Source organism: Vanessa atalanta, chromosome 18 (genome assembly GCF_905147765.1).
Source record: "Vanessa atalanta chromosome 18, ilVanAtal1.2, whole genome shotgun sequence".
In the NCBI taxonomy this organism is placed as follows: Eukaryota; Metazoa; Arthropoda; class Insecta; order Lepidoptera; family Nymphalidae; genus Vanessa; species Vanessa atalanta.
In genome coordinates, this window is record NC_061888.1 from 4,132,463 (window position 1) to 5,169,894 (window position 1,037,432).

General features: G+C 31.7%; 90 protein-coding genes and 2 non-coding genes across 128 annotated transcripts; 51 read left to right on the forward strand and 41 right to left on the reverse strand.

The window, feature by feature from the left end:
* The first annotated feature begins 23,045 nt into the window (after nt 1-23,045).
* LOC125070742 (transmembrane protein 245) lies at nt 23,046-39,433 on the forward strand. Of its 4 annotated transcripts, none has more exons than XM_047680688.1 (14): nt 23,046-23,523; nt 23,843-23,989; nt 24,225-24,453; nt 24,605-25,181; nt 25,331-25,502; nt 26,117-26,284; nt 27,835-27,846; nt 28,617-28,806; nt 29,429-29,613; nt 30,361-30,495; nt 31,116-31,212; nt 35,613-35,784; nt 36,530-36,709; nt 37,304-39,433. In XM_047680688.1, exons 1-14 carry the CDS (start codon nt 23,161-23,163, stop codon nt 37,329-37,331), a joined length of 2,655 nt encoding a protein of 884 aa, XP_047536644.1. In that variant the 5' UTR covers nt 23,046-23,160; the 3' UTR covers nt 37,332-39,433. The 4 variants fall into 4 exon arrangements, with proteins under 4 accessions (XP_047536644.1, XP_047536645.1, XP_047536646.1 ...); XM_047680689.1 differs by having other exon boundaries at nt 38,610-39,433; XM_047680690.1 differs by lacking the exon at nt 27,835-27,846.
* Nucleotides 32,579-34,607, forward strand: LOC125070745. The gene is made up of 2 exons (XM_047680692.1): nt 32,579-32,810; nt 32,916-34,607. The coding sequence occupies exons 1-2, from the start codon at nt 32,655-32,657 to the stop codon at nt 34,395-34,397; spliced, it is 1,638 nt and encodes a 545-aa protein (XP_047536648.1). The 5' UTR covers nt 32,579-32,654; the 3' UTR covers nt 34,398-34,607.
* A 1,628-nt stretch (nt 39,434-41,061) lies between the features above and the next one.
* LOC125070966 (beta-mannosidase) lies at nt 41,062-46,300 on the reverse strand. Its single transcript, XM_047680999.1, has 12 exons — nt 46,122-46,300; nt 45,821-45,967; nt 45,110-45,258; nt 44,494-44,687; nt 44,084-44,342; nt 43,418-43,589; nt 43,200-43,331; nt 42,956-43,130; nt 42,312-42,885; nt 42,095-42,224; nt 41,642-42,027; nt 41,062-41,566 (listed from the first exon to the last, which is right to left on the reverse strand). Exons 1-12 carry the CDS (start codon nt 46,252-46,254, stop codon nt 41,330-41,332), a joined length of 2,688 nt encoding a protein of 895 aa, XP_047536955.1. The 5' UTR covers nt 46,255-46,300; the 3' UTR covers nt 41,062-41,329.
* A 3,172-nt stretch (nt 46,301-49,472) lies between these two features.
* On the forward strand, nt 49,473-53,419 carry LOC125071111. Its single transcript, XM_047681202.1, has 6 exons — nt 49,473-49,548; nt 51,008-51,190; nt 51,405-51,552; nt 51,794-51,937; nt 52,204-52,417; nt 52,490-53,419. Exons 1-6 carry the CDS (start codon nt 49,473-49,475, stop codon nt 53,417-53,419), a joined length of 1,695 nt encoding a protein of 564 aa, XP_047537158.1.
* Nucleotides 53,420-54,314: 895 nt separating this feature from the next.
* On the reverse strand, nt 54,315-61,159 carry LOC125070887 (probable cytochrome P450 6a14). The gene is made up of 5 exons (XM_047680891.1): nt 60,447-61,159; nt 59,888-60,090; nt 59,210-59,449; nt 58,255-58,506; nt 54,315-54,744 (listed from the first exon to the last, which is right to left on the reverse strand). Exons 1-5 carry the CDS (start codon nt 61,121-61,123, stop codon nt 54,575-54,577), a joined length of 1,542 nt encoding a protein of 513 aa, XP_047536847.1. The 5' UTR covers nt 61,124-61,159; the 3' UTR covers nt 54,315-54,574.
* Nucleotides 61,160-62,125: 966 nt separating this feature from the next.
* Nucleotides 62,126-81,396, reverse strand: LOC125071112 (kinesin heavy chain-like). The gene is made up of 10 exons (XM_047681203.1): nt 81,326-81,396; nt 80,642-80,720; nt 79,389-79,502; nt 78,701-78,888; nt 72,665-72,810; nt 70,786-70,960; nt 66,452-66,552; nt 65,556-65,663; nt 64,803-64,981; nt 62,126-64,265 (listed from the first exon to the last, which is right to left on the reverse strand). Exons 1-10 carry the CDS (start codon nt 81,394-81,396, stop codon nt 62,139-62,141), a joined length of 3,288 nt encoding a protein of 1,095 aa, XP_047537159.1. The 3' UTR covers nt 62,126-62,138.
* Nucleotides 81,397-82,743: 1,347 nt separating this feature from the next.
* Nucleotides 82,744-87,536, forward strand: LOC125071016 (isopentenyl-diphosphate Delta-isomerase 1). Its single transcript, XM_047681063.1, has 6 exons — nt 82,744-82,896; nt 83,299-83,418; nt 83,949-84,134; nt 84,453-84,581; nt 85,134-85,309; nt 86,618-87,536. The coding sequence occupies exons 2-6, from the start codon at nt 83,299-83,301 to the stop codon at nt 86,760-86,762; spliced, it is 756 nt and encodes a 251-aa protein (XP_047537019.1). The 5' UTR covers nt 82,744-82,896; the 3' UTR covers nt 86,763-87,536.
* An 895-nt stretch (nt 87,537-88,431) lies between these two features.
* Nucleotides 88,432-92,599, reverse strand: LOC125071015 (RDS/peripherin-like protein xRDS35). Its single transcript, XM_047681062.1, has 6 exons — nt 92,390-92,599; nt 92,102-92,258; nt 91,479-91,653; nt 89,624-89,744; nt 89,081-89,188; nt 88,432-88,749 (listed from the first exon to the last, which is right to left on the reverse strand). Exons 1-6 carry the CDS (start codon nt 92,597-92,599, stop codon nt 88,471-88,473), a joined length of 1,050 nt encoding a protein of 349 aa, XP_047537018.1. The 3' UTR covers nt 88,432-88,470.
* An 818-nt stretch (nt 92,600-93,417) lies between these two features.
* LOC125071014 (peroxisome assembly factor 2) lies at nt 93,418-98,808 on the forward strand. The gene is made up of 10 exons (XM_047681060.1): nt 93,418-94,702; nt 95,248-95,355; nt 95,560-95,693; nt 96,031-96,535; nt 96,791-96,958; nt 97,269-97,415; nt 97,525-97,683; nt 97,893-98,055; nt 98,217-98,356; nt 98,527-98,808. The coding sequence occupies exons 1-10, from the start codon at nt 93,610-93,612 to the stop codon at nt 98,664-98,666; spliced, it is 2,757 nt and encodes a 918-aa protein (XP_047537016.1). The 5' UTR covers nt 93,418-93,609; the 3' UTR covers nt 98,667-98,808.
* An 82-nt stretch (nt 98,809-98,890) lies between these two features.
* On the forward strand, nt 98,891-100,517 carry LOC125071113 (40S ribosomal protein S25). Its single transcript, XM_047681204.1, has 4 exons — nt 98,891-98,932; nt 99,560-99,652; nt 99,876-100,059; nt 100,405-100,517. Exons 1-4 carry the CDS (start codon nt 98,891-98,893, stop codon nt 100,482-100,484), a joined length of 399 nt encoding a protein of 132 aa, XP_047537160.1. The 3' UTR covers nt 100,485-100,517.
* A 106-nt stretch (nt 100,518-100,623) lies between these two features.
* Nucleotides 100,624-104,621, reverse strand: LOC125070777 (L-threonine ammonia-lyase-like). The gene is made up of 10 exons (XM_047680738.1): nt 104,521-104,621; nt 104,313-104,411; nt 103,811-103,881; nt 103,604-103,736; nt 103,081-103,232; nt 102,613-102,775; nt 102,025-102,180; nt 101,678-101,814; nt 101,287-101,512; nt 100,624-100,786 (listed from the first exon to the last, which is right to left on the reverse strand). The coding sequence occupies exons 1-10, from the start codon at nt 104,521-104,523 to the stop codon at nt 100,655-100,657; spliced, it is 1,272 nt and encodes a 423-aa protein (XP_047536694.1). The 5' UTR covers nt 104,524-104,621; the 3' UTR covers nt 100,624-100,654.
* A 781-nt stretch (nt 104,622-105,402) lies between these two features.
* LOC125070776 (DNA-directed RNA polymerase II subunit RPB3) lies at nt 105,403-106,426 on the reverse strand. The gene has a single exon (XM_047680737.1). It carries the CDS (start codon nt 106,267-106,269, stop codon nt 105,442-105,444), a length of 828 nt encoding a protein of 275 aa, XP_047536693.1. The 5' UTR covers nt 106,270-106,426; the 3' UTR covers nt 105,403-105,441.
* A 3,769-nt stretch (nt 106,427-110,195) lies between these two features.
* Nucleotides 110,196-117,702, forward strand: LOC125070775 (L-threonine ammonia-lyase-like). 2 transcript variants are annotated; one of them, XM_047680735.1, is made up of 9 exons: nt 110,196-110,258; nt 110,677-110,790; nt 112,615-112,685; nt 112,866-113,153; nt 114,070-114,232; nt 114,391-114,546; nt 116,224-116,360; nt 116,778-117,003; nt 117,330-117,702. In XM_047680735.1, exons 1-9 carry the CDS (start codon nt 110,232-110,234, stop codon nt 117,486-117,488), a joined length of 1,341 nt encoding a protein of 446 aa, XP_047536691.1. In that variant the 5' UTR covers nt 110,196-110,231; the 3' UTR covers nt 117,489-117,702. The 2 variants fall into 2 exon arrangements, with proteins under 2 accessions (XP_047536691.1, XP_047536692.1); XM_047680736.1 differs by lacking the exon at nt 110,196-110,258 and adding an exon at nt 110,483-110,507.
* Nucleotides 117,703-119,006: 1,304 nt separating this feature from the next.
* LOC125070894 (L-threonine ammonia-lyase-like) lies at nt 119,007-123,719 on the forward strand. Its single transcript, XM_047680899.1, has 9 exons — nt 119,007-119,660; nt 120,012-120,125; nt 120,199-120,269; nt 120,336-120,623; nt 120,721-120,883; nt 121,046-121,204; nt 121,904-122,040; nt 122,914-123,139; nt 123,505-123,719. The coding sequence occupies exons 1-9, from the start codon at nt 119,652-119,654 to the stop codon at nt 123,676-123,678; spliced, it is 1,341 nt and encodes a 446-aa protein (XP_047536855.1). The 5' UTR covers nt 119,007-119,651; the 3' UTR covers nt 123,679-123,719.
* A 1,535-nt stretch (nt 123,720-125,254) lies between these two features.
* Nucleotides 125,255-130,798, forward strand: LOC125071114 (L-threonine ammonia-lyase-like). The gene is made up of 10 exons (XM_047681205.1): nt 125,255-125,269; nt 125,352-125,462; nt 125,542-125,612; nt 125,847-126,131; nt 126,404-126,566; nt 126,699-126,854; nt 127,286-127,422; nt 128,162-128,261; nt 128,774-128,899; nt 130,487-130,798. Exons 1-10 carry the CDS (start codon nt 125,255-125,257, stop codon nt 130,640-130,642), a joined length of 1,320 nt encoding a protein of 439 aa, XP_047537161.1. The 3' UTR covers nt 130,643-130,798.
* Nucleotides 130,689-132,684, reverse strand: LOC125070812 (pterin-4-alpha-carbinolamine dehydratase). Of its 2 annotated transcripts, XM_047680792.1 has the most exons (4): nt 132,486-132,684; nt 131,773-131,950; nt 131,329-131,538; nt 130,690-130,889 (listed from the first exon to the last, which is right to left on the reverse strand). In XM_047680792.1, exons 2-4 carry the CDS (start codon nt 131,941-131,943, stop codon nt 130,806-130,808), a joined length of 465 nt encoding a protein of 154 aa, XP_047536748.1. In that variant the 5' UTR covers nt 131,944-131,950; nt 132,486-132,684; the 3' UTR covers nt 130,690-130,805. The 2 variants fall into 2 exon arrangements, with proteins under 2 accessions (XP_047536749.1, XP_047536748.1); XM_047680793.1 differs by lacking the exon at nt 132,486-132,684 and having other exon boundaries at nt 130,689-130,889; nt 131,773-131,957.
* A 57-nt stretch (nt 132,685-132,741) lies between these two features.
* On the forward strand, nt 132,742-133,769 carry LOC125070811 (DNA repair protein XRCC3; the record flags this gene model as incomplete). The annotated part of the gene is made up of 2 exons (XM_047680791.1): nt 132,742-132,921; nt 133,138-133,769. Coding segments are annotated over exons 1-2 (690 nt in total), but the record flags the coding sequence as incomplete, so codon positions are not given.
* A 2,260-nt stretch (nt 133,770-136,029) lies between these two features.
* LOC125070808 (CCA tRNA nucleotidyltransferase 1, mitochondrial) lies at nt 136,030-138,159 on the forward strand. Its single transcript, XM_047680788.1, has 6 exons — nt 136,030-136,275; nt 136,373-136,572; nt 136,709-136,992; nt 137,067-137,387; nt 137,539-137,758; nt 137,859-138,159. Exons 1-6 carry the CDS (start codon nt 136,225-136,227, stop codon nt 138,157-138,159), a joined length of 1,377 nt encoding a protein of 458 aa, XP_047536744.1. The 5' UTR covers nt 136,030-136,224.
* Nucleotide 138,160: 1 nt separating this feature from the next.
* Nucleotides 138,161-140,256, reverse strand: LOC125070809 (abscission/NoCut checkpoint regulator). 2 transcript variants are annotated; one of them, XM_047680790.1, is made up of 6 exons: nt 139,944-140,256; nt 139,770-139,856; nt 139,599-139,678; nt 139,273-139,519; nt 138,534-138,782; nt 138,161-138,462 (listed from the first exon to the last, which is right to left on the reverse strand). In XM_047680790.1, exons 1-6 carry the CDS (start codon nt 139,989-139,991, stop codon nt 138,256-138,258), a joined length of 918 nt encoding a protein of 305 aa, XP_047536746.1. In that variant the 5' UTR covers nt 139,992-140,256; the 3' UTR covers nt 138,161-138,255. The 2 variants fall into 2 exon arrangements, with proteins under 2 accessions (XP_047536746.1, XP_047536745.1); XM_047680789.1 differs by having other exon boundaries at nt 139,273-139,522.
* A 1,687-nt stretch (nt 140,257-141,943) lies between these two features.
* On the reverse strand, nt 141,944-145,544 carry LOC125070996 (signal recognition particle 54 kDa protein). Its single transcript, XM_047681040.1, has 7 exons — nt 145,211-145,544; nt 144,953-145,129; nt 144,087-144,316; nt 143,780-143,930; nt 143,287-143,435; nt 142,857-143,118; nt 141,944-142,480 (listed from the first exon to the last, which is right to left on the reverse strand). The coding sequence occupies exons 1-7, from the start codon at nt 145,286-145,288 to the stop codon at nt 142,022-142,024; spliced, it is 1,506 nt and encodes a 501-aa protein (XP_047536996.1). The 5' UTR covers nt 145,289-145,544; the 3' UTR covers nt 141,944-142,021.
* A 261-nt stretch (nt 145,545-145,805) lies between these two features.
* Nucleotides 145,806-148,459, forward strand: LOC125070755 (26S proteasome regulatory subunit 4). The gene is made up of 9 exons (XM_047680710.1): nt 145,806-145,918; nt 145,999-146,286; nt 146,466-146,636; nt 146,964-147,092; nt 147,217-147,402; nt 147,492-147,592; nt 147,688-147,784; nt 147,902-148,111; nt 148,189-148,459. Exons 1-9 carry the CDS (start codon nt 145,916-145,918, stop codon nt 148,321-148,323), a joined length of 1,320 nt encoding a protein of 439 aa, XP_047536666.1. The 5' UTR covers nt 145,806-145,915; the 3' UTR covers nt 148,324-148,459.
* A 406-nt stretch (nt 148,460-148,865) lies between these two features.
* On the forward strand, nt 148,866-155,426 carry LOC125070935 (presenilin-1). 2 transcript variants are annotated; one of them, XM_047680959.1, is made up of 9 exons: nt 148,866-149,161; nt 149,411-149,625; nt 149,750-149,959; nt 150,432-150,652; nt 151,213-151,311; nt 151,540-151,629; nt 153,223-153,468; nt 153,618-153,730; nt 153,915-155,426. In XM_047680959.1, the coding sequence occupies exons 1-9, from the start codon at nt 149,015-149,017 to the stop codon at nt 154,068-154,070; spliced, it is 1,497 nt and encodes a 498-aa protein (XP_047536915.1). In that variant the 5' UTR covers nt 148,866-149,014; the 3' UTR covers nt 154,071-155,426. The 2 variants fall into 2 exon arrangements, with proteins under 2 accessions (XP_047536915.1, XP_047536916.1); XM_047680960.1 differs by having other exon boundaries at nt 151,540-151,581.
* An 846-nt stretch (nt 155,427-156,272) lies between these two features.
* LOC125071019 (adipocyte plasma membrane-associated protein) lies at nt 156,273-162,623 on the reverse strand. The gene is made up of 6 exons (XM_047681067.1): nt 162,396-162,623; nt 162,112-162,320; nt 161,732-162,020; nt 161,317-161,510; nt 158,345-158,562; nt 156,273-158,178 (listed from the first exon to the last, which is right to left on the reverse strand). Exons 1-6 carry the CDS (start codon nt 162,515-162,517, stop codon nt 157,273-157,275), a joined length of 1,938 nt encoding a protein of 645 aa, XP_047537023.1. The 5' UTR covers nt 162,518-162,623; the 3' UTR covers nt 156,273-157,272.
* LOC125071024 (transmembrane emp24 domain-containing protein 1-like) lies at nt 160,066-160,836 on the forward strand. The gene has a single exon (XM_047681074.1). It carries the CDS (start codon nt 160,092-160,094, stop codon nt 160,815-160,817), a length of 726 nt encoding a protein of 241 aa, XP_047537030.1. The 5' UTR covers nt 160,066-160,091; the 3' UTR covers nt 160,818-160,836.
* A 1,024-nt stretch (nt 162,624-163,647) lies between the features above and the next one.
* Nucleotides 163,648-190,997, forward strand: LOC125071026 (40S ribosomal protein S29). 2 transcript variants are annotated; one of them, XM_047681076.1, is made up of 5 exons: nt 163,648-163,808; nt 163,897-163,996; nt 165,065-165,075; nt 174,054-174,059; nt 189,179-190,997. In XM_047681076.1, exons 1-5 carry the CDS (start codon nt 163,747-163,749, stop codon nt 189,201-189,203), a joined length of 204 nt encoding a protein of 67 aa, XP_047537032.1. In that variant the 5' UTR covers nt 163,648-163,746; the 3' UTR covers nt 189,204-190,997. The 2 variants fall into 2 exon arrangements, with proteins under 2 accessions (XP_047537032.1, XP_047537034.1); XM_047681078.1 differs by lacking the exons at nt 165,065-165,075; nt 174,054-174,059; nt 189,179-190,997 and adding an exon at nt 164,943-164,991.
* Nucleotides 165,147-182,195, reverse strand: LOC125071022 (salivary glue protein Sgs-3). Of its 2 annotated transcripts, none has more exons than XM_047681072.1 (7): nt 181,992-182,195; nt 172,635-172,797; nt 169,434-169,687; nt 168,398-168,574; nt 167,422-167,610; nt 165,441-165,619; nt 165,147-165,240 (listed from the first exon to the last, which is right to left on the reverse strand). In XM_047681072.1, exons 1-7 carry the CDS (start codon nt 182,038-182,040, stop codon nt 165,229-165,231), a joined length of 1,023 nt encoding a protein of 340 aa, XP_047537028.1. In that variant the 5' UTR covers nt 182,041-182,195; the 3' UTR covers nt 165,147-165,228. The 2 variants fall into 2 exon arrangements, with proteins under 2 accessions (XP_047537028.1, XP_047537027.1); XM_047681071.1 differs by having other exon boundaries at nt 181,844-182,195.
* LOC125071025 (NADH dehydrogenase [ubiquinone] 1 alpha subcomplex subunit 8-like) lies at nt 172,896-173,614 on the forward strand. Its single transcript, XM_047681075.1, has one exon. It carries the CDS (start codon nt 172,983-172,985, stop codon nt 173,520-173,522), a length of 540 nt encoding a protein of 179 aa, XP_047537031.1. The 5' UTR covers nt 172,896-172,982; the 3' UTR covers nt 173,523-173,614.
* Nucleotides 184,390-187,379, forward strand: LOC125071023 (DNA-directed RNA polymerases I and III subunit RPAC1). Its single transcript, XM_047681073.1, has 6 exons — nt 184,390-184,568; nt 184,863-185,163; nt 185,255-185,374; nt 185,455-185,637; nt 186,680-186,907; nt 187,265-187,379. Exons 1-6 carry the CDS (start codon nt 184,515-184,517, stop codon nt 187,372-187,374), a joined length of 996 nt encoding a protein of 331 aa, XP_047537029.1. The 5' UTR covers nt 184,390-184,514; the 3' UTR covers nt 187,375-187,379.
* Nucleotides 190,998-191,055: 58 nt separating the features above from the next.
* LOC125071021 (TRAF3-interacting protein 1) lies at nt 191,056-193,761 on the reverse strand. Its single transcript, XM_047681070.1, has 6 exons — nt 193,504-193,761; nt 193,321-193,438; nt 192,084-193,111; nt 191,845-192,009; nt 191,523-191,734; nt 191,056-191,233 (listed from the first exon to the last, which is right to left on the reverse strand). The coding sequence occupies exons 1-6, from the start codon at nt 193,636-193,638 to the stop codon at nt 191,077-191,079; spliced, it is 1,815 nt and encodes a 604-aa protein (XP_047537026.1). The 5' UTR covers nt 193,639-193,761; the 3' UTR covers nt 191,056-191,076.
* A 1,115-nt stretch (nt 193,762-194,876) lies between these two features.
* Nucleotides 194,877-200,760, forward strand: LOC125071020 (zinc finger protein 260-like). Its single transcript, XM_047681068.1, has 10 exons — nt 194,877-195,253; nt 195,329-195,616; nt 195,755-195,905; nt 196,001-196,107; nt 196,634-196,821; nt 197,249-197,385; nt 197,901-198,109; nt 198,490-198,654; nt 198,855-198,980; nt 199,325-200,760. The coding sequence occupies exons 1-10, from the start codon at nt 195,023-195,025 to the stop codon at nt 199,565-199,567; spliced, it is 1,845 nt and encodes a 614-aa protein (XP_047537024.1). The 5' UTR covers nt 194,877-195,022; the 3' UTR covers nt 199,568-200,760.
* A 1,025-nt stretch (nt 200,761-201,785) lies between these two features.
* LOC125070816 (3'(2'),5'-bisphosphate nucleotidase 1) lies at nt 201,786-204,345 on the forward strand. Of its 2 annotated transcripts, XM_047680802.1 has the most exons (6): nt 201,786-202,132; nt 202,206-202,325; nt 202,760-202,904; nt 203,008-203,112; nt 203,441-203,724; nt 203,997-204,345. In XM_047680802.1, the coding sequence occupies exons 1-6, from the start codon at nt 202,013-202,015 to the stop codon at nt 204,258-204,260; spliced, it is 1,038 nt and encodes a 345-aa protein (XP_047536758.1). In that variant the 5' UTR covers nt 201,786-202,012; the 3' UTR covers nt 204,261-204,345. The 2 variants fall into 2 exon arrangements, with proteins under 2 accessions (XP_047536758.1, XP_047536759.1); XM_047680803.1 differs by lacking the exon at nt 203,008-203,112 and having other exon boundaries at nt 201,803-202,132.
* LOC125070815 (4-coumarate--CoA ligase 1) lies at nt 204,188-210,168 on the reverse strand. 3 transcript variants are annotated; one of them, XM_047680800.1, is made up of 10 exons: nt 209,994-210,168; nt 209,620-209,787; nt 209,060-209,267; nt 208,466-208,784; nt 208,130-208,313; nt 207,575-207,720; nt 206,502-206,628; nt 205,784-206,011; nt 205,285-205,455; nt 204,188-204,999 (listed from the first exon to the last, which is right to left on the reverse strand). In XM_047680800.1, exons 2-10 carry the CDS (start codon nt 209,740-209,742, stop codon nt 204,871-204,873), a joined length of 1,635 nt encoding a protein of 544 aa, XP_047536756.1. In that variant the 5' UTR covers nt 209,743-209,787; nt 209,994-210,168; the 3' UTR covers nt 204,188-204,870. The 3 variants fall into 3 exon arrangements, with proteins under 3 accessions (XP_047536756.1, XP_047536757.1, XP_047536755.1); XM_047680801.1 differs by having other exon boundaries at nt 209,970-210,168; XM_047680799.1 differs by lacking the exon at nt 209,994-210,168 and having other exon boundaries at nt 209,620-209,889.
* Nucleotides 210,169-211,779: 1,611 nt separating this feature from the next.
* Trnak-uuu lies at nt 211,780-211,852 on the reverse strand. The gene has a single exon. It is a non-coding gene; the product is annotated as a tRNA-Lys (tRNA).
* Nucleotides 211,853-219,766: 7,914 nt separating this feature from the next.
* Nucleotides 219,767-241,286, forward strand: LOC125070846. Of its 2 annotated transcripts, XM_047680834.1 has the most exons (3): nt 220,115-220,127; nt 229,842-230,805; nt 240,419-241,286. In XM_047680834.1, the coding sequence occupies exons 2-3, from the start codon at nt 230,496-230,498 to the stop codon at nt 240,625-240,627; spliced, it is 519 nt and encodes a 172-aa protein (XP_047536790.1). In that variant the 5' UTR covers nt 220,115-220,127; nt 229,842-230,495; the 3' UTR covers nt 240,628-241,286. The 2 variants fall into 2 exon arrangements, with proteins under 2 accessions (XP_047536791.1, XP_047536790.1); XM_047680835.1 differs by lacking the exon at nt 229,842-230,805 and having other exon boundaries at nt 219,767-220,187; nt 240,419-241,276.
* Nucleotides 241,287-244,420: 3,134 nt separating this feature from the next.
* LOC125071004 (U3 small nucleolar RNA-associated protein 25 homolog) lies at nt 244,421-250,611 on the reverse strand. The gene is made up of 8 exons (XM_047681051.1): nt 249,977-250,611; nt 249,213-249,821; nt 248,716-248,958; nt 248,167-248,441; nt 247,708-247,863; nt 246,825-247,020; nt 246,209-246,385; nt 244,421-244,604 (listed from the first exon to the last, which is right to left on the reverse strand). Exons 1-8 carry the CDS (start codon nt 250,433-250,435, stop codon nt 244,440-244,442), a joined length of 2,280 nt encoding a protein of 759 aa, XP_047537007.1. The 5' UTR covers nt 250,436-250,611; the 3' UTR covers nt 244,421-244,439.
* Nucleotides 250,612-252,087: 1,476 nt separating this feature from the next.
* LOC125071003 (protein farnesyltransferase subunit beta) lies at nt 252,088-254,665 on the forward strand. Of its 2 annotated transcripts, XM_047681050.1 has the most exons (5): nt 252,101-252,164; nt 252,374-252,565; nt 252,652-253,465; nt 253,683-253,791; nt 254,023-254,665. In XM_047681050.1, the coding sequence occupies exons 2-5, from the start codon at nt 252,479-252,481 to the stop codon at nt 254,228-254,230; spliced, it is 1,218 nt and encodes a 405-aa protein (XP_047537006.1). In that variant the 5' UTR covers nt 252,101-252,164; nt 252,374-252,478; the 3' UTR covers nt 254,231-254,665. The 2 variants fall into 2 exon arrangements, with proteins under 2 accessions (XP_047537004.1, XP_047537006.1); XM_047681048.1 differs by having other exon boundaries at nt 252,088-252,565.
* Nucleotides 254,666-254,751: 86 nt separating this feature from the next.
* Nucleotides 254,752-256,582, reverse strand: LOC125070819 (cysteine protease ATG4D). The gene has a single exon (XM_047680805.1). It carries the CDS (start codon nt 256,411-256,413, stop codon nt 254,989-254,991), a length of 1,425 nt encoding a protein of 474 aa, XP_047536761.1. The 5' UTR covers nt 256,414-256,582; the 3' UTR covers nt 254,752-254,988.
* A 2,003-nt stretch (nt 256,583-258,585) lies between these two features.
* Nucleotides 258,586-260,164, forward strand: LOC125070803 (mediator of RNA polymerase II transcription subunit 6). Its single transcript, XM_047680780.1, has 5 exons — nt 258,586-258,971; nt 259,040-259,214; nt 259,284-259,389; nt 259,608-259,762; nt 259,934-260,164. Exons 1-5 carry the CDS (start codon nt 258,772-258,774, stop codon nt 260,144-260,146), a joined length of 849 nt encoding a protein of 282 aa, XP_047536736.1. The 5' UTR covers nt 258,586-258,771; the 3' UTR covers nt 260,147-260,164.
* On the reverse strand, nt 259,398-261,274 carry LOC125070804. The gene is made up of 3 exons (XM_047680781.1): nt 261,091-261,274; nt 260,781-260,896; nt 259,398-260,405 (listed from the first exon to the last, which is right to left on the reverse strand). Exons 1-3 carry the CDS (start codon nt 261,154-261,156, stop codon nt 260,261-260,263), a joined length of 327 nt encoding a protein of 108 aa, XP_047536737.1. The 5' UTR covers nt 261,157-261,274; the 3' UTR covers nt 259,398-260,260.
* A 432-nt stretch (nt 261,275-261,706) lies between these two features.
* Nucleotides 261,707-263,406, forward strand: LOC125070932 (CDAN1-interacting nuclease 1). The gene is made up of 5 exons (XM_047680954.1): nt 261,707-261,994; nt 262,171-262,323; nt 262,534-262,678; nt 262,760-262,809; nt 262,887-263,406. The coding sequence occupies exons 1-5, from the start codon at nt 261,879-261,881 to the stop codon at nt 263,263-263,265; spliced, it is 843 nt and encodes a 280-aa protein (XP_047536910.1). The 5' UTR covers nt 261,707-261,878; the 3' UTR covers nt 263,266-263,406.
* A 734-nt stretch (nt 263,407-264,140) lies between these two features.
* Nucleotides 264,141-266,424, forward strand: LOC125071012 (probable DNA-directed RNA polymerase III subunit RPC6). Its single transcript, XM_047681058.1, has 4 exons — nt 264,141-264,467; nt 264,589-264,793; nt 265,509-265,760; nt 266,171-266,424. The coding sequence occupies exons 1-4, from the start codon at nt 264,271-264,273 to the stop codon at nt 266,408-266,410; spliced, it is 894 nt and encodes a 297-aa protein (XP_047537014.1). The 5' UTR covers nt 264,141-264,270; the 3' UTR covers nt 266,411-266,424.
* Nucleotides 266,161-267,962, reverse strand: LOC125071013 (optic atrophy 3 protein homolog). The gene is made up of 4 exons (XM_047681059.1): nt 267,613-267,962; nt 267,361-267,529; nt 267,137-267,279; nt 266,161-267,055 (listed from the first exon to the last, which is right to left on the reverse strand). The coding sequence occupies exons 1-4, from the start codon at nt 267,752-267,754 to the stop codon at nt 266,727-266,729; spliced, it is 783 nt and encodes a 260-aa protein (XP_047537015.1). The 5' UTR covers nt 267,755-267,962; the 3' UTR covers nt 266,161-266,726.
* A 485-nt stretch (nt 267,963-268,447) lies between these two features.
* Nucleotides 268,448-274,143, forward strand: LOC125070982 (glucoside xylosyltransferase 1). 2 transcript variants are annotated; one of them, XM_047681023.1, is made up of 6 exons: nt 268,448-268,483; nt 269,007-269,247; nt 269,475-269,667; nt 269,906-270,021; nt 270,197-270,379; nt 270,981-274,143. In XM_047681023.1, coding segments are annotated over exons 1-6 (912 nt in total). In that variant the 5' UTR covers nt 268,448-268,481; the 3' UTR covers nt 271,158-274,143. The 2 variants fall into 2 exon arrangements, with proteins under 2 accessions (XP_047536979.1, XP_047536978.1); XM_047681022.1 differs by lacking the exon at nt 268,448-268,483 and adding an exon at nt 268,490-268,835 and having other exon boundaries at nt 268,938-269,247.
* A 539-nt stretch (nt 274,144-274,682) lies between these two features.
* On the forward strand, nt 274,683-280,842 carry LOC125070829 (NPC intracellular cholesterol transporter 2-like). Its single transcript, XM_047680814.1, has 3 exons — nt 274,683-274,868; nt 278,278-278,388; nt 280,422-280,842. The coding sequence occupies exons 1-3, from the start codon at nt 274,778-274,780 to the stop codon at nt 280,718-280,720; spliced, it is 501 nt and encodes a 166-aa protein (XP_047536770.1). The 5' UTR covers nt 274,683-274,777; the 3' UTR covers nt 280,721-280,842.
* Nucleotides 280,843-281,577: 735 nt separating this feature from the next.
* On the reverse strand, nt 281,578-290,669 carry LOC125070826 (NPC intracellular cholesterol transporter 2-like). The gene is made up of 3 exons (XM_047680813.1): nt 290,507-290,669; nt 283,916-284,026; nt 281,578-281,959 (listed from the first exon to the last, which is right to left on the reverse strand). Exons 1-3 carry the CDS (start codon nt 290,649-290,651, stop codon nt 281,682-281,684), a joined length of 534 nt encoding a protein of 177 aa, XP_047536769.1. The 5' UTR covers nt 290,652-290,669; the 3' UTR covers nt 281,578-281,681.
* A 5,047-nt stretch (nt 290,670-295,716) lies between these two features.
* On the reverse strand, nt 295,717-309,477 carry LOC125070997. The gene is made up of 5 exons (XM_047681041.1): nt 309,369-309,477; nt 305,037-305,144; nt 300,671-300,748; nt 299,667-299,755; nt 295,717-295,989 (listed from the first exon to the last, which is right to left on the reverse strand). The coding sequence occupies exons 1-5, from the start codon at nt 309,466-309,468 to the stop codon at nt 295,732-295,734; spliced, it is 633 nt and encodes a 210-aa protein (XP_047536997.1). The 5' UTR covers nt 309,469-309,477; the 3' UTR covers nt 295,717-295,731.
* A 10,948-nt stretch (nt 309,478-320,425) lies between these two features.
* Nucleotides 320,426-322,675, forward strand: LOC125070876 (dimethyladenosine transferase 2, mitochondrial). The gene is made up of 7 exons (XM_047680875.1): nt 320,426-320,989; nt 321,065-321,206; nt 321,437-321,576; nt 321,646-321,795; nt 321,865-322,004; nt 322,186-322,350; nt 322,426-322,675. Exons 1-7 carry the CDS (start codon nt 320,585-320,587, stop codon nt 322,601-322,603), a joined length of 1,320 nt encoding a protein of 439 aa, XP_047536831.1. The 5' UTR covers nt 320,426-320,584; the 3' UTR covers nt 322,604-322,675.
* Nucleotides 322,676-324,957: 2,282 nt separating this feature from the next.
* On the reverse strand, nt 324,958-330,867 carry LOC125070952. Of its 2 annotated transcripts, XM_047680978.1 has the most exons (5): nt 330,575-330,867; nt 328,128-329,311; nt 327,873-328,053; nt 327,468-327,575; nt 324,958-326,887 (listed from the first exon to the last, which is right to left on the reverse strand). In XM_047680978.1, exons 1-5 carry the CDS (start codon nt 330,666-330,668, stop codon nt 325,386-325,388), a joined length of 3,069 nt encoding a protein of 1,022 aa, XP_047536934.1. In that variant the 5' UTR covers nt 330,669-330,867; the 3' UTR covers nt 324,958-325,385. The 2 variants fall into 2 exon arrangements, with proteins under 2 accessions (XP_047536934.1, XP_047536935.1); XM_047680979.1 differs by lacking the exon at nt 327,468-327,575 and having other exon boundaries at nt 324,959-326,887.
* Nucleotides 330,868-331,850: 983 nt separating this feature from the next.
* On the forward strand, nt 331,851-347,908 carry LOC125070778 (ribosome-binding protein 1). Of its 5 annotated transcripts, none has more exons than XM_047680739.1 (21): nt 331,851-332,052; nt 332,816-333,038; nt 333,461-333,634; nt 334,198-334,371; nt 335,572-335,734; nt 336,048-336,287; nt 339,474-339,619; nt 340,636-340,748; nt 341,079-341,232; nt 341,304-341,384; nt 341,453-341,608; nt 341,880-341,985; nt 342,066-342,172; nt 342,249-342,380; nt 342,491-342,631; nt 343,136-343,234; nt 343,750-344,283; nt 344,492-344,608; nt 345,281-345,376; nt 345,465-345,527; nt 346,031-347,908. In XM_047680739.1, the coding sequence occupies exons 2-21, from the start codon at nt 332,838-332,840 to the stop codon at nt 346,049-346,051; spliced, it is 3,018 nt and encodes a 1,005-aa protein (XP_047536695.1). In that variant the 5' UTR covers nt 331,851-332,052; nt 332,816-332,837; the 3' UTR covers nt 346,052-347,908. The 5 variants fall into 5 exon arrangements, with proteins under 5 accessions (XP_047536695.1, XP_047536697.1, XP_047536698.1 ...); XM_047680741.1 differs by having other exon boundaries at nt 331,851-331,925; XM_047680740.1 differs by lacking the exon at nt 331,851-332,052 and adding an exon at nt 332,242-332,362.
* Nucleotides 347,909-349,992: 2,084 nt separating this feature from the next.
* On the forward strand, nt 349,993-350,768 carry LOC125070720 (NTF2-related export protein). Its single transcript, XM_047680651.1, has 2 exons — nt 349,993-350,053; nt 350,178-350,768. Exon 2 carries the CDS (start codon nt 350,306-350,308, stop codon nt 350,720-350,722), a length of 417 nt encoding a protein of 138 aa, XP_047536607.1. The 5' UTR covers nt 349,993-350,053; nt 350,178-350,305; the 3' UTR covers nt 350,723-350,768.
* A 1,423-nt stretch (nt 350,769-352,191) lies between these two features.
* Nucleotides 352,192-353,772, reverse strand: LOC125070719 (lipopolysaccharide-induced tumor necrosis factor-alpha factor homolog). Its single transcript, XM_047680650.1, has 2 exons — nt 353,228-353,772; nt 352,192-353,146 (listed from the first exon to the last, which is right to left on the reverse strand). The coding sequence occupies exons 1-2, from the start codon at nt 353,638-353,640 to the stop codon at nt 353,032-353,034; spliced, it is 528 nt and encodes a 175-aa protein (XP_047536606.1). The 5' UTR covers nt 353,641-353,772; the 3' UTR covers nt 352,192-353,031.
* A 2,352-nt stretch (nt 353,773-356,124) lies between these two features.
* Nucleotides 356,125-377,944, forward strand: LOC125070718 (esterase E4-like). The gene is made up of 11 exons (XM_047680649.1): nt 356,125-356,286; nt 360,998-361,286; nt 365,481-365,719; nt 366,451-366,645; nt 367,364-367,559; nt 368,425-368,559; nt 368,775-368,910; nt 370,016-370,249; nt 375,327-375,502; nt 376,252-376,535; nt 377,567-377,944. Exons 2-11 carry the CDS (start codon nt 361,158-361,160, stop codon nt 377,778-377,780), a joined length of 1,938 nt encoding a protein of 645 aa, XP_047536605.1. The 5' UTR covers nt 356,125-356,286; nt 360,998-361,157; the 3' UTR covers nt 377,781-377,944.
* A 2,031-nt stretch (nt 377,945-379,975) lies between these two features.
* On the forward strand, nt 379,976-384,197 carry LOC125070788 (cysteine synthase-like). Its single transcript, XM_047680760.1, has 10 exons — nt 379,976-380,058; nt 380,584-380,687; nt 380,776-380,943; nt 381,030-381,190; nt 381,730-381,954; nt 382,452-382,584; nt 382,691-382,871; nt 383,399-383,530; nt 383,616-383,860; nt 384,066-384,197. The coding sequence occupies exons 1-10, from the start codon at nt 379,988-379,990 to the stop codon at nt 384,161-384,163; spliced, it is 1,518 nt and encodes a 505-aa protein (XP_047536716.1). The 5' UTR covers nt 379,976-379,987; the 3' UTR covers nt 384,164-384,197.
* Nucleotides 384,198-387,363: 3,166 nt separating this feature from the next.
* Nucleotides 387,364-396,818, forward strand: LOC125070789 (cystathionine beta-synthase-like). The gene is made up of 11 exons (XM_047680761.1): nt 387,364-387,516; nt 387,609-387,715; nt 387,794-387,900; nt 388,011-388,181; nt 388,297-388,478; nt 389,183-389,422; nt 392,075-392,207; nt 393,293-393,470; nt 394,466-394,606; nt 396,117-396,307; nt 396,384-396,818. Exons 2-11 carry the CDS (start codon nt 387,654-387,656, stop codon nt 396,479-396,481), a joined length of 1,503 nt encoding a protein of 500 aa, XP_047536717.1. The 5' UTR covers nt 387,364-387,516; nt 387,609-387,653; the 3' UTR covers nt 396,482-396,818.
* Nucleotides 396,819-397,304: 486 nt separating this feature from the next.
* LOC125070790 (polyglutamine-binding protein 1) lies at nt 397,305-398,329 on the reverse strand. The gene has a single exon (XM_047680762.1). It carries the CDS (start codon nt 398,221-398,223, stop codon nt 397,378-397,380), a length of 846 nt encoding a protein of 281 aa, XP_047536718.1. The 5' UTR covers nt 398,224-398,329; the 3' UTR covers nt 397,305-397,377.
* A 496-nt stretch (nt 398,330-398,825) lies between these two features.
* On the forward strand, nt 398,826-401,163 carry LOC125070766 (diphthine methyl ester synthase). The gene is made up of 5 exons (XM_047680722.1): nt 398,826-399,067; nt 399,437-399,619; nt 400,056-400,227; nt 400,427-400,561; nt 400,831-401,163. The coding sequence occupies exons 1-5, from the start codon at nt 398,933-398,935 to the stop codon at nt 401,010-401,012; spliced, it is 807 nt and encodes a 268-aa protein (XP_047536678.1). The 5' UTR covers nt 398,826-398,932; the 3' UTR covers nt 401,013-401,163.
* Nucleotides 401,164-401,202: 39 nt separating this feature from the next.
* LOC125070765 (rap guanine nucleotide exchange factor 2) lies at nt 401,203-406,046 on the reverse strand. Its single transcript, XM_047680721.1, has 2 exons — nt 405,813-406,046; nt 401,203-405,316 (listed from the first exon to the last, which is right to left on the reverse strand). Exon 2 carries the CDS (start codon nt 405,276-405,278, stop codon nt 401,751-401,753), a length of 3,528 nt encoding a protein of 1,175 aa, XP_047536677.1. The 5' UTR covers nt 405,279-405,316; nt 405,813-406,046; the 3' UTR covers nt 401,203-401,750.
* Nucleotides 406,047-406,660: 614 nt separating this feature from the next.
* On the forward strand, nt 406,661-422,342 carry LOC125070731 (serine/threonine-protein phosphatase 2A 56 kDa regulatory subunit epsilon isoform). Its single transcript, XM_047680675.1, has 8 exons — nt 406,661-407,580; nt 408,653-408,849; nt 410,411-410,605; nt 415,993-416,183; nt 419,597-419,810; nt 420,676-420,795; nt 420,963-421,192; nt 421,280-422,342. Exons 1-8 carry the CDS (start codon nt 407,442-407,444, stop codon nt 421,374-421,376), a joined length of 1,383 nt encoding a protein of 460 aa, XP_047536631.1. The 5' UTR covers nt 406,661-407,441; the 3' UTR covers nt 421,377-422,342.
* Nucleotides 422,343-423,475: 1,133 nt separating this feature from the next.
* LOC125070730 (kinesin-related protein 7-like) lies at nt 423,476-428,657 on the forward strand. Of its 3 annotated transcripts, none has more exons than XM_047680672.1 (5): nt 423,476-423,581; nt 423,794-423,965; nt 424,785-425,944; nt 426,390-427,296; nt 428,499-428,657. In XM_047680672.1, exons 2-5 carry the CDS (start codon nt 423,794-423,796, stop codon nt 428,543-428,545), a joined length of 2,286 nt encoding a protein of 761 aa, XP_047536628.1. In that variant the 5' UTR covers nt 423,476-423,581; the 3' UTR covers nt 428,546-428,657. The 3 variants fall into 3 exon arrangements, with proteins under 3 accessions (XP_047536628.1, XP_047536630.1, XP_047536629.1); XM_047680674.1 differs by having other exon boundaries at nt 426,390-427,321; nt 428,499-428,616; XM_047680673.1 differs by lacking the exon at nt 423,476-423,581 and having other exon boundaries at nt 423,786-423,965.
* A 4,220-nt stretch (nt 428,658-432,877) lies between these two features.
* LOC125070800 (scaffold protein salvador) lies at nt 432,878-436,160 on the forward strand. Of its 2 annotated transcripts, none has more exons than XM_047680777.1 (10): nt 432,878-433,130; nt 433,261-433,429; nt 433,608-433,689; nt 433,777-433,896; nt 434,092-434,221; nt 434,419-434,529; nt 434,888-435,065; nt 435,252-435,388; nt 435,473-435,605; nt 435,940-436,160. In XM_047680777.1, the coding sequence occupies exons 1-10, from the start codon at nt 433,046-433,048 to the stop codon at nt 436,007-436,009; spliced, it is 1,215 nt and encodes a 404-aa protein (XP_047536733.1). In that variant the 5' UTR covers nt 432,878-433,045; the 3' UTR covers nt 436,010-436,160. The 2 variants fall into 2 exon arrangements, with proteins under 2 accessions (XP_047536733.1, XP_047536734.1); XM_047680778.1 differs by having other exon boundaries at nt 432,879-433,130; nt 433,777-433,887.
* A 113-nt stretch (nt 436,161-436,273) lies between these two features.
* On the reverse strand, nt 436,274-436,922 carry LOC125070802. The gene is made up of 2 exons (XM_047680779.1): nt 436,646-436,922; nt 436,274-436,557 (listed from the first exon to the last, which is right to left on the reverse strand). The coding sequence occupies exons 1-2, from the start codon at nt 436,857-436,859 to the stop codon at nt 436,403-436,405; spliced, it is 369 nt and encodes a 122-aa protein (XP_047536735.1). The 5' UTR covers nt 436,860-436,922; the 3' UTR covers nt 436,274-436,402.
* A 182-nt stretch (nt 436,923-437,104) lies between these two features.
* Nucleotides 437,105-440,833, forward strand: LOC125070930 (protein PFC0760c-like). 3 transcript variants are annotated; one of them, XM_047680953.1, is made up of 3 exons: nt 437,105-437,156; nt 438,563-438,710; nt 439,071-440,833. In XM_047680953.1, exons 2-3 carry the CDS (start codon nt 438,672-438,674, stop codon nt 440,799-440,801), a joined length of 1,770 nt encoding a protein of 589 aa, XP_047536909.1. In that variant the 5' UTR covers nt 437,105-437,156; nt 438,563-438,671; the 3' UTR covers nt 440,802-440,833. The 3 variants fall into 3 exon arrangements, with proteins under 3 accessions (XP_047536909.1, XP_047536907.1, XP_047536908.1); XM_047680951.1 differs by lacking the exon at nt 437,105-437,156 and adding an exon at nt 438,058-438,101; XM_047680952.1 differs by lacking the exon at nt 437,105-437,156 and adding an exon at nt 438,063-438,079.
* A 126-nt stretch (nt 440,834-440,959) lies between these two features.
* LOC125070893 (39S ribosomal protein L9, mitochondrial) lies at nt 440,960-442,929 on the reverse strand. Its single transcript, XM_047680898.1, has 5 exons — nt 442,749-442,929; nt 442,334-442,493; nt 442,066-442,235; nt 441,717-441,917; nt 440,960-441,197 (listed from the first exon to the last, which is right to left on the reverse strand). Exons 1-5 carry the CDS (start codon nt 442,818-442,820, stop codon nt 441,039-441,041), a joined length of 762 nt encoding a protein of 253 aa, XP_047536854.1. The 5' UTR covers nt 442,821-442,929; the 3' UTR covers nt 440,960-441,038.
* A 532-nt stretch (nt 442,930-443,461) lies between these two features.
* Nucleotides 443,462-450,615, forward strand: LOC125070837 (pre-mRNA-processing factor 39). 3 transcript variants are annotated; one of them, XM_047680825.1, is made up of 17 exons: nt 443,462-443,672; nt 443,747-443,810; nt 444,087-444,292; nt 444,632-444,832; nt 445,761-445,901; nt 446,079-446,216; nt 446,379-446,540; nt 446,767-446,892; nt 447,431-447,557; nt 447,641-447,788; nt 447,928-448,075; nt 448,199-448,309; nt 448,394-448,558; nt 448,781-449,001; nt 449,125-449,393; nt 449,495-449,693; nt 449,797-450,615. In XM_047680825.1, exons 1-17 carry the CDS (start codon nt 443,643-443,645, stop codon nt 450,017-450,019), a joined length of 2,679 nt encoding a protein of 892 aa, XP_047536781.1. In that variant the 5' UTR covers nt 443,462-443,642; the 3' UTR covers nt 450,020-450,615. The 3 variants fall into 3 exon arrangements, with proteins under 3 accessions (XP_047536781.1, XP_047536779.1, XP_047536780.1); XM_047680823.1 differs by having other exon boundaries at nt 443,747-444,292; XM_047680824.1 differs by having other exon boundaries at nt 443,747-444,292; nt 444,698-444,832.
* Nucleotides 450,616-450,843: 228 nt separating this feature from the next.
* On the reverse strand, nt 450,844-463,115 carry LOC125071204 (AT-rich interactive domain-containing protein 4A-like). 4 transcript variants are annotated; one of them, XM_047681323.1, is made up of 26 exons: nt 462,979-463,115; nt 462,668-462,725; nt 462,479-462,589; nt 461,969-462,125; nt 461,642-461,807; nt 461,137-461,355; nt 460,836-460,998; nt 460,424-460,561; nt 460,108-460,235; nt 459,806-459,995; nt 459,472-459,629; nt 459,068-459,321; nt 458,835-458,919; nt 458,445-458,561; nt 458,187-458,289; nt 457,804-457,947; nt 457,109-457,151; nt 456,924-457,019; nt 454,952-456,818; nt 454,476-454,687; nt 454,125-454,349; nt 453,562-453,730; nt 452,813-452,916; nt 452,480-452,617; nt 451,700-451,840; nt 450,844-451,113 (listed from the first exon to the last, which is right to left on the reverse strand). In XM_047681323.1, exons 2-26 carry the CDS (start codon nt 462,668-462,670, stop codon nt 451,082-451,084), a joined length of 5,163 nt encoding a protein of 1,720 aa, XP_047537279.1. In that variant the 5' UTR covers nt 462,671-462,725; nt 462,979-463,115; the 3' UTR covers nt 450,844-451,081. The 4 variants fall into 4 exon arrangements, with proteins under 4 accessions (XP_047537279.1, XP_047537280.1, XP_047537277.1 ...); XM_047681324.1 differs by having other exon boundaries at nt 454,125-454,331; nt 456,924-457,031; XM_047681321.1 differs by having other exon boundaries at nt 456,924-457,031.
* Nucleotides 463,116-463,608: 493 nt separating this feature from the next.
* Nucleotides 463,609-470,645, forward strand: LOC125071206 (E3 ubiquitin-protein ligase synoviolin). The gene is made up of 11 exons (XM_047681325.1): nt 463,609-463,906; nt 464,119-464,211; nt 464,529-464,681; nt 465,580-465,774; nt 466,765-466,949; nt 467,931-468,073; nt 468,730-468,987; nt 469,420-469,541; nt 469,662-469,780; nt 470,039-470,194; nt 470,443-470,645. The coding sequence occupies exons 1-11, from the start codon at nt 463,772-463,774 to the stop codon at nt 470,510-470,512; spliced, it is 1,629 nt and encodes a 542-aa protein (XP_047537281.1). The 5' UTR covers nt 463,609-463,771; the 3' UTR covers nt 470,513-470,645.
* Nucleotides 470,646-470,740: 95 nt separating this feature from the next.
* On the reverse strand, nt 470,741-473,939 carry LOC125071207 (39S ribosomal protein L37, mitochondrial). The gene is made up of 5 exons (XM_047681327.1): nt 473,646-473,939; nt 472,816-473,163; nt 472,212-472,501; nt 471,112-471,281; nt 470,741-471,036 (listed from the first exon to the last, which is right to left on the reverse strand). Exons 1-5 carry the CDS (start codon nt 473,822-473,824, stop codon nt 470,788-470,790), a joined length of 1,236 nt encoding a protein of 411 aa, XP_047537283.1. The 5' UTR covers nt 473,825-473,939; the 3' UTR covers nt 470,741-470,787.
* Nucleotides 473,940-476,690: 2,751 nt separating this feature from the next.
* On the reverse strand, nt 476,691-598,671 carry LOC125071062 (ETS-like protein pointed). Of its 2 annotated transcripts, XM_047681135.1 has the most exons (11): nt 598,500-598,671; nt 579,726-579,858; nt 570,597-570,717; nt 510,550-510,666; nt 502,424-502,627; nt 502,099-502,227; nt 481,197-481,454; nt 479,735-479,893; nt 479,261-479,379; nt 478,773-478,930; nt 476,691-478,328 (listed from the first exon to the last, which is right to left on the reverse strand). In XM_047681135.1, the coding sequence occupies exons 2-11, from the start codon at nt 579,849-579,851 to the stop codon at nt 478,265-478,267; spliced, it is 1,455 nt and encodes a 484-aa protein (XP_047537091.1). In that variant the 5' UTR covers nt 579,852-579,858; nt 598,500-598,671; the 3' UTR covers nt 476,691-478,264. The 2 variants fall into 2 exon arrangements, with proteins under 2 accessions (XP_047537091.1, XP_047537092.1); XM_047681136.1 differs by lacking the exons at nt 570,597-570,717; nt 579,726-579,858; nt 598,500-598,671 and adding an exon at nt 518,468-518,629.
* Nucleotides 583,082-583,987, forward strand: LOC125071115 (ATP synthase subunit d, mitochondrial-like). Its single transcript, XM_047681206.1, has 3 exons — nt 583,082-583,270; nt 583,505-583,723; nt 583,804-583,987. Exons 1-3 carry the CDS (start codon nt 583,152-583,154, stop codon nt 583,985-583,987), a joined length of 522 nt encoding a protein of 173 aa, XP_047537162.1. The 5' UTR covers nt 583,082-583,151.
* Nucleotides 598,672-599,062: 391 nt separating the features above from the next.
* Nucleotides 599,063-613,187, reverse strand: LOC125071061 (exocyst complex component 5). The gene is made up of 14 exons (XM_047681134.1): nt 613,032-613,187; nt 612,833-612,964; nt 612,645-612,752; nt 612,231-612,428; nt 611,624-611,872; nt 611,132-611,349; nt 610,617-610,844; nt 609,543-609,702; nt 608,461-608,604; nt 607,916-608,004; nt 606,474-606,654; nt 604,409-604,565; nt 603,603-603,772; nt 599,063-599,258 (listed from the first exon to the last, which is right to left on the reverse strand). Exons 1-14 carry the CDS (start codon nt 613,062-613,064, stop codon nt 599,163-599,165), a joined length of 2,163 nt encoding a protein of 720 aa, XP_047537090.1. The 5' UTR covers nt 613,065-613,187; the 3' UTR covers nt 599,063-599,162.
* A 291-nt stretch (nt 613,188-613,478) lies between these two features.
* On the forward strand, nt 613,479-614,930 carry LOC125071063 (testis-specific serine/threonine-protein kinase 2). The gene has a single exon (XM_047681137.1). It carries the CDS (start codon nt 613,729-613,731, stop codon nt 614,752-614,754), a length of 1,026 nt encoding a protein of 341 aa, XP_047537093.1. The 5' UTR covers nt 613,479-613,728; the 3' UTR covers nt 614,755-614,930.
* Nucleotides 614,931-617,927: 2,997 nt separating this feature from the next.
* Nucleotides 617,928-618,851, reverse strand: LOC125071066. The gene is made up of 3 exons (XM_047681139.1): nt 618,697-618,851; nt 618,499-618,578; nt 617,928-618,138 (listed from the first exon to the last, which is right to left on the reverse strand). Exons 1-3 carry the CDS (start codon nt 618,770-618,772, stop codon nt 617,980-617,982), a joined length of 315 nt encoding a protein of 104 aa, XP_047537095.1. The 5' UTR covers nt 618,773-618,851; the 3' UTR covers nt 617,928-617,979.
* Nucleotides 618,852-618,897: 46 nt separating this feature from the next.
* On the reverse strand, nt 618,898-621,388 carry LOC125071064. The gene is made up of 3 exons (XM_047681138.1): nt 621,197-621,388; nt 620,867-620,946; nt 618,898-619,326 (listed from the first exon to the last, which is right to left on the reverse strand). The coding sequence occupies exons 1-3, from the start codon at nt 621,303-621,305 to the stop codon at nt 619,078-619,080; spliced, it is 438 nt and encodes a 145-aa protein (XP_047537094.1). The 5' UTR covers nt 621,306-621,388; the 3' UTR covers nt 618,898-619,077.
* A 3,549-nt stretch (nt 621,389-624,937) lies between these two features.
* LOC125070871 (protein max) lies at nt 624,938-627,540 on the forward strand. The gene is made up of 5 exons (XM_047680869.1): nt 624,938-625,112; nt 625,190-625,258; nt 625,414-625,524; nt 626,293-626,416; nt 626,702-627,540. The coding sequence occupies exons 1-5, from the start codon at nt 625,071-625,073 to the stop codon at nt 626,863-626,865; spliced, it is 510 nt and encodes a 169-aa protein (XP_047536825.1). The 5' UTR covers nt 624,938-625,070; the 3' UTR covers nt 626,866-627,540.
* A 34-nt stretch (nt 627,541-627,574) lies between these two features.
* Nucleotides 627,575-630,585, reverse strand: LOC125070988 (NADH dehydrogenase [ubiquinone] 1 alpha subcomplex subunit 11-like). Its single transcript, XM_047681031.1, has 5 exons — nt 630,502-630,585; nt 629,977-630,080; nt 629,483-629,592; nt 628,539-628,745; nt 627,575-627,697 (listed from the first exon to the last, which is right to left on the reverse strand). Exons 1-5 carry the CDS (start codon nt 630,583-630,585, stop codon nt 627,660-627,662), a joined length of 543 nt encoding a protein of 180 aa, XP_047536987.1. The 3' UTR covers nt 627,575-627,659.
* An 8,408-nt stretch (nt 630,586-638,993) lies between these two features.
* On the reverse strand, nt 638,994-650,022 carry LOC125071116. Its single transcript, XM_047681207.1, has 10 exons — nt 649,828-650,022; nt 649,340-649,501; nt 648,891-649,028; nt 648,470-648,570; nt 647,680-647,779; nt 645,510-645,656; nt 643,976-644,221; nt 643,269-643,440; nt 640,550-640,746; nt 638,994-639,147 (listed from the first exon to the last, which is right to left on the reverse strand). The coding sequence occupies exons 1-10, from the start codon at nt 649,924-649,926 to the stop codon at nt 638,995-638,997; spliced, it is 1,515 nt and encodes a 504-aa protein (XP_047537163.1). The 5' UTR covers nt 649,927-650,022; the 3' UTR covers nt 638,994.
* A 7,514-nt stretch (nt 650,023-657,536) lies between these two features.
* LOC125071005 (protein NDRG3-like) lies at nt 657,537-659,098 on the forward strand. Its single transcript, XM_047681052.1, has one exon. It carries the CDS (start codon nt 657,940-657,942, stop codon nt 658,918-658,920), a length of 981 nt encoding a protein of 326 aa, XP_047537008.1. The 5' UTR covers nt 657,537-657,939; the 3' UTR covers nt 658,921-659,098.
* A 7,806-nt stretch (nt 659,099-666,904) lies between these two features.
* On the reverse strand, nt 666,905-730,151 carry LOC125070901 (Down syndrome cell adhesion molecule-like protein Dscam2). The gene is made up of 33 exons (XM_047680908.1): nt 730,109-730,151; nt 715,309-715,355; nt 707,126-707,204; nt 703,635-703,723; nt 697,773-697,844; nt 697,553-697,697; nt 696,939-697,114; nt 696,117-696,207; nt 695,884-696,034; nt 695,210-695,374; nt 693,532-693,667; nt 693,282-693,401; nt 692,981-693,145; nt 690,135-690,279; nt 689,579-689,727; nt 686,838-687,048; nt 686,291-686,486; nt 685,901-686,067; nt 685,730-685,812; nt 685,276-685,413; nt 684,000-684,200; nt 683,724-683,853; nt 683,463-683,647; nt 683,076-683,255; nt 682,793-682,981; nt 682,339-682,566; nt 681,739-681,947; nt 681,127-681,241; nt 680,513-680,678; nt 673,670-673,833; nt 671,884-672,048; nt 669,835-669,942; nt 666,905-667,507 (listed from the first exon to the last, which is right to left on the reverse strand). Exons 8-33 carry the CDS (start codon nt 696,185-696,187, stop codon nt 667,386-667,388), a joined length of 4,059 nt encoding a protein of 1,352 aa, XP_047536864.1. The 5' UTR covers nt 696,188-696,207; nt 696,939-697,114; nt 697,553-697,697; nt 697,773-697,844; nt 703,635-703,723; nt 707,126-707,204; nt 715,309-715,355; nt 730,109-730,151; the 3' UTR covers nt 666,905-667,385.
* Nucleotides 730,152-822,425: 92,274 nt separating this feature from the next.
* Nucleotides 822,426-825,756, reverse strand: LOC125070866 (JNK1/MAPK8-associated membrane protein). Its single transcript, XM_047680862.1, has 4 exons — nt 825,411-825,756; nt 825,058-825,267; nt 824,020-824,189; nt 822,426-823,717 (listed from the first exon to the last, which is right to left on the reverse strand). The coding sequence occupies exons 1-4, from the start codon at nt 825,641-825,643 to the stop codon at nt 823,437-823,439; spliced, it is 894 nt and encodes a 297-aa protein (XP_047536818.1). The 5' UTR covers nt 825,644-825,756; the 3' UTR covers nt 822,426-823,436.
* Nucleotides 825,757-827,249: 1,493 nt separating this feature from the next.
* On the reverse strand, nt 827,250-829,033 carry LOC125070921 (UDP-glycosyltransferase UGT5-like). The gene is made up of 4 exons (XM_047680939.1): nt 828,206-829,033; nt 827,911-828,133; nt 827,621-827,840; nt 827,250-827,550 (listed from the first exon to the last, which is right to left on the reverse strand). Exons 1-4 carry the CDS (start codon nt 829,031-829,033, stop codon nt 827,250-827,252), a joined length of 1,572 nt encoding a protein of 523 aa, XP_047536895.1.
* A 1,333-nt stretch (nt 829,034-830,366) lies between these two features.
* Nucleotides 830,367-832,721, forward strand: LOC125070980 (cyclin-dependent kinase 20). The gene is made up of 6 exons (XM_047681016.1): nt 830,367-830,564; nt 830,974-831,162; nt 831,368-831,489; nt 831,562-831,676; nt 831,842-832,069; nt 832,635-832,721. The coding sequence occupies exons 1-6, from the start codon at nt 830,367-830,369 to the stop codon at nt 832,719-832,721; spliced, it is 939 nt and encodes a 312-aa protein (XP_047536972.1).
* A 23-nt stretch (nt 832,722-832,744) lies between these two features.
* LOC125070981 (transcriptional adapter 2B) lies at nt 832,745-840,607 on the reverse strand. Of its 4 annotated transcripts, none has more exons than XM_047681019.1 (10): nt 840,432-840,607; nt 840,287-840,346; nt 840,064-840,205; nt 839,765-839,982; nt 839,481-839,553; nt 838,974-839,127; nt 838,501-838,705; nt 837,276-837,349; nt 836,778-836,910; nt 832,745-836,380 (listed from the first exon to the last, which is right to left on the reverse strand). In XM_047681019.1, the coding sequence occupies exons 1-10, from the start codon at nt 840,540-840,542 to the stop codon at nt 836,240-836,242; spliced, it is 1,311 nt and encodes a 436-aa protein (XP_047536975.1). In that variant the 5' UTR covers nt 840,543-840,607; the 3' UTR covers nt 832,745-836,239. The 4 variants fall into 4 exon arrangements, with proteins under 4 accessions (XP_047536975.1, XP_047536974.1, XP_047536977.1 ...); XM_047681018.1 differs by having other exon boundaries at nt 838,486-838,705; XM_047681021.1 differs by having other exon boundaries at nt 836,245-836,380; nt 837,276-837,344.
* A 419-nt stretch (nt 840,608-841,026) lies between these two features.
* Nucleotides 841,027-847,258, forward strand: LOC125070818 (WD repeat-containing protein 37). The gene is made up of 9 exons (XM_047680804.1): nt 841,027-841,447; nt 841,542-841,658; nt 841,751-841,942; nt 843,349-843,521; nt 843,703-843,931; nt 844,158-844,296; nt 845,267-845,336; nt 846,021-846,197; nt 846,423-847,258. The coding sequence occupies exons 1-9, from the start codon at nt 841,270-841,272 to the stop codon at nt 846,546-846,548; spliced, it is 1,401 nt and encodes a 466-aa protein (XP_047536760.1). The 5' UTR covers nt 841,027-841,269; the 3' UTR covers nt 846,549-847,258.
* Nucleotides 847,259-850,399: 3,141 nt separating this feature from the next.
* LOC125070941 (probable ATP-dependent RNA helicase spindle-E) lies at nt 850,400-864,045 on the forward strand. Its single transcript, XM_047680965.1, has 26 exons — nt 850,400-850,710; nt 851,000-851,194; nt 851,329-851,550; nt 852,094-852,169; nt 852,262-852,554; nt 852,763-852,977; nt 853,259-853,437; nt 854,339-854,502; nt 854,790-854,957; nt 855,420-855,582; nt 856,094-856,221; nt 856,641-856,850; nt 857,270-857,499; nt 857,791-857,854; nt 857,925-858,016; nt 858,197-858,320; nt 858,423-858,638; nt 858,731-858,946; nt 859,078-859,203; nt 859,723-859,883; nt 860,495-860,614; nt 861,073-861,195; nt 861,461-861,608; nt 862,089-862,210; nt 862,393-862,617; nt 863,190-864,045. The coding sequence occupies exons 1-26, from the start codon at nt 850,498-850,500 to the stop codon at nt 863,326-863,328; spliced, it is 4,332 nt and encodes a 1,443-aa protein (XP_047536921.1). The 5' UTR covers nt 850,400-850,497; the 3' UTR covers nt 863,329-864,045.
* Nucleotides 853,743-853,814, reverse strand: Trnad-guc. The gene has a single exon. It is a non-coding gene; the product is annotated as a tRNA-Asp (tRNA).
* A 1,983-nt stretch (nt 864,046-866,028) lies between the features above and the next one.
* Nucleotides 866,029-881,950, forward strand: LOC125071056 (C-1-tetrahydrofolate synthase, cytoplasmic). 2 transcript variants are annotated; one of them, XM_047681121.1, is made up of 14 exons: nt 866,029-866,172; nt 870,444-870,642; nt 872,293-872,429; nt 872,907-873,141; nt 874,120-874,231; nt 876,912-877,137; nt 877,354-877,527; nt 878,310-878,475; nt 878,707-879,010; nt 879,192-879,409; nt 879,919-880,129; nt 880,354-880,502; nt 880,792-881,181; nt 881,535-881,950. In XM_047681121.1, exons 1-14 carry the CDS (start codon nt 866,129-866,131, stop codon nt 881,775-881,777), a joined length of 2,808 nt encoding a protein of 935 aa, XP_047537077.1. In that variant the 5' UTR covers nt 866,029-866,128; the 3' UTR covers nt 881,778-881,950. The 2 variants fall into 2 exon arrangements, with proteins under 2 accessions (XP_047537077.1, XP_047537078.1); XM_047681122.1 differs by lacking the exon at nt 866,029-866,172 and adding an exon at nt 870,106-870,238.
* An 838-nt stretch (nt 881,951-882,788) lies between these two features.
* LOC125071042 (RNA helicase aquarius) lies at nt 882,789-959,372 on the reverse strand. Its single transcript, XM_047681100.1, has 27 exons — nt 959,210-959,372; nt 958,131-958,231; nt 956,950-957,106; nt 956,306-956,510; nt 955,624-955,816; nt 955,030-955,183; nt 913,009-913,122; nt 910,990-911,093; nt 910,257-910,368; nt 909,696-909,909; nt 906,195-906,243; nt 905,307-905,542; nt 903,178-903,395; nt 893,889-894,058; nt 893,571-893,702; nt 892,827-892,964; nt 891,633-891,724; nt 888,785-888,983; nt 888,522-888,705; nt 887,865-887,989; nt 887,620-887,780; nt 887,234-887,501; nt 885,404-885,575; nt 884,901-885,071; nt 884,233-884,430; nt 883,819-883,992; nt 882,789-883,139 (listed from the first exon to the last, which is right to left on the reverse strand). The coding sequence occupies exons 1-27, from the start codon at nt 959,294-959,296 to the stop codon at nt 882,966-882,968; spliced, it is 4,302 nt and encodes a 1,433-aa protein (XP_047537056.1). The 5' UTR covers nt 959,297-959,372; the 3' UTR covers nt 882,789-882,965.
* On the forward strand, nt 917,994-930,846 carry LOC125071045 (G-protein coupled receptor Mth2-like). The gene is made up of 8 exons (XM_047681103.1): nt 917,994-918,441; nt 920,896-921,063; nt 921,643-921,758; nt 922,046-922,124; nt 923,454-923,614; nt 925,701-925,839; nt 926,546-926,635; nt 927,377-930,846. Exons 1-8 carry the CDS (start codon nt 918,179-918,181, stop codon nt 927,585-927,587), a joined length of 1,227 nt encoding a protein of 408 aa, XP_047537059.1. The 5' UTR covers nt 917,994-918,178; the 3' UTR covers nt 927,588-930,846.
* On the forward strand, nt 935,548-948,458 carry LOC125071044 (probable G-protein coupled receptor Mth-like 3). The gene is made up of 9 exons (XM_047681102.1): nt 935,548-935,747; nt 943,943-944,169; nt 944,603-944,791; nt 945,286-945,401; nt 945,690-945,768; nt 946,144-946,307; nt 946,693-946,837; nt 947,932-948,024; nt 948,116-948,458. Exons 1-9 carry the CDS (start codon nt 935,742-935,744, stop codon nt 948,321-948,323), a joined length of 1,227 nt encoding a protein of 408 aa, XP_047537058.1. The 5' UTR covers nt 935,548-935,741; the 3' UTR covers nt 948,324-948,458.
* On the forward strand, nt 949,370-953,798 carry LOC125071043 (probable G-protein coupled receptor Mth-like 5). The gene is made up of 8 exons (XM_047681101.1): nt 949,370-949,822; nt 949,933-950,068; nt 950,413-950,593; nt 951,111-951,408; nt 951,614-951,692; nt 951,766-951,962; nt 952,103-952,238; nt 952,543-953,798. Exons 1-8 carry the CDS (start codon nt 949,636-949,638, stop codon nt 952,799-952,801), a joined length of 1,473 nt encoding a protein of 490 aa, XP_047537057.1. The 5' UTR covers nt 949,370-949,635; the 3' UTR covers nt 952,802-953,798.
* A 349-nt stretch (nt 959,373-959,721) lies between the features above and the next one.
* Nucleotides 959,722-971,023, forward strand: LOC125070983 (zinc finger protein 761-like). The gene is made up of 11 exons (XM_047681024.1): nt 959,722-960,090; nt 960,704-960,831; nt 961,326-961,352; nt 962,042-962,115; nt 962,946-963,112; nt 963,786-964,000; nt 965,091-965,232; nt 965,435-965,560; nt 966,907-967,031; nt 969,051-969,170; nt 970,670-971,023. The coding sequence occupies exons 1-11, from the start codon at nt 959,728-959,730 to the stop codon at nt 970,740-970,742; spliced, it is 1,560 nt and encodes a 519-aa protein (XP_047536980.1). The 5' UTR covers nt 959,722-959,727; the 3' UTR covers nt 970,743-971,023.
* A 205-nt stretch (nt 971,024-971,228) lies between these two features.
* Nucleotides 971,229-994,267, reverse strand: LOC125070747. 2 transcript variants are annotated; one of them, XM_047680696.1, is made up of 3 exons: nt 994,058-994,267; nt 974,512-975,236; nt 971,229-974,373 (listed from the first exon to the last, which is right to left on the reverse strand). In XM_047680696.1, exons 1-3 carry the CDS (start codon nt 994,079-994,081, stop codon nt 974,361-974,363), a joined length of 762 nt encoding a protein of 253 aa, XP_047536652.1. In that variant the 5' UTR covers nt 994,082-994,267; the 3' UTR covers nt 971,229-974,360. The 2 variants fall into 2 exon arrangements, with proteins under 2 accessions (XP_047536652.1, XP_047536650.1); XM_047680694.1 differs by having other exon boundaries at nt 971,229-975,236; nt 994,058-994,256.
* Nucleotides 994,268-1,037,432: the final 43,165 nt, after the last annotated feature.

Below are 1,037,432 nucleotides of genomic sequence, written 5' to 3' on the forward strand. Positions count from 1 at the left end.
AAAAAAATGATAAAAATTTTAAATATTCAAAATAATTAATTATCATTCGGTTGAAAGATTCAGCAATAGTCTGTATCACGTACGATACCGATATATAAAAGTTATATTTGTGAGTGCGATTTGATTAGATCTTTTTGTCCTTTCGCCAGAGTGGAAACACTTCAAATAGACCCGTGTCCTTTAAGAAGCTTACAGCATACTCTAGCATGTAAGCTTTAAACTCTTCACTTGAGATCAACTATCCTTTGAAGTACATAATCTTATTTAGTGACTCTTTGCTGTTATAAGATTCATCAATAATAAATAATGTACTCCTGGAACGAATTAAGGCCATCGGCTCTTAACAAAGAACTTTACACAGGAGAATATTATAGTGCACACATATGTGGGGACTGTGATAAACAAATTTGTGCGCCAAAATATGTTCACTGTCTATTCTATCACTCTGATTATCCGATTGTATTGTAAATCCGACAATACCGGGAAGAATTTAAGCGGAATAGTACTCAGACTCATTTAACTATTCAACCCTATACTTTTGACTTATCTGACCGGATATTTGAATCCTGAACCTCGGGATCTACTGTATTAAAAACTATCCAAACACCATTGATGCAGTTAACGTATAATAAATAACTTATATATTTTTAAAACGAGCAATAATCAGAAAATCTGTTAATTTACTATGTTATTTAATTAGTAAAATTAAAAAAAAAACATGAATTTTTAGCAGATTCTTCTAGAACTGTTATATTTTTTTTAATTTAATACTTTTACAAGTTATTGAAATCTGAGGTGTTCCAATAGTTAGAACAATTGATACTTGATAATTTTTTTATATGCTTAATTTATGTTTACAATAATAAATCTCGTGCTCGGCAGTAAAGGAATACATTGCGAGATAACTTACTTATAACCTTCTACTCAAATGGAGAGCCTAAACGCATCAGTGAGATTTACAAGCAGATAATTTCTTACACTTTTCATAAACAAGAATTTAATTTTGTTGGAATAATAAAATCTCTTTGCACGTCTACCTAGTTTCCGTTTGTTTGTGTTTTAAAGATATTAGATATCCCAATTATAACTTCACGGCTTAATTAAATCTTGTAAGATATTTTGACGCTAAGACAAAGCTTAGACATTAAAGAAGCTTTATTCATTCCGTTTTTAAACTTTAAAGCGTTCTTTAAAACTTCGATAATAACTTTTGCATGAATATAATATAAAAAATACGTATATTCTATGTTTAGGGTATGTGCAGTTTAACGCTATTGAGTAACACATATTTAAACAGACACTTTTGCATTATTGTTATTAACATAGAATATTTTGAAATAAAGCTTTATATATAAATAGAATAAGGTAGAAAAACTCTAACCCCACTTAAAAGGAGTAGTCTGTCAATTAATTTATCATCATTTTATTTACCCATTTCTGTGAACATCGAATTAATATAAAACGGTAAAAAAATTAAGAAAAGTACTTACGCTTCGTCAGCGGAATTCATGACTGTAGAACAAAGATGCTTATTTGTCTTATGATGGAGTTAGAAGATAATTATTATTAAACAACATTATTATTAGCGTCATTATAAATTCAATTTAATTAATGATAAACATGTAACGGGGCCTTATTAGATCAATAGGTATATATAACAAATATAACTCAAAAAGTAACGAAGAAAATGTCTGTGAAGAAATTTAATGGAATAACATAAAGTAATAGTTTTAGTTATAAGTTTTGCAATGACAAAGTATTGTAGGATATAAATTTGCGAACGACTAGAGTGAACATGAAAAAACGCCACCTCGTTCCAGGTTACGGGAACAGATTTCCTTCCGACCGCGTAAATCATCCACACAAAGGCGTAAATGAGAAAAAGCTGCAATTTATTTCGCTGCTCAAAGTACCGCGGTTTGCAGCGACACGCTAATCCATACATATTATCGTGAAACTGTAACGAGACTATATCTTGCCAACGGTCTTTTTATTTGTTTTTAGCTTTTGATATTTTATTTCAGAATACTATTTTTAAGGGTTGTTTGACAATTATATATTATGAGAATTTGAATATTGTATTTTACTGACTGTCAAAAATCTCCCGCTGGTTCAGAAATAAATGATCAGCTTTTAATAGTTTATAATATTTTTAATTATAACGATTTTCATGAAATAGTTAATGAACGTTGTTGAAAATTTAAAATGGATTACATTTTCAACAACGGCAAATTCAAATGAAAAGTGCACATATATAATAAACTTTAATTGTTCAACTTGAAACTAACAAATTTAAATTATTTGAAAATTATTTAAATTATTGTACTACTTTAATTGTTGCTCAACTAATTACCAAAGCGTCTTTGTGCCTAAAAAAATATAAAAAAGTTCTGAGTTATAGGTCTGTTCACTTAAACTTATACGTGAAATAACAAATACAATTTAATTTGTATATTTTTGTGTTGTATTTGTTCTTACATTAGTTATCTCACTTAAGAACGAGCGCCGCTTCTGCTAACGCACGTCGAAAATTTAGTGTTGAGGAGCGCACCTTGATCAGTGAATAGATCCATAACTATCGTTGAATTTAATACAGGATACATAGATACGTTTAACTGTATATATATAGGTCAAAGCTAAAAACGCGTTAAAAAGAATTGGTGGCCAACTCTTGGCTACTAAGTACAGTGCTTTCACGCACACTTACACAATAATATAGCCCTTTTGTTTTACTTATTTTGTAGTGTGTCACGGACAGATCATGATACAAATATATCGTAGACTCTTTTCAAGCTTCTTTTAAGTTAAACCTTTTCAGATAGAGTGGATTATTTTTTTATACACAATATCCTTTCGAAGAATTGATTATTGTATGCGTAAATATAACGTAAATATATTTTTTAAACTAGCTATTTAGGCCTCTTAAATTATTTTGTAAACAATTTTCTAATACGACGGACTCATCATATATTATATGTTGGTGGTACTTTATAAGAGTCAAATAATCATTTATATTTATAAATGGATAAATATTTAAAACAAATAAAAGCCCATCCACCTGTCGTTGTTTTGGTCCTGTGATTTCAAAATCCGATACAAGGATGATAATTTCGCCATTTCACCAGATTTCTTATATTGGTATAGAATATATTATTTTATATTGATGATTCCTATGTATTTCGTAAAACATATAATTTTCACAGAACAAATCTCGAAGTTAAATCTTTATTTAATAGTAGATAGTGACTTGAAGAATTCCCTAATAAATTATGAATATAAAAATATAAATAAAATTATCAACAACCAATGGCGTCCACCGTGTACAACAGAAATGGCATCATTGAGATTTATTTTTCATACAATGTAGGTAACGTATACACTGCTTAGAAATTGCTTTTTTTTTATAATGAGTTCTTTGACTGATAAAACTGTTAAATTAAAATATTAATAAGTTTATAAAAAGTCGTGAGGATCCCACTGGACTGTCTTCACTAGGTTGGCGGACATATATTATAAAAATAATATGTGTCATGTATATGATCAGGCACCTTCAGATTTCCTCACGATGTTTAACTGCCGCACAGAGTGAATCACAACGAGATGAATTACAAATACAAATTAAGCATATATTAACTCATTGGTACTTTCCCGGATATAAACTCACGATTTCCAGGTAGGATCCCACAGTTAGGAACCATTGGGTTATTTCTACCAAATAATAAACATAATCAAAACCGAAGATCTACCTCGATTAGCAAAGTTTATAATTATGTTTTGACTTCGAGTATTTTCGATTTGGGATCTTGTCCAAATAGTTCTCATTAAACCAAAATAGACTAAGAGTAATGATCATTAAAAGTATTACTGCTTTTCTTACAAGCGACAGTTGACATAAAGATGTTAATGTTTTGTTGCAGTTATATTTTGTTCAATTAAAATTAATAACAGACCATGATATGAGTCTTAACAAGGATCGTGGATACAAATCCAAGAAAATACCACTGAGTTTTTTTGTACTTAATGTGTGCTTATAAAACATCTCGTGCACCTTGATAACATCGTGAGAAAATCTGCACGTGACGTGTCGGACGAAATTCTAGTGCATGTGCTCGTAGATCCACTGACTGGCATTAAATAAGCGTGGTGGAATAAGCTCCAAGTTGTATTGTACGAGTTGTATGATATACTATTATAATTATAATATAGATATATTATATTGAAAGTAATATTATTAAGATTATGTCTCCATCAGTTTAAAATTGATAAGCGGAGTGAATTAATTGTGTTCCACTTAAACAAATCATTATTATAAAACTGTTACTGCGCTGCCATCGTCGGGCGTACCGTGACGTTACATAGATTTTAACTTCTCTTAATAAATTGTCTTAAGCGATTTTTACAATCAGAGTGTTAGATCCTGTAAAAGCGCTTTTAAAAAAAAATATACCAACAAGTAAACAAACTCTCACCTTATTGTATTAAAATATCTCCCAAACAACTTTCAATTTAATTGATCAGGGTAATATGTCTAATTGTTTTGTATAACTAATATTAAAAAAGCGAACGTAACTGCGTCTGTCTGTCTATCTTTAATTCTTTCACGGCGCAAACACTTAGTTGCAACCTTGAATCCTGAAAGAGTACTAATGCTACTTTTTCATACCTAATACCTAACAACCGACTCTTAAAACTCGAGCGATGCCGCGGGCGTCAGCTAGTTTTTATTTTGGTACGAAACCTCAACGTTCACACCCATTGTAACATTTTTCAGGCTAACTACTCTCTTTGCAATCACTAAGGCATATTTTCGATACTTTGAATGTGAAATATCGTTTACTCCATAGATATTTCATTTATTGGTAAGACTGACGTACGCCGTGACGGTAAACGGCATGACGGTCTCTTAGACCGTCTGTTTGGCGTGTATCTATGCTAATATTATACATGCGATAGTAATTCTGACTGTTACCTCTTCACGCTAAAACAACTGAACCGATTTAGAAGAAATTTGTTATGGAGACTGTTTCAGTCCTGGGGGAAGGAAATGGGTTACTGTTTTTAATCCACCCCTAGAGGGCGTAAACTCGGAGTTGATAGTTTGTGTGCTATATAGGAGGTAAAGCCGTAGGTTCAGCTTGTTATGATAGGTATATATCATTACCATGTAGTATATATTTCTGCAAAAACATATTTATTTCATAAACGAAACTATGCTTTATTTATTTTACTCCGTATTTAATTATTGGTTTTCTTTCATTACAAATCCTTTAAATAACCACCAATTTCGATGTTTCACATCTGTCTGGCGTTCCGTGTTGGCCAGTTTTTTAATTACATGCTATTATTCCTTCACATTATATGCCCAAATAACAATAACGTTGACCGGGATATTTGGTAGGTATTAAATATATATAAGACAGCAGATCCCGAGGTCCTTCGTTTAAAGCACAGATAACGCCGATAAAAGTTATTGGGAGGTCGAAGTATGCTCACACACGTTTCTTGAACTCTTTTCAGTCGAATTATGAGAGTGAGAGAATAGAGATGGTAGAGAGTGTGTTTGCACACACACATGTTCACTAGTATGCCCTGCGTAGTTGGCTGGTCTCCCTTGAGATCAGCAGCCGTGGCCTTTTTTTACATTTTGGTCTTATACACGAAAGTTTTTGTCTAAAGATATTTCAACGTAAAATAGCTACATATTTCCCTAGTACTTGATCATAGAATGGAGCCATTATTATATAACTTCACCTACTTATACAAGATATAATTATATAACATTAATAATAAAAAAGCGTGGACTTAGTATGTATTGATTTCTAGGAAGGATATATAAAAGTATAATTGTTCTTTACTGACATACTACTGTCTAATTAAAATGGTGGAAAAGAGTAACTAATGAGCCCTTGCCGGTTATTCTTGGTAGAATCTACTTTCTAAACCAGTCTAAAATAGTAGCTTTACATATAATTCAACACATGCCGATTCAAAAGTGATTTTATGAACCTACTTAAATAAAGAATATTTTAATTTTGGTTTTAAATACATTTTCTACTAATGCGTTTAGATATATATTTACGCCAAGTATGGGTATTTAACTGTATATAAATAAAATTAACTTGATAATTAAATAAACAACAAAAAAAATCCTGTTTAAAAGTGCAGAGCAAAATATCTTTTAAGTAAAGTTTTATAAAAACATCAGGCGATGTTTATTGTACGTTCGGTAAGTAAAAGCGGTTTGAAAGGCTTTTTAAACGTCCGCCCCGTTAAGCAACACCCACTCATCAGTTATTCTACTGCCAAATATTATAATTCGTTTCGTTACATATAATAACAAAAAATATTTTATTTTTAACTGTCATGCCCTTGTCATGATTGTAACTTTATAAGCAAACGGCTTATGAGCAAAAGACCCAATGAAGCAACAATAGTATAATGTTCGACGAAACGTATTCTTCTTTTGGATGCTATTTGCATGGACACGCTGATAGTGCCTAATATGGGAGGACCGTAAAGTCGGCACACTCGCAGCGCTGCAGCTTCTCAAATACTAAAGCACTGCAAATCTACGCATTCATTTAACCAGTATAAGTCCGAGGTCATCAAACATCAAAATATGGCTTTTCTAATAAACTGTTCCCCACTTCCGGTGACCCGAGACTTGGCGCCTATTAAAGAGCCAAGCAGTTCAGAAGGGTAATAGCGCCAGCGTCTGGAGCACAACTTTACTGGACGATCTTTTGAATAGCGTGTTTTTTTCTATAATTGATACAATATACCCTTTGCCTTTTATTTGATTCTATTATTAAGATAAAATACTAAACAACTTTATTATTAACTTATAAGTGATATAATTATATGTTTAAATAAGAGTAATAAATATTTCAAACTTGATATTGAATAATTTGTTACACTTTTACATGTAACATTTCTTCTAATTTGTTCAAATTGCGATTTTTATAGTTTCATATAGTTTCACCTGATGATAAGTGATCACCACCGCTTATAGACATTAATGTTGTTAGAAATAATAACTATTCCTTACATTACACCAATGCGCCCCCGACCTTGGGAGCTAAGATGTTATGTCCTTTGTGCCTGTAATAACACTGGCTCACTCACCCTTCAAACCGGAAGACAACAATATTAGGTATTGCTAATTGGCGGTAGAATACTGATGAGGAGGTGGTACCTACCCAGACGGGTTTGCACAAAGCCCTGCCATCAAGTGAGAATTGAAGACGTTCTGCAGGATTGAAGCTAACCATACTACCATCGGTTTGGATTTTATATACTGTCTACATTTTAATGAATAATAATAAACTCGAAGTCGAAACAAATATACCGCATCATCGTCTATAATAATAACAAATTGAGCTATATTTCCTAAATAACAATGTTTTTAAGCAAGTACGGTACCATAGTGTTTGCCTTTGTTGTTTATAAATTGGGGTAAAACCTATCACGTAAGCTTTAATTTACCAACAAATACAATGCATTATTTGTGTTTGGTTAGCCAGACAACAATTATTGTATATTCTAATTATAGAATTCTCTATTTGACAAGGTTGGACTTCAAGGAGAACCTTTACAAACCTTTTCATTAGCAAGTATTCTTATCAATTATAAGAACACTTGTACTAATAACAAATTTAGAACAAGTTTATATTAATATTTAGCCTTTATTCTTAATTTTATACAATAAAAATTATGAAAAATTTCAAAAAGTTAAATGTTAAGAAGAAAAATAATGTGAATCTACAATATTTCTTATCATTCTTACAATATGATGTATATTTATTAATAATATGATGCTGACACGGTACTACATTTTTGATCCGTACCAAATACAACAATCGCAGTGGTTTTTGTGGATCCCATATAACCCGGTTCCTCCACGAGTTTTTACCGTACAAAAAAGAATGATTTATCAAACTCTGCTACTCTGTAAATAGTAAAAAGTATTTAGACACGCTCTATAAAAAAAATCTCCATGATTATAAAAAATAACATATGCAAATGAATAAAAAATAAAATTATAATAAAATATATTTTTTATCAAATATAATAATATGTACAGTTATATATAGTGGTAAAATAACTTTATAAAAGCACTCGTAAATCTGAGAAAAATATATACATAAAAAAGTATGTTCCTAGATATTGTATGGTCAACATTCTAATTTTTCGTTGTCATGACGATATTTTTACTGACGATCGGGCAAGCGATCAGGAAGCTCACTTAATGAAAAGTGACTACCACCTCGTGGACATTCGCAACACCGGTTCTGCAAAAAGGTTCTCAATTCATGTCGTTTAAAAACAATAGCTGGCTCTACGGAATGGATGAGTATCGCAGAAAATAAATAAAATCGTGCTTTTGTGGAATCCCAGATATCGGAGTTAAGTTAATGGAATTTAAAATATCTATCATAGTGGATCGTCCTGGGCAAGCTTCGATCATGATAATAATATCAATCGCAATCCAATGTTGGGCATATGCCCCTTGAAAGGACCTCAACTGCCGATTCCCCATCCCCGCTACAAGTTACTATCCGCTACCTTTTTCAAGTCATCAGTACACCTGCTTGAAGCCCGTACGTTGTGCTTGTCAATCCGTTGTCGTCATTCCATCCGTGGAATTACCACTCCAATGGCCATCGGTCTCTCAACATACGTGACTACTTTTAAAAGGTTACAAAATTATAAGCCGATTCCAATTGCGAATCAGAGTTTATCCAGAACAGTAAGTACCATAAATGTCACACTAATTGTGGTTTTTGTTTATGATGTTAATTTTCTTCCATAAAAGTATTTTTTCCGAATTCATGATTATAAGTAACAAAAATGAAATAGGAATATTATAAATAAATTCTATATCAATCATTTAAATGATATCGTTGAAATTTTGTTAAAAACTATCGATTATAATATACCTATTCTTTAAAATACAAATACGTAGAAATAACAAACAATAAAAGCACAAATACTAAATATTATTAAATTAATTAATTGATTTCTTCATAAAGGGTTCACTTCAAATGTTTCTTGAGCTGTAATCAAATATTGATGATAGCAATTTTCATTCATTGAAATGTCTCTGATAACAAAAGAGCTTGGGACTAAATCAGAAATTCTTAGTAACATAATGCTCGGCCGATATTTTGCTATTATTATTTCTGTTGTTGGTCGGATTTAAGTTTGAACTTGAGTTATATGCTTTTAATATATATTAATAGTATAAATGGGCAAGTAAGTTTGTCTTCGTCTCTTCATGCTTAAACTGATAAACCGATTTGATGGAATGAGATGAAAGTTGGTACGAAGATAGTTTAAAACACGAAGGACAAAAGCTATTTTTTTAAATCACCCCTCGAGGGTAATGAAATCTGTTGGTTGATGGTTTGAGTGCTATAGTTAAACCTACAAAAATTTTGCGCGGGTAAAGCCGCTCGTTCAGCTAGTTGTTTGTAGTCAGCTTGTTATATAATTTACCTTGCACTTAGCGGCAAATAAAACCTTCTCCTCAAGGGAGAGGAGGCCTTTAGCCCAGCAGTGGACCAGCCAAATTTACAGGCTGCTAATGCTAATGCTAGCGGTAAATAAAACCAGCTTGGAACAACGTATAGATTATGTCACATGACGTATCAAATCTATCAAAATCTATTTACAATTAATAAAAATATTGAAATATCATACAGATAAAAAGCCCATTGAAATTTTAATTTATGTCTGTATATATTGTTCAAATGTATGCGGTAATTTCGACGAAATCGTTTTGTTTTTAATAATGATAACCATTGTTTTCACTAAGGTATTTTATATAATATTTAGGAATAATGTTTACACATGACACACAATAAATTACTATGTGGTTATATATATATTATTTATATTTATTTCACGCTTATTTCCTATAGATGACTGAGTATATTTTTGAGCTATTTATAGCCTAACATTACAATTACTATAGACAATGAATGCGTTGAAAACATTCAACAACAACTATTACGTATTATTTTCAATTTAAAAACAGAACAATGATTACTATAATTTATAAAAAAAAATTGCCACCGCTATCGGCAGACATTATTAATTAGTGCCACGTCTGCCACCATGGTAGCTTTGCAGTCGATTGAGAACACTTTTTGTAAAAAGATAGGTACTATATAATTTTTTGATCGCTGTCTCAGACCAAAAAGTGACTTGATACTAAGGAGACTGGAAAAGCCGTGGTGCAATAGACGAAACATCGAAATTGAACTACCCATTTTCGAGTAATCGGTGATCGGAAAATACAAATAACAAATAGAAATAAATTTAATTATATTTAAATGAATCTAGCTAGGTCTGTTAATAATTTTTATCCAATGAGAATATTTGATCATTTAATAAAAAATCTGCATATTTCTTTTCCTTGTGTTGCTGTAGTCGAGGTGTTTATTATTATTATTTTTTTTTTTTTTCAAGTTATATTTTCAGCTTCATTCTGATATTCTAAGGACTATGTAATGGGCCATTAGCTTAGGTAACTGATATTAAATTTGCAGATTATTTGCATTTTCGGATCACCGATTACTCGAAAATGGGTAGTCCAATTTCGATGATTCGCCTATTGCACCACGGCTTTTCCAGTCTCCTAGGTGTCAAGAGGAAAAACAATAATAGCTACAGACTAATATATTTTATTAGGCGGTATACGGTTCACGTTGCAACATCATGATCGTGTTTATCGTATAGGAAAAATTACATAAGCACACTGTGATTATTTAAGATTCAAATCTTACACATCTTTAAAGTCTATTCGAGGTCGAATGTCAGTAAGAAATATGACAGAAACAATAAATTAGTTTCTTAATGAACATCGGCAATCGGGTTTTTACTTCGTTCAGAAAATACGTCTAATAATATAAATGCTTAAGTTAGACATCTAATGTTTTAAAATACCTTCTTGAATTTAAATATCTACTACTACTAGTCTAGTTTTTATCATTGGAAACGTTCTTAAATTACTAAAGTTAATAAAATTTACTTAAGTGCATACTCATTAATTTAATCAATTTAATGTTCCATATTTCACACACTCAGAGCAAAAAAATGTTAATTGGAATAATTTGTACACTCTAAGTATTGATTGTGTTAATCCCAATGGTTAGAATACTTGAACAACCCGAGCAAGTACCACCACTGAATTTTCTTGTCATTTTAGTTCCTACTCGGCGGTAAAGAAAAATATTAAGAGGAAACCTGCATGTGTTTGGCGAAGAATCTGTCACACGTACATATAATCCCAATCGGCGATGGAGCAGCCTAGTAGAATTAGAATTAGAGAGGCAATATTATTTAGAAGGAATCCTGATTTATTTTTAAAAATTAACCACCTTAAATCAGCGTCGTTAATATAGTATATGTCTCTAAAACAAGAAATACTGAATAACTTTTGATAAAGGTTTGAAATTGTTATAATTGGTTTATAATTAACTGCCTAATAATAAATTTTGTAGTACATTTTATCTTGTTGTGTTGATAAAAATTTAAATAAAAAACTAGCATAGCTAAACAAGTTTTTGTTGTCAAAGTTGTCATTTAATATAACGACATATCGACCTTGCAATAATAAATGTAATTGATCACACATTAATTTTAATTATAGCAAAAGATATTTAAAATATTTTATTAGAAATAACATATTTATTATACTTTAGATAACATTAAATAATCTAGAACATTCTTACATAGATTGAGTTCTTCATGCAGATTGAAAATTTAAATATTTTACTTAAATGAATTTATAATCTACTAACTGAACCTGCAGCTTTAACTTAATAGTACACAAACATTTAGTCCCCATTTTAACCCTAGGAGGGCTTATTTAAAAAAAGTAGCCCGTGTCCTCTGTTTAGTGCCATCTGTTCAGTGCCTTAGTAATTAAAGCGTAATAGACAGACACAATTACTTTTATAATATGAGTAATGTAATTAGTGGGGTAATTACTACAAATAAATCTCTTAGTGGTAACACAGATATACAAATCTCCTTAAAAATAAAATCATCTTCTAATGAACCTGATCGGTCAAAAGTGCACAAACATTATTTAAGTTAACGAAAAGATAAATTAGATTGAGTTATTTAATTTACTTAAGAAACATTCGATTCCTCATACCAACTTCCACCTCCTTTTTCACACACTTAAAGGGATGATATCCGTGATAAAATTATTTCGAAGTAATCAAACAACAAAATTTTATCTTAAACGGTTCAGCGAAATAAACGTGAAAAGAAAAACCGAGAATAAATATACAACTCTGTACTTTCGCGTTTATACCGTCGTATACGGACATTAAAATATCCGAACAGAAATTCAAACTTGTGAAAAAAATCGATAAATATATTTACTCTGTTGTAATTTTGATGCTGTGATTACGATTCATATATAATACCAGCATGCAAAGACAAAAGGACGATCACAAGAAGATTCCAACAAAACCGACATGAGTCATCCACGAATATAATATATTGAAGGGGAAAAATACTGAATAACGTTTTATATGTTCTCATTCCGTATTCGCCATGTATATCGGTTTCATTAGCCAATATAGCTCAGTGGTTAGATCGCGTGCATATAAACCAAAACCTGGGCAAGCACCATTTTTATGTACTTATTTCGTGTTTATGATTCATCTCGTGCTCTGATGTGAAAGAAAACATTGTGAGGAAAGCAGCATGTATCTAATTTCAATGAAATTCATGTGTATCTACCAGCCTGTATGACTAGCATGATAGAATAAGCTCACAAACTTATCCTCAAAGGGAAAGGAGGCCTTAGCGCAGCAGTGGGAAATTTACAGACTGCTAATTCATGTCTATCATGTATATTTATATAACTGTCTTTAATTTCCGAGATTCAATGATATAAAATATCGACTTTGTATTAATTGAGGAGTACAAGTGAAGAGGAGTGAAATTTTTGCAAAATTCAGTTAGTTTTTATAATTTTTAATCGTAAAAATTTCGTGTTCTTGTTTGTTGATCACTAGCGACCTGCCCTGGTTTCGCAAAAAATGATATGATATAATGTAGAATAGAGCACTCAGGAATAATGTAGATTGCTACCAGTGATTTTTGTTTTAGAATTTGGTCATTTGTACGGAGATTATCCCCTACACACAAAATTAAATTCGGTGGTAACGTCAGATCTCAGAAAAGCTTTAAAACAAAACAAAAGTAAGTGACGACATAAATCTGTCGTACTTTTGTGAGTAATTTAATAAAGAGTCGCTTTTGACTTCTATGACGTAAGTGACAGTGAGTATAATAAATAATAATAAAAATAAGTAATAAGAGCATCCTCGCCTGATAAAGGACCTTTACTTACGGTATATTAGTAGGTTAGTTCAATTGTCTCGGTCCAATTTTGCTCGATCACATAGATGATCAGTAGAAAAAAGTAGTCTTCATTGACGAATCTAACTTTTGGCATCGTACAGATTTGACTCGGAGATATGGTAAAACGTTGTTGATTGAGAGCTCATAGCTCACATAAAAAGCTGCCCATCGCACAGGATGAATATCTATTTGTTCTCTATAAAGTATAGGTAATAGTTTTCAATATCGTTAATTTGTTTGTCTGTTTCAACATCATATTTCTAAGCTATCCCAATTTATGTGCGAATATACAGCATTTTCTGCGTATTTCTATACATTAAACATTGAATGTGTTTTAAAAACATAATAGAACTTTGATACAAAATGATATATCGATATTTATATTTTTCCATACTTGTAATGATTAATGATAATTTAATAAATATAATTATTGATCTTTTTAGTATTCTGTCAATTTTATTATTGTTTGAGCATTTCTTATTTTATCATTGTATTATATAGCTATTTTTATCGTTTAATTTAAACTATTTATTGAAACTGTATTCTTGACTATTTCTACTAATTATTATTTTTTATTTCATGTCGGAACTGTTCTATTTTTTATACTATTTTTAATTGGAAACTAGTTTGACTAGTTTTGGAAAGTTTAAATTAAATAAAAATAAAACTCTGCATTATTTTTATCTAATTTAAATATTATCATAAATATACGTATATGCATATTAGCTTAAACATATTTGTTATATATAAAGAAAACACAAATATTAATTAAATAACAACAAAATTCTTACGGCTAAACTATGTCATATAATCTTAATCAAATCGAGCACAAAACACATATATACATATATACAAATGAGCCATCTGATGGTAACTAGTCCACCCACGCTATGGGTGGTACGGTAATAAATATTAACCATTCCTTATATCGCCAACGCACCGCCAACCTTTCAAACTAAGATGTCACATGATTGAAATTATGTCCAAATATAATGTTGAAGCTAATAGTAAAATGAAACAAACATATCGTCTTACAAATATACATTTATTATTATAACCTATGCAGTGTTTAATAAATAAAAATTTACATTTTTTAATAATTACAATAAAATATTTTTTATTCACAATTATAACCACTAAAGAGGGAAACAAATGTGTCCCCTTCTTACATATCCACTTGGACATGAACCGACACGGACACCAAACCTGTTATCCAAAGATTCGGGTTCGTCGTCCACGATTCTCTTCGTCGAACTTGTTTCGCTGTCTTTAAACATGATTTTTTCATCACCACTGTTACTTCTCCTTGCGATTGCTAGCGGAGTCTCACTGTCCGATTTCGTTGCGCGACAGTCTATGTTCACGAAGAACAAGAAACAAAGGGCCAAAACGACACAACGTTTGTTAAAAAACATTTTCGTGTTTAATTTAAAATAACAGTTTCTGAACGTGTAAGGCCTCAAGCTGTATTTTTCAACGAGTGTGCATTTTATTATGAGTAGCGTCTTTTATATTAAACGACGGCTCTCGTCTTGTTACAAACATAACGTTTCCTGTGAGTCACGAAACAGTGCAAATTAATAGATCTACATTCAAAACAAATAACATTATTTCGCATCAGAAAACACTAAACTTATAACAGCGCGTTTTGTTATTTTTAAGAAGTTAAAATACTTATATCAATTATACTTTAACTAAGCCATTTTATAAGTTTTAAAATATAAGTGTCTGTTTAGTTTATTAAATATGAATCAATATTTAATTTAAAGTGTTTTCTTAGTAAGGTAATTGATATTTTATATTGCATTCCATTATGTTAGTTACGTACGTACGATGTTAAATGTATTATGAGTATTCCACAACAATCATAGGTGCATTTACAATAAATAGATTGATATATGTTAATAACGAGAACTATTAATAAGGCATTTAATGCTTGTGTGTATTTTATATTATTGTGTAGATGCAAAAATATCGATTATTAAGTCTAAGGCTGGTTATTCACTGAATAGTGAAAGTATATTTTGAGTAGATACCCAAAAGATATTAAGCCTCAGTAAAAGCATTATATTTAAAACTACAGCGAGCAATATCAATTTGATATAATAAAATATATTATAAATATGATATCCCATCTTCAAAAATAGGAAAAGAGTTTCATATGGAGTATTTGTAGTTACCAGCATTATACAGCATTTTTTTTTACAGAAATAAAATTAAACTACGTAAAAGGTATACGTCAAACAAATTTCTGAAGGTGTGAAATCATTATTACCTAAAAAATATAGACGTATCCTTTTCATAAGCTTAGACCTAAAATCACAGACCGTGGAAGATGTACTTGTGTGAATCAATCAAATATGACTTTTTTGTCGAAGAAGTCCTTAAAAGCGATGGATTCTTGAAAAGGATTAAATATTGAGGTTTCTTCCCGGTTCTTCTCAGTCTGAGATCTGAAGTCTGGATTTACATTTCAAACCGAAAGTATCCTTTGATTTTAACCGACTTCAATAATAGGAGGAGGTTCGCAATTTGTCGAAATCATTTTTTTATATGTATGATATCATCTCAGAAATATCACTAGTAACTACCACCAAGTAAGTACCTATGTACTTACTTGGTGGTAGGGCTTTGCACAAGCCCGTCTAAGTAGTTACCGCCTATTTATCAGATATTCTACCACCAAAAAGCAATACTTAGTATTATTATGTCTTATCCGCTAAATTATATTATAAATAAAAAATTCAAAACATCGTTAATGTGAAAACAAAGGGATTCCAAAGAAAATAAAAAAATTAATATGATTTTAAGGAAACAGACGGAAGTCATTTATATGGACAAGATTTAATCGATGCAGTTAAATATGTCTAAGATTTCAAAATTTAAATATCGCATTTAAAGTAACGAAAATAACGAAACTAGGAAAGTTATGCAACTTATCAATAAATCAAATATTTATATTAATATATATAGGATAAAAAGAAAAATATAGTATTCCATAAGGGAAAACTTAGTTAGCTATTATTAATATCAAATATTCGACAAACACCGTGGAATTGAATTATAGAAAATATCTTTACTTTTTGTAAACTTGTTTAGTAAAAGGACGTTCGAATGTTGCCAAATGCGAAAAAAATAGATCGTAGATTCATACTGGAATACCTTGGTGAGTTCGGCTTTGATAGCATTAAAGTTAAAAAAGAAACTAACTTATCGATCTAGTTTTTTTAAAGATAGATAATAAAGATAAAATAATAAATAGGTTCTATAATTATTTTTATAATGATCTTTCGAGTTCTGTAAATAAACAAACAATATTTTTCAAATACATTAATTAACTGAATAATATAATTGACCTTATGTAAGCTAGTTCTTACATAAATGTTGTATTATATTAAATACTCTATATATCTTTAAAAATTGTATTTATTATTTATATACAGCACGAGTAACAGTAGGATTTTAAAAAAAATACAATATTTATATCTTAGCTAAATTGGAATATAAAAATCATTTCACAATAATAATCAAAAGTTTTAACGCAATTTATAACAAACATAAACAAATCGAATACAAATTGTACATTTAAGAAAAAAAAAATATATAATAATGTTGCATGTTGATGAAAGTCCGTAATAAAATAGTACCGTAGACAAACTAGTTTAATTTTCAAAGCTTCTTTTTTTAAAAAAAACTATTTAACTTATAAACATAATAATTATGTGTATTATATTTAGTATTATAATCGTAAACATTTAGTTAATGTATAAGTGTGCGGTCAGCCTTGCCGACAGGTTTTGTTGCCACATTCCCCAGGGGTCAACGTAGTAAATGAATCATATTATTTTAACCAATTTACATTGAGGATAAGGCACAAAAACACATGCAAAATGAGACCACGTGTAAGGAATATAATTTACAATCATAGGGGAAACATCCTTATATTGGTAAAACCGTAATAAATATCGATATACCTTACACGTCACTAATTGCGTAATAATTACTAATTAAATCGTTGCTAAAACATACGACATTTAGTTCCTTCGTCACACATTTTAAAACTGATTGTGTAATTTTAATAATGCAAGTGTAAAGTTAGGTAACATTCCGTGAACCTCAAACTGGTGGGCTAAGATCTCCTCTCCTTTTGAGAAAAACTTTCGGAGCTTAATCCACCACTCAGTCCCAAATTCGGTTTGATAGATAGTTGATTTTTTTATTCAACATTTACTGACTTACTCACGATATTATTATTTCTTGATCGCTGACACGAGATGAGTTACAAACACAAATTACCTTTAAATTCACGTTTATGTTTCACGTGTTCTACTACTGGGCCGTATCAATTTGGTCGGTTTGGTAATTGGGTAATTACGCATTGCAATGAATTAAAACATCTTGTGTCTGTCTTTATCCTTCCACCTGGCCAGTAAAGGCAGGTGGAAGGATAGAGACCAACTTGATACGTTGGTCGGTTTAGATACTTAACGCATCTGTCTATGATGTCCTACACGAAGCCAAGGATAGATCCAGATGTTGAAATCGATATGCTGAAGGAGCGTTCTTGTAGTAAAACCAGCTTTTATTGGGTTCTTAAATCGATCGCCCATCATAACTTTGGAAACCTAAATTAAATATTAAGATTGAATTTGTTTCTCTGTTATTATTAAATATATTATTGCTGCTTTGAAGAAGATGAAGCCAGAACACTAACTTTCTCAATTATAATATATAATGATTCATTGAATTGCCACGATTCTGCCAGCAAACCTATTTGTAATAGCATGGTCTACTCATAAAAAGGCACGGAAAAGTTGTTTGGTGATCGAAGAACTAATAAGTTGGGGTAACTTTACGAAGCGAAACCAACACTTAACAACACTATATGAATCCTGCACCTGTCTAAGCTTCTAGTCTCGATTATGTCTTAATACTATGAACATATTTGTTTTTGTAAGGACATCCAGTATAGATCTCACCCATAGCCCTCTGGTGACTGTCAGCGAATACTGTCAAATAAATAGGTGCTATTATATTAAGATTTATAAGTATTTCTTTTTATAGGGCCATCATAATGACGTTTTCACCTATTTAAAATTGTAAGAACTCTTCAATTATTTGATTCAGTTACCTACTGAGAATCAAGACACGTCATTCATAAACGGGTAACCTTCTTTCGTTACGCCTAAAGTTGTTAAAAACCAGGATCTTCGAGTATCAGTTAATTGATGAATCAACATGTTTAGTATGTTTTTTATATATTATCTCAGAATAAACTATTACTCAATCTTATTGAACTGCCTTTTCCCGTTAAATTTACTTTAATAATAAAAAAACGATTTTATCCTCTTAATATTGTAATCGAGGAATTATAGACAGCTTAGTCCAACTTTGAAATCTGACATTTTGGGAGAAGTCTTTGCCCAGCAGTGGATTGCGGTTGATTGATGGTGATGATGATGATACTAAGATAGCTATGAGAAAGATAAAAGAGATAAATGAGACGAGGACAAATTTGTAGTCCTTGAGCTATCGATGAAATCAAACGTCCATTAATCAAAGAGGGATATTATTTTGTAAAAAATTGCTATATTATTATCACGTGTTTATAAGTCCAATCAATTATCTGAAATAGTGCATAAGTAAAGGCAAGTTAATATTTAAATAGTCTCTATAAACTCAATTATTTTAATGTAATTATAAAACTATCTATGACATTTTCCTGTGTCATTATAAGTAGTGCGAATAAATGTGACGAGTACATTTGATAACATAATTAGTATGCGCTATGTAAAAGATAAGCGATGGCTGTTCTTGTTTATTTTTGAGGAGGACCTACACTTTATATTTTTTTTATAAAATACTTCGGCGGAAATGGGCCACCTGATAGCAATAGGTCACAATCGCCCATAGATATTGGCACGGTATAAAATTTAAATCGTTTCTTACATACCAATACGCTGCCAACCTTGGGAATTAAGATGTTATGTCCCTTGTCCCTGTACACATACTTATTCAACTTTCAAACTGAAACGTAAAAATAATATTGCAATTTGGCGGTAGAATTTGAGTGGGTGATACCTACTGAAACGGACTTGAACAAAGCCTACTATTAGCCTAGCCTAGCTATAAATATTTTTTTTACTACTAAAATTAAGTAACAATTACACATTAAGTGCTTAAATATATATACAAATATGAATTAAAAATAGTTACTGTATAAATCTTGACCGCGTGGAATTATGGCAAGAATGCTAGCAGCATTTCCCCGTTGAATCGCAATTCCGATACTAAAAGCTAAAAACGAACCAGCCCTCCTGTCACCAGTGGAGGCAATAAGGCGAGGTGTTATACTTTTGATGAAGCTTTTTTAGTTTCTAAGTGGAAACAGAATATTAATTATTTATAATACGTTAGTATAATAAAGAGCCGAGATGGCCAAGTGGCTAGAAGATGCGATCAGCTTGAAAGCCAATGATTGCTCTGAGTTTTCGTGAGCGTTTATAATTCGACAGTGAGCACATTTTTTATGGTCCCAAATTTAAGGGAACGTATTTTTTTTGTATATATTTAAAAAAATGTCTTGATAGATTTTGGCAGATCGCATAGTACACACCTGCTGATTCATTATGTTCTTTTTTCATGAAAAACCACATTTTGACCGATATTATTACGCATAAAAATTCATATTAATGTAAACTTACTTCGTACTTTTGAATTGCTAATTGATGATGATTTGAATTATAACATACATAATACAATAAAATATTGTACTGCGGTTTGTACAGTCATAAGTTATGAATTTCGAACATAACGAGAAAATAAAACCGGAAAAAATATGATTCATACAAAGTCCAAAAACAATGTAAGCTCTAATAATTCTAAGTATCTATATGGAATGCCAGTATCAATATTTAAATTATTTTTTTATAATCAGCATTATTTATATAATATCCTTAAAAAAAAACTATCTAGAAATATTGTAAGGTCAACCAGAAAATAAAAGAAAATAATGTAAAGGCGTGCGTAAACCACGATTTGCAGAGTCATACTCTTGATGAAAAAAACGATGTTGCTGGTCACGATGGGTCATTGTTTCGTACTTAGTACACATATATTATATAGAGCTTATAGAGGGTCTGAATTTCTCCCTAATTTATTAAATAAAAATCTGATATTCAATATATATATCTATAGTAGAAGTCATCAAAGACAATTTTCGTTTTTATTGACTATTTTTAATCAGAGTTTATTTAAATAATACGCACCGCTTTCTTGCGTGTTCATTGTTTACAAAGGGTTGGTTTTTTCAAATTTTAGTTATAAACTGGTGTTCACTAAGTCACAATTTATCCTACGGATTTCCAGAGGGACTGTGAAACCACTCTCTCGTGTCATTAATAATATGAATATTACGCCGTCAATGTGTACTTCATATTGTCAACGACATATTTTTGTAAATAAGCAATATTTTAGCACATACACGATGATAGTACAGGAGATATTTTTTATTCTTGCCGGGCTAATACAGGCAAAGTGTTCCGGCTTTGGAACACTTTGCCTGATTCTATTCGTAGAGCTCCATCGCGCGACTCCTTCAAGCGCCAAGTAAAAGAATTTTATTTGTCGTCTGTCAACACTATGTGATGTCTTTTCATAAATACTATTATCATAATTGGATTCATATATATATGTAATGTAATGTATATATTTATGTATATATGTTAAATATTTATGTACTTATATATGTATATGTTTGTGCATATTTATGTATATTATGTATATGTATATTTATGTATTATATATTATGTATAATATCGAAATGTACTGTATTATTATATATATTTATAGGCATGTATTGCTATGTATATATTTTTTAAAATTATGCATGCTTCTGTGCACACCCTACTGACTACTCTCCTACACTATTCTGGGTTGGCTGGCAGAAAATGCTGTTATAGCGTTAAGTCCGCCCTCTGTACATGTTTTATTTGTACAATAAAGAATAATAAAAAAAAAAAAAAGGAGAATAGAGTAAAACTTATCTTTGAAATCGAGGCTTTCTAGAGTTACACCCTAAGCGTTGCCATTAAGAAAAGAAGCCCCTACATTTTCAGAACAATTCTTTTATTTCTAACATATAAAATAAAATTGGCTTTTGCTCTACAAAACTCATATGAGCTCCAACTAATATTAGTACCATTAATTATCAACAATTCCCTACTAACAGACAAACGGTCTACAATGTATGTGTATATAAAATGGGGAACCTTCCAAAGGATTCTTAGTAACGTATGTACTTCTCACTCAGAGCTGTCCAAAGCATAACCCGCCAATATTTGTGCGATATGTTTCTACTATACCGACATAAGACAATTATTTCTTTGGGTATTGTGTGGTAATTTTTTTTTTATTTTCATAGTAGGTAACCCAAATATATATTTTACATTCATTTACTGAGTTAACAATATTTATTTCCTTTTACGACTGGTTCAAAATACTCATATTCTCTCTCTCATTCCATTATTTTATTTAAATTAAAAAAAAAAGTAGATACCTGGTTGGAACGAAGCTGCTTCTGATATTATAAATTATGTATTAAATAAGAGACACGATAAAATATTTTTTTTTAAATAATTTAATGATAAGAAATAATATTGTTATTAGCAAGAACTACCTTCGAATTTTGATGCGATTTCCTAAGATGAAATTCAGCAGCCGGGATTAATCCAAACAATTCCTCGGAACATTACCCTCATAAATGCGGTAGAAGATGCGTGATCTAGCATCTCTACGCAAAGCCAAAGGATTAAGCAGGTCTGATAGTGATAGGGATTGATCGTCAATAATTCGAGTCGCTCTGAGTTGAATACAGTCAAATGAAAAAAGTTTTTACTGGGGAGCACCCACCCAGAGATGAGAGCAGATCTCCATGTGAGACCGAATTTGCGCATTGTATAATTTTAGGCGATGGGCCGACGTGCTTTGCCGAGCACGCCAAGCATTTTTGAAGCCAATTTGGCTTTACCTTCCAGTTGACCGCAGAACTAAACGAGGCTTGAAACATTAACGTCAATTATTCCGATACTAGTTGTGGCGCCAATGGGAATCTTCTCAAATCGTGGAGATACGACAATTGATGTATTTTTAGCGCTTACCGCGCAAACGTGTTTTTTTTTGGAGTTGAACTGGAAGAGGTGTAGCTGGCCCCGAGATCTAGTTGTCATCTAGACTCTTGTTGATCCCAACGTATACAATAACGACAATAATGGGTCACCGACACATTTGAACCATCTTGTTTTCTAAAGATTTAGCTTACATACAGGTCAACTTACGATATTTCTTCTCGCGAACGTGCAAATTGTGGAATGATCTGTAACCTGATCTTTACTTTCTGCACAAAAACAATCTTCATGAGGGCTTATAAAGCGAAACTTTTAAATGCATCTGCAATATTTTCTTTATTGCAGAAAAATATTAGGTAATAAACCAGGAAGATAAATTAGCATATTCTTGGTTTTATTTATATAATCAGAGTATAAACTATAATAATTGTATGAACATAGCGTTCCCTACTTTTTTGTGTTCCAGAACGCACTGATATCATTGTCAAAGTGACAATATGACAGCAACGTTAAGAATAATATGTCAAAATAGTCAAATATTGCCGAAAATACAAAATTAGGATGATCTCATTAGAAATCAGTGTAATTTTTTTTTATATAAACTAGTTTTTTTTTACATATTTAGTGTCTTTAATGTGGCTTAGCAATGCAACAATCGCCGTTTGAAAATATTTTTAATATTATCGGTGGACTATCGGAAGGGAACGAAAAACCTATGAAACATGGGTTCTATAATGCCTTCGCCCTATTTATTCTAGCAATATGCTGTGCGGCCATCTATGTGCTATTTTTAATCTTAGAGCCCTTTTTCAAACCGTTATTTTGGGCTCTACTCGTTGGTTCATTGCTTCATCCCTTTAAATATAAATTATCAAAAAAAATAAAAACATGGTTTGAAGATCTTCGTAAATCCGATTCGTCTGTGATATATGGTTTAACGTTAATACCTGTAAATGTAATCAATTATGCATCAGATACAGTAGGACATCAATTCAAAGAACATTATAAGGTAATCATTAGGTGTCAGTAATTTCTATTCTTACCTATTAGTCAGAATTCTGACTCAAAGTATTATCAACACTTGAAGTATATTTATAAGAAAACAATAAGTTGCTTGAAGAAAGTTTGTCAATTGCCTACTAATGATTATTTTCTGTTATGTAATTTTGTTTATGCTTGGCTAATAACACCTAAAAAAGATAAATATTTATTTATTTTGTATAGTTCAATTTAATAGATATAGAACTATGATATTAAATAATAAAAATACAATAAGGTTTAAATAACTAAGGAAAAATATGCCTTCATGCAAAACTATTTTATTTCAGACTGTAATAGGGTTGCTGTCTGCAATATTTATATTACCATGGCTGTATGGTGCCATACCACGCAGTTTCTGCTGTATCTTCTGGCAGTTAGTCAGCTTCATCAGTTTTACTACAACACTTCTCATAAGACTATGCAGCTCGTACATAGTGAGTACTTTTATAATAAAAACAAAAAAATACTCTGATATTATTCTCAAAACATTTCACATGACAAAACAATCACTTTAAAGAATGTAATTTTTATGTTAGTACTAACTGTACTGTGTTATGTTGTATTTGACTTTAATGTTTCATTTAAAAAATAGCCTTCGAATAATTATATAAAAATACCTGTAAAAAAACTGACTAATGTGCATGACAAAAAATAAAATTATAATTCCAGACAATGACAATAGCTGTTGCATATATGATAAGTGTGTATTTTCTATGGAGTCCATCAAGGGCTGGAATGTTCCGGACAACCTCTCATATTCTCTGGCTAGTTATAGCGAGCTTCTTAGCTAATTTAGCTGGATCATTCAAAGTGCATATGTTCATACTATTACAAGCCATCGGAATTACAGGCTTTGTTCTAGAAGTTTTACATATACACAAGCAATTGTTATCTCGAGGTTTGTGTAATGAAATTTTTTTTGTTATAAAGCTAAAATGTTTTTTTGTTCAAATATATGACTGTCCAAAAGTGTATTTTTTTTATATTAGCATATATTACTTTTGAAATTAATTGAATATTAACTAATAAATTCCTATATAATACACTAGATCCTGAAGCATCAATGATCACAGCTCTCCAACATGCTTTAACAAATCGTCAGCCAGAGAGCTCAACTCTTGAAAAGATAGATGAAAAGCCAGAAGAAGGAGCACCAGAAGCAAGTGATAAAGACTCTACACCAGAAATGGATTCTCCTTCCCCCATCACACCAGATACACTCACAAAGAGGGGAAGTTGGACAGGAAACGAACCAATTCAAAGTTCTCCGAGACAAGCCAAAATGTTATTTAAAACTAGAACGTTATCTGCCCTTCCATTACCAAATCCGAAAACGAAAACTGCTTTCGAAAATCGACTCTTAGCCTCATTCAGACAGAGGTCTTTGGATGAAAATTACATCAGAAATAATTTTAATGACGATGAGACAGCTCTTTACTTCAAGCTTCTATTTTTTGGGTGCCTCTGTATGCTTATTTGGAAATATATTTGGCTACTGCCTGTTATGCTGTTCTTTCTAGCGATTCATATTATCAAGAAATCGCTTAATTTCTTTGGTGTTTGGTTATTCTTTGAGAATCAATACAATAATGTAATGTCTAAAGTTGGAAGCTGGTGGAATGACAGGTACTATTATTTAACATGTCCTTCACTTCCTTAATATTCTATTTATATAATATTTTTTTTCCTCAATAACTTAAAATAATTGTTTTATCAAATTATTTAGAATGGATATTATTAAATTAAAAACTGAATCTTTTTTTTTTCGTTTTTAGAAAAACAGCTCTTATCCCAGCTCAAGTCCGAGGCGTTGGAAAGATGCTGTCAATCTGTAACAGGAGTGTCATAGACATGGCGTACGAGTCAGTGGACACAGTATCAACTTGTATTGTGATCATTGGACTGATACTCTTTGTGGCGATCACTACAATATTTATTTGTATACAGGTAAATGCATCTTATTAGCTAAGATGGTACTTGTTTTCCTAAAGATTAATAATCATATAATAAAAGCTATTTTATAATAACTACTGAAAGGATACCCAACTCTGCGAGCTTGCAAATCGCCATTCTATTCCCGGTTCTAAGAGGAAAGGTATACCCTCTTTTTTCTCGCTGGAAAAACGCTCTTACACCTTTCCCCCACATATAGTGTTGGTAAAGGCCTAGTGCACCCCAGCATACCGGAATACCCACTAAAATAACAGCGGCACAGGGAGTTGTCCCTCTCTTAGGAGATCGTCACTACGGGATTGCTCGCGCATTCTACCATAGCGAGAGACTTACCTTGGGTTACTTGGCCTGATTGCATATTATGGTAGTCAAAATAATTAGACATTTATTCCCTTATCTTTTACACAATATCGTGTGGTGTTAATAAAAAGTAAAATATAATTATACAAATGAATTGATCTTTACCTATAAAGTTACGATTAATACCGAAATCAATTGTGTCAAATCAAAATTAAAATTCTCGAGGAACCCAATTCTACCAACAGTCAAACAATAACTTAGATATAAACAACACAGGAACTTTGAATCTATTTTTTTTTCCTTCCCAGATATATTCTGAAGCGATAGTGGTGGTACAACTTAGTGGCAGTCTCTTGAACAGTACTTTTGTTCAGAATAGCGAACTGCACGCATACCTACCCGAGGGCTGGGAGGAAAAATTGGATTCTCTTATTGACAATGCCTACACTTATGGACGAGAAGGGATTTCTACAGGGGTAAGTATTAGTTTATTCGCATTTATATTAAAATTAAAACTATTTGAGATAATTTATAGGACGCGATTAAAGTTTTTTACTTTAATCGCGGGTCAAGGTCAAATTTGAGAGAAAAGTTTCTGACTCAAATCAGCTGTTTCTGTCACCGAGTTAGAATTGCACGCATTTTTTTTCCAAATAGAATGAATACTATTATTTCTTCCATAACTAATTAAATATTAATAAGTGTTGACAATTTTATCTGGCCATCACCGTCGCATACTCAAGCGACCCCGGGATGGAGGGATCACCGCTGGGTTTGTTTGTATTCCAGCATTGCGAATCGCACATAGACCGCAAAACAACCTCTATGTAAAAAAAATCGCTAAAGCCAAGCTATATCCACTTGAAGATATATTATATGACCTTGTTTAAAGATTACTCACACTTACATCTGACAAGTATTGTATGTGTATACAATGTAACACATTGTACATATAACGCTCAGGTTATCAAGTGTGTTTATGTGTTTTATATAAACATATCATATGTAATATAAACATTAAAAACATAGGTAGTTATCATTATATATTATAATAGCTACCCGACCCGCATACGTACATTTTTTTTTAAATTTAACAATTCCACTCCTGGACTACGGTTTTGTTTCTTAGTCTATGTTTTAAAATAGGATTTGGAGCTTGTGGTAAAAAAAATATATTTGCGTGTTAATTTTTTTTGGACTCATCCCTCTCTCACGATGGCCTTAACACAATTTTATTTAATTATAATGCACAAATTTAATGTAATGTAAATAAAAACATTATCAAACTTACTCTTAACTTAATCAGTCTCTGATGACAATATTAATTTAAAATAAATTAAAACAGTTTTATTTTATTTTTTGAGTTTATATATATATGTGTATATATTTGATAAGAACTGAAAATGAGGATATAATCTTATTTATATAGGCATATTTTGATTGATTTATTTTGAAATAATTAATATATTTATTTATATATATATATATATATATATATATATATATATATATATATATATATATATCATCATGATTATTTCCTCATTTTGCAAACATATACTTGACTTAATTTCCTGCAGTTAAATTTTAGTTCTACCTAACTGACTTAGCGGAAACTTTTGCTAACAATTGTTTCTGTTAACAAAATAAAGTTCATTATAGTACAGATATTAAATATAAGCTTATTTGTAAAATAGTATAATAAAGTTCTTTTATTTCAACTTTTTTTTTTAAATATATTCCAGTTACATGCACTGAACTGTTGCACAAGTGGCATAACATCTTAGCTCCCAAGGGTGGTGGTGTATTGGTTACGAGAGGAATGGTTAATAGTTCTTACAGCGGTTGGTAACCACATACCACCAGAGGGTATATTTGCCAATTCGCCTACACCCATTAGTCCATGTCAATTCCAATAATATGCTAGTCATAGATTCCAAAATAAACAAACAGAAATTATTTAATATTAGTATACAATATAAATAGTACATTTATTTTTTATGCAACCCCTTTCGGGCCACTCCAGATAATGAGATACGTAAGTTACATAAAAATATTTATATGTTGTTTATAACACGAAGAGGTTTTCGTGAAAGATGTTGGTATCTATGGTGGCTTATAGATTTTATCACTCGTGAAGGCGCGCCCCTCCACATTAAACTACACGTAAAACTCAAAAACAAAAGCAATAATAAATTCTAATTTGTGTTGTTTATGTTAATCATCTCACGCACACTACGATATCTTGTAAACATGAGCATCGATTTGATTAATGAACGTTGAATTCCGATCAAATTTATCGGAGAGACTGGAGGGGCGCGCCTTCATGTGTGAACAGATTTATACTTCAATTTATAACATCAGACATGTTTTATGTTTTATAATCTTTGAAACTAACATATCAACTTCTGTGATTCGCAAATCTTAACATATGGGAATTTAGAATAATCCTAGCTCCTTGCATATCCATATTAATATAGGAATAAATTTTAAGATACACCTAAAAATTTTCACTGTTGACATACATATATAATATCTACATATATAGTGTCAGGAATATCAAGTTGTTTTCTGTCTTAAGTCTTTTATAAAAGACTTTATAAAGAGGAAATTTATTAAAAAAAACTTCTTAATTATCGCTGTTAATAGATCTAACGTTTAATTTAAGGTTAATCCACGAGATGTATCTATCATTGAGCAATCTGCGCTATCATTAGTTTCATAACAATAATACTCCTGCCTTATAAATACTTAACATTCCTCTCATCTCACGTTTCACCAATAAAAAACACAATTTCTCCGGAATAGGTTAAAAGCATTCTCAAAGAAGGTGACCCAGAAAAAATAGCACGCGTTGAACAGCAAGTCTTGGAAATATGGGACCGTGTCTATCAGAGTTGGGTTTCTGGAACGTTTGCAGCACAGTTGGGTCCTCAAGTTGATGGTTCCGCTGTTCAGGACTCTTGGGATAATTTTGTAAACGACGTTGGTGCGCCAGGTGAGCACTTTTTATTTTTAAATTAATGACTTAGTAACATTTAGTTGTTCATATGAATAGAATATCAGATTTCTATCTAATTTTCATTTATTATAAAAGTAGTTTAGCTTATGTTTAACGGTTTCGAATTTTTTCGAAAAATATTGGAGTTCGTAAAATGCATTTCAATTTCATCTATTAACTGTGATATATTTAATTATAAACGCTCAGCATTGTGGCAAATTTGGTGTGTATGTAACTGAACTCCTAAACGGTAAGACTGACTTCGGTGATATTGTTTGTATTTGAGTGGGTCCCTATATGGCTTATTTTGGACCCAAATGGATGGATATGGATGGCAATACGACCGGGAAGTAAATAAAATTCTTACTTCACACGAACGAAGTTGGAACGAACAGCTAGAATGTTAAAAGTATCCAATAGAACACTGGCACATCTTAAGAAGTTTTGGCAGTTAATCCCAACAACTGCGGGTTAGTGGACATTTGTAGGATAATCATGCAGTAAATGACCAATTACTTCACGAAAGCAAGCTGATCCAACGCTCTCTAGCTTAGTATTATATCTTCACCGTCTTAACATGAAGTTTGTCTAAATATGTCCACAAATTATTTTATTCCAGGTTTATTCGACTACAGCGGAATTGTAGCTTGGGTGAAAGCAAATGTTGGAACTCTTAGTGCCATAGCGACGAATATCTGGGCTCCGTTGGCCAGTAACGTGTCTCTGTTGGCCGGGTCTTTGGGTGCCTTCACGTCCTTGTTGCTGTGCGGAGGAGGTGCTATCATAAATATGTTTATTAATCTGGTGAGTTTCGTTGGACATAAAACACAGTAGTAGTAGTGTAGCAGGAAATTTAAGGTTTATTATTGTAACCAATAAATGTTTGAATTTGTGCTAAAAACATTATTTCGATTATAAAAATGGATCATAATAATCATAATGTCACAACCAGTACACAAGATTAATCTTTTATTTGTGCAGATGTATCCAAAAGTAACTTACAGAATTGGTAGATTGTATATTAACAAACGTTTACTTACTACATTTTATCAGGTATTTGCATCCGATTTTGATATGGTATTCAATTATGTTGTTTCACTTTAATGTTCCATGGGGGTCCATGGATGCAATCTGTCATTTATTTTTATATTTACACTACATTAGCAGCCTGTAAATTTCCCAATGCTGGGCTAAGGCCTCCTCTCCCTTTGAGGAGAAGGTTTTCACCACGCTGCTCCAATGCGGGTTGGTAGAATACACATGTGGCAGAACTTCGTTGAAATTAGACACATGCAGGTTTCCTCACGATGTTTTCCTTCACCGCCGAGCACGAGATGAATTATAAGCACATGAAATTTTCAGTGGTGCTTGCCTAGGTTTGAATCCGAAATCATCGGTTAAGATGCACGCGTTCTAACCTCTGGGTCATCTCGGCTTTTTATATAATCTAAGGGTAAAAGTTGAATTTTACCTTTGTGATTATTTGCGTTTCTGAAATGAAGAGCTTATTTTATGATGTATTATATGAGTTATTTCATTATTTGTCACTAGGTGGTATTTTTCACGACGCTGTTCTATTTGTTGGCTTCGAGCAACGCCCTCTACAAGCCCGTGGAAGTTATCACTCGGATTCAACCAAATTTCGGTCCTAGGCTGGGCATTGCTTTGTCCGTCGCTATCAATCAGGTGAACTAGATTTTTAGAAATTTGACATGAACCAAACTTAAAAACCAATGTTCGGCATAGGATTTTTTTTCCTAACACTTAACAACCAACTCCTAAGACGCGAGCTACTTATATAAGAACTTTAAAGAAAGAAAAGAAAGCACTTCTGAATTGTTATTTTTACAAAAGTACCATCAATTCGAATTAAGATTAAATTTTGTTTGCCGGTAGAATCTACTTAGTCAGGTTTTATAACGATTATATATTAATAAATGTAGCTTTTTACTTGCATTGATTTATATATACTTATATCGTAGGTAAATAAAACATGTCAGAACTAGAACTTTAATAGTTATAAACATGAACTTGAATAACACAATACTGAATTGAGTACACACACAATCATAGGCGGGTGTGAAGTGTACAGGTGCGAATAATGATTAAAATTACGGGGATACACAGCGGGTGGCATCGCCGTTAGTTCGAACTACATTTAACGTTTCAAACCTATATAACAAACAAAACAAATTATAACACCATCCTGTTTGAAGTCCAAATATGTAATCTACAAAATGTTAATGTGATTCAGCCGTTTAATATAAATACCATTGTTGCAGTTAAAATCTCTTTGTACATTACAGGTGTTCAGAGCGTCGTTCAAGATGGCGCTGTTTTACGGTCTGTGGACGTGGTTGGTTCACAACTTATTCGGAGCCAAAGTTGTTTATTTGCCGTCTGGTAAGAAAATATTCTATAGATATGTCAAATTTCTACATCTTATACAAAAATAAATGCTAGCGTTGAAACGTTTCTAGAACAGTACTAACAACGTACATTAGATGGCGCTGAAATTATATTTATCGTAAAAAAAATATTTAAAGAGGTGTTGTAACTTATGGATAATAAATACACGACAAGCAAGTTAAATCTAATTATATTTCGACCAATTATAATAGGTCGAAATATAATTGATACAATAATAACAGAAATCAATATTAATAGCTATTTAAATCTATTGAAACCGAAATATCATTTTGTTAAATGTGACCAAATTTATGATATATATATCAATATTTTTATATTCTAAAATTCTTAACCTAAATATTACTAAGATTGATCTTTTACCGTTCTATGTATTACCATTCGCATACTATCAATTCTAAAAATTTTATCGATACATTAAAGGCCCCTCCTATTTTAACCCCTCCTATTTTATCCCCTTATATCGGCGTGCATTTGTACAAGTGACGCTCACAACGATATATCTTAGTGTGCGTGAGATAATTAATTAACTTAACAAAAAGACAGCGAAAGAAATTACAAATTCGATTATATTTGTAATAATTAAGGATAATTACAGTGAAAAGATCTATAATAAGAATTAAGTACGAAATTATTAGGCATTTAGTATTTACTCGACGTTATATAACAGTCTTCCCGATGCCCTATCGTGTGTACAACTTTCTAAAAATAAACTTTGCTATCGTCTCGCGGTGTCCTTTATAAGGCTGGTAAGTTTACTTGTACGGAATTGTACTGTTAAATTAAATTCGATATAATTCTTATACATTTGTGTATTCTAAATTTAAATATGCTTCAAGTTCTTTTGAATCGTAATTTTATTAGATAATATAGGTAATTAAATTAAATAACCGGTAAAATATTCCCAAAAATACGATTCATTTTAAAATTAAAAATGATATATAATTGATACCTATGTACCAAGACGTATTATATTGAACATTAAAACTTTAATCTTGGTTATGGAATGTAAACTATATATAAAAAACCAATATAAAGATTTTTGTTATATTGAACACATTTTGTATAAAATTGAAAACAGTATAACAAAAGCTATACGAAATCATATAAAATTTTTTTGGTGTTTGATATGATGAAAATAAATAATTTAAATAATATTTTTGCAAATATGAATAACAATTATTTAGAATCAGCTTCCTGTGTTTTTTTTTTAATTAATCTCGTCCGAGGTCATTGAGCCTTCGATTAATTCGGTTACACTCTCAACTGATAAATAAGTTATATTATATATTTTTTTACTTGTGACATTTTAGTCAATTATCTCACGATGGAACTCATTCGTGATCCGCGTCACATTTTTATAACTCGTCTTTTCCGCGATATATATAATATTTTTATTACGTAATTGTTATGCGACAATGTCTAACAGTACTTTACTATTCGTCTTTTTTGCTTTAATTCGTTACACTTGTGGAGTTAGGATTAACTTTACGAATTGTCATCATCCGGAATGGTCTTGTGTCAATAATGTTCCGAACGAGATCACATACACCTGCGCAGTGACAAAAAATGATGTGAGTAATGAATATTATAACACATATATTTTAACTAAGATTCGATTACCAATAAATTCTTACATTTAATTTAATATCGTAATGAGAACGTTTTTTTTGTTCAAGGACTTCACTATTCATCTAAAGGATTTTTACACGGATCACATACAAACGGTCACGATAGAGAATTGTCGAGACTTACGAGTAGTTCTAGACTGTCCGATATTGCAGAGACCATCGCGGTTACAGAAGTTTGTAATCAAAGATTGCATTCGACTTGAATTTGTTTCTCTGTCTGCTAGCTCCTTATTACAAACACCGCCCGAAGTGAAGTTGGAAAACATAAGAGAAATCTTATCGTTTCCAAGAAATATGTTCAAATCGCCGAGCACCAATTCTGAGTTTAAATGTATGGGCGCTTCGTATTACAGAAAGATTCATATTGTAAATAGTATTATCAATTCAATTAACACTAAAGCAATTTATAATGTAAGTGGTATTAAAAGTGTCGAATTCGAAAACGTTACCATAACAGAAATACAGAGCGAAGGCGTTGAAGTTATAACGGGTAACGATAATACGCTTTTTGGTCTTATAAATTGCAAAATTGACAAAATTGAATTTAAAGGTATAACAATACAGAGTTCCACAACGAAGATATTACACGGCGCTTTTGGGGATATAACAACAAATTCAATCAATGTAACAACCGATAATTTGTACATTATAGGAAACACTTTTAAGAGTATAAGCGCTCTGGGATTAAATACGAAATCTGTGAACACTGATGTTACGGATAACAGCATCGATCGCCTCAGAAGGGATGCGTTGGCGAACGTGAAATGCTGTAGGAAAGCGACGAACAAGAAACGTATGCATTTCAACCGCAACGAAATAAAAAATGTTGAACCATATTCGCTTTATTTCGATTACGCGAGTTGCAAATCTGCGGGTTCGCAGATCGCTTACAGGGAGAACAAGATCGACTGCAAATGTCGAAATATCGCATTCCTTAACTCCCAAACGAGTAACGAACAGAACAGTCTAATTTTAAATTTGACCAATAACAACACGTGCCTAGTCACGTCCTGCGTGTTGCCCGTCGAAATCGTTAAGCTGTTAGAAAGCGACATGTGCCATTTAAACCTTGACCCCCAAGTTATGTGTTTACTCTACAACGATAAGCACTCCACGATTAAAAATAACGAAGTGACTACAGAGGATGATGTCACGGAACCAGCGCCTACATTTTACTTGATAAGACAAGCGAAGTCCCTCCACGGAGACGCGGGGGCCGCTATGACGGCGATCGATAAGGACGATCTTTTGAAAGACAGTCATTTAAATATGACCAACAGAACTATAATAAAAGTGGTATTCGATTCTTCAAAAGACTTCGTTGAAACGCTGCGTAGTACTAGTAGAACTCGAAGCAGACCGATAGAAAACAAATCTCCGCCGAAGGAGGAATACGTTAGTCATTGTATCGGCACGCAATGCCGGAACACCGCTGCGTACAATCGACAGAGAGCGTTGGATTTCTACAAATATGTATACGCACAACTGCGTACGCCGAGACAGAGCGTTAACAAGAAAACTAAAACTTAATGAATGTTATCATTGTTCCATAATAAATACATTCCGAAATTATTTTGTTGACTTTTTGCCCCGAATAGTATCTTATTGACCACATTGTTTACTGCTGTATAATTTTAATCTGAACGGAGTCACGTTGAAGAGACATCAACATTCGTTATTGTCAATATGAAGCTCGTTTTGTTAATTAGGTTTATTTTGCTAGTCTTTACTAAATTATAGTGATAACATATGTTTCGCTTTTAAACAAAAGTCGACTACTTTTTCCAGATTTTGTCAAACTTTTCTCGACATCGCTATTGTGACTTAATAAACTTATGTCTCAAAAATAAAGTGAAGGCAATGAAAAGTACGCAACGTTACGTTCCATATAAATGTTATTAGAAGTTTTTGTATGAATAGTTTATAAATTTAATAATACTCATTGTTTGTAAAACACATCACTATATTATAAATTTTTAATTTTAAAAATAATACAGGACCAGATTAGACAGTGTAGGCAACTGCTTACACTTCGCCTCGGTTAGGGTTCACAACCAAAAATTGATAAAGCAAAATAAATATTACTCTTATTTAAATCTTTGACTACGATGACATATCTTTCATATCATATCATAAATATCAGTCATATAGTAAAAAAACATCGTATCTGAATAAAATTGCGTTGCAGAAAATATAATTTAGGAAAAGCAAAGGGGCTCCGAGACAACCACGCATTCAAACTTTGTAAAGTTCATTGCAGATTGCGGTTCAAAATGTTAGGAGGTCTAAATTTTACCACAATAATCCGTCCATCTCGTCCAGTATGTTTAGAAGGCTTCTGACAGAATAGCGTAATTTTATGAAAGGACCAATTGCAACGGATACCGGGGATTACTAAGTAGTATTAAAATAAAATTAAGGAGAACATTTTAACATTCGGTCGGTGTTGTCAAACGAAATTAATATAAATGTTCAATATTAGTTTTTAATTCCGACGTATCTATTTAAACAAGAGCGAAATAAAGAAAAAAAAACTAACAATTATTAATAACATCTTAGTTCCCAAGGTTGGTGGTGCATAGGTGATGTAAGGAATGGTTAATATTTCTTACAGTGCCTTTGTCTATGGGCGGTGGTGACCACTTTCCATCAGGTGGCCCATATGCTCGTCCGCCCACCAATACCATAAAAAAAATAACAAAGATTAAACATTACTAATTCGATATTGAATTTTCCCGTTTTCAGTTCTAGCAGCAGTTTTAGGCGCGGCACCTTTCCTAGGTCCCTACCTAGCGGGCATCCCCGCCGCTCTGGACGTGTGGCTGCAGGGCCGGCCCATGGCGGCGTGCCTGCTGCCCGCGGCGCAGGCGGCGCCCATCGCCTTCCTTGACGCTGCGGTGTACGCCGAGATTAAAGAGTAAGCTTTATCACAACAGATTATATATCAATCCAAGTGCATTCCGAATATAATTTCAAATAATAGTTTAATCAGCTTGAAGTTAAGCTCTTTCTTATTTTTTGTTATAGACGTCATTATTACTGATAATGACTTGTTTGAAATAGTTCTTAATTGCTTTAAATTGTTATCTTGAAATCACTCATAAAAGCTGAAGTAATATATCTTTGTTTATATTATTTCAATTTTAATTCTAATTATCTTTATAATTTAGAACACACAATTGTGAGAGAAGATGACCATAATCATTATTTATTTATTAATAGACTAAAATATTATAGTAAGAAAAAGCGAGAGGTGTCGTGCGACACTTAGTCAGAATGAAGTTGATTTCATAGCGAAAGCAACTTCATTCATGTTGTGTAAAAAATATCCATTAAAACGTTTGAGAACAAGTAAAACATGACATAAAAAAGTGACAAGGAGAAAGAGGGGAAAATGTCGCCTGGATGTGACGCTTTTTTCTTACTAACTAAATCGTCACGATTTCTGCCTGTTAACGCTACCGTAAGCCGCGTAATAGTATTTAGTTCCAAAAGTACACAGATTTTTTTTCTATTTTAAAAATAAGTGATGTAATTACAACTACCATTTCATATAGATAATAAAAATACAGGCAACGAAATTAGATTTAAAAATTAAAATTGAATTCATAACGAATTTAGAAAAATCATTATAACATCCTTCTCCCTAATAACATTCACAGCGGTGGTCATCCCTACGTCACGGGCTTGGCTATAGCCGGCGGTATCTTCTACTTGGGCCCAGAGGGAGCCATCCTGGGGCCGTTGCTCCTGTGTTGTATCATGGTGGTGCTGAACTTGTCTTCCACGTTCTTAAGAGATACTCCGTCTGAAGAACGAGCGGCTCTACACTCACGTGTCAGGTAAACTTGATGAATATTACTTGGGAAAGTTACATCCGCTGTTATTTAATGTTTTTTGTCTTAATATCATCACAAATTTCACGTTAGTATAAAAAAAAACAAAAGTGTTTAAATGCACAAAAATATTAAATTAACCTCAAATAATTTATATACAAACTCAAAAAAAAAAAAAACTTTGTCGATGTAATAAAATAAGACAAAAGTCGTTTATTATATATTTTTAATAATATTTCTTTTGTTTATTTTGTTAACTGGTATATTATTTCTTACAAATACAATTTGTTTTTCTTATCACCTTGATCTTACATTATGATATACATTATAATTAATTAAGTGTCTATTGCACTTCATTTGTACATTATATACTTTTTTTAAATACATGCATTTTATTTTTGTAATCTATATGAGTATTTACTTAGCTTTATTTTTGATATAATAAAAAAATATATTTTGTTTAATTGCTGATAATGAATGTATTTCATGCTGCCCATTGTTTAAACATTGTAAATAGTGTCATCGATATTGTATTGTTTTAGTGTTATATTATAAACTTTCATATAATTTATATGTTTTACTAAAGTTTTCTCTACTTAGGTCGTTGTTGGAATGTATTTTAAAGTGAGGTGTGTATTGTATCTAATATTTTGTGCACGTTCGTTTGTTCACCACTAACACAATCTTAAACGCACACCATTGCATTATGTAATACTAAAAAGATACTCATATGGGAATCCCATTCAAGTCACGTTAAATTTGGCTAACATTCCCGTATATGAATCGCTAGGACACGTGAAGTCGTTAAGGCACATGAACCTAAACCTAAAGATTGCGTACTGAAACACCTGCTCACTATTGTTTGTGTAAGCTTAATTTGTGTTTGTAATCAATCCGAGGCAACCTTCATATGACTGAAATTTTTCGTTTCTAATCTTTTGATTCGTGGTTTTGTAAAAGCGTTATGTATAATATCAACCAATTTACCGCAAAATATATGTACAAATAAATAATGCTATTTGCTTGTGACAAAAATCGAAATATAAAATAATTTAATTTAAATAGTTTTTCGCGAGCGCTTATGGATCGTGGTTTTAAGCGTTGTATTCATTCTAAAATGGAAAATTTAGACAACGCTTAATAACTAATAACGTAGAAAAGTAACATATATAAGTTAAATAAAATAAATTAAGTCGTTTTTATTGAATTTCAACCGTTTTGCACAACAACAAACGCATTAAAAAAATACTACAATTTACTAAAGCCCTAAAGTAAAATTGTTATACGATCTTTCTCATCCCAGCTACATTATTTTTATAATCTCTACCTTAATTACTAATGATATAAGGTATGTATTTCAATGCATGGCGTAGTTTTGGGCTAGATTCTTAAAAATGAGGCGAGTATACATTATATGATTCATATCGTTTTCTTATATTAGTAATTAAGTTACATATACTTATTATTAACTTAATATTTTTTATACAAAATATATTACATAAGAAATATATAACTAAAAATTATTTTTATTAATATATGCTCACCTCTAATGTCCGGTCATTATATTTAAAGAAGGGTTACATTATCAGTAACCAATTTTTTATGAGCTACGAGTAACGAGCCGTTAATGACGTAATGCAAGAAACGGTAGAAAATATGATGCTATCGGTACTAAGAGCAGGACACTGAGCGGGATTCCGCATTCCAGCGACGTGTCTAATTCAGTTTCACGTGTTGTATACATTTTTGCAACTTATATTGAATTTTCTGTATGTTATTTAATGTGATCGTTCTCGAATATAGTAACCGGTCATAAATTGTATTCATGCATGATATACAAAACTCACAATAATCATCACATGGTATATAAATATATGTACTAAAACATACGGATATTTCTTTCCAGACTCGGTGCTTATCTGTGAACATGCATGGGCCACTAACATTAACAAGCGGAGGGAATTGAATCTTTTTTAAATAAAATAATATATATCAATGAGCCGTGAGAAATAATCTTGGCCTCCTTTGTAATAAAACATGATAATTTTAAAAATCAGCTCATAAAATATCATGTTTATTACGCATAGTACCTTTTTGATTTACACGTTTGTAAGTATTCGGAGGATATGCTCAATAAATGTCCGATACATAAACATAATACAAGTTTATTAATCAAATAAAAAATTGAACTAAAATAAAAATATTTCAACTTTATTTAAATAAAAGTGAACTTGAACCGAACGGCTTTTTATGAATTTAATGTTGTTGAAGAAGAAGAGTTAGGGAGATTATTTAAACAGTGTCTTTCGAATGTCAATGATAACGTGATAGGATTCAGTATTTAACTACACAATCTCTAAATAAGTTTACCAATTAAAAAAATATTTTTTAAAAATAGTATATTATTACAAAATGGTTGTATTTAACAAACAAATATAACTTTAGCATAGAATTAAGCCGAACAGACGCTCATTGTTGCATGATAATATATATATATATATATGCATGCACATAAACGATATCTATATTTTAGATAAATTTCAATCCTAATTCTTTGTTATATACTTAAAAATAACAGATATATATAAAGATAGATAACGCGTGTTTACTCATGTATATAATTTGTTAAAAGTTATTAAATCAGAAAAAAAACAAATAATGTCTCAACTCTCAAGTAAACTTTAAGAACAGTTGTGTAAGGAGTTTTGTTATAAAATTACATTTATTTTTTAAATTGTTAAAAAATAAATGTAATTTTAAAAATTAATTAAATTGCAAGTGAATTGATCGCTTGATTAAATATCCATTGCGGCTTTCAATTAATTCAATAAATAAGGTGTGTTTTCTTAACGCGCAATATAAATGAACTCAAATGAAACTGTCACCTTATATTTGTCGGTTCAGAAAATGTTATCATTTCTCTATATTCTAACTGCTTTAACTCTTAAGTGATATCGGAACAGAAGGAGAGCAGAATTACATCTAATTATTCATATTTACATTCATTAAATTTTTATATATTTAATTAAGCTATAACAATTAATATTAACATTATCGTGACGTCATAAGACACGTATAAAAGAGGACACGCTTCGTTTGAAACTATCGAAGGACTTGAGGTATCTATCCTTATATATTTCTGTGACCAACCCTTAATGTGGAAAGGTTTAGGACTTCCAAAATTAATTCTACTAAGACAATTTTATACTTATTTTAAAATTATTATGTCAAGCAACGAACGTTAAACTTTATATACGATTTATGTATGTAAAAAATAATAAATACCCATGTTTGAATATAACGGTAGAAAAATATATCGCTAGATATATAAAATAATAATAACAAAAACACATAAACGAGGTTTTAAACAATCTTGAAATTCGTATTGGAATATTAAAATATAATTATTCATTTTTTGAATATCGTTCTAAATATGAAAATATAACTCAATTATTTTTTTGGCAACTTTTTTGTTATCTATTTGGTCTACGTTGTATTGAAATTATTTTGATCTAAGAGCTAATTTAGAACAATACTTACCTCACGGTGAAGCATCTGCTACAAACGCCTTGTACTTAGGAGCAGCTTGTTTAATATTTAATCTGTTCTATGATGTATTTAAAATTTAATTTTATTAATGTAAAAAATTTTGATGTTGATAATATTATTAATCATTTATAATTAATAGTTAAAGAATAGTATCCTGTGAAATGTTTTAATTGAAAACAGGATTATGAGATTATGTATTTGTAAGTTTTTAAAATGTTCGTGCATATAATGCATAAGACAAGAGGAGAAAATCTGCTTAATTTTATTTTATACTATGTTAATGGTTTACTATGTCATTACTCCATATATTTATATATGAAATGCTTATGATGCCTATTCAACATAGGTAAGGGCACTCCTTCTAATGCTTTGGCCATATTTGTACCTAAGTGTATTGTTTCAACCGAGCTTAATTTAACATAAACTTTATTATTATAATACAATTCTTTGTTTATTACGACTATATAAAGATATTAATAGCGATTTTAATATTATCCTTTATATGATACAAATAATATTATTAATAATAATAAATTCCAATATCTTTATATCTCAATGTAAATGTTTTTAAATTATTAATATTAATTTTTAAATAATATTGTAATCACTTTCAAGCTGTATTAATAATTTATAAGCTGCTATTGTAAAATAAATTATTCTATATTCAAATGAAAAAACAAGCCCTTACCAGTTCAAGAAAAATCGTCCAAAAATTAATTTATACGCATTGTACTGCAAATAAGTTTAGCATTCAATTCACGCAATTTCATTGTAAGCGAAAATAAATGTAATTCATTTGCTTTTTAATTTTTATTTTATTTGTAAATCCTCGTCCTTATTTAAATAGCAATTATGGTTACTTTTGAAGGCATTTTATTCACAGATTATTATAAATATTACATTTTTCTAATAATAAATAACTTCACTTGAATATTCTATAGGGGGTGATTAGTCAAACAATGCAATGTCTATATATGTCTATAAATTCTTTCTAATTTGAAATCAATGATGACCGAAAGAGAGAAGAAATCATTATATAACTAAACACCCACTAAACAACACTTCCAAGTAAAGCCTTTAGTTTTCATAATATTTAAAGGTTATTCCCCTTTTTAACTGTTGTGCGTTTATTTTCTCTTTTGTACAAAAATGAACTTTTGTTTTTGGCTCAGTTATTATGATACCATTGTCGTGGAAGTGTCCATCAATAGAATTAGCTTCGAGCCACAAAAAAGGAACTATTGTATCCACATTTAAGTTCACCGTGAATGACGTTCCATTCCCACAAACTGCCGTCGTTTCAGAAACATCAAGCTGTAATAGAAGTAAATCTGTTAATATTATACGTTTTCGTATTTAACTTGAAATTTTGATACATTTGTTACGTACCTTTATATTAGGCGTCCTCAAACCTTTTGCATTTTTCAAAGGTACAGGGAATATATAGTTTTGTGGTGATGATGTAACCCCGTCTGCTTGAAGGGCAAACCTTAAGAATATTTCATCTTTTTTATCTGCGTCCCATAAATCTATAGTAAATTGTTTCTCGCTACTCAATGGCTTGGCATTAGCCAAGTAAGATTGCGACTTGATTGGAGTAAAACTATTCCACTTAAACATTTCAACAGTAATATTTGCATTAATTATTGGCACGAATCTGTCGTTGATCAAATAAACGTCAACATTTTTTGTCAAGGTCAAACGCGGTGATACTAAAACTGGTGCAAAAAATGACTTTGCAAAATAGTGCAGCATTTTCCACTTTCCGCCGTATTCTGTGAAATATACATAGTTGAGTTTTTGAAAATCATTACGCTTTAAGCCGTATTTAGTGTATCTCACCAATCCCAGACCAAGATGGAGCTTGCCATACATCGTTTAATTGCCAATACAAGGCACCCATCGTGTACCAATCAGCTTGGCTTTGCCTATAAAACTCTGTTTCGGCTTTGATTGACATTGCTTGTGATATCTGAAATTAACGACACAAAAATATTTATAACAAAACTTTGAAAAGTTATAACAATAAGTTTTAATATAGTTTTGTACATGATTCTACCTGGCTGTAATAGACAAATTTTTCGAAATATTTTGGGTCATCTTTATTAAGTTTTAAATGTCGATTCATTTGTGACTCGATAAAACTGTAACCATTTGGACTATGCTGCCTGTGTTTGGAATAATCACTATCGATTCTGTAATCACTCGTTTTATTCGTTGCCGTTTTCATTGTTTTAAGAGATGGCAAAGACTGGAATCCGTATTCTGATGCAAACCTCGTTTGGGGATAGATATTTAAGTCCCAGTTGTCTGCTAAGTAATTGTAATAATGAGTATCCCCAAAATGTGGATCATAAGGGTTTTTTGCGATGTATCCATCTTCTTCAGACTTTCGACCATTTGACGGACTCGAAATAAGATATCGTCTTGTTGGGTCGATGCTTTCTACAATCGGTTTAATGTTATCTACATAGAGTCTTATGTACTCTGTTTTGTACTTTTCAAACTGTGCTTGAGTACTGTACCAATTTCCACGCAAAGCAACCTCATTTTCATTATTGCCTGCCCAAACTGCTATAGAAGGATGATGCTGAAGTCGGAGCACATTATGTTGTATTTCTGCTCTCACGTTGCTGAAATTAAGGAATAAGCTCTTACAATCATTGACTGCAACGGCTTACCAACCCAATAAACGTAACCTACTCTAAGAATTCTGGATCAACAGGATACATTGCACACGCAAACATAAAGTCTTGCCATATTAAAATTCCTAGTTCATCGCAACGCCGATAAAAGTAATCAGACTCATAAACTCCCCCACCCCAGACACGAAGCATCGCCATGTGTGTATCGCGAGCCGCAGTCAAGAGATTGTCAACTGAAATCAACAAAATCCTAAACATTAAAAGTATAAAGTAATTAAGAGTGATCTGTTGTTGTTACCTACTTCTGATTTTATCGTTTTCATTTATTTCCGGAAGAATGTTTGAGGGTATCCAATTAGATCCTTTCATGAAGAGCGGATGTCCGTTGACTTTGAAGTAAAACGTTAGACCTTGACCAGCAAGAGTTTCGTTTCCTATGAAAGAAATGCACTTTAACTGATTAATTATATCATGATTATTTAAAGTAAAGAATCTAAACTGTAGTTTGTAAGTAACAAACCCAATATTAAAGAAGCTTTTTGTTCTACAAGTTCTATAGTACGGAATCCAATTTTAACATGCTTCTGAGAAATTTCTCGGTCCCTCCGATCCCCATGTGTGGTAAAGAAGACAAGAAGATTATACAGATGTTGGCTGCCGTACCCATTCGGCCACCATTCACGAACCATATTCTACAGTAAAAAACAATTAATTATTATAATGTTAAATTATTTAGTATGAGAAATTATAATATAGCACAGAGGAGCAAGTTGCATTTATCTTTAATGTCTGACATACTCCTATCAAAGCGTAGCTGATCAATTAGCAACTATGGAAGCATTGAAATAAATTCTGAACGACTGCTCCTCAACAGCATCAAAAACACAAGTGACAAAAGTAGTGCGCAAGAACACGCAGTGGTTGCATTGACGGAATGTAGTGTGGGCCAAGTGTTAACATAAGTTTGTGAAAACATATTGCAATGGAAACAAGCACAGATAATTATTATCGGATTGATATCCTTACCGAACGCTTTTCTATTATTTTAGTTCGACTTTAATTTCAGTCATTAAATTTTGTTAAATCCTAAATTTGAATTAGAATTGCTTGGCTACACTGAGTCTTATATAGTAGGTAAGTGTCTAGTGCACTTTTTTAATAATGGATTTCAGACAAATTAACTTACTTCACTTATGTTCATTTCAAGTTCGACGTCAAATGTTCCATCACTATTTGTCCGAGTATCTACGTTTTTGCCGATCTTTATCGTTGAATGACCTTCAACAGATAAATAAACGGACAAATAACCAGAAATATTTCGAATATTGTCGCTCGTTTCTAAGTAAACTTTTACTGTCAGAAACCATATCGTATCCTTCTTCTCAGTATGAGTAGTAATTGATCGTATCACGGCACCGTTGAAAAACTCTAATCGAACATTTCTCCTGAAAGTTATATTAAGCTATGAACAAAACCTTGATTACAGAAAAATTGGAATTAACATGACCAAAAGCTTTATGATCTGTTCCTAGATACGGAAGCGTATCACCCTGATTTTTTTTACTTGGGTAACTATACTATACTTTCAGTTCTTACCAGATTCCAACAGATGGAAATGCCGGTCCCCAATCCCAACTAAATGAGGCTTGCATCTTTCTTATCTGATTTGCGTGACATTCTCCATTGTACACGTCTGGGACACACTCGGGAGCTGCGAAATGTTGTCTTGAGCGAGTTTTTGCATATTCGATTGGTGACTCAAAATTAAACGTTAGTTTGTTTTCACCTTCCTTGAAAGAATAATTTTAATTAATAATAACGTGTTCTTTAAAAAATGTAATAAATGTATCTTAGTATTATTAACCATAAATATCATAAATATTGTTCATCAATTTAACGATTTTACGCGATCACAGATAAATACGATTACCAATTTGACAGGAAACAGGATATTTTTATTTAACTTCATAAATATTAAAAACATAGTAATATTTAAAATACCCTGCTTCTGCAAATATGAACAATGTAAATATTACTAATCTGACTAATCACTGAACATTCATTCGGTCGCTTATTGCGTCACCGGTTGCCATCCACCAATTACGATTGAGATAAATCAAAATAATTAATAAATTAATAAAATTAGACATTTATCATAGTTTCAGAAACTGGACGTTAGTCCTAAATACTTACTAAAAAAAATACGACTGACCTTTAAATATGTTTTGACATCAAACACGTATCTAACAAACATATTCTTCGTTAAGCCAATCGGTATACCATTTAATTCTATATACGCTACTGTATCGACACCTTCTAAAACCAACTTGACCACAGCGGAATTTAAATTATTTGCGCTAACTGCAAATGAAAGTAAAATATATAATTGTATGAAATTAATACACGAAATATCTGTGCCGTGTAGGTTTCGTGTTATAGTTAAAAACTACTTGTTTTCCAAGTGGTTTAGTTACGTTAATTCGTTATATATTTCAAATATTTAAATACATGTTTAATGATGACTCATTTCGATAAATTGACTAAAGTTTAAGAGTTGATTATATTATATTTATGTCAACAATGTTTACTAATTTCTATAACAGAGATAAAAATCACTCATCACTAAACAACTCATTAATTTAACGTAAGTAGGTACACATTAGAATAAATATATATCTTACACAATCTGATATGAACTAAATACCCGTCCCGGCTTCATACGGACTATCGTACTAAATTACCCCTCCCATGTCGTCCCTTGAATTTCCAAAACTCCTTGATGGATGCTAAGGTTATAAACCAGACATATATTCCAGATTTTTAGACTAGTTTTGACTGTCAGTCAGGAATCAGGAAACAGACGTTGTTATAAGTATTTGTAAGAAGATATATTGTATTCAATAGATCATAAACAATTTTGTACCATTAAATTTGCTCGTATATGTCCATGTATCATAAGCTACCCAGCGAGTGAGGACGTCATTGTAACCCGATAGAATGTCACCAATGATACCCGCATTTTGAAGATCGGTATAAACTCCCCCCGGCACTGATCCTGGTATATTTATTGCTAGAAAAAACAAGATTTTAGTTTCGACGGAGTTCTCTATCATCTTAGCGATTAAATATAAATATTGATTTATGTGGAAAAAAATATCGTTTTAAACCATATAAATAAACGACATATTATTATTACTTGGTTTTGTTTACTTTGGTAAACTTACACTTGTTTCTGTTTTCGAGCGTCCACTTCACATTTTCATTCGATGATTCTAAACTGAGCTTAAGTAAACAATTTATTTTATGTAAATTTAACAAAAAACTAATTAGAAATAACAATATTACTAGTGACTTCATGATTCATTAAAAATAAGAAAAGTAATACATTAGTAGTAGGTACATTAATGAACAACGAGTTCGGTCTCGATGTCATTACATTCATTCAATCGTATACTGCGCTATAGGCATGTGTAACGAAATTATCGATAAGCCTGTCAGTTACTATTACGTATACGTCTGATATATCTGGTATATAATTATCTTAAATAAATCGGTTTTATTTTACTTAATAAATATATCATAAGCAAATGATCGTCTTATTCGAAAACATCTGACATTAAAGTAACAGTAAATAAATAATTTAGAAACAAATGTCTTGTCGATGCTATTGACCGCTTAGATTTCCTACGTCTGGAGCATTCATTTATTTCGAATTTAATGTAAAATTTTTACTCTGTGGGATAAAAGGAAGTAGTTCTTAAGCTTGCAAAATTTTACTTCGCACACTGACAAACAAACACTACAGGTTTAATAAATGCCTGTAAAAAATATATGACGGCACGTCTATGTAAAGAGTATGTGCTGTTAGCGAAGCAGGCATTTTGATTTTGTTTCAGAAGAATTGGGATGCCAACAGTGCTGCACCAAGTGACAATTACTTATCTATAAAATCTTTTAATTAAGAACAACAATAAATTAATTTAATACATTGGTTAGTAACTATTACTGGAAGATTAGTTTGGCATCTTTTTATTGGACACTGGCATCTTACGCCTTTCATTGTTTTATTAAATATGATAATGTTATGTAATTTCTTATAGAGAATAGTGTTCTTCAAAAGCGCCGGGAATTTCATACCACTTACGCTTTCCGTTCAACATGGCGTGTACCAATATGGCTGCCCTTTTGATTTGACAGATCGTATTGATTGGCGTTTTGCTTTTTTTTTGTGGTATTTCGATGTTATTCTCTGTATTTAATCATCTAAACAAGAAGTTATTTTACTTTCTTAACTACAGAATTGTTACTCAAGTTCAGAATCATACTATTTTTTTTTTAAAATTATTAGCGTCGTTTCGTTCGTGCCCACACTGCTTTAATAGCAAATCGACACTAATTTCAGGTGAACAGATTCAGTTCGGATCACCATATCTAATGCTTAGTACATATATATCGATGAATTACGATTAAAAATAAATTTACGCTTATGAAAAGAAATTTTCATATCTTATCGCAATTATACTTTAATTAACTATTTAAAAGCATAAAATATAAATATTTTATTACAATAAAGATAAATAAAATCAGTCTTTATAGTTAACAATACAGAAAACAATTATTGTTAACAACCTTATGTAATAATATGTGCAAGAAGTTTCTACACAGTCGAAAACAAAAATAGAGAAGGCCTAATTTCTGTTTTTTTTTTTGTATTTATTTATAACGACATATCACAAAAGATTTTCATATTATATATAAAATATAATTCGAATATCGACATTCGTCTAAATGTTTTCACCCCTAATGTATGAGCAACTATCTCCAATAACTGATATAATGTCATGTGTGTAGATAACCACACACTAGAGTTAAACTCACACAATCATAATATGATTCCCATCTTGTACTTATAATATCTCACGCACACTACTTTCTGTTAGGTTACTAAGCTTCAAATAGTTTAAATATTTAACTTATCAATACGTATATTATGACCATTCGTTCCTTTCTATAGCAAGTAAATTACTTCAGATAAAGAAAAAATATATTTAGAAGCATAATATAATGTTTTCTTTTAAGAACTTGAAACTGTTTACTAGTAATATAAGTAAATTATTTTAATTTACAATTAAATCACATTTTTCAATATAACTCATAGCAATGAACGATTATATAAAACGAATTAATCATTTATTTATAAAAACACAATTATATAGTTGTCAAAGTATGTCTTAACCATATCAAGATTTATTTTATTAAGAATATAACATATTCTTAATATGCTACTATTAGAGATACAATTTGTTTATTTGTATGTGGGGTAATCTCCGGAACTAATGAACTAATTCAATTTTTTTTTCGTTGCTAGAGAGTTACATTATTTCTGAGTGAGGATATAAATTATATAAATCATAAGATTTTTTGAATTAATAAACTCCACCCATGCGAGATAATTTGTAATTTTTAAGTAATTATTTTTAACTGTGTAAAATTTAACGAAAAAGTTTAAAGATTTTGACGATTAAAAATGTAGAGTCTTGTTTTGATAAATTAATTATCGTTCTAAATAGAGTCAAAATGAAACGTCTCCTCGCACTACATCGGACTTGAATAAACATTATTCATAGCTAAAAATTATGAGGGCGTGACAAACAATATCATCAGCCAGACAGACTGTAAAAAAAATTAAGCAAACGCATGTCTGAACAAAATAGCTATTGTTGCGTACATTAAGATAATTTGAAAATAAAATGTAGATTACCTCTAGACATTGTTTTTTTTTTTTTGTATGCTTCATTTACGTCACTACTGAACGCATCGGTATGAGACTATGACCAAAAGTAGATGATTTTATGATTGTATATACAAAGATGATTTTTAAATTGCATTCCGTTGAATGAATCCTTTTTTAATTACCTTGTTGTTATAAAGGAATCCGGCCAATGCAGTGTCCGATCATCTTGGTGTTTTTATCGAACTTCATTGCGACCTTATGTATACCTGTGTAAGTACTAGTTACAATTGCTAACAAGAAGTACTTTCTAAATCATGTTAAATATAAATTACGAAATATTTAAGCGAAAACTATGCTAGCGTCGAAATATGAAATGAACATATATTGAAATAATAGATAAACTTAAAATCGCGAAAGTATGTCTATAGTTCGAAAAAATTACGAATAAAATCGTCTTACGTCTGTGCAATGCGAATTTAAATGACGCGTAATTTTATTAATCTAGCGTAAAATAAGCTCGTTTGAATAGGTACCACCCACTCATAATAACTATTAAGACCGAGTCACATCACATCTTTAAACGGTTAATATTTCTTAAAGTGCCAATGTCTATGGAAAGAGGTGACGACTTAAAATCACGTCGCCCATTTGCCTACCTAAATTGTATATAAAAAAAAAAATTAAATAGGCGTGTATAATTTTGAATAAATGAAGGCATTATATTTATACTTTTTCAATATAAGTATTGTACATGACAGATTCTCTTAATTATTCTATCAAAATATATCTGTCACTTAATCTCAAACAACAACACTGACAAAGGCGATATAACTTGCTACTGATGGACAGAGTAACTTTATACGAAGAATACAGGCTTATAGAAAAAACTGAACTAGAAGTAAATGGAATATGGAAAGGTTAACTGAAATAATTTAAATATTCTTCTTGTAAAAACTGATTTAAATTGACGTTAAGTTGAAGTTACTGAATTTCTTTTACCTTTTACCTGGTTGCACAATAACTGGCTTGTTCGCGATAATGGCCTTTGGGTTATCTAAACCCCAAAGGCGGCGGTTGCAATTATGCAAACATTTGTGTTATTTGATAGCTCCATTTTGGTTTTGCAATTGATTATTCAAACTACAGTAAAGGAAAGTTTATATAAATAGAAACGAATTACAAACGTTGAAGGCACTCGCGCGAAAACAACAACAAATCGGGCCACCAACATTAAATCGTCGTTAATAAAATTATTTACTTATTTACCTTAAAGATAATTTGACTATAAGAGATCTGTGACCTCTAGGTCAGTAGACATATAAATAATTAGCAAGCAATGTAACTTAGTTTTATAATACACAGCTTATACTAGGTTGTCATAAGTATAAAATAATAAAAAAAATTAAGCTGCGTATTCAATATTTAGTAGGATGACGTTTTTTTGAAGTCAATTTATTAAATTTCCAAACGCTTCACTCTTGTGCCATAATTCAATAAACACATCAAAGTATGCATTTTTATGACCTTCTCACTTCAGTCCTAACATGTTAAATTACAGTCCGAACTGTTTCCAGAACAATTAAATAGATAGAAACTTTGCTAGTTATATATGCTTGCTAGGTCTTAATCACACTGGATGCGCAGACAATTAACACCCGCTCTCTATAAGAAGGCACAGTTTTCCTTTATTACCGTATCTGGTGAGGTAATGTTATCTAACATAACCTCTATTATTTAACAACACAGAAAAATTTTAAAGGTTGGCAACGTTTAAAATTTTTACAAATATTTTTTACTTGTCTCATTTTCTCGTGTTAAATTCAGAGCTTGTAAATAGCAAACCTGACCGATTATTTTTATTTGTCACCAAATACGGCCTCTCCACTTTGCCCGGCCTTTTGGTCCAAATCTGAACTTGAGATTATTCAATGACAATACTTCTTATAATAATTGAAATGCAAGTTTACTTTTTTTTTTAAGATACATTTAATTTAAGATTATATTATAACGGTAAAACCAATTTCAGAAAATTAACACAATCGTAAAATTATAATTTTTGCCAAAACTCATTTCGAGTTGTGTTTTTCCTAATTATTTGACCATAACTGATTATAATAATATAGCATTTTGCAATGAAATTTGAAATAAATAAATCAATTAATCAATCAGTTTATAATTATGTCACAATTCTCATCATTATTATGAATATCAAAGAGCTTTTAGCAAATTGAGTCAACTCCAAGGCAACTTCATACCAATGAATCAAATTATATAATTATAAGATCTACAGACAACCTCGAAAGTTAAATACTTACTGATATTTGAATTTAATACAAAAATGGGAACTAATTATTCATGGAATTATTACGTTTGCAGCGGCTCACCTATTGCTTTTCTTTCTGGCCTTCGTGTTTGGTTCGTTCTGCACGTTCTGTTTTCACATGATGATGTACTTGTTTGATGAGAAGTGCGTGCTATTTCCCAAACTGCTGTCACTTACTTCATTTCGTCAAAACATTATCTATGAGTTCATTCCGGAAGATAAAGAAGTTGCTGACAGTAAGAATTTGTCTCGTTGATCTTCTTTATGTATCTTTATGTTAATAATATACCCGAAGTAGCTCCGCTGTGATTAAAGGCACTCTAGAAAGTACTAGAACCATCTTTCGGAAATCATTATAAATTGGTGTTATATAAAAAAGATTAATTTACTATTTTTGACTATGTACTTTCATTCGTTTAGAATTAACCATAACTTAAACCATTTCTTTAGTGCTACCAGTCGATTTCCTAAGTACTCAATGGGTGGAAAAAAGTGCTTGTTTACTGCCAACGTACGTCCCCCTTGTGTCTGGAATCTTTGGTCTTGTTTGGACTACCATGTTCTTGATGTGTTCTACTGGTAGTCGAGTTCTTACTGGGTGAGGTGTTTAATTGCACTATATATTTTATTACTAAGACTAAATTAGTCCACTATATGTAACACTCTGAGGGTGAAATTGGGGTTGAAAATTTGAATAGAATTTCGTCATAATTCTAAGTCGACGATTTGAATCTCTCGAAAAACTCATATTGATAGGAATTTTGATCGATTTTGTCTTCCTCCTATCATTATTACGTTTACTTGGTTAAAAAATGGTTGATAATAATATTTTTATTCAGTTTACAGAGACCATGGCGTGTAATACCACCTGTGTTTTTGTTCTCGTTAACTATGGGTATTCTCTGCGTGTACACATCGGCTGTTACGCATTACGGATTGCAGGAACTATGTCTTAAGCTTAGTGAAATCACCGGCAGCACAACGTACGTTAACATAACATTTTTTGTTAGACTATACAGAGTTTTTAAAAATATTTTGGAACTCAATGCCCCGAATAAAATGTATAGATTTCAAGAAAACTATATTCATATTAATACGACCAAAAACAAGAGACCTTTTCAGTATCATAATAGCTAAGTAATAATAAACGATAATAAAAAATAAGTAATAATAAACGAAAAAATTATTAAATAATTTCAAACGTGTGTCGATGCCTAATTTAAAACTATTTTTATCGTCCGTTACATAGGTGTACATATACCATAAATGTGGCTACACTTGCTTATGAACGTCGAATACGTGGCGTCTACCAAGCGACTCGTCTTACTATTTTATCAGCTTGGTTACATACAGGATGCTGGGTGTTGTCTACTGTTTTAGCCGTAGCAAGAATTATACTAGCAGTTGACTTCCAATTAGTCAAAGTCAGTGTGCAATTGCAGGGAGACATTGATAGAATGCTTGTGAGTATATTAATGCAAATAATACATACGAATGGCCCAAAATAGTTTACTGTTTAATATTGACTATTACAGGAGCGCCATGAAAGGCATATTCGTACCGTGTCACCGCTAACAATGGAAGCAAATAGCTCTGTTAACAGATTTCTTCGCACAGAAAGTCTCATTCAAATTCACTTCAAAAAGCAAGAACTGAAAGCAAGTTTCTTGAGAAATAGCGAATTAAGTCACGTAAGAAGTTCAAAATATGACGAAGGCAACTTACTTTACTTTTCTGATATAACTAAGGAACCGTCAGAACCATCATTAGTTCAATCAGAACGTGATAAATTGAATAAAATACGAGCGTACAACGCAGTAGCTGCGGAGCATCGGTTTATTGTAAAAATGCTATTCTCCTTACTTGATGGTATTGGTGTAACTCAGACCCCTGACATTATTTCTACTTTAAGTTCAATGGAATCTATATCTGAAATGCGTCCGCCAATAGTTCGACAATTTGGACAACAACATATTTCGTCTAAATTAAAAATTTTAGGATCTCCTGTACAAATACAAGACGATGAACCTGTAGGTATTCACGAAGCAGAAGATATATCATTAGAGATAAAACAAGATTTGCAAGCGAGATTTAATAGAAAGTTCAGTGATTTGAAGAAAAATAATAACATTTCGCCGACGGACATCTTACTTAATCAACAATCTAGTATGAACATAACTTCCGAAATGAAAACAAATATAGAGAAAAAACAGGATGCAAAGTTTGTGGCAATGACTTCTGATACTAATGAACCAGGCACTAGTAGAGGAGAAAAGAAAAATGAATTGAAATCTAATTTAAAACAAGTAGGTATTCAAACAGATGAAAAGCTGAAAGAGAAATCCTTAAAAGTACAAATAGATTCTCGTACAAGCGTATTTGATTCAGTAACTTCGACAAGGGTCGACAAACAAAGTCCAAAGGAAGATAAGGACACTCAAACCAAAAAAGAAAAAATGGACTAGATACATAATAACTTGAAATTGAACATTGAGATTCAGACTTTTCTACAATTTTGTCAAATATTTTTAATGAATTTTGTGTCTTTTTATTAAATGTTCATTATTGTAAGTTAATTTAGTGTTATGTGTTAGTTAAGATTAGCGTTCCCCTAACATATCCATCATCATAGGCATCACATCTCACATAGCCGTCTCATGCGCCTGTTAGAAATGTAATATTACAAATGTCTGCAACTGGCTTTTCATTTCATATTATTACCTATTAATATTGGTCATTTGAATATTTTTCTAGCTTTGATACAAAAACTTAAACTAGATTTATGTATAAAATTGTAGTTAATCGGTTATGAAAATTTGATAAGTACCTTTTAAAATATACGATTTTTTATAATCTTTGTCTTTAAAATTTATTATACTGAACCAAATTATACGTAGAATCTAGCCTTTTCCTGAATATATTTCTTCCACATAGGAATACAAAATGTGATACTCGTATCAGACTCGTGCACTTCTCTACTTATCGATTGAACATAATTGAGCAAGGTGACTTGCGCAAGAAATAACACGAGATATATTTATTTACTTTAGTGTCCTAGTCCAAGCAGCGGCCACGGTCAACGTGAATGCGTTTACTCCGACAAGTTGCCAAATAAAATGATTGGTCAACACGAACTTGAACTTTCATATCACTGCATTCTCTTAAAATGTAATATTACTGATACAGTTTACTTTGAATAAAAATTTTACGAAAAAAAAAATACGCAAACAATATTTAATTTCCCAATTCATCTTCATCTAAACTCATCTTTGTTTTTATATAAATATAATGAAACAAAACATTTTTCCTTCCATTCTTATATTTTAAATCATTAAATAACCTTAATACTATTAAATAATATCTACTAAAACCCTCCTTTAAATATGACTTATATGCCCTTCTTTAATAATAGTCATACCCTTGACTTTTATTTTCACATAGGTATTTTATATACAGAAGACGTACTTAACACGTCCATTTTTACCAACGAACTTACAATGTTTCAATTGTTTTTTTTTTATATTTTATAAGAAACATTTTGGTGAAGAATTTTTAATCTGCTGGAAATGGGCAATCATACAACTTAATCATAACAGAGGTTTAATATAAATAAGACTAGTCTACACGTCTAACTTCTTAAGCCGGAGCCACACGCCGCCTTCCGCCGCACAAGCTAGTGACGAGACCTTGATCTCCGTCGGAACCTGCGTTCGATCATCCAACAACAACTCGTAATTGTGTAAGATCTTTACTAGCGCTAGTTTCGACTGAATGTATCCTTGACGAAGACCTAGAATATTAATTATTTATTATACACTTAATATACACAAACTTTGAACCTATATCCCGTTTTTGTTTTTAAGACAATTTAGATGACTATTTTTTTTAAAAACACCAACATTATAATTTTTTGTCTGTGATTACGGGGGTCTTCATTTCAAATTAGCCAAGATGGTCAGTCGGACAGGGTCTTAAAAGAGAATGCGTTATCACGGGTGTTTCCGCAGCATGAAGTCAGCTTTAAACATCGCACGGAAAGCATTCCGTAAACTTAAAGACCATATAGTTACATAATATATCAATGTGTAAATTCGGCGAAAGAACAAGCAAACTTACGGGGTGACCTGTGTTATATTACACAATAAAATAATTACACACATAAAAAAGCGCTTGTAGGTACTGTTAAAATTTTTCAACTGTTAAGAAAGTAAAATTTTATCTCAAGCAATCTAATTTAGTAAACCTCATTTAAATAATACTAGCCAGCCAACCTGACTTGTACGGCAAGGTTAAATATTTCCCCTTTATTTAGAGTAATTATATTACGAGAATGAAGTGATATTATAAAACAGTACCATCTGAGCGAACCATCTGGCTTTAAATACCTTTTTTTTACATGTATTTGTAGCCCTGTAAATATAATCTCAAAAAATTAATCTAAATAAACCAAAATTATGTTACTTTTTGTCAATTATGCATTTAATTAGTCAAATATATCGACCCATAATATTGAATAAAATAAAATAATGCGATGCGTAAATATTACACTTGCATAAAAAATTGTGTTTCAAAAAATAAAGCTCATAAAAAAATATATTCGTTTTTATTACTATTATACGCAAAGAAACTAAAATATTTTACGGTAATAGTACATACGCATCAAACTCGTGTTATCATATGACACAAACTTTTACTTTAAATATTTATTTAGGATTATGTGGACAATTAACTTCTCCGAGTCTAAGAAAGGATACAAAGTATAACAAAAGTATAAGTAATTCAAAATATATGAGTTTAAAATTACCTTCTTAATATGAAAAATGCCTTAATTTAAAAATAAATGAATAAGTCAGATGAAAGTGTCATCTGACTTATTCATTTTTTAATTTATAATAGGTACATAGTTTATTATAATACACCAGGTGTGTACTTGAATGGCTGTATTTTTATATTGATAATACTATGTCAATAATCTTTATACAAGCGTCATGAACAACTGTACAAAGTTTCGACTTAAAATATAAAAATATAACATAATGAACAAAAATAAATTATATTAAAATACATTAATCCAAAACATTTCGACTGAATAGTCAAAGGAATCGCGAGATTTAATCAAACGAATCGCCTTGTAAGATACACTATTAATTAATTATTTATTTATCATTATCACCAAACCACGGCATAAAACCGAAGAGCTTTAGGTAACGTGAGTATTTAACTTAGTACAACTTAAATAAGTCAACCACAAAGGAAGTGTTTGATTAAGCAGAGCTCGTGTGAATTCTTTTCAATTCAAACTCAAAAATCTGTTTATTGAGTTTTAAAACAGTTACACATTGTACATTAAATAGGCGACACACCGCGACAGGTACATCATTTAAACTCCCGATCAAATGCGAATTACTAATCCATACTATGTTTTTTGAAACATCAAGCTTTCCTTAAAATTATGTAAATCTTTTATTTCAACGTTCTCGATCAATAAGCAAGTGTAATTCCAATATTTTTAATAAAGATTTTTTAACACAAAAACAAGTTTATTTCAATATGAAATTATTATTATTGAAATTTATTATTAGTATCTTGTATATGTATGTATGTGTTTTTTAGATTGAGGTCCCCAAAAAGTTTCATACATAAACGATGTGTTGTTATATTCACAACGAAATACCCTTTGTTTTTCGTAAATTCGATGTATTATAAATATAAATAAATATTATAATAAATATTGGACAACATCACATACATTACTCTGATCCCAATGTAAGTAGCTAAAGCACTTGTGTTATGGAAATCAGAAGTAACGACGGTACCACAAACACCCAGACCCAAGACAACGTAGAAAACTAATGAACTTTTTCTACATCGACTCGGCCGGGAATCGAACCCGGGACCTCAGAGTGGCGTACCCATGAAAACCGGTGTACACACTACTCGACCACGGAGGTCGTCAAATGTATTGTATGTATGTATTATATATACGGATATAATGTTATATTTTGATAACCAGGTATATGGACGAGAGGTAAACATAGCCTATATAACTAAAAACCTTTTCTTCCCCGCTTATTGAATATTATAATTTCATACAACAATACCTATAGAAATTAAGTCCCCTCACAGATGACACGACAGAGAGACAAAGCCTTTTATGAATGTGTTCGAAATTTGGTGTATCATTCAACTCCTTGAATACACCAAATTTCGAACTTGAACTGCATTGTATTTTTGCTTGTATAAAAATAATTTAAAAAACTGAAAAACCCTTTCATTAAATACCCATATCATGGGGGTGCATTTCAAATAGCCAATCCGCCATGTTGGATTTAAATCGCTTGACTATTTTTTTCTTATTTCTGACAGCAAACCCTTTCATTAGATACCCATATCATGGGGTGAAATTCAAACAGCCTGTCCGCCATCTTGGGGAGGACGCCATATTGGATTTGTAATGACGTTTCTTAGCTAGTCATATATTGTCATCAGAACTCAGAGCTTGTGCAAAGTTTAATCCTAATCAAAGACCGGGAAGTTGGCCAAATTAAGATTCCAAGATTTTCTTACATACATAGATAGTTACAAGTGAAGCTAATAAAAGCGTGTTAAAAAGAGAAACATATTTCAAAGTATAAAAGGCAATAAAAAAAAACTATTAAAATGAATATGATATGAATTTTGATCAGGAACATTAGTGTGTGAAATTGAAGTAAATAAATAATAAATAAATAAATAAGTATAAAGGTTTTCGTTAGTTTAACTTTTTTTTTAATTAAATTGGTTATTATAACATAAAATATATAGATAAGCAGGAGTATTATTAAAAACACCTTGAATGAATGGATGAGTGATGATATAAAAAAACTATTATTAAACCACATTAAAATCTTATAGATAGACTGACAAACGCAAATAGCGAATTTAATGTATAATGCTAAAAGAATGATAATATATTCAAAACTTTTGTTTTTAAACTTATATATTTGTCTGTTTACAACGCTTCATACCCTAGGGGCATCTAGGGCTACCCTAGATTAATTTAATATTAGAACACATCACACAGGTTGAGATATCATTACATTTATAAAAACTAGTAGTCATTTTTTTTCAGTCGTTCGCGTATTGTTCATCCTATTGAGTTGAAACTTTGTACAGCTGCTAGTATCACATGCATCAACGTTTCTATCATAATATCATCAACGTACAGTTAATTTCCTAAAATAATTTGCAACACAAATTCTACTAACAAAAAGAGCGGAAGGAGCTAAAACTAATGGACCATATATTTTACATTACGTACCTAAACACTTCCTTGGACCTTCACCGAAGGGCATCCAATGGCAGGGATGCATATTCTTTTTGTTTTCCAGTGAAAACCGATCTGGTTCAAACCTTTCCGGTTCTGGGAATATATCTGGATCCATTTGGATTGCGTGTATGGGCACAAACACCAATGTCCCTTCATCGATTGTCACCTCACTATTCGGCAATTTATATTCCTTCGTACATCTTCGGAACAATGCTCGCATTGGTGGATGCATTCGCATTGTTTCTAAAACGACACAAGTTCCGTCATATATATACAGTTTTAAATAGCATGGCTTACTTCTTTCTGCTGACAGAATATCGGCTCAGATGGCCAGTTCCAAAGGGTAACTAGTATAATAATAATGCCCAAATGACTGACCTACCAACCACCCATTACAGATGGTACGGTAATATGATACATCCCGATAGAGATCAGCCTCAAGACCAGGATTTAAATAATTTTCAACGTACAGTTGAGAAACACTCGTTTCACTAAATTACAATTTAATTAATTATATAATATTTCGATTTTCATTATCCATCTGTCGTATCCATTGTTACGAGATTATTATGTTATCGAATTAAATGTATCTAACCTTAGGTTTGATGCCATCATAATCGTATATAACTTCCATTATCTCAGTCATAAAAGAACCATAAGTATTATATAACAATTAATGATCATTATTATTCTAATTCGCTGAAGTTTTCTCATATAAAATTGTTTGTTTAGAGCACGTGCATAAGGCTTTAACTCGTTTTGCAAATATCCGTTGTCACTGCCTATTCGTATATTACGTTTCGCAATTTAATTTGCCCGTGACACACATCGGTGCTACTAGTGCGAAATAACATCTACTAGTGCATATTAAGTATTTTTATGTATATTCAATTTCTTAGAAATATAAATATAAATTGTCTTAATCTTCGATTTCTGAGTTACTTACCGTCGAGTATCATATTGATGTAAACCATTTCGCTCTGTGCCTCATACGTGCAATCACCGCCGTATTTAGTGAGGACCCTCTTTATTTCCTCCCTAGCCTTGGCCTGTATGTGTGGGTTCCGAGCTAGCTCGTACGCCGCAAACTGACCCGTGGTGGCGGATGTCTCGTAGCCCGCGAACATATAAAGCATTGTGTTGGCAGCTACGTCAGTAAGCGTGAATGAACTTTGCGTTTCGTTACCTAAAATATGCGTCCAACGTTTTATTATAATTATATCGAAAATCAATATGCCACGCCTTTGATTTGGTCACTAATTTGGAGTCGAAACCTATATATTATAAAATGCAAGTGCCAATTTAAAAAAAAAAAACAATTATTTAAAAAAATCTATAACGACTTTTGGAAAAAATAACAAAAGGTACTTAGAAAAAAAAGACCTTTCTTTATGAAATAAATGCCTGTAGTTACCAAACCACTCACCCTTCAAACCATTCAACCTGTAAAAGTATATACGACGAGCTTTTACAAAGTCCTAACACTAAGAGATTGGTGGCATAAGTTTCAAAGCTTGTCATATAAACAGATATAATGATTTTGCCTAGCAGTGAGGTATAAAAGAGCTCTTAATTATTTAATATTACTCCTAACTACTTAATGCTAATATATAATAGTAAATACCTTCATTAATGATGCTTGAATTTTCTTTTAAATCAATGAGTGTTTGAAGAAAATCGTTTCGTTTATAATTGTGCCTGTATCTATATTCTACCGTCTCTTTCACGAGGTTGTAAAAAAATTTAATAATATCTGGATTAATACGATTCATCTTGAGCTTGTTAAAAAAGTTTGGCATAATAAAGGCTAAGCATCGAACTATTGTCCTGAAAAATAACAATAAATATAATAAATATTTCCGCGATCCTTAGAAATGTCCAAATACAAGTGGTTAGCAAATATTTAAACTAATCTAATAGTTTAAAATCGTATCATATTTAAAAAATATATTTTGAACCTAGTTTAATTTCTTTACGAGACCTTTACGCGAATAATATATGAATTTAGGTATATCAAAATCAGTTGCATAGTTAAGAGTTAAATAAATTATTTTAATCCAATTTTAAAATGATAATTACACATTTTAATAAGATTTACATCAAGCCAGGCTTAGTAAAGTTTTTAATCAATAATTAATTTAATCTGCTTAGTAAAATTAAAAAGAATACCAAGAATTATTTACCAGTATAAAGAAATAGGGTTGAAATACTCATGTCCTCGTAAATAAAATTCCGATTTGGGATTTTTTAAACCATTACATTCCACACCAAAGCCAACGCTACCGATAATTTCCATTGTATATTTTTCGTAAAATTCTGAAAAATTCATTGCTTCATCTCTCAAATGTTGCTCGTCTGCATAATTTAGGGCTTCTTTAGCGATTTTTTCCACCAGAGGGTACATGCATTTGAGTTTGCACGAAGAAAAAGCCGGTGACATTTTATATCTTAACGTCTTCCAAGCATTACCATGTAAATTAAATAGATGGCCGGCTAAAGGATCGCCAGCTCCTCCAGAAAATATTCCATGGGATTGAAAGTATTCGTAATCCTTTATAAAAATATGTTTCGCCAAGTCAGGATCGTTTATACTGAGCACTGGTTGGTTCAAACAGTACATGCCAATATAAGGCAAATGCTTGTATTTAAAATAATTATCACAGTACGGTTGAAAAAATTGTTCTTTTCTTTTAATCACATTTTGTATATTTCCGAAAGGAAATATGGGCTTAGGAGCAAAAACACCCTTTTTTGCCCAGTACGAAAACTTATATTGGAACCATAAATAAATCAAGCAGATAACTGATAACACAAAAACTAATAGTTCATTTGTTAAAAACTGTATTGTCAAAAAGGCCATTTTTCACTTAATTACATTTGTTAATTATTTTCGAAAATAAAAATATTACTTTTTTAATTTATTTAACAATATCGTCATAAGTCATAGTCCTCCATTTATTGATATTATTTTTTTTATTTCGAAAAATAAAATATTTCCTTTTCTTATATTTTACAAAATAAACGCGTGCAATAATCACGAATGTTTCACAAACTGATGGTCGAAGGTGCCAAGCAAATGCGTTCTGATCGTTCATTACAAAACATAAGAAGGTCAGTCTCAAGCTAACGTCACTCAATTATGTTAAAATTATTAAAACAAAATGTCGGTCCAATATATATCTTGAGTCAAATAAAAAATCAGCTACAATCAAAAATCTAAGAAATTATCTGAGGCGATAGGATAGCGATACTGTGCAACATAACGAATTGTTCATCTTTTAATCAAACTTTCGGAATATATTATTCTATCCGCCTGTCGGTTACAAGATCACGGAAAAACCACTTGACAATTTTTGATGTAATTTGATATCTTGATAATTATTATCTGGATCAACATATTAAGTGCGGAAAATGACTTCCTATATAAGCTAATATAATTTGTAATTTTCAATGTTATTTTACTTCGGTTTTTATTTTAACATAAGCCACAGTACAATTAAGGATAACAATAATCTTTCTTTAATAAGAAATTAAATTAAAATATATATAAAATAAAAATATTAAGAACTTTATCTAAAACACGCATTTCAAATCAAAAAGTACAATCACGTGAATCTTGTTTATTGCAAATAATAAGCATTATATAAAAAATATTTTTTATTAATTTAATCGACGAAAACCCATTAAAAATATTATTAATTGAACAATCTTATTTATTTCCAACTCTTAAAATATTAATGTGTATAATTAATAATATTAGAATTAAATTATAATTTAATTAAAATTAAAGGTTTAAACAATATTATTTCGTACATTTCAGAAAAAAACAATGAATATTTGAACTCACATAAATACACTCGTTTAAAAATAAATACTTATTTTCTATGATCATTTGATTGCACAGCTTGCTTCCTTAATTTTATTAAATGCTGAAGATATTCCTTTGGTGTTCTCGCGTGCGTTTCTGACTTACAGTACTTTTTGGTTTTATCTCGGAATTCTAGTAAATAGTTGTCGTATTTATGAACCGAAGCTTCCAAACTATTACAAGCACTTTTAATTTTTCTTTCAATATTGTTAAACGTAGTAGGTTCGCTTTTGTTTTTTATTTTTAAGCTATGCCTCTGCTTAACTGTCACAATATTTTCGTTTTCCCTTTTAGTACAGCTACATTCGTCACATTGCAAATCTGGGCACCATGATCCTTTTTTTAATTTTGAATCTGAAACATTCCAACTTCTTGCTTCAGATGTTATCCAATTGTTATCATTAAGTGAATCAATTTTATTCCACAAAAATGAATCTGAGTCCATTTCGCTTAAAACAGAAGTTGCCGAGTCATCACTCTCTATTTCTATATCACTTTCGTTTTGACTCGAATTACTCGCTACGTTAACTTTTCTCTGCCATTCATTGCTACAACATTCTGCAGGTGTAACATCTATGTCCTTAAACCGGATGATAGTTTTTGGTTTATTCTTCTTCCGGGATGGAGCTACTTTAATATTGTAAGGATATAGATTATCATTTCGCCCTAATATAAGATCCTCATAATCTTTCTGGCCTATTTTTCTGTCGCAATCAGCTGTAACACGGGGTAAAAGCACATTATCTTTATCAGAAAAGTCTTCTAAGGCTTTCTCATGTAACTCTAATGGTTTAATACTGTTGAAATTACTTAAATCACAGTTTTCATTGAAATTAGTATCATTTATTCTCATTTCATTAACTTCTGGTTTTTTTAGTAAATTGTTGTGATTCGTTAATAAATCTGGCGTTGTAGCAACACTGTGCTTTTCTTTTTCCTTTCCAATGTCTAATGAGTCATCTATTGTTTCGTCTGAACTTTGAGATTCTGAATCCACTGCGTACATAGGAGATATATTGATATTAATTACTGGAGACACGCTGCTATCATCCGTGCTTGACTTAATCCGTTCAATTCTTTTGATATATTTCATATAAGCAGATTGCCGTTTTCTCCTCCTAGGAGGAGGCTGAACATTTGTTTGTGAACTGTGGTTTCTCGTTAATACTAATTCAGTCATCGTACATGAATTCTTGTAACTCGCTTTTTTACAATCAGTTACTGTAGAACTATCTTTGTAGGATAAAGTGCTATATTTAGGGCCAACAGCTATTTCCTTTAAACGTGGTGTCACCGGCGTAGTTTCAGTACTGACATCTCGATAAAATATACAATTTCGGTCTTGATGGCATATATATGACTGAAGATCTGTCTGAACGTCAGTACCTTGATCTTTGACTCGGATTACTGTCTTTCTTGTTTGCGTATGTGCTGGTATTCCTATTTTTCTTTTATTTCTCAAAGCTTTTTTACTAAGCTCCATCAATCGTTGCCTAGCATTCGAACAAATTTTCAATTCATTTAGGGGTTGCAGAATTTTAGTCTCACTCACTGGTTTCTTATCAACGATAGATTCTTGTTTAGAAACAGCAGCTTCATTTTTTTTAAGCTTAGAATATAATCTTTCTGTGACAGAGGCTATGATCTCAGCTCGCTGATTATCATAGAGAATTGGGTTTTGTGGTGTCTTTGAGTTGTCTAAATTGAGTGAGTCATCTCCTTGTGCTTCACTAAGATCAGCATCTGATAAACGATGACTTTGATTACTTTGTAGTGCCTTATCACTAGTAAGTACTTCTTGTGAACGGAAATGACGCTTCTTACGCCTAAGAGGTGCCGCAACCTCAATGTCACTACCGCTTTTAGTTCTCTCGAGTGCAGGTCCAAATAATTTGTCTATTTCTTTATTGATTTCATTACTTATCTCGGCATTTTTGTCCATATTGTTTATAACATCCGAACTTCCACTGGCAATTGAAGACGGCGTTGATTCAGAATTTCTACCCTCTCCTTTCACATATCGTAAATTCATTATATTACCTATCTTTGCTTGTGTCTTTGATTTCTCGTTATTTTGATTTTCATTTAATTTCCAGTGCTCATCGTCGTACGATAATTGTCTAGTTTCAAGTTTCTGAAAGATAATACAACTTTTTAGATTAACGAAAAAGTCAGTATTCTTAAGTGTTGTTAATAAAAAGATAATATTTTACAATAATAGATATTAAGACATAATAATGAGAAATAAGAAAATTTGTAAAAGTAGTACAAAATTAGAAAACTTCGATGTATCACTTTTTATTTAAATCACTTGGGTAAGTATTCATCACCGTGCATAGACATTACATATGCGCCACCTAAAAACTGAGATATTATGTCCCCTCTGCCTGTAGTTAACCTGTCCTATTCACCCTTCAAACTAAGACATAACACCACTAATTATCTATTACTGTTAGGCGCTAAAATATGAATTACAAATATCTATAGAAATACATATACTTAATAATTAAAGAAAGTTATTTTAATAATTTACAAAGTCAGATATAAAACCGATACCCAGCCAATTTAGATTGAGGTCAAAGCAGTACCCAGTAAACAGCTATACACTGAAAATTCGTAGACTCTTCACTCTTAATCAAAATACAGACTAATATTTTCATTAAATACTCACATATTGAATAAAATGGCGATTCAGCTCAGCTAACAGCTGATTGAACTGAGCTTGCAAGGCCGCTTTGGATATGACGCTAGTCACAGTGGACGTTTGCGAGTCTGGAAGGTGTCGCGCGCGAGCTGCCCAGCGAAGAGTGGACGCAGACTCACCGTAACACGAGACGCTGGGGGACACCGCTGCACGCAAAATCATTTCCAATTGTTGTGCATTTGTTTACCAAATCAACAATTGTTGGAAAGTAGTTACGATGAGGGATAAGTAATTTAGTAATAAAAATATGTCAAGTCTCATAAAGAGCTTTTAGTCAATCGATAATTATATTCGAAAAAAATTAGTCCACAGCAGACTCAGACCGCAGAAGTTTAGTTCTTAGTGGCTAAATAATTTTCAACTTGTACGTCCATTTTTTTATATGTCTATCATACCATTACAATTCGAATATTTCTCCAGTCTGATTCAATATATTTTGTTGAGATAATCTATGACATGACATTATATATTTTTTTACAAATCGAACACTTATAGTGTTCGATTTGTATTATATAGGGTAAGTTAGGGTAACTTTTTTACAACCGGCACCGGTTTAACATAAATATCTATTGTTTTCGACATTTATGCAAATAAAGGTTAAAATAGATAAGAGATAAAAACTAAACCGGATCATTTTATGTAAAAAAACACAACTAGTAATGTTGATTAATTACAGTTGGATGTTAAAATAATAAGCAAGATATGTGCAATAAATCTTACTCGCAATTATGAATGTGCTGCCGCCACCCGTGAAACAGTCCTTTAACAACCAGGTTAACGCTGAATCTCGATAGGGCACGAACCTGCTACGTCCAGATCCGCCACTTACTAAAATAATAATAAAAAAACCTATACAATCAATAATCTACATCAATTTCATTCAAACAAAAAAAATCAATTATTGAGGTATCATGACGCGAAGACAGCATTACTGCTCAACATGGCGAGGCTCTTGCAAGAAAAAAAGCATATCAAGGTATATGTCGTAGCCTGATTTAAGTTGAGCGGATTGTCATCAGACTACATAGAAACAAATTTTAGAAGGAAAGTGAAAAAAGCAGGTTCTAGTTAAGTTACATATCATACGAATATTAAGTGATACGCCAATTTTTTTCTCAAACCCCACCATAACTGATTGTGCAAACAGTATAAAAACCCCACTTCGCGTTATTTCGCGCTAAATAACTTTACTTGTTATTTCTTATATAATGCGTCACTCCCTCATACTGAAGTCAATAATATAACAATACCGATATTTATAGAACATAATATATTAGTGGGATTAGACATTCTTTTTTTTTTAGTTTTGGCTTTTATTTATGCCAAGAGGGCACAGATTATTTCGCCAAGGGATTAGACATATTTTTAATTTAAATTATTTCCTATATTTATACCTACATAATAATAATTCGAAATTGTTTTTACTGATGAAATATAAATTAAAACTTTCCAACAATATAGAATGAACTCCACTGAACATGTCTAAATGTGTTTTCGATTTTTTTTTTATTAAAATATGATATTTTATGCATTCATAACTTACATTGAGGTTACCTGATACAAAATCGAATGTTTTGAGTAAAACCCAATATAATAAAAAAAAAACCGTTATTTACCTAGCGCCGAGATGACATTGCTGAGCGCTACTAACGATTTGTTGATATTGGCTCCTTCCTTCTGACGTCCTCTCGCACAGCCTTCCCACACAGATTTTTCGCTACAAAATATTATTAATTATATATGTTTTGTAACCACTTACATATTTTAAATTTTAGATTCTCATATTACTCAACATGACGTTCACTCATGACCATCTATATTAACATAACAAATATATTTGATTATGGAATTTAATCGCTGTAATCTAGTTTACGGGTCCAAGTTTTACGGGTTAGTGTTTTAATCCATCCCAAGCTCGGCATCATGTACGACTAGAGGAACCTGGTAAAAAAAAATAAACTTCATTGTACCCTAAAGGCACTTTTAATGAGATTATGTGCGATATTGGTCTGTTCTAAGGAGTTTTCAACTGATGTCTAAAAAAGATAACTGACTAAAAATTAAAATCCGTACCACGTTGAATTTATTTTGAGCTACACAGTTGTTTAATGGGTGTCCCATTCTAATCCACATGCGAAAACAAAACCACACGAAATCTCATCGCTGGGCAACCTAAGTATAATCAATCCATAGAAATAATATACTTAAAAAAATTAAAAAGGATATATAAATAATATTACGTATATAACATATTATTTATATTATGCGTTTTCTATAGTTAAAAAAGGGTCAAGGGTATATTGACCATTACTTATTTTAGTGACATATTATTTATTATAATGATTTATATTAATTATGTACGTATAAATATATATTCCGTTAAAGTTTAGGGCCAAGGCTTACACGCTAGTTAGGGTTCAAAAGTCAAACTCATTCGATTTCCTGACATCCAACTATCATACACTCACTTTCTTATCGTCAAAATTTGTTTATCATATACCATTAAGACTTAAAAGTAGATCTATTGACTCACGCAGGCGTCATGTTTAATTATTATCGAACTATTTGGGAAGAGGTCGCTATCATTTAATCTATGTGATCTTTCTTATGCAATGCAGTAACTGCATTCATCAGTATTGAGATTAATCTTGTAACAAATTTGCATGCACGTTATCAGATCTAATACCTGACATCCCTTCAATCGCGGACGGAAACTAGTAAATTAATAATTACTTTGTGACTTTACTTGTAGTATTATTCTTTTTATTGAAGATTTTTCCAAGTAATAAACCAGGCACTGTTTATCACATAACTCAGTTGCTTATTTTACAAGATAACATCAAAAATGTAAGAATTATTACGCAGCGAAAGTTTTACTTAGCCGTTAGCCAGCTCTGTCGCCGTTGCACAGATTTCCTACTAGATAACCAATCCCAAAAAAGCACCAGCTTTTTGACAGTGGTTCTCTTAGGTACTTAGATAAAAGCTATTTTCATTTTATGATTTTTAAAGAAAAACTACTTCAAAAATCATAATATAGTTTAAATTTGATCTGTATATATTTATTTATATCGGTTTATATAAATACTACGGAACCATACTATCTGCGTAAGCTATGACTCTTACCCTTGAATGTATGTTCTTCTTTGAGTTCCTGAATGAATAACTTTGGAAAAGTTAAACATAATTTATAAACTTAATTATATTATATTTTGTACTCTTGTTTAACCTTATTTATACTATATCTGCCTTGACCTTAATTATAAAACATAATCGACAACTTCTTAAGCAGTCAAAACCTCACTGATGAACGCAATAGAAATATTTGTATGGTAATATATTATGTCAGCGTTTTTCTATGAATTATAAAGATTGTTTAATATATTTACCTATATCAATTGTTGATATCGCTTAGAATAATACTTAGATGAAGTGCATTAGCTTCGATACATAAAGACACATGTACAATGATTAATACCTTCCCTTTTGCTCCGCGTATGATCAACGATTCAAAAACATGGGAACATAAAATTCCAATTGTATTGTATTGTATTGTACTGTATTTACAGTACACTTAGACCTTGTAGTAGTGTGCAAAATCCTTCATTAAGAGTATAACACCTCGCCTTATTGCCTCCACAGTAAGGCTGGATAATTTTTTGGCCAGAGGATCGGAATTGCGGTTCAACGTAGAAATGCTGCTGGCATTCTTCTACGCGATCATGATTTGTTCAGAATCTTTTTTTATTATTTTTGTTTGTATAAAATTTGCTTAATGCTAATAATTCGTATTCTAATAAAAATTATACTTAATAATATACACATGTCTTTGGGGCTGATGTTCAAATTTATCCCATCAGGATTATATGATGGCAAACATCCAGGGCTTTTCATGTTATTTATTTGTACCGGTCGTACAACATTGATATTACCGAATATAATTAACTCATTTTCATTCAATTGCACCTACATATCTCAAATACATGCAAAATCAAATACACTCATAAAAACAACTAATCAAGCATTTGCAAACTCGTTTTGGATTGCCTCGTCCATAGCAATGTTGGAATAATACTTATTAAGAATACCGGAGCCATAGTTACACAATATATGACAAAATTATGGTGTATAGGTAAGTTATATAAAAAGAGATTAAGCTCTAAGTTAAAAAAGAATTAATACCGATATTTTTTTGCTTTTTGCTTACAGATAACTATTGGAATTATCTATTTTTGGAATTCCGTAGCTAAATGGAAAAAACGGAACCCTTATAGATTCGTCGTGTCTGTCTTTCTGTCCGTCCGTCCGTATGTCACAGCCACTTTTTTCCGAAACTAAGTAGATGAACCGCATTAAAATTTTCACACAAATATAGAAAAAAAAACAATAAATTATGGGGGTTCCCCATACTTAGAACTGAAACTCAAAAATTTTTTTTTCATCAAACCCTTACACTTGTATGGATAGGTCTATGGATAGGTCTTTAAAAATGTTATAGAGGTTTCTAATATCATTTTTTCTTAACCGGATAGTTTGCGCGAAAGACACTTCCAAAGTGGTAAAATGTGTGTGCCCTCCTTGTAACTTCGAAAATAAGAGAATGATAAAACTAAAAAAACATATAATGTACATTACCATGCAAACTTCCACCGAAAAATAGTTTTAACGAAATATAGTAAATAGTTTTTTTAATACATCATAAATCGTAAAAAGTAATATACCTTTCATTCAATCAACTCAAATATAAAAATAAAAAATTTAATTTCATAAACATAAATCTTGTTACTTGCTGCTACGGAACCCTTCATGGGCGAGTCCGACTCGCACTTGGCTTTTTTTTTTAGTTTGTCACTATATCATATTAATAAACAAATATTATACAGCTTTGTCTCCAAGCTCACTCCCTCTTACCGTAAATATTATTTACACGAAAGATTTCTTTGTTTAATTAACTAAAATGTCGGTCTATATGTTTGTATGCCTGCTCGCTACAAACTAACACTCGATTTAAAGCTAATTTCCCAGTGACTAATTACGCTTCTTAGGTTTTTGTAAGATTTTTAAATGAATTTGAGAGACACGACCTAATTATGTATATTTTTAACAATCAATGTAATGTCATGTACCAACGCAGTGCAACTTAATTCAAGATGCGATTGTTATTTACTCTTATGATAGGTAAAAATGTCTACCACGTGAGCAAAGTATGTAGTGAATTTGCCAGTTCCCTAACAATTTTAAATAGCTTTGAATAAATACAATATTATGAAACAAAATTCAGAGGTACGACAAATATATTAAACAGAAACAAAAATGATATCATATTAAAATCAATGTCATATTGCCTAATTATATATAAAAAAAAATAGTAAAATATTTTCTTTAATTATATATATAATGATGTGATGGAAAGGACATAATTTATTTTAAGCAATCAAATATATATTTCCATATACGTACAACGGTAGTACTTATGTAATGTAGTTTTTTTACTACGATTGTATTAGGAAATGGTACTAAACAATAGAAAAACAAATGTCTCGTCCAGAATAGGTAATTCCGTATTTTTATGGCATAAATAGACAGACGTGCATGGTGATTGGCGACCAATCTAATATTGGTCGACAATCACCATAGACATTGACACCGTAAAAAAAATTACAATTCCTTACAGACAAATGCTTCAACGACCTTGGGGACTAAGAAGTTATGCCCTTTAATTACACTGGCTCACTTACCCTTCAAACACGAACACAACAATACTAACTATTGCTGATTGGCGATGGAATATACATATGTTGAGTGGCTGGTACATATCCAGGCGGGTTTGCGCAAAGGCCTACCCCCAAGTATCACAAGATGTCTCGAGAAATTTTTCACGATATCTCTATTTTCTAAGCATTCATTATTGAACTAAAGGTGTGGTAACCGAAAGAAGTAACATAAATACCTGCCAGCAAGATCAGCGAGATGCAATGTAGCGTGTGGTGTTACCAGCTCTAATAATGCGTGAGACCTCGAAGAGCAGATATTACGCTTAGTAGCAGCTGTTCGACGCCTGCGCGTGCCTTCGTTTACCACGGCCAGCAATGTCTCTACGTCATGAACTGTCACGCGACGAAGATCTGGCAACAATTTTTTTTTCTATTTATGATAGAAAAGTAGACGTATGACTATCTACCGATAAAATCAATCTGATTTTTTTATATATAAGTAAATATATGTAAATACATTTCCCGCTGAATTTTGAGATTTCAAATTTCCTTAACCAAAATACATACAGAAGCTCGCTAGTAAGCGATAATACATTTATTTTTCTATATCTCTTATTAATTGAATATTTTATAGGAGTACATTAAAAGTATAAATAGAAATTAATAGGTTACTTGTGTCTTATACACTGACAATGCAAATTGCAAGACGATGTAACTCATTCATAGTTATTTCCTGCTCTGATAATTCACCGCCAAAAAAAAAAAACAACAGTGTACCTATCCGCCTTGTTGTTCCAATCGAAGAAGGAATAAATAACCTTAGATTTACGCATTCCCTGCAATTTATAAATAAATAATTTAATATTTTTTTATAAATCTCGATTAATATACCTATGTTTAAGTATAATACTACACTATACCTCCTACTGCCTACCCTCAAAATGTATTTTTTTTGCAAATCCTTAATATCATAGTTTAATCAAGCTCTCGACCAATAATATGACGTCCATTCGATTTCAAATGTTGTTTATTTGTCAGTTATCCCCTAGTGTATTGAAAAGACGGAATTGATCATACGAATTCAAACACGCTAATGTTCAAAGTATCGCTGTTTGTTGGTGGAATAATTTAGTATAATTTACTGGTTAGCCAGTTACCTACTCAGAAAAATATATTATATTATATATAGTTCAGTTATCATGCTTAGGACACCTGATACTAATTTTAAAATACTAACATAAATGTAAATGTATAAATTTTAAATTCCGAAAAGTAATTTAAGTTTATGGCGATATATGCCATAAAATTTTATTATATTTGTACTTCACTAATTACCGAGAAACACGCACGAATATTGCGCAAGGAAATTGCTCAACAAGACTAAAATTTTAAGACATATTTTGTAATTACAAATATGTAGACAAATTTGAATAAGATCCATATTTGCCTACTGATTTTTGCTATAAAACAAAAGAATAAAACATTATTGACTTTATAGATAATAGATAATAATATGTATATTAAAAGAATACGTTGGGGGTAAACACAATTTAATTTAGTTTTTAAACATTATTAAAAATCTAGTTTAGCACAAGTTGTTTCGATCGTTGTCCTTATGTCATTAAACCTATTCTTTAACAACAAACTCGATACTCACCACGACACGATCGTGGAATATCAGAAAATAATATACGACATTGACTATAACAGTAATAATATTTATAGGATGCATAACACAATAACATCGCATCGACGTAATTTTAACATTTTACGAAATGATTTCTTTCGGAATAGCACTGCATATAAAATATTACCTAAGTTTAAATGATAATAGTCTATATATAAATACAAATTATGTCTTTTAAAATTCAAATTTTATTATAATTCATAAGAAACAAATTATTATTAATATGACCGTCGTTAAGATAAATGTATTTAATTAAGGTGCTAAATTTAAATCAACGTGCTTTGAAAGATTTATATTACTCAAATACAATAACAAATAAAATAATGTAACACGTTATTAACTAAGACCATTAAAACTTATACAATTATCCATGTTTTTTCGAAGCATAATTTACAAAAGTAAACTTATTTATATTTATGGCTACTTACTTTGTACGTAAGGTCCCTTAGTCGGGTGCTCCCTTACTCGCAGGTCTTTGCGTGCGTTTCCTTTTCGCCTTGGAAGGGAGTTAAGAGATAAGGGTGCTTCACCAGCTAGAAGATCGTGGACCCGCTCGTTGTATATCTCTAAGAAGCTAAAATAATAGTATGATCAATATAACACTAAATTATATGTACATCAATCTAAATGGAAATTTTATGTTATTTACGATTTGGAAAATTCAAGCAAGACTTAGTAGAACTCGGTAGAGGATAGATTTAAGCTATTAACTGACTCTACAGAAATATAATAACAACTTCAACCACAGAGTTGATTAACAGCCTGATTGTAATAAATATGGAGGACACAACAGTTTGACCGTTTGGTCAGGGTGCAGTTGCACATCCTCTGTCGAGATTCTCGCGTTTTATAAGTAAAAGTATAAATACACAACCAAATATACAGCTGTGCACTAATTAACGTACAGCTGATATCACTGCGCAATGGGGCACCGATTGGTAAAAATTTTAACGACAGAACTTCGCAATTATATTATTGCATTATTTTCTTAGAGTATTGCATTTTGGACAATAATATGTCCTACTCTACAAATTGTAAAAATGTCGGGTACTGCTGTGTTATTTGTATAATCTAACCCGTATTTATCAGACAGAGTCTATAATTCTGTTAAACGGCCGTCACGCTACATCGTACAACTCATAATAATATGCAATATAAAAAAAAAACATAAATTATAAACTAAGAAAAAAAACTAATAATACAAAAAATAATTTTCAGTGCATGAGTTTTATTACTTAAACGCGAAACTTTGGATATAGTCGCCAGCATACAGTCCTGAACGAATTCCTTATTTATCACAGACAAATATTTAATTCTAAATTACTCACACAATCCTACTCACTATATAAGTATAGACGCACACTATATCTGTATTATAAGAGGATAGGCAGGGAAGACTGTTCTGCACAAACTAAGGCGGGCGGCTAGTACGGAGTCACGTGTCAATTTAATCCAGGTGTGAAGCCGTATCGTTAGATATCGCCTGACTACAATGTTTTATGTTTGCGATTAAGGTTGACAAAACTTTTTATGTGTTTAATGAAAATATTATTAAAATTTTAAGGATTCGTGTTTAAACTTCATGCAAGAACTGTTTATTGGAGAGAGTTTCAACAAGAAAAAATTCGGTGTGACTTTTCGCCAACTTGACAAAAACCTTTTAAAATATTTTATGACTTGAAGTAGTGCCACGATTGACAAATAAACAATCTCTTACATTGTTACGTAACTTATTTGCGGTTTGAACTGATTTAATAAATATAAATAAAAATACATACGTTTTGTATCTACAACTTTCAATGGTCTTAATAGTAATGTAACCGAACCATTTATCAGTAACAACCTTATTGTTTCTCCCACACATTCGAAAGACACGTTACATATGTACCTATGTCGTGATATATTCGTATATAGATATTAGTAGTGATAACACCGCAATCGTAAAGGGTGCGAAGTTCGCGTGTCGCTCCGACCTTGAAAAGGGGGCGTAATGTCTTTTTTATCTACGTTTATTACTGCTGACTTAATCCTATGCGTTTTGTTAAGAAAGTCGCGGCAGGTGATGAAAGATAAGCCCAGTGGCATTGTAAAAACGCAAAGGTATTGCGTTACTAATGACTTTCATAATAATCCAGAGTTAATGTAAAGAAACTTGTAATGGAGAAAAGTTTATGTGTTGAAGAAGAAAACGTATTTGATTTTCCACAATCGAAAAATACGAAAATACAGTGATATTAGATTAGAGAGTTTTAGTAGTGCGATCAGATTAGTTTCAGTTTCCAACCGCGTCTTCACCCGCTTATAAGGGCGAGGTCTCAGATGTCAGGCTACCTGTGTCCTTATCTGTACCCCTATGATAACTTGTATGCAAAATTTCACGATGATCAGTTGAGGAGTTACGACATGAAATCATAATAAATAAACAAACTCACTTTCACATTTGTAATATTACTTACGATTACTATCAAGATTACTGTTCGATTTTTCTTAAATCTAGCGGAGCAGTATTTAAGAGATAATAATATATTGTAAAAATTCTTAGTAAGTGTGAAAGTTTACTGATGTGAATAATATTTTTTCTAATATTTAAAATCTTTTTTCTTCTTGCTTAAAAGATGAAAGTAAGTTACCGTGAATATTTGTCTCCTTTTCAATATTTGACCTGTTCCGATATTTCCTTAGCATATACTTTATGGTAGGTAACCATATCATATAAATTATTAATTTCATATTCTTTACATGCCTCAAACTAAATGATATCCAAATTTCGGCTCGTTAATTCAAAAGTAACTTGGAGTTTCATGTTCGCGGACATACATAGTCAAGAATTATAACTCACCGTATCAATTGAACTAGCCCAGTAGTATTACTAATCAAAGATGATTTATTTATTGTTAAAAATGAAATTAATTTGTTATAATATATTAAGTTGTAACAGAAAAAAATAGTTGAGATGACCATTGATTTATCGGCAGAACACAATAACCTGTAATGGCTACATGGCGAATGAGAAAAGTGACGTTCGCCGATGTACACATTTCGTGACTTGAATTAGGTTTTCAAATTCATAACGCGATGATACAAAATTTAAATTACCTCGTAAATACAGAATCAACTCTCTGTTCTCTCTGTTCTTCTCTGTTTTCAACCGTCTGCATTCTTCAAAATGTAATCAATAATATTATTGTTGGCAACTGCGATGATCCAAAAATTGAGGACAAAAAAAAAATTCGTTTAGTGGAGAAACTGTTTTAAGCAAAATTATTCATTTAAACATATAGTTGAGCTTTTTAGTTATAATTGGTAATTTCTTGTGACAAGGATGAATAGATTCGACTTTGATTGTATGTGTTAGCTTTATAGTCATGTATAACATTTTCAAATATATAATACTATAAAAAATACAGATATATAAATTAATATTTTATATAGAGCGTATTATTAGCGCTAAAAACCACCACCACTCTCAAAATTTATATTCAGTCATCAAAATAGTCTAATGACTCTTTAAAATCCTATTCGTGAGAAATGATATCATTGATATTTTCTGTAAGTCTATACATATCCCACGGACGTTCAGCCATAAACGACGTCACTTAGTTATATTTTTTGTTCTACTTGGAAAACAATGCAGTACGAGTACATACAATTATTTCTGCAGAGATTTTTCAAATGTTAACACTTTCTTTCCTTTACAATTTATATCTCTCATACATTGAACCTTGTTATCCTTCATGGCTTTTTTCTTCTACCTTTTCTTTTGTTATATATATTTTTTTTATTGTTTCTCTTCATTTTAGTTTGAATCTTGTCAGAGAGGATGTCAGAAAAAAATACTAATAAAGTAAAAAAAAATTGCTTTAGTTATAGTACAGTACAATACAAACAAGCAACATATAAATAATATTACATAAAATGTACCTCTAAACGTATGGTTGTAATATCCAGACCACTAAAATTTAGAAAATTTCCTTCGGAGCGAACATTTTTCGCAACGTGCTTACTAATCCAAAACGATCATAGTGTATAATGGTGAGAGGATCCACAAGCAGAAATTTTGAACATGATTCGGCTCTCCCATTGAGCAAGTCATCCGGACTTCCTCTAATTATATTTATTCATTAATACTCCTTGTATAAAACTTTACAAGATATTTCTTCATATGTATATATATAAAAGATTGGACGTTTTAATAGTGGAACATTTTTTAAAAATACTCTTCGATTTTTTTAAATCTGGTACAGTGACTTGTTTAAATGCAAATTCAATGCCAGGTTTAGAAACATTTGTTACTAAAATTTAGCCGCATCTAATGGTCATGACTGTAATTACGATGTAATTTCTGTATTTCATCAAAAAACTTTTCAATAACGTTTGCCACTCTAATTCTCAATTTATGTATCAATTAGGCAATTGATTGAGTATCAATTGAGGCTTAATTCTATTGGGAAATCTTTATTGTTTTAGTCCTGATTTATTCACTTGTTTTAATATTTGTTATAAAAAATACCTACATTTTGTTTTAAAAGTTTTTGAATTAATGTTAAACGTTATAAAAAATATTATTTACTGATTCCGTTAAAATAAACTACACATAAAATAATAAATATCATATTCATAAAATTTAACCTAAATTTAAAATGTAACTCTTATAAAAATTTCATGTTAAATACGCCATTTAATTTAGTTAACACTAAGAACTATAATAACGCACCCAGTCAAATCTAATACGTATGTGCTTATCCGTATTTTACCTACTTTTAATAAGTAACTTGTACTTTTGAATAACCAGAATTTATATTGACCCCAAAACAACCAATTTAAAAAATTACTGTTTTTTAAGATGTAAGTACAAAATTAAAAAAGGTAAAAGTTAACGTGATATAAATAAAAGCTAAATTTGTGTATACTAATTTAGTGTCTGGAAAAGTAAAAGATAGACATATTCGCCAATCGCGTGAGACTTGGCCATCTCTGCGTTTCTTTACGTTGAATGCATTATGATAGTGAAACAATTTGCTATCTGACAAAATTGCTACCCACATATAGAGAAAATTGAACGGCATTCAATTCTAATGCAGATATGCTATTAAACTCATTTTGATTTCGTACCGTATTATTTTGCTTTGAAAAATTACCTCGGCCTTCATTCAACCTTAACTCGTTTAAATAAATAATTTTTAGTTTCCATATTATATTAATAAAAAATAATAATATGTCAAGTAAATATTACTAATAACAGTGACCATAAATAAAAATTGCCAATTATGTCAGTATCTTAAAAACTTTGCCATCTTGTAAGTCTTAAAAGATAAAACATTGTCTCGAAATATAGTCTTGTAAGTCTAAAAAACAAATGAAATTCAATGTGAAAGCTTAGCTATTATATATCTTAATTATTTAATTAATTTATTGATTAAAATTCATTTCCTCCTCCCCTAATGAAAGATTTTTAAAGGTTGTTTTTAACGGTGCAAAATCAAATGCCGCTCTGTTATAAACGGGTGTACCACTAGGTTCAATTTTAGGACCTCAGCTGTTTTTAACATATGTAAATGATTTACCTTATTTTGTTAATGAGACTTTTGACATTACAGATGGTAAATGATTAAACTTGACAGAAAGATAAACATCTATGACGTCGTAAACAGTGCTCTGTCACAAGTACTCGTAACTACAATTTATTTTAGTAATTTTCATAATCTTATGTCATATGGAATGTTGTTATGGGGGTAATGCCACAGATAATCAAATGATATTTATTCTGCAGAAAAGAGCTATCCGAAGTATATACAATACTAGTTCCAGGACCTCATTACGCGACAATTTGAAAGAAGTAGGTATATTAACAGCTGCAAACAATCCATAAAAGCGGATATACATACTATTAATAAAATAAATAAAAATAATAACTTGTAATGCAGGGGGCATTCCGCTTGCATACGAATAACCAAAAAAAGAATAACAAATTTGAAAAGCTTTTTTAAGACTAAATTAATCAATAAATTTTATTATCCATTAAAATAATACTTTTTAGAAAATAAAAATCCTGGTTTAGGCTCTCGTTCTATCACAGGACAGATTGAACAATAATTGTGAATAACATTATAATAAATGTGAAAAACAACTATGCAATTTTCTTCCGCTGATGCCGCTAGAATCTACTTTCCGAAACGGCGGTAGAGTTTAAATATTTACGATTGAAAAATGCTTTATTGTATTGTTTACTTAAATGAAATAAATTGATTTGATTAATTATTATTTATCCTTTTTTCTTTGCTAGTGTTTTTTCTTTTATACAATTTCTTATTGATATTTAATTTGTATAACTATCCTTTTTATATTGTTAATACTTTAAATTAGTACAACTAATTATCATTAATTTAGTCTTGATTAATTTTGAACCCCAAGCTGATTCACGCTTTTTTATAACAATCATAAATACTTTAAAAGAAATTAAATACCTGACAGTAATATCTACAGGTAATTCCTCGGCCAAGGCCTTGCAAATACGTGGTATCAAACCCGGTTGCACTGCTGACCCCACCATTGTATGAGTCTTCCCTGTCGCACTCTGGCCATAAGTCAAAACGCAAGCTGACCGACCACGGGATATTGTAGATAAAACTTGACGTCCGACTGTATCGAATATCTGAAAATAAATGCTTTATTTAAGAAACTCTCAACATAGTTACATAAAATAAATTTGCCGCCGGTAATATGGTGATTATTTTTAATTATATAATTAGACGGACAGGTCCATAGATGATGGAACCATCACTGCCCGTTAACATTAATACCATAAGAAATTTTAACAATTTATTACATCGCCAATACGTTACCAACCTTGGAACAGAGATGTTATGTCCCTTGTGCCAATAATTACCCACCTCACTCACCCTTCAAACGGGAACACATCTGTTTAACGGTAGAATATATGACTGAGTGGTGCCTACCCAGACGGGCTTGCACGAAACCTTATTACCAATTTAAGGTGATTATGATATGATGTAGCATGAGAAAGATTCGTAGATGCAACTTATTTATAGTTGATAACGAACCAGATAACGCTTTGGAGAATTACAAAAATTAGAAATACGAGTATATTATATCGCATATTTCATTTTGTTAAAAAATAAAAATTGTAATGACCTTTTCCTGCGATGCATAATCTGGATGTGTTGTTGCGCATGCACTGTTAAACGCATAGTCGACGTAGTAGCGTCGGACACGTTTGCGACTGTCACCAGCGCCTGATGTATTTACCTACGCAATGATATAAGTTTTTAATACATTACTAGACAAGCCCTGACTACGTATGTAGTAATAGTTACAGCGAAATATTCAATATGATTTGATCCCCTCGTGATCAGTTTTAACCACGGTGGCCATTCTCAAACGAGACAAGCCGACGATCATGCTCCTTGTCAGTGTGGTTTAAGATGTTCTATTAAATATCTATTGTATTTTTTGGTTGTGTATAATATTTATAGGCGGATGGACAAATGTATCTTATCTATTCATCGATGCGCCACCAACTTTGCGCTAAGATATTATGTCCCTTAACAATGTACATGTAGAAGACCCGGATCACACATCCTTCATACCTGAACACAACAATATTAAGTACATATGTATGTACAGCTGTTTAGCGGTAAGATATCTGATGAGTGTGTGATAGCAACCCAGGGCCTGCACAAAGCACTACGACCAAATTTATTCGAAATAGATTATGGCTTATTATTTAATTGGAATCGAAGCAATGAGTTTTACACTTACAACTGTAATCATCTTTTTGATACCATAATATGGCTAATTTTATACTTTCTCTAGAATAGTTTTCGAATTTTGACAAGGTATTAAAACGATAAAAAGAATAAAATAACTAATCATCTTTTTATAATTTAATCTATATCTTTAAACAAAATAAAAGTATTTTTGCAAACCATGTCAATGGGATTGATTCTGCTGTCGCAGATGTTTTTATCAGTTTCTAACTTTTTTGAGATGTAAAATTAAATTATGATTAAAATTAAATTACAATTTTATTTGAAAAGTGACGTCGAGATTTATTTATATTTATAATTTATCATTAGAAAAAACGGAGCTTGTTTGTGCGATCGAGTTAATCTCAGATGAAACCAGTGCCATTTCGTTAGATATTGCGTTTATTGAGACAGGAATATCGTCAAAAGTAAAATTGAATTGAAGTTAGCTTATATAAATCCAAAGCGGGTCAAACAAAATTTATGTCATTATACCTTATAAAAACCTATATTTACTGCCTGTTCAATTTTATGACAAAATTTTACGTTAGCCGAAAGAGAACCAAAAATTCTAATTTAAATTCAGGAAATAAGTTTAGAACCTTTAATACATGTTTCATTTGTTTTGATATGACTTACCTTTATATTGGTTATCGTAATTGTATTTTCGTCAAGAACACTCACAACTGGCACGCTATATATATCTAACTTAAGTTCTCTAAAATTGAAAAAAAAACACACACAAATTACTTATAATAATAATTGTATAACTTTTTCTAGCTATAAAATGTAACTAACTTTTCTGTGAAAGGTCGCACTCTTATTGCTAATTTTACGTTCGACATAATATCAGTAGGTAATATTTTGCCTTTTGTACTTCTGTAAAATCTTGACTATACACACGCACGAGCTTCACGTAAACTCATTAAAACTTAGCGCGTGCATCGGATCACGGATGCAGCTATTTTAGGACGCGTTGTCCCTTTTTAAGAAGTAGAGGAAATCTCAAAAATAGACATTTATTTAGACATATCTTCAACTAAGGGTTCGCCTCTAAAGTCGTTGGCGATTTTTACCTTTGTAGGTTATAAAAGTGGTTGCCTTAACAAATTTTGACTATATCTAATATATCCTAAATGTAATTTTTATTTTATTTTTGCCCGTGTCTCCGGGTGGGGTAATTTAGAATTCTTAACCACTAAAACCAATTAGGCATGGATCGGAAAGACTGCGGGATCGTGATGTTGTAATGCATCCTCAGCCCCTTCCTTGCTGTCCCACTTGAGAATCGGCGCAGCTCTCAGAGGGCGAAGGTGATCTCACCTCCCTGCACTCCTCACTAATGGGTAATGAAGGACAAGACCTAGCCGGCTGCCGTCTGGCTCTTCTCGCATGTAGGGTCCTTACATAACTAGGAATTAGGATTCTATATGTACATATATCTAATTACTGAATTAATTATTTTACTTACGGATAAAAAAAGTCCTTCGATACTTTTAGTAGATATATCGTCTAGTTAAAAATAGTACAATCAAAATGTATTAAATATCGGAAATAAAAAAATGCACAGAAAAGTAGTTATAGGTATGATTTATAATACCTAATACATTTTTATTTTAAATTATACACCGGGAATGATCTTATTTACAAATATATTGAGTAAATCCAATTGGTACTGCAAAAAGGCGCTATCCGATATCGACGTTAATTAATCCTGATTTACCTATCTTCTCCATAACGGTGACGAAAATCTAGAAAGCTGTAATATGCTAAATGTATATTAGCTTTCACTAAACTGATCAGATAAATTAATCATGGGATGTCAACTAACGTGATTTTAAACTAAATAATCCTATATTACAAAACCAAGCATGGAATATTAGTACTCCTCTAATTCTCTAGTATATCTATCTTTGCGATAATTTCCGTTTTCAACACAATCGAGAGCCTAATGTCTTCGCTTTAGGAGATTAGTATTAGTAATGCCATAAAAGCAAAGGAACTTTAATACTCTTATATAAAATTGATAAACTCTAAATCACCTTAAGAATTATCATCAAATTATATGAAGACATTGGATATTTTGACAGCCATTGAAAAGTTGTCAGCAACGTCTAAGTTTTAACTATCAATAATGTTCTTATCCATTATTTCTTCATCAAGGAAGTGTGATTTTTTATCATCATTTTACTATCTTTATCGATTCAATCACCGAACGGAATAAGTAAGTTAAGATATAACACCCAGTCTAAAAGTAAAATGTCTTTGAAATAAACTCAATTGAATTCTGCTGTTTCTTTGTCTGTATTTAAATATAATGATCCAATTACGTTCTTAACTTTGCTTTGTTGGCACAGATTATTGAATATGTGTCGCCAATGACACGTAGGATGGAGAAGACACAAAATAGATTGACCGATTTAGTTATTACATTCTTTATTTCTTATTCTAACGTATATCTATAATTATTTTTTAAGCCAACAATTCAAGCCCTCGACCAATGATCAAGAGTCAATTTCCTGTCAAAGTTTGTTTATTTGGCCTTTCTCCTGTTATGGTTGGAATACATTATACGCTATTTGACCGTAAAATACTTTTTTTTTTGTTGTAGCTTTTATTTGTGCCAAGGCGACACAGATTATTTCGCTGTAAAATATTTAGCCAATGTTTATGTAATTATGATTATCCAAATTTGAAATTGTCAAATTCAATTTTTAATTTTGACAGATGAGTGACAACTAGTCACTAAACTAACTAATTTGCTTATGCTTTCTATTTTACTCCGTCTTCATTAAAACAAAATATAAAGTTTATCTATAATACTTGCTCGAATTGATAGCATTGACCCATATCAATGGTGTTTCAATAAATACACTTATTAAAAAAGCTTAAAGGTATTTTTATATTACGTTTCCTAACTTTTTACCGCATAATGATATTATGTATTATAATCCATAAAATCTTGTTATCACTCGTAGTTTCTTATTCTCAATTCTCATGTGATTATATTTTACACACAATATTTTTATCTTAAACATTTTAATCCTCAGACTAAAAGTAAAAAGATTGATTTAACATTGTATTTATATTTTTTTATATTTAGTTTTAATATTGTAATAATTTATGTATCGGTTTTAAAGAAACAACTAAAAATTCACGTCTTTATTAAATACCAAACTATAGATGATCTGAAGTTTATCAATAGCTTAAATCTAGTTATGTAGCCATTGAAAAACATTCTTTGTCAAACAAATAAAGTTAAACTTTATTCAGTCTGCTTTATTCTCTCTTTGAAGATGCTTGTAAGAAATATCACCCGTACATTATGGAACACATTAAAAGTAGAGAAGAGGTTCTTAGCATCGAAGCCAATAAAGCCAGAACCAGAAGTTGAGGATAACATAGAACCTGTACAGGTAAGTAAATATAATTACTTTTTAAGAACTTTTAGTAGGTTTAATTTTTAATATTACTCAGTTGTACTCCAAATTACACAAATCATAAATTACAAAGAGATATAGAATACAATAATGTTCATAAGTTCAATAGGCAGTCTAATAAACTATCTCTCAGTCTGCTGCTTACTAATGATGTCTTCCAAATAACCTTTGGGTTACAATATTTGAAAACTGAAAATGAATATATAGGTACTAATATTTACATAACAATACAAATACACTTTACACATACAACAATAAATAGATTCAGTGAAAGATATTATTAAAAACTAGAAAAATATTTATACTACATACTACAAATATTATTATTAATATTACTTATTAAAGTTAGTACTGAAAAATTTAACAAATATTATCTCAATTAGAAAACAACTTAAAATAACATTTTTATTCAACTAATCTATAATGTAATTACTAAATGTTTAGATTGAGTATTGTTTTATGTATAATGCAGGAATCTCATTGAAACAACATTTATGTTTTCTTAGGCGGATGCATTAGACAGGGATATTTGTCTACTGGTCGATGAGAAGGATAACTTCATAGGAACAGCAACGAAGCGAGACTGTCACAAAGTCGGTCCCGATGGCAGTGTACTGTTACACAGAGCCTTCAGTGTGTTTTTATTTAATAAACGGGGAGACATATTTTTGCAGAGAAGATCAAGCCAGAAAGTAATTATATACTTTATTTTTTATGATTTATTTTTATTCTACCTACACAAGTAGTTCAAAGTCCATAGTAATCCAGTGCAAAAATGGACCATGGATCCTGGACTGAAGCTATTAACCTTCTTAGATATGTCATATATATATCATATGCCAGCTGTATGATAGCTGTAGTTTCACTAGCTTAATTATTGTCTTTTAGATAAGAACATAAAAATAAATTAAATAAGATATTTCAAGCTGACCATGATGACTAAAAACATTTGTTTATTGTTTTATTTTATATATGTATATAGAAACCTCATTTGATTTACCTTTTTGCAGGTGACATATCCAGACTATTATACAAATGCATGTTGTAGTCACCCCCTTTACATAGACAACCAACCTGAAGATGTGATTACAGCTGCTAGACGTAGGCTCAATCATGAATTGGGTATACCTCTTGATAAGGTAATGTATTTATCATCTTTTTATTGTATATATTTTATAAGGATATTATTCTAATAAATGGATGATTCTCATATATTGAAGAAGTAAATTAGTCTTACTTTGTATTGGTATACATTGGTATTGATACACATAATATTTTATGTAATTGTATACAAAGATATGAGAAAAAATATTTAGCTAACTAGCCACTTTGTTAAACATTAACTCGTATTTAACAATGTACTTTTTGTTATGCAAATGTTATACCTAGACATTTGTTGTTGCCATAAGCCGAGATCAAAGGGTAAAATATGCCACTGAGTATACATGTGCTTCATATGTATTTATAATTCTTCTTGTTTGCCATGCTGAAGGAACACATGTTTATCAATCTAACTTATTAATATGTAATTATTTATTAATATTATTCTGACAATTCATTGTAGAACAGCATAATTTCATTGAAGTTCAAAAAGTTCATTGTTGAACATGAACTGTTACTCTTGAATTATTTTTATATAATTTTCAATATTACAATTTATTTCTTATTAAGTGAAACAATTTCATAAACAGATGGACCCGGAAATGTTTACGTTTCTAACTCGCGTCCACTACCACGACCCCGGCGACGGCGTGTGGGGCGAACATGAAATCGACCATATACTGTTCTTCCAGTCTGATGTAAAGGTCAAACCCAACTCCGATGAAATCTCTGAGTACTGTTTCGTGCCAAAGAGTGAATTTAATGCGTGAGTTGATTTTACTATACTGTTATGGGCCCCCATCCTGAGAGGGCCCCGAAGAACCAACAATTTCTTTCACACGTTTCGAATTGAATATGAATTTGCATTTTCTAACCTTTCCAAATTTTTATGAATAACAATATAGTCAATGTCTGCCATATAAAAAAAGTTGATACAGTTTGTGATTGTAGAATGCCAATAACAATCGATAAAGATCTATTTAAGCTAGTTGCCAGCATCTGCGTTGAGATCATTTTATAATATGTGGATATTTAAATACGACCTTCAGTCTATTATCGTCTAAGATAGTGATTTTCAAAATATCTGTTACAACATTTCCTTTGTATTTAACTGAACTTTAACGTATTCAATTTCATAATTTTAAGCATTACTAATTTTCCGGATTCTCCTTTTGTGACATTAAATAAACCATTTTTTTCCAAATGTCAGACGTTTTGGGTAACCTACCGCTGGCTATGTTTTCTTTTTTTTTCAATTAGATTTTTTGTCAGTAAATCGAGTGCGATGGGCTTGTCAACAACAACAAGTGATGTGTTATCGTGTGAGAATAAAGTTATAACATAGAGGCGTAAATTACATAGACATTGTTAACACGTTTATATTGGTTTGATAATACTGCAGTAAAGCTATGTAGTACAGATCTGTTACTAATGATGGCGCGCCCTTCCACATTAAATTATCTGCTTACCTTAACAAATGTAATTAGAACTTTTTTGCTTTCTTTTTTATTACATTTGTCATGTCACGCGACCGGCATATTAAGACCTCTTGTAAGCATGAATGCCACTCATACATATGCTGATAATTTAGAATGGAAGGGTACGCCATTGTAAGTGAAGAGATCTATAACTACTATTAATACATAAATAGATCTTAAGATTGACAAAGCAAATGCATAAAATGAAAAAAATATATAATTTTTTTTTTGATTTTATGTTTTTGGGACGAAGTTCTTTGACGCGGCTAATATACGATTTATTATTACTTTAAATTAACTTTTTTTTGTTTTTGTTTTCACACGGGATTTTTAAAATCATTTTTTATGTCTAGTAATTTATTTATTTCATAACTTAGTTAATTTATTAAATACATAATATGTGGCGTGAGCAATTTCTTTCCAACACATCTCTTTTTCCTTTACTCTTTTCTTAATGGTCAATTACGCTATGTAGCTGATTAGCTCGTGAGCTAAAATCTTGCTTCCATCTTCACAGGTTGTTCTTCATCGGTGCATCGTCTGACAGACCTCAATTTTATTTACTAGATTAATATACTTTTTCAATAATATTTTAGGTACATCCCAACTCTTGAAGGACCAATAACACCTTGGTTTAATATGATTCGCCGTCATAGACTCAAATTATGGTGGGACAACCTTCATCGTATCAAGGAACTAGCGGAACCAGACAAGATACAAAAATTCTTAAACGAAAAATGATTTAAGTAAATCATTCATTTATTACTTATATAAAATATTATAATTTAAATTATTATCATTGTTGTATGACTAAGGTTAACTTCGATATATTTAGTATTTACTGAATTATATTATTTGTTTTATTTGTAAAATTATTAATACAGAAAAAAATGGGCTATTTTGTCCATATTTACAGCATTAAGTATAACAGTGTAATAAAAATACAAATGTTATATTAAGTCAAATCTCTTATATGAAATAAAAGTGAACCTAATTATATTTTTCTTTTTTGTTCCTTGATTTTATTCATCATTAAGTTAACAGAAGTTGACAGAAGTAAAGTTATAAGTTTTAAAAAAAAGTCCCATTAAGACACTTCAATTGAAATTGTGTACGATTGTTCCTTAAAACTATTGCATTGTTGAATAAAAATATGATAAAACATAAGGATCTTAAATGAAACTGCTATTTTTCTATTTTATGTTTAAACCAGTTATTCGTTATGCACAGATAAATTATATAATATTGCCTGATTTTTAAAGCACTCCGTAGATATTTATTAAATATTTAATTTTATTTGTAAGTATTTTATAATTTCGTGTTTAGCAGTACAGCGATTATTAATAAAATTTAAATTTGCTACACAATAGAATTAAAAACCTGCTTCTCTTGGATATTCAATATGATTTCAGTATTTAAGTAATATTATTATCTGTATTATTTTACGTCAATTCAGTTTGGATTTGTATTGTTTGTATAACAATGGTGCTTGAATTATTATAAATTTTAAACGAAGATAATTGTTTTATTTTAAATAAATATAGTTATTTTCCCTTGTTTTGTTTAACAAAACATCCAATAAATTGAAAGGCTTAGGATATAACTTAAGTGTTATATCCCAAAGATTTAGTAAAATACAATATGGAAGTATTCTATGAGTTATCTTACTTACTATTTTTTTTAACCTAAACTCATAAAACACAATGGCCATATACCTTTTTTTCCTAATTTACTTATGATTTTTATTGGGATTTATAATATTGAACGGTGAGTAGCCGCGGAAAACACGCTAAAATATATTTGATTGTGATGTGTGTCAGTGGGAGCGACAAATTCTTAGTTTCTATTATAGTGCAACAATTGATCGTGAAAATTTTGTTTTAATCATAGTAATTAAGTTTTAGTAATTAAAAAAAATATCAATTACTCGTTTTACAACCGCTATTAAACTTGATTAACGACAATTTTTATGAAATGACGTGACAAATTGCGCGGTAAAAATAAATTCCCGTTGAAACAAAATCGATAGAATTAAAAATTTTAATCATTTATTATTTTTGAAAAAGTTATGGAACATAAAATCTGAATAAAAATAGTTAGCGAAAACCTATATTAAACGTTAAAAAATCAAAAAGTAATTAAGCTCATTTTTATAATTGTCTATTGTTTCACTTTTATAATTAACTTTATAATTATTAAGATGATCGTTCTAATTTACAACTTACTTTAAATTTAAATTGATTAATATCAGCCAAAAAAGTGCTCCTAAATACAAAATTACCACAAAAGCTACAACAGCATATAGCATCCAATAATTAAATTGTATTTATTGAGTCTATTTTCTGTTTATTTATATATGTACGTAATGAAAGCAAATTCGTTCATTTTTTTGCCTTATCTAACTTAACACCTAAACAGAAATATTTTATTTCAGTCGATTTTTTTTAATTTATTCGTATATTGGTTTTAACAATTCGTCAGAACTATTAAAATCTGATCCCGATGATGTGGTATATTTACTCTTTGGTCTATATTTTGCCATGACCCATTCCAAGGTTCTTGCTTTATGGAACTTTCTCCTTTTAAATTCTTTTCTTTTAGGCACCTCTTCCATCTCGGTATCTGTCACGGAACGCAGTAAGTAAGCGTAGCATCTGATCTTATTACCAACATGCAAGCCATTATTATATGCGGTGTGAAGATACCGCGCTGCTATTATTTGTAGACCCTAAAATATGTTATTAAATAATTTTTCTATTTATAAACAAACAAAATAACCGTCCATGGTTCGCATGGGTGGAATAAGGGTCTACATGGAACGTGTATATTGAAACACATCCAAAAAAATTCTAGACCAGAAACCTTCGTAAACGTACGCAACAAACGGTCATCAGAATCATTACTCTGAGTGTGTATATTTTTTTAAATTTTGTGGTATAACCGAACTTTAAATTGTTAATCTTACTGACTGCTTATTTTCTCTTTTTAGATACGAGCGTTACAAATTAAAAGTTAACTCCTAGGAAAAAATATCCAAAAGTTATTTTACAATGTCTAACCATGGCTAAGATTATTAAAGTCATCACTGCGTTAAACTTCCAAGAAATCGATGTCATTTCATTTATTAACTTCTCTTCACAGCCATCAGTCCAAATGGTTAATTGCTTCTGAAATACAATAACATTATAATACTAGTTGTTGTCGAATTCATATTTACCGTTTTATTGATTAAATCGTGGTGTTTATATACCTATACCCAGATCCCTGGTTACCTCTACATCAAAGGTTTGAATGATCGGTTCTGTGCTTTTCAAGCACACGAGTGTAATTTTCGTCTTAGTAGCATCTAAGTATTTCTGGACAAAAAACATATTGGCCCAACCCAATATTCAAACCCAGAATCCCGTAGGCGTAATTTTAATCACTAGACCAACGAGGTACTTTACATAATAATTGTATATAATATATACACAATATACAGCGATGAGAATTATTTAAAATTTATTTTTTAGTATCTCTTTGTACTCTGATACCTATCTTATCATGCCTCCATAGAAATCTAATCTCATTGAGTATTGTTAAAGAAATTTATTGTCACTCACTGCAGGATCATACTTGTAAATAGTCCCCATCTGTGTGACCCCGTGATGAATACAAGGCCACATCACATCCATTGAACAACAACTGTAAGGCACGTTATCCGCCACATACTTACGAGTTGAACTATTAATAGAAAATTGATTATTATACCACAAGACGTACTTACTGTAGTAGTACGGTACAATAAGTATTTCTAATAATTGACTTTTTATATAAGCTTTTATTAAATCTTGACTTTTAAAATCTGGCAACAGAATTGGGCTGATATTCTGTACACGCTTTTTGCTGATGGCAATTAGAACTATTCAATTTTATAAATTACAGTATAAATTGATATTGATTTATTAAGAAAATCAATGAAATACTCAAATTGCTTCACTTGTACGGTAATCAAAAATTGTTACCTTCTAACTGTCGCTTGATTCGAAACTTACGTATGTACCTATAACTTATCCAACCATTTGTGATTGGAACACTTCTATAGAAAAGTGTGTACTTGCCATGTTTTTATTAACTCGCTTGGGCAATGTCTATAACTAACTTCCTGTTAAGTAAGATACTTTAAATTTAAAATATAGTTCAGGATTTGATGGCAGTGTAAGAAAATTAAATAAATATTCCACATTACGATATGCTATTTTAAAATGTTAACATAATGTTTACCCAGGGGAAAAGTATGGCATGGAAATTAATAACAATGCCTACTTTTAGATATTTTTTTTATTTTGCGAACTATACCCTCGTTTGTTATAATTCGTAAAATCAGTGAGAATAAGTGACGACTGCTTTTAAATAATAAAATTAAAAAATATAGTACCTAAGACTTTGATCTGAAGGAAGATCGATTGAAACCTTTGGTAACTTTAATACAAAAATCTTTGCAATCAAATTATCAAGTTGCCTATATAACGCCGCAAAAAACATCTATCTACTATCCAAATCGAAGGCGATCCAACTGAGCAGAGAGGTGAAGCAGGGAGGTGTTATATCTTAAAACTGTTTACCAACGCGTTGGAAGACTTCTTCAAGACGTGATAGACAAGAAGAGATAGATGTGGGGTAATGAAAACGGCAAGTACCAATATCATACACCTTCACTTTACCGACGATATCGTCATCATTGCAGTCGCTGTATCGAATCTTTCCGGTGGGTCGGTGTCTGTAGACCAAGACCAAGGTCGAGTTCAATAAGCATATCGTGCCGGAACCGACATACGTCGAAGGAAAACCTCTTCATTTGTCGGTAAATATACTTCGGTCAAATCATATAGTTCAATAAGAACAACTTCGAGAAAGCAGCTGAGCGAAGAATTCGCTTAGGAAGAGCAGCATTTATCAACCTTCGTCGTATCTCTACGTCGCCTATACCGCAATGTATATGTCATTAAAAATATTTAATAAAAGAACAGGAATCAACAGGATCATCTTATCCTTAGAGGTGCCAGGTGTGATTTTAGAATAATGAAATTTAATATCAAAATTAAGCTTTTTGTATGACAAAAGATTAATATATACCTAAATTTGTTATTAGATAAATATGTTATTAATATTTAGAATTATCTCGTAGACCTTTTCCCTACATACTTTCATTAAAGAGAATTATGATAAAATATATGAGATTACGTGTTATAAGGAAATAAGATAAAATGAATCTTACATAAGCACCGTAATCCTTTTTTTACCAGGAATGTTAACTTATTATAAAATATATTCGTAAGACATTCTGCAAGCCCGTCTGAGTAGACGTACATAGGTACCGCCTATAGTCATCGTACGCAGACAAAGAGCAATGCTTGGTATTGCTGTTATAATAAAATAGGAAAAAATATGACAAAAAACAAAACTTCGATTACTAACAAATTGTTGGATTCTATTTTCAGTTTTCCGGTGTCCCAAGGTATATAGAACCATTCTTGATAGTTTTCTCTTCCACAGCAGTGGAAGTGTGTCTGTAAACGGTCTATCGCAACTTTGGATGGCAAGTGGTTAGCGTATCGGAGCATAGCCTTCGTTATTCCACCTTTGATTTTGGCTGAACGAAATTGAAATAAAAATACAAGATATACTTATCTGTTTGAATGACAAAACAAACATTATGTTACAGATTAAGCGAAATGATTCCCCAAAATCTTTTACATATTTGACATAAAAATAATTAAATAAATGATCTAATAAGTCGTGCCGATGAAAATTACAAGTTTCGAATCCTTCGGTTTCGGTTCGAATCCAGAGTCGAACGGGAAAGAGTTGTTCGGTATTTTTAACAACAAATAATGTCTCGGTACCAAGATATTCAGTTCCATTCCAGTGCCATCCCTAAGAAAGCACATAAAGCCGAATGAACTATTGTTCATTAACTATTGTTTTGTTGTTTTTTTGTATATAATTACTTAAAGTCACTTAAATATTTTATTAGATCTTACAATTTTTTTAAGACCAAAGATTATATTAATTTATTTATATAGTTATTAAGAACTAACCTCTAATAATAGTTGACTGGAGACCGGAATAAAACATGATTGCAAGAAATGCTATAATTATACAAATCAACGCCCAAATGTAATAGAAAAGGCCACTAGTTACATTGTATTCTTTCTTTGGTAAGCCAGTTTTGAACAGTTGGTATAATCCGTAAAGCTAAGAAAAAATATACTTCATTTAAAAAGCACATAGGTAACTAGCACGAACATCGCTAACAAAAAAGCATGCATAGTAAATAATAATTATCCTTTAATTTTAATATATATTTATCGAAACAAATAATCAACCTCAATAACAATTGCAATTATTGCTCCACATGCTATAAGAGCAGGAATAGCATTGCCATCAGGCCAACATATAAGGTCCAAAAGCGTTCCTTCTTCACTTCTTATTCTTTCTGACGTATTAACTAACCATATTAAATAAAATATTGTTACTGGTATAAAGGCCATGAGAAGCATTCTTATATTATTAAAAGACGACCATGTTAAAAGCATGATAACTATATATGAGTATATCTAGATGAGTGACATTAACTATCACTCAATTTAATCAATACCCTTAAATCCATAATTTTTAAAATTTTTGATGGATGGAACTAGTGATTGCGATGCAACGTGACATTCTGATTATCGATTTGATTATTGTTACTAGTTTATATGTAATAAAATTATCTATTATTACGTTGAATAAAAAATTTATGCATTGTTAAAATGATAACTTCTTATTGAAGGGTAAACTGTTTCATTACCTAACGCGTGCCAGTCTGTCTGGCTAGTGGCTTGTTGTTGTTCTTCTCTTACGTATACGGCAATGGCAGGAAAGTTTTCCTTTTTCACTCTATTACACAGCGCTAGTCGTATTTCGGGCGGATGGTTTTTTTAAGTTATCAATTCTGTCGGGCGTATGTAAAAAATATTTTTTTTATAGCTATTGAAATTATAATATCGCAAAAATTGTTTGTTAACAATACAACTAAAAACGACTAGAAATATCTTCATCAAACAATAATGATCAGTTGAAATATATCTTCCTACCAGTTTAAATTATAATAAGCTAGCGAACACATTTAATATTAAATTAAAGTGTAACGCAAGATTAATCGCAGTACGAGTAGATTTATTTGAAAAGAATATATCTATTCAAATAAATCTAATCGTACTGCGTTTTGTTTAATCGAACAATGAATGCCAAATGAAAGTATAAAATCAAATGTTCAAAAAAATCCTCTTAAATTATCAGAACATGTTAAGAACTATTTTCTTACTTCATTGACGCTTGACAGTGACGTATGTCATATAAATCTAACATGAAAACAATGATAAGGAAAGTGATAACAGTAATATCGAATACTAGTAAACTACAGTATACATGTATAATTTAAGATTATGTGATTGTGTAGCACCAATAAGAGCCACATAGTAACGTAAAAACAAAAGTTGATACTGTTTTCAAATACCTCATCATATTATATAAAAACTACTTTTAAAAGATCCAAGTTCATAGCATGTCTAATAAGGACTCTATTGACTCTAAGATATGGCTGATAAAATTCTGCATAAAATTACTGTATCCAAAGTTGAATGTGCATATATTTCTAATATACCTTGCTATCAAATATAGATATTATTATAACAAAGGTTATCTGATTGCTAAGAATATGAATAAATACGCGATCAAAACAATTCCGAAAAATGTAATATTATTTCTTTTAAAGGATCACATTAAAGAAGAAAACCTCTCCATACTTTTACATAAATGTATTATAATTCCCTATGAACAATTTATTCAATTGAGTGTTGAAAATTTCTTTTACAATGACAATGGTGTTTTATGGATTACAATGAAAGCAACACCACAACAGAAAAGAAAACAAACTGATAAAAAGGACAAAACCAGCTCAAAATATAATCTTAACTTTTTTACATCAGAAATTCATAAAAAGTTATGGAGTGAATGTAAAATTGAAAGTGAGAGAATAGTTCCCATTATTGGATCAAATTTAGTAAAAAAAAATGTTGCATACACAAATGAAGATGAATATTTAAATATAATATCATCTTTTGGACTAGATAACAGCTCAGATATTGAAGTCTCATTGCACCCATTAAGTTCCTTTGATTACTCCCCAAAAATAGCAGCAAGTGCTGAAGTTAATCTTATTGTCAATGAATATGATATTGAAAATGATTTTTTAAAAGAAGTATTAAGTAACCACTTTGAAATTCCTAAGATTGCAAGTGAAAATGACATCATCTCAATAGACCTCACACCTCAAATAATATCAAAATACAACTACAAATATTTAGATTTAATTGAATCCACTAGAAAACTGTATTTTAAATGTAAGAAATTACTAGGAGATAAAGTAAATGGTGAATGTCAAACTAATAATAATATAGTACCATCATATTATATTGTAAAAGGTGTGACACAATTGACTTTGGGAGAAAATATTCATGCTCTCAAAACAAAGAATAAGTTTTATGAAGTTGATCCAGCGATAAACACACTCAGCTTACCTCTGTGTCCTGCTGGACTTAAGGATAGATTTTATCAATTACAAGAAGCCATTGAACCATTTTTAACTGGAGATATAGGTATGAATTTACATTGTAAAGAGTTTTTTTTTTAATTTAGTATACTAATAACTGAGATTGTTGAACATGTGCATGTTTAACTGACGTTAAATATTTCAAAACGAAATAACCAACACCGATATTTTATGAGCTAGATTATATATTTTTTATAATTCATTTTGTATATGTTGGATGATAGACTGCGACATGAAGATCAAAAAATCCTACTTCTTCATTTTATAGGCTATTGCTATATATTGCCTTTGTATAAAAAACTCTTATTAAATAATAATTGTTTTGTTATCACTACCAAAAATGTATGCAATATTTATATATGCTCAATTGGTTGAGTGAACTGGTTAAAAATTAGTTGCAACATTTGACCCACACACACTAACAGGTGAAGTTAAATAAAAGCTGTAAATCAGTTTTATAGTATTTATATATTTTCATTTAAAAACTATTCTTGAATGGGTGATAATTCAAATTTCCTTATTTACAAACTTCTATCTTCTTTATAGTTAATAAAAATTTATATTTTAAATTAGTATTTTTTTTAATTACAGAAGAACTATCCAGTTCTTTGTCAATTCCAATAATTCCAATGCTACTATTAACTGGATCAATTGGATCTGGTAGACACCTGCTTGTGAAATCTTTGGCTAAATATAATGGTATGTATACAATTATTTATATAATTTTAAATAAATACTAGCCAAATGTGACATGCATTGTCATTTTTGTGTCAATTGTAATGATGTTAAATTGAATAGTATAGAAGTGAGTTAAAACAAAGTTAATTATAATATATGTAAATTTTTATCGTAATCAATCAAATGCTGTTAAATATTGTCTATAAATATTATTATTACTTTTAGGTCTTAACTATCTACAAATAGATTGCAGCTCTTTACAAAATTCGACCGCTAAACAAACAGAAAGCAAAATAAATTCAATGATACAAAAAGCCAAAGCAGCCGCTCCTTTAATAGTTTTAATGGATAATTTTGATGTAAGTTTATTAACAATATAAGGAATGAAATATAATAAATAAATACGATTATATTATTAGGTTGTAACTTTAGTTTAATGTTGTTTACTTATTATAGAATCTACATTCCTGACCATCTGCAACCTTCAAACTTGGTTAACATTGTAAAATAATGATTCAAAAATGCTTGTAAGGCTGACGGTTACTTTAACAGTGTATATTGTGATATTAATTTTATTGTTTTCATACATTAAGTAGGTTGAGTCAAAGACAAGCTGTATAATTTAAGCTTTTTTTTTTCAAATTTGTCAGTGTTTTAATTTCTGTATAGTAATATCAATTCAATTTAATCTTTCAGGTCTTTGCTGTTGATGCAGAGAATAATGAAGACTTCAGGGTGATGGAATATTTCACTAACACATTAACAGATTTATTTGAAAATTACACAAAGCATCCAATTATTTTTATAGCATTAACAGAAAAAATTGACTTAAAACCAAACATCATGAGGATTTTCCTTGAAAAAATACACATACCAAAATTAAATCTACAACAGAGGTTTGATATGTTAAAATGGTATGCATCCGTTATGAACCTAAACTTAAATGATACAAATACACAAAAAACAAATATTAATATAATCGATGGTGATAACACAGAGGAACATTGTTTAAGCAATTTAATGAAAGATATTCTGTACAGAGTTGCATCAAAAACTGAGACATTTGTCCATGGGGACTTGGATACACTCATGCACTTTGCTCTTAGAGAATCCTATTTGAAACAAACTAATTGTCCTACACAAATATCTCGAGACCCTAATTTGTGTCTTATTCAGGAGGAAGATTTCAATAATGCATTAGGTTTGTGTTTTAATTTATTATTTGAAACAAAGTATGGAGGCGAAGAGACAATAGCGAATGGTTTAATGGCCGTCTAACGATGTAAAAATCGCTGGATCCTGATCCTACTACTTCGGGGTATTACTACTATTCTTTGAAAAAAAATCTAATCAAAATCGATTCAGTTGTTTAACCGTGAAAGTGTAACAGACAGATTGACAGAGTTACTTTCACATTTGTAATATTAGTACAGATATAGCTCACTTCTTGTTGCAGAGTCAATAAGAAGCCTACAGAGTCAACATTTAGATGCACCGAAAATACCGAAAGTATACTGGGAGGACATTGGTGGCTTAGAGAAACTCAAGAAAGAATTGTTGAAGACAATAGAATTTCCAATTAAATTTCCTCATCTATTTAAAAATTCGTCACTAAAAAGATCTGGTATGTAATTTGCAAAGATTATAAACATATATTTCCACATTTATGCCTGAACAATAGGGTTGAAATAAATCTTTAAAATCTTTATGACTAATTCAATGGATGTGGGATGTAGTCTATAAGTAATAATAGAACCCAATACAGAAAGAGTTATCAAAATTAGCTTATAAATAATTAGTTTTTGCCTGTGGATTGATGTTTAGACTAAATAAGAGCCTTATTTTTTAAAATAAATTAAAAATAATTTATTATAAACCATTATCTATAAATATTTCTTATTATGTATTAGATTTCTTATTTTTTCGACTTTTAGGTATTTTACTCTATGGACCGCCAGGTTGTGGGAAAACATTAGTAGCAAAGGCAGTCAGCACTGAATTGAATGTGAGCTTTATGAGCGTAAAGGGCCCGGAGTTGCTTAACATGTATATTGGACAATCTGAAGAAAATGTTAGAAAAGGTATCTTTCCCTATTCATATAATATTAGTAGATGTTGGTCCTGCACATGACATGTAATGAGTATAAAATGAAGTACAGTTTAGTCTACTAATTGTATTCTTGTTGATAGTTTTTGAAGCGGCGCGTGCATCTTCGCCATGCATAGTGTTCCTGGACGAGTTGGACGCACTGGCCCCCCGGCGGGGTGCAGCGGGGGACTCAGGAGGGGCCAGCGACAGAGTTGTTAGTCAACTTCTCGCTGAAGTAGATGGTGTTGCCAGTGGGGAAGGTATTGATAATAATATGGCAAGAATATACTTTTTTAAAACTTTAATTTATTTTTTTACATATTGTTCATTTTTATATTGTCCAAAGCCAACACTTTGAACAATAACATTATCAAAGACGGAAGGTATACAAAATTGAATTGAACTATTTCTACAGATTTATATTGCATCTTAATATTGTTTTCACATAATATGAATTGTCTATTTATAGACGCAGAAACGTCAAATTTTGTATTTATAATGGGAGCTACAAACAGACCAGATTTGTTAGAACAGTCGCTGCTACGTCCCGGACGTCTCGACAAACTCATATATGTTGGTCCATACACGGGCTTAAGAGAAAAGACGTCTGTTCTACAAGCACTGTGTAGAAGGTAAATTAATTATTTTATAACATTTAAAAAAATGATCTAAGTCTAAAAAGTAACAAATTCGGTACTCTATTTTTTTAATAACATAAATCTATTTCCAAGCACTTAAAAAAGTTACAGGAAAATATTGCGTTTAAAAAATTCAACTTAAACTATTTTTACAGTTATAAATTAAGGCCCGAAGTGAATCTGGAAGACGTAGCTGAGGCGTTGCCAGCACGTTGCACGGGTGCAGACCTAATGCAAGTAGTGTCCACTGCGCGATCCGCAGCTGTGCGTGGACTTGTAGATAAATTAAACAGTGGTATGTCTTGTATTAGTAAACATTCGTTTGCAGCTATCTTATATTCGGTAAAGCTCCGTGGTCAAAACATGTAATTTCATTTCAAAATCAGGTGCTACAATTAGGCAAACTGAATGTAAATTTTCATTTCATCACAATTTTAATTAAGTATGTCATTGATCTCTTTTCAGGGCACGTCAAAGAAAGTGAATTAAGCAGTGATTCAGTAATAATAGGCGTATCTGAGCTTTGGCATGGAGTAGAATCATTTAGACCATCTGTTACTGAAGAAGAATTAGCTTATTATGAGTCTCTACAGTCACAAATGTAACATTTATATATAAAAAAAAACCGAAACCAAAAAATTAAAAGTATTGTGTCATTAAATAAAGATTTCTTCCAAGCTATCGATATAAAAGGGTAATCATGTAATATAGCTAGAACTGAGGTAAATGTGGTGGCTGTTCTTTTAGTCAGATAAAATTAATAAAATTAATTCAATATATAAACCCGAATTTTATTTCAAAATCTTCAAACATCCTATTAATTCAACAAATGATTTATAACAAGGCCTATCATTATTTCGCAACATTCAATGTATTAAAAACTTTTTTGATAGCTATTGTCATATGACATGTAACGTGTACGCAAAGAAATTGCTTTTAAAAATATACTTTATTTCATAGATATTTATATCATAATTGTTAATTATAAAATATAACAACTAATAAACACAATACAATGAATTATGTATATTATTTCGCGAAAAAATATTCCATAGAAAATGTGTATATTATTTTTATTGAAATAAAACATTAATATATAATTAAGAGTGTCAAAATTGTGTAAAATATTAATCTAAATTATAATAAAATGTTTGTTAACACCTCGTATAAAAAATAAAATGTTTTGGCTCACATGTGTATAATATTAAATATTTTATCGTCTGTATCTCGGTACGGTTTTAAAATTCAATAAATTATCTGTGTACGCGTCTATAATCTCTTTTCGTTTTCAAGATGGTGAGTAATCATACTAGACTACGAATATTATAGAATTTTATTAATTAAACTGTCCTCAGAGGCCGTATCAATGTACCAATAAGTTTAAAATCAATCAAGTATTTAGTGTTCGTTGTAGTGACCTGTACTTTATAAAACAACTCTATATCAAATAAACCTCGTGGCCTCAGTATGTCATATCTACGACTTATTTTAATTTTAGCCGCCCAAGAAGGACGCGAAATCCTCGGCAAAGCAGCCCCAGAAGACCCAGAAGAAGAAGGAAGGGTCCAGTGGTGGCAAAGCCAAGAAGAAGGTAAGAATAACAATATGTCAATGTTGAGGTTATGTGAAAATGCGATCCTTCCAACTTCAACATAACCAACACGCTTTAGTGTAAAACAAATGATTATAATATTTATTCTTGAAACATGTGAGAGTTAAATTTAACTGATATATTGAGTCTGATGTTTTAATTCGTTAGTTGTTTGATGATAATCATGTGAGCAGTGTGGTAAAAAATATTTTTATATTTGTAGAAGTGGTCCAAAGGAAAAGTACGTGACAAGTTAAACAACCAAGTGTTGTTTGACAAGCCCACATATGAAAAACTCTACAAAGAAGTACCACAGTATAAACTGATCACACCTGCTGTTGTCTCTGAAAGATTGAAAGTCAGAGGTTCCCTCGCGAGAAGAGCACTCATTGAACTCAGAGAAAAAGGTATGATTCATTATTATATTTAATTCTCAATCTTTACTCAGAATTATGTTATTAACCATATAATTTTACCAGCAAACTTTATAATTTACTGTTTCATATATAGTGTTTTAAAAACATATTTTAAACCGATGAGGCATATATATATAACATTTTTTTTAAACATTTCAATTTACCTTAATACTAGAGAAAGGTAGATCCAATGTTTGTTTCTTTAAATGATGATCGATTAAACTGGAAAATCTGTGACAGTAAAATACTGATATATTGAGTCTGAATATAAGCTTGCATAAAATTCTCAAACTGTTTTTATTGATTTGAATACTAAGAACATTGTTTTCTTTGCAGGCTTAATCAAGCAGGTAGTCCAACACCACGGCCAGGTGATTTACACAAGAGCAACTAAGGGAGATGACCCTGTTGCGTAAATTATGATTAAGTTTAAATAAAACAAAAACCAAGTTTTGTTTTTTATTTAATTAACATTGAATACACTGAATATTCAGTTCAAAATAAATATAGATAACACTTTCAATACTATGTACATAAATATTTTTCTTTATAACTTTGCTTAATTTGTTCAAATACAATTTTAATTTCATCGTAATCCAGCTTTGTGTTTATCATCAATATCTACCATCGCAAATCTAATTGTAGGATAGAGATCGCGCAGGCGATCCTTAAAGATGGTAGCATGTTCTTCATTTGCAGTCTCAACAACTACATTAGCCTGAAACAAATTATTTAAGATTGTGTATTTGTAGCAGAAGTTCTTGACATAAGTGATTTTAAATCAATCTCCTGGTACCTATCTAAAAAAACTTATCACACTGGTAATATTAATTGTAAATTTGAGTTTTGTTTGTATGAGAGGCATAAAAAAGGCATTATTTTTGGAACTATAATTTTTAACAAAATTACTTATACTATGTACCTGAATGCAAATTGATTCATATCTTATTAAATAATTATGCGAAATAAATATGACTAATGCTACACTAATCTTCAGAACTAAGATGTTATGTCTCATGCACTCGTAACAATGTTAAGTATTGCTGTTAGGCGATAGAATATATGATGAGTGGGTGGTACCTAACCAGATGGGCTAGTTCAAAACCACCAAATATTTGTATCGTTATGGCGTGTAAATATTTATATATGTATATAAAATAATGTCAGTAGAGTATATATATTAAATTCAGTAACCAGATCCAGCACACTTAAACCTACCCAAGTAATCCCGACATCGGTATGAACCCACATTTGTTCAGTGACCAAACTCTTTAGCACAGCGCGCTCCTCAGCAATCGTCTTAGCGAGCACCTCCAAGCCTCGGCAGTGGTCAGGAAGCGCTACCGCAAAGCGCATCATCCTTCCGCTCACACCGAGCCCTCGTTGAATCGTGCGTGATAATTTTCCTGAGTCTATATTACCGCCGCTGATTATACATACTGCACTGTAATAAGAAATAAAGGAACCATAATTTATAAATATTGTTGGCTGTTGTTACTGTTTCCCTAAATAACGGATTGTCCTGGAACATGTGGCAGTTTTTTTTAATGCATTTCTATTTACATTATAAATGTTGCAGAGTTCATAAGTTCGTATATTTAAAAGATACCGTTTTCCTCTTAACTCTGGCACGAGCCCCTGCATAACTGCTGCTAATGCACAAACCCCAGCACCGTCAGCTACGAGTCGCTCACGTTCAAGAAGACTTATCACAGCCCGAGCAATATAGGCTTCATCTACCACCAACTATTATGACAGAAGGATTTAGTGTTAGTGAATTTTAAAAAACAGTTCAATTTCAAATTTTTTTTTATCAATTTATATATTTGTTATATTAGGTTATGATTTTTGCCAAAAGTTTATGGTAACAAAAGCGTATATAGTAACAACAAGTAAGTATAGTGTTTTCAAATATTCTAAATGTTATACATTAAATAATTCAGTTAAAACTTTAACCATTCTATCTAATCTTCCTTTGATAGTAGCAAAAGCATTATCTCCAACGATGGAAGCGTTCAAACCCTGTGCAAGATTTGGTACCACTGTTACTGGCACCGGCTGTCCTGCTTGTAGGGCTTTCATCATCTTTGGTACTTTTGAGCACTCTGCACCCTGAATAATAATAATTTCATTAGATTTAAGTATCCTTGAACCAAGATAACCTATATAGTCGTTAGACCACGTAAATCTTGACCAGTGATTGCGGGTTCGAAACCAGGCAACCACTATTGAATTCCTAAGTTCTTCTTACCATTAATCTCATGCTCGGCATTAACGAAAAACATCATTCACCATTTACCACCTCGCATTGAAGCAGGGTGGTTGTATATATGCTGAAAACTATTTCCTTAAATATATACCAGTACACCTTAACCGCACATTTACAAAATTTAAACGTGAGATGCATTTTACTCAACTAGCCTTAAAAACATATTACGATAAAAAATGTTTCATACGTCTACAGCGTTTAACGGAAAATTTAAAATGTTTAGTTTTAACGCTATTTAAGGCACCGACTACAAGATCAGTGTATGCAAAGCTTACATAAATAAGACAAGTGCACTTAAGCTTCTTGCAGGCAACAAGTGTAGCAGCGAGCAAAGCGCCGGTAGCGACCGGCACAATGACGGCGTCTGTTTCCGGAAGCTGCGTGATGATTTCCACGCCTAATGTACCTAGCCCCGCCATCACTAATGGATCATCTGACCTGATAATATTATTTTCATATTTTATAACTATAATTGAATGACCAATTGAATTTACTCGTATATTGCAGATACTTAATGTTCGTGTTCAAATAAGGAAAAACGTTATACGTAATACGTAAATATTCATATATGAAGAACCTATTTTATATTAGGCTATATTTCAGCGCCAGTTTTAGGGTTGAGTAGAAGAACAGTCACCTTAGTGATACTAATTACGTAATTACTATGATAATTAGCTAGGGCTGGCGATAGCTGTTTTTTATTTCTTTCTTTATAACAATTTTAGAAGAATAAAATTATCAACCTTAGTATTATTTGACGTTCTTCACGATTAGCTTTCTTAGCATAATTTACAGTATCTTCAAACGTTTCACCAAGCATCACCACATCTGCGCCCAGCTCAGCACAACGTTGTGATTGCGATGGTGGGCAATGCTCAGGTAATACAACAGTTACCTAAATGAATTAGGCATTACTCTGTTTTTGTTTAATAGGTATCATACTTATGTAAATTGAAATATAAGAGTAACTACTGATTTTATTGCTTGTTCTGCTATGCAGAATCTACATTCCAAACCCTATGTTTAGATTTAATTCAATTTTATAACTTAACAATTCAAAGATTTTATGTGCTTAGTTGAATACAGATAAAATTTTTAATTTTAATGTCATGCGTTCACAACTTTACTTATTTGGGCTCATACATCTTTACGTGATACCTAATCCATAACTGGGATTTAATCCCAGAATGTTCAACCAAATATAGAGATCGTGGGCCTGAGTAGCAGGTAATGGAATAAAAAATATATTTGAATGTAGAAACTGACCGGTATTCCTAACGTTCCACCATGATAGGCAGCTGCCAACGCCATATTACCATTCGACGGGACAATAACTCCTCTTTCTCTCATTTCTTCATTTTGAGCAACAAAAGCATTTCGAATTCCACGTTCTGCACAGCTATAAAAGGCAAGTGAATATATTCAATATAAACATGTATGTATTATAAATTAATTTTTCTGTGAAAAAACTACCTTCCCGTGTATTGCAGGTTATCACATTTTAAATAGATATTGTAGTCCATAAATTTGCAAATTTTTGCTTCCTGCAATTATTAAAAGTTAGTTTAGATTTTAGGCAAGCAGTCAGGCATAATTAACGAAATTTGAATTAGTTTGGCTTATTTTTTATTTATATATAAATTATATTTTCAATTGTATTTCAGAACTCTAACAGAATTTTGAATGAGATTGAATAACTACCTTAATTTCTTGGTACTCTTATTACGAAACATTACCAAAAATTTTAAAATAAAACAGTTACGCAAATATAATTTTAAACAGGCAATTGTATTATTTTTTATAAAATATAATAGGAATTGAAAAATTGTCCTAATTCTTTCTTATATTTTGTTACTCGGCTATGTACATTTTTCGTTGTTGAGCTAAAAATTGGTACTTGCTAGCATTTGGGAATCGGAGTAGATGAACAAGTATGAACAATGTAATTTTTAGAAAATATATCAATAATACTCACGCAAAGAGGTGTATGAATTATACCGTTTTCAATTCTTTCAGCCGCTTGTTTAATTTCATTGAATGATAAAACGTAAGGCTTATCTAATACAGGTTCGTCCTTAAATTTTTACCAATTATTTATTTATACCTCATTAACGTTTTAAAATTCAAAACATTTAACATTGTTTACATACAGTTTCGTTTTCAGTTTTTATTGAAAAACTTACCATTGTAGAGCTTTTTCTTTTGTTAGTGTTTTAGTGTAAATTTATATTTTATGATATTTCTACACAATTTTAATTATTCACTAGAATTTTGTCAAACTAAACACAAAAGGGATCACATACTTAATTTGTAAAAAAAATGTCAAATACCAAGAAGGTCATAAACAGAGAAAGCACTACAAGTCTATTTTTTTTTAAAGCCAGTATTTGTTAGATTGTTGTTATTTAAGTAAAGTTTATTTCACTAGTTGGTCTAAGCAAGAATAAAATAAAAAAAATAATAGTTTCAAGCAACTGCACCAGAAAAAGAATTAGTTACTAATAAACATCTATAATATTAATTATATTTTAAGCTTTCGCATTTTAGGTACTCATTTATATATATATTATTAGAATTCAATCTTGATTCATGACAAAAAAGTACTATCGACAAAAATCTACTGCTGCTTAGACTACCTACACAAATGATATGAAATGAAAGCTTCATTTATGTTTGCAGTATTATATTATGAAAAGGATAATAAAAGACTCAAATAAACTCTTTAGATATATTAAAGTGTAGATTAAATATATAATATTGTTTGTCGGTTGGTTGGTAAATATATAATATTGGTGAAGCATCAAGCAAGCACTCGGTAGGAACCAGGTCACTAAGTTGACAAATTAATGCTGATCGCTCATATGCATTCAGCCTAATTGAGTATGAATCGTGATAGATAGAATACAAAATGAGTATACAAGAAAAAAAACTATTTTATTTTTTGGAAGGAGTATCAGTGACAGTGCGTTAGTATCGAGGAATCAAGTATTAGTTTTAATATATGAATTCGAAATAATAAGGGCAAGTAAATAAGGATGATGAGGTTAAAAAAATAAAACACATAATTATGAATATATTTTCTTACTTTAATTATTTATTTAAAACTAGTTAATTGCTAAAGCATCATTTTGAGTTTCTTGTGCCAATTGAACTTGTAAATTCAATAGTTTATTTTTTAAGACTACAATACCCATGAGAACTATATTTTCTGGTTTTAATGCACCTGAAGATTCTACATTATAGAAGAACTTATTGGGCTTAGCCTCCCAGTTAAATTCTGCCTCATATTGATCTTCATCAAGCTCAGTGTGCTCACTCTTAGGCCATTCATCTGGTCTCGGGTATAAAGTATGCTTCATAACATTATCAGGATCATATTCGAAGGAAACTCCAGCGGTTGGATTCCATTTTGCATGTTCTTTACCGAAACCTTTTTTAGCATAAGCACGTAATTTTAACTCTTGTCCTTTTCGTAATTTAATGATTAAAATTTCATCAAGCTCTCCATAATCTGCTTGGTCTTCATCCCTATGACGTGATGTGACAGGCACTACTCTCGGATCACTTGATTTTAAGTCAGCAGTAGTAACATGTCTTGTTTGATCACCGGTGCATTTAACATCCAAAGTAAACTCAACACTACACTCCGTGCAGAAATCGGCACACATACAATCTCTGGAATAGCGGATTTTGTCGACTACATCGTCCGATATAAGAGGTATAAGCCCTATACGATGTGCAAGGAATTCATCGCTAAGAACTGTGGAGTTTGCTTCTAGTTGTACCCAATCTATAGCCATGGTGGGTGTTTCTGCAATAAATACACGACGCATACTATTTGCAACACTTAATTCCGTGTCTTCAACTACAAATTTTACATTATCGTCAGTTAATTCTGTTATATGAACAGACGGCTGATTAGCATACGGCATTATGTACTTTAAAAACTAGTAAATATACGTAACTAGGGTTAAAATATTCTCTGTTTCAGACAATATCAGTAACACGTAAATTTCCACTATAATTAACTATTTCGTGGAGCCAAACAACATAACATACGTAAAATTAGCGTCATATATTAACCAAACTTCTAACTGTCAAATTTATTATTTGTCAGTTGTCACTTATCACAGCTAAAGCTGTCTGACATCGTCGACTTATCATAAATGTATAAACCATCGGCTATTTAATTTTTGTGTATTTTAAGTTATACGTATACCTTTTTAAAATTATATTTTACCTTTTACTTATATGAATTTTGTTTCATATTTTCTATGTTTTTTGGAATAAATAAATAGTCATATCAGCTATTTGGAAACAAACTACCTGCAACATGTTAAAAAAAAGTCATTTTGTATTTAAAGTGAACGTATTAATCTATCTGAAGAAATTAGTGGAGCAATAAATAGAGAAATTATTTTGACAATATTACTTCTATTTTTTTATGGTATATGATGAGCATATGGGCCCCCTGATGGTAAGTGGTCACCACCGCCCATTGACCATGGCGCTGTAAGAAATATTAACAATCCCTAACATCGCCAATGCGCCACCAACCTTGGGAACTAAGATGTTAGGTATATCCCTTGTGCATATAGTTACAATGACTTAGTCAACCTTCAAATCGGCACAAAACCATACTAAGTACTGTTGTTTGGCGGTAAAATATCGTTGCTCAATATATTCATATTTCCGCAATGTTACTGACACAAATGGCCGAATGTTAGTGGGTATGAAAATTTCAGCCCATTTTATATTTGAGATTTTATATATCGGCCTAGTGGTTAGAACACGTGAATCTTAAACAAAGATTAGTGGGTCAAACGCAAGCACTGAATTTAAGCGTTAAGCACGTGAAAATTTAATGGTGTTTATAATTCTACTCGTGTTCGGTGATGAAGGAAACATTGTGATAAAACTTGCATAGAAAACTGCAAAGTAGTGGTTTAAGATTAAGCTCAAAAACATTCTCCTCAAAACCGCTTACAGACTGCTTCTATATATATTATATTTCTATCTTGCTTACACTTATATATTCTGCGGCTTAAATTAGTTCCTCGAGTAGAGCGGACGGTAAAAGAAAATTTTTCTACAATCGTTTTTACTCATTTTACTCATGTATTGCATAGTCTCATGGAGTTCTTCATATTGCTTAATATACTTGTTGCAAAAGATTTGCCTTTAATTGCTTGATATTTTGACACGTCACAATGACTACTATTGCAAACGAGAAATTTTCATTATCCGTATAAGCGATCAAAAGAAGTACTGAGACCGCAGATTAGAAAACGCAGTGTACGGTGTCGTATACCCACATTGACCGACGACCTTCAGAAGGGAGCAAGACACAACTGGATGCAAAACATGAAAAACGTTCTCTCCATAATATTTTAAGCATTTCACACTCTCTAAACCTAGAAATAATAGTATTTTTTACAAATTTAATTATTTTTCCAAAGGCTTAGGCTATCTATCTATGTATGTATTTTTATAAATAATACTTGAACTTCTTTAATTGTTTGAAGAATGACAAATATCATCAATTTCCTAAATTAACAGATACATATATACTACCAAAAATATATATCCGCCTTTTCAGTCGTATTGAGAACTTTTAGTGGGGCACTGAGGCAACCTAGAGGGCAGGCGAAACTTCCAACAACCGAAATATTAAAATACAGAAAATGTATAAAACTCAACTAAAATTGTACCTCAAAGAATATTTTATTATTTAATTACTTCACGAAAAGCATTGCTGTTGAACCAGTAGGTAGGTACTATTTCACATTCCGTTCTTCATTTTTTTTAGTACCTTTTTCTTCATTTGACTCCACTAAATCTCCTTGTTTAACCATACTTTAAAATAAATTAATTTTATCAGTGCGGTAAAATTGAAATTCTATGCTTATCAACTTTTCACACGACATTAATTTGTTGTACTTTGTTTTTTTTTTTTAACAAATTACCGCCATAAATTGATTTTTATACTTTAGTTAATATCTTTATTTAGTTCCGACATTAACAGATTAATCGTACTGATGCAAATAGAAATCGAATGTCTGCAAATCATTTTTAAATTACATATAAAGATAAACTAGCGACCCGCCCGGCTTCGCATGGATGCAATGCTGATACTAAATATACTACAGAATGTCTCACAACGTTCACAGATTTTTGTCAGACAATACAAACCGCTATAACCATGCATTTTAAATCTGTAATATCTTCGAAAATATTCATTTAAATTACATGCTGTAAAAGACCATATTGATCTATATTAAATGCACAATTTATTTGAGGTACACACTTAATTGGATAAGGATTAATGCTGTCTTGCTTAAAATCGCTTGGAAAATAAGCTATCATTTCTCGTAAAAACTAAAGGATAAAAAATGGTTATTGTGGGTTATACCTAAGAGATAGACATATATGTCATAAATAAACACATTGAAAAATGGTATGCTTTTTTAAAGACATTTTTAAAGTATTTAAAGTGTACTACATTATTTTGATCTATCTCCTAGGGTTCAGCCAGCGTTTGCAATGTACCTAGCGCAAAAAAATGTGTTTATTTTTGAAATTACTTTAGAAACCTCTAAAATTAACAATGTTTCTCTGCTATATTGTGCATTGATTATACTTATAAACCTTCCTCTTGAATTAATCTATCTATTAAAAAAAACACATCAAAATCAGTTGTGTAATTTAAAAGATCTAAGCTTACACAGGGATAGACAGCGGTAAGGGACTTTGTTTTATACTATGTAATGATTTACATGCATTCGTCACGACTGCTCGAGTTCAGAGCCAAAACTGACGTTAAATTAAAAAATAATATACAGTTAATTTTTTTTATTTGCTTACAATTAGTGACGATCCTCTTATTTTCATACCTTAGTATAAAAATAAAAGGATTATACCTTAGTATGAAAATAAAAGGATCATCATCTCTAGTCTTAATTATATATTTGGGTTATACTCTGTAATTCTGTATACGTACGTATTTAATAACACGCTATAAATACACTAGAGTATGCGTAAAAATAATTAAGTGCAGTCTCCATTTAATCAATATTATAATTTGATGTGGACGGAAAACCGACATAACCGAAAACAACCAACTGCCAAACTCCGGGCAGTTAATGAGAATTAGTCAGTAAAAATCATATTATCATTTTTTTAAGCGTGTTAACCCTAAACTTCGATAGAGAGGAAATAAAAAAACGGTATACTTTTAGGCATCTTGAGTCATTGTCCAAAATCACTATAAATATGCTATAATGAGGCCCGTCTAAATAAAGGTGTATTGCAAAAAACCTGGGGAATAATGGTCATGTAATAAGTGACCATCAGTAAGAGTAAGTAACCGAACCCTATAAAGGATGTATTTGACTTTCGGTTGCGGAAAGTTAGTGTGATTATATATAAATTTATTTACCTTCTTCGTTATATCTGAGAGGACGTCTTCGCCTAGCAGTGGAACAATTTTATTTAGGGAATTCCTGAACTATCATATCATAACTAATTATTAGGGAAACAGTACGAAATATCGTTCGTTGAATTAATAAACAATTATTATTAAGAAATAGAATTATAAACAAATAAAACTTATTTACAAAATAATATATATATATATACATCAATATAAACAATTTATCGTGTTTTATATTTAAGTTACAAATTTCCGATCTCCATTATCATTCCTATAAAAGTATGGATACGTAATTGTTTCTTAAATTTTATTATAAATCGTAAATATTACATTAGTGTTCCAATGAATTTTACATAACAGTCTAATTCATGGCGAAAGGTGCCGTATTTCTTAGTTTAAACTTGGACGCGTAAGAGTAAGCGCGTTTTTTGATTTCATTTAATTCAATACAAAAATTGTAATATGGAGCTTTACGAAAATAGAAGTTCAGTAAGTTTTCACATGATAAGATATTTTTAACACATTTTCTTTATTCATAATTTCACATTTCATTTATTTTTAACTTTTAAATAAAAATTATCTACGAATAAAATTCGACTGATTTTTTCTATATAGGTTTTATTTATTAACTAAATAAAACATTAACAACCCTATTATGATATAATTATGTGTAATTAACTCTCATCGCTTTCAGTAAATAAATGACACTTACATACACAATTAGTTGCCTGCAATTTAGTTTAGTATCTTTCTCTAATTAGCGTATCGCTATGATTCTAGTGACTCTTTTGACCCCAACAAAATACGTTGGACTTATTAAAACTATGGACCATTCTCAGTCAGGGTTTTGAAGTAGAGGGAATAACATTAAAGTGCTATGTACTAACAGAACAAAATGGTTTTTCAGACCGTTGAGTTTGACCCTATGTGTGATAAGGAAAACCCTCAAAGGATATCGTTTGAGGACGTATCGGCTGCCGCATTCAGAATTCAAAGTGGAATTACTAAAACGCCATGCGTGGTGAGTTAAAGATTTGTCATTTTCGTGGTACGAGAAAGGATTTAATTTAATTCACGTACTTTGCTTCGCCTTAATGTTATTAAAAAACCCGATAAATCCTTTCATATCCTGTTATAAATAACATGTTCATTTATCAAATTTTCCAAAAATCTTTAATTTACAAAAGAGGTTAGTCATATTAAATATGCTGGGTACCGACTACCGATGCTATGAGGCTCGGAAAAGAACGGCCAACGGTTAACTGACACAAGGGAGTAAAATAAGTCCAAGATTTACAAATGAACTAAATTAAAGTGAACTTATTTCGCGACCAAAGTTAAAAAAATGTACGCCATCAAATATACACACACACACATGACATATATAAAAATTATACACGAAAAATCTTGAGTAAAAGCTAAATGTGACACTATTGTTATAATTAGATTACTTAGTTTATAAAATAATTAATTAATTATATTGTTTGCAAGGTAAAAATCTTTTTACAAGATAATGGTTAAGAATATTAATTATTCAAAAAACTAATGATGAAGAGATATTAAATTTTTCAAATCAAAATTATTCAAAATATGTATTCTTAATTCACATCACAATCTTAAATCACAATTTAAAAGATTAATACAAATATAATAATATAAATATTCTCGAAATATTCTCTTTTGAATTATGAATAAGTACAGTCTAAAGTGTAGCTAAAACTCAAAAGTAATATAAGCACGTCTTATATCACTTTAGGCTACATAGGTAGTATAAAAATAGACAAAATATACATTCAGCAGAATAATATTAGTTAATTGTCAACCGCGTATTTTACGGACCTTAGTGTTCTTTAAAAGATGACAAATAAGAATCGGTGTTATAGTTGCAGATTTTCTTACAGTAGGTAAAAATGTTGTAGTTTTGAAACACTACATATTTTATTTTGTAATAAAATAAAAATATTGAGAAAAAAGCTTCCATCTCCACATTAAATATTGTTTAAAACAATGTCCATTTCACTAAACGATATCGCTTCTCGGGAAACATTAGAAATCATAGTTAAATCCCAGTTTGAATGCGAAACATTTGCAAATACCCGTTAGTACGTTATATAGATATAACTTGTGAGGTGTTTATATACCTACTATTTACGTCATACTTTTACTATCGAGATTCAATTACAATTTAAGTTTATGAGGTTACATAAACTCAATTAACTTACCCAGGAAAATAAATAGGTTTTTATCAGTATATAAAATTAGCTGTAAGCACGATAATATCGAAAACGCGTAAACTTGGATTACGAATTTATAATTGTAATTACCTTTAAAGATATAATTACAATAACAATGAGCCGAGATGGCCCAATGGTTAGAACGTGTGCATCTTAACCGATGATTTCGGGTTCAAACCCAGGCAATCACCACTGAATTTCATGTGCTTAATTTGTGTATAATTCATCTCGTGCTTGGCGGTGGAGGAAAACATAGTGAGGAAACCTGCATGTGTCTAATTTCAACGAAATTCTGCCACATATGTATTCCACCAACCCGCATTGGACCAGCGTGGTGAAATATGCTCCAAACCTTCTCCCCAAAGGGAGAGGAAGCCTTAGCCCAGCGGCGGGAAATTTACAGGCTGCTAATGTATATGTAATGATTGTATCCTTTTTATTTAAATGGTTACAACGAACCAACTTTTTTTAAGGCTCTAAGTTTCAGTTTACCTTTGAAATAACACGTAAATACAGGTTCGAATCTTATTTTTTAAGCCTGATCTGATAACATTGTAATTCTACGAATTAAATGTTAAAATTAAAAAAAAAAACTACTTTAAAAATTACAGAAATCTCACATGTCCTCGATATACGGTATGGACATTTATCTCAAGAATGACTTCCTACAATATACTGGAAGGTAAGAAGCTAAAAACGGTTTCGTACGTTTCGATGATTGTTTTTTTTTTTTAATGTTGTTGTACAATTTTTAAATGACATCTTAAACAAGGAATATATTCTAAGAAAATCTTTTATAAAGATTTTTTTATTTTAAATCGAAAATGTTATTTTATAATAATGTTGTATAATTATTCGCTAGTTTCAAAGAGAGAGGAGCACGAAACGCATTGCTTCTCCTATCACCGGAGGCCAAGGAACGCGGTGTAATATCAGCTTCACTGGGAAACCATTCCCAGGGTCTCAGCTACCACGCAAAGCAACTAAACATTCCTGTAACTGTGGTCATGCCGAACGTAGCTCCAATCATGAAGATAGAGAACTGTCGGTCATATGGAGCGAATGTCATCATACATGGCCATGATATGAAAGAGGCGAAGTACTACGCCATGATGTTGGCTAAAGAGAAAGGACTAGTATATATTAACGGGTAAGTTGCATCAATAATCGTGTGGAATGATTTATGACTTTCTGAGAAAAAATATCCCCCTACTGTAAACGAATAATTGTTCTATTGTAGATAGTTAGAAAGTAATAGAAAAGTTAAACGGATCAGAGATGCTATACAGGAATTAATTGAAGTCGGTAGCAAAAAATACTCAATAAAATATTTTAGCTTATAAGTAGCTTGATACTAAAAGTACCCCGTAGTATAGTAGTAGATTTTAATACTTTCTAAAAGTTATTATTTTTATATATATTAACTGCTTATTTATCCAATATATTATAATTATTTCAGTAATTTAATATTGTAATTTTATTTTCCATACAATTGAAAATAAAACTCAAAGAAAATATATACGGAATAAATAATGTAATAGCAGGTTTAACTGTAGTAATAGGCTATTTGATTGATTTTTAAAATTCCTTTTTATATTATTTAGTAGAGGTTAAGGAACCCAGTAAAAGTTGTTTTTTTTTATTCTAGTACATATTTGCTGAAAATTATCAAATTTAAATTCCATATTTACACATATAATCCACATCTGTATGTGGATTAGGCAAACGAAGTTAACAAGCAAGTGACATCACCATAAACCCGACCAATGAGGAGCGTTTTGTGTCACGTGACAAACGTTTAAAGAAATGCATTTTTATTTATGGATTTTTTAATAAATTAATTCTTATTTTGAACTTTCGTTAATAAATAACCATTTAAACTCATAATATATACTGATTACAATAATTGACACTTTATTTTTCGCATTATCAAATGGTGATACACTCATATGTAGTGTACATATAACCACATAAATCAATAAAATCGGAAGCAGTGCTACTCAGAGACGATGAAATGTATCTGTACTAACTGTTATTATTATTTCTATTCATTTTTCGTATAAAAGTTACGATCATCCTCACATTATGGCTGGTCAAGGGACTGTAGCCTTGGAAATATTGGAGCAAGTTCCAGACATTGATGCAGTGCTGGTACCAGTAGGAGGCGGTGGACTTCTAGCAGGTGTGGTCACAGCAGTAAAACATCTTAAGCCACATGTTCTTATTTATGCAAGTAATCTTATATCAAATATATTTATACGTATATATTTTTAAAATCAATTTGAATTACCAGTTTTCAGTATAATTGCATTACTGAGTTAAACACATCGCACACATCGCATCACGCCTTAATTTCCTAATAATCCTAACTTTGTGTTCGTCAATAGGGTGTAGAAACTGAAAAATGCCCGAGCATGGAGGTTGCTTTAGAGAAAGGGGAACCAGTGAGCGTTGAAATACGTTCAACATTAGCAGACGGTCTTGCAGTGTCTACAGTTGGGTATAATGCGTTTGCAACCGTCAAGTCACTTATTGACAGAATGGTAAGTAAAGATATGTCCAAAATCACTATAAATAATTTAGAGCCCAAAATTTTACATTTTTGCCTATTTTTTGATATTGTCTTAAAGTTATCATATGTTCAATTTCTTCACAAATTGCATCACATATTATGCTCACAGATTCTTTGTATTATTATTATTTTTTATATATACCAATTTACAAAATACTGCAAGCATTCGGTAAAAATAAAAACAAATTTCAGAAAATGTTTTTGTACCATATATTGTAATAATTACATACGGCTGGAGTATAGGTTCAACAAAACTAATGATTTTATAAATAGTTATGTGTTTTATACAAAAACACCTAACTCTGAAATATTTATGGATTCTTTTAAACTTTATAATAAAATTAATGTTAATAAAACATTATGAGACACAACTGAACTTTGACATGACCTGATACCCTCTTTTTATAATCAATACACTGACTGTACACGAGTGAGATCCGAGATAAAAAAAATGATAACATTATCGTTAATTTATAATAAACTATAAATATTATTATTTAACAAGATTTATATAATTAAATTTTATGCCAAAAAAGTTTAAATTATGTTTTTTTTCGCATGTTTATGTTATTAATTTACAATATGATTAAAATTAGAACGCAATATTTTTTTGTATAATTAATAAAACGTATGATATCTGAATACGCATACTATTATATATTTACTTATTATAACAACCATCCAGTTGTTTAATCGCAAAAAAAGAACATTCAAGACTATAAACAATTAAAGTAATAACTACAATACCTATTCTATGGCCTACAATTTATGGTAATATTGTAGATTGTAACCATTATGAAAAAGCTTTCATACTTATATTAACTTCCGCATATTATTCTTAAGGTTATATTGATAATTTCCAAAGAATATTGTATTTCCTGTTAAGTAAAGCTCTAAACTACATTTAAATATGACTTACTTTTTTATCCCACTCATCTATTATCCCACCACATATACAAATATTTTTATGTTGCGGTTTGTTTTGGGCTGACATAAACAGAAAATACACATATACCAGATATAAAACATCTTAAAAGACAATATTTTCCAACTTCCAACAATCAATGTTGGAAGCTTGAGATGCTAAGAATAATGATTTTATTAATTCACGAAAATTATTGATGAAATTTATTTTCTTAGGTAGGTACCACATTCTCATCATATATTCAACCGCCAGACAGTAATATTTGGTATTCTTATGTTCCTCGTTTGAAGGACGAATAAAAAAGGTCTCAAGTTTTTAGTTCCCAAAGTTGGTTGCGCATTGGTTATTTTATGGTATAGGTAGGCAAACGGGAAATTGTCACCACTTCACCACCACATTTCTTACTTAATAATTGATGTACGGAATAGTGAATATTTCTTACAGCGCCAATATTAAAGGGTGGTAGTGAGATCTACCATTAGATGGCACATTGGCCAGTCTGCGAATTTTTTTCATAAATATATAGGTATGTCACCTAATTCGAACAAAAATTATAAATTATGATGATGTTCCCCTGGTCGATTTCGATTACAGCAGCCATTTTCAGCGGAAAATAAAAGAGACTATAACATGTGCGCATGCATGGGTACTCTCGTCATTACATCACCAGCTATATGAACTTTCCGAAACACGGATGAAAATATATAATTTAAAAATCAACAGATAACTGTAAACGAGGATTGGATCGCTCGGGCTATCCTACGCCTTGCGGAACAAGAAAAGTACGTGGTAGAGGGCGGTGGAGCCGTCGGGGTTTCCGCTATAATGGCGGGTCATGTGCCAGAGTTGGCTGGCAAAAAGTATGTGAAAGACACGAATCTCATTACAAAAAAAATGTTTGAGTATCACTATTAAGTTATCTACTGTCGTATTAATAACGAATTTATTATATAACGTTATTAACGTTAAAATTTATTATATAACGTATATATTATACAACGTATTAATCATTAGAATTATTCGGCATAGACCCTACTCATATATAGCGTACTGTCAACTAATCAAAGACAATACGATTTAGATGTAGAGTAACATAACAAGTTAAAAAAAAATAACAGCGTTAATATATCAGTGAAGTGTAAACTGTAAAGTTTTCCCTTTTGTTATGAGAAGGGCTTGAAGTTGCTGCATTACGAGTTTGTGATAAATTCACGAGATAATTTGAAAACATAAAAATTTAGCTAATTTTTATAAATTAAATATTATTTATTTTTCAGAGTAGTATGTATCTTATCTGGTGGTAATATTGATACGACGATCTTCGGCCGTTGCCTGGAACGTGGTCTTGCAGCAGAACAACGTCTCGTCAAGTTCAAAGTGACCGTGAGCGATCGTCCCGGAGGAATCGCGGAACTCTGCAAGCTCATTGCGTCTATCGGCGTCTCCATCAAGGACATAATACAAGAACGCGCTTGGGTGTATGGAGACATATTTAGTGTTCGGGTGAGTCTAAATATCAGGGTATGTTTACAATTAGTTTTTCATAGTGCTTTTGTTAACGGTGATCACAATTCTGGTTACAACTGGCCTAATTCAATAATACTCAAATGCTATATAACTCATATCTATAACTAATCATTATAATAAATTTTGTTTATTTATTGTAACAAAAAAAAATACGTTGTTGTTGTGACATCATAAGGCTATTTTTATTTTACTTTAATTTTGAAAAGCGACCTGTTAATATGGTAAGAATATAGCAGCTACATAATAAATACTTTCTATAAATGTCATACAATCCTTTGACCTTTTTATCATTTAATTTACAGGTGAAAGTAGTATGCGAAACTCGAGGTCCAGAACACATGAACCAACTACGTTCAATGATCACTAATACTTATAAAGAATGGTACTTCTCTCGGGAGCCGGAAGATTGCTCAAGCAATCGGAGGCCGAGCACAGACTCGCTGGATGATGTTTCAAAATAATTTTACGACTAAAAAAATATAGTTTATTGATATTTATCACGTCATAAATATTAATTATTGTTACCTTTATTACGGATCACCATTTGGAATTTAAAGTATTACTATAAAGTTACATTTGTGATGATTATTCATCCTCATGAATTGGACGATATTGCAAGGGGTACCTTTCGCATGATATCAGTCTTTTTATAATAAACTAGCTACACGTCGCAACTTCGTCTGGGTGGATTAAGAATTTTATTTACTTTCCGATCCTTCTACAATGTATTAGAAAACTTAAAAATAAAAGACGAATAAAATATGTAAAGTCATTCTCAAGTAATGGCGGGAGGGAAATATGGCTTTTTTAAATGTATTATATAGATTATATCACAAAATTATTCGACATTCACTTATTTTCAATGGTACATTATTTATATACAATAGACTGCAAGAAGTAAATCAAAATTTGTTATTATATTGAATCTATGAATATTTAAAATATATGAACTATTTATTTATTGCTCTAAAATTAATGTTATCCTATATTCATGATGTATAATTATATTATATGATCTTCTATCTTATTCAGTGTTATCAATTCATTAATCATCTTTCGATTCTCAATCTGGTGATTGGAGAACATTTTTTCAAACAATAATATTAAATTAAAATTGATTGTTATTGTTCGAAATTTTAAATATTCTTTGTATTTATATAAAATTTAATTATTCTATAAATTCTAAAAAATAAAATTAACTGGCCCATAATTTCTACAAATGTCTGAATTTTTAGAAGGGCTTATTAATTCATAAGCGTAGTAGTTTACAATGGCATCATCTGAGTATTTATGTATTTATTTGAAAATACTTACGTCAGAAGAATGTATATCTGAAGGATTTATGCCCTTACAATCCTTAATAATATTATAAAGGCGAAAGTTAGTATGTGTGTATTTTTGCAGTGGAGGACTAACAGGGGGCGGAAGGGACAGTTCGCCCCGGGCATCTATGCTTGGGGGGTACCCAAATCCATCCGCGTTCCTCTGATCAAATCCTAAACAAGACTTTAAAAATGTGCTTAGTACCAACATAATTTCATCAAGATCAAAACACTAAGCTCTACAGCCATCTAGACTTTTAAAGCGGAACTAATATTCTTTTAACTTCGCTGAACGCGTCCATTACGCTGGGGAAATCGTCTTTGTAGCGGGTACTTCCACAGGAATCCATGAATGAATGGGGGGCCTCATTCATCTTTGCCGGCCCGGGCCTCTGACGGGTTTAGTCCGCCACTGTATATTTGTTATTCTTTTACAAAATAACGACTCAATAGATTATCATAAAACTTTATTACAATATAGCTACATCAGAATATCACATAAGCTATAATTTATAAAAACAACAAAAACATCAACGACAACAACAACGAAAACAAGTGTCAAATAATGTAACATAGATTAATTATACACAATCGTGAGTTAATTAAACTGCAGTACTTTAGTGTGATTATAACACATTTATGTATGTGTCAACTTCGTGTCGTTGTTTGCTGCCTGAATAGTATTTAGACTTCCTACGAAGAATAGTGATTATACGAGTATTTTGATACGATTATCCTGTAAAAAACGAATGGTTGCAACTTGAAATAAATACCAAGAATTACCCAATCGCGCCGAGATTACCTAATTGCGCAATGTCCAAAGGGTATTGCAATTACAAGGCAATTTTCCTTCAATCTTGTTTGTACGTAACAACGTACTCGCATATCTTTCGTAAGAAAACCTTATCCATATTGGCCTGCTGTCGCATTTCTCGTTCATATGTATTTCCGTTGCCTCTGCAGGTTGTTTGTCATTGTTGTCGTGACGTCAAAATCGACATGGATTATCCTCAGTATTGAGTAAATAGAATTGCCCGTGTTAGCGCAACCCTTACATAGCATACTAATGCAATACAATACATTGCGTCTGTGGCATGCCATTAATTTCAGTTCTTAATTTAAAAAGTAAATGTAGTTCTAATGACATTAAAGCCATGTCAGTCAAAATTCAATTAAAAGTTGTATGACCATCTAAAATTTTTCGTGCAAGTAAATGAAGTAAAAGTAATATCATTCCCTTTAAAAATAAAGTGAAGCTATGATACTTAACCCAAATAACGTTTGAGGGAAATATTTACTAAAATGGAAAATGTAAGTAAAGTTAAACCTATGAAAACGCGCGCCTCTTCACTCCTCACGTTAAAATATAAGCATGTATTAACAAATTTAATCTAATTTGTATTTTTTTACCGTGTTTGTTCTTACATCAGTCATCTCTCGAACACAAAATCTTATGTCACTCATATCAATACACGTTAATAATTAAGCGTAGAGGGACGCGCCTTCCTGAGTGAATAAATCTATACTTAGTGTACGCTAGACATTTTCTCGTTAATATCGGATAGGAGTTTATAAAACTAATGGGTTTGCGGATCAAAGCTACATAATTAGGTATGCAATAAAACCTTAGTTTAAATAACATACTTAACTTATTCTATACAGGATGTGGAGTTTGATGAATTTTGCGATCCTAACAATCCTAGAAAAATAAAATATGATGATATTTTGGCTGCTTCGCGTCGCATTGTGGGGACTATTGTCAAAACACCTTGCACGGTATTTAAAATTTCATAAGCAACTGAGTAAAACTTTTATTGGTTAATAATTTTTATGATATATTTTTTATCAGAGAGCTCACATGTCAGATAAACTAGATATGGATATATATTTAAAACAGGAGTTTATGCAGTATACAGGCTGGTGAGAAAATCAAAATAGTGGCAATTATCCTACACTTTTATTTTAAATTTATATGTCATTTATTAGTTTCAAGGAACGTGGTGTTCGGAATACATTGCTATTATTATCGGAAGAACAGAAAAAGATTGGTGTGATATCAGCATCAACTGGTAATCATGGGTTATCTATGAGTTACCATACTACACAGCTTGGTATACCTTGCATCGTCGTAATGCCAACTCGAGCACCAATAACCAAACTCACAAAATGTCAATCTTTCGGTGCCAAAACACTGTTACATGGTGAGAACATGGCTGAATCTAAACATTATGCTATGTCTTTATCCAAAGAGAAAAAGTTATATTATGTCAATGGGTAAGCACAAAATATATTTCTAAAGTTTAAACTGCAAATTTTATTTCTCAAGATCTGTTCGGTGAAATACTATTAAAAATTTATTATAATGCCACAGATACGATCATCCTAATGTTATCGAAGGACAAGGAACTATTGGAATTGAAATTTTAGAACAAGTCCCAGAGGTAGATGCTGTTTTAGTACCTGTGGGTGGTGGCAGCCTTTTGACTGGCATTGCTATTGCTATAAAACATCTTAAGCCCGATACCGAAATTTATGTAAGTTACCCCTATTATTTATTGAAAATACTTGTTTTATTTAATTATCTAAGAAATTTTAGCATATATTCATTTATATCAGAATTTTTACCCCCGGTAATATTTAACTAAATCAAACCATTAAAAGATTAATAAAATATTAAATATCCTAATTTTAATCAGGGTATACAAACCGAAAAAACATATAGTATGGTAGAGGCACTCAAGAGAAACGAAAGAGTAAGAATAACCATAGACTCCACAATAGCTGATGGCCTCGCAGTAAATTTGGCAGGAGTAAACACATTTCATAATTTGAAAACCGGAATTGTGGATAAAATGGTATGGTAGATATTATTATCGTATAATTAAATATATTGACTATCATATCACACATGTTGCTACATAATTATGCAAGGTAATTATATATAACAAGCCACAATTTAAGGAAACTACAAATTAATAATACATATTATTATACACATCAAAAGGTTCTGAAGGTTCCCACACCTTCAGAACCTTTTGATAAGCCACTTAAAGGGCCGTCTTAAATAGGACAGGAACAGCTCTTTTCCGTTTCCGCTTCTCCGCCTCCTTCTGCTTCGTCACCACGGCGATCCCACTAGGCTACGCCGATTCGTCGACACGAATTCTCACAGAGGGAGGTCTCGTCCATCCTCGCAGACTAGATTCTGCCTCTGCGTTTGACTTTTATACATTGAATTCTATTTTACAACACGGCGTAAATATTTTTAGAATATATTTAATTTACAGTTACACATTTACTTACTACAATTTAATAAAATAGTTTATTATTTTAAATGCTTAAAATAATTTAACTTAATAAATAAAATAAGTAATTATTCTCAGCACTCTGTACATTTTTGAATATGTATCTACGAAATTTATTTTACGTCAAGCCTGGTTGATTCTAGAACGCATTTATACTTACAACCGTTGAATTAACTCTTCCGTTGTCTTACTTTACTATATGTCATATATTTTACATTTGTATACTAAATATACAATACAACAAAATAGGTAATCGTTAAAGAAGATTGGGTGGCACGTGCCATAATGCACTTAGTCGAAGAAGAAAGGTACGTCGTAGAAGGCTCTGCAGCGGTTACCATAGCGAGTATAATGGCAGGCCTCTTCCCCAATCTTAAGGGTAAAAAGTGAGTAAATGTAGCGAAGGAAACTGTATTATCATCACGCTTATTCTTTTAAAAGCCTTAATAATCGATATCCGTATTATTCACAGTAAGGCCATCCGATAAAGATTCTACTAACACAGCCTTCTGGCGTACCTACAGATATATAATTCCAATAAAATCCATTGAGATTTTCATAGACATCAACATTATTTATAACAAATTCGACATATTCCTAAGATGGAATAGAATAGAATTGCTATAATTCTGTTTTTCATACCTCTAAAAATACTGTAGTAACTTCATTTTCCTTTTAATTTAATATTTTAACGAGAGAGCGTCTTATTTATCATGTGTATGATGTTTGTATTTATTAGTTTCATTATTAATAATAAGTATTGAAACATGCTATTGGAGCCGAGGTGGGCCAGTGGATAGAACGCGTGCATCTTAACCGATGATTGTGGGTTTAAGCCCAGGCAGGCACCACTGAATTTTCATGTGCTTATATTGTGTTTATAAGTCATCTCGTGCTTGGCGGTGAAGGAAAACATCGTGAGGAAATCTGCATGTGTCTAATTTCAACGAAATTCTGCCACATGTGTATTCGACCAATCCGTATTGGAGCAGCGTGGTGGAATATGCTCCAAACCTTCTCCTCAAAGGGAAAGGAGGCCTTAGCCCAGCAGGGGGAAATTTACAGGCTGCTAATGAAACATGCTAAATGTGAAAACTATGGCACAATATATTGAAATACATTTTTAAACCATAAAATCTTAATCCATATGACTTCGGGTATAGATAAGGGAAGAGACTAGCTGGTGGTGAACTAATGATTATCAGAAATTACTTACCTACTCATTTATTAAATTGTTATTATAACAACGTACATTTCAGAGTGGTATGTGTATTATCGGGTGGTAATATCGATACAACGACACTTGCTCGGGCTCTGGAGAGAGGTATGGCGGCGGAGGGGAGACTGGTCAAGTTTAAGGTGACGGTAAGCGACCGGCCAGGAGGTATGGCTGAACTGTGCGGGTTGTTGGCCAATCTCGGTGTTACGCTGCGGGACTGCATTCCTGAACGCGCATGGGTTAAGGGTGATGTTTTTAGCGTGGAGGTGATTATTTCAATACCCTTAACATTGATGTTTTGAATTTCTTTATACATAGCAAACAAAAAAACACGATATTCTCTCTAAGCATTTTATTTTTGCCAGCCGCAAAAACAGTAGACTCCACATTTTCGTTGCACCTGGCCCTCCAAATATTTACAACCGGTTCTGGGGGTTTAATGGAAGAACTGTACTGGCTGTAGTTATACCTATGAACAACAACAACCTCTCTCAACTCTCTCCCAGCATCCCAACTGGCCTCAAAACAGTATCTGCAGTTCGAATATATAATACCGTTGATAAACCTAAACAGCCATAAGTCTCTCATCTATAGGAAATCTCCAGGGTGATGTGTTTTTTTTTTCTTCCAGATGAAAGTAATAGCAGAGACAAGAGGGTGGGATCATACTAAAGAGTTAATCGAGTTAATTAAGCGAAAATACAAAGATTGCTTTTTCCCTGAAGCAAATGAGAAGTCAGACAAAGGTCCAGGAGCCAGGCGTGGTCCCTGCCTAGCGCCAAATCCAGTGTGCATGCAGAAATAATTACCTGTCCTAACGAAGATTTTTTGATAAAATAGATTTTTGATTGTAATTTATATAATGATTTTAAATAATAATAATTCAATAAATAAACAAGTTTTTAATGTGATTAGACTTCTTTTTCGTATTTAGATTTATAATAAATTGTAAAGCAAACGAACCATGCACGTTTGTCAATGTTATCTATGTAAAGGTATTGAATAAAAGACGAAATGCGAGAAGTTTATGACCGTGTTATCTATTTTCGTAAGAAAAGTTTGGAATAGTTTACAATTTAGAAATATCAAACCTAAAAATAGACTGCTGGTTGATTGGTAGGAAAAATCCTCATCGTTAGATGAGGTGCCCAGAGATTTATCAATTTTATACAAACGTCAATCATTATATGAGACAGTATGTAAAGACTTATGACTATAAATATTAAATGTAATAACTATAAATTATAAATAAAACTATAGATTAACACGCAATCACATCCAATTTTTGATCATGGAGACTCGTAGTTAGGGTGTACGCACTTCAGCTGACTGATGGGTAATTGGCGAAATATTACCACACCTTCAAATAAACTTAAACTCAAACTCAAACTCAAATTGCTTTATTCAATATAGAAGTATTACACTTTCTTATTGATGGTCAAATTAAACACTACCGCCGGTTCGGAAAAGGAAACACCCTGACCTGAGAAGAACCGGCGAAAGAAACTCAGCGGGTCTTTTTTTTTACGTCAAATTAATTATATACATAATTATATATGAATAGAAACAGCCAGAAGGCGATCGTTTCAATCCCAAGGTGTGCTATCAAACATAAACTCACTAATTGTATAGTAACCTTTCGCACTCAAGCGTTCCTTAACAATTTTTTTTAATTTCGCAATAGAAGCATTTTGAACGCTTTCTGGGATCCTGTTGTAGAAGCGTATGCATTGCCCCACAAAAGAGTTACTGACTCTATGCAGTCGAGTAACAGGAGTAACAAGATTGTGTTTGTTCCTTGTACCAATGTTATGAGAATCACATTTTCTCATAAAAACATTAATATTTTCTCGTACATACAATATATATTGAGAAGAAACAGTCAATATCTTAATGATTCCTTGGCTCCTAGGCTATTGCGCGAATAGCCCTCTTCTGCAGCACAAATATAGTATGGATAGCGGCTGCGATGAAGACTATCCAACTCCGCAAGAGATATTACAGCCTCAGTGTGAGATTACAAACGCCAAAGTCTTAATAATCCGTTAGAACAGCAATCCGACAAGACTGGAGGACCGGAAAGAGCTCAGCAAAGCCCTAAAAAACGGCATTTTCTTTTAATTTATTTTGCGTCTGTATTATTAGTTTTGTTTTCTATCCGCAGAGTAATCTCTATTAAAAGTTACAGTTAGATGATTACATATACTATTCGGCCTTAGATTAAAAACTACTTGAATGTTTTAAGCTTGTTAATAGTCTTTAGCTGATATAGGTACTAAAAAAATATATTTATGTCATCTATTCTTACGGCTAAGTCAGATAGTAAATTTTTAGTTTTTAACAAATAAAATATTACTTTATAAATAAAATTAAAATACAAAATGTCAAGACGTCATGTAAGTAAACAAAACTTTAAGTAACTAGTAAGCGTAAGTAACAAAAAGAACAAAAACACCAAAACCTCATTTAAATTTTTAGGAGGATTTTGATGAACTTTGTGATCCAGACAATCCACAAATTATTAAATATGAAGACGTATTAGAAGCTTCAAAACGAATCAAAAACTTCATAAAACCAACTCCTTGCACGGTGGTCATATTTTTCTTTTTTGTTTAGATAGTAATAGTCGGACCAGTATGTATTCAAACACTATTTTATAAAAATCTAGCCGTCGCACTTCCAGCGCGAGAGTGGTATCAACATATTCTACAAATTAGAAACAATTCAAAAAACTGGAAGGTAAATAAAAAATCAAATGTACATTTTTTTTTTAATGTACAAAATGTAGATTCTTAAACTTTAAATATAATTAAAAGAACATAATAATAAAGTCTGCATCTATGTATGTATTTTTGTTGCTGGGAATGTTAGCTATGTCTACACACTAAGCTCTAACTACAAAATATGATTTAACTATTAACTAATTTGCTCGGTGATTTCTTATTGTACCTTAATTTAAAGTTACCTATAAAGTTTTAAGGAACGAGGAGCTATCAATGCTTTAACATTATTACCTAAGGATAATCAAAAAATCGGTGTTGTGGTAGCTTCGTTGGGTAATCATGCTATGGGAATATGCTATTACGGTCAAAAGCTGGGAATACCTGTCACTGTGATTATGCCTACTTGCGTACCAGCCATCAAGTTGCAGTTATGCCAAAATCTTGGCGCGAAAGTTATTGTTCAAGGTAGCAATTTAGTCGACGCGCAAAAATATGCTAGAGGTTACGCCAAGGATAAAGGCATTTCTTACATAAAGTGAGTAAATACAATCCAAGTAATATTATTTTGCATATTTAAAACAATGTTAGAAACTTCGATAATTAGTGAAAAGATGTATACTGACCGATTAAAAGAAGATAATTAAATTTCCTAAACATTTTTTTTTTAGTTTTGACGTTAATTATATAGGTATAATATGTTTTTCATTTTTATCGTAACATACTAGAATTACTCAGTAAAATTTGCTACCTCATTCCTTCATGGGTGTAAGAAGAACCTAAGTATTTTTATTGCAATTTTTTTATCAGGCGCGATTATCCGAACATCTTATGCGGTTATGGGACAGTAGCTCTTGAAATATTGGATCAAATGCCGAATATGGACGCGATAATAGTACCTGTAGGTAGCGGTGGACTAGTGGCAGCAGTGGCAAGCGTCGTGAAACACGTGAAACCGGAATGCCTAGTTTACGTTAATATCGAAACTATTTTATACTTAAGTTAAAATATCGTCAGAGTATTATTATAAAATTTTATTTAAAAATAATTTATCATTTCAATTGAATTATTAATTTTTTACTAACTTACTCTTTTGCCTATGTAGGGCGTACAATCCGAAAGACTTCCAACGTTTTACAAGTCTTTAGAAGCAGGGGAACCCATAACCCTGCCTTATGAACCTTCAATAGCAGAAGCCATAGCCATGCCATACGTTGGTGTTAATGCATTCAGAAACGCTCAAAATCTGATGGATAAAATGGTAATATAGTTATGTAAATACTCCAGTGGGAAAAGATTTCCCTTCTTAATGTCAAGGTTTTCCACCACGCTACTCCAGGGCAGTTTGGTGGAAACACAAGTGGTGGAATATCATTTCTTTCACCGTTAAGCAAACGCAAGATTGTAAATCACAACTTACGCTCTTTAAAACTCAACCGCGCTTGGCCGGATTTGTATGCTTTATTTTCAGTTAAGTGTTAGGAATATGTATACCTAATATTGTCTAGATCGCGTTCGAGTACAGTATTTTAGAGTACGCCAGAAGACAGAGTAGCGTCAATGCTGGAGGACTCTTAAATTATATAATTAGTAGTTTAACAAGACAATAGCTTATAATGATAACAAAACATTAAAATGAAATTGTTTTATCCCTTACGCCGCATGGTATTAATTATTAAAATATAATTTTAGCTATTAGTAAAAGAAGATTGGATAGCTCGAGCCATTTTACACTTGGTTGAAAATGAACGCTTCGTTGTAGAGGGAGCTGGTGCATCTCCTCTGGCCGCTATTCTTGGAAATCTTGTTCCAGAATTGAAAACTAAAAAGTAAGCAATTGAAAGTTACGTATTTGTATTTGCTTACTATATTTTTAATTAAATTTGTAGGGAATTTGAAAGGCATACGACATCAATTCGTATGCCTTTCAAATTCACCACCACCTGCCGCCCAGCCACCTGATGGTTCCTACGTTAGCTTCGCCAAAGAGACAGGCACTTGTTAAATTCAGTGTTTCGATCAGCGATGAAATGAGTCAAAGCGCCGATAATCTCAGCATCTATATGATAAATCCTCATCAAGAGGAGCACTAAGTTCTACCAATGGCAAGATATCGGTAGGGATGATTAATGTTATATCTCACAGTACCTATTCCTTTGGATGGTAGTGGTAGATTGTTCTTTAATATTATTATTAAAATATACAATAAAGTAACTCTGTCTATCTGTCTGTCTGTTTTTTGCTCTTTCACGGCCAAACAAGTAAACCGAATTTGATCAAATTTGATACCAAGCAAGCTTGAACTCCAGGGAAGTACAAAGACTACTTTTTTATGAACGTTATTTAACATGTTGCTACCAACACCTACACTGATTAAATCGCGAGCGACGCCACGGGTGACAGCCAACAATTAGTTATAGAATATTTAAAGTATATTTCCCTGAATATGAATGATGTAAATTTACATTTCATAATAAGATTTAAGTATAATTCCAATTTTGTAACATACGTAAGTATGAACGTAAAATGACGATTTAATTTTAATAATTCTTTCTCTGTTTTGTCTAGTGTTGTTTGCATTCTAAGCGGGGGTAATATTGACGCAATTTTGCTTGGCCGCAGCTTGGACAGAGGTCTTGCAGCTGAAGGGCGACTTATTAAATTTAAAGTAAACAACATTTTTATTTACCTATCGTTTTAAGAAAATAATAGCTCCTATCAAAATATATTACATATAGCCTTAATGAGGTAGATTTACGCTATTGACCATGCTGGATTCGGCGATATAAGTAAAAATGGCGCACGTAAACTAAATCTATTACACCTAATTACGGAGCAGGTCTCCTAGTAGAGACAACTTATATTTTACGGCTGGGTAATGATCATTATACAGAATTAAGGCTTATTATACAAATTAACAAACTTGTTGAGCACTATTGCTGTAAGTTACAGGCGATTTTTAATGAAAAGATTTACTTTTCTAAAAAATCTATCATGCAGTGTTTTTGTCATTGCATATAAAGTTGCCAGACCGTACGGTACGTACATTAGTTCTATTCAAATAAAAATGGATTATGAATACAATACAATTATTTTAGACCACTGACCTTATCCCTGAGTGAATCTCCGGTTACAGCGATGCAATAACACTTTTTATAATACTATTGACATGTTCAACAGGTTCTGATTAAGGATTTTGCAAGTGCGTACGAACAGTTTATGTTGTTACTAGCACAAGGTGGTTACAATTTGATTCGTCAGTTTCAAGATCGCATTTGGGTTGAGAATGAAATATACAGAGTTGAGGTGAATATATAAAACAACGTATTAACTATTTTAAATTTTTCCGTATATTTTCAAATTTATATATTATTAAGGGAACACATTTTTATTTTATAAGGAAATTAGCTACTTACGTAATTAATAATTACACAAAGGTAATTTTTGTACACAAATGTTTTATTCAAATGTTAGTTTGTGTTAATATATTATGTGTACGTAGGTATGTTTGTAAACTGCATATATGTTACTCATAAATATCCGCGAGTCCGAGATGCTACTCTTCAAAACAAACCAAATTAAATTAAAATGGAGTTTTCACTATTCACCCACTGGCTTCATCGGTATACCGGTATAAATTATTAGTCATCCAAATTATGTAAAACTAGCTTTTGCCCGCGATTTCGTTAGCGGTGAAGTTGGTTTGTAAAATCTTAGTAGGTACATCAAGGAGCTGTTTTAGGTACATCAGTAACAGTGGAACTTTAGAATGATAGGTAAAAGTACTGGCTCTTATAATTATATCTAGATATAGTAGGGAACTATAATTTAGTTTTTTTTTTTTTAAATATATATGAAGAATAATAGCAATGCCCCAAATTAATTAAGGTAATTACTAATATTCCTATTTACCCCTCCTTATAAGCTTATCACTTGTGTAAGGAGTTGAGAAGACAATAGCCCATGGGGTCAGAATCGATCCTGCGACTTCTTGCATCGCTAGGCCGCCCGTAAATCATTACACTATTGAAGTGTTAGTATTTGATCATAATTCTGTTGCAGAGTTATTTTAAAACTATGATATTTAATTGATACAATCAAGTGATGAGGGCTATTTTACGAATATTGTATTCATTTGGATAAGGATTAATTTTTGTTTATAAAACACCTTCGCAAATAATACATTATTATAAAACAAATTAGATAATATAAAAAAGGTAATAATAGTGAGTCACTGTGGTATTGTTGATCGAAGGACCCAATCTTAAAAGATAGACATATGCTATCGCAGTCTTTTTTTCAGAACTTTTAAAGGAAAACAATTCTGTCATATAGCTTATACCAATCGAAATAGGCATAAAGATAAACAAACCTTAGATTTACGTATTTCATGTCATCACTGGATTATATTTTGCACTAATAAGAGTTAAAGTTTAATATATCTTTATTTATAATATAACATTATAATACTTAACTCTTTATATCCACTTTAATTTTACTTCCAAAATTTCGATTAGTTTCGTCGATGTTCAAAACGCCATTGTTCCGCAAACCCATAGTGAATATCATAGACTAAGCTCTCGACCAATGATATCGCGTCAATTTGCTGTCAAACGTTGTTTATTTGGCTTGTCTCCTGTTTTGGTTCGAATAGAGTAAAGAGTATACCTATAGTCCTATATGATTTTACGATGCTCTGCAAATCTTTTACCGTTTACGCAGCGTATGCAACGAAAGCTCTCAAAAGGATTTTTTATCTCCCGATATTGTAACATTTTTTATTGATATTCCTCCTACTGGTGGTAGTGTGATGGTTTATAGTTTAAGTGGATAGATAGATGAAAAGTTTAAATACCCGTCATCTCCATTATATATATTTTTTTCTATTTCTAGATAAAAGCGGTGTGTGAAACAAGAGGATTGAATCATGCTTTGGAATTGAAAAGAATTGTGGAGAGGGCTTATCCAAATGCTTGTTCGTTCGAAACTGAACCCTTTAATGATGACAGAACCTGCCCATGCCATGCTAAAAGTCTTAAACCAAAATAAATTATTACTCAACAGACAAGGCCTTGTAAGAAAAAAATTCAAACATATTTTTTATTACATCACATACAATATTTTAACATTCTGTTATGCATCTGAAATGGGTTACATTTATAAAATATGGATGAAACTTAACAATAACATAGGAATTTGAATATGTATTACATTATGTAAAATTTTTATCCATAAATGTCGCCATCCTCAGGTCTCTTTTGCTCAAACCATTTACATCATGGGATGACAATACTACCTGAAATGTAAATAAATCTATTGTTTTCAACCAACATCAATTTTTGAATAAGTAAATTTGATTTATGATTATATTATTTATACTATTATTTATATAGAAATAAAACTATATTTAAACACAACAAAGACATGAAAATATCATATCAATAAATAAGGAAATAATAAGGCAGAGGATTACAAACTGTCTACAACAAATAATGCATTAATAGTTCATTTCATTACAGACAATACAGACCTATAAAATTGTATAGGTTTTTTTTTAAATCTACGAGTATATAAAGATTTTCACAACTAAAATTAAATACGAAAATGTAACATTCTAATCTTTATGTTACAACTACAATTTTTTTACTTGAGTTTTTATAAAGTTGTGATTAAAATGCATTCTTCCAATTTAGCATAAAAAAGATAGCAAGTAATTTATAAAAAATAGCTCTCACCTGCAATTTGTTGTAGACATTAAACCATTCAGGGTGATGATCCATTTTTTCCGCTAGCAGAGCAACTCGAGTCATGAAACCAAAAGCCTCATTAAAGTCTTTGAATTTGAATTCTTTTTCGATAGCATCTCTATCGCTCTGTACCTTCCAGCCCGTTTGTAAAAGTGGTTGAAGAAGGCCTTCACGCTCCTCCTGTTTCAATTTGTCAGCCTACAAAATAAGAATTAGTTTTTGATTAACAAAATATCAATAAAATAAGGAACATCTAAAATAATAAATATTATTTTAAAAGAACAGTACAAATAAAACAATAATTCATACCACTAACTAACATAACTTTTTACTAAATTTAAAAACCAGTTACAAAGACTGATATAAGTACACAACCTTGATTATCAAACGCAACGCAATTCAAAGGTAAATTAGCTAAATTAATAAAATTACCATTTTCCTTTTACTGGACGAGGACGCAGACACGCTAGCAAACCTGACGACTCGACTGGCGCAACTAGTTGTGGCATTGATCGAAGCCCGCGCGCTTTGGGCGACTCTATCGGGGTGAAAGTGTATCGCTATCAAACGCCCGACATTGTACACACTCTGACTTCGCAACATCTTTCAACTAAAAAAATAATTACCTACGTAGGTATCGCTAATACTTTTAAATAACTAGAACTTATCTTTTTTTTATAGGTTTAAAAATTTTATCAATAATTTCATAGGAAGTCGGAGAATAGTGTTCTATTTTCTTCATTTTTAATGTTTTCAATTCTACACCTTGATAATCGATATAGCCACTTATTTCTTCATCCGAATATGTTACGTTTTTAATTTATCACTTTTTTTATTCAAACGTCAGTGATGAATTAAATATGCACTAAAATTTTAATACCACAGAGCTTCGCTTCTCAAGCTCTCACTTTACAAAGTTAGTTACAAACTTCTAGTAGTATAAGTATATAACTGTATAGAATACTAATCGGTGAATAGTTTTATATATTAATCATTTGTTGTCATGTTATTTTGTTTACATTATATTACATTTTAAAACTTTTAATTAGAACTTCTAGTGAATAGTGATTGGATAATGTATATATAATTAATATAATCTACACATGCTGGCAAGTGGCAACGCACATAAATAAACAAACAAATACCGTTTTTTTATTTTAGTAGTATTATCATCGATTGTGGACTACTGTTTGTTGAGCTTCAATTTAAAGTCCTCGGTCCATTACATCAGGTTAACAATCTTATTTGCAATTATATTTTACTATTTTCTTAGTCGTTTAAAAACAGATTGCTCAAACTATTTTTCTTAAATATGTACTCTGTGTCATGATTAGTGATTACCACCAGGCAACAATGGCAAAAATAGAGAATAGATGAATGACGATAGTTATGCTCAATTTCTCATAGATAATACATGTAAACTGAACTGGTTATGCTAGTATAAGTGTATTATCTATGTGGTTATGCTTAATGCAGACTTATGACAGAAATTAGAATTCTGTCCAGTAACCTCGATTTTTAAAATGGATACTTTAAAAGACCTTTTACCTACTAGATTATTTGAAGTATTAGAAAAAGCAGGTATTTGTACCACAAAACAAATAATTATTCTTTCTGTTTGGGATATTAAAAAACTTACAAATTTATTTAACGATGATATTAAACTACTTAAAAATATTTTGTCAAACAATTGTAGTCCTATTAGCATAAGTGGAAATTCTTTGGAAGATAAAAATGTTACTGTGAAAACTGGCTGTGCAAGTATTGATAAAATACTAAATGGTGGCTTTCGTATAGGTACATTAACAGAAATGTATGGTGAAAGTGGCTCAGGAAAAACACAAATAGCACTTCAAACTGCAGTCTATTGTGGCACTAGTGGATGTGTGTTTATATGTACTGAAGATTTATTTCCTGTAAAAAGATTTAATCAAATAAGCCAATATGTCTGGCATGATATAAAAGATACAGAATGTAAAAAGAATATCTTTATTGAACATCTTACTGAGGCCCATGAATTAATTTCATGTATCAGAGTGCGTTTACCCAAGTTATTGAAATTAAATAAAATATCTGCTGTCATTCTGGATTCAGTAGCTGCCCCTTTTAGGTGTGAAAATACTAACTATGTACAAAGAGCAGAAGAACTTAAAGAGTTGGCTATCTTGCTACTTAATATAGCCCAAGAATATAATGTAGCTGTTATTTGTATCAATCAAGTGACTGCTTGTTTCACTGGTTCTGATGATGTATTGCCTACATTAGGACTAGTGTGGTCTAATTTGATTTCTTGTAGGTTAAAATTAACAAAAACAATAGATTATCGGGAATTAACTATTGCTTTTGCTCCACATTTATCCAATGCACAAGGTGCAAAATTCATAATAACAAAAAATGGCATAGAAGATATGGAAAATATATTAATAAATATTTGAACCAATTTTAAAATTATCTTTAACTTTTTTAATTTCCTTTAATTAAGTAAAAATAGATTGCTACAAAAATGGTAGTCTAGTTAGAGCAAATTAGAGAAATCCTCAGTTGCAATAAAAACAAATCTCTTAGAAATAAATGTTATTAATATCTTGACTCAGCAACCACTATTAGTATCGACATTTGTTGATTATTTATTGGCACTTCATAGGGCTTTGTACAAGCTACTTAGTATGATTATGTTCCAGTTTGTTTGAGATAGGATCTGGAGTAGCAACAGGCTTCTGTGACATCTTATTTTCGTTGATGATGATATAAGGGATGTTTAATAGTTCTTACAGCGCTAATGTCTGGGAGGTCATGAAATCTTACCCTGAGATGGGACATTTACCTGTCTACATATTTTACTTAAAAATAAATTAATATAAAATATAATGTCCAGAAGAAATGGGCCTAACATACCTTTAGCTACACATGCGAACATACACAAAAATACAATTGCTTCTAAGATAAATATAAGCAATCAGTTATAACAGCTGATATATGAACCGAGTTTGAGTTTGACTAAGAGTTTAAGATAAATATATCTTTATTTATAATACAACACTATTACGCGGAACTACTTATATCAATTTTAATTTTATTTTCAAAATTCCGTTAACAGATCAGAAAATCCCCAAATTCGGGGAAAAGAAAGCCCAATTCCCCACAAATCTCCCACAGAAATATAGGAAAAAAATCATGTAATTTTATGTTTTATTTGTTTTTATTAAGGCTTTTGGCATACCTTACAATTTAACATTATTTTCGGTATAAATTTGAATACCTCCCTGTTTTTCTATTGCGTCTCTACTAGTCAAAGTAATTAAGGAAACTATCGTGTCTGTGTGTAGTATGTTTCAATTAAATGTTTTAATATTTTTTAAATAAGTGATTTCGCGTTCAAACCCAGGCAGGCACCACTGAATATTCATGTGCTTAATTTGTGTTTATAATTCATCTCAGGCTCGGCGGTAAAGAAAAACATCGTGAGGAAATCTGCATGTGTCTAATTTCAACGAAATTCTGCCACACGTATATTCCACCAACCCGCATTGGAGTAGCGTGGTGGAATATGCTCCAAAACCTTCTCCCCAAAGGGAGAAGAGGCCTTAGCCCAACAGTAGGAAACTTATTGCTGCTAATGTAAAAAAAAAACTGAACTTCCTCTCAACTGGTGCATTAGCGAATGGAAGCACGAGTAAAAACTGGATAACTTTATTCAAATGAAAAGGAGAATACTTTTCTCCAGTAGCATTCAGCATCGTTGTCTACATCAAGCCCGTGCTCAGTGAAATCCAGCATGGCGTCAGCTCGCCATTCATCATCTAAATTCTGGGCTGCTACGAATACTAAGAGTATAATACTAACTAATAATCGACTAAAATTTCAATTTTTGTACTAATAAAAGAACGGCTAAAGAATCAATTACCTGTCGTTTTATGTTTATAATATAAGTATAAAATTCCCCTCGTTTTCCCCGTAATTAGTGACAATCCCCACATCAATCCCCGATCGACTTGCGATTCCCCGCAATTCGGGGAATTCCCAACACATTGGCATCGCTGCTCTTAAGGTTTGGGGCGCATTGGTTAACTATAATATAAATATAATAACTATTATTAATGTTGTTTTTCTTATAGTGCCAATGTCTATGGGTCACTTACTATAAGTCGGCATATTGTCTATTCGCCTCTCTATTACATAAAAAAGGATCGTATAATTATTGTTAAAACATTATTTTATTTTCAAAAAGACTCCTTTTGCAATGACGAATGTGTATGTATGGACTATCGAGCGTATTTGCTTACTTTTATCACGGAATTATTATTTTTTAGTTGAAATAAGTTATTTTTCCATCTCGCATTTTTAAATTTGAACCGATAATTATAGATTATATATTGATAAATAACCAGTGTTTAATCGTTTGTTGTGTGTTCATCATGATGATGAGGATGATGAACCAGTGTTTAATCGTTTTTATAAAACAGAAGAAAAAATTAATTTTAAATAGATAATTTTTTTTTTAAATACATTTTTGAAGTTGCATTTTTTGACTTATTTTGGAAAAACCTAAAAAACGTGATAACTAAAAAATGGTTCACTTTTGCATCATGCAAATAGTCACCCCTATTACCATAGATAATACACTTATACTAGCTTCTATTACCTCCTAACGGGAATACGTCGAATTACCAATAACCCTGTATTTTTATGGTATTTTTTTTATTTTATAATTTATAAATTGAAATTTTAAACAATAGTTGATCTAAGCAAACACATGACCCGATTTGTTGACGCCCATGGCCAAGAGAAAAACCATCATACAGAACAATGCTGCTAATCATATTTATGTCAAATTATTTGTCAGTACTTGTCAAATATTTTTGAAATTATTCTGCAATTATTGGAATGAATTTAGATAAATTTGTTCGGAGAATAAACATTGTAAAATCTTTAAGGGTAAGCAATAATGTTAATGTCCTACTTTCGCTATTATGAATGATTTTTTAATAACTTCAGTTAATTTTCCATATGATATTATAACCAATTGTAATAGTCTTACAGTAAAATAAAAAATCCACAACAAAAAAGACTAAGAAGTAGAATAGATATGGATTTAAAAAGTCGCGAAGACCCCGTCGTGCTCAAATTGGACACACCAGAGTTTCAAAATATCTTTAACCAAGAAGTAATAGAATTGAAAAAAATATTCGACAAATACAATTACGAAATCAGAATAGCCGGTGGAGCTGTAAGGTAAGGTTTAATTTTGTGAGTCCTTAATTCATAAAATTATTTCAACAACAAAGCAAATAATTTTGTGCACCTTTTTTTAATGTTTTCTTTGAACTTATTCTGGAAGTATTCTTGATTTTACTATTTATTTTTTTAGAGACTTACTACTTGGCCAGCAAGCAAAAGACTTAGACTTTGCCACAACTGCAACTCCTCAGGAAATGAAAGAAATATTCACTGCAGAAAATGTGAGAATGATAAACATGGCTGGAGAGAAACATGGTACAGTAACACCAAGAATAAATGACAAAGAAAACTTTGAAGTAACTACTTTAAGAATAGATATGGTCACAGATGGTAGGCATGCAGAGGTTGAATTCACAAAAGATTGGAAACTAGATGCCAATAGAAGAGATCTAACTATAAATTCAATGTTTCTAGGTAAAGCTATTTAGGATTATTATTCTAGTAATAAATGATAAAATTGATATATTTAATATAATCTCTATCAACAGGTTTTGATGGATTAGTTTACGATTATTTTTATGGCTATGACGACTTGCAGAAACGAAGAATTGCCTTTGTTGGAGATGCAGATGTGAGAATTAAGGAAGATTATCTGAGAATAATGCGTTATTTTCGCTTTTATGGCAGAATTGCTGAGAGTGTAAATAATCATGACCAACATACTTTAGATGTTATCAAACAGAATGCAGATGGTCTAGTAAATGTGTCAGGAGAAAGAATTTGGATGGAGTTAAAGAAGACATTGCAAGGCAACTTTTCTGGGGATTTATTAAAAAAAATGTTAGAAGTCAATATTGGACAATACATAGGTAACAATTAATAGCAAACCTATTTTTTAAATATTATAATTTACCTTTGTTGTTTTTCAAGCGTAACTGCGGGTGTGTCATTGATCAAATGTACTGAGTTGTTTACTCTCTTGTATGTATTTAAATTCTGACCATATATTTCCATTAACAGGTTTACCAAACCCTAATATAGAGGAACTGGACAAGTTATTAAAAAGGAGCAAGCATTTGTACTTGCACCCTATGAGTTACTTAGCTGCACTACTTAACAATATTGATGATGCAACATTGCTACATGCTAGATTAAAGCTCTCTAATTATGATAGAGATATGACCTATTTCATCATTGAAAATAGAGACAGAGATGATGAAAGTGCTCCTAGACCATTATTGTAAGTGGTTTTTTTTCAATATTGCATAATCAAACCCAAGATTGTATGATAACATTCTATTTGGCCAGTTTTTTAACATTAATATCCTTTTGTTTTATAGGCCCTATGAGAAAATAGTTTTGAATACCAAAATAAAGCAACAAGATGCCTATGACTATGTCCTAGAAGTGCTTAAATATAGAGGTGATGAAAAACTTCTAGAAGATTTTAAAAAATGGGTTATACCAAGATTTCCAGTTAATGGTAAAATTCTGAAGGAGAATGGATATATGCCTGGCAAAGTGTATAGTCATATTATATACAAATTAAAGGATACATGGATAGATAGTGAATACCAGCTTGGTGTTGATGATTTAGTTAAATTAATACCGAGTATTGTTGATAAATATAAAAATAAATAAATGCACTTACAAAAATTATTTTATTTCAATTAAACTTAGCAGTAAATATATTATGTTTGTATTATAACTTATTATATTTATAGAAAACTTTTATAATCAAGATGTCTTAGGTGCTGTATATGGATCATAACTATCACAACCATCATCATCATCTTTATGTTCATAAAAACACCTCTTGCAGAACAAATATTTGCAGCCACGGCAACGCATCTTTGCATCCTCGTTACAAATTTCGCAAAATGGTAGCTCATCTAGTCCAGAATCACAAACTTCATTTTCTTCTAAACTAGTTTGTTCTTTGGCCTAAAACAATAATGTTTAATTATTTGACAGACCTAGCTGGAATTGGAATATAAGAAATGATAAAAAATTACCCTGTGAATAATTTTTTTTATTATTTCTTCTTCATCATCGGACTTTTCATTGTCCTCTGTGGCAGCGGGTTTCTTTTGACCAGAAGTGGAAGTTCCCTTAAGTGTCTGCAATCTAGTTTCAATATCATTAACTAGGACATCAAATTCTTCTTTATATTTAGTATCAATGTTCGACTGTGCCATATATTGTTTCATGAGATCATCTGCTTGTTCTTGTTCTGTTCTTAAGTCAGGACCTGGCAACAATGGCTGAAATCAATTCAGATGGATAATTAATTTTAAAAAAGTATTAATTATATAGTTTAATTTTACATATACATTAAATCTGAATACAAAGTATTTTTTTGCCTCAGTATGTGGGTGGGAAATGGTCCAACTTCATGGTAAGTGATCAGCACTACTCATAAATATAATTGCTTTATAATTTTAACTATTTATAACCAATATACCACCAAAGTTGGGAACTAAAATTTGATATGTACCTGTAGTTACACTACCACCCTTAAAACAAGAACACAACAATTCTACATATCACTGCATAGCGGTAGAATATATGATGAGCACCCAAATAATGATAATTTGAGAACTGGCAGATGCACCTATCCTTTTACTCAAAAATGCATAATATCCTTTTCTTACGAAATTATATGTTTCTTTGTCTTAACAAACTGCATTAATAGTCAGTCAAGGGTGAGGACATTGGATGTATTGATTGGTATAAACATAAATATAAGTATACCTTACTCTGAACTGCACCAGTTGGAACTCCTTTTAAATTTGCCAATCTAAATTCTAATTCAGTGGTTGATGTAGAAGGAATATCAGCTTTAAGTTTTTGTAAACGGGCAATAATATCCTCATTATTTACTTTTGTCAAATTTTCTTGATTGCCTCCTTTCAATTTCTTTAATTTTTCATAAATTAATTGATCTGTTGTATTGGATGAAACTTCTTTATTCTTTGCAGAATCAGTAGGGATACCAATCCTTCTAAATGTAAAATATATGATATGTATTGTTCAAAAATTACCTATATAGTTAAGAGGTACAATATTATTCTACTTACCTATAATATGCATCAGGTGGTTCAACTGTTGTGGGTTCATTATCATTTTTATTAGCTTGTTGTTTACATTTAGTGCAAACCTATGAAAATAGAATATAAATTCAACAACATAAAAAATGTAAATTGTTCGAATTATTAATTAAAGAAAAAAAATCATTAAAATAGACTTACCTTTACTTCAGCATTAAGTTTTTGTAAGAAGACTTTGTGGTTCAAGCATTTTGAACAGTAGCTAAAGCCACAACCGGGACAACCTTTCTGAAATTTAGAAACAACTTCTGTAAAATGCAAGTATTTATGTCAATTTAATGGCACTAATGGTTTTTTAAGTAGAAATGAAATTACTTCTTGTCGGAGGAGCGAAAACGATTTTGAACACGAATTACAGGGCATGGTAAGAACTAGACAATAATGCCGTAAATCGTGATTGAGATTTTCTAATTTTTATTTTTTCTTGGGTCAAAACTAGGTTGTTGTGCCATCGCAGTTATAACACTTTCATAGAAAAGTTTGTGATCCTGAACATCAATCGACAAGGTTATTTTAGATAAAATATTATTATAAATCGAAGAACACTATTTTTTCCGGCGGTGATTAAAATATTATGTTTAATGTAACACTGATGTAAAATTTTTGTCTGTTTATATGGTAATTACTAATTACTAATTGGAATTGGTATTAACTATTTGGTAGTATTGGTTGTCAAAATAAAAATATCAACAAATTATATTAAAGAACTATTAGTAAAAATGGTAATTTAGCATTATAAAAAGTTACTGCGTATTTTTTTAGTTTGAGTTCATAGAATTTTGAGATAATTCGAATTGCTTAATATTTTTCATATTATTGTTTCAAATTCGACATTAGTAAATCTAGACCAACCGATAGAATAAATATGCATTTTGAATTATATTCCTTGAAAAGCTATTTGAAAATTTAGCTCTCAGAGCCTTTTGTATCAGCGTTGCAGAACTATCGATAGTACTATCGATAGTATCGTATTGATCTATAGTATCGATAGTATCGATAGCTCTCCGTGAGCAATATTATCGATAGTATCGCTAGATCTCTGTAAGCAATACTATTGGAAGTAGCGATAGTATTGCTACTATCGATAGTATCGATAGTTTTGGACTATCGATACTATGGCCAGCGATTTTTTGATAGTATTGGTTTTTTTAATGTAAGTAATGTATTCGTAATGTATTCTAATCGCTACACTCAAGATAACTACGAAAAAGTTTCATTGTTTAGGTTAAAAGTAATGGTTTTTGCAAAACTATCGATAGTATCAATATTATTGCTCATGGGAAGCTATCGATAGTATTGACACGTAACAATACTATCGACAGACAATCGATAGTATCGCTTACACCTTAACTATCGATAGTCTATCTATAGTCTATCGATATGCAACACTATTTTGTATCTTCTGTTTTATTTTATATCACAAAGAAAATGCGTTTTTTTCTATTTGAACCCGTGGTTGAGAGATAGGATCGAAATGAATTAGGCAAAAGTTAAAAAAAATTAATTCACAGAAAAATATTACACCATATTCATAATTTTTGTAAATCGTGCTAATAAAGCATCTAGAATCCTCGCGTAATGTACCCGATGTGATTAGCGAGTAGCGAACATTAACATAAAAAACCCGACTCTAGTGATGTAAGCACTGTGACCGCCAATGTCCTTTTCGTTTAATGTCAATATAGACAAAAATAAGCTAGATCCCAGTATACTCCCTTGTGAAACACCATGCGTGATTAATAGGTCTGAACTTATAGAGATATCCACTTTAACTCATAGATTTTTCTGAAAGAAATCTTTTGAATAGTTTTAGCTGGTTTCCTCTGATACCGATTATTTTAAGTTTATTAATTATAACACGGATAGAACCAGTATCAAATACTTTTGCCAATTTTTAAAATATATACATTACATATAGGTCAATACATTTTTCCACTATGCAACTTCGAAGAAATGAAATTAGTCAAAGTTAGTACTTATGAATTTCTCTATTTTTATAAACTAACTCGATTTTGCGATACACAAGATCTCATTTTAGGGCTGTGCTATTTTCGACAATTTCATTAGTCATCATAATTTTTTTTACACTTAAAGTTCATATAACTTTATTTAATAAAGAACACTATAGTATAGTACTTATGTATGGAAAATTCCAATGAAAACATAATTTTATAATATTAAAATGTAGGTAGGTAGTGTATAAGAAAAATACAAAATATTGTTTTTTTTTAATTTCTATAATAATTTGATTATAACGCAAAAATAAAATAATTGATACATTTGAAATTGGTATCCAGAAAATAAAACCAATTAAATATGATCACACTTTATTTATTAATGATCTTTAAATACATACATATATATATCGGAGGTTTATAGATACATATCTAAGATCATTTGCCACCCATTAAACTGTTCATACCACTCGATCCTTGTTGCAATTGCCTCATCATGTTGTGTAAACCAGACATACCACCCATTTGTTGAAGAATTCGAGGATCCATCATTTTAGCCATCTGTTGATTAAGTTTAGCCATTTGGTTTTGATTAACGTTTTTAGCCATATCACCACCTTTAAAAAGTCCCTTAATGCCTCCCATTTTCTTTACAACAGCTGCAAACTTGGTATATTGTGCAATGAGATCTTTCACATCTCGTTCTGTGACTCCAGCACCTTGCGCTACTCTGGTTACACGCGTTGGTTGTTTCGAAAATAATTTGGCGCCATCACGATGGTCAAGTTCACCTTCGTTCATAGAGTCCATAATTGTCATAAGTCTTTTCAATTTTGCCATTGACTCTTGTTCACTACCTTTTGTCATTAAGTCTTGAGAGAATCCTGGGATCATGCCCTGTAATTTGGAATAAGATGTGTAATTAAGAAATAAAATTTGTAAATTATACAAAAACAGTTTATTGATTTCATTCTCGACTTAGTGACATGACTCAAATAGACCTTTTTTACTGTAGCACATACCTGTCAGATTTCTTTAACATTAAATACATATCTTTATAATATTTATCTTGAGATAAAATATAGTTACAGAGCCCCTAGAAAACCTGAGACATGTTAGACCACATTTCTTGCTTGCCTAAATTATTACCTACCCTGGGGAGTAATTTTAAAATATCTCAATATAATATATAGTAGTAATTCCTTATTATTCACATTGCAATATTAAAAGGAAACTTATATATAACTAAAATAATTAATAAAATATTTCTAACCATAATTTGTGAAAATGGTCCCATTTTCATAATATTTTGAAATTGCTCATACATAGCCCGTAATGTAAACTGTCCATGCTTAAGCTTTTCCAAAAGTTCATCATTATCATCCAACTTCAGCTCATTTACTTTGTCCAGCAAACCTTCAATGTCTCCCATACCCAGCAATTTATTGATAAAAGGTTTGGTTTTAAAGGGCTCAAGATCATCAATATGTTCTCCAGTACCAATAAATATTATGGGACTTTGTGTTGCTGCAACACTAAAAGTTTATTGGTTTTTATTTTTATGTAAAAGTATATATATTAAATGGCATATAATAAAGTATTATTGTATTGTGTGTATATTAAAGTATTATTGTGTTGAAATTAAAATCTATAAAAAGTATGAATATCAATTTAATTTTATATAACAATAAAATTAAACCTACGCTGATAATGCACCACCCCCCTTTGCATGTCCATCCAATTTAGTAATGATCACTGAACCAATGTCTACTTTCTCCTTGAAAGCTCTAGCCTGTGCTTCACAAGCTTGTCCAATTGTAGCATCCATCACAAATATTATGTTATCTGGTTTCTAAAAAAAATTATGATTATCATTAAAAAAAAATTGAAAACCAATAATTAATTTAAGTCCATCATTGTCTACATTGTAGAACATTATGCATTAGCAGCCTGTAAATTTTCCCACTGCTGGGCTAAAGGCTTCCTCTCCCTTTGAGGAGAAGGTTTGGAGCATATTAATTGGAGAATATTATACATTGAACTAATTAAATGAAATTAGGAATACATTTTACAAAGTCTAGTAAAAGTTAGAAGTAAAATCCATTCTATATACTAAGAATGTATGTTCATTTTGTAAAAGAAAAAAAAAGAGAAAATAATATTCAGAACTAAAAGGAAACAGGTAATAAATCTTACAATAGCATTGGCAACTGCCAACATCTCCTCAAACAATGATTCTTCTTGTTTGTGACGTCCACTCGTATCTACAATTATCATTTCAAAACCTTCTTTTTTAAACATCTCTACACCTGTAGAGGCAATGACGACAGGATCAACTTCTGTATAACTGAAAAATATTTATATTTAACTAAAATAAATTAATAAAACTTTTAAATTCTATTAAAAACTTTACTGTGATTAAGATGTTAAAGAAATATGAGCACGACTTTAATATGTATGGTTGTCATTTAGCTTGTTATAAATATAATTTGAGTATATGTACCTTCCATAAAATGGTATTCTGGCCTTGGTACAGTTTTGTTTGACTTGATCATAAGCACCAGCTCTGAATGTGTCAGCACATACAAGACATGATTTCCAATTCTTTCGCAGATAATGATATGCGAGTTTTGTACATGTAGTAGTTTTACCTGACCCCTGCAGACCTACAAACATTATTATATTTGGTTTCCCTTTGATGGGCTGGTATGGCTTCACTCCTGGATCTACTAGCTGAAAGATTAAAAGTTATTAAATTAATTCTCATTTTCTTGATTAGTTAAGACTTGAAAGTGTTCCTTCCTAGAGAATAGTTAAGACTTGAAAGTGTAACAAATTATCACACTTTCACATTTATCATATTAGTAACAATAAATAAAGGTAAGGCCGATAACCAAATGGGCCACCTGATAAATATTAAACTTTGGCTATTGACATTAACACTGGAAGAATAAATAACTATTTATAAAATCAATACACAATCTAAGTTATTGAATCCTTTACGCATCTATTTAAACTGGTTCACTCAATCTTCCAACTAGAATGCACCAATACAATATGTTGCAACATTTAAATTAATGAATGAGTACTTAACAATATTATGCTACAAAACAAATATTAACAGTCAAATTATAGTAATAGGACATCATATAGTTTTTATTTAAATTATTGCATTTATTGTTGCAATTTATTTATATGACATTTGTATTAGTATCATATATTTAGTGTTATGGTATGCTGTTTGTCTTATTATTATTTCGGTTAAGGATTGAATTTACTTTTTACTCCAGGTCTGACTTATGTTCTAAGTATTGTGTTCCTAATTACTTAACCTCAATCTGCAAAAAGATAATAGAATAGAATTAGTACCTTTACAAGCTCTTTAAAAACGGCTGATTGTATCATCCGTCGTTTATTAAGCCCTCCAGCCATTTCATCAAAATCAATAACTGCACGAACATTTTCTCTGAGGTTTTTTACTAAACGAATATTGACATCAGCTTCTAATAGAGCAGCACATATTTGTTTCAACATAGAGTTTAAAACCTGGAAGAAAATATAAGTAGATTATGTAAAATGAAATACAATATCTGGATCTGGGGATCAGCTTCTGAAATAATAGTTTACCTCTTCATTGATAATAGTGGCACGACTTAACGACTGCAAAGCAGTCGTTATTTTTCGACCTAGATCTGCTAAAACCATTTTGAATAACTACACACACACTTTAACAATTGTTCTGTCAGCTGTTCTTCTTTCACACAAAATTATAACGTATCACGGAAAACAAATTCATACGAGTTTTGTGACATTTTAAATTAATATAATATTTGATGAACTAAACAAAAATCTAAAATAACTTTTCTAATATCATTTACATCACACAATAATATCCATATTCCTTAATTTTTTTTAGTCCACGACGGACAATTCCTTCTATATCACCACAAATCATCGACAATATGACACGCACACGTCAAATGTCAACGTCAAAACGTTTTGTTTCCGCTCGTCGTACATGATTTGGAATTTCAAATGACCATAAAGTAGTCTGTAATTTAAGTCGATCTTAAATTTCAAAATATTGTATTCCTAGCTAACATTTTTTTTAAAACTCTACATATATCTCATCCCTAATCAAATAAAGTTGATAGACAAAAATCGTAAATTAAAGGAAAAGTAAGGTTATTTATTTTTTATTACAACACTAATACAGACTATACAAAAGGAGAATAACAAATTTCGCATTGTAATCCGCTATTTCATGTACGTGAAGGAGATTGTAAATTTTATATAAAATAAATTTGTTATATTTAGGTAACAAGTGTAGTAATGGTATGTATATATTCCATGATCTTTATTGTTTACAAATACAGATTTAGTTATAGTTTTATTTCATAATTAACAATACTTAGGGTCAAAATCAATCTGGTGGTGGAAGTGGTGGAGACAAGAAAGATGACAAAGACAAGAAGAAGAAATACGAGCCTCCAATTCCTACCAGAGTTGGCAAAAAGAAGCGTAAGGCTAAGGGGCCTGATGCCGCTCTAAAATTGCCACAAGTAACGCCACATACGCGCTGTAGGTTGAAATTGTTGAAGCTAGAAAGAATCAAAGATTACCTACTTATGGAAGAAGAATTTATTCGTAACCAGGAGAGACTCAAACCACAAGAAGAGAAAATCGAAGAAGAAAGATCAAAGGTACAGTTTAAATACATAAAATATGCAAAATTTGTTTAAACTATTTTTATTAAATAAATTAAAATAATTTTTTTTTGTATATTTAGCTTATTAAAGAAAAATTTTTTTAAGCCTAATGCTTTTCTAGTGCTTTTGGGCCATTTGTCTGATACATATATAATAGTAAAAAAAATGTGTAGGTGGATGATTTGAGGGGAACACCAATGTCAGTGGGTACTCTTGAAGAGATCATTGATGATAACCATGCTATAGTGTCTACATCGGTGGGCAGTGAACACTATGTCAGTATTTTATCATTTGTTGACAAGGATCAACTGGAACCAGGCTGTTCTGTGTTATTGAATCATAAGGTGAGCTGACATGCAAGTTGTCTTGTGTCTTTTTTTAAATTATTTAAATTCTAAAATTTTGTGATCCCAGAGAACAAACAAAACTTTTCATGTATGTATGATAATACATCTTCCTAATATAATAATACAATTTCCTCTAGATGCGTTTTTCTTAAAATAACTATAAAAAAACATCTCTATTCTAATTCTGATCTCATTGAGGATTTAGTAAAACAATTAAAATAATGTAGTCATTATTTTCTTAGTCTTTTTAATTCACATACTATTTTTTGAAAGTTAAACTAGTACCATAATAACTAAATAAATATATTTTTATATAAAACAAAGGTACATGCAGTTGTTGGAGTATTAGGTGATGATACTGACCCAATGGTTTCTGTCATGAAGTTAGAGAAAGCTCCACAAGAGACCTATGCTGATATAGGCGGTCTGGATACACAAATACAGGAAATTAAGGTAAATTGAAATTATATGATTATTAACTGTGATAATTATCTGTGTATTTAATTATTATTATTTGTATAATCTGTGTTGTGGTATATGAAATGTTTTTTTTTAATAAATATTAAAATTTCTATAGGAATCTGTGGAACTACCTCTTACTCACCCAGAGTACTATGAAGAGATGGGTATCAAACCTCCTAAAGGTGTTATCCTGTATGGGCCACCTGGTACTGGCAAGACCTTGCTGGCCAAGGCTGTAGCTAATCAGACTTCAGCCACATTCCTTCGAGTTGTTGGATCTGAACTTATTCAGAAATATTTGGTATGATTACTGTATAGTAGTATATATATAGATGTAAGAATACTCTATTTATTTGTTATGATAGATACTTATAATTATTTTTTATATAGGGTGATGGACCAAAACTCGTGCGTGAGTTGTTCCGGGTAGCAGAAGAGCATGCCCCATCAATTGTTTTCATAGATGAAATTGATGCTGTGGGTACTAAGCGGTAAGTAAAAAAGGCATACAGCTAAATATCTTTAATTTACTCATATATTTATTTTCACAAAAATAATTGATTTTAACAATATCTTATCATTTAAGTTATGACTCCAATTCTGGTGGTGAAAGAGAAATTCAAAGAACTATGTTGGAGTTACTAAACCAGCTGGACGGCTTTGATTCTCGAGGTGATGTAAAAGTAAGTGAACGAAAGAACATACTATATTTAAGCAAACAACATAAAATATAAAATGATTGCTGCAAATATAATAAAATGATTAAATGAGGTAAACATTTGCAAATTATTTTTATCCAGGTAATCATGGCTACAAATAGGATTGAAACATTGGACCCTGCTCTCATTCGTCCCGGTCGTATTGACAGAAAAATAGAGTTTCCTCTGCCAGACGAAAAAACAAAGAGAAGAATTTTCACTATTCATACTTCAAGAATGACTCTGGCTGATGATGTTAATTTGTCAGAACTAATTATGTCAAAGGATGATCTTTCTGGTGCTGACATAAAGGTATAAATAAAAACCATACATTATCAGCAAATGCATATATATAAACATATATTTTAATAATACATTCTATTTTTTAGGCTATTTGCACAGAAGCCGGACTCATGGCCCTGAGGGAACGAAGAATGAAAGTCACTAATGAAGATTTTAAGAAATCTAAAGAGAGTGTCCTCTATAGAAAGAAAGAAGGAACTCCTGAAGGACTTTATCTTTAAATATTATGCAATTTCATTAAAATCTTTCGAAGACTTTATATATACTTAATTAAAAATATTAAACTAACTAGAGAAGAAAAATTCTAGATAATATGATTTGAATGTATTGCTTGAAATAAATCCATTTGAAAATACAGTTTTTTAATGTGTTCATTTGATTAAAGGAATATTTGACAATTATTTATTAACAAAACTTTACAATGATGTGAATGTATAAATCAATAAAATTAAAAACTGTTAACAAAAAAAATACTCATTTCAACATCGCGGAAAAAGCTTAGGAATTCTTAGTCGACAATTTCAAGTTGAACTTCTTCAAGCTATTGAATATCAAAAAAATTGTATGGGTTCATATTATTTAATTAATCCTACAACTAGTAATCAATCTGTTAAATATTGGGTATTTTACATTTAATTTGTTTTTTTTTTTTTAAATGCTTAATGTTGTATCATTCATAGACATGAAAGTTTATAATCGTTTAATTGAAAAGCTAAAGCTATACTCTCTGAATAGAACTAGAACGTTGTAGGTGTCAATGTCAGTTGTCTTGGTTGTCATTAGTATTTTGAGTACAAGAGTCGATGATAGCAAAATTCAATGATCGTATAGCATTATTATCACTGCATTACTTTATTTGAAATGTTGGGACCAGAAATCTAATATGATACCAAAGTTTGTGATTATTTATGAATGAGTGACACCGGTAGCGACACAGAAGCGACCGAGCACACTGCACTCATGGATGGCCACATAGCTGAAGCCCGACCCGATAGGGAGATCGCTGAACGGATTGCTAGGAAACGAAAGACGAAATCCGAAACACAGCGTAATTATGGTGTAAGTGAACGCATTAATATAAGCTATAGCTCTTTGTTGCCTGCCATTTTATAAAATCGTTGATGACTAAGTCGCTTTAAGATTTGAAATAACTAGGCTTTATTGACAATAAAATATTTTTGAATATACGAATACACTTATTAAATGTGTACGCATCTCATATTAATTTGCTGGCTGTGAAATACGAAATATATATCACATGTTATTAAATACAGTAAAGCACAATATAGTTATAATTGCATTTTATAGAGCGTGTCAGCATCACAAAGTAGTCGATCAAGTGCAGTGGGCAGATCAGGTCAAAACCGTCGTGCGGCTTCAGGTGAACATCAGGTTGAAGAGCTGGAACTTAAGTATGGAGCAAGACATGTTATCAAACTCTTTGTTCCTGTGACCTTATGTATGATAGTTGTTGTTGCCACCATATCGTCCATCAGCTTCTATTCAGTCAAAGATGTATATTTGTAAGTAATTTATTATTATATCTTAATTTTTTAAAATGGAAGGATCAATTTGCATCATAATTTAATAATATATATTATTAAATATATTTTGTATGTGACCAATTCATGTTATTAAACTTTTCAGAGCGTATACACCATTCCATGAGGAGACTCCATATGCGTTGACCAAAGTATGGAATGCTCTTGCCAACTCTATGATCTTATTGAGTGTCATAGCTTTGATGACTGTGCTACTCATTGTTCTATATAAGAAGCGATGTTATAAAGTCATTCATGGTTGGCTTATCTTATCTTCTCTAATGCTACTCTTCTTGTTTTCATATTTGTATATAGAGTAAGTATAAAAACAACATTATCCAAGTTAAATTTTACTTAAACTTAGGAATTATCTTTAGCCTTCTTATTATAATAAATATGTATCTATTATATAGATGCAAATTTATAACAAATCTCTAACAATAAAAAGTTTTGGAACTGACATTTTTTTAATGTAACTTAGTAAAATATCTTATAAGTTCTTCATTATCTTTAAAGAAACAAAAGTATTTTGTTTCTTTAAAGATAATGAAGAACTTATAAGATATTTTACTAAGACATTTCTATTTTATTTAGAAAATAAACAGTTAAGCTAATCTTTATTCAATATAATAGGAAAATTTATATGAAGCTGAAAATTAATTATGGATTAGAGTCTTTTAATTAATATTATGTTTGCAATAAATACAAAAATAATGTGATTATAAACATAACAGTAATGAGTTTTATGCAGTGTTAAATTTAATTTTAATGCAATCATATCTTTGCAGAGAAGCATTAAGGGCGTACAACATACCTATGGATTATATTACATTAGCATTTGTAATGTGGAATTTTGGTGTGATGGGGATGATAGTTATACACTGGAAAGGTCCACTACGCCTTCAGCAGGCATATTTAATATTTATAGCAGCTTTGATGGCATTAGTGTTCATTAAATATATGCCCGAGTGGACTACATGGGCTGTACTTGCTGTTATTTCTGTTTGGGGTAAGTTCAGCTTTGTTTTCTATGAACAAATTTTTGATAATCAACTCAATAAAGCCTGCTATTTTAGATCTTCGTAAATATTTCCTGTCATGCTAATATTAACATGGATAATTTAATTGCTATGAGATTAAATTAAATAAGGAATTATATTACTATAAAATACAATAATGCAAATTAATTATTAAGGTTGAAAGTTATTTTTGGCTAAAATGAAAAGTGCAACTTAAGATGAATAATTTATTTACAACATTTTAGTAATGTTTGAATTTGGTTTTAGCTATATGGTTTTATTTTTTTTTTAAAGTATGATAGTATCTTAATTGCTAATATTTATTCAATATATGATTTGTAAATGCAGTTTAATTATTAACTTATAATTTAAATGTTACACAGAATCTATCAAAATGGGCTGTGGTAATTTTTTATCATCAGGTGGATCATTTCTCAATTCACTTGCCTATTAGAAATAAAATAAGTAAATAATGTTAGTCTGGATTCGCAGAAGTCACCGGTTCAATCATTAATCACCCACACATAATAACATTTATATTTACTTTCAGATTTAATAGCAGTGTTAACACCAAAAGGACCACTTCGAATATTAGTAGAAACAGCTCAGGAGCGAAATGAGTCTATATTTCCAGCACTAATTTATTCATGTATGTATAAAATATTGTTTGAATACCAACTTAATACTTACCTGGTCAGAGAATTATCTTTTCCGAATTGAAGTAATTTTTAAATTTTTGATTGATTAGATATCAATTAGTGTAATTTATATTGAATAATGGAATTTGAGTTTGGGATTATTCTTAAGATAGATATTAGTTTCTGTTATTCAGATTTAAATTTAAGAATATTGTTTAAAATAATAAATATGCTTCCAGCGACCGTCATGTACTGCTTGGCGGCGACCGGCACAGGCGAAGGTGAGACGCCGCCGCGCGAGCTGCGCCCGCTCAACCCACGCGACCACGGTCCGTCTAACCGCTCTCTGCCGCATTTACACGAGACGTCGTCAGTGACATACACTTGCCACTTTGTATGGTCATCATGGAAGAATTATACAGAGTGTTGAGTGTAGATTTTTTCTATTTTTGTTTCATTCTAAGTGTACAATGAAGATAAATGAACATATGACTCTTCATAAACCTTCTGATTAATAAGTCGATAATACAGAGTTCTCTAAATCGATAATAAATTTAGAGTAAAGTTGCAGAGAAAATTGTAAACAAACTTTTTCGTCTGGTTCAAAATTTATTTGAACACCAATTGCTAGTTGATGATATTATGTTAACAAAGATTTTTTAAAAAAGGGTTTTGTAATTTGTTTATGAAGAAGTCAATGTTCCATGATTTATCTTTAGTGGTCATTTGGAATAAAACAAAAATTAAAGCCAATCTACACCTAACAATGTAAATTATTTCGCCATGATGAATATTCGAAGTGATGAGTGTAGATGAGCACTTCTTGCGCAATGATCTTATTTTATAATATATAGTTGATTCAATCAAAGTTTATCCATAGGTTAGTTAATATATGTAGGAGCATATTAGTTCTGTAAATAGGACTAAATTAATTGTGTATTTAAATATTAGCAAATGTATCGCCAGTTGTGAAAAATACATTTCCAGAAAAGTAACAAGAATAAAAACTAATGAAAAACATACCACTGCAATAAAATCAAAATACCAGTATATAATATTAGCAGAGGTGCAGGATTTATAGTCCAATGTGACATTTCTGTATATTAAAAATTGATCATAGAACTAATTGAAATAAATAAATAAATCAAGAGGATGAATACGAAAACTAAAAATTCCAATTAATGGTTCATCAATTTATATATATACAATTATACAGTAATTATAAAATGATTGTTTAACTAGCATCAAATTTGTAAAATCAAAACGACAAATTTCAAGTGTAAATGCGGCATTGCCTTTAACTAACTTCTTAATTTAATGATTTTTAATACTTCTTTCCCACCTGACCTTGTCCTAATTGCATTGCTTTTATATTGTATGTATGTTTGTATATTTAATGACAAGTATTCCTAAGCATGATTGTATTAAAATTAATTGTAATATTTTATAATTTTAATTGATTTTAAATACTTCATGCAAATTAATTGTATTGTACATAGATTTATAATAATATAACAGATTTACTTTTCATATAATATAGGTAGGCACCATTCTGGCCACCTGATGATAAGTGGTCACCACTGCCCATGGAAATTTGAGCTGTAAGAAATATTAAGCCAATCCGCCACCAACTTTAGGAGCTAAGATGTCATGTCTCTTGTGCCTGTAGTTTCACTGGGTTTCAACCTTAAAACTGGAACACTACAATATTTATTTCGAAATTTTGCTGTTTCAAAAAGACAGAGCGTTGATTATACATACATCTGCTTTATGACGATTATTAGTAAAGTGGTGAGCGTCTAAGGAAAAGTCTAACAGCATGATACTAATAACTAACTGTCAGAATTATATTCATGCATGAGTGGAGTCGTGTTGTGGTCTGTGACCACTTCGAATATGTTAAATGGATTGATCGTCTCCAGGATCGGAAGATAATGGCGCGAGTGGTGAGAGCGCGGCTGAGCATGCGGGTGCGGGCGAGGGGGGCAGCGGCGCCGGCGGCAGCGGGGCGGATGGCGCAGGCGGCGGGGAGGCAGGCTTCGACGCAGCGTGGCGCGCACGTGCGAGCGAGCAGGCGGCGCCGCGGCGACTGCGGGTGGACGGCACCGCGCCTGCGCACTACGTCACGCGCGTCGAGCGTGCACACACGCACAGCGACCACGAGGAGAGTGAGTGCCGATAATATTTACTTGACTTAACCAAGTAGCTAATATAATAATATTGTCTTGGTATAACCGGAATTTGGGTGTTGTTGTTATAATTTGAAGAACTCTGGTGGTTTATTTTATTTAAGTTTACTTTTATCGTTCTTTTGCAGAGGGCGTAAAACTCGGATTGGGAGATTTCATTTTTTATAGTGTGTTAGTAGGTAAAGCTAGTTCATATGGAGACTGGAATACCACCCTCGCCTGTTTTGTAGCAATACTTATTGTAAGTATCTCAAGGTGTCTTATCAATATATTTTTATAGTAAAGATTAACCAATTATTCAATTCATAACATTGTGGCGTGTGATCAACTCTGCCGGTGGATACAGGCAGAGATATATTAAAAAATAAAAAGACTTATATATCAATATTTTATACAGAATTTTAATACAAATTCTTTGTAAACAGGGACTGTGTTTGACATTGCTGTTGTTGGCGATTTTCAAGAAAGCGCTTCCTGCTCTACCTATCTCTATAACCTTCGGGCTCATATTTTACTTTGCGACCCGCTACGTCGTCAAGCCCTTCGCAGACGCGCTCGCCGCTGACCAAGTCTTTATTTAGGAGCTAACACATTAGCTACTTTTAAAAATTACCGTCATTCTGCTGTAGCCTGTTTTTTTAACAAATTTCAAAATGCCTTTTCTAAAGCAGCCAGACTCAACCAAAGTAGCTAAACAACACAATTTGTTGTATTATTATAAAAGACAAACCAGATTGGGCTCGGCGTTACCATCGTTTAAAAATATCGTTCTTTTATCAAAATGACCTAAACAAAATCGAAATGGGACTACGTTGTGCTTCGAAAGAAGTTGCAGGTCGTCTTTAAATGTAATATGAGAAAAGAAATGGTTGAGTATGATTGTTGTACGACAGCGGCTTGAAACTGTTCAGCTCGATTTGTGTTATCACACAGGTTTTTATAACATGCTTTATACAGCTAACAAAATTCACCACTAGTACTAAAACTTATAACACGAAATTGCATTTAAGGCTAAAACAAAGACAATAATCGAACTGAACAGATGTTGTAATATTTGCCAATGATAACTTGAATAATATTTATTGTCTAAAATTAAGAAACATTGGTATTTTCACAAATAAAAAAAATGCATTATAAGAATAAAGAAATAATTGGACTGAATCACAATAGGTTCGTTTTTAGGCTAGTTACGGACTACTGAGATAGTGTAGGATTAAAGTTAGCATAATGAAGTTAGCAAATTGAATTTGTTATGCAATAATTTTAAAAGGTCACGTATATTAGCGTAATGTTTGCTAGTATGTACATAGTAAATATTGTCTAGATAGTCTACAGCCATTGTAGATAGTTGTTCTGTGTGAATTCACTATGTAAGGTAATGTCCACAGGTAATTTAGTTATATAGTGTTGGAAAATAATTGTATTTAATTAAATCGCATTATTCATAAACGTTTATTAAATTAATTTTTTACTAAAACATGTTTTTGTTTCATTTTCTTTTTCACATTAAAATGATTTTGAAATAAGTATGACAAAACATATTTTAGTTAAAATATGTTAAGCAAATTTGTAACAATGTGGTGAGATTCATAATAATTACTCGCAGTACTGCAGACGCTATAGCTAACATCGTTTGATATATATAATATTAAATACAGCATACTACAGCTAATGAAGTAAAAATAAGGAAATTACAGGATATGCTATAAATAATGGTACTTCGTCATTTATTAATGTGGTGTAATGGTGCGTTATATTAAAATATTAAAGGGCAATTTCTGTGTAACAATGTTTGTTGCCAACTTAGATAATTACAGAATCTTTGTCACCCACACATCTTGCCAATTCACCAATTGTTATTGAGATGCAGCTGTAACTTTATTGTATTAAAAATCCTACATTCCAATAAATATCGTAACATTAGCTCTTTATTATAAATTATGTTACTTTACTATGATTTGTTTAAGAAATATAATTTAATAACATATAAACGTATTTCATTTTCCTATAAGTATAAAAACATTATAAGTTTTAAGTATAAACACTTACAGAACTTTTAGCGTAAAAATAATAACTTTCATTTCAAAAGATCGTGAAATATGCTCTTTATTTTTTTTTAATAACATACAAACCATGACAGGTGCTCTCTATATTATAGTGTTTTTCCTACTCCCAGGACCAGTTTTGATACAGGTAGGCTATATAATATTAACCCTCCATACGATGTAGGTACACCTGCACTTCGTGGTGTCCACTCATCAAATATTCTACCGCCAAACAACCAAAGAATTGGTGAACAAGGAACATAACATATTAGTTCCAAAGGACAGTAGCTAATTGGACATGTAAGGAATGGTTAATATTTCTTGCATCGCGAATGTCAAATCATAAAAAAAAAACCTAAGCGTGACTATAGTCGGGCACTTTTTCAGATTATATTTCATCGTTAAATTATATTGTTTTATATCAGTGTTTGTTTTGAAAAGCAACCGACGATATTTCCGTACGAAAAACGGGACAAATATATAAAAAATAAAATTTTCACCAGTACTACCTAATTATGTAAAATATATATTCAATCGGTTGGATGAAACTGGTTATAATCATTTGCATGATTTTATATATCAGTTGTAATTAAATAAAAGTTGATGGATTACTTGTATTTATAAAGTAATTAAATTATATATTTAGATTTAAAAAACTTACATAAGGCAAAGCAAAGCAGCTATCTCTTCCAGACAACCTTTAGGCAGAGCATAAAATAATAAGGAAATAAAGAAAAATACAATAAAATGGTTTATTGAAAACAATATTGCTTGTCATACTTACAGAAATTGGTTATTAGGAATAACAAATTTTCAAACTATATTCTTTTGCATAAATATATATTTTAAATAGATTCTGGTATATAAATAGAAAAATAAAGATTTAATATTCAGATTTTTTAATTTACAATTGCACTAATTAAGTGGTAAATTAATATACCTATATCTTCGGCAATATCTTTTTAAAAGGCAAAATAAAAACTGTGATTTTTCATAAAACGCTTATAAAATTGTGATAATTTAATTAAATATTATTTTTAGATCGACATTACGAATTTGAGATCTTAATTAATACACACTTATAAAAAATATTGTCAAATTTATTGACATATAAAAAATTTAACAAAATAAAAAAAGGCTATAAAATAAGGAATGCTTCAGGGAATGGAAAAAGGGAGTCTTTCAATAAATATTTAACTAAACTAATCCCAAGCCAATGATTTTTCGAGATAATTACTAACCAATTACCCACTTGTTCTTTTAAAAATTAATTGGAAATATGCATGTAAGTTTATAAATAAATGTGGGATTCAATTTAGGTTATTCACTTATAACAAATGGATACTTATGGATATTTTTCCAAAACTAAACATTCATAACACATTATTGGAAAATCTAGTCTACAATACTTAAACAACCAGTGTGTAGAAATCCTTAATTCGAAAATTGCAATAAGATTTTTTTATTATTGTGCTTCTTCTTTTTTAAATTACTTGTTAGAATCGGAGGTACTATACAATAAATTAAATATTTAGTTTATACAACCTGTATATGGTGATTGTGAGTCTCCCAAATGTAGAAAATTCTACATGACTTGTTGAACTTCAACTTTTTTGTTGAAAAAATGGACCTCTTCTTCCGAACAAAATCTCTATCCTTGTTAAAAAAAAAACCATTTGCATATTCCCTATTTACAATAAAGACTTCTATACAAAGTCTTCATATCCACAACCTATTCTTACACATTAGGGTGAGGGATCTCTTGAGGTCCACTTTTCTTTATTACTTTTAAAGTGTCCTTGCTTGGTTTGGCTGTGTCTGATGGTATTTTTTCTTCAACTGGTATTGGCTTAGTGGGAGGCTTCGGAACGCTTTCAGCGGATTTTTCTTCAGTATTTTGCTTTTTTACAGTTTTGGTTTGTCCTGATTCTTTACTTTCGGTTTTCGATTTCAGATCAGCATCTTTAGATGGTTTAGCTTTGGTTTCAGTGTCTTTAGAATTTGGTTTAATTTTATCTTGTTCTTTGGAGACAACTTTAGCTTTAGCTTCGGGTGCTTTGGGTGTAGGTTTAGGGTCTTTCGTAGTTTCTTTAACTTGAGGTTCCTTGGAAGTGACAATGGGTTTCTGATTAGCTTCGGCAGAAACCACTTTAGGCTTGACCTCGGCTTCTTTTTTAACCACTTTAGACTTGACTTCGGCTTCTTTCGCGGCTACTTTTGGTTTGATTTCGGCGTCTTTTGTGACTACTTTAGGCTTGACTTCGGCTTCCTTTTGGACTAATTTTGGTTTTACTTCAGATTCTTTAGCAACAACCTTTGGTTCCGATTGCTTTTGAGCAGGTTTTTGCTGCTGTTTAGGTTCTTTAGGTATTTCTTCAACTTTTAGTTTTGGTTGTTCTTTGACTGCTGGATTGTTAGTAGAAAAAGCTTTCTTTAAAAGCGGTGGAGCTGGTACAGCACCAACATAGTTTTGTGTGTGAGGGCAGCCAGTATATAATTTATCATTAAAGACAATAGCATCACTAATATGGGGTATGCTTCCATCCAAATTGTGGTATGAAGCAACAATATTACCAGTCCAATCTGTTTGAATGAGCCCTGACATTGACGGAGTCAGAAATGTAGCAGTAGCGAAGTTTCCAATCTGTAATATTAATTTATATAATTATACAAGAAAAATAATGAAATAAATAGCAATGTAAGTATTATATATCTAAAGTTTGAAACATAATGTTGAAGTTTAAAATATTTATTTTAGTATCTACAATAAGTTAAACACAACTTATCATGCGTATGATGAAAATTCTTACTTTATACACAATTTCTTCAAAGATGTGATGATGGAATTGGTCACTGAGAAACTGGAAAGGAAGCTCAACAAGGTGGCCAAGTCTTGCTATGAACTTTCTTGCAAGAGGTGTTGAGGCCAATGTTTTAATAATCATAGGATTTTCGTCATCTATTGTATTGTACAGCGATATCAATACACCAGAACCATCTGGGAGGGTGCGTATGTTATCAGGAAAACCTGCGAAATTTTATTTTATGAATAACATTTTATGATAGGTACTTTCTACTGTAATATCATTTTTTAGGGGAGACAAACCTTATGTTCCAAATAAGTTAAAAGATAGAAGATAACTCTTTATAAAAACTATCTTTAATACAAATTTATTAATAAAAAATAACTTTGAACTAATACTACAAGTATTAAATAGTAATGTATAATATAAGTGTAATTCTTGTATTTTACTATAAATACATATATGTTACATTAAATGTATTTTCTAGTCGGAATTGAGATGTTGTTTCCTTTAGAAATTATATTGAGGGGCTGTCTCTTGTGTAGGCACCGGTGTTTTGGCCCTCGCAAAACTCCGGCCGTAACCGTAACCGTACGAAGTCATGACGGACAGCTAGTTTGTTATAATTATCGGGTTTTTAACAAACCGTTACGTAAAAAAACTGTAAGAACTAAAGTAAACTATCAAAAACAATGACATAAACATGTTTTGCACTGCTAGTGGTTTTAATTCTGTATTATGCAGTTAATGTGATTCATTTAAGGTTGAGTACCTTGACCCAAGCAAACAAAGCATTGCTGTAACTTATGTTAAGTTGACTGTAATGTTTATTATTAGAAGGTACATGTTACTTTTTTCCATAGACATGAACTGAGTACTACTGAGTTTTATATTTTATATTGATAAAAATAAAATAATAATTTGAAAGTTATATAATGTAAATAATGAATTATTGTTGTAAACTACATCAAGAATACATTATTTGATGGTAATCACTTAAGGTATTGACATGATTAAATATATTTATATACATGTCTGCTGTATGTTTTGTGTCTCTAGTAATGATTTAAATTCAAAACAATTATTGGATAAATTGTAATATATGTATGTAATAGAAATCGGAGTTGAATAGTGGTACATAGTTTGCTAATGAAATAATTTAATAACAAAGTCATAAGTTCTGAGTTTAATGTAATCATTCTAATCTTGCAGCCCCATATTATGCAGGACATGAGTATATATAAATAACAATAATTACAGTATTCAATAAGATAGTTGAGGCGTTAAGAAATATCGCCGGCGCCGCAAGAACATAAAGAATAGAAGCCTTTTCATAGCAAATTCGTAATAATCAATTGAAAAACTTTGATGTAAGATCGGTCGCTAGAGATATTGCGTATCGTCACTTTCCGCCAGTGGTGGCAAGATGGTAATGAAATTTTAAAATAGCAATAAATAAGATTTTCATTATACTTTAAATAACGATACTCTAGTTACACGTGTCTTTGAGAAAAAGCGGTCTTGTTTTATAATATATGTAAAATAATAATTTTTATGTTAAAATTTTTAACATATCTTCTTAAACACTGCTTTATTACTTTTAAGAAATAGGATGTAAATCGACATTATTAAACAGGCGCATAAATACTTACAAAGTACATTCACCTGTGTAAACACTTACCCATACTCAATATAATTTTATATGATTTGGAAAATACAGACTTTAGCCTAATATATCACTAGAACAGTTAAAATGTATTATTTTACAAAGTTTTTATTTATAATAGTATTAAGCAAATTAGTGGCCACAGATCAAATTTATGAAACCGACATGAACTTTAGAGTAGAAGCCGGGACTAAAACATGTTTTTTCGAAAAAGGCAAAGCTGGTCAAATGATGGAGTTGTACTATCAGGTGCTCGACGGACAACATGGCGACTTGGACATATCCGTGGACGTAATAGATCCAAGAGGAATAAAACTGATATCTGATTACAAGCACTCACAGAACTCTATCATAATGGACTTGGAATATGAGGGTGATTACGTTTTCTGCTTGGATAACACATATAGTGTGATGAACTCGAAACTTGTGTTCGTATATGTCGTTATAGAAGATAAAAAGTCAGAGAATGAAACTGAAGTCAGTGTAGTCGACTCGGAAGGACAAGAACATACAGAAGAAGAAATATTGGAATGGGTGGGTGAGGAACACAATGGGGACAAATATACGGTCAAAGTTACAGATATTGCAGCTTCTTTAATGCGTACGTTGAACTACGTCGTGCGCGCCCGCCATATGTTAGATATGTATAGTGCCAGCAAGTCTCGAGACAGCTACATTGCCATAGAAGATACATTTATTGTGGATATGTGGTCAGCTTTCCAGATTACTTTCATGATGTGTGTTGGATTTGTGCAAGTGTACATGATAAAGAAGTTATTCGACCGACCTTGCAATATTCAATCCCATTATTAAAGTATTAATTTTTAAATTCCTTATTAATAAATTAATAATTAAAAAAAGCAATTTGTAATTTATGATTTATGTCATTGATGTTACTTTATATTTATATTTGTTTCCTTTTAAAAAGTGTTTTAAAAGGAATCCCTAAGTTCCCTAATCCCTGTTTAATTCAAATACTTGGCAAATGCAGTGTTATAACAATTCTTTCTACAATTTTAAGTTTTAATTTGTTTTCTATTTAAAAATATTATCATACTTTTGCAAACTGTATTGTTATTTTTATCATAATTTTGTTAAAGTACTTATCAGATTATTGAAAACATACACAAATAATACATAAAATTAGAAACATGTTACTATCCAATGATATGTGCTATTAACAAAGTAAGATTACTTATCAATTTAGTTATGTTTTAAAACAGTCATAAAAAGATTCTTATCTGAAAAAGATTAAAAATATAAATTTTAAATAAGCATTGTAATACTTGGGAGTTATTTGGCTCAATCTTACCTGGCAATCCTGCAATAAATACTTCAGATTTGCCTTTCTTTGGACCATTTAAATAGTATTTCATAAGCCTATATCTGTTTGTTTCTGCAACCAGCACAAATTGGTTATCCGGGGAAGTAACAACACCATTGGCAAACCACAGGTCATCAAGCAAAACTATGCTCTCATTTTTTGCAGAGTTGTAGTGGAATAACCTGTTTTCATTAGTTATTATTTAGTAAAAAAAATCTGAAGACTTAGACTCAAATTACATAAAAATATTTTTTACATAAACTGACTAATTTGTTAGTGACTAAATGCAAAGAAAAATAAGATTATTTTTTAATCAATTGTCTCAAGAATATGAAGTAAGGAACTCAAATTTTTGCATTATTACATTTCTTATTTTATAGCAATGATTATGAGTTAGTCTTACCTTCCAGTGGGATCAGAGATAAGACTAAACACTCCATCTTTTAATGGGTAATCACTGGTAGAATCAGTCCAATATAAGTCTCCATTTTGACCGAGTGCTATTGAATTGAATAATTTTGGTGTTCTTCCATTTATAGGCACTCGGGGTGAAACCAATAGTTGCTTTTTGTCTGTTACTAAATTCACCTTCCATATGCCATGATATGCATCAGCTACATACATAAATTTATTTTTTTCATCAATTACAAATCCTAAAGGACGTCCACATATGTGCTCCTGGACGAGACCAGCTATTGAAATGAATTATATTATTTTAGTAAGGAACTTTAATACAGATAAAGTACAACAAAATGACAATCATATTATATTTATATTACTCACTGCAAGGTTCACCAATTTTGGTTACGAAGGTCACATGGCCACCTGACGATAATTTAACTATTTCGCCGGTCGCAAGCGTTGTGTACACCTCACCATTATATATTTGGAATGCTTCTGGTCCCAGTAATTTATCCTTAAATAATTGTTCTGCGTTATTTAAAACAGCATTAGGCGCCAAAACTCCGACTAATTGTTGAGTTGGCTCGATGCTAAAATCAATTAAATATTAGTAATGACTTTCACATAACGGTATTATCATAGGTTATTTCAAGTTCAAAACTTACTCAATTCTTGTAAACTTTGTGTAGGGCGGAAGATTAGGAATAAGAAGAACTATCGCTACAACAATAGCTAAGTATACTATTAATTTTAATATCTTTTTTAAAATTCCAACAAGAAGCCCCATAATGATATTTGGACCAAGTTCAAAGTTACTTAAAATTGAACTTGACAAAAAAAAGATGCTTTAAGTCAACTCAGTGCTCAGACTACAGAGAAAATAAATCTAAGTGATTTACTATCACTTTGATTCATTTCAAATCATAGAGTAAATTAACTTAATTTGACAATGACAAATGACAACAAAACATTTGCTTTTTTATTATTATGACATCCAGAGACCCAAGGAGTTTGCTTATGATAGTTTTTTTTTAATGCTACCAATAGGTAGATGTACGGGCTTATTATATCTGACGGTAAGTGGTCACCACACCTTTGCGTTACAATAATAAATATACATACGTTTTTAAGAAAAAAGGATATGTCAAATGTTAACAATTTTATGTTTAATTTAGGTAACCCGATTTTTATCCCATTAATTCCCGTCCCATCGGAAAACAGTGAACGTGCAAGTTCATTTTTTACTCGTAAAAAGATGCCTAAACACAATTATATATATTTCTAATTTAAAAAAATAGTTGGTTGATGAATGAGAGATAAAATGAGAGAACGTTAAGTAAATATTAATGATTTACGAACTTATTACTTTTCTGCCTCGCACAATCACTCTGTGGAACTTTATCCGGCGGTTTTCCGAACCGACTTGGAAACCTGGCTTGGGAACCTTCAAGAATATAGCGTACTTATCCTTAAAGGCCGGCAACGTATCTGCAAGCCCCCCGGTGTTGCAGATGTCCATGGGCGGTGGTAATCACTTTACATCAGGTGAGCCTCCTGCTCTTTTTTCTCGTTTTCCCTTATAATATAAAAAAGCGAACTTATTAACTAAGTACGACCTGATCGATTCATCATAGTTTGAAAATCAATGATAAATTCTAACTATAAACTGAATAAGAGCCAAACTCAACGTGTGAACGACTGTTGTCGTAAAGCGCAAAGATCTTTAAAAATGCGAATAAAAAGTCGACATTATTTAACTTGTACGCTAGCAACAAGTGCAAATGACTGTTCTATAATAGTGAAATTATTTCTATCGTCTCATGATTTATATCAGAAAATATAGTTACAAGAAACTCTTTGACTATGTATTGCATGATAGGAATTTATTATACTCTGTGCATATAGTTGACGTATCACATTTGACAATTAAGTAAAATATTTCTCTTTCTTTTCAGTCGCTTCACCCGCCATTTTGGACGTATTTCCTACGTTTACTGGTGAAAACTATCATTAAAGATGGGTCACGCTAACATTTGGTATTCCCACCCCCGTAGATACGGACAGGGATCTCGTTCATGGTACGTTTATGATTTAATCTTATATATTATACATGACAGAATGAATACTTTGGTTAGAACACGTGTTTTAAACATCATAACTTTTCAGCCGCGCCTGCTCCAACAGACACGGACTTATTCGCAAATATGGTCTAAATATTTGCAGACAGTGCTTCAGAGAGTACGCACACGACATTGGATTTAAGAAAGTAAGTTTTTTAGTTTGTAGCATGGCAATACATTACGAAAATATCTTGTTAACTCTGTCGACTAAAATCTGTGTATGAAGTATTTAGTGTTAACAATTTAAACCTTCTAAAGCTATTTTGGGATTTTACATGTACAATAAATACCTATAGAAAGAAAAGCTCTTAAGAGCAGCAAGATTTGTTTAACATAACATAACCTAGAAATGTAAGTTTCTATTTGAGTGATGTTTTGATCAATGTCTTTTTAAATATTCATATTTTATTATAATTTATAATTTTCATGTTATCTATCACTTAATGATAAAACGTAAGTAATGTTTTGATTTGTGCTCTAGTACCTGTTGTAAGATTTTTTTAAAAATATTATAGGTACATAATATGTAAGTTTATACAGAGAACATAATTTCTGCTAAAAATAAATTACAAATCATGTATGTACTAAAGTTAATATTAATTCTTATAGACATTTTTTCTAGACAAATTTATTTTTTCACACTTAATCAATTCAAATAAATTTACTTCAAAAAGAATTACAACCACTGTGTATATAGGCAATATTTAAGTAAAATAAAATTTTCTCTTACTACCATTCGTAACTGTATTGATATCACTATTCGGTTTATAAGATTTGCTTGACTATTTTTATTTTATAATTGTGTTCCAATCATGAGAAAACTAATGAACATATAAGTATGAGACTAATCAAGTGATTTGGAATCTTTCATAGATTAATTTTATGAATTCTGTTTATCTTCCTTTTTTTGTACAGTGATGTATCATGTCTGTTCACTAGTCACATAATTATGATTAGAGATATACTGCATAGACTTCTTTCATAGTCTTTTTGCATACTGTTCAATATAAATATACTAACAATAATAATATATAAATATTTAATGTGTTGTAAGTATATTTGTTATTAAATTGAGTATTTTGTTCGTTTCAGCTCGACTAAAATCTGTTGGAGTATTAGGTTAATAAAAATTTAAACCCAATGAAGTTTTTTTTGTTGTCCTTATACCTTTTTCTTAATTTTAATAACTACTTTTATATTATGTTGAAATATAGGATGGAAAGAGGTAAAATAAAAGTTACTATTTTGAACAATATTTAATATAAATAAATTTATTACAAAATTGAAAATAAGTACAAAAAGAGGCCTTTTTATTACTAAATACATAAAAACTATTTACAATCTATAATTAGGTCTTTTACTGTAGAATGCACAAGCCTCAGCCCAATCTCTGAAAAATTAAAAATGTCTTCATTACTTTTAATTTTCATAATAATTAAACAATTTGGCCGGATGATATTTAAAAATTTAAAATCGAATATATTTTTAAATGATTATGTATATTTTGAAATATAAATGTATATCTTAAAGCTTGTATTTATCGAGTCTGTGGGACACGCTACAACGGTTTACACAAAAAATAATGCCTACCGCAGCAGCGCCAACAAGTAGCGCAAAGAGACTTCTTTGTGGGGGTCGACAATGCCTTTTGCCGCCTTCAGCGCAGCATAAGTTAGGGAAGCAATCAACGCTCGAACTGCAGCGTTGCGGGAACGAATCGTTTTGTGGTGGTGGCGTACATTGTAAGTATGACTCCAACATACGCACCGCTGAAAAATAAAAATATATTCTGAAGAGATGTATATATTGAGATATACTGTATAGGAATATATATTAGTAAAAGGTAGTGAAATTATCAATGTATAATGTTCCTATAATAAAATTCCGCAGACATTTTTAACTTAGCCGTTTAATAATTTCAAATCATTTGTAAAAATATATTGGTATTGTATTAATCAATACAAGATTAAACAGATGATAAAAAAGCTTGGAGTTAATATTTGTTGACTTCCAGGCATGATATATTACATACATTTAAATTGTATTTAACTAACCTAACTGTATTTAGATGTTGAAAAAGAGTAACTACTGAGTTTCATGCCAGTTCTTCTCGGTAGAATCTACATTCCGAACCTCTGGTAGCTTTACTTAATATAGTCTGTTAAATGACGATTCAAAAGTGCTTGTAAAAGCCTACTTGAATAAAGTATATTTTGATTTTGATAATTGTCTTTAATTAATTGAGACGTGAGTAAATATTACAATATTTGACAGCATGACAAAAGGGTATGGTAGAGAATGGTTTATGTTGGGAGACCAATAATAATCAGTTTAAAGTGTAATTACGTGTTATTACGTCAACACATACAGTACATTGTATACAATAGGTGAAACCAAAAATTTATAATGAAAATTAAATTATTCTTTATTCAAGTAGGCTCATAAAAACAATACTTTTGACACTTTTTTTCGCCATGTTACAGTTCTTATTTAAATGTTATGCTTCCACGGCTTCGGAAAGTAGATTCTTCGGAGAAGAACCGGCAAAAATATTATTATAGTAACGAATGTCGTCTAGGAAGGAAGTATTAATTATTTAGGAAGTCGGAAACTAGGTGTTAATAGTTTAACACCGTTTCTTTCAAAACTGTCTATATCATTGTGAATATATACGATGTTATTGTATAAACATCCCAAAAAGAGTCTCGATCTCCAAGATTATATATAGATCGGGCATCTCTTTTTTGCAGGATGAAAGCAGTTTCAATACATGGAGCCAAAGCAAAATACCTTAAAACTATGAAAGTAACTAACTTTTCTAAACGCGTTTGCTGCGGAGCCGAGTCTCCCTGTCAGGGTAGATAAATGGAAATTCCATTGAAGTTTTGAGCCTAAATTGCTACAAAAGTCAATTGCTACAAAAATTGCGACGAATGTAATTCTTACAATGAATTGTATTTAGCTACTATGTTATTTATGAATCAAAGTATATTGTCATCTTAAATCAGACAGTTGAAATTTGAAGTACTACCGAATACGTACCTTTTTCCTTTCCGCCAGAATATTATTAAACATATTAGATTTTTTGAATAATTTGTCGATATAACTTGTCTTATAAAATTGATAATTACCAAATTATTTGTTAGTTTTTGTTACGGTCAATTGTATTAAAGTTGAGGCCATGACATTAATTTTCTAATAGTTCAAATACCTAGTTACTTAGGCATTATTATATTTCACAATCGCTTGGTAGAACCAGTTTAATTTAAGCTAATAGGAACAAGGATAACCGTTTAAAATATAACATATATTTTTTTCCATTACAACTAAGACCTGCTACAGAATTTAATGAAAATATATTGTACAAAGTTGATTTATTCTGGTGGATTTCACGCTGAGTAATTCAGGCATTGAGTGCGATGCATGCAATTCTAATGATAAACTGCCATAAACATATTTCATTGAAAAATGTCACATGTAGTACCCGTGTATGTCATGATATATGACCATTGAAAGCGATCCCTACATTATATATCCAGGTTTACTAGTTAGTTGATGAAAAATAACTTACGGGCTTCAATTCTATTAGCGACGGGCACGAGGTCGAGGCGAGCGCGTGCGGTACGACAGTAGGAGCGCGTGCCGTCCGGGCAGCATACGCGCGGCCAACAATCCGCATCAGTCTTGCAAGTTTGTACCTCAAAAAGTAGCTCACCGAGCGGTGTCGCAGGACATTCACGAGGGATCACACCAAGAATAGCTGGAATTTTGAATGTTTTTTACTACATGCTTTAATAATTGTCTTAGAAATTGAAACATTGGAAAGTGATTCTGTGATAACTCTTAAATAACTGTTACGAATATTCCGCAACAGTATAACAGCAACTATAAAAAAATTTAATGATGATATCTTTGTTACGAACACGTCTATCTAGTAAAAAGTAGTAATTGTCTGTGGCATCATCTCAATGTCTTTGATTAGGTGGTAAACTTATCATACAGAAATGAGCTTATTACGCCACGTTGCACTGCTTCTGTCAGTTGGTTAATCGGTTAAACTTAAGTAGGATAACCTTATTATCAATTTCTAATATTATAAATTCGAAAGTTTTGATGGATGGGTGTTGATAACTCAATAACGTAAGAACGGCTGAACAGATCTGAATAAAATTTGGCACAAAGATAGATTGTTGCCTGCAATTGTATCATACGACCAGTATAGGTAACTATCACTGGTCGTATGCACCGTTGATTTCGTCATAGTGAATGTTTCAGAAAACTACGTCAATTAATATTTCCTAACTTTAAAAATGTTACGTTACCTTTCGTCAAGGTAAACATTTAGTTATACGTAGAAAAATATTTATATATATATACAGCTTAAACTAGACTTAATTTCAAACTTATTTTAATTACCACTAAAACTATATAATTCTGCCGACTTGCAAATACATAAAATGTGATTTCGATTAATCTTTTTCCTTTTATTTATAATAATAATAAAATGATTGTGTGTACAAGGTTTTAGTTTATTATATAATACTTACGTTGATGTGATTGTTCCGATACAGTAGGTCGCGGAGCTGGAACACCTTTCACACACTGTCCTTGACAGCAAACTTGCCCGGGCCCACTGCTAGCACGACAGTGTGAGTTCTTTTCGCAGGGAATTGGGAACAGAATCGAAGTCGGGTTCTTCGGACATACTAATTTTTGTGTCTTTCCTGTATGGAAATATATCAATATAGCTTTTACCCCTATATCAGTTTGCAATGAATACAGTTAAATAATAAATTGTCATTAGATACAATAACATTACGCTACGCTAGAATGCCATATTTTAAAATCTCTAGCTAAAATTTTGAAGTCATTAATTTACTCGCATAATTCTGGCATTTTATATTTTAAGTGACAAATATTATCTTAAAAAACATGAAGGCTTAAACATGGCATATAGTTTTCTAATTAAAAGCACCATACCCGTGGTCATTTTTACTAAGTTATAAACAAATATGTCTAATACATATTTGTTTATAACGGGAAAAATCATAAAAACCTTACTTTTTATTGTACTTGTGTTGTTTCCTTTTTAATGTTGCTCTCGTTATAAAATTTATTTTATTTGGTAAGTTCAATAGTTTTAGTTGTGCGTTGATAGTCAGTCGAGACAAACTATTTTAAAAGTAAAGATGGTTGATTTTACATACATAACACACCTAAGCTGTGACACTTGGATGTTGGAACTTCAAGAGACATAGGATTTGTAGTCACTTACCCAGTTTCCCAACATGGTTAGGTTTAATATGACAGTTGTCCTATTTGGAGAAAATACTAATGTACTTACTTTTACGTAAATGTGGTTGAAATGTACTTTTTTATTTGTAAATGTGAAAATACATAGACGACAAAAGTATTGTTAAAGATATTTTAACAATGGGTAAGTTTTTAATACCTAATATTCTAAAAACATATATTGTGATTATGCCTAGTAATAAAAAAATAAAATAACATTATTACAAATTAAAGATAAGGCACAAAACGTACATACAACATGTATGTACGAATGTTTTTTAAAATATTTACCTATTTTAGCTGGAGCAGCTTTCGGTGTTGTTTGTATGGGCAGCAGTTGCAGGAATGGTCGCGGTGGCTCCGTAGTTGTCGTTGTGGTCGGCTTCGGTGTAGTTGTGGTAGTCGTAGTTGTCGAGCTGGTGGTACTCGGAGTTGTTGTAGTTGTAGTGGTAGTGGTTGTTGTGGTAGTCGTACTAGTGGTTGTGCTAGTGCTTGTGCTTGTGCTTGTACTACTGGGCTCGACTACGTTACTCGCCTCGGTGGTTCTAAAATGTTTAGAATATAATCTAATGATGGACGATTAGTCACAGATGACAGGAGCGAAAGCGGTGTGCAATTAATATTATAACTAAGTTAAAACCAAGTATCTACCTACCTATTTATTTATATATTTTTTGCTGCCATTTTGTGCGAATCGTAATACTTTACATCACTAATCATGTACAACTGAACAACAAGATGATTATTATTAAATTAAAGAAAATTTAGGTATATATTTCACAATTTAAATTTATATATAATCACTGAATTACCTACATTATAGTAAAAAAAAAAACTCAAAACTCAAATTCCTTTATTCAATATAGAAGTATTACACTTTCTTATTGATTGTCAAGTTAAACACTACCACCGGTTCGGAAAAAGAAAACACCCTGACCTGAGAAGAACCGGCGAAAGAAACTCAGCGGGACTTTTTTTTTTTACGTCAAATTAATTATATACATAATTGTATATGAGTAGAAACAGCCAGGAGGCGATCGTTTCATTCCCAAGGTGTGCTATCAAACATAAACTCACTAATTGTATAGTAACCTTTCGCACACAAGCGTTCCTTAACAATTTTTTTAAATTTCGCAACAGAAGCATTTTGAACGCTTTCTGGGATCCTGCTGTAGAAGCGTATACATTGCCCCACAAAAGAGTTACTGACTCTATGCAGTCGAGTAACAGGAGTAACAAGATTGTGTTTGTTCCTTGTACCAACGTTATGAGAATCACATTTTCTCATAAAAACATTAATATTTTTCCGTACATACAAAACATTACAGAATATATATTGAGAAGCAACAGTCAATATCTTAATTTCTTTAAATTTATACCTCAAAGATTCCTTGGCTCCTAGGTTATTGCGATTGCGCGAAAATAAAGTAAAAATAAAAATAAAAAAAGTAAAGTAAAAATATGACAAGCTATACTTATATTTAGTTTGTTAATCTAAATAAAATAGGTACAATTCTTACTTATGTAATCTATGCATAATCATTAATCCAATTTAAGTTTCATAATTTTATAACGATAAAAAATAATAATAGTTGACCATAAATACTTCAACAGGATAAATAACACATTAAAGTTCAGATTTGTATGTATTTTTCATTTACATCGATATCAAAACGGCAAAGACATATTTTTGTTTATATTTTGTCTTAAAAAATATTCATAAACGTTTCAATGAATAAAACTTATATATTATATTTAAATAAAATTGTAATTACTATGAATACGTTCACTTTCACAGTACAATTTAACTGGATATATCACTATATTCAAATTAATACAGTGTCGTAATTTAGCAAACTGGTTACAAAAGAATCAATACGGAAATCAAGAAATAAAATTTACATAATAATAAGATACTGTTAAATAATTTTATTGAAATTTAAATACTATAAAAGGATTGTATAGGTTCATTAAATGGCTTATTTTAATTTGTGTAATGGAGTTAGACTGTTAGTAAATTATAACAATAAAACTCAAGTTATTTAAATAATTGTATGATTTTAGTATTAAGTATATAAATTGAAGTATATATCCTCGTAAGTATGCTATATTTTATAAAATCCAAGTAGGCATACATACATCTATAATATTTACTAATAGGCTATTTGACAATGCGAAAATTAAGTGTCAATTATTGTAATCAGTATATATTATGAATTTAAAAATGGATATTTATCAACGAAAATTGAAAATAATAATTTATTTATTCCAAAATCCATAAATAAAACAGCATTATTTTAAACGTTTGTTACGTGCATGGAAGTAATATATATACTACGTATAACAGTATATATTACTTCCATGGTCTCGTGACACAAAACGCTCCTGATTGGTCGGGCTTATGATGACGTCACTTGCTTATTAACCTCGTTTGCCTACTGTATGTGGTAATACATATACAGTAGGCAAACTATGTGCCACAGATTAAAATACAGGCAAGTGACGTCACCGACCCCATAGCAGCGCCATATTGTCAAAGTAGCGTTTTCGCGCTATTTAAATATGGAATTTTTATTTTGATATTTTTCAACAAATATGTACTGGAATTTAAAAAAAAAACATCTTTTACTGGGTTCCTTAACCTCTACTAAATAACATAAAATACATTTTAAAAACCAGTCAAATAGCCTATTTTTCTCATACGTCGTTAACATATTTAGTAACCACCTAGACATGCATAGGTTGCATTAGATAGATCGATAAATGCAGTGTTAATTTTTAGGGCGCTACATATTTTATAGGTGATTTCTTTAGATTAACCGTAGGATTAAAATTGTAGTAACAAAAATGTATAACAGAAGTTTATTAACTTTTAACTTTTGTTATTCAAGACTAATTCAATTATTAATTCGAGTACTTGATTGTTGTATTTTATATTGATCTTATTTATAAAATGTAAGCGACCACACAACTTTCATTCTTAGTTGCCAATTATTTTTCAATTTCAATATTTAACGATGTCATATAGTCAGAATGATTATTCAAATTAGTTGAAATTGTTGGTCAAATGAAATACACAGACTCGTGTGAATCTGTTCTTAGAATAAAGCTTGTGTAATATACGACGAAAGAGGTCAGGATAGAACCTCTGACTTTTACATCGCAAGGAGGCCGTATAGGTACAGTTCATGTTCCATTAAGTTAGCTTTGAATTTACTTTTTATAATTCTTACCTACGTGAATAAAGCCACAGTAAATAAATATATCTTGCGATAACATGTAAAAATACTAAAGAGACGACTAAAAAGTTTTATTAAAATAATATGTATACAGTACAATTTAATATTGAGGTTGATTTATTAGTTTGATGATTTTGCTATTTACATGGTACACTGAGTTAATAGATATGATTGTCTAGATTCCAATACAATTTTTTTTTTGTTAGTTTATAGTAACTACTAAAAAGCTTATTAAATTTTAAATGTTACTTACCGTAAGGCTGCCGCTTTTACTCCCCTTGTGCAGAATCCTTTGCAGCAAAGATGTTGTGTTCCCATTACGGTGCATTCAGTACTTTTTCTACACGGAATAGGAAACAGATCTAGCCAACCACTAGTTGTTCGAACTTTAGGGCATTGTAATGACTGACATTCACCTGTTAAAAAAAGTATATTTAAATAAAAAGTTTTTAGTAATGTAATGTCACTTTTAATTTTAACAGTAATTACCTAAGTCATACGGATTTTGAATATATGTATAACTTATTTGCGAAACTTAATAAATTTATTCGAACTTCCTTATAGCATTCATAGAAAAAATAAGCATTGGTGTAGACTGATCATGGTTTTAACTAAAGAAGTAGTTTTGCCAGAATTTACAACATTGACCGTGCCAGAGGTAGATCTTTCTACACCGACGTTGATGTCTGCAGCGCCGTATGTCGGCAAGTATTGCGAGTCAGTCAACAACGAATTTATGCTTTGTAGATTCGAATCGAATGACCCACGGGCTTGCATTGATCTTGGTAAAAAGGTGACAGCTTGTACATTGCAATTGTTTAGAAACATCAAAAACAATTGTAAACAAGAGTTCAACCAGTATTCATATTGTGTTGATAAAAGCTCAGGAAATTTCTCTTTTGCCAAGTGTCGAAAAACTCAAGCTATTTTCGACGAGTGCATGAAAGAAAAGGTGTCTATCGAAAGACCGGATTTCGGGTATTTTTGTCGTGCGAGAGTTCATAGCAGTTCCAGCGCCCCACCACCACCAGAACCTTGCCCTTGTGAACCCAAATTTCAAGATGAAACGGAATCTTTGCCAGATTGCAAGCCACGGCCGTCCGCTCGCTTCGGCGGTCGCTACTTCTGGATCACAGAATAATTTTTGTGTATGATACTCGGATACATTATAAATATCCGTATCGTTATTTAAAATTTCTTATCTGAATATTATTTTCGCCAAAATTGTTTTTTATTCTTTAAATTACCTAAGTATACCTACTTTTGTCGAAGGACAGATTCGGTATTTATTGCATGTGTTTACTTTTTTCCGCCAATTGTCATTTTAATGTGTTTATTTACATCGAATATAATAAAAGGATTATTATTTGAGATAAATCTATACTAATTTATAAGGATTTAAAATGTAGAGGTAATCTAATGCTCCAATTCCAAACTAAACCCTGGTAGAAATCTACATTATACCTTATATAAATATAAATTGCTTTGGGAAAAGCTAGGGTCTCTAGAATATTATATTTTGTTATAGCAATATATTAAGTAATATTTTTACATATGCAAGATTACGAACATTATACACATCATGTGCTGACGCAAAAGTATAGGTCTTTACCTATTTATATACGAAAAGAAATTCTAAAACTTATTTATCAATCAACCTGTAGTGAAGCAGCGTGTGGTTACATAAGCTTCAAGTAATTTCCCTAATAAAACTGGCTTGAGCTCAGCAGTGGAAAACTTATGGGCCTTGAATTTTTATATTTATCTAATAAAAATAATATGAACCCAACAAAAATAATATACTTAGGTAGTAAAGATAGGCGGACGATCAAATGGGCCACTTGAGTAAGTGGTCAAAACCGCTCATAGACTTAATAATACAATAAATAATAGCTTACAATGCCAATGTGCCACTAACCTTGGAAACTAAGATACATATATATGTCCCTTATACCTGTAGTTACACTTGCTCACGCACCCTTCAAAGCGGTACACAACAATACTCGGTACTACTGTTTAGCAGTAGAATATCTTATGAGTGAGTGGTACTTAAGCAGACGGGCTAGCACAAAGCTCTGCCAACAAGTAAATTTAATAAAATAATATTAACTTCAAAACTTAACTTTTTTTATCAATTTCTCAATTGAAAAAAGGTGAAAATCGAACTTTAGAGAAGTCGATCAACCTATCTGTGATTTATCAATTTACATCACTACATAGTATAAATCAAAGTCACTTCCCATTGTCTGTCTGTGCCTGTGTATGATTATATCTTTAAAATTATTACGCAACGGATTTTGATACGGTTTTTTTTTTTAAATAGATAGAATGATTCAAGGGGAAGGTTTTTATGTGTAATACATGCATAATAAAGTAGAGAAACAATGATAATTTTTGAGGTTTCTAATGTGATGTCGTAAATATACACTTTTTTTGCGCTTACATTGCAAACGCTGGAAATAACAAAAACCCTACGAAATAGATCAAAATAATGTACCTACTATAGTACACTTTATAAACGTCTTCAAAAACGTTCCGTTGCATATGTCACTCTTAGGGATAACTCACATTAACATTTTTATTCCTTTTCTTTTTATGACAAATAAATTATCATTAATATAAATTATATTAAGTTATAAGACTTATTTATGATGCAATTTTAAGCAATACAACATTAATCTTTATCCAATTAAGTATAGATCAGTATGTGCATGTAAAAGTTTCGAAGATATTACAGATTTTAAATACAGCACATAGTGGTTCGTATTGTCTAATGAGAAAAAACTGAACAAATAAAGACATTCTGTAGTATATTTTGTATCAACTTTGCACCCGTGCGAGCCGGGGCGGGTGACTAGTATTTTTATCTAATATAATTATAATCTTTGTCATCACCAAATAACAAATGAGGGTATATCTTATTATCTTATCTTAATAGTGCCATAAACTTCTATCTTAACTGTGAATTTCCAGCATGAGTATGCAAACATGTAAAATTTTAAGTTTAATGATTAATAATCAAATTAATTTCTACTTTGAGGCGTTAATATTTCATATTAGGCAATAGTTTTTAAGAATAAAAAACATGATCAAGCAAGTCAACAATTCAAGAACAGTTCAAGGTAGTATATAAAAAATACGATTAAATATTATGTATTTAGTTTTAATTAATATGCATCTAGTCTAGGTACTACAATACTAAGAGAGTGGAAAACAGACAGTCGATTTTTTATGCTGAAGGTCATCGAAAATGCACCGTTAATAGGGCGAGCTGAATCAATGTCGAAATCTGTCAGTACCGACTACCGTTCATTACTCACCCGATTATGGACACTTAATATTAACATTATTACCTAAGTGCGACACGAGAAGTATTGCCGTAATATATAATCACTTTTTGTATTGTGGTGTAATTTAATTTTTTTTTGTTGAAAGCCTAGTGCTTACTTAATGCCTATCAAAATATGAACATATTACAGTTCTACTTCCGAAAAGTCCATCCGTATCATATCAACTATTATTATAGTATCTTATCAAAAAGTGTGTTTTTCTACTACTAACGTAACGCAAATATTCGCATGTCATATATATTAATTTTTTAAACTATTGTATTGAAATAATATTTTGTCTTAATAACATTTTAATAATTATTATATATCGTCAAATTTAATAAAAATTGCATAACACGATTTCTTATTATACCTAATTTGTAGGTATGTAAGTATTCTAGAATCTAGATACGCTTGACTAAATAAAATATAATTACATTTACTTATCGTTAGGGAATTATAATACTTAGTTAACAATTTGTTAGTTACACTTTATAAATATTTTTATTAACTTGAGATTCCCTATTATATGAACGGAAGATGAATTCGCTGAGTTTCATTAAGACCGCTGGCTAGGACTAGGACTGACTAGGCGTTTCATTGGATAGCTAATTAAGCTAGTTGATTGCGACATATCCATGTTGATTTAATCACTCATTAATTTCTTGCTTCAATATGATTGTGAGTTTATTCGGAGTTCAGACATTAATCAATCTGCAATCTGCAATATACTAAACATACCGTATATTTGACAAGGATATTTATCTAGTTCATATTTAGTAGTTTTTCTTTTGTAAAATAGCTCGTTAATAATTAAAACCTATTAATATTTTACTAAATCCATTAAATTAATATACGTAATCTATGTTCGTAAAAGGTAGGTTTTTTTTTAAAATAAATTATTAAGTAACAAATAATTGTAATGTGTATGGTAACATTCATTACTTGCAAAGTTAAGTATTATGCATAATATGCAATTATTATATAACACTTTCCTCATAAAATGTTCTTGTTGCTTAACCGATATCTTTATTTTAATTATAGCAATACCAGAATCAGAAACAACATTTAAATCAGGAATTCAGAAACATTAAATATTACAATACGCATTAAACAATAAGACATGCGTAGGATACAGTTTGCGTTGTTTTTATTTCAAAAGATAAGACTTATTGTTTCATTCGGTTTACGGTACATTATTAGTTAATTAATAAGCTGCCTTGATTTTAATTTGTCAATAACCTTAAATCCTTTCAAATACCTTTAAAAGGTTAGGTATGCCGCTATGCCGCAACTTTATTCGCATAGGGCTATAAACGATACATTTTTTTCTTATCCTGAGGAACCCGATTATGTTACGGATAAAATAGAAAGTATTTTAAACATTAACCTAATTAACCTAAAGTATTAGTTATAGACCAAGCTAAAATTTATAACCATTTAGTAAACGCCTTTTTATTACTTGTCTATAACTTGTAACATTTGGGCTATTCAATTCAAACGAATGTTTTTTTTGTCATATGTAGGCGGACTGGCAAATAAACGACCTGATGGTAAGTGATCACCGTTGTTAATAGACAAGACTGCAAAAAATGTTATTTCACAAATTCGCTACCAATTTTGGGAACTACGATTTTATGTCCCTTATGTCTTTTGTTACACAGGCTTACTCGCCCTTCAAATCAGAATATAAGTAATAATACTACTAAACGTTGTTGCAGAAATTAACGTGTTCAAATAAAAATAAACTAACTTCAACTTTTTTTTGATGAGTAGGTAGGTATATATAATACATATAAAATATCTTTTGCCTATGGAGAAAAAGTATTTTCGATTCCGTAATCAAATAACTCTTTTTAGTTTTTAAAAAAATTAAAGTGCTCTTTACTTATCTAATTGTATATTTCAATTTAATTGGTCAAATTCGTATTGTGAAATACAAAATATATTTTATTGTTCCCTAGTCATGTCAAATTTGCAATCTTCTTTTGTGATTATATGACCATGACGGTGCATAATATCAAAAGAGTTCGACCGAATTTATAGTTTTATTGCAGTATTGTATTGTTTTCATTAGATAGTTAATTTATAAATTATGAAAAGTGTTTGAGGGGTAGAATTTTATCATCTTTACAAATTCGAAAAGAATTTCACTTATTTGTGTTTGCAATTGAAAGGATAATCATGGATGGTTAGGGATATATTTAATCGACCTGTGAAACAATGACAGGTTTAAAAATATCCTAAAATATGTAAATGGTAGATAATAATATGGTCTATAAATATTAAAAAGCCAAAATTAAAATAATCTTATAAAGCAGGTTACTATTATGCATGCGTAAGTAAAACCGGAACGAGTGTTAAAGTAAATTTATTTCGAATATTTTGTGAATAAAGGTTTTGTCGTCTTAATCTTTCAAATTAATATAATCGAATTCAGGTGATTGTCTTAATTATTAATTTATAAAACAAATTATTATCATTAACTTGTGTATCTTTACCTACATATAAGACTATGTGTAATAAAGTTAGCTAATACTATGTTCATAGGTCGACTACCCAAAGTAAAGACGTAGGTATCATGAAATTGCGGTTGTCATCATCCTGAATAGATGCGCCGGTTTCTAGCAAAATGAGGAAAGATAGAATGTTGCAAGTGCTTAGGGTGACCAAATTTCTTTATGTTGTAAGATTTGCAATTTTAAGATCGAACGAAATATAAAATATACTGAAAAAACGGTTAGTTGGTGCACGATAACACGGGTAATATCAATAACAATATATATGTATCTTCTTTTATCTAGGAGCATATAAAAAAAATGTTAATTTGAGTTGCAACGTTTATTTGCGCGTACTTTCGAACCATTTCCTAGGGTGTCCTTGATTAGTTAAATTTGGAGGAAGTTTAGTGTACAAGTGTGTACCGCAGTTAATCTTATTGCCTCGTTTCCATAGGATGGCCGCGTGCGATCAGGCATAACATAATTCCATAGATATCGGAGTAACCACAACGTCTTTTCATACTTGAGCACAGCAGCTTAACACACACACTTGAATTAGAAATCAAGACCGCAAAATCAGCAACCTAGAAGTTAATACTATTATTATACATAATAATTCATAAAGTATGATCAAGTAAAGCGGTAACCTTATATAAACACATTTACTTATCGCGATTAATATCTTGTGAAAGGTGTCGGTATCATAAACTTAGTTCAGGGCTACGCTAAGCATAGTAAAAAAACATTTATCACTATACATTATAGCACTATTATTTAATAATGATAATACTTATGCAATTTTTGGACAGGTAAATTTATAACGTATTTAAAGTAAAACCAGTTACTTGCGACACATCCTTTGTATAGTTATTACATAGTATAAAAATAAAGCATAGAGCTGTATATGAGATCTCTATTGAATTATAAAGTTATTACATAACAAAGCGTCGACCCACAGACTATTTTAGGTGAATGCTCACATCGAGTTAAGTGTCTTAAATGACTATTAAGTGACTCGAATCTTTTGCAATACCTCCTCATATGCTATTTCCGTTGAGGTACGGATTTTTATCGTAACGGAAGTAATATTTAACCACACATCCGTCTAACATAATATATTTAATAGATAAATGACGGTAACTATTCAATAATTGTTTTTATGAGTTATTAAAGACTGACAGACACGCACACCCTAAAGCGTTGGGTCTAATACGAAGAAATTTTCCACAGGAGTACCTTATGCAAATAAAGTGAACACGAACCATTTTTCAAAATTCATCTCCTGTATGGGTTAAAAGGGAAATTAATAATTATTATATTTTGTATGGTAATTCCTCATAGCTTTGAGTGAAATATGGAAATTCTTATTTAGGCATAAAGTCAGATGCCAAATATTTGTCGGAAATTCATCCCCTACGATAGTGAAACTTAGGATAAAGATTTAGTTAAATAAAATTTCGACATTTTAAAAAGTTAGAAATGTGCAATTCTGTCTTTATGCTTCTGTTTATTAGTGCAAGATAGCTATTACAGTGTTTTTAAAAATCGTTACCCAAGAGGGTGAAATTGGCGATAAAAATTTGTATCGAAGTTAATTATTTTTAAGTTAGTAACTTGGAAATCGGTGTTATGGCTTATGTTTATAAGTAAAATACAAACGTTGCAGTATCTTCCGATTGGATATTCCACCGGTTCCAATATAATATACGGATAATAAAACTGGTTCATAACAGCAAAACAATAAAAAATTAACTTGAAAAATTTAGGATATCTGATAAAAATTGTGAAATCACCTGATTAGGTATAACATGGATTGTACTGTAAAAAAATGTACTATGCATTTTTTAACTATGCATTTAAAAAATCATTTATTTATAAATGTTTTATAATACAACACATAAAAATATATATATATATATATATATTTATTTTCCGTATAAGGAATGCGTGTCCATGGAAAAAAAACAAGTCAACATAATCTCTTACGTATACCGATATACCGGTCTGTTACATATTGCAAGTATTACCCAATGGTGCCATTAAGATAAAAAAGAACCTAAATCTTGGCGAAATTTGACCGAATGCTAAAGGTGCAATCACATAATACCTATATCTACCTATATTTTGGGTTATTCACGTTCATTAAACAAAAAGAAAATCAAAACACAGATTTTGTTCTCAAATATTGTTTGCTTTTAATTAATGTTTACTCCCACGACAGTTTTATATTGTAATCTACCTTACAGGCGGTTAATTTAATATGTACCAAATACAGTCCTTTTATAGAAAATAAAGGATCATTAAAAAAATCTTTCCATTTTTACTTTAATTACTATGAAATAACGCGTGCGTTTTGTAAGACTACCACGGAATGTCATGTGCCAGGTAGTGATGGCTGGACGTATTATTTAGATTATCTTACAAAGTAAGGAACGCGAAATAACAATAATTAAATATTTCTTTAACGGGTTTTATTTAGGACAAATTTCCTGTAATTTGTGTCGTAAGTAGGTATCTCCTATGATTATAATAATTATTGTATTTATTTTCTTGGTAACACTTTTTTCGCAAGCTATTTTGTAGCCAATTATTTCAATTTAATTATTATTTCAATTAATTATAATTAAAATAATAATTACAACTTATAAGTGATCATCGTTTAAAATCTACGTTTTCCAGCTACAGGGCACCATTATCATCATCCGAAGGACATCCTCCTGACCGATTTAGGCCACGGGCGTGTTCACTACTACATAAGTGCGTTTTTTATCCCCTCTCTCTTATAATTTAGTGTAATGATAAATGTCGGATTTCCGAATGGTTTTATGTGCTTACTAATACTACAAAGCTAATGTAAGCATTGCCATATTTAAAAATCCAGACTGCTGTTGACAATTTCTCGATAAATAAACCTACACTATTTTATAGTTGGCTTGACCTGGGAACCTAAGACCATGGGTTCTACGGCCTTATAAACCTCTTAACGAGGCAATCTTTAAAGATATTTAAGAACTAACTAATGTGTAGTTTTCTGGTAGAGTTGAATAACAGGCTAAATATTGAAAACGCACAATGTGTCGCTGGCCATCGAAAGTTACCTCAATGAACACTAACCATGATAATATTGATAACTATGACAATGATAAAATAATTATGAAATTATAATATTGAACTATTATAGTAAGTAAAAGAAAACTCGCAGATTGATTATAGTAAGCTCGTCCACTTAGGATATACATATATCGCGTCGCTGTAGGAGCTATAACATCAACAATAAGTACTATAATCACGTAGATATTATATTATAGGTACTAGTATCGTATTTCATAATCGTAATTCGTAAAAGTGAATTAACAATTATCATGCTAACAGATACGTCAATAAGTAATTAATATAGAGCAAGCCGCACGCAGATTATTTATTTTAGTTGCGGTTATTTTGCATATTATTAGGACTATTACTTTGTTGTTTTAAATATTAAACTAAGTTATTTATAATTTTAACGATAACAACTTTCATTTTAAATTAACGTTATATTTTATTATATTATTAACACATAATATAAATAAACACTACATAAAATGCTATACATATTGATATGTTATTTGAATAAACGGTTGACAAAATCTTACCCGATTTCAAAAATCCAATTGATAAAAACAATAATAATAAAACATACGACTGCATTTTGATTCACTAAAAATAATATCACAGTTGTTCACAGGTTCCAAAGTGGCACTTTTTTTGGTTTTGCGGGTCTTTGCTTGGAATGTCTACTACCTACTGAGGCTGGAGACGGCAAATGGTGCCGCAGACCCGCTGGTTGCATAAGTACTTGCCTCTGTTGATACAGATTATCATTTGGCGGACACAAATACTTTCGCTGCACTTTATTGCTACAGTGAGCTTGCCCTCTTTAGCTGTTAACGAATAACACGAGATTATTTTAGATGTAGCTAATTTCTATACTCAATTAGATTTTATCGGGTCAGTTATAAAAGTTAATTTGATTGACAGATGATACATATAGCACACAGCAATGGCCTCAAAATAGATCCTCTAGGAACTCCCGAGTTGCAGGAAATGGTCTAAGCGATTATGCCTAAGCACATTTTACAAGATCAAGTCGGATCTAGCTCCTTTATATATTTGTACATATTTATACCTAGATGTCTTTGCGATTCAAAGTTTAACTTCGTCATTGTCTTACTCTTCATTGTCAACATCATATTATACCTACTGTGGAAAAGTAGGTTGCAAATAGTTTTTAATCAAATATAATCTATACATCAACAGGCATCAACTCTAGTAGCTACTAGAGTTGATGCCTGTTAAAAAGTAAGATTCAAAATAAAAAAATTGTAAAGTCTATATTATGAAAACTATCAAATATATGTTCCCAATCAAATTTATTTAACTCATACATACTAAGAGGGGTTCTACTCTGAAACTTACTGTTTTTTTACTTGTACATCATCTTAGATGGAGTATTTTGCTGAGATTAATCAAGTGTTTTTTTATGATATAAGAAAGAGGACAAGAAAATGGGCCACCAATGGCACTGTAAGAAATATTAACCATTCCTTGCATCGCAAATGCGCCACCAAGCTTGGGAACTGAGATGTTGTGTACCTGTAGTTACACTGATTCACTAACCCTTCAAACGGAAACACGACAATACTGCTCTTTGGCGGTACAATATTCGAAGAGTGGGTGGTACCTACCTAGACAAAATTGCACAAAACCCTACCACTAAATATCTTTTATATGACAATAATATATTTGTCATAAAACTTAAAAGACGCATAAGATGCGACCAAACCGCGTTATATATATATACACATATATATTAATTATAATACCAATTGTGGTGACGAGGACATTTGGTAACGCTGTAAAGACAATTATACGATTTAATTCGAGTTTTGGCAACATACCCACCCAGCTAGCAAATGCGGATAGATTGATCCAACAATAAGTGTAATATTATTATTCTTGTAATTTATTTAATTATTATTAATTAATAATAATGTGTTATAGTGTAGAAAGAAGGTTAATCGTACTTTGTACAAAATTGTATTGATGGTAGTTGTGGCACTACTGCCACCACGCCTTTTTATATTTACAGTTGGTCCAAAAGTCCTCATAGTTATTTTCCCTGTTTTTCTACATGAAGTAAGTGTCTTAGTACTGGCTATTAAGAAAACGTCTACAGTTTTTTTTGTTGCACAATGTTGAAGATTGTCGGTCACTACTGTAGACGAGATTCCGTTTTGATTATTTTTGAATAAAAAATATAATGTACATTTTATGTTGATGTGCTAGATTTTAAAACTCAAAATCTCTCAACCGCTAGTTTACTAACAATAACAGTTTATTAAACATAAAGTAAATTACAAATGACAAAGAATATAACAAAAGCTATAAAATTCGATAAATTAACTAGATTTCTTTTCTTTTCTTTCAGAAATTATACAAGGACTCTAATTTTTACAAGTATAGGTGTGTTGTCTGTTTGCACTCAAAGCAAATTTGTAATTTAATTCTTTCCCCTTCGAGCTCGAGATCGAGCTGCGTAATACAAAGCTTTTTGAGTTGGGAAATGATGCTCCACTAATTAAATTGGTTTGGTATCGTCGCCCAGACGAGTGTGATTCTTGTGTTCAGCATACCATTCTTATGTTATCACGAATTTTTGGGAAGTTAAATTTTGCTATAACACAACTCGATCTTGCACGTGTTTGTGTATTGACGATTTTAGTACAAAGGTTAATATTCGTTTTATACTATAAATAGGCTTCCAATTTAAAGCATTTCGTTAAATAAAATGTTCCTGAGCCGGACTCTACTACTAAAAGTGTATATAAAAAAGGAACGTTTATAATTATTTGTCCCTAAAGTTGATTTAGTGATTTATTCGGCATCAGCAACAATTTTTAATTTCGCATGGAGTAGCATGATAAATGTATGCGACAATTTAGCCTGCAAATTACATTTATTGTGACTTTATGCGTTTAAATCTTTGACTAAGGTTAAAAAATAAGTATATTTTTAATAATATAACTGTAAAAAAGTATACTTCAAAGAACCACCATTTAATTTTTTGACATTGCAGCACTGACTGTTGACTTTGTCAATAAGACAATTTAATTGTCATTTGTCATTAATTCAATTCCAATCTTCAATGTGCGTTGCGTTTGATGTTTTGTTTCGAAATGCAGTAAATTTAGATGAAAAAAAAAAAACAACCTGAAAATATAATTAAAATTAAACATTATCTTGTCCTTTAAAAAATCATAAAATATGCCTAAACTAGAAGAAAAACCCAAAGTTCTTCTGGAAGAATTTCGCGTAAAGGTTAGAAATAGTTTTGCCGAATTTACAAGTTTCAAAAATTATTTAACAAGTTTTAATAATTTTTCTCTCTTAAATAATTACTGTTAATAATGTATTTTATGTGTTTGTTTTAATCTTTACTATATTTGATGATGAGAGCTTAATAACAAAAAATAAAGAACATAGTTATAAGTTTGCATACAAAAAGCAATTCTAGGTCGTGGTTCGTTTAAAACTATGTTTTTTTTTTTAAATAATTGACATCAAATCATTAAATAAAACACCAGAGCAAAAAGAAAAGTGATTATTTTTCAGAATGCTCCTGATGATTATGGGATGGCAGATGAAAAATGGAGTTTTAAGAAATTCTCGAAAAACTTTCGTATTGTGATTGTTCGCATGGACAGTTCAGAAATGGAATTTGATTTGATTGGCATCCAACCTGCCTTTTCCAATGCATTTCGTAGACTCATGTTAAGTGAAGTACCAAGTATGGCAATTGAAAAAGTCATGATTAAAAATAATACATCTATTATACAAGATGAGGTTTTAGCCCACAGATTAGGTTTAATTCCACTTAAAGCAGATCCAAGACTTTTCGAATATCGGCCAGAAGGTATTCATATTTATTTTACATATGTATCATTAATAATATAAGATACATAAATGATTAACATAATTGATTAACGTAATTTTTCATTTTAAAGATGCAACAGAAGGAACAGAATTTGACACATTGGAATTTTCGTTAAAAATCAAATGTACTATGAATAAGTCTCAGCCTAAGGATTCCTTTAGAACAGAAGATTTATATGAAAATCATAGTGGTATGCTATTTAAAAACTTAAAAGTATAACAACAAAAATATTTAAAAATGTTACTTAATATATTATTTTCCATATTGTAGTATATTCTTCAGCAATTAAATGGCAACCTATTGGCAATCAAGCATCTGTGCATAAAGAAGCTGATATAGGTCCTGTACATAGCGACATACTCATATCAAAAATGAGACCAGGCCATGAATTAGATCTTCATTTGATTGCAGTAAAAGGCATTGGCAAAGATCATGCTAAATTTTCTCCTGTTGGTAAGTCTTATCAAGTGACTAATTATAACAAGGTGTAATATATATTTATTTTGGATTAAGTTGTAATTTTTTATAAATTTGGTAATAGCGTTTAAGCTGTAGTCATAATTAAATCCTGTGGATATAGAGAAGACTTACTTAACTAACAGTGGTCACAGTTGTGTATTTATTATCAATTTGGGTGCACCCAAAAATAATGGATTTGAAAGAAACTGTTTCAAATAGAGAGCATTAAATTTGTTCTAAATTAAAGTTATTCGAATGACTATTTTCTCAATATAAAGAAATATTCTGTTACTCTTACTACAATCAGAGTTTTTGGTATCTGAAATAGTGTAGAAGAACTCTATAAATATCTCTATATATCTTCAAATCAGTCAATCCTTTCATAAAAATTTGATATCAAAAAATCTCTTCTTGTTATATTGTTGTTGTTAATGACATGAAAACAATAATAATCAATATTCCTTCTTACAAATCAAGATGAAAGTTAATTAGGTATAATAATATATGTTCACCTATGTGTTGCTCACCATTCCGCTGTTATGTAAACTACCCTTTCTGTATTCAATAACAAGATGATGTAGAATTATTTACCAAAAAGTGTTGAAAAAAATTGTTGTATTTCCAAAAATAATATTCTCGATGATTTGATAATTGTAGAGAAAGTAGAAAAAATTATATTTGTTAAATTAATTAATAGTATGTTTCAAAGTATTGTTGACTTTGTTAATATTGCATTAACAAAGTCAATCAAATCAAGTAGTATTATTATCAAATGTATATGAAATTACCGAAATCAATGTATGCAGTGGCAGGTGCTGCTGTAAGAATGTTGAAAACAGAAAATTTTCTAATATTGCTGCAATGTAATTGCCAATTGGAAAGGCATTATGAATACTGAGTAGCTGACAAAGCCTGTTCATATTAAAAACATATATGTATATCTTTGATAGCTAAATAACCTTTATCATAGAACTTATTTTTACTTTATGAATTAATATAACCAAAGGTATGTATTATTACACTACATTTTTTTTAGCAACAGCCTCTTATCGCTTATTGCCTGAAATAACATTAACACGTGAAGTGAATGGCAATGAAGCAACTTTACTGCAAAGTTGTTTTTCACCAGGAGTAATTGGGCTTGATACTGATGGGAAAGCCTATGTTAGAAATGCCAGATACGACAGCTGCAGCCGGAATGTGTACCGATATGATGCGATAAAAGACGCAGTCATATTAAGCAGAATAAGAGATCATTTTATATGTAAGTACTCATCTTATTAAATAAATCGCTTTTTAAGTGGAAAACACAGGAATATCTTTGTTTCGAATTAACAGTTGATATAAATTGTTCGTTATTGATCAGCTAAAAGCAACAGTTTGTTAGAAAAATTTTCAAAAATTATGTATTATAAATATTAAATCAATTAAAAAAAACTGATGTCAGTTATATACTTTAGTATTTCAATTTAAAAATAGTATCAAAACAAAGGTACACAATACACATACAATAAAATCGAAACATAATATTAAAGATAAAGACGCTTATGGCGCTATTAATAAAATATAAACCTTTCATAAAAAAATATTTTATTCTAAATTACATTTTTTTTGCTTACAGTTAATGTGGAATCCGTCGGAGCTATGACACCAAATGTAATATTTGTCGAAGCGGTCAAAATTTTAAGAGACAAATGTAAATCTTTGTTGGATGAATTAAACAGTTTTTAAAAACAGTTGAATACTTATTTATTTTGAACTCCTACATTCTAATGAATACACAATATTTTTATAGTTTACTATCAGATCTTTATAAAAAGAGAATTACTCCTTACCCCTTTTAACCCCGAGGCAGAGAGAATAGGTATTTACTTTTTTTTTAAATCCTCGGAAGATAGACAAACCAGAATTTTTCCCTTACAAAAGAAATAAAAAGAGTAAAAAAAGTTACGCCTCTCAAAGCGCAATACATTTTTTTATATGTTTAGGCGGTATTATCATATGGACCTACTGACAAATGGACCACCTATTTATTATTTGATTGGTCACCACTTCTCATAAACATTGGCGCCGTAGGAAATTTAAACGATTCCTTGCATCACCAATGCGCTACCAACCTTAGGAACTGAGGTGTGATGTCTGTTGTCCCTTTAATTACACTGGTTTAGGCCTCCTTCAAACCGGTACATGACAATTCTAAGTATTGCTGCTTGACGGTAGAATTTATGTTGAGTGGGTGGTGAAAAGTATAGCCTCTCGTCCATTGATGATAGTTGGTTGACATTAATTGGCCACACAATATGTAAAGATTTCCTTATTCATTTTAAAAACATAAACAGACTTAGTAGAAAATGGTCAAAATAAATTCATATAGATCGGACCAATTACAACAATTTAAAGATTATCGTAAATTTTAATAGGGAATAGTCCCTATTAAAAGTTCCTATATTATTTAAATTTGAATTTTCCACTTAAATCAGCAGAATTTATCTAGAATATTGGAGACGCTATGTTATATTATTTTCCCTAAATGTGTTTAATGTGTATTTTCTGCGCTATGTTTATAAAAATATTTATTTTCAATGGTTTGGTTTAAAGCTATGCTATTTTTATCGCATAGAATTGGGACTTGTATTAAAATAAATAACAAACGCTATGAAACTTTGACTGCGTAGGTCAAAGGAAATTTATAATTTTATTAAAAATATTCAGACATTACATTCACAAATATTTTAAAGTTGATAACATAGAACAGTCGCGATTCAATAATCAAAATTCTATAATGTTTTAGTGTATGTTTTGTCTGTGAAATTGAAAACAGTTTTTGACATTTTAAATTGTCTTTGGTGTATTTTGTTTTATAACAATAAAGAAACATATCTTTTGTGTCTTTTGGATTAGTTTTAGTATTTATAAATTATTTGTTATTGGCAAATAAAGAAACAATGGGGAGCTTAGACAGAGGTGTATTAACTGGATTTATATGTCGATTATGTTCTGAAATGCATCGTGTTGTTCTTCATATTTATGGAGAAGAAGGTATTCGATTATGTATATCTGAAAAAATCAATAGATATCTTTCAATAAACGTAAGTCTTATTTTATTAACCTATTTTCTTATGCGCAATTATAATACACGCAACTTAAAATTATATGAATTCAATACTATTTTAGGTATCACGTTCAGATCCTCTACCTAAAACTATTTGCAAGAATTGCTTAGAACGTTTGGAAAATCAACATAGGTTGGTGATGCGTATCGAACATGCAGCAAATATGTTAAAAGGTCAAAGACGTGCGCGAGTAGGCCGTGGCTGTTATGTGAGCCTGTGTGACAATTCCAATGGACCACCACATCCTCCTATACGAAAATAAGTTATCCAAAATTTTAGTTCAGGATTTAGTTTTGTTAATTAAGTTAGATGATATAAGATAAATGCATCTGAATCTAACAAAAAAATATGACTACAACTTTTCTCTTATTAGCCTTCCCTTTATTAGAGTTGCCAAACAATAAAATGTTTCAACTTTAAAGTAGAGAAATAATTACAAGCATTTAAATATATTAAGGTATTACCTGGGTTGATCTGCTATTTATAATTATGAAAGTAAACAACTTATAAATTAGCAGTGCTGTTAGGTAAATTAAATTATAAAATTTCATGTTGTAAATATTTTAAGAAACATATAATCTGGTTGTTTTATTATTCTTAAATGTAATTTTAGAATAAATTTGTTACGGTTTAAGAAATAGTATTAGTAAGCTAAATTCTAGCAATAATATTATCAATAAAATTTTGTAAACTAAAACTTATGTATATTGGTTAAATTAAAATATAGTATCATAAGGTTTTTGAATTATTCTCTTGATAATTATGTAATCACTAAATTATGTTTACTCATAGCTATTTAAATAAATGAAATTATGAAATATACTGCAATGTTATTTGGTATTAACAACTGATTATAATAATGAAAAAATGCATCACAATTCATAAGGTACTATGTATAATATTGTTTATTTTGTGTTCAGACTTATTTGTATAATATGTTAATTTAGGTCATTTAAGGCCAATGTTGCCAGATTCATGTATGATAAATAAATTCAAATGCATACAAATACAATAATTAAATCCGACACATGCTTACAGTGATTTCCTTCATCATCATGCACTAGATGAATTATAAACATAACAGCACTTTTGAAATCCATATGATCATCCATTGGGCCATACTGGCTCTTAATGCTTTCTTGCTCAATGTGAATGTGAATATAATATATATAATGTGAAATATTTTTTTCTGCATCATGTTATTAACTTGAAAACAAATTAAAATGTTAAACACCTATCTAGACATTATAATACCATTACTAAATAAATTTAATTGGCATTAAATGTTACCAGTTGTACACATTTACATACATCCTGATTTTAAAAATGGAGTTCTAAAAATATTTTTTATTAATAGACTATTTTAGGAGTAATTTTATTTGAATTTTGTTTTATCAAAATTAAAGATAATGTTTCGTAGGTCATAATATAATTCATCTGTTGTTATTTATACAATCCAGTGCTATACAGGCTAAATAGAATGGTACAAACTATTTAGAAACGCCAATAATAGAAATGACTATTAAACAAAAAATGATTTAAAATAAATATATAGTGAGAGAAATTTAATGGCTATTATAGAAAAAAGAAAATAGCAATGACTGCACTACATTACACAGTTCTGAAAGCATTTCAATAAAATCCACTGACTTTAATTATTCAAAATAATAATATTATTCAGGGACAACCATTATCCCTATAAACATTAGATTAGATGTTAGTCAGATAAAGATTTTCCACTGGATTTACGTCCTCGTAAGACAAACTTCATGGTATATAATACATGATAAAATATAGTATATATTTATATAAAATATAATAGTAATGACATCATTAACTTATAGGATATATTGGAAGATTATCCCCAATATAGTATAATCTTGAAAGTTATATTGGTATTGTTCTAATGTTTCTAATCTAGATACGATTTACGTAATCGCAAAAACTTTGACCTGGAAATTATCTAAAACTTAATTATTTTAATCTCGAAAAATGAACATTAAATTTAACTCTTACCAGTATTTGAACAAATTGTTTACATTAACGTTCTTGTCTAATTGTGAAAGATGTACGATAGTGATGCTGTAATCTGTACTTTGTTTTTCATCAGAAGTACTAAGCTCCATACATGATTTAAAAAAATCGTTTCGGTATAAACCTATACCGACCCACTTAGTCTATACTCTAGTATGAATATCAACTTTCCTATTATAGAAAAAAAAATAAAGAACACTTCCACAAGATTTTTTTTTTAATTTTTAATTTATACTGTGATGTATCTACAACAGAAATATAACAATAAGCAAAAGAAACAGTAATATTATTGCACGTTCCCGCTAGCTAACAACTTTTCGATTCTTAATGTATTTTTGTGTATGACCATCTTAAGATCATTAATTTTGTCATATTTCTCCGCTATATCCGCTTCCAAGTGCTTTACTTTTGAGTGGAGGGGAAGTAAGGATTCCTCATTTGTGCTGGAAAATAAGATACCCAATTGAAATTGGACAATGTTGAAGTTATAATGTCACATGTTTAGCATACACAAACTTTTGTCATATTTAATTCAATTTTGTTAGGAATATTAAAAGTTGTAGAATTTTCTATGTTTAAATCTCATTGTCTTTGATAAGATTTTTACTTTTAATTTAGTTGATTTTAAAAGGCAAACATTATGATTTATAATTTCGAAATAAGCATTGCATTAAGTAAAACGAATAAAAATATACAAGTATTATTTTATATATACTCTAAAAGTGTACTAACGTTTTTTGTTTCAGCAATTGTTTTGAAGCCTCTTCAAAAGTTTTAGTCCATTGTTGGAGTTCTTGGCGCATAATTTCAACATCTTCCTGAATGTGATCCAGCAATTTCCCTAAAGGGTTTGCGACACGCGATAAAGCTTGCACATTAAACCTTAATTGTTCTATTTCCTTATTAACAACGTCTTTAGCTTTTTGTGCTCCGAACTGCCACTCCTAAGGAAAAAATACGGGAAACGAGTAATAAATAACTGAATGTATGTCGTTCTTAAGCAATTATGTTTAATTTATTGCAATAGGCTAAGATATCATTTAGTTGCGCTTACAATATTAGTCTTGCCGTTGACTTCAGAAAACTCTTTTTGTGCGTTTAATATTTGTTGTACGAGGTGACCATGCTCATTTGAAGATATTTGCAATTGATCATCCTGGTCTTGAGAATTCGCTAAGGTGTCTGTGTTTTCTACAATGACGATACTAGATTCTTCTTCCTTAAATATAATGAAATTAAAATATAAACATAAGATTAAAAGCTTAAATGCAATAATGATTTGGTAATATGTACCTCTTCGTTAGTTGTATTTTCAACGATAATATTTACTTTACCAACAACAAGATTATCTACGGTTGACAAAATAATTTCATTTTTATCTCGAAATCTTGGTGCACCTGGTCTCGAAGAAGAAGGTCGTCTTACACTGTCTGGTCCTTTTCCATGCGGAATATCCACAACTTTTGATTCAGATGCTTTAACCACAGATTCCACCAGGCTTGAACTTAAATTTTCCTGTTTGTGTATGTTTTCGTTATTGATAGTTGCATTAGATTCAAGTGAAGTATTTTTATTCAAGTCATTATTTAAAACTTCATTTTCATGATTGTTTGATAATCGTTCATGGAATTCATACTTATTAATTTCAGCATTTTCAATTTCGTTACTTTTGTCTCCAAGAGATCCAACTTTTACTATATCTTTTGAAATTGTTACATCTTCGTCCACTAAACTACGAGTTTCGCCATCGATATCTTTTGTGTTTTCTATATTTGAGTTTGATAATAAAGAGCTTTCATTTTCTTGAGATATTTCTAAATTAGGAATAGGAATATTTGAATCGGTATCACCGGAAACAAGCGCGGAATCTGCTAATTCGATCGCATTAGAGATATTATTTTTATTTAATGATGACGTCTCACTTTTAATTTCTTGTTTTTCTTTTTCTAGACCTCTTTTACTTATTATTTTAGACGATTGTGATGTTTTTTTGGGAGGAGACTCTTTTTTTACTACAGTATTTTCTCTTAAGTTCGTTTTATTCGGATTTTTATCAGATTTGACTAACTTGTCAGTACTTTTTGATGATATTTTTTTTGTATTTACACCCTTTTTAACTAGTTTAGGTGCATCTTTAACTTTTTTTTCATTCGGAATAGTTGGATTGCCTCTTTCTTTGTATAGTTTTACAGCTTCATCTGAAGAAAGTTTATTATCTAGGGCAAACGCGAGGCACTGTAATAATTCATTTGTTTTGTCAGGCTCTTGACCAGCTACTATTTTAGAGGGTTTAACATTCAAGATTTTTCCAGTGGTTGTGCCTGAAATGTATTGTATTAAATTTGGGATGTCTTTTTTGTAATTATTTTTGCCAAATCGAATATTAGCGTTATCTTAGCATTTTTAATACAACTCATAGGGGTAATACTACTTTGCCACCCAATGAACGTCAGCAAACAAATACTATTGTGTATAATCCACTCCACTACTATATGTATATAATAAGCATAAAAAAAGTAATTAAACTTACCTACAACCGATATAACTTTAGTGAGAAATTGAATTTTACTTTCTCTATCTTTTACGTTATCAGATATTAATTCTTCATCTTCAAACAAACCCTTAAAAAACCCTGTACTTTTCAACACCTAAAAGAAACTAGATGTTTAAATTTATTCAATAGCTATAAAATCTAAGTAATCAATGTACTTACTGTTGTAATAATATCATGTAGAAATCTGAATGGTGGCTTCTTTAACAATTTGTCGTTTAGTGGTGGCCGTTTAACATATTTCCCTAAAGACACTTGCGTAGCTTTTATTATACTTGCATCGATTACGTCTTCCATCGTACATGTTTCAGGCAAATTAACTATGTTTTATAATCATAATTAAGTTAAGTGTATTATAATGTATACTTCTATATAATATTAATTGAAACTACTTTGTTTACATTCACAAAATTATATCGGTAACCGTGGCAACCAAAGATTATATTAAGGTTCGTCTTCACTTGGGCCTTTCCATTACTGCAATGGTCTAAATGTTTTTCAACGCTAATTTAAATAAAATGGTAACTTTGCAGTGTTGTTTAAGCAATTATTGTATTAAATTAGAGTTAAGAGATGCGACATCTGATTGATAATTATTGTATTTATATAATAGAGAAATATATAAGTTATAGGCGCACTTTAAACACAGAAACGATCCATGACCGGGCTATTAAAATAATAATTGAGTGTGACTACTACTACTGGTACTTTTCTCTTAGCACCTACTTAAATAATAAGTATTGTGCTATATTTTAAAATAAGATTTTGCTTGTCCTAAATTTAAACACCTCTCGCCTCCTATGTGACCCTTTGTTGAGTGTACTTATTATTAAATAAATAATAGATATAAAATCGTCTATTAAGCTTCTTTTTTAAAAGATATTGTACAATTATCTAGGTATTAAAACACATTATTATTCACTCGGATTATAAAAGAAAAAAAATTTTTTTTTTTAATAAACTCATTGTAATTAGTATGGCCTATAGTAAAATTATATGGTAGACATTTTTATAATAGAAATTTTGATTATTACAGAGGTTCAAAACTCAGAGCTTTTGTTTTTAAATATTAGTAATAAATAGTAAACAAAAATTATATTAAATGAATTAAGGTTTTGTAAAAATAAAAAAAATAAAAACGTTTTGTTTTTTTAAAGGTTCTTATTATATAGAGTACGTTATATGTATGGTAATATATCATTTATGTCACCTTTACGAACCTGCCCACATTATCGATAGTTTTATATTATCTGTTACAGGAAGGTACGTGGCTACTGATTTGACAGACGACACCTTTTACTGATAATAAGACTTTGCGAAGTCGTAAAGCTACTTTTAAATTTCGTTGGCTTATAAAAAATATATAAAGTAAAATAAGTCTTAAGTTCTAGGTGACAAGTTTTATATTATAAAGAAAAAAATAATTTTGGATAGATGTGGGTTAAAAAGAAACTCTATTACTACCATATAAGAATCAATTTTTCCTCATATTTTTATACTTACAATATGAATGATTGTTTAACAGTTTATAACATAACATTTTAATATAGTACGCCATCGGCCATACTCTTTTAGCGTAACAAAATCAGCGCCTGAGTGAAAGTAATATCAAATTATATCTGAGTTAACTTGCAAACTAAAACTCTTAGAAAGGAGCCAAAGTTGTTAATGTTTTTTTAGAATGCCGCGCAAACGTAAAAGATTAGGTAGGCCTCCAGGTTCCAAAAATATTAAATCCAAGAAGGCCGAGGAAACAGTAATTAAGACCGAAAATGACGCTGACGAATGTAATGAACAAACAAATGTTTGTACTTATTGCAGTCGAACATTTGAATCCAGAGTTTATTTACTTCGCCACCTCAAGTACTGTTCAAAACCTTTGACGATGCCTGATGTTGGTAAACCAATTAAGGTAATGAATATCAGCTGCTAGAATCCTTCAATAATTGTAATATCAAGTCACTTATATTGTTTACTTTTCTTTTAGTCAACATTTACTTGCAATCAATGTCACAAGAAGTTTAGATTCAAAAAGAGCTACACTAATCATCTTCGAGATGAGCACTCAAATGCTCCAGGCAGTATTGCTTGCAGTCAATGCTCAGTAGTATGTCCAAATAAAGAAATATTAACAAAACATATTGAAAACATACATCAGCGAGAGATATTTGAATGTGAGCACTGTGGTAAAAAGTTTGTAAGACGCTCTCATGTCTTAAGACATATGATGCAAAGAGGCTGTGATGGCAGAAATGTGTCTGTGTTTCCATGTGAGGTAAGTGTAAACCGTCATCAACGTTAGCTCCTCAAGGATACTTGTAATTATCTATGTTTATTAGGTTTAGACACACAATAAATAATATATTATCTTGTTTAGTGTCTTATAAACATTAATATTTAATTTCATTTCTAGATTTGTGATGCAACATTCTCAAGGAAGGATAACTTGATGGTCCATCTTCGTATGCAGCACATAGCAAGCAAATTTTTTAGCTGCAAACTTTGTGATTTTCAGACAAGAAATTTTTCAAAATTAATTGTTCATCACCAATGTAAACACATAGGTAAATGTTATTTACATTTTATTAAAACCATTTATAAAGAAAAATAATTGGTTTGAACTTAATTTTTATCAATTACTGCAATATATTTTTCACAGAAATACCACAATATGAGTGTGATCATTGCGGCAAAATAACTAGTTCTCGAGGAGCCATTGCCAAACATTTGGAAATACATGGAGAAAAGAAATATGCTTGTGATGTGGTAAAATATTTTATTGACAATTTATATCATCATTATAAGATTTCTGAATGGTTGTCTAAGAAGTCATTTCTATATGAATAGATACACTTTGTATAACATACATTTCACCTGTAATATTAAAGTATAGCTATAATTGTTATTGTAATTTGTTAAGCTGCCCTTTGAGGATAAATTTGGTAAGTTTTTAGTTCCAATGATGTTTTTCTTATCTGATTTGAATATTTGCTAAACCTATATAGTAATTTGTTTTTTTGTTTATTTTTCAAAAGACATTTTAGCTTCTAAAAGCTTAAGTGATTGATTGGTATTTAACATTTATCATATGCTCTCGATAAATCTATTTACCTACCAATCAAAGAGGTAATTTTTCTTATGCTTTATAATTATATGGGTCTGTAAACAGTTTTAGTATAGTTAAGAAGATATAAGGTGGCTTCACTTTCAGTATTCTCACTATTGCTAACTGACTATGTTTTGAAATAAAATAAAAAAACAGATTTAAGTAACACAAAATATGGTTTTGCAGTGCGGCTACAGTACCTTTACTATAGAAGTGATGCGTCGCCATGTGTTTACTCACGTGCCTGAAAAACCTTACAAGTGCAACATATGTAAACGATCCTACATCCAGAAGGTACAATTACAACGTCACATGGAGAAACACAATGGTAGTACTTGTACAAAATGTGGTTTATCATTCCAGTCCAAGGCAAGGTAAAGAAAAGACCTATTAATATCATTTATTGTTATTTCATATGATTCTAGTTGATAACATGAACTTATACAATTGTCTGGATTGTATATGAAATGTGGACAAAAATGAAATTTATTTGATTTGTATTTGCTGTGCTCTCCCAATGGATAGAGCCAATTCTGTTTATCAATATATGTTTGAATACTTGAATTTGTAAAGAAGGAACTATATATTAACAATATAAAACGTTATTAAGAATTAAAATACGTATATAAAATATAATAAGAAAATTACTTAAGCTGTGTACTAAAAAGTTAATATGCTTTTGTTTAATTTATAATATTTTTTATGACAATGAAAGAATATGAATGTAGTGATTGGGACGAGTTATTGTAATAAACTTATAATTTAAACGAAATATGTGACTTAAAAAATTGGATATTTCAGATTGCTAATTCATGAAAGAGAACACATGGGATTGACAAAACTACTGTGTCCAATTGAAACATGTGTTTATTCCAAAAAGGAATTTAGTAATGAAGAGAGTCTTCAAAGTCATGTCAAAATGCATTTGGATGAAAAACGTAAGCTTTTTCTTAATCATGCTATTTACTTTTTAGCAAACAACTTTGCTTCATTTTCAGAGTTAATTTATGTATAAATTATTTGTAGTACTTTTAAAATTGCTTAAAATTAATGAATTTTAAGACTAATGAGTCATTTTATCATCATGCCATTATTTATTTATACAGGGCATGTTATTTATTTTTCTTCTTGGTTTAAAGTTGCTACGTGGTAAATTTAATTAAACACATCCTTTACTTTAATTTCACCCAACCCTATACCCAGTTGGGTGAAATTAAAGTGAAGGTTTATATTTAATTTTGTTAAACAAAAGTGATAAGCCACATGATAATGCATTACTCTAAAGATAAAATGTAAACACAATTATAAAATTACTCTACCAGTCAAAATGGTGTTTGAAATTATATATTCTATTCAACTATTTGAATCTTTGGTCTTACTCTCAATCAAATAAACATAAACGTAAATAATGAAACGCAAAATGGTAAATAATGTAATTTTATTTTATTTTTAGCATACGAATGCGAAGTGTGCCCGAAGCGCTTCCATAGCGACGCGAACATGCGGCGGCACATGAGCACGCACGCGCTGGAGCGGCCGCGGCGTTGCATGTACTGCGTGGCGGCGCGCGCCTACGTGCGTGGCGAGCAGCTCGTGCGACACGTGCGCAAGTCGCACCCGCAGGTGTTCCGCGAGCGACTGCTGCACGTGCGCCGTGTGCTGGTGAACTTAATATATATTCTAATTACCCTAGACCGATTGTTAGTTCATAATATACAGTACTTCAGACAATTCTTACTCGAATCATCTACGCATATGGTTAATTAAGTTGGATTAAAATATTAATTATAATTTAATAAGCTTAAATGTTTCGCTTTGTTACTAACACTATGTCAACCGAAAATTGAGACATATATTAAATACTAACTGCAAGCTAAGCAAAAGAAGGAGTTGCGAAAAAAAACACTTCTTAAATTTTTTTATAGGATACATTACATAGCAAATTTTTGTTTCTTCAGACGGTTTGCCCCCCTTTTTGACTTTATCTTAATTATAAATACATTTTGCAATCTTACTTTTTTCAATGAATATGTAATTGACAGGGTTCCAATTTAGGCATGGATCGTGTGCGAAAGTCAGAGTTGGAGTCTATTTTGAATGTGCTAGATGCCGAATCAGATCGCATATTAGAAGGCTACGGGCAGGGTGTTCTTTATGGCGGATTACAGGAACAAACACAATCAGAAATGGAAGATGAACAGATACAAGTAAATAATCTACATTTTTTAATATTATTTCTGTAGTAAATCATTAATAAACTAGGTTAAATAAACTAAATGCATGCAAATGCATAACACAGTAAAAAGTGGTTTTATATTTTATTGTTTGCCTTTTGTCTTATAATTTTAATAATTGAGACATAAATGAATATTAATACTCATGCTAAAAGAATTTATAATTTTGATAGGAAGAGGAGGATTCTCCATTAATGTCTGAAGAGGAACTTGCAGAAAGTCTGAAGAAGTTACTCAGTCAACTGATAGACAATGAAATGCTTGAGTGCTTTGGATGGCCTGATGAGTCTGTGGATGTGGTATGTTATAGAAATAAAATACTCTTATAAATAATCTATGCTACTGTTATAAAGTTGAATAGTTTGTAGAAATGTAGTTTGTAGTCGAATGGAATAATTTCTGAAACCAATCCCAATCCCACAACAATTCTACTTTGGCTTTGGATATAGAATCACATATTATAGAATAAATAACATGTTATTATTAGTATTAGTATTTTTCATTAAATAAATTTCTATCCAATTCCATTTATGTATGTAATAGTGTTCAGACGGCAGGTTGTATATAAATATATCGTAGCATAAAAATGGTTAAATTATATATATATTATAGTATAGTTTTGTTTAATTCTTTCATGCAATAGGTGTTAGAGAAGGTAATCGAAAATTGTGGTGCACGGGCAGCTGATCGTGACAAATGGACACGCGTGCAACGCCTGCGTGAAAATGCCAAGCATTTGTTCCTATACGTGATAGAAGATAAAAACATTGCACGTATGCTCGACACTCACACCATAGACCAAATCATCAACCATATACTCGATCAAGTTAGTAAGCCCGATGACAGCGATAATGAAGACGACAAAAGTAAAAAAATGCGTAAATAGGCTGGAAGATGGTTTGAATTAAAATATAACTTCTAAAATTGTGTCCGTTAGAATTTACTTAAGTAAGTCCTGAAAAATTGTTCTAAAATGTAGTGTAATCTTTGTTTTTTTAAAACATAGATTTTATCGAAACAGATAAAAAAGCAAAAAATCTTTTATAATAATTTATTTACATTCGTTTTAATATGAAAAGTTGACTGTGTCTCTGATTTATATAATATTATAATTATAATCAAATAGTTTTCGCTGAATCAAAAATTTTATGAAGATTCGTTATAAGATAAGAATATTTTTGAATATTATATTTTATTTTAAATCAGAAAAATATGATTATATTTGAATTTAAATAATATTATGACTAGAATAGATGCCAAAATGTACTGTCATTATTCAACAAACTAGCTATCTATTAAATACATTTTTGATGAAATATTAATTTAATATTTTGCTTTACTTAAAATGGCTTGAATATTAAGCTTCTAACAATTTTTGAAGCATTTTCTTGTATCAAAAGTTGCAAAAAATGATTACTAATGAATATTGATTGTCACCACACAAAACTTAACAGCTTAAGGTGATATTTCGAAATTCCTACTGCAATACTTATGTTTCTTATAAACAATTAGAAACAAAAAAAATTAACTATTTATAGGTTTACAGTTATTTGAAAGTTGAAATATTATAAGAAGTAAAAGAGAAATACTGGTGTTGGATGTAGAAAATACATATATAATATACATATGTTTTATTGTAAGTTGAGAATAGCATATAATGGCAACTGTAAACTTTATACAATACGAATATAGCAATTGTATATTGGTATATGGATTTTTAATTTTGTTATGCACAGTTGTGATTCCCGGACTGGTACTAGAATAGGGTCATTGAATGTGAAATGTATACAATCAAAATTATATTTTTATAAAATAATATTCTTATATACTAAGTGCCTTAAAATTCTGTGGTGGTTCACCCATATCTAAGATATTGCAATTATATTATTTGTTTTATTTTGTATTAAGTTGGGGTTCTAATTTAAGTTACTGTTAATGATATAGTTAATTAAGGTTTATATTAATTTACACATAAGTTTTATTGTTTATCATATGTCATTTTATTGTATTAATTACAATACATATGGTTTATAGTTATTATAATTGTGTTATTATGACAATAAATATTTTTTTAAGTTATTGGATGTTAAATTTTTATACCTCTTTGACATTATGGAGTTCAAATAAATAAATTTACAGTATAGAATATCTTTGCTCTTTAAGCAAGTGCTGCTTAGACCAAAGAGTATATCTCTTGATTGATATTGCTTGCTTGATCAGTACGGCTTCTGACTATCAGTAGATAAGAGATTGGATAGTTAGCACTAGGGTTGCCAGTATAGCCAAATTATTTCATAATTCTGGTTCACTGAAATCATATAGAATCTAAAATTATTAATGAACTAACAAAACTGTTGAGAAATATTTGTGACAATTAAATTATTGATTTTGTAACCTAGAACATGAAAAAATCTTAATATTTTAGTACCAACATAAGTCAGTATATGCTAAGACCTCAATTTCAATTTTAATTCCATATTTTAATATCCACAAAATTTACTTTACAAAACAATTAAGGAACGCAACTATTTGCGTTCTACATAAACGTGTATATATATCAATACATAAGATAACTAAGTACACTTTTTGTATCTAATTATACGATCTCACAGCCCTGTGTAGCACAATCAAATCTACCAGGGATCTGTCAACAAATATAGTTTCTTTGTGTGGTTTTAGTGCAATAATAAATTTGCGTTCGATTTCTTCTAACATCTATGTTTCAGTCTCAGTACATACTGTGTATTTTAATGGGCGAGGAACATCAATCTGCCGTATATAGTAGCTGTTTGTATTCTCTGATTTTTAAATATGACCTTTTTATTTAATTTAATGGCTTAAACTTGTAGTTCTGCTTAGTGCCCGTGCCGTTTATTTTGCGACTTACAGTTGGAAATGGCCTTAAGTGCTACTTCCAGCATTAAAGTGTAATTATTTAGATTTGTTTGTTTAGATCGATATTTGGTATATAAAATTGTATTATACTATTATTTATTCTGTGAATCTGAAACCGAACCGGTATCACTGTCTATTATTATTTATATCTGTGACACTTCTCTATTACAACTATTTTGACTACGTTGTAAAATGAACTTTTAAAATTAAAATCGGTAATATTTCGATTTAATTATCGAATAACACAAATATCGAAATTATCGAACTTTGAATAAAAAACAGAAATCGATAAATAAAGTCATATCGATTTTTGGACATGTATAAATAAATCATCTAGAATTTATTGTGTTTTAATACACACTGACATACATAATAGCATTGCAAAATTTATTTTTCCTTTTTATTGATTTTTGGTGTAATAGATAGTTTTATAAAGATGTCAACAAGTGTTCCTTTAATTGTGAGGCTATTAGCATCATCTGTGTCTGTAGCTGGTAGAGCTGGTAAAATAGTAAGAGATGTTATGAGCAAGGGTGAACTTGGTATTGTAGAAAAGGTTAGTGTATTTTTTATATTTAAATCACACACATAGTTTATTTATTACGTAAGTTTTATATTTAATGTTTTAGGCAAAAGACGACTACCAAACAGAAGCTGATAGATCAGCTCAGAGATGTATTATTGCGTCTTTGTCAGCTCAATATCCAAAAATTAATATTATAGGAGAAGAAGATAATCCTGATAATGAGGTAAGTAATCATTTAGTAATCATGCCCACTATTTATCTACAATCAAGTTTTAATTTACTGATTTAACTATTTTGTAAAGTTAAAGCCAGCAAATGTCTTACTGCTTGGCTAATAAATTTGTAAAACATTTTCCCTATTGAAGCAAATTCCACCATTCTGCTCCAATGAATGTTGGTTTTGGCTTTACTCCTTTACTCTTTTTACATTAGTCCTTTATAATATTAACCAAATAAAATTAGATTTGTAGGTATTGGTAGATAGGTAAATAAAAGTCAGTATATGTCATTTCTTTTAACAATCGTTAGGTTTCACATGAAGGTTTTATTCTTTGTTAGAATTTCCATTTATATTGTTCATTGACCTTGTTTCTTGACCTCCTTCTGTTACATTTACATTAGAAAAAGGTATCTTGTCATAACATTATTTCTTTTCAGGGTGATGTTTGTAGTGATTGGCTAACAATAGATGCTGATAAAGAAGTTTTACGCCTTGAATGCCCTTCGGAGTTGCAAGGCATTAAGGAAGAAGATATTGTAGTATGGGTGGATCCTCTCGATGGAACTTCTGAATACACCCAAGGTTTTGTAACACTTAGAAATAATTAATATTGCAATTTATAACATTAAATGGAAATTTCTGATTCAAGCAGATATATGATGATAGCATGACTAAAAAATTTTAGGTGCCCTTATGTTGAAGAGAGATCCTTGGGAAAGATGGAAAATGTATTTGACCCACCCACTTATAAGTATCAAGTGGTATTTAAGTTTACTACAGTCACACTATGGTAAATGGATAATTTGCACATCGTAGGTAGTATCTTTTGGGTGTTAACAATACAAATATATGAAATAAAACAGTGTGTCAACAAAAACCATTTAATAAATAAATAAATCATAACATACTATTGTTTGGAACTTAATATCACATAATATTTTGGTGCATGCATCACAAATAGCTGCTTGTAAAGAAGTTTAATAAATTTCTACTTTATTGCATTTGAGTGTGATCTTCCTTAACTGCATTAAGCAAATATATATTGCATGTTGCATATGGTTGAATATACATAAGCAATATTAAGATATAAAAAAATTATGTCATTGATGTTGTTGCAGGTTTCTTAGAACATGTGACAGTACTTATTGGTATATCAGTCAATGAAAAACCAGTTGCTGGTGTTATTCACCAGCCATATTATAAAAATGTCGGAAGTGAAAACAAAACTGGTAGAACTATCTGGGGTCTGCAGGAAATTGGTGTCGGTGGATTTACCCCAGCTCCTCCACCAAACTCTCTTATTATCACAACAACAAGAAGTCATTCAAATCCAGTTGTAGAGAAAGCATTACAAGTAATGAATGCATCTCAGATTCTAAGAGTTGGTGGCGCAGGATTCAAGGTATTACTATAAGTTTTTAAGTTAGCCATCATTTTGTATGTCAAATTCCCTTCTTCAGGTGATTGTATTTATAGAGTTTACTTATTACAAATAGTATTATATTAAAGTCTTGCAATACCATCCTTTGGGCTAAGTTTTAAATATATATATACATTAATAGAAGCAAGCAACAGTTTGTATTATTCTATGAACACAGTTTTATCTTGGTGGTGTAATCATTATATCTTACAACATTATTATTATGTATAGAATGTTAACAATTTTATTTACAGGTCTTACAATTGCTTGAAGGAAAAGCATCTGTTTATGTTTTTGCTAGCCCTGGCTGTAAAAAATGGGATACATGTGCCCCTGAAGCAATTCTTTCTGCTGCTGGTGGCAAATTAACTGACATCCTAGGTCACAATTATAAATATGGAGCCTCAGAGCCGAGACCTAATAAAACTGGAGTGTTAGCTGCTGTTAATGCTGACCTTCATAACTATGCACTGAATCGAATACCACAAGAACTAAAAGAAAAACTAGCAAATAAGTGAAAATATAAATATGTTATATAATACAAGAATCAATGCTATAAATTTCTACCCATTCAGAAAATAATTAATATATACACCTTTCACAAAAAAACAATGGTTTTATTATGATACTCAATATTTGAATACAAATAAGTCCCACGCTAAAATAGGTATATACACTAACAAAAGTCAATTTTAATAAGCTTGATATATTAGATACATAATACATATTTCATAGTTACGTTGTTCTGTAATAAGTAATTTTTGACCATCAACCTTAATTAAGTATAACGCATGCTTAGTTAAGAAACCCATCTTATCATGTGTAGCTATTGATTGTGATTACATAATCACTATAACAGAAAACAATAAAAATATTAAATCTGACATATTTTCTTAATATTAATAAAAAACTTAAATGCAATGTTATCAATATTAATGACTATTAACTTGTTTCTTTGGAGAATGTGTTTTTGTACAAGGTTAAATATAATCAGTAATTACATTTGTTGCTGCGCAAGACAAGCTTACTACGTTAGACTACATTTCTAAACATAAGAGAATGTCATTTTTTTCTAAACTATTGTCATATTGTGTACGTCTTTTTGTCATATAGGTTTATGAAGATTTTTCACAATTTGCTATTTAACTTGATGCTTAACAATTTTCTTAATTCTCTTCTCAAAATTTTACCAGATGGATTCTTTGGTATTTCTTCAACGAATATAATTCCACCGCGCAAGTGCTTGGCCGGCGACACCTAAACAATAATTACGATTATTTTGCTTTCCCTTACCTTAATTATTTTGACCTTGACTTTCGTTCTAATTTTTACAACCTCGAAAACTGACTGCATTTTGCAATTTACATACAGACCTAATTGTTGTATTTTATTAAACTTTTCATTGAAACAGCGCCAAGGAAAATGTTTAATATATTATATTAATAAAACACATGGAAATAATAAGTACTTATGTTTTCTGTAAATAATACAATTTTCAAATACACACATATACCTTCTGCACGAATAGTACCAGATAATTACCTTAGACGCGACGTAGGCCACGATTTCATCGGCGCTGAGTTCCACTCCCGGCTGCGGCACCACGAAGGCGACGGGCAGCTCGCCGACGGCCTCGTCCGGCCGCCCCACCACGCCGCAGTCCGCCACGCCCGCGTGACGAAGTAGTAGCGCCTCCAATTCTGCGGGCGCCACCTTTGGACAATCAAACAAACTTTAAATACAAAATATGGATACTAAGGTATTTTTTTTAATTAAAAAAAAATCCAAAGATTGGGGAAATTTTATTTATTTTGAAGTTAGTGGACTCCTAAGACTAGTACAAAAGTTCAGAAATGTATGTTATCTTGCATCGGAATGATAATTAAATTATTCATAATTTTCGAACATATCTCTTGATGTTGATCACGAATCGAATAAATCTAAGTCACTTCACTTTAGCATAACAGCTTCAGCACACTTTAAATATGTAAAGTGGTTAAGTTTTAGTGGTTGTACTCAAGACATAATGTATTGCAATTACCTGGAATCCCTTATATTTGATAAGTTCTTTTAATCTGTCTACGATATAAAAGTATCCTTCATCATCGTAGTATCCAATATCGCCGGTTCGTATATATCCTTCTTTATCGACCAGTGCATCGCTGGAAGCTTTGTCGCCCATGTAACCCTTCATGCCCAAAGGCGATTTAATCCATATTTCGCCCTCTTTTCCTGGACCTAGCTTGGCATTAGTTTCTGTATCCAGTACCTTACAAAATATTTATAAAAAATTATAATATTCAACTTATTTGAGAATAACGCATTAAATAATAATATGATATGGCCACACATAGGGTCATAAAAATATTTATACTATATTATTTCATAAATACTTGGTCCGATGTTCTAGTAGATAATTTATATGACTGCAGATCTTACGTTTTTGGTCCAAATCCCGGGTCTAGTTAATTTTATTTTTCTGTAGAGATATTTTAACGAAGAGTTTGGGATATGTGAACTAAATTATTGATTACACAGTTGACTTATTCAAGTACTTTTCATTGTTTTGGACTTTGAATTTATTACTTTATAGATAAATTACAATATTTTCGACCATTAAATATTTTATGTGACAGTTAATAAATGATTTATATTTAGCACTTCTATGAAATTGTGTAATTATTTTTGCACAATTTTCTTTTAAATATTTTCTTATATAATATTCCTGATTGTGTTAATGGGATTCATTTAAGGCATACCTTTATTCTCATGCCAGGCGCAGGGGTCCCACATGAGCCCATTTTCTCCCCGTTAGTTAAATCCACACAACATGCCATTGTTACCTCTGTGAGACCGTATCCTTGTCTAATAAAGCCAATTCCAGTTCTAAAAAAAAATACTCTATTACTCTTTATTTATCACGTATTCATTTATATCCCTTATCTTCCTTCTTTATCTATAATAATCGCTGTTTTTCTTTATGCGCATTTCACAAAAAGTTCTGAATGTTGGAAATAAAATATTTTATACTAGCTGTTGCCCGCGGCTTTGCTCGCGTGGAAATTAAATTAATTTACATATTAACTTAAAATATTACTCTAATTTAAGACCGCTTTAAGACGCTTAAATGCGTATCTACTCATTTTTCATCAGTATCTCAAAAATAAAGTATCATTTTCTAACTCAAAAAATTACGGACTTCCATAGAAACTTTCAAGCCTTATTTCCCCCCCTTAGGGATAGAATATCTAGAAACGCTTACATATGTATCTAATCATTACTAATCAGTATCCAAAAAATTATGTTTCATGTTTCTAGCTCATAAAATGACGGACTTCCTTAGAAAAGAGTTAAACCCTTATTTTACACCCTTCGATTTTGGTAGAATCTCCAAAATCCTTAAAACGATCCTACTCGACAAATTTTATGGCCCTAACTTTAGTAGTTTACGCTCGGCGATGATGAATCAGTCAGTCAGGGTATGTTATTTTATAAGTATAGATAGATTATGTACATTCAGGATGATTTAGAAAAAGTTTTTTAACTCTACAGTTTAATCTAACATATAACATACCCACTGCAACGTGTGGTCGGGTTTGCTAGTATATTATACATTCATTACCCCCAGGCTATGTCTATGTTAAATATTATGATTGGCAGAAGTGCTTTAGGCATGACGACGCAAAAGCCAATAATATTAGTCTGATGTAAGCATAAAATGACAAAACAAATTATTTTCTAGTTGGGTTTTTTATAAGGATGTTGTTAACTAAACACTATTGCATACAAGGAAAAGCTATTACAATATTTCTTGTTTATGTTTATTATTTACCTTTTAGAAACAGCAGCCTGAATTTCCCTAGACAGTGGAGCTGCCCCGCACCATACTTCATTAAGTGATGTTAGATCATATTTGGGGACAAGGGGATGCTTGGCCAGGAACACTGCTAATGGAGGCACTATAGTAGTCATGTTTATCTGAAAGTTAAAATATTTTCAGCAGGTATTTTTATAGTGGTACATAAAGCCAAAATACCCACTAACAAGTATTTCTTGTAATATTTGGTATTGTTAATTTTACAGGACTAAATTAAAAATAAATTGACCACTGGTTTCAGAAAATGGTATTTGTGAAAAACCAACAACAAAATCAATAGTTACTCTTTTACTTTAAAATAGTGATAAATGATTAAAGCATGTAATCCATACAACATCCTGTTGAATTTTCATTTGTCACATCCATTCAATTTTCTGTTGAATAGTCTTAGAATATAATTAATTGATTATTATATAAGGATTATTTAAATAGATATTACATAGTATGTGTAATATAATTCTAAAAAACTATTCTACAATTATGTGTTTACCAATTGATCAATGAATTTACCTTGTATTTTTGTATTGTTTCCAAAAATTGCTCTTCATCAAATCTCACCAGAAATACAATTTTTACATTCAAACACATGACAGCAAATGATGTGATGAAACCGTATGCATGAAACCATGGTATCAGAGACAGACCACTTAGCACTTTATGGTTTTTCCTTTCTTGTGAAGTCTCTAAATAGTACCTGCAAGTAAAATAATTTACTTAAAAAGCTTATACCTTTATGAGTGTAAATATAATAAAACTGTAAAATAAAATATATACAAATTAATAATTATAAATGTATATAAACATTATTTTAATATTAGAATCTGAATGTATACACAAAATACTTACTTCATATGGGCACACAAAGTGAGGAAATTAACATGTGTAAGCATTACACCCTTCGGTAACCCTGTGGTTCCAGAGGAACACATTACAGCAACTGTGTCATCTACTCCATTCACATCCACTAGTGTAAAGTCATCCACATTTACATGTTTCTTTACCAAATCATTGTAAAAGATAGCAGGTATAACATCATACTCTCCGAAGAGAATAATTTTCTCAACATGAGGTAAATCTTGGCTACAGTCGTACATATTTTGTGCAGTGATTGGTGATGTAAAAATAAACTTTGGTTTAGTAATTCCGAATATATGACTAATTTCCCCTAAAATCATAGTGTTGATTAGTTACAATTTACAACTCCAACTGAAAATTAAATAGTGAAAAATAAATCAGGCAAGAACTTTTATTACAAACTATTTTAATTGGCTTAATTACACAACATAAAAAATTCAAATATATATTTTTTTAAATATGTGCCCTTTATATTATAATCTACTATTATTCTAAAATAATAATGAAAATTGCAAAAGCAACAGATATTGGTGTAAAAAATATGCATAACTACAACACTCAAAAGATGAAAAGATGACTCCTTACCAGAAGAATAAGTAACATTAAGAGTTGACAGAACTCCACCACAGTAAATAATTGCTAGAGATGCAACAGTAAACTCAAAACGATTTTCACTGCTAAGTGCAACTACATCTCCCTTTTTCAACCCTAACTCTTGAAGTGCAACAGCCAAGTTAACGCTATTTTGAAGAATAGTTCTATAAGTAACAGACTCGCCCGTTTCGGCACAGATCTATAAAACATAGACAGAAATCTTATTTTAAATATATAAACTAACCAATTATATAATATACCAGCTGCTCATTCCAACTTTGTCTGGGTGAAATAAATATTTAATTTACTTCCCGATTGCAGTGCAACCAACTAGGTAGAATTTAAACTATCCACAGACTCAACAATACAAAATTTCAACAAAATTGGTCCAACCATTTAGGAGTTTAGTTACATACACACAAAGAGAAAAGTTATACATATATAAATTTACTAACTATGAATTAAAAACAAAATATAATAAATAAAAAAATGAGAAGAATTAAAGTGGAAATAGAGCAAAATGGTTATTTAATTATAAATAGTGTACTCACCTGTGCAATATTGTCACCAGCATTCTTTAATTTATCAAATACAAATTGACCAAAGGATAAGTGAGCTGGAATCGGACGTTCCTCCGGACCATATACTATATTGTTATGTATAGACACAGCCATATTAAAATGTAATCGAAGTACCAGGACTTATAAAATCTGAGAACGCTAAATAATACACCTATTTAAATTACTTGATCTTCGATCACACCATAAAGTACGTAAGTACTAGATTAATTAAATCGTAATCGATGTTTTAGTTATCTTAATACTATTCTTATAACACAATTTTTAATAATCATTTATAGATTATTAAAAATTGTGTTTGATAAGAATTAATAGATAATCACCAATGAGATAATATAAAAATATACCTCGCAGTTTTTTTAATTGATTATTATTATACACTATAAATTAATACAGAGGTCACACAAACAATTGCGAAATACTTGACTGATTAAATAAGTCCTAAAGAAAATGTGAAAAATCGTTAAAAACCCTACTTTGAAGTTTATTTGACATTGACAATTGGTTAAAAACATGCTGCAGTCGGGCATTGCAGGCCTTGACAGTTGACATCAAATGCTTAAAAGATTTATATATAAAAGCCGAACCAAAAAAAAAAGATTTATGGTAATGTGTTTTTTTTCTATGTTAAAATTTGAAGGCAAAGGATAATCCATGCAGCAATACTTGAGTATTTGGGGAAAAATATATAATTTTCTTGGAAATCATTGTTTAGGTTCGTACACGTTTGTTTTTAACAAAATTTGATCGTCTAGTTTATAATTCCTTAAATATTATGCAACGTTAGAATACATTTGATTGTTTTTTTTTAAAACTTGTACATAATATCTTTTGTGCATAATGCGCTGTCAACTTGATCTCTATAATTATATATATATAAGTAGCATATACGTATACTAGTGAATCTGGTCTTATTTTATGAATATTGACAACAACTTGGTTAATCTATCTGGTGACTGTAAATCTAACGTCAAGCAGTGGCGGACTAAGCTCGTTAGAGGCTTGGGCCCAAATCTGAATCAGCTTTGAAAAAATGTAGTTTTACAAACTTTTTATTCAGTTTACATTTGTGTGTATAAATAAGTGTGTTTATGTTTATTTATCATATAACGTTTATTTAATATATATATATTTAGAGCCGAGATGGCCCAGTGGCTAGAACGCGTGAATCTTAACCGATGATTTCGGGTTCAAACCCAGGCAGGCACGACTGAAATTTCATGTGCTTAATTTGTGTTTATAATTCATCTCTTGCTCGGCGGTGAAGGAAAACATCGTGAGGAAACCTGCATGTGTCTAATTTCAACGAAATTCTGCCACATGTGTATTCCGCCAACCCGCATTGGAGCAGCGTGGTGGAATATGCTCCAAACCTTCTCCTCAAAGGGAGAGGAGGCCTTTATCCCAGCAGTGGGACATTTACGGGCTGCTAATGCTAAAATGCTAATGCTAAATATTTGTTTATATGTAAAAGGTCTCGATGGTTCTAGAGTGTAGTGTTTTGATCTTAACGAATTTATGTACTAAGCACATTTTTAAAGTCTTGTTTAGGATTTGATCTGGGGATTGCGGACGCATTTGGGGGCCCCCCAAGACTAGAGGCACGGGGCGAGCCGCCCCTTCCGGCCCCCGGCGGACTAATACGCCACTAACGACAAGTATTCTATTAGTGTTGATTATATTTTCATATAAGACGTAGTTACTCTTTAATATTCTAATATTAAAAATAATATAATCACTATGTTTCACCCATAGAAGTCATTCAGTAAAATTTGTACATATAACTGGTCTAACTTAATTTTAACGTTAGAACAACCCAGTAATATATATTTCTTAGTCCATATATACTCCTGTAAGTAAGATAGACTACTGTCATTGTCACATCAGTACTTGATTGATTGATACTTGATACTAAAATGATTAATATGCGATATATAAATAAAATAATATATTTTTAATTTCTTTAGTGCCATAACTAGTTATGAAAACTATTTTTAATAAACTTTGATAATACTTTTTCTGCACATTTATAGGATTCGAATATAAACACTCATATTAATTTATATACAATATATCTTTACAATATTAACTAACAAAAATCGATTAAATTACATAAAAACAAAAGGGACGTACCGCCCGAACAGGGACTTGAACCCTGGACCCTTGGATTAAAAGTCCAATGCTCTACCGACTGAGCTATCCGGGCTGTGTATAATTGATTAAAATATGTAATCGTTTTCCTTTTTTTACCTTTAACCATATTATTAACCATAAATCGCAATCTTCAATCGCAAGTTAAATATTATTTAACTTTAAATATTGCATTTTATTATTAACCATGTTATGTATAACACGACTAAAATTCGAATATATCTCGTAGCTCCACGTCTATTTATGTTCTACATTTTTTTTAAAACCTTTTCTTATACTTACCACTCTGTATTATTATCACTTTTGTGTTTTGTTTAACTACTAATTACACTATATACTGGGTTTCTATTATAGAGTCCTTCGACGTAGACCCTTTTTTTCACGCAGTGGAAACCTTCAGCAAGGTACCTTTAACCGGGCTATGTGGGATTCCTACCCACTAAAACCAACTGAATTAGCCGTCCTCGGCACGGATCGGAAAGGCTGCGGGATCGTGTCGATATAACGCATCCGCGGCCCCGTGCAGTGCACCGCTCGTGGCTCGACGAAGCTCCTTAGTCATTTGCCGCATCAGTACTTGGAACAAAAATCTCATCCTTTCTGATCCAAACTGGTTACGAGCAATTTCCATTTATAAAAAACGGTTGATTTTCAACAAGGAAATATATCGTGTTATAAATAAATATAACTATAATATATTATAAATGTGTGCCTCATATTTTGCGATTTTTTCATTTTCTCACTGCTTATGATTTATCTATACGAGTCGAGATCATTTATTTAGAGATTGGGCTTCGTGTAAGTCCGTCCAGGTAGGTACCACCCACCCATCAGATATTCTACCACCAATATTAATAAGTTTCGTTTTAAGGGTGAGTGAGTTTAAATACAGACGCAAGGAATATAATATTTTAGCTCTAAAGGCGCATTGGCTATTTAAGGAATGATTTATATTTCTAACAGTGTTTATGGGCGGTAGCGATCACTTACCACCAAGTGGCCAATTGCCCATTCGCTTACTTATACTATAAAAAAACGTAATTCCCAGGCTAACATCACTGAACTTTGAACACCTTGTGCTGAACACCTTGTGCTCGGCGAAGGACAATATCGTGACGAATTTTGCACAAGTCGGGTATTAATCAGCCACATATGTATTCATCAATCCACATTAAGAAATAAGGAACCAACTGTCTCGTCACTGGAGAAGAGGCGTTAGCCCATCAGTGGAACATTTACAGGCAACTTTACTTATCTTTAACATATACACCACCAAACCAACTATGAAAATAAAACCTTACCTCTTTTTATTCAGCTGTTTCGATGATTAGTTCGCTTTAATAGACCGACCGATGAAAAAACTGATATTTTATTAAAGACTCAAATTCGAATTCAGATAAAAGATTACATTTGTATTTACTTGAATATTATTTCTATACACAAATATAAGTTTGTTATTTTCTTCATAGAAATGTTAGATACTACACCTCGTTGCTTTACCTAGCGTGGGGTTTAGTAGATAGAGTAGAATTTCACCCGTAACATAGAGGTTTCGCTCGAAGCATTTCTTCAACACCGAACATTTTCACACAAAATAATTCCATATATTATCTTGATGTTTCGTAGAACATTAGAATGATTCTTTTTTTAATTTTAATTTGTCGTTTGAAATGTTTTATTTAGATTCTAAATGTGTTAGTTATTAATTTGTTTAGTTAATTAAAAAGAGAGACGGTAAGTTTTTAAGCAAATAATTTGTATATTTATAGTAGCAATGTCCCAAATTAATTAAGGAATTACAATTATTCTTATTTACCCCTCCATTTAAGCTTTTCACTTGTGTTAGGAGTGGGGACGACCATAGACCAAGGGTTCAGGATTGATCCTGTGAATTTTTACATCGCTAGGCTGCCCGTAAACCATTTCGCTATTGACGCTTTAATTGTCACTCATATTAGATCTAACAAATTGTTTAAATGTAACATAGTTGTAAGTCTTTAATATATGTGATGTTGATATACCCATAAATAAATAAAATAAATAAATTGTATATTTAAAAAATCTTTAATGTGGTATTGATTATGTATTTTGTGTTGAAAGTCAATAGAGATATAATAAAATAAATTTAATTGACTGATTCCAACCAATATATTTAATAGAGGAGACAAATATCGAGATAAGTATAAGAAACATTAAAAGCAGCATTTAGCTTAACTAAAATGTAATATAAGTATTCAGCTCGCTTATATTAGTAAATACATCCCATCCTAACCGTGGTTTCTATCAAATAATATTTTCTTCGTATTAAGTACCTATACATACAAATAAAGATTTTGAGATGATTGTTTTTTTTGTATATTACTTTTGAGCTGCGCCTCCCAACAACGTACGGCTATAAAAAGAATTTTATTTCCCGATCGCAACGCCGCCTTCTTGGTCCAATCTAAACCATCAGCCCAGCCGATTAGGATGAGATTGATATACATGTACTGAGTAAATATTATGTTATTGATTATAATATTTATTTGTGATGTGATAAGATCACCAACATCAATATACTACTCTACTCTTACTTATATAGATTGGGATTTGTGAGGTTCTAGCTCATTTTCCACGTTGATTTACAAGCAATAAATATTTGTCCCCTGTCATTCCAAGCTTTCCTGTATTTACAGTTTATAATCGCAATAAGACGTTGTATTTCGGTTATTTAGTACACGAAATACAATAGTCATAGATATGATTTATAATTTAGAATACGCAAATGACCTAATTCCTTTCCTGAGAGGGCCCCGAAGAACCAACTATTTCTTTCACACGTTTGTGCTCACGTTGACTGCTATGTATATTTTCGAAATTGCTATATTTTTAAGAAATAACTAACATATTTGTCAAAAGGCTAGTGACTATTGTTGCAATAGCAATAATAAGCAAATTATTTGTATATGGTAGTAAATATTTACCAAAAGGGCCCCAAATTCATGAGCGCCCAAGGGCCCCAGCATAGCTTTAGACCTTTGGTTGTGTGGTGTATCACTGTCTATGCCCATTAGTGACCTTTTCCGATCAAATGTTCCATTTGCCAATCCGCCTACTTATATGACATAAAAAAGCAATAGTATAATATCATTTGTTTCACAGTTAATTGGCACAAGGCCAGTATAATTAAATTAAAAAAGTAATATTGTCATATTATTACTAAATAATTTTATTTAAAATGAAAACTGTTTTTTTGTTTACAATACCAATTATTTTTTCTAGTCAGTAGGTATCATGCGTATGTTATTGCTTTTTTTTCTTTATTATTTGATGTTACATTTGACTACGAAATCATGAGAAAATACCTACTGAAGGAAACAAAGTTCATATAATATAATTCAAAACAAACTGACCTAAAAAATTTTAAGATAACGGCATTTTCTACTATATTTTTTCACCCATGATTTTGTATTCTTAAAAAAATCTATGACAGATGGCTGTTGAAATTTTGTATTTTTTTTAATTTCTCTTTGATTAAATATTAAGCACAGATTATTTAATTTTACGTTTTCTTAAATAAAATTGTCAAGTGCAAATAATTGGATGAGTGCCAATGAATAGCTCGATGCTTCTATATTAATTTCAATAGATTATTTCTAATGTTTAGTTTAGGCATATGGTTAAAAATAATTTCTTATGTTATTTACAAACATAAAATGGTGGCAGTTTTGATGAATCCAATTTTATAAGTATATGAGAATTTATTACAAAAAGTATTCATTCATTTTACTGAGAAAAGTACAACAATAGATCATGTTAAGTTATATTATTTATGATATGATCGGATCTTATAACATAAAATTAATCCATTATAATTTAATTAGTTAAATAATAATTATTTTCACTTCAGTGAGTAACGATGTTCCCTCTAGGGTAAATTACGCTAATTATGTTGCTCTTGTAATATTAGAAATTTATTTAAATATTTTTAAGTATACAAAATAAAATGCCGCTAATGTTTTATTAATATTAGACTTTGGTTATGTTTTAAAGTTTCAAAACAATATTAGTTGAGTACTTCTTCCCGTTTAGTATAGTCGCTAGTCGCTTAACACTTGTATATGGACATCACCATGATCGTTAATTTATTTTCAGACGTTACAATAATAAGGTGTCATCCTCAAAAAAATATGGACCATATTAAGTCACTAAAACAAATGTATAATATTTATACATAAAACAGAATTTAACTAACAAGTTTACGTAATAAAATTAGTAAGCATGTTTAATTTATAGGACAGTTTGAATGTGTTTTGCCTTAACAGTATTCCCGAATGAGAATTCTTTACGAGGAAATTACTTACGGTAATAATATGGTTAACAAATGAAATAGTACAGATAATGCAACGTATTGAAGATTATTTGTATAGTAAATACAACATCTTTGGTGTCAAAAAATCAATATATAATAATATTGATTGACAAAGATGTTTTATTTATTACTTATAGGTACTTATTTAGGCCTCAGTTCCGTTTAATTATACACAAAAAAAGTATAGATTTATTGAAATCAAATCATTCCTCAAAAACATTTCTGTTTTAAAAAATCTAAGATTATTGTAGGGTTTATACGATATTTTTTGAAATACATTCTTAAACAATCGCAGAGTAGGTAAGTATTTGCAGTGAGTACCTACTCCTTTATAGATGATGCTCTAGGATATATATAGAGCTTGAGACTTTAATAAACTCACATTAAGGTTACGATTGTGGATAATGTCGATATACTATATACATAAAGTACTGTCACTGTCAGTGAAAATTAGAATTATTTTGAATTTATTAAGGTCCTAAACTTCTTCATCCCATTTACGACGTTCTCCCTCCTAAAGTTCCTCGTCCTATAAATGTTGAATGTTTTTTGACGTTTGTGTTTAGTCCATTTTGTTCTTTTTTGTGTAAATATATTAAATGTAATAAAATTAAGTTGTGAATACTCCAATTGAGTGATATATCTTATTATATATAGTTTAGTTTAGTTTCTATTACTAACCCTTAATGTTTGTGTTGTTCTAGGTTACGGATTAACAAGGAAATTACTACTACTATATTTGGCTTTAAAATTTAATTGAGTTTGTTATCTCAACCATACCGATCAATCTCATTCGTGTCTTCTCCATCCTACGTGACATTGGCAAAATAATCTGTGCCCTATGGCACAACTAAAAGCCATTAAACTAAGAATTGAATTGAATTTATTAAGACAACCCTTCGTTTGAATATTACCTATAAATAATTTATGGTTATTATATATCTTTCAAAAACTTCTCATTTCTATATAATTAATGCTGACTAGAAAGTATTCTAAAGTTGATAATTAATTTGTAGTTTGAGAACAGACAGAAATTATATACCTACCCACCCATAGAAAGTATATATGGTCCATATTTATTGAGGATAACACTTTATCTTTTCACGATAACGTCGGGAAACAGAATTAATGATCCTAGCGATTTCTATGCGAAGGCTTTTAAACTGTAAGGCGTTTATTAGACAATAAATTTGCTGTCATTTTAGTCGAGACGCTGCTGTAACTCACGCCTGTAATTTGAGGTGATGACTGATTTTTGAGATTAGCAACCATCAATCAAGACTATTAAATAAATGTGTGATGACATTTCTCCAATCACCTGTCAATCGACGTAAATATGGTTTTATAGACGAATATTTTTCTGAATACTGAATGTATTATATTAATTTCTGATATATCTGACTTTTAGTACCTACCTATATTATAATTTTATATGTATTTACCGCACTATTGAGTATTATTTTATATATAGTAGTATTAGTTTATATATAGTAAGAAATTAAGAAATTTAACGTTTGATTAGATTTAATACGTTTCTTTTATTACGTATATAATTTCTTACAACGGATGTTAATACCGGTCAGAGTAACATACTTGAGAAATATCTATCACTATATGCACGGATACAACAGCTGCCATAAGGGTTTGATTGATTACTGTAGAATATAAATAAGTAGGTAGCCGCTATTACGTTGAAGCAATGATATTGCAAATGCTGATCCAATTATCTCTAATGGATGAATTCCCAATGCCCTACTAAACTTATAGCAAATTTGGAAAATTAATATATATTTTTTATAGATCGATTAATTATAATTATTAAGTTAAAAAGGTTTTTGAAATTGTGAAAAATAATGTTTATTAGTTCACTATCAATTTTTTGTTTTATTTAACTACAAATACAATTATTAAAGCATTAAAGTTCTACGGCATAGACCCTCAATAATCAAAGATAATTAAATTCGGACATATATATTTACTAAAAGTATTTAAAACGGGATATTTACCATGTTTTTTATTTTTATTTGTTGGAGCTCGATATTTCGACATTATCTACGAATGTCTTGTTCATGAGCTTCATCAAATAAAAATAAAAAACATGGTAAATATCCCGTTTTAAATACTGTTAGTAATAAAAATAACCATGTTAATTTAAAATCTTATATATATTTACTACTCACTTTTTGATGATTTGACATATTCTTAACATAATTAGTAGATATGTTTTAATTAACAGATAAAGTAACTTAAGTTCTTAATTTAGTAGTTTAAAAATATGGTTACCCTTTGTTGAATATAATTAAAAGCAGCAAATTACATCCAAAAATTATTTGTTTTATATTTGTTATAGGTATTATATTTTTACCTACTTATCTTTTGTTACGAATTATTACGTTTTATGTATTTTAAAATATTTATAAAGTATAATTGAATATACTTAACTGTTCTTCACTTTTATAACTTCCGACTAAAAGTATAATCAGGTAGCTACAATTACTATATACTGAAAGATATAATTACGTAGATATAGTGATAATTTTATAGTTACCTACTTTCATAAACTAATTAATCCCGGTGTTATATTAAAATTCAGACGACCCGTATGTTATCATTTAATAATTCTTAATTAAAAGTAAGTATATATTAGTATTTTAAATTATTAACGTGTTGTTGCATCAATGAAGACGGAATATTTTTACATATTTATTCAATGTTGATTCTAAACATTACAAGAGACAAAGAATAATAATTACAGATGTTAGTTTATTTTATCTGATAATGTCTGGGTGGAAGATAAATTTCAATTATCTACCTATTTCAAAATAGAATATCCGTTATACCGTATAATCAGTATAATGTGTTTGTATTTAATGTCCATTAAAGTATACGTTACATATCCGCAAATTGAATTTGTCAATTCTAATGCTACGATCTTTCGACAAAATCATAAAATTTGCACATTACAATGAGCGAAGATTGAGTGCATTACATAATCATAACATTTATAAAATATCTTTCAAGTTTTTCATATTTTAGCAGAGAACGAACAAGATAATGGGATGCGTTTTAACGTGATTAATTTAAACTGTTAGGTTTCAGAGATAAAAAAGTAATACTCGCTTTTGTCGGACAATACATAGATAGTCAACTTAGCGAGTGTGCTGAGTTGATAGTTGATACCATACAAAGTAAGTATAACTGAAATATTAAATCTCATAATCAAATTGTGTGTCACGTAATATGGCTCAGAACATAGAGAGGTACCTACAAGGTATAATTTAATTTAAACCTGTATTATTAGAAACAAAATAGAAACGAAAAATGACCTCCATACCATATCATAAAACCTTCATTGCATATTTTTAAATCTTAATATTCGAATCGCTATATTTAAATACCTCGAATTCGAAATCTTGAGTTAAAAAAGAATTTATAAGTTGTTAATTTAGCTATTTTTGTACTTCCGCGGGATAAATGAGTTTCGAACGATGACTGGAAACATCTTCGGTAATATATAAAGTTTGATACGACTTGTTATAATATAGCATTCGTAAATCCGTGACGTATGCGGTTAATCGGTTTAGCGCGGGAGCAGTGCGCGCACTGGACGGTGGGACGCGACCGCTCACCATACTCGCTCAGCCCACCCGCGAATCGCCACATGTGAGCATTTGACTTTCACGTTAGTTTTAATCGGAACATGTTTAGAGAAGGATAGTTTGCGGGACATGACGTATCGGTAGCGAGATGTCGGGGAGTGCACAGGAGGATGGCACTTCGGTGGAAACCGGCCCGACGCCCGCACAAGACCTCTACAGGGAGAAACCTCCTAGCACAGTGGTTCGTGTACTGACAGTCTGCGCCTATCTACTGTCCGTATCCTTAGCGGCGATACTGTTATCCATTTACTATATCTGCGTTTGGAAGTCTCCGGTAATTTCTAAAGCAAACGAAAATGAAATGTATAGTTCAAGACGTGGTGATCAGAGTGACTACGACCACGGTTTCACATATAACAATTCTCCTTTCAACTTTACAGGTAAATATTGCATTGTTTATACGAAACTATATATTTTGGTAATATAATTTGGTAAAGTAATATAATGAAAAACCTAAAAACTTTATTGTATCAAAATTACGTTAATTAGCTAGTATTTCCTATAGTTATATTATTTAAATAAAAATAAAAGATAAAGAAAATAAAGTGGAGTTAAATATCAATCAATATTAAGTACAAGTAAAGTTATAAATTTAATCAAACTAACTTATTAAGAATATTCAATTATTTGAAAATAGCTATGTTAAAGGTGACACAACAGAATCATCACTGTTCAAGTTGTTTAGTTCGCTTTAAACTGTAAGGAACCTACAGCGTGCGAACTCATTTCGTACTTGACAGCTTGTCGTAATTTATTGGATATAGAGTACCGTAATGGCTTCATTCTCTACGGATTACTTCTAAGATGTTACATGAGAAATCTACTTTTAGAACTCAAGTTACATAGTTTTATGGAGACAATATATTTTTTAACGTTAGTTAGGCTGGTTAGCTTTTAGTTCGTTTAGTAACAGCCTGTAAACGTTCAACTGCTATGCTAAGGTCTCCTCTATCTTTTTGAGAGAAGGTTTGAAATTTATTCCATCGTAGTACTCCAATATGGGGTCGGTGCGTACACTCTTAAAAGATTTTAATCGAACGCATGAAGGTATTTTCCTTCATCACCGAACAGAAGGTGAACTATAAGGACAATTTAAATTTAACTAACTACTTGAAAATTTAGTGGTGCCAGTCCTGGTTTGTTCTCGCAATTTTTAGTTATGATTTACTTGGCTGTAACACAGCCACTTATATTGGCGCTTTTTAAATATATTTACTTAAAATATTCTTGTAACGTACACAGTACTGCTAAGTTAATAATTATATACATAAGTTATTACATACCACATTAGGATTATGAAAATATTTAGTAAAAATAACAGGCGGTGCTCGGACAGCCATTAAAAAATAATGGTTGATAAAAAAGTAAACTTCATTGAATGCAATGTAAAAAAAATTGCATTTTATAATAATGTTTTCTAGAATATTATCAATATGTCACAGTACAAAAGAACTAAACAAACGAGCTATATATCGTAGTGTGACAACTACGATGGACGCTCGCCAAAAGTCATACTATTTCGTTAGTGTGCTTTAACTGAGGCTAACTGTTGGCCACTATTTTTTTCAACGCTTTTACAGATTATCAAGACTTATTAATAATGAAAGAAATTTACGCTACGCTATCAACATAATAGAAGTGGCTTGTAATTTATTTAGCATCATCCATAAGGTGGCTTAAAATTCAGTTGTTAGATTTAACCCACACATACAACTAACAAATTAAAATATAGTATTCTTGGTGGCCAATTAATCCTGTTATGAGCAATTAGCTGAACTAGCTAAATCTATATTAAGCGTACAGACCGACAGGTAAGACTGGGATTACTGAAAAAGTAATCGTGTGATTTAACTATAATGTATTATCTAAAGCCCGAAGCTTTATGAGTAAGCAAAACCGTGATTTTTGTCAGTTAATTACAGTAGGTAGTAGTTTAATAAGCTAGCTAATTATTGTAGTACTTTGTGACATTTAACTTTTAACTGTAACGTACCTATTCCACTCATACTCTATTCTAACCATAGGAGAAAAAAGCCAAATAAACAACATTTGAAAGCAAAATGACGCGATATCATTGATCGAGAACTTGATTAATCTATGATATTCACTATGGATTTGCGAAAAAATGGCGTTTTGAACGTCGACGAAAATGTTATCGGTATTTTGGAAGTAAAATTAAAGTGGAAATAAGTAGTTAAGTTAATAGTGTTGAATTATAAATAAAGATATATTAATCATAAACTCTTAGTAGTGCACAATATAGCTGAGTTATATTAGCAAGTCGCAAGAAATACGTAAATCTATGGTTTTTTTTTATATTTTTTCCTACTTCCATTGGAATAAGCTTTACATAAAATGCCAAGGAAATTTGGACTTATATTTTTTTATAAGATATATTTTTTGTTAAATAATCACTTCCATCCATAGACTCAGGCAATTGTGCCCATAATTACAATAGCTTACTCACACTTCTGACCAAGTTGCCCGCTTTGTTTGTTGTTTTCAAAAACATTGTAGCTTAAACCTTAATCGATCCCGAAATTTTTATGTTTGATAAATGTCTGTACATTAAATTATTCGATATTTTGAATGATAACATTTTTTTAATTAAGTATGAATTTCCGGAAAACATTTTGATAGCCTATATAAGTAAGTAGTTTATTTATAAACTCTGCTTTGCTCAGGGGTCGGTTTAAGTTATCATTTCGTGTCAGTTGTGGATTGGTAAAATCACTTAATAAATAAACATAATAGTTTTTCAAAAAAAAAAAAAAAACATTTCTATATTGGACGTTACGCTACTTTGAATGTTTCTTGTTATATCAAGTTTTTTTTTATACTTTTTATACTTACACGTATAATTAATACACAGAAATAGGCTAGTTAAAGCTAGTTTATTTGAGTAATTTTCATAAGTCTGATGTCATATGGAAATTAATTATAGAGTAATGCTGCTGTTATTCAAATTAATGTTGAAATTGTATTTATGCTGTCGAAAATTGCTTTCCTAACTATTTATAATATTATTAACTCTAGCAGATCATTACGCGAAAAATTGAATCAAAATATGTATAGAAACAGCTGCTTCAAAATATATTTATGATAGAATCTTTATACAGAAGAATATAGAAAAATATTCCATAAAAGCTGATATGCATACCTACTATTAATACAAGAAAAAAAAAACTTGTAACCTCTGCTTTTCGCTTCCATACGGTACGGACAATGTTTTTGGACAATTGCGATTAATATACCAGAAAATATAATCAATTAACCATTTAACAAAATTAAAAAATATATCAAGAATAGTCAGTAAAGCTTATTATTCATTATAAGAAAACTTTTTGAAAAAAATACGCCTAGATTTCGGCTCGGGTTCCATCACAGGACTGATTGAACAATAATTGTGTATAACAGCGTTGTAAATATATTTATTTCAATTTGCAATTCGCGAAACGGTGGTAGAATTTAAATATTGACAATTCAAAAAGGCTTTATTGTAAACTCGCTGTTTACTTGTATAAAATGTATTTGATTTCATTTGATTTGATTAACAACTATGTAATATCCTTCAGTATCCTTACTTATAGCATATTATAGTAGGTACATATAGCTTTGGCTTAAAGACCAATTCAGATTTTTTACTTTTAAAGAAATTTAACCAAGTTTATTCGTAAATAAATGAATAATCAGAAGAAACCTTCCTGAATACTAAACTATTTAAATTAATATACACTTCTCGCTGTAGGGCTTTGTGCAAGCTCGTCTGGGTACCACTAACTCATCAGATATTCTACCGCTAAACAGCAATTCTTAGTATTGTTGTGTTCCGCTTTTAAGAGTAAAACCGAGTAAAGCTTTAAAGAGTAGAGCCGGTAAAACTACTGGTAAGAGGTAACATCTTAGCTCCCAGGGTTGGTCGCGCATTGGCGATGAAAAAATGTTTAATATTTCTTATATACGTATTATTCTTGTGTATAAATGTTTTAACAAACACATCCAACCATTCACATACTCAATCGTTTATGTATCCAAATATAAATCTTTCTTTCTATACTTTTTTTTTGCATGTATAAATAAAATCGGTAGAAATAGGGTACTAAGCTAGAAAGCCAGAGTTTACATCTGCATTTTAACTTTATTAAATATTTTTTTTGACTTGTTTTTTTGTATTTAAACTTTGAGTTTCAAAATATAAACGAAATAAATACACTTATTTACGTTAGTATAACTAATGAGAAGCCTTCTAAATGCAGGAAGCATCTATTACATAATTCTGATTGGAATACCTAGTTGGCTATAGGCTTATAGTTTTATTCCATTTGAAAACTAACTTTTTATAAAAATAAACTATCAAAACTGTAAAATACCACAGATTAATTTCTTCTCTTAATAATTTCCACCACTCTACTTCAATGTGAGTGAGGACAAATTTATGAATACAACATATAACATATTTATCGTACAATACTGAATGTTGACCGTATTTGTGAGCTGATAGCATGTACTACTGATTTATCTGTAACACTGAACACTGATATGTACAACTGTGGTCTGGTCCCCCCCAAGGCCCGACCGTAAATTCAGGGGGCCCTGGGCCAACACTACTTAATGGCCCACCTAAGACATATCTGAACGTAGACTTTAATTAAATTAATTGAATGGGTTTGATTAACTGCAGGACTCGCAGGGCTGCAAACCTTACGATCTGTTTAATTTAATAAAGTTATGGATTCTTTTGCATTGTCGTTTATTTTTGATTTTGACTTGACTTAACTGGGGCCCCCTTGAATCCACGGGGTCCTAGGCTGAAGCCCAAAAGCCATATGGTAGATCCAGCCCTGGGTCCCCCTGATATAATAATTATACGTTATAAGCATAAGCTTATAATGTATATTAATTAATAAATATTGTCACTTGGATCTGCTCGGCTTCAGCTTGCTCGATTCTAATGCGGAAAGCGGCTCGCTTCTTCTCCAATTACCTTAATCTCCGTCAGTTGTCATAGTTTACTAATAATATTTTACTGAATTTGCAACACATTTGTAGATTCACAGTTCTACGTGATAAATTTTCGATTTTTTAGAGATTTTCGATTATCTTCGAAATAAATAAACACAGTGGTAGTTGCCATTTTTTGAGATCGTAATTTTATGATAAGATTAATAAACCATCTTAGATCGTTTATTATGCTTCTTTTTTTGTGATCGAAACTATTCAAACATAAGTAGTTTAATATTATACATATCTTGTTAATGTAAAAATAGCCAGTTCAAATCCAAATTACTTCGGATTTACGTATGTCGTTTTTTTAATTTTTAATTTATGATAAATCCTTTTGTTTAGTGAAGAAAATGTACTTATCTCTAAAATGTTTATGCCATAAAATATTAATCATAATCTCATGGTGAAGCAGGCGTAATGAAGTATGATTCAACTTGCTTCTTATCAAGCAAAGACAGTTAATCTCTCAGAGGCCGTATGTGTATCTTCTCCGAAGTAATACTTAAAGTTTAATATTTCTGAGTGCTCAAGAGAGTTCTTTAGTTATACAAAATAATAAAATTAAAGTATTTAATATTATTGCAGAATAAGAGTTGGTGTGTAATAAAGCTAACTTACTATGATTATTCTATATGTGAACGTAATACGTAGCGATTACGTAAAACAATCTAATAATGTTGTCTTAGATTTTCGCGATTATTACACATTGAAATAAAACTAGTTTTTAACGGATTTAATCGCGTATATTAATTATTACAGACAGTCTGCCCGTGACCACGAACATTGCAAAGTGCTCGAAACGTCGGGATGTTAAAATAATTAATATACGCGTTTAAATCCGTTAAAAACTAGTTTTATTTCAATGTAAAACAATCTTTCAAATATAATTAAAAAATCATTTTAGAAAAAATAAGCCAAACGCTACTTAATGCATTTAAAAAGTATTTATCAATCTTTTGATAAATACTTTTTGTTATTTTGAAAAGGCAAGAAATCGTTGTATATGATGTTGCTTAACATATATATTCTTATACAATATATCATATTCCAATCAATGTAGTGTAAACGAAGCCATCTTACGTAAGTCTATGGCTTAATAAGAAAAAAAAATGGTTCAATATAGCTTAATTGAATTGGTTATATTATAGTTGATAATTCTTAAATAATAACTTTCATCTGTAGGGTTACTATTTTCTAAATCCAACAACCCTGGCTGCAAAATTGACGCAGACTCTTAGGAGCATACCCATATTTGTTTGATCTTTGCGCTTTTGAATAAATCTTATTCAAGTTACTTCCAAGTTTCAACGCCATGTGCTGTGTGCTAACGTTTATAACATTTTCGAGGAATAGTTTATATATAGATAACTACACTTACTTAGAAATCATGCAAGTGTTTCGCAGCTATGCGTTTTTTTTTTGGTAGGCGGACGGGCTTACGGGTGACCTCCATCAAATTAAGTTATTTCATCGCTAAAATGATGTTTATCCTTTGTGCCTATAGTTACAATGGCTCTCTTACTATTTTAACGGGTAAACAATATTATATTGCTGTTTATCTGTAAAATGTGCAATGAAAGGGGATCTCACAAAGCCCGTTTGGGTAGCCGCCTTCTGCCAAATCTTAATGTTAGATTGTATTTTGATATTTAATGTTGTATTTGGATTTATACACGAGACACTTAGGAAGGAACAAATTAATTAATTTGTCCCAAGAAGGAGTTTTAGGGCGCATTGGCAATATATACTAACCAAATGGAAACAAATTATAGGACATTTACTGTTGTAAAGAATGTTCAATAGTCTGATTGTATACTATTTAGTCATTCCAATCGGTTTAAGATATTGCACTTCGAACGGGTAAAATTAGGGTTTACCTCATGATAGTTTTGTTCGAATCTTAGTATATTCCATTTTCTCTTATTTATTCTATACTACAGATTGGATTTTGTTACGATTTTCATCATTATGATATTTTTTCGGAAACAGATTTGATAATAGTACAAAAATTGGATGTAATCAAATGTTTGCAAAGCATGTCGTTAAAAAGTATTTTTATGGCGTTAACGTAGCTTACGCATACGAAGCTATAAAGGATATATAAAATTAATGAACTTCTAATAAATCATAGGTCATAAGATTGGTCAAAGAAAAATATGGGATAATATCTTTTGTAGAGAAATCAGAATTACATTTAAAAAAGAGTGTAAACAGTAAATACAGTTAAATGTCACAAATTATTTGTTAATTCTTAGATAAAATATCATGAATTTTAAGCATCATAACATTAGTAACAAATATTGTTACCTAAAATGTTATAAAGCTATAAAATATGGTTAATATTTGTTATAGAGCTTATTGTTCATGGGCGGTGGTGATAACTTACCATCAGGAGATCTATTTGTCTTATTATTATCAACAAAAACAGAAAATAATTGTGAAAAAAACCAAAAGAGATTATAAAAAACAAAAACTATTCATAAACGCCGATTTCTCTATTACTAACTTTAAAAATTGTGAATTTCCATTTAAAAAATACGAACTTCTATACAAATATATATCCTAAATTTCAACTTTTTAGGTGATGAATTTTAAGAAAAGCTTTAATAACTGACTTTAACTAATTAACAGAAGTGTGTCGATTTGGCCCATTGGTTAGAACGTGTGCATCTTAACCGATTAGTTTACAAATTCAAACATGGACAAGTAGTGGGGATTACAATTCGTACAGCTGTGAATGAAAACATCGTGAGGACATGTACAATTAATTTTGAAAAATCCTTCCTCAGCGCTCATTCCATAAGGGAAACCAGTCCGAAATTCCACCTTGTTAAATCCACCACTTTAGGCCGTGTGTTCTATGGCAGTCAGTCATTTTAAATTTTTAATAAGAATCTAATGTTATTAAGTAGAAAATATATATTCGATTACGTTATATGGTTAATATAGGTAATTAATCCCAGAGAGGATCAGAGCGTACTTAGAGATTGCAAAGTTATCGTGAAGAATGAACAATGCCAAATTATTTACTTTATAATTAATACAGGCAATAATTAATAATGTTCTATTAATAATATATTATAATAATTAATAAAGTAACCTGTATATTCAAAAGTACCGCTATGAAAACACTCTTCCTACATTTAATCGCACAGATATAATAACCGTATAAATTAAAATAAGACGTATTTACATAAAGTTATCTATATTAGTGCGATAAGCTCGTGTTTGCATACAATTTGTTTTGGTAATTCGTTATTTTCAATGTGTACGAGGCGTGGTATTAGTTTCGGAACGAGGGGTTTTCCTTTAATCCAATTAGTGTTATAACCCAATTGTGTCGAACATCAATTAATTTATTGACTTCTGTTTGACTAAACGTTTGGTCAGAATTACTGAATCAAATGTATTAATGTATTTTAAACATAACATAGGTATGATGTTTTACAATTATTATCGTTTCTTTTTCCACAGGATGCAATACAAAATGTAAAAACGAATAAACTTGAAAATGTGCATTACACAAGTTTTAGATAGGCACTGGAAGTAAACTCGCGTTATCTACATTTCCTTTATAACGGGATTAATTCAAAATATATTTCATAAAATCTACTTCTAAGAACTTCTAAAATATATCACTGTCGATATACTCTGTGTGATGTCATTTTCAAAAAAAAATTATACCTAGAAGTGTACAAAATTGTATATCAAAATCTTCTTACTCCAGTTAATCGTCCTGCCCTAATACAAATATATAATGGTATATTGTTTTGCCATAGATTTAATTGATCTGGTATGTGAGAGGATCAGTAGTTTGGTGTCGGTCGGAGTCCTAGAGGGCACTGAATGAAGGGTTTTAATAGTTTACTTTTATTGCATAAAAGGTTCACAGTACAACGTTTTCGAGACCTAAATGTTTTTTTTATATTTTATTTTATGTTAATGAACATAGAACATTGTATCTAACAAAGTCATTATGTGTGAACGCGTAAAATTATGAAACCTAGACTAACACTAAGTCAATTAAATGTTTATGAAAAATTGAAACTAACATTATATGACAGATAATTCTAACGTGTACAATGAATTAAAAAACAATATAATTTGAAGAAAAAAAACATCTTATTACATTACACTACGACGAGTAGGTTTAGGTAAATTCTTGTGGATTTTGATTTTAGATATTACGTCGAACTGTCTAGTATATTCTAATGACTTAAAAACATTGTTATATATTCTAAGGACTTACAAACTTGTTTAGCATTTAAGTTAAACTGATGGGTGATAATGAAATATTTGTAAAGTTATTTGTTATTTTGTTCAGGAAACCTAATCACAATAATTATTTAATATAATCAATAAACATCACTAATACTTTTATATTCAATTAAAAATTGATGACAACAATATTCGTGAGATGTTCCTCCCCTATGCCTCGATCAAACCTTAACAAAGCTTCAAATGCCGCTTGACATACTTTTTTGCCGCAGATACTTAAAATATGCAGAATTGCAGCCAACTGCAGTTTTAATTGGTATCGAACTTCATAGTCATCAAAGAACTGTCATGAAAACATTTTATGCTTATTTTATTAATAAAACCTTATAGGTATAAAGCATAATTTTGCCAACCCATTGATCTTACACCTTTGTGGTCGAGTCGGATTTACCATTCCATCGGATAAGGAGGGCGAGGGAATAGAAAGTGAACCTGTATTTTCGCACACACATGTTCTATGTGATTTTATACATTAATATGATTATTTTAAATAATCATTATACATTATTTACTCCTGAAATTAAATTACAAAGGAAATCTCATGGAAAAATAATACAATAGTGGTACTACAGTTAGTACACATGTGTAATACAAAGTTTTGCATACAAAGTTGCGGACATTATCAAACCAAAATTCTAAATAAATAGGCTAACATTTTTTGCACTATTGAATTAAGAGTGGCGAATTTATTGATCAATTGTGTGAGTTGCGAAGGCAAGCGTCGCGTCGCGCGCCGCACGTGGCGTCGACAGAGCGCTGCCTCTCAACAGCCGACGCCGCCCACCGCCGGCGCGCCTCCGCGCCAACTTGCGCGATGCGACGTCCGACGACGCCTCGGCGCGCCTTGGCTGTCACCCGTCTTGTCACAACGCGTTATCCTCTACCAAATTAACTTCGTTTACGTATCGTTACACTCGAACATCACTTGACATAAATAACACCTGCCAGCTAAAACATATACAGACTGTTTGTAATTCGTGTTTATGTGTTCTGTCTCGAAACGAAAACGAAAAGAGCGTGAATATAATTTGTTTATTGAAATATCCCATACTGTCTTTGAAAAAAGGAGGTTCTTCGTCTATAAAACAATGCATGTTCTCACAAATAGGGGGTCGTGACAAACGAATCACGTTCGTGCGACTACGTCAGTAACTGGAATAGATTCAGATATTACGAAGCGTGAAATTAAAGGATAAACAAATGAAGTCCGGAGCGAGCGCCATAATAATGAAAGAGCAGTCGGCATCAGAAGGTGTCAAGCTGCAGACACGGGCCGCGTGACCCGGCAATACGGCTCGGCCGCGGCGCATCGGCGAACTGGGGCATATCGATAAGTGTGTCCTACTTACCCGGTTTCGTGGCGGTACCGGTGCCGCGGTGCATTTTAGACGAAAGCGCCACAGAAGATGTCCGGAAAGTCTTACACATCGGGTAGCATGCGTTCGTGCGCTGGTTCCGTTCGACTGGGCACGGCATCCGGCCACGAGATTGTGCTGGACGCGTTGTACGAGAGGAAACGTGACAAGAAGAGCGTGCGTGTGCTGACCGTCATCATATACGTATTCTGCGTGTCACTGGCCGCTATAATGCTCTCGCTCTACTACGTGTTCTTCTGGGAGCCCAAGGACGCGCAATACGCGCAGCGCAAGGTGTCAAACACAGTCACGCCGCAAATCAGCACTACACCAATGCCCACTTGCTTTATGCCCCACACCGGTAGGTCACACAACCGACACGCTTCCTGTTTCTTCCTGTTTCTTTAAGACTATACAATTAATATTCTATCGTAAAGCTAAAGTCAAAGGACCGACATTTTTTTTATAATTTTGCTTTCCACTTACCGTTCCCGAATTTTCTATCTTGCACAACACATATGCGTTTAAATTACGTACCTACCACAATTCAATCACATACTCACAGTAGGTATATAATAAAAATGACTATGTAATAAATACGCTTGAAACAAGATAGATAGTTCTAAATGTATATAAATATTGCATATTATTAATATCTAATTGGTAAGTCCACTCCTAAAATCACTATAAAAACAATAATCTTATGGTTAATACTTTCCTTTATTAATTATAATTAATAATTAACTGTGAAACATTTTTTTCTTAACATGTCTTGACTTTGTTTCAACTTGTACATTTTTAAATTAACCGCATTTGCTTTTTAACGTTGATATTTCTGAAATGCTTTTGCGGATGTAATGTAATAAACAAATTCATGGACTAACATCATGCAAATGGAATGTGAAGTAAAAGGTTTTATAGTTATACAATTAGTCTGGAATTAAGATAAAGAATCCTAGGTACTTTACTCACATTATACTTTATTGTACATCACAAAGAGAAAATAAATAAATAAAACTTGGATACAGCTTAAAAAAAAGAACGTACAATGTTGGCAACCTTATCGCTACATAGCGATCTCTTCCGATCGAAATCAGAAGATCAAATAATAAATTATACGAATTATGTTTAGTAAAGATTTTATCATATCAGTATTTAATTTGCTGTTCAATTATTTCTAGTGATTTTTAATTCTTTCATTAATATTTAAATAATAAATGTTGAGAAATCTTTAAGTCTAGTTATATTTCTTAAAATATACTTTTGAACTTTCTAACAGTAGACAATATATCAAGTATATCGTGACATTCCCATTCGAATATTGAAATAAAGCCACTTCATTCATTTTAGATAAAACAATTATTAATCATTTAAAATTAATAAATTTGATTAATATTAGACATTTATTCAATAGCAATATTTTTATTTAATCGATATTGATAGATTTTTATCAATTGATAATTAAAGAAATAAAACTACCAACGATTCGAAAAAAAATCTGTGAAAAGCGACTAAGGAAACTTAGTCTTAATATTGATTGATTAAATATTATCTAAATTTAATATATTAGCTTACAATAATTATATCTTACTTTATTATTAAGTAGATTTGCAAAATATAAAAGTTCTGCTGGTCGTATAATACCGACCGCCTGCATGGCGCCCATCTCGCCGCCGGCGGGACATCGTAATTTTCTTCATCCGGACAAAATGTTTTTAATATACTGAACGACTGATGAAAATTGTCCATATTAATTAAGTATCAATCTGCCTTCGTTACTCATTTTCCTTTACGATCATTTCTTGCCCATATATTAAACTTCAAAGCTGATTTACATTTTTTTAGCGATAATATTGAGTAGTTCCAATTAATGCTCTGTCAGTTTTTTCATCTAAAAACTTGTATGTAACCGTCACTCTATATTTCAGTTTCTTTTTTGAAATATTTTTCTTTAATTATTTTATAACTACTCACTACTCAAACCGTAAAATTGACAGAACTTTACGGGGAGACTTTCTAAAGAATAAAATATATTTATCTTTATCCATCTATATATGTATGTACATTGCACACCCAATGCAATGACAAGATATTATATTATTCTTAATAGTATTTTTTGTAAAACCATAAATCAGGCGTATAAATTATTTGAATTTGGCTGTCTAAAATATACGTATTATATAGGTTAACGCTATATATTAAATAATGGTGTAAAATCAATGAGTTTACACAATTAATGTGCTTCAGAAATGCATTGAACTGTCCATTTATTTTGCTAGGTTAGCTTTTTAAAAACAATAAACTTTATTTTATTATTTTATATTTTTATATATATATTTGTTATTTTGTATTTGTTATCGTGTATTGTATATATATATTATTTAAAGGAATAGGTATTTTTACTTCAAGTTATTTTTGGTTATAGAATAATCTGAACCTGATAACTAGAATACCTACTAGAATAGAATACTAGAAATAGAATAAAAAACAACTAACATTAATTACATAGTATAAAAAAAGTCGCTTACCGCTGTCTGTCTGTCCGTGTGTATGCTTAGATCTATAAAATTACACAACGGACTTTGATGCGGTTTTTTTAATAGAGTGATTCAAGAGCAAGGTTTGTATATGTATAATACATGCACAATATACTAGAAAAACACTGATAATTTTAGAGGTTTCTAATGTGATGTCGCAAATAAACATAATTTTTGCGCTTACATTGCAAACGCTGGCTGAACCCTACGAGATAGATCAAAATAATGTACTACAGTATCGTACACCTTAAAAAGGTCTACAAAGAAGTCCGCGATGGTATATATCTATCTCTTAGGGATAACCATTTTTTATCCTTTACTTTTTACAAGAATTAATGGTTTATTTTCGAAGCGATTTTAAGCAAAACAGCATTAATCCTTATCCAATTCACCATGTCATTTAAATTAATACGACAAAAGAGCTTTGAACATGTATATAAAAACATTCATTTAGTATCAGCATTGCACCCGTGCGAAGCCGGGGCGGGTCGCTAGTAATACTTATAATTTATAAGTTTTTAACACTAACATGCCTAAAATAATTGTTTTATAATCGGTAAAAACATCATTTTACAGCGACGGTAAAAATTTAAGTGCCTAGCATATATTATTTTAATATTATGCTTTTAACTTGGCGCGTACCTATTTACAGCACGCACATTACCACGCTACGATTATGAGATATAAACACTGAAGCGTTATAAAATTATTGTCTTTCATCTATTCATTGAGCAAAAGTCGGACGTTAATTAAAATTGCTTTTATCTCTTTTGTTTACTTTATATAATTTTCTCCATTTTTAACATTTTGTTAGAAATGTGAAATAAAATATTTTAAGGTAAGAAAGATAGGTAATCAATATTTGATTTGGTTACTAAATTTATTTATTGCAATATTTTAAGTATATATATGAATGTAAAAAAAATTAACTAAAGATCTTTTCAAACTTTATTTTTGATTTGGGTAAGAAAGATTCTGTTCTGATTTTTTGTGTCAAAATCCCGTTTAGTTTATTAGCTGTATATACTTATTTGTTTCTGATATATCTTAAATTCACTACAACAGAGCAAAAATATCTACACTTCTCAAACGAAAACAAACACGTTCAAGACACTTTAACTAAGCCATATCATCCGACACTTGAACATAAAATAAAGCCTTGTAATGTCGATATCTAAGCTACTTGACGCGTATCGGCTAAAACTGATTTATTTTCAAACATGTATGAACCGAAACAGACAAGCGAAAATAAAAAACAATATATTTTCATCAGTATAAGTTTACGATCTTCTAGAATCAAGGTTTTCGTTGAAACTATTTAACTTGTGTTAAAGTGAAATAAATAGCACCAAATGTTTGAGCAAAAATCCAGATAAATCATGGTGGTGGGTTCATTTTCATTCATTCGTTGCGAAATCTGACCCACATATATATTCTACTAAGAGTGAGGTTAAATAAAAGCTTATATTAATTAGTCCAAATGTAATCTGTAACGGGGCTGTCGAAAGAAAATTTTTATTGTTAGTTTTTGAAACAAAAATTTTGCTTACAATTCCATCTAAGACGATCTTATGCGGATAAAAATGTTATAAAAACTCCTCACGGTAATAAATAGAACCTAAACATTTCACTTCAGACTATTTAATTATACAACGTAATGATAAATATTTTTTCAAAGTTTTTATATTGTTATAGTCTAATAAACCTACTTACTAATTTTTTTTTATGTAATTGTCCAGTAGTAAAATTACTTTGTATAATTGTGGAGTTTACCTATTTATTATATATAATTATTGCAATTACAAGCCGAAATTATATAAAAACTTAGGCCATAACGTATCTTCAGACTTCACTATCGATACAATGACATAGGTAGATTATGATCATCTGAATATGATATGATATTATTACAATTTAACTTAGTGGTAAAGATTTCTGGAAAAGAAAACCATCACTTTATTTATCGCTACTTAGTATTGTTATAGTCGGGTTTGAATAGTAAGTGAACTAATGTAAATTTACATAAGCGAGGGATATAGCATCTTAATTAGTTCGTATTGCTAAAGAATGGTTAATATTTCTTGCAGCGCCAATATCTGTGGGAGATAGTGATCACTTAATATCAGAAGGCCTATTTTGCCAGTTTGTATACACAATATATTTTTTAATTCCTATTATTTGCTATACTTTTCATTTATGATAATTTTGTATCTTTGCTTTACTTTACAATATTTGCTTGCTATTTTAAATAAAATCCATCACTGAAATTCTAATGACATATTTAAAAAAAACATGTTTTTAATAATTGGCTTATGTTAAAAAGTATTATTTTACATTTATTGCGCATGTTATCTATAAGTGGGACAGGGTTCTATATTACCGACCCCTTATAACCTTTTATATCAGTACTTACATTTTTATGTCTTGCAGAAAAATCCATTATGGTACCTACCTAATGGATTTTTGTGCAAGACTTTGAAATTATTTGAATGGTTATGTAGAAGTATTAAGCTGCATTATTTACAGTACCTCGCGTGTAAAGGATTATACAGGTACTTATTTCATAAATCGTAGGAATTTTATAGAATTTTTTTTTTGTATATTAATTATGAGCACTATTTTTGTTCAAAATTCTGGATCAATTATTGAAATGAGAGAGATATATCATTGTAAAGTGTTTTTTATCTTTTGAATTATTTGTTTTAGATGTGAAAAACACATCACGGTTATTCATTTTGTGATTGCTCTGATTATCTTATTACTTCTTATAACGTAAAATTCAATACAATGCAAATGTAAAATTTTGACGTTTTCACAATCGTATGGCAGGCGAAAAAAATGTGCTTGATACATTGTATTAATACTTTGTGTATCACAGTTTTAAAAGACTCGTTATTATTTTCCAAACGTACCATAATATGTGATATATTTATACATTAAATTATTCAATTGTACGTTATAATTTCATGTGTGTTTACATTATCGAAGCTAAATTATTCATAAAATTTTATTATTTTCTAGATGACATGAAATAATACCAAAGGTACTGCTTTTTATAAATTTGCGCTATATATTAAAATATTCAACGAGATTTCAAACAAAAAATATAATATATCGCCATATCTCTGCAAATGTAAATGGAAATGAAATGGTTAATTTTCGAAATGGGCATATTCAGTCAATTTCCCGGAATATTAAATATTTGATTAAAAAAAAAACTTAAAATATTATACACACAAATAGGCACCAAATTTAAAACACCTCTTTCAAATATAAACCAAACCAGAAAAAAAGACGGCAATAGAATCAAAATTACAATTGTGTGAATGTAATCATGTTAGTATCACAATATATCGAGGAAGATGTTATACTTGTAAGTAGATTTGTGTGATACTCGAAAAGACATTGAAATAATAAAAAACGAGTCTTACCGTCGTAAGATGTGTAACATCTGAAATTTCACCTTATTAATAAGCAACATTGACATTATATCAATTATTATTAATTTTATTTGTGCTTAATTCTAATTTTATGGTTCATCTTATTGGTTTTTATTGATTATTATATAATAGTCATATAGTAAAAATGTACTATACTTCTTATTTTTAATGATTACTTATGTTTAATTTATAATTTCAATACATACATTGTGTAATGTGATATTGCATGGTAGTCACACAGGTAGTCCTGTATGTAGTAGAACTTTTGCCTAGATCATTTGGAAATGTAATTTATTTTTTTATTTTGGATGTGATGTTGTATCTACTGTTGGTTGTCCTAATGAAAATAAAAATATCCTCTCGGAAAAGGGGTTGGTGCCGTCCGACAGTCAACTCTAACACGAGGGCACTCTCTTTGGTCAAATATTATGCACTACGGATTTGTGTAACAGTTCGTTCGTTTCCACAGTTCGTTCGATTTCTGAGCGGTTTAATAACATCATCCTTCAAATTCGTACATTCTTAACTCTTACTGTATTGTACTTAAATTCAGTCCTAAATAGACTAGACGTATTTACATGTTTTTAACCCCAGCAACTGTTTGTTAGTCTCATTTTATAGTTTCAATACTAGAATAAACTAGAATTCATTTATATCTTATTGCAAACAAAATCAAATCATAGTCTCACTCATCACTCATAAAAGCACTTTTGAATCATCATGTTGCATGTTCGAATTAAATATGCAATACTGTGTCAGTCCCATATTTTTATCCTCTTCAATGTTCAGCAAATGTTTTCTTCAGTATTACTTTTAATTATTTCTATGGTAGTGTTATATGTTATTGAACGTGTGATGCTGATCCCGAGAATCTGAAATGATACTGAAAGTGACAGGAGTTGGTGGTTATGATAAATAAATACATTCATTGAAAATATATAAATATGAAAACTATTCTTAAAACAATACTAATCGAAAAAACATGTTCCTTGTTAAGGTGAAATAGGAAAAGACAAAAAATTTAAAATCATGTTTTTCGCCTTTTTGATGAAAACTATCTTATTATAAACATAACTACCAATTGACAAAATAAATATTTATACTGCGGTTCTATTTAATATAATAAACTAATTCTAAACTAAAAATATTAATTATAAATATGAAGAAACCATTGATGAAACGACCTAGTGAAACAAAACCAGGGGAAAACATGCTTAACTTTCTAATGAAGTTGACCAATCATCGGCCATTCATGTCCACTTAAAAGCATACATTGATTGAAAAATGGCAGACAATATTGATATTTTATTTGAATAAAATCATTTCAATTCATTTCCTTAATTATAGGTACTTAAGTAATCGATTATACAATAACGAATAGTCCACTTCTCTAATGCAGGACTAGATATCGTATGCATAGCGGATAAACATACCCTGTCTCTAACATAATAATTCTCTCCGCCAAAGTTTGACAGCTCCATTGCTGCAATAACATTTTATTATTCCGGTCAAGTACGTGTCCTATTTAAAGAGTATTTCCATACTTGCAGCGATGTTAAAAATATTGTACACATCATGTATCTTGAGTTTAGATGCCGACTTATACAAGAAATGTGATGTTTTAAGATGCAAGGAATTTAAGAAAAAGAGCTAATCACAAAGTCGGTGAATATAATTATGCTTTTTTTCTTTGTAAGTTAACAAAGTTTTTAATTCATACATAGTGAATAAATAAAACATTATAGATATATAGATACCGAAGTATTAAGAAAAGCCATAATACAAATGCGCTGCGGTGGAATCTGGAATCCCCATTTTTAACAATTCATTCGGAAGATGTTTAACTCGTAATTTGTTCGAATTTTGGAAGTTAAAATTTTTACGAATCTCAATAATATTATATTTTAATTATGTATGTGCCTTCCTGTGTATTTAAACTAATATAAATGTGTAAAAAATACTTATTTAATTTTAATTCTTTCCGTTGCGATAATTTTTATTTGTGGCAAAAATTAAATGAATAAATATTATATAATATATAAAAACATACATCCATATTTATTTTTATTTGTGATATGTTAACCATGAGGTATTTTAAAAATTTATAAAATAATAACGCTGACTCTCATAATCATTCATTTATATGTATGCTACGATACAAGCAATTCAAAATTTAAAATTACTTCAGTGACTGAAAAGTGAAAAAAAGCGGGAGGGGAAGCTAGTTCAGAGATTAAGCCGAGAAGATCGCACAGATGTGTCGCAATAGTTTTTATCTTCTCTGCTTGTCTTTGAGAGTATTATAGTTATATAATATAAATAGTATTTCGCTTATTCTTTATATAAATATATATCATATCCAGATGTCTGTCATGCTCGTAATTTACGACAAATAATGTGTTTACAAGAAAATTATAAATAAATTAGTTACTAACCATAAATAATTATTAAATCATGTAAACGAAGCGCCCATGTAAATAATAATGTCGTTTTATGAGCCACACAACAAATTGTACGAATTTATTAAGAATGAAAATAAAAAAAAGCCGTCAGCGTGCTCTTGCTTGCATTCGACTAAATGAGTTGTGGTCAATTGACCATAACTTAGTGCGCAAACTCTCAGTACCGGATAGCGAGTCTAGTAGTATACATATAAGTCAATGTAATAATGCCAAAATTGTTAGGTGGCCACCGGTACGGCCCACTAATAGGAGTTAAGGACTTCATTGTTACACATGTAACTAGGCTCCCCTAAATAAATTAAAATAGTGAAAGTAAAATAGCGAAAAATGTAGTAAAATTATCCTGTAATTTTACATCAACAATAAAAAATAGTTATGGCTTGTAACCAACAAATGGCTTGAATGTTTTATAAAATAGTTTTAATGTCATTAAACGAAAAAAGTTTGGCGTGGGGAATACCACACCGTGAGTGTTCGCAAGAGCTTACAGCAATAATTCTAAATTTAGCCAAGGCAGTTACAATAACCGGCACTCGACTATTTACTGATCATGTTTATAAGATATAAATCACTAACGATTTCAAACGGAATGGCTCGGAATAGCACTCTACACGGCAACTCTGTCTGCATACACACTTCTGTAGCTACATAATATCACAATATGTCTGTAATTGATGTTCAATCGATTATTTTAGCGAGTCGATTTGTTATTATCGCACTACCTCTCAAGTCTCGATTAATTATTAATTCTCTTAAAAGTATTTAATATTAAAAACGTTTCCAATATAAGCCCTACTCGCATATAACCCTTTCCTGTACTGTCAAATACATATTCTAACAGCGAATTACATGTGTTACACTTTATACTTATTTGGTTTTTTTATTATTATTTAACCTTTTCTTAACTAGCATTTAAAATCAGTGTATCTATTTCATTTTTACTCACTCTAATAACTGATAACAGAGCTTTCAAAAGAGATTAACCCAAAAAGTTTTATTATATATTTTTTTATTTGTACATATATATAAATCAAAGCTAATCTGTCGAAGACTATCTCGTATCAAAAAGTATATACTATTCTGTTTATTCTGAAGTCCATAAATCAATGTTAAAGTTTCTACGAACTCGAGCTTTTTCTAAATATTTAGAAGACCTCGTCTGTATTTTGTTAAGCCTGGTTTATGTAAGCACATATACAAGATTGTAGCATACATCTAACGCATGACATACTTATTAAATACGATGATAAAAATATACCGAATGCACCTAGTATGCCGTTTAACATAATTTAATAATATTAAATGTGGTACAAATATGTATCTACTGTTACAAAAAAAATGGATACTTATAATTATAAGATATATTTTTTTTATTAATATCGATTCACATAAAGATATAATGAGTAGTAGAAAAAAAATGACTTATTTACTCAACGTACTGACAATGTTTTCTAAAATAAAACATTATACACTTGTTTTAAATTAATAAGAACTATAATTTAATTTATTTAAATAAGAAATTTTATTGTTCGCAGGAGGAAGCAATACCCCAGTGAATCAAACTGCCATTCCACCTACCCTAGATGACTTCGCTAATGCTACGAATACTAATGAATCCACTGAAGCAACAATTAACTTAATAGAAAACTCAACCCTCCCAACTTCCCTCAAAGACAACGAAACATCCACCACCCATCCTAACCTCAACCACATTAACACTCTTAACTTTACTACGGGTACATGACGTTTCGAAAAAATGTTAAAAAAAATTTACAACAAAACTACTTGTAGCTGAATCATGTCTACAAATATATACAATGACAAGATAGTGCTGATTGAGTATATTGGTCTTATATGATCACACGTAACGTTTGCCGTCTATAAATTCTACATGAATTGTGATACATATGTACGTTAAGCATTGGATATAAATCTTACCACACAACGTCAGCTATGTCGAGTCGTAAACAGATATGTACCTATAAATGAAGAAGCGAAGCTGAAATTTTCAAAACCAATGACATTATTTTCCAAATACTAAATAATGTTCTAGTCGGTTTAAAAAAATGACGTAGTAGCACCCGATTACCTACGCTGGCATCTTTAGGAATCCTTGCATAATATTAAAATATAATGATATTAAAATATATTTAAACAATTGTAAATTCGACGGTTAGGTACGTCAGTGACTATTAAAATATCATAGTATATTTATAGAAAAGCGTGTAGAAAGTAAAATCCGTGATGTTTGCTTAAAGCGAAGTCTGAACCAAAACACCAATAGCTTAAACTTTCTTAGGATAAAAAATTTATAATTCGTTATCCTTAGATACCGTTTTATAATATAAGATAGTTTGCATTAGGTATTTCTCGATAATAATAATAAGTTATTGTAAGTTAAATAATAACCTACTCGCCATGTTTTTATAAGTTTAATAGGGTAATTATTTTATTTCAAACAAACTAATTTTACATATTATCTAACGCAAAATAATTAATGTAATTTTATAATGCAACTTAAAAAAAATATTTTATGATTATTTAAAAATACTTATAAAATATCTTATTAAATATAGTTTTATTTTTTATTATAGTCATATACAGTGAAGTTTATTAGTAACTTAGCAGAGAAAAATTAATGAACTAATCAAGGCGAGTAATTATTTTCACCAATGAAACAATTAAAGCCGAATGTACTTATAGAATAAGTCTTAAATAGACAGAAAATAATAGCATCGGATTAATGTGTGTATGGCCTTACGTTATTAATAAACGTTAATATATTTTATTCATAGAAATTATTAAAAATTGTGAAAATGTGTTGTTGATTTGTAATGTATTATGTGTATTGTTTCTGTTATGATTGTCCAATAAATAAGGAAATTAATGGAATATGTGCTTATTCTTATCTATTAAAAACTGACTGACACAGAATCTCAGTAATTCTACCATATATAGAAACTGGCCTTCACCCTATCCTATTTTTTGTATGATTTACTAAATATTTAATTAATATAAATATAGTTTTTTTGTTAATCCAGGTACTATCAATTAACTTTTAGATAGGTTACTAGACCTCTATAACAATTAATCGATAGTATCTTTGAAGTTTTGTTTTGTTTCGTAAACACGAAATTAATATTGCATTTCTGTGTTAATTTTAAATCAGGATTTTATTGCTTACTTTAGTCTAATTTTCATCTGTAATTAACAGATTTCATAGCTATTACTATCATCACCGAGTGTGTGCGAGTCCCGGAGTCCAAGATTCTTATTCTGTCTGGCTTACGATAAGTGTCGGTGTTCATCAAGTTGATCATTCGTCTCTTCCTGGTTACAGAGCTTTATGCACAACGGGTAAAAGTTAGCAACGACGTTACATAATATGAATAATAAGATTGTTTAAAAAAAATGTTTAATATTTTTTCAAAGTTGTAATCTATAACTTAATATCGTAATTTACTATTTTTGAAAGAAATAGAACGCTATATATACACTGAAGAAAATAAAACACATAGTTACATCAGTAACTATGATATCATAGTTAGTTATTAAGGAGAGAGATCTTATTTCTCAGATCTAAGTCAAAAAACGAAAAGAGTTTCTTTAAAATGATTTTTTTTTTGTGTTTGAGGAATATGGATTCACATATAATAAAATCATTAGTTAGAAAAGACAAAATGATAGTGATAATATTTCGGATAGGTATGTGTGTATGTAATAACAGCGAAAACAAAATACGCCGTCATCATACACATCATATACATCAAGGAGTTGGAGGTCCAAGAGAATATTAACTTTACCCAGAAAAAAATGTTACAAAGACAATGAAAGGCTGGACTGCATTTCAATTTTCTGCGACATCAATGACTCAAAGAGTGTAAATGTGACTAGACTTCTGACTTCACTGAAATTATTAACTACTTGATTTAATTGTTTTTGTTTGGTGTAATTTTTGCTATTATTTTAAGAATTTATCTAGTATGATTTCAAAATGATGATTTGTTAACATAACAAATGAATAATTTTAAAGTTTAATCTTGGTAATTTTCAATGAGATTACAAATTGTTAGGTAATGAGATTCAGACAATTTTATTGTAAAACCAACCTTCTCTGATTGGTTTTACAATAAAATTAATATCACTTTTCATGCAGCAAAAAATCTCGTTTTTGTCAAAGATTACTACTTAGCTCCAGTGACTCGTAGCGTGATATTATGTATCTATAATCTATATTTCGCAGTAAATGGTCCATCGAACGTAGTTTTTTTTTTCATTCGAATTGGTATTGTATTAATGCGTTAAAGCCAAACAATCCTTAAACTTTGCATATTAGTATAGATATAAAAAATTATCTATAGTAAGTTTAACTAATTACATAATAAGTGTCAAATGATAAATTTATTACATATACCCTGTACAAGTTACCTTGATCTTTTTCACAGATTTAAATTTTTCTGATCGACATGACTTTGCATTGACGAACATATTATTTACTTACTTTAATTATTTCAAAAATTGTTAAATTATTAAAAAAATACATATAACACAAAAGTCCCTAAGGATTCAAGCGTTATCCGAAATTTTTAATACTTTTTATTGCTTCAAAATAAAATTTAAATAGGAACAATGAAAATAATAAATGCTTTTAAAATGTTACATCGGTCGGACGGATGGGATGGGACATGTTATACATCAGGCAGTAACTGCTACAAATATCGATTACAAAAAATCATTATTTTAATGATCATTAAGTTATTGTTACGAACGGGGGTCCTTTTGCTTGGGGTCTCTTTGGCTAGTTAATGGGGTTTCTTTAGCTAGTATAACTATTTTTATAAAAAAAAAAGATTTCGTATGGAAAGTCTGAATTTTTTTTTACTTTTCGACCTGTGTTTATTTGGCAAAGTTGTTTACTTTCATGGTCTGAACCATCTATTTAAATTTGGCCGGAGGTCCAAAAATAACCCTGTAATATTAAATAGGTACTTGAATATTAACCTATCGTCGCTTATCTACCCAATGTTTTATATGTCTAATGCAATAAAGAATTTCACACATAATACACCTACACCATCTCGTCACAGTTACATTTATTTAAAAACGTTATTTTTTGGACTAGTAATTATTTTCTGTTTCCATCACTAGCCCTTCTGTCAAAGACATCAGGCTAACTTGTACAGGGTATAATAGGTATTTGTATACTTACGACACCGATTATTTATATATCTAGAATCTAGGTAAACTGTCAAATCTGAATGAAAAGAATGCGTCGAAGAGTGGCGAACTGTTAGCCAAAAATTACACATACACTAGTAAGGTATGATGTATCGTCACGCACACCAAGATAATTTAGAGCACAACAAGTTAGCTCGTCTGTTTTAGTTATTTCATAGTGCGACACTCTATACAGCTAATAAGTAATCACTATATTTACATAGCACAATAAGATGAATAACTTATTTTCCCTTTGTTTTTTAACACTGTTAAAGTACATGTTGTGCATAAAATTATGTCAGTAAATAAAAAATCCGATATATGGTTGTATAGCATTTATTAGTCTCCGGTGACATACATATGAACAGATTTCTCAGACGCAGCCATTCTTGCGATGCGATCGGCTCCGAGTATCGCTGCGGCTCGTTGCATGTCATACTTGCAATATAAAACTGTCACTGTCATGTTGCAGTCACTGCCTCCATATTTATTCTGATTACTCTCCTATTTTGACAGAAACAAAATAATAAATAACAAAAATAAAACACGTCTATACGACTATCGATAGTTGACCTCGAAAACTATTCAGGATTTCGATAATACTATCAATAATACTATCGATAGTGTCGATAGCTCTCCGTGAGCATTAGCAGTCCGTAAATGTCCCACTGCTGGGATAAAAGCCTCCTCTCCCTTTGAGGAGAAGGTTTTGGAGCATATTCCACCACGCTGCTCCAATGCGGGTTGGCGGAATACACATGTGGCAGAATTTCGTTGAAATTAGACAAATGCAGGTTTCCTCACGATGTTTTCCTTCACCGCCGAGCACGAGATGAATTATAAACACAAATTAAGCACATGAAATTTCAGTGGTGCCTGCCTGGGTTTGAACCCGAAATCATCGGTTAAGATGCACGCGTTCTAGCCACTGGGCCATCTCGGCCTGTCTCCGTGAGCGATACTATTGATTACGGCAATACTATCGATAGTATCGCTAGCTCTCTGTAAGCAATACTATTGGTAGCAGCGATACTATTGATACTATCGATAGTATCGATAGTTTTGGACCAATGATAGTTTAGGTTAAAAGTAATGGTTTTTGCAATACTATCGATAGTATTGCTCATGGGGAGCTATCGATACTAACGATACTATCGGTAGTATTGACACGTGACAATACTATCGATAGACTATTGATACTATCGCTAACACCTTAACTATCGATACTCTATCGATAGTGGACTTTCGTTATGCAATACTAAAATACGTACATCAATGATCTACTAAATATATAATTATGTATAACCTAACAAAATAGATAAAAAAACATCGCGACAGAATACAAACGCTTTATTTTACATAAAATGTAAATAAAATACTATGAAAGAGATAACGTAATTACATTCGTACAAAAATAAAAGATAGCTAGTGTTTGTCACTAATGCATATAACGTGAATAAACCAATAACTGCACATTTGGCATAAATTAATCAAAGTGTAATAGTTAGTTGTGCGATACAGTGATTACAACGAGTGAATGATCAATGTACTAAATAATAATGCGATTTTTTTTTCAGAAGTTGTGATTGTTGACTTTGAAGAGAAAATTCATTTAAGTTACATAGGTCCTGTGGTGCTGCGGATACGACTATGAAATGCTGAAGTAATATTATATATATGTTTCATAGAACGATAGCACGAAGGCATTTGGGTGAAAGTTATATATATTATAAATACACAAAATTAGAACATGATAGAAACAAAAGTTGATAATATATTTATTTTAGAATTTTAAATTTTTATCTATTGTCGCATTTGCAATTATTCATATTTTTAAGTATTAAAACAAAAACTAATTTCAATATTTATATGGTTTGATATGTGACACCGTGTGTTTTATTTATTATAGCGTCATAATTGGTACACTTTTTTGTATTTACATGACGCTTTTCGTTAATTAATAATAATAACTAATTGCACAAGCAAACCTAGTAACATATATAGTATATAATCATATAGTCTATTTCTTTTTACATGTTTAACATAATTGATGAACATATTTTAAGGATTTTTAGAATTTAGAATTACTCTAAGAACGTAAGCAATACCTGCATAAGATTACACATTTCCGAGTAGAAATGAGGGTAGGTAGGTGGCTGGTAAAATATGATGTGCCTCACTCCTTTAATTCGAAATCTTCTGAAGAAATGCACTCTTTCCGAATATAACAAAAAATGTGCTTCAGTGTGGAAGAACATATCTCGTGCACGAGCTATTTTAGCGTCCTGCAAAATAAACGATAACATTACAAAGTGGTTAGAAGAAAATATAAATAAAAAAATAATAAAATTGAAATTGTAAAATAATATACACCAACATTTAATTGCAAATAAAAAATGATCTGATAGATGTTTTTGTACAAATATTTAATAAGGATGCAAAGAATTTTAATCTACTATTAAATCCGTATCGTAATTTTGTAAATATATGATTTAAATTATAAACAACAAGCCTTAGCGCCCCGTAGTACACCGTCTTTATAATCGATTAATCGTTTAATATTAACTTGTTAATAATTTAACAGTCGTATAATGCATAAAAAATAAGAACAATATATGTAATTCATGTGTTGTCTTTAAATATTAATCGCACATCTTATAGTGTCTTATACAAAAATAAAAATGCTTAAAATAAGACAATGCAAAATTGTAACTTTTAACTTACCTTCGAATATTCACATATTTGAACAAAGCCAATATCTTCCTTTTTGAAATAGTTCCTTATCCTTACAAAATCAAAATAGCTCGGCACGTAAATAAGAGTATGACTCATAAGTGTATCGCGCTGTTTTGGAAGTATTTCTTTCACGAAATATTCAAACCTTGCATCAACAGATGCAAGTGGGTTGGCGGCATTGAATCTGGAAATACAGAAGATATTTAAATATCTTTATATGGCATTTTTGTGCTCGTTAATATTTATATAAAGCACAGAAATCGTAAAGGACGTTCACACGTTGCAGATTAAAACGAAATGAGTCAATTTCACTTAAATTACATAATTTACAAATAAGCGATGGAAGGCCCGAAATTAGACGTTCCTTCTGATTTACAGTCAGAAAAAGTAGATTCTCATTAAAAATAAAATGAAAAAAAATAAAAACTATGAGTTGAAATTTCAATTTTGATGCTTAGCATAACATGCTTGAATAAAAGGGTCGGCTAAAAGATGTTAAATAGTCTATACCTATTATAATATAAATTTATTAGGTGATCTAACCACAAGAGGTTAATAACTATGAACTTTTTTCGTGATATTCAAAAATATGAGTGACACGAAAATGTTATCATACATCAATTCCTTTTTTATGACATATTATTTTAAACATTTTTTTAGTATTGTGTACTTAGTTTACTAACAAAACATATAAAATGCCTACCCAGAGCAATGTACAGTGTACCACAGTTTTGTTGAATTAAACAAATCTGGCAAGTAAGTATATTATATAAAATGTTGAACACTTAAAAAAGTACTCCTCTTACTGGTAAAACCATGTATTTATGACTCCATGGACTGGACAAATGGATAGTAAAATGCAATAGCCAACCTGTGAAACAGCTGCGGTACTTGTACTAAGACTTGCTGTATACTGCCTACATCAGGTTTGTTAACTACCAAAACTTTCCCTGCATAATTTTGGCATTTTTTGTTCATCACTGACATAATTTCTGGCAGTGGTATTGAAGAAAACACTAATGTTTGTCTGTGAGAAATAATAATAGATTAAGTGGCATACAAATATATAAGAAAAGTTAATAATTTTAAGTTTGGAAACAATAATCAAATGGATAAGACATGTGGATCTCAACCAAATATCACAGTTTCATATCTGGGCAAACACCAATGAGTTAACACATGCTTAATTTGTGTTTATAATTATGCACTACTAGTGTAAGAAACCATCATTAACCCTACTGTTTAATAGGAGAGGATGCCTCCTCATATAGGAGAGGAGGATCCTCTGACTGGTGCTAAAAAGATTTATTTAAAAAAAAAGAGTTATTACCGATAATATTTAGTCCATCCGTTTACAGCCCATGACCTAACTCTAGAGAAATCAGTGCCATGTGTTTTTTTAGGCTGCATGTGAAAGTGATCTAAAATATGCAACAGATGATCCCAATTTTGCATATAGAATATGTCAGTCTGGTCCATTATAAGCAATTCTATAGATGCCAGAAAATCAAAGTCTCGATCCTCCTCACCCTCAGCACCAACAATCATACGGAGTCCGAGAGGAGAAGCTATAAGTATGTCTGATGAATAGAAATCTGTGTACAGCTGTAAAAGATAGATTTTAACTTAATTATAAAAATAGTAGGAATAAAATTTAATATTTAATTAAATAAACATGCAGAAAAAATATTTTATTAAATGTAAAAATTATACATTATTATTTGTATTTCTTTCTGATCTTACATATTTAGTTAAATCTTAATAAGTATATTAATAATAGAACATTTTTATGTTATATCAATATATTATATACTCTCAAGATAATTTTAAAAATTATTTGGTTATTCAAATATGTAATTAATATTTGTGTGACATATACCTTCAATGTTTTCTTTGTCAAAGTCATTCCTAATCTGAATGTATCATCTGTGTTACCACTAAAAAGAAGCTCATAATCTTCAGGTTTTGGATTTTTACTGGGCATTATCAACTCTCCACCTGTAAAATCATCTTCAAACCTATTTTTGTTCACTACTTGACCCGCTTCCTTTGGTACAACTAAGTCAATCAGTGTCTTAACAACTCTATAAGCTGCATCTTTAAATGGAACTAGTATAAGCACCTGCAAATTATACAGTATAAAAACTATGTGTTTTGTATAATAATATTTTTGTCAGTCGATTGAAGCTATTAAAAAGATCAATTTATTAATTGATTCTTAATTTATGATAAATGAGTAATAACTTTTTTCAAGGTGATAGAGTGAAATAATAGTATTTGGCTAAATAAAAATTTTACATAACAGAAATATTTTATAGTTAATGTATCATTGATCAAGAAATAATAAAGTACAAAAATCACAAGTTGAATAATTACCTTTGGTCTTACTAATCCCTGATCCCGGTACTCCTCAGATAAATCAGACTTCTTAGCTAACTTTGCATTGTGGTGCAGAATCTTTGTTCTCGTCTTTAACATATGATTAACGACATGCAGGCAATAAGTAAACCTAATCTCATCTGCATTTGTAAAAGTCCTCTCTGGGAACATCAGGTCCTGGTAATTATTTATAACAGAAAACAATTCCTTTTGCAAGGGTGTTAAAACATCAGCAATATCCAAATCCCTTTTTATCAGGTTTATTTTATTAGCAGATACAACATTTCCGCTTATCTGAGATTTTATATAAAGTTGATTGAAGTTTACTTTATTGTATGCCTGTGGTATTGATGCAATAGGTGCATATGTTTTTTCTTCTAATATACTAAACTTGGGCTTTGATTTCTTAGATGATGTTTCAACTGGCTGTGGTATACTAATAGCTAAATTCCCAAGCACTGACCAAGACTTGGTTATGTGTTTTTCAGTTCGTGGTATGTTAGACAGAGACACTAGTAATTCATCCTGTAACTCATACTGCAAATGCTTACTGAAAGGGTCTTCTGTTGCATCCACTTCACTTTCTGGATCACATTCTTCTTTTACCTAACAATAATATTATATTAGAGAAAGTAACTTACAAGTTTTAAATTAAGACAAGTATTTCATAGTATTATTATTAAGCAATCAAAATCATAATTATGCCATATTTGTAAATTTGAAATTTGATTCAATGTATTATAAAAATAAAGGTCAGGTACCAAATATTCTTCATCAGAACTTTCGGTGCTGTCATCATTACTACAAATTTCATTATTTTCATCACTCAAATGTTCATTCAGAGTGGTTAGATCGTTTGCAGCAGTCTCGTTTAAGCTTTCACTAATATTTGATTCTTCACTGGTTGACATCTCTTCATCATCACTGTCTGCAACGACGTCTTTTTTACGATTGGATTTAAAACATGAGACTAACTGTCTATATGCGTCGTCTTCCTCTTCTTCACTTTCCGAATAGGTTGCCTGTTGTTTACGAAACTTTTCCTCCATCTGCTTTTTTTTAGCGAACTCTTCTTCAACTTTATGTTTATCTTTATATCTATTAAAAATTGCTTTCTTATTTGTAACTTCATTTTCCTTAGTTGTTCTCTTTTTTCGTTTGTTTATGGGTTTGTGAGATCCCTTCCTTTTCTTGCTAATAAACTTTTTCCCTTTTGCCATATTTTTAAGTAAAGCCTAAACGTAATTCACATATAATAATACAAAACATCCAGTTTTTATAAGATATATTAGGTTCAAAGTATCTTAACGCCAATTTTTTACATTATATATATTAAATTTCACTTATAAACATTAATTTCACAATTTTAACATGTGGACTTGACTTTGACATAATTATATCAGATATTAAATTTTCTCAAATGAAACCACAGATATACCACTACGTTTTTACCGAGCTGGAGTAAAAGATCGAAGGAGACTTCCATCCAAAATTTTAGATCAATGAAGAAATATATACAGAGTTATTGGTAAGTCGAAGTTTTTCCCCCTGCTTTAAATTTTTAAGCGATTAGTGAATAAAAAATAGTAAAGTTCATTGTTTATTTTATTTTAGAAATTAATTATTAAATAATTTTACTAAAAATAAATATACTAATATGAATAAACTGTAGGTTATTAAAAGAAATACCATTTAAAAAAATATGACAATAATACAATATTTAGTTATATAGGGTTGGGAAAGAAGTAATTTCGGTTTTTTTTCATGTTTACAATGCATTTTCCCTTTTTAACAGCGATACACAAGTGGAAACTCAACCTAAAAAGTTATCGAGTGATTGCGTCGTGCCGTGAGCAGGGTGTACACCGCAGTCTGAGGAGAGCAAAGCTTATGAAGATGCTAAATCTCCGTAAGCTTAAAATATAATATAAAATAAAAATCCAGGCCCATGAAAGTTATAAAAATAACAATATGCCAATTTTTGGTGTATTTTATTGTAACATGTCGCGAAAACACGCGTTAATCGTTATTTCATTTGACTAAGGAGCGGGTGCTATGCTAGTGTTGGCCATCTGATGGTATCAACCTATTTTCCGAAGAAATGTTTATGCTACTTATTACAATTGTCAGCTTTTTTATGATATTTGTAGACAGACGTGTAAATGAGCCACGTGATGGTCAGTAGTCACCACCTCCCATAGACAAGTGCCTTGGCAACTAAGATGTTACCTTGTGCGGTTTGCCTGTAGTTACACTAGCTCACTCATCCTTCAAACCGGAACACAACAATACTGAGTTCTTCTGTTTGGCTGTGAGAATATCTGTTGAGTAGGTAGGCGGAAGTGAGCTATAAACTAAAAAAAAAAACTCTAGCTTAACTTACCGAGTTGAAGTATTTTTCATAAGTATCGTTATTAATTCATACTACAATATACACTTATACAAATGTTGTTTAGTGATTCATAATTTTTCCACCACACATTTGACTTTAATGTATATTTTTATTTTTTATATAAACAATCGATCAACATAATATGCAATCCTAATCGGGAAATAAATATAATAAAAAAAAAGTGTAACACACTTAATTATGTGTTATTTATTAAATTTCTAATAATTTAATTACTTTACAAAAAATTGTAATAAAGAAAAATTCCGTCAGATATTCACTTGATTGATTTTTTTATTTGCAAATTAGTTAAGTTCTTTCGTAAGTTGGCGGGGGCAAATAATTTTTAATTATAAACAAACAACAACTATGTTTATAATTAAAAATTAAACAATAAAGCAAATTAAACAATGAAGCAGCTGACAAACAATGCTTCAATGCTTAGAGCTTGCTACACTATATAACTGTCAATTGTAATCGTAATGTCAAATCAAAAATAGCAATAAACTAAACTTAGAGAATTATAGCAAAATTATTTTTTCATTCTCGTCTTTACATAGGTAATTAAAAATATAGTAGTTGGTTAAAGCGTAATTAGATTGAATAAATCATACATTACATTCCTTAGTGTCTTGCACTTTTGCTTTATATTTATTTGGTAGGGTACAATTTTAAAAGGTTATGTTTGTGTACCTATTTTAAAAATTATATTTTGAGTTAAATTAAACAATCAACAGCTCAGTGACTGCAATAGCTACAATTTATTTAGGGCACAATGTTGGCACGCTACTGATCTACATAGTGATTATATTGGGATGAGAATATTAACTCGCATTGTTCTTTGATTACCCGTGACATATTCGTAAGTTAAAAAATGGATAATCATATTAGATTCTTTGAAGATATTTCAATGCAAGGTTATAAAGACGAAGGTGTTGTGACAAATACTTCATTAGACCAGGTATTTATATAGTTTAAATCAATATGAAACCATATAAAGTACATAATGACATTGATAGTAAATATAGAATTCAAATACGTTTTCAGATCGATGTTGAAGCAATGATTTTAAAAACATACAAAAAATTCGAACAGAAAGCATCAATTGATCCAGATTTACCAAAGTTGAACAAGAGTGCTCATGTAAAATATTTAAAAGAAGCCTTAGTGACTTTGCCTCAAAGTTATGCTTGTTTAGAAGCTAGTCGACCCTGGTTGGCATACTGGATACTTCATTCCCTTTGGACATTGAAGAGTATGCCTGATGCAGAAACTTTATCTAATATAGTAAAATTCTTATCTCAATGTCAACATAAGGAGGGTGGTTATGGAGGAGGTTGTGGACAGCTTTCACATCTGGGTACAACTTATGCAGCTGTTAATGCACTTAGTATCATTGGTACTGAAGAAGCATATAATTCTATTGATAGAAGCGCTTTACAGACATTCTTGTGGACAGTTCGGGATGTTGATGGGTCCTTTGCACTACACAAGGGAGGTGAAAAAGACATTAGGGGGGCATATTGTGCAATCAGTGTTGCCAAGGTGACCAATATATATACTGACGCACTATTTGATAAAACTGCTGAATGGATTGTAGGTTGTCAAACATATGAAGGTGGTTTTGGTGGTTGCCCTGGTATGGAGGCACATGGGGGATATGCATATTGTGGTATAGCAAGCTTAGCTTTATTAGGTAGAACTAAGCTGTGTGATGTTGATGCCTTATTAAGGTGGTGCGTTAATCGCCAGATGAGTCTAGAAGGTGGGTTCCAAGGAAGAACCAACAAACTTGTAGATGGCTGTTATTCATTTTGGCAGGGAGCTATATTTCCTATAATTAGTGCAATACTTTCTCAAGGTAAATTTATATTTTATATCATTTTATTTAGATTTTGTAAGTAGCTTCATAGATATTATTATATTTTGATATGAAAGTAATTAATCTCTGTAACATAATATGTGTGATTACCTAAACAGTAATCAATTATAAAGTCTTAAGTATTAAAGGTAATTTATGAAATTGCTCTTAAGGACTTGTATGCCTTTTATATACAAATATCTATATTTGGTTTAAGATAACAAGGAAATGATGGAAACAGTACTATTTAGCCAAGGTGCCTTACAAGAATATATAATAGTCTGCTGTCAAGCTTATGATGGGGGATTACTCGACAAACCAGGAAAGTAAGTAATGAATGAAGTAAAAATTGTAATATTTCTCATGATAATATATTCTTTAACTGTTATACATTTAGCCTTCATTTGAATACATATTACAAATTTCATAGTTTAAGTATAAACTTATAATATCATTTAGCCTTTATCATAAATTAATAACTATGTAAATGAGTGTAATAAAAATGAAACCCGTTTAAGTGACTTCAGTTATAATATATGTATATATTAATTTTACAGGCCTCGTGACTTATATCATACTTGTTATACACTAAGTGGACTATCAGTGGCACAGCATGGAACAGGAGCTCTAGATCCATATGTAGTAGGTTCACCCAGAAATGAGCTGAATTCAATACATCCTTTGCATAATATTGCCCCTCATCTTGCATACAATTCTGTGCATTATTTCATAAGACATCCTCCTCCCGTAAAGGATAACAACTAATAAAATATTGCCTTTGTATTTACAAAATTTTTGAATTTTAACACACCTACAAAGGGATTTTTTAAAATATCATTACAATATAAATTCCTGAAATGTGCATTTGTATGCATGCTTTTAACTTAAATTAAAAATGCATAATTTACCTCTCCATATTAAACACGAGTTTAAACACTGCTTACTTGACTAGATATATCTGATATTGATTTTTCTGAAGACAAACTTCTTCGTTGTATATTGAATTGAGTAACACTAAACTGTGTCTTTTAAGTCATAAAGAGTGGGTCATTATGTATTAAGCAAAATATCATGTCGAAATATTTCCCCTTATTTTTACATATTCTGTAAAAATATTTTACAGTGTTATATTTTTTGAATTTAATAATTATATCATAACTTTGTGACTCTGGAAATAATAAACTATTTTCTACAAAGGTATTATGTCATTTTATTTTTTGAATATTATAAATGGTTAATATATTAACTAGCAATACAATTTTAAATAACTATACATATTAATAAGTTAATATATCTTTAAGTTCACACTTTAACATTAAAATAATTAAGTTAATTACAATTTAGTGATAAATTTTAAGCTAATGTATACAAACAAAATCCACCTCATAAAATGCAGTTTTTTGTAGTCATATTAATATAGAAGTATTAGGCCATAAGCATACTACAGCTTTATGCTACTGAGGTTATTATATTCTCTTCTCTATAAATCTTTTATATATACATAGGATTTTAAATATTTTAAGTTAAAGCAAAACAAATTCTTCTGATTCCATATCAGTATCACTATCTTGTATATTAGGAGTCATCCAATGATGTTCTGTTTCATATATTGAATTTCTCACGTTTGGGAGATCCATGACTAAACTGCGAGATCCATTATGTAATGTAAAAATTGGGTACTCATTACTTGAAGAGACACCCTGCGGGACTAAAAATGAACTAATAATGTTAATAAATGTTTCAAAATCATGGTGAGTGGCTAGATAGAAACCAATGCAACAAGAAGGATCCATTTTACTTATAGGCATTTTCCTTGGTGAACGGCAGTGAAATGTTTGTAATGAAAAATTTGGTTGCCACACATCAACCATTTCTTGACAATAATGTGGATCTAAATGTATGAGTCTATCATCTTGGTAACCTACAAAATATAAAGAATGCTTAGGCCTACCACCAATAATTCCGATGCAAAAATCTAAAGTTAATAATGAAGTGAGACAAGGGGCATAAATTGGATTTATCTTATCAGTTCCCAGTTTTACAGGAACCAATAAAATAAGAGATTTCCAGGAACCATTTGCTAATCTACAGTGTGAATACACATCTTGAATGTATACAGTTGAATCTTGAGCAACATAAACTTCTAATTTATCAAATTCATAATTTTCATTAGAGGCAGCAACCATAACTGCTCTGAGGCAATGTGCTACTGAAGCAGGACCATACCAATCACCAGGTTTCTTTCCTAATGATTCTCCTAGGTTAACCATTTGATGAATTGAGAGAGGGCTGTTAACAGATGATTTATCACCAAACCACTTAATTATCATTCGATGAAGACAATCTTCCTGAAATTCTCTAGCATTCTGAATGGCTTTCTCTGGAGACCATCGCCATGATCTACCGAGAAAATGACAAACCAAGGCTTGAGCAAGCATCATTTGTCCACTACGTAACATACAGCCCCATCCACAATCAGTCGTAAATGTTGACCCAGACATAGTAGGAAACTCTCTACGATATGTCATCCAAATTTTACTAATGAAGTCGGACTTAAAACCTTCTATACCTTCGCCATATATTTGTTCCATAGGATCAAGAGCTCCAGCCTCCATACCAATTTCAGTAGAAGACTCTAAAGAGCCGCTAGGACTTAATTTACGATGATAGCAACGACCTAACAGCCACACTGGAGATTCTTTGGAAAAGCTTGTTTTTAACTTCACCGTCCAGCCGAATTTGACATTGTTCCACATAGACAATAATCGTGATTCTACTTTTCCCTTCAGATCAAGGAGATCTTCTGAACTGTCACGTGTGTTATCTTTCGATGTAGCGGCTTTGCCTACATTCTCGACCTTCATGTCAGTCGCATCCTGTTTTACACTATTGGTAGAAGTATTGAGCACAGAATTTGGTACAATTGTGCTATTTGTTCCGTTCATCATAATTAACAAGACACATAATCTATTAATTCACATCATTATTAATTTCGCATTAAACGTTAAATACTCGCTGTTTAAATTTAATTGTATCACAGAGAACATGTTGTTATTGAAATGTTAATTGTTATCGTAAACGATTTCTTTATTCTTAACAAGTGTCAAAAAGCTTGTCACCAAGTTATCACTTTGAAGCTTGACATTCCTTTGACACAAGATAAGCGTACAATAATCATTAAAAGATGAACTAAAGATCAAGTAGTAAAATGATTATATACATAAACATTAAACCTATGTAAAATTTAGATATATTATAATCTATTCTATAATAGTATAAAATAAAATGAGATCGCTTTTTGCCTCTCTCTTTATTGCACTAACTTCTGAACCATACAATAGATTTAGATGCGGTTTTCACTAATAGAAAGAGAAGTATATGTCCTTCAAAAACTTATTAGAATTACAAACTTTTCGTTTTGTATATTATAAAATTTGTAAATATTTGGCACAAAATTGCTAGACAATGGTGGCGTTTTATCAAAAATACTGTTTTGTACGCTTACTTTGCTAACGCAGCCTAAACCTTAGGAGATATATCAAAACAATGTACTAGAACATTGAAGTTCTTAAAGAAGTTTACGGAAAAGTCTTCAATAGCATAGACACATGCTATTTTCCATGGTACACTCATAATAACTATTTTTATCTATTATAAATTAATAGAAGATATATTATAATATATTTGATACCTTGGTTATTTAATATAGGTTAAAATTATCTTACACAGTATCATTCGAATTAAAAATATCGAATATAGATGATATCGCCGATTCCAAATAACGTGCAACCAAAAAACGGATGTAATGATTTTGTTCTATGTTTCACAATAAAACTACGACTCAAACCTAATCTTTTCTTGCTAAATGCATATTCCATTTTCTTTACTACATAGTATAAAACAAAGTCACTTCCCACTGTCCGTCTGTCCCTGTGCAAGCTTAGATCTTTAAAACTACGCAACGGATTTTGATGCGGATTTTTTTAATAGATAGAGTGACTCAAGAGGAAGCTTTATATGTACCAGTGTATGTGTCAGTGTTTTGCAGAAACCACCGACAAAGATTTATTCGTGTCTCGTAATAATTGACAATGAATACCTGAACATGATGAAAATGATAAGGGTAGCCCTTCATTATGAAGTAGATTCCACACAGTCCACTGAGATACACCAAATCTTCTAGTAGCCATTCGAGTGCTCGCTTATGGGTTGTTCTCGAAATACTCAAGAATGTCTTCTATGTAGGCAGACAGTGTATGCCGCGCCACCTCGTCCTTGGGCATATGTTGGAGCACGAAACTGACCGAAGTCTTGTAGTCTTTGATTAGTTAGTCTTTGAGTAGGTGCTCGGCGATTGAGGAACATCTCTCGGTACAAATTGATAGCACCCGGCAAGCTATCATTCGCACGCGCATAAGCACGAACCATGTCCAAGTTATAAACCAAGTCTTATCAATATTGTGTCACAGAGGAAAAAATGAATTTTTACGTAGATTTTTTTTAAATTTATTGAGTTAAATGATATAAGATCGAAGTTTATCTATTAGGACCAATGCCAAGGGTATAGATCAATTAAGAAAAGGCGTCAGCATTTTCATGTAATGTGCATATGAAAAATGTATCCTAATATGTTTACTGCAAATAATAGAATTTTTATAAGGTAAGCCCCAGCCTTGTCGACTTAACATCGATTTTTGTTATATAATACCTAGTTAGCATTAAAGCGAAAGGTTATGATGTTTCACTTGTCTGAGCTATATGTTATCATTTATATATTAAGTAGGAAATTTTCTATTAGTCTGCAAAGTTGTATAACATAAAATAAACTCTAAATCAACTTTTGAATGTATTTAAACACTTTCGTTGTGACATGGTCGTAGCTAGGTTTAAGACACATAGGATATCGATATATTTTGTAAAATCACTATGCCAAACGGTTAAATATTTTCATACATGTAATTATTTAAAATAAAAAAAATACATACAATCTATTACGTGTAAAATAAGAGCCAATGCTTTTCTTAAAAGACAAAGGTTTATGTTGAGAATGATTACGATTATTAGTAATCTGTGGTAAATAAGATCGTCACTTACGATTTGACACTATCATTAAATGTTAATTTGATTGTTATTTTGCTTGAAATTAGAATTGAGTTATTGTTCTAATTTTATACAGAAAATAGAATAAGAGTTTATATTCTATTCTATATATGTCATGTTATGTAAATATATTCTTTAGGTATATTAGAAACATTTAAAACGATACTCATTTCACTCTACCAGAACCATTTATATTATTTGCAAATATGATGCCCGGGAGAATTGGTCACTTGCCTATTGCATCTGAAAACCCGTTAGGCTTATCATGGCATGATTCTTCTTGGATCCCATCGTTAAACCCATCAAATATAATGGATTATTTTTCTGAAAGATCAAACCCGTTTTTTGACCGCACATGCAATAATGAAGTCGTAAAAATGCAACGTCTCAGTATGGATCAGTTGCAGTAAGTTTATTAACTATCAGTAACAATTTAATTCTTTCATCATTATTTATACAGTTTTTACTTTCCAGGAATATGACAGGACTTGAATACATATTGTTACATGTACAGGAACCTATCCTTTATGTTATTCGTAAACAACATCGACACAGCCCTGTTCAAACCATTCCACTAGCTGATTACTATATAATTGCAGGAATTGTTTATCAAGCCCCTGATTTGGCCAGTGTTTTAAATTCACGATTGGTAAACATACTTGTTATTACTTGAGATAATTTGACAGAATATTTCTTAAAAGTGTAATATGATTAACAGTTATCAGCAGTTCATCATCTACAATGTTCATTTGAAGAAACTATGACATACTCCAAGTATCACCCAAGTAAAGGATATTGGTGGGACTTCAAAGCAAACAAGTCTGGTAATATTTATATATTCTATATTAAAATTTAAAAAAATCATGTAAATTTTTAGCAGGTAACATTTTTTATCTTATTTATCTAAACCAAGAGAGATATTTATGTGTTTAAATTTTTATTTAAACATAAAAACCTTGTTATGCTTCTCACACTAGGGTCCTATGTCCTGCTTGGACTGACGGGATGACAACCTTGTTATTTATAAGATTTTTTATTTTAGGTCCTTTTAATATGGGACAATCTGCTCCAAAGGAAGTTACAAGTACACCTAAAGAAGAGCCCTCAACATTGTTTCAAAGACAAAGGGTGGACATGCTATTAGCTGAATTAGTGCGACAATTTCCATTACCAGTGACTCAAACTGCAATAAACCAGGTAAAGTAAATGTGACAATTTTTTTTATTTTTTTTATTCAACCGTTGTGCTAGATATTTTGTTTATATTAAATTTGATACATTTTTTGATTGATTAGTTCCATACTAAAAAAATATTCTCAATCAATAAATTAAAAAATATGTACTTATTAAATAAGATTTCTTTTGGCAGAATGGTGTTACAGTGAAGACTGAAAATACAAATGATAAGAATTCAGAGAAAGAAGCAGGTGGCACTTTAAATAACATAACAATTAAACAAGAACCATTGGATCCCATCAGTTCAGACATGACAAATGGTAATATGCAAGGTCATATGGAAATTAAAACAGAGATTAAACAAGAGAACATGAAACCTCCTCCAGAAAAAAAATCTAGAATATAAGAAAAATTATTTAGATAAATAAAATTATGAGAAATAATTCTTTCTATGTGATTATTTATATTCAATCTGTATTTTAACTTCAGCAAAATTAATCCTTATAATCCAATAAGTGTCCTATTCTTTTAAAAACTCTTCATTTTTCTCCTTTTGTATGTTATATAAATTAACAACATTCTCCATCAATGCACCTCCTTTTAAGCAGATCTGACAGTTTATTTTACGAGGATCACTTGATTGTGTCTCAAAGACTTGCTTGTTGCTGAAACAAGTATGTATATGTTTTTCATAATATTTGATATTAACAATTAATTATAAGTATGTTGTATTCATTCCAGACTTTAAAATAGGAAAATACATTTAGAAAGCATTTTTCAAAATAATTTAATTCTAAAATTAAGCAGAAATATTTTTCAAACTAAAAATCTAATAAGACTGTCTGGGTAATATCGAGGCAAAGACTAAAAATGAATGTAGTTCCAACCAAGACAAAAATTATTCCAAAAATATAAATTTTAAAAATAATTTACAATAAGAAAATATTAGTTGATAGATAAACTTTCTACATGTCATATTTCTACTTAATTTAATTATAATTTTGTATAATTGTGTATGCAAAGTATCTTATATTACTTACTTTGAAGCTTTATATCCAAATTGTAATCCGAACCTTAGCCCTTGTGCATATCCCATGTCAAAACTAGATTGGAATGAAGATGATTGTCCATCCGTAACACCATCAGAGTATCCTACCTAAAAATCTTTGACATTAACTATGATATTAATTATAAAAATTCATGGTTATCTCACATTCTCATATTTAATAAAATATGTTGCACTATAAAAATTATGAGTTGTTACAAAAAATGAACAGAATCATATTTTGATCAGATTCTCAGACTAGTATTTAAGTATCAGTTTTATATTATAAAATAAATAATTAATACCTTGTTAATGTTTTCAACAGTTCTTTTCCAAGTCTTAGCAGATATATTTGAACTTTCGTCAAACATTATTAATTCGCTACATAAATTATTTTATTTAAAGTTATTATATATTATTATACTATATTAATGTTAATAAAATAAAAAAAGGTTATTATTATCAGTCTGCAAAATCAAAACAAACTTACAAGAAGTTACAAGTCAAAAATGTTTTTTTTTTTTGTATCGTGTTCGACGCTAATTGAGCGCAAATATTCTGCCAAAGACAAGCCAATGTCAAGTATAAAAGAAATGACTACTAGAGTAAATTTTCTATAAATACTACTTAATAATTTTATTTGAACAAACATTTGAATTAAAATATTAATTTTTTCCATGTGTAATATCTTGTTGTGGTTTCTTCTTTTTTTAATATAACACTATTTACATTATAATTAAAAAAAAAACTCTATATGTTATTTTATTTTACTCCCTCTTTCTTATCAAATGTAAGAAATTGGATAATAGCATTCACATTTGTTTGTTACACAATGTTATATTATCTTTGATATATATATTCATTATTTCAGTCTTATCTGTAGTTTAACCTGTCAACATTTGACAATTATATATAATACATGAATACAATATACATTATATTGAATACAATAAGCAGCGAAAGAGAAAAACTCTTAACGATAATCTAAGTGCTATATTTAATAAAAATAACTGTATTCATTTTAAAGGATTGATGGTTGCTCACTTAAAAAAAGTGTCAATCATTTATTTTTGTTTTAAAAATAACGACAACTATGTCTGAAAATAAACCTATGTCCTTAAAACTTTATAATGCAATTGTTAAAGATTTTAATAAAATGACATCATTTAGCAGGAAAGCTGAAAATGAATTGAAAAAAAAATATAAAGAGTTAAGTGCACAAACTTCCGTCGTAATTATTAAAGACTTATTGTTTCGTTTATTGTTAAGTTTTTAAACTGAATGACAAAGTTATCTACTTGAAATTTTGATGCAATATATTTTTCCTTACAGAAATATTTATTAAATTCTTATTTATCATAATTTAATATTTAAAAAAATTTCAGAGTACCATCTCCAACAATGGGTAGTATAATATCTTTACTTGTGCAACGATCAATGAAACAAAGTTATCGGAAGTCTCCTGTTATATCAAGCAAATATTTTGAATTATATGAAGAATTGATGAAAGATAAAAATAAAGAAGATGTTATATTGAAGTAAGATCAGTTTTATATATTTAATATAAATGTTTAATTTTGGTAAAATCTTACATTGATTAAAACTATAATATGTATCCGTATAGTAAAGATTAATTGTTTTAACAGATTTCTTTAAACCTATTGATACCAGTTAAATCATAGATGGGTTTTTTCTACATTAATTTTTATTATTTAGGAGGAAATCTTTAATTGTATTTTTTTTTTCAGGCTGGCCGACAGTCAAGGTATTAGTCCAGCTTTATTTGTGCGATCACTGCTCCAAAATGTATGCTCAGATTCTGCTGAAGTAAAAAAATATTTAAAGGACACAACATTGATTGAAAACAGTGATTTAGCTTATCAAGTTTTTTTGGTATAGTAAAGTTCTATTCACTTAATAAATATGTCAAAGCTATTTTGAAATATATATATAATATTATTACTTTTTGTGCAGGGTATTATGAATGACAATCAATATGGTCCATATGTAGATATTATCAAACAGTAAGTTTACTGATATCTGTATTAAATTTATTTATTAATTTAATATACATTTAATATTTTTAAATCTTATTCTCCAGGTCTATAGGATTAGAATATGAATTGCGATTGGAAAATGAGTTAAGAATAATGAATATATCATTTTCTGATGAAAATCTACTTAGATTACGTGGATATGATAAAACCCCTGATTTTAAGTTGGATGTCCCAATTGCAGTGGATGGATTTATCGTGAACTGGATAGAAAGCAAAGCACTCTTCGGAGATGAGGAAAATCATTTAGGTTACATGAAAGATCAACTTTTGTGTTACTGGAATAGATTTGGCCCAGGGCTAGTCATATATTGGTTTGGTTATTTGGAAACATTGGACTCTACACCTGAAGTCAACAATATGTTTATATTAAGGACAACATTTCCAGAAAAAACAAGTATAACACAATACAAAATTGATTTGTAAAATAAAGTTAAATTATTATTTGATTTTTTATTGTAAAATATTCACTGTGTTAATATTAGAATAGAAACAATTTGTTGATGCAGTAACAGGCTCAGGGAATGCTCTCGGCGAGAGTAGAGACCATTACAATATTTCATAGTATTGTCTAAAACTAAAATTCCAAACTAATAATTTTTTTTTTGTCATTGGTGATAGATATATATTTATTTCTATATTCATTTAAAAATAAACATAACTGAATTGATTTATTAATTCGTACTTTTATCTTAAAGTGATCTCTTCTGAGTCCAGGTGGCATTGTATTTATAATTAGTAGTTTTTTGCCCGCGGTTGCGGTGTGTTAGTACACATTACAAAGTGTAATTTCATGATGCTGGTTTGAGTAGTAATGACTAAAAAAATAACTAAAAAACAAAATCACTCTCGCATTTATGATATTGGTTAGGATATTTTTAATTCCGAAGGACTTTAAAATAATTCTAATTGACTTTAAAAATATTTCGATTCAGGAACCACCAGAAAATTTACGATTTAAATAAATCGTAAATACTCATGCCAATTAAATAACCCTCGCTTGCTTGAAATTAGACCAACTTTTTAATGTCGTAGTCACAAAGTTTTCCAGCTGACCAATAAAAATTCAAACGAATTATATTGGTTTTTCGCCAAAAAATTTTAAGTTGGGTAAAAAAATCAAAAGTTACAGTTAAAATAATTAAACTCACGAAAACACTCTTAATGATGTGCAAGTTGTAGCAAAGAAAATTGATTATAGAATCATACAAAGATAATAGAGCTATTATATTCTGTACATATTTTATAGATTATGTACTCTGTGGATTAGTTTTACTCAAATTCAAAAGTTAAATGTCAAATACAAACAAAAATCAAAATCAAGACGATCAGAACTCGAAAAAATAATGTTACGTCTTGATCAATAGATAAGATTTATTATAAATGAAACCTAATAACAAAAAAATTGTTTATCTATCTGCTGTTTGAAAAATGAGTGACAAAAGCGACGATGTAATAAGCGAAAAAATACTCAATGCTGCGAAGAACAACCCAAAAGGAATATCAGCCAAGGATGTTGCAGCAGCAGTACCGGAACTGTCATCGGCAGAGCTGGTTGCTGCAATTAACAAGCTATTACAGCAGGGACTTTTTGATTTGTACAATCAAGGCGGCTCTCTTTTATATAAGTAAAAAACTTTCTACCAAACTTCACGAATATTATCTTATACATATATGTTTATATATTCTGTTCAGTGCTTGCTAATTACAATATATGCAAATTATGATTTTAATTTTTTTTATGACCAGGTTAAAAAATCAAAATACTAAAACGGCAATTAAAGGAGCTGATAATGAAGAAAAAGTTGTATTTAACCTTATTGAAGAAGCTGGAAATAAGGGTATATGGATAAGAGACATCAGACATCGTTCAAATCTTGCCAACACACAGCTTACTAAAGTATTGAAGAGTCTGGAGGGCAAAAAAGTCATTAAAGCTGTAAAATGTGTCAATGTATGTTTAAAGTAAAAATAAATTAACAACCTGTTAATGACTTGTTAACAGCAACATTTTATTACATCATTCAATAACATGGCCTTTCTGTACTCAGGTTTGGTACTTATTCCACTTTGCTGGTGGGATATCCAAGTCTACAGTAATCAGAATTTTATGGAAATTTGTCACAATACTTTCATTCAATATTTATTAATGTTTATAAACGTATATATAACAATATTTATAAACAGATTAGTTATATATTTAAATTTCATTTTGGAAAGTAGATGAGTAAATGGGCCATCTGATGGAAACAATTGCCAAGTATAAAATTCTCATTACGTTATTATGTGGTTCACAATGCAATATAGGATTTAATGCAGCATCTGAGGTAAGTGGTCACCATTGCGCATAGACATTGTTACTGTAAAATTTTTTTATCATTCTTCAATATAAGCAATATATCCCCATTTTTGGAAAGATGTTATGTCTCTTGTCTGTAGTTAAACACACTCAAGTATTTCTGTATCTGTTCTACCACTAAGTAAAAGCTATATTAGAAGATAGATTATTTTTCTGACTTCCTTCATCTCATAACATCCCATGTGGAAACTTCTATATCAAATGGATAAAGAGTATTGCTTATTAGTGAATTAAAATATTTATTGCTGGTCTTATTAGTTCATAAACATATTTTAATTAGGTTCAAGACAGTTTACTTATTAATTTACAGGCATCCAAAAAGAAGGTGTACATGCTTTACAATCTAGAACCAGATCGTTCAATATCAGGTGGGGCTTGGTACCAAGATCAGGACTTTGAGTCAGAATTTGTTGATATCTTAAACCGACAATGTTTGAGATTTCTGCAACAAAGAGCAGACAAGATAAAAAACAATCCAAGGGGCCCTATTGTAGGACGAACACAATCATTTGCTACAGCAGCTGAAGTGCAAAAATATATAACTGATCTAGGTATAAGTAAAGTAAGTACTTTTTTAAAATGTTTTAAATTTATAATTAAAAATGGAACCACCAAAATTAACCTGCAGAGTTTAATAAAAAAAATAGTTAACACATAGGTAAAATCAGTTAAATTACAACAGAATTGTTCATTATGGTTGTAAACAATTGTTTACTGATTTCCTTCAAATTTATGAATTTTGCTGTATTTATGGAATTTACTTTTATTATATACTCTTTTATACAATTAACAATTTTGTATTTTAAAGTAATTTGTATAAGTCAATTATTTCAAATTTTAAAATTCCTAAGAAATAAATGTAAACATAGGTACCTAATATGAAGTAAATTAGAAGTACTTTTTAATGATTTATGTTGAAAACATTATCATCAAATTTAATATATGTTACAATAAATTGGTTTTATATTTCAGGTAAAGCTTGAAGTGGAAGATGTTATTACTATTTTAAATACACTTGTTTATGATGGAAAGGCTGAAAGTAATGTTTATCCAGATGGTAGCAAGGTTTACAGAGCTATAGAGTCCCTAATACCACCTCCAGGACTAGTGCAAGTCCCATGTGGAGTGTGTCCACTTGTATATAAATGTTGTTCCACTGGCCTTATTACTCCACAAGACTGTAAATATATGAGTGCATGGCTTGATCAATAAAAATATATGCTTTTCATATTGTTTTATTCATCTTTACACTACTAAGCTTGAAAGATTCAATATACTTTACTAAGCACATTTATATCAAAGTAATGCAAGTACTTATAAATTAATATTTATGATAGAAATCATAAAGACATTTTTACAGGTCTATCAATGGTTTTTCATTAATTTTATATCACATATAACTTACATGTCAAAACAATCCATTTCATGAAGAATAAATTCTTAAAAAAATCTCTCCTTAAATTTTAACAAATAAATAGTTTACTACATTTTAAACATATTTAAATATACAAACAACTTTTTGGTATACTTAAAATAAACTTCTAAAATTATTTTCTATGTTATGTAATGTTTCTGAGAGTAGAGCAGGTTCTCGTTTAGGTTGTGTTGTTGCTCTTTCAACGTTTTGAGTGCTTTCCTTTCCATTTGAATTACTAAAAAAAGAACTAAAAACATCCATTTGGATGTAATTTAGTGATTTAAGTATAACACCATCATCAGGGTAAGGTGCAGGAGATATATGTATGTTGTACTCTACTATATGACCAATGTTCTGAGGTTTAGGAGGGACCTTTGGTGATTCTGGCAGTGCTGGCCCACTGGGTGGTGAAGTTGGAGGTGTTATTAATTTGTCCCCACCTAATAAGGCATAAACACATTCAATTATATTTTGTAAAATTATGATTATTCATATAACAATTATATATAAAAACCATATACCTAGTGAATGTATCATTCTCTCCATTTCCCGTAATTGTGTCTGCTGATGTTGAACCGTGAAATATAAATCTGTTATTGTTCCAGTAATGTGTTTCATTTCATCTTCTCTTTTTGCTTCTTTTGCAGCTTCCTTTTTACTTTGTCTGGAATGTTTTATATAACACTATTAATAATAACATTTGAAACTGCAATGAAAAAGAAAGTGACTCACAAGCAAATTATACCTATTATATTCTATCACAAGCAATCCAGCACCAATAACAAATATTACTGTTTCACCAAGGAGATTAGCTCCTAGTTCTATAGCCATTTCCTGACTTAAAACAGGAATATTAACAGGTTTTCCTAAATTTAAAATCCACATTTTTGCTTTAACTTCACACCAGTTGTAGACTGAAAATAAACGATCATTTTGTAGCTTTGCTATCGATTATTATTGAGATACTTGTAATAAATATAGAAGTAAATTTACATACATTGTGCTGGCGGCATACATACGTAGGTTCTAAAAAATGGATTATTTTTGGCTCTTTCTTTACAAATGTTAGCGATAGGCTTACTGATTTGTTTAACTAATAACACTGACAATTTAGCAATTGGAAATGCACCAACAACCATTTTGGTAAATTAAATATTTTATAACTATTACTTTAATTAGACTATTGTCTTTACAATATATATTATTTAAGAAATATTTATTATCATTGAATTGATAACGTAACTTAGAGTCTTATGGCCTTGTGCCATTCAGTTTTGATTTCTGAGTTCGGTAGCAGATAGATTTAGAAAGAACCTAATGACATCAGATGTAATTTAACAACATTGACATTTTGAAAATTGACAAAAGGTACGGTTAACAGACAATAATTATTACGAAAAAAAAACAATACACACATTTTAATGCAGTGGTAGGTAGCAATTATGTTTACAAAAAATTATATATTCCTTAAAATATTTAGGATTAGTTGATACAATAGTGTAGGGATTAATTATAACTAAACATTTCTTTGCGTGCAATTTCACTAGTAGGCGAAAGTATAAAACTATTTATATAGATAGTAATTGACGTATAATTTATGAAGAAATTATAGTATTCGATTATCTTGTCAAATGTATTGTCATACTTTATTATGTACAATTCTTAAAGTTAATTAAAGCCAAGTTCTCTTATGGTTTTGTCATTTATGTATCAGTAATCTAAAATTAATTAATTTTATTCCGAATAATTTAATGACCGTCGAAATGCTGAAAGAAATAGAATTTCATATATTTAACAACATGTCATTGTCATGTAATGTCATTCAATGTACATTTATTTACATGTCATGGCGTAAAATGTTTATAAATGTACATATTTAAATATATGTTCTTGTAACTGTAAAGACTTTAGGAAGATTTCTGAAATAGAAATTTTAATTCCTTGTAATTTATTTATATTAGTCTCATTATACCAAAAAATGAATTAACCTTTTAAAAAAATATATAGGTTAAGTCCAGGAAAGTGGTACATTATAGATTTTGAAGAGTTGAGATGTGATCTTAAAAAAAAGGGTTTTGGTATTTTCTTGTCTGTCGCCATGAGACGGTTACCTCTTTTAAAACTTTTCATTCTAATTTTTTTATGTGTAACAGTTTTATACATTTATTCCGCTAGCAATCGTAGCAAAAACAATACCGAACTAGTAAAATCGGGGCATATGTAAGTATACAGGACTTACAATATGTAATCGGAATATAATAAAACATCTTTCGTATCATCTTGTTTATTAATTAATTATATTATTGAATTTTATCATTCCAGAATTGACAGTAACCAAGAGAAGCCATTTATAGATAGGATTGTAATATCATTTGTAGTGTGTGATTCTAGGTTTAATGAGTCTTTAAATGTTATAAAATCTGTCTTGCTTTTTACAAAGACTCCTGTTTACTTTGTTATATTCACTGACAATAAATTAAGATCACAATTCAATGAAACTCTCCACAAATGGAAACCTATGTTTGATAACCAGCTTGATTTTGAATTACAAAGAATCAAATTTCCTGAAGCACACGAAGAAGATTGGATGAATTTGTTTAGTAAATGTGCAGCTCAACGATTGTTTATTCCAGTTAGTCCAAGTTTTATATTTATAAAACTTTAGTATTTATAAATTAAAATACTTACTTTAGAACTAAATTGAATTTGTCTCTAGTCAAATTTCTATTTAACTAGAGACTAAAATTCAGATTATGTATATTTCAAAAATTATCCTTTTCAACTACTCTTATCTAAGTAAAATCAGATGCTCATTGACCTGTGCCTCTGATATATTATGTAACTACTTTTTTGTTTCAGAAATTACTCCCACATATTGACTCTATGATATATGTGGACACAGATACCTTATTCTTAGGACCAGCTGATGATCTGTGGAAAACTTTTAAAAAGTTTAACAATTCACAAATATCAGCTATGACTCTGGAAGATGATAATCCTAATGTCTCATGGTACCCTAGATTTGCCAAGCATCCCTTTTATGGAAAATATGGTGAGTTGATGTAATTTTTTTTAATGCTCTTTTACACACTATGTATAATACTAATGAGATAAGGATGCTAAAAATTAATATTTTATTTACATCTTTATAATGTAATATTTTATAACATTATACATTGTTATTTTATATGATGACCTAAACATTTTATAACATATTTTATGATTTTATGCGATTTAATATTCAGTTATATAGAATAATAAACATAGCTTAAATATTTATTAATTTACAGGTCTTAATTCTGGAGTGATGCTCATGAATTTAACAAGAATGAGAGAATTTGGATGGGTTGATTATGTGACACCTATAATGTTAAAGTGGAAACTGTACATTCCCTGGGGAGACCAGGTCAGATTTAATATATTTTTTATGATAGTGTAGTTTGCTATTAGTCTATTTTCTTAAATAAATGTGAACTACATTAGATAGATATTTTAGGAGTAGATTTAATAGCAATTTGAAATAACGAAAATATTTTATAATATCTACAAATATCTTTAAGACCTGGTTACCATCTTTTTAGGATATTATAAACATAATATTCCATTACCATGAAAGAGCTGTATATATAATGTCCTGTCGTTATAATTATCGCTCGGATCAGTGCATGTATGGAGATGCATGCGCTGATGCTACAGAACATGGTGTATTTGTATTACATGGCAGCCGGAAAGCTTTTCACAACCACAAACAACCAGCTTTTGAGGTAACTATTAAGGTTATTTTTTTTATTTTGTTAAATATATTACTATTATTTAGTTATTATTTCATAAACAGTTATTTCTTTTGAAGAAAATTGTATCTTCTCAGACTATGATGCATTTTGTCCATAGTTTGATGTTATTGTAATATGTGCCTTCATGTTTTTATAACCAGACTCAGATATGTTAATAACAGAGTAAGCAATCAATCATATATTTTTTTAATCTTAGGACCAAGGACTGTAAATAAAAACATATTTTTTTTAGTGGCAATATTAATCAGTGTGTAACATTTTCTCAGCCCATGGGTGGTCTGATTTGAATTAAACTATCGACTAACCGGGGCAATAAAATAACTGTGATATTTAAAAAAAATGTCCTAGATTTAATGTCAAATAACTTAAACGGTTTTTGTAATAGATTTTTAAGTATTCTTATGATTAGTTATCTTTCAAAAATACGTCAATACTTTTTCGAGCGTTTGTTGCTAGTCCTCGAAGCTTCGAATGATATAATATGTGTATATTTTTAATTTACAAGACGATTGAGAGATGATGATAATTTGATTGGTGAAGCATATTCAATTTTCTTTTTCTTAAATTCCAGGCAATTTACCGGGCTGTTGATGAATATGAAATTGGAACTGAACCAATGAAAATTCTGGAAAACATAGATAAATATTTAATGGATGCTCCACAGTCGCATTGTGGTAATTTAAAAGACGCCTTCCTTAAAATACCTCTACAAACATTAATAAAAAAACACTCGAGACCTGATAGATAATAGAAATATTGTTAGACTAACACTGAGACTCGATGTTTATTATATTAAATACAGATATAAAGTTTTTTCGACGTTTTGTGCACGTACACTAACGTGCATTACAATATTGGTCAGCTATAAAATAGTCGACTATATCATTAATCTCGAAACAAAATATATAAGAATCTGTTAACTTAAACAATAGTCAGCAAAAATAATTTACCAAATATTAGATTGTAATAGTTTTACTATGTCATATCTCTTACACAAATAAGTTTTAGAACAGTGGAATTATATTAAAAGCAAATTATATATTTAATATATTTATTTATTACTTTTATATGTGGTTAAAATCATAAAAATCACGAAACTATTATTCTTTATATATTCTTCTAATATAATTATAAAATTTAAGTAACGTTACTGGGATGGGATTTTCCCGTTCAATCATATGGGCCAATCATATATTCGCTGCCCAGCCAATGAGGTGCACATTTGTTTGTTTTACAATTCAATTAGGCTGTACCGCATCACAAACATGGGTCAAGAACTTAGCCTTAAATATTATAATACCAACTATTTCTATAAGTCTTAGTCTTAGTCAATAGATATACAGAGAATAAAAATGCTCTCCTTTGATAAAATTTTCCTTTATGTATTTATAACGAAAATACTTGTCTCATGAGAACGTTAATAACATCCTCATGAGACAAGTATTAATACAATTAAAACTCTTAGATTTTATTTTTGAATATTTTGTAGAATAGATAGAATAGATGTTTGCTAGAGAGTTTACAGATGAAAAGCACCATGACAATCAAAAATGACAAGTAAAAGATGAGAATGACAAATGAATGAGGTATTTGATGTATTATATAAAATTATTATTTAAAAGGGCTAAAAGGGCATACACTTTTGAGTAAAATATAACTAATGGTCTTAAATTGGCATAGGTATTAACAAAAATATTACGCGTTAAGACATATGTTATATTATAAAACGACCAAGATCTGTATTTATTCTGATTTCCAAATCATTGTTATTGATATCAAATTGTCCTCTTTACTATTAAACCACATAAATATGTGTGTTATAATAAACGATCAACTCTATTATATCGTTTAGAAGCAAATGATTGATAAATCAACGCTCGTGTGGGTCGTTTAATAGATTTTGTGTTTAGTTTTTTACCTACACACTTTTAACGAAAACTAAAATAATTACTTTGTTCCTAGATTATAATTTATGCAACTTATTTATTTTGTTTAAAATAAAATAATATAAGCTATTTATATATTAGATAAGCCATATGTATTTGTTTAGCCATCTTTTATTTTCACATTCAGCTCGTATCAACAATGATCAAGAAATAATTTATATACCCTTTACCAATTAAAGAAGGAGTAAAGAATTACGAGTCTAAAATTTACACTCTGTGCAATGGATAATAACTCTGCTTTATTAAGGACAACAATTCTTGATTCATATAACTCCATTGATAATACAACATTATATCAAATTTAATTTTACTTCAAAACTTCCAATAACAACTTAACTGACATTCGTCTCTAATTTTTTTCTCAAATCAAATTTTGAATACCAAATATTATTCAAGCTCTTGGCCAAAAATAACGCGCCAACTCAATGACTAAGTTGCACATTTGTCTTAACTCCTACTGTGGTTGGAATGGGCCCACATACACATACATTATTCCAATATAAACCAAATATTTTTTTGCCTAAGTTGTATAACTTAATGTTCCTCAAAATTAATCACCCAAAAAGTAAACATACAAATGTAGATGTTAAAATATTTGGTACTAGATTAAGTAAAAAAATTGACTTATTTTTGGCAGATCTCAAGCCAATAGTAACAGTATCAGAAATATAGAATAAATTGTAAATTTCATTAAATATCGTAAAAGTTACCTTTGCAACTGGTATTATAGTTTGCTTATAAATATGTTGTAATGTTTTTTTATGTTATAATGTTGATATTTCATAATGAACCGATGAATCTAATTTATTTAAGTTATGTATAATATTGGTTGAGGTTAGAAGTATTTTCCTTAGGGGTTGTTTGAGGAACTAATGTATGATAGATAGATTCATTATTGATATTTTGTATTGTTTATAAAAAAAAAAACAATAATATTGCAATAAATTTGTAAAAATTTCTACAATATATTTTTAAAGAGATTTTAAATTTGGGACGGGACTACTTACAAATTTAATCATGATACAAACTAATGATAATGACAAAAGCTTGGTAAATAGTTATAATTAGTCATAATTTGGCACAAAAATAAAACGAATTTCCAAATTAGATGCAGTTTTTAAGGTCGTATTGTCGTCAGTGGAAGACAGGAAATCTTATATATTATACACATTGATAATTATTGTTAAGTCACCCTATAATTTTGTAGCTGTAAAAAATAGTTCTGTGACTTGTCGCTCCTGTAGCCCAACATTGCCAACTCATTTGATTTAAAATAAAAATAATTTCTAAATATATAAATATGGCGATATTCTAAAATGTCTCCCTCTTACACTCAATGTAATCTACGTAGTTGTTAAAATAGTTATATAGGTAAGTTTTACAAAAGTATTGGCGGAGTTGAAGTTTCATTATTTCCTTTTTTTTTAAATATTACTATATGATTTGTAACTACGCTGTAAATATAGATGTCCTAAAAATGTGTAAAATAGCTATTTATACCACGACCTCAGCACATGCAGGGATTGTACACACATATGAGAGTTTATCTTAACATTTTTTTTACACTGTTCAATTTAGGGTCACAAGAATCTCAGCTAAAGAAGTATTAATGATTTATTTTTCATATGTTACATCGTATCTTGTTGGGTTAAATAATATAGTATTAGTACTATTGTTAATAAAATAATGCACAAGTTTTAATTCCATTTTAATTTGTTATTGATTCCATTTACTTTTGTTTATATTATAATCTACGCTGGTATAAGTATTATCATTACTGTAATCTGCCTCATTTTTAATATTTTTAAAATTATTTTTGATAATGTAAAATATTGTCAATAAAGTTTATTACTTTTAAAACGTGTGTTTTTGTTGTAATCACCATTTCTAAATATATTGAAATAAATAGACTAGGTACTTTAAAATATGAATATTTATACGTAAGGTGATATATATTTCTTCTTGTTTTGTTGAACATCGCACAATTTATTAATAAACTTTACATTACACGTATGAAATTACAAAACAGAAAATCTTAAGGACATTGCATAACGACAGTTTGTAGGTTTCATTTAAACCTGTTAGCTAGTTCCATTACATAAAATTGTTTAAACGACCAACATCTGTTTAAAAAAAATACAAACTTTTTAAAAGTAAATAATCATACGATTTATTTTACTATAACATTCGGTACCAACAAATTTCGTTGTAAGTATACAGTCGAGTATGACGTTGATAAAACGAACGCTTGCCGCTCGCCTTTATGTCCAATTAGTAAATCGTGCCGCATGCTTTGTGCACGGAATCGTCTCGCGAATCGGGACCCTTTCTTGACGTTGAAACCAGTTTGCTTTGATTTACCGATTGCTTCTCAATAGCTGCGTCTGCGTTTCAGCGAGCGGTCGTCTCTTCTGTCGTAAAAATGAATAAGCTATACTTAACCATAGCAATTTTATTAGCAGTTGCAATATTAGTCGTGCGAAGTGATGAAACGCCTTCGGAACAATGCCCAGGTGAGATTTTTATTTCATAAATAAACATTACCTTCATATTTCTTACTCAGAGGCCTAATTTTTTTTTTTAACCAATTAGTTACGTTGTTTTTAATATATCAAAGAATTAAATAATACTGTTCAAGTTTCACTTTATGTATGGTAAAATATATTATAATATAATTCGAAAATAAATATGTCATTGAAGCGAAATAGGCTTAATAAAACTAAAAGATTAAATTTAAATATGCATTAAAGGTATTTAAATATAGTTTAAAATCTGTGTTTAATTTAATCTATTGCATCTATCCAAAAACGAATTTGAAACCAGTGCAAGCTATTTTAATTCTTGCGCAATTTAAATCACTAGTCATAATATTTTTTCAATGACGCCTTTTAGCATCGTACATTTAAACAAAAATGAAACAGTTAATATAAGATTTTTTGTACAAGGCTTCTTGAGTATAAATATCATTAACAATGTTGTGTGATTGTGAGCAGGAACACGTTATGCTATAAATGTTTTACTCTTTTATTTAACCTAACCGGTTAGTGAAGTATAGTAGACCTATATTTCAATTAAATTTGAAACATTTTTTTTCATTGTATTTTTACGTATTTATATTTTGTGTATATTTTACTCATTACATCTTTAGAAAATTTAAAAATTACTTATATCAGTATTACCCATTTATTATATGTATATATATTTTAATAATAAGATATATACAACACATATTAAACGATATATAACTAATATTGAGCCCAGCGATATATCCGATGTTATGTGCTAATATGTCACACGCACTCCGTTCATTATTTTGTTCCGTATTCATTCATGCATTGACTCGAATATATTTATACTATCTCTCAAAATAATCGTCCAAATTGTTTAATGTAAATGGTTAGTAGCCACCAGTTGACCGGTCTCACTTCCTACAAAAAGGGAAAAAATCCAATGCCCCTCTGCTCGCCCGTTCCTGTTGCGGCGCGGAATCTTGTTTTGTTGAATGTCGCACAATTTAAAATTTAAACAGAAAATATGAATATACACCGGTACATGTTTCATAATGAAAGAAGAAAGTTAAACTGAAAGATGTACATAATAAAATCCTACCAACATGGTTTTTTTAAATTATATTTTATTTATTTGAGAATCTTACAAATATTGCTTCATTCTAGTGTTTTTTAAAATATCTCATATCAGTGACCCGTCCGTTGGTGTATTTATTATTTGAAAATTGGGAAATAATAGAGTTGTAATTTTAATGTTAAACATAGACCTAAATTTTTCCGCAGTTTATAGATTCAAATTTGCATATTTTTCAGTTGCAAGGTTAACATGCTATTGTTACGCCCAATTCCTAAGCCGTTTCGTTTTTTTTTTGTATGCAAGTCATTTGGAATCGGTGTTATTTTGTGAAGTATTTTTTCGAATTAGTACTAGAAGTTAAAGTCAATTTTAATGTATATTAAATATCCATGGTAACTTAATTATTTATCTGAATAAGTACTAATAATGAAGACCTACAATTTTCAAGTGCAAGTTATTGTTTTGATGTACGTCCTGAGGTTTAGCCAGTGAAACCCATGTAAACATACAAAAACATTTTTTGGACAAAAGTGAATAGGGTTATAGTTCATATGTCAGTACAAGCATGGACAATACAAGATTATTTCTTCCTCTTTAGTTTTCTTCTTCGGTTACCAAGGTCCAAAGAAAACAAGAAAACACCTCGCTTGGAAATGGTTGACAGTGGGTTCGTTCGCCATCCAGTTTGTGGAACAAAGAGAAGAATGGTGTTCTAAAATGTTGGGCGTTACTATTAGAGCCCTTATTCAAAACAGCAATACATACAATAAAACCAAACCTATCGTTGCGGGCCGAAAGTTATATTTTAATTATTTAAAATGTTTATAGCATCAAAAAATAAGTTGAAACTTACTAAAACCAAATCAGGGTCAATCTGACTAAGAGACAACGTCTATATAACGGAATATAATATAAAGGTGGTTCTAGAAACAATAGGTTTTGCACTGGAGTTCTAGAAGAGCATTATTTTTTTAAGTTAAATATATGGAAATTGATGTTCCAACGTCTGTTTATAATTAAAAACAAATTGTCAATCACTAGTTTCGAAAATTCATCTACTGTGAATGTTAAATAGGAGATAAAAGTCTGTATGGCAATTCTTATTTCTTTTGCTATATAATTACATATTTAAATTGCTGTTTAGACTTCTGTTTACAAATAAAATAAGCAGCACTCAGTATTGTTGTGTTCCGATTTGAAGGATGAGTGAGCCAGAGTGAGCCAGAGTGAGCGACATAACATTTTAGTTCTCAAGGTTTGTGGCGCATTGGCGTTAGTTAGACGAGGAATGGTTTATATTTCTAACAGGTTACTCCATAATTGTATCATTTGAAAACAATTCGGATAGTACCTAAGGTGTTACTGGACCGGTGATATATCCTATCAGGAAAATAGAATAATCGATTTATATATGTTTTAAACATATTTCCCTTACCTCATGGCTATAAAATATAGCCTTCTTTTGTTTAAGACTGTGTTATTGACAGTTACGACATTGTACAGATCGTAACTATCATTAATAAATATAAGCACAATGTGTTCTTCCTCCCAATGTTTATGATATTATATAACCTGATTTTCGCATTCACATGACATGCTGATCTGAGCCCTTAAGTGGACTTTTAAGTTCTTAACACCTTCTCAGAATCTCAGTACTTAACATAACATTACTGTTTTCATTAAGTAATGCAAATATGAAATATACTTTATTGCACACCACAAACAACACGAAACACACAGAAAACAAATTAAAACAAAATTAGTAAAATATTAAAACGAAAAATAAATTTTGAATACGGGTGTTGTACAATGGGAGACTTATGGCTAATTAGCCATCTCTTCCAGACAACCCAATCTGAGAGAGAATTTTTAAAACCATCGGCGTAAGCGCAGCAGTCATAAACTTACATACAAATATTTACACACTAATACTTATACTTCCTACATATATATAATATATATCTCTATTATACTCTAATACATATTTAAGATACTAAAATGTTATATAAAGAAAATTAATTAAAGTCGTCTAAATTACTTAGGTAATAGTTTTTAACGGCTTTTTTGAAAGCTGAAATTGATGGAGCTTTTTTTTATATCTACCTGAAGGGCATTCCATAACTTTATGGCCTGTACAGTAAACGAATTGTTTAGGAATTTCAATACGATAAAATGTTTTTATTTACAAGATCATAACATAAATAAATTGCTTACACCTCAGTATAAAAATAAAAGGTACATGGATACTTTACATAATGTCATTAAATTTATGTATAGAGTTTAAGGGTATTTTTATAACATGATTCTATTCTAATCAGAATTTTTTATCGCTTTCAGGTCGAGAATTCGATAATCTTCGTGAGAGAATCCAGGTGCTACCATGTGGGAAGTCACGTTGTAAGCTGCGTAAAGGAACCAACACGACCGTGATCTTCAAATTTAAACCAAGTAACTTTAATATGAATATAAATAAAAGAGATTACATATCACAGATCTCACAAAAGTATTTTTTATTACGGAAACTGTACGCTTCATATAAATAATATGGAAATATACGTTATTATCTGTACAGATAAGATCTACGTCTACGTCTTAGTGGAAAATTTTAGTTGATTATTTATAATTTAAACTTAAATCTCAATAGCCTTGAGCGCTTCATAATATAATTATGTATTTGCATAAGTCGATGTACTTAATATGTATATTCGAACCTATGTACAAATTTATTAGTAGCAATACATTTTCGACATAAACTTAAAATGTTTGTAGTATTATTTAAATTCATTTAATCATGTTTATTACATAGTTTGTTTCGCATGTGTTCCTATAACTCTACTCTATCGGAAAATGCACAGTTATTGTTGACACTAGCGTTAAAATATCGCACGCGAGTTCTATCGGATAAATGTTTACAAAAAATTAAAAAGACATCGCAACGCTTGCTGGACAATAGCTAGTTATATAAAAAAATAAAACGTGTGCAAAACTTGAGACGAAAGAGAAAAGTAATAATCTTTTTGTTTTGAAACAGATAAAAGGTTAGATTTAGATTTGATTTTAAAATTTTAGTTTTTTCGCGCCCTAATATTTTATTATCCGACCATGTTCCGTATATATATACGAACAAGAAGTTATTAAATATAATAAATCATATATCATAGCATAAATAACCTAAATTATAAAGCATATGGCCTTGTGGGTCGGTGGTAGAAGCCAAACTATGTATGAGCCAGTCAACTGGGGTCTCTTCTTCCTTTGCCACTAAATCTTCTGTTAAACTGTAAGCTATGTCGTGTAGTATTCTAATTAATTCGACCGCCGTTGTATCTACGCTTTTGACTGGTTATCACTATTTCATCTTCGTATGTCTCCCCACTCTCCCCCAAAGAATAATTTCGAAAACCTCTATGAGACACTCCAGCAAATTCTGTCTCCTCTTAGCATGTAATATCCTAGGCTTACCTACCTCAAATGACAGTAGGTATTCTTGTTTGACTGGAATTGTATGGTACCTAACATACAGATATAGTTGAACAAGGGTTGAGAGTCTAGAATCTCTGCCACCTTGTTTTATGGAAGAGTGGCCATCAGGCGGGTAATCCACTGCTGATGAGGTAAATTCCTATTTCTTGTTGTATTAATTTTTCACTTTTGCATTATGCATATGGGGGTTTAAATTATTGCAAATCACCCTATCACCTCCTAACGGGAATACGTCGAATTACCAATAACCCTGTATATCTCGGCGGAAAATCACGTATTTAAGAAAAACACGTGCCTGGAAATTATTGTTTTAATTATTTTGTATAATTGAAAACTGTTTGATTATTAAATGAATAATATTTAGTGAATTTTGAGATGTTAAATTAGTTTGAAATATTTCACCGTCCGTTGTGGGTGTTATATTGAGTGAATAGTGCCCACATCCATTTTTGTTATAAAAGGCCGAGTGTCCGCCGGTATCAAGAGGCTTGTTCGAGCCGTCGGAGCGATCGGACCTCCTCAGTTTGGAATAAATCAGAGAAGAATATTTCCTGAGCTTAATTTTATACCTTCGAGGATGGATAGAAATCCAAACCCTGACTTTCGTAATGTCAGCAGTGCTGACATGTTTTTTGAAAAACGTGCTGAGACAAGCCACTCCGTCATATATAATTTTTAGATTAGCATATTTATATATAGCTACCACGTATGACACTATAGTTTTAATAAGAACTCTTGTAAAACGATGCTTATAGGGAAGTCGGAATATCATATATTTATATGTTTTTGACGAATCATTTGATTTCGAACATGCGACAGTCGTACGGTTTTAAGTGCTTTCATATACATGGAAATGAGATCACTGTTTGATTGATTTATTTAATTAGGTAAAAAATGTAAGCGCTAATAGTTTTAAACTTGTTTTATAATTTTTCTATCGATTTACACCATCAAATAAACTATGTGCAGAAATATGTATTTATTGTTAAAATTTTCAGAAAAAGTTGTCCACAAACTTACGAATGACGTCTACGCCATGATCGCCGGTGTCCCATTGCCATTCATTGGCGTGGCTGGTGTGAGCGCGTGCACTCAGGTGAAGCACGCCGACACCGGGGAGGCTGCGCCTTGTCCCCTGGAGGCCAACAAGGAATACGTCTACACTAACTCATTCCATATAGAGTCCTTTTATCCACAAATACAACTTCGCGTGCACTGGGGACTCAACGATGGCAAAGAGGATGTAGTGTGTTTTGAAGTACCGGCAGTCATTACAGCAGCTTCTAAGAAGAATTAAGATATAAAAAATATTTCTCGTTTTTCCTAATTGTAGTTAGTCTGCCTGTACTGGACATAATTATCTTGTAGATTTAATTTTATAGTGTTATATTGAGAGCCCTATTTTTATAATAAAACTATTTAAAAAAATAAAACATAGTATTTTATTACAAAATTTATTATACTTAAATTCTATAAAATATAAATATAACAATATCACTTTTTACTATTCAACATAACATATAATTTTATCGTTTGTAATCTTCATTTTACATGGACTTACAGCTTCTATAGACGTTTAATTTTAAACTCAAATAATACGATTTTCGTGACATTTTTCTCAAACATTGAAATTGTATAATAAATGTATATTTATTATAGTTAATAATAACTTTATATTACAATATACAAAACTTTTTTAAAATTTAAGCAAATCTTCACAAAATTATCAATAGGGTCCAAATACATTTTGGTAAGGGTCATTAAATAGGTAAAATATTATCTTATGATAATTTTATCGATTAAATATACAAGTCGCTAAATAGTTTCACATTAACTTCTATCTATTACTATTATAGGGTACCCTGTGTTGTAATATTAAAAACTTCGGCTGCTTAGATTTGAAATATATTTTTTAGACACACTGAATAAATTGTTTGAAACCACTCAATAAATTGTTTTTTAAAAATGCAAAAATCGAAGTTCTTCTAATATCGAGTGATTATTTTGTAATTATTAAGAGAGAATAATAAACGTAAAAAGTAAACAATTCATAATATAATTATTATATATCATATGGATGACGTTGCCTTCCTTTGAAAGGTTGGTTGATATTCTTTTATCTAAAATAATATATTTTAGACCAATGTACTTTAAGGTATTGATCTGTGTAGCCGAGGTAGATATATTTAAGAGATAAGTTACTCATCATTATAAGCCGACGTTAAAAAGTAAAGTGGTCTTCAAAATATTTCTATAAACTATACAATCTTCACAGATACTTTGAAGCATATGATATCATTTTCACCATCTTTTAACGCCCATTGTACAGTGGTCTCTATCTTAGGGTAAAATTCTAGTATGGGGAAGGAATCCTTATAAACGTATTTAGTGCCCGCTTGTAGAGGACATGATGCTTTTTCTCCATTTTCAGTTTCAAGTTTTTGGCAAATTGGAAGCCCATCAACTCCAATGAACGGCACAGAGATTCCAGCCACATCAGCCGAAACTTGGTTTTTAACTTCTGTTATATCTTTATCTAAAAACAAGAGAAATAATATTATATTATTAGTTTTGCTTGCTGCTGCATGTTGTCTAGTAAAATTTGCACGCACGTATTTATTAGGTATTTTTTAATTCCTTGATCAACACGTTCATCAATCACGCCTATTGACGTAACATACTATATGCTATCTACGATATTATACTCACTTTTTTATAAATAGTTAATTTTTGTGTATACCCTACGCATTATACATATAGACCATTATCATTTTATTATCGAAAGACGGAATTATAACAAAACAAAACAGATTAAATATGATTCAATATAGATTTTTTAGGAATCGCCGCAAGTTCTTATTGTGACTTGTAACTCAAAAATAAACCCGTGAGACGGTCTTGGCTCTGGCAACAAAGATTGTATTTTGCTACTGGCTTATACTTGACAATTTGGTGATATATTTTGGCTATCGAATAAATTATTATAGTATATATGTATATAACTCATACATTTTATATATCATTTAAATAAATCTTATGTATGTTTAATCGGGAGCCAAAATTGGTTTCATAATATGTTTAATTATAGTCAATTTCAAAAGTATTCAAAAATCAGTTTGCAATGAAGTATTAATTGTGTGACCGTTGAACACGTTGAACTCTTAGTTATGGCAAAATAGTTTTAAAAAAAAACTTTATGTCAATAAAGTTATTTTCGTCAAGAAATAGTGAGAAAAGATAAGCAACCTTTCCTAAATCCAATGTTTTCCTTGTTTTGATAACTCTCGATAAATTACAACCGAATTAATATGGTAAAATATTTTAAACAATTTCAACTTTATTTTTGACGTAACGTATTTTTTTACATTTTAACAAGTATCTTTTTATTAAAATATAATACGTATAAAAATTTCAACTTATCAATTTCAAATTTATTTTATTTTTATCATTAAATTGAGTAGATAAATATAAAAAAAAAATTGTATACAACTATCGCAAAAACATGAACTGATGGAACATTTTTTTGTGCCTATTTCCTTAATTATTTCGATTGTTTTAAAATATTTGGCTATTTTATCTTTGATTGTGAAATATTATAACTTCATAACAATGCATTTTCTAATATCGAATACTAAAGAATACATTTCTTTAAAAAAATAATTACTGGTACCCATTTAAAAGTTCCTTACGTATCAAACATCGGTCTAACATTATACGCATGCATATAAATGCGATAATATAAATAAATTGAATACACTTTTTTTTCTGGACGTGCTACATATTTTGAAGACGAGTAAATGGGCTACCTGATTGCTCATAGACAATGGCGCCGTAAGAAAGATTTACCTTTCTTAACAACACTAATGCGCCAACATCCTTGGGAATTACGATATTATGTCCTCTGTGCGTCTAGTCAAGGTAGAATAAACACCACCATACCATTTATATTAGTAGTATATGTGATGAGTGGGTAGTTGGTAGTAAGTAGCAAGTGGGTAGTACCTATCCAGATGGGCTTGCACAAAGGCCCACGACCAAGTAAATTTTATTTTTAATCCAAGACTAATCGGTTACTCAATATGGTGGTGGTGGATTATATAATAATTGTACAATATAACCCTGACTGAATAATTCAACGATCAACGCCGTTTTCAATTAGAAATAATACAATTTTTAAATTGTTAATATCATCGATATAATTATGATAAGTACTCAAGTTTTAAAACTTACTTATAATAATTATATTATTTATTGTCTAGTTTGCAGTGCATGCCTGCATGGCCTTAACGTGTTGACACAACAAACATTTCAAGTACATAAAATACATATTTAATCAATATCATAGCAATACATCATATTTAATTGATAAATACTAATAACGACAATATTTACTCATTATATAATATTCTCATTGGTTTCCGTACTTAGGATTATTGAATTGATTGCTTGCGTGAGATTACAATAGCCTAAATAAGAATATTCATCTACTGACCTGGAGTAAAGTGGATTGTAATATTTTGGTTGGTTCCCTTCTTAAGACGACAGGGCAATTTCTTGCATGGTGATAATTGAACTCTATCATTCAATCCCTCGAACGATTTTTCTGAAAAAAGACACGATATTTTATTAAGTAAAGTAATTGAAAATAAATTTACACATTTTGATATACTTCATCAAAATAATTAAAACATTCGTTGAAAAGGCCTTCATTGATCCAATTAACTCCTAATAGGTATGCACTGGGTATATTCACTTAAATCGTTATATGTATTTTTCATTCAATTCGCGTCTGTATGTAGATTAATTCTATGGTATGTTGCTTGTGACAGTCATTTCCTGCTACCGGATGATCGGACATTTTATTCCACTGTTGATGTTTATATAAAGTACCTATACCTAACGCCATATTGATGAGCAAAAAATACAAAGTGAACAATGTATGTACTAACGATATTACATACGACAACGGAAAAAGAAAAAATACTAGTAAATTAGAATTAAAGTAGCCTGACAAAGAATATGCTGGATGTAAAATTGTTATTTCCATTAAAAATAGTAGAATATAAGTTATAAAGTTGACATGGCTGCATTTTGATACTATCATAAGTAGCCACAATTTCTAATTACCAGAAATTATCTGTTAAATAACAATTCGATAACAGAAGATTCTTCTGCACACGTCCAATGTCCGAGTCAATACTGAGATTTTTTTTTTACAAAAAAAATACAATATCTCTTATATACAATACATTTTATAAAATTCAAAATTCCAATCATGTGCAAATATAACATAGGACAATTGTCATTTTGTAAAAAAATATAAAGTATATGTAGTGTTTAAAGATTTGCGTACAATGGTTTTTTAAAAGTTTTGCCTGAGAATTAATGCTCAAAGCAAAGGAAATTAGTGAAGCAGAACAGTATAGTAAAGACCTTCTGGTCTACTCTCTGCTTTCGTAAAAGTGTATTATCGCAATGACAGGTGATGATTATCGTATGATTTTATGTATATTGTGCGAGATTTCAATATACTTACGCTTATACTTTTCAATATAATATATTGTACCAATTTACCTTTTATTTAAAATTCCATTCAAATACACCTAAGAAAATTTTGAATAAATCAAGAAGGAAAAACGCAACACGGAAGAAAAGTACATAGTCATAGAAGTTTAAGTTTTTCATAGACAATTTGGGTGTCCGTATCATTCGCCAAAAATTACAAGTCCTATGTTGTAAAGAAAGATTAAGCATTGAAACAAAGTTTTAAAAATCTGCTAATATATTTTAGAAACTATTTATCTTTTGTACATAGACACATACTTATATAAGTATTACGTGATAAAATAAACAAAAGTGATAGAACCAGTATAATGTCAGTACGGTTCAATCACTAATGCGTTATTAAAATTGATCTTTAAATCACAAACAAAGACATCTGATTATAATGACGAAATGCATTCATAATGATATTGATAGTTTAATGATTTTGATAGTTGTTTAGCGTAAAGTGTTTAAAACCACACCAGAAGTTGATTTATGCGAGTATGTTATTCTACTCATGACAAAAAAATATTCATCTTTTGATGATTATTTGATGACAAATTATTTGTAATTAATTTTGAATCATTCTTCGTGCGGAAATGTTTAAGTTTAATCTGTAAAGTGACAACGATGATGATGATTATATGCAAGTATTTGTGCAGCGAAGATTAAATAGCTTATTAATCAATATTAAAGTAGCTCAAGTTCACTCATGTGGCACGTTCTAATGTTAAAAAGTTGTTTTTAGATTGGAAAGATGACGAAGAAGCGTAGAGTAATATTTGTTGGTTTTCAGACATAATTACATAAATTAATTAAATTTTTTATTAACATACGGATGCAATTTAATTTGTGGAAACAGATTAACCCCTGACTCCCTTGCTACTTCTGCTAATACTTGAATAAAGTAGTTACAGTTTCTAGTGGATGGTGACCATTTACCATCAGGTTGCCTATTTGCTAGTCCGTCAATCTATGTGACATAAAAATGTAATCAATGGACTTAATCTCTTCCACAACTACGGTTTGTAATACATACGAGGATATAATGATGACACTGTAGCAATGTTCCAAATTTATAATCAAGCACGGGTATAATAAGGCTTAGAGATATGTTTATTCGATAATTGAGCTATTCGATTTTTTCACGTATATATAGAGCTATCTCTTAACGGCCAGGTAAGTTAACTAAGATATAGTTTTTTTAATTTAAAAAATCGATATTGAAAGCAATGTTCTTCCATAAAATATTATTAAAGTTATATACATTATTAACTGTGTTTAAAAATAAGGCTATCTATTTGTGTATTTTTTTCTAAGTGTTCCGAGATGATTTCGACGATATGAGCTGATTTCTATGATTAATTTTTATTTATATGTATATATTTTATTCATTTTATACATATAATTTTTTATATTTAATATACATATTTAATAACTCTAATAAGAACCTAAGTCTTAGTCTAAGAATTTAACTCCATGTGTATTAAAATTAAAACATTTTTTTTATTTATTTAAAAAGTAAATAAACAGAATATTTAAAACTAACGTATTTTAATATTTACAATATTTCATCAGTTACTTTTTGGAGCCAGTTTCTGCCAAGACAAGGCTAAGGCTATTTGGCTCTGAAAGCCGACACAAGGACTGCCGATGATGTTAAACACTTATTATATATTTAAATTTCATTTTGTTTATTGTGAATGCGAAGATTTAATTATATTTATAAGCTTAAGCTGATGTCATTCTTAGGTTTGTGTGCCGAATTGACAAATTAACTAAGTTTATATATCAATTATATTACATTCGTATGTATAAACATGTATAAGGAAGATAGTATTTGAAACAAAGTCATTTTAAAAACATTTAAATGATTTGCCACGATGGAATTATCAAGACGTGTTATAAATAATAACAATTCTTCAACATAGAACCCAAAATAATATTCGAAACAATCATGCGTTGATTCACCCTGATTTGAATTTGTTAGTGATATTATCTCCAAGTGATTCAGTTCCGTAGTTATATTGTTGTTATTGCATACAAATCACTAATATCGTTGCATAGAACAAACGACATGGTCAAGGATTGGATTTATTACTATAAATAGAACCTTGACTGGAAAATATTTTATAACTGCTAATAAAACGTCTATTATTAACGCATTTTTATAAGGATATAGTTTTGCTATGCTTCTATTGACGTGAGTAAAGAGGTATATATGTCTTGATGTTATTATCGTACATAAATAATTGATGATCATGCTAATTATTCAAACAAGTTTCTAGAAATCGTTATAGTTTCAGAATTACTACATTGTAGTTTGTATCTGATGATATTGAATTATACAACATCTTATTATAGCAACTTACTACGAGTTTTCATTGTTCAATGTAATAGTATTTAATGATTTTACATATACATAGAATAGTAAGCTGCAGTAACCTATTAATTACATTATTTAGTTTCAGTCAGATATATCATATAACTCAACGCTAATAATTTGTATTATACCGAGCTGTATCACGGATTATATTATTTACATCATTTTAAACTATTTTTTAAAATTGAAAAACTACTTTAAAAGTTATCTTATTATAAAATAAGATGATAAGAATTTTCAACAATGTTTATACAACCCTCTTTTGAATTAGTTTTCTATATTCAGTCGTCTCGTGGTCTATTAAGCTATTAGTCCTTAGCGTACACCAGATCTAATTATTATTGCCAGATAAGTATACAATTTAAATACAATTCTGAGAAGACCGGTAACTCTCTCAAAGGCAATATTATAATTGTTTACATGTTTTTTTTTTATTTGGAATTTTATTTATTTTGGCACTTGACATTGAAGCGAATATAATTTGTTTACCTATAGTTACAAAAATATTCATTGATATTAAGTGTACTTATTTCACGTAGTCTAATGATTTAAATAAAATGGGTATTCAAATAAAAACAAGACCATTAGCAGAGAAAACGTTTAAATGAATACCATTTATTTTAAATTACCTACACGAATTCAGACAACTAATATATATATAACTAATAGTAATTAATAAGTAAGTTCAAAGAACATAAAGAAAACGCAATGTTGTCTGGAAAGAAAGAAAAAAATGTACATAAATCGTCCGAATTGAAAATACATGAATAAATAAATATATTTAACATGTAAAGAAATGAAAATCTAAACCTACTTTGACAGAATTATAATATTAAAATATGATATTAAAATAAAATATAATATTTACACCTAAAGAGACCCTTGGAGTAGTAGAGCAAAAACCTTCATTAAAATACACCTTGCCTTTTTACGGAGAAACTAGACATGAAAACCAAAACAATCTACAAAATGTATACATTTTTTTTTATCTATTTGCTAGGCTAACATTGTGTTTTTATTTTTAAACTTGAGTATTTTAGCTCTACTATAAAAAACGAGACTAGCCAGACATAAAAAAAAAATATTTTCTCATACGATCAGTATAATTCATAAATTAAAATATTTCTGTCTATTTTTAACGTTCTAAATATTAAAATCAACTTTATACTTATTCACACCACAACAAAAAATAATATTTATGAATATTTTAATTCGTCTAAATGTTATTTACTAATTGCTATTTGTATAAAAATTATAATATTTTTTTTATAAAACAGAGAAAAATGTTAGATTAAACATTTTTATAAATAAAATTGGCTCTAATGCTTAACACAGATAACATTTAAGGAAGAGAAGCATTTATGCTCTTACGATACGTCATGAGACCTACATCCTAATAACATGAAAAGCAACACAACAATGGCTGCAAGCTTATAAGTGGTGGGACCACTCATGTTTTTTATCTTTGATTCAAAAATTTAAAAAGATATGCCACGCGAAAGCTTTTTATTCTTTTAAATATAATTCCTACAGTTCTGAAATGTATGGTCTCTACTTCCTTGAATTCTTCTCGCCACTGCGGAAATAGAACATACAACTTTAATAAATATATATCTATATGTATGTTCTCTTATAAATAATTCATGACTTGCATTAAATACATACTATATTTAATTCATTAGGTATATGTATCAGTTCTTGCCGTTGGCGACTCGTTTTGCATTAATTATTTTAATTATAAGATCATTCTACATTTACATATGTATACATCCATAACTCTTTTTCATATAATCGTTTTTCCTCGATCAATGATCGAAAGAGTCATCAGCGTCTAAGCAATTATATTTAGCCCTTCTTTGATATTAAAAGACATTTTAAAAATTGTCGAACGGACACATTTTAATTTTAATTTTCAATAATTAATCATAAAATTTTGCACACTGTGAGTGAAGTGATGTATTGATAAACTAATTTGCTTTATAATTTATGTTTCGAAATTCGTAACAGATAAAACCGGAAATGATTGTAATAATGAATTGGGTATATAAAAGCTCTACTTAGAAAAAATAAGATATAATCTACATACTTTTATATTCGAATGTTATAAAAAGATTTTTCATTATTGTTTAGTCTAATGTTATATCGATAGTGTATTTTGTTTTTAAATTTAAAATTACAAAAAATCCTTATATGAATAAAATAAAAATATATCTTCTAAATAAAAATATAAATGCAACACCATTCGCCAAACATGAGATGTTATTCTATATCTCTGTTCTACACTGGCTCGCTTACACACCAAAACGTGTGAAGAGAAAGGAGAAGTATTAGGTATAATTTTTGAAATTATGGTACTTATTGTCCCGTCCATAATCATTTATCGATTAGTTTATTGAGCTCTAACTAAATAGTAAGTTTGTTTCATCCGAATCTTCTTATCACAGTCAAAGGTGAACAGAATAATAATTGCTTTACGAGGAACTATTTATATTAAATAACAATAGCTCTTTGTTCGAGAACAAGTTAGATATTATCAAGTTATTAGCTACTAAATCCACTGGACTCGTTCTGCGACTATATTATAATAGCTTATGATATAAATTGTTTTTAATTTATATTAAAATTAAGAAAATGACAAAGGAAATAATTAATTTTAGATATAGAATATATCGATACAAATATATATGGATTCGTATGTAAAAAAAAACGTGCAGGGTATTGCTATAAAAAATAAAACAGATTTGTAAGTTTTTAACGTCTAGGCAAGTGATTTCAACGCAACTTCAAGCTAATTCTAAAACGTTTCGTCTGTACCAACCGGTTAAAAATTGTAATTCTATTTTTTTTTATTGCGATATGTAGTGCGCTTGTAACTTTCTTTCGATTAAAATTTTAAAGAGATTTTATGCGCTGTTTTACTTAATATTTTCTATTGTCGACATTATTAATTAAAAAAAATTAATACAAAAATGACAAAATCTCTTAAAAGTATGGATCTAATAATGATATGCTTGTAATACTGTTATATATACTTTATATAATCTTTACCTAATCGGTTTTTTTATTAAGAACATAGTTATTTAATTGTTTATTTATCATCTGTGATGAAAGCGGGTCAAATAGGTCGTAACGGTGTTACGTAAACTAAATACTAACCTGAGCATTGTTGCACGTTAGTAGCAGCGGTGAACGCCAGAAAGGAAAACACAACCACGCTTAGGGTAAACATATTGACGTCTGCTGTGATCAGTAGATGACTGCGCCGCGTGTGCAGGCGTTCGCTCGCTTTAAACACTTGCATCACGACTAAGTTTTCACATCCGTCTTATACATACAATAAACTTCAATTCCAATGCAATAGAGTTTAAAATTTGGTATATGCTACTTTACTAGTTGTAAATAATACTATGTCGATATTATTTTGATTAAGTTGTATGACAAGTGACAATGCTTTCAAGTGTAAAACGACTAATGTAATCTAACTCTTTGATAGATTATTTTATTATATTAAAATTTGTACTAGGTAATTTTTAATATTCTGAAAGCGTTTAAATAAATTTACTAAATTGAATAAATATCAATTATAAGAAAAGAACCAATACTTGATACTCGTATCAAATTGTCTTTCTCACACATGAAAATTGAATCAACTTATTTCTATTGATTTTAGTTTCGATAGAAGCGTAAAAAGGTTATTAAATTATTATCTTCTGTATATCTAGAAATAAAATATTTTTAATTTTGTAATATATATTTATTTAATAATATTTAATAATATAATTTTAGTGTATAATATTACCTAATCAGAAGAAAATAATCCTACATAATAACGAATACCCCAAGGTTGTTTTGGATGGTAGAGTTGATGTAACATTACCATTTTTTAGTATTAACTATAAAGCTCATCCAAATATACCAATTTCTAAGGAGTATAACGATACGCTATAACCAACATAAACTACTATGCCATTTATTAAAGATTTTGCACATCGATGTGACAACAGTTTGCCAAGTGGAAGCCTAAGTAGTCAAGATACCTCAGGAGCTAATGACATCATATTAAACTCGTGGATCTAGAGATCTAAATACATGGGACGCTCATTATCATCTCGGTATTGATTTGGTCTAAAGTTAAACTTAATTTGTATTAATAGTTCATCGTGTTTCAATAGGACCTACAATAGAGAATGCCGCCAACATGTGTCAGGTGAAGTTCTGCCACATGTTTCTGTATAACTCATGAATAGGGTGTCGTGGAATTAACTGCAAAGGGTATATAAGAAAGAAGATGACATTAGTCCATCAATGGGGTATTTACTTCCTTTGCTACGAACCTTAATCTTTAGAAGTGGAATTTTTACAGTAAAACGTTAATACATCGTTTTACTGTAAATATGTAAGACGTATTTGACCTACATTGCTTTTCACCTATGTCGTTACGAATTTTTCTAAAAACTTATTGATATAATATCGAGAACGTATTAATCTGTAAAGGATTTAAAAAAAAAAAAATCTCTCAGATGTTAGATGATAGAATCATTCTTTAAGGAAATATATATTTTTTTATTTTTTCTCTAATAAGTTTTCCAAGATTCGTAGCTTTGTAATAAAGCAAAACCATAAATTATTGTAATTGAATTGAAAATTCAAGAGTTGCGCCTGGCCTCGTTAGTGGCGCTCTTCGTTTATGTACTATGAATACCTGACTTATCCGGTATTGAAATGACCATAAACATAAGCTGTATTTTTGCTGTATATTTTTCTAAGTTTGTTCTTGTCTATAAGATGCAAAGTCAAATGAGCAAATAATCATAAGGTCTTTGTTATAATTGATTTCGTATTACAATCCTGAAATATTATACAAATAATTTTGATAATTCTTTGACCACGTATTTTTGGACGAAACGGGAATAAAACGTGCAAACATCTATAAAATATAACAATGTACGAATGACCTACTACCTACTGTACTTTTCCAAGTAACACTAATTCAACATTTCTATTCAAGCGTGCCTGACACACTAAAAATATTTTTGTCTTCATCTATTGTACATATATTATTCACATAACGTCACTTACATTTTGTGTTTAAGCATTTTGTTTTTATTTGTTTAGATGACGTCGTCAACAGTTTGTAGCTATTGAAATATATAATAACTTCCAGCGAAGATCTGCTGATGTTTAGTAAAAATATAAAATAACGCCACAATTTATAAAAATAAAATGTAAAAAAGGCAACTGTGAGCCCGTGCGGAAATTGCGGAGTATTTTTAATTTTGTATATACTTTTAAATGGGTCATATAAGTATTTTTTATATTAAATAATATTTAAAGCATTTTATGTAATAATGTAAATGAAGGTAATACACCATTCAAAACAAAAAAAAAAAATAGCCGGTCATTTACAATGCCTAAGGGGAAATTTAAGATTACCTACTTTATAGATTTACTGTTAAGAATATTTCTAACTAGTTTATAAGAGTAGTTATTATCTATATTCATCAGACTATATAAAATAACAACATAACTATATTACAACATAATTAATTCTGCTCGCACAACTACAAGCCATAAATTAATAATAAACAAGACAGTGACGTTTTCGGAAATACCGCATGGAAACCTTTCCGATGATTCCATTTATGCTCAATCGATCTTTTGACTTTTTGAATATATCTAGGAACGTATGACGATATATAGTTTAAACTCTGTGAAAATATAGAAGTACAATTTTATTTTATTATATACTAGCAGTGCCCGCGACTTCATGCGCCCTTGAATTTAACAAAAAAGTTATTATTGCAGCCTAAGTTACACCTTATTACATCAGCTATCTGCCAGTGGAAAGTCCCGTCAAAATCGGTTCAGCCGTTCCAGAGATTAGCCGGCACAAACGGACAGACAGGCAGACAGACAAAAATTGAAATTGGTATATGTACCGTGTATACATACAGTTTGCACGGTAGCACATTTAGTTTTCATTTAGAAAAAAGCGGTTATTTTAATATTACATACAGACACTCCAATTTTATTATACATATGTATAGATAGATATTTTTATTTTCTTTTCTGCTTTATGCGTTAGGTATCATCTGTAAAATATGTCATATCGGTTGCACTGCTTCTATTTAGGTGCGTCACGCATGTGATTCCCTTCAAATAATTTGTTTACAAGAAAATAAGAAATAATTATACCACATATAGGTAACCATAAATAATTATTAAATCATGTAAATAAAGCGCGCATGTAAATAATAATGTCGTTTTATGACCTAATAAACAAAAAATGTCCGAATTTCAAAAAAAAAAAAGATTAAAAGTAAATCGCTAGTTTCTATCGGCTGGTCTTGTTTGCTCACATTAGACTAAATTACCTAGGTGTGAACAATTCGTTTAGTCTATAACTGAGTGCGCAAAATCTCAGTACTGGGTCTAGTAGTATAGGTGTAAGTTAATGTCGGTGGAATCATATTTTCAAACATACTAATTACCGTTGCTAAGTCTAATTTTTGACAAGTTTACTTGTGTAATAAAATGGGAAAAAAAAACTGAATGCATCAAAGAAAATGGTCAACATATTAAAACACATGGATCTGGGTACAATATGTTGTTGTAAGATTATTTGAATTTAATTCGGCAAGGTTATCAAAGTTTTTGTAATGACAATAAGTGGCTGGTTCTCGTAAATTCGAAATACCTTGTTTCCTTAATGATATATTAATAGACATTTTGTAAAGACTTTTTATAAACGTCAAAAGTTCCGCATCACAAAATAACTATATAATAGATACAAGAACATGAAATTTTCTATTCTTTCGACATAACGCCAATTTTTAAATATATTTAAAATGTGAAGCGTAGTTAGTTGTATAGTTGTATTGTAAGTTTGTAACCTTCTCCGAAACGCGCTGTAAAGAGAATTCATTTGGCAATACTAAAAAGCGTCTCTTCTTCATATCTCCTCTATATTAATATAGATAGATAAATAAAATTATAAAAATCGTCTTTTCTTATTGAAACACTTCATGCGCGGGTGCTATTAAAGGTAGATTAATATATAATTTTATTTCTTGATAAAAAATTAATGTGTCCTTTGCAAAAAATAAAATTACATGTTTCGATTTTTATAAAAGGCATTATTTTGGAGATAATTCACACTAACAAAAAATAAAGATAGCGGTAATTTTGTATACCATGCAGCTGAGTTCTACAGTCTCTGCTGCTGCTTGCGAACAGAACTCACATTAAATTTGGATCTGCTGGATGATCTGCTAAGTTCACTCACACGGGAACGAGGCTCACATGTCAACTAGAAGGCTAAACATAGGAAACGTAGACAATGCGATATTTTCATATCGCATATAAATTGTAGTAAAATTGATGTTTTATCATAAATATATAAAAAAAATTATATAGAATACTCTACTAGTTGTCTACTATGATGACACAATGAATGTCTAACGCCGGAAGAACTGCCCGCCATAAATATACTTCCGGCCTGTGTAAAACAAAGATCCACCCTGCGCATCTGCCCATGACTACTCCAACACAATTTGAATGGTAGACAACGACTCAAATAATAATAAAATAATAGCGTAACGCAGCCTCTTGCCCTTGCAAAAGCGAGTCTAAAATTCGCAAAACTGTTTTTAATGCCTTAGTGACGAACTCAAAGACATGATGTAATACGCAGACATTACGAGGAATCTAATCATACTCTGTAATTAAAATGGTGGATAAGAGTAACTAGCTACTCACTTGCCGGTTCTCCTTGGTAGAATCAATTTTCCGAAGCGGTAGCTTTACCTTTAATTCAACACTGTAACATGATAAAGAATGTATTGATTGGTTTGGTTTGATTTTAATGACAAAAATCTGAGACAACCAAAGCCTTTTTTAAATTTCATAAGCACAACATTGTAAAACATAAGTTAATAATATTTATTTAATTAATTAAAATTTATAGGACTTTTTAGGACATTCAATTTTCTAGTATATTGTATAGATTTATCTCCTAACGCTGAGCCAGCAATCTTTTTCACTTCTAATTATGGAAAATGGTCGGGTTACTTGTATTTAAATTTAGACTATAATTTGGGAAGTAATAAAATAAGAAAATGTAAAAGAATGACATAAAAATGTAATGTTTTAAAAGTATTCATATTTTTTAGGTCTATCACATTTTATTACTTAAAAAATAAAAACAATTTTAGAATATAAATATAACTATATTCACATTTGTACATGTAATACTAATTAATTTATAAACAGACTGACGAAAAGATTAGGCACTCTTCAAATTTATTAACATTTAATGTTTATCAAAATACACTAAAATATTATTTGTATTGTTTTAATTTTTTCCTGTTTAATTAAAACTTTTAGTTACTAATGGTCTTGTTTTTGTAATAATTTCTTAATAGCCTTTGCATGTATAAGTCGGTTCCATTTAATTTTTTATATAACGTTTCTTTGTAGGGAATATCGTTGTCACCTGGCTCGTAACCATCGTCTGAGTTGCTAATAAATCGCCTTAAAACTTTTTGAAAGTAATTTTGAGTTTGCACGATCACATAGTAGCAGAGCACTTGCATGCCGTTTTCATTATACACTCGCCATTGCAAGAAGCCGCGTTGATTCTGAAATGAAGAAGATAATTCAATTAATTTTTAGTAAATAGCAATCTTCTTTTTCGTTTCGTTCGCTTTTATTTATTCAAAGCTTAAAAAACAAAAACAAATATAGCATTCTCCACCTGTCAATAAACATGATAGTCCAAAATTGTTTATGAAAAATCATTTCAAAATCTGCTGGCTTATTTTCGTAAACATATAACGTAACAGACAGCACAAAAACTCTAATTACCTTAAGCGTTTCAAATGATGCAAAAAAACTTAAGTTTAAAAAGACACGTCATATTTTTTACCAACTTTGCATATACTAAATAATAATTGTACATATGTAATAAAAATGTAACATGTCGGAAGTCTTATAAAATACATTAAACTATAATACAATACAATAAACGATAACGTTTAATATATCTTTCAGTCCAAGACATTCGAAAACTAAATAATCCTAATGTAAAATTTACGTTTGAAGTTAAAAGGTACAGATAGTCTCCCCTTTAACAACTGCATTATCCAAACAACCACATAAATAAGCGAATGTACAAAAGTTGTTACAATGAAAACATTATCAATATTTATATGGGCAAACTCGAAAATCTTAAGAGAAGATTGTGGGTTCAACTATGGTGAAAAAATGCATCGTGAGGATACATGCATATGTCTGGTGAAAATCTCCAAAAGTACATTGGAGTAGAATGATAAAAAAAGCTCCAAATCTTATCCATTAAAAGCAAACAAGTCCAGCAATAGAAGATTAACAAGATCGTTAACATATTTTACAATCATTCTTTAGCCGCATTTAAAATTACAATTCATACTTCCAACGAAAACAACCTGGCAAATGTTACGTGACTTTACCCGAGTTGCAGTTGGATGAGGGCCATGCAAGTCAATCACCCGACTTAAAGACGAGTAATTTTAAATAGTTTTCAATAAAAGTGATATTCAACAAACAGGCTTAAAAAAACGATTATAAAAAAAACACTTTTGAAAACAAAGATCAATGTGACGATTTACATTTTGGGCACAACTGGATCCATAAAGAGTCAATATAAAGTATTAAGTTCTCAACATTGTAACAGAAACAAGTTCGTAATCCTATAATATATTTATCCTTAACGATTAACCAAAAGTGATGTTACATAAAAAAACAGAAGACGGCAATAAATGAGCGATAACGTTTTTATTGAACGAGAATCTTTTTAAAAACAAGTTTTATAAATAACAAAATAATCATTGTAATATTATATGATATTCAATATGAGTACGATTTAAAATGTTGCAGTAATGTTCATGTTACTTATAACAGAATTATATTTGACACAAGCAGACTAAGCAATCGACATATAATGTTTTTCATTATCGTTACCAATATCACAAATAGCTTAAGATCAACTTAGTTGTAGGACTTTGTGCAAGCCCCTCCGGTTTGTTGCTACAAACTTATCACATTTTCTGTCAAACAACATTACTCAGTATTGTTGTGTTATAATAAGTAACTTATCGTTAGATAGTATAAAACAAAGTCGCTTACCGCTGTCTGTCCCTGTGTATGCTTTGATCTTTAAAATTACACAACGAAATGTACTACAGTTAGATCAGGTTTTTAGGTACGTTTACGTTTCAAGGTGTATTATACACCTTTAAACGTCTACAGAAAAGTCCGCGATTGTATCCTCGTCCGCCAACAAAATCCATAAAAAAATGTGTATCACTTATTGATATCTCTTAGTGATAATCCACAATAACAATTTTTTATCCTTTATTTTTTACATGAAATTATGGCTTATTTTCGAAACGATTTTAAGCAATACAGCATTAATCTTTACCTGATTAAGTACCTTATTTAAATTGTGCATTTAATATAGATCCATATGGCCCTTTACAGTATGTAATTTAAATGAATATTTTTGAAGATATTACAGATTTAAAACGCGGGGACATAGCGGTTGGTATTTTCGAATGACTGAAAAACTGTGAACGTTGTCTGATTTTGTAGTAAGTACTTATATTTATTATCAGCATTGCACCCGTGCGAAGCCGGGGTGGGTAGCTACTTAAGAATAAAATAATAACTATCTCTAATCATCACTCCTATAACACGTTCACAAATTTACATTTGAATAAAATAAACATTGTATAATAAGATAAGGTTCACACCTGTTGAGTTATGTATTAGGAGCTACTTGACACTTAATAGACGATTTCCTCACCATGTACTGTTCGTGTTACTCTATGCGCACGCATCATAAAAAAATCACTCTCATCATTGTGTCAAAACGCGCATAAAGAAGTTTAACTAAAAAATCAAATTATAATTTCGTCTATTAGATTGTTAAGCTACTGCTGGTTCAAAGGTCGTCGATATTTTTTCATGTTAAATATGTTAGTCATAGTCAACTACATTTATCAATTTTTGTTCTCTTCTATATATTATTGCATTAAGTTAACCTTATTTATTAATATTATTTATCATAATAACGCACGGGCATTATCATTTGATTAAAAAAAAACAAAAAATAAACGTGAGAAATCTCACGTCGCCATAATTAGCATGTCAACTATAAAAGTAATGAAGAATCTTCAGCCAACAATATAGTGACCTTCGTTTAAGTCTACCAGCACGTACATATAATTCAACCTTATGGTACATCCATTCGTAATAGGGTACATAACTAGAAAACTGACCACTGATCGAATTTTATGAGTTCAAGAGCTTTTCTTTTAACATAGTAATGTTGGGCTAATATAAAAGTGTAGTCAACATCGAATGACTCATACAAATATCTCATTATTGTTATCTTGGCCTTCATATCATATGATAATATTTTTTTGGATGCACCGAAATATCCCATGCACGATATAATTATACAAATTAAGGAAAGATACATTAATTTTTTAAATGTTTTAAAGAGTCAAGCAATTTTGCATCTTACTATCAAAACACAATTCCAAAAACTGCGTTTTACCATCACCCTAACATAAACAATAAAATCTGTATACACAACTCCCAAAGGTTGACTACCTTCAGAAAAAGGAAGGATATAAAAAGAATATTTAAAAGAGAAAATGCTGCTCTTCTCTGCCTTGATAGTCACAGTTAGTGAGGACATATGAGAGTATTTTATATTTTTTTATGTAATTTAAATTATACAAGCACACGCATGCCTTGCCAGATTATTATATTGATTGACGCTTATTACTTATTGTATATGCTTCGCGATTAAAAGTCGCATCGTGGCTATGGATTTGTAATCTTCCTATATTTAACATATTGTTATTTCATTTTATCGAGTTGTATATGAGTAGTTTCTGAGAGCAGCGTATTCAAGCATGCGAACTCTTCAGTGCTCTCTGTAATAGGCTTGTAATATTTGTATGTTACGCCTAATCAGATTAATGTTGGAAATATCAGAAAAGAACTTCGTCAGTTAATTTGTTACTTCACGAGCTACATAGTCTAGGCCTGGATATATAGCTATATAAATTAAATGATATATGGATGGACTATTAATTATACGGAGGCCACAGAGAACTTGTACATGTCTAATTAGTCTTTTGATATTTTGTATATCAAAATAATAATTACACATGGTTTATTCTTTACGGAATAACATAAAGTATTCAAATTATAATTATATTCAAAAGTTTTAAGTTTTTTCTTATTATTCGATTCTTCGTCTTACCAAAGCCATATTAGTGGGTACCGACATGACGCTGGTGAAGGAAGTAACAGCATCCGTCTGCACCGGGCACATTACAGTTTCACATGGTTCTGCAAATAATATATACTTTAAGAATAACTTTTATGTATTCAAATTGCTTTACAATGATACTAGACTTAAAACTTAATTTTTGCGAGAATTGCCCAGATTTGAATCCAAACGCAACTATTATAACTATATCATATTACTAATGTGCTATCTACATGAATGTCGTGGCGTTTATTATAAATAAAAAACATAAATATAAAATAAATTATATTATGTTTTTTTTTTTTTTTGTTAAATTTTCCATTAAGCACAATTTCGATTCGTGACTTCCTTTGTAACCAGTTTTAAAGTTTGGTATAACCTTATAACATTGAAATGTTGGCATTACGACACAAGATTATTCATGTCTGCCAATTTTTTTCAATTAATTACTATATTTTTCCAGGAAGAATTTCAAATAATTATATCGGTAGTTTGGATTCAGGTAAAAGTTTTGACATTCATTGAAATTCATTGAGAACAACGATTAAAAACTGTCTATTTATGAATATATACGTATAATATTATATATTATATATACGTATAATTTATGAATATATATATATAAATTAATAAACTGTCTATTTATGAATATATACGATGATAACAGTATTTATAAAATTTAGAGTGTCTCTAATCATTTGGTTATTGTCCTGCTAAGAGTCATTTATTAATATTATAATTAATCTATCCTCAGTAACATTATGAAAAAAAAAAACGCTTTAAAATTTAAAAAAGATTCATGAAAAATACCACATCTTATTGTATACCTAAATTCAAATTCATTTACATAATTTATTTAGTTTTATATGCGAGAATATTATAATTTTTAATTATCTTGCTTATTGGAAATAATTTAAGCTGACCCAGACTTCGGGACTTGCAGCATTCATATGCGTATATGAGTTATACAAGTATATATTTTAATTATACTATACCTGGAGTCACTGATGTTCTGGCGTGAATGAAATTTATATTTATTGTGACATCTTGATCCAGTTGACGTGATACAAAATCTAAAACAGAAGATGTTATGTAAGTTATTTGAAAAACGGCATCTCTTTACGAGTAGGTACCTATGTAAATTTTAAAGAAGCGAAATTAGTAACAAGCGACTTGCGTAAAATGACTATCTACACTGCTTCTATTCCGTTAATCTTCGTGTCTCAGCTGTCGTAAGAGGTGGAATTTATTTCCATTACTACTTACCTTTTTTTAAGTAAATATGAATAACATATAAATATTATTTTCAAAAAGTTTAAACACATGCTTTTAAAGCTTATAATGTCTCAATTGTGGCATTCGTAAGAAAATCATGAATATAATAAAATAAATAATATCATTCTTTCAAGAATGAAAGAGTCTTATAGCTGTTGTAGTTAACACGGGAATAAAAATACAACAACAATACTAATATTTTTTCTTAGAAATGGTGATAAGTCATTAGAGTTATTATGAAATAACATTACACATACCTACTTAGTTAATATTTGGGGACATATTTTAGAAAATCCCCGAGTTATTCTAACCTAAGAAATGTAAATCCCATCAAAAACATAAATATGTATATATTTGTGTTTATGAACATATGTATATGTTCATAAACACAAATTGTAGTCTGTGTTGATTATAACAAATTATAATTCAGAACATCTAAGAAGAACGGAGGAAAGCTCCGTATTGCTTAGTTAGTATTAACGTACATTAAGAGCTGTGATGGTCCAGTCACTAGAAAACATGAATCTTAACCAGATATTGCGTGCTTAATTTGGGTTTATAATTCATTTGTAACAGGCTTAGAACTCACGAAGGCTATAATATAATTCGTATATGAGAATTAGTCAAGTCAGACCATAGCCAACAATATATTATCCTAAGTTATAAGAAGAAATGTTCGAGTGAATTGCCCATTCAGTGTCCGGTTTTTTTACGCGTTTTCTGTTTATACTTAATTTGGTCAAGTCGGGGCGGTATAACGTGCGCAGACGGTTGTACTCTACAATAGAGCTCTCTTGTGCCTTGATTTGACTTGGACCTAAATTGATAAGATGTACTCCATCTAAGGTTTTAACTCTGGAGAGGCCAACGTAAGCCTGCTCTTTACTAAATATAGAGGAGCCTTTGTCGAGAAGAGCACTGTCAAGGCGAAGGCCTTGTGATTTATGGATAGTAGTAGAATATGCTAGGCAAATAGAGAATTGTTTCCTTTGAGCATATTAATTACTTAATATCTGAAACTTGGTTTTGACTTCTTAAATTAAATGATGTTTGAATTGAATGGTTATTACGTGTGCTATTGCTGTTGTCGACGTTCCAATGTACCTTCTTTATTTTTTCATTTGACCCATTCACCAGTCCTTTGCTGACATCAGCATGCTTGCTTGATACTATTCTTCCAAGCAATAAGGATCCCCGTTTGTAGCGGTAGAGTACATACTTAAATCATCCCAGTTACGATATACATACTCTACTAGTCTCACGAAACCAATTTTTTGTTGTATACTGAGTATACTACTCAAACAAAGAATATGCAATCAAATAGACTAGGCAGCTTCCATCGGAAGGCATTGGAATAATTCTTTTGAGCGCGGTTGTCACTCGCTCGGACACGTCCGCGTCAAGGTTTTATCGCAAATCTCCTATCCCGCTGCTCCGGCGTCGTGTCGCGCGCCGTGTACCGAAATGCCTATTATTATTGTTTTTTAAAGTATAATGATTTTGCACCATGAATGTGCGCTAAATGCCAGTTAATAACGTAATAAATACGAAAGTCGACTATACTCATAAGTACTAAAACGGAAATATTTGGATGTAAAATAATTAAGGGTGGTATTCAACTCGTTATATATTCACGTGAAGACCGGCTGTCATAAGTTTTGATTGCTGGTTCTTACATCATTTTTTTTATATAGTTATTACAGGAACTAATTATATAAGTGTTCCTAATAGACCCAATAAAATAAAAAATTATAATAAAATGATAAAAATTTCCAGTTTCAGATTTTTTCCTTTGTATTAGCCTAATTATCTAACTGCATGCCAAATTTCAACTTTCTAGGTCACCTGGAAGTAGGTTATAGTTTTGATCTATAGGGCAGTCAGTGATAAAAATGACGATTTTTAGACGTTAATATCTAAATAACCGTTTGAGATGCCTATATGAAATTTGGAACACATATGTATCTCGCGAGTCTCAATATATGAGCCATCTCATTTTGACACGCATAAGCGTGTCAAAATGTTTTTGAGTTATGAGGAGGTCAAAAGTGGCTCCAAATGGTTCGTGTAATAACAAAATATAAATATAATAATAATAATAATACACGGTGCTGCTCGCCAGTTCTGTTACTTGTACTTGACTGACACGCTACCGCGTGTCTAGATTTAATTTATTTCTTGTGTATGAAATAAGTTATAAGCCCAGTATAGAAACGAGTTCCCTATAAATTTGTATGTTAATTAGTTGGGTAAATTTTAAATAAATAAAAGTAAAAACTTTAAGAATTTTATTATAAGTCTTTAATCGTTGGTCTCACAGCTTAAAATACTTGATGTTAAAAAAAAACGACAGCCTCGATTACTAATAATACAAATAAAAATAGCTAAATTCTGATAAACGGATGTCGATAAAACAACATGAATGACCGATATATACCTACAACATAATTAACGATAGATCTATTTATAAAATTACTAATTGTATATTGGCATATTGCTTTCGTAAAATCCAAAGTAATTAGGTACAGGTACATATGTACTTGCAACTATATAGGTACAACATTTATAAATAGTTTTGAATTTTTAAATAGCCAATTATATTCAATTTTGTAATGCTATTTGTTATATTAAAAACCTAGATTTGATGTTTAACATTGTGAAGTTTTTTTTTTTGCTTTGACTTAATCTAAGAATTTGTTTTAAAAATTACCACTCTTATATATAGATGGAATAATTGAAACCAAAACATAACAACATACAAAATAATACATTTTCTTACGTATTCGTACCTACTAATAGAAATGAAATCACGAAAATATTAAGAATATGTTTAGTTTATCATTTTTTTTTGTATTTTGATTATATCTTAATTAAACAAACAGCTAATAACACTTTCCATTATCACAATTTTAATTAATAATAACGAAAAATATCAGTGCAATCGATAAGTAACAGTCATTTTGATCGTTGTTGTAGATAAAATATAACAACAGCCATGATAAATTTAAGAATGAATAGTGTCGCATTCCTGTTATTTTATTAAATACGAATGTATATAAATGACTCTTATGATCATTAGTATTATTTTGTTGTAATAAAAAGATTTACATTTTAAAGAGAACGTTCCCATTTATACTACGTAAAAAAAACATAGGAAAACTTAAGTAGATACTTTTATCCTTTTTTTTTTCAAAAAGTATTTCTACTTTTACTAAAATTGTTTTTATTGACAGCAATGAAACTTGATAGTATTATTGACAAAACCAACTATTTACTTATGTACTTATTATACATATTCAGTTGGTGTGAGTCCAAAACTAAATATGTATTTGCGGAAAAAGTGTCTCAGATCGAATTAGAACAGCCTTCCTGCTCATACTGCACTGGTTAAATAGGCGATGTAACCCCACTGGCGTTTTTTTTTATGTAGACTACCACCGCTTGCGAAAGCTGATTCCACAGGATAATTGTGCGAAGTAGAAAAAACCTTAAAAATCGCGCTGTTGTTTATTTTTGGATGTCTATGGGTAGGGGCAGTCACGTTCCAACAATAAAATTATATAAAATATTTAACTTAAGTAATTTGTTAATTATTTGAAATACAAAAAGGTTCTTTTAAAGTATAACCTCTCCTTATTGCCTCCATTGGTGGCAGGCGGGCTATTTCGTTTTTAGCCCAGGGGATCGGAATTGCGATGCAACGGGGAAATGCTGCTAGCATTCTTGCCACCATTCCAGGCGGTCATGATTTATACAGTAACTAATTTTAATTCATACTTGTATATATTTAAGTACTTAAATGTCAATAATTTTTATGTATCTAAATTTAAATATTTTTTATAATCCTTCTGCGTAAGTAAAATGTCGACGAATGATTAATTTTGATTAGTCATATGACGAAGTCGTTGCAATTCATATCTGTCATATTCTCAGATACAATTAAAAAAATATATCATATCTGTTATGTACAAAAAAAAAAGATGGACAGATGAGAAAAAGGTGAAATTAACAGTTTTATCTGTGTCTATCTATACAAGGATAATACATATTTAATATTTCTCTTTTAGGCAAGAATGCAGAACTTACCAGCATAAAATTCAACATTTACTGGAATTTCCTCTCCTAGTGTCACGTAACATGGGAGCCTCAGGCCACATCCTTCTATGTTCACACTTTTTAAATCGTAAGCCGACCCTGAAACAAGTTTATTGTCATTATTTCAATAATTGTCAGGGTTTTACAAATAGTATATTGTTGTGTAACCATATATGTACTGGTTAATAAACAGCTATTAAATATTGTATGCAGGTAATACGTCGTTTTTACTGCAGTTATATAGGTATTTTATAAATGAGACTATAACTTATAACCTATCTACTTATATAACTATACTTAATCAACTGTATGTATTGTATTAACGCTTAGGAAAAATATTCAGATATTTTAGGATATTTCTTATTTAAGAATAAGAAATAATAATAAATATTTTGAATTAAATTTGCATTGTAAACGAAAACTTCAAGCTTTGGTTCCCAAAGTAAGTACGTACTTTTGGGAATTTATAAGTCCTTCGATTTTTATCTAGGATAACTTACAAAAGTTATCTAATAAGTATAATTAATTGAGATTGTATTGATGTAATACCTAATTAAGTACCTATCTACCTACTTCATACTTTGGATTTGATAAAACAATCTCTTAAATATACTGCACTAAATAATCCAAATTATATATGCAGTAAATGCATCAAAATTACATACATATACATATGTATTTCTGTATATAAACTAGTAGATATCTGTTATCTTATTATCAGTTAAGAAGCATTAAATAGTATTAGTAATGGGCGGTACCGCATATTTTTACCTATTATCATAATTAAAATTCTTAACTTCGTAATACATGGCGTCATTCAATTCTAGAAATTTCAAGAAAAACTAAATTCTATTCGAGAAAAAAAGAAAGTTATTTATGCTTATCCGTAATTCAAGGTATATGTAAAATTATTATTTTTTAATAATTTACACCTTGCTATAAGCAATACGGTTGTATAGAAATGTTCAAATACCATTCGTCATAATTTCCATCAATCAGGACAGTAGGTTTTATATATTGAGTTCTCTTTGTCCTTCCATGAGGTTCAAGCTTGCATCAGACAAATTCAGCTTAGTGGTTTACTAAGAAAATTACGTTACTATATTGTCCTGTTTGTTAAGGTTACGATATTAGAAACTATATTACTAGCATGATCGCGTTACTTTATTTTTTTATATAGTATAGTTAGGTGCACGGACAAATGGGCCACCTGACGGAAAGTGGTCACTACTGCCCATATAAAGCGCCATCAGTAACTGTGGCTTCATTCAACCTTCATCCTTCAAACCGGAATACGATAACATTAAGTATTGAATATATGATGATTAGTAAATATTCAGACAGATTTGCACAAAGCTCTATTATTTAGATATAAAATAGATATTATAATTGTAACTTAAAAGATAGGCACATGCATAATACTGCGAAGTTTTCTGTAGGCCTAAAATTTACTATTACATTATTTTAATATATATCCAAAGACTTAGCCAGCTTTAGCCAAATAATAGTATGAAAACAGTCTTTGGATGAAACACCCTCATAGTCCAGCCATTTTGAACAAAATATTAACAAATTAGATAAACAAACCGTCTTTTATTGTTCTGTTTATTAATCTTTAAGTGTAAACCGTATCAAAATCCATAGAGGTGGAGGTGTATATTCAATTATTCACTAACATAGGATTATAGACAAGATTTAACAATATACAATATACATAATATGCAACAAGGTGTACCGCAAAGCTCTTTCGTACTATGAAAGGACAGATTAAAGCTGGATTACAGATGTGTGATAGCTTTATTAATTGGTTTTTATAATCACATTTTACGTTATTGTTTTCTAAGTACTAATAAGGGTTCCTTCATATAGTAGTCTAATGAATACACATGTATCATTTTAATACGAAACCGTTTTATTAATCAACAATAAAACGTGCATATAAATTAATATATTATATACAGATACTGATGGAATTCACAGTCTGAATTTGACAATGCTCCATATTTATCCATTAAACATTTTTAAAGGCTACTATTGAAATAACAATCAAACGTAAACAAAATTTGAAAACTCAAATATAAATCACGGCTACTTATCAGTAGCTATAAATGTATTCATAATGCTCAGTTATCAGAAGTTAATTGTCAATATAAAGTATTGGTTTATGACCCTTCAAAATATTTGATTTATAAATATTTAGATATAAATAGAGAGATTACGAAAGTGTTGTGTTATCTTTATGACATTAGATCTACTATATCTAATAAACTCAGAGGTTTACGATATAGAAATATATCTAATTGATTTTTAATATTGTCACTTAGAGCCTTTGTTTGTATATAAACAAACGATATTAGTTTTGCAAAAACAAGCGTATTAAAAGGATTATTTTATATCAGTGTACATTTATCCGCTTAAGATATGTACTTAGTTGAAGTTAAAAGTTATTCGATAACTTAACATCCGGCCTGTCTTAGGATTACGAATATTTTTTTATCATAACTAGATTTTTCGTGCATCCAAAATCAAAGTTAAAATCAAAATGTCTGTACCTATTTGTATTTTTATCGCGTTTTTATGACAAATGAACTTCAAAGTAGGTTATCGAAATTTGGTGGGTGTAATATAATTTGAGTTTAAAAATATTTAAATATAACTCGCGATAATATCTTTTTTATCTCCATCTTTTCTTTGTTCTATTCGATATTTTTTGTAGACGTTTAACTGCTATAGAAATCAGAATATAATAATAACAATTTAAATTTAAGATAATTTAAATTCCAGCAATACAGTTACTTATATTTTAACAATGCAGTAATATACCTACATACATTGTTTTATTAGGTATCGTAGGTCCTGTTGGAATTCAGATAAAACTTATTTTAATGTCTTTCCCAATGTAGTCACGGAGTCCCATCACTGAACCGATAAAAAGTTTCAATAAAATTGAGTGACAGAATTAATTTAATGATTATTATTTACGATAAATGTTTCAACAAAACAAGAGACATTACATTTCATGCTCAAATTGATATAGCAACCTCATGTAATCAGTGTCGACACGATCATGTTAGCAAATTAGCCAACGGCCGAGAAGGCTCATTGGGATTTTACAAAACCACTAAAATCATATCTTTATCTTTAAAATAACGTAAATGGTAAGATAAACGTAATTAAAGCGCCTCCCTCACGAATGAAAAATAACTTTAAGAGCTGTCTATTTATTTTAAGTAATTTTAGGACAATTTTTTGGGAATAGAAGCAGTTGGCAAGTTATATTTGCTTTTTGCATATGGCGCCATACTCAAGGTCTAATTAATAACGTTTGGTAGGTCATAGTTACATGAAAGTGAACTATCTAAAGCATGTGTCTGGACTCAGATATCTGAAAAATATTATTAAAAGTAGTACTAGCATTCTTGTCACCATTTCACCCGGTCAAGATTTATACAATAACTATTTTTAATTTATATTTGTACATATTTAAGGACTTTAATGTTCATAATTCTTATGTAATGAAAATGGTAGATATCATGTAAAATATAAATATATGTACAAACAACATGAAGTATATATTCGCAGTTTCAAGAATAACGTCATGTCACCATTTATGTAAAAATCAATACCTATTTGAATTTTTGCCACTTATTTTCCAAGTAAGCTAAGATTGCTTATTTGTTTTTGTATTACACAATTTGTATATTTTAAAAACGACAAAATTAAATTACCAAAAATAGAGCACTTATCACCTGTAAAACAAAAAGTTAGAACGTTCATAACTGAAGATCGTAGGTTGAATTCTGGGTACATAAGGTGCACAGGAAAAAAGGGCACAAAACTGAATTGACATATGCTTAAATTAACCTAATTTATTATAAATCATCAAGTTCTCGTAAATGATGGAAAACGTGAGGATACGTGTATGAATGGTAATATCTAAACCGCTTCTAAAAGGAGAAGACCTAGAGGATAATCCATCAGTTGGATACAATTTAAAAAAAACTCTTTTATGTCTTGGTTTACGAATACGGTTCTTTGATTTGATTTCGACACAGCGGCCATTTTCTTCACCGCTGACGACGACATAAATTGATTACACAAAGGCACAAAAATCTTCAACTTTAGTAGATTTCAATTTGAAACATTCGGTTAAAATATTTGGCCGATCAAGTTTGCAAAAGATATCATTACACAGAGATAAAGTCACTCTCTTATTCATTTTTATTAAACAGATATTTCTAATATCTTAAAATATACGTTACATTTACCTAAGTTGGATATAGAAACAAATCAAAATTAACAGTTACAGTATTTTGAACTTACCGCAATCCTCAAAGACAACTGAGGCGCGGGCGGTTACAACAATAAAGTGCAGCACTGCTAGACACAAAAACAACATTCGTACCTCACTAAATGATTGCATATACCACAATTGGTCGCACTGAAGTTTTTTACTGAAATATATCACAGTACCAGGCGATTACCTATCGTATGAGATAACATTTTCACAGCCGCTGGCATTCTGATGCATTAGAGGAAAGGGTGATAATCGCTAATCATAATTAACAAAAAAATTAAACAAGCTTGACGATAAGGCTATGTATTAATATATTTCAAAGAAATAAATCATTATTATTATTTGGCCTAGGTTTTGAATTATTAATGTAAGATTACTAATTCTTACTTAGACGAGTCTACATAATATGTTCTATTAAATACACTAATTCGGGAAATGAACTAAATAAAACTAACTTGAATTACATTATATACTTTTTCTTTTGATAATGCGATTTGGTGTTAAATACTTCGAACCAAATTTTTTTTGAACTTATTATAGGGCAGGCAAGCACAAAATGACCCTACAATTTATAATAATAAGAACACTTTACTTGGTGGTAGGGCATTTTACAAGCTCGTTTGGGTAGATACCACCCATCAGATATTCTACCGCCAAACAGTAGTATTCAGTATTGTTGTGTTCCAGTTTGAAGGGTGAGTGAGCCAGTGTATCTACAGGCACAATTGACATAACACCTTAGTTCCCAAGGTTGGTGGCGCATTGGCGATGTAAGGAATGTCTATGGGCGGTAGTGACCACTTACCATCAGGTGGCCCATTTAATCGTCCGCCAACCTATAAGTACCATAAAAACACATGTTTATTTTGCTCTCCTTAGACTATATGACAAAATCGAAATAATATCACAATCACGATAGAATTGTTGTTAGAAAAACTCAAATAAGAGCTTTTCACGCTGTCCCAACGAATTGTTCAAAGTTAATAAAGACATTTCTTTCAAACTGTATTTGACCCTTATTGATATGAAACTATTATACAAATAGGTACCTAAGTGCTATATTTTTTAAAATCAAATGATTTATATGTATATATATGTATATAGGTCCATCTATATGTAAAAGCGTGAAAGCGAAGAAAACGAAGTAACGCGAACACGATAACACCTTAGTACGTAGCTCCGTATTAATTAAATAGTAAAGTCAGTGTTAAAGTTAATTTACTTGAAAGAAAAGTGTATAAACTTAATGTAGTGATATTATTATATACATATTTGTAAAAAAAATCGCGCAAATCAAGTGATAACAAGTGGATTTATTGGTTTCATTGTGCTTGTTAACTGCGTAAGTTTTTAAGATATACCTTGCGAAAAATGCAAACAATCGCTTCGCTCGTTGAACGGTTGCAATAAGCATCTACCTTACAACTTATTACTGTATTGCGCCTGATATTTTTTGAACACAATTACACTAATATACGTTTTACACTCATTATTTACAAAATGACTCCAACGCTGGCAAAATGCAATTCTTGTCAGAAACCAATACAAGGCAGAGAGTTTATGTCATGTATGAAATGCAATCTTCGATACGATTTGGTTTGTGCTAGCATTCCTTTCAAAAAGTTTACGACCATGATGAGTGAAAACAAACAAAATTGGCGCTGCTCAGTTTGTCGTGGGAAGGAGCAAAAGGCTCAGGAACATATATTGAGTACACCTAAAATTGCACCTTCAAAATTAAACGAGCATTCCCAGGATGTTGAGGGTAATGTGACTTATCGAAGCAAGTCAAAAATGGGAGATAATTTGATCTGTGATCCAAATGAAGGAATCACGATTGAAAAGGAAATAATCTCAAATAATGTCATGATTAATATCGCCGATATTATTAAAAAAGAGGTAACAGCAGCCATGAAGTCTTCGATAACGGAATTAGTATCCCAACAACTAGTCGACATTAAGGAATATGTGTCGGGCTTTCAGGATTCACTTTCATTTTTTAATGCTAAATACGAAGAAATGAAGAAAGAACTAGAAGATAAGTCAAATAAGATTCGAAAGCTACAAGATGACAATGAAAAACTTACTGGTGCTGTTACTGATTTATCCAATAGATTGAATACAGCTGAACAATATCTACGAGAGTGTAATGTCGAAATCAACAATATTCCGGAGCACAAGTCTGAGATACTGAGTACAACGTTATTGCAATTGGCTAAAACAGTTGAGTGCACGCTCCATGACGACGACATAATGAACATAACGAGAGTCGCTAAGCTCGACAAAGAGAAAAAAAAAACAAGGACTGTTATAGCCAAATTACGTTCACCTCGTCTCCGTGACAGTTTACTAGCTGCAGTAACAAAATTTAACAGAGGGCATCCCAATGATAAACTCTCATCGAAGCATTTGGGATACGCTGCACCTCACGGACCTATATTTGTTTCGGAACATCTTACGCCGTCTACTAAATCTTTACATGCCGCGGCACGTATAAAAGCTAAGGAGCAGTCGTACACATTCACATGGGTGCGTAATGGCCGAATTTTTGTCAGAAAGAACGAGCACTCACAGAAGATACACATTCGCAATACCAAATGTCTGGATTTAATAAGTTAATAAGTGTTGTTTTCCTTGTTGTCAATTTTGCTATATTCTTTTTCTGTTATCAATGGCTTTGGACTTAGATATATACTACCAAAATATCCGAGGTATACGTACAAAGACTAATGATGTTTACAATAAAATATTGATTAGTGGATATAAAATCATTGTTTTTACCGAAACATGGTTGAACGAAAATATTGTTGACAGTGAAATTTTTAGCAATAATTATATTATATATCGTAAAGATCGTAAATGTAGCGTCAACTCTAAGCGTGATGGCGGAGGAGTACTAATAGCCATATCTAAAGAAATATCATCATCGCGAGTTAACAATTATGAGACTGATCTTGAAGATATTTGGGTATGTATCAATGTTATGATTAATAAAGTGATAAAAAGGATTCATATATGTGCGGTGTACTTACCTCCTCCAGCTAACTTCGAGTCCACTAATAAATTCCTTGATAATGTCAATAAGATGGCTGATATAATTGAAAATGTAATTATAATTGGTGACTTTAATCTTGGTTTTATCCAGTGGAATAAAGTCGATAGTAATAACGATCTAGAGCCCCATAATGTTAGCAATAATCAGTTAGGTCATTTGTTAATAGATTTCATGGCAATGAATAACATTCGCCAATACAATAATATTGTTAATATTGATGGTAAAATGCTGGATATTGTATTGAGTAATATTCTTGATATACAAGTAACTGACCCCTTAAATGTTTTGAGTAAGGTCGATAACAAACATCCTCCACTTTTGATAAGCTTAACGATTTTCAATAACATTAATAACAACAATTGCTGTCGTTCAGTGGGTCGAGTTGACTTTAATTTTTTTAAGGCAAATTACACAGATATAATAAGTGAACTGAAATATTATAACTGGCACAACGAATTTGAAAATATTACAAACGTGGATGATATGTTAACAATTTTTTACAAAATATTAAATAATGTTATTGTGAAACATGTACCAAATAGAAAATACAAAAAATCATTATTCCCGTCTTGGTTTAGTGTAACACTTATTAAATTGCTTCATGAAAAGGATAAATTAAGAATCAATTACCGTAAATATAGAAATCCGCGAGACTTAATAGAATACCAACTACTAAGAGAACGATGTGATGACTTACTTAACATAAATTATTGTAATTACTGTTCTAACGTTGAGTCAAACATTAGAAAAAATTCAAAATACTTCTGGCGGTTTATGAAGGATAAAAGAAAGGGACAATCCGTTATTCCTGACACAATATACCTTAATGGAAATAGTGCCCATACTGGCATAGAGATAGTCAATACATTCGCTCAACATTTTTCTTCAGTTTTTTGTCGTAATTCAATTCCCTCTGGCAGGCCTCTGCAATTGGCTGGTGGAAAAAATATGTCAAAACTAAGCTTCTCTGAAAATGAAATTTTGAAGAAAATGAAATCTATAAATATTTACAAAGGACCCGGACCAGACGGCTTGCCTCCACTTTTCATAAGGCGTTGTGCATCTGTGTTGTTTTGTGTCATCTCTTCCTTTTATGATAATTGTCAATCAATCCTTAAAAAGCGGTTGTTTTCCAACGGAATGGAAAAGAGCGAGAATTATACCTATTTACAAAAAAGGTGATAAAAGTAACGTAAAGAACTATCGCCCAATATCTATATTATCCTCTTTTTCAAAATTATTCGAATCTCTTATAAGCCCTTTAATATCATCATTTGCTGGATCTGATATTTCTATTCATCAGCATGGATTTAAGCGCGGTCGCTCTACGGAAACAAACCTCTTGTCTTTTATATCAGACATTATCTACGACGTTGACAAAGGCAAGCAAGTGGATGCCGTTTACACTGACTTTAGTTCCGCATTTGATAAAGTCAATCATCTGCTTCTCATTAGAAAGCTTCAGGCAATTGGTATAAATGGTTCATTGCTGCGGTGGTTTGCCTCTTATCTGGACAGAAGATCTCAAGTAGTTGCAGTAGATGGATACGAATCTCAAGCGTATTATGCGGAATCCGGCGTTCCCCAGGGCTCACACCTGGGTCCCATTTTATTTTCAATATTCGTTAACGATATAACTCTGGTAATTAAGCACTGTAAGTTCTCTCTTTTTGCAGACGATTTAAAAAATTTATAAATTAATTGATTCTCAACTTGACGTAGCCTATATGCAGAATGATATAAACAATATAAACGCATGGTGTAAAGACAACCTGATGGATTTAAATGTTGGTAAATGCTCTTATATAACATTCACTAGAAAGAGGAAGCCAATTGTAACATCTTATAACATTAATGGAATTTCTCTTATAAAAGTCAACGAAATTCGCGATTTAGGTGTTACAATTGATAAAAAACTGACATTTGTGTCCCATGCAGACCATATAACTAAAAAATCTTTTCAAATGCTAGGGTTTTTAAGACGCAATACAAAGATGTTTAAAAATGCCCACACCAAAATTACATTGTTTAACGCATTAGTACGCAGTCAGTTAGAATATGCTTCATCGATATGGAATCCAACTTATAGTATACACAGTCAGCGCATCGAACGAGTCCAGCGAGCGTTTACTCGTTTCATTCTCATAAAATATCATTCAGATGCCCGTACGAACAACGTTTAATTCATTTTGGCATGAAGAACCTGCATGCTCGACGTTCAATTCATGATTTAATCATTATGTTCAATATCATAAATGGCAACATTGATAGCAGCCATCTACTAGCTCAGCTTTCTATTTCAGTACCTAATAAAATTCCTCGTCAACGCATTACTAAAATTTTTTACCATCCAAGAGTTCGTACAAATCTAGGTGCGCATTCTCCACTTGCTAGGATGTGCAACTTATACAACTTCTTAAATAAAGAGATAACAGATTTGGACATGTTTCATGATTCATTTTCAAAATTCAAACATACTCTGCATAAATATTACTCTCTAAAATTGTAACTGTTTCACTTTTAATTTTATGTGTAGTTGTTTACATAACTTTATATATATATAACGTTGTTGTTTTTTTTAGTAGTAATTTAATTTAGTTAGATTAAGGTGTTATTGTTGTCATAAAACTTCTCAGACAATGTTGTGAATACCTGTAATTGGTGTACATATGAAGACCTGATACTTTTGACTGTATATTTAATATAAATGTTGCATATGTGTACTGTTGGTGTTCCTAAATAAATAAATAAATAAATAAATAAATAAATAAATAAAAGCGTGGGAATTTTGTGAATAAAACCTACCTGTTTTTGTAATAATACTGTTTCTATTTTTTGATCTGAGGTTTTATCCTATTACTTAAGAATATGTAAATCTTATAAGCTGGTTACTACACTACAGACTAGAGTAACTGCACTTACACTATATATATATATTTTATGTTATAGGGGCAAACGAGCAGGAGGCGCACCTGATGGAAAGTGATTACCACCGCCCATGGATATCTGCAACACCAGGGGGGTTGCAGGTGCGTTTAAGGGATAAGTACGCTCTTTTCTTGAAGGTTCCCGAGTCGTATCGGTTCGGAAAAACCGCCGGCGAAAGCAGGTTCCACAGAGTCCGCGGCAGAAAATGCCTTAAAAATCGCGCTGTTGTGAATTTTCGGACATCTAGGTGGTGCGGATGAAATTTTTAATTTTGACGAGATGTCCGAAAGTAAAATTCAGCTGGCACTAACTCATTTCTTTCTGTATAATACAATAAAAATAATAATATTAATGTCATTCAATCATAAACTAAATAGCATAAATTAAGCGAACCATTTAAATAAATAAATAAAGATTGGACAACATCACATACATTACTCTGATCCCAATGTAAGTAGCTAAAGCACTTGTGTTATGGAAATCAGAAGTAACGACGATACCACAAACACCCAGACCCGAGACAACATAGAAAACGAATGAACTTTTTCTACATCGACTCAGCCGGGAATCGAACCCGGGACCTCGGAGTGGCGTACCCATGAAAACCGGTGTACACACTACTAGACCACGGAGGTCGTACTTTTACCACGGAGGAGGCTAAATAATAATAATGATTTATTTCTTTGAAATATATTAATACATAGCCTTATCGTCAAGCTTGTTTATTTTTTGTATTTGGTACTGAATTATGTATTAATTTGTGTTCATTCTAACTTATAATTAGTTAAATATCACGTCTGTTACCTACCTATATGTGTATGCGTTCATCTTGTTATTAGAGATAATTAATATTAGATATCTCTAATAATATTAGAGATATCTAATATTATGTGTTATGTACAAAGAATACATAATACATAATATTTTATATTCACAAAGTTATGTACATTTATGAAAGAAACAGCATTTTTCCTAATTCGCAAAGTCAATACATCTTTCCTTGAGTTAAGTATTATTCCGATAGTTTTACTTGGATTATCAATAAACATACGTAACGTTGGCATTATGAGGTCAGCAGAAAGAAGGAGTATTACGGTGAAGTAAGGTGAGGTGTAGTGAGGTGATGCGAGGAGAGGTGAGGAGAGGTGAGGAAATGAGTGCAGCAGGGTTTTAACGGTTGGCAGAATATAATTGAATTATGTTCTTGTTGCGTGAGAAACGAAGATGAGGAAAATCAAATAATTACTAATTCAAGATGTATTGCATTATTAGTACTAAAGTTTCAGTAGGTGTTATACACAAAGAAAATAACAAATAGGGCTAATTTCTCGATACAAGAGTATATAAAGTATAAAAAGTTTGTACTGCTTAATTTATATTATGTAGAATTAATATTAGTATTAAAATACTTAGGTAAATTGGTAAAACTGAATAACTACTTAGATTCTAGTCAGTCCTTAGGGTGCAATCGAACTCGTGATAGCTTTACGTTTAATTTAATTCTGTAAATCTAACTATTTAAAATTGTTTACAGTAAATTCTTATACTTGAATAAGGCATATTTCATACTTCGAATGGTTTGGAATGAAAATTTATTTTATTTTATTAAATACTTTATGAGAGTTTCAAAGATAAAGTATATAGAGGTATGAATTAATAGTTTGTGGGATCGTATTATTTTTACCCAGGACCACGGGATTTGCACCCTTTTATCTAGTTACTAGAACAATAAAGCAGTGGAAACAGCCCGGAGTTAGGAAGTTTGATGTGTGTATGTACATACATTGCCGTATTTCAGAAAGCACGTAAAGCCATTTTTCTGCGCCTGAACTGTGTCGGATTTGCCGTCCCATTAGATTATACGAACGAGGCAATAGAGAATGCACCTGTGTTTACCCGTACACTTGTGCACTAAAATTTACCTATGTAGTTGGCTGGTCTCCCTTAAGATTAGCCGCTATGACCGAAATCGGTCAGGGCGACATCATTATTATTTTTCCAGATTCTGCTTAATATCTTATATGCGTTTAAGACATCTGACATTTACTAATTTGAAGATTAAACAAGCACAAAAAAATGGCAAAAATATAAACAATTTATTAAAAAAAACGCTGACTTTCTTGAACGAAGATTACCTTATGGCATTATATCCAGTGGCTTGGCAATATTACCTCTCTGAACTGCTAGACTCTTTGAGCAAAGTATCCGCCAGATTTTTCGTCACCAGAAGTTAAAACCAACTTCTTAGAAACTTCTTTAATTTTTTTATTTTGGTTTTTGATGACCACGTACCTGATGTTTCAACATCAGGCTTATGTGCCCAGAATTCATAATAAATAAGTATTGATAAAAGTCGGAAGCCGCCTCATAGGAAATGGACCTGGATGAGCCCCGACGGCCGAACCAAAAATGAGATAGACTTCATTATGGCCACAAAGAGACAAATTTTAAATGATGTCTCCGTGATCCACAGGGTGAAAGCCGGAAGTGATCACCGAATGGTTAAAGGCACATTGAACATAAATGTCAAACTTGAAAGGTCTCGCCTAATGAAGTCTACGCTCCGACCAATAAAAGCCAAAACCAAAGCTTTCGGGGTTTTGGATATGGCCGCCCATATCCAAAACCCCGAAAGCTTTCAACTCGAGCTCACAAATCGTTTTGCTTGCCTAGATTCCGATACAGTGGACGATATCAATTACAGGTTGGTGGAAACTGTCCACTCGGTAGGGCTAAGTTAGACCTCAAAAACTAAGCGATCAAACTCTGAACTTCATGACTGAACGGCGCTTAATGACGCTGCAGTCCTCGGATGGCGCGAAGTCATATAGGCAGCTCAATAGACGGATCTGCCGGTCCTTACGGCGCGATCTTCGAATCTTTAATACCAATCATATTAAAGAGACGATTGAGCGGATCAAAGGCTACAAAGTTTTCGCCAGAGACCTGTCTATTGGGCAGCATTTTTTTTTAGCATTAGCAGCCCGTAAATGTCCCACTGCTGGGATAAAGGCCTCCTCTCCCTTTGAGGAGAAGGTTTGGAGCATATTCCACCACGCTGCTCCAATGCGGGTTGGCAGAATACACATGTGGCAGAATTTCATTGAAATTAGGCACATGCAGGTTACCTCACGATGTTTTCCTTCACCGCCGAGCACGAGATGAATTATAAACACAAATTAAGCACATGAAATTTCAGTGGTGCCTGCCTGGGTTTGAACCCGAAATCATCGGTTAAGATGCACGTGTTCTAACCACTGGGCCATCTCGGCTCTCTATTGGGCAGAGCCAGCTAACAAAGCTCAAGAGAGAGAATGCCAGAGTAGCGTACACGAAGCCAGAGTTACTGAGGGAGATCGAAAAATTTTATTTACAGCTGCACACCTCGGTTGCCAAACCTGTTAAAAGCTCAGCCGAAGACACTAGAGTGAAACTCACCCGACACTATACCAAAGATATCCCGGACATCAGCCTGTGTGAGATTAGGATGGCATAACAAGGCGAGGCGAGGACGGTATTACATCGGAGCTTCTGAAAGCAGGTGCAACACCGGTACTTGAAGTCCTTCAGAAGCTTTTTAATACCGTCCTGTGCGAGAGTGCGTGGTGGTGTACACCGGTTTTCATGGGTACGCCACTCCGAGGTCCCGGGTTCGATTCCCGGCCGAGTCGATGTAGAAAAAGTTCATTAGTTTTCTACGTTGTCTTGGGTCTGTGTGTTTGTGATACCGTTGTTACTTCTGATTTCCATAACACAAGTGCTTTAGCTACTTACATTGGGATCAGAGTAATGTATGTGATGTTGTCCAATATTTAATATTTAATATTTATAAAAATAAATCTCGATCCTGAGCCTTGTTTACAAGCTGTTTTCGAGGGTTATTACCAATCGTCTCACACGCTGGTTCGATGACTTCCAGCCTCCCGAACAAGCCGATTTCCGAAAAGGGTACTACTGTACCACAAAGACTACATTTTCACGCTGCGGCAGCTCGTAAAGAAGACCGAAGAGTACAATTTGCCACTATGCTTAGCGTTTGTGGACTATGAAAAGGCCTTTGATTCGATCGAGACGTGGGCAGTGCTGCAGGCTCTACAACGATGCCACATTGACTATCGAATATATATAATAGGTATATCGAAGTGTTGAAGTGTTTGTATAGAAACGCCACCATGTTAGTTCAAATCAGACCACGGAGGCAATTCCATTGCGGAGAGGCGTGAGACATGGAGATGTAATATCTTCGATGTAATATCTTCACCAATGCGATGGAAGATGCCTTCAAACTCCTGGAATGGGAAGAGCTTGGCATCAATATCAATGGCGAATACATCACTCACCTTCGGTTTGCCGACGATATCGTAGTCAAGGCAGAATCATTGGAAGACCTCAGCAAAATGTTCCTATATCTCAATCGTGTATCCTAACAGGTGGGCCTCAAAATATGCCATGGCCAAAATACCTCAATGTCTTAAGAGGAAAGTGTATGAACAGTGCGTGTTGCCGGTGATAGCCTACGGTGCCGAGACGTGGTCTTTATCAGTGGGCCTTTTAAGAAGGCCTTATAATTACGATATAATATGTTTTATATCGATAACGATTAAAATTTTGTTAGAGATTTCTGTAAGAAGAAACTCGAAACTCTGAAATGAAATGCAGGAATGTGATATGTGACTTTGCCTATAATAATTTAAAATTTATGGAATACATAGATCAAAATGGTGTTTCACCGTTTGTCAACATTTCTCGAGTAAGATACGAAGCGAGTAAATTCTTACAAAATTGCACTGCTGATCAATACGCATCGATTTAGTCCAATGAATTTAAGGAGTATGTCGTTGCATAGACATTTATTCAATTATTTAAATTTGAGAGATATAAGTACCTCATTTATGATACCTTTTTTGTTATTTTTTCTTGAAATTGTATTCGAATTTAACTTTTAAATTTTTCTTTGTGTTTGTATTTTTGTACTCCAAAAAATATAGGTAACGAATAATGCTTAAGTAATGTTATAAGTTTCAATTGATTATTGAATTGTCGGCCACACTGGTGTCATCTGTCAACCGACACTTGCCAATTGCCTGTCAAATATTTTATTTATCAGAAGTACTTCAAGTTTCCAAGTATTTTGAATTCTGACATACCTTAAGATATTGCGATTTATAAATAAATAAACTAGTTTATTAAAATATCTACTCCAAATTACATATTTGTAAATTTAAAAAAATATGGAAAATTGTTGCTGACTTTTACACAATGTTTGTTAATTCTAAATGTACAATGGCAAGCAAAATAACTTTTCGACTCTTAAAAACACCCATAAGGTTATGTCATAAAACTAATAAGAATGTGGAAAAACTAGGACCAAAACTGTCCCAGGACGTAGTTAAATATTTAGAAACTTCACCAGAATACAAAAATATTATTAACGTTGTACCTAAAAACCTATTAAGAAAGTATAAATCGCCAGAGACTATGTATTTAATCAATCATAAAACTGCGAAGGAAATAACTGAAACACTCGTTAAATACCTTAGAAAAGACGCACCTGTAGTTGAAGTTAATCCTGGTTTTGGGTTTTTAACTAGAGAGCTTTTACGATGTCAACCAAATAGGATTTATTTATACGAATCTTCCAATCATTTTGTGCAATTCTTAAATGTCAGTAATGTACCTATTACTTGAATTTTATTCACTGTAAATTTAATTTCAAGTACAATATTTAATAATTTGCAGGATATTAAGACACAACATCCAGATAGAATAAAATATAAAATAGCTGATTTCTTTGGAATGTGGAAGTTAGCGTTCCAAGATAAAATGGACCAAGGAAATAGGATAGAAAAATTATTAGAGGAATTAGCAACTGATGATAATGGTGTGATAGCTTATTTTTGTTTACAGTAAAGCTCAAACAATGCAATATGAAAAAAATATATGTTTGTAAATAAGTGTTAAATAAAAAAATATATTATTCATTGCAATACACATTATTTTAATAAAATGACAATCACAGCATGGTTTAAAACAATACAGATTTTTATTAATTAATAAAACATTGTTAAATTGAAATATATATTATTTAAAATAAGGTTTTCTTCATTTCAGACAGAATTTTGAGTATAGTAGGTGCTATGCCCAGTTTGTCCTTTGTCAAACATTTAATTAATACCATTGTATTTCATAATGCTACAAGTCATTTAGGGAGACCAGACCTTTACATTGTGATGCCTGGACACTATTATGAAGTATATACCGTTTGAAACTATTGTTGAAATATCTGTAATCATGCACTATGAACAACTAATTTTCCTCAGTTTCTTGCAGACTCCTCAGTACAAATGAACAAGCATAAATCAGTTCCATCACTTTTCCAACTACTTTTCGACTATGAAGTTCTTAATAAGGTGCCTAAGGTACATTTTTTGCCATGGACATATACTTCAAACACCCAGAAAATATCTGTAGTAAGTGTTTTCAACTTTATTGACATAATTAGCAATAATATTTTTATTCATAAGTCATACTTTCAACAGATGGATGATTTTTGCTTGTATTTAGTGAAAATAACTCAAAAAACCAAGCTGCCTTGCCTGCCAAGTGATTTGCCGCTGCTCTGGTATTTTTTTAAAAGGCATACATTTTCCTCATCTACAAGAATTATTCCAATGTTAGAGTAAGTTTTTCTGTATAATATTATAGATTATTAAAATCAAAACACACTATATTATTCATTTTTAACTTAATTAGATGTATAATTAATATTCACAACATTAGATTGTATAGTTATTTACCAGTTCTAGTTGAGAGTTGTAGTTCTCTTTTCGTCTATAGTATCCTTGTTTAATTTATTCAAGGCAATGGATACCAGGATGTGGAGTATGGCTCATCACTGGACAGGACCCTCCAGATACAAACAAAGAGCTATCACCAGGAGAGGATGATGCAAAATTACCTCATATGACCATCTTTACTGAATTTGGTGATTTGAATTTAAAACAAAAAATCACTATTTTTAAAAGGTATGATTAGTGATATAATATAATGTAATATGATTTCTTATTAAGAAATTAACAACCCTAATTACGTTGTTTCAGGTTTATTTCTTGGCCTGAATTTGAACAGTGTCCATTTAGAGTTACTGTGGAAAATAATTTACCAAAATTTGCATCACAAATTAATGATGATGATGATGGTGACAATCAAAAACATATTATAGTTCCTCAAATTGATGAGAATGAAACTTCTGATACAGAAACATTAAATACTATTTAAACTTTGAATAAAGAAGTATTGATGTTACAAATTAATTTCATAAAACCTATCAAATTATTTTTATATCATCTATTATAATTAACAAAATGAATAAAAATATTTGTGTCAAAGCATTGCATTTTTTTAAGATTGATAAAGTTGTCATTGACTTCTATGTATGCTGCTAGAAAAGCTGTTCAAAATTGAAATTGTGTCACAGTGATGGAAAAGGCAAAGATAGCGGTGGCGCAGTTAGTTGTGATTAAGATGGTCGCGCAGATGTGGCACAATAAGTTTTATTTTATTCTATTCTCTCTAAGAGTATTATAGTGAAATTATTTGATTCAAATCAAATGATCATAAATGTAATGATATTAAGTAGATGAGACACTAATTATAACAACATATAATCAACATAACAGACTTAGGTTATAATCTAGAAGAAAACAAATCAATTTAAGCAAGTATGCTTGAGAAAAGTTATGTCCTCTTGTCCTGATCCAGATATTTTATACATTATCAAAGAATGAAATTCAGCATTTTAGTAAAAATAACAATTTTCAAGAGTATTTGTTAAAATATATTATTTGTATCTTAATTAGGGATGTTAGGGAGCTCCGTAACCGTAACCGAAACTATCGGATATACGATATAAAAAAATATCCGTAACCGAATCCGAAATTAAAGTTTCGGATACGGTATATCGTATAGGGGCGGAGCCTAATTGAGACACGTTATGACAAGTTGTTTTAATCGTCCGGGCGCAGCCGACACACAAGCCGCGCGCATTGTTTGTTTTCTTCTGTTGTCGCCTTATCATACTTGTAACTAACTAACTTGTAAGCAATTTAACATTCACAAATAGTTGACAAATTGAAACAAAGGTGTTGTGTTATGTAATTGATTGAATTGGTACAAAATGCGTCCTAGCTGAAATATTAAGCGCAAGTGACGAAGAAGAGCAAAATATAGGTGATGATGATGATGATACAGTCCACAATAAATTAATTGTTAAAAAAGCATTATTAAATGAGTATTCTATAACATAAACTATTATATAAACTAACGGATAATCCGAAATAATTTCATATCCATATCGGAATCCGTATTCGGTATAATAATCATTCCTATATCCGAAACCAATCCGGATCCGAAATTTCATATCCATAACATACCTAATCTTAATCTTTGTCGGCATATCGGTTGTACTGCCTCTTAGGTAAATCTAGTTAAGATTAAGCAAAATGTCATATCAATATGTCTGTCATGTTTATGTATGTAATTATGAAGTAATTTGTTTACAAGAAAGTACTCATTAAATTTGTTACTAACCATAAATAATGAATAAATCATGTAATCAAAGTGCGCATGTTAATGATGCATTTTTATGACCCACTAAACAAAAAATTACCGAATTTATTGAGAAAGAATTAAGAACTAAATGAGTTGCGGGCAATTAACCGTAACTTAGTGCGAAAATCTCAGTGCGGTATGATGCGTCGACATTGTTGCTCTCTCACGGTTAAATCAATGGCATGTGCAAGCTTGAACTAAAGAAGAACATAGGCTACTTTTTTATGCCTAACATCTGCGACCAACTCCTAAAACACGAGAGTAGCTGCGGGCGTCTAATAGTTGTCTATACACTTTCATTTTTCATACCCTGTCATACTTTAAACAGCAATTATCTTTTATATTAATTGTATTAAATTATTTAAATAAAATCTTCTGTCATTAAAGGATTTTATTTAAAATTACTACTACAAATAACAACTTTACTCAGTGGCGTAGCATGAGCGGAGGGTGCGGTGCGCACCGGGCGGCACTTTGCCGGGAGCGGCGCTGCGGAGGTGGCAGTTAGAGATAAAAAAGTTAATTACTTTCAGGGTTTTTTTTGTCATTTTTTTTGGTTGTTACCAAATACCCAGGTACCTATATACCTATGCAGGTTCTATGCATGGGTGATGCAAGCGCAAGCTTTCTCAATAACTATTATTTAGGAAGACTAGAAAAGTTAAATTTTAATCTTTCAGTTGAGGAGTTGAGGTTGTAATGATACTCGTGCGCAAAAGAGCGTTCGTGAAGTAAGCGATTTCTTCATTATTGTATTACGTTTTCTCTGTAATTTTTCTAAGTGATATTCTACCTTCTACTCTATGTCAAAAAATGTTAATTTCACTTTTCAGGTTAGTGTTATTCAATAAAAGTACTCTTTTTAACATGCCCCAATTTTTTTATAATGGATTGCAAAAATAAGAGGGCGGCAAATTTGGAATCCGCACCGGGTGCTAGTGACTTATGCTACGCCACTGACTTTACTATCGATTAAATTAATTGGAAACATATATAAAAAAAAAAAAACTAAACAATTCGTGGTACAATGTTTTAATGTGATGATAAAATTATCTATTTTTACATTTTATACATTTTTAACACTATTTACAAACAATATAATAATACTTTGTCTTTTAGATCTAAAAAATAAATATTGCTTTCAAAAAAATTAATAACTAATGCAGTAAGATAATATTCTTCAATACAGAAACAAAATTATTGAAAATTCTTGAAATGTATCTATCGAGGACGGGATTTTCATTTAATACAACTATATATCTTATTTAAAAATTGAATTGAAATCAAATGTCAAAAATTAAGATTCTAATTAAATATTCGAAAATAAATTAGCTGCATAATTTGGTAAAATATTCAATCATATAATATCCCACCACCAGACTATTTACACTTATATTACTATGTTAAGTACATTATTACATATACCTATGTGAAATTGATTGCTGTACTGTTATAAATTTTGGAAATGCTTCTCCATATATTTTCCACGGCTGTTCGATTTCGGTGTTATGTAATTCAAACTTGGAATATCAAGTTGTATCTGATTACTTCCAGATGCGAATTTGTTTTGATTGACAGCTTTTTGCATACTGGAATTGGTGTGAACATTTAAACTAATTGTATTTAAACCGTTTTGCGGTTTTAAACTTGGACTTGATACAAATTCTGTCCATTCGTCATCGTCAGCAAATGTTATATTTTTCTTAGGAGATGTTTGTGTTTTTGGTACATTCGAAACAAAATCGCCCCAAATATCATCATCTGATACTTCATGATGAACAGTGTTAGCAGAATTGTGAGCTGGAGACGCTAATTTGCTATTATTAGCACTAACATCACTTTTTAATGAATTAAGACTATTCATTGGATTAAATCGCGAAAGGTCTTGCAGATCTATACCTGGATTAGGCCAATTGATTTGAGAGTAACTTTCAAGAGAAAGTGGTTGCAATATTTGAACAGTGTTATGCTGATTGCGTGTTGTTGCGCCTGCGCTTGAGGTTATCGGTAGTAAAATATCACTGTTTAACTGATGATTTATAGGTTTTACATCAGATTGCCTTGAAATCACATCTAGCGAGCCAGTATTATTACTAAACATTGGACCTTTATTTTCTACTAATAAATTATTTGATCCAGAAACAATATTACTTTCAATTTTAAATGACTTCTTATCGATGTTTTCTTTCACAGATGGAGAGAAACTGTTTGAAATAGCATTGTTCGGACTGGAAGTGCTATCCAGTTCTGTGCTTGAGGCAGGGGCAGATTGAAATGTTTCAAATTCATCGTCTATTTTATTAGTCTTAGGATCCAATTCTATATTCAGTTTTGGATCAATCGTTTGTACATCAGGTTTAAAAGTTGCAGTATCGTTTTCATTCCATGAGTGGCTTGAAACGAAATCAGAAAAATCGTCAAAAGTTTCTTTCACTTCACCGGGATCTGGCCAATTGAGTGTTGGAATAATAGGCTCCAATTTAATAGGTTGTAAAATTTGGGTTTGATATGTAATTTCTGCCTTTGTTGTTGGAACGTTAGACAATGATTTATCGACAGTTGATGGGTCGGTTGTTTTGTCAACGGTATTTGTAGAAACTGGTGGAATTGTTCCCTTAAAATCTTGGAATTCCCAATACTCATTATCATTATCAGTTATACTGTTTGATTTCGAAATATTTTGCTCTGTTTGGTTGTTAATGGTTTCTATATCTGGTTGAGTTATAAGTGAAGATGGTTCACTATCATAGTGGATTGTTTTCGATCTTGGTGTTTCAGAATCAGTTGGTGTAAATATATGTGTATCTGGTAGATTGATATGTCGCAATGGTTGAACATTAATTGTACTAGAATAAATTTTATTTGATGTTGATAATTCATTTTCAAAAACATCTAAATTTGTTGGCCTTTTCATTGTTTCATTTTTGGCAATATCGTTTTCTGAACTGCAAGCTGAAACATGAGAATTAATATATTAATTGGATTGTAAGTGCATTATTTAAAATTTAAACTACTTCTCAATTTATACATATCTATATTTAAATATTAGAATTGTTTCCTGCAATTATACAATACCACACAGTATTATAATGAATTCCTTTTGTAAAAATCAAGTCCATATAAACATATGAATTTGTATTAAAATTATTTTGTGTTAGTTATATTTTCTTAGTCTAGGTTTGTATCAATATTGACTATTTTTTAAACAAAATTACACTTAAATACAATGTGATGTACAGATTCATTTTTTTAAGCAATTGCTTTTAAGAATGATACATATAGCATTTTTCGGTTACCAGAAGGAAATTAATCAATACAAAACCACTTGTAATCATTATTGTCTTCTTCTTTATTATAATGTTTTTTTATTTTTATTTTTAGATATCAAAAAACATTAAATTAAATGGAATTTGTAGAGCATATATTTGTTACTTGTTTCTATTAGTAATGCACTTATATACAATCTACATTGTGCAAAATATTATTTTCTTAAGACTGTGCAAAAATTTAACTACATGCTTTTTTAACTTACCATGTGAAAGTAGCTCAGATATTTTTAGTGTGGAATGTTTGTGAGCCATTTGGTCTAAGGTGGCCATTAGGTGCTCTAAATCTAGGAGTAGAGCTTCAGCGTAGGCGTCTAATTTTAGGGAGTATAGGATTTAGGAAGAAGCAGATAATGCAAAGGTGTGTCGTTTAATCCATGTGCAAGACATGCAAAAGAATCAATTATACAGTGTCAAATATTAGCAAAGTGTAGTATAAATATTCAGTATAATTTTTCCTTTTCAGTTCAGACTTTTCAGCTATATTAATAATGACATTATTTTATACAGACTAAAGGTATAGCAATTACCTTCATAATGTATATTTTGCATTGGTGTTAGTTTATTATATCGATTTTTAAATGTGATAATTAAGATTTTTAATAACTTACATTCTTGTCCATCAGGTGTAAATGGGTCAATCCATGTGCTAGCTTCTTTATTAAGAACTTTGTCAGTAGACTCAGCACTCAATACATTTGACTGAGCAACCTGCTTTTGTGGTTGAAGTGGTGCAGTACTTAAGTTTGTCGCATATTTTGGCATATTGTAGTTCCATTTCGGCCCAAATAACTGAAAAAAAATCTGTCTTGTATCGAAGTATTTAAAAACTTACAATTATACTTTATTATGAAAGATAATCTTACAATGTTTCTGGAGTCTATACATAGTGCTTTCAAAAGTGTTTTTTGGCCCAAAGAGTTGTTCCAGTTAATAATATATGGTTGTCTTATGTCTATGTCAATAAGATGACCCCATGTTTCACTAAGAAATTGTTCAAGTTTCGTATCTAAATCATTTTCAGGTTCAGATATTTCATTTGTAAATATCGAATTTAAAACGTTATTTATGCTATCTACTATTTGAAATTCATTTTCAGGTGAATGAAGAGTTAACATAGAAACATTGCTGTTTAATGTTTCTTCTTTAACTTCCGTGCTTTCTACATTATTCACAGATTTAAAGTCATCAAAATCTCCAAAATCGTCATCACATTCTTCTGTTGAAGAGTTTTTATGAAAATTCGATATTTCACTTATAGTTTCCTTTGCATTTTCATCAAAGTTAGCTGTAAATTCACCAAACTCAGAACTTTCGTTAGCATTATTATCCCAAGGATTTTCACTAGTAATTGGCAACACTTGTGGACTGTTAGAGCTTGTAAATTGAAAATCTTCGAAATCTCCAAATTCATCAATGCTTAAATTTGAGCTTTTTGACTGATCAACATTTTCTGAAATTTCTGATTCATTTTTTAAAACTACAGTGTCTGGTAAAATATTTGCTTCAATTTGTATCGGATTTACATTGTCTGCTATTGTAATATCTGGGAAATCTTCAGAAAAATTTTCAACATTTTTATCAGATTCATTATTTCCACAGGGTAGTCTATCGTTAACATTTTCAGTTCCAGATTCAATAGAATCAGTAGACACAATTGTATTTTCATCAACATGTTCTACAGAATCTGTACCTCCTTGATCTTGTATTGATGAGTTTTTATCAGAACAATCGTTATTGTAAATGTCGGGTTCAGTCTCATATTCTTTAGTGGCTATATCATTGGAATGTACATTATCGGAATCAATTTTTAAATTTAAGTCCTCTAATATGTTGTCTTCAAATTTATCATTAACATTTAAATTGACATCATTTTCTGTTACTTCATCAGATTTCAAACTAGCTTCAGGTCTGGTTTGTATATTTTCCTTAAAATTTGAGGACCAATTTTCATTTTCAATTTGTTCTGATTTAGGAGGGAAAATATTGTAACCAGAATAACTTCCATAGTTGAATTCTGAACTATATTCATCATCATCTTCTTGAGATACTAAAACATAATTAAAAATGCATTATTAATATTTAAACAAATTAGGCAACAGACCATGGTGCTTGATTTTGAGGTATGACTTTCACTTTTGTAATAGAGAAATCAAATATTCTGCACTTTTTGTAGATTGTTTACTATTACTATAATTTTACTTTGTTCTTAACAAAATTCTTATCAATATGTCAAGTCAAGATAAAAAATATGCAGAAGTAAGAATAAGTTTGCAACTATGACATAAATATAAATTTATCATATTCCTCATTTGTGCATGAGGAAAACTCAGCTGCACAAACCGGCATATGCAATTTAAAGAGAATTGTAACAGTCATTTATATTATTAATAAAATTATTACACATTTTTTTTTTCATTATATTTGGTATAGAAATTCAGACAAACAAATGGTACACTTGATGTTAAGTGGTCACTACTGCTTATAGATTTTGTAACAAATGTTTAATATTTGCACTTTGCGTCAAAGTAATTCATAAAATATTATGTCCTATAATTATAATGACTACTTCCACCTTCCAAACTGGGACACAGTAACACAAATTTAGGTTGTGTGGCATTGGCTAGTACAAGGTCCTACCATGAAGCATTATTGATCAATTTAATGCAATGTTTTATTGTTATTATAGCTAAGACTATCAAATTATTTATTTAATATAAAAAAGCACAGGAAAGTTATACCAATTTGTAGAAAAGCAATTGCTTAACTTTATTTTATTTTCAAGCTTACACTTAAATGAAGCTTATTAAATAAAACCTTGTAATATAAATTTATTTACTTCTACATATTCAACATACTATAAATAAATATGAAAAACCTGTGTAAATGTATCACATACAAATTACTCATGAATACTATTCAGACAAATTTATTTTTAAATATAAATTACACATATAGAAATTGATAAGTAGTCAACAAATAGATAGTTCAATTGCATTAACCATATTTGAGGTCTCCCTGATCAAGTAAATGTCATTGACTTAAAACTAAATTTAAGATTTCCTGACTAATACATTCCAACTGTATTATTGCTGTAATAATAGTAATTTATTAATAGTAATAGTGATTTATAAATTACCTCACAAGACAATTAAGGAAAATTTAATAACGTGAAACATTAACACATAATAATGAAACCTTAAAAAAGTTCAACTCATTTTAGCAATCATTTTAGGACAAAGCCCACAAAACAAGATTATCAAAGATGTACTTAAATTGTGTATTAATTATAAGATTGTATCAATCAACTCACAATTGTATGTTATATCAAAATCTTCGTGGTCTTTGTCGTCTTCACATTGTTCAGGAGGTGGAGGAGTACTGCAAACAAGTGGAGGAATCGACATTCTATTCTAAAGAAAACTCAAAATCCCAGCTTAGTTCACTAAAAATTTTGATAATCTCAATTGTTTACTCAACATTAGTTGCAATAATTTTCTGGGATGCTTCAATTATGAAAACTTAACTTTAAAAGACAGACAGCTGTTCATATTAATTGACAATTTTTGTAGGACAACAATTGACGGCACAGCTGTCATGTCAAGGCGGCCATATTTATTTAATTTCTTTAAAACGTTGTAGATAATAATTAGGACCACGTATTATATATCATATATTTCAATGGGCATAAATTATATAATGGCATTAAAACAACATCAATCGATTTTAGTTTTTAATTTGTTGCAGTTTTCCGGATTTGCTAAATCGCAAATAAAAAAAAGTAAAACTTTTTTTTTAAAAACTTGCTTCTTGAAGACAACTTGAAGAAAGCACTACTTGTTCTAACATTTATAATTATTCTAATAATAAAATCTTTATTACCGATAAAATATTAAATGCGAATATATAATATAATAAGAATACGGGCTTACAAAATTACTTTAATAAAAAACAAATTTTGTTATTGAGACAAAACGAAAGTCAATAATTTATATAAAAAAAGATTTTAGCCAGATTTTATTTATTCAATCTCTCGTTAATAAGTTGTTGAGTACCAGCGAAGTCCTACTACGATCAAGTAGTTGCTGCTGCTGCTAGTAGCTGGAAATGAATTTATGAAAACTAAGCTAACTATTTTTAACTGCTTACTGTCTGTCTGCGAAGGCTAATAATGTTATTTTGAAATATTGCATTTGCTTGGCAATGCAGCATGCAGATTTTAATTGCAAACACATGGCACAATTAAGGTGTAACATAACATCCTAGCTCCGATATATACTACTAGCTAGATATTATTTCTTACAGTGTCAATGTCTTTGGGCGGTGGTGACCACTTACCATCAGGTAGCCCACTTAACCGCCTATTTATATACATAACATGTTTTCTTCATCTTGAGAAATAGAAAGGATCTTAGGGTGTAAATTTTTTATGTGATTGTAAACTTAATTAGAGAGAGCAATGATGTCAAACACGTCATTTTATATTACTTTATTATTATTGGTTGCCACGGGTTTTAATGCTGGTTTATAAAATGATTAAATTATATTTTTGGCAATTGACAACATTGGCAAATGGTAACATTGTCAAATCCGCTGTCGTTGTCGGACCCCGGTCCCGTTCTATAAATCGGTACTTCGATGTCGGTCAGTAGTCGGTATTCTAGGTACGCCTGCAGTTTAACTTTTTTTCTGTTTATTTTGTAAAGTATCTCTTGTAAGAAAGTTAACACGCATGAGCATAAAAAGAGAATTAAATTATCCATCAAACCATTTAATCAAGTTACTATAAAGGTAAGATATCCTACCACTAATTTAAGTGTAATTAAAGTATTTAATACTCTTAACTAATTTGTATATTCTTATTTTAACATATAACAATACCTTGGCATTCATGTCAATACTTTACAAATAATATTACTCTTAAATTTCTAAATGCTGAAATAATGAAACAGCGAGTCTACTGTCAATAACCTTTGACATGTGTCATTGCTTACGTGTCATTCTCTGTGTCTGTATTCATATTGAGCGAGATGTTACCGTGAATTTTTTTGTAGAATTCGTATAATTTTTGCAAGAAAGTAATTTGTATCACAATATTTTGGTAAGTAATGCCGAATACTAAAACCGAAATTTTACAAAACATATGATCATTCAATTACTTTACTTTTTAATTAAACCGATATATATATATGTATGTATGTAACAATATAATAATTTTGCAATGCATATTTTATTTATAAATAAGTATAAATTCTTGCTACCGAAAGAGCTAATGATTTAAAAAAAAACAGTTGATAGTGTAATTCCACTACACATTCAAAAAAATTACTTCAGCATATTTAAAAAAAAATCTTAAAAGAGTCGGCGTTTTAAAATTCTCGTAATTAATTTAATTTGTGAAATACATGCTCATTAACCTCTTCTATAGTTTATAACCGTCTGGTCATTTGAAAATTATCAGACCTGTAAATGAAAGTGTTCTCATATTAATTGTTTATAATTAAAGTTGTGTCAAAGTCAATTGATAATCACTGTAAAAGCTCTTTACCACTAGGTAAGCGCTTGCGGCTAATACAATGGAGCTGCAGGCCCTGCTAGTACTGTGTGGGATTGGGGTGACTGGAGCTGCAGTGCTTCTTCTCATGGGGCTATTCTCAGCATCTGGAACTAGCTATGAGGAAGCAATAGCTCAGCAACGACGAGCAACAAATGAACTTCTTGCACTAGCTGAAAATAAAAATAAATCTAAAAAGACCAACAAAAAAGCTAATAAGAAGGTATTTATTATATTTAATGATATACTTCAAATTCTACTCTGTCTATGGTAAAGAATAATAAATGTAATATTTATATATCTTCATAAATATCTTGTCATCTTTCAGATTTAAATATACTTTACAATGTTGTTTTTTACCACCAAAATTCTACTAATTTTTTTATTTTCCATATATGAAAATTATGGTTTACTACAAAACTTTTATGAAGGCTTTTTAGTTATCTTCTAGATCTGTTAATAGAACATTTATCTATCATATAATATTTATTATTATATGTTATTATCATATATTATGTTGTTAATTTTAACTGTAAAAAAGTTATAAAATTCAAAATAACAAAGAATCTCATTTGGACTAGTTAACTTGCATCAGAAATTTCATATTATGAGGTATAGTAGTTTTCAATGCTCACATATTTATAGTTAGCAAAGAAGGAAAAGAAAGAACATATCACAGCAGCGACAGGAAGTGAACCAGAAAGCGAAGCCCCAGCTGAAAGTGGAGTAGATGAGGATACAGTTCCTACAACGCCTCATGTTGAATTCAGCCCTCCTGTGGTAGTGGAACTACCGACTGACACACCACCCAACATCAAGGTACACTGTTATACAATATTTAATTTCTTATATACATTATATAGTATATATAATTTATAAATTAATAAAATATTTATCTTGGATTCAATGTATTAAATTATCCGAAGTTATTTGGGCTCACAGATTGCAGCTTATCTTCTCATTATAAATTATAGATAAATCATTATCCCGTCTCAGCTATTTGCATGTATAGCAGAGGCATCCTTTATATATGCTTGTATTATTCATCTGGTTATGATAAGATGGCTTATTACGTCTAATTATACATATAATATATTTAATAAAAATTCTTTAGATATTAACAATAGTTTAAATTTTATATTGAAAAATATATTATAGTATGTGGAAATTTAATTGTTTGCACTAAAAGCCTTTATACCTGGAATATAGATATAAAATATCGTGACGTGCATGACTCACGCCATTTTTATTAATTCACCAACTGTAGTAAATGTACTTACTGATATATAGTTATGGTAATATGAAACTCGATTTGTAAATAGTGAAGAATTATTATTAAAAATAGCGGAAGTTCTTCTAGTGTAGAATTACTGTGTGTACAGATTCGCAAACGCGGCAAGGATCCTAAAGTAAAGCCGATATTAATTAACAAAGAGGATCCGAGTTGTGTTAGCGATCCGAGCGCGGCGGCCACGCCGGTCGCGGAGGTTTCTAACCACTTTGAGGAAATGCACCCCAAGGACGACTTTGAATTATTGCACGCTACACTAGAAAAAGTGAGTTTCTTGACACCAGTGACGTAACACTTTATGCCACCTACATAGCAAACAGTTATCAATAATGTCTCAGTTTTTCATATTAAAAATAAAACTCATAATATAATGTTGGATTATATTCAACGGATTCGAAAAAATCCATTTGATCAATAGATGATTAATACTTTATTATGCAAATAAATAAACTTTATATAATATATTATTGGTGCGTCAAAAAAATAACAAGACAATATTAAATGCATTTGTTTTTACAAACAATAAATACTTACGTCTTATCCATTTGACGTCATGGTTAGACTTGTAATATTATTTATAACACAGACTAATCATGGCATGGTATATAAAATATTAATATAAAAGTTGATGAAATAAAAAAAAGATCAAGAAAAATCCTAAAAAAGAAAAGAAAGAAAAATAAATCTGATGTTATTTTGCTTCTTAGATAGATAAACTTATTTTGTAATAATTAATAGAAGATTAACAATTTATTTTCTTGTTTGTGACGTTCATAGGACGAAGTGGTAAAGTGCACGAAATATTTAGCTTATTTGTAATTTTGTGATTATTAATAGCATGCGTAACCAATACATACATATTTATGATTTGTAGTTCAACTTCCCTTTTTATTATTATAGAATATTATATAAGTTTATTTAGTATTAGTATACTTATAAGTAGGTTATTTATTAAGTTTTGTTGTAATGTTTACTTTAATTGTACTTGTGTTTAGTTTTCGTAAAAATTAGATTTGTATCATTTAATAATAATTAGATTTATTTCATTTCGTTCGTAGTTGATTGTTGTTATCATTTCTATAGTCACATTATACTGGCGTTGTGATTATTGCCTTGGCTTTTTGTCTTTATGCTTAGTAAATAAAAATATAATCAGCATGTATAATTTGTGTTTGGGTAAAGGAAGAGCCATATATTTTTGCATGGAATTTTTATGTTTTTTTTTTTTAATTTAAATTATATGCATTTTTTTCTGTTAAATGTACGTTACCAAAAAGTCTTATCAACTTTTGTGGTGTTTGGTGGACCTTTCTATTGATGTTGGCCATATTTGTTATGTATTTTTTTTTTTTGCCAGTTTTTTTTTAATCCAACTAAACGGTACTTATGACTATCGATAAATTAAATGAACATATTCATAGAGAGAATACATACATTATAAATACTTTATATGTATGATAAACAGGTCACGGAGAAGAAGGAGGAGGTAGCAGAAAAGAAGGAACATAAAGTTTCGAAACAAGTGAAGAACGGTAAAGCAGCTCCGAAACAGAGTCAGGATTCCGTGAAGGAGGAAATTACACGCGATCGACCAAACAACGGTGACGCTCCTCTCGAACAACGCAAAGGTTTGCTATATGCTCATATTCTAAACTCGATTTAAATGTTAATGTCATAAATAATATCAAAAGAAAGAATTACTTTTTCGTCCATAATCGAATAGTAAACATTTGTTCTCAAAAAAGCTTTCTCTCGTGATTTTTTTAAAAGATTATCATCTTTCTACCAACCGTTATATTGTACTACGCAGACGCTGTGTTTAATATTAAGGATAAAGTTTTTTTTTGCTTACTACAAACAGATCAATTTTTTTTATTTCACAAATTCTCGGGCAGCATGCCCGTGTAGTTAAGTAAGCTTAGTAAGTTGCAAATATTTCAGTTAAAAAGTTAGAAAAGAAGGTGGCCAGCGAAACGGCAAGCGAGGAGGTGGTGCCACCACTGAACGTTCCGCAGCCGAGCGAGCTCACCACGGACAAGTTGCTGCGGAACGCGCTCCCGGCCGCCGCGCCCGCGCACCCCGCGCCCCCCGCGCCCGCCGCCCCCGCGCCCGCGCCCGCGACCTCCCCGCCCGCCAAGGGAAAGAAGAAGAAGACCGAGCAGAACATGCTCGCGATTATTGGTGAGTCACTTTATACATGTTCGATCGATTTTTTTTACAGTAGTTAGGTACATGAGTGCGTATACAGATAACAATGCTTAGTTCCATTTGAATTAAAGTTGAAGTTGAATGAAATCTAAAATCTTAATATTTTTTAGAATTTTGATTTGAACCAAATGCGAATGCAGAAAAATTAAATATATATTGGTAAAATATTGTAGAAAAGGAAAAAGTATATACGTACATACACATACAGTATATACATTCTACATATGATCTATACAGACAGCGATTACATTTTAGCAAATGTCAACATTAATAAATCTTGGTATTTCTAACTACAGACAAACATTAATTACTAGCCTCACACTTGAATTTAATGAATATCCGTGTCAGTACATACACATATAGCTTATTCCAATGGAAGTAGGAAAAAAGATAAACAAACCTTAGATTTACGTATTTCATGCGATTTGCTAATAACTCAGCTACTAAGAGTTTATGATTAATATATCTTTATTTATTATAAAATACTATTGCACTTAACTACTTATTTCCACTTTAATTTTACTTCCAAAATTCCGATAAAAGTTTCGTCGACGTTCAAAACGCAATTTTATCGCAAATCCACAGTGAATATCCATAGATTAATCAGGCTCTCGACCAATGATATCGCGTCAATTTGCTGTCAAATGTTGTTTATTTGGCTTTTTTCCTGTTATGGTTTGAATAGAGTATATGAAGTACAACACTGTGTCAGATTGTATCGCCTTCTGAATAAAAAGGGATATTACTTTATAACAGTCAGACTAGTAATTCCTAAGACCCAAACTCACCAACTATATGTAACACTAGTACCTATATCTTTATTTGTAACGTAAAAATAGTTTAATTAAACACAATTTTTTTACTTAGACATCTATGTAAATTATAATTTGCTTGATATATGTACTGGTGAAACGTAAACATTCCACCCGAGTCTTTATTTGCACTGAGCTGACAAACATTGCTAAGTAAATAGTGACAGAGTAATACTGTCTCTGTGATTTGGTCTCATACCATTATTATGTGATTATCCTATTTTTGAATTGAGCCATAAAATTTAACATGGGTCTATTTATTCATGCAAATTATCCACGGAACAAAGTAAAAAGATACAAAAATTATACGTTTTTAGTACATTTTTTTTACACAATACAACACACATTTTTTTATACTGGCTGTACTCGTGTTTATTACAATATATGTATATGAAGGTCTTCAATTCCTTTGTTTATCATATTATCAAGAAAAATGTATAATAAATACTATGAAATAAGAAGTTTCATTTTAGTTATGTCATAATTAGTGACGTCAAAAGAGTATTTTAATTTAACTAGTGACAATTAGAGACCGGTTAGAGTTCAACCGTCCATAATTCACATGTAAATAACCAGTGCAAACTACTCTATGAAATTAATAAATAATCGGAAGATCCGTGAACTATTTAAATGTAAGACTTTATATGTTGCAATCTTAGGATATCTAAACAAGTGCTAAGTGCTATTTTTAAATAATTAGTAGTGATAAGGAAGTCAGTAGAAATAAATATAGGTATATATTTCGTACATAAAATAATTATTCGAATTTTATTATCTTTAATTTGATTTTATCGCACAGATTGTCTTAGGTTTTTATTTGATGTTGCTTTATCTTTAATTTAAAATTCTTGAAAATTTTACGTAGTATCATAATTAATAACAATCATACGATGCAAGTATAATCTTTTTTATGTTACGAGTTCATCCTTACCATGTGTTGCAATGCCTATTTGTGTATATTTATTTGACACAACTGCGACTACCTATTGTATGTAATGTACGACAGAAACTATGTAATCACTAAAACGACTTGACAAAGTTTAACTGAATCCAATGAATGATCTGTGATAATTTATAATAAATACCAAAACATATTTTTTTATGTTTAAAATGCACTACAAACACGTGTAGAAAAATAACAACACAAACATTACAGTTTATGACAAGTCGTATATTTACTGTAAGTGGTTTAAAATGAAACATAATCTGATAACATGACTAATGAGTGTCAATGCGAGTGAGGAACATGGTATCTCATAAGATAATAATAATACATGTTTTAATTGCACAACAAACAAACCCACACAAAGGTGATTGGGGCACACATCTGCAAGGCCTATATTATTTATGTACATGGATGAATGGATAGAAAATTCATTCCATAATTATACTACCTCGTTCATAAATGATTCATATATTTTTCAGGATTTGGAATAACATATGATTGGATTTGGAATGAGGGATACTTATCTTATTATCACGGAGAGCAAAGATTAGGCTCCCGTTCGTTGTTTTTTTACGTAGTTTATGTAACGTTTTTTTTGTTCTTCAATTATGTCTAAAATACTGAACGTATCGGTGTGAGACCGATTGACGCGGAATCGTCTGTAGATGATTATATGCTATTTTTTTAATTCTGTTTTTTTTTTTAATTTTGGTTTTTGGCCAAGCAGTAAAAGGAGTATTTTAATCATTATGAAATGTAGCTTACAAAACATTAAATATGACGTTTTTCATGTATTTGTACAGCACTAAAAGTAATTGAATGATAATGAAAGTAGAAATAACATCTTATTTGAAATCAACCAACTGTGCACACAGTTTGACAATGTTTACAATGAGTTATGATAATTCGTCTGTTTCCTCCTAATTTTTCGCTATGCTTGACTGATAAGAAGCAATTTTATCTGTACGCTTACGCTTTATTTTAGAGCTGTTTAAACTGTTTTAATGGTGCTTTGACATTTTTCAACGAATACCTACCTACTTACTGACAAACTCTCTGAATTACTCTCGTCTCTAATTACAAAGTTTTAAAAAAAACATTCAGTTTTTTCGGGAAAGACTTCAATATAAATAAACTTATTACAACACTTAATCTCAATACAAAATTTAAGCCAAATAATTTGAGCCATATATTTACAAGAATTGTTTATTTAACCCTATGCGATAATGATAGAAGACACACGTGTTAAATATATGAAGGTCAGTCGGGTCATATTAAAACAATGCTCACCTAGACGTGTGTCCACAAAACTTATGCGGAATAGGCACTCCTACTTGCCCGTTCAATGAAGCGCAAAGCGTGCGTACCGAGTGGGTGAAATGACCGTGGTCCGGTCGGCAGGCGGCGACGGCGGCGGCGTGTCGGCGAGCGAGCTGGTGCGCGTGGTGCGCGAGGCGGCGCTGTCGCGCACCGACATCCAGGTGCTCACCGACGCGCTGCTCAACAAGCACCACGACCAGCTGCCCGAGCACTCCGAGTGGACCGAGGTGCGTGCAACACTCTCATGACCTCTACCGAAACTGGATTTTGACATTTTTTCCATTAATTCATGGACCAGGCTCTCATCCCATTTACTTGATGTCAATCTCCATTTCTAGTTATAATCTCAGCTTAGCGCGTTACGCCCAAACATACAATTATAAATATATATATATATATATATATCCCTGTCGATAAATGTTCAAATTTTTATCGATAAAGTTTTAACTGTAGTCTACCTGTATGTGCATTTATTCATAGTAATAGTATACATTCATTTTGTACTTACATATACGTTGATTATCTAAGTGAATTTAATCTAAAATAAAATACCCTGCAACGCCATTTTAAACCAATGTAATATAACGAATATTTGTAATACGTTTATTATGCTAGTATTGTTGATCTAGTATTAGTATAATCTGAGTCAATACAATGATTATATGAATAAGTCACAGTGACTTAGTTAGCCTAATGATATATCATATTCTTTGTAAAATGTAAATAGTTCTCTATCTAAAAGTCGATCTTTCATCCTTTTATAAATAATTCGTTTATTTTTGTATTGACAGCTACATTTCTGTTTATCTTTTATTTTGATATTAAAATGTTTATAATACAACTGTTACATATTGATCTATTGTTTATTATCATCCAAAACAGTGACATGTAGGTAATCTGAGATCATTTATAAATTTAATCTTTAGTTTATAAAACATCCAGTTTCTAAGAAGGTCGTTTGCAGGTTCAAACCCGGCGTTATTATATGCTTTATTTATGTTTATAATTTTATCTGTTTATCTCTTGAAACGAACACGTTTCGGATTAATATCCGCCTCGCGTGCTAACCAACAATCCGCATGAAACAGTTCAGTATTGTAAACTCTAAGCCCTCTCTTCTTAATGAGGCCTTTAGACATTTAGAGGTTGCTACTTTTATAGTCGGATCAACATAACTTCAATACTATATGTAAATACTGCATTAATAATACTATTATATAAATAATAAAATTTATTGTTTTAGGGTCCAAACGATCCAATGCAGAAATTAAAAAAACAGTTAGCGGATAAAGAAAAGGCACTCGCTGATGAAATTGAAGCCTCTCAAGCGCTGCACGCTAAATTGAAGGAGCTCAGGTGAGTGCATTCGAGTTATATGCGAGCTCTCGACGAGAGTGTAGTGAGAGTACTCTCTTATCGGAGCGAAGCCGCGTGTCTGTTATCTTACGTGAGCAAACGTATACTGCATATAATTTCTACTAAGTTTATCTAACTCATATTTAATTGATTACTACATCTTATGTCGGTTATGACATTATATTTGAAAATAATTTGTTTATGTAATAGTATGATACGTAGTTTCTTGTTATATATTTATCGATACATATATACTTACATATTTACTGTGGGAAAGCTGTTGAAAAATGTACATTGACAATCGTATAAATTTCTACGTTCCACGCGCAGGACGAACCTCAACGCGGAGCGCGGGCGCGCCTCGGCCGCCAGCCGCGCCGCCGAGCAGGCCGCCGCCGCCGCGCGCGCCGAGCTGCACACCCTGCAGGCGCGCCTGCAGCGCCTGCTCGACGACAACCACGCGCTCGCGCAGGACAAGCTCATGGTGACCACCCGCCCCCCTCGCGCGTCACCTCCGCCGCGGAATCGATTCTCACGATCGGATTCCTGTTCCAGCTCCAGTCCAAGCTGAGCGAGGAAAGCGAGGCGCAGGCGCAACGCGTCCAGATGGAGATGCACATCCAGAGGCTATCGGAGGTGAGCTCTCGTCCTAGTCCACGCGGGCCACTAAACGCCGCAGAGTGTAACGCAGAGGCCGTCGGCAGGCGGAGGCGGCGCTGGTGGCGCAGCTGGGCGCGCTGCAGGCGGAGGCGGGCGCGCGCGCGGTGGAGGCGGGGCAGGCGCGCTGCGACGCGGCCGCGGCGCGCGACGCGGCGCTGCTCGCGCAGCAGCACGGCGCCGAGCTGGCGCAGCAGCTGCAGGTGCGCTCAGAGCGCTCTTGTCAAACGGAGACAGCTCTTGGAAACACGTTTTTTTTTTCTCTTTCCACTCTTGATTCTGTCTTTCTTTCGTCCTCCGCCATTTATAATTATTGTAATTGATTATAGTCTACTTTGGTTCCCTTCTCATATATTTCGCTCCCTCACAAAAACGTATTTTATAATTATTCATTACAATGGTAAAGACTTAAAAAATTGTTAAATGATACCTCAAAATGTAATATAACCAAAAACGTACCCTGTGCGGCGTCAGGAGGCCAACCGCGTATATGCGGAGTTGGAGCAGCAGCGGCAGTGCGCCGTGCACGCGGAGCAGCTTGCGCAGCAGGAGCTGCGGCAGCTGCAGGCGCGCCTCGCGGGTATATTATCAACTAACTTGATTTATAGATGTGTTGTCATTTCAAAATTTTTAAATATTTTACTTAATTTCCGTACACAGGTCTTACTGAAGCTCAAAACGAGGTGCAGCGTCTCACGAGCCGCGCGCAGGCCGCAGAGAGCGCAGCAGAAAAAATAAAAGAAGACATGGAGAAGGATAAGCAAGAGGTACATGTCGCTCTTTTATTTTTGATCACTGATCTGTTAACTTGTAAACTAAATATATGTTTGTTATATATTCCAGTTATCAAAAGAGATCGCACAATTGCGAGAACAACTTGCCGCCCGTGAGACTGAGTTGGCGGAACTGAAACAACTAAAAGCAGTTCCTGCTCAAAATGGATTGCCTCCTACTAGCAATACCGACGGACAAAAGGTAAAAACATTTTATTTAAGTTAGTTTTTCGGAAAGTCTGTTTTTCATAAAGAAAATAATAGTCTAGTGTTATATTTACTGACATAAAACCTCATTAATTTAAACTCCAGGCGGCGGAGCTTGCTAAAGTTGAAAGCGTAGTCGAAGCTCTTCGAAATGAACTTGCATCAGCACAGAAGAGTAGCTCAGAGCAAAGAGAACAACTGGCGAGTCTGCAGGAACAACTCGCTCAGTACAGAGAGAAGAACAACGTAAGTTCACATACAAATAATATAATTGCAATGTGTATGTGTGCGTGCTCACATACATAATATCTAAACTCACTATTGAACATTTTAATATCTTACGGCTACAATATCAATATTCGCTAAAACACATTAAACACACTTCATATAATATTTTCTTATATATGTAGTAAAGTATTGGAACCATAAACAATTTTATTAGGCCACAGTGCAGAGGCCCTTAAAGACTATTGCAACTAATAAGCTGAAGAGATATTATATCAAAACATTTGAAGTTTTTAAATGTTATGAGTGTAACAAAGAACACTACTTTAAACGTGTGATTGATGAGATAAAAACGATGATGTTTAAAGTCCTTAATTAAGTCATTCTTAAATCGGCGTAATTTGGATGTTAAATTTTTGAAATTAATGAAATAATATGAATGGAATACTAACAACTCTTCTATAAATACTCAGTTTGAACGACTGTTCTGTCACTTCTCTTTTAACTTGTTTTGACTCCTGCCAGGAGTTGCGAACTAAAAACTGGAAAGTAATGGAGGCGTTACAAACAGCCGAAAAGGCTCTCGCGACGAGAGCGACGCCCGCGATGCCGGCCCAAGACGCCGTAAGTCTGACCAGCTGTACTCGTTCTTTGAATCAATATGTGAAAAACTGTCGACGAACAACTGGCACATCTCGGCTTAGAGTTTTAGACAGTATTTTTCTCTATAAAACATTATTTATTTAAGTAAAGTTAATAATTAGATATTTTTTTAATTTCTACAAGTGGTACTAGATTAAAAGGTAATATTTGGAAAATTCATCTAACTATTTATATTGATTTTTAGACTTGTATTTTTGGTTTGTTCACAGTCTTCATAAATTGATTTCCAATAGAGTTTTAATACAATAGCATTGTAAATATTAAATCTTTGGCCGGCTTCGCTTAATTATCTATATGTATAATATATATCACTGAAATTATTTTTGTGCTTCAATTAACTAACTTGTAATTATCTTTTCGCTAATTATATAAATTACATCTGTATTCAAGTAGCTACAGACCTTATAATTCGAATTATATATTTTATTAAAAAAGTTGTATTTGAAAGAAAAACCCTATTTCAATGAATTTACTAGGAAGCTGTGACGAGAGCCGAGGCGCAACATTTCAATGAAGTAGCAAATGTCCTGCGATCTGTATGCCCTACAATTGCTCCCACTTCCAAGGTGGGAATGGAATGGCTGCAAACTTTTGCAAACACCCTCAAAAAAGAACTCGAAGCGAAGGAAGCTGAGAAGAAACGAGTCGAACAGGACTTGGCTTCAAAACTGTTGGAAAAGGACAACGAGAGAAAGCAACTCGAAACGGTCTTGCAGAAAAAAATACAAGAAAAAGAATTGTTAGCAAAGGAAATCGAAAGCAAATTGCAACAACAAATACAAGAGAAAGAGTTCGCTAAGAATAGAATTGAAAGTGAATTACAGCAAAAGTTGAAAGAAGAATTAACCTTCAGAAAGCAAGTAGAGAGTGAGCTGCATAAGAAGAAAGAGGTCAAAGTAGTGAAGGAAAGAGTGGAAGTGACGGATGAGTCGCGCGTTAAAGATTTAGAAGCACAGAATGAGCACTTACAGAGCCTCGTCGACAAGTACAAGAGAATAATTGATGATACCGTGAGTTTGATTTTAAATTTTATTTTATATTGATTGATTTTTTTTCACGATATAACTTGTGCAGCTAATGCAACCTACAACCTACATTAATACTTGCCTCTTTGGCTCATACTCTAGCTCATACGGTTGCATATCGCGAGGCCCCGGAATCGCCTCGCAGGTTTCTCAGCTCGGAATAAGTAAATTAGCAGTGTTTCGTGTCGAACAGGAAGGCGTGCTGAGTCGGCTGCAGCAGAACGTGACGCGCGAGGAGCAGCGCTGGGCGCAGCAGCTCGCCGACAAGCAGCGGGACCTCGACACGCTGCGCTCCAGCACCGTGCTGCAGGTACCGCTCTGGCAGTCGCGTCTGCGACTAACGTTCGTCCGGGACCGAATTGTACTTAACGCTATAAATCCATTCCATTGGGATCTTTTAACATGGTGGTGTTGCGGAAGTTCCTTGACGTGACTAAGTCGTAAAACGTTGACTCGAATGGTCAGGGTTCACGTGTTGATGTTTATGCTCAGAGGAGTATTTGTCTCACAATAATAATACTTAGTTTATGAATTGATTAAATACATATGTATGAACGATACATAAGCATCATTTCTACATTGGAAAATGTTTACTTATTGCACAGTGCTATTGCTGCCCTAACGATACTTTTTTACATAGGAACCTCTGGCGTTTGCATACTCCTGCATTGAGAAATCGTTGCCTACCATCGTGGCAGAGGTATAACGCACAACCATTAGTATCCACGTTGCGTGTTTATGTCGCCTCTTCATGAACTCCATTCATAAGATTTATTACATAATATTGATCATCGTAGTAAATCTTACTATAATGTGACGTCGTTACTTGTTTCTGCGTTCAAACTATCGGCTCTTTGGATTAAATATGTTTATGTTATTTTACCATCGGTGACGGCTTGAAATTACGTTTTTGGTATCTCAACTGTTTTTTATGCATTCAACATTATTTTCACAAATATAATTCGTTTATTTTATATTTTAGATGCAGAATAAAATTGATTCGCTACAGGCGGAATTACAGAAGTTGCAATCGAAGAATCACAGTAACAGCTTTGCGGACGCGGAGAGACTAACGGAGGTAACAAACGATATGAAATTAACTAATCATTTAATATTGTTTTAAAATAAATTAATATCATTTTTTATTTTAAAATCTTTGTTTCTAGGAAAGGTTAATGGCAGGTTTATCTGATAAACACGATACAGATGTGCACAACGGACCAATACAGGTGAGAAACTACTTCGCTGTACAAAGGCTTATCAATTATCATTATTATTATAGATAATAATAATCCATCCATGACCTTACACAAAGTCGAATCAGTTTTAACGTTACTACAATACGTCATTAATTGCATTTGTTGTTGTTGTTTATTTAATAAGTACTTAAAAAAAATCTTTTTTAGTTTATAAAACAACAATATTATAATATTAATTGGCAGGAACAGTAAAGATAGACTAATCTTGGATTGATATATTTCATTTGACTGGTAATGGTTCTGCTATATTATGTAACAAATTCGTCGGAATTCAAAACTCCATTTTCTAGAATCGATACTGAACTCCAAAAACTATTAATAATCTCGACCAATTATGTCGTGTAAAATCTTCGGAATCGGCTATGTGTTTTCTATGTATATGTAAATAAACCAGTTAGCATTTAATTTCAACTTAAAGTATTATTAATTTACTTTTATGGATAACATTTATCAAAGCATTTTTTGTACAACAGGTTGGACTAGTTGAGAATTAAAAAATAGAAAATGTACAAATCTTTTCTGGAGCGCAACTCGCAACTCCGGCGCGTCAATCGCACTCGCCTTCACTGCCGCTTATACGATAAGGTTTTTCGATAATTACCTAAAAAATGAAACCGTAGGATAAACTGAAATATTTTGTACAATAGGCACTTTACTTTTTGTAGTATGTGGTCTGAAAACTAACAATTCGGTGAAGTGACCAGATTTTTAAATTACTGTTAAGGTGTTAGTACTGCATTGTAAATCTTGATGTTTAAAAATTAATGCCACCTTTGTATAAAGCTCAATCGTCAAAAGTATAATTTTACTAAATGTTTCTAATTTAGTTCCTAACATTTTGTTTTTTTATAAAATCGTCCTCAAATATCCATAAAAGAAAACATGGAACACATGCAGTGAATGAGTGCTATTAATGGAAGTGTAACAAAATAGGTGAGTCCTGATGATATCACAACTGAAATGTTAATAATGTCTATATAAAATCACATAATATCTTCTTACATAATAAGATTTCATGTGATAAATAATAATACATATTACAATAAACTAAGCTTGAGAAACCCTGTTATGATACTTTTATTAAATTAGTAATAATTGAATCTTTCGGATATTATTATATTTAATATTATTATTTACTCAGCCTGAAAAGAAAGTTTTTTCATGAACTATTGACCTCTATTGATAACAGAAATTGGTTAGTTGCAATAATAAAGTTTATTTTATTTTTATTGAATTTTTGATACATATTGGTTATTATAACTTTAACATAAAATTATGAATATGACATGAAATTTATTATTCCTAGTAGATGTAAAGTGTATGTCGGTCAGGTATTTTTAGGACTGTATTAGTTAAAGAATTGTATGCAACATTATGTAGCTTCAACAATCTGATCGTGATTTATCAATTTGTTGAATGTTTCATTAATGCGACTCGTGATTTAAAGATAGTAAAACTAATTTAAAAAGTTTCAATAGAATATTTTACAATTTAAAAATAAGAACAAACTTATGCAAGAATTTAAAATGAAAATTGTGATAAAATTATGTAGCTATTTTTAGTTTTTTTTTTCTAATGATTGCAAATCTGTAATAATATTCGTCTTGATTTTATTGAAATCAGTTTTATCTTCTTTCAATCTTTAAATCGCGTTTCAAAATTTATTATTGTGATCATTTAATCAAATTAATGTAAGACGACGTATAGTTAGGTATATATGTAGTTAAATTGATATATATTTTTGTCTTATTTTAATTATCCTGTTGCTTTTTAATATAACTTTAGTAATATATTTTATATTGAAAAAAAATTGAATTTGGCAGATTCGTTTTATTTGCAAAACTAAATCGTGTGTGCATTTTATTTATTTAAGGGAATGTTATTTACTATTTAGAGGTATATTATTTATAACTTTTGTACTAGTGCATAATCATTTCTGTCAGTGCCTTAGAATAAGATTTAAATTTGATAAGCTGACTGTTTAATTTCTAGTAATAACGAAATAAAATGCATGTTAATGGTTAAGTTATTATTGAATTGTAAATTTTTTTTAATCTGTTGGATAGTACACACATCTTTAATGACGTGGGATGTGTTGAATGTTGGCGTAAATTTTAAATGAATATTTGCTGCTTACGTCTAATTTTTTGAAAGCTAATGATTTAAATTTCATGCAAATTTTACAAATAGCGCCAACACTAAAAAGCGTATATTTATAATAGAATTGTCGTGTCAAATGTCCTGAGTATTGTATTTGCTGTAGTAATAACGAACTTAATTGTATAAGCCAATTTATATGAAAATTCATATACTAGATAAAGACATTATCAAATAAAATATTTCTATGATTATTTGATTTGTTTTATTACAACAATTGTTGAATAGTCTAAGGGTGTTTACAAAATCCAAAGGGATATTTTATTAAAATAATAAAAAAATATTTAAAAAATTAAAAACTTTTCAACATAAAATTAACTATATTCCTGTCAGAAAAACTAGAATGAAGGATTTATCTTTACAGAAAGTCTGAAAAAAAATCAGTGTTCGTAAAATAATTAAATTAAATTAAATGATTAATAATTCCTGCTGATGTACGTTAGTACACTCATTTTTAAGCAGATTATACGATAATTTTCATATAGCCAATAGTGCAAAAAGCACATGCTTTGCACTTGCGCCAAGTAAACCGAAAACTAATTGACCCTGTCACCAGAAATAATTAGATGATCGCAAGTTATTGCGACACTAAGGCTCAAAATTGGGGGTATTATGTTGTAGACATATCTGTGTATTTTTGATTTTGTCGCGGCATTGTAGTTTCCAAATGGATTATATTTTGTTTTTTTATAGATATTTGAATGGTTTGTCATCAATAAAACTCAAACTACAAACAACTGAACGTTTTATATATATAATTTAATCTTGTAATATTAAAAAGTTGTGATGTATTTGTCTAACTGCGTAACGTATATTACACGATATTACACGTAGTGCTGTCGGGGATTAAAGCACAGATTTTTTAGCAGTTGTGAAAACGCGACAGAGCCACATAGAGCTAACCGTGTGCACTAGACGATTTTTTTTTTTTTGGAATGAGAAGGAACTTGGGTGTAAACATAAAATCATCTGCGCCGTATTCATTTAAATTTATAGTACATTTATTTTCATATGCAAAGATTATGTAACACCAGAGGAACTCTTTAAAAAGGTTTTAACCTCATCAGCCCTGGTTCCATAACATCTTGTTTTTAATAAAACAAATAAAACGTCTTATGTTACACCAAGGTTACTACAGTATAAATCAGTGAAAATCGCATCCAAATCGGTTAAGCCGATTGCGAGATTAGCGGTAACAAACGATTTCTTCTCAAATATCTTCCATGTACAGATTTCGATCAGCTACGATTTTATTATATGTTGGAAAATTATTATCAAGCTAGAATTTATTTTGTCATCCTGATCCATTGAAATTACACTATATATTTTATTTCTTATCAATAAAATAGTGCAATATTTAAGGTATAAAGCATTCGCAAGTTACGTTTCATATGATTTGAATGTGCTTTAAGCATTGTCCTGATTTATATGGTAATAGTACGATAATTCTAGGATAAGTCCAGGTAAGATAGCTGAGTAGAATATTCAATATCGTAATACAGATCGATCATGGAAGATAGCTGACACGATTTAGGTTGTGAATTAGTGTTGCATATCGATAGCTAAGTTGTAAGGGAAATTATCCATACTATCGATAGTATCGATAGCTCCTCATGATCAATATTATTGATACTATCGATAGTATTACAATAACTAATACTTTTAACCTAAACTATCGATAGTATCGATAATTTGGTGCTGTCAATAGCCAGTTATTGTTCGATAGTATTACTTTCGGAAGATAATTTATATAGTAGACCAGGCAACGACAATATATTTTAATAAGTTTATTTAAAGTTGCGCCGGTAAATAAAAATTAATACATTTAGTACTTTTTCTTCGGTTTATGTAAAAACATTAAAGTATCAGTTTAAAAAGTTTAAAAATTGTGTTTCTTCTTGTAGAATTTATATAATTATATATGCGACCATCGATGTCCAAAGATGCGTATTAACATAATTACAATATTCAATGACAAAAGAAACATTATCGAGAACTTTGACTTCGCCATTATCCTTGTCTCAAAATTCATTCGCTGACTATCGAAAGTCCAAAATCATCGATATTATCGATAGTATCGCCGTTATCAGTAGTAGTGCTCACGGAGAGCTCTCGATACTATCGATAGTATTGATCAAAACGATACTACCGATAGTACTATTGAAATCCTGAATAGTTTTCGAGGTGAATTAACAAGTCAAACTATCGATAATTTTGCAATATATTTGTGAATGTGAATTATTGTGAACACTGTGTCGCTGTTACTTTTTTGTGTCAACTGTGAACTAAGTTTTTTAATCTGTCACTACTGTACTGTACTCTAATTTTAGTGGTTTCAGGTTTGTGTTTAGTCGTTAATAATTAATATTGTAATTCATTACTTTCTTTTTTTACCTTCACATATTGATAACATTACAAATAAATATTATATTAGTATATCATATTCATAATCTTGCACCACAGACTGCCATTACTGCTTTTGAAGTTGCACAATTTCACCAGCTGGCGCTGTCCACTCTATGAATTTTTAAAAGCAAAAATAATAAACACTGCACTTTTGCAAATTAGCTCAACTATAAATCGTTTTAAGAATGGCCAGTGAAGTTGCTTTGAAAAATGTAGACAATGCGTGCGAAACCGCAGAAGAATTTACAAGAGTATTCTACAAACAAGTAGATAATAGTAGACATTTAACCTCGAAGTTGTATCTAGACACAGGACTATTGGTTTGGAATGGGAATGGAATCAATGGAAATGATAAAATCCAAAAGTTTCTCATGGATTTGCCTGCCAGCAATCACGTATTAAAAACATTAGACGCCCAGCCGATATCGGAAAATTTAGTAGCAAATAAACTGACGTACCTTATTCAAGCTTGTGGAGACGTCACATACCAAAACGATGATGTTAAAAAACCATTTCAACAAACATTCCTTATCGTTGCCGTTGAAGGTAAATGGAAAATAGCATCAGACTGTTTTAGACTCCAAGTACCACATAGTAATTAGGAATTATTGTTTTAAGGTTTGAATAAAGTTGATGTAATTAAAAAAAATAATACTATCTTATTTCTTTATTTTATAATTTTACAATAGCACCGCAATGGATATATGTTTTATTACTGAACTGATACAACGAAATAAAAGAAGCTTGTACATATATATTCCTTTCTGAATAGTCTTGATATGTTTATTGTAAAAAGAATATTATTTTTAAAGTTTGGAATAACTACCTATGTAGTAATTGCAATTAGAGCAATAGTGATCAGCTGTTTTGAATGTTGCTAGCATGTAAGGTAACGTAGCAAGACAACAGAGTAAACACCAACTGAAAAAAAATTGCAATATGAACCAGAAATATACATTATTCAAGTCCCTACTTAAAGGTCTTTTGAATCATCATTATTCAAGTGCACCTATGATAATTAGTAGTTAATAATATAAGTACTCATTTTTTAATGATTTCACCAAACATGTTATTTAAACTTGAATACTTACAATGTCAAACCACATATGAATCCAGCTACTAAGTGTGTTTTATTGGAATTGACAAATTTAATTGTAGTTAAAATCCTCTTATGACAACTCGGACAATTCACATAAATCGGTTCATCTTTTAAAAACTGTTGTACAATAATTGTTTCATGTCTAATAGGCTGATTAGTCACAGGGGATTGTTGCAAGGGATCTGTTACTGTATATGGAGGTGGAGGGATGCAAGTTGGACCCAGCGATTCCATTCCTATAACCTGTTGTGTTGTTTCAGCATTTGTCATATTTTTTTCTGTCACTTAAATGTATTTAATAAAAACAAAAAAGTTTACTTTTTACTAACACATACAATATCCTTAGTACTTCACACGAGAATGCTTATCAGTTACTGATGTAAATTATCTTATCAACTCTGATTAATATGTACAAGTTTTTGTAGTGGGTTGTTAAAAAAAAATACATCATTTTTCTAATTTTTCAATTATATTACATATTAAAAAGTAGGTATTAAATGGAAAGGTACTATATGATGGAAAAAAAAACTACAAATATGTTTAAATGTCAAACAAATTTTATCAATGAATAAATATTGTATGATAATTTAATTAATTACATAATAAAGACCTTACAAAATAAACGAAAAAGGATTTTAAAAAAACTATATCAACATTTCCAGTGTTGAGTTCAAGGCACAACTTACAAACTAAATGAAAATCTAGATATCAAACTCATAAAATTTATTGCATTTTTTGTTTAATGTGGGAAAGATTTTTTATAAATATTTAATTTTGAAGCTTAAATATCTTATTTTAAAATATACTCAAATAACATGACAGTAATTATAGTATAATTATTATAAAACTAACACAAATTATGGAATTCTAATTTCTCCTATATTTATTATAAACAATTCATTTTTTTTTGTGTATTAGTTGAGAAGACTTAAAGATTAGTAATACAATCAATTAAACTTCAAGTCAAAAAAATAATTTTCAATATACATAATTTTTCAATACTGAATTGAATGATGGAAATAGAATAAATAAATATAGTGATTATTATAAAACAATATGATTTACCTATACTGTACACACATGTCAGAACAATATCACAGTTAATTTTATAATAATAAGGAAAATATGAAATATATGACATTTTATTCAATATTCATTTTAGAATGAAAAGTTTAAATTTATTTCCAATTTCAAGTTTCTTTGTTTAATTTTCATGCTATTTAATTCTTTTTATATGAATAAAACAAAAAAGGAAGACAGAAGATTGCTTCTTTTTATAAGTAACATTGCTGCTAATTGTACAAAAACTACATCTTTACGCATGGTACAAAAATAGTATCTTATTTAACTACCTTAATTTTAAATAAAAATATATAAGCACATAAGAAAACAAAATTCTATAACCTATCAGGGCCACCACCCCAAAATATTTATATAAAGAATAATAAATAATATATATTATTATCAAATCTTTAGGCACAAAATTGCTGGTGTAACAAAATATTCATATAATAGCAACTTAATGTTTTTAGTACCTATAGCTATTGCTGAAATATAAAAATGGCACCATGATAAATATGTAATCGAAAAGTGATTATTAATTAAAAAAGGAATGAAATTTAAAGTTAGAATTTGGTAAAAACTACAAAACTATAGTGAATAAGAATGTTTCATTACTAAAGGTTTTTACAATTGTTTAAGACACAAATCTATGTTTTATTCAAGAGATCATATAAGGAAGTTTGTGCAAATAAATGTACAATATATTGTTAGAATATTCTATAAGGAAGAATATAAATGAATTATATTTCATTAGCATTTGTTGCTTTTACCAATAAAGGTACTGCAGTTGGGGCAGTAGTGTTCAGCATCCTTGAAGGTGTCGAAGCAATAAGGTATGAGTCCAAGACAGCATAATGAACAAACCCTGTTAAATTATAATAAGTCATATTATTAATTGTTGTATAAAAATGATGTACTATTTTATAAAATATAAATTTTAACTTACATAGTGATTACACAAATTGAACCAGCAACGAGATGAGTATGCCAAGCTGTTGTATATGTAACCCTTGTTGTAACAACTTTGCCACAGTTGTAGCAAGTCACTGTGGTGGGTTCACTACCAACCGCAGGAGGCATCACGACACCAACAGGCACAGACATACCAGGAGGCGGAGGCGGAACATCAGTTTGAGGTTGAGCAGAGGTAGGTAAGACTGTTGGATGAGGATAGACTCCTACTGGAGTGAATTGTTTTGGTTGCGGAAAGACACCACCCGCCGCAGGAAATGGTTCACCTGGAGGTGCAACAAAACCATACTGGGGATTACCTACAACAGCAGAGTATGGTGGTGGAAGATCATTCGTATTACAAGGTGGGATGTTTGAGGTATTCGGAGGATAATTATTTGTAGCCATATTCAAATAATCAAAAAAATCTTTAATCCTATGTAAATGTAGCTTTGTAAAATAACACTCTCTCGTTATATAAAACTTGTAGGATTTTTGATGAATATTATCAGCGAGTACGAATTACAATCAGACACTTGAAAGTTGAAACACATAATAATATAGAATACAGATAACAAATGTAAGTTAAATTCACAGAGTAAAAGCACTTTTTAATCAAATACAGTAATTCAGTTAAGGTATTGTAGACGGTACATTCCAATCATGTAAATTTTATAATACACTATTTCGTGTTCATATTAAAATATATTTAGTCTTTATATAGTTAAAAAAGCTTGCTCTGGCATACAATTTTTTTTACTAATAAATGTTTGTTTACATCATCTGATTATCTGCGAACTGCATATCATGTATGCTTTTTATTTTTTGCTGATTATGTGTTCTTTGATACGGTCACTGATTTTGAGTATCACCCATACAGTCCATTTTATTACTAATAATAGATTTTAAAGTTTACAATACGAAATAGTGATATGGGTTTTATTTATTGACATAAATACATATATATCACGAATGTTGTCTTCATTCATGTGATCTATTTGTTCAAATAATTACTTGAACAACAAGTAGTTTACCTCACTTCATTGCTGAATTCTTATTTAAGTCCAGGGCCATATTTTAATTTGGAATTATTAATTTTTCAAATTATTAGGCGTACTCTCTCCGTACGCACCCTAACTGAATGAATGGCAAAGTCACACTAATATCAGGTGAACAGTTGGAAGTTCAGTTCAGTTGAACAGAGCGATGATAGTTCGTATATGTATGTATGTTTTTTTTAATTATATCGGTAGGTGGTCTGGCAAATGAGCCACCAGATGTTAAGTGGTCACCACTGCCCATAGACATTGGCGCTGTAATGTAAAATATTAACAATCCCTTACTTCGCCAATGCGCCACCAACCTTATGAACTAAAATGTTATGTCACATGTGCCTGTAGTAACACTGGCTCACTCACCCTTCAAACCGGAACACAACAATACTGAGTACTGCTGTTTGGCGGCAGAATATAAAATCGTCTAGGCCACATTCACACAAAGAGAGATCTTTAACCTTAATTTTACACAGATGGTGCCCACAGTTTCGAAATTGTTTATAAACAACCTAATTTTAGAACTATATGATGTATTTTTTCCAACATTTTAGGAACAGAGCATTTTCGCAATCAGGAAAGTTACCTGGGTATAGGGAAAAACTACCCCTTCTTACTTTCTCCTCGATCAAAAACAACCCCCTTGTGCAGCTGAATTCTAAACTTTCAACAAAATAGAAAATCGGTCGTGCAGTTGCATTTTTTTATATAAGCAAAATAGCAGATTTTACAACCTCTATAAACCTCTATAAATTTCTTTATTGCCAACTGAAGAATACTCTTGAGTCTTGTTATACAGTCAGCTACCAATTTGTAGATGGTTAAAATTAGTTTTGTGCCTTAAAAAATAAAAGAGCAATTTCAATGCTGGATCACACGTCTTGAGTAATTTTAATTTATAATCTTTCATTAATCAATTTTACATACATTTCTTAAATAGTTATATCCAATTCTGGTTTAAATTGATTTAATCAAAATGGAGAAATATTGAATTTCTCAAGAATATAGAGTGTGCGGAGATTCTAGAGAAACAAAATTTTGAAAAAAAAAAGTAAATTTATAAGACATACATACTTGCTATGTTCCAAATATGTGAGATCTATAGTAGTATAAAAGACTTTTAAGTCTATCCATCTCATAACCTATTTATTGTCATCAGATGTTCGAACGGCGTCTATAAAGGTGTTAGACTATTTGCATTTGTTCCTTGATGTCTCTGCACTCACGTGACTTTTTCTTTTATACTTATGTTTTTCGTAATACTGTTACTACAGATTCAACGATTTAATTGCTTGGCAATTTTAACTAGGTCATATAGTTCCGGAGTAAGCCTAAATTATAGATCAATAAAAATATCCTTATTTCTAAATGTATGTTTAGGTGTTTGTGTCATTGGTGGCAATAAAATGTTCCCGGGTATCAAGACATAAGAAAAAGTTGTAGTAATTCATTTTGATAAAGAACTAAGTTCTGCCAGCGAGTGCGGGGAGGGAGACAGTTATGAGGTAGCATATGTGTTACGTTAGGTATATGTTATCTCTTTTCCAAATTTAATCTAAATTCCCTCGGTAGCTCCCACGTGAAATTGTAACAACGATTCATCCATCCAACCTTAAAAACCTTCGCGTTCATAATATTTGTAGGAAGTAGGAAGAAATTTTAATGTATCTGTTTTATTCGGCTCTTTATCTAAATACAATCATGGTACATTTAACGTATGGATACATTTTTGAATCTTACTATTCAATGTGTTGAATAATACGGTGGCTTTGTGGTGGGTGGTGATTAAGTAACAGTCTTGGCTGCGATCGTCGCTTGGGCCAGTATAGAACTAGTTGCAAGACGGGCGCGTTTGTTGCATTAACCGAAAACGTATGTTTCGTAAAATATCGATCTCAAGAGTTAAAATTAAGGATTATTAATCAATTGTTTGAAAGAGACACGTTTAAGAAAACAGATTAATAAGTGGAGGTGGTGCTAAGTCGAAAAGGAATAATACGATGTGGGTGACCGTTTATTTACTAATAAAATTATGTAATTAGTAACCAACCTAAATTCTTCACTTTCCTTAGTGTATATTTAATGAATTACCAATGTGGTTTGTTATCAATAAACTCAGAGGCTTCCCGCGTTACTTAATAATATTAAAATGGTTTACATTGTATTTCGAAATTTTATTCACACCAATTTCAACAAAAATAATAAAACATTTTTTTTTGTATTTTGACAAAAGTTACTAACGAAACAAGATGTTTAAACGTTCATTCATTAGGAATATTATGGGTTTTTAAATGAACCTAGTGCAAATAATTACAGAAACGTATTCGTAAATAGAGTTTATACATTACCAAGATAAATTATTTAAATGAAAATACTGTTTCGTTTTTTAATGATAATTTATGTTTTAAGTCAATAAAGATCAATTTTTTGACCGAAGGAATACAAAAAATCATCAATTCGCTTTGATTTTACGCTTCTTTTTCGTAAAGTTTTACTAGATCACATACTTTATAGCCTGAAAGCTTCCTATCATAACATAAAAGACCAATTTAAATTGAAACTTTTATGTTATGATTTTTATAATATAAGAATCATATATTTTTTATCCATTATTGAAAAATATCTATTTGATTTGTAATCTTTTATAATGTCGTGTCACATATTATAGTTTTAAGTATTTATTGTCAGCTCTTAGAGTGTATATAATCTTAGATCTTGAAATTTTCTTAAGATATTTTAAACAAATGATATTAGATTTTAAAAAAAGTAAATACTTAGTATTGTGCTCAGTGGAAAAGGGTACCTAATATCAAGAGAAATATGTCCATTAACCTGTCCAACCTAGACTTGTGACTCGCCTAGACGTGTGTCGTGGTAGACTGAGCTTTAATTATAATAGGTTAATTAATGAATTGCATGGATTAATGTCATTTTACCTTTTACCTTAGAAATAGAAATATTTTAGAGAATATTACTTAAAGAAACTATTGTTTCAAGTCATTAAAAGGTTTGATTTAAAAGGATCTGCTCAACAATGTGCTTTTACTAAGGTATTAATTATTGTAAATAGAACAAAGTAGGTATATTTATAAAAATATTTTGTGTATTCAAAATATTATTGAATATTCTATAAAAAGGAGTTCACACTTCTGTATGTAAGGACGGCTACAATATCGATGACTCATCGGAATTTATAGTTATATATATAATTTGTAATTAAAGAAAATGAATAAATAACTAGGAGGAAATAAATGAAATCATCGAGTTGCTAAAATAATAGTACTATATTATTGAATAGCTATTAGCAACGAATACACTATAATTATATTATACTTAAGGGAGCAAAGAGCGGCGTCGGAAAATGGGCATGACGGCATAAGAGAGCGTCATGTAGTTTGGCGTCAAGGCATACAAATCACGGCGCGCCGCGCGACAGTAGATGTTTTACATAAAAAAAATCAAAAATTGAAACGAACACGAGTAAGAAAATAATTTCTAATTTCGCGAATGCAAAACATCTTTCCCGGGGCAAATGGTTAAAAAATGTACGAAAAAATCTTATTATTTATTTTTTCAAGGAGAAATCCCAATTAAAGAAAAGATAGAATAGAAAGTGGCGATAAAAATATCACCTTTTGCAATGTTTACTGATCTGATTGTGAGTTCGCCGGCCGGCGCTATTATTAATAATTTTGTTCTAATATTGTTTCAAAGTTATTTCATTTCTTAAGCTTGAAAAGATAGTTTTTCTGAGTGATTTTGCCTAATATACATATTCCTTTCTAATAAAAATTACGTCCTAATGCAATCTAACAAGCATATTGATGTATTGTTTCCATAACCATAATCACACTTACCAAAACAACAACACAAAATATGGAATACGAAACAATACAATCATTATGTTTTTAGTAAGCAAACAACAACATTAAATGCGTTAAATATTCTAATTTTAATTAATTTAAAAAACAATTATTATTTTTATTTTCTACAAATCGTCGTTACATATAATATAATGACGACCAAATGTCCTCCTAATAGATGAGAGGAACAATACCAATCACAATCTTCACCAATTTTTTTAAGCCGCTACAAAATGTATATCTCATTCATTCACGAATACACGCGGAATATAACATCCTAAATATTATATTGTATTCCTGAATGTAACACTGGTCAGTGGTCACTCTTCAAGGCGGAACACAGAAACACCGAGTATCGGTTTTTGGCGGTAATATAAAATTGATGTGTGGGTGGAATCCAGTCGGAAAACCGAATAAACAAAGAAAGCTCTAGCAATGATTAATTGCAAGACAATTCATGAATACGATATTTTAACAGCAAAATAATTATTGAGAGCCTCAGAGACTTAGTCCGTAGGACCGTTGATATTTCTGAAGGTCCAATTTTCTTAAATTGACATAGATTGAAATTCAAATTTACACAAAATTAAAATGATACGTTCAATTGTTACTTTGTGTTTAAATTATTTTACCATAAGGAGAAACTAAATCCGTTGTTTACATAATAACATTTTCACAATGGATTCTGTGTTAGTCATAGTCGAGTACGCCAAATGTAGCGACATTTGGCGTACTTATTTAATAAAATACATAATACTTCACTCTTTTTTGACTAATAAAAATATTTGATGTAAATGTACGTCAGTTATAAAACTAATTTATATTTTTATCTGTGTTAGGGCTTTGCGCAATGCGCTATTGTCTGTTAGCGGCGGTGACCACTTACCATTAGGTAGCCCATATGCTCGTCCTCCAACCTATACCATAATTTTTTTTTAAATGATTAAAGTTTAATCAAAAATATATATGTATACATATGTTTTTGAGTTTATATAAATAATTATAGATTGTTGTCTCATTAAATATAGTTGTCTAGTAAAAAAACATTGTTCAATTAAACTTTTAATTAAGTCTTTTGCAAGTTAACCTTGAACGATATATTATTTTCGAACAAGTTGTACTTAAAAACAATTCATAATGAGTTTATTACCGCTTTGTTCATAATTATGTAATGTGATATTGCATCAAGCATTCTTTATCTATATAAATAAGTCATGTTTGTAAGAGTATCCCTCAACAAACATTTATAAACAAAACAACTTGGTTTATTAAGAATAATATTAACTATTTGTTACTGTATTTGATGCACCAAACATAAGAAACTACTTTACTAGTCTAGATTCTTTATAAATTTAATGGCCAATCTCTTTCACTGCGGAAGCATTTATTAGCATCGGAGCGGTACAAAGTGAACGCGGAACTATGAAACTTATACTTAGGTCTACCGGGAACAGTACCCATAGGGTTCTATTTTGTTAGATAATCGAAAGTATGGCCTATCTTTCTTATGCAACGGACTAGGGCCGTTGACTTTGCATTACGTATTAAGTTCGAGTTTATAATTGGACATTTTTAATACATAACTAAATTGAAAAACTTGTTTTATTATTTGTATAGGACTTGGGTCCGAAATGTATTGGTGTTTGGTGTACAATCTACATAGCATTTTTTGTAGATGTTTTAAAATATGGGATAATGTGTAAGTTTTGCGAGAAATTAATGATTACATAATATCTACTAACACATAATAATATGACAAATATAGATATACGTTTCAGCATAGGCGTTAATAGATGTGCCAGTGAGCGTTGATGTCTTTTCCTTTCCACCGTCCGAGTCAATTGAAAAAACAAATAAAAAAACATTAATAGAATTTAATGTTTTGAGGCTAAATAATTTATTTACACTATTACTTACGGTACAATAGCAAATATAAATACTACAATACAACTACAACAACGTCAAAATAGATTATGAAGGTCAAATGAAATATTATTTACATTTTATTAAATATTTGTCAATTGTTATTAATGTGAGCCTTTAATATAATATAACATATTGTAAGTCTCTTCGTTAACTTATTTATCTAAATTGTTATAACTTGACTTAGAATAGTGAGTGAAAGTGCCCGCGATCTAGAGAGTGCAACTTGTTACTTAAGTATTTGCGCGTCATATGGGCCCGTGCTAACATATTGTTAGTTTTGTCGTTAATACTTGAAATGAATGAAATGTTTAAGGAATTGTTGCTCAATATAAATAAAATATTACGTAGAAAAAAATTAGGAATATCAATTAATTACAATAAGTCTATTTACTGGTGATAGTCATCAGTTACTGTACTACTATGTACCGGTATGAGGGGTATTTAAGCTAGTTTAAATATAGGCTCAAGGAACATCTTAGTGTTCATGGTAGGGGGCGCATTGACAGTGTAACGAATATTGATATTTCGAAACATGTCAATTATATATGTAGGTGTTCATCACTGCTTACCGTAGTGACCAACAAAAATCTGGTATTTAATTACTCCTTGCATTCCTTTATTAAAGCGACAAAATCTTGCGAATTTTATGATTTATTTGAGTATAATTTCTTATGTAGCTTAAGTTTATTAATATTGTTAATACTTGCTGACTAAGATAGATAAAATATTCTATTATAAATAAGATGAATATTAAAATCATAAAATAATAAACATTAACATTATATACAGTACACCTATCACCTATCATTTCAATTATTATATATTCTTTGATGAACGACAGCTAGCCTTCATACAGTATTCATACATATCTTTAACCACTATACCAATTTTGTTATGCAATAAAAAATATTCTTTTTGTTTCAGATTTTATAAAATTAATCAAGAAACGTATACTCATATGCAGCATTGGACAACTAAATTATAGCCGAGGAAGATACTTTTAAAATTATGTAAATTTTGTTATTCAATGTAATTAATAAAAGTGACAATAATAAAGAAATAAATATAAAAGACGCAAGTGGAGATGCGTATTCAGTGGTTGTGTATTGTGTTATTGTGCGCGTCTGGACTTCTGTTAAGATGCGACGCGTTACCGCCCGCCGCTCTCGGCGATGTCGTTGCAAATGCCGCCAGCAGTTTGAATTCTATGAAGGTAATTTTTTATACAATAAAGTTAAAAATCGCTTAAAACTTATTTAAAACCATTAAATAAAATCATTTCAACTTGTAGTCAAGCTAAAATCTGAAAAAGACGTAATAGAAAAACTAGAAATTCTAGTTTTTGAATAATTTTGATCAGCATTATTTCAGTTTGCCTAAGGTAAGGTTTACATTAAATTACGAGATTTTTTAGCATTAGCAGCCTGTAAATTACGAGATTAGCGAATATAAAATCCTAGCTGACGGATTTCGATATTCTATGCTATTAAGCAACAACGTGTGACAGCGGTCCATATCACGTTTACGCGAATCACGTTACGCTTCGTTCTTATATAACTTTAAACGGCTCGAATGTTATTCGAGAATCACGTATTTAAAGATAAAGCGATTAATGCGATATCACAAGAAGATCACAATGTTCTACTATTTAGAAATATTTATTTACACAAAAACTATATAATTAAAATATTTTTTTTAAATATTATCAATTTACAAGTACGATTCCATGCATATTTTGTAATATATAACTGTTTTGTTATATACGTTTGGCTTTACTTCTTTGTTATCTTATCAGAAATTGTACACACTTATATAAACGACTTAGCTAAGCCTAAAGTTTGTGTGAAGTTTTTTTACATTCATCTGTACATTACACTTTACATACATTATAGCACCTCCGGTTTTTAAAACGCTGAACAAAGTCAAATAACTAATTAGATTATTATCTGAATGGTCATTGAGGGTTCGCATCCTATAACGAAATAGACGATTAATTAGTAAACGAGCGTTCAGTTAGTAAATCTGAGTTTGATCACCGCTACAGAAACCAGAGGTTATGCTTTCGCTTCGTTCGATGGCGCATGTGTATATGATTCTTTATACATAGATTCCTAAGCGTTTGCACTTATAAAACTTATTTTAACCTTTGTATGCCTCGTACGTTCGTTTGGTAACTTCAAGTACAAAACGTTTCAAATTAAGTAACCCTTAAGACGTGGTAGTTGGATTGTTGCTGATGAAATTCAAATGTGCTGCTTAAAAATTGCTACATTTACGTGTTGTGTTTTCAAATCCATTTAATTTTGTTACTGTTTATTTATTTTCTACGTTAAGCCAACATAAGACTTCATACTATTTCATTGAATGACACGAAGTTTCTACTAGTTATCAACAGTGACATCAAAAACAAGTGGTCAGTCACGGTATAAACTGAGGCATAGAATAGCTATACAAGGCTTTAGTCACATCAGTCTTAGAAAGCATATTGGAATAAAATGTAAATAAATTAGTTTTCACTCCATATTATATAAAAGTCCCCCGCCCTGCTTTTGTCTTTCTGAACGCGGTAAACTTAAAAACTACTGATTGGATTTTCACTTTTCTCTTTCAAACGGAGTGATTAATGAGGAAGGTTTCATTTCATTTAAGACAAATTGATGATATATGATGCATTATCATTGTTGAAGATGTCGGAAAAAATCACGGCGACTGGGTTTGCGTCGCTTATACCAATAGAGTTATATGTACTACGACATAAAATAATATGAAGACGTTTATTATATTTGTGAGAAGCCGGAATAGGATAGTTTAAAATTATTTAATAATATGTTTAATTAATTATTTTCTTAATAAGTTATTTCCGTGTTGAAATAAACGACTGCTAATAGTAATAATGAACCTATGACTAAACATTTATCATGTACTCCATTCTTAAGTAATACATGAATCTGAAGGAAGATATTAGTATGACTACTTTCTGGGTTAATCTATCATTGGCAATAATATGATTCTTCAATATTCTATAATGCCATTCCTTACTTAATGCGGGAAATAAGAAAGTACTGTTTTGGGGTTAATCGTATTGTCTATTGATCTAACATTTTTTCGCTTTTACGCAGTACTTTAGAAAAAACCTTGGGAGTTATTGAAGCCAATGCAGTTAATATTTCCATTCTTATATAACTTTTAATAACGTCATATATCCTTGTTAATTATTATCAACATCAGCAATCGTTGCATGCATGTGATCGATTGGACGACAGGCCGTTTTTGATATGATTTATATCAATTTTTTACAGATAACTAACAAAAAAACCCAATTTAATTCTCCCATTTCAATGATTCTACTAGGATATGCAGAGAGATCTTTACTTGGACGTGGATATACTAACACATTTTTATAAATACTATCCAAAAGTGAAATTACTATTATTAAAATTAACTATAGTTTTCCACATAAAATGCAATCACGTTCACACGTTAGTGTGTGAATTTAAGAACGACCTATGACCAAACCATTGTATTTTTTTTCAGCTTAACACTGATTGTGTAGGAAAAGGATACGTACATATATTTAAATAGATACATTTATCGAGAGAAACGGCTATATTTTTAAAACGTAGGTTTAGCATTTAAGTTATGCTGATTACGTTAAGTTGTTTAGTTAAATCCTGTTAGTACGATTACTTATAATATTTTGAAGATTTCTCTATTTATAGATTTATTTATTGTAGTGTATATTGTATTGTATTCCGAAGTTAATATTATTTTATTTTCTTGTAGTATGTATTTACAATGTTATTGATTGCAATTTTATCTACCCATGTGGCGTAAATGGATTTTCACTACTATAATATAGGCATCACATATGTCTATAAAGATAATATACCTAAATTTCGTAATCATTTTATTGAAATGCGAATCGAATTTAAAGTAACAAAAATAAACACAAACTATATTGAAGTTGTGGCTATTGAGATTCGTTATTCTTATTGGCTGACCAAAGGCCATAACAGCTTCATTGCACAAACATTTCAAAACTTCTAACCAATCTTCGTGTTCTTAAGTAATTTTTGCATTACTTGCTCTATGCAAATGCCTATGAATAAAGAAACTAAACATATAGAAAAGCCACAAAATATTAAAGCCGAATTAATTATAATAAGAATAAGCAGAAACTCACCGCAGAGCATGGTTGTGAAATGTCATGATGTTGTGTGACATTGACTATGTATAATAATAATAACATTTTAAAAACTATTGTTCAAAGCATCGTTCAACAGAATGTTCAATACATTCTGTTGAACGATGCATTTTTAAATATAAGATATGTTTAAGATAATGAATGGTTATTGAGTATTTACTGTATGTTAATTGGTAACTTCTTTAAGAAATATTCGCCTAAATATTATGTATTTCTTCAGTCTTTTGTTGCTATGATATATTTCATGAATTATGCGAACCAACGGTAGAAATGTATCTAACATTGGACAGCTATTTATATTCGTAGTTATCGTTAATAATTTATACCAGTATTTCTGTCACCTGTTGATGATAAAGTTGCAATATTTTGGTCGAGGACTACCGCTCACCGATGTTTTGCAGTGCAATATATTGTGACATTAAACTAATATAGCGACTTTACGAGTAATTGTCAAAATTGCAGAGTAGAGCGATACTTCTTAATTATCTTCAAACCCCTACAAACTTGTTTCATCTAAATAAGTTGTGGTTTATGATGAAATGGTTAGTCGACTAATATTCAAATAAACATTACAGTTTATTAAATATACGTAAAAACATGCAATTTTAAGCCATGGTTACGAAAAGAAACAATAACAATTACAAGAGGTTATGTAATTTTTATTTTATTTTAAATATATTTTGTATAATCTCTTACATTATAATTGCATGATTGAAATCATTCCGGCATATACAAAAATGAACTGATCCATTAATTTAATTATACAGAAAAAATAATATGTATTACATGATAGTTGACATCGATATTGACAAGTGCATGTTAAGATATTGAGTCGAAAAGGGTAATTTTCTTGTCAGAGCAATACATTAAAATTTTGTTATGAAATCGTTATATTTATCACTGGTGCTTTGAAGTTAATACTTTAAAATCTTGCATTTTGTTATTGTATTTAACAAGCTATTATAGAAACAATTAAGAGTGTTCAATGTCATCATATAAAAAGACATTTTAAAATTTTTGGCATGCAAAAATGTAGATTTTTTTCAGTCCATTTTTATTCAGATTATATTAATTCCTCAGTTGAAAAGACAATTCGATTTATGTTGTATATTATAGTTGTTATCAGGTATTATCATGAAACGTATATAATTTTTATAACTAAAACAAGAAGTTCGACTTATGATCATTCCTCTCTATACGTAGGTGACAGGAGCATGGCGAAGATTATCAAGTACGGTGAGCGAGTCAGTAGGCTTGAAGTACGCATTACGTCGTCTGCAGGCCGTACCCGCACGAGCGGCGCGACTGGTCCATGCACTTGTGGACCGTATGCGAGTCGGAGGAGGACCTATTATTACAACGCAACTGGGCACTTTACGTGGAAGGAGGGTCATAGCGAGGACCAGTGCCCAGACGCCATATTATAGCTTTAAGGGAATTAGGTAAATATAATATTGCCTAATTAGTTCCTTATTTATACCCTCTTTTATAAAAGATGGGTCGATGTCATTATTTTAAAACTTAAGACTTTTAAATACATATGCAGAATACACTTTTACTAAATACAGAGACACGACTCGTTACGTAATTTTAATTCGAATAATAATCAAAAACGAACTTAAACTTTATCTTAATATACTATTTCATATTATTATAATAAAGAGGTAAACTTTTATATATTATAAAGCTATTAGATAAACACACACTATAAAAATATCTTTTTTTTTTTAATTCGCTAAGCCATCAAGTTAAACGTATTAGAGGCTTTTTAATAAGTCGTGCTACGCTACTTACACGATAATATATAAAGCTCGAAATTTTATTGAATTATTAAATTTGTTTAAGTCTCATTATTTTAATAAGTAGGTAATTAATCGGGCCGAGACAGCTCATAATAAAGTAATAAATAATTTTGTTCTCATCCTTCAACGCTTAGAGAATGTTCTCATTTCGAACGAGGTCATAAACGAACATATACAATAAAATATTTATTGATAGAGATCTTACATACTTTAAGAAGGTCAAATAATATTATTTTGATATTGACTCTACAAAACTATATATTTTTATTTACTGTAACTGCGTGTTTTGTTACTATATTTTTTTTCTTAGAAGAATAGAAGTAATGTATACTAATATCCTTAATACATAATATAATACTTAATTTTCATAGATATGCTCAACCTCCTCGAGGTCCATTACGTTTCCGACCACCAGCACCGCTAGAACCTTGGTCAGGAGTTCGAGATGCCCTCGAAGAAGGTGCGGTATGTCCACATCGATTCATGCTCTTCGACACGTACAAAGGTGACGAAGATTGCCTTTTCCTCAACGTATATACACCAGCGTTGCCGGATAAAATATCGGGGTAAAAACATATATTTTATTATTGGCTTTGTTAATAATTAGCAATATTTGTGTTGAGTGATGTATGTCTGGTGTTTATGTAAATAAATGTTTACGGATGCTTTACATAATACATATATTACACATTTTGCCATTTAAATGATGTCATTCATATATACACATTACACACGCGCACACCCACACACACATATACATATATCATTTTAATTAACCGATTCCTATTATAATAGTAAAGTAGATGTCTGGCCATCTTGTTATTCTTTTAAGAAATTATACAGCATATTCTTATAATATTTAGTAAAAAAAATATATAAAAATCGAATATATTTGCAATAAATATTACGATTGACAAAACAACAATACAATACATGGTGTTAAATTACTGCACTGATATAGTACTGAATTAATTAAATTGAAATTAAAAAGTTTTATTAGAACCATAAAAATACAACACGGCTGGTTTTTTATTTTTCGTCCGTAAGAGATTATTCTAGTATTATCTTTATCTCTCTAAGCGAAACTTACAATTTATGAGAATATGCTGCTAAAATTCTTTTTTAATTTAAATGAGTACAAAACTTCTCTATGTAAAGTAAAGTCCACATTCTCAATCTTCAAATTTTCAACTCATTATTTTTCCACGATTCGAACATATGAAGAAATATTCGATTTCTTCAAAAAATATTTTCTACTTTATTAAAATTTTATTATATTTATAGATACAATCCGAAATTGGCAGTCATGGTATGGATCCATGGCGGTGCTTTTGCCGTCGGATCAGGCAACGCATTTCTCTACGGTCCGGATCACCTTGTTGGTGCTGGAGTAGTGTTAGTCACGCTAAACTACAGGCTCGGCGCTCTCGGCTTTTTAAGCTTAGAGAATGAAGAAGTATCTGGAAATATGGGACTCAAGGTAATAAAATAAAAGGTTTTTTTTTAAATATGTAAAAAACGATATAAGATGGATTATTAAGTAGATGTAGAGCTAAAATGTCATATTGTTTGATAATTTACCTTCAAATTTCGGCAAATTTTATTTTATACAGATAAAATTTAATGATTTTATCATAAAACCTTGTAAATGAAAATTATAATACATCCTAGCGAAGCTAATAAGATTTTTTATACTCATTATATTATAAACAAATTTATATTTTTTGTGTTATTTTACGTTCTCGCATTATTTAGAAAGTAATTTAATGAAGAATAAAATACTGTGTTATTTTTTTCATGATAATATATATTATATTCTACAATTTTAAATACATTCAATTTAAAATTAGACCAATTCGAAGTAGTGCATACATACATGTAAAGGAAGACTACAATAATAAAATCGGAAACATGCTTTTTCAAGTCCGATTCACGTAAAATGGCCCTTGATATAATTGAGTATTTTAAAAATGGCTTGGGCTGTTGGATTTTATTATCACAAAATTGTCGTTTTGCAATAACTGAGATTTAGAAAGACATGTGTTACCTTTACGCTTACACGAACACAATGGTGAACCTTCCATTCTTACGAGTTGATTACGGCTTAGGCAACAATCGGACACGCTTTAAATGGTCAAGTGCTATATCTTAATGTTGCCTAATATTCTTTTCTAATAGCATTGAAAAGAACATAAGGTAACAACTGATGATTCTAAATGTTAAGGTGATGCAATGTGTTAAATGAATTCATAAATATATAAACTATCAATGACTTTGTATCATTTATCAGAAATGTTTATCCGTTGTTTTAATTGATTAAAAATACAATATATATTGATGTAAAGGATCAAGTAATGGCTCTGAAGTGGGTCCAAGAAAATATCGAGTACTTTGGCGGTGACCCTCAACGAGTCACGATCTTCGGGGAGTCGGCTGGCGGTGCTTCTGTGCATTTGCACATGCTTTCATCAGCTTCCAAAGTGAGGTTTTGACACGAATAACTTACATATTTTGTATAATTTTCAAATCAAATTATAATTAATATTAGTGATAAAGTAACCTAAATCATAGACTTTAAAAGCTTTTTGACTTATTTAAAAATAGTATTATGGGTTCAAAAATCTAATATACATCTTTTGAAAAAGTATTCCAATAAAGGTTATCGTTAAACTATTTATTTAATTGGTTCTATCAGGGTTTATTTCACGGAGCTATTGCTCAAAGCGGCTTAGCTCTGTCACCGTGGGCTCTTGCACAGGATCCCCGCGACCGAGCTTTTGAGCTAGGCAGAGAGCTCGGCATTGACACGAACAGTACTGCTGAATTACTTGGTGAGGAATCTAGTTCAACATAGTTTGGTTTTAAAATTAGTTATAACTTGTTTTTATTAGTAAGCATATATATTTTAGTGTTTAAATTATCTTCATATATTTACTATAAAATGCTTAAAGCTATACATGTAATAATGATGTAATTGGCCGTTGATTATAACGTGCTAATATTATCTGAAGAATGCGGGTACCGCTAAATTTTCATGGGATTACATAGGGGGTAAACCGCAATTTACCAATCCGGTCCGAGCCGGGTAGTAGAATAAACTCCAAACTTACTCCTCTAATAGAGAGTAGGCATAGCACAGCACTGGACATATACAAACTGCTACATTAACTTTTACAGATAATAATCTTATACTTTATATATCATCGATAAAGTTGTTTTTTTTAATATGTAATATATATGCAATGCAATAGTCGACCTTAGATATTATTTGCGGTGATAATTATGTCAATGTTACATTAATGAACGCCGTTAGACGGTAATTGTCGCTTAGTCAATTTTTTAACATTAATTATACAAATATATGGATACTGTGAATGTAGCCTTCATAAGACCACTATTATATTATTGAAAAAAAAATACAAGGAATTTCAATCAAGAAGTACCTATTAAAAGTACATTAAAAGTACCTATTAAAAGTACAAGTACGGTATTTGCTCATCTAAATCGTCTTTAAAGTTAAGACATAAGTTTTTTTATACATGGGAAAATTCTAAAAGGTTTTATATAATTAAAATAGCAAGTAACACTATTAAAAATCGCAATAAATATTCTTTCATGTCTTTCAAAGAATTTTGATTAACACGTCGTTTAAATACCCGCCTCCGATTTCGCCTCAGCACATCGGCATAAATCTTACATAAATGGCAACGTACAAGGTTGATTATTTATCTCTTTGGGACACCATAGAGTAAGTCCTTGCTAAGAACGCTTTCACATCTGTATGAAAAACATTTTAAGTAATACATATACGTAATTCTCAAAAAATTTTTTTTTAAGTATCCGACAATTTAGCACAGTGTAGATTACCCATTACAATAATTTTAGTCTATAGAATAATAAAAGGAATAAAATTTGTTAATGATCATTACATTTTAGGCTATCTTCGTGCAACACCAAGTGAATTATTGGTGAAAGCTGGTGCAAGGCTAACGGGTGCACCGGGGAAATCGGCAGACCTGCAAAATACCGTTTCTCTACCTTTCCTGCCCGTTGTAGAACCGGATATTCCCGAAGCTTTCCTGACAAAGTCACCTAAGGAACTTTTACCGGGAGCTGATGTGCCTTTGCTTACTGGTTACAACGCCAAGGAAGGAATCATACTGTTTCGGCGTAAGTAGTTTTTATTATCTTAGGGATCCAAAGTGAACTACGATTAAAGTAAATATTTATCAATATCTTGAAAAACATAAATCATGGAATATATTTAATCCGATATTTAATGAGTCCTTTATATTCCATTTATTTTATTTGAAAATATAAAAAGTAAAATTTAAATGTTATTTTAAATATAAAAAGGAGGGATTTGATCCTTCCATATACGCTATACGACAAATTTTTGTAAGTAAATTTGACTTATAATCATAGGAAACTAGTAATAAGTTTGTTAATTCATTAGAAAACTACGCTTTGATAGGTACTTAATCAAAATTAACTCTTGCAAATTAATTAATATACCTATAATGTTAAGGATTGATTGATCATCACGAGTTGATGATACATCCATCTGAGTCAAATCAAGTTTTTAAAACCAGGTTTCTTAGTTGTTTTCGTAAAGACTTAACGTTTTGATTCTTTCAAAATAATGTTTATGATAAGTGTTATAAAAGGGGTCAACGAAATCGTTAAATTAAGTCAATTGTAAATGTAGAATACATGCTCTACCATTACAGGCCGTAATGAGATATTATACATGTACACATTCTGTCTCGTGAGTAACTGCAAACAATAAACATAAATTGTACACATGTGTACCTTGGGTTTATCTTGAACAATTGGAATTATTAATCAAAATCCGGGGTATCTGAGCAATTTTTTCCAATTACCTAGGACTCGGCGCGCCTATTCCGGTTATAGTGGCGGAAATCCTTCAAAACATTTCGCAAGTGAACGGAAGATTGTGTGACATACTTTTCCTTTACCTTAGCGTATATATTTAGATATCTGTGAGAAGAGAATACAGACACAGGCTACTATTAGGGGGCAATGTTAGGGATGAAGGGTTGAAAACAAGTACTAGAAGTTTTTCCCCTCAATATAATAATATTAACACACCCATTAGTTTTCATCCTTTTCATTAATTATTATTTAAACATCTACTATCAGTAGTACAACAATCTACTATCGAAGCTTTAACATCAGCATGCAGTGCCTGTCCTTGTTTTAACGTGCTTCATTTGTTGTATAATTAATTCTGTGTTCTGTGTAAGAAAACATTGTGACTCGGACATATTTCCGCAAAATGATTATCTAAGCTGCATCAGAGCAGTGTACTAGATAGAATAAGTTTCAAACATTCTCCAGTTCTGGCTATGATTATATTATTTCCTCACTAAATCTTCAGTCTCAATTATGTATAAAAACATTTAATCCACTGGCGTACTGTTTAAGATATATATCAACTTATCATAGATAGACATTAAGTTTATTAACGTATATCAGAAATATCAATATCACACTCGCACAACATCCAAAATCATAAAGATATCTATAGAAAATGCGAACAACTATCACAATATACAACTAAAACATCCGTCGACCTAGTAGAGATCAGATACAAAAATGTCGTAAATCTTGCCGCCAAAATCTAAGGACATAATGAAAATCGGTAGAGCGTGTTTTCTCACAGCCTACATTGCATTGCGTAGTTCAGCAAATAACTACCGTACGTATATTTGGCACACAACTTATGTTATGGTCACGTATTGTCACATGCTATTTCCTGTCGCTGTTAGATAACGACAGTGAAACGCTATAATAGACGGCATGGGGACACGACCTCATCCGTGACTTGTTAGTAGGTAAACTAGATAGTAATTTAAATAGACGTTGCGAGAAAAATGTTGTAATAGTTTTTACTTTGTTTATTGTTGCGTTTGTAGACTTTTTTCAACTTTGTCTACTTACTATAAAACTTTGAGCGCACAGAAATAACAAAACAAAGAAATATTAAGTTAAATCACATTTTAATCGCTCTTTATTTTATTATCATGAAAAAATTTATAGTATTCGGTGGACCAGTGGCTATTAGAACGCATAGATCTTAACTGTAAGTCTTTGGTTCAAATCCGTGTAAGCGCCACTAGGTTTTTATATACTTTATTTGTGTTAGACAAAACTCTGGCATACATGTCTTCTAAGTCACACGAGAGCAGCATGTTGGAACCATCACTCCAACGAATCTTCCTCTCTTTCTTCCTGTTCCTTATTTTATTATTTAAACGATAAATAATTAATGATTATAGTGCATTAAGGAGATATAAATAAGTTTATTTGCAGATTGGCCCTGTAAATTAAAATATTGATATTTTCTATTTCATTCATATATGTAGAAAATATGACGCAGATAACAAAAAAAACGATAATTTTTTTCTTAGATCACGGTAAGGAAATACCATTCTTGAACCGGTGGTAGATTATAATTAGACTATCAATAAGTGTAATGTAAGTCTAAATATATTGAATATATATTTGACTTGAAATGATAATAATGTGAATCTTAATAAATATGAGTTTATATACTATCTATACTAATGTACTTAAATATTTTAAAAAACATAATATTAAAAAATATAGATATAATTAATTAACCAATAGCGGCCTCGTGAAAGTGCCAAGAATTAGTCGATGCCCATGTTGAAGCGGAAATACCGAATTTTGTTTGAAATATTAACTCGTCTTTGAGGCACAAATTTTATCAAAGAGAGTATACAATATCTATATTATGTAATGACATAACTTAATGTAAAACTACCATACATATATAACGTATTAACATTTGTATATACATATACATATATATGTGTATTATTATTCAAAAAAGCACCTAATTTAATAATACCTAGGTAACAAAGCTAAGTATGATAATATCTTAGAAATTATATGTAATCACGAAGCTTAAGAAGTGTGCGTAAAATACGATAAATACGAAGACGTGTGATTTAGAAACGTACAAGGTATATTTCGACATTAAATTATTAAAAACTCAACGTCTGAGTCATAGACATGACATACATCGTATAAATAACACAGCTTATTGCACGCAAATAACTTATCAAGAATTGTTTAACTTTTTTATTCTCTTATCCAGATAATATAAGATGGTTACCTATATCAGAAAAACATGTTTATATTTATGGCTCCGGTAATGAATGGTCTTATCAGCCTATTGACATATGTATTTGTATTATAAAAAATAAAACTATTGTATGTATAAATCAGATATTGCATATCTCTTATTAACCGTAAATATTATGGTGTATTGTTAAGTTTTCTTCATAATAATTCGATGTCAGATTAATAGAAACACAAGCAAAATGTTTATTAATTCCATAGACAATTATAATCATTTTTTGAATATTATAATTTGCTAACAATTAAAATGATGCCTGTAATATCTTAATTGTCATTGCAATATTTACATAAGTAAACATTACTGTGAATATAAATTAAATTTATATTCACTCCTATAAAGCTTATCATACTATGCTCGAACTTAAATCTAATAGCCTAGAAAAATAAAAGTTGGGTATTCAGAGTCGATAAAAGTCAAGTAGATAATGTAAAGTCAGTAAGAAAAATCTAAATATAAAAAATATGTGCCAAAAGTTATTGTCAAAATAATTCAAAGATCAACTTTCCTTACCTCTGCACATATTCGGCATAAAGTAATTACGTAAAACGCGTTACATAAATTGCATAAGAGCTGACTGCAGTGTTAAAAAATCGTCACGCTGAAATGTATTGCAGCTACTTTACATAACGAACAAACGAAAATATACGATTGTTATCGTGCAATTATAGCAAGTCTCTGGTCTTGTAATGCTTTATTTCATTCGTAGTTCCTATGTTATTCAAATTTGCCATACAAAAACTTAGTCTCTTCGCCATGTTTACTTGAAATAGGGTAGAGATCATATAATGCAAATATGGACGTCCTATTTAACGTATTTCAAATAGTGAGTGAAGGTAAACGCATAAGATTGTATATGAGCGATTTATTCTAATTCTTTCTTTTAAGGTGTCTTTAATAAGAAGGTAATGATTAATAATATTATATTTCGTGTTATAGGCCAGTCAATAAAGCCCGTGAAGGTCAAGTAATTAGTATCATTATGATTTTTTTATATGTAGTTTGGGACGTTAAAATAATAACAAATCAAAATTTTCAACCCTCTGGGGTGAACGCTAGGGGGTTGAGAGGGTGAAAAGCGCTTTTGCTTATAACTTCGTGAAAAAAATTGTTAGATGGTTGAAAATTGGACAGAAGGTGTAAATAATTATAACTTACCTTGTATTAAAATTTCAACCTTTTTTGTTTAGTGCAAAATTAGTTATTAACAAAAAAGAATGTTGAAACCCAGAGGGTTGAAAATTTTAATTTGCTATTATTTTAACGTCCCAAACCACTTATCAAAAAATCGTAATGATACTAATTATTTGACCTTCACGGGCTTTATTGACTGGCCTATTAAGGGATATTAGATATTATAAATCAACTTAATCTATGTATTTAAAACAAAGTTTATATATCGATTTATTTGATTAACAAATATATTTCGTTATATTAATTAATTTTAAATAACAGTTACTAAAGCATTCAATATTCATAAATATAAATCACTCATGACTTTAACCTTGCATCTACATTAAAAAACGAATCCAGTTTTTGAGGCTAAAAAAAACATTAAAACAATATTTGGCTTCTACTCGATTCTAGTCACTTCATATTTGATTTCGTTAAAATATTTGCTGTATAAACTACCTTAATGTATGAAAACCAATATAACAAGGACAAGTCGTATAGCATCAAAGATCTAAACCATCAAATACCTTAACCCCACTACGTCGTGGTAATTTTTTTTTCCAAAACATTGCCTTTCACTAAGTGAGGCCTTATTAAACAGAGTATTTAAGAAGTGTCTTTGCCAAATTGATGAACTGATGAATTTTTAAATCATAATTAACTTTTCTTTGCTAGTATTCTTTGCGTTCCTATAGCCTATTCCAATCGAAGTAGGAATAAAGATAAAAAACCTTAGATTTACATTAAGTAGATTTAATTAAGTTGTTGACACTTGCATGATCGTATTACCATCAACGTACGAACGATCCCGCGAACCCCACATTGCGTAGCATGCCAAAGTATAGATATATTAAATATAAGTAACAAAGCTTGTTTGTAAAACAGGACTTCAACGATATCCGAAATTATTGAGCGAATTGGACCATGAATTTAAGCGAGTCGTACCGCCAGAGCTGACATCCTCAGACGAGGAACGTTCGATAAAGGTTATGGACCACATACGAGCGTTCTACTTTCAGCAGCGACCCGTCGACGTGCGCAATATCGACAGCCTCATTGATGTAAGTTACTTTTTATAATAACTAATTAAATTATTCAAGACAGGAAGATTATTAAAATTATAAACAAATGACAGGACACGAAAGCAATGGTGCGTTCTATTATAGCTTCGACTCTATTTGAATAAATGTCTAAATAAAATTTCTACTTTAAAATGTAAATGATGTATGGTTGGATTCAATATCTGCCTATCTAATACCATATTTGTGGAAATCAAATTGTTGCATCATATTTGTGTCTGTATTTTTAGAAGTAACCGTGTAATTATGAATATTTATGTTTATGATTATCTCAAAAGAGATTATAATACTAAACATTTTTGAAATATTAAAACCCGAATGTAAAAACCATAACAAACAATGACATCAGCTCAAAAACGGATATCGTATCGGTTTCTGAAGATGGCCATGGCACAAATAATATATTTTCAATATTTTTATCTCGAGTTGATAAAGTATACCTATTGGCAGATTTTTTACAGAAAACATTAAGTGGATTCCGTTTTGATAACATTTATATTTACTTGTTTAATTTATACTATAAACAAAACGTATTACTTTTATTACATATTAAAAACGTGTTATACGTAATAAAAATTATTTAAAAAATAAATACTATAGCAAGCACAGACTATTATTCGTTTCGTAACTGTAACAATACTCGAGCAACACAATAAGTTAATAAAGAAACAATGGTATCTGTTAATCGGAATGTCTTAAATGTTCGTAATTTCTCACGGCTCCTTAAACAGTTGTTCACAGACGTAATGTTCCTACGTCCAGCACTGGAAACGTTAAAACTACAAGCAAAGACGAATCGAACAAGTCCAACATACTTCTATCGATTTGCGTTTGATGGTGCTTTGGGTTTATTCAAGAGGATGCTGGGAATCAATCACCCTGGCGTTTGTCATGGTGATGAAATGGGCTACCTGTTTTATTTCTCGCGATTTAACTACAGACTAGACGACGATTCGCCTGAACTCAAAGTTTCCAAAAAAATGGTACAAATGTGGACTAATTTTGCCAAAAGTGGGTGAGTAAAAATATTTGTAAATAGCCAGCATTAGCCTTGCAATTTTTGTACAAACTTATTACTAAACTCTTATTTACAACGCACTCCTTTTTTTTGTTTTTATGCGTCGTTTTGTGATATTTTAAGTTCAAACCGAATTGGATAAGATCAAAGATTCAATAAGGAAAATAACAGCTACAAGAAGACAATCTGTAAACTACGTGATTCTTTTTTCATGATATCAATTTTATTTTAATGAGAGTAATCGATCGGCCCACATTCGAAGGTTTAAATATTTTTCACTTAAAGAGAATAAAAAAAATGGGTAGTGTTCAGAAAAAAATGTTGTTTACCAAAATACGTAGGCAATGTTACATACACTCAAAGATACTTAGTAATTGATGTTTATTTATTTGTGTCTGTGATGTCTTCTGTTTTTCCTTTTCTCTCTGTCTTTGTTCATTTTCTGTTGTATTCTATTATTTTTTCCCCAGTGACGATTATAATAGTGTAGTAGTTAAAAGTAATAATAAAAGATGACATTTTAAGAATTGTACATTTTTATCGAAATGTTCGCTACAATAAATTCCAAACGCAACGTAGTCGAAATTTGTCGCAATTACAATTTTTTCGGTGTTTTCAAACTTATCACATATAATTAATGGGGACCGTACATAAGAATAAACATGACATAAAAAATGCTTTGATAAATCAAAGCCCAAATCACAGTTTAGTTCTTAAAAAATGTCGGCTCGGCCTGGCCTGACGAAACAGCCTTAAATACCACAATTTGAAGCTTAAATATGTCCAGAATATGACTTTGATGTCACTCTTTCAAATTATAACAAGTAGTGATTATCAAGAGTTTGAAAGCCTCACTAATCACCACTCGATCCATTTTATGTATAATTCCTTTTCTCTTATTTTAATTAACATGATATGTTTATTGATTTTTTTTTTAATTTAATAAAATTAGTTTTGCTAAATATTTACTTTTGTAAATATTTAGCAAAACTAGAAATTTAAATAGATAATTCTATTGTTACTTTCAGAAATCCAACGCCTGCAATTGATTACGAATCAGTAGTGGACTTTAAATGGCTACCAGTCAACGATACATCCCATATCAACTACCTAGATATTACAGAAAATTTTACGCTTCAAACTGATCCTGAAGCCAAAAGAGTACGCTTCTGGGATTGGCTGTATGAGAACTATGCCAGTAAACGTACGTATATTACTGAACGTACCAGTGAACTTCAATAAGTGAAATTCATAAACTATGATAACAATTTATTTAAAAGTGTGAAGTGTCGAGAGTGATGTACTCTTTATTGCATAATGTTTTAAGTATTGTTTATAGATAATTGTTATTGTAATTATAATTATTCTGATATGTATTTTCTATAGAAAACACACACTTACATTTCCTGCCTCCCCAGTTGTTATAACAACTGGGGAGACAGGAAGTGTAAGTGTGGCTAATCTTTTGTATGTTTTTTCATAAAGATTAAAAAGGGCAAACTGTATCACAAAAAAGGTGATTGAGACAGATTCTACGAAAATTTAATAATACAATTTAAATGTGGCAAATATGTACTAGAAAGTATCAGAAAATAAATTGACTGTAGTCTACTGTACTATAAAAAAATTGTATATAAATCAGGAACGTCTTTAATGCTAACCTTATTATTATAGTTTCGTATTTCTCTTATCTTCTTAGTTAGTCTTAATTTAGCATATATGTAAATACGTATCTATTAATTGTTAAAAAAATAAATTTAAGTATTTAATAAAACTTTAATTTTGACCTATATGACTCAGTTTACGAAATTTCAAGCATTATCTCAGCGACGCTCATTACTAACGATAAATAATTTGACGTCAAAGATTGCAAGATCGTTTCCGACTCGTAATTTGTCTATTACTGGTCACTGTTTTTGTCTATATCTTTTTCTTCTTTGGTGAGAGTGACGATTATACCTGATAATCGCTCACTGAAAATAATAATAATAAAAAAAAAATCTGTACATACAAAGCAGAAATTCATCAATACATGCATGTTGTATAAGTAGGCGGACAAGCAAATACCTCCGACGGACTTGAACAAAGCCAGACCACCGAGTAAAGTTTCATGATGTTTTCTTGAAATGGACCGTGCTAGATAGAAATGTTCCAACCCACAAAACACAAATAAAACTAATTACATTTAAAAGAGAAAAACAAAGTTATGAAATAAAAAAAAAAGCTTAGAAATATATTTAAATAATAGACAGCAATATATTACTATTATACTGTAAAAATCATTATGAAAACGTCACTATTAACATGGTTTTCTGCTTTAATAACTTTTTATTAGTGTTACTCCGGATTGGAAATTTTCTGCATAACACATTCCAATTAGAAGCACTAATGAAACACAAGAAAAATCAGCGGTGTTTGCATGGAGATGAACAAGAAGGGAGTAGGAATGTTTTTCGCTTAAAATGTAGGTACGTGTACTATTTCCTACAATTGAAACGAAAATAATTGCCTAAAACAAAAACCCACCTTCTATTATTTTTATTATTTCGCTGTGTATATGGAAAACAATAACATCATACTTTTATGAATATTAAGTGTTATTTATAATTATAGCAGGCATTTAGTCATGAAGTTTACGTTATCTGAGAAAGTACACCCACACGTACAGATTGTCGTTTATTATCAATATTAATAACAATAACCAAATATACTATTACTATATTCATATTATGGAATGGTTTTGACCTTGAGAATCCTTTAGACTTTAGAGCTTAGTTGGAACTGTAAAGTCGTTCTGAACGATTTATTGTTGCGAAACACTAGACACCTGAGAATAGGAATTTATTACAATACATTTGTGTGTACACAATCACAACTGCATTCTCTATTACTCTCAATCTCCGATCAGCCGGGATCCGATCAAACACGACCGGGAATACTAAGGCACACACATTGGATAACACGTAGGCCGATGGTACTAGTGACAGCTAGAAGTAAGAATGTCATAACAGAGAAACTTTTATGACTCGACCACGGATTTTAAGACAGCAATTCGTGATTTAGTATTTTACGAACAAGCTACCAGGCCTAAAAAGTTAAGACAGCACTTGAGACAGCTACTATGAGTATAAATCCTACCTCGTAATGCTGAATATACGAAATGATACATAAGCGTTCGATTTATACGATAAAAAAAAAATGAAAATTTAAATCAAACTTATCCAATTAATACTACAATACTCTATTATTTCTGCTAATTATCTTTCTAAATAAGCGAATATTCAATGTTTATCTTTCAATTAAAAACATTTAGCCTTTTAATTTCTAATTCTAGGATATAATTGAGTAGGTAATAATCATTTATTTTTATTTAAAATTTGTATATAAAAGGAGTGTAGAATCGCAATATAGATTTATTTCTTCAGTTGCTACGAAAACAAACGGTCATAATGTTTAATTTAATTAATCCAAAGCAGAAATATCCCCATTCTAGAAAGGAAACTTATAACTGGAAATCTCCGTAAGTGCAATAGTAGTAAAGGATACAAATAAATACATATTTAATTTCAAAATGTATTAATATTTCTGTAAAAATCTTAAAGTACTCGTAAATTAAATAATTTTATGTTCAAACTAATTCCAGAAAAATTTAATATTATTTTTATGGAAATTGAAAAACAAAATTAACCTGTAAAAGAAAACTGTATTATGTATTCGTATGCTAACTTCATATATTTTATCTCGTACATGACGGTTTACGTAAGCGTTAGAGTATTTCTTCTAATGCTCACCTATACAGTTTCATCTGCGTTTTTGAAATTCTGACATCTGCTAATCCACACAGCGAGGAGAATAAACTCCAAATTCTTTCTCAAGAGATAATATTTTAATCCTTTTATAAAGATAATGTGGATTTTTAAATAAGAGCTTAAACATTTTACAATTTCAAAATTCGTTTCGAGTCTTTTTATCGATAATCCTTTCTTGGATAAAATCCATTAATTCATCAAAGGATGCTTTTGAAACTTGAATATATTTTTTATAGATACGCAAATAAGGTGCACAACAGCATCTTGGATTTTGTAGGAAACACACCTCTTATCAAACTTAATAGAATCCCCAAAGACCATGGACTTTCTTGCGAAATCTGTAAGTCGTAAAGTTACAAAATATCATAACGTAGACTTTGTCATATTATTTATTTTGTCACTATTAACATTTATATTTTAATTTTAAGATGCTAAATGCGAATTTATGAACCCAAGTGGCTCCTCGAAAGATCGAATAGCACTCGCGATGCTTAAAGATGCAGAACACGGAGGATATATTAATGATGATACACAATTTGTTGAAGCTACATCTGGAAACACAGGCACTAGTGTCGCTTTAAATGCCACCTTAATAGGTTAACAAATTTATACCTATATTCTATATTCGTTTTAGATAATCTTCTAATCTCAAAATGATTTAATTTGTTTTTTTTTTCAATAGAAAAGAAATGTTATATTGTAATGGGAGAAAAAAATTCTTCTGAAAAAGTGAATACCATGCGGTTATTAGGCGCTGATGTTATAGTAACAAAAAAATCACCTACGCTGTTAGCTAGGGAAATTAAGGACGCCCATCCAGACACTGTAGTTATGTTGGATCAAGTAAGTGACAGAAACCAGGAACAGTTATTGTTATAGTACTATATATCTCTTCGTAATAGACGTGAATATATTAATCTTTTCTTTATTTTATTTATCTTAATCTGTATTTCCTAGATGAAATAGTAAATAATATAGTAAAGTGCAGCAAGCTTTTCGATTGCATATCAACATCAATTCCGCGTAGGTAGATATTTACGTTCTTATATATCGAAAACCTTTTACACCCCTTTCGTGAAAACTTGCCTTGGAAATTAATCTCTTATTAATCGCATACATGCTAAATATAATGAAATATTGTACGCAATACCTGATATCTACATATTTCCCGGTCCAAATTGTACATTTAGAAAAAAAAGTTTTCAGGTTATAAACTAATTTTGATTGATACATATCGGTTAATGTTAAGTCTATGTTTTTCTTATTCAGTGCAATATATACATTTAATGTACCTTTTTAAATAAATAAATAAATAAATGCAAATATAGTTACTTAAGACGTTTTTTTTTTTAAATAAATTTAATTTTATATTATTTTTATAGTTTGAAAATAGTGTAAATCCAAAGATTCATTACGACACTACTGGAATGGAAATTATAGATGCCTTGGGTAAAGTGGATGTGCTTGTGGCAGGAGTCGGCACTGGGGGCACTTTAAGTGGAGCCGGACATAGAATTAAAGAGAAGTATCCTAAATGTATTATGGTGGTCGCTGAACCTGAAGGATCTACTATGTTTAATGTGGATTCAAAATCTCATCCTTTTTTAGTAAGATCAAATTATTATTGGAATTTAGTCCTAATAATTATAATAACATAAAGTTTACACAAAATTATATATAAAACAAAATATATTATTATTATTATTACAAATATTAGCACGTTAAGTGCTAAGTGTTGAATTATATATATATGTTGTTTGTACGTATCGATAAGAATTAAACACTTTTATATGTAATAAAAAATTATATAGGGAATTAGTAGTATAAAATTAGTTATTACTATTACTTTCATGTATGAGTCATCAATGATTTGGAATCTTTTCCATGGCTTAACTTATTTGAAATTGTTAATGTTGTAAATTATAAACATTGGCATTATGAAGTTATAAATTCAATTTAATTAAACAATAAGCCAATTGATAATTTTTACTGTTTAGTTAAAAAATATTGAATAAAACACTGATGTTAGTTTATAACAACGGCTAGTTATTTCAAACACTTTAACATTAAGATTAACATTTAAACATTAAGAATAAATATTTAGGTGGAAGGCATCGGAGGTTCAAGTATTCCAATCGTAATGGATAAATCGTTGGTTAATGAATATGAAGTGGTAACAGATGAAGAAAGCTTTTTAATGGCCAGAGAAGTTATTCAAAAAGAAGGTTTATTCTGCGGTAAGTCAAGCGATTTAAATACCACTATATGTATAATAACCAAGGAATAAATACACAGATAAAGAATACAAAATTATAACCATAATTTATAACGTCACAACTTCAGGAGGAAGCAGTGGAGCAATAATGGCTGCAGCAATAAAAACAGCACACAAAAATAAACTCGGCCCCGGACATCGCATCGTCGTAGTTTTACCAGACGGGATGCGGAATTATATGACCAAGTTTGTTACTGATCAATGGATGGAATCACATCTATTTATGGATCCACCTGAACATACTATGAGGTAGATCACCACTACTGTAATATCTAGTAAATGAAACCTTTCATCAAATAACTCGATTAATGCCGCAAGTATTTAGTCAAAGCCTTATTATGTGATATAACAATGGTGAAAAGAAAACAATTCACTACAAAATTAGAGCAAAAGTATTCGGTATACCGATTTCCTGTCTAAAAAATATACGTCATACGCCTGACGTCTTACGAAAAAGATTTCTTTGGGTCAATTAGTGTCTTAATACGAGTAAGTCTACACTCTAGTGTGATGAGATCAACGGAATCCTAGAAAATGATTGAACACCATTGTTGCTTAGTTTGGAGGAAAGGAATGTGTCATTTATTTGCAAATGTGACTTACTTGTGAATATATTTTATTTAATACAATATAATACAAATTGGGAATGAAAAGGTAGCAGGTTTATCATATTCTATAAAATATAATTTTAACCAATGAAGCTGTTAGGTACATACAATCTGGCTCAAGGAAACATTAGAAGTACATAGTATAAAGGATTTTTCAATTACTTTTAGGTGGTGGAACAAACCAATCAATGACCTAACTTTAACTAACACTTATCCTGTCATAACCGATACCTACACCTGCTTAGAAGCATTGTTAGAAATGAAGAACGTGAATATAGCCATTGTCGTTAATAGCAAAGGGTAAGAAATAAAAGTTTAGTCAAATTTAAACTACTGTATTCAATTAAAGTTATACTGAAAAGTCAACTAATGTTGCTTATTTTAGATGGTTCGTAGGTGCAGTTTCAAAGGATAATTTCCGAAACTTAGCAACAAATCCGACAAAATTGCCAAGCCAAAATTCTGAAGAATTCAATTTTAATGATCCAGTTACCGATCACTTGATAAAAGATTGTTATAAATTGGCCAAGAATGGAAAGAAAGGAATGCCAACAATGGGTCTCATATCCCGTATGTTAGATATAACGCCGTTTGTTGTCATCGGTCAGAATATCTATGAATCTGATGAAGGTATATAAATATAACAGATGTTTTGCATAACTTAATAAAAATGAGAGTGCATTTGTATTCTGCATGTAAAAGGAAAAGGAGTAATGACTATATTAATAAATTCTAAAGGCTATATTTTTAAATAACCAAAAATAATATTCGTAACTTTGCAATTTGTCCAAATTATTATCTGTTTTTGTTTAGTTTGATCCGCTTTGTTTTTCAGTTCTTTTTTTACCCGAGAGTGTGGCCACCGGTGATGATATCCTCAATTACATATTTTCGTTCAACAATAAAGATCATCGTTATACAAACTTAATTTAAGATATCGAATCAAGCTAAAATAAACAACACCTAATAATTGATTTAGCGCGAACTTAGCATTCATTTATTTCTTTATTATTATACATTTAATCGATACCATTTAATCGACCACTGTACTATTTTAAGTATATACTGTATTGTTTTAAGTGTACGTAAGAAGCGTGTCATTAAAAATATTTCAACTGCATTTGTATTATTATTTGCATGATAACGATATTGATAGACTCTGAGGAAGTGATAAAACTAAAAATATTCGATTGATTTAGGAGTTTTAAATGTAATATTTGGTTTTAAAATCGTGGGCATATTCTTTAAAATACAAAGTAATTTATGTGACGTATTTAAGGTTTTTTTATTATATACATTTGTAGATTCTGGTTAAAAAATACCATGTACCTACCGTGTACAATTCGCCGAAATCTTTGAATTACTAGCAATTTCCATATTTGATTAAATCACTTTCATTAAGCTATCAATTATCTCAAGATAAATGTTATACTTCACTTTTTCTGATTTGATCGCATTAAGATAAGATTTGATTCACATTATTTTATAAGTGATTACCAAATGTGACATATAAATTATGTTTGAAAATCATAAATATCTTATCATGTATAGTACGATTGATATTTTATCAACGAAACAGATCAATTTCTTCCGGTAGCAAAATAATAAAATATTGAGTACCCCTACGCCTTATTGTAATATAAAATTTAATAAAAAAAAAAGACAAACCCAGGTACTTCAATTCAAGTGTTAATATATTCCCCTAAATTAAAACCCTAAGACGACCCTAGTACAGCGGAATACCCACTAAAAAACCAGCAGTGACCTCTCCGCCATTTCAATGAATGTTTCAATAAATGTTAGAGACGGTCTATAATTGTGGAGATGTCCATGGGCGATAGTGTCCTTTCCATCTGGTGAGCCATCTGTTCGTTAGCAAATGAGCAAATTGATTAGGTTGCTACCTTATCCATTAAAAAAACACACTATCTGAGGTCTGTCACTCTTAACACACGACTCAACACCTCGAGGAGGTGGGACCGGGTCTCTCAAAGGCTCAGTACCGATTCAAGGCGTGTCGTTCAAACATCGACGCTCTGAACGATCTGTAGCCCGAGGGAACGCGGTCCTGGTGGTATTGCTGGACGTGGCGAACGAATAGTCTTCACTTCGATATCACGAGGTACCTTCCTATTTCAGAAGGGCATACTTGCATGGAAGGTTGATCCTTTAGGAGTAAGGCGATGGGTGACTTGTCCGATGTCGATTGGGCTGCGGCGTTCCAAAGAAGAAAAAACCCCGGTCTTCTTTGGCGTGCGCTATGCACACCTTTTCCTCCCGCTATAAGTGTCGCTGTGGTTAGGGGGTCTCTGTACACTGAAAACTCCTAGGACTTGAAGATCGAAAGCTATCTTCAGCGCCGGAAGCCCTACATACCTCCCCACATCATGTGGGGGAAACGCGTAAAGGCATGCTTCCAATAAATTAAAATTTCATCAAAACACGCGAACGAAACTGCGGCCGCTAAATCTAATCAAAGACGTAACAATTTTACTACTTTTTAATATGTAATATTCATAAAATAAAACGAACAATATAAATTATAAAGCCCACATACGTAAAATTATAAAACTTAACATTAACTACAAATAAGAATAACATAATCTTTTCAAAATTTGGTTTTCCACTCGCCAAACTTACAAGTTCATTTTCGAAACTTTAAAATATATATATAAATTTAAAATATTTTCGATTTCGTTGAAAAAACTTATTGTTAATACTTGTCGAATCTCAACGATTTGAGTGATTTTCTAAAAAAAAAATGTAATCCTGATAAAGTTCGCTTGACAAACGTAATTTGTGGTGAGCTCATTGACAATATAAGCAAAGCCTAGTAAGGGTCACAGACTGTTTCAGCCTTTAGTTTGTACCTTATTTAAGGGTTTTGATAACAACATATAACATTGAACGGAAATCAAAACGTTAAGAACGATTATTATAATATAGGTAGGTAACTTGAAACAATACAAAAATTTAGAAAACATGCATTTGTTAAATTCTATCTTGACACTACGCTTAGCACTAACTACAACACATTTAAATAATATATTCTAGCAATTAATTCATATTATACTATACTGTATAGTGAGGCATGCTGTGAATTCTAAAGAAGAGCACTTAACTGTTTAAAATGCGCTTATTAATACCTACTGTATATACACATGCAACACCGTCCGTATAAATTATACAAATAATGTCTTGTTTATGATTTGTTGATTACAAATAATATACATGTATACGAACATAAAATTCAAATATTAATATTTAATTATACTCAAACACTTTTTTCAATATAGAAGCATTATACTTACTTATTGATAGTCAAATGAAACACTACCACCAATTCGGAAAAGAAAATACCCTGACCTGAGAAGAACCGGCGAAAGAAACACAGCCAGTCTTTTTTTGTCAATTATAATATTTACACAATTGAATATGAATAGAAATATACCACCCACTCATCACCAGGCAATCTGCCATGCTATACATATACTTTGTACATTTTGTAAAAAGTTCTTACGGAAATAAAATATAGAAATATGCGCAGAAAATTGAAAACTTTCGAAAAAATTAATAGTGTTTATATTGTATAGCAAATTACACGGACTTTTTAATAAGCACTGCGAGCCAAATATTTACCAGTGACTTAAGAATAATACGCTGATAATTCATAGATGAGAGAGGAACCGTCTGTCAGGTCATTTAGTATTTTATATACATAAAAAAGCTTCAAATGTCTATAGAGCTGCTCATTCACCTATATACAACAGATTAAAGTCGTCAATTTAGAATAAAAATCCAGAATAATATAATAAATGTACATTTGGTTACTAAAATGAACAATATACCATAATTATTATAAACAATAGAATGTCTGTCCGTACATTAGGTACATTTATATTAAACGATATATATTTATTTGACGTTTTCTGTCATAACTATACACTATACAGCCTTAAATAAAGATACGTATTTTTGCGCAAAAAATACTGTCATAATATGTACATAAGTATGTATTTTGTTTTTATTACTTAATTTCGTCTGCGTTAAACTGTGCTAGAAGTTATCAAAAATCTGTATTCGATTAACGATAAGACTTTATAGTAAGGTTATAATAGCAGCGGCTAAACACAATCTCTAAACAGTCTAACATCACTTCAACAAAGTTCAGTGGCTCAGTTCAGTTCAGTGCAATTTATTAAACGCGTGTAGATTGACGTGTAAGCCACTGTAAGCCAATAGTTTTGTGTCTCGTGTTATTCTTAACTAAAAATAATTTATTAAAAGGTAAATTTTAGCCTTGTTAAAAGAAACGAACTTTATGTAGGATTTTTTTTCTAGGATAAATAAATTAAAATAATTACAAATCATATGTTTCAGTTTCTATATTATAAATAGAAGTTAACTCGTAAAGCACGTGAAAATGGAAAACGGTACATCGAAGTTTTTTAACCTCAAGGAATTTCCTCACATTGTTAGAGCTTTGTAAGTATATTATACTATTTTCTCATAACTCTATTAAAAACATAACTAAGTTGTAATTTTATTTATTTTAACTTTTAGAGACAGAAATCTAAAGATACAGGATAATGTATTAAATGTCATTGGTAACACTCCATTGGTTAAGTTATCGAAAATACCTAAGGAAGAAGGTATCCAATGTGAAATGTGTAAGTGGTTATTCCTTCCTTTTTATTTAATTACGATGTTAATTTGAAATGAAATGGTTCTGATGTAACAATACTAAGCTATATGTTGTTTTAATTTAAATGCATTTCAGATGCAAAATGTGAATATTTGAACCCTGGTGGGTCAGTGAAAGACCGCATTGCATATAGGATGGTTTTGGATGCTGAACAGAGAGGAATACTCATACCTGGTAAATCTGTGATTATAGAACCAACATCAGGAAACACTGGAATAGGTTTAGCCCTTGCTTCTGCTGTAAAAGGTAACATTTTTGAGACTTTAAATTAAGTGTTACACTAACAACAATATTTATATATTTTTTTATATTTGTATTTAATTCTAAAAAAATAATATAAAATATATTCACTTCATGCTAGGCTACAGATGCATCATTGTACTACCAGAAAAGATGTCAGATGAAAAGGTTAATACTTTGAAAGCACTGGGTGCAGAAATCATCAGAACACCCACAGAGGCTGCATCAGAGTCGCCAGACAGTAATATAAGTGTTGCCAAGCGTTTATCAAAAGAGATTCCTAATGCTGTACTCTTGGATCAGGTAAAAACAAGACATTTTAAAACCTACCATTATAGTTAATAAACTCAGTCATAACCTCGTCAAAATCACTTCAATGCATCAAAAGTTATAACATAAAATTTATCAACACATAGATTTCATGTATAATACAAATTGAATGCAGAGTACTGCAATTTCTTTATAAATGTCTTGAATCATAAGTACAATATTGTATTGTATGCAAAAAATACAATGTTATAGCCCTAGGGAACAGCTAGGTTTTGTAAACGATTTTATCATTTGAATACAACAGTATGATTATTGTGTGTTGAGTTTTCTACGGTTTCTTTTATCCTATTTATAGGTTTGTTCAAATCCTGCATCTATATATGTTAATTTCCCTAACCTTGCGCATTTATTATCATATCATTACAAATAAGTTAGCCTATATTGACATGTTAACATTTCTAGATGCATCTGTATAAAAGATATATATATATAATATATAATAATTGTAAATTAATAATCTCAAGAATTTTATATTGGAAACGATTAACCTATAATTTAACATATACAGTAATAATGATTAATCATCATCATTAAGGATAACTCATGGTTCCTATATTTTAACCAATGTAAACCTTTATATTAACAGTATGAAGGGGATGTACTGCTAATATAGTGTCTTATATATAATGTCTCAGAATTGTAGTTTAATATTCAATATATATTTCTTTTTTATACAGTACAACAACCCATGCAACCCACTTGCACATTATGATGGAACTGCTGAAGAGATCCTCTGGTCGTTGGATGACAATGTAGACATGGTAGTCATCGGTGCGGGAACATGTGGCACAGTTTCTGGCATTGGGCATAAAATTAAAGAGAGATGTCCCAAATGTGTTGTAGTGGGTGTAGACCCTCACGGGTCAATACTTGCTCAGCCTGAAGAACTTAACAAATCTGATGTTCAAATGTATGAGGTAGGATTTGATATTATTTTTACTATTAAAAATTAACATATTATTGTTTAAAAAATTTAGCCATAATAATTTCACTCATTTATGTTTATTAAGCATTTTGCTGTTTATCATTTTATACTGATGCCCAAACCCTAAAATGTGTGCGAAGCCACGGCCGACAACTAGTATCATATAAATCAATAAATTGCTTTAAATCCCTAAAATACCAAGTGTGTAGATATTTTTTATGTAGTCCATGATTATTTTCTTATCTGTATTCTTACTTAAATTTTATCATTTAAAAGGATTATTTGCTATTACACAAAAATATTTTATATAGGTATTTTTTATCCACTCTGTTCAATGACATTCTGAACTAGTGCATCAGTCTAGACATTGCTGTGTGAATTACCGATATAGTTTTTATCACGGTTAATTAAAGAGATTACAGCGAAAAGTTATGTTAAAAAAAATTGACTATTCATTCAGTTCCTAAATCTAAACTTTTTTATCATTATTTAGAATGTCTTTACCATTTGTGCATCTCTGACGCTTTTACCTATATCTACAAGAAATATATATTCTTAAATATAATCGATTCAACAATACAGCAAAAAAAAATCAATTAATTGTTCTGACTTTCTTTATTATTAATAGCATTTATAATATAAGATATTACATTCAAATCTTCGATCGACAATTACTAATCCAAGGATCTTACATATACAGCCCAATTGCAGTGATTATCACTCGATTCATGATAATTACGATAAATACTTATGTAAGAACTGACGTCTTGTCGGAATTATAATGCAAAAAATAATTATCATACAGCGAATGAATGCTAATTGTTTAACATGCTAACTACATTCATTACGTATACAATATAAGTAACATTTACCGAAACTTATAAAAATCGTCATTTTTGCATCGGATAGTCTTGGCTGATGATAAATTTAAATATATAATATTGGGTTTCGATTTCGTCAAGTAAAATATCGTAACAAACATTAAGGATGTCATCAGACAACAATGAATACATCACTGTACACCACCATCTACTACGTCAGTTGCCCTTTAGTTATCAACACTGTATTTTAATTAATTATTGATCTAGTTAAGCTGTGGAAAGTTAGGTATATTATTATACTATAAGGGGTCAATATAGAATTAGAGAAGGTACCTAAGGGCCTTATAGTAGTACTAATACAACTAATTTCCCTCATTTCAAGTTAAAACTAGTTCACGAATATATTTTTTTTAATAAAATAAACCAATAATAATACAATTTAAAATGTATTTTCTGTTTTTACTCTTAGTAGTCTCACACATTAATGCACGCTGATAATAATTCAACGTGGAAGGGCGCGCCTTCGTGAGTGAATGGTTCTATACTTACAAACGAATAGAATATAAATTACTTATATTGCAGAATAAATGACAATTTTATAATTATTGAGAACACCTTGAAATTAACAGTCTATTATTACTACGACATTGAATGCATCATACGTGAAATAAATAATTTAAAAAATATGTACAAATTAACTATACAAAAAAACTAATCTTATACTCGCTGTCGTAAAGTTGGACCAAGGTCCCGGACTCAGGAAATAAAAAAAAATTGAAAATGTCTGAAGTACCAAATATTCTGCCTAATCATACAATGGCCTAATTATTTTTTTTTTAAATAATTATTGCTGTTATGTCAACGCTGAGTTATTTTGATTATTGTTGCTATGACCAGTTTATACGGATTATGCTGCGTACAGTTAATAGTTCCTCCTAAGGTTACCCGTAACTATGCTTTTGTATTTGAATTAAAAAAAAAAACCGATAACTACACTTTGATAAACTTAAGATAAACTATATTGTACACGCTTCCATAATCTCGCTCTTTATTGCATAACTCATTTTTCTTACACAAGTGTATTTTGATATCAAACCGTACCAATAATGTAAAACTATTACAGCAAAGAGTTTATAAGTCACCAAAACAACATTGCTTTATCGAGTCATTAACTAAACATAAAATATATTTTGCGTAAAGTTTATCATCCCAATAAATAAAATATATCTATCGTTAACAAAAACAATATAAGAATATTTATTAACAAAATCAGATTAATTACGTAATTGTAATAATTATGTAGCTGAAATAGCCTAGTGGATAACATATGTGTATCTTAAGTATATCTAAGTATGCTTGTGTTTCAACAAATCTCGTGTTGCTTGTAAAGAAAAAAATGCAAGATCATCGTAACGATAAAAAAATGAAATGTATCGCATGCTCTAGGTTTCAAAAGTAGCGTGTCCTTCCTATGGGTTTGCAAAGCACGTTTGCACTTTATTACAAATTTCACCGAACTCGGCTCAGTGATTTAGCCGTGGAAGCGTAACAGGCAGATTTACTTCAGCATATATATTATATTTAATACTTCATATTGTACCGAGCGGTTAAAGATAATATCATAAGGAAATCAGCATGTCAAGAATTATATTATGCCAAATATATATCGAATACCAATGAACCACGAACCAAATACCCACCACCTGTGAAACAGCGGGGTAGAATAAGTTTCTTCGAATAAAGCCTTCTTCTTATGAGGAGACTGCCCAACATTAACGTTATCAATATATTTTTTGTAAAATAATGGAACGTGTCTGGTTCAGGTGGAGGGAATTGGCTACGACTTTTTGCCGCGTTCCTTAGACAGGAAAGTAATAGACAAATGGGTAAAGACGGAAGACAGCATGTCACTACAAATGGCACGAAGACTCATTAAAGAAGAAGGATTACTCTGTGGTATGTTATATCTATTTTAAGTAGCTTATTGTAATTTAAAATAATATATTTATTTATTAATTGCTAAAAAAACATGTTATTGTCTTTCATTTTAACGCGTCAATTAAACAATTTATTTATAAATAAAAATATATATTAATTAAATTTTTGTACTACTGCCTAATCACGATTCGATGAGAACTGTTTTTACATTTAATTACAAAATTTAACCTACAAATACTATCATCAACTAAAGTAACAGATTATAATATACACTGTGACCACTAAACAATAAAAACATTAAAATAAGTTTTCCTATCGCGCAATAATCAGTAAATGATTGAAAAAAATATGTCATTGAAAATCATGAATCATTGATAGTAGACATTTATATACCAGTTGTTTTACCTACTGGTACTGCTAATGTTGTTTACGATTACAAAAGGAAATAAAACAATATACTCTGTCGTTGATTTAATTTACGTCCTATTTTAACTAATATTACTAAAATACTAATAATCAAAATGCTTATACCCTATTCAAGTTAGCTTGATCTTTTTAACAGACGGGCTAGTGATGAGAAGCAGAAAATATAACATATATAACAGTCGATGGAACGATAGAATGCGTAATTCAAATTCAATTTTTTTTTTAATTATTTTTCTAAAAAGAGTTATACCAGCTAAAGAGAGCTAACTTAACAATGGTCTTTAACTCGATAAATGTCGTTGTCAAAGACTATTATGACGACTAGGGGATCAATTCTACTAAATTATAACGATAATGATACGATCTCGATTCTATTCCGATCCAATTGTTCCTATTGATCCAATTGTTCCGATTGTTCCTCACAAAAATTAGGTTTGATCTTAACTGAGGACCAATTTTACTTATTTATATCAACTATATAATACTATATAACTTTGACCGAACCGCAAATGGATCATTGCATTTGTAGAATAAGAAAACGACTGAACGGCAGCGATTATATTTCGATTCGATTGCGAAAATCTGTCAATTTATAAACTGTTACTTTTCATTGCTTGGTATCGTTGGTGTGTTCAACACTTAGTGCTCGATAATAATATCTTATTTTAACTCGATAGGTGGCAGTAGTGGTGCCGTGATGTGGGCGGCGGTCCAAGTCGCGAAGAATTTAAAGGCAGGACAAAAATGCGTTGTACTATTACCGGACAACATTCGTAATTACATGACCAAGTTCATCTCGGACCAATGGATGGAAACGAGAAACTTCAAACCTTACCCGGCTAATGACAAATTGTGGTAAGTTAAAATTAATTTTTAAGTGGTTTTTTTTTGTAAATACTACCGGCGGAATATAGCGGGATTAAAAACGACACAGACCAATAAATAACTAGGCTGTATGATTACAGACATGTATGTTAAGTAAGATAAAAAAATATATATATAAAAAATAAAAAAATGCATAATTTGTTTACAACAATTCCAATAATATTTCTCAACCCGGTGATCCAATCTCAATGAATAGCAAATTACGTAGGAGTTATTGAAGTGTATTTATGCAAATGTATTCAAAAATCTATTACGCCAATTACACCGATGGCATAGCAATCAGTGTAATGGTTATAAACAATATTGCCAACGTACGTAATGTGCTGCAACTGGGGATTTTTGATAGACTTAATATCCCGTCCTTATTCGAATCCGGGACCTTCCGAACCGCAGCTCTAATACCATATAAGCTAGTCACTAAACCAGGTATATGAACATCAACTACATGTTTATAATAATACTTTGTTAATATATCATTAACCTCCGAAATTAAAATATAGTATTATATATAGTATATATGTAAATATTTATTTTATTTCTTAATCCTAACGCCGACCTCTTTATATAGTAATGTATTTAACTTTTGACATGGCGAGATAAGTTAGCGAATTATAACAACATAACCGCGCAAATTTATTTTATCGACGAACTGGATATAGGCGTCAGACGTCACGAATAACATAATCCCACAATTCTTGGAAATGTTTTCATTGAATAATATTTATGTCGATGTAATAACAAAACAAAAAAAAATTAAAAAAAATTGAAAAAATATTTTTATGACATACATACATGAGAACTAGGCCCAATACACTCTTGCTTATAGTATGAACAGTATTATCTATATGATGAAATTAATCTTACTGTAATATGGGACGGTGGGAGCTACTCATTTATAATTTAGATATACTTATAAAATTCAATAAATGTTATTACTTTTAAACATAACTAAATACAAATTGCAGGTGGTGGAACAAAGTTCTTGCTGAAAATGAAGATCTTATTCAAGCAACCGCATCTGTATCACAAAACAGCTCAATCAGTGAAGCTATCGCTGCATTGCGGGAGAGTAAAGCACCGGTCGCCAACATTGTAGATGATAAAGGGTATGTTTCATAATTACGTCGTTCGATATTGTTAAAGTTTTATTTTTTATTTAGTTTTTTTTACAAACTGACCAACAATGTAGTAATGTAATCAAATTATACTATAAACATTGAAGGTTTATATTTTTTGGTTGCTCAGTATATATATTTTTAATCTATCCGTTTTTACTACTTTGAGTACATTTTTAAATTGTATTCATGTTTACTCTGCAGCAGTTATGTGGAGAGTTAGAAAAACAAGCTGATAATTTGCGAAAATTAATCAATTAAAATTATACTTATTTAAAAATGCTATTTCTTTTGAATAAGTTTAATTTTTCTTTTATTTAAAACGGGTAGAATAAATAATTATCTGGTTTTATTTTCTAACGCTTCACATATAAACCGTGTGGATTAAATATGTACTTTGACAAAGTCACACGCTTATCGCATTTACAATATTTATACGTCATTTAATCCGCGCGCGATGAAAATGAGATCCGACCTTTCGGAATTGAAATACGTGCGGTACGCCCGGTAGAGGTAACGGCGGCAATCTCGCGAGACATTTAATTCTAGACTTATTTTGTTAGTGTGGACTTCTGCTTGTGATATGCTACTGCATTTTTTTAGAGATTTATGGTTATACAATAATTTTTAGTCAAGACAATAATTATATTTGAATAGAAGTAAGAAGGAAGAGAGGTAAAACTTTCAATAGTCAATCACCCGACATTATTCCTGCAGTCGAACATACATACATACAAGCACCTACATAAATAGCTATAGCATTGATTTCACTTGCTAAAAATCCTTTTATCCTTTTGGCTTTGCCAGAGTATATTATATTTAAAAATTTCCTTGCTAACGCTCTTTAGCTCGAGAACTGTAATTTTCGATATACTTCGACAAAGTTCGTCCCTTTCATATAGCGCGCGAACAATAATATTTTCATGTGTAAAGTTGTAGCTAATTTAAAAAATAACAGATTTTTCTGAAAAATATTTTCGAACGAATTTAAAATTCTTGACCATAAAGCATGTGACATTAATGTCATTGAAATAAAATATAATAAATATGTAAAAAGTTACAAACACAAACTTCAAGATAGCTGTTTTAATATTTAATGCGCCCTTATTTTAAATAACAAGTTTCTATCCTTTTAGATAACTACTAATGAAATAAAATGGACTAATGTTGTTCTTGCTCGTGCTATTAATTCTATTTATATACGTAGTCGTTGTACTTCTTGATCAAGTAACAGAAAAATAAATACAATTCCTTAAGGCAATGTAACATTAATTATGAACATCAATACAATTTAAAACTATCAAAAATTCCATATATTATAATATTTGAAATATTACATCGAAAAAATGTTAGTTCATGTATCTATTATAGCTATCTTTAACAAAATTGCTCTTATTTTAAATAATATACTATTTATTTTTCATATTACATGTACTATACACTAAAGACTATTCACATTAAAAAACATCAATAATTATTAATTTATTGTTTTTTTTTTCAGATCGTTAATAGGAATATTTACAGCAGATAATGCAAGGAGAAGGTTGGCGAACTTAGCGGGCAGTGTTGTCGAAGACCTCGAAAAATTCACTGTGAAAAAATTCTATAAAATCGATGTCTCAAATGATTCCACTCTAGCTGCTGTGTCCAGAATGCTCGATATTGCTCCATTTGTGGTTGTTGTGAAAACAGGTAATATTTATTCCAATGTATTTCCTTCTAGTGGAAAATCAATAATATGTTATAACATTCTGCTGCTTTTTTTCAGACGCATCAAGCAATATCCAGAAACCGATTGGTGTTATAACATCTGATGATCTATTGACATATATCACCAATAAAAGCAATCAATTGAATGGGAAATGAAGTCTTCCTTAAAAAATTTGCAAAAAAAGTGATATATTATACAAGCCAATATTATTTAATCAAATATATTCACAAACTTTATGTTAGCATTTATTTTATTGGACTCAATGTAGATACATAGAATAAAAGAAATACATGTTTGTATTCTCTAAGGCTCAAATGTACATCTCAATATGACAAATAATATACATACTTTATAACAAAAAATGGAATGGAAGTAGCTTTATATGACTGCCAACTGTACTTAATATTCAATGACGAAAATACATACATTTTATTAAAGCATTTAATATCTTACTCATTCCATAGTGCATTAAATAGTTATGTAAAATTTGATTATTAAATAATTTTACAAAATAATTAAATTAATTGTTGTTATACATTTATATATGTTTTGTATTAATAAATAAAATTAGTGATTTAATTTTCATTCCTTCCTTCATTATTCTTCCTACTATGATCATGTATTTATCAAACTTTTATAGGTAAATACATAACACATTTATGTGAGACCAAGTACTGTTTTACTTTTCTTTGTTTACAAAATGTCAAACTTTAACACAAACTTTCATCCCCAATTTAATACTCTTGGGTTATGAATTTTCCAAAACACATTAATCTGTCTTTTCCTTATTAACAGAAGCCTAAATAAAATCATATCCATATTTATAACTTTAAAAAATGATGAACTTCCAGACGAACCTTCATTCTAACTCTTAGGTGATAAATTTCCAAAAAAATCTTTAATTCGTCAAATAAAATGCCATGCCAGTTTTAAAAGTGTATAAAAAGTATTTAAAAAACTTAGAAATAAAAAATTAGAGACTTATAAATCCTTTATTTGAAATACAAATATGATGAAATTACTTATAAAGTAGCACATTTTGGAAGTTTATTTAATGTGGAGAAGGAGGTGGTGAAATTTGTTTAGCATTAGCAGCAAGAATTGCTCCTGGTGCTGGATAAGGCCTCATCTGATATAATGATCCTGAAGCAGTTGAATCAACTCCAGTTTTAGCATGAGCATCTAAACCCGCCGTCCAGTTACCCCTAGGAATATCAGAGTATGAAGCAGGGTCCATTGGGTCCAAATCATTGTCTCTGACTCTATGTCTCCTTTTATCTCTATGATGTACCATTTCTCTGTCTCGCTCTTTACGTTCTTGTCTTTTCTCTTTGTAATGCTGTTGCGGTACCTCCTGATCAGAAGCCTCACTGCTATCATCACTCTCATCCCCTTCTCTCAATAATCGTTCTTCACGTAAATGTGCAGCACATTCACTTGGCACAGCTCGAGGATGTGTCGGCGGTAACCAGGAAACAATGTTGTTGTGAACATTCCAGAAATAACAATGACCAGTTCCTTCGTCATATACTTCTTCCCAGCCGGGTGGCAACGGCCATATTTCTAATACTTTTTTCTTTAATTCCAAGTACTTTTCACTCGGTGTAAATTTCCCTTGTTTCCATGTTTTAACACAAAATTTGGAACATTCATGATAAATATTACTTTTGTTAGGGCATCCCTTGTGGCCTCTAATCGGATCGACATTTACACCTTCGATTCCTTCCCAAAAATGTTCCTTGGAGCTTACTTCATCGGGTTTATTATCGTAATCTTCTGCAATAATTTCTTCATTTACTTGTGTCTGAGGAGATTCGCTTAACGCATCCTTGTTTGTGTTTGGCCTTATTAAGCCTCGTTTAGCTAGACGCGCAGCGAGTGCAGGAGGTAACGGCATGTTTTTTACTACCTTGTATTTGTATGTAAGCTTATTAAATTATTATTGCGTTTCGATTTTTAAGCGTTTTTATAATTTACAATGACTTTATTGACATTAGAGTTTGACAATGACGTACACAGACTATACAGGTCACAGAGTACTTAACCATCTACCACTATGGTTACTAGTGTTATACCTTGTTCGATATTTTTTTGATATTAATAGCTTTCTTTTTAGTGCAATTACAATAAGTTTTAACATAAAGGATATTGTAATATATGAGGTATAATCTTCACCAGGTGGCAGCTGTAAATTTTATAGATGATTAGAATATTTTTTGATAAATTAAAGATTTACAGGTATTAAAAAGTTTACAATCTGAAGATTGTAGTTCCATAACTAGTTTTTAAGAACAAAAAATATTTTGGAATTAATGTAACGAATAGAAAATACATTAAGTATTTATTCATATTAATGGTTAGTTACTAACAATAGACGATGCAAAGCAAAGAAGACTTGACTAAAATTATTGTCGCATCTGTGTAAACATGTTTTTATGGCAATGTGTTTGTCAATATTTTTATGTTATCAGTTACGTCAATGTCAAGTGTCATCTTAATATGAAGTATGTATGAACTATGTAGGTATGTAACTATGTAAACACATTGTACACATGTGAATTGTGAAGAACTAAATAAAAATTTCTAATTATATTTAATTCCACAAAATGTTTTACTTAATTGGGTTAGGTCTTGGTGACGCAAAAGATATAACTGTAAAAGGTTTGGAAATTATACAAAAATGTGATAAAGTTTTATTAGAGGGTTATACTTCTATACTGACTGTAGGAAAGGAAGTTTTGGTGAGTTCAAGTTTTTTATTAATTGTGCCGTGCACTTGAGTGCCTAATGACAATAATTATCACCTAGTCTCATTAATTACACAGTAAAATATTACTGTTTGTCCATACAACATAAAATTAATTAAGGTTAGTAAATCTACCCACTAGTGTATAAATTACAGAAAGACACAATAAAAGCCATATTAACAAAAAGGTTTGATTTTAATAAACATATTTAATTTAATCGTGGATTCATAAAAATTAATATTCAAAAGATTTAAAAAAAATGCTTAAATACATCTCATATTTGTAACAACAACAATAAGCACACAAAAAATTAACAACTTTAACTGTAAATTAATTAGTAATTAAAATGTACTTTCCTTTCAGGAAAAGTTTTATGGCAGACCTTTGATTGTAGCAGATCGGGAACTCTGTGAAAGTAATATTGATGATATTTTGAAAGAAGCTAAAGAAAAAGATATAGCTCTTTTAGTAGTTGGTGATCCCTTAGGTGCCACAACACACACAGACATGCTTCTGCGTGCTAAAGAATTTGAAGTTGAAACACAGGTATCATACAATTTAGAAAATTGCCATCGTGAGACATGGTAATGTCAAATAATCTATAATCTTCCTTAATAAATGGGCTATCTAACATAAAATATATATTTTAATTATTCTAAGTATATCCTGAAATAATTGCTTTCTGTTTATTGATCTCTATTGATGTCTTGTTTACACACTAATTACACTGTACTGATTATTAATATAGCCCTCCTGCATACTAGTATTCTTACTACACCTACTCTAACATAGCCTTCTGTTGACAATGACATGAGGTTCAGTTATGAAAATTTTACTACTTTTTAGTAATTGTTATAGGTTCTCAATCATGCAAATGCTCAGGTTTGTTATAGGAGCGTTGATCGAATATTAAAAACACTTGTCTCACTTTTTTTAATTGATTTAATATTCATCTTTAATTTTTTTTGTCTTTTAATTTCAGATTGTTCATAATGCATCTATTATGAATGCCGTGAGTTGTTGTGGACTGCAACTTTATCATTTTGGCGAAACAGTTTCAATTCCATATTGGACAGACAATTGGAAACCAGATAGTTTTTTTGATAAAATACTTGGAAACTACAAGAGAAATTTGCACACACTGTGCCTTTTAGGTATTTCAGTAATGAATAATTAATAAAAGCTATAGATGAATTAATTATATTCATTATATTATACAATATTTTTATAATATATAAACTCTTCGGTTTGTTATACCTCAAATGTTAAAGTGAAACCTATATTTTTTTTAAATCACAAATTTTTTTTTCAACCTCATCTCAAATACTTATGAATGATTTTATTGTATTTAAGATATTAAGGTAAAGGAACCTACAGAAGAATCATTAACAAAGAAGATACGTCAGTATATGGAGCCCAAATTCATGTCAGTCAAAGAAGCAGCCAGACAGATAGTCCAAATAATAAATAACCTTCCAGAAAAGACTGGTAAGTTTTTCTATGGTAGTTTAAACACCATAGTACAAACTAATATTTATCATACAAGTCCCAGTAAATGAATTGAGACAAAGAACAATAATACAATAATATTGTATTAATTGTTTTAAACAAATTTATTCATTTGATGTTCTTTTAGTTAAATAGTCTTCTCGGACAAAAAAACCATCATTCATACAATAAAATTGTGAATTAATCTTTTTTATTTTTTTATTACTCTTAAACAATTTATTGAAAAATAAATGTTATGTTTGTTACAGATATAGCAGTAGATAGTTTAGCAATTGGCTTATCGAGAGTTGGATCACTTGATCAGAAAATTATGGCAACGACTTTGGAAGACATGCAACAAGTAGAACTTGGTCCACCCTTACACAGCCTTGTCATTCCAGCACCTAACTTGCACCCGCTCGAGCATGACTACTTGGCCCAATTTAGATAACTTGTGCATATACAGATTAGTGTACATTAAAAGAAAATGTATGTTTAATCATATATTTATTTGGCTATGAATGCCAAAATTACTGACAACAACATAACTGTTGAATAAGATATTTATAAGTTTTAAATAAACATTATATGAATTATTTTAATTATATAGTTTTATTATTTACATTTACAATTATTAATTAAAATCCAGATATAAACAAATTTTAAATTGCTACCACAAGAAATACCATTCAAACTCATTATTGGTCCTCAAAGCTACCAAAAAATACTACCACATACAAATATTTCAAAATCAATCTTGAGTCGTAAATATTAAAAGGTACATTAATTATTATTTGGTCTAAGTTGCGTATTATAAATAATGAAAATTATAAAAATATACAAACAACGGAATGTAAAAATACCAAAGGCGCATATGAAACAAATCACCATTACAATGCTATACATTAAAAATATCTAGATAATATAACTGGAACATGGTGGGGTCACAATAATTTTAATAATTATAATTAAGAGGCATGGCTTATAGCATATTAAATTTACTCTATGTAACACTAGGACAGGTTTTAATAAAATGTTAAAATTATACAGTCTTTAAACTTAATTGTAAAGGGTACATACATGATTTAAATATTAAAGTATAAGAAAAACGTATGTAACTCGTGCTTTCTATTCGTCAAGTGAGATTACAAATCTATATAAATAGATATTGATAAGAGTATTTAAAATTTCAAACAGCAGAAACCTGCTGATCGTCATCTTCGTCATCTGGCGCATCGTGGTAATAATCATAAGAACGAGTGACGCCTTCGTGTGAATGCGCACGACTTAGCCGCTCTAAGCGCGCCACTTGTGCGGCTAATGTATAGGGCATTCTAGGTGGGGGAACCGGCCTCACGCAATGGGCCGTTGTACATGACCCGTGGCCACTGTCACTTGAAGTAGCTGAACCAGTTTTTCTTAATGGCAAGTTTACTAATGACGTCACGCTACTACTTTCTGCTGATAAATCGACTGGCAGTGGTGTTGGTGTATCAGAATGTGATCTCTCATGTGCTGCACGCGAGCAACATATACCTGGGCCTGTACCATCACGTCGATGCGAACACGGCGAAGGACCTGATGGTGGTGGTCTAGGTTGATGCGGCCTTGTTTTAGCAGGCTCCGATAAAGCTAATAATTTTCGAACAGCTTGGGGAGAAGCAGCTCCAAATTTATTTCCAGCAAAGCTTTTCTTACTTTCACTAGCTGATGAGGCACTGCTGGTTGTTGACAAAGATGGCGAAGGATGCCGTCTACGTGGTACCGTTGGTGCCGGACCAGCGCCTTCACATTCTAATGACAAAGCATGAAGACGTTCTTCATCTGTTTCAACATGCATTCTATTGAGATACGCTTTGACGCGACGAACCATTTGTGCTTCTTCAAACATTTTTTTAGGGTTAGGGACATTTGATGACTTTTTCCTTCTTTTTACAGTAACTTGACCTTGTTGAACGCCTGTCGTGAGTTGATTCAAAGCTACCATAGCATTTGAAGGTGGCTGTTTGCCCAACTCCAATAGTGTAAGAAGATCATATGGAGCATTGCACATGTTTGTCAGCGTTCTCACTTCTTTAGCTATCATTCTCAATTTTTCAAAATTAACCATACCTTCAACCTTTGTATCATTACCGAGGTGTATAAACGTTAAATCTTTTCTAACAACTGGGTAAAATGGAATCACTGGAGATCTACCTTGTTCAGTTGTTACTAGTTGCCGATATTTCGACATATTTCGTGAAGGATCCATAAGCATTTGTAAATCAAAGAAAAGCTTGTTGTATTTTGTAGGTAATTTTTCCCAAGTCATTCTTAATCTGGATACAGCACCGTGTCCTAAGCCAGATATGATTGCAAACATGGAATTAAAATTTTTGCATTCTTTGCAGTGTCGAGCTACTTTAATAAACTGTTTTATGATTTTTGATCTTCTTACAAGATTTTGTTCATTGACCACTTCAGTGACAACCCAAAACATTTCTTTATTTACAAGTCCTGAAAATTGTGATAGCATGGGTGTGCCATATCTGCTCTTCAATTCAAAGAGATCATCAACATACTCTGTACTCTCTATTTGTCGAAATATACAAAAATCTTGCAAAGTTAATTGAACAGCAACTTCAACAGCATTCAACTGCAAAAAATGTACCACACTTTCTCTCAGAAGTTCTGGTGCCATTTCATCCAGTACTAATGTTTCACTTATTCCATTTGTTTTCAAATAATACCTGGAACTGAGGCCAATACGTTCAGCAAGATTTTGTAATTGATCTGGCAGTCTATGCTGTTTTATAATACCTCCTTGTGCAACAGATACTTCACAAAGAGAAAAATTCGAACTGGGATCAGTGATACCAAATTCTTGTAAAGTAAGCATTACAACCTCCCTAGCTGTTGTCTCTTTATGAACCAGCAAATATTTACATGTCTGATCACCTCTGTATACTTTGAGTACATGTTCAGGATAATCTGAAGACTGGTAATCATCATAACATATAGATATTAAGTCAGGATTGCTATGCGAATTATAGAACGAAGTGCTAGTAGCTTTGTTTAATGTTTCTGAATTAGAAAGTATACTATCATCACTGTGTATACCATCAGTAATAGTATTTTTTGGTAGAATATTCATCTTCATTAAAGCTTTTTGTAATCTTCTTTTAGGGCCTAAAGTCATAAAGCCTTTTTGTGTTTCTTTCTTAATGTTAAGTGGTTGAGGTTTTTTGGTAGGAGATTGGAAAACTGGTGTAAGTGTAATAGGGTCGTCACTAAGTAGCTCTGCAGTAGATAATCTTGCTCTAGGATCAGCTTGCCAACGAACCATATTGGCACAACCTCTCTGCCTAGGAGAGTTTTCTGGCATTGACAGCATGTGCTTAAAGGCTAATAAATTACTTTTTACTGTGATGCTTAAGTGTGTTGATCCTGTTATAATTTCCATTGCTTTCGCATGGCTGACATGTTGGAAAGATTGACAGTTGACCTCTATAATTTGATCTCCTCTTTTTAATCCTACATCTTCAGCCTTAGAATGTTTTTCTACTTTTAAAACAAAAATCCCATATCTTCTCTCATAACCTCCTAAAATGGTAAAATTAAGTGGTTCATCTCGTGAAGGGCGTGATAATGTAACATTCCTTGTTCTTGCCTTAGCAGAACAAGCTATGTTTAATAAATTAAGTTGACTTTCCATTTTCTCACGTTCCAACACAGTCTCAAATTCCTCTAAAAATTCCATCATATTTGGATCTGTTTCAAAATCTGTGAAATGGTTATTTACCCACAATAATACCACTCGTGTTACCTTATCACGGACTGAAGGTTCAGAAAACCAGGCAAGCAACTGTTTGGCAACAACCAGAGGACTTTCTATAAAAGTTCTGTGAGTCAATAAAAAATCTTCAACATAAGTAGAATCACGCGAATTGTCTTCAATGAGCTGTAACATCAAATGTTCAGGTGTTCCTCTAATGACGACATGTCCTTGTTGGTGTCCTGATTCTCCTGCAGCTCCTCTATATTCAGTAACTAAGACTAAAACACCACATTCGTTTTCATGACGCCTTATATTTTCTTCGCCTTGATGTAAAATGCGGTAGTAATCAGTTTGAGTGACACAAACAAATTGACAATCATCACATCTAGTTGTCATTACCCCTCTATGATATAATTTTTCTAATGTAGCTTCTGCCATACCAAAACTGTCGCCAACATTAAGGTATTCTATTTCTCCATTCTGATGCTCAATTCCAACCTGACCATTTATGAGAACTGACCATGAATCATGTTCTTCACCATCATTCATCACAACAGTCTCAGCTTTTTCTACAACTGCAAAAACCATGACAGCACAGAGAGCCCTCCTAACAGTAAGGGTCATGTTAGTAAAAGCTTTTAAATGCTGTGTAAATTCAAGAAGAATTTCTATATCCTCATCAGTTCTTTCACTTGGATCTTTTTCAAGACATTCTCTAACAGCATCTCGGACAGTCAAACTGTCCATGCTTTCCTCCAAATCTTCTTCCTCATCCGAATCTACAATAGACTCTAAGAGACCGGATAGATCTACTTCCATGTCCATATCTAAAGAACTGTGTACCGAAGTCATGGTGTCACTGCCACTGTATGCAGAGCTAGTGTCACTTGCATTAGAGCACTTGAGTGTGTGGGGGTACAGCTCTGGACTGTGACGGCCACCGCGCCCACCTCTCAACATTGTGAAGTTTCTAGCCCGTCTTAATTGACTTCTAGTATCTGAAACAAGTTAGACCAAAATATAAATTCCTACAATATGTAAAATAGAATATTTATTCTATTAATATTCTAATAGTTATATTATAATTCTATTAATAGGACACTACTTGTATTTACAGGTGGTGTCGCTTTTTGAATGTTATTAATGAATTTGTCAAATAAGGAAACATTTGTTGTCTCTACAACAAAAAACAAAATATATAAGGTAGAGAAATTATATTATTAGTGGCATAACAATAAATGTTTGGCAAACAATGCTTAATAAAATAAGTCGGTATTGAATTCAGACATGAATCACTGATATTATCAAATTTCAAATATTGTTGAATGTTAATAACTTCAGCCAGTGCGTCGTGCGCATCATAGAATGTTTTAAAACTAGAATTACTTAAAACATTATTATCGTATGATAAAATAACTGAAATAAGCCTTTAATTAAAGTATGGTGAAAATACTTAATGGATAATTAAAGGGTATAAATAGTTTTTTATTGAACCTCCACAATTTCTATTTATTTTGCATTCATGGCGGAACTGTCAGGGCTTCCATGTTGCTTTCTAATTAGTCTTCCAGCAACCAATAAACTTAAGTTTCGTCTCACTTCACAGGGAAAACAAAATTTCAATAATAATTTATTGAAATACCACAAACACAAGGATATTGAATATTTCGAAAGCAAGCAAGACGCCAAAAAATTTAGAAAGCTACTTTCTCAACGTAAGTACCCACAAGACACAGAATATAAATATTATACTACTAATTTCAAAATACAGAATATAAATTTAATAGATGGTAGCGAAATAAACAAAAATATATTTTGTTAATAAAATACATTGTATGATTTTATAATTTATTTCTTTTGAATAATTTTAATAATAATGCTAATCTGCGGTAAGATATTTGTGTTATTTACTTGTTTAACAAAATTAATTCCATTTGTTCAAAAAGAAAACAATTTCATGAGTGTATATTTGAAATAACTATTATATGCATACATATATTATAGTACAGTGATACAATAATGTTAAAATTCTTTTAAAACATACATAGTTTATTTTTCTAATTTAAAGTACATTTTTGTTATCTGTGTAATGTTATGAGAACGCTTCCATAAAATTTAATACTTGTAAAATAAAAAACTGTTTCCGTATGAAAACGTAAGTTGTTTTTAATAATGTTTATTGTTAATTGTTAAGAAAAACAACCTTATAAATTGTCTTATTAATTAAATATATACATTATTTACAGTATTTCAATGCTCAAGCTTTTTTTATTCAATAGTTTAGTATTGAGAGTACTTCTATTGTCTATCGGAACATTTTTATATCTCCATCTATTTTCAGAAATAGGTACTTTTGAGTGCTGGCGTTTTCACAGCAAAACGAGTGATGATTATCTTTTAGCTAGATAGCTTTTGTAAATTGATCGTTTGTCCTAGTGGAAAAAGTCGCAGAAATAAATATTTTTTTCTTGTGAAAGTGCAAACTATCTAAATATTCTCGTGCCTAACATTAAAATGCGTCTTGTTTCACTGTCTGAATCGAAACGGATGGTGAGCGATGGCGAGAATACGGTGATAGATTTTTGGTGTTAAAAATTTGCTCTGTGTCATCGCCGTTTTAGTTTTCTACTACTCTAAGAAGGACAATACTTGATTGATTTTGACGTTTTTCGTGTTAATTTTTCGAAATCTTTAAATATTTCAACGATTATTGTGGGGAAATTAAATTGTCATCGACTGACCGGCTGATATTACACGAGGCTTGTATGTATATGTGACTTCTGCCTTCAGGTATTAGTGACACGCCTCAGAAAATAAAACTTAATTTTGTGAATGGACATATTCTATTTTGTTATTGTGTCGTATTTGTGATAAAGACGTTTTAAAATTACGTAACTTGTGGAATCTTAGTGTATTAAAATATGGCCTGAGTGTGACCACTCCATTACCGTCATGTGTGACGAAGGAATGTTTATTTAGGCTCTAATATTTTGCTGCGACTTTACCCCAAGTGCGCGTTTGATTCGTAGATTGAGCTGGATCATGAATCTATCCGAATCAAAACAAGTTTTGCATTGATTGTTCTCGACCTATTGTCATTTCGGATACTTTTATATTAGCAAAATGTCTTCGGGAACGTTTGTGGATAGGATTGACCCTTTTGCCAAGCGATCGATGAAGAAAAAGACCAAGAAGTCCCAAGGATCCTCGCGTTACCGCAACACGCAGGATGTAGAGCTACAGGCATTGCCCCTTTTAAAAGGTTTGTAAATCACTTTACCAGAACCAATGTCAGTTCTTGATTGTCAAAAATAGGTTAAATGATATTAACTGATATGTGTATTTTTTTTAATTTGTATTACTTATTTACTCCTTATAAGACTTAGTCTACTTGGAATATGTTTTTTTTTTTATGATGTTAGGTTATAAAATATGGATTAAAAACGAAATATATAATACAAAAAAACATTTTTAAAAAGTAAATCATATTTGGTTGTAACATATATCATAAATATGAAATATAATACTTTTATTTATTATATCAATAATAAATAACAACATTAGCATTATTCTTTATTTATTTTTTAGTATTTTAATTAGAGGTTGTGTTCATATATAAATTAAAAAAAAAATGCTTTATTTATGAATGTTAATAACAATAATTTATTTTTAGCCAAATAACCAATGAGTATGTAAATAACTAAAAATCTAAATTTTTATATATGATAGAACAAATTAATTTAAAATTGTTGTGTTATTTCTTTTGGTTTTTAATTTTAAGTCTTATGTTCAATATTAATCATAGACCTTACATTTTCTTTTATTTATATGTAGCTTAGATGAATCACTTAACTACATTATACCTATCATACAATAAAATATAGGTCACACATAGTAATCTTAATAACATCTTAAAGTCAAGTTAAACTTAATATACTGCTGTGTTTAAAAACTTAAATACTATTGAAATCCATAATTATAAATGAATGAACAATGATGAAGTTTCTGATTTTATTATATTCACAATTTCTTTGTCCTTCACATTTTTATTTTGTGTTTTCTGCAGTATGTTTTTCTCTTCCACATATCTCTATTTCTATTTATATTATCAAATATTCATAACTGTCTCATGTCATCTCATTTGTTTTGATTTGACCATGTTTATTATTAAATAATATATTAATTATAAAATATAATACTTTTATAAATCAGAGTGTCTATTCTGTTGAACATGTTAAATTTTTTTTAATTGTTATGTAAATTATGATGACTTATACATTTAGCAGACAGTTTATTGTACATTTAAATAATGAAAGTCTTGTTTTATCCTTCAGATGTTCCAAGCGGTGAACAAGAGGAGCTATTTATTCGCAAACTGCGGCAATGCTGTGTAGCTTTTGATTTTATGGATCCTGTTGCCGACGTGAAGGGGAAAGAGATCAAGCGTGCCACACTCAATGAGCTTGTAGAGTACATCACTCCTGGAAGTGGAGTACTCACTGAACCTTTTTATCCAGAGATCATAAAAATGGTAATTATTGAAAAAAAATATTATTATAAATTGTTTGTATATTTATTTGATAGGTAATTTTATTTACACATAAATAAACAAAATTTAATTTATATTTTATTTTTTGTATTAAAGTAATATAAATTGTTTACTAATGGAAGTGATTAAGAAATTACTTGTGATTAAAGCTCCTTTATTATCAATACATTTAATTGAAAATTAATAGTTATAGTTATGTAGGTATGAATATAGTAAGTGTTTCTTAACAGGCACTTATCTGCCTTTAATTTGGTTAATAGACTTGTTTATCAACAATTATGTGTATTACGATTGTAGTTTAGTGTTAAATGTTTATTAATAAATATAAACTGAATGATAGAAATATGTAGTTTTAAATGATGGTTTACTAAGTAGGATCAAAGGATTTAAGTGGTGACTGCATGTTCCATTGGAATTTGGCAGATGTAGCCACTAAAGGCAAAGTTGTCTGAGGTGTTTTGGTGACTGTCTGAACCTTAACAGGAGATCCCTCTCCTGGGTAGCAGAGGCCATCACTAAAGTATGTTTTACTTTATTTGTGTATTCCATCTTGTTGATATATAAATGACACAAAATTGATTCTATCTGTTAAATATAAATTTTACTATAAACATATGACTATGATAAGTCTTAAGTCATTTTGAGATTGAAAATTAAAATATACGGGTTTTTAGTAACCAAACATGACACATTGAAAATATAGATGCAGTAGTAGTATTATTTTTTTATATTAAAAAGTATAATCTGCCCATGTAGCAATTGAATACAACAAATTTAGAATGGTATAATTAGCATTAGTAATCATAAAATGACAGATGTTACGTCTTCTATATTTTATCACTTTTGTTCCTCACAACAATGTTACTAATATTTATTACTCAGTGACAGATTAACATTGAACTCATGTGACTATAGAAATTACAAGCTTTTCATTTGTCTATTTTGTAAATATAAAAGTATAAAATTAAATACTTATTAATATACCAAGCTTCACAGTCCACTTTTTTCAGAATTATAAAACATACTAATATGAATATACCCTATATTCAAAAATGCATGATTTAAAAGACAATAAGGTGTATTTTGGTAATATAAAAAAAAAACTCATTAACAGTCCAGTCTGTAAATATCTTACTCCAAAAAAAAGCCTCTTCATCTATTTAAGGGACATAGTGCTTTAGACCTTTGGTTAAAGTGACAGAATTCATCAATACATGTATGTTTCTTCACAGTGTTTTCCTTTAACATCTAGCATGTTATTAATATTAAAACCAGTTCTTCATAATTTTAATTTAAGTTTATTTTATTTATTTGTTCTTTTTGGGACATAGTATACAAAAGTAAACTAACATATATATCAGACCATCTCAACGCGTGCGTGGCGAAAGAGCCGACTGGATAATATTTCTACCGTAACCGTAAATGGATGTTTAGTGCATCATCAATTCGTATAAAATCGGTCGAACCAATCGTGTCAATTTTATTTTCTTGCTAGGTTATAAAATGGAACATAATGCACTGACCCCGATGATGTTGTCAACAGATATCGGCTAATTTATTCCGGACTTTGCCGCCGAGTGAAAATCCCGATTTCGATCCGGAGGAAGATGACCCGACGCTGGAGGCTTCGTGGCCACACCTCCAGCTAGTGTACGAGTTCTTCCTGCGCTTCCTCGAGTCATCTGACTTTCAACCCATAATCGGCAAGAAGGTCATCGACCAGAAATTTGTTTTGCAGGTAATTTTTACTTTTTAATTCCAACATTGTAAGAGATCTTTCAATACTTTATACGATTTTTATAATAACGTGAATTATATTATATAATTCGATTTACAAAATTTATTTTACTAGCCGGAGATCGAGTTCGTAATCTTTCTGCATCTGATCATCCATTTCGATTACAAAACAAAAAGCTATATAATTATATTGAGGAAATAAATAGGTTAAGTAAAATCCTAAAAAAAAGAAATATCATTTTATTCATTTACATTATGCCTTTAGTTTAAGAGTATATAATACTTTATTCAGATATGATAGCCTTTTCTGATTTCAGTAGAATTCAAATTATATTAATTTGATGACATATAAATTATATAATAATAATAATGATTCAAGCTTGTTTTGGCTCTGTTGGAAAAGTTACTAACATAAATTAATTATAACCCATATTTAAATAGAACCTTATTTACGTTCGCCGACTTTTTTTCTAATCGTTATGAGTGCAATAGAGATGAAAGTAGGGTGCGAGTGAAATAGCATGAGATCGGTTGCCATTCATAAATATTTTCGTTATTGACGAAGGTTATACTTGGTAGTAACGTCATGAGACATAGTTCCTCCGCATTCTATTTTTACAAATATAAATAATAAACGAATTGTAACATAATGAATAGATTTTTTTTATTTGAGAATATACAGATACAAACCAGAGCCATATAGTAGCGCTCTGTAATAAATTGGGGTGTCGTTACCACAAAATGGTCACAGTAGTGTATGTTGATCTAATGATCACTATAAGATACATATTATAATTATTACTAAAATATATTATTTACTTAAGACCACGCTTGTGGATTACGACAACCTTTGAGTTCACAACTCTTTAAAAAGTTCTTCGCTACTGGTTTCAATTATTATCACTAAAAATTCATAACTCGATCGATGTCGAGTTTTTTTTGTCTTAATCTTAATTACTATACCGTTATAGTAATTCGAAGATTGAACTTAATGCCGAATTTTTCTTTGTGTAATATTTTTTTAAATACACTTACGATTGCCGGAAAACCGCATCGTAATTTTTATATTTATTAATTTTCGTAAAATTAGTCGACAATGTTGTTAAATTATTATGCGTTTATTATCACATACACAAATAACATAGATTTTTAAGGAAAATGCAATACATATGTAACTTCAATATATTTGTTGCTATTGATTATGCATTTTTGTACACAGGGAAAAAGTAATAATTTTATGGCATTTTTTTAAAGGATAATTATATATATATTATTCATTTGCCTTTATTATTACAGCTATAAATACTTTGAAATAAGATATAAAGTATTACTAATAGCGAGTAAAAATGTACCTATATGGTCTATAAATCTAACCAAAGTCTTTTTTTGTAAACATCCTTTAACACAATGTTTCCTTCACAACCTAATTCCTAGGTCAGATATGAACCGGCAACCCTGTAAATATTTGTTCATATTTAATCCCCGGTATCACGACTCGTTATATTTCTTTGGATAGATATTTATTTTTATACGACGTGTCGGTCGTATTCATTGGATCAGATATAATTATGCGCTACACACATAACTATTTATATGTATATCAGTTGTATAATTTAGCTAAAGCGAGATATTAAAAAAATAGCCATAAATGAAATTTTGTTATTTAATGAATACGTTATTAAGACTAACTTTTGAGTGTTATTCAAGTGCTATCAAGTTAAAATATAATTTTTATTATGACAAAAAATAAATATTTTTATGCACGATTTTATTTCAAGTAACTTTTATTACAACATTATTGTTGTCAAAAATAATAAATGTACTTACATCAGTCTTTCATCGTTTAAAAAATCTTTATTCTATAACTTGTCGAAATAGTTCGTTAATATATGCGTCGGTCTTCGAGCAGGATTAGTTATTCATTGATTGCTTTAAAATTAAAAATAATACTTTCAGAGTACCTTCAAAACTAAAATTGAAAACGAAATAGGAACTGGTATCGCATTTTAGGCTTCAGTAGAATTATTATCTAAGAAAATTGGAATTGCACGGCCATAACGATAGTTATAAGATATATCTATAAATGTCTCGTTGGTCTAGTGGTTAGCCTGTTCGGTTACATGTGCATTCAGTTCCGGATTCGATATCACGGATAGGGTAAATATAAAGTAGTTGACTTTTTATGTCGAGGAAATCTAATCAAGCCGATGCTAGGTTCTACATTTTAATAAAATCGACCAATAGGCTTTCCTGCGCGACGTTACCTGTTTATTCAAGAACAGTTTCTAAAGTATTCATATATCTTTACCATACAAGTCAATGTTGTCTGAACGTATAATAAGTAGATCTTGCCTCGCTCTGTCAATACGTTGAATGATTTAAATCCATTGACCTACATTTTAATTAAATCGTGATCATAGTATACGTACCTAAGAATTTGATGATCAAACGATGAAGTGTAGATTCTTTGCAAAACTTTGTCTAGGTACATGAACATACGATTTTTTAATTTATGTAGACAGCCACCGCCCATAGACATTGGCTCTGAAATATTAACCATTCCATACCTCGCCAACGCGCGAACCTCCCTTGGGAAGTATAGAAGTTATGTCCCTTGTGCCTGAAATTACACTCACATACTCACCCTTCAAACCGGAACACAATAATACTAAGTATTTGTATGAATATATGATGAGTAGGCTTCGCAGATCCTACCACCAAGTGTACTGCCACAAAGTAAAAAGTTGTCTGTACAGTTTATTTTTAATTCCTATCAAAGCTATTTACCAAACTTGCATCATCAAATGTCAATCCTATTCGTTAATAATTGCATACCTTTTTAATGTTTTTTCAAACGTCAATCGATAATTGTGAAGACAACGAGGTTAATGTTATTGGGTTGTTTGTAATATGTAATAATAATATTGCCCTCAACTTCCTGCCTCGAAGCGTTGACCCATTTATACAATGTATCGTGATCACGAATCTATCGTGATACAAGGAGATCAAATAAATACATCATTTTTTCAATACGGTATAAGTGTATTGTTAGGGTACCGTGTAACCAAATAAAAAATAAAACTTTATACTTTGATAAGTTCTCAATTTATTATTATACCTACTAGAACTGAACCTGCGCTTTACACGCGCAAATTTATAAAACTTTGTCTGTAGAATCGTCACCCTCCATTTTACATCCTACATGTCCTTCCCTGGGACTAAAACTATCTCCATACCTAATATAATCTAAGTCGGTTCAGCGGTTTAAGCGTAAAGAGGTATCAGTCATAGTATAGATTAATTTAATAAATATAGAGTTTCTGACTGTCGGAGCGCCTTTATATTTGTAACTACTACTAAATTAAAAATGTTTTTGCGTTTTATAGCCCTATTGTCGGGGTGGGTTATAAGCTATTTAACATCTTATCCATATCCTGTAGCAAAGCGAGGCGAAACTTCAAAAATAATAAATATATAATTGATCGTAAATAACAGGAGAATATAAAATCAAGTTCCGAATAATATGAGAATATAAAGGGAGTTAAGTGTCGAGAAAGATGAATAAATTTGTTTTATTATTTAATTTACCAATTTCACTCTGTCACTCGAGCCTCTTTTTTTGTTTTGTTTGTATATGGACGACGTAGTTGTATTTATTCATTCGACGAAAACATTTTGTAGTTTAAAATTCATAATTGTTTTTGTTTACAATACAATTCGATACTAGAGATTAAATCTGATCGTTTGATTGTAGAATGGAATGAAGTATCGTTCTGGAATACTGTTTACACTTTAATCATTTTGTTCTGTGCATGTTTTAATCACGTATAAATCTACACTATCTAACCTTTCGCCGTTGTTGTAAACATTGTATGGAACATTTAAACAGTAACTGTTACTGGGTATTTAATATAAATATGTATTGCGTGTTGTTACTAATATTTAAAGAATTATTGAATAATAACATTTATTTTTTATAAATACATAATAAAATATTTAATACTGCGTAAGCGTAACTTGAAACTCATCGCAAAACACGAACGCGAAATGTCGGAAAGTTAAACGCGAAATTGACTTATTACACTCAAGTAGTATAGTATAATATAAAATTTAAAGGAAACACCCATAAAAATAACGTATCCATGTAAATCGTTTTCAAGATTTCACGAGTGAGATACGATGTGTTCTTTTAGAATTGCATTGCTATTATGTAAAAACCTGTCGTATAAATGAAAGAAAAAAATACAAGGCCGTTAGGTAGGTGTGTAGATAGTTTACTAATACACGGAGAATATTAACGCAGTTAGTCATATATCATAAGAATACAGCTTCGTTTGATTTGTATTCCGGACCCTGTCAGGAGCAAGTTTAGTTACAATTAGTCACAATGACGGGCGCCGTTCATTCGATGTCTACTCGTGTAGAGCGTTGTATGACATTTCGTAATGAAAGAATTACTTGCAAATTATAATGTTTAGAAGTTCAGAAAACTTTAAGCATTAAATTGAAATACAAATCTATATATTTTTCTGATTAAACTCATTAATATAATTAAAAGTCGTGGAAAAAAACATATTAAATAGGAGTTGCTAATTAAGATAATCTTAATATGTAGAGTGTGCTACTGCGATGTATGGTTTGGTTTTGTTTGTCATTTTGTAAGATTATGTAATTATTCAGAGCTTTATTGAATTGGTTGCGGTTTTGTGTGTGGTGTACTTACTACATTAAAAATTGAATACTATTCGATGTTTGAGAACGTGTTGTCTATAACTTTAAGCTTGAATTAACAATAAAATTGTTACTTTTTTATTTAAAATAGATAAGTAGAATGCCAAATGGGCCACCATTTGATAGCAATTGGTAACCACCCTCTATGGGTGACATTGCCACTGGTAGAAATATTAAACATTTCTTACACGGTCAATGCATCCCTTGGCAACTAAGATCTTAACATGACACTTGTACTCGCGATTAGGTAGGTTCACTCATCCTTCAAACTGTAACACAACCATACTAGAAATTAATCTTGGGCGCACTTGTTTACTTATTTCTAATTATATCCATTGAAATATTAGTATATAAATTTTTGAAGCGTCAATAACGCAATGGTTTACGGGCCACTTAGCGATGTACCAAGTCGCAGGATCGATCCTGACCCCTTGGGCTTTTGTCGTACCCACTCCTAACACAAATGTTCAGCTTAAAACGAGGAGTAAATAGGAATATTAGTAATTCCTTAATTAACTTGGAACATTGCTACAGTTCCTTTAAAAAAAATCAAACAGAATTACAATCTTGATTTATATATACATTCTTGAACACACATTACCGAATAATAAAATAAAATGCGATAAATATATCTAACGGATTAATATTGTGTTACAGCTTTTAGATTTGTTCGACTCGGAGGACCCCCGCGAGCGCGACTTCCTCAAGACCGTACTCCACCGCATCTACGGCAAGTTCTTGGGTCTGCGAGCCTTCATACGAAAACAGATTAACAACATTTTCCTAAGATTCGTCTATGAAACTGAACATTTTAATGGCGTTGGTGAATTACTTGAAATATTGGGAAGGTGAGTTTGTTTTCCACTAAAAATCGACTTTTACTCTACCTATTCATTTTTTTTATATTAAGTGCTACTGTGTTTTGTAGTGCACTTCTTCGGAGGAACTGAACTCAGTACAGAACTCATCAACCATACCTATTTTAGAATATACAAAATATTAATAACAAAAATTCGAATTCAGTTCAACTTTATACGTGCTACGTTCTACTAATGCATTTACTTTACCATGATTGATAAAGTATTTTAAGTTATTTTAATAACTCTTTATTTTGTTTAAAAATGGTGGTAAAATTGTGTTATGTAGTCCAAAATGTAAAATATTGAGAATAGAAACGAAACAACTTAATACATCACCGTCATACATGACACCGTTTGTTTTATAATTATCTCTAACATCTATAAAAGCGCTGTTAACAACTCACAATTTTGTCTAGTAGACGACTTGATAAGGATTATTACATATTTTAGTAACTGAACTGCTATACGAGATAGGAATGAGTGGTCAAAAAGAATAACTTTGCATAACTGCATAATTTTAATTCAGAATCTACCGCGCCACTTGTGAAGTTAAGTTTCAACAACCTAGAGCTATGCAAAATTTAAGAACTTTGGATGACAAATTTTAACCACCAACACAATCTTAAATCTAAAGGTGAATAATGGATAACTTTCGGCTGTCAAGTTCCTTTTATAAATTAGAAAAACGGCCTCGTTGCGAAAATATAGCAATTCAATCGCGATTTTTTGAAATTTTAACTTCAATTGTGCATAGTAGGGGTAACATATATGAAATTTACTCGTACGAAGTCGGGTGGGAAGCTAGTATTATATATATTACTAGCTTCTGCCCGCGACTTCGTCCGCGTAGATTTTGGATTTGTGACAGGATACCGTATCTCAAAAGGAAATCAAAATAACCCATAAACATACAAAATAAAAAAAAATAGAAGTAAGAAAAAGAATTTTTTAAACTTTGCAAAAATTATGAAAACTTTATAACACTATACATTCTATTCATTATATACGTTCTATCTTTTATAGTTTAGACAACGTACGCAAAATAAGTAACTTTTCTGGTTGATTTTTTACACCTTGTGTCCGAAAAACCCAAATATCTTACGGAACTCTATTTTTTTCCAAAATAAAATATAGCCTATGTTACTCGTGGATAATGTAGCTATCGAATGTTGCAATTTCTTAAATAGGTCCAGTAGTTTTTGAGCCTATTCATTATAAAGAAAGTTTTCCTCTTTATAATATCAGTATAGATATATTAAAAAAGTAGGGTTGTTATATCCATACCTACATTTATATCTGTTTCTGAAATGTTAATTAAGCCTACGTTTCTGACTCTCGACATTGATCTAATTAAGCAATTAAATGATTATACACCTTAATGTTAATAACATTCGCGAACTAATCTACTACGTCATAATAAAGATTTTCTTACCTAATATCTTGTTTGATATATTTAATTTCAAATTATATAAAAAAGTATTTTAAAAGCAGCATTAGGCAGCACTATTAAATCACTTACAATTTTATTAAATGTAAAGTTACGACCAGATCGGATATCATCAATCAATCTAAATAATCAAACACAATTAAACATATATATTATATCTTCCTGAAAATCGGCAAAAAGTTTCTTATTTATCATATATATTAACTTATGTTTGTATGAACCTTTAATAGTTAAACGGTTTACCTATAGGCTCTATGAAATTCATTATTCGATCCTGACGCGCACAACTTACTATTTATACTCTATTATACCACCATAGGAGGAGAAAAGCCGTGTACAACATTTGACAGCAAATTGACACGATATCATTGGTCGAGAGCTTGATTAATTAATGATATTCACTATGGATTTGCGAAAAAATGGCGTTTTGAACGTCGACGAAACTGTTATTAAAATTATGGAAGTAAAATTAATGTGGAAATGTGTAGATAGGTGTAATATTGTCGTATTATAAATAAAGATATATTAATCATAAACTCTTAATAGTGCACAATATAGCTGAGTTATTAGCAAATCGCATAAAATAGTAAATCTTAGTTTTGTTTAGGTCTATTCCTACTTCCAATAGACTATACGTATTTATCTCGTCAAGCTAATCGTCTATCTAAATTATAATTACCGTTTCTGTTTACTAATTAATTTGTTTATTAGATTTCTTATTTAAAAATATTTTTAGTTTAAAGACACTGTCAATTTTACATATTCTTTGTATTTTAAAGTATAAATGAAACTACAATTACGAGTGCACTCCATGTCGAGTTTAAAGAGCATTGCATCTATCTAATCTTTCAAGGTACATCTAGACTATCGCTTCGCAGTTCGCATAGAATAGTGACATAAACAAACTAAATGTATACAATGTCAAGACTGCATGTTTTTAAATCTATTTTCTATGATATCTCCAATTAGGATTACAAATCGATTTACCTACAAGTCAAACTGGAGCGAAAATAGTTTTAAACATTTTCATAATTGTTGTGAGAATTCGTATCTGTAGATTTTGGATAAGTATATGTCAAGCGATACAAATAGATTAGCTTGTATGCTGTATGGGAGTGGTTACATTCGGAACTTTTATGTCGTATACATACAGCATAAAGAAAAGGAATATACGAGGAAATTACTAAACACTTGACATCGCTACTGTAACTACCCATACAGATCCTTTTTTTTTTTAATATAATTTTACTCATTTATATCTTCGGTTTTCCGAGTTGTCAATTAAATTTAAATAAAAAACAGATTTAATGTAAATAAATTTATATTTAATTATGAATATGAGATGTTAAATATTAAACCATTTTCAGCGTTCATACTGTAATATATAAGCATAAACAATTAAAGACAGAATGTTAAATTATATTTGGAATTAGGTACGATCGATCAGGTTACCTTTTAATCTGTTTCATATAGTTTATAATGTATATAATAGTTTATAATCGTTTCCCATGACTCCGTCCGCATATTTTGCTCGTTTAATTATCCAGGTCCTAGGCTATGTTACCAAGATGTTAAAATGAATAACAATCGGCCCTGTTGTGTTGTGGTAAACACTGTTATTATATTAGTGGATTGCTTATCTGTGGAGACTCGTGATGGAATACAATACAATTAGGAGATACACGTGATAGTTTTTATTGCAATTACATCACATAACTATTTGAATATTATTAACTATACCGGTTCGATATTACAAACGACTTGGTAACAACGTTTCTACTCCTCGATGATGTCAAGGAAACAGTATTCTTCTAGAAACACGTTGAGAATTCGTCTATAAATAACGGTACTTCAACTGAAATTTAAAAATATTCTCAATAAGAGTTAGTTGTGAGATGTTCAAATATGTTTTATATAATATTGAAATGTCTAAAGTAAACACGATAATTTGCAGTATAATAAATGGGTTCGCTCTGCCACTGAAGAGCGAGCACAAACAGTTCCTGGTGAAGGTGCTGCTGCCGCTGCACAAGGTGAAGTGCCTGTCGCTGTACCACGCGCAGCTCGCCTACTGCGTCGTGCAGTTCCTCGAGAAAGACGCCACGCTCACCGAGCCCGTTGTGCGCGGACTACTCAAGTTCTGGCCCAAGACATGCTCGCAGAAAGAGGTTTGTACTCATCCTAACATTTCATCGAGAGTATTGTGAATGAACGTGACCGCAATGACTAAAAGGAATACACGGGCCGCCTACTGATCTGTAAGTAGCAGTTCGCTTAGAGCATCGCTATTATTCCTTTTTTATATATTTGTCGCTAATTTTTAGTACATTTTTTTTTAACTAAATAATAGAGCAAATTAATATTATTTTCGTGTTCGTGTAGCCGTATGTTCTAGAAATGTTCATCTATGCTAAAAATATATTCAGCTACAACCACGCTGACATTTTGGAGCAAACTGTATACGTCTAAGAAAAAATTTAAAAAAAATTGACATTGCACTCGTAGTATGACGTGCACACATATTTGCGTCATGTGTTCATGGAATTTTATATTCAGTTGGTATGGAATAATATGGCGTTGTGTTTTATTGAACCAAAACGTCTACAATGTAGTCACTTAAGATGGCTGAGTTTTTAAATATATATTAGGCAGTCAAGCTAATAGGCCTCACGATGGAGAATAATTGCACCCGTCCAAATAAATCGGCACTTTAATAAATTTTATCCAATCAACTACACCGCCAATGGGCCGGCAACTTTCAAGAACTAAGATGTTGTTTTATTGGTGTCTGTAATTGCACTAACTCTCGTATCAGGCTTGCACTAAGCCTTACCACCTAGTAAGATTTTCCTGACGTCGAGTATGATTTGATTTGTTTTCAATGCGATTTTGTAATTTTATATTTTGCAGCCCCTCAAACCATATCGTTAATCGTTCCCATATCAATTACCCCAAAGCTGTGATTAATTTGGAAATAAAGTAAAACATAGCTGTAAGATACTTTTAGTAACATTTGTAATTTTTCAATTTCAGGTCATGTTCCTTGGTGAAATCGAAGAGATTTTGGACGTCATTGAACCAGCACAATTTGTTAAAATCCAAGAGCCATTGTTTAGGCAAATAGCAAAATGTGTGTCTAGTCCACATTTCCAGGTGATTGACATTTATAACATATTCATTGGTTTATTTCCCTTACTATATTTTAAATTACTTTTTTAATTTTAATACTTTGCTGTTATTTAATTACATGTCAAGTATAAATAAGTATATGTACCGTTTCTGACCCGTTTTATAAAAATGTGTGTAAAATATTGTTCCAGGTGGCCGAAAGAGCACTCTATTATTGGAACAACGAATATATATTATCACTCATGGAAGAAAACAACCAAGTGATAATGCCAATAATGTTCCCCGCACTGTATAGGATGAGCAAGGAACATTGGAACCAGACCATAGTGACCCTCGTGTACAACGTGCTCAAGACCTTCATGGAAATGAACTCAAAACTGTTCGACGAGCTCACTGCGAGTTACAAGGCGGAACGGCAGAAGTGAGTTGCTTTGCGGTGTTGGCTAGAGTTAGGGTGTCGGTACCGGTGGGTGCGAGGGCTAACTGTCGCTAACTGATGTGTCCGCAGAGAGAAGAAGCGCGAGAAGGAGCGCGACGAGCTGTGGAAGCGGCTGGGCGAGATGGAGATCAGCCACAAGCGCCAGGCCGCGGGCGTGGCCAAGTGACTCCCTCCGGCGGCTAGATAATGCGATGCGGTTTATTTTCACCTATGTTTCATATTTTCAATGCGATTACATTTTTGTTAATGACGTTATTAATTTTTTATACCTCTAATGATTCGTTCGTTCGGGTGGATCCGCCGACGTCTCCGACCGCTCCGAGTTCCGCGTCCCGAATGCACCGTCATTGTTGTACTAGTATTTTATATTCGTTTACGTAGGATACTAGATTACTTTAGGATTTTTTAATATTGTTAAATCGTTCGATAAGTTAAAAGTTGTATGTATTATTGATGCATGATCGATTGTATCGCATTTCGAAACACCGATGATTGTATTTATCGGGCACCCGGCTTTCGGCTGAAAATGATTGTACAAAAAAAAATTAATAGTGAAATTCGAAGATGTAATTTGTTTAGTGCGCGGGCCCGGCTGCCGCTCCGGCCCGCCCGTAGTCGTTCTGTCGAATTTTGGTTTAACTAGATGCTGGCTACTAATGGTAATTTTGTCGTACTATCATTTTGTATAGATACATAGTGTAAATAGGCATTTATTTATTATAAATTTATGGCAGTGTGATTTTTATACATAGCTGCGGGACCGATGATGCGAACTGGAGACTATGAATGTTACATGCGTTCGGCACGATCAAAACTAAAAAAAGGTAAGTGAATCATATTGGAGTAGAACGATGTCGAAGTAGATATGATAATTTTAAGAAAATAGTCATTCATTTGTATGATATTGCTGTAGCCATTAATTTTTCTATGATCACTGTAGAGCAGCGCGGACGGTGCCCGCCCGCCTCTGTATATAGTATGTACGACACGCCAGCACGTGCGTATGTATGTATGTACACTATGGAGATGTTTGTTATGTAAAATGTATTAACATTACAAAAATTATATGATCTTATATATAAATTACTATTATAGTACACAGTATGGAAATAAAGAAGTTGACTCACATGAATTGAATTGTTTAAGTAAATGTAAGCGTAGGCGCGGCGGCTCGGCCTCTCCTTACGTCCTACTCGTTATGAGCTAACTGCAAACAAATATACAAGTCATTTTCACATTACTTAGTTTTTCATTTACGTTCGAATTTACATTCGAATATCGGATATAATAATCTATTTTCTTTTAATGGAAATTTATTTTTATGAATATCGATTATTTAGGTTAAACATAAACAATAATTGTGTTGTAAAATATGTGTACTTGGGTAAATAAAAAAAAAACAAATATTATGAAAATTTTGATAATTCTTGTACCAGTTGTACCACAAATCTGTAAAGAAATAAAACTAATTCGTAACCATTAGTGCTGAGCTTACTTGAGCTTGCATTTTTCTTATTTTCGTTTTTATTTGATCCATGAATTGTATAGCATATAAAATGTCCTTATCCCTAAATCCTTAATGAATACTTCATATATTAAACTCACTTCGAATACACATGTAGATATGAAAAATATATATAAAAAAACCTAGAGTAATTTAGTTACTTATATAACCTTGAATTAAATGATTATATTTTGAAGCGAAGTTTTGACTACCAATAACAGCTCCTTCGTATGAAAACGAATGATAGAAGTACTTCATAAAATAATTACTGCAATGCAATAATAATTACCATTTTTACTTTCCTATTTGGCAACGTCATAAAAATCGATCCTAGTTCAGGTCAATATCACGAGTAGTTTAAAAATATATATTTTTAATGACCACATGTTTTAATTGGAAACTAATAATTTTTAATAAATCTTACAAGTGTTATCTCATATAATATATATTTAGTCAAAGGATCAACGAGTATAGTAGTACATGCAGACAAAAAAAACTTATTACACGATATCATATTCATCTATATAATATCATATATTGAATTATATTAAGCAATAATGCTGAAGAATTTTAATTATTTCAAAATGGTAAAACGAAACCTGTGTTGTTATAAATTGAAAGATATGATTTTGCATGCTTTATGCATTATCTTATTTAAAAATATTGACACCTAGTTATATAAAATATTTTGTTGAGACTTTTAACAAAATTGATTACGTACATTGTACTTGCGCCAAATAGGATCAATACTACGGATAAAATCAAGATTTACATAATCGCATTGCCATAGCTACCGACCGTACAAACACCTTGGTCGACGTACAATACAGTTACCTCTGCAGTACGGCAACCACATTTGAAATTAAGGTAAGTAATTTTAAGTAAATTTATTCATTTATTATTGCACCATAAAATACATAATTATATAATATACAACGAAAAGGAAAAATGTACAATAAATGAGAATCTTGCAAGAGATATCTTGTCAAAGGTATTATTTACAAGTCCTCATGTTATGACTTAAGGCTATGGACAAAAAATAAGTATTTTATAGATATTTATATTAATTTACCTTCTAGATGAATGTCAGAAGTTCACGAGTTTATTCCGCTCCTGTACCAAAAATGCCTCCTGGTCTAGTGGAGTTAATGGAAGGACTTGCGAGAGAAGTTCTTAAAAATAATCCAACTGAAGTTTATGAGTTTTGCGCTGAGCACATGCACAAGTTATTACAAATTAGAGACGGCCCAAGTACGTACACATTTCATTATTATTGTAATGTCTGTTGTAAATATACTCTGACAAAATATTCAGTAAATATTTTTTTATGGAATATTGTAATTGTGTTTTGAAACTTCAATTTCTTTATAACCAATTCGTCACAATCATAAGTATAGAAACATATTATTTAGTATTGTATTTTATGATGGCTTATAGCAAGGCAAAGAAACAGCGTAAAAATATGCTTTTTAAAGGCGGCCTCTGTTTACGAAATCTATTAAAATTCTCTACTTCGTTACATGTTTTGGGTTTCCTAATGCTGTTTTCCTTCATAGCCAAATATAGCCATAGCCAAACTCTTATTGTGTCTAATTGACTGACTAAAGAGAATAAACCTATGTTTGGGCACGCACTTGTTCATTGTTACATATCTCGCGCATTTGGCTTGTCAGCGGCTATAGTCAAAATTAAAAAAAAAACATAATTTTTATAAAGAGGTCTTTATTTTTTGCCATCCCCTTTTTGTATTTTACCATGTCAATAATAATTAATCAATACTTCATTTTGAATCCTTATCGTCCATTATTTTATGAAATAGCTTGGCCCCACCTGATGGTAAATTGTCACCAACGCCCTTAGACATTGGTACCGCAAGAAATTTTAAACATTCCTTACATCTGCAATGCGTCACCAACCTTGAGAACACAACAATACAAAGTATTGCTGTTTGGTGGTAAAGTAAATGATAATGGGGTGGTATTTAACCAGACGTGCTTGTACAAAGCCCTACTAAATAAAGCCCTTTTTAAAGTTGTTATTTTAGTCAATCTAATGTAAATTGCATTGTAGCAACGAAAGTCACCCTAACGTTAAAACAAAAAATAGCGAAAGCTACTACAAAAATAAGGAATAGAGAAGCTCAGCGACGTGATGAGTTCGATAAAAAAATGCAGCTATTACAAAATGTTCAAAATGACCAATATTTAAATGACAATATGGTGCACAAAAATGATATCGAGGCAGAGCAGTATATTCAAGAAAATATTGTAAAAATTCCACAAAACCATCTCACAAATAACATCGAACATGAACTCATTGTGGGGGCAACACAAGTTGCTAATATAATAAATATTACAACATCCGATTTAAAACCAGAAGACAACATTGATCTAATGAATGAGTCACAAAACGTTAAGCTATTTAATTCTGACCTTGATAAAATGACCAAAATAGAAGAAGAGTCTTCCGAAATCAAACTAAATGAAGGGATTGATGATAACGGCACTGAAGAAAAATGTTTCGAAAATAATGATAAATTGACAATATGCGTAGATGATCAAAATGAACGAAAAGTTTTAAAAGGTAATACGAATTTCGATGAACAAACTGATTTAAATGCGTTTAAGCCAAAAAATATTGAAGGCAGTGACATTAGAGTTGTAGATGTAAACAACGTCAATAAAATACATCTGAATATTTTGACAGACAATACTGAATCTGTTGGTAAAGAGACAAATAATGCGCTTAATGGAAATAAAAACTCTAGCACGGCAATTAACTCAGTAGAACATAAAGATCTTAGTGGTAATAATGATAATATCCCAAAGGATAAACATGAAGAGGAAGAAAACAATTACAAGGTCGAAGATAACTCTTTAGAAACGACAGAAGAAGAGAAAACAACTTCTATTGACAAAAAAAATATAAGTAACGATATAATAGTCAAAGAAAACAATCTAAAAGGAAATAGTGATGAAATCACTGAAACAGTAAATAAACAAAATCTTAATACTAATGTTAAAGTTTTTGTTGAACCTACCGAAGGCGAATTAAAAAACAAATATGCCGAATCACATGGGCATGTTAATAATAACTCAATGGATTTAGAGACAGCTGCAATTACTATACAGAAAGTATTTAGATCCTTTCTTTTCAGAAACAAAACTTCTAGTATTGACGATTCCGCCAATATTTATATGAATTTGCTGATTGAAGATAAAGAAAAAAAGGTATTTAAAATCATAAATGGAGATAGTTTGTAATTTACGTGCAATCGAAGTTGGCCGTCCTAAAGACAGTTTACACATGTAAAATCACAATAAGTCAAATTTTATTAAGCAGTAATTTTCCATGTACAAAAATAATAAAATTGTATGTTCACCAGAAACTTTAGTTTAATGAGTTAGATAAAAGCTTGTAAAATGGTTTGTTTCCAAAATCTATATCTTTATTCTAACCGGCTTTCTTAGATAGCTAATATTGTACTCATTATTTCAAAGTTATTTTTATACACAATTTAAAGAGATAAAAAATTAACTAATTTTTAATACACAAAACCTAATATTTCTTACAACACAAGAAATATTCAATTAACATATATGTGTTCAATTATTGAATTGTGTAACTTGTCTGTTATTTACTTTGATGATTTATATAGAAATATTTATCTTTCAGGAGGATGAAGTTACGTCTAATAACAATATAATAAAAGATCGAAGGTCTTTAGGGATAAGTAGAATGGATACAGTACTACAAACAGTAAATGAGGAAAAATCCTTATCCTTATCTACTGATGATTCTTCTACTTTATCGAGCGCCGCTACCATAATACAAGCCCATGTAAGAGGTTTTTTAGTCAGAAACAATTTTAATCTTAACAAAACAGCATCTAGTACTTCGGGAATTGATTCTGATGCACAGTCTATGACTTCCTTAGAAGGTGATGTTGACTGTCGCAAAAACAAAACTGTTTTAAATATACACATTGTCCCAGAAGGTGGTCATTATATGAGTAGAGATGAAAGTATGCTCACCTCTATCGATTTGTCTTTAGATGGAAGTCCTCCTAATTCGACTAATTTGCATCCCCTAGGTTATGATAAAAGTGAAAGGCGAAAACAATTAAAAAGAGAAGATGCTATTCAATCAATTTCACCTCCCAGTAATAATAGTGGAAAATTAAGTGAGGATGTAGATTCGGTAAAGGAAGTTTTAATAAATAGTGATAATGATAATTTAAAATGCGAACCTACAAATGATTATGACCTACATCCATTGAATATCAATGAAGTTCATACACCAACACATGTGTTAAACGATGATAATATTCCAACTATGATTAATAATGTTGGAACAGAAGCAATTGAAAACAATGAAGTTAATTCGGATATTAAATCGAATCAACTTAATTCTTTATCTCTGAACTCTGATGAAATGGACGTGGTAACTCCGTTTGTTACTTTAGATGAAACAGTATCGTCGGATCATGTAGAAAATGATATAAAATTAATTCATTCTGGAGAATGTCACGATGTGGTTCTACCAACAAAGGTGTCCCGGAATGACACATCTGTCGTCCGTGGTGAGTGAAGACATCTTATTATCAGGTGATAATACTTTCCCTTCTATTAAGGCCAAGGCATGACTGCTTAGTATTAATTATTGTGACAAGTAGTTAGTGGTTGCGTTCTTGAGCCTTTTGACATATTGTGTACAATTTAGGATATATATGTATTATGTTTTAAATAGAAGTAGGTAGTAATTGAAATAAAGTGTAGCTTATATTTATCGATAAAATAAAAGTGACACTATTTTGGAAGGTCTGAACTTGTTTCGAGAAGAAAATATTTTCACCACAGAGCTAGAGAGATATATTTAAAGTCAATACTTGATGATATAAACTGCATATCTTTTAATATAAGGATGAAAGGCTTTCCATTTCCAATATTATGTCCATAGAAGTTACAGTTTGACTGTTAAACCTGTAAATTTATATCTCGATATAATTTACAACTTCCAAAAATTAAAAATTGAATCAACTGATGTTTTGTATGAGATTTCATTAAAACATTTTACATATTATAACGATTTATTGATTGCTCCGATTTGCTTTTTATTTCAATTATTTAAAGCTTATTAATTAAAATCTTAGCCAACGATATCAAGCCATAAACAAATAGCTTACTAAATAGCCATATGTAGGTTTATGAAGTACTTCTTGCCTATCCGGCAGTCAAAAGTTTGCATTCTAATTTTTTTATCAGATTTTATTATTAATATTTCAAGCGTCGTTGCAATGTTATTATAATGGTTCTAACGTGATCTTAGTTTTTATTTTAGCTGTACAGGTAGATATATTTTTAATTACAGTAATTTTAAAATATTTGTCGTAGGTGTTCTATATTTTACAACTTGTTGTTTTTTCATTGTAATTTAATTAAGGTATTTAAGAACAGTTCCTGCTTGAGTAGAAAATATTTACAGTAGAAATTATTTATATACCAAATATTATTAAACATATTATTTTTATCGCTTCTCTGAATAACGAATAATATATGTGTACAAATTATATCTCATCACATTGAGTCAATTACTTCAAAATATATGTTTATTATTATAAAAGTGTTAGTTTTTTATTCTTGACTATAAATTAGAAAGAGTACAATTGGCATTAAGCTCTTACATTAAAGTTAAAACAAAGAACAGGTGTAATTTTAAAACATTAAACCCAAATGTAAAAGTTTATTTAATCTTACCTAAAGTAATTATATACTTTTTTTCCAGAGTTCCAGAATGTGGTGGTGTATTTTTTAGTATGGAATAATTCCTAATTTCGATAACAACTGTACTACGATTTATTAAATTATCTCACTAATAATTATATTTATATCTAAATTGGCACTTAATGTAAAACATTTAATACATTTATTAAAATTTGTCATTTACATTTGTTTTTTCTTTACGAACCTGATATTTCTATGTATGTAATGGTAAAAGTCATGTAATTTCTATATTCTTTTTTAATATTGTCATACCTTAAAAGAGCTAGTCTTCGTATAATTCTATTTACATTGCTTAGATTAAAATTATGCTTATATGTAGCATCATTTAACACAAAATAGTCTTAGAATAAATTTAAGATTTATGACAATAAATAAAAAAGTAACATTTAAATTATATTACGTCTGTTACTGTTAAAACACGACTTGTAATTGCAGCCAATTCGGTAACCACAAGCGCCCACCACCTCCAATATTACAAAAGAGTGGTGGAATAAGCAAACCTTTACCAAAAAAAAAGAAGACACCTTATTGCGACTTTAGCATTTTGATGCGAAACGTCTATTGGCGCACCTTTCGTGGATAAAAGCAACTCGTCTTGCCGTATGCCATGACGGCAAACAGTACCACGCTCCGTTACTGCAGACTCCACCTATAACCATATACACTTCAATATACAATATGTATAATCATAATATATATTCATTAAATTATGCCGTTTCATAAATTCAAATCATTTGTAAAAAAATATATTGGTATTTTTGTGAAATGTTAAAAAAAGAATAACTACTGAGTTTCTTCTTCTTGATAGAATCTGCATTCCGAACCGGAGATAGCTTCACTTAATATGCCTACTTGCAAAAAGTATATTATTTTGAATGACAAATTTGCTGTACTTCATATTTAGTCATTAGTTTTCTTCAATTATTATAAAATCTTACACAGTAACCATAAATATCACTGTTATTAATATCCGCTGAGCGCCACATTGTTGTCAGCGCTTTTTAAGTTTAAAAACTAATTTGCATGCCATCATTTACGCTGCACTCATTACGTTAATAATGCAGGTTTCACTATTCTTAATCCTACTTTTAATCTGTATTTTCTCAGAGTTTTTCAGCGCCATAACACGAACGTTTTCCTAATGTGTAATCGCATATGCAGGCTATGTGATCATCTAAGGGTTTCAACGTTTCATATGTTCGATGCCTTTCCTAATTGACCCTTTTCAATTTAGCTGGAAAATATTATCGAAAGTAGTTTTCTAGTGCTAAATTAGTAAAATATGAATATCCTAATATCAATAAACAACTATTCATATCAGCTGTTCAAGTGCGAAAGCAGGTCAGGGAGGTCACGCGTGTCGATACGATAGTACCTATATAATGACGCTCGAGGTATTTGTTACATAACGCGATGCCGCCACTTGGTACTTTTATTTATTATTGTTTTTTCTTCTGTTTTTAAAAAGTTCGAAAAAAAAAATTTAATTTCTGAGAAAAAACAATGAATGACTTTTAGGCAACCTCTTAGAAGGTTTCGAGTTTATTCCAACACGATGATCCACTGCGTGTTAATGGTGTTTTAACCTTCCTTAGTTTCTCTCGATTTTAATTCTCGGTGATTGTCTAACATGAAATATGAAATGAAAAGTTAGAAGTATGTACTCGTTTATATTTAAAATGGTATCAACAGGCAGTAAGTAGAGGTCTGAATAGCATATTAGATAGTATTTTTTTTTAAAGTAAACAAAATATTTAAAATTCATAGCTACCTAAATGATTAATTTATTAAAATACCCTAATCACAAATAAATACCGGCTGGAAAATTATCACTCTAACTTTTACATGAGTAAGATCACTGGTTAGTAGTAATGGTAGTCTATATTATAAATAGCAATCAATTTCAGTGGAATTACTTTTGTTCAATGAGTTGCAACTTTTAAGCAAAAAATGGTATACATTGATGTAACTTTCTGTAAATTCAAATCTTGTACCATGTAGCCCTGGCGATTTTTGCCTTTTCTGGTGTTTTACAAATTAAACAAATAAAATGACTCGGTATATTTATTAAGTTATCTCCTTTATTTGATCGTCTATAAATAAAAATAAATACGATGTGAATAAATGTTTTAAGCACTTGCAAAATTAAAATATATTATAATCAGGTAAGCTCATACAAGCATTATAGCGTCGTCATGTGACATAATTATGAGTATTATAATTATACGACTACCACTAGAAACATCGATTCTACCAAAATAAATAGCAAGAAACTCAGTCGATTTCCTTTCCACGAACCATACATACAATTTAATAAATTAAGTATCTCATAGAAAAATTAACTCTACGAGAGCTAAACAAACGGCAAAATGTTGAACTTATGGTAATTAGTATGAGTAATCTATGACAAATTGACAATTTAACCGAAAAATATTTTTGGGATCCACGGTTCTACATGAATTTGACCATAATAGTGAAAGTTTAAAAACTTTATTTATAGACTAGGTAAAAAGAGATATGATTCCGGTGATCATGCTCTGGAACGGTCGTCTTTTGGCAAGTGGCACTGATAATTGATATGGTAAGGAACTGCCTTAAGTTAAAGGAAGGGTGAAACAAAAGTGCCGAAAGTTCATCAAGAATCAATTTTTTTTAACCTTCTAAAAATTTTGGTACTTATATGTTTTTCAAAGATTATAACATGTTATACTGCAATACAAATAGGCTTTACTCATTTCTCGTCTTTGAGAAATGAGTAATGACCATGGAAGTATTATATACTACGTATAACTGGAAGGTTCACTGCAGGTTTAATGAAGAAATAAACTAAACCTTATTCCACGTGATTAAGGTCTACTTTCTTTTAAACTTTAAGAACGGTCTAGAGAAAGACCTACTTTTAAGGCGTGGTGTCTCTGTCGCACAGTTGCCAGTGTATAATTTTAATAGAGATAATAATTATTTAGCGGCAATTTTCTGGTAACACTTCCAGTTTACGATATAAACAAACATGGCGGTTCTTTTGTGATTCCGGAAAGTGCTGAGTATTTTATTTGTTTATTCATTTGTAATCTAAATCTCTTGTAAGTCCAATAATCTAATATAAAATGGTTCAAACTTGCATTGTGAACGGATGTAAAAAAGAGGCATATCCCGTTTGTGGGCTGTCCTTTCACAGGTAACGACATTTTGTTTTAAAATACTAGATAGGGTATCCATTAGATTTTAGGACATTATTCATATCTGTCTTATTCTGTGGATTTCAGATTTCCTAGTAATCAAGTTTTTAAAAAAAGGTGTACTGAGGTACTGAATATATCTGGAAAATTATCCAAATATGCAGTAGTATGCAGCTCACATTTTAAGGCTGAAGATTATATAACGGAAGCTAGAAAACAACTAAAACCTGAAGCAGTTCCTTCACTTTTGCCGAAAATTATCCCTAAGGAGTAAAAATTACATGTAAACACTGTGAAACCGCTTTATTAAGTGACAGGCCAAAAAATACAGAACACGACTATGTTCTTGATATAGATTCAAACTCCTCATTTACTTCATTTGTTAACAGAAGAGGCCTAAAATTTGTATCAAAATTTGCGTTTGAAGTAATATGTTACACTGAAAAAAATTTTACAATAATGGTGTCGGATTCCTTGTTAAAAACAACTAAAAGTAAAATTACTGTACTGGTCGTGCAAAATTTTTATAATAAATTAGAATCTTTATTCGATCCTCCACATCCAACTATTTCAATTGCTTGTGAAGATAGGCACGATATTGCACTTGTAAAATGTTTATTAAATAAATATTTAACTGTTAGAATGACGACTTATGGCAAAAATAAGACCGTGAACTTATTGGGGAATCGCGCAACATTACGGCAGAAATTACATAAAACAATATTGTTTAGTAATATTTAAGTTTTCAGTGTAGTAAATAAATTGTTACGTATTTAACATGTTTTTATTTGCTTTATTTTGTCTACACAATACACATCAACTTGTAGCCCACTTCTGCTTGTTGGATATCACAAGTCCTCAAACTTGATGGTTTCTTGGATTTGCTGGTTTCCTCACGATGCTTTTCATTTTCTTCGTCATAAAGCTAGTGGCAATTTTTACTATGAAATTAATGATAGGTAATTTACTTATAGGGTCTTTCGAACCCAGAACCTCTCACATGAGATGTGAATATTCTCAAAAAGTATCAGGAACTCTGAAATCATGGGTACAGTTTTAGAGAGAGACAGAACGCCTTAATAGTCATTCTCTCTCGGCTCGCGTTTGGTTGACAGTGAACCTTCCAGTTATACGTAGTATATATTACTTCCATGGTAATGACAACTTAATTTCTACCATAGATTATAAATTAATGACAACTGACAAGCCACAAAGTGACAGGTATCGCACAACAATAGAAAATGGATGTCTTCCGATAAAATTTAAACAATATTATTATTTTTTTACTTTAGTTTCTATAAAGAAGTTTTGTATATTAGTGATACATACATCATAATTATAAGTCACATTTATATTAAATCCATATAAAATGATATCACGAAAGGGACAGAAAGCTATCAATGAAGGGGTTGTCGGTAAATATGTGAAAAAAGATACTCCACCTGATTTGCCAAGTAAGTAAATACATAATAGAAATAGCTTAACAATTTATTTGAGATGATATATGGGTAAATAATTAAGTAAATACTGCAAATTTTATATAATCATGGTTATCTAAATCATAATGTCTTATTGGCAATACAGTAATAAATGTTTGGACGACTGGGAACAATAGACGGCCACGCAGCCAGCCTTTCGGATCCAGTGATACAAGTACTCAAAGTATTGAAAATAAATTCGGTAAATCTCAAACAATGAGTGGTCATGCTGGAAAGTATACTCCTAGTGAGTCTGTACCTAACTTAGCACACAGGTAAATTATGTTATTTCAATTTAAGAACTCATTCTAATCATGAACAATATATTTTTCAAGTAGTGGTTGAACCTTGTGTTAATATAAGGAAGTGACCATTAATTATCATATATATAAAAAATATTGCAAGAAATCACCACTGAAACAAATAAGAAATAAAATATTTCAAATATTCCAGATTTGCTGGTTTGTCTACTACTGGTGATACTGCTAGCACTTCCAGCAACTTTAACTCTCAGTTTCACTTAGACACTAATTTGGTATGTTTTGTTTAACAAAAAAATATTCTAATAAATGTGTGTTGTGTGCGTGTTATGTGTCAAATTATATTCACAACTTTTCTTTAGGCATCTCATTCAACATTAAACGAAATTGATGAATCATTTAGTCGTCAGACCAGCCATCGATATTATAGGCAAACTCAACAAGAAGACCCTATATACCAGAACCAACAGCAGGTATCATATGTGTGTTAAGCATTCAACATTAAATAATAGAATAAAGTATTAATTATTGTTATAAATTTTTATTAAGTATTGTCACCAAATCATTAATAAATACATATTGGAATTCTCAGAATCTCTACAAAAATAATGTGATTAAATTCTTTTGTATCCAAAAAAATGTACTCAATAAACCATTCAATAAGTAAAATGATTTAGGTGCAACAGCAAAAACAACAACAATATAGTTCCAGGGAGTCTAGTATGCCACGAATATCATCAAACTTAAGTCTGACACCTCGACTTCATCCTCCATCCCCGCATTCAATTAGACTCCATTGCACAGAATGTAAGTATTCTCAAGTGAAATAAGTTCATTCTTTAAGTCTGCAACTCATTTAATAATGCACAACTATATTGTGAGTTACATAGTTTGTGAAATTGAGTGATTTAATAAATATTTAGTGATTTTCATATTGTATAAAACATTTTATCAATGTTGACAGTTTTAATTATAATTTTCAATAACAATATTTTTGTTTGCAGCTTATACAACGGCAAGTCAATCTTCTCCAATATATTCCAATTATGTCAATACTCCTGCCCTTCCATACCACAATAAAGGTCATGGTGGAAATATAATTTCTTCTAGCCAAGGTTTGTCAATGATAATTTTTAGATATATCTAAAGCTTTTTGTATATAGTAAAGCAGTACCCTAGATATTATGAACATCTTATATCCATTGTATTTTAAAATAGCTATGCTATAATTATTTCTGTTCTAAAAGAGTCAATAATGTAATTATCATGCATGCATGCATGAGCAGGCTGTAAATTTCCCACTGCAGGGCTAAAGGCCACCTCTTCCTTGAGGAGAAGGTTTGGAGCATATTCCACCACGCTGCTCCAATGCGGGTTGGTGGAAATGTAATTTACAATAATATAATATGTAATTATCAACAATAATATGATATGTAATTATCATATTATTGTAAATTATCATAACAACCATAGGTTCTGAAGAGTGTGAGTTGCCCCTACCGCCTGGCTGGTCAGCAGATCGCACTTTAAGGGGGCGCCGCTATTACATGGATCACAATACTCAGACCACACACTGGACGCATCCGCTCGAAAGTGTTCCACGTCCCTGGCACCGTGTGTCCACTCCACACCATGGCGTCTATTACTTTAAGTAATTAATATTACTCATAATTTTCTAGAATTATTGTAGTGTGTATATTTTTTTTCAAAAGATTCACTTTAATCTAACTCAGAGGAATAGTAACCTGAGACCCAGGAGAAAATATAAGTAGAAATTTCTCATAGAAAATCTTAATGTTTTTATTTCATGATGTGTCTAAAATACTGCCTATTACAGTGAAATAACTCATCAGACTACATATGCCCATCCATGCTTAGTGGGAGGGTGCTACTTAGTCAGTCCTCTAGTGCCTACTCTTGTTCCACCATACCTTCTGGAGGAAATACCACACTGGCTTATAGTTTATTCAAAAGGTAATAAAAAAGGCATACATGCAAATAATTTGTTACTTGTCAATAATATTAACATTGTATAATATTGAATACTATTACTTACAGCTGATCAAGAACTAGACCACAAGTTGAGATGGAATATGTTCCGTTTGAGTGAACTTGATTGTTATTCAGATATGCTGACAAGACTTTATAAACAGGAGCTTCAGCTTATTGTTATGAAATATGAGCAATACAGGTAAATTTATTAATATTAAAAATTAAGCCAATAATAATAAAGAACACAGTTATCACATCATCCATTGATATGTCCATGATGTCTCGATTTTTCAGTGTCTGTTGTTTCTTCTTTTATGTATAATCATTCTTATATATTGAAATTGTATAAAGTTTAAGGTCAAATTAACATATTTGTTTCATATTTATTTTTTTCAATAAAAAAATGTACTTTTTCTTATTTTATGAATGAAATGATTATTAAAAAAATTTAGTGTAATTTTTTTAAGCTTTTCAGTCTTGATTGTTGTTGCTACAGGCTATTTACATAATAACAATTAATTGTTTTCTTTCAGATCTGCTTTATTACAAGAACTTGAAAGAAGAAGGCATGCTAAGGCTTGTCATGCACATTCAAATTATTAAGTCAAACATAAATGCCCTAATGAGCTGTGATTTAATATTTAAGATAAAATGTACATAAAGAATTAACTATGAAAATTCTTTTCTCCTTAATAAGTGCCTTACTTTTTGCCTTATAAACTAAGAACTATGGTAATGGAATTATTTTGTTATTTAAAAATATCATTTAAATAAATTATTATATACATAAATGTTAATCTTTGCAACTATAAACATTAATAGTTCATACCTCAGGTATGATACTTATATTTTAAAATAAAAGAATGTCAATTTCTTAATTATGGCAAAATAATCAGCAATAAATAGTCCAGGGAAAATTACAATTATTTATTTAATTATGCTTATTCTACAGTTAATTATTTACCTTATGAAATACATCACAGATTTTCTAATAAATTATTGACTTAATTCTTCTGTGTCTTCTTTATTTGGTTCATTATTTGATCGAACTTCCTCACCCTGAACAATATCATATTCATCAACTTTTGTAAATCCTGCTATTTTGTACACTTTCGCATTCTTAATACCCAATGTGTTTGCCCATGCACGTGCTAAAATTTAGATACATAATTTAATACCTTACTAATATTGTCATAGAGAAAAATATTTAACTACAATACTTAATAAGTGAGAGGTTACCTGGCGGAATGGATTTTTCCTCATCTGATTTAAGTCCATGATAATGGGCCCAATCTGCTTTGCCTTGGTATATGTTGTATATAAGTATCCCAAACGCATTCCATGCTATAAATCCATAAGCTAAACTGAGCCGTCTTTTCCAAAGAATGGCGACGTCTTCAGGAATTGGTTTCGTTCTACGTCGAATTATTCTATGCCACCATTTGTGTATCATTTTGCAACGAAAATTATATAATTAAATAATTGTGGGAACAAACAACAAATAAACGTCAGGTTGATAATGTCAAAATTGACATATTTTTTTTTTTAAATTGTCAATCATGATCATAAATATCTGTAAATGCCTTGAATTCTAACTCTAAGCACAGCACACAGATACCAAAAAAAAAAAATATTAATGCCACGGTGTTTGTCGTCATAAACATATACATAAAAAAGCGTTTAAAAAAATTATGTTTTTACTCAAACTAGAAAACCATACTTGTAATTTATCGAAGATACAGTGCTTTTGGTAAGTATTACTTAATATAGTATTTTTCTTACACTATTTACAATATTATGTTCATTATGCGAGTTTCATTTAAAGCCTAAACCTAAGAAATAACAATCCCATCATATTTTTTCTGTTATCGCTAATTCATTAAATCTTATAGAAATGTCAATGTATTCAATAAAATTCTTTGATCATAAGTTTAAAGTATATATACTTAGTATTAAATTATATTGCTGTCTACAAAATTATATTAAATAACAATTGACTGCCTCGTCAGCCCTCTTTTTATTATAATATAGGTAGGCGGACGGACTAATGGGCTCTCTGATGGCAAATGGTCACTACCATTTCTTACATCGCCAATGCATCGATGCGCGTCCCTGGTGTGCCTGTAGTTACACTAGCTCACTCGCCCATCGAAATGGGCTAGTGGTACTTTCCCAGATGAGCTTACACAAAGTTTTACCATGAAGTAGTCTAGTGGCTAGTTATAAGGCCGCAAATACCGAGGACCTGACTTCAAATCGCTAGGTCAGGGCGATAAAAAATAATTCCATGACTCGGAATGCACGTAAAAGAAGTTGGTGTCAGATTTATCTTCCCATCATGCCTACCTATTCCAATTTTTAAGCACAAATATTTTCTGCATAAAGCATTTTTTATATTTACTGAAAACAAAATCAATGAAATTCACATTCGTGATGAGGCCGTATAAAAATATTGGAAGGTCATCTCGTTGTATACATTCTACACTGTTATGACGAATCTGTGCAGCAAAGTACCTAACTACCTAGTACCATCCAGAGATAGTCACCGTAGGACACTTACAGATATAAATCATTAAATATCGAAATAAGTAACGATATAAAAATTAGTATGATTTTGTAAAAAATATATTTTAGAAGATAATGATGTAGAATGGATAACGCTCTTGTTACAATGTATGTTATTCCAAAAATTCAAGTAAGTACATATACCTAAAATTTTTAAGTATACAGTTATAAATTTCGCCATAAGGATCATGTCTGATTCAGTAATCAAAACTAGAATATTATTTGATAAAAACGGTACACAAATATATTTGTGTAGGAATCGTTCGTGTGTGTACAATCACAAATTTCTTCGCGAAAGCGTTAAAGTCAAGTTTGGAACCTTAGAGAAGGTCGAGTCGACTACCGACATTGCTTTGTTTACGTTCAATTGGATAACACTGTTTCAGCCTTATATTATTTTTATTGAAATGGGAAAATCTGGAAAAAAGTGCGTTTAATTGAAAATATTTTTATTTTTTGGATTATAAATGGGTCATAATGTTTAGTTCGAGTTTATTATTTTATACTTTATCTAAAAAGGAAAATCCTTTAGTTATTATAACTCGTAGCTTACCTTCTCTATTTCTCTAAATAAAATAAAATATATTTTAGGATTAAATCCGATAAGATAAATACACTAAGAAAACAATACGACGCTTTCCTCGAGGATGACAAAAAGCGAAGGGATCGGAATGAATATATTTTGGGACGTCTTGAAGAAATGCGTTCATCTACAGCTCTTGTCCAAATATATCATAAGGTAATGAATTTAATTTCAATAATGATAATAATACTTGCTACACAAAGGAGTATCGCCAATTACGTAGGACATATTCTCTCAATCTTATAATCCGATACGACGGCAAGTCCAGCACAATCGGAATAAGTTCAGACAACGGAGCAACGGCTTTACGATTTTTCCGAGGCAAATGCACAAACACAGGCAAGGAGAGTACACATTTCTTACATTATTAACTTATAAACCCAATCCCTTTTTATCGGTCCGACGTAGGCTTTGACCCCGGGTCTAGGGGTCGGCGGCTTTATATATTATAGAACAAAGAGGTAGTGATGATAATACTAGGTTAGTAAATATACTTACACCATTATTATTTTTTAGGAAAATGCCCACATAAAAGGCAGTTGCTTTTCTAGTCGAAGAATTTCAGACTACTTAAATAATCCTTCAAGAATAGAAACAACAAGTAAATCAACTACACCATCTGATTGTCTAACGAAACAACTCGAATCATCTATATTAAAGGAAATTAGCAAAAATTACATACTTATTCCAAAATTACAACCGCGCCTTTCAAGTAGCCTTTCATATCCTAACCCTCTTACTGAAAATGCTGACACCGATTGGAAAAGCAAGTACAATATTTTAAACGAATTAAAGAAAAATGAAAAAGAATCTGTACCAGATAAAGTACATGATTTTATTTTGGAAGAAAAACATAAATCGTCTTTATTTTCTGAAGAATCAGAAAAGCAGCAACAAAATAAAATAAATGATGAGGTAGCTGTAACTGTTAATTTAAATTCTCCAAAATATGAATTTCATTTAAATAAATTAAATTCCAACATAATTGATAAAGACATCACCGATGGAAGTACAAAAAACTATGAATCTCATGATAAACTGGACGATACTGTTCCACAAATCGAAATTCCCAAAAAACATATATCACATAACTTAGAACCTACCAAAGATGGTCAATATCCTCCTGCTAATGATAATATGCATAAAATTGAAGTTTCGCAACAGCTGTTTATTGAGCCTAATTCTGAAATATGTACAAACATCGCGGTTAACAAGAACGTTGAAAACCATGACATTTCTCAAGAAACAACAAATATGGATATGAACAAAACGGACAATCAATGGGATGGAAAAGGCGATGAACAACCTAATGAATCATTTAAGGCAAATCAATCAGAACATATAAACCCAGAATACAAAGAAGAAATTTCAGACACTGATAAAATAGACAGTCGAAATGTGAGTGAGAACGATATTAATTATTCAGACGAGTTTCAGGAAAGTTCTAAAGATTTTGTAGAAAATGAATCAGCTATCAATAATATTCAAAACCATTATTCAAATGAAGCTCATATGAATAGTGATCAAAATGCGAATGCAGAAATAAATGAGTTGGAAAAAGAACAGAACGAAATGTTTTACACAGAAAATTCTGAAAAATATGATGAAAGTAATGTAGAAGCTGTCGGAAATGCTATAGAAAATGAAAACTATACAAATGATCAATATCCTTACTATGATGAATCACAGCAAGAACAACCATACACAACTGAAATTAATGAACATGAAGAATCGACAGAGCGATATGATCCAAATTACGAACAACAGTATACGGAAAATTATGAAAATGTACCTCAGTATGATGATCAGCAATATGAAGTTGATAATTCTTACGAAACTCAGCAAGTTCCAGTAGATTCGACGATAAATTATGAAGAAGTACCACCGAGCAATGTTGATAATTTTGAACCTTTACCAACTGAGCATAATATGGATATATCTTATCAGAATCAAGAAGCAACTGAATACAATTTAGAAAATGAGAATTACGAATCTCAACATTATGATACGAATGAACAGCAGGAATATGGAACAACAGTAACAAATGATCAAGAACAATATGCAATTGACCAAGAATACAATCAAATGAAAACTGAACAAGAAACTGCTAAGGAATTGGAAGAGGTACTAGATATAGAAGATGGCTATATAAATAATGAAAATACAACTTTAAATGATAACACAGAAGACACTATAAGCACACATAACTCATCTATTAAAAATGAATCCAGTTTGAAGGTGTCATAAAAAACTGTTTTCCGTAATAAAGCCATAAGACATTTAAACATTAAATAAGAATTTGTTCATTTTTAACTATTTTAAAATTGTTTCGATTAATAATTAAAAAGAGATGTAATAGATAAATATTCATTGTTGTATTCATAGTCTTCAATAAAACAAATAAAAATATTTAAGCTATTTTATTTATTTGATATTATTTAGGTAAATTATCTGCCAATGAATAATAATATAAACTATATACTTCTATGTAGGCAGTGGCAGGTTTTCTAAGACAGAGGCTTGTTCTGGAATGAGAGCTTCAAAGGGCTTCTTCCAGTGATCTTTAACCCATGGTAATCTCTCTAGGCCTGTTGCCCAATGGTGAATTCTACATCTCACATTGACTTCTTCTTTATTATTAATCTGAAAATTGATGATTGATTTGTACTTTAAAAGCCGTAAAATCTACAAAGTTTCAGCTAGTTAGTGTGACATGTAGACATGCTTAGTGGTAGGCTTTGTGCAAACCATTGCAATTAGCAATTGAAAAATAAAAAGATGAATAATATTGTATTGATAATAATGATGTTATGCTCAATGTTAATGAGGTATTTAGCAGGGATGTTATGGACCTCCGTAACCGAAAATTGTTGTTGTTGTTATTATAATTGTATTAACTTATAGAGAGTAGCTGCTATATGCATCTTAAAATAAAATCTCACGTCAGCATAGCTAGGCTAACTGTTCAAGAGATTTATATTAGAAATATAGCTCATGAATGTGTCCACAAAGACAGATGAGTTCTGTCATCTTATTTTCACAATCTGATAAGTAAATCAACATTTACATTTATTGTATTGTTGTTATTATCCAACTATTCTAATCACATGTTATATTTTTCTGTAACTCGATAACATGAAAATCAAACATAAATCAACTTACTTTAACAGTGACATAAAACTCTTTCTCCTGTAAAGATAGGTCTGGTCCAGTTATTGTGACAGGTGGCATTATTATAGCATGTTCCGGCACAACATAGCATGCTTTTCGGAAACTTGCCCTAATATGCCAGGGTTGTAGTGTCCACGGCTCTGTTTTACTCATTATTATTTGTAAAACAAGACGAGATAAGCACCCCATTGTCTGAGTAAAAAAAAATTAAGATTTACTATTTTATTAAGAACACAAACATAATTAATTTGACATACAATATTTATATATTACTCATGTAAAGCATCAAGGTTGTTATTGAAAAGAAAAAAGTTTCATTTATATTGTGTGTTTGACTCACCCTCTGAACATATGGGGAACTATATTTAGATGTAACCTTTGGTTTACTTTCATCAACTTGGTATTTTTCTAAATTCTCTGGATTAGCATATACAGCTAGACCCGGCAGAAGGTAATCTCTATAAGCTATTGTTGGACGAAGTGACAGCACATCTCCCTGATTACCCACACCTAAAAAATAATTTATGTGTTACCCAGTAGCCATACGACAATATGCAATTGATTGAATGTATATCATTGAATCATTGTATACATTAAAGCATTTTTACCATCAACAAATTGATTCAAAATTATTTTTAAATCTGGCTTCTTGGTTACACTGGTGTCCTCTATTAAATCATATACAAAATGCCTGGCTCGTAGTTTTGATGGTTTACCACCTTTCTTATGTAATGGAGGAGGCCATTTTCTTTTTAATACAAACGTATTCTGTAAAATTATTAAACTATATTAGAAAGGTGGAAACTAGGAACAGAACAACAATGTTAGCTTGGCCACTTCTTCCTGTGAAGCAGTATGATGCAGTCTCCATATTAAAACAGGAAAGTAAACAAAGTTTCCAAACAAGATTCGTTCTACGCGTTACTTAATATGCAGTGATAATATTGTAAGACCTCAAGTAATTTTTATATTCATAGGGAAATCGTGGACGTAATGAGTAGCTCAGTAACAAAAAAAATATACCCGTGTCTGCTGATGTATTAAATTTGGACCTGTAGCTATGGTTTTAGATAGCGCTAATCGTAAACCAAACATACTGCGTTATTATTATTTTTTGTTATAAACTAAAATCATCTAAATATTAATTTAATAACATATAGGTCTTCAATAAATTAGGTTAGTATAAACTTCAAAGTTATTAGGATTTAGGGTATTATTTTGAAGTTTATAGATGCAGTGTTGTCACAATTTTAAACAGTTTACCTGTAATTATACGTAATAATCATATAATGTAATTCCTCTGAAATTCGTATAAAAGCTATTTTTAAATATTTTTTTATAAATGAAAATAAAAACAATGAGACGGTGTTTTAAATAAGAAAAAATACTTCATGGTTGTATACTCTATATATTTTTTAGAAATAAATACACAGTCTTAATTTAGTATTTTCCTTACCTGCGATTTAAAATTTATATTTACTTAATTGACTTACATTTTTACTTTTATTTTACTGAGCAAGGATGGGCAACAAATTTTAAAAAATACATTGTTTTATGTTTCAAAATAATTTATGAATTATATAAATATATAATCCGTTAATAAATATTAAGGGTGTAATTTATTGATATCGTACATAATTATTGAACTGGAATAATTATTGTAGTATGTATTATCTAAGATGCTTAGCTTAATTTTTTTATATAATCTGTGCATTCTCTATGGCATTTTACCCAGTTAAACCATAGGTATTAGGTTATAACGTTATTAAAATTCCCGACTCTCATATCTATAAAAGTAGAAAGGTAGCGATTATAAGTATAATTTGCGTTTAAGTTACTTTTGGAGTTCTTTTGTTGATTTTTAAGTGTAATTAACGTGTCTAAGATTATTATTAACACTAACAATAATATTAAATAATGGACGATGAAGCTAGCTCTGATTTACAGGTATGTTTAAGAAGAGGTTATAGAATTCGGTTCATATATTATAAGTACAATAAATTATTTATATATTGTTTTAGAAATGTTTATCAGATGGCCAAATGGATACCGACGAAGGTCCACTAATCAATGAAAATTCGAATGGTTTGTCACATTTATTGACTGACGGGGAATTCAGTGTTGACGCTGTGGTTGTTGACGAGTCGTCTGCGTCGAATCAGGCTTTTCTTAACGCGGTAGAACTGTCGGCGGGCAGCGTTGGCGATTATTTAGATAATAATACGGTGGGCTTTAACACCGATTCTTTCGATGTCGGCGACAATGCTGTCAACTTCCCCAGCGATTCTATGAATAACGTGCTTTCTGATGGAGACACTCGTTTGAGTGATACGTTCAAAACTACCTCTGATACTGATTTAGATCTCTCAGAGGCACCGAAGACTGAAACAGAGCCACCTAGTGAGCCAGATTTAAATAATGAGATAGAAAGTGAAGCAGTTTCTGCTTCTTCTGAGGATGTGATAAAACATAACGACATTACTATGGAGACGACGCAAGATAACAATGACGAAATAACAAATGATATTCCTGAGAAAGTCAATTCATCAGAAGATGAATCTTCCAAGGTACTTAAGTTCTTTATTTCTTTATTGTATATTACATAATTTAGATTTTCTAACTAGTCAAATATCATATGGTTTGTTAAATTATATTTAAGACAAACAGAATATTAAATGTCTAACAATACATTTAATATTCTTCCATGTGTAGAAATTATGGCCACATGACTTTTATCCAAGGAAAATTAGTCACTTTAAAAATAAAGGGTAATCTTTGAAGAGGAAAATCTTAAAGGTACATTTACATACATGTTTCTTTGCCTATGCATAGGTAAGTTGTGAGAATATATTATCAATTATTTGTTCCTGTAATTCAATTATTGACAGAACTATATTTATTTTTAGCAATTAGAAAAAAAGAGTTCAGAAGATGAAATTTTATTTAGCAATAATAAAATACCTGATATGCAGGAAAATGTTACAAGAGAAAAAGAAGTTAAATTAGAAGATAGTGCAGCTTCCAAAATTGACTTAAACGAAAATACTGAAGAAAAACAACAATTCACTAAATTACAACCTGATATTGAAAAAGAGGAAAATAAAAAGGTATTTCAAAGAGCATGGTCCTTCCAATGGCATTAAAATTGTTAGCTTATAATAATTGCTTTTGCTTATTCCTTAAAAGATGAAAAGAGGCTAGAAATAAGTTAGTTAGCTAAACTAAAATGATACTTTTGAATTTCTATTTTAAGTATTTATTTTATCACTTATTCATCTATCTACTGTCACTGTGTATATATTATGTGCATGCTTTCTATCAGAGAATTATTTAGTATATTTTTTTTGTATTTAAACTTTTTATGTAACTGATGGATATTTTCCAGGGTCATTGTCAGTCTAAGTGTCATGATACTTTACAATTGCATGGAGTTTTGACAATTGTCACAGTTACATATCATTTTAGATATATAGCAATTTTAATGGACACTTCGAGACTGGTGTATAAAATATTCTTCTATTGTGATGCAATGTCAACATTATGATTAGCTTTGTTGTGTATGATAATAATAATGTCATAAACTCAATGTTATATATTATAAGATAGATATTAATCATATAGTAACAAAAATAATTAATTTTTATTATGTTTTTTTTTTTTTGTAATAGGTAGGTCGACCAGCAAATGAGCCATCTGATGTTAAGTGGTCACCATCGCCCATAGACATTTGCTCTGTTAGAAATATTAACCACCCCTTACTTCTCCAATGGGCTACCAACCTTAGGAACAAAGATGTTATATCCCTTGTGCCTGTAGTTACACTGGCTCACTCACCCTTCAAACACAACAATACCAAGTTCTGCTGCTTGATGGCTAATATCTGATTTGTGGGTGGTACCTCCCCAGATGGGTTTGCACAATGCCCTACCTCCAAGTGTAATCTAATTATATAAAAATAATGTTTTTCATTTACAAAACATTTTTTTGAATTACCTATTTGTTAAGGATTATTTTATTATAATTTTTTATTTTAAGGTGGGTGGTGCAGAAGAAACGGAAGTGGTGTCTGAAGATGAACTACCAGCAGTTCAAAAACCAAGTGTAAAAGATGCAGAAAATGTCTCTGATGATGAGTTACCTGGACCCAAACCAGCAGAACTACCGGCTGATACAGAGGTTTTTTATTTCCTTCTTATAGGTTGTTTTTAACTGTTGCATTTGTTACAAATAATTTCTCCACTATATATATGTTGAAAAAGATAGATATCTTTCATTTAATATAAACTTTAGAATGGAAAACATAACTATATTGTAAGTGAACATTGTCATATTCATTCAACATTTTATCTACAGGTTGTGTCTGAAGATGAACTGCCAGCATCAAAGAAGGAATCTCGAAAACGAAAAACTGGAGAAGAAAGAGATGGATATGACCCTGGTTCTCCAACATCTGAGGGTGAATCAGCGGGAAAGAAACAGGCAGTAGCTAAGGTATTCATATATATTCCATTACTTTATATCGGAAAAGATAAATAATAAACTAAATTATTTTGCTGACACCATGTTTTACTTAAAGTTTAACAAATGTGTGATAAAAAATATATGTAATGTTACTTAATTGAAAATATAGTTTAACATATATCTTTTTTGCAGAATGGCGAAAGCAAACCAGTGCCTTCTGAAAAGAGGTCATCAGTCGATGAAAAACCCAAAAAGAAGGCTCTCCCAGAACTTGACAAGTACTGGAAGGTTGTCAATGATGACCCAACAGATTTTACAGGATGGACATACTTGCTACAATATGTTGATCAAGAAGTAAGAAAACAATTATATTGTTCTTATTGTATTAGTATGTAATTCAGGAACATTTTATATGGTTAAATGTACGAAATGATGACAAGCATTTGCTAATCTTATTGCTTTATGAAGCGATGAGAACTGAATTAAATGTAGATAGGCAAGGGCCAGCTGACGTGCAATGCACGCGACATGTACACGACATGCCAAGGTTATGAAAGTGCTAACGCTGTCCCCATTGCAGAGCGACGTGGAGGCGGCGCGGGAGGCCTACGACGCCTTCTTGTCGCACTACCCCTACTGCTACGGCTACTGGCGCAAATACGCTGACTATGAAAAGCGTAAAGGAAGTAAAAAGAAGTGTCTCGAGGTGAGTGCCGATACTGTAAGAATCGTAATAATATATTTAAGTTACATATATGGTGAGTTAAATAAGGATTAATTGATGATATTCATTATCAACGTGTCAAACATAACACTTGGATTTTGAATTGTTTTTAGTCCTAACCGGTATTGTGCAACTGTTTTTTTTCCCAACAGCGCTTCGAGGCCCGCGATGTTCGTAAGGCAAAGGCGTCAGTACGCACCGGAGAGCATTGTAACCGTCGCGTAGATATAGTTCTAGTGTTTAATCGCTCGTGGTGCATATTTTGTGATCCAGTGCTTACATTTATCATACTTTGACCTGTACACGCTCATGTATTGTAATATTGTTATTGTATTGAAGTGCGTTCTGTCGGGTACCGAGTGTAATGTAAGCGGGCGGGCGGCGGCGCGGCGGCGGCGGCGGGGACGGCGCGCTAGCTCCCACATTCGTAATTACATGAAACATATACAATGCTATTCAATTATTCCCTTGCTTCGCGGAGTCCCCGCGGCCCGAGGATGATGGTTAGCGCGTGTTGCAGGTGTTGGAAAGGGGGCTTAAAGCTATCCCGCTATCGGTCGACCTTTGGATTCACTATCTCAATCACGTTAAGTCGACGAGGACCGAAGACCACGTCTACATTCGGTCGCAGTACGAGCGGGCCATAGGTAAGAAACGTATCGATATATACACGTACATTCACAATTCAGGTGTTATGATGTTTCTGATATGAGTGTGTTGTGATATTCAGAGGCTTGCGGTCTGGAGTTCCGCTCGGATCGTCTGTGGGAGTCGTATATCAAGTGGGAAGCCGAGAACGGCTCTGCTCTGCAAGTCACCAATATCTACGATCGATTGCTATCCACGCCAACTCTCGGTTACACTTCGCATTTCGACAAGTAAGTAATATAATTATTTGTAAGTAATTATTCTTTGTAAAATTCATGAATCGATAATGATTGAGTAAATAACACCTGATAAAATTCATTATTTAAAGAAATAATGATGAATAAAAATGATAAGCGAAACCGACTTCAGCTTCCAGGAGCATGTGATGTCGGAACCCGTGTCGGGGGCAGTGTCCCGCGCGGAGCTCGTGCGCCTGCGCGGGGAGGTGCGCGACGCCGCGCCCACGCAGCCCTCCCTCGACCTGCCGCCCGGGGAGGACGAGCCGCTCGACCACGTCGTAAGTGCAGACTAAACATTCAAATAGCGGAAATTGTACCTCCCTCGCACTATTCAATTTGTAATGTTTGTTGTTATTTGACAGTCGTTGTACGTTCATATTTTATCGTGATATTTTTGACAGGCATCCGAAGAGGAGGCGCAGGCGATAAAGGAACGCATTATTGCCGCGCGTAGGAAAATACACAAAGCGACCGGCGAGGAGGTCGCCGCCAGGTGGACATTCGAAGAGGGGGTGAGGATATATTATATAATTTATTTGTTGGTTGCTTTTACTGGACGTCGATAATCAATTGATAATCTTTCCTATCATTTTTAGATAAAGCGTCCCTATTTTCACGTGAAGCCATTAGAAAGATGTCAGTTGAAAAATTGGAAAGCATATCTAGAATGGGAGAAGCAAAACGGTTCACTCAAGAGAGCATTAGTACTACACGAGCGCTGCTTGATCGCTTGTGCCCTTTATGAAGAGTTTTGGATGCGGGTTAGTAAACAATTTAATTTAAAGGAAAAATAAGACGAAGTGAGATTTTAAGTAAATATAATTTTGGATTACACTTTGAATCAATAAAATATCAAACTATGAAATGTATTAGCACTTATTGACAAAATATATTCACAAAAAATATTTATAGCGGTGTCTATGATATAATGTTACTTATACTTATATAATGTTAATTATCTAACAATAAATATTTTTGCATAGTTGATAAAGTTCCTAGAGGAGCGTATTCCGTCTGACCCCGAGCTGGTGGCCGTGGAGCGCGAAGTGCTGGAGCGAGCGTGCGGCGTGCACCATCTGGACAAACCTGACCTGCACCTACACTGGGCCCAGTTTGAGGAAGCGCAGGGGAACGCCGGTCGTGCCGCTGAAATACTCGAGCGCATAGAGAAGACATGCCCTAACCTTGTGCAGATTCAATATAGGTAAGATAATGTTGGCTGGTTTAGATTATATTTGGCTTATTAATTTTTTTTTTTCTATTTAAACTTGCAATAATGATGTCCAAAATAATTTTAGCATTAATTAGGTAATTGTTTTATGTTCAGGCGGATAAACCTAGAACGTCGTCGCGGTGACTACGACAAGTGCATTCAGTTATATGAAGCTTACATATCCTCAGCTAAGAATAAATCGGTAGCTTCGGCAATGGCGATTAAATACGCACGTTTCCTGTTTCACGTGAAGCAGGACAAACTCGCCGCCAGAAAGGCTCTCAATGACGCGATCGCAAAGGATCCCTTGAACGCTCGTTTGCATATGCAGCGTTTGGATTTAGCTCTCCATACGCCCGATACGCCGTACGAGGAACTCGAAGGTCGGTGTAAACATCGAATCACAAATTAAAATAGTCACAATTTTCGTTTTATACAAGCTATGAACTAACTATGTCTATGTCTGTATCTGTATCCGCAATAGAATTGGTGATGAGCTACGAGAAGCAGGAGGGTGCGGAGGTGGAGACGTGCGCGGCGCTGGCGGTGCGGCGGCGCGAGCTGGCCGAGGAGCTCGGGCCCGTGGCGGCCGCGCGCGCCGCGCACCTGCACGCGCGCGCCGCGCACAAGCACCTGCGCAAGCGAGCGCGCGCCAACAAGCACGACGCGCCGGCGCACCACCAGTAAATATGTGTTCTGCTATGGAACATTATCATAAATACGGTTTCATGTTAGCTAAGTGAGATGTGCGTGATAATTTGTACTGAAATTCAAAAATATTTGAAGGGCTTCGACCGATGGTTCCAAGAAGAAGGAGAGCTGCACGACGACGCCGAGCACCGCTACGACGAGCAGCACCAGTACGTACTATCAGACTCAGGCGGCGACCGCTCAGTCGTACGACCAGTCGTACGCGCAGCCCTACACGCCGCCCTGGGGCTACCAGCAGCCGCCGGGCCCCTATCAGCACCATCCGCATCCCTGGCCCCAATATCCTAACTACTACTAGCGACGTCAGACTCTACGAACTTTGTTATGTCTAGCGATTACACTCAAGTGTATTTCTCATTACGCCACCGTATTTTATATCTTTATTAATGACTTAATCATAAGTATGAAAGATTACTTAAATTGTAAACACAAATTTTATTTGAATATATTAAAAGCTGATTTCTATATATGTATTTACTTAGCTTACTATAGCCTTTCTCGGTTTACAATTAACTCGATAGTTTTGCTGTCTGAAAATATTACTGTACTTGCTAGTACTACATTCATCACTTCATTTGGCAACGCCGGACGAAGATTTTGATGAATATTTTAATCATGTGCTAACTCGTACAATTGTACGACGGTTTATGTTCATGTGTAAGCCGCACTTATTAAAATGTATTATACAAATACTCGGCGCTTACTTCCTAAATTAAATGAAACGAAATTAATGTAGTGGCTGTTAAACAGATATAATAGGTAAATAAAATGATAATAGGGAGATGTAATGTTTTTCAATAAAATACTTTTTCTAATTTGCTAATTACACGAAATATTTTAAAATAAGCTATGTGTCACGTGTTATAGATTCCAAATAAAACATGAATGAAATTATTAGATAACTTTTATTTAACACCTCTCAAATAATGTTCTTGCTATAAAAAGCTTATGCTATTGAAAGACGCATTGAAAAAGTATTTACAACTTTAAATACATAAAATTCGACAACGTGTTATTATATTTCAAAATTACTATTGATTTTATAATTTATAAATCTTAACTAACTTCAAATTATTATATAATCTTAGAATTTAAATGCACTAAGTATATATTTTACGCGCACTTCACTATTTTTTTATAAATATAATAAAATTGTTCTTTCACTTGTTTATATTTAATGTTGGTATTTAAATTTAAATAGCTGTTAATGTTTTTATTGTACATGTTTCAACACTATACAGTTTGTAACGTTATTCGTAACGAATGTTAACGTCTATTCTACAACGAATAAACTCAGATCATCCATATTGGATCTAACCAGAGATCAAATCCGCATCCCGCAGATTTACATTAATCTCCATCACGAACAAGCAGCTTTGGCTGCTTTGATAGCTAAAACAAAAAATATTTTTTAATTAAAATTTTTAAACAGTAAAATTAATCAATACATGAAATTAAGTATGTTTTAATTATTAGGAAGATCTTAATTTAGTACAAGTCAAAATAAAGAAACAACTCTAAATTAATATAACATCAATGCTCAAGATTTAAAAAATCTATAGCCTATTCCAATAAAAGAATAAGGAAATAGCTCCTATTATCAAATCAATCATTATTCCTTATATTATGAATGTATCTTTATTTAAAAATAATACTATTCCACTTAACTACTTATATTTAATTTTACATACAAAGATCCCATAACAGCTTTCTCGAGGTTTGAATGATTATGTATTAAAATGGCGTTTAAAATGTCGTAACTTTGACGATATTTAAAATGTAATGGTAAATTATAGGATTAATGAAATTATAGTCTCTACTAGAGTAAAAACCATCATAGTATTTATAGTTCGATGTTCGTATAAATATGATAATGGTTTTTACTTTAGTGTAAGGGGTCACAAAACAGAACGAAAATTTTGGGGAACTTTGCTGTCAATATTAAGACATCAATATTACAATTACAAAAAAAGTTTACCCTCTCGTTCCTTGCGTCGCAGTTTTTTACGTCGTCGATCTATGGCAGCCAGTTCAGCCTTCACAGAGTGGTATGCTTTGCGTAGATCAGCCAGCCGCGACGTCAACACATTTATACGAGTTTGACAATCCCAGGAAGGGTCTATAATTAAGTAATTATATTAAAAATGCTTAGAAATGTATGTATAGTCTATTTTAACTAGAACAGGAATAAAGACCAATAATCAATATTTGGCATCCGATTGACGATATATTGCTTGTCGAGAGCCTGAATAATCAATCATATGCATGGATTCGTTAAGTTTATTGATTTGAAAAGTAAGGTGGGTTAATTAATAACTGTTTTAGTTCATAACGTAGCAGAGCTAGTAGTAAACTGAGACCAATATGGTTAAAATTTTTTTTGGGTTAAGTTTAGTTTATCTTTACTGCTACTTTGATCGGAATTAGCTGTTGTGAAATTTGCGTTAATGAACCATTTTATTTAATCAAAAGAAAAGTTACATCTCGGGATCGTACCTCTCTCTAAAGTAATAAAGAAATATTGCAAATGCATAAATCACTAGCTATTATTACAGAAAACGGCGAGTTTAAAAGCGTTTTTTCTCAAATCTTGTAATAATGTTATATATTAAGTATTGCGATATTAAATTACAAACCAGGTAATGTAACATCTACTATGGGTTTTATTCCTACAAATATAATAATACAATAGTAATAGCAAATATTTATCAAATATAATATTTAATAATCAATAAATAGAATATATGTTGTGACTCACCGAGGTCGACGTAGAAGTTGTACTTGAGCGCGTGGGGCGCGTGCGGCGCGTGCGGCTCGTCGGTGTCGCGGCGGGCGCGGCGCGCGCGCGTGCGGCCCGCGCCCGACGACTCCGACGCCTTGCGCGAGCGGGCGCTGCCTGCGGATCGACAGCCGATTTGTTAATGTCTATTGTTGTCTATTGTGTCTTTTGTTGAATTAATTCAGATTTTATTAAATATATTATTCATCCATACGCACGATTGTTGTGTTAGTATGTTTGAGTCATGTTAATGAATAAATCAGGTTCAAATTATGTTTTTCAGATAAACAATAAATTGATGATAAGACATACCATGTGGCTTGTCGATATCGAGGGCACAAACATCTTGTGCGTGATTGTCTTCTTCATCTTCCTTTCTATCCGAAGGACTGTCTCTTTCTGATATTCGCCTCTCTCTGAAAATAAATTAAATATGATAAATTATCAAATACAAAATGAGTTAATATTATTTTACTAACTTAAACTAACCAAGTTTTACCAGTTTACTTCCTGACAGACAGTCGCGAAGGGAGAGAATAAGCCCAGACTCATACGCATTAAGTTAGACAACTGACAGACGTTGATACTGTTTTATTTAAGAAGAACAATGAGTGTAATCTATATCAGGGCTGTCCAGTGTCCAATCCAGATACTTTCCTGGACCAGTAAAAATTACTACATTTACTGGATGGAAACAAAGGTACTCTCAATTTTTGGTAAAAAATATGGGAATTAAAAATACAAAGATATAATTTCCTAATCTTTTAAAATCTACTTAAATTCAATAATTTGTCAGTGTATTTCAGGTGGTCAAAAAAGTTGCATCATTCAAAACAATTTATCTACTATCTACACACGCGATATTGGCGTTTGCGGTAAACAAAAAAAAATGTTGGGTCGGCCCTGCTTTGGACCGCCCTGTTCAGTATTATATATGACGTTATTTGTGAGTTTAATTTTCTTAAGAAAATGAAACATTGAAATTCAGAAGGATTAAAAGAGAAACTTGCAGGCTAAAATTTCTAGTCAATAGATACTACATAAATAAGTTATAATACTACCTATGCGGCGAGAGGTCGAGGCTGCTGTCGGGTGTGGTGGGCGGCGTGTTGTCGAGCAGCGCGCGGCGACGCGACCAGTCGTCGTCCCCCGCACCGCCCGCCGCCCCCGCGCCCCCCGCGCGGCCCTCTCCCGCCTCTGCCGCCCCCGCTGACCCGCGACGTTCCTCCGCTGTGCAATTGTTAAAAAACATACTTTAGTCGAGGCGAAGTACAAGCACGCTGGAATTTTAGTTTAAAAGCCACTATAGGTCTATCGACCTGAATTTCCATATTAGGAGAGGCGCTGCTAGTGATAATATGCTTACTTATTAATGTCGGGTCATCCACTGAAGCAGCTTGACGGCATAAGCTTACTTAAAACGTATCTTTTCGCCTGGACATTTACTACATGAACGGGAGTTTACTTTCTTACTAAACATATTCGTGGCATATAAATACCGGTTCGTCATGAATTATATCATGTTTTAATGAATATTTATATTTTCGAATTTTGGAATGATTAGCAAAGAAATCAGATTTATTCAGAGAAGGTGGCGCGGACGTTACGATAAAATGGAACTTACTCTTATGGTTATGCGTGTTGTGCGAGTGCGAGTGCGAGTGCGAGTGCGCGTGCTGCGGCGCGCAGGCGAAGGGCAGGTGGTGCGCGCGCGCGGGCGGCGCGGGCTCGGCGTCGGGCGCCGGCGAGCCGGGGATGGTCTCCTCGCACAGCAGTAGCGACACGCAGCCGTCGTCCTCCGCGCCCGCAGTGCTCACGCGCACCCCGCCCGCTACCACAACGTTGGCGCCTAGGTATTGCTTTGCTTTAGTGGTCCGATGTTGCGGTCATCGATATAGACATTTTTATGATTTTACGTTAAACTAATTATTCAAATTCAACAGTTGTAAAATGTAACTCATTAAATATAACTCACTGTGTTTTCGTTCATTCTTACAAGCGTCTTCGAGCATGAGCAGCGATTCCCCGGCGCTCCATTCTCCCGGAGATTTCCCGGCATGTAAAGCTCTCGCCGCGGCAGTTTGAGTCCTCCCAGCAATGACGGCCACGGTTGTACCATTACTGCTACCTCCACTGTTACCGCTCCCACTGCCCCACTCGTCCACGGCCAATTTGTCAATTATCAACCTTTATTGTTTAAAACGATCGAGTTTAGGTTGCTTTTTATCAACACGTTAATTATATACTAAATCAAATGAATAATATAGAACTAATATAAAATTTAAGATACAGGCGGCACGTATTATACACGAAAGGATTATAGAAGGAAGTATTAACCTTGTTGAGATTAAGTTAAGTATTAACGTTAATGATAGTCCTAATTAATATTGAACAACGTACTGTAGAATTATTTAAGTAAATATATTTTTTACATGTAAATATATTTCATACCTTCTGTCGGAATCATCAGAATCACTCGATTCGCTGCGATCTTCCGGCGGGAAAGGTGGTAGGGGAATGCTGGCCGCTACTACAGACTGATTGATTTGACTGGATAGCTTCTGTATAGTATCGCTTAAAACTTTGTTTTTCCCGGGAGCACTAAGTGGCAAATCAGCTACACTTTTTCTCCTTTCTAATATATTTAATGGGCTCTGTAGCCTCGGTGGCGTTGGTTCTTTAGGTTTCACTTTCTTAACGTCTGATATATCACGTTTCACATCCGTTAAATTAGAAGGTTCCCCAAATATGGAGTCGATAGCTTCGGCTGGACTATAACGTCGGACGGGGTCGAGTTTAGTCAAAGGTTTCAGTAGTTCAGGTATACTCGAAGGGCGTTTTATTTCCACTGTTGTAGGTGACAATTTATCATCAGTCTTAATATCTTTCTTTGGCGTTTCCGGCCGATCTTCTACGGGCGGCGGGGACATAGACAATCTCTTAGCACTATTGATGGCTTTAAGTAGTTTTTCAGCAATTTTTGGCCCCTCTGATTGTAATAAAAATGCAGGGGGTGGTTCAGGTAAAACATCGATTCGGGCGGGACTGTCGGGCTCTGATTTATCTTCTTCCGTATCGATTAGAGGACTAGAAGGTGGCTCCATTTTTGATATAGTCATATCAGGAGCGGGGTCTAATTTTTCGATTCTTATTTTTGGAGGCTCTTTATCTTTGGGTTCTACATTTGGAAGCGGAATAGCCATAATGTTTTCTTGAATTGCTTTTTCATTAATTTCGCACTGAACTATTTTCTCGTCTTTAATAATTTGCTCATCCTTTTCTACTTCAATATCTTTGGTGGTGACGGTAGCCACAGGAGGAATTAAAATGGGAGGTTCTGATTTTATCTTTGGAGGAGGAGTGGAAGGAGGTTCCGGTATGGATTCCAAGGGAGGTATTTCTTTGAGAATAGCTATTGCATCATTAACTTCTTTAGTCAAATCAGGATTTTTTGGTTCTTCTTTTACTGGTTCTGGAGATTTTTCTTTTTCTATAGCTTGCAAAATTGGACTTGGTTCCCTTTTCTCCTCTTTTATTACTTCCTCGGGCTCATCTTCAGATGATTGTTCATCATCAGCTGGACTATCCGGTGAATCGTCTATTAGCTGTCGAAGTTTCGAAACCTTACTTTTTTTCGAATATGTCTCTTGATTTTTAGCTGGTGTAAATCCTTCGAATATTGGCCCAGAACTGCCTTCACCCGGAAGGGAGTCGTCATCGAGAGAGAACAGCCCGTCTTTAGAGTCATCTTCAGGACTTTGTCTACCTGGTATATCTCGAGTTGACCCAAAATCCCTGAACGGCGAAAGAGATGGAGATCTAAAAGAGGATGGTCGTGGTCTTAATGGATCTTCAGATATTTCTTCGCTTAATGATTTGGATAAGGTTGACGTATACTTGCTTGGAGAAATGTCATCGAATATACGATGAGTTCTTTTCTTTTTTTCGTCATGCAGTTCCAACTCAAAGGGTTCTGGCTCTTTAAATTCATAGACATCCTCTGGTTGTTTATCAGGTCGTGAGGGTTCAGATGGTTGGCTAGTGGAAAGTGCAGGACTCATAATAGCGTCTTTTTGCGTAATTTCTGTTTTAATAGTTTCATCTGCTTCTTGTTTTACTGAATGTAATCCTTTGAGTTCTGATCTAATTTCATTTAGGTCGTAATCGCGGCCTTGATGCTGATGTCCACTGACAGCTGTGCGAGGCTTCTTAGCTGGAGAAGTCGCTAACGGTGTAGATACAGTCCTTACTGGTCGTTTTCTTGGTTTACTCGAGCTGCTGCTGTCACTTGACTTTTGATCTTTCGATCTAGATGGATCTGAACAAACAAGAATAATTTTAAGTTGTATAATGGTTAAACTAAAAAATCAAGTACACCAAACCATAAAATAAATACCAAAAAAAAAACATAACAGATGCTTACTTTTAACATTTGATTTATCATCGGACTTTTTAGGTGGTCTTTTAACACTTGTGTCACTATCAGAGTCACTATCGGTGTCGGATCGGGCTGAAGACTCTGAAATCAGCACTAATAATAGCAATATCGCTTTAGAATTATCGCTATTAAATTTAAGTAGCAAAATTACAAAATGAATTAAAAAATACCTTCTGTTCTTTTGCTCCTGACTCGTCTATTTAAATTCGTCATCTGTAACAAATTATTTTTTATTATTTTGCAGTTCTGAGTTGTAAAAGAACTCAGCTCTGTAAGTATATTAAAAAAATGGTTCGTTTTAGTTATGGATAGTAAAACTGACTAATGTAAATATTACAATTGTATGATAATAGTACAATTAAGATTAGATTTTTTCTGTCATGTTTTGAACTCGAAAAATATATTCTACTATACGTTATTCTTATAGCCTTACTGTAGTTTCTGAATTACCCTTCGAAAACAGTTCTATTTTAAGAAAAACCCATCTTTTTTAATAAAGTAACCGGATTTTATTATGGTAAAAAGCGGTTAAAAGGCTTAGTTTGGCTAGTATGGTAAAAACCGGGTTTTAGTATGGTAAAAAGCGTTTAGATTGTGTTGCTGGTTTTCTGGTAATTAAACCAAAGGCACTTGAAATTGTCATAGCATTTTTCGTATAACTATGTCCGAACGACATAGTTATACCAAAAAAAAACAAAAAAAAAGATAAATAATGCTAGGATGTTTCAAATGTTATGACAGTTTCAAGTGCCTTTGGTTTAATTACCAGAAAACCAGCAACACAATCTAAATTTTAAATTTGTATTACTATAATTGTCTAATAAAATTTGTTGCACTTCGGTGTAATGGATTACTGAATATAGACCTTCTTGTTGCGCGCCTCGTGCTGCGTGACGTTGAGCGCGATGCGCTCGGGCTTGATCCACTCGTCGTAGCGCGTGTTCCAGCCCGTGTAGTGCACGCGCAGCCCGTCCGCCGACACCTCGATCACCTTCGCCTCGTACGTCACCTCCACGTTCAAAAGTATCCATTTAATAAGCATAGCCTTGTAACGAGCGTATTCTGAGCTTTTATAAACTAGATGTAAGTCGACGTCGAACGCGGGGTGCTTGTACGTCATACGTCGACTTTTTTCATTTAGAACAAAACACAAACAAGTAATAATACCACTTAATCTATAGAAAACTTTTTACTAAATCTATGAGAAAATTTAACAATTTTAGAAGGCAATCAAAGGTGAATATTTACCTTTGACTCTGATTGTGTGGGTCCGTAGTACACCTTTAACTTATCGCCTACTTGAGCTTCCACATTGGCTCCTCCGGAACGTGTCGATTCATTCATCGACGGCCTGTGAATAATAAACATAATGCTATAGAAATGTGATATTTGCTCACATATAATAATTTATTATCGTATAATTATAAACCGTATATTCCTCATAAGCTTAATTTTTTTTGCTAAAGATAAGATAAGACTTTTTTATAAATATATAATATCTTTTACTCTGTAGTCTTTCTTTTCCGAGGTCTCTTGCTACTGTTCGATGCGATGGTGTTGCCGCTACTCGCAGAATTGGCGCTTTGACTTCTACGGCTTTGCATTTTCTTTGTTAGTCCACACCTACAAAGAGAGGAAATAGTGAGCTAGGCATGGACTTTGTGAGACTCCTTGCTAGCATTTCACTGACGGCAGGCGTGCGCAGCGCTTGCAGAGCGAATGAGTCTACGTCGAATATTATTATCGTTATTTCAAGCTTTTAAAAATAATTCTTAACCGAAAAAAAACACCATTTAAGGAAAAGGTTTGGTCTAATACATAAAAATAACTTATTTTATCAAATTATAGGAGACTCAGAAAAAGTGTATCTCTATAACAAATCGTTGTTCGTGTTACCTCGATGCTCGCCCAGAACTGTCACTGTCGGTGGAGACGTTGGGCCGACGCGACGGGCGCCTGATGCTGCTCGAACCTTCACTTACTGGAAAATCTTCAGGTTAATTCAATTCAATTTCAGCAGTGTTAAGTACAAAGAATTCTAACAAAGGTTTTGGCTTAAATAATTTTATTTTATAATAAAAAGTGAAACAAATTGATTCCTTTTAAAATAAGAAATGTTTAAAACATACATTTAGAAGACAAAGTTTTTCTCTTAGGTGTGCGCTTCTCATGGGACTCCATCTTAACAGGAGGCAAGCTACGAGTTTTGGACTGTGAGCGCGGCTTGATGACTCCTTTTTCTTCACTCGTGGTTGAGCTCTTGTCTTTATCCCTTTCTTTTTCCTTTTCTTTTTCTTTCTCCTTCTCCTTTTCTTTTTCCTTTTCCTTCTCCTTCTCCTTTTCTTTTTCCTTTTCCTTATCTTTCTCCTTCTCTTTGTCAACTCTATAAAAGGTACATGATATTTATTTTAAAGGTGTTTCATTTTTACAGCATAATATTTAGTTATTTGTACAATTACATAAATATCACAAAAAGATATATAGGATTAGAATATCTGAAATCTAGCAAGATATAATTCTGGTGAATTCTTACTTTGGAGTGGTAATAATGAGGGGCTGGTTGTCAGCGCTGTCATCCTCGTCGCTCGCGCGCGGCTTCTCTTTTTTCTCTATCTTCTCTATTTTTTCTTCCTTTTCACTCTTATCGCTCTTTTCTGTTTCACTCTTATCAGAATCTTTGTCTTTTAAACGCTGTAATCAAAAAAAATATATTAAAAACAACAGTGCACTTAAAAGCGCGATCATCACATACGTCAATATTTTTTGTGGAGAATATTTCGAAGCATTTTTAAAGTATGCTCTATATCAAACGTTTCTAATTCACAACATTGCAATCTGAGGAGTGGAGTGGAGGGGGGTGATTTTACCGGCGCGGGCGGGGTGGGCGTGCAGGGCGCGGCGGGCGGCGCGGGCGAGGCGGCGGCGCCGGCGGCGGGCGGCAGCTTGTCGCGGTCGCGGATGAGCGAGCGGCCGGCGGGCGGCGTGCGCGCGCCGCGCGGGTGCGCCACCAGCGTCACGCCCAGCTTGCGGTAGAAGTCCTCGAAGCTGTGCAGGAATCTGTGCAACATTTGATCAAATTTATTTTTTACAGTATATTGGATGCCAAAACTTTTCATTAGCGTCTCGCTTTTAATTATTGTTGGTAAATGTGATATAAGTTGCTACTCACTTTTTGTAAGCCTGTTTGCACAGATTGGTGATACTTGTTGTGACAGGGTGGAATCCCATTTTATCTGCTATTGTCTTCCATTGATTTTGGTTTGTTACTCTATTGTAACCACCTAATTTTTGAACAACCTGAGAAATAAATATAATCTTTTTAAACATGGATTACATTTAAGAAATTATTATTAAACTCTTAATATTACATTAAACTAGATATTCTTATGCAATTTTACAATACTGAACATTTTTATAAGATTTAGAAAAAATCAGTAGTAAGTCATTCCACCAAAAAGTTTTATATACATTTATACTACACTTACTCTAAACAGCCGATACAAATCAATGTCTCTGTTGGCGATGGTTGGGTTACGATTGAGTGGAGTGCCTCGATCGTCCATAAACTTGTACAGTTGTGCCACAAAATGGTCCTTTTCTTCACGCGGTTCATCATCAGAACTCTGTTTAACAATATTTAAGTTTCAATATAAATTTAAGCAAAATAATTCAAGATTTTTATAATTAATCATTTCATTTATTTGTTACCTTTCAATAAGTCTACATATAGTATTATAATTAAAATTCATGTTAAAAGTCATGGAAACAAGATGGATAGTAAAATTATGTCTATTAAAAAAACAACAGTATTCTGTAATACTAATTACTTATAATTATTTAATATTCAAATGGCAATATTCTTATATCAATAATCTTAATCTCGGTATGAATACTCACGTCGTCGGAGGTATTGCGCGGCTCGTTGAAGAGCGCGTCGCGGTCCCAGTGCGGCGGCAGTACGGCGTGGTTGAGGTACTGCAGCGCCGCCTCCACGCCCGACCATTCCAGTGGCGCAGAGCCTTTCCGGAACTCACGCGCCTCCTTCTTAGGGACTGTGTAACTGAAATTTTATAATTGAATGAACGATACAATGAAATTCATTAAAATATTAGTTCTTATATATTAAGTATATTCATTAAATCCAATTTTGCAAAAACCAATTGTTAGTTTTGTATAAAAAATTCAAACTTCAACATACTATCTGCCATCTTTGAAGGATCTCACAAGATAGTCTTCTTTAACTTTGATCTGTGCAGTTGGTGCTACTACTAGTGCAGGGAAGGCGGGCTGATGAGGCCTGCGTCGTTCCGCACCGCTTGCCGCTTCTACTAGCACCACACGTCCGACGTGAGGCTCACGTTCCGCGCTGTCTGCTTTCATGCGGCGAGTGGTTCCTTCGCCCTCACTTTCTTCGGATCTGTTGTAAATAACAAATAATTTTTATGTATAATTATTAGTAAGCCTAGGAAAATCCTAGTTCTAATATTACTCAATTATTTTGATTCCATTAAATAATATAATCTAGTCTTTACCCCACAAATACATATCATTAAAACATCACCATACATCAAGGTATCAAATTAAGTGTGTTGAATGTTATCTTGCACACAATGAATTAAGGGAGAACTTTAGAATACTAGATTTAATATGTTTTAGTACATATTAATATTCTATTTGCAATCATTTTACATATAATAACTTACTGTGCCCTTCCTCTACGTCCTCTTCTGCCAGCTATAACTGGTGTTGAAAAATGCTCTGGATGTGTTAATGGTAATTGATCTAATGTTTCACTTTCATTAAAATGTCGCCCACTTTTCAAGCATAATGCGGAACGTCGTAATGTAGTTATGTCGCCATCGTCAAACACTAAAAAATTAATCATACATTCCCATTACTCATAAATAATATATAAAATCTACAGATCTTTGAGTTTATGTAAGTAAAGAGCTTTAATCTTATTTTCTATGAATGAAAAACCTTTGAACATTAATGATTTATAAATAAATTGTATTATCTCTAGTACTCACCAACAGTGTACTGGCTACAGTCCTGTATCTTTGTAATAACAGCTTCCATTGCTTCTTTTTTAGGGTCCTGTTTTACCTCCACTGTGCTGCCCACCCTTAAAGTACCCTTGATGACATCATCATTCACTGTTGTTATACCACCTGCTTTTAATGTCACCTAAAACATAATTAGAATTAAAAGCATCATGATACTATATTTTATAATGTTACAGATGTTTTATTTACATATATGTAAATAAAATTTATATAATAAAAAATGATTAGTAATGGTTTTCATCATAATCACATCAATTTCTTATTTTATTAATGATTAAAATGATTTATTATATTCCAAATATAATTAGTTGTAGTATCTAATATTTTATAAATAACTTAACTACTAAAACCTAAAAAATCAAATCCATATTGATTCTATAAAAAAAACAAGCCTTTTCCTTTTTCAATTTGGACTTCTCAATATTTACCAACTATTCCATATTTAATACAATAATGAAACATATGTTCTCTTACCTTACATTTAATGTTACGAACAACTTTCTTAATCTTGGCCTCACAGAATGCTCCTTTATATTTGGCACTCACATCAGTACCCACTGGTAAAAATGGGGGATCATCACCTTGCTTGTATGGAAATAAACACATTATAAGAAACATTTTCTAGTGAAATGTAAAATTTACAACTAGTCAAATCTTACTTACCATTCTGAGCTAATTTACAATAATCTTAATTCCTGTTTATTAAACTATTTAAAAAAACCTGAAAAAGAGGAATATCACCGTGAAATTTGCTGATGAATCGTAATTACTTTCTGAACGTAATAGCAATTAATATCGGTAATATCTATCCTTATGTATGAACATATACTATAAGCGCTTTAGTAGGATTGAAATGGTATTAGGCCTTATTTTGTGTTGTAACTAAAATTTTAGAGCATATCCAAAGTGAATGCGCGGTATTAATGAGTTTGTGACAAAACATTGTAAGGTTTTGTTGGCGAAATTATATTTACCAGAATTAAACACATCTATATTAACACTACAATAATATTCATTGTAATAACTAAATACAATAAACACTGTTTAGTTCTTGTAATACAACAATAAGAGCACCATTTTCGTTTCCGAAATGAAAATGACAAGAAGATTGAAGTTGTCGACACTGCTGCCAACACCTAGACATCAGAATGTTTTACACTTTTTTAATTTCACATAAAAAATATGTGTGAACTAAATTTCATAATTTTATAATATTTTATGTAAAAATATACTTAATAAGAAATTTTATTACTTAATAAAAATATTTTTGTTTCTAGGTCTAAATACGTCCAAAAACTAGTTATGGAATAAATCCAAAAATATTGAGTCTAAACGTTAAAATGTCCCTTAAGCCTCAATAATAATATTTCATATTTGAAGCTACAAAAATATTTTAAGTTGCACGGTAACCATATGATATCAAATCTGAATCTTAATTGTATGCTTGTTTACTCATTAAATTATAATTACTATTGACATCATAAAATTTTTAGAGATTTACAAAATTATAAAGTTTTGCAATCATGATAACATAGTGAATATCCGAATCTTTTTGTTTTTAAAGAATATCTGTGAAAATTAAATTGACACAACACAAATGAACATTGAACACGTCAAAATTAGTTTTTTGTTCCAACGAGTGATATGATATGATGTTTTGAAAATGAATTTGTTGATAGTTGTGCGACTTCAGAGTGCTTAAATAATTTATCAGTTTATTTAATAATAAAATTTAGTGTATGGACGTGTAGTGCTTAGTTAATTTCAATGAAGATGAAGGCTGTAGTAGCGACTGTAATCAGTCTAGCACTAACGACTGTGGTAATAGGCAATGCCTATTACCAGAAGAAACAGTTTTATCCATCAGTAGTTTACCTTACTAACTCAAATCCTAGCATGGCTGTAAGTAATTAAAATTTTGACTGGTATTTTATGAAGCTTTAAAGTTCGTTTTTGATGTTGCGAAATAAATTATTTTATATCATACTTTATTATGAAAAATTTGTGTTTTAACGTATATAGTATTTATCATTGTAGCATTTTTGTGTTTTCAAAATTATATGTTTATAATATAATAGTATACAAAATAAATTGTGGCATTTTTATTATTGCAGGTCATGTATTTGCAGGCCTTTATACTGGTATTATTGGTAGGTAAAATATTAAGAAAGATCTTCTTTGGCCAACTACGTCCAGCTGAATTTGAGGTAATAATTATTATTATATTCATTAAGACTGTATATTATTATATTAATTAATGTAGTGCAGTTCCTATGCTCAAATATAAATTATTTGTAAAGGTATCAAATCAATTTTATTTGTGTCAAGTCTTTTGTCTTGACTATTGTGTGAAAACATTGTAATAATAAACATTGTTAATCATAGATATAAATATAGTCGGCCATTTAATTTTAACTTATTAGAATGTCCTACCAAAGTCTTACTAGAATGTTTTTGATTAAGTTTTTGTGTTGTAATGATATTTTATTTATGTAATTAATTTGTAATTAAATATGGATTTTAGCACCTCATTGAGAGATCCTGGTTTGCAATAACGGAGACATGTCTGGCTTTTACGGTGTTCCGAGATGATTTCAATCCTAAATTCATAGCACTATTCACACTTTTGCTATTCTTGAAGGCATTCCATTGGCTTGCTGAAGATAGGGTTGATTATGTAAGTAATAATTTTAATTATTTTACATTTATTTTAATGAATTGATAATTTCAATGTATTGCATAACAGAAGCAATAAGAATGTTTTTGAATTATTAAATGGAATGGTAATACATGGGATACACATCACTGCAATCATATTAGTATTTTATTGTACTCAGAGCTTTTATTCCAATAATTTAAAAAGGGCTTTTGTCTTAAAAAGTAAATGGAAAAGCAAATGGGAATAGTATTGTGTTGTTTTTACTATACTGTGTCGGGCATTATTACTTACTAAGGCACCTTAGACAATAATTCTTTTGCATTGGAGACCAATATCTTATATATTGCATTTTCAGCTATAGAGTTCCTCAGGCACTATATTATTTTTGTTTGCCAGGAAAAAGAACTCCATATGGTGACCAAATGTAGCTTAAACCAGTCATCAGATTGTTATAATCTGAAATACAGGTTTTTTTAACTGACGCTTTACTGAAAAATAACATTTAATATAATTTTAAATAAATCATTCTATTTTGGTTGTCTCAAGGAGTTTGATATATACTTTATAATAAGTATGAAAGATTAAATGCTGAAGTTTTCCAGTTACTGAGTATTGAGATGACTCTGACAATTGGTACTTACTGGCGCAATGTTTATAGTGTTAATACAAGGAATATACAAAGTTCTTTGAGAATTCAGCATAGTGTCAATATCGAAACATAGGGATGGGTGCTAGATAACCAAGTTCTGTTCTGTTCTGTTCTGTTCTGTTCTGTTCTGTGATTGTATAGTTTAAATTACTGACTCATAAGAAGGCAGCATAGATTGGATCCTCTAATCTTTGCAGAAAACTACACAGCGTATAGCAATAACTATAAAGGAACCTATGTTTTATAATAGATATTTATTTTTTTTAGATGGAAAGGAGTCCCGTGATTGGATGGTTGTTCCATATCAGAATTCTGAGCCTGTTGATGCTCTTGGCACAAGCTGATTTGTATTTCATCCACCATGCATATGCATTCACGGCCACGAAAGGCCCTTCAGTGCAATTGGTCTTTGGATTTGAATACAGCATATTAATAATAATGATCGTGAATATATTGATAAAGGTAATTTTATTTTTTAATAGTCTATATGAGTAATGTAATCATTTAATAATCAAGGATTCTTTATTAATAAGAAAATTGTTCATGGAACTTTCAATATTAACAATATTCAATTGTTATTGTTATTAATTTATTATTAATAGTTATTGAATTTGTATAGATATAGTTTATCTTTTCATTAAGGCTATGGTTGTACACATCTTAGCTGGACACCTACAGGCGACGTTACTTTCGACGAAATGTAGATAATTACTCGTTCGCTAAAACCCTACAACCTAAACAGTAAACAATTATGAACTTTCATCATCATATATATTGAGTCATCAATAGAAATTGCTTTAAAACGTGACTTGATGTCTATTTAGATAATTATCAGTTCAACTTAATATTACTTCATAACAATCATACTACAGTTTAAATTAAAAAAAAAAAACATGTAAAAAATAAAATTACAACACAGTCCACCTGTACTTCTTGGGATTTAAATCTAAATGTTATATATATACATACAGTACTATATATACAGTATGGAGGTCAGAGTTACATTACATGTGACTTAATATTTCAAAATGAGGGTTTATATGTTTGTGACACCCTAATATATATTGTACCGCCAAAAAGTAATACTTTTAATTAAGTATTGTCGTGTTCAATTTAAGGGGTGAGTGAGTCAGTTGGTATAGGGGTCATAACATCTTAGTAAGTTGCTGGCGCATTGACGATAGGAGAGATGATTAATTATTCTCACAAAGCTTATTTTTATCTGTATGTAGATAATCTCTAGATACAGATAAAAATTAACGCAAATTAAAAATTGTTAGATGCTTCCTGTCGTAATTTGTTGGTCTGTAATAAATATATTGTCTTGTAATATAGAAGTATAGTCTCTTACAAGCATATTTAATTTCTTTAAATAATAATCATATTTAACATATGTAGTATAATTTGTTACTGAGAAAAATATAGCCATTTATTATTATTGATGTTGTCCAGTATCTACTGCACGCAATTGACTCTCGCTGGGAGGCGCCATGGGAGAGCAAGGCCGCAGTGCTGCTCTACACGGAGCTGGCCATCAACTTCCTCAAAGTGCTTCTCTACGTCGGCTTCGTAGCTGTCATGGTCCGAATCTACACGTTGCCCTTGTTTGCTTTCCGACCTATGTATGAAACTATGAGGTACTTATATAAACAAATATTTATTTACTTTAAGTGTTGATAAATATACTAATTGCACGAATAACGGACATGATGTCAAAATTCCACATTTTACTTAAATTTCCCATCATGATGTAAGTATTTCCCAGAATTTGATTCATCTTAATAACACTCAATGGCGGAACTAGTGTGGTGTAAGCATATTTGTGTTTTTTTTGTCAATAAATTCCTGGTAAATAATGTTATTTATCAAAAACTCATTGATGCGGTTTTTATTTACATTAAAATCGGACCTTAGACTATTTTGAGTATTTTTTGCTAGACAGATTTTTTTCGTAGGAAAAAACGTTATATTTATATTATTTTTGAATTAGTATATATTGCCGTTTTGCAAGAACAATTAATTTTAAGCGAGAGGGTTAAAAGCACAGCAAAAGAAATTTCTAGATTGTATAAAATCATTTTGACCGTTTTAGCGTTTAGAGTGTCTGTCAGCATCGTATTTTTTAACACACATCGAAAACGTCCTGTGTTCGAAACGTGTTTTCTCAGAATTGTAACTGCGACGTTTAGTTAGTGATGCGTGATCTATGCACGGGACAATAACCGCTGCCAAAAGTATATATGTATCTGTCTATATTTATACTGATAAGGTTAAGATGTCTTTGTTTGTCCCGTTTGCGTTATTTTTCCTATATTATTGAAAGCTATTAAATTGAAACTTTATAAAATTAAGTCAGGTTTTTTTCTCCCGTTTTCCTCAGAGCTCGTTAACAATTTCCCAATCAATATTTGATTTTTACTTCTATCGATCAGCAAATGTAATCCTTATGTACTGAACAAATAAAACTTTTTCCAACGGTTACCAAGTTTTTGCATTAGTCGAGATATTGACTAACCTCTACTCGAAAGTTAGCTATGCTTTAGTCAAAAGGGTATCAAGCTCTTCAGTTTTGTCGAGTATTAAGTAGTGTAATCTAATTATCTTTATATTAACCGCAGGAGTTTCAAGAAGGCTTACAATGACGTGGTTCTGTCTCGACGCGCGATTCGCAATATGAACACCCTGTACCCGGACGCCACGGCTGCGGAGCTGGCGGCCGCGGACAACGAGTGTATTATCTGTCGCGAGGAGATGCACAGCGGTGAGACAAACGACCTTCAACTTTACCTCTACATGTTTAGTCTCGTTGAACTTGCTATGACTACATTTTCATGAAAATTATCAGACATTGTGAATGTTGATGTAGCTACTGCTAAGGACCTATTTTAATTGAAGTTATTAATACAATCTTAAGTTAATTGTGTATAGTGTGGTATAGTGAAGACATTTTTTTGACTTGTTAATATTTGCATTGTCAAAATAAAAAAAAAGGTTTAAAAATTTTTGGTTCTTGCCGTCTGATTCGTCGGTCTATTGAGGCGGTGCGGTCACCGTGCCAGAAAAAATACGTAAAGCCGAAGCTTGAATTCTTCTTTTTCTTTTCCATACGCATAATATCTTAAGCTGGATAAATAAAATACATTTTCGCTATACCAATGAGCTGTCGCATGTCATTTCTCTTGCCATAAAGTTTCTAGGGTTAAGTTTTCTTACCATACAATAAGTTACGCATAAACATATACCTCTAATTTAGTTAGTTTTAACATAGACTGTACATATAATTTAATTTGTTATTTTGTTCAGATTTCTAAACTTGATCAACTTGAAAATTATTTAAAAACTATCCTGGTGAACGAATGTGTTACGGCGAACATGTGTACTTGGTACTTAACATGATACGCAATTTTGTCTCAACAGGCGCAAAGAAGCTGCCGTGCAATCATATATTCCACGCGGCGTGTCTTCGGCTCTGGTTCCAACGGCAGCAGACGTGCCCAACGTGCCGCCTCAACGTGCTGCGAGCGCCCGCGCCGGAGCCCGCCAACGCCAACGCGCAGGCGCCGCCCAACGCGCCCCACGCGCCCAACGCCAACGCCAACGCCAACGTGCCGCACGCGCCGCCGCCGCCCAGCGCCGCGCCCGTGCCGCCGCCCTTCCCCAACATGCCGCCCCCACGTAACTACGTTTTTTAATCTATTTAACTCGCTGTTTGTTTACGTTAAATCTTGCTACCTGACTCAGAACTGCTTCCTCTTATTCCACAGAGTTGAAATTTGACTTTTTATTTGACATGTAATTTTGTGTACTATAAATACATACTTTGGTATATTCAAATTATAGTATGACTTGTTTTTCAAATTGATTTTTATGATTAAATGATTATAAGTGCACTCAAGGCCACACTTATAATTTCGCAATCGTGCAAATTTGTGTGCCACTTTATCAATCAATCAATGAAGGTATCACGCGTCGTAACGCGTTATTTAGGCAAAGCATAAAAGGAATTATATTTGTATTTCAGTGAAAGTTTTTAGGGCCGTTTATTTTTAGTTGTTGATGTTTTCTACTATAAACGGTGAAATTTAAAATGGTATCGCGACCCCACAGCTATGATGGGCTGGGGCCTGCCGCCGCCGCCGCCGCGCCCCGCCGCGCTCGCCAGCCTCAGCGCCGACGAGCTGCGCCGCCTCGAGGGCACCGAGCGGCGGAACGTGGAGGCCCGCCTGCAGGTACACGAGACTAGCTCCGCGGACACGCCGCACCAGTCCCTCCAGGGGCCATAATTAAATGAAATCAATTGTGTCTACTTGTGAGTTAAGCAAAACAGATAATATATATATTTTTTATAGTTGCTCCGTGAAATTCAAGCTATGCTAGACGCGTCGGTGCTCCTCATGCAACAATACTCCAACGTCGTTGCTAACTTGCCCTTAAATTGTAATACTGTCGCCACACAAACTGATTTAAAGTAAGTACGAATAACATATAGTATATACTATATATATATATATAAATATTATTACTGTGTATAACAGTTGCGAATTTAAAACTTTTAGCTTACAACAAATTGTGAATCTAAATTTTATGAACAACATTATTAAATCTAGAGTAGGAGAAGAGAAACTACGAGAGACTCCTCCTAGGTGGCTCTCATCAAAAAACCCTCTGATCACATATTATTATATTATAATACTTAGCAAAAATGATATATTAATCTTATTAACAGCCGGACGGAGCCATCTCCGGAGGCTTCTGTTAAAGTGAAGACTGAACCAGATGTGGTACCCACCACTTCAACATACAAGCCAACCCCGGGACCTTCAACGAGCAGGGACGATTTCACAACGGACGATGCTGATACAACAAGTCCTGATTCCTTTAGGTGAGAATTAACTAGGTTACTTTGTTGTATGTGAGAAAAATGTAATTTTTTTATGTTTTATGGAATTTATCAAAGAAAAAAAAACACTAAGAGGCTGTGAAAATATTTATCTTTTTGTGTAGTATCACTTTTTTATAACTACATATTATCTTTAACTATTATATAATGCGTGCGTGTGTGTGTGTACTCTACGAATATTTTTATACCGCACAAATTATATTTATCTGTTTCATCTTGATATCTTGCAGAGATAGCATCGATGCGGATGCGGAAGAGCTTAGAAGACGTCGATTACAGAAATTCACTACAGAGAAATGAGACCTTGCATAAATATAAACCTTTTGTGTTTGACTTACCTAACTTGCTATTAATATTTAATGTACAAAGTGTTTTGGTATGTGCAAGCATTGTGTATTCTAATCAGAAATAAATGTATTTGTGCTCTTGTAAATATATTGTTATATATACATGAATACATTTAAAGAATATATTTTTCTCTTATTAGAATCTATTGATTTTAGTTAGTCAGTAAAATAAAATTTTGGTAAAAATCTATTTATTACTAAATTATTATTCTTAACATTTGCATTTTTTTAACAATTATAAAAAGCGTTGATATAACCATATACTTTCGGGTTATAGTTTTCTAAAACAGGTATAGCACTTAAGTATCGGCAGGAGTCGTACAACTTAAGGTCATTTTTGCAATACCATACATTCTTGGTGCCTTCGGTACCATCCAAATTAAGTGTGTTTAACTCCAACACTCCAAAATGAAAACGCTGGCCATCTGTTTGAATGCAATTTAAGTGTATTGGGTCGGGTAGGTCTTTTACATCCTCCTGTAATAAATACAAAGATATATAGCACCAAAATACAATACTTTTCAAAAACAAAAGAAAAAATATTTTATTTACCCCATATAATTGTTTTGCATATGCTGTGGCTACTGTAAATGCATGAGTAAGGGAACGTCCCAGTATTTGTGTTGGTGTGACAGGTGTCTCGAAAATATTGTTCACTTCTGTGCTGTTGAAATGGAGCCATGTAGTGTGTGGATGCTTTTTGATTATACTTGATCGCACAGCTGAAACAAAGCATTAAAAAAATATTATCAGAGGGAAGGAAGAAAGGCTAAAGTGTCAACTGGTACTTCTGCGAAATTAGGTTTACTAATTAAACTTTAAGCCTCATTTACCCAAACGTGTCATTTTGGCATAGAAAACATGATTTTATAATATAGTGCCATAGATAACTTTATAGTCTGGTTTAAATATTTAATAATTGTTGCAATTGTAAGGTTGTATCTTTAATTGAAATATATAATGTCATATACGCTTTTGTGGAAGTACACACATAATTATAAGGAATGAACTTTTTCACACGATCGGCAGTCTATAAACACCCAATATTTACCTTCCGCCAACACTTCAATGAGTATATTTTAGAGTAGTATTTTTATAAATAATCATTAATTATGAACTCTTAGAACTTACGAGTAACTAAAAACTTGAAATAAAAATATAAGTAAGGAACCAAGAGTTTTGACTTAAAAATCAATCCTAGTGTTCTATCCTGGATTGTAGGCAATAGTGCAGATTTATTAAATTCCTGTATCCTATATGGCTAAGTGAGGATTTAGTGCAGTAGTTAATGCACTGTCAATAAATAGGTACATATAAAATCACTAATATTAACAATTTTGAACACTCCACTGACATCAACCATCTTATAACTATTTTTTATTATTATTAATTTTATGTTTTTTACATGTTTTTTTATTTTATATTTTATTTTGTATCAAGATTTTGAGTAGACAAATTGGGACAGAAAATGTGCAACTAAATTATTCTTTTCTTCTAAAATTTACTAGGTACTATGAATTAATGGGGAGTGAACATTTTTGCTGTATGGTGAAATAAGCTGAAATTCCTTAACAAATTAATCAATCAATCAATCATAAATTATGAATGCATATCAAAACTTATTCAAAGTATAAATAATATAAAACACTTACGATATTTGCTACTTTCTGAGTAAAAGTGTTCTGGAGGTAATGTTACTGTGTGCTTCACTGGATACAAATCAGGTATTTCAATAAATGGTATATTAGATTCATTCAAGTCATGTTTCAAGGGCTTATTGCTTGTGACCAGGATGTTAGACATTTCTTGAAACTGTATTAAATCATCTTCTTTATCAAATACACTTAGACTTTCAACATCATTTAGTACATATTTGTTTTGAGTCACTTCTGCATCATTACTTTTTTCAACCAATTGAAGCAACTTGTTTGTTAAATTTAAGCTAAAAATAATTCAATTAATTATATTATATTATTCAATTAAATAACAAATAATTTATTTCAGAAGCATTGGAATTATAATGTTATGATATTAAATAAATGACTAAATTTATTTATAATTCAGAAATTTTGTTGCTTACTCAGATACAAATCACCAAAATATTTTGGAAAATTAATTCAAAAATAAATCAAAAAATGTTGAAAACTTAAGTGTTTGTGAAATTTAAAGTTTGAACTAGCAACACTCATGTGCATATACTTAAATACTCATATTATTTATTCACACAGTAATATTAATTTAAAAGCATATACTTACTTTCTTCGTCTATCGGAAATACCCAATATTCTTGAAAAGTTATAGGCTGGTCTTACAGGATCTTTTTTTTTTGGTAATTTTTTTTGTTCACAATCAAAAACATTTGCATTCAATATTGCCTGTTTAACTCCTCTGTGGATAGCTTTTGGAGCTGGTAACTCTGCAAGCTCCTCAATTCTTTGAGGCAACACATCTTCAGCTATTATAGTCTTTGTAAGTACTTGCGCTTGAGAGATACCTTCCAAAAGCACATTGGATTTCTTAAGAGTGTAACAGGGTCTCTCTTTAAAATCTGGATGATTTTCATCTTGTGGAAGAGGACGTTCATAAGGACCTACAATTTTAATTCTGTAATAAACAAATAAATGTAAATATTATATGATATAGTTTTATTTAAAGGTTTTAGTTTAACTTTTAAAATTATATTATCTAAAATATAAATGTGCCTAACATTTATATTTTCTATAGATTAAGCATATGCCAATAAGAAATATGGAAATTGGTTGATTTGCAGCAGCAAATTTTGAAAGGTATTGTTTAGAATATATATGAGTATGTCCACTATGATTTTTATATAAGTTCTAGCTTGCTTGTATATTAGGTTGTAATAGCTAATATACAAGCTAATGTAAATATTTGCATAACTTACATATTTTTAATTTAATTATATCATGTTTTAGTAAGAACTACTGGCAATGTTGTTTCAAACTTCTATTATCTAATATATTATATGTGTTTTAAATCAGTTCAACTTAGCAACACAATATTTATTAACTATTTTCATGTAATTATAACCTCTTTTTTACCGATAATAGTAACACCGAATTTACCGTTCTTTTGGCTCTTGTTTTTCTTTTACGAATTCTAAAGCATCTTCAAAAGGAATTCCTTTTTGTTTTAAGCTATCTTCAACACCAGTATCAATTGGCACGCGTTTGCCTTGGACCATCCAATGTTTTTTAAACATAAAACCAATATGTTGTCTATGTAATACTTGCGACAACTTCATCGTTATATTTTTGTTTTACTCCAATTTAAGTTAACGGAACAGGTGAAATGTATTTTATACTTAGTTATTAAAAAAAAATTACATCACAATCTATACAGTATACACTTAATTATTTGACAATTGTTTGACAGCTGTCAATATTTGTGTTTCATTATGCGCATAGTCTCAGCATTCTCATGAACGATATTCGAATAGCATTTCCTAACGAAGAGTAGCTTGTGGGTGTTTTTTATTTTATTACTAGGTTTCCTCATTTCCTCTCTCCCTCTTTGGTCCCGTCTAGGATAATTATTACAACCCCGTGCTCGTCCTAAAAGTCCATCCTTATTATTAGACTGATTTTTTAATTCTCCAATCTCTCCTATCCTGAATTAAGGTTTTAGACAAATCCTCAGACAATCCCTTCCACAGCCTTTAAAGCTCAGGTCTATAATCCACCAATTATGACATATATTGGTCTTATTAAATTCCAAATTCGAAGTTTAAAAGAATGTTTCCATCAAAACTGGTCAAACGCCTTATAGTACAGTCAAATTACAAAATAAAAAAACATGAACGAACACAGTTTGGGGATTATTAATTCGATATCTCGAGAATTATCAGTGTTAGGCAAAAAATTGTAGAAACTTTTTATCTTCTAAATAGAATTTATTAACTTTTTTATTTGAAACTTTTTTTATAACATTAATATTTTTGAAGTTATTAAAGGTAAAAAGGCAAGGTAAAAATCTTACTTTTTTCTCTATTTTTCGTCGTTTTCTCCCCAACCATTCAATTTTATTAAATTTTACCGATTCTCAAAGTCTAGATCTTTTAATTATGTACAATTTTTGTCTAAAACTTTTTTCTGTAATGCCAATAACTTCGTTAGTTATACATTACTTTACCAATATTTTTTATCGATAAATGTGTGAAGCAGTTTTAATTATTCATTTTCTTCTTTTTGTAATCCTCATTCACATTATTATCCCATATAGAATAAAAAATACCCAAATTAAATACCCAATTTTCAAAGAGCTCAATCGATTGACCTTTTCATATTGCGACAGTGGCGCGGATTTCACTCGGTAAAGTTTGAATGTTGTTCAGAACTGTGTTAATTGCCAAATGTGGTTCTTGTTCTTATTTTATAGCATAGAACGAGCAAATGGACCACTTCAAGGTTATTAGCCACCACTGCCCAGAGACATCAGCACCGTAAAAAAATGTTATAATTTCTTACATTGCCAATTCTTACATTGACTGAGATTATATGAACGGCGGAAAATAAAATAAGGATTTTTAGCCGTAACATTTTTTAAGAAACTAATTAAATAAAAAAATCGTAAAGCATGCATGCGTAGAAGTTGTCGACTATATTTATATTAACTAAGTCTGTTATGATTTCAGACTTTTTTTGATTACTAAACATAGAGATAGATAGATAGAGCCTTCCTAAATATAGAGAGTTATTAACCACGGCATCACTGGCGTTTTACTTTCATGGCGTTTTTATGGAGCATGTGGAGCATAAATGTTGGCATTTGTATGGTGTTCATACTTTTTGTCAGGGATTTTGGTACCACGTCTGACTATTGGGTCTATGTGTACTATATCTGCTTTGGCAAGATGGCAAGCATGACAATATCTTGATATTAACTCAGTTTTTTATTAATAGTGGTTTGTATGTTATGTGAATAAGAAATATACAACATAGCTGGTATCGATAAGATAAACAACTCTATGGGTTTTATTCTGAACGGTGATATCTGGTCTATTATAATGGATAGTTTTGTCTGTTATTATTGTTCTATCACAGGAGATTTTATGTTTTCTGTTGTCTAACAGACTGTGTGGCTTATATTTGTAATATGGATTAATTTCTATTATAATTAATATATTTTAATAAATAATAAATTATAAGTGTTTTTTCAGTTGCATAAAGTTTTATGTCATAAAATTATCATTATTAGGATTGAAGGCTAGGCAAGGCAAGAATCGTGGGCCAGGTGTTGTTTTTATAATTTCGCACGGGGTTCGATATTTTCTTTACTTGATAAATCAGACGAAATTATGTTCACAATTTGATCCGAACTAGTTTTATTAGGAATAACTATAGTGGGTTGCCAAGACATGCCAGCTAACAGTAGCTTTGAGATTGGATAATGTATCTGTATATGTACATACATGTCATCGAGGTGGACCAAATATGATAGCTGAGACCAAAATATTAGCCTTACTTCTGCGGTATTGGAGTTTTTATTCTTTTAAATACAATACTTCAATCAATGAAAAACATTTTTTTAGTTAAAAGATAATCACTATATCGTAATCGTATGAGTACATATTGCTGTTTGGCATATAACTTTTGTAGAATAATTGGTGAGTAGGTTTCCCAGAGGGCTCTATAGCCCCAATGAAGATGCTCTTTAAGGGTTAGTTATCTTATAAATCTACTTAGTACTACTGATACGAAGAAGTAGATTTATTATATTTAGGCTATAATTTTTTTGTAAATAATATTAACTATTCCTACGTCTTTAAAGCTCATATTTGTTTAGTAAGAATCGATTTTTAAGACTTATCATTAGCATCCGCAACCTCGCAAATTTCGTCGATTTTAACATAGATTGTAACACCAATATCGTTTTTATTGCCTTTTTTTACGTAGATAATAGTATAGATTCATAACGATTCGATCGAGACAAATGTGACGGCTTCTACCGACATTGCAAAAAACACCTCACTCGACTGCAGGCTAATGTTCAAAATGTAATCTTAAATTGTTGCATTACAAGCAATGCTGTCGGCGAGGTACCGCCCTTAGGTTTTACTACCTAGGGCTATTTAAATTGTAATCATTTGGAAATTAAAAAGAAACAACAAATAATTTCGTAAATATATATATTTAATTTTATATCTTCCATCAATACATACAACATTGATAGGTAGGTACATCAATTTGGCTGATACACGAACATTTATTTATCAACATCATACAGAAAATTTAATAATTCCTCTTAAAATCAATTACATTCATCGTAAGAACTTTATCAAATCAGGGAAGACATCTTTGAAGGGATCATTATATTACAATATCTAGCACCTAGTACTAAGAGACAACTGCTATTTTCATGAGTATAATATTGATGGAGGAGTAATACTTTACAAAATAAAACTTATCGAAATATCTTCGGTGTATGCTAGGAGCTATAAAAATTGAAAATAATACAACTAATTAATTTCATAACTAGTAAGACATTACAATCCCTTACCACGAGATCAGCGACAAGTTGATGTCACCCGGTGTTGCTATACTTTCCTTATAAATTCACAGGCCGCATTTATTACAAAGGTTATTTAATTAATTTATATGTTTTTTTTATCAAAGAGAAGTCCCTTTGGTGATTTCACAGTATTTATTTTCCAATTGGTGGGCACTCATGTAGATTTTTATAATCTTTGGACTTATGTGAACTAAATAGATTTTTCATGTCCTTCATCATTCTAACAATGCATTAATTTAACCGCATATTGCAACAATTTGCGAATCAAACATACAACACTTATTTCCTATTATAATATAATACCTAATTATTTTTATAAAGTAACAAAATTAACTTATATTTACAGTATTATAAAATTGATAGCAGTATTTTACTATGTAGACTATGTAAGAAGATGATTTCTCTTATTGAGAAATCTGAACGAGTAGCAACACTGTCGAGAAAATGTATATAAAGCCGAAATTATTTGTATTTAGAATAATTTATATGAGTATATGAACAATGCTATATTTTTACTAATTCATAAATATCTATAAATTTTCAGAATGCGTTTGTTTTAATTAATACACTTGGTTTCAGCGAAATGTAATAATTATAAAAAGATATTTAAAAAAAACATGTTTGTATGTAGTGCCTTTTAATACTGGCGTGTACATTTATCATATAATCGGATCAATATTAATTTATTTAGAAATACAAAATCAACAACAGTCTGTATGTGTTAAGGCACCGTTGGTTAAATCTGGTACTTAAAATTATGTATGGTGTATGAAAGAACCACGTCATACTCATTAGTAAGTAAATAAATCCCACTGGTGGATGTGCATGAGATCAAATCCGACATTTATATGATATTCATAACGATAATGAAAACGAAAATATACGGTGTAAACGCTTAGTATTAGTAAAATCCTAATTAATGATCGTTGTTGCAGTTATATAGTTGCATTTTTTTAAATATTTTCGTTTAAAAGCAAAAACAAAAGTAACAAAATGTATTGCGCTTTAATTTTTTTTAATATGGCAATAAATTAAATATGTATGATATGATACCGTGGCATATTGAAGCGTTGAAAGAATATAAATTTGCATGAAACGAAAGTTTATTCATAAAATCCGTTTTTTATTTACTAGATGTGAATGTGACTGGTGAAACAATCGTCTAGATTTGGGTTCAGTCGTCGTCTTTCTTTTCCATTTTAGGCTCATACATTGCGTGCAGTTGCTCTGGTGATATACTGAAACAAAAAAAATCGATATTAACTTTGTAAAATTTACAATTATTTAAAAAAAATGAATATTTATATCGTCAAAACAAAAAACACAAGATAAATATTTATGGTTATGAGTGATTTTTTTAAAGATTCAATTAAATCATTGATGTTGTTATTAACATTTTTAACATCACCATGGATGCTAAGAATATAATTTTAATACAACATGTATGCAACACTAAAACTTTTAAGTAGATATTTTATTCTTAAAACTTGTAAAGCCAAACTTGACGAAGTTGGAAAAAGTATTACTGCCCTTGGGGCAGTAAAGGGTAAATGATTCCTTTCCTTTTGAAGGCAAGTAGTTTTGCCAACCTACACATGAAAATCATTAGACACATTAGTCTTTGGTTACGATTTAGTTCTAGTCACCACGTCACATCTTCCAGAATCTAAATAGATATTTACCCAAGCAAGCTCTGCAGGTCGCACACGAAGCGGTACACGTAGCGCTTGCCGGCCGTCTTGTGGATGATGTTCTTGTCGTAGTAGTAGCGCAGGCCACGCGACAGTTTCTCATAGTTCATCTTGGGCTTGTTCTTGCGGATGCCCCAACGTCGGGCGACCTGGATATATCAAATTTTATAACATCTTTCGAAGTGAAACTACATTGTCCGCTGTCAGATGAAAATTGCAAGGAAGAAATTGTAAATAATATATGTTTTATGACGTTTTAGGATATTTTTGTTTCAAATTGTTTTTTTGTTTCATATTCTTAAATATTTATTGTTTATTTTTTTAGTAGGATCGCTTATTGATGTTATGTATAACGCAGTTTTAAATACGTTAGTATTATAATAAAATGTGTGGTAGATAAGTTTAGACAGACATTTTGGTTCAAAAATATTACCTTTAAGAGTTATTATAGTAATAAAGGGAATTAGAAAGTAACATACCTCATCGGGGTCTGTAAGTTTGAACTCCCAGCCGTCGCCGGTCCACGAGATGAACCCTTGGCAGCTCCTGTCGGTGAGAAGCTCCAGTAGGAACTGCCACAGCTGGATCGGTCCTGAACCTGTACAGATAGTACACACTTGCTTTACGATGTACTGGACATTGTTTATATTATCTGAGCTGACTTTTAAATATTACAAAGATTTATCGAAATTTATTAATTGAAATTATTCTTAGAAACGAAAACAAATGTACAAATTTAGTGTTTTAGGTGTTTAGATAGAGATATATAAACACTGATTCCTCTCTTTCTTCCGTCATCGATTTGATTCGAAAGAAGAAAACTTGATCAATCACACTCCGAAACAATATTTAGAGGAGAAGCCAGTACTTTGGTAATTATTAAATAAGTGTAGTTTATTTTTATTGTTATTTCCTATATCTAAAACTTAAGTAATATTACGAATGTAACATACCAGTGAAGCAGGGCCCGGAGGCCGGGTAGGGCAGCTTATCCTGCGGCAGCAGTGCGTGCTGCTCGCCCGGCCACTCGCTCCACTCCGCACAGCCGCCGTATTCCGTCGCGTAGCCTTCGCCGTAGACTTCACCGCCCGCGCCGTACCTTCCACCGGCTGCTGCAATAATGCATTACAAAATTAATATTGCTATTGTAAAATCAAAGTAATTTTCATTGCTTATAATTGCTGAGTAAATAAAATCATACCAAGAGTCTAACTAATAACGTTCAAAACATAAATATTTATTGTATCTATGAGAATTATAAATTTTATGTGACGATGGTCGTTATCTAATTCCGCAGGATTTTCAAAACAAGTGGTTTGCATCCGCATTGTTATTTTTTGAGAGTATTTCATTTTTCCAAGGAAGGACATAAGAAACTTTTTATAGCCGAACACTTGATGATCAAACCTTAAGACGAGACCGAAGCCTTGGGCGACAAATAGTATAAAGTATGATAAGCCCAACGAAGTGACCTGACCGAATATAAAGGCATATAATAATAGTTAGAATATTTATACCGTAATAAATGCTGGTTAAAATAAAGGATGGTTGGCTAAGAAGAAAGTCACCATTTTAAAAACAGTGTCGTCAGCGGTACTTTTTTTTTTAATAAGACCAATTACGATATTAATCGAATGAATTGGGGCGATCTTTTTAAAATATATTGAACATTCAAATTAAATTTAAGTACATTTAATTTTTGTTGATGTATAATAATTACGTATTTAAATGAAGCGGATGTCTACTTTTACTTCCTTTCAGTAATTTAAGTGTTAAAATCGACGATGGAAGGAAGCAATGCCGAATAGAATTACTTTAGGTAATTGAAACTGTAAATATATAATATTCGATAGTTTCCGATCTATTTAAGATAGGTATATCTTCAATATCTATCATGTATTTGTATTACGGTTAATAGATGATATAGTTTGATAGAAACTTATATTGGAACGGAATATGCGTCGTAGACCCTTTGTTGTCGTGTATCGTATTCATATCTTTTTTTTTTAATAACAACCTTCGTCACTTAGCTTTTTGCATACAATTATGTGATAAGGAATGTTATACTGTTGCCATTTGCGGTTATATGTATTCCCTACTTGTATAAAAAGTAAAGAATTTTCTACGATCAGTAAATGGTATTAAGTAGATTGAGAGAATGTAAGCGGTTCAAGTTATTCCGGGATATTGGCAGCACTAGATAAAAAGTATTAATTCAAACGCAACAGGATGTATGTTCCCATTTTGTCGATGTTTATTAATTGCCTGATTACGTACATAGTTAAAAATTGTCGTCTCTACATTAGGTACTAATTTCCTAGAAGTTCATAAATATTCTTCTGTAGAAGTTAAAATATTTTTATGGAATTCATGGATTTTCATAATTTAATCAGGTCGAGTAGATCTTAAACTTACTTCTTGGGTAAGGCTTGGTATACGCGTGCGGCTGGTACTTATGCTCGTGCGTAACCAAGGGTTGTGTGTGTGCGTGCGCGTGATGGTAGTAGTCGTCAAGGTAGGGCTGCGAGGGCGCCGGTGGCGGGTACTCCGGCTGGTAGTACTCGTCGAGGGGGGAGGTGGCGGCAGGCGCAGGCGCGGGCGGTGCAGGCGCACCACCGCTCGCCTCGGTGTAGTATGTGTTAGTCTCACGAGGGCCACCTGTTGTGTAGCCGCCTGTAAAAATAATGGTGGCTATAAGAAGATAATTTTAACAATACATTTTTTGCTTTAACAAACATGAACTGAAAGAGGACATGCCCAAACTTTGGATAAGTGTGTATAAGTTATAAAGGCTCATGTCAATCTTGCAAAATTCTACCGGCCTCTACTAATTAAACGAATATAGAGTAAATCGTTTCACACCTAATTTTTCAATAACTTGTCATTCAAAAGAAGAGGACAAAAGGTGTTTCAAATCAGACGCTGCATTAAGAAATTATAAGACAATATACTTTAAAGGTGCAAATGCAAATGTATTATATTGTACATCTCAAATAAGATGCAAGACTCCCCCTAATTAAATTGGGTCTCTTGATTAGGCATACGTACTGATATCCTATCTGTTAAACAAAAAAGCTGTTCAATATTATGAATGTGTAGTGGCATTATAAAATGGTTTTTATGTTATTGTGATTTTGAAAATCTAGATTAAATTTACTATTAAAAATCAGGTTAGGTAAAGCTTCTCTCTCTACTACATTTTCTAAACTTTATCTAACGAGATAAAGAGTTGTTCTGTACATGGAGAAATGATATTTTTAAGACTGTTAATGATATTTAGATCATTGCAAGAATACGAGAACAAAACTTTGTTATACAGAGTGTATGATCTGATTTTTCTTTTGATCTGTTGCTAAGGCATACTTTCTTTTTTTATGAGTTATTATGAAAAAATGCAACTAAGAAGTGTTTTGATAATGAGGTTTAGTTTTATATATAAAATAGTCAAAAGCCAAAAATCAGGACATGGCATCGGGCGTGTGCGGCAGACGCAGCGCGAGTATCGAGGCGCGACGGTCGCGGTTCACGGCACGCCCTTTGTTCTGCGCGTGCGCCGGACCCTGCCCCCCACTGCCTCACACGTCCGACACATACATGTTACCACATCGCGATTTTTAACATTTTTTTAAAAGTGCTAATTTTGTTAATCTAATAATGATTTAGGTATTTGTAATTATTGAATTAACTACATAGTATTATGGTATCAAATATATTATCCATGGTATGTAAGTAAGTTGTACAGATTTTAATAACAATAATTAAAATCTGTACAATTTATTTACAATTTAATTTATACCTAGCACGAGGACACCACAGTTATAAAAGCAGTAGATATACTATATACTCTACAAATACGTCAATATCGAGGGAAAAAAATATCATTTCAATTTTGATAATTCCTTTAGTTTATAGTAAATATTACAAAATGAAAAATCAAAAACTAAATATATAAGAAATCATAATTATTAACCACAGAGCATCTTCAAAACTTTTTTTCATATGAAGTGCTAAAAATAAAACAGCCAAAAAATCACACTCGTACCAGAGGTCAAGTTAATTTGTGTTCATTGTGCGTGATATACCACTTTTTATCGTTACAATAAGCCAGGAAGTTAATGAACTCTGGCCTTTATGATATACGCAACAAGGACCATAATTTATTAAACATTACTCAGCCACTGGTCACCGGTCAGCGGTCACGCATGTCATATTTACTGTTCGTACTTCGTGAAACATGTACAATGTTGTGTTTGTGCAAAACTACTAGTATTTTGTAGGAAATCGAGGGATTAGAGGACGATGACCCGCGCCAACATATTATATAGCCTGGCTACCGACGAGTTAATCGTAATGACTAGACAATGCAATTTTTGGGGGCCTCTGCTATTTTATAACGTCCACTTTGCGTTGTTTTAAAATATTATCTAGCATCGCTGTGACACAAATAAATGTTTTTCTTAGGGTCAAAATGCTAATACCTATTATTGAATGTCTGATTGAACTGTCTTAAAGGAAGACTTAGTTTAAATGTCCTACTCCTGGGTTAAGGTTCTATGGTTTTAAAGAAAGATACTGCTGACACAGATGCACGCATTGCTACTTACCACGCGTCGCAAGCGCACTGAGGTTTTGCGGGGGGGCAATGGGTGCACTACTGTTGCCTAGTAACGTATTTAACTTGTCGTAACACGCATAGTTTTGGAAAAAATTAGGCGGTCCAATGAAAGAGCCGGTCCAATGATAGCAACCTTCCCCTACGTGAAAAGTGATTACGTTGCCGTTTGGAAGAAGCTTTCATGAAGATATGGTGTTTATAATAGAATTCATTTCCCCTTTATTTTTATTATATTTTAAATAAAGGAGGCATAATAATCGAAAGTTAATATACTTTTTGGGTAGGTATGACAAGCCTTAGAAATTTTAAGTTTTAAACCTCTTCTCATTTTATAAATTATATTAATTATTTTTTTATTCAAAGTTTGTCTTATCTTTATTCATTAAAAATAAATGATTCTGTATGGAATACCTAGTTATTTTTCAAATTATCATTCCTATATGATGAAAGTTTTAGAATAGTTTATATATTATATTAGATGAAATGGTATAAATTGAAATGACGTCCAAAAGGAAATTATTAAACAGTATAGGTCTGTTGGTTGACATTCATCGCAAATGTAGAGCGCGAGACAATGCTTGCTTAGTAGCTAAGTTAAATTATTTTCGAGCGATTTTTTTCCGATAAAGCTTAGCTGTAACATTATTATTTAGGTATTTGAAATATAAAGTGAACAACAATAATGTGATAAAGGTTTAATCATGGAAATTTCCAATACTTTTATATACCTAGGTAGATACGTCTAATTTACCTAGGAATTCACCACGAGCGAAATAATTGCATAGCTACAATGAATGTACAGAAACAATGTTTAAATAAGTAAATTCGAAAATACCCCATAAAAAAGTCATAAAATCTAAAATAAACGTAAACTTTTTAGTAAATGTCACACGAAGAGTGATTGTTTAGCTCAAAAAGAACAAAGGCGCGTAAACAAATCACTGGTTGGTGTCACACGGACAAATAGAAGTATTTTAATGAAGCGGTGTCGGCTCATTACAATTCCCTTCAGTCGTCACCGCTGTCGCTATAAATCGTACAAAACATCACTATCCCAAAAACAGCACCGCGGGAGTGACCTTAGACACGAACGCTTGCTTTACAGCGTCCCCGACAAATTACATGCGAGAAGTTATTTAAAATTGGAATTCCTTTTTATTTGAGCCCTAATGCCGCAAAAGAATTCTTAATTTTTTTTCTAAAATAAACGACGATTATATCGTAATATATTATTTTACATCTAAATTAGAATTTACCTACTAATTAAAAACAAAATAAGGCGATTCTTATCTGGAGTTTCCAGGAAGCCTCCGACTGGCCAATTACATTTTTCCGCATTCATTAGCGATATAAAACTGAAGGCAATTGAAGGTCGTAACGAGCTTATTGATTCTACGATGCAATGATTGGAAGCGAGTTGCGAGATGATCAGTTGTATGAGACAAATTCGGAGCGATCTCGAGAGGCGTGCGCGCGGGGCGGGGCGACCAATCGAGCGCGGCCACGCCTCACTCGCCGGGTCGAAAGGTCGCGCCACTCGCAACCATTGGCGCGGAACGCTGGCAATGATACGACGCTGTTCTGCTTAGAGCACCTTCTACACAAAGCCTTCAAGTCTTTACAAATTTTTGTTATATTTAGCAAATTGTCTTCGTAGTGCAGTTTTATTTTAATAAATAAAATTTTATGTTTTACATTTTTCATGTCATTTATTTATACAATATGCATAAGTTTCAGGGACTAAGCATAACTTTCGTACTTGATATATAAATAATAAAGTACCTAATGGAGTTCCATACCTATAGGTAGGTACCTAACATATGCATAAGAAACTTTAGAAGCCCCGGCAGCTGCAAGACATGTCATCAATTTTTTTAATATAAGTATTTTTTGTCAATGAAATATGAGACCCGCGAAAATATTTTTCAGACGGTTTTTTTGGGAGCGCACGCGCACTAATGGCCATATGGTGTGGTGTCAACTGCAGAGCTGGTACCATGTTACCTCTAAATATGACATTTTATGCTTATTTTAGTGTGACACTTATCGAATTATATTGATACCAAATTGAATTTACCTAATAGTAACAATTGAGGAGACTAGGTAAGTGATTTCAATAAAATACCTTTATTGAAACAGTGTAGGTAGTGTGCTACCTAAGTTTTCCACTAACATTGCGTAAATCAAAATATTAACGAATATTATTGTTTTTGTTTTCAACATAAACTATATTAGAATTCTCCACGAATGAGTTCGCCGCGCCAATTCCAATTTGGGAGCGGAAGTTGAAATATGATTTTTTAAATTTAGAAGCAATGGCTGCCGCAGGTGAGCGCCCGGTGACAGCTCCGTGTCATCCGTATGCTGCGCTATTTTGATATTCTGTTTTCGTTAATTAACTATAATAATTTTCCAAATGACCAATCCTACATTTATTGTAGATATATAAAATACATTGATTTTCAACGTGAGTGGAACCGTTATATTAAGTACATAAAAGTTCCGATAATATTTCTTTTAGTTTTAGCTGAAATTCAATTCCAACACTAATTAGAATATGAAATATTCTTGAATACTTGATTTATTTAATACTATTAGTTAAAAAGTATGACAGATTATATTTTGTTGAACTACGACTTATAAGAGCCTTGTTATTGCTTTATTAAATATTTGAAACTGTTTTTCTTCAAACGCTTCTTTGCAATAACAATGAAATGAAAATAAAGTTTCAATAGTGTTGAGATTAAAAAAATATAGGAATGCAGAATTATTTGAGTCTCCTACAAAAGAACTAAATTAATTTTAATAACTATAGATAGGTATATTTATTTTATATATTATGTAGGTAACATTTAAAATGTATTGCGACGAAATGTATTAAAAAAAACGAATATAATATCCTCTTATTTTAATTTAAGAATGAGAGCAGGTGCATAGAAATAATTTGTCGACTGACATGATTGTTACATAAGGAATAGCTCGGTTATATTATAAATTTAAAAAAAATAACGTGGGAAAGTGACACGTATATAAAAAATCGGAGGAAATTGCTGTCATCGTACAGATTTTAAATCAAATACAAAATTGGAGCATCGGTCGGCAGGAAGTGTTAAATATATTAATGTCCAGCCGACGCCGGCCGCTTTGTCACGTGGCCGCTCTATCATATCTAAATAGTACGTATATTTTTATATTCTAAAATAATGCAAATTCATAACTTTGTTCATTGTATTCAATCGTTTATCTAGCATTGGTTTTTGAACGGGACAAAGTTTGAATCAATGTCAGAACGCTTGGTTGCGTCAAACTATTGTAATAATTATGTTATTAATAATAACGCATTTTATTAAAATAATCAGTACTTAGTGACATTTTTGCAATGTAAAAAAAAAATATTTGAACGCGAGTTTCAATCGTTCTTCCGGGACGCGACTCGGTGAAATCACCTCCTACCAGATCCGATATTTATGACCTATAAAATCCCGCGTAACACGCGTATATATTTAAACGCGTTTTTTTACATGACTGCACTAAAACTATATTTTACATAAAAATAAAATTATCGGGAGAAAAGTTTTTTTTTAATCAAAATATTATCGGGCATACGTTGATATCCGGCAGAGCATTTTGTTAGTGTAATTTATAAACAAACTGTCCTGGCAGATGTTGAATTAGATTTACCACAACAAAAACAAGTTGCCGATAAAGCTCAATCAATAAATCTTTGGAGACATTTACTGTTTATTTTTTATTGTGTGTCAGAAAATGTTTTTAATAAATTGTTGCGCATGCACATATAGTTGGCGACTACGATTCCTAGAAATCCAATCATAGTTCAATAAAAGCTCAAAAGCACTCGGCATTTACTGAGCTATTACATTGTCTAGACTATAAGCCATAGACTATAAATAGCGCTAGAGGTCACGCGGTAAAATCATAATCATAACTCTCAGAAAATTTGCTACATCGGTAATCGTACGTTTAATACTAGTGAAGATTTAAATAATTAATCATATTATTCTAGAGTAAGGACGATATTGTTCCAGAAATCATTATTAATATATATTTTATTTGGAAAACAAACATTTTACTAAAAAAGCTAATACAAACATATATATATATATAGGTATATATAAAAACTTGTATGGATGACTAAAAACATTAAAGTGCCAGTCTTCATTTGCATAATTTGGTTTTAAATTTGTTAATCATGCAATAAATGTCATAAAGTACAATGTAGTGTTCTAAGTTCTATGGCAGGTCTGAGAGAATTAGTTGTTGGTGAGGCAGGTGTGCGGCCACCTGCGCACGCGCCGACAGTCGTTACAAAAACGCATATGGGGGGCGCGACCTGTTACACTGTAAACATTGACCGTCATATACGCCATGGCCGACATAAGGGAAGCCATTAAAGTTATTGTTATAATTTTAATCGGTTGAAAGCCGGTTAAATTTAAAAACAGATTTCGGTATAGGCTTCCCGTAAATCCGCTTAGAAAATTTAAACTCGACTTATTTATAAGAATAATAAAGAACTTGAAGTAAAGAAGGATAATATATTCATATTATAATTCTAAGAGACGTTAATTACTATGAAGTTTCAAATACCTATGATAACATTAATGAATACGTAATATACGTGTTCAAATGTGGAGCGTGGGGTATTGATAAGTCTGTTTATCTACACGAACTTTATGTTCTTATGAAACGAATTCCTAGTCCCACATCAATTAAAACATATATAATTTGTAATTTACTGGATATTTTGAAATGAAAACTTTCTAGTGATTTTTTCCTCTAACCTAACCTATACCTAACAGTTATAGGAGCTTTTGCCCAATAGTGCGAAAATAACGGACTGTTACTGTTTTCGTAATATCATTCTACATGAAAGAGGTTAAGAAATTCTCATGAGAGATCTGTTGTTAAAAAAGCTTTGAAAGATGATCTTTGCAAATGTGAGAAAGGCTCTCGTCTCAGTTTCAAAAAGATGTTTCTTGAGTGTGTATTACGTGTTTGATAGTCATTATGACAGGACAATATCTAGAGTCAAGTAGCTAACAGGATGTAGTGGCGCTATGGGGACGGAAGCGGCTCATCAATGATACGTGACGTCTCAGCGACACCGTGAAATAATCCCTTTATTGGCGAGATTTTTACGTTACCATTATATTGTTAAACAAGTTTCGCGATTGGAATATTAATTTCATATTGTTTCCGTTTTACTTAAAACATTTTTTCTAAAGTAATGTGATGTAAATTACATCTACGAACCAAAGACAGGCAAAGTCAAAGTCAAAGTCAAAAATCTTTATTCAATATAGAAGTGTTTGCACTTGCTTATTGATTGTCAAAAATCTACCTTATCCTGGCTTTATATTACACTTATAGAAATATTGCCTAGTACAAAGATTATTTAAAAATATGTATATAAAAGCGTAACTGTAGATTCTCAATGTAGATCGAAATATAGCAGAACATATCGAATTAAATTATGCCGAGTGTTGATAAAATACGCTCAAACAACATAACATATATGTTACTAGTTGTAAACGAGATATCGACATCTAATTTCACCATTGCTCTAAGAAAAACTAACTATTAATGTATGGTATGGCGGAAGGCGATTTCAAGTTGGTGCAGGCGCGCCGGAAGTGGCCATGTTGATGAATGAACGTGACGTCATCGTGACGTGGCACGTGGGGATAGCATACAATATCCGGATTACATTGGTATGTTTGTATTTTGTTTTAGACATCAGCTGTAAAATGCCTTAACACGAAAGAATAACATTATTCCGAGCTATTTCTGAAAATGCAAACATTATTCAATGTATTGAATGTGTGTAAGGTCGCACTTTTTGATAAGACACATAATTATAAATAGTATTTCGTGAAGTGATGTAGCAAATAACAAACTAATACGTGGAACAGCAAAATAAAATTACAGATACGATGTAAGTATGCGTTTATAAGAAGAAAAAAAATATTACACATTTATCTTTAAAGTTTAGTTGCTTAAAACGAGTTTGTAATTAATAATTACCGATAATTATTGAAATATTTTAATTAAATGTCGTAAATTTGGAGTTTAATATTATAATTTAGCAACCACTGCTGTTCGTAGTAGACTTTTAGTGGCATCTTTAAGGTCAAAGACGTTGTTCGCAGGTCATGTGCAACAGCTGCGTGAGCTGCGTTAGACAGGTGTTTCTAACACAATCTTTATAGACTACTAACTATAACGCCGGATGAACGTTAACAATTCGCACGTAATGACTTCGACCGTCCGATGCGGGAGTGCATTGATCGCCTTATCCATTAAGCTTAAATTTTTATTAAACATATTTATAAAAATGTCTTCTTGAAATTTTTAATTAGTATTGCTTTGTTTCAATAATAAGATATGTTACAAAAAGAATTCAAATTGTCTCTTTTATTTATTATTTAAATAAATATAATATAATTTAATATCCAAATAAGTTATAAATAAAACATATAATAATTTGTTATAATTTGTCGATTTTAAATGTTAATAAATTAAATTGATTTTTTGAGACGAATTAGTCATCATTTTTAAATATAGATTATATATTTCCGTTATATTTGACTAAGTTATACAAATGTCTGTGCTATAGATATAAGATATAAAATCGATTTTACTAGTAGCAATATTAATATCGAATTAAAACGCATGATGATCGACTTTTATATCTTCTTATATTAATATATCTATGGGATATAATTTTACAATATGATTGAATTTATGATGTCAATGATCGTCAGACCACTTTATAAGGCCTTCGATGTATACGAGGTAACGGCTACGGATTACAAAATATTCGATTTGTATTCGTCATTACGGTCACGTCAAGTTGATTATCGAATAAGATTCGCGACAGACTGTAAAAGGAAGGAACCTATTACTGAAAGGTGAGCGACCGGGTCCGTTATTATTTGTTTGTATCCGATTGTAATCAATAAAGACAAGTTTAAACCGATTATATCCCATGCGTTATAAATATTCATTGTGGTTCGATCATCAAGTTTTTAACTCCTGTATTTCGCACGGAAATAATTTACCGCCTTGATTGTTTAAGTTAATTTATTACACATAACAAAATTGTTAATGGTATAGAAATTGATTTGAATGTTTCATTTTTTTGTGGTAATAAAACTGTTTATCTAAAACAAGCTACATATTTAATTTGAAAATGTCAGTCCTTGATAGGCATCAAATGTCCTTAAGATAGCCGGGGCCTCCACTGAATACTTAATGAAGTTTTTTTTAGCTTGCGTATTGATGGATAGATATTAAAATGCAGATGAATCGTTCACATTATATTCACGTAATCTATATATGCAAATGTAAGCTGTGTGACAATACTGCGAAGCTTTTTTATGCGCGTCACGCGGCGGAAGTGCGGCGAGGTGCGCCCGCGCCGCCGGATCCAACATGGCGGCGAAAGTACTTCCGGCCTGACTGAAGAGTTCTCAATGAAGCTCGTTCGTCTTGTTAACATACTCGAAGATACTAAATTATCATTCCAGGTTTTCCATAATATGTTTTATTATATTCAGTTAAATTGTTGTAATTAAAAGATACATTTAAATGAGGCAGGTTTATTATTTTCAGTTTTATCTTTAAATATGTAATATATATTGTGTCTAACAAATGTACAAAAATTAATATTTGTACATATAGCAAATAGATTAAAATTAATTAAGAATCGAATACAGAATTTAATATATGTAACTTGTTGGAAGGAAAATAAACAAAGCGTGCATGATATCGAATTGCATTTGTCCTTATTTACTTATTAATTAAATAAAATACCAACGTGGATAATTGTTTAAATACATTTGTAATAAAAAATTTAAATAATATTCTTTTCGTTTATTCGTGTATTTATAATGTTGTTGAGGTAGTTTATTTGTTATTTTATAAAGTATTTTTGTTTTCAAAATTATAAAGTTTAATCGCTGAACAGGCTTGGACCTTACTATAAAATTATTATGCATCTTGATATCTAGAAAGATAAGCGAGGTAGACTAACCTGCAGGCAGCACGTAGGACGGGTCAGCGCAGATGTTATCCACTGAGGGGTCGAACGAGAGCCTGTTCTGATCACCATAATGTAGCTTGTTGGAGCCAGAGCTCACCGATTGTTCGTAACCTAACCTTGCCGCACTTAGCGCTTGTTCATAACTTAACCTATTGTCCGTTTGCTCGACTGTATCGTAAGGTTTCACTTTTACACTGTAGTCCGTGAAATTAAGTTTGGTGAGGGTGGACATAGGGTGAAGAGGCGCCGCGCACGGAGGCCCGGCGGCTTCGCGCGGCTCTACTAGCAGCATGGCGGCTGCACACCGCCCGCTCTCACTACACTCTATAACTTCATTGCACTCAATCACTAATTTAATTATTTTATTTATTATTATTCTTTCAAATTTTTTTCTAATTTATAAGTATGTATTAGAATAGAATTGATTTGCTAAATATTGCTGTATTTATATTATACGAAATAACTTCTCAAAAATTAGCACTTAGTAAGTTGAAGTTCCGGTATAGCTACGAAACGATTTAAAGTGTTTGAGACCCGAGACAATTTTCGTAGCACCGCACCGCTTGGCGTCTAATTGCCAACTGAGCTTTCGGTCTCGGGCGGATAGAGAGAGGGCGGCCGCGGAAAATGTGCCGAGCGGGGACGAAGTCAACCGAGCATAGCCGACGCAGACCGAGGGCACACGAGCGACAAAGCACACCGCGACCTGCCATGCCACCTGCTACAGCGACCAACTGTTGCGCGACCGTTGATTTTTTGCTAACCGCCCGGAGAGTCGTGAAAATTAACTAACACCTACGTGAAACCAACGATTGCCTATGAAAATTACATGTTCCATACGATTGTGTCACATGTGTCGTGCATACAATCTGCATGTTGTTAATTAATAACAAACAAGGTAACATAGTTTACGAGGCATTTTCCCTCTCGCTTATCATTTAAGGAAAATAGTATTAGCTAACTAATATATTTATATGTCGGTAATTAAAATAGTTAAGTGGCATAACAAACATAAATAGTCACACAGAAGTTTAAAACGGTTTTAAATGGTAAAAAGAAACTACTCCGTTTAATTACACGCTTCAGCTAACGATACAAGGTTTTTGTTTTAGCGAGACATGTTTAAAATTTAAATATGACCCATTTGTCGTAGACGTTCACGCATAATAATTGTGCGAAAAACCAATCGTATTCATTCTGACATCAAATCTTTTCGATATCATATTACGTACGAATATTTACTATTAAACAGTGATACTTTTTTTGTTCAATAAAAAAAAAAACAATTTAAATCTGAATTGTTAAGGTAATTCGTTTGACAGAGACGACGTAAAACGTAATTACGTATAATGATTATGACTTATGACGCATACACGACCTTGGCGTTGATTCCTATTGTTTGATAGCCGACTTGGGAAACGGTTTAATTCAGATCTTAGTTCGTTTTTGTTACGTAGAAATGATTATTTACCCTCCATAAGGCATATTGGTTTTAAGTGCAGGATGTTTACAATAGCAGGTAAGAATTGAGACAGATGTTAAGTATTACTTTCTGATATCAAGATGAGAGGCGAATTCGATTCGGTGGGAGGACACGGGCTGGAGGCGGCGCTCGGAACCGGGTCAAGTTACAGGGGTGGGTCTAAAAAGGTCACAATGGGAAGGGGACTGGAATATTCCAGGATAATAGACACCTGAGCACGTGTACTACCGGATATTGGGGGCTATTGTCTACCGGAGGAAGCGTTTTCGGCTCAACGAAAGATCCGATCCGATTTTTTTATTTATTTAACTGTTGTTTTGTGTTGCACGTATTTTGAATTAATGATTTTATTTTTATTAATTCATTTGGATTCTCTTATATGAATATTTTTAATAGTATTGTTTTAATAAAAACAGAACACAGCTGAATACACAAACACTATATCATTACTTGAAACCAAAAACGTATATTTCGTGAGTTTCGTTTAAATTCATATGTTTCGTGAGTTAAAATTCAAATGAAAAGTGCAATGTCGATAGCGTTGTGTATTCCATTATCATGTTATACCATTCTATAGTAAGTTTTGTATCACAGCAAAGAGTTGGAGCGACTTCAGCGCATCGGGAAAGCCAAGGCGGTAAAACACAACCGAGATTCAATTAGCGAGGGACGCACGGCGAGGAAATGGCGCGGGAAATGAGTTTTCGATATTTGAATAAATGGGCCGCGGAAATAAACACACACGGGATATTGTCTTTGCTCATCTGACATAATCGCATTGTCTATGCTTTTACAAGGAAATTAAAACTTTACATATTTCCAGGTAGAGTTATTGGAAAGCAGTATTGGAATTCAGTCATTAGTATATTTAGGTCACACATTGTACGCATAATGAACAGATCTAGTACATATACATTGTATTGTGTTGTTTGTCTATTCATTAGCCATATTTTACTGGGAACCAGCATAGGCGGCATCAGAAAAGAGGAGAATTACGTATGGCATCAGCGTAATATCGATCGCAAAAGGCAAAGCTATATTAAAATACCGTGGGCTATCGATATGCACAAAGTCATTCCAGTGGCGGCGTTTAAATTTAAAAATACAATTTACCGAGGAATTCCCTGCTTTGAATTACATTAAGTGTAAACAATAAAGCGCTAGTGAGCGTATCAGCCGCGGCAGGCGACGGAAGTACACGATAAACAATCTTTTTTAGATAAAACACTGAAAAACAGTCCATAAATTTATACAGCTGCCCGAGACCACTTCATTCAGAGCTGTCAACGCGACGCCAATACTGCTTTTTAATACCAATGTACGGAATACGTCGAACCATGCAGCATAAATTACAACAAATATCGACAATTCTTACAGAGGCTGACAGCACAAAAGATTTTTTTTTTAATATTCTAACCTTTGCACTAATTAAAAAGCACAACGCATCCGGTGGAGACGAATACACGAAAGCGATTAAATTCTGATTTGAAATTCAATTTTTATGTTTGCTATTAGTACGGGTCTAAGGTTAGCATCGTTTCCTGCGATTTTAAGGATACGCTCAGTTATTCGGGATGATGACAAATTTATGTATTTTTTATCCGTAATTATAGAGAAAGGTATATTTTAAAAACAAATTGAGTCCTTTGATGACGCCTAATATGATTTTTTTTAAATGAGGAACAACAGTATAGCTTCTGACAACGTTGCCGAGTGGTGTTTTAAATTGGAGCACGCCTGGGACATCACTTCCGGTTCAAATAATTTATTTCTCTTGGCCTCCATCGTATGCAAGATCGTATGAAGTGTGAGATACGACATTTATCCACGTTTAAATTCAGAACAATTTCTCAGAACATTATGATTGTGACATATTATTCTATATTATTTTTAAATCATATTTGAGAAGTAATATTAGTTATCGCAAGATTTCATATATTTTAGAAAAAATATATTTAAGGCACTTTATGTCTATTGTTATAAGGGTTTGTGGTTTTGTGTTTTTCATCCTAGTAGCCGATATGAAAAGTTAAGCTTTGAGTTTGTCAATGATAAGAAAGTACAACAATGGAGATGACCCGTGTCAAAGGCTGGTCACAATTCTGACAGCAGCGTGCTATCGCAGGGCCGGTTGCGAAGGACAGCGCCCACGGCGTCCGCTCCGTCCCCGCCCCGCACTCACCCCACAGATAAGATATTGACATTTAAATATAAACACTACATTTTTTTTCCATGGATTGTCATCTGTCAACCGATAGCTCTTGTAAGAATTGTTTAAAGTTATTGCAGCGGGGTGTATTTTTATAGAATTATTATTAGTTTGTACCGACTCATATAGTAGACAATTGCTTATATGTTTATCATTGGTAGTATTTAAAAAAAAACATGATTCCTTATGTTAAGATGTTGATTCATTGAACTGATCGAAGAATTAAAATCAGTGCTACCTAATAACGGATAATGAAGTCTCATCAAATATTTGTTTTTGTGGGGGATTCGTACAATTGGAGTAGAGAGGGCCGCAAATAAGGCAATTAATTGAATTCGGCACTTCAAAGTCGCCGCCGGCGGGCTTTGTCGGCGCCTGAAGCCGTGCTGTAACACGACGCTTATATTGCAGATACTTGTGAACGCCCTTTGAATGCATCAGATTTGCTAAAACTCCTTCACTCGATAATTCCCACACCTTTATTAAGACGTCAAAATCGAAGGTGCGTTAAGATGCGATATTTGCGAACAAAGACTACTTATGTTTCAAAGAAGTGCATCTGTGAATAAGGATTTGATTTTTTAATCCCTTGAATGGATCAAAAAAATAATCCAAATCCATAATCTCTAACTTTAAATATTTTAAAATTGATATTATAAAGTTGCTATTTTATTACGCTTTTCTAAAGACTAAACAACTGATCTTTCAATGTTTTTTTTATTAAGTAACTAACACAAAAAATATTATTGTTAATGACCTAAAATGTAAAATTTTCGAATTATATTAAGGCGTAATGGGAATGCACTTATTTGCATACAAAGTAACTATCGGTAACAACGATCCCGCCAGTCTCGCTAAACCGAAACGTACTCAATGGTGCGGCGATAATTCGTTATCTACAAAATACCAAGAATCGCACCAACGTTCTATTGTTTTATAATTAAAATATTTTATCTGGAGTTTCCATAAATGTGTTATTTCAGAATAGGAAAAATTATTTACTCATATTAGCAATTGTACAAAATTATTGTAATAATGGAATGGTTTCTTATTTGTTTTTAATTACAGTACGTATGTAAAACAAATTTAGAATAGATAGGATATTCAACACAAAAAATTAAATTTAAATATGTTATCTTTGTGATATATTATACCTTTTTAGTTCACATACTGAATTTATTTAAAACGAAATAAAACTTTTATTAGCCATGAAACGTTATCTGAACAGTGCATACAATTTGAACGAAAATAAAATAAAATGGCGACGATAAGAATCACTTTTGAATATTAAATGCTTTTGTGACTGAACACAGGGTCAAGGGGTAACCCATTATTCGAATATTTGGAATATCAATCGAATCAGTTCGGAATAGAATCAAGGACGTCTGAAATAGGTGAATGTTGAAGAATGGCCTCATTGTACTGGTACTTCGCAAGTCCTTGTTAAGATTTTATTGAAGGACAAGGCCCCTTAAAGACGGCGTTCAACGATATAAAAACAGACGTCGAAAGAGCGCACCCCTTGCTCTTTTAGTGCGCCAACCCTCGGGGTTAATTCTTTAGATCTTACCTGGGTTTCTAAGTATGTATTATGTCTTTTTACGCCTTATTAAAATAAGGATTATTATATTATGTACTGGGCAGGACCTGCCTAATAGCGTGAGGTTTATTTTTAAAAAAAGAATGACTTAAGGTGATTTATTGACTATAAAAACTATTGTGTTAAATAAAAATTAATATCTTATGGCAAAATATTACGTATATTTATTTATCACAAACGATTATAAAAAATATATTGATCTACATTGGAAATTAATAATAAGTAGGTATCTCCCAGTTTCGATTCTCTGGGCGGATTGAGTGTAACTTGTAACTCTTGAGTGTTTTGACTGATAACCGTATTAAGGCACTTATAATGAAATAACCTTACTGTACTTAATAAATAACTTTCGTATTTGTACATTTGCACTCTTAATATACAGTTCTAAGTAACCTCTCCAATATGAAAAAAGTTCTTTTCACTCATTATAACGTAAGAGTTTGTTTGCTTAATAAAATCTCACTTTACAATCATTACTTTTACTACTTTTTAATTTTTATATTGATTCGTGTTTTTCGTTTATCTAGGAGTGCGCTTGTTCTAACATCCTTTGCGCTGATTTTCGTAATTCGAAATTTGTAAAGGTCCCGCACGTGCGCATGAGTGTGTATCGGGTTGCACCGGAAGCGGGTTGAAGTACAATGGCTGCCGGATGTGGCCGCTCGAAACGACACGTATCTTTTTATTGATATCTTAGAAAGCTCAATATTTTCCCTGTCCACACTCCAGACTGAAGTTTCTGTGCCACGTAAATGATATTGAATTATTGATCTCAGAATGGGGCACGTGTTCCTGTATTGAAGGTCTTTAGTTTGTGGGTAAATGGAAAATATAAAAACGCGTTTTCTATTTGTATATAACTTTTTATACTATGATTGTAAAGTGAGATTTTATTAAGCAAACAAACTCTTACGTTATAATGAGTGAAAAGAACTTTTTTCATATTGGAGAGGTTACTTAGAACTGTATATTCAAATATTTTTAATTAAAATAGAAACCAAAATATTTAAAAAAAAAATAACATCAGAGTAGATTTTTTTAAGAAAAAAAGTTAGTGAGATTTTTTTGTATAAAACCAAAGTTTTTATTTAGGCTTTGTATGCCTTACATTCAGAAATAAACGCAACACTCTATTTTTACTTGTATGTTAAAATACTTTTTGAATAGAAAATTGTTGAATGCTTCAAGAAAAATCTATAAATTACATAGAAAATACGAAGTGGAACTACGCAGTTCGCTTATATATCTCCTCTACGCAGGATACGAGGCGTCAACACTAGATTAACTGCCCATATCATTTATGGAAATAAATTAAAATGATTGGTCAAACAGAGCCACGTAGCTCATAAACTCGCTAATAAGGATGAGTCGTGATTTATGTCTGATATGCGAGGGTTTAATGATGAGATGCGGTTAATTATGCGCTCATTAATTCCTGAACGGTTAACAGCTTTATGAATGAAGAAACATTTCAATGGTGGTATTTCTTTTAATCGTACTAGATACGGCTTCATTAAAAGAGATGCATAACAGGTTTCGTTACTCGCACCGGATGTTTGGCAAGTGGCTGAAATCCGAAAATGCGTCTACTGGTAGGATATATGCACGTTTTAGTACCAGATAAATCGTACTAACGCGCGATATGAGGACTTATTTGGGAATTTATAATGGAAGGGATGTATACCGAGGGCTCGATTGTTACTTATAGTTGTGCAAAGTTAATAACTGTGCACTTAGTGCAGTGCTCTTATTATGACCATGAAATTAATAGAACTAGGCCTTTTGCAGTAAGAAATTTCGTAAGGGTGTTCCGAGGCGCACATCCGGCGATTAGCGGCGAGTACGCAACGCGAGGATGTGCACTGCGATCGCCTTGCGACAGCGCGGATGCGCGCACATTGCGCACATAGTCCACGTTGCGCACATACGCCGTATGCCACGCGCCTTTTTAATATACTGCAATTGCTAAATATTCAGTATACGCCATTTTGTACTAACCTTCGCGTTGTCGGCCCACTTGCATTACTTTTCAACGCTCGAGTTGGTACGAGGACACGAAATGCCTCGCGGATTAACATCGATATGTTAGCCTTGTGGCACTTTTCATTTGATTGGGCGATAAAATACTTATGTTTCAGGGGTAAATTAATATGCCATTACAAGCTGTAATTACTTTGGAAATAAGTGTAAAAATACTAAACACCTTATAAATATGATAAGACTTGAGAGTATTCTAATCGTTAACTGCGAGACGACATGTCTACATAACACGCCATGAATTTATTTATCGTAATTAAAATTTCAAATATTATATTTCCTTAATTGATGAAAAAACTATTTACGTTTTAAATCAGTTTCTAAGGAGTATACGTACATTTTGCAGTGATGTTTGGTAAGGACTCACCGCGCCACACCATGAGAGATTCCAGCTCAGTAGAGTCCCTGACACGAGAGCTCGGGTGTAAGAACATATCTTAACCGGAGTCAAGTTCTCCCATATTTGTACACGAACACTTTAAACAGTCGAACGACCGATGTTTGAGCACTTCGTAAAAAAATGTTAAATACGAAAATAAATAATTGATTGAAAATATATCTTAAGGAAAAAAAAAATTAAGTGTAAAGACACTTTAAGAAATATGTATAGGTACTTATGAATGTTTTTGTAATAGAACCAAGCGAAACGTAACACTATACGAACAAGAGTAACGCAACTAAGTGTAAAATTGTTTAAAAGAAAATAAAGAGCAGTGAACACAAAGTGTGGCTGAAGACTGCACTGCCCGTCCTTAGTGGTGAGAGACGGTGAAGTGGTAGGGGGTTCAACTTCACCTTCAAACAATCGCTGTAACCTGAACGACCCATCATTCTTATAAATAGATACTTTATTTTTCATATTAAATGTGCATTTATTTTTAAAGCATTCAATTTTATAATCTAACTTTAAGTTGTTGAGAAATTTTTATTAGGTTTTAATTTCAAGTTCGTTACTTATGCCAATTAATTTGGACACTAAATATAGTGTCCACCATATTTCAATACCCCAATCATGTAAAAATTATATATTATACTTTCATTTCATTTCAACTCAAACCTAGTTTGACTTATTTGTTTTTTTTTTTATATTTTCCGCTGTTTCAGCATAGATTTTTGTTCTTCAATTACTATTAATCAACCTAAATAAATTACAAGTAGATACGAACATGTTCAAAGTATCAAAATCTATACAATTAAGTCTATACACAAAGAATGTTAAATAATATTCCAAAAACAATAGAAAACAAAGGCGTTGAGAGATTGGTCATGGTTTATATATTTGTAAGATGTAACAGAACACTTAATGAACAAGCTTAAGTATCATGTTCGCATAAAGTTCGTGGACGTGCAACATCAAAGACTGACTCTTAAAGCAGACCCACTAATAGCGTAATATTTAGAAATAATATAATTAACACAATAACAGAGACATCTAAAGAAAAGATGTTTCATCTCTGTTTTATTTGTTGACAGGCGCGGTATAACTTTCTTTGATAAAACAGTCAGTGCTACATATTCTAAGGTAAAGATTTTTATGATTGATGTATGAATATATATATATTATTTTTAAGCCATTTTCCGCGTGCGTGTGTGAAGAAGAAATTTAAGAATAAAACTTTTTTTAAATTCTTGCAAGTTACAGATAAAAAAGCAAAAGTGTAAAATAACATTTATTATTGCATATTTATCGCGTTACGCTAGTGTGAGTTCGTTATGAAAACGGTAAAGATGACACATGTACTACAAGACGATGGACCTCGGATCGGCTGAAAGAGAGCGGAAAAACTGCGCCAAGGTCGCGGTTTGCCTCACGCGCCCGCCCGACTGGAACTATAATATGTATGATGCTCCGCAATACGAAATTATAATCACCAATGTTTACTACCAATATAATTCGATTTCGAATTTTTAAAACTATTTTCGTTAACATATAGAACATATTATAGAAGAAAAATAGGAATTTAATTTATTTATCGTAATTTCAATTCAACGAAGGTTAATTTGTTGTATTGACGAAAAAAAAAACATACTTTATAATTTGAATTTACTTTTTTACATCGTAATAGTTGAGCCGATATTTAAATTATTACTGCGATTTATGAAAAAATATTTAAATGACTCCTGGTTATATTAATAGCGTTCTTTTTAAAAATGATAGATGTGTAGCAGAGAGTCAACGTGTTAACCAGTTGTAATGCGCAGACCACCCGTGCTAACTGAAGAGGGCTTCGTGTCTCTTCGTTAATTTATTATTTCAGTAGCGTTCGTGGTGCCGACGCAGTCAAAACATCCCGCGCTATGATTTACTGCGCAATAAAAGTGCTTTTTATATCAAATGGAAATGGCCTTTATTCCTGAAATTATGCAGGACTTCAAGATTATATAATTTTGATTAATATCTCTGGTCTATTTATAGCGAGATCTTATTGATTTTATGCGTATATTATTTATAAATTAAAAAAATCATTTGCGCTGACTCTAAAAGGCCTTTTTACGAGTGTAATCATGTTATTGATATTTCGACCAGTCAGTATAATTTCCTTAAAAATAATATATCGAAATATATATTTTTTTACCCATATCGGTTTAAATCCTATTCTCTAATTAAAGCACTACATCTATAAAGAATGGTACCTACGTATATCCATAGTAGCATTTACAAAGCATGTTTTATAGCAATGTTATCGTTTACGGGGGTCGTAACTAGTTCATAATTGTTAAGTTATCGTGAATGGTACTTTAATGAGAGCTATGTCGCTTAGATAAATACTCTCTTATCTGACTATAGATAATGACTGAGATTACGTGATCAGAATTTCGGGTTATAGTAATTAACTAATTAGCGTTTTATAATTGTGTTTCCCACGACGATAGGTTTAGTTTACGATTAATAATCATAATAATAATCTAATCGTTTAAAGAATAGCTTTATCGTTTGAATTATTGATTTTAACGTATTTAATTTTATAGCTAAACCGATTTTGTACTTATGTATTTAATAAATAAAAGCTTTTTATCAGAAGAATGTAAATATTAAAGTCATTAAAATATAATAATAGATATGGTATATAAAAATGTCATTATATTTTGAAGGCTTAGTCATACTCGCCAAATATAATTATGATAGTTGTTATGTATTTATTCATCAGATCCTTTATTCAATCATTAATTTTTATTCATCTTATATAAATAATATAAAGAACATAGATTACTCGGTACGACTTGTTTCTGCTTTTAAATGTTATAGTATCTTAATACAATAATATTTTATAGTTTTTAAAATTAAACTTAAACATTTTAAAACTTACCAGTGTTGTTGTTGTTGTTGTAGTGATGTGCTGGCGGAGGGATGTAGTCAGTGAGCTCGGGCAAGCAGACGTTGCTTTCATACATATTTGGCGGGACGTTCGCGAGCAGAGAACGCTCTTTCTCCACATCTATAAAATAAGCTTAATGTTAAACAGTAAACTAATTAGATGAAACAAAACGTATTTTATACAATAATTATATTTTTAGGATATATATCTATATATTTTTTGCGTACAATTAACGTTAGATTGTAAGGTTTATATCAATAATATAACATGTAAAGTAACACAATGAATAAAGAAATTTAATTGAATCGAATCATACCTTTTTGTAAAATCTCTAAGTGTTCCCACAATATGTCTCCCATAAAGGCTGGAGCGCGCGCGACAAATTCTTCGCGGCCCATTGCACAGATGTCCTTGCCTTGTGCGCGTGCAAACTGTTGCAGTGCCACGCCTTCCAGGGAGAACTCTCTCGCAGCCCAGCGCAGCCATGCCGCCACCGCTGCCTCGCTCCATTGCCGGGGATCTACGAAACGTGCCTTACTATTAATACTCAGTTCCTATGAGCTAGCTTAAAATTTGTAATTGACTTTTTATTGTACACATAACATTATAAATTTTCTTAAATAAAATTTAGAACATAAATTTCAATTTACGGTGTAATGATTTAGTATTTGAATAAGTTTTTGTGTATATCTTTGATAATAGATAAACTTGAAATGTTAAAAATAAGACTTAATACACGATTATGACATGATGACCCTTAATAGCCGATAAACAACGGTGATCGGGTGAAGCAACTTCGACAACAATTAGGCGGGCGGGCCGTTGGCTAACACCGGAACTTGCCTCACGCGGGAAACAGCGACCTTGGAGCCCATCGCAGAGTCGCAGTAAAAAGTGATTTCTAATGCGGCTTTCCATGTTGTTTTAACAGAAACGTTTGCCTTTTGATCTGATCTATGAATTATTTGTTTTATTATCGTTCTAGACTTATACCACGAGTCCTCAATTCATTAAAAACTTTTTACGTGTTACCTTCATTACGTTTTACAGAAAAGAAAATATAAAAAAAAATACTAAGTTAAATATTTTGTAGATTGTATTTATTATAATACATTATGTACGTATTATTTTGTGAATGATCTTTTGATAGCTTTATTTAGATTTATTGAAAACGCTTTAAATTATTTTGTTGGTACAAATGTTTTACTTCTACATTTTCCAAAAAATATTTTTAAGGTTTTATAATGGTGAGATAGATTCTTAATGGAATTGAAAATAATTCCTAAAAGATTTATTATAATTTATATAATTTTCCGGATTTTAAAAATAATTGTGGTGCAATAAATCCATCGCTCTATTCTAAAATGAAATATTTAAATAGAATAAAGTTTTTAAAATTTGATTTGTATTTAATTAATAAAATGCTGCTTAATAAAATGTTAAATACCTTAAAATTGGAAACGATACATAGAAAACTTTTCTATTAAACGTTATAAAAGCAAAAAGTTTGTTAATGACCTAAAATGTGTGGCATCCACTCTTCAGTCTGTTGAAACTTTCTGTTCTAGAGATTTATCGGTCGATAGAGATATTTCTAGTTAACCGGCGGCACTTTAAAAACATTTTTAAAGCAAGTAGGTAATCGAATGGTACAATTTTTTTAACGACTGGTATATAAAATATAATTTTGTATGAGCTACTAATAAAATTTCTATAAAAGTGAAATTCGAATTACGAACATACGATATACACGTGCTCATTTATTTTTTACACAATTTAGGAAAACACGCTCATAGGCCAAAATTGCCGATTTCTTTCCACTTTTATGAATGTATCACACAACGTCGCAGTGCCGATCGATACAAATAGAGTTATGTGTTACTATGTTACAAATTGCGGGACGGGTCGGAACTTGACTTTTTCCCCGAGCGAAAAGCGGGACGAGAGCCGGCTAATAATAAATAATTAGTTTAATTACGGCTTTTAGTGGCCGGGCGCCTGCGGGACTCTCTGTTTACGCTACTGTAGACTTCGACCCTGATTGCGAATGACAACGCAGTATTCAAGTTTTACATTTGTACAATATCTGTATGACATGATATGTACGTATATATTGATAAAACTATATTTTTATTCTACGTTGTTTTTTTTTTAATTAAATTTATTTCAATTCGTTGATCTTCAACTAGAACTATTTTAACAACGGTTTCAACCACAACTGCTTGCGCGTTTTTAAATTTAGAACATATTCGATATTTTAAAATAATGCTATAGAGTAGAGAAATACAGCATTATTTGTTACGTTGAACAACATTGCTTTAACTAATTCGCCTACTGGGAATTCTAAGCATCGCGACGCGGCTAATCAGTGTTATCATATTTTTTTTCGTTTAAATCTGATAACTTGTGACATTTATTAAGACTTATTGTGATCCGATATAGCTATTGATATAGTAATTAAATATAATCCTTAAACGGATTGCAGTCGTCTATCAGTATTTGCTAATACGATTGATACTGAGCAATATTTTGGGATTCCATAGCTGTTAAGGTATCTTTATCGTTTTAATTTGTTAATCTGTCTAAATCTTCTATTCAAATCTCGTAATTTTTTTTTCAATTATCTGAAAATATTTCAGTTATTCAAAAATAATGATCAGTGACTCGAATGCGTCAGAGACTCTGTTTACAAAGTAATTTTGAAATAATATAATATTGTAGACCATAGTTAAGTTAGTTTTAGATTAAATACTGAATATATTATTTAGCTAAAAAGCTTTTATAAAGATATAAGTAATGCAGTTTTCGTATATATTTAATTTAAAACAAGCGTTTTTTATTAAACGGTATGATGAAAAGATACTTCTTATTAATAGAATCTTAGAATCTGAAGAAGAATGTTTTTCAATATGGAGGCTATAAATTACATAATCTATTTTAGTCGTAGTGTTTGTTTATATGTATATATATTGTTGGTTTGTTTATATATATTTATATTAATATTTTAATATATATATTATTTATCTATTGGGTCTAAGAAACAGTTTACAACGAATATTGAGCTTATTTACGTGGCTATTTAGTTTCCTCATTACAAAGTTATATATGCAGTTATTACGAAATAGATGTAAAATCAATTCGCTAATAAACAGAAATCTCGTCGCAGATAACGTTTTCCGAAGAAGGTCCATTTAACGCTCAACTGAGAGATCTCTATGAAAAGATAAATAGATAAACACGCTACTGGTGTATTCAAAGAGTTATTATCTATATTTTTTATGTCCTGGTTTCGATTTTATTGCAACATAAATAGCTTTGTGCAAGAATAGGTACCACCTACTCGCCACTTTAACGCCAAATGTTACTCTTTAGTAATGTTGAGTTTTGGCTTAAAGTACGTGAACCAGTGTAAGTACAGGCACAAGCGGGATAACGTCTTAGATTCTAAGGTTGGGCGATGTAAGTCATGGTTAATATTAAAAAAAAATTGCCTATGTCTGTGGAAGATCAACGGTGACCACCGAACTATAGTAAATAAATAAAAATAATCAAAAAAGTCGATTCAAATTAGTCGATCGAGTTTGCGATGCCGACAGCAGATATCACCCAGTAGGTGACCAATATTCAACCACAAAACAGAAAATACTTTGTATTGCTGGGATTTTGATTGATTGTATAGTGAATAAGCCACACTGGCTACAATTACAATTGGCATTTATCTGTGTAAGAAGGGGATATAGGGTATGATTATAAATTGCTAACAGGCAACCTTTTCCCATAAACACAAAAAATAAATAAAAATAATAAAACGTCAAACCGCCACAGTTTTAGAATGAATATTATCCCTTTCATACTGATTAAACAATTATTAACTATTCTCAATTAAATATTGTATAAACCAAATTGTTTTATTCAATTATTGAGTATATTAATTAACAAGTAATTTCTAGTCGTTGTTAAGTTTTAAGATCTATAAAGAGTAATTTTATAATTACTATACCACCGTCTATAATATAAGAAGCGGTCTACTTTTATAGTATTTTAAACAACGCGGCTACTTTTTAATTTCAGGATAGTTAGTAGCAGTCAGTTGAAATGACAGCCTCGAAATGAATGTTCGAGGGCTGTTCTAATGGGTAACCTTACATTTTCTCATTTCGCTGTTCTTTTGAGAAGCTTTGGAGACTATCCCATCATGCCCCATTAACGAGGGTCAGTGGATATAACTTTAGAATAAAAGATGTTATTTAAATTGAAATCTTGATTTGAATGAGCAATGCGATCTTATTTGATATCAGGTGAGGTGAGTCAATCGTGGTCACAGATGTTCCTGATATGGTATGATTATAAAATTGCCTTCATAAATCTTTATTAGATGAGTTTATTACGCTCTAGGTCACAGATGACGGCTGGTTATGCTAAACGTCTAACAACGGTATTATATATATATTTTCATTCATTTTCATCATTGTTTATATTATTAATCAGGATTTCTTCAAATATAAATATTTACAAAATTTATTATACTTAAATTAAGAAAAGCTTATTAAGTTTGTAAATAGGTTATAATAAACTTTTTTGTGTACTGTATTGCACTAAAATATAAATTTTTCGGACACTATCGCATCAACTTAACTGAATATTTGAACATAAAATGATTTTAAATAAATATAGCTGAGAAAAGTATATATTTCGAATTACTTAGATTCTTGTACATATGCTATTAGCTCATATAGGTAAATAAATACTAACCTGTTAGACTGTATCATAAATCATATATCAAATACTGTATATCTGATATTGACATGGAATTCTATGAAATTTTAATTCCGCAATCTTTCAGTAGCGTCACATCGCTTTCGATCTTTCTTCTTTTGCATATCTGGTATAGTTTTAGCTTTAACATGAACGTTGGAAAGTTGTACTAGACAGGCGAAATTATGCACTGTCTTGCTTTATAATTACATCTCGATAAGCTATACTTAGGCAATAAATAGTTAGAATATAATAAGGCAAATTAAACTAACACATATTTTTTTTATTATTTAAATTGACTTCGTAAATATTATATTTTTTAAAGAAAACTGTAAAATACGTTCAACATTATACGAGTTAGATGGCTATAAGTTATGCGAGTTGGACTTATCAAAAACGTCTTAACCGGTTACATTGAATTTAATTTTATGAGTCATTTTATTAAGCTGAACAATTCGACGACAGTCTGATATGCAATTTGAGTGCAAATGTCTAAACATATCATTAACAGTTCCAAAATTAAATGCAGCTATAAAGATTACTTTATCATTATAGGTTTAATTGTAAAGTACTCGCTTTTATATAATTAATGCACGGCAGTAACAAGGGTTAAGTCGGATGAATAATATTAAGATATAATAAAATATATGGCGACAGACGACGGTAAGTTATTAGAATTAATACTTAATTTTTAAGTAGAAGTCAAATGATGGTCAGTAAATAATTTAATTAAAGAATAATTCTATATTTCACGAGAATCATTTTATTTGAACTTTTTATCAAATAGTACCGACATCTTTGTTCCATTACCGACGAGCAGGATGAATTCAATGGTTTAATGGTTTTATTCTTGCGTAAAACTATAACAAATATTTAAATCATACTAATCTGTTTTATATTAGTAGACGTTTGTAAGGACTATATTACCTTACGGAATCAATTGGGTTATTTCATGGAAAAAAATAGGACCTTTAACGGTATCCAGCAATGTATTATTTACAAAAACAACTTACATGTCTTACATTTAAAAATTTGCATATCTCATTGTCTTTAATTACGAATTCATGACGGATTTTAGCGATAATTTCGGATATGGAAAAGATAATGTGACTAGTATGCGCGTGATTTCGCACTGGACAACGGAAGCGCGAATAGACACGGCGCAGACGCACGCACTTCCGTCGGCGACTGGCGTCGAACACGTCACCTGTCCGCGACACGGTCTATGTGTATGATAGATAAAATATTATTTATAATGTTATAAAAATTCAAGTCCTACAACGACTAGTTTTATTTTAACATATTATTATATTCCTACAGACTTTCAGAGTTCATCGTAACTTGTTGTTCATTGCACATCAGTTCATAATTTTCGTTACTTTATTCATCATTAGCTAGGTCTTATCAAGTTCATTGTATTTGCACCAAAATCCTCCTCTTCTTGTACATGGCATATTCTAACCTAGTCATCCGCATTCAAAATAAGTCATACCATGTGTTTTTTTTCTGCTTTTCTATTATTTCAAATTCCGAACATAAATTCAACAAAAAATATTCTTAAGATTCGATACTATTCGCATAATACTTATTGCACAAAATAAGGTAATCGATCTGTAACGACTTGATGCGACGTCATATATTAGATAAAGAACTGGTATTCAAATATTTTGGCATTTGCCGTATTTTGGAGCTGTCAATAATGTTGTAGCTTTCACTCATTGCGTTAAATTAGATACAATTTATAATGATATAGTGACATTGAATTCAAATTAAAATAAACCTTAATATTATACAATAAAGTACAATTTGGGAAATTTAAATATTTTACCCAATTACGATTATTTGACATAATAATATTATTTGTGTTAATATTACATTTCATAATTAAAATAAACTATGTAAATAAGAATAAATTATTGTGATCTTAATTAAAAAAATATCTTTGAAATTTAAATTAGAAACTTTTTTAGGTTTGCATAAGAATTTATCATATAATATAGTGAGTTACACATATATTATTACTAAATTATTAGATAAAGTTAACATATTATTTGCTATTCATATATCAAGTTATAAATCTTAATAAAATTTTTTTTCACTGCTCGAAATATAGTCAAGGTCAACTTTTTCTGAGGAAGATTACATAACAATATATCACGAATAAGGTTGTCAATAATAAGTATGACTAGAGTTTTTCTTTTTTTTTAATTATTTTACAACTTGCTAAATATATTTACTTGAATGTAATACTTGATATTATATTTAAGCAATTATTTACTAAGTGACGCAGAAATATTATCGTACCTATTTATTTCGCTACAGTAATCGTTAAGCGCATTTTAATAATTCTGACAGAGTATGTTATGTAAATGTATTTTGTTGTTATATTCATATAGCCATAACATATTAAAGTATTAATTATTTGTCTTCATTTATCAAAAAGCTGTACATGTTTATTTTTTAACGACATAAACATTTTTATACCATGTATGTACCAAGTTTCTATTGCATTTAACTTTTTAAAACTATATTTTCGTGGTTTATAGCTTTTCCTTCCTGATCGTAAAATGGCACCGAACGGTTGAATGATTAAACTCGTAAATGAAATTCTGAATATACAACTATTAAATAAAGACTATCGTATTTCGCTATCGCTGTATTAACTCTTGTTGAACGGGGCGCGGTTCGCAATACAAGCAAGCCTTTACATATTTATTACAAGCGTTTATGTAACTTGCAATGTTTGTTAATTTATTTAGATCAAAATTTGCAGGCTGAATTCGATTTCCACTTATCCTACGGAGTTGAAATTTCTCAAATAAAGAGTTTTTATGGTAACCGAGAAGTAATTACACACCCAGGATTAGCTCCAGACGAAACTCTACCGTGCAACAGCGTAGATACAAAATCTTGTACATAAAAGCTTCTTATTTATACTATTAATTCATTTTATCGATAAACTAATACAAATTACAATTTCTTTTTTAAATAAAATAATATGTTCATTTTTTTAATGCCAGTTCATTATAAAATCTGTTTAAGATTTAAGGAATGTGAAATTATGAATCGTCACAAAATGTTGTATGTAGATTCACAACAAACATACAAAATTGCAGGATTAGATTATATTGAAACGTCTCTTCGAAAGACTTTAAATAATTTCAAGGCGTATGAGATGTTTTCTACTAAACTACAAAACTAAAGTGAACATAAAACATCAGTAAAGTTTAATTTTATTGCAGATTTAAATGTTTAACTGAGAGTCTTGAGTGTGTGTGTTTTTAAAGTGTTTTAGAATTATCTGTTTCTACAGGTAAACTGTTTTAATTAACATAGTATTCATTTATTGCTCTAGGATAATACGACGAATAATTTTCTTGTAGTTTACATAAATCCTATGCTACAAAGGCCCAGTTGATGTAACAGGTGTATCTTAAGTGAAAGGGTTCAAATCTGAGCAAGAAATTATGAGTTTTTATGTGCTTTTTTGTAATTGTAATTTATATAGTGCTTTGAAGGAAAACATTGGAGCATTCATATTATGTATGAACTTCTAATATATGCATATCGTTCCAATCCTCAGTAGACCAATGTGGTGGAATTAGTTCCAAACTAAGAGTATTTTGTCCAGCATTGAGAAATATATGGAAAATTTAATGAAGCAAAAAGAGTATTATAGTAAACTACCTTTTGGTACGCCGAGGCGCAGCTGTTCCTTCTCCCAGGAGGCGAAGGTAGCTTTCAGCGCCTCGGCCATCTTCTTATTGGTGCCGGGCGTGAGCGGCGGCACCTGCGATGGGATGTCTGCAAAAATGAAGAATATCGTTAAAATATTGTACAATTCAAAGTAAATGAAAATGGATCAAAAAAAAAATGATAACAAAAACCACAATTTCCAAAAACAATGTTGGTGTGATAAGGTGGTGAACACATATGTAAAGAAGACTTAATCTAAACTATTAAAAACTCATAACAATCACTGTACTGTAACAATACGAATAATAGGTAGACAAATAAAAAAATAAATAAAAAATAGCTGTAGTATACGAAAATAAATATAGCACATTAATTAAGATAATAACTGATAAAACAAAACCAGTTTTGAAGCTTTTATCTACTAGTTACAGCAGCTACTGTTTAAACTTCTATATCGACTCATAAACATAGCTTTCTATTATGCAATCACGTAACATAAATTAATAAAATTCATTATCTCTTTCTTGAATCAGGTTTCTAAGCAATTACATGCCCTTACATTTAGTTTGAAAGATAAAAGGTTTTTTTATAAACAACCGATAAGGTTAAGGGTGCTTTTAGATCGGGCGATCGATGTTTTCTTATCTGCGATCGATCGAAACTCGTTCTGTTTACGATTGACAAAGATTGGTCGGTCGGCGTGTGGCGTTCGATTCAACTCGGGGTAATCAAATTATTATCGGCCTTTGTACGAAATTTTCTTTGTTTCTGATATATTTTTCTAAGAAGATTTGTTAAAAATTAAAGCTATATTTTATTTATGTTTAATGAGAAAAAAACTATTTTTTAAATTTTCAGAATTCATAATGCTTTTGTCATCAAAGAAAAATATAATTTTGGTTGAAACTTATTAAATATTTGTTTAAATATTTTGCCCGATTTTTCTCAGTAGAGATGAAGTGTCTTGTAAAAACCTATTTGTTCTATAAATAACAAAATATGTATTTACAAGATAGATTTTAAGTAGCTCATAATTAATATTTAAAATGGACAAAAGTTAATTATGTTCACAGCCCTTAGTTTTCCTATTTGCTTACACTTAATTTAAAAGATGTAATTTCAAGTATCGATTCATCCATGTAATATAATGGGAAGAGCTCAGTTAACTTCGGTATAGAAGCGCTAAAGTTAATTAGACCGATTGAGAAAATAAGTAGCTAAGATATTTCATTGGATAGTTAAAGGTTTGATTAGAGTAGGTAGCCAGCGATGGCGTCGAAATTACTGATCATTGATTACACAGGTGTAATACCAGTTACAAGCGACTAGCTTTTCACCCATTAATTCCTGCCTTCCATGCCGTTCATTTAATATCATGTAGTCGTATAAATCAAAGATTTATTTATTAACAAAATTTTTATCACCTGTATGATTTATAGAGACTGTACGAATAGTTATTTTTTTACATGGATGCCATAAAGTTAAGATCAAAGTGTGCGAGTGACAGATTATTACTGTCCACAGCGGTACGTATCTTCTAATCAAACGTGAACTTCATCAAGCGACGTTTATTATCAACGGATTAATTACTTCATCTACGGTATTTACTTTTATTTCTACCGAGTAGTGAAGAACAAATTAATAGTTGATTTCTTTCGAGTCCCAATGGCTTGGAATAAAATAAATCAGAGATAAACAAGCAAGATTGCATCACGTATGTGTGAGTCGTGCGCGGACGCAGGCTTCATTCATAAGTGCGTCTGGTTTGCGTCGCGTGTGTGCGTGGGCGTGCGTGTGTGTGCGCGCGGCTTGCACACCTGCCGACCAGTTCTGAGATGTTGAGATTTGTACTGCTCTCCCACGGTCGGTGCCCGCTCCGATCTTCTAGCTGAACCGTTCTGATATCATTTAAATGTTTCATACGTATTCTCGTCCACGGGACGAAACACGAGATCGTTTATACACCGCAAAAAACTTATGTGAACTAAGACAGGTTACATATGATTTACATTATTAATGCGTATGTTAATATTAAAATAACATAACATATCAATCAGTATGATGTCCTTCTCTATATTATAAAAAAAAAATATTTTTTTATTCTACGTTATGTTTTGAATAAGTAATGTTTGAGCATCGTTTATAGAAACAAACAGTTATGGATATTATTAAAATTATTATTTTAACTATTCGCGAGGTAAGATTTTGCGTCCAGGGGTTTAGGTAATCGTAAAACTTTCAGGCTTTTATTAAAACAACTGTGAGTTGTGAAAAATCTGAGAAAACAATATATTATAATATTAAAGGGCGAAGTAAGACTGCAGTGATTGTTGCGAATCACGCGGACATTAATTGCAAACTCCGGCGCATTGTGATTTACTCGTTGATGCCGGCAGCTGCACTTGACTCACTGCGAATGTATCCTTGTGTGCAGTAATACCATAGGAACGATATCCTTTATCGGATATGAGATTTGAAAGGGTTAAGATTTCTAGAAGATTATAATGAAACGAAATACATTTTAAATAAGCCTAGCTGTTCCATAAATATGTAAAAATATCGTATTATTAATTACCTGACGGTATAAATACAAAATTAATACAAAATTGTTTTTTTCTTTCAGCCCTTTCCTTTTTGGTGTTGTGATTTTAATATCATACCGGTATGGTGTGAAGATTGGCAATCCGATTTTAATATAAGCAGTACAAAAAAAATCATCGTAGTTATCGTGCGAAACGAAATGTGCTAATTTATATACATATAAACTAATTTGAATAAAACATCCTATGATTTTAATGATAATAAAATGTCGTCGACTTTTTTTTACGATGTAAACGGGCAATATACCGTTAGTTTATATTTTAATCGTTTTAGTTTTATTCGATTCGAATTTATAAACAATTAAACATAGTATGCTAGTAAAATACACATACAAAATGTGTCATTTTATAAATGAGATAAAATATAAATAAATAAACTACGTATACATCTCACAGCTGGGCAATGATACCTTGAGTACAGACCACTTCATACTGCGATTTTCTAATTCCTCACGATATTTGCCTTCACCACATATTATTCAGAGGTGCTCGGCTTTGATCCGCGGTTAACGTCAACGCGTTTTATCCACTGGATCATTTTGGTATCATTAGAAAATATTTGTATGTATAATTACACATACATACATGAGGTATATTTTCAACATCAGGATTTCTATACATATATTAGTTGTAACCTATTGCATATCCTTTGACATTTTACATAAATCAACGTGTATATGTACGTTTGCTATTGTATTGTATGAAATGTAATTGCAAATAAAACGCACTGGCTGCATCACGCACACCTGCGCACTCGACTTATTAATATACACACGCATTATCATAAAATAATTATTCTTGATTTATTCATATAATTACGCATTAAACATATTCATAAGGATACAAAAAAAAGAGTTATTGTATGGCAAGATTCATGAATGTACCTATATGTAATATATTAGATACACGAAGCCATAAAAATTTTAGTTTTAATTAATTAATCCGTCATTTAAAAGAGGTTTTTTTTATTATCTTCTACATATTTTATATGAAAATGATAAAATATTTCATAAATTGAATAACTTATTACTCATATTCCTGGTATTTTTATTACTTATTAATTATTTAGCTTTAATAATCTATGTGTTCTCTGTCACTGTTTTTATCCCTTACATTAAGTCTATAAAATAAAAAATATATTAACAAGGTATTCGTAAAATGGGTTTCATTTACTTTAAGAATTGTATTTCGAGATGACAAAAAAACGTGACAAGTTCCGTTTCCGTCATTAAGGTAATTAGTCCGGGTGATTTTGGCTTAATTATCACGTATGGTTTCCGATGGTCATCATCCGTCCAGCTGGATCGAAACCTTTGTTGTTGAATCGACTTCTACAATTTATTCACATCCTTAAAATTAGCACTGAAATATTTGGATATCATTACAGATTTTTAAAATTTTCTTTATTTTTATAAACTTCAAGCTATAATGTTGATGACATTAAAATTGTTACACGAATATGAAGGTGCGTCTTAAGGCTTGATCATTTCGAAACATGTATTATAGAATATAAAGTCTTTAAGTCTATACACAATTAACTCTGTTCAAATAATCAGAATATTATTTTACTAGTATTAACGTTTTAGTATTTGTTTAGTAATTAAGTATTAAAGTTCAGATTTGTATTATGTGATAAAAAGTGAAGGATGATGATCACTCTCGGTTTTAGGTCGTTTTGATTCTTAAGATTTCATTGTGAGTTAAAACACGTGTTCGATGCAATAAAATGTAAGTGTCCACGGAAATGAAGACGGTTTAAGTTTTTCTTTCTACATCGATGTTCACATTATAGCTTAATGAAAACGTTCAGGTTGTTTAAAATCTCTTGGGCTTGTTAATGGCTGTACACAGCATGATCCTGGATTTGAGTTTTTGTCACCTGGAATTATTGCTTCGTTTAAAAACGAAGCGGTCTTGCATCGGTTACAGTTTTTGTTTAAAATTGTGATTCGATTAATTTTTTCGTTAAGTTGCATTTAGGTATGCCAGACAGCATTGATTATTCAGTCAAATTAACAATGCGCATCATTTTTGAAATTCAGATGGTCCTGAGAAAACTTTGTCTTAATTTTTTATGCAAGTTAATCCCATTTCTCCGCTGGATGATCATACTTACATATGTTTTTAGAGTTATTCAAGAGTTCTGTGCGAACGTAAAAAACTGCTGGTTTAAATATACTATCAAACTAAAATAAAAATATATTCAGTTATTTTTTATTTATTTAAAGTAGCTTATACAAATACAACAAAAAATAAAGATAGTAAGTATATTGGCGTATAACAGTTCAAACATGCTTGGTAGAAGTTAGTTGATTTTGAAGGTTAAATGCAAATTGTATGTATCGACAGTGCGCCGAATCGTGAATGGCGTTGATAACGGCACAATGGGCCGGAGATGCGCGCGGGCACACAACAGAACACAAAAGTTGCCTTACAACCTTCGCTATTTTATTAAGCCGATTAATGAATATCGGCGATTTCTTGTAACAACCAACAATATTAGTTTGATCAACCCAGATGTCCTGACGATTTTAACACTTGAAACTTATTGGTACCCTACGGTTGTCCAACAAAGTTTTTCAAGTCTTTTTATTGTTAAGTTAATATATATAGACGTAGTAATAATTCGGGCATTTAGTAATAAAAGTCACAGAATTGATTTGAGTAATGAGTGCACTCATTGATATTTCGCACCGTGAATCGTGCAATGCCTCGCGAAAACTATATATTCTTTTATCCTAGAAAGACGAAAAAAGTAGCTTCAAATATTTCTTGTAAAACTGAAAAGAGGCAACAAGTTACATATATGGAATTTTATTTATCTTCCGATTATTCTAATGCAGGTTATGTATAGGTTGGATTGAGAATAAGTTTACCAATACCTATTGTTTGTCAAGTTTTTCATTATTATACATTTATTATACACCATTACAATGTTGTTATACACCAATATTCCTGTATTTTTTTGTCGCCGTTATATCTGATCAAACAATATAAATGCCCTACATTTCCCTCGTGACCACACGACAACAGGTGGCGAGGTGGCGAGTAGGGTTGAATAGCGGGGAACGGCACTTGTTGCGCGGTTTTAAATGAAGACACTATTCCGATTAAAGTTATAACTTCATTCCTTTATTATTTTGAACAATTTCACAAGAAATTGTAGCAATTCTAGACCTATAAAAAGTTTTATATACCACTTAAACACTTTTTTGTTTATTGCCCTTAAATGATGTTACTGCCTAATTAATGCTACGTTAAAATCAATTTTTGTTTCAATAAATCTCAATATATTCTTGAGATTAGCTATTAAACATAGTCTATTTTTATTTGAACTATTAACGCCGTGACACAGCGTGACTACAATAGCTTCAAATAACAAAAGCTCGCGCCATTTTTACCGGCTTCTCCATTGTTCGTTTGAACTTGGAACGTCGCGTGACGTAAACGGCGCGTGCGATGTTTTGCATTCAAATCGTCGTCTTTACTCATAATTACTCCAATAACTGTTACTAGCGTCTTATAAGCGAAATTACACTACACGATGTATTTCATTCTACCTATCGTAAAAGGGTATATATATCTGTTACGTAGCAAAATTAAAATATTTAGAAATTCATTCATCTACGCCTTAATTTTAATTGTTGTTTGTTCATAGTTAAACAAATCAAGTGCTCAGACTGGTGTGTAATACAAGTATTAAATGTAATCATCGAATAAATATGTTTTTTTTTTTAATGACAATGGATATACTTAATGTAATTTCTAAATGGTTTGTGTCCAGTCATCTAGAAAATGAGAACGCTTTGTGTGATCACGGTGTCCATTTTGTTAGACTCTTGGCTCTGTTAAGGTTCAAATTGGTCAATAGTTTAAATACAAATAAAATTTATGAACATGGTATACTGACTCCAATGAAAGAAAAAACTAGTCTTGTAAATCAGACGGAAAAAACCATTAGCATTTAGTTCTACGTTTTAAACGGTAGCTAACAATAGTGGGCATATTAATCTAAAGATCTGTAACGTTGATCACGAATGTAGGCGAGAGACCTTTGCTCAATGACAGAGGCGGCGCGGGCGCATCATCTCATTGAGCGCGCACCGGATGGGCCAATCAGCGGCGTGAATGGACGCCCCCGCGCATGCGCGCTGATGCTGTTCGGTGCGTTATTAGCTCCCGTACTAGATGCCTTCTTCTTTGTTATATCAGTAAATTGTTATGACTTTTTATGGCCCCCGTGTGTGTTGAGTCGTAAACGCGTTCCTACTGTTGCTTCATTGACTTACTATTGTTCCCTTGAGATACTCTTAGAACTTTATTATGATGTCTTTATTCGTGTTTATAACTTGACGAACTATACAGAGATTGAGTCAAGATGAAATATGTACCAGGTTCATTTTGAAATGACGCTCATTATTAATTTTAATTTTAATATTATATACTTGATATTAATCTTTTTGTTTATTTTTTTAGGAAGCTGACGATTAATTTGTCTAGTCGTACACAAACAATGTTCGGCAACAGTTCTCAGGCTGTGCACAAAGTCTTCACTTTCAAGATCAGCAGAGCATGCGCAGGTCATAATTACGGTAATGAAGCTTGCACAACCGCTGCCATAAGTTTGTAGGCACGCGATGTTACGGATCGTGCTGCTTTGTTACACTATGGAATAAACCAAAGAGCAACTAAAGTCTTTTTTATTTTAATTATAGAGGTTTGTATTGTCGATGAGTCGTATTTTATTGAATCTTTGGTAAGTTGTAAAAACAGCTTTTAGATATTCTATTCTAAATCTAGTTAAACTTTTGAAATAATAGGTATACTTATTTAAAATATTTTCAAGGGTGATTATTCAAGTGCTACAATGCTTCACTATTTTACAAGAGTTGATACGCATTAGAAGCGTATATTCATATATTTCTTACGGTCACGGAGCGTTCACATTTGGTACAAGAGCAGGCGAAACCGAGAGCGTTGCGTCACTCTGAGGATGATACATCGCCTTTTCACAACCGACAATAATAGTGTTGCAAATTTTAAATTCGAATTCTGCAAATGGCCGACTGCTGTCAGTCGTCAACGTATGATTGACAGTTATTATTTTTAATCTGTCACTTATCTGTTTTTAAGAGTATTAGATTGCATTACACTCTTAGAGTAAAAATTTAAGTATGTTATTAATACACTCGTAATACGGTAGCTACCATTAGGTAACTAACAAAATGAAAAAAAAAATAATATGATTCCATGTTTTAGAACATAGCGCATTTGTAGTTTTTCTATTAATTATTTTACCATTTACTAACCTTTTGGCTTATTGAAAGCTTTCATCATGACTTTGATTCCCATGCCTGCAATTGCAGCCGTCGCTTGATCGTGTCTGCCGCGGACTCTTGAAGTCCGAACTATTCACACTAGCACTATTCTCTTGTATATTTATAATCTTTTTGAGCACTTTTTTATTTACAAATGTCTGTTTAGTCTATAATTTACAAAATATACAAACTAAAATTCTATTTTAAATAAGATCAATAAATATCACACTTATTTTTTTTAATGTCAGAATATTAGTCTAAACACTCTTCACTATTTTTCATTTTGTCGGTGATTTTTCTTTACGTCACCGTTGAAAAGTTCATTTAGTTATCACTGCTCAGTACTCATACTTCGTAAAACCTATAATAATTTGTTAATTTGAGTCTCTTGAATTTTGCCTTCGACTATTTATTAGCCAATCAAATTTAAAAAGTGCGTTATTAACAGATAACCAATGCGTCGAGTTGCAAGTTGTTCTCGATACGAAGTCAAGCAATATTCAAATAGCATGGAACATTCCCACAGGTGCGTGGTACGGCCCAGTCGTTTCCGGTTCCCTACTTGCCACCCGCACCTACCCTCTAGTATAACCCCCACCGAGCTCACAGTTCTCACACGGTCCGTTAGTCCGTGACGAACAATTTCGCTAAATTTTGTGGTTAGAGTTTTGACCCTTGAGTGTAGACTTCATAAATAACGGCGCTTCTTTCGTCATTTGTTTAAACAGTTTAATTACTAATTCGATTTAACTTCATTTTATAATAATCCTCATAAAAAATATATACATAAATTAGAAGAAATTGTCTCAAAAAAGTACAAACAAAAGATATATAGTCTATACCCCCTTATATTTTAATGTATAAATGTCACATGATTTAATTTAATGGTGTAATTGAATGAATTTACTTTTAAAAGGGCTTATTACTTTAATAATATGCATGTCATATATTACATAACAAATTGATAGGCACGGTGCAACCGACCGAGATGAGGGTTCAAGGGTTAAATGCGTGTAAACATCTTTATTCCGATTTAATAACCGCTTCGTAGAAGGGTCGGTAAGTATAGTGGTTATCGAAAATATTAAATTTTAAGTATTGTTAACGAGTTAGTGGCAAACATTTTAATTAATACGTAGGAATTTTTTTATCAGTTCACACGATTGTTCGAGTTCGTGAACTTGAGAGGTCATAAAGTATTGTTAGTTATTTTGTTTTTGTTTTTTTTTTTAAAGAACTGTTATTTTTGAGTCAAACGTTAATATAAAATTCTCTTAACTGCAGGAAATTGAGGACAAATGGGCCTTAATGTATACATACATATATTCAATCTAACTTACTTAGCGATGATGGGGGCGACGAATTGCCCTCAATGAAAATCAAATTTAGACACCGCATGCATCATATTGGACAAGGTAGTTTAAATTCAAAAGTTACACGTAAATTTTAACAAACATATCAAACGAAAACTGTTCTCTTTTCAAATATAAATGTTTTACTGATCGAAACATTCCTTTAGGTAGTGAACTTTGTATCGAGGACGATCCTTTGTGCCACAAGTGTCATTTAATAGGGCCAGTTGCCTCGTCCAATATTGGAGGACAATAGTTCAATACGAATAGTGTTATATGTTTATTTAGTAATAGGTATCGCTGGCTGACTCGTGAAAATTGTTGTGTTATTGTATTTCGATATATATTTTTTCTTTTATCTTATATATAAAAATCATTTTCTCTATGTGTTCGTATTCTATTTGTACGTTCACACTTCGTTCGTCCGATTGAGTTGAAACTTAGTAGATTCAGTTGTTATTCGATTTTGTATAAAGGTTTCTTGCATAGTAAGTACTATCAACATATGTTGCGTGAGTCGTATCGGACAATTACCTACAAAAAAACAATTAAAAAGCCTTTGTAACGTACACCGAGCATAAGCTATTAAATAAACTTGTGGCAGATTGTGAAGAAATGTGTTATTGATGGCTAATTGTTTCGTAGCTAATGTGTCTAGTAGTGTCAGTGTGACTGCGGTTAATCATGTGGTCGAGCTGAGATTGCCAGCCACGGGTCAATTAACTCGATTGTCGCTCCCAATTTGTCTCCCCAACCAACTAAGAGCGATTGCATTTGTTAAATTCGAAATAATGAAATTCGAAATTATGCATTTTAAAATTTATTATGTATGATATAATATTATTATAATTATTTTTTATGTTTTTAGTACATTTGCAATTCGAATACAATATGTGTGATGTATAACAAAGAATTTACATCTAAGTGCGTTAATTAATGCCTGCGGCCGACTACAGCAAATACTAAGCGTTGGGTGTCAATTGCACTGCGGGATCAACCGGGGTCGGCTCTAATTTCTATCTCATCTTCGACCCCTTAATAGGAAAGTGGACACCCGCATGCACGCTAAATAACTTTAATGTGGATTTTGTATTTAAACATCGAAACAACGTATTCGGAACATTTAAAATTACGAGCACGTCGGAATTCAATTTATTCAGACTCGTTCGACAGAGATCGTTTTGCTCGTCCGAGAACACGTTTGCCTCTGTGATGTTTTGATGGGACATTCGCGAGATTTTGAACGCTTTTACGCGTTGCGAGCAAACAAACATCGTGACAATGGATGCTTCGGCGAAGCGCGTGTGACGCGGGAGTCGATTCAAATGTGGAACAATGCTTGTATAACAATTCGGTAATGTTGATGCAAACAACAATGTTATAGATTGTTCGGTGCGCTCCGCGTAAGCTAACTTTTGTACAAATTGTCCAACTATTATACAATGTTGATACAAAACACAAATTGTATGCATATTTGACGCTCACTGCATTTTCGTGATCATTAAACTGTTCAAGTGTAGGTAAGTATTAGCTAACTATATGTGCAACACAAACAGTACAATTTAACAAATTGCTTAGGCTGTATATTTTAAGACCTTTTTCAATTAAAAATAATGTCGAATGATGTACAAGTTGAATTATTAATCTGTGGTTGAGCTAACAAATAGCATAGATAATGTAGCGACGGTCGCCCGTTCCAACCGTCCCAAGTGATTTGACCTTAGACCGTTCAATTAAAACGTTATGGACGGTGGGGCGGCGATGATAAATGTGACTACAATAGGTAATTACTACAACGTATATATAGACACTTAGATTTATTTCGAGTGAATGGTACGAGTTTATTCTGATATAAATAAAATTGTTTATAATATATTTTTGAATTTGATTTTATATCCATATGTATTGCGTTGGTATAATATTAGTTTTTGAATGTACAAAAGTCAGTTTGGTTTTAAAGTTTAGTATCCGCTATGTTTATGCATTTGACTTTGTCTCCTATTATAGCAAAGTTATAAATATTTTAACATAAATTGTGCTTAAATCTAAGATATTATGTTTCAATCAAATGTGTAACACCTAGTCGCAATTACATATTACGTGACCGTTAACGAATAAGGTCATCGTTATAAAAAGTGAACCAAAGAACTGATACAGATATACCATATTAATACTTTTACATATAAGGTCTGGCTGGTTATATCGAAATGTAATCTCGCAAAAAAACATAAGTTTTTAAGTCCTTACCACATTTAGGTGAGTATAAAAACTTCTTTGAGTGAATTGTAGCCTTACGATGTAGAAAACGTCAGTTACATTACAAGGGTGTCCCCATTTGGACTCGAATTTACATATTAATGAATGCAATACGATAAGCTTTTGTAGATACCACAATGAAACATCAAAACATTACGAAAATGATAATGAAATATGCACTACTGTGTGAATTTTTTTTTCAATTTATGAGAAAATTAATATATTTTATGGACGTGAATAATGCAAATGGCTAAGTTTTTTTCAGCGATGCCATATTAAACATGATAGCTGTGAGTCTGGGTTTGTAGATTTATTAATAATATTTTTCGGGCAACAATTGGGAGACAAAATTGGCGGTTGTTATCGGATTCTTTGGCGTCTATCTCGAGTGGGTGTTTTGAAAAGTTAGGTAAATGAGATTACAAGGCGTGCACACGAGCGGCGTGAAGCGTGGGGCGGGCTGACCGGCGATTGGCGAACACCTCCCACCGCCCACGCGCATGCGCAGCGTGCCGCCCGCGAGAAAAATCTCTGAGAGGAAAACTCTACGTTTCAGAATCTATAATATTCAAATTTTTATGAATATTTTATTGTGTGGGCGGTGTAACAGCCGCTTCGGTTCTCGATAATGCATGAAATGGCGACCACGATCTTTACGACCTTGTTATTTTTAGTGCTTGCAATTCGGCTACTGCGCTGTTTTAAAAAATATAATACTTTTTATCAATACTCAAAAGGTTTTGTTGTTTACCTTATTAATAAAATGTTTATGTGAATATTTATTTAAGACCTTTTCCAGTTTATATGTAGGTACAAATTAATATTAATGAACTAAATATATTTACCTACTCAAATCGTAAACACGTCCTCTGCATTTCGGATTATAAATATAGGGGCTCATTAGACATTCAAATGTAAGCGATTTCAGTACTTTTGTATGTTAATTTCTTGAGTATAGGGTTAAGTTCAGTGTCGCCTTTTACGTAACATTTTCATTTAGGAACACAAAGACATTAAATAATATTAAACTCGCTTTATAAAATTCATTTCATTTAATAAAATATTTAAAAGTATCACATTCCTCTTTATATTTTTACCTACCGTAATAAATAATAATTACTTAAAACACTCTAGAGATAAATATGCTTGTGTTCAAAACGTGTTTAAAATCATTAATTTTCCGTTAGATTAAATGTAAATTGAGAATTTTAACTGGTGTTCGAATTAATTTAAATATAGATGCCTAATTTAGCCTTGTTATATATTCCCATTCGCTATGAAATTAGGTCGCTACGTGTCACTGTGCCATTAGGGACTATTAACAGCATGTTAACGTTGGCTGAAAATATTTCCTAATGCGTTGCGGCAAATTTATTGATGCGTTGAAGACAGATAAACACACCCATTGCATAAAATATCACGGAACTCTACCTGTGCTTGCTTGACTTTGTTTTTGGAAAGCCATAGATAATAATATAATGAATTAGGTATATGTATGACAGGTACATGTTTGTAATAAGTTGTCGTGTCACTTCAAAGTCATTAAATTATATATACAAACAGCAATTAAGAAACCTTTTGCGATAATTATCTAAAGCTTTAGGGTTTCTCTTTTCTTTAAAAACATTTTAAAGATTATTGTCTATGTCGTCGTATACGTTTTTTGCTACATTGGTATAATTATAATTAATGTCAAATTTAAAAACAAAATTTTTGTTACAAATGGCCAAATATAATTGCGGATATTGTTAATTTTGAATTTTCTACTCACGTTATTATCTTTAAATCCAATTTATAGTCTTAAAAGTGTCGTTAATAAAAAAAACCAATGAGCAATTATTTAAAATAGCTTTATTTAAAATTAATTTAAATTTGACTACTTTACTGGATGTTTACAATAATGTTAGTGACAAAAAATCAAATAAAAAAAGTTGTAGTTCACCACACTACATTATAGAGGCTAAGTTTCCAAGTCCCAACAATTTATTTGTTTGAAATAGTGACTCATGAACATGGTTGGTTGACTGCGAAAATTTGACATTTTGTTCACGCAACTCTACACTAAGCGTTGGATAAACTTTTTTTGGAAGAACATAAAGTAATAAAATGTATTGATAAATAAAAAAATGAAAGTATTTAGAAGTATTTTTTTGCTCTACCTACCTAACACCTAATTTAATACCTATATTTGAGGTTATGATAAAATTTAATTTTATTTCTCGTAAAATTAATAAGTACATACTAAAATTATTAAATTTATGTATATAAAAACTTGTTTAAGCGTCTTCATTTGCACGAATCATTTCGGTGATATTGATAGAGTTCATAAGAATCTACGTTGTCGGACGTACATATGTACTAAACTGAGTACGGCGACTAAGTATTGTAATATATATATCGCAGTATTAAATCAGTGTCGTGTTAGCTATATTATATATATATGTATATGTCTATTAAAAAAGAAATAAATATATGTTCATTTATATTTTATAAGAATGTTTTAATAACTTGTAGGTAAATAATAAGTTTATATTTATAAAAAATACGAATCGATGTTTTATCTGTATGTTGGATTTCTGTAAGAATTACATTTAAAATGTATTTTTGTATTGTTCTAACATCTACTTCGACCTTGAAGTATTTCTGTATTTTGTATTGCAGCTCAGAACATTGTGACCATAATGTTTGGTTATGTCGAAAGCAAGCGTGACCGGGAAAACGAGAAACAGTTTACTTTCAGCAACTAATCACAGTTCTGTGAACTTAAGTTAAACAAACAATTAATCCGTAATTCATTACGGGCTAGAATACGATGTGATTTACGTTTTTTGTTACAATCTTATTTACGCCGCGGGATATTGTTACATTGATAAATTATATACAAAATTAGACTTATTATTTTGTTGATTCTACGTGGAACGATTCCAATTAACTAATTTAGCCCAATGCCATCTGTTATTGCAACATTTTTTAAATAAGTTATGAAGGGTTCAAATTGACGTCCAAAATAACACCTGTGTCCGACACTGCGCACTTATAACAACAGTTTGTGTGAGTATATAATTTAAAATACATTATTATATTTATAAATAAATGGTTCGACTATGTTTACTCATTCTAATCTAAAATCAATATAACCAATTGTGCAATAACATTTACGAAGCACGTTGCTATGAAACGCAGTCAGTGAAAACACAAGCACAATTACTGGAAGGCACCCTAAATGGGGTCTGACGATGCTCTTATCTGTAGCTATTGTTTAACACGCTTTTTTCATTCCCACGCTCGTTGGCGAGCGTTGAGCGAAGCTGATAACGCTCTACCTGCTAGTACCTGATCGTCTCAAGGAATTCTGACTAAGTACGCAACGTACGTACGGAAAACACAGTCGAAGTTGACTTAAGACTTATTATCTTGAAAAGAAGTGATAGATTTCACAGATTATAACATTATGCAATAATAAATTTTAATTAAAAGCAAAAAATCGACGCAATGGTTACTGTTTGCCATCTTCCTGTTTGTTTATCGCTGCCTTTTAAATTGTAACAAGAAATATCGTGCGACACAAATTATTAAATTTTATTAAAAAATATTTAAGCGACACTAAAGTTATTTAAATAATAATATCGAGTCGAAATATGTGTAATATTTAAATTTTGTATTCGTCACATGACAGCATTGTTAAATTTTAAATGGAAATGCATCAAACAAAGAGAGTCGGTAGTCAAGTGCAAAATTCATCGGCGACCCACGCAAGTTAGAAGGACAGATATGTTGCATTAGGTATAAGAGCCGAATCCATTATCCAATGACGTATAGCAATTACCCATTTAATGTAATTTGGGCCATTGTAAATGTGTCCAGTGCGATTTCTCGTACATTCTCAGCGTCACTCACTCAAAAGCACCAATTAACGAAATCACAAAGGAGCAAACACTCTGTGGGCACAGATTGATAGCGAGCGTTCGTGTTCCGGACCGGTCATTTCAAATTCGGTATCGGATATCCAGAGTTTTCAGTGGCAGGCTGTGAGGGCGCGCGCGTGCGTCTCTGCGGCCGATGCGCGACTACTCGCGCTCAATGGGCGCCGGCGGAGGGGCGAAGCTCTCCGTCTCGCGGCTCACTCCCAGCGAGCTTACGAAAATCACCAATTGCGCCTGTCCCTCATTAAATAATCACTTTACATTTACACGAGTACTTTCGATAATGCAATCAACCGCACCGATCGCACTGCCCGAAAATGACTGCTTTCAGATAACATTTAAAATGCGAATGTTCGCGAGGCTTTTGAAGAACTTCCGTTTAAAGCTGTAGTGCGGCGCTATGCATCCGGTGCCACCTGCTCGCACTCGATAAGAGACAACGCGTTGGAAGGAGATGAAGTGATCGTTCAGAACACAGACCGGATGGCGGACTCGGTTATGAATGAATGCACCGTCTCTGTCTTGCACGTGCATTCACGTGATGTGGTCTCGCTTGTCTACAGGTTGTCGTCGTAGAGGAAGTGAAAGGGACAGGAGGTGTCGTAGTAAATATTGCGCTCCATCGGGAGTATTTCTAAGGGTCTCCAATTTTTTGTTGCATCACAAAAGGTCTCCAACAAACTTCATTCATAGATTTCATAATATAATACTACACTCTTAAATCGATTTTGCTTATGAACATAAACAGTTATTTAATTTTTTTCAAATATACTTGTTTCATATACATCCAATTACATTTTAAATACTTTTTTATATATACTACATACATATATATATCTCATTATTTCTTTTGGACATATATCAATTATAAAATATTATAAAATTGTTAGTACTAGACTTATGTATATAGATACAAAATACGTCATCTGTTCTTGCTAACATTCACAAAGGAAATCATAAACAGACTTAGGCAACATCAAGGGAAATATACAGAAATAAAGATCTTTAAAATTCATGCATCGTCCTAAAGCGCAACACAGAGCTAAAATCAGTTAAAATGAAGTTATCTTACTAAAAACTTTACAACTGCTATAAACTTATGTCAGTTTTTTATTTTTAATTTGAGAAAAGTCTAACGTAACGAAGTTAACTTCTCTGTTTGAGAATAAAAACTTAACCTTTCTTAATTTTAATAATTTATTGCATAATATAATTAATAGTATCATACAAGACTTGATAAACAAGAACGTTAGGCTTTTTAAACGTTGACTTAGAAACGTAGCTGCTAGGATGGCTTCTTCGAGTTTCAATAAAGATTTGGTATCACATGTGTTTTTTGAAATTATAAAACGTTGTTAGCTAGTGGAATTGGTTTGCGTTAGAACTGTTTAAATCAATAGCCATTAGGCTGTCATCGCTGAAAACAATACCAAAAAAACATAGCAACCTCTTGAAAAACAAAGAATAAAATACATGTTTTTAAAAGGCCAAAGTGACGTTTAGGCGCGGCTCACTATTTCATTGTCGGTTATCTGTGGGCGCGGTACAAACGGTCCGTGTCAATGTTTAACTCGGCGCACGTGGACAATACAGTCAGAGCAAACATCGACGAGACATATGTAAAGTTTTTTTTTTAATTTTACATTTTATAATAAGATCGTTATCGAACGAAGATGGCTTAATATGATTGTTTTTTTTTAACCTATTTGTGTTGATAATTTATAAACTCTAGTGTATCAATCTCACTATCTATGTAAATGTTGATTATAAATAATAAGTATTAAGTTAGTGATATTCTAGTAAATTAAACTTTGTAAAACGATTAACATCCAACATTGTACAAAGTATAGGAATGATTGAACATAATCATGTAAAATACTTGAATTGGGATGTCAGTCATTTGGTTAACGATCATGCAAAAATTTACTGACATCTACTTAAAGAATTTCTACTACTGTTAATGCTTTAGAATAATAAAAGAAACTTCAGAATGACACATAATACGTTCTGAAACAGAATTCGCGTGAAACAATAGCAAGTCTAAGATTTCTTGCACAACTTGTTCTTACTTTTTCTATTACAACATGCTTCTTTTCGTATTCTATAAGTGATTTTTATTTAAATGTTTAAAGGATACTGTGTACGTTTTCTTAAAAAAAGCCTTCTTTTTGCCAACATCACATTGTATTCAGGAATGATGAAATCTATTCAAATCGCATTCAAAATCGGAGTTGCGAATAATTTTACTTCTTTGTGTTGAAGTTGCACAACGTGGATTGTTTTTAAAAGTTTCGTTTAAGCAAATAGGGTGTAACGCAATAATCACTTTCACCAAGACAAACAGAGGATGGAGAAGTGATGTCGACGGTATTGTCACCATCAGTGAATGGTACCACGATTGGCTGAACTTGCATTGTTTCAATGTTTTCCGATAATTACACGTTTAGAATAAACATTGACGCACAAGTATGCTATATCGTGACTGCATTAAAGGACGCGGCTTGCAACTTTGTGCAAAAGCGCGTCAGGTATTTCACTGTACAAATAGTAAAACACAAATTCAATCATTGTTTTACGTATTTAATATTTCTCTCTTATGATGACTATACATACTATAGGTACTATAAGTTTTTCTATGTAAGATAATAAATCAATGTATGTTTTACGACGATTATAATAATTATATTTGTCATTGAAAGGTTACTTTTAAAATGTGAAGAAGAATTAACATTAAGAGAAGTGCATCATGCCACAAATCAATGGGATCCTGTCGAAGCATCTAACCTCTGCGCGCCAGGTGCTATGCGGGAAGTTGCCCTCCCCCCTTCCCCTACCCCGCAACCTCCCAGCACCCTCACACATGTAACCTTGGAGGAAGTTTACACACACACTTGTGATAGTTTTACGTTATTACGTAAACTGGTATGTCTATGTGTGATTCTGTTATTTATTAATGGTGCGCATTTGTGCATGCGTTGTTGGTAATGCATAAAAAATGCAACTTTAAATACTAATTGAATTTAATTTCAATGCTACATGTTCTATAGAAAACAAATCTCAAGATCAAGTAAAATAACTTACGTTTGTATACATTGTAAGTCTACGTATCGTAATTAGCATGTGTAATCAAATATGAAGTAGGATCTTGTTGACCTGCTGTCTACTAAAATGTTCGATTACAGATTTCGTTTTTAATTGAATATTTCTCGATCATTTGTTGTACGCCATATTGGTTAAGAATGATGTTAACCATGTATAACCTTCAACTGGTCGACTTTATAATTTATGCATGTTCTTAACACACACGAGTTTTTTGTCTCATTTAAAATGCAAAGTTCTTAGAATATATATTCCTTATTATGATAAGTATCCTGATAAGGGACTAATCGTTTATCGATAAAGCAGGTTCAACCATCGTAGGAATGCATCACGAAATTTCATGCCTAGTACATAATTGTTCGTGTCCACCATTCACAATGAATATTATCACCAGGTAGCGAAGGCAATACAATGTGTCCTTCCGGTATTTCATTCATACGAAACACATTCAAAATTATACCCTAACACTATCACTTTAAGGTAACATTTCATTAACAATTATGATATTTTGGGTGATAGTTAAAACAACGTTTGAAAAGTTACATATTTGTATGCGGCATCTAATACTAGTAAGCTAAAATGGATCTTGGTTACTTGGAATTACGGTTTATATTGTAATGTGATTTTTTTAGGTGGTTGTAGTTTGCTCTGCAGGGATACCTAACATCCGGTGTAAGCCGATGCCGTGGGGAAACGAGGACCATTTTAAGCTAAAATTTACATAATAACAATTATAATGATAGTGCTACATTATAAACAAGTAAGCTTACATAATTTAAAAAATATATAGTTAGTGAATTTATAACTCATAATTGTAGTATTTTTTCCGTTAAATGTAAGAAAAACAACATATATACTTAATATAATTTACAGCACATTATTTATATTTGACTAGCGATTAATCGCGGCATGCATTGCAATATCTTTTTAATATATTTGTAAGCAACCCTATTCGACTCTCGCGCAACCTATTGTAAGTTGACGGTATTATGTCAGAAACCTTTATGCTAATGCCAACAGAAACTTTACCAGGATTAAACTCAATCGGACCACCGAAACGTCAACGCATAGAAAAAAATACAAGCGTTATTTTTAATTTAGATTTATTATTAACTATAAGATATTATGGACAAGTAAATAGTTTCCACCCAAAGCCATGCACGTGTTTGTAGAAGGGGAGAAGTGTCAGGTATCCTGTGGCCTTTTCATTACACCTGACATCGGGTATGCAAAATACCGCGATGATTGGTTTAGTAGTTATGATGTTAAAGCGTAACAAACAAATAAACTCATTGTCGTGTTTATTATATTAAGACTTTACGTCAATTAATTATTACTTCTATATATCTGATATTTTGATAAAGTAACCATAATTATTCATAATATTACCAATCTAAAATTTTATTTTTTAATCGGATATTGGTTTAATAGCAGCTAACATTAAAAAATTATTAAAAAAACACTCCGTCGAAACAAGAACGGGTTTCGTCGTAACTTTAATCTGAAATCACCCAAACCGAATCATCATTGTTGCTTATAGTTTAAAAATGACTATAAATTAGTAAGTTTGTATATAAAAAGGCGAATATTAAACAAGTTTCGCTGTTTATTGAACTATTAGTTTTCAATCATAAAATTATTCACAGCTTCTGGTTCTTTGTTGAAACCAATTCCTTAAAACGAACATATTATTGTCTGAAATTTTATATCTTTAGATTTACGCAAATGTAATAATGATCATTAAAATATTCGTCAATTGTATGTCATTTACGAATGCTCTCACAAATGAAAAGAACCGCGGTCCTATTCTGAGCAATACAATCCTCACTCCGCATTATTCGTCGGCAGTCTAGACTTGAATATCAAACAGTAAAATGTCGAACGGAACCATAAAAAGTTGAGTAAAAGGCGTCGAAAGAAGGCAGCGAATTTTGAGCCAAACCAGTTTAATGAGGGTCGTATTTAAATACGAAAATAAAGCGGTTCCCACGGCGTCGGTCGCGGGAACGGAAGCCTCTTCGATGTCGCGCCGTCACCGCGCGACTGTTCGTATCGCGCGATCATCGCCTCCACGCCGCCTTTCGCGATTCGATCCGACACAACATCACCAGCCTTAAGTGAACCCTATACGCAGCCAAAGCTTTAAAAGTCGATGAATTTATAATCAGTTGGCGAATTCGTTCAGAGGTCAATGTAATCTAGACGATTGAATACGTGATCAGACAGGACCAACGAAATCATATCGAGCAAATATCAAGTTTTATGATTCGGTTGTTGACGTGTTGTGGTAGAGTTAGCGTGAGAATATTTTACAAATTATATTTAAATTTTAATTCTACATGTAAACAATATTCAAGCGGTCGTAAGCTTTTAGTTACTTTTGACTAATTAAGAATATTATTATTTATTTTTAATACTTTTTTGGGCTTGTACTTTGGAGACATGATAAGTATAATAATATGTACAATTTAAAGTTATAACAGTTAATGTTGACGTCAACGAAAAGTAAACTGTCTGTTTAATTAAAGTTGTTACTCGAATCCTTCAATTTGAAACTGTCAACGTAAAATTCGATTTCACGTAAATGCCATAACATAATTTTAAGTTCTAGTATTAATTTTAAAGTACAACTGATCTAAGAAAACTCGTTAATGAGCTTATTTTCGAGAAAAAATATTTGATCAATGCTTTCGTTTATACTCAAATATTTAAAAGTATGAAGAAATAAATTTGATTTGATTTTGATTCAGTCAATAAAATTAGTTTCCCAGCTTTCCGATGGGACGTAGTTTTACAAGGATGAGATAACATGTGTTAAGAGCGTATTTTATCTTTAATTGAGTATGCAAATATATAAGATAAAGATATATGTTGAACTAACTTTATAAATATTAAAAAGATCGGAGTAAAAATTAATATATATTTATATAAACATAGTGTAAGAGTTAATGAACTTCGTTTTGAATGTTAAATTATACTCCTAATAAATATCCTAGGCTTAAGGAATTGTTTAAATAATTTTGCTTGACGTTGCTCTGCGACTCCATACTCGGTTTTGTTTTTGTTTTCCGTAGTTATTATAATTCCGTAGCACTATTTTCTTTTATTTCTGAAATTTAAACCATTCCTTACAACGCCAATGCTCCACCAAACTTGGAAACTAAGATGTTATGTCTCTTGTGCCATTAGTTACACTGGCTGACTCACTCTTCAAACCGGAACACAACAATACTGAGTGCTGTTGTTTAGCGGTAGAATATCTGATGAGTGGGTAGTACCTACCCAGACAGGCTTGCACAAAGTCCTACCACCAAGTAAACTAGTCATTGGCTGTGTGATTTCATTTCTCATTGATAGTTTCGGGAATTATCCGACTTTACATTTATTTACTCAGAGCCTCTACTGTGACTCTACTATAACTAAATGTGTATAATATTGTAATTTTTTTTTAGCATTAGCAGCCTGTAAATTTTCCCATTGCTGGGCTAAAGGCCTCCTCTCCCTTTGAGGATAAGGTTTGGAGCATATTCCACCACGCTGCTCCAATGCGGGTTGGCGGAATACACATGTGGCAGAATTTCGTTGAAATTAGATACATGCAGGTTTCCTCACGATGTTTTCCTTCAACGCCGAGCACGAGATGAATTATAAACACAAATTAAGTACATGAAAATTCAGTGGTGCCTGCCTTGTTTGAACTTGAAATCATCGGTTAAGATGCACGTGTTCTAACCACTGGGCCATCTTGGCATTTTTGTAATACTGTGTATGAAAACAACACACACTTTTCTTTTTATGTATCAAGTAGCTACTTAATTTTAGTTATTGTAAACGGATATCAATGTTTAGTTCTGTTGTCTTTTGAAAATTAAAAAAGCAATAATGCACGGTAAAGAACTGTTAAATCATAAATATAACGACGATGATGAAGATTTTCCTTTTGAAATTAGAAGTACATTTTATACACGACGCGAGTGTAAAATATACTTACCATGTTAATTGCATAACTAAGCTACACCGACTGCAACACGAACTTGCTCCAATTACTTAAGAAAATTATCATATTTAAATGTATCGCACATCGTACATCTTTATACGTATAAATCTTCTGTATGTGTGTATGTAGCTGAACTTCTCAACGTTTGGATTGGTTTCGATGAAATTTGTCGGTGTACTTGAATCCTGGATTAAATTGGATCCAATAGGTGTCTGCGTTGCGCTACGTAAATAAAATTATCTCATCGGGACGAAATTGAGGGTAGCCAAGTTGGTACAATATGTATGTATTAATGATTTTTGGTAAATGTATATTTGGTAGGTTAAATAATTATTCAATTATAAGTAAAAAGTGTTTAAATTTATATTTAGTTAAACTTAATAATAATTAAGTATTGTTCTTTACGTTAGATTATTATTATCATTCAGATTAGTCAAATCTGACTGAGCAGCGTTTTTGAAATTAGAATCTTGAGCCTAGTATAATGTTATAGTTGGCTATTTTCGTTCTTTTGTAAACCTTTTGAAAATTTACCTTTAAGATAGCACCTTCGAGGAAATCTCGCAAAATTTACTCAACGAAATATACATGCTGTAAACAAGTTGGAGCGATCTCCTTTGTTTGAGCTGGCTTTCGATAATGTCAACAAGACCTTAGTCAACGGAACGAGTTCCGACGCCTTTATTTGTATATTTTGTAAAAAAAGCTATTTAAAATGCGACGTTAAGATCTCTTTAAAGACATAAACCATAACTATACTATTGACTACATATTCTACTTAGTCATTTTCTGAATGTGTTTATTTGACTTTAGCATGAATATAGTAACGAAATATTTTGCTAAAATAAATTGCTTGCACTTGCATATGGTAAGATAAGAATTTAAGAAACTTGAAAGAAATTACAAGTTGAGAATTATGGGATAAAAAATGGGAAAAAGCTATATTTTTGTATGGTAACCTCAATGCAAAGCCTTGCTTTAGAGTTTTGACCGTTAAAAAAATATTTGGTTTTAAAAGTAAAGTGTTTTTTTTTAGTATTACAACTGACATTGTATATCATAGGTAATATGTATCATGCGTATAAATATTGAATGGTACGTAATGATGTGTGACAGAATAAATTCCGATGTCGCAAGTAACTCGGTTCATTAAATAACGTGAATGATATGCCCATTGAGTGCGCCGGCGCAGATTGCGGCTAGGTGGGGGCCGGGAAGCTGAGCATGAATGAACGTTGTGACCCGCTTCTCTCGGATGTATCTTTGACGCTATGTTTATTTGTATCTTATATGTTGTATATCCGGACGTATTAGAAACTGGTCTGTAATCGAAATTCATTATTAATTTACAAATCCGCTAATTTTGAACTTCCTTTTTTAGTTTTTTTTCCTGTTTTGTTTGTGTTACTTAAGTTTTTTGCGAAGAAACAATGTCAGTCCATTGACCGGAAACGTAAGTTCTCTTAGCGAAAGTCCCGTTATTGTAATTTTGGACTACATAGCCAGGATTCGGTATCTTTTATAAATGATTTAGGAGTTACAATCGACATTTATCATATGCCTAAACATAAGGTAATAAAAAACCTTTGAATGTTCTACAGCTACGTAAAAGCCTTCCTTTTCTCTTGAGAAGGTTTGAAGCAAATTTCAACAGTCTGCTTCAATGCTTTTTTAAGGAAATATATGTGGCAGAATATATTCTGAAACATGCAGGTTTCTTCACGATGTTTGAACCCGATTAAAATTCATGTGTTGTATCTGTGTATCTAGCAACTAGGTCGTATCGACTTAACTATATATGTATATTATAATAAGATATGGTGCGAATTTGTTTGAAGTTAAGCCGAAGCAACAACACGGGTTGTCATCGCTAAGGTCAGAAAAAAAGTCAACGATGACTCAGTGTACATACAATGTAACTCATTTTATCTTTAGCTTTGTAGGAAAACCATTTTGTAAAACATTATCACAGTTCTTTTGAAATTCGAATAAAGGGTCCGCGATAAAAATTCAGTCCTTTAACAATATATTCGATAAACTATTATCTTTCGAAATCTATGTTTCCGAACTTACATAAATTAAACCGAAGCAATTTCTGTTTCCTTTGTAAAATAGATATCTTTCCCAGCACATTAATACCTTCATCTCGTCATCTAAGTTTTCAATTAATTTCTAGCGTAGAATGGATTTAATCTTGAGGTTGATCAAAGTGCTACCGTCTCAAAACGCATAAGCATACTCTATACGTGGTTGTAATTACCATAAAAATCTTTCGATTTCGTTGTATATTGTACAATAAATTTGACGTTATAGCTTTAAGTATCTTCATTTGGTTTTTAAAATAAAGGCCACCGGCACGCAAATGAGAATTTAAAAAATGAAAGTGCAATTTACTTGTCCGTATTTTTTTAATGAAGTGATTTCAATATTGTTCCTTTTTTAAGAAAATAATTAAACAGCAGATAATAAAATTTTATGAATTGTACTTTTACTGCAATATAGAATGCATATATAATATAGAACATATCTTTCTTAACTTTAATAAAAGAATACTAAAATATTTATACGAACTTCTTTCGTAAACAATTCTTGTGTAGTTATAATACCTTCACGTATAATTTGAAATTATTAATAAAGATTAAAAGCATTATTATTTGTTACTACAAGCTTTTTAGTTAATTAAAAACTATTTCCAACCCGAGAGCCGAAATTTGCATATAATTTTCGTTTCGTTAAAAGTGTTTATAATTGTTTTTTAATACCTACAGATAATTAATAAAAATCTGTCCTTAGTATTGATTTTATCAATATTAATTTAATGTTTTGCAATATAATTCAATTATTTCATAGTTCGAATGTTCATTTTAAAAAGGTGAGTGTAGCGGTCATTCAGTGTCGCATGCTTACGACATATTTTATCATTTTAGTCCAACATTCGAGCGCCTTCGTGAGAACTAAAAAATGATCCATTTAAAAAGGAACCTCCTACAAGATATTCGAATCAGCGATATGAGATCACGTTATGCTGGTCAGTAAAATTACCCGACTTTCGTCGCATCCGTCAACATTGGGTATAAAAATGGTGATTTGTTATAAACTTGAATTTGGCGATTTTATTGTATAATGAATATATTATTTTAATTTACCGTATCAGTTGGTTCATTCGTGGGAATATTGATTTGTTGAATATAAATAGCAAGCAGACAGCTTGCTATTTATAAATGATAAATATTTTTAATTTAATTCATGATTACATTTATTTCTTATTATCGAAATGATTTACATCTACAAATTATTGTTTTTTTTTATTCCTTTAGCATGTCTCGATAAGGAAACAAAACGTCAACGTGGTCTATAATGAATAATAAGTAAGTAAAGAAATGCTTTTCCCGGAGTATCTCGGAGGTTACATTATATATCACAGATACAGTCTTATAATGTCAACTTTCCGATAAAATCTAATTCGTTAATATTTCTAACCCTGGTGTTAAAGTATATTATAAGCGTGTTGTTTTTAAGTGGCAAAAGCTTCCACAGCCTACTCTTAAATTCGTTACCGAAACAAACCTTATTTAAAAGCAGACGAAATTACTCAAAAACACTTTTTTACGATAAAATTATAACGATGCCTATGTCTTAGGTACATAAGGACTATATTTCTAACGATTATATAAGTTTCGCGAATATATACACAGTCTCTTCATGCGCAGAGTATTAAGTGTTAATTCCTCAATGAATTATAATGATGCAAGATTAGCGTTTCTCTGAGGCGGCGGACATATAAAGAAGACGTGTAACAACTTAGAAGCAGGTACTGTTAGGTGGACAGGAAGCGTTCGACTAAAAAACCAGAATATCAACATCTCCATAAGACACGGGAATATTGCCTTCCGCTAATTATTTACGATATATTGCGTAACGGTGAAACGACGGGAAGGAGGCTGGAAAAAACACGCTCTACAGGACGTGGAGCCACCAACACCAAATACAAACTTATCCAATAATCGACCTTATCAGCACGGAATATAGATTATATTGCATCGATGATCTGAACAGCGAGCGAGCTTAGAATATCTTTATTCATATTCCGAACGATCTCGATAATGTAGAAACGGAGGCTGATCGATCGACGTCTCAAACTGATTTGCACTTTATTACTTAGTCAATAGAATTTTTATTTGTGAATATTCAAGCGATACACCGGTCTGTTTATACTGGTTCATAATTAAAGATACCATAGCAGGAACCAGGAAGAGTGTCGTACTATCTCAACAGTTAGCCGGAAGTCGCTCGATCTGTGAGTTCATTCATAAATGAGAGACTCGACGCGACAACGTGCTATCGCGAATGACGCATCGAGCCATGTTAGTTTCTATTTATATCATAACAAGAGTTAGAATTGCAAACATAGTGCAATAGTAATAATTAAGTATGAATGAAACGAACCATTTAATTGAGTAGAAATGTGAACAAACATTGTGTTAGTTAGTCGCTAAGTTTCATTGGATCTATTTGCAAATATGCAAAGAACCAAAAAAATATAATAAAATGAAAATTTTCCCATGACATATTTTCACTGGTGTACTCTTATTTCTATAAATAGTTATTCTCGTATTATTCCTATACTTCAGTTGAAAACATCGGAAGATCGGTTTCGGGTACGTTTAAAACCTATTTGTTGAATTTAAAATATCGAATAAAAAAAGATCGACGTCACTTTTAAAAAAAGTCACGCGGTTTGTTTAAAATATTTTCCTTTTATGTGATTTGATATTTAAATAACATAAGTACCTGTTATTTAAGTGATTGTCGTGGTTTATGGTCACATTTTGTTATGTCACATTTTCATAAAACTATAAATAAATACAGTTTTTTTCTTGTAGGCTCTGTATACGTCTTTAAATCTCTGGCTCTGTATACAATTTTAGGACGAAGAATTAAACTATAATGCAGCATCGTTTATCTTATCTAGTCCCCATGTATTCTATTAATAATAATAATATATTAATTAGTTATAATATTTTTTGTTTAAAAATATCAAATCATTTTCCTATAAAAGATATATTTGTGAAGTGTTGCCACATTTCAATTTATTTTATATTACGCAGTTTGTAGCTGTACTATAGACACAATAACAAGCACAGCGAGTATGATCATATTATTTAAAAAATCAGTAGTTCGCAAGTATCGCTGGACAAAGGCCTCCTCTCTTATTAAGGAATAGATATGCAGCTTATTCCACAACGATGCTTTTGTGCGGGTGGATATACTCGTGGAACAATTTTATCCGGCACATGTATGCAGCCGAGCACAAAAAAAAAAAGAAAAAAGCGCTTGAAAATTTAATTGTTATTGTCATATTTGAAGCCACGTATATGTTTAAAATCTACATATATTACTATCCGCATTCATTCCAGAAATTGGGCATAATACAAGTGTATAAAGTCAATGTAGAACAATTCATTGATCGGCAAGTGGCAATGAGTCGTCTGGCGGGATCAGACGCTGGGGCGTCGTGGGGTCAGAGGGCGGCTCTGATTGTCCTAATCGAGTTAAGACGATAAACAAAAAGAGCGCAATTAGACGTGCGTGGGCGCAGGATGCTCCAACTAGCCCACTAGCGCCGGAATCTAATTATGCTTTGTTCCTTTAAAAACAAACATGACTATACTAGGCTATTTTAATGAATCTAGAGTTGGCATTTGGGTTAGCGATGTTTAAGATTAATTTTAGTAAAGTGTAAATTATTATATTATAGTACTATGTAGATATTACTTTATATCTACGATAATTGTTAGGAGTAGTTAAAGTGCAAGTTTTTTATGTTGTTATATAAATATTTGTTTTGTAAAATCACAATAAAATATCGCGTAATTGGGATGACTTTTTTTTACACAATTAAAATGAATTTAATAATGGATTGTCTAGTGTCTATGTATTTTTTTTTACTACAGCCTTATATTTAATATAAGAAAACAATAGTCATAATCTCGTTTAATTGTCAATATCGACATAGCCGTCGATACATGAGCAGGATGACTACACTATCCTCTACAGGAAGTGGCCGCCGGACGCGCTATCTAGCTACCGTGTATATCTCATTCACTTTACAGCTTTGTCATACCACTCACTCTATCTCACTTCAACATACCACAATTTCATAACCCTATCTCCCTCCCTCCGGTACTATTCCAATGACGTTGCGTAATGAGCCCGTCGAATTTTATTTTATATTTTGTGACCGTTATAAATTATTATAGCATCGTCCAAGGTGAAATGACTTGTATTTTTTGTATGTAAATCATTTGAGAGGTAGAATATCAAAGAAAGACTACACCACTTCTCATAAAATATTCATCATCATGTTATTCTAGATTTTAAGATGTGTTGATATCATTATTATAAGCGGACAATGTTTTGTACAATTTAAATATTAAAAGTATGTTTTTGCACGTAAAATTGTTTCGATGGATTATTGTCGAAAATACTAGTTCTGAACAATTAAAAAAAGGAATGCTACTCTATTTAATAACAAAGATCATCGATATTATTTGTAGCTTATACAAATAATATAAGGAATGCATTTTTCATATGTTGTTGGTACCAATAAACATTTCTCAGAATAATTCATACATATATCGACTAAGGATCCTTAGTGATGTCAAGTGATTGTATGTATATCAAAAGCGAAATGATGATTTAATTTCTACTTTACAACGCGAACTAGGTACATCTGTTGAGCTATGTAAGTTTGAAAAAATCCTGATAGAGACCACTAAGTTCTGAAAACTATTTTATCATTAACAGGACAAAAGTTTTTATAAAGCCGTGGAACTTTACACGCTTATACTATTAAAATGATGTAATTTCATAATCTTATTATATTAAGAACTATATGTATTAAGATTAATATGTACTTTTTATAAAACATATGTAAATTCTTATACATAGAATTGCTTCTAATTAACCCCACAGTTAAAACTTAGACACGCTATTTATTTCAAAGTTTCTCTAATAAATTCTCGTGGTTACTTTCCCATTAACGTTCAAAGGTTTATCATTGCAATGTTCGACTAACACATTCTAAGTGATTTCTATTTTGTAGCGTGGCAACATTGTATTTTTATATTTAAAAATATTATCAAGCAAATAAGGAGACTAAAAGTAACACTTATTAGTAAAATATAATTAATAAAACTAATAGGTTGTTGGGAATATATATTTTTATGATATTAAGAAACATAGTTATTAGATGTAATTACAAATTATTTCTTTCAATATTTAATTGCGTTTAGATTTCGAATAGTTTTTTTTTTCGATTAAAAATGATATGTTGGCTGTGTGTTGTGGTGTATATTGCATACACTACATGACATGTCACAGTGTCAAACACACCATAGTATGTCACAACTAGGTCATTTTATTAATATGCCAGCGTGGTTAACATTAGAGTAGCGACTGCGCCCATGTACCAGGACCGGCTACTGGCTAGAAATCATCTCCGCGTCCGGCCATTCCGCCACTAGTTGCCTTTTAATTATTAATGAAACTGCCCGCGCGGGAAAGCCGCAGCGCCCGGCTTCGCTTCCGCTCACGACTTTGCGTTTCATTCATAAAACCAAACTTCACAGGCACTGTAACGCAACTCCTTATCGCACCCAAACAATAATCAACCTTAACATGTACATAAAAAGTTCAATTTACATTAATAACCCGTGCACAACCGACGATAAGAAATTTAGCAGAACGCCGACAGAAATAGATATCGAAAAAAGTTGTAACTCGTGACATGACCAGACGAAAGTGGTTATTCCTCCCAGCGCAGAAAGTTGTTTTCCGTTTGTGGAAACATTTCCGATTGGACCTTATAAGGCGAGAACGTTCTCGGTTGATTTACTCGCATGTCGTGAATGGGATGCATTTTGTGGTCGGTGAGGTGCGAAGATCTAGTAATAGAGTGAATGGAGTGCTGTCCCTTTGCTGTTTTTTACGTTGGTTGCGCGGCAATCGGCGGAAAACTGGCCAGTATCGAGTTTCCATGTTCAATGAATATCAAGTATCGGTTATCAGGCACGTTTCCTTTCGAGAAACTGGTAGTAATATGAACGTTAAGGCATGATTTAAACATCCATAATATTTGTGTCAAACTTAAAGTGTTTTATGCGTATATATTTAGTTTTTCTATTAATATTCGGTACATACCTTTAAGCCGAACGCGTAGAATACGAATTTGATTTTATTGTTACATTGCCACTAATTCGTTTTAGCTTTCTGAGTCACAACATGCTGTGTTCTCAATAATAGTAATTGCTGATCACATTTGTAAATCCGCTTTTGCAAAGGCGGTTTGTAACCGAATATTATCCTCATCAGCATACGTAATACTGTGAAAGAACACAATCTGCCCGCTCGACCAGATGTTCCCTAATTTTGTCATTAAATGATACGTGAACTCTTACCACCTACATAATGATCACTCTTGCACGGGGTTTATGCCATTGTGAAGAAATTTCAAAATTGTTAAGTAGTAACCAAAACATATAACTAAAATGCTTTGTTTGTTAATACATTTCCTCAAACTTCTTCCAACAATATTAAAATATATAAAATATACCGCAAGTAATAATTAAATGTTCTAAGCAATTTATTGACGTCAAAATCGTTACTTATCTGAGAATAGAATAATAAATATGGACTTAAATTAATGCCAATATCTCCGAACAAAAACCTGCAGCAGCGCATCCGAATTTCTTGGAAGCTTCGATGAGCTCCTTACAATCTCTCAAACATTTTGTACGAACAAAAAGACATCGGTGCCACACTGTCTGTAGCCACAAAGGGCGATATTTTTTACAAATTGTACCTTAGAAATGCAACCTGTGGAAGTTTGCGAAATGCGCCTTTATAATGAAGCTCATCAAGTTCGTTATATATTGCAGGTAAGTTTGGTTATAATGAGCAACGTTTTTGTATTACTGGCCTTACAATATGGTGCTTGGCCTAACCGGATATACGATTGTCCTTAGAATGGGGAGGTATAAAAAGCATATTTACGATTATGCACAAGCGATTTGTCGTCGTCACTCGATACGAGCGGAGCCGACGCCGATTATTGTATCACGTTACCTTGAAAGAAGCGCTCTATTTAACTATTTCGTTTTTTATTTTACATGTTTTTCTGCAAGAGGTATCTATTCTAATGCCATTGTTTGGTTTGCTTTATATTTAAGTGTAAAATACTTAATAAAGTCAAGCAGCCTCCTGCTAGAGTAAGATTTTGACGATGTGTCACATACATTTCTCTAAAATGATTATCTAGTATTCGTTTTAAATAATTTGGTTATCCATGTATTTATTACATATTGTTTATTGACGTAAATGCGACATTAAAAGAATAGGAGTATGTAGAAGTACGTTTAGTATGTAGATTCGTGGTGAATAATGGTGATTGTTTTCTAAGAGTAATATAAATGATCAGACATGTTAAACAAAATATCAACAGCAGTTAATATTTAATTTAAGTAAACATACGAAAACAAATATTAAGATGATGTTTTGAGAAATTGTTTTAAATTAGGAGAAGCATCCAGACTTGAGATCAAATGCTTTTCTTTTATTATCAAATGCATTTACTCAATCCGCTGTTATTTATGTCACTCACAAGCTCATTTATTCATAATGCAATGCCATTAGCAAGAGACTCGAATTTGTAAACATCGTACAGACAGCATTTGCTTAGAGAAATAAAAAAAAAAACACTTTCGATATTCAATATTTTTTCAATGCAATAGAACATCTCAAATATTTATTAGTTAGCTATTGTTTTGTGTGTGTGCATTTTATATCAGTAACGGTATCGAATTCCGAACATAAAATACAAGTATATTTTGTTCTATAATAAAACGGTGCAAAATTTGTTATAATTATAATTAGTTAACCATAAATATAGTATAAGTTAATATCAATTCAATGATTACTGAAATAAGCTTGGCATAATCATGTGCTACTTGCGTAATGTCTGTTTAAAAATATTATCATGTACCTAGTAACATTATTTCACCGAATTAATTTACTTAGAGGTATTAATAAAATAGAAACTAATTTCTTACGCCTACATTTAAACAGAAAAAAATAATATAGGTTATGTACCTATATTATTTTTTTCTGTTTAAATATATTCTAATTTCTTGATATATATTGTACCAAAAACATACTGTAATGTGCTGTTCGGTACATAAAGAAAAATAACCTAAATGAAGTGGTTTCAGAAATCTGAGGTTTTGTTGTAATATAATTAATGCGAAATACTAAAAGGTCTGCGCTAATCATAGCCATGTACGTCCACAGTAACAAAACGTTGAAGTAAATTATCGCGATATCTCATTCGCCTCGTCTCAACAAATCAACACATTATACTTTCACAATATTCGCCCGCGACACAAACTCTCTGTTACGAGAAATGATCCATCATATAGCGAGTGGTGATTTTTCACGGAGTTTTATTTTTCCAATGCAGAAATAAAAACTTGTGTTAAATTTAGCTACGGCAGACGTTGACAGTGAGCCGCAGTCTCGTGTTTTATTTATCTTCAATAATTTCGGACATCGATAAAAGAATTATTTATAATCGAAATGAACTATATAAATATGAATTATAAGGGGTGTTTAAACTTACATGACCAATATTATTGTTATAACTCAACCTGAGGATAACATTGCATTTTATAGTTCTTGTTCGTTTTTACGAACTTTTATTTTTCTTAAGTTGATAGTATCAAGAATCTTACAACTGAATCCAGTTCAACTCATCATTTCATTGAGCAAAAATGTAGACACTTTTGGTTTTGATGACCAAACAATCTTGCATACTAAATATTATAATATTTTAAACATTTATATTTTTATCTTAGATTATATGTATGTCGAGGTAGAGTGACTCACTGCAAAAGGACTAAAACAAACGAGCCAACTTTATAATTAAATTATTATTTTAAATCTAAGTGTGCGTGAAAACTAAACGCTTGATACTTGCGAGATTTCATTCTATTTTACTAGTGTGCCTGTAGGTACTTAATGGCCAGAATTGGCAACTATTTCATAGTTTTGGCATTATATATAGACACATAAATAATCTAACATTTTTATACTAAATAAATTAAACATTGCTTAATATGGGAATCTCTAGTTTACATTACAAGACAATTTTTTGTTCACGTTTTGTTAAGAGCAAAGCAGATAAATTTGTTAATAAAGGAAATACAAAATAATTTATGATTTGTAGAATGTCAAAGTATACGTTAACCTCAAGTGTCATTATCAGTTATAGAATTAAATCAATGAAACCATACAAAAAACAACCTATTGCATATCCGTTCCGCTCAATCGTTGAATAATTATTTTAATTATGATCTGCGCTGGTCGCGCTAATTTTTATGCAACTAGTTCTATGATTCATCGAAAGATATCAATCACCATCGTGTAATTATTCAAATCTTGATTATAAAATTACATTAAGAAACATTATTTAGCATATTTGAAAACACTATTAAATACATAAATTGCGTGTTTATTTTTTTAAAAGCAAACAATAGACATTCATTTTTAATTTGTAAAATATATGTAACAAAACAAAGACCTTTTCCGAACAGCAACGAAATAAAAAAGTAAAACTTTGAAATTAGAATTGTAATCATACGTGACGAGCCGATGAGGCAGAACTTTTTCTAGTAGTCGGTCAGGTCCGTTAGTGAATGAACGAGACCGGTTTGGCCATTATGTAGTTCCACTTCGAAGCAAGAGGTTTATGGATCAAATTATCGTGCACGGACACACATCGCTCTAATAAGAGACGTTGAGTTCATCTGAGACACGATTAGGTTCCATCTGTCCGCGTGTTATCCAATATATTCATTCGAAATATTTATTTTATATACAATTATCTTCAATTATAACACCTGTCTATACACACCAGAGTTTTTTTTAAAGAATTTGTCATAAATTATATGTAGACATTATAAATAAATAGACACTTCGTCTGTGATTTTGAATACAGATTAAAATTAATAGTAGTTCTGTGCTACGTTACGTCTCGACATCGTGTTGATATAAAAACATTTCATTTACCTATGTTTTTTTTTTTGTGTAAGCTGTAGTATAATTTGAATAAGACCTGAAGTTTAATCTGTGCATAGATACAATGTAGAGATTTTTGTTTTTTTTTTTTTTTATTTACGATCAAAAACCTACCATGTACATTTTATAATAAGACCTTTAAAAGCAACATCGTATTATCTTAACTAATGACTTTTTAGATGTAGGATATTACGACACTCGTCTCTTGTTGCTGTATATTGTCTCAGGATGTTAGGTAACTTTTCATAAAGGTCCACATATCCTGTATCGTATTGAAAATCACTAAGCCTGAGAAACTAGCTATTTCTAAATCAACATGGACTTAGTTTATAAATAACTTTCAAATTTAGTATACACTCTTATTATAAATCTTGATGTATCGATTTCAAGTATAATTACGATCGAATATACGATTATTATCTTGACTTTTATCATATTTGTGTTGGTGCAATTATTTAAATATGTAAATAGTTTTAATGTACATTCGATGTTATAAACCTGAAAACAGGAATCTTTAATTGATCATATTTATTTAAATTTAATAATTAATAACGTCATATATATAAGTTGGGGGATTTTGTGTATTCTTGAGATATGTAGGTATATTTTATTATAGTATTAAAGTCAAACATAAAGATTATTGAAATTATGTTTTTAATCAATAATTTTGGTATTAATGAATAAAACATTTTAAGGCTTTATTGTGTCGAATTTTAATGTCTGCGTCAAAAACTATTAATAAGATATGTATGAACTATTGTATCATATATGAAGTTTAATTTTTAATAATTTGCAGCGTTAACACCTATACAAAATATTATTCCATGATATATTGAATTACATATTAAAATAATCTTTTAAAATAACCCCATCCCTCCTGTCAAGGGTGTTGTCGTCTTTATAATTCAGGAAGGGGCGTGGTCATCCGGTATCTGCCAACGGGTTATAATCAAAAGATAATATAAATGTCTTTGTAACAACCCTTATGTAATTATCTTGTAACGGTATATAAAGAACCAGTACTTTTATGTTAGAGTGGAACTCGTTCTGCGTACATTGGAACGGGATAAACTTGTGTAACTGTTTCTTACAAGGGTAAATATTTAAATGAAGTCGTTATGTAATATGTGGAAGTTAAATCTAAAAATGAGAAGTAACTATTTTATATTAGATTCAGATGGTTTACATTTGACCTAACAGAGGAAATACGTTTCGATCCTAATTTTGGGTAGGCACTTTATCTTTTTTAAATACCTTATATATACCTACTTTTTTAATTTAATTAAATATAGAGACTTATCAAATAGTAAGAATATTTGTAAGCATTTCAATTTAGTGTTCTTTGTTAATATTTAAAAGTTTGAAAGCAATTTTGACAAATAAGTAGTTTAGGCCATTCAATTCAAATTTGTTGTTTTCAATGAGAAAGTTAAACGAGGTACTTTTTTAAAGGATATTTTTATTTTCTCTCTAGACTAATGTAAAGCGTATGATACTTTTATATACCACGATAGCCTAAGGGACAGAATGAACTTGCGACTTTTACATCTCTAGGCTTGTACGCCTTTAAGCAATTGGGACTTATAGATAGAGATTAATTTGTAATTTTAAATTTCACTACAATACTTAATAATTTTAAAACCCCCTAATTAGCCAAAATAGGATATTATATTTTTTGTTTTGCCTTTTGTATGACAGAATGTCTTTAAAATTGACATAAAACTAGTCCCGTAAAAATTTGTCACTAGGTAATATGCGGATAAATAGAATATATTTATTGTCCTTATCTTTAAACAAAGATAAAAATACAAATTAAAGACGTGGGAATGTCATCGATACAGTCCCACATGATTTTTTACGAACATTTCACCAACAATATCTGTAAACATTTCTCACGCTAATTTGTTATCGGCTGACAGTTTGACAACTGAAAGCGTCAAACAACAGAGAAATTAAACTATTTCCTAATTAAAAGAATTAAAAAATCGACTTGGAAACGAAAGCGCCCACTTCCGCATTAGTTATTTGTGGTTAACCCTTCACTAGCTATTAAAGGAGCTGGGGTTAAATGAGACATCTTTCAAAGCGGTCCCGATCGCTGACGGGCTTAATGAGATGTCTCCACGGGTTATTTTCAGAGGTATATACTCCGGTACAAACTTAAAAAGACCATTCAAACAAAACTTAATGAACCTCTGTAAGTGTTCATAATAAAAACAATTCAAATCGGTAGCGCGTTTTATCGTATGTGTGATACAATCTCTTCAAATAACGGGTTTGATGTGTGCGTGTTTCTTGAATGATTAGTAAACGAAGCATAACAGTAAAATTGTGGCTCCACGAGTTGTGTGATATACATTTTGGTTGAACTTCATTAACTATAAATAACCTGTTGCTTAATATTAATAAACGTAAATATTATAATTAATTAAAAGGCGAATATGTTCTTATTAAATGTACCTTGCGGTTCTTTAGCGTAAAATGTTGATCCTTGTACATTCCTTATTTTCCTATTTATGTTACTTCTTTATATATATATAAAGGCATATTCAGATCTCATGCTACCTCTGTCATGTTTCATTACGATCGGTCTAGTAGCTTAGCTATGATGAGGTAAAAAATAGACAGAGTTAATTTTGAATTTGCAATATTAATTTAATCGTAGAATATGTATCATAAGATTCAGTTTAATAAAGAAGTTGTTAAGAATAATAAAAATATACCTACAAGTTGTTAAAGTGATTTATAAAATGTGAAGGTACTCGTTCTGAATTAAAAGTAAAAAGGACTCGGTCGCATATAATATTTCCCACGGAGTTAAGGCTGTGGGACGTTTTTCGACAAGACCGGTACGACAATTAAATACATTATTAATAAACACTCCATTAATATCGCGTTACAATAAAAACTGGAGGCATTCGAATGCCGCTAAAGAACTTAACGCCAATATTGACCATCAATATTCATTATTTATAATTCACTTGACAAATATATTTCATCTTCCGTACAAGTATAATTGATATTAACCAAAGTATATTATTAATTATAATCCACACATTTTAAATGTAATTTTCTTTGTTGATATTCTTAATTAAAGATCTTTTATCATTAAATGCAAATATAAGTTTTAATAGTAACACAATACGGTCCATATTCAAATTTAAATAATTATGTAAATTTTTATATTAAAGGAAATCAAAGAGTGCGCTGAATTGATCTAGGAATAGACTAAAAAGAGATCGTTCGATCTTTGCAAATAAGAACGACACAGGAAGCTGTCACCGGTGCACTAATTTAACTGCCCGCGTGGTTTCAGCTTATCTGCAACCAGTTTCGCACCGTGGGAACCACACATGCGCAATAATTTACGCTGGTTCATTTGTAGGGTTGCCTGCAACCGTGTTGGCGCCAGAATGATATCATTGGCCATACTTTCACCTTTATTAATGCATAAATCGTCTCGTTTCCTCTAAAGATAAATGATTAATTTTATCATTTCGATAATTAGAACCAATCTCGTTTTACACAGTTTCCTTCCCATATAATTAGTTTTTTATAAAGAAATTATTTACAATGAAACAGTTACACTCCTAAAGATTGGTAATTTAGATAAAATTATTTGATATATATACACGTATGAATTTATAGGTAGCCCTGTTTTTAAAACTGGTCATCGGTGGTGGTGGCATCCCATTCATAGTCGGATAAATCGTGTTAAGTTTACAGTGTACTTGGACGGTACGTGTGTGAGTGCGCAACCACATACGAGTGCAGGTATATTACCAATGTTTCAAGCTACCGTTAGTGTATGGACTGTTCTACGTACCTAGTCTACTTTTTAATAAATTGCTTCTATGTCAGACCGCACGATCAGCCGATGACCTCTTTTGGACTTATGATTATAATAGAAACTAGTTATTATTCCAACGAGATAACTATGAACAGACTTGTACGGTTGCCTAAAATCTAAAACTTTAAAAATAATTTATATAGTCTATGGTCGGATTTAATAGGGTTATTTTCGTTTAGATTAATGGAAGTAGGCGAAGGAGTTGTCGTAAAAGTCTTAAATTAAAATGTAACAGACTAAAGGATGTTTTTTAAATCGATGTTCGTTTAAAGGCGACAACATGCATCGTGTATCCCAGTAAAACGCAAATAAATTTTGAATGCATTACGTAGCGTCGTCGGTGATGAATAACGTCCTCCCACCGCTTTAACCCTTTCAACGGTCTATTGATGTATCTTTGTTAAAAAATAAAGTGCATACTTGTAAAAATATAATATATATATATATATATTGTAAATAAAAATCTTACTATAATTATATATAAAAGTTAAATATAAATTTGTTTTTTCTCTGTACAATTGTTATACTGCCAGTCACTTTAATAGTTGTGTTATGGTTATGGCGCCAGATTTTTATTCTTTTTTTCTTCACGAAGGCGATGTATCTATCATGTTCTATTATTCTCTGTGGTATCTTTCCACTCACAAATCAATGTTACTGGTTGTATCAATTTGTTTATTCATAATCTTGCTTAATCCGGTGTCGGTAATCTCTATAATATTATAAAGCTGACAATTTATATTTCTTTGAACGCGCTAATCTCAAGTACATACTACCACTATTATTTGAAGAAACAAATGTTTATATGGTCTATATAAAATCGCGATATATTTATAATGACTATGGAGTCGAAGGAGTAACTTTTAATGCAGGTTTTAAGGAGGTGAAGCAGCTACTAAAATACCTATATTAGTACACTTGAACTGTCGTGCGAGTATATATTATAGAAATGAAAAGGAAATAACTAAGTTAAGAACTTAAGTTACATAAGATAACTTAAGCTCTTGTTCAACTGTTCGATTGTTTATTGAAATTAAAATAAGTTTTACGTGAAACTCTATAATAACGTTTACCTATCCGTTTATTAAATATTTTTTAAAGATTGTTACGTAATTTCTCCGAAGAGACAATAACTACACAATACGTAGTTCAGAACATATGTATTATTTAATTATATTTTACGTAATCAGTGCTTTAATATAGTAAAACTTTTATGAGTAATAAGTAGATAAAGTGGCGGTTACGACGTATTATAAGTAAAGTATAATGATAAATCAAATTATACCTTCAAGCAAGACAATTACATTTTCGCTTAAATAGCTCTACTCTACTAACGTGAACGTAGTGTCGTAACGTCTGACATCCGATCCATCTGTAGAGGAATTGACTTCACGCGTTTTAGTAATGGCTGTTAACGAATTATTGCTCACGATTTAATTACAGCGTTAATAGAGGGCCCGATCCGTTTATTAAGCTCGGTAGCCAACCTTACACTATTACGCATTAGAAAGTTTACGCGTGTGTAATGGCTACACAAAAATGTATATATCATGCACATTAAAATACTAAACCTGTAATTTTAAAATATTTGATAGATTGTCGTTTTTTTACACAAATTAATAACGTGCCGAAAAAATGGGAGGGGTGCGTAATTGCTACAAACGATTTCGTCCAGACAACCTTTGGATTACATCTAGAAATTTAGATCTGTGTAAGTGATTAAACATATTACCTATATACATATTATATATGTATAATTTTATTTTTAGTAAATTTTCTAATGGTTTATTTATAAATAACGGTTATAAGTAACATTATCAATATTGGTATCAGTATTGATAATACGCATACAACTGACATTAGTTTTTGGAAGCAACATTATTTAAAATTGATAAACTAAAATAAAGGCAAGAATGAAAGCCGCTACGAGTTAAATTTTATGTTTAATTTGGCAACTGAATCAAAATGGTTTTCTGTTGTAACAAAGGGAAACATGTGAAGAACATGCATGCGTAATAAATGTACATGATTCATGAATAAAACAGAACAATAAAGATCATTTAATCCGCTTGTTCCAGGTGCACCCTGAGGATGTAGGATGTAAATATGACCGTATATTATCCATAGCCTGCGCCTAAGTAAATCTCAACCAGATCAATGATCTCTAGATCGTGAGACGGCGCCGGCGCAGTGGGAGGAGGCCTGCTCCGAAACACCTGCCGCCCAAGTACTATGGACCAGTGTCCGGTACCACACGGTCATGAAAAGACCTAACATTAAATAACTTAACAATGAAAATTAAACTGTTTCATTATCAGGATAGAGTTCACTTTAGTTCTATTAAACATAGGTCTTAATGTTTTCCGTGAATGCAGTCGTACATAGCCAACCTAGTCAGGGCACAAATCTCTCGCTAGATTATCTCCAACTACTTTTACTGCAGGCATTGAATTAACGCTGCCGTTTTAATAGGTCCTTTACAATGCGAGGCGGTTTTTTAAAAAGTGTTAAGACTCGAACCCTGTTAGAAATATTAACGCATTAACGAATATTTATCTTTCCGACATTTAAATTGACAGACAGTTTAAGTCCGACATTTCTTACGTGCCATTTTACATGTAAATTTACAATAAATTAAAAGATCCATTAACTGGGAACATAAATTAGTAGTAACTAGTTCAGTAGATATTAAAAACTTTGCTCATTCTTTGGACTTTTAAATGGTACTTTGGTAATATAAAACGAATAATTCTTCCCCGTGCAAATATAATATTTGTTTCACATGATTATAAAGATTTCTTTCGAATTGCAAATATTCTATAGCAAATTCTCAAATGTTCATTAATTTTTAATAAGGTTTTTTAAAATATTACCTAATAATTAAAAAAACATCTAAATTCGATTCTTAAATTAACTTAAGCAAAGAGTTACCTACTCTTTGCACTTTATATACGTAAGTTGGTATTTTGCAAATATATAACCCAGACAAATATAGACTGAAAGTTATTTAATCTGTATAATGTTCGACAAATAGGTACGCCATTTCATAATTTATTATTCACACCGGAAACAATTTTGCAAGTCACATTACCTAAATTTAAGTGTTCATATTTAATAGGAGATCGGATGTGTTAAGTCTATGTAGGTATCGGTTGCCACAATTAATTATATTATTGTCGTTTCAAGCATGAATGAATTTGAAAATCACGCTGAATTTCGTTACCGTTTGAATTAAAATAAAATGATGTCTGGGAATATAATCATGTCAAACTGTTAATCATTTTTGTCTTATCTGGATTTATAAAATATTTCATTAAGATAAAATATTAATTGTATTAAAAACAAAATGCAAATAATGATAATATGAAATTTTCAGTTTATGACAGTAACTGACTCTTCGAGATTTCCACGCTGGAGGATTATGGTGGAATAAGCTCAAAATCTTTTCTTCAAAAGGCGATAGCCCAACTTTAGGACAATAACTAGTGGTAACATTACTTATACTTTAGATGATAATGTATGACTTCTACAACAATTTCGAATTCGAAATTGGCTTTAAGCATTTTATACTGGACAATTAAATTGTTATGGTATTGTTTAAATGTTAGTCATTTGCGTCATCATTTTTTTTCTTATTCATAGACGTGATGTCCGCTCCTTTAGTGTATATGTTCAGTTTTTTTTATAATCTGTGGTGTGTTTTATTTCCAGGCAAACTAAAAATCAAAAAAGGAATATTATCTAAATTTAAATCGACATAATTACCTCAAATGGCATCCATAGTGGTAAAAAACGATTTATTATACTTACTCGTGTAACTAACATTTCCACATAAAAGTTTATGCAAATTTTGTATATTTATATTCGTTAATACGAATGTGTGTGTGTGTGTATTTAAGAAAATAGTGTTTTAATGTGAGTTTTCCTGCGCTCTTAAAGGTTGACTAGTCGAGAATAATTAGCATTAAGCCCGCCTTCTTATATTATGTGTAATGAGGCGTTAAATAAATAAATAAGTATTGAATGTGGTAACACTGGTTAGATTCCGTCATAGACATTAACTTAATGCACGAAGCTGGTAAACTAAAAATGCTACCGATCAATCTCCATCGAGTCTTTTCCATCGCACGCGACATTGGCGAAAGAATCTGTGCCTTTTCGGCAGAAATAAAAGCCACAAAAAAAATGACTAAAAATATTTTGTCATGTTGTTCTGTAATTTGAAACATTTTTCGTTAGTTTTTATATCAAACGATATTGTTATTAGTATTATAGTTGCAGTTATTGTAATATTTACCGAAGATAAATTTATGAAATATTTAAAATCAGAAATGAAATAACTATAATAAGAATATCATAAAGTTCAATCTGAAGCAATCGTGTCGATCTGAGTTCAGATAAGGTAGATAATAGTCATCCCATCGGCTACTTAAAACTCGCCCGCTCCGAGGTCTAATAATGATGCTTGAATTACTGGACTGGATTCCAATTAGATTCCAGTATCGAAATTTGAAGAGAAACTTGTCTATTTGTATTGTACAAGATATATGTTAAAACGTCTATCACATTTTGAAATAACCTAATATTTTGTATTTCATATATAATATAATATCTATATTTATTTATAACATTAATAAAAAAATAAATGTAAAAATATATGTAATTTTTTAAAGCAAATAAAAAATATATATATTACAAGGTTTTATCGAGCTCTGTACCAAATGTAATAAGCATATACTAGTTAATCAAGCTTATTTGAGTTGTTATATCAAACGTAAAAAAAAACACAAGTTTTCGTATTTATAAAAAAGTCTTAAATAATGTATATTAATAAATGTAGATTTTTTTGTACCTATGGCTTAACTGAAAAACTAAACAAATATACATAAAACATGTATATTTTGATGCAGCGCGTTTATGAGAAGGTTTTAATATATACCTAATATATGTCACCGACGATTTTTCTTGTATAATATATGTAATACTCGCAGAGTTTGAAGATTTCAATCATAGTAATACATTATGCAGATTTTTTAATAAGATTCTTTCTTATAAGTAGTTTAAATTTAATTGAGTCAAACAAGCGACTAGTACACATGAAACTGAAGATTGTATATTCAAAAACCAAGCACTACTACAGATAAATAGTTAGACGAACAGGTAAATGGGTCACCCGATGGTAAGCGCTCACCAACGCCCACATACATTGGCTCTGTTAGAAGTATTGCAATTCTACTAATTCCAATTCGCTACCAACTTTGGGTAGTTCCCAATGTTCCCCAGATGTTATGTCCCTTGTATTTGTAGTGATACTGGCTCAGTGCTTAATTTGTGTTTATAATTCATTTCATGCTCAATAAAAAAAAAAACTTCGCGAGGAAGTCTGTGTACAAATGTTTAAAATAATTAATGATGTTAACACTTCTTCGTCTTAATGAAATGAAAATTAGGAGAATTTAAGATAAAATTATATAAATTACAGTATTAACTAATATAATTATATAGATTTTACAAATAAATTAGACTAAGAATGGTTTTATTTATTTTAATATATACACGAGTTCAACGCATATGTAACATGAACATCCGTTATCTCAATGTACTAAGAACTGTAGAGTCGCTTATGTAATATTCACTCGAATTGACAATGTAATTGTACCAATTTTTGAATTAATTCCTATAATTCCAGGAATCTTAACGACGTATCGGTGTTTGATTAGCTTCTGGACTCGGGATCTCTCGTTCTTCGAACAAGCGTTGAGACGCGTGCCTTTTATCCGCGCCGACAAAGACACCGCCGCTTATCTCGTGTGAGACGAATTTTGTTCCAACAAGTGACAATAATGGCCTTTGTAGTTGATAAATATGGATTTTACACTTCCCCTTCAACTTTGTAAACTATGACCTTAAAGGAAGTTAGGTGATTACGGTAAAATATACCTATCATATGGAACTTAATACCTTTTGTAGCCATTGCAGTTTGTAATTTAAATGACTTTTTGTGTAGTATAGAAGAAAAGGTCAAACATAAAGATTACAGGAGCGATGAGGAGACGAGTTTGCATTTTAAGAGCACAGACGGCCCAGTGTCTTAACGGCATTTTCGGCTTTCTTAGTTTTTACTCCGTAACTTTAAGAGAAAAAAGGAAATTAATAGGACGAACCAACAAACACTCAACAAGGACTCAGAATTTATAGTGATAATAATTACCAGGGGTATAGCAAGATTTTTTTTAGGTTAGGACATTTACTTATATAATGCGTGTTAGTGGCTACCGTAACAGTTTAATTCAGTGATACGGCAGTTCTATTTTGACAATAACGACGAACGCCCGGTCGGTCTTGTTATTTAATTAGAGCCGCATTAATTTCGTAACAGCCACTTCCGTCGCGGGGCACGTCTAGACGCCATAGTTATTGTTTTAAAAGGAGGTTTTAATTTAATCTGAATAATATACAAAACGAATCAGTACGTACATTTTCGAATTTGCGTTTAAATATGGCAGTTACTGAAGTAACGTAAGCTTCAAGTAAAATAAGTAGGTATTGGTTTGTCGATAAATCATTATTTAATTTTAATTAATTATTTAATAGTATTGATTGAATATTAAATCTTAAGTTCTGAATATAAAATTGGCAAATGCACAAAAGCCTGTAACACATTAACACAAGTCGTTAACATCAGCAAGGTCGAAGTGGAGCAATTCGTTCGTCCCTTTCCGCTCCAAAAACTGCGTCGGTTATGCAATCACTTTTACAGTGAATACACACATGCGATGCGTTTTATATGTAAGTATTCATGTATTATTTTATATTCTACGACAATGAATGCACATACAAAGCCTTTTATAACTCTATCCATAAATAATTAAATTAGTCAAATAAATAAAAGAACCGAAATTGTCACGTAGATTTTAAAGGTCAATCACGTGTACAAGTTTAGGTAAGCATCACTAAGATTTCCCGGAAATATTTTTTGTTTGTGCATCATCTCGTGGTCGGCTGTGAAGGAGAATATTTTGAGAATCTAAGAAACTGTATGTATCGAATAAAATTCTGCATCATAATCGATAAAAGCTCCAAGCCTTTGTAACAGGAGAGTTTCAGTGGGCTTTTACCTACTAGTTATGACTATACTACTAGCAAAGAATTTGTAACCTTATTATTATTTTATACGATAGGTGTATCAAATATCTATTTTTTATATAATACATTAGTACGTCTTTATTAAATCCGTGATTTAAAAAGTTAAATTCGAGTCGAGTTTTTAGTTGTAGGTACGTAATCCAAATGTTTTAAGACGTGTGAAATGTCTCAAGAAACTTGTAAACTATGAAACTAGCAATAAAAAATTAAATTAGAAATATAGTGGAAAAAATCATAAACCATAAATATGACAAGCGATCCGGAAATGCAGACGGAGCGCGCGACCGGACGTGCGCCCGCGCAAGTGGGTCAGTTTATTTCTGTTTTGGCGGGAACCTGGCCGGAAGCGGCGCCATTGTGGATGCGTTGGGAAGCCCGGAAAAACACCCCGGATTTCTAGCTAATGAAATCTTACACGGCACGAACGGTAGCGTATTGTGATGCCGAACAAACCGCATCGAATTCGGCTTTTGACGAGTTTTCTTAGGAAACATACCCGGCTGTTACGAGAGTTAATTTTGTTTCTGTTCTCGAAAGTGTTAACTGTAGCAATTTATGTTGTTCTTTATTTTCATGGAATAAGATAGCGAGTTCGTGCTTAAATTCGAGATAAAATAACGTAACATATAGATATAAGTTTCAATATAATCAGTATTAGAATAAAAGCCTTTAGTTCGATATTTATAGTACATTCAATTAACTTAATTTTGTTTTAGATTTAGCCTGAGCGTTGTAAGAGTTTGGAATAAAAATTCAGCCTGCGAATAAATTAGTATTGAAACTCACATGCCAACATAATCTATTATTTGCTTTTATGTTTTTAAGATGAATTAAAAGTAATATTCTATGAGGGTGAAGTTAGTCTCCCACAGTGTATGCGGGCGTTTGCAATAACGCTTCTCGCAAAGGACGTGAAAGGACTCTCAATTAGAATTAATTAAAGACAATTCAGCAATCCCAGAAAATAAATGGTCACTTGACGATAAACGAGATTTATTATTCGTTCAAGAGATTTAATTTTTAACAATCCGTACTCCTTGCATCTGCGTATTTCTTATATTTTGTATTTGTTTGTCATAATCATAAAACATTCGATTACTTGGAATAACTTTAATAAATTCTAATTTTGGAGTCTTACGGCTTTATGTAAATATGATTATTGCATTACGTTATAATGTAATGTAATTACATATGTATGTAATGAAGTAGCATTTATGAGTCCGGTATGATTGGCGGAAATACATTTTTGAAAATTGTAATTTATGAATTAAAAGATAATATATTATTTTTATAACCCCTAGCTAGGAATGGTGGGATACTCAACATGTATTGGGGTTAGAGTATTATCTATATAGGTAAGTATATTTATTAAATACAGAGGAAGAAATAGATCTACGATTTCGTCGGAAACTTACAAGCCGTAAATAACAGTAGCAAAATAGAAAATGTTTAGATACAGAAAATAACGAATGAAACAGATAGGAAGGAATGAATGGAATGAGCGCGCAGTGCATCTCGTTATTTAAACATATCATCATATCACATACTGATACATATCATCAAATATGCATGTATGTATCTTTGCGTCAAATATTTGGTTATTTTTTTTTCACAATTAAATATATTAAACTTTCGAATTTATTGAAGAGGCAACGATGCGTTGTTATGAGTCGAGCACTGGTTTGCATCACGTTAAACTAAAAGTAAATATTGCGATTGAGTTTTATGCGTATCATTAAAATCGAAATTGACATGAGTTTCCACGAACGGTCCCCTTTAGTGATCATTTTAAATCGTCAAAATTCGAATTAGCCTGAAGTATGCGTGCGCACGCGATGCGCGAGTTAGACTTCTGTCACTCGGTCATTACAAAAGTTATTTAAGATGAATCAAAGAGTAAATTGAGAAACACTTGACTCAGAATTAATGCTGTCATTGTCAACAAGTCTCATCAAAATCATATCTTAACTTAGACTTTTGTTAACGCTCGTATAAATTTACGAATCTTGTGTATTTTTATTAGTTCTATAGTATGTAGACGAGACGAGATGTACTCGTAAAGTTAAGTAGCTATTTTTAATTAAACTTGTTTTATAAGTATTCATAGACATGTTATGTTTAAAGAATTGTGATCGTATGCAAGTGTTCTCAGTCAGGCAAGTGTAGTGCTGTTAATAAAAATGTTAATTATTATTTTAATTTAACCAAAATGTTCCGCAAAGAAAATCGCATTATGATTAATTTTTTTTTAAGTGAAACTTGACAATTTTTATTTTTATGTAATAAGTAGGCGTATTGGCAAATGGCGGTCCCTACTGACCATAGACATTGGTGCTGTCAAAAATATTAACTGTTCCTTACGTCGCCAATGCGAGACCAATCTTCGTAACTAAGATGTTATGTCCCTTGTGCTCAATTGCACTGACTGACTCACTCTTCAAACCGGAACATAACAATACTAAGTATTGCTAGTATGTGTAGCCGTTTTCTAATCTTTACTTTTCGATTCAATATGTATCAAACTCACACAAACAATTCTGCATCGTATGATATACATATATCTCATTTGTAAGATGTTTTTGGTTGGGTTAATGTTTAAATTGAAGGTCATACTAATATATTTTATTGCTGCATACCAAAAATTCAGTTTAAGTGTCCCGCCTTTCAAAAGAAATCAATAAATAATTATACGAAAAGAAATGAATCGAGCCTTCTTAATGCAGTATTAATTGGGTATAATGGATGCGAAGGCTTATCGAGTTCGGTACTTAGTGTTTGTTGAGCATCACGCGAATACCGCTAATAGGCGGGCAATTACAAACAATTTATGGCAGGCATTTAAAAACACTTGATAAATGAGGTTGGACCGTTTTGGAAAACGATTTTGATTACTTTTTTCGTGTACTTTTTAAGTGAATACTTATAAAATACGCTTTAAAATAAATTATATAGTTTGCAGTCTAAGTACTGTAGGACTGTATTTTGTTGTTTGTATTCACATGATCCTAAAACACCTATAAAATTTATAATCTGTGATTAATACGCACAAAATCTGTATATTTTTTTCACATATATTTGTTGTAAAGGTATCACTTAATACAGCCTTATATTTTGATTAATTTGTATTAAGTATAACAATGTGTTTTTATTTGAATTATTTATTAACTATTAAAAAAAACATTTTCGCAATAGATTTGGTAATGGTTTTCCTCAAAAACCTTTTTTTTTAACAATGGTAAAAGTCGTATCGAATTTTGAATTACTCATTGTTCGATTATTTTCATTAGAATTGATTTCCTGGCTTTGTGTTATTATAGAGAAAATCTTTCGCACTTTACTTTAAGTAATAACAAAAAATTATCTTGCTTAATGTTACATTTTAATTAACTAAAGTTTACTTAATTCAGTTAGTAATTAAAAATCATATGAGGCATATAAGTCAAATAATATAACTTACTCACATTCTATAACACTTCATAATATATCTTCATGATTGCGGTCACTACTTTATACTTATAAAAAAAAAATTGGCATATAATTGCTTCTTGTCAATAAACGATCAATAAATAAATTTTACATCGAAAAGTAATTTTAGAAGAATGCTCATTGTTCGACATTAAGATGAATCTTATTTTATATTATGGAAAATCTTAATTAAAAAAACGTAAAACGCTGGCAGATAAGTAACTAATTAACTCCAACAGTGCGTTTAACACTTTGCTCATTAACTATGAATCAATTTGAGAGCGGGTTCGGTTCCCGCCCTCTTGCCTCGAGCTGTTTACTGCCCTAAATTACTTCAGAGTCTACTGGTATTAAAATATAAATTCAAGCCTACCGTTAATTATAAACAGCTATGCAATCAACTGTATTTTTTATATAAAAAATTGTTTATGAATGCTAATAGATAATATGAAGAGTATCAAGACTATATATTAATGATAAGTTAAATAAGTATTATTATATACTAATGATCAGCCTCGGCTTTGCACGAGTTCAATTTATACGGTATGAGTGTAGTCTGGAGTAATGTATCTTTCAACAGAGAAAACATTTCTAGATTTGGATCATTATTTACGGATGCAAGATTACCCCCTACATACAATCAAACAATTTTATACAAAATATTGATAATATTTTTGTTTTAGGCGGGACCTCTATGCACCCGTACTGAGCATTTTTGTTTTTATATAACCTCTTTGAACAAACATTAAATTTAAAATAATTATCTTATTCGAAACACTTACATATATAAAATAATATATGTAATTTCCCGAAGTTATTCCGTGAGTATTTAATATTATTTAAGTACTTGAATATATCTTTTGGTATTCAGAAAAATCTGTTAAAAATACAAAGGCTATATACTTTATAATAGTCTCTTCTTAACAAGCTCTATTGTAAGCATTGCAGAACCGAGAATAATAAGGAAAATGATCATTTTTTAAATTCTAGTAATTTTGTGCTTTGAGTTGTTTGTTCATATGTAGGTATATCACCTACTCACCTGATAAATGATTTTACTGCTACCGTCTGAAGGGTGAGTGAGCCAGTGCAATTAAAAACAGAAAGGACATAACGTCTTATCGACCGTGTTGGCGACGCCTTAATGCTGTAAGTCCTATAATATAAACATCCTAAGTAAGGCAAATTTGGTCCTACGTCTAAAAAAAAAACACAGTATAAATTCGATTTTAAAATGTATCTTTGCTATCGAACAAGGCGAAATGTGGTTAAACAGAATAGCAAAATGCTTTAAATCTCGATCACGGTGCCGAGTAAGAGTTAGTGACCTGGAGAGAAAGAGGTGAACGTTATTAACTGACATCAAAGGACAAAAACTTCCCTATCAACCCTCGAGGAATCTAATTTTTGTGTCGACTTTGATTCAATACCGGCCGGTCGGTGGATAACTTTGTTAAAGGCCGTACCGTTTTTAAAACTTGTTACGCCATTAGATTGTTTCTGATTTTTAATTCATTTATATAAGAGAAACGATAGCCCTATGAATTTTAAGTTATGATTGAATTTTTTATTAGTCATGAAAGCTTTCGTAATTCGTTTTTTATGGCCGTATGAAATAAGCAATTTTATCAGATTTTTATAATACATATTTACAATAGTAAAGCGTTGTTTTTATTTATGAGACTTGGTTAACTAATGTAACCTAGCTAATCTACAGCAAAGAAATATTAGATAAATAGAAAAATGGCATGGAGGTCCTATCCTTTAGGATAGAATGCTAGAAAAGCGGAACTTTCTACGTATCGGTGTAGGTGTGCGTTCAGGATCAGTGGCCGCAGCGCAGGCGCACCTGCCGCGGTTCCCACGGCTCGCCCGCGCCTGACGTCACAGCCGCGCACAACGGTCCGCGCTGCCGACTTGTTTTTTTATTACAACGCAGGGTTCTGGTGTAGTACCCTAAAACCAAAGTAAATGGTTCTGGGCCCCATTTCGTACAATAAATCTAAGTCAACAAATATTAATCAAATTGAGAATTTAGTGTGTATAATTTTATGACCACGCCATCAGTAATTAATTCAAATATTTTTTGCATTCCTTAAAAAAAGTATTTTTAACTTTTGTATAAAGTATACTCTTCTATAATTAAATATATAAATTATATGTGTATCATGAAGAAATTTATTATTTTTAGATACCTATAATCATGTTTTTAAATGTAATGTGTTATCTTTATTACGTGCATACAACGCCATCTATGAAGATTTCTTGAAATCGCTTCTTACTATGTAGTACTGCCATCTAGTGGAACCAGCGAAAACTAACAACGCAACACATAGTTGTAAGTCAAAAAAAAGTTCATGCTCTCGGTAGATGGCGTAAGTAAAACAACGTTCTGATCTCTAAATATTCTAAAGTTAATCAGAGACTAACTTGTCGCCAGCGGATTTGTCTACATAAAAATATTTGCTTTTCAAAAATATATACATTCATTTTCATGTTTTTTTTAGATATCAATATGCTATATAATTTTTCATTTGGCAAAACCCGTTTTTGATCTGTAAGAAACTTACTTCCTAAATTTCTTTATATATTTTCTTAAGCTTTTAGTTCGTTTATTAACTAATATAAAATTAGGTAATAAAGGTACTTTTATAATAAAATTTAGTACTAAAGTTACTATATAATAAAAAAATAATATTAATTTTAAATAAGGCATTATTTTAGTACATGTAAAATTATCATACATTTTGTGTGAGGGATTCCTTTGCCGACAAGTTGGCAGCCTTACAAAGGTCTTCGGAATATCATAACGAGTCAGCAACAGATTTATTATCTCTATAAATCATATTTAGGGCATATATTTCAGATTAACGCACAGATTTATGAAATATGTACTGACGGAATGTGTAAATTTTAATACACCTTTGATATTAGTGAAATTTTGGTACTAATGTACTTTACCTTAACTAAATCATATCGTAACTCGACAGTCTAGTGTGATATTTTGTGGTGTAAATATCGCTTACAATATTTATTATAATTTTGTTTATTTTTTTATGAATTTTATGCTATTATATTTCTGCATTGCACTCAATATAATATATATGTTTTTAATATTTTTATCATGTAAATAGAAGTATATTATTATACTTATTATAAGAGAGATTTTTAAAACCTTTCTTTTTTGGTTAAAAAAAATCTCGTTTGTATCAACTAATAACGTTGTCACGAGTGGAGCCTGCAGCACGTTATAAATATGATTTTTAAACGTGTGTAAGCTTATTTATGGTTCGCCTTAGCTTTTGTATGGCTGAATGACGATTAGTATGCACACAATACGGTAGCGCGGAGGCGAGAGGTGACGACGAGCCCATTTGGATGCGTGTGCTCAAGCCTCGACGCGCTGCGCATCTAAAAACACCTCATCATCACTATAAAATTATCTTCAAATTAATAAACACTTTTATAAAAAAATATTCTACCTGAAGCCTACTCCAAACAATGAACACCTAACATTTTAATATTCTATTTACATTCTTAAGATAAACATAATTCATCGTGTTTGTTATAGACACCTTGATGTACTGATTTTGTGATTGGAGTCACCCACGCATGCGTCTTCATCAATTGTACTACTCAAAGACTTTAATCGCACAGGATATTATTTCTTTTTATATTTACTTATTTATAAATATATTTGAGCTCAAAATCAAAGCGCGATGCAAACATTTGTAACATTTTGATGCAAAGATCTAGTAGTAACGTAGAGTTCACAAGCGAATATTACCTACTTACTCGCTCTTTTCTTAAATCGTTTTTATTCAAATTTATACGTATTGCCAGTTATTTGCGTAATTGGTGCATCTATGAATAGACGCGTATAAAGGGATTCAGTAGTGTGTTCGATCGACTAATTTATCGGTTTGCGTTGGCAGCGGTCAGTATCGGCGATTAATAAAACAACATGTCCGCCGACTAGTTCGCCCGCAGTACCAGGCGATCATAACTCCTACAGAGCTTTCGTCGAGGCGCGGCCTCTGCCATTCACGAGCTTCTTTATGAATGAATTTACTGTGTGTGCGTCGGACGTTAACTCCGACTCGATGCGGTGCGCTAGTGTTCCGAACACGTGTTTATTTGAGTCAACATGGTAGGCCGTTCATGAGAATTTTCTTGTGTCAACATCTGAACTTGCTTAGACAGAAATAACTCTCAGCTTTGTTTTCGCGAAGGAATAATATAAAATTCTGCATTGGCAAACTCGCAACGGTATAAAGTGTTACTCCGTGTTGCTATTTTAGTTTCGTTGCTGTGCAATGTAAGCGATTGAACCTAAAGCTTTTACTAAATCTATTTTACTACATTTTAATAAAAAAAATATGAAAATATAACGTGGTTACCGATGGGAACGCTGACTTTATAAAATTTATTTTATTATCTGTCAACTCTGATTATAATTACCTCACCATCTGATATACAAGTGTTTAAATTCAACATGTGTGGAGTCTCCATAATAAAAAAAGAAACAGATTATTTCGTTCGTTTCGAAGCATATCCAATTTAATATACTTAGAGTCGGAGATAATTTTTTCGTAACCAGGTGACATACGAAACTTTCCACTCGGTCGAGCGTAAAAAACTGTTCAACACGCCATTGAATATAATGTTACTATCAGGTTATTAATTTAATATATGTCAACGTTTTAAATATACATTACTTTTTTTTCACAATGTAACACGAAGGCATTAACCTAATAAATTAATTAGATTGTCAAATTGTGTTTTTCTTTAACTTAGTAGTAACTGGTAAAATGATGAATATTTAATTGAGCAAAATGTATAACAATTGTTTGGTAACTAGACCATAAGTATTCCTATAATACTTTTAGTCGTAATTTAACTTTATAAAATGAATGAAGCAGATGGTTGGTAAAAAAAATGTTTTCTATCCTCTAAACAATCCCTATACACCTTATATGAACGCATTAAAACTACTAAGAAATTGATTCACGAAAGTAAAGTTAAATCACCAACAAAATTATTAAATAATTCAGCTTAAAAGAAAATTACACACGAATTAATATTTTTTTAACATCTGCAATCTGAGACATGATCTAAGAGAAACGCATTCATACGGGTCAAAACGATTGCTGTCCCTCCGTCCCTAAATCTTAGATGATGTGGTATATCAAATATGTACTTTTATCTTGTAGATTTTGATGCATACATATATGTATATCTTTTGTAGACCCGCTTGTTTAAATATTATCGTATTGTATTTGAAAAGGCTTTTTTCAATATAAATGCTTTACTGACTCTTATACTTTATAGTCAAAAATATATCTCACTGCTACATAAAATTAAAAACGGGTACCTAATAAGATCGGAAATCTCTGCGGGCTTGATAAATATAATTTTATCAATTACTTGCGGATCCGCGCGGATTCACCAGTTAAACGTTCCTGTTCTGTCCCTGTAGGTCGTAGCGTGATGTTAAATAGCGGATAACGCTCAACAAAAATGGAGTTATCAAATGCAAAAATATTTTTTGAAATCTAAATATGTATTAGTTTCAGAGACTTACGCGTTTAAGCGAATACACTATTCAGTGTTAATATATTAGCATGTATTTACTTCAAAATCAAACTATTATTGTTATAATACCAATACAGACTTGAATGTTATAATTAATATATTTATGATTTAATTCAGTTTTATAAATATAAATAAGAACGCAAGTTTGTTTACAAACGATAAGTAATAACTATTTAGCGTGAAACATTGTAACTTTAGAAGGTATGGTAACGAAAACATACCACGTAGTTTTGGCAACATCCTGTATAGTGATCAACAGTGGGGGGATGTGGACACCGCAACATCCTGAGGTATCGTATGGACAATGATTTGCTTAAATCAGGTTAAATAGAATGAAATGTTAATAACTTACCATTATTTTATGTAACGACAACAACGATACACACAGGCTGACTAGAATTTGGAGAATTCTTCGTTAGTAATGCCAAATTATTTTATGTTACTTTTTTTTTTAATTACTCTCTTAATTAGGGATTCTTATATTTTCTTTTTTTTATGGCATCGGTTGGCGGACGAGCATATTTGCCACCTTATGGTAAGTGGTCACCACCGCCCATAGACAAAGGCGCTGTAAGAAAAATTTACCATTCCTTACATCACCTATGCGCCATCAACCCTGGGAATTAAGATATAACATCCCTTGTGCCTGTGATTACACTGGCTCACTCACCCTTCTAACCGGAACACAACAATACAGAGTACTGTTATTTGGCGGTAGAATATCTGATGAGGGTGGTACCTACCCAGACGGGCTTGCACAAAGCCCTACACTCAAGTAAATATATATCTTATATACAGAACATACAGTTTAAGACGACTAACTGCTATATAGATTTCAATAGCGATATTTAATGGAATATTATTTACATATGATATATGTACGACGTACGTATGTACAATATCAACGAAACATTAATATGCTCCTTTACAATTCGTATCAAACAAAACAGTTTATATTATCATTTAAAATATAACCAAGCCATACATTTGTTCATTATATAAAATTGCGAAGGCGTGTCCATCAGCGGTATAATTAAAAATACTGGTGGCTGATATGATATCAGTGTTCCTGCTAATGAGAACAATACTCTAATTTATGGATCTATTACATGACATATATACATACGTTATTAATGTGTGTGTGTCTGTGTTTGTGATACATCATTATTTGTCAAATAATTGCATAGAACATGTCAAGAATCACGTAAAACTATCTAAAATAAAAGAGAACTTTTTTTGTAATGCCTAACTAAATCTACTTTAGATAAGTACCAATAATATGTAAATAATTTTAGTATATAAAGCATAGCAGACGTCTGCTTTCCTTGTAATGCCTAACGGAAATACGTAGCTACTAAATATATGTATATAAAACAGACCCCAGGAAGGTTCATCGCGTTTCGGAATGTTTTAGTATACTTGTAGGTAAGTACTTTGAAAGTGGTTATGTTTATATATGTAATATTACTTTGGACTTCCAAACGGTTACGTTTTGCAGTTTTATCTATTTCTAAATTTTAACTATCGACATTGTGAAAAGCGTGAATCTCATGTTCTAGTAATTTATATTCAAAATTCTGAGAAGTTATTTTCATAAATTCACAAAAAGGCATGATAGGTCTTCTTTTTTTTATCATCTATGATTATTTTTATTTAAAACTTTTTCAGTATTATTATAATATCGAAGAACTCCAACCAGTTCTGATAACTGTGTATTGATTGAACTTAATTTGACTTTTACTAACGTTTCAAAAACTATTAAAAGAAAATTAATCGTCCTGTATGTTTTCAATAAAAAAAATTAAAACATTTTTTTTCGTATTTATTAATAAATTTAAATATAGTTTTAAAATTACATTTAATTTTTGGACTTTCTTAAGAAAAAATTTTTTTTATTTGGTATATCTTTATTCATATTGCTATAAGCAATGTTAGGTACATCATGTTTTTGCAATACTCCTGCACCAGACGGATTCACCAGTATTATACACTAGTCATCCATCCCAGCTCTACACGGGTTCAATAAGGTTCTACATACAACTTTAAGATTAAAGAACAAACATGAAAATAAAAATTCTTGGTTTTTTCCACCTTGTAATTCTCGGCCTTTCTTTAATATAATATGCGTGTATTATACATATAAAGTTTACTCTTGAATCACTCTGTTTATTGATTAAACCTTTTTTAATACTATATAGAAATTATACGTATATTTCCTGAAGAAGACGCATAAGCTTCGCTATAACGCAGATGTTTCATCATTTATCGTAATTGATTTTTAAATCAAGGTAACATAACTAGGAAACATTGTATGGAGAATCTTGTTGCGATAGTAATATTAAAATCATATTTTTCAAGCGAAAATTGATTATCTATCTTACTGAAACGAAACATATAGATAAAAGATATCAAATGATTTATATTTAAATGAAGATAATACAGATATTGCTTTACATACTCGAGATCTTTATATTTTTTCGTGGTTTCTTTGTTTTACGATAACGCAATTCTCGTAAACATTATTCTGAAAGTGATATTAGCGAGATTCTAGATAATTCTCTGACGATTCTAAATTTTAAATCATAGTAATTAATCAATCTTAAAATGCTTACTTGAATGAAGTTAATTTTGATTTGATTTACGATTTGTTTTACGCGCGGTCACGTGTTCTTGCAAAATTAATTCCTTACGGCGTTAAGATAATGTTCTCAAAGGATACCGAGTGGCGCTAAGAGTATGTGTAAATACACTTATATCACCACATGCTCCCACGTTAAATACGCGATGAAACAATAGGCCCCTATTCTCAGCCCACCCTGATCTGAACCCACCGAGTTTGTGATTCAGTTTAATGACCTCCTAATTATTTATTTTCTAATTTTATGACCTTATTGAACAACTATATACAGTAAAGCTGGTGATAGGTTCTAAGGTATAATTTTATAAATAAAACTTAAAGTAGTGGTATAATTCAGTTTGCTTTGTTCTGGGAAATGGTCTTCCTGGAAACTTTATAAGGCCGCCATCGTTCTGAAGCATCTATTATACTTGATTAATATACCTAATGTTGTTCTTTTGATGTTGTCAGAAAAATATAATTTAATTTGTAACCTAAATTTAAATTTGCTTATAAATACGTAATGTATCTATAACTATTAAAACATACTAGATTTTGTTGGTAATATCAAGAAAAATCAAACGTTTCTAGTCACGTGATATTTTGCGTATAGAACTCACAGGGGCACAGTTTCATATACAGTTGTGCTGTAACATTTTCTATTAAAGGGGCTATGCTGAATGATTAGCAAATAGGTGAAGCCCGAATAGGATAATGCGGCACATCCTTGTTACATTGCAATTTCAGACGCAGTACTATAACCCACTTTACGTGCAAACTTGAACTTCTCTTTCCTTTTCCTTCGTATTTATGTCAAGGTTTTTAAATTGTAATCACAAATCTTAAGAAAATACATTGTAATTAAAATGTTATAAGTAATTTAATAGAAAAATCTGTTTTTTTTTTACCATTCATATTTAACCTATATTTTTGGATCAAAGTGAACGATATAAATCAAATTACAATTTCAAAGGACATCTAATATTTCCTTGGCCTTAAATGTATTGCTGTAGTCTTTTTGTCAACTGAAATTGTATAAAATAGTATCCTATCTTCTATTTCAGGACATTCTCTACCTAGGTCGTCATACATAAATTCATTCGAATACCATATTGTCGGGTTTGTGTATCAATCATCTTAAGATATCTTTAGTTAAATTTTTGGCGTGCCTATCATTTTATTCATAATATTTGATAAGACAACACATAGTTTGAATAGAACCAAAAACTAAATTAAGTGGCAAGCCAATTTTTATTTTTTTAAACTACAAGTCGATTTCTATGTCGAAACTACAAATGATTACAGATTATAAAACTTAAATTATTTTACTATGTTTTTCAGTTCTAATGAGTTCAGGATTTCATATTGTCACAAAGTTTTACCATTAGGTGATGTCAATGACAAAACAATTTTCTTTTTTTTTTATTTGAAATTAGAAGCCACTCTTTTTGTACCAAAAAGAATGTCGTCTTTGGTATCGGAAGTCTAAGCGGTAAAGTTTTCTTATTGTATCCGATTATGCATAAAGCGCTCAGACGCCATATGTCTTGCTTCCCTTGACGAAAATAAAGATAATAACTCGATACAGTTGTAAAGCTTCTTTCTTGGGAGATATTTGTTGTTTGAGATATTCATTATAATAAATTATGCTATATTTTACAACAAAACATGTTATGGTATATAATAAAAGTACTAAGTTTTTTACTTTAGTCCCTTCGTGTGTCAAATTGACAAATGATAACAGCAAAATAAAAAAAAAAAGGCTTGAAACTGTCATATATAAAGAAACTACGAAGAAATGTTTTCGTTTGCGATTTGTATCGTAGCCGCTGTACGCTAGTCAACCTTTATGTGACATTGTATATTTTTGTATGAATCATTATTAGATAAGCCATGTTGCGACATAAAATGCTTGTAATAGGTTGTACTATTTCACAAATAAGGAGTTATCAGTGTTCATAACTCAAACCGGACCACTGAAACCGAAGAACGATGTTTCCTTCCCCCTAAACGGTTTAACGAGGGAGATTTACAAGGTGTGATGCTATGATTGGAGATGTCATACTTAACCTTCGTACTGAGGAAATTGCGAATAATCTTAAGTGAATTTGCCACGTGCCGCTTTAGAGGCCTTGACGTTATAAGGGGAGTAGTTAGCTATAAATGCATATTGTTTATTTTTTTATATACAGATAGGCAGGCGAACTAATGTTTTCTTTAGTGAAAAATTACCTTCGCCTAGGTATTGTCTTTGCACGGAGTGTAAGCTACTCCTTACATCGAAGCAAGAAGCTGCTGCAAAACTGTGCCAATAAGAATAGGAAACGTACAATTATAAATATCTTAACAGTATTTTGAAGAGTCTTTGTGGTCAAGTTATTTGAAAAACGATTGTTGAATCAACAACTGTATATTCGTCATGTATTCAAGTTGTTTTTATAGAAGTACAGATATAAAAATTAAGTTGTCAAACCTTCATTAGGAAGATGTTAAGATGGTACCTTTATTAACTGAGTGCATCTGTTTATTGTCAAGTCGTATGTTACAGTATTCGTATGTGTACGTGATTACTTTTATAAAAATGAAATAAAAATTTGCTTTTTAGACGAAAATCATTTTGTATTACATACACTTTACACCAAAGATAATAAACAAAAACTAGAGAATCTTTAATTAATATGTACTCACCAAGGGACGCTTCAGGATCTGTAAGGTCTGAAAGCGAAGGCACTTTCTGCATTGCTCTAGGCTCTTCTGGCTCGGGGGGCTCAGTCTTGATGCCGTCGGCTGCACCGCCTCCTTCATCGCACTGGTACAAAAAACGATTATGATTACTATTTAACAAATTATTTATAGAGATGAAGAAATAAGACATCATATTATTAATAAGAGGAAGGTCGTTGCTCTTTAAAATAAAATTAAATAAAGAATCAGTGTCAACGATAAGATTTTTTTTTTTAAATAAGTTTAGAATCAGTTTAAATGACAAAGGGGAAATCCTTTCTCATTTTAACCGACTTCAATTCTCCTTCATATATAGTATATACATTTCTGTATGATTCCGTATAAGACTTTTGTTTATAAATAAATGATGATTATTTTTGCGTTAGATTCAGTATTATACCTTCTGTACTAATATATTAGTTTTTTATTTCAAGCTCACATTCGGGCCAATTATAGAAGTCAGTTTAAAAAAAGAAAAGAATCATTTATCAAGGCTACGGACTAGCAGATTATTAACATAATAAAAGATGGCGTGTGGCATTGATTCCTAACCGATTTCCACGCGTTTTACAAACAATACATGTGACTGATATCTGGACAGGAACTCATTTTTTAAAGACGTGTGCGTACTTGAATCTCATCGACTTCATCAAGTCAATATACTATTCACGATGCGAGAACCACTTCCGTTAATGCTATGAACATGTCGTGCTTTAAAAAATCGCAAACAATTGAGACGAGTGAGAATAGTGGTCAATATTATCCTTTTCGAGGAATAAAATCGGTTTATGTTAATTCATTTCATTATATATACGGAGAACTAAAACACCGCTTAATCTAAATTCATGTATACAACTTCAGAAGATAAGAAATCATTTAAAGATATTACATTGAACATTATAAATCATGATAACATATACAATGTTTAGTTGATTGATTTTTTGTTGTTGATGATAAACAAAAAATGATAGTTTAAAAGTAATTACCTATATTAATGAAACTCTAACTGGCTTTTTATGTATTTAGCTATTTAAGAGCATCGCATGTGTCTATTTAATTTCTATTTAAAACCATTTCTTCATGTTCATTATTTGTACAATACATTTGTACAAATCATTAACATAGGTTCATGATAATTCTTGTCAAAACAAATAATAATAACTATAAATTAGACCTATTACTGAAGTTAAATAATTCCTTATCAGAATATGCTATATCAAACGTTTTACGAGAGACAGCAACCAATGACATCAATCAAGGAGTATATCAATAATACCCAATAAAAATGACAAAATCGAATCAGCGTCCCCTCGGGTCAATCAGCAATGTGTTCTAGTTGTTATCTATAGATTGAGATACAATTGCTGCGGATGATATATTTTATTTGATGTATATAGATTTGCATCTCTTTATAGTAATAATAAATAAACTTGACATGACATGAGCGCGCAAGGCGTTTCGCGCCACTTATTCTACTTCGGCAGTGTAATATCATGAATATTGGCTTGTTGGTCTAGTGGCTAGTTTATAAGGCTGAAGATGTCAGGATCATAGATTCAAGCCACGGATTGGGCCGTTAAAAAGATATTGGGTTTTTCGATCTAAATCAATTTTCTATAGCAGTGCGAAGTTTAGAAGTATTGTTTAAATCTTTGGTCGTTTGCCTGAACTCTCTCCGATCATGTCGGAATGCAGATCGATTAGATTATATATCAAGAGTACTCGTGTTTGCGCCAAGGTTGCGCACACACTTGAGAATTATAACATGTGTGCATTTGACTGGTTGAGCGAAATCGGTCAGGTGCCTTACCAGGAACATTAACGGAACTGCTTTTAAAAAGTCCCGCGGTTAGCCAGTTCTTCTCAGTTGAGGTGTTACCGAACCGGTTGTGGTAATTTTTGTTGATAATAATCAATAAGTAATGCTTATATATTGAGTAAAGATTTTTGACATCTTTCTTTTTTACGTTTTGTTAATGTAATTAACGATGCTAGAACGAACAAATTACGGACACATTAAGCATTAAATTTTATATGTGTGTAAGATAGAGCTTAGTGTAGTTTAATTTTACAATAGAATTGTTAAAGATAATTTATGATATAAATAAATTAAAGACCATAGTATGTCTGGATTAGGAATTCAAGCGATATCGCGTTACCTACGTGCCTACGACGTCAGATGAGATTTCGTCAGTGAGTTCGTTCGTGAGTTTACGTTGAGTGATTCATTCATGTTAATATTGAAATCATTAAAGAATAACAAATAGATACTTTGATGCGCAAGCTTGTTTAAGCACTTTACAATTATATTAAAAAACTATAAATGCAGTCCTTGCGCAATAAAATAATATTACTATTTCGTATATATCTATTATCTAGAATATTTTTAAATAGCCGTTTAGAAACGCTGATTGAGAAAATATTGGGAATTGTAATTTGAATTTGGAGAATTGTTATGCTAAAATCGCTCAAGGCTGTATGTACCTATTTACCGAGATTTTTTTTAAAAAAGCTTTTAAATTTTATTGTATTGACGTCGAATTAATTATTGTAATTTATTATACACATAATCGAAAAATACTCATTATAAGTAGCTATGAATATTTCGCTTATTTCATCTGTATGCCATATAAGTATATCACGTACATATGTATATGCTGTTTATTTATTGCCAACATCCGTACACTCAGTCGATGTTTTTGTCCTCAACTCAAATTTTGTCTAAAACCGATTTTGGTTGCATTAACTACTATTTTACGTGTAGAAAGTATATGACGAATATTTAATGAAGTTAAAGTTCCTGCAGACACGTGTCAAACAGTCTTACAAAATGTGATGACAATAATATCGTATTTTGATTTCAAATACAGTCAACATATGTATTTTGTAAATAGGTAAAAGTCCTTGTAGATGCCTACTCGAATGAAGAATATTTTGATTTGATGTATTGTAGTCAATTATACTTTCCCCATTCATCGATGCGTGTGCGATGATTAACCGGTAAACAGGGGTTATTTTTACACGGTCGAGAGCGAGGGGTCGCCACCCCTCGGCTTGGCACGTGATTACCGATATGAGGGGCATGATCCCAATTCACTTACACCTATAGCGACGATTGATAAACTATTTGTTGTTTTTTTGTCATTCTAGCGTTTAAATAGTTTAAATATACTTTGTGTTAAGTGACATTTTTGTAATTTAAAGTTATACCGACACTTTTAAATAGTAGGGCAGCTCAGTAAATTTTACCAAATGTTTCTTAAATAAGTTTAGTCAAGTTTGTAATTTGAAAACATTAAGCGAATTTCTTACAATTTCAGTAGAGAATATTTTTTTTATTTTAATGCAATGTTTGTTAGTTATTTTAATTTTATTTTAATGCAATGTTTAATAAGCTATGTTTGACCTGAAAAATCATCATTATTTACGACCACTTGTTATCATGATATTGCATTATTATGGTAAACCTGATGTCATGTACATCCGGGATTGTCTTCAGACGATGAATTTTATCAACGCTTAACAGCGTAGACACGATTATTTTCACAAATGTTTTTCCATTACTATTGATCTATACTTATATTATAAATGCGAAAGTAACTCTCTGTCCGTCTGTTACTATTTCAAGCAAGCTTGAACACCAAGGAAGTACATAGGCTACTTTTTTATACCTAATATCTGACGACCAACCCCTAAAACGCAAGAAAAGTCGCAGGCGACAACTAGTTGATTGTATGATAAATCATTCTATAGTTAAATTAATATTGCCAACCTTTGTATATAATAAATAAACGTTGATAGTGAAAAATGTAGATAAAGAAAGATATCAAAATGTTTTCAGTGTAAAGTAATTAAGGTTTTAAAAAAAAAACTATTTTCGTAATTTTCTACGCACACATTACTAGATATATTTATTATTGGATGAATGCTATGGACGGTTAATTCTAATGTTTTTTTTTTATTTTCAAATTTGGAAAGGAAGTTTGTAATATATGAGCAAGGTTAATTGACTATTTGTCGCGCACCATCGTTTGAGTAGTGATGTGTGTGTCGGCTCGAACTTGTCCCACTATATCACGTGTCACTACTTTTTAAACGTGCGCAGATAATCTATGGATTTAGTTAATCCTACGTTTGTAATAAATTAGAGCTGGATTTGAATATACATAAATAATTCACTATTTTACTAGGGACTTGCTCTGTACACATTTAGTTTTATAAACATCCTTGTAAATTAAAACGTAAATCTTAGACAAATAATAATATTTTAAATTGGTTTATAAAATTTATACCAAAGACTAATAAATATATGCATTTTTATATTATTTTTCTCTTATAAATATCGAACAGTGAATAGTATCAAAGAATAATAGATACGTGGTTTAATTAAAAAATATATGTAGGTATATAAAAACTTTGCAAAAAAATAAATTTAAAACAAATAAAATTGAGGCTTATACAAGATACAGTTCAATTATACTCAGTTTATAAATTGTATTTTTAGCGAAATTGTAAAATTTTCACCGAAGCAAAATATGAAGTTGTACCGCAAAGTAAGAAACGCTGCGTTTTCTCGGTTAAAATAGTTTACAAAACATCACTATTATTCAACGAACTGTATATAGTTAGATTAGTATTATCGTTCCATACCCTCCTAATTCAGCGGTACCGTTACTTACGTGATTCAACAAATGAATTACTATTGGAAAGTATGGGTCGGCTAGTTCGAGAAAATTGACAGGTTACAATTAAATGTGATAACGACAAGTAATAAAAAAAAGTATGTAGTATACTTTTTTTTTATTACTTTATTAGACATTACATTATTAGTCATAGTGAATATTTCTTTTTTTTTTTAATTGTTTATTCGATTATTACATGTAAAAATAATTGTTATTATAATAAAATTAGAACTAATCCTAAATATATTATTTGCCTTTATGATTTAGGACAAAGTTATTTAATTTATGATAGGATAAAATTTACAAAGGCATAAAATCAAATAAAGTGGTTTTTTTTTATATTTCTCGTTAAAATTACTGCACATTCCTTTTACTGATAAGGTTGCTATCTTCTTAACCTGGTTAAAAATGATCTTTACTTTCCATGCATATAACTACGTGAAAACAAAAGACTTTTTTTTAGATTTAGCATTACACTATTGGATTTTTTAAGCTGGTTGAATTATCTCAGAATATAAATTCTTATGAGGATTATGATAACGTGGAGTTCAAATAATTACCACATGTAAAAATATCTCTAGTCCAATAATATATTGAAAAAATTCATAGATAGAAATGTTATATAGATTCTGATATAAGTGTTGCCATTTATAAGCCTGAATAGAATGCATCTATTATCATTTAGTTATTGGGACGCGTAACTGAAATTTTTAGAGCGATATTATGTGTTGTTGGGTAATGAAATTTGTACTCAAATACATAAAATTAATTTCTGGTTGAGATCAAAAGACTTTGACCGATTACCATAAAAATTGGCTACTAATGATTTGAGTATTATTTCATGGACGTTTTTATTCTGAACACTTGAATATTCGCCCATAGTTTAGCCCATCAATTTCTATGTAGTTCAAGTAATTTGAGCACGGAAAATATTTAAGTCGTAACGGAAAAAAGTTTTAAAACAAATTCAAAGAGGCATTAAAGGCCAGTATTTCATAGCAAAAATAAAATAGGAAGTCTACAAATTTTCGTCCATATTCTGGACCCTATTACATAAAATGTGTAATAATATAAAGAAAAATCACGACAAATTTGTCATATCCTGGAGGCGGACGTTACTAGTAGTTATCGTTTTAATTAGTTACCGGATATCGTAAGGCAGCCCTTAATGAGACACGCTTGGTTGAACTGACTAATTTTTACCGAACATAACTAGCGACTCATTTCACTTCGCACTCACTATAAAGGTTTTATATGTACCTAAACATTTCTTCACTACTGTACTGGACTGTAATTAGATTAAAATATAATCATTAAACTACCTCCACGAATATATCTTATTGTCATTTTAAGTTAATGCCTAATAATAACAGCTCAAAATAGTTACCGAATAGTATCCATAAGACTTAAATTTTTTATTGTTAGAGCCTACATACCTTACGACTGATAGAAGAATTACATTTAGCTTAAAAAATAATGATTCGGTCAAAAAAATATTGTTTGTATATTTCGACTATAGAATATTTCAAAATAATAAAATTTATCGTTTATTTGGTTAAGTCATAGTGATATAATTACGTTTTACATCAAAGGTAAATACATTTTTAAACTTGTAAGTATTCCTCTAAAGTCATATTATTTTTCATTTTATCATAAAGACGATTAATAATATTATTACAAATCCAAATATTAATTTTTTGTTACCTTGAAATTCGTTTATCATTTGGTTCATAATAAAGAATGAATTTAAAGGATAAGCCTTAAAATAATATCATAATAAATTTGAAAGTACTATTACATTAAATGGTATTTACGTGAAATACTATTAGCACACAAAAGCATTATTTTCAATTAAATATAAAACTCGTATGAAAAAAAAACATAAGACGCACTTTTCTTAAAATGTTCAGGAGCGTAAATCATGTCAAGTTATTGTTTATGGCGACACCGAGTCGAATAAAGGTGTCAAAGTCATAACTGTCAACGCACTCCTTACTCTGCGGTTATTAACTCACACTGGTAATGATTTAATGATAAGCTCTTTATTATTAATAAATATATGCTTATATTAAGACGAACCCTTGTCCCTTCGAAATATTTAATATTAATTTTGAAGCTTATTTATTTCAATGCTTTTATAGTTCAAATTTTTTTTAAAGCTTCCGACTTTGAGAAAATAAAAAAAAGGAATTTAGATTTTAATGTTCTAAATGCGATGAAAATTACAAGTATTAAATTGAATTTTACAAACAAGGACTTGGCTGTTTAATATGCGTGCTATTTTTGTATTACTAATAAATTAAGTTCTAATATGTAAGTTGGTAGATGTAACAATGAAACTCTACCAAGTAACCCATTCGTAAAAAGTCTTACCACTTTTCCGTCGCAGTAAGCTAATGTCGAAACTCATTAGTGCAGCTTAGCGTCAGTGTCACGGGCAAGTTTAAAAATAAAAAGCGGACACTTTTGAAATAGGAACTTGTTCTTTTTTTTCTCTTTTGAGCGCCGGTGATTGATTAGTATCCAGTTTTATCGCATGAACTCTAATTATTATAATATATTCGGTAAACAAAACGTGCGATAAAAAAAATGTACTTATGTAGAGACTACTTTAAAAATCAATTAGGTAGTAACATATTATGATAGTTAAATATATCAAACTTCTGGGTAGGATTTTTTTTTAATGATTTACTTAGGAAAAGTGTAACCTATTGTATCATTGATATTATTATGAATCATATGTATAATGTTTGTTTGGTTTATTTTCACACCTCAACGCTTCAACAGTTTGTTGAGTAATTTGATACTCGGATATTTTAAAACACGAATAACTATTTCATGTGTTAAGTTATTCAAACAGGGTGAGGATTAAAGTTATGTGAGCAAAGCCGGTAGAAAGCCATATAATTAATAATATTGTAAAATAGCCACAAGTTGTCAGTGATCACCAAGGTGCGGTGTCAAAAAGAACGACAGTTGATCACGCTCCGCTGCGCCGGCGTATCCGGCGGCGGTGCTTTAGACCTGTCCTGCCCTAACCTCATGTAGCATGAATACAAAGCTTCTTCAAAAGTTATATGATGGGAATACGTCATTGTTAAAATATAGGCCTATATTGTGTTTAAAAATAATATGTCCAAATTAAATACCTAACTAAATTTCTAGTTATGTTTTTTCAGAATTTTGTAACGTACTTTATATTGTGGAAGTTCAATTTATGCCTTTGCCTGTATCGATTGTGTAAAGGCATCAAAATAAAAATTACAGCCTTGTACATTTGTATAAACACGTACAAGATCAAGGGCGAATCTACTCGACGGTACAGACAAGTATCCCAGAGTTGCGAGGCCTGTTCTCTTATTATGGTAGCTTATTATTAACTTACCAGTAACACTGTACGTTAAAAAACTTAATGTACTAGTTCTGCGACTAGTAACGATTATGGTGATTGTAGAAATCAAGCGCGTTGAACACTGGAACTAACTTTTAATATATGCTTTGGAAATATACAATAACAAGCAACATATTATTAAAATAACAAGTAGAATTATTTGGTCGAGAGCACAAAAAGATATTCATTGAATGATAAAATCGCTCAGTTTTTTGGATACTATGTTTTTGTTTATACGATTTTCGGAGGATATCATATATTAGATAACCTACCTAAAGGACTCAAAATATCGTTTACCATATCAAAAGTCTTTCTAAACATATTAAATAAATATTCATAATTTCAAGATTTTTTATTGACATATTTCTTAAAATTCTAGTCTCAAAAACGCGTTATTTTTTTTTGTAACTATAACCAAAGACAATTTTAACTACTTCTAATAATTTAAAATATAGAGTTAAGTTAACATACACGTGGACGTAAGGCAAATAATATAAAGATATTTTATCAAAAGGCGTCGGTTAAATTCCCTTATGTTTATTAAGTAACTTGCTTAAGCACGTTTTCTAAAACATTACTTTTCCAGCAACGATTCTATTTCCTGTTATTGCAAACCCGAGATCAAGGTTAGGATAATATGAGAAAACCGGAAGACGCGCGTATTTATAATGAATAGTGAAATTAAGTTGTAGTATTACTTACGATTTAATCAAACTGGTACTAATTAGCACATATGTGTATCTTGTGTTAAAACAAATTAAGACCGTGTAACTCAGGATGCGTAGCCGAAATTAAAACTTTAATTATTTTTTTCAATCGGTAATACTAAGGTATAGTAAACAAAACACTCACGCATATGGAACTGTAGTTACTCATATTTAACGTTTTAAATATACCGAATTCTTATTCTAATTCTTTTTTTTTTTGATGCATTAAATACTTATTTTTGTAACCTCATTTGACAATATGAATTTGTCAATTCTTTGGTTTGCTTTTTAAAAGCCAGATACTTATACTTACCAAATCAAGTCGCAAGCTAAAGGATACATGCTTGCGTGGCGGTGGTGGTATGGCGGCTGGTGCCTCATAGAAGGCAGCCTCCTCCAACCCATAATCAGACTCGCTTTCTGTCCACTCCAGCTTCATGCTGGGACTGTAACAAAAATATGTGTTTTAACAAACAGCCAACTTACACAATTTATTAAATCTGGTATAGTTGATTAGGTTTTAAGAATGTCGCTTTAGTCTAATGATTTTTTTTTAATTCGCCATTTTTATAATTGGAATTGTCTGTGGAGAATATGATAAATTAAAATGAATTAGAATAGATAAATTTATCGTTATTTTATTTTATTGAAATTTGAGCTAATCTCCAATCTAAAATCCATATTTTAGATTAGGCATCAAAGGGTCGATAAGAAATAGTCTGAAATTTAATAAATAAATTCTTCTCACCGTCTGTACGCTTAGATCTTTTATATTACACAACTAATTTTAATGCGATTTTCATCAATGAACACAAGTGATTCAAGAAAAAGATTTATATATATATTATAGGAGAGAAAAGTCAAGAATTTCAAATTTCCTGGCCAGAAAAAAAATACGAGAACTTTAATGTTTATCCTTCAATATAAAAGTTGCATATATACTCTTATTATAGCCGCGTGAAGCCGTGATGGATAGCTAGTTTAAAAATATCTTATGACAAAATAACCAATAAAAAATCCTTAGAAGAATCTATGTATTTGTAAAATTTCATTTATCGCATAACAAGATCGTTTTCTCGTCCACTCGTCGAAACCACGAAGCAGCAAACTACTTGTAGCTGATATAATTTTATGACCACTTCTTATGGGGCTTGAAACAATAGGGCTTCGGTGACCACAACCATTGCCTGCGTGGTTTCTGACAATTGACATCAATATATCCATCTCACTTACACATACTAATAAGGAAAGAGATAGCGTTTAATGTAAGGTTCGTGTCGAGCATACCTGAATAGACTGCTTCAACCTGTTTTTATATCTCGATGACTTTAGTTATTGTTTTATGGATATTTTAGCGTGCTACTTTGATTTCTTAAACATAATTCACAAGACAGATAGTTGTCAACTTTAAAAAAAAAACTTTAACATTTAATATTCTTAAAAATCTAAAATGGAATCAGCACTTAACACATTTTAGTATAAATTCTACTAAAAAGAAAAACTATTTACAGAAGTGAAAAACTACGATGCTTCCTATAATCCATATTCATAACCCCACGGATTCCGTTCATTGATTCCATTAATATCCCATCAAAGCGATCGAAATTAGTTAACACTTTCGAACATAACGAGTCGATCCGGCGGAAATGGTATCCGAAAGCACGTGTTACCAAACCCTTTCTACAAGGAACTGTTTTTATTTTTAAGATAATAAAACTGGGATTCCCTTGGCAATATCAGAACCAAAAATTTAAAGAGCGAACTAATAATAGTTCTTATTCAAATAAATATAAGGGCAAAATTCCTTTGAAGTTTTTTGCATATAAAATTTTAATATCAAGAAACAGTCCGAAGTAAATGTGTCGTCGGAAGAATTCGGCGCTTAGAGATGTCGCTTCGGCCAATATCCGCAGGAAATGGCTCTCAGTTTGACACCTAGATCATTATTGTCTTGTAATTGAATCGGCGTGTCGATTTGTAAGCTCGTATACCGAAAACTAAGGGGTGTTTAATTATAGATGTTACTAATACAGGGCACTATATCCCTTATATAGCTGAAATATTGAAATACTCTATCATTTGAAACGACGAAATTATATTTATAAAACTGAGGAATGAGTTATACATACAATATATAGTTATAAATTTGTAAGGAATTTTAAGATTGGTTTACATGAATCCGAAATTCCTAATTTATTATTTTTAAATGTTGATGTTGATGTATTTCTAGTAGAAATGTATCGGGATGTAAATTACTCATTACTGGACAACGGTCTCGTCTACATTTAAGGCTAACATTTGGAGCTTATTTCAATACGTTGGTCCTTATACACATATGCTAGACTTTCATCTAAACAGGTAGGTTTCCTCGTTCCTGCGAAAATCGTACATAAAAACTCTGTGTTGCTGAATTTGCGCCCGTAATTATTACATCCACAAGTCCTATCAATTGGGTCATTTATCTTAATAGACGCCATCAATGTACAAAGATTTTAAATGGTATTTTAGAAATTTTCTATAACATATTTAATTTTGATAATATTTGCAAGTTCATAAAAAAAAATCAAAAGAAATCACAGCGCCATTACACCAAACACGAATCTTACATCGCATAAAATACCGCTCCAAGCTTCGAATTTATAAGTCTCAGTTCGTAAGATTTTTAAATATTTCCTCGAAATAGGAGCTACTCCTGAAGATGAGTGCGTTAACACATATGGTAATTTGTAAGCATAAGGTTCCCGACCTATGGAACATTGCCCCATTAAGCTACACACGCGATTTCGCATGTCCGCCTAATCGTGTGCACAGCAGATAATCGGTTTATTCTACCCGATTTGACGAGTGAAAGAATTTTTGAACGAGATTCTAAAAAATACGTAGAATATTTGCAATAAATTGGTTTTATAACATTCAGAATTCGCTTTAAACAATAATTTGGCAATAAAGAAATTGCATATTAAAGAAGGCGTACGATATTAAATTGATTTCTTTTTAAGTAGTTAACATGATAAAAACTAAATGATAAATTCTTTATACGTATAGCAGTAGTATGTGTTATAAATGCGAAAGTAACTCTGTCTGTTACTTCTTCACGCTTAATCCGCTGATCGGATTTAGATGAAATTTGGTTTGTTGATAGTTTTAGTTTGTGTTCCGGGGATATACATAGGACACCCTTATGTACCTATTTTTTACCCTCGAAGAGATAAAATGGCAGTGAAGTTTTGTGTGCTATAAAGTTTTAAAGGTTTATACGGATAAAGCCGCGGTTTCAGCTAGTATAGTAATATTTTTATTTGTTTCAGAAAAAAACAACGAACAATTAGGCCATCCGTACCCATGGGAACTAAGGAGTATTGTATTTTGTTAACTCATATTCATACTGGAATAAAGGAATACAGAGTTTCGAAGTTCGGTGGTAAAATTATTGGTGAATCTATCAGAACAGGCCTGCACAAGCCCTAACGTGAAGAATTCTTTGATTATCATTTGAGGAAAATATAATCTGTGAATAAAACAGTAATGATTTTGTTTTAATATACATAATAATAGTTGTTTTGTAAATTGGAAAAAAAAAGTAAATTGTATAAAAACTGTTCGTATTCAACAATATCATTGCAAAATAAAAAATAACTCGACAACCAAATGTCAATGTCGAGATAAATATTACATTAAAATTTGCCGAACAAGTGTAAAAACCAGCTTATCCGTTAATAATTATATATTTTAATTAATCATGGCAAAGAGATTTACAAAGAGTGCCATCAATTGGGTCGAATTCGAAAAACAAGTGCCACCTGAACAGAAAACAAAGTTCTTAGCTTTTAAGGCGAAAGCTGATATGTATTTGCGACGGTAATGTTTTATGACATATTAATACAATTGATCCCGTTCATGTTCATTGTTGTACTCGTAGAAACCTGATTACATTGATTACATGTAAAAATGTGCTTTAAATTAATTATTTCAAAAAGTATTAATATATTTTATTTTTATAAAGATACATTAAATTAATAATGGCTTTCAAAACCGCTTTATTGTGCTTCGAAATATTATAAAAATTAATATGGTTTAATTTTTGTCTTTTAGGGTTCAGGCAAATCCCCCTGAACCACCAAAAATCAATTGGGATGAATATCAAAAAATTGTCCCGGTCAAAGGGCTTGTGGACAAAATGAAAACGGCATATTCAGGATTTCAGATTCCTTATCCAACAGATACTCTATCTGCGAAAGTCGACGAGCAATGGAAGAGTTTGGAGCCAAAAATTAAAGAATACTGTGCAGAGATACAAAAGGATATAGAAGTGTAAGCTTATGTCGTAACTATATTAAATTAAAAAAAAAAAAAAACATGTTTATAATAGAGGTAAAATATATGTATTCCAGGGCTCAAAAGGAATTGAATAGAATAAAAGCACTACCTAAATTTGAAGATATGACAATGGAGACCTTTTACGATGTATATCCAAATGAAGCCTTGGATCCTGTGAAACGGCCTACGTTCTGGCCACACGATCCAGAAGAACAGCTAGGTTATGTGCCTCCACAACACAAGGCAGTTAAAAAATAATCTAATTAAAATGAAATTCATAAGAATAAAGTAATTCAAACGTATAAAGGAATTTTACATTTAGTATTACTGTATCGAACAAAAAAAAATATTAATCATACTCGTAATAGATTATAATCTTGAATCATTCATTCATTCATTACTCATCCTATAATTATTTGTAAATGTAAAATATGAATACACACTAGTCACTAGTCACTTATATTAAGTTTAGCCTCTAAATATCCCCTTTCTGTACTAATGGCTCGTCTTGTTTTGAAAAAAGGCACTAGTATATTCACCCGACGATCTTTTCGTGTTCAATTCAATCTTTCATCTGACATCTGCAACACCAGGGGGGTTACAGGTGCGTTGCCGGCCTTTAACAAATAAGTACGCTCTTTTCTTGAAGGTTCCCAAGTCGTATCGGTTCGGAAAAACCGCCGGCGAAAGCTGGTTCCACAGAGTGGTTGTGCGAGGCAGAAAATGCCTTAAAAATCGCGCTGTTGTGGATTTACGGACATCTAAGTGGTGTGGGTGAAATTTAGAATTTTGTCGAGATGTCCGAAGATGGAATTCAGCTGCCGGGATTAATCCAAACAATTCCTCGGAACACTCCCCGTGGAAAATTCGGTAGAAGATGCAGAGTGATCCAACATCTCTACGCAACGTCAAAGGATCGAGCAGATCAGAAAGGGCTTGATCGTCGATAATTCGAGCTGCTCTACGTTGGATACGGTCAAATGGAAGGAGCTGGTACTGGGGAGCACCCGCCCAGATGTGAGAGCAGTTAAAGTTTAGTGAGGTTAGAGCACTTTTTTGGCAGATCGGAGCATCAAGGTCGTTGTCGACGGTGCATGCTCCGACCAAAAATTCGTCAACGCTGGTGTTCCACAAGGCTGCGTTCTGTCACCCACTCTGTTTCTTCTGCATATCAATGACTTGTTGCAAATCAGGAACATTCACTGCTATGCAGACGACAGTACCGTTGACACCTCATACACCGGCCGTGCTAATATTTCTCGGGAAAACGTCGAAGAAAACCGGAACAAACTTGTGTCTGAAATCGAGTCTTCGTTAAACGAAGTCTCGAACTGGGGCCGGCTAAACCTAGTCCATTTCAACCCCAAAAAGACGCAAGTTTGCGCGTTAACCGCTAAAAAAACACCATTCGTCGTATCTCCACGATTCGAGAACATTCCGTTAGCCGCCACAGCTAGTATCGGAATACTTGGCGTTGATGTTTCGAGCCTCGTTCAGTTCCGCGGTCAACTGGAAGGCAAAGCCAAATTGGCATCAAAAAAGCTTGGTGTGCTCAGCAAGGCAAGACAGTATTTCACGTCGGCCCATCGCCTAAGACTATACAAGGCGCAAATTCGGCCTCACATGGAGTACTGCTCTCACCTCTGAACTTTAACTTTAACTTTTAAACGTCTAAATCTAAACCGCAAATCGTAAAAGGTAATTTTATTGTGGTTAAAACATTACGCGACTTACAATAACACGGTAAATTCGCGGAATTATAGTACATATCTGTATGATTAATTTTGGAGATTTACAAACCTTACGTATTTTTTTCATGTATCTGTTACAGTTTTGGTAGCTCTCGCTTGGATAGAATTAGATGGATCTTCTTAAAATTTTGTCTTTTTGTGTAGAGCTAACTTTGTGATAAGTAAGTACTACAATATTTTATCAAGAATATTCTTATCTATATATATTTATTGTTCAGGAAATGTTAAATATAATGTTTTAATTTTAATATTGACCCGAACACGGTTTTAGTTAAATTATTAATCTGATGCTCTATATTTCAATCAATTTAGTAGTTTGTGAGAATCCGCCAAAAAAAATAATGTTTATAATAGGTATTAATATATAATGCTTTTTATTATATTACTATCTCCGTTGCTAATGAAAATCATGAAATGTTCGAGTTTAGGGCAAGGCAGAGTCATTGATCGATCAGTGCAGTGGACTCTGACGGCAGCGACAAATGTTATTGTCTATGGCACACAAGAAGGGCTGTAGTCTATATTTAGCGCCACGTTCAGGGTCGAGAGACATTAGCCAAGAAGTCGCGCGTGGCAAATTGTGACTGATCATTGGATTAGGTTACTTCATTTATTTTCGGCTTTATTACTAACTGGACATTTAATTCGCGGTGCATGTGCAATTTACGATCATACGATCAAAGCGATCATTTTAATTTTCTTTCGTTATGGATAATTAAATTTGATATACGAAAGATTTGTTTTATTAATAATACGTACTTCTTTAGTGGATTGTTTATTCGCGAAACAGACGCAATTATAAATAATTAATATAATGATATTTGGCACACTTTTCGTTAGTTGAATGATCTTTGTAACTTTAAAGTGGGCGTGTTAGCTATACAAATATACCTAATAAACGCAATTCAAATAAGGGCAGCGTTAATAGTGTTGCAGTTTTGTTTAGTATATCAAAATATTCCTTTTTTTTATATATCTATATTATATTCATTCTCCTTTTGTGTTGCATGAGGTATTCATTTTAATAGGTAATGCATCTAATACTAGGTAATTATTTTTTTTTTTATTATTGTTTACTTAGCGTCATTACTACTGGTGAATTTAAATAAATAAATATTTACTTTACTAATGGTAAATTTCACATTCTTAATAATTTGTTACAACATGTAAAAGAAAAATGTAAGGGATATAAATGTATACAGGAACGTTACTAACTGTTGAAGCCAGACGCAAAATTCATTTCCGAGAATCGTAACTTCAGACGTAGTGAATGATGTTCTGGGCTGAAGGGATACATTTTTATGAAGTAATACATTGTTTTTGCCGTTAAAGAATTTTCAAACTTATTATTTTTTTATAATATTGTAATTTTTATCAAGATTTAAAAATATGCCTACGGTTTTAAAAAGATCTTCGGGCATGTTGTTACTGAAAGTATTTGCAATGAGTAGGCGCGTATAAAACTTCGCATGGACCCAATAGATGGATTTCCTAACGAATTTTGTTCCAAGTTAACGATTGGCGTTTTTTTTTTGTTCTTAAGTATTAATACATTACCATTGTATAACTAATACATATTTATATGATTGATTATTATTTACCATTTTAATGACAAATGTGTACGATTGCAAATTACCGGATAAAAATGAATCATGTAGGTGACATGGACATGCAGAAATTCCTTACTCTTACTTTAAATGCATTGTGAATCAATTGATTGAAAAATTAGCAATATGCAATTTTTTGTCGTTTGTAAAAGGAATAATCAGTCCTTTGAGAATGATGTCGTTAATATGAATTTTTAGTTCGATGACATTAGAAGTTATGATTTTTTTTTCAATAGTTAAATTATTTGACCCAATAAGACAAATTATGAAATTTATTAATTTGTTCTAGCGACGTAAAACCAAAATTTAAACTTTTGGATCAAAACTTTTGAATAATTATAACAATTATCAAAACATTAAAATTTTAACTATATTTTATATTGAATTATTTTTTTCAAGAAATGTTTGAATTTTAGCCATATCCACAAACTTTCGCATCCGTGCCTAATTTGAAGATTTTATTTTTTAATGTGGCTTCGTTATTCGAAAATTTAATAAATCTTTTTTTCATTCTTTACATATTAATTTATTTTAATATTATGTAGATATACTTAATAGGTTAAAAAATTAACTGTTGATGTTTAATATATTGTAACACTCGCAGTTTCGTAATAGAAAATCGGTATGAGCTTAAAATAAGTTTCAAAAGTAACATCCTTTTCCGTTTCCTTTACAGAATATTAATGAGAGATTTTTGAACATCTCAAGAATCTTCGTTTGTTAACAGAACACTTCCTTCAAAAATGTAGACGCTGATTATTAATATGATATTGTGTAAATAAATAATTTCCAATGTATTTGGAATAAAGATTATAAAAACAAGTGTAGTAATAAAAAAAATTATAACTACAAATTTAATCTAAGTCAGACTCTATCGTGCTTTTATATTAACTATTTAGTCTTGGTACTGTAGACTGCTGTAGCGTGGGTGGAAGGGTGAGACCACCTGTTGCAGGCATGCTATTTTTAGTTCTCCCCTCCTCGACCCGCACTCCTCACGTCAGCCGTTCATAAATCCATGAGTAATGTGTGCAGTCAAGAATACTTGCAACTTTGACCGGTCAAGAAAATTATGGTGTCGTGAATCAATTTGGTGCATATGCCTCCTGATTAATTTAGTACCTATAATATAAAAAATCTGTCTGACTCTGGAGGTATATTATTATATGTAGGTCGTGACTCATGAGTCGCCGAATCATACTGATGATAAACTTATTACCATGTAACGGTGATGATAATGTTTTTTCTTATCTATATCATAATATTTTTTTTATGTGATAGGTGGCAAATGAGCAGGAGGCTCATCTGATGGAAAGTGAGTACCACCGCCCATGGACATCTGCAACACCGGGGGATTTGCAGATGCGTTGCCGGCCTTTAAGGAAGGAGTACGCTCTTTTCTTGAAGGTTCTCAAGTTGTATCGCTTGGAAAAAACCGCCGGTGAAAGCTGGTTCCACAGAGTTGTTGTGCGAGGTAGAAAATGTCTTAAATATCTGACTGTCTTAGTGCCTAAATGTAGGCAAGGCAAAAACGAAGTTATTGAGTGAAAGATGGTGTGTACATTCCTGGGCTTCGGAAAACACATAAGCGGTTGGACCTGCGCTTGAACACTTTCCGGTCGTATCGGATTTGCCGATCCATCGGATTACGTGAGTGATCTGTGGCCAAAATCGGCCAGGACATTAATTGCAAGAATCTGTGTTATCGTGACCAATTTATTTACGGTTTGCATGGTTATATATATTGGCATTTTAATTGTACTAAGCCAAGAATAGAATTACTTAATTCAGCGCGTTTCAAATTAATCTTTCCAGAAAAAAAACGACTAAAATGTGACCAGTGTAATGAGCTCCAACTACTTACTACCAGTTTTTCCTGATTGGGTTATTTGTAAAGTTCATATGTCATAATTTATTAAAAAAATATTAAATTTTGAGATATGAATGATGAATAATGGTATATCCCACAGTTTTACTTGATGAACGAACATATTAACTTACTTGTTATAATATACGGTTATAATTTTAAGTATTCACAGGCAACACAACTTCACAAAGAACACAATTTGCACATAAGCAATTTATCGATGTACGAAATCGTCAAGTAAATTTTATCGATCACAGTGTGAATAATTTGAACAATTTTACTTACAAATAGTTCATTCAAAATGTAAACTCTCGTTCAATCACGATCATCAACATTTTTCTTTTGTTTACAAGAAGTATCGAGCAATCAAGCGCGTGCTTGGTTTTTATAAATGTGCAATACTTCGTGTGAAAAACAAATTCGTATTGTATATACAAGATTCATAATGGAATTTAAATTGCTGACTATTTTATTTATAGTTAAAAATATTTGTTTCGTTGGTTTTTTTTTTATTTATATTATATCTACAAATACCTTCTTGATGAACGAAATTCTTTTACTTAAAATATGCTGGTAACACCAAAATAATTTATTTAACTGGAAGCAATCGTTATTCATTTCCTTGATATTTTGAATACAAGTAATATTGAACCGTTCGGAATAGAATACACATTAAAGAATTATTATTAAAGAATATGTTATTTACAACTAACCATCAATCTATCATACTTTTTATTTCAGTTATGCCAAAACAAACCAAGACATTACTTCCAATGTTATTACTTTTCTTACTTTTATCAGTAATTGAAAAATCCTTAAGAAATGCTCGAGAAAATGTTATGAAAATCTTACTCGAAGTGAATAAAATCTTTATTGATTGTCATAACAGTTTAGATATTCGAACCAGCAATACAAATGAAATAAAAATATTTTATTTACATATTTTAGCAAAATTGTGAAAAATAATTACATATGTCAATTCGATTAATAAACATACAATTGTTTTGATACACAAAAAAGTTTATATATAAGTTTTCTATTGGATTACGATGCATTGTGTAATATACTCTACAATAATTTTATTGATTTATGGGCTCATAAAGCAATACAACATTTACAGGCATTGTGACCTTAGATCAACTTAGGTATTATTAATATACTATAATATGTCGATATATACATACATGTATCAACGTAACAAATCAGTTTTCAATAATAAATGTGGTCTGGAATTATTTATAAACATAAAAACACATTTTATTAAATGCTTTAGTATTAAACTACTGGTATACTTGTATAAAAACTTGGAAATCAAACCCAAAGATACCGGCTGTAATCAGTAATCTGAAACAGTCTGATCAAACGTTTATTCTCGTATTAAAGGCATTTATACACTCGTGATGCGAATGCTAAATTAGAGTAACTGCATGAGATGAATTATATTCAATGTTTGTAACAGCTCTTCAGTATTCTTTAAACTCGTTGATCGGAGATTAACTGAGCCTCGCATGACACTGACCTATAACACCCACTGCTCAATAACTCTTGGAAAATATTTTATTTATTGTTTCGATATTGTCGTCTAATATAATCTTTTGAAAAGCCGATTTGGCACAGTGGTTTGAACAAATGAATTTAAATCAAAGATTGAGGACTCAAAGCCGGGCAAGCATGTTTCAATTTACGCGTGCCCACAAATTATTTTAAAACAAAATACTATTAAAGACTTAACGTTTCATTGAATAAAAGTCTTAAGTGTTAGACCAATAGAAACATGGGTAATTTGAATCATATTTTTTTTATTTTTTTATTTAAGCTTGAGATAAAAAGGTTATACTTAAATTCAATTTAATTTTGTACGTACTTACCTGTTTTATAGTTTAAATAATAAAAATTATATTTATTATAGTACTTCTTTAAAAGAACGATTTCAATACTTATTCATAAATTTGTTATTTTTTATTTAATTATATAGAAGTAACCATTAAAATATCCGTTTGTTTGTAAACACAGACATATGTATATACACGATGCATCGAAGGCGGTTATTTTTTAACTGTTAAATGTAATAATCAGTATATTTAGGTGGTATGTCCTTCGTGATAAATAAACAATTATATGGCACGGACGCTGATAGGGAATTCTCGTTATCACCGAGTCGTCGAACCCGCACAAGGCGACGCGTTCGTTATGTAAAGGTCTTTGTTCAATACTAAGGTCTAAGCTTACTTTGTATCATGAAGATAGTAGAAATGTTGCTGAGTACATTCACCAAATTACTCACTCTATGTTATTCGATATTTAAAAGAATGAACGTTACAAGTTTTAAGCGTGTCATGTCACTTTTTTTTCAATTCGAAGTTCAACTTAAGTACAAAATGTAAGCAAACGAGCGCACAGAACATCTGACAGATCAATACGTTAAAATATTATTATGAAATATTTTATTTCATGATAACTAGAAAAGCTCTACTAAAGCATAGTTATCGGGCCAACGTTTATAATAAAATATATGTGTATAAATATGTTGACAATAAAACTTACAGCATTAAGTTAAATATAATATAGTTAAAAATATAATATTTTAAAAATTGCCTCATTCATACGTTTCATAACATGAAAGCTCAGCTTTCAGCTTATCCACTATATTCCGGTCCGCATATGTGAACTATAATGTTTTCACATTCGGATTGTGTTGATGCCGAATAGACTTAAACTGAGTGACGCGGATTAGGCAAGTTTATGATGCGGATCGTTACTAATTAATTCATAATTAAAAATTCTGGTGCGCCCGCGCAGACGGCGTCAACCAATTACGCGGACCGCATTTTTGAATTGACAATGAACGTTATTACAACAAACATTGAGTTCAAATTAGTTTATTATGGGATAGGAGAGTTTGTATGAAGGGCAAGCGACAGTTGTTTTATTTTGAACTATATTTAGTACTTGGACTGAATTGTTACTGTGCCAGCTTTGTATGGAGCGATGAGTGGCATCGACATACTTGATGAGTGCATAGCTTAGATACGTTGCAAATACCTAGACACTGAAAACATGTTAACGCAATCATGTTAAATAGAAACATTTGAGTTAGTCGGCTTGAGCTCAAATAATTTTGTACCTAAATCAAACCTAACTAAATAAAAAAAAAATTCGAATCTCGCGATTGGCTGATGTTTTACTTGACTTTTAAACATCACCTATTTTTTTTAGATTGATGTTAATAAAGTTATATTAGTATCTCTAACAAAACTTAAGAGATGTTAAATTCTTATTGAAAGATGCAGTGTTGTGATGTTTTGCGTTTTTTGTTAGCTTCTAGTCAATGTGTGGAAAGTTATTCGTTAGTGTGCGTGTGTATGCGAAGTCAGCGCGAAACATCTGTTGTTTGTGTTTGCGGTATGCCAAAAACTATTTTTTAAATGTTTCGTCACGGTTAATGTCAACACAAAATTATACGACGCAAAACGAAATGTAATTATTGTAAATGCTTATGATAGAGCATTAGAATACTCAAAAAAACTAAAATATAAAAATATGTTCGAAACATAAATTAAACCCTATATATAAACTTCCTTAATAAATTTACATAATCATTTTTACATATATCATATTTTCGAAATAAATATGTGTAGGTATATATATATATATATATATATATATATATACCAGTTATGTTAACTTATTTATAGTTGATTATAGTATATATATTTAGGTTTAATTACTAAGATCCTAGCTATAAAAATATATGTAGGTATGTTGTGAGGTATACATAATATATGTATAGAACTAAATCTATAAAATAAAACGATAAATCAGTAATTTCGCAGACTGTTATTATTATTTCCGCAAGTAATGTTATGGTCCAATGCATTCTTTACGACGTGCTTTCAAAATCCATATTCGCTACGAGATCCGTCCCGAATCGTGTCAGCAGGCGAGTTTTCTACCTGCGGGTCCCGTTGCGTGCAAGGTGTAACGCACCCTACTCACACATTGATACACAGAACACACACGCAACGGTAGGGTTGCCAGATGTTTTAAGAGATTATAAGAGCGGTGTATGCAAAAAAAATGACTTAGGTAGCTCAATTTAAATGTGTTTAAAGTTACTAAAAATATGGAGTCCCTACTGTTTAACTTAAGATCAATATAAAATCTAACATGAGGCTTTCTTATTTTATATTTTTGATCGATTTTATCTTCTATCGAACATCGTGTTCATTTTTCTTTTCCTTCTTCCGATTTCTTTTTTTTAATATCGATGTAAAACTTCATTAGTAATGTATATTCTGTGTAACTTTGTAATGTTTATATTTATTTTATAAATCATTGCAATATAAAGTAATGCTACTGCATCTGTGCAAATACATTATGACTAAAAACTATTTGTTTTCTAATTTTTAACAATATTTTAATTATATTCTGTGAGAATTCACTTCATATCTCGCTTGATAGGTACATCGTTGATAATATAATCATCTAAGACTTACGGTAAAATAGCGTATATTTTAATCAGTGTATCTTCTATCAATTTCTGACATTCCACTTTCTCTCGCTTTTTGTGGTTCGTTTCGGGTTTTTCTTACAGAATAGATCTACATTTATGACAAACAATTTATTTAAGTATAAAGATTATTCAAATTATGAATAAAATATGACAATTAGAATTAAAAAAAAAGAAACCCATTACGTCATCGAAGATATTTTGAAGTCTGTTCATTTTAACTTGATATTTAGAAAATTGATTAAACGATGATAGACGCGTCTAACCTTGAAGTACTGATAACATTTTGTGATAAAGTGATAACAAACAACGCAAAACATTTTGATTTCACCACGTTTAACCGAAACTTGTTTATTGAATATTTATGTTTTATAAATGAACAAGGAGAATAACATCGAACATAAGATAAGTTTCGACTTAAAAAAAAATTCAGTTTAATATTAATTATTCTAAATTCAAACAATAGTGCTTGAATTTAGAAAAAATAATATTAAACGTAATTAACAAAACCAAAATAATAAAAAAACAAATTCTAACTACATTTCAAGGTTTTTACCAATTTTAATTTTGTGTTATACATACATAGAAAACCTATTTTATATAAAGGTTTTCTATTTAAGACAGGTATAACACAAATAACTTGTTCCTTTGTAATAATCAATGTAACGTGAATAAAGAAAAATGGTTGAACATTTCTTTTTGCTAAAAATTAAAAAACTAATTATTTCTATCTTCAGTTAATACTTGTAGCAAGTAGGTATATGCAATATTTAAAACAGTTTATTAGTTAAACATGTTGCAGCTAAGTGATGGAATCCAGACGTACTATCTCTAAGTTTTTCAATATCTTCTCTATTATTTTGGGTTATTTATCACGAGTAATTTATTATTCAACGTAAAAATATTGCAAGATAACTTACGGAATATATAAGATACGCAGAAGATTAATTCAGAATGTGATTACAAACAAAATGAAGTCTTGTTTCATACGAAAAAAAGTATCAATTTGAAAATTTGTTTTGTAGAAGTTTTTCTTCGTTTAAATAGTCAATCAACGACTATCGAAAAGTATGATACTTGTGATAAAAGTATGATACATATTTTTTAATAATTATGATGTATTTGTTATTATTTTGTTTTGACCTTTGTGATATATAATTCTATTATAATTTTAAAATAAAAGTTATGCATTAAAATTAACTTTGTTCTATCCAATGGTTCGTTTCAGGACATTTATTTATGAAACAAAAATGTTACTGAAATAAATATTAATTTTGAGACAAAATATTACAAAAACGATACATCCAATAGGTCTGTAATCTGTTTTGTAAAACATGTTGCTGAAGTATACTGTCTATTGAAGGACATTGGAGATATATCTGGACCTGAACATACCATCGATTGCTCTTTGATCATTAAAACAATTGCGTCAATCCCATTTTAGTTATTTTACGAGCACGATTTAAAATTTTAATGATTTTTATTTATTTGATGTAATTATTTTTGATTAGCCTTTTAGACTTTGTGAATAAAATATAAGCGGAAATTTTGTATTAAACATAGCGGTGATAAAAGTTCGGAAACTAGAGTTAAATTTATCTTTACGACAAACTCGTATTCAGAAATACCCAGAACGTATAATTTTAAAGAGGATAAGAAAAAAAAATAAAAGAATAAACTTTTTATTATTCTGTAATTTGTTATCTGTTGTGTTTTCACGATTTACGCAGTGTGTTACGAAATGTTAAATTAATTTCTATACCAAATTTAAAACACCAAACAAATGCATTTATATTTAAATAAATATACAGATTTCTGTCTATTTTAATTTAAAACCGTTCTTTAAAGTATTGTTAAAGTAAAGTAACAGCCGCTGCATATTTTAGTGCTGCCTTTGATTCCTCTCAAAAGAAAGTATAGGACCTTATCTACCACGTGGTCTGGTCCAAACCTAAGAATACACATGTGGCAGAATTTCATGCGACAAATGCAGTCTTCCTTCACCACCGATGACATGAATTATAAATACAAATTAAGCGCACCATAATTCAGTACAAAGCCAGGTTTGAACGTTAAATATTAGTGTTTAAGAATCATTACTTATTAGAATAATTTCAGCACGATATTATTCTTGTAGTAATCGTATTAAATGTAAATTTAACCTAATAATTCAATGTTTACCATGCAGATTGCAGATACGTCTGCCATAGAGAATCTTTTTACCTTAGGGCATACTTAGGACATTTAGAAGCACTAACACGCACAGTCATAGAAGGGTCTTGAATACTTAATTATGTACCTATATATCGTCTCTTGAATAAATAAACTAATGTCATTGATCCTTATATCGAAAATTGAATCAATTGTCTTGGTGAAAAGATCGTGTTTTTAAAATAGTTGAGAATTAATTTAGAGTTAAAATATTTTAAATATAAGATTATGTATTTGCTAAAATATATCCTCATAATGAAGTAGTGACGGTGTCCGTAAATCCGTCCGACATTACAGTGTTAAGTTATGATGTTTAAATTTTTAATAAATAAATTTTTGTTTTAAAATCAAATTCGCTAAATATTAACCTACATAATATAACCTTACGACATTTATGTAGTTGCGCGCGGTAAAAATCAAGTCACACAATGTAAGTTAAAAAGAAGTCAAATTACTCTTCTATCTGTTGATAGTTAAATGTTTTCCTGATGCCTTATTTATGTATTATTTTGTTAAACGAAAAACATTCAAAGATGCAGAGAATATAAAAAAAAAACTTGTTTTTTTAATTCAATTTAACTACACATTTCTTCTGATATTTGGTTGAATTATTTATGAAGTTCTATTAAAAATATGACATTCAGTTATGTTTTAATTTTTTGACCTCTAAATGTGAATTCTATAAGTAATTTGATGTTTTATTGTTTTGTTGATGAATATAATGAATTAATTATCTGATGAATTATTTTATCTTTTTGACCATTTTAATGGATTTAAAATATCGTAATGTTCTACTTTTGAGCTGGATGATTATTTCAATATGTTTTTAATCTACTGAACTGAGGATCGTAATGTAAATAGTTGTAAAGTATCTGGAAATCATTTTCAATGTGGAATTATGGAATAATAAATCAGATGTGAGAAAATGTTTTAGACAGTGAGGCATTAGTAGACAAGCATGTTTTTATATAATATTTTTATAAATATTATCTATATTGATATTGTGATAATAATCAAGTTTGACTTTCGAGTGATTATTCTACAATGTTTTATCACTTAAAGTATACCTATTTCGCGTAGTTACTTTGACACATGTTATAATGATGTAATATTCTATTTTTTATTAATGTTTAATAAATAAAGATTTTTTTTTAATTCCAAATATTTTTTTTATTTACATTTTATTTTAATTTTTTGTCATATAATTTGTTTCTAATATTATATTTTAGAAATTACTATAATAAAAAATGTAGTCGAGAATGTGTAAGGCTAATCTAACTAGTACTTATTTAATAGCGAACCCTAAATAAAGGTTTAAAGGTTATTTTGCAGGTTGGGTGTATAGTACTTGCAACACAGTTAATTAAATGTCAAGCCATCAGATTATAGAAAACAAATACTTAATATATTTGTTCATATTTATATTGTCGAGTTGTTTCGATATTCATATGACATCACAGTTTTATTTCAATAGTATTTATGGAAAGTCATTTGAGTGCCCTATCACACTAATATGTAAAGCGTTATTATGTGAACTATGTTTAACTACGTTGAAGTGATATCGCATTAGATAAAAGATAACAGTCTGCGTCTTATTAGTTTATTTTAGTAATAATAATTTGTTTGGTACGAAATTAAAATAATTTTTGTGCAGAATATATTATAAATATATACAAAAAATAATTAAAAAAAACATATATTTACGTATCAATGTTTACTTAGATGACAAAGTAATTCAATTATAGTTTTACATATAAAAAAAAAACTTATTGTGCAACATTGCATCTTTTTAATAAACCAAACTTGTTAGTAAAAGTTGTTTACTCAAGTGATCTATGTAATAAATATTTATTACATTATATATAATAGATTATGTTAGTTCCACATAACACTTATATCAAAATCGCAATGTGTGATAATATTCAGAGAATATGTGACGAGTTCGGAGTAATAGTCTTTGTTATAATGATTATAGTGTAGCAATAATGAACTATCAGACGTTCAGTTTCCTGAGCAAATGAAATATATAGGCGGTCTACCTATCTGTTGTATGTTCCGAGCGTAATCGAACGTGCAACTTATTGAAATTTTGGCAATAAGAGTATAGGTGGAAACAAACACTCAATAGATAACATCATATTTAATCGCAGCGTGAGTTTTTAATATCGAGATTACATCACTTTCATTTAAATAATTTTCTATGTAAAGTATATACGTGATCTTTCTTTTAAAATTGTTATGTGAACACGACCGTTAAGTTACGATTTATAAACTCGTTACATTAAAATAATACAATAACGACTGCCGATTGCGACATGTAGTGCTAGTATGCTCTAGCTTCCGTTACAGTAGAGTTCCATGTTAAAATTGTAATATGAAATAGATAATGAATTCGCAACGTCTGTAGGTGTGGCCTCGCTTTCCTCTTTACGATGTGCGCGATACCATTAGCTGGGATCGACTTGCGGCTATGAGTGCCGCAGCGACTCGGCTCAGGTAGTTCGGGATAAAAACACCACTTGAAATGGAACGGACGCGGCCGGTCTCACCTAGATAACGCTCGACCGACTGAAACACCAATCAAATCACTCACGAGATCATAGCCTTATTCCATCATCTGTGAATCAACCTTTGTCTCGATCCTCGAACTCGCCACAGTGACGATCTAATCGTCCATTCATATCACACGAAACGATAATAATATAAATAGTCCCTAGCCAATGAATGAACTTATAACATGTAAATTCGTCGCTCACAAATCGCAACAGCACCGCGCGTAGGCGTCTGGCTTCAATGAAAATAAACATACTTTCTTTCTCCTTACCTCTCGATTTTGACTATATTATCCAGATTAGCGATATTATCACAGCACTGTAATAAAAATGGACGTTTGTTACACAGAATCCGTTTGCATGTTACTGTGAGACGCGGTTCGATACGCGGCGCGAGCGATGCAGTACAAGTCTGCCGGCCGGCTCTAACGATACTGCTCGCGAACACAGATGTAGGTGCGCCCGCGTCGTACGCTCACAGGCGCGTTCATTCAAATAGCCGGTGGAGGGGAGAGCTTATGAATGGACGTAGTGGAGCTATGTCGTATAGATACCACTGATAACGACACTTCGCAAGCGTTATTTAACACGATACTGCCTAGATATCCTGACTGATCGCTCGTTTTTAGTCGCATTAGATGAAAACAACGCGCTAAGCGTAATTTGAATATCGTTGGCAGTTTCGTAATGTCAACATTGTTTTAACCATTCGACGATATTATTCAGAAAATTGTTATATCTGACAAGATTTAATTACCTACGATAGTTTGTAATTGATACGTGACTTAAATACACAATAAAGGGTACAGATTGTTTATAAAACGCAAATTATCGTTGTTGTAAACTTTAATAAATATATTTTATACAAATGAACAGTATATCATGTGGGTAATATAAATTAAGCCTGTGATTACGAGTGATGTCTTAACAATAAATTATGACAGTCCCTTGAGAAAGCTTGATAACTTATGACTCTTGTAGTCGGATCGCAGTTGTATGAAGTTGTGTAAGATCGAATGGTCCAACTCCGCCTGTAAAAACAAAAGAGTTAATCTTACTATTTATAGTGATGTATCTCTGTGTTTACTTCCTTTTATTTAATAAACTGGAAGGTAAACTAAGAAATGGTGGGTAACTGATGATGAAAACCATCTTAAAAAAAATAAAAAAGTCGCATGTAAGCTTTTCTTTATAAAGGAGTTTTTTCCTTTGGAGCGAATTCTGGTTACAATAAGGTCATGCATGCTCTCTCTAACTGTGTAGGATAAGATGAAGTGGTTCGAATTCAGCTTGCAATATTTAACTTATAGTACTATCAGATATTGGAAGTCAAAAATAAGCTTGTAAAAATACAAAGTCGTCCTTATGTCGCCAACCATTTAAGATGTTAGTCCCTCGTGTCTGCAATGAGTAATTACACTGTCTAACTCCTCAAACTAACAGAGAAATACAGAGTATTAATATTTAAGTATTAGTGGAATTATTGATATTTTCGACTAAAATAATTAACAAAATATCTTCAGTATTAACATATAGGTAAATTATTACTTTTATAAATATATATATTATACTTATATACTTAATCTTAAAAATAAAAAAAAACAACACGAGGAACAGACAGTCGTAATAATTTATATTGAATTAATTTTTTATTACATTTCTCTAAACTTCGAATAATAATACATATAAATAACCTTCTCCGTTAAATGAAAATAAATGTATACGGGGAAACCTTTATCTGTATGGTATCTAAATGTAGAGTCTAAATTTGAATGATATCTTATCCGTTATCAACAAAAAAAAAAATTTAGTATTAACTTCGACTAAAAATAAAACATTCGGGGCAATGTATTTTAAGTTAAGTTAATTTCAATTCAAATCACAAGGATTAAAAAGAAATGCTCAAAAATACCCACCCGAATATCAAACCGGAACACAACAATGTGTTGCTGTTAGATCGTATAAAACCTGATGAGTCGGTGATACCTACCTAGATGGGCTTGCATAAAGCAACTAAGAATTTTGTTACACGCTCTGGTTCAAACTATTAAACCGATCGTCAGGAAATTTGGCATAGAAGTTGTCAGGTGTAAAGAAAAGGACACTTGCTGGGCAGAAACTAGTATTCAATAAACTGTTATTGTGTATAAGTGACCGATCATTTTTGTTACGAGTAACGAACCGTTAAAGTTGATCACATGTGATTTCGCAACTTATTAACACTTTTTTTATAAGGACGCTTTTGAATTAGTACACTGACAAAATTATGCCATACGAAAACACAACGGACCGTTTCTTGTATAAACTAACCGGACATATATAAAGTCACAAAATTCATACAATTAATAATTTATCTGTATGTAACTGTAGTTCTAAATGTATTATTTTTCCTAAAAAATACTTGATAATTATAGGTATAACATTTCGGTTAGGAGGTTATTCCGTATTCTGAAAGAGTACGTCATAAGATCAGTAGATTGAATCCCAGTGAAGTTCTCAACTTATACAACTTATTAGAATTGAGAAGCTGACCAAAACCAACGGATGCGATGGTTAATTTAATTCGATCTAACTCCACGTAAATAGCTCGATAGCGCGGGATCCATGATTATGTAACAAAGTGAAAGACCTTCATAAGGTATATAAGAAGTAATATATATAAGTTAAATGTAAGTTTTAAATCCCTAAACAATATAATTAAAAAATTCAAATAACAATTTAATATTTTAAATCGATTGTATGACCGAGCCGATAAAGACAAAAAATGTAATGTCGATGTGATCTACCGCCGGGAGAGATTCGTGAATATCTGTCAAAATACAACACAAGATACTTTTCGGGTTTCAATACACAAACGGAACATCGCTATTGGTCATTAATTCCTGCGCCTGAAACCTAGCCGATCAAGAGCGTGCACTAATGTTTGCGCACTAATACCTAATATATTGAGAACGGCCGCAGTGAGTTAATAACAGTTCGATCTGGAAATCATGAATAAAAGCAAACAGGCTAGAAGGATTATAACTACTTAATAAAATTTTAAAATGACTGACTGATTCAAATTGGGGATGAAAGTTTATATGAGAATTCGTCATTTCTGATGTTAGAAATATAGAAAACAGTATTTAGGCTCATGTTAATGAGTTGGATTAAAAAAAATCTTTATTATCCATAAGGTGGTATCCATTTCTCTTAGAATGAGATAACCTTATGTTTTATAATTTTTATGACAAATTCTTAACCTTCTGTTTATAAAATAGCTGAGTTAAATTAGGGTTGAAAGTTCGTATCAAACTTTACCAATTCAATTGATTTGAAAGTTAATAAATAAAGATCAGAAGGTCATCGCTAAAGAAAATTCATCCCTTAAGGAGCTACAATTGGGGCTGTAAGTTTGAATGAAAGTTCGTGATAATTTAAATTAAGACAGAAACAAGGATTTTTTATATATACAATTTGATGAAAATGGCAACGTTGCAGTGCGATAGTATAGACACATCCGATACGAGGCTAGGTAAAAATATATTCCTAACATTAACATAACATTAACAGCCTGTAAATTTCCTACTGCTGGGCTAAGGGCTCCTTTCCCTTTGAGAAGATTTGTAGCATATTCCACAACGCTGCTCCAATGCGGATTGGTGGATACAAATGTGGCAGGATTTATTTCCTTCACAGCCGAGTACGAGATGAATTATAAACACAAATTAAGCACATGAAAATTCAGTGGTGCTTGCCTGCGTTTGCCGCTATCATCGGTTAAGATACACTCGTTCTAACAACTGGGCCATCTCGGCTCAATTTTTTTTTTACATATAAAAATATATTCCCAATTCCCTATTAATAATTTAAAAAAAAATCTAAATGAGTTTTAACTAAAACAAAAACTGCGAACTAAAACACGAATGGAACTAGTTTTTACTTCAAGTTTATAACCTCGATAAAAATAGCAGACATCGACCTATTGACCAATCATATATACAAGTAGGTTAACATTGCACGGGTCCGTAGACAAGAGGCGATCTGTCAAATGTTAATAAAACAATAGTCAGCAAAACTGACATATGACCTAAAAATACTAATATTATGCATTTATTATTATTGATTAATTGTTTTTTTTTTATATTAAAATAGACAAACAAAACAAAAAAAAACCGTTTTTTATTATTATTTTTTTTATAGCCAGTCGGTAAATTAAAAAAAATATTACATCAGAATTTTTTTATGAATTGCCTAGGCATGCATAAAACGATGTTCTTTTTCAATTTTATTTAGTAGTTAGTGTCGAGCTTTAGTGTTAACTATTATTACAAATAAAAAAAGTTTAGTCACACCACAACAGTCACCAGAAAAAAGGTAAATAAACAACTTTGACCTTGAATTGACACGACAATTGACTTCAACTGGTGAGAATAAAAGTAATAAATGAGTTGTTTGATGAATGAATGATCGAGTAACTGATAGGTTTCGTTATTAAAAATACAATTTTTTATATTCATTTTGATAGACGTAAAATAAAACTTTTAGCAACGCAAAATATTGTGTGACGATTGGATATATGTGTACAGTATGTATTTGCATTTCTTTTAGTTTCCTACCACATTATATATGTAATATGTGCAGTGGCGTGGCTAGGTGGGTTAGGGCCCCGGTGCATAGAAAAAGAATCGGGCCCTCGCCCCCTCTTTAACGTATATTGGCATTCAACATTATAGATAGTAATAAGAATAGGATACAGGATACAGTGAGTTGAACATATCGCTAGTAAATTAAATCCATACTTCATCTCCATTCAAAGCTCTTTTCATAGCTTAGGTTAGACGGCCCCCAGAGCTCAGGGGCCCTGGTGCACTGCACCACCTGGTCCTACGATGGCAACGCCACTGAATATGTGGACAACGTATATATATTTACAAATAGTTGCCTTTCCAAGGGCGTGAAGTAGCGTGTTGTATAATACCACCAAACCTAGAAGGGACCCAAACCTTCTAAAAAGTCGCGGAGGCCTTAGCCCAAAGTACGGAATATTTACGTGCTGCTACTTAAGTACTAATAACAATATCACGTGAAATTTATTAATTATTGACGTCACTTAGTTATTAATTATTCATATCCTAAATACTCGTCACTGTTCATGGTTGGCGGGGGACTAAATAGTGTAAGGAGAGATTTATATTCCTTGTACCGTCAATGTCTATTGGCGAAGTCGACCAACTCGATAATTAGTTATCTATAGCAAGCTCAAATGTTTCTATTTTAATAGCAAAGCCTTAACGGCTCATCGGTGTTCTCCTGGACCCATGACCTACCGTTACCGTACCCACCACTCTCTGGCACCCAAACACACATTCATATATATAAAGACAGGTGCTCACGAGCGTCTCTCCCTCGCAGACCTGGTGCAGGTTCTCGGGCTTGACGAGCAGCAGGTTGCAGAGCGCGTGCAGCGCGTCGAACAGCGCGGGCGCGGGCGCGGGCGCGGGCCGGCCGCGCGCGCACGCCGCCGAGCGGTACTCCTTCACGTCGCAGATCGCGATCATGGCGCCTGCGCACACGCACACGCACACGCACACATACATTTGTTGTGGCCGACATTCCGTGGTATTTGGCAGATTTTTATGATTCTTTTACTTTTACTGTTATGTATATACTTAAGCAAGATTCTAGTTTATAAAAGTAATTGGTACAAATTTTGATAGAACGGTTTAGAATTTGTTCACCTGTATGACCTTGTCGACGCAGATATTTATTGTGTAATCAATCAAAGGTACAAAAAAATCTAAGTAACGTATAAGGGGCCATTCATTTATTACGTAAGACTATTTTCGCTTGTTTTTGACCCCTCCCCCCTTATTATAAGAAAAAATAACAATAGGCCGACCCTCTCACCTCTGTTTAATATTTATTACGTAAGAATCTAAAGGAAAAAATTAATACACGTTTGGTTATTTTAATGTTTATGTTTCAAAGAATATTTTTTTTTAAATTAATTAACTTTGTACATTTTTTTGATCTTACGTAAGAGCTATCGAGACTCCTTCCCACCCCCTTGTAAGAAAACATAAGACATGGTCGACCTTCACCCCCCTAAATCGTCTTACGTAATAAATGAATGGCCCCTAACCTAAGTTTGCCTTGTTAATATATTTTCCGATTGCTTTATTTACAATAGATCTCTTACCAGCAGAATTAAACTGGAAGTTCTGCAAATGCTCATAAATAACTCGATGCAGACGAACGGCCAGCTCCAGGGAAACAGCATTCAGGTTGTCTCCCTCTAACTCCGAGTGGATTTTATCCATCACCGTGTTGAGGTACGAGACGACCGCTATGCATGCCTGACAATTTGAAAAAAAAAAACAATATAATATATACATATAACCTTCTTTTATTAGATCAAAGAAAGACAAAAAGGAGCAAAACATATTTGTATTTATTCTTTGGGTAACTACGCGATAAATGATATTCTATAATAATAATAAAGGGCGTTTTTAATTTAAAAACTATATCAATATAAATAAAACTTATACCTACAAGTGAATGCAGCGCGGTGCAGAGATTTTAGCGTACAACAGTATCGTATAAGTAGTTGCACGCAGTTTCACACGTTTTATATTTAAACTATTGACGTGACAAGTATGAATTTCATATTTTTGTAATAAACAAAAACACTTCGGTGTTCAAGAATATTATCAAAACCAACCATAAAGGCTAAATCGAATCCGATCACGTTTGCTGGATAGCAAAGAGTACCTAATACGAATTAAATAACTAATTTAGTAAAAAGGAGGAAAAGACACGAATGTCAGCGGAGATACAAATAACCTTTATTAAAATATATTGCAGTTTTATTTAGAAATATTTGTGTTTTGTATGTATTGTGGTTATAAAAAATGATGAGTGTTTTTTTTTATGATGCGCGCGCAGAGGGTGACATTAGTACACGATGAAGTTGTTCGTTTAACCGTCAATTAAGTGTCAAGTCGCTCGAAGTAGACAACTTCACACCTTATCATATAAAATGGTGAATGTCTTAATTTGTTATCGATAAATTCAAGAGCAATTACTTTTATTATAAATATAAATACTTTATTATTAATAAATTGATTATTATTATTTTACTTAATTATTAGCATGCAATTATAAACTATGTACATATTTTTAATTACGCTGAACAAGCAGAACTCATCACGCGCGTACGTATTGTTATACACGCACCTTTGTTGTAACTATAGTATTATTTTTATTATTTTATAAAAGAAAATAAGTTACATTTTCATTATTTTTTTCTTATTTTAATAAGAATAATAATCCTATAAGCACAGTATAATATTTAAAAAAAAATGTAAATATATACAAATTTAATAATATTCATTATTATGAAATATTCAACCTTTGTTCCGAAATATTTAACATAATCTATGGTTAGAATAGAATCTTCTTTTGTTTTACATGTTTTTAAAGCAAATCTTTAGCATTCGAGTGCTATAACTGAGTTTATTAATTACTTTTTTTTATTGTAAAAATACGTCTTTGACCCCATATTAATTTACATTATGGTATAATATTATTTTATTTGTAAAAATTAAGTTTGCCCCAGGCCTCCAGTCTTGGGGCCCCCAAAATAAATCCACGTTCCCCTGATCAAATACTAAACAAGACTTTAAAAATGTGCTTATTACGTAGGTAATAATTTCATCAAGATCAAAATACTACACTCTACAGCCATCTAGATATTTACGCGGTACTAATATTCCTTTAACTTCGAGAAACGCGTCCAATACGCCTGGGGAATCCCCGACTTTGTAGCGAATACTTCCCTAGGAATCCCTGAATGAATGAAGTGCAAATAATTCACTTTTGTACGCCTACATTTACATTCACTACATTCTATCTACGTAGAAAAATAAATATTGGCCTCATTTAAAATATATTAAATTTAATTAGGTTGATATTTAATAGTTTATTAGCGTGCACTGAAATTTTCGCGAACGGATAAGCCTTTTTTAAAATCAATATAAGCACTTAGTTATACACACAAATGTAAACTAAATAAAAAGCTTGTAAAACTACATTTTTTAAAGCTGGTAAGGTAAGTTTTTACTCATTGGAGAACTCAAGTTAAACCATAACAGGGCAGATAGTTTTTGAGGATGATACATATATATGATTATACAGTCATAGTATTGATATTTAGCGACACAATAATTGATAAATTAGGCAGTAGGCAGGTTTAAAGTACTCACAGGTGAAGCTAAAGTATCAATATCTCCTTCCGGTTTGAAGTCAGTTTTCTTCTGTTCGGTTTGGAGGTGCAGCTTGACCCAGCCCACTATGGCCGCGATGGCTCGCTCCAGTCCGGCGTCTAGCTTATTTTCCAACTGTTCTGTTATCGTGTTCTTGCGTTGTATACATTCCCCTTGTTTACTGTTAAAAAAAAAGTTATTAAAAAAAAAAAAGATTTCGTCATGTTTTTGCAGCTGCAGGTTTGTAGCGTTTAGACGCCTGGTTTTAGAAGGCAAATATACATTATGCGTACTATATTTATAATATATGTATATAATAACTCTTAAGTAATTACAGGTGAATCCGTATGATAATAATAATCATTAGATAGTATAAAACAAAGTCGCTTACCGCTGTCTGTCCCTATGTATGCTTAGATCTTTAAAATTACACAACGGATTTTGATGCGGTTTTTTTAATAGATAGATTGATTTAAGGGGAAGGTTTATATGTATAATACATGCAAAATATAGCAGAAAAACACTGATAATTTTAGAGGTTTCTAAAGTGATGTCGTAAATAAACATTTTTTTTGCGCTTACATTGCAAACGCTGGCTGAACTCTACGAGATAGATCAAAATAATGTACTACAGTATTGTACACCTTAAAAATATCTTCAAAAAAGCCCGCGATGGTATTTGTTTATCTCTTATGGATAACCCACACTAAACATTTTTTATTGTTTACTTTTTACGAGAAATATACCTATTTTCGAAGCGATTTTAAGCAATACAGCGTTAATTCTTATCCAATTAGGTACCTTAAATACATTGTGCATTTAATATAGATCAATATGGCTCTTTACAGCATGAAATTTAAATGAATATTTTCGAAGATATTACAGATTTAAAACGCAGGGCTATAGCGGTTTGTATTGTTTAACGACTGAAAAACTGTGAACGTTGTAAGACATTATGTAGTATATTTAGTATCAGCATTGCACCCGTGCGAAGCCAGGTCGGGTCGCTAGTATAAATATATCATATAATAAGTAACAATTTCAACAATGTCATATGTTATATAATGACGACCACCATGTTCGAGTAGTGTGTACACCGGTATTCATGGGTACGCCACTCCGAGGTCCTGGGTTCGATTCTCGGCCGAGTCGATGTAGAAAAAGTTCATTAGTTTTCTATGTTGTCTTGGGTCTGGGTGTATGTGGTGCCGTCGTTACTTCTGATTTTCCATAACACAACTTACATTGGGATCAGAGTAATGTATGTGATGTTGTCCAATATTTATATTTATTTATTTATATAATTAATTAATTTGCTATTTATTGTGTCATAAAAAATTGATAAGTGACGACGTGATGTGTTTTATTATTATTATGGTTATGCACTTACCTCACAGATATCATTTATATATTGCGTATTATAATAAATTGATAAAAAGTACCTCATACAGGGCAGTATCGATTCTTGAAAGTGTTCTCCAAAAGATTTGACAATTTTATTAGCTTGATTAACTGTATCGAAGAAGTGAATCTGAAAAGAATAATATTATATTACTTGAATTCTTATCTACTATTACTAATAAATTTAACATCCCTGTCTTTGTCTGATTTTAAAGAGAAGTGATCAAGTGGAATTACAGCCTTGCTTACATATTGACCAAGCCCAATATTTATCATCATCCATTTTGGCTCAAGGGTAAAGTGCTGGCAAAAAGTAATATCTATCTAAAGTCAAAACTTGTCCGTCCGACTAAATAACTGAAATCTAAGGTAGATTATCACAATCGTCCTAGCAATTTTTAGTATTATTGCCTAATTCCTTGTATGTTTAGCGGTCACATAGTGATATTTATTTCATTTGTTGAAACAGCTAAAATTTACAGAAATAACATACATAGTTTCATTTACCCCTTTTTGTATCCTGTATCATGTAATAATAATTAAAGTTTCGTAGAATCAATATTATCTGTAGATAATTATGAATTACCTGAGGCGGTGATTTGTTCTCGGCTATAGGAATGGACTGCAGTCCTAAGTCGAGTGCGTAATCAACATGTTCTATTAATAAATGTTGTATCAATACTTCTAGTAACGCTATCGTGGTCCCAGGCAGTTCATTGGACGAACATAACTATTATTAAAAAAAAAAAAACATAGTTTAAAAATATTTTATTTAGTATAGTAGTCTAATAATCGATGTTCAGTTAAACTTTATTTTCTCTTTTTGTCTATGGATGGCGAGGACCACTTACCATCAGGTGGCCTTGACAGTACTTACCTTTTATGTAAAAAATCATAAGCATAAATACATACATAAGCAGCCCGTAAATGTCCCACTGCTGGGATAAAGGCCTCCTCTCCCTTTGAGGAGAATGTTTGGAGCATATTCCACCACGCTGCTCCAATGCGGGTTGGCGGAATACACATGTGGCTGAATTTCGTTGAAATTAGACACATGCAGGTTTCCTCACGATGTTTTCCTTCACCGCCGAGCACGAGATGAATTATAAACACAAATTAAGCACATGAAATTTCAGTGGTGCCTGCCTGGGTTTGAACCCGAAATCATCGGTTAAGATGCACGCGTTCTAACCACTGGGCCATCTCGGCTCAAACCTTACCTTTTATGTAAAAAATCATTTTTTACTATTTTAAATAAGGAATGTTATTTAAATTTCATAGGAAAATTTTATTCATGATTTATTATCAAAGATTAAAATGTAATCAGAGATATAGAAAGCTGGATATCAACATTATTTATAACAGCACACGCTTTTACTTGAGTAGACTGACAAGCACTTCTGAATCATTATTTCACAAATCTATAAAATCATTTACATTAACAAAAAAGTTTTATAAAAGTGACGTTTAATATTTTATTGGGTAACTGGAAGGGTGGTTAGTCGTAATAAAGTTTATATCGTATAAATTTTCTGAATAAATGAACTTTAACCATTATTTTAACCATACTGGTAGTTCCTGTGTTTACGGTTGTTGAGTGTTGCCATAACCAAACTTTCATAATTATAATGTAACACGTATACATTTTTAAATATAATTAACACTTACGGTCTTACATCTGGTAAAAGATGTTTTAGAGTCATTTAACATTTTCTGAACGAGCTTTTCACTGAGAAATGTTTCACCACCGTAATTTTCAATTTGAGCAATATTGATATTAGCTCGGGTCCCTATAACAGCTTGTAAATCTCGTCGAAGTTCTTGAAATCTGAAATATTAAAACGGTCCTAGTAAAGAATACTAAAAATCATGACCGAATATGTTTATATGAATGACTTATTTTTTTTGTAATTTAACTATGTTAGGTTCACCGGCAAATCAACTTGATGGTAATCAGTCACCAAAGCACGAAGCAAGAAGTATAAACTATTGCATACATTGTGCCTTTAGATTCAATAGCTCACGCACTTTGAAACCGGAACACAACAGTACTACAACTTGGAGGTAGAATAAATGTGATCAGTGGATTATACCACCATGTGCATGTTGTAAGAGGAGGAATAATATGCCTATAGGATTAATATACTTTCCAATTAACTTTGATACCAAATTTAATCAGAATCAGATAAATCGATTTTTTTTACATTAAATAATGTTCTGACCAATTTCGGTTACAGCGGCCAACCTCAAGACAGACCAGTCAACTACGCAGGACATTTTAAAGTGCAAGCCCGTCTGGGTAAGTACCACCCACTCATCAGATATTCTATCACCAAACAACAGTACTCAATATTGTTGTGTTCTGGTTTGAAGGGAAAGTGAGCCAGTGTAACTACAGGCACAAGGGACATCACATCTTAGTTCCCAAGGTTGGTGGCGCATTGGCGAAGTAAGGCATGGTTAATATTTCTTACATGGCCATTGTCTATGGGCGGTGGTGACCACTTACCATCAGGTTACCCACATTCACCGCCAAACTATGCCTAAAGAAATCGACACAACTGGTAAGAATTTAGGTGCAGGACCAACGGCTTAACCGTGAGTTCCCGTGCGTCATGAAGTACTAGCATATAATCATCGTTATATTAATTATTGTTAATAGCAAGGAAACTTAGTCCTTATCAAATAAAAATATTTTTAAAACATAGCAAAAATTAATAAAAAAATGATTGAAACGCTTACCCTCCACCTTGTATCTGCTTCTTAACATGTTGTTTTTCATTGTAATAAGCATTCAAAGCATTCGAAAACACTGCCTTGAGGCGTCGTATCTCTAACGCGGGATACCCGTCAGTGGCGCCTGCCAGGGCACCGTTCACGAGGGCTTCTTGTCTAAGATCACCCGTAGAAGAGTTGCCATCAGCGGATACTAAATTCGCTTCTACAAGTTCATCGCATGCTTTTTGCGTGCTGTAATAATAATTTACCTTTTATATTCGTTACAGATAATATTTTTAATCATTAAATAACTAATGGTAACAAATACTAAACAAAATATTAAACGGTGACTTAAGGTGTGGTTATATGTCGTTGATCTTACTCAATCATATATTCATATAGAAGAACACTAAAAATTATTACAAATGGTTACATTGTTAAAGATAAATAGAAAAAATAACAATTGAACCTTATTTAAATATTAATCATTAAATAGTTAAATTTTAGTAATTGGAATTTAAACTGATTAAATATAGTACCTTGTATACATATCGTATAAGTTACGCAAATATTTTTCCAAATCATTCTTGTCAGCGAGCTTGGTTTGTATGTATTTCTGTAGTTTAAGATGGAAGATGTTCAGCACAAATTTGCTCATTACTTGATCAGGATTGGGAAACACATTACTTATCACTGTATAATTCTTTTTACATAATGGTAGTACTGCTGCAAATATGTCCTTTCCAAGCAAAGAATTCTGTAAAGTTCAATAAATTTATTACAGTTAAATGTTTACAGATATTTACAAAACAATCTGGTTCAATAATGTCAACTGACTCGAGATCAAGCAACTGAATTAATGCTGGCTGTCTATAATTTTATTAAAAAAAAATCTTTAACATAAAAAAATATTAGGTATGGGTGGTTAAATTGTCTAATTAAACTGTATAACTGAGTCCATCTTTTTTTTTTCATCACAGATCATCATGGATTTATTTAATAATACCAAATCTACACTACTCTGTACTTACCATTTGACTTGTTTCTATATAAGCGTCAACACATTGGGAATATCCTTTGAAGTCTGTCATAATATTAGCGATGTCTTTCATCTTGGCAATATTATTCTGATTCTGAGCCTTAACAAACTCTTCTATGAGGTTTCTTTCTATCTCATCATATTTAGCTTCTATTTTCTTCTTGGCCACTTCAAACTTATCTGGTGGAAGTTCTTGTGATATAGTATACAACTTCTGTATAACATCTGCTGCTTCGTTCAACTGAAAAATACATACAAATTATATTTTATAATATGATTGCTACTTTTATTAAGTTTTCTTAAACATATTTGTGTTAAAACATTTGATTTTTATAAGTATAGCACCTGTTTCCTAAGACAAACTATAAAACTAAGCACTGCCTGGCTTAAAGCCACAATCATTGAATAAGAATCACATATTCTGGACCATCTCAGTTCCGTTTTGTAACACAAAAGTAGATATGTTTGAATATTATTTGAAATTATTTTGCTTACTACACTATATGTGTATTTTCATAAACTTCTTTTCCAGAAAAAGGAACATACAAATATTTAGTGTAAGTGTTTATTACACAAAAATATAAAAAATTTAAAGCTACCTTATTTGGATCATTAAATAGCTCAGTAAGTACTGGTCCCGGACTGAGGAAGTTTGCAAGATGTGACAGGAGGTCTCTTGCAGCTGCTGCTCTTGCTCTTGGAGCTCTTGCAGCTCCAAGCTTCTCTCCCACATCAAGGGCTCGACCTCCACAACGAGACATTCTTTCATCTAACGAACTGAATACATTGACGCAATGCTGTAATAAAAAAATCAACACTTAGTTTTTATAGATGAACTTAAGTTTATCTATAAAAACTTTAATTAAATTTTTATGAGACTGATTATAATAGTCTATATAAAATTCAGCAAATAATGTTTTTCTTATTGGTTGGATAGTTTGTATAAGAAGTTGAAATTAATTTAATTTATCCAATTATATAAATAGCTTATAACTAAATAATATGGAAATTACCGAATGCTGTTCCATTATTTCAGCGAGCTTTGCAACATATAACTTTTCTTCTTCTTGAACTGCTTGCTCTAGCCTAGCACATTTCCTTTCTTGTCTCTCTTGTAGAACCTATATTAATAAAAATGAAGAGTGAGAGAGACAGCAAAAAATCTTAATATTTATAGGTCTTGATAATGTTTACCACCCACTTTTAAATCTTGTATAGCTTGTTTAAAGATGTCATGAATCGTTTCTGGATCAAATTGATCGTCTTGAAAACGACATTCCTGCATGCTACGACGGACCATCCTCTCCACAAATTCATCTGGGTCGAATGGATCCTAAAATATGTATAAAAAGTAAGAATTGATAAAGTTTCTCTTAATTAAAAAAACAGAAATTAGTTACCTGTTCCAATTCTTTTATGTATTGGTTCATCATCTTGACTTATTAAGCTTTGGTTACTTATTTTAAAGTATATATTATATTTCTATAAAATGTATCAATTTTAAATCCTTAGTCGCTTTATTAATTTTTTCTAAAAAATTACATCTAAAATTTTTGACTTTGACAACTGCTGTCAGCTATATTACTTCAGTATTCAGTTAATATATTTAAGTTTATAAACATAAATAAAATATGATATTATAAAATATTAATGTTCTTATTTTTTCTAGGTGCAACAAAAAAAAAATAAGTAACTGTTCATAACTTTAGTGTCTTTTTTAATTTTTACCGATATTTTTTTCTTTATATAGGTATTTATATTGTTGGATTACAGGCATATTCGAAATTTATTTTAATTTTAGAAACAAAAGGAAAAAATATGATCAATGTATCATTAACGTCTTTTTGGAAGATTTCTTGCTAGTGGAAGTGTTTTTTATATCCAAATTCTTTGTGATGTCGTAATATTATTTATAAAATTTTGTGTGTTTTAAAGAATATTTAATTGTTTTTCTCTCTTTAATGAGAGGTGAGTGGAGATTTATAGCAAATATAAAACAAGTAATTTGACAGAAGGGCCACTGAACGTTGTACATATTGTGAATCGTGGGATGTCCAATGTATCCTAAACGGGTAAGAATAAAGTCTTTCGAGCTCCATGGCTGAGCGCCTCAGCCCTCGAAGCTCCGAGGTAAACGCCTTGGAACAGCGAGGCTATATTATTGGAAAAAAAATTGGACAAGGATCTTATGCCACAGTCCACTTGGCAGAGTATTGTGATGCATCAAGCCCCAAGCGTATGCACTTGGCATGTAAGATTTTTGACAAAGAAAAAGCACCGCGTGATTTTTTAGAAAAGTTTTTCCCTCGTGAATTGGATATATTAACCAAAATAGAAAATCCACATATAATTCAAGTTCACAGCATCCTGCAACGAGGACCGAGAGTATTTATATTTATGCGTTACGCTGATAATGGTGATTTACTAGATTTCATAAAGAGGAACGGCGTTGTACCAGAAAATCAGACGAAGCTATGGTTTCGCCAAATGGCAAGTGGTTTGCAATATTTACACAGCAAAAATATTGCACATCGTGATCTCAAATGTGAAAACATTTTGTTATCAAGACGTTATAATGTAAAACTAGCCGACTTTGGATTTGCAAGATTCTGTACGGATGCTGAAAACAGACGAGTGTTGAGCCAAACTTATTGTGGTTCTGCTGCATACGCTGCACCAGAAGTGGTTAGTGGAACACCTTACAATCCAAAGCTTGCTGATGTCTGGTCTCTTGGCATCATACTTTTTATAATGCTGAACGCATCTATGCCCTTCGATGATTCGAATCTACGTAAACTTTTAAAAGATCAAATGTCACGCAATTGGGTATTTAGATCTAGAATTCGAGACACCGTGTCTGCTGCGGCAAAGTCCATAGTGCGACATATATTGGAACCGGATATTACTTTGCGTTTGACTTTGGACCGAGTTTTGTCTCACGAATGGACAAGACCTCGCAAGGATAAGAGTGCGAGCCTAATGGGACGTTTGGTTCAGTCGGCTCCTTCTGGACCAGGAAAGCACGATGAAGCGGGAACATCGGCTGGTGCCCGTGTCTCCGGCGACCATCGGGAGACTGAGCGAGAGAGACATGACGATATTCATATGCGCTCTCATAATTGACCTCCTGATGAAAGCAACAGTAACCTGACTTCCAATGTTAAGTTTAGAAAATATTTCGACCTTCAAAAATCGTAAATTTCTTTTAATATTTTGAGTTTTTTTTTTTATAATTGATGGCATAACTATTGTTAGTCGTCGATAGAGTAAATAAAATGTTATGGGAAATAAAACTATTTTTATTACTGGGTATTTATTATTTACTAACCGTCTCATTGGTCAAAATTATTCTTTATCTATGTACCTAAGTATAATTAGACATTTATTTTTTGAATATAGACATAAGAAAAAATATAATTAGTTCTGCAATAGCTTATATACATGGCCGGATCTACCATAGGGCTTTTTAGGCTTTAGCCCAGCTAAGTTAAGTCAAAGTCAAAAATAGACAGTAATGCGAAAGTATGACCTATTTTTATCAAATTAAACAGATCGTATCATGTGCAGGCCTGCGAATCCTCATTCAATTCAAGTCTACATTCAGGTGTATCTTAGATGGGCTCCTAAGTAGTATTAGCCTAGGGCCCCCTAAACTCACGGTCCGGCACTGCTTTATACAGTAAATAAAATACGTGGACATTAATCGATGTTTGCAGGTCGAGCAAGTATCGAGCAAAGATCACTGCATTTTCAAGCGCTTAATTTTTGTATAAATAATTCATCTCGTACTAGGAGGTAAAAGAATAGTACGTGAGTTAACTTATATGAATCGGATGAAATTGTCATGTATATCGACTTAATTATATAGGTCACCTATTGTAGAGCAGTATGGTGGAATACACCCCAAGCCTAATGAGTCGAGGTCTAAATGCTGTATTAAAACGTTCATGGTCTGATACTAGAAATGAGAAAATAAAACACATAATTTTTAACTTGGAATTCTTTATTGAATTCCTATATTGAAGAGAATTATAGGTATTACTACAAAATAGTTCCGATGTCTTCTATGTCGTATTTTTCATAACTTTTCTAATGTTCAAGAATAACCGTCCACTCCGAATGGAAAAGGAATATACGGGTACTTTATATAAAAATCAAGCAATGAATTGTTTCGATCATGGCTTATAATCACTTGAGAAATAGGATTAAAATAATGAACTCAAATAAGTAAATGTTTTCACTCCTGGTAGAATTAGTTAATATATAATTAAGATTAGATAAGAAACTTAAGTTTAAAACTAACTTTTCATTAAATCTAAACTAATGAACGAGGTGACACTTAGTTAATGCCGATAAAACTATTAAACTTCAACTTTTACCAGAAGATGCAGAGCGTTCCAGAGGTTTTTAAATTATTATTATATAGGTAACTGTTCTTTGCAGTTTCACCAGCTATAAATTTAGACCATTGATGTGTACAGCGTAAAATGCAGGTTCTTGTTTCAGATATATAATTATATTTTGAAAAAATTGTCACGCTTCAGCGCCTTCATTGCCTAGTAAATATAACACTTTAGCCGTGACTACCGTGTTAAATGATTTGAGCAATAAGATCAAGGCCTTGTAGGTTTATAAGGTCATATTGAATAGTAGTATTTTTATACAGATTTTTATAAGTAATATCCACTTTCTTGTTGCTAGATGGCGCTGCAGTACATCAGCTTTTGTTCTTCTGATTTGTTACGACTTCTGAATTGTTACGTATACACATATATAACGTCTGTCTGACTGCTAGTTTACCCCCCACCGACTACGTTCTGAGCCGAAGTGCGATCTTATAGGAGACATCCTCAGGACAAACGTCACTCTTGAGTCCGAAAGGGCTCAAACTTCAAGGCTGAGTCTAGTACTCGCCCCATTGCCCGCCGACACTATTATAGCCAGTAGGGCCAACAGCACGACTACACACAGACACAAACTGCTAGTTTATTAATATATAAAAATGTATGACACAAATAAAAATTATAAAAGAAAAAACATAAATATGCTTGTCTTTCAATAATCAATGTCAACGTTTTATGGTGGACAAGACTATCAGTAGTCCCATAGTATGACAACTAAATTAGCTTTTACATTTGTCTTTTTAGAATTGCTCATCTATTCTCTTGGTCTCCATCTATTTAGACTATTAGACTTCGTACGAGTTTTCTGTTGTTGTGTGAACTTGTTGGACAGTGGACATGACACTGGACTCGGGTATGACATTGTTATCAAGTGAATTAGATATTCTAAACATCATAAAGTGTAGGCTGTAAAAAGCTTATAACACTTTATAAGTCCCACATTTTTAATTATTGGTTTTATTGCTTAGAATTTTAAATACTTATAACTTATTTTAGTAAAATTTGTAAAAAACTGCATTGTTTTTTAAGTTTTTTGTATATTATTTAACATCTTCTAAACACGAGAACCCGTCAAGTGATATTACCAAATCATGAAGTTTCCATAAAATTAGAAAACCTTTTTTTTAATTATTAATTGAACACCTTGACTCCTATTATTAAAGCAGATTATCGTGTTCTCCATACAGTGTTCTAATAAATTAAAAATCTATCAATAAATCCAAAATAGAAATCAAACTCACCATATTCAAATATGGAAGTCTTAATTGAATATTGTTTGAGATGTGATTTAAAAAACAATAACATTAAAGAATAGTTTTGTTTACAAGCCCATGCAGTTCAAAGTTAATTGAAGAAATATAGTAAGTAGTGGGTAGGTCTATATATAATATAGGTATAAAAAGCCGAGATGGCCCAGTGGTTAGAACGCGTGCATCTTAACCGATGATTTCGGGTTCAAACCCAGGCAGGCACCACTGAAATTTCATGTGCTTAATTTGTGTTTATAATTCATCTCGTGCTCGGCGGTGAAGGAAAACATCGTGAGGAAACCTGCATGTGTCTAATTTCAACGAAATTCAGCCACATGTGTATTCCGCCAACCCGCATTGGAGCAGCGTGGTGGAATATGCTCCAAGCCTTCTCCTCAAAGGGAGAGGAGGCCTTTATCCTAGCAGTGGGACATTTACGGGCTGCTTATGTTTTATATGTAAGGTCTATATTGTCAATAATCAATTTAACCGATAGTCGTGATGAAATTTTTTATCTTTTAATTACAATTTTAAAATTATCTTCGATTTTGTATTAGAAGTAAATGAGTAATCTATCAAATAAAATAAAAAAGGTATTAAAGGAATTGTATATAATTATCACAGGTAAATGAAAAAGATGAAATAAACATAATGATTAAATTTTATTTTCTAAAACTTCGATATCATACATTTTGTCAAATGCCTTTAACAAGTATAGAGTAAGAAGAAATACTTAACTGTGTCCAACTAAAGGTAATAGAAACTTCATTGGTATCGGGCAAAAAATCAACTTTTGGCGGGGAAATGGCATCAACGGTCACCAATACGTAAGTAATATCTACTCCAGCGGGCACCTAAAATTTTTAATATTTTATATGATCCATAAAATAAAGTAAGAATAATCAAAGATAGGAATGAATAAATTATACTTAAGCCTATACTTACTAAAAACAAAAAATAATAATAATAATAAGCAGATAGTTCAAAACAAATAAAACTTTAATTGTTAACTAACGATCTTATATAATATAATCTGCTTTTAACAACTCTTGAACATAATATGTTGTGTTGCCTTCATTATCAAATATTTCATGGATTTTTTTATTGAGTGGAGTTTGTTTTAAGTACTTACAACTTTCACACAGTTTTTAACGATATGTCGACCGATTTATGCTATAAATATTATCTATTTGCGTTTTTTTTTCAGTACTTACGGGGATAGCGTGTTTTGTCACTTTTTGGATAAATGGAATAGTGCCGTCGTATCGATATATCACGTTCCCATAGTTTTGGCCTGTTGCGGAACATTTATTTTGTAATATATTTATATTTTAGGCTTAACAATATTTAATAATATATATTTATATCAAAAAGACGATATACGAAAAAAAAATAACAACTTAGCAACTTACCGAATTCAAATGAATAATGCCCCGCTAATACATGACCTATAGCCAATAAAATGATAACAGAACTCAACCACTTCATTGTAAACACACACAAAACACTTTTGACACGTTTTAAACTGTAATAGTTGTATAAATACCACTATTAATTATAAAAAAAAAAAACATTAGTTCAACTTAACGAATAAAGGCGGAAATAAAAAATAATTGATTACAAGTCAAGTATATTATAGTGTTAAATTTTAATTAGTTACAATCGTAATTGGTTAAGCTCTCCGTCTTGAATATTAATTTTTTTTTTTATAATTATAAAAAAAGATATAGTATAATGCGAGGGTAGATATAGGTAGAACTTATGTATTTTAAATTAAGCAAAAATTAAGCACCTCATGGTGAAGACAAATCTGTTATCATTATATCAGAATTAGCAAATTGATCATATAGTTCACTAGATATGTTGTGACTGCAGAGCTGGTACGTGGTAATGACGGCGTTGCCTAGGAAGCGGCCACTAGGATCTTGGCGCACGACGTGCATGTATTCGTCTCCTAGAGTAAATTGTACCTGGGGAGGTGCGGCCCAATCGCACACAACCGTGACCCCCTTGTTTACAGATGGTGGGTTTATGCAGTACATCTGCAACAAGTAAAATATTTCAAAACCTCATAATTATTTTTATTGTAGTCGGTGCCAGTTAAAGCGAGAAAAATATGATGTATTCATATCTGAACTGATTTGCCTTGCTTTACTCTATAACTAATTAGATACGATACATGTTGTAATAATACTGTTCATTGTGCACGAATGAAATTTAAAAAATATAATGAAATCTTAAGGAAGACGTACATGAGGCGCCTTCTCCTTAAGAAGAAAAAAATTTAAGAAAACTAGGGTATATATATATCTCCTATTTAGGAGGTACCTAATAGGTGCCTAATTACGTACATTTAACTTTACGTAAATAAAAATAAGGGTATTCTATATGAACATTTATATCCATTACCGTTTTTACCATAAGGATACACGAAGCTCGTGCCCAGGGACCCCGAAGAACCAAAAATTTCTCTTAAACGTTGACTGCTATGTATATTTTCAAAATTGCCATATTTGTAAGAAATAACTAACATTTTGATCAAAATACTAGTAACGATAGTCGATATTAAAAATTAAAAGGTTCCTAAGAATTTACGAAAATTACTGCACCGTTTATTTCAAACTAAACTGGCTATAAACAAATTATCTCTACATGCTAGACGCATTTTTAAAATTAAAAATAATTTGTTTCATTGTTATTTTGTTACATATTTTGCTAGATATTTTATTTTAGTAAATATTTAGCAAAGGGTACCTAAATTAATGTGGGCCAAGGGCCCGTTTATATCGTACATACTAATAATTATATTATAACTTTATTGCTAAACGTGACGCACGCCAGTAAATCTTCCAGCCGATATCATTTTTTCTGAGACTTCACCAACAATTATCGTACACAACAAAAAACTTTAATATCCTACCCTAAACCTGAGGAAGGTTTAGGGTAGGTTATTAAAGTTTTTTGAATGAATCATTTCGCCCATTGGTAAAAATCGTTTGCAAATTTGAGCGCTAATTTTTGAGTTTATTGCGCATAAACAGAAAGACTCGTGATATGCCTATGTATAAATATATATTATTTATTTTACAATTTACTTTATTTACTACGTAGGTATCAAATAAAAAAACGTAATTCTGTTTTACTTTATAAGATACATACATGAACATATAGGTATATTTACCATTTCGGATTTACCACATGGCTTTTTGGGCTTCAGCCCAGGGCCCCGTGGATTCAAGGGGGCCCCAAATAAGTCAAGTCAAAGTCAAAAATAGACGATAATGCGGAAGAATCCTTAACGTCATTAAATTAAACAGTTCGTATCGTTTCAATTTGTAGTGTTAGCTCTGGGCCCTCTAAACTTACGGTCCAGTCCTGGTGAGATTCTCAAATTTCCAACTAATTTGAGGACGGTTGGATTGATTTGGTTCTCCAGTCTATAAAATCTAACAAAACTCCTACTATTGACTGAAGAACAAAATTAAAAAGTGGTCGGATCAGTCGGGAACTTGATCGGTACGATCTCGACAATGGGTGCCGATCTTGTCACAATAAGTTTTTTATGTTATGTTGACATCGTACCTGTTGATAAGCTTCATGCTGGCCGGGTATGATATAGGCTATGGGATAATCCAACTTAAATCGAGAAGCATAATCTGTATCTGAAAAAAATAAACGAATTCAAATAATTAATAAATATTATTTTTGAATATATTTAGTACATTTAAATGCTATAGGTATGTTTCTTATCTTTTATATGATAAGAAAAAGGTTTTCAATATTAATTTCAGTTCATTTCATTCATAACATTGATTCTAAATTCAAAACTTTAAAACGTTATAAACTGAATTGAATAGGACTATTACTTTACTATGTATTGTTATTAAAATAATACTATTGACCTCTGCTTACCTTTCGTTACTTTAGTACAATGTGGCGGCGTGTTCTTCTTTTTTAGTCTTCCTTCACTTATATTTATAGCAAATATTGTCAATATAAGAACTAATAACATACGGGACATGATTAACTGATATTATTTGAAAGAGTAACTATAAAACTAATTCAACGAACTGGCGATGCATTCGATTGAATACATAAGGAAAATGGGAACTGATTATTATCTGTAGACCCGTACATTCATATGGCTTCAATATTATGCTTTACATTTTAAACTTTATTGCATTTCGAATAGAATCTAAAGTTATAACGAACACGGTGATTCGTTCATCGACTATGCTGTATTTTATCTGACCAATTATTGGCACTCATTTTATCAAACAGACCAGGATTGAATTACGTTATAAAAACAATAATAATTCCGTTGTTGTTAGTAACGATACTCACTCAATTTGTATCAGTTCATGCGTGTCATCACATCACGACATAGTATAAAACAGTCGTTTTCCGCTGTCTGTCTGTCCCTGTGTACGCTTAGATTTTTAAAACGATTCAACAGATTTTTATGGCGTTTTTTAAATAGATAGAGTGATTCAAGAGGAAGGTTTATATGTATAATACATGCATAATAAAGTAGATAAACACTGACAAATTTAGAGGTTTTGAATTTGATATCGTAAATCCACACTCATTTTTGCGCTTAAAATGCAAACGCTGTCTGAAACCTACGAGATATATCAAAATGCGATGGTATATGTCAATCCTTTAGAGATAACCCACAATAAGCTTTTTACTAGAAATTATGGCTTATTTACGAAGTGATTTTATGTAAAACAGCATAAATTCTTATACAATTAAATACCTTAAATACATTATGCATTCAATATAGTTTTCCCTTTAATTTAAATCGATATTTTCGACGATATTACAGATTTAAAATGCAGGGACTTAGCGAACTGTATAGTCTGATGCCAAAAAAGCTGTACCTAAACGCTGTAAATAAAGACATTCTGTAGTATATATAGTATCATCATTGCACCGTTCGAAAACGGGCCGGGTCGCTAGTTAAAAAAAAATAACAAACGTTTATTTTGTTTTATAATTATATATTTTTCATTTCAACAACATTATGACTACAATACATTATTCAATATTTGTTTATGTTGATTTAATATTTTCATCAGTAATGGCCTTAAGATTTTCAATGTCGTACCACAATTCAGCATGGTAAAGAGCTGCAGTCTCTACTTCTATTTCTGCAGCTGCAACTGAAAAGTACAATATATGTAAATATATTGTATAAAATATACACACAATAACAGCATACTTTGTTTGCTTTATAGTATGATAGTTATACAAATAAGTATTAACATGGCCGTAGGTGACTTTGCAGAAGCCCGTCTTGGTAGGTTCGACTCATCATATTTGGAAATACTTACACTCTATTCCAACTATAAGAGGAGAAAATCCAAATAAACAACACTTGATAGTAAATTGTGGCGATATAATTGGTCGAGAGCTTGATTAATCTATGATATTCACTATGGATTTGCGAAAAAATGGCGTTTTGAACGTCGACGAAACTGTTATCAGAATTTTTGAAGCTAAATTAAAGTGGATATATGTAGTTAAGTGCAATAGTGTTATATTAAAAAATAAGTATATATTAATCATAAACTCTTAGTAGTGCACAATATAGCTGAGTTATTAGCAAACCGCATGAAGTATGTAAATCTAAGGTTTATCTATCTTTATTCCTAATTCGATTGGTATAGGCTATAGTATTGTCGTGTTCCGGTTTGATGGGTGAGTGAGCCAGTAATAAGAAATATAACACTTTAGTTCTGAAGATTGGTGCTACATATATGAGGAATGATTTATATTTTTTACTCAATTATCGTTCAAAGTTATAATTGTGATTTAAAATTAACTGGACAAGATTATATTACAACTAAAACGTTATAAATAAAATAATGTCAGTACTAAAACATACCATAAAGTGTATGTTATCTTGTAAAAAATAAGGCAGTGTTTTAGTTTTTGATTTATTCTTCACATTAAGGCTAAAATGTGAAATTTCAGTTATATATGTATTATTTATGATGTGTACCATTATTAACGACTTCTTTGTCTATATAATTTATTATTAATAGTGTAGGATTATTTTAAAAACAAACAATCTTGCTATTCGGTTGTACCCAAACGTATTTACCTACACTACTCCATTCGCAATAGCGAATACATTTTAAACTACAGTAGTGCTATAAATCTAGTATAATTTTAAGCAGCGCAACTCTTTAATTTTAATAATACGCGGTATATGAATGTGAACTTTTTATAAAAACAAAGACAGTAAGCTGATATTATAGTTTACTTGCAACAACTTAAAAATGAGTTAACATTCGTGCTCTTTTTTATTTTAATGTTATTTTATAAAAGAACAAAAAACGATAAATGCCGTTATTTTCAAAACTTACGTCTTAAGTTTGTTACTATTGCAACGTTCTTTTTCATCCGTGCTAAGTCGTAATAAATTTCTTGTTGAACAATGTCATAAAAATCAGGACTGATAGCATCAATATTGGGTAAAGTTTGGAGCTTCTCCGCGTTATTGTTCATTTTATTGAATTCACAATTGAATAAAAAGTTCGATTAACTTGTTTAAGTTCGCGGTTATTTGAATACAGATTAAATCAACATCGAGATCTAATTGTAATGCCTAATATTTTTTAGTAATAAAAATACCCTATACCTAGTATTTTGAGCAGTAATTAACGATATCTATTAATTAGATTTGAGCTTTGTTACAAAACAAAGTGTATAATCATAATATAATATGTAGAATGTATTTAGCTCTATGTTATTATGACTAAATAACGCAAGATTATTTTTTATATACAAATATTTTTTTGCTCTATATTTTTTCTTCTCAAAATTTTAGTGTTGTATCATTGTAATGTTTCGGTACCATACTAAAGCGCGAGTAACACTTTTCCAAAAATCGAATTCAAGACCTTCTTTAGAATTTCTTGCTATTCCTCATTGATTCAGATTTGGCCGTATACGCTATAATTTATGTTTGCAAAAGTCACCGTTGACATGATCATAATTTAAATGACAACGTTAATTTTTGCTATAGGTCTAAATTTTTTTTGATTAAAGTCTGGAAATTAAGAGGACAAATAAAACTCATTATAGCTACATTACCTTAATTAAATTAAGTCTTCTGCTTGAATTTTATATCTCTTACGTTTTTAAAAGTAGTTCCATTATATTTGGCACCTGGCAAATATAAACAATATATATATATATTTTGTTTTTATCATGTGTAATATTAGTTATTTCACTTTGTAAAAGAATTTGAATCTGGTTTTTCTTCTTCTCTGTTTATCGATTTGACTATTCCGTAGATGTCAAAATAAATAATATGTACCTACGATATACTTCATCGTACGATTTTGCTTTTTCAAAGTGTTGTTAAGGTTAGTCAATTTTAGTTATTATATGTATCTTTTAGTTTCTTAAATATTTTATTTGACATCTGTTCATGAGTATGTAATACTTATTTTTAAATGAAATAGTTAACTGGCTCATAATTTAATAGTCACTAAGGATATATTTTATTGATATATACTTTTTGCATCATGGGTGCTTGAAATATATTTAGTCTGTGTTTTAAAGGTACTTCTTTATCTGTACCTAAAATAAACATAAATGTCAATGATTTAAAATGTCAAAATTGTCATTGTCATTTACTGTCACGCGTCCTTTGTGCAAATTTAGATGTTAAAACGACCAAAAATACATAGTTTTAAGTGTCTGTAACCATTTCACTGATGTTTTCCTACGATTTTTTTTGATTTTGAAGTGAAACACGGAACTATTCAAAATGATGAGTGACGACGATCGCGACATTGATATTGAAAGTGATGTAGGTGTTTTCCTGATTTATTTTACTTATCAAGATCGTGTTTATTTTATTGTCAATCATGTTTATGTAATTTGCAGGCTGAAAATGACTCGGATTCTCGACCACACGCCAGGAGTAGTTTGGGTGGAAGTGGATATTATTCTCAGGTAGCACATTATGAATTATAATTTATTTAAAATGGTTTCTAATTGTTGTTGGTGTTTGTGCATTCAAGGTGACGTTGTGGTTAGTGAACATTTGGTTTTATCTAAACCGTAATACCTATAACATGTTCTCATCGAAACCAACTTTTAATTTCAAGGCAGAAAAAAGAGCACACCATAACGCATTAGAGAGGAAAAGAAGAGATCACATAAAAGACAGTTTTACATCATTGAGGGATTCAGTGCCAGCTCTTCAAGGCGAAAAAGTGGCAAGTGTTTATATTCATATTTAATATTATCTTCACATACTGGAGACACTTAAAAAAACTTAAAATAAATATGCATAAATAAGTATTAGCATATTATAGTCTTAAGCTCATCGCTTATATGACTTATTGATGATAAAATTGTAAATAAACAACAAAGATCCAGTCTAAGTTCTTGTGGAAGTTAATATGGATGTCAGTGTTAAAGAGTTTTTCATCTGAGAAACTATAGTAGAAATATAATATAAATGCAGCGGAATGTATATATTAGTTGTGTGCATGTACACAATGTAACAACATGTAAAAGTAAAATTTCTATACAAATTGCAAGACTAGTCCAATCGAAGGAGGAATAAAGATAATCAAACCTTAGATTAGAAAAGTTCGTGAATAAAATATTGAATAATATGTGATAAATAGTACATCTCTATTCTACTAAAATATTTTTAAAATGCAATTTTTTTGCTAATCCTAAATGAATATCATTCATTGATTAGTCAAGCTCTAAACCAATGAATCAGATTAATTTGGTGTCACAAGTTGATATTTTGGCCTCTGTGATTGGAACAGCCTAAAGTGTTGCTAATATAAATAATACATCATACTATAATATAATAATAGCAATATACTTTATTTCACATCAAGATGTACAATAAAAACCAACAAAATGTTTTCCTGACATTTTAATATGTTATAGATGTACAAGTTTATCATATCCAACCAAGATATATTATACTATAATTATATATATGAATGTTTTTATTTTTTAAGGCAAGTCGTGCACAAATTTTAAAAAAGGCAGCGGAATATATACAATTCATGAGGCGGAAAAACAGCGCTCACCAACAGGACATAGATGATTTAAAGAGACAAAACAGCATACTAGAGACACAGAGTAATGTTGTTTTTATTAATATTTAAATATATATTGTTTTAATTACAAGTTATAGAATATCATCCATTTACAATACAGTAAAACAGTTTAAGTACAGATATTTAATAAAATCTTGTATTAAAAGAGTTTGTGTGTTGATTCGATCCTGTAATACTTTTAGAAATGGACATGTTCTAGCCACTAACCTGTAACTCTCAGTATTCCTTCTTATCTCTTATTTATTTTGATTGATATGTAACTCTTTGAACGCAATGCAAAGAATGTAATTATCTTATTATTTTTTAGTAAGGGTACTTGAAAAAGCGAAAGCCACTGGAAACTACATGGATGCACATGAACTAGGTATTGGAATTAAATCAGAAGGCAGTTCACATGACACAGACAGTTCTGACGGAGAAGGTACCACTAGGAGAGTCAAGAAACTCAAAATAAACAGTGTTAATGTGTAATTATAAAAATAATCCAAATGTTAAAGTATAAGGCAATTTAGCTGTTATGGCTATTTTAATAAAACAATATATTTTGAGATCTATTTTTACCAAAGAACCAGTTCTGTGGTTTTTTTTTTAATAAAAATTGCCTTCTAATTTACACTTTGGTCTAGCAATAATATTTTTAAGAATATTTTAAGCTGAATATTCTTATGGAATAACCTAATTTTCATGTACAAAAACAAGCTTTATAATAATAAATATCGGAGTTTCATTCTATTTAATATTTGATTATAATCTGTTTTCAACATGTAAGATTATTTAAAAGTGGATCTTATTGACTATTACTTTGGATGAGTGATAAAAGGAAGTACTTTAAAGTATAATTTTTTATCTGTTTTTTTTTTCTTGATCATTTACTGAGTACAAAATGATTTGGGTTGACATTAAGAATATTCATAGAGTTATGTAAGTAATGTTAGTCTTCTTGAACATATTTGTTAATGTTTTTCATATTGTCACATTCCCGTCACATTGTATAATAAAATAATAATAATGTTATGATTAAATATTTACATTCAAATTGAACGATTTTGATTTATATAATAAAATGTTTTCGTTTCAACCGAAATTAAGTGTTTTTGTCTCAGTTCTGGAAGACTAAAATAGATTAAGAAGTAATATAAAAATACTCCTGTTTTTAATTGTTTTATTTAAACGACCAATACATTTTTATTAATAAATTGATAAGCAGGCTGGAAGGCTCAATGAAATAATGTTCAATTTCAATGACTAGATTGGTGTAATTATCCCTATTGACTTTTTTTGGTCCCGCATGTGTGCTTGGCAGCTGAAAAACGAAAACAAAATAATTTTTAGTTTTACTTGGATACAAAAGAATGAGAACATCGCTTTAGAAAAATATAATATTAAATAACTATCTTCAGTATATTTGAAAGCGTACCAACCCTATTTATGTTGGTTAACCTCACTTAACTTAAATTAGTTAGGTACCACCCACTAATAACCTACTAAGCGCCAAATAGCTATACTTAGTACATAAAAGGTGAAAGAGCCAGTGTAACCATTGGCACGAGAAGCATAAAAGTACCACTCACTCATCAGATATTCTATCGCCAAACAGCAGTCTCAGTACTGTTGTGTACCAGTTTGTAGGGTGAGTAAGCCAGTGACCAAGGGCTATACCGTTTTAGTCGCCAAGGTTGGTGGCACAATGGCTATGTAAGGATATATTTAATTTTTCTTACAGCGCCATTGTTTATAGGTAGTGGTGACCACTTACCATCAGTTGGCCAATTATTTCGTCCGAATAATTATATCATAAAAATAAATAATGCTGCAGATCCCAAAGCGTTGGATACAAACATCAGGTCTTGTCAGTATATAATATATACAGTGTTTTCGACCTTCTCGCTCAAGTAAGGATATTTTTATGAATCCTGAAACCTACATAAAACTCGCTTGAAAATCCGGTCCTAATTATTTTCTGACTGTATTTAGTTATTAAGTATTAAAAACATCAGCTCTATGGAAAAGCCAGGTTACAGTTCGCAACGCTCACAAAGTTACCGAAGTGAAAACACACTTTCAAAATTCAAATAATAAACTTGAAGTATCTTGAAAAACAGCTCGGTGCAGACATTAGATTATAGTTCAATCGCAATACTAACTATCTCTTGGGTCAGCTAAAAATGTATAATCATGTTTCCAACTGCGGATGGTTCCCATGTGTCCCGAGACTTGAGGCACTAGAGTGTAATCATTCTCAATAGCATTCTTCTTAATCATGCCAATGATTCCTAGACCGAGGCCTCCTAACAGTACAGCGTGGTTAGACCCTAAATAGTAGGCCAGAATGGGTCCACAAGCGAGGCCACCTATAGAAATAATTTTATTTTTATGTTGCGGTTATACGAAGAGATGGACATTTAAATAGAATATGACGTGGATCTTCTGCTATGCATAAGTAGGTTCGGCCTTGCGGTAAAATAAATTATTTTCGATCAATTCGACGCCGACTGCTCCACTGAACGATTTTTATCGAAATAATTTACATATCTATGTGTAATATCTCAAACACTGTTAGCATTATTAACATTAATGTGGAGCTATTTGATTTCCAAGAGATGCGGTTAACGCTAATCGGGATAGCGCTTAAAGTTTGTACGCTCCGCACTTGGCTAGTCAATATTTTTGTTACCATGAGGCACATGGACAGAAAATAAAGCCTTTATCCCGTAAATAGGTTGACCAGCGGTTACATCGTCGTTCTTAGCCCTTGATCGAGGTAGACCATGGTTTCACTTAAGATAAATTAGGTATATTTCAGTATTTAAATGAATAATAATTACCAAATTTACAAAAATCAAACAATGCAAGTGTGCCTCACTACCTACCACGCCGTACCCATTTAGCCCCGCGCCTTTTAAAATTGTATTGTTCGCTGGAAATTGCTTTTCGCATTTGTTATTTTAGCGCCCCTCGCTACCTGTCGCCGCTCAGACCGTTACTTTCGCTCTACCCCAGGACTAGCGCTGCTTACTAATTACCTCACTTGCAGTTAAGATACAAAATATTGCGACTAGATTAAATTGAGACATTTGTGTTAATTTACCAATGAAATAGTTAAGTATATCATCTTTCTGTCGTAAAAGTTGAACTCCATTAGCAACTCCAGCAAAGGTTGCTCCCATCATGGCAAGTGGCACTGTGTGGTATGCATACCTTTTTAAAGTAAATGAAAATTTTAGCAACATTTGCTATATCTATTATTTTAAAGTAAGATTTGATTTAACAACAAAATCATTAGTATTGTAACAAGTAAGTGAGCCAGTGTAACAATAGCTTAAATCATAATTTAATCTTAGTCCTCAGGACTCAAACCTCAGGTGTCTTGTTGATAATGAAAAGTATGGTTAATATTTCATATAGTGCCAATGTCTATTGCTGGTGTGACAATCGGGACAATTCTATCGGGATACCATCAAATCCGATACACGTATATAAATAAACTAAGGTATAAAAAATGTAGACAAATATGGTTGTCTAAGTTTAATATTTATTCATATATAATTGACATATTTAGATACATAAATTGTCTATGCTAACCGTCTCATAATCGGGCCTAAGCCAACAGCGTGCGAATACATTAAGACATCGTAAGTAGACAAGATCAAGCCGGCTATAGTTCCGTATCGGCTAGTTACCAAAATCTACAACATTAAAAAATTTATGAGTGCATTAAAGTCAATATATTATGTAAAATAAAACTTTTACCTCTTGGCTATTTCTTTATCGAATTGAAATTTGTAAATAAATATATATACAAAACCTTATCTTCGCCGGTTCTACTGGTCAGGAATTATCTTTATCGAAATTGCGGTAGATATTAATATAAAACAAAACGCTTTGGTCGTCATTTTTCAGACTAGGTATATTTTATGCAAAGCTACCACTGGTTCGGAATGAAAGAGCACATAATACTTTAACATTTAACAAGTTAATTTAAATAATTATTCAAAAACAACAGTGATCTGAAAAAAATTGGAGGTTATCCAAATGTTTTCTAGGCTTATGATTTGTATGCAAATGTTTGTCTGAATTAAGTATTACATTAAAAAAGTGGTATGTCACCTTTTTGAAAACATCACAGCCATCGGGTGTATCATAATAGCGGTAATATTTACGCTTTACCCGATCTTGACACTCACAAGACATTTTTTAGTATTTTAAAATGACTTTTGCTACCTAATGTTTTTTTTTTTTGTTTTTGACATGAAAAAGTTTTTCCGAAAAACGGTATGTTATAGGTCAATGAAAAAAATATAGCCAATCTTGAAAAAAAAAGGTTTCCAATATATAACCAACTTCATTTTATTATTTTTAAGAATATTTTATTACTATTAAATCTCCTGATATATACAATTATAAGTGACTTAATTGCAGTTATAGAACATCATTGTCAGTTACTTTAAGGTTCAAGCTTGATCAATTAATACCTACAATCTGGTTTTTAATATCAGGAAAATTTTTAAACTAAGATATTAAGAAACTCGGAATAAAAAATTAATTCGTTCTTCTATGTAAATACTGTAGCTATCAGTTTATTTTCATAACAACATATTCATAAATCAAATACAGTTTAACAATTAGAAATTTCGAGAATGGCAACCCCGATTCGGACGTAGTAAGTAAAGAAAATTTCATATAAATACGTTGTTGTTGTATATCTCTTTATTGCACATAATTAAAAATACAAAGAGTAAATTAAACTAAATATAAACAAAAGAAAAATATTACAAAAGTGGGAACTCCAATCCTAATAAGAGATTTACTTAATATTAATAAAAAATATACTTAGATTTTTTACCATTACCATTTTGATTTTATGTTTTTTATAAGTTGTAGTCAGAATTGGAATAATTTTTATTTATGTATACTAATTATATATTAAAGTTAGTAAACTAAGTTTTTTGTTGTTGAATAAAATAAATTAGATTTTCGACGGTCCAGAAATCGGTGATAACTGTAACAAAAATATTTAATTAAATACACGAGTATTTAAAAAAAAAACATATAATTTTCGAATTAAAATTAAGTATGTTAAATAGAATAAATGTAAAGTAATTGCCACTTTATTTGATGTCTGTTCCATAAATATATTGCGCAAGTATATATCTTGTACCTACCTATTCAACTAAATAATGGAATATTGTCATATCAGCTGGTGGTTACTGCTTAGGATCGTATCTAAATATAATTGTCATTAAAATGACGTAAATCTAAAAATAAGATCTTAAAATGAGACCCGAATATTAGGTTGTGATTTACTTAGGGAGATGCAGGCCAACACTGATGATTATGAATATTTGAAATAAGAAAACGCTTCAATAATAAAACTTAAAAACTATTACATTAGATATTATAAATGTCATTTGAGGGAGTCTCGAGATGTAAGGAATTTTCAGACTCTGCCTTTATTCGTTTTGATTGTTTCGATACTTTGCTATTTCGTCTTTTTCTTTGGTTTCCAAGAACATTATCGTCTTCTCCATTGCTTTGAGCATCTTCCCAATTAGATATGCGTTGTTCGATAGCTTCAACTGAAATTATTATAAAAATGTTAGCGAAGACAAAGAAAAATGACAAACGAAGAAATCAGAAGAGCAAATGTGAAAAACATAAATTTCTTCCAAATTTAATTTAAACAATTAGTAAAGATGTTGTCAATTGTTTAAATTGATTATATTTCACAAATTTACACTACTGAAATCCATATTGTTTTTAGGATAACAAAACCTTAACATTCATTAACAAAGAAATTGCCTTAATATACCAAATTTCGTAAGAAATTCAATGTAAATTTATTAAAAACAGAACGACTAATACATGTTCTTGAATTAATTACTAGTTTTCCTATTTAAGAGTGTGAAGAATTTTAAGAATCACAGAAAAAATCTTCAATTAATTTATTTATTTGGGAAACAAACAGTTACATTATTCCTAAATAAATATATCACATAAAAATTAAACGAACTAATAAAGCTAACACATATATATATTTACATAGTCACATAGAAAATGAAAATGACATTAAAAAAAACGATCATCATTAATGGGAATAAATAATAATATTAATTACATAATAAAATTGGAGTTGAAAATTTAAAATGTAATTAATGTTTTGATTACATTTTTAAAATTCTGTTGAGTAACAAAAAAACAATTTTAATGGAAAACTATTTGATTACTTACTTTGTTGTATTAGTTTCTCATTACACCGTTTTAACTCTGCAATATCGTTGGAACTATCTCGTTCAGAAGCTCTTTGAAGTTGACTGATAACGGTGGCCAAGATTTCGGCGTTGTTCAACTGAAGAAGAAGGTTACTACTGAATAATGTGCTTAAATAATACTAAAACCCCGGGCCTACATATTGTTTTGTTTTAATATTATTATAGAGGTTACACAGTACCTATATATAGACTATTTGATAGTTCTAATTTTTTATTTCGAGTACAATTAGTACCAAACGGTTAAAATAGTAACTCAGTATTTGATAGTTCGTATAAATAATAAATGCACAATTGAAAGCTGGCTCCAACTGAGTTTACACAGACACACACTTGCACACATACACACAGATAAATGGTTGAATGCTTGTTTTTTTTTTTAGTAGATAATCTATTCATTGATAGAATATGGGAGAGCGGTAACCCCCTAATAGAGGCATAAAATATAATCTTTATTGGGACATATTTATTCCATTATGTTTATAGTTTAATATGTAATTTTACTTACACTAGGATCACATCCTGCGGCTTCAGCCAGATGTGCTATAGCTTCCGAAGTTTCGTAGCGTCTTTCTCTCTCATATTGAGCGTTTCGCGCACGACGTTCATCCTAGGTTTTGAAAATCATTTTATAGCAAACTAAGGAAACTTTTTTTAAATATGATTGATTTATTTTCTTACAAGAAAACATATTTTATTCTACATGGTATGTGGTAGTGTAAGTAATAATGAAAATAATAATAATAGTAATATTTGTTTTTAGGATAACAAACTAGTTTTCCTATTTAAGAGTTCTTCCTTTCCATGTGTAATAAATTATAAGACTCACAGAATAAATATATATATACATAGAAATTACGATACTCACAAGCGATAACGGTACTCTATTCTTGCCACTGGGTCTGCCGCGTCTCCTGTTCGGAACATCCTCTGAAGTCTGCAGAAGTTATAAGTGAAATTGACAATTAATTTTATACGTAATTAAATATATGTTAAATTATATTATATTTTGTCTAATTTTGGAAAGCTTTGCATTAAACAACATTTAATGCATCGATAAATATATTCTACATATTTCATAATATACACAAAATTTAAAAACCGTAAATTTAAAATAATATACGAGAATATACTAAAATACTTATATTATAAACGCGAATAACTGTGTCTGTCTGCGTGGTACACTCACAGCTAAATCACTAAACCGAATTTGATGAAGTTTAGTATGAAACAAATTTGAAATTCAAGTAATGACATACGATACTTTTTATGCATAACACCTAACGGCCAAAATCGTAAAATGTACATACTAAATTATCGCTCCAATTTATCAAAAACTTCCAAATCTCTTTTCTTATGTTTAATTTTTACGGTTTTGTCAGTATTTATAGTCAGTATATATGTTTAACATTAAATATTTTATAATTATTAACATTCAAAATTTAAGCAATAGTTGTAGCTAATAACTTCGATACCCTCTACATACTTGCAAAATATTTACTCTTGATTACAAAATAATTAAAGAAAACTTACCATATCACCCATATCTGTTACCAATAAATATTGTAACACAAAATATTTTCAGATTGAAAAACCCTTACTCCTAATATAGCACAAATTAATGTTAACCAAGTTATCCATTTAACTAAATCGTCTAAACAATAATGAGTACATTATATACGTGCTCAGGCGCAGCCCTCTTGCCCCCACCCGAGGGTAGGGTTGGGGAGTACTTCTACCTGTAATTCTTTGAAAATATTAAGCATAGTTAATTCTTTCTTCTTAAACATGTTTTATTGCGCTGGAATTATACTATTATACATTTTATTTATCCAATAAGTTAAGTAGAATAATTGCCCTAATAAGCATTATACCAGTTAAAAATAGAATAGAATATTCCCAATATTTATCGGGAATATTCTAGCCATTTTTTTCGTTGTAGATAAAATATATTTTTGTGTTCAAACGTTAAACATTAAAAACTATATTTTATATCCATTTTTTGTATACAATTAATAAGAATTTTATAAAGAGAAACAAATGAATTATTTCGTGTTTAATGGAACGACGAAAAAAAAATGTTAAGAGATATATTTTTAATCTAAGGCTGATGATAAATCCACTAATGACAGGAGGTCTGGCTAAATTCTCGTCCAAATAATCGGAATTGCGATTCAACGTGGAAATGCTGCAAGCATTCTGCGACAATTCGAGTATTTTTATAATTATTATTGTACTAATATTATATACTCTGTAGTAGTTATAATAGAGTGCTTTGTTGCTTGTCCCCACAGGTTTTTTGCGTGATTTTATATTTCTAACATTTTTCAAAACTAGCTATTTAAAGCAAGAAAGTTTTAATCAAGTTTAACATATCGACACATTCGAGCGTTCAAACAAACTCAAAGCGTTATAAAATATTTGTATCGATTTAAGTCTTCAATGTAAATAATGCTAATAAAATCATTATTATTACAAGGTTTTTAGGGTCGCAGCTTTATGTGCAAATATTTTAATCTTAGCCGTAATAAAATAATCGCAGAACAATGTTGAAGTCATATGCAATTACATATAATATGCAAGGCTTTGTCTGTTTTTTTGTATCTTTCTTAGAACGGCTAAGTTATTAACGCGGTATTACCCCAGCCCTTATCTTATCTTAACAGCCCCAATAAACTTTATCAGTAATCGTGTAATAATATAATATTACTGCCTTTACAGTACTATTTTGTTCATTCGTTTATATTTAAATTGTGTTGCTGGATAAAAGATTTTTGAAATGTATTTACTTATATATAAACCATGTTGTAAATAATTTACCTTTTTTATATTTTAGTCTGTAAGCCCGGGTTGAATTCTTTACACGAAATCTTGCTTGGCTAGCTTAGTGACTTAGCTAGTGACTAGACCAACGAGGTAGTCAAAGTTTCCGACTTGTACGCGCGGAATTAGAGATTTGTTTTTTTTTTATTACTGTTTACTACTACTACTATTTTAATAAATATATAAAAAAAAAATTATATAATAAATGTCAAATTTAAATATTTTTATTCCACTATTTTTTTGACGTAATTTGAAATCGTCATTACCGAATAAACTAAACAAGCAAATTAGAAACTGTCTCGTTGCTAGTAGTTTATTAGGTCGTATATCCTGAGGCTCTGGTTTAAAACCCTGGGACGGTCCATAATAAGATTGAGTTTTTCTGTCGAAAATAATCTCAGTTGTAACCCGGAGTCCAGATGTTAATTATTAGTGTCAGGTAGTGTGGTAATGGCAGAACTCTCGTGCATCAGCATATGCAAATAACATCAACAATTTAGTTTCTATATATTCTTAGGATTCCAATATACAATAGAAACTTTAGACCATCAAAAAATTTATTTACTCTCCAAAAGTCTTATGGTACTAACAAACATGATTATGCCGCTTGTTTCTAAAAGAATACGCTCGCTTTAGGTTAACCGTCCTGGGAATGGAGCTCTTTTATAAATTTTCTTATGTAGGTGTATATATCTCTAGCTTTGGTCACCACGAGCATTCATTTAATTTCTGATCCATCAACTCATTTCGCACATATTATTTGGTGGTATGTTTAAATTGCAAACATATAAGACTGTCTATGTATGAAAAAAATCACAAAAAAATTTCAAGTTTTATTTATTTTTATATAAAACGAAATTAGTTCTGAAAATATTTTCTGCTCATTAAAAATGCTCCTCAAGTTCAACATTTGGGTAAACAAATTGTTTTTAATAAATGTTTTTTCTAGCTATCGATATTTTCGTGAGTGTGTTATAAAGATGATTCTACGTTTGATCAGTGATACAAAAGACACGTAAAGAGTCTTTCTTTGATCGAATGTTAGCTCGTTAAGAGATAAAAGTCAACATAAGGGGGTCCAAATTACAAGTGGTAGGAGATTTTATAAGTGATATTATAGTTTTTTTCTGATAGTAAGTGGTAACCACCGTAGAAAAATTTTTAGTCGCGTCCTTGTGTGTGAAGTTGCACTGACTCTTCGTACTGGAGAACAATAATACTAAATATTGCTGTTTGACGACTTGCACTTGCCTGACCACCAGGGCCGGATCTACCATATGGCTTTTTGAGCTTCAGCCCACGGCCCCGTGGATTCAAGCGGTCCCCCGCTAAGTCAAGTCAAAATTGAAAAATAGACGATAATGCGAAAGAATCCATAACTTTATTAAAATAAACAGATCGTATGGTTTGCAGCCCTGCGAGTCCTGCAATTAATTAAACCCATTCAATTAATTTAATTCAATTCTACGTTCAGATATGTTTTAGGTGGGCCCCTAAGTAGTGTTAGCCCAGGGCCCCCTAAACTTACGGTCCGGCCCTGCTGACCACCAAATAATAAATATTATTGAATAATATTAGTAGTAATATCGATGCACGGGTTAAAGATAATTTTACTTCCAAACGCATTCGACTGAGGTCATATTGTGTGATCGACTAACATATACACAAATGTTTTGTAAAGACGATGGTTTATAGATAGCTAGAATGGAAACGACGTTGTCGTTGACGTAACTAATAGTACCTATTTATATATTTTACGCCACGTCGTAGATTACGTATTTAAAAATATAAAGGTGCAATAAAATCACGAGGATATCTTGTAGTTATGTATGTTATCCAATAATGTTGAATTAGTTTCTTTTATATTTTAATATAGCTAAACGTTATAATAAAGAAATAATATAATTTAACTTGCAGATAATTACTGTAATTTAAATAATTAATAATCTTACTCATATCAATAATAGAGTTTCGTCAAAAAACAAGGTTTTAAAAATTCAATTTTTTTTAATACCTCAAGAAAACAAACAAACAACCTATTTTTACAAGTTTTTATTTTACTTGATATTAAAGTATGTACGGGTGAAATCTTGTACCTTTTTATACACGTTCAGTTTGGATGACAATGCATGGTTAACTATGTGTCGTCATTTTAAATCCAACATGGCGGCATACTCAAGATGGCAGACCAATTATTTTTAATGCACTCCTTCAAGAATAACCCGAAAAATAATGTGACGTCACTCTTAATTCAATATGGCAAAAGCTTGAAATATTGAAAATGAACTTTGAAGCATATCGTGAGATTTACTACTGTAGATAATAAGTAGATTAAACTGAATTTGATGGAAATAATTTTATCTATTCAAATTTTATATCATATACCTATATTTTGTCAACTGTGTTAAAGGTAAAATGACGTTATAAGTGTTTGAAAAGGTTTTTTTAATTTTAATTTTCGAAAATAGTTATCATATTTCTTAATTATATTTTATAAAATTTAAAAATAAATAACAACAATTTAATTAATTTTATTTAACAATAAATCATTTATTCGTTACTTACGCCGCACCGTAACACACAAGCCTTATCAAGTTATCAATATGTTATCCTTTATGTATCTGTAACAAGCACTCCTTTGCTTCATTTTCCTTTTATTCCTGTTTCGTTAGAGCTATTTGTTATTTTTGACTTCAAAAATGACGAGATGTAACAATGCAAGGTCTACTTATAATAATAATAAGTTTTATTTCAGGCAATTTAACAAAATCATCGTTAAAATTACAGATTTCCTTATTATATCAGTAAATTAGTAAGATAAAATCTATATAGAATTAGGTGACCGACAACAGTTACGCTGAAAATTTATCACAATAAATTAACTATCGGCGGATACCAAATGAAACCTTGAGAAGGTACAAATTCAGGTCACCTTTCTAATATTTAACAAAAAAAAACTTGTTATCGTTTAAAATTGCTAGAGACAAAATTTGCCTTGTCCTCTTTATAATATAATTCATTGTACCAAAAATGTTACTCGAAGCTCATTACGAGATAGATGATACTACGCATATGTTCGAGAGTTGCATTTGATACAATCGGTGTTTCTTATAATGTTTGAGGCACCGAGCAATGAATTAATTTAATTAAAACGGTAATAAAGCACTTGAAAATCCAGTGCTACCGTATCCGCGACTATCGGTCAATGTATAAGATGTAAATATTACAATGATTAAAAGGAACTTTTTACAGGTCAAAATCAAACTTTGGAAGAACTAATATTATTAAAACATGTCTTCTTTAATGAACGATGATTGACAATTGACAAGTGATTCACAGATAATAAATATTTCGTAAATTTTATATTTATTTATATTTTGTCCCCAATACATAAAACATTTTTATCAACGTTAGAACTTATCTGAAATAATAATACACACATACATTGTTACTAATTACGTTCTTATACTTTTTCTGGTAGGTTAGTACTAAACCGTTATGGAAACGCCAATTATTTAAATATCGAAGTCGTGTTGACGCCAACAGCAGCCAATTTGCTTAAAACTTCCAAATATCGGCTTTCTGATAAGCAGCGAGGGTGTAACCCTGGCAATGATTCAAGCACTGACTTCGTAAATATCGTTAGTTCCGATTGACCTGCATTCTGTGAACAATATTAACACACCATTTAACTTTTATGAAAACGGTTTTAATAGAAAACAATGGTTTCGTTTTACGGAATTTTATTTCGTTTTAAAGTTTTAATAATATATTAATGAAATATATTAATTCAATTATTAGGTGAGTTCGAAATTCAATTATTTTCTTTGAGGAAAAAACTTTTTAATTGGACATTTATGGCATTATGAAATTCTGACTTAGTTACTAATAATAAATTACTAAAAAATCTACAATTTCAGATACTAACTAATCTCTGAAGGGAATCTTTTATATATATATTACATTAACAGCCTGTAAATTTCCCACTGCTGCTACGGCCTCCTCGCCCTTCGAGGAGAAGGTTTGGAGCATATTTCACCACGCTGCTCCAATGGTTAAATATATACAATTATAAACACAAATTAAGCACATGAATATTCAGTGCTTGCCTTGGTTTGAACCCGAAATCATCGGTTAAGATGTACACGTTCTAACCACTGGGCCATCTCAACTCACATATACTATAAACGATGACCCTATTTTCAATGTTATCAAGTACGTAATTTTGATGATGAAACACATTATTTTTAACCGTTGCACATAGTACTTGAACATAGTAAAATCTGGTACTGAATTAAGGTACTTTCAGAGATCCGTTATTTTAGAATGGAATAAGAGAAATAAAACATGTTTAGTTTACAAGCAAATATTGATTATGGTAATAAAATAGGTCCTAAACAAAAACAAATTAAACTTCCAAATTTGATCAAATATTAGATAGATAAATGAAAATCATGGACAATACAAATGTCTGTGGAGTAATATTTAAAAAAAAAACACTTCAGGTTGGAAGTAAACTGAAAGAGGAAACCCAGTATAAGTTCATAATATGTAGCGGTTGCGCTGCCATTTGTTAAAGATACTCGCAGAAAGAAGAAAATACGGAGAGGAAACACGTACCGTAGTGAAAACTATTGCTGGCCGATACGAACTTTGTTATTTACTTTTATTACCTATGTAATTTATATTTATTTTTTCCCCAATAAAAACTGTTTTGTTTTGTTTTTATTTTATTTATTTTTTATTGAAAAATACGAAGTTAACGGGTTTACAAATTTTCTTAATTTCATTCTGTAAGTGCATTGATTGTCATAATAATAAATATATAGTTATGCAATATAATAAAAATAAATATTAATAAATGTTATTTTAATTTGTAGAACCTATCATATCATATCATGTGGATTGGACATAGTTATTAGTAATCCAGAAAATTCAACTATGATGCTGTCTGGAAATAAAAACGACACAACGGAGTCATGTCAAAACTAATAAAAAAAAATAGAAATAAAAATAAAATGATCACACTGTGGAGATTTAATAATTGATAAAAAAATATTACTTACCCTGTAACTGACGACAGCTGATATAGCGATACGCTCAAACTGTAGTGTTTCACATCGCTTTATATAATCGTTCATAACTTTTGAAACCACGTCAATTCTAATGTTACTGTTTGGATGTAATTCAATAGTCTTCTTATCGCTGCTGGAGCAAGCGCCGAGGCTATCACATACCACCACCCATATATCTGTACCACCATCTGTATACCATCAATTTTACAAGTTTAATTATAGATATTATTTATACACATATTATAGTATATTTTTTTTTTAAATAAGCAATGCAATTTAGTAAGGCAGAGAATAAATGCTTGTAAACGATCTCGTAACTCTTTTTATAAAATTATAAACTAGTATGATTTACCTCTACAATTTAAAAATAGCTGTCTATATGAACAAGCCCTAAATGTCTTTTTTTTTTTTTAGCATTAGCAGCCCGTAAATGTCCCACTGCTGGGATAAAGGCCTCCTCTCCCTTTGAGGAGAAGGTTTGGAGCACCACCACGCTGCTCCAATGCGGGTTGGCGGAATATACATGTGGCAGAATTTCGTTGAAATTAGACACATGCAGGTTTCCTCAGGATGTTTTCTTTCACCGCCGAGCACGAGATGAATTATTAACACAAATTAAGCACATGAAATTTCAGTGGTTCCTGCCTGGGTTTGAACCCGAAATCATCGGTTAAGATGCACGCGTTCTAGCCACTGGGCCATCTCGGATCTTTATGTTTATATGTAATGAACATGATCAATTATATATATATTATTATATAAAAGTTTGACTTTGTATTAGTACGTAAGTAGAATGGTTATTCTTTCTTTTTATAAACTATACAGTAAGATCGCTAACTGACGAAAAAGCCCTATATATAGTATAATAATAGTTACAAATTGATTTGGTAAACGTTACTTTTATTTGAATTTAGAATAACGATTTTATATGTTCCAATTTGTTCCTAATTTTTGAAAAACATAGCTATTTGTTCTTAAACCTTTTTTTTATTTTCTGTAAATCAGAAATCTAAAATGTTCAACTATTTGCCGTAAAAATATTCTGGCAAAACTAAGAAATTTCACAGTATAATTTTGGATTTAATTCGATACTATACTAGTCATTGGGTATTCTGGTTTCACTTTAATTATTTAACAAAGACTGCTCACCACGTTCAGGAAGATACAAAGGCGAAGCCATTATTTAGTCACGAAGGTCAAGCAATTGTCAAGGTGAAGCCAGAAATTTTATTATTCTGCTAAATGTGGGTACGGAATGGATCGAGTCTTGCATGTTGGCCGACAGTTCTGTTTTCTATTATATTATTTATAGTCAAATCCTAGGAGTTCACTTTATACTGGTTTTAGTTTTATCGACGATTGCGAGTTTGAATCAGGGGGAAAACCACAGTAAATTACCATGTTCTTAATTATGCAATACATATCAAGTTTAACGGTGCAGGATAATAGCGCCAGGAAATCTGCACGTCTGGGCAACAGTTCTTTTTTTATATTATAGGTAGGCGGACGGGGAAATGGACCACCTGATGCTAAGGGGTCATCACCGCCTATGTTACCGCCGTAAGAAATTTAATTATGCTTTAATCTCCAATGCGCCACTGACCTTTAAAACTAAGTTATTATGACCCATGTGCACTGGCTCACTCACACTTCAAACCGGAACACAACAATACAAAGTATTGCTGTTTGACGGCAGAATATAGGACGAATAGGTGGTACATACCCATATGGACTCGCACAGCCCTATAACCAATCATAAGTAGCTTACCAAAGAGGGGATTTCTCCATAAGAAGGATTGCCTGGCAGTAAGACATTCATTGGGTTGTTATTTACTAGTTTGAAAACAGATCGAATAAGATTTCTTTATTATTAAAGTGCTCACCAGAGACTTCGACCGATTGAAGTGTACATGATTCATGTGAAGGTTTAGAACGTATCGTACCTACTCGGATTTCGTATAACAACTCACGACTCTCTGGAGATGCATTAAGGATTCTACGAAATAACTTTTTAATTGAAGAAAAACGTAACACGCTCGCTGTGTGCTCGTAACAATATTATATCTCGTGATGTCGTAGGCTTAAATGGTTATGGTTATACCAAGAAGTATCAAATACAAAGAAATAACTGTGTCATAAAAACATTATAATATTAGTAAAGTTAACTCACAATAAATTAGTCTTAACTTTCCAATTAAAATTCGTATATTTTTTAAATTACAATTTCCCCACAGTCGTGCTGTTCGTGCCATTGTTGTATTGTTTTTAATTTAATTTTATTTATAATTATGTAATTTTAATGTGCCTGCATTTTATTGCTTTTTTGGGTTGGGTATATTTTGGAAGTCCATACTTGGTTAGATCACCTAAAGAAGAGATAATAAAGACAAACAAACCATTTATGTATTCCATGCAATTTGGTCATAGCTCTGCTGTATTGTAAGTTACAGGTCTCGATTCTATAAAAGCCTGTAATTGTCCCATTTCTGGGCTTAGGCCTCCTCTAACTTTGAGGAGATGGAATATTGCCCACCACGAACCTTGGGAACTAAGATGTTTTTTTTGTGTCTGCAATATTTTTGGCTTTCTCACATTTCGAACAGGAACACAACAATACTAAGTATAATTCTCTGACGTTAGAAGAGTTTGGGCAAAGCCCTATCATCAGGTGAATTCTAGAATCTTCTCATTTATTTCATTACGTACTTACCTACGTAGGGTAAAAACGTGTCAACTGTCCAGTGGTCAAAATACGAAGCAAGTAGTAATGTGCCATTTCCAATATCGCAATAGAACGAGTACAATAGTGGGCTCTCTGTGTCTTCTGCTTTGGAATAAATTCGGAAAATAGTTTCTAAAGCAATTCCCGATTCAGGAAATACCTGTAATTGCGACATATTTATAGATGTTGTGTTACGGTTACGAAGCTTTATTAAGAAATATAATATTAAAGTAGATTACTTGATTAACAAATCTTATCGCTCTCATAACTATAGAAGCAAAAAATAAGCAACAGTCTGAAAATATCCTAGTTCTGGGATTCCTCCTCTCCTTTAGAGGAAAAGGCTTGGAGATTCTCCCAAGTTACTACCAAAGAAGTTTGTATATTATGGGTATCAACCCATATATATATATGGGTATCAAATGGGTATGGGTATAAAGTTGATACTTTACAAATACAATACAAACTTTTACGAATGTATACGACACACGTAAGTGTCCTCACGGTCTTCCCTTATCGCCGAGCACGTGGTGGGTGAGCCGAGGCGTAGATATTCAAATTAAGGCCGTGAAAATTAGGTATAAACGCGCAAATTTCGATTAATAAACATGTACTAACTACTGATCCATTTCAGTCACAATCTTATATACATAAATTTTTTTTATAGAATAATTATTTTATCATATCTTACTCACCGTCAAATTATGAACTATTGGTCCACGATTTAACTTAAAATTAACTTCAGCATACACGAGTGCTATCGTTCGATAATCTGTACCATTAATACATTCACAATCAGCTATTAAGCTCGCTTTACCAGCATTTGTTATAACACCGTCTACATCAATAGATTTGGTTTCGTAGTCAAATTCTATTAGTTCACCGAGAAACTTTTCATTCAAAGATAATTTTCGGTTCGAGTCTGATATTATTTCTCCATACTGTAAGCAATTAATGTTTTCAATATTTATGTAAATTATTAATAATAATTACAAAAATTCAAGCCACAAAATCTACAAAAATGTAAGCCAAACCCCTGTAGCTGAACCAGGAAACCTGTATTTCAAATAACAGCGCCAATTCCTAGTTCTATGTCAACACTAGTGAAAAACATTGTTTGATATGCAAAACTAAAAGTTAAAACAAAACAATAACAACATATTTTATCTCTTTCTAACAACACTAACAACAGAGTATCACTTTCTCACAAAAAGTAAATAAGAAATTCATGGACATTTAACATTGGAAGTAAGTGATCCTCTCTAAGATTGATGTATGTGTGAGTGTATAAGTATGAATGCGTGTGAGAATATGTGTTAACATGTACATAAAGAGAGGGTGTGTGTTAAGTGTTTAAAAATATATATAATAGTAGATATATAAAATAAAAGTAAATAATCATAGTAGTAGTTTATGAACAGTATTAATAAATTAATGGCAATTTCGTCCTGCATCTAATTATCTGAACTACTATTGCAGAAGTAATTCGAATTCAGTGCAAACAACGGGACACACAATCCATTGTGTGTAATTTATTGCGAGAGAGTTTCAGAAAATTTCATTGACTATTCAATTCGCACTGAAACATGACCAATTTAAAATACTGTAAAGTTATTTTATTTGTTAGATAAGGAAACAAAGAGTTCATATTTAATTACAGCGAAAATAGGAGTAGCTGTATTTTTTTTAAGATCAGTAATTAATTACAAAGTAATCAAGTTCTTACCATAAAAGAGGATGTTCAGTTAAGTAGCGACAATACTACCTAGGAATTTTACAATATAATATATCAATGTTTTTCTTTCTACAATCATATATAGAAAAATGTAGATTTCCTAATACAAAATAAATTTAATTTTAATTTTCTTAATACAAAATGAATAATACACACTTTTTATTCATTTTACAAATATATTCAAATTATAATTATGGATATTAAAAATAGTGTATATTGCCTATTTATAAAGTAACTACAGATAGTTGCAGATGATACATACATTAATGTTCCCAACTGTTAGGAATATAACATATAAGTAAAAAAAATTAAAATTGTCTATGTCTAAATTTCTTTGTCGTTGATTATAATTTAATAGATTATATAACATTTGACAATATGCCACTAGGCTATGCTAGAGTAGAGTCTATGGTGCTGAACTCTGTAATAATAATCAGTATAGTGTAAATAACTAAACAAGACTAACAACTAAACATTGATAACTATACACAAACCTCCATAATATCCTTGTCCGAATTCAACTTCAATAACTCTTCCGTGACAAAGTACCAGGATAAATTACAAGATGGCGCCACGTCGTACGCTTTGCCTAATAACGTTGTTTGTTCATTTTCATTTATTATTCGGTTGACGGGTTGAATCTGTAATCGTTAAACTTATATTTACTTGATTACTTTTTTAAATAAATAAACTATTTTCTTAAAAAATGTGCAATATATTTTTTTAAAGTAGCTTTTATATTTTCTATGAAACGATTCTGTCGCAGGAGAATCACTTTTATAACGAGTACTGAGATGCAAGCGTTATTTTATTATGTGCATTTAAAATAAATTCAAACTGACTTTTAAAAATAAACTTTACATATTTAATTTAAAATTAACCTATAATGTTAAATTTAATATGTAAATTTTTAAATTATCTTTGAAATAATTAAAAATAATGACACGAACAATAGACATAAATGTAAATTTCTCTGGCGTTCTAACAATAGCTTACTTTTTGTCATATATTTTATTTATTTAACAAAAGAGCTGGGTAAATTTAATATATTTCGTTATTATATGCTTGTGGACATAACTTATTATTTTTTCCTAAACTTCATTAACCATAATGGAAGATTGCAGATTTAAATCCAGGCAAGCACCGATCGGCTTTATCTTTTTATACAGTTGTTTCTTTTTTAATTAGAACTGATTTCGTACTAGACGGCCAATGAAAACGCGATAAATTCTGCATATTTAGAACGATATTCTGCAACATCTGTATCCACGAATCTACAATGGGGCAGCGTGGTGGAATAAGCTCAAGATTATTCAATGGGATAATTTCAGGCTATCACTTTATCCAGAACCCAAGCTATTTGTTGAGGTAAAAGCCGATAGACAGAGTTACTTTCAGATTTATAAATTATGGTAACGATGATATTCTAATGTAATCGTGTATTCACTTAAATAATTAAAAATATTTAACGTTAATTATGTTTATTTTAAAACGGATAGCGTGATTTAAAATTTGCTAATCTAACTTTGACACGTTTAATTTGTTTGTAAAATTAATTTATTCTTTCGCCTGATTTATAGTTGGATTTTAATTAACGAATTTATTTTATCAACGAACTGCTTATTGTATAATGTAGGTATCCATACTAATATTATAAATGCGAAAGTAACCTTGTTTGTTTGTCTGTCTGTTACGCTTTTACGGCCAAACCATTGAAACGAATTTGATGAAATTTAGCATTAAGCAAGCTTGAACCCTAAGAACGGACGTACACGGCTCCTTTAGTAATTTATTTATGTCTATCATAAACAGACAAAATATGTGCTGTATGTCTAGTTAAAAAATCTTTATTTCGATTGCGTCTTTTGTCAAGTTGCTAGATAAAAGCCGCAAACCCTGAGGTCTGGGATTAAAATTCCAAGTCAGACCGATAAAAAATTATTGGGTTTTTTTTCTATCGATCGAAAAATTCTCAGTAACAGTTCGGAGTTTGGAAGTTGGTAGTGTATACACTCAAATGCCTCTGACAGCATGTAAAGCCGTCGGTCCTACTCCTGAACTCTTTCCGGTGGTATCGGATTTGCCATCCCATCGAGAGCACCTGTGTTTTTGCTCTATAATGTGCCCTACGTTGGCTGGTCTCTTGAGATGGGCCGCCGTAGCCGAAATCAGTCAGGACAACATCATCATTCATGACCGAACCAGAGATAATGTCGTAAAACAAAAAAAGCATGCTTATTTAAGAACACACCCGACTAGGAACCAAAGGTTGACAGAAAAACAAAGGCAAGGTACGAACACTTGCATTAAAAAAAAATAGAATAATAATAAATAAAACTACAAATTCTACATTATTGTGCTGATGAGTTTGTTTTATTAAAATAAATGTGCGTTTATTTTAAGCCGCGCGGAACAGCTAATATTATACGTACATATACTAAGTACATACATTCTGGAGTCATAATGTGCGTTGTGATAATGTCATAAAACAACAGTGATAAGAACGAACTTAAGACGTATACTTATAGCATACGTAGACGTAGATATAACTTTAAAATTAAAAATATCATTGCTACATTTATATCTTAGAAATTTATCTTTTAAAGCTAGTATCTATACTATTCTACTACTACTGAAGTTATACTGAACTATGTGGTAAAATACCTGAAGCGCAGGGACACGGAGATCTGCATCTAAAGTAACTATCGTTGCATTAGCCGTGGCGGATTCGTTAAATATAGTTACTGTTAGGGAAACTCTGAACCTGAAAATGTTTATTACTTTCAAATATAATCATTTCTGTCCTACTTATTTAATCGGTTCAAGGACGGCATTAAGAAAATTGTTTAGTTTTTGGTAGGACTTTGTTCAAGGCCGTTGTGTTTGGGTGTGTTGTGTTCCAGTTTGAAGGGTTTGAGTCGTTTTAATTACATACACAAGGGACATTCTCGTCAGGTTTTTAGGGGGCGCATGCATGTCTTTACCCGTCTACGCCAATCGATCGTGGATAAAATAATAAAAAAGAACGAGACGAATGAGTTTCCTTTAAAGTTTCCAGTAAAGCTAGTAGAGCCGGTCTGCTGAGCTATTCTGTAAGCTTAAACTTGCAGCATGAACACGCGAAATACGATCGTGAAATGTCAAAAGCTTTTATGCGACTTATTCTACCGCCAAGCAGCAGTAATCAGTATTGTTGTGTTCCGGTTTGAAGGGTGAGTGAGCCAGTGCAACTGGCGTGGCGCATTGGTGATGTAAGGAATGGTTAATATTTCTTACAGCGCCATTGTCTATGGGTGGTGGTGACCACTTACCATCAGGTGGCCCATTTGCTCGCCCGCCTCATATCATAAAAAAGGCTATATATTAATAACATTTAAAGGGGGACACGTATCAAAATGTATTTTGTTACATACATTAAGAATGTAGAATATCAATATTAACATTGCATACATACTCGTCTTTATAAGGAATGCCGGATGAAAAATTGTAAACGCTTTCATTACTGCTGTCGATAAAGTTGCAAATTTCTTCATTATTAAAACATTTCCATTCGTACTAAAATAAAATACAATTAAACATTATCGTCTCATTTACTTCACTAACTACAAGAGAAACATTATTTAATAATATTTATCCAATAACATATTTTTATCTCTTAACGACAAGGGATCGAAGATTTCCTGAATGATTCAGAAAAGCTCGTAAGTTCGTATTAAGAATTTGATTTTTTAGTAAAATAAGTAAATAAAAAAAAAAGTAGTATCACAAACTTAACCATATACTTATTTATATTAAATAAGTGCAGTAAATAATAAGTGTATGTCATCAGTTAAAGTTAGCATTATTTTTTTCTCGTTAGCTATTGTCGTACTTACGTTTACGTTACTTTCATAATAATCGATGTTTACAACTAGAGCCTCTATAGTGAAAGCTGTCTCTACAGTTATCATAAGACGATCTTCGTTTAAATATAATTTTAATCCTCGATAACGCACTTGGAAATATGATTTCATCTATTAAAAATTAATATATTAGTTAAATCATAGAAATCAAATATTTATTAAACATTTTAAAGGTTATTGAACTTTACTTCTTAAGAATTTTTATATTTTTTTACAGATGTAGATAAATAATAGTATCGTGTGATTAATAAAAATAGTGTATAGTCTGCCAAAATATGTATGCCCTATTTTATAAGTAAAACACACACTCACACAGACACCTAGATACGTATATTTCGTTTTATACAAATATAAACTATATGTGTTTAAGCAAAATTGTAGTAAATAAACTGTGTTTTAATATTATAGTGAATGTTACTTACTTCAGTGATTACTTCTTTATTACCCTCCCTTACAACTTGATAGCTCGATTCGTAGGTTGCACCTGGTTTCAAGGAGTAAGGCGGTATTTCTAACCTAGATCCAATAGTGTTCGTGACATTAATTGAATGTTCGAATATTTCGCTATATACGGACCAAATAAACTGAAATATAAATAATATTTTTATTATTTTTGAACGTTATGAATAACATACACTATTTTCGAATCTAGAAAGGAAAATTAAAAAAAAATGCGTAGAAAAGTATGCGTATGCGTATACCTACAAAGTGTATTCGTTTTTTTTTTATTCGATTATACTAATCGAATATAAAAAAAAATGTTTAATTTAAGTTAAATTTAATATAATATAAATTTTCAGACTTATAATTTGTGTACTTTTCAATTAATCTAAAAAAAAAAACAATACAATATTCAGTCTAATCGAACACATTCTTTTTTTGAAACAATATTAAAAAAATATTTTTTTACATAATAATCGAGTGTTGGGTCACAATTTGTTACTTGAGCTTCTATTACAAATTCCAAATCGACGTATGTTGATTTTCCACTAATTATTACAGATGACATATCAATTTTTCCACGTTTTTCAGCCTTGTGACCTTGAATGTAGCTTATGGGAATTGTCTTTGTTCTGTCCCCATTGTGTGACGTGGCTGTTATATTAAAAATATATCGGACACCGCTCAGTAACTAAAACGATATTTATGCATATTGAAATTTATAGATAAAACATTAAATCTTGATATTACGTAATACTTTATTTATTTAATTAAAACTTATTTTAATGATTGTCGAAATAATTATTAGCATTTTTATTATATTATGAAAAGTAACAATGAGCGTTTCATTTCTTTGTTTAAAAATATTCTACTCAAATATTGAAATAATTAAATTTTATCTCGACGTAACCTTATATTATGGAATTGTCACTCATTAAAACTTTTAAATATTGTATATGAGTGTTGAATTTATTTCTACTTGTTTCTTCACCTCTCCATCTTTTATAACAAATGTGAGTTCTGATCGTTGTCTGTTTAATTTATTCTGAAGAGCTCTTATTTTTCTCCATATCATAAGAGTTTCGCGTTGCGTCGACATCTTCAAATAAGCCCAAGAGATTGACCAACTGATGTTTAAGTCAACATTGTCTTTAGGGTCAATACTGGAAAGTTAATGGATTGTACAATATATTCGTTTATCAATCTACATATATATTATATATAATGCCTTACAAACACATAATTAACCTTTATGATGTTTCCCATTTTGTACTGTTTGTTTAATTTCAAATAGGTAGGCGAATGGTACCACAACCCGACATTTTAAGAAATATTAATCATTTACTACGTCGTCAAAGTGCCACTAACCTTGGGAACTAAGTTGTCGTGTCCCTTGTGAATCTACTTACTTTAAAGACAATTTACTTAAAACTAGTTGTCGCACCCGGCGTCGCTTGCGTTTTAAGTATAAAACGTCAAGCTTGCTTCATACCAAATATCACCTAATTCGTTTCAGTGGTTTGGTCGTGAAAGAGCTACAGATAGACAGACCTGCCTGTCTATTACTTTCGCATTTATAAGATTAATAAATATTTTGTTAGTTTAGTTAAGAATTATTTATATCTGAAAAACTTTCCAGCTGAGTATTATTATTTTTACGTGTAAACGGCGTTTTTATCGTTAAACTTTAGAACTGGTTGGAGTGAGTAATAGAATTGAGAGCTTATGCACCTGACGAAAGTACCTCTTATTAGCAAATAGTACTTTCACAAAAAGCAATAATAACTTTTATTACTTTGTATTATTATGATGAACGGTGTTAACATGGCAACAAGGCAACAAAGACATAAATTGTTTTGTTATGAATTAGCGAGTAAGGTTACTCTTATAATATATAGTACGCTTTTACTCGATCCCTTATAATATAATAGCAATGGGTACATAATGAACTGAATAGAACAATTATTATTAGACACAACGAAACAATTATTATTAATAATGTCATAATATTGGTTTTTAGCTTTGATTTGTTTTAATTTTTTTATTCATGTTGAAACTACTAATCTGATTGATATGGACTTTACATAATTTTAATTTACAACTTATGGACGAATAACGCAACAGATAAACATACTATATGTGTATATATGTTGCAAGTTTTTGACATATAGCTCATAATATAAATGCTGTCGAAGAAAAAAATGTCGGGCAGGGCTTTTCCAAGCGAATGCTTCAAATATTATAACATGGATATGTAAAATATATAAATACATACATATAAATTATCTACAGCAAATTCTATGGCAGTATTATATATATATTTTTTTCAATATTACGAGTATAAGTCACAGTATATTAATTTCTAATATTACAAGACGAATGTATGTATTTTATTCTACAAAATAATCATGATCATAAAACTGGTACCGATATTTGCCATTATATTTCTAATAAATGTATTTGTTAAATAAATATGGCAACTATAAAAAATATATAAAAATATTAATACGATTTTTTATAATGCTTGTTTTTTTATTGTAGCGTAACTTGTATTCATATAGAGTGATTATCAATTACTTACGTTATGATGGAATATTCAGGCCTTGCCAAGGAATTGTTTGTATGTCTCGGACAAACAATTTGGGGCGCGGTAACGACAAAATCCGGTGATTCAGCAACCTGACACAAAATTTATAACTCATATTATATAGAATACTGTACTTACAAATGACATCAAAAATAAGTAAAAACAAAAAGCCATATAAACAACAATTTTCTTGAAAAATAAACCTTGAACAGATAAAATAAACATTTTGAAGTTTATTAATATCTATTTGTAAAAAGTAATAAAATTGTCTATGTCTGAATTTTATTGTCTTTAATTAGATCGAGTTCCAATATATGTGATATTTGACAGTACGTCAGACACAGTTAATAGTCTATATTAGAGTTTTATTTATGAAACTGGACTCTGTAGTGGAAATCAGTAGGTACATGTGTAAATCAGTCAGGATACGACAAGGCAAGTTGGTCCAGCAGTAAGAACATGTCGAACCAACAAAACCGAAGGTCGAGGTCGGACAAGGACCACTAAGTTTTCAAGTGGTTATTATTAATTGCTTGGTAACTCAGTGGTTAAGGCAAACATCGTGAATGAACCAGAACGTATATAAAATCAAACGTAGGTGATTTTAGCTTCAAACCCATCTGCTTAAAAGTGGTCTTTGCTAGAAGTCGTTTATGGGTTGTTATAGTACTCAGGCTGTTATAGGTACATGTTACAAACATGAAATGTTTATGATATTAGTGAGATATTAAATATCTTTTCCCCGGGGTGCCTCTAATATACCTCGCTACTTAAATTTCTTGTTATTGAACTCATAAATTGTACACAATTTTAGGTAATTTTATTAACATTCATATAGGTCAGCGGTATTAAGCTTTAGTTTAGAAATATTATGATTCATTTAAACGATTGTACATTGTTTATATTAAGAAATTGTTATGTGAAAAAGTGTTGTGTCAAATACTAAAATTGATACGCTTACTTTTTTGTACTTTAAAGGAAAGAAAAAACTTACCACTTGAGAACAAATTAAGCTTATCAAACAACAAACAATGTAAAAATAATACATTATCAATTACAATTAATTTATTTATCTATGTTAAACGATAAACTACACTTTTGTACCGTTAAAACAAACTGCTTCTAAACAATGACTGTATTTTATTCACACGGTGGGTTTTTCGTGTATTGATTTTTTCCTTTATGTGCTGATAATTAGCTTGCATGACTAAAACACCATTGCTTAAATGTATATGTAATTGCTTATAAGTTATGTCGCTTTTGGTTATTGTTTATTTTATTTATGTACTACCGACCCAGCTTCGCCCGAGTATAATAATGATATAATTTTTTTATATTGTAGAGTAAACATAAAAAGCGATTTTTATTCCGGCTAGGAAAATTTAATACACACTAAATATAAATTCCTCTTGAATAGTTAGAATAGTACTACTAGTAGTAGTAGTATATTGATGGAAATCGGATTAAAATCCGTTGCGTTACTTAAAAGAACTCAGCTTAGGAAGAGGCTTTATTTTAAACTATGTAGAGATTAGACTGAAGTTACAAGTAGAAGTACAGGGAAAAACTAAAGTAAGAAAAACTTATTGAAATGTATAATTAGTAATTAACGAAGCTTTATAATACAAGTATTGTAACGACAATAAGGTTTTGATTTGTACAATACGTTTTTTTTTTTATTTCTGTTAGCGGTTCTATCTGAGTCGGTACCTTAACATCAGTTGACAGTTATTCTACCAGAAAACAGCCTTACAGACAATTGCTGTGATAATTTTTATTGTTTAATGTGCAGTTGTAATACAGGCACAAATTTCGGTCAAAGTGACTGTTTTGAAGGTGGAGCGCAGGACGTTATTATTATAAAGTGCAAGTGTGTGCGTGTGTATCAACATAATTGCACTCTATATTATTATAACATATACTGTCATAGTGTATTTTATAAGCAGTATTAGCCTATGGGTAATGTTGATTACTCTCAATTCTATGGAATTTGGAACTGTAAGAAATACTAACCAATCATCAGCAGTACCAACTTTGTAAATTTAGAAGTTACATTTCAATAAAAACCTCATAACCTAATCCGACAGAAAATATAATACGACCGGAAAGAGTGAGCCTGGTCAAGACCAACGGCTTTATTAACGGTGTAAGAAGTTATGTATCATTACATAACTGAACTCTATACTCTACTGAACTGTGGTATTGTTGACCTCTAACCAAAACCTCTTTTATATAATTATTTAAAAAAAATTAAAATAAATTTCTAGTTTCATTTGAAATATAACTTATAAGCGTCAGCGATCTAAAAAGTCGCAGGATCGATCCTGACCCCTTAGGCTATTGTCGTACCCACTCCTAACACAAATGTTCAGCTTAAAAGGAGGGGTAGATAGGAATATTAGTAATTTCTTAATTAATTGGGGGCATTGCTAGTATTTAAAAAAAAAACACCTTCGATAAATTTTAAACTAACTCAACATGGCAATTATTCAACTGATCGTACAACAACAACAGTTTGTAGTACATTTTTATTTAACTATTCACAGAGTAATATGTGAATATACATGCCTTGTAATGAAACCAATACAAAAATGAAAAATAACGATCAAAATCGTTTCATAAACTAAATTTATACACTCAACCCGTCTAAAATAACATATAGATATGAACTAAGACCTTCATCCTTTTTTCAAGTTGCTTATAAAGGGATCGCAATTTATAACGGAAAAAATAACGTTTGCAATTTTATGTTTTATCATATATATATATATATATATATATATATATATATATAAAGTATTAGGATTATTATCGAATTCATTCAGATTATCCGACATTGCCGTTGTTAGTCGCAGTTTAACAAACAATAACTGTCCGGGGCTCATTGGGCCACCAATTGTAAGCTTATCCCTTGTAATGTGACCATGGGGATGACACACAAGTTTGCTAGGGGGCTTACTCGTATTGTAGTACGCTGTAAATTAAATTATGATAACAAAACAGAATAACGATGGTCAAAAATAATAAGTTATTAAAACTAAAGTCAGAAATAAGTCTAAGGTTGTTGCTTGTTGCTTGGGATATCACAAATGTTAAGTAAATAAGGTAGTTAATAGAAGCCATTAATAATATATATTTTTTACATTTTTGTTATGTTAGTATTCTTAATATTAACGTATAAGTCTTGCACGGTTATCATAATTTATTATTTATTTGTACACTTATAAATAGTTTCATATATAACATAACTAAGTGACTATAAGCTACATATGTTACATATCAACCAGAAAAAAAAATTACATAAATTTTGTTTCATACGTAACAATGTATTGCACATAAAGACAACAGCTGTAATTAAATAACAATATATTTACTATTTTCGCTTCAAAATTTGAAAAAATATATAACACATACTGTAAAACATATACTTAAAATAAAAAATAACTGCAACTAAGATTAGGACAATGTATAGAATTACTTTATTTGACTGAATGTAAAATCTAAAAGCGAAAACATCAATTTTAATATTAATAAATAATAATTATTATTTTCTGTTTTTTGTATAACTTTTATTTATCATTACAAATTTAATTTTGCTTAAATTAATTGAGATAATAATTACAAATAATTTAGTTTTTATATATATTGTAATACATATATGTATAGGTATTGTTTAGATGTGAACGCCCTCGACATAAATGCGTTATGGTAGGGCTTTGTGCCAATCCGTCTGGGTCCTACCTCCAAATAGCAATACATAATCTTACTAGTTATGTGTTCCAGTTTGAAGAATAAGCGACAGGCACAAGGGAGTTGTTTAGGGCATATATAAAAAAAAACTTTTTTTTTTAATATACAGCCGCGAAATTGGTTTAACTAAGTTTGTATTTAAAATAATATTATGATAAGATGTAATAACACTAATTACCTAATAAGCATACTTTTATTTATACTTGTAAATACAATGAAGATCTTATTATGTACTTTTAAAGGCATAAAAAAATGTCTGTTTTATTATAAAAACATTAATACAATAAGTCTTGATGATAGCTTGGTCCACTGTAAATATTATTAAGGGTTTTTATAGACCCTTTGTAATTGTGTTAAGAATGTTTTCGGTAGCCAGTGCAGACAATGAGTTCTTATCTGAAAGAACTTTCCGTGTACCATTGTAAAAGATTTTTATCTTTGTTACACATTGAAAAGAAAACCATTTTTATAGGATTTTTTTTTATTTTCCCTTCTGACGTTAAGATGAAATTCATTATATCAATATACGGTGTCATAAATTTGAGATGTTCTGTCATAAAAATATCATTAAATCTTATCATGTTGACTCTCTCAATGAACAATGCGTTTATTAATACTGTTGGAAAATTAAATTAAAAAAAAAACATTTTTTATTATTTTTTTTAATATTGGTGATATTACACACACTTGTTCATCGACTAAGGAAATTGTTGTTATTGCATACGGCTCTTGTTTCTGTAATAATTGCTTTACCCGCCTTCAAAGCGGAACACAACATAAAAAGCGTTGCTGTTACTCGCCACGCAAAAACTATCACCAATCATAATATTTATTAAAATACCAAATTATATCTTTTAAACATATGGTCATAATTTATACAGTCGGTATTTTTAGCTTAGATTTATATATATATATATATATATATATTATTATTTTTTTGGTTAAAATTTTCATCTTCTTTCAATCTATTACATTTTAAATAATAAAATAATATATATATAAATCGAAGTTAATTAATAATTATAATATACATACATCATTATTATAAGTATTACATACACTAGTTAGTAAAATAACAGTGTATTCAGTGTTCAATGAATCGTTTTATTTGTAACTTGTTTGTAAAACGATTCTTAATAAGAAATGATCAACAAATAAAAGAAAAGTAAAAGCTATTAAAAGTGTTTGCGGGGAGCGCAGTCAATTGAGCGCCGATGTTTCCACGACGTGACTCGCCTTCGTTACTTCTTACGTTATTTTCAAATAGATATTTTTACTTTATTGTTATAAATATATTAGAAATAAATTTTAATGCTGTTGAGAGGAAAGAAGCTATCAATATAGATTTGATCTTCGATCATGCATTAATTATATTCATTTATGAACAAATTAATATTATTTTTAAATTGTACAAGCTTAATTCGTTATTCGAAACAAGTTTGCATCATTTTTGAGAAATAAAAAATACTTTATTAGTTTTTTTTTTTATCTTAATCATGTACATAACTTAAAAAAATATAATATTAAACTTCTATTTAGGGTGTGTATTCAATGGTAGCAAATTTATATGAGACGTTTGTAAAGTTTAAGAAACATTTACATAATATAATTTATAAATTATAATTATACTAATCGTCCTTTAAACGAACCGCTTCATTTTGGATAGACTTATTTCTAATTCCATTATCCAGTTCTATCTAACTTAACTTAGTTTTACGTAATAATACAAATAGCGTAGAAACTATAAAAAATCGACTCGTCTCAGACGCATGCGCCTTAAGGTCCATAGACGTGAACATCGCGCGAGTCGTTGCTATCCACTCGCGTCACGGACCGAGGTGTGACGAATACTGCCGATTAGTGCCGAATCGACCTCTAGCAGGGAGTTACACTCGCCCGTCTACGCATTATTGACCATTTCCTGAGTCAATATTGCTTTAAATATCGCGACCATAGGACAGTATTCTTAAATAAAAGCAGTGATGTTATTGTAAAGTGTGAGTTACTTGTAATCTTACGTACAGAGTGTGTTCAGAGTGTACAGAGTGCTAGTCATGAATATTAAGATACAAACAACAGCGGCGTGTATTGGATTACGTTAATTAATACTAATAGCGTTGTGAAAAACATCGTCGGTGTAAAGTAAAACCAAATAAACAGCTTAGTTGTGTAAGACCCATCCTTTTGATAACCTAATAGACGAATACCTAGATTTAAGTTCATATAAAAAACTCTACAAGAATAATGCCAACGACTACGATACAAGAAAATATCGCTCTTTTAAATATGATGTCCTCGGACAACCTGGAGGATGATTTGAAAAGTGTTCAGCTTCATTATCCATCAGACAGGCGATTACAAAGCGATGGCGCATGCGTAGAAGAGAGAGTCAGGACTTCACGCGGGGACATCTTGGTGGCGGTTCGAGGTGATCGTAATAAACGCGCCATAATCACATACCATGATTTGGGCCTCAATTATGCAGCAAATTTTCAAGCGTTCTTTAATTTCGTGGACATGAGATCTATATTAGATCAATTTTGCATTTATCACGTTAATGCTCCAGGTCAAGAGGAGGGGGCACCGACATTGCCCGAGGATTTCTCCTATCCATCTATGGACGCCCTGGCCTCTCAAATTGATTTCGTTCTCGGTCATTTTGGTATAAGATCGTTCATCGGATTCGGAGTCGGCGCAGGTGCTAATATTTTAGCTCGGTATGCCATGGTTAGTCCTCAGAAGGTCGATGCTTTAGTCCTTATCAATTGTACATCAACTCAAGCCGGTTGGACCGAGTGGCTCTATCAGAAGATCAACACTAGACAGCTACGATCCAGCGGAATGACGCAAGGGGCGCTCGATTATCTAATGTGGCACCATTTCGGTCGCAGTACTGATGACCGTAACCACGACTTAGCCCACGTATACAAGGATTGTTTTTCACATGTCAATCCCGTTAATCTATCTATGTTTATTGATTCATACTTGCGTCGATCGGATTTAGGTATCGCCAGAGACAGCAATACGATAAAAGTGCCCGTTTTAAACGTAACTGGAGCGCTTTCCCCGCACGTTGACGACACTGTCACTTTCAATGGCCGCTTGGAACCAGCGAAAACCTCATGGCTGAGTATCTCGGATTGTGGAATGGTGCTAGAGGAGCAGCCAAGTAAGATTGCAGAAGCGTTTCGCCTCTTCCTTCAGGGTGAGGGTTACTGCAGGTAGACCTTACCTTGCGGGACAACGATAAACCGTAATGCTGCAACTAAATAGAGTGCACTTGATGCTTATCTACACGCCAGCTTTAACAACACAGTTGTTGTAGACATTGGAATTGTAGACGAAAAAATTGTTAACCATTGTTTTAGATAATTATGGAAATAAATTTATTTTGTGGCTTAAATAGACTTTCACTCAACCATATTCTGATTTTTAATGTAAATACTCGTATACATTATATGAAATAATTTGTCCTTCCTATTTATTAATTAGTAGCTTAATCAATCATTTATCTACTCGCCTGGGCGCAGAGTCATTTGCATATTCAATTCAATTAAAATTAACAGCTGTAATTATTTGTTAATAACTATGTTCGTATTTAGTTTAATTACCGAGTTTTTAATAAAGAAAATTAACGATTAAAATATAATTTATGGCTATTTAAATTTTAAAATTAATTTAAATTTTATTTAAAAAAAAGTAATTATAGACAATTCCATCGGGTTTTAATCCATGTTCATATGAAATTTACAACTAAATCCACTTTAATATAATTTTATACAAAGTTCGTCTATTATTTTTGTGATTTTCGGATGATTGAATTTCGTTTTGAATTACATAAAAGTCATTTTAGTTTTTATTATAGTTATATTATATAATATGGAAACATAGCTAAAATATATAAGTGAGGTCATGAAACATATCAACAAAACGTGTGGGACGTTTTGTTGATAAGCCTTATAAATGTTGATATATATCTCTGAAATAGGGCTTTAGGACGCATATATGCCTAATACATATAGCAGAAATAAATAAAAACTTTCATACATTTCTGATTAAGCTAACCATTTATTAAATTGTTACATTAAGAGATAATAAAGTATTTTTTGTTAAAACTCAGAGGTGCAAGACTGGGTTAGGATGCACGTAGGATACTCTGGGCCATCTCGAGTAGTTTATTTAAGTAGTCTTAAACACTGTATGTGTAGAATTACGTCATACTAGCTATGTCGATTTATATACAAATAAAAATAAATTTAACCACTTAATGTTATCAATTCTTATAATAAACTGTTTACAAATGAAAAAAAAAACAGATAAAAATTAATTTCTAATTTAAACTGACTCAGTGATTTATGTTGGTGTTTTTTTTTTTCTTACCATGGCGGGTGCAGCAGGCATGCAATGTGCGACGAAAGCACGAACTTAAAGGCTACATATGAGTATTATATTGGTATATAGTAACTATATTTTTGTTAGCAATGTATTTCCACAGACGTGCTCTCCGTGCTGTTGTTATAACTTATTTATAATTTTATTTATGGTATTTTAATGTGCATCCATGTTTTTTTTAATAGTACCTAGCATAACAATCGAAATTATATTTATTTCGTATAGTTTTTTAAATACAAATTACGTAAAATCTCTACTTTTAAATGCATGCTAGCGCTTTTTACATACTAAAACTATTTTTCGAAGACTGTCTTTGTATACTTACTTATACTTAGTTCGAACAAAATTCGCTTTTTAAAATAAAGTGTATTCATTTTTAAAAAAGTGTTCGAATAATTGATAACTTTAGCTTTATTTTGTTATACGACATTAATCCTAATTAAATGATGGTAGGTGATTACCACTATTTATTATATTATATTTATTTATAAATATTAACTATAACAAGTGTTTTTTTTCATATAAAAATGGGTCGAGGCAATCGGTATATCATATATAATAATTACAAAATATAATCATAAAAAATCTTATCTACCTTGAGATATTCTACAATATTTTTATAGTATAGATAGGCAAACGCTGATGGTAAGTGGTCACCATCATACATAAGCATTAGCAGTGTATGAAACATTTATTACATCGCCAATGCGCCATCAACCTTGGAACTAAGATTGTTCTATCCTTTGTCGCTCTATCTACACTGGTTCCCCTAGGTACCTTTTAAAATAGAACAGATTGATACTAACTATTGCTGTTTGGCGGCACAGTATATGATAAGTAGATGGTACCAGATAGGCTTACACAAAGGTCTACTCAGTTAAAGTTCCTCGCGAATAAGACGGCGCGGCGTTGCGGCGTCGCGGCGCGGTGTTTTTCAGCAAATCCTGTTATTATAGGGCACATTATTAATATGGCTATATTCTTCTCTGTAACATGTGCCCTGTATCAAATCTCATTACGATCGGTTCGGTGGTTTAAAGCATGGATATATGTAAAGTGGGCTTATTTGAGTTTGTTTTTAACTTAGAAAATATTATCAAAATTACTTTAAAAAAAACATTCTTTATTTGTGTTTATTTTTTATTGTAATTATTTAAACAAATAAACAAAGTACCCAGTCCTTATGTCATAATTGCTCATGTCGTGATTGTTTCCTTTTTGCTCTAAATCTATAAAAATATCACATTTTTTTATTGACATCAGCATATTGAGTAATATAACACCAAAGGAGCCTTCGACTAATCTTTAGGTGTATATTTTTGAACTAACTGAACTCTATTTAACCCCTCTGTCGCTTCTACGAAATCAGTGCGAGACGAGACGTTGTGCTGAACATTCAATGATAGTTTTCTCTCAAATAGAATGCACAAGTGGTGAAAGGTAATTATCGGTAACGCCCATCGAGTAAGGTTAACATCGCGTACATCCACCTCTTAACCGCGACGAGGCAACACACAGACAGACACTATCGCATTTAAAATTTTAAGTAGAAATTAATATTATTACTATAAATTTTCGTGATAAAATTAGTATTAAATAAACGGAAATGCTTTAAAACTCGTGTTTTTTATGAAGGAACGTAAAAATATTTTAAAGGCAATCCTATTGTTATTCTGGAAATTACGCACTTCAAACCCTTTACCTTTTAATTATTCTAAATATGAATGTGGATTACCATAATTTTTTGATTGTAAAGTACTTACACAATATCATTATAAATACGTCATACGTGAAATTAAATTACTCTGCTCACTTAGTATATATAAGGAATATATTTGTTAAAAGTAGTAAAATTGTCTATGTGTAATGTGTTTATCTCATTGACTTTGACACCAGAGGGCTATGTAAAGCGTCTACGAATAACTCGGTCATAATAATGACTTATCAATTAGATAACAATTTAGCAAGACTCATAAACTTAATAGTGATAATAAAAAGCACGATAAAAAGTTATTAATAAAATAATTAAATTAAATATGTAATTATGATAGTTTTTGCAACTAGAATATACTAATATATTTCGTACCTTCATAATGTATTGAATACCTGGGAAATTTACATTATAATACTTTATTTAAAAATACTCAAAATTCCAGCTTTATTGGAGCTGTTTCGATATACTTTTATTCTTAACATTTCATGAATTATGATAATTTTTTTATTTATATTTTATGATATCCGTAGGCGGACGAGCAAATGGGCCACCTGATGGTAAGTGGTCACCACCGTCCATAGACTATGGCGCTGTAAGAAATATTAATAATATTTTATATTATAATTTGTAATTATCACAAAGTTCTAAAAGAAAATTTCCATGATGACTGAAGTCAATCAAACAATAGCTACATTGCATAGAACAAAATGGCAGAAATTGAATGAAAATAAACTTTTTTACGGCTATAATTAATATTCCATTCGCTTCGAATATCCGTGGCGTGTTTTCTTTTTTGCGAGGGGTTTCCTGAATAAATGTGTATCGGCCACCCCAGGGGAGGCGTCGGTGAAATGGACTCCCTCTAAAGGAGTGTGGCTTAACACCCTCTCCCCCTACTGACCACTGGATCAACGGATTATGAAATATTCCAAGTATCGGACATAGATAACTTTATGTAATCTTTGCATAGTAGGAGAAATACGGAACCAGAAGTATCAACATTTAATTAACTGTAGTCAAATGATTTAAATTATTCGTTGGAATAACATTATGTGTTTGGAATAAACAATACCCCGTATATGACTTTTCATAGATATTTTATTTTGCAATCTGGGCAAGTAATCTATTTCAATATAAAGGCCAAACGGTTCCAAAACATTCTTACTGTGCAGCCTTCGTCTCTTCTCATGCATGTTAATTTAAATTTATGTACCTTCTAACTTTCGAAGCTTAAATGAAATTTCTGTTTATTATACAGAATAACCTGACAATCTTATTTAAAAAAAAACAATGCTCTTAACGACATTAGTAATTATTGCGATAGCAAATAATAAAAAATCTTATAAATATATTATAATGACATATTTTTTTTGTAATAGATGTTTTTTGCCTTTAAAACATGTAAAGATTACATAAATATTTTCAAATTAAATTAATATATGTTATGAAGAGTTATTGTATTAAAATAATATTTTTGCCACTCAGATTTCGTAAGGCGCGGACAGCAGCATTCCAATCGATCTGGTATCTTTGATAGGAATCTCATATTGGAATTTATAGACGTATGCGAAGAATATATTTATGATAAAATTTCCAGGGTCGAGGGTGATTTTTCCTTAAAAAGTTGGGAGTGTAACTATGTCGACAAATATAAAATATTTCCTTTCGTAAAATTCTACAAAATATGAAGTAGACTTTCAGTATTTATTTTAAATGTAACATAATTTACTCGTTAAAAGTTTACTAAACATAGTATTATTTGATTAATTATAACAATGTGGTTGTTTACGACTTTACTTGAATTTTGTTTAGGGGGGTCATTAAATAGTGCTGTCTTTTTCTTTCTAATATTCAATTAGTTATGACCGAAAGAGAGAAGTAAGTGTTCCACTTACCACACATTAAACAACTTTTATAGGTAAGGCAGTTAATTTATACAAAAAGTTTGAGTATAATTATCTAATATACTTTACTCCTGTAGGTATTATTGTCAGTAATTTATTTCCTTTGTAAACGTAGTATATAAGATTGAAACTGTATTTAAATGTTATGAATACGTTAAACTTATAATATTAATTAATCAGCGTGTAAAGTATCATTAATATACTTAACATAAAATTAACATATTAAATATTTTTGAGTAAAAGTTATGGAGATAGACTGCAATGAATAATAAAGATAATCATTTTTAACAAGGGCAAGGTCAATAAATAAAACAACAGCTGAGATAAGTAATTTATATTACAATAAACATTCTCACATAGATTCAATATTTACACAATACAATTATATTGTCATAAAACATTTAATAAAAATTGACTAGGATTTTATGATATCTACAAATTTATTTACAAATTTAAGCTCCATTTAAAAGTATAACATCAGTCAGACTAAATATTTACATCTATCATTCTCACATAAATCTATTTATTTATTAATGTATTACGATTACACTTGAGCGTTTATGATTTTTATTAATAACTAATAAAGTATCGTTAATGATTGTTTTTTGCCGCTGTACTAGTACCCAAGTGTAAAGGTATCTTACGCTTACTACTATTCTATCCACAACATGAGACAAATTCCAAAAATGTTGATTAAACATGGCAACACTGTAACTATAGATACGGATTATGTGTTATTGTATACAAATAAATTTCTTATTCTATTTTCTTATGTTAGATAAAATGGCAGTCAAATGAAGCGTAATATTTAGTAGAAGTAGTAGACTAATTAGTTGTTCACGTACTACGAACTGGTGAAAAATGGTTTGTCAGATATATGTACTGTATATTGTAAGTAGGATAGAGTATATTCGATCGTCTCTTGATTATTGATTTAGATAGTTCGTGTTAAGTTTTGACGAAGTCTTTAAGTTCTTTGTTATTATAAGTTTTATGAAATCGATATTTAATTGTTTATTCGTTTTATATATTGTCTTCGAACTTTGATGGCACGGTTAGCTCGTGACTACGACAGGTACAACTGTTTGATCGGGATTATTCGAATATAAAATACAAAATGAATAAAATGTACGATAAAACCCGCATCGGAGTGGTGTGGTGGAGTAGGCTACAAAAGATTAATTTTAACAAAAGGAGTCCAGCAGTTTGCCATCTACAGGCTACATGTCGGAAGTTAACCCACGTTGTTCAGCTTACATTCGTCAGTGGTTGTATTTTCTTTTTCAATTTCATAGTTTTCTGAGTCTGCGTTGGCGTTGAAGATTAATGTTACTGTAATTAACTTACTGAAGGTGTATTACCATTATTATTCCAAGTATTGGCGATATTTTGAAGAATTACAGAATTGAAAAGAAATTGTCAAATATTACAGCAGAAACATATTATATTCTTCTATTCGAATACATGTGTATCATGCGTTAGTCTACATTAACATTCGTTGATTTCCATGCCGGATAAGTAATTATTGAATTATTGTATTTAATAACCTATATAACTGTGATATCGCTTTGTGCAAGCCCGTCTGGTTAGGTAACCCCCACTCATCAGCTATTCTACCGGCAAACAGTAAAACTTAGTATTGTTATATTACTGTTTGAAGCGTCAGTCAGCCATTGTAACTACAGACACAGGGGACATAACTTCTTAGCTCCCAATGTTTGGTGGCGCATATGCATTTTTTTTTTTTTTTGATAAAGCAATATAGAAATATATATTTCTCTTCTTCTTCTTCAAATGCCTGTATGCAAGGCATTGGGATTTTGAAAAAAAAAAATTGCAGATTTTTATGACCTATCAAATATTTTTAATTTTATGTTTTGAAAGCGACTTATAAAAAGTCACACCAATTAATGACCTATTTTTCATAAAATCTTAATGTTCCTAATACTTTTAACGATTAATTTTAACAAAAGGAGTCCAGCAGTTTGCCATCTACAGGCTACATGTCGGAAGTTAACCCACGTTGTTCAGCTTACATTCGTCAGTGGTTGTATTTTCTTTTTCAATTTCATAGTTTTCTGAGTCTGCGTTGGCGTTGAAGATTAATGTTACTGTAATTAACTTACTGAAGGTGTATTACCATTATTATTCCAAGTATTGGCGATATTTTGAAGAATTACAGAATTGAAAAGAAATTGTCAAATATTACAGCAGAAACATATTATATTCTTCTATTCGAATACATGTGTATCATGCGTTAGTCTACATTAACATTCGTTGATTTCCATGCCGGATAAGTAATTATTGAATTATTGTATTTAATAACCTATATAACTGTGATAGGGCTTTGTGCAAGCCCGTCTGGTTAGGTAACCCCCACTCATCAGCTATTCTACCGGCAAACAGTAAAACTTAGTATTGTTATATTACTGTTTGAAGCGTCAGTCAGCCATTGTAACTACAGACACAGGGGACATAACTTCTTAGCTCCCAATGTTTGGTGGCGCATATGCATTTTTTTTTTTTTTTGATAAAGCAATATAGAAATATATATTTCTCTTCTTCTTCTTCAAATGCCTGTATGCAAGGCATTGGGATTTTGAAAAAAAAAAATTGCAGATTTTTATGACCTATCAAATATTTTTAATTTTATGTTTTGAAAGCGACTTATAAAAAGTCACACCAATTAATGACCTATTTTTCATAAAATCTTAATGTTCCTAATACTTGCATAGTACATTTAGCAGAAACGTTCGTTCACAAAGCGAAGCTTCCAGAATGTTTCTATTGATTTTATCTTGTTGTAATGGCAAACACTTTTAGCTTTCCAAATTTCGCCTTTTATTTTGATTACACTTTCATTAAGCCTGTAATTGAATTAAAGTTTAAAATTGATAATTGCTTTTATAAATATTTCCTGGATGACTATTCTGGTGTTATTATTGAATATTCTGTATTTTATGGCATTTTAACTTTTTTTATACAATTAAGGGGTTAAAACATTTAAAACATGATTATTATTAAATCGCGTTGTAAAAGTAATTATTGTTGTGTGTAATATAAAATAAAATAGTATAAATTGATCTTTTTAAAATAGTATAAATATAAATACTCTATAAGTCAGGAAATTTTTCTTTTGATTCTTTGTTAGGTCCACCCGTGTAGGTCAAAACTACTTAAAATTTGAAAATGCCCACAATGATTTTATTTTAGTTAGAGATTATTTAATTTATAGATTTCAGCATCGAGAGACATTAGATCAATTGAGTTCGAAAATGGAGGTATGATTTACAATTCCTGCGATGTTTATGGCCAGTGGCGAAATGATATCAGCGGGCAGAGACAATTTCCATAATATTGATTGACATTCTTAGTAGAAAATATCAAAATGTAAAGAAATTTCATCAAAGATTGACGGAAATAAGAGGAATCGCTTTGACTCAAATCGAATGCATTTATCTTCGCCCGCTAACCATCTGGTGGTCGTCTCAAAAACAACACGTAAAGGATGACTATATAGTTAAGTACATACAAGAATGACATTCTGTTAAATCCTAAGTTCAAGTTACATCACATCATAAATTTAAGATTGTCCTTGAACTCTTATAATTGGCAGTTTAAAGTTGCTTAGTCGATCTTCTAAGACTAGTCGTGTGTATTGAAGTTCCTTTACCACGGCGCTAGCTGTGCTCATGATGAGTGCGCGGCGAGAGGGAACCTGGACCTGACTCCGCGCTGGAATCGCCCGCGTAAACCTCCGAGAAGCCGCCTCCGCTCCCACCGCCGCTGCCACCTCCACCACCTTTTGAATATCAATAGTTCAAGGCCCATGTTAGATCGCGGTTTGATTGGTATGACATATTGACACGTCAAGGATCTATAGTTTGCTATTTCTGCTAACTAAGAGAACTCAATAAGGTACATCAATACCTTATACCGAGATTTTAAATAACTCAAAGTTAATACAGAACAGTTAATTCCCATTTTTCTTATTTCTATTGGGCGTTTGCACAACTTAAAATAAGATTTACTATAAAACTAATGTACACTTTGCTATTCGTGTACATATCCAATTGTAAACGAATATTGCATAATTCTGTGACCCGGCAATAAAAGGACCAATATCAATAACCCTTACTATTGGTGATCAAATAGAAACAATGACCATATGTTGTTTTTTTTTTGCGGTATTAGTAATATTGCCTTAGTTCTTTTAGCACATATGGTCAAATATGGTTTACATGCTACCCAAAATTACACTTTGGCTCTTCTAGCACCAGGGTTCAGAACTAATCTAATATGACTCAATAGTAGTCTATTTGATCCAATAAAAATTCCATGATGTCCAATTTGAGAATTTATCATATAATTTAGAAAGAACCCAATTTCGTGAAGCGAATTAAATTCTGCTACGTTTATATGAATTTACACATTTTCGTTACAAGTATAGGTACATGGTTCAAAAATAGTCTCTGTAATGTGGATCACGATATTTGCTTCGTATATCATAAATCATTATTAGATAGAAGTTCATGATGTATTGCATGAATATGTTAACAAGTTGCGAGGCGAATGATAGATGATATGCCGAGGTAAAATATGCGATGGGGATACATCATTTTGCGAAAATAGTATCTGATACATAATATAATATCTACTTATTATTTTTTATTTGTTTAGATTGATGAAGTGTTCGTGGAATATTACAGATTATGATGTTGACCTCCTGACCGACGGCGACGGTTACGGCAGATTATCTCAACGTAGAATATCCAAGTGCGTATAACAATAGTGCACATAAGCAGCCCGTAAATGTCCCACTGCTGGGATAAAGGCCTCCTCTCCCTTTGAGGAGAAGGTTTGGAGCATATTTCACAAATAGTGCACAAGAGTGTGCAATCACAGGTATTTATTACCTAACTCCCACAATCCTGTCGGAAAATAATCCTACGTGGATTAACGATTTCTTCAAAACACTACTGATAGTTTCTTGATAGAAAATCTCAGTAATTGTTTATAGGCGCCACCCAGGTTTAAATTCAGGATTGCGTGAGCTGTAGTTTTATAATTAGCCACTAGACCAACGAATAGTCAGATATCACAGACCATTTAATCATCCGTAAGAATATAATTTTATTTATGATTTATTTATCTAAGTTTAAGGGGACTTGTGGAAAAAATATTTGATCATTTGCTATGAACTATTTCTAGTTTATTATACTTTGAATGTTGATATTACGCTCATATTATAATAACTATTATACTGGAAATGAGGATTATTGCTACTATATATATATATACATGTTACTATCATTTAATACTAATGATGAACTGTTCTTCTAAATGAAATAATATATCTTATACATACGAATTATTTAATGATTGCATGTCCCATTTTTCACAGAACTTGTTTATTCATCTCACGAATAAAGTTAACTGTTTGGTTTCATTATTTCCCAATTCTCTTAACTTAAGGACATAAGCATTTATGAAGCTACCCTAATATAATATTGAATTACGATAAATTCAATGATTTTGTCGTCTCATAGTTAATATGGAACTGCTCACATACATATTTGGAGACACTGGTTACCACTCTTGTACACAATCTTCAATAATAATAATGATCTAAAATACCTGCTATTCTTTTTAATATAATACGTCAGAAAGGGATAGCATCTTACCTATCAAGTGGTGCTAGTAATAAATCAGACAGCACAAACATTGAGATGACGTGTAGTCTCCAGAAAAGAGAAAAGAGCTCTTTTGTTTGCAAAAATAAGTCTTTGTGATTAATTTTCTATTTCCATCTTAGTTAGTCTTGTCTGGAATCGATCATTTTTTAATCCGATTACAATGAACAGCTTTTTAAAATTATTGCATCCAATAATTAAAAGTTAATATAAATCCACCATGTTTAAGCATATATTGTACGATTAGTTTCCTCTAGCGGCTTCAACTACGTGTGAGAGGGGTAGCAAGTGTTTGATACCTTATCTCCTTTTTCATTGGTACCCCTGACAACGTGTTTGCAAATTTATAAAGATCGGTTACTTATTTCAGACGTGAAATTGGCCAGGAAGTTCTGATATGTGAATAAAAAATTAAATAAAGAGCATTTAATTTTACCATGATGCGAGAGCGGCACGCAGTAGGAGGTGCCGGCGCAGTGCCGTGGCCGGACCTTCTCGTAGCGACTCAGCTGCTGCAGCTCGCAATCTGAGTGGTGCTTTTCAACTGTTAGAATATTGTACCAAATTTACCCATAATCATCAATCTCAGTAATCAATATTTCACAAAGAACAAAAAACAATTTTAGTAATCAGAAATGGAATGGATTTCGAATCAGTAATGAAATGGAATTTTACTACATTAAGTGTGGCAGATTCCTATATGCCAACACTTTTTGTGAAATAGTATTCAAGTGCAGCCATATTGTGTCTTCGAACACAGGTGCATTAGAGATAGTTACTTTTCCACCCCAAAAAAATCGGAAGCATCTTAACTCTTAGTTTTTTTTTATTATACAGGTAGGTGGACGACCTAATGGGCCGCGTGATGCTAAGTGGTCACCACCACCCATAGACCCTTGAATCCGGAAAACCGCTATCCTGCTGTTTGGCAGTAGAATATCTGATGAGTTGATGGTACCTCCCCAGAAAGGTTTGCACAAAGCCCTACCATCAAGTACAATCTGATGAAACTTAACAAATAAGAATGACTTGTGGTAGTTTTACTTTAAATAGTTTCAAAAGTGCTTTTAAAAGCCTACTTTAGTAAAGTATATTTTGATTTTGATTTTTTGAATGAGCACGAGCCTCCTATCTCATGGACTATAGTCGTACAATTTATCCACTAGATCAGTGGAGCAGTGCAAAACTGTTTTGTATAAATGATAATAATATATCACGTTATCGTACAACGATGACAGAAATGTTTAATAAAGAATACTGCTAATATTTGAATAATTATGAAACTATGAATTTTTTGAAATGCATTTGTTTTTTTTCAGTCTTTCTACTTTTTTATCGTTTTGATGAACTGTTATGGAATCTGTAGAGCGGAATACATTTCAACTACGATGTCTGAATACCGTTTAAAGTTATTGCCACTAACTTTGTAAAAACTTTAGTCTCGAGAGAATAACTTTTCCTTTGATCGGATTGTTTTTGGAATCTCTGTCTTTTTATTTCATCTGAATTGAAATAAAATATTTATTAATACTATGAAGTCTCGGAAGCGAGATTCTTTGTTCTTGTACAATCTTTGTTTTATAAAATAGGTTGGCGGTCGCTTAAAAGGCCAGCTTCTGGTGAGTAGCTACCATCACCCATAGAGATTGGTGCTGTAAGAAGTGTAAACCATTCGTTTGGAAATTAAGATTTTATGTCCATTGTGCCTTTGATAGCACTGGGTCACTAACCCTACACACTGGAATACAACAATACTAAGTATTGCTGTTTTGCAGTAGAATATGAAATGAGTGGATAACTACTTCTCAAAATGGGTACCAACACTACCACACAACTTCTACAACTACTTCTCCACAACCAAGTAAATAATCTTAGACGAAGGTTTCAGGCTCAAGGCCGGGTACCACTGATTTTTCATTGGCTTAATTAGTGTTTCTAATTAAGTGTTCGGCGGTAACGGAAATCTACACATCGTGCCGGTTAATAATATGTGTCTGTCACACAGGATTAATTTTACAAACATAACCAAAACGGTGGAACACTATTAATATTTTATTTTAATTAAGAAACATTAGCCCAAAAATGTACTTACAAGAAATCAACATGTTCTGTAGGTATAAGAGGCAGGATGGGATTAGGCTTATGGCAATGTGAGCGATTCCCATAGGACTTTAAATCTATAGAGGTTCTATCGTCAAAGCTATAAAAGTAAATAGTAATCTGAACAAACTCCATAAGTATTTGGATTATTTATTTATCACCCTGTCTTATATCCTATAGTCAAGCACATTGAGACACCTGAGAAAAGTAAAACTTTTTTGCATCAGAAATGTTTCATCTAAAAACATTGTACTTAGTTTCCAACTTGACAGAAAATGGTTATTTGAAGCAAAACATGCAAGTAAACACGACCAAGAAGTAAATGGAGGACAAAGAGACTTGCATTGTTTGGTCCATAGGTTCTAGCTATGTGTGTAATATTCACCGTCTGCCCTCTCCCTGTGCCGTTGCGGGTGCTTCCTGCAGGGTCGGTGCGGCGGCGCGTCGTTGTCACGATGCCCAAACGTGCGGAACTGTAGCGTGTGGTCAAGCGTCGCGGCTGTCTCGCCGCCCACCGCAAAAGTCGCGTACGGACTTATCTCGTATACATCTATTACATCAATTAATTCCATAGCGTTATCATTATAAGCTAAACCAGTTTGACTTACGTTACGCTTATATTATTTAACGAGGAATGCTCGACATGTTATGGAAAGACAAAGGTTCTCATAGTCAAACAACGAACTCGTCAAAATGACCGAATAAATGAATCAATATTTCCCCTCTGGCCTACATGATGGGAGTCCAAGTTTTTCCAAACTAAAGCATTCCTCCGTAATAGTAAGTCAAATTGGAATTGCTATTCGTAGTAATACCTACTACTTGTAGGTATTCAACTCCATTAAACCTTTTTTCTATACGAGAAAAGCTTACGCGTGTAGCGTCTATAGTCTTAATTTAAAGAGGTCGAAACTGCGCCTTTTTTGATATCACTACTTACTAAAATCGTGACTAAAGAGCGCTTTATCTTAAGGATAGGCTCAAGTAAATAAGGCGATTTTTGCAGTTAGGCATTGCGAAAATCGCCTTTTCATTTATTAATATAGAAGAAGATAATGTATTCATACATTCGGTATTCAGAGCGCCAATCAATATATCAGGACTCTAAATCGAAGATGTGTATCGAATACTTTACTATATTAAAAATATTAGCGACTTGCAGCCGTTTAGAATAATTTAACACACAAATAAATTGTAAAAGAGATAATAAAATAAATGTATTTATGAGTCTGTGGGTGGGTGTTTTATATGGTTTTTTAATGGTACTTAATTAGTTCCAATTCATATTCTATACATGTTTAAGATATTATATTGTGTTATATATGTTATCGCAGTAATGCGAGCACCTTTCAGGGTGTGTTTACAAGAATTCATTTCACGGTCTGCAGAATTTAATCTTGAAAGAAATAGTGTAATGTCTTCAGAAATCCGTTATAAAGCAGCATTAAGAGCCGTGGTGCGTTAACCCTTAAGCATTCTCCTAGAAGATAGAACAATATTGCCCCTATAATCTCATTGTATGTAAAAACTATTTTACAATATAATTTTGGATGATGTAGTAAAAAATACCTTTATCGTCAAAAATTATGAAAAGGGTATTTTTTGCATTTTGGTATTAGGCAAATAAAAAAAAACTGCGAGAAAATTTTACAGCCATCGAATTTTAAATATCTAATTTGAAGTAGTCTTTTAAGAAATAGGTACGCTAGAGTAGGCAATGAGACATTTATCTATACATCTAATGATATTGGAGTGTTTGTAATATTGAAATAACCGCTTTTTACTAAATGCATATGTAAATATATATACAAGGTACATATACCAAAATAACATTTTTTCAATTTTTTCTGTCTGTCTGTTTGTTCCGGCTAATCTTTGGAACGGCTTGATCGATTTTGACGGGACTTTCACTGGCAGATAGCTGATGTAATACGGAGTAAAATAGGCTACAACAATTGTTTTCACACTTTTTGTTAAATATAAACGCGCACGAGGGGCACGCGGGCACAGGCTAGTTCATACATATATTTAATAAATAAATTCACACATACACACACACACATATAAAGACAGAAATTAAACAGACAGATGTGATCAAGCTATCTCTAAACAAAGTCATGCATTAAATTTAAAATAATATCTAATGAAAGAATAAAACATCCATGTCGTACATAAATTCTCACCGGATGCCGGGGACAGTTTGTCATGCTTGTAGTCATGTTGGCAGTTCCGTATGTTTTGCTGTTCGGGACAGACAGACTTATCGGTACTGGCTGCGGAGTGGCTACAGCGACGAGTTTCCTCCTCGATTTGATCCCCACAAGAGAGTAGCGTGCTAAAATGAGAATGTTCTTGAATACTTTGCTTTAATTATCGTTAGATATATCGTGTTATTTATTGGTGGACAAATAACTGCAGCATTTTTTGACAGTTCTTTTCGGTAGAAAATAAATCGAATCGGTGGAAGTTTCCATTTAATTTATATTTGGCGATGTGACGATGTCCGTCGTTGTTTAGGCGTCGCGACCATTTGGCCGGCATATGGGACCTCTAGAATACCTCAATTTAATATCGCATATTATGTTTTTGTTGTTGTAGTTTTTATTGTTGTTGCACCTTAAACACTTGTTACATATATTTTCAATAAACTTTTCTTATTCAAAAGCAATAAAAAAACATCTATAATGATCAAAGTCTGAAAATATCTATAAATATAATTATAATGTTTATTATTTTTTTCTAACTGAAAATCTTATCTAAAATCTCAATAACCCAGTTAATATTTTTGTCTGTTAAAAAATCATTTGTGACACAGAAAAATAGTTTGGGAGGACATGAAAGCAATTTTTAAGGCCTTAAAAAAGTCTGATAGTGCTAGTTTGAGTTGCTAATAGAATAAAGTATATTTTCATTTGAACAAGTCACGCGTGGATGAAATTATAAAATAATATAATTTTATTGTAGGTTTTAAAAAAAATCATATTATTTCGGTACTAATTTAAAATAAAAACAAACACACATTAATTAGGCAAATATATTTAATAATAGCATTCGGAATTTAATTTAGGAGTCTCCCAATAGACGATACAAAGAGTTTCGCTCATAGCTCGAGTTAGTACCTAAAATAGTTTTGCGAAAAGGTTTTACTAATGGAGTTATTGGTTTACGCAGAATTATAGATTCATTCTGAATTTCAAATATCAAAACTCAAAAACAGAATACACGTTTTTTCAATTACAACAAATCAGTAGAATTGAAACATTAAATATGTAAAATACTCTTTACAGAAGTTAATGGCTTCTGTGATGTGTCATTTTAGTATAGAATGATTGCTGCGAGAAGCTTTCGATTAGATCTCAACAAGATAGGAGCGTGTTAGAGTGTAGATCCAATAAACTTCGTACATTTTTGTTGCCTCGAAGGAATTGGCAGACTAACATTATTTTATTTGTACTTCCTATCGTTTGAAAATGTTTTCATATTTGACAAATTTAATTGAATAAATAATTTATAATGAATTAGGGGTTGTAGACAGTTAATTAAATTTAATTTAGCATGCTCACCCATGACTAACCACAACGTAGCACGCAATCTCACACACACTTGTAGTCACTTATTCGTTCGATTGAATAGAAACTTCGTAAACACGTGTGTGTAATTTACTAGTATAGTATAATCACCGTACAATAGATGTGTGTGTTGTATATTTTTTACATATAAATTAAAAGATAAATTTAAAAGACAGACATTTGTTACTTTTATACAAATAAAACAAATGTTAAAAACTTATAAACTCAAACAAATATACCAAAAACAAAAAATGAAATTTGTGTAAGCTGCTTTGATATCAGAATTGTTTCCAGATATAATTGTAAATAAAATTTTATAGCGATTATAAAAACAAAAATATTGTACTATTCTAAAAAGGTAAATTAATTATTTTCTTGTTATTTCTGCATAACGGGTTGATACGTTGCATATTAAATTTGGAGACATCGTTTATTATGTCAACATAGTCAGAGCGAAAGATATCATCCAGGGTACGTTGCCCAATCAATATATCACAGATAAACTAAATAAATATATATATATATATCTGTGATAATTGATTGGGCAACGTGTCCTGGATGATATCTTTCGCTATATATATATATATATATATATATATATTTGTAGATTTATATATCTACTTACTATTCTATTATCTATCTACACTAAAATTAACGACACTATATAACCTTTTATATTGAAAGTAAACATTTTTACGTAAAATAAATTGTAAAAAAAAATCTAATCGATATCTTAAGTTTGATTTATTTGTTTTATTAATCCTTTTCAACAAAGCTTTTAGATTTTTGTTATTTTTGCCAAAATGTAAGATTTTGGTCGGAAGTTTTAGAGATATTTCAAACTACAATATATTTGAATGTATAGTATGTTATATAAGCATAGTACCTTGGAAATTATCGCTTTCTTCAATATTTATTGGAATTGATTTTTTATTAGTCAACAGAACAGTAAAACAACATATCGAAGGGTGAGTGAGCAAGCGTATTTATAGCCACAATTGTCATAATATCTTAGATCCCCTGACTGATAGCGCATTGACGGTAGACGAAGCAGTGTAGTTGTAGTGCTTGTCTTTGGGTGAAGATGAAATAACTTTAATAGTAATATAATTAAATATACATAATTATTTTTATATGCAAGTCAGCACGAGTAGCAAGATTAAAATCTTCGTCCTCAATTGCTTTCCAAAACGGCTCATGAAATTAATTGAGTTAAAATAATACCCCAAACTCATCGTCTGATTATTCACGCTTGAACAAAAGTATTTGAAAGGTTTCTATTAAAAACTTATCCTTGCATTGATAAAAAGGGTCATAAAAGTTATTATATTTAAAGGGTAGGGTTATTATATAAGGGTCGAATGTCTGGAATCGTGAATCTTAAACGAAGATTGTTGATTCAATCCCGGACAGCATCACTGTTTTCATGTTTCATGCATCTTGTGCTCAAGGGAAAATAGTGTATGTCGGATAAATTTCTGCTTTATGTTAAATGGAGTAAGAATCAAACTCCTCCTCCTACTCAAAAGGGGAAGCCTGTTACTGTTTCAATATATAAGTAACCTTCGGAAGCAAAGTTTTCTAAGATCAGGAACTAAGCGTCCATACCATTAACAATTCTGATAAGAGATTGAAAACTAAAACACGAGTACGTTAAAATTATTTACCTTTCTTTAAACCAATTATCAAGTGACTTCAAGCAAAGCAGCGATCTATATATCTATTTGAAATGTATTATATATGTATGTATTACTGATTAAATCCACTTATTTGATGGGTACACGGCACATTTCACAAAAATGTTCTTTTAAATATCTCATAGCCGTGGAATTATATCATATAGTAGACCATAATAAGGAGACGATCAAAACGCTTCTGACAATACATCATTTGTCGAATGATATGATAAGTTATTTGGGGACAGGCGAACTTAAACACAATACGGCTGAAATCATATTCATAGTGTATATCCGTAGTCAAGTAAAGAAATAAATAGTAAAAAAATTATATTATTAATTGTTTTTTACGCGAATTTCTTGTTTGAATTTGGAATTGTTACAATTTCCAAGCTATTGAAATGTGTTGCGGAAAATATATTAGAAATTTCCAGCACGTTCCAGAGGAGATGTAAAGCAACATGAAATGTGACTTGTAGAATAGACACTCTAAGTGGCCATATTTTCCTAAGTTTTAGCGCAAACGTTGGCGACATCCGGTGTTCCTGACGTACTGCGGACTACTAAAATATATATGTCTTTCAAAGTAGCGTTTGCCTTTTCTGTTTTAATATTAATGGTGATGCAACAGAGTTCTTATTATTTTAGCATTAGCATTAGCAGCCTGTCAATTTTCCCACTGCTGGGCTAAAGGCCACCACGCTGCTCCAATGCGGGTTGGCGGAATACAAACGTGGCAGAATTTCGTTGAAATTAGACACATGCAGGTTTCCTCACGATGTTTTCCTTCACCGCCGAGCACGAGATGAATTATAAACACAAATTAAGCACATGAAAATTCAGTGGTGCCTGCCTGGGTTTGAACCCGAAATCATCGATTAAGATGCACGCGTTCTAACCACTGGGCCATCTCGGCTCTCTGTCTTATTATATATGATATATATGATGATAGATATGATATATATGATATTTATGATATATATATATATATTTAAATAATTGTGGATGTCTTAAGACTTAAATAGAAAAGTTTAAATAACAAAGATTATACTTTTTAAAATTCATTTCTGAGCAAGAAGGCAAACGGCCAAATGGAGTATCCATTAATGTTCATAATGGTTATCTAATGTAAGATATTATATTTATTTTGCCTGTTATACACTGTCTATCTCCTTATAAATCTAAGTATTGATTATAGATTGAAGAATAAGAAGCCTTATGATAAGAAATATTTGGAACCAACAGAAAATTATTAAGTGGTATATTATTACATTCTTAAAATATATATATTTTACTATAACCTTAAACTTTATTTAGATAAGATTTTTATAGACTGTAATAAGTATATACAAATAAAAATCAAATTACTTACTGTACAAATCGTATAAAATCCCTATTTTTCCGCTATACTATTAAATCAACCAAGATTTTATCTTCTGTATTCTGAAACTATTGAACAGATTTTAATAATATATTTTATAGCAATAATAATAAGATGTTAGCTACAGATCTGCGGTATGTACTGTTGTAGTCTTGAACATCTATTCGGTGCCGAAATTTGTCTTCCTATAAAATGTCCCTGAGTGTGCCACTTGGCATAGGCCTTCTCTTGCAGCTTCCATTGCTTTCTGCTTCAACTTCGATATCTCGAATAATTTAATAAACTTATCTTAACCTCTTCAATTATATTATAAGTAGTGTATAATAATAGTAGCAATCTATTTTTATCGTGGACGACGTTGAGTCGCCCTCTCTCTACTCTATGATATCCCCTTTTAACCTACTTTAGAACTTTCAACCCTTCCTTTAAATATAATAAAATGTCTGTAGCAATTTTCTTCTTTGTTCATGAAATATTGATGGTATTTAGCAGATTCCGTTACACAAATTCGGAGCATTTTTTTTGCAGATAGCCTTGGATCAAAGGAATTGCTGACCAAAGTTCAGAATAAAAAAATACCTTTACATAATGTACTAATTCCCCCCCGCGGTTACACCCGCTTGTGATTTAGAACAGCTATTATGTATCCTATGTCCTTGAATCTACCCTAACAATGTGTTTGCAAAATTTTACAACGATCGGTTGAACAGTTAAGACGCGTGACAAAGCGTAACAAAACTCAATTACGCAGTTATAATATTAGGATGAACTTAAATAACGTTGTAACATATATTTTTTCAGTATATATGCAATATAAAATTGAAGGTAGATGAAATAGATATTTCATTTTAATTACTTATTATATAGGCCGACGGACGGTGCTAAGTGGTCACCACCTATACATTGGCGCTGTAAGAAATATTAACAATTTTTTACATTGTCGATGCGCCATCAACCTTGGGAATTAAGATTATATCGCTTGTGCGTATACACTGACTCACTCATCCTTCAACGTTTAATACAACGCCGATGCCGTGTAAATATATATGTTTTTTGAGAGATTTGGAAAGTTAGGTAATAATGTCACAAATCGGATTCGTAAAGTGATTTTTTGCATCAGACACTAAAGCTCCTTAATTGGGAAGTATAGTACCATATACGAATATAAAAAAAAAATACGAAGCAGAGCCTTAACCAATAACCAAGCTATTCAACTGTATTTAGAAGATATTTAGTAAATTTACTCATTAATTTTCAAATAATCCAATATTTTATAAGTTATTTTCCATTTTGTAATTTATCAGATGACAGCAAACACTTCATTTTACTTGATACGAAAACATAAACTTGATATTAAAAAATGATTGATGGTCCCGTCTGGATCTGACCTAATGACCTGTTTATTTTGTATCGAAGCATTCTATAATTAATGCCCATTCACACAAGCCTTAAAAAGCGTTACATTAAGATGAAGCCGTTCGTATTTTCAAACATCATAGTATCAAATTCGGTCTAAATAAGACGATAAAATTTAATATGTTACAAAAGCCATACAGAGAAAAATATTGTTGATAACTTTTTGTAAGATACAAAAAGGGGAACGGGACTGCTATTACTTAATATAGAATTATTTTATAACCTAACTAGGAGTACCTAGAGCGCCTCACCCCAGGTGGGTGGATTGGAACGAAATTATACAGATCTATTTTTATAACTGCTACAATTCAATCGTTCTATTATTATGAAAAAAAGTTTTTATTATATATTAAAATTTATTTTAGCAATTTTCGTATCAGTACCGCCAATAATATCGTTAGTAAGGGTTTATTTTCTTATCATAGCTAAACATTTTTAAAAGTAAAGCGTTTAACAAATATTGAATTATATCATGTTCATTCACACAATATTCGTTATATACTTATATTGTTAAACGCATACATGTAAAATTAATAAGAAGCGGAACCGCGGATTGATGTAGTCGTTCGGCCGGCCATATTTCCATTCATCTTTATTTTCGAATAACATTAAAACGTAAAACAAATTTAAAAATTAGAAATAGACACTCGGTTGGAATGAAGTTGTTTTTGATACACATTATGTATTAAATAACGCACCCAATGGAATAAAATATCAACGTTTGAAAATAATTGAATAATACTGACAAAATTGTTATTGAAATCCCATGTGAATTAAAACAATAACAAGAAACGGAAACTTTACTTGAAGCCGTGTAAAAGATCTGCGTTCTAAAATTAAAATTTGCAGTTTCAACTTTATTTACAATCGCGATCAGCAAGTCAAAATTTATGGCTGTTCGAAAAGTCTAAATGAATCGGAGGTATGGAGTTTTGTAACTTTTGCTATCATTTAATTACTTATATTACTCACCTCCGCTTAGCCATCAGTACGAGGAGCAGTGCAGACACGGCAAGTGCGGCGAGAGCAGCAAAAGCGAGCGACAGTGCTCCGAGCACGCGGTCTGCGCTGTCGCCGTTACTGACTGTGCTTGTTGGAATCCCTTCAGTCTGGAAAGCCACCGGCCGTCGGAGACGTTCTGTGTTTCGATTTAAGAACAAATTTCCATGTTTCATTTGATATCTCTTTACTTTTATTGGTATAGGTAAGACAAGTCAGTTGTTAGAACATCTGAATCTTAACAGAAGATTGTAGGTTCACAAATTTATGCATCCTCAAATTCGAGTAAAACTTCGAGTAGAATTTTCATGTGATAAATTTTTGTTTTTAATTTCATTGTTTTCCTTTGGCGCCAAGCCTCGTGCTCGTACATAATGACAACATAAACATCCTAAGGAAACCAGATACGCATGTATCAGGTGACAATCTGACAAATATGTATCCAAAAATCTTTATTGGAACTAAATTGCTTAGTGGGATAATCTCCTAACCTGGGATCTTTGCAAGACATTGCTTCATTGGTGTTATTGGCATATTTCACAGAAGTTTGATACATTTATTTTCTGTATCACAAGTAGGTTTCCTACCTCCGGAATGTGTCGTGGTAGCTGCATATATCACAGCTTGTTGTCGACTGGAATCTGTAGCCGTCCATAGTTTTAGAGCGTACCACGTGCCTACCGCCAGTCCTCCGATCACTACCTATTGGAATTGTTGGTGTGTTACTTACCATACATAATAATCTACGCGATTACCATGACATGAATATTGTCCACACAATAATATTCAACGATATTTATAGCTATAGATAATTTAATAGTCAAGATACTAAGATCGTATTAAAATATGTTAATACAAAATATACAGATTGTGATGTGATTGTGATGTTTCAGTATAGCGCCATAGCTTATCGATACTATTTTCATTAGTGGTTCGTATTTCTCGACTTCTGACTAATTAAGTATCAGTACTTTGGTTATTTATGCTTGAGGCATTCTACTTAGAGTTGTGTATTTTGTAACTCGATAATTATGTATATACATTCTGTTTATTTTTTAATTAAATTATGCAGAAAGCTGACGTATATGTTTATCTATCACACTAAATATAATGGGTAGTTTACCTTCGAATATAGTATTTTATAACAAGAAGGGGCGAAAAGATAAAGCTAACTATACAAACTTTCATTCTGATCTTACCTCTCGGTGATGGTGCAAAGAGGTGAGGTCTGCGTCCCTCCAGACTAGTCCGGCGTCTGCTCGCCTCCACTGCAGACGCACGAGCCTCGCGGAGCAGCGCACGGCTCTGCGCGCGTCGAGTGCGAGCGCGCTGCTGTTGCTCCACACGGCCGCCTCGGCACCCTCTTCTCGATCACTCTCTGGATTTCCTCCGCCTTCCCACACTAGTACTGGACGATGTTGATTGGAATTATTTATTATATTGGTACAATATTTTTGTTGTGTAACATCTTCAATCTCTTTTTACTTGCAATCTGTAGGAGTGATTTCATGAAAAGTTACGGAAGTGTGTATCAGGAAGCCGATTTCGCTCTAGTTGGCGGTCAGATGATACCAACACATTTTTCGAGAGGTTATAAGTTAATTTTGCCTATTACCAGATGAAATATCACGTTGTATGTATGCTTTATATACGACATTGCGTATTATTCATTACAAAGCGAAAAACAATAATAAAACAAATAGCATGTTGTAAAATCCTTCATTAACAAATCTGAAATTATATGTTAAGCATTGTGTGGACAAAAAAATTCATCAGTACTTTCTATGCTTGAATATTACCTGGAGGTTTCGTCCGAACAAGTAAGGGGGCAGATGGTGGTGAAGAGCCAGCTCTCGAATGCGCGACAGCCTTGACTGAATATGTTGCTCCACATGATAGGGCTCTCAGCACCACACTAGCTGCTTCTCCACCTGCTTCTATTTTACGTTCTTCTTCACCTCGGGAGCTAGTGGGTTCCGCACCCTCACCGCTGTCATCACGGACGCGTACCCAGAAGATGGTAAAACCTATTACAAATTAAGAGACTAGTTAGTTTCTAAAAGCAACATTACCTTACATTCGTATTTAAGCTATTTAAACTTCTTTAGTTTAAAACTATTGTTTACTTCTATTATATTTAAATTTAATAGAGATGTTTGGTGAAACTACTTTAACAATTTTTGTAAGTCAAAATCATATCTGGCTAAATGGAGGCCAAGAGATTCAAGAGATGATTTCTTAGACGATGCTTACCATGTGGGGGAGCAGCAGGGTGGTGTGTGGTACGCCAGGCGAGGCGCGCCAGGGTGTGTGCGGCGCGTTCGAGCACGAGTGCGGGCGCGGCGGGTGGCGCGGCGCACTCCACGCGGTACGTCACCTCCTCGGAGCCGAAGGAATTGCGCGCCGAGCACGTATAGTTGCCGCTCGTCAGCGCGTCCACTTCTAATACGAATAACCATTTATAATCAATAAAATAAAAATCGTCACAATCGATTTACACAATGGAAATAGGTAGTACGATTATCGCAACACTGACCATGTATAGCGAGATGTCCTTGCGGTGTGAGATGCGTCCGCGGGTCGTGTGTGACGGGCCGGTCTCCGCGCAGCCAGCGCGCGCGCGGGGCCGGCTCCCCGCGCCACGCGCACGCGAGACGCAGCGGCCGCCCGCACTGCACGCGCGCCCACACGCCGAACGACAACAGTCTCACTGCCGCTAGGTACAACAAGATAGAAACTAAATTTATATGGGTGCAATATCAACGGCCAATAGACAGTTATTGTGAAGTTTTCCTTAAATATTTTGAATTAAGCTCCTTTCAACCATTTATTCTGTTTCGCAAAAAATTATGTAGGATAGACAAGAGAACAATATTACTATATTAAGTACATAAGTAACGAAAATTGCATGAAGATACCTTACCTCTAGAGGTAGTCGTGGCAGGCTGAGGTGCAGATGGTTCTCCCTCTCCAGCTGCAGAATGTGCTGCAACCCACGCTTCGTATGTAGCGCTTTCCGACAAAGACCTTAATTCCGTGAAACCGCCGAGACCGACTGACATTTCAACATCTTCCGCTTGAACAGTGGTTGTTTGTGGAGGACGGTCCCTTTAAAATAAAATCTTATTCGTACAAAAACACAAAACATATTTAAAATATTATTTGAAATGACTGAACATTATACCTTCCAAGTTCACGATAGAAGACGGTATAATACAAAATAGGTCCATTCGGCCGACCTGGGGGTAACCAGCTAACTGCCAAAGACGTAACGGATGTCGCGATCACTTTCACTGCAGCTGGTGGTCCTGGAGCTGCAAACAAGTCTTTCAATTTAAATAAGTAATTGAGAAATTTTTTGCTCATGCCTTCTCATCTCACAGCGATTGTATGAGTAAAACTTTAAGCAAATACAGCAGAGGAATGTTTACATAAAGCTCGTATGTATATAACAGCTCACCATCCTGCTGCGTAGTGCAGTGTATAGGATGAGCGGGCACGCCGTCGCCGGCGGCGGTGTAGGCCAGCGCCTGCACGGTGTAGTTGCTGTGCGGCCGCAGCGCCAGCAGCAAGGTCTCCACGCCCGCCACGCGCTTCACCTCCGCGCCCGCCGCCGCGCCCGCGCCGCCGCCTCGCACCTCCCACTCCAGCCAGTCTGTCGCTGCCGACAAACAACTGCCTTCGCTCAGCCAGGAAGGTGTGAGGATCGAGTGTGTCTCTAACGATACATTATATCAGTATATTCGGTATACTGATCATTTCGTCACCCTCTTACTTATATGTCATCCAATTCAAACAAGTGAAAAACAAGTTTCTCAATATATATTCTGTAATGTTTTGTATGTACGGAAAAATATTAATGTTTTTAAGAGAAAATGTGATTCTCATAACGTTGGTACAAGGAACAAACACAATCTTGTTACTCCTGTTACTCGACTGCATAGAGTCAGCAACTCTTTTGTGGGGCAATGTATACGCTTCTACAACAGGATCCCAGAAAGCGTTCAAAATGCTTCTGTTGTGTGCGAAAGGTTACTATACAATTAGTGAGTTTATGTTTGATAGCACACCTTGGGAATGAAACGATCGCCTCCTGGCTGTTTCTACTCATATACAATTATGTATATAATTAATTTGACGTAAAAAAAAAGTCCCGCTGAGTTTCTTTCGCCGGTTCTTCTCAGGTCAGGGTGTTTTCTTTTTCCGAACCGGTGGTAGTGTTTAACTTGACAATCAATAAGAAAGTGTAATACTTCTATATTGAATAAAGGAATTTGAGTTTGAGTTTGAGTGCGTTTTTCTTCATTATTCGCTCCTTTTGTTTGTAGTAAAATAAAATAATTATTGATATGGGTGTGTCCAAGTGAGTGAGTTTAAGCACGTACGTGAGTGAAGTGTATACTAATTATTCAAATAAAATTTGTCAGCATTACTTCTGTTTCCTCGTTAGTTTATCACAACTGTTGTCGTTGTAATTTTGAGAATAAGGCGTAGTTTCTACTTTACAATATTGTAAAAAAATTTAGTGTTTTATTAAAAGTTGTTAACATAGCTAATAAATAGCGAAAAAAATGATTGTTGTTGTTGTTCTTTCCTAATGAACATACTATAATTAAAGGATAATTTAATAAACACCTAAACTAAAACCACTCAGAATGAACCATATTTTTACACAAATTAGAAACATAATAACTAATATTTAAATGGTTGGTCATATTTTACCATAATTTACTCACTATGCTCCGGACGATAAAGCAGCTTGTATCCCAGGAGAGCACCGTGATGCGCATGAGCAGGGGGAGGAGACCATTCCACTTTGAGACTCTGAGGAGACACTGCGCGACAGCGGACGGCGCGCGGACCTTCCGATGGCACTACCCGAAAAAACATTATATTTTCATATATGTGTCGTATCATTGGATAATATTTCATTATGGTATTTTAAATGATGCCAAATATTTTTTTGTGATCTTTGTAGATATGTATGTATTACGAACATATTGTAACAAAAATCGGTAAATATACGAGGAAAATATCAAGTTTAGACTTATAAAAGTTACAATGTCAACGTATATGCTATTTGTAAAACTTAAACGGGAATCGTAAACAATTTAAAACTCTATTTAATTAGGACTCAAGTTATAAAATGATATGTCTATATATTATATATTCCTTGTATTTTTCCCTTACCACTCTCCTGAGTAAGAGTGTTAACAGGAGCTGTAGCTGGTCCAGCACCTGCACTATTAAACGCTCTGACGCTAACCGAATATCTAAAAGGGCAAACAAAAGTTCAATATTTCTTGACGTATTAGTAATCAATACACTTCAATAACCAACCACATTTTACAAATATCTTACCGCGTAAAATGTTCGAGACTTTCAATAGTATACTTGGTGACATGTCCCCTAACTGTGGCAAATTCCATTCCAACACTAGCACCGCCGGATAACGTACCGTCAGCGGCAGGCCACCACCATACCGTATATCCTAATAATTCACCATTCCATGCCGATGTTGGTGGTGCCTTGGATAAAAATAAAATTCCATTAAGTTTTGCAAAGTTACAAACTGGTTTAGAATTACTTTTTTTTTCATCAAAACTTACTTCAACATTATATAAAGTAAAAACGTTAAACTATTGTTTCATTAAAACGATGTTTGTTAATGAAGCTATCATGGAGTCATTTATTCAGTAGATGGATTTAGGATGTTTTTGCATTTGAGTACTAGGAAACAAAATATCCTACCTGCCACGCAAGTTCTATAGTGGACGGGCGCGGAGCGGACGCGCGCAGACTAACGGGCGCGCGTGCCGGCGGTTCGTGTGACGTCAGCGCCAGCAGTGCGCGCGTGTGTGCAGACGCGAATTGCGCCGTTACTGTGCGTGCGCGCACCAAGTACGCTGTCGCCGGCTCTAAGCCTGTTATCGTTGCGTCTTCCGTCCTACCACACGAAGTGAAGTATAATACTTTACGAACTTTATTGTAATGATTTTGATACCGTTTTTTAAATTTTAAAATACTTAAAAAGCAATAAGATTGTTTCAATCCATTGGAATTTTAACGCGCTTAAAAGTAACATCATCCTGCTTAAGCATTCAGGGAAAGCGAGATCTAATTCGAGTAGATATCTGGGATACGAGTTGGCATCTCTCCAAACTATCTGAGGTTCACCGAGTAGTTCATTATTGGAGAGTTCGAGCCATACACTCGCAATCGCAGACTGTGTCTTGAATAACTTTAAGTAGGCGCTTTTAAAGTATTTAGATTACCTACATATTTAATTAAAACTTACTCAGTATAAGAGTCCATGGTGTGAGCATTGACGGAGACGTTATGTGTGTCGGCGTCTCTCCAAGCATCGGGATTAGTAGAGTCGTGCCTGCGATATTGCACTACATAGCCCAGCACCGGGGAGTTCCCGTCGTAAGGTCTTCGCCATTGTAAGCGGATTGATCGCGATGTAGTGTCTAGTACTCGAAAATTGGCCGGTGGTTCTGGTGGTTCTATAGAACAGTTGAATTTATTGTTATACAAGAATATATGTTTTAAGAAAGTAAGGTATGTAACACACTGTAAATTTCTCACAGATGGGCTAAATCCTCCTTTCCTTTTGAGGTAAATGGTTTATAACTTTTCCACTGTTGTATTTAAATCTTTTTTGCTTAATAGTGCAAATATGGCTGACTATAATACCATACATGCATCCTCATGATATTTTTCTTTAAAACCGAGATTAATATAAATACTAATTTAGCACATGAAATTTCAGAGGTGTTTGCGGGAGTTTGGATCAAAAATATTCGGTCAAGGGCTTATTCACGTGTCCTTAACACTATTACCCAGATGTCCCATGTTCCTGCCATGTTCATGTTTTTAATATGTAATTTAACGTAAGTTGTCAAACTAGAACTTAATTCATTTTCTGTGTATATATCTATAATAATATTTAGTGAGGTAATAAAAAGTGAAAAATTACTAAATCATTAACGTATACCAAAAGACGCAGCGCGTTCCTGAGTTATACTATAAAATAGGTGGCAGATAGCATTTACCGACGGTTATGCTCAATCGTGGGCAAACATTGTCGATATGCATACATCAATAATTAATTAATTGTATATAAATATAAATTAATAACACAACAGTATAAGAAAAAGATATATCAATCCATATATGTAAAGGTTTAACGTGCAAGGTACTCGTTCTGTAATATAAATCCGAGTTCCTTTTAAATTTTTCAATTAAAAAATTCAATTCTCACGGCGGAAAAACTTAATAGATAAGGCGTGTAATCTATACATTATGAACATAACATACAACGCCCAACCGAGTTCGTAATCGTAGGCAATAAAAGCAATTTGATCACAATGTTTTATCTACACCCCATTCCAATTGGAGGAGGACTAAAGATATACAAACCTTATATTTAAATATATCATGGGATATACTAAAAGTTCTGCTATGTAATGCGCTACAAACAGTTCTTGAATACAATACTTTTTTTAATTCATTTCATCGAATACTTATTGGGCGTTACAGAAAAATAGGCCGCGCTCGGACCTCACATCCTTTGTGAGGTTAGGTCCAAAAAATCGTTATAAAATATGAAAAAGGCTATTCTGTAAAATCGAAGACGAAAGTGATCTTAGTATTGTATTTTTTAATATTTAAATGTAAATAAAAAATATGATATGGATAGGTTAAGAAATAAATACAAATAATAACAAACTAAGAGCGTATTTTTAATTTTTATTTTGTTATTCAAAAGGTTTTTCGTTTTTGCAAGAGTTATATATGATGAAATATAAGTGATGTTAAGTTTTACCGATAAAATTACCTAGAAAAAAAGGGATCAATGAGGCTAAGCGATGAATATGATAACAAAAATAATAATGTACTATAAAACACTAACTAAAAACTCCTTCGAGTGGTGTAATTAAAGTTAAAAAGGCTTAACTATATTTTAGTGGTTTACACGGTAAATAAGCTGGAGTAAGCTGTTATACGCTTTGCTTGTTTACATGAGCACTTCAAGCACCGTTCGCTCTGAGGAGCGAAAATACTGCCCAGAGACGCCCAACAACTTTCGTTGAGTTTATTAGTTTAATACGGTGGTTTCAAGGGGCTATGAAGTATCTTCGGACTTGTTTTTTAGATTTTGATCAGATTATTTTTATTTAAAGAAAAAAAAAACATCGCACTCTCAATTTACATATATACCACCGATCATCGACTGTTGGCTAACTAATCCCAAAATTTCGCACTTATAGAATTTCATCCAATGCGGTAATGTTGGTGTTTCCACAAGATTAATTATAAACAAAAATTAAGCACGTTGGTTTTTGCTCAGATCGAACCCGTAAAATTCAGTCAATATATTCTATCTGCAGGGCTATCTCAACTCATTATTATGATGATAATATATTTTAACGAAATACCTTTATTTTTACGCCTGACCTCCAGTAATAGTAAGGGGCAATAAAAGTCACAATAACCGTAAAGAATCGGGTGAGTGCGTGCCGGACACTCAATTTAGGGTCTGAGATAGATTTATTTTGCCAGTTGTACTTTTTTTTTAACTATTCGACCGATTACTTATAGCGACAAATCATAAAACAATATGTATAAAAAACAGTTTAGTTAAGTTATATTTAAATATAACAAATAGTTTTAAATAAGTATCAATATAGCAATGGTTAAAAAACCGCATAGCGATCACCGATGTAAGAAGTCGATCAAGGTTCGATCCTGACCGACCTGACATTTAAGCTTAATACAAGCTTCAAGCTTAAAAAGAGAGGTAGATATAAATAATTATTTGTCTCATTTTATGTCAGTTTTTATATTATTGATTTTTTGCTTTTTACAATTTTTATGTTAAATGAAAAAATCGTTAATACATATATATTAACGATTTTTTCCAGTGTGAGCCTTATTAATGAGTACGAAATAATTTAATTATTTCGTTTAATTTATTCGTAAAACATTGTGAAGTATATTGCATAAGGAATTAGTCTGGGAACATCCACTAACCTTGTACTCCGAGGTGTACGAAGTGGTCCGACCTGCCGTAGGGGTTGGACGCCTGACACCGATAAACACCAGAATCCCTCCTATCGGCTCTCTCAATTACCAGCTCACTGCGCAGTCCCTCCGCACTGCGAGTCTCTGATATACTCATCCTATTATTAACAATTTGGTTTTAACTAAATTAGTTTCATACATAAACATGTCATATTTATAAAATTAATATGGACACAAAAATAGTTAATATTGAAATTTATTGGCTGCAGCCGATGCGTCACCAACTTTGGGAATTAAGATGTTATGTCCTGTAGTTACACTAGCTCACTCATACTTTAAACCGGAACACAACAATATTAAGTATTTATTGCTATTTGACGGTAGAAGTCATCGCACCTACCCATTTGTATTTATCAACAAGCAAAAGCATGAGTATTTCTGCTAATGAATAAAAATATGATTATTATTCAAGGTAGAGAAAGTTAGTTTAAATAAAGTTGGAGATAATGTTAATTTTTTTTCAACTTGAATCTCGACAGTAAAAACTTATTGTTGTAAGAAATACCTGTAATCAGAATTCGGCAAAGCTCTCCCCGAATGGCTCCAAGTCATAGATAGAGGATTGTCGCCTCTCGCGACGCAAGCCAACCGCACCGTGTCTCCCAGCTTCGCTGTTACGTTTACTGATGGTGTTTCGAATCGCGCCGGTTCTATACGTTGAGCAAAAACTTCAGATGAAATTTAATATTTTTTTATATTTAATTAGTCTTCTTTGTTGATTATCCTCTTATTACAAATATGAACGAATGGAGTACCTAACACCTGCCAGTATCGAGGAGTTCTTTTCACTACCCCGAAAAGTGTATACAAATTTTTACGATGATTGGTTGAATTAAGGCGTGAAATCGTAACAAGCAAATAACAAACTCAATATGGCATTAATAATATTAGTAACGATTATCTAGTAACATTGGCCAAGGAAGTGCTATATTTCGTAGACAATCAAAGTATTGACAGCTGACTGAACATCACATAATCTATAGCTCAGAACGCTTTGACAGATCTCATGGCTCCATTGTTGAAATTGGTTGATACGTTTTAGCTCTAGGCAGAAACAAACAGGATAAATACAAACACTAGCTTCACAGCAGTCGTATTGATTAGGTTTTCGTCTCGTCAGTAGCTCAGCTACAACAGATTCCTCAGTAATAATTTCACTTGAATTATAATTGTTTAAAAAAAATGTAACCATTATTTTATGATGCGAATCCTCATTCTCATAATGCGAATCCGACATGACCGGAAAGAATTCTGGCGCAGGCTTTACGTGTTTTTCAAGGCACGGGAGTGTATTTCCACTTCCAGACTCTTGGCTATCACTGAGAATTTTCTGACAGAAAAACCCAATTACTTTTTATCGGCCCGATCTGGGGCTTGAACCCAGAACCTCAAGCCTTATATAAAACAATTAAGCCAACGAGGCAGTAGCGTATGACTATAGTCAATATATCTATTCTAAAAATGAGGAGACTTTTATATAAGGCCTAACTGAAAAACCGACGAAACCAATATACATAAGACTTATAATAAAAAATGCAACGCATCTCGAAGTTGGTTTTAGTATATACATATATCATTATAAGGAACTCTTAAATTTAAACTATTGACGTTACAAGCGATAATTTCATATTTGTATAAGTACATAAAAAGTAAAGAACTGACTTGAATTATTTACAAGTTATTTACAAGTTGGATAAGTTGAAGAACATAATACAAAGATTGTCGCCTCTCGCGACGCAAGCCAACCGCACCGTGTCTCCCAGCTTCGCCGTTACGTTTACTGATGGTGTTTCGAATCGCGCCGGTTCTATACGTTGAGCAAAAACTTCAGATGAAATTTAATATTTTTTTATATTTAATTACTACTTCTTTGTTGATTATCCTCTTATTACAAATATGAACGAATGGAGTACCTAACACCTGCCAGTATCGAGGAGTTCTTTTCACTACCCCGAAAAGTGTATACAAATTTTTACGATGATTGGTTGAATTAAGGCGTGAAATCGTAACAAGCAAATAACAAACTCAATATGGCATTAATAATATTAGTAACGATTATCTAGTAACATTGGCCAAGGAAGTGCTATATTTCGTAGACAATCAAAGTATTGACAGCTGACTGAACATCACATAATCTATAGCTCAGAACGCTTTGACAGATCTCATGGCTCCATTGTTGAAATTGGTTGATACGTTTTAGCTCTAGGCAGAAACAAACAGGATAAATACAAACACTAGCTTCACAGCAGTCGTATTGATTAGGTTTTCGTCTCGTCAGTAGCTCAGCTACAACAGATTCCTCAGTAATAATTTCACTTGAATTATAATTGTTTAAAAAAAATGTAACCATTATTTTATGATGCGAATCCTCATTCTCATAATGCGAATCCGACATGACCGGAAAGAATTCTGGCGCAGGCTTTACGTGTTTTTCAAGGCACGGGAGTGTATTTCCACTTCCAGACTCTTGGCTATCACTGAGAATTTTCTGACAGAAAAACCCAATTACTTTTTATCGGCCCGATCTGGGGCTTGAACCCAGAACCTCAAGCCTTATATAAAACAATTAAGCCAACGAGGCAGTAGCGTATGACTATAGTCAATATATCTATTCTAAAAATGAGGAGACTTTTATATAAGGCCTAACTGAAAAACCGACGAAACCAATATACATAAGACTTATAATAAAAAATGCAACGCATCTCGAAGTTGGTTTTAGTATATACATATATCATTATAAGGAACTCTTAAATTTAAACTATTGACGTTACAAGCGATAATTTCATATTTGTATAAGTACATAAAAAGTAAAGAACTGACTTGAATTATTTACAAGTTATTTACAAGTTGGATAAGTTGAAGAACATAATACAAAGAAAAAGTATTCTATAGTGAAAGGACTTTAAAATATTTTTTGTTGTATAATAACGACGTAAACCTTTAATGTACCATACAAAGTCAGGCAGATTCGCTTGTTTATTGATAAATGATAAGGATAAAGCGATACTTCGATAGTATCGCTATGAACATAAAATGTAAAGGGCTCGACGATGCGGTCTTGTGGTTTTATGAATCCAATCTTCGACTTTTAGGTTCTCGTAAAAATATAGGCCAAATAAAACGTGGCAATAATCTTAGTATGCAGATGGAAGACATATCCCAAAACATATTAAACGACATTTTCGTTACTCGGTAAATAAAAAGCGAGGAAGAAACTCGGAATACTGCTAAGAGTCGGGATTAAGTGTCACAAATCGCTTGCGCCATTATGTTTCCATTTAGTACATTAACGCAAACGCAGATATGAAAAGAGGGTTACAATTTTTTATAGTAAATGCATTTAATACTTACCGTTAACGTGTATCGTTAGAGTTTTAGACAGGGCCGGTGCTACGCCATTTTCTGCCCTACAGCGATATTTTCCAGAATGTTCCGCGCGGGCCGACTCGAGCCTCAACGAGCCATTACCGAGCACTACCGGATCAGATACTCCACCCAAAGCCGTCTCTGTACTACCTTATAATTGAAGATAAATGTTTCTGGATACTTAAAAGTTTTTATACATTTTAACTAAAAAATATTGTTTACATTTAAAAATGCCTATATTATTTTATAGCAAAAATAAATTGTTTATTAAATAAAATGTGCCTACCAGTAAACTTTGTCCAATATATTGCGGGTGGTGGATGGCCCCTTGCTTCGCAGCTGACTGTTAGTGATCCATTCAACAGCACAGCACCATCCAACGGCTCTATTTGCCAATATGGCGGAACTATTGACAAAGAAATATAAATTTAGGATTTTTCTATTCACATGGAAGACAATGGTGCGTCTATAACATTTTACATTGATGAATTTGAGAAAATAACTAAAATATGATTTCGAAATATTTTTATTCTTACCCTTAATGGCTAGCTCGGCGGACATGTTTGCCTTCCCGGCGGTGTTGGTGACGACGCAAGTGTAGACGCCGCTGTGCGCTGCGGTCAGACTCTTGAACAGGAGCATGCTGTAGAACTCAGCACCTCGCTCGTCCACCTTTGTGTCATTATATACTAGTGTCCATTATTATAATAATTTTCGCGATTTATCATCTCTCCAGATTTTTGTAAAGTTTTTAATTCAGTCTGCGATAATTATCCATAAACAATTGTGGAAGTTTTCACATGCAGCAATTAATATGACGGAAAATTTAATATATCCGATCGTTAAGAGTGGGTTATAAACCAAAATTACGAATATTTGACTTGATTTCGGATGGGTAAATCTATCTCAAAGTAAACAATGAAATATTGTCGGTAAAATATTCAACTGACTGGCTGAATTTGATGTGTAATGTAAAATATAAAAAATATCGATAAAACAAACTCACAAAGAAACTTCGAACCTTTAAACATATATTTTGTTTTAATTTATGGTATAGTTTATTGAGACATAAACTAGATAATTAATTATAATTACAGATTATACAGGCGTGTCTTTAGCGATTTTTCCTTAATCTGACGAAAAGTGGGATTAGATTATTTTTAATCGCAAGACCTTATTTTTAAACAAAAAATTATAATACGAGCGGCCTCGAAGTAGAATATTTAGTCGCCATTGCAATGGATACATTGAACAACCACAAGTATACAAGTGGACTAGCTTCATCTAGTATACCATTTATATACTTATAGGAATTTAAAACAGTATGGGAATATACTGATAGTTTAATACTTTGAAGACTTTGCGGTTAATTGTATGTATGAGTATGTTGTACTCGTTGGTATGGTTAGTATGGGTATATAGTATCGTTTATATGGCGGTAAGTACGCTGTCACTTAGACATTAGAACAATTAATTGTTGTCAAAAACAACTTTAGCTTTGATATTGTGTCATAGCTAAAGTTGTTTTTTTTTTAATCCACGTAATCGAATAAATCTTTATAATTACATAAAACACAATATGTTTCTAATTGACATGAAGTAATATCGTAATTTTAATTACTCATTGAAATAGGCAATATTTAAGATGATTAGTAAATAATAAACTAGTTAGTTTACTAAAGTTACTCCGTTAAACTACGGTGTTAAATGAAATAATTCATTCTGGTAGATATTTTTCACGCTACTCAATTGTATCAATCGATATATATCCAATAATACCTTAATAGCTGTTTAATATTTTGAAATCCTTAATCGAAGGTAAACTGATTATTCAAATATATGCTTAAGATGTAAATGATTAAAATAAATATATTGATGTATAATAATATATATGACAAATTGTACTCATGGCTCAGGTTGAGGTCCAGCGGCCATGCGGCGAACGTGCTGTCAAAGATTGTAATCATTGCCACAGCTTTGTTAGAAAAACTAAATAACTTTAATTTAGCCCCTCTCGGAATTAGACCGCCTTGGGTTAACGTAGCCGTTTACGTAGCCTTATCTAGCTGCAGCTAACTTAGCAACTATGCCAAGGAAGCATCAAGGAAGTGCACAGTCAAATTGAATACATACATACATTAGAAGTTTTGGAGTAGCGACGTACACAGATTGAATCTGAAAATGTTCTTGCAGACTAACGGATATATGACTTACCTGAAGCACGCTAGATATAGGCATCTGATCCTTGAGCCAAGAAAAGTAGACAGGCATGTCTCCGGAGGTGACGGTGCAGGTGAGTTGTGATCGGTCGCCCGCGCGCAGGCCGGGCGGGAACACGATGGGCGACAGCACGGGCGGTGACACGACGTTCATTTGCACCTAGAGTCAATAGTTCGTGAACAATTTTCTACTTCACAGCCGATGACCGATGACTCCAATTTTATTTTTCCACGCTGTAGCGCCACGTCACTTGGAAATTGAAAATCAAGTCTAATCTTAAGATAAATTAGTTTTTTTTTCTACTTATCGACACAGTAAATATCTTATACAATTTTCAAGTTATTCTATCATCCATCTAATCTGAATCCAACTAATTTGTACAAACGTACCAAAAGAAAAAAGGTTTCCGAGAGAGGCGCACTCACAATGACAAACAAAGTAATATATGACAATTTTAAGAATTCTTATTTAAAGCATTTAATTGTATCAAAAATGACCTCTGAGTTAACTTATTAATTTGCAATTTAAGCCAGAATAAATAACACATTGGCAATTAACTACATTATATAATGTTCAAATTATAATGAAATCAAATTCATAAATCTTTACCAGTTTTACGTAAACTTATTAAAAAATATATCCATCATAATATTTCATATCAGTCGTACCTCTCTCCTCGCTAATTCTCCTCCAGGAGTCAGAACAGAACAAATCCAACCGCCTCTGTCTCGCGTGCGATCGACATTCGTTATAGTAAGTTGCCCTTCAGATTGCTGGTAACGCGGATCGTTTGCTACCCCGCCTTCCCATTTTACTGAACTTTATGAAAAAAACAAAGTTGCATTAAGTTTTATACCGTGAAGCAAAAGTATTATAAAATTAGTATGATAGATAAACTTACTCAATTGGGAACCCATAATAAGGACACCAAATTGTGACGTCAGATCCAGCGACCGCCTTTACTGGGTTCATGGCGCGGATATATGGAGGACCTATAATACAATCGATTTTAATAAATATGACTGCATCCAATGAAAAAGATATATATTAGGTGAAATGCATTGTACCAAAAATCCTTAGATCGTCATTTCACTGTGAATTATAGGATGATGTTATATGTTATTGTACCTTCAATTACGCTAGTTCACTTATAATTTAAACTGCATCATAATAATATAGTTAATGCTTAACAGAAGATATATAGTTAGATACCGCATCTATTCAAGGTGACTTGAACATAATTTTAGCATCGCTTATTTTCATCTACACGGAAGATGGAGAAGATACTGGTAGCATATTCCCAATCTTCCGTGATTTACTTGGTGGTAGGGCGTTGTGCAAGCCCGTATCGATAGGTACCACCCACTTATCACATATTCTATCGCCAAATAACAGTACTCAGTAGTGTTGTGTTATGGCTTGAACCAGTGAACCAGTGTAACTACAGGCATGAGGGACATAATATCTTAGTTCCCAAGGTTGGTGGGGCATTGGCGATGTAAGGAATCGTTAATATTTCTTATAACGCCATTGTCTATGGGCGGTAGCATCTTCTCCGTATCATTTTTGCTCATCAAACAAGCGAAACTAGTCATAATAGTAATACTCGACAAATACTGGGGCGCTTAATATAATTACAGCAAACATCAATTAGTAATTATGATGATTCGATGAAAATACATTTAAAAAACGATCACTAGCAACACTGTTAGGTTATACTTACCGTAAACATTCAGCCGAGCAGCATGTGCGATTGAGCCGTGATTATTTGTAGCCCGACACTCGTAACGTCCGCCATGTTCAACCCTGGCACTGTTCAGTGACAATGTCGACAGTATGTAATTGTTACTCGACCCGATACTGCTGGGTCCGGTTTCCCGTCCTTCTGTTATTATTGCCCTGATCAAAATACCAATTATTAAAAAAAATATCTGTTTCATTGTTCTTTATTTAAAAATTAAATCAAATAGTGTTTATTTAAAATGTGAAAATAAAACACATCGTTGATGTCACGTTAAAAACTTTATGGAGCGTCTTTGAGGATTCAATAACAATAAAATGATTCATAATAATGAGATAAAAATATACCAATAATAATTTCGAGAAAGGATGGAAATTATATTTAAAATAAACCGTTGTAGTATATTAAAATATTCTTTCCATAATGTGGTTTTAATTTCGAAGATCCTTTTCATTAAACTTTTAACCAAAAAAATGAAAAAATCCGATTTGAATCCAGGACCTCGAGATCTGCGGCCTTTTATCTAGCCACTGGCAACATTACAGTATAATAATTATATATTATGTAATTTGCTCATATTATATAATAATTGTTACCCATGATGCGACGGTATTGGTTGACCATCTAACGACCATCGAAATCGAGGAGGTGGTTCACCAACAGCCGAACATTTTAACGCTACTTGCGCTCCTGGCTGTACCGCTTGCTCAATAAACGTATACACGAGCTCTGGTCGAGAATCTAGAAAAATAACAAAAAATATATCAAATGGGAAAACGTTCTCAAAGCGTAAAATAATAAATAAAATTCTCTTACCAGAGGATCGTTTAAGGCGTTTTCGTTTGATGCGAACGCTGTTGGTTTTCTTCACTAATGAGCACCATATAACTGGAATATAAGTATTAAGAAAATACAATTTGCTGGTGTAGATATATCGAAGAAGTATTTGTAATAAGCTCGTAATTTAAAAGTATTATGATATAAATAAAACCATATTATATATTATGTAGATTTTTTATTATTACAATATATGTATGTATATATATGTGTATCACCGTTAGATAAAAATCTATCTCGCGAGATTTATAAACTATAGATATAGATAAACTGCTGAAAGAATTTGAATGGTGATATTCGATAGCTTATAGCTCTTTCGATTAGATTTTTTTTTTTAAATTAAATGGAAATTTAATTCGATACACATACTAAACCCGTTTTTCTTAGGTCAGGGTATTTTTGTGACAATTAACAAGTAAGTGTAATGCTTCTATATGGAATAAATGAATTCGATTTGATTTGATAGATTATAATCTATGGAAAAATAGTGCGTTAAATTGTAAGCAATTTGTTACGGTTCACAATCTTTCGACAGTTTACAATCTCGCTGATAAATTATAATCTTACATTATTAAGAATTTTATGGTAATATATTAATTTATATATACCATACCAATTATAAACTGTCAATAGATCTATGTCGGAGTTTATTTTTAACGCTATGTAACCACTACATGGAAAGTACTGTTATTTTTTTTGTAGGTAGAATATTCAGTTTTACACGAAGTTACGCTTACGTAGTATCACTATCGACTAAAGTACAGATTTTTGTACCACAAATAAATCATCTACTATCAAAACTTTAACAACCAAAAATGAAAAAAATACTTCAAAACCAGTTATTTGTTTTCCCAGTTCAGTCCAGTTCGCAGAAGTCTGGATTAACGAACTGTAATATTGTTTTTACGTTAAAAAGAATGACTTCATATGAAAACTAATAATTGCATATCAAATTAAATGTTATATTAGGTAACATTTCTTACGATAATTTGGGATAGATTACCACTAATGCATAGCGATTTATTTGGAAAATTATATCATAGACAATAGTTTGATAGGTGCTTCATTCTAATAATTTTGCTAATCAATTTTTGTGTTCAAACAATAATCAGGCATACGTTCTGATATTAATTAGTACTTAACGAGCGGCGCGGTGGTTAGAACGCGCGAATTACAACGAAATATTGCGAGTTCAAATCCAGGCAAGCACCATTAAGTACTCATAAGCTTTAATTGTGTTAGGCAATAAAGGTGGGCTTCGTGAGTTTAGAACATATTCTGTAATAGCACAGGCGACCCAGCACTGAAACATTTACAGCCACGCAGTTATTTGATTAATTGTAAAGTTTTTCTTGGCGTTTATAAGTATATGATCAGTTTGATTTCGTTTGCGGGGACTTTCCAATAAGCAATCGCTATTTTTTAAAATACACTAGTATTTCTTGTTGGAAAAAATAGGGGTTCTATTGTAATTAAATAACCGAGTATCACTCGTGGTAATGATACCTTCCTAGTTCATACTTTGAATAAACTCATAGAATAGAAAATAAATTATATTTTGGAAAATGTAAGAAAGGCAAAGTAAAGTTAACAATTAAAATTATTTATATCATTTATAAATATTATCATAATATCTTTATTAGTTTATAGCCGTGAACATAAAAATCAATTGATAGAATAAATTAAAACATTAAATATTTAACAGATATTTCCGTATCTCGTTAAGCTGCTTCCATAATATTTGGAGACATTTATTTCTCTTTGTTGTGATAATTTGTTATGTTGAAACTTGAAAGTGAATGTGTCTCCCTTACTTCCAAAGCTGTGAACATCTATCACAACTCCATAAACATTACCACAGCATTTAATATGTATGACTTGCCCGAAGATATTTTTACGATTGTCGAGGTAGATACTAAAACTACGGAGTCACAAACTGTATCCTATAAAGGTCATGCTGAATTTAGGTCTCACTGAAAAATTCACTCAATTTTTCTTTTTACTATCCGCGTTCGTTCAGAATTTATAACGCCGTAAATTTTAAGACTAGACAAAAAATTTACAACCTTGTATGTCTGGATACTCCGAGATAAACGAAATTTCTGATAACCTTCGAATTGTAGGATTTCATAATCGATATCTAGAAATATATTGTATTTTGAATTTACCGTTTTACCTATTCGGTTAAATGTCGTTTAAGGTGATTTTTTGAACAAGGTTACGGTTTCTTCCTGCGAATGTCAATTCAATGATGACGGAAAGGACGATCACTGTTTAAATAATAATCCGCTGCGCAAAGCTTTTAAGTAAGGCCGTTCATTTTTAAAAAATCCTCGGATTTAAAGTGCATTAAATTTTTATGTATTTTTCTTTACTAAATAAGCCTGAGTTCATAACTTCGTTGCTCTACGACATTGCTTTAATTTTATTCAACTCTTTCATTTTATATAAAGCATAGTATTTAAAAACTCGTTCAATTGAAATTTACTAAAAATAATTGAATTAACGAAAACATTCTCATAGACCATTCTGTAAAATATGAAACAAAAAAAACTGCTTTGGTACAATAGATTGTTCTGAAACGAGTTCCGGTGTATGAAAATCAAAAAGTAAGTCCTCCCGACCGTCCGTGACACCCGCCCCCACAAAGATGGATGCCAGTACGAAATATTCAGCGAACTATTTCAATTTGGAAAGTTTCCTCTTAGTGAAGTAACCGCCACTGGTTCTAAATAGACTCCAAAAATTAATCTCGTCAACGTCACGTATGGTCTTAGGAATATCTCTTAAGCAAGAATAGTAAAAACTTACACAGAATATCGCGACCGTAATCAATATTTACAATGTCCCTGAATATATTTAGATTCGGAATGTGTATGTTGGCAAACATTCTGTACTGCACGACCGCTTCTGCATGAAAAATTCGGTAGCCGAGCGACAATGTCTGTAGGGGTCGTTCTGAATATACCTTTACACAAATCATTCTATCGATATTGGGTCTGTGCCGGCAATATTCGTCCGCATATTATGATTATAAATATTTGTCTATTTTGATTAAAATTTTCGATATTAAAATATGTTGTAATAAAATTATCCTATACGTAACATTTTTATAACCAAATTACATATTCTGTTTGATATTATTAATGTTGATATTTATAAGAGTCTTATTACAAAGTACTTATGTCGCTCGAAAATAAGTGCTTTACATTAGATGTATCATATTATGAACACTCTTACAATTACACGATTTACTATAAAGTGTACATTTTATCATTTTAAAAAATTAGAATAATTTGTAAAACATATGATATCGGTACCATAAAATTTTTTGATATTACTTTTTGAATTTTTATAATATTACTAGCTGCCCCGCCCGGTATCGCCCGCGTTGAGCTTTATAATAGACCCCGTGGATACTAGCGTGATGCTATATAAACTATAACATTTGTAGCACAAATTGAGATTTTTTCAAATCAAACTAGTAGATACTTTTATTTGAGTGTTAAAAAAACCTTTCAGCATAATTTTACTCCACAGATATAAATAAATGATTTAAAATTAAATCAGAATTATGTTATTCCAAAACGTTACTAGGCGATGACGGTCTAGTAATAAGTATTTTTCGCAACAATTTGAGACTCGCTGAGGCCTTATTTTTCTCTCTGAGTGGGTTCAGAATTTATGAGAGACCCCAAAGCAATAAAATACCTTGCGAGAAAATGAAGGAGCAAATCGTAATATATTTGTTCCTTGGTGGCTAGGCAACCCATTTTAGCCATTCGCGCGTGGAAATATTATTTCTTGCTAACAATAGACGTGGACGTACCCTTTTGATTATACTTTCATTTTCTGAGATCTACCCTTTATTACGTCGTTGTGATCTCTTCGGATGTTACCACGAATAGGTATTACAGCGAATGAATGTTTCCATGTTCGGATGGATTTGTATTTGGAATAAAATAAAATGCAATTTATTCATGTTGTATTTTGTTATATCCTAACGAGTGTCCGGTCACCAATTATTTTTCGATTTCCAACCAATTAACGGCCTATATGAACCCTATATATTCGGCCTATATGAACCATATATATTCGATATATATATATATAGATAATCAATTTTTTTTAAAAGATATTTTTTTATATCATAAAAAAAATACTAAAATACACTTTAAATTTTTTTTAAAATTATTTTTAATAGATAATTGATGTTTTCCGTGAATTAAATAAGATAGCCAAAATAAGAAAGTATATGATATATTCCATATTAGCTGTTAATTTGATGTTATTATATAATTAATTGAACTCGTAGACTGTAAGTGTTGTCTTCACACGAAACAAAACATTTCGCATATATTTAATACTAGTTGTCGCCCGCAGCTTCTCTCCAGGTATAGGGGTTTATCGTCAGGTGTTAGGTATAAAAAACCAGCTTATGACCTTTCTTGAAGTTCAAGCTACATACAAAAGTTCAACAGATCTGGTACAGTGATTTGGCTGTGAAAGAGCAACAGACAGACAGACAGACTTACTTTCGCAATTATAATATTAGTATAGATAGATTATAATAGGCTTGTGACGACAATGTTGGTGCTTTAACTAATAAATCGTCGACCTCCGTGGTCGAGTAGTGTATACACTCCACTCCACTCCGAGGTCCCGGGTTCGATTCCCGGCCGAGTCGATGTAGAAAAAGATCATTAGTTTTCTATGTTGTCATGGATCTGGGTGTTTGTGGTATCGTCATTACTTCTAATTTTCAAAGTGCTTTAACTTCTTACATTGGCATCAGAGTAATGTATGTGATGTTGTCTAATATATTAAATAACACAATCTTCTCCCATTTTCATTTCAATCCGTGCAAACGACTGGACTGACGTTATTGGGTGTCAACTATCAAGGCTACGACTATAGATCCAAAATGATCGAAGCTTATCTTTACCTGGCTAGTATAATTTAAAAATCATTGAAATTTGTTTGTTTTATTATAGCTGGATGGTAAAATATAAATTTAAATATAAGCACAAGCCAAATAACAAACATTATCGCGAATATATTTTTTTGGAGTTAAACAAAACATGTACAAAATGTTTGAAAGCTTTAAACTCACGGTCGTTCGAATAAATTTAGAATCTCTGGATATTAATTTCATATCATAATATTATTCCGCATATTTGTGAACGTTTCAAAACAAATGTGATGAAAATGGGCTGAAACTTTATTTTATGTTTCAATGTGTGTATAATATTATAACTAAAATAACAAAATGTAAAGTGTGTTACATACATACTTTACGTTTTTATGCCCTACTGTTGGGTAAAGGCCTCTTCATCTGTCAATCTTAATCAGTCGTTTATACTACTAACTTTTGCCCCTTTTTTATTTTCTTTTCTTCCAGTGTTGAGCACGAGAATAATTATAAATAACAAAGTGGAATACCAATTATTTTGTAATTTAATATGAATTTTGAATATAATTCAACTCTATTTTAAACTGTTACAACTTTGAATAGATTACAATGAAACAAAATTATGTTATTTTAGTATAGGAATACCATGCAAAATGTTTTAAACATATTCTTGTTAGACAGATTTTACGGTTCGTATTGAATATACATCTGTAAACATAATAGAGTCTGAATCAATATTTTCAACAAAAGCTAGATATATATAAAAAAAAAAAACATTGTAAAATAGATTTGGAGACCTGTCAGCTGTGAGGGTATATAGTTTTATAACAGGTTTACAATTAATGTAAAAAATAGTTAAAATATAAATCAAATTATTCATAATCAAATCTTTAAAATACATCGATAAATAAAATAAAATATATACTTACGAAAGTCGTGGTTTTTCTTGGCTTCCTTGAGTATTTTCTTCACACTGTCGCAAGTGAAGTAGGCAGCATTCAACTCAATGCAATTGTCCCTGATGAAAAAAATAATAATATTAAAATTACAATTACAATAAGAATATTGAGTATATCTTTTCGTTTGTAATTGTATATCTTTTTTATTAATATAATATGTTGTATATATTTCTAAAAAATTAAGTAAAGTATTCACCATTAAATGTCCCACTACTGGGCTAAGGCCTGCTCTCCCTTTGTGGATAAGGTTTGGAGTTTATATCATGACACTGCTCCAATTCGAGTTGGTGGGTCCACATGTGGCAAAATTTCGTTGATATTAGACACGTGAAGGTTTCCTCATGATGTTTTCCTTCACAGCTAAGCACGAGATGAATTATAAACAAAACTAAAGGCATATAAATTGCATAACCTAACTACTTGCAAATAATATAGTGCAATAACCCTAAGCTTTGAATGTAGTAAATATATAATATTATATGTATTATATAATAAATAAATTTACTAGCATTAATATAAAAAAATCTCGAACAAATTTCCGCTATTGAAATTAATACACAACGAATTTTATTCCTCGTTAAAAATAAAACATCGAATACATCGAGTTATCGTTTCGTATATACGATTTGTAAAACAGCGCAAACTTACGTACCATTATCAACATCAAAATAAAATATGCCAACGCTTCTATTACATCGCGATAAGGGTTATTTTAGCTCGCATTTGTTGGACCTTTTGTTATCTCGATCAGTGATGTTGTACAGAGAGCTTCCCAATTACACCCCGAGGGAATCCAAATAAAATACACCAATTATTTCCCTCGTATTCGCTCTTTCCTTCAAACCACTGCTAATTACAAACAACGACTTCGGATGTTTTTAACAAGTGACGTGTACAGAAGTAACCCGAGATAAAAGAACATGCCATACGAAATGTGAAAAGTGATTTTTTACAGATTCCTTTGAATGTTATTAACACTTTTTTACGTCATAGCAATTACTTATCTTTTTGATTTTACGTATTGTCCCCAAATTATTAACAGTGGTATATAACTGCTAGTGGCGAAAGATACAGCTAGCATTATTTTTATATAGGTGTCTCACCTTAACTGAACGCTCATTGTGTTACATTATCTAGAGAACCAAGACGTAATTGTAACAAGGCACTTCTAACATAACATTATTCTTTAGTTTCTTAATAATATACTCATATAGATACCTACTAAGATATGTAGTTTCAGTATAAGGGTCACCTCATCTCAGCGCGTAGGTGTCGTAAGAGCCGAGTTAAGAAACTAAATAAATCTAATTGAGTTGGTTGTGGCGTTTATGTTCCTCATCATCAAAATTAATACGAATTAGGATTGGTGTCAGACAGGCGGCTGGTTATCAATCTGCTAAAAAATATTCATACAGACAACCCGTACGATACCTAACGACTTTACTTCAATGTATTTAAAATGTCAATTAATTCCTGTGATAAACATAAATTATTTAATAAAAAAATAAAAATAAATAAAAAAAACATTTCTCTCGAAACTACAAAACTCAAGTAACAGTCAACAACGTGTTAAAATAACAAAACGTCATAATCCAAAACTAATGTTATAAAGTTGTAAAATGTAAATGTTATATTTGTTAAGTCCAGGCAAATGAGAAATTGTTGACGTAAACTGTTTGTAAATGCGAAAAGTTGTTGAAAACACTTGAATATGACAAAGTTGGGAACAACGGGAGTTGATAGAACTTTTATAAAAATTGTTATAGAAAATAGCTATTTTAACACCAGCCTTAGAAAGGAGTTAGTCTTACAAAATTACGGTAAGTTTTTATTCGTCTTGATTTGACTGCAAAATAGTTTTAATTCAACTTACTTGTGATTGTATTTGATATAATTTTTTATCTGTAGTAATAAAAAATAAATATTATTTTGAATCATAATATATTTTAAGCGAATTAGAAAATAAAAATTCTTACATGAATTTAAACGGTATCTAATAATATGTAATTATCCTTTCATTCCATATAAATTAAATTTAAAAAGATAATCATCCTATAACATATTTAATTTGTAGTACTAAATCAATATTTTAGTGCTGTCAACACACTAACAATACATTTATATGATCAAAAATCCATTACAGAACTCGGAAGAAACAAACATCAAGTCTGTATTCACAACGGAGAGAGCGTTATTTTCCTTAAATAGTCTATCACGAGAACAAAACATTCGCCGCCTAATGTTATTTCGTTGAACCCTTTACGAAGCGCTTCAAATCGTTGGTAATGGAAGGTAAACATTACACAAGGGTTGGCTACTATAAATGTAGCACCTCATAGGGAAATCAAATATGTAAACATTTCTTCTTTGCATGTTTATCTCAAACACTGCATTAAATATATATTAAAGTTTGTACACTAAAGATAAGGATTACGTGTGAACTCACTAGCGTAAATTCACGGAAAGAATATTATGACAGTATTTAATGGCGGCTCAGCCTAAATTCTGAAAAGCTGATGTCAACGGAATATAAATATTTTTGAAATACAGAAACACGTAAACTACACAATTTAAAATGCAATGGTATTATAATATGGGTCTTTAAAAAAAAATAGGTTTAAATTAAGCTAACTTACATAAAGGTTTTATATACCTAAGCCATTTTTAATTATTTTCAGTTTCAAACCAACGAAAACACTTAATTCATAATATCACGTGTGATTTTTTATTTATTATTTAGTGTAATTAGCGTATTACCAAACAAATTAGCTTAAAATAATTTAATTTACTTAAAAATGACATTAGATTTATTGGCGCTATTTTGTTATTTATAAAAACCTCCAATACAATCAAACGTATTAAAATATAATTATTTTTTTTTAAATATCGAATTGATAGCGGCTACTTAGTTTAATTCAATAAAAACTTTTTAAATGTTATTAAATTGAGTCGTAGTACGACGTTGGCTGTATAGATAATATCGTCTACGTCACGAGATGGGAAATTAGGGTAAGAAGTGGGTCAAAGTCGCACGGGGTCGACGCTCGACGGCGGCGTCTAGTAATTATGCAAGTGAGACCGCGAAGCTGTCATTAACCGACATTATGTTAAAATAATATAGTAAAGAGGTAACTTGCTAATCTATATCGTTTTTATGACTTGTTTGCAGTTTACAGATATTTTATTATATACTGTTTTACATTTAACATCCCTTAGTGGATGATTAGTTAATACTGATTTCTCGTTTTTTGTCATCATTGATTTGATATTCAAACGAATTATAGTTTAATTATTTCCTCCAAAACTACGATTATAGTTAAAGTCGTAAAATCTATAATAAATAGTACAGTTTATACGTATAATCTAATAACAAAATCATTTGGATATATTTAAAAAAAAAACTATAAAAAAAGCAAATGCTTCTAATTTAAAAACGTAAGTCTTAAGTTAGATTTACTTACTCCTTGTCAGATTGAATAAGTTGGTTGTGCAGGAAATTTCTCAGATCAACTTCCTGATCCTCTCTCAGGTCTCGGGAATCTGTGGACGATTTTTATAAATTATATTTTGTTTTGTTTTTTTTATTACAATTACAAATTTTAATTACTTATAAATAATAAAAATGTTTACTAAATGAATCTTTATTTTATATAAACACAAGAATAAAAATTAAATTATAAAAATATGACTTATAAATTTTAATCGGCATAGAAGTAAAATATATTTTTGTAATTTAGAGCTTTGTCAAGCATATCGCTAGTGCAGTCAGACGGGTAGACGTACTTGTGTTAACGAAGTATGTGAAATATGCTGCTCTTATTCGCGTCGATTAAATCAATGGCCACTTCCATACACGAGTCCCCATTTATATTTTCGGGCGTGCGCAATAAAATCAATACTGTGAACTTTGCAAGAGTGCAGTGACCCAGTCACCAAAATAAGGCCACACGTTGCATAAACTATTTGTAGTAAAATACTGACATACTCAACCCGCGAATATTTTGATACAATTGAACGTCAGCGGTTAACACGCATCACGCGTTCTTGGTGAGGTAAAACAATCGAGGCGAGAAGCCAACTAAAACGAACCACTTGAAACGAAATAAAAAAAAAACTGTTTCGAATGCGCATATTTCTGTATAAGCTGGGACCACGCGGTTCGTAGACAAAGGCTTGTGAAATTACAGTCTTGCTTTTAAATGCGAGAATGAATCGCAATGTCTCGTCCCCTCAAAGCTTTGCGGATCCGTTATGGAATGCGACGTTGCGCCTCTGTTCTTGAATATACGGATGGGATTACCCCTGTATCTGCTTAGGGCTGATGATCTCGCTGATGAAAGTGTGCGTGAAATACGTTTATTTTGCTTTATTATTTCTTTGACCGAACGAGAAAGAATCGAGTATGATATATTCATAAACAGTGTTTCTGCTTATTAAATATTTTTTGTATATTCAAACAAAAGGTAAAATGTTAAACTGCGACTTTTGCGTGAGGAATATTCATTGCAAAATATTGTTTTATTTAATAAAGATACAAAAAATATGAAAAGAATCAAAGTTTTTTGTATCCGACGTAAAAATTTTAAAGTGGAAGAGAGTCGGACTGTTATCATAAAAGTTGTGAGATGAACTTTCAACGCTGTTGAATATATTTTTTTGCTGTTTTGTTAAAAGCGAATACAAAATTGTTAAAATATTGGGAATATTCAATTCAGCAGGCAATGGAAGGAAACAAAAAGACCTATTCAAGCGTGATATTCCTAAAGTAGTCCAACGTGATCGGAATGTATGACTATCTCTAACAATACTCGCGTTGTTAAACATAACAAGAAAAATACTAGAAAAGTCGATTTCGTTTGAAAAATATTCTTCTTTTCTTTTTAATAGACTGCCCCGTTGGTGAGCATTTAAAAATGCACAGCCTCCTTTGAAACGTCTACATCTTCTCATTTTGTCGGGCGTTGCCGCAAGACAAAACTAGCGGAGTTACACTCATCCTCAAATACGAGCATAAAGCGCAATATCTCTCCCTTTGAAACTGCGAGAAACTCATAAACAGGTGGAATGGGAATAGGGCGTTGTTTTTGTATCACGTGGGAAAAATTGCTCCTGACGCAAATTAAACGCTGTTTCCTCGTTCTTTGTATTTCAACTCTGGCGTAGTTTTAGTTGAAACTTTACTTTAGCAACAAAACTACTAACTTGAAGAAATTTGAAATATTTTGTTATTCTCGTAGCTGTAAAATTTTATCAAAAATCAACTATAAACAATGTTAAAAAAATTATCGTATCGTATAATTTTTTGTCAAAAGAATTATCCTTTTAACCGACTTAAAAAAAAAACTGAGTTTACCCGTGTTATATTATATATCTAGTATTATAATATCAATTTTATTATTTATTATATTAAATCTTTTGATTGATTTGATTGTTCTATTTTATTTAACACCATTATAGTCACTTCCGTGTAGTATAGTTGCAAAAGGTTCCATTATAGACGCATTTCGAATACATAATGTGTGTTAGCACTTTGAGATATATCTTACGACTCAGTTATTTTATTCCATCTCCCTACTCAATTTCAAAAGTACCATGATATAATGATCATTGTAGTTGTAGAGAGTTTCATTATCGACCTTTTACGGCCACGACATTACATTAAATTTACTTATAGTTATCACTAGCGACTTTTTCCACGTATGAGGGGGAAAGGGGAGATATAAGGTACTCTTTGTTATCATAATCTGTCTGTTCTGTTCTCTGATCTCATGTAATCTTATACATATAATAATCTTTAAGCCTAATCGATTCTTGAAAATGAAAATTGAATGTCAAAGCGTCACTAACAACATTTATTTTCCCATTTTTAATCCTAGTATGATAGTATTAGTTATACATCATACATTTTAATGATTTCGATTCTATTCTCTTAATGCAGGCTTAGTTGAAAATAACGTGATATATTTCACAATTAACACGGTCATGGACTTGAGTTCATTGATCTTTTTAAAAACATTTATTGACGAATAAAAGAAATCCCTTAAATAATATTATTTTAAAAATTTCCGAAAGGCGGAATAAAGACATATATAAAAAAAAAAACTCTCGCGATAACATTTATTCAATACTGTAAGATATATTAAGTGGGAAAATTTGCCAAGATTCCAGACTCATGTCGGCGAGGTCATTGAACAAATAATATACCAATAGCAACGAACAAATTTTATATGAGTTAATATAGCCAAAGTTTTGTATTCCTAACCTATATTTTATTTATAATAGGTAGGCGGGCTGGCAAATGTGCCACCTGTTGTTAAGTGGTGATTCCTTGCATCTTAAATGCGCCATCAATCTTGAGAACTAAGAAGTTATGATCCTTGTACATAAATGTATGTGTCTTAATCGAAACACAACGTACTATAATTTTAGAAATTGAATAAGTTGAAAACAGATGGGCTTGTTCAAAGCGGTCCTATCCAAAGCTATCTATTAAAGTACATTAAAATGTTATAATAATAATGTCACGCTGACCGATTTCGGCCACAGCTAATCTCAAGGGACACCAGCCAACTGGAAATATTGTGGTGCAATATTGTGTGCGCAAATACAGGTGCACTCTCTGTTCCCTCACTAAAATAATCCGATAGGACGGCAAATCCGACCCGACCTGAAAGAGTCCAGGTGCAGGACCAACGGCTTTACATGTTTCCAAGGCACGAGAAAGTACACATTTCAACTTTCTGACTCTTTGCTGTTAGTGAGAATTTTTCTATGGTAGACACCCAATAACTTTATCGGACCTCGGGATCTGCCTTCTCGGCTATATATAAGGATATATAGCCGAGAAGGCAGTCATATTAAAATGTTAATAATCGTTTGAATTTATAGGTCAACTTTCAAGATCAAAATAGCGGTAGATCCTGACCCACGCCCGTGTTTCCACTATAATTCGTTCCGTTCTGAGTATGGAGCATTGGGCTTATTCGCAAACAACATATTTTATGAACCCGCATTAGAGAGCAATGAAACGAATTAGGCCTGTGATATGTCGTTTTGTTGTGTCAGCCCTGCTAAATTGCTGGTGATTTTATATCCCATTACACCGTAGGATATAACTGTAAAGTAAGACTATTTGTATCCTTTAACATGAGAAATCGGCTGCTTAAAATATTTCTAGTGGGATAGTTTGTTTCATAATTGACTAGCTGTTCTTCGCGATTCCGTCCGCGTAAAACTTTTTCCCTAATATCCCGTTGTTTATATTCTCTTGTTCTTATTTAGGCCCCTGTCTACTTTAAAAGTTCATTATGACCGGTTTAGTTTTTAGTCGTAATGAGGTAATAAATGGAAGGTAAAAGTTACTTTACAATTTACAACATACTAGTTGTTGTCCGCAGTTTCGCTCGCGTTTGTTAGCTATTGTTAGCAAAATTTCAGTCATTTCGATTCCGTGAATGGCCGTGAAAGAGCAACAGATAGACAGAGTTACTTTCCCATTTATTATATTAGTATACCAGCCGGCTAATGTCCGGATATTAAAAAACATTTAAATTTGCTTATGTACAGTAAATTTGTCACCGAGTAATAATTCAAAAGCCATTCGTTTGCTACTTACCGATCAGGAGGCTGAAGATTACAGATACTCTTGTTTCAATGACAATTAGACGATTTCACCATCCGTAGGGATAATGAATAGGTAGTTGTTTGAACATAGTAACCAGTAACTAGATAACAACGATTCATTGGCAAATTCAGTTGTAAAGTTTTCCATAAATAAAGAAAATGTTAAATAATACAATTTGTCGTACGTACATTGACACTGAATAAATTATAAACCAGTCCTGACACCATCAATGTTCCACTCACCACGGGATCTCAGATGTCTTGTTTTTGTGCTTGTTATAACACTCCTACCCATAAAAACAAAACACAGCAACAATAAATATTACCCAGCCTGTACAAAGCATACGGCCCTACCATCGCTCACACGTTTTAAAATCAAATTAAGCATTTATTTAATTTACAGTACCAATAAAAGTGTTCATGTGTGTATGTAAGCGTATCAATCGCTTATGGAATGTACGTCATAGCACTTAAAGTTAGGCTGCGTTACAAAATGCAATTTGTAAAGAGAAATTCGCATGTCACGATCCCGCCGTAGGACCAGTATTTGTTTGATCACCCGTCTCTCATCTAGGATTATGATCTTTAAAGCGATAGTATTAAGAAGTTAAATTACGTGTTAACATGTTAGCATTTTAGTTTAATCACACAACGTCTGCTCGACATTTAATTGCTGCCTCTCGCTGCCTCGCTCAGCTGCTCCCTATGTCAAGAGGTACGGGATGAGGAACGCAGTGATATGGAAGCGATTGCTTTTCGAATTCTTGAATAAGCTCAGTTGACTGGCTCTCGTATTTCCATCGAATATACTTTGAAGGTAATTTTGTAAAATTTCCAATGTAACTGTTGCAATATTCCAGCTATTTTTTTTACTCGAACGATAAAACTAGTTGGATAAAATAAGTTAATCTATATAAGGATAAGTGGATAAATTGTTTGGTAACGAAATAAAATATGTTTTTTTTATTTCAAAAACTTTTATAACCAGTATCGTTAGACTTGATGTAAGGAATCTAGCGATACTTCATAGGTCGAAGTATATATTTAAAAGATATGGTTGAATAATCAAAGTCACATGCCGTATCATGAATCCCGAAAACATTACTTTCCTTATAATTTGAGCAGTCGTGTAAAAAGGACGTTTGCATAACTTTTTAAAAATACGAGATTGAAAATGTAGCGTTAGGTACTCTTATTTAAGTTTTCAATTTTTGTAACTGATGTTTCGTCTTTAATCTCAACTTGTGAAGTTTCGTTGTTAATAAAGTAATACACGTCTCATTAAAAATATTTTCAAAGGTAAATCATTAGTGTCTAGCTAAAGAAACCCTTTAAAGTATTAAATTTTAAAACTGCTGTTAATGACTTTTATTGGTGTTTTACTTTAAGTCATATATCTTGACAATTCATATTAATTTTTTAGCAGGGTTTGTGTAAGCTCATCGGTATTAATTTGTATTCTATTCCGGCTTGAAGGAGAATGAGTGATAAATTTACTTATTTATTCATGGCAAATTGTTGTCAGCATTCCTGCTGCTATCCCGCGCGGTCTGTTTTGTTAGACCAATTATTATAACATTCGTTTAAGTAAATATTTAATCATGTCTATATTTTATTCTACATATTTAGTATGATTACGAGTTAAAATCAGTCGTGTAGATCGGTTATTATCAAATCAAATTCCTTTATTCAAAATTACTATATATTATTTGATGGATAAATTAAAAATTTCCCGCGTAATAAATACCCTGACCTGGCCTGACTTCTCAGGGTATGTTATACCGGTGACAGAAATACAGCGATTTTTTTTTTAAAGTTTGTGTGTGATATCTTTCTTATTCTTATTCAATATAATAAAGAAATAGCCAGGAGGCAATCGTTGAATTCCCAGGGTGCGCTATAAACCATGAATTTACTAATTGCCTCTTGCACACAAACACTCGTTTATTTTTTTTTAAATTTGGCTACAGAGGCCTTTGACCGCGTTCTAGGATCCTGTTCAACAATTGCATATATTGCCCTACAATAGAGTTACTGACTGTATGCAGTCGAGTAACTGGAGAAATTAGTTTAAGTTTGTTCCTTGTATCAATGTTTATGAATATCACATTTTCTTTTTCCATACATATATGTCATTACAGAATAAGTTCTGAGAAGCAACGGTTCCTATATTGATTTATTTATATTTATGTCCCAATGGTTCCTTGGCAACTAAGTACGGATGGCATTTTCAGCAGCAAGAATATCGTCAGCGGCGGCCGTCTTATCCCATTATTATGTTTATTTATATATAGAGATCTGACTATTTAGAATTTTTATCTGAAAGTTAATTTTATTGTGTACTCGTATATTGGCAAGTAACAATAATTCTGGAGAAGTATTGGCGTCAGTCTGCCCGAATGTCCAGTTGTAAAAGTCTAATCCTTTTTCATTCAGTGTTATAAAATAAACTTTTGCGGTAGAGGTAATATTCAAAAGACACCCGGGTTGTTTGGAATAATGTATAATTCGCCGGTCGTAAATAAATATAATAGGGATCAGCAATTTAATTATGAATTAAAATATGCACTTATTAAGTACTATATAGTACATACCTATGTGCATCAATAATTTACAATCATTAATCATATTCTTTCAAGTATATTTGCAGAATTGCAGGTTTGATCCTGATCTTTTAACCATGTACAACTTATACATACGTAACACTAATTTATACATATACGGAGGGAAAAATAGAAATATTGCTAATTCTCGAAAATGAGATTGCCAATCATTTTTCAAAAAAATGATTGGAATATTTACGTCAGAGTTGGTTTCACAATTAAAAGACATGAAGAGGGTTTCAGTTGATCTCAATTACAGTCCCTAATCCGCACTGTTATGATATCGCCGATTTGGAAAATGACGATAGCTTCTGTATGTTCTCGTCCGTCACGTCGAATTCTAATTTGAGCGCTTCACTGCACCCTCGTCAGCCGTGACAGCTGCCGCGCATATCTCTTCCGACCTTATTTTATTCGTATTGGACTATTGAAAAAGAGATATTCCCGTCTGAACTTTTATTGAAATGAAAAGTTAATAAACAGGAATAACTATAATATTTAAGAAATCAAGTTGCTCATACAAACCGCGCTGTGGAATATTTTCTGCTCTAACAGCCTGTAGCTCTTGAAGAGCTATAAAATCCATTACGCGTTAGCCAGCGACCACTTGACCGATTTTCCATATTGACAGCACGAGAAAATTCAATCTGATTAAATAAAGTAACCTAGTTTTTAACGCATTGTAGGATAATCCCCACAAGGGGCTTTTATATCACCCGTTTCGATTTCAATTAAATTTTGCGCAAATTGAATCGAAGCGGATCGGAACGCTTGCCGCCAAGTGTTTGACAAATAGTGTGTTCCAATTTATTCCCTCATATAATGAGATACGTTTTCCGACGAATACGCGAATGAAACGCCTTTTAATTTTCACGTTGATGCGTAATTTTGCTATCGAGTGACGGCGTAATGTGTTATTATTACTTTAACAACCTACGCCGGCAAATTATCGCGTTCTGAATTTTCGGTGTACTCAATATATTATACAACATATAATTAAAACGAACACGGAAGAGCGGTTAAATATAAAATTCAATTAATAACTTATTAATGTTTTTAATGTACGTATATCATTATCGTGTAAACGAAGATCGTTAGAAATCTTCTTTTTTTTATAATATCTAATTATTATTTTTATAAAACAGTGGTACGTTAAATAATAAGCCTCAGAAATAATCCACTAGACCAATGGACAATCATATTTAGATAACAATTAGTCCCTTGCGGCTTCGTTTGCGTTTTAGGGGTTGGTCGTAAGGTCGTAAATCTTGCTTCATACCAAACAGACAGACAGACATATTTACTTTCGCATGTACAATAAATGTATAGAAGTATTGATGTTGTAGTCTAGATAGAGAACTACATGTTACTAAACACGCGTTTATCTCTTTTTGTAATAAAGCTCATACAAAACTCACATATATCTCCGCCAACATATTGCGACTCGTTCAACTGTCCTCTGCACCTGCGGAAAAGAAATTTTATATTCATAAGTTGCAACTCGCCAATAGAGATAGTATAAATCTGTCAGTTATGAAACTGGTTATATAATGGAATCGCTGGAAACATTTGACTTATGCAAAAACGTTTAAAAACTTAAATTCCATTTGAAATAATCTTCTATTCGGATTTAACAATGAACGTTTTAAATGTATTATTTCGGAACAGTTGATTTCTGTGGGGACCAATTATGCGAACCCAAACGAGATCATGATCGTGCAAATCAGAAAGTTAGTTGCGACATTGATATAACAATAAGAACATTTAAAGAAAACATGGAACAATATAGTGTGTATAAGTAATAATAATAACTTTACTAATTTTATTTATTTTTAAGTGGTTGTGGCTCGCGGCGTCTTCAGATGTTAAGCATAAAAAAGTAGCGTATGTCCTTCTTTGGAGTTTAAATTTTCTTCATACCGAATTCCATCAAAATCGGTTCTGTAGTTCGGTCGTGAAAGAGCAACAGACACTACACTGTTACTATCTTTGTTAAAAAGTATGAATAATATTATTTAGATAATAATTAAAATGACTGGTATAAGTATATTTCGAAATGAAAGGAACAGTTAAACGGTTTGAAATCTTGTTAAGAATTAATTATAAGTAAGACGTTAAGATTACACTTTAAATTTACATTATCTTAAAAATAAATCTATTAATATTTCCTTAGAAATAATTTAGTAACAATATAAATAAAATTATTTTTTAACTAGAGTAATGATTCAAATTTATGTACACTGTTATAATCATAATGGTAATATTTATAATTATTAAAAACACTATTTTAATTAGTAGCATCCAGTTGTTAGTACAATGGTAATAATTTCAATTAATAATAATGTTAAGAATCAGAATTGCGTTTCAACGGGGAAATGCTGCTAGCATTCTTGCCACCATTCCACGCGGTCATGATTTGCACAGTAACTAAGTATATTTTAATTATTAAGACCTTAATGTAAACAATATCATAGAAATAATTATGTGTTTTAACAAATAAAATAAATCGATTTTAATGTGAATTTAATATTTTATTTTGATATTTGAATATTATTAGTAAGTTCATTCTTATAGAACTTATGAAAATTTAATATATTTTAATTATTAAAAATTTTAATAACTGGATGATTCTGCTTAACGTAAAAAGCAAAATTAATAGCCTGTTAATGTCACACTGAAGGACAAAGGTCTTCATTTAATGATTGAAAGGACTCAGGCCTTAACCCTCTCATTTACATGTATTTCACATTTGACAACGATAAATTTGAAAGCCTTCTTATTACATTGTTCATTCTCTTGAATATTTTATTAGTTTAGAGTCTATGGAACAATTGTATTCCCCTTCGATCGTGTGTTGCATTTTAAATAGTTACTAATTTCTATTTGAGTAAAATAATTAAAAAATTATAAAGCTCTTTTGTTTCACGCCATTTGCAATTTAAAAAAAAACATTAACATCACCACCAGCGAGCACGAGATGAATTATAATTATAAATTAAGCACATGGAAATTTAAAATAAGGGATTGTACTTCTATGCAAGAACCAAATTTTCATTTGAACTCAGAATCATCTTTTAAGATTTACGTTTTCTAAACATATGACAATCTGGGCTATTACTTTAATAGGTGTTATTAAGTTCCATACAGATAGGGCTATTAAAATATTTATATGCGCTGTGGAATATACTAATATTCTTCACTTCAGAGTGCTACTGTCTTCACAATATGACAAGAGCGCCGTGACACACATTTTTGTACTCGAATAGGCTTTAAGAATCTCTCGTGGTCGGATACAAGTTTTTGTATCACCAGCCCAGTTCCGTCCAATTTGTACTCACGACAGTGTCTAGTGTCTATAGACTCTTTGTCATGTGGTTTGACAAAAAGAGATGTAAAAGGCATGTTCGATACTGTTTTGGGATTTTGCTTTTATATACCTCACACCTAACACAGACTTTGTACTTAATTATAAATAGTATAAATATATGTTAGAAATTAATTTAAATGACTGTTTGCTATCATTATTGAAATAAAAGGTACATGACGTAAGCGTCAGTTTAGGACTTTTCTAGGACCAAATAATATTTAATTAAAAAAAATAAAAATTAAATAGTATATTAGTTTTCGCAATAAACACATTAAAGGTATTCAATATTTTGTTCCCTAAAATAAATGAGAGAAAGTTCAATTTTGTTTGTTTATGGGTATAAGACTCCCTAATTATCGCTGTAGGCTAAAACTATAACAAATATAGGCAAAAAGAGGGTGGAAATCACTGCAATAAAATAAACGAAGTATGATTTATTTAAAATGACATCAGAGGCTAAATAATGAGAAAATGCTTTGTCTCTCACATTCAACAAGGCCACAACGAGCGGTATGCTCTAATTAATGTTAAAACCTTTTAAAATTTCCTCGAATGGAAGTCTGGCGCAAGTGTGCCTGCTACACCATACCTTATAACAAGGTCTTGTATTAAGAAGGATGGAGTGCTCTTGAAACACAATAGATCGTCACTAGCAGACAATGCGCGCACATACTCGTCCCATCCTACTCGAGCTCCCGATGACGTCACAGCGCCATAAAAAGACATTGTTGTCCTGAGTACTTTCAAAATGTTCTCCACCCTTTACATTTAATATTAAGATGCGTCCCCATCTCGTGTGATGGTAATATGATGAATAATATGATATACTTTATTTACTCTTCACTCTTTTTATGAAGGCAACTGTAGTGCTATTAGAACCTCACTTCCTATCTCACTCGTGACATGTTGAAAACCGACGGTAATACGCCACTTTGATGGGTGTATTATATAAAGGTTGTAATAATCATTATAATGAATATCACAAATCACTTTCTGATATTTCGTAATCGTTTTTTACGTTGAGTTGTGACATTGTTCTTAAAGAATAGCTATAAATTTCTAAAAGTTTAATTGTTATTAATATATTACATTGTTAATTGTATAATTACAAAATTGAGTTCAATATATTTTTATAAAATTTTAAATTGTATGTTTGTTCGAACATCGGAAAAAATACGACTGTATTGTTTTTTTTTTTTTTAATTGAGACATATAACTTACGAAGTTTACTATCGGAATGCAAAATAAGAACACCCAAAAGTAATCACTAATTTGATTTAGTAATTAACACCAATTCGTCTTATTGTATGTCCATTTAGGTACCACTCATCATATACTCACCATTAGCAATTGATACTAAGTATTCCAAAATTATGAGAGCCGAGATGGCCCAGTGGTTAGAACGCGTGCATCTTAACCGATGATTTCGGGTTCAAACCCAGGCAGGCACCACTGAATTTTCATGTGCTTAATTTGTGTTTATAATTCATCTCGTGCTCGGCGGTGAAGGAAAACATCGTGAGGACCTGCATGTGTCTAATTTCAACGAAATTCTGCCACACGTGTGACTAAATTCGTCCACCAACCCGCATTGGAGCAGCGTGGTGGAATATGCTCCAAACCTTCTCCTCAAAGGTAGAGGAGGCACTAGCAGTGGGAAATTTACAGGCTGCTGATGATGATGATGATGATTCCAATTATAAAGATAGTAAGCCAGTATAATTTAAGACACAAGATCCTATATTATACCTTAAATCCCAAGATAGTTGGCACACTGGTAATGTAATATTTGTCCGTACCATCAATGTCTGATAGACAGATACAAATATTGATAAAAAGGGTTCATTGCTCTCTAAAGATTATATTATACGTTAACGACTTCTTCATTTTCTAGAACATGTATATACCTAAAATTAATTGTTTGTGATTGATGGCAAAAAGGTACTACTAAGTTACGTACCGAATTACTGACATAACAACCGAATCAGTGGTAACTTTAAATTTCCATTGATTTTATAAAATTATACATACACCATAAGAGCGTACTTTAAAAAAAAAAAGTATATTTTATTTTTTAATTCGTATTATCGTGGGGCTCATTTGCCAGTCTGCCGAACTATTAAAAAAAAAAAAAATCGTTCTAAGAGATACTTTTACATTTCCCCTTCGATAATACCGGATTCAAAACGAAGAGATCGTAGATTGTAAAATTGAAGTACCTTTTACCTCTGGAGCGTTCGAAGATAAATTCATTCTCATTATATCTTTGCCATCATACGCGTGCAATGTTATTTAAGCGTTCATGATGATTTACGAGCAATATTTCATGAAATAAAAAACGTATTAGTGTTTTTTTTTATGTCATAAGTAGGCGGACTGACAAATGGGCCATCTGATGGTAAGTGGTCACCACCGCCCATACACACAAGAAATAATAACTGTTCCCTACATTACACCAATGCGCTACCCACCTTGTAAGCTAAGATGTCATGTCCCTGGTGCCTGTAGTTACACTGGCTCATTTACCCTTAAATCCGAAACAAAACAATACTAAGTATTGCTGTTTGGTGGTAGAATATCTGTTGAGTGGGTGGTACCTACCCAGATAGGCTTGCACAAAGCCCTGCGACCGAGTAAAATAAGTAGTGTTTGTAAATCAAGATATATTTTATTCTTATTATATTATACATAGTGGTTATTATACTAGTTAATATATGTACATAGTATCATTATAGTCACAAGACGAAAAAACCAGACAATGTATTACTGTCGCTTGTTTTGTAAACTTAGTCGAAGAGAAAATTTGGCGGTCTTTAAAATTTTCCAAGTGTTATTTTACACAACTATATAAAAACAAAATAAAAAACCTTCTAAATGTCTGCAGAAATATACATGAAAAAATTTTGTGCACTATTTAACGACATGAAGTTGGTTGGTGGCTGATTTATTTTTCGCTCAGAGAATCGGGATTTACAATCAACAGCGAAGTACTGCTAACATTCTTGCCAGCATTCCACGTGAATCGTTAATTGTCCAGTAGCGACGTTTATTTTTTAGATACCAATTGTGCTGTAAGAAATGCTTACAATCTTAAGTGAAATAGTAACAGTTGTTCCATCATGCTGAACCAATGGGAATCCCGGGATAAAAACTTGGCGCTTACCAGCCTGGAGATTCCCACTCGGTTTGAATTACGAATGCCTTTGTAGGTAAAAAGAAACATAATATCATGAACCGGTCGATTTGTGGCGCAATGTAAGTCTGAGAAGAAAAAGTAGTTTGTAGTTTATAATATACATTCATCCGTACGTATGGGGAGATAATAATGATCTATACTGATATTATAAATGCGAAAGTAACTCTATCTGTATGTCTGTTGCTCTTTCACGCCATCAACCAAACCACTGAAATGAATTAGGCGAAATGTGGTGTGAAACAAGTTTCAATTGACCTTTAAAGACGTATCACTTTGAATGTTACCTTTATCAGTTGTTTATTTTAGTAATAAGTTGATGGTATAACTATTTCAATAAATAAAATAAAATAAAAATAAATTCCAAGGAGGATCATAGGTTACTATTTATGTCTAACATCAGACGACCCCGAAACCCTAAAACGCGAGCGAAGTTCTCACAGAAACATAAATATTACAGTTCAATGTAAAAAAATTTAGACGTAAAGTGATCCGTAAAGTATGCACGAACTGCACGTACTTTCCCTAAGGCGCTTAGTAATCCATCTTGTTTTCAATTTCGCTTACCAAACGTTCGTAAGTATTGTTCGAGGCGTTTTCTAACCGCAACAGTCGGGGCGTCGGTTCGACGTTTGATCGATGGTGCAGAAGGGATTTTCCCGGGATAATCTAATAGCTGCTCATCATTTATCAAACGTTAATTTTTTTTACTATAAACGGCTGACGGTATCTCAATAAGTCACTATGCTATGAAAGAAGTAAATGGCAAATTCGTTTAATATTTATATATTTCTTAAAAAAATGTGGATACATATTAAAAGTCAGCAGAGAAATAGTCACAGTTTATGTTGAACTTGACTATGCGTATTGTTATGAGTGAATAATATCAATGAACATATCGCCATGTCTAGATTCTAATCTTAGCTCGGACTAAATAATGTCATTTTTGTTGGTGGAATTTGGCCTAAAGACTAAATGCTACAGTAACGCCTGAACTCTGAAAGTCGGAGTTGACTGTCAGCTGACTACCCCAGCCGCATTGATAGCTAATCTGCGCTGCACATATAGAGCTAGCTTAGCTTATAAGACACCAGATCCCGAGATGCTCAAAATCCCATCGGATTGTGAGAGTGCGTGAATAGAGAGCACAGCTGTGAGTGAGCACACACTTGTGCACTATTATATATCCTGTTCAGTTTGCTAGTTGCTCTTGATCACCACGGTAGCCGAAATCAGATCAGAAGGACATTACATCGATATCCGTCCATACTAATATCATAAATACGAAAGAAGACAGAGATATCTGTCCGTTACCTTTTCACACCTAAACTGCTAAACCGATTTAGATGAAATTTGATATGAAGATAGTTTAAGTTTCAGTGAAAGACATGGGTTCTTTTTTATAATTGACCTCGAGAGGGTAAAATTTGAGACGGTTTGTTTGTTTATAAATTACGTTCGGAAGAAGCCCGGAGGTTCAGCTAGTGTTCTAATATTTTGTTAAATTAATTAAATCTTTTGACTAGATTTATTATGATATTAAATTAAATGCTATTACGATTCATTCATTTCATAAAACAGATTAACGTTAATTATTAAGCATATCCAATTAAAGTTCGAATACGGTCAATACGAATATCCAATATTTGCAGCCGTAATACGCTGTAAGCAGACGAGATAAAATACATTCATTGGTTTGTGATTTTCATAAAATAAATAACGAGATTGATTTTACAATTGATAATAAGTATTAAAAAATAAAAATATAGAATTATTTAATAAAAAAAACTCTCATTGGCAAACGAAACTAAACTTCTTTGTTGTTTGATATTTAAACGAATTGGATTTATTTATTATTGTGCTTAAAAAAAATACTACCTAGTTGTTCTATATATTAGTTTATAAGGATGCTGACTCAGGACCTCTTCGGGGTTTCAATTTGGATTGGACCAATCGTTTTATCATTCTGTGCAGAAATTCTCGTTAGTAGTCCAGAGTCTGAAAATTGTAGTTCCGTGCTTCGGAGAGCTGTCAAACACTGGACACTGTAACAAAACTCTTTCCTTTGTCTAATTTGCCGATCTATTCAATACGTGGTAGTGAGAGAATAGAGAGAGCACTTCGTTTTGCGTTAAAATATGTCCTATGCTGGTCACATACTTTTGAGAATAGCTGCCGTGACTAAAATCAGCCTGGAAGACATAATCATCTTCGCCATCATTCAAAAAGACAATTGTACAAAAATATATTTTTTTAAATAATTTTATGAATTACTTGATTAGAACGCTCGCATCTTAACCGATGACTGCGGCTTCAAATCTACTGAATTTTCATGTGTTAAATTTATGTTTATAATGCATCTCGTGCTTGTCGGTGAAGGAAAACATCGTTTGTCAAAACTGTCTAATTTTCAACGAAATTTTCCACGTGTGTATCCATCAACCTGCATTGGCCCTTAGCCCAGCAGTGGGAAATTTACAGGTTGTTACTGATTGACTTCATTTTCGTGTACTTTAAAAAAAAACTGTTGTTAATTTATAAAAAAATATTCTTCTAGTTTTCTTCTTTATATTTATTTATTTTTCGATATTCGATTGAAGAAAAATTTAATTTATAAAATATATTTTATTTATTACAATTTATTTCTACACATAAATCTCGTTTTGTAAGTATGACATAGGGAGGAAAAACGATATAATATATGTTACTGTAAAAGCTGGAACTACGGTAAATCTTAAGATTTTCTAGTAAAACCTAAGATTTACCGACATGAGTTGGTAAATGTAAGTATTTATTATAAAGGGATGACTTTTTCGGTAACATATACAATAGGTATTAAAATGTTTACTATATTTATAAAGCTAAAGTAATGTATTAAAATATTCCGAAAAATATTTTAAATGTATTAAAAAAAATGTTTTCTTGTAAACTTAATCCATCAAAAACAACAGAGATCTCCCCAAAATGGGTTACTGTAAACACACGCGATTGATAAGTGGAAAATTATTGATGAAATTATTAAACTAAGTTCAATTACATAATATAATTAAAATCTTTTTAAATTAAATGATCCAAGTTACATTTGTTAGCAGTATCATCATTAACAACGTCGTCCCCTCTCCCTTATCCCATTTATTTAGGGTCGGCGCTGCAATTTCAAAATACTCCTAGAAAAAGTATTTGGTAGTATTTTATAGCGGCCGCCTGATTCACGCTCTCTTTGAAAATGCTCTCGCGAGAGTATTAGTTTCCCGTCACTGTACTGCTTTTTGGGAAACTAGTATCAGAGACTATTGATTGATGTTTAGTACAAAAAAAACTCGAAAAGTCGAAAGTCACAAAACTGGTTGACTCTTTCGATATCTAGTGTTTTATTTGGATAAGCCGTTCGATTTATACATTATTTGTTATATATACACATCTGTATATTATCTAACAAAATGGATTTACGTCTTCTACAATATTATTATAATATACAATCTTATCATAAATTAGTAATTGATAATCACAGAGAAATTCTGTATCAAAATAATATGTATGTATCTGTATTAATAGACAATTTTTATTACTCTTGTTATTGTAGCTGTTTTATTTTTTTGAATTGGTAACATTGTAATTTTACATCTAAAATATAAATCAATATTATTTGATTGAGATTAAGTGATTTTGTGTTCAAATTACTGATATATTTATTAAGAGTTATACGAGTTTAAATTGAATAATTTACATTTTTAATATTTTTTTAAATATAAAAAAAAACATATTCGATCGTTAAAATTATTGAAGATAAGATTACAGAAGTATGAAATGTAGTAGTTTATTTTTATACTGCAGATATTAATAAGGAAATTCTACCACCAAAATAAGGACTAAAAATTTGTATAAGGAATAAATGTAAAACCAGTTATTAAAAACTTGAATTGTAGACTGTTATAGTTGTGAAATATTGTAATAGGTTCAACATTCCATCTTATTACTTCCACTGCTGACAAACGACCTAGAATTTGCGTCCAGAAAATCGTAATTCAATGGAAAATTTTGTCAGTAAGAATACTATGTATACTAGTGTTTGCCTAGTTACTATAATTATTAAAAAAATGTGGTGAATATGAATGTTTCAATAAAAAAAAAAAAAACATAATATTATACTTAATTCAAGTAGGATTTACCAAGCACATTTGAATCATTTTTATACAAAACTAAGAAAAAAAAATTAAGTGACACTACAACCATAATAATGATGTATATGTTTCTTCATAAGCTTCAACCTCGAACAATAGAACATCTAAAAGAATTTAAATTTTAAAATCAAAATTGGTTGATCCCCGTTATGTATTTTACACATGATGTAATTATTTGAACTAATTTTCTTCCTAACTCTAATGCTGGGTCATGCTCTTCTCCACTTAAGGAGAAATTATTATACACATGTGACAAAATACGCCACAAATGCAGGTTTTCTCATGATGCTTTCCTTCACCACTCACGAGGCAAATTATTATGAACACAAATTTCAAGAAAACTCAGCCTACGCCGGATGTGATTACGCAATCTTAGGTTAAGATTCAAGTTCTATTCACTGGGCTACCTCAGCTATTACCTACATAAATTACGAATAAGTATATAAAACTCAAAATAAATTTTATTCATTTGAAAAAGTTATTCGAGGTCGAGGACGTACTAGACTGACCTAAAAGCATTATCGCACCCAGTCATGCAAATACAATTTGGTTCGATACTTTACAGTAGGAACTTTATTTAGGCTTACGGGTGAACATAATTATTTGAATTTATTGATTTTTGATGTAAAACATCTATTGCCAATAAACTAATTCGTATCACGTGACGTTAAACAGCATGCAGTTTTCTTATGCCTTCATAACACCATCTCACTCTTTACCATTCATTCCACTCATTGCTACATTAGCATTAGCAGCCTGTAAATTTTCCCACTGCTGGGCTCCCTTTAAGGAGAAGGTTTGGAGCATATTCCACCACGCTGCTCCAATGCGGATTGGCGGAATACACATGTGGCAGAATTTCGTTGAAATTAGACACATGCAGGTTTCCTCACGATGTTTTCCTTCACCGCCGAGCACGAGATGATTTATAAACAAATTAAGCACATGAAAATTCAGTGGTGCCTGCCTGGGTTTGAACCGTCGGTTAAGATGCACGCGTTCTAATCCCTGGGCCATCTCGGCTCATTGCTACAAATATACTATTGTTACATTAGAGAAAGTTAAATTAAAGTCAACTTGTGGGTTTCGGTCGTGATATTGTGATATCCAGATCTTTATCTATTTTAATCTTCTAATTAAAAATGGACGTGTACTAGATTGGTATATATTTTTCGCTTTTCATTTTAAGTTAGAATTACAGAAATTGATCAGATATAGATAGATTGATTGTAAGAATATTGCAACAATGACTTATAAGGTTTATGAGGAATACGTCATTTTAGAAATTACAAAAATAGAAATTGGAATTTTAAAATGGACAAAGTTCGTACAAAGTACGGGTTTTCATGGGTACGCCACTCCGAGGTTCCGGGTTCGATTCCCGGCCGAGTCGATGTAGAAAAAGTTCATTAGTTTTCTATGTGGTCTTGGGTCTAAGTGTTTGTGGTACCGTCGTTACTTCTGATTTTCCATAACACAAGTGCTTTAGCTACTTACATTGGGATCAGAGTAATGTATGTGATTTTTTCCAATATTAATTATTAATTAATTATTATTACTTGTAATTTGGTATCATGCGTTTTGTCCGTTCATCAGATATCCCATCTACACGGCTATTATAATATGTATTTTTTCATTGCGTTTTTATAAAAATCACTTTTTTATAAATCATCAGTAGATGGCGCTGAAAAACATGAACTTCTGTACAGTTAAACCAATATCATAACAATTGTAATATGCTATACAATATGTATTCATAGGCAGCAGAATTGTATTGTATAAAACTTATGGAAACATCTTAAGTAAGTATTATACTAGGAACATAAAAGAAAACTACCAATAGAAGTAGGTCAGACAGCTTAAATAATATTTTTAATTTATATTATATTTCTACGAACTTATTATTTATTACTTATCAATCAGAATATACCATTTTAATAATCGAATTTATTATGCCTACATAAGAGGGCAAACGAATTTGTTTTAGTTTTATTTTTATAATTTAGCAGTAAAAGTTATCGCTTTTTTTGAAATGCAGAATAAAACTAATTGTTTTATAATTGAGTTTTAAATATAAATACCAATTAATTCCCATTTATAAAATGTTCAAACTAATTAATTCAGTAAATTTATAGTTTTTCATCAACAATTATGAGAAAAATTAATTATCATTTTTAATATGGTATAAAATAACCAATGGCAGCGTTAAGTATTTGCGTTGCGTTGTTTAATAGTGTAATTTACACTAAGAAATCCATGCAATACTCTACCTATGAACTGCACTCCACGATGCTCTACGGTGCTCCAAGTACACTATTTGCTTATACTCATAACTGGTTCCAGAATTGACTTTCATTAACATCGCTGAATTTTCATTTTAAACGAAGTTCGTTTTTAAAAAATGCCTCCGGAATTAAAACCTGTGAAATTGTTCGCAACGCGTTGCTATTCGCTCCGATAGCATTGACTATTCGCTTTTGAGCCGAAGAACTACATTAACTTTGACATAATTCAAAAGTGCTGCAAATATCTGTTTTTCCCGAGTTCATTTTAGGGCTTACACCTGAACAGTAATTGAATTGGTTTATTTTTGTACGTCTCAATAGCTTTTTATCTGCTTATGAATTACGGAAAATGTGCAGCGGTTGCAGTTTTCGTTTAAGTATTAGAATTTCGAATATAAATTTTTGTTGACTATTCCGTTAAAATTATTTCGTCTTGCGAAATAATTATGATATTAAAGGTTTTTGCAAAATATACTTTTTTCCATCGGAAAAGAGCGTAGGACCTAACTGGGCCATAAAATAAATGAAATCAAAAATATGTTTCATTAGAGCATTGCACCCAACATTTAGAAAATTTGACTAATTTCGATAATTTTCGATTTTTTTTTAATTGTTGTAGGAAATGTTTTCGTAAGTTGGTTTTATTGATCCGTTAATATTCAAATTAACTGATTTTTTATTAATTTTAGTGACTTTAGACGTGACCTTAATATTTTGTATATCTTATGACACACTTTATTCATAAAATAATACTTTAATCATATGGCAACAATTAAAGTGTATATCTATTTAATTTACGTAGTTTTTAATCTGTAATTTGTTATCTGTACAGTTCTTTAATGTTTTATTAATCTCTTGTCCCTTATCTCAAGGTTGTCTGGAGAGATCCCTTTATAATAATTAGCGAAGGCTCTTTGCCAAAAAAAAAAACCTAATTAATGTAATATTAATTTAATTTATATAAGACCGATAGTTAATCTATTGGTATGTCTTGATAATGTAATTGTAATGAAGTGTTTTTTTTATTATATGGAAATGTATTCCCAGGCCTATGTCAGCTGAGGACTATCAAAATAGCGACTTTAAATAATTTTAAAGATAAATTATTTTAAGAAAAACTAAACCGAACAACATTGAAACTATTACAAGAAAACAAAAACAAATCTGATGAAAACGGAAAATAACCCAAAAATTACAATCGAGTTCATTTTGTAAGCAAAAGAGATAATTTTACTTTTAAAAACAAGCCTTTAATACAGATATGGAAAATTTATTCGTTTAAATACAATAGGATCGCGTAATTAATTTACTTCTCGATGTAGCCTTTGTCAAACGAGTTTTCTATGTAATTTAAAAAGCAATTAACGTGTTCACCATTGTTAGATATAAATATTATAAAATTCTAAATGGTCAAACTGTCTTGGTTGTCAGTTGTTCGCTAATAAAACCGCAGATCCATAGGTTATATTTAAAAAAATTAAATATTGTAATAGAAAGCTGTGAAAACTGGCTTCCTGATGCTTAACGTCTTCTCTTGTAAAGAGAAATGAGAAATATTACTTCTTACAACTTCAATTCGTTGCCAACAATAGGATCAAACTTCAACTAATAAGTAACAAAGCTACAAGTGTAACTTAAATAATATAAATCTGTTTTGGCTTATGTTTGGCATAACCATATCAATTAATATTGTAATTTGTAATATACATATTAAATTTGAGTAAAACTACCAAAAGAGGACCTTTTGGGTCAATATTATATGAATCATTTTATAAATTCGCGCGCTTATTCACTGGATACCAGATGCTGCTAATGATTGAATGCAAATATATTCCATGTAACTCTATAAATAGATGATATTGATATTGTAATTTGCGCAAACACTGCTTAGTAGCTGTCAGCGAGCGGATGTGTGATAAGCCCTGTACACTGGGCTTACACTTTGCCGACACGTCGCTCCGACTAAATTATCCGTTTACACATTCATTTGTTTTTTTCGAACTTACAGTCTATTACGCGGCTTACAGTCAGTAGAGTGAACTGGCAGAAATCGTCACGTAAGGACAAAGCGGTTATGGCGACTTTCCCCTCTCTTTCTTTCTCTTTCGTTCTCTGTTTCTCTTCCTGACCGTCTCTATTATATACTGTATCGTATAAAATTATTTAAACTGTTTTATTTGTTTTTGTACGAAATTTTAAAATACAATTCTATTTCTCGTCATTTAATTGCATACTATAGAGCAGAAGCAACTTCTTTCCAACAGAGACTTCCGCTACACATCCCTTTTTTATTTTTTAATAAAAACATATAAATATTTAATAAATTATAACTATCTAACCAGTATCTGTCTCACAAGCTCGCGCAGGCATCTAACCAAAGATAAATTCAAACTATAGCAAAATACATGAATACTTCGAAGGAGCGCAGCTTTATAATAAAATACTCTCAAATATAAAACATGTGTACTCATTTTATACATCCAAGACACAGCTAGCCTAATAATCTTATCATAGATTATTCTCTCCTAAGGAAGTAGCTACGATGTAAATAAGGTATTATATTATATAATAAATATATTATATAATAAAACTAAACAAAACGACGAATGTATTATACAATTTTGATGGCAATCGACCGTCCATAGATTTTGGTTTTTCAAGAAAAATCTACCATTTATTACATTTTCAATGCCCCAACAAACCTGAGAGCCAATATGCCAATCTTCCAGTAGTTACACTGGCTCACTCATCCGTCAAACGGGATCACTCAATATTAAGTATTGCTGTTTGGCGGTAGAATATCTGATGAGTGGATGGTAGCTACCCAGACGAGCTCGCATAAAACTTTTTCAGTAAATAAGTATATTAACAAAAACAATATTCAAATAAAAGAAACATTTTATAATAGAGTATAATAGAAAATGTTATTAAAAGAGGAAAAGGCTTAAGTAAATCCTTTTTATGACATGATGAATTCATTAAGAAGATTACTTCTGAACGGGTCCGTAAATAAACGATATTGCGTACTAAATAAGTACTATATTCTAATGGGCTTTCTGGTTATGGTAAACTACAAAACCGTGACAAAAACAGAACATCGGCTTCCGGCCATTTATCTTGCACGGAAAGGTATAAAGGGCATAAATAAAGCAAAACCTATAAAGCTTTAAAGCAACAATGAAAAATACGAACCGTTTTACGTGGGGCGGTGGTGGCGGCGGGCGGGCCGGCTCGCCTTGCGATCCCGAACAAAGCCTCCCCGTCGAGAGAACCGCTGCAGAAAGAAAAAAAACACATGAACAACCGTTCCAATTATTGACGTGGGTATGAGATGAGAGCCCCCAGTTACGTGTCCGCGTGCGCCTACTTCGGCCGACCCCCACAGCACCGCCGGCTACTGCACATCCGGAAGGAATATTTAACTAACATGTTAACTAATGGATGAAAATCCTTGTATAAATCTCATATGAGTTTTTATAATAAATTCTTATTAACAATTTTCCAATCAATATGTTTTTTACTTAATATTCATTTGTATATACATATTTAATTATTTTTTTTTTAATTGTACTTAAAACGAATATTTATTTCGTATTCAATGATATGGCATAAAATATTTGTATATATACGTAATAAAAACTGGCTACTGTTTGATCTGTATTGTCAGTTCTTATTAAACGTTACATCGTGAAAACATAAACAACTCTGTTGTCTAATCAAACAGAGAAGGGATATTCACGTCTTTAGCTATATTTTCCTAATTTTGTACAATAAATTTTCCGATGATCTTTATTAATAAAAAAAAGGTATAATGTTACAAGTTACAATCGTTGCCTGTAAAATTACTATTGAAAATTTTCAATAGTAATTTTACAGGCAACGATTGAATGTTATCAAGAAGTTTTTTTCATTAATTTAATCAAACTGTAAATTTAAATATCGTGCTACGCTAATTTTAATAAGTATTATTTTTTACCAAAACATTTAAATTTATGAAGTGGCAAATTTATAATCACATATAAAAATATTGCTATTTTCGCTTCTCAAACTTTCGCTCAATCAATCTCCCGCTCACTGACCCATAAGAAATATTTATAAAACAAATTGTGTTACAAGTGTATACCTACGTAATGTGTTTCGCATGAGTGGGGACAAGGAACGAAAAAACGAATAGAATCCATTGGAAATCGTGGAGGCGAGGGAGGCCGGTGCCGGGTGGTATATCCTCCGGATACAGTTTGCTCGGGACGTGGTGAATACTTACTAAACCTATTCCTGTAATGCTTAGAGTGTATATTGTTGATGATATGTCGAAATGTTTTTTGTAATAGGTATTTTTTGAACCAGCTATGATTCAAGTTACATTTATACCATCGCTTAGCTTAAAAAAGTGTAGACGAGATACGACTATGACGTACGATTCATCATCTAAACTAAAGTCAGCGATAGCATATTATATATAGACTACTAACAGTAATAAAAAAGTACAATTTCATTTAATTATCACAATATTAATCCTTATCAAAATAATACAATGAACATTTTGATCGTTTTATGTAGATAAATATTGTCTTTCACAATTATCATTTCGAACCTTAGAAATGTTACGAGATATTTATGTAAACGTGTGAAATAAACATTTGCGGTTCATGAGTATGACGTGATGCCATAGCGGACCAATCGGGTGGAGAATGAATCTCATTGTTTAAAAAAAAACACGACTGAAAATCCTTATTTTACCGCTGCGTTCAGGATGAGTACTTAACTACGTATGAAAAACTCATATATCGAAATCGTATTATAAATGATGGTGATCTATAATGGTGTTCTGAATTCATACATTGCAAATATTATTCGCGGTCTAATGGGTATTTGTTATACAATATTTGAATAAATTTTCATCCTTACCTTCAGTAAGCGAGTCAGTTCCAATTTCAAATCAGTTTTTTTTTTTTTAATATAGTTATATTGTTTAAGATAATTTGTATATATTATTTAAATAATAAAAGCAAACATTGAAAACAAAATAAAGGGCGAATGTAAATATTCTTCATATTTTAAGTAAAGCACTCGTGAAGTTAAGTAGGCAAGTATTTTTTTTTATTTTTTTGTCGAATACCAGGACAAACTTTGCTTAACTGAAAAACATTAATTGGGAACGAGCACAAAGCTCTATCGACACCATTAAGAAGGTAAAAACTAAAGCTTACGTGAATTTTCATGAGGACAATTCTGTAATCTCTAGTGGCGCATTTTGTCGGTAAAATAAATGTATATTTTAGCGGCATTCCCCTCGTGTGGATGCGCTTTTATACGGCAATATTGAAATTGTTCTCATGCGCTTACAGCCACGTTATTGCGCTTTAAATATTTTATTGTAAGCTAGCCCGTTGTTATATTAAATAATAATTCTTATTTTTATTTAAAAAAACCTTTTTCTATAAAAAGTTAACATATATGTATTGACAATATTTGTGCAGTCTTTTCATTAACAATAATTTAAAGACATGCACGTCTATTTGCCATCGATTTCTTTTTTATATAATTAAAATATACCGTGAGTTGGCTCAGAGATTGGAAAAGATAGCATTTTCAATTAACTCGCAGACTGACCGAGCAAAAAGTTAATCAAGATACTTAGTATAAAAGATTCTTAATACAAGCAACAGAATCCTTCGTAATGTGAAGCGAATGGTATGGTTTGATAAGGAGAAACGGGTAAATAAGGAATCATGAGAGCGGTCCGGAAAGGGTAAGAGAGGGGGTTATCCGCCGGATATACAGCCGACCGCTCGCTTAGCCAATGTATTTCATAATTTTCATAGCCAAAGGCTACAGGTCGAGAGCTACTTCACGAGCACTCAAAGATCTGTACATAGGTATAGTTCATCCGTTAAAGATGAAAAATAATGAAAAAAAGCAAAAACGGACAACAATGTTCTACAATGTATATAAAAGCTTGCTTCGCTTTTAACCTAAAAGTATTGAGGAAACTCGCGATGTGATCTTAGCAAACAAGTTTGATTTCCTCCAGTCACCGTCAAAGGAGCTTACGGGGAATAAGAAAAAAGCATAAAGAATGAAGGGGAAAGAAATAAAAAATTCACAGAAACACGGAGGTTGGAGTTTTTCCTGTCACCGGGCACAAACAATGCCTCTATTGTACCCCGCTCTCCCCCGACCTCTGGCTCGGAACAGGCGAGGAAACGAGCATCTTTTGTTACCAACCCCGCACCTCCCCTCACAAACGAGAGCTTTGAACCCGCGGTCATCTGTTTACATCACGACAAAAAAACAGACATGCGATTATTTCGCTCCCCTTTAACCTCTAGTTACATTTGCTGAATGATAAAACTGTCATTCGCATGCTGGAGCTTATAACAGAGGCACTTGATGAAAAGTCATCAAAATTCAGTGACGCCTGCGTTTTTTACATTTCATTGGCGGTCGGCGGTCTCTGTCACGCTGACTCGAAGATGGTTATTTTATTTCACAATAAGACATCAAAAAATTGTGTACTTCAATGCTGTTGGCCGCATAATTTTTATCTGAATTATTATTTGCATACTATATCATATAGTGAATGTTATTGTTATTTATAATATATTTATCATACAACAAAATAAGAAAAAAATAATAAATAAATAAATATTGGACAACATTACATACATTACTCTGATCCCAATGTAAGTAGCTAAAGCACTTGTGTTATGGAAAATCAGAAGTAACGACGGTACCAGAAACACTCAAACCCAAGATAACATAGAAAACTGATGAACTTTTTCTACATTGACTCGGCCGGGAATCGAACCCAGGACCTCGGAGTGGCGACCACGGACCACTACTCGACCACGGAGGTCGTCCAATACAATACATGAATGTACAATTTTGCAAAAAAGTTACATATTATTATTATTAAAAATAAGATATAGTATATACGTTAAGATATAGTATATACCGAATTAGCAAACCTCTACATTTGTATTAAATTATTTTTATATTCATTACTAAACACTACTCAAACTTAAAACATTATTAAATATATTATTTTACCATTGAATATTTAAACTGTATCTTTGGTACATTACAATAGGTTTTGATATATCTTTAAATGAATCTAAAATTATTATTGTATAGAATATTCCTTCAAAAGCTTATAAACTATTCGTTTCTTATTATAAACTGTAAAAGTTTAGAACTATTGTTATTGATAAAGTTTTTTAGTTTCGTATAATTGGATATATTTACAACTGTAACAAAAGTAAAGTAGTTTTATAATATACATTAATAAAATAGCAAAGTATTTTTTTTATAAAAAAGGTTCTTTATAATAGGACGTTTGCCCAGGGAATTTTGTTTACTTTAAAAAATTGTTCGATATAAATTTTAGGTTAAATATTACCTTCGAACAGGCTAATAGCATGTTATGTTTAATTATTTTCATCGATGCGGTCTTGCGGCTTGCTCGTTGATTATCCTCATGTACAATTTGTGATATTCAGAACCGCGAATAACAATTTGAATGAAACTTCTAAAAGAGCAATGTTATTTTAATAACCGTACATGCACCCAAAACGTTTTTGGTTTTTCATTAATGAAATATATTTACCCAGAGGATATATAGCACGCGGTTCTTAACCAAAGAACGCAGGTTCAAGTGCAGACTAATGACTATGATTTTATAAATTCATATCGTGTTGGGCGTAAAATATATTAAGGAAACCTACTGCGTTAACGCTAAAAAAGTGGTTTTTTTTTTAAATTGAATACAAGCTTTCTTGTCTACCATATCCGACGGAAAGTATTGATACAGTACGGATTGAAATGCTTCTAGAAAATAACCATATACTCTTATCTTTAATGTACCCGCATTGCACGGGAAATACAGACGTAAGAATTCTATACCTTAAGAAATGAGAAGAGGGGTGGAATTTACTCCAAACATTCTCATACAGAGGATAGGATTTTACAAGCTACTTATTTCCTCCCTTTGAGGAGGGGATCATCATACCGTTCGTATTCATTAACGACCACTCATTGAAAAAAATATTTTTTAAATATAATATTATTCGGGTAATATGAATCGCTTTGAAGAAGGTTTCATATATTATATTTCTGAAACCATTAACATTTCAAAACATAAAAACATCCTTGATTTAAAAAATATACATAGGTATATAATTATACGTATTTTTATGAAAAGTGAAATGATACCTTTCAAACGATACATCTATAAAGGATCATTTCTATTTACAATTTCAAATGTATAAAGGCCGAAGGTTTTCGGTAGGTAACGCGTTTACGGCTCTCGGGTGACGTGGAATAATTTTCCTTCTCATGCTCACTCTACACTCGTTTAGATATGAAAAAATAACGATATAACCGGGCGGGGTGAGTTTATTTTTTACGTTTGCTCTTACGACTCGCCCACATTGCTTATTCATATTAAAAAAGATCTGAAATAGAATATATGTATCTATTTTTTGTTACTAATATAAGATGTAGATGGTACTTATTTCAATTATTATTTTTATAAAGAATAAATGTTTATAGGGCTGAATATAATGAATACACTTAAAATTAAAATTTATCTTTTCTCTCATCTCAGATATAAATAATTAAACGGTGTTTTTAACTCACTATTGCCTTTATTTTAAAGGGTGGTAGGGCTTTACTTTAATTGCTTTATCACCCACTGATCAGATATTCTACCGCCAAACTGCATTACTCAGTATTGTTGTGTTCTGGTTTGAAGGGTGAGTGAGCCGGTGTAACTACAGGCACAAGGAACATAACATCTTAGTTCTTACTTAGAAGTTGGTGGCGCATTGGTGATAATAAGGACTGGTTAATATTTCTTACAGCACCATTGTCTATGGACGGCGGTGACCACCAGGTGGCCCATTTATTCGTCCGTCTACCGATATCATAAAAAAGGTAGGAGACGACCGAGGAAACGATGGATGGATTGTATGAAAGACGATATGTCTCGAAAGAATATTACTTGTGAGATGATTCAATTATATCAGTTTAATAAATAATAATACTAGAGTGACCCAGTCTACAGTCACAGGAGATAAAACATATTATAATACAATACAAAAATGTTTCTTGTACACATAAAGATAAACTATCATACAGTATTAACTGTCATAAAAGTATTTACAGAAGGTGTTATTAAGTAGCGAACTCTGCCAGTCTATTTGTTTTCAAAATATGTATTTTATTTTAAGCTATATTTTTATAAAGATATACATACATATATAATATAGAACTCATATTTATATAAATATATAAGTATGTATGAAAAGACTACATCGTTATAAATAACCTTGAGAAACTAAATCAGACTGCATGCCAAATTGATAAAAAAAAATACATACATACATTAGCAGCCTGTGAATTTCCCACTGCTGGGCTAAGGCCTCCTCTCCCTTCGAGGAGGAGGTTAGGAGCATATTCCACCACGCTGCTCCAATGCGGGTTGGTGGAATACACTTGTGGCAAAATTTCGTTGAAATTAGACACATGCAGATTTCCTCACGATTTATTCCTTCACCGCCGAACACGAGATGAATTACAAACACAAATTAAGCACATGAAAATTCAGTGGTGCCTGCCTGGATTTGAACCCGAAATCATCTGTTAAGATGTACGCGTTCTAACGACTGGGTCATCTCGGCCATTAAAAAAAATACTTATCTATATATATTTTTAAACAAAATACCCGAAAAATATCTTGTAAAAATGTCGCAAAGTTGAATAAAGGACATAAGTATGTTTATATGAACCAAAATTCAGTACATAGACGACTTGGGAATGGTGTTTTTGCAAGTGACTATGCGGTCGTGGCTATTCGTTTTATTGCACACGCAAATTGGATTTCTCTTCGTAATGTAAGTTGCCGCGAAGTAAAATATTATCCTTAGTGGTGTGTTATCATTTTCGTTATAAGATTGTGTGGGTAAATGTTTATTATATTCATTTGTTTTCTCGTCGTTTCTGAAGTGTAGAGTAATTCAATTATTATAAACTTGTATGTATTAAACATGTATATACTTATAACATTTTTTGTTACGAAACTGTTGAAAATATTATGTCGACATTAATTTTATTGGTGTATATTTACTTTACACGACTGGCTTAAAAAAAAATTAATGTTTTCAGGATTCACGCCTGTATGCGAGTTTCCTTTCATCATGTATTTTAAAGACCTGTACAGATTATGATGTATGGGATATCGTTATAATTTTCACATCATCCCAAGTGACACTGTTTCTATTTATAAATTTCAATATAGCATAGCATTAAGATTCTTTTTATACTTGTTTTGATGTATTGATTTTCAAAATAGCGTATATTTTTTTTTTTAAAAGAACGCGGAATGCGGAGGTTGTAGCGGCGATATATATATATTATCTGTATAATATTCTATATACTATTGCAGATACCAATTTCCTTACTTTTAAATTTTATTTTAATTGGGCAATTATTCTTCAGCTGGACATTTATTTGCTTGGAGGTAATTGTGACCTATTGTGTTGCGAAAAACCTATTTGCATATTGAAAATTTAACTTTTATTAAAAAAATACATTTTTATGTAACGATTATACAATAAAATTTTGCATACGTTATAGAAAAACGTGAAGTTCATGTTCCTTAATTTGAACACAGCATAGACATATTTAGTATATAATATCGTGTTACTGAGGTCATGTTCGGTTCGTCTCACTACAATCTATATTATGAACTCAAGCTACTAAAGCTTGACAGTCAATAGAATTCTAAAATATAACGATTTAATGGTACATATAAGATTATTTTCTTATTTATATTAGTTATGCGGACTGGCAAGTGGGTAATGGTAATTGGTCCGCTCCTATACAGGTTGGCACAGTAAGAAAATATGTTAACCACTCACCAACGCTCCACCAACTTTAAGAAATAAGAAGGTTCGTTCCTTGTACTTGAAATTACATTGACCTATTTTTTTTTTAAATACTGAAATACAATAATACTGAGTATTGCTGTTGAGCAGTAGAATAAATCCAAAATAAACAAAGCCCTACTTCGTGCTATCAACAATATTTTAATTTGATTTTTATTTAACTAGATTTTTCAGTCGTTTATTTAAAGTAACTTCATTATTTTTAACACTTTAGTAAATATATATTTCCAAGTATAAATTTTTAAACATTTGCGTAGTAAAAGCGTAAAAGCCATGATAAATATTGAACATTGTTCAGTGAGATGAAAATAAATTGCAGTGAAAATGTAAGAGGGTCGTTACAGGAAATATGCCTTCACTTTTCACTATTATATCAGTAAATGAAGGAAGCCAAGGGATGGGATGGGACGTTACGCTGAAAAGAAAACGAATACTTATATGATTTTTAATATAGTATGTTTATAGTGATGTAGCTTACCTATAAATTATAAGGTTCTTAATCTCGAGGTCAAGGGTTCAAGATTGAAAAAAGATAATCGGTTATTTTATCGATAAAATATCGGGTAGCAGCCCGAATTAGCCGTCGATTAACTCTTCGTCTTTCTGAAAGTATATTGGTCTTGCGCCTGAATTCTCAACCACTATTTCAAATTGTCGTTCCATCGGATTATAAGAGTGTGGAAATATAGAGTGCACCTGTGTGTGTTCTCACTCTTGAGTACTATTAGTGTGATCTCCTGCGATTGTAACTCTTTTCTATAAAGTATGAACGCCGTGAGCGCAATCGTTTGAAAAACCTTTTTTATTATTATTAAGCTGTAGGTATGCTTATTTTATATTATTACAAGAAAATATTTACTTGGTGGTAGGACTTTGTGCAAGCCCGTCCGCCCGGTACCTCTAGCTCAGGAGCTGGCAGTTTATAATGGACTCCATTACCTTGGAGAACAAGGAGGTGATGGCTATAGGTCTATAATTGGACGGGTCTGAGTGGTTGCCCTTTTTAGGGATCGGATGCACCAAAGCAGTCTTCCAGAAGTTCGGGACGACGCCGCATGCATAGGATTGCCGGAAAAGGCGCGTTAAGACCGGCGCCAACTCGGTCATCCAGAGTCGAGTTCGCCGCGAAGAGAGATCCTAAAAGATCAGCCTTCTCCTTCGCTGTATGGACCAATGACTCACCGTCCTTGTGCAGAGGTGGTAAGGAAGGCTGACAGAAATTCCCTAAGACAGCCTTGGCGAGAAACCAGAACGCACGTGTTCCTGAAGGGAGGCGCACCAGTCTCTCGCCAATTCTGCTAATGTACTCCGTCTTCGCCTTAGCGATCACGTTTTTGAAGGACCTAGAGGCAGAGTTATATTCCTTTCTGAATGCGCTGGTATTTACATCAAGAGACGCTGATGCGTTAGCCCAGTCTTGGTAGCATTCCCATTTTCGGCGTGAAGCCGTTTTGCAGAAACGACCAAACCAGGGCTGGGACTTGCCACCGATGGGGACCGTAGAATACGGAATGAATAGTTCCATACCCTGAAGTACCACATCGGCGACAGAGTCAGCAACAACGCTCGGTTCATCCGGCGAGAAACAAACCTGCCTCCATCCATGGTAGGATGCAAAGAAGGACCGCATCCCATCCCAATCTGCTGATTTGTAGTGCTTGTTTTATATTTCTATGCTTTGGGTTTTTTTATTACTCCATGTTTAATACAAAAACGAGGTTTAACCCACAAGCCACAACTTGGTGTAAAAATAAAATAAAGCTGCGTAAATAGGTATAAAAATAAGGAAAAAGTATCTAGAGTAATACTAAAGTTAGTATAAAGAAGTTCCTGTAGGAGGAGTCAATAAAAAGTGATTGTTACGTGTCCATTCCACTAAATTGAAAAGGGATTTGTCCCTCAGATTAAGTTGATTGGTTCGACCCGTACTGGAAGTAGCTAGATATTCGAAGGCTATTGTTTTGTAAGTCGTTCGTAACCGTGGAACTTCTTGTAACTAACATAATTTGTATCGAATAAGTTTTATTATTTCGTATATGCTAAGTATATGCAAAAGTTCATGAAATTAAAATATTAATTAGTAAATAAAACATCGATGTTTTTTATTATTAATAAAAAAAATCCTATACTATAAATAAATAAAAATATTTAAATTTCCTTACAGTGTAACAAAACGAAATACAGCTAATAAGTAGAATTATAAAGAAAAAAGTTTTTACTATCTGATGAATTTTACGACTAAGCTTATATTGATTTAAGCCTATATAAAAACAGTTAAACACTAAAAACAGTTAACGTGCATTTTTTATCATTAGAATTTGAAACATAATGGAATAATTTCACATGAAAATACTTAAAATACAAAATGGATATTACAAAAAATTGCGCAGCGGCTTATTCTATTTTTAACTCATATTTTATTTATATAATACACAAAGGACTGAAAACATTTTATACATGTTGATGAATATTATTTGTTTTTGAACGCACCCGTAAACGTCAAACATAGTCCGTTGAACTGTCACGTCATTGAATATCACGGATTAAATATCGGAATATCTCGATTATACGAATTTTATGGATATATGTTGTCGACTAAAAATATATATTATTAACGATCTATAATTGTGGTTAGATTTCGATCGGGTATATCGGAGACCTGCATGAAATTATTAATATAGTTAGATTAGAGTTTAAAACGACAAAATCGCGACTCATTTGTTAGAGATCAGCAACAACTTAATCATAAAACAATCGTCTTTACAGTCGATAAATATTCATAGGATAAAAAAGTTTAGTAACGTTAAAGGTATTCATAATCCAAGTGTGTTTATTGTTTGAGCATAATAAACCTATAAACAGTTATTATGTTTCCATTAGGGCGGAACGTACCCCTGGAACGAGCCATCATCTCGAACAAGATAGATAATAATGTTTTACTCCCTTAGCGTTACTGAAAGTGAAATAAATAGGCTTGTAGGGAAAGAAAATTCTATAATATGTATAAGACAACGTGAGTCTTTAGAGAAAATCTATAAAGTTCAAAGGTATTATTATTCAATAAAAATATATAGGAGATAAAAAGGTGTGGAGATAGTGGTTGTTCTTTTTTAAAATTTACGTTAGGAAGGGACATGATCAAATTGGCCAGCTTTGATTATAAATATGGACATGTAAGAAATGTAACTCAGTTCTAACACCGTGCGCCCCAAGCTACGGGAATTAAGATGTTATGTGTGACATGTCTGTTATTACACTGGCTACACTTTCTAATTGCAAAACCTAATTCTTTTATCTATAACAAGAACGTGAAATTCACGCTTGTCACGTCAATAGTCTGAATACCTAGTGAAATTGTGGTAGAATCTACAGGCAAGAATACAAATATACCCATATGTATATCGCTTAATTAGTCTGAGTTTTTTTTGTACTAACCTGCTGTAACCTCTTTAGAAACATTATCTCCTATTATCTGTACCAAATGCTGTTAAGATAAAACCTTTTAAAACTAAATTACGTGGCAGTAATTATTAGTAGTGGCAGAAAAACAATTCGTTATTTAATAAAATCAATTTGACTTCAAACTTTCGGCCATTGCAATTGTTGTTTACATCTACTAATGAGGGTAAGCGCCGTCACGGCCATGCTGACCTGCGTATGTCCTCGTGTGCTCGTTGATTATCTGCAGATATGAATCTGGTCCGGTTCTCAAAACCCTTCAGATTACTTTAGCCTGGTCCAGTCTATTTAAACCCGTCAGGTAGGTATTTTTATTCCTTCAGTATAAAACTGGACCGGATAGTGCTAGACTGGACTTTAATCCCTATAGCTTATTTGAGCTAGACCAGACTGTGGCCCCTTTAGCTGATTATGCTAGACCGGATCGAATCCCTTTAGCCAACTCATCTTTTCTCTGTTTCTTTTTTCATTCTTTTTATCTCTTTATTTTTAATTCGGCACAACTGCGTGGCTGCAGTGGATTGATTGGGCAATCCCATTTCTGATATAGGCTCAAGATGCACACCATATGTTTAGAGTAACTAAACCATAAAGAGTCTAGTATAAAATACATTTTATTAATTAAAAATATACAAATAATTAAATCATAGTAAATTTTATAATTTTGACTGCGCTACTGACGGTACTTTTAGTTGAGGTCATACGACGCTCCATTCTAAAAGGTCCTATCCTAATAGCACTTGAGATGCAAATACTTAAAATGAACAAATATATACCCATATCATTTGGACACGTAATATGTCTAATACATATATTCTTACACATTTTTAAGTATTTTGTACAAAAAAAATTGCGGTGTAGAAACTACGTGTTTTTGTATGGTTCTGCTTCTGTTGTCGTGACGTTGCTCACTTTATACATTTTATACATATTTATTTATTGTAATACTAGCTGAACTCGCGGCTTTACCCTCATGCAATTTATAAAACTTTATAGCACACAAACCTGCCTGCCATGTTACCGTCTCGAAGTATGAATTAAAAGAAGCCTATGTCCTTCTCCGTGACTCAAACTATCTTTATACCAAATTTCATCTGAATTGGATCCGCTGGTGGGGTCGCGGTTGCATGCGCTTGGGGATCCCGTGGCCTCACCACTCGGCGGCATGGTGGAAACCCGAGGATGGTTTTAGTGAGTAGGATAGGGCATTAGCACTAGCGTGCCCTGGCACGGGGCATTAGTTCCCGGTTGAGTCCCATACACACACATACCCGTCCCGGTCCCCCGACCGGGCGACATGCGTTTCCTCCTCGTTAAACAAAAAAATAGGACAACCATTCTTAAGGAATAGCGAACTGCGCAGAAAATATTATTATATGTACGTGGCAAAGGTTCAGTTTATCATGCCCTCATAATCCGAACAACCAAAGAGGTCATGTCCAAGATCAATTTTCAATACAGAAATGTAAATATGCAACCACCATCGCAATTTTTCACTTTAATAGTGTTCACCGTAGCCGGCGTTGGCTGCTCGGGAGATCATCATCTAAATAAAAGATCTTTAGACTGTCTTAGACTTGACGTCACAAAATCTTAGCAAACTGATCCCAATCGGAATCGTGGACTTTCGTTCGTATTTTAATTTTGTTGTTCAGTGATACTACAATATTTTGAACGATACCGAATGTATAATACACGAATGTACACTATTATTAAAAATATTATTTAATAATTCCTGTACAACCGCGACATGCTAACCAAGTAATAAGAAAAGCAATTAGATAAATTAACTCCATTCGTGCATTTGCTCATAGACCATAAACTGGCAGTGCTGGCGGAATTAATTTGAAAATTAGTTTAAGCGTATGTACAACTTCCTCCTGTACATATCGTACTTGAAAACTGACTAAGGCACGTTTACATTGTATCGAAATTCTAAGATATAACGATTACGATACGTTTGCAATCCAAGTAGAATAGGGAAACGGCTAAAAGGTTTCGTTATGTTAGTAGAATGGACCCTCTGGCGATGCTAAATTTGAAGGTTCCATCACGATCCTTCGGGCTCTCGTCACTCCTAACTCAAGCCTTACCCTTTTTTCTTTGTATTATTTTGAACATTTTATAAATAAATATGTATATTCAACAATCGAATGCATAAATTGCTTATTGCAACTGTATTAAAAAAAAATGCGATTGCTTCTCATCAAGTTTTCTTAGCGCGAAGTTTGGGTAGGTACTTCGGATTTACACTAACCGTGTCATAGGCCATTATTCGTCATTTATTACAAAAACAAACTGGTTTTTTAATTAACTATTGTTCATTTAAAGTCATTAATGTAATTGTCGATTGTCAAATAGATTATATTCGAGTTCTTCTTTTAAAGAAGTAATATCCAATTCTGGTCCGTAAGAAAATAATTTATATATGTATAAATATACAACTATCAAGAAAGATCCGAAACCATTACCGTCTAAATCATTGGCACTTAGAATTTGAAAATAAGAATTGTGAAAGATCATACAATATTCCTATTTAAAAAATATTGTTTCTACTTAAATATCCACAGAAGAAGCTACGACGAGTAACATTATATTCTACTAGTTTTACTATATACGGAACGACATTATAAAAACGGAGTTCTAGTCTCGATCTAAAACAACAGGCGAGACGCGAGAACAAAACAAATGAACAAATAATGGCGGTGCATTTTTGTAGAAAACTGACATGCGACGTTGTATACCAACTTAATTTGTCATGAGCTAGAAATAGAATTCTTTATCTTATACAGATCTAAAGCATATTTTCGTGTCATTTTAAAAATGTAACTTATACATGCCTTTTGCATTTATTTAGTCTTCGTCATTAGCTGCCGGTTACTTAAACATATTCAAGTTCCAAATAGCAATGCTTGGTAATGTTGTTCCTGTTTGAATGGTGAGTGAATCAGTGTATCTATAGATTGGCAGCGCATTGGAACGATAAGGAATGGTTATTAATTTCTGCTACTTGGTGGTGGTGCTTTGTGCAATCCCGTCTGGGTAGGTACAACCCATTCATTATATATTCTACCGCCAAACAGCAAAAGTTAGTATCGTTTTGTTCCGGTTTGAAGGGTGAGTGAGCCAGTGTAACAGACACAAGGGACGTAACATCTTATTGTAATGATTGATTTATATTTCTTACAGCGCCATTGTCTGTAGGCGGTGAACCTACCACCTACATCTATAATATTTTAAAAAAGTTAATGGTGACCACTCAGATCACTCTACGATCAGATGGCCTATTTGAATACCGATATTATTGAAAGAATATATGTATAATAAATATAAATATAATAATGTATGGCCATTACGTTATCAGGATTCACCTGGTTATCAGTGGACCCTAATGTTTATTTTATCACTTTATAATATGTATCAACTGAAATAGTATGACTGTGTGAATAGTGGTTTTGTAATATTTGTTGCCAAAACCACACAGCTTATGCAAATTCATTTTAAACTTTCAACTTTATATTCTCGAAATAAATTAGAGTGTATTCATTTAACTGTTTGAGATAGTATTTGTTTTAATGTAACTATGTATTTTTAAATATAAAATCTTTAACAGTATCAAGTTTATATAATATATAGTTGAAAATCGATGAAATAAAATCAAATTAGTGTGTTATTTAAACTTGCTCTTTACCAATAACCAAAGCCAAAATATCATTTTTTTTTGTTTGCATATTAATCTTCAATATTAAATAAAATATTTCTTACGGTTTAATTTATTTTTTTACACACAAATTACTTTCTAATAGTCAATTATTCAATATAAGGTTTTTTTTTTAAATTCCTTCGGAAGCAGGACAAGGTAACAGCTCCTTCGATGTATATTAAAATTTCTATTACATAATGCAAATATTATGCAATTAATTAAATGGATATTTACTAGTAATAGGCCATAGTGCAAGCACCTGTCTCTACCACCCACGCGCTATATCAACAAACATCTGGCTGTATTATGATTTTTATGTGACAGTGTGATGTAAGAAATGGTTAATATTTTAGCGCCAAATTATCGTTGGCTGAATTCGTTGCACATTTGCCTGGCCCTTTAAATTACAATATAAAAAAGTATAAACTTTATGCAACAGCTTTTCTTACATTTTGTAATTACAAATGTCTAACATAACAACGTTAAGGACTACAATAAAAATTTACTCAAGAACCAAGTATAAAGGATTTTAACTAAAAAAAACGTACTGTTTTATATTTAAAACTAAAAGGTCGACTGAAAGAACATTTTATTGACCTAGATCACCTGTGACGCAAGCCGTGTGCCAAAAATGTTGCAATATAAAATAAATTCAACTTATCCAATTACGTCATATATGCAAATATACTATGGCAGCTTAATTTTAAATTGACCTGGAGCGATACGCGAATTTACGTCAGAATAAGCTAATTAACATATGCGATTTTTATCATATAATTCCTTATTAATAGCTACTTAATACTTATTTAATTAAAAATACATATTTATGCATGTCACGAAATAAACATTGAAATTTTAATTAGTATACAATATTACTATAACTTTTTAAACGTTTTTTACGGGTCATGTATATTCATGTTCGTATGATTTTATTGTTCCCAAACAATTACATTGTATAAAAATTACCCTAAACACCATCTAGGTGCAAAAAAGGTACATGATACTCTAAACTAATATTATAAATACGAAAGTAACTCTGTTTGTCTGTGTCTCTGTCTTTCTGTTGCTCTTTCACGGGCAAACCACTGAATCGAATTTGATGAATTTTCGTATGAAGCAACCTTGAACCCCAAAGAATCCTCCTTTAAGCTTTAGGTATTAGGCTTATTATGGATATCCCCTAAAACATGAGCGAAACCGCAGCCAACAACTAGTAATAAACTAACTAGAAATAAAAATAGCCGTTACGTGACGCCCGGTATATTAATTATATCTATTTTTTTTTTAATTATAATAATGAATAAGAACAAAGGAATATATCTAGTATACGTGGTACGCACACAAGAGAGTAGAGAGCAGCGGCAGAAAGTAGGTATAATGCCGGGTGCCGTCACAGTATACGAGTCGGTTACAGGAAGGCGCGACATAAAATCATTATATAATTATATGTAACATAAAGTGTAATAAATGAACTTTACTTCATAGATCGATCATGAAACATAAATACAGTAGTCACTCTTGTAGGAATGAATGAATGAATGAATTACTAAAGTACATAATACCAAGTATAGTAACTTAGATCCTTCATTCTCTATTTACAATTCTTTCGTCGTTTGCACGTATTTGCACCCGCAATCTTGTGTTAAGATCCACATGCTATATCCAGTTATTTTGAATGCAGTTTTGTAAGTCAGTTCAGTGACAAACATACGTACGGAATATTATATTTTGGTATAAAGATTATGAATGAAATATGGATCTTAAAATAATGTATTAGAATTAAAATTTATTTTATAAAGCAACATAACAAAAAAGCATTATTATTAATAAATGGATTTTATTTGTAAATAAATTATTTAAGTCTAGTATAAATAGGGGAAAACTATGACGAATACGAGATGAGTTGCGACAAATTCTCATGTATTTATGCCAACACGAGGTTCAAAAGAGCAATTCCTTAAGCTTTAAATGTTTAATCCTTTTAACGGAAGGAAATATTTAGTTGTTTATCATATAAAGAAGGTTAAAAAAATTACATATAAAATAACATAGTACACTGTTAAACTAAATATAGATGTACTTTCAATAATAGGAGCAAAAACAATATAATTATATTTAAAAACAAAATACACTTTATTTAAACAGACTTTTACAAACACTTTTGTAACGACATTTTAAATAAGTAAATTAATTTTAAAGTTACCAACATTCGGAACGTAGATTTTTCTCTTTAGAACCAACAGAAAATTCAGTGGTTACGCTTTTTACGATTAATACCTATTGTAGGTAGGTAAATTTAATACTACTTGAAAATCAACGAAGACTAACTCCACGCTTATTTATCATCTGTGTAATATTTTATTGAATAAAGCTTTTTATTACATCGATGTTAAATAAATTAAATATACTATTAAAAAAGATACAAGATTGAAGACGAAATTTTAAAAAGAATCGTAAAGCAGAAAAAAATTAAAGTATTGTTTTACACTTATTTTTGGATGAACGCAAAAAGGTCTTGTGCAATAATCTAACTAAAAATTTTGAACACAGATTATGCTATGTTATTAAAATGTGTGTTTTATGTACTTAAATACTTAAATTCATGCTTATATTGTGTGTGAAGAAATAATTGCAAAATGTATTCTAGTGGTATTTATACGTCACTATTCATCAATCATTATTTCTATAATATAATGATTATACAATGTGATTGTTAAAATTAATTTGCCAATCCAAGTTAGTATTCAATGTTTAAACTACAATAACCTAAATCAACTATTTTAACTGTAACTAAAATAATATGTTATAATAATATCTAAGTTTAAGGTAAGTTTAAAGTAAATTTCTATAACACTGTACTATAATTAAATATAATATAAACTCCTGTTATATCGATTACGAGAATAGGGTATTTCACTATGTTTGAAAGAGAACTAAAAAATGTTGATTTTCCTACTAAAAAGCCACCAGAAAGTATACTTCGGCAAAATAAACCCGTTTTCTTGCCATAAAATTAAATAAAATTTTAAACCTTTTTTCAGTCCAGCGAAAACGCTGTCAGTCAAATTGGTGACGTCACACTGGTAAAAACAACAGTTGTGTATTACACTTCTGGTACTCATTCAACGGTAACAACCATAAATATTTGGTGGTTTTTTGGATAATAATGAATTAAAATCACTGTCGCTGAGTGTAATGTGCAAAGATTAGCATTAAAACTCCAGAAATGTTGTTTTTCAAAGTGCCAGATGGGGTTTGAAATTACAGTTTTTGTCTATCTGATGCCACACCATGGCGGCTCGTGTTTTATGATATACAGACTAAAAATATAGTTCTCCATTATTATTTTTTATCAAATTTCATAATTTATTTTTCACTGCCGAAAATACCCCATCATGTACATCAGTTTATCCATTTATATTTTATTTTTCATTTTATTCAAATAGGTCTTTCATTGCCTCGTTACATAATATAATATACAAAATAAATGAATCAGTTAAAGAAAAAGAAGCACTCGCTAATTTTGGGACCTTTAGCTATTTTAGCTTTAGCTTTTAGTCTATTGTAATTAGTAACATAAACTCTAATAACATTTGAAAAAAAAATCTGTAAGTAAGAAGCGCTTTAATTAAATTACAATAACAATTTAACTAGTTAAATAATGAAGAACAAGACTAAATATACATAGATCAAAATTAAAAATAACGACTGCATAAATCGTGACCGCTTGGAATGAGGACTAGATTGCAAGCAGCATTTCACCGTTAAATCGCAATTCCGATTATTTGAGCTAAAAATAAACCAGGTCTCCTAACATAAAGAGGCAATGAAACAGGGTGCTAAATATTTGACATTTATTTTCACTATCAATCTAAAGTCTAAAGCAGTTTAATTTAAAAATAAAATACAATTTAAAAAATGGTAATATTTAACTAAATATAAGTAGACTCTTACATATTTGAGTATTGATTCTATAAGATTTAATCAAATGGTAAGCTGCCGCCGAATTATAATGTAGATTCTTCTGAGAAGAGCCGGCAAGAAACTCAGCGATCACTCTTTTCCACTTTTAAATTAATTACATAGGTACGCTAATTATATTCAAAGTTCAACAAAACTAGTTGTTATTTATGACGAAAACACTAGACTCGCAACAATAATAAAATAACATTTTCACAAAAACAGAAATATAAAAAAGAATATTCATTTGTTGGTTTTTATTTTCTCCCAATTATAAAATTGTAATGTCAAGTATGTTGTTAACAAAACTGATTAAACATATAAAAAGGAACATATATATATGATGTGAAAATCAACGCCGCTCGTCTTATAAGTGGTTGCGTAATGTTATTTGATTTTATAATTTACTCACACACACAAACACAAATATTTTGTATGGATTTGTTTATTTTTATTCTCATTTTGTATAAGTACCTATCGAAAGGAGCTTGCTTATAATTCCATGATGAATATTGAGTACGTTTTGTGGGTATATTTATTTTACATCGTTTATTTATTAGTTTGTAGATCAAAATGTATCCAACCATTGTATAACAAATGTATGTAACTAAACTATTCCATATATCTTTGTAGGTATTTTTAAGACCTTTTATTTCCTAGTTCATTGTTTTAATGTACTGTGTGATACTAAGGTTTAACCAGCATTAGCCGAGTGAGCGTACAATTATTTCTTGGCAAATCAATGTCACAGTTTGAACAGTTGCACTTTTAATGAAAACCGCATTCAATTTCATTGAGTGATTTGATAAAAAGTAAGTGGAGATAAAGAACAGGACAGTACAGCGACTTTTTTTTACGTAATTTTCCTACGAGATTATCTGTAAATATTGCTTGTTTTTTTGTATTTTGCACCATATTTATATGATCATATTTTTCAGAGACATTAATATATTAAAATAAACGCGTAATCATAATACAACCACAATGGCATAGCCTAACCAAGTGCGCGTTAGATATCGTACTCATATTAAATACCTACAGGCTTATAATCTATATACACGCTCATAATTCGACGAGGCGGCAATCCATCAAGACCGGAGAGAGATCAGACGGATGGCTAACTAACGGCTTTACTTGCTTTCTGACACACGAGAGTGTAAAACTGCCTAATTTCTAACTTCATCCTGGCACTGACAATTCCTTTATAGAAAAATTTGATAACTTTAATTGTCGTCATTCGATTTTAATATAAAATTTGGCATCTGCACCATTATTTAATTGGTCTGTAATTATGTTGATAGGCAATCAATCCATATATTCTTAGAAGGCAGGTTCCGTACCGCAAGTTTGTGTATATCGCTACAGTTAATTAATATATTTCGTGGAATATAACACAATTATATCATAACATAATTTAAAAGAAGACTTTTATATCTTTCTCATTGCAGCTTCTCCTTTATATATATTTGAAAGGTATAAATTATTTCGTCGTACTAATTTGAAATAGATTATCAGAAATAAATAAAAATTAACTGCTAAAATTGAAATTTATATACTCTTTTGTTTTTTTTTTTGGATCATCGTGGACATGTTCTACCAAAGATTCTACCGTTGAAACCAACTTTGTACATGCTATATTAATTGTACAAGTGAACTGTAAGGTTTTTAATGAGTAATAAAAGTTCATTAACCTGAAATATATTAGCAACAGGATACACTCGTTTTTATTTCGATCGAGAAAAGCGGCACAATTATAATGACGTTCTGATGAGCGAATAATTAGAGCAAGCTCAAAGTCAAAGGAATTCGAAAATTCCAACTGTCAATAGGGACCACATAACGAGACCCAATCAATGTCTAAGCAAAGCGATATAAATATATCTATACAGGTAAATGCTATAGCAGTCGCCTAATAGGGTCGGGCCAGTCCCATCGCCCAGCTTAAAACTCCGCGTGCAAAGGTTTGATTGAATTGCACAAAGCGTTCCACCTATGCGCCCATGTTTACCCGGAGTCTCGTTAAACCAACTAAAGAACCTCCTGGGGGAATACAGGGTGTCTGGAAGCGACATGAAAACACGACAATGAAAACTTATTCAAGAGTTTATTCGGAATGAGAATAAAATGAAATCGAATATCGAGTTTTCTGCGTTAGATATAAGTCCCGTCGCTATGGGAAAAGGGGGTGTACACCATACCAAAAAATCGTTCGAGCTGAACAAGAAATAATATTATTTTTAACACAATTACTATGATAATATTATAATCTTGCACTATATATATTTTTTTTAAAGTGATAGTCACACATTAGAATACATTTTTTTTCGATCGCATTTCATCGAGAAATACTTAGATCTGTTAGTCTACAGGAATCGCTAATATATTATTTGTGATGTTTATCGGTAGGTATTTCCTTATAGATATCTTTGAATAAAAAATAATATATTGTTTGTTTAATATTCTTTGTTTTAGATAAGAATTATTTACAGTAAGGCTTTCATTTGTCACCTGCTGCGTGCAATGCAGAATAGCAGTATTTGCCAGTTAAATCATTCCGATCCTCTGGGCAAAAAATGAACCATGCCCTCCTGTAACCAGTGGGGGTGCTAAGACGAGGTATTATACTTTTAATAAAAGGTTATTACTTCATAGTCCAAGTGTTTCAGCTGCAAATAGAACAATGACATCATTTCGAATAAGAGATGAATATTTGAATCGTTTGTTCGCTTCTCGTTTTTATGCAGCGGCACCGGTTCTTGACACTGTTTCCCTGATTTTCCTAGTATGGGACGCTATATGTGTCGATACACTGGGTATCAACACATCTAGCGTCCCATAGTAGGACTCATCCTCGTCCTCGTTCTCACCACAACTAATTCCCCGAGGCTTAACAAGCAGGAATATGGATGATGGTAAGAGTCCTTTTTTATTTATCATTAATAGAAGCGTGGCGGAAATGTATACCTGAAATGTTTTCCTTGGAGAAGGAAGACAACGTAATATGAAAGAGTCTACTAAGAGTCCTTTCCAAATGGGCACCTGCACTTAAATTTCAGCGGTGTACCCGTGTACGGACACCTATTGATATAATTAATTGTTTATATTGTAATTTACTTTACTTGTTGGTAAGGCTTTTTAATTTGCTTTTTCTGTAAATATACTATATATTCATCAAATATTTTATGGCGCATGGCGCATTGGTGATGTAAAAAATCGTTCATTTTTTACAGCGCCATTGTCCCTGGGCGGTTATGTCCATTTGTCAAGAGGGTCAAAAAGAGTCTTACCTAAAATCAAATTCTTTAATATAAGTATGCAACCTGAGTAAGTAGCCAATAAGTGTTAAAATATAAAATAATGTCATAACCTGTGGCAGAAGTTCTCTGGTATGTATTATATATCTACTAACCCCTTCTCTGAATCTCGCTGCATCTTCAGGATCGAGTTTTGTGTGTATTGGTTTTTTTTTCATTTCGGGAAGACAAATAATGTCTCCTCATTTATTAATATAGATTATTAAAAAAAAAAACAGTCTTAACTAAGGTAGAACCAAATTATTCATTTTAAGCAATAATATTATTAATATTACCATATATATTACAAAAAAAAAAGTTTTTTTTTTTTAATTATAACAATATTCCTAAAAAGTCTTTCACATGATCCACATAAACTAGGAATCTATTGTCATCTCTGGCAAAGTATTTATTACAATAAAATTATTACTTCAAAATAACATTATTCAACATTTAATAAAAGTTAATAGCTTCATAGATCACTCTTTAAACATGATGTAGGTATATGGTTAAGAAAAATACTGTGTATTATGTATGATTCGCTTAATATTACGCGCTGATATTTAATTGCCTTAAATTAAATTTGTCAGAACAAAAAAAAACTATTTGTTTTGTTTGGTAAAAACAAAATTAATCTTGATAATTTGGAACCGAAGAATCGAACAATTATAAAAAGAAATGTAACCATCTAGTTAAAATAGTATGATGTATAATATTGTCGTGAACATAAAACGAATTGGTACAATAAGTTATCTTTATGACAAATGTTTAGTTCCATCTAGCATCTGTAGCTCAGCGTTTGTTAGGGAGACAGCAAACAATTAGCTCGCACGCTCGGAAGCGAGGTGACTCGATCAACATTGCCTTTGGCTAACTGATGAAGGATTATATTGTTTTTTTTTTTCTTATTTTTCTTAACATTTCTTAATGCTATCAAAAGAATTTTTTCTTGAGCCTTGTCACGGATATAAAAATGTTTTTACATCACATTACATTAACAGCCTGTAAATTTCCCACTGCTATGCTAAGGTCTCCTCTCCCTTTGAGGAGAAGGTTTGGAGCATATTCCACCACGTTTTAATTGTCGTTGTGTGTTACCGCTTACTCATCACATATTCTACCACTGAAGAGGCATACTTATTATTGTTGTGATCCGATTTAAAAGGCGAGTGAGCCAGTGAAACTAAAGACATATGCACAAGGCTTAAAATCTTAGTTCTCGAGGTCGAAGGGTGATGAATACTTTTGTAAAATGTATGGTCGTGTGTATGTGTGTGTTTGTATGTGTTAATTAACTTACCTATTGTCACAAAAAAGACAAGAGACATCATGGCAGTTAGTGCATCTGTAAAATAAAAAAAAAAACCATTTGAATTATATGAGTTATTACTTGAAATTGCTTGAAACATTCGGATCCTAAAATATAGTTGATATACGCGCCGAAAATTATCAAATTACACAGTGTTTTATTCAAATCAAAGTTGATTATTCAATGTTGAATTAAAATCAAACGATACAATTTTGTACACTACATACATATATTTACATGTCTACGTATAATTTTCATTTATTAAATTACATTTTATTAAACTCTATTTCAATGTGTTATATTTTTTAAGGTAAATAATTTCCTTTAGATAATTAAATTTCATTAAAGATTATTTTTTTAATATATCTTATCAAATTTTATTAATACATTAAAATAGCAATATGAATCAGTTTGTACTTAGAGGGCAATAAAAGCCAGACCGGGTATTAAACTTTTCCAGTCATAATATTTTACACAGAGCTATTAAAGTCAGTTAAATTAATTCTCCGTTAAACGCTCGGTTTAATGAAAGCTTGAGTAAAATTCTATATATAAAAATTAATGTTGATATATTGTACATAATTTTTAGGAAAACGAAATTTTATGTAAGATGCACCTGTTTATATTTATAGAGTTCTTTTCGATTCATTAATACTTATGTCATTTTGAGAACACCGTAATATTACTGTTATACACGTCACAGAAAATTCGATTTAAAAGTTTTATGTAATTCCAATTCCAGTAATATTAAAAAAAAAAACGACTCGATTTTTATTTATATTACGTAGAATAAACTTGACGAGAGGACGCGCTATTGAATTATATTTAAATGAACGATACAAAATAATTGAAATCACAATTTACGTATATATACGAGTAACTTGCTGATTTAATATATATTGATAAGAATAATATTAAATAAATTGCAAATATTTAATGATATTGACATTATAAGGCCCATAGAAATAACCCTAAAAGTCGAAATGATATGTAAAACATTTACTACTATCAAACAAATCGTTTAACCATTTGAAACCAAACTCACAACCGACGATTAAAATAATGCTTTGAAAACCGCACCATGGAACATGGAACCATACAAATAATATTAAATATATTTAAAAATATATATATCAAACCTAATATGTACATATACATTTTGTAATTAGGAGTGAAAATGAGCATTTTGAAATTCGAATTATATAATCGTTTAATTTTGAAAAAACAACAGGAATATTGTTTTAAGGGGATTTCCCTTGAACAAATTAAAAACTTCGCCTGAAAATCATTGTGCTAATATGTAAAGCGTTATTATAGCCTTACCTGTATTATTTGTAAGGATAAAATAATTAAAACAATTAAAACAAACATACAATTATGTTAGTGAAGTAGACTCTAAGTGTCTAACTTTATAATCTAATAAGATTTTTATATAAAAGTATCTGCGGGATTTTGTTAAAGACAAATATTGCTTAAAGAAAATATTATTCGAAAATCGAATTAAAATCTGTCTGACAGAATTCGAAAACAACAGTTTGTAATGTTGATTACGTACGTACATACGTACAAATCAAACAGCTTATTAGTTGAAATATTTAGGTTCATTTAACATTTTTATTTCTCTGAATAATGCGATCTTTTTCTTTGTGGCCAGTGCTATAAACTGTTATGTTAAACAGTTACTAATATGTTTAACGAGATTTGTTTATAAAAAAAAAATACTACAATATAATAGAATAATATAAAAGCTTTAGTAGTCAAGTTATTTGACGTCTCCCATTCATTTGGATTAGCATTAATTCTAGCAAAATAAACGCTTTCATTCTGTATCGCCTCCGCTTTAAATAATTATATGATTTTCAATGCTATAACTCACCCTTACTGATTTTAGATACTAAAATTAATTGAAATATTTTCGTGAATTAACATAAATTAAATATTTATTTCAAGTTTTCGAAATAATTTTATGGATGCTTATGTGTCTGTATTTCTATTTCTGTATAAATTTTACATTAATAATTAATATCTAGGTATAGAGATATGATTTTAACAAAACCATTAATATTAACGTAACCTTAAGTTTGAGGTCTTTAACATGTCAACACAGAATTAATTTATTAGATTGACATTAAAATAACCTATGAGTACTATTTATATACAACAAGCAAAACCATCGGCAAACGTTATCTGACATACATTATATACAAACACATTATTTGCGCTGCGTCCTCTTTTAGCTTTATTTATATCAGTTCAGTATTTTTTTTAGTTACCCAATACTCAATATTGAAATGTCTGCTGTATTTTTTTTTTTTTTTAATGAAAACATGTCAAACGTAACTAATAATAAATTAAAATAATGTCATTTTCCATCGTGTTTTATTTGATAATTAAAGAAATTAAATTGAAGCTATTTTTATTCTTTGAAAAAAAAAACCCAGTTACATAAATCAAAACCTAAAAAAAAAATTAAGACAGAATTAAGTTGCGATAATAACCTTATTTGCAATCATATTTGTATATTCGTGCGCGTGTATATGTCTATGCTAATGCGTGTGAACGTACCTATTTCCCAAATTGATAAATAAACTTTGCGATAGGAGTATATTTTCATATACGAGTATAAAGTCAAAAATGCTGCAAATCCTACATTTCATGCTTAATTTCGACAAAGGTAAAGTTCGCCTAGGGTTTGAGCTCTGATTCTGCAAAAATGCACTTCGTATGGAACCCGTAAAATGTTGATAACCGAATTATGATGATACGCCATTTTGATACGAGTATTCTAACTAATGTCGATGGTCAATCTATGCTAGATTCTGACATCTGAGATTAAGTTTCGAGTTTCTTTTTACAGAATACCTCTTAGCTCTCAATAAGTCAAAGAAATTCAATTTCAGTTCAAAGCTTTGAATAAATAAATCATAATTTGCAAAAGAGTTTCAAACCCGGTAACGATTTTTTTTTAAATATACAATAAAGTATCAAAAGGAACCAAAAGGGTTACCTGTTAATAGGGTAATTAGGATACTTTATGTACGTCGTTCTAAGAACATTTTATAGCAAAACGTTGTCAGAACCAGATAATCTAATTACCCCGACACGAAACCTATAATTAAAGACTTTTAATATTTCAGATGAAAATTTTAAAGTGTTAATTTATAAATATCGAATACGTTGGAATTCCCATACTCTCCTAGTCGTCTTGGTCGGCAATCCTACACGATCGGATATAGTTTGTGCGCAGGACCGTCGGCTTTTTGCAATATTTTTATCCATAGACATTTGCGCTCGCGGCTATGGTTGCACTATTCGCCTATTTTAATATATTTTTTAAAAATTGTAGTAAACTAAACAACTATTAAATTTCGTACTCAGGCTTTTACGACTAATATTTGATACTTGATATAAAATGACAACACTAATATACTATTTCTACAATCATTTTTAATGCTGACATCTGTTATGGATTTCACGATCTAAACGCCTGAGATTCATTAAGAACCAAGTTATGCGTAATTTTATACATTACATATGTATATATTTAAATATCGAACAAAGCTGCATCGTTAATAAAAGTTAAATAAACAGAAATTGCACGAAATAAAAAAATATATTTAGCAAACTACAGATGCTCCCAGCGGAAAATTAAACGTAGTTTTCATTTATTTCAACAACTTTTTATCCTCTACATGTACTATGCAGCAATTACCGCTTTGTTAATAAATATAATTTGAAACTCGCTCTCTTATTTTTAATGAAATTATCATTGTTATATTTCTTAATATAATTTCATTGTAATGGTTGTAATGTTTGTTATTCTAGATTTCTTAGAAGTACTGCAATAAAAAGAAGCAAAAATCTTTTGTTTTTTTAGTTTAAAGTCTTGATCTTCAGTGTAAATGTTTTTTTATAATTTTATAGCTACGGATTTTTTTGTCCGTTCTAATTTTGTTTGTTTATTGTGTTAATTTACAAACTTAAATGAAACAAAGTCGTGTCGTGTGAAATCGATGAACACAAAATTTACCGAACGGATTTTCTTACGGGTTTCTCCAATGGATGGACTAATCTTTGAAAAAAGGCAAGGTTTATATAATTCATGGAGGATTTGGGTAAATTATGAAAACAAAAAGCACTCAACTTATTTGTCTTTATTTCTACTAATTGGTCTGAAAAAATAAGCGAAGAAGTGATACTGTACTGGTGAAAATAACTTTTTTTTTTGTTTATTTTCGAGGAAAACCTTTTTAAAGCAAATCAAATCAGCTTACACACTATTATAATTGGATACCTTAATATCCAATCCTTCATTTAGGTATTTTAAACTATTAGCAATGCTGACAACATATCCTTATGACTTCAGTCACGAAGTTGGAATGCTTAATAATTGTTTATTCGTATATTTCTACAACATATTTTCCATTAAAATCCTACAACTAAACAATTTTTACATGATAAACCTGATTTATCCACTATTTAATCTTCGCAATAAATATATATTAATATATATATGTATAATTAAAAAAAATATATATTATATTTTATATATAATATATTTTTTAGTTGGTGGTAGGGCTTTCTACAACTCATCAGGTATTCTGCCGAGAAGCAGCAATCCTTGGTATCATTGTGTTCAGGTTTGAAGGGTGAGTGAGTAGCGCGTCGGCGATGTAAGGAATGGTTCATATTTCTAACAATTTCTATGGTCAGTGGTGAACACTTAACATCAGGTGACCCATTTGCCGGACCCACCTATTACAAAACAAAGATACAAAAGAATGCTATTAGATCCATCTAAATTTTTTAATTTGTAAATATAACGTATAGTATATATCTCTAAATCTACAATAATACTATAATACCTCAGTGTAAGGAAATCTTAGCTAGTGTTGTTATTTAAAATAATCGTTGATTAAAATAATTATAATTATTATAATAAATATTACTTTAACTTAGTGGTGTTTTATGACGCTGGTAGAGTTTATGGCAGTTTGTGCGTATAATAATAATTTATTCTACTGTTCATGGTTAGAAAGCATTATTAATTAATATATACGCGAGATGGATAAAATTTTTAAGAATATATGAAACAAAAATATACTTTATTCAAGTGGATTTGTTTTTTTGAACAAAGTAACATTAAAAAAAAAGCTCAATATAAACTTAACACCCAGCTCAGAACATTTTTTTAAAAAGAACCAAAGATAAACTCGATAGCTATTCCTTTTTTTAAAATAAATAAGGAATTTGTTTCATAAAGAGAAAATGTACATCCTGCATTTCAAATTCAACGATTTGTAGTTTTATATTCATAAATATGCCTCGTTTTAATATTTTTCTAGCATATGATTTAAATTTATTAATTACGAAATATTAAATTATCTGCGGAATAATTATATATCAACACATACATGTAGATTATCTGTGTGTGCGTGACACACAGATATTCTGCATCTTCAAACGTGAAAATATGTCGTGTCAAAGCCGGGCCAAGTTTTCATACATAATATTTTAATAGTACTTATGTTATGTTATTTGCTTTAACGGTTGTTCTACTTTTATTTCGTATTTAGTTAAAGTTAATTAATACATTGTCGAAATAACGTGTTTACTTTACTATGAGCTTAATAACGTGTTTATTTCACTGTGAGCTTAGTTAAGTGAAACATCACAAAAAAATGTATATTTATGTAATGTATAAACCTTAGATTATTTATATATTTAGACAGAGTAGCGCACTTCAAAATAACTAAAACATACGAGCCAAATTTATTATCAATGTATGCGTTACAGCTACGATTGACGCGCCAAAGTTCATACTATTTTACTAGTGTGCGTGCAATTATTAGCTAACTGTTGGCCACTTTTTTTTTCGACGCGTTCTAAGCTTGGACAGACTATTTAGACATATTAATAATTAAATACCTATAGCTTAAATAAAAAATAATGGCTCGCCACACGTGAATCTTGACCGGAGATTTCGGGTTCAATCTTATGATAATACTATTAAATTTATATGTACGGATGAATCTGATGGTACTAGTCACCACTGCATTGAGATTGGTACTGTATGATATCTTAATCATTCCTCATATTACCAATGTGCCACCAACCCACGGAACTATCATGTTATATCTTTTGAGCAAGTCGTTACACTGGCTCATGCACCACCCTTCAAACTAGAACAAACAACAGTAATACTTAGTGTATTGCTGTTTGGCAGTAGAATATATTGAATTCGTGTTACCTACAAACTCAAACTCAAATTCAAATTTCTTTATTCAATATAGAAGCCTACTTACTTATTGATATTCAAATTAAACACTACCGGTTCGGATAAGGAAACACCCTGATCTGAGAAGAACCGGCGGAAAAAACTCAGTGGGTCTTTTTTTTGTCAATCTAATTAAATACATATATTGAATATGAATAGAAATAGCCAGGAGGCGATCGTTTCATTCTCAAGGTGTGCTACCAATCATAAACTCACTAATTGTATAGTAACCTTTCGCACACAAGCGTTCCTTAACAATTTTTTTTTTTCTACCCAGACTGACTTGCACGAAGCCCACCACCAAGTAACGTTGTAAACGTTAACCTTAAAAATATATTCAACAGATCACTATATTCTATTTGGAATAAACCAATCAGCGTAGAATAGAAGCTACTATGTTATCCATTGATTGGACAAAATATCATTTCACCGGCATTAAGTCGGCTCTAGGCTTGTACAGACTTAGTGTTATTTCAATAAAATAAAGTGTTGTGTATTCGCTAATCAATTATAGATTCATACTTTTTTTTTAATTATATTTCATCCAAACTTAAAACTGCTGATTTTAATTATTTACTAGCAATCTACTCTGGCTTCGTACGGGTGCAATTTATTAAATACATGATGCTGAAATCTAATAATAATTTACACCCTAAAAGAAACTATTTTTTAGAATTAGAGCATTAGTTCTGGATATAGGGGTCGATATTATGGACATAGGAGTAAAAATTTATTTTAATATATATATAGACTTATATATAAAAATAAAATTTTACCTCTTTGTTATATTAGCATAGATTGATTTAAAAATGTACTTTTTCTAAGTATATAAGGCATTCTTTTATAAGAATTAATTAATGAAGTATCACCTTTTGTCTCACGACTATGTTGAGAATTCCTCTCCTTTTGAGAAGAAAAAAGGACCCTATTCCATTACGCTGTTCCAACGCAATTGTAGATACAGATGTGGCAGATTTTCATCCAATATCCGAGCTTCCTCGCGTTTTCCTTAGCCGTTACACGACATGAATTATCATAAATATACAAACATAAATTAATATAAACATAAATTAAGCTCGTGAAAATTCAGTAGTGCTTGGTCGTATTTGAATCTTCGGTTCAGTTTCAAATATTCTTCCAAAATCTGCTAACTTTTGTATTTTCAAAAATATTTTAGTTAACTTTCATGAGCGTCTCTTAAACCTTTTGCAGCAAAAAATATTATCATCTTCTGAATTAGAACTAAAATATATTAAAGTAATTTCATTTACTATAAAGTTAATAAATTTGTTTAAAAGAACAATGGATTTCATTTGACGTTATCGGAAACGTAATAAATAGATAGTACTTTCACCTCCGGTGAATAAGAAGCTGATTAAAATAATCAGGCCATAATGCTTCTTATTTTCTTGCAGCTTAACGACTAACAAGTCTTTAAAAAGCTATATTCGATCAAGTAAAGTGGTCTCAACAATGCCTCTTACTTATAAAATGGCAACGCGCATCAGGCCTATTATTCCCGACCAGCGTTTCATTTATTTGCGGATTTCGAGCTAATTTAACTGTCAGGCGAAAATTACGCTCAACGAAACAAATAGGTAGTTCCATTATACGTATTGAGGCTTATGGTAATAACGGTAGACGTACTTCTGTCGTCTGATAATAGTCTTGCCGGCGGTATTTTAGTAACAATCGATAAACTCCACGAAAGTAGGTCTAAAAAGTTTTGATTCTGATTTTTGAAGGTTTTACGTAATTTAGAGAATATATCTAATATATATAATAATTGCAGTACTTTAAAACATACTATTTTATAAAATATACATTCTTATTTATATTTTTTATTTAATCTTTAAGTTTAAGTTGATCTTAACGAGCCTTTTATACTCTTTAATATAATATAACATTCTGTAATGACTTCAGCAAAAAAAAAGGAGCTTTGAATTCAGGAGAAAAATTTAGAAATAATTCAAAATAATGATCAATTATTGCTATAGAAGTGTTAATGTATTATTTTTAGGTAACGTTATTTTTTATTTAAAAAAAAAAGGGTTTACAACTTTTACATGGTATAATTCCAAAAGTTATGAAAAAGATTAAAAACTTTATTATGTATATTAGTTTTTTTTGGTTTTTCGGTAAACTAAAATTATATTTTCCTAAACTTTTTCAAAGAATGTTAAAACCCTTTTTAATAAATCTTATTAAAATAAAATGAAAAGTTTCTCGAATTCAGTTTTTTTTTTTAATGCCAAGCCTTAAGTTGAAAAGAATATGCTAAGATTTACTTACTAATAACAAACGACTGTATAAATATTTATCGTAAAATATTAGATTAGTTAAAAAAAGTTTTAGTACTCACCAACTTCTTCCAACTTCTACAAAATGATGACAGCGACAAGTAATTGTCCTAACACATTCGCACAACTATATACAAAGTCCAAAAAAGTTTCTAAATTAATTCATAATCGTATATCGGAAATAAAACACAGTTCTGGGATATACTCGTAAACTCGGAGTACGAAAGTAGCGCGCGTCGGTTCGGCGGAGGCTGCGGACAATGCGAGCCAGAGGCTGGGCGGATCGCGCGCGACTGAATCCAACGCCATCCGCCCGCGCTCTCCTGCCTATTTTATATAAACGCTACTATATACCGATTTATATATTTACCCGCACTCATACATATTTAACTTTTTTCCCATTTCACATCGTTTATTCCCCGTATGTGAGACGCGGCCGGCTCGCGCGTATGTGTGCGCTGCCGCCATTCGAACCGAACGAAACGAATGCTCCACTCTTCTATTTACGTGTTTTTAGAAAGGGTGAAGCTTTTATACCTTTCCTTTCTACTATACGCTCTGTAGTTGAACGCAATGCTCTGAATACCGGACCGTGAAATATATCTTTTCGATTTATAAATTCTATTTTTTTGGGAATCATATTTTTCAAATGGGTAGTTTTATCACTTCACCTCTCTCGCCCATTTTAATAATTTTTGTTTGATAGGCGCCAACTCAGAATAATTTCAATTTCAGTACTTTTAATTTTGTTTATTATTTATGACTCTTATGAAACACAGGTCACGGAAACGTAAACATATCAGATGATGTCGCAGACAGATAATGAAATTTATGTTTAGCGGTTGCTTTCCAATAACTGGGCGTCATTTCGAATTTACGACAGTTGCGGCGTACAACGTACGCTCATCGACGTACACTGGACCGCGCATCCATCACTATTTATTACACTCCATCGATACCTTACATATACTGCTTCAGCTTGGAATCGATTACCAAAACAAAATTTATTGGGTTCGTATCGAGTATTTATTGACTGTCACACACCTTTGCTATTCCCTGTCGCGAGGTTGGCACGAAATTTTAGAGAAAATATGCTATTTGGGAGCGTTGAAATTGAATTTCGATTAAACTTCATTATGTCCTCCATGCGAGTGGGGGAGATATTGAGGGTAACAGATATATTATATTCAATGAAGATTATAATACAATTTATAAAAATAACTGCTTATATACACGTTTCATTTTTATATAACATATTACAATAATTAATTACCCAACTGAACTGCACTAATCTAGATGTCTATATTTAATCTCAAAAGTATTGTTAAAATAAAAACAAATAATTAAGAATATTAATATTTAATTCACGAACGACACATCATTTAAACTATAAAAAAATTGCGTATATTATCGTCTATTTTTGAATACACGCTGAGTATTTAATCATTTTACAAGTTTAATTAACATTCAACAAAACATTATTACCGAATGAATGCACATATTTATCGAGTTAATTCATTTCATCAATTCAAATAAATACCTCTTTGTATATCCCCATATACTATAACGTGATAAATAACTATTTGGCATAGAAACATTCTGCATATTTCCCACTTTAGGGCAAAGTCTTTATCACTAATACATATTAATATTTGAAACGTATATATGTGTAATTTCACATCTATTTCGAACCACGATCTTCCTTTAAGAAACAAGTGTCGACCTCCTTGGTCGAGTAGTGTGTACACCGGTTTTCATACCCATAAAAACCGCCACTCCGAGGTCCCGGGTTCGATTCCCGGCCGAGTCGATGTAGAAATAGTTCATTAGTTTTCTATGTTGTCTTGGGTCTGGGTATATGTGGTGCCGTCGTTACTTCTGATTTTCCATAACACAAGTACTTTAGATACTTACATTGGGATCAGAGTAATGTATGTGATGTTGGTCAATATTTATTTATTAAGTGAGCTACTGAGCCACGACCCGAAAAATTGAAAATTATCATAAATAAATAATATTCGAAATTCAAATATAACTAAAATAAATGGTCCCTTCGTTTTATATACTTGATTAGGTTTTGTAGTTCATTCATTCGTAAAATGTCAGCTGTCAATTCACTTGCTGTTCTCATTTCACCTAAATTCAGGTGAATGTAACAAAATAATATATTGGAACTGAGATTCAGGGACCGTTCGACGTTCTGTCAATATTGATTGCGTTATATTTCGTACGATTTATTCACTCTGTTTAAAACTAAACGTTACTGTCACTGGAATCTTTACGGTTAGTTTTGATGTATTCATTTGTTTTACTTAATTTAGGTTTGATATGTGTGTAAATTGATGATGGCTACAGCGGCCATTTTTAAGAAAAATACAAATGAAAACTCTCTATTCTATTATGACACTAAAAATCCATAAGGATCGGAAACAGTGAACTGTTTCCGATCGACGAAAGAGCCGCAAATTTAGATATTTTCCGAGGCACATAACTCATTGTATATAATTGTTTGTTGATTTGACCTGGGATTTGTATTCAGGATCCCGAGTTCAGCGGTCTTATAAGCTGGTTTCTTAACTGTTAAAGTAAATTAATAACTCAAGTGGCATACTAATAGTAGTGGTCTATTTATTTTATACATAAAAAATAATAAATTATATAATATAATGTTTTAATTTGAATTCATTTATGAAAAACGTTTATAATTAATAGCCAGTTCTTATAGACAAAGGTCACAAGTTACCATCATGAAGTCAGTTTGGTCGTTACGGTCTCAACATAAAATTAAGAAAGAAACTTATGAAAAACTAAAAGTAAAATAAATATCGAAACTTCATTTGTTATAAAGCTTATTGATAGTGTAAAATCTATCACCAGACCGAAAAAATATTCCCAAGACCCGAGAAAAACAAAAGAAGATCAGCGAATATATTTTCATTGAAAACGATTTAAAAATCATCTACTTTTTCAGTTTATAGTTTAATAAATTATTAGTCGACCAAGTCTAAAATAACAATATCATCAATACTTATATTATAAATGCGAAAGTAACTCCGTATTTCTGTTATGCTTTTACAGCTAAACCTCAGAACCGAAGTTGCTAGTATGAAGCAAGCTTGTACTCCAAGGAAGGACATAGGCTACTTTTTTTTGCCTAACACCTAACGAGCAACCCCTAAAACGCGAGGAAAGCCGCGGACGTCAACCAGTTTTCTATATAAATAAAAATGAATGTTTTATGTCCGTCTTCTTTGTGTGATGAAGCTTTGGTGGTTTATATATCGCAAAGGCTATTGTCCAAAAAAATATTCTTTCAATATTAAACTTCTGACCCTGTTTCTATCCGTGCGAAACCGCGACGAGAAACTAGTATTATATCAAATTATAAAAGAGAATATTATTTTGACTTTTTATATAAAATCGTATCTGTAAAACCTCTCGTACATGTCGATCAATTGATGAAAAAGGAAATTGAAGTATTATGTACTGCAATGGCTATATACCGCGTTATCGAATACATACAGGCGCTATATATTCGCTAAGTGGAGCCGGAGCCCAACCATATCAGAATTTATTTCGCTTAAAAATACTAAAAGCATTTCGGGTCCGACCGAATTCATTGAATGAATGAACTGCAATACAGTCAGATAAATTAAGCGACGTAATTGTTCCTTTATGTTGAAAACCGGTCAGTTGGTGGTTGTATTACGGTAATGTAAAATAAAAATGACAATAATTACATAAGAATTATATTCAAAAACGATATATATTCATAGATTAAATTCAAAATCGTTTATAAGACATGTCATATTTACGAAACAAAATTATAAATATAATATAAAAACCTTACAGCTGTAAATTGTTGTTGTTTGTAATCGGGAGAACACGGATAACTTTATTCTTTTTACACGCTAAATACAAACATCTTACGAAGGAACGACAAACCACGAAATATCCGACGATTATTAGGCTGTGTGTGCGCACACAGTGCTGTTTTATCTCCTGCACAGTTGGCTGGTCTCTAAAATGGCGACCGAGGCAGACATCAGTAAATGTGTACTGGAATAACGTAGCTAAAAATCCTACTCGTTAAAATGGCGAAAAATATCCATCCAATACAAATGAGCAGTTTTTTACTTTACAGATACACACACACACACAATTAAATCAAGTCCTTTTAAAAATAATCAATAAGTCATTTAACCATAATAGATTTAAAAAAAAAACAATATTAATGTTAATATATAAATTAATTTAATAGTATCGATAATTGTAAACGATGATATTAAAGAGTAATGACTCAAATAAACTTTTACAAACATTATTAGCAATGAAATTAAAGAAAAACTTTATATTTACATTAAAATAAGCATATATATTTATATAAACTTACTCGCTAATGCATATACGTAAAGTGTTTACTTTGACTGGTAAACGCAATATTCCCTGCAATCGAATGTACATATATACCAACACTATTGAAGTTTTATTCTACGTTAAAGCATGTAGCGCTACAGCATAAGTACAATACGCTACGGCATAGCGCTACACGCTACGCTCGAGCGCCCTAGCTTCAATTTCTGTAGTTTAGCAAACATCAATATAGCAGAATATTTCCGTTTCATTCAAATGTTTAAAGAAGATTTACAAAACAACCTCAAATAAAAAAAAATATGTTATGACATGTCATAGACATAAAGGTCTTTGCCAAAAACGTTTTTTAACATTACACATTGGAACGATATTTTCGCATTCGATATTTAAATGTTATTTAATTTAATTATCAATAATAAATAGCCAAAGGTTTAAGCTCCTTTGTTTAAAAAAAAAACGATGGTTTTGGTTAGGTTATATCGATCTTATATAAGGGTATCAATATTAGAGCCCTGGTAGACCAGTGCTTTGAACGCGTGCATCTTAAACGATAATTTCGGGTTCAAACAAAGACAAAGACGACTCAATTTTCATTAACTTAATTTGTGTTTATAATTTATCTCTAGCTCGGCGGGAACAAACAATATGAATGTAAAACATTGTGAGAGAACCTGCATGTGTCGAATTTCAATGAAATTCTTACACTTGTGTATCCAACATCTCACATTGGAGCAGCGTGGTGGAATAAGCAAAAAATCTTCTCCTCAAAAGGGAGAGAAGGCCTTAGTCCAGCAGCGTGACCTTTATAAGCTGTTACTATATTTTTTTTGCATTGATATTGAGCAGAAAAAACATATTTGAAATTCATGCAAATTGATTTATGTATGCTTCGCTCTAAATACTCCATAGTAATTATGGCCGACTATTGTATGAACACTAGTATTTAATTATAATCCCTATTTTTTATTTAAATACCAAACAAACAAATAATGAAAAAAAAAACCTTTTACTGGATACAAAGGCTCACCGGATAATTGCTTAAAATTGAATTATATAAAAAATTTAGCTGTTAAAATTATTACGGAATCGAATTTTATTCAAATTCACCTGTTGGTCACGTTCAATCGCATCTGTAAACAAAAAATACTATTTGCTGATTCTATACGTGACTACGAAACCGATAATCGTATTATATTTCTTTTTATCGATTCTATCCATCGAATACTAAATATCGATATTTAAGTTGAATCCCAGTTTATGTCTTAAAAATAATATGAAATTCACGTTTGTCACGTCAATAGTGTAAAAGCGACTACATTATAATAAGACATACTATAAACTTAACCTTACTACCACCAGGTAGAGCTTTGTATAACCCGTGTTAAGATATCTACCGCCAAACAGCAACACTTAGTATTGTTGTTCCGGTTTCAAGGGTGAGTAAGCCAGTGTAACTACAGGCACAATGGACATAACATCTTAGTTATCAAGGTTGATGGGGCATTTGTGATGTAAGGAATGGTAAATTTTTCTTACATCGCTAATTTCTGTAGGTGGTGGTGACCACTTAGGACGGGCAAAAGGATAAAAAGAAAAGAAAACACTTCAAAATTCACCATCCGATCTAATCTCCCGGTATTCACAGTATAACACGTCACGAGTACTATTCCAAGCGTGTATTAAAATGTCTCGCAATGATTCTAGCTATTTTTGCGACCTACAAATCTTTCACGCAAAATTGTTTGTGTAACTGTTACAGCTTTAGTAACATTCAAAGTTGTGGAAATGATTATCGTAAGTTCTAAATACTTTCGTTTGTAACAATAAAAGATATATTATTATTAAAAAAACATCGAAATTAATAATATTTTTTTTATTAATTTATATAATATAATGATGTTAAATTAATTTGTGTATTTATATAGTAGATCAAATCTAGCCCATTTTTAAATTATGTACATTAAATGAATGACTACCATGATTTACTGTATCTCAATAAAGATTTAAAATTATATCGATTTCAAAAGCTATTCCCATATGCTATACCACATTCTGCTTGGTTTTCATATAATGTATAACGCAATAGAGTTTATTTTTCCACGACCCGTTACTTTATCGACATACATAAAACTGGAACTGAACCCAACTCTGTAATCCACTGACCCTTTTAAGAGTCCAGATTAAAATCACAGTAAAATGCTGCGTGAACGAAACGTCGGCAATATCGCCGAATATTGAACAAAAAAAGCAAAACCAAACGATTCGATGATTACATTTTTTAAATACTTTTTCAGAATTCGAGAAGTTCAATGAATTCATTGGAAGTCGAATTCTGAATAGGCATTTAATCGACGATTATTTAACAATGTCGCCCTTACAAAAAGATTTTCAGTAGACCGTACTGTACCGTGAATATTACATTTATATATCAATGGCTCGGTGTTCAACACGATCGAGGGACTCGTACGTCTTTCAAAATCACTTTTCTGTTTTGTATGTCTCCGCTGAAAATCGGTATCGTAGCTTTTTCGTTTACTAACTTTGTATTTCCTTGGTTAATTTGTACTAGTGGGTCGCCAGCCAGAAACGTTCAAGTTTATTCAAAATATTTTTGGAATTTTTGTTAGAAAGTTATGACGTTATACTATATATGATGTTTTTTTTTTTATTTTCCTTATTAAGCCGAAGCACCGTTGTCTAACCGGCCAGTAACTTATTTCCACTTTCTAAAATTAATTCTTTGTTAAATTGTAACAATTTATTAAATTGCAATCAAGAATCCTCTAATTTTCTGCTCATTTCTGTGGAGCTCTTTAAAATGAGACTATAACTAATATATTTTGCCATATTTTTTTTACTGATATTTCACACAGATATGAAAAAAATAGTCCGATTTATTAATGAATAACAATAAAAAATTGTTATTATTGTTATTATGTCATAAATTATTGCTAGCGAAGATATCCTCTGCTATTAATAAAAAGGTTTAATCCACCACGCTCCTAGAACGGGTTGGCGAATACGTAATTAATTTTCATTTCACCCGTGCAGGTTTCCTCACGATGCTTTCTTTAACCGCCGGTCACATAAATTCAACTGTACCATCCATCGAATACTCTTATCTAAAAAATCTAAAAAATAACATATTTGAAGTTTCTATTTTTAAATAAAATAATCCATAACATACATATCACATATTATCGTCGTTAAAAAATTACCCGAGATATCCCGGTTAGACACGTATTACGTAACGGAGGATTTTGGATGCAAATACAAATATATATATATCAAATGAACCCAACCGAATTTTCATTTATTTAATTTACATTTATAAATCTCAATCTCATACTCGGCGTTGAGAATAAAAATATCGTTAGGAAACGCGTATGTATCAAATGCAAACCCTCCACGTGTCTGCAAAAATCTGATATTTATAGCAAAGTATAAAATGTAATTGTACCTAATATATAGTATAGTTGCACTTTACAGCTTAGACTACTTATTTTGGAGATATTACTATACTATTGTTGGACGAAAACTCAGTGACGTGGTAGAAAAGAAAGGGGCACCCACCTTGGGTTGTGACGGTACTATAAAAAATTGTACTATCAGTTGCGTTATTGATGATTTTCTTAACATTTTATTGGTATAGTACTTAAACTTAGTTAATGATTGTCCTTCAATATTCATTTTAAATAGTTTAATAAACGGTCGATTAAAATACATTTAAATAAGAGGTATAATAAGATGTACGTCACGCGTTAGCATATAACAGCACAATTTATGTTAATATCTCATTATTTTATTAAATACGTCAAGGAAAAGTCTCTAATTTTAACCAGTGGAGTCGATACAACTATTAAGATTTAAAAATATATTATACGTTTCGAGGGAAAAATCTATGTACCCGCTATAATCTCATAGATTTCTGAGTTCTCTTCCCCCGTGTACGAAAAGGCGACTTCTTACTATTGACTTATTGAATTTGTGCCTGCGAACTCGCGAGGCTCTTTCAGTGGAATATATCACAATAAATTGCACGCTATAAAAGCTCTTGGGACGTTTGCTGTAGAGTACAATTTAGCATTTTAATATTTACTAGTGACCAGCTATGTGATTATATTCTATATGTACAACCGTTTCTGTAGTAACATTGTTACAAATGTATTTAAGTTAACGAGCTCTTTTATATAACATATTTTTGTTATTGTAAATTTCGAACTGGATTTTAAAAGGGATCTTCCTTTGGATAATCTCTATGTTTGGGAGTACGTATAGATGCACACATGTATAGTTCCAATGAATACTCCTTTGGTCTCGAATATTCTGAATAGAAATAATAATATAGTTACTTAACGTGTAAAATTATGTACCTACAATTTAATTCAATTGACTTCTTGTATTTTTCAATATTAAAAATGCTTACCAAACACTATGCGGTTCTATTTGCATTGTCAATGGACATCTAATAGAAGTGTATAACACTGTTGTCAGATCAAATCCGAGACTGTATCTTTTATTCTATAAAGTTATATATAACTTTAAAATAAATATGTATTGGCCGAAATATAAACGACCCAGTGAAATGTCATCGAAAGTTGTGGGTTTATCCACTTATTTTGTATGTGAGATCAAACATCGTGAGGAAACCTACATGGATTAAAATCAAGCCAGAAGTGTATTCACGAATGAACGGTGGAACATAATTCTGGAAGGCTTTCAGTACTTCATTATTCAATTGTCAACTTTATTTTATTAATGAACATGAATCAAGCTTCGACTATAGTCGTTTTGCCCACGGCGGTTTTTCTTAGTGACAACATTTTAATTGGGCGCCAGAAAAAGTTTTAACACAAATTTTAAAATAATAGGTATAGTATACATAAATCTGGAAAAAAGGCGTATTCACGTGATTCCAACACCACATTGTATTTTATTGATTTCACCTCATTTTCACTATTTTTAAACCACTTCTTTCAAAGATATACCGATTTACATGTATAATTTATTTTTTATTATTATGCATTTATTATATGCATGTATTATTTTAGATTATTCAAAGACCAAGGAAAACAAAGAAAAATCATTTAAAATAGGAAGTTTTTCGTCGATTTTGCTTATAATAATATGATTTTAAAAATAACTATCAGACGACTATATAATAATATCTACTGCGATTCTCTTTACAACAAACACATTAACAAGTTCTAAAAGTACAAATATTAATTATAAATGTCATTAGACCATTTAACGGCTTGGTGGAAAAAACGAGGGAAATCACGTGCTTGCCTTCGTAACATTATAGCAAGGAAACCTTCTCTCTCTGCGTTTGAAGCGCGACTATTTCTTGCATATTTACTCTCATGTACAATGTTCCATCAGAGACTTACAAGCAGTTAAAGGACGTGCCAAAGGAATCAATGCTTAGACCCGGACAAAACTTATGTTAACATTTTAAACAAAACTACGATACACTTACATAGTATATATTTTGTATTTGAGTCAACACTTAAACCTTATTCGATTAGGTCACATCGATGCCTTAATTTTGATACGTAAGTCAATTCTCCTCCAGTACTATTCACGGAAAAAGCGTAAGGGCGTTTCCCAGAGGTAAAAATTTTAATAGCTTTGGAATTTTTTTCGACTGTTTGCACTTAAATAAGGTACAAAACCTATCAAGCCCCAGTTAGATCAAACATCAAATTAAAGGGAAAAAATTAAGTGGGCCTTAGGTTTTTTCCTTAACTTTCATCTATTCAATCTTTTCAAGATTCACACAAGTATAGATGTAATCACTCACTAAGGCAATAATAAATATAATCTAATTTGTATTTATTTTTTATCTCTTTATCCTTCCATTATTCATCTTATGGGTTGTGTGTTGCGGTGTTTGCAGGCCGAATATTAGTACAAATTAAACTAAGACACAATGATCCATATACATATATTGAGTATATACACGTGGTAGAACACAAAACACAGTAAGAAGAACTTTTACAGTCACAGTTATTAAACGAGCACAAGCTTAAATCACAGGGACAACACTAAATCAATATAATAATTTGAATACATAATTAGTATAATAAAAACTACGGGCGTGGCCTCGGTGATCGGATCTCTTCTAGAGAATGGCTATCTATGATTCTATGCATATGCACCGGTAGGCCGGGTCCCAACATAAGACAAAGGACGACGTCAGAACGGAGATAAGAAATCATTTTGTCGACTACATGTGATCGTCCGTTGTGTCAATAATAATAATAACTCACAACTATAGCCACTTGGACTATATCATATATAATGTACAGACTTATTATAATATTGTTAATAAACGTGCTGTAACATCGAATTAGGACAACGTGTCTATATGTAGGTATATTGGTACGTAATTATGTATTATGTACATGTGGCCACAACCGCACGCACACTAAGTATCTTGTAAGCACAAGCGACGCATTTTATATTTTACTTAAAGTTATATAAAGTTCATTTAATTCGACACTGCTTAAAAAGATCAATCTCTTTAATTAGCTAATACAAATACTTGGTAGTGTTATCTTGAGAAGACGAATGGAAATACGTTAAGAACTAAGTTTCTTGACTTGTGTTTCTTATGAAGCTGCAAATTTTTCATCTAGTGCTCTCACGTAGCTTGTAATAAAACTCCGTGAAATAGTTTCGAACAAAAGTAAGTTTAATGTGCAAAATTTTTAAAACGTACTCGTTTATAAAAGCGTAAACATTTTTCGTACTTTCATGATGGGATTAGTTTCGTTTTTATTTTTGTGAATCACATAAAAATACTGACAGAATAGCATACGTATATCATAAAAGCTATTCGACGGGTGAATTTATTTAGAATTCGCTGCTAGTAAAAATAGTATTTCATTTATATCAAGTGATTATCGAGAGATAATCAAGTGAGTTCGAGTGATTTATATATATATATAACTACTCAACCTATCAACATAGTATTTCGCATACACGATTACACGAGTATATATTTAATAAATGCTCCTTCTTCCCTCAAACGCAGATAAAGCCATGGACGGAATGTAGTTGGTGATATAGAACCAAGATGGTCCACTGGTTACAATATGTGTATATTACCCGAATAATGCGAGTTCTAGTCGGGGAAAGCGCCACTGATTTTACAGGTAAATAATTTTTCTTGAAATTAAAATTCGGTAGAAATTAAAAACATTTATTTGTCGTATGGAACTGCTTACCAACTATACCCGTACTTGATCAGCGTGATGGGTTAATCTCTAAAATTTCTCCTTAAAAGGTAGTATGAACTCAGTTATTAATCTAGGTTCTTACTTTACTTTCTTTGATAATAATAAATTAACCGTTTAAATATAAATTATGTTATGTGCACTTAGTACGAACGTCCGCATGGTATGTTTATGGTGTGTAGCTTTTATAGAATTAATGGTTTATAAAGTACCGATCGAATTATTATACGGCGAAAGAAATATACCAATCCGGATTCACTTACGTTATTTATCGAGGAATTATCAACATATTTCAAAGAATGCGATTTCCATTAAAATGTATGTACGTGTCAAATATACGTCAACAAGAGTTCGGCGAAAACGTAAGCGAATTAATAATAATACTTACTCCCTAACTAATATTTTAAATACGAAAGTGAGTTTGTATGTAACGTATTCAAGTCGTAACTACTCAACCAATCAACATGCAATATTACGTTGTCAGTGTTACAGAAAAATACGCGGTCAGAAACTATTTATCATCTAATAAGCACGTACGGTTCATCATTATATAGTATAACACAAAGTCGTTTATCGCAGTCTGTCCCTATGTATGCTTAAATCTTTAAAATTACACAATGGATTTTGATGCGGATTTTTTAATAGATAGATTGATTCAAGAAGAAGGTTTATATGTATAATACATGCACAATATAGTAAAGAAACACTGATAATTTTAGAGGTTTCTAAAGTGATGTCGTAAATAAACACATTTTTTACGCTTACATTGCAAACACTGGCTGAACCCTACGAGATAGATCAAAATAATGTACTACAGTATTATACACCTTAAAAAGGTCTTCAAAAAAAGCGATGTTACATGTCTATCTCTTAGGGATAACTCACAACAACCATTTTCTATCCTTATCCGAGAAATAATGGCTTATTTTCGAAGCGGTTTTAAGCAATACAGCATTAATCCTTTTCGAATTAAGTACCTTAAATACATTGTGCATTTAATATAGATCAGTATGGTCCTGTATAGCATGTAATTTAAATGAATATATACGAAAATATTACAGATTTAAAATAGCGGTTTGTGTTGTGTAAGACATTCTGTAGTATATTTAGTGGCAGCATTGTACCCGTGCAAAGCCGGGACGGGTCGCTAGTTTAGTAATAAAATAAAATAATAAGCATGAATACTTTACATCGGTTAATTAGTTTTAATTCTCATCTTACGTCGGTATTTCCTGCAATTAAAGCGACGTTTTGTTTGCGTCATTTATATTCGTAATGGCATATATAATCTCGTATACGTTTTGTTCGGAGCGAAAAAACGTGGCCGACAATAATATGCCATTACCACTGCAGCCGACAAGTGCAGCCGCGCTTCAAACTGCGCCTTTTGTTAACTCGCACGAGTCGACTTTACAGCGTTTTCATTCTTCACGAAACAATGGAAATTTTTAAAGGGAAAATAATTGTGTTTAAAACTTATAGTAATCACGTAATCCGAATAAAAGCATTGTCCAACAATATTATCGAACTATTTCCGTTTTATTTTACATTTTTATCAATATTTTTTTTTTGTATCAGCTTATTTTTTTTTAAATTATATCAAAACTAAATTGCAAATGACGTCGATTTTAAATCTCGAATATTCATTACATGGTTTCGAAACGAATTTTCATCGAGCCGAGCCTTTGAAAGGCGCAAAGTAAATTACAATCCGTTGGACTGCAGAGTCTAAATAAAGAACCCACAAGGCAAAGAACTGGCCGGAACTCTGACTTCTTTTAACGCTTAGGTATTTTATAACACTACGCTCCTGCAGTTTTAATTAAAATCTCGCTTCAACTGCGTATATTTTCCCCCTGAATCATTAAAGCCTAAGTAGGTACTTAAGTTTTAACATAATCGTACCTCGTTTTGTGGAATTGGTACGAGTGTAGAACGTATAATAACCGGGTAGACAGTTATTTTACGCTATTTTAACGTATTCTTGCGGTTGCTAACGCTTATAACTTTAAATGTTTATGCTAGTGCGTTTTGTGTGATACACTTATTGCGACTTTATCTGATTAAGGCGTATTATCTTGTTTCGTTTGGTGCTAATTATCAGGCGCAGTGATAACAAGAGCACCCACTCGTACCTGCATTTAACTCGGTTTTATATAGATAGAATTGACTATGCAGATGTCCGTATAGTTATAGATAACTTTCTTTTTTCATTTTTTTCAACTTAATATGAGAAGTATTGGTCAAGACAATAAAAGTCACCCCATTAAGGTGAGTTTTTAATCTAGTTCAAACAAAAATTATAGCTAAGTTTTTAAAAATAATAAGACTACATCAAAACCCGCAAAAATCAAAATCAAAACATACTTTATTCAAATACAATTATATATGTATCGAAGAGATAAAACATTTTAGATCTTATGTTTAACGGGACATTGCCTGTGTTTTATACACAGCCAATGTCCCGTTAAACATCAATTTATATAACTTAAGAGCGCTAATAGTACCAAAAAAACAGAGACGGCCCAGTGGTTGCTAGACGTGAATCATAACTGATGATTCTGAGTTCAAACTTGGGGCAAGCACCCTCGTGCATCTCGTGCTCGGCGGTGAAGAAAAAAAATATGCCATGTGTACATCACTGACCAGCATTGGAGCAGCGTGGTGAAGTCAGCTTCGAAATTACTTTAGTTTACTTTTATTGTGTCTGATAATCTACAAATACATATATATAACAAGATACCACTCACTGATTAATCACGAAATCTCAGAAACTATAACACCTACAAACTTGGAATTTGGTAGGTAGGTTCCTTATAGGGTGTAGACATCCGCTAAGTACGAATTTTACGAAACTTCACCCCTAAGGGGGTAAAACGGAGGTTGGAAGTTAGTGTTTTATAAATTTCGCGCGGATAAAGCCGCAGGTTCAGCTATTATATGTATTTTACCTTCCATGAAAAGCAAAACCTTACCTAAGTAGAGGTAATTTCGACACGAAATTATATTGTAATACTACAGTTGTTTTCAAGCTCACCTAAAAATTCTACAGGTATATATTTTTATCATATCACCGGCCCTCCTTTCCATGTAATATGAAATCGTAACTGTACCAGCTTAACAGAAAAAATAAATTCACCAACGCCGTCTACCTTTTATTTAAATTAATTCTAGTGCAATAATAAAATCAACTTTATTCCACACTCCACAGTCTTTTTTACATCAATTTTATTATCTTTGCCTTTTGAATATTAAATAATCTTCCAATTCAATATTGTATATACAAGTTTTGTATTCGAATAATTTTAAATATTAAATACATATACAGATAAAAAATTATATAAATCTTTTTTTTATATATAAAAAAATATAAATTTGAATAATGTTGATGTCGCGGGCTACGGCGGGCATTTAAATTAACTTAATCATGAAAATATAATGTAAAATAAATATAAAGAAGGATAATGTAAATAAATATATTTTTTTAATTAAAAAAATATATAAAACGTGCCACGCTAGCAGATTTTTACCCACTTAAACCCCCGCGAAGGCCATCTTCAGTACGGATCGGAGAAGTTTTGGGATCGTTTCGATGGTTTCGAGGAGCACTCCTATGGGAGCGAATGGTGAACTCGCCCTCGCACTCCTTACTAGTGCTTATCACAGCGCAAAGCCGTCCTTTTTAGGCTCGACATACTAGGATTACTCGAAGTATTACAAAAATATATTGGTATAAGATTATAAAGCACATTAATATAGATATAATTCAACGGTTTAATTTCGATGGTTTGCTAACTTCAGGTTTTTGGTTTATGCGTACTTGTACTTGTTCATGTGACAAACGAATTATAGCTATTTATGCATAAAACGAAATGATCTGTGACTTGAAATGCACACACTTTGCTATGTAACTGAACTATTTACCGCGCCACATCACAACACGTTAGATCGCTCGTGCGAAACGTTCTCACGTCACACCAAAGGACATGCATTCACTCGGTTCACACGCATCCTGCGAGCTGTTGCATCCCCGTTCCGGATGCTATAGAATAGATTAACAATGCAATCACAGATTAAATAACAGTTCAGATTTTTATGATTCTTCTCCGATTGGAGAAATGTAAGTTTCATATTTGTTCATTGCACGATTTATTTGTTTTGAGCGTCACGATTTATTGAAAGTTTTTACGAACTGCTGTTCGAACGTTCTTACGAAATGCTGCTTGCTTCGCGAACTGCTGTTCTAACCACCGAACCATTGAACGTTTTTAGCTCATTGGTTAGAACAGCACGGCTTTTAACCGAAGATTAAAAGTTGATTATTAAACAAACACAAGCGAATTTTTAATATCATCATGTAATTATAATCACAAATGCTTAATTTGGTTTAGAATAACAGTAGCATAGCAGTAAACCTTATACATATACACATGCAAACCACATTCAATAGATTATTTCTCCCCAGAATTTTACTTTAGTGTTTTTTGAGATTATTTATCATATTATAAATTTTATGTCATATTTAAAGTCTGTTAAGTAACTACTGAGTTTCTTATCGGTTTATCTTGATGGAATCTACTATCCGAACCGGTGGCTGCTTTACATTTATTTAAAAAGTATAAGAAGATTTAAAAAAAAATAGTGTAAATTAATTAATTAAAATTTATGTTCGACTTATTCAACTGTAATAAATAAATCCCGAATTCCTTAATATTTCTCTTTTTATAATTAAAAAAAAAAAAACACTAATATACGCGCTGCGAACATTCAGTACAAGAATTCATGAAATTGTTAATAATTGTAGATTTATTACTTGAATATCAATATATAATAATATATATTATTTAATAAAAAAATGCATATGCCTGACACACAAAATTTATTATCAAAAATGTGAAATTAATACGAAATTCTTGAGTGCTATTCTTTGGGTTTAAACTGGTAACTGTAGTAATTGTCAAAATTACCAAAAATATTAAAGCAAGTTACAACCATAAAATCCTAAAACCATACCTCATTATCATACATAATAACCACTTTGCTTTGAATATAATTTTCAAATTGTTTTGTATGGAGTTAATGTTCAACTTAAATTATTATTTAATATGATAGCTTACGCGTTTAAGTGAAGCGAAATGTGTGGGCGGAACCCGCGAGTGCCGCCGGAAGGCGCCTCGAAGCTAGCGGAAATTATCCCACCAATGCTTTACTGTTACGATACTTGTGTATTGTTCATAGCTAGTATAAAGTAATTAACTAAAAATAATAGAATAAATTAACAAAGTAAATCTATACTAATACATATAAATGCGAAATATCTGTCTGTATGACTGTGTACATGTAATTAATGTATATTTAAGAGTTCGAAGCAGAGATTATTAAAAAAAAATCTTATACTTTATAATATAATTACAAAATTAAACAAAAATACAAACTCATGTACCCATTTAATTACATAACCTTTATACCAAAATAAAACACCAATCGGTTATACAAACAAAAATACTTTTAGCTACCGTTATGTACTAAGCCAACGAGCTGAATGCCCCTTGGCCAGACGTACGCCGCCTTATAAAGACTTTTTTTTATACTAAAAATGATTTTTCTAAATGTATTTATTTTAACTTATGAATACTCGATGGCGTTTAGATCGGATTCATATATTTATTTACTAACTGAGAATTGCCTACAGAAATAATAATAATACACGAACGATTACAATTCCATGCACTTGCTTATATACTCATTGCATTAAGATAATAGATATAACTTTACGATGAAAGTCTATCGTCTATCTATTCGTCTGGAAAAAAAAAATTAATCATAAGTTGAGATAATTCATTTATAAAATATGATTAAATCGAATCAAAATTTATGAATTGATTTAATAAACTTCAATTCGAGTTAAAAAAATATGGTTCGTCATCTATGGGACATGTTAATGTACAAAATATTTGCGAAAACACTGGTGCACTCGTATCACTAATTCTCACAATCCAATAACACGGCAAATCCAACACGACTGGAAAGACTTCACCGACGGCTTTACGTGCTGAGGCTCTTCCAGACTCCGTGATGTTAGTGAATAATTTTGGACAGGAAAACCCAATAACTTTTTATCGGCCGACCTGAGCTTGTTTGAATTATATAACAACACTATTACTTTCTTTTTTTTCTTGCAGTAGGCCTTCAGAATTGTACCCGGAAATTTGGAGGGTTCCCCCTCCATATGCCCAGTATATGTGGGATTCTTAACCACTATAACCTCTAGATAAATAGATAAATTCGAAACCCATTATGTGTTCCAATTGTGGCTCAATAGAGTAACCCCAGAGGTTACATAAGACCACTAGACTAACGAAGCATTCAGATCAGTGTTAAAACATAATATTATTATATTATTAGTAGCGCTTCGCTGTTTCACCCGCTTTAAATTTATACGTATATATATACCTCGATGGAAAACGAATACGATACCTAAATCGTCCATAAATCCGCGTATAGCAAACTAATCATCATTAGATACAAAACGCAACCGAATGTGGACGTTGAAAACGCATAACTTTTTATGGTCAGTCGGTACACCGCCTGCACGCTAGTCGTTATCCTGGTTACGAAGACTCCTAGATTGCATCGACCGCGTCATCGATAATTTTGACCAGTTAAAAACACAGTAACCAATCATGTTCTATGCTTTTTGCATTAAATAAACTCTTATTTCAGAATAAAAGGTCATGAAGCAATTTATCGACTAATATTTCTTCTAACTTCTGCTCGTGACTTCGTCTACGTGTCTGTTGATGTCAGGTAGTAGACCCTTTATGTATTAGATGTAGGGGATAAGCTATCTCTGCTCCAAAATTTATCAAAATCTGTCAAGCCGTTTACGTGATTGGGCAACAAACATCCCAATTATTACATTTATAAACATACTAGCTATTAAAAAATCGATTTGCTAGGCATTAAACAAAGAAGCCATGTTCATTAATAATACACATCTGGTTACGTTTTCAAAGGCCTTCCAGCCAGGTGGACCGGTGGAGGGACCCGGCTGGATACAGAAGGTGGAGAATCAAGAGTTTTAATTGGGCCTTCATCTATATAGACAGAATAATGGTGATGACGTACACATTTGACATTTCAATGAAACTATGAAAACCATGTAGTTTTACCCTCGTTGATTTATTATTAAATTTTTTTTATTATAGAATACAATATTCATTTACAACATTAGAACTATCTTTGTTAGAAATTTCAAAGGATGAATCCGAGAACAAATTAACATTTCATATTGTAATTTACAAAGAAATAGATCCTTTTTTATAAAATATTTATATTACTTTTACGATGTCGTAAATCACCCTTGCGTATCAGACACGTGTACGAAGATAGGCACATGGAGTTACGACAAATATTATATTGGTACAAAACGAAGTTAAGATCACATTTGTAATGTACATTGCTGCTTAATAGCTTTTTTGTGTTCAAGGCTGTCGGTACTATATATAAAAAGGAAATATTTTTCTATTTACCGCAAACTATTTCATCACGTTACCGAATCTCGAACTCAAATATCTCTCTATACAACTTCATAACTATACTCAGATCCTGTGTTTTCTCGCCAACTTCCTGTCACCTCACACTTTGACACTACCAACGCGGTTTCACTTTCTTGCATCTGAATCTCCTTGTCGTCCCACTGTCAAACTTCTTTTCCGTATCCCATAGCTCTCTTCTGATTCTACTTCTTATACGATGCTGCACTTTATTCGTATTAGCAGCACTATTTTATGATTTTCTACAAAATATTAATAACTCGCACCGTGCTTGGTGGTAAAGGAAAGCATCGTGAGGAAACCATTGCGTGCTGAATTAAATTCCACCACATCTTTCCATTAACCCGTATTGGTACAGTGTGGTGGAATAAACTTCAAACCTTTTCCGCATGAAGATAACAAACTGTTGCCCAGCTAAATATGACTTTCATTAGCAGCCTGTAAATTTCCCACTGCTGGGCTAAGGCCTCCTCTCCCTTTGGGGAGAAGGCTATTCCAATGCGGGTTGTTTTTATACACATGTGGCAGAATTTCGTTGAAATTAGACACATGCAGGTGTCCTCACGATGTTTTCCTTCCCCGCCAAGCACGAGATGAATTACAAATACAAATTAAGCACATGAAATTCAGTGGTGCTTTTCTGGGTTTAAACCCGAAATCATCGATTATGATGCACACGTTCTAACCACTGGGCCATCTCGGCTTTCATTACGTTATAAATATATTTTTATACCTAAATATATTTACACACAATAGATATTTCATAACAACTGTTTTTTTGTATAATCCATTCCAATTTGTGTAATATTCGGTCAGGATGTTTAAAAGATATATGAAAAATGAATCTCGTACAAAGGAAGCATTTTCGGAGCCGGAGAAATCCTCATTTGCAATTTAGTCCAGACACCATTGTACGTTCACAAAGGTCTCCAATGACGACTCGCCATTCAAAAAGTAAAATATGATGTAATACTATTTTTATTAAATGACAATGCCTGACTATGAAGTTTCCGGTCTCTACAGTTCTCTACAAATGATTTAGTTCAAACCTATTATTAATTATAATATTAAATCCTATTAATATAGTAAATTGTAAAAATTTCAAATTTGGATGTTGTTGCTTAATCGCACATGAACAGCTGGGCGGATTTTGATAAAGTTTGGAATAGAGCTAGCTTATACCCTAATTTAATACATATACGTCACTACACATCACACGCAGACGAACCTATGAGCGAAAATTAGTTTACATTGTTGCTTATTTTGAAATAAGAGTTTATTAAATGTAAGATGCTTATAACGATGATATTTGGAATATAAATAGCCTGTCCTCAGACTTAACATATTGACCTATAATAATAAATGTGTACGATTTTAATTTATTTAATTTATGTTCAAATGTTATTAAGCACTTCGACCTATTTTATGTTTAAATTAACGTGTCTAAAATGAAATCTTTCTTTTCGATGATCTAAAACTATAAACAAAAAACCTATACTTCGAATCTAGATAGATTGTTTTTTCAGTTTTGACTGTACATGTACTCGTAGATACAAAGTACCTACGTCAAAAAAAATCTGTCATGTGTATATCGCACAACATGCAATTAAATTTTAGTATTGATTTCATCCTGACCGATTTCAGTACGCGGGATAAATTATAGTGAAAAATACTCGCGCAAACATAAGTGCACTCTCATAATCCGATGAGTTAAAAGAGATGACTGGAAAGAGTTCAAGCGGACTAATGGCTTGCCGTGCTTTCCGAGGCACGGGAGTACACTTCAAACTTCTAGACTCCCGGCGGTTACTGACTATTTTTCGACAAGAAAACTCTATAGCTTTTCTTTATCTTAAAACTTTGAATATGATCTCAAACGTCTGTTAACGAGGTTATATTATAAGAATATTAAAACAATTAATTTTATTCTGTCATTTATTCAATATTATAAAAATGCTTAAGACTAATTATAGAAAATCCACATAGAATCTTGTGAGGCGTTTTAGTATATTTTATTCAAATTAATGTAAAAAAACTAGTACTATCTTAATAAAGTAAAAGCGCGAACTAAAATGAAAATATATTAGATCAATGAGCAAAGTTGAATTAATAATCTTTTCCTTTCTTTATCGTACTGAAGTTCTTAAGGAACCGGTAATTGCTTAATTAAAACTAGAAGCTTCATAATTATTAATCTGTACCAAATATAATTAAACATTATTGTTTGAGCTGCAGCACTATTAATACACTATTTTCTATATCAGTGTATTATTTGTGGACTTAATTAGATCATGATGTTTCCTTGCCAATATTTATATTATAAACACGAGATAATGATTCTTTAGATTTTAAGATACAAATACGTCTTTCAATATATGATTTTTTTTTATAGTATATGTAGGCGGTCTGATAAATTGGCCATCTGATGGTAAGTCACTACCGTCTATAGACATCAGCAATCTAAGGTCTTAACCATTCCTTACATTGCCAATGCGCCGCCAATCTTGGGAGCAACCACTGGCGCAATCATCGGAACACAATGCGAAATACTGCAGCTTGGCGGTAGAATATATGACGAGTGGGTTGTACCTACACATATAACAACAACAACGGGCTAACACAAAACCCTACCACCGAGTAAAGTTATGGATGTAAACAATGGTCTCTCTGAAATGTTCTAGAACATTAGTTTAGTGTTAATAACTTACTGTTAAGCAGTATAGACATAATGTATTAAATAAAGTACTCAATAACGTGAGTTGTTTAAAAACTAATTTACTTTTTAATTTAAAATTTTTTATTAATTAAATATGAGATACAGAAAAATCATGTTGATTTTTTTCGTCGTCTCTTCTTAGGTCCAAAATGTTTATTTCCGAACCGATGGTAGTTTTATGACCATCAATAAGCAATTTTAACGCTTTTAAGTATATCGTTGCAAGAATTTGACTTTTTTTATGGCTTCAAAAACAATAATTTTAATGCGTATAAATTTTGATATAACTGCTATGGTAGTATATACTATAATGATGGTAGCAACTAGGTTGTGGCACATAACGCTGCTTGTCATATGCTTGCGAAATTGATAGGCAGTCAGCAGGCAGGCAGGCATTGAGAGGCGTCGGCAATCTTTCATCTATTTAATACAGAGTGTTCATACTTATACATACATTTTATCATATATGCATATTATTTTTATTATTAAATACTTGTGAACAACCAAAATTAATATATGTGTCGGATCATCAGAAGGGTCTTTAAAATGTTCTTGGCTGTTTTCCTCCATGGTAGGCGTGATAATGGCGGAATATCATAAATAAAGATACGTTGTAATTTTTCAGTACACTATTATTTAATTTTCCAGTTCAAAGACACAAAATATAATACGATTAGGTTGATAAACTTAGATTGAGGGCCAATAGGTCAGAAAGTGTCTGCCTAGTGCGCCGGTGACAAGACGAAAGAATCAGCTGTCAGCACGTCTTACGGCACACTACCCTATTCGGGACTACCCGCTCTTTATATAAATATCAGGTTACAAATAAACAATTTCTTATCACAAAGTCACAATAATTATCAAACCGGATACAAACAATTGATCACAAATAACACGACACCATTAAAAATAGACAAACTAAGATTAATACTAAATCTCCCTTTGAAATTATCAACGCGCCGTCATGTACAATACATACATATACACACACACGTAGCCTAGCGAGTCAGTCACAAGGACATTGATGCTTTATTTGCCACTCTTAAAACATGACAAATAAAGATATAAATGATTCTTCCCGCCTTATTTAACAAAATAAAAAGAAATAATATCAAATCAAAGAAAGACTATTACGAAAATAAATTAGAATGAAGTGAAGTGAAATGAAAAGCGAACAAAGATATCTGCAAAGATGAAATGAAGAGTACTGTCATAATGATTTGTCAATTTATTTAGGATAAACGTTTTTAAACATTGCTGCTACAATTTTAATTGTATAATTATTACACGGTACCTGAATGAAGACAAAGAATCATTACTTAGTTTCTCACTGGTTCTTTTCAGTAAAATATGCATTTCGAATCGAATTTTTGTGACGACCTAAAAACCAGTTTTTAAAACTTTGAGTTTTGAAAAATTATTAAATAGATCGATCAATAAGATACCTATGTATAAATTTTTGATTTATATAAATTAGACCGTCATGACTTCACCAGTCTGAAATATAGATCAGAGAAGAATCAGCAATCAACAAGATATTATATACATATTTATTTCCTCAAATAAAAAAACCTATGTTATACCCGTCTGGGTAGGTACCACCCGTACATATACGTCAGACATACCGCTAAACAGTAATACTTATATTTTTTGTGTTCCAGTTAAATGGGAGAGTGTAAATACTGACATATGAGATATAACCACTTAGCTGTCAGGTTTGGTAGCGCAGTGGCCATGTAATAATCATTCGTTATTTAAATTAAGTCTCCGAGTAAACAGAAGTGAAAAAACATATCATACAACTCATTTTTATAAAAGAAAATACCAATAAATTTATAGAAATTCAAAAAGGTCAAATAGCAGCACAATAATTTGTCAGACTTGGTTAAAAAAGAAACTTAATCAGATTCTACAACTCGACACTGCTCTGTGATGATTAAAACTAGAGAAACTAGACTCGTGTAGGATCTTACAGCATTAGCTACGTGACCAAATGAAATTACTTTTTAAATAAATTCTACTCATGTCCCCGACATGTATCCCGTCGATATGAAGATGTTACTTAGAAAAAAATTACGATGAAATGTTATACCTATAAGGCTATAATATATATATATATAGAATTCTGTTGTACGTGGTTGTAACTTAATTGTTTTTTAATCAAAACCAAATATAATAAATGAAATACCTCTTCTACTCGTACGAAGTTGGGGCGAGCAGCTAGTATCTGATATATATAAGAATAGCAAATAAATTAAATAAATCTACAGCAATATTTAATCTTATATCTATCTATCTCAGATAGACCTATATACTCTATATATGATATACATATATTTTTAATTATAGATCATCATGTGTGCGGTCTACGTAAAGAAAGTAACAACCATTAAATTTCACACTGCTTAGCAATAGGAGGCTTTTTTGTCCATTAAGAGTTAGTAAAACTCAAAAAAACAATTGAATACTTTATATAAAACCGTATATAATAGAGAGTGACAGAAATAATGAGAAATAGAAGGAAAGATAGTCTTGACGTTTTTTCCTTACGTGACGATTCCCACCAGTTCGAAAAAAAAGTTGCAAGCATATGTCTCAAAAAAGTCTTCAAAACTGAAAACACAAAGTCTCAAGAGAAAATATGAAACTACCTTAGCGGCAAAAATAAACAACCCTTCTTTTTTGTAGTCGGTCAAAAATAAAATTAATTAAATAAGCAGAACAAAACACAAATCTAGTTTCCATATTGAATAACAATATGTTAATTACTGTAAACATGAAAACGGATTTACCGTAGAATTATGAATAATACTAATGCATTTTAACATCCAAATTTGTCTAATTTAAATGCAATTGCGAGTAACAATGAGATCGCATTTAATGTGGACATTAGGGCATTAAACGATACGGCCGACGCGACGCTTACTCGAATATTTTTTTCAGAGTTGAGTAGCGTTTCATTTTGGGACGCAAATGAGTTTCTAAGCGCGAATAAATCTTCCGTTGCCACAAACGGGCGACACATTCCATTATCGTTTCGCGACATAATAAGTGAATTCTTAAAATATAATTCTAATTGAATGTCTTCTTGATTGAATAAACTATTTCATGTCACTTTTGATATATTTAAATTATAAGAATGCACATACCGCGCACTGGATTCAAATCCTGGTGCTTACTATGAAAGCCCTAGATTTAGTTAATAAGCATAAAAATTGTGTACATTGGTTTTCTTGGGTGTGTGAATAAATAAATTATTATTATTATTATTAATTAGCTGACTCGATCCTAAGGATGCTGCACAACACTAATGTTAAGAATAAAACAATTAGATGCCACTTAAAACCAAATATATTGGTCTATACAAAATAAATAGTGAATTTTGCCATCGCAATGCAAAAATGTCAAAGAACTAACAAACCACCAACTAGTATTATATTATATTATATTATATTATATTATATTATATTATATTATATTATATTATATTATATTATATTATATTATATTATATTATATTATATTATATTATATTATATTATATTATATTATATTATATTATATTATATTATATTATATTATATTATATTATATTATATTATATTATATTATATTATATTATATTATATTATATTATATTATATAGTATTCATAAGTAACAATAAATACATTAATTGACGTGTACAGCATACATTCAATTTTATTATTAATAATAATGTATCATTTTAATAAATTAATACTAGCATCTCCTGTTATATACCCCAAAAGGGGGTTGATTTCTAAAGATACATTATTAATACACCTCCATACCATCTATAGAGCATACATTTTAAATTTCAAAACTCTTACTTCGAAGACATAGGACTTTCATACCCCCGTGTTACACCCTTAGGGGTGGAGTTTTGTAAATTCCTAAAAAATCTTAGCGGATGTCTACACTCTATAAGAAACCTACCTGCCAAAATTCAAGTTTGTAAGTGTTGTAGTTTCTGAGATTTCGTGATTAATCAGTGAAGGGTATTTCACTTTTATAAATATAGGTAACTGCATGGTTGTAATACTATTAAACGAATATCTTAAGAAGGAATCAATTTTTGTATCAAACCCGCCTTGTGTCTTTTTTTACTTTAATATATTTCCAAGTTATAATATTTTACAACGTTTCTTGGAGTTGGCAATGTTAACACTTCCATGCCTCGGTGAGTAGGCACAGTCGTCGGTCCTAGGCCTGAACTCCAGGCAGTATTGTTGAATTACATAATGAGCGAAAAGCGTCCATAATTTTATCGTTTTGCGTCACCAACTGTTCGCTTCCTTATTATGGTTCCCATCATATGCTCCATGAGTAATATTAATTATTAAATGATATAACATAATTAAAACTTGAGCAAATAATTATTTTTATTACGCACTGGTTTTTTATAATTATAATATATGTAGGCGGACGAGCAGAAGGAACACCATCTGGTGTACCAATAGATATTGACGCCATTAGAAATTTTAACCATTCCTTGCATCGTTAATGCGCCACAAAGCTTATGAACTAAGATACTAAGTCCCTTGGGCCTGTAAACACATTGCTCACTTGCCTTTCAAACTGGAACACCATAACACTAAGTATTGCTGCCAGACGGTACATGTTTAGTAGGGGTTACCTACCCAGACAGGCTTAGACAAAGCCTTAACAACAAGTAAAATACTCTTTCATATTAAATACTAATTGTGGAACAATACACTTAAACAAAGTCCTAAAACAATTCAGTCTTTCATATTGACGTTTAACAAAGGAATGTTTGAAAACTGATGAGAAGTTTACGAATACAGTAAACTAACAATATGAGTAAAAATGATATCTTAGAAACGAACCGCAAAACTTCCGTCACTTTGACGATAATGGATTTCATTTTCGCAAATATATAAGGAAAAAGCAGTTGCTTGAGGGCTCACACCGGCATTGATTGGGAACAGCATCCGAATCCCCGGGCGCTGCATGAAATCCATAAAGCTACGATCACGATGCTTAAAATATTTAACGTAACCTTTTTAAAATAGTTTTTTTATCAGCGAAATATAACCATAACTTTGACGCTTAAATTAATAACAGTTTTGTATAAGGTTTACAGATTTATCTGAGCTATGGAACACTATTATTTCACTGAGATTATATTTGACGTACATTCTAAACGCATCCTAAGTTATTTCCAATATCCGCCGCGACACCTAACATACCCATACATTCTCATACATACGGCGTAATAAAATACTGCTGAGCACGAGAATCAAGAAACTAACGCGGAGGTGTTTTCGTATTCTGCGGTAAGTGTCTGGTGAAAATATAGTAGTCCCGGTGAATTGTAATGGAATTACATATTATTAAATTTACTCAAACATTTTACAAAGCCACTTTTGTAAAATATTTTAAGTAGGTTCTCTCTAAACCATTAAATAACTCATTAATAAATCGTCAATTTGAGGTTTAAATACGGATGTTTATTCTAATTACTCTATATACCAGTCAAAATTTAAAATAGCTTCTGTACAAAACATGAACACTCGGAATGATGATAAAAATGCTTGCAGTATTTTCTTGTTGAATCGCAATTGCGACTCTCTGGGCCAAAATTGAAGCAATAGGAGAATTTATTACACGTTTTTGAAATTCTTAACTAGTAGCTACTCCGATACAATATGAATTAGGTATCTGAAAAACCTATTTCAACACAGATATAAACGTCAATGTTTATTAAACACGGTTGTAAAACTTTTTTTTTATCGAATATTTATAACCAAAAAAATAAAAATATTGAACATTCTACCGACATCATAAATTACTCACGCCGTTTCACCCTCTCGTTAATCGAATGGATTCGGTAATAAGTTTATAATATTTCGAGTATCGGTAAAATGTCGAATATTTATAACTCAAAAAGTAAAGATAAATGTAACATGAAATTTTACGTTTCGTCGTGATCTTGTAGTTTTTGTTCGAATAATAATCGATTTCGAAACGTTCGATCAAAATATCATGCAGTTATGGATTAATCTTTGAATCTCGACGTGTCTCCACGACGCGTTTCGTATTCTGAATATCCATTTAGCAATTTAGATTAGAACTTCAATAACAACTGACGTGGCTGTTTGTTTATCATCTATTAAAAGCATCTCTGACGTTTATTTTAAAGACTTATTATACTTTTTAATTAGATATCCTTAATCTTTTTATATCAAACAAATCATCAGTTAGATTTAAAACTAAAAAGAATAGAAAGTTTTTTTTTTTAAATCCATTCAATTAATTAAAAGACTACTTGTTGACAATATTAACCATTTTTAAATAAAACATACGATTATATTCACGATACGATAGAAGTGACAGAATGTAATCCCACAGCTGAGCTAAGGTTTTTGGAGCTAATCCTACTACGCTGCTCCAATACAGGTTACTGAATACATATGGCAGAATTTTATTGAAATTAGATACATGCAGGTTCCTTAGTCATTTTTCCTTCACCGTCGAGCACGAGATGAAAACAGTATAAAATAAGTAGATGGAAATTCAGTGGTGCTTGTCTGGGTGCGTTCCATCACTCTGCCATCTCAGCCATAAAACGACATATTATATTCAAAATAACGTTTGTAAGTCTCGGGATGCCCGACAGAAGTGATAACTTAAAAAAAACGTCTGACCGAAATACGGCTATCGCAGTGGGTTAGAATAAGAGTGAAGGAGCCTGCCTACTGCTGCCGTTTGCGGTAAGAGAAAGGCAAGTCAGACAGACCGGCGCCATAACGCGTTACGTAACGAAGTGGTTTACTCTCCCATATGAAGTTATCACTTCAAAAAACGAGTTTGTTGAGGAAAATATTATCACCTTGTAATATATTTTAAAACGATTATCTATGAATAGTACATTAAATAAAATGTTATTATATTTAGAAATAATCAATAGCAGTAATTTAGACAAATAACGTGATCGTTATCTTCGTAGATGAATGTGTAGACAATAGACGAACAAATGTTCGGGATTGTCAGTCGTTACGCTACTTACAAATCTTGTTTGTGTTCCTCCCGAATGGAATTTCTCATCTGTATCGCTATTTTTATTGCCTACGATATATCAAATTGCATATACTTCGAAATTCCGTCATAAAGCGAAGATAGATCATTTTTATCCACAGAAGAACTTAAACGATTTTATTTTCAAATATTTTTACTGTCGAAATACTTAAAAGATAGAATTATGTTTTATATATATAAATTAAAGCTAAAAACACTAGTGATTTTTAATTTATTTAATACTAGCTGTGCCCGCGACTTCGTGCGCGAATTTAATAAAAAAGCGTGACTTTATTTTTATTTTCATATAATTCTAAAATAAAAGTAGCCTAAGTTACTCCTTATTACATCAGCTATGTGCCAGTGAAAGTCCCGTCAAAATCGGTCCAGCCGTTCCAGAGATTAGCCAGAACAAAAAGACAGACAAAAATTGTAAAAATGTTATATAGGTATATGTACCGTGTATATGCATTTAGTAAAACGCGGTTATTTTAATATTACAAAAGATACTCCAATTTTATTATATGTATAGATTTACTTTGATTGTGGGAGATTTCAACCTACATGTTTAACTATAAATATGATGTGACGACCTCAGTGGTCGAGTAGTGTGTACACCGGTTTTCGTGGCCACTCCGAGATCCCGGGTTCGATTCCCACCCGAGTCGATGTAGAAAAAATTCATAAGTTTTCTCTGTTGTCTTGGGTCTGGGTGTTTGTGGTACCTTCGTTACTTCGGGTTTTCCATAACACAAGTGCTTTAGCTACTTACATTGGGATCAGAGTAATGTATGTGATGTTGTCCAAAATTTAAAAATTTAATATGTAAATATTCAGTTGATTTCTTTTCGTCTCGAATTAAGGGAGTACCTTTGCCTAGTAGTGAAAATTTTAACAATTCCTTACACTGCAAATGCCTCACCACCAAGGGTTGGTGAAAGCTCAAATATTGTGTCCCTTGTGGCTATAGTTACACTGAATCACTCGCCACTCAAACCGGAACACAACATTGCTTACTATGCTTTAGCGGTAGAATTTATGATGAATATGCAGTACCTAATCAAATGGTTCACAAACCCTACCTCTAAGTGGAAATTAGTTGTTAATACACGCCGATAATTTAACGTGGAGAGGTTGCGCCTTTGTGTGTAAATAGATTTATAACTCTATATTAAACCATACTATAATAAGGGTTTCAATATAAAGGTACAATGTTCTTCAAAGATCTTCCATCGCAATTTTATGGAAGATGTGACGTAACTAGATATATAAATAAAGTTCGTCGCCTCTGAGTAAAGTCACTATAGATAAAATAACTAATGCGAGAAGATAAAATATAAAACATACATATGGATAAGTTCGATTTAGTCAAATCACAACGGATCGCTAGCCGGGAGCAAGATAGGATACGGAATACAAATTCAAGGTGCAATCCATCCAGTCTATCTTGACCCATCGAATTTTTATCCTCAAACGTTTTTGTTCACTCTAACCATCGATACTGAAAATAGGGAGGTCATGGACGACTGGTTAACAAGATAGACCGAGGAGTCGACCACCTGAGATTTCAATTTCGTGTCGCGGAATAAATTTATTCGGATTTCTCAGTTAGCCTTGCTGAAATTGTCGAGAAAATATGTTAAACGTAATAATATATTTTGTAACCAAAAATCCTCACGAAATCTATATTATTCTTATTCATCACATGATAAGAATTTAAATATTTCCTAAATCACTTTTATTATTTAAAGTTAAAAGGCCGCAATTCAATCATCATAATATATATAACATTGCTCTTACTAAGATTTGGTCGGAACGGCTATAGACCATATTATTTTTAACGTTGCTAGTTGTTCATATCGATGATCATAATTATGTCAGATAACAATGATGACGGTCAATCCCAACAGAGAGCAATATGGCTGTAGCGAAGTCAGGCGCAGGACCAACTTTACGTTATTTTCAAGGCACGATACTGTAAAATTTCCAACCACCTAACATCGTGCTGCTCTTGAGTTGCTCAGACTTAAGCTTGAGTTCAAACCTGGGCAATCACCACTGAATTTTCGTGTCCTGAATTTGTGTTTATAATTCATTCGTGCTAGGCAGTAAAGCATCACCAGATAGCATGTGGCCGATGAACTTCTGATGAAGTATATGAGCTTCTGATGATTGTATGTTAACGCATGCAATAATGCAATAATATAATAATAAAATGTTCGAAACAAAACAAAACAATTACTAATATGAGATATAATTTTATTTTTTAATTTGAAAAAAAAAAGAACGGATTAAATAAAAAACATATAATACCGATTTTGATCGTACACATAACGAGTAAACCAAAAGCCATTCACAATTTTTAAAAGTGTTACATCGATTTGGAAAATCGCCAAGCGTCGCCATTGACAAAGCCTTGTTGACACAAACATTTTAATATGACAAAAAATATGCCTTTATTACATTTTTCCCGACTTCGAAACATTTCTATTACATTACGCCTCATCTGAATAATTTGGAAGAATACACACCATGTATGACAAACGAAAGTTGACACAGATATACGGGAAAGTTTTTGACATTAACTCGATTGTTAACAAAAATGTCTTCAAAATACAAATCCTTAGATTATTTTCGTATAAATTTCTAGCATTACTGAGAACGGTTTCGCCAGAAGAAAACAAAATTGTCTTATAACAAAAAAACGTCAATCTATAAACATATGGCGCAACGTAATAGGCAAAATTTGTGACAATTCAAATTATATCTCACGAGCTAAAAATTAATCGCACGATTTGCTCCTCAGATCCATGCCAATGATGTACCACGTATTGTATATATCCTTTTTTTTATTTAAATGGACGGACAGACTGCCTAATGGACCACCATGTTACGTGGTTACCACCATCTACATTGGCACCGTTAGAAATATTAACCATCCCTCACATAGTTATAGCGTCACCAACCTTGAGAACTAAAGTACATTACACCTGTAGTCACACATATATATACATCGTTTTTTTTAAATAATAGTACCTAAGCCTGAAAATACCCCGCTGCTAGGTTCAGGACTAATTCGTAGAGAAGGTTAGGTTAGATTATTCTACCACGATACTCCAATGTGGACTGGTCGATACATTTGTGGCAGGATGTCGTCTGATACATGTAGGTTTTCTCATTATGTTTTCCTTCACCACCGAACACGAAATTATTAGAAATCAAGCTCATGAAAATTTACTACTTCGAGCCAGGGCAAGATTATTAATAAGTGCAGCTGTAATACTCAGTTAAATTTTACCAATATTACAAAGTGGTCATAACATTCCAACAACTGCGTAATTTCGGCTTTTGGAAATACAAAATATATAAGAAAACATCGTAATAATGAATACATGTGATATGTTAGTAAATAATTATTTCCAATGAATGTTGTCTTACCCTAATATGTCCACATCACGACAAATGCAGAAAATGTGTTCTGTTTTATTAGGGAGGCCAATAAATTCCGTACGTGAGGCGACGCGACGGGTCATGGAATCAAAAGAAAAGAATCCCTTTGTTTCAGACTCGTCTATCTGATTATTGAAGACCGGTTCCAAGTAAAAATAATTTGAAATATATTCTCAAAAGAATTGCTTGTATCAATTGTTGAATGAAGTGTAAAACAGAGCGATAGGCATATTGAATCGATCTCATACTCCAGACAGCTATATTAGCATTAAAATTAGCAGCCTGTAAATTTTCCCACTGCTGGGCTAAAGGCCTTCTCTCCCTTTGAAGAGAAGGTTTGGAGCATATTCCACCACGCTGCTCCAATGCGGGTTTGCGGAATACACATGTGGCAGAATTTCGACATATGCAGGTTTCCTCAAGATGTTTTCCTTCACCACCGAGCACGAAATGAATTATAAACACAAATTAAGCACATGAAAATTCAGTGGTGCATGCCCGGGTTTGAACTCGAAATCATCGGTTAAGATGCACGCATTCTAACCACTGGGCCATCTCGGCTTTGACAGCTATATGCAAAACCCTTACCCCGAAATGAAAGATACTAAACTATTGTCCGGTCAAAATATATATTACAATTAACATTCATTGTAGTTTATATTTTGTGATAATTGGTTTTTGGGGCATAGTAAAGCAATTACAAATGAAATAAGAAAAATCGCCATTGAAGAACCCTCTAAGAAATATTCTAAGTCAAAGAACCTTTGTCTTTGAATATCATTTTCATCAGTATTACTTTTTTTGCATTATTCTCGTACGCGGTGACTGTTATCATAAATCGATGTTGACGATGATGACGAAATGTAAATCATGCAATCATCTAGAAAACTGTTTGTATAGTTGTTTCTTAAGGGAGGTTTCCCTTCATTAGAAACCACCATTTAAAACATTTAAAATGAAGTGTTGTTAAATTACCATTTTTCTTACCTATTTTGTTTTTGACTGGACTTCTATAGCCTTGCATAAATCTTTTACACCCAATTCACCCTTGAATGACAGCTTTCCTTACAATTGCAGAAAGTCTTGTTGAGAGTTTCCCACGCGCTCGATATCGGAAACAGATAATGAAAAAAATATTATAAGAGCCAACCTACGGAACAAATATTAATATAATATATAGAAGATGACACAGAGTCCTTCAAAGGAGTTTTGGCGGTATGTCTGAAATAACTAAGTTCGTTGATTTTATAAGATTTAAGAAATATTTTGATTTCTAAATTAATTAAAAAGACATAAAGCTGCACTGCTCTACACTGCAATAATGGAAGTATTCAAACATCAACTTAAAATTCATACCATATAAGTTATAATAAAATTTATTAGTTCAATATAATATTAAGAATTAAATATAATACATTCTACTTAAAATACACATGACAACTCAATAGTATTTAATTTATATTCTATCCCACTTTATTTAGATATTTAAATTAAATTAAAAATGACGATTAAAACTATTAGCTTTATATTACCTAATTCTGAAAGAGGTTTCACATTAAACGTTTCTGCTCTACCCCGCGGGTCGTAACATTAAGACTGCCTCGCTTGTCTAGTGACTAGATATAAGGCCGCAGATCAGATTATTGGATTTATGTATCACTAAAATCGCAGAAAGAGCCTGAAGTCGGGAAGTTGGATGTGTGCACAATCCTGTGGTTTGGAAAGCACGTAAATACGTTGTTCCTGCTCTCGAACTCTTTCGGGTCGTGTCAAGTTTACCGTCCCATTGGATGGATGCGATCGAGGATGTAGAGAGCTGCACCTGTATTTCCGCACACATAAGTGCATAAGGCACTTTAATATACCCCAGGTGTCTAGTCTCCCTTGACATTGACTGCCGTGGTTCAAATCGATCAGGACGGCTTCATCGACTTAATGGAGTATTTCACATATGACTTCACTTACATATAAATGAAAAGACTACCGAACGCTTATTGTTTTTTTGTCAAATTGGTCTGATAGTACTTGAGTTTATCGCGTGAATTGAGTATCGCGTAATTTAGTTTATGCGCAAGCACATTTTAGATGTAGGTTATATACTGTATATGTACATGTATTAACAATACGGTAGAAATATTTCAAAATAATCCGAATTCAAATCTAGTATTCGGTCCATATTTTGCTATTTCATTTCCCGAGGGGGAAAGAAACCAATCTAACGTCACCTTTCTCTAGGAAACTAATGTTTCCACAGTTATATGTATCTTGGTCCTCTCCGAGCCGGACACGCGATAAGAATGACACTTTAAACATATCTATGTTGTATTGCTTGAAACATACCTTATAGTTTACATATAGTATTAACTGTTATATCTATAGTATCAATAATTTTCAATTGATATTATACGGTTGCTAATTGTAAATCATTCGTTAGTCATAAATATTACAATAACATAGAAAGGCTAAAATGAATATTTATGACCAATGTTTTGCGGGTATTTAATTAAGCAGCTATTTCTCTCTTTTTATCATTAATGAATTCACATTTGATAGAAGAAGACACATCATTGTTTAACATATCATCCGCTTAATAATATAGATACAGCCATGTTTAACAATATTTGTCCACTCCGATATAAATCAAAGTCAAAGTCAAAAATCTTTATTCAATATAGAAGTGCTTGCTTATTGATAGTCAAAAATGTACCAATGGTTCGGAAATTAACATCTCGGACCTGAGCGAGAACCGGCGAAAGATACTCAGAGGGTTTTTTTTCTAAATGTATTTTTTTACAATTATTGTTTTCGTACAATAACAATAAATATATTTTCGTTATTTGTTGGAGAACAGGAATATTAGTTGCGACTTAAAAACTTAATCAATTTTACATAAAACAATCTTTTCAGTAAACATAAAACATGAGAAACAACCGAAAGCAGTAAATATGTCTGTAACAAAGTCAAACGCACTCATCACGGCCTCCTTCCGAGATTTGTACGGAAAGCACCATTTACATTTAATTAAATTCTTACCGTTTAATTTTTCTCGGTTGGGTTGCTCTGCAAATTATTGCCGCGTCGACCAAACCCAAGTCTACGATTACACGCTAAAAAACGGCTCAAAATGTATGAAATAATCGCAAGTCTAATAAAGGATACGTACCTACTGTATGTATGATAGAACATACAATATCAAATTTATCACGAATAAAACAATCCAAACTACTTTGTATGCTAATTTTTGTTATATAAAAATAACAAGATTTTTGTTGTGCTATAACTTTTTGACTGATATATCCTGGTTTCTAACCCTGGGTCGAGCCATTAAAATGTCATTGAATTTGTTTGGCGACAAATTCAGTAATTTACTTGATAATGTAATGATGTTCGTAAATATATTCATAAATTCTCTAGATGTGATTGTGATGTTCACAGCGACCACATTACATAATACAAGGAACTAAGATAAACTTGTTACTCCCATTACACGAACACATAGGGTTAGTAGCTAATTATTTCTGGGATAATGTATACATCAGAATCTTAGAAAAAGTTCAAAATATTTCTATTGTAAGCTTATTATAACACTGAAAACACGGCTTTGATCGGGTAAAATAAATAAAACTAAACAAATACGGTTTATTATTTATTAATAATTTATTGTGGATAAGTTTACATTGAGTTTACCGTACCCCTGCACGAAATTATTATGTGGAACACACTGAACCGTAACAGGCTCAAACATAGCCTCCCGTTGAACTTCATCTAATTGAATTTTATGGATATATGGTGTCGATATTTATATAGATAAAATACTTTATAGTTTATATCACGCCTTGAGAATAAAACGATCGCCTCCAGGTCGTTTCAAAATCTCTCATTACTAAAATTTTCATAAAAGTTATGTACTATTGTAGACAAGGGTGGGATGCTTGATTTACGTAAATTGGCCTTTTTACATTTTAAGCTTTGCAGTTTACATTCATAAATAAATACGTAATTAAATATTTTAAAATCAAGCCTTTTATTTGATATATCACATTATGTTCTTGAAAAATGTACATTTTTTTCTACCAATCTACAAAATCAGTATTAGTTTATTTATGCTAAACTTCCCCGACGAGATCTCACCTAACTTTAATTGAGAGTAAAATGTTATCTATTTTAAAGAAATATACTCTGTGACAGAGAAACAGACTGACAAGAGAATAATTTATTATGAATTTCCTTTTTACATCATATGTTAGAAACTCAAAAAAATATTCAAATAATCACAAAATGTAAATTATTGTTTTGATTCAAAGGTTGGAGCGACTTTTAAATATATTTTTATAAGCTTCGTTATCATTTCTATTAGAAGATTATAATTATGTTATTCTTAAAAATATGCGAAAATATATTCAAAGAAAATTGTGAAATTAATTGAATGAGATCTAACTTATTGCACATCAATGCAAAATAGTGAGACACGGACTAGAACACTGTTATAAAAATATAATTAGATTTATTTTTATTCATTATTTTTTTTATTATAACTATTATCTATAATAATTACATAAAGAAAAGACCAAACAGTTCAGAGTAATTTTCCCGTCTGTTTGTTCGACATTCTTTTTTTCTTGGATTATTTGCGAGCTTTATTGTTTTTATTGAGGTGGTGGTCACCACTTACCATCAGGTGGCTCACGTGCCCGTCCACCTACCTATTGCAAAAACAATAGAATATTGTTTGTAATATATATATACATATTATTATCAAAACGGTTTTCATGTGAAGGCCGTATTAATGGCCTCTTGATAGCAAATTACCGCCTAATGCACTTTAAACTCAATTAATTGTGTGACACTGACGAACTAATTTGTTTCAACAATATTTTACTGAATATATCACAGGCTGGAGCAATCGATCGCATTATCTAACACAATCAACAACATTTTGGAATTATTATTGGGACGTATATTAAAATTGATTTAACCGCCTCTGTATTTAGTAAGGCTGGTGAAAATAAATAAATTTATCTCTGTGTATTTCAACAATAACCGGGATGACCCCGTGGTTTTAACACGACAATCTTTTCCGATGATTGCAGGTTCTAATCCCGAGAAAACTCTATTAAAATTTCGTGTTAATAATTTGTTTATATAATATATCTCATTCTAGGCGGTGAAAGAAAACATCGTGGAAAAACCTGCACTTTGATAAAAATCTATCACATGTCTATCCGCCAACCCGCCATAGAACAGCATGGTGGTATATGGTCAAACCCCCTTATCAAATTATTATTGAATATTTGAATTTCGATTCATATAATTTTTCGTCAATGTTTTATATCTGGGCTATTAATGTATATGAATATAGTCAAATAAGTCAAATTGTGTAATTGTGTAGTTAACTGGTTTTTGATAAATATAAATGATTATTATTACAATAAGAAAAGATCTCTCTTCATCGGTGTTCTTACTCTTATGAGCCCTCTCAAACTAGCTATTATGGTCGCAATAGACCTGACCTGACCTGATGGACTGGTAATGGTTCCCTATTATTATTTTAACACTTCCACTGGCGACAGCGAGGCTTACCTTGTCAAATGAACCAGCTCACATCATAATCACATGCTTCATAATCCATTAAAATTCCACACAACCGTTATCCCTTAATTAAGTTTTTAAGTCCTAAATTATCGTTTATTTGTTTTAGTTGATGACGTACGATACTCACTTTTATTCTAAATTTCGGCCTGTTATGGGATAGCAGCACCGATTCCAACATTTCAAACATTGAATAATGGCGAACTTATAAACATTATTCATTCCCAATTTCACCTTAAGTTATTAATTTTCAAAAACGCTGTTAAATATGACAAATTTCCATATACACTTTCATCATATTATATACTTCATGCCGATTTTACAAAAAAAACTTTAACAACTATCATTTAATCATTAGCAAATGCTCAAAAACGATTTCCATATTTTTAACATCAGAAATGACGAATTTCCATATTTAAGAGATAAATTTACAAAAATCCTTAGTGCTCTACTTCTTTTCATATGCAATTGCTGTGGAAAATTTCATCTTATTAGACCATCGGTTTAAGCTCAGTCATTTTAAAATTATTTTACGACTCACCAAACTTTACTTGATAATATAATTAGTCGATATCTGAGAAGTTCTATTTGTGTATATTTCATATAAACGGCAGGAAAGTTTGCTAAATATTTACAAATGAAAATATGCAGAAGAAATATCTAACTTATATACCTATTTGATATATTATGTAAATGTATTCAGTCCAAACCCATACTTCGAGAAGTATGCTTCATTTAAAATAATATTTTTCAATTTTACTCGCAGTCTCGTTCCACATCCATTTTGTAAAAATATTACATTCTGAAAAATGCCACATTTCTTAGTTCTTTAAGTGAACGTCTGACGGAGTCAACATTGCAATAAAAATCAAGATAAACATTTTCATTTATTTTTTAATACTTCAGGTAATGCAAGAATATTTTTAATGCCTCAATAGTAAAATGGACCGCGTAACGATATAAAAGACAATAGTTTGATCTCTTATGAATGGACTTTACGCATAATTAGAAGAGTAAATAGAATATTCGTAATTAATTAAAACGGACATGACCAATATTACTTTTAGTATTATATATTCTTTATTATAATTATCTCATTATTAACATTAAACATTTTTGCAATCTATCTTAGAGCAAGTGTGCTGAGGTATTGAATATATTTTATGTAGATAAACTTGTATGTGTTAAACGTATCGTAGACTGTGTAGTGTTTTTTTTTTATTATTGTATGTCTTTCTAAGGCATTTTTTATTGAAATATTAGCTTTCTGCACTCCTTATCTACATAAACTTTAATAGCTCCAAATCTATTAAAATTCATCTAAAAAAGACGTAAAGTTATTGTTTCACGCATTAACATATATACTTAGTGTCTTCATCTATACTAATATTATAAATGAGGAAGTAACTGTGTCTGTTTGTCCATTTTTTTATTTCACGGCCAAAAACTAAACCGAATTTGATGTAATTTGGTATGAAGCAAGCTGTAACCCAATGGACATCGGCTATTTTTTAAGCCTAACACTTGACGACCAAATCCTAAAACGCGAGGTTAGCCACGGGCGAAAACAACTTTACTAAAATTGCTGTTAAGATTGTCCGATAATATTGTCATAAACATATAAGGAAACAAATAAGCAAACAAACTGTGACGTCACCGTCATTGTAGCGTTTACATTTTTTCCTAACAATAAATAAATCGAGTCTCTTAACTCTTAAAAAAATATATTTCAAATTTTCACCATGTTATTAAATTAAAAATAACTTCAAACTCCTATAAAGGAATATATTCAAAATAAATAAACATGCGGTTGTGGAAAAGCTGTCATTTCATATTTTCTTTTCTGCTCGGTAAAAAAAGCGTGCGATTCCAGCGAGCTCCATAAAGGCATTCTCTATTCACAAACATGAAAGGGTTTTAATTTCTATAATCTGATAAACCGAGTCTGTGCGTACGTCCACTCGTAGTTCTTTATGATTTTTGTGTACAGAAATAGCAGTATAACGTGAACGTTCGTACAAAAGAGTAATGTATTTAGTGTGTATTTTTCTGCGGCCAGTGGCCGGTCGAAGTTTTATTGCGCACTATTCTGGCGAATAAACGCAGTGTGGCTTAATAGGCAGACCGGGGGTAGCTCGCCCACCACCTCCGCTTGTGAATATTCAATGTTTTTGGTTCTGAATTGAAGCTATCCGCTGCGAGGCTAACCACTTATTAGTTCATGTGCGCTTCCGTGACCGCAAACCTATGATACACTTGATGATACTTAATAGATACAACTAAGGTTACTAAACCTATACAAATAATTTCGGAAAATTCAAAAAAAAATCCAAATTGTATTTTTATTTATTACGGTTGCCTGACAGTTACAAACTAACTTAAAATGTACTGAACAACAATGAAACTAAATTAAATAGTTTACACATAGGAATAAATAATCGTTTCGAGTTGTTTGCGTAATTCGTTCTCCGAATGCTGACTACGATGAAGCAATTTCCGACATCTAAAACTGTTAGCCTCTGTTTGCTGATCGCTCGCCGATATAGCGTTTGTTCTCTACTTCAATACCACTCTGACTTGGCTCTGATAGTGTTTTTATTTTTTCTATATTCATGTTATTTGTAGCCGTTACAGCTACATGATCTGTATTTATTAATTCTAACGTCATGTGAATACTTGAACGTTCGAAATTTAAATCGTATTACGTTTTGCTAAAAATGACCATTGGTTGTATTTTTATGCTCAAAAATTGAAAAAGTTAAATGAAACAATATAGAATCTAATGATCTGAATAATCTTCTCTGACTTTATTAGACAAGTGTTCATTTTATTGGCAAATTGTATCAAAATCAAAATATACTTTATTTAAGTAGGTTTTTACAAGCACTTATGAATCGTCATTTTACAAACTATATTAAGTAAAGCTACCACCGGTTCCGAATTTAGATTCTACCGAGAAGGACCCGGCCAAAAACTCAGTACTCACTCTTTTTCGACATTAAAAAGTCAAAGTTATGTTAGCCAAATAGAATTATATATCCTTCCTAGAAGTCAACAAATTAGCTCCACGCCGTTTTATAATCTATATAATCCTATATTGATATGTTTATACTTTCAAAAAAAACTATGAAAAATTAATCAGCGCCACCTATTAACATTTATTAGAATTACATTCTTACCACTTAGTTTAAAAAATCCATTATCCACAAAAGGGCCATTTGTGTTAAAATATTCAGTCGAAACTTTCATCTTCTACCATTTTATTTTATCTCGTCGTTTCAGTTTCATGTGATTTGAAAAACGTAGACACTCTTTTACAGACTACAATAGATTTAATACTTTATTATATTATTAATAAATATGCTCAGAAATTAGAATTATTTGTTTTAAAATAATAATAACATAAATTTATGCTACAAACAAATCGATTAATTACATTTATAAGTTTAAGATCTAAATATATAAAAGAATTGTTTACATCCAAACTGATTAAAATGACACGTACGAGTGAATCTAATATTTGTTGTGGAATATATAAATGATATCAAAGATTCCATTACGTGCGGGATGTGTTTGAATAATTCAGTCTTACAAAAACAGTACGTGATCAGCAACCGAAGAATAAAAATGTGAGTTTTGAAGATTTACAATAAAATATGCAAACAGATACGTGTAAAAATATATCGAGCTAAAGATTAATGTTATTCCCTTCATTAAGAGACTACGAAATATTTTAATTTATTACACCATACATTTAATACATCATTTGGTTATAAGGATTCATGAGTCACTGTAATAACGGGAACCATAAATTAATGGTTGAAAAATCATTGACGGTTTAAAAAAAGGTTACTTAAACAGTGCCGATCATTTTATTTTTATATTGGTGTACACTCGGCTATACTGACACACACCTCACCCTGCCCCCCTCCCACTCACACGCGGCCGAAGCTGCGCGTGGAAATTAGCAATTTCAATAATTTATATTGCGATGCCGCTGCTGCATTTTTTAGATCTTATAATTTGTGTACTTAACGTTTACCTATTAACTTAGAATATTCGGAAGTATTGACGTACGAACGGCCTCACCGGCTAAATGACACCATGCAAACTTAATAGGTAGGTATTACTTATATTATTATTATATATTATTTGATAGATTTCGCCAATTTTACTATTATTAATTATGTATAAAATTAAAATGACCTTTAGATATTTATTGAATTATTGACATTATGGTGGAGCCGAGATGGCCCAGTGGTTAGAACGCGTGCATCTTAACCGATGATTTCGGGTTCAAACCCAGGCAGGCACCACTGAAATTTCATGTGCTTAATTTGTGTTTATAATTCATCTCGTGCTCGGCGGTGAAGGAAAACATCGTGAGGAAACCTGTATGTGTCTAATTTCAACGAAATTCTGCCACATGTGTATTCCGCCAACCCGCATTGGAGCAGCGTGGTGGAATATGCTCCAAACCTTCTCCTCAAAGGGAGAGGAGGCCTTTATCCCAGCAGTGGGACATTTACGGGCTGCTAATGCTAATGCTAAAAAAAAAAAAATGGTAAGTATATTTTTGTATAGAAATGTAAGTTTGTTCGTGAACATTTAACGCAAAAATAAGTAATAAAAATAAATATTTTTAATAGAATTTCATAAAATCATAAAAAAAATATTCGAAAAACCGAAGCCTTTTAATTATTAATAATAGAATTTTATTTTAGATGTGTTGTAAGCTACATATTTGTTTAAATGTTGGTATGGTCATATTAGTATATCAGGATCTCGTAATTACGAACCATTTTCTGTGGCAAATAGTGGCAGCCCATATTACACTCCTACAAAATAGGTAATATTTTCGCGTTAGCCCCTCCCCGTTATATAGAAGACTGTAGTGTAATTACACTGTGTTGAGGAGTTAGCACATCTCTATTTATCGGTTAATTCTTTACCCACTTGTATCTACCTTCCATAGTAAGATTTCAAATAAGTGAAAGGACCTTCATCTTCATTTAATGAGAAAGTCGTTCGTATGGCACTTAATATCAATATTATTTTTATTTTTATCTGGTACATAGTGATCATCGTCAGACCTATCACATACAGCCATTAAACAGATTAAAAAGATTAAAAATTACTGTTCGAGGTTTCAATCACATTTCTGAACTTGGAATCCATTGATATCCTCTAAAATCATCGTGCGTTGCGTTACGTTTGTATTAATGGAAACTTTATTTAATTTGCCTTATTTTTTATAATAGATATTTATTGGTTCACCACCTGGAAAATTGTTCACCAAAAGATATGTCACACTCGACTTTCAAACCGGAATACTGGAATACAAAGTTTTTCTATTTGGCATTAAAAAATGTTTTAGGTGGGTGGTACACGGCGAGCTCTGTACAAAAAAGTCAGATAAAACTGATTAACGACATGGGAAAAATAAGTAAACACTATCGCGATGTCTTACAGGCTGCTCTGAAATGTCAAATCGATGCTACTTACCGAATTTGATCCCACTGACATAAATACTACTAACACTGGCGTGCGCGCTATTAAACTAGAAGGTACTTAAAAGCTTAGAAAACCCCGTGCGGAGAAATTGGCAATTTTCCGGAATTGTGATAAGCGCTCGTCCTCCAAGGACAAACGTCAGCAGTTATAGGTTAAGCAACATATTACACTTCGTTGCCAATTAAGTAAATTTAATACGAAATTTACTTATGCCATAAAATAAATTTTAAATGTTGGTAAAGAGTTACTATCGAGTTTTTTGCCGGTTCTACTCGGTAGAATCTAGATTCCCAATCGGTGGTTGCTGCACTTAACATAGTTTTGTAAAATTACAATTAAAAAGTGCTTTTACGAGATTACTTGAAGATTTTTTTTTTTTTATTTTGTTTTTTTTTTATTTAATAAATACAAACCAATAAATTGAGCAAAATTTAAGCTTTGAATGCGAGAAATGGTATATCGCCAAAATACTAAAAGGATTTCCCGTTTAAATTGCAATTTCGTTTCACTGGCCAAAAAATGAACCAACCCGCCCATCGCCAGTCGTTCAATGAGAAAAGTCAAACTTTTAATAGAGGTTTTGCTCTGTTACTAGCCCAGATGGATCAGTAGTATGAAATTTAAACCGGAACAACTAAATATCCATCCAGCTACAAGAATATATATTTTAAATATCATTTAAAACTGAAAAGGAGAATTATTATTTTGTTATACGAAATAACAATTAAGCAAAATTTTATTACATTGTAATTCTTAAAAAGTTAATAAGTATTCTTTAAATTATAACAAGCTATCTAGTTTCAGATCATATAATTATCTAGATAACTTTACGAGAACTAATAATATTCGTCTAAACTTCTAAAGTATTCACTCTGATTGATTCAACATTCAGACGAGAGGATTGAGAGGATTTTATCAAGATCTTAGTTAAATTGAATGAATCATTATTTTTACATATATATTTGATTGACACGTCCTGGTACTTTTCGATTTGAATGGCACAAAAATTTAATAATTTAATTTATAATAATTATGTACTTTGTAAAGTGTTTGATCCCAGATCGGGTTCAAACCCAGGCAAGCACCACTGAATTTCATGTGCTTAATTTGTGTTTCAAATTCAACCTGCATGTGTCTAATTTCAACGAAATTCTGCCACATGTGTATTCCACCAGCCCGCATTGGAGCAGCGTGTTGGAATATGCTCCAAACCTTCTCCTCAAAGGGAAAGGAGGCCTTAGCCCAGCAGTGGGAAAGTTACAGGCTGTGCTAATGTATGTACCCAATGTTGTAAAGTGTTTGTCAAACTACATTTGTTTTGTGCTCCATTCGTCAGAGTGAAATTAACCACTCACTTGTCAATAGATAATCATTTGGCAATATTATATTAGTCCATTTAGTAATATGGAAAAAAGTCCGACAAATGCAAATTAAATAAGAAAGCTTATTTACAGATATTTCGTGGGGGGCCCACGTTAAGACTCAAGTTATCGAGCAAAACTCATTAATAATTTTCTTGATCGGTATCACATAAATGATCACCGGTAGGTGAAAAATTTCATAATAATCAGCGAAAATGAATATCACATTTACTCATAACATGAAGAAGAGTAAATGCCAATAATTTAACCAATTTTTCAAGATGGCGACGAAAACCTTTTAGAATTGAGTGACATACGTCTCTGTCGCTTTCGTCATCTCACACTCTCGAATTATAAATGTAATTTTAAAAAATACATCTGTAAATTGCAACACAGAGGCAAACACAATAAGAATTGATGGAATTCATTAGCCTCTAAGTGACCAAGGGAAAACAAATGGATCTAGTACTGGTTGCGTTTAAAATGCATTTAACAAACATTGTCGACGATTTAGCACCTAATAAATGTTGTCCGCCATCAATTACGCGCAGTGGAGACCACTTTAAATGCTCCGAGTGTTTCTGACAGACAGTTTTCATTGAATACTTTGTTTGCTAGAGATACGACCGTGACTTGAGTTTTAGTTATAAAAACATACTTACCCGTGGTTGACGTTTTTAATTATATTAAATTCATTATTTAACAAAATATTTTGACTTAAAAAATCAAATACAAATTACTTTCTATTGTAGGACTTTACAAATCTGCTAGGAATAGTATAGAATAACGGATTATATACTTTTTATTTATTTAATATTAATATTCATAAATTAATATTCATGATTAAAAATATAATTAAAATGTTAAACGAAAGAAAAATAATCTTATATATTTATGAAAAGAGCCAATATTACAAATAATAATAAAAGGTTACAATATAAATTTAATAAGCCTCATATTTTATTAAAAATATATTTAACGCAAAAAGAGCATTTCACTAAATAAATTAGGTTTTAAAAATATAAAAGTTTTACTTCTTAATAGCACTAGATTTTTAATGATCATAAGTAGTACATACACAAACCTAAAACCAGTAACCACGACCAATACTTGGCAGCGAAATGCAGTATTTTTGGATTTAAACTAAGGCTTGCCTTATTCAGGCTAACCATTCATTAGTGGTCTGTGATAAATTGCTTCAATAACTGCATTATTTTAATATGCCTACACGCACAATTATACAATAATATAATAAAAGATTATTTTATATCACAGAGTAAATTAATTCATTACGGACCGTGTAACGTACAATTAAATAAACTAAATAACTCTATTAAAAATGTTTTTTAAATCAGTGTAAAGCTGCCACTATCTTCGAAGCATCATAAACTCGGAAGACTACTATTGATGTTAGCGCGGTTCCGGCCCATTTATGAGGCACACTGTTTTTTTATGACAGTTGAGAAAGCCATCGATGTATGCCTGTACAAACATCCGTGATGCACTACACGCTCTATTTGCATTTTGAATACGTATAACGAACTCGCAAGTTACCTGCCGACTGTAATTGATGCACAGCCTGTAAGCGTAAAATGGCTGGCAATGGGATGCGAATAGGCTTCAATAAATCATCAGGGAGTTAAATAATATTTATTACACATATTCAATATGTTTTATCATACAGTTATCTTTAAAAAATATGAAATTACTTATATTAATAATTATATTAACTTGGTTATGGTTATGTGCAAGCCCGTGTAGGTACCATTCAATCAACAGATATTCTAACGCCAAACAGCAGTACTTAGTACTGTTCAGTTTCGATTTGAAGTATGAGTGAGCCAATGTAACTACGGGCACAAGGGACATAACATCTTAGGTTTCAAAGTGGGTGGCGTATTGGGGATGTATGGAATTATTAACTTTTCTTACAGCGCTAATGTCTATGGTGACCACTTACCATCAGGTGGCCCATTTGCCCATCCGCCTTAACCATTGGCATAAAAAAAAATTGTTTGTGTGCTAAGTAGTATCACCGAATCTACACGAGATCATTGGTATTTAAATTGCATTTTCAAAAAGCAAAAGTTACCAACAGATAATAAATAACGTCATAAACAAAAACCGATAATAATAGAAATATTTGCAACTAATATGCTAATACTTAATTTGAATTCATTTGAAATTGTTACTATAAAAATACATAAAAGAATAACTTTTGACGAGACTTTTTAAATTGTAAGTAAACTCAAAGTTTCAAAGTCGCGTCGAAAGTCTCGGCGTCGCGTCGTTAAATTCACAAGTTTTAACCATTGAAATACTCTTACTTTATGCGATACATATAGCTAATGGTTAAACATAAGTTTCTTGACTTTTTAAGAAGATTCTTTTCCGACTATATACAGTTGGTTGGGTTAATAATACCTACTCAACCAAAATGTATATTCAAAATCGATATCAATACTTCTTATGAATTGACAATCGGATACTTTAAGATGACATATATGTGCATACTTATTACATATATATACTTTATTTTATTTTATAGCAGTTAATAATTTTGTTAAAAGACAAACTAATTCAATTAAAAATTACATAGGTACGTTATGAAATTATTTAATGTAGTTCTCGATTTATGAAAATACCTTCTAAATAACTTAGATCAATATATATTGTGGTTAAAATAATTGGAGATGGTTAATTCATAAACTTTCTCCCTTAAAACACTCCTAAAAACATGTCACATTACCTTTAAGCTATATATTTTTTTACGAGCATTATTAAGCCAGGGTGGGCCGTTTAATTAAATTTCCCTGCTTAATAAAGTAGAAGAACTAAGCCTCTTACTAAATATCAGGAAAGGAACATTTACAACAGTTTAAATATAGCACTATGACCTGAAACTCCGCTTGAATGGAATGAACAGAGTCACGTTAAGGCTAATCATCCATAAAATTTACTTCAATACTATCGCAACTAATATTATTCAAAAAAATTATTAATATTTAAATTTAATTCAACATTTCATAATGTGTAAGTGCTTATCTGTGCGGTGCAAAAGTTATAACTGGTAAATGCCAAAACTAGGACGTGAGATTTTGGGCCTGTTTCATCATGCTGCTCAATTTTGGTTTTCCCTGCTTCATGGCTACGAGATGATTTTTAAACAACAATTATTCACAATAAAACTTAGCGGAGAACCGACAATCTTCACAATATGGGTTACTTCGGCTCTGCGACGCTCATCTCGTGGAAAACTCTATTTTCTGCTTAGCGCTACTAATGGTAAGTCAGCCTAATGCGCTAAGCATTTAATTAAACGTGTAATTGGTGCTCGTGTAAAAATCTCGTTGCGCAGACTACTTGAAGTGATTCTGCATTTAACTCGTATATTTATTAAGATTACTGCTAATTTAAGTTGATAAATTGTAGTAATCGTGATTTCGCTACGCCTGTATGCATGCGCTTGTGGTTGTAGGTACTTTATAAAGGTCGGTGAACCCACTCATCAGTTTTTATCCGTTATAAATAGTTTTCCACGATGTCGTTTTTTATTTTAATTTATATTATAATATATAGGCAAATTGTCGAACGGGCTGCTAATGGTGGTCGTAATCAACACAACCCATAGACAACAGCGTTTTGAAATATATATTAAAAATTAATTATGCCATCAATGCACCACTAACATTGGGAACTAAAATGTTGTATATATTGTGCTTTTAGAATACCGACTTACTCCTACTTAAAACTAGAACCCAAACTAAGCCCTATCCCCAAGCTTAAATAAAACCAGTATAACTATAGGCACAAGATTGAGAAAATCTTAGATCACATGTTTGGCGTCGTATTGACTGTGTAAGCAATGGACTACACTTTTCAAAAAAAATTGACAAATGCGGCCATTTAAATTTTTTGTATTTATTTCTATAAATCAAAAATAACTACTTATACAAAGATTCGTATTATTGAAATTGGTAAAGGACTACCACAAATAAACGAGTTTCGACATGACGTGAAGCCAACGCTGTTCGTTGTACAGATTCACGTCACGACATCGTAACGCACCATGTTGCAAGGTCATACCCACAGTTAAGATCGTAGTACCGTGCAAAGTGCCACGTCACGACGTCGTAACCAGTTTGTGTGAAGTATAGTACATTTATGAGTAGTAGAAGTAGTAGAACACATTAATGTTTTAATTTTTCATGACAACTTTTGTATTAATCTTCTTGAGGAAAAGAATATGTTTAAAAAGTTTCTAAGGATTTTAGTTTTATTTTTGCATTCAATAAACTTATTTGATGATTGACTTTTAACCAAAGTGAGAATAACGTAGAAAAACCATTGGATTTAATCAAAATCTTATACCGCTACTTCATAAGGATTGCCCACTTTGACCTTTTCCAATGTAACAAAAAATTAAATACATTACAAAAAATATTACATTCAAAAATAATATTTAAATTGTTGTTGAACTGTTATAGGTACTAAAATATTTACTTAATGCAATGCTACTTTAACGAAAAAATATTTCATCAACTTAAATAAAAGTCATTATTCGCAATAAGAAAATTGTTACTAATTCTCATTTATTGGGATATAATTTACTAATAAATAGAAAAAATCCTTTTTTTTTAAATAATTTTTTTAATATCTATAATGTCTATGAGTTTAACTTAAGTCTGTAGTTCAATCACTCTAAGCAATATCTACTTTATTTAGTTTGATTAGATTATTTATTTTCCCCTTTTATGGCTTTCGGTGCTGTGGTTACGGACCAAATAGTTCCGCCTGGATTTATTTAGTTGATAAGCTTCTTTTAAAAGCTTATTTCAAATTTATTTATTCACGTTTTATTTATTATTAAAACACAACAATTCTAAATATTACTGTTTGGTACGGGCAGACGGGCTTACACAAGGCCCCACAACTGTGTACCTACTCGACAGGCGGAAATTATTTTTTGACATTTTCATTTTAATCGTTCCGTTGAATTACTTATCTAAAACACTTTACAGATACAAAACTAAGGATAATTTTAAATGTACGATTGGCTGAAGTTTCACTAATTTATCAACGAAATGGGTTCAACGCAATCCATTATAACGATAGTGCCACAGTTAAAAAAACATTTCGCCGAGTGTGTCTGTCAGGCGACATTCGTGCAGTTGAATGTGCTGCCATGAAAAATGAACAAAATAAAGTTGACGTCGAAATGTTGGAAAAATATTTCGTGACTAAACAATACTTAACATATTTGTCGGAACGATGACCCGCTAGGCAGTTTTATAACAAGATACTTTTATTTTGGAAAAAGTTTTCGTCCTAAAATTAACTAAATGTATTCTGTACTGAAATTTAAAAATATTTGAAAATGACAGGATTTGATTTAATAACTTGGTGACAACATTTTTCATACTTTAAAAAATAAATGTACGAATAACAGAATAAGCTAAAACTAAAGGCAATTAATTACACAATTAAAATAAAGAATTGCTTATTGATCCTTGTGCCAAAGTTCTTCTGCCTAGTTGTAAGAAAAATTCGGATTTATTCGACTACCTCTAATTCATGTTGCGTAGAGTAAACATCAGATTATTATCTTCCTTCAAATGTAAGCGTGAGATGAATCTTATTAATGTAATTTACTACAATTAAAGCGCTGTAAAAATAGTGGCCTTTATTTGAAATCCACCTTCATATTTTATCCAATAAGTTGTACCTAAAAGTAATAAAGACATTACTGACTATTTTAATACTTTCCAAACACAAAGACAAAACTTACTTTGAATTTCAACTCATTGTATAATCTGTATGACTGCAATTAGCTATCTATTCAACAAATAATTCCTGTGTAAAATCTGCGAAGTCAACGACGTGACGCGACGAGTCGATTTCGCCGTAACTCTGAAACAGATTTGCCTACAGTTAAAAAGTTTCGCTACGAATTATATTTTTTAAATTTTTCCTTTTATACCTTTTAAATTAACTAAGCATCATTTTAATAAAAAAATAAATTACGTTTGTGGGACGTACGAATACATTGTCACGCATTTAATGTTGTGGAGACATTTCCTACAAGAAACAATATTTATGAAAAGAAACATATTCACTTCTTTCTATATAAATAAAAACGAATTTTTTGTTATTATTGTTTTATACATTTTGTATTGATATATTTGTTTCCGTACTAAAAGTCTGCGTAGTCGTCTGTTTTTTTTTTCGATAAAGATGTTACTTGGAGTGCCGCCAACTTACTATCAGCAAAGGTGACAATTCTAAAGACTGTTTATCATAACTAAAAAAACTTAAAATAAGGTATTAATATTACAGAACCACAGATAATATATAGTCTAATGAAGTACATTATTATATTTCTACATTATACTCAGCTTCGTTATTAATAAATACTTCAAAATACATATAATTAACATAATAAAGTAACTGAGTAGCTTGATATTTAGATTTTATAGAGAATGTTTAATAATAAAGGTGATCAATTGATTAATAAGGTGTACATTTATATTTTCATTACCGTACATCGTAACCACATAACATAAAATATAATCTTAATATTTTATTACTATCGTCTTTTTAAATGAAAATATTGAAGGATGAATGAAGAACAATTAAATTGTAAATATGTCCTCCAGTATAAACATTTTATGTACACCCTTATTACCGGGTAGCTAGGAATAATCTATACTAATATTATAAATGCGAAAGTAACTCCGTCTATCTGTCTAACTGATGCTATTGTAAACTACTGTTTACTTTTTTTCTGTCTAACTTCTGACCACCAACCCCTAAAGCGCGATCGAAGCCGCCTGCGACAACTAATATATACCAGGGATGTTGTGCACCGTAACCGAAACCAATAAAAAATATTTGTATTTTAAAGCTATTATTTTTTCTTCTAAGATTATTATCTCAAGGTATTACCTAATACTTAATAATAGCCTACAAATAAAGTCAAATCAATATTTTGTAAATATTTTATTCACAATTCCTAAATAATCTAATATCCTTAACGGAACTATTCGAAACAATTCCGTAATCTGTAACCGTATTTGAAACCGGTAAATATTACTGCTTTCAAATACGGATAATTCATGTATCCGTATTCAGATCCGAAATTACATATACGTAACATCCCTAATATGTACCTACACATAAAAAATGATATATATTTTCTTTTATAGTATTCGACATAAGTGAAAACGTAATAAAGGGTTAAAAAGGGCAAGGCAAAGGATTACTTAAGGTCAATATCACAACAGGAATAATTTTCACGTAGCCCGAATCAAAACAATGCTCTTTATTGAAGCCAACTAAAATTATGGATATGAATATCGCACTCTTAGGAAAATATCGACAGAATTCAAAATTTAAACTAAAAAAATAATGGTTAAATTCTAAAGGGTTAAATTAAAATACAGTTTTTAAATTAATTAACTTATTAGGTATCTTTATTTTCTTTACTATAACTTAAAGGTTATGCATTTAAGAAGTGTGGTTTTATTTTTGTCTTAAGATATCTAATTACAATTACAGCAGCACTTAACACAGTCAGCAATTACGACTACAGCAATTTCAATAATATGGTCCTTATTTACATTAAAAATATAACATCGATAAGCAAAAGTTTGCGATTATGATATCGGTCAGTATTCAGTTAAGATCGCGATATATAATGCAAAACGGACACACAAGAACATACATGTAAACTGAAATTACGATAACACAATATTCATGAATTAAATTCGAACAAAATTTTATAGACAGCGTGTTTATCGTTGACGCAAGGGTGATTTAAGACACCGTCTGTCTATACAAAATATTTTATCAAAATTTACAATTAAAATTTTACGAAATTAAAAACATTAATTGTAATTGAAAGATATGAGTAATCACTAGATCCTTTACACTTAAATAAAACATGGCTTTACAAAAACAATAGTAATAATGTTTATACACAAATAATAATCTCGTCACAATTAAAAAAACCCATTATTAAATAGAATCTAGTAATAAAAAGAACATAAACGAAAATATGAGTCTATGCTCCTCTAAAAGAACCGTCTAGGATACATTAAATTAAATTATAAAGATATGAAAAAACTTAATTTCATATTTTTACAGCTTGAAATTTTAGATTTGCTAAGCACTCCATGAAGGCACTCACTATTCACAGCCATGAAAAGGTTTTAATTTCAGTAATCTGATAAACCTAGTCCGCACACGTCCTCAGACAGGTTTAAATATCTCTCGTTCGGTAAAAAGGCGTTGCGCTATTTTGGAAAATATCATTTTTGCGGATATTGACTGGTCAGTTTTACATAGTTTATTGCAACTATCCTGTTGAATAAACACGGAGGATAATGGACCGACTGGGACGCACAACGTTCCCGATTGCCAGCGAATATTCCGTATTTTTGCTTTAGTATTGAAGTCCTGAGCGAGGTTAACCATTCATTAGGGGCAGATACAACGACGTAACGTATTTTATTGAAATAAAAATGTACTCTTATTTCCTTTTTTGTTTATCATTTAAGGTATATTTTTATTAATAGACAAATATTTGACAAAATGAAAATGATGATGAATGAAAAATTAAATGCAAAACAATGGAAAATATGCTAATGACAAATATATATTCTTTAGTATTTCATTTGTTTAATAATACATTATCTTTTAGTCGAGTACATTTATATATATTAAGGGTGGTCGTCAGGTGTTAGGGGTAAAAAAGTAGTCGATATTATTCCTTGGTTTTCCAGCTTGCCTTATCTTAAATTTTATCAAATTTCGTTTCGTAGTTTGACATGTAGACAGAGTTACTTTTTATAATATTCCTATAAATACACATAAATTGGTATAAGAATATATTCTGATCAAGATACACAGACCACATAAAGAACAAAAGATCAAAGTGGCACTTTATTCCATAAATCACTAAAGAGAACAAAGAGTTGTGAACAGTCGATGGTCGTATAACTAAAGCATATATACTAAAGGTCGAATTTAAAAAATCAGGGTAATAAAATCCTTCCTGCAGACACAGTTGACGCGAGCCTTTCAATCGGCCGGACTGTTTGAGCTCGTTACGCGAATGCTGACGCAATGAAGCAATTTCCGACATCTAAAACTGTTACTGTTTACCAATCGCCGCTCGCTGATTTACTATTTACCCTACAAATTAATGTTCCTTTGATTCGGAATTGAACGAAAGGAAAAATGCTTTTTTATATTGCTGACTTGATATACATTTACGTATGCACAATCTGTCAAAGGAAATTCCATAAGTTTTACCTGCAACATACTTATTACAGTCCACTGCGTTTAATCAATTTAATTGCAAATATTAAATAAATAATTATTTCTTAATTTCATATATATAATCTAGGAAATAAATATTTAATTTTAGCTTGTAACATTACAAGACAAGATAAAAAGGCTTACTTAACCACAGTATAATGTTGTGTATCTTAGTAATTGTCTTATATTTTAATTAGACATTAAAGTATATTTTAAATAAGTCCTATAGGCATTTTGTGGCAGTATTTATATAATTTCAATGTCCTTATGCAGGTCTCAAACTATCTCTTATTAAAATTCAAATACTTACTCTCAGTTCAGTGGCTTAGTCATAATGAGACAAAAGCAGACAGAGTTATTTTCATTTGTTTTATTTAAAATATAAGCTTGATTCTTAGTTTTAATGAGATAAGGATTTCGGTGCCGAATGTACCACAATTATTCTAATATAATATACTTAGTATGTTAGTAGGTATTACGATAGTACCTACATTTACAATTTGTAATATATTATGAGTACTAACTCAGTTACCTCGCTTTAAGGTAGGTTTTGGGTTGAACTCTTTCCGATCGTCTCGGATTTGCCATCCCTTTTTATTATAAGAGTGAAGGAAAAGAGGGCGAAATTGTGTTGGAGCACACACTTGTGTTGGTGCCCACACTTGTGTTGGTGCGCACACTTGTGTTGGTGCGCACACTTGTGTTGGTGCGCACACTTGTGTCGCCGTGGTCGAAATCAGCCAGGAGCATAAAATCAGTACTGATTATCAGTATTGATTATTTATTAGTAATAAACACTAACTTAACAAACAAATGTTTACTTTCATCCTAGTAATATTAGTGTCTACCTATCGCCATTTTCAAGTTTTGTAATATCGTTTAAAAATACCATTGCAATAGGTACATTCAGAAGTGAGCTTGTGTAAATAAAATACACATACACTTACCAATCTATATGTTCTCGTAGCCCGACTGTTCCCACTTGTTCCGCTATGCCTCGTATTCGATTTTCCAGGGCATTCACAAGTTTTTAACTCACAATTTTTGTTTGAAAATCAATATTCAATTTTATATGAAGCCTTGATATTCTCTACGGGCTAAATCACTTCACATTTTAATACAATACATTATAGTTTTGTGGTATTTTATTAGTAAAACAGTTAGATATATAATGGAGTTATTTTGACGCATGAAATGTTATGCAAAAATTAATTAATTATGTTCTTACGACTTCAAATAAAGAACTTTTTTTAGACAAAAGGCAAATCTACAATTATCCAGCCAAAAATTCTATCTAAAAAAGAAAAGAATATGTTCAGCACGATTCGTTGGAAAAGTTTTAATAACAGGTGTGGGCACAAAGGCCGGACAACGCACTCCATACTTCATTCCCGAGACAAACGAAACATTCATTTGCGCCGCCACGAGCCACGACCAGCCGAAAATGTTTGTGAAGCGTTTGTTAACGAATGTAAAACTAAAAAAACAAGTTGATATCTGTTGGGATACGCAAATAATGAACGAGCAATGCGATGGTTACAGAAACTACGCATTTCGGTCGTAAAGAAGACCGACGCAGGCTTTTGTTCCAACTTCGAAATATTTGACTGCTTACATTTTTTTTAACAATTGCCATTTTTTAATATTTCGTATCCGACATTACATTAAGAATAACGAGCAGATATTCTTTTTCATGCTGTTTTCCTTCTGAAAAATTTACTATAATCGAATTCAAGAATGGCTGGAAAAGATCAATCTGTAACGAAAAAAGCGATTTTTGTAACATTTATTATCGCCATCTATTATTTTGATATATTATTTGTTTGTGTATTTTCTGTTATTGTTATATTTACTTTTATTATATTGGAATTTAGTTAATTAAACGTTAGTCATCATCATGCAAATAATATTAAGTAAATTTGATATATTTTGTCTTTTATAAATCTAATAATACAATGAATTACTAAATTTCTTGATTCAAAAAGAGAAAGTATAAAAGTAATACAAATTTCTGAAATATACGAACTGTGTCCACAACTTTCTCCCCATAATTATGCCCCCGAAACTTTTTTAATCACATATTTTCCGATTTATTCATTTGACTGCCGCTTTGGTCTAGTGGCTAGTTTATTAGAGCTTTCTGATTCCGGGGCAGGTGTATGCCTCCGTATTGCCACGTTCGATAATGTTTGGAAGAAGGCGAATTTAGTTTGCTTGAGGATACCAGAGCCGCAGAGTCTCTCTTTGCGTACCGTCCCATACGCCTGCTGGACGAGGCTAACAAGCTTTTTGATTGTCGCTTTTCGTCTTTGTGAGCATCTGTCGCGTGTCGACCCCAACCTGGCTGAGTGCCAGTTCAACTTCCGACAGAGCCGTTCGACGCGATCTTGCGCATCCGGTCTCAGTCGGAGCAGGCGGCGGCCTGGGGTGATGTGTCTATAGCGATAAGTCTCGACATCGTCAACGCTTTCAACGCATTGCTCTAGGACGTCATTAGAAGATTATACCATCGAATACCTGGACCTCAACCTGAAAGAAGAGAACTGACGATCAGACGCAAAGCGACAACGATTTGTCACCATTGTGGCACGGACCGGGACACAAACCAGCATACTCTGGAGGCGTGCCCCGTATGGAAGCATCCTGGTCCACGAAATCGTAGGAGACCTCTGTCTGCAAACAATTGTGTCAGTGATAGGCCGTAGGGCGGTAGCCTCCATCTCCATCGTGATAGTCCAGAAGAAGACGGCGTAAAGGGAACGAAAAAGGGCCGATACTGCTCGATGGAGACGACCAAGGTATCGTAGGTAAGCCGTACGTAAGCCGTAATGGTCTTTCATTGCCGTTGAGTGCTGGATCACCTTTGCTACCCAAGGGTTAGGGTACCTTCTTAAAGATTTCCTCAATGAAAAAAAAACATGGCTAGTTTAATACGCCACAGATCCGGGGTACGACACTCAGTCGGGTTCATCATTTAAATTAAAGCTATTTCTCGCATAAGGTGTGTGGTGTGTGTGTGTGTAGGGATATGGGTAAATGACATTTTTTTTGTATCTATTTTATTTGAGACTATATGTGAAATAAACAGACAGACGGTCAAAAATTTTAAAAAATTTTATTTTGGTATATGTACCGTGTATACATACATATACATTTAGTAAAAAGTGGTTATTTTAATATTACAACCAGACACTCCAATTTTATTATACGTACAGCCACAGGCTAAGTATGAGTAGGATTAGATAGCTATATTAATAAATGTATCTTTTTTATGATATTTTAGGTAGGCAAATGAGCCACCTGATTGAAAGTGGTCACCAAAGCCCATAGACAATGGGCTGTAAGAAATATGAATCATTTCTTAAATCGCTATTGCGCCACCAACTTTGGGAGCTAAGATATTATATCCCCTCTGCCTGCAGTTGCACCCTTCAAACCAGAACATAACAACACTGAGTTCTGCTGTTTGATGGTATACTATCTAATGAGTGGATGGTATCTACCCATACTCTATCAGATACTTATGATATAATAACTTATAATTATATTTATTTTTCAATATAAATACATAGATCACTCGACCATTTTCAGCCAAAAAATTCCGACAAAAGAAAACAAATGAATAAATACATATTAAAACTCTAGGTAGCTTCAATATTAACTGCTACAAAGAAATACCTTCAAAAACAAACAAATAGTATTCCACGAATGGTAATGTCGGTTTTTTCGCGGGATCGGAAATGAGAAAGCGTTTAATAATGAGACCGCTCATAAACGCCGTCGTTTCTTTTTATTTCGTTTCGCCGACCCGTCTTTGTCTCCGGCTTTGTTAACATTAATGTACTGCTATACAATTATTTTCAATCTCTTCATTTTCATAAAAATGATATTTAAATTATGAAATTTAAATAATCATGAAAAATAGTTCGTTTTTAATCTAAATTACTTAAAATAAATGGATATTATCCAACTGCTATTTATCTCTATCCTCGAAATCAATTCTAAGGAATGGTTGTGTACATTCGAATACAAATACATATTACAAAACTTTTGAAATATCGTGTACAGAGCTTTAGAAAGTATTGTAATAACTTGTATGCCTATGCCTAGTGTTCTAGTGGAGCATATGAATTATTTTACATTGACTGGAAGATGATTTATGCAAGCAATCATGAATACGGATTTTATTATATGTATTGTGGGGTAATGCGTCTCATATATTTTATCTCTGAAGCGAAATACGCTTGAAAGGGTGGCGTGAGGTTGTGTTTATAATGCAGTTGCTTAATGAACTTTGACTAACGCACTACCCGCCCAGGAACTGTAAATATAAATAAATATAAATATTGGACAACATCACATACATTACTCTGATCCCAATGTAAGTAGCAAAAGCACTTATGTTATGGAAAATCAGAAGTAACGCCGGTACCACAAATACCCAGACCCAAGACAACATAGAAAATTAATGGAATTTTTCTACATCGACTCGGCCGGGAATCGAACCCGGGACCTCAGAGTAGCGTACCCATGAAAACCGGTGTACACACTACTCGACCACGGAGGTCTTCGAACTGTACTTTTTTAAAGCCTACGTCGTACCAATACAATAGGCAATTATTACAATCTTGGTGGTAGGGCTTTGTGCAAGCCCGTCTGGATAGGTACAACCCACTCATCAGATATTCTACCGCCACGCAGCAGTACTCAGTATTTTTGTGTTCCAGTTTGAAAGCTGAGTTGGCCAGTGTACAGACACAATGGATATAATATCTTAGTTCCCAAGGTTGGTGGCGCATTGGTGATGTAAGGAATGGTTAATATTTCTTACAGCGCTATTGTCTATGGGCGGTGTTGCCCACTTACCATCAGGTGTCCCATTTTGCTCGTCCGCCTACCGATACCATAAAAAAAAACGCCACACCGTTTTGTATCCTTCGTTACGTTCCCGTACGACATTCCAACACTATTAAGCCCCAAGCCAAACCCGATACGTTATTATTTTACTTATGTATTTTCATAATTTTATATATATACATAAAGTTTAAATAAACACGATCATACTTGCTTTTCAGTCAGATAATTTTCAAATCCATCTCGCTATCCAGTCTACTAAAAATTAGAATTTATTTTTTATTTAGTTCGTACGGCTTAACATAATAGATATCATAGTTATATTGTTCCTGTTTCCTTTTACTTCAAAAGCGACTATAAATTTGTACAATTATGTACGATGAACTAAATATTAACACCCCAAAGATTTCTTAAAATCACAGATTTTCCATTAGCATCCTATAACTCCTCCAGAATACCTGCAACAGTTTTCGTAGGCTGCCTTGTAAAATTATGATTTTTAGATATCGAGTTGAACTGGTTAATCCATGTGATGCCGAATTTGTACCTTGTATAGTTTTAGGCGATAGACCAACGTGAAGAACCGTCTTGCTTTTCTGAGCACACTAAGCTTTATCGATGCCAATTTAACTTTACCTTCCAATTGACCGCAAACTAGTGTCTTTTTGTGGTTGAATTGAACTAGTTTTAGCCCTCCCCTGTCCGAAACTAAGTAAAGTGAAGCAAGTTTACTCCTACAAAGTGACTACATAGTATATCTATAAATAAGTTAATAATTGATTAAAGCTATTTTTTTTCAATTTGCATTTACTTTCGAAATGTAGATTGGTCCGTAATTATTGAGTTAAATCTACCAGTTGATTTAAGCAATTTAATTACTTAGCTATTTAATTCGGTCAAGTAATAGAATTATTAAATACTATTAATAGTACGCAGTTTTGGAGAAAAAAAACCGTGCCATTTCTCAATCATGTCATTCTATTTCTCAAGATGTATTCTTTTTTTTTTTAATATGGATCGATGAACTTATTACAAAAACATTATGCCCAATTAATTTGTAGACGTACTAATTATCTATGGATTTAGATTTCGTAAATATGATAACATAATGTCAGAAGTGTATTATTAACAATATTCAATTAAGTGCTCTTACACAACATTCTGGCGTAGTTAAATGTAATAGATACTAGAACTAAAGACAATGAGATTAAGACAAAGACTCCAGCGTAATAGGCAGCCTGGCTGCGCAGCCAGCATGCGGCAGCCACTAAAACGTATGACGTTGTATAGGAGCCCGCTCACTAGGCAACCACGAATTTCCGGCTGCGGCAGCCAATACAACGCGTTTGTTTGCGCGCAGCCAGAACGTGTGTAGGCGAATGTCTGGGCTGCGGTCAGTCTCCGCGCACTATTGCAACATCCAGATGTATTTTACGTTCCGAATATATAATTAATATAATTAAAATAAATATTATAAAATTAAAAAATAATTGACAATTACACATATAACATATATATATTAGTATATTTTCATGGATGTTTTTATATTATCCAGATTTTTCTTATGGACATCAGAATTTAAAAAGAACAAACATTTATCACTTTAATCTTGCCTTATTTATATTTTTAATTAATATTTTTTAACCTAATCACATTTATCACATATTTTAAATATATATTTACAATCGTTGCTGACATGGCCCAGCAGTTAGAACACGCAAACCTTAGCCAATGATTGTTATTACAAGTATTTAATACGGAATATTTACTATGGTTTTTATTTGGTGCAGCTCGATATTTCGACATTATCTACGAATGTCTTGTTGAAAAATCCCATGATTGTTAGTTAAACCCAAATATAGCACCACTGAATTTACATGTTCTTTAATTTCAAAATATAAATCATTTTATGCTCATTGCTAAAAAAAAACATAGTGAGAAAACTATGTCATGAATGAAAATGAATGAATGACTGTAAAAGCCTTATGTGTGTCCACAGACCCCCTTTAGCCCAGCTGTGGGACATTTACAGGCTTTTACTGTTGCTTTTGTATTAACAATCACTTCACAGCATAATCAAATGTCTCTTGCAAAACGGGTAATCTTCAAAATCCTAGAGTTCAGTATCCATTTATATACTTCTCTAAGTTTTCAAATTCTATATCCTCCGTAACATCCCGCCTTGCATCATCAATATGTCAAATCAAAACCAACTTCTCCCGTGAGACTCTAGCTAGTCAGTCGTTGTGAATCTTCATTGGATCAGTAAACTGTGCAGTTAGAATATAAAAAAGCGCCGGAGCTGGTACGAGGGTCAAGTACCATAGTTCCTTGAAACCAGTGAGAGATATGATACCATATGCATGGACTAGCCAATGTCCTAGAAGTATAATTAAATTCCTGCCATTTGTGACAGAGGATGTTAACAGTTCTGGTGCAGACTGATCCATTTTGATTGAGAAATGTGATGCTGATGTCATCATAGATATAATAATTATTATGTATGGGAAAGCACAATCTGAAATTAAATTAAACTTTTTATATTTTTTTATCTTGGCTACATTATAAGCTGTTATATGTTAACTTAAAAAAAATGTTATTCTTTTTAAAGAGGAGAATGCATTAACAGAATTCAAAAAATGAATAGCCTTTAACCAATTGTATTTCCGGACTACTCTGCATCCATACACATTGTCGGTCAGTCTCATACCAAAATATTCAGTATTTTACATGTGATAGAAACAAAAAGTAAATCATTATATAGATGCAGATTTTTATAGATAGTTCATTTTACAGATATATTTTCTTAATTTTACTTACATATTAGTCCTGCTGCAACAGTGTGTGTTAATACAAGTATGGGGTAAAAGTACAAGGCACAATATATAGCCTTCTTGCCGGGTATTGCTTTATGCCAGACTAGTAAAAATGGTCGTAATGTAACCGTCATTAACAGACTAAATGCATATATTAGTAATATTATTGTGTATCTGAAAAGAAAAACCTTTTATTTTTTATGTACTATTGAATAATATATATAAGAAAGTAATAAATAAGAAAGAAAGAATTAATTTTACATATCTCTATTTCTCCTATATCCCATATTTCATTGATAAGGTCAACGAAACAACAAAAACTATTTTGAATATTGAAAATATTCTTATTCATTCAGTACAAGATTAGATTTTTTTTTTAATTCTGGCATTATTTTGCCAATGTCACATGCAAATGCAAGATAGTTAAAAATGTCAAATGATGTAGATAGTACATCATACTATTTTCAGTAAAACCAGAATAACTAATAATAATATGTACACATGTAATTACTTCAGTAATAATACTTTTCACTTGGTGGTAGGGCATTGTGCAAGCCTGTCTGGGTAGGTAGCAACCATTCATCAGATATTCTACTGTCAAATAACAGTACTCTGAATTGTTGTGTTCCAGTTAAAAGGGTGAGTGAGCCAGTGTAATCACAGGCACAAGGGACATAACATCTTAGTTCCCAAGGTTGGTGGTGCATAGGTGATGTAAGGAATGCTTAATATTCCTTACAGTGCCTTTGTCTATGGGCGATGGTGACCACTTACCATCAGGTGGCCCATATACTCATCCGCCAAAAAATGATATAAAAAAAAAAAAATTCTTATTCTTGTATAATAATAAAACTGTAAATATACATTAATTGGTTCGAAATTAAAACATTCTAATACAATTTTATTAATACATTTTACTACTGTTACCTGTTAGTAATAAATACAAAATTCAGAAACATTGTACAAAATTTAAGTTATTGGCTTTGGACACTAATATACTCTTATAAACTAATAAAACTTATGTAATAAATTCTAAACTTACAATGGATACACAGCTTCCTGTGTACAGTGCAGAGTTTCCTTGTAATCAGGTTGCGGGTTATGAAGTAATGTGTACCAATCAGATAGAGCTTTAGGTGAGCAAACATGTAAATCTACAGAGCCTGTCGGTGGCAAGGCTAATAATGCGGCAAGTGTCCCTGATGCGACTTCAATGAAAGCACAAACATGTTGTGCAATTATTGTAGATTTACTGAAATGTTTTATTAAGTTAAGTTAAGTTTAAATAAGTTTTTAGAAATTCAATACAAACTCATTCTATAATTTTATTTTTAACACACATTTAGTATTCGATTAAATTAATTTAAAAAGGATTAATATTTATGGTTTTCTTACCGATTTCCAGCAGCAACCATATCAATGAAAAACCAGTGTAAAACCAAAGGTAGAAGAACCATAAAACCGAGGTATTGCCAATCGTAAAGAGTGGGTTCATCTGAACATTCTACACAGTAGCTAGTAGCGTTAGTACGGAAACCTCTGGGACAGGCACCGCATTCGCTCCATGAGCCATCCTCTAGTTCAGTTCGACCACAATATAAGCCCGGACAAGTTTTGACAATTGACATTTTTTTGGTTTGTATTTATAAATAAAACTAATTAATTATATCTAATTTATAAACATTTGTTTTATTTCATGTTTTGTAATCACTAAACAAAAGTATTTTCTACTGTTTTCAGACATTTGTATTGAAAAATTGAAGTTAAACGTCAAAACGTAATTTAAACGTCAAAGAGATTTTATATTTTTCTTGATGAATGCTCTGTGATGTTGCTCATCACATTTAAAACTAAATAATACGACTCCGTATATTTTTCACATGGGTATAAAAGAGGTTTTTAGGGCAATCAACGCACAAAGGGTTGCACCCAAATAATGTTTTCAATGCCATTGTAATTATTATAATACCCATATGACTCCTTAGTTGATCAGCTTATTATCATCTTTATTTTAAATAATTTACAACCATTTTTTTATCACGAGTCAATTATTATTCTTTTCATATAATATGCTTAAAAGTAATATTTTCATTATTCTGTTTTTTTTTCAAAGTATCAAATAAAATAACAATTTCACTCGCCTTAGACTACATCAAAAATTACATATAGCCTATTCCAATGGAAGTAGGAAAAAGGATAAACAAACCTTAGATCTACGTATTTCATGCGATTTGCAATTAACTCAGCTATATTGTGCACTATTAAGATTTATGATTAATATATCTCTATTTATAATACAACACACATGTACTTAACTATTTATTTCCACTTTAATTTTACTTCCAAAATTCCAAATAGATTAATCATGTTGGAATATACAAAAATTCAAGCCTCCATACATAATAGATTTCTCTTTCATTATATTATTCAATCTTTCACTCATTCACATTCGCTCACCACTCATTCAATCAACGAACAGCTTTACTTGATTATTTAATATTCATTATTAAAAACATTGTCAAACAGTGCAGACGTGTCTTATTATACCTACCCCATTTCCCTTCAAATCAAGCTCTTGACCAATGATATCGCGTCAATCTGCCGTCAAATGTTATTTATTTGGCTTTTTCCTGTTATAGTTGGAATAGAGTATATACATGTATGTAATATATTGATATTTTGTGGAATATCACGATCGTATAATCACGAAGCAAATAGCTTATACAGAGATTTTTTAACGTCAACAATTTAGGTATTTTCGAAAGAATATTTTAGGCGTTTGGTGATATCACTTAAAAAACGATACATAAGAATAGTCCCAAGATGGAACCCTGAGGAACACTGGAGGTATAGTTGGGAAAAATGTCTCTTAATAATGACGTCTGTCAGTTGAATACCTATGTCTGTCAGTCGAATAAGGAGAGCTATGACAACAAAGATCCACAATTATTAATTGTTTCAAAACTATTGGAATTATATCCAATGTTATAAGTATTTACAAAGTGTTAGTCAATATAATAATAAGTATTGGATGAATAAAATCTTTATGGATCTTTGATAATAATTTACCCATTTTATATGATGCAGAGTTTATCTAGCTTACATTAAATACTTTCTTCATCTTAGTATTCCTTCCTTAATGATATAGTATGTAGCTTAGAAAATAAAATGTCATATAAATTTTATTAATAAATTTATTTAAATAAATTTTATAAACATTACTAAATTCAACTGTTACAAAGCTTTGAATTTACCGGATTCATCATTCCTTTGAAGAATGCGCTTACGTAAACGTTTCAAAATATAGCGTAATATATAAAACGAAGCTGTGAGCAACGTTACAGATATAAATAATAAAATGCCAAACATATCCAGCATATAATATTTGAAAATACTAAGTCCTACGGCTGGAGATCTCAGATGTTTAGCGCCTCCATGGCGCAAAACATATTCTGTATACCACACTGCATTTTCAGGGCCTGATATAATTGGATCAACAACCATATTCTTCAATTTCGATATTGATTCCTTGTACCTGTTTGAAGTAAAAGCGGTTATCAGTCAAAGTCAAATAGAAGATGACCTATTTATGTAAAAAAACTTACTTGTCATTTGTAGCGACCGATTCAATAACTTCCTTTAAGTTTTCCTTTTCTAAATAATATGGATCTAAGATCTCCCCAGCTCCAAATCGAGTAATCTCTCCGATGAAAACTCTTCTAGATCTCACTATTGGAAGTCCAATTATTGGAACTTCATAGAATAGAGCTTCCTCTAGTGACCTCGCGCCACCATGTGTAATAAACGCCTTGACATTTGGATGAGCTAGAAAATTATATAACATTAGACTATATACATCAAAATAACTTTATATTAAACTTTACTAAATAGTTACCTAGTACTTCCTGTTGAGGGAACCACGCGTTGGCAATTACGTTCTTAGGTATATCTACTATAGTAGTATTAGCAATCTTCCACAATACTAAATATGGTAACTCCCTAAAAGCATCAGCTAAAGTCTGTAAAACATTTACTGATAGATGCTCTGGTTCCTGAATAGCTCCAAGACTAAAGTAAATAGCTCCTTTTTTTGCAGAGTCTAATATTTTTTTAAGTTCCTAAAAAATAGACTTGTAAATAAAAACATAATGTAAAACCTAGAAAAAAATCAAGATTAAACAAAAATATACCTCTGGAAGTTGAAAACCAGGTTTGATGTGCATACGATCGACGTATGCTATTGCAGGCGGACTTGGTCTATTGCCAATTAACAAAGGATTAGCTGCTACAAATAACAAATCGATATCGTATTCGATTTCCTGTAGGCTTTTCGTAAGAGTGAATACCTTTCGCGCGGCAATTTCGCAACGTGGAAGATAATTATTATAATATTCACTTCGCGTTTGATAATACCGATTTATTTCCACAAGTTTCTGCCACCGACTTAAATTTCTATAGTTAAGACTGTTGACATCAGGATATAATATCGGATGTATGGGTGATCCTTTAGATTCATATTGATGTATCTTACCGCTCGAAGTTGTTATAGCAATATGAGGAGCTTGATACTTATCCGCTACTGCATACAAGACTGGCAAATCGGCTTCCGTAATAACCAGATCGAATTTAACATTCGGATTTATTAACAATGCCGTCATAGGCTTGGATTTTAATTGCGCAACTGCTACTTTAATGGAATAGTCATTAATTTCTCTCATTCTTGAATAATAGTCATCAGTATCTATCATAAGTTTATTGTATTCTTCCCAAAATAGTGCAGATTCTTCCCCGACATTTAACTCGACGATCTTTTCTGACTCTGGAAACCCAAAGTGGCCCGGGTAAGGTGTCATTACTACGATCGAGTGGCCTTTTTGTGCTAAAAGTGATATATATCCTCTGTAGACAATGTGGTCAGAAAATGATAGAGATGAGAACAGCGCTAGAATAGATGCACTTTCTACAGTTTGCCAACAGTATAATAAAAGAAATACAATTGATATTTTATGCAACGCCATTTTTATCGCACACTGAATATATCCGTCCAGTACTGAAGTCACTTACTAAAAGAAACTACTTGTAAAATTAATTGTTCAGTACCTAAAATAAAGCAACTGTACAAATATTTAACGAAAAATAGGCAAAGTGCTAGGTATGGGATTTGCGTTTACTGCAATATAGACGTTATGCCTGAGGCGATAAGAACAATGAATGTAGCCAGTTCAAAGCTTATTACAAGGTCAAAAAAAATATGTTCAATGAAATTAAAAGTATTATGCAACACATTTGGTAATGCCATTTTATTTTATATTATAACTTTTGATAATTATTATTAAAATCTTTTAATAATAAGTATCATATCATAATATAAGTATCATTCTAAAATCGTAGTTTTTAGACATAATTTGTACGTAACTTATATAGAATTAACACAAACATAGAATCTTTGCATAATTATTATGATACATACTAAAGCTATATCTTATTAGATCTTATTAGATATAGCTTCAGGTTGTACATATATTGTTTGATATATTTCAATTTTAATTGATCTATGTCGTTCAAATAATATACTTATGTGTATTGAACATAAATGCACAAAGAGATTATGCGCTTATAACTTTGATTTCCATACGAATAATTTTTAGATGTTGCTCAGTAATATTCTCTTTTTCTAGGAAAAAAACATGATACATTACCTATGTACAATGTTGTATAATATATATATTACAACTTACAGTAATAGTGATTAAATAGCTATTATACATAATGACTGGTCATTAGGTATATATCACTCTATCTGGATATTATTTATAATAACCGGTCAAAGTTAGCCAAAGTAAATTCGGTCTAATTTAGTTTATAAATTAAATTTTAATAACTATTTCTAATTAACGTATAATTATTATCTATGACAATGTTTTTTTACACTTCAAAGGCATTATAATATCGCTACACATATATTTAGGTATGCTTAAGGCAAATTGAAATATAATTTTATAATCTTTACCTATATCTACTTGTTTTATTACCTTATCCAAGTCTTCGAAGATATTACCTATATAAAATTGCTGGTTAATGTGATTCGTTCTGTGTCAATTACCACTTTATCTTAATTGAGTAGACATTTTAAATAATGGCTAGATAATATATATAATATCCGGATTTATTACTTTGGCTGTAATACTGTACATAAAATCAAAACTTTTAAACTTGAACGTTTTTGTTTTTGATATTGTTTTCTGTTACCCGTAGCAACGGATTTCCAAGCATCGCTGTGAAGTGTTACTAATATATCAGGCAAACATTTTGTATTATATTTACAAAAACAATGCGTTATAATAATTGAAGATGAATAGTGACGTAACAAATTACTCAGTTATCGGGCGAATAGGAGAAGGCGCACATGGTCTCGTGTTCAAAGCGCGTCACCTACCCTCGGGCCGAGTTGTCGCTTTAAAGAAAATTCTCATAAAGAACATAGACGATGGAATACCCATTAATGTATTGCGAGAAATCAAAGCTCTACAGCTACTGCGGTGCAAATATGTTAGTCGATTTTATTTACAGTACTTTATTAACATTTATTACAAGCATATTTAAACCTTAAATTGTCATTTTACAAGATTTAATTTAATACTCAGCTACCGAATCGAAATGTAGGTAAACTCCGCGAAGAAGTGCCGACACAAAACTCAGTTACTCTTTTTTTCGTATATATTTAATAATCATGTACAATTAAATTTATGTATCCTTTATATATAAATATTAACTCAGCTATCTATTATCATCTATATATAATCTTGTATATAGCCTGTCAATAGTCCGAGGGGTCAGGATCTAAATGAATGACTTTCACAGAACTAGATGACCAGTGTAATAGCTCAAGCTACTGAGACTTAAATTTCTTGCTTATATTTATTTATTTAAATAACGAAATTTTAAATTGTTTATGCAGGTAATAAAGATGTATGATATGTTCCCTCGAGGTATGAGCCTCGTTTTAGTTTTGGAATATATGTGCTATGGACTTTGGGAGATGCTACATCACAACCAGGCAGAGTTGACCTTGCCACGAGTGAAAACTTACGCCCAAATGTTGTTGAAAGGAACGCGTTATATGCACGCTCATTATATTATGCATCGGGTAACATTTGATATTTTTTTAATTCGCTGATTATTTCATTCCTTATTAGGAAATGCCACAAGCCTTATAATTCATTAGCAAACTTTTAACCTACACAAAATAACAAGTTATTTAAACGCTTTGAAAAAATTATATCTATTGTTTTCGGTGTGTAATTTATTACCTAGATTCCATTTCTATTATAAATCGTATTTAATATTTTAAGGATTTAAAACCGGCTAATCTTCTAATCAATCATGAAGGAATACTAAAAATTGCAGACTTAGGACTCGCCCGTTTATACTGGCCCGATGGCGGTCGACCTTACTCTCATCAAGTAGCCACACGGTATGAAAAAAAATTATCGATAACACCATATAATTTTCAAAACTTTTCTTTTGTATATTATAAATATTTCAGATGGTACCGCGCACCAGAACTACTATACGGCGCGAGATATTATAGCGAAAATGTTGACTTATGGTCTGTGGGATGTATCATCGCTGAAATAATTACGAAACAACCACTTTTTGCAGTAGGTGCCCTCGAAATATCCAAAAAAAAATTAAAGATGGCTGATGATAAAAAATTATGTTTAGACATTAAGCCGTGAGATCGTAAAAAACAAACAAACCCATTGTTGCATTTATAATTTTAGATTAGGATTATTTTGTATCTCTCTGAGTAAAGATTATTTCAGGGTGAATCCGATATTGAACAATTAGCAATAGTGTTGCAGCGCTTGGGCACACCGACCGAAGAAACGTGGCCGAATCACTCGGAACTACCTGATTACCACAAAATAACTTTCCCGGAATCATTACCAATGTCATGGAATGACCTCTTACCGGGTGTAGACGCTGATGCTGTACATCTAATTAAATCGTTTATACTATATGACGCTCAAAAGAGGATTTCAGCCAAGGAGGTTTGAATGTTTAAATTTTAAAACCAAGGCCAATGAAAAACCACACATTAGGGTATCATTTTTTATTATATATCTAGGTAGACGAACGAGCAAATGGGCCACCTGATAGTAAGTCCACCAGCAGCGCCCATACACATTAGCGTCGTAAGGAATATAAATCACTCCTTACATCGCCAATGCCTTCAGAACCAAGATGTTATGTCAATTGTGCCTGTAGATATAATGGCCCACTCACCCTCAAAACCAGAACACAACACTGGGTACTGCTGTTTATCGATAGAATAACTGATGAGTGTGTGATAGCCAACTCAAAGCCCTACCAGCGAGCTTATATACACTGCTCCTATGCTAATTGGTGGACATACGGGTGTAAGAGTTTCATCTGACACATGCGGGTATCCTCACGATATTTTTCTTTACCGCCAAACACGCAATGACAAACGAACATAACTAACGCATAAGTAAAGTAAATTACTGTGCTTGCCCAGATTTGTTATAGTCGTAGGTAAATCATGCCTGTTATAATATCTTCCAATAGAAACTAAAATAACGTATATCTTTTCAGGCCTTGAGACATCCTTGGTTTCAAAATTGGCCATTACCGGCATCCTTACACGACATGTTAAAGCCAAGTGTGATAAAACCGAAATAAAATAGTATAAAAAAAAAACACAGTTTGATTTGATTTTTTTATTCCCTTGAAATCACTTATGTTTTTATCTTTACCTACTTACATATATAATGAATTACACAGCAGTTGTACTTCAAGTCTATATACATGTACAATAGGATCAACTTTGAATTTTATTTTAAGGAGTCAAATTAAAATGTTTAAATGAGTTCCCGACATGACATGTTCATGACAACAAAATAAAAAATAAAAAATTACATTAAGAATCGTTAAAGGACATAATGTGAGAAAAATATATACTATACTAACCTAAAGGATTTATTTTTGTGCAATTATTGTAACTATGCCGCTCAAGTACTTCATAATACTCAAGTACTGTATTGATTCACAAACTCGATCGACTGAGTTTTCTTGGATTTTTAATATAATAACATGTCTCCAGCTTCACTAATGTTTGATAAAATCGTTTTAGAAATTATTTAGATGAGAAACATCATCCTTTAATATAATATAATTTGACAAACACTCATTTGTTTTAATTTTTAATATATGCTGAAAGTTAAACTTTAATTAACAAAATGTTCAATTTTCTAACCTAATCCAAACAATCTTATTTATTAAAACAATTGTTTGTCAAATTAGTATTTTAATGAAATGAAAATGTTTACACAACTAATATTTTATTAAATGAAAATTAAGACCCAAATCACAGAATTGATTGAAAAAGCTTAACTTGCTAACGAGAGGCAGTGTTATAATATTTGCACTTTAAATTGCTTCTAAAATCAATAAATATATCATGATTCCTTAAAATGCAAATAATGTACTAAATATAAGAGATCATACCTAAAACCAACCATAAATTAAAGGAATACTACTGTTAAAATATTTACTCAGATTCATAACCCTTTTTTTATAATCGGATTTTGCTAAAGTAACATACAAAAATATATATTCAGGAATCTAGAAGCAATATCGAAATATAATCTATGTGAAGAGGAACGATACAGATTAAAAATGAAATGATCACTTTCTTTCACTAAAAATAAAATATGGAATTTATCTAAAACGATGACCCCTTAAGTTGCTACCAACGTGTGATAATGTGATAGTTACTATTTAGACTGTGCATAATGAAAGTTACATTTCAACTATAAGTCCATTCCAATGGCAGGACGAGTAAAGACAAATAAACAAATTTTTCCTTGATTTGAAATAATTGGTGCAGATCTAATAATACAATCTATCGTATTCAATACGGCGTTCCTAAAAAAATGGCGTCTAGAAACTCGGGGAAGTCGTTATCGAAATATTGAAAGCAAAATTAATGTGGATGCAAGTTGTGAACTACAATAGTGTTATATTCTAAGTAAAAATAAACAAATGAAATCAGATGGAATATGTAAGGTTTGATTATAAAATATATTTTTTTACTTTTATCTGCGCTCTTGCCATTGGAATAGGCTGTACATAATTATATACAATTACAAAAAAATATATATAACATTTTGCTACTAAGTTTAAGTAACATCGGTCAATGTTTCGCCGCTTACATTAAATAAATAATATACATAATGTATACCTTAAAAAGACTTTATACCGTATTTACTTACATACAATTCTAACGTATTTATATTTTAAGTTTAGTCTTATGAATAGTAATGTTTTGTTATATGTAATTGTTTTACTAAATTTTAAAAGGCAGCTTTTTGTTGTATTTTTCCATTATAAACTGCCTCGATCTTATAAAATGTAGACATGGAGCTATCTATGAGGCTCTCAGAGTTCAATCATTTGTGTCATAGTAACCATACTTTTATCATACTCTATCAATATTTCAAGTTATAAATATTGTTTTATAAGTTTGTTATATTACACGACTTCATAAATTTTAAGGATGTGCGAAAGTTATATATGTTTTTTTTTTTAACACCATGCTTCTATACCTTGAAGCAAATCTTCCATCTCACTTAAACATTTAGAACATATTGTAAACAATGAACAGTTAAAATGCCATTGTGCTATCTAAGACTTTTAATAATGAATAATATTCAAAGAAAAAACCTTTCCTTAAAATATTACCGAAAGTTACAACTAGACCCCGTTTGTTAAATATTTACATCAATATTTATTTACATTACTCTATAAGAGCAGGCAAAATTACCTCCATTAAGAGGTAGCGTTATATGAAACCACTAATATTTGATATTTATTCTAGAATGATCACTAAGAAATCTATTTGCACATATAAAGTACGAATATTTTAGTGGTTGATAGATCAATGAATAGCTTTGAATATCCCTGGCGTCATACGAATGACGAAACACACTTTAAACACATAATTTACCATACAATATATCAATATTTGTAATTTTTACCTTATATATTTATGGAGCTTTAGTTTTTGACAATTTATGTATCATAATCATATATATATGATATATCCCAACTTATTATGAGTCTATATGAGTCTTAAACTTTTAATATGGAAAATGGTAATTGCCATATTGGTAGTTATAACTCATTAATATATCTGTCCCTTGTCCTTCGATAGTAAAAATAAAGTTTACCCTTCCATATATATGACATTCATATACAAAAAGTAGGTATATATGTCTATAGTCTTTGTAATGTAATTGCTGTCAAAGGCATAGAGTTGCTTATTTAGACAATTTCAATTAATTTGCATAAATTATAAGCAAAACAACCAAGTGAAATGATATTAATTGTATTCTATTTTTAAATATATAGTATTTTATTTAAAAAATAAAAAAACTACAACTAACTAAAGTTTGCCGTTAATTGTAATATGTATTTATTATTTATACAAATTAAATTGAAATAAACTGTGGTTTCAAATTTCAATAATTGTCTTTTATAGCAATTGAAATTTACATTAATGACTTATTATGCAGAACGCAATTTTTCAAGAAAATACCGCCAAAGAGACTTAAATATTTACAACAGAGTTTTATTGCTTTTAAAATTTTTTAAATTTATTAACCTTATTATTTTTTTAAAAAAAGAGTCTTGCGTCTAAGTTTCTATATAACCATTAAACTAAATTCTCACTAAATGAAAACCAATAGAATGACGAATAATGACTACATAACATTTATTTATATATTTATTTATCAACTCTTTTCAACTTCATAATATTTAAGCTTAATAGCATTTAATCTTACTTATTTTTACACCAATTACAATGTCAATATTATATTTACCGAATTGTTTATCCAATATATTTTAGCTAAACATCCATACTGAAACCATACCATACACACCCCAGCCGGTAACAATTATTAGAACTCATAACTAATACAAGCGTTATCTTCTATCGTATCTGAACTTAAACAATAAATAATTGATATATCTATAATTTTAAAATATTTATTACCCAGTTGAATGTTACTACAAAGAATATGTTTTTTTTTTAATTTTCTTTTAATTATAACCCTTTCAAGCTAATAATATAAACATATGTGGGTTTTTCTATTTAGCTGACAACAATATTCCCCAGTTACCTAGTGTACCCGCGGCTAGTGGCGCACCCAGCCGGCGGTGTGCAGGTAGTGTCGTACGGCGAGGTCCAGCTCGCAGTCGTGCGCCGGGGCACGGCGCAGCAGCACGCCCTTCATCGTCACGTACTGCGTCGGGGGCAGGTTTAATGCGGTGCAGAGCTGGAAGCGGATAAAACTTATAGATAAAAAAAATATTTATCTTTCTATTACAATGGTCATCATAAGCTAGAATTGGAAATATTAAAATGAATTAGGGCTGTGATTATTTGTAGTAGCTATGAGTAATTTCATTGAATGGGCTGATTAAAACAGTTTTATGTTTTTAAGGGACATTTGCAGGCCGCTTTATGTCACTGATATAAAATACCAGTAGTCACTCGCGGCTTCGCTCGCGTTTTAGGTGTTAGTCGTCAGGTATTAGGCATATAAAGCCTTGTCCTTCCTCAGAGTTTAAAATTGCTTAATACCAAATTTCATAAAATTCGATTCAGTTGTTTGGCCGTGAAAGAGGAACAGACAGAGTTACTTTTGTATTTATAATATTAGCATAGCTTACCTGTATCTCGTTAGTGGTCAGCAGATGAGTCGAGCATGCGGCGTTGCATGAGTTCTTTTTGGAGCATCCACATACGGTACTTCCGTCCCGTGTGCACTTTGGGCTTGTGGAACTTGAGCCGCTGTCTACGTCTCTGTCCGACAAAAACAACATATATTTGATTAATAAGGTCTCCTGGCTGATTTCACGGTATTTTCGATCGAAGCATAGTGCAATTTCAATTTGTCATATTTACTTTGTTCAAATTTGTTAGTCAGTAATATTGGAATGGTTCAAAAATAAAATATATATATATATATATATATATATATATATATATATGGTAATATTAGTTATTATATTATTGTAATTAATTATTTGCATGTAATCAAAAACTATTTGTAATGACGTCGAAAAAATAGAACTTCTCATGCGCATACATAAGTCACCCAACTTTTTTCGGTAACCACAGACAATAAAGACATTTTCATTATATAGAAACATGTTGTATGTTTGTACCTTTTTCTTAGCTGCAGTGTGTTGTTCTGCGGTTGTTCTTTTGTCTGCTGTGTGTCCAGGCACCCACTGCTGCCCTGGCGGAAACAATCGTTATACGAGATCAAACCCACACCAAACAATACAAAAAAAAATACTCAGGACACCTCAAAAAAAGCCTTGAAAAAATATTTATATCGAAGTAGCACTTTAGTCGTTTTTATTATGATTTAACTACGAATTTAAGCATTGTTTTTAGCTTCGTAATAACAATTTTATAATAATGAAACATTAGTTCTAACATGCTATTCGTTTCAAGGTTCATGCATTTCAATGAACTAATCATGTACTAATAAGTTTTAAAAACCGCGGAAGCGTTAAGCATATGAATGATATGTATGAGGAATGAGCCATGCAATGACAATGGCTATGAAAAATATTCAAGTTTACACACAGGGTTAATACCCTGGCCCCCACATTTTTCATGTGTTTATATGAAGAGCAAAATCATGAGACAATCTGAATGGGTTGAATTAAATTTAGATACATGTATCACAAGTCACATTGGAGTGTGAGGGACCAAATTACAAAAAAAACAGTCTTTTCAAGAGGTCTAAACTTAGCAGTGGGACAATTTCAGGCTGTTACTTTAGGCTTTTTATACATCAATGAAAATGGAATGTTCGTAACATTATGATCGCTGGCCGTACGCACACGTGCTTTTTAAAGCCAATTTTTTTTAGTTCATATTTGGATAAACTCCATAGAATTTAGTTTCTTCTAAATGCTGTTAAAGTGAGACAAAACAATTGTTTTGAAAATTTTTAATGAAGAGTCAGCTGTACTGTTTAAAAAAAAAAATATTATTATGAGTATAATAAGAACTAATTTTTCTTTGTTCAGTTTTCATTATTAACTTACAAATGTTTATATATTACTTGTTCTTATTGTGTTAAGTCCAAGTTATTAAATCTATAAGACATAAGTACTTACTTTATTAATATTTTTTTTATTACTTTATGTTTTAACACTTTGTCCTCATTTCAATGATTATCCATATAAACTAAATAAATTAATTAATTATCCTATATCAGCTCATAAGTCTCAAAATGTTCTAACAGCATTTAGAACGATGAATAGTATATAAAATATTGCTTCAGCGGAATGAGCGATAATTGCGTGCGAGCGCACGTGGCGCGCACGGCGAGCGAGTGCGTGTGCAAGCAGCGAGTACCAGCGCCAGTCTCACGTCGTGGTGCGGGTGCTTGCGGTGCGCGGCGTGCTGCTCGTAGTGCGCGCACTCCTCGAGGCGCGTGACGCCGGCCAGGCGGTAGCGGTGCAGCTCGGCCAGGCGCACGCGCAGCTCGCGCTCGCGCCACAGGCCCAGCGCCACGCCCGACTGCTCCAGCCGCCCGTAGAACTGCGCCGTCCAGCGCAGCCGCTCCATGAACTCTCTGCGCACGAAGACTAACTTAGCGGGACTTACTATCGCTGACACATTTGATGGTTTCTTTAATTAAATATAAACAAAGCGTGGTTGTCAACGGACACCTTTTTAAATAATATTGAATTTTAATTAATTTTGTCTGTTCATACCGAGAGCCAAACTAACCACTTTACTATTTTACAGGAGTATTAAAAATGTACTTTTATTGTTTTTCTACCATTATTACTTTTCCTCTCTCCTTTTTTCTTGGTGGATATTATAAATATAGTACTTACTTTTTCTCTTTGGCGAGTTTCCCGAGGGTTTTCTGTTTATTCCTCTGATTGTTGAAAAATACTGAAACTAACTGATAATCTCGCACTAGTCTTTTTCTCCTTGTTCTTTCACGCAACCTTCGAGTGTATATGTCTACTTGAGATAACTTCAGTGCTGAAAAAATACAAATTAATGTATTAAGTTTCCTCATATACAGAAAGAGTAATTACACATTTTATTACATTAAAATAAGTTACACACAACAAAGAATTAATTAAATTACCATTTAGGTAAACAATAACCAAGTCTCATGTGACATTGGACAAGGAAATGGTTAAATTTGCATCCCTTAGTTACAGTTGTTACTTAAACTCAGAATGGTATACAGACAGTATACCATTTCTGATTCTGATTCATACTATACAATAAATAAATAGTTAATGTATATATTTAACAATCATGGAAATTGCTTTTTTTTTCATTTTATGAATGATCTTAAAAATGTAGTAAATAATTTTTAGTCTTACCAACATCTAATTCATCATCCTCAGGGTTAAGGGATAATGTGGATATTAATTGCTCTGCATCATGGTCATGCTCCTGGAATGAAAAATATATACACTCAGGAATTCCATTTATATTTTACACATTTATTTATTTATAGATTTCAGTAAAATTTATGACGGATAACAAAAAGTTGTAGCAAAACTTTTTGTCATCATCTCCGCTTAACACAATTACTTGCATCAAAATAATTTTAAATAAAGTCATTCTAAGGCCAAAATAATTTTCAATTGAATTTTTTTTTTACCCTTTCAAAATCATCTCTATTGCTAATGTAGCCCAATTGAGCAGCTTCATCGGGGGTTACAGCTAGAGGTGGAAGTCTTGACACAGCATTTGGGCTAAGGGGTCCTTCATCTCTGTCCGCACAGCTTAACGATGGTCTACTTGTGCTTTCAACATTACCCCAGGTTGCACGTCCTATGCTACCCTCTAAATATCTAGTTATGTATTCATCTTTGGCTTCTAAAATTATAAGTAAATATTAGCAAACAATTGGTACAAGGTATAATAATAAATGAATAGCGTAAAGGAGTAATAGAGTACCTTCTGGTGTTCTTGTTTCTATGTGCTTTGCTATATCTTCCCAGTTTCCAAAACCAAACTGTTCAATCGCATCTAAAAGTCTAACTTCTTCATTAGCCGACCAACTATTACGACCCAAGAAGATCCCAAACGCCCCAGAGTCCTATAATGTAATAAAGAGTCGTAACTTTTGATGTTTTGAAAGAATGTATGTAATGTATATTTAAAAAAGTAAAAAAATTACCATGAATTGATAGGAATGATCATTTTTGTGCGACCCAATTTCAGCACCTAGTGAAAAACACTGCAAGAAAAATTTGTAAATTTTTATTCAACATTTAAAATTTGCGCCAAAACTGTAAACAAAAATGTCACGGATGCTACTCTACCTGCAAACAAATATCAAAATCTTTACATTCGGCACATCTTACACGCACTCCGCTTATTTCTTCTTGGCAGTATGTACAATTATATTTAGCATATAAATCTGAAAACGACATGTTTTAAAACTACACCATACAACAATCATGCGTTGGCAAACTTGGCAGTTTTCTCAAACCTACTCGCCGGCCATCTTTTATTTTACAGATAAATAATATATAGATTATATTATTGAAGTAACTGTAACTGTCATAGACAAAAAACCCGAAACAGATTTAAATTATTATTTATGCAAATAATAATGTGTTGCTTAATTTATAATAATTTCAAAGATTTTATAAAAATAATATTATTGTTTTAAGTATACGTATATTGTTTAAAAGCAAGCAGAGGTAATAAGATATATTGCCTAAGTTTATAGAATATATCTTCTAAGGTATATTAAATCAATGATGTAAATAATTACTAAATTTATAAGTTGTAATATGAATTAAATCAAAGAATATTGGTAGAAAAATTACAATTCTTACTTTCGATCTTTGTTTTTTTACTAATAACTTACAAACTGTCATCTGTCTACATTCTACAAGTACAATGATCAGATCTAACGTCAAAAGCAATATTTTTGTTGCGAATTTTTGTTCGTGTTGGTGAAGTTGTGGACTTATTCCTTTTAATTTAATGTCATTTACCATATTTTTGCCAGAATACTAATGCAATAATATATAAAATCAGGCATATATTTTATATTTATGACAACATACGAATTGTGTAAAGTGTGCCATGTAATGTGATAGTTGATCGCTGAAATATTCCTGTCTTATGTAGTAGTATCCGTTCTCGATCATGAAATCGAGTAAGCGAAGACTTCAAGCACTTACCGAAAGCTCTGATGGATTACCGAACTATCTTAAAATGGAAGACTCTGAAACATCAATTCCACCTGTCTTTAGATCTAGACTACATGATTTGTTTTCTCAAATAGAGAAAGAATTCGACCTTCTATATACTGAAAACTTAAACTGTAAGGGAAATTAAAACCATATATTACATAGAGAAGTTAAGTAGTAGAAAAATAAATCATTTTTTTTATTAATTATTTATGCATTTTTTTATAGTGCAAGAGAAGATAGATATACTTAGTGAAAAATTAGAACGAGAAAGTTATGCTGGTGATAAGCAAAATATTGACTATATAGAGTTTGAAACATCAGGAAAAAACTCTAAAGTAAAATGTAAGTTTATATCGACATAGTAACACAATTTTGCTTTAAGGTCGATAGTTAACATACAATTGATTTTCATAATATCTTTTTTCCTTAAACAGTGACCCAAAACAATTCACAAAAAGTTAAAGCCAGTCACAAATTGAAGGTTCAAACAAGCAAGATTGTATCTAGTTTTAAGGCTCCAACATATAACTGCCAGCCTATCAGAGAATTTACTGGACATAAAGATGGCATCTGGGATGTGTCCACTGCTCGACCAGGACAGGCATTGATTGGTACTGCTTCAGCGGGTAAGTATTTTATACTGTACATAGTAACAATTCTTGAAAAGAAAAATCAAAGTAACTTGTTTACATTTTTATATAAAAAATATACTCATTAACTAAGACTGTCATAGTGAGTTAAATAAATCTTAATAAGTTTAAAGTTAATGAGTATCTTTTTATGAGTGTCAAGTCTCTTTTTTTTTAAATTATTTTTACTTCAAGGCTGACCAGTTCAAATCTTGATACTTAAAAAACATTATAAATCAGACCAAGGCCAAGTAAGGTATAACATATTCAAAAACATTAATTCAAATGTTAATTAATATGTAATAGTTTTATTGGAACAAAAACATATTTTACAATATACATTACTAATAAAAATAGTTCTATTATTAATTTATTTCACCTGAAGTTAGGTTTTGTTTCTTATGGACATATACAAAAATTTAATGGTTTCTTTGGAATGTTTTCATAATGATTATAATATAGGGAGGAATTTTAAACTAAGATAATCTTTGATGAAAAGAATGACTGTCCATTTAATTAACTGGCTAGCTTATTCTATAAAAATTATTAACAATACTCGGTATTACATTTATAAATCTAAATAATTATATACAATGAACTGTATTTTTAGGACTCATAGTCCTTGAATAATACATCTGTATTTATAACACAACAATTTACTCTATTTAACTACTTATTATATTACTAACAGTATTTAAAACGGGATATTTACCATGTTTTTTATCATGAGAACTTGTGAACAAGACATTCGTAGATAATGTCGAAATATCGAGCTCCAACAAATAAAAATAAAAAACATGGTAAATATCTCATTTTAAATACTGCTAGTAATAAAAATAATTTAAAATGTTACTTTTAATTATAAATATATATTATTATAATATATTGTTTTAAATTTTACATCCAAAGTTCCATTAATAACTGTCAAAGTTAAAATACAATTTTAATGCAAAAATGCAATTTAAACAATGAACTCATGTTATTATCTTCGTGGTAGGGCTTTGTGCAAGCCCATCTGGGTAGGTACCACACACTCATCACATCTTATACTGCCAAACAACAATACTCAGTACTGTTGTGTTCCGGTTTGAAGGGTGAACCAGTGTGACTACAGGCACAAGGAACATAACATTGTAGTTCCCTAGGTTGGTGGTACATTGGTGATGTACAGCACTTACAGCTACTTACAGCACCTTTTTCTATGGGTGGTGGTACTTACCATCAGGTGGCCCATATGTTTGTCTGCCAAGCTATATTATATAACAAAAAAAGAAAAATCATAATTCCTCATTATTCTGGCATAAGCAATAGTATTTAGTATCTTATGAAGTACCTTGTAGTAGATGAACCAGAACCCCTTTCTTATACAAATAAATAAATAAAAATTAAATTTGTTTTTGTAGACCATACTGCCTGTGTATGGAGTGTGGAATGGGCAAAGTGTTTGCTTCAGTACACTGGCCATTCTGGGTCAGTGAACTCTATCAGGTTTCATCCAAACAGAGACATTGCTCTTACAAGCAGCGGTGACAACACGGCACATGTGTGGCAGGCAGCTGTTAATTGGGATTTGCCGGTAACTTTTATAGAATTCATTTTAAAAAATTGTCAAATTGAGTACTATTTGCATAATAAACACAAAGCAAGATGATTTCAGTAAACTAAAATATAAATATTGACCACTGGACAAACACTAGTCAAAATAATGGTGAAATAGTCAAATTTTTGATGGTATAATATTTGTTTGTCGTTTAAAGCGAGGCCAGTCATCTGAAGAGGAACTTGAAGGAGGTGGTGAAGAAAGTCTCGGTGAAGGTGATAGACCAGAAGTATTACGTACACCACTTATTGAACTAACTGGTCATATGGGTGTTGTTGTTGCTGCTGATTGGCTAACTGGCGGCGACCACGTCATCACTGCTTCATGGGATAGGACCGCAAATTTGTATGACGTCGAAACAGGAGATTGCTTACAAATTTTGACAGGTAGATTATTATTTTAAAATATATCATTTAGTATCATAATGTTAAAAACGTCAAGTTTAATCTTGAAGAAGTTTTAACATTGAACGAATAGAAGTGCATATTATGAATCTATTTATAGTATACATTTTCCCTAAGACCATATTGTAAGGTATCTTAAATTGATAATATTATTCTTTAAACTCTATGAACTTCATTTGTAGATACTAAATCATTGTTATTCCCGCAGGTCATGATCACGAGTTGACGCATGCCTCCGCTCATCACAATTCAAGGTTGGTGGTGACAGCCTCAAGGGATACAACATTCCGTCTATGGGACTTCCGTGAGCCGATACATTCAGTTTCCGTTTTCCAAGGTCATACGGAGTAAGTATATATATACATATAATTATATTTCACACATCCTTTTATATTAAATTTTGGTAATTATTACTTTCATCATTGAATCCCAACTAATTTTATAAATGCGATTATTACTCTTTCCTGCGCTAACTGATCGAATGATTATCATGAAATTTTGATACTACATTGTCAGAGGACATTGGGTAACTAAAACTTGCTCAACTCTAACCTCTTAACTTTAAGTGGGCTGAAACATGTTTTGTAATAAAAAAATAAAGTATCCTATAATTAATCTTAACAATTTATCTATCTATGTATGTAGGCAATAGTTTTATGTCTTATATTCTGTGATTTTATTTTAGTTTTTAACAGCTTGCAATGATGTGATGTAAGTGCCATATATCTTGCCATCTCACTTGCATACTATACGCATCTCTGTTGCACTTTCAAATATAAACCAGTATGAAATTTATTGGAAAGATTTATATTTATTACTTGTATAATCTAATTTAATAATGTCAGGACAAGCTCAATGTAATCTTATTACATTGATAATGTAATAATTTATTATATAAAAGTAAAACCTTTCTACTTAAAAAAATTCTACAGCTACTAAGGTCTCCTTTGTTATTTGATGATGTTTGTTGTTTTTCCACCACGCTCCAATGCGGCTTGGCGGATACATATTTTGCTGACTTTCACTCAACATATACAGATTTAATCACCACCGAGCAACAGATGAATGATAAACATAAATTAAGCTACTTTACCCATTTTCCTGTCCTGTGAGTCACATACGACTATGACTCATGGTAACTGTTTTACTATTATTATTATTTATGGACAGTGAAGTTGGTATTAGTATTTATTTTTTGTCAAAATTAAATAATTATTCAAAATGTTTTTGCTGACCATACTTACATAAGCCATTTTCTGTGCCATAGTATAGATGTGTTGTAAATTTTGTCTGATTGAACAATTTAACTAATTTCAGGAGTGTTACCTCAGCAGTATTTACGCGTGAAGATAAAGTTGTGTCCGGATCTGATGACCGTTCTGTCAAGGTACATTCAACTTGTTAATAAACCATTAATACATTTGACGTTATAATTACCGTTAAATAAATAAATATTGAACAACATCACATACATTACTCTGATTCCAATGCAAGTAGCTAAAACACTTGTGTTGTTTAAAATCAGACGTAACGACGGTACCACAAACACCCAGACCCATGACAACATAGAATACGAATAAACTTTTTCTACATCGACTCGGCTGGAAATCGAACCCGGGACCTCGAAGTTGCGTACCCATTAAAACTGTTGTACACATTACTCGACCACGGAAGGCGTTATAGTTGATTTTGTCGAAATAGGTCTTTGGAGTTTTAAATTTATTTGTTTGTATCTTGTCGTTATATATTAGTACTGAATAATATATTCGTTGGTACTTCTAAAGAATCTTAAAATAATAATAATAATGTCTACCTAATTATTATTTAAACAGTGAGTGTTTGAATACTATTATTATTATTATTTTAAGAACTGCACAAAAGATAGAGTACAGGCGTGTGTGACATGAAATTGTACTTTTTAACATCGCCAATCCTGGGAAGTAAGTTACAATGTAACTTTGCTTCTACCACACTCAGAGACAATTTGCTTAAATGGCTCGTTAGAATAAGACTCAAAGATAAAGAAGCCTGCGCGGCTACAATTCGCTGGCTAAGTGAGGTGTCGTGTCAGGTGTGGGACGTGCGCAACATGCGGTCGGCGCTGGCCACCATCCGCTCCGACTCGTCCGTCAACCGCGTGTGCGTGAGCGGCGCCGGCCTCATCGCCATCCCGCACGACAACCGCCAGGTGCGCCTCTTCGACCTGCAGGGGCAGCGCCTGGCGCGCCTGCCGCGCTCCAGCCGCCAGGTGAGTCATATGATACATAAATACCGTACAAAATCGTCTTAGTAACGAAAATGGTATATGATGTTGAAATTTTGACTTCGGCTTACTACTTCGACTACTGTAGTTAGTTGATAAAGTAGCTTCCCAAAACAGTAACGAAAATAGCAGTCATTTTAGTAATTAAAATATACATTATTCATACAGATATAAAATTATATGAGTTCTGAATGTTAATGACATCTTCAGGGACATCGCCGTATGGTGACCTCCGTGGCTTGGGCAGAGGATATATCGTCGAACATCAACTTCTTCAGTTGCGGCTTCGACCGCCGCATCCTGGGCTGGTCGATTCAGCCTTCCAAGGACAACTGAATCTCTACCTCACGATATTGGTATAATTATGTAATACTGTTGAAATATTCTAGATCTAATGAAGTTTTACTATCAACTATAAAAAATATTCGTTACTTTGTTAAATTGCATATTTAGACATGTTTTGATATTACAATTTGATTGTGAGGTATTTTCTTATTTTTAAAAGGAAGATATAATTTGAAACATACTAAATAAAATGCTTAAATCAGTTTTAAAATAATGCGGATTATTTATTAATAATGTTTCACCTTAAAATATGTTTGAATAGAAATCCTAACTAAATATCATAATAAGAGAAAAATCTTATGGTATTTATAAAGTCCTAAGCAATTCTCTAAAGATTTTTCACTTCGTTTTCATCTTTCGGTATTTGTTTATTATTTTGTTTAAGTAATAAAAAATACTGTAAAGTTACATCATTACTGACACATATCAAACATTATAAACACTTGAAAAATATTATTCCACAATGAAATATGTACTACAATTGATCAATAGTTGTGTGATAAAAGAACCTACATAAAAAGATATAGTATAAGCTTTATAGCCTATTCCAATAACAGTTAGAATCAAGATATACTTTATAAATCCATATTCCAATTGATTTGTTAATAGCTCTGCTATATTATACCCTGCGAACAGTTTTCGATTAATATATATTTATTTATAATACAACACTATTATTCATGACTACTTATATCCAGTTTATCTTTACTTTTCTAATACAAACTTCGCTTATATTAAATTAGAAAAAAAATGCAAGTAAACCACAGATTATTAAATAAACATGATTCGGTCATTTCATTTCAAGTTCATAATTGTATATTTCCTGGAATTGGAATAGGCTATGGGTACATTAATTTAATTTATTTGTTTCACAGTGTGTCTGTTACAAATAAAAAAAAAATGTATTACTTTAATTATATGTATCACTAGGATATCATATACAAACATAGATATATAAGAAAGTAATCAGTGAGAGTAAACATTGTTATCGGTATAATGTGATAAAAATAATCCTTAAAAGTATGTCTTTATGAATAAGGTAATTAAAAATATAATTAACAAGAAATAATGATTGGATAAAAGAATGGTTATTTCTTTCGAATATTTTTTTTCGCACAAAATGTTATAAATTGTTATTTACGAAATTAGAAATATTATTGTTGGATTTTAGTAGTTTATTTATATATAAGCTTTAATTCATTATTTGTTTATTGCAACATTGTTGTGGCCCATTATTCTTTTTCAAAGGTACAACGATTCTCTTAAGATTACCATTGCATACTTCTGCATGAATGTCTATAAAAAAATATGTTGTAGTGTTTACCTATTTTATTTTAAATTCATATATATTATTATTATATTTTTAAAATTAATAAATAAGTAAAATCTTGTAAGTTCTTCATCAATATTTTCCATTGTCACTAAAATAAATCCTAGTGATATATCAATTCTTAATTCCGTTAAGCATTTTAAAGTGTTGTACCTTCATTTATTAATGTAATTAGCATATTGTAAGAATATTTATGAAATACATATTTGACTATGGCAACACCTTGAATAACGAAATTACCCTACAAGTAAAAAAAAATAGACATTAAAGAATCAATATTTATATGAAATCTAAATATTGTATAGCAACATTATATTTAAATTAAAATAATTTTAAAATTGTAAAATTAAGTTATTTAGTTTGAGTTTTTTATTCAATTATGTTAATATTCCCAATGAGAAACAAAAGTCGAGATATGAATGTACTATAAACCAATTTGATTTGTATTTTGATTTATATTAGGATTGTTTCAAATTGTCTTTGGTGTAGTTGTATATAACATGATCAGTACTACATATCTTTAGATGTACCAGTGTTTAACATTTCTTTGATAAAGAAAGCAATCTCCCTAGTCAAGTTTGACAATGGAGGCTAACGTGGTATAAAGAAAACAAAATGTAGTTCATTACTGTAGTTTTCATCAGTTCTAATACAATATGAACATCTCTTTCAATGAATTAAATGAGTTGTTCTACTGGTAAAACGTGTGTATGCATAACATTAATATTTTTTTTTATAATTCTCATTCTTTAATAACAAATTTGAAAATCGAACACGTTCCTGAAATGTCTGACAGTGATATGTGATTTAGATTATAATAATTATAACAAATGAAGAATACACGCATAAAATTACCGTATCATCGAGTCTGTGAACAATTCACGAGAGAGTTACGAAGTGCGTTCTTACATAATCGCTTTGACCAGTATAATGATGTGAAACTTAATAATAGTATATTAAAATTATTTTTTACATTAGTATGCATTGGCAACTTATCTTAATGTTTCTTTTATCGACCAGCTAGCCCCCATTGGTTCTTTACCAAAGATCAAACTCGGAATACGTCCTTAGTTTATACTTTACATAATTTTGTGTATCTTCTATTTATCTTGCAATTGTAGGGATTTTAGGTTGTGTATGTTACTCTGTGTAGTGTTGGCTTTACTATTTCTATTTTATTTAGCGATTATGCAAAATGGTGTGAGGTTATAATGTTTTAAATCTAAGCTTTGTATGTACTTATTATTAATAAAACAAATTATATTCATCATTATAAATATTTGTAAACTAAAACTAATTTTGTATAAGGTTTGTCAATAGCATACAAGTAGTGACATAAACGGTAGAACTGAATGTGGTCAACGTAAATAAACGCCCCATGTTATAAATATAGGTACCTAATCATAAAAATATCAGTTCTTCTTTAATAAATGATCTGAATATTTTTGTTATGCCAAGTACGGTAAGAAATATATAAATGAAAGATATAAAAGTTGTTTCATTTAAATCTAAATAATTAATTAATAGCATAAATGCCAACAATATTTGTTTGTTTCACAGCTTACTACTCGACCAACAATTGTGAAACGCACCATCATCGGGTAAAGAAAAGGACATATGAAAACACCCTCACATATTGGATGAAACTAGAGAAGATATAACAATTTGTAGTACGCTCTTGTAGCATGCATATCCACACGCATGCACACACAGCAAATATGATTGCCGCTGTATATTCACATTCATCTGTATATCCTCAATGGACTTCTCCATCCTGCTGCACGCAGGATGACGCACATATTTTGTTCTGTATTGTGTTCGTACAAAATCGCTACCAAGTAGAACACTGCATTGTAATCTCTATTATATAAGGTAAATAAAACAGCAAATATAAAAAAAAAACATACTCCTCAAAGAAACCGTGAATGAAAGATGTCTACATAATTCTCATAACTGTTTTGACATATAAGAAGAAAACAGAAAAATATTTTGTAATAATGAGACTTAGTTATTGAGGCAGGAGATAAAATAAGCTACGGTTTAAAATATATACAACAATGATGTTCTAGTATTAGAATATCATTGATATACAATAAATTAATGGTCAGAAGAAACTTCTCTACATATCGAATAAATAGTCTTTCCGTCTATCGGGGGAGAATTAGAACATCTCCCAATAATCAACAACAAACAAATTTCGTTACATTATTGAAATACGTGATTTTTATTTAAAGTAGGTACTGAGTAAAAACAGTTAAAAAAATATATAATTTCTGAATCCAATCGTCAAATCAAAGTATAAATTATAGTCATATATTATATTAGTCAATCAATAAATAGCAATAGACCTTTAAAAGTGATAAATTAATCTTTTTTGCTTTAATTGGAAATAATCATTCTAATCAGTATTTGTATTTGACAGTAAATCTAAAATCAAAATTCTTATCTATGGTCAGTATTTTCAAACATACCATCAAAATCAAATATCAATCATTTCGTTAATGTCAAAACTCAAAAGCAAAACAAGCAATTTTAATATTGGTAAATGTTCATTGAAAAACCACACAACTTTGTTTTTATTCTAAAGGCGGCTTTTATGGTGAATAAACAATGGATGAGTTTCGTGCATTTTTTAATAATCCCTGTCCATCCAGTGCTCAAATAATAAAACTTAAAAGTCCACTTACGGGTGGGCTTCGTATCACGAAAAATGATACAATAAATGCATTAAACAGACGAGAAGAACATCGTCAGTCCGTTGTTCTTAGTGGCACGGATTATGCTCGAGAAGTCAAGGAAAGAGAAACAGAAATGTATTTAAAGGTATTATAATAAATAATTATAGCTTTATTAGTTCAATTTTAATAACATCGTGTTTTCATTTATACCTTACTAGTTGTCGCTGGCATTGTAGCGAAGTGATGACCAAAGGCTTAAAAAAGTAGCCTTTTTTGGAGTTCAAGCTTCAAAGCAAATTTCTTCAAATTCGGTTCAAGTTACTTCCACATTTATTATATTAGTAAAAATAAATAACGGTGTTAACATGAATGCTTCAAATAATGAGAAGATATGGAACTATAATTAATAATATAATTTTGTTTAATTATTTTAGAATGAAAGAGAGAGGGAAACTTTTGACAGTATATCCGGAGGCCTAGATTCGCTGGAACAATTATCATCCTGGGGAGCCTCTATGCAGAATGTTGAAATGTTAACAGATTTAGCTATGACGGAAGTCTATAGCAAGTATTCCTTCCAGATGAGAGAGGATACAAAAAACCTAGCCATTCATGCCTTTCATGACAATGTAAGTGTTATTAATAAAATATAAACTGATATAAAAAAATTTGCCACTCAAAAATGATGATTCAGAATATTTCCTGCATAAACTGAACACAATATTTAAATTTTTGTTTTAAATATATATTCTATGGTTCACAGATAATGGATAGGATTAAAGCATTTCCAGTAGTCATAATAGAAGGTCCAACAGGATGCGGCAAAACAACCCAAGTACCACAATGGATACTTGATGATGCTTATAACAACCGGAAACCTTGTAAGATTGTTGTCACACAACCTAGGAAAATAGCAGCTATATCCATTGCGAAAAGAGTGGCTCAAGAAAGAGGTTGGGATGTTGGTGGTGTTGTTGGTTATCAGGTAATATTATGTATTAGTACTGGCAACACACTATGGCAGTTTATATGGGAATACCTTCAAGTACTCAGGAATAAAACAGCTTTCTATCAGTTTTTTTTAAACCATACATTCAAATATATTTTACAACTTTAATAAAATTTGCAAATACTATCCTACCTGTGTATATTTACCAATTTTCATTGCCAATCAGTTTAATGGTTAGATATTAAAGTGCTGTAGCACCATTCACGTGCAAGTTATAACAAAGATAGCATTAAAACCTTCTACATGAAAAGTATATCGACAAACTTGCATGGTGATCCATAATTTATACAAGATGAATATACAAAAAAACAATCCATATAAATTAACCTAGGCAAAATATACCTTTCCTGCCTAAGGTGTATGATCTGGTGGTAAACTTATTCTACCACTCCCCATTACAGTGTAGTTTCTTTCATTAATTTATTTGAAATATTTATTAGGATTTCACACTTGGACCTATATAATATACATTTAGAAAAATGTTGTAAACAACATGATAAAAACCATTTTTGTTACTAGATCGGGCTTGAAAATAGAACATCTACTGATACCCGAATTAGCTATGTAACTACTGGAATATTGTTACAAAAACTTGGTAAGGAAATGTATTTTATAGTAAATACAATTAAAATTGTCTTTTAATGATATAAAGTGCAAATATTATTCTGAATTTCATACCTTTTCCAGTATCTGCAAAGAATATGAATGAATACACACATGTTATACTTGATGAAGTTCATGAACGAGGACAAGAAATGGATTTTTTATTATTAGTAGTTAAAAAATTACTATACACAGTATCTCCTGCTGTTAAAGTTGTTCTTATGTCAGCTACATTTAATTGCAAAGCCTTTGCTGACTACTTCCTGATACCTACACCGCGAGGATTTCAGATGTCATCCTGTTTAAAAGTTACAAATAATAAACAAACATTCACTGTTAAGACATTTTATTTGAATCACCTTAATAAGTTTGGTTCGGTATGTTATCCTCAGAATTTTAAATAAAATTTCACAATAATGTTCTATTTTTTAGTAATAAGTATGCATTATTTATGTTAAATATAAAATTAATTATTTTGAGGCATGTTCTTGGTCTCTTATTTGCTTTGTATGAATTTACTTTCCATTAAAAAATATAAGACCATGTCTATTGGCTTAATATGTAATAAAAATCATGTTTTTACAGATTCTTCAACAAGCAACACCAAAAAATGATGAACCAGTGATTCTGCCAGACATGTACCACCTTGTTATAAAACTGGTAAATGCATTTGAACTGATAGACAAAAAAGAAGAGTATACAGACAGGAATGAAGCTGACTTGCCATCTGTGCTTATATTTCTTCCTGGTATACATGAGATCGAGGAGCTTTATTCTTGCCTGACAGATGTTGTCTTGAGGTAACTTCAAAATATAAAATAAATATCTAGTATATTTATTAAGTAATCAATTGTATATCAAATCCAAGTGAATTCAATAAAACTTTGCGGTGTTGCAATACCTTCAAATTTAAAAAATATCTTACAATATATATTTTTTTTCATGAAGTATTCTTTATGTATATCAAATTAAAAAAAAATTGAAAAATTTTTTTGGTTTCAAATTCAGACATGGTTAAATTTTAAATAATTACTGGCAATATTTATTTATACCTTTCAAAACAAATGAATATTATTTGCAGAAGAAAATTAGCAGATGCAGAGTGCGCCTCTTATAAGTGGTGGGTATTACCACTGCATTCTACAATCACAGCAGATGAACAAGCGAGGGTGTTCCAAAGAGCTCCTCCTGGACACCGCAAGATTATCCTTGCGACTAATATTGCTGAGAGTTCCATTACTGTACCTGATATTAAATATGGTAAGTGACATGTTTTGTTCATAATAACTTTTTATATTTTTTCTCTCTTCTATAAATATGTGTTGAAAAAAGCTGGACTTTTTTTATAAGTTATCTTACGAAAAATAAACACATTCAGATGATATATGTATAATGTATATGCCTTGGATAGACATATAATATAGATAGATATAAAATTTAAAAAGATATAAAATTTAAATAGATATAAAATATAAATAGATAGATAAAGTATACATTTGAAGAGTTAGAGCATGAATAAAATCTATATTCGCATTAACACAAGACACATTCAAATGCAAAAAGTACTCTCCGGCGGGGAATCGAACCCCGGTCTCCCGCGTGACAGGCGGGGATACTTACCACTATACTACCGAAGATATTCTGACAAGGTTCAATTTATGAATCACAATCTATAGAATTATCCACAACCGAAAGCGCACCCATACAGCTTAAATTAATATAAAAAAAGAACTTGACAAATTCAATCTAATTTGTATTTTATTGCTTTATTAATACATAGTCGCCTCAGCCACTCTCAGACATCTTGCAAGCCCAAGCGTCACTCACTCATAACTATTGCACGCCAATAATAATAATTTAACGCGCCTTCGTAAGTGAATAGATCTACAGGAATTTGTCGCAGCAAGACGTTTTTTTTTTGTTGCCGATATACCGTAACCGGTAACAATGTTCCCGGGTCCCTTGTTCCAAAACAGCTTTTAATACTTATTACTACCTACATAAATAACTAGTAATAAATAAATAGTAGTAAATGTTCAGTAGGTACACTGGCTCACTCAACCTTTAAAGAGGAAGGCAACAATTCTAAATAGTGCTGTTTAGCGATATAATATGTAGGGCAAAGTAGCGCCAATTAAATATTGTTCTAATTATTTTTCAGTCATAGACTTCTGCCTCATGAAAGTATTGGTAGCAGATCAAAACACGAACTTCACGTCTCTTCAACTGCAATGGGCATCTAAGACGAACTGCGAGCAGCGGGCGGGACGCGCGGGGAGGGTGCGAGACGGACGAGTTTACAGACTCGTTACTGATAAGTTCTATGTAAATCACATTATTTTTTTTGTTATTTAATACAAAATATACAGGCGAAGACATACATCGCTAATGCGAACATCTAACACGAATACTGCGCTCTCCATACTTCGGTAATTATGGCTCCACCATTAGATGTGAACTTGAAATATCCGAAAAGCGAATTATGTACGAATGTTTTTTTATTAAATCAAGTTTATCGAAACTTTCTGAACAACGTGCATACGTAAATTATGAATAAGATTGCCATTACACACGGGATGTATGAAAAAAATTAATCAAATTTTTTTCTTTAGGATACTTTATCACAAGAGTGCAAACCTGAAATAATTCGGTGTCCACTGGAGCGTCTCGTCTTATTGGCCAAGATGTTGGAGATGGGCACGCCCAGCAATATACTAGCCCTGGCCATGGATCCGCCGGATATGTCGAACATATATAGAACTATACTCGTGCTTAAGGAGGTAAGCTAATAAAACTTTGGGCCAACGTTGGACCATCTAATGAATAGTAATGAGTTTTACCAAGGTTAACGTTAGATGTCTACATTGTTTTATGGATTTAGTTTTCATGTATTTCTCGTTAATGTTATGTAAGCTTGTCAATGATATACATATCAGTGAGTTTATTGCCCTTAATTTATTATAATATTGTCTATGTTTTATATGTATATTGTAAGTTGACAATGCAATCAATAAATACATTTTAGGCCATCTCGTCTGAAATTGATCTGAAGTACACAATTTTACAAATGTCGGGTATGGTCCAAACTCTCGTTTTTGTAACGGCAGTAATCATAGCACATTTGTCTTTAGAATAATATAAGTTTCATATCGCCACCTTTATCGTATATAAATATATATGTACGTTAATATACGATGTAATTCGACTCTTTGACTCTATATGACTCTGATTAATTTTACAAGGTCGGCGCTCTAAAGAAGACGCTGGGTGACGAGTGGTGCGTGTCGGACGGCGACCTCACGTACTTGGGGCGGGTGATGGCCAAGCTGCCGATCGACGTCAGGAGCTCCAAGCTCATTGTACTCGGATATATATTTGGATGTTTGGAGGAAAGTGTTATCATGGGTAAGAAATATTTTTAATTTTAGACAAATTTAACTAAAAACTTATCGAAATCAATACACACGTTTGATTTTATAAGTTATAATTGTCGTGTGAGTTCTTTAATTGAATGATGATGTTATATTCGTTTTAACATATATAGACTCTTTTAATGGACGTAGGAAAACAGATATACAAACCTTAGATTTACGTATTTCATGCGATTTGCTAATAATTGAGCTACTAAGAGTTTATGATTAATATATTTATAATACAACACTATTACACAGAACAACTTTTATTTCACTTTAATTTTACTTGCAAAATTCCAATAATAGTTTCGTCGACGTTCAAAACGCCATTTTTTCGCAAATCCATAGTGAATATCATAGATTAATCAAGCTCTCTACCAATAATATCACGTCATTTTTTTGTCAAATGTTATTTATTTGGCTTTTTTCCTCTTATGTCTGGAATAGAGTATAGATTTAAAGCATGAACGAGCCGGTGTCAAAATGTAGAACTTTGTTTTCAGCTGCCGGGATGTCGGTGAAAAATGTGTTCAGTAGCCCTTTCCGAGAACGTCTCAACGCGTACAACTCGAAGTTGACGTGGGCCGATGGTTCTACCAGTGATTGCATTGCACTGCTTAATGTTTACAAGGTTATTTCATTGTACTAAGTGAACTTGGTGTAGGGATATGTGTGAGCCCGTCTGGGTAGGTGCCACCCACTCATTATATATACTAGGTTTGAAGGGTGAGCGAGACAGTGTAAATTTAGGCAATAGCGACATAACATTTTCCCGAAGTTTTTGGTGTATTAGTTATCTAAGAAATGGGTAAAATTTTTAACGGCCCATACCATCAGATGGCCCAATTCTCTGTGCGCCTACGTTTTGCCTTAAAAAAATCTAAACGTGGAGTGGAAGATATTAATATTAAAATATACTGTCTTAAAATATTCTTGTAACAATAAGAAATTTCAAATTGTCACGTCAAGAATTGATCAAACTTAGGAGTTAGTCGATCAGCAGCAGTAGGCTGAAAAGCCTTGTTAATATCAACGATATTTATTCCATAGGTGTGGAACCATCTTCGTCAGCAAAAATACTTCAAGCAGCAAGATACTAACGAGGTCCAATGGGCTCGACGTTTCTACGTCCAGGTACGAGCGCTGAGGGAACTGGATGATATGGTTCGCGAACTGCGTCAGCGACTCTCCAGAGAAGGCATTGAGGCTTCGAAGGGGAACTCTCCGTGGAGCAAACATGAGTTGCCACTAGTGCTCAAGGTATACAAAACTAATAATATTTTTTGAAAAATGTCACTTTCTATAAGCTTTTTCAAAAAGCAGTTTGTTTGATGCGTTCACGGTACATTAGAACACATACAAAGTATGTAGTCAATTCTAATGGTAGGAGAAGTAAAGATAAATAAACATCTCTAATCTCGAGTTGACACGGTGTCATTAACTGAGACCGAAATCTACGCAATTCGTAGAAAAAAATGCGTTGTTAACGTCGTTAAAGTTGTAGTGTGAACTTTAGAATTGAACTGAACAAATCGTGAGGAATATTCAAATCCAAGGTTTGCTTATCTTACCTTATCTGCCATTAAAACGAAATACGGAAGCACGCCGCTCGGGGCGAAATAGTCTCCGCGAGAGTCCGCTGAGCCCCGCCAGTGAGAGCGCGTTTGGGTCGTGCGCAGGTGATCCTAGCGGGCGCGTTCTACCCGCAATACTTCGTGCAAGTGACGACGGACGAGGGCCGCGAGCGCGACGCCGTGCGCGCGCTGGGCGGGCTCGACCCGCGCCGCTCCGTGTGCCTGCGGGGCTTCCCCGACGCCCAGCCCGGCCGCGTGTACGCCGCCGCCGTGCGCAGCGCCGTGCGCCGCCACCTGGGCGACGAGCCGCGCGTCTCCTTCGACGCCAACAGCCGGTACGTGTGGCCACCGCTCGCCACGTAAGGAACGAGCGATATCTACCTCTCTCTCTTTTAGTTTATCTTATGTACGGTTTTATGTAACACTATTCAAAATAAATTTTTTGTTATTGTTTTAATTCAGACGGGATTTTAAATAATATTTTTATTTCCTGTTATTTAATTATTCTAAAGGTCGTTAGTTTACTTCATTGTGTCCATTATTTAAAACATAATATAATCAAGCAAACGCAACTTCGTTCAAACCGATGGTATTTTTTTATTTTTTTAATTATGTTATTTTTCCAGAAAAATTTACTTGACGTTCCACGACAATAATCCAAATGTGAAGAACGACAAAAACTCGGGGGGTGTAAGTATAGCATAGTTTAATTCATGATAAAAAATAGAAACATTTGTCTAATTCTCATAATGTTTTCTAGGATCCCACAATTCCCGGACAAGTCGTGTTGTCGGTATACAAAGCGGTTAAAGCGAGACAGTTAAAAATGGAATTCAGAATTCCTTTACTTCCGTAAGTTGATTCCCTTTTTCTCAGACGTAGTCTATGTTGTTTTTTGTTTACATACATTAAGCCAAGTGTCAAGTACTGTTATGTACAAATTTAATTCTTGTTAACCTCTATAATAATTCTTATAATTTGATGGTAAGTTTTAGTGTTAGTAACAGTATAAAAATTGTTTATTTTTTTCAGAATAGAAAAGGCAAACGCGCTCGCTGAAGCGATGGAAGAAAAAAAAACAAGCGTGGATATGAATAAGATGGTTCCCCGTCTGCCGGAGATAGATGATACACATTTCCCCTTAAAAATATCCCAAGTCAGTAACGATGTTTCCTCCTCTCAGCCATATTTTTAAAGCCTCATGGGGCCGAACATCTTTAAAATACCTATTACATACTTATGTATGCATCGTCGCCAGATGATCGACATCGGTAAGTTCTGGGTGCAATACGACGACGAGTCGACCGCGTCCGAGCTGCGCCAGATACAGACGACCCTGAACCGCAAGCAGTTGCTCGCCTGCGCCGGACCCGCGCACCTCGACGCGCTCGTGGCGGCGCCCTACGCCGACGCCAGCGGCACGCAGCTGTTCCGCGCTCGCGTCACCGCCCTGCTGCCCAAGGACATGCTCGAGGTGAGTGTTTCTATGTATGAGTAAATGTATGGAACATTTAACTTGTATCTAAATTTTGTGTCATCATTTCAAAATTTGCTCCTCGCGTTCAGGTTTTCTACATAGATTACGGCACCGTGGGGCGCGTGGGCTCGTGCAGCCTGCGCGAGCTGCCGGCCGGCCCGTGCCGCGAGGCGCCGCCGCTGGCCATGCGCTGCGCGCTGAGCGGCATCGCGCCCGCGCCGCTGCTGCACGCGCACGCGCACTGGGCGCCCGCCGCGCAGCGACTGTTCACCGAGCTGGCGGCGCGGGGCCGCCTGTTGGGCAAGGTGAGTGGCGCACGCTGCGCAGCGACTGTTCACTGAAATTGTATGTGTAAAACACACAGGTGCACCCACACAAACAGTGATTTAATATATAAAGTAAAAAATATTTTAGAAAACGTTTTGTGTGCTTTCAGATCTACTCGGTGACTCATGGTATTGTCTCTATTGAACTTTTAGCCGAAGGCGGAAAGTTAAATATTAACAAGGAACTATTGAACAAGGGTTTTGCAATAGCTTGCGAGGAGAGCTATGACTCTAAGGTTAGCGATTCTTGCATAATTTTTTTATTAATATATTTGATTTCGTTGTTGATAAATATAACATTATATAAGACAACTAGCAATATAGAAGTCGTAAATTTTAAAAACAATAAGCTAATAGACATAAGACATACAGCTAACAAAATGTTATAAGATTAGAGGTCAATAGGTTGTGTATATGACGAGCTCTGTGGTCGAGTAGTGTGTACACCGGTTTTCAAGGGTACGCCACTCCGAGGTCCCGTGTTTGATTCCTGGCCTATGTAGAAAAAGATCATTCGTTTTCTATGTTGTCTTGGGTCTGGGTGTTTGTGGTACCGTCGTTACTTCTCATTTTTCATAACACAAGTGCTTTAGCTACTTACGTTGGGATCAGAGTAATGTATGTGATGTTATCCAATTTATTTATTTATAATCCTAATAGTTAGAATGTGACGTTGCATCCAACAAAAAAATAAATTCAAAACGTATCATAGACAAAACTTTTACATAAATGATATATTTTCTGTATTTTTACAGTTGAATCACGATTTAAGGCAGACGGCGACAGAATTGAATATGGCGCAAAAGCGCGCTTACAATAAGGAGCAAACGGAACTTGCTTTCGATCGACTTCGAGAAGCGGAAGCTCCTAGCTACAAGGAGTGCATATCGGACGTGTGCCTCCGAGGACCTGATAGGTTACATACATATTATATTAAACTTGCAATATTTCTTCAACGTCAATCTTAACTTAGTAGTCGTTAGTTTATACGAATGAACATCCCAGGCTAGAATACCGGAATGGGACTAAAATGAATGTTAGGGAATTATTAGTAGCCGGAGTTAAGAATTAAAACTTAACTCGGCAGTATTACATTTTTTAATGCTCGTTAGGCCATTTTGCCAGCGCGTGTTATAAATCCGGTCATGCAATCGCATTGTCCCATTAGACTATTAGAGTAACATTTTAGCTTCGTTTTGTTTAGTATCTTTTATTAATTTTATTTTCATTAAAAAAAAAATTTAAAAGTCAAAAAACCCTTTGATAAATAAGCCATATTACTCAATACAAGATTACATTATATTAAAAATAAAAAAGCGTGGACTTAGAATTCATTAATTTCTTGACAGGATATATATAAATGTAATTGTACTTTACTGATATACAATGTAAATAAATGGTAGAAAATAATAGCTACTGAGTTTCTTGCCGTTTCTTCTTACATTTTATTCAAAACAGCAACATGACGATTCAAAAGAATATTTTGAATTTTTATTGATAAATTAAAACGTGTCATTATCTGTACAGTCCGCTGGAGTCAACTCTGCACAACCTAATGTACGCGAGTCGTGACAAGCAAGTGTGCGTGGAGTGGAACTCGGTCAACTCCGTGCTACTTGATACGGAACCACAGGAGGTGTACGAGAGGTATTATTATGTTGGAATTTGATTTTATTTGTATGTATTATTTTTTTTGAATTTCAAACATGGGTTCTTTGCCTTTATTCCTAATGTCTACTAATGGCACTGTATACTCTATTTACGTTGTGTTTTTGAAAATGTAGCTTATTATGTCTAAACCTTTAAAACTCGAAAATATTCGAGTATTTTGATCAGAGATTTGATTTGAGATGATTTTGAAAACTACAGAAAAGTCCGCGAACGCATTAAACTTTCTTTTATAGATTACTTTTTTTTCTTTTATACGTACTTGACCTAAGTAACCAAGACGCGCACCTATTTATCCGAAGTGCATAATCATTACAAAATGCTGTGTAGGTAGGAGTAGCTATTCTTTATTCTGAAAGGCCGTTGTGGTATTTAAGGCAGTCTCGGCTTATAAAATATCAGAAGGCGATTATAATTTTTATTAATATTTGTCTTAGGTTATTGGTAGCTGCCGAAGTGGGTCAGAACGAAACAAGCAGTAAGCTGACACTGCGCCACACAACGCTGATGCCTAACATACGGGGTCTTCCCGCCATTATCGCGCTACTGTTCTGTCCCGAGTGAGTTGTTTAATTTAATATATTTATTTAAACTAAAGAAGATTTTTTTAAGGATTTGAAGGACTCAAATTTGTCTAAAAGATAGGTACGTCAAATAAAAAAATATATTGTCTCTGACTAAACTAAATAATTTCGTATTATATTTGATAATGTTAAAACACATTTTTTTTGTAGACGCTTGTAATTTCCAAGTTCGTTCACAATTTAAATAATTTTTCATTGAAATTTTACGATTCTTTATCATTGCATCGACCGGCGTCCATAGAGCGGAGCTGCGTCGCGACTCAGGCGGGTCCCGCTACGTGAGCGTGCTGTGCGGGCTCGGCAGCGACGACCGCGGAGCGCCGCGCTTCCCGGAGCACGACCTGCTCGTCGACATCGACGCCGACCTCGCCGTCGACGACATCGGCCTCGTGAGTGACGCTCGCACACAACAACACACACACACAAAACCACCTACATCCAAGCACTTCGCTTGCCCTTGTAACATCTATGTTTGGGATTCGGCGCAGTGTGTAATTTACATGGACAAGGATGTTCCACATTTTTCAAGAATATTTAACCTTACAAGAACGACATGAGCTGATTGATGGACGACTTAAACTAACAATATTAAACTCTTGCGTTTCTCACTAGTTGCGTTGTAATGTATTTGCTGTCGGAACTATGCTTGTTTGAGTATAAATAGAAAAATAAATAGATTAAATGAGTACACTCATACAATACACAAACCAATGCAAGTATTTATAATTATGGTGCTATTTCGGCTTATGAATCTTAATCTAACTAATAACATAAATAAAACTTAATTCATTCTTTAAATATTGGTAGAATAATATTAGCCAATATATTGCCTAAATTGCATCTTTTAAAATATATTTCTTATTCAACAGATAAATCACATCCGTTATCTGATGGACTATATGATGTTCTGCAACGATGGACAAGATATTCCTTCGTCTGACGATGATTTCAGACCGAACGTACCGAAGTTTATCCGAGACGATTTAATGCAGTGAGTACACATAACAATTGAATTATATTGTGTACAGTGAACAAAACAATATATCTATATTGTTTTTTGTTAAGTATCCAGCCGTAAACGGCTGTAAACATAAATGTTAAAGGCATAGATATTGTGGTGGTTTTTAAATTATTTTTTATTCATAAAACTTACCAATTAATATATACACGCAGGTTACTATTAAAACGTCGTAAGCACCGCGAACCACAGACCGTTGTTAACGCTTGGGAATGGAAGTCGATCCCCGAAGATGAGGTGCTGGAGATCACCATCCCGGACATGGTGGAGAGAGCCGTGGTATATCCACTGCACGCTCCATTAGAACTGTATCCGGTGTCCAGGGATAAGCTTTTAGCCTTGAAAAGGGATAATGACGAGCTTAAAATGCTTGTTAGTAGGTGAGTACTCGTATATGTAATTAAGACTGTACATCTTAATCATACATACGAAGTAATTGACGTGAAAGTGTGTGTAAGACCTGTATGGTCATCCATTTTTTACCTTTATTGATTACTACCATTTTTAGTTTACATTTATTAACATATATTCTTGATTCTTGACAAGTGAAACCCTGACACGAGCGATCCTATTTGTTGAAATGTTTCGGTTCTTCATCGTAGATCAGCCGTGTTAAGACATCTTGCATATCGACACTTACAATTTATACTACGCAAACTCGAATTTTATTGAAAATCGTTTATTTGTGCCAAGTTGCTTAAAATATGTTATTTTATATGTATTAATAAAATCGTGAAGAAATATACAAAATTAACGAAGTTACAAATTTATACAACGCTAACTAAAGGCAATTTTTGAAATCAATCGATTTTCTATTACGCTAACAATTATTAGCGGAATGTGCGCACACTTTCGAGTTAGCGTAGTATAAATTGTTGGTCTCGATATGCAAGGCTACAGTTTTTTTGATAAAAAGTATGTATTTATAATAAATATTAATATTTATGTCCAGGACATTACTCTCGTCGAGCTCGGATCTAGTATGCAAGCTGTGTGGGACACCTCCCATGCCTACGCACGCTATGCGCATACATCTCTGTTCCAATGCGCACTTGGAGAAAGAGGAGGATTTCCGCATCGTACAATCGTAGACAAATAACATTTTGTTGATCATAGACAAAAAATATTTGACAAAGAGTCAAAGACAAAGTTATAATATCTCGATTTTATTTTGGATAGAATTTTATAGGCCGTGAGGTCTATCTGGATCTGTTACGTAGTCTACACGTTGTAGCTACATACTTTGTGATATAGATGATAAAACATTTCCAAATATATATTTTTGGTATATTCATTCATCTAAGTTTTTTTTGTTACTATATATATATTAGATAATATTTTTATCTATTATTATCTAAAATAAGACTATTAATTAAGGAAATAAGTTTGAAAGAAGTGTTTTTGTTTTATTATGAATGAGTGTATAGTGACATAAGTGAATATTACACCACGTTTACACTTAGCCACTTCCAATACATTTCTAAATTCAAATTTATTACTGAAAGTAAAATGATCGCCTGGCGTTAATACTGTATCGAACGCTTTCTCCAGCTGTCATATTTATCCATCGTAATACTATTTTAATGTAGCGCTGATGGCGTATTACTATCTCTTTCTTATGTATGATGTTAGAAACGATAACAATATATGTAGTGTAGAAAACAGGAGTATGCCAGCCCTGCTATGGAAGTGAGCTGAATGTTAACGTGTTAACCGTATGATTTGACTTAAATTTTAAGTCCTGATTGTTATATTACTTTAAAATATTTCCATTATCGTTTAACGTTTGTTAAGAAATAAATTGATTGACATACGCTGTTTTTAATTTGATCTACATCTCTCTGAATTTGACCGAGATGGCAAAGTGGTTAGCACGTGTATATCTTAACCGATGTTTCAAAGTCAAGTCAAACTCAAATATCTTTATTCAATATGGTAGTGTTACACTTGTTTATTGATACTCAAAAATCCACTATCGGTTCGGAAATTAACAACTCGGTCCTGAGAAGAATCGTCGGAAGAAACTCAGCGGGATTTTTTTTTAAATTTCGTAGTAACTAGTATTGATTTCATATTTTCATGTAATTCAATTATAAACATATTTTCGTTATTTGAAATAGTCTGGAGGAGATCATCTAAAAAGTCATTAGTGTTGTAATGTACTTTAGAACACAAATGCTATTTAACGATTCTTTTAAATTTTACAATTGAATATTTTTGAACGTTTTCTGGGATCTGGGATGTAAAAACGTATACATTGCCCCAAAAAGAGTTACTAACCCTGTGTAATTGGGTACTTGGAGTAGCAAGTTTATTCTTGTTCCTAGTATTAATAGTATGTACGTCACAATTTCTGAAAAAATCATTTATGTTTTTGCGTACATACATAACATTATCAAAAACAAATTGATAAGCGACAGTCATTATTTAAATTTACATCTTAACGAATCCTTTGGGCTCAGGTTATAGATTGCACGAAAAGCCCTCTTCTGCAATACAAAAATGATAAGAATATCATTTGCATTACCCCAAAGTACTTAAGACATTATACTCTGGAATTAACTAAAATTCACGATGCGAGCGTATCTACATCTGTCAAAAGTCTATATTTTTTTACCGCATAAGCTGCAGAGCTGAGTGTATTCGCCAGTCCACTTATATGAGGGTCCCATTGAAGCTTAGAGTCTATTGTAATACTAAGGAATTGTGTTGTTTCTAAAACATCTAATGCTTCTCCATTTAAAAGTACATTCATTTTGACACATCTTATATTGGGAGTAGTGAATGTATTAAACATTTTGTCTTTTTGCTATTTAACAGTAAATTATTAACACTTAACCAATGTACTATTTCAGAGAGAGCATCGTCATATATTGAAAAACGTATTTTTATTTTGGGTTCATTTCCTGCCTGGATTTGAACCCGAAATAAAAATAAAAAGCGCCACTAAATATGCATGTCGTTAATTTGTTTTTATAATTTATCTCGTGTTCGGCGGTGAACGAAAATATCGCGAGGAAACCTGCAAAAGTCTAATTCCTATCCACCAAACAGTATAGAAGCAGCGCGGTGGAATATGCTCCTAACCTTCTCAAAGGGAGAACAGAAAATTAATGTAGCTGAATATATTAATCACTGTATCTTTAAGTAAAAAAATCTTACCAAAATAGAATTTGAATGAAAGTGCGTACATAATTAAATAAATAACTTTTTTTAGCTAATCTTAACTAAGAAGAGAAACAAGAAAAATACTACGTATTCTATTTCGTACTTCTAATCTACCTAAATATAAATTACATATCTTGAAAACCTTGAATGCAAAAATATTGCAATTTGCATGACTTTATTAAATTCCCATTATTTGATTGGACAATATTATATACATATAAAAAAAAAAAAACAATACAGACGACGAAGATAATAATGAATTATTTATTATACAATTATCTGAACTACATAACTGAAATAAATATTTATGATAATACATTTCAGTTAATAGTCATATGATTAAAATGACTGAGTATTCATTATAAAATATATATTTATTTATAATATATATTTAATATATTTTTATAATATTTTAACTTTTTTTAACACTTAATAAGTTACAACATATTACTTAGTATGGAATTGTTTTGTTAATAAAACTAACACTACTCTAGCTAGTAGTATAAGTGTATCTATGCACTACTCTAATAAAAGGACGAAAGCGGGTAAACGCGTAAAGTTCAAAATATTTGAACAACTCGCGAAACCAGTTTACCGCGATTTATGTGTAACTGAGGTACAATTACCAGTACCACCGCTCGCGCAACCGAGACGGTAAGTAAAGAGTCGGTCTTCGTTGCTTTTTATAAATGAATATAATAATCTAAGCAAATAGTCTATTAAATGAACATGTGGAAAAATCAAGACGATATTGATAATATAATCACGTAAGTAATTTTTAGATTTTATAATACATTTTTTTAGTTTTTCTTTTTGATATTTAAATTTTTTTGCTTTGGAGACATTTACTTTTTACATTAGTGACTATTATTTGCTTAGAATTAGGTTATAATAACGACCGGCTTCTATTTCAATATCTGTTTTTTTTTAGGTTATGTTTATAATGTTTTTACAATAAATATGTTAATTGACGCTATTTAACATAAAAGTGTCTTTTTTCCTATTGTTTAGTCAGTTAATATTTTAACTAAATGTGAATATTGTCAATCGTGGTCAAAATTAAAGGCTGGTTGGTACTTTGAATCGTTGTTTCGGTATGATTAAATATAATAAAATCATTAATATCTCTGTTATGAGTGGTATTTGTAGATAAACTAAAAATAAAGAAATTGTTAGAGATTAAAAAAATTGTGCTTAATTTGTATACACAATTCGTCTCGCGCTTGGCGTTGAAGGAAAACATAGTGAAAAAACCTGCATGTGTAAGATAAAATCTATCGATTGTATTTTCACCAATCGGCATTATAAGGGAGTGGTTGAATAAGCTCCTAAAAGGAAAATCTTTAGCCCAGCTGTGGTGGGTGACTTTACCACTGTGTATTGCGTTGTATATGTGTACCTACTTGTTTCTAAGTAATTTTTCATCTATATATAAATCATTATTATCATCAAATCATCTTTATTATATATTGGCAATTTTTATTAACATATCACAATCCGTGTCTGATTAATTGGGTCCCTTACCCAATTAATTGTTTGATAAGGACGACTATTAATATCATTGATATCTCTCATACAAATACTCATGTGTTCGCGGGTTAAATAAACATATAAACATACGAATAAATAATGCACGACGTATTATGTACTAGTAATAAGAAATACTAAAATCAATCGAAAATATAAGCATTTAATGCGTAGAACGATCTCATTAAGATAAACCTTAGTTTACTTATCATAATGAACTTTTAAAATTTAGAGAATAACAATGACAGCAATACGTTATTATTTAAAATTATTAGTAGAGTGTGTATGTGTGTCTGTGTGTGCTTAATTTAAGCAAATGAAGTGTAATGGTATATATTTCTAAAAGTAATAATGGAGTATAATTTCGTTCGATGGTTACTTAATTTAAATAACACGAGAAAATTTTGTAATCAATGTCGGCGGTGAGTTTTGTATGTTATTCGATATCAATATATAATTAATATAAATATTAATAATTTATTTACTTTTTTAAACAATATGAAACATTATTTTTACCTGGATTTCGTCGAGAATAAACACTGATGTTACATACATCAAACTTGCTTAATTCCTTAAAATTTCAGCTATATTTTTCCATAAAGGTCGTATGTATTTTATGTCTAATAAATAACTCCATTGTAAACGAATGGGATATAAAATAATCCGGTCTCCGGTCTAGGTATTTTCTTCACAATTCCGAAGTTGGGTTTTAACTTTGGCTATTAGTTTAACTCAAATAGCCTTTTAAGAGGACTACAAGAGCTAAATGCCCTTGAGAATCGCACGCACACACTTACAAAATCGACAAAAACGGCAATCCCGTGTACTAAGGGTTAAGCGAGGTAACGAGATTACGCCCAAATATTCTAATAGATGGCGCCAAACCGAGCGACGTAAGATCAATCATAAATCTCATAAAAAATAGATAGGACAACAGAATTATTTTTATTTCTTTCGATGTTAGTTAACAAATGATTATAAAATAAAACTGATTCAATTAAACTTACAATATTTTTATTTATATTTTGTATACAATAAAATAGACAGTTAGTTTTAACCTTTTTTTTCTATTATTTATATTATTATACCACAATTAGTTCTTATACTAAATATTGAAACATACCAATTTTTAACATTTTATAAAAGTTTAATGATCTATTTATATAATAAAATCGTAAGTGTTCGAAATCTGTAGTGTAGTGACCGTGGGGTAACATATAGTGTAGTATTTGTTCGTTTTATTAATATTGGTTCATAAAGAAAAAATATATATTCAATTTAAAAAAAAAAAATCTAAATATTTACTAGAAAAAAATGTTGTCAATTCGATTTGGTTGAATCATTGATGAATGAAAGGTTAATCATAATAGGTTTAATCATAAATCTCATAAAAATAGATAGGATATTAGAATTATTTATATTGCTTTTGACTGTTATTCGAAAATGATTAAAAAATAAAACTGATTTAATTAAACTTAAAATATTTTTATTTATATTTAGTACTACAAAAAAAAACATTTAGTGTTAATTTCTTTTTTAAATTTTTTTATTTAATTTCACTTGTATTTATTAATGTTATTACATATGTCCTGGAATCTTGGAATAAATATTACACCCACTTTCAGCTGAAAGTTGGCACACATATTTAATCTCGATGACAATGCACGATTCATGAATTGCTGCTATATTCAATCCAATATGGCGGACGTTACAAAAAAATTTAAATTTATGAATTATGTACAAATGACACTTCTAAATATTCTAGTTCTCTGGTTCACAACAATTACATTTTTTTTGTTAAGACTTTACTTTTTTTTATTATTATTAAAATTAGTTCATACATAACTTTAATTCTTATTATAAACAATCGATAAAATTAAACTCTTACGCAATATAAATAGCTTCCGTGTTATTGTTTTCGACTTTCTTTATTCTGTAAAAAATAAATATATGTTAGTAATTACATTTTTATTAATTATCAAATTATGTATTTAAAAAATATGTATCTTAATATGTCATAGTAGTTATAATGAAAAAAAAATGCTTCGAGTTCATGGGGATCGATTGTAGTCACTTGATCCCCATGAAAGTCAATTGATGTTTTCCTTCCTTTGACCAAATACTCTATCGTAATTATTAAGAATGGCTCGAAAAATCTGATTATATGCGAACTGATTGCACATTTTTCTAATAGATGTTTTCATTATTCATAATTTAAAAAAAAAAAAATATGTTTACTAATTAAATACTCTTACCTTTTAATATCGTTCATATGTATGTTCGGCGCTTGATTTATATAAACGTTTTTTAGTTTTCCTCACGCGTTTCACTTTATTTCCCATATTTACACAATTAAAATTTATAACAAATAATATAATAAAAAAACAAATGCCTAATTACTACTACATTATTTTAACTTAATATATTTATTTACAAGAAAGAATAAAATTTATTATAAGAAAACATGAAACAATGAATTTACAATTAAAATTACAAAAAAATATCTCGTAACGTAATGAATGATGCGGCGAAAAGATCGACACGTCTGTATAGCATCAGGCCTCGGCCGGCATTGTCTGTACACGGCGTTTACGCACACATGCGTACGCATTTTGTTCGAAAATAAGAATATCGGATTTAAAGAAAATCTATTGATTTTACTAAAAAAGTGACACCCAGGTTAAATAGTATATTGCTTGTAGAATAATCTGACAAAAAACCAGAATTATGGAACGTATATAAGTATAGTTATTATTGATTAAAAGATCTTTTTAGAGGTAACTTTGTGATTTTTTTCTATCGTACCAAATTAATTACATCATGTTTTCAAAATAACAAATACTTAGCATGTATCCTGAAGATTATCATATATTTTTTTCATTTGGTTTACTGCATTGGATCATATACTTTTTTGCATTATAAAACTTGCATTTAGCTCATGTAGTCCCCTTAAATATATATTTTGATTTTCACGTTTTAAATATTTCTTGAGCTAGGATTCTTTTAGTACCTTAAAGTAAGGAAGGAACATCAAAGAATTATGAATTTATTTTACCTTTATTAAGTACTTATACTGTGAGAATTTTCAACTCATCACAGCTTTAGATATATGACGAAAACTCGCATAAAGCTGAAAGCCTGATAAATAACAAGTTGGTGTGGTTATTGATATGTTTGCGAGGGTTATCTGAGGTTACGGTCATAAGAAGTAGTCGCCGGCTTGGCAATTTTAGTGGTTTTAGTGTCTTCTAACGATCCACTTGTCAAAATGTCGGCAAAAGTAATATCGGGAACTGAGGTCGCTCGGTATGACTACCCTCTGTTTGCTTTTTTTGTAAATACTTTTTTGAAATACTTTATAAAACATTTTGGTGCAGCACTAGTTCATTCGAACATTTAAAACTATAATCGTGTTAAATTACAACAAAAAGGCTTAATTTTTTTTGCATCTTAAAACTCTTGATTTGGTAATATATTTATTTTTGTAAATTTTCATTTGGTTATTTATTAGAGCGATACAAAATGATCTTCGCGAACAAGTATCCGAAATGCGTCGCAAGAGCCCCGCTTTCCAGCCACGGTTGGCTATCGTGCAGGTGGGAGGCAGGGAGGACTCCAACGTTTACATCCGTATGAAGCTGAAGGCTGCGGAAAATATCGGCATCCTGGCTGAGCACATCAAACTGCCCCGTGACTTAAACCAGACAGAGGTGAGATAAAATTTACGAAAAGCTTAAATACACTGCACTACCTTTAATCGGTTGTTTCCGAGTTAGTTTGACACTGATAGCTAAAAAGATCCTAACACATTTTTAAATATTAATCTGTAATTATATAAATATCTACAAATAAAGTACAGAAATATATGATTTAGCTTTTCATGACATGACTTATTTAGTGTGCTATAAACATAGTCCCGTTAAGGGATTGATTCTGTTTACTTTGTGTCCATTGCCAGAGTTCGTTTAATCTTACCAAAAAAATCATCAATAGCGGTTCACCTGTGTAAACATGACGAAAAAAGATTATTATTAATTTACTACACGAATACCTACCTACATTAAGTTTGTATTATACATTATTTTTTAGAGTAATATTCAAATACTTGATACTAAATATGATAATTCCTATTGATAAAAAACAAAATAACGAATTTGCCGGTTAATTAAGCGACGTTTTAATCGTTTAATTTAAGTAAAAATAATTGAGTTTGAGGGTATTTTGCATTGCAATATAATTATATATAAATAGTAAACAGAACAAAATTTACTTATGTTTTTATTTGCCGCGATAACCTCGGCCTCCGACCTGCACTCGTGCGATACAATTATATCACTTGATATTGGATTATTTGTTGTGTTCATTATGATGTAATTCATAAATACTCTTTCTAACTTGTTATTTTGATGACGTTTTAATATTTTATAATCCGACAGCCGAGAGAGATGTGGACTAATAAGTATTAAGGGTTAATAGCCGGTCAAGAATCATTCAATCAAATCAATTAGTCCTGTGATGAAACCCGAAATTAAACTCGGGCGTTTTTTTTTCTTAAAAGTATTATTTTAATTAATAATAAGATTTATTGATTAAATTAGTTTTAATAAACTTTTAAAAATGGAACATTGATTATATATTCCGGTGTCTTATTATATATGCGTATACCATTGAGTCAAAACATTCTCAGTACCGTATGCAAACGGAAAGTAGGGATTTCAAGTTTATTCTTATATCAGCTATTATGATATATATTTTTTTGCATATTCTTCTATAGGAATATAATTAATAACAGTTAATTCCCCGTCCTAGAACTAATATTGTAAATAGTTCGGATGGCTCTTTTATATAGAATAATTACAATTTTAATGATAAAATTACTAAAATAAACTAGTCTAGCAGTACATATTCTGAGTTTTCGAATTGTTTTAATTGCATAAGTGGCACTAATTAGTTTCTCTGCTAGGGCATACAAATCATAGAACAAAAGTCCGGTTCTAATTCTAAAAATGTATAATATTTATACTGTAAGGGAAGGAATTAACTACTAAAATACGAATACTACAATTTATTACGTCACGGTGCCAAGTTTGCTTTGAATGTATACGTGTACAAAAAACTGCATACTGTGAATTAAATATATTTAGATCTTATAATAAGAATTGATAACATTAAGTGCTTAAATATATATACAAATATGAATTAAAAATAGTTACTGTATTAATCTTGACCGCGTGGAATGGTGGCAAGAATGCTAGCAGCATTTCCCCGTTGAATCGCATCCCGATCCTCTAGGCTAAAACGAACCAGATAAACGAACGATTTAGATCTTATTTAATTAAATTATATTTGTATCTTTGCAGCTCCTCACGAAAATCAACAATCTCAATGATTCTCCATTCGTTCATGGAATCATCGTGCAGATGCCGCTGGACTGCACGGAAAACATTGACGCTCACCTCGTCACCGATGCGGTTTCGCCGCAAAAGGATGTTGATGGGTGCGAGTTTACCTCATATATAATTATTATAATAATCTTCGTGACAATAATGTGTTTATTAAAATTGCAGTATAAAGCATTTAATAATTTAGCTCGGATTATTTTCTAAAATGGATACAATTTTCATTTTGGAATTCCCTCATAAGGCCTCAGGAGGTACATGATAGGAGACTCCTTTTGTCTTGATTCTTAACCGAATGTCACGTGATCAAATCCGAACAAGCGAGTTTACATTTCATCTCCTGGTCGGCGGTAAATATGAGTCCGATGAAACTCTGTCACATTTATATTACCAATCTGCGCTGAAGCAAAAATTGCAAAAATCAAAATCCACTTTATTCGTGTACGGTTCTACAAGCACTTATGATGATATTAAAAGTAAAGCTAGCAAACAAAGGAATCAAACATAATAATTGAAGTAATTAATAAAAAGTATTTTCTATCAAAATCTCATTTCAATAATTCGTTCATTGACAGTTTAAACACACAGAACGAAGGGCGTGTAGCCCTCGGCGACATGTCGGGTTTCGTTCCCTGTACACCCGCCGGTTGCGTGGAGTTGATCAAACAGACCGGAGTCACGATCGCCGGCAAGACCGCCGTAGTGCTTGGCCGGAGTAAGATCGTGGGCACGCCGGTAGCGGAACTTCTCAAGTGGGAAAATGCCACAGTAACCGTGTGCCATTCGAAAACAAAGAATTTAAGCGAAATCGTAAGTTTTTTTTTACTCCTATATCCTATTTATTTATAATTCATTATTGAACAATAACCATCAGCTAGGATTCCACTTAAAAGATAAATCATTTCAGTTTTGAATTTTCTTAAGATTTATATCATTAATTTATTGACGGTTATTTCAACAACATGTAATTAGATCATTATACGAAATTATGTTGTCATCTTTAGCTGTTATAGCTATTTATTTAATTATATGTTATAAAAATAGTAAAATTAAATACGTTTATGTTTCTAAGATAATATATTTACATTTGGCAGTAAAGCGTTTTATTTAACTTTTTTTTTGGTATTATTATGAAAAATAATGTTGCAATAACTTGTATAACAATATACAGCTCAAACTTCTTTTTTTTCACCCATCTTGGTCATGAGCTATTTTACTTCTGACACATATGACTGCAGTTATGGTAGTTTATAAAATAGAAGGAAATTTAAAATGGATAACTTGAATAAGATTCCATAAAAGTATCAATTGTGGAAGTTTTCAGATTAAGTTAAGATAGTGGCTTTTGTTATTCGTGTGAGGTTAAAAGTTCAACATAGGTTTGGGATACAAAGATAAAAATAATTCATGGTGATTAGAGTTGTCAGCATTTGAAGAAAAAATACATTTTAATGTATTGTTTTGTGTGTAGTGTATTATTCACTATTAAACGTTTATTATCTAGTGTTTAGATAAACTCAGACTTCTGTTTTTTTTGTCATCATTGATTTAATATTCGAATAGTGTTCAATTATTGTATATATTATACTTTTTTTTTTTAATTATAATAGATTTATGACGTTAATTACTTCATCATTACTTCATCATCAAGAAATAAATCATTACGTATCAACGTTGATTATACACTTTTTTTGAATGAGAATATATTAGGTATTTATTAATCGTATTAAAATTTTAAATCTTTTAGATGTACGACAAAATTATTAAAATATACTATTTTTTTTACAGACGAAGACCGCAGATATTCTAGTCGTGGCAATCGGTAAGGCCGAACTTGTTCGAGGGTCCTGGATAAAACCGGGAGCAGTGGTGATCGATTGCGGTATTAATCCAATACCCGGTAAGTTTTAAATAAAATCGTACAACTCAGTAAATGTTGACACATTTACTGAGAAGCAAAATAAAAACTAAGTGTAGCGTTAGAAACAAAAATAAGCAAATTTTATTTTTGAAACGCAAGTTTATGTAAAAAAACCATCCGAAGGGTAAACAAATTTAATATGTTTATATATGTATACATATGCAGTTATACAGTATAATGATTTTGAATTTTTAAAAAGAATCTACAGATTCGTAGCATATAATTTATAAGATGTAAAATAATTCAATTTGTTTCGAAAAATAATATTCAAATACCAGACTAAAATATTGTTACTTGTTTTTGCAAAATAATTAGGGGTCTCCACCTTTTCAAATCAATTTCTAAATCCCGCCCTGACTGTTAATATTACAAATGTGAAACTGTATTTTTCAGTGTGTATTTTATAAAATAGTTGTTATTCTTTCAAAGTATGTTAATGCAAATTAAAGAAACTTTAAAATGTATTAACAGTCTTCGACGGCATTTTCTAGCAGATATTGAATGAATTGAAAAGTACGTAAAGGTTTTTAGAATTCGGAATCGTAAAATAGATGGCGCGTGCGTCGTATCTTATAACGATTAGTTTAATTTACGTCCGCACGTTTTTTCTGGTAGGTGCAATATACAATACACATAATGTAGAGGCACACTATGAAATAATTTTATGAAACTCTTTTTCTTTAAATTTCCCTTCATATTGATCCCTCCGGAATATTCACAATAACATGATATTTTTGAAAAAACTTTTACTTTAACTATAATTCAGGTAATTCAACTATAATTCAGGTATAGTTTTAAATAATATATGAAATTTGATTATCGGAAAGAGTAATTACTGAGTTTTTGGGAATGAGATCAATCGCGGAATTCAACTAGGCTGAGCAGTGTTTGGGAAGCTACGTTACGTCTTCTCCTCCCAAATACCACAGTGTCTCAAGTCGAAAGTCTTCGACCAGTGTGTGTTGACAATAATGATAGAACTGACGTGGTCGCTTACTAAGCGCCTTCTGAGAAGGCTCAAAGTCATGCAGCTATGGTGAGGGCAATGATCGGAGTTTCCCTACGAGACCGAATCAGAACTGACGAAACCCGCAGATGAACCAAAATTACCAACATAACCCAAAGAATAGCCGAACTGAGGTGAGGGAGGGAGGGCGGAGCACATAGCGCATGGCCGTTGAGACAAAAAAGTTCTCGAATGATGACCAGCTTTGACAGGCCCCCTAAAAGGAAACCGCTGGATGCGAGTAGCGCAAGATCGGCTGCTGTGGAGATATTGCGGGGAGGCTTTTGTCCAGCAGTGGTCGTCTTCCGGCTGGAAAGATGATGATGATGAATCGTATACATCATAATAATGTATTTCCACGGTTATAATAATCCATGTTAAAGTGAAATTGAATAAATAATACCCAAACATATAAATATGTTATAAAAGTAAGATTAATTAAATATTACTCATCATTTTAATGGAGGGCTACATTTAACAATTCATAACGTTAATATGTGCTACGTTAATGGTTCTGTGTAAAATGCTAATTGTTTCCTAAACATTTGAGTCAATGCCAGTTAATGTTTCATAACAAAGAGTCATACGCTGAATGTTATCGATTGACACATGTTCGAGTTTTCCACACCAGTAACTGTTAAGTGACAGTCGAATTTAAGAAAAAAAAAAAGACCCTAAAAAAATACCAAAAAATGTCTCCCGTTCAATCTGTCGTTCTATTATGGGTGGGTGGATTCAATAAATATATATCGAGCCAGAAATATGCAAGTATTACTAATTTATATTACAAATGCATTTCAAACATTACTTTTAATTGTTTGTCAAGATCGTTAATAAACTAAACCAATGTGATTCGTAAATAATACAGTAATTAACAAAATTGTAAAAATTAAAATAAATATATGTTATACATGCAAATTTAACGAGGATAAAATATAGTGTACGTAGATCGCAGGTTCAAATGCGCGGACATCATTGAGTGTGATAATATTTAAAATTGATCTCGTGTTCGACGGTGAAGTTGAGAAAAATTGACTATCGAAAAAATCTGAGCTACCTGTTCATATCCAACTTAAACCCGCAGTGAAGAAGCGAGTCACTCTAAGTACAAACTTCTCTTTAGTGGGAGGGCATCGCCTAGCAGTGGGTTTACGAGCACACATTTATATATTAGGTATATATTTAAACTGATGCTAGGCTAGTGAAAATACGGGTTTAATTTAAGTGCATTTTGTATTGTTTATTGGGTACCAAACTCAATTGCAATCTCGAAAATTATAAATAAAAATATAAATGCTTTTATTGCTTTTGCGTTCAAAATAAAATTAAGTCAATTGATATTTAAAATTTATGTTTGTTTTATCAGTTTATTTTTACAGTCGACTACATGCTGGTTTAAAAGAAAATAATTTGATATCGGTCCAAGTATTTTTAATTGTGTGCATAAATTAACTGATTGTGAATTTCAAGTTTAATTCTCCTGTATATATATAAGTATAAAATAGGAGTGCTTGATTCAGCCAAATTAATTAGTGTAACTTCTTGGTTATAGCGATTGTGTTATTGAATATTCAAATGTTTTTAAACAGTAAAAGATTTCCGAATAACATTTTTAATCATCTACTAAATTGGGTAATTTTGGTGTGATCATAGATTCAACAAAGAGTAGTGGACAGCGGCTAGTGGGTGACGTGTCGTACTCCGAGGCGATCCAGGTGGCGGCGCACGTGACGCCGGTGCCGGGTGGCGTGGGCCCGATGACGGTGGCGATGCTCATGCGCAACACCGTGCTGGCCGCACGCAGGCAGCTCGAGCGATTCACAGCGCCAGTCTGGCCGCTGCAGACCCTGCGTCTCAACACGCTTACACCAGTACCTAGGTACGTCGTTTTCTACTATTTTATTGTAATGCGACTATTTCCTCAAGTATCCTATGTATCATGGAAACTGTAGTAATAATAATAATATGAATACTTTTTTATCTAGTAGTCAATTTTGCAATTGTGTTTTAGTTAACATACTAAAGAAGCAATCAAGTTTTATTTCTGATATCGTGTTAAAATTCCAATAAAATATGTATATATATATTTTTGTAGCGATATCGTGATTGCTCGTTCCCAAAAACCGAAGCACATCTCACAGTTGGCGGAGGAGATCGGCTTATCTCCGAATGAGGTCTCTCAGTATGGCAACACTAAGGCGAAGATCTCGCTCTCCGTACTCGATCGTCTGCGAGATCAGAAAGGTGGAAAATATATTGTCGTTGCGGGGTAAGTTTCATTAATTACGAGTAGCTGGTATCCACCGACTCCGACAAACTTTGAGATTGAATGGAATATCTAAAAATAGTTTGTTTTAATGAAACATTATTTTTTATTATGAAAATTTATAATTTTCAAAGCATTCGTTAACATTTTACCTTTTTTAAAATAGAGAGCGTTGTTAATTCCACGAAAAGATCTTTTTCTGTACACACAAAATTTATCACTTTCCGTTTATAATAGTTAACAAGTCGATGTAATTGTAGTTCTTGCCTTATCAATGTTTATAGGAAAAAGTTGATCACGTTTGCCTATAAACGTAGAATTGCTATTAGTTGGAGCGATTCCAAAGGTAGAGGAGTACCATCTTAATAATAAATTAAATAAACACTAAGAATTTTCATAAAGGTGTAGTTAAATTGTGCATGTGTGCATTAGCTAAAGAAAAAAATATTGCCAAGTTAAGCCAAGTTCTTAATGTTACGACTATTCTGTATAATAATTAATAAAAATTATATTGTTATTCTATGTTTAAGTATTTATATTAAATATTAGCATATATTGTTATATATTGTTAGCACGTCATAACCACATAGAGTACCATTTAAATTAGCGTTGGGTTCTTGAAACCCAACTTGGAAGCTGAATGGTACATCTATTTAGGTCACGGTAACTATCATTGTTTGTTTTTTTTTTTTGTAGATTAAGAAATATGTTCTTTATTTTTTCTCTAATTTTTTTATACTTTTTTTGTAACGTATAATAAACGTTTCTTTCTTTCTTTCGTGTAGTATCACCCCCACTCCACTGGGCGAGGGCAAGAGCACGACGCTGCTGGGCCTCGTGCAGGCGCTGGGCGCGCATCGTGGACGAAACGCCTTCGCTTGCATGCGACAACCCAGTCAGGGTCCCACCTTCGGTGTCAAGGGTGGGGCTGCCGGCGGAGGGTACTCGCAGGTACTGGTCGACACACTATCATTTTAATTTTTGATATTTTTCATGTAATAAAGAAGTCATTGAATCTTAAAGTGTTACATTAGCAAATAAATATTAAATCTTATAAAGCAATATCTTACTTATGAGAAGACTTTTTAAATTTAATAATTATTTCATTTCTAGTCCGCCGGCTAGTTTTTATAATTACATAATATTTTTTGTGATAATAATATCCTATTGAATAACTAATAGGTTATCCCGATGGAGGACTTCAACCTTCATCTCACGGGTGATATCCACGCCGTCACTGCCGCTAACAATTTACTAGCAGCTCAAATGGATGCTAGAATTTTCCACGAACTCACCCAAAAGGACGGCCCGTTGTATGACCGGCTGGTTCCGAAGATCAAGGGCGTCAGAAAGTTCTCTTCTATTCAGCTTAGAAGACTTAATAGATTAGGCATCAATAAGACTGACCCTGATACCTTAACACCAGAAGAAAGAACGAAATTCGCTAGATTAAACATAGATACCACCAAAATTATGTGGAATAGAGGTAATTCTTTTTTATCTCTGCCTTTTTATACTATTTCATTTAATTTCATCTGTTAGTATGAGTAGGTGAAATCTGGCGATTGAAATAAACCTTGGAAATTGCCACAACTTTTTTTTTTTGATGAATTAAATTTTTATACTTAAATTAATATATTAATAAGTGTATCTTCTTTCCTTAATAGTTGTGGATCTGAACGACAGATACCTGCGAAAAATAACCATCGGACAATCACCGACGGAAAAGGGTTTCACTCGAGAGTCGAGTTTCGATATCTCCGTTGCTTCGGAGATTATGGCTGTATTGGCACTCGGTAAAGACATTGATGACATAAAGGAACGGCTCGCCAACATGGTTGTTGCTTTGGATAAAAGCGGAAATCCTGTGACTGCTGACGACTTGGTAAGCACTATTAATACACATATTAATACTAAATTTATTTGGTAGTAGGGCTTTGTGCAAACCCTTTTGGGTAGGTACCACCCACTCAACATATATTCTACAGCAATACTAAGTATTGTGGTGTTCTTGTCTGAAGGTTGAGTGAATCATTGTAACTATAAGCATAAGGGATGTAACTTCTTAGTTCCCAGGGACCTTGGGCCAAAGTTTTACCAAATTTGGCCCCAGGCCTAAATTGCTTACGACGCCAATGTCTATGAACTGGTGACCACGTACGATCAGGCATGTCTTTCCACGTATTTATTTGTTATTTTTATTACGTAAAAAAATATCTTTATTTTATCTGTATTTGTTGTGTAATAGTATATAAAACCTCCGAAACGCCCAGGATCTCTCAGAATAAGTATAATGTTTAATAAGTTAGTTAAGTAGTTTTTTTTTCAGTTAGGCAAAAAAAAGCATAAAAATTGTTTTTTAGTAATAATTGTAAAGCAAAATAAAATTTACAGGGTGTCACTGGAGCTTTGATGGTACTTTTGAAAGATGCCTTCGAACCGACATTGATGCAAACTTTGGAGGGCACACCTGTATTGGTACACACGGGGCCCTTCGCTAACATCGCACACGGTTGCTCGTCCATCTTGGCCGACAAGATCGCCATGAAGCTCGCTCGCGAGGACGGATACGTCGCTACCGAAGCCGGTTTTGGATCCGACATTGGTACGAAATTGCAATAATTTTTTTTATCATGACTTAGTTTATCTAAAAAGTATCAACACTCAAGTTGTATCTTAAGGAAAACTTTGAAAGAATGGAAGCTACCTAATATATTAGTTCCCGCGGTTGGCGGTGTATTGACCTACCTATCCCTACCTACACATCTGGTTACTGTTATTACATAGGAAAGTAAATAGTAATGACAGTTTTGATACATGTACTTGCAGGTATGGAGAAGTTCTTCGATATAAAATGTCGTGCGAGCGGCGACACCCCGCACTGCGCCGTCATCGTCAGCACCGTGCGCGCGCTCAAGATGCACGGCGGCGGGCCCACCGTCAGCCCCGGCCAGCCGCTGCACGAAGTCTACCGGCAGGCACGTACAACACTCCTCACATGACAGACTCGCCGCTTCACGGATTACTAGTGATGCTCTCAACTATATTGATTGACTTGCTGGCCCAGCGACCTTGTTCAGCTGATTTCATGAGGTCCCAAATTGGAGCAGCGTGAAATTAAGAAGCTGACAAAGTGATACTAATTTAAAAATATTTTTCGGTCTTGTCGGATAGCTGTTATTGTATAGCGTACACGCTGCTCGCTAGTCAGCTTGAAGGATCGTTGCCGCGGCCGAATCTATTGTATCATTATTATTTAAATTACAGGAAAACTTGGAACTGCTCAACAAAGGTCTATGTAATCTCGGGAAACATATCAGCAACGGCAACAAATTCGGCGTCCCGGTCGTCGTGGCCATCAACCGCCACGCGAACGACTCGGAGTCGGAGCTGCGTGCCGTGCAGCAGTACGCGCTGCAGCACGGCGCCTTCGCGGCCGTGCAGTGCGCGCACTGGGCGCGCGGGGGGGCGGGCGCGCTCGAGCTGGCCGACGCCGTCATCGCCGCCTGCGCGCGACCCTCCACCTTCCGCTACCTCTACCCGCTCGACCTGCCGCTGCGGGACAAGATACAGACCATCGCCACCGAGATGTACGGCGCCGGCACCGTTGAATACACGGACGACGTGCTGGAGAAGATGAGGACCTTTACCGAGAGAGTGAGTCGAGCCGATTGTTCTAGTGTTATGTTTTTGTCCCATTGACTGCCGCATTGATTTGCGTTTTTAGATTACGAGGAAAACTTTATCGACTTTACTACTAAAAATGTATGAAGCACCAAAATATGGTACATCATACTATTATTACTATAATTTAATTTTTAAATTTAATATGCTGTTTTATGTAATAATAAGTTACTTTTAATATACTAAATAACGCATAAATCCCTCAAAATGTGCTGAAGAGTATAAGTAAATTTTAATAAATTACTAATTACAAAAAAACCTTACTAAATCAAAATTAGTATATAATAGTCAGTAAAAGATTAATGTGAATAAATTTTTTTTATCAGGGCTATGACAAGTTAGCAATCTGTATGGCCAAGACCTCAAACTCACTTACCGGCGACCCAACTATCAAAGGAGCTCCAACTGGGTTCCCACTCCGTGTCAACGACATCTTTGTCTCAGTTGGCGCTGGTTTCATAGTCCCCATGGTGGGGGAAATTTCCAAAATGCCTGGTCTTCCCACACGACCTAGCATCTATGATATAGATTTGGATACTAAAACTGGCGAAATCCAAGGATTGTTCTAAAAATGCTTCTAATGTATTAAGCAAGTCATTGCAGTTTACCAAACTAAGGCGTAAACTTAGTAAGGGTATCATTGAAAATCAAATTATCGTGGTCAAATAATATATTAAAAAATATTATATTTAATGCCGAATAAATAAATGTTAATTTTTAATAAATATTTTGTTGTTTTATATTTCTTTGTTTTATTTTTTTAACCGTTTTCTTCCATATCTATTTGTCTATAAATAATATAAAACATAGTAATTTACTGCTTCTGTCTGCTAAACAGTCGGTCGGATGATGTCCATTTTTTTAGCAGACTGTGGTATGTGGAACTTTGGCAAAACCAAAAGGAAGGTGATTTCGAGTTAAGTACTAAATGGATGTGCTCAATCAGAGTTGCAAAGTTTTACGATTAGGACTTGCTCTTGCTTTCTGCTTACTTTGCTCGATGATTGCATATATTTTTTTATATGTGGTCTATAATGTGGTGACCAACGAATAAACCTTTAAAATTCAGACTCACAAATTCACAACTGTCGGATAAGAGTAAGTATTTGGGTAGGTTCTTGAGCAGCTTCGTGCTCTGGATATCAGATGCTGTTTGTATCTACGCAAGTTGTTGTGTGGACACAAGAACACGACCATACCTGTTTATAGTTTGTTTTCCGTTACTAACCTAGTGTGTTCTGAAAAAGCAGATATACACTGACAAATATTGAATTTTGAACATATACAGTCCTTGTATTTTGGGAGGGTAGAGCTTCAATATTAATAAATATAATCTTTGGATGGACCAACTCGGTTCTTATTTTATTCATATATTGGTCATTACAGAAAAAGTACAATGCAAATAATTAACTGTTAAATCTCTCATATCATTGTTATTTCTACACGGAGTTTGTGTCCGTGCCATTTATCGAGTCCTCATTTTGGTTCGTTTCGCTTCTCTAATACGTTATATTCATATATCTGTTTTCTGCGCAGTGATATTTAAAGTTAATTAATGTGAAATGTGAGATTTTTGTAACTTCTTTATTTCTTGAATACTTAACTTAAATTACATTAAAAATTACTTAATGCTACAATTTCAATGCTTGCAAAGACAATTTTTTTTTTTTATGATGATGATCAATTTCCTTTATTTGATTTCACACACGTCGGTGGCGGGAGTGGCGGCGGATGTGGTTGGTGGTTGCCCGCTCTTCTCACACGCTGGGCTCCTCGATCTCGTTGACGATCTCAGTGGGCTGAAACTCGGCAGTGGCCGGTGCGGGGGCGGATTCTTCGTCGTCATCGTCATCCGCGCCGGGGTGCGCCGGCACGAAGCCCTGCGGCTCGCTGCGCGTCACGGAGCCCGGCGCGCTCCACGACGCCTTGCTCTGTGGTCATTTGTAATAGTTTATGAGTGATATGGTATTCTTAGTTATTTCTACAATGTGCGCTATTTTATCAGCATTAGCAACCCGTGAATGTCCCACTGCTGGGATAAAGGCCTCCTCTCCCTTTGAGGAGAAGGTTTTGGAGCATATTCCACCACGCTGCTCCAATGCGGGTTGGCGCAATACACATGTGGCAGAATTTCGTTGAAATTAGACACATGCAGGTTTCCTCGCGATGTTTTCCTTCACCGCCGAGCACGAGATGAATTATAAAAACATATTAAGCACATGAAAATTCAGTGGTGCCTGCCTGGGTTTGAACCCGAAATCATCGGTTAAGATGCACGCGTTCTAACCACTGGGCCATCTCGGCTCTGCTATTTTATCAGGCCCCCCAGAAAGTGTGTGTGTGTTCCATTCAAATCTAAAAAATGTTTACACTGCAAACAAACTATTTTTACCGCCTAATGCATAATATATTGTGGCGTAATACATTAAAAAAAAGAGCGTCCGATTGCCGCGTGACAGACTTGGGTTTACTTTTCTGCGCAAAGTTTGAGCGCTTCGGACATACTACTATAAAGTCAGATAGGTACTAGTCCATCCTTTTCACTTCTGAAAAAGCTCGAAGCGCCATCGTAAGATGGGAGACCTGGCACTCGGTGGCACTGGCACGTACCTGCGCGTCGGGGCGGCGCACGAGGTCGAGGTACACGTCGTACACGTAGCGCGCCATGTGCGGCATGTCGCGCACGCGCAGCGCGAGCGCGTCGGGCACGGCGGCGCGCGCGCCGCGCTGCGCCGGCCAGCGCTCGCCCGGCACCAGCTCCAGCTCCAGCGAGCGCTCCACCAGCTGCAACGCGACACGTGATCGCTTTACTTATTTATATCATTTTTGACCAGTGTGTGACGTAATATATATAATGGTACTGGAACGGTCGGTATGTGTTTAGACTGTTAAATTAAATACTCGATGCTGGAAAATATTATTATTTTTTGATACTATGTACACGTGGACTGAATAATGATGAACATGATTATTAAATAAGTGTTATCGTCTAATGTTTGGCTGAAAGATTTGAATAAGTTGTACCTGATTGAAGGTGGGTTGAAGTTCGAAGCAGTTGCGGAAGAGATTGGCCCTCGCGAAGATGTACAGTCCGAGGCGTGCTCGGGAGGCGGCCACGATGAGTCGCCGCAGGTCCCTGACGTGTCCCACGGCCTTGGTCCGCACGAGTGAGATGAGAGCTATGTCGTTCTGTTGACCTTGATATTTGTCAACTGTTGTGACCTATATGAATATAACAAGCACACTTAGAATTAATTCTGTAATTACAACAATAGGTTTACTTAATCCAAGATCTTTAATTGATCATCTTGTTAGACTTTCTATTAACCCAGACCCATTAACATTTTATTACACCATTGTATGCGTTTGATAATACTTAAATAATATTCTATTATATTTTTTATACAATTATAACGACCGAAAAACGAGATAAAAAATATTTTTTAACTTATTGGAAAATGAAATCTATAACAATTTTATAAATGCGAACGTAACTGTCTATCCGTATGCTATTTTTGAATTCGATGTAATTTGGTATGAGGAAAGCTGGAACCACAGGAACATAGGATAGGCTTTTTTTATACATAACACCTGACGACTAACCCATAAAACGCAAACGAAGCCGCGGGCGACATAATAATGTAAATTAAATAAAATTAATTTACTAATAATTATAAATAGACCATTATTACCTTATGTGGTCGCCCAATCAGTGGATTGTCAGCGCATCTCTTGTTAATGACGTCTCGAATTAAATGTTTTTGTCCATTGTATGTGGTGAGGATCGAGATCTTCTCTGCGGGCCAGCCGATTAGTCGCATGTACATAAACACCGCCACGACATACTCCGCCTCGGCCAAATTCTAAAACAAATGATTAGTCATTTATTAACAATACTTGAACGATTGTTGCAATAATTGTATGAAATTTGTGAAAATGGTAATCATTCAGAATTTCTTTTCTAATTAATATATATATATACGGGCCTGTTGATACTACAAAATGTTCGAACCATATCTCACGGACACAACTCACCGCACACATTATTAATTATTATTAATTTCCAAGATGATGATGTTTATTGTGGCACTTGTGCTTACTAACCCAGAAACAGTTGCACAAACTTCTACGATTACGAAGACGTATGATAGAGGCCTAATGAAATCTGAAAAATTAAATACAACGATTGTCTTACCTGGTAGAAATAAGGACTCGGCTCAGTCTCGCCGGCACCGTTGAAGTCGTCCACGTTGATGAGCTGGAAGTCGTGCCTCAGGCCGGCGTTGGCGGCGCGGTACTCGGGCAGGCGACACACGTGGGACAGGTCCCCGAGGTTGCGGTAGCGCCAACGGTACAGGTTGCAAATACTGAGGACCATAACCAGTAATTTGGTAACAAGTATTCTGCTTGGCCGAGACCTTTATGGTAAATGCTGATGAGAGAGTAGTGGGATGATTTCTAGAAGATAAGCATTCACTTTTTTTCTAAAAGTCCTCGTTCATGTTGATAAGTAAACAGCCAGAAGGGTGCTCCATGCAATTCCAATCGAAAATCAGAAATAGAATACATTGGATATTATTTATATCAGGAGTGTTTTCCCATTAACGCAACAAGATTACGGTATAATATTGTTTTTTGTTCCATCTATGCACATATTTCATTTTATTTTATTTCTTCTGTTTCACATTCCTGATGTTGGAAACGATCTTTTAAATTATGTAATAATGATCAATGTATTATTTTATCTATTTGTTTGTTTGCTTGTTATTACAGCGTTTTAAAATTTAGATTTATTATATTTCATAATTATAGGAAATGAAAATAAGATCAGAAATAAAGATTTTAGATAATCCGATCCATAAAAGCGCTTACCTTTTAATTAAAAATAAAAGCATCTCTTGTACTTTATTTCCTTTTGAATGCTTGATTCTATTTATGTGTAACATAAATAACATAGAATCTTTTCCTAAACAGTAACATGTTAATGATTCAAGTGATTGATCAAGAACCGATATCTTGAGATACGTGTCACGTACACAAGATGAGAACCTGAGTTGAGTTTCATTACTTTACTCATTGTGTATTTTACTAGTAATAGAACTTTCAACCGTGTTGAGGTAGAATTTTAAATGAAATTAATTCTTGTTATTTATGTATTATTTTGTTGTGCTACTTCTTTTATAGATGTAAATAAAAATTGTTTTATAACTTTTTAAACTATTTTTGTATTCTGATGATCAGATAAATGCAAGCGTATAGCAATAAAATAACAGCAATCACGGTTGATATGCTAGTATTTATTAAACAGATGCGTTGCCTTCGAAACTTAAAAAAATACTTCAGAACATATATATAAAAAAAAATTGTTAACATTCGAATTGAGACCCACCGCGTTTTGAATTCCATTCAAAAGATTTTTTTGGCGATCGACATTTTATTTAATGTACTACGTAAATACACTCATAACCTTTTTGACTCAACTGTTTTGAACTATGAATCTTCTACAGACATTAAAAAAAGGATATAAATATTTTAGACTAATTCGGAAAAAACGTATGGAAAAAGTAAGTAATTTTAACTATATAGAAATTCACAACCAACATTCACAAAAAATACTTTTAATTTTAAAAAAATAATTACGAAATGAGTCTTTACTTAGACTTTTCTAGTTCGTCTTGGTCTTGTCGTTGATCACAGTAGCATGCGTAAACGGTGAATACTATGACGGAGACGGGTACTGCTGGTTTTCAGCGGGAAGTATGGCAATCAGATGTGATTCCCTCATACTCCAGCTAATATATAAAGTGGTAGGGATACTTAGAGGCATTGTCCAGCGCAAAGTAAGGACTTTTTAGTGATGAATTGAATGAATTATAAAATATTATATGATATAGTATTTCGTCGCTAGAATTTATTTTACCTGATAAAAAAGTCATTTCAATAACACGACCGCCTAATTCGGCAAGTTTTATAACTTAATTATTAGTACAATCAAACATATTTTTAAAAGTGTAATCTTCCATACCTTGGTCTTGCACGTCCTTGAGCATCCAATTCAACGTAAGGCACGCCTAGTCGAACCATCCTCGTGAAGAGACTCTGTTCCATGTTGCAGTATTTCTGGAAGGCCATGTTCTTCACCACTGGAGGTAGCTGGTGATGGTCACCGATCATGATCCAGCGCTTAAGACGTGACCGACCATCTTGTGGGTTTTGTAGAAGGAGCGGTATGAATGTCTCAATTTCGAGGATCTGGGCTGATTCTTCCATGAGGATATTGTCGTATTTGAAACCTGAATATATAGAACCGTAATAAATTAAAGGAAAAAGAAATGGTTCCATTCATTTAATAGAAATATGTATATACTTCTTATTTATATATATTTAAAATATAAAATCTAGGTCACTCACCCATTTGCACTAGCTCAGATCGTTTTAGGGCTGCGTGTGTACAGGTCATAGCTATGATCTTAGCTTCTTTAACTAGTAAATATTTTGAACGATCTAGACCTGAACGAAGCAGTTCAAACGCGCGAAACTCTTCTAATTCTTCGAAAATGTGATCTATATACCTATTAATAAAGTTTAAATTTTATTGAAATGTTCCAGTCGAGTAAGAATAATTTATCATTGACGTAACAATAATAAGTAAATACCTATAACAGCTCTGCGCCACTTCCATATCGTCTTCGTATGACTTTCCGGGGAACAGCGGCTTTGGGGCGTCATCGAAAAATTCGTGGAATGGAAACTCCTTGCTTATGGAGCTAATTGATTTTATCTATAACAGTAAAAAGAAAGTCACTCTCTATCTTTTGAATTATGTAATAAAAAATATATTTTTATCATAGATATTAGCAGTCCGTAAATGTCCCACTGCTGGGATAAAGGCCTCCTCTCCCTTTGAGGAGAAGGTTTGTAGCATATTCCACCACGCTGCTCCAATGCGGGTTGGCGGAATACACATGTGGCAGAATTTCGTTGAAATTAGACACATGCAGGTTTCCTCACGATGTTTTCCTTCACCGCCGAGCACGAGATGAATTATAAACACAAATTAAGCACATGAAATTTCAGTGGTGCCTGCCTTGGTTTACACTTGAAATCATCGGTTAAGATGCACGTGTTCTAGCCACTAATTATAAGATTGATAATTGATTTTATACCCAATCTGTAAAATGAGGATTCAGAAGTCCTTGTATACTTTATTAATTAAAGTATATTTTGTTTCGATTTGATTTTGATACATAAAACCAACTTATTTACTTAAATGAGAGTTATTACAGACGGAGACGAAGCTGCAGTAGCGTTACCTGGTCCTTCTGGCAGGCGTGCAGGAAGGCCTGCCAGCGCGGGCGCACGTGGTACACGTGGAAGTGGTGCGCCAGCTCGCACGTGGCGCCCGCGTCGCCGCCCGCCGCCAGCGTGCGCTGCAGGCGCGACACTTGCTCCAGCAGCTCCATGCGCTTCGCGAGCACGTAGTTCACACGACCGTATCTGCATTCGATATCGTACCATGTAGCGTTAGTGAGGCACAACTTCCTCAAATAATGCCGACAGCATGAGAGATCCGAACCTTGAGAAATCTTTGTCCGTCTGCAAAGCCTCCTCTCCGTGACCGAGACGAAGAAGATGTCGCTCGTCCACGTCGAGTTCGGCGACCTTTTCGAAGAGCTGGTTGAGTGCCTGATTACTGTGGGTCACGACCAGGGTTCGCTCCCACGGGAAGTTATGATAGAGATTCGATATTATCTGCACGGCGACATCAGTTTTACCTAGATGGAATACTTTCACTTAATAATGGTTTATTTTTAATTATAATAGTTAAAATAGATAACCCCATTTCGAGTGTTGTATAGACATATAAACGATTATATCAAACGCTGAAAAATATATTTAATGAGTAACATAATAAATCACTTTATATTTACATTTTAAATAAAATATTATCAGTAGTTCACAAAGGAAATACTTTATACAAATATTTATTTTATGTAAAATACATTTATAACAATATTGTGTTATTTTTAATAGGAAGTTAAATAATATTCCACGTGCTGAATAAGTGTACTGTTTTACAAAATAGTTGAAAATATTGATAGATTTTCTTACGTATAGAAAAGAAAGCAGATTTTACAATGAATCGACGACCTCCGTGGTCGAGTAGTGTGTACACTGGTTTTCATGGGTACGCTACTCTGAGGTCCCGGGTTCGATTCCCGGCCGAGTCGATGTAGAAAAAGTTCATTAGTTTTATATGTTGTCTTGGGTCTGGGTATTTGTGGTACCGTCGTTACTTCTGATTTTCCATAACATAATTTTAATTCATTTATTATAAAGTCGGAGAATTTTTTATAAACTGGTATTGTACACGAACAATAGTATAACGTTATTTAAAAAAAAACATGATGCATTTTAATTTTTATCACGCACGCGCAAGACATTTGTCTAGACATGTCGCTTTTATTGTAAATACCGCCTATTGACACTCATCTACACTGTATCTGCATCATTATAATTAAATAAACTTAGCCAATCCATTAAGTAAACTCATAAGCTTCCCTTCACTTGGCTCTGTGCAAGCCCGTTTGGGTAGGTACGATATTTTACCGCCTAATAGCAATGTAAAGGGTGAGTTTAACTAGCCAGTGTAACCACTGCCACAAGGGACATAATAACTTGGTGGCGCACTGGAGTCTATGAGTGGACCGCTTACCATTAGGTGAGACCTGATATCCCTATTTCATTAAAAAAACATCATCTCAGATAGTTTCATTTGTGCCTTTGGTGTATCTGTTATATTATTTTGATTGACTTTGAGTTTGCATATTTTCTACATTGATTTAAATCATTTAAAACGAATAGTATGACTATTCGCTTGACGTGATAAACAATAATGACAATTATTATGCATTAAATATATTATTTAAAACATTCTGATATATTTTTTTCATCACAGTACACCATCGTCTGCTCAGTAGTGCGGTAGCTCGGTATGCGATATAGAATTAGAGATTATTTCCTTTGAATCATCATTCCACCGAAAGAGGATCAGCAAATTTCGTTAAAGTATGATAATTGAATGTTCCGGTGCTAACGAGGAATGACGTAAGGGTAACTCCTGTTTTATTCTCGATAGATTGTTTGATTGTGATTAATTATAATCGTTTCTGTGTATGCCAATCATTGTTCTTGGTACAACACACGTGATCAATTTAAACATCTAACTAATAGCATAAAATTAAAAAGTAAAGACAATACGTTGCATAATAATATTATAACATAAATATTATTAATACCAATCCCATGAACATGGCAGAATATTTTGGGTCAACTTGTGTAAAACCACATAACTTATAAAAAAAAACAAATGTCAACTTATGTTTTTTAGCAGTTATTTTTTACCCATTTATTAATGCTTGTTGACGTTTGTGCTTAGTTCATTTTGTTCTTTCTTATCTAAACATATGAAATGTAATTTAATTAAGTTGTGACTGGTCCCAGAGTTGAGTGTCATATTATATTTTATTTTTAATTACTCTTAACGGTTGTGTTATTCTGGGTTAAGGATTAACAAGGAAATTGCTACTACTATACTTGTCTTCAAAATTTAATAGACTTTGTTATCTCAATTATACCGATCGATCTCATTCGTGTCTTCTCCATCCTACGTGACATTGGCGAAATAATCTGTGCCCTGTCAGCACAACTAAAAGATATTAAACTAAGAATTGTTTGTGTTATTTTCTAATATTTATTATTAAGGAAGCATCTATTTTGATTGACGTCTTACATATTCTATATTTAAACGTGCGTCATGTCTTCGATAACCCCATGAGGCTAGCAACATTCGACGAACATATTTGTGTTCTATATTTAATCTTAAGTCTTCAATCGATGTCTCGAAAAACAACACTAGTGTTATATAACGCTAGTTGAAAAAAAACAGACGTTCCGATGACGTATATATAGATCAAAGGTTTGCTTACTTTCTGTGTGTGTACATATATAGAAGTTAGCTAAGTTAGATAGAATAATTTTAACATTGATATAAAAAAAAGGTTTTTAAATTAGCCTCAACTTCGTTTAAAACGCCGTCAATTTTCTTAAATAAAAAAATGAAATGAATATACTCTAAGTGGTCACCACTACCCATAGACAATGCCGCTATAAGAAATATTAACCATTCCTTAGAGCACACCATGTGCCACCATGGGAGCTTATATGTTATGTGCCTGTAGATACACTGGCTCACTTACCCTTCAAGCCGGAACAAAACAATTAAAGTATTGTTGTTTGGCGGTAGACTATCTGATGGGTGGTACCTACCCAGACGGGTTTGCAGAAAGCCCTACCCCCAATTACTAATATAAATTGGTTACTAATATAAAACAGATGTGCCATAACTAGAAGGAGTATCTCACCTGTTCCCGGCGGACCGACTACCAGCGTGAGTCCCGGCTGCATCCCTGACCGAATGGCTTCGACTTGTGTCGGAGTAAATAATATGTTATTTCTAAAAAAAAAAAAACAAAATCATAATTACAGATATTATATTAATTGGTCAACGAATGATGATAGCAAGAATGCAGCACGTAAATAGAGCGCCCGAACACTTTCTGGTCGTGTCGGATTTGCCGCTCCATCGGATTTGTATGTGATGTCTGTTTGTTCCGGCTAATCACTGGTACTTCACTGGCAGATAGCTGATGTAATAACTAATAACTTAGGCTACAACAATAGCTTTTTGTTAAATTCAAATGCGCATAAGTCGTGGGCACAGCTAATCATCTATAATAGTAATATCCTGTAAACGAAACTGCTACAAAGTGCTAGGTCTCCTCTTCGTTCGTGCTTTTGGACCTTATTCCACGAAACTACTTTAATGCGGATCACGTAATAAAATTATATGGTATTAACTGATGGCCCGCAACCATCGGTTGAGATTCAAGGCCATCTCGACTTCTATAAAGTTATGATTTTAAATTTTGTTTTCTGAATTTCATTATGGATCGATTATTTCTATACATTTCATTAATAAAAAAGTTAAAATAAATTCGCTATAAATTTTACACCTACTAAATTTATAGGACTTAATATGAGAGCTTGCAGCTGTCTGCCTAACCATGTGTAGTTAAAACACTTGAAACTGTAACAAGCCAGATGTCTCTTGTATTAGTGCATCAGAGATATATACATAATTTGTTATTTGTAATACAGGGACAAAGACTACTTTTTTTAATTCGGAGGGTGACGGCTTGTGTACTATAGGTATAGTTAAATTTCGGGCGGGAACAGCCGCGCGTTCAGTTAGTAATGAATATATTACTACATTGGTAAATATCATATCATTTTTAAGTAGTAGTGTGTTAAACTTAAGTGCATTTTACATGTGATATAGGAAATTAATGTCTCTGTAAAAATGTTCATATAAGAGCACAATTGTATTCCTTAGGCGGGCCCACCGCTACATGCTAAAGTTCCTCCTCGAAAAATAGTTTTGTGTCCCTTTCAATCAGGGGCCCCATGCAACCGCAATGGTGGCATTGGCTTCGTAATACCAATAGTTTAATTCTAAAGGCCATTTCGGATTTATAATAAAGGAAAAGAAACATTACTTTTTAGGTTCATTGTAGAGATAAGGCCCCCTCTTCGGCTGCACGTGTGGCTGCACTACTATCACTTTGCGCGGTTCGTCTTCGTCCATTGCATTCTCTCCTACTTGCTGTTTCCGAACCACGTTTTCGAATGTTAACCTGATGACATCAAAATTAGATAAAATATTTCATCATATTCAGATCATGAAATAAAATTTAACACTTATTTACCAACTTGGAGAAGAAAATGGTGATAGAATATTTTAGTAGGCTTAGTAGTCCTTAGATTGCTAATACTTTGCCAACATTTAGAAGTATAATAGAATGAATACCCTTTTAAAAAGAAAGTTTTAGACAGACAAACATAATATATTATTAGACATTTTAAAGAGCTTTATTTGTAATTGTATTGTATTGTAATCGATTGTTGTATTGTCAGAAGATATATTTGCATTCAGATAAAACGTCAAAAATTTTAATAATAATAATAAATATTTTTTTAAATGTAATATATTTTTATAGCAGTAATCTTGATGTCCTTCTAGTCCTGTGCCAGTTCAATAAACAGCTATTCTTTTTTTCCGTCAAGAAAAATTCTTGTTCTCCGGAAAGTTCCAAAACTCTTCGACGTAATTGTGAAAGTATAGGTTTCATAGCGCATAATCACCTGCACTAATATTGGTAACCGTCGCCGAAATTCAATGAGGTTTTAATTTTTTCCTAACGAACAGCGTCATAATCCTAAGCCGTAATGAGTCAACTTACTTGAACGGGCGTATAAGTTTTCTGGGATCATCTGTTTGAACTTTGATCTCGTGTCCGGGGAAACTGTTGCGCAAATGTTCCATATCCAAGAATGTATCGTTGAAGTCTAGAGTTGGAATTTCATTGGGCATTCTGTGCAACAAAATAAAAGATAGTGTTTTGAATAAATAGGTAATAACAATTAGTACGTACCCAAATTATATTTTTCACAATATTTTTATTTCAAAAGCAAGCATGTTTTGGGCCAACCAGTTAGCTTTCTTGGTGGTATTTCAGTGGCTTTCAACTAAGAATTTATATAAAAATATGTGAGTGTACCTCGTGTAATGTGCTTGACCGGGGTCTCCATACCCCAGCACGATGTCATGCAACCAATCAGGCACAACGCACTCCGTGTTCATCAGCTCACGTATCGTCTCCAGGACAGCCTTGAAGTTATTCTCTTTGGGTTTGCGACGCATCACAATGTTGAATGTTTCGTATACGTCCTGAGAAGTTAAATGTTGAAGAAATTATATTTATGACAACTTATATTTATTAGAAGTATGATGAACTTTTTATATTGATTAGAAAAAATAGCATAATATCCTTAGCGGCCATTTTCAGCGGATATATTAGTGTGAAAGTGACTGCGACCGGAAATAATAATTAATGCTCAGATCCCACGGGCTGGCAGACGACATCACAATACTATCTGCTAGTAAAAAAAATTAAACCAACCACTCTTCTGTTTTAACGGTTGGCTGTCCATACAGCAGACACAATAGTTAAATAAAAACTATGAAACACATGCGATTATCTTTTAAACCTTTCCTTGTTCCGAGATTGACCGAGTTATCAAGCACCGAACATCGCATAGAAGCTCCGAAAAAATCATATTACATAATTACATATTTCAGTAAGAATAATCTGTAAAAACCACAAAATCATAATTTCCAATAAGCTTTTAAAAAGTAATAACAATTCCTCGTATCGACAGTGTTTTAGTGTAGGAACTATTTGTGAAATTCCAATAAATCTAAACCTACGTGCATTTCCACCCACTAAAACGCCAGATGTTGATTTTTGCTGAGCCGATCGCGCGAGCTATTGTTAATAATAGCACAAATTTAAAGAGTTGTGAAAACAATATTTAATGTATACGGTTAGTAGAATCAAATTACAATTCGGAAGGTCATCTTTATTAAATTTGAAACAATAACAAGGGTTTTAAATTGTTTGTACAAAATCAGAAGAACTACTAAAATATTTACCCTATAATGTTACCCTGTTCATTTGAAGAGTAATTGAAAATTGAACAAAATAATCTTTAACCATTTTTACAAGATATATTGAATGACTTTATAGGGTTAATAATAAGATAATTGTGTAATACTTTATTTTCACCCGTGTATGACGAAATCATTAAACTTTTATAGTCATAATGAATCTCCTATCTTTTGAACTTACTTAAATGGACGAATAACAGTACTTTAAATAAAAAAGGAGTAAAAAAAAGTAGTATTAAAAGCAATATTTTTATGTTTTACAAATAAAGATTAAATGTTTATTTTAGCAAAACGTACCAAGCGCAACTTTTATTCTTACAATGGCTTGTATTTTTACAATTGGTTTTGAAAATAAACTCCGATAATACTCTGTGCCATTATACAGTAACAACTCCTAAATATCTTGAACCTTTTTCATAGATAAATACAACAACAGTGATAATAATTGTAAGCAAATGATAATAATCTGTAAATATAATGAAATAAAAGAAAATTATTAATTTATATTTTACAAATAATTATGACAAAATTAAATTGATTATCAATTAAAAACCTTTTATATCATCTGCGGTAGAAAATATGGGTATTACGTTAGTCATTACGTTATAAAGTACTTTTATTGAACTGATATAATTAATTATAAATTCTGTGTTATCATCGCTAACGCCACTAAATGGTTGTTTTGAGCGCAAAGATAAACATAATTGATAAACTAATTAATAATTACAAGTAATATTGTGACTTTACAGCTAACTAGCTGAGCCCGCGACTTCGTGCACGTTTGAATTTAACAAAAAAAATATTGTTGTAGCCTAAGTTACTCTTTATTATATCACCTATCTGCCAGGGAAAGTCTCGTCAAAATTGGTCCAGCCGTTCCAGAGATTAGCCGTAACAAACAGACAGACTGACAAAAATTCAAAATGATGTTATTTTGGTATATGTACCGTGTATACATAAAATGCGTTTATTTTAATAATACAAACAGACACTCCAGTTTTATTATATGTATAGATGTAAAAGATAAGGTGCGCTGTGTAATTTCAGTTTTGCTGTAATTGCAACTACGAACCTATGGCCTTAGTTATAAATATTAATTATCACATTATCTACAGTCAAACAGCAATAATCAATATTGTTGTGTTCTAATTGGTACGGTGAGTGAGCCAGTATAACTCAATGCACAAGGGACATAACATTTTAGTTCCCATCTTAGTTAGTTGGTGGAGGACAGGCTGTGTAATTAATGGTTAATTGTTTTCTTAGCGTTGAAGTCTACCGGTGACGATGATCACTTGATTTTGGCCTATTTCTCCTTCCTAATTACTCTTCTACACATAACTCCGAATTTCTATACTTTATACAAATACACCTCCATGTAACATAACTGGTACTAATAAGTAATGTATTTAGTATTTCATTTACTTTCAATATGTATATAAAAAATTGCTGTTTATGAATGTTGATATCCTTTTAATCTTTAAACGAATTAAACGGGACTAATATAAATTGTGATTTGTGACAATAACCTTATTATCCAAAGCGTATCTTAAGCTGATCGAAAGTCGAAATGATCGACCAGAATAGTGTGTGTTCAATATGTTTCTACTGCTCTTACTTCCAAAATGTTTATATTTATAATATGCTTAAAATGACGAGAATAAACACCTTTGCCTATTTAAACATAGATTATATATAAAATAAAAACTATCTCAAATCAAGCATAAAGTTTTTATTGATAAATTCGCTATACTGATTATAATAAAAGTATCAATATTAAAATATTGTTTATTGAATCAGTTTATAGTCGATGCATCATACATAAGTACTCACTCGCGTTTCAATTACGCCAACATCTGGCGCACATTTATTTGTTTTGATTTCGTTCCTAAATTTTTTGAATTTTACCATATTATAATGTTGACGAAATCTCCTTTGTAATATAATCTGTGCTAATATATAACACTATGTATTTTTTTTTTTTTTTCATAATTGCTATAATATACTGGGCACATATTGGAAACTGTATTGGGCACGTAAAATTGAACTTTCAATAAATTCTTCATAGTACCCAACATCACACATAAATACACATATACACACACGTGTCCACATAAAAGTAATTGTTATTTTAATTAATTATTTATTTTGTAAATATATATTTTTTGTTTTTGATCACTATTTTTATTTTTACTGTTTTTTTTCATCTAATTTTATAAGGAACTGACTTCCAAAACACAGCCAAAGCTAGTTTGGATTTCGGGGCTGATATTAAAAAATGTAAACAAAACTTGTGTATAATATATATATATATATTATACACAAGTATAAAACTGTAATTTATATAAATGTAATGTATATATGTAATGTATATATAAAACTGTAATTCCTTAGCTGAAATACATTCTAAGATTGATTTAGTTGTTCCTAATGATACGATGTTAAGTTATCAAAAAAGATCCTTGGTTCATACATTTATCTCTAGATCCGTAGTGTGACGGAATTTAAATAGCACCTAAAGTCGTCTCAGAATAGTCGATCCATCGTATTTTGATAGCGGGAGGATTAAAGATTTGCACAGGTTTGCGCACTAATTTGTGCGCAAACCTGTGCATAAGTCCTACACTAGATGCCTTTGTGAATGCCTACGTGGCATAAATGAAAACATCATAATTACCTACAAATTGCAATACCAAATCAATGATAACTTACAACTAAAGGGTTAACGAAGCCCTAACGCAATTAGTCGGGTTCAAAAGGATATCTTCGTGATTTATTATAAATTGACAGATCCCATTTCTACGAAGCTAACCTCATTGCATCTGATGGAAAATGCTACTTAGTTCAAACGTCGGGCTTAACAAAAAGGACCGCATTTATAGCCCAACTATAATAGTTATTTTTATAAAATAAATAATATAAAAGAATATTCAATGTAAAATTTTATGTTAATATACCTACGAGTATTAGGTATATCATAAAAAACTTAGTACACTTTAGTTTGATATATCAAATAAAATAATCAATTTTGTGATAATATAATAAATAAATATTAATGTAGCTGGAATTCTAATCAACACATGTGCGAGCTATAAAGCAACATTTCCGGTTAAAAGACGATCAAAAATTACGTAAAGCTTATCTGACTGGGTTAGTATAGACGTAAATATCGCTTGGCGTCATTGCCAAAACCAATATTTATTTTACCTGCTACGCCTTTTCTAAGAATGTTTTTAATGTTTTAATATATACAGATTTGAAATTTTCCTGATTCTTAACCATAATATGTATATTTCGATACATTTCTATCATTTAGAAAGGGGGTGTCATCACGATAACATTCTTGCGAGAAAAAATCGACTTGCGCATGCCCAACTTCCATCGTTGTGTTGTTTATCGAAGTTAATTGGTAATAATGTCTAATATGTTATTATTACTTTTCGTCGTCTACATCCAAGTTATATTATTGATTTTGAAGTGTGGCTCCACAGACGAAGCTTATCGCGATAACTTAGTATGCCGTCTTTTGATGCGCGAGAGCATACCGGCAGCGAGCGAAATGTCTTTGACTTCGCCCCAAGCACCGAAATCTTCCCGAAGATTTATCGTTGGACGCGCATATTCGCGGTATCTCGATGTACGCGGTCTAGGGATTATTGATAGTTAATTCGATCATTTTGTTTGGAAGTTACATCACCAGCGATATTATTTTAGACTTGCGCGACTCAACAAAAAGTTATAATAGTGTATTTGTGTCTCCTACTTAAGAGTCTTAAGACACACTTTGTTGGAAGGCTTGTGTTACTTAGTCTTTTTTATATGCATATGGGGAGGAAATACATGATCTATATATTTATAAACAATATTATACACTTACGAAATCATTTATTAGATCACTTTTACTAATTAAAGTCTAATTCCTTATAGTATATCATATAATGTAATATCGTGAAGGCTTAATTTTAATGAACACCGATATGGACCAATTGTCTTAATCGATTTTAGGTTTTTTAGTTCTCGAACTAAATACTTCGAAAATTCGTTTAAAACTATTCATGACGTCATTTTTCATAAGTGTATTCGGGTTGTGTTAAAACGTACGTGTTGTAATCCACGTATCTCCGAAATTTATTCGAATATTACGATAAATTTGAACGTTAAACTTTTAAAAAGTTTTATAAATTTTTAAATGACGACCTCCGTGGTTGAGTAGTGTGTACACCGGTTTTCATGGGTACGCTAATCCGAGGTCCCGGGTTCGATTCCCGGCCCAATCGATGAAGAAAAAGTTCGTTAATCTTCTATGTTGTCTTGGGTCTGGTTGTTTGTGGTACCGTCGTTACTTCTGATTTTCCATAACACAAGTGCTTTAGCTACTTACATTGGGATCTGAGTAATGTATGTGATGTTGTCCAGTATTATGTATAATTTAATTTTTTAAATGATGTTTACCAGATTCAAATAGACGTTTAAAAACATAAACAATATGAGCAAGGTGTGGGCGCTAATTTCACACGAAGCTGCTGTTTTTATATGGAGTTCGTTGCCATACCTTACTTTATTTCTAGCTTCAAGGATTTTAATGCGCTCATTTTACTTTAGCAGTAACAATGTATAAAATTAAGTCAGCTCTTACCTGCTATCAATTTGAACCGTTTGGACTTATACAACACTTATAAAACCAACTTATGTGATAATAAATGTTTCACTTTTCAAGATATTCTAAGAGGTCACAAAGGACTCACAGGGAAGAAGAGCATCACACCAATGCCAATTCCGTATAGTATAGTGTATGTATAGACATTTCCCTTTAAGATAATGTCTTAGTACAGCAGTAGGGTATTAACGGACTGTTGCTATGGTTGGAACTATCAACCAACTACTTGTTTTCTTCTCCTACTGTACTTTCTATTACTATTCCCTTGATATTTTGCTGTACCCCAGACAATGTGAATGCGTTATGTGTTAGCAAAATTTCTTCATAATCGATTGAATTGTTAAGACGTGAAAGAGTCGCACTAATATTATCCTCCAATGTTATTGAATGAACCTGAATTACGTCACGTCTACATATTGTTTACGGTATGTTGCGTCGTGATAGCGATTGCGCCCAGTACCATATGATGAACTTTATTAAAGCATTGTTCTTTTCGTTCAATGGTAGGCCATTAGAATTTGATTATGATATTTCCAAATAATACTCACCGATTTTGGTATTGCAATTAGATTTTTCGGAACTTGAATGAGTATGTACGCATAAAGAATTTATTGTATTTTCTTGGTGGTAGGGCTTTGTGCAAACCCGTCTGAGTAGGTACCACCCACTCATCAGATATTCTGCCGCCAAGCAGCAATACTTGGTATTGTTGTGTTCCGGTTTGAAGGGTGAGTAAGCCAGCGTAACTACAGGCGAAAGGGACATAACATCTTAGTTCCCAGGGTTGGTGGCGCATTGGCGAAGTACCATACTTCATTGATGGTTGATATTTCTAACAGAACCAATGTCTATGGGCGACGGTGACCACTCAACACAGGTAGGCCATTTGCCACATATGTATAAGACATACATCTTATATTAGAGAAAAGTCGAGAATTTTAACTTTCCTAACCGGAAAGAAACAAGAATTGTTCAATATGAAAGTTTTAGCGGGTTTCTAGCTAGATGCTATATTATCAAAGTATTTTTATCGTTACATTTGTTAATGTAGAAACACCATCGTGTGATACTAAAAATCGTAGGGATATTATACGAGTATCATCGCTTATTAGAAGAATTATGTCTGTGTAAAGTACACACACATAAATCTTGGGTGAAAATTATAAAAGAAATTCATTTGGATTCGAAAAAAACACACCGTATTTTTATAATAATTTTTGGCATTCAAGTAACATAAGATTCAATATATTCTTTAACTGATAGGATACTATTTAATCTGTAACATATTTATAGCGTGCAGCTGAAGTATTTGTATGGTTGAACACACTCGACTACCACTGCTTTAAATACTTTATTTTGCACTATATAGAAGGGTTTTACTCTACTCTTACCCGAGCAGTAATTCGAATCATGACCAAATATGGTAAGCTGTAAATGTGAAATGGTCGTGTCTGTAAAACGATAAGACTCCATAACTAAATACACACCATAGAACTGTTGGGAACATATATGCGTGTTTTTGGAGAATGGCAACTACATGTAATCGTAGTCAAGAACTTTAATTACGATAAGCTTACATAACGCGAACGTAATTCCCTCGAATCGTGTAAACTAAATGTTAAAGCTGCTATTTAATGAATGAAGTCGCAATTTGTACACATTTAGACCAGCAATCAATTGAAAATTACCGCATTCATTAATGTCGACATTTAAACCAAAATTGTTGTGTTTAATTTATAAACAAGTTGAATACACGGAACGTCCAATGAGTGGTGACGTTATTACCTAGTTTTTTTACCAAGGATGTGGCATAAGTTACACTAATATTAAAAGAATAAATAAGTACATACTAACATTCGTGGCAGTTTATCAACTAGAACCAATATTAGAAAATGATGGAAGCTTTAATTTATATTGTAAAAAGATTCAAAAGTGCTCGAAGTATTAATAATTGTTTTGAGTTCGATTTTAAAACCAAAATGGTTTTCGTTGATTTCATTGAGAACTGCGCAAGATATACGATTTGTGGAAACTGTCTAAGTGCGCTGTTCTGAGTTGTATTATTAAGTATTTTGGGATTCAGATTGATATTTTGTCATATAAAAAAACACGCACATGAGAAGCGAAAAATATTAGCTGCAAATTTTAAAAGTTCAGCAGTGCAATTCTATAAGAACTCGCATCGTATCTCAAGCGTGAAATATTAAGTTGACATCTTCGGTGACAAGCTATTTTAATGTGCGTATCCTTTAAATTCGTCTATTATTATAAACACTATCGCATATTATTTTCTGACATTTCACGATCGTATCGTCAGTCACTACATAACATCATCTATGTTAACCTTTTAAAATAAACGACTATCATTAAAATGTCTATAAAGAGATATGCATTAAATCAGACTTTTTGATCGAGTAACGCAATTGAGTTAATTCAGTAATGCATTAAAAAAAAACTTCCAACTTAAATTGTGATGCTGGCACAAAAGAAATAAAAAAAAAGATAAATTAAAGATAAGGTGCACCACACACAAGGACAACAAGTCAGTGGACATACAAATTCTATACTAAAAAAAGTAACGCATTCAAATAAGGAAACTAACAAACGAACTCCTTTAGTATAAGTTTAAATTCAAAAGGCATATAGAAACAAAGTAATAAAAACCGTGAAACTTTGAATTTGTATTGAATGTTTTATTCATCGTTTACAGTTGTAATTAATCATAATGTTTTATTAGCGCTGTAAAGTTCGTTTTATTTATTCGATTAGAGATAAAATGTTATTAATAAATGATAATAAACATTGTTACGTTATTGGATTACTGAGACGATTAAATCAAATCTGAAATGACAATAATCTTAGTTCTTCTTTTAAATAATTAAGTTTATCAAATGGTCCAACATTGGTGTCTTTATGTGCTTGCAGATTGTCTAATTGGTCTTGTGAGAGAGCAGCTGGAGTAGACCCCGAGATTTTGGGTTCCAACTCCGAGTTTGTCAATAGAGAATAGTAATTTACTGTAAAGAAATTCTTAATAGCAGTCCGGCTATTGAATCTGAATGCTAGCGGTTACTCTCCCATTGCTGGGAAAGCACGTGAAGCCGTTGCTTCTGCACCTGAACTCTTTCCGGTCGTTTAATATAATGAGAATGAGGCTGAACACTCTCTACTGGTTTTTGAGCGTACTCTTGTCTTCCTTAAGAACGGCCGCCAAGAAAAAAATCACTGTTTAGATAGGTAATAAAGTCTCTTAATCTAGACAACAGTATTATTTAAATGATACGAATATTGTTATATATATCTATATAGCCTATTCCAATGGAAATAGAAAAAATGATAAACAAAACTTAGATTTACGTATTTCGTGCGATTTGCTAATAATTCATCTATATATAGTGCACACACTACTTACAGTTCTTGATAAATATATCTTTATTTATAATACAAAACTATTACAATTAACTACTTATTTCCACTTTAATTTTACTTCCAAAATTCCGATAACATTTTCGTCGACGTTCAAAACGCCATTTTTTCGCAAATCTATACGGAATATTATAGATTAATCAAGCTCTCGACCAATGATATCGCGTCAATTTGCTTTCATATGTTGTTTATTTGGATTTTCTCCTACTATGGTTGAAATTAAGTATAGATATAAATGAATACTAATTACTCTTACCTCTTTCCCTTTGCTTGCTTGGTCCAAATCCAGTCGATACTGATTCGGGTCCAAGAGTAGTCGGAATGTTCTAGAATCGCCATCGAGTTCCGGTCTTGGCTCTGGGCCTTCTTCGATGACCCTACCTGAAGCATCCAGCATGCCCTCGACTTCGCAGCCCCTTACATAGACTATCCCTGCTTGTTCCACCATACTCCTCTTATAATCGTATTTTGTTCCTATGAAAATAAAATCAGAAATATAGAAAAACCCTATGTAAATATGGTGATTTTAAGGATCGTTTCTCTAATGTAAATTAAAGTGAAACATTATAAATATCTTAACTATAACACATCAAACAATGTATATATGTACATATATACTAATTGTCATAGCGTTTGGTTGTACGGTATAGAAGTCAATGTGTTTAAACGCCATCTATTGCCGAATTACTACTAAACCGATATACCAACATACTTTTTATACTTATAGTTACGACCTAGGATAGATATATTGGACTATAGCTGATAGTATTCCATTATATATATATTTAAAAAAAAAAAAAAAGAAAGAAAAACGAGTTTCGCACTACAACAAACGACCTAACTTTATTATCTTGGTGTGCGTAAAAGCTACGTTTGACTCTCGCCAACCGTCATACTAATTTACTAGTGTGTTAACTTCAGTCGGTCTATCACTAATTATCGACGTTTGGAAATTGGGACGAAGTTCAATATCGCACGTTACACTTCAGACACTTGGCGGATAAGATCTAGGCCGAAATAAGTTTACGACTTTAAACGTCGTAGTACTTCGGTTACAGTATGAGTATTTGTCTGAATCACAGGCACATGCGTCCTACTTCAGTCTCCAACCAATTAAAAAAATAGTGTGTACTGATTGCGATTATAATTGGTATGTTTGTATTTTCACACCTTAAAAACATTATTATATATTATTCATATTTTTCATTTTCATTTAGTTACTCTCATGACTTAAACCCTGTCAAATTATTTAATTTACATAATATATTGCGACAAGAACGTCGTCCCGACCGGGTCTCCCACGACACTTTGCGTTTGTTTATTATTAAAACGACGAGATAACTCAAAATCTACTAATGATTATTTCGAAATATCACTCGTTTTATTCACCGATCGTAAAATATACATTTATCGCTACGATATACATGTTTACAGTCGTACGAGTTAAGATCTTTATAGATTAGTTTTGTGTTAAATTCGCACAAAACTTTTATGGCTCAATAAATTTTATTTTTCGAATGACCCTCGCATGATCTAATTTTTCTTAAAAAAAGAAAACATTTTTTATATAGCATCGGTTAAAGTTCGGGAAAATAGGCTACCTCATGCTTAGTGGCCACCGCTAGTGGATATTCCTTTCATCGCCGATGTGCCACCAACCTAGGAAACTATTATATCCCTTGTGCCTGAAGTTACACTGGCTCACCTTTCGAACCGAAACGTAACAATACTAAATATTGCTGCTTGGCGGTAGAATATATAAGTGGGTTTTGCCATCTAGTTATGTGGGTTATCTAAATAATTGAATGCTACTATTATGTCGTATTCAAATAATTTCAGCAACAAAAATGAACTGCATTTTTGTTAGATTAGGCTAAGAGAGCAGATATGTATTATACCCGGCTCTAAAGCGAGCATATAAATTAAATATTTTAAAAAATATATATTTTTTTTTAATTCGATCAATGTGATTTTATCGGTTAAAAATCGGTTCAGTATTATTTAAATACAGTAACCAAAAATTGTGGAAAAAAATATTTTAAAAAGTTTCAATCATTACAAATCTATCATATTTATTGAATTTTTGGTATTGACCGTAATGCATTAATCTTTTGAACTCTTATGAACGAACATAATGGGCAATTCGGTTTCTCTCGAGATATACGCGGCGGCAACACAATCAGACGTATTACATAAATAAACACTAACTTATCTTAATGTCGTCTTTATTTACACTGTACTGGAGCGATTTTTATTACGAAACCTAATTAACAATAATAAATCAACGCTGTATATTTTAGGCCTAATCACCAACTACGTAAATATTCGAAATCGAACCTGAAATACATTATATTAAGTCTCAAAGTAACATGTTGCGTTCCTCACCTATACCCTGAGTTGGTCGAACAGTGACCAGGAAACAGACGTCATGTTTTCTTAAGCTCTCCCATTCATGTTTGATTTCGTTCCTCACGCTCAATGTTACGGTGACGTCAGCGCGCACTCTGGAAGGAGCCTTCTCCCCAATGTTTGGTTTCGCAACTTCCACAACAGCGAAGCTTTGTATGGGATGGGCCATACGAGCCCAGCCGCCAAAATAAACACTGCCGTCTTCTGCCAGCCTAATTCAAATAAAATCACGTAATAAATAACACGGACACGGTTGCACATGTTTCAGTGATTGCTCTTTGAACTGCCTCCTTAGTGGGATTTAGATAATGTCATCCTTATGGAGTTTCTAAGTGCAGCAATAGAGCAGGTATATATCTCAGTTCATACAACAAAAGGCAAATAAAAAAAAACGAGTGCAAATTACTGGTTCTATGTTCCCGTATTAACAAATCAAAAGTGTTGTCACTTTAATGATTAATCAAAAAAAAAGATACGATTGATTTGTATTCGCTTTTGTTACTTCACTATATTGTCCCACGCGCTCCATCTACCTTCTGTTTAATAACCTAAGGTATATATTACGTTATATGTAAAACATGTTTTTGAATGTGACTTACACTGATAACATCAACCTTTGTTTTTTATCTATACTAAAAGCAAACAAGCCGTGCTATCCTGTTATGGCAAAGGATTATGAGCTCATTCCAACAAGCTCCTTCAATACGCATTGTTCATAAATTTATTATATAATTTTCCGTGACGTACTAACGAAGTTTTCTAGGAAGCTTGTAAGTCTATGACCCACGGAGGCAGATTAGTAACGTAAAGTTTACGTGTGAAACTGCACGGAACAAGTGGTTAAATAAAATCCAACTACATTACCATGGCGCTAGTCGATACACGGCGTCTTCTATGTCTTGTCGAATTTCATCTGCAACATAATTAGCATAAATATAGACACACACTTTATCTGCGGCATAAATATCGTCTAGTGTTATCAACGCAAGTGACAGTAAGACAAACAGTATAGGAACTGTTGGTTAATTTTGCAAATATAACCAAGGCTATCTTATCTGACTCCTGACTTATTATAAATTAAATCCCATAACAAAAGCCTCATATCAATATATATGTAACTTTGTAAATAATTACTGTATCAGCAATTTCATGCACAGTCATCGTATCAATGATTTCCGTAACAGCATTTCCCTGTGTAATCTAAAGTCACAATTTCTGAATGAAAATTAAACAGGCTTTGTTCGTCACTAGTGAACCCTTATAATTTATAATAAATTTAATCATTTTTTTTTGTTTTTTTTTTATGATATCGGTAGACGGACGAGCAAATGGTCTACTTGATGGTAAGTGGTCACCACCGCCCATAGATAATGGCGTTGTAAGAAATATAAACCAGTCCTTACATCACCAATGCGCCGCCTACCTTAAGAACTAAGATGTTACGTCCCTTGTGCCTGTAGTTGCACTGGCTCACTCACCCTTCAAACCAGAACACAACAATACTGAGTACTATAGTTTGGCGGTAGAATATCTGATGAGTGGGTGGTACCTACCCAGACGGACTTGCACAAAGCCCTACCACCAGTATATGAGTCATGATAGTTCTATTAGTCAAACGACATTAGCTACAAACGATTTCAAAGTATTAGTCAATTATGTGTGTCAAAGCAAAGTATTGATTGGGCACCAACTATTCCAACTGCTCATATTAGTGTAATATAATTATAGCAAACAAAATACGCTCATTCAATATTTACTCTGAAGTCTATTGCAAACGAAGGAGTAGAAACAAACTACGTATATTTACGTATTCCATGCAATGTTAATAGCTCTGCTATATACACAAACAGTTATTGGTTGATATACATCTTCATTTTTCAAACTTCAATAGTTCAGATTATAACTGCTCCGACATTCAAAATGTCATATTTTGCGTTTTCATAATAATTATACATTGTTCAAAACAAAGTTTCGTGACCAATGATATCGCGTTAAATTAATTTCAAAGTTGTTTGTCTTAAATACTCTTATGGATTAAATTCAAATAAACGAGGGAGTTTTGTTCTCGCAGAAGAGAATCATGTCATATTAACAAACTGCGGTTATACTAATAACCATAACTTTGCTAAGGACTTCAATCCATCGAGCAAAAGTGTCAACCATATTTATGGCGACATATAACAAACCCACCAGGAAAATCTTTACCAGTCAGAGTGCCATGAAGCCGGCGAGGATAGTTCCCTTACCCATGAAGAATTGTTCTGGTCAAGATATGCATTATAAAATTTATACAATCATCATTCCCATTATTGAGATGGTTAGATTAGGACTTCTTGTCATACATACAGCTTTAGACAATACACATGAATAATACTTAAAACATTTGTTGTTTAAGCAAAAAATATTTAAAATACTTGTGATTAGAGAACAAAAAAGTGTGTCATGAACAAATATACTTTTCAAGCAAACAATTCCGATTTTACAAAGGGATGTAGTTCGTCATTTTGTGTACTTTGTTTAGACATAGCTTATATTTATAAATAAATATGACTAAAACATTAAGAATTTAACTTTATCTAAACGGAGGTCACGTATTTTTTATTCCTATTAATTCATAAAAAAAATCTTATTGATTAGATTTACTAAATGTAGTGCATAATGTTCTGATGTCTAATTTTTATTAAACAAGGCATAGAAGCCATTTATTTATAGGAATATAGGAACTAGTTTTCTATTTATAAAAATCATCGTACATTCAACTGAAATCATTTTCAGTTGAATGTCGAAAAATCGAAAATCAATACAATAACCCAAACACTATATGAAAAAACATTAAATACTCCATATATATCGTATTGAAAATAAAGCGTGTAATATTTTGGATTATATGACGTCACAGAGCAATCAAACCACAACATCAATCGCTCGTACACCAAACAAAATAACATTCAGTTTCCATTACCAGATAAGCTGGCTACATAAAACTGTATCGAACAGTGCTATTCTTTGTTGGGATAATGATAATACCAATTCTTATTGAACCTTTAAATTTACATTGATTACATGCACGTTTATCACGTTTTTCAATATTCATACGTCAATATTATTACAGTAACGCGATTTATAATCAACATTATTTGTAATTCGTAAACATCCATGCAATTATTTGACGTAAAATCCTTATGAATATTTTCAATCCTCTGCTTCTGTTTAGACATAGATAACTCATAAAAGTTATGATAATCGTAAATGCACAATTAGCACATTCTACTACATTAGACAGAGGAATAATAAAATCATCAGTACTGCGAGAGTAGAGAGGCATTATTTATAATTTCGCTTGCCGCAAAGCCGGTCTAGACTAGACTGCGTACGAAATTGGACATTTGTACAATGTCGTTGGGGCGACGCGAAGTAGGTGAACTTGCATCGTGTACCTCTATATATATCTTTGGTATATACAAAATTATGTCATGAGGGCGGAACGAATCGCAAAAATGAGCGCACCAAGCCATTTACAGTGACAACGCGTCACATGTCTTAAGCAACATATTTTCAATTACATACAGTATATTAAATAAAAAAAAATTAAGGATACAGTATGTGATTAAAAATACTTCAAATGAATTGCTTACATTTTATTAACAAGCGGAAAGAATAAACATAATTGGATAGCGTAATAGTTGGAAAAGCGTAAAGTTATCGAAATAAAAGGGCATTTACATATTCACAGTCATCAGATGTTAAATACTAATCTTTATAAACTATTAACGTTTCCAAGAATATGAATGATTGTATATATTTAAGATAGATGATACACAATCATGTATGAAATTACAAATGACGTTGAGCCCCACCTACATCCTAAGTCTATAATCTAAGACCATCATTGTATGGAAAATACATTTGATGCAAAACTTACTCATGTATTGTTAGTCATTTATTGTAAACAGGAACAATTATTAAAAAAAAAAAATACTATTTCATTATTTTAGTTTCAGCTAAATTAAATTCTCAAAATGATTTTGCCGATTCAGAATGTCGTCGTGTCAGTGGATAAAATAATTGGAAGATCGTGCAAGCGGCTATTGAGGCAAGGTATTCGATCCCTGTTCACAATAAATATGAAAGTTTATCTTCGTTCCTAGAAAAAGAGAATCCCAAGAAAGTTTAAGAGACAAGAACTATGAAGTAATTATGAATCTGAATATATTTATAATTTATCATTAAAAGAAAGATCTGTTAATAAATATTATCTAGTTAAACCATGAGAAAACGTGCATATTACGCAAGAAATTCGAAGTCGAGTTTCGCCATCGGGCTATGGAACACAATTTGTCTTTAATAAATAAAAGTTGTTCTTACATGTACTTTCCAGTCGGAACAAGTTAAAGTTCCTCAGCAAATAGTCGTGGAGGGTTAGGAACTGCAGATTCAATTTCGGTAAGGCCAGACAGTTCTCGCCGCTGTATATCTCCGTGGGCACCACATTTTCGTCCCAAATTATTTCTTCGGTTGGATACAGAGGCATTAGATTAAGTTCTTCTAATTGAGATATTCTGCGTTCGTGGCGTGATATCTGGTACAAATAATTTTATTATGTGTTGTTGTTTTAATATGAGAAGTTATGTATTAAATAGCAGGGTTGTGCCAGAGCTGGCAGGGTAGGCTCGACAGCTATTGTACCGTGTAATACACTTGGTGATTCTGTGTTTGATTTTGGAAGGAGATGCAGGCATAAAGGAAATAACATCTTACTTCTGATTGGCATCTTACTTCGCGTTGAATGAGTAGTCTACACATCTAAACATTGGCCATGAGATTGCCAATTTTTAACATGACAGAAAATGAATGAGAAATTCAATAAACAGTATGTTTAAATTAATTAAAGAAACAAATAAAAAATATTTAAATAATAGGTCTCACCAGTAATTCTTTTAGAAATTCTTTGTCGAGTCGGTGCCATGGCGCCTCGTTTTCTTTTCCTTCAGGCGGCACGAGATTCAGATAGGTGGCGATTGCTCGAAGTGCTTTATCACTATTTTATAAGTCAATCATTGTGTTAGTATTTACATTTACATTAAAAATGTCCTCGGTAAATGTGTGATAGCCATATCAGCACTGATGACGAACGCATAATAGTGATTATATTTCAGACTTCGTTCATTTTTAGGTATATAAACTTTAAAATAAACATAAAGGAAGATCGAACTGTATATTTCAATCTTTCATTTATTTAACGAGCGAAATAATTGTAGGAAAATACATAACGAACAAAGAACAAGAAAATCATTGTTCTCCTAATTGTTGGTCATCGTAAAGTTACGTATAAGGATTCTTAAGAAATGTAAAGAAGTTTAACTACAGGTTGACATGTTTTTCTAAAACAAAACTTCCAACACTAAAGTTATTAAATTAGAATCCCATTACTGTGTATGTACTTAAGTCTGTCAGTTTATGTTGAACATCTATCGTATTTTATTCAACAAACCATCAATCAAAATGGGCGTATGTTTTTTTTTAAAATTATTTAAGGGCTCTTAATACAATAATGTCGGAAACTTTCTTAAAAAATCATCGAGTACATGAAAAATATTTTTATATTTTGGTAATATGCATATAGATTTTTTCACCACTTCAAAAATTTATAATAACTTACCTAAGGTTCCCAAAGTGCTTATGAAGGGTTTCCCTAGTGTCGACACTAGCAACGTTCGCCAATGCAAACAGTCTTAAATCAGGAAATTTAGAAAATGCGGCTTTCTGAAACAATATATAAGAATTAGTTTAATATGACACCCATAAAATAATTGTAAAGTACGATCGGTGTACATTAATTGTATTCACGCAAAACTGTTATGTAGGACTTATTCGTTTGTATTTCGTATACCGATGAATATACCTTGTGTTGTCTTTGAGAAAATTGTCATAGAAAAGTGTTCAACATAGATTAATTAGGTAATTAGGGGTTGCAACGCGATATGCGCCAAAAAATGGAGCCGATTGTTACCTTGATGTTGTATTATTTAATATGTTAGTGTTAATCAAAATATATTTTGATATTTGATATCGAGCTTAGGAACAAAAGGGAATAAATGCGAAAACAGCTTAAACAACTTTTATTTTTCTATTACTACTATTTTTTTTTAATTTTTAAGCGACGAGTAAAAAAGATAGAAGTGAAGGAGGTAAGTATTATTTTTTTCAATAATGGTTACCGGGAAAAAACACTTTGTACGAACCGACGTCCTGATAGCGGTTCTGTGTATTGTATTATGAGTTTTTAGAAAGAGTAACTCAATTAAGGTCGAAATTTTGACGTAGTAACGTAATGATTAGGTCGGTAATGTGACTCAATGAACAATAATAAAAAAAAAGGTTAAGACGTCAGAACTCATTCATAAAGGTAAATCATTTAAAACTGTTTGAATCTAAATTCCCATGACGCATGAAAATATTAAATTACATAGTAAAACCTAATTCCAAGAATAAATTAACAATGAAATGTTTTACGTAACTATATTTATAATAACTAAGGTATTGAATTATTCGTCATATAAAAAAAACTAGGTTTCATTAATTTGTTTATTAGTTTGTAATGTAAATATATTTAAAAAAATAAGAAAAGTTTATTTCAATCGATATGGATCTTTTGTATGACGAAGTTTATAGTTTCTAGATACGAGATAATATAGATACATACATTTATTCTTCGAAACATAGCTTAAATGTCTAATATCAAAGTTCATAAATCGAAAAAGCTCTATTAGATATATAGATACTCTGTAGATACTTTTTATAGATAAGTCACGGTAGTAAAACATTACCATTAAATACTTTGTAGATTATTGTGTGATCATTGCCTGCATTTATTTATCACTTAGAATAAATCATTAAAACAAATGACATATTAATTTAATATTTACCGTACTAAAAAACATATTTTCATACGTTTATAGGTTATCTTTACAAGGATATTTGAATAAAGACAAAAGGAAAAAGGCCATTGGCGTATCGGCCTACACAATGGAGGAGGCTTACATATCTGAACTTAGCTTAGAGAATTTCTTGAGTATAAAATGTCCGTAAGTAAAGTAACATTATGAAAAATGTTAGTTTTGCGGTTGCGCACTCATGATATTTTTGATCCGCATTCTTTAGTGCTGAAAGTTCTTCATCAGTTTTCTCAAGTCATCCGTTTTCAGGGCGGTTATTACAGCGACACTTCAGTATTGCACGTTACTTACTACACGTTCGGGTCTCTTTTCGAGTAGTGTTTCATTTTTTTCGCAGAGACTAGATTGATTTCGGCTGCAAAGTAAGCAGACCTATGTCCTTTGAGGATTGTAGAATATCCTTATCCTCGTATACGGATTCCGGGACTCCTTGTTTTTGGAACTTGTAATGGGCTTGTTCCTTGTTTATAATATCTAGTTCGATAATAACCCGGACCAGGTCCCTACCCAACATTATCTTCTTGCGAAGCTGTGTAAGATGTCTACTTGAGCAATGAACGGTCTATATGCACTGGTAATTGCCGTGAACAGCTAGATCGCCTAGATTCGCCATCTTTTCGTGATTCATAAATAATATCATCATGGTTAAGATAATTATACTAAGCGAATTGAATATCCAATGTTTAGATTATCCAATTAAGTATATAAAGACCGTTACGTACTTGCAATGAAGTAATTCTGGAGTAATGCTGTAACGTCATGTCTCGATCAGTCATCGGGTCGCCAGTTTCATCGCTGATCTCAAACCGAGCGTAGAACTTGAGCATCTGTAGGAGCTGTAAAGAAGATATACACATTTAATGAACATCAAATGTCAAACGAAATAACCGTTAAAGTAACTTAAATACGACTTAAATACGACTCTATATACATCATAAAGTAATTTTTAATTCGTTTCTACAGATATTCGAAATCTTTCGAAATTTAAATTTCGTGCTCATATTGCGTTTGGGCAATTGTGAGGCTCGAATTTCGAGTATAATTATATTGCATTTGATATCGTGACATGTGTTGTAATTCGCCGAGATTAGTCGAGCAACTCATTTATTTGAGCATCGGTTATAGTTTTAGTTTAATTAAAGAACACTGAAGATCTATACTTATTAAACTAATAATACTTATTAGTTTATTTATTATAAATATAATTTTTTGTCAAAGATAAATTCCTTAGATGAACCTATAAATTCCTTCTAAACGTACTGAAACCTTTAATAATAATGTATAAACATGTATTTTCAATCTGATCTTTATTACTCGTTCTGAAAAATGCAGTTACGTCATGTAACAGGAACTTGTGAGGAGTTTCTTTCATATTAAGTCAATATAGGATAGGAGTCTCCGAACACAACAAGAAAGCTCGGTAAAACCCAAGTAGGTAGATAAGATATAATTCATTCACAATTCCATCACTACATGTACTATGTAATACATTATTACTTACATTAAACATAGACGAAAAATATGTACGTCAATGACTTAATTAAGTATACACACATCAAAACTATGTACGTGTTAAAATCGCGCAGATCTGTCAAATTGAGACTTCTAAAAACATAATGCAATCCACCAATTTTTATTGTATATGTAAGCGGACGGGTTGATAGGCCATCTGATAGTACGTGGTTACCACTGCTAGACATTAGAGCTGTAAGAAATATTAAACATTTCCTAAAACACCAATGCGCCACCAACATTGGGAAATAAGATAACCCTTGTGCCTGTAGTTACATTGGGTCATTCACCCTTCAAACCGAAACATGATAATACTGAGTATTGGTGTTTGGTGGTAGAATATCTGACGAGAAGGTGGTATGGTACCTACCCAAACTGGCTTGCACAAAGGCCTACCAACAAGTGAATACTAGACTATGCCAATTTTCAATATGATCGGTTTAGTAAATAAGACAAGAAATCATAAGAAACAAACAAATGAACAACTATTGAACGAATATTGAAAATAGTGCTTACGTACTACGAAAACTTATGAATTATTTTTTGAAATTCGAATGGTTCCGTTATTTACTTTTACTTTGGCTATTAATGTATTATTTAAATTTTATATAAATAAAACATTATCGATAGAATATCTGATGAGTGTGACCCTACACAAAGCCCTACTGCCTAGGTATTAAAAATAAAAAAAAATCACATAGGTATATATTCTGTATAATTGCGAGAAGCCTACCACCGATTCGGAATGTGGACTGAGAACAACCGGATGAGAGATCTGCTTTTAACTTTTTCAGACTCATTCCGTTACAAACAAGGCCGAAGTAAGTCAAGTCGAGGACCTTAGGCAAAACAAGTTCCGAAGCATCTTACGTTAAAATGTATAAAATTTCGGCTTTAAAGAAGTAGCTTATGTATATTATGTTTGTATATTTTCTTGTCCTTTAAATAAACTTCAAATTGAACCTACTTTGATATGTTAAGCTCTCGTGCCGCAGGGCCTTCAAAGAGTTACGGTATAGGTTAGACAATAATCTATATCGTCTTTTAGGATAATATAATAACCTGGTGCTGAATACAGATATGTTCGTTTAGAAAAATGAAATTTATTTGTCCTGTATACAATTAACTATGCCTGTTAAAAATAAACAGCCTGTTAATGGTCAGTAGCTGGTCAAAGACCACTTCTCTATCTCCTCTTCTCAGAAAATCATATAAAGATATAGTTTTCACACCAGATTTAAATGCGCGAACTTTAGTTAAAATCTACGGCTTCTATGTATAGAACCTTTTCAACTCATGCCTTGCTTATTATTTAGTTTCTTATAAGTTTTATAAAAATATATATTTATTATACCAAAAGTCGTTAAAAGATAAAATATATTATCTAATATTAAATTTTTAATTAATTTAAAAACCGGATCACTTAATCGATTATACATTTAATGACATTTTTTTCTCTGAAAACATTAAAAATACTCATATCTATTTAGTTAGAGTAAATTAATTAAAAGTTTTGATTAAAAATCGATAACCACAAAAGCACATTATAATGTATATAGTTATTTAACGTTAATTTTAACGTTATATATATAATTTAAATTGTAAGTAAAAAAGAGTAACTACCGAGTTCCTAACAGTTTTCGGTATAATCGATATTCTATTTAATTACATCGTACAAAATTATGATTAATAAAGTGCTTGTGAATGACATCTTCTGGAAAAAATATTCAAAAGTCCGCAAATATCCTACGGCTAATAAGATTTACGCGTTTATTCAATTGACTTAACTATTATATTATTATTTTATTAACTAGCTAAATAAAACATAACAAGTATATAGACTACTTAAATGAAGTAAGCAAAACAATTTTTATAACTGACATTTTCATTTATATACTCGAATGAAAATAGCGTTACACCTTAAACAACATCTAAACAGCGGGCTTAAACAAAATAATGTAAGCGATTTTTATTGTCTGGCGTCTGTCTATTTGATGACGAGACATAATATGTACGTTACTTCTTTTATTTATTTTTATGCTATTATAATGCTAATTCATTGAAAACTAAATTTGCTAAACGAAAACGTCAAAGTCAATCTTCTAATATTTACAGACAATTATATTATCCATTCACGAAAACACAATAGATACGATACAAACACACATTCACAAACAAATATAAGTCCACACACACACATATGCGCTACTATAACCGACACTAACACACACACACACACTCACAGATATATTATACTTTCTAGTTTATACTTATAAGTATCCTTATATTTTTTCATTATTATGTTCATTATTATGTCATGACAAATATACGAAGGGTTACGAAAGAGCGCGGTTTCCTACCACAAGAACTACGAGTAACTTACCAGGTTGGCCCCAATACTTGCGTATCGGTATCGGTAACAATTATGTTAAATAGGAATAAATACTTTCTACGGTTTATTTTTATTCTAAATATATATACGGTGTTTTAATGATTCGTAAATTATAAACGAATTTGTCAACCGATACATAACTCGTCTGAAGGAGATCATTCGTTAATTACTACGTCTGAATATAATCAGGACTTTAGTAACCAAATTCGAAAGTCACATGATTTCCTTGTATTTTGAATCAATGAAATATTTAAAGGTATAACTATTTTGTTTATAAGCCGATTCTGATGATCCTCTTTGCATTAAGTTCAGTAGTATACGTACTATTTTCAAAGTCATACATTAACAGCCTGTAAATTTCCTACTGCTGGGCTGAGGCCTCCTCTGCCCTTGAGGAGAAGGTTTTTGGAGCATATTCCACAACGCTGTTCCAATACGGGTTGGTGGATACAGATGTGGCTGAATTTCTTTTGAAATAAGACACATGCAGGTTTCCTCACGATGTTTTCCTTCAACACCGAGCACGAGATGAATTATAAGATGCTTGCCTGGATTTAAACCCGCAATCATCGGCTAAGATGCACGCGTTCTACGCTTCCCTATATGTTTTTGATCGTCTACAATTACTCCAGGTCATGAACCTGTAAGTGTAAATCATAGTTACAGTACATAAAAATTTTTAATAACGTTTTTCCTTAAGAGTAGTGTTGTGAATGAATAAAGTATTGTTAAAATCAATCTGAAAATTAAGTACTGACGCGCTCGACGATTTACGCACACATTTGTACGCTCAACAATTAATTAATAATTAATATTTCTTTGTTTTTTCCCCACTAATTAACGACACATACGTAATTGAACGTTTGATAAGGTATTATTGAAAATGTATTAATTAGTCTTGACGTTGACAGTAATTACAATGTCTACGAAATTGTTAAAAAAATCCTATATTAATCCTTTACTACAGTTCCTGTGATAGCAAGAATACTGATTTCCTCATAAAATCCTAATTCCAATTCCCCAGTCGAAATAAATCAGCCGTTCCGTCACCACTGGAAGCAACATTTATGATTTAAAAAGTTAATCTTAATGTTTTTGTATTATACGATATTTTTAGGTGCTATTTTTAAAACACTGATCAGATTTTTTAAGTTTTCTTTACATACGCTGTGTTAGTTTTATATAAAATATTTAAAGACAAACTGAAGCGGATCAGACCAAAATGGCAACGATAGCAATTTTTTTAAGCATTTGAAGAATTATCTAATTGAAATATCTCAAATATATAAAACAAAAGGAAGGTGTATCGCACGAAAAATTATAGTGAAGCAACAAAAGCGAATAGAAAAACAAAAGCGAAGACAAAATCCAGACGCGATTCGATTTCGCCATTCCTTTTTTAAATGAATCTGCAATAGTATTTTTTTTATGTTGATTAGATCCTTACCACATAGATTTAAATTTGAAATTGAATTCTAAGTATTATTACTGATTCTATGGTCTGTTTCTAGGTCATATTTAAATTAAGCTCTTTGAATTGTTATTATGTGAAATAACTCAAATAATCTGGTTTAATCTGTTATACAATGCAGTTGAATACAAATATGTATCCAGAGTCAATATTGCTTTTTATAACTCGGAATAAGAATGATCCGTAAATTAATAAACATATTCACTTATTATATATCAGACACTTCAAATCGTTTAATACAGTCAAACATGAATTTCAAATAATCCGTGACTGCACCAAAATTCAGTATAAGTACTGGCAATACCGTTCAAAAGTTTAAACCCTCAGTCGACTCTCGGTGTCATCGTGGTCAGCATGCGCCGGCGCTCGTGTCGTGAGCAGACGCACGTAAAATATATTTTTATCTAATTCAACCGTGTTATTTTACGACAACCGTTATTTACACGTTAATATATATATTTGCGAATATATCCTAAAAAAGTGTATAAGTGATAAGTGACTGATATATAAATCCAAAATGAAATTATTTCTAGTTTTTACGATATTTACTCTGGTTGCGGGTGATCCCGAAGGATCTTTTTGCTGTAAGCCGAATCAGGGTGTTTTGGATGTCGACGAACACAGCTGTTTGGATATTAAACGTAATATAACAACACCAATAAAACTTGAATGTGAAAACGTGGTTTCAATATCGACATCGGTGCTAAACTTTAGTGTCACGGATGAAGGCTTTTTGATCATATTTATGGACGATACGGAACCACAAGTCGATAAAGACAGGTATGTTATATTAGTAATTAAAATAAAACCTTAACAATTAGAACTTTACTGCCCCGAATGAATTAATTAATTTATAACCAGTGTCACCCTAGATGATGTAAGGCTCTAATATGGACTAAGTACTAGTATTATTACAGGCTGGTAATTTATTACGGCCCCATACACAAGACGTGTCAAAGATTTAACTGTCCTTACACCCTTATAACGATAAATATTTCATTCATACCCAAATAGTATAAGTTTAAAAAAGGCTTAAAATTTGCAAAGTAAACTCATGATATATTATTAAAACAATTTTAACCACTGCAGTGTAGTGTTACTTAAAATACATTATAAGTGCAAGTAAATCGATCGAAATTATTATTAGAATTAGCTCAGACGATTTTTTTTGTCCAGAAAATATTCCCTCGTTAACGACCAAATGATCCGACAAATATTAATTGAATATTCCGTGATTACTTATAATTTGGGTTTATTGTCCAAATTAATTAATTTTAATAATGAACCCTGCATTTAAACAAAAAATCATCATCCGTATCAGTAATACTGGAGTCGTTGTTAGTTAAAGTAATGTAAATCTATGTTTAGAAATTTACGATATCGGTATTAACATTACTGTTTTATTAAAATTAACTTTTGTGGTAAATAAGCATTTATTAAAAGTGATCCAGTACGCGGCCCAAGTTCCCTTATTTCTTAACGCGCTGCTCACATGAGCACTGTTTAGTGAAACATTGACTTCCTCCTACAGTGTTGGGTTTATTATTTTAATTTACATTTAATTCAATAATATCATTTACCAAGGTCAAATCATCAAACCTAACAAAGACCGAACAATTGACATATCAACTATTTTTCTGCTTATCAAAATTAAAAATCAGTTAACAATCAGCGAAGTAATGGGAAACATACCAGAAAAATTCCAATGATCAATAGAGCACTGGTGATCTCTATCGTTTTGCATACGGCTAAAAATACATTCTTTAACTCTTGAACTTGAACCTACACACTAAGATTGTAGCGCCTAATGTTTGAATGTTATATAAAATAATATGAAATTAGCACTGATGTCGTCAATACTCTATAGCGATTGAAACTTCGAACGCAGCTACGTATGTCATCTTATTATATACTAATAAGATTTATGACTATTGATTTTGGTTTTTTAGTTAGGTACTACTAAAAAAAATCATTTATTTATTTATACACATGAATAGGACCACTTAAATTTGTATCATTTAGGACTTTCCTAATACAAGTGCAATTACCGCAACATCACTTGAGATTACTTACAAATAAAACATGAGCATCTGAGATGCATTACAAACAAAATGTACGTTATGTACATGAAAATTCAGTGGCGCTTGCCTGGCTTTGGATCTTAAGTTAAGATTCCACTGAACCATCTCGGCTTTTGAGAAGGAGATAGCATTATTTTGAATCAAAAATGTTTAAAGATGTATCTTATGTACAAAAGAATCGATTATCATTATTCTTCTTATGGACAATGTTTATGTAATTTATTAAATTGAATGTGTGACGCAAATAGGACTCTGCTCGACGTGGACATTCTATACATTTATGTGAAGTATCTTCATATATATTTTTAAATTAATAAAAATAGTAATATTTATTTATCAGCAGATCTCGTACAAATTTAAGTATCTACATATATAATACGCTTGGACAAAAGAAGAAATTATTTTTAAATATATTTTACCAAATAATTAAAAGTATTCACAAGAATATATCGTTGAAAATAAATCAAGGTTTACTTAAAATATAAATTTTACCGAACTTGCAAAATGTTACTCGACGTTAATGAGTCTTAACTGTAGTTGTGCTCATTTAAGTTATCGGACATCGACCTGAGATTTGAAAACATTGATAGCTCCGAACGAGATTTACCTGCAGAAATTATCACGAGTGATTGATATTTTTGGCAAGCATTTAATCAATTTCATCACTTATTTCACGCCATAGGCAAAAAATCATGATAATCAGTTGAATAGCTGATCCGTGACCCACTAAATGCCGAGATGGCCCAGTGGTTAACGCGTGCATCTTAACCGATGATTGCGGGTTCAAACCCAGGATAGCACCACTGAATTTTTATGTGCTTAATTACTGTTTATAATTCATCTCGTGCTCGGCGTTGAAGGAAAACATCATGAGGAAACATGCATGAAATAAGACATTTCAAACGAAATTCAGCCACATCTGTATCCACCAACCCGTATTGGAGCAGCGTTGTGGAATATGCTCCAAACGTTCTCCTCAAATGGAGAGAAGGCCTTAGCCCAGCAGTATGAAATTTACAGGCTGTTAATAACCAACTAAATATAAATATACAAACTCAGTTTAACTTTCATTATATTAATCATAAATACATCGAGTATTATAGTAATTTAAGTTTATATTCAGTCAATATTATGGGAATCTTTCTGTTCACAGCTTCTGCGTTGCGAATGAAACAACCAACAGTTCTGAAAGACTTTTAGTACTGTGTGCGGACCAGGATGAAGTTATTGTTGATGAAAAAGTTTTAGGATACTGTATGCTGGTGTCTGTTATATTTCTGATCCTGACAGCCGTCGTTTATTGTTTGCTACCGGAGATGAGGTAAAAAAAATACCCTTACCGATTAAACTATTTACAAAAACTACTAATAACCCCCAATTTCCGAAACGTTAGTCAAAGCTAGAGTAATTAATTTCACATAATACTAGACGTTCATTGGTCATTTATTACGTCATCGGCTGCCATTGACCAATGAGAATTGCGATTAAATTAGCTAATCTCGCTTTGTTCAGCGTTTCACAGAATGAGGTGAGGCTAACTTATCGTTTGTATAAAATCCATTCAACGGGATTTTTGTCATCTTACAAATGACCTTACAATTGGGCGATGAATGTTCCTACATCATTTGTCTTTTTGCTTCTCTTATATTTCCGAGAAGGTAATACTAACATTTATTTTATATTTTAATGTTAAATATTATCTATTTTAGCGTTTATTATTATTATAATAAGGACACAAATGTTTTATCTATCTTTCTTTATGTTAAGTTGGTCTTTTGGGTTGGTCCCAGAATGCTCAAGTAAGGTATTACGTATTTAGATAGTTATCAATACTGTAGTCTAGAGCTATTATAACATGTATGTGTATTTTCTTTTCAATTTACATTTTTATCTGTTTTAGGGATATCCAAGGGAAAAGTATAATAAACTTTTGTCTTAGTTCAGCAATCGGATTCGGCGTTTTGTCATTTATGAAGTTATTCGAATACTCAGATATGAATCTATGCGCTGCAAGAGGTAAATATAATATCATATAATACATACTATTTATAGAGTCCAGTCTTACAAGCGACATAGAACATAGTAATGTCTGCTACTTCATTAAAATTAAAATTTAATTAGCTCGTCGATGAGACCAAAACAACTACGGATATTATGTTTATTCATTTATAAATTAATTTATAGTGATAACATTGACAATTGATTCCTTTGGCATTGACATCGATACATCATACAAAAGTAATAAATATGTATGATTTATACATAATTTAAAATTGTATATTAATTTGAATGTTATTTTTTAGGTTTCTTAGTGTATTTCTTTTTAATCGCGAGCTTCTTTTGGACGAATGCTATATCCGTACAAATTCTTCTTAATATAAGGTAAGGTAAACATGTCGTCATTATATTAATATATATGTATACAGTATGCGACGTGATGACCCAGTAGTTGAAATCGTTATTCTTAATACAAGATAGCATTTAAATACCGTCACTGGATTAATGTGCTTAATTTGTTTTTTATAATTCATCATTTACCTGGCGGAGATGGATAACATATAAAAGTGAAAATCTACCATATGTATGTTGTGTATCAACTAATTAGCATTGGAGCATCGTGGTGGAAAATGCTCTAATACTTTCCTTCAAAAGGAAGTGCCTTCAAAAAGACCTAAGTCTAACAATGAGACATGTACATGCTACTTTTCTTTATAAAATATGTCGGTTAATTGAAATCAATATGACTTCCATTGTTATGCTAACGGCACATAAAAACAATTTAAAGCACTCCGTTACCACACGTTGAATCTAAAAAATGTCAATAAAATATCCGATCCAAATTTACTTTAGAATTAATTCGAAGTATTGTACATTGTTATTTATATTTAATGAACGTTTATGTAACGTTTAAAATGTATTAAATTACACATCAAAGGAATACGCAGTCTTAAGATCAATAATATGTATGCGCCATAGCAAGTACAGACACACGACTCATACTAATGCTATGTTTGTTTTAGAGTTACATAGTATCAAATGATACAACAGGCATATATTTTTTTTAATTCTCTTATTCTTGAATACTGTTAACGAGCTAGCTCCTGCGTCAGTGTAATTAATTAAATTGGTTACATATTAAGAAATGAAATACAATATTATAAGAATATTGTTAATCTGAGAAAATATACAATATATATATGAGAGCCGAGATGGCCCAGTGGTTAGAATGCGTGCATCTTAACCGATAATTTCGGGTTCAAACCCAGGCAGGCACCACTGAATTTTCGTTTATAATTCATCTCGTGCTCGGCGGTGAAGGAAAACATCGTGAGGAAACCTGCATGTGACTAATTTAAACGAAATTCTGCCACATGTGTATTCCGACAACCCGCATTGGAGCAGCGTGATGGAATATGCTCCAAACCTTCTCCTCAAAGGGAGAGGAGGCCTTTAGCCCAGCAGTGGGAAAATTTACAGGCTGCTAATGCTAACTATATAAGGTCCTCACTTAGTATTTCCAAGTCTATCGTTACACTGGTCTATAGACACTGCGATACAAAGACTTGTTTTTGATTATAGTTAGGTAATAAACTCTGTTCTCTTGTTAGCCCTCAGGCTTGTTCATCGTAACATCGTCTGCGTAGTTGGCCATCTCGACTATAAAATTATAATTACTAATTAAATCAAATGGTTAATAAAACATTTTTTCAGACGACCAGCTACCTCGGATTACGGCTGGAAACCTTTCATATGGTACGCCCTATACGCTTGGGGTATTCCTGTCATCTTAACCGTTTGTATGGCCATCGTCAACTTCCACCCGGGACGGCACCCGAAACCTGGTATCGGATTAAATACGTGCTGGTTTTATAGTAAGTATAGTTCATTTCCTACTTCCTTGCATTAAACAATTTAAGCAAAGTCCGACCGTGTTCAACATACGTGTACCAATAATCACGGAAGACGTCATTTTCTGGTGCAATAAATAATTCAATAAAATGCAGTCGATGGTTTAATATGGATTGAAATCTCGATGTCTTATTAAAATCAAAATATTCTTTATTCAAGAAAGTTCTTAGAACCACTTTCAAATCGTAATTTTACTGGATTATGTATATCATCATTAATATCCTGCCTAAAATTCAAAAATTAACTCCACACTTATTGAACAAATATATAACTTTATATTTTTTTATTCGTATAGTTAGGCGGGCGAGCATAGGGTGCACCTGATGGTAAGTGTTCACCACCAATAGACAGTGACGCTGTAAGAAATTTTAACCATTCCTTACATCACCAATGCGCCACCAATCTGGGGAACTAAGATGTTATGTCTTTTGTGCCTGTAGTTACACTGGCTCAATCGTCGCTTAGTAGGATAGGAATAGAGGAAAAGAGAGATATAAAGAAGGTAAAACTAACGCGTCGAACACGAATACAAGAAATATGGGCACCGATTGATTGACAAACCTGACTTCTACCGTAACGTGAATAGACACGTTAAGGCATAATTCAGGTTTAAAAGTGGGTTTGTTATTTTAAATATGCGAATTACGCGTGAATCAGATAAAACAATAAAAACTCGTTTTTTAAAGTTTTTATAAGGTATTGTCATATATATTTTTAACGTGCGACCGCGTCATAGATTATTGACGACAATTTGACAATATTTTTGGCACACTGATTCGTTATCACAATGATAATGTTTAGAGTCATCATTCATATACGACTAACCAAGCCGAGATTTAAAGTCAGATATAAAGGCTAGCAGACGTTTGAAGAATATTCACAAACAAATTTCCATTGAATCGATAATATAACGTCCGGATTTAATGTTAACAAAAACTACGTCTACGTTTACTGCTTATTGGTTTTAGTTTTTTATAGCGAGATTGGATTGTCGAAAATATATAAAAGTATCCTAAATAAAAATAAAACAATTGATAATGGCATATTATAAAAAGAAACATATAATATAAAATTATGAAATCTTTAAAAATAAAGCTGTTGTCAGTGTGATAGTCCTCGAATAAAAATATTTTGAGCACACGTACACCACTAGTGCTATTAATGAGTTCACCTTAAACCCACGGGGTTCCATCTTTAAAAATAAGCTAGTCACTAAATGATTTCATGATTTCTAATGAGGGTCATATGCAATATATATAATTACCAAGATATAAAATCGATAATACAATAGTTAGAACTTTGTTAAAATTGGTGCCCTAAATCTTTTTATATAAAGAAGTTTTTAGTAAAACTACCTAAACTTGTTCATACATGTGAAGCCTTAAAAAGCGTGTAAAAAGACAGGTTATGGTGGACACAAAGACAAGGGAGTTGTAAGTCTATAAGAATTTAGTTTTTTTTTATTAAAACGTGTCTCGACGTTTTGGGTTACCCCGAACCAATTTCTCATTAAACGCCCTTCATTACATGAATCAATATTTTAATCGATTTTCAAAATTCAAGGTTTAAATGTAATGATATATGATATACAAAATGCATGGTATTTGTGACTTATTATTAATTCTAATATTAGCTTCTGATTCAACCGTACCTCCTAAAGTTATTTTTTCTGCTGCTAGAAAACAAATTTATGCTAAATGTATAAATACCAATAACACTTTTTATTAATGGTATCCTAATACCATTCCATTTTCAAAAATTGCTTTCTTAGACTTTACCAATAAATTTTGTTCAGAGGGTGATCAGTTTAATAATCTGATGTAATCCCAGATAACACATCTGGGAGAAACGGTTTTAACTCAATAAAAAAAAGAAAAAATCAACAACCCGCTAAACAACATTTACAAGTAACGTGTATCCATTGCCTTCAAGTATAAATACGATAACACGTCAATACAATTTTTATTTTTGTTTCTGTGGGTTGGAAAATTTCTGCACAACGCAGTACAGTTATGATCCTTTTAAAGTTTTAATGACATTTCGTTTCAGCTAAAAAACAACAGTGGCAGTACATGTACAGCGTGATGACGATCCTCATCTTAACTAATATCGGTATATTTTTGTACATATCGATACATCTTTGCTGTAATTCCTTCGCCTCGAGTCACATAAAGGCATTAAAATACAAGTTAGTCTATGTAAATTATTTTTTTATTCATAAATTTGAAAAATAGTGATATGATGTTATATCTAAAGATATTTGCATATAAAATGGATAAGACCTTATTTCGTTTTCATTAGCTAATATATTATTTTCAAGGTCAAGTTTATTTAATATTTATATCATGAATGGTGACTGGTGAATGGACCCGGTAGATAAATTTGACGGTCATCTCTACAAATATCATATTGCAACATTTATAAAATATAAGCTACTCATTACAGTGTGCCCTGTTGATGTATATAGCTTAAATCGTCGCAGATTTTGAGGTCCTTGGTTCAAACTCCGGGTCAGACTATTTCAAGGCTTTTGTGATATTTTTCGACATATTCTTGGTTAAAAGCTCGGAGTCTGGAAAACGCGTTAAACCGGTGGTTCTGTCGTTGAACTCTTTCTAAGTAAGGGCACAACTGCCTAGTCTCGGAATAGAACCGATTGGAAATTGGTTAGGAGCACACCATGACATCATAACACTATGAACTGGCTGTCGACGGTTTATCGACTTAATGTAATCTAAGATGTGTGTTCCAATAAAGATATTTTATTCACCATTTTAAATATTATAACAATTAAATCAGTACAAATTATTATTTTTAGAGATGATCTGATGAAAGAGAATTAGAAGATTGTTCGTAGCTTGTTGCATATTAATATTTTGTCTTATCAATTTCAGACTTCTAATGACTGTCCGACTATTCATAGTGATGGGACTGCCGTTCGTTTTCGAAATGATCAGTTCGCTATTCAAACCTCACATAGTATGGTTAGTATGTTTATACATTTCTCAATTCAAAGTCATAATAGTACTTCAGACCTATTGTTGATATTATATTATGTACGTCAGGAAACGTGAGTTACTTCGACGTGTAGCCTGTATATAGATATCATAGTCTATCTGATTTATCATCGCCAATTCGAAACAATTTATGCTATAAAAAAGAGACTAAGTTTCTTATGACTTAAAAACCTCAAAGATGTTGCCAGTTTCTATTCCGGAGGGAATTGATCATCTAATAAAAAAAAATTTAATCGACAATTCGTAATTACAATTAAATGCACGTAAATTAGACAATTCCATAGAATTTAAGGAAAAGATAGCGAGGAATATCATTTTAAGACATTTTTTATAAATAGAACAAACATTACGTCATATGCCTTTGGTGTTAGTTGTTATGCAATGACCTAGGTTATTTTTAGATCAACGTCATGTTTACAGGTATGATTAAAGTTTAAGAATAATTTGCAATTAACTTTTGTACTCGACTTCGTTCAGTTAAAATACGAACAAAACGTTTTGACTGAAACCGGTTATCCAAAACTGCTGGAAGAATTTATTATAAGAGTTTTAATCATTTTTTAGTCTCTTAACTATCGACAACCAATGATAAATCACACTTTGTTCGTTGCAAGATATGGGGTTTTAAGCCAATTTGATACGTATAGATAGCAGTATAAGGTTGATTAAAGCTTGAAAATCTAATATTAATATTTTTGTGGATTTCAGGGTCGTGATTGACATATTTAACACTCTACAAGGACCGTTAATTTTCTTGATACTGGTCGTATTTCGACGTAAAGTTATAAAGGCAATGCACAAGAGAGGCTGGTTGGACTGTATGTCTAATATGGTAGAGCGCCATCTAGCGGTCGGCAACGATGAAGAGGACATCGTACACCACACAGATGTCGCTCTCGATGAGAGGACAGCTATCTAGTCTTACAAATATCAAGAAATATTGATAAAAATATAACATGGTTCTTAATACTATGTACGTAAGAACTAATATTGAATAATTGTACAAGTACGTAATGTTTCGTGTGCAAAGTTTTTTTTTTGTACCCAGTTAGCGTGTATGAGTCAGAACTATTTACTCATTAAGCGCTTTAAGCTGATAGTAATTTTCACCTTAAATAGCAATGATTTCTTGGAATCTCTCCGGTGACGCATGACGGGAAGTGTAGTAAATACGAACTTTATAATTATGTCGTATTTGAATGACGTTAACGCTTACTATTATTACTATATGTAAATCCATATGAATATGAATGAGAACTAATTTAATGTCGATTTGTATAAAAGTTATGATTAATTTAGTCACTTGATATTTGTATCTGGTTATACATAATTATATAAATCTTATTATATTGTTAACATTATTACGATGCTGTTTTGTTAATATATAGGTGTATAGATAATAATCAAATTGAAACACCTAATCCATGTATTGAATTAATAAAACAGTATATATCCAACGGTATTCAATACGAGCGCCAAAAGTGTGCAAATCTTCGAGAAATCGATAACTCATGTTCATACTTGAGTATCCAAGATTCGACCCACATCGACATATTATGTGTGGGTCGAATTAAAAAAACATATACAAATGTAAATGTCGTTTATATTTCTCAGTACACGACAAAATCATTATTTAGATTTAATTGACTACCTACTCATACGGTCAAATCTTGCCATTTTTTTTTGTATAAAAAATGTTGCCAGATTATAAACTTTGTAGAAATCGCTCTGTTTTCAGAATATTATAATAAAAAAATTATGTGCTATAAATTAATCGGTTTCAATGACTTTACGAAAAATCGATATTTCGACACAAACGACCATTTAATAATAGTATTATAAACACTTAATGTATTTGTTTGTATCTAAGCGCTAATCTCAAGGAATAATTAATATATTTTATAAGTATTATATTTCTTTATTGAACTCAAGCAAGCAAATCGGAAGACCTGTTATATGCAGCTAGGGTTGCCAAGCCCAAAAATAGAAGAACTGGTCTCCGTATACAAACAGATACTTTATTTAAGGACCTTTCCTTAATATTCAAAGTAGAAATTATATTATTAGCAATTGTAAATATCGAATTTAATTTGTTAATCAAATTAATTACTTATAAATAGGCACAATCTCTATTAACATACATATATACCCGATAAGCATCATAGATAAATGTATGGAATTTAAAAATATATTAAATTAGTTATACTATTAATATTTCTGACATATTGTTAATAATTTTAAAAAATATGCTAAAAATAAATATGTAAAATAATAATAACGCATTTAACCACCGAAACTATAATTTATAATTTAAATGTACTTAAATACATTAAACAAATATGTATGACATTTATGTATGGCATTTAAATTAAAATGTAATCTTTAAGAAACAACACTTGTAGCATTTTTACAACCCTTATTTTTTTCGACATAAATGCAACTGGATACTTGTGTTTGTTTGTGTTTTTTACAGTAACATAAATAATGTATAAAATTTCAATCAAATATATTATTTCAATGTCATTTAAATTAGTCAAAATTGTGTTCTTAAGCCCAAAACGCTGTACCTTATGCCTGTCTAGTGTAAGCGTATGTTGTATTATGACCTTTTAGCCAATAGTAATACCCAGATCTATCTTGAGGCAGGGTACAGAGGGTGCAAAAAAACTCGAACGCCACGCGTTGCGAGGTACCCAGCCGATAAAGGTCAAGTTTTCGATTAACTATGAGGTGCCCCATAAGATCTATGAAAGATATTTTTGTGGAATTTGAGATAGTTCGAACACTGCTTGCATTCGGGCGCTTGGAATGCTTAAGATTGGTCCGGTAAAAACTACTGTTACACATAGAATATTAGAAAAAACTCAATAAAAACATTGATAACATTATTTTTTTTTAATAAATATCAATAATTGCAAAATGCACTTGCACTAATTTATATGCAATACAACATACAATAACTAACTAGTCGTAGTCTGAGATTTAAAGACAAACTACTGCATAGTGCGTCACGATTGACGTGCTTTTTAAATTTAAATATTATTATGCTTCTTTTTAGCACATTAATAATTAATTATTTAATTTAATATGCAGTACAACAACAGTTGTTATTGTCCGTTAATTCAACATAACTCTATTTAACATAATATGGATATTACTATTATGTACATAATTTACTAAATCATCTTGTTTTCTTATATTAATTATAATATATTTGTCATAGCATTGGTAACTAAAATGACATTTGATTCAAATAATTTAACGCTTATTGTATTACGAAATAATTCAAAATAATGAATACGCGTCCTAATCCGTCCACACAGGAGGCACCTTTAGGACATGTTTATTCTGAGCCATATGGCTCACAATATGTGGCTCTCGTCTTAGTGATTATGACGATAATGGGTCATATAGTGCCCAAGTTTGTGCGCATACACAGGTCTCTAGTCTACCACTCATAATCCGATGAGACGGCAAATCCGAAACCGAGAAGAGTTCAGGCGGGCCAACGGACTTACGTACATTACGCAGTTAAAACTCGGGCCGGCTACTGAGAATTGTTCGAAGACTTTAGTCTCAATACTTACTATCCCAGCAGGTAACGCCGTCGAGGCCAATAGGATAAATTATCCCCTAATAAATTCCAAAAATAAATATACGTAAGTATATATAGGAGTAAGTTTTTTAACTTGAAATTAAATTGCATATTTTTCATTTAATTCTACGTATCATACTTTTATGAAATTTACGAAATCTTTTGATAATTTATGTCGGAATTATAGTTTATATTATCTTTATTAAAATATTTTAAATAAAGTCTTTTTGTTTCATGACCGGTAAAGGGACATTACAATAAACTATGTAAGAGACGATATCTCGTGTTAGTGACGAATCGTGTGATTCACCCGACTGTTTGTCTGTAGAAACGGATGATCAATAAATAACGCAATCTTTACTAATTACGTTTCCTAATTACTCTCGTCATTAAATTTTATTGTCAGAACATCTCTAGAAACATCAAATCCAAAATGTCTCCATACCTATGTTATGTGAAAAATATAAGCACGTGATTTTTTCAATGTGAAGAAAATTGTAACGGATCTTCATTGTGGCATTTGAAGAATATATTGTATTATTATTTAATTATTAATGAATCTATTAAATAAGTACATGTTACAACTGTATTAACATTATTAACATATTTCATTTATTGAAACAATTTTTTACTTATTAAACTTATTATTTGTCATTTTAAGCTGTAGAACCTTGATTTATATTAAATTGAGAATTATATATTCAGTACTTATACACCCTTGCTTTTTACTGTTTTGCTGCTTCTCTACGTTTGATTCAAAATATATTAATGAATGTTACCTTACTCATACAGGAACACTTTAGTTTATTCATTTACGAGTAATAAAGTCATAACATATTTTGAAATTTAATCTTAAATTACGTTTGTATAAACAGTTCCTCAAAAGGTTACAAAGTAACTTTCAAATTCACTACTGACTGACATAGAACGCTCAGTTTAAAAAGGGACATAACAGTTTGAAATTATGCACAAGAATTCTTCCTGAAGCTTAAGTGCTCACTAAGGAAAAAAAATCTTCTATGGGGATGAAACTTAGGATGATAGTTTATATGAAAGTTAGTTATTTAATTAAAAGTTATAAATCTCTGTTTAGGATTATAAGATAACTTTTACAAGGTTTTTGAAAATTCATCACCCAAGAGGGTGAAATGGAGAATATTTTAACACAGACCCTGTGCCGTGACCGAGGTAAAATAAGCGTATGGGCAATGCAACAATGCATTGCCAACACCTAAAAAATCTAATATTTAAGAAAATACGGTGGGTTATTATAAAATAAATGATATTTCCAATGGGAATTCCCATCGGGTAAACGGCCAGTTACATAATCAGATATTAACCAAATACCTCCATTTAAAATTCAGATGAGGAATACTCATATTTATTCTGGAACATGTTTTAATAATGCTATACCCTTATCCAAATCACAGGAGGAATAAAAACAAATAAACAGCTTTAGCATAAAAATAACTTGATAGCGGTTTTAATTATGGATTCGAAAAAAAAATTGTGCTTCAAATGTCAGCGTTGTTGATATCGGAACTATGAAAGTAACATTGAAGTTGATAATTATAAGTATTTAAGTGGACAAAAACCTTCAACTAATGCGTCCTACCAGTAATGACCTACGGAACTGAGTGGACACTGATAGTGCGTTCGGTCCACCGATTTAAGGCCGCACAGCGAGCTATGGAGGAGGCTATGCTCGCAGTTTCCCTGATTGATCGAATTCCAAATGTGCTGATGCTGACAGAGTACCAAAGTTAGCTCACAAAATTAGTGGAGTAAGCAAAGATTTAGTAAGCTGAAGTGGCAGTGGCAGTGGCAGTGGTGGACTGAACACATATGTCAAAGAACCGATAAACATTGAAGTAGATGTGTTCTGGAGTAGTCACCACGCTTGGCAAGTGTAGCATAGAACGCCCTCCAGCTAGGTGGAGTAACCTCATAAGCAAAGTGTCTGGCAGCGGATGGAAATTGAATCAAGCTGAAGATCGACCTCTTTGGCGTACCATTGATGAGGCAGCAGTCCAGCAGTGGATGAGAATAGGATCGTGAAAATGAATTATGTTGTGTGATAGAATCAAGGATAATTAATCATTGTATGTACACGAGACGTAAGGATAATCTTACAACGCCGAGTTTCCGACTCCGCCAGGTCAATAAATCCTTCTTGAGCCAAAGTATCCGTTTCTATAATAAAAATCCGCAGATATTTTTAACTTAGCCGATTCATAAATTCAAATAATTTGTAAAAAAATACATTGGTAATATTATTCAATACAATATTATATAGATGATAAAAAAATATGGAACTACTATTTGTTGACTTCCGGGCAGGATGTATTATATACATAGGTATATAATTGTAGTTAACTAACATGACTTTGTATTTTTAAATGTTGAAAAGAAATAACTACTGAGTTTCTTGCCGGTTCTTCTCGGTAGAAATTGCATTCCGAACCGGTTGTAACTTCAATAAATATAGTGTTTTAAATGACGATTCAAAATTGCTTGTAAAAGTCTACTTGAATAAAGTATATTATGATTTTGATTTATAAAGATCAATGACTGGTTATAGTTGATGTACAGAATTGATATTAGTCAATCTATCTTTTTCTATCTTTACTTCTTCGATCGTAAGATGCAGTATGTACCTACCTACGTAGCAACGATGTAATCAGTATTCATTAGGCCACCGAAATAAATAATCTAATCCGATTAAATCTTCCTGTGTACATTTAATAATAGAATTATCGACTTTATCTATTAAACGGCAAGTTTTAAATCAATATTAGTAATATTATTGAGATTGCTTAAACGGTAGACACGCTCGATTAGCGAAGGCCAAATAATAGACGTATAAATATCAATACCAACTATACGTCTCGCAGTTTTATTAAGGTTATATAAGTATTTGAAATTTGTTTAAACAAATAAAATTATACATATATACATACATACATATGTATAAATCTTTGTATTTAAAAATGCATGTCGGCGTATCTTTTTGACGTTAGCTGATTTGAAAGTTGGCACACAAATTACCTACATTTTTTTTCATGAAGAAGATTTTATAATTTTTTGTAACTCGTCACTAGATGGCGCTGCAGCTCTTACTGTTATTATTTCGCATTGAAAATTAGTATACATATATTGTATTTCAGGACGGATAATATTTTTGGGTTAGAGGAGTGAACTGGCAGAAATCGTCACGTAAGTAAAAAAGGGTTATACATCCAGATGACCTTTTTTATTTTTCTCTCCGTCTCTTTCTATTATTTACTATATTCGGTTTTAAATAAAGTTATTTAAACTTATTTTTTTGTTATTGTTTTAATTCACGGGGAATTTTAATAACAATTTTATTTATTGTCATTTCATTATATTCCAATGTTATTTTTTCTCCTTGTTTATAGGTGAATGGAATTCCATTTTTCTTCGCATATATCGTACTGATTATTTTTCTAACACACATCTGAACCATCTTCAGGACATTTTACCATACAGAAGAGAACTAATTACAAAAAGACAGGACTGTATCACGTCAAGTTATCTGTAATGCAAATGAATGATACACGTCATAAAAAAAACATCCTAATGAATACCGTTGTATGCGTATTTTTATATTATGATAAAATATTTAAAATTACAACTTCACATAACAAACTCGCCGCAAAGAAGAATTTTCGTTTTTTTTTTTCACCCTTTTTTTATTAATCAGCTATATCTCAATAAGCAATAATAACGGTTATTAACTTAGTACTTTTTTTTAATGAAAAGGATGGAGGTCGCATTTTTTTTTATACAAATTTGTAGTATGGTAAGTTCAGACCAATTTGTTTTAATTCTAACTCCGTTTAGACGAGTGAAATTTTTCATAAATACACACAACTTACTCAGTTAAATATAGTATATAGACAATGTTGATTACTAGCTGCTCCGTGCGGTTTCTCTCACATGAAATATCACTGCTACGTCCCCGTGACTCGTATGTTTTATTTTTATTTTACCTTGCATATGGGCTACCTGATGTTAAGTGGTCACCACCGCTCATAAACATTGGCAGCGTTATAAATATTCATTTACATAACCGATTCGCCACCAACCTAGGAAACTAATATGTTATGTCCCCTGTTCCTGTAGTTACACTGGCTTATTAACCCTTCCAACCGAACACAATAAAATTATAGCAAGTATTGTCGTAATAATATATGATGTGTGGGTGCTACATACTCAGCCCGGGCTTGCTCTCAGCCCCCAAGTAAAGACGTAGCGCAATGTTATATTATAGTGTATCTATAGACTACATAACTGGTCTTTCTAACGCAGACTTCAAATCGGAATGGTAGATTACCGCGTTTACACAAAATACCAACTACTAAGCTTTACCTATACTATCTTAGTATAAATTAATATGATTTATAGCAATTACTTTCAATTTGGATTACTTAAGATAATGATGTCTTAAATAACGTAGTTCTTTCAATTTTCGTACTTAGATAAATAATAGTCGATGTACATTGCCTTTAAATCAAAATAAACTCGTCCCTCTTAGTTCATCGTTATGTATAATAATAATAAATCAGTAAAATTACGAGTATGTTTAAGTGCGGTATCTTATAATTTGATATATATATGTTTACATCATCCTTCCCAGAAGAAAAATAATAAAAAAGGCTATTGTTTATGGACCTTACAACAAAACACAGAATCCCTCTTTTTGGAATACTAAGGTTGATGAGCATGTAATAAAAATTTAACAACATAATAAGCATATGTTTGATATAATTTTAATAACTTTTTTAATTTGGTAACTAGCATGAATATTTAATAATATAAAAAGACTCATTTCAGAAATCAGCATATTAACCCGACTAGGAAAAGCCGACTGGGCTTTGGCCTTTGACCAATGATTTCACGCACCAAATATCGTTATCACGTATTACATTTATTCGAAGTTAACGCTAATTAAATTCAAAATAAAACGTTTATTTATTGATCAATAGTTGAGCCGTGATAATATAAAACAGACGTAATTTAAAAAAAAATTAAATGTTTAACAATTTTAAAAAAGAACCTTCATTTGTAATTTTTTGCTATGATTCTTTATAATTTGAAACGTTAAAGATTTTATTTACTGATGATACGCCGGATAAAAAAAGTCACACGTTTCTGAAAATAGAAATTCTTGTGTATTTTAGCGAAAGGTTAAATTATGACCCAATTAACATAGCCCTTACAAAGGAACCGGCTCCTGGCATGTAAAAGGAACTTGTTTACTCAGTCGGTGACAGCGGCGGCGGCGCACGCGCATCTCGTGCTGGCATCGGATATCTAGAAACGATTTCATTTCAAAAGCAATACGATCGCAGATAATTAACGCCCCTTTGACGCCAGTCGTAGGGTGAAGTGATTCGGCGCATGTCGCGTTGCAAAAGTGTCCTGATAAACTGTTTTTCGCGATAAAATATTACCATGAAGGTAAGGATTATTTTAATAAAAACAGTTTACATATATTTTTAATAAATTATATATAAACGAGAACGGTTTTAAGCGTTATTGCTTTAAATAAGTAAGTAGTGAGCGTGTATTGTAGACAAATTATGAGAGGGTAGTTTTGTTTTATTGATTGTAAGATTAAATTTCCAGAGAATTCAAATCTATATCCGTTATTTATTGCATTAGCGACCAAAATGAAAATTAATGAAAATAAAAGTGTTTTAAATGAGGCGGTTTTGTTCGTACGGTGCGGCAGTCGATAGATAAGTAGCACTAGTCTAGTATCATAGCTGATACGACTATATTATCTCCTTGTTGGGTTTTGAATTGTGTGTGCGATTCCCTTGTTTAAAATTATTTTTAAACACCATACACGATTTATGAATAATATGAAATAATTAAATAAATATTTTAATTTCAAATTTCATCATCATCATTTATAATTTTCTACGATTTCAATTTTTCTTTTTTATTCATTTCAAACATGAATGTAACTCTATCTTAATATAATATACAATTTTAAAAAATAACATAAAACAGACATGACCTTTTTATGATATGTAATCGAAAACAAACTAATTGTAAAGATAATGTCCGGACATTATAAAAAAATATCACAATAGTATGATAGCATACGATCCAATTTCGAATTAATGGATAATAGTTTATATCAAACAAATATTATTAAGTAATACTTGTACAATAATTGTTTGCAGTGCAGTTTCGAATAGAAATTCGATATATCATGTAATAAATTATATTACCTTTACATGACAACGTGAACATGATCGTCATACAAAATAAAAACAAAGAACTAAACGAATGTACCTACGTTGTAATATATTTATATTTGCAAAGTAGCACAAAGAAATATTGAACTTTGTGAACTTAACACACATTCATATCTCATTTAAAAACATATGAAAACTCATTACAACCTCAACAAAATCACATAAGTATAAACATTTTGTTCGATTATAGGTAGTAGATTATTTATCGTCGAATAAAGAATAGTCGTCATACTTCACCTTTAAGTTTATTTGTTTATTTAAATTTCATAATATAATTATAGTTCTGTTCAAAACTTGAAATTTCGTAAACTTTAAATTTGTGCAATAATTTATTTGTTTTTTTTTTTTTAAATAGTGTGTCATAATGTAATAGTATATTTGTTACGATGAAATATTTCAATATTAGATATACGGTAGTAACATCTGTCTATTATACCATAAGTCTAAGCTGTTTTTAATAAATATTAATACGACTAGGAACTTGCGAGATCATATCAGGATGGTTTACTTTATATCGCGTATCATTTTACGGTAAATAACAAAGCCAATATCAAAAAACCAGTCTTAGAATAAAGCTACGTGAATCGAAATCCAGTTTTAAGACGACTCAAAATATTTGCATATAAAAATTTAAATCTTTTATTTTTATTTTATATCACATATGTAAAAAAAATTGAATCAGTTATTTGCATAATTAAAGAAAATACTTTGACGATGTTTAACGATATTGAGATTTAGAAATATTAACTTCCTAATATCATATAATGCAAATTTATTAGATTTAATTAACTACTTATTATTTTTTATAATGTATTATTAGTACTAAAATAACACATGAAAAGCCACTTTAATAAAAATTGAAAATAAGTAAAAGTGTACTATATAAATTTTTATGCTTATATAAAAAGCTAAAGAGTTTGTTGTTTGAAAGCTTTAATCTCATAATTCAATAGTCCGATTTGAAAGATACATAAGACAGGTTTTTTATTAAGTAAGCTTATAGGCTTATGTACTTGTATGTAAGCATCACTAGGACACAGAGGGTGGGTGTTTCTATGCTAGGTTCTTTTTTGGACCCTGACAGCGAGGATGCAGAATTTAATGATGATTCGGTTTAGTAGATACGACTTAAAGTCGTAAGAAACAAACAAATTAACAAACTAACTCGTTTATAATTAAGATACAACAATTACAATGAATATTGAAAGACGTACAAACGTGCAGATAATATTTATATATGTATATATTTTTTATAATTGAAATAGTTTCGCTCTGCTATAAGATTAACTTTAATTTTGGCTAATAATATATTCCTTAAATTTTATATAAATAAAATATTACCAACTTTTTATGAGAATTACACAATACATACAGGGCATATAAATTTAATTATATATTGCTATATATTTCATTCGAGAAAAAAGGCTAACTTGAGTCACTTGTCGGTTCCTTTCAGTAGAATCTACATTCCAAACCGGTGGTAGCTTTTGATTCAGCTTTAGATTAAATTTAATCCTGTAACAGAACGCATCGATAGTGCTCTCATTTCCATACATTTTAAATTGAACTTTTTAAAAAGTAATTGAAAAAATCTTGACCGACTACGGCGTCCAATGTCGAGGACTATACTACTTCGCAGGAGATACGGCGCTGACGTGAACTATAACACTATTTTGTTACTCTCATAATCTCATAGGACGGCGATCTGGCACGATATTAGAGAGATCCAGGCACAAGATAAACAGCTTTACATGTTTTCCGAAGCACGAGATCTTCCAAATTCTAACAAATAAAATCCAAGACCTCAGTGAGCCATCTAAATTAGCCACGAGAACGACGAAACGATAAGCTGAAGTGACATTATTGTGTTTGTAATACAAATAATATTTAGTGAGAAGAAGATGCCTATTAAGATTTTCATTTCTTCTGAACGTGACACTGCGATAGCCTTGTTATCGTTTATGGCGCCGTTGCACAAAAAACATTTCAGCGATGTTTTATTTATCGTCTCGAACATTTATAGCAAAATTAACTGTCGAATGAACCTATAAACATACTTCTTCCGAACGCAACTTCGCTTGTAAGGGGAAAGGGGGTCCAATGTAAGGTAGTCTATTGCATTTATATATAACTAATCTTTGTCCAGACATCGAACGGGTGATATTAATACACAGATACCCCCCCACTTCCCCACCCCTTGAAGTTGAAATTTCCAAAATTCCTTTCTTAGTGAGCGTTTAAGTGCTGTAAGGAGTAGTAGTACTAGGAGTAGGAGTTGAGTTATGCTGAATTTCAAGTCAATCGGTACTATAGTTTCGGAAATCCATGATGAGTGATATTTCGCTGATTTATATACTAGGTAGGATTGACATTAAGAAGGAAATCATATGACGCGGTTAATTCAAATAAAATATGTTAATGTAAAAATAAAAAATAATTATTCCTTGTCATTTTTTTGTATGATTTTTATTTCTTATTTATTTTTTTATATATGAGACGATACATTTACGCAGTTCTGTAGTTATGCAAATTAATCAAAACAATAATATTACAAAGTTGTTCGTGCGATATGAGCGACAATTGCACGAGAACTTGGATGGATAGATGGAGTCGTTTGTACTTCAAATTATCTTAACTAGATGTTTACAATACCTAATTAATAAATGTTTTAATATGATTTTAAAAACCAATTAAAAAAATTTATTAGAAGCCCTGAAGACGTCGACAAAATTAAAAATGAAGCTCGAAAAGTTTTTCTCTTATATAAAACAAGTGAAAACTCGCAATATTTCATAGTAATTTGATTAAAAAATGTAATAATATGAGAATCATACTAAGTAGATATATATTAGATATTAAAATCATAAATGAAACGAAACAACTTCGTTACTTATAAAATAATATAGCAGTCATACTTATTATCTAGTTGTTTTCTATATTTTTATTTAATACTGACATTAATCCGCGACTTCGTTCATTTTAATATATACATATAATAAGTACCCTGGGCTAAAGCTAAATAGAAAACGTTATGAAAAGCAATTCATCGGTTTAATAACGGAAACGCAACAAGAAGACGTCATTTTTTATAGATTTCTAATATTACCATAGTTTACGATTTTAACTTCAATCGAGCGAAATCATTGCGATAAATATTTGTAATTAGTCATCCGCTTGTGACGACTTTATTTTCCCCCATTTGACAAACATATTGTTTAAGAATTCAAAGAATCGTTTGGCGTATTACTAACAAACATATTCGATATATGCGTATACAGTATATGTACCTATTACAGGTTTATCTTGATGACTAAATCTAATTTGTAAAAATCCTATTTATATGACGGGCGGTTTTAGTTAGGTCTGTGTCATCCGATGTTTTGTGGTCACCACTGGCACTTTTTTTACAATTATTGTGTAATAATTATTTTTAATGTATTTTAATTTATTTATAATTATAATTATAGCTCTGCAATCACCACTAGTAGACGAGTGTTTCTCCTTTTGAAATAATAAACAATAAGGAACAGGTTATATAAGTGTGTATTGCAAACCATCTAAGTAAGTAGGTACCTTTTAGGAAGCTATTTTTTATTAGGATTTAATGTATACGCGTTTTCCGAGTTTTATTACTTTTATTTTTTAATTTCGGTCGTTTAAAGGAAATATGCAACAAAAATACGATTTATATGGCGGTGTATATTGAGAAAAAAAAACACAGAATACAAAGGGTATTGTTATATGTATTGATATACATATAACAATACGTCAACTTAATATAATAATAAATAATAAAAATATTATATAATAATATTAATAAATAATAATAATAACATATTAAGTTGACGCAATACGCGAAAGAATCATGAAATAAATCACTTTATGGTAATTTAACCGAATGAATATACTACAAATTCATGTTAAAATTGGGAAGTATCATTGTTACACCCAATTCTAGACCTGCACGAATATAACCTTTATTGTAACATATAAAAAACAGCAATATATTATATTTAGACAGCTATGTATTTAATATAGAAAATTACGTGAATCCATGAGCGACAAAATTAGTATTTTATTGTATGTCTGTGCGTGTATGTGTGTGTGTCTTAAAAGGAGAAGAATAAGGGAATTTATATTATTTTTGTAAAGCAATCCGATCAATCTTGCACGAAGACCAAATATAAACCACGCTATAGATATGTAATAACTGTTAAAATCTAACTAAAAATAATAGCAGGAATGCTATATTAAAAAGAACAAACATTATAAACCAATCCACACTGAAAAAGAAACAAAAATAAATACACGTGCAATTGTCATCAAGGTAAGACACGCGTACTCCATATACATTTCGCGAACCGCACACTACAAGAGATTCGACCTTTGTCTAAGAGCAAAATAAAATTACCCTCTTTACATATCATTATCGAGCACTGATTGCCACCTGACCTATTTTCTCTGTCCATACTCGCACTTGGTGATTCAATAACGCCTGTCATCAAAGACCAATGTAATATTTGATTAACTTTTTTTTTTTAAATATGGATCAACAATTAGGGCTAAATATATATATTTTATATATCATTCGATATAGGCAACAGATTAGGATTCGTTATTCGATAAACGGTTCAGACCTTGGAACCTGACTATGAAATGATAAATAGTACAAATCACGTAGCATTGGTTTCGAATATAAAAACTGCATTGTCTTCGAATAAAAATATCTTGTAAAAAAAAACTATAACACACGGGTAAAATTAAAAAAATATTCTTCAAATAAGTCATGCTTTGGCTGGTAATAAATGACTTGAAACAATACAAGTTTTAAAAATTAATGCAATGTGCAAATGATTATGATATTGACTCAAAAGTTCAATAACAATACCTGGGACACATTTCAATCAAAACCCTTAAGGATGATTATGTCATTAGAAGGGAGAGGAAAGATTTGTCGATAAAAATGTAATATCATTGTCCGCAGAATTTCGCTCGCGTCAGGGACTGTAAAGATCACATTATTCCGCACTTACTGTATATTTTACACGTGGAGTTTAAAGGTTAATTACACATTAAAATCTATACTACACTCTTCGTAGTCAGTTTAATAAAACGTTTAGGGATAATGGGGTAGTTTTGTAGTCGTATACGTACGTCGTAATAACAGCATCCCTGTTTACTGAAGCGAATATTGACTGATTTACGCACTAGTGCGAAAAAGTTGCGCATTCTTGAGCCGCAGGGTGCGGACCAACGCTGTTAAGTTTAAGCTGAAGCAATATACTGTACTATTTTAGTGCGTGTTCATTTCTGTTTATAATTCTTTCATTACGAACATAATTTAATTTTATCGTAATTTTGTAATTGAGTCTCGGTTACTTGAACAAATATATAATAATATGTTTACTTTTATGTCTTATTAGCTGGCCGAACCACTATTATCAGTACCTACATACATATTGTTTTAAACATTTTTAAAATTTGTTTTGTAAAAGTCGAGTGTGGTATTTGTTAATTAGTATTTTTAAGATTTTGCACAGTAGATAGAACACTTGGATCTCAACCGAAGAAGACGGGTTTCAATCCGGCCAAGCACTCCTTAGGTGTAATGTTCATAATACCTCTCGTGAGAAAACCTGTATGGGTCGTTTGAAATTATGCAAAATGTATATAAACCATCCACCATATGCAAAGATAAAACGGGGCTTACCCAGAGGGTCAAACACGTTTAATATTTTTGTAAATACGTGTAACAGTTTATTTTATTGGTTGTTATATAATTAAAAATAATAAAATTCTTCAGATTGGATTAACGTTACTTATTCACTCCGGTAAAAAAGATTATAAAATCTTTATAAATACAATTACACTAACGAACTTGAATCTTGTTCTCGCCAGTTAATCCAATGAATGATTTCGACACAACTTCATTAATGTTCTCCTATGTCATTAAACCGATCGTTACTATTTCCTGATAAAAAACAAGTCTGAAGATTTTATAGTAAATCGTATATCATTAAAGAAAGTTTGCTCTATCTGTGACGTATTATTAATTCTCGAATGTATAATGCAATACTATGAACTACTTTTACAACCAAACTATTACGTCGAGTTATCCCGAAAGAACGTCATATCCGACGTTTAGTATTGATATATCAGTAACTATATATATTGTCAATCATTAATTACAGCCTTTATGGTTTTCTGTTTGACCAAAAGGTTGATTGGCAGAGAATACCTTCAGGCATTAAGTCCGAACAAAAGTTCCATTTACTTTGTGGTGATCAATTAAGTTTTTGAATCAATAAATATATAGTTTCCGTCTCAGGTTTCGCCCATGTGATGGGGCCTGGGAGGGTAAGGGGATGTTAGGTCTTTTTCTGCACTGTTGATAACGTGTCTGAAAGTTTTCATGATAATCGGTTGAGTAGTTAAGACTTGAAAGCGTAACCAACAATCTCACTTTCTCATTCATAATATTATTTAAGAATTTGAAACAAATCGCTAAAGGGAATAACAACTTAGAAGTCTCTTACGATATAACTCGTTTTAGAATCAAGTAAAAGTAAACATCACTTTTTCTTAAATGTTTGTAATCAAATAAAAACGAATTTATGAATTGTTTCAAAATTCATAAGTTAATCAGAAATTAAATAAGAAACAGTTTTTCTTACAAGTTATAAATAAAAAAAACTGTTGATAAATTTGAAAATCGAATTATTTAGTGATATTAACACTTTTATTTCATCATAATTGTTGACAGAACATATTCAATGTCGGAAGTTAACATTCGAATTTCGATCGAGTTTCTCGTTCTCGTTCTCTCGTTCGCTTTACGTGTTATAAATGAGGGATAATGAATGATCAGTTCAGATCAGACAATTATTATTTAGTTAATGAGTTTATAAATAAATATGGTTCAATAAACTCGATGTACTTGCAACCGGATTCTGCGGTGAATGATACTGACGCAACAGACAATTAGTTGTACATTTATATCTAAAGTAATACATTCTGTGACCCGTGAGGCGGGACAGATAGTATTTGATACTTATTTTTTGTTCACTTAAAATCATGATTAGTATATTGAATACGAGTTTTAAAAACAGCTAATCTATATACTAATATTATTAAGCGAAAATGATTGTTTGTTTGAACGAGCTAATCAGAAGATCCTACAGTTGAATTTGAAAAATCATAATACGTTAGATATATTATTATTTATTATATAACATAATGTTAAGTAGCGCGGAGAGGAGTAGTAATGTATGTTTGTAATGTATGTGTGTTTGTGTGAAACCGCGCAAAGTAGCTATCTAAAGTTCTATAATAATAGTATTTTTTTAATTATTACTCAGTTTTTATTTATATAAATGTTATTTGCAGGAGACAATTATTTTACTATTTTCTTTGATCGGATTGGCTCTTTCGACCAATCCCTGCTGTGTCAACGATGAGATTATTCGGCCACGAGGGTTCTGTGGGAACGCCACTTCGAAGATCAACATGCATTGCACCCTCGGACACATGCTGCTCAAAGACGTCATCTTAAATGGCTACAAAGTGTCCACGCAGGATTCTCCAAGCTATGTGTTTGTAGAGGATCCTAGTTTGTAAGTACCTGCACTAAAATAACACAACCGTAATATAAGTACAGGCCGTTATAGAATATAAAATTTTGTTATAATTTAAAAAGCTCAGTCCAGTCAAATTAATCATATATTTAATTGCTAAAATAAAATTTTGCAATTCATAAATAATATTTGTACATATATAGTATATGAATATAATAATATTATATATGTTATTGTATGGGTTAACGTTTATTACTCATACGATGGAGAAAAATTGCGGGAATTCAATACCATTTTGTAATTCAGTGTTAAATTAAAGTTCCATCTGTCAACATTACTATTAGTGCTGTGATAAATTAACCCATTTACAAAAATCTCTGGTAATAAAGCTATTTAAACAACAATGTGTTAAACGTCAAAGTTATGATTATTATTAAAATGAAAAGAATTTAATAAAATTTCTTATTTTCAGATACTGTCTTGGCAAAATGTATAAGAATACCAGTGATCCCAATCTGGGCACAATTCCAGTGGCGGTTGTGTGCTTCGAGGAGATCAAATCGAGAAGCAATAACATCGAGACGGGAGGGGTCCTTACGCTTATTTCTGTATTATTCCTCCTCGCCACATTCGCGGTTTACATGTATATGCCGCAAATGAGGTAAACGTGTTATTTTATTTATATCTAAACTCTTACAAGGCTGACTCCGTGTGTGGAATGTTTTAAACAGATTATTTGTTATTTTCAATATTAACAGCAAAGTAATTCTTTATGAAGTAATTTTGGTACTTAATCCGATCGTAAAAGGTTAAATATCGACTTACGATAATATGATAGTAGGGCCGATAGCATGTTATTTATTAAGGGAAATAAGATTATGACCATTCATACTAGTTATTCCTTTTTAAAACTACACAAAAATTCCAGTTGTCATCGATAAAAAAATAAACCAAATAGGTACAAGATGTTCTAAGCCCTATTTCACCTAACAGAAAATTATTACTTACATAATTGGAATAAATAATCTTTTTTTTTTGCGCTAGAAATAATATTTTAAATTAAAATACGTGAAGAGTTCGTTTCTAGGATGGTCATAAAATAATTAATATAAAAATAATTAAAAGCACAACTAAATGATAATTTTATCTCCGCAGGGATCTCCAGGGCGTGTGTTATATGTGCATGTGTGCCAGCATGGCCCTTGGATTCTTATCGCTGGGAGTTTTACAACTCAGTCCAGGGTTCAGTGGCGAAATATGCACTATATCAGGTAAATGAAAATTTTTAATGTTTAAATTATTTACCATATTACATATCATAAATAAATATTTTGGATTATATTTAAAAGGATTATTTGAACAAAATACATGTAATACAATACATACAATAGCCCATGAGATTTGAAGGCTATTCCAGCTTACAATCAATACAGGATACAGTTTCATGGCGATGTTTTTAGAACACGAAAACTCGGGGACACTTGACGATACTCAGTATAATAATATGATATAGTAACTATGATTTTAGTATAGTTTGAAGTTATTTTTTTTCCCTTAAGGTTTTCTCGTCTACTTCTGGATGATGGCTACATTCTTCTGGATGAATGTGATAAGCATAAACATGTACAGAACTGTAGAGTAAGTTGTATTTAAGAACTATTTTTATTTAACTTAAATATCATACAACAAAATAATTTCCTCTCTTTAATATAAAATTTCATATAAATTACTGAACGATTTAAGAATATTTTAGTTGAAATGTACTTAATCCCTAATTCATAAGTTCATAACTGAGTTGACACCGTCCGCTATAAATTACTAAAAAGATATCAAATCATAACATATTAAAATGATACCTTCTTATGGGAGGGTAAACCGCTTCGTTACGTAACGCGTTACGGCGCCTGCCTGGCTTCCCTTTCTCTTACGCATGCAGCAGCGACTAGTTTAAGTTATCGCTTCTGTCGGGCGTCCCGAGACGCACATGTTTTTATTTTACTTTATTATCTACAGAGATGCGAGTTATTTAAAGAAAACTGAGAAGAAACAATATTTCATATACAATTGCTATGCCTGGGGCTGCACGATTTTCTTCCTGATCGTTGCACTCATTACAAACTTCGCGGAGGGTAATCACTACAAGCCAGGCATCGGCGACAACAGTTGCTGGTTCAACGGTAAGGAGTATTGATGATCTTAATGCTCAATCGCTCCGTGATAATGATCTCATATTGCGAAATGTCATTAAACTAGAAAGAAAAACTTGTTCATTGTATGAATACATTCGTATACGAAAAAAATGCTCTATGATATACCTCAAAAAAGATCAAAGGAATTAAATCTTATAAGTTCTTAAAAAAAATTTTTCAGTGAATAGACAAACTGTATTTTAGTACAAAAATAATTTCGATCCAATTAACATCTCAAACCAGAAACACGTTTAATTAGCATGATAAACATGTATAAATACGATTCGAAGCTGCTTGTTAGTCCACTTGACTAAAGTATACATGAGTGCATGATTGTATATTATAAGTGTATTCATTATATAATTATTTTCAGGTCGTACTGAAACATGGATATTTTTCTACGGTCCGATAGCCATTCTTATTGCAGTGAATGTTATCCTATTTGTTATGTCATCGATTAGTTTATGGAGGCACACCAGAAAATACGAAGTGAACAAGCTAAATAATCTTAAGCACAAGTAAGATTATATTTAACATAATACCTCAGATTGTAAAACTAAAGGCGGATGGAGTGCATAACATTTCCTAATTGTTAAGGATTAGTTTTAGATATGTGCATGAAATGGCTTATTCAAAAGATATTACAGATTATGTTGATTATTTAATGTATTATACCTAGATTATAAAACAAAACGTAAGGAGTGCGTAAGTTTCGAAAAACAAATAAAAACCGAATAAAACATCCTGGTACTGCGATACATTTCTTTTTAATAGTTCAATAATGCTGACACTGAATTTACATATATTAATTATAATTATGATGATTTGTCATATCGCTATCGTATTGATTAACTTATGAATAGGCATTTGATACACATTATGCAAATTAATCACCGTAACAATTAGGGAATTAAGTTAACATATAAATAAATATATATATTAATAATAAAGCCATGGGCGGAAAATAAATTAAAAGTATAAGTAGTATAAATATCACAAAGTTACCACGCAATATATTTTAAGAATACAGATAATATTTTAAATATCGAAATTCGAAACCCCGCCATTAATCATAGAGTACAAAGTTTTTTTTCAATTGTCAGAACCTTCGACAAAGGTTACATGTTATAAAAAAAATGTGACACAAAAAAAGATAAGTTTTTTTAGCAAGGGAATGGAAAGAAAAACATTTTTTATTCCCAAGGTGGCCAAGAGACAAATGAAAAAATGAACCTTTTGTTAAAATTTTATACCTACTTACATATATCGTTTTTACAAAGTAGTTATTGTTAAGCATAAATATGAGATAGGTTAGGTTTGTTTTTTCGAGAAGAGTAAAAATCACTATTTATTAGTAAACCAACATTAAGTATCGGTAATGTCAATTGAATAATTACGATATAGGAATATATTTTGCATGCGATAAGTTATCTTATATGAAAATGTAGAATAATTAAGCGAGCACAAAATTATAAAACAATTGAATTTAATTAAAAATAGGTACCGGCTCCCTTATCGGTCGTGATAAGATACCATTTGTTACTGCGTTATGTGAATCGTTAATACAGACAAAACGAATTGAATAGATTTTAATATTGGTATATGTTTTCAGGTTCCTCGTTTCCCTTAAACTTTTCCTCGTTATGGGAATATCTTGGATTTTTGAAATTGCCAGCTTTGCACACGGTGCAGAACACATTATTTGGTAATTCAAAAGAAATTCATATAATTTATTATCTTCGTCATAAAATGTAACATGTTTAGTTTTAATGTAATAAACTTTTGTTTAATTTTAGGAAAATAATGGACACGTTTAATTGCCTCCAAGGAGTGGTAATATTTTTGATATTGGTGGTGTTCAGAAGGCGAGCCATACAAGGATTGGCTAGCGAGAACTGCTGCTTGTGCATAACCCGCCCATTAGCCGAAAAACTAAGTCCCCACGACGATAATGATGACCAGCAAATTCTAGCCGATGATACTGTAGAAGTCAGGCTCAATTAAAAGAAGGACTTAGAAATATTAAATATAGAATCTTATTTTTTTAATTTAATTTCTTGCCAGGATTCAGCTGGTATAAAACAGATAATATAATTTATTAGCTCAGTGCAATACTCAGTATGTAAAATATTGTAAAATAAATCTTAACTAGTAAACATTATCACAATATAATTAAAAAGAAATTAGTTAAGATCAGCTTTAAACATATAAAATTTATATTATAAGTTTATTGTTATTGAATCTCGTAAAAATATATATCACTTTTAGTGTACGCAAATGAATACTAATTTTAAAATTATGTAATTTATAAATTAAAAGGTTTCTAACTAGAATGTGAAATATAGAATTTCAATGTATTTAGAAAGGTTTTAAATATGCGACGATATAAAATAAAATTTTAAACAAGACATCTATTAAATACTTAATTTGGTAAAACTATTAATTATTATAAAAAACATATTTTTAAAATGTTAATTTCTTTAAAGTGCCATGTTAAAATGTTGCCACAAGCAATTTATAATTAATTTCAATGTATAATATTATTATATTCTAGTTATTATCAAACAAATACTTGTAATTAATATTAGCATTTACATAAATGTAAATACTATACTATAAGAATTTTTGTTATTATATAAATTAGTATTTAAGATCGAACATTTCTTTTATAAATGCATGTTATGGATTTAAAATGCGGTTAAGTAATTACAAAGTATTCCATTACCCCTTGTTTTATTAAAATTATTATTATTTTATCAGTAATACTTAATTATTTGGTCTGATTTTTTCTATATTTTCTTTCACGTCCTGTTGTGTTTTGTTTAGTTTTAATAACAATATAACTACTCGGTCTTTCTTAGGTTTGATTATAAATTACATTAACTACGGTTCTGTTAGCTATATCTGGCTCCAGCTATATTTAAAAACTAAATTCTTTTGATAATTTTAATTTTTGTTAAAATAAACATCAAAATTGAAGTATGTTTGGTCATAGATCATTGTCTTTTGCAAATCGAGTAATTAAAACAACTGAAGTTCAAACCAGTCAACCGACAACTGTCATTATTTGACGTTTGTCAAAACGATATAGGTATATGTGTATTCAATGCTGTTGCAATGTTTCACAAAATTATAAAATAATATAAAATATTTACCATTATTCAATCACAAAAAATAAAACAAAGAAAATAATGAGATACATTTAACGTTCTAAAAAGTATTTATGTGAAACAAATTAGTGCCTCGAGCGTCGTGCCTTACACAAAACGAAAAGTTAATTTGTTTATATGTTATGAAAGTCAAATTATAATTTACAATGTACACTTCGTTTCAAAGATTGACTATTTTAATATTGACACTGTATACAGTCAAAGCTGAAATTGGAGACGTTGACTTAAATGAATTGTCGGAACAGCAGAATTCAGTGAAAATAAACAAATGTTGCGAACCTAACGAGCTTATGGTCGACTCTATATGCAGATTAGCTGAACAATATAATCAAAGTAAGTACATTTATCAACATCAGAACATAACCTCTTTATATGTGAAACTTTTCAAAGCTTATTGATTGTGTTGAATATTACATTAAACAATTAAATAATAATTCTTGTAGGTGTATGGGTACCAGAATTTAAAACCGAAGATGGCAAAAATACGTCAGTTAAATATTATCGTTATATTAATGGTGTACCAAATTGTGCAACAACGCAACAAAGGCCTATATTTGATTTAGGAAAGTCTGAAGACAAGTGAGTATGCAAGAATGTATTCCACATTCAAAATAAATACCTTGGATCTACCAAGTTTGAAAAACACTATTTAGTCATAGATAATATTTTGGCTTGATAATTATTTAGTTAATTGTCTTATTAAAACCCTTGACAGTTTCTTTTGCCAGTAACGATAGACCCGAGAATACTTGGGTCTCGGTGGTAGCTATTACTTGTTCAATGAATAAGTTTCATGCTATTTTATTGAATATAGAAGATTTGCTTTTATTTAACATAGTAACTTAGCAATGTGTTAACATTTACAGAATAACCTACTAGCTACAATAAAAACTGGTATAAACATAGAAACTTTCACGTTCCAGGTTGAATTTGTTATCTGATGGACATCTGCAGCACTTAATTCATCATGAACACAGCTCAGATCATATAAAGGATGACCCACTAATAACAAACACATACAGCATCCATGAATCCATTGTGATACCTCAAGAAAAGGAGCCCTCGTTCTATATTCATAACCAAGACAAATATTGTTTAGATAAAGTGAGTAGTTATCCATAAATAAGACATATCAGAAGTCAACACTAGAACCAATTAAACATAAAAGTAACTAGATCATAATGTGAATTCTATTGAAATCCAGTGAGAAACTCAGTAGTTATTCCTTTATAAAAATAGTAGAGCTTTGTTATTTATAATGAAATTGTTCTGCTAATCCTGCCTGAAAATTGCTTAATTCTATTTGCTTTGCCTCTGGTGTGATCTTTTGAATGTAGAGGTGATTATAAAGTTAGAACTTTGTAAACAACTCAAGCATTGCTATGTTTAACCCCTACTGTTTTAGTTTTCTTGTAAAATTTTGACTATATTAAAATTGTAAAAAGGATTTTACGCATCAATGACAAAAAACAGAAGCTATGAGGTGCAATCTATTAAATACTCAAATATAACATTACGAAGCAATAACAATTAATATTGTGTGATTTGCATAAAAAGCAATATTGTTAGTCAAACGAAAACAAATAAAAATTGTCATGCATGTTTCCTTATATACTTTCAGATACTTATATCAAGTTCAAATGCAACTGGACTATATGCATTAGTATGTGTCCCAGAAGTTATAATTAATTGGAAAGAGACAAGTTTTCTCATGAAGAAAATATTGAATCCTCTGTTTCACGCTATCTCTATGATATTATTTCTAATAGTTGCCATTATATACTTTGTGTTACCAACATTACGTGATTTAGCTGGCAACATAATAACAACTATTAATATCTGTTTAATAGTCAGTCAAGCAGCTGACTTAGTAAGGATATTTACCGAGTACAGTAATCATATAAGCTTTATGGTTACAGGTTAGTAAACTTTTGTGTAATTCATATTATAATTATTATCTTAATAATAAAAATAATATTTAAAAGAATACTACTCCTCCTGTATTTTATATAACTTTTTCATTCGAATATATGTATAATAAATAAAATATATTTTAAATTTCAAATCAAAACTTAGTTTTCTAAACAAATTTTTATCAATTATTATATTTTTTTTTTATTTCAGATGTAATATTGTACATGAGTCTCCTGGGTGCATTCTTTTGGCTTAACAGTTTCGGTTTCTACATCTGGAAGACATTCAAGTAAATATATTAAGCATGTTTAACTAATCAGTATTTTGCTCAAAGGATAATGTTTCTATGGATTGTCTTGTAGATCCCGAAATGTCTTCTTAAGAGTAACGGATGTTCGTAAATATTGCTACTACTCAAGTGTAGTTTGGTCATGTGTTGGTCTAATGACTGCTATGGCTATATGTGCACACTATTTACTTGATACTGGCATAGATCCATATAAGAAGATGCGACTTTCAACAACAATATTTATTGAGGATGTTGAACAAGAAACAATAGGTAAAGTTTCATATTTATTCATTTGTTTTATTTTATTTTAAGTGCGAAAACTTTCTTTGTAAGGGTAAGTTAAGTTAATAATCATTAAATAATATATGATCTGACAACAATCCTAAATATCTTTTAATTATACTTTTTAGGATGGCTGGGAATAGCTGTATTTTTCACGCCAATCGCTTTTACCATATTATTTAATCTTTTCTTTTACATAACAACTATAAAAGTTATCAAAAGAATAAATATATATGGAAGGATTCATTACAAGCTCAAAGGATGGTGAGTTTAATATTAACTAGTTGTTATGGTTCAGTTAATATATTCAAGAAACGAATCTGCTTAAAACGTGTAGGATTGTCCAACAAATTATGTTTTGAAGTGTCATTTATGTGTTGTAAAAACATATAGGAACGACTGTATCGGTTCATTACTCATAATTCAAAAACGATAGGTTACTGATGAATGATAAGGATTCATTAAATATTAAAGACACAGGAAATTAAAATAACCTTAAACAAAAATAGCAATTTTATGATAAATATGATACCTAAGATCAATCTAAATTATTAATTTTTCTTTTCAGTTTCGACTTATTTGTACAACTATTCATAATAATGACAATGGCATGGATTTTCCTACTGCTGTCGTGGCTGAACTTTGACGGTTTATTATACGCACACATAGTCGTAAATTTACTGCAAGCAATATTAATATTCTACGTGTGTGTAGTGAGGCAATCGCATGTCATGTTTCTGCTACGAAAGAGTTGTTGTTATGCAGAACCTATACCCACTGGGGAGTGGGGAGATGAGATGACTCATATGAATGGTGGTAATTATTGATTAAATATTTATATTTATAACACTAATAATCCAAATGAGACAAAAATCAAAAATATTATTAAGTAATTCTACCAAGTTATAAAGTTCACTATGAAATCAGCACCAAAATCCAAGTTAAACTTTTAAAAAGATAATGTATTGTAAATATTTTGTTAAAAAACGTCTCAGAGATAACACATAATGAACAACTTATGCCTTAATGTCATTCAAAAAAAAAATCCGTATAACTCTCTCACAACTTGGGACTTAACAAAATACATACATACACATATATATTTATTCACATATATTTACTGAAATTTTGAGCAGTGTGTCGGTAGCTAGTGCCTTATAATAAGACAAACAGTATTTTGCAAAGCAATATTTTTTTGTAAAGTATTATCGGTGCTGGTGATTATTGATTATCACTAGGCTTTTGATATATGTTTTATACATTAGGTCTGAAATTATCTCATTAGGTCTGTTTTTTTTTTTACTTTAAGTAAAATGCGAAATAATCGAATATAATGTAATATTTTGACTGATTTACACATTAATTGAGATTTTACAATAATGACACGAGTGCTTGTAAAGTATACATTTTACACATTCGCGAATTCCCTAAAACCAGTACTTTTCAGTGTTTAAAGTATCGATTTTTATGTATGGAAGCCATATAATGTACCAAATTTTTGTTGTATAAGTTTATAATTTTTATATCAATGTTTTTCTTTCACATTGCTTCTGATATTTATAAGTTCAAATAATTCACTAATGTCCCCAAGCTAATATACACTATTTCTATACAAATTTGTAATCTTGAAATAATTTCAAGTAGCTCATTTAAGATACTTAATTAGGTTTTAATTGGACCAAAAGTTTTTTTTTTAAGTAACAATTGTTAATTGTGTTATATTATAAGCATACTTTATTCTTTTGTATTTAAATATTTAATGACTTTGTATATTGTTCTCTCTTAAATTTCCTTTATTGAAATTACACAAAAATGTTAAGACTGCATTTTTATATAAATTACTATCCGTCCTGAATTTTACTAAAATATGTAAATGAGTGTAGGTATGACAACGCGTATAGCGTATATTGTGCAGCTTTTTAATCGAATTTACGTACAGCTCTCTAGCACTATAATTGCTTAAATAAAATTGCATAAGTCAAATTTTATAGTAAGCAAACTGGTATATGGTGTTAACACTAACTTGGCTTGGAAATATTTAACTATTTTGACTTATGTGATTTAAAAATTTACACAAATTTTACTTTAAACTAGCAACTTTTAGATATATGTATTAACTTTATTCATTTTATTGAAATAAAGCTGTGCTAGACATACTTGTCTTTTAATTCTAAATTTACTTGTTTTTTTATTAATATTCAATTCTAACCTATTAAAATGAAATGAAAAATTATTTATTAACATGAAATGCTTGCTTATTTTAAAATTTTAGTTATTCTATTTTTACTTAGAAATCAAATATAAATATTATTTTACTTAGAATTTACCCTTAACATTCCTAAGAAATGAACATGTGTCTAACAATTAAAATCATAAGTTCCTTGTGCCTGTAGTTACACAGGCACTGGTAGAATATGTTATGAGTGGGTGGTACTTACTCAGAGGTGTAAGTAACCATCTGGTTAAGCACCCAGTGTAAGTAACCATCTGGTTAAGCACCCAGTTTAGGTAATCGAATGTAGGTAAAGTAATTTAATTTGTTTTTTCAGTAACTATAATCGCGATTTAATTACCACGCGCCCAATCAGTAATGAGTATTACATTATTTATTTAACTATTAAATTATGACAAATAGTCGCTTTTTTCTGGATCACTTTTCATATGATATGACATTTATAAATTTACGAAAGAATAATGCGACAATATTATTAATAAAATAAGTAAACCTAAAATTTTTCTCTTTGTAAAGTGGGTTAAAAAAGGTTAGCAATTTTTTATCCTGAAAAAATTGTTTAGTTTACTTGTACTTAACAAATTATATTACTTTTAAAATTTAACTTAGAAGCAAATTGGGGAACCGTCATTAGTTTTCCTTACCGAGTAAATAGTAATATAAGTTTCAGTGATTTTTGTTACCGAAATGAGCTTAAAATATTATCACCAATAATGAAAACACATTTTTACAAGTGTTTAAAACTATTTTAAAATCGTTGGTCATAAGGATGCCGCTTTTCTTTACAATAAAACTTATTTATATCTTATAAAAATAACTTACCTGTGCGAAGAGTTGGCCTTCCGGTCTCCGCGCGAGGGGGGCCAGCTGGCATCGCACCACGAGGTGACAGTCATCCATCACTGTGTTGAAGAACCTCCTAGTGGGCAGCAGTGCTTCCAGGTCAATCATCAGCTCCAAGAAGCGCTCGCAATATCTACAAGAAAATTATATTATTCCTCTAATAATTGGACTATTTTTAGTAGAAAGTCTATTTTTAGTAGAAGTCTATTAGTAGAAGTAGCTGAAGACCTGCAATGCTATATAGCAGTGATTCAATGCTATATTGCTGCATTCTATTAGAATATTTTGATTTTGAACATCTGAGTAATATCTAATTGTTGTAAAAGGTATGATTACAAATATATTATAATATGTTAAGTGTTACCACGTCTTACTTATTGGTAACACGATATAAAAAGTAACAGCCAGTAATATCCCACTGTTCGGCTAAGCTTATTTTTGCCTCCCCAAAATACAAATCCGGCAGATTATCATACAGCACTTCAAAGTTACCTAACGATATTTTCCCTCACACCTCAGTTACAATTATTATATAGGATATGGAATTTAATAATTTAGTATTAAGATTCTTACCTGATAGCATGAACATCAGCATCGCCTGTCTCGGGTATACTCTCCAGAATCCGGGTAAACTTAATCATCAGTCGCTGTAAGTAGTGTCTTTCCCAGTTTAATTTATCTAACAGTTCCGGTTTATCTTTCTTTTGTATTGCTCGCCAATATTTACGCCATTTGGGCACGGCTTTAAATTCTTGATTTCTTCTTCCTAAAATTAAATAAAATTAACTAAGTACAACTTACTAAACTTCCTGGTAATAAAATTAAATTAATTAATTTATTTTCTTGTATTAAAATAATTTCTCTTAGTAAAATTATTTTAGTATACTATATGTATGAAACATTTTATTTCTAAAAGTGTGAGTAATGTATGTTTTTTAATCCAAGGCACATACTTAAAACTTTTGTTTTCGAATAAATCATATGTTTGCGACTACTAGACATTGCACAAATATAGGTAAGATTATCTTACTTTATTTAGATTTTCAACTTTGAGAATATCAATATTTCTGTCAATCCCAATAAGCATTTAAGTTATCTACTTTTATTAATTTAAGTTTAATATTTATTAATTCGTTTATTAATATGCTTGAAAACAATACATAGTTTAATATTGTTCTAGCTTGAATGTTTGTTTTGAAAACAAGCCTATTCGTCACAGCAATAAAATTAAAAATGAATTACTTATGGAACTAACCTTCTTGTAAACTGATCCACATGCTGAGCGACACGAGCCTCTTGACTTGGTCACGGCACAATTGCACTTCCATACTGCCGAAGCAGTGATTCAAGAAAAGTAACAATGCAGTCTGTTCACGCATGTTACTGGCCTCTTCTTTGATACTCGCTCTTAAAACTTGCTCGAAAAATCCTGGGAAGTGGTCTGGCTTTTTGAGAAATGCCTGAAATTTAATTATTAAATAATATAGCAGAATTCCCATAAAGTTAGCTCAGCTGTCAGGATTATAATACAAAAAATATTTTATGTAAAATCCATTTTTATAGATTTCCTAAGCAAATCCTTTTTTTGACGAAATTCCTTTCTCAATTTAAAGCTTAATTGAAACCTATTTATTTCCTTAAGTAATATATGCGAAAAAATATATAGATGTTATGAATAGTATTCTGATTATAAGAAAAAGGTTCTATGTTACTAGATAGATAGATTAAATCATCATATTTCTCCTTTAGTATATACGAAACTGTACAAAAAATATATTAAGTTATATTAAATATATACAGAGCCCAAATATCCAATTATTGTATGGCATTTTATAAATGTTTACAACATAACGGATTAATTGATAAGAGTAAACTACTGAATAATGAATTGTATCTAACCTGCCAAGCAGGCACTCTTTCACGAAATTTCTCATTAATCATAACAATGATAGACATCATATGTGAGTGAGAGGCTTTCCCAGACTCATAGTGCGGCCACAAGTAATTTTCTAAGTACTGGGAAAACTCTAGCATCATTATACGTCGTACTGCAAAACTGGAAAATAAATAATTAATTCATATATATACAATAATATAATTTATGTGTCCTTTCACATCTTAAAGCAGTCATCGTCATCATCATCAACAATCCTAGTGAAATAATCATAACATAGTAGTTCCCAAGGTTGGTGGGACTTTGGCGATGAAAAGGACTAAGTGCTGTCAGATGGCTCATTTGCTAGTGTAGGTGGACTTGCAAATGAGTCAGCCAGCATCAGTTATAGCTACTATACAAGATAAGAAAAAATAAATATACTTTATTGTACACCGAAACAAAAAAACTATACTATTTACCTAAATAAAGATTATACCAAGGAAAATATATGAACAATGTTTATTGCTTTGTATAAATGATGAATGTTATTAATTTATGAAGTTTTATTATATTAATTGACTTTGAACTTTCCTCATTTTTCTATGTAAAAAGATATAATTAGAACATTTTCAAAATAAACAAATTCAATAATAAGAAAAGTTAGATAAAAAGAGTTCAATAACCAATATAAAATGTTAGCAATTTAATAAACTTCTATACTGTCTATCTAATAATAATTATTAATCATTTTATAGATATAGATATATAATTGATGAAAAATAATAATAAATAAAATTAGAATTAAATATTATAAATATAGTGTAAATAAAGTAACATTTTATTGTAATTAATATTAATAAAAAATGTTACATCCATTCAACCATTCAACCAACCAATCAAGTTTAATTATTAATATTAAAATTTATTAATCATATACATTTTATAAAATTTAAATAAATTATTCACATTATTTAATATATAATATAGTAAATATAAAATATATTTTTTTTAAATTCCAACTTTTGCTCAAGGAGTAATGAATGTCACCCATGGCTATTAAAACTGGCAAATTTAAAAAATAAATGGGGTCAGTGCACCCAATCTATTAGGCCAATGACCCTGAAACAGTCACTTATTCAATTCAATGAGGCCAAGACATAAAAATTTATAACACAATTAATATTTACAGTAAAATAATATTTACCTAGAGCCCAATATTTCTGCTTGGTATATAGATTCCACAATAGCATCATCGTAAGGTAAGTGATCATCCTTAGTTTGTGGTGACCAGTACTGATTTGCGAGCTGCAAACATTATAACAACCATATTGATTTTAAATTCAATGAGGAGTGTCACATAGATTTGTTTGTGTAAAGACCAGTGGGCTCCCTTGTTGTTATAAAAGGAAGCCTACATGATATATTTAAATAATTATCTTCAATATTTACAATAATTAACATACTATTATAAAAATATCACTCTAATTTCTATTTACTTATACTGTACCAAGGTTTAAGGATACCTTTTAAGTTTTATTTGTTGAGTATTTGCTAATGATTAAAAAATATATATTTGTAGAAAGAAAATTTTTATGTTTCACCTGGTTTAAACTTATTGTTATTCCGTTTTTAATAAGAGCTTAGCCAATTTCAATCAACTTCCAATGTAATAATTTATTTTATTGATTGATCGGTTTTCACTAACTTTATAATATAATATGCATTTTTCTTTTCTTTTAAATGGAAATAAAAATTAAACTTAAAATCATAATTATACTTGTTATAAAGACAGTCTCTGGGTATATTTTACTATATACTAAAAACATTTTTGTAGATTATTTTTGGAGTTTTTGAATTATGTCACAGATAGATATTTGAGGATATACATTAATTTATTTTTTATATTTTTTTCATATTATTTCATATTAACCTACACTATAAATGACGAAGTATAAAAACTAAAATAACCCTCTAAATTATTGCTTTTTAAAAGATCAATAATTCTGTATTTTGATTGTAATGTGTAATTAAAATGTTTATGTTTGTATTTGTTTTGTAATAATAATAATAAAGAATTGCAAAATATGTCGAAACCTAAATAACAACCTCAAAATGCTTTACTTGAATATATACAAAATACTCCATAGTTTTCATTTGTAATTGTTAATTACATGCAAACTTGAAGATACTTTAAGAACAGTATTAGTGATATTTAAAACTAAACTGAAATGGAAACATTTAAATAATTTGTACCGCAAATATAACCTTCCTAGCTATACTAACCAGAGTTATTCTATCGGCGTTAATTTGAGAGAGTGTAGGTAAAGGTATTTTCGGTTTATCCGGGGAAGGTTGTACGTCTACTTTCATTTTGATTTACTCCGAACTACTACTTTATGAAAATAACACAAAAACTTATGGGCAAGAAGTTTTCGTTTATCAACAATGTTTATATGTCAAACGAAATGATGTCAATGTCATAAGTCATAACTAACTTGGAAGGGAAATACGAATGCGTTCTAAAATAGTACGTAATAAATCCTTAAAAAAAAGAAAATTGTATTTTAAATTCCTACATACAATATATTTAAATGCATATATAAACTTTTAATAATACCAATCTTTCTTAAGCATACATTGATATAATTTATAGGTTTACCATGATTGATTAGATGCCTTATTAAATGCAATTGTTATTGAGTAATTAATAATTTAAGTTGTCTAAGCTTCTACTTAATTACAATTTTATATGAATAAAATAATATTTTATGAAACATATTTTGTTTCAGGCATACAAAACAATGTTCGACCCATCTGATTTTCCTTACAAAGAGTTGACTGAATCTATAAGTGAGCATTACAGCGCAGATGATCTTATTTTTAACAGTGACGCTATGGTTACTGATTCTGTATTAAATGATAAAGATCTTGTAAAAGTCACAGAAGAAATTATTTCAACAGTAGAAAATCATTTATCATTTAATTCTAATCATTCTGGCCGGTTTTTTAATGTTGATAACACTTCCATTTTGGACATAGAACAAAACTCAGAATTATACGTTGTGCAATCAGATAATTCACACAACTATGAGCCTATATTACTAGACGATAATATAGTCAACCAATTTTTACTGCCTGTTCAAGCATCTTCAGATAAAAACAAGGTTAAAATATATATAAGCGAATACTTGTAAAATTGTGTGTTTAATAATAATTACGAGTGTATGTGGATATATTTAAATTTCGAATATTAATTTATCGAATATTTTTAATTTAATTATAACACTAATACAATACACTGTATTTCCATACAGTGGCGTCATTTTTTCACAATGCGTTTTTCAGTTTTAAGAAATTTGTTTATTTTACTAATGTATGTAATATTTTTACTGAGTCTTCTCATTCGTATTTTAGTTAGAACATTCGAAGACAGTATATTCGATAAAGATGTGCTCACATTACACTTCTTTAATCAGATTTATTAATCTAATTAATTATATATAAAGTGAGTACTTCAAGTGTACCTGGAAACTACAAGAATTATCAAAAAGAGCTTAAAGGCCCTCAGGACTATATTCGATAAAAGCTAAAGCGGCTTCATTAGATTTTCAAAAAATAATTTAACTAGAAATATGTATATACAAAAAACAGGCCTCAAGATCCTTATTTGGACATAGGATTTGTGAGTCGGTCGTCATCATCAGCTTGGAAAATTCATCCTGAATAATATATCTTATTATTGATATGCATATATTAAATACTCATTAAAATTTTCAGGCTGCAGATAATATAGATCCCGATATATTAGCGTTACATTCGTGCGTTATATGCCACGAATTATTCACTACCGATACGGATTTACTTGATCACACAATTTCTACACACACTTCCGATCACCCATTGGAGCAAGAAACGAGCCCTTTATTGCCTTCTACTATCAATAATACTTTGGAAGGTGAAGACACGCTTTGTATCTAGTCTTAGAAAACCTACAGTAGGTACTTATATTCCAAAAGCAGTAGATAGATATAATGTTAATATTTATCTTTAAACGTGACAAATAAAAACACGAAGAGAACGCAAGTCAGATATACACATAGAGTTTTTCAAAAGCAAATAGGTATTTAAATTTATTAATAATTCTGTAAGAATATTAACAAATATTAACTTACACGTCTATGTACGCTGTATATTTTGATACGAATTATCGTACGTATTATCAATACCCCCTACCTCCTTTTTAAATAGAAAATATACTTGGTATTGTTTTTAAAATGATTATTAAAATATTTTTCAATTATATGACAAATATAAGATATAAATATTAAAATAAAGTTTCAGTAGACATTTTCTTATAATGAATTATAGTTGTTATGGTGTAATCGATCGTGAAACGTAGATCAAACAAGATGACAAATGGTTACAAGTCGAAGTATCTTAATAAATGTTTTCCTTAAAAGAGTACATGCAGTGCAATTCCTCAAATGAATCTCTCTCTATCTTTAGAGAGTCTAGACTCCCTAGTCATATCCTTAATTAGTTACTTCTTGCAAATGTCATCCCTCACATATCCGCCCATTAATTCTACATTTTCTTCTAGAACCTTCTAAATTAATACCAAACACTTCTTCTTGTAAAATTGATTACATTAAAGTGTATTATTAAAAACCTCTTTTTTAATTATTAAGTTACAATGTCGTATATGATGCAAATTGAATTCTAGTAAAAGATATCTAATTAATTAAAATTGTACGTCTCACTAAATAATTAGCTTTACACGTATATTTTGTATTTCCTATTCTTTCTAAACCTAAGCATAGTTCAGCAATGCAATTAGGTCGAATGCCTTGATTTTCTCTCATTTTTGGTACGAAACGCCTGACTACGAACGACGGACCAACGACAAAAGGACGAACATTGCATTGCACTGTGCACTTTATAAAATAGGTCAGCAAATTGCATGTACTACTAAAAGTGGACACTTATTACTATTTAAAGACAAAGTGAATATAATATAGCGTGTGTTTTTAAAAATAGAATATAATTTTTTTAATTTTGGATTTACTTTTTTATTCATAATAATATAGTTGTTTTTACTACAGAACCAAATATCAGTTCCGAGTGCGACTGGCTGGTGTGCGGTGTGTGCGAGCGAGTGCTGTCGACCGCGCTTGAATCCGAACCCCGCGGTGAGTAATCATTAGCCCGCTATTGACATACATACCCACTGTTCTTCCCTGGAAAATGCCAGCTAAAAGATACGGCAAAACTTAATTAGGGTGAATGTTAAAAACTACAATGTAGTAGACGTCATAATATCGCGATAGAATAGGCATTGTTTTCAGTAAGAGTATATTTGTGGCTATTCAAATATCAAGTGCCAGTACGTTAAGTGGTGTATGTGTGAATGAATACTTTGAAGAGCGCTTGACTCAGATCCTTGAGGTGACGCTAACCGATAAATCTTTAAAGAGCATTTTTAACTGCTTAAAATGACGAATGTTCAAGTTACTCTAAATGAATAAGTAAACATTATTATTGGACATAATATCATTTTATCTGTAGATAATTTATATTTATAATAATCAAAGAGAGAAAGAGTTGGTCAGAGACTATGTAGATATTAACATTCTTAAACGAAGATAGCATAGCATAGCATGAACCGAGATGGCCCAGTGGTTAGAACGCGTGCATCTTAACTGATGATTGCGGGTTCAAACCCAGGCAAGCACCACTGAATTTGTATGTGCTTAATTTGTGTTTATAATTAATCTCGTGCTCGGTGGTGAAGGAAAAAATAGCGGCTTCAAATACGTACAAGAACCATTTAGTTTTCACGTGTGATCTGCAGTGAAGGAAAATATCGAGAGAAATCCTGCATAAATTGGCATCTTATCTAATGTGTATCAACCAACGCATCCTCGTGTACCAAGTGGAATAAACGTGTAAGCACGTAATCTTTGCTGAGCAGTAGACTATTTTTGGGTTGCTTGTCTATAAAGATATAATCTTGTTTTAGAGCTACTATGTTGCTCGGATATCAGCGGCAAAGGTGCCGTGGGTTCGCGAAGGCTCAGTTCTATGTTCGTGTGCGAATACTGCAGTTACTTGTTCGCAACCGGGGAAGCGCTAGATCGACACCGACTGACATGCTTCGGGCAAGAAGATTTCTACCCTATACAATCAGTGAGAATATTTCTTCTCTTTGACAAGTATTTTGTAAATCTTTAAAAAAAAATAGTCTGCATTGAAATCATGAATTAATTATTATTACGGAAAAAAAATTAAGCTACATAAGTATTATTATTAGTAAGGTTTAAATCAAACTCTTATTCACTAACTAAATACAATTGTTCAAGAAAATACAAGTAATATAGAGTATACTTATTTTCCCTTCTTAATAAGCGTAAAGCTTATCTCTGGAGAGGGTACAAAAATCAAGGGGTCAGGATCGAACCAGTGACTTTTACATGGCAAGGCGGCTAGTATACGAAGTTCTTGAGGCTTTCAGTAATTAAAATGATAAAAATAACAATAACTATGCATCATCTAACTGATTCTTAATGATTTAATTTTGTTTTCGATTTCCTTTAATACAAAAATAAGTAAATATATACCTGTAATAAGTAAATGTATACCTAAGATAGATAGATTATAAAACTAAAGAGTTTATTTGTTTGTTTGTTGTTTTGTCGCGCTAAACTCAGAATTTAGAAGCATGGCTTGGAAAGATTATGAACGATATAAGCAGGTATACCTATATAGTAAATGACGGTACGCAACGCAAATGAAAACGCGCGGAGTATCTATGTATATGAGTATAAATACACATATCTTGTGTTTTTTTTAATGTTGCCAGGAGGAAACAATTTTAGAAACAAACATATTACCAATATCCGAAAATTATATATTTTGCAATGTTTGCGGCAAGCAATGTGATAACGAGGAAGAATTAAAAGTTCACGAGATTGAAAGTCACAAGCCAACGAACAGGCAACGCCGTCCGTACAACACTTGCAACAGCAACAAGATGTGGAACTGTGGATCTTGTAATCAACTTTTCGCTACAGCCAGGTGATTATTGAACACATACAACTTGGTGGTCGCAATCATCCGATATTCTACCTCCAAACAGCAATTTTAATTATCGTTGTGTTCCGGCTTTAAGGGTGGGTAAGCGTATGGAACTACAGCCACGAGGGACATAACATCTTAGTTCCCAACGTCGGTGGTACAATGACGATATAGGGAATGATTATTGCTACTTACAGCGTCAATGCTTGTGGGCCTCTTTACAAACAGATGACTAATTTGCCAATCTGACTACCTATTTGAAATAATAAAACTAAAATAAATACACATATATACGTACTTAAATTTCTGCACTAAAACATCAAATGTTAAATACAAGTTTGAAGAATAATGTCTGTTTGATGTTTACTTCTTGAGTATTCATAATTGTAGGTTTGTAACTGAGTGTGAAGCTTTTACGTATAGGTCAGGATTATATCTGCGACCATGCGAGTCGCACCATGACATGTGCGCCATGATGTGAGACCATGCAAGACCAATCAATTCCTGTAGCTTTATGTTATTTAATAGCATATTTATGAAGCGTTATTTTTTTTTTTAATGTTTTGACAACCCGACTTATTGCCAATAATAGTGATGGGAAGGCTGGTATATTTACGCTCAGAGGACCGGAATTGCAATTCAATAATCTTAACATTATTTCACGCAGTTATGATTTTACAGTAATTAATAACTTTTTTTGTATTCATTAATATAAATCGTTACATATAAAAGTGCCAGCTTGTAAAAACTCTAGTGGTAGCCAGAGGTCGCTTCTCTTCTTGGAGAAGGTTTTGACGCTTCCATACACACACAGACATATCGAAAATCATTCGTGACACACAACTAGCCCCACTATGATTTTATTCACGGCCGAGCACGAGATGAATTATAATCACACAAAAATTCAGCTACTAGGACCCACTTTACATGTTCTAGCAAGAAGACATCTATAGTATACATTATAAATATAAAATAGTCTGAATATTCATTTAGACAATTTTTAAAACTCTATAATATTTTGTAAGATCTGTATAGAGCTTTTATTATCGTTGATAATTTATTTCGTCTAATCTTGATTGCTTGCACATAGAGAGCTCTATCGTCACAAGCGGGGCGAGGACCGCCCGCCCGGCTCGCCGCTCATGGCGTATGTCTGTGAGGAATGTGACAAGGTTTTGGGGAGCATGTGCGCTTTGCACACACATAAGAAAATGCATAAAGTAACAAAGCCTGTAAGTATTTTTTATTCTTACAAATCTATCACAGTATTTTCATCTTTACGTATTGTGATTCACCAAAATAATACTATTTTATTTTTTATCTAGTAGTAAAAAATGACTCATTTTCTGACTTGCTGATTATACACCTGCATATAAAGGTTTTTATTGAAATTTGAGAAAAATATGGAATAATAATATTATGCAAATTTTGAAGGGTTACCCATGTAGAGTCTGCGGTCGTCGATTTAACCAGTCCGGCCACTTGGCGATTCATATGCGTATGCACACTGGGGAGCGACCGTATCCTTGCGACCTGTGCTCAAAGGCCTTTAAAGTTAAGGTCAGTGTTATAAAATTTTACGAACCATTTATAGAATAAATTATATGTAAATTGACAAGGAAGTTCAAAAGACATCAACATACAGCACGACTTTTCCTTCCAATAGTCCTTTCTAAATGCACTTTTTTAATTTAAATGTTATTTAGGTTCTCTTTTATAATTATCTTGTACTTTACGATCAAGATGCATCAATGGTTTTAAACTGGTTTTGTTTATGATTTAATTTCCGAATGATTCATTAAATATTATTTGTATTTTTTGAGTTTATATTTAGAGCTATTATTATTGAGATAGTTTTTAACTATGTATACTTAACTTACCTAAAAAATAAAAATTCAATAATTCGATTAATCTTACTTGTGTGATAGCCATAATATTTATACAATCAAAGAAACTGAACATCTGCGCAGTGCATATTGTAGAGCACAAGTGTAAGGGCAAACACAGGTGCATTCTCTATTTCCTTATAGTATTATCACTAGTCAGCAAAACAACGGATATATGGGCTTTTCTAACTCCAAGCTGCTACTAAGCATTTCTTCATACAAAAACCCTATAATTTTTACTTTGATTCGACCCGGGATATGAAGCCGTTACCCCGATGTCTGACAGTAAACTTGACCATCGCGCCAGATTCGAAGTATAATTTGACTTTCAGACTTGAACTATTAACATTTATTCGTATTGAATGATATTTAAAAACAATTGAAAAGTATTTTGTCTGAAACACACGGTTCGGAGATAAAAGTTTCAATGAGTTTTAACTTTTTGGCGGGAATACAGCAGTCTTGTGTTCTCGAAACCTTTGGGAACACTGTAAGCTAGAGTTTCAATGTTCTTTACTTGTAACTTTCACAGAACATATTTAATCTAGGAAACTTTTCGCTTATAATATACTTTGTGACTTTAAGTCGAACTGCCTCAAGTGGGACCGCTGTTGTAATAACTTTTTGTGAAGTAGCAAAAAATATCTGACTTCAATTATTTATTTTTATCTTCTAAGTATAATTTATAAAGAAATTTCGTTCGATTAAACGTTTTAGTAAATGAATTTAAATTTATTTAGGGTTAATTTTCAGTGCTTAAATGCTATAAATTGCTAATCATATATTAAGTTTAAAAAAAATATTTTAGGTATATCTCGAATGTGTCAAAAAAAGAATAACACAATAGAACAATATTATTAATTAAAAACAAAAGAAAAACTTTAATCTTGATATATCAGTAACGAAGCTTCGATCGTCATTACAAAAAGTGAACACATTCGCAATAATAACAATCCATAGTTTAAGAAGGTTCCCAGAATTTTTTTCATAGGACACTGTGTGAAGTTGTGTGCGTGGCAGGTGGAGCGCGACGACCATCGGCGGACGCACACCGGCGAACGCCCCTTCGCGTGCGCCGCCTGCCCCAAGACGTTCACTGCCGCTGCACGCTTGCGTGAACACGCGCGCATACACACCGACCAAAGGTTACTGACGATATTCACGCTGGATACTTATCTACATTCTACTGCCCTCGTTTTTGTAAGGAACCCTGCCCCGGGAAACGCGAGTTCCAGAGACAAGAATCAAACCCAACTGGTCTCTCTTTATATCTTGATATTAAACATCTCACCTGCACTTCCTTAATGACTTGCGAATATCAAAGTTTAATAGTGTCATTAAAATAGAACAACGGTACAATGACCTGTACTTAACAACCCACCCAGCTCGAGTGGTGAGAGGTGAGGTTGAAAGGTGATAAATAATAAATCATATATAAAACACATACAATTAATTGATATATAGGTATTTACGTATAGTATTATATACACTTCCTAAGTAAGCTCTCGCGATGAATTATAACTAATGATACGCTCATTTTTTACATTTAGAAATATTTTCCATGCATAATTGTGTCTTGAAAACTTGCACATTCTAAGTAGTTTACTAAGTACACTACAAACATAAGCAATTGTCAAAATTGCTAATCTGCCTATGGATCTGTCTTACGAAGAGTCTAAGCAATCATCTGTTTTATCAAGACTATCGCGGATTATTCGTACTTGTATATTCAATATTCGTCTCTCTCTTATTTATTTAATGTATCGCTTATTTCTTCTTCTTTCCTGTCACTTTCGTGAACGGGGACGGAAGTGTGTAACAGGAAGCCTCCCAAGCGCGCGCTATTTGATTTAGACAAAGAGCGCGCGATGCTAGAGTTGGCTGTCAGACGGTACCAATACATGTTCTAAAAGTATATAATATTTATCTTGTTCGTTACCAAGATGACAAGTCAGATGTTATCTTTACTACTAATGACGTCATATGTATGACTACTTAAAGGATTTTTTTTTATTTAAATGCGATTTTGCAATTTTTAGTGAAGGAAAATAATAACTAACTTGTAAAAATATCTGCGAACTCGATTTTATTTTCCCTATTGACTCTATATGTTGACTAAGTTAGTTTAAAAAAAATTTAATTGACTCTGAGCTCTACACTCAAGTGAAATATTGAGAGAAACTTCGCTTAGTTTGACAGATAAATGTTATCCCAAAAAATATATTTAACAATGAGTTGATATTTACCTAAAAAAAAAAACATTTAGTAGTCATAGTTTAGCTGTAGACTTTCATAAGGCGTAATTTTACGACATGTTTGTGAATAAACTAAAAATATGCACATATTAATTACAAATTCTAAATTCACGTTGACAAGCTACATAAAAATATTCTCATAAAAAAATAACTTATAACGCTTAGCATTAAAATAAAATATTACAATTGATAGGGTATTGTTGAAAATTATAATTCATCAATACAAAATACCCTTTGTGTGTGTTCGTTATGTTTCGGACGTCATTCATAGTTAAGACGAAACGCCAACAGATGGCGTTACTATGCAACCAATCTAATCGCTCAAAAATAAACATTACTTAATTTAAAGTCTGTAATTTTAATTACTTATATTTATTATAAAATAAATAGTAAATACGTTTCGAGAATATTGAGTAATTCAACTGTCACATAAAACCATGGATATATGGTAAAGAAACTGAAATATATAAGATTTATGGAATTTGTTTACGTAATTAAAGTTGATAGTAGATAAACATCAGGAGTCGAGGCCGAGAAGCAGTAAAATCTCTCGCAGCCGAGCAATTTCTTCTGCCGGCTGACCGGTTCATTTAGGTTGAGCACCTCCACGATGACTATGTTAGAATATGTAAAATAACTTAGAACATATATTTATGAATCCATGAATATTATTCAAAGAGGCTTTAAACCTAGATTTTTAATTTCAAGCAAATAACTTAAACATTAATATAAACCTATACGTTTGAATTTGTAAACATTTATTTTTGAGTACATAAATATTATACCATAATACTTAAGTTTTACAGTTGCTATATTATATCTACATGTATTGTGGAAACAATTTTTTAAATGTCAGTAATATAAAGCGATAGTTTCTTCCACTGGAACTTGACCCTTATTCTCTTCCAGGCCATACAAATGCGATATTTGTGGCGCTGCATTCCGAAGGCCCTACGCTCGTACCGTCCACACTCTAATACATACAGGGGAGAAGCCACACGAGTGTGACGTGTGTGGAACTGCCTTTAGGTATGTTGTATTTTATAATACTCTTTGAATAGAAAAACATATCATCCTTTAAGAACATTAAGTGTTCGAATAGAGTGACACTAATTACTGTAAATCATTTTCTATGTTTGTTTGTTTTTTTTTTTTAATTTATCATCTAATTTCGATGGAAAATAAAATGTTAAACTTGAAGTCATCTCCCGCATCAGACATGACGTCACTAAAGATCTTAAATAAAGGGATCGACACTAAAATAGACCAAAATATATTTTTTTTAATTTTTTTTTTGTGAAGGACCTTTTCCTGAGGTAAAAAAAAATATCTTAAGTCCTTTTTTCTCTAGCAGCTTTAAATTGCTTTAAAGAATGTTATTACAGAAATCTTAAAAACGAATGAGCTTAATAGGCAGAATACGTAGATGTGATACACAAAAATATTACTAAGTTTTCTAGTGTATTTGTTTGTTAATAACCTCGTGCCAGTCGAGAGGACGATAACATCGTGAAGAAATAGAACTAAATAGAACTCACACGGAAGAAATTTCGAAACATTGATATTCTTTAATCAGCTGTTATTTTGCATTTCGGGTTAAGCTCCATATTCTAAATATAACTAAACTTTGTTAGGTTCTTACTTTATTAGGCATCAATTAATGTATACCTTTCTCTTTTTATCTCATTTATATATTGAGTCAAAGAATTCGACGTTTATGTCTTGTTTCACTAGAATACATGTACCAAACATCCAATCACACAAACTATAAACATATAATTTATATAACTGTGCCTCAACATTTTGTTCTAAACGTTCATAATGTGATACTAATCTTATGTTTAAATAATTGAAGTATTTTTCGTTACTATATAGAATAGTGTTCATATTATAAATATATACACTGTCAACAATAATTAGAACTGTTGCTGATCGAGTTTTTTTGGTAATATACACTCAGTGGAAGAATACCTAATATCACTTTTAACTTGTTATTTTACTATGGAATTATTTAAATATTTTCATGAGCAAAAATTAAATAATAAAAGCTTTTACTCAATTAACTTTAAAAAAAAACTTCTTTTTTTTTCACGGAACTAGTACCCAACGATAGTAAATACTTAAGCTCTATAAGATATACTTAAAACTGCTACTATAAAAAAGGGTGGGCGATTAACTGAACCGTTGAGTATATTATCATATTTAAGTATCAATAAATATGTTGATTATATATTAGCTTCTTTCTCCAATTTGCCTTGACGCCACTGTTCGCGTTAATCTGGACACTACCAACTTAAGAGTAGGTATGTACAATTAGGATTCTTATAACCATTTTAGTTTCCTCGTCGACCAAAACTAATTTCAGGCAAAAATTTTACTTTCCATCCTTATACTATGGTTACTAATCTTTCAAATAAATAGTTCCAAAAAATTATTATAGATGTCGCTAGTTTATCTGTATCTGCTATATTCTTTGTGTAAGTTCGTAAATTTTATTGTATAATATATAAGAACTATTTTTTCATCAGACGTTCGGGAGATATGTGGAAGCATAAAAGAACACTACACGGCATTCAGGCAAATGGCAGTGATGCGAAATAGATGAAATAAAATATTCTACGATGAAATCTGATCAACTTTATAGAGATTTCCAAACAAGTTTTGTGCAGCCAATGAGGATAATCTGTCAATTTTTATAATTCTGCCACAGAAGAACTTTAGCATTTCAAATAATTATGGTCAACGATGTATCTTTAATTCTTAGAAGTATCACGGAATGCCATGAGCTACAATTGATAAATGACATCAGAATATGACGTACTATAACCACCATAATGTATGCCTTGTATAAATGTTTGTCATTTTTTTTTTGTAAACTACGAAATAGCCTATTAAGTTGTATGGATTATTGTTTAGTATTAAAAATATCTAAGATAATTAGCATACAGGCAGATATCTTGCATGTTATTAGTCGAATTATTACTTTTTCCAGAATTGAGAAGATAATTAAATTATTTTACGGGGGATAAAATAAAAAACTGCGTTTTCTTCAACAGTAAATATTTATTATAAAAATTGCTCTTATAGCCACATTTCTGTTTCTATAATATATATAATATTTATGTTCATTCTTTGTGCCATTGTTTCACAAAATTATTCCTGTTCTTGTTATTTTCGACACAACAGCTTAAACAATAATTATATTACAATATTTCTTATATTAGAACACAGGAAACAATTTTGAACAACTCCTAACATGAGGAACGCTTAACAATTCGATGTGCAGAACAAGTATATTCAAAATTGATTTCACAATTTTCTAAGGGGAGTATTTTTCTAGAATATACACAATCGTTTCAATAATAAATCCTGTCATTTTTGGTAACCAATGGCAATGAAAAACACTAAGAAATTACACTTACATAATGTAATTATAAAGTTACGTATGATGATGTCGAAATGGTTTCTTTGAAACGATTTCGACGGTGAGAAGACGGACGAGACAGGTCTACTGTCTACAATTATTGCTGTAGTCACAACACTAGCTCGGGGGTAGCGGCCCGGTAATAAATAGCTCTTTACATCTTTTGTACATCACTTTGAAGCATTTAGACAAACACCAGAACGCATACCAAATTTGTAACGTGTTGAGGACGATGTACAATTCATTTATTAATAATTTTATACAATTTTGATATATTTTATGGAAACATTAATCGGAAATTTAAAGACAAGGTAATTTAATAGATTGTTTAAAATCTGTTATTTGTACATAATTGCAAGCATATGAAACGGCTTATGCCTCTGTCACACATGCGCTGGCGATGCATTATACTAATTGGTACAGTCGAGATAATTTTAAACTAAAAACCTTACGTGTAGACATAACTTACTTAAATACTTTAAGTACGTTTAAATTAAAAATTGAACAATTTTCTCGGGCGCCGACGACAGAGGCATAAAGCAGGAGGCTTAGTACAAACTTGTAAGTATATTATATTCAATAGAGTCGTTTACCCATAATTCGCTAACTTACTTAAGTAAACCATCACAACCAACCATACGGACAAGTTTAACAAAAAAATCTAAGTAAGTATGCAAAATAAATCGTCAAATCAGAAAACGATCGGAACGCAACACTCATAGACTATCCAAGTATCCAGTGCATCACTTACGAGTTCAGAACCCACGAATTACAACTAATTAGACATCTTTCAAATCGGTACTGGCAATATTTTGTGACACCTTATATTAAAACGAATTAAAATATGTAACTTGTAAATCTGTACTTGAGTGTATTGGACAGAATAGAGGTCGCATGATACAAGACGGCGGCGTGCGTCGCTTACACATCCATACCGATAAAATTATTATTTTACATTATGTATTTACAACGGCCGCGAATCACCGCGCCATAATGCCCAACTCCGTATATAATATGTACATTAAATTTAAGAACATAGAGTTTCTCTCATTAGCTACCGAATCACAATTCAAATATTTGAGTAATTGACAACGGTGGACAAACATGCGCCGGAGCACTAATGCATCTTACTTTATTGAAATTTGTACTTTGATCTATTAAAAGTCGTGCTAGGTAGGTATGTTTGGTCCATGCAGTCGCACTCGCGCAGTCCGCGAGATGGGCCCGCGCGTCGGGGCGGTCGGGGCGGTCGGGGCGGTCGAGGCGCCGCGAAACGGATGAGCCACAATACATCAATCGAAACGAAAAACCTTTAAGCTCGTCGATAAAATTAGTTAATTTTGTCAATAATAACTAAAGGTCGTTATCCACGGTTAACGCTCGCGTCGCTGGCTCCGACCGCAAATCCCGATGACACGCAGATTCATTAAGTCCCATTTCACGCAAGTTGCTCGCAATCCGACGTCACTAACGAGAGGACACATCATTGCTACGCCATCAAAAGAAACACTCCATTACACTTTGATGACGTAGGATCGGGTTGACTAGAACTCTCTTAGGGAGGCCGGGTTGAATCTATCTATTGTTATATATTAGTATTTTCGATGTCTCAAATCTCATTGCATTCCCAAAACCAATCAATTCTATCAGTCAAACTTCCCTAATTCACTAAGGAGGTTCCCTCTAAGGAGATCCGATGCCCCTCTAATGAACGTCGATACAAAACTAGAATTAAATACTGCAAATAAATTGTTACTTTTCACTTATATTTTAACTAATTACATATTAGGAACTGCATTTAACTATTAGTAGTAAACACCGTAAGAAATTATTGAATGATAGTTTTATTAGTAGGTATGTATTATTCCTAAATTATTATTGTTCTTAATTGGTACATATCGGTAAAAGTAAAACGTTCATCAAACGGCCATCGGGTTCTCGGACAGATTTCGTTTATTTTACAATTCCGACTGTGAGAGGCTTTAAGTACGACCGGTATTATGTTAAATCACGTTTCACAAATTCCAATTATTCAATGTATAATGATGCCAAAAATCGTGAGACTTCCAAACATGACTGTCGATAAGGCTGTTTAATTGACACCCAATTACAGTGCCGCCCTGGAGCAATGGATGCGGAACTAATGAAAGTTCATGTGTTAATTTAAGTACTTACTACGTATTTAATTACAATTTTGTTCGTCAATATTCAAATGAACCTTTAGAAGTTTGAAACTGCATTCTACAGTGCCCCTTTACAACATAGACGGTCACAAGATTCGGCACATGTCCACACATGAGTCTGACGTACTGACGACTGCCGTTCGTGGGAGTCGCTCTTTTGAAATATGCAGTGGAAATTACAGAAACATAAACGCGAGCTCGGCAATTATTTCGACTTTGTCCGGGATATAAATGAAGAACACACTTCCACGAACGGCAACGCCTCTTTATAACATAACCCACCCGAAGTCACGCTTTGTCGATAAAATACATCAGATAGAAAATATCAAGACAGAAATAATTTTAAATCATCACTTCTCTCTTTCAACCTAATAAATATAGCATTTATCTAATTAATTACACAATAATTTCAACAAAAATTTCAAACACCCGAGTTTCGATACGAACAGTAATAACGTCTGCTGCTAAGTCAGTTCTGAGTCCACTTAAAGAAAAAAAACTATCAAAAATAACTCGGCTCGCGATCAAGTCCCGCGTGTCGTCCGAAGCTAGCACCTTCCCATTAATAATCACATAACACTAACTACTGACTGCGTGGCGGCGTGGCGCCGACTAGATGTGCCGCGCGGGCGGCCCTCGCCGCGCCGCGCGGCCGCCCTCAGCTCGCCGCGGCGCGGCCTGCCCACCTATCACAGGCGCTCAGTGCGGCGCGGGCGCATCCTGCCCGCGCGGCAACCACTAACTCGTCGGCACCAGCAGCCGCACGAAGCTGTCCTCGCTCCAGCCCCAGTCGTCGGGCCACGCGTCCTCGGGGGGGTCGAGCGCCGATCGCGACGACAGGCTTAGCACCGAGCCCCAGTCGATGGTGCGCTGCTCCTCGTCGCCGTAGCCCGAGTCGCGGTCTGGTGGGGGCGGCGTCGGGAAAGGTGTGGCGCGACCAGCCGCAGGATCCCGGGCACCCAGCACCTCGCAGCGCGCCGCGCCTGCCGCCGTCGCGGCACATGCGGCCTCGAAGGGCGCGGGCGTCTCTTCGGCGCTCTCGCGCTCCATCTCCCTTTCGATGCCTCGTAGCGTGTTGCACACGAGAACCGAGCGCCGCAGTGAGGGGTCCGCGGTCTGGCGGAAACGCGCCAGTTTCAAGGCGCAAAGGTTCATCATCTTGAGACGTCGCTCGCGGTAGCAGCGTCGCGAAGCACAGCGACCGGCGGCACGGCCATCGCAGCAGGCACGCGCGGCTGCGCCGCCCAGTTCGAGGTAGGATTTGCCGTTCTCGGCGCGTATGGTATCGTGCGCGCCGCACCAACCACCGCACCAGCGTCGGCGACACGCGCGCCGTTCCTCGTCTTCGGCACGCCAGCACTCGCCGCCGCCCGCTCCGGCGGCTACTGCCTCCAGTCGCGCTATCGAATCCTCCCAGCGCGCAACTTTACCGCCGCCCTCGCACGGGGAGCCGGCGCGCCGCTTGGCGCCGCACCCGCCGCCCGAGCCCTGCAAAATTCAATAAAATATGATTTTAGTTATTTTTAATTTACACAATTTTTGCAATTGTTGCAGCACATATTTTTAGATAACTTTGAGACTTTTTGTTGAAAGTTTTGACAGTTAATTGAAGAAAATTATAAGAACTTATTTACTTTGTACGAAATATTTTAACGTTTAATTGTACAGAGTTCTTTATAAAACAGCCCTCGTGATCTCTTGCATACTAGGCTAAGGCAACGCTAAAGATACCTGAGCCCAACTCGCTTTGTAGAGCGACCCTTCTCTTTTTTTGGGTACAATATGCACCCGGGGAGCAACCCCTGCAGATCGGCCCAGGTAGAGAGTTCGTGTTCCGAAATACGACTGTGGGATTTACCCGAACAAATGGCGTTCCCATTTTTTTTAAACGTTCTCTATACAAAAGATTTTAACATGAACGCTAGGGCTAAAAAAATTAAGATCGATGAAGACGTTACGGTCCACAAATTTTAATGTGTAAACTTTTTTTGAACCTAACTTAAGTTACATTATTTTAACCTGACTGGCTAGACTAACAGTTTCAAAATTAATAATTATAACATAGAAATTTCACTTACAAATTTAAACTAGAAAAACATGCTGTATCGTACGAGCAGCTGCTACGTCTATATGTATAGAAATAACCCGATAGACTCAGTTGACAGGCGCCTTGACTTAAAACATTGCGATTGTATACGATACATTGCTCGTTCCGTTAGTAGTCACAATGATATTTTGCAATATACGACTAACTAGGTAACTAAAATGGGAAGTTTTAAAAAATAAATTGTTAGCAAATCCACCGGCGGCAGATGCCCGCGCACCTGCTACCACAATTAGGTGGCACACGCGTTTACGCACCTTCAGACTTAAATGCCTTTATGAAACTAGACTTTTTAAGTTTTTTTTTTTTTATGTTTACAGTATTTTTATAAATGATTTGGTTTTTTTTTCCAAAAATAAGTTTAACATAAAATTAAATCATTTGGAACTTGGAATTATAAAAGTTATCAAAAGAAAATGTATTCAATGTAGTGCAACGCAATGAGACTCGAGGCACTCGTTTGCTAAACGTCGCTGGCCTGCGCGGCTCGCGTTGACTCAGCGGCCACTCATCGCAACGCTGCAAATAATCATTTTGCGTCACCATTTTATCACTCTGCGGAAAATGGGCTACTCCATTGTTCATTTGTTAACGCTTGTAGCGTGGTAAAAACTGTGCAGTTTGCAAAACGCAGAAATAAACAAAACCGCGTGATTTCATTAGTATCACGCGGTGAGCGAGTGTATGTAATGTAGCGGTGTCGTCGCCAGCGCTGGCGCTCATGAAAATAAATTTAGTATATGACGTTGGCGCACAGCGTTGCCGCTCCGTTCATTGGAACGTGGCCGCGCGACGTTGCCGCACCGCTCGCTCTTTCTAATCTTGTCGTAAAGTTCTTTTTCTGATGCGCACCGCGTCGCTCGTTCTGTCCGCTCGAAACTTGGAAACGTCTGACGTTTATTTTATCGCTTGCTTTGAATAGCTATGCGGTATATTAAACCTGTGATGTCCCTATAGCGCTTAGAAGTTTACGATTTATTTAAAATTACAGTCATAACGAAATTTAAGTACTCACTTCTCGTTTTATGTATGAGTGGTCAACTGAAGGTAGAGGCGCTAATAATCGGTCAGTCAGATCGCGAAGGTAGGAAAAGTTCGATCGGCGGGGCGAGTCGAACGAACTTTCTATGGCATTGTAAAGAACGAATAGATGGCGGCACGGCATTGCTTCACAGTGCGCTAAGCCATGTCGTTGTCGAGCGAGCGAGGGTCTCTGCGGGCGGCGGCGAGGTGGGGTAAAGAGCGCTGAACGGGTCGCAGGCGGGGCGCGGGGCGGCGGACTAGCTGTTTCTGTGTGCGAGTCGTACACGTGCACGCGCACACAGCCCCATCGTATAATAACATCGCGTAGCGGCCGTCCGCTTCTATCTAACGCTACAGCTACCTACGCTCCAACGAACGTTATATTATAGCGAACTATAAAATGGGGTAGATAGCGTGGGGTGTACAGCTCTGCATTATAAAGCTAGGATATATATGAGAAAACGCAAATAGCGCGCGTTAAGCATTATTATAAACGAATTATTTATTAAGATCTTTTTTCTTTGAAATTATTTCAACGTTTTCCTTTGTTTTATAATATGTAAACGACATTAGTATACTATTGGATACAATATTATAATAAAACAATCGTATTTATTGATTACCGCTTTCGCTTCGGCAAAAACCTATTTTCACAACCACAAAATATAATTCACACGAGCGTAGGCGTTAAGACGACAAACAAAGCTTTTATTGCTTGTTTTAATAATTTTCACAAACAACCGAGGTAATAAAGACGTGACGATCGCTCACTATAAATGATCCACATAGTATTTTTTGCGCTTCATTCATAAATTTTCATAGCGTGAAGAGGTGTTAATCTGCAATATCGAATTGGAGAATCTATTGAATGAGCGATTTACGATTAACATTCCTTTTCAGTACAATAGAGCACGTGATCGAGTTCGCAAACTCATTCATTGGAAGGGTATCGGGCCTGTTTACAGGTGGTTAAAGATTACAGATCAGTCTAGCCCGCTGAGCTTCGAATACCGTTATACATTTTTTATGCCCTGAGAAAATTTATTTATTGTTTTGACTCGGAAGCTATGCAATTATGATTTATTGGTGATTGTATTGTTACTGATGCTGTTATCGTATTTAATGGGTTTGTATTCATTGAATATAAAGTATATTCATATTATTGTTGCTTATTCAAATCATATTATGTCAGTTAATTATTTGCTGATGATTTTTTTACGTTCAATATTTTCTCTAAGTAAGTAATTTACAAAATAAACTACATCCCTAGTTATTTGGAAGAATTAAAGTAAGTTATATAATTATACAATTGCTCCATACATCGAAAACGCATTATTTTATTATTTATTTAGGCTTAGTACATTTAAGAAGCCAAACATGATTTGTTTTTTAAAGAATTGATGTATATTATTCGAATGGTATATAAAACTTTCCTTAACGAGTATCAGTCGAATGATTCGGGTTTCGGCATGAGCCAGCGCCGAGCGCCAAGGCAGTCTCTGGCACGCACATTTCCGTGAGCGGCGAGCGGCGAGGCCGCGCGGCTATGTGTGCGTGTGTGCGTACGCGCAGCGAGTCTGTGTGCGCGGACCAGTCTCACATCCTGTTCTCTGGCCCGGCCGCGCAACTTCGACTGACTCTCCGAGCTTTTTATACCGACGCTGTCCCGTTTTGAACGATATTAGCCTATACTTTTTTAAAGTTTGCATGTAAGTTGAGAATTGTATTTTAAAGAACGAGTTTTTTAATGAAACTAGTATGAATGTGAAACTATATTCGTGCTCAACGATTGGCGATCTAGATATATATTGCTAATTTAAGACATTCAAATACATACGATATTTGGAGGTACTGCAACAAGTCAGGACCTACATGGATGATTGTTGAATCATTTAACTATTAAAGATATTTGATATTATTAATATTATTCGTCACCTATTCGTGAAACATAAATTCCCCTTAGACATCAGTCTTTTTTATGAGGCTTAAGTTATGCGGTTATATAAGAGCGCAGCGGTGTCAAATAATTCCAAGGTGACAGAAAAAAAAATGTACAAGAGAACCGTTTAAGCGCAAACAAAAGGAATCCCTCAGGAATGTGTGCCTGCATAAAAAGCGAGGGAATTCCCGAAACGTATTGTTTACAGTGTGCGGGCGCGTGCGGAACGTGGCGTTATGCGTTTATTATGATGAGCGTCTTGCAGAGCTGCGGCCACTTGATGCAATGAAAGGGAAAATTGTAGTTTTTGTTCAAGCGCGGATGACGCATTTACTTCCCCGAACGCCGTGGGCAACATGACAGGAATGTCGGTCCGCCACTCGCGCAAGGCCTCGCTTGCAACTCAAATATTTCCTCCTAATACTGACTCTGACTACCAGACTTTCTTAGTTAAACTCTTATTATATGTATGAAATATCGTTAAATTTTAATATAATCTTCATCTTTGAAGAAAATAGGAACAATCATTTTGGAATATTAGGTGTACGTATAATCATGACTGAATCGTGACTGCTTTATAAGACATAATAAATATTAACATAATTTGGTGACTAAGCCACAAGCTGTACAAAACAGTTAATTTCTTTAAGGCTGATAAGAACAACAAGAACGAATGCAAATGTGGTAAGCAGGACTGGTTCAAGGCGCTTATAGCGGTTAACACTGACATTGTAAGACGAAGTGCGTACGTAGTGCATAAATCACTTCAATCTCCAGGATGGAGTTCGCATCGTGCGCTTTTAAGACAATAAATCAGCGGGTGCGGGCGTACGCGGGCAGATAATGACGTCACTGGTACGTATCTCGGAGAATCCCCGGAAGAGCGAATAAAATAAAAATGTCACGTAGCGATCAGCTGTCGGGCGGCGCGGCGCGAGAGTGACGGGCGGGCCCGCGCACCGCAGCGATACGCATAACGACGCCGCAATAAAACTTATTTTTATGTTTTTCGCTCACAATGGCCGCGCGAAGGTCGAGCTATCTAAATGGGTCAATACACTCTGCGTAGTACGAGCGTCGAACACGTGCTCCCGCGTTTGTAAATAGCGAGATATCGGCCGATTGTTGCAGTGATTAATGGGGGCGCGTAATGACTCGGCGCCGGCCGCCACTGCCGCCCGCGCCGCTCGCTAATGTGTTCATTCATCGTCCCGACACTATTATTATTTGCTGCCAGAGATGGTTTTGTTCGCATTCCGACAATCGATCCGACGACATTAGGGCGCTAGCCAATGTCAAGGTTGCACTTAATATGCGCCAGCCCCTGCCTTACTTGTCACTTTGCATACTGATGTACTCAAATCAGACAAATTGCATCTGTTTTATTTAACAGCTGGATCGAATTTTCAATGCACGCAACTCTAATTAACTAAGAAACATATTCTTAAAAGAATTATTAATAGGCAAAATGCAAATGGACCAGTTACAATGACTGCCTCGATGTAGTAACATGACGTCGATGCCGACTGTAAAATTGTTTCTGTACAACTTTATTAACACTGTTTTAAAAGTAATCGTTTAAACCTAATCCATCCTATGTTACAAAGAATTAAATGGGTACATTGTAATGTAAAATTTCTGTCACTTGTAATTTCAGGTGCAAAAATGAATGTATGTAGGTGGAAAAGCGTAATCTATGCGGGAGTCATCGACAGGCGTCCGCGATAAGGGCGAGGTCACGGTTATCAATGGCGGCATCTCCATACGCGCTCGCCGGCCACGACATCTCGCGCCCATTCACTATGAAGACGACCCCCGCTCCGCACCGCCCTGCGCCCACTCGCACCCTCCGTGGTGCATCAATGCAACAAGTTAGGGCACAGTTTCTGTCTTGTAAGAAGTTTCTCAAGGCAGCTTTATAACCCGCATTCGCACTTCTTAACTTTGCTTACTGAACCATCAAACCGACTTTGAGATCACATCGAATGTTCGATGCATATAGCAGAGCATTATTAATCAGAGCTATTGAAATAATTTATATTACATAAGCGGTATCAATCGAAATTCCATACTATATTTATAACGGAGCATATTGGCTTTGAACGGTGACACAGCAATTTAAATAAAGTTCCCGGTAAAACAGGACGGTACATATTTTCAGGCTGTGATGCCCAATTAAATATGGATGTGATTGAAAAACGCGTGTCCGGTAACGAGCGTGTACATAATTGGTGGGCGGTGGAAGGCCCGGAGTGACCCAGTTGCGTTGCCCGGCGACCCGGGTGTCCCGGCCGCCCTGCGAGCTCCCGGCCCCTGCCCCGTGCGGCGCCCGTCGCCCCCGCTCACCCTGCCGCACTAAATAACCTGCCCGAAAGCGACACCTTAACAAAGGTCGTTCAACCGTCACAGGGCAGTCGCTCTTTTGATTTTTAACCTATGACATGAGAAACGAACCTTATTCGACACCATGTAAGAACTGAAAGATTTCCAAGTAATTAGTGCTCTTTGTTCTTTCCGGCCCAACCCAATATGCTGTTTCAGTATTTATGTCAAGCCACAGTGAGATAATGTAGAGGATGGAAATGTTTCAAAGATCGTTTTCTTATTATAATATACGGTGCGCAGCGAAATGATGTTTCTTACTGAGGCAAAGTAGAAAACGCGCGAGCAAATAAACTTAATTGTTATAAGCCGGGTTTGCCGACTGCCACCCCTCGAAGACGACTCCTTAAAGGGCGGAGGGGGATCCGCGTAGAGTTGTATTTCTCCGAACTTGTGCTAAATTTCACTTTCACTGAAGACGTTGTGCGTACACTTAGCCACCCACTCTACCCGTACTTGGTAACAAACTTTACAGAATAGTTTTCATCGTTTACTTCAGAATAAGTTGTGGAGTTAGTTTCGTTTTATTCATTAATTGCGAGCGTTTATACATGATTATATTACATGATTGTAAATTCATAATATATGTTTTAAATTCAATTTCAAAGTTTCGAACATTTTTCTCAAAGCGCACTTTACTTTCAGTATGACATCGTTATCTTAGCGAACCCTAAACGAATAAAACATAAAAAACGTACGTCAAAAAAGTCCTTCCACTCACAAAAACCCTACCGCCTCCTCGCCCTCTCTGAAGTTATAAAACGGAAAGAAATTTTTGTCGGAATTTCTGACCGTACTGCCTAGACTTAAGGTTGAAGTTCGTATCTCGGAGTCATTTGGCTGAAAGGCGAGCACACGAGCGTGGAAGCTTTAAAGTAAAATGAAAGCCGACTCGCTCTTAATTCACCAGTACATAGATACGAACGAACGTCGATAGAGCGCCCCCGCCCGCCGCCCACCACCACGCGCCAGGCATAAATAAGGGGGTCGAACTCCGCTTAACAAGAGAGTGAGCACCCTCCCTCGCGGCATCGTTGGAAGGGAGAATTAAGGGGGCTGCGGCGAAGGACGAATTAAGGAGATGAGAGCACACGCTCTCGAGACGCGAAACATCGTGCCAGGCGGGGAATAAGGGAGAGCGCTCGAAGTCAGCGTCGATGCTAACGTCGCATTACTTTGTAGTACTAATGATACTGAATACCGAGATACAACTACTCGGCGCTTTTTCCCTACATGAGCTTTTTTCTTCAAGTAAATCAGTCTATACTGCCTACATATCTATACTACATATATACACTCGGGTAAATACTATATTCTTTATACTAGACTGAAGAAAAACATAATTTACATCATATGTCCTAACTCCGTAATGTCAACACTGCGTTTCATAGCACGTGAGTCACCTCGCCTCATAAATTACAAACTATATCCCTCTGGAGTTAGGGTTTGTTTTCGGCAAAATTGCTAGCGCTCCTTTGTCTTACCGGCGCATGACAAAGGAAAATAGATCGTATTTCTGTTGGATAAAGTTGGCTTTGAGTAGCTGGAATTCTAATATTCTTGGGAAGAGGGTGGGTATAAATTTTCCATGGGGGCAGACGGGGCGACGTCGCACGAGGGCGCCGCTGAGTCACAGCGGCGGCGGATGCGGCGCGCGGCATGGGGCGAAGAGGGAGAAGAAGGCGAAGGTGGGGCACATATTGTAAGTATCTACCACTCACATGTCACAAAGTTTTCTCCGCATCGGGAAACTTTGTTAACGTCAACCGAGCACGTGGCCTTCGCTGATATTATGTACATAATTGCCGCGTTTCCCGCGTTTTGTGAAAAACTTTATCGGCGGCACTTTCAACAATCAATGTCAATATCTCCGATAAAGAACATCGTTTTGTTTTTTTCGTGCCGATTAATGTTGATGTGCAATTTAGATTGATCATAATTGATTTATGCTGTATTAAATTATCATTGAAAGTTTTAAATCGATAATATTAATAAAGAATTTTAAAGATCATTCTCAACAAAGTAATTATTTGTTTCGTCTCATGTAATATATCATTAAATATTAGTTGAGAATTATTTCTTCGGTAATAGAAATAATTATATTAATCATGAGATATGTTGGCGGCAATCGGCGCGGTTACATCGGACCGTCACCTTGAAGGTGATAAGCCGTTGATAAGACGCGATACGAACGCTTGCAACATTCCGACTGGCTGCTTTGCTTTATTGTAACACATTTAATTATTATTCTTACGTAAAATACGTTATAAACTTATTACGTTGTCATTAAATTTTCTTTAAGAAAGTTGTATAAAGTTTATTATTATCATTGATTTATACTCTGCGAGTTGTAAGAACCCGTGAAAAGGTATGCATATATGAATGCGTTTTAAGCGCCACACGTTTGCCTTATGTCAAAAGATTATACGACCGTATTTATGTGTGGGTGTGCTAAGAATAATGCCGACTTAGAAGTTGAAGGTCGACTTAGCGAAATTAAAGATCGAGGAGCAACGTCTTAAAATCAAAATTTAAGAAAATCTTTAGTTATAAGTTTCTACAGCATGTGAAACGAAGTTTGCCATCATTCGCTCTGTGGGTCATTATTTGGCAAGTCGATGTATTTTTATAGCTATATTAAAATAATATTGATAGCTTATGAGATTTGTAGTAAGAAAAAAAATCTTCGTTAACCATACTATAAATTTATTTTAGAAATACATAGTACTTATTTTTAAGAGTTTATAATATTTATTAAGGTTATAATTTAAAATAAATAAATATGTTTAGTTGTGTATGTTCGAATGATGTGTAACTCGTGTAAGTACCTAACAGTTTGAAAGTCGATATAACGGATACAATATGTGAAGTAACATGAAAGCGTAATGAAAATGAATTCGTAATCTCTTAGACGTGTGCTCACGAACGAAAGCCTACAGAACTGAGCTCATCCGCTCCACTCCCAATTACATTAGGTACTAACACAGCGAAGGGCGGCAGCCTCTTCATATATACCTCCCTCCCCCAAGAAAACTCGCTACAAAGCGCGGGAATGAGTTTTTCCCGCGCAAACTTATCGCGAGTTCGTCTTGTCGATGATATTTTATGAACTCAGCTTGATTGTTTCTTTGTTTCTTCAAAGTCCAATCTAGAGAGATTCTCTTATGATTTATGTTACAAAACGAATACTGTCTTTAATAAAAAAAATACTAATATAAATTTACGTTATGCGTACAACGACCCCTGGTGCAGTACGAAGGGTCCCGAATTGGGGGAGCATACAAAGACCAGACCCCGAACTCAGTAAAAGGTCCCACTAACCCATTACCAATTCGCAGATTAGGGCCACGATCCTTTTCACCGAGCCCTGTTTAAACATTTTTTAATAAAGGATTTCGTACAGTATTATACATAGTATTCAGATAATCGTATAAAATATAATCGTCAGTGGCAGGACAACTACAGCGTTGTCGTCGATGTTGGGATTTGGTGGTGCGTGGTAAAGGCCGCAGACGCGTGGTCGCGAGTGCCGTTACCTCTGCTTTTCATAAGTAATGACCACCGCCATCCCTCCCCCAACCCGCGCACCGCACCCGCGCTAGGCCTATCGATTGCGGCGGCGCGAGGGCGGGCCGCATCGCCGTAATTGTCACACTGAGCGAAATTAACTCCGCCCTTACAATATCGACCTTACTACCCGCGCATAGAAACCATTATCCGCTGATGCCAATCTCCGATTGAATACCAAATGTGTTACAGTCCGCTCTAAGTTTGGAGGCTGCTCGTAATAGAGCCTTCGAAAAGTCTATGACAGAGCTTAATTAGACAGGCGCGATAGCAACAAATGGATTTTACTTGTCCCATGTTTTAGTGTGAGTAAGGCGGAATTGTTTCCCAATTATCGTTTAAAATTAGTGGACAATGCCAGGACACAAATAGGAACCTTTTGACGAATTATTTCTACATCTAAAATGAGATAATCCTCATGGCGTGTACTTTACACGTAGATTGATTACTTTGGAGACGTAGACGTATTACGAATTCTTACTTTTTAATTTATAATTTTTGAAGTTTATCTAGGCTCCAAATGAATATAAACAACAGCGTACAGCGCTTTAGAAAACAATTCCGTATCGTTTCGCGCGACAGCGCGCATGTCGCATCGCATGTATTAATAGCAGTCGTCTAATCGCGCTTCGTTTTTTAGCGCACCAGCAGCGACGAAAGTATGGTGAAAGTGGCTCGTTGACGTCACCCACACACGCGCAGCACATGCGTGCCATACGCTGCACGGCGACGTGACAGCTGCGCCCGCGCCACCGCCGCTCTCCGGACCCGATATACTCTTGCTACACGTCGGTTGCGACACCGCCGCGCATGAGAAATACACCGACCGACCGGCTTGATACTCCGCGGCCTCTCTCGACACGTTCTCTTACCCAACAGAAAAATACTTTGTGCAAGTCTGACTTCAATTCACTTCACCTAGAGTACACTACGACATCATAAGTGGATTGTAAATTAACACAAATGTGACAATACTAAAGATTATGAGCGGTCTCGAGTCCTGCTAATTGGTTTCAATGCGGGCGTCTCGTTATTGAATGCGGGCTACTCCTCGTTGACGTCCTTGAAAGGGCAAAATCGAACTATGAAATAGTAGTAATATGAAAAGTTTTGAACACGTGAAGCGATTTCACGCAATGCAATGTCAATCGTGAGCGATGCCGCGTTGCGGGCCATCGCAACGGTTAACTGTTAAGAAACTTCCATTGTTGGCGCATACTCCATGACATAACAAGATAATAAATTGAATGCGGCGGGAAAAATGATTTCTTTGTTTTACATTCAAGTTAATGAGAAGATATATTACATTAAAAAAAATAATAGATATAGGAGGTAAAAATAAAAACTAAACAAGTTCTTTGAACTCGATCGACATCTATTCAGAACTAACTAGGATTAGATCATATTAAATAAATTGATGCGATATCATTGGTCGAGGGCTCAAATAATGTATGATATTCATTATGAATTTGCGAATTAAAAAATGCGTTATGAACGTCGAAGAAACTGTAATGGGATCTTTGGAAGTAAAATTAAATTATTATAAATAAAGATATATCGGTCAAAAGCTGTTAGTAGTGAACAATATAATCTATTAGCAAATCGCATATAATACGTAAATTTATCATTGTTCTTTCTTCTATTCATTCAGAACCAGAACGAAGGTTAATAGCGCGGGTGCACGTTCGTACAGTAACCAGGAGTACCGAAGTCTATCGGCGGATCGCGAGCCGCACCGCCCGCGGCGACCAATTAATTACATAAAGTGCGAGAGATGAAAAGGAAAACGGCCGTCGATCAGCTGATCTTTGATGCATGCATCCAGTGCGATCGCATCAACACGTATCTCACCCCGCACATGTACTCCGAAACCTGTTGTAGGTCCCGTTATAACAAATACCTGGTTTTCATATCATGCTAAGTAATCATCTATCACTACCAATTTAGGTTCGACATTTTTAATTAAAACGACTTTCGTATTGATATTGTATCTTTTAAGTTAAATTGGGTAACGGATTGGTATTACGATTACTCAGTATAGCATAATTTACTTTACTTTTTATATAATTTGAATACGTTTAATTGGGAACTAATGAGTTACGAAAAACTTTTCATTCGTAATCTCTTTACTTTAACTTTATATGAACTTAACCTTTCGAGACAAAAAAGCTTAATCATTTTTTCATTGCTAAAAAGAGAACGGTGACGTCACAGGCTCGATGGAGGGCTAAAAAAGATTAGAAGAGGAGGGAGCGAGATCGTTTGAGGGGGCGTACGGATGCCCGAGAACCCTTACCGTGATCACAAACTCACTTCATACTCGATATTGGAATCAGACGAAACACATATTTTATATTCGTTAATATTTTTATCGCCTATTTTTAAAATCACAATAGCACTGAGATATATTTGTTAGTCTTATATTAAATGACTTTTATCTAATTTACAATTACATTTTTCATTTATCTTTTGAAATTCTAACGTAAAATGTAAGGAATAATCATATTTTTTATTAATAAATGTTAAATAATTTCGTCTTTCGAGTTTCTTTTAATAGACAACGAATAGTAGGAACTTAGAAATGGGATGAGTTAGGGAGATGTTCCCCCCACACAGAAATGTGTCGAAGCCCACACTCGCACACTACATTACTGTAATTATCCAATTATAAAAAAATGTATTTATATAACATTCATTGTTTTGAAAGACATTATTATTGAGATATTTATAAGAAACGTATCTCTGTTAATTAAAGATATAACTTTTCACAAGTTAGTTACATATTTCAGAATGTTTTTATATATTATTTAAACACTTAGGTGGGATAATATGTATTTTAAAAAGGGAAAACTATAACGTATCAACTGTTATAGTTATATTTGACTATTATGTCAACATAAAAGTCATTATACATTAACAATCCTAATGGATGCGATACTAAATAATGAGAAAAGCGAAACGTGCGTCTACAGCCCCCTTTGCGGCTGATTACGGCGGCGCTACGAAATAAGAATGAATTTTTAATGAACCCCCGCCCGCCGGGTGATCTACCCCTGTCTTCTGAAGGCTGCGCACTTAGAAGATTAGTCCCTGGAGCCTTCTAGTCGAATGACTAACAACAATCCTATAAGAGGTCAAAAGCGTTCTTTTACTATATTAACTTTACCGATTCTTAGAAATTATCTAATTGCTAGGAGTCAATTTATCTTCTACGGTTCACACGATCAATAAACACCAGCACGAGCGAAACTGAACAAATCATTACACCGAAGATGTGTTAACTCCTTTGTTACTACAATTTATTCTAGAATTGGATTGTAACTTTTTTTCAAACACCCAGTTCGTTTAAACAGGCTTAATTAAAATATTTGCATTTTAAAAGGTATACGTACATGTTTACATCTGTGATAGTCACATATGTTTCAAGAAATTCGAAATAAAACAAATGACGAATACCAAAGAAAACAATTAATTATAGTCTTTAAAAATCTAGGCTTCATTGATAACATCGTGAAAGGAAAATAAAAACAAATATTATTATGTAAAGAGATAACATAAACCATTGTATAACGAGCAGTAATAATCAGAAACAGAAAGGAAGGTAATACAAATACGTGAAAAGCCAAAAGCAATAAAAGATAAGGCGACGACCCCGCGATGCAATAACAATGTAAATATGCTTTATAGTGTAAACAAAAAGAATATGGATGTGTTACGCGGGCGCTACGTCAGCGGCGCGTCACGGGTGCGACGTCACGGGCGGAAGTCCGCACTAGATATATTTACAGTAGCCGTGCACGGGTTCAATGTCGAGCTATCTATCGGCCATCAATCAGCAGTCAGCACCGATAGTCGCGGGACACCCGCCGCGGCCGACGCCGAGCACATCCGCGCTCCGTCTCTCCGTCTCTCCGCCTTCACGCCCACCGTCGCTCTACGACCCAAACGATGCAAATAGAACCCGATCATACCTATTCTTATAAGTTTACCGTACCTAAATATAGCATTAATTACCGTTAGATTACGTCCGCGTCATTGCGTTTACGTAACGTTTAACATGTGCTCATTGAATAAATCATTCCGTATCGATTTGCATTATTGATGCATAGTGACAATAGTGTCGATAGTGCGAAGATAGCGATCGTCGCATTGAAAGATGCTATATTGAGATATTTCGTGCGTGACTAACGGTGACTTTGCGGCAGTGCGGTGGTGCGGGTGGACGCGTCCGGCTCCGGGAGCAAGGCCGGCGGTGTTTACAAACTTCCGTCACGACCCGCGAGCACTTGTCACTCGGGAACGCGTTCCTCGACCGACACACGGCTACGCAAATAATGGCGAGCCCTCACCATTGACATTGTCCCACTTTGCCTCGACTACTCGCCCGTCTAGACTCGAGATACGATCGTTGATAGACTGATTGCTCACATGTTGCAATCATTTTACTATTAGCATACCGACCATTGTCTCCTTGCTGTTCGTCTCCGCCGCATCTATGTGCGTAGTGACAAAGGTTGTTAACCTTGTCCCGAGAAATCTTTGTAACAATGTGACTTTTTAACCATTCTAATCCGTTAACAGTCAAGTGCGCCCACTCATCGTCACATTCCAGCAGCTGATATTATTAGATAAGGAGTAAAGCGGTTTATAGCTTATTAATCACACATCACACACATCCCGAATTAGCTTTAATGGAATGGTACGGAGATTTGTATGGGTGAGAACGGTTTCGCACAAAAGGATCTTAACGAGCCTTGACATTAGCAAAAAAGTTAAATGATTAACGTTATTCAAGGATAGATGGTCTTGAGTTTGAAAGCACCCTTGTGCTCGGCGTGCCCTGTGCAGGGAGGCGCGGGGTGAATGCATTGGGGCGGCCCCCGGCGGGTGCAGTAGGCGCGTAGTGACTGCAATAACGGATGCAGTGAAAGTGTCGCGGCCCGCTTCAACCGTCAATGAGTGAAGACGTACTCCCTTCACCCCTCCGTCTTCTCAAACTTGTAGTTAATAGTAAGTTATTCGACTATAAAACACGTATGTTTTGCTTCCGCGCGCGACCTGCATTTGCCGTATACACATGGAACCGATTTCAGTTTATTTCAAGTTGAAGTATATTCTGTTTAAAATTCAGATTACATTTTGTGTATCACTTTAATAATAATGCTTGATACATAATTCGGTTTCTAACGTATAAGTTTATGAATTGACTAATGTCCACATAAAGGCCGCACTTCGCACGAGTGGATCGAGTATGTAAAATGCAAGTGAACGCTTGACAACTAACGGTGAATGTCTATCAACAAACAAACATACGGAACGAGTACGTCGTCATTATCTCAAGTCATGAATGAAACGGAACGTAAATTGAAATGTATCGCGTGTCATAATCCGCGTGCATTAATCTCACTCAAACGCCGATCGTTGCGTAACATTGAACACAGCAAACGGCTCAAGTTCATTGATCCACTTAATGTCCGCGTTAAATGTGTCGTTGTTGTCGAATGTCAAAACAATGTTACATAATTAAACGCGTTTACATGCCATCTGCGCACGTGCCTACTGCTTACTGCCTGCCGCGCGTTCCGGCGCCTGCCCACTTCCGACTGATCACCCGCGATACGTCACCATGTTTATTTATGAGCTTATGATTATAAAATGACGTTTTAGTCCATTCTGATATCGTTGACCGGTTGCCGTATAATAATAACATTCATTCATTCATAAGTGATTTATAGTAACTACCTACGAAATAGATTTGTAGTGGTATTAATAAAGCTATTATCGCATAATTATACCTAAACAAGATTTTACGCTGCTTGCCGTCTCGCGTCTGTAGTAAAACATAAATCACAACAATGTTTTGTTTACTTTTGTTTCGTGTCTAATGTGTGTGTAAATACTTTAAAGTTTTTATGAGAAGTATTTTTTATTACGAGATTACGTTTTTATAAGTCGTTTCTATTAAAATTATTTCCAACGTCTTAACAACAACTACTTGATTTTTTATATTCTCTGAAATAAAACAACAGTCAATTTATACATTCCAAAACAAACTTAAAAATTACCAACGAATCGCTACTAAACTATTGTAACATATAATTTAACGCACGTCAACGAGTATTTTGTTGACATGCGTTAAATTATATACGACAAGTTGTCAAGCAAACAAGGAAATAACTTAAGAGATTTATTATAGTTGTTAAACTTTCACCCCGGGCTGAACTTGACCGCCGAAATAAGAAAATGGCGATATGAACCCATCAGTCTTTTTACGATGACGTGAATTTACATAAATTATTGGCGACGGCGCGTCTGGGGCCGTGTTTATCCATTGCAATGTTTACATAGGCCCACCAAACTCGAGTTCAACGACTCATATAATATTGTTTTATGTGCATGTAATTGGGTCGACTGAATCTGGGCCTCCGCAAATAAATAGACCGTACCTGCGAATGTCGAATCGCGACTCGTTTATTTTCCTTGAATTTGGGTGAAGGAATGTCTACGTTCTATATTTGAATCCTATTTAAATATTCGTTTTTTGAAGTTTGTATTACGCGTAGCGTAGTAAAGCAGTAAAACAAATATTGACCGATGAGTAACTTAAGCCACCGTTACGCTTAACATAATAAGGTAAGCTGAAAAAAGAAAACAAACAAACGTCGTCGGTAATTCAATACGAATGCAATAAAAATATAATAGTACGTATTCAATTCATACACCTGACATCGCCTTGTACATAATATTTTTTCTAAACAGGTGTAACCGTTCGCGACCATTCATGAGTCGTTAGTGTCGATGCCCTATATTTATTATAATGTCTTTCAAGTTCATTGAGTCACACAATAGGCTTATAATTGGTCGTAAACGTTTATGTCAAAACATGTCGGCACGATTCATAATGTTTTACATAATAAGGTTCGTTTGCATAAGCGATTATTATGCGTGTCTTCGTCGATGACGTCGGATGCGTTACGGCCAATTCATTCATTTGTTTATATGTTTACTTGTTCCACGTGTTCGATTGTTAGAGCGGTGTTTGTGTGGTTTAATTAAAGTGACGGTCTCTCGTGATATGCATCGCTGCGGCGGAACCCATCGCATTCAGCTACTTACAAAATATGTGTACAAAAACCATTTTTGTTAACCTGTCGACAGGAATTAAATCATAGTAAACCATTTGTGTGAGAAGTTTGCAAAGGATAACCATTAAATAATTCGATACTATTATTAAATATATGTTTTGGTTCTCATAAGTATACACTACCGAACATTATTTGAATACAGTTAGGTTTGTGATGAAAATAATATTTCTTAAAAGAGTTTGTTGTCTGTAGTAGAGCGTAATGAGAGATTTGCAAATGTTTAAAGTAAACATATGACGGATAACCGTATATTAATAATTTTGTATCATAGTAAAGTGATTAAATAATGTTATATAGTAATGAACTATAGGTCTACAGTAGTAAGAACTACGGTTTGTCGAATACCGCGTGTAAACGTTTAACGTGTGACGCTTGATGGCGGATGCACGTGACTGCAACAAGTCGCATTCCTCAGTGCACCCTCGACCACCCCTCCCCACCCCACGCACTAGGCCTACAGAGAATTGGAGTTTGGTGGTTTATAAACATTGCAACATCTACTAACTTTAAATACTTTTTAGAGTAGTTTCACGTAAACATTGAATAATACCACGAAAACGAGCATTTTCATAGAGACGTTAAACATAATTAAACCTTCTCAAGGTAAATCGTTGAACTCTTTTATCGCAAAACAAGATTATCGGACCGTTTATTTAAACAGATTTCATGAAATTCGTGAATTGTTATCTACCGATAGTGACTGGGTGGGTTAAAACAAGGAAACAATTAATGTAATGAAAATTCGTTTTGAACAAATGTCATGTTTTATAGTTTAATTTTTTTAAATATATTTGCCAGGAATAAGTACGCACTGGGCGGGGCGCCCTAGCTGTTGCCATGGCAATACGCCCCTCGCCTTACTCATAGGAAAACCCACCGACTCAGTTAAGCATTATAGAAACAAATGTTTTTATCATTTAATTTCTACACCAAAAAGTTTTTCTTTCAAATGATTAACATAATTAGTTAGGGTTACATTAACTAAATCTTGAAATCTCAATCAAACGAATAGCTTATCAATTGATAACATTAAAGCGATTCAAGTAAATCGCTGCAGTATAGTGGAACCCGCCGAAAAATAAGCAAGAGTCCGTAATAAAGCGTAGCGTTATAGAAAGTAAAGTGCGTTCGCGCTGGCAAGCCAACTCGGCGATAATTAATGTGGAGTCGAGTCGAGCGAGCGGCGCCGGCAGCCTCGCGCCCGTCGACAAAAAACCCGCTCCGGCACAAAAACACCCGTCGCTGGAGCGAGACGGCGCCACGCGATAGAGCGGGACGGCAACACGCACGTATTTCTGTGACGAGTTCTCGTTCGCCTCGAGCGCCGCGCAGTTATCGAGAATACGACGATTTGATTTAAAACACCACAGAATGCGCCCTTCTATCTATCACATGACGTTTGACAGGTCGCCGGAAACGCGCCGAGATGTCAGATTCGAAAAAAGGCGCGCTTTAGAATTATACAACTTTTTTTGAGACTATTTCGCAATTTTGACTATAATGTAGAAATAATTAATCTGAAAACTTTACATACCGTCATAACACCATTGTTAAGTCAAAAGTAAAGCGTAGCCTTATGTTCATAAACGCAAGTAATGTAAATGAAAAATATCTTTAATCTTACAACAAAGAAATCGGGCATAAAGTTCTCTAAATTAAATTCTTAAACACGTATTTCGTGACTCTGTAATATGTTAAATAAATATAAGAAATAACTGTGTTCTCTAAAAGGATATAAGAACTGAAATCATACGAAAAGTTACTAATTCACTATTTTAGATAAAGAGGGTATAGTAAAAATATATAATTAAAGATAATAGTTTCTAAAACTAAAATGGCAGTATATACTTCTTTTGTATTATCGTTACTTAAATATTGCTAAATAATTTTAAATAGAACAATAAATACAAAGCCACTTTGGCAATTTGTACATCTAGTAAAAATTTCAAAACACAAAAAAAATCTCAACATCTTCATCGATCACCGACCGAATATCCACAAAACTTTGAACATATAATATAATTCTACCTATTTTATACTAATATCACTGTTACTCAACAAAAGCGCGATTCAGAACAAGTTTGAAATAAAAACGAAACAAACGATGTAACCCTTAGAATACTAAATAACATTTAGATTTAGACCTTACCTGGAAATCACTCCACATTTTCATGGGGATACACCATAGTTCCGATACGAAAACATCACACGATCACGATAACAACTGTCAAAGTCACTAGCACGGCGTCACTCACAAGCGCAGTGTGCGGAGGCCGAGCGCAGACTGAAGCGTCGCCGTCAGCCCGTCGCGCCAGGCCCGAATACCCGAGCGCGGAGTCGCAGGCGGTTACGACGTTCTGGCGGCGAGGCGGTCGCTCGGCCCACCTGCACTCGAACAACAAAACCGAGACCGTACCGGCCACTGGGTTCTGCTGTTACCTGCTAGAAATACCCACTTTCTATGAGATACCTTATTATTTGACTAAGATTCAATTGAACTTTCCTGATGTGACACGCCATGGCAAGATGCTAATAAGTATAATTTATAACTTTTATGATATTTCTAAATTATTAAAATTTACTTGACTAGTTTCTATTTTGAGAGTTTAAAAAAAAATCGATACTAATAAATTTTGCGTCGTTTTCTTTTTCGTATACAAGTTGTAGATAATATTGCTTACAGATAAGCTATTCGAAATAAAAACATCGTAAAGCATTTGCAAATCTGATACAGTTTGATAGTGACTAAGAAATATAATCGTGTTTCTTGATAACACAAGATAAGCTAGGAAACCGAGTCCTAACATTGAGACGAAAGCATTCAAGTTTTCATCGCGCTGATAACAGAATGTGAGAGATAAAAAAGCTTTCCAAACAAAGTTTCGAGTGCAGGGCGCACTGGCCGCTACGTAGCAGGAAGTTCGTAGCAGTAAAACTTCGTAGCGCCTCGTAGCGTGAAAGTTTTGATTTCAACGATTTGCGTTGCGGCAAAGAGGACCGCGAGGCCGCACTAGCTCTGTGGCCCTGCGATTCGAACTCATTTCACTTCCTCGGACCGAGCATTACTCTCAGTTGTTTTCAATACATTGCCGCACGCATTCAATATAGCAAATTCGAGCCACATGTCAATGCAGCAATGTACATGCCTTGGGAAATGCAATCGATTATTTGCATAGTCCTTAGATTTATCTGTTCCGTCATCTCTCACGAGAGTGCGCCACTTGCATGAATCGCGACGACGCCCTTACCGTGTTTTGGTGAGTTTAGCAAAACACCTCATGTCATGGTAGTCGAACAGTCGCGTTCCATGGCCTGTGATGTTCACGTGGCGTCGATCGAGCCGACTCGCGCCGCAGCAATGTGCCGCACGCAGATCGATACTGTTGCCCAATAATATAACAAAGAGGAAAATTCGTTCGGCGGTAATTTCGAACTATCTATCCTATTAGCGCACAATGGGAATATTTAAAACTAATGTTCTGAAAATAAAACGTTTTGCAATGCATTTATACTTACAATACACTTTCGTTCGCGATCGTGAATAGGTATTGCTTATCGCCATGACAAAGCGCTTTGATAATTATAAGCGAATGTTAAGTAAATAAGGCGATACGTTTTTATTATTAAGCCTTGCATTGCACTTGTGTTATTTATTTCACTTGTTGTGCTTTGATTATATAAACCTATAAACAACGCACATATTGGTCAAAAATTCATTTGACTGAATAAACTCGATACGTATGTGTAATGCCTATTTACTAATAAAGGCTTACAGCCCGAAATGGACGAATTAATGTTGCATAGACCAGTCGGTCATCGCAGGATTTTATGTAATTTTTATTCGTTAGAATAGGTACACGTATTTGCGTATCGATTAAATCGTTTGGTATTCGTATATTACACAAATATCTAGTGACATTGGTAACTTTTCGAAAATCTATAATATTTTATAGCGATACGGAACCCACGTATTCATTACTTTAAATTATAAAATACTTAATAAAAATATTTCTTTTAAAAAAGTATTTACTATACATATACAATATAGATAAAATATTTTAGTATTTAAGACGCAAAGTTACATCATATTACTTATATGCAAAGCTTGCCCACCTTCTATTATTAATTAGTTGTTTTTAAGAACACCTTCTTATACATAAATAAGACATAAATTCTCTACGAACACAAGATGTCACTATGTTTGCAAGGCTATCATTTACTGCTATATCGGAATAATTATACTTATATTCGAAAAAACGATCCAACGAGCAGCAAACTGGCCGTCATCGCTAAATACTCGGTATATTTTTATGCGCAAGGTGCGCAAGCACATTACACGTTGCAATGTGCACATGAGCCACGGTGCCGCATTTTGCGCGATCTGCACTACAGTGACAATACAACACGCTTAAAACACTGATAAAATATTGTTACACAATTATAGTCCTTATACGTTTTCTTTAACGGCTATAATTCTTTGAATTATTTTTCGCAATCGTCACACCATGTCGCCTAGTGTATCATTTCGAACGAAAAGCTGACTCCTCACTTGGTGTCGCTTTACACAACTATGTGAGAAAGCAGGCCATGTACGTTGGTAGTTATTTTCCAAACGCAACTTTTCTGTTTTTATTGTTATTCATTTATATTATATTGTATTTGTAACAATTAATAAGATACATATTATTTATAAGGGCTATCTATCTTAAATAATGAAAAGAAAACTATATTAAAAAAGGCCTCATGCTGTAAATAGTCTTTCACAGTCCCATGCATATTTCAAAAGTAAGAAATCTTACTTCGACTTCAATTAAATAATTATAATACTAATGATTATTAATTTAAAATATTTCTATAATAAAAAAATCGTGTAAAGAATAAGGTTTAATATTTATTTCGATACAATTTTATAATTTATTAAAAAAAGTCTTTTCAGTTTCATGTAGATTTTGGCAGTAAAACCGTGGGTCTTCGTCATTTCTCTCGTCTGCATAGGAAAATGTCAAGTTTGCTGCAATAGTCAAACGGCGAGAGTCTTATTCTAGATCGCTCTATTATTTATGAACAAAAGTTATTTCATACAATACACTAGAAAAGACTAATTATTTTATTAAAATCCTGATACATACATTTTTTTATATAAAACATTTATATAGTACTAGTATCAATAGATAAAACTTCATTAAAGTCGTACAGTCTTGCAGCAATTTGATAAAGAAAATATTCATTAAAATCAACACTAGAGCTCCGTCCCGTGCCATCAACATTCATTGAGGTTGATTAGCTTGCGTCCATGATGGAGCCTTATGCTCAGCTGACTATTTGTGAAATAATTTATGAAACATTGTCAGCATACATATATTAGTTGGTCATCTCAATGAAAAACGTGTCCAACTTTTACATCGTTGGTTTGAAAAGGACTATTAACAAAATATCATCTATATGATATATATCTGTCTCAAAGCAGTCTGTGTAAATTGCTTATCGAATAATATGCTTTTAAAAAGGTGCCGTAAAAAAATATAAATCACTCTAAATTATATTTTTTATATAAAATCATAGCAGTCATGTGTGAAGTATTGATCATTAAATTTGTTTTAAATTTTGATTTATCGATAATCCCGCATTATTTCTAATTAGTCACTATGCATTCGTTACCACTTACATTTATTACAACTTGAACAATTTCTACGAGGCTGGATTTCGACCACTGCGAAAAAAATTAATTACGCAGGAAATGTTACAGTTCACTTGTGTTTGATACAAACACAGATGCACTCTCTATTCCTTGACTCTCATAGCCTGATGGAACGGTTATACGACAAGACCGGAGAGAAAGGCGTTTCAGAGTTCACGGCATTACGTTCTTTCCGAGGTACGCCATTGTAACACCGTCTAGTACTTAACTCAAAATCGCCCCTGAGAAATAATTTCCGATTAACCCAAAAATTGTTACTACCTCGATCCGGGATTCCAGCCTGAGGCCTTATAATCCGCAGCCATATAAATAGCCCTTAAACAAAGCAGCTAAACAAAACATTCGCCTGTGTAACAGAAGCAACAATACTGAAGGTATGAAAATTTTCCAAAATGTAGAAAGAGACCGAGTTTTTAAGTTATATATACGATTGTTTTATGCAAAGGAATATTTCTGACTCGGGCCTTATCACAGAACTTCAGTCGCAAACAATTATAACCTTCGCGCGCGTTATATAAATACACCGTTTCGTAGAATTACGTAGTAGTTAATAAAAATCAGTCCGTTGACGATCACGCTACATAATGGCAGCATTCAGCGAAGTTATAAATGTTCGAAATTCAAATAATTACAATTTGGTTTTTAATCATTCCATTTTCAAATCCATTGAAAAATTTATCCAACTTGAAATTAGTAAAAAAAAATATTTTCATGTCATTTTGCATGTTTTTAAAAATATGTTTTTTAATAAAAAATGTAACAAAAAATTGTATTTAGTTCAAGTCACTCCATACGATATTTTTTACAGTGAAGTCCTATTAGGAAACTCAAATTCACCTGAACAATGTGATCCTTATTTGAACGACGATAAAGACTAAAATCGAGGAATATTCTCGCCACGTGCGTGTTTACTTTTATAAAGTGGATAGATGACGCAAATGTTCGTCATTCGAACATTTTCCCTAGAAACCTAGTTCTGCTTAGAACAAGAGTTATAATGTCTCTATAATGAAAAGGTCCTAACTCTATAATATACTTTACGTCTAGTAAAAAACAAATTAAGATATATGGAATTTATACTTTTTTAGGACATTAATTTTATCTTAAAAATAATTAGTAAAAAGTTTTAATAGGTATTTTATAATATGTAATGCGAAACCAGCTTAGAGATTTCATCACACACCAAGTAGAGCTTATAGAATAAGACATTTTTTTAAGAAACTAATAAATAATCTCTGCAAATCAGATTAATAATGTAGCCGACTAACTAAAATAATTTAGCCACGATGGCTCAAAGGGTAGGACTTGTGAATAATAATTCTCAATTTTGTTTGATTTATCTCGTGCTTTTTGTCATATCGTGCTATATGGTAACAGAAATCACCTCGATGCCTGCCTGAAGTACCTGCATGTGAAGATCTGCCACATTGCATCTACCAACCCGCATTGAAGCAGTACGGTGGGATGAGCCTCAATCCTTTTCCTCAATAGGAGTGGCCTTATCTCAGAAGTGAAACATTTCCTGACTTTACTTTTACTCACCCTCAAACACGACATAAAATCTAATTAAAATTCCCTTTTTATAAAATTAATATAAAACTACGGTTTTACTCTATCACCGGGTATGTACTGCTTATATGTTTTTTGCACGCTACTGGTGACATGGAATACTAATGGCTATTATTAGACTTAACTATATTTTGACATGATAGAAACTCTTGATTAAAACAAGATCCTAATATGGATTTTTTATTCACTTTAGGAAAACAGATGAGCTCTGGATAACCCCTTGTAGAAATGGTCACCTTAGATATTAACAAACAAGCAAGCTGTAATTACATTGGGTCACTCGTACTTCAAGCCTTAAATTTGGGGTTTGAATAATTGGACAGCTGACCCAAGCTGCTTGCACAAAGTCCATAGGTAATATACAAAATAATTATAATTGATTGGAAAAATTTAAACTGAATCCAGCAAATAATGGTTATATACTTTGAAAATAAATTGAATCGTCATGAATGTTACATGTTTATGTTATATGGTAGAAGGTTGTATCGATAGCACTACATTTCAGATGCTGTTTGTCCTGCTACAATAAGCCACTCTCGTTAATGAATGATCAGAGATTCGGCTGTGATTTAAAAACAGTGCTGTCGGAGCAACATTTCAGTTGGAACCCGAGAGGCTATCATTAATGTCGCAGCTTTTAATCTTTATATAAATTAGGAACATTTATGATGATTTAAAATAAAGAGAATTTTAGAAGTCAAGTAAATACCTACGTATACGTCTCGTTGGCAAAGTAACATCGTTTCATGTAAACATTAACTAATAACGAATATTTTTAAGTAAATGTGAAATTCGGATACATTATATTAAATATTATTTTTTAAACAAACTAATTAACAGTATATTTTAATTTTTAAAATTAGATACCCATCAATAGATAAAAAAATAATAAAAAAGGGATCACATGAATCATGTACATACGTATATAGGTATTTTAATTAAAAACATAATTAAATTTTTAAAACAAATCGAATCTTTTATTATAGATTTAAACATAAAAATTGGAACAGTTTGAAATCCCAGAATTTCACAATATTTTATTTCACTAATAGGCGATGCGTGGAGATGGAACGATCCCTCGAAAAAAACAATTGAAATGCAGTAAAATGTTTTTATTTTTAAACGTGATATACCAAAAAGTTTTATTTTATATTAAAATAATCTAAGGTATATCTCATTTTAGTTCATATCATATTAGTTCAACGCAATTGCCCATAATTTTTAATCGAAGACTTAATTTGAATACATCTAAATTATGCAAGTAAAAGAATTTAAATTAGTAGTCACATGAAATTCCCGCTAAACGGTAGCTAGTGATTCTCTTTGAGTGCATCTTCTATCCAGAAGTAAACAAAAGTGCAAACTACGAACACTGCTTCTGAATTAATGAAATTTACGAGAATGTTTTTTGATACAAAGAACGTTTAATATGTTCCTGCAATTTTCATTAGAATATTTCTTTATTTCTAAAATATAGTTTAATACAAGAACTCATACTATTTAATTATAAAGCCAATTAAATTGCCTTATCGTTCAGTGGCTAGCTTAGAAGCTGTAGATCTCGAGGTACGAGTTCAAATCTCGATTCTAATCAATAAAAAGTTATTGGATTTTTCTGCCGAGAAATTTTCAGGAAAGTCCGGAATTTTCCCTTAACTCTCTCCATGAAATCTCTTCAGTCATAATGATTTGCGGTCCTCTTGAATTATGAGAGCGAAGAATAAAAGATGCACCTGTGCTTGCGCACAGACTAGTGACCTATATAACCTGCACATACATATCCTGCGTAGTTGGCTACCCTAGAGAGAAAAATGCCGTCGTGGCCGATAACAATGAGTCGTCAATAATAAAAACATGACAAGAAAATAAATACATTTCATAATTGTATATTTATGGAACTTAACATTGGGACGAATAAATGTAATAATTATAAATTTATTAAGCAAAAGGCGGTTTTATTTTTTTCGAACGATGTAAAGTTTTTGCCACACGTCCCATACCTAAATAAAAAAATATAACAGTGAAAAAAATTAAAATAAAAATCTCATAACGTAATTTAACTTACTTTAAACACTATATATTTTCATTGATTTCGTTAAAAACTACAAAAATCACTATAAATCTTAACCGTCAAAGTAAAAAAAATACTAATAAAATCTTTAATTACACAATTTTTGAAAATTTGCTGTATCACAATTTTTTTTGTGCTTGGGTAGCTACTATGGATTAGTCCATTTCAAAGTGTTGTAGTGGTAGAGCTTTGTGCAAGCCCGTCTGGGTAGGTACCTACCATCCACTCATCAGAAATTCAGCCAACAAGGAATACTCAGTCCATACTAATAACCATGTTATGTTCCGGTTTGAAGGGTGAGTGAGCCAGTAGAACTACAGGCACAAGGGAAAATGTTTTTTCTAAGGGTTGGTAGCGTATTGGCGATGCAAGGAATTGTTAAAATTTCTTCTAGTGCCAATGTCTATGGTCGGTGGTGACCACTTACCAATTGGTGGCTCATTAGCATCCGTATTCATATTAAATAAAAAAATGTTGCTATATGTATAAGATACACAGTGTTATAAAACATTTAGACTTTTTCTGGTCTCGTCGGTCGTGTCCTGCGCGCTATTGTTATTATTTTACAAACAAACACAGTTATTATATTATGTATATGAAAAATCGCTGCCGTTAAATGCTTATAAAAATAAGGAAGACCTTTTATTAATAATAAAGGTATACTATTATTAGTTATTTGTGATTGCGCCCTATGCAACATGACCATTATAAAATATTAATCGATTAAATTAAAAACGAAACCAAGCTTTAACTTAAAATTAATAAAAATAGAATAATCTATTTTTTTAGTAATGATACGTCGTATAATGTCTATAAATATACATATATACCTACTCGGTTGTCGTCATTTTTTAATTTGTTACAAGACCTTGAAGAGATGTCTACTCAATACCACCTACCAACAGATTCAATCGCGAAGAAATAACGCACTGCGTTGTGTACCGGTTTGAAGACTGAATGAGTCAGTGTAATTACATCCACAAGAGACATAGCCACTTAGATCCCACGGTTGACAACGCATTGGCAATGAACAGCAATATTAGTACCGTCGTAGCCAGAACCTGTGATAGAAGCGAATACCATTTGCCTATCTTTTCTTGCGTTTTCACTTTTAAATACCTCAGGCCTAATGAATAGGTTATAAAGCCATAGTTACCAAAATCTTGGTTTCAAACCCTAAGTGGGCAATGGCCCATTCTAATGAGAATGCTATTGTGTTTCTGAGAAATTCTATGTAGCAGGAAGTCGTGTCGGTCTTGCCGTCCCATCGGATTATGAGTGAAGAAATAGACTGAATTTGTGTTTGCGTATACACTTGTGCCAGCCATCTGGCCAGTCCTTCGCGACAATGAGCACTGTGGCCGATATTGGTCAGAAAACATTATCGTTTTCAAATCAAACAAAATACTGACATCACGTATTGGCTCATACAAACCATTAGCTTAAAATTATACATCAATAATTAATATTTGTGTTTTACTGGTAGGAAGACAAACCGCCAGTAATTACAAGACAGCAGCTCAGATCACGTCTATAGCGTTGTCAATGTAACCTATGCCTAATACCTAATGTTATTACTAAGGTTAGGTTACACCGGCGCTTACCATGTAGTGAGCGACCTTCTTGCTATCTATTGAATATTTTTTTAATGTCCGTGACTACACAGAGGTGAAACCTACATTTTGTATAAAACAATATTTTTAAGCGGTCTCCTTACAAATAGCAGCACTCTCTATACAATATTACCGGTTATTTTTTAACGATATTTGTGGTAAAGTATTAGAAGCCTTATTTCTATATAATTTGTCGCTCTTTCAATGTAGACAAAAAAGTACAAATAGATTAATTTTATAAAGTCATTATTATAATTATTTTTTAATTTTTATTATAATATATTTATAATTATTATTAATATATGATACCTTGGAGCCGAGATTGCCCAGTGGTCAGAACGCGTGCATCTTCGTGCGTCAACCGATGATTGAGGGTTCAAGCCCAGGAAAGCACCACTGAATCAGAATCACATGAGCAGTATGTTGGAATTAGCCCCCAAACCTTTTGAAATGGGAGGAAGCCTTAATCCATCAATGGGACATTAAAATCTTGTGATTATTATCATATTAAGACTTAAATGCTATCCCGACTCTATCAACAAGATTGAAATAAAATATATTTTTAGTTGAGGAAAAATTCAATTGCATGATTCTATAGGATCCTGATTAATTGGGATTCCCTAGACGGATAAAATCACACAACTCCGTATCTTAAAGATAGGTAAATACAGTCCCCCATAACGTCACAGTTGAGTCATTGTCAACATGACAACATCAGATTGATATACATTGATGAATGCGTTCGGAAAGTAAATGAAATATTATGTCAAAACGCAATGGACAATGATCATTACTCTTTATTCAGTTTAGATTAGCATATTTTGGAATACGAAATTATCATATATATATATATATATATATAGTATATGATAATATATACTAAATGATATAATATATATATATATTATATTATATTATATTATATCATTATATACATTAAAAGGAAGATGATTTTGAGAGTAATTTAAAAAAAAATAAACTTTAATAATATTAATCATTATATTTCAATATAAAGCCTAAGGTTTTATTTCTTAATATCGTAATAACGTCTTAAGTTGTTTTGTAATTTTAGTTTTTTGTTATTTATATTCGCTTAATGCTGTAAACATTTTATACGTATTTTTTTAAACAAGTCGCATAGTAAATAGTCAAAGAAAAACCCAACATTCGCTCTACGTAGAGCTTTTCATTTATTTCGTTTTATTTCTCCAGCAGTTTACATAGGTAGGTACTTATTTAATATAAAATAAACTAAATATTAAAGTTAAATTATACTAAGACGTTTCAACGATAAAAAAATCTCAACATTTAAAGAGACATTTTATACAATTTCTTTTTCTTTTTTTTAATCTTTTTATGTCTCGCCTTCTTACGGATGACAATATATGTATTTTTTTTAATCAACCACTCAAACAAATTCATCAAAATTAGGAGGATTTAGTTCAGTGACATACACACGTACAGAATAATTATATATGTATATATAAAGATACCAGATAAAGATAAATGGTATCTGCCTTTTTTATATAAGTACTGGGAAGGCTTTGTGCCACAGCTGGGTAGGTATCATCCACTCATTTATATTCTACCGTCAAACAGTAATATTTTGGAACACTTTACTTTCGTTGAAAGGGTGAGTCAGAGGAATTACAAGGCACATATCTTAGTTTCATAGCTGGAGTTACCGTTAATGCACGGTTAGGGGACTTGTTAATAATTTCCTATAGTGCCAATATGTACATATATCATGGACGATGGTAACCACTACAAGATGACTCATTTACTTGCATGTATTCTAATTATGATTTTTTTTTTTTTAAATATTTTTTCTTGTCTTCATAAATTCCATTCTACATTTATAAAACAGTAAATTATTTGTAAATTATAATTGTTCAAGATTTAGTAAATATCCGATCGATATAAGACTTTTATATTATATATTATAAATATGAATCTAAAGTATTTATTTATTTGAACGCGTTGATATTAGGATGTACCAGTATTATTAAAAAAAAAATTGCATATTGCGTAAAATAGCCTGTTTATTAAGAAAGGCTATACATTTTATTACATCACGCTTATCCCACTGGACTGAGCAGTACCATTTAACGCGGATGAAACCGCGCGAAATAACTAGTTGCTAACAATGTTCAGATGTAATAATATATATCACATGAGTTGTTTATATATATACAAATATTTGCCTCAATGTGAAATCAGCGCTTCAGGTTATTAAAAAAGCAAAAAGATTTAAAATATATATTCGGTATCTTAATCAAGAATTGTATAGATAGAAGCAACGATATATTGATGTTTTTTTCCAATAAATGACTCTACATGCATCTCTACTCTACTACTACTCTACTCGACTCCAACTAAGCCGGCTAACTAAACTTGATTGTTTAATAATAATTACATAAATAAAATTACAATCATTTGTCGTACTTGATAATTGGTTATATGTAAAAAATAAATGATATGTATAAGAACGCTTAAGAGATTATGGGTTGACCGTACGATGTATTAAAGCTAGGGGTAACTTGGCTGAGTACAGTCGAGAGATCTCTTTGTATTAACATCCAACTGCATCTGAGAGATGACTACTCGCTAAATAATATGATTATTCTCATTAAACAGAACCGGGGCGAATTCCTTGTCCAATACAAATTAACTGATAGTAACGAGTTCGACATGGGATGAGCAATATTAAAAACCTTTTTTTTCCGGCGAATGGAGTCGCGGGCAACTTATTATTCCCAACGATCACTGGAAAATTGAAACAAAGGAACAATACACTCCTTTGTTAAAAATGCAGGTTAATATAAAATGTACTATTTATAGGTTTTAACGATTTTCCGAAATGGAAAATTTCAGATATATATATAATAGGTAAAGGATTATGTTCGTAATGAGTTGAATACACCTTGTCCGTTCCTCGCAGGTGATCCGTAGAGGACGGTGTGTACTCATCTTATTCTCATTGTCGCAGATTAGTGTACTCTGCAAGTGGCATACGTGGCTTAACCGAATTACAAGTTTTAAGCCACAAAGTATCGTTCGTATTTCGTTCTACTTTAATTTAATCTTATGTTTGTAGCTCGAAAACGATCTAAATTTAAAACGTTCCTCGTTCTATACGACCAATTTACAATGTAGGAAAAAAGGTATCAAATATAGTTCTGTTTAAAAGTCTCTACTAAGTTTAATAATATTCGTACTAAACATTTCTGATGACACTTCTAATGACTCTCTTTTCCGAGCTCATTATGATTTCGCGACTTATGTCAACGATCGAGCACTCGTATCGAATTGTGAAATAGGAGCACGCTACTCTCGTCCTTGGTGCAATGTATCACGGTCTATTTTCCTGTAATCGTATTTCTCAATTGTTCCTTTACGGCGGCCTTACACTCCACGTTACTCGGTATCGCTCGTCGCGCAGCGCCGATATTTTCCTCACTTGTTTTTATCTCTATCTCTGCTCTTTGACTTTGTCTGACGTATAAAACTCAATGTTCCTTTTGCATGGACCGTAGCGTTAAGGGGATAGAGCAGCTTTTTGCTTGCTTCTCATTATATTTGTCTAAATTTTGGACTCATAATGAGAGTATGTTATTTTAGGTTTTGTAAGCAGAATTTGCTAAATACGTGAAATTCGATGTAGGTTTCTTTTATCATACTATGACTGTCGAATATAAGTACAAGTCATAAAAAATCCTTCGCAATTTATCCAAAAATACTTCAATATTAATATCTAGAGGCGTAAAAGTACTCTTTACCTAAAAATATAGAGCACCTTCAGTCGAAAATATGAAACCAATATGTGTGTCCATATGAAATATAAACATAATAATTAACATCGGTGGGTACCTATGTAGAAATGTAACGCTTCTTTTATTGTAAGTCCTGTCAAGTTATACAAAAAGTATAATATATATAATGTAAATATACTAATATTAGTTTATTAGATATTCGAAGTAAAAAATAATCGCATAAGCATTCAAGGCTGACATCAGTAATTTTATTTCGATGTATATGAAATGCGGGCGCGTGACGGCAGCGTCGCGACGGCAGCGACGGCGGAGCATCGAGCGATTGTCAAACTGTGCCGCAGCGGTCCGTCCGCCTGCCGCGCCGCGAGGCCCGCTCGCTGACGCAACGCGACCTCTTTGTCCGGCCCCGGCCCCGCGGACTCCAGCGGAATGTCCGCGAAGCCGGCCTCGCTGCGCCACGACACCGACCGCGCTCCGCTAATTACGAATGTCAAATGTTATCGCACGCAACCGTCCGCCGTCCGCCGACCGCCGTCCGCCGCGTCGTCCGCACTCCGCTGCGCCGCTTTTCATAATAATAAAACCTGATATTTAAAACGGAACGTCCTTCTAACGCCGTGTAGTTGCGCCGACGCCAATCTACGATAATAATAAGCCGGGCTCCCAGAGAGCGAAGCGCTAAAGCGCTTAAAAATAGTATTCGATTAGACGAAGTTCTGCTTTAGAGCGCTACAGCGACGCTCTGACTCGCTACGTAGCGCTCACATAAGTACGGCCAGTTCTATGCGCGCCTGTATAGCTATTAAATGTATATAGAATATATAGTAGTAATCGCTCGACGCAGCGGTATTATGTCGGAAATATACCGGCCGCGCCGCGCCTCAAGCCGATACACAGTTTTAGTATTTAGTTTGTATGGGAAGTTTATTTTAGATTTTTTTAGGTAATAGAATGAGTTAATAAAATAGTTTCATGGGCAAAATATAAAGTGTAGGGTAAGCTTTCCTTGAAACTATATTGGGTTGTTCTTGTGCTATAAGTTTATAGAAAAATCATAAGAACTAAAATTACGTCAAAATCGATTAAATACACCTAGTCTAAATAAGATTAACTGTATTAACTTTAATATAAAGATTTTAGAAAATTTCAAAAAAAAATCCAACTTAAATTAACAGATACGTAAATTAATAAAAAAATATATCAATTAATAAAATGATTATAAAACATTTATCGGCAATTATGACGACGAATTTTCGTTTATATTATTTTTTCTACTCACTTAACTCTTTACAGAAAATTATAAAAAAAAATCACAAAAGATTATTTCTTAAAAATCTAAATCAAAAAAGGTCTCACAAAGAATTTTGGAATCGTTATTATGTTATGTACAATAATCATATTTAATATAAAGATTTAATTAAAATAACTTTATGATATATACTAAAGTCAAAGTGTTTTGTTTTAAAATATTTAATATCTATTACACGAATTAACAACTTTTTCCATGTAGTAAGTAATTCTGAATTCAGCAAAACAGAAAAAAATTATAATTATTAATATATTAATTACACTAAAACCTACAATGCTTGTAAACCAATAATAAACTATTAGTAACTATTCCTTATAATAAATAATGATTTTATTAAACTATTATTTATGTATAATAATAGCTACTGCATATGTTTCAATAACATTGAAAATATCATCAAAATTATGTAGACTCATTACTATTTAATAGTATACTTGCTTTAGATATATAGTTTTTATACTAATTTTTAAATGATCAGTCCCTAAGCAAAGTGAATCAAGTCTAAATGAAATAAAATGAAACGTTTCTCATAAGAACAAAACTGTCTGGATAAGAATCCTTTTCTATTAATATTTAGTCACGTTTATGTTCAATATACTTTCTCTTTGTATTGTAATATTTATTTATCGTACATAAAATTTATCAATATTTGTATTATTATTGCATTAATAAATCTACTCAAATTTTTCATACTAAAACAAAACAAATGTTATTTATTTTCTTCAAACGTTATCCTTTTATCCTGTCATTATAGTTTTAAAACAAAGAAAATATATAAATTAATGCCAGCTTGTGGCGCGGCGCGTCCCTCTGTCAGCTATAGCGTGGCCTTATAGATGGTTGTTTGCGCTCACAGAGTGCGGTGAACAGCGCTCACCGGCATCGTGCCTGTGTGAGTGTTCACATGCACGCGCACACAGAAGCGAGTTTCTCACACAGGCGCTTCATGTACGGGTGCGTTCCGAAACCGCTCTCTATTCTATCTATGCGAAGGCGTCGTATCGCCACGTATAGCGGGCACGCTCGGGGCGAGGAATTTAGAGGCGGGGGTCGTATCGTTAATTGTTATGAAGTTGATTTCGGTCCTGAAATTCCGAAATAGGTATTTTGAAATAACGCCTCTTTTTCATCAACAAGACTGCGACCTTAGCTTGTCATGCAGAATATTCTCGTCTTGTTGTGCCAATTCGGTGTTAATTGTTATTAATCTATTTGAGCAAATTGAGGTGGCTATTTCTCGAGACATCGCGTCATTTTATTCTCTCTACTAGGACGCTCTGGCATAGGAATGCTTAAGTATAGGTTTTTCGTTCGTTATTCGATTCTGCTATGCGAAGCGTTCACGTTGTTATCAGTATGGTTTGATAACGACGTAAATGACACCGTGAGTCGTGTGAATAGAGTACAATATTGTAGTTATCGGCTTGCGTAGCGTGGTACCGATCGCGAAACAAGTCCATGGTTAGAGCCAGGCCACGAGGAGTCTTGGGGTCATAGTAGTGGTTAACTTTAAGCCCAACATGCTGGTTGCTCAGGCTTAACACTATTTATACATATTAAAATTAATTCATTCCGAAATTTACCAGTTGTTACAATATCAAATAAATAATACAATGTTTTGTCGAAGTATTTGAGATCAATGAACGATCAACTCTACAATTCTTAAATATTCCACGTTTTACAAAAATTTTATATATAATACTTATGTTATAAACAATATATTTTGTTTGTAAAAGTTAATGCCTGTTAATGTCCTACTGCTGGTCAAAGACCTTTCGTTTTGAGGAATATGTTCAAAGCGTATTCCACCACGTTACTTCAATGAGGAATGGTGGATACACATATGGTAGATTCATCCGAAACGTGCAAGTTTAATGACGATGTTTTCCTTCACCGCCAAGCAAAATATGATCTATAAAATATGAACACAAATAAAGCACATTAAATTTCAATAGTGCTTGCTTGGGTTTAAACCTACAACCCGTTATTCGGTAAAGTATCCCGTACGTGTCCTAACCACTGGGCTATCTAAGCTCAGTTTTTTTTTATAATATTTACAATTGCAAACTCCTTTTTAAAAAACTTGAAACAAAATAAAACAAAATCAAAAATCATCAAATGTATCGTGCAAAACGTTTAGAACGAACTCATAAACAGTCAACTGACAGAACATGAGATGCTGGCGCAGTAACGCCCTCTACGTTTTCTAGGAACAGCCGTTTCTGAACGTGAAACTGTCTCATACGATTGAAACTCGAGTTTTCATGGTAGCTGTATGTCTTCCAGGAGATTCATACCTCAACTCCGTCTTGGATTTAACACAAAAAAATATTTTTAACAACTTAATTTCGCAATATTTAACTTTACGAAAACGCTAGATAATAATAATATATCTATAAATAAATAAGACACGTAAATTTAATTGTTTTTACAATAAGTAATATTAATTTATTAAAAGAATAATCATGGACGGGTCGAAAACCAATCATTTATATTAAAAATATATATATTTGAGTCCGAATATAACTCGACCGTGTACTGTGAAAATACAAACGATTTCTTTCATTCGTATTTTTATTTGAATTTCGAATAAAGTAGAGCCCAAAAAAAAAACGTTGTTTCTCTAATTAACATGCAACAATTGTCAAAAAAACAGTATATCAACTTTTTACAAATAAAATCATAAGCAAAATGAAATAAATATATGTTATATAAAATATTATTCTTGGTCGATTCTCTTGAAAGAGGACACAATTGAGAGAATTTGGAAGTGTATTAAATATACTCCCAAAAGTCAGTTTCCTTTTTCTAAGGTCGGTTAATACTACCAAGAATTCATGCAGCACAATATACCAGCAATAACACAATCAGAGTTTTTCTGTTGCCTGTCCATTGCGCACCGAGCTTCACCGCTGTTGAGTCATTGACATGCGATGCGCGACTCCAAACTAAAAACTATACTAAAATAAATTGAACGCATTATCGTCTTTATCCATACGGAATAATGACCACAATTGCCTGGACCGACTTGACGTCGGAACACGAAATACAATGGAAGTAACATTCGCAAGGTATTTTTCTTTATCGTAAACAACAATTAAATTTTAAATCTGTTTTTAAATGTGCGAAGTAGGTATATTAAAATATTATAAGTTATCTTAATTTTTCGAGGAAAATGGTAAATATTTTATCTGTATATGTATTGAGTTTACTGAATGCCATGTCTGAAGTGTTCTTATTTCTTAGGGCTGGAACATATGTTAAATCCGTCACTCGCGGGGATGTTCCCAGGAACATATGGCGGATACCCTTAACTTCTACGACCATTATGACAGTGCCTATACATTGTCCTTTGCCTTGTCCTCGTCTATAATCTATTGTAGATATTACTGAGTAATTAAGAACAATGTATCGAGTGTATGATGTTCGAAATTTACCAATAACAATAATAACTAGTTATAACCTTTACAAGTTTTATTACGTATTTAATTATTTTTTACGTCTCCGAAATATTAAATTAATAATTTATAAGATACCTAAATGGTGAGAAATTGTACATATATAATCAAATTGTCTATTAATACTAACTAACTCTAAATTACTCAAAAAAATTAACTAAAATTCATCATTATTTTGTATATTGCGCTTATAACGTTGTTACACGTAAAAACGGATACATTTTCAAATTTAATGTTATCGAAATCTATTAATTAATTAATTAATCTACATAGAATTTTACTCAGTTCAATATTCGAAGCAATAAATAAAATCTAACTATAGACAAATGAACGATCGGCACAAAAAGTATAGTCTGAGAAACGAATATACTAGTTCTGAAAAAATAATAGAAGACTTTTAATATGGCTGCCTTATTTCGTTACGTTCAAAAACGAAAGGCTAGCGCGCCATTTTAAAGACATGTTGGACTGGGCGCCGCGCGGGTAAGTCGGCTGCGTCATGGATGGCTGCTTGTGAAATTTTCCCGTTGCTGCGGGCTCGAGCCCGGGCCCTAGTTAGCTCGAGAACTCGAGCCAGTCGAGCCAAGAGAAGCGAGCCAAGTCGAGCCGTAATGCCGAAAGAATATTCCCTGCGAAGGCAACCGCCTGGCAGTCGCGAGTTTGAGACACAGAGTAACTATTTGATATTTAATTATAAATTATTAATGACATTAAAATTAAAATTTCGAAAAAAAATATATGATCGTACCCTAGATTTCTAAGCAATGAACTTTTTGTTGCTATTATTATTTAGCATAAATTAATTTCAATATAAATTTAGTACCTATAAATGTTTAAGTAACTGCTACAGAATTGGTCTACATTCTCTACATAATCATATTTTCGACATTACAACTTTACACCTCGCAATATATAATATTGTGTATGTCGAATTCAATACTTATACATCGACGAATTATATTTATTAAACCTGTTATCAGAAAGACACAGTATGAATACAGAAATCGTAAAAAGATATTATTTATACTTGTGCATAAGGAAAAATAAAGTTTCCCAGTTCCGCGCAAAAATAAACAAAAGTAGTAAAACTAAAGGTCCTTGAGAGTCATGCAGTATAGAAGAAACCGAAAACATGGCTTTACGTAGTCTGTGGCGCGCTGATTCGAGCGAGCCGCTAGGTGGCAGCACATAGCTTGCTATTCACAGTGTATATTATTTACCGCGCATATATATATGTATGTCGTTATATAAGCGAACAGAAAGCTACGTTCGGTGGACGCGGCTGCGGAGGCCGGGAGGCGTGCGGGGGCGACGGCCCACGCACACGCCGCCACCCACGCACACAGGCGTCTCGCGCCGCGTCCGTATGTATCGAACGAGCGAGCGCGCCAACCGACCGACTCGCTCGACGTATTCTTATTATTATGAAAGGAGAAACGCTTTTTGTAGGGCAAGAACTAAATTTGTAGTACCATTACTGCTGCCGATAATAAAGATTGTAAACGCATTTCTGTTCGCTGAAGTTTGCGGCATCGCTCATAGATGTCGCGTTTCCTTTAATTTTTCGAAAACCAACAACGTATTTATATTTACGTCACATTTTATAATTTCTATTAAAACTGTGATTTCATTTAGACGCTGTAGGATGTCATTGTGGACATTGAAAAGAGGAGTGAAATGATGCGACTCTACTAATGATTTCGAGTTATATAAATACTGAATACAAACACTTTAAATATAAAACAGCGTTTTATAATTTGCCAATAGCCGTCGCAGTAAATTGAAACTTTTGAACCATTACATGCTGAACTAAGACCGAAATTACGATTTTAAATATAATTAAATAGTACAATTTATGTTATGTACGAAAACCAAACACATATTATATTTTGTTACTATATACTTACCACTGTAAAATAATTTTAATATACCTTTCATTAATTATAGCACCTTTCCCTTAAAATAACGATAGTTTGACAAGCGAGTTTATTAAAAGCAAAACTTTGGAAAGTATTTTCACGGAAAGAATAGTTTTAATACTTGGCGCCATAAAACGCAAAGTGGCGCCGCGTTGCGTAATGGCTGTCAGTGGTGACTAAGACCTAGGATTCCCGCCAAAACATCGCAAACGTTCGGGAGCTCTACTTCCCGATGTAGGAACTAGGACGATCGCGTCGTGCTCATTATTGTAGAGCGGTTTCCGAACGTGCGCCATGTTTGTTTTACTCATAGACTAGTTTGGAATTTTAAATTATGCTATCGAATTATATTTTGCGTTATTAAATTGTCTTTTTATGTTGTTTAGTGTTGAGCGTCTAATTTTAATTTTCAATTAGCACTGTGTATTCTTATGTAGGCACTTTGTATACCAATATTACTTTGACAATAATACATAAGAAATGACTTCTTTGTCTGCATTGTCTACTATTTTGAAATTATTTATTAACGAAAATTAAATAAAAAGAAACCTGTGGTAGATATTGATTATGTGTTAATTAAAACAAACCCAGGCATAGATTACAATGAGTAAATCTAAATAAAAAAAAATACGGTACATGTAATATTTTAACGAACTTAGAAAGGAAATAATATGTAATGCGTTTGACCTTTTTTTGCTATATATTTAGAGTGGGTCAAGGTTTAGTGGTGTTTACCAATTATACTTAAACTAAGAAAGTAATTTTCTAAAACAGAATGGGTGACATATACATGCTTTTGATAATAATGGAATTAGGACAAAAATCTCAATATATTTTAATTATTCTTTGTTTAACTGGCAATCATTTGCCTCAATTGATGATATTTTTAACGACATACATAAAGTTTTCTTTGAATTAAACAGGATGTATATAAAATATTTAATAAATAGTATACATGTAAAGAAAACGACTTTATAATTTGACATTACATGACGCTCTGAAACCTTATAAATACAATTTAAATATTTACAATATTCAATTAATTATATTAAAAGTTGAATTATATCTTTTAACTTATCTGGTAATATTAGGGTGGTTAACATAGTGGTATGGTTTTTATCTTAAATATCGGTACCTACGCAGCTCTAAACTCGCTATACGAACGAGACAGCGAAGAGATTTCTAGAGAAATATAGTTTTCCATCGTTAGTGGTGAGTTGTTTTGCTCTTGTTTTAAATGATACCGCCATAGAGATTAAAGTGTGATGTATTGATTAAAATCACACACACAAAGCAATCTACATTAAAACGCCCAAAGTCGGCTAACTGAGAAATACTAAAGATACGAAGAACAAAAACCAAAGTCAAGCAGTTCTCCCTAATTATATCTTAAACTGAGCCTTTGAAATAAAAATATAGAATATAAGGTCCTGACCCTGATCCCTCAAGGCGAAGGCCTAAAGAGGAAGGCCAATCGTCGAGGCGGCACGCTAGTATGTGCAAGCGGTCTCGCGGCGTTCCACAATGACGATGGTACCGCTGATCTTTAGCTGGTAGTCTGACACTCAGTGACCCAGTCCCACATAATTCCACTTAACGGTGGAGGGATAGATGAAATTTTCTAGCTATTAAAAACTGTGAATCTGTAAATTTCTAAAACATAAGACTTTCAATTTCTACAAACTCTGCCTGCCAGTTTTTTATTTATAATTTCGAACGGATAGATTATGTAAGTAAACATTTTAAGTTTATCATTTAGTAAGTGGCCACTACCGCCCATAGACACAACCAATCTGGGGAAGTATTCAATATTCAAGAATGAACATGCTAAAGGTTCCAAAACATACCCAAATTATTTTCTAATAATAGTGGACTTAGTACAAGTTCTGATATGAAACTAAATTCCACGCCATGCATTTTTCTAATGGGACTGAAAATGAATGCGCGATGTTTAACTTATTCAATTTTTGTAATGTCATGTTAAGTTTGATTATAACTTCTATAAAAACTGGAGATGATACGCCCCCCCCCAGTACTGTCGGAGAGACGGTTCAAATACTTGTCATTGTAATTGCACTGTTAGGGTAACGAATCAATAACAAAAAAACATAAAATACTCCTTAATTTTACATCGTAATTTCACGCGATAAAATAAATATGAGACAATTACGGATTTTATGTACCAAACGATAATTTTACGCCAAAATTTAAATGTAAACATATCTTATAGGCTGTTAATATCCAACTGCCAAAGCCCTTCTACCTCTTGAGAAGAAGGTTTTAAGGCATATTCTACCACGCTGCACTAATGCAGTTCGGTAAATACACATGTGGCTTTTAACAGTGTCTGTGAATATTGTATACATAAGGATGATCTCTTCTTCGCCACCTTTTTCCTAGGATACAGTCGAAATTGTTTTAATCTGAATTCGTATAAACATTATACATGAATAACATAGAACAATAACGGTAAATGTACAAGTGCTGGGCCTAAGAACTTCTTCCTTTTTGAAGTGAAGGTTACCGTTCTTAATCAGAGACATTGCTGTGCTGAAGTTTGCATTTCGAAGCCACGTATTACGTCGTATTTTATTAGTTGCAAAGCGCAAGATGAATTGTAAATATGAACTAAAAAATTGCATAGTAGCTTGTTCGTATATATAATGCAACTTTATTTGTTAATTAGAAATATAAAAAAGTATTTATTATAATATGGGAGTAGAAACATTTCGAAGGGTCAAAATACGTCCTCGCGTAACACTCAACTCTGAGCTTGAAACTGAAAATGACGATTAAAAATTATCCAACTCCGTGAATGATAAGAAGCGAATTCTTAGACTACATAAAATATTACATGGAATGTAGTATTTATACATAGTCTATATAAAAACGACTATATTATATAATATATGCCTACCTTGCATTAAAATATAACAATCTAGCTGAACCTGCGGCTTTACACTTGCGAAATTTTTAATCCTTTACTTGTACGCACACAAACTGATGAATAAAGAAAAAATGGTTGTTTCTTCCTTGGGACTAGAACTATCTCCATTCCATATTTTAATTAAATCCGTTTACCGGTTTAAGCGTGAAGAGGTAACAAACAGAGTAACTTTCGGTATAATATTAGTATAGATGCGTCGATATATTTTATGAACTGTCACACAGTCATGAATTTCAATTAAACAAAATTTTTCATCCAAACATCCATTTGTAATTACAAAATGTATTTTTATGTAACTTAACATCATCGTAATATATTATATTATCATAGATACGAACGTAAATTTAAACAACAATAGTTACTTATCTCCAATAATTAGAGAACATTCTTATATAATTTTTCAAATACAAAGCCTACCCAACATTTATGATCTTTAAACCATCTTCAACTACTTAGGAATATCCAGCGCTGGGCGCTTCCTCTTAAGGAATTCTGACGCTGATTTTATTGCGTATTGCTCCACGGCGGGTTTTCACTGAATTTCATCCGACACACGTTTCCTCGCGATGTTTTTATTCACCGCTGAGCACTAAACGAATTATAAACACAAATTAAGCACATGAAACTCAGTGGTGTGCAACAGATATTTTATTTTACTACGATAAATTTGTAGAATACGTGTGTAAGTTTCAGTAAACTGAAAATTTCTTGACAGAAAACCTCTAACAGTTTACCTCGTTGTCAGCCAGATTCGGGAAGCGGACTTGCAAAGTCTTTGGGATCTTCAACCTTAAGCTATCTCCAAGAACAACGAGACAGTTACCTTTTTTATTTAAAATAGGTAGGCAGGCTGGCAAATGACCCACCTCATGGTAAGTGTCCACTGCCCTGACATCGCTAATGTGTCTATAGATACACTGGCTCACTCACCATTTCCAACCGAATGTAACAATAGTCGGTATTACTGCTTAGATGTAGAATATGTGATGAGTTGGTGATACATACTTAAACAGACTTGCACAAAACCAATTAAAATTAATAAAGTATATATACTTTATAACGACTTTTCCATGTAACAAAAAATAAATCTGTCACGAAAAAAAATATACATTAAATCATTTCTGATAAAATAAACCTACAAATGCTTCAACCACACAATATTTTGTCATAAAGCTATCGGGGTCTCACTGACAGCTGCATTATGAAGGCTTTATACATAACTACCACTGTCCGCCGCGGCTTCGCTTGTGGAAAGTTAAAATATACGTCATATTTTTTGTCTCTATAGTCCAAGTAACGATAAAAATGGCACTTTTGAATGAGACAAGTGGGTTAAATTTTAGAATGAAGAGATGGAGCGTCTTTAGTGAATTTTCATGACTCATGAAACGAAGGTGTACTCCACATATCTCCTCCCTCCTCTCGTGTCTATTATACGTTAATAGTCCGTCAGATTAATGGTTCCTTTGTTTATAGATTTTGTTATATTATTTAAGCTAAATAAATGTATATGAGAGACTTTAGATCACTCTGCATCTTCTAGCGCATTGTTCACGGGGAATGTTCCGAGGAACCGATACGACTTGGGAACCTTCAAGAAAAGAGCCTACACGTTTCTTAAAGGCCGGCAATGCAGCTGCGAGTTTCCGGATATTACAGATGTCAATCGGCGGTGGTAGTCACTTTCCATCAGTTGAGACTTCTGTCCGATTGATCTATAGCATTAAAAAAAATACATTACCGCTTTTTTAGCCATCGTTTTATAGGATTATTTAGCGTTAAACTACGAGAAACACCAATACATAGACTACAACAAAACACAATCACAACAAGAACTCTAAACTTTCTTACACAACAATTACGTCAGCTACATAAGATTTTCACTTTCATTTTTCGTTTTTCATCATATAGATTTGCCATCTTGGCTTAACATTTACATTGATTCACTCTACTTTTTAATCAAAAATAATACTATATAGAAGATTCGAGAAATAAATAAGTGTGTAGATTGAACCAGAAGCAAAACAAAACGTACATATAATATAACAATTTCTACAATACAATATACTACCAAAACATTATTAATATATCTTAAATATAAATATATATCTTTTATTTTATATTTTACTTGACTGATTTTAAATCTCAAGCAAGAATGCGAGTTACTTAGTACTTCAAGTTACAACTAACTATTTAGCGCCTGGAGGGGTCGTAGAAAGCTCACATCAAGTTCTAGATGTTTCAGTGAAAGTCACTTTGACAATATTTTGCATAATTATCTTTAACTTATTAGAAATTCCTTAAATTATATGTTTTACTACAAATATGTCTCTTTCATTTGAAATGCATTTCGGTAACTTTAATTCGATTGTATCGTATAAATAAATTATACAAAGTATTATTCAAAAAATCAACCTACAGAATATCACATATTATTACAAAATAAAATCATAAAAAAGTATACCTATAATATACTAGCTGTTACCCTCCCGCTTCGCTGGGCATTAGATAGAAAAAAGGGGAAAGGATCATTGGAATTAAATATACATATACCTATATATTAAATAAAACAATGCTATTAACTATTATTTAAAACGAAACATGAAACGATACGATTTACTTACGAAAGAAATTATATACATCGATATTTTGTAAACATTTAGTAATCACATAGACACAGACCGCATTTTGAGTAAACGAAAAAAACGTTACACGTTTTTGTTAAAATTAAAATTGTGAGATTTTAAATTACTTAATATTTTAAATAAAAAGAGCCGAGATGGCCCAGTGTTTAGAACGCGTGCATCTTAACCGATGATTTCGGGTTCAAACCCAGGCAGGCAACACTGAATTTTCATGTGCTTAATTTTGTTTATAATTCATCTCGTGCTCGGCGGTGAAGGAAAACATCGTGAGGAAACCTGCATGTGTCTAATTTCAACGAAATTCTGCCAGTGTGTATTCCACCAACACGCATTGGAGCAGCGTGGTGGAATATGCTCCAATCCTTCTCCTCAAAGGGAGAGGAGGCCTTTAGCCGAGCAGTGGGAAAATTTACAGGCTGCTAATACTTAAATAAAAATAACAATCTATGAATACATATATTTTAAAATATTAACATTACAAGTGTAAATTAAAAAGACTTTTTGATTTTAATTTGACGATAAAAGAGTTGAATATTTAACTAATATTTGCTATATGGATGGAATTCATTTGATTTATTTAATCAATTAATTATTATTTTACATAACAAATATTGCATAGAAAATTCGCAGATATACAAAAAAAAATTATGATGAATATGTTTAATAATTATTATGGCATTTACTGTCCGTATTCATTTAAAATTCGAAAAATTACACGCTTTTAACAATAGTATTCCAACAATACGTAGGGCTTCTAGCGTAGCTGTATGTGTAGGGGTGACCGCTTATTCATTTCAATGATATTGACTAGTATCGCCAAAAGTATATAATATCAATGGTAATACGCCAAGAATAGTACTTGACATGCAAAACAGATAAAAAACAAACATAAAGTTATAATTGTCAATATTAATAAATCCTCCTTGTTTGTAAAAATTATAATTATTGGTTTTTTTTTTAATTACAACGTAGTATTTATTCATTGTTATCAAGATAAACAAATAAATATTTTACAGCACGAATGTCACAACATTTTAATTATCATCATAATCATCACATTATCAAGAGGTAGAAAAGATATCGAAAAAAACCCACAGATAAAATAAGAAAACGTATACCGATACTACTATTGTGAGGACAATAATATATTATATTGTCTTTTTACTTAAATACGTGGCAGCTGAGGGTATTTTCATTGTCATAGATTAAAAGACAGACAATTTAAAAAAAATGAGTGTTTTATTATAAATTTAGAATTTTAATATGATTTTTAAAAAAGTTATACACATTTTGTTAAAAAAAAATTGTGCCGTTTCATTTTTTATCTGTTTAGCATCAATTGTTTAAAAAATATTTATTGGATAGCATGGAAGTAATATTCAATGTTTAATGAAAAATAAACTAGCATTAATATCTTTATCATTAATTATTGTAGGTTTGTTTCAAACATAAATATTACATTAAGGACCGGAACTTTGCAAAAATATAAGATGCCGTCAGCAATTTATTGACTACTGTGTATAAATGGTAAATAAAGCTCTAATCTATGTATGTATATAACTGAACTCCTCCTAAACCGATGGACCGATTACGATGATTTTTTTGTGTGTATTTGGGAGGGTCCCTGGACTTGTAGTTTGGGCCTGGTAGGTGCCGTGACGATTTTATGACTGAAAACCGAAAACATTTTGTGTTAGAATACTTCTCAATTCGAAATAAATAAATAAATAAATATTATATATTTTAATATAGCAGCATGGCAGAAAGTCAAACATTATTTAATTTATAACATTATTATTACGAAGCCTTTTATTTCAATACGAATGATAAGAGAGTTGACTCAAAGACGCATGGAAGCTGGAGTCTGTGAAAATTAATTAATTAAAAAAAAAAAGAAATAAAAATATACACGTTAAATAGTTAACGTGTATATTTTTGCCTGTAATGAGAATATTATGATGAACTAGCACTCATTCTCCAATGGAACATAGAAAATAATGTGTAAATATTTGTCTGTGTCATCTTCCTTCAATGAAGATAAAGCAAATGTCAAGACATATATAGCGCACAGGTGTGTGTGCAAACAAATCTGGACTATTCTCACTTTTTGTAATGACAAGACCGGAGAGATTTCAGTCGCATGACCCTTACGTGCTTGCCGAGGCACGGGATGTAATCACTGTCAAATTCTTTACGATATTAAATATTTATTTTTAGTCGACTCTAGGGTGTGGACCTCGAAGTCTTCCTTCTAGCCATTAAAAAAACAGGGCAGTCAAATTAAATTAATATATGTTCAAGCTCTTGCCATGCTAATTTACATACAATTAATATATTAGTGCACATACGTACAAATCTGTTAAAACCTCTTTTTGCGAATGTTTATAGAATCCTCGGATAAATCTTTTCAAAAATCGATAAAATCATACTGAAGTAGTTGTCGCTCGCAGCAGTGCTCGCGCTTGAGGGATTTATCATCAGATTTTAGGTATAAAAAAATAGGCTATGTTTCTCCTTGAGGTTCAAGCTTGCTTCAAACCAAATTTCATCAAATTCGATTCAGGGGTTTGGCCGTAAAATGGCAACAGTCATAAAGACGAATAGACAGAGTTAGTTTCGCATTTATAATATGAGTTTGGATATAGATTAACCGGTTATCGGTTGCGGTTTTGTCATCTCTATACTTTGGTGTATTATGAACATGGTAGGTTTGGTTTTCGATAACACTTCTATGTCTTCCTAAAGTGTTATTAGCTCACAACTTGTATTTTTCTGGTCAGATTTTTTCATAGACAGTGTAGTATTTAAGTGTGATGTGTATTGTGTTGCAACAATAAAAACACTTCGTATATATGTAGTGCGCTACTAACCATGGATCTATGACGATATGTATCTTATGCCTGTAATAACACTAGCTGGCTGGATTTCACTGCTATCAACACACACATGACACAAAGTACATGTAGATTGTATCATTAATTGTTTAACAATGTTCATTATTTCAATAAAACGCACGCAGTATTGATGTTTAGCAATCAAATCACAGAGCAGCCCTAGAGCCCTAGAAGTTGATATATATATATATATGTAAAATATATATATATATATATTTTACAATTAATAATACATATATATATAAAGTTAATAAGTCCAATTATTCTCAATAGGTAAAGAGACCTTAGCCCAGCATCGGGCCAATATAGGTACGTTAGTTATTATTTACGTTTTCATGAAGATTAAGACAGAATACCTGATATATCACTTTCTATTACCTTTGATTTGACATTTGAAAGAAGACACAACATTGTCTGACTAATTATATAACAACATTATAGGTAAAGACGATAAGCCTTTAAACTTTTCACATATATATTTATTTAAAAAATAAAACTGCTTTCAGTCATGAATATGGCGTAATATATTGTATAAACATAATTGTTTATTACAGGGTTAGAGTTTTATAGTTTTTATATGTAATCCAATGCGCAATTTCTATAATTCATCAGCGCTCTAGTTTTATAAAAACAACTTTTGATTGAATAAAATATTATGAATGGTGTAAATCGCATATAATGATCTGAGAAATAAAACCAATATTTTATGCAACAAAAAATATTGAAGCGTAAAGTTTAATAATAATTTATTATGAACTATAATACTTATATGATATTTTAAAATCCAATTATAAAGTAACTTTTTCTTTGTTTTTGTATTCAATAATTCATTATTATAAAAGCAATGATTGTTCTTTTTACAGCCTGCATTAACAGAACAACAGATAAAAAATATACCGCGATAACTAATTAATTATTAAGCAAAAAAATTACTAAAATCAGAAAACTAACTTCAAATGTTATCATGATAATGCTTAAAAAATCATGACCAACCAATAATAAAAAATAAATGGTAATTATTAAACAGTCATGTAACTAATATTGCCTAGTATCAGCCTTGCTTTACTTATAACTCCAAGACGAGGAGTTTGTCGGCCTTCTATAAAAATACTTAGGTCTAGACAACGAAGACTAACTATTAATTTACAGGTAATTAAGTAGAGGGTTAAGGTCTCGGCAGGGTTGATTGCTAAAGATAACTGTGATTGCTGAAACGGCCTTCTCCATTACGCTAAATAAGAAAAAGGTGTTATTATTATATCTCGACAAAAATCCAGCTTTAAATGAAACAGACCACGGCTTAGTTTTTACAAAATTAACGTTTTTTTTTATCTTATGGAAATTCCTATACTCTACCCGAATTTTACAATTTATTTTATATTTTTTATGTCATCCAATACAAGCATATTTCCTTCCGTGAAAATTAAGTCGAGCGGGGCCAAATTTGTACCCGAGACCCTTTAGTAAGGTCCACGTTAATTCAGTAGGCCATTTCGGTTCAGAGACATTAGTAAAAGATTGAAAATAGTAATGGCTCCAATGACAGACGTCTTTCTTTCAGAATCAGATTTGTAAGAATTAATTTTTGGGAATATAATAGAATAAGGATTTTTTTATAAAAAGATTTAGATAAGATTTTCGACATTACCTAATTAGAAGATCTTATTCAAAGCCTTTATACGCGATGAATGATTACAACAATAACGGTTCTTCTCCACTTGTATAAAATTAATAAAGTATTTATTCAAAACAAAGTCTTAACGAGTACAATTTGAAATTTGAGCCTTTTGTTAAGTTTGTTCCTATCTATAAAATTAGGTTTAGGTGTTTAAATGGGATTTAGCTTTTGAAAGATTATCAAATATTACAAAACTTGAAGCATATTTTATTTTGCTAATATTCGTTATATTCATAACACGATTTTTGAAGCGTCAATGTCGCATTGGTTTACTTAGCGATGTAAAAATTCGCTGAATCTATCCTGACCCCTTGGGCTATTGACATCCCCACTCCTAACACAAATAATAAGGTTAAAAAAGGGTTAAATAGGAATATTAGTAATTCCTTAATTAATTAGGGGCATTGCTACTATCCTCTTATTTTTTAAAAAAAAAAAGAAAAAATTTCTACAAGAAAATATGGGAGTATTTTTATATCTCACTCCTTTGAAGACGGATTATTATACCATCAGATAGTAGCTATGAGTAGTAATTATATTCACCTATTAATATTAGTTATTTTATGTACATTGTAATGTATGTGATTATGTGTATATCGCTATGAAAGATATATAGACTAAGTCCGACCTATCTCAAACAGAACTATGAATAAATAATGATGCATTATCAAGCTATATGTAGCAACGGACTCTAAGACGTGTAAGGCTTTTAAAAAAGGCAGATATTACCTTTACTTACTTACCTTTGGAGTGGTAATTTTTACCTTAAACATAACAATTTGTTAGTTGTTAACATCATAAACTTTTAGATTTTAATGTGTCGAATTCGATAAATTTGTCGAATGGTGTCCTTTTGTTTGAATCCGGCTACGGCACCACTCCCAAGGGAGACAAGTTCCCTGCGTGGAATGTACCTCAGTACACAAGTATGTGAAAAATTAACTAAAGATTATGTAAGTGGTTTTATTATTAGTTATGTAGTTAATATTAAGACATTTTCTGCCTCGCACAACCACTCTGTGGAACCAGCTTTCGCCGGCGATTTTTCCGAACCGATACGACTTGGGAACCTTCAAGAAAAGAGCGTACTCTTTCCTGAAAGGCCGGCAACGCACCTGCAAGCCCCCCGGTGTTGCAGATGTCCATGGGCGGTGGTAGTCACTTTCCATCAGGTGAGCCTCCTGCTCGTTTGCCACCTTATGACATAAAAAAAAAAAAAAAAAAAAATCTAAAGCATCACTGAATTTCACTTTTTCTAACTTAGTTGGTAAATAGGCGAACAAATGAATCGCGGGATAGTAAGTAAACCCCTTTACATTGTGAGAAATACAAACCGCTTCTTACATCGTCAATGCACCGCTTGCCACTGGATCATCCCTTATGTAGTAATACTGGTTCATTCACCCTTGAAACTGAGACTTTGCAATACAAATTATTGTTGATTTTTCAAGAATAAACGATGAGTGGGTGTCACCCACCCACGGGCCAGCAAATGAAAATGAATTACTGAGTTGTTCTTACATTTTTTTCATTATACCTTTTTAGCTCAAATTCTATATCGTCACAAAAGTTCCCATTGCTCACATTACAAGAATTTTATACAATTATTTATAAAATAAAACAAAATATATGTCACAGATACTATACCGTTAAATCGGTTACATAAAAGTACAGAACATATTGTTAAGTACATAAAATCTGTTTTGTGTACATTTTTAAGTAAAAATTTAGAGATACATTACCGCCATGGGCCGCGCAATGTTTCACATCAATAATCATCATCTTTCGATTAGGCAGACTTTCATTTGTTAGACAATTATGACCTGCCGCCTGCTTGACGACAGGCCTTACTGGCGAATTGGTTACCGACACCACACCTATAGTTGAGGCGCTCAGATTCTTGATTAGATGTGCTCAGCACCTACGTAGTAATTAATGTCCTTTACAGGTTGAAATAATTTGTGTCTATTCTACTTTACTGAAACTACATGCCATATGAAACTGCCACTGAAATGCAATTATTAATTATTGTATATGTTTTGGATGAAATGTTTTAAATATATTCTTTATTCAAGTAGGCTCATAAAATCTGGTGTTGAATTTAATGTAAAGCTGTGGTAGGTTCGGAAAGTAGATTCTACCGAGAAAAACCGGCATGAAACTCAGTAGTGACTCTATTCCACCACTTTAATTACAGAGCACGTCAGGAAAAATGAAATCAATAAAAACTCAATTCATTATATATTTTTATTTTTATTGTATCTTTTATTGAGTAGTAAGCCTTATTTATCAATTTTTTTTTTGGTATGAGCTTTAAATTTTTTAATAGGCCAAAATAAAAATAATTGTTGAATCTTATCATAGAAACGAATACCGTGCTCCAGGAAGGATGTATTAACTTTGCGAAGTCGGAAACTAGGTGTTATTAGTTTACGTTTCCTTCTCGTATTTATACAATGATTGTCACCGTTTCTTCCAAAAAAAATCTATATTATTGTAAATATACATAATATATATTGTGAAGCCACTGAAAGTATATCCACTCTATTAAAAAAGAGTATATTCACAGCCATGAAACAGCACGGTGAGTTAAAGAACAAATCTTCTTAACAGATATATAGTGTTCAGAAGCCGATCTTTTATCGAGCAATATTAGTGTACTGTATATATTTTGTAACCGCTGTCGTTGATCGGTTGCGTTACTTCGATTTCGACTATAAAATACAACGTATTTTCGCTTCGCGAGTTTTACTGATTACTACTTATACTGACACTACACGTCACGACTTCGCCGGCGTGATTTCTCCCTAAATTCAAAGATCTTTGTTTTTTTATATAAAGTATAACAATCATTATTAATTTCCAGGGCTATTATTAAATTAATGGAACCCCCAAACACATAACAAGTGTCTCGATTTGGGTGACCATGGGTAACCATTCGATTATTCTTGTCTGTTTATATATAGAGTAAAATATATAGAATAGCTTTACATATATATTAATACAAATAAAGAATATATATTGACGTAACTTTGCATTATAATTACGATTTCTATAATGGTCCGCATAAATCGTTAATGAATTGACAAAATAGATAAGACAAATATAGATTAAAAATATATCTATATTTTTGGCTATATTTCATTTGACTATAATATATCAGTACAGCAGTGTATTTTGATACTAGCAAATACCAGCAAAGGCAGTACTGCGCGTATATTAATATTAATACCAATTGTAATGGCGTTTAGTTCAACGGTACAGAAATTAATGCTCTGCAGCGCCATCTAGCGGTTAGTCAGGCCATAATAGTTAGAATTAAAATCTTCTCCATATAAGAATACAGGTTTTTGTCTAAATATACCAGAACAATTATATCCATTGTTATAGCACTGTAGTCATTTAATGGTAAGAAATGTATCTCTTTGACTACTGTAAGAATTCTAAGCCTCTCTTTAAATGCCTATCTAAACATGAGATCTTTAATGGTAGGTATATCCCTTGTAACTGTAAATTACTGACACTCTCACCCTAAAAACCGAAATATACGAAAGTAATATGAATATGTTCAATTTTCAACTTGTCCAGATGGCCTTATTTACATTTTTAGTTATTCAAAAATAAAATCAAAACAAAAGTGTTAAGCTAAGCTTAAATTTAAATTACACCAAACGATTAATATCCTACCAAAAAATATTTTTTCAAATCAATTCATAAACGACGAAGCTCTGAGGTAAAATAAAAAAATAATATAATAACCATTCATTCCTTAATTAGAGTCGTTTAAAAACTAATAAGAGATCACGCTGCATCGTCTACTTCCAGAAAAGTCTCATAATAACTATTTTTATCAGTTACAGATTAATAAAAAACTATAGGTTTGCGTTATTATTTGCGTCGCCACTCTCTACAATTTATTATTCATTCTGATTCAGATAAAAATCTTAGTTTACCTTGCTTATTTAATATAGATTAAAACTGTATTGTTTACACTATATCGTTTGAAAGAATACTTTAGAAGTCACACCAATTCCAAATTACGTGCAAACAGAAAAATCTTTTGCTCCAAAACGGGTGGTCAAATAACTGGCTGTTAATAAAATAATAACAAGAACATTTTAATACTTAAAATTACCAAAATTTTAACCATAAGCCGTGGACAAAAGTTTGATCTTTTTTTATTTCTAATTATTTTTTTGAATATTATTCATAATTCGCAAACTTATTCATAGACTAATAAATAAATAAACGATATAAAAATATATCTATTTTCTCGCTAAGGAGCATTTTTTTATTTTCTTTATTAATAAATTTCATCCGTACGAAGCTAGGGCGGGTCGAAAGTTGATGACATTTTTTTTTATTCTAATATTTTAAGGGGCCTTTATAGACCTATATGTCAGTCCCATCGTTACACACCCAGTTGATGATAAATAATATTAAATTTTGTTTGTCATTTAAGTTTTAATAGATAATAGAATTAGTTAATGAAAAAAAATAGTTGATTGAAAAAAAATAATTCACTTAACACTTAATTACAGTAGTTGTTGTAAAAATTTAGATCTCCACCCTACAGTACAAAATCTTACAATTTATTTCATGTATGCACGTCAATTTATTTACCGAAAGCTTATTCCGGATTATACTTATTTCTTTTCCATGTTGAGAACAAAGGCGGGAAAAATTAACACTAAATTCTGGTTTAAAAGCGCTAGACGTATTGGCAATACAGAGTTAATACGAAAATAGATTAAAAAAAGGATAAATTAATGCAATGAAAGTGACAAATTTTGCACAATTTCGTTTAATTTTATGAAAAAAAAAATTATTCATTTAATGTATGTATACAATAATATACTTATACTACTATCATGTATAATTTTTACAATAATAGGTTTTTAAGAGGGAAATAATCATCATGCAATATCATATTTTGAATATAAAATTCCTAATTAATAAAATGGAATACTTTTTTTTTTAAATAAAGCTGAACTAAGTACAGCAGTAGTTGCCATTGATACTATAAAAATAAAAAAAATATATCTTAATCATCATTCTGAAATTTTAAAATATTATCAGCGATTGTGATACGCATTTACATATTAAATCTTTAACTAACTGAACTAGAAATTTTTAATCAACAGGTTCTTAGCTTAGCTTAGTTATCATTGATTTAAATTGTTATATAACAGTATAAGTATATAACAGTATGTTTGGGAAATAATGTATACGTTTAAAACATGGATGTTCAACTGGGCCAAGAAACAATGCCATTAAAAAAAAATTTAGCTTTGCCAAAACACAATCATTAAGTCCTGAAATAATCAAAAAAGCAATTAAAAACCTACACATAAATCAAATGAAAATATCAAAAAGCTAAATTAAACAAATTTTACTAATTTTGAAATAAATACTATAAAAAGATGATGATCGTAAAACCAATTTCGAATGCCAGTGTCGTAAATTTATATTCATTACAATTCGTGACGTTTTTATGTGTGAGATTCAACACTAGAGAAGCAGAGTTCTAATAAAAACACCTCCAACAGATCACGGTACTAGATTCAAGCCATCTGACTCTGTATTAGTAAGGTTTGAAGACATTTAGACTGCGAGTGAAGATACTCCTCTGACCACGGAGACAGTCACCGGAATATTGTCAGAAATTTGAAAAATTGTCATTACAGGCTTTTTTTTTTTTATTTTGGTTTGAAAGCAACGTGAACCAATAGAATTAGTAATTAGAACGAACACCATCTTGGATTTCGTGATTTTCAGCGGTGCTAGTGCTAGTACTAACAAAGATAACCACTTTCTCTTAGTTCACACAATCTTCCATTTTTTTTCTTGTATAAATGCCGTAATTTTAATATACAAAATAGTTTTATATAGTTAGAACAAAAAATAAATAGCAAATCTTTCAAAATTCTTTTTAAAGCTAACTAGATCGGTAACGTAGAACTGACGCCATTTTGAATTTGTACCATAACGTAAATGAATATTGTCACCAGGATTTCGATGCTTTATAATTAAAAGAGAGACTGAATTTTGTAATCATGAGTTTATATTATTGATTAACAATACATTTAATAATAATAACAATTATATCGATATACCAAACAAAGTATATTTGTCTGAATTCAGCGGATTCGTATCTGACCTTTAGCAGCTTTGGCTCCGCCCGCCGCCCGGCCCGGCCGCATCCGGGTGCCGGCTCGCTTCCGGGAAACTTCGGATTTCCAATAATTACTCACGCTACACAAATGATCTGTAATTTAATGATAAAATTAATATGTTGCATTTTATAAAATGTGTTTTAAAAGGGGTAATTTCAATGTATTATACCTAGAGTATGTAAGTTCTATTTATAAAAGCTTCATACATATTCTCTGAACCATAACTATTTAGCTACAATATTTGCTTTACTTTAGAACAGCGGAGACTACTCAGTCGATAGAAAACATTTATCTTAACCAAATACCAGAAGAGCCCGTGTTCAAATTCGAATAACTATCACTGCCTATTAATAAATTCGTGTTTATAATTTTATTAATCTCGTTCTCCACGGTGAAGAAACCAGTGTCGAAGAAATTCCGTCACATAGATACCTATCAACCAACACACAATGACCCAGCGTGGTGGACTAAGCTTCAAACCTCTATGAGTAAAGGAAATCTGCGGCCGATATTTCAGGTTTTTTTTTAAAATATTATATCGTGATATATATAACTATATATATATATATATATAAAATATATCTTTAATATGACCATAATTTGAATTATCAATAAGTAAACCGAAGACAGAGTATCTCAAAGGATTTATAGCATCATATACCGAAATAAAATGATAAAATGATACTTGACATAGTCGAACACAATTACGATTATTAAAAAAAATTAAACGCATAGTTACTATTCTATCGAAATACCGATTTTGTTAAAACCTTTTTTAATTAAAATTTATTTACATATAATATAATATGTATTTAATTCATTAAAAAAATTAAACAAATCTCACAAAAGTAAAGCCGTCTTGTAGGTGACAAAACTTTCTTAACAATGTTCAATTCAATTAGAAGCTTCAGTTAGCGTCACGTAAATGGAGTAATTTTAGTATATAAGTAAGTAGGGCACAATTTTTAAACATACATATATATACATGATTATTTATTTATGATTTTATTATCACTAAGCACTTAAAATTAATATCTGATGTAGGTAACATTCAAAGTGATACAACTTTAAATGTGTAACAACAACATTGAAGGAGTATATATACAGTCATTTATTTATATACTATAGGCTGTTAACATCTTCTAAGTAGTAAAGCTAGTAGCTAGTAGGTAGTTCACTAATATCTTCTCTTCAGCTAACTAGCGAACAGCAAAAAACCAGTATTTAATAAATGACTTAAAACTACTACGACGATTATGAGTTTGTTGTGATTGCCTATTTAGAAATTTATTTCTAATTTAAGTCAACGACATAGATAAAATGCAAATATAAGTTATAAACAAAAACAAAAATATTTTGTTTACGAATCTTATTTTTTGTTTATTATTTTTTTTTAAACAGCAACTTATTGTTTTTTAATTTTAAATCTTCCAACTGTCTATAAGAAATTAATAATTTGATCAAAAACGTTACTGGCCTTGTTAAGGTACGGCTCCGTAGCTATGCAAATTACAGGAAACAAAGTTCGGTCAATTAGTATTATGTATTTGGTATCCCAACGACTTTAATTTTCGATATCGAAATTAATTTAATCTGAGTTATATTTCAATAAATAAGAACTTTATAGTTTGATCGCAAATATTTTAATATTTATGATGTTAAATGTGGAAGTATAAAAGAAATTAACGAAAAATAATGAAGAATTTATTTTGATCGATGCGTTTAAAATTTAGCTCGTAAGTAATCGTCATGATTTCAAATATTATGCAAAACATTTATTTAAAAACATGCAGATTAATTAATTTAAACATGTATCATTTAGAGTATTACAACGGATCTCTAAAATGCAACTTACGTAACGTTTGAATTTATTGTGAAAACCTGAAACGTTATTAACAGTTCTGAGTATTTGTGTTTAAATTGTTTTTTTTGTTTTGTTTCGTGTTCGTTCTATACAATTATCATAATTAATTTTTCAAAATTATTGGCATTAAATAGAAGTTAACTCAGAGACCTAACATGTAAATCAATATTTTTACATGTCTCTCTAGTATTGGTTTTTTATATTGACACACTTAACATCATGTGTATTCATAATCTGATTCATTGAAAACCTCTTCCAACCAGTACAAAGAACTTTCTGTATCTTTATTTCTATCGCTTGTATGATTTATATAAATATATATATCAATCATCAGAGTCGACAACCCGACTTCTGGCATAAGGGTAAGATAAAAATGTTAAATCAATGAGTACCTAGATTTCAAATTTATATTTTTTGAATACTTAAGTATTCATTTTATATACTAATATTTATTTAAAATATTTAAATAACTTCTGTAATATAATTAATGCGTGAAAACGTTAATAACTAATGTTTTATAAAGGTCCGCTGGAATACCTCTTATATTATATTTACAATTTAATTCCATCAGAATCCATTTTCTTTGTTCCATTTATCTCAAAGGCTGAGACGTTCAGAATCCGATGACGATGTCTACGACAATATTCTGGAGTGAGACCAAAATAGATAGGCCGGAGTTGTTCTTTGTAGCAGCCCCTAAATAGAGTGCGTAATAGAAAGGGGAGGCCGGAGGGCAACCCTCTCCCCGCGCATGCGCGCGTTCAACAGTACTAAATATCGGTTTTATTAGAACGTTTTTGTTGCTTTTTCACATTACTGTTTTCTTGTTCTTATTTTCTGTTTAGTTTTTGCTACAATTCAATTTAAGAGGAAAATTAATAGAGTAACCCATGCTATCTTAATCACAGATCTTAAATAGATGCATCTAGCAAAATTAAATACATTATAAATACAATTATTGACATAGACGAGAATCGAACGTTATTTTATCTCTATTAAAAAATCGATTTGTTTATTTTTCTGTAGCTTTTTTCTATTACTGTTTAGAGCTAAGTTTATTCGAGAGGACGTTAGTTCAAATGGGAATGTGTTGCTGCATGGAGGGTGCCGTGTGCCTGTCACCCGTCAGACAGATGTGCGCTGCACGTGGCGGGTCGAGCGCTGCGCACAATGGAACGCACTCCCAATAAAGATGGCGCCGAATGGGGAACTTTCCCGCTCTTTTTATAAGTCTGTTGTGTATTCTGTTTTGTATAATCTGTACGCTGTAATTTTTTAACTATATAAATTTTAACAGTAAATATTCTAGAATTGAATGCTGAAGGAGACTTCGTTATAGCATTTATGTTATTTGTATGTAAATATAACTATCATTTCCTAAACAACTAAATCATCATCTTCGGATCATAATTGTAATATTAAAAAGGGATAATAATAAATATTATTTTATATCATTAATAGTGACTTAAAAATAATATCACACTATATTCTGCACATATATATTTTTACTTACAATTATGTAAATTTTTACTAGACAGTCGTGGCATTAGCCGTAGCTTGGATGACCTTGCTACAGGGTAATTGGTTTATAGTGTACGAAATTGACAGTCTGATATAACATCGATAAAAAATATGTCTCTATTTTTTTCGCTAATAATCAAAATAAAAATATAGTACTAGAGTCGAAACTACACGCAATTTTCAATTATACAAGATAAAATCTAAACTTACGTCGAAATTCGTCCGAAAGGAACCGGTAAGAAACCAAGCTGTCTCTCCTTGTACTTACTTGTTAACAAAGATAGGTAATTTGTTAATTACTAGCCGTTGACCGTCCGCTTCACGAAGTAGGAATTGGAAAATAATATTTTTTTTACATCGACTAAAGTTTCATATTTATTACTTTTATTTTATAATTTTAATTTAAAAAAAAATCACTATCCGTATCAAATTTCATTATCCGTATTTAAGTCGTCGAGCCGTTCTAGTAAGTAACAAACCAGCATTCGCTTGATAAACACACGGATCAGTCTTGTCAGTGACCACATAGACTTGACCAGGTTTATCTGAAATAAAATATGATTATCATTAAAATTTACATTATATTAAAAACAAATTTGTTAATTAATCGTTTAAGACCAAAGAAGATCGCGAACTAAAATTGACATTACAATGTTGTGTGTCGTATGTGTGGTGTGTAGGATGGTGATATGTTTTATGCTCTACATTTTTAACAAAGTAAAGTATTCCTAAATGTAAAAGCAAATTCTTCATAAACAAATCCAATGAATTGCAAAATTTTTTACACGTACTCATCGATAATAAGAACAACGGAAAAAACTCAGACCCAGACTGAAACCTGAGTGGTTTTTAACTTATAAAATTTAATGATAAAATTTGAAATCTTCATTATATAATATAAATAACTTTAAAAAGCCTAATTCATACATTATAGCTGTACTAATACTATCAATGCGAAAGTAACTCTGTCTGTCTGTCTGTTCGTTTGTCACTCTTTCACGGCCAAACCACGGAACCGGAATTTTAACCCTAAAACTAACGCCAAACCCCTAAAACCCAAGTGAAGCCGCGCGCAACAACCAGTAATATACCTACATATAAAGGATTTATTGCGAACGCTGTGATTACACAAAAATCATAACACACTTATACATATTTCCTTTTAAAATTTGATTTTGGCGAGTATCTCAAACAATCTATGTATACTTTTAACTTTATTTTAGGAGCTGGTCTGCTTGCTCTAGTTCGCTGTTCTGACCGTCGCCGCCGACCGCAACTCAACCTAAATATATATATATTTGTATAACATCTACTATATATTTAACTCAAAATCAGGTATAAGTGATTAATTTATTTTACGCGAGATTCTGAGCAAATTTGTTTTTTTTTTAATCCCGAATGTAAAGTATTATTTTTAATAGATATCAAGATATAAATAACAACGCACTGAAAAATATATCATAACTTGTCTCATCGAATACGCGTAATATAAACGAAAAACTAAGTACTACCAAGAAAAACAAATCTTTGACATATTTATCGATAACTATGTAACTACAGGCACAATGGAAATCATAGTTTCCAAGGTGGGTAGCTAATTGGTGATATGAGGAATGATTACCATTTTCTACTTCAATTTCTATGAGCTCTGAGAACTTACTCTTACACTGCTCGTTGGCCAGTCTGTCTACCTATTTGAAATTTAAAAAATAACAGGCTTTATAAATAACTACAACAGACATTAAAAAAGTTCGTTAAGTGATATATTAAAATGAATCATTACAAAGTTATATAACTTAACTTTACATTGTATACTTTAATTTTGGAAAATGTTATGAATTTTAGTCAGAAAAAAACAGACAGACATATACAAAGGATATAATCAAAGATTTCCAATCCTATAGATAAGTTAAAAGTGCACTGAAATTTTTATAATTAAGGAGTCTTTCATCCGCCAAGCTATGCCACTCGTATGGCTTTGCGCAGGCTTGACAGAATGGCTTCATACTCCTCACTTATTTTAGTACCAAAAACCAATATTTTATATTACTTTTGTCAATTAAATAGTAACAGAGACATTTAATCCAATGGTAGCCGTTGCATTGACCTTGTGCAGAGTGGTTATTACTTACAATGCCAGTGTTTATGAAGGAAGGTGATCTCCTACCATACAATTGGTGGTAGGGCATTGTGCAAGGCCACCTGAGTAGGTACCACCCACTCATCAGATATTCTATCGGCAAACAGCGAATCAAATCAAATCGAAATATACTTTATTCAATTATTAAGGCTTTTACAAGCACTTTTGAATCGTCATTTAACAAACTATTTAAAGTAAAGCTACCACGGTTTGGAATGTAGATTCTACCGAAAAGAACCGGCAAGAAACTCAGTTACTCTTTTTCAACATCTAAAAATAGTCAAGTTAGTTAAGCAGTACTCAGTATTGCTGTGTTCCGATTGAAAGGTGAGTGAGCCAGACTAACTACCGACACTAGGTACATAACATCTTAGTTCCCAAGGTTGGTGACGCATTTCTTACAGCGCCATTGTGTATGGGCTGTGGTGACCACTTACCATTAAGTATCCGATTTTCTCGTCCGCCAATCCGTATAATAAAAACAGCCTCTTTTCTTACCTAACTTTCGAATAAATGAAATAGGTTTCCTTAGAAAAATGATTGCTAGCGGGTACAGGTTCGATTCTCACTCATAATAAAAAAAATAGTTAATTAGTTAATATTATGTATCTAGATAGAATTTTGCACAAACGAGCCGACTTTATTATCTTGGTTGCGTAAGAGCTGCGCTTGTCACTCGTCAAACATCATACTAGTTTACTAGTGTGCGTGTACTTAGTGGCGAACAGTTGGCCACTATTTTTTCGATGCGTTCAAAGAAGATAGTTTGTCGCATTATAGTTTATTAGGCATTGAAAACGAACAATCTAAAGGTAACAACTTAGCAGCTCTAAAGTTTCTAAACTATAATGCCACGGAACTCTTCATAGATCCTTTTTCGAGGAAACCTCAAACTATTAATTAAAAAAAAAATGTATTTTAAAATAAACCTTGAAATTAAAAATAATTTTAGTGTAGCCAAATTGTTTATACGGTTATTCCTCAGTGATAGAAAACCTTAATCGAAAACCACGGATTGATATGATTTCGAGCACCACTAAGCTTTTATGTGCTGTGTGTAAAATTCATCTAAAAAAAATAGTCAAAAAAAACATCGCGAGTATACATGTGTCGGATAAATTTCCAACCTTTTATATTGAAGAGAGGAACCAGATAAAATACGCTCAAAGCACTCTCCTTCAGATGAGTTAATTCAATATCATTAAAGAAACGCCATTGATGAACCCTTATTATCTGGCTTATTTTCTAAGGAAGTCAAGAAATTCGTGGAACGAGGACGAGTTACTCTTGTTTTGATTAGTTAAGATGAACATACTTTATCCATGCACAAACCTATATGGGCTGTAACCAGCAACATTTGCTTCTTCACGTATATTTAATTGTTTGTGGGTCGGCTAGTGATCGTGTAGCTTCGGAACCACTTAACCGATTGAGGCCATCACATAATATATTCATAGTGTCGAGCTGATTGTTCATAGCAATACTGTCATTCGATAGGTGGCGCTGTAGTCAAGACATATATTAAATGAGGAGACTTTTTTTGTAATGCCTAACTGAAAAACTACTAATCGAAAAACTTGTACCAGAAGTTCACAGTTTTACCTAGTTGCATAAATACTAGGTTGTCACGTCAATTGTCCAAATTTAAAACTGATATTACTTAATACAGTAGCATTACACTTATTTCTTGATTTACGATTCAATGATACCGAAAGAATCATTCATTTTTTTATCATTTTTAAAACAGATAATATAAATATAAATTAGAAACAAAAGGTTGATTTGAGTATGAATTTATGCAAATGTTGAAATTTATTTTACGATTTTAGGTGGTGGGGTACTCTGAACTGTCTGTGTATGTAACACCCCTTCATAATTTATTCTACCGCCAAACGTTAATATTTTTAAATAGCTCCTCATGGTATTCAGGATGAACGCTTACGTCTAACCCTCGGAAACCAGGAATATAACCAAAATATGTTTGACGTAAGACATAAAGAATAGAAGGTAGAGTATATTAATGTCCATTGCCATAAATGCGTTTCTCTCCAAGCCACCTTACTTTACTAATAATAATAATAATTAATAAGTAAGCTGTAATGGTATTTGTTCTGATCATTTATTTGACTTCAAATCTTTGAAGGTCCAATTATAATTATTTTATTTTGATTTTGATCTTGTAATATTAATGACAAACCTGACGGATCAAAATCTGTCACATTTGTATTAACCAACTCGCATTAGAACAG

Bases quoted from the DNA above. Each gene is read 5' to 3' on its own strand.
- LOC125070742 (XM_047680688.1), top strand. From the start codon at position 23,161: ATGCAACAATCGCCGTTTGAAAATATTTTTAATATTATCGGTGGACTA. The intron at 24,454-24,604 runs GTTTGTGTAATG...ATAATACACTAG, and splicing joins CAAGCAATTGTTATCTCGAG to ATCCTGAAGCATCAATGATC. The intron at 36,710-37,303 runs GTAAACTTGATG...TTCTCTACTTAG, and splicing joins GCTCTACACTCACGTGTCAG to GTCGTTGTTGGAATGTATTT.
- LOC125070745 (XM_047680692.1), top strand. From the start codon at position 32,655: ATGTCTAACAGTACTTTACTATTCGTCTTTTTTGCTTTAATTCGTTAC. The intron at 32,811-32,915 runs GTGAGTAATGAA...TTTTTGTTCAAG, and splicing joins GCGCAGTGACAAAAAATGAT to GACTTCACTATTCATCTAAA.
- LOC125070966 (XM_047680999.1), bottom strand. From the start codon at position 46,254: ATGAAGTCACTAGTAATATTGTTATTTCTAATTAGTTTTTTGTTAAAT. The intron at 45,968-46,121 runs GTAAGTTTACCA...TGTTTTTTCTAG, and splicing joins GCTCGAAAACAGAAACAAGT to CAATAAATATACCAGGATCA. The intron at 42,886-42,955 runs GTAGGTTACGTT...CCTTAATTTCAG, and splicing joins GTTGATCCAGAATTCTTAGA to CAACGTGAGAGCAGAAATAC.
- LOC125071111 (XM_047681202.1), top strand. From the start codon at position 49,473: ATGGACAGAGTAACTTTATACGAAGAATACAGGCTTATAGAAAAAACT. The intron at 51,553-51,793 runs GTGAGGTGTTTA...ATTTTTATTCAG, and splicing joins GGTAGTCGAGTTCTTACTGG to TTTACAGAGACCATGGCGTG. The intron at 52,418-52,489 runs GTGAGTATATTA...TGACTATTACAG, and splicing joins GAGACATTGATAGAATGCTT to GAGCGCCATGAAAGGCATAT.
- LOC125070887 (XM_047680891.1), bottom strand. From the start codon at position 61,123: ATGGCCTTTTTGACAATACAGTTTTTAACAAATGAACTATTAGTTTTT. The intron at 60,091-60,446 runs GTAAATAATTCT...GTTATTTTTCAG, and splicing joins AACCCTATTTCTTTATACTG to GACAATAGTTCGATGCTTAG. The intron at 59,450-59,887 runs GTATTTACTATT...CGCATATTTTAG, and splicing joins TTCAAGCATCATTAATGAAG to GTAACGAAACGCAAAGTTCA.
- LOC125071112 (XM_047681203.1), bottom strand. From the start codon at position 81,396: ATGCGAGAAGAGCCAGACGGCAGCCGGCTAGGTCTTGTCCTTCATTAC. The intron at 72,811-78,700 runs GTATTTAATTTC...CTATTATTTTAG, and splicing joins CCTGTAGATATTACTGTCAG to CTTCTTAGAGATATACAACG. The intron at 65,664-66,451 runs GTAAATAACGGT...TTATTATTTTAG, and splicing joins CAATGTCATCTCGGCGCTAG to TAAGTGGCGGATCTGGACGT.
- LOC125071016 (XM_047681063.1), top strand. From the start codon at position 83,299: ATGCTTGTAAGAAATATCACCCGTACATTATGGAACACATTAAAAGTA. The intron at 83,419-83,948 runs GTAAGTAAATAT...ATGTTTTCTTAG, and splicing joins ATAACATAGAACCTGTACAG to GCGGATGCATTAGACAGGGA. The intron at 84,582-85,133 runs GTAATGTATTTA...TTTCATAAACAG, and splicing joins TGGGTATACCTCTTGATAAG to ATGGACCCGGAAATGTTTAC.
- LOC125071015 (XM_047681062.1), bottom strand. From the start codon at position 92,599: ATGCTTTTAACATGGTCGTCTTTTAATAATATAAGAATGCTTCTCATG. The intron at 89,189-89,623 runs GTGAGTGACAAT...ATTGTATTTCAG, and splicing joins TTTACAAGTATGATCCTGCA to AAGCAATTAACCATTTGGAC. The intron at 88,750-89,080 runs GTTAGACATTGT...AACATATTTTAG, and splicing joins CTTTAATAATCTTAGCCATG to GGTCTACAAATAATAGCAGC.
- LOC125071014 (XM_047681060.1), top strand. From the start codon at position 93,610: ATGTCTAATAAGGACTCTATTGACTCTAAGATATGGCTGATAAAATTC. The intron at 95,694-96,030 runs GTAAGTTTATTA...TTAATCTTTCAG, and splicing joins TTTTAATGGATAATTTTGAT to GTCTTTGCTGTTGATGCAGA. The intron at 96,536-96,790 runs GTTTGTGTTTTA...TTCTTGTTGCAG, and splicing joins AGATTTCAATAATGCATTAG to AGTCAATAAGAAGCCTACAG.
- LOC125071113 (XM_047681204.1), top strand. From the start codon at position 98,891: ATGATTTATAACAAGGCCTATCATTATTTCGCAACATTCAAT. The intron at 98,933-99,559 runs GTATTAAAAACT...TTTTAATTTTAG, and splicing joins ATTATTTCGCAACATTCAAT to CCGCCCAAGAAGGACGCGAA. The intron at 100,060-100,404 runs GTATGATTCATT...TTTTCTTTGCAG, and splicing joins CATTGAACTCAGAGAAAAAG to GCTTAATCAAGCAGGTAGTC.
- LOC125070777 (XM_047680738.1), bottom strand. The intron at 102,776-103,080 runs GTTGATAATTTT...TAATATTATCAG, and splicing joins GAACGTCAAATAATACTAAG to GTCAGATGATCCATTAGTGA. The intron at 102,181-102,612 runs GTAAGCTTTGCA...ATTATTATTCAG, and splicing joins AGTGCACTTGTCTTATTTAT to GGTGCAGAGTGCTCAAAAGT.
- LOC125070776 (XM_047680737.1), bottom strand. From the start codon at position 106,269: ATGCCGTATGCTAATCAGCCGTCTGTTCATATAACAGAATTAACTGAC.
- LOC125070775 (XM_047680735.1), top strand. From the start codon at position 110,232: ATGGAGCTTTACGAAAATAGAAGTTCA. The intron at 110,259-110,676 runs GTAAGTTTTCAC...ATGGTTTTTCAG, and splicing joins TTTACGAAAATAGAAGTTCA to ACCGTTGAGTTTGACCCTAT. The intron at 114,547-116,223 runs GTAAGTAAAGAT...AAAAATCAACAG, and splicing joins AGTCACTTATTGACAGAATG to ATAACTGTAAACGAGGATTG.
- LOC125070894 (XM_047680899.1), top strand. The intron at 120,126-120,198 runs GTATTTAAAATT...ATTTTTTATCAG, and splicing joins TTGTCAAAACACCTTGCACG to AGAGCTCACATGTCAGATAA. The intron at 123,140-123,504 runs GTGATTATTTCA...TTTTTCTTCCAG, and splicing joins GTGATGTTTTTAGCGTGGAG to ATGAAAGTAATAGCAGAGAC.
- LOC125071114 (XM_047681205.1), top strand. The intron at 126,567-126,698 runs GTTAATATCGAA...TTGCCTATGTAG, and splicing joins AACCGGAATGCCTAGTTTAC to GGCGTACAATCCGAAAGACT. The intron at 128,262-128,773 runs GTAAACAACATT...CATGTTCAACAG, and splicing joins GGCGACTTATTAAATTTAAA to GTTCTGATTAAGGATTTTGC.
- LOC125070812 (XM_047680793.1), bottom strand. From the start codon at position 131,943: ATGTTGCGAAGTCAGAGTGTGTACAATGTCGGGCGTTTGATAGCGATA. The intron at 131,539-131,772 runs GTAATTTTATTA...CTTATTTTGTAG, and splicing joins CGTCCAGTAAAAGGAAAATG to GCTGACAAATTGAAACAGGA. The intron at 130,890-131,328 runs GTGAGAGCTATT...TTTACATTTCAG, and splicing joins ATGTCTACAACAAATTGCAG to GTAGTATTGTCATCCCATGA.
- LOC125070808 (XM_047680788.1), top strand. From the start codon at position 136,225: ATGAATTTAGATAAATTTGTTCGGAGAATAAACATTGTAAAATCTTTA. The intron at 136,573-136,708 runs GTAAGGTTTAAT...TTATTTTTTTAG, and splicing joins ATAGCCGGTGGAGCTGTAAG to AGACTTACTACTTGGCCAGC. The intron at 137,759-137,858 runs GTAAGTGGTTTT...TTTGTTTTATAG, and splicing joins AGTGCTCCTAGACCATTATT to GCCCTATGAGAAAATAGTTT.
- LOC125070809 (XM_047680789.1), bottom strand. From the start codon at position 139,991: ATGCCCTGTAATTCGTGTTCAAAATCGTTTTCGCTCCTCCGACAAGAA. The intron at 139,679-139,769 runs GTAAGTCTATTT...CTATTTTCATAG, and splicing joins AACTTAATGCTGAAGTAAAG to GTTTGCACTAAATGTAAACA. The intron at 139,523-139,598 runs GTAAGTAGAATA...TTTTACATTTAG, and splicing joins CCACCTGATGCATATTATAG to AAGGATTGGTATCCCTACTG.
- LOC125070996 (XM_047681040.1), bottom strand. From the start codon at position 145,288: ATGGTTTTAGCAGATCTAGGTCGAAAAATAACGACTGCTTTGCAGTCG. The intron at 144,317-144,952 runs GTACTAATTCTA...TTAATCTTTCAG, and splicing joins TTTTTAAAGAGCTTGTAAAG to CTAGTAGATCCAGGAGTGAA. The intron at 143,931-144,086 runs GTACATATACTC...AATATTTTTCAG, and splicing joins AGAATACCATTTTATGGAAG to TTATACAGAAGTTGATCCTG.
- LOC125070755 (XM_047680710.1), top strand. The intron at 146,637-146,963 runs GTGAGCTGACAT...TATAAAACAAAG, and splicing joins CTGTGTTATTGAATCATAAG to GTACATGCAGTTGTTGGAGT. The intron at 147,093-147,216 runs GTAAATTGAAAT...AAATTTCTATAG, and splicing joins CACAAATACAGGAAATTAAG to GAATCTGTGGAACTACCTCT.
- LOC125070935 (XM_047680959.1), top strand. From the start codon at position 149,015: ATGAGTGACACCGGTAGCGACACAGAAGCGACCGAGCACACTGCACTC. The intron at 149,960-150,431 runs GTAAGTATAAAA...ATATCTTTGCAG, and splicing joins TTTTCATATTTGTATATAGA to AGAAGCATTAAGGGCGTACA. The intron at 151,312-151,539 runs GTATGTATAAAA...ATATGCTTCCAG, and splicing joins TCCAGCACTAATTTATTCAT to CGACCGTCATGTACTGCTTG.
- LOC125071024 (XM_047681074.1), top strand. From the start codon at position 160,092: ATGTATTATTTTACAAAGTTTTTATTTATAATAGTATTAAGCAAATTA.
- LOC125071019 (XM_047681067.1), bottom strand. From the start codon at position 162,517: ATGGGGCTTCTTGTTGGAATTTTAAAAAAGATATTAAAATTAATAGTA. The intron at 161,511-161,731 runs GTAAGACTAACT...TAATGAAAACAG, and splicing joins ATCTCTGATCCCACTGGAAG to GTTATTCCACTACAACTCTG. The intron at 158,563-161,316 runs GTAAGATTGAGC...AAAATTTCGCAG, and splicing joins ATTTATTGCAGGATTGCCAG to GTTTTCCTGATAACATACGC.
- LOC125071026 (XM_047681076.1), top strand. From the start codon at position 163,747: ATGGGTCACGCTAACATTTGGTATTCCCACCCCCGTAGATACGGACAG. The intron at 163,809-163,896 runs GTACGTTTATGA...ATAACTTTTCAG, and splicing joins GGACAGGGATCTCGTTCATG to CCGCGCCTGCTCCAACAGAC.
- LOC125071025 (XM_047681075.1), top strand. From the start codon at position 172,983: ATGGTTTTAACTAAAGAAGTAGTTTTGCCAGAATTTACAACATTGACC.
- LOC125071022 (XM_047681071.1), bottom strand. From the start codon at position 181,898: ATGCAGTCGTATGTTTTATTATTATTGTTTTTATCAATTGGATTTTTG. The intron at 172,798-181,843 runs GTAAGATTTTGT...TTTTTTTAACAG, and splicing joins AATTGGATTTTTGAAATCGG to GTGAATGTCAGTCATTACAA. The intron at 167,611-168,397 runs GTAAGTATTATA...TCAAAATTCCAG, and splicing joins ATCGGAACAATCACATCAAC to CTATTCTTGGTGTGATCCCT.
- LOC125071023 (XM_047681073.1), top strand. From the start codon at position 184,515: ATGCCTAAACTAGAAGAAAAACCCAAAGTTCTTCTGGAAGAATTTCGC. The intron at 185,375-185,454 runs GTATGCTATTTA...TCCATATTGTAG, and splicing joins TTTATATGAAAATCATAGTG to TATATTCTTCAGCAATTAAA. The intron at 186,908-187,264 runs GTAAGTACTCAT...TTTTGCTTACAG, and splicing joins AATAAGAGATCATTTTATAT to TTAATGTGGAATCCGTCGGA.
- LOC125071021 (XM_047681070.1), bottom strand. From the start codon at position 193,638: ATGGAAGACGTAATCGATGCAAGTATAATAAAAGCTACGCAAGTGTCT. The intron at 193,439-193,503 runs GTAAGTACATTG...AGTTTCTTTTAG, and splicing joins TACATGATATTATTACAACA to GTGTTGAAAAGTACAGGGTT. The intron at 193,112-193,320 runs GTAAGTTTAATT...AATACATTTCAG, and splicing joins TAAAGTTATATCGGTTGTAG to GCACAACCACTGGAAAAATC.
- LOC125071020 (XM_047681068.1), top strand. From the start codon at position 195,023: ATGCCGCGCAAACGTAAAAGATTAGGTAGGCCTCCAGGTTCCAAAAAT. The intron at 195,254-195,328 runs GTAATGAATATC...CTTTTCTTTTAG, and splicing joins ATGTTGGTAAACCAATTAAG to TCAACATTTACTTGCAATCA. The intron at 195,906-196,000 runs GTAAATGTTATT...TATTTTTCACAG, and splicing joins TCACCAATGTAAACACATAG to AAATACCACAATATGAGTGT.
- LOC125070816 (XM_047680802.1), top strand. From the start codon at position 202,013: ATGTCAACAAGTGTTCCTTTAATTGTGAGGCTATTAGCATCATCTGTG. The intron at 202,133-202,205 runs GTTAGTGTATTT...TTAATGTTTTAG, and splicing joins AACTTGGTATTGTAGAAAAG to GCAAAAGACGACTACCAAAC. The intron at 203,113-203,440 runs GTAAATGGATAA...ATGTTGTTGCAG, and splicing joins TTTACTACAGTCACACTATG to GTTTCTTAGAACATGTGACA.
- LOC125070815 (XM_047680800.1), bottom strand. From the start codon at position 209,742: ATGGCTGTGTCTATACATAACAATATAGTATATGGTCCGGAGGAACGT. The intron at 207,721-208,129 runs GTAAATTCATTG...TTTAACTTTCAG, and splicing joins AAACAATACAAAAATACAAG to ATAAACATGACTACTATAGT. The intron at 205,000-205,284 runs GTAATTATCTGG...ATTATTGTTTAG, and splicing joins TGGCCTACGTCGCGTCTAAG to GTGTCGCCGGCCAAGCACTT.
- LOC125070846 (XM_047680834.1), top strand. From the start codon at position 230,496: ATGTCCGGAAAGTCTTACACATCGGGTAGCATGCGTTCGTGCGCTGGT. The intron at 230,806-240,418 runs GTAGGTCACACA...TATTGTTCGCAG, and splicing joins TTGCTTTATGCCCCACACCG to GAGGAAGCAATACCCCAGTG.
- LOC125071004 (XM_047681051.1), bottom strand. From the start codon at position 250,435: ATGGCAAAAGGGAAAAAGTTTATTAGCAAGAAAAGGAAGGGATCTCAC. The intron at 247,864-248,166 runs GTAATAACTCTT...TATTTCTCACAG, and splicing joins GGATGGACTAAATATTATCG to ACAAACATTAGTGTTTTCTT. The intron at 244,605-246,208 runs GTATTGCTTACG...CTGTCAAAATAG, and splicing joins AAATGTGTAATCTTATGCAG to GAGAGTAATCAGAATAAATA.
- LOC125071003 (XM_047681048.1), top strand. From the start codon at position 252,479: ATGGATAATCATATTAGATTCTTTGAAGATATTTCAATGCAAGGTTAT. The intron at 252,566-252,651 runs GTATTTATATAG...ATACGTTTTCAG, and splicing joins CAAATACTTCATTAGACCAG to ATCGATGTTGAAGCAATGAT. The intron at 253,792-254,022 runs GTAAGTAATGAA...TTAATTTTACAG, and splicing joins TTACTCGACAAACCAGGAAA to GCCTCGTGACTTATATCATA.
- LOC125070819 (XM_047680805.1), bottom strand. From the start codon at position 256,413: ATGATGAACGGAACAAATAGCACAATTGTACCAAATTCTGTGCTCAAT.
- LOC125070803 (XM_047680780.1), top strand. From the start codon at position 258,772: ATGATGCCCGGGAGAATTGGTCACTTGCCTATTGCATCTGAAAACCCG. The intron at 258,972-259,039 runs GTAAGTTTATTA...TTTACTTTCCAG, and splicing joins CTCAGTATGGATCAGTTGCA to GAATATGACAGGACTTGAAT. The intron at 259,215-259,283 runs GTAAACATACTT...TATGATTAACAG, and splicing joins GTGTTTTAAATTCACGATTG to TTATCAGCAGTTCATCATCT.
- LOC125070804 (XM_047680781.1), bottom strand. From the start codon at position 261,156: ATGTTTGACGAAAGTTCAAATATATCTGCTAAGACTTGGAAAAGAACT. The intron at 260,897-261,090 runs GTATTAATTATT...AAAGATTTTTAG, and splicing joins CTGTTGAAAACATTAACAAG to GTAGGATACTCTGATGGTGT. The intron at 260,406-260,780 runs GTAAGTAATATA...TACTTGTTTCAG, and splicing joins TTTGGATATAAAGCTTCAAA to CAACAAGCAAGTCTTTGAGA.
- LOC125070932 (XM_047680954.1), top strand. From the start codon at position 261,879: ATGTCTGAAAATAAACCTATGTCCTTAAAACTTTATAATGCAATTGTT. The intron at 262,324-262,533 runs GTAAGATCAGTT...TTTTTTTTTCAG, and splicing joins AAAGAAGATGTTATATTGAA to GCTGGCCGACAGTCAAGGTA. The intron at 262,679-262,759 runs GTATAGTAAAGT...CTTTTTGTGCAG, and splicing joins TAGCTTATCAAGTTTTTTTG to GGTATTATGAATGACAATCA.
- LOC125071012 (XM_047681058.1), top strand. From the start codon at position 264,271: ATGAGTGACAAAAGCGACGATGTAATAAGCGAAAAAATACTCAATGCT. The intron at 264,468-264,588 runs GTAAAAAACTTT...TTTTATGACCAG, and splicing joins GGCGGCTCTCTTTTATATAA to GTTAAAAAATCAAAATACTA. The intron at 265,761-266,170 runs GTAAGTACTTTT...TTTATATTTCAG, and splicing joins CTGATCTAGGTATAAGTAAA to GTAAAGCTTGAAGTGGAAGA.
- LOC125071013 (XM_047681059.1), bottom strand. From the start codon at position 267,754: ATGGTTGTTGGTGCATTTCCAATTGCTAAATTGTCAGTGTTATTAGTT. The intron at 267,530-267,612 runs GTATGTAAATTT...GTTTATTTTCAG, and splicing joins ATGTATGCCGCCAGCACAAT to TCTACAACTGGTGTGAAGTT. The intron at 267,056-267,136 runs GTATATGGTTTT...ATGCCTTATTAG, and splicing joins GAGAATGATACATTCACTAG to GTGGGGACAAATTAATAACA.
- LOC125070982 (XM_047681022.1), top strand. From the start codon at position 268,714: ATGAGACGGTTACCTCTTTTAAAACTTTTCATTCTAATTTTTTTATGT. The intron at 269,668-269,905 runs GTGAGTTGATGT...ATTAATTTACAG, and splicing joins TCCCTTTTATGGAAAATATG to GTCTTAATTCTGGAGTGATG. The intron at 270,022-270,196 runs GTCAGATTTAAT...CCATCTTTTTAG, and splicing joins ACATTCCCTGGGGAGACCAG to GATATTATAAACATAATATT.
- LOC125070829 (XM_047680814.1), top strand. From the start codon at position 274,778: ATGAATAAGCTATACTTAACCATAGCAATTTTATTAGCAGTTGCAATA. The intron at 274,869-278,277 runs GTGAGATTTTTA...TATCGCTTTCAG, and splicing joins GCCTTCGGAACAATGCCCAG to GTCGAGAATTCGATAATCTT. The intron at 278,389-280,421 runs GTAACTTTAATA...TAAAATTTTCAG, and splicing joins GATCTTCAAATTTAAACCAA to AAAAAGTTGTCCACAAACTT.
- LOC125070826 (XM_047680813.1), bottom strand. From the start codon at position 290,651: ATGCAAGTGTTTAAAGCGAGCGAACGCCTGCACACGCGGCGCAGTCAT. The intron at 284,027-290,506 runs GTTAGTATTTAG...GTCTTTTTTCAG, and splicing joins TAACGTGCAACAATGCTCAG to AAAAATCGTTCGAGGGATTG. The intron at 281,960-283,915 runs GTCAGTAGATGA...TCTTGTTTTTAG, and splicing joins TACAATCCACTTTACTCCAG to ATAAAGATATAACAGAAGTT.
- LOC125070997 (XM_047681041.1), bottom strand. From the start codon at position 309,468: ATGCAATCATTTAGTGAGGTACGAATGTTGTTTTTGTGTCTAGCAGTG. The intron at 305,145-309,368 runs GTAAGTTCAAAA...AACTTGTTTCAG, and splicing joins AGTTGTCTTTGAGGATTGCG to GGTCGGCTTACGATTTAAAA. The intron at 295,990-299,666 runs GTAAGACGAAGA...TCTTCATTTCAG, and splicing joins TACCCACTAATATGGCTTTG to AATCAACGCGGCTTCTTGCA.
- LOC125070876 (XM_047680875.1), top strand. From the start codon at position 320,585: ATGTTTGTTAATTCTAAATGTACAATGGCAAGCAAAATAACTTTTCGA. The intron at 321,796-321,864 runs GTAAGTGTTTTC...TACTTTCAACAG, and splicing joins ACACCCAGAAAATATCTGTA to ATGGATGATTTTTGCTTGTA. The intron at 322,351-322,425 runs GTATGATTAGTG...ACGTTGTTTCAG, and splicing joins AAAATCACTATTTTTAAAAG to GTTTATTTCTTGGCCTGAAT.
- LOC125070952 (XM_047680978.1), bottom strand. From the start codon at position 330,668: ATGTCGATTCCTCCACTTGTTTGCAGTACTCCTCCACCTCCTGAACAA. The intron at 329,312-330,574 runs GTGAGTTGATTG...ATTATGTTTTAG, and splicing joins TTTTGATATAACATACAATT to TATCTCAAGAAGATGATGAT. The intron at 326,888-327,467 runs GTAAGTTAAAAA...CTCATGTTTCAG, and splicing joins ATCTGAGCTACTTTCACATG to CTTGCAGTTCAGAAAACGAT.
- LOC125070778 (XM_047680739.1), top strand. From the start codon at position 332,838: ATGGAGCTGCAGGCCCTGCTAGTACTGTGTGGGATTGGGGTGACTGGA. The intron at 336,288-339,473 runs GTGAGTCACTTT...TCCGGTCGGCAG, and splicing joins GAACATGCTCGCGATTATTG to GCGGCGACGGCGGCGGCGTG. The intron at 345,528-346,030 runs GTGAGAAACTAC...TTTGTACAACAG, and splicing joins TGCACAACGGACCAATACAG to GTTGGACTAGTTGAGAATTA.
- LOC125070720 (XM_047680651.1), top strand. From the start codon at position 350,306: ATGGCCAGTGAAGTTGCTTTGAAAAATGTAGACAATGCGTGCGAAACC.
- LOC125070719 (XM_047680650.1), bottom strand. From the start codon at position 353,640: ATGGCTACAAATAATTATCCTCCGAATACCTCAAACATCCCACCTTGT. The intron at 353,147-353,227 runs GTAAGTTAAAAT...ATAATTTAACAG, and splicing joins TCAATTTGTGTAATCACTAT to GGTTTGTTCATTATGCTGTC.
- LOC125070718 (XM_047680649.1), top strand. From the start codon at position 361,158: ATGCGTATTCAGTGGTTGTGTATTGTGTTATTGTGCGCGTCTGGACTT. The intron at 368,911-370,015 runs GTGAGGAATCTA...ATTACATTTTAG, and splicing joins CAGTACTGCTGAATTACTTG to GCTATCTTCGTGCAACACCA. The intron at 376,536-377,566 runs GTGAGTAAAAAT...TGTTACTTTCAG, and splicing joins ACTAATTTTGCCAAAAGTGG to AAATCCAACGCCTGCAATTG.
- LOC125070788 (XM_047680760.1), top strand. From the start codon at position 379,988: ATGTTTAATTTAATTAATCCAAAGCAGAAATATCCCCATTCTAGAAAG. The intron at 382,872-383,398 runs GTAGATCACCAC...AATTACTTTTAG, and splicing joins CCACCTGAACATACTATGAG to GTGGTGGAACAAACCAATCA. The intron at 383,531-383,615 runs GTAAGAAATAAA...TGCTTATTTTAG, and splicing joins ATTGTCGTTAATAGCAAAGG to ATGGTTCGTAGGTGCAGTTT.
- LOC125070789 (XM_047680761.1), top strand. From the start codon at position 387,654: ATGGAAAACGGTACATCGAAGTTTTTTAACCTCAAGGAATTTCCTCAC. The intron at 387,901-388,010 runs GTAAGTGGTTAT...AATGCATTTCAG, and splicing joins AGGTATCCAATGTGAAATGT to ATGCAAAATGTGAATATTTG. The intron at 389,423-392,074 runs GTAGGATTTGAT...TGTCTGGTTCAG, and splicing joins CTGATGTTCAAATGTATGAG to GTGGAGGGAATTGGCTACGA.
- LOC125070790 (XM_047680762.1), bottom strand. From the start codon at position 398,223: ATGCCGTTACCTCCTGCACTCGCTGCGCGTCTAGCTAAACGAGGCTTA.
- LOC125070766 (XM_047680722.1), top strand. From the start codon at position 398,933: ATGTTTTACTTAATTGGGTTAGGTCTTGGTGACGCAAAAGATATAACT. The intron at 399,068-399,436 runs GTGAGTTCAAGT...CTTTCCTTTCAG, and splicing joins CTGTAGGAAAGGAAGTTTTG to GAAAAGTTTTATGGCAGACC. The intron at 400,562-400,830 runs GTAAGTTTTTCT...TGTTTGTTACAG, and splicing joins TAACCTTCCAGAAAAGACTG to ATATAGCAGTAGATAGTTTA.
- LOC125070765 (XM_047680721.1), bottom strand. From the start codon at position 405,278: ATGTTGAGAGGTGGGCGCGGTGGCCGTCACAGTCCAGAGCTGTACCCC.
- LOC125070731 (XM_047680675.1), top strand. From the start codon at position 407,442: ATGTCTTCGGGAACGTTTGTGGATAGGATTGACCCTTTTGCCAAGCGA. The intron at 419,811-420,675 runs GTTTGTACTCAT...TTTCAATTTCAG, and splicing joins AGACATGCTCGCAGAAAGAG to GTCATGTTCCTTGGTGAAAT. The intron at 421,193-421,279 runs GTGAGTTGCTTT...ATGTGTCCGCAG, and splicing joins TACAAGGCGGAACGGCAGAA to AGAGAAGAAGCGCGAGAAGG.
- LOC125070730 (XM_047680672.1), top strand. From the start codon at position 423,794: ATGAATGTCAGAAGTTCACGAGTTTATTCCGCTCCTGTACCAAAAATG. The intron at 425,945-426,389 runs GTATTTAAAATC...TTTATCTTTCAG, and splicing joins TTGAAGATAAAGAAAAAAAG to GAGGATGAAGTTACGTCTAA. The intron at 427,297-428,498 runs GTGAGTGAAGAC...CTTTTTTTCCAG, and splicing joins TGACACATCTGTCGTCCGTG to AGTTCCAGAATGTGGTGGTG.
- LOC125070800 (XM_047680777.1), top strand. From the start codon at position 433,046: ATGATATCACGAAAGGGACAGAAAGCTATCAATGAAGGGGTTGTCGGT. The intron at 435,066-435,251 runs GTAATTAATATT...TGCCTATTACAG, and splicing joins CATGGCGTCTATTACTTTAA to TGAAATAACTCATCAGACTA. The intron at 435,606-435,939 runs GTAAATTTATTA...GTTTTCTTTCAG, and splicing joins ATGAAATATGAGCAATACAG to ATCTGCTTTATTACAAGAAC.
- LOC125070802 (XM_047680779.1), bottom strand. From the start codon at position 436,859: ATGATACACAAATGGTGGCATAGAATAATTCGACGTAGAACGAAACCA. The intron at 436,558-436,645 runs GTAACCTCTCAC...TCTAAATTTTAG, and splicing joins GGAAAAATCCATTCCGCCAG to CACGTGCATGGGCAAACACA.
- LOC125070930 (XM_047680951.1), top strand. From the start codon at position 438,082: ATGTTATTCCAAAAATTCAA. The intron at 438,102-438,562 runs GTAAGTACATAT...AATATATTTTAG, and splicing joins ATGTTATTCCAAAAATTCAA to GATTAAATCCGATAAGATAA. The intron at 438,711-439,070 runs GTAATGAATTTA...ATTATTTTTTAG, and splicing joins TTGTCCAAATATATCATAAG to GAAAATGCCCACATAAAAGG.
- LOC125070893 (XM_047680898.1), bottom strand. From the start codon at position 442,820: ATGTTTGGTTTACGATTAGCGCTATCTAAAACCATAGCTACAGGTCCA. The intron at 441,918-442,065 runs GTGAGTCAAACA...TTTTTTACTCAG, and splicing joins GTTCCCCATATGTTCAGAGG to ACAATGGGGTGCTTATCTCG. The intron at 441,198-441,716 runs GTAAGTTGATTT...ATCAATTTTCAG, and splicing joins AGTTTTATGTCACTGTTAAA to ATTAATAATAAAGAAGAAGT.
- LOC125070837 (XM_047680823.1), top strand. From the start codon at position 443,643: ATGGACGATGAAGCTAGCTCTGATTTACAG. The intron at 444,833-445,760 runs GTATTTCAAAGA...TTTTATTTTAAG, and splicing joins AAAAAGAGGAAAATAAAAAG to GTGGGTGGTGCAGAAGAAAC. The intron at 446,541-446,766 runs GTAAGAAAACAA...TCCCCATTGCAG, and splicing joins TACAATATGTTGATCAAGAA to AGCGACGTGGAGGCGGCGCG.
- LOC125071204 (XM_047681321.1), bottom strand. The intron at 459,630-459,805 runs GTAAAATCACCC...TTTTGATTACAG, and splicing joins CGCCCACCCCGCCCGCGCCG to CGTTTAAAAGACAAAGATTC. The intron at 458,562-458,834 runs GTAACACGAACA...CTCTCTTTGTAG, and splicing joins AGTTCTGGGCGAGCATCGAG to GTGTGGACTAACAAAGAAAA.
- LOC125071206 (XM_047681325.1), top strand. From the start codon at position 463,772: ATGAAGATGAAGGCTGTAGTAGCGACTGTAATCAGTCTAGCACTAACG. The intron at 466,950-467,930 runs GTACTTATATAA...TATTAACCGCAG, and splicing joins CCTATGTATGAAACTATGAG to GAGTTTCAAGAAGGCTTACA. The intron at 468,074-468,729 runs GTGAGACAAACG...TTGTCTCAACAG, and splicing joins TCGCGAGGAGATGCACAGCG to GCGCAAAGAAGCTGCCGTGC.
- LOC125071207 (XM_047681327.1), bottom strand. From the start codon at position 473,824: ATGAAGTTGTCGCAAGTATTACATAGACAACATATTGGTTTTATGTTT. The intron at 473,164-473,645 runs GTAAATTCGGTG...TGTTTATTACAG, and splicing joins AAACAAGAGCCAAAAGAACG to AATTAAAATTGTAGGTCCTT. The intron at 472,502-472,815 runs GTAAGTATATGC...AATTATTTTTAG, and splicing joins ATTTCCGATAGACGAAGAAA to CTTAAATTTAACAAACAAGT.
- LOC125071062 (XM_047681135.1), bottom strand. From the start codon at position 579,851: ATGAAGCTGGAGTGGACAGAAAGCGAGTCTGATTATGGGTTGGAGGAG. The intron at 479,894-481,196 runs GTAAGTTTAAGA...GCATTATTGCAG, and splicing joins TACCAAGCCTTACCCAAGAA to CAGCCGGTGGAAGGTACGGC. The intron at 478,931-479,260 runs GTATGTTACTTT...TGATATATCCAG, and splicing joins AACTTACAGACCCCGATGAG to GTCGCCCGACGTTGGGGCAT.
- LOC125071115 (XM_047681206.1), top strand. From the start codon at position 583,152: ATGGCAAAGAGATTTACAAAGAGTGCCATCAATTGGGTCGAATTCGAA. The intron at 583,271-583,504 runs GTAATGTTTTAT...TTTGTCTTTTAG, and splicing joins GCTGATATGTATTTGCGACG to GGTTCAGGCAAATCCCCCTG. The intron at 583,724-583,803 runs GTAAGCTTATGT...TATGTATTCCAG, and splicing joins ATACAAAAGGATATAGAAGT to GGCTCAAAAGGAATTGAATA.
- LOC125071061 (XM_047681134.1), bottom strand. From the start codon at position 613,064: ATGATGAACCAATACATAAAAGAATTGGAACAG. The intron at 612,429-612,644 runs GTAATTTCCATA...TTTTTATTACAG, and splicing joins AAATAATGGAACAGCATTCG to CATTGCGTCAATGTATTCAG. The intron at 604,566-606,473 runs GTGAGTACTTTA...TCAAATTGTCAG, and splicing joins TTGATACTTTAGCTTCACCT to GCATGCATAGCGGTCGTCTC.
- LOC125071063 (XM_047681137.1), top strand. From the start codon at position 613,729: ATGGCTGAGCGCCTCAGCCCTCGAAGCTCCGAGGTAAACGCCTTGGAA.
- LOC125071066 (XM_047681139.1), bottom strand. From the start codon at position 618,772: ATGAAGTGGTTGAGTTCTGTTATCATTTTATTGGCTATAGGTCATGTA. The intron at 618,579-618,696 runs GTAAGTTGCTAA...GTTCCGCAACAG, and splicing joins GCATTATTCATTTGAATTCG to GCCAAAACTATGGGAACGTG. The intron at 618,139-618,498 runs GTAAGTACTGAA...TAAAAATTTTAG, and splicing joins TGACAAAACACGCTATCCCC to GTGCCCGCTGGAGTAGATAT.
- LOC125071064 (XM_047681138.1), bottom strand. From the start codon at position 621,305: ATGTCCCGTATGTTATTAGTTCTTATATTGACAATATTTGCTATAAAT. The intron at 620,947-621,196 runs GTAAGCAGAGGT...TATTTTTTTCAG, and splicing joins TTGTACTAAAGTAACGAAAG to ATACAGATTATGCTTCTCGA. The intron at 619,327-620,866 runs GTACGATGTCAA...TACTTGTTGCAG, and splicing joins AGCATGAAGCTTATCAACAG to ATGTACTGCATAAACCCACC.
- LOC125070871 (XM_047680869.1), top strand. From the start codon at position 625,071: ATGATGAGTGACGACGATCGCGACATTGATATTGAAAGTGAT. The intron at 625,259-625,413 runs GTAGCACATTAT...TTTAATTTCAAG, and splicing joins GAAGTGGATATTATTCTCAG to GCAGAAAAAAGAGCACACCA. The intron at 625,525-626,292 runs GCAAGTGTTTAT...TTATTTTTTAAG, and splicing joins CTCTTCAAGGCGAAAAAGTG to GCAAGTCGTGCACAAATTTT.
- LOC125070988 (XM_047681031.1), bottom strand. From the start codon at position 630,585: ATGTCTTGTGAGTGTCAAGATCGGGTAAAGCGTAAATATTACCGCTAT. The intron at 630,081-630,501 runs GTGACATACCAC...TTAATGTTGTAG, and splicing joins GCTGTGATGTTTTCAAAAAG to ATTTTGGTAACTAGCCGATA. The intron at 627,698-628,538 runs GTTAGTATTGCG...TTCGTTTTTCAG, and splicing joins TTTAGCTGACCCAAGAGATA to CTGCCAAGCACACATGCGGG.
- LOC125071116 (XM_047681207.1), bottom strand. From the start codon at position 649,926: ATGTCATCTGTAATAATTAGTGGAAAATCAACATACGTCGATTTGGAA. The intron at 644,222-645,509 runs GTTTGTGTATAG...AATTGCTTACAG, and splicing joins CGGACAAGGATATTATGGAG to TATGGAGAAATAATATCAGA. The intron at 640,747-643,268 runs GTAAGTACGTAA...GATGGTATACAG, and splicing joins CACGTTTTTACCCTACGTAG to ATGGTGGTACAGATATATGG.
- LOC125071005 (XM_047681052.1), top strand. From the start codon at position 657,940: ATGCCAACGACTACGATACAAGAAAATATCGCTCTTTTAAATATGATG.
- LOC125070901 (XM_047680908.1), bottom strand. From the start codon at position 696,187: ATGAACCCAGTAAAGGCGGTCGCTGGATCTGACGTCACAATTTGGTGT. The intron at 684,201-685,275 runs GTGAGTAAATTA...GTTTGTCGGCAG, and splicing joins GCTTTATCGTCCGGAGCATA to CGACAGACTGGCTGGAGTGG. The intron at 681,242-681,738 runs GTAAGATCAGAA...CAATTCCAATAG, and splicing joins CTTTGCACCATCACCGAGAG to GTAGTGATCGGAGGACTGGC.
- LOC125070866 (XM_047680862.1), bottom strand. From the start codon at position 825,643: ATGTCAATTGTCAAAACTTGTCCGGGCTTATATTGTGGTCGAACTGAA. The intron at 825,268-825,410 runs GTAAGAAAACCA...AAAACATTTCAG, and splicing joins ATGGTTGCTGCTGGAAATCG to TAAATCTACAATAATTGCAC. The intron at 824,190-825,057 runs GTAAGTTTAGAA...TTTTCTTTTCAG, and splicing joins CAGGAAGCTGTGTATCCATT to ATACACAATAATATTACTAA.
- LOC125070921 (XM_047680939.1), bottom strand. From the start codon at position 829,033: ATGGCGTTGCATAAAATATCAATTGTATTTCTTTTATTATACTGTTGG. The intron at 828,134-828,205 runs GTATATTTTTGT...TCTATTTTTTAG, and splicing joins CTGGTTTTCAACTTCCAGAG to GAACTTAAAAAAATATTAGA. The intron at 827,551-827,620 runs GTAAGTTTTTTT...TACTTCAAACAG, and splicing joins TCGGTCGCTACAAATGACAA to GTACAAGGAATCAATATCGA.
- LOC125070980 (XM_047681016.1), top strand. From the start codon at position 830,367: ATGAATAGTGACGTAACAAATTACTCAGTTATCGGGCGAATAGGAGAA. The intron at 830,565-830,973 runs GTTAGTCGATTT...TTGTTTATGCAG, and splicing joins AGCTACTGCGGTGCAAATAT to GTAATAAAGATGTATGATAT. The intron at 832,070-832,634 runs GTTTGAATGTTT...ATATCTTTTCAG, and splicing joins AGAGGATTTCAGCCAAGGAG to GCCTTGAGACATCCTTGGTT.
- LOC125070981 (XM_047681018.1), bottom strand. From the start codon at position 840,542: ATGTCGTTTTCAGATTTATATGCTAAATATAATTGTACATACTGCCAA. The intron at 839,128-839,480 runs GTAAGACTAAAA...GTATTTTTTCAG, and splicing joins GGATGATGAATTAGATGTTG to CACTGAAGTTATCTCAAGTA. The intron at 836,911-837,275 runs GTACAAACATAC...TTTGTCGGACAG, and splicing joins ACACTGCAGCTAAGAAAAAG to AGACGTAGACAGCGGCTCAA.
- LOC125070818 (XM_047680804.1), top strand. From the start codon at position 841,270: ATGAAATCGAGTAAGCGAAGACTTCAAGCACTTACCGAAAGCTCTGAT. The intron at 841,448-841,541 runs GTAAGGGAAATT...ATTTTTTTATAG, and splicing joins ATATACTGAAAACTTAAACT to TGCAAGAGAAGATAGATATA. The intron at 846,198-846,422 runs GTGAGTCATATG...TGACATCTTCAG, and splicing joins TGCCGCGCTCCAGCCGCCAG to GGACATCGCCGTATGGTGAC.
- LOC125070941 (XM_047680965.1), top strand. From the start codon at position 850,498: ATGGATGAGTTTCGTGCATTTTTTAATAATCCCTGTCCATCCAGTGCT. The intron at 861,609-862,088 runs GTGAGTGACGCT...CTTATTCAACAG, and splicing joins CCGTCGACGACATCGGCCTC to ATAAATCACATCCGTTATCT. The intron at 862,211-862,392 runs GTGAGTACACAT...ATATACACGCAG, and splicing joins ATCCGAGACGATTTAATGCA to GTTACTATTAAAACGTCGTA.
- LOC125071056 (XM_047681121.1), top strand. From the start codon at position 866,129: ATGAACATGTGGAAAAATCAAGACGATATTGATAATATAATCAC. The intron at 873,142-874,119 runs GTAAGTTTTTTT...TTTTTTTTACAG, and splicing joins CAAAGAATTTAAGCGAAATC to ACGAAGACCGCAGATATTCT. The intron at 877,528-878,309 runs GTAAGTTTCATT...TCTTTCGTGTAG, and splicing joins AAATATATTGTCGTTGCGGG to TATCACCCCCACTCCACTGG.
- LOC125071045 (XM_047681103.1), top strand. From the start codon at position 918,179: ATGAAATTATTTCTAGTTTTTACGATATTTACTCTGGTTGCGGGTGAT. The intron at 921,759-922,045 runs GTAAATATAATA...GTTATTTTTTAG, and splicing joins GAATCTATGCGCTGCAAGAG to GTTTCTTAGTGTATTTCTTT. The intron at 922,125-923,453 runs GTAAGGTAAACA...ACATTTTTTCAG, and splicing joins CAAATTCTTCTTAATATAAG to ACGACCAGCTACCTCGGATT.
- LOC125071044 (XM_047681102.1), top strand. The intron at 945,769-946,143 runs GTAAGTTGTATT...TATTATCTACAG, and splicing joins AACATGTACAGAACTGTAGA to AGATGCGAGTTATTTAAAGA. The intron at 946,838-947,931 runs GTAAGATTATAT...ATATGTTTTCAG, and splicing joins CTAAATAATCTTAAGCACAA to GTTCCTCGTTTCCCTTAAAC.
- LOC125071043 (XM_047681101.1), top strand. From the start codon at position 949,636: ATGTACACTTCGTTTCAAAGATTGACTATTTTAATATTGACACTGTAT. The intron at 951,409-951,613 runs GTTAGTAAACTT...TTTTTATTTCAG, and splicing joins TATAAGCTTTATGGTTACAG to ATGTAATATTGTACATGAGT. The intron at 952,239-952,542 runs GTGAGTTTAATA...TTTTCTTTTCAG, and splicing joins CATTACAAGCTCAAAGGATG to TTTCGACTTATTTGTACAAC.
- LOC125071042 (XM_047681100.1), bottom strand. From the start codon at position 959,296: ATGAAAGTAGACGTACAACCTTCCCCGGATAAACCGAAAATACCTTTA. The intron at 956,511-956,949 runs GTTAGATACAAT...ATTAAATTTCAG, and splicing joins AAAGAGTGCCTGCTTGGCAG to GCATTTCTCAAAAAGCCAGA. The intron at 905,543-906,194 runs GTAATGTAGTTG...TATTTGAATTAG, and splicing joins GTGTATCGACTAGCGCCATG to GCTGGCAGAAGACGGCAGTG.
- LOC125070983 (XM_047681024.1), top strand. From the start codon at position 959,728: ATGTTCGACCCATCTGATTTTCCTTACAAAGAGTTGACTGAATCTATA. The intron at 960,832-961,325 runs GCAAGAAACGAG...CGTGAAACGTAG, and splicing joins ACTTCCGATCACCCATTGGA to ATCAAACAAGATGACAAATG. The intron at 963,113-963,785 runs GTGAGAATATTT...TAATGTTGCCAG, and splicing joins ATTTCTACCCTATACAATCA to GAGGAAACAATTTTAGAAAC.
- LOC125070747 (XM_047680694.1), bottom strand. From the start codon at position 994,081: ATGAAAATGTGGAGTGATTTCCAG. The intron at 975,237-994,057 runs GTAAGGTCTAAA...TGAATTTTGCAG, and splicing joins AAATGTGGAGTGATTTCCAG to GGCTCGGGCGGCGGGTGCGG.